Source organism: Rhea pennata, chromosome 1 (assembly GCF_028389875.1).
Source record: "Rhea pennata isolate bPtePen1 chromosome 1, bPtePen1.pri, whole genome shotgun sequence".
Lineage (NCBI taxonomy): Eukaryota > Metazoa > Chordata > Aves > Rheiformes > Rheidae > Rhea > Rhea pennata.
Window position 1 is genome coordinate 190133503 of NC_084663.1, and position 1007798 is coordinate 191141300.

The window sequence follows — 1007798 nt, forward strand, 5'->3', positions numbered from 1 at the left end:
TGAGGTCTTAGGTACAGACTTAAGCAAGCAAAATAGCAAAGCTCCTCCTATTTCAGACAGCAGGCAGGATATTTCAGATTTAAACATCCAGATAGTGCCACAAGCTCAGAAGCAGCCATTCATCCTAAGACTTCAGCCTTCGAAAGCTGAAAGCTATTCTTTCTACTTCTCAGTCTAGTTCTAGTGACAGAATGAAATGCTTGAGTTTCATTAACACAGTTGCTCTTACCCAGAAACGCCTGTTTACTGTATAGTTTGCTAGACAGTAGGCTGCTGCAGCAGTTTGTGAAGGAAGGTACTTCAGAAATGGATCGGCTTCTAGGAGACTGAGCTCTGCAAGATACTAAACAAAAAAGGAAAATTTTCAAATAAGATAAGTTTATCTAATGGAACCATGTCAACATATGGGGCATTTAAACTAGCTGATGGTCATAGTTTCATGCAAGGAACATGGTGTTACATGTTCAGTGGGTAGAAGTAGTACTCATGAATTTGAAGTAGAGTTCCAGTTTTGTTGATCTCACCACAGAAGTACTTCCAGCCTGTTTAATGGGTGAAAAAAAAGAGACATACAACCACACACAAATGACCACATTCCTGTCAAAGCTTAACTGATCCTGTACCATAATCTTAAGTTGTGATCCTATTACCAGCTCTGATATAGTTTTAGAGATAGAAACCACGATGGTATAGAGTTCTGTAAGGAGAATAAATGTGCTCTTTCTCTCCTTTGAGGATCTTACTCATGTAGGCATATTTCACTGTGATCTGGACCTTATAGGCAGCTCTAAAGGACAATCTGAGCTCTACTGGAATCGAGTCATTATATAATCCTATGACTTTTTCACCTAAGCAGCAGGTCAGATGTTTTGCTATAAGCTATGGTTACCACATTTCTAAGCAGGGATCCCTATGTAGTTATAGGCACATATATTGTGTGGCAACACCTAGTACTACTATTTCCAAGGCAGAGTTACCAAGCACGCAGTGTTGCAAAAGCTGTTTTCTACCATCTATCTGCCTAGGCAGTGCATTATCCCATAACAGACAGGGAGACCAAGCTTAGTATTTCCATAAGAGATTTCCCCAGAAGTCTTAACACAAGTCTACACTGAAGGTAGCACGTTAGAAAGTATCCAGATTTAGGCCTAGCGGAGTCCCAGAAAAGGTACAACATGAGAAAGGAATATTATCACCTGATGGAACATCAGAACATGTCCGCTCGGATAAAAGCAGGAATATCTGCATTTCTGTAAGTTATGATCACTTCCACTCCACCCCCCTTCAGGTTTCAAGGAGGATAATTCATACCCTTGCAAAGTTCTCTGTCCTGATGCAGACTCCATGCCTCTGAATATACTGGAGGAGGAACTGATTGATGGTTGGCACTGTTAAGTCAAACGCCAGCACTTTGAGAAGCAGATGTTCCATTCTCAGCAGCTGCCTCTTCGTGTATGTATCATCAGTTATATATACAAATTCATCTACTTCTGGTGGGTAAATCTCCTCGTATTTCCTGAAAAAGGAGTACCGAAGCCACACTGGTCAGCTTGACAAGTGGTAATAACAAGTTTTCCACCAGATTCAAATTAGGATGGGCACATGATTGTCTAGAGAACCAATTTCAACTCTTCCAGGATATGTAACTATTTAGGATCAGATTTGGGAAGAAAAGTGGATACAGGGACTCCAAGCAGTCAGTTGGGATAGAAATACACTCATATTCCTGTTAAAAACCCTCTTCACTAATAGCAAGCTCTTAAATCCAAAGAGTCCCGTTACACAAAACAATCCTCAGCTCTGTTTGTTATCCTGTGTTTTTAAAGAGTTCAGGTCTAAGTGTAGATTGTCACTTGAATCTACTATAGCCAAGAGCCTGCCATGTATAGTATTTTTTGTTCCCCCTCCTTTTTGGCTTCTGGCTTTATGGTTACAATGCTTTCTTGATGTGAAGGTGGGAAGATTAGACATTTAATTCGGTTAGTGCCAGAGTTGTCATGATGTCTGAAGATTAGCAATTTGACCAAGCTACCTGTTACTGCAGGCTTCAGTCCTTTGAATTAAACTAAGGATAAGTTATGGCCTGCTGAGTTTCCAGGAAATGATGCAAACACTTACGCAGCCAGAAGAATTGCTGCTGTTCCTACAAGCTGCAGCTTCCCTCTGAGCACAGACATGCAGGAAAGGAACCTGTCCAGGAAGTTCACTGCCAAGTACAGTGTCTCTGTCCGAAGTTTGTATTCTTCACCTACTTCCACAAGCCAGTCTACCAAGATGGCACGCATTCCTGTTGTGATATCTGGTTGTTTCCTCATATAGTAGGGCTTGGGCCTGTATCTTACCTGCTCAGAGAAACAGGCGAAGAGTTAAGACATTCATCCCAAGAAATCCACTGACGGCTGAGTTAAGGTTTTTGAACTACTTTTTGGCCTACTGGTATAAGTACAACAATTGATAACTAGTTAGTACTATTAACTAGTAACTAAAGTGCTTACTAGAAGTGCTATTTCTCCAGTGAATGCTAGTAAGAGACAGGAGCAATGTGTTAGTAGCAGAATAGTGAAGGACCTCCTGGACATTGAAGTCTCTGCTATCAAACACATTCCGGTCCCTCTTTCTGAATGGCTTGTAAGTAACTTTAAGCAAACCAGGCTTCCCTTTCCCTACTGGAAGGCTGTTCTTTAGTCTTCTGCATCAGAGTAGCAAAGCAGAGCTCTCCAATAACACAAGAGCCATCAGTGAGATCATATCCACCTGCTTTAGCATTTTTGCAGCATTTGACTCCCATCTGCAAGAACTGTTTCCAGAACTTTGTTCTTAGAGCATCTTTTGATTCTTAACAATGGAGTATTTCTGGGATGCAGAGTAATACCTGAAAGATCTCACCACTGTCTGAAGCCAGATTCACAGGTATTTCTCCACCTTTGTAGCTCAGAGGCAGTCCAGGGCTATCTTGGGGCAGCAGTACAGCTTGCAACCCATCACAGAGTCCACAAATACCTTAGAGTTATAAGCTTGTAACCAGCCACTCACTTCAGCTTCTCGGAGGTACTGATGAATATCCTCCGCATATTCTCCCACAGTCATTACAGTTATTGTATCTTCCACCTGATCCTCTGGTTGGGACTGGAAGGATGTGTCCACTAGCATAGGAGACCCTGGCAGGTTAGAGGAGCCAGCAACACATTTAGGTAATTAGCTTCTTCACCTTCTCTTGCTATTTCTGACACAGCAGATGCATTGTTGATCATAATCAAAGTTATCTTGAAACACTATTTAATCAACATAAGCTGCTCACTAGCATCACAGTTTATAGCTACTTTACAAGAATCTCCATTATACTACTCAGTTAGCGGCTAAGAGAAGTTACCTGTACTCAGATCCAACAGCAGGTGAATATTGGATGTCATTGCACTAGTATCCAGTTCACATAGGCTAGATTCCAGATCTTCAATCACTGGGCAGTTGTAGTTTTCTTTCTGTTCTGGTTCATCTATATATATAGCAAATCCTTGCTTTGACGTGGCATTGACCACACAGCTAGGCAATTCATCTTTTCCAGCTGGAGGGAAGGAGTTTTCAGAGCCAGAGAAGTGTCTGATAATTGTAGTACCCTGAAACAGAGTATACAGTAATGCTGTAAGACAGCAAGTCAGAAGATAGTTAAGTATAGCTTGTTTTAGAAAGGAAGAGGAATTTCTTTCCTTGGCTAATATGGGCACCAAAAACCTGTAAGTTAACTGGATGGAAAAAAAAATGATAGTACACTCATAGCCACAATCTGCGCTTCAGAGGTCCTGCTTGTTGCTCTCTTGCTGCAACAGAGACCTCGTAGGGAAACTGAGGTGTACTGGAAGGAAGGAGCCAGGCGAGCCCGGAGCAGCCTCAGCTCCACCGCTGACAGCAAGGGGGAGCCACGTGAGGGCAGCTCCATCAGCAACAAGCAGCGTCAAGCGTGGGGTTTGCTCTGCACGCAGTTTTAGCGCAAAGCGCCTATTTCAAAGTGTAGCAAGGCAAAGTGACAGCAGGAAGCTTTCAGAGGTGCTACCACCGACTTATGAAAGGCATCTGATACGGAGTTACAAGCCGAAGTTTGCATTTCGGGGCTCAGCCACCGCAACACCCGAGGACCACAGTGCAATCTCAGAAGGGCTTGCGAGGGACAGGACGGACGCGCTGCCGCGAGCTCCAGCCTTCCCAGGGCGCTGGCAGCCGGCCGGGCTCACGGCCCGCCACGCGGCCGGGGCGCCTGCGGAGCCCGGCGAGGCAGCAGCGAGGCAGCAGCGAGGCAGCAGCGAGGCAGCAGCGAGGCAGCAGCTCGCCGCGGCCGCCCGCCCCGGCGGAGCCTCGCCCAAGGCGGCGCCGCACGGCGCGCCCCGCGGGCGGTTACCCGAGGGGCTCCCGGCGCGACGCAGCTACTCCCCGGCCGGCTCCGCCCCGCCGCCCACCCGCGGCGGCACCGGCCCGCCGGGGGCTCACCTGGCCGCCGGGCCGCCGCTGCTGCCCGTTCTCCGCCAGCTCCCCCAGCACGGCCCGCCCGCCGGCGGCGGCGCGGGGCTCCGGCCGCCCCGCACGGCTCTTCTCCGCGGTGCGGCGCATCCTCCCTGCGGGGGACCCCAGACAGCAGCCACCGGGAGCCGGTGGTGGAGGAGGAGCAGCCGTCGCCGCCGGGACCGCTCGCTTGCGCCCGCCGAGCCGCCGCCGAGCGCCGCCCGCCCCGCCGCGGCCGCTGCGCGCTGCCCGCCCCGCGCCGCCGCCGGCCCTATATAGGCCGCGGCCAATGGGCGCCCGCGGCGGCTGTTGGCTGCGGCCAGTTGGACGCCGGGGCCGGCAACCCCCGGCCGCCGCGGCCCTGGCAACCCGCGCGGCGGCGGCGGCGGCGGCGGCGGCGGCGGCGGGTCGCCATGGAGACCCGGGGCCGCCCCCCGGCGCGGCACGGCCCGGCACGGCCCGGCACCCGCGGCTTCGGCCCTCGTAACCGGATCTTGCAGCAAGCGGACATAAAGAGGGTTTTATCCTGGCTGCGTTTGCTGGCGACGCGCGGGGCAGCGGGAGGAGACGGCCGTAAGCTGGCCGCTGCGCCGGAGCCCACCCGGCGGCCGCATCCCCCCGCGCAGCAGGCTGCTTCGGAGCCTCACCGCGGCTGTGTCCCCGCCAAAGGGCGGCTCGCCGCACCGGCCCGCGCCGCGGGGAGCGTGCCGGGGTTTCGCACTAGCTTTTGCTGCATCCAAATTCAGATCTCTCTAGCATTTATGTGCCAGGATGAACTGGGGACCCTCGAGTTTTGGTCGCAGACCAGGAGCGACCTTGCCCCACCTCTGTGTAAGCAATAGCAGGGCCCCCTAAAGCCCCCCACAAAACCGAGCAGAACCGAGGTGCGTGAGTTTTGCCCTGGGATTTTCACTGTGGTCCAAGCCCGGAGATGCAGCTGACAGCAGCAGCAGCCTGCCCCGGGGTGCCATTAACCCCAGTCCGGTCAGAGCAGGGGTGGCCATGCTGGAGAGGTCGTGACCGTCCTGGTCTATGTGGCTAACAGCACTTCTGGTTTTGGGAAGCAGAGCAGGTATCTTTGGTGCTGCTGCATTATTTTAAAGTTGGAGCAAGATAGTTGCTAATGGCCAGGAGCTCTGATGCAAAATTTGTCTGCATCAGGCAGGTCTTATGCCCAACTTAGTTTTTACAGCTCTTATGATCCAGTGTGTGTTAAGACCTAGATTTTTTTTATATATCTTTATGACTACTTCACTTTTTTATTCCCACTCTTTTCTTTCTTTTTGTTTTGTATTCCCTTTTTTCTCAAATGAGTGAAAAATTTAAGTGGCATATCTTAAGCTGAAAAATGCTACCTGTGTGATCCACATACCATTACTTTTCCTTTTCCATGGGAAGAGTTCCATATCCTTGCAGCAGCAAGGTTGGACGCAGGTATTGTAACGGAGCTGTCACCACTGCAGGTGGGAGGGTGGGGGGAGCACAGGTCCTGTGTACAGTGTAGCAGGTTACAGTGTGTCTTTCCTATATCCTGTGTCTTTCTCTGTCTTTCATGTTATCTCGAAGCCCCAAGATAAAAAGTTTTTTCCAGATTTCCACAACAAGTGAGACTTCACTCAGGGATACTTCTTGAAACATTTTCATGCGAAGTTTTAATTTCTGAAAAAAATCGGTTTAGCTTACAGTCTTTGAAATTAGGTGTAGGCTAAAGTGCAACTCTAAACGCTCTTTAGCCCATTGTTTTGATGGGATTATACAAAACTGTAAAAAAATCCTAATTATAAAATGTGAACAATATATAGCAGTCTAAGAATATGGCCGTTAATCAAAAACATTGCTAGATGTGTGGACATTCCACATTTTAATGATTTTTTTTAATTAGCATATTTAAACAAAGGGCTTTTGAGATCTACATACTTTATCCTTGAAAAAAAGTCAGTCTCATGCTTTTTAGCGATAAAGGAAGAGCAAGTGGAATTTTTCCATCAAAGTGAAAATTTTCAGTCACCTCAAATTACAACTTAGCATTATTGTTCTAATTCATGAGTATCAGGGCTCTGATATAAGTCTCTAAGTACATTTTAAGTAGGGGGCACTACTCTTCTGACCTTAAATAGATACTGGTAGATAGTTTCAGAATCTCTTTTGAAAAGAAGTTGTATATTCAAGAGAAGAATGTTAAAACACAAACAGTAAGGGAATAACTTAGGAAATTAATTCCCTCAGAACATGAGTGAGATGACCATTCTTGGGCTCGGATCCCTAAAAGCATTTGCATCCCCAAAGCAGCGTCAGGACAGTCTGGCCTGTCTCTGACAGGGATTGCCTGGCTTCCAGCCACTCAAGGCTGCAGCCACCCTTGTGCTGGCACTAGCATTTGTGTGGCTGTGAGACAAATCAAGGACCTGATCCACCTGAAAATTAGCACAGTAGCATTTTTTTTCCCCCAGGTGAATCCGTTCTCTGATCTGGGTCTCTAGACAGCCACATGATTTGTAGGGCCAGCACAAATGAAATTATGAACTTGCAGTGCCAGCATCAGGATGGTAGTGGCGGTGGTGCCTTTCCTGTCAGCCCGCAGCTCAGATTATGCTGGACTAAGTGTCTGTGTAATCATAACTTCCTCTTTAACCTTAAGAGACTTAAACTCTTAAATGTCTTTGTAGTCCTAGTCTTCCATGCACAAATTATTTTAAGAGCTTTTTAATTTTTCATAATTTTGAAATTTTTATCTCATCCTTAGTCAACTTTGAAAATATCAGTGGTTCTTCTGTCCTCTGGTGGTGCAAGAGCTGTTTTTCATTTTCAGTAAAAGCATCTGGGTATGATACTGAGATAGTGCACATTTCCAGGTAAGGTAAATGCTGTTTGTGAAAAATGCCCGTAGGTTATCAAGTCTTACCTTTGTTCTGCCCAAACTTATTTTCCTAACAGCTCAGTGTCTCTTTATGGTATTTGTCACAAAAAAATGTCAGAATGTAATAGTTACAGATCTAACACATAGCTTGCATTCGTACAAAGATCACAAAAGTCACTTCTAGCCAAACACATGAATGGAATTTATTTACTAAATGTGTCTTGAATCAATGAACATCCTTTATATCCAAATACCCATCATATTCATATGCCATTTAGACATAACTGAAGAAGCTCAGCTATCCAACAGACTATTTTTTATATTTTCATATAAAAGCAGCATATGGATATCTTCAGTAGTCATATAATACATGAATGTAGCTGAAATGCCTCTCAAATAGCTTGTAATGAGGTTATCTAAACTCCAGTTTCTCAGCAACTCTTTGAAACAGCCCAATATGGATTAGCACCTGAGGGACACTGGTGAGCTTTGCCAGCCACTACTTAGTTGTAGCAGCAGATCAAATCAAGCTTTGGATCATTAATCATTTACTTCTGAGCTTCTCAGTGTGTGCGTGAGAAGAAACCAAAGCCTCCCTGCATGGACTCCTTAGGGCTTCTCCCACTAATTACTGTCTTGCTGAAGACTATTACAATTTCTAGAAGATGGAGAAGTCAGACCAATTCCTGCCTAGGCAAGGCTGCTTCCCCCATGGCCCTGTAAAAGCTAGTATTAAAGGGATGGTTAGAACTTGTCTGTGTCCTCTTGTGGATCTTTCCTAGCTCCTTAGCAATTTATCCTTTAGCTGCTGCAGCGTGTGCTTTGAGTGTTGATACTTACAGGTCTGCCACTTGTTTCTTTCAAAAGGAGCGTGTCTTCCATCGTCCCATACCATGGGAGCAGGCTCAGGCTCCTGGTATCCTGAGTGAAGAGCAGCATAAATCTCAGCTTTTACACAGCAAGCTCCTCACAGGGCCTTAGCAAGTGACTGTGCCCAGCCTTCAGTTCTGCCTCAACAGCAGAACTTCTAGAAATGCCAAAGAGGTCTAAGAGCTGGATTTTTTAAAATTTCTCCCTAAATTACTTGAAGGAGGTATAGAAGAAGAAAATAGAGGAATACCTCGAACATTTTGCAAGTTTTTTGTGGGAGAGATAAAGGCTGTCTGTGTAAGTGCAAGTGCTTGGTATTGCATCTGGGAGCAGCAGGCAAGATGAAGCTGTTTTTCCCTTCCTCATTCAATTCAGAGTACTCGAGCCACCATCACCACACACCCCTTTGAGATCTTGGTCATGTTGCCCTTTAGGGAGCATGCTTTCCCTCTGGGGTCTGTAACCACATGATTCACTAGCACTCTAATTACAAGCTAACAGGAGCAAAACTGCCCTTTAAAAGGAAATCACAGCATATTTTGACCCTAAATATTTTTTCTGCATATTCCTTCTTAAAAACCTGAGAAGGACACAGCTGCTTCAACAGCTCCCTGTAGCTCTCTCTGTCCACAAATCAGATCACTGTCAGCTCTCCCCTTCCCTCTTAACTCTTTTAAGTGATCTAGTGCCTTTTTGATCCCTGAGCTTACAGCTCTGCCTAACCAGTCTTTTGGCCTGGACCTTGAAAGTAGCATCTTCACTGGGAGTAGCACAGTCATTTTCTTATGAATACACATAAGTACAAGCTGGGAAGCTCTTTCTCTAAGACCACTGTGACCTTCCAGCTTGCGTCTCTAAGTTTCGTATTGAATTATAGTAATACTCATAAAGGAAACTGAGTCAGGCAGGCCAGACACAGAGTGCTACAACACTGGCCAGGTGACATTTGGCAATCAGCCAGTTCTGTCGGACCAAGGTACCCAGCAATCACACGGCAGCTCCACCTTTGCCGCAGGCTCTTCTGAGGCCAGCCTGTTGCAGCATGACCCGGGAAGTCCCACTATATAGCACATTTAACTCGTGACTGTATGAAACCCTGGAAAATATGCTGAGGGGGACAGCCTTTGAGTTCAGGAAGTTTATGAAAAGGATCATGAAATATGGTTGACAGCAATAGCAGTGCCTGGACTCAGTGACCCCTAAGGTCCCCTCAGGACTTTGAGGTATGGTCTTATAATGGCAAAGCAGTGAAGATCATGACCTCTCTTCTCTTTCAGAGGGCTACAATTCCTAGGGCTGTGGAAAGTTCCCTGACTGCATTTGTGTTGACTATCATAGCAATAAATCCATTTCACACTATTTAAGCATTCATATCCTGAGGTCCAGTGTACTTCTGAACCACCACAATCAGAAGAATGACCAAGGATTAAGGCATAAATCCAGGCTCAGGAGCTGGAGGCTAAGACATACAAACAATGGCAAGATAAAGGCTTGGTTCAGCCACCAACTCTCCCCATAACATTAGCTAGATCGCTTAGGCTCTCCGTATCTATACATTTATGTATTTATATTAAGCACAGGCATTCTCCTGTGAGCGAAAGCCCATAGTGAGCTGTAACCTTGCACAAGCCCTGCAGCTCACCAGGAAAAAGCTCTGTGCATCCAACGTAACAGGTAAAGTCACACGTCTGGTAGGATGACACAGCCTGTGTTGCCCTGCTTTTGTTAGTGAATTAAAGGGGCTAGAAAATGTATGTCGCCATGGAGTTTAGTCATCTATACTGCTCAATTGTTAGTTCAGCCCTGACACAGTCCCCACTGCAGTTTGGGCTCATGTCAGATGTCTTTCTCCCAGACAATTCCTGGGCACAGTTCAAGAGTCAACACAGGCCAGCAATCAGTCCCCACAGGCCCTTCACAGGTGGACTCCTTGTTCTGGTAGGAAAACATAATAGCCTAAGTATTTCTGAGCCAATATATAGGCTTACATAAAAAAAAAAAAAATGTGTCTGAGGACAAAGATTGTGCTTCTTCAGCACCCTCCAGAAACTCAAAAAGAGGCCATAATTGAAAGAGGTTGTCTGGATGCAATAAAATTAATAATACCTGGCATCTGGTTTCATTTTCTCATGTTTCTTCTTTTGCCATTCTGCACCTTTTTCAAATGCCCGTAGCTTTTGCAATGTTATACACTTGTCCAAAAGAAAAAGAAGATCAGATATATCACTCATTCCATTGCTTTTATAGGCAAAAAGAGGGAAAAGATAAAAAGGAAGATACACTGAGTTTAATTTAAAGTTTCAAAACTCTGAGTTGCTTTTCAAAAATAAGGTTTTCTAAAAGTAACTGTGTTCTGAGGCCTAGAAGATGGAAACTTAATTGAAATCTGGAGGAAGAAAGATTTTTTTTTCTATAATCTAGTGTGCTTTTTTTTTTTTTTTTTTTTTGACTAACTCTTACTCTAGATTTATTGATGCCTGTTCTACTGATTATCTAGTGCTTATTGGTACAATGGGGCTGCATATACTGGGACTGCCTTTTTCTAAACCTTAGCGTTAAAACCTTTTTCCTGAACAGAGACATAAACTAGTATCTCTTACTCATTATGTGCATGAGATCAGATTACATAACCCCGAACTGAGAGCAGAAATATATTTGGAAGGTGAACTGAGTGATTTTCCTCAAACCAAATTGTGAAGTCTAAAGCCTAGAGCACATCCAACGTTTTCCCCTTGTGGCTATTCAGCAGAATTGCCTGGAGCTGGCCTCAAAGATGTTTCTGCATCAAAGCAGTGTGGACAGGCGGTGAATACAGCCTCAAACATTACCAGCTTTGTTGTTGCTACTCCCCAGCAGTCCAGGATGGCTTCTGCCAGTTTTGCAGTGGTTTAAGTTGCCCAGCACCACTGTAGTTCCTCCCAGTTCATTCTAGGATGAAAATGATTTTTTTGGTATCAAAGCAATCACAGAGTTCCTTTTGCACTGAACTATGCCCCTTAATACATGGCCACATGTGAAGAAAGAACATCAAGCTTAGAATAAAACTTTAAGAACAGCAGTTCTTGTTCTCTTACAGGCTTTTCTGTATTATAAGGCAGCTGATAGCATAATTTAGCTCTGTGCATGTTTTTAATAATGTTCCTGACAGAACATTTATATCTCAAACCTGCTTTTCATTTCAGAACACAGGAAAACACTCGTAACTTTGATAGAACCTTGAAACAGTTTTTCATAATTCAGAAATAGACATTTTTTTGATTGCTCAGATGATTCTCTTTGACAGCTAACTAGCTCCAATACTAAGCCCCACTACCAGAAATTGCTGAAGTGAATGCTTAAAGACCCTTGCTGAATAGAAGAGCTTTTCTTAATCAGGCCCCTAATTTATGGTACCCGTATTCCCAGCATGTGTTACTCAACTGTTTTTGACAGCTGCTGTTAATCTCTGATCAGAAGCTGACAGTTGAAAACTTTCAAAATAAATCCATGTTGCAACTTGATGATCCTGCAGAAGCTGACTCTTTGGCTTTATTTCTTGGTTGCAAGTCACAAACTACTTCTTAGTGTGCAGCATCTGGAAATTACAAGAGCAGTTATTCATGATCTGTTGCCATCAGTTCTACTTGTTCTTATTGGTAATTCAACTAGAGTAGCTCATAAGTATAGAAAGTCTGTGACTTTTTCATGCATGAACAATAATATTTTGATTAAAAAAATAGAGACTAAGAATTATAGCAACAGTTATATTGGAAAATAATTTTTGAATTTTGCTGTTTTGAAAAGTAAGTGTGATGACCAACACCTATACTGTTCTGAAGGCAAAAGCTGTTCACAAAGACCTCAGCTGAGTAGAGTTCTTGATGCCTGTGTGAGTGCTGTATGTTGGATGCTGACAGTATGGTGACTTCCTTGGGACTGTAAAACATGCTAACATTCATGCCTTAATGTTTTGTTAGAGGTAAGCTGAAGGATGTGAGCAGAATGTGTCACTATATTTATCTGAAGTCCTTTTTAATAGTTTTCTTAATGGAATAGCAGTTTGATACAGGATTTCCTTTTTGATTTATAATAGTAACAAACCAAAACTTTCAGATGTGAGATTTGATAATTTATTACAAGCATTTATTTCAAACTAAATAAAAAATCCTTTGAAAATATTTAAAAAAGCAAGACATGTTCTCATTTCTGAGGGGATCATCACAATGACAGCTATTTATCAGAATTAATCATGAAAAATAACAGTTGTTTTTCAATTAGCTCTGCATACAAATTATGCATTGCTCAAGTCTGGCAACAGTTTTACCTAAGCTGAAAGACAGGTTGTCCTCTGAGCTCTATGCCTTACGTTTTAATGGCATGACTCCACAGTACCTTACGTTGGTGAGGGGAAATATGGGTGCTTAGTTAGAAGGTAGATTATTTGAGCCACTTCTAGATGGTTTAGTGTCCTTGGCGCTCTTCTCTTTCCTCTTGACATCAGTGAAAAGGTTCTCCAGACCTATAGGAGCTTCTAGGCATCAGGCCATTCATGTGGATTTCTATAACCTGTGAATCAACCAAGCTGTAGTCCACTGACCACAGATGGAGTGTTGCAGCCTTGCCTTTTTGAAACTTAAGAAAAATACAAATACATAACTGCTTTCAACAATGCCCTAATAATCACAAACTATATACCAGGATTATGAATCTTATGGTCAGAAAAGTGTATTAAATAGAAAACTGAACTAGCCAAACTCTTTGATTACCTAAATAGTTTGCCTGGCTTTTTCTTTGGTTTATGTGTTTTAATTGGAATATTGTCTTTTTTTCCCTACAACGTAATTTTAGCTGGCCCTTGATTATCTGAGTAAATTAGGTCATGAAGCTTGCTGACTGCAATTACACTTTCCCATTGCAATCATCTGAGCTCTGCTATTTCAAGTTATCTACAATGAGTCTGTTCATAATTAAAGCATATTGCCAATAAATGTTTATAGCAGATGTACGGTACAGCATTGCTCATGCAGATACTCAGCAGCTACCATATAATGTTATTGAGTTCACATAGTCCTATAGCTTACTGCATGCTTTGCTAGTGATAAATGATATCACTACTACAGCCAAGAACAGAGATTAAAACTCTAGATACCAATCTGATCATACAGGTCACAGCTTGTCTGTAATCCTTTTTATATTGTAACTGATAGCAGAAAAAGGTCTTTCATCAACCTTGTTTGTTTATGTCTGTGATTCACAGTGATGATGATTTATAGAGCACCTGTAATTGCAAGTGTATACCTCTCATGAAAAGGGCAATGCATGATTGGAAAAGATGACCTTGTGGGTGGGAGAGATAATAACAGTCCTGTGGGAATAAAAGAAATCGTAACAATAAATAACAGGATTACTAAAAGGAGAACAAATCTGTTAATAAGCAGAAGTGAGGAACAATTTAGAAGGGGGAACAGGAGGAAGAAATTTGGAATAACTAAATAAATTTGTTTAAAATTTAGGCAGCTCTGTTCACATAGTCATCTAGGCTCTTTGGCTTGCTGGCATTCATCTCTACTGCATCTTTGGAAGTCAAGAGGCTTAGAGGTCATAAAGATTGAATTTCTAAATAGTGCAATGGAGATAAGAGCTCACAAGTTCTATGACGTATAAAACAGGAATAATGATTTTAATAGGGGAGACCAAAGTCTGCATATAAAAAGGATGTTGAAAATGTAGCAAGGGATGCAGAAAAGAATCAAAAAAAAGTGTATAGGTTTAAAAAAGTGCCTTACACGAAGAGACTTAAGGACTTAAGTATCTCAATATCTTATTAAACAGAAGACTAAAAGATGGCAGAATTGCATCAGAACTCTCATGGGAAGGAGATACCAAGCCTGAAAGGTCCATTTGTTCTAGCAGACACAGAGATATACAAGATCCTATGATAGGGACCTGAAAATAGTCAGATTCCAATTAGACACACAGCAAATGTTTGTAACAATGAGACTGATCATCCATTAGAGCAAACTCCCAATGGGAGCAGGATAGCTTTCAATGTTTATAGTATTTCTTTGCATAAAAACACGTTATCCAAAACATATATATGATCCTGGACTGTCTACTGGAGTAACTGGGGAAATTTTTATGGTTTGCTACCAGAAATGGTGAATGGTCTAACATGATCTAATAGGACCTTTGGCCTCTAAAATCAAAGCAGCTCTTATCTGAAAATTAGTTCCTGCAAAGCTATATACTATTTGGGCTATAGCATACCTGACTACATTGGAAGCAGTTCCTTCCTCAGAAAACACAGTAAGAGAACTCCAAACTCTTTCCTCTCTTTCTAGTCTGGAAAGCGAAGAGATTCATGTCACATTCCTCTGTCATCCAGATGCTGCCTTCTCCCTGTTTTCATCATTTCCTCCTTTCCACTCCAGAAGTCAACCTTGTACTGTTCTCAGGTCACAGTGAACATCCACAGGTTACCTCTAACGCCAGGAAGGCATCGCCTCCTACATCATCCTGAAAGAGATAGACATCTAAAAGATGAAGAAGCTATAGCCACTTCAGAAGAGTCTTTATCTGTAAAACAGGCCAAGCCTGTAAGTATTCATTTGTGAAGTAGAAGAAAATAATTTTTGTTTATCTCTAGTTTTCAGACTATCACTGTGGCACTGGTAAGATAAAGAAAAAAAGCCCTATCTTTCTCCAAATGTAATATACTATCAGAAATAGTATCTGCAGAACTCAGTTTCAATTATTGAATTCAGATTTCCTTTCAGTGCTTAGAGTATGTGTTTAGACTTGTTTTATTTTTGTATTTTCTTAGTACCAAAAAGGTAGAGAGCTTCTGCTCTTTTTCAGCTTTTCAGGGTTTTAGATCTCATCTTTGGATGGCAATGCATGAAACCCTTTTGAAGACCAATAAGAATTTTCCTGGTGGTCCTTTTCCAGTGTATAGTTGTGCATGGGAGACTGCTTAATATCTGACTTTTGCATTAGTTAGTCATGAGGTCCCATTTTTTTAGAGCAAATATGGTGCCCTCTGTAGCCAGATTTACCGAAACAGGACATCAATGACCAGCTTTCCCCTTTGAAAATGTGCTGTTCTGCTGTTCTTACTCCTAGGTCCCTCCCCCGTGCACAATGCCAGCATGATTATTTTCACACTTCACTAGGCAGTCTCCGAATACGTTTCTTCACTCAAGACAATCTGGAGCCAGTTCTGAATTCTGCTGAACATCTTCATTGTGTGTAAACAGCCCCCTGTGGGTGCACTGATGCTTCTCAGCACCTGGCTGAAAGTGTTCAGTGGGACTTCTCGTCTGCTGCATGCCTGTAAAATGAAGTTATACTAAAGTCTTTGAAAGGTTAATTGATATCTAATTACTCAAATGGTTATCTCCACACCTGACTCTCCCCTCATGTTTATTGACATGATCCAAGAAACTCTCCTTTGACTTTGGGAGACTTTAAGCTCTAGTTTATATGTCCATAACATCTATTGAGATGCTTTTTCCATGTGATGCTTTTCCTAAGTTGTTGCTTGCTAAGGGCGTTAATAAAGCACTCCTAATCTGGACAAATTGAAATGTATGAAATAATAGAATTCCTAAGTTGTTGGAAATCATGGCATTTGGAAACATATTTCTATTTTTTTAGTTTCTTGTGAAATAGAATTTGCACAGAAAATTAATCAACAAAAATTCATTTTAGAATGTCCAGTGTAATTTCAAATATTACACTGAATTGTTTCATTAAATACGTGTTGTAACTTACAATGTGCACCATCACAAGCAAGCATGATACATGAAACATATGAATAACTCTATTATTTTAATTTTACTCTAGAATCATGAAGATCAGTTAGTACTTTGTTGTGAGACAAAATACCTTTTCCAGATCTGCTGTGAACTGAAATGCAATAACCTGACTTTTTCTATCTAAATAGCCATGTAAACTGTTTCAATTTATGTACAACTAAGTAAAAAATATATTCATTGGCTCTAAAGAAACATACCATTCCACAGTACAAGTACCCTCTTCAGCAATGCTTACAAGTCCTTTACTGCCTGGCTTCTACCACAGCCCTTCCATATAGTTTGATTTGAAAGCATCTAATTGTTTTCAAGTTTTGAAGTCCCCTCTTGTACTGAGAAGCTGCAAAGATAGGTTCACTATAATGCCTTTTCACTCAGCGTGTACATAAATATGACTTTTGCCAGAAAATCAGTTTGAGGACTTAAAAAATAATGTAATGCTATAATAACAACAATATGAAAAATTAATAATAAATAGGTATATAATGGAGTTCTTTCCAACACGCTTGTGGCCCATCCAATTGAACAGCCTACCTCAGACAAGGGCCAATACTTTACTATGCAGAAAAACACAAAGCTCCTTTCATGTGCACATTGTGAGAATACAGAAATTGCTGCATCCTCTTTATATTCCAGACTTCTGGCCTTGATAGTGACCAGTAGCATATGCATCTGCAAGAAAACTTTCTTGTAGTCCAGATGCAAAGAGTGAAATTATCTTGCTTGCAAATATAGATTCTCTTGGGATAAATTAGAAATTTAGGTTCTCTTTAAGAGAAAGATGCATCTCATTCTGAACTGGAGGCTAAGCCTGATGAGCTGAATCAACCTCAGGAGATACCTTTTTCCTCCTTTGGCTATAGAACGATAGACAATTTTTTGAGAAGTTGAGAGATAAATATAAGAGAAACATGTATCTCCTAATTAACAGTGCAGATAAAGAAGCGTAAGCAGTTTGTTGCCAAACATAACCACAGGGAAAACTATAGCTACTGTAATCAAGAGTTATTTACCCAGTCAATAAAAAACGGCTGAAACAAACAACATAATGGGAATAAGCCCTGAGTAACTACCATGTGCGAGTAGGAAGTTACTGAGGAGCATTCCCACTGGCAGGGGGCTTCTAGTCGGCTCAGAATCCACCTTGGCCCCAAGGAGCTCGGGGCAACGTGGGTGCTGAACTGAAAGTCTCTTCAGTTGTGCTCATTGAGATCAGCACTGAACTTGGATCTCCTACTCTCTGTGCAATGAAATAAAGATGAAAGAGAAGGTAAATTCCACAGATTGTAAAGGTCCAAAGGGAACTGGTACCCAGAAACTTCCCAGTTATTGATTAGAATCAACTTTCAGGCTATTGGGGTGTGAATAATGCTACTCTGTTTTGGATTCTAAAATGAATTCTCAGAGATCGGAGCCTTCATTTAACCGTGACTGAAGACAGAGTTTTCCCATTCACTCCAGCATTTACAGGTCAGAACTATTAATGAGCCACTGAATCTTTTTCACAACCTTGACACCATCTTCCAGAGACTCCCAAACAAAATGGAAATCACTTTTATAAAGCATAATCCCAAAGTGATTTGGCAGGCTTCAAAAAGCAAAAATACAGTCTGTATACCCTGGCTGACATTTCTAAGGATCTTAGAAAGTATAGATTTAGAGCTACCTGCCTTACTCTGACATTTATTGTTAAGTAATTGACCAGTCAATGCCATGTCCAATTTCCCTTGCACTTTAAGGTATACCCCATTAATGCTCACATTTAAGTGTGGTTTTGCTTTTTTACCTCTGTTCATATTCAACTACCAGAACATCTAACATAGCCTCGTGTAATATTCCATAGGCTCAGGACTACATTTCAAGTCTTGACAACACATGGATCAATGAGAAGTGGAGTTATAACAAAGCAATGGCTGCATATTTTAGAAGTACTAGATTCTGTTGATTCAGACACCACTAAAACTCTAGTACATATAAATGATTTCTTGCTTATAGCTGAGCTGGTCTTTCCTTTCTTGATTTCAGAAATAAAAATATTTTAATCTTATAGCTATACTGAGCCTGCTCTCAATAACAGATAACCAGATTTTCTCAGACTCTTGTGTACTCCTTCTTCAAATGAATAGCTCTTTGATCAGGAAGAAGTGGTTGTGTGACTGAGTCAGATTATCAGGCCGAATTAGGATTTTCAGGACTGGTACTGACAGATCATAGCTTTAAATCCTAAAACTTCTTTTTTTTTTTTTTTTTTTTTTTTGAATTTTAATGTAACTATGCTATGTTAACAGGACAGACATCCCATATTTTTGTGTAATTACAGCCAAGAATAACAAGTAGCATAAGTACACATGTGCATTTGAAACAGTTTCCAGCTTTTGAACCTCTAAGTATCTATTTCCGTACTGAAGTCAGCTACTTAGTTATTCCGACTCTCATTTCTGCACAGCTCTTTATGGACACAAAAGCTGAGTTTCCAAGCAGATTCTCTATTGGGCAAGACCCATTATATAACTTGCATACACTCATTAAGTGTGACTCATTGTGCTGATATATCTTCATTCCTCTGTTTTTTACAGGTTTGGCAACCACATTAAGTTACACCAACGCAAATAAGAAGGTGACATCTCGCAAATCTTACTGACTTTGTTACTCATCCGCACAGGTGTAAAGTGAAAACAACCTATGAAAACAAGTAGATTTATAGTTCAAAAAAGAACATAGTAGAGGTAAATGAAAAATATGACCCAGCTATCACATTTCTGTGAAAGATTTTAAGATCTGCAGCTTCATCAAAGTAAGTTTCTCTCTTGACTCACTCTGTCGGCAAGAGGAAAATCCAACTTTAAATTGCTGAGTAAATTCTTCAGGTTTTTCGCTTTTGTAGAATGCAGCTGGAGAGCTCCCAAGTACATGGGGCAGTGTCAGAGCAAAAAGAGTGGCTCCTCTTTGGCATAGAGGTACACTATGCTTCCTTTGACAGAAATTCAAACATTGCATAGTGCTTGCCCTAAAGGTTGTCCCTAGGAGGCCTGGCTGCTCAAGAGTGTCTGCTCAATTGGGCTGGGGAATTAAAAGTAGCCAGAGAGGGCAGTAACCGTATCTTATGCCATTTATACTCATTTATACTCATTATACTCATTTATAAAAACTTTATATTCCACTTTAGGGAAAAAAGGCCCCAGGTCTACTTTACCGCTAGATGCAGTACAGTATTAAATATATACAGGCAGACAAACAGAAAGAAAGCAGCTTTCCTGACAGGACATTATTAACTTCCCCTACAAAATTCTTGTTCAAAACAAAGATAGCAAAGATATGCAAAATTAAAGTCATATAAATGCCAGAAAAACCTTGTATTTTTAATTTTCCCATACTTTCTCTGTGCTTGTCATGACATGTGCAAATTTACACAAAGCTTTAATTACTACTGGGGGAGAACAGAAGAGCTTTAGGTAAACATTCATTTACAGTTTTATCTGGAAGCTCCTAAAGATAATGAGATAAAACTAACAAATTTTCTTCCTCTGCTCCTGGCTTTTCAATAGTACTGTCAACTTATATTGTACCATGTACAGAATAATCTGTAAACAGAAACCACAGTGAAGTAAGATCATAATAGGAAAAATATGATAATGCTATCTTTACGGAAAAAGACTTTTGTTTCTCCATGTCTTTGACAATGGACTTGAAAAAGGTGTATTTTGAAAGGATGTGTTTTCCTTTAGGCATTAAAAGAATTGACCGAATGGGATATGATTCAGCTGAAGTGTTGTATTCACAAGAAAATTCATCCCACTTAGCTGTAATCCAAGAACTTCTGTAACTGCATGATAAATAAATGATGCATTCAAATCCAGGTAATGCATGATGCTTAGAAAATTATTTTTCTTACTATTTATACTCAGACAGTATTAATCACTCCTACCAGTCTGAAATGACTGGTCTCAATTCATCCTTGATGTTACTTAATTATAACTGGTCCCAACTTATTTCTGATGTAACTTAATTTAATCCTTGACATGAAGTAACTGCAAAACTCCAGTCTCTTTCTGATAAACATAAAGGAAAACAGTGTGCACAGGCTATGAGTAAGGAAAATGTATGATATTTTTAGGCAACAAAAATCACACTTTGTAGTAAGGGCCATATTAACTAGTATCCTCAGCATTCAGCTGAACATACTGCCAAAGAGCCTCACTTAGGTGGAACCCTGCTACCTGAAGAGGGGCTGTCAGTGAACTCCATCGTCCCACTCTTATAATAATAATTAAAAAAAGGTTTGGATCTGCTTTATGCTAGTACAGACTAGGATCATGCCAATATCCTTTCTTGTCTTGTGTTTTAATCATAACCCCCCCCCAAAAGAAAAAAAAAAAAAAAAAATCAATAAAGGAATACTGAGCTAAAATAAGTATTTTCTAGGTTTTGCATTTATTTTATCCAGCACAAAATAAAATGTTTTGACTGAGGATCTGTTTTAAAACATTTGGAAAGCAAAGAAAACAACAGCCAACAATTCACAAAACCATTAGTGCCTGTGGTGATGATGCTCAGAATAATATGAGTCCCAAGCTGAAATGGATGAACACTTTCCTGGTCAGATTTTTCCTTGCTGAAGAGGGTGTGAATCCTGCCCCTTTTCTGCGCTCTAAATGCCATAGAGACAACTGCAGACTATTTTCAGTCATCTCAGCTCCAGCAGAGTGGTCAGGGCAGACCTATGCAAGAATGTCTCCAAGTAGAAAAAGTAAGGTGCAGTGAACTTTACTAGTTCAAAGTAAAGGTTTGAGTAGAAAGAGAAATACCTTAATTGAGAAGGGACCTTGGTGTTGTGTGTATCGACCATCAAGGGCTATAAGCTCATGTATGTCAAAAGAGGACAGAACATCTCTAGATGAAAACATCCCAATTTTTTTAGCAAAAGCTGTGCTTTTTGTGCTCACAGTGCTGTCTAGAACAAGCGTGGCCACCTCCTACTTATTCAACTGTTGTCTCATGGACCAAGAACAGTCCTCAGGAGGAGATCACCCCATTGCTGGGGTGTTGGTGAAGGGAAAAGGTCCTCTCGTGTTTGAAATTTCTGTTGTGGGAACAGGCAACCCAGCATGGGCTGCTAATCTGCCATCAGCAGCCCAAAGTTTGCCTTATCCTGCAAAAAGGAAATATGGGATGCTGTTGTCACTGCCTGCTGGTGAACTGCTCTGAAAGCTTCCCTCCACTTCTCCGAGCAAAGTGGTACCTATCTGGTGTCTCTCAATCTTAGGAAGATTCTGATATGTACCTTGCAGGATCTGGATATTTGGGCTACTCATGATCTGGAACCATTTGTCACTGCTTCCCTTGCCTTCCCTTCCATTGCCTGTCCTTCCCTTGCCTTGTCTTGCCTCCAGAATAGAGATGTTGTAGAAGAGAAATGTGTATGAATCATTGGTGACAGAAGTTTTCTCCTACAAATCTTTTCTTGCTGGATTGCCCAGGAGGCCAAAGTAAATTGTCCTGTCATCATGTTCCCTCCATACGTTGGCCCAAAACACCTCTTTAATCCTAAATGCACAGCCTAAAGCACATGGCATTCTCTCAGAAAGACTTTTGTTGACTCAAAGGAAAACAGAAGACATCATCTCTCCCCCTCATGCTTTAATCACTGTTGGAATAAAGATTTTAATTCTTGCTTTCTCCCTCTGATCAATAACAAAGGATAAACCATGGGGTTTATAGATTCAAGGAAAAGCTAAGACACATAGCTAAAGAAGAAAAAGAAATTGCTGCTGCTGGACACTACAGGTAGCAGGACTCGGTGGGGAGGGTACCCCATGGCACATCCCTTTATGCTGTTCTGTTTAATTGAATGCTAACAACTAAAGGGAAGCTGAGAGGAAGAGAAGCAAAAAGATTACAAGAATGTTTCTCTCTGGCATCTTTTGTTTCAGCATTCATCAAGCAGCTTCAGTAGTGAAGAGATGTATATCTACATTTAAAAAGAGGTTTTTGCTCAGTGTAATTCCAAGATACTATTAATGCACCTGGAGATCTGAATAGATTTTATTTCTATTAAGATATAAAATATCCAATCTCCTAACTTGCAATCTTTTCTACTAAAAGACTGCAGTATCTGTGTAATTGCAATAGAGTGGTAACCACCACACACTTCTTCATTATATAACTAGCTGTAGCACTGCTCTTAATAGTTACCAAGAGAGCTTCAAGTCGATATGCAGTCATGCTAATTAGGACTAGTGTACACATCAACTTGTAGAAACTCATACCAAAAACAAATATATGGGGAGCCACTCTCTTTCACTGGTGAGTTTCCCTATGAAGTCTTTTATAAGATGTTGTTTATTGAGAGGCTTCTTCTCTATGTATCTATTGACATTTGTTTATTGAACAATGTAGAATATTTATATGCAGCTTCCAGCCAATACTAGTCTTAGAAATAGAGATTGGATGCATAATCCAAATTATTTCTTTACTAGCTACCTCCAAAGCATAAACTGTGTGTTTGTTCAGCTTTAATTAGCAAATGGTAAAGTGATAGGATATGTTTTCATTTCCAAGAGCACTGGACACTATTTCTTTGAAAGAATTTAATGCATTAATACTTGAATTGTTTGTAAAAGTGATCTACATCAGATATTAATAAGCCAGAAACTAACAGGTTTCTGGCTTAGAATTTACAGGACAAACAAGCAAATTGAAGATGATTGCTATGCGCAATTTAAGCTGTAATGCAGTCTCCTAGTAAGAGTTGATGTCTGCTCAATGAAACGATGACTACTGGGAAAGATACTGCTGGCACACTCAGAAAATTAGAACAAAAGAAAAAGATGGTATCATGTCATATTATTATGCCTTTTTCTAAAGGAGCCAAGCTTCGTAAAACAATATCCAGATAAGCAGGGCTTCAAAAAAGTCTTTGATTTCTATTCATATAGAATCTTTCATTCAGAAGATTCTTTCATCCTGAGCTTTTTCATTAATTGAGTGTGCCAGACAAGCAGTCACAGCCATTTCTGAGGAAGAGCCCACAGCAATTCTGCAGAAAAAAAAAAAAAAAAGGATAAACTGTAAAAGTTAGCTGACCAAGCTAATACACAGGAGTTGTTGCTGACACCGACTTACTCTAAAACCATGGTGTCAATGTAGACAGCTGACTTCTGGTATGGTGAGATGTATGACGAAGAAGGATGGAAACTCAAGTGTTTTGTATGTTGCTCTTGGCAAATGTCAAGTAAGGTGGAGTCTGTTTGTTTTCAAGCAACTGCTGCTACCTGTCACTCAGCCCCAGGGGAGATCCCAAGGCTGCTGCCCTGGGACTGCAGCCCTGCAGCCCTCCATGTTCCCAAAAAATAAATCTATTGATCATGGTTTAGGTTACTTACCCATGATCATGGATAAGGTTTAAGTAATAAATTATGATATGATAATTAGCTAGGTTTTCCTGCAGTTAATGGCAAAATTAGTCCAAGGAACTTCTGAATCATCTTTAGTTTGATGTGGGTATTTCCAGCATAATTGGCCTATCTGATTTAGTTATACCTACTAGGTTGGTTGTCTGAGGTACTAACTTTAGATTAATCAAGAATGAGCATGAACATTTGTTGACTCATCCCTTTTAATAACAAAAGCATTCTTATTACCTCATCTAAGTTTGGAAAGCTTCCCTGCATTAGACAGAAAGAACACCTAACTGTTAGACTGGAGAGGGCTCTTTTCCCCTCCAAAGTCTGTATATGAGCTCTTCCCTAGCCCACATAATGCCATGTTGTGGCTATTGCCAAACTGTTACGAAACCCTACAGTTTACTGTATCTATACCATACTAACTATTTAAATCATACATTATCCTTATTACATGTGGTGTTAGCCTGACAGCTTCTTCACGTTAGCATTTTTTCTTTGTCTATCAGCCTCTGAAAGTTTGGTTCAGGCCTCTACATGTTAATGTTACAGTCAAGCTGTATCATACTACTGCTCTGTTTGAAATTATTCAATACAGAATAAAGTCTAGGATCATTCATAGGTCTTGACATCAGGTGCTATTGTATGGGAAAGAGTAATCAATGCAGAGTGACAGGTGAGCAGAATTATTTCCATTAAGTTTACAAGAGCAAGAATGGTTTTAGGAAGGAGCATCCCCCGCATGTTTATAGGACAATGGAGTACCTGCTATACATACTGCTTTATGTGTGCTTTCTTTCGATCCTGAATCTTCTTGTAGCATTCACACTGCCCCTAGCGCTAAAAGCACTATTGCCAAATCCTGTAGCTCTTAATCAGAACAGAAATGCCTGTTTTAGTACAGCTTACTTCAGTGAACAGTCTCCTATCATTGTAGATGGAAAGCACTGACAGCAGGTTAGAAAATATCCCATCACTGTAGCTATCCATCCACAATATTTGAAAAGCATCTTAGATAAACTTTCTTACACTGCTGCTGGCAATGATCTATAACAAAAGGGTGTCTTTTCATCATGAATTGTAGCCTCTGGTAACTTCACTAACAGGACTTCGTGTAAGGACAATATAGACCTGATATCGCTGTATATTGGTATCTGTACTGTTTAACCTTGAAGATGGTCTAGGGCATGGTAAAACTGATATGCATTTTACAGCTGCTGCACCCTGACACAAAATCATTTAAAACCATGGCAACAAAAAGCTGTGTTACAAATATACAAGTGCTTTGATTGTATGATCGGTCAGCAAAGACCACCTCATAACTGGGGAGACTGGGGATGTGATGGTCAGGGAGAGCCTTGGCTGAAGTGACCATGAGATGGTGTAGTTCACGATCCTAAGAGGAAGGAGCTAGGCAAATAGTATGATCATAACCCTGGACTTCAGGAGAACAAAACTGGCTGTTCATATGTCTGCTTGGAAGAATTCCATGGGAGATCATCCTGGAAAGAAGGGTCCAAGAGAACTGATTGATTTTCAAGGCTCACCTCCTCCAAGCTCAAGAATGCTCTATCCCAATAAATAAGAAGTTGAGTAAAGATAGCAAGAGGCCTGCACTGATGAACAACGTAGCTCAGCTGGGAGAGCGTTAGACTGAAGTTCTAACCGTCCCTGGTTCAAGCATGGGCTTCAGCAAGGGGAGGTCCTTGTTGCTCCTTTTCTGGAGATATTCAAAGCCTGCCTGGATGCAACCTTGTCTAACATGCTCCAGGAGACCCTGCTTGAGCAGGGGTGTTGGATTAGATGATCTCCAGAGGTCCCTTCCAACCTTACTGATTCTATGACTTCTATAAAAAGGAAATGTACAGGAGACGGAGGCAGCAGCAGGTGACCCATGAGGAATATAGAAAAACTATCTGAGTGTGCAAGGATGAGGTTAGGAAAGCCAAAGCCCACCTGGCGCTGAATCTGGCAAAGGACGTGAAAGACAGCAAGAAGGGCTTTTACAGGTAAATCAGCAACAGAAGGCAGACTAGGGTAAATGTAGGCCGGCTGCTAAATGGGGCAGGTGACTTGATAGCTAAGGATATGGAAAGGCCAAGGTACTTAATGCCTTCTTCATCTCAGTCTTTACTGGTAAGACTGGCCTTCAGGACCCCTAGGTCCCTGAGACCAGAGGAGAAATCTAGAGCAAGGAGAATGTACCTCATTGGAGGATAACAAGGTTAAGGAACACTTAAACAAACTGGACATACACAAGTCCATGGGACCTGATAGGATACACCCACGAGTCCTGAAAGAGCTGGATAAGTCTTTGAGAGGCCACTCTCAATTATTCAATTATCTTTGAAAGCTCATGGCGACTGGGAGTGGTTCCTGAGGACCAGAAGAAAGCAAACATCACCCCTATGTGACCAACCAATAACCCTTGTAATGAAAGAAGGATCAGAGGAGATGAATACATGCAAGATGCTTTTCAAACTCAGGAAGATTCAACCTAGTAATCACAACTGTTGCATGACTTTATCTTAAAGGTGTCCCCCCACCCCGGGTGACCTTTGTTTCAGGTAAGTAGCTGAAAATTTGGTGAAGAAAAAGAGTGTTTCCTTCTGAGTTGAATAAAAGGTGTGACTGCCTCTCTGAGATTAGCCAGACCAGCATGGCAGAAGTGAGTATGTGGCTCAGCCCAACATACAGTATTAAACCTGAACAACTAACAAAGGAATTTTTGAAGAGAACAACAGGCTGGAGCTGGCTTCAATCCACGTATTCCTTCCCAGTGACCGGGGACGCCCAGCATCCTGATGGTGAGCATATTATAGAGACTGGTAATAGCAATTGCACTTGTATTGTGATTTCAGTATATTACAGTATCACTCAGCTAAATCAAAAAATCCCATGTAACATCAAGTATCTTCAGATTAAGCTTTTACAATAAATATTGCACTCTCTGTATGTGTGGAATATCTAAAAGACTCTGGTCAGAGAGTATTAGACTCTGACACCCTATCTTCAAGAAGGGCAAGAGGAGGATCCAGGGAACTATAGGCCAGCCAGCCTCACCACAGTCCCTGGGAAGGTGATGGATCAGATAAACCTGGAAGGCATTTGCAGACACATGAAGGACAAGAAAGTGAAAGGTTTATGAAGGGGAAATCATGTTTAACCAACCTGACAGCCTTCTATGGTGAGATGACTGACTTGGTGGATGAAGGGGGAACAGTGTACATTGTTTATCTTGACTTTAGTAAGGCTTTTGACACTGTCTCTTACTCTCATAGACAAACTGATGAAGTATGGGCTAGGTAAGTGAACTGTGAGGTGGACTGAAAACTGGCTGAACTGCCAGGTTCAGAGCTGTGCTGCGGCAGGGAGGCTATTCACTAATGGTGTACCCCAGGGACTCATACTGCTTGACATCTTGATAATGACCTGGATGATGAGGCAGAGTGCATCCTCAGCAAGTTTGCAAATGATGCAAAACTGGAGGGAGTGACTGATATATCACAGCGCTATGCTACCATTCAGAGAGACCTCAGCAGGCTGGAGAATAAGGCAAACGAGAATCTCATGCAGTTCAACAAAAAGAAATGCAGGAAGAAATAATCCCATGCACCAGTACAAGCTGGGGGGCCATTGGCTGGAAAGCAGATTTGCAGAGAATGATGTGGGATCTTGGTGTAAAACAAGTAGACATGCGCTTGCAATACACACTTGCAGCTAAGAAGGCCAATAGCCTCTTGGGCTGCATTGCTAGCTGGTTGAGAGAGGTGATCTTTCCCCTATACTCAGCAGTGGTGAGACCACCTCTGGAGTGTTGTGTCCAGTCCTGGGCTCTGTAGTATGAGACAGACATGGACAAACTGGAGAAAGACAAGGAAAGGTCCACGAAGATGATTAAGGGACTGGAGCATCTGACATATGAGTTGAGGCTCAGAAAGCTGGAACTGTTCAGCCCAGAAAAGGCTCAGGAGGATCTTATTAATGTGTATAAATATCTGATGGGAGAGAGTAAACAAGATGGAGCCAGGCTCTTCTCATTGGTATCCAGTGAAAGGACAAGATGCAATGGGCACAAACTGAAATACAAGAAATGCCATTAAAAAAAGCTTTTTTACTCTAAGGATGATCAAACACTGGAAACAGTTGGTTGGAGAGATTGTGGAGTCTCCATCCTTGGAGATACTCAAAAGCCAACTGAACATGGCCCAAAGCAACCTGCTCTATGTGAACCTGATTTGAGCAAGGATAATCATATATCCAAGACATGTAAATAAACCATGCCAAATCAAACTCTGACAAAAGAGCCGTTAGGAACTTTTTGTGCAGTGACTGTTTCTTGCTGGGTAGATTTACAGAAGGGCAATTCAAATGTGGCCCGTGTGCTGCCATCTTTAAAAAACATGTTTTAAACTGACATCCTCCTACAGGACCTGTTGTGCTCTTCAAAGAGTAAAATTCTTGTGGTTTAAGCAATTCCTGTGCATGCCCATGTTCTTTGCCTTCTTGCAGGACTGTCCCTAGAAAAGCTGATTAGCAAGGCCAGAACACTGGCTGTGGGGCTCTGAGAAAAAGGATAATAATGTAGCAAGGGAATTCAAGAGGATGTGTTCTGAGCCTTGCAGTCTGCTCAGCAGATCCAGAATTAGAAACAAGTAGACTTGAGCCAGATTTTGTTGCTTAGAAGAATGCACTGTTGCATCACGGCAAATATAAAGACTCTGCAGCTTCTTCCGCCCATAACCATTCTGACAGAGTTTGGGTGCAGGTACTCAAGGCCAGCTGTGGCATGGCATGGCTGTAAGCTTGGGTTAGGCTGCTAGGAAAGAGCTGTGTGAAGAAGAGCCGTGTGAGGAAGAGCTGTGGAGAAGCCTTGTCTGGGGCATCCCCAGGGCTCAGGACCTGCTTTTGAGCTCAGGCTAAGCCCTCAGATGTGGGTCCACAGGGGCCCTTGGCCCTTGTGCCTTGCTCCCCCAAGCCCTTAAGCACTGACTTGTCTTCCCTCAGACCTGCCCCATCACTGTGAACTTTTTTGGCCACTCTATCAGCTGTGACAGCAGGGACTGTCAGCTGACCCTAGTTACCATCACCAGACCTCCTGTTGGGGTACTGGAGGCCTGGGCCCTTGTCCATGGGCCTCTGCCCTGCCTGCCTTGCAGCCACCCTCAGTTCTGGGCTCACCTTCGCTTGCAGAGCAGCCCTATTCTTGCTGCTCCCTGGCAGTGTGACTATTCTCAACATTATGGCCTAGTCAGCAGGATACATTGCCATTTTTTAATAACCAGGGGATACTTTTTGTAATTTTTCCCGGTATAGCTGAAATTACTTGCATAAAGTCATAGGGTCTTTGGCAGAACTGGAAACAGAAATCTATTCTCCTATTGCTTGATGCAAAGCACAGACTGGCCCTTATTCTCATATTTATATTGACACTCAAATCAGAAACTTCTAGTAGGGCATTTCTTTTGAAGATGTATTTAAAGGATAAAGATTATTTTTTCACTTTAGAGGAGAGCCTAGGACAGTTGTTAGAGGACTAAGTGAATCGTAAAGAGCATTTTATGACTCTCCAGACGATAGTCAAAGGAGGATTCAAATTCTCAAGAAATTATGCGGGAGGGATATAATGGTTACCTTTTTTGCTCTAAATTATCTCTGAATCATAGAATCATAGAATGACTGAGTTTGGAAGGGACCTCTGGAGATCTAGTCCAAACCATCTCTGCTCTGCTGTGCCATACTTTTAACATCAAAAAAGATCAAAAATCAAAATCTATGTGGATATTCCATTTATGTTCATTGCCAAAAGGAGCTTTTTTGACTGATGGAACCAGAGGACTCTGCATATTAGGCTTGAAACCAAATGGAAAGGGCTAAAGACAAAAAAAGAACATCAGACCTTGCCAGATCTTTTTGGCTACAGCCTTTTCCAGAAGGGAAGATTAAAGACAAGGCTATAATTGATAATATGGGGGAAAGCTGCTTTTACTCTAAGTGCAAGAACTGAGGTATAAGAAGTGACATGTTAGGAGGTGATATAAGCCCTCTTACTTTAAGTATTTCAAACTAAACCAAGCAAAGAACTAGGAACTGTCTCACCTTAGATATGTATAATCCTGTTAATACAGAATTCAGTTCAAGAGATTAACTCAATTTGGGTTGAATTTAGCATGTTAATTTCTGTCCAAAATATTTTTATAGTCTCACTGCTTTCATCTCTGGCAGATGAAAACATCTACAGAACTATTTGTTTTTTAAAGGTCTCAAACAACGCAATGGAACTGTACAAGGCACTTAACTACCTAACCTTGAGGCCAGGAAAACAACATCCTACTCTTCAGTATGTACATTTTTACTCATACAGCTTTTGAAAAGGTTGATAAAATTTACAGAGTAGATGAGAACAGTGGGAAAAGTTCTACTTGAATAAATATATATTGAATATTTATGAAATTCAGAGCATTTTAGAAGTTAAAAAATGTTGGAGAGAATTAATATTTTCAACTACAGGTTTTCTATAAATTAGAAAAATGTCAATCATTTGAACAGTCAAAGACAGAACATGGCATAGTGTAATGAAAACTAATTTAGCTTTCAGAGCTACAAATGATAATGAAAACAGAGTGTGTAGAGGTGTGTTATTTTCCTGGACAATGCAAGCCACCATCTGCCGAATACATGTGCTGCTTTATGCACAGAAGTGTACTTTCCAAACTTTTAAGAAGCTCCTGCCCCTGCTCACCCTGCTCATTCCCACCACCATGCAGCAGTTCATCTTCCTATCAGTTGTGCAGACGTGACTGACAAGAACCTACGATAAACTGCATCAATAGTATTAAAAACTTGCCAAAGCAAAGGAAAAGAAGTATGTTTCGTTTGTTAGTTGGTTGAGTTTTAAACCAGTACCATTTAACTCTTAGTGAGTATACCCTCAGCTTCTCTGCACACCACTAGTCTGCAAAAAGCATGAAATTCTGAGCTTTTTAAGAGTGAAATAAGTATGCTTTCATTTAATTTGCAGGAGGAAAAGGGAAAGAATATTTTGGCCCAACAAGTACAGACTTCAAACTGGGTTAATTCCCTAATAGTACATACCAGGACCTATGTACACGAAAATCTAAACAATTATTCTGCATATTCTGTTTTCTTAAATATTTTAATAAATACAAAATATATGAAGCTAAGAAAAATTGTATTGCTTTATATAGTTTATCATCTACTGAGTAAATAAAAGGTATAAAAATTTTCAAATAAGAATATAACTCTTGGAATATGACCTTGTTACATGGTATTTCAATATCATACAGACACTTAATCCACTAAGTTAAAAAAATTTCAGTGCTGGCTATTGGGATTTGTTTGTGTTAAATTACCCTCAGAAGGGCTAATCCTTGTATATAAATCCTTGTATATAAAGGAAAGCTAGTATTTTAAGTAAAATAATTTTAATGTCTAATATTAATAATTAATAGAATAACAATGGAATTTAATTTTAGAATTTAAAAATACCTATTTCATTTCAGGAGAGTTCCATGTTCACTAAATTTAGTGTATGGCTCTCCTTCATCTAAGAGTGGATTTAAAAAACAGCAATTTTATCAAGATTTATTTATACAATGTTATAGCAACCTGTCAACACTTGTATTGAATAAATTACTTAGGGAAGTACACAGGGACAATAAAAAAAGGATTTGTTTAAAGCGTGGGGCTTATATATGCTTCAGCTACATAAATACAGTGACAGCCAAGTTGAAATAACTACAAGGTATCCCTGAGGAAAGGATACGCTCTTTTCACCTAGGAATAAGGAATTAACATAACCATAGAACAATTTATCTTCACAAACTCTCTAGACACGTGGACAAATTCATAGACACATAGGTTCACTGACAGCAAGTCTGTGCATGAAGTTAAGGATGTACCTATGTGTCTGTATGACCATGGTCTCTTTCTGCTTTATGTTATGGCAAATTTAAAAATAATTTTAACCATATAGATAACTAATGTATTACCTAGCACGCTTATCTAAATAATCAAGGCCAAGGCTTCATACTGTGCTCCCTATGTAAGAACTGATGAAAGAGCTTTGAACTTTGAGGTGCCTTCTTCATCCAACTTTTACTGCTTTTGATGATGAGAATTAGTGAACTATTGACCTTTGATCAATATTATGCATTAGCAAAAACTTCGGAGCTTCATTTCAGGTTCTGTTGGCAGCCTTCTTCGATTGATCTGACAAATATAAAATCATTTCTCCAAACTAAAAAGCACAATCATTGGATTTATACAAACAGAGAAAATTCATAAAACCCCTAGACTACTGGTTAGCAAACAGAACAGTCGGAATGGGGCTATAAGGCTAGAATTATTGAATAGAATTTTAATGGTGCATTTTTGCTAATAAAATCATACCCTAAAACTCCACATAATGATCTCAAAAAGATATATCTGTGGTATAAGCTTTTGCAGAAATACCCAAAATAGATTTAAATAAGGCATTTGGAATTCCAGAGGCTGCGTAATCACAGTATCATAAAGCTCAACATGGGCTTATTTTTTCTTCCAAGAAGCAAACTAAACTATTTCTGGTACCAAATAGAGAGGTTGGATCTCAGAATAAGTATCTCTGTAGTATCCTGTAGTCTACATGTAGATATACTCTGAGCAAATCCTGATTTTGCTACAGGATTACTGAATTTCAAGCTGACATCTCTGTGTACTACATATTTAGCCTGTTCTACTTTTAAGAGTTTAGTCTATAAACTAGAGATAAGAAAATATGGAGAGAGCAGCAAAGGTTTTCTCAATGGTACCTCCAAGGACAGCGAGACTGAAATTCATAAATAATTGAACTGTGATAGCTGTGTTAAACTCAGCCCTGCTTTAATGCTGAGGACACAGCAATAGCTTAGAAGAAAGACTATATGCCTGCCTCATCTTAGTAACGCTTAGATCTTCTTTCGTCTCCAGATCAGGTCAGCACCATCCTAAAGGCTCTTAAGACTAGTGTCACTGTTGCAACGGTGGCTAGCAGCAGCGGACAGCCACTCTTGTGAATTGTAATCCCAGCTTCAGCTTTCCTCTTCTCTGCCCTGCCAAGGAAGCAGCCTGCCCAAAATGCAGTCTACATCCATCCTGCTCTCATGAGCCCTTCAGAAGTGTGGAATAGATCCAACTTTCAGATCTTAGTTTTCTTTATGTTACTTTACTTTTCTCTTTAGTTTACTTTAGTATAAGTCTGAAAACGGCTCCAAAGAGTCCTGTGGTTTTCTTGGGCTTCCTCATCTACATCCAGTTGCTGTCTTTATTCTACTATTTAGAACACAAGTCCTTCTAGTATAGGAACTTCCCTTTTGTTCTTTATATCCATGCAGCCCTTAGTACAGGAATGTCAGGGCTGTGGGATTCTATGAAATACTGTCTCACTAATTAATAAATATGTAACTCTGCATACACTTACAGACAGCTTGTAAAGTTAGCAATGAAATCAGTCAAAATATTCCTGTGAGCAACTACCTACTAAAATGGAAGTAAAGAGTTCACAACTATGCTCATGCAGAACTGTCAGTGTGCTTCAGGACTGCTCTTGAGAGTAAATACCAAGAGTAAACCCAAGGGTGTATCCGGTCTAGCTCTTAGAGTATCTTTTGGGGGAACAAGAGAGTAGAAAAAATCTCCAGAGGGTTCAGCTCTTCTAAGACTTTCCAAGAAACTCCCTCAGATGCCCTAAATGATCCACACTATTGACAGCCCCTCCATGCAGATTTTACAGCCAACAGTAGGTATATTCATTGCAATGCTACGTGGCTCTGATGACTGTTTCCCCCATGACATGTCTCATATCATGACATGCCACCCCATAAGCCTCTTCCTAAACTCAGCAGCACAAGTAGTACATCTTCCTCATCTCCTGAGCTGCCTATACCACTATAGCTCATTAGGTTTATGACTAAAACCACTCTCTCTCTCCTCCAAATACAAAGTTCATCCCAGCCCATAAAAAAGAAAGCCCCCCCCCCCCTTTTTTTTAACATACTGATAGCCTTACTAAGGAAAGACCCACAAAAAGCCATGACTGGAGCCAGTGCCTGATTCACATTAACAGAAAGTCAGCTGGAGAAACTAGCATGACTGTAGACATAAACTCTCCCACCTATTTGTGTAGATGAATAAGGAACCAGATTCCAGCTTAAATCTGAAGTTATTTTAAGTATCATTAAAGGGAAATGTAAGTTTATAGTAGACACTACTACAAGCTTGTTTTGATGGAAGTGTGCAGTGTCATACAGCCTTGCACTGTACCATATTCCACTTCTAACACCAGTTAGTCCCTCTCCATCTTCTGCACCACTAGTATGTAAGAATAAAAGAGTACACTTCTATAAAAACAGCCTGACTACAGTAGGCAAAAAATTGCCTATGTTGCCCCAATCTATTTGTATCCCCCATACTTTCCTGATCTCACTGTATGCTTTTTTGTCACACAACTCCTTGTAATTCAGTTTGGCCTTCAGCTGAGTCCAAGCAAAGCTACTTTGCATAAAGTTTGAGGCATCCAAGGTTGCACCTAATTGCAAAGCAGACCTTTTAGCAAATGAGATTTTGGGATATTGGACGTCCCCCAGAAAGCTGTGAGGACCACATGGAACAAACTCACAACACTGCTTACACACAGAATCAGTAAGGTTGGAAGGGACCACTGGAGATCATCTAGTCCAACCTCCCAAAGACTTCCTTGTGCTGGTTCACACTGAGGCTTGAACCCAGGACCTTCTGCACGTAAAGCAGATGTGATAACCACTACAATATGGATTACAGTGGACTTTATCTCATTTCATGCTGTGTGAGCCAGTGGGGCCCAAACTTCCCCATCCTGGACTTTCCTAGACACACCATTATGTAGGCTGACACTTTAGGGAAAGGGAGATTTGTGCCTCACTTGCCACATTTTCAAATGTGTTCTTAACCCCTTTTAGGATAAGATAAGAAGTGTGTGTGGGGGGGGAGGGCAGAGGAGTTATGCATGATGTAAAGTTTGGTATGCTCAATAGAAGGAGCTTGTTGGCCATGCAGAGAGTCTTTGTTAAGTGTTTTGTGACGTAGCTGAAAAAAAAGAAAAGTCTTATTTTCTTCCATCAAAACAAGCTTGTAGCAGCATCTACTATAAACTTACATTTCCCTTTAATGATATTTAAAATAGTTTCAGATTTCAAGCTGGAATCTGTTTCCTTATTCATTGTGTTTACAGACTAGTTTACTATTCAAAGCATGTTCAACAGCTTGTGCATTTTACTTTGCTAAATTTAATTACCTCTGTAATTAAATAAGTGGAGTTTTTCTACTGAAGAAAAAGCTAGAAGATATTAATTTTAGGTATAATTAGATATTAAATTTAGGTATAATTAACAATAATACCATTGTTGAGTCAATGGTAAAGATTCAATTTTTTCATGAATATTGTCTCAAATTTTAAAGAAAGTGAAGTATTTGTAAAAAGTTTTTCTTATTTTATTACAGTATCTTATTTATAAAATTATCAAATAAAAAAATATATATATATATATATTTTAGATATATATCTGTTTTGAAAGATGTAGACACATAATCAGAAAAAAGATAAACAGAGAAACACTATATTTCATCCTCAGTACCTGTAGGGCCAAATTATTCCTCTGCAATTTGGGTATCTAAATGAAGTGGTCAAATTCTTAGATGTATCCATATTCTTATACAGCACATTTCCAAATATGACCAGGTCATTTAGTAGTAACATAGGAGCCAGATTTTTCTGAAAACCTTTTAAATGACGCTAGGTTTTCTCAAAGCAATGTTAATGCTGCCATCTAGCTATATAATAACAGTATATCTTTAGTCCAGTCTTGCAATATACAAACTTTTTCAGTTTTAGTTTGGAATAGATACAGAAATTCCAACTGCATTTTTACTAGTTTAGGAGAATGTAAGCATCATTTATTATTAAAATAGTAAAATATTATTATATTTATAATATTATAAAATAATACTTTTGACAGTTAACTTAAAAGACAGGAACAAGCTGAACATGAACAAGCTATTCTTGTATTTTATTTTACAAATGCAGGATCTTATTTTTTGAATTTTTTTTTACATGCCTTTAATTGAAAAAGGCAACTCATATATGTAAGTTAAAAACACACATTTGTAAACTGAAGTCTAGGTCTTCTCAAACAGGATGAGATTCATTTATAATAGACCAGGAGTTCTACAACTGCTTTGTCTGACAAATGTTATATTTGATTTATGAATTGTTTGGAAACTGTTTATATAGTGCCATATTTGAACGGTACTCTTTGAGTTTATGCCATTGGCCATGTAGAGCCACTTTTGGTTGCACATCATTGCACACTCAAGATCTTGGTCCACCAACCATCCCATTTGACATCTTTTGGGGTAACCAAAGGACTGAGAGATGGAAGACAGGTGCAGGACTTGCCCTGACGGACACATGCAGGACTTGCCTGCCCCATACAGAGGGCCACAGATATCCTCTGCACTTAGGCATGGGAATCAGATGAATTGATTTCCACACTACTTTTCCGTATTTTGTACATTCAGATAAGCTGAATGAGGATTACATCCATCTCAATTCTACTTATAAACCTACCAGGAAAACTAAGGACCTCTCACCTCAATAGAAAAAGTCTACGTAAGCTAGCATACACATCAACCAGAAAAGAAACCTATCCAAACATAGAATTATCTCAAACATAACAGAGAAGGAATCTACATAAGCAGATTTTTCTTAGCTAGTGTTTGGTAAGAATATAGGCAAGACACACAGTGTGACATATAGCCCTGCAATATATCTGCCAATACCATTTTTGGAATAGCATATTTTGAAGTTTAGGTATATGTTGTTGTGTACATGCACACATATGCAAACACTCACACACACAGAGAGCTGAATGAAAGTTACAACTTCTTATTAAATGATAGATACAGATAATGATACAGATAATACAGACAATAAAATGACCAACCCAGTTTATCATAAATGTTGAACCACTTTGGTAATTGAAAAACAACAAAAAAAAAGCAACACTTGGTGTCACTAGGACTACAAATATTTTCTCAGTTTTATGTATTAGTGTTTCATCTTGGTATAAACCAGAAGAAGTCAGAAGGCAAACAAGAAGTTATATTCCATGTTCCCAGAGAAATTAATTTATGGTCAACTGAAATCAAAATGCAAACATCTGTTTCTCCAAAGTATCAGGAGCATTACAAAAATATTTAATTATAGATACAGTGAGAGATATTCTGCTTTCTAAATTTGCATTTTTAATCTCTTGTGTAATCCCCAAAAGTAACAGGATAAATTGCATAATTCAGGATTAGCCATTGCATAAAATTGCACTCTCAAACTCATGAAGTGTAAAACCCTAGACCTGGCAGTCTCTTTTCTAGCAGCATAATATGAACCTTTGGTGCTAACAGGAAAAAAAAATAAAAAGTGAAAGAAAAAAAAAAAAGAAAGAAAAAGAGCTACCGGGCTACCCCAGCACCTGAGCTACTTTCTACAGTTTGATAGTATCTAAAATCATGTGACTCCAGAATTTATTATCTATCTGCAAGAGACAGGAATTCAAAACTCTGAGTCTCACTTCTGCTACTAGCCTGATGTGTGAACTAAATTAAGTTTCTCCACTTATAAAATAGGAAGGAATTTTGCAAAACTTAAATGAAGTTGCAGGGTTCTTTGATTTTTTTTTTTTTTTTTTTTTTTGATTTTTTTTAACAATTAGTTAATTAGAAAAAATACTGTGCTCTCCTGTACTGCTACTATCAGTAGCTACCTCTTTTCTGGTTCTTAAAATTGTGAAGGGTTAATCTGGAAAAATTATACTGAATCCAGCTTGAATTCAGAGTTTGTCTGGATTCAAAGGCAGTATTATGCATGAACATGCACATGGCAGATCATTTCCCTTTGCTTCTTCCCTTCTGCGCTATCATTCAGAAATATTTTAAGACTTTATAAGTCAGCCACAAAGAATCAGAAGTGTTATTATTCACAGTAGGCTTTTACAACAGATCTGAGACAAGATATTGAGGCTGCTATACTTTTTTATGTTGCCATTCGTTCTTCCTGGTTCTGGAAAACATGTAGCTGCTATTTAATGAAGTAGCCACCACTCCAAGTGCCACAAAGGAGCATAATATCATACTCCATTAGCATTTTAATTTATTTTTCCTCTCCATTGAACAAGCAACATCTTACTACTGTAATCAACATGTGAGTAACTACACTTCTGCAATGCCCAGCTTTACTGCAATATATCACAGCAGGGATCTGTTAAGCTATATACTACCCAAAAGCATAGTCTTGCAAGCATTCATCTTTCCTATGAGTATGCTCTTCTGACCATTCCTGTCAATGTATTTTGTGAACCACCACATTAAAAAACTGAACTTCCAGTCAACTTAAGATAATCCATCATCTGTCTACCCATTGCAGCAGACCCTCCCATAGCACAACGATATGTTCCCTTAGACTTGACTTGAGGGCCCTTCTTTAACATCTTTGAAGGCAGGAAACCTACTATCCCCCAAAATGGACAAGGTTTTCTGGGTTCTTGGGTATCCTCATTCACTGTAAGAGTAAGTCAAATTAGGAAGGTAGCATGTAACAATTACACCCATGCAAATGATTCCCCACGGTGAAAAAAATCATGTTCAGACTGGCTGCAGTTTGGCAGTCGAATGTAATTCACAACTGACACCTGTACCTGCCTCTGTATATTCAAAATAGTAGCCACTCTTCCCTCCCAGGGCCATACTTTTAACAAGTAGATTATTCCATCCACCTTTGAGAGCATGGAATTGCAGACTTGATCTTTTCAAGAGCCAGCTGCCCTTTCCAGTTGTTTCATGGCTGACCAACTATCTAGGCTACTAGGTGCATTACCTTCACCTGTAGCTCAAACCTATCAACTTTGAGCATATACAGTGAAGATGGTCCTCACACCTTAACAGACTGTCAATTTATTCTAACAGACCTAATTTTAAAAGATTGGAATATTACCTTCTGACAGATAGCTGTCAGTGTCATTTCTTCACTTTGCTTGAGGACAAATGATCTGCAAATGACTAAGGTGTTTGAATTCATAAAAACATGAGCGTGACAGATAAGGCCTTCTACTCCATGACAAAAGTTTTTACTATTATTGTAAGCTATCTAATAATTTTATATTCTGTGGTTCTCAACAGTGATTTACCGTGCTTCTATCAGTGGTTTGGGGGCTGCTGACTTAAAGCACTATCAGTCCCCAAACCACTAAGCACAATAATGCATGTCTACACAGCATGATTCCATCAGATGTTTAACCAGTTTATAGTTAAAATGGCTCAAAATGGCATTTGGAATAAGTCAATGACACTTATTTGCATACTGGCCAGCAGTTTGAGAGAATTCCTGTATATTTTATTCACAACCTCCTAGTCCCCAGGGACTCACATTTGCTAGCTTTTACAGTTCAGTTTGGGATCACTCAAAGATTCTGAAAGACAAAGACATATTACATATGTATTGTATATTGCCTAGCCCATGCAAAACACATATACGTTATTAAAGCAGAAAAAAAGAAGAGATTTGGGGAAAAGTCATTTTTGTGAAAGTGCAGACAAAAATCGAGCTAGTCCACAGTGGTTGTTTATATTGAAATCTTTAGCTGTAGTTCATCATAAACTGAGTTATCACTTGCAATCAAGAATGAAGATGATGATAGCAAAAGAGATTACTTAGGCCTGCTTCTGGAAGATGTTGAACTACTGAAAATGCTGAGCTCTCTTTACTGACTGATTTAATTGTTCTCTTTAGGAGGCATCCTTTCAAGAGATCCGTATAAACCATTCACAGCTTGTGCTCTTACAGAAATAAAAGCAATCTATCACCTCATCACTTAAATCTACCACCACTGACTTGTATTTCAGCAGTCTTTCAGATGATTTATTTAATCTATTTCTATATTCTACTTAAATCAAGGAACCAAACTGCAGTGGGAAAGCTCTCAGATGAAGACTCGTATGATGTTCCTACTCTTGTTTGGCATCTGCTTATGGCCACTATTTTGTTTTAGGTTTTTCAAGTATTTATTTCACAGAAAAAAAATAGGCTCGAAGGGACACCTGAAGGTCATTTAGTCCAATCCTTGTCTCAAAGCATACACAATTCTGAAGTACATTGAGTTGCTCATGTCCTTGCCAGCTGAGTTCTGAATCTCCCCCAAGGACGGAGGCTAGATAGGCTCCCTGGGCAACCTGTGTCTGTATCTGATTACCTGTACGGTAATGTAGTAAGTAAATAACATGCTGCCTGACTACATTCAAAATTTCTTACAGCTCTTTCACTGGGAAGTTTGAAGTCTTCCTAGTTTCAGGCAGGTGCTGGAAATTTAGCAAGAATATTTCCCCCTTTTTAAAAAAATAATAACAGCAAAAACAATGCAGCTCCTAACTCCCACACATGATAGTTAGGCATGGTCTACTTCAACTTCCGCATGGTCAGAAAGGAGCCTCATCTTGAAAAAAACACCTCAGTAAACATGGTAACTCTCCTAACAAAAGAGGCAAGTCACTTTGTGACCACAATTGAAGTAATAGTCAAAATAAATTTGTTATATGTAACATAAAAGGGGAAGACTTTAAAGCTTTGGAATGGTAGTTTTTAGCCTTTTTTATTTATTCCTGTTTGACTACTGGCTGCAATTACAAAACTAGATGCCTCAGCTACAGCAAGATATCCTGCCGTTTTGCCTGTGCCAGCCATGAAGCCCGTTTTCAGACGCCACGAATGTCAAACGCCAGCGTTTCAGACTGCCAGCTCCGCTCCCAGGCGGCTCTCTAGGAGGAGCAGAGAATCCACAACATCTGCTGCAAACCCCCCTTTTCCCTCATGGGCAATTAAGCCGGGGGAGACAGAGATCACAGCCAACATTAAACCCTTTTTATTGATTAAGCTGTTATTCTTAATAACGGATATTGTAACAGTGCTGTGGACGTCGCCGCTCCCCACACGGGCACCCACCGCTGAACGCCTCTACCCGCCGTTGGGGCTTGCCGAGCCCCCACAGCCGGGCACCGGTCACGCCCAGCGACAAAACACCGCTACAACTGGCGCCGACCGGCCGAAACCGCCCTCGCGCCGCTGCGACGACCGTTTTGCAGCCGTTGGGCCGCCGCCCCGCCCCGCGCACACCCCCAACGGCCGCGCAGTGACGTCACGGCGGCGTAGCCCCGCCCCGTGCCAAGAGGCGGAGCGCGCGCGGCCACCTGACGCGGTGGCGGCGCGGATCGGTGAGCGCGGCTGGGGCGCGGCGGAGTCGGCCCCCGGCCCCGGCCCCGGCCCCGGCGGCCCCGCGGCGAGTCGGCTGGGCGGCCGCCGCGCTCCGTCTGGGCTGTGGCCGGGCGGGGGGCGGCCCCGGGATGGGGAGGGCGGCGGCGGTGGTGACGGGGAAGTGCCGGCGGGCGGCGGGCGCTCGGGTGTCGCCTTCTCTCGTCCAGGGAAAGGCGGCGGCGGCGGCGGCCTGCAGGTGTGGAAAGGTGCTGCTTGTATTTCGCCCTTCTTAAAAGATTCATTTCAGTCCGGTTGGGCCTTGGTAGTTTCTCTCTGTATACGGAAAACTGGCTGGCTGTGTTGCAGACTGACAGGTCCACCGCTAATGGCAGCGTATTAAATAGCTATCTCGCATAACTCTTAAATTTTCCATGATGTTGGCTGAATTTCTGCCCACAGAGCACTAGATTGTGGCAATGTCTCTGAACTTGAGTGCTGCGAAGTGCTAGGCAGCAGAGCTGGATGATGAGGGGAAGGAATTCCCTGCCTTCTTTTTGTTTTTTTCCTTTTTATAGAAGTGCCAAGTGGGTGAGGATTCAAAAGCCTAAAAGCTCTGTGTTGAGAAGGTGTGATGGGGCTACAGAGTGCAGGGTCAGTAAAGAAGTGTGTTTACTGGGACAAAATAGGCTTGAGACAGCAGTAATACCAAGAGGGGGAAAAAATAGGTATGCTGGCTGGGTGAATGTAGCTTCTTGGCCTAAGAAGATGCTATAAATGAACTATTAAAAAATTGAGGTTGTACAGAAGACTTCAGTAAATGTAAAAGAGAAGGAATTACTATGTTAGATCCGATCACTGACTTGGTCTTTCATCTAGAGTTTGTTATTATCTAGCCTTAAGTGCTTAAAAATTACCTGTAAGCCACCACATAATGAACTACTTTTAGATAAACTGATTTAAACAAAAGAAAAAAAAATCTACATTTATCAGCTGGAAACTGCCTTATTAGTTTAAATTCTCTGTAATAGTTGGTTTAATTCAGTATGTTCTCATTATTCTCAAAAGATACTAATATTCTTTTAATTGCTCTTTCCCTGAAGAAATAAGGCTTAAACAATTCTGTCTGCATTGCAGTTCTTCTTCATGCTCTTCATCTTTGAAATCAATGACCAATAGAAAAACAGTTAACATATAGGAAGAAGCCTTGGATTAAGGGGTTTGTTTTGGTTTTTGTTTGCTTGTTTTCCTCCCTTCCTTCCCACCATCCTCCCTCCAAACTTCAAAAACAGGGATTTGGAGACCTCTGTCAGTCAGGATATTTAATGAGCTTTAGGCTTCAAAGTTGCCTTTTGGCAGTGAGTTCCACAATTCAACTGTTTTTAAAATGAAGTGGTCCTTTCTTTTTTTTTTTTTTTTTTTTTTTAGGTGTGTTGCTTCAGAGGATCGATGGCCAAGTAGTTAAGGTATTAGCCTACAATATCAAATTGAACCAGTTTCCCTGTTGCACTGCTGCCTGCCTGGCAAGTCACTTAGCACCACAGAGTACATCTGTACTGATAAATGAAAATGTCTAAGGAATGAGCATGAGCACTGGATTAATCTGTGATTATCTACAGGGCCTGTTAGCTCTCAGCTTGGTTTTAGACTGGCTTTCTCAAAGGCTAGTTACTCCAAATCTTATTTAGTGCTAAGAAGTACAAATCAGTGCAAACCTGTGCATCCAGGCGTGGGTGCAAAGGTTGGTTTGTGGCCTGCTCACTCTCTCTCTTGATTAGCAGTATACACTTTGCCATCCATTCCAGCTTTAAAAATGGAGGAAATAAGATGCTGTATAGCACATAAACAGCTTATGGATAAATATTAAAGCATGCAAGGTACTTAAATACTGTATTAATTAAGATCATACACTGCAAATAGTGATCAAGGAATTTGACTGCATATGAACATATTAAGTTCTTAATGCCTACTATGAGTTCTTTCCTTCATCTCCAAGTGCCTTGCCACCAAAAAACACAATTTGACAGCAACTGTGCTATTCAGGTACCACAAATTCAAAGTGTTTCAAACAGAGTCAGAGATGAGTGATAACATTCCTGCTGTTTAGAATTGCTGAGCCTGCTTGTGTATCCCTGCCACGCGTGGTCATACACTACTACCATGTATACACTGATTATGCTGACATCTCTGTTTTCTCACAAATCTATTTTAGTGTTAGCAAAGCCTGTGCTTTAGCAAGAACAATGCTGTTGACAGTGCTAAAGGCATACAATGAATGATAAATTAATTCACCCTTAAACTGAAATGTAGCTATGACTTTTGTATTTTACTTGATGTTTCTTTTTGTTTTATACTAATAATCACAAGCAAAAGATACTTAAAATCTGGATAGTATCTTGGGTTTACCTCCACAGATCAGATGTGGGGCAAAATAGGCTATGGGACTGAATCATGTTCACAGAAGTGAATTGCTTGCTTAAAACCTTAAGACTCAGTAAGGACTTGTTACAGAATTGGCTTCACAGCCACTAAAGGTGTCAAAATACGGAATTTTGCTCAAAAAGAAATAAACATGATGTTAGGTTAAATTGTGTTCTTTCTCCCTTTCCTGAAAATTTTCTGTGTTTACTTTTTTAATGAAAAAAAGTGATTTTCGTTAGTATACACAAGTGTTGGCACAAGATGATGTCCCTGTGTTTTTTGCTAACAAATGATTTGACCATACATAGTTAGATACTCAGCCTTAATAACCAATGGATATTTTATGAGTGAGAAAGCCAAATACGTTTTGTGACTAGGAGAGCCTATGTCATTCAGTCTTTCACATAGGAATGCATCTCTATCCACAGCCCTACTAGATTTCTTTCCAATTGCTTTCAGTGAATTGTTTGCTGTTCTGTTGATCAGAAGCTTGTTTATTACTTTTAATCTTTGTCCTTGGTAATTATTAAATACACATTTATTCTTATGTGGGTGTTGTTCTTCAGCTTAAATCAAAGATGCTGAGCCTATAGGCAGTGGGTGACTGCAGTCAATCAGAAAAACTTCTTCAGTCCAACGTTGGGGGTATGTATTTTTCTGCTACATAATAGGGAATGAGCTGCAAGCTAAATAAGCTGAGTAGCTTGCAACCTGATCCATGCGGGCTGCCTTCTAAAAGCTCCATGGCTGCTTCCCGTAATATTTCTAGCTGTTTATCTGTCATTGAACTGAAAAGCACTCATCAGTGGTTTTGTACAAAGGATAATTCTGCTACAGTTTAGAAGTTTACCAGATTACATGATACTTCTGTTATGTGGTTAGAGATGCTTTAGTCACCTAAGTGCTATCTGCATTTTGTTCATAAAAGATGTCAAAATAGAGCACAGTACACAGACTTTGCATCTTGGCGCACCTGTTTTTGTGAATTGCACCTTTTAAGTTTGTGGTTTTTGTTGGAGTAGGGGAAGGATACCTTCCTGTTTATAATTTCTTTTTCTTTTGCTTTATTGATAACATAAAACAAGAGAGATTAAATAAACTGAAATGCAGGTACTATTTTAGAATTTTAGCAAAAGTTAGTATCCATAGTTTCTTTCTTCTTTCCTGGCTTCCTTTCTTCAGGTATTCTTTACTTTTCATCCAGTGTTTTTACAGAGTCTAATCTAATCTCTCCAGTTTACTAGCTCAGTAAGCCAAACATTTTTCTTCTTGCTGCAGACAAGCAATTAATTCATCAGAAAATTTCAGTTACCTTTCTTTACATCTCTGTTTTGATGCAGCTTTCTTGAATGTGGCTTAGCGTTGTATGAGGTCTCACCTGTGCTCTGTACAGTGGTTTTAATGGTTCTGTATGTGTAATAGAAGTATCTTTTTCTTTCCTGATTTCCTTTAGATTTTGCTTAACATTTTTATAGCAAAACTTTCTGTAGCTTGTTATCCCTGCGTGATTGACCATGACCTCTATTTTTTTTCCTTTCTTCCTCCCAACTTACAGCAGTTTCTCTTAAAAATGTGTGTTCTTTCCCATTTAAATATTACCACATTTTTCTTATTCTTCAAGTTGATTATTTCAGTATAACAGTGTGAATATTTTTTTGAGTCTCAATGCCATCAGCAGAAAATTTAATTGGAACTTTTTTACATGTTGTATGCTGTAAATATTGCATTTGTCCAAGAATAATTTATATTGTTGCATTTGGACAAGACTGAAGAACAGCACTTAGTTAAAACATGATTGTACACATTACATTTTAAAGTTCTAATAAGCCTATTGGATTCTTTCCTGCTCTTTAATTGTTGAAATATACATGAGGCCAGCTGCTTAATCCATTACAAAACAAAAGTAAAAGCTAGAACATTTTGCTCATATCAGTGCAATAGCCTTTTGTCATCTGGGGAGCAAGGGAGGGAAAACGCCACTTTTGTTTCTGCCTTTATAAACACTATAAAGAAAATCAGTAATTCTCTTAATGCAAGATTTTACTGTTTTCATTTTGTAAAGCACAACTTTAACTGTTCAAAATACTTCTTTACAGTAGTGTATGTTGATACTAGTTAACATCAATATATTAAGATGTGCCTAAATGCATTAAATTCTTTCCCTTAAATTGTATAGTAAAAATGTATTGAGTTGGTAAGCTTAGGCCTTTATTTAAATAGACAGAATGTTAACTAAACTTTTTAATACCTTGGATATTTTTTTGGAAAAAATTATCAAAAGTAATTAAATTTATTTTTTCTGCCTCCACAACTTGCTACTACTGATAAGACTTTAAGATGGAAAGTTTAATATCAGGCATCTCTGTATTCTTCTGATGCTCAACTTTTAAGAAATATGTGTCTGTGATGTAATTAGATTTGATGGTTACAGAGTTAAATTGCATGTGACTTGGAATCTTACATTCTAAATCTAAAGGTTAATAGGAGATAACCATTACAAATCAGACTTTGTACCAAGCAACTGGATATTTTTTTTGCTAATACACACAGTATGAACACCATCAGCAATCAGTGAGAAGACATTTTATTATAAGATAAACTTTGCTTAGTTTCATCTATGAACAATCTTACTGACTGTTATTCCCATTTGCAGTAATGGAGCAAGCACAGGATTCAGTTACACAAGAAGATGCAAATATTAAAGCTATTAATGAAGAGTACAGGAAAGCCTTTATATTTATCAATAAGGGACTGAATACAGATGAACTAGGTCAGAAGGAAGAGGCAAAAAATTACTATAAGCAAGGACTTGACCACCTGCTCCGAGGAATTAGCATTCCATCACAGAGTCCTACATGTGTAGGATCCCAATGGGAGTCTGCCAGGCAGATGCAACAAAAGATGAAGGAGACCCTCCAAAATGTTCACGCTCGACTTCTTGTTCTAGAACAAGACACCCTCACTGTGCAAACAAGTCCTGACGCAACAGGTGCCCCTGCTGAGGTGCCCAAGTTATACCCATCTATTCCTTCTAAAGAAAAGCCAGAAAGACCTCCTGCGCCTGATTCTCTGTTTGCTCCAAGCCAACCACCTGTGGCAAGCAAAAGTGTTGCAGCTGCGAGCAAGGGACAAATTCCAGCTATGAGTCCATCAGCTCCAAAACCTCTTTGTCTGCCAAATGAAGCACCTCCTGCCTACACGCCTCAAGCTACCAACGGCCATTTTACTGTGTCTTATGGCACAGACTCTGGGGAGTTTTCATCTGTAGGTGAGGACTACTACAGAAAGTGTAATCAGCCACCTCCCCTTGAAAGTCTGGGAGTGGATGCAGATGAGCTGATCTTGATTCCTCAAGGAGTACAGATATTCTTTGTGACTCCTGATGGGCAAGTTAGTGCTCCTTCATATCCTGGATATCTACGCATCGTGAAGTTCTTGGATACAGATAGTGAGATGGCCCAGAATCGTCCACCTGCATTTCTTCAGGTAATAAATAAAGCATGATAAAACAACAATATAAATTTCTCCTTTAATTATATTTCATAAATGTCATAAAATTTTAAATGCCTGTCATCTTAAGTTTTTGCTTTTCTGAGCCTAGAGCTATGTGAGAGAATGTGAAAGAGTCTCTTTGTATTGGAGGAATGGTTATTTGCAAATGTACAGTTGTATGACTTTTCTGAGAAATGTCCTCTGGGTGCTCCCCAGGCTTTTGAGTGCTTACTGTTTTGATGAATTCCATTTCCTAAGGGAGTTGGCCTAACACTTCTGTTTGTTATAAAATTATTTTTCCTCAAATAGAGAAGACATGTTGATTGTAACATTTCAGTATAAAATAGTTTTACAAGCTACTTGCTTGTTTGAACTAGTGATCAGATATTACAGTTAGCCTGAAGAACTGATAATTCAGAGTGTTAATCTGCTCTGAAATACAAGTGGAAAAGACATTATTTGTTTTTTTTTTTTCTTGTCCATGCTTGCTTATTTGGGCATATTCTTAACAGATACTGGTTTTGGTCAGTTTCTGACTTTGGATCTCTTCGCTGCTGCTAAGGTTGTTTGGCTCTTGGAGGTCTTATATGTGAAGAGGAAACTTTAAGAAACAGAAAAAACGTTTCTGGTATTGGATTCTGCTCATTTCCCTCTACCTCTGCTGGCATTCCTGAGCAGCAGCTATTCCAATGACAGCCTCTCTTTATTCTGCTATATAAACTTGCCCTGAGATCTACAGGAAGTTACAGGCACTGTGAATCCTGATTTGTTTGGCTGAATGCTTCGTCTGTGTCTATAACTAGACCTTAATTTAGAGGCTACCAGGCTGAATTATAATTCTGTGAGAATTATTTTTTCCCCTATATTAGACTGTCAAAGCTAATCAAGGATGATAGTCTCACAATCATGGATTTTTTTTTGTTTTGTTTTGTTTTTTAGGATGGCATAAGGCTTTTATTTTACTTACTGAACTGTATAGAAAACTAACTTCTCAGTGCTAATGCGTACATTTCTTTTCCTTTTTTGATAATAGGATCCTTTAATTTGTAGAAATAATCTTTCCTTTATGCATTCACCTTTTCCAGGTTTGTGACTGGATGTATCCTCTAATGTGTAATCAGTCTCCTGTTCTGTGCTGCAGTACTGGAGTCTACATGTTTCCTGACACAATGTCACAGGTGCCAGGGTCCTATGTGGGAGTAGTGTTGTCTTCAGAGCTTCCAGCAGCTGACAGGGAGCTTTTTGAGGATCTGTTAAAACAGATGTCTGATCTTCGAATACAGGTAAATTCCAGGGCACTGTCTTTTAAACTAATAATAAAAGGCAGAAATTATAAATATATTTTCCTGATTATATTTACTTGTATAAAACTGCAAAGTTCTATGTCTTGTTTAGTGAGCTCAACAATATGAAATGCTTAAGGCAGACAATGTTAAGCTCACCTAGGAATGAAACTGTATATGCCATAAGATAGGGAGGATAGAAGTTTTAAAATAATGTAAGCACAGAAAAGAAACGGTCATTTTGTATATTTTCACTGTTTTCCTAGAGCAGAACGTAGGTGTGAATGAAAATTTTTTTTCAGGAGAAAGCACATTTTTTCTGTGAGTATGGATGCACATGCACGCACTCTTTATATAGTTTTGATGAGACTCTTCTTGGAAAATTGTGCCCAAGTATGTCTACAGTTTAAAAACGTTAAGCAGCATCAAAGAAGAGCTGTGAAAATACTGAATACCTCAAATATGCCTTATAATGGGTTCTCAGAACAAATTAATCTGATGATGTGCTGTAGCAGAATTTTAAGGAGAGAGAAAATAGAAAAAACATAATTCAAAAAAGGCACAATCCAATCAGATACACTGATGAGAAATAAGATAAAAAAATGTTATTGATGGCTGTAACAGAGCATTGGAGCAACACTTCAGGAGGAATGGTAATCAATAACCATCTAAAAGCTAGTAACAAAATTATCTTTCATGAAAAGATACTATCTTGTTGAATCACTAAGACTTGAATACAGTGACTTGGAAGGATTCAGTTTGCAACATGTCACGTGGGTGGAGTTTGGTTATGTTATAAATCCTGTTGAGTTCAGCAGGGTACTTTACTAGCACAAGAGGCCATTAATTTTTGCTTTAAAAGTACTACACATTTGCGTGATGTTTTGATTTGTTTCAGTGCAGGAGACACTGGGTAAAATTCTGTCCTGCATAAAAGTTCAGGTTATAGTAGTCCCTTATTGTCCTAAAATTCCATGTTTCTGTTAATGTTCCCTGATACAATGTCACAGGTGCCAGGATCCCATGAGAAAGTAGGGTTATCTTCAGAGCTCCCAGCAACTAAGAGAGCACATTTTGAAGATAAGTTAGAACAGATGTCTGGCCACAAAGTCCAGGTAAATTCTGGGACAGTGATTCTAATTTTTTTTTTTTTTTTTAGTGAAAAATATAAATTTATCACCGAAATACAACTTAAAACTGCTGCAATTCCAGACTTGGTTGACAGCAGCAGCATATGTTCCCACCAGTTTCCACAAAGCATGTTTCCTAGTCCTATTTTTTTTTTCTTTTTTTTTCCCCTTAACTTAGAACTTGCTCAGTTACTGCAGGCTTCTAAATTCTGAAAATCAGTAGCAGATTTCTGGAATCTTAAATACTTCATACTGCAAAGTCAAAATTTTCCTCTGGACAAAACATTTCAAAGCCTAGTCTGCTGACCGTTTAACTCTATCTGCATTACATAGTACTCCTGAGGATCTAATTAACAACTATATGTAATATACGTATAGTATAGAGTTGTCTTTCACATTAGAGAACCTATTTCTGCCCCTTAGGAGAGGCTTGCTGAATCTTTTTCTAGACGGTGGCCCAAACTTATACTAAATTGTATCTGGAGCATACTTTGTGTGGTTTTTTCCCTCCTCTTTTGCTTTTTTTTTTTTTTTTTTTTTTTTTTTTTTTTTTTTTTTTTTTTTTGGGGGGGGGTTATAGCTTTGTATAAATTTTTATAGCTTTTTATATTTATATTTATGTTTTTTTATAGCTTTGTATATTAAGTTTATTTCTGTTCCCCTTCTGCAAAATGATCAAATACTAAAAACAAACATGTTGAAAACGAGATTTCACACTGCTGTCAAGTGGTAATTGATGGTGTATTACAAGTCAGTGATACTGAAAAAAAAAAACATACGATACAAAGGTGTACAAAATAACAGTGATATATTGTTAGACTTCTGGGTGGCAAGTTACTAAGGCTTAAGCTAGTCTTTCCTGTTAATTTTTTTGTTGTTTTGTTTTTTCTATTCTGTTCATAGCTCTCATCTAGGAATGCTTTCATACAGACTCTTCTAGAAGAAAAAAAAAGGTCTTTTTATCTCTTATTACTCAGTGTTGTTCTAAATCATTTAAACATTTACTTTTTTGACATTTACACTGTGGAATCCTACCTAAAAACTAAATTTATTACAATTTTTGTGCCTTCTCTAGTAGAAGTTCAATCATTCTTTGTCTACAAACTATGTAAACTCATGGTAAAGTTATTAGAAAAGCTAACCACACTGTGATTGTGGTTGCTAATAACTGATGACTCTCTCTTCCAGAAATTCTAGTCTTTGAGAGGAATTCACACAGAATCTATCCACCCAAGGGGATGTGCAGTATCATGCACAGCTCTGAAATGTTCCTTGGCTTTATCAGTCCACAAAAGCATCAGCATCACATGGAATGAATAATCTCCTTTATTTAGAAATTTGGGAGGGAAGTATGAGGAACAACCAGCCAGAACAGCTGTGTTCTTTTAGTGCACCTGTATTTTCTGACCGAAGATGAAGAAAAGGAACTGCAGTTCCTATACTGAAAAATAAGAGTTGACTTCCCTCTAGGAAGATAAAAATGGTAGATGTACAAGTATCTTATCTTTTCTGCTAGTTCATTATACTGTCAGCTACCCCTACTTTGTTACTTGACCAGACAGCCTTGTTGGGAAACAAATCTTTTTCATTGTAACTGAAGAGAGTTTACAGAAAATGCTTAGTTGTTTGATAAGCTTTTCTTAATATACAGCCTTTCTGTGGAAAAGTGATTGAATCACAAACTTCCATTGAAGTACATTTGCTGGAGGAACATACAGCATTGGCTTTTTTTCCCCATAAACTGTATGACCATCTAAAATAAAACTCTAGTACCTTCTGAAGTAGGTTCTCAGATGTTTACTTTCATTTGTTAGCCTTCAGAAGCCTCTAGTGATACAATTAACTTGCCTCAGACTGTGCGTATCCAACCACAAGCTGAAGGAGAGGAAAAAGAGAAAGAATTGCCAGAATGGAGTGAGAAAGTTGCCCATGGAATCTTGTCAGGTACTGTCATAGTAAGGGGATTACATTAAATACAAACCTTTGTGAGTAATACTTAAATCCATGTATTCTGGTAAAGGCTGAGTGGTCAGAAATGGTTATTCACCATTTCCAATCGTAGTCATCTAAAAGATGCTTTGGTATGTTCTGTTAAAACAGTGCAGAATTTGAATCCCCTGTCAGCAATAGATTTGTTTATAGCTAATGGTCTAGACTCCTAATTCAGGCTTGTAAATTAGGTTAGTGCCCTGTATGACTCAAACCACTGTGATGGAATAATTTTATTCTTGTATGAGCAGTTATGTTAAAGTATGCATTTAGTGTGGTTTATGCAGATAAATACTGGAATGCATAAATGACCACCATCTGATCACAAGAAATATGAAGCTGCTGGAAGGGCTAATAAAAAGAGAGAAGACTGGGTTTTATGTATTCATAATACTAATAGCATTGATATGTGCAGCTTTATTACTATTTACCCTGTTGGGAGATGAATATCCATTAAAAAAATGTGTATCTGTATTAAACTGAGATTTGGATGAAGGCTGGCTTTAATAAACTTAAATAAAGTGAGATTGAAAAAATGTATGTGGTGTAGGAGCAGAAATCATTGCAGGAATTTATGCTGGCCCATTCAGGGAAGTGTGTAATTGCAGATTATAATCAGAAATGTTGCTGAAGTTAGTGCTAGAGAAGCAGACGAAGGAAAACTTTCAGAATTCTAGCCTGTAAAATTCTGCATATATTAAGAAAAATAATTTGTCTTGAAGGTGCATCTTGGGTAAGCTGGGGCCTAATGAAAGGAGCAGAATATACTGGCAAGGCTATCCACAAAGGAGCTTCTAAACTGCGAGAACATATTCAACCGGAAGAAAAACCTCTGGAAGTCAACCCAACTGTAGCAAAGGGGCTTCATGTAGCAAAACAGGCTACTGGAGGAGCTGTGAAAGTCAGCCAATTTTTAGGTAAAATGTTCCATCTCATAATTTAATACATTTTTGCCTTAATGAATAAATAGTCTGTAAAATAAGAGCTAGTTTCTCTAGCCAATGAACTGAAGAAAGGACTGACCTGAAGAAATTCAGAGATTAGTTGTCTGTGCATAGTTATGCCCTGTGTGAGAGAACATGCTTTAGGAATAATTTTATTGTATGCTCTTGAGGGCATGTTTTTCTTAAAGGAATAGTTTCTATAGCAGAGTATTTTTATAGTCTTATCTTTGGCATCTTTTTTCTTCGGTTTTGGATTGTTAATTCAAAATGGTTTCTTCTTAAGTTAATCATGTGTTGTAAAAGCTGTAGAGTCACAAGTTACTAACGTACACAGGGGACCAGTATAAGGGGGTGTGTATGTGTGCACATGCACATAGAGTTTAAGCATGCCTGAAACAAGTCTGTTAGTCTAGCTATAGACTTCCAACAAAACTGGTTGGGTGCTGAAAGGTGCTGAGTACAGAGCAGTTTTCAGTAACTTAATTCTGTTATTTATTTTGTATTAGTGTTAGGATTTAGTGTCTAGTGACTCGTTAGTGTTTGAAATCCAGTTGCGCTGAATATTATAAAACTGCTTTGAAGAATTGGAGTGATGGTAAGAAAGACAACTATCAAAAAGATGAAAGATTGTAAGAAAGATTTGTCCAAAAGACAAGATGAGGAAAACCCCCAGGCTGTTCCCCTTATGTAATTTGGAGACAAAGTAATAGAAACAGTCACTTGAAATGACAGAATGGTTGAAAGGAAACTCTGGAGATCTAGTCCAACAATTTTCCCCCCTCTCCAAGCAGGGTCACCTAGAACACATTGCCCAGGATTGTGTCCAGGTGATTTTGAATATTTCCAAGGGCAGAGACAGCACAACCTCTCTGAGCAGGCTGTTCTAGTGCCCCGTCAATCTCACAGTAAAAAAATTTTTTCGTGCGTTCACATGGAACTTCCTGTTTCAGGCGGTGCCTGTTGCCCCTCGTCCTGTCATTAGGCATCACTGGCAAGAGTCTGGCCCCATCCTCTTTACACCCTCCCTTCAGACATTGAAACATATGGATGAGATCCCTCCTGAGCCTTTTCTTCTCCAGGCTGAACAGATCCAGCTATCTCGGCCTTTTCTCGTAGCTGCTACCTATTCAGTCCCTGAATCATCTTAGTAGCCCTTCACTGGACTCACTGCGGTAGCTCCCTGTCTCTCTTGTACTGAGGATCCCAGAACTGGACACAGCACTCCAGATGTGGCCTCACCAGGGCTGAGTGAGCAGGATCACCTCCCTTGACCTACTGGCAACACTCTTCTTAATGCACCTCAGGATACCGTTGGCTTTCTAGGCCATAAGGGCACATTGCTGCCTCATGGTCAACTTGTCCACCAGAACTCCCAGGTGGTCTTCTGCAGAGCTACTTTCTAGCAGGTCAGCCCTCAGTCTCTATTGGTACAAGGGTTTATTTCATCGCAGGTGCAGGACCCTGCACTTACCTATGTTGAACTTTGTGAAGTTCTTCTCTGGTTAGCTCTCCAGCCTTTCCAGGTCTCGCTGAAAATGGCAGCACAGCGTTCTGATGTATCAGCCACTCCTCCCAGTTTGGGATCATCAGCAAACTTGCTGAGGGGGCACTCTATCTCTTCATCTGACAAATAAGCTGAACAATAGTGGACCCAGTATTGACTCCTGAAGGACGCCACTAGCCACAGGCCTCCAACTAGATTCTGTGCCACTGATCACAATCCTTTGAGCTCTGCCTTTTAGCCAGTTCTCAATCCACCTTGCTGTCCAGTCATCTAACCTGCGCTTCCTGAGCTTGCCTGTGAGGACGTTATGAGAGATAGAGTCGAAAGCCTCAGTGAAGTCAAGTTAGACAACATCCACTGCTCTCCCTCATCTACGCTGGCAGTCATTCCATTTGGAAGGCTATCAGATTGGTTAAGCATAACTTCTTCTGGTGAATCCATGCTGACTGCTCCTGATCACCTTCTTTTCCTCCATCTGCTTAGAGATGGCATTCAGGATGAGCTGCTCCATCACCTTCCCAGGGATGGAGGTTACGCTGACTGGGCTGTAATTTTCTGGGTCCTCCTTCTTGCCCTTTTTGAAGACTGGAGTGACATTAGCTTTCTTCCAGTCCTCAGGCACCTCTCCTGTTCTCAATGACTTTTCAAGGATAATTGGGAGTGGCCTAGCAGTGACATCTGCCAGCCCCCTCCCCCCCCCCCCATCTGCCTCGCTCCCACTCGTGGGTGTATCCCATCAGGGCTGCACACTTGTGGATGTCGGGTTTGTCTAAATGAACCCTAATTCAGTCCTCCTCGGCCCAGGGAAACTCCTTCTTTCTCCAGACTTTCTCTCTTGTCTCCAGGCTCTGGGATTCCTGAGGGCTAGTCTTAGCAGTAAAGGCTGAAGCAAAGGCGGCATTCAGTATCTCTGCTTTCTTTACTACGGCCCTGCCTCATTCAGCAACTGGCCTAGTCTTTCTTTTTTTGCTGATGTATTTAAAGAAGCCTTTCTTGTTGTCCTTGACATCCATTGCCAGTGTAAACTCCAAATGGGCCATAGATGAGAGTATGTGGTAAGTATCTATTTATATTCTGAGGTGCTTTCAGCCACAATACTGACTTTGTTTGTTTGTTAGGGATTGGAGCTGTTCAGAACCTGAAAATAAGGCTGCTTCTATACCCTTTGGCTACTTAAGTGTGGATTAGGGTCTGTCTTCAGAAATCAGCATACTGAAATAGAAGTAACACCTTAGACTTCAGTGAAGATTACTTCTTAATTAAAAGTAAGGATGTTTAAAGAAAGCTGTTCAGTGTTCTTATTTAATAATCTACATACCATTATTTTACAATAGTTGAGGGAGTGTGTTCTATAGCAAGCTGTGTTGGAAAGGAGCTGGCTCCACATGTGAAGAAGCATGGCAGCAAATTAGTTCCAGAATCTCTTAAGAAAGACAAAGATGGTAAATCTACTTTCGATGGTGCTCTGGTGGTAGCAGCAAGTGGAGTTCAAGGTAATAAAAATTCCTTTTTTTTTTTTTTAATTGCATAAGTTATTTTTCAGTGCTATGAACTCAAGCTGTTCATTTTCTACAGGTTTTTCAACAGTGTGGCAAGGTTTAGAAAGTGCAGCCAAGTGCATTGCTAAAAGTGTTTCAACTGAGACTGTAAAAACTGTCAAATACAAGTAAGTTACACTTTTATTAGTTTCATCCTCTACAACATATTGTGTCATTCTATAGGAATACTGGCAAACAAAGCTCATGGAAGTGCAAGAAAGTTAACTAAAATATCTGCTTTGTTGCAGCTACACAGTGCATGACATGCTGTTAAGTGTACATAGAGCTCTTTATGTAAAATATGAATGAATCAATGCTTCTGAAGTTTTCCTGTCTCTCTTCTAGAAGTATTACAGTTTCAGTTTTGGAAAATACCATTCAAATTTGTATCTTTTTGCAATAATATAATAATGCCATTATGAAAAAAGTTACTGTTTGAAACCGCTCATCTGTGATCCTTAATTTGTGTGAACTTAACTAAATTTGAAGAAAAATGAAGGTGTGACTTCAACTATCAGCAGATCAGACCAAAGTGAGAAGATACAAAAGAAATCTGTGTAAGGAGATCCCAAGCATAAATAGCAATAACAGTACGAAATGAGAAGAGGCACTAGTCACAACCTCAAAAACGCAGATGTTACTAGAAAAAGGTAGTGGGGAAAGAGAATAGTAACATTTGGGAGCATGTTACTAAGACAATGGAAGGAACAAAGTTGATGACTGTATAGTGAGAGGATACTAGGGAGAATAAGGGAGGATTATGGAACAATGGCAAAACATATGAAATATACTCCTTAAAGTGCAGTAGTAGTAATGAAATGTGAAAAGTAAGCAAAAGCATACAGCTTAAATGGAGTTGATGATAAACGTAGCAGAAGAGATTTAAAAAGGGATGCTGAAAGTGCATACAGACCACTAGCAGCAGGAAACAAGATGACAAGGTAAACAAGAATAATGGAAGTTAGTGGTTTGACATCCATGGTTCTGTTCTAATGCATTTCAGATGGGAAACTACAGACATGGGACAAGATAGCAAGCTGCTAGTCAGTGCTGCTTTAGTGCTAACATGTTTGCTTTTGATAGGACTGCCAGAAGGCATTGTACTTGTACTCTTTTCACATAAATTCATATTAATGTTTTTGTTTTAGATATAAAAATAGGAAGTATGGAGATCAGCAATCAAGAGCCCCTAAGAGTGAAAAACAATAAGTAAATGAATGTTGTAGTTAACTACAATAGAATGTACAATATTTGATAATTGAAGATTTCTTCCATATTTTGATTCTCTTCTATATAAATATATTAAAATTCTACATACCTCTTTTATAAGCTGGTTTTTGCCGCAGTGACATGAGACTTCTGCCCTCCATATACTTCAATGAACCACTTAATGTAAACAGTGCAAAAGGAGCATCATCACAGTGTCTTTATATAAACATACTCAGCTAAAACTTAGCTGTATTACCTTTCCTGATAGAGTTATAAAGAGTTATAAGGACATGTTCATCATAGTAAATCAGTTAGAACTGGGGGGAAAATGTAGCTGTAGAAGTTCTATTTCTGCAAAAGTATCTTGCTTCTAACTTACTAGGTTTTTACAAAGATATAAATAACTACATATCTGCTCACCTTTTTTCTTAAAAAAAAAAAAAAAAGTTACAAATGATGCAACTGAGATAAGCAAAGCGAAAAAATCAACTATCAAATATTGAAGAAATTATTAGTTTATCTGTATTGGATGAGCCATGATCTATCTTTAAATGAAGTTGCCTATTGTACTGATATTACAGAAAACTGGCTTATTATTCCTGAGGTGAAAATAACTAATCATGTTGGCAAATATTTACTGCTGTTTTGCTGTGAGACTAATTCTGTGATCTGCAAATCAGATTTTGATGATTGAAGGCTGTTACTCTATCAGAGAATTAAAACCAAAACAAAACAAAGAAAAAGTCACTAGTTTTTTCCATTCAGTTTCACTGTTGGTTCCTGCCCTTACCTGTAGTGGTTACTCTACTGAAAGTGAAAAAGATTTTTGTGATGAAATTTGATAGATTTAGGATACTTTGATACTGTTCTTCTCTTTAGCCTTATTTTGAGGGCCTCAAAGAGTTTCTGATCAAAAGACGAGCAGGGCAAAGGTAACTCAGCAAACTGCTGATACTCTAATGCAGCCAGAAATACTTCCTTTTGGCCTCATTTGTCTGATTACAATGCTGTCTGGGGAAATGTTTAGCTGTCTGGAACGGCTGGAGTAACTGCTGTCACTATACGTCTGTCCTCCTTCAGCGTGCTCTCCTTCAGTATTACCTTTCTTCATAAATGAGTAATTTATTTAATGAGGATATGTGACTGCTAACTTCCCCTCACAATCCAGTGGAGAGGTTGTTTGTATCAGTAATTGTCAGTGTATCCTCAAGGTTACTGCTTTGAGGCTTTTGCTGTTTAGTATGATTCCCTCCCTCTGCCCCTTTTATCTCTTCTCCTTTGCTATTGTATTGACTCCAGACTACTTCAGATAGGTCTACGTTGCACAATATGAATTGTTGCAGGGGCCGTGTAACAAATCATTTTTAGCTACCTCTAGCATTTGAGCATAGCTGTTTCAGCAGTTCTCTGCACCCATGAGACCTGGGTTAATTTGCTTGGTCACAGTGGTATACTAACTTGTGAGACTACTTTTGGAACTTTGAACTACAGTGTCTGTCGCTCTTATGCCAGACATAACATCACAGTTTGCCATGTAGACAAAGGGAAGGATCATACAGAATGAGTACTAACTAAGCACTATTATGGCAGTGGTGGTACCAGTGAAAGCACTGTCTAAGGTGACTCTAGTCTCTTTATGTCTAAAAGCGAAGAAGGCAGTTACGACAGTGTCCACTCTTTTTCCTTCTCAATGCTGCTACCTATGGTACAGACTGAGCGATTTGAGCAGCAGCAAAGGTCTGGCCCTGGAAAAACTAAATGGAAGAATACAGGATATGAGGGGGGACCAACCTTGCACAAGAAAAAACACCTTTCTGTATACAGACAAGCCTTTTAGTCCTATGGGAAGGACTAGTGTGGGGGGGGAGAGAAAGAACAGAAGCATATATATTATATCTTTAAAGAAGAAAAGATTATTTCAAAACTGTCTGATAAAGTAGCAGCCCTTACTCAAGTAACTCAAATAACAAATAATAATAAATTTTTAATTTCACTCCTTAGACATTTAAGCTGTGCACTTAAGAAAATAAATACCCAGTGCTAGTTCACAGCTATGTTTAAATTAGTGCTTTTGAAAGAATTCTTATGAAGAGAAAAATGCTAAATACATATATCTACATATATCTATCTTGTCTGTCTTAAGGTATGGAGATGATGCTGGCCACGCTACAGACAACGCTATGAATTCTGCAATCAATGTTGGTGTGACAGCATTTAACATTGATAACATTGGTATCAAAGCTGTTGTGAAAAGGACTGCAAAAGAAACTGGCCATGCTGTGTTGGATGAATATAAAGTATTGGATAAGGAGAAAAAGGATAAAAAATAAGAACAATGAAATATTTCTCAAAGTCTTAGGTTAGAGATGAAACTTCCTATTTAGAAGTAACTATATTACTAAACTGTGATTTAACACAAATCATACTATACTTTTCAAGCAACTGTTAATTAATTTGACCTGAAAATATAAAGTTTGGGGAGGTGTTCTTAAAAGGAAAAATCAAAGTCTTGTCATTCTGTATTGATACAGGGATTTTGACAGCTTGGGGGATACAGGTCTGCAGTTAATAAACTTGCCTCTGTAAGCACTTTTTTCAAAATATAGTAAGAAACAGTAGAATAATATAGAAACATTATTGTGAATATTTTTATAATACTTTATATTTGTAAAGAAGGTAGTGATACTGAACGAATAGGGTTACTAATTCTGTTCTTAGTTTTTGTAAAACCAAACAATTAAGCTTTACTAAAACTAAACATTATTTAATATGCACTACTTATTTAAGTTTTGTGTTTTGCTCTTTTGTTTTCTAGAGGAATTCTTGTCATAGCCACTAAAAAGCTAATCTTATCCAAAGTTTATATTAGAAGAAATGAAAGATGAACCTCAGGTATAGCCATTCCCTTTAAAATTATTTTTTCCATCCAGCATATGAACAAACCAAAGATACTAAGCATTTCCTTTAATAAGGGGGTACTTTCATCCCTAGAAAAATGTATTTTTCAGTTGGCACTATAAGTAATATTCAAAGATTATTTAAAATTGAGATTTTTGTATGGAGAAGCTGAGTGCATTTCTGCATAAACAAAAATATTTTTCTGTAAAAACATTCTGGAGAGGTCATTAGAAATGTCTATGCATTCTGTCCTTTTCAGCCAATCCACAAAGAGTCATAGTATGTATTACTTCTGATGGAAGTCATAATATATATGCCTTCTAACAGAAGACATGAAGTATTTGCTTCAAGAAACAATTTTAAGTCAGCTCCTTTATTCCAATGAATTCATAGTTGCACAAGGTACATCTTTAAAGAGTATGAAGACAAGCATCTTTAATTGGATGTGTATGGAATATGATAGACACTACTGTGTAGCTTTTTCATTCTACTGCAGTGTGAAATAACTTCTACGTAGAACAACTGATAAGAGTCCTTCTTCCTTCTGAGATGCTTTTTCACTGCTGCTTGTGTAAAGTTCATTAGTGAGTTTTAAAGCTGCTATACATTCTAGTCTTGACTGGTCCAACGGCAAATGGAGTACTGTCAATTTACAACTCACCTTCATATCAAATAATGGGAGAAAATAACTGTGAATGATTGTTAGAAAGTGGTATTTGTATATCAGATTGGACAAAAAAAATGTAGTAACAAAAATATCTACTGGAGGAGTAACAGGTAGCACATTTTGTGGTAGTTATTGTAGGTGTTTACTTTAGCATGAGAAGTAAAACAAAGGGGCTAACCACTTGAAGTGTAACTTGGACTGATTTATAGAAATAAAAATAAAATTAAATAAAATTAAAATTGGTTAAACTGTGCTTGGCTTTCTTATCATGTAAAGCTACTGTATGGATCAGTGAGTGGAAAAACTAGGACTTCTGAAGTAATAGAAGAATAAACAGTCTTGGAGTATGTCTACGGTAGAAACCTGATCATCAATTACAGCTTAAAATATTTCACAGTAAAAAGGTCTAGCAAAAGTATGTTACAACAGGTTTTCTTGCTGTAATCTTACTACTAGCAAGTGTGACCAGTTTGAGATTTCATACTAGCAAAAGCATTTTAGATTAGGAATGTATTTTATTTATATCTTCCTTCACTTCTCTATTTTTATTTTTGTATATAGCCAGTAGGCTTCTCCCCAGTTCCTCTTCTGTATAAAACAGCCTTCATCAGCCCTTCCTTTTATACTCCCTGCTAGCCATACTCCCTAAGCCTCATACTTTAGGTTTATTTTCCATTCCCAGCTTTTTGGTTTTGTTTCTCATTTGGACATTGAATAACTCTCCTGATGTAGTAGTAGTTTTACTAATGTTGTTTACAGAGCAAACTGCTGCATTGCTGTTTCCAAATTTGTTTATTCAAAGGCTTTTCTGCTACAGTATTTGACTTAAGTCTTGTATGGAGAAGATTACCTACAATGTCATTTCTGTGCCACTACTTTCCCTGGCATCCCCACCAGTTTGTAGGTTAAAAAAAGGTATTCTTGACCTCAGTTCTAGAACCATGCATTTGAGAGGAGTCATCTAGATTACAAGGGTTTTATTTAATGCTTATTAAAAAAAACCCCTTTGTGATATCCTATTTCTTGATATTCCCTTAAGAACTAAATCTGTATTTTAAAAAAAAAAAAAAAAAAAAAAAAAAAAGCAAAACTACCTTTCACCAAATTATATTGACTAGGTTCAGCTATTTAGAATCACCATAGAATTGTGTAGATTGTAAGGGACTGCTAGGGCTCTCTAATTCAACCTTGCCTACTCGAAGCAAGTGGTCAGGGCTGCATCTAGTCATGTCAAGGATGAAGATTACATAGTTTATCTGGGCAACCTGTGCCAGGGCTTGGCCCAGATGATAAATATTTTTCCCTCGCATTGAGTCAAAATTACTCATTGCTGCTCATCCTTCTACTGTGCATCTTTTGAGAGTCTGGCTTTGTCTTCTCTTCACCCATCTCCAGTTGTGGACAGCAATAAGATCTCCTCAAGCTGCCTTTTCTCTAGGCATAGCTCACCTAGCTCTCTTGGCCTCTTCTCATGTCATGTGTGCCAGCCCCCTACCAGTTTGGCAGCCCTTCATGGGATTTGCTTCAATATGTCTATGTCTGTCTTGTACTGGGGAGCCCAAAGCTGAGCATAACACTCCAGATGTTGTTTCACATGTGCTGAAACAGATTGGCCTCCCTTGACCTGCTGGCTACACTCTTCCTAATGCTGCCCAGGAGGCTGTTGACCATCTCTGCCACAAGGGCTTAAGCCACTCTGCTGGTTTAAGGTCACCAAGACCCCCCCCTCGCTTTCTTTCTGAAAAGATACTTTCCAGTTGTTGGCTCGCAGCCTGCACTCATATGTGGTGTTTTCTCACCCTAAATGGAGAACTTCACGTTTGCTTTGGTTTAATTTAATGAGGTTCGAGTTGGAATGTTTCCCCAGCCTGTCCAGGTCCCTCTGCATAGCAGCCCATGCACTCCAGCATACTGACTAGTCCCCTCAATTTGTTACCATTCACAAACTTGCTGAGAGTGTACTCCATCCTGTCATCCAGGTTGTTAATGTAAGAGTTAAGTTATATTATCCTCAATATCGATATCTGAGTTGTTCAGTTGTACTGCTGATCATCACACTTTAAACCTGATGGCCCAGCCCACCTTACTGCCTGCTTACCCAGTCCCTATCTCACCAGTTTGGCTATGATACTGCAGGAAACTATGTCAAAGGCCCTACTAAATTCAAAATACACAACATCCACTGCTCTCCCCTTATCCACAGAGCTATCAGCTCATCATAGCTTATTTACTGGTGATACTGAAGTAACTAACTTTTAGCTGCATTCTTCTGAAAGAAAAACTAAAACTTTTGTCATAATACTTTGAAAGGAATCTTTAAACATTAAGTCAAAATTAATGTCATGATCTAAACTTGCCTTCAGTAATTGGTATACCTTACTTTTTAAATAACTTCTTATCTGTGTTTGTTGCCTTCACACAGTGTGAAAATAGGCATTTGAGATTCTTAGTTTCTTTATCTCAAGCCGCACTGTGTTGCAACAATTTCCTGATTTTTCTTATGAGTAATAAAAAATTTATCCTAAAAATCATATTAAAAGTCTTAACGGAATTACATTTATAGGTATCCATATATATAATTTTAACCTATTTGTTTGGAATAAAGAACTGGAAGAAAACTCCCATGTGTTGCAGGTGTCACTATGTTACTGCAATAATTAGCAGGAATCTTACTGGTTTGAAAATTTTAACCCACTCACATAACACCTCAGACCACAAGACACTTCTCCCCCACTCCAGCTCCCAAACCATCTGGCGAAGTACGTAGTCAGACCTGCTGTCCTGTGCCAAGCCGACGAATGTGGCCTAGGCGCTTCCTTATATGCACTCTGTGACCTAGTTCCCGAGGACTCACCTAGTTAGGCCACCTAGTAATCCCCGCGTTGAGGCTGGGACCTGAAAGTATCCTGAGAGGAGGTCACAAGCAAGTCTCTTCACGCAGGGAGTACACTGTGCCTGGGATACAGCTTAGTTACAGTGTGCTCTCTCCTCTCAGACTTTTCTGCCCATTTTGAGAACTATTCAATAGGTTGGTTAACTTAATATTGAAACAGTTGCTTCAGAAACTGAAAAAAAATACTTGTTAGCACTATTACTAATTTTTTTTTCTGCTGCAGGGTGTATATTCAATTAGCTATGAAAGCTAACCTAGGTCCAAGTCATTACTAAAGTTACTGGTTTGATGTGGTATGTATTTTCAATGTCTTAAAAATATTCAGTAAATCCTGAGGGCAAAATAAGCAGCTAAATTTAAATGCAGTTACTGTGCAATATTTGTCTAAATTTATGTTTCTGATCAAGTATCTCAGGAAATTTTGCATTCAGTCTGCATCTCAAGTGATATTTCACTGATTAGAATAAAAACATCAATTATAACTTGAGACTGTCAGAAATCACCTCTCCTAAAATATATCAAACAAAGTTAAAATGAATTTTTCTCCTTATAGTCAGGCTTCCACTTCAATGCTGTCCTACCTCAATACACTAGATCCTGCTGGATCGCTAATCCAGAAGGAAGCTGTGGCGGGTTTTGGCTGTTTTCCTCCTGGTTTTCTGCTGGGTTTGCAAACTGAATTGGCTCAGAGAGAAGACTGACAAGTGCCAGAGCTGGCACAAGGCAGGCAGCAGCTGTATGCAACTAAGCATGAGGATCGGGACCTTGCTATTTCAACATCAGTAAACCGGCCCATTTCAATGTAAGAAACTACAGCTGTAGGACTAAAACTCACAAAATTTCAGGGCTGACTTTTTCGATGGCAATGCAGTTCATGCCGCCTTACAAGTAATGGTAAAATCATAACCCCGGCTTTAGGCTCAAGCAGCGGTACCCGTGTCACCCAACCATCTCCAGGGTTACAGTATAAGACTTGTTCTTTGCACAACAGAAGTAAATGACAAAATAACAGAACACCGCCTAGATACTCTTTTAAGACAAGGCCCCGCTGTGCTCTGCCGGCCTCCACACGTGGGTCAAGGCGTGTATTTAAAACCGTGCTACTTTCCGTGCAACAGAAGCGTAAAAAAAATAAAACAAAATAAAATAAAGCACACATTTGTGTGTCCCGCAGGTGACGAAAAGCTTAACGCTCCCCACGCTTCACCCCGCGGGGCCGAACTCCTGCCCGGGGTGGGCCCAAGCGGCCCGGCCGGAGGCAGCGAGGCCGCCGCGCTCCGCTCCGCCCCGCCCCGCCGCGGCCGTTGCTCCGCGCCCCGCCGCGGCCGTTGCCCCGCGCAACGGCCGCGGGCTGCGCCATGGGGGACGGCGGCGCCGAGCGGCTGGCGCCGGCGCTGGGGCGGGAGCGGCGGAAGCAGTGAGTGGCCCGCGGCGGGCGGTGGCTCCGCGGCCGGCCGCGCGGAGGCCTCAGGGTCGCCGCGGGGCCGAGCTGCGCCCTCGGCCCCGGCCCCTGGGGCGAAAGCTGCGCCCGGGAGAGGAGGAGCAGGAGGTGGAGGGGCTCGGGGTGGAACCCGACGGAGGGCCGGGTGGCCGAGGGGGCGGGTGAAAGCCTGGGACCGGCTGGGCGAAGCGTGGGGAGAAGGAAGAGCTGGCCGAGGGCCTGGGGCTGGCGTGAGGAGCCAGGTGAAGTAAGAAGGAATCTAGGCAAGAACTCTCCGACGAGAAACGTGTCTGGTGCTCTACGGGCAGGGAAAATGGGCCTGGGATGGGGAGCCAGTATGGGGATGAGAGCTGGTTTGTGGGAACAGGGCAAGACCGCCTGCACGCCCCTCCGTTCGGGCGTGGAGGAGCACCAGATGGGCGGCGCGGCGCTCCTTGTTCACGCTCCTGCCCACAGCGCGGAGTCGCGTTGAAGCTGCCAAGCTGGATTTCACTCTTCCTCTACGACCGACAAATACCTCTGAAGCGCGTAGGACGGTGCCTCATCCCACAGTAACGAAGGGCAGCAGAGAAGATGCTGCTCGTTACTGCTACCAGTTAGCCCCTCACTTCAGCAGCAAATGTTTCAGTGTTCTGATGATTTGCCTGGATGGCTTACGGTTGAATTCTGCTTTCTCAGTTTGCTTAGGAAATTTTCACTTTTCACTGTATTAAAGAACATTATTGCCTTTTGAATATTAAGTGAAAAGTTAGGAAATTCCAGAAGCTCCTGTGCTGCCTTAATTCAGGCACTTAATATTTGCATTTTAGTAACAACTTTAAAACATACTAATTTTCCCCTGGACAGTGTTTCATTCAGTATCCAGACTGGAGATTCTCTGCAAATATTCATGCAGTTGTGGACATTATAAGAATGTTTATTCATTCATGGGAAGGGAGAAGACAGTATTAACAGAGTGAAAATACTTGGGCAGCTTCTGCACTCAAAATGGCTCAAAAAGGAGCTAGGACCTTTTTGTACCTGTGTATAATCAAATGTGCTTATAGTGACTCTCATGAGCAGTAGTCTAACAGTGTAACCAAGATACTCTCTTTTTCTTCAGAAGAGCATTCTTGGTACAGGTATAGAATGCAAAGATGCAGTTAAATTCCACTGATGCAGTTAAATTCCATTAACTACTTAAACATCAGCTCTTAGAGTTTATGTGCTTTCCACTGATATCTTAGAATCATAGAATTGTGGGATCAGTAAGGTGGGAAGGGACCTTACCTTACCTCATCTAGTCTAACCTCCCTGCACCTTAGGTTTTTGCTAGTGTCTCTGAGAATCTTCTGCAAGACTGGGGTCAAAGTCGAAGTCCCATTATGAAGTTATGACTTGTTTGCTGGTCAAAGGAAAATATATTTTAAATAAAACCCCTCTATTTTGATGGCATGACAGAGAAAGAAAGAGTAAAAAACTTGCTGCTCCAGGCAGATTCTTCAGTGATTTTCCATGTCAATGCTGTGTGTACTAATAGGCAATAATGATACTGTCAAATATTTGACTTCATTCATCCAACCTAACTGTCAATAACCAGAGCTGTTAGAAATCTACATCTGAACCAGTCACTTTTATAGTCAAGGAGTACAAAGAGGCCCTTTTAAGGAGTGAGTCATCTGACCTACTTTAGATACCTCTTTTGGAATGAGATGAATCACCCCTGAAGAAGTGCCTGATTCTCTCCATTGCTGTATGGAAAGCTGAGGCTAGTTAGCTTGGAGATAGATGTCTGCATTCCTAGGGATAAATCTCAGCCTTGTCATCTTTTTACTGGCTTCTCTCTGATTTTTAATCTGTTTAGGCAGTTTGTTAACAGCCCACCTACCACTCTCATTCAACACTCATGAAGAAGAGACTTCAACTTATAAGAGAAAACTTAAAAAACCTTCAGTAAGGGGTCTGTACCTAAGTACCTGCTGATTCTTAATGATTATTGATTTAATACCATGAAATCTTTCAAAAATGTTAATGGAAGTTGGTAGCGTAAATCTGACTTGAATTACTATAGTCAGGATTCAGTTACAGGTTTTGTTTGAGAAATCTCACACCAAGTGTTTCTCAGAGAGAAATGACATATAATACTGCAATATACTTCTTAATAGACAAAGAGACAAAGCCATACATTTAAGTATGTCAAATGCTTAGTAATGTTGATAGAATTGCCTGTTAGTTCAGCTTGTGAAGTTTCAGCTTCTGTGACTTTCATGATGAGGAAATTGTAGAATTTTCTTACCATGCTGGTCACTGCAAATGTTTCAAGGTTTAAGCTTTCAATGCTGTATGTTCTCTTCCTTGTGATACTTTTTTGCACTATGTGTGGTATTGTTTCTGCTTTGTTCATTGATGATGAAGGCATCTGTATATGTTCTCTTCTACAGGAATCAGTAAAGGTCTGCCATGTTGTAGAGCTGATGTCCTGCAATTGAAGATTTGCCTTAAGCTTCTCCTGTAATGTTTCACTGTTTCTCTCTCCACTATAGAAAATAGCTTCAGGGCAATCTTTTTTCCTGATACGTGCACCAAGTATCCAGATCTGGTTAGCAAAATGTATAGGAAAATGGCTTTCATTCTGAGTTGCTGTCATACTGAAGTAAAATAACAACTGTAAACTCTCTAAAATAAAAACTCAGCAATTTTCTTCTTCGGTAATTTCAATCACAGCTTTTTTATCTCAGTTGCAGCTTTTTTCTCCTTTTCTTCAGAAGAGCTTTCCTGTTACAGATGTAGAATGCAAAGATGCAGTTAAGTTCCACTGATTACTTAAACACCAGCTCTCAGAGTTTATGTGCTTTCCACTGTAAGTTGTCCATTGACATAAGAAAGACTCAGAGGCCTTTAATATGTCTAGTGAATATGAGATTGTAGGTAAAAATCACTCCACAGTCTCTCAAAGTACAGATGAAGTCTCTGTTTGGGCAGGCAACTATGCATAGCTGCATTAAATTCATAGTAACGGACATGTGGCCTGAACCATCACTTCCAAACACAATTAGAAATAACTCTGGCAATGCAAAATATTCCAGTATGATGAAAATCTGGAGTTTTTACAAAGTCAGTCAAAATGGCTTATTTCCATCTCTCTCCTCTGTGTAGGGACTGTAATTTACTACATACACAGTGATTAAAATAATGAGGTTTCAAGCTAGCTACTTTCTAGGTGCTGTTGGAATAGTAATATTTAATAATATTTTTAAAAAAATTGATTTCAATCTCCAAATGAAATTTTCTGTCAGTGTAGCAAATACAGTCTGACACATGGAAATTCAAGTTTATCATTTTTGTATAATTCTTCCTCAAGAAGGAGCATAATTGGAAGTTGGCTAGCAGTTTTGCTAATGATGCAGAAGGAAGAATGGAATATATCTTAAGGTGTAAGAATTGTGTATTGTTTTGAAATAACAGAAATTAAAACAAAACCTTGGATTTAACCCATTCTTGCAGTGTTGCCCTTCTGCATCTATGCAAGCAGCTAGTTAGGATTTGTTTTATGAGAACTTAATTTGATTTCAATACATCTTAGCTATAGTTCTGAACAGCTTTAACTGTATCTAATTTTCAGTGTTATTACCTTCCTGAAATATTATTTTAAAACTCACCATTATCATAATTTCCTCTTTTCCAAGCCCTATGAGTTTTTTTGAAATCTGCTGTAAGGAAACCTCATATGTTTGTATTGCAGTGGTATCAGCAAAATTCTAAGACTGTCTTTCTTCTTCCTAGCCATCTGCCTCTTCTATTTGGAGTGGAGCAAGTCAGCAGCAGAAATTAGATTTCCTCTGTTTTTCCTGCATCTTGTGCTTCCAACTCCTCTGTTTTTCTCAACTGTCGTTTGCTGGGACTTACCCACAGACTTGCTGTCTTGTCAACAAGTTACTAGTTCTTTAATTATTTTATTTCTTTGATTTAAAGTTGGTAGGGAAAAATGAGCAATGGAGCAAAGAGGGAATTGTAGGTCCTCCAGCTCCACCTCCCATTGAAGGTTTCTGTCTCATTCTGACTGGAGACTTACTTGAATTACCTTTAATTATCCTTCTGCTTATTGGCACCATGTCTTTTGTTTACATTTCATAGCCATTTCAGCCCTTCCTATTTCAGGCGTATCTCTTCTGATTTGTATCATCAGTTGATCTGCTTCTGCTTCTGTAGCTTTTAATTGAAAAAGGATGTTCCAAACTATGGAAAAGAAATTTCAATAACTGAGTGTGAGCATGAGGAGAGCAACAGATGATATCGTTTCTCAGTGATCAGCCCTGTTGGCAGAGGCTGATAAAACCAACAGTAACTATTTTTTGAAGAGCATTTATCATTCAGAAAATTTTCTGAAAGGGAAGATCCATGTTGACATAGCTCTCCTGTTAAAAACAAACAAACAAAAAAAAAAAAAAACCCCAAAAACAAAACAAAACAAAAAAAACCCAAACAAGAAATAGGGCAGCACGGGGACATAATGGCTTTCCATCTTGCATGACTTAATGCACAAAAACTAAGATTTTTAAAACAGTCTGACTGTTTGGACTGTTTGGAGTCTTGGCCTTCCAAATTTAACTTCATGGGACAAAAGCACAAAGCACAAATTGTTCTTGTGTACCATTGTGTTTTGCTTTCAGCTCTGCTGGCATGGGCTGAAGCCCTGAGATCTTGTAGGCAGGATTGCTTCTTCATAGAAACCTCCAAGAAGAACTAGACTGTGTCATAAGTATTGTCAATAATTTAATTAGTAGTACTTTCCTCTTCAAGTAATTGTAAGCTGTTCGAGATTGTAGTCATTGTAGTAAGCCACACTACCATTTTCCTACTTGCAAGAATAAGAGTCACTCAGCAGCTCATCTGATGTGTTGCAGTGGGTCATGCTCTCATGAGAGTCTTTCTCTACTAGCTTCTGCTTCTGGTGAGGCCTCGCAAGGGAGCAAGAGAGTCCAATTTCCAGGTCAACTTACCTGTGAGTTATCTGATTGCCCACCAGTATCCAAAAGTAATCAAAGGGCAAAAAAAAATTATTTCCCTGCAAGATTAAGCTTAAATTATTGAAAAGACAGTGACTTTAGCTTTTGTGTGTGTGGTTTTCTTTTTTTGTTTGGAACCCTCATCTTACTTTAATCTCTGGCTTTCTTTTCTGATAGTTATAATACATAGTATGCTTTGATTTTGTAGTGGGTCATGAATATGATGCAATTTAGAAAATTCCATTAATCATTGAGCAGTATGTCAAAATTAAAAAAGAATTCAGAATTTCAAATAGCGCCTTTCTCAGGCATCTTCTTTTGGATGAAGAAACAAGGCCAGTATGTTCTCTGAGTTTGTTTAACACTAATGATCTCTAGACAATTATTAAATTTTAAGAAATACCTGTGTTGTTTTGTTATGAAAATGATTCTGTTCACAAAATTTCAGAAATACTTCTATTTTTCTGATGACTGATAGCAATTCTACAGAAAATATATTTAAAAAAGTGTGAGCTAGATGATGTAATTACATAGGAAAGAGCAACGGATACCTCCTCTGAAAGTACCTTCAGTTTAGTCTTTTGATTATAAGATTAATACTATAGTCAATTAATTGACTTCTCTAAATATCGTAGGCAAATACTTGAAATTTCAATATCTGAATTGAGAAACACGGTGACAGAACTGGAAAAAAGACTTAACAGTATTGAAGATGAAGGTGAGTGAATTGTAACAGAGTCTTGCTAATTGAATAGGAGAAACAGCCAGTTAATTCTTTGCGGTAGACCTTACAGAAATACAAACTTCTATGTAGAAATTGAAGTTTTGTAATTTAAAGCATGACTTTAATAAGTGTGTTATTGAAAATATGAAATTAAGGAATACTTAATGCAGCATGTTAGCTTTTTTGTTGTTAATTATTAATGCTACTATAGATAACATGAATTTATGCAGTGAGTTGGTTAAAATTCTGACCACAATAAGCCCAGTGGAAAGAATTCCCATGATTTTCAAGCTGCTTTGTGTACAAATTAATACCTCCTAGTTATGAGGATGGCTATCTGGAGACTTTCTTAGTCTCCAGAAGAAAGTGGGAACAGTTTGAAAAAATAGTAGTTTCTGTTTGCAACAGCATGAAATAATCTGGGGAACAGGGTAACCTTGTGTTTGTTTTTAAGGTAATGAATGGAAAACTAGATACGAGACACAAGTAGAATTGAATAGACAGCTGGAAAGACAAATTATTAAACTTCAAGAAAAGTTGGAGGTTATTCGTGGAAATCCAACAGGTAGAAATGGGTATTCTTAAGTGTTATATGTATAGAATTAGTGATTATATGTTGAAATGATATAAAGTGGTTTACATATTTTGTTTGTTTATAGATAAATTGTCCTCTGTTCGTACCTTTGATCAAATGCCTGTGGTGAGTACAGTGGCATTTAGTTGCACAAGTATGAAAATCACAGTGTAATTAAAGAATTCATATAATAGTTTCACCTAAAAATATCAGTGATCCTGTCTCGAAACCAAAATAATCAATCCTGCTTACTTTTTCATTGTTTGAGATTGCAGTTCTTTATAAATTTATAAAGCATATGTAAAATCAATAAATCGGAGGTACATATGAACTGAACACTGGGAAGGATCATCTTATATTGTGAAAGTTTAGGCTGAATGAAGGTTGTGTGATTGAACACATAGTGAGTCATATGAGATGGAGTAGCTGAACTATTTCTGTGAACAAATGGAAAAATATAAGACCTTTAGGTATATATTAACATTTATAATTAGTTGCAGTTACATTTTGCATAATAGGAAAGCTCCTCATTGTACAGTACATATACCATTTTTCCAACACGGAACAAGGTACCTGATTTCTTTTTTTAAATGTTATTTAGTTTACTAATATTTTATCACCTATGTTTCAACAAAGTATGTTATATTTTCCATGATCTTGAGAAAAAAATGCCAAGAAAACACCAGCAATATTTTGGCCAATAAGGAACTGGAAGTAGGAAATGAAGTGAAATAATTTTTAATTTCAGGACTGTTTTTCCCTTAGTCTTTCATCTGCTGAAATCTTTTACTTTGAGAGCTTTTAGAGATAGGGGAGATGATAGACATAAATGTAGTAGCATCTTGCAATGTAAGCAGAAATACTGAAAGCACTGAGACAGAACTGTAAAGTTTTTTATTTGAACATCTTGTCCTCACAGAAGTGTCTCTGTCTTATTTTTTGGTGCTTCAGGTTCTGAAGATGGATGGGAGTTCACTGAGCTTATAGGAGGCTGTGTGCCGTTTAGCAGGAGCAATCATCTATTGTGAGCAGGATGTGAATAATTTTTACCTGCTCTTTCTGTTCTGATCCTTGGCCTTCAGATATAAAATGTTCCTGCCAATTTTAGTACTGTCCTAGACTCCTTGGGGTTTTCTAGTTTGGCTGAATTATTTTCCAAAACAGCTAATTAAAAAACAAAAAATAGAACAAAATCTTTCCCATCGTATTTGCCTCTTTCATCATGTTCATTTGGAAATACAGCTGGAGTTATATTTGAAGAAAAGTCCTGAAGACAGTAGAAAACTATAAATTGGTCTAGAAAACTTGAGTAGGGTCAGCCTCAAACAAGGTTATTTCTGTAAAGTTATAAAGCACGGGTGTCAACTGGCATATATGCTTTTACAGTATTAAAACACGTTTATTTCCATCTAATGGCCAACACTGTCTTAACCAATCCAATTACACTTTTGCCGAGCACTCAAAGCGTCAGTGAGACAATCTGTGACCTTTACAAGTAGCTGTGCTGTGCTGCCCCAATCCAGTACGTTTCTAATCTCTACTAAATAACCTGTTCTGTGCTCACCTGTGAGCTATTCTAAGGGGTTTGATCACTATTCCCATGAAGGAAATAGTGACAGCACAACTGAAAGCTTCATACTGCCAGAAGGTGTCTAGGAAGCATCTTGAAGAGTCCCAGTTCACTGGCCCCTAGGGAAGTCTGGAGCCTCTGGACCATGCCATAGATTTTTATCCTGCAGTTTTAAGTCCTTTCTTCATCTTTCAATATTCTATATTAGAGGCAATATATTTTTCCATTTCCTAGCCAGCAAAAAAGAGAAAGAAAGAAAGAAAGGAAAAAAAAGAAAGAAGGAAGGAAAAGAGAAGAAAAAGAGAGGAAAAGAAAAAGGAAAAGGAGAAGAAAAAGAAAAAGAAAGAGAAAGAAAATCCTTCTGATTTGTTTTGATTATTTTGGAGATGGAAAGAGGGGAAGATAGTAGATGTATTTTGAGGGCTTTACTGTTTTTTTGACTGAAGCTGTCAGAAAAGTAGGTGCACATTTACAGACACTCTTGGAGAATGCAGAGTTCTCTTTTTCTTTTAATTTTGGCAGATAAAATATTGGTCAAAAATATACAGATCAATCTGAGGTGTTTATTTTTCCATACCTTTTTTCTGTTCAGGGGAGAAGGGAGGAATATGTAGCTTCTTCAAAGATGAGAATAAAGAACAGATGTGGTGAGTGGGTATACAAAAGCAAAGAGCTTTGCAGCCAATCATCAATCCTCATTTACTCTGAATTGAAAAGCAGAGAGTGAATATAAATCTCTCTATATAAATGGTGTGTGTATATAAAACCAAAATTACATTATGATGTTCAGAATTTTCAACTTACTATTGCATATGAAGTTCTGTGAAGAGACAGCAAGTTGATTCTTCCAGCAAAATGACATAATTTCTAGAATATTGTAACACTAGGAAGTAGATTTCATTTTGAGGAGCATATTTAGAAAATACAGTATTATTTTTGACTCTTTTTACCCTGTTTTCCTAAGGAAATGAAAGTTATGCAATCTCTTTATCTGTTTGGTAGGGATCTCTAATAATTTTTAACTTAATGAGCAATTTCAGCCATATTTGTCAGAGGCAATAGTTCAAAGATAGTAAGGAGATTTATCTCACTTAGATAGTCATTTGGAGTCTTATCATAGTCGATAGATTGAGAAAAGCATGACGAAAGTGTAATTCATCCCATTTAGAGATAGGTAGGATAAAAGATTTCCTCAATACCCAGTACTACAGAGAAAATAAAAAAAGATTAGTCATCAGGGACCCTGGCAATGAGAAAGCTATAAAAACCTGAATGAAACAGAAGAATACAAATGTAAATTCTGAAATGATGAACAAGGAAGCACAGAGGATTTTCTGTAACTGTAAATTACAATAATTGTTGCAGATGGTTAGCACCATTTCCCCTTCAGAATGAGAATCGTACTGATGAATGATTCCCTGCTATAAAAAATCCCTAAACCAATTAAATACAGTTATCATTCTAAAGTCCTTATACTGTCTGGAGATATTCTTTTTTTTTGTTGTTTCCAAAAATGATGATTGTATCACATGACAGTAAATGTAGAATTAATAACTTGAACACACAAATTTTTACAGCCAGAGTTTAGAAAATCATTTTTGTGTATTGAGGGTGAATTAAAGTATTCTAAATAGTGACAAGCACAAGGGAGTTCCAACTGTGAAAACTGTTTAGTCAGTAATTTCTTTTATATCCCAATGAATAATACAAATATCATATACTTCAGGAATAACTACAGAAGAAATGCCTTTTCTCTAAAGCTGAACATGATATGAATATTATTTACCCCTATTAAACACTCTGCATTTGTTTACATTTTTTTCATTAAATGAGTTTTGGAGAAATATATGCTTGCTGATGAGCATTATTCCCCCCTGTAAGCCAAAAGAAAATTGTCTCTTTTTTCTCTCACCATTTCTGAAAGAAAGAATCCCTAGATAGAGGCTTTAGTATGCAAATGCTGAAAAGCATACTGCAAAATCAGTTCAGAAGAGCACACTCCTGATAGCATTGCCTTAGCAACGCTCTAGTTAAGATTAGCCAAGGAATGAAGGTTTCTGTGATAAATCACCATATTCAGGAATGCCCAGCATTATAACGTGGGAAATTCTGACATTAAAGGCCAGATATTTGCTGTGCAAGGCTGTCTTTGTGAGATGACAGTGACCACTGAACTGAGACCTCCACAGAACAACCTGAGAATTTTTGCCATCAGTTTTAAACTATAAGTAGAGTATATGGCAATGTCACATTGAAGAAGGTGTTGGCAGCATAACAGAAAGAACATCTTGGGTTTAAGAAAACACACAACTAGGAATTTGTATTTCAGTAGGTGTTGCTAAGTGCCTCTAGGGAGCATCAGCACTGTATAATGGCATAGGAAATGCTGACAATTCCAGCAAGTCACCGTTAAATGAACCTTGTTACTCTTGTTGGATTAAGTAACCAATAGCTCTACGTGACGGATGAATCTGATAACCTAACTTTCTGTGAAGATCCTAAGGATTTTGGAGGAAGCTTTGTAGTCTCATCTGATGGCCCTAAGTTGTATCCTACCTCCTCACAGATTTCCCATTCCTGTTCTTTCCATTTGGCCTTGAACAAGTATTTTGGATGACTCCTTGACTTGTTTTCTTTTACTTTCCTTGTCATGCTGGTATTGTTCCTCCTGGTGGTGTTGCACGGACCAGCAGACTTTTTACTCAGACTTCTTGGGGTATTTCTGGAGACAAAAAATTCACCTTGCATTTCAAAGAAAACACAATCAGGTAAAAATCTTGCAATGAACTGGCCTTAGCTGGCTGTTCTCCAGCTCTGTGGCTGGTCAAAATTCTAAGAATTCCTTAGCAATTGACTGGGACTGCTGGATATCTGTGTTTCCCAGGGAACATGCATAAGCAAGCAATCAAGTTTTCCAGGCCCAGCAGGAGAGCTCCTAAGCAAAACATTTCAGAGTCAACAATATTTTGTCCTGTCAATCTGAACTACAACAACAGAGGCCTTAAATTTCACTTCCTCTTTCCCAAGGCCACAGCAACCACTGTGAGCCATATGGTGGGGCCCACTGGCATAACGATTTGGGTGGTGGTATGCCACACCTGATTATGGAGAAGGAGCCTGAACTTTGCAACAAGTCTCCAGACTCATTTCTTTACCATGGCCAGTGCTAAAATCTGATCCAAACAGGACACATCGTAGCATCCTGTAGTTCAACTCTCAGTCTGTTTTTGAATATAAAGATCATGCTAACCACAAGGGGGCACTTGGCATTTAAACAAGTACAGTGCTCTTTCTTTATCTGTTATATCTGTTAATATATAGTTAGTAAGTTTATCAATATCAACTAAAACCAATTTTGCTTGCCATAAAAGTACAGACATAGAACTGCTTTTTTGCTCTTTGTGAATTTAAAATGATATGCTAAAAGATTTGGGTAAATCAGCTGATAAACATCAGCTGCTGGTCTTGGAGAGAGAAGAGTTTATTTTCTAAACAAAACTGCATTTGATTTAAAATGTCAAGTAGAGTGGATTGCAAAGGCTTCTTGTTTCTTTTTACACAACTGGCAGATGTATTGCTTCTGTTGGCTGACTCATGGAGAAAAATTGAAGGAGATTAGGAGTGAATTGCCATAGGATCAATAGTCTGCGTGAGAAGGCTCTGATGGAAGCAAGTTTGAGCATCTTGATGATGTCGTGGATTTGTCACCTTGTCAATTGGGGAATGATTGATAGAAATTGTCACCTCTGCTGACACTGGTAGAAGGGCAAGGAAGAATCCAGAATGAAAATCGGTTATGTGGGTGGCTTTAAAATTCAGCTGCAGTATCATTCTGCATAATTTTGTTTTCTGGCAAGTGTTAAGCCAAATGTGTAACTTAAGTTGAATGAAAAGTTGTTTGAACAAAAGAACTAGAGAGTAATTAGAGGAGTTCCCTTTGTGAAACTGTGGGCTTTGGTCGCTGCTGGATACTGGACATAATGTATCATTGCTCTGAGAGTGGATCTTGCTAAGCCTTGCAAAATTCCCTTACATAAAGAAAGTATTCATTTAAAATCTCAGTGTGTCTTTTAGCTCACCAGCTTCCTCAGAGTGGCCTGACATGGGCAACTTAATGAAAATTAAGAATCTTAAATTCAGGTTAAATCCCTTAGTCAGCTTACGCCTCCTTTCCAGGAATACATTGTTCAGCTATTCAAGGCTTAATAGAAGAATCTATAGTAAATCTAACTTAAGCAATATTTCAATATTCAGTTAAACCAATTCCAGTAATAAAGTCACCTGACTCTTTAAAATTCCTGTCAGAATTTGTTGTACTGGTTCATCCTGGCAACTCCTTCTTCCTGGGCAGTACTAAATAACAGGTAGTCCCTTCTGGCTTTTTTACATCTCTTCCTGGTCCTTACTTTTGAGGCTTTTCTATACACTTAGATCTCTGCTACAAATCTATGTTACTGTTTGCATTAAGATTTCATTTCTGTGAGCTTTTGCTTTGTTGTGAATTTAGGGTGTTATGCACTAAGCTGATGATACGACCATAAGCATCATGAATTGAATCTGCCTTAATGAATTTATTCTGCTTGTTTCTCATAAGATTCAGTAAACATGAATTCAGCCCTTAATGATTTGACTGAGTTCATGTGCCGTTGTTTTGATTAGTGTTGCTGTACAGCAGCTAAAGACTTTAGATATATCAGGTCTCAGCTAGTTCTTCAATTCCTATGTTGACAGGAGGAGTGAGGGGTAACTTATGACCAGTTCTGGCTAAAATTGGTCTTCAGAACCTTTTTAAAGTTTTGCTAGTTAAAATTTTTGCTAGTTAAAAATCTGTTGTTGAAATAGTGTTTTATAGCACTGGGGACTTGGAAAGGCCTGTTAGTTGAGTAGGAGTAGCTATGTGGCTAGATTCACATCAGAAGTTCAGCATGTCCCTGCTAAGCACTGCAACATTTAAATGTGAGGTTCGTGGTCCCAGGCATAGAAGTCAGAAGGCTGAACTGGGTGCCTAAGTTTCCTATGTATTAACTGAGAAAGGGGCATCAAGCTTGGAATTCCCAAAAGAGTGCAAAGAGAGGGAATGCCAACGGGAAGTCAGTAAGAAATGCCTGAGTTGTGTTTGAAATCCTGTCTTCTAAACAGGAATAGACATCATCTTGCAGCCATGAGTTAGACCTTTTTGTAATTTTTGTAATTGCTATTCAGAGTTGAAACCCTTCCTTCATATAGGATAAAATCAAAGAGAACAAACAAAAATCACCCAGGCACTGTAGTAATAAGGACATTTTCCCTGCGGAAGAGGAGATAATGTCTTGGGTTCCAAGGTCTGCTCATGCTTTTTATATTCAAGTCTTTAGAAGACATATGTAAAAAGGCCTTAAACTACTTCCAGCTTAGGAAGTACTTTCATTGTTGGACTTGTAGAAAACAGTTTATTCCCACTTGTTTCCTCTCCATCCCTGTAAATTTTGCATTCCTGACTGCTTAGTGGCCTGGCTTCAAGAATTGTCTCACTGCTACTAACTGTAATGGTGAAGGCACTCTCAGGATATGAGATGCTGTGAATTCAAACTCTTAAGGTTATAGAGGACTAAAATGTAAGTCTTCTAATTTCTGTGTGAGCTTAATTTTTAGGCTATTATATGGGTAGAGCATGCTTACCAGGTTGTATCCCATGAGGAACATGACCAATGGGAAGCTTTGCTTTGAAACTCCGTAAAGGTTTTCAACAGCAAACTAAGCAGTTTAGGATTGCGTATAGCAAGTACAGTAGCAACAGTCCAGATACCTCCCTAAGTTTTATGACAAGACCAGATGTGAAGAATGTCAGGCATTGCATAGATTCTGTTATTAAAAATAGGATGTTAAATTCTCTCTGAAGTGCAATTTAGACTGATAAGTTCCTTTTTCATTTTGAGCTTCATTTTCCAATCTGTAAACTGGGAATAATTCCACTTTCTAATTCACAAGAGTATTGTGAGGGTAAATACACTGCAAATTATGAGGCATACAGACACTGTAGAAATGCTAACTATATACTTTAGTCACATGGTAACCATATACTTTCATCACATTATTAATTTATTTCTATCTGCTTGCTCATCAAAAGCAATGGTACAGTGAATAGTACATTTTTTTTAATTGCATTTGGGTATCGTCATTCCTCTAGAGTTGAATCGGTCCCCCAGCATCTGCACTGAACCAGCTGCATTGGCAGCAAAAAATGGACAACACTTCTGAAATGATGCAGTGAAAAAAGATCTAAAAGCAATTTGCTCTTTAGAAGAAGGAACTCAAAAGAATTAGACCAATAGCATCAGTAAGGGGATATCCAATTGCCTGTCACAACTAACAGCTGCAATGCCAAGTCTTGCTGTCTTACATAACACTGGTGGACTATCTAGTGGGAGAATAAGTAGTGGGGCCTGGGTTTGCACAGAGCGAGTCACGAGAGTAGCATGAATTTCCATTTTTACTGTGTTTAAATTTACTGTGGTGATATAAAATACGTTATAGGCAGGTCACATGGTTATAATCTTTAAGGTGCAGTCAGGTCAAGAAGGCGAAAAAGATGAGTATCCTAGCTTGACAGTGCTGAGGCCTTCTCTGTCTGTCTTTTAACTCTCTACAGACACTGATGTCCTAATGAAACAGCACATGATTCTAGTGGAATTTAGCCAAATTGTCTCTTTAATCTGCAGTTTACTTTTTCTCCTTGAATCAGCCAACTCTGACTATATTGAATGTAAGAGCATTCTGTATTAGGGCAAATGTTTCAACTGCATCCAAGGTATTTCTGCTTTAATTAGGAGGAAAAAAAAACAACAAAAACCCCAATGCTTTCCATGTCTCCAGTGCGTCTATTATAACAGATTAAAGTTAATAACAGTTCAGTCATGGTGAAGCATTCTTGAAAGATATAGCTCTTCTATCACTTTTTTTTTTTTTTTAAAAAAAAAGCAATGGTTATTTTCTCTTGGCACATGTTTTGAAAGCACTTCCTCTTTTGCCATGCTACTGCAAAATCCTGACTTTAATGAAAATCATTCCTAGGGGAATCTCAATAACAGACTTTAATTTTTTTAGTGAAGAATAAGGTTTGGAGCTGAATAAGGGAAAAAAAAAAAGATGTACTGAAGACTATCGGAGAAAATAAAAGAATGATCTGCAGATAATAGAAAGGAGAAAACTAGAAATTTCAAACAGAAGAGGCAGGTGTATGTATTTGGTGGCTGTTAGAAACCATTGGTAGGACTATTACTTCTCAGATTCAGCAAATGGAAGGGCTTGATAGTGTCCAAGGTCAAGGATATAAGTTGTTGATTTGAAGTGAAAAGGCTCTTTATAAGAATGACATAATCTTTCATGTAATGACAAATGACATTTTCAAGTTCACTCTGGAACAGACAAGGATGACTGTGCCAGGCTGGAGAGATGCCCAGACAGGTGGAAACTGATCTGACCAAGGAACTAAAGGAACAATTATAACAATAACATGAAGATCAAGAGTTGGCTTAAGATTTTTATTAAGGACTTTTTGACAAATATTGACAAATATTTGTAAACATCTTTCTGAGAAATAGACTATATGGCCTCCTGGAGCAGGGGTTTGCATGATAAGTAGAGGAAAAACTACACACACATACACACACACAAAGGAATACTTGGACAGATCCATATTATCTTCCTTCCTCTGTCTCATATGTACGTGTTAAATAAGGACATAACAAAGCATTAAGGATAGTAAAAGGAAATAACTGTTACTGCTAAGACAATGGTCAGGTAGTCAGTACAGAAAGTGAAAGAATTCAGCCTATTCTGGGTAGGAGAATGCTTGAGTTAGAAATAAAAAGAAAAAGAAGAATCTGAAACAGATGCTTATTTCACACAAGGGGACTAGGCAGACAAATGGAAGGACCTGACTAGCTTGAAATCTAATGTAGTGATAATAGGAACATGATGTGATAAGAGGTATTAAAGGTAGATGTTTTGCAGGAAAGTCCAAAACAGACATAAATGTGCTATGGTGCAGATGTGATTGATAGTCTTCTACATTCTTGAACTTAGTTCTTACTTCATCATCTGTTTGGATTAAATCTTCTAGAGAAGGGATAGGAAATAGATTCTTATTGAAATAATATTAAGAAATAATATTGAAATACACATTGAAACAATATGAATGAGTTAAATATTAAGAAACTAGTATTTACTTGTCTGTATATAGATGTCTATTTGTAAGCTAATGTTTAGTTTCTATTACAGGCAGTGGAGGTCTAGTCAATACAGTCAGCTGAGCCTATAGGTTCATGTCTAGATTTATCCAAGTAGACATCTGTGCTGGGATAGCTGTGTAAACAAAGGAACTTGCAGCTATTTCAGTGCAGAGTAGCCCGCTGCCAGTCCAGAAGGGCATGTGCCTTCTACAATTCTGGTGTCATACCTGTCATCAACACATGGCTGTTCTTGGATACCCTACGGCATCTCAGATGGCAGTCCCAGTCATCTGGGTGTAAGCAACTGAACTGAGTTCTTCATAGTTGCTTAGCTGAATAATTCTGAGTTTCATTGATTGTACTGACTGTGACTATAGTGGGAGCTCAGTTCTTACATGGACAACCAAATTTAGATATCCTCACCTCAAACTGAACCCTATCCATATAGTTAAATATAGATAGGAATATAATATTTGGATGGATATTAATTTGGATATAATATTATTAGATGACAGTTTCCAGCAGTTGTATCATACGTGATATTTCCAAATAAAGCCTAGAAAAAAAATGCTGTTAATAATGAAGATCTCAATGGATACTGTGTTTGAAACATTTTATCACAAAATCATGAATGAAAAGGAGGGAATATTCCTTTAGGCTTAGGAAATCTAGAAGAACATTGTAGAAAAGCCAGTCAAAAACTTATATAACATGATGATGAATTAATTTGCTGTAATTTAAACGTATATATTGCCTAAGTTTTCAGTGAGGAGAGAAACAACGAAATGTAGCATAAATGAAGAAATAGCTAATGTCAATAAGTGCTTGGAAGAGGACATGACTGTAACCAAATACTGAGGAAAACTCAAGGAGTTACATATGCACAAATTGAGGGAAATGGGTAATCTCTACCTTAGGATTCTGAAAGAACTGGCTTGGTATGTCATTGATACGATAGCAAGTGGTTTTAATAAAGCTGTGCATGGTGACATTGTGTACAGCTGGAGAAAAGCAAATCTTTTGTGTAGATTTAAGAGGGAGAAAGAGAGGCATAATTGGGGCAAAACCAAACTGAAATACAGATTTCTTAAAGGTGGTTCCTGCTGGGAAAACTTGTTGACTTCCTTTTATGGGACATCTATTTGAAGGATAGATACAGTAATTTTGTTCGCTGTGATCTCTCATAAAGAATCTGGTACAGTGTCACATGGGAAGCGACTGATTGATCTGAAGAAAATGAAAATCAGTAGATTTGTTAAAGGGGTAAGGAGCTGGCAAATGGAACATGGTAGCGGAGACTGGTGAGGGAGAGTACAAGCAACTGTCTTCCAGAATCAAGTTTACAACTCATCTCACTATTTTATTCTTATCTTTGACACATGTAGTAGAAAATGAATAAGATATTTTCTCCTGATACTAATTATGTAATATGATAGGGATCTGCATGCTGTGTAAAAGTAGAATGACACTGAGGACTACATCATTAAAAATGAGATTCAAATTTAATAATATAAACCAAAGATTTGAGGCAATAGTAAACAAATTCTGTTAAAAACTGGAAGCTGATCACCTGGACACAGCTGCAGAGGAGAATATGGAGGTGCTGTTTGATCTATATTGACTGTGAGGCATCATTGACTGTGAGCTATCACCAGCTATGAAAAAGGAAAACACAATCCTAAAATTTTTCTATACAGATAAAGAAGTATTACTACCTTTCTTCAAGGCAGTGAGATGGCTTCTGGAGTACTGTCTATGGGTCTACTCTCCCATCATTAAGGGTGAGCTCCAACCTATGTACAAGGCTACTATGATGAGCAGAGAAAGGGACAGCCTGTTACGTGAGATTCGCTCAGCTTATTTTTTCTAGCAAAATGAATACTGGAAAAAAAATGTTCCAGTTTTTCATATATACATCCTGGTGGCAAACACCAGGGAGGAAGAAGAGCAATTGTTTTAAAGATAATGCAAGAAGACATAGGTATAAACTGACTGTTAATAGTTTGAGGCAAGGAATTAAAAAGTTGCCAACTCTTAGAGCATCCCAGTAAGAATGTATACCGTGGATGGAATGGATCAATTCATGAAAATGGATCAATTCTCAATTACGAGAAGCAGTTGCCTGTGATAAAAACTGAGGTCACGCCTGGGTATACATTCACAGCGTGTTCTCACTCCATAGCAAGCAAAGAACTGGCCAGTGCCAGTAACCAAAATGGACTCCAGCACTGTTATTCCAGCTCATCCCAACTGTAGACAAAGTAAATGGCTATACAACTAAGAGATATTTTCCCCAAAACATACTGTTTTCTAGCCAGGTTGTTGTAAGTTACCTCTGAAATGCCATGTGACCCTTCAGGCAGTCCATCAGCTCTCCTGGCAAGCAGTTTCAAAATGGATCTCCAGGTGGGATCTGAAATCCTCCCATGAAAAAAGTAGCCATGGGAGTGACCTTTGTTTGGAGGTAGGGAGCAATTTAGGATGGTCACCACAAGGTGATTTGGCATACCTAACAGGGAGCAGCAGGACAGAAAACTAAATCTATGTCATCTTAACACGGTGGAAATCTGTAGTGCAGAACTGATAATAGTAGCACATGGTTAATCACTTTTGTCTCTGATGTGCCAGCAGGAATCATGTAAACAAAAAGTGAATGTTAAGCAAATAGAATAGCAAAGGTTGTAATTCCTGAAGAATAAGGACTGTGGTGGTAATTTCTGACTGTCTTTATACAGAATGGAAATACTTGTAAAATATTGCTTTGTTTACTGTAACCACAGAGTTCCTTAAAGCAGGTTCTTAAGCAACTAGAAGAAGAGAAGAAAAGTCTCCAGAATCAGCTAAAAGACTATGAACTTAGACTGGAACAAGAGGCAAAGGTTCGTATCACTGTATGCTTCTAATCTGTAAAAGCCATTATATTGTCTGACAAACAGTTTAAAACAGTGGAACACATAATAGGTATCCCAGAATCACAGAGTAGCTGGGGTTGGAAGGGACATCAGAAGATTGTCTGGTCCAACCCCCTTGCTCAGTCAGGGTCCAGGCTAGACCAGGCTGCTCAGGACCATGTCCAGTCACGTTTTGAACATCTGTAGGGATGGAGACTCCATAACCTCTCTGGCTGTTCAGACACCCTCATTTATGCTCAGATGGATCTTCCTGTATTTCAGTTTGTGACTGTTGCCTCTCATTCTATTACTGTGCACCACTGAGGAGAGTTTGGCCCCATCCTCTTTAGTCTTGCCTTTCAGATATTTATGCACATTGATAAGATTCCTCTGAGTCGCCTTTTCTCCAGGTTGAACAGGCCTAGCTCTCTCAACCTCTTCTCTTATAAGACATGCTGCAGTTCCTTAATCTTTGTGGCCCTTCACTGGACTTTCTCCAGTAAATCCTTGTCTTTCTTGTACTGGGGAGCCCAGAACTGGACACACTACTCCAGCCCAGGAGGCTGTTGGCCTCCTTTGCCACAAGGGCACATTGCTCGCTCATGTTGTGACCCAGGACCATCAGGTCCTTTTCTGCCAAGCTGCTTCTAGCAGGTCAGCACCCAGCATGTTCTGGTGCATGGGGTTGTTCCTCCCCAAGTGCAGGACTTAGCCTTTCCTGCCAAGGACTGTGAGCTTGCTGAAAGTGCATCACTGAAAATGTTCTGGCCTTTGTTTGCTTCTTCCTTTACAATTCAGCTTTTTAAATATTTTAATTAATTGTAGCATGTATTCCTTATTTTAAATGTAGGCTTACCACAAAGCCAATGATGAGCGGCGCATGTACCTCTCAGAGATCTTACAGGTAAGAAAAAACTTTGTAGCTTAATAGCTTTTAAAAATCATTTATGCTCTCTTAGTAGAGCAACAGCAGCTATTAATGCCATGAGGCAACAGTCTGTTATCACTGTATCCATCTACCATATCAGCTGATTATTTACTTTTCAGAGCTAATAATTGAAGGATTACTTTATTTGGCTTGTAGTTTGTTTATTTTTAAATAATTTTTCTTTCTTGCATCAATTGGAATTTCATTGCTTCCAAGGAGGGATAATCCTAGTGCCCTTCACTGAGAAAGCTGAAGCAATTGTCTGATAATTGCTTGCCCATCCAGTAGTCATGAGAATACCAGGCTGCTGTTTAATGTCTGTTCGGATGAACAGAACAAAATTGTAAACAGCGGTGACACTCATGTTAAGTTTTATTTCCTCTTTTTCATGTTCTCTCTTTTTTTTTTCTTTTAAAGAAAAGTTAGCCTACCAACTCAGAATGACAAACAGTATTTACTTCAATTAAATTTACAACAGAGGGAATGGATGAGGTACCTTATTTTTATGAAATCAGGTATTAGATTTTATTGCTACAAATTAAGTAATACATAAAAATGGTTAAAATGAATTGCGAGGAACCTTTAAAGATTTTTAGTACTTCTTATTCTGAAAGACCTCTTAATTCCTGAATAATGTAAAAGTAATAGCTTAGTGTGATACTCAAGAACTATGCAGTGGAATGACTGTCACTGAATCCCTGGCATAGCTAACTGGGGTGAAAGGTTGTAATTAGCAATGTTTCCATGTGTTTGCACAGCAGGCGTGTGATTCTCTTACATGGTTCATTGCTGCTTTGGGGAATCTGAAAGAACTACTTAAGCTAGTTTTCCAACATTAGACCAAGTAAAAGCTCAGGAAATGCCAATGATAACTGTTAATTTCTTCATATTAGCAGTGACACTGAGAAATGCAGGAAGAAGAAAATGATTTTATTACTGAACATGCTAGCAAGAGGAGTGCCCCCTGCATTCTTAAATTATGTTCAGCTATACTTAAACATTTATAAAATACTGTTTGAAGTAAGGAATATGCATTAGGGAAGGCATTAAGAACTAGGATTTTGCCATCCGCACTGAAGACAGTGCTTACATTTTCAGTAATTAATCCCATTATTTCAAAATAATTTTAAGGCAAAATAATCATCTTCAGATTCATTTTGCCTAGCTTTAGTTCTCTGTATGGTGAACATCCAGTCTAAAGTCATTGTAAAAGTATTCTCTGTAATCTGTGGAGAGACAGAAGCACGTTTAAAGCACAAACTAAGACACTTGTTTTAGATTAAAATGAAATTAATTTCCTCCAGAGTTATCTGTTTCTTTTCCTGAGCTGTAACAGACTGTAGATGATTAATTTAGATCAGATGTTTACCTTTTACGTGACTCATCCAAACACGGTAGTCAACCTCATCGTGGTTGATTCTCGGTTGCAAAAGAATCATTGACCTGTCTGGTCCCTTCAGGGCCTGTTTTACTATGCTACTACTAGAGTTGATTGTTGCCTTTATGCTATTTTAAAATCTGCATATGCGTGCCTTCAATTTAACAGATCATTTTAACAATGGAGGCATAAATAAGTTTATGATCAGCCCAGATTTTTTTTTTTGGCTGTATTAAAATTTCACTGTCCTAGAGCCTGTGCTGTCAAGTTGGCAGCGGTTGAGTTAGAGAGAGATATACCCATAAGCTAACATTTTCCATACATTCCAAAGTAAATATTACCACAGGATATTGTTATCCTGTGACAATATATTCCAATGATACCCTGTCTTAATTAAAAAATGGATGTGCTGTCTTTTCTGGATATTTTTTTCCGTATTATATTTGTGCTTTTCCGTAGCTCTTAATAAACAAATACAATGGAAGCTTTTTACTCATAAATGTTTAAAATTCTCAGATTCTAAAAGCTTTTCTGATTTTTTTTCCCATTTTCTTTTGGATCTCTCCTGCTGCCTTCAGCAGAAGCAGAGGAGAAGACTGCTTCTAAGCAGCCATTTTTTAAATTATATTTTTAAATTATCATGGGCTTTTCTGTTTTTACTTAGTTATTATACTAACTATGTTTTCACTTAGTTACTATTACCCTTAGTTATTACTAAGGGTAATAACTGCTTTTTTAGATATTTGGTATGTCCAGTACTGTAGTCATGACTTCCAGAATATGTAGAGATTTCCATGCTGTGGTATTTTTTTAAAGTAGTTCCTAGTCTTAGTTAGTGACTTAATCATTCAAAAGTACAACTAAGTTATTATAATTTAATTACTTTTGTTTCTCATATGGGAAAGTATATTAGAAGCATATTGCTTCTTCATTAAAGATATGGAGTTCTAGGCAGTTGGACCAAAAATATGCTGATTTGGAATTACGTATTTTCTGATTATCCATTTTAGTAAATAATAGTATGCTTGTACAGCAAGAAATTTTTGAATGTATTTCAGTCCCCAAATCAACAAGATATCAGTATAATACGCACCTAAAGTACTCTGCTGCAATAAGGCCATAGCTGGTCTAAATTAGTTTGAAAATATTTTAATTCCTTAACTGTGACTGTGGTTAGGAATTAACTTGTTTTGTAAAAATGTGACTATTACAGACCTCAGCTGCACTTAAATTTGTTGAAAGGCAAAAACTAGATGCAGTGACAGGGAAGAGAGAAAACCAAATACTGAGGTAAGTTTCTTTTATATTCCCTCTGTTTTCTGGTTTCTTGTTTTTTGCTTTGAATACTCTAACTTCCTGCTCATATTAAATATCACGAAACATAATCCTGCTGACAGAATAGTAATGTTTAACATAGTTTTGGTACTGCCTTACAGTCAAATTTATTTAATATTAAGTATGTTGCAGGACTGACGATGAAGTACTCAAACATTTAAGTGGCCTTTTTGGAATCTGACAATATTTCTGATGTTCTTCCCTTTCGATCTCTTTTAAAAAATGATCAGGTTTTTCTGTATTACTGCAGAGTTTGAGCAACAATTATGCCCTCTAGTCTATTAAGAGTAACTAAATTAAGTGCTTAGCCTGGACCTGTTCAGTCAGCAAAGGTTGCAAAGCTTTTTGTGGTTAAGAATGTATATAATTTTAGATGGCAATGTGTAAAGGCTTAATTGTTTAACAGCTTTCTGGTCAAAGTATGCCAGGTCTTAGTTATGTGGGTTCAAAAATTTAAATGTCAACAGAGCCCAGCTGAAGCTATATAGAAATAAAATATATTTCTGGTTGTAGTTCTTGTGAGAAAGCTTTAAACTGAAAGTGATTTGTTTTTTAACTGAACTGGAAACATGAACAACATAAAGTACTAAGAATATAGGGAATCAGCTCAGAAGTATGTTGAACCCGGTATCCTGCCTTCAGTCACCATAAGCAGATTTCCTTCAAAGTTGTGTGAAAACAGGGTAGGCAGATAAAATACTGCTTGTGGTACTTTCCCAAATATTTTCTATTTGGAGACTCCCTGCGGTTTCTATGTCACAATAATTATTCTTAGACAAAGCCAAACACTTACTGTATTATTAAAACAAGCATACGCAATACATATTGACAGCATTAAAAACAGTGAGTAAATTACAAACATGAAATTGTGTAGACGTACTTACTTACCTGCTTTATCCCTTCGTTCTATATGTGCAGAATATTCTGCATCTGTAGAGTAATAGGATTTCTTAAATTTCAACACTGGAGCTTCGTGCTCCAGGAGAGTATATTGGTACAATATGAGCTAATATCTGCAACTGAAGTTTCTCAGCATTGAACAAGCACCGTATGGGTCTGAGATTCCCCATATACCACAAGTATGGTAGTTCTGGTCCTGTGAATGTTTAACATAGCTCCCTGTGGAGGAGGACGAGAAGTTGGGACTAGGAAAATTCACTCTGTGGAGAGAGTAAATACCATCAGCCAGATACTGAGATTTGCTGAGAAATAGCACTGTGCTATGATTATCTGTTGGGATTTTTTGTTGCTGTGTTATTTTTATTAATTTATTTTAGCAGATCATTGCTTATTCTTAAATTACATGAGAGTAAGTATCTGTAATTCTCTTTATAGTAAAAAAGAAAGGAAAATAAAATTGCTTGTACTTACTAGTCTCAGAAGACACATATTATAACAAAATATCCCTTTTGCCCACTCCCCCTCAGAAGAGTTTTTTTCTTTTAACATTGAAAGCACTAAGGACTACATAGTTTGGAAGGCCCTGGCTTTTAAAACCCATGACTTATAACTTTAAGTTCAAACTTTGGTCTTAGTTGGCAACACAGACATAAAGATGGGGGATTTGGCATAGTTAGTATTTTCAGGAAATGCTAAGTATAAGGATACCGTTGTCAGTCACAAAGTTAACACAGCCATTGTTATGTTACTCCTTTTTAATTATATATTGATTTACTGCCTGAAAGATATTCATTCAAACTGATGCTAATGAGAAATAATTTCATTAAAGTAAGTGAAGACCTGCCTAATCGAAATTAAACCTGTCCTTGAGAATAACTTCAAAATTTTCTGCCTAGAGTTCTTACCTCACTTCTGTTGGCCTTTCAGAAACCACCTGCCTTCACTGGATCTCAAACCCTACTAAGAAACAGTATTCAATGGTTGTTTTAATGTTAGATTTTTATGACAGGTGCAGGTATGGAAAAAACAATCTGTGTTTTAAAGCAACACTGTTACACTTCTGAATGGTAATTGTAAACACTAATTTTTGATGCATTCTGTTTACTGGACAGTCAAACATAGAAGCCAAGTTCAGTAGAGGTCCTTTGATGGTATTTCACAGTAAAACAAGAAAACAGGAAAGCTGGCATTTGTGGAAAAACATTTATGTCTTGATTCCTCATATCTATTATACAATCTGAGCAACCACTTTACTGTCATTCTGAGCCCCTTACTGTTAACCCAGGCATATAGCAGGGTCTGTTAACTCCATTTTAATACTGCACTAGCAGCAACTATCTGGCTTTGGGTTTGCAGCTGTCTTAAGTCCAGCTGGTTATGACTGGAAGGAGCTTATGCTGCCTACCAAGTGCCACACAGACATACCTTGTCTGCTTGGATCAACTCTACCATGGCTCTTTGGTTAATCAGTGGAGTTTGAATAATCAATTGATAGGAATTTGAATAATCAGTTGATTACTGAGAAAATGTGGGCCTTTGATTCTGGTCTTCAAAGCTCTAAGTGGAATCATCTTCATATCCCTGTGGGGCCAGTTCTCCCTTCAAGACCATGCTGCTTTTAAGAGGTGAGAAAAAGGAATAATTAGTCTCAAGAACAGGACTAGCAAGCCCTGGAGACTGCTTTGTTGGCTGTTTGCCCAGAAATTTGAAACTTTCCCAGATCATGTCATCACGATTTCTACTACATAACAAAATATTTCTCTTGCTATCCTCATGAATATAAAGAGGTGATCCTGTGATATATTTTCCTTCAGAACTCTTATTATTTGGGAGAAATACTGAAACCCTGTATATAGCTGTTAGAGTACGTGAAGTGCTATCTGTCCACTGTAGTGATGAACAGAGAGAGAAAAAAAGATTCTTTGCATAAAAGTAGAGATGTATCCTGCTTCATCATGAGAATGGCCCAGTTTGTGGAATCACCATTTTCCCTGTGGAAATCTGTTTGTGTTCCCACCAATTTCACTTAGAAGATCAAGATGAAAACAGTTCCTGTTGTCTTCATGTAAGTGCTGTAGGTATGATAGGACTACCATCACAGATGTCTACTGCCAGCATTTCCTGTGTAAGATCGTGGACTGAAAATCACGGGTCTCCAGAGTGATGTACCTGCAGAAGACTGTAGCTACATCTTCAAGAAGTGTTTTTCTATTTCTTGATAGGGATTATGTAACTAATGAAAATAGTTCCTTAGTCAGTTGTCTTTCTTTGTGCAGGTGTTTAACATTCAGTTCATGTTCTTTATATGCTATCATTTAGATAACAGGAAGTAGTCAGGTATAATAAAATGAGGACTGAGTTTGTACACAGAGTAATTAAATGCTCTACTGGCCCTCAAAACCAGGAAAAAACTTATTTTCTCTCCTTCAGGTTTATTAATTAAACATAATAATCAGTTGTGTCAATATAAAAAGCATGAAAATTTCTGTCAGTCAAGGTTTCTGTAGGAAATGTGACACTTCATGACTATCTTCACCCATTTTATTTCAGAGGAAGGTGCCGCGTTCCAGGAAACCAGAAGGTGACTGATCCCAAAAAAGGAGCAATTAAAAAGACTGTAGGAGTGAAGCAGCTTCCAAAACTAAAGGGCTGATTTAATCTTCTTGCCAAGAACTTCCAATTACTTTTATTCTTGTTTTTTTTATATTTAACTGGAAATTTCTGAATTGAAAATGAACATATTTGTGCCATATTATGATAACAAACTCATACTGGCATGTCTTCTTGGCAGCCTTAGAGTGTTATGCTTTGCTTAAAGAAATTATTCTTCTAGTTGCCATCTTTGTTCTAGTATCTCTAGCCCTTCCCATTCTGGTTCTCATCTGTGATTATAGGCATCAGGATATGGGAGGCTTGGAGAACATTTAATTTCTTTATGTACCAGGTCGATCTTTAAACTCTTTGCTGCACAGCAACCATTGAAAACAATCTCTAACATCTTTGATCTCTCAACTGAGAGGAAGAAGGAAGAGTGATATAACCTGAAATGTAATCTCACTATCCAAAACAGGAAATCTCAGAAAATTCCATCCAGGAGGCACTCCCATTCAGTATAGCAACAAAGTGAGTCTGATGTCATCAAACAGTCTGATGTTGGGACGGCTGAACGTTCTTTCATCTAGCACTTAAGAAAGTGTTATTTTAAAAAGCCAACAACATAGTTTACTAACCAGTCTGATTTCTTACCTGATGTCGTACAGTCCCTTTACACTATCCACCTAAACTATAAAATTGTGTTATGTTCCATGAGCTTTCTTACACCATCACAGAAGGCAAGCCAGCTCCAGATTGAGCTTTTTAAAAAGCTGGCTTGCCGCAGAACCTGTGTTGACCACCTTTTTCTGTGGTGGTCTTAGAAACAGATGCTATTTCCAGCTACTTTAGGCATTAGGTATAGGGAGAAATTAAAGAAAGAGTGAAAAAATTTATATTGAGGATTCTTCAAAGCATATCTTGTGAAGCAGTTTGTTTTAAACACTACACATACATTACGTTTCCTGGTATAAGTGTGCTACTATTTGAAGTTTGAACTCTTAGATGGACATTTTTGTCCACAGTCAGGGTTCCATGAAAATCTCTTAAGTATTTTTCAGTGGGACTGATCCATGTACTTTCAGAGTGCAAAGTCATCTCTTCAAGGAACAGAACTATTTTGTATTTTCATTCTCAAGCATGTAATCATTTTTGCAGTTTCATTAGCTATAGCATATTAGTCATTAAACTTTAGTAAGATTTTTTTTTATGGCAACAGAAACAATGTTTTGGTAATGAAGCTTCAAACTTCTGGGTTACAACTTAAAAGCTTTTGGCAGAGCAAATGGGATTGATTGGCTGTCCTTCATTATTTTTAAGAGCATCTCTAGCTCTTTGCAGTATCGAATAAAGCTTTTTCTCTCTTTAAGAGCAATACTAATAGTTTCTTATTACTGGCAGCATTAAAGTGAGGCTGTAATTAAACTACTACAAAATGATCAGTGATGTCATTATAAAATCCAAAGAAAGAAGACCTGCAGTATTGTACAGCATATTCATTGTAGAAACCCAATTTTTTTTCTCTCACATAGTATGAGATTATAACAGATATTTTTAATGTTACCATGATGCACCTGGTATCATTCTTTGATAAGCAGGCTGGGCTGCCTGGCTATTTTTTTGCCCATAGTCACCACTGAAAGCATAGTACAGTTGATTAGGTTAGCACTCTTCTGTTCTTGTTTTTCACATGGAAAGTTTCCAGATTTTGATTGTGTTGGCATTTGTCGTTGTGGAGAAGGGGAGAGAAAAAATCATTCTAATGGTTTCATTGGCATGAGAGGCAAGGGACATCTGCAGTAGTGAAGATTATCCAGTTCTTGGATTCATGCAGCAGAATGTTCTTACTCCTGTTTCTGAATCAAATGTAGTAGTCAATGCATTCCACTCCAGTCCCTCTAACACCTTGGAAGAACTGGAGACTTTGCATGAACATGGCAGAACAGCATTTATTTACAGCAGGAGACTTGAACACCTCTGTCATGAGTAGTGTCATTGAGGTAACAGTTTTGAAACTTAAAAAGAGACATTTTTCAATTTGATACTCTAATGATCTGGGGAGAATTTGGTTCCTGTTTCAGCTTGCCAGGGCAAGCTCAGAATTTGAAACTCAGTTGTATGGTAATTACTTAAGCCTTAAAACTTGTGCTTCATCATTCTAGTTATGTATCCAGCTGTAGTGTTTGCTTTGCAAATGGTCATAGCTCTATGCACGTACTATTTAAATTACTTTGCATTTCATTTTTTCTGTGTTTCTGACCATAAGGGCATCCCAAATGACTAAATTTGATGGCTCAAATTTCTTTGTAACAGCAAAAAGTAGTTTCTGGTTTAAAAACCATTATTTCTTTTGACCTGAATGAAACTTTTGCATTGTTAATTTTTTTCTAATAATTTTCTCAAACCATGTTTGAGTTTGTGTTGTGTTTTGTTTTCTGGGGGGATAGACAGGTGTTTTGAAATCCATGGATTATTAGGGTGAGGGAGGTTTCTCACTACTATTCCACTGTGCTATGAAATGGTTTTTGTTTGTTCATTTGAAGCAATGAACAATTACGTGTTTGTACATAAAATCTTCTATATGGGGATTTCAACCCATTTAGGAGAATTAATCTGTCAGTGTACAGTATGTACTATTACTCTCATTTTAGACATGGAAGACTGAATTACAGAGCTCAGCTTTTTAAACTAGGGATGGGACTGTAGTGAAGTCTGTCTTTTCCCTTGATTTAATGATCGGGTAACCTTTTGTAGCATTGCTAACTGTTAAAAGGTAAATTCTGTCTCTGTGCAGAAGATTCTAAAGAGTGGGCAATCTAAAGATACAAAAGGGAGACTGAATTGCTGATTGTTATGATCAGTAAGTGAACAGAGCTAAAGATAACAGGAAGATAGGATCAGAGTCGGAAGTTGGAATCTGGTTGACTTCTGCTTGCAGTACAGGGTGGAGCCGGGATTCCAGGCCTACTCATTACAGCATAACTCTCCATAGCTGGTGGACCAAAAAATTGGATCTCCTGATTCTTGGAATCTGAGCCCATGCTTCCTTTATGTGATTAATCATGCAAGTCCACTGATTCCAGAGGAGTCATGAATTTGATGTAACTGTGGCTTTTGAAGTATTTACTCCTATTGTTACTGGAAAAAAAGAATTAGAAAACTCCAAAGCTGGTAAGCAAGCATTTATTATTTCCCAAACTACCATTCATTTTTTAAGTCTCATTATTTAAGAGAGTATTGAGTCATGATTGTTTTTAATAAATCTGTATTGCAGCACTGTAATTTCTCTTTGACAGAATAAAATTAAAGTGTTTACTGGATTGATGTTGACTGTGTGGTAGATTATTATGTAATTAGGCAGCACAACCGCAGACTCTAGAGAACTTGGGTGATAGGTTTCCTTGTATTCAGAATATTATTAATGATAAGCAAAATATTTCATTGCTTAAACACTGTGTTTAAAGATGAATTCTCCATATAAATAACTGACTAGGTGACATAGTTCGTGGCTTTACTGAGTCCTCAGACATTCCACCTCCACCAGTAAAGATGAGATGTATAATTTACTCTTAACGCATTTCCAGTAGTGTAAGCTGCTTCACAGACATTTTTAGAAATAGTAAACAGAGCACTATAAACAGAGCAGCCAATAAATAAATAAATTAACCCTTACACTTTTTTCTGCTAAACAGTTGCTGCTGTTGCTGCCAGACTGGTGTCAATCAGTAATTTGAACCAACCCTGTTTGGAAGCAGAAGTAAACTGCATGAATAAAAGTTACAGCTAATTGGGACAGTTTACACAGGGGTCTCACAGTAGTGACAGACATCCGCAGACAAAGGCAGCAGTAGGTTGTACGGGTCAGTTTAACCCACTCTTCCAAAGATACAGATGCTGGATCTAGTTCTGTGGATTACATCACTGTAAAACCAGTTGCTGTGCAAATCTTGACAAATAAAACAACGTCTGCCCTGAGCAGAGAAGGGTCCCTTGTAAGGTGCGGCTGGGAGCACCCCTTGCCCACCCCACCGCACTCCGCAGCAGGCGCTTCTTCCTGCAGCTGTCTGATCTCTCCTCTCAACTAGCAAGTGTCCTGTGGGGAATCTGCTAAGGAATGATGTGGTTTAACCGAGCAACACAGGCTGGGGAGCAGAGAAATCAGACACAGCTGAAGGGTTATTTTGGGAGAAGGATGAAGCAATATGGATGTGCCCCTTTGGCTCACTCTGTGCCGATTAGGAATGGGATACAGATAATGCCTTGAAAAAGGCGCAGAAGTGGAAAAGAAGGAAATTTAAGCATGGAAATTGTCAGTCTCAGATTAGATGTATTTTTAAGTCACACATCTTAGTCCGAACTAATTACCATAAACTCTCAAGTGTAGTCAATGGAAAGAAATATGTATTTTCAGGGGTGTTTCCACTCTAAGAAACATTTAAAATGAGTCAGATGATTTATCTATTGGGTTTCTCTCCACTGACTAGAAAGAGTCTTGAGGATGGCAAATTCAGAATAAGCTACCTAATACATAGGTAGGCTGAATTCTATGCTAGACAAAATCTTTATTTTTCTTGGTCTGATTAGGCAGGGTGGTACCCACCATCAGTAGAGAGCCGGAGCCAAGAAGAAATATTGATCTGCACTCAACTCTCCCTTGAGTAGATCTATGCCTCATGCCATAGCCCAGCACACAACAGAGGACCTGCTCTTTAAGCACTATGTTTACAAGGCGTACTGATACATTCCCATGTTGCAGCAGCACTTACAAGGACAAATAACCATATTTTTTTGTTCCCTTTAAGTAGATTTGGTAAGTTTTGTGTTCTTTTGAAAGCAAATCAAGTGCTAATATTATTCTAAACCTAAAGACCTCTCTAAAGCTATGGAATTCCAATATAAAGGTGGGAGAATACAGCCTATAGATCAATTTGCTACACAGCTTAGAAATCTGATGTAATCATATGATAGGAATCAGTAACCTAAAGATCAATATATTTTGTGTGGTCTTGTCTCTTAAAGAGCTGAGCTAGGAATTTACTGATAACAAGTCAAATTATTGCCTGGGCAAATACATTCTTGGAGGATTAAAATAATTCACAAGTACTGCCAGGTCTGCAATTGCTGACAGTATAATTTCATTAGTATAATATCGTTTTAGGGCAAGGAAAGTTTATCCAAATGCACTTTAAATGTTGGGATGACTTCATCTGCCTTGCCTTAGACTATCATCAGAAGTTATTTACTTCTTTCTCTGGCCAAGCCCTTGGTCTCATTTTGATACCTGAACAAAGACAACAAATGCTGCTCCTGTTCTGTCTCCTACATCCTGGCTCAAAGGAGTGTTTGTGCAAGAACCTGGTGTCTGCTTTGCTCATTGTTGTCTCGTCTAATATTTTTTAATTTTTACAAATACGTCTTCAGTGGCAAATGTTTCTGAGTGTCCCTCACAGACATGTAAGACTGGGTGAGTAATGGGAATTCCTAACAATCCAAATCAACAAAATGCTTGCCAGAGAGAGAATTGGTATGACAAGTACCTCTCTCCAACCCAGTCAAAATTAGAAGACCAAACATTTGCTATTACAAAAGATTATTTGAATTTCATGGCTAGGCTTTGATGCTCGAACTCATTTAATTGCTAGGAATGGAAATGAAAAGAAGACACATTTTCCAAAAAGATATTAGACACCATTTTTCTTCATTAGTCTTAGTTATCATTATAGAGACTTTTCCAACAAAACTGAGCTTACAAATGTAGTTAGTTAGGGGCAATCATTTGAATACCTAGTTTCTATATTTCAGTACTCTTTTTACCATATTTGTGAAACTGGAACCATTTTTACTCAGCTTTAAGCAGTCTTCAGTCATAGCTAACAAAAGTTGACAACAGGAACTATCTCATTCTTCACTGCAGTGTCACTGATTTGGGTGATACTCGAGAGCTTGAGGCCCGTAGACTGGAAAAAAATGCTGTTGTCGGATGGAGGCAAATCACAGGTATAGCACTGGCAGGCTACGCAGAGGAATGAACTCTCAGAAGGGGCTGGATCATCCAGTGCATGGTAAGTTCACCAGCACAACCATTTTCCAACAGTTGCTTCCATTTTGGCTTTGCTTTTAGATGTCCAAATGGTGGGACTTCCCTTCTCAGGCAAAGGATCAGTCTCCCAAGCATTACCAGAAGGCAATGCTGACAGTCCCCATTTCTGTTTCACCCTACATGGGTTTCAACTTCCAACATGTGATGCTTTTGCTGTAAGGTTTAGAGGAAGCATCTGATTGCAAATTGCTGGGCTCTGCAAAATCTGCTTTTAGGCCATTTAAACTGTGCATCACTGCAGCGATGGACACTTTCAAAGAGTTAAACCTAAGCATGCCAGCTGTCCACACTGGAGCAGTGTATCCAGGCCCTGGGGGCACCGCCAGCCCTCCCTGTACCTGCCCACCTCCAGTGCATCCCTGACCCTGCCCAGCCCCAGGCCTCTATCTCAGCCCAGCCTAGGGCTGTCAGTCCTATCCCCATCCCCATCCCCATCCCCATGCCCTTGGCAGCCTCCAGTTCCCAGGGCTGGGGCTGCCCTGCCTGCCCTTGGTGCCCTGATCCCTCGTAGGTGCTGGGACAGGCCCTGAGAAGCCACTATCCCTGCAGCGCCTGGCAGTGTCACATCCAGAGCCACCTTTGGAGAGGCCAGGGACACTCCACAGCTCCTGGAAACCCAGAGACCAGAAATCCTTGGGTAGCAGAGGTCACTGGCCGCTGCCAGCCCTGTCAGGTTTGCTCTTGTTGATAACAATGACATAAATAACAACTCACTAAAATGCAGAAGTGATTTACTTTAAGCACTTTAGCACCTGCTGTTACTCATTAAGGGATTATCATGCCCCAGATTGTTACTAGCAGTCCAGTGTTTACCCTGTTAGCATATGGCAGTTTGTGCAAGTTACCTTGTAACACTGAGTTCATGGGCTTATTCTGGCCTCATCCTGGCTCCCAAGACCTTCATGCTAAGATTTCACATATAAATTAAAGCCCACAGGCCCTGGAGGGTGAATGATTAGTATAAAATTCAACAATTACAGCTACATTCATGCTATTAATGTTTAATGTCAGCATTTGTCAGTATATCCTGATTTAAAACAGTAGATATGGCATCTCACACTATCACCCAGGGCTGGATTTCAGGGATGGAGCCCTGGCAGATATTCAAGAAACCTTGCTATAGCGTGGTATAACTCTCTGTCTCAGTCCTCCTCCTTGTCTCTTCTTCCTACTTAATTGCTGTAATTGCTCGTTCTCCTGTTCGCCAGTACCCTGAGCAGATACTGTCTCACCTTAGCATTTTACAGTTTTATGGTATTGCAAACTTATTCCTTAGTCTCATTTTATTTAGCTTGGTCATCTTCAAGACACAGAAGAGCTCAGATGATTTTTTTTTTCGGCCCAGTAATTTGCTGGCACCATCCATATCTTAATGCCAGCACCAGCCCCAGAGGTGCCTGCTGTGCCTTTCTCAAACTTTGTGTTACTATCAACATCCTCTGCTCTCCCCACTCTCCCCATCAAAACCGTCACTGAAGATTACCTGAATTTTACTGCTTAATACAGCTATGTGGCCACTTATCTGGGCTTAAGAAAGTATTATTTAGGAACAGAGCCAATGTCACTTCCCAAAGAGGAAAGAAAGAATGGATAAAAGATACAGGAAATGGAAAAGAGAAGGTGCTAGCAATGGAGAGGCCCTCCTTCTTTCCCAGCCAAAGCTGTTTGTGAGGAAAAGCTCCAAAAACATGGGAGTGAGGGAGTGAGCTAAAGTAGAGAAGGAAACAATGTAAATAGAAGTCAAAATCATACTTAAAAAGCATCCATCACTTTGGGCCCAGTCTACATAACTACATCCTATGTGATTCTTCTGCAAAGTTATCTAAGTAATAGATTTATGGAATGAAAACTGATCCATAAAAGCTTTGGCATGAGATATTTTGGAGAGAAAGTTTAACATTTTTATAAAACATCATAGAATAAAACTTCATATAAAATTCAATTTAAAACAAGTATTGGTACAAAGCAGGGGAAGAGGCAGAAGGATACTCTGCAAAAAGTCTGAAAGGTTTACTTAAATACTTTTGGAGGACCATTTTAAATCTAAATGTATGCTCAGAGACAAGGAAGATACTTCTGCTATACATCTGCAGATGAAAAGAGGCTTGCTGAGGACCTAATTTATTGTGAAGAAAAATGCTTAAGTTTAGTGGACTGGCTGAATTTTCATATAGAGCAAGAATAAAGAAAGAGAAAGAGAAGTAAATCGTTTGGGTAATATATTGGCCTTTCTTTTTCCATGTGGAGTGTAGGCTTAGTTGAGATACTTGTCCAATATATCTGTGCAGAAGGTGTCTAACAGAAGAATGTCTGTCCGACAGAACTCCCAGGAGAATTTTTCAGGGACATTGTAAAAAGAAGGTGAGTGAGTCAGAAAATAATAAAGGATCCATAGTTAACATTTAGATCAAAAGCTAGATTTTTTCAAAGGACTTTATTGCTTCAAAAAGGGCCTAAATCATACAGGGCTTGAAAGTTAGGTTCCAGAAAGGGAATGCTAAATCTGTCACTGATTTTCTCTGTACATCGAATGGGGAAAGTTAGAAACCAAAGGATGAAATTTGCAGCACTCAGATGTTGACTGGGGAGAAGCCTGAGCCAGCCAGCTGGTAGTCCAGTTACGGGGATGGTGACCAAAAAGGGTGAAGTACTCCTTTCAAATGTGTTTTATCTTATTCGAATCAAGTAGGTAAGCTATTTCTGGGAATAGCTTCAGTTTCGATTATTGACCACTTGATGACGAAACTCACTTTAACCAGAAAATTTTTTGCTCTACTCCATTTCAAATCTCTCAAAAGTCCTGGAACATTTCAGCCTTTTGACAGTTTCTTGTTAATAGAGTTTTCTACAGTACAAAAATAAATGCATCACTTGTACCATAGCATCTATGTTGCAACATTCACAATTCCCCAGTCATCCAGAATTTTGTGTTTTTTTCCTGTTTAACAAACAGAAAAGCTATGTTAGAGTGTTTTTTTTCACATGCCTTCTTTATGTTATGAAATATGCATGTGCACTGGAAGGCTAGAAGTAATCATAACCAAGTGACACGGAAAAGTCTCTCCCTCACTGAGGAGCTGAAGAGGGTTTGTGTAACCTTTTCACTCTCTCGCTGGGGAATCAACGGTTCTAGTATGTGCAGTCCCTGCGAGGACCATTTCTAGGTTAGTGCCTCCTCGCTGTTCTTGCCCATGAAGCATTAGATAAATATAACATGTCAATCTCCCTCTTCTGCTTTTCAAATAACCTTTAACAACTTTAAAAGTCTGAAGTAGAGATTTTGACAATTTTTTTTTTAAAAAAGACAGTGGTATTAAAAGCATTTTGTCTGTGATCTGACTAGACAACCTGGTGACTCTCCAGAAGGTTAACTCTAGGTTTATTCAGTGTGTGCAGAAATACTGGTAGATTTTTCTCTCCAAGTATGGAACTGTTATCAGATAAGTCCTTTCTTTCTCTGCACATCTCGTCCTGCAAATTTAAGCTAAGACTGTGGTGAAAGCAGTAAAGGTGTCAATATCATAGTTGAATGCTAAAGTTATTTTGAGGCACAACTCTTAATTTGGTACTGTAATCACAAAACTAAAAAATGCAGCTGTTTTTTGAGGAAAGCTGCTTGATATTTCTATAAGAAATGTGAGAAAATCAAAGTCAGCCTTGAGGGTCTGTGTCATGTCTAGGACTGCAGCTTTTCTAGAATAAGACACTACTTACTATGGAAAAAAAATGGAAACACAGTAAAAAAAGTTGATGCTTATAGTTCTAAAAATATATATTTTACTTATAACAAAAAACATTTAAAAATGCCACTGGGAAATACTTCACACCAAAGGTTTTCAATGATTTATATGACTACAATTTCTCATCAGCTATTCTATTTATGAGTCTTGCTTCTATCTTCAAACTTTCCATGTAGAAGTCAACAATTCACTTGTTGAAAGTAATGTTTGCAGTCCTGAGTACAGCAGTGTAATAGAGAAATTGTTTTCTGTGAGTACCTATTGCCATCACAGTTAACCATGTTCCCACTGCAGCAGCACTCAGCAGGGAGTGCATATCCCTTATGGCTGCCTGCTTGGAGGAGATTTGCACTGTAGGAGCAAACTTGAGCATAATACATGAAAATATGTATTTGAATATATATATATATATATATATATAATATGAAAGTATTGCCAAAATCAGCAATATTTTAAATTTTGTTCTCAGATGACCTCTACTGAACTGAAAGACTATTTTCTTTTGTTTTGTAATGTGAGGATTTTCTTTGGTTTTGCTGTATTATGCCCTTAACTATCAGGTACATTCTTCAGGCCAGTCAGTAGAAATTGCAGTAAATCTGTGCAGCTCTGTGAGCATGTGGTGCCATCTCATTTGGCTTGCATCCCGTTCATCTGAATTGAGCTCTTGGGAAAATGTTTTTGCAAGGAGAAGTGCTTCAGTCAAAAATAGATTGTTGCTTTGAAATTTGCCTTCTAAAGACCACTTAGTAATCAAATTAGCCCTTTGATTGGGAGGAAACCTACTTAGCTCTTGGTTAGCGTGTGTACTAATGATTGTAGTGGAGTGTGTTTTGCATAGCTGGGCAGAAAGCTCCCAGGTAATGACCATGACCCCTTTCCTTTAGAATAAGGCATTTCATCGGGTGGATATCAAACAGTCTTTGCTTTGGCCTGCAGTATCTCCTGAGGTGGCATTAGTAGAGGTCATTATCTAGCCCAGATGTCCATAATTTGGATGTGAATTGTGCCGACAAGGCTCCATAGTGCTATTGAGGGACTTCCCTTTGGGCTTCATTTTACTAAGATGATTCTGAGTAGAGGATGATATTATAATTAGGACACTAGGTTGGGTTGAAGGCGATGATGATGGTATGGTGACTCAATTTCTCACTTGCTGGTGGGATAACAACTGTTTCATGTAGGTGTTGGAAGGACAGTAATTCTGGGATGTTGTAGAGGTGTCTCCATCTCTGAGTGACAGTCATCACTGGTAAAAACCTGCAAATGAGCCAGTGCCTTCTATTGCAGAAAAATGAAACAAGATAACTGAATGAATGGTGAAAATTGTACATACTTGCATTTTCGTACACCTAAAAATGGGATTATCTGAGTAATTGGCTGGCCAGCCAGCAAGATTTAATTGCAAGATTTTATCAATGAGCAGTTTCCTGTGAGCTAGTCAGGTCAAGAACTGCTTCTGCAGCGCAGTAGAGCCCTGAGCCTGTTTCTTTATCACAGAAATTTCCAACAGTCTAAACCAAACGAGTTTCATAGAGTGAATAAAATGCTGGCAAGTTAATCAATATTCATCATTATCCCTTCCTGAAGAATAAAACTCATTTCTTATTGGCAGAAAGACCTTTAGCTGGATTAAATAGGCCACTCCACCTTTGCAATGAAAAGGACAGCTCAGTGTGAAAATATTTGCTCTCTTTTCAGCATGCAACAAGCATAAGTTTGAATAAATAGCTCTAAAATCTGTTACATTAAACTTCAGGAATTCCTTTTTTACTAGCATGAGGACTGGACAAAATATGAAATGGGTATGGATATTTTATTATGACTGAATCACTGCCAGAAGAGCTTTGGATGAGAGAGACAAGCCTGAGTGAAACTGTTGACTGTACTGGGAATATTTTCAGTTCCCTCTTCATCACCAGCTTCTTTGCTCTGCCTGTCTCCATAACTTTTGCAGGAAAAAGAAGAGGCTTTTTGCTTCAGATTTCAGTCTATAGCACTCTCGGGTCATTCATTAGTGTTCACGGATGCCTCTTGTGAAAGATTTTCTTCTTGGTGTGCAAAGCGAGACGAGCACAAAATATTAAAAGACAGAAAATATTTGTGTGTTAAAACTATAGGGAGCAAATGGGAAGCGATAATGATAATATGTAAAGAAACTTCACTTTTTAAGTGGCTCCTCATTTGATGGCATCCTTTAAAGTAAATGTTTATGTTTTCGAGCTTAGCAGAATCGTAATTCAGTTTAAATCCTGCAGGCTTCTCAGTCTAAGCACGGAGATCCACCCACAAGAAACAGCTTGCAGGCTCAGACCTTTCCCAGGAAGAGTTAGCTGACTTCTGTCAATCAGCGTGCCTCTGTATACTCTCCCTACTCTTTCCTAAAATAGCAATAGCAGGTTGAAAAGTATGTGATCTCTACATGATTTATTCTCATGGGGGGTAGGGAAGAAGCAGAAATAATAAAATGTATTCATAAGCCTGTTTGGGCACCATTATGTGTATCTCTTGATTCTCGTGTGTATTAGCCATTCATACATGGTGTACGGTTGCAGAGTTCATAGGAAGTGCCTTTCAAATGGATTTTGACATTCAAAGGTCACGTAGCACCAACATTTATTGAGAGAGCATGATCAAAGAAAAACTGATATGCAAAAATGAGGCACAGGAGGAGAACTTAAGAGAATGGCAAGCTATGTTAGCTTACCATTTTGCCAGTCAATATGTTTTGAAGATCTGCAGGTAAGGCTTTTCTTGTCATACACTGTGAAATAGATTTCTAAAAGTGACATATAAAGATAAGGCTCTTGCTGAAAAATGGCTGCAGCACCTGTCTGTTGGAGATCAAATAGTCAAGGTAGCTTGAAAAGTGGAGGTAACAACAAAAGATTTATGTGATACAGATCTGCCTTTGCTGCCTTTTGCTTCTTTCTTTAAAGAACAGAGAAGTGAACTAACCTTACCTATAATCCATGTTGTCCTCCATCTCTTTTATTCTCTTTTTAATTTGATTTTTTTTTCAACAATTAGATAAACTAGTATTTTGGGGACAACATGATTATGAAGCAAGAAGAACCAACTGAGTCGTAAAGGGCTCCTATTCAATTTAAAATTCACTGAATTCTGCTAGAAGAGGAGACTGTATATGCACAAAATGCTGTCATTTGCACAGCATGAAGGAAATGAAATCTTTTCTTTCTGAGTTCTTTTTGTTACAGCAAAAACCCTCGGGAAGGTATGTAAACATCTTCCTAAATTTGTTTTGTTACATAGGAACTGAAAGGTGAAATAAACTTTTCCTCATCCCAGAACAAAAATAGACCAACAGTACAAAGGAGAGACTAAGCACTAAACTTCTCAAGAAATCCATTTATGATTAACCCCTAAGTGTGAGTACTCAGCTCACACTGATATATGCCTATAAATCACTGTTTGGCATCTACTTTTCCACCACATCATCTAACTCATCTGAGAATCTTCCTGTGACAAATATTGCTAAAATGAATCTTTAAGCAGTATTCTTTTAAAGCCTCACATTGAGGCAGATGGGAAGAAAAGCTATGGAACTGTAACAATTGTACACAGTTTTTCTCTTCCAACTTTTGGAAGGATAAAAAGGGAGGCTCATCTTCTTTCAAGGCATTTTCAAACTTCCAGTAATGAACTGGCAAGAAGTATCGCCTTGGGAGCAAAACACCATAATTGGCCACTACAGAGTTTATTATAGTACTTCCATGTAAACCAGTAGTGGTGTTTTGAAACTGTACTACACTTTGGCAGAGGAAGGGGACTATGTACCTTAAATAACTTCAAATATTTAAAATGTCTAGAAAAAATATATCGCAGTATATGGAAGAATATAATTTCTCATTTCACTACAGAGCATGTAAAGTGAAGGATAAATAATTTTCAAACTCATAAATGGTAGGGCTGTTGTTATTTTTGCTAAGTTTCCAAATGCTGCTTGTACAGTCTTGTATTTAACAGAGAGTAATGAAAAGAGTGAATAGTAAACACTACAGATGAATATTAGGTAATATTAGCGTCTCCTTTGTAAAAGACATAAGAGGAAGCAATATATTTAAGTTGATTTAACTGTTAAAAGTTAGATCATGGTGAGTAGGGAGAAAAAGCAGTAAAATATACAGAAGTGAAGTGACAGGAAGCAACTAGCACTTCTCCTAGATGGTAAAACCTAACTTTTTTTTAAGCAGTGGAGTTATTCTGCCCTCTGACATATTCACTTTTGATATTTTAAGATTCTCTTAAATAAGATTCTCTTTAACTAAATGAGTTAAAGAAAATGTTGCCAATAACTATTTAATCAAAATGTAACTTCTGTGAGAATGAACAATTTTGCCTACAAAATCCTCCGCTGTCATACAAAGGCATGGCATATGGATAAAACCTACCTGTGTGCCTTGAGAAGAGCCAGTGCTGCTTTTACTAAAAGAAACCAAGATGTTGATTGTTGTTGTTAACACTGTTAATGCATTTAAGCAACTGCTGCAATGCAGCTTGCTTTCAAGTAAGCCAAGTGTATGTAACACACACAAGAAGAGGATCCTGGTAAGTGCATTACCTGTCCCTTGTCAGGAGTAATTTTTCTTAGTCTTACTCCAAGCTGGTTTGTTGATCTGGGCTGTTTGTGTGATGATAGATGTAATTATAAAGGCACCAAGGATATGAAGATCTATCACAGATGCTCTTTGAGGCCGAGTCCCTGGGCACACTGCTAAGAATACCCAGAGGTTCTCACCACTGGTCTTACAGCTGGGCATCGTCGTAGGCAGTGCTTTTCAGAAATGGAGGTCAGATCTGTGGCTGAGGATTATCTGTCACCTTCTCCAACAAGCTGGAGTACACACTAGCATACAGCTCTGAAATTTAATAGAAATGACCATATAAAAGCCACTGAGGGAGACTTTTCACTCACCACAGCTGCCAGAGGAGTTATATGTCAGGAAGCCAGGCAACATGAGACAGCAGCAAGTCTCTAGCAATATCGTAGTCTAAGAAACATCAATACTTTACAATGCTACTTCATGAGATTCAAAACAGATTTGAGTTCAGTGACATTTTGTTTTTCATTCACAAACAAGCAGAGACAGATAATCAGGTTTAAAGATGCTTTGAGCCCTGATCAGGGCTGCCATTTGTCCTGAGGATACTGCTATGGACCGCGGCAGAGCTGGCTTACACACAGCACATGGCTGTCTTTTTTTCCTTTGCACAGGTGGCTATCTTCATTTTTTTGTAGCTCAGGCAGCCAGCAAGCCAGCCTGCAGCCTGCACTCAGTGGGAACATACACTGAAGAATAAACCAGCCATGGTTAAAAAGAGCACTGGTTACCCTTTCCTTGGCGATGGATGAGTGCAGGTTGTTCTGATCGAGGAGTTTTTCACGCCAGAATCCCATTTCCCTCAATGACTGTCTTGGAAAGAAGTCCTAAGGCCTTCACTCCTGCACAAAAGGCGTCACTCTTAGCTGCCTTTCAAAATGAGCATCAAAGCGTGCGTGAATACACGACAAAACCTTCTCGGTTCTCCATATTTGTATGTTGAGTCTTGCTAAGCCACAGGTTTTCACAAGTGAAGGCACCCAGTGACTGCAACATGACACAGGTATCAGGAATATGTCAAAATCCGACCGTGAGGATTTGTTTCTTCTTTTTTAGAAAGATCATAACCTAATGGACACCAGGCTCACTCCTGGGAGATGGGGGCTCTATTTCACACAGATGGAAGGCCTGCTGATTGCTCAAAGGGTAATATCTAACTAAATCTAGTCATTTGCAACTGTTGCTAAATTTCTGCAGGAAAGCAAGCCAGGAAGGAGAAAAACTGCTTGGGATGTACATCTTGGAAGAGAGGAACAAAGGAAAAAAATAAAAAGGAAAAAAGCCCTACATGAGAATGTACAGGAAAAATGGAGAGGTCCTGGATCAGGAATTACACCAATGTGTTGCCACAGCTTCCAGCTGCAGGCTGTAGTGACCTGTGCTACAAACACTGAACAAGGAGGATAACTACTCACTATTTTGCTATGCCATAGACTTTTCTTGACTAAATCCTGTTATGTTAAATCATGATTAAAATGTTGCTTTGGTCACCTCTAGTAAAGTTTGATTTTTTTTTCAGTGTTCCCACATTGAACAAATTGTCCAGTGTATCAGCCTATAAGGGAGGTGATCAGTCCTCAAGGTAGGAGGATAGTCTTAAGATTCCCTATCAAGTTATGGAAGAGGGAGAGTTGCTTTTAGAAGCTGATTTGAGTCAAGTTGGATTTTTCACTAAGTTTCCCTTTCTCCTTTCACTCTAGAGGAAACTCAGTTGAATGTTTAATAGTTCTAAATCCGCAAGACTATGTTGAACGAAAGAATATGTGAAAGGCAAAAGATACATGGAATGTAAAGACTACATAGATATATGGGATGTAAGAATATTGGATTTGTAAGGATAACTCATTAATGGCTATTCATCAAAAGGCTAGGACAAGAGAGAGAGAAGTAGTAGTAAAACACCTAGATACAAAAACCCTAAGGAACAGGGGATAACAGAGGCAATGCTGAAGACCAGAGCACTCAGGTCACTGATTGACGAGCCTCTGAAAGGACCACTTAAAGTCTTGAGGAGGTTCAACTAGGATTTTGCATCTGGTAAGAAAGGGGAAAACAGGATTACCGGGGATCTCATGGGAAACAGCAAAATTATGGGGTATCTGAGGGTGCTTGTGGGAGCAGGTAAAGCTTAGTGTGGGATGCTTTAAAGGAACTGTGGAAAAGTTTGAAACTAATTATGGGATGCTTAAGGGAGGGATCAAAGCTGAGGAAAGGAATGGATTGGGGAGGAAGAAGCATGGGAAATTTGAGATGGGGGGGGATAAAAAGGGATGGTCATGTGTAAACAAACCATTGGTCTGGCAAAGTTCTGCACTTGATCATGGCAGCCTGTCCTGTCTTCTTACTAAACTCTATTCCTAACTATTTTCCTGGCTGAGCGTGTTCTTTATTCTCTCTCTCTCTCTGTGTGTGTGTGTGTGTGTGTGTGTGTGTGTGTGTTTGTAAACACACGTGTGATGCAAGCAATCTACAAGCCAGAATATGAGGTCTGGGAGCCAGCTCCTGAAGTAATAAACAAATGATAACAAAATCACACAGTCTGTAACCTGAGGCTAAAAAAAGCACAAAAAATGTGAGCATTAGTGAAAAATTACAAGATCCTTTAAATCCATTTCTTCTGGGACTGCCAGCATTCTTGTCATTTGAAAACGCCTCACTAGTGTCTCTCAAGGACCTTCATCTTCCCTTTGTTCTCCCCAGGGAATCTCTCACTAAGCTTTAAAGGGTCTTACATCTTTTCCCAGTTAACACTTAAAGCACTGTAAAATACAGTTTGAAATACATGCTTATTATATAGAGTTTATCAAGAGTAAAATTTTGCAATTTGCTAAATCAAATTCTTAAGCATTATCATATAAATGTGCTATCTTTAAATGTCTAACTATCTGGATAGGGTAAAATATTGCCTTCTTTATTCTACTCAGTTTATTTATGACATTACCAACTTAAATACAAACTGAGAGCCAGATTAAAAAATGTATTGAGGTTTCTAACTCTCTTTAAAATAATGGCAGCTAGGTGCCTGAGTTTCTTGAGTGTAAATGATTATTCAGACAACATTCTTTAGCTGAGGTTTATCTAAGTTAAGGAGCTCAGGACTTGTCTCTTGACATCTTTTAATGTACTGAGTGAGAGTTAAGTGTGTGGGTTTTCATCACCTTGATTACCCTTGCCACCAGCAGGAGAAACTGTGCTGCAAGTAATAATAGCAATAATAAGACTAGTTCTTTTTTTTTTTTTTTTTTTTTTTTCCAATCACAGCACTGTCAGTTTGCAGAGGAGTGAAATTCATAAATTCATGCCGGTGACAAGATTACAGACTGTTTAGACTACCATCATTTGTGATCCATGGAGAACTTGTAAGCAATATATTTTACTGGTAATACTAGCATAACCGGAATAAAAATATCTAGTAACATCTAGTTTTCCTGAACTGGTTTTAGCTACCCGTGCCTACAGGCAATAAATAAAGCTATCTCTAACTATTACAAAGTAGAATAGACATCAGACTCATAAATAAGAATGTCTGATCTCAGTATGAAAATGCCTGAACTGATAAACCAGAAGTTTCAGAAAATAATTGAAAAAGATTTCTTCACTCCTACATTTCCTCCTAAAATAAAATAACTTTACATAGCTGCCATGGTGAAAGCAAAATGATATATTTGAAGCTAAACGCAAGAAAATGTATCTGAATTACCGACTTTTTATTAGCTGAAAATATCTGTCGCAGGGGGAGCAGCGAGGGTTATTTGCCTCATATACTCCAGGCTAAAGGCTGATACTAGACTCACTGGTCTCATTCGCAGAGTATTAGTCAATGATAAGAAGAATGCAGCCCTGAAGGTTTGCAGTGCTTCAAAGAGCCATGTGAGTGAAAATCTGTTTTCATTGCTTTTATTTTTGCTTTATTTTTTCATCTATGAAAAATTTAGTTAAATACGTATTTAATGTAATTTGTCTTTGGGGATTTAAAAGAACCACAGGAACTTCATGAAGTTCAACAAAAGCAAATGCAAATTCCTGTATGTAGGATGGAAAATCCAGCGATGAGCCCCTGTGGCAAAGGCAGCCAACTAGCCTCCTGGGCTGCACTGAGAAGAGTGGAGCCAGCATGTCCTGGGAAGTGATACTTCTCCTTTATTTGGCATTTGTGAGAACACCCTGGAGTACTGCGGCCAGTTTTGGGCTCCCCAGTACGAGAAGGACACGGACGTACTGGAGCACGACCAGTGAAGGGCTAGTAAAATGATTAAGAGATTGGAGCATCTGAAATACGAGGAGAGGCTGAAAGGGGAATCTGTTCAGCCCTAAGAAGAGAAGACTGAGGGCCTTCACGAACATTATTGCTGTTTGCAGCCACCTGATTCGATAATACAGAGAAGAGACAGCCAGACTCTTCTCAGAGGTACACAGCGATAGGATGAGAGACAAGAAACATGACTTGGAGAATGGGAAATTCCAATTAGATATAAAGAAAAGATTGTGCACTACTGACTTGTTCAAATCCCAGAACAGGTTGCCCAGAGAGGCTGTGGGCTCTCCATCCCTGCAGGTAGTCAAAACATGACTGACTAAAACCCTGAGAAATCTAATCTAGTCGGGCATGCTTTGAGCAGGAGTTTGGATTAGCTGATTTCCAGAGGTTCCTTCCAACCTAAATTATTCTATGCCTTTATGACTCTAATCTTTTGACAGAAATGGCTATATTAATTGCCGGTATCTCTATGAAGATATGCATGTCTACTGGAGAACATAGGGCTTCAGAGCAACTTTTATATGTACAAAGATCTCTCTAAAAACATGCCAAAACACTGTGCCTTAATTTTAATGTTCACTCTATGTATCTGAAATCTGTATTATCAGATATTATCACACCTTGTGATGAGTACTAGCTGCTATAGTGGAAATACTCAAATCAGTATATTTTAGCTGTAAAATCATATTCATGATAGTTTTTATAATGTGTGACTTACAACACCATTAACAGCAGTAAAAGGAAACTTGCTTACTAATATTGAAGAAAAAAATGGAATATTTTGACTTAAACAGTATCTATCTTTTATTGCTATGCAACATCTTTCTAATGGATTTAATATGCTTGTCAGAATCCTGAGATATGTTTGGTATTCATCCTGTAACACCCACATTATTTGTCATCACTGTGGATAATTTAAGAAGGAATTGTTATGCACACTTAAAGGACCAAAGGGTATCAAAAGCACCATAACAGTCTTGCTCCTTCTCTGCTTATACCAAATCAATTAGAAATGGCTGAATGCAATAAAAATGTTCACTTTTCTTCTGTGCCAGAAATTCAAAGAAGCAGCCTGAAACCAAAATTGCTGTCACTAGCGGGGCTTTTACAGTGAAATCCATTTGCTTTACAGAACAGATTCACAATCAACTCTTTACTGAAATCAGAATTGTAGTGTGTTAATTGCCATTTTAATAAAATAATTTGGCACTTGGTTAAGGTATTCCAGCACATGCTGAACTTTTAACATACCAAAGCGACCTAGATGCTTTCAGAGAAATTAACAGCAAAGTTAAAAGCCAGGCAGGTGGATACCTACTGGGTTGATGGCCAAGGAGCCACCAAATTCAGGAGCAAGGAAAGCTTTCTTTGCGTTACATGAATATTAGGTGAGTGTATGATTGGGACTCATTTCACATGAAATTAGCTACCTAGATGTTAGCGTGCAGTTAGCCAAGGGGAAGTGAAGTCCTTAATTATTTTGGCCTAGATTAGGCTGGCCACTAGGATATGTTAGGATATGTAAAGTTTGGCTCCCCCCCAACTGCACTTGTTGCACCAACCTGCTTTCATGTTTATGGTCAATAGAGAAAAATGGCATGATTCAGCTGATCTACTTAGACATCCACCTTTGAATGAAAAGAACTTCACTTCAGAGGTGCTTATTGCTCTTCATAGGTATCTGTGCTGTATATATTTAATTCTGGATATTTGAAAGCCACCTCAACTTTGATGGCAGGGAAAGTGAGATGAATCCTATCCTATAGGATTCTTTTTTTCTCCGATCCTTTTTCCAATGTGTTTTTGTGTAAAGCTCGAGTAGGTCTCTTTAAGGGGGGATTTCTAGAAATCATTTTGGGGGCTTTTTGAAGGAAATCTAGTAGTCTACCCAGCTGGATTTCATCTTGAAGAACTAAACCCACCAAAAAATGATATTAATAGTCAATGTGCTAAAGTATAACGAAGTTCAGAATTCCTTGCCTTGATCATTATTTTGTATTCTTTGCTTTGGCCAATTCATTGCATGTTAGTAATCTACTTACTGACTTACTGTCATATAATATTCTTTCAATTTTACCAACTATTGTCCAATTTCTTCAATTCAGAATTCTTACAATTCTGGATGTAACTTTTCAGCTACCTTAAATCAAGATGTTACTATTTGATTACAAAAGCTTGACAGTGAAGGTGGACTATTTAGGCTTTTTTCTCCCTCTTCCTTTAACCGCTAGACTTTCACACACCAGTTATGTGTGAAGATGCTGCTGTTTTCAGGAGGTAATTAAACTATGCATAAAGAGACTCAAAAGATTTTCTTCCCTTTACAAATGTTTAAGTGACACAGTCACATTGGGGTGTTTTATTCTTGGAAGTAGAAAACAGTATCAAGAAAAAGTGGTTTATTTCTCTAAATTCTGAAATAGTCTTATTATTATTTTCTGGTTAAAATAATTAGGAGGAATTCTGCTATTGTAGCATGAAGTCAGCTGTTAATTATTTACATTATCTCCTTTATTTTTTTCTTTTTTCTACATAACGAAAAAATCCTTCCTATCCAGTATGAAGTCAGTGTTCCAGCTGAGTTTGAGTCTTCTAGAGGGAAAGGTACTTTTTGTCTTTGCTGTTTTTCAGTCAGGCCCTGCTGATTTCCTGCTGCCCAGTCAAAACAGAATGAATTTGTTTCCTGTGGTTATTGTGCATTTTCAAAGTGGGAAGCTTGTTATAAAAAGAAGCTAATTTAATTAACTTATACAAATGTATATAATGAAGAAAATCACATAAAAATTTTAAATGACTGACAAATACTTGGTCAAATTTCATCTTATCCCAGTGAAAGGCTTACCTGTTTTGTCTGAGAATATCTTGTGAACTGCCTAGGAGCAACTAGACTTAATTTTTAAGTATATATATATATATATACCTTTTTTATATATATGCACAAGGCAGCATTACTTTACCCATTGGAAGCTAATGTGGGAGTGTTATGTATGCAGCATGCTTATAAATCTATCATGTTCCAGGGAATTTGGTTCCAATATTAGTAAGTAAATCTACATCTTATTACATTTTGATGGGTTTTTAGTCCTTTATTGTTGCAACATTGTTGACCATAGTCAGAGATATCAAGATTTATTTCCATGTCTCCTACAAGCAGTCCTATCAGAAAACAGCACTAGCAGAGTGTCCTCAAAATGCTGCTTCTGAATGGGCTGCCAGAAAGGGGCTGAGAAAGAAGAAGGAACATATTCTCTATCTATTATCTTATACATTACTCAGCGGGAGCCATTTTATTTAAATAGAAAGTTTGTTACTCTGTTTATCTTCTATTAGCTTTTGTCTTCAGAGAAGATACCTGCATACATGTCATCCTTTGCAAAACTTTTTACATACGTGTCATCCTTTTGCAAAGCTTTTTAAAGTTATGTGAAGAAAACGATATGCAGAATTACTGTTGTGCTGAAAGATTTAATAAAAAATTAAGATTTTTGCAGTTTTATGGCCAATTCAGACAACTAAACTGTTACACTAAAATTTTAACTTATTTAACTTGTTTTATACAATCAAAGCAGCTGGAATTCACAAATGCTTTCACAATGTTATTCAAATTATTTTTCTGTCCCTATTAGACAGTCAGCTCCAAAGCATCTGTTGCAGAGTCAAACATGTTTAGGGTATTAGTCAACAGCAATAGGCCAAATTCAACCTGACAAAGCTCACCTGGATTGCTGTATGTGGATCAGTAAGTTTTTACTATCTAATACTTAATTATGTATCTTACAGAAAAACCTACTCTTTATTCTTTTTTTAAAGATTATCCTTTTCAATGTTGAAATTTTTATTATATGTACTGAGACCGCACAAGCATTATTCTGAGTTAGCAAAAACAAAGCTAGCTTTTGTTAAGGAAAATTTACAATGAAAAAATGTATGTTAATGATTAAGAAATGTAGCGTTTATGGTAACCCACATTATAATCTGCCTTCTATCCAAAACTGATACCAATTACTCAAGGAGCTGTATCTTGAGTCACCTAATTTAACCCATTGTCTTTTTTTTTTTGCAGTTCTGGATTAATCTGAAATATAGACATTTTGCTAATGTCCAATCTGGTCACAAGGTTGGAAACTGAATAAAATCATACACAACTTACATCTTTATTACCTATTCGTTCTTGAACCATTCTTGGCTTTTGGACTGCAAAGTCCCCTGAAGTGGTTGAATAACCAGATAAAAAAACCTTTGTCTCCTTTTTGTCTACAGTGAAGGTCTAACTGAACAAGCAACTCTTTTTTATTATTATTTTTAAGTTATTCAAGCTTTGGTCATTTATCTAAAGATTTAATCTAAAACTACAATTTTCATATAGTTTACAGCAGCATGACAGTTCACAAGGTGCTACTTAATGTGTAATACTTTTTGCCTTAAAACTGCAATTTATAGACTATTTGAACAAAAGAACAACTTTATTTTTTATTTTTTTTTTTTTTTTTAGATCTCTCCTGGAACAAATCAATTAACTCCTGAACATTTTTCTAGTATCTAGTATATTAAAAAAGTTTCTAAAATAGATCATTTGATATATTGCTCTAGTACTTCCTAGATAGTTCTGGAGTAACTAGAGCAAAACTTCTCTTTATAAAACAAATCATTTTTATTCTCTGGTGGGGCCCTGATCTGCTTGAATAGTCAATATGATAATAAGAGATTCTATTAAGAAAAAGATCCTCACTAATTTTTGACCTGTGAATTAAATTCACTCCATAAGGACTTGATAAACAATACTTTTACTCAGTTGCCAAAATAGTGCCAATTTTTAATAAGATTACCTTTCTATTATGGTAGGAAGCATCAATATACAAAAAAGCTCCCGAGCCTGAAGGATAGTTTGTTTTGCTTAATTTTTTCTTTATACAGCTGTGGAATACAATATCAAAGACTGGTGTCAGTTGTGTTCCTGCACCCTCAATATGCAGTTAAAAGGATCTCGGTACTCTTTTATGTGATCTGAACTCTGCAAGATCCTTGACCACGTTGTTTCTTTCCTGAAAGGTCACAACAGTTTTTCGTTAGTCATTTTTCTCCTCCCTGAGTATGTGGAGGAGAGCAAGAAATTCTATTGACAGCAAACTCCTGTTCAGCTGCCTTTTAAGCACCAAGGCATCCCAGCCTAACATCTTTTCTCTTTGGCTTGCAATACCCTCATTATGTACCCTTAATACCCTGTTTCTTTGCATGCCCAGAAGCATCAGTCTAGACAAGGCAAAGTACCTCAGCATGTCTCCTACCTAAAGCCTACAGAGGTCGAGAAACTAAGTATGATTTACCTAACCTAAGTTTGTTTTACCTAACTTTGTAGCCTATTTTGAAGTGCTTAGTTCCCCACTTGTATTTTATGGGAAGCTTGGCCATCTGTGACAGGGCTCTGATGCCTAAGAGCTGTAGGGCACACATTTTTAGACCTCTAGCACCTTTATTACATCTCTTCATGGGTCATTGGAGAGCACATTCCTATGCTTATGAAAGAAATGTCAAGGGAGAATCTAACACCAATCTCAGTTTCTACTCCTCACACCTATTTGTTTGAATATATTAATTTTTTAGCTTCTCAAAAATGAGATGAAATATTACACAGTTACAATATATAACACAATTTATGAAATTAAAACCTAGAATCTATGTGCTATTTAGGAAACAACAAATAATGTGACTGATGTTAAAAGAAAGATGCAAAGAATAAGAATTAATTGAGAGCATGCCATTGCACTTCAATTGTTTGAAATATTTCTTGTTAAAATAGACTGTGATAACACGAGATGCAAACGACTTTTAAATTCATTTATTTTTAGTACTAGAGAGAGAGACTCTAAAACAAAAGGAATTTTGTATGACAGTTAAATGAGGAAAAGCAATCAGATAGTCATTTTTCACAGGTGACTTGTTTGTATTTTTTCAGTGAGCTATTAGGCCGAAGTTAATGTCTAGGGAACTGTGTATTCATTATCTTTTCTCAAAAAGTACTTCAAAACTACCAAAAATATTAGTGCCTCCATTCTGGATCTTTGTTCCTTGATCATCAACACTGACTGAAACATTTGGGTCCCTGCAAAACAAGGTGCGGTTCTAGGGATTCACTCCAGAAACCATGCTCCAAAGACTGCATAGATGAGCTTGCACTAGCTTTGACTCCTGCATTTCGTTCTTCCTAGCAAGCACTCCTAGCAAGCTTTGCAGCCTCAAGCAACCTCGTGTGTCCCTCAATAAGGTAAAACATGCCTTCTGTTTCATATTATGAAAATACTGCTCTGATGGGCTGAAACATGACCCTCACATTTTTTTCAGAAACTTTGTGCTATAAAATACCATAATCACGTGTACAAGCAAGGACACAATGTAGGTTATTGAGGAAACACAGGACTATATAGTATGAATGCAGAAATTCCCAAATAATGTGGATGTAAGCCATTCTGCACCTCTGCAGTGAATGCGTTTACCAGTGTTGATACAGCCAAAGGAACTAACCCTTACCAATTATTTAGACAACTGATGGCAAAATTCACAACTATGTTAGCAGCAACAAACTACAGAAAGCACAACTCCCCCACCCCACTCTCCTGCATATACATACACACACTTGGATCCCATCTATATTTCATACAAGTTTTTTTGTACTTAACTGAGGTATCCAGACACCTTAATGTGTATAATCTCAAGAAAATATTCCAGGCAAGTCTAAACAGCTGACTTCAGCATACACTTCTGTATATGCACTACTTTACTAACACACGTAATCAACTTCATTGGGTCTCAGTGATTAAACATATACTTGGGTGTTTTTTGCATTGGGTTCCAAATATATTCAGGGTTCAAGTGAGTAAGACAACTCCGTACAGAACTTCCCCATCATGACCTTTAAACAAAAATAGCTGAAGTTCAGTGACTTCAATGACCATTAGGTCAGGTCTTGGGCACATTATGTTTACTTATGACAGAATGGATGCCCTTTTGATCTAGGGAAACAGTGTCCAGTCACAAACTACATAAACTACATATCCATCCTCAGCTTTCGTTCATATCCAAAAGGTCTGTTGCTCCTGCAGCCCTTGAAATGATTAAGAATTTTGCAGCTGTTAGCAATGCACTGAGTCAGGATGATATTTACTTTAATATAAATGTGTAAAGCTAAGAGGAACAGTTAAACACAGCTTTTCAGTTCTGCAAACTTGGCTATGCTTTAGTGAGGCTGAGTTCATTCATGAGAGCTGTTCTCAGAATTTTGAGCAGCAGATGTAATCTCTCCTGTGTGATTACATTTTTTATTCATTTCCTAGCACTTAATACTACTAGGCATGCACAGTATTTTGTGTTATTTCTAAACAAAATAAAATTCCATGATTCTTAAATTTTCATTAAAGGAAGAGATTTAAGTGAGTGTTTAAGTTTAATCAATTTCTATGGGGCTTATGTACACACTTCAATTAGCATATATGCAAATGCTTTGCTGGATCCTAATCCTGATTTGATAAAATTGCATTATCGGTTCTGTATTACTCAGTCTAGGTGTCTCAAGTTCAGCTCCCATTTCAGATGTCCTTTTCTTTTCATCCCTCAAATATTTGCTTTCTATTTGTCTTTTGGTGATTTGAATCTGATTCTTCATTTACTTCTAAAGAAAATAAACTTTTTCATGGTATAGATTCCCCATCTAAGCAGTCTTTCCATCACTAAATAAAGGCAAAACATCAACATGGACTTCTGTATTTACTGATGGAAATGCTCCAAGTCTAAAGTGAATTGATTTGAATTTTTTATTATTACTGTGAGCAGCAGCAATACTAATTTTCAGTCAGATGACTTTTTGCAGCTACAATCAAGACAAATCATAAAACAGAAATGATCTCCTCCCCTCTCTTTCAAAACAATCATGGAAAAGAAACAACCAGAAAGGTTCTTCAGAGAACAGTTCACAGCAAACTGTAACACTGTCTGCAAAGAAACTCCTCCAATCTTTGCAACTTCATAATCAACAACTGTAACAATGATCATTTGGGAGGGTTGGAGGGGACTTTCTTCTTTCACTTCCAGCTTAGCTGTTATTTGGCTCATATGGGTGAAATGAGACAATTCTCAGAGCCTGTCATCATTGTTCTTCATTTTAACGCATGATGACCTACATCTGCATAGAAAGTCTCAGAGACTCTTTGAGCCTGTCATCAAGAATATGTAGGAATCCTACACTGATGTATTCCACCTGGATGGTAGAAGCAAGGCAGAAAATTACACTATCCCTGATGACCAGACAGGTGCAGCAGGGGGATGGCCAAGCTGAAGGACTAAAGCTTTATGAGGCTCTAGGTAGAAGCCAAGTTGAGTAAATGCTGTCTGTCATTTATTAAAGTAGACCTACCATCATGATCCTGTAACTAGTCTTTTAACTAAGAACTGTGTCACCAGAAGGGTAAAGAGTTTGCCTTTTGTTGGTTGTGGCAGGACATACCTATGTTCCCTCTGTTAAAGGTAAGCATTTTATCTCCATAGGGTACTCCAAGTACTTACAAGTCTGTATGGGAAAAGATAAAAGGTGCGGCTATACTCTTTTTTTCCTATTTGTCACAAAGTACAAATTTCTACAGTCTACTGATCTGATTGACAACTAATATTTGTCACCAACTGATAGTACAGCAGAACTACTAACTTTGCCTTAATACTTCATATGTAACCTAATAACTGCAAAATTAACAACTTCTTAATTACTACCTAAACTAGAACTAAGAAGAAATGGTGGATTTTATAACCAGTGGCTCATTATATTCTCCCCTAGCCTGTAAAGATTATTTATGCTATGTATCATTTAAATTACAGTCACACTAAAAGAGCCTCATTTTACTTTGTCTTCACTGCATTGCACTGAATCATAAAATAAATGGTAGTCTTTTCTTCAACAAGCTTAAGATAGGAAGGATATGTTCGTAAGTGTTGCACGTATCACACCATGGCAAACGTTTCCAAATGTACACCTGAGAAGCCAATGGGCTATACCTCTCAAAGGGCAGGTTTGTTATATACCCAACAGGCTCAACCCTGGCTCTCTGAGCAGTAGATTTGATTGCTGGGGATAAGCTAAGTTCCTATTAGGGATGCTGTTGTGTGCTTCTAGTTTTTTTAAAAACAAGGCAGTTTAATTTCCTATAGGTTAGTTCATTTTAGTGTCCAAGAACAAAAAGGTAAGACATAAGAAACTCAAAAAAAGAGCAGATAGAGAAGCTGGATATACAATATAAGAGGGTCTGTACAAACAGTACCTAGGTACCTCTCGTTTAATTTTGCAGTTTGTCTAATGTGTGTACATGAATGTATGTATATATACTTTTCCTGTTTGTCTCTGATTATGACCTATTCTCCCCAAAGTATTTCATCTTATATATTGCTTGTAGGCAGCACTTTGTCTTTCATCTTTGCAGTTATATAACCATTCTCTTCCTTAGTTTTCAACATAGCAGCTTGTTTCTCAGTTTCCTCCTCTCAGCTTTCATATGGCAATCATCCCTTTCTCTGCTATATAGATATAAGGTCCCTTATTTTTTAGAATTTACACTTGTCTAGCTTTTATTAATCTTAAGAATATACCTGCTCAGTTTTTGTTCTGCTGGGCTCAACACACAGGAAAATGTGCTGGGAGCTTTCCCTATGTTTCTAAGGGAAAGTAGCAAGTAATTAAAAGTATATACTCTTTTGCTAAAAATAATTAGCAGCTAAATTATTTATTTAGGATATCATAATGTCAATTTGCTCTACTTACAGTTTGGAAGAAGCAGCTTATTGTTGTAAGTTGGCACATGACAAATGGCATATGAACAGTAATTAGTGCACTTTAAAACCTATAATCACAAGAATTTTAATTTTATCTTGCATATAACTGTGAAAGCACATGATAGCAGATATATATGAGAGTGGAGGTTCCCACTGATCACAGCAAAGACTTATTTTGTACTTGAATATTGTCATCAAACACAGTCAGAATCCTGTAATATGCAGCATAATTTTTAAGGTCTATCTTCACCTTGTTTCTCCTTTTTTCTTCATCCACCTTTGTTGTTTTGTCCTTTCTCATCCAGAAGCTTTGTCTCCTCTCTACTTTGAGAATGAAAGAGTATGAACAACACAAACTCTGCAGGGAGTTCAGGAAAATCTCTATTACAACATGATACCTCCTGCAGTTTTCATGTCTTCTTACACAGACAGAGCCACGGAAAAGACATTGAATCTAGGGCAATTCTTCTGGCTTCGCACTTCACAGGATGAGACAATGGGGAAACAAAGGACTCGCTAGGGATGTCCAGCAACAATGAAGCTATACCTGGTTAATGAGGAAGAAGCATTTTTATCCCAGATGCTCAAGTGTTCACCTTACTATGGATTTCAGTCAACTTATACCAGTATTATTTTATTTCATAAGCCTGCCAAAAGCATTTATTTTACTGTTTTTATGGGTATGTTTTTCAAAACTATTTACACTCCTGAAAAGTAATTACTATTCTGATTTTTTTTTCCTTTCTTTCTTTCCAAACCAGCTTAGCACTCTCCTTCTTTTTCTTTCTTTCCTTTTGTCAATAGAAAGGGAAGAAAACATAAAAAGTAAAGCTTGTGGATATCTCTTGGGTTGAGATACCCACTGCTTGCTGGACTATTTCTGTATCCAGCATCAACAAGAATTAGGTAAAATGTGCAATTCCTGGAAACTAGAGTCTACGAATTACATCTCTGAGTACCTTAACTAGCAGACAGTAGGGTTATATTCCTGCATGATATCCATCTGATTTACAAGTTCTGTAAACATAACGTGATCTCAACAGGTCAGAGAACAGTGTTAGGTTATTTTTGTAGTCCCACTTTGGTTTTGAATATGAAGTAGTATAAGCAGACATTTACCTGCTGTCTTAGGGGCACATGATGCAGTGCAGCTGTAGCTGCCCAAGTAACTTCTAGTATCAACAGCAGGTTTTGCATTAATGGACGTGCCTGATGGAGTCTGCACTCGCCAAAGTAGAGTTTTTTTTTTTTTTCTGAACTGGTTCAGCTTTGTTTCCTAAAGCCTCAGGAAATCCATGAGGCTTAACTCAAAATTAGTCCCTTTACAGTATGGAATAAGTACTAGAACCTCAGGACTTAAGTTTTGTGGTCTGAATTTTTCACCTGTTTTCGGCAGAGCTAACCCCATCCACTCTCCCCCCAGAGGCTCTGTTGAGAATTGAGGGATGATCACCATCAGCCTGCACCCCAGGGAGATCAAGCCACCTATCAGCTGCCTCCTGATCACTGCTGTACCCATTGGTCAATTGTAGCCAAACTGGACAAAAGAAAAGAGAGCTCAATATGTTAAATGCCTTAAAACTTTATGAAACTAGACAGCTGGGTAGAAGAGAGGAGAGAAGAGAAGTATTTGTGACTGTGCTGAGGAAAAGGTTGATAAACTCATTCTTCATCAAAGAATTAACATTGACAAGAAGTGCTACAAACTGGACTCCACTCATTCTGCTGCTCCAGGAACAAATCATTTCAGCATCTCCCTCAAGTGCAAGAGAGCTCTTTGCATCTGATGAAGTATTATGTTTAATCACTTTTAAATTATTGGTGACTTTCACTTAGTGAATTGATTGTCATAGTATTTCACAATGAATTTAACATTTTCTCAATCAAAATTTCTGAATTTATCAATCTAGTCTTCTGCATTTTTCTCTTTTGTTGATTTGAGAGAGTGCTTTATTCAGAAAAAAATCAAGTTTCTTTACTAAGAATGCTAATTGAAGTAATTCCTGGCTGATATATTTATTTTGCTTTTTGAGACATATTTTTCCTGAACCTTTTGTTTCTGAAACTGCATTAGTAGCTCAGCTAGCATGGGAAACAGGTAGGAAAGCTGTAATTCCTCAGCAGCTGCCATTCACCAGTTTCTGTATAAACTTACATAACCCTCAAATCTAGGATGCAGAAACTGGAAGTAATACTTGTAACATATGTAAGATGTTTCATATAGCAAACTAAAACCCCTAAAGGCTATTATATATATATTTAAGCACTTAGAAATAAACAAAAGTATTTTTCTGAATGATCAGCTGACAAATTTTACATTGCTTCAGTTTTCAGTAAAAAGGCTTTAAGATTGTTGCAAGACAGCAGTGGAGAGCTATGCTAACTTAAAGAATGAAGGTAGAACAGAGGAAATAAATATTAGGTTAAAAGAATCATATTTAAGCTATCCAAAGCTAATATACACATAGAGTATTGAGGGTGCATGGATATTTTTCCTGCTATGTGCAAGAAATAATAATATAAATTAAGTTCCTTGCCATCTTAAAGTGATTGAGGCTCATGTTTTCTGCCTGGTTCTGTACTTTCAAAGTGGGCCAAGTAATTAGCTTTTATAAAATAAACCATCTGCATGAATATAATCAAACATTATCTCAGCTGTATTTGATATTAAACCAGAAAAAAAACGTGGTTAAGTAGCATTTATCAAGCAAAAGAAGCCAAAATCTGCAGATATTCCATCTATAACATCCTGGTTAGTTGCTAAGCTTTTGAAGGGGTCTTGAATAGATTTTAAAGGTGGTGCTGCATAACTGATGTTGACATGGTAACATGCATAGTAAGGAAAAAAATCAGCTTTATTAAGAGTTTCATTTTAACTCCCTCTCCTTTCCCTGTGCCTGCTCACTTTCTCAGGTAAATGCATCCTAAGAGACTCTGATTGCAACTCATAATTATTTGGCATAATCAGAATTTGTTCTAGTCTTTTATTTTGTAGACAGTGGAATGGTAGCATGTCTACGAGATGAATCCCTAACAGTATTTTACAATGATCATGTTAAATTTAGTGCTGTGCCGAGAGAGATTATGTATGTTTCTTGGTTAATGGGATGCTTGCTATATGAGAGCTAAATCTGGCAGTATTGTGCTAGAGGAAGCAGACAGGAAAAAAAGAAGATTGCTCAGTATAGCTACACTAACGAACGTATAGGCTGTTAAGAGTCAATGCCCAGAGCCCCAGGCTCTGAAGACTCCCGTTAAGCAGACAAGACCAAAAGGGCTGAAGTTGGAGAACACAGACTGGAAGAAGAACAGCAGTGAAAAAGGATCCTGTAAGATAGACACAACAGCAAGTTTGCAAGAACAAAACTGAGACATAGTAAACACTCCTGTGACATTCGGTTAAGGCTGAGGCTTCATCGATGACCACAACAAAATCATAGGGCTCCAAGTAAAATAAATACACCTTTAGATTGTTTTAAAATAATTCTCTCAAAAGGTTTTGTTCCGTCTGCAAAGTATTTTGCTTTTAATAAGGATGTCATATCTTTATATACTGCTTCATTATCTTTTTCTCCAGTGAGAAAGCACTACAGATTGGAGTGTGTTGTGGGATGTGTCTGGCACTTTGTATTGATAGGAGGGAGGAAGGGAATTGCAGAGCTGGAATATCATCTCAGGAACATGATAGTCACAGACCAGGAGAGCAGTCAGAGTGCTACACTTCATAAATGCATGAGATAAGACAGGGCTAAAAAGGAGTGAGAGACAGGATCTAGTTACAGTCTTTGTTTCTCTATGTGGCACTTGAGACAGGTGTGCTGGATACAGAAACCTAAAGGTACTCAAACTTATTCAAATTTGTTAGGTAAGTCATGGATGATAAATGGAGTACTTTAGTTCTGAGGCTGATTGAAGGATAGAACTGCTCAGAGTGACTGAAAAATAAATTAGGGTGAAGCTTTCTCTGCAACTGTGACACTGGTCACTCTTCAACTCCCAAAATAACTTGCCACTTAGAAAAGTGAGATGTTATCATCACATTCGACAGCAGTGTTATTAGAGTGAGAAATTAGCATTTTAAGTTTTTTACCATGCTTTATAAGAGAGTTTTGCTTTACAGTGGAAATACTGATGTCACTCTGAAAGACCTCTGACAAAGGAATTTAACCAAAGAATTAGAAATATTTGAAAAACAACCTGACATACAAAAGAACATAAAATACTTTATAATTTTATGATAATTGTGTAATAAGATTGAAGCTAGCTTCCATGAAAGCTTCTGGGTCCATGCCAGCTCCACACATCAGCTTAACCTCTGATTTCTTTACCAGTGGCATTCCAAGACAGCAAAAATTCCAGTCACATTTTAAACTCAGAATTTGGTTTTCTATTGTTCAGATAATTCTAAATATAAACATCTTGACAAAATTAAACTTAGGAAACAAAAAAATAATTGTTTGAAGGTAGTCCCCTCTAGGTCTAGTAGACTGCCCAGAAACGAAGAAGGAAAAGAAATTTTAATGTCAATACCTATTGCAATATCATCACTTTAATAATTAAGCTTAATAAATTGTTTCTCCACATGGACTTGCTTTACTGAAGCTTCACAAACTTACACCATGCATGATTTAAGGTTCTTTATTTTAAAGCTATAAAGAGATGTAATTCTGTAACGTCTTTGTAAAACCATGCAAAATAGCTTTTCATAAATTTTCAAGGGTTTTGTTACACTAAACTTTCTTATACTAAAGCAAAATTAATTACTTCTTCAAAACAGAGGACCCTTTTTCATTTTCATGGTAAATTATGTTTCACTTTGTTACCAACTAAGAGTACATGGATTAAGTTCCTTAATACTATTTTCCTTCCTACCAACAATGACTTGAATGTCATCTTAAGATTTGTGTTTGAATTCTTTCTGTTCTTTCAGAATAATAATGGAAATAGCCATTTTTCCATCCAAAATCATGTTTAAAGCTATATATAAATGTATGTCATGTTGATTACACCTAAACTTTCCATGTAATCATATGAACAGGCAGAAAGACAGCTAACTGGTGATGAAAAACTGACAGCTATGCTGTTCTCTTCTAGGGCTCATTAATTTCCCACACAAACTTATTTACTTTATAGCTAAGATGACCCTATTTCTTATCAAAGGATTGAGCTGACATCCTCAGAGTTTTATCAACTTCAGAAAACATTTATCTTCCCCAGAGCAGAACTTTTGCCTTACCTTTTCTGAGGACTAATGCTAAATAGCATCTCCTAAAGTTAGAAGTTTTAGAAGAACTGGTTTAAGAGTTTTCAAGGTCATTAATGCACCTTGGGGCAAGTCCAGCTTGGTGAAGTAGAGCTGCAGGTATCTAGAACTATCTGAAAGTGCAAGGTATTAGGTAGATTTCAATTTTGTACTTAAGTATCTTAAGCCTGAGTCCTGTTTAGGCATTTAAGTCCTTTGGAGGAAGGGGAGAAGGCTGTCAGTTATGATTACTTGCCTTCTCCATTTGCTAGCTGTTTAGTTTACATAGGATATCTCAGAGAGAGTCTCTAGCTCATTTCTTTTCCTCTCTGCATACTGTTTTGATTATCTGTGCAGTACTGAGACAACCAGCGATGGCTGTGGGAATATTTTGTACTTTGATCTTTTTCTTGAACTATCTTGCCAAAAGAGTCAGAACTTGGAGTATCATTGCTAATGAAAACATTCCACTCTGCAACAGATATAACTATTGCTTACTATATATTTACTTCCATTTTGCTTTAGCAATAGTTATTTAGGATCAATAGCTGTGACCATTTTGTTCATCTTTCATCCCGATGAAACTTACAGCACAACTTTAGGTGGCTAACCATACCTGAATTAGCATCAACAGAGACTTGAGTAAAAAGTGCTTCTCTAGATCACAGTAAATGAGACAAGATTTTGCCATTTAGGAGAGGGAGAAACTTCTTCTACAAAGGATAAATTTGTGACACCTCCACCAGTCACTAATATCCTTCCACAACATCTCTTTAAAAGACCTGAGATTTCCCCGTGTTGTTATCTTTCTGCTGCCCTCACACATCCTTTTGTGATTTGGGACACTCTTGCTCATTACTTTCCTGATGAGCTAGGGTCTGTATCTCCCTCCCCTTGCAAAATCTTGTCTCATCTACTGTGATCTTCTAAACCTCCTCTGACTGACAAGACCCCCATGGCAGAAAAGCTATATGGAGATTTACTCCAGAAGTGGCACTCGTTAGCACAGAATTTCATTCTCCAAATCCTTTTGGGAAGCAGACCCTTTTTAAAAACAAATTTGTAAAACATGTGTCCCACCCCTAGCCTCACTAAATTATTTTTAACACACTAGTAAATGAATCTACCACATATGCTGAAGTAGTTCAAAAAACTATGTACAATCTGTGCATTTATAGTCATAAAACATTTAAGCTTCCCTTCATAATGAAATAGGCAGTTGGTTCCCAAATCCTCAGCTTAGAGCATGCCAATACTATTGAGACTTGAGCTGACGTTATTGTGAATATACATATTCAAAATTATTTAAAATGCTTCTGCCAAAGGTAAGCAATTAGCAAAGAATATCAATTTAATTAGTCTGAACAAAGGACCACTCAGACTTCAGAACTGCTCTAATTCGGCTTCTTGACAACCTGGAAAGGAGAAAGATTACAGTAGCGGTTCACTCAGATATACATATTGCTTCAATACATGATGATGGAGAATATTTTGGAGACGGATGGAGTTATTTGACAGGTAGGATTCAGCCTGCCAACTGCATAGTTGATTTCTAATTGTTAAATCCAAATGACAGGGTTTTAGGTTGAGATTGTTAACTAATACCAAATCAAATGGGACAAGCAATTCTTTAAGCATGCACTTACAATATTTGAAAGAAAAGAAAATTGGAGACATTAAGTCTGACAAACCATGCTGGAGGTCTTATGTTGACATAATTAAAATATTCATAGAGTATCAAAAAGTGAAAGACTACAGTTTTCCAACACAAAAAGTTATTTTTCATCCAACTCAGGTCCCCTTTATAGCGGTCCATCATCCCAGTGGACAGATATATAAAAGAAAACTTTACAAATGCTCATCCAGTGTCAGCATGTAATTATATCTGTTGTATGCAAACAGAATTCAGTCCTGACAAATATGTTTTTGAAAGGATGAATTTATTGAAAAAATCAGTTATAGACAGAATAAAAGAGATTAAAAAGAGTCTTAAAATGTGAATGATTATTCAAGGGAGGTAATTTTTTCTCCTGGAATCAAAAATCTAGTTGTGCAGTTAGGACAGTTAGTCTTTGGTTAAAAACATCCTCATTAAAAATGCTGAGGAAGAGAAAATATAGTAAAAACTTTATTATAGTTCTCATTATTTTAAGTCTGGACAAGTAAAATACAGACAACTGACATATGAGAAATCATCAGTGAGAAATTTTACAGCCAGAAATACTAAGGATAAAGAGGAATTTAAAAAGAAGTACTGGGAATAAAATAAATCCTAGCAAAGTTGCAAGTCTGGTCTTAGAAGCAGAAAGTTGAAATTGTCAGTAACAATGGAGAAAAGAAAGAAATATTCATGGAATACTTCTGCATAATGCAGTCACAACCTAATTATGAATGCTCTATTTGTTTTTCCAAAATAATATGTAAATAATTAAAAAGTACACAAGTAATTTAACATAATCTAAAAAGAATTTATTACTGGGCTGAGCAACTAATGTTGCTATTTAAGAAACCAAAGCATATTGAGAAAATATTAAAAATTTTGATAAAGTCATTATTATGCTAGTATTTGGACAACATAAAGAATATGACCATGACTATATCATTCTAGGTGTTCTGGAATCAGTAGCAGGTAAAATAATTTAAGTGCTGCTATTGATATAATCAATACAGAAGATGATTAGTACCAGTGAGCATTTCAAATTTAGCAGCTTTCTGGATGAGATTGCCAAATATGATTGATAAAGGTGACTGCATCGACATATGCTCCTGTAAAGCAATAGACACACAACAGTACATCAATCTAATTAAGTGATTAGTGTTATTTAAAATCAGTGCAACACATAATAATTAATTAAAAACAGGCTGATAGATCTCCAGAAGTAATTGTAAACAGCTAATCATTATCCCTTGGGTAATTCTTGAAGAATCCATAGACTTCTGCTCTTTTTCATTTGCTAGTTTTTCCCAAAGTATTTTCGATGTCTGTTTAGGACTATGCTGGCCCACCCCAACGCCTTTTGTGGTGCCCTTTGCAAACCCAGCTGGTTGGTGCAGCTTCAGTTGCTCCAACCCCTGCTGAGAGCTGGCACAGGCTGCTGGCGGAAACAGGCATACGTGACAACGCTCGCACCAGTCCCCTGGGCCTGGTTTGGCACCCTGAGAGCTGAGTGCTTCTCTGGCACAAAGTTGAACGAGCTCTAAATGCACCCTCAGCGCTCTTGCCTTGGGGTCAAGCCCTTACATTCTGGAAAATGCTGTCCTCTGCTCCTACAGAAGTTTATCAGGGATCTGAAGGAGTATTTAACAGCATTAATGGTAAAATTTGCAGATGGCATAAAATGCATACAGCACTAGCTAATACAAAGACAAGGCAGGTTTTCTATTGGGAAATTGACATCCTTTAGTAAGCCAGGGCTATTTGAACATGCTTTTTCGAGACAGCTGAATGCAGGGTCATTCAGCAGGAACAGAGAATGTAGGTCACGTTTAGAAGATTGGAGACAGTGTCCTGGAAAGCAGCGACTCTGAAAAGGATTTACGGCTCATAGGAGTTAGCCAACTAAAGAGAAGCTCCCAGAATGATCACGTAAAGCAGATGATGAAACCTTTAGCATCGGTGACGTAACTGCATCCAATTCTACTGCACACATTTCTAAAAGGTGCTTAAAAATTAGAAATGTTCTGAAAAGCTCTACTGGGATACTGTTAGATCTGAAAAACCTGATTTACAGTGACAGAGATGTAAAGCCCAAGTTACTTAGGTCATCCAAAGGAAGGTTAAGTGAATATACCATGGTTTAAAAAGCATGTATTATTGTGGAGGGCTCTGGAAACAGATAAAGTTCCAAAATCTGTGCAAGAAAGAAAGACAAATTCATATTAGAAAAAACAACAGAGTTCTTTTAACAGGAAGGCTATATATCTATTGAAACAATTTATACAAACTTTGTTCCTGTTTAGAATTGCATTGTTAAATTTAGGCTATGGACAAACATAAAAAAGGTAAAGGGCAAGGTTCTTCCAAAGTGCTTTAAAAAGATGGCAAATGTGCCTGAAGAAGGCAAACTTTCCATGCTACATGGAGTTGTACCTTCATGTTAAACACAGTGCTGCAAATGAAAAAAAAAAAAAAAAAAAAAAACACGTTTTAAAAGAATCTTGCCTATTAAGCTTATGCTTTATTACTGATTTATATTCTATTGTTTCCTTTTTACCTTTGTTTGCTTTGTGCTTGTCTTTTTATTTTAAAGTGTAACCTAGTAAGAGTGAGGATCCTATCTTGAACATCTGCAAAGTATTTTGCACACTTAGGCTAGACGTAAATAATACATGTCAGAGAAATGTAAACACCAATGGGAGAAATAAATTATGTACGTGAACACAAGGCACTATAGCCAGAAGTAATGAGCTCAAACATAAGAATTTTTCCATTAACCTGATTGTCAGAAAAAAACCTCCACGTAATTGGAGGAACTTGACTTCCAAGTGAAGTCTCCTTTGGGAAGTAGTAGAAGCTCCATTACCTGAAACATTTAAAATGAACTGGACTAAACAGCACCGAAGAATGTTAAAGAACAATCCTACTTTGTCAGAGAATGGGCCTAGAGACCATGGTAGTCTTTCCTAGCAGTGATCTTTGAGACCTCTTGTTTTTTCATATCAAAGAATAGTAATTTAAGACCATAATGAACATGTAATTTCATTGCTGACCTACCTCAGAAGCAGTTTAAAAAAGTAGATTTTTAATGCAAGGTATCAGAATTTTTTAAAATTATTTTCCATTCTCCAACCAATTAAAATAATAATTGCCACTATCACCATATCTATTATATCTAAATACAGATCAGAGATTTTAAAAAACAATAGACTAAAAAGGAACATAACTCGCGAAGCACTCAATGTGGTAGTGTTCAATTTTTAGGAACTTCTATCTGAAAAATTCAGTCCTTAGTTCGACATTGAATATATGGAGAGAATTAAATGCCTTAGAATGAGATCCCCCCCAAAATAGGCAAGAACAGTTAAAACATTTCTGAGGACAGAGATGTGCACTAAATTCTGAATCTTTCTGATACTCAAGTATTTTAATGCTGCTACTTCTTCAAGCAGAGATTCTCCTGAAGGTCTTAGGTGGTCATTTTTGCTTTCAAAACCTATGGAAACAGGAAGTTTAGCTAGAAGACTTCTGCCTCTGCTTCATGCAATAGTTTTGTGATTAAAGAACATCTTCAAGATGCTGAAGACAAAGCAACAATTAATTTTTCTCTTTCAGGGAATCTTCTGCCTCCTAAGGGCCTGTCTGTGGACTATCCTAGGGGTATAGGGAAGAAGCGGAGTGCTCCATCTTTTGAGCCTCTCTGTTTTTGTAGAATGAAGGCTTCATTTGTCCAAAGGGACAGATTAAGCAGGAGCCTTTTCATTGGGAGAAGGCACCTGGGCTTAACTCCCTGCTCCACTGCTTGTTTTTGGATTTATGGATGTAAAATATATGAATGGTCTGCAATATAGGAAAACAAAGCTATCTTTTGTCTTCTCTACTGAGTGCCATAACCACTAGGTTACAGACCAATTCCCTCTCTCTGATCTAATGCATTTTTAATTCTTTTAGAGTACAGAACAGTTTCAGCAGAAGGGACAGAAAGTGTTTGCTTTGTTTCCTTCCACGTCCCTCTGGACTGTGCACTAGGATGTTTACCTGTCAAGTAAAAGACAGGAGTTAAAATCCTTGTTGCACAGAGGAAAGGAAACCAGGTCCTCCACCTTGGGAATGGTTTCATCAGTGAGATTTGGGTATTAAAGAGGAGAATTGCCCAGTGTTTGAGGAGAAAATAGCAGCCACCCTGAGTTTTTGTGTGGAAGTTGACTCAGCAAACGCGCTCTGCGGCCTGAGGGGCTCAAGCATGAGTGGAGCTACTTAGTCTGATGAAGTCTGAGACGCTCTAGGGCAAATGCGATTTCTGGGAAATTTAAGCAGAAAACCCGCAGTGTCTATGGAGGTTAGTCACCTCCAAGGTCAGGCAGTGACCGAGGGCCACGGGGATGCCCGACGACCTGAGTAGCTAAATTCACGTCAGAGCCGCCCTCAGCACACAAGCCCTACCACGGGGCGCCAGCGGGCTCCCAGTGCTCTAGGATCAGGCCAGCCCGTGCGAACACCCAGCGACACGTTTGGTCAGCAAATGCTTTTGACAGGCGCTCTCGGGCGTCGGGCCGAGGCCTGTCTGCGGCAGGCAGCGCGCCACCGGCCTGAGCCCGCTTCCCCGGGCGGAGAGGGAGGCGGCGAAGGTGGCGGGCCGGCTGCGACCAGAACCGCCTCACGGGGGGCCCGTTAGGCATAAGCGGCCGCCCCGGCGAGGGCGCTGCCCCCGGCTGCCCTGCGGCTCCCGCGGCGGTGGCGGGCGCTGCCGCAGGCGGCTCGGGCTCTGCCCCGCAGCGCGGAGGGCCGGGCGGCGCGCAGGCGGCGAGGGGGAGCAGAGGGAGAGGGGGCGGCGGCGGCGGCGCCGCCCTCTGGAGGGAGAGCCCGCGAGAGGCTGGTGTGAAGAGCCGCATCTCAATGAGGGCCGGGCTAATGCAAATCACTGCAATCGGCAGCAGCAGAAGAAAGGCGAAGCAGCTGCAGCGCGGGCTCCCCAGCAGCGCTCTCCAGCCGGGGGAGGCGTAACAAAGGCATCCGAGCCGCTTTCTGCGGCAACTATTGCCATTAAAGCCGGGTGGTCGCCGGGGGGGAGGGGGGAAGCCGCCGCCGCCGCCGCGTTTCAGCCGCTTCGCATTTCGAGCCGCCGCCTTCCCTGCGCGCCCAGCGGGCACATCCGAGGGAGAAGGTGCTCGCGAGGCTCCGGAGAGCAGGTAAGCGCCGGGGTGCGGCCGCCGCTCCGCTCCGCGGCGGCGGCGCGCGGGGCCGTTGGCGGCCGTTGGGGCGCGGCCGTTGGGTGCCCGCCGCGCTGCGCCGTGCTGCACCTGTGCCCATTGTGTGGGGCGGCGGCCCCGGCCCCGGCCCGGCGCCTCAGGGGAGGGGCAGCTCCGCGGCGGGCTGCGAGCGCCGCGGGCGCCGGCACCCGCCGCCCCCTCGGCAGTAGCAGGGGGCTGTCGGCGGGCGGCTGCCTGCGGCTGGGTGTCTGCCCGCTTGCTCCTGCGTGAGCCCTGGCTCTGCCTCGGGGCTGCCAGGTGCCGAGGCAGCGCGCTTCTGTCACCACGCGGCTGGCGTCGCGCTGCCGGGCTGTGGCGGAGCCGAGCGCCGGGTATCATCGCGGAAGAGGTTCCAGCAGCCTCGGTGCATTTCAAACACGTTTCTCCTGCCCGGCAGAATAAACCCTCGTTTTTCGCCGCTGTCCTGCCTTTTGGCCTCCCCCAGTGACTTGGTAGTCAGCCTGTTCCGTAGTCTGTGAATGGTGGTAAATTGGGTCTCTTGTCATGTCGCGGCAGGTATTTTTGCTCAGCGTGGATGATTGTTTTATGTAATCGCTCACCCACACCTGCATTATAAATAACCCTTTAACAGGTGCATAGGATGTGAATTACTGAGCATGGTGGTTTCCGTGGGGGAAAACCAGGGGTGTGTCATTTTATTTATAAATTCTTACACACATACATATACACACACACACACATATAGAGAAACATCTGATGAGATCAAATTATTTAGAATTTCTTTGTCTGCTCTGACCTTGTGGTTTGAACACGCTGTTCGGTAAAAGGCAGGGCTGTGTTGTTCAAGGGGAGCTCTATTTCTGTTTTAAAGAGCTTCATTGGGAATTATAGCCGTTATTGATTAAAGCGTAAGCGAGTGGAAGAAAGGGCAGTGACTGACACTGTTCCCCTTCCCGTGCCCCATAATCCAAAATTATTTGAGCTGAAAGACTATAAAAAGCGTGTCTTCATAAAAACTTGTATTTTCTTCTTATTTTTTTTCCCTTGTGTTTGAGTTGGTTTGAGCAAATGAAACAGCAGATCTAGAGAAAAATCCATTTTTATTGACACGGGCGTTGCTTCTGAGGTAAAGGATTTGCATTGTGAGTTCTCCTGGGATGGTTTAAACCCGAATAAATGGTTCTTATTGGAACTAAAAATGAAACAAAACACTTGCTAATAAATATTTTGTACAGAAACATTGGTGGTATGATAGTTGTTCTAAGAATGGCCATTAAGTAATATTCTCTATTTAACCCATAGAGAAATGTCACTGAAATGCCAAAGCAAATTTCCTTGTTTTACTAGTCAGCGATGTGGTGCGAGTGCGCTGATGTAGAAGGATGTAGATTAGAATCTACTTTCTCCTATATATGAGGCAGTAAATGTTAATTAGGTAGTTTTAAAGCTGGGTCTTTACAAATATAAATTTTGCATATATACATAAGCACATGATCCTATAGGCCTACATAACAGAATAAGCTGGGAGCTGTAACCAAACCAGGGTAAGTAACTTCCACCAAGGCCCTGCTCTTGCAGTGGTTTGCTTTAGATGCTTGCTTTAGATGCTTGCTTTAGCTAAGCACTTCAACAGCTCTAAGAAGTTGAGCACATCCCCTTCAGTTTTGCAGCATCGGGGTGCAACTCATCAGGGTCCAACTGTATAATCATTGTTTTAATACAAACTTGTATAAACTAAGGAGTATCTGTAAGTCTCACCCCCCCCCCCCCCCCCGTATTTCCTCCTATTGCTTAATAGTTGGTCTGTTTTTTTTTTTTTTTTTAATGGTCACCTAATTACTAGGGATTGAAAAAAGCTTGTGCTTGCCATTTTTTTTCTTTTCATTGGAAATCAATGAGAAAGACCACTTCTAAATTAGGTCTGTGTATTAGTGCTATAAATAAACTTACTGTGCTTTGCTATTCTGCAGATAACTGCAAAGGTAGGTGTCCCTTAAACTAGAAGAAATATGTTTTGAACCTAATGATCTTTTTTTTTTTTTTTTTTTGAATCTTTTTTTTCATTTTATTTATGAAGATTAACATCCCACTTGTAGTAATTAATCTTGTGTTGGTCACAAAAAGGAAAGCAAGTATATACCTCCTTAGTTGCATTTTGGAAAATATGAGCTTCCTTTTGTGTGAGCTGTATTGAACGCTGGATCATTTTGGTCAGAACTGGCCATACTGAAGTGTCTTTGCTGCTGTCAAACCTGGAAGACGTAAATTGCTAATCTGCCTGCTGACACTGAATTCATCACTCCTTCAGTGACAGTTTTCCTGCTGAAAGAATCTATCAGCATTGATCAATTGAATATTGGGCCTGGGATATTAATAATATATTTGGTAATTTTATAAAGCATTAAAGTAGCTTGCTCACTGAATAATACTAATTTCATGACTTCCTCAAATCTTTTTTTTTATTTGTCTTATTTATTCCATGATATTTGAGCACTTCTGTTGGTTTAGAGTATGTGAAGTATTTGCACAAGGGCAACTGCAATAGCTTATTTCAAAGCTTAGGCTGTAGGGAAACCAATGATTGGAATAAGCAAGGGCTTTTTAATAGTGGAATTGACCCCTTAAGTCAGCTTACTGGTAGTGATAGTCCTGATTCTCTTCACCAACCTGCTACATCTTTCTTCTAGGACTTCTTCATTGCTTACTGATTGGCAACAAGTATTGTCTTCTGAGATGGTAACTTCTGAGATCACAGTAGGAGCAGTTTAGTTGGGGCAAACAGTTTAGACTGCAAACTGGTTATGTCACTTTTAATAGGATTCAAATATCACCTGAATGTAAGATGAGAAAAAGCAGAAAGCTGACTTGTTTGCTCTTTTTTTCCAGTAGTTCAACTTTGCCACTTCAGTTTCAGGGGTCTTACTGAATTTAAATGAACATTCTTTTATGTTTGCATGTTGCTAAGCAGTTGGTTTCATGAGTGGTATGTCTATGATGTATAAAACCCTCATGTCTTACAAACTAGATTTTTACAGCATGACAAGAGAGCTATAAAGTGAACATGTGAATGTAGTATGGTTTTGTTCAAGCTTTTCTTCTGAACTTGGAAAGGAGTCTTCTTGTGTGCCCTGTATACAATAAAATGTCTCAAAATGAGCTCTCTTGGAATGTCTCAAAATGAGCTCTCTTGGAATGTGTAAGTTCTTAATCTTTTTCTCTTTTCTTGTGCATCCCTTAGGTTGAACTTCAAGATGTCCTTTGGGAGAGATATGGAGCTGGAGCATTTTGACGAGCGTGATAAAGCGCAGCGGTATGGCAGAGGGTCCCGGGTAAATGGTTTGCCTAGCCCTACCCACAGTGCCCACTGCAGCTTTTATCGTACCCGTACTCTACAGACCCTCAGTTCTGAGAAAAAAGCTAAGAAAGTTCGCTTCTATCGTAATGGAGACCGGTATTTCAAAGGGATTGTGTATGCCATCTCCCCTGACCGGTTTAGATCCTTTGAGGCTCTGCTGGCTGATCTGACCCGAACTCTATCTGACAATGTGAATCTGCCCCAGGGGGTGAGAACAATCTACACAATTGATGGCTCCAAGAAGATCTCCTCCTTGGACCAGCTAGTAGAAGGTCAGCAATGATATTTGGAGGCGTAAAGTTGTATTTGAATCAGTGTTTGTTAAATTTCGTTAAGTATTCCACAAGTGAGTAATAGTATTGTTCTTATTATTGATAGAGAAAAGAATTTCCAATGGTATAGCTTGAATTGCAAATACCTTATTGTGCTGTGAAATATTTTTATCTTGCCTTACTTCTCTCTTTTTGAAAGTGTCTGACTGTTCCCTTTCTGTTAACCTAGTAGTGATAAGCCTAGGTCTTGAAGACCTCCTCTGCTGCTTATTCTGAACTTGCATGTTTAAAATGCCAACGAAAGTCTAGTCAGTTATACTTGACAAGATCTATGATGCCCATTTTCATAGGTTTCATTAGCAGATATCTTCACTTCTACATGAAAGACAGTTCTAATGAATTTGCCTCTCTCCCCTTTGAAAAGCTGTTCTCAAGCGAAGAGCTCAAACTCTTCCATACGAGTAATTATGCCTTAGCTAAAGTACTCTGCACTCATGCAGTGGAATAAATGTAGGCAACCTTTTAGAGTGATGTTGTATCTTTGGCTCTGCTGGGGTAGATGGTTTGAATAGATTCAACCTTTTTCTCTCCTGTGGAGTTTTTCCTTTTCCTCTTCCTCTGTCCAGTGACATCCTTGCATTACTCTTAAATAAGGCACCTGTACCTGTAGCATAAAGCATTATCAGTTACTCCAGCATAAAGTGCCCCTGGCTTGTAGCTGGCTTCGCATTCTGTCTGTAGGCAACATCTCTTAGTAGAAAATGTCAGAACATGTAAGGCCTGAAAGCATTAATTGTACATAGCTGTAAGTGCGTTTGTTTTTGTCTGTGAAGTTCAAGGGCATAGATTTGGCTCTGTAGAAAGGAAGTAAAGCTTAAACAACTTTGTTTTTGATGTCTCTCCTCTCTTACCCCTGGCCCCAATGTGCCATGGGCAACCCTGTAAACTAGAGCATGGGCCTGTTAATGCTTATGGGAGTAATCTGATAGTGTCATCTCTCTGTGGCTGTAGCCACAGGAGAGCCCATTTAGATTTGTAACAGATTGTATTTCCTCATGATTTTCATTTTTAGCACTAGGTGAAAGAATTTTCAGTACCATTATATTATGAGAGAGGATGAGAAGCAGGGTAAGTTGGGGAAGAGAAGAAGTTGTTAATGCTGAATAAGGCTCTTGAAAGAGAAATGGATCTTAATGTAGCAGGTATTCAGCCACCAGTGAGTTGTCTCCTGTAGAGGAGAGCTTTTTTTAAAGAGAAGTTTTGAAAAGAGGGTGTTCTTGATGATCCTCCCTGCATTAAAAAGCAGAATAGAGAACAACATGAAGATGCTCAAAGAGAAAGTTGGAGTGGTGGGATTGCCTATGCAATAAGGGTTTTCGGGGTTAAGACTGTAGTTTTGATGAAACAAAGAAAACTAATATTAAGATCCATATCTTGAATTCCAGGGCTGACTTAGAACTGTATTTTTCAGGGCAGTATTTAATTAGTGGAGAAAATCAATTTCTGTACGGATAGACCAATATTAATCAACATCTATTTAAAAACAGCATTTGTATACTTTCTTCTCATTAGCTGTATAAATAATTGTACTTATTTGATTGGTATGCTCACCAAGAAGCATGTATCATTGATATTAATGTTGATTTGCACAGTCTCTTGCTGCAGCCAAAACCAGATGCTGGGGGGGGGGGGAGGGGGAGGATCTTGAATGCAGAGGATGAAATCAATTCTAGTTAAGCCTTGTTTATTTTGGCCTCCTAGAGGATAACAATATTGTGGTTATGAATCAGTCATTTAACATGAATGATAGTACCAGGGGATAAGGTTAATTTTAAAAGAAGGGCTTTGAGATTTCTTTTATTTTTGTGAGCCTTTCTTCCTTATTTAATGAACGTACCTGCTTTTCCTGGGTACACTTCAAGTTGGTAGTGATGGTTTTTATGTAAGCTCTTTCCACTCTTTACTGTATAAATTGAATAATGCTTGCATAGTCTTGTACAGCATTAATAAGCAGAGCTACAAGCTATGTGTTTAAATAGCTGGAAAATCACAATTTTTGCCTCTCATCAAATGACACTTTTGCTCGAACTGTTGGAGTATGAAATATTGCTTTGTTCATGATGCAACTATTCCCTTGCTGTATGAGTTAACTTCATGAGACTGCTGTGAATTTGGATAGTAGTTTTTTTCATAGGCACTGAGTTAGTGATTCTATTGTCAGGTAAATGTGATGAGGCCTTTATTTAATGATACTTATTTCCTCTTATGTCTATGACAAAGTTACTGTACTCTTCCCTTCCTACACTGGGGAGTAAAGAGAGAAAAGCAACTAGTTCTTGGGGAAAACTAGCCACTGCTTTTCATCTAAGAGCTAAATACATAATTTGCATGAAAGTAGTACCAGCAGAAAAGAAGTTGTAAAGGAGTTGCTTTTCATCGGTAGTATTTAGTTCTAAATACTACATTTCTTCACTGTGAGAGTGACAGAGCACTGGCACAGGTTGCCCAGAGAGGTTGTGGAGTCTCCTTCTCTGGAGATGTTCAAGGCCCACCTGGATGCAGCCCTGTCTACCATGCTCTAGGTGACCCTGCTTGAGCAGGGAGGTTGGACTAGGTGATCTCCAGAGGTCCCTTCCAACTTTACTGATTCTATGATTGTGCGGCTGGTTATATTGAGGTCTGTGAGCACATCTTTTTATTTGAAACTAATGGCATCTCTGTATGTTTTTGAAGACTTGGGACATGTGGGATTTCTTGGCCTTTGATAATACTGTTACAGAATGTTTCATGCACTCAGTAACTTCCTTTCTCCTTTCACCGTAACTGAGGAAAGAATATAATGGATTCAGATTACCTTCTTTGTCAGACCGGATGTTCAGAACCCTTTTTGCCATTAGAGAATGGCTTCCAAATGTGAAATGCCTTTTTCCTTTGGTATAGCATGTATTCAAAGCCTCTGGGAACAATGAAGAGGAAGCTGCTCTTAAGACTAACTTGTCTAGTTATAAAGAAGGTCTTAGAAAAGAACTAATTTGATTTGCTTTTCCAAAGATTAGTATAACATCTTTAAACCAAAGAGAAAGGTGGTCTGATGGTTCTTATCCTAAGAACATTTAGCACTGTGACAAGAACAATAATAAATTGGAGTAAACGGGATAACTCTAAAATAAAGGTATTGTTTACAGTTGTTATTCTTGGGGTCCTACTTCATGGAACAATGACCGCAGAATCAATTGATGGCCATAGCTGCATCCATTTCTCATTAATTTTTATTATAATATTACCTCAGTCTTGGGAATGAACCAGAATCAATTGTTTTAGGTTTCCACAATTCTTACCACAAAAGATGAACCCTGCTGCAGAGAACTTGCAGTCAAAGACAAAGCAAAAAACCCCAGACCACAAGATGGGCAAAGGAGTACTAGGAAACAGTATTGTCACATGTCAATGTGACATGCCACTGGGTGCACTGCCAAACTGTTATGAAGATTTGCATGCGTACGTATGCACACACACACAAACACACACCTACACATACACATAGTGTAGGCTTAGTGGTAAAAATAGTTTTGAGGAATGATTTGAAGAAGAAAGATGAATGTCTCTGGGGGGATTATCTCAAAGCTGTAATCCTAATTGAAGGAGCTACCTGAAAGAGCACAAATGTACTAGTTTGAAAATCTGGTAATGGCTATAACTGCTAGTAACAGTGTGGGGACAATCTCACTCAAAGGAGGTGATGGACCCCATGAAGTTAGACTGAAGAGTCTTCCAAGTGGAGGTAATGCAGTTTGTATTTGATGCAGCAGGAAAGCTGCCTGCCAGTGGAGAATTCAGGAGCAGGGTCTCCTGGCTAACTTGGTGGGCTATGGCAGAGTTCCCATCGTTTGTGTGTGGGGGGTCTTGCTATTCTCACTGTCACCTTATTCCTCTTCTCTCTGCTTTCCCCTCTCCTTCCTGTTCTTGCTGCTGCCACCTCTGCTGCCTGCTCCAGCAGTGATGGTGGTGAGGCCAACCTTATCAGCCCATGGGAACTGATTGACCTGATCTCTGATGTGCTCTATGGCAAGACTTAGAAGAGCATTAGCTAACCTCAGCAGTTAGGAACTGATGGGCTAGAAAGATACATCAGAATGTATATTATATCAGCATATATAATGCACTATCAAAATAATAACAGTAAAGTGTCTGTTTAAGTACTAGTAGAGCTGGATCTGTATGGACATTTGTTCATAGGACTGAATTTACACTGGAGATTAAGCATGGACTTTATCCAGGTCTATGAAAGTTAATGAAGCTTGGACTAGATCCTGTGACAGAAGTGCCTGCAATCCTTATATTGTTTAATAAACAAACAGCTGAATAATCCTGTTCATAAAATGGTAGAGGATTGTTAAACTTTTTGGCACTTTTTGTTTATTTGATGATTTGTTGAATTTGAAAAGACTTTCTCATTAGCCACATGTATGCATGCAGTCTGTCTTTCTAAACAATTTTTATTTTTTTTTTAGAAGATCTCATGATTTTTGGATTTTTTTTTTTTTTTTTTTTTTTTTTTTTTGTAATTCTAGGTAGTTTTCAGTGATAATCCTTATGCAAATGCAAGGCCTATATTGCTTGTACCAAGAGTGAACATTTTTTTTGCTTGTGGGGTGCATTTTTCTTGCTTGTGTTTGGAAGAGGGGGAAACTTTTTTTCCTTTCAATCAGAGCAGAAAGAATGATGTGCCTTCTATAAATCAAAGTACAAAACAGCCCTTGTAAAAAATGACATCTGATTTATTCCTGTTTCTGGAAGCTTCTTGGCACATCTGATTGCTAGATGAAAATAGGTAGGGTAGGTTTATTTCCTGAAGATACTTCATCTCTTTTGCACTGTTGCATTGTTTCAGACACTCTAGAAAGACAAGTTTATCTAGGTTATTGCTCTATTAAGTAACACATTTGGGAACTGCCAGGTAATAGCTTATTTGGTTCAGGTTCATCTTCCTTTTGCAGTCTGCTCTGCGTGGTGAGGGATTGTCAGAATTGTGTCCTTTTTCTCCCAGGGCGTTGTTCCTCTGTCTTTTGCTCGTATGACATCGAAGGGGTGGCAGTGAAGAAGGATGTATATATCTGTTGCCCTGGATGATAGGGGTGTCAGTCCTTTCCTGTTCTCTTAAGTCTGCTTTTTGTTCTATTCTTTGGGAAGATGGACTGCAATGAATGACTGCTGCGCTAACCATCTTCAGCAGGAGGCACAACGTTTGCTTACTGCTGTTCTTCCATCTCAGCTGTGTTTGTAGTTTAACCTTTTTTTTCCTAGTAGATGCTTAAAATAGCGTTGGTTCCACATTTGAAGACAGTTAAGTGGCAGTCATGCTGTCTGACAATAAATGGTTATTCCTTCCTTGCTTGCAGGTTTTCTACCAGCTCATGGAACCTTCTCTATGGAGCCATTAGGTTAGGCTGCCTTCAGCCCAGAAAGCCAATCAGAATAATTTCTTTCAAGAGATAGTGACTAGGACATTCTAGTAATGAAAATACTAGCAAGCTGAAGAAAACAAATAAAAAAAAATGTTAATACACTGGAGAGAGTGAGTCAAACATTCAAGTCAGGAAAGTTACAGTATTTACAGGCACCCACTCTGCATACAGATTTTTTTTTTTTGATTATATTTTTAACATGAGACATGTTATGACATTCTGTCATGACTTAGGAGAACTATCCTCTGATGTTAAATGGCTCCTGTGGTTCAGCTGCATTAAATTTTGACGGAAGTATACCTGCAGGTGGTAGGCTTTATTTTATCTTTTATTTTTAGCACAAAGCAGTCCTACAGGATTGGCTTTCTGATTAGCCTTTGAATACTAAGATATATTTTGTCTGTTACACTCTAGATTTTCTTAAGCATTCATACAACTTAAAGTTAAGCTCTCATACAACTTAAATTGTGAGATTACCATTTCAAAAACAGAAAACAAGCATTGTGTATCTTTTTTCTGAACGGATAAAGTTAGATACGTTTAAAATATTCTGTTGCTGGGAGAAGGTGAGGAGGAATGGGGGCTGTCAGGAAAGAGGTACTTTCTAGTGTTTAATAATACTTTTTTCCTAGGTATGTTGCAGATGCTCCAAAACGGTTGGATGTCCTCTCCCTTTTTTTAAAAAATTTTAGTGGTTATTGATACTGTAATCAAGAGTCAAGATTTGATTAGTGACAGATGACTGCACTGTGAAATGCTCACTCCCTTTTCTTGGGAGACTGCAGTCTAATAGATTTTTTAAGTAGGCTGTTTCTACTGTAGTTCTGCTTAAGGTCCCTTCTCCATGCATGTTTGTGGGTTTTTTTTGTGTTCTACAAATCTAATGTTTGAAGATTGTTCTTTCTTCTACAGGTTAACTTTTCCTCCTGTCAATTAGTCAATGCCTGTGTTTGAGGGCTGTATTATGTGCCTGATTTAGAGTTGCTGGTGCTCAGGTTCTGACACCTCTCAGAGGTGTGTTTCTCTGTTGGTCTGGAGCTGGGAAAAATAACTTGTAGCTGCTGTTGGCTGTCAGCAAATTACTGCTTCTGTCTCCTCTCAGGCACAAATTGTTGTGGTGAGGCTATTGTCCATGAGACTGGTAAAGATTACAAAAGATTACAAAAACAGATTACAAAAAAATCATGTTAGAGCTGCACTTAGAATCATAGGATCATAGACTGATAGTTTTAGTCTCGTTCTGATTGCAGTGAGCCTGTTTGATGCTAGACCCTGATTCAGGAGCATCCTTGTTTAAGTCTGAGACTAAAGGACTACAGACCTCTCTGCCTCCTCATCAGAACAGCTGGGGGAGACTCTTCAGGAAACAGTAGTTAAGCAGAAGGTGGATCTATTGGATTAGTTATTCCCCCCTGCAACATTGAGGCAATTTGGTGCTGTCCTTGAAGTAGTTATGCCTACTGTAGAACTTTTTTGCAGCCCTCTTCCCTTTCTTAAGGTAACTATGAAAAAAGAAGTGAGGATGAAAATCAAGGTTAATGCTTTTTGTTCTTTCTATTGAGATTTCCTTCTCACACAAGCACGACTGAAGCTAAAGGATTAGATCAGACATGGAAATTTCTGGTTGCTGTCAGTGTGAGGCTTGGGTGTTAAGGTGAAGAAAACTGGATTTACACTTAGATGTTTCTAGTATTAGGAGTACTTAAACTTTGATTATTGTCCCTGTCCCCTTGACACCCTCCTTCCAGGTACTTACGCACGTTGATAAGATCCCCCTTCAGTCTTTTCTTCCCCAGGCTAAACAGGCCCAGCCCTCACAACCTTTCTTCGTAGGACAGGTGCTCCAGCCCTCTGAGTATCTTTGTAGCCCTACGCTGGACTCTCTCCAGTGGCTCCATGTCTCTCTTGTCCTGGGGAGCCCAGAACTGGACACAGGACTCGAGATGAGGCCTCCCCAGGGCTGAGGAGAGGGGCAGGATCACCTCCCTCCACCTGCTGGCAACATTCTCCTAATGCAGCCCAGGAGACCATTGGCCTTCTTGGCCACAAGGGCACATTGCTGGCTCATGCTCAACCTGTCATCCACCAGCACTCTCAGGTCCTTCTCTGCAGAGCTGCTCTCCACAAGGTCAGCCCCAAGCATGTCCTGGTGCTTGGGGTTATTCTTCCCTAGGTGCAGGACTCTGCACTTGCCCATGTTGAACCTCAGGAGGTTCCTCTCCTCCCAACTCTCCAGCCTGTCCAGGTCTCTCTGAATGGTAGCACAGCCCTCAGGTGTGTCAGCCCCTCCTGCCAGCTTGGTATCATCAGCAAATTTGCTGAGGAGGTATTCTGTCCCCTCATCCAGGTCACTGATGAGGAAGTTGAAGAGGATGGGACCCATCTAGACACAGGGCTCCGAGTAGACTCCACGCCACTGATGATGACCCTCTGAGCTCCGCCTTTCAGCCAGTTCTCAATCCACCTCACTGTCCACTCATCTAACCCACACTTCCTGAGCTTGCCTAGGAGGCTGTTATGGGAGACAGTGTCGGAAGCCTTGCTGAAGTCAAGGTATACAATGTGCACTGCTCTCCCCTCATTTACACAGCCAGTCATTCCATCCTAGAAGGCTATCAGATTGGTTAAGCAGGATTTCCCCTTGGTGAATCCATGCTGGCTACTCCTGATCACCTTCTTTTCCTCCATATGTCTGCAGATGACATCCAGAATGAGCTGTTCCATCACCTTTCCAGGGATGGAGGTGAGGCTGACTGGCCTGTAGTTGCCTGGGTCCTCCTCCTTGCCCTTCTCGAAGACTGGAGTGATATTGGCTTTCTTCCAGTCCTCAGGCACCTCTCCAGTTCTCCATGACTTTTCAAAGGTGATGGAGAGCGACCTGGCAACAACATCCGCCAGCTCCCTCAGTACCCATGGGTGCATCCCATCTGGGCCCATGGATCTGTGGATGTCTAGCCTGCCCAGAAGGTCTCTAATGCTATCCTCCTCAACCAAAGGAAAGTCTTTCCTTCTCCAGACTTTCTCCCTTACATCCAGGCTGCAGGATTCCTGGGGGCTGCCCTTAGCAATGAAGACTGAAGCCAGGAAGGTATTCAGTAATTCTGCCTTCTTTGTATCCCTGGTCACCAGGGCCCCTGCCCCATTCAGTAGCAGGCCCACATTTTCCCTGGTCCTCCTCTTGCTGCTGCTGTGTTTGAAGAAGCCCTTCCTGTTGTCCTTGACATCCCTTGCCAGACTCAATCCCATCTGGGCTTTAGCCTTCCTTGCTGCGTCTGTACATGCTCTGACTGCATTCCTATAGTTCTCCCAAGTAGCCTGTCCCCTCTTCCACATTCTGTGTACTTTCTTCTTCTGTCTGAATTTGGCCAGGAGCTCGTTGCTCACCCATGCAGGTCTCCTGCTCATGTTGCTGCGCTTCTTACTCGTAGGGATGCAATTTAGTTTATGTTCTTACAAGTCTGGGCCTTAGGAACATCTATGTCAATTACAGTCTCAGGCTAACTTCCCTAAAGCAGAATGGGAGCTTAAAGAGGAAGTGTTAAGTCTTGAGCAAGTGTTAAGTCTTAAGTTGTGACGTGATAAAGGGGGGAGAGGGTCTGTATTTCTGTTTTGCTATATGAAGTGCTCCTAATAAAGATATTTAATCCTAGAAGGCCTTGGATATTCTTTTACATCCTAGGAATTCTGTAGCTATTTCTGATGCCCCTCAAGGGAGGAAAAAATACATCTTGGTACAAATATTTTATTGGGGTAGTATGCAGTACTTTTGGAAATGAAGAGGGGGAAGACAGCTGGATGTTCAAATAATCCCATAGCTTTAGTGATAGTAGAGGTCTGTGTCATGGTCATTTACACAAAATTAATCTAGTAACCAAGATTTGACACATGCTATTACACATCCACTAAGAACCCAACTGACCTTTAAATATAGATGGTACTAAAAATTACGTGAGATATTTTCCTTTCATGAAAGGAAATAGAGTAGGTGTAAATCTTCTGTGTACAAAGGATGCAACCATTTGTTATGCATTTTTAAGTAACTAAGTTGGTAATGAAATATAAACTGAAATTCAGAAGTATGGACCTTTGAGAAATGAGCATTTTGGGGACATAAGATTATTTTATTCAAACAACTGGAAAATTCCTCTGGTAACATGGGATCCCCAAGTATTCTTTTCACCCAAAAGAGGTTACCAGTGTTTTTTAAATGTTACAACTCAAATGGAGACAAGAATAAGTTTTCTTGAAAGTTAAGAGACTAAAATCTCGTGAATATAGGATTTTTTGACTTCTGCAAAATATTTTATAAAATGGGTATTTATTATATTGAGTGCGGGTCTGTTCATATTAGAAGAAAAAAACTACAAAGATACTAAAAGCATTATTATTGTTTCTTTTTAAAAATCTGTTGCCATTATAAATGGGATATTGGGGAGGGAGGGTGCATTCATGCTGTTCTGACCTTGTAATAGTTTAAGTGCTAAATATACTGTCTAGGGACATGGATAAAAAGAAGAGAATATGTCTTGTTTGGTCACTCTTGGATCATTACCACTGCTAAGCCTTTTTGTTTCTCTCCTTCTCCATGTATATATTTTATGTAGTATATATAATATGGATATATATATATATATCCATATATCCATATATATATATATATATCTCCATATATATATATATATATATATATAAACCTTGTCTTTTAGATTATCATAGATTTAGTGTAGTAGCTTTGCCTCTTACATTCCTTTCTCAGCACTAAAGATATTATTGCAAAGTACGTGGTAACTTGAACTCACATGATTATTACCAAGCTTTGGAATGTTTCACTTGTCTCCTGCTTTGCATTTTGGGTTCTGCTTTAAAAGAATGCTTAAAAAAAATCAATGGAAGTCTTTTTATGACTCCTGCTTGATCTTATGCTCTGATTGCGTTATCTTTTCTACTCAGTGGTCCATCTTCACATGTTGCTCTGACTTTATACTATCCTGGAATTTTTTCCCTGGCTTTCTGGTAATCTCTATGTTAGGAGTTATCACCTCATCATGGATGGAGCTTTGGAGCATCATGCTAGCTGCCAGTGCAAGGCTTGAACCCCCTTTGCATTCTGGGACCTTATGTCCCTATGGTTACTCCCCACCCAGAGTGCTAATTTTGGTAACATGTCTGCCAGCATTCCCTGTATTCTTGTGGGGCCCTTAAGTATTAAAAATAATGAGAAATATTAAAAATAGTAAGAAAGGAAATCTTTGTATTGATCCCTCTTTCTTACTGAATTCTCTTTCTTAGGGTAAGGATAATTAGCAAAGCCTATCTTTTAGTGTGTGAGGTGATCTTTTTTTCTCTCCTTTTTGCATGCATACACAGGAAGTAGAGTGTTTTGTTTTTCTTCTGTTTGGGTGTTTTAATACCTTGGGCTAAATGTGAACCTAAATGTCTTTATGCTGTTAGCATACACTGAACTACTGAACCCAGAAAAATTAAAACATCTCATATTTTTTATGGTATTGTTCAGGATGGGATTTTGTATTGTTTGTAATCCATCTTAACTGCAGGCTGCCAAAAGGCATTGTCTTGCTAGATTTAGTGTCTGTGTGTGTGTCCCCTGCCTGCCACAGGGTGAGGAGGATCTGCCAGCTGTTTCAGTATTCATTTTGTCTTCATTAGTGCATTTATATTCTGCCAGATCAACAGTCTCACCCACTGGTAGTGCAGTGCCCCACACAGGCATGAGGGAGAGGATGGGAGAGATGGGTGCCCCTCTTACAGTAACCTGCTATTGGATTGAATTAAGATGCCAGTTCACTTTCTACCTTAACTTCAACACTGAAGGCAGATGTGCTGGTATTTTCTGACTCTGTTAGTTCCCCAGAAATACATGGGTGTGTTAATTCTGAACATTTTTTTCATTGTAGGTAGTGCTCTGGTAGAAATATGAGCTATAATCAGCCTCTCTCTCTCTCTCCCCCCCCCTCGCTTTTTTTTTTTTTTTAACTATAGTAAATTTACTGGGAAGGAATTCTGCAATTCTGCTTTACCTTTCTTCTTCCTCTATGTAATATATTAAATCAGTAGAATAATACAGTGAGGCTTCTTGTCTATACATATCCTGTTTTATATTACTTGAAGCTTTAAATTAACTAAATATTAGTACATTTACTATGATATATTCATCTACCTCTTACAGACAGTTATTTGTAACCTATTACTTTTGATAATGTTTCATACTGTTTCCTCTGAAGTATTTGGAGCCTGCTGTTTTGTTAGGAATGGGCCATTTAAGCATGAATGCTAGAGGACTGCTGTGATAATGCACTGGGGCTGGAAAGATGATTAGCTACATATGCCACTTATTGACAGTAGCAGTCCCCACTTCAGACAGTGTTTTTTGAAAAGAGAAACGATGCTTTTAGTGATTTGTAACAGTGTTTTCTTTAACTGTTGATGAGTGATCCTTAATGTGTGTATGTAAATATATATATGTATATATATATATGTATATTTTTTAGTCTGTAGCATCTGAGAAGGGAGGAAATCAGTAGTTTATGCACTGTAGATCAACAATGTTAAGAATAATGTTTAATAATTGTTCATGATTTCATTTGATATTTTTCCTTGGGTTTTTATTTATCTTTTATTATTATTCTCCAACCTATTTTGATTTTCCTGTCTGTCACTTTTGTTTCTGCAGGGGAAAGCTATGTATGTGGTTCAATAGAACCCTTCAAGAAGCTGGAGTACACGAAGAATGTAAACCCAAACTGGTCAGTGAATGTTAAGACAACTTCTACTTCCCGTTCAGTGCCGTCCCTTGCCACTGCCAAAGGAGGTACTCCAGATGCAAAAGAGAATAAGGATTTCATTAGGCCTAAGCTAGTCACTATCATCAGGAGTGGAGTGAAACCACGTAAAGCAGTCCGGATTCTGCTTAACAAGAAGACAGCACATTCGTTTGAACAGGTTCTGACTGATATAACAGATGCCATCAAGCTGGATTCAGGGGTGGTTAAACGCCTGTACACACTAGATGGAAAACAGGTAAGAGTTTTCATCCAAATCATTCTCAGCATGAAGAAAATAGAATTTTTAAAAAGAGAAAAAGTAGTAAATTAGTAGAACTATATATATTTTTTTCTATAAAATGTAGAACCAGGCCTTCCACACCTTAAAATGTACTTAAGATCTGTGATCAATTCAAGAATGTATCATGAAGTATTGCTTGGTTTCAATGATGGTCTTGCCTTTTATGGTAGTTAATAGGTCTAAATCTGTCAGTTAAAAGTGTGATGAGGTTTTGACTATGCATGCCAGAAACCTAAAATGAAGGACATTAAAAGAAGACTGAGCTCATTCTGTTAACTTGTTTCAGCTCTTTCTTGCAGCAGTTTTGAGTCATTGTACTTACCTTTCCATAACCTCTATGAACAAACAGTGAGGACACATTCCACTGTGCTAAATTCAGGCCTACTGCTGTCCAGAATGATGAAAGTGATTCTTACTGCAGCTAAAATGGACTATGAAGAAGGTGACAAGATTAGGAAAGAATGAGTGAGAATTTTCCCTTTCACAGGACAACAGGTAGGGTTTTCTGTGGTGCCTGCATTTACTGAGGAATCTCTTCTAGGTGACTTATTTCTTCTAGGAAACATCTTCAAGCAGTGTCTGTTTTTTTGCTGACTAGTCAGATTGGGGCATACTCGGAATTCCAGGGGCATCTTGTTGAACTTGAACAGAGGGAGAAGAACAAATATTACAGAGTAACCCTTCTTCTTTCTTGTCTTTCACTTCAGTTGTAATTTATCTGCAAGTGTATATTAATTATAGCAAAACCAGAGGAGCAGTTAACCTGGTGAAGGACAAGACTAATTTCAGCATGACCTGAACTGATTTAGAGTAATGATGACTCTAGAGAAATAAGGCAGATATTAGAGTTTACAAATGTAACCTTTTACAGTGAAGAAATGATACAAATAAAAAATATATGTGGAGAAATGAACAAAGAGTTTCCCAGAAAATCTAGAAGTTACTAGAGACTTAAGGAAATATTTTTACAGTAATGTAACCATATTTTGCAGCTTACAAGTCTGTATTATTTGTAGTCATTGAGCCTATACAGCTAGATGTGCAGCCGTAGCAGCGTAGGCTGCAAAGTGTGGTTGGTATAGTCAAATACGTCGTCAGCTAGATTCATCTGTGCATCTAACATGTCGGCAGTTACTTGACATAATATGCAGGCATAGTTCTGGAAACAGCTACAGCAATATCCTCTGATCTGAGATGTGTCTAGTTAATGGACAAGCTGCTTATTCAGAGCACTGGTTCAAAACAGGGCCAAGTCTGGATTGACCGAAAGCCCCTTCCATCTGGCATTTTATGATCAGTGACCTCTGATACCAGTTACAGACTTGAAGTTCAATTTTTGATGACTGCATATATGTTTTAAATGGTTCTATTTCTGTGGTCTCACTGGGGACTCTGACTTGGAGCAAGGACGGTCTGTGCATGGAGTTCATTTTGCCTGCAGTCCTTCAAGGGTAAAGTATGTGTCTGAGGAAACTTTAAAACTTCTGTTCTTTTTATGTTACTTTATGCTTCAGGGAGCAGTAAGACTAGTAAACTTAAAGAAGAAACTGGCATTTTAAAACTGCAGAGATAAAAGTTTCTCTGCTGTGAACTTCACAGGAGATCTTGGGTGAATATTCCAAGTCTTAGAGTCTCTGTTGTAGGCTCTCTCAAAAATAGTATGACAGTGTATATCTGTTTTGTACTGGGAGGTTCTTTGAGCTATGTAAATAAACCTGTTGTGGTTTAGTTATCCTTCCAAACTGAATTTCTTCATATCTGTATGGTCTGTTCTCGCCTTACTTACTGCTTACTCCTCGATGTGATCATCTCTTATTTCCCAATTCTCTCTGGTGTTTGTGCTTGTACTGTCAAAATACATTTATGCTGGTCTCAGATTCTAATTGCTGGAAATAAATGGTACTATCCTACGACTGGGAGGGAGAGGATGACTAGGTTGTTTCTGGCACTAATATTATCACAGATCAGTTGAATCCTTTGTCAAGCCATGAGATAAGAGGTGAGTTTAAATTGGTAGTGTGCTGGGGCTTTTGTCAAATACCTCATAGCTTGAAAGCTTTGTGTCTAAAGACTGTCCCAGGAGACTAGACGTTCCAACACTTCTTCCCTTTCTGTCTAGTTGGTTGAAATTGCATAGCCAACTGCCTAACTGGATTGGTAACGACAGGGTTTGGGGGAAGATGCACGTTTCCAACTAGCTGTAATAGAGACTTTGTTCACTGAATGTATAAAACAGCTTTGTTGGCAGAAAGGGAAATCAATGATCTTGTCCTCAGCAGGAGCAACCTGTTGCCCACCCCTACGTGGGGAAGTCATTGATTTCCTGTTCTGTGAGGCAATTGCTGTTCCATTTCCTCTGCCAAAAGCCTGAGCCCCCATATGGTGCTGGGGGCATGATGATGGATTTCTTTATTGCTAAACTCAAGCTGTGAATGATTACTGGGAGGAAATCCATGGTAAATCCAAATTTTTTCCAGTAGTGTTTATATTTGGGAACTTCTACTGTGGCTCTTGTTGAAGCTTGGAAGGTTCTGGAAAAACCTGTGTTCAGTGGTTAAATCTAACAAATCTGTGATTAAATCTTTTACCACTAACTTAAAAAGCAATAAAATCTTAAAGCTCTGAGCCAAGGAAAGTAATTTACTGTAAGGATAAGAGAGTAAAGCTCTCCTAGGATTATTATTTGGGAATGTAACTTGGAAGAAAAGCTTTTCTGTGCAGCATTCTCATGTGAGTTATTTTATGAGGCCAACACGGGAGTTGTCAGTCTATGCCAAAAACTAACAGGAATTCAATATACTGTAGTGCAGGAGGCCAAGGGGGTGTGGGCATGCAGACAGTTGTTGAGTACTATCATCTGATGCCTCTGGCTAATCAAAAGAAAGCAGTAGGAGTTGGTGTCTTAGCTGGGCAGCTGTATTAGGTGAAAGCAGTCCCATGTTGACACTAGGCACTGAGTTTAAATGCTGATTCTCCAACAGACTGTTCAGTTACAATGTTTTGATTTACATAGCTAAAAATGCTACTAAATGTTTTGCTGAATTAAAAAGAATTTAAGTGGTATGGCCTGTAATATCTGATAACAACGTAAAGAGCTTGCCTTGATGATGTAGTAGTGCTTGGAGAATCAGTACTTGAGAAAAGATACGATTGCCAAACTTGTTGGGGAGAAAGATTTTCCATGCTGTCCAGTTGTTTTTCCACCCTGGAGGGAGAATTTAGTAAATCTTGGTGCACTTGATGCTTTGTTGGTGTTTCTGAGAACTCTGAGGAGCTTGATCAGATATATTGCAGTAGCTCTTCCCTTTTTTTTTTTTTTTTTTTTTTTGATGGTAGAGTAGCAGAAGAAAGAAAAACTAAAATTGGCCTTGTCTCACTGGGTCAGCAGCAGTTCAGTGACTGTAGCTTGACATTTTCCCATGTTAGGTAGGTGTTACTGTGGGTTTTATGCATTTAATCTAGTTTTGTTAAAATATACTTATCACAAATAGTAGGATTATTTGTGTTTCCTTATTATTCAGGTCAAGATCTGTATTTTGACCTCAGCGTTTCAGAAAACTTTAGGATTTAATTTCAATAGCACAGATAGGGGCCCAAGATATAACTTTATTTAATCTGATCCTATAGCATATTGGGGCCTTACTTCAGTATATCCTCTCAGTTCAAATACTAATGATTCTTTAAAGCAGGATAGGCTTCATCTTGTGTCTAGAATAGTTTTAATTTTTTAGTTTTTATTTTAAAAATATTGGGTTTTTTATTACTACAGTAATGTGATGTTTGTGTTTTAGAGGAATAGATAGAATCAATTCCTATAACGGTACTGGTAACTGTGGAAGTGATGGTGGATTCTCAAAGAGACTTTTGAACTCAGGCTGTGATAATCCTGTTCCAAAGCCCTTTAGGTAGTTTGAAAAGTCTTTTTCTCTTAATCTGCAATATTATTAAAATTAAAATCTACTCAGGGAGAGGTCTTGAAGTTTTTTCCTTGCCACCTTTGCAGTGTAAGGAAAGCAAAAATAAACTGAGTATGTGTAATGGCTGCCTGTAGGAATTCAGATCATGAAGATGTTCTCTTAATGTCTCTTTCTTTAAATGCCATGTGTAACAATATTACTCATTTTCAGATTAAAAAGCTATTTAAGTGGATGAAAAGACATTTTCACTGTTGACATTTAATATTCTCAGGTACTTTTGCAGACAGGAAGCTGAACTGTCTTGCTTTATTGTAGCTGCATCACGTTCAATTTGGTTCTCTTAGCAGTTGTCACTTTTAGTTTGTGTGTTAAAGTAAGGTTTAATGAAGGAGGAATGTGGACACACAATGCAAGCATCAAGGATACAAGCTGCCCTTGCAGTTAGAGCCAGGTCTGCCCACTCTGTCGTGAGCTCTGTTCTCTGGTTTCTGTATACTGATGTACTTCTAGAATTCCCCCCCCCCCCCCATCCTCCCATTCCCTTCTGGAAGAACAAATGTCTGCACTGTAATAGGACTAACTTATTTGAACAGGTGGTTTGTTTAGTGTAAATAGATGCAGTCATGCAAATTGCCTTTCAATAAAATCCATGTATTTAACTTGAGGTAGATTAGTGGTTAGTGGCAGAGATACCAGAATAAAAGTCACCATGTGAATTTTTCCTTTTTTCAATTTTAGTTGTTAAACTAATTTTATTTGAAATATAAAATACAGTGACTGTTACTTAAGGATATTCTTTTTTAGAAGTGTGTTCCTGTATGTGTGTGTGAACATGAGATGTAGGGTGGAGTTGGTAGAAATCCCTCAATTACTTTGTTTTAAGCCACTGAAATAACTACACAAAAAATAGTGATTGCAGGGAGAGGACTCATCACAGTGCTAGAGTATGAAGCTTCTCCAATGAGTATAAACATGTTTGCTTTTTACTGGAGCCCTACTGTAAGGGTATCTTACAAATCAAATTCCATTTCCTGTTGACTTCTCTCTGTGAAGTACTTTGTATCTTAGTTTTCAATTTGGAATTAATACTGTTGCTTTAAGAAAGTATTCTGTCAAGAAGAAGAAAGCAACTGTTTGCATCTACACCTAAACTGAGTGTGTCTTTTTTGTTTGGTTTGTTTTTTTTCCTAAACAAGTGAAAAATATTTGGTAATATCTGTGTTCTAAAGTAAATTCGTGGCCAAATTTACCCTTTTTTAGGATGGACTAGAGATCTCAAATCTATCTCTCTAGACCTGGATTACCTTTGATATGGAAAAGTCTACATAAAGCAAGGTAGGTATTAATCATGAAAAGACATTCTCTATTTAGTCTTTGTGTAGTATGTCGCACAACAGTCCAGACAGGATGAATGTTAAACAAAATAAAAATCTGTGTGCAGCAAGTGACTTGCTTTGTGTGTGCTGTGGAATCAGCATTCATAATCACTACCATTCTTAATACAGAACAGACATTTGATTTTCAGAGTCACTAGTTGCGCTTGTTCTTTTGATTTGCTCTTCAATTTTAGTCACAATCCAATTGAGATGCATGCAGTTTAAAATTACTCCTAGATTGAAAAATGTGGACAATAAATGCTATTGTATCTTGTGTATAATTTCTCTTAAGTATGGTAACTTTTAACTTCTCTGCTATGCTGGAGGCAGCACAGCTCCTTGCCAGCCACAGGCTTGGGTTGGTGTTGATTGATGGAGAACTGTTCTGAGTTCTCTGTGAGATGTAGTTGTGCTAACTAATTGGAAACAAATATTAAAGAAGATGGCTTCTGCAGATCACTCAGGTATTTTAAGAGGAAAGCAATGGCTGGGGAAGTTTATGCTTCTGTTTCTGAAGTGGTATTTTAATACTGTGCTATCATGGGCTGTTCCTGGTGGGACCTGAAACCTAGTGTGCTTATACTATACGAACTGTTTCTCTGCAAGAGTCTTACAATCTGAATGCTAGAGAATCATACACTTCAGAAAATACTTACACAGCCTAGTTTTAGACAATGTTTAGAGTCCGAATGAGAGACAGGGATGGATTAACATATTACATAGCTGTGAAAGGTGCTTCCCAAGAGCAATTCAGAGCATCTCTCCAACTTGCAAGGCAACTGACTTTACCCTCCATCCTGCCTCTGCTATATTTGATCAACAACTTCTTTCTTTTCCTCTGGAAGATGCATCATTTCTGGCTTTGGCTTTTTGAAACTGACTTGTAGGAGGGATGAAGATGAGAGGTTTCTCCTAAGCATGAGGGCCCTCAATATTGGGGAAGAAGCCCGATGATGTTTCTTGGGAAAAAAAAAAATGAAAAGCAAAACAAAACAAAAATTGATGACTAGAAATTGTCCATCTCAGCTGGTCATGATAGGTTAGGAGGGTCTCAAAAGATGCATCTGATTCCCACTGAGAAAAGTGGACTTCCTTTGCAAAGTGGATTGTACTGTATATTTAACAAGAGAAGAAGAAAAATCTGGTTCAAAATCCATAAAAGACATACTAGGATTCTAGCCTGTTTGCTGACAGTTGAAATTGTCCTGGTGTGAGAGGAGAGCAACGATAGGTCCTTGAGCCCTTGTGACTATGGGTAGGCTGGTTTGATGTCACATTTTGACATTGACTAACAATTTTAATTGTTAACCAAATAAGAAAGCCTTCTGTAAAGGAGTGAACAGAAGCTCGTTCCTAATTGAAAACAGTGTGTGCGTTCATTTTTCTAGTTTTGGTTCCTATTAAACTGAGACCAACAACTGTGTTGCTCCATCTTTAAAAACCCTCTCACAATAGGAGTTTCCAGGGTTGCTAATTGGCATCCCCTGTGAACTGGAGATATACTTTGAAAATTAAGAATAGAAAATTTCATCTTCTTTGACCTTTAAATTCTCTTCTGCATAGCATGAAAGCCAAACTGTTGTTAATTGAATAAGACTGAAAGCTTGCACATCTGCTTCAGTGTGCCTTAAATATCACAGAAGTTAATGTTACTGTCCTATAAGGATATCCAGCTACTCACTGGAGGGTTCCTGTATAGCCAATAGTCATTTTTTTAAGGACGAGTCATTTCTGACTCCTCAAAGATTGAATATCATATTCCATAAGTGTGACAGATGGTACCTCAGCAGAAAGGAGGCTGTCTGATAATTCAGAGTTTATAGTATTATTGGAGTAAGTGTCCTTTTGCTTCATATCTGAACTTTATTTTTTAGACACACAATATAGCTGAATATGAGCTTCTCATAAAATGAAGTTCTGATTTGTGTATCATTGACTAGTGGGAGGATCAGTAAACCAAAACGAAACCATCCCAAACTCTAGGATTTTTTGTTTGTTTGTTTTTTGGATGAGGAGGGGCTAGGAGGGTTGTTTGTTTTGTTTTTAAACCCCAAGACTTTTAAAAGCACTGAGAATTTCTCTGATGGCACTGTATAGCTATGCTGTGCTGGAAAAAAGAGCAAGTTTATTGATAATTATTGAAAAGACGAGTAACACAGTCTTAGGAGCAGAGACATTCTGTCAGTAGCTCAAATCTCTTTTGTTATGCTCTAAAGTAGTAGTCTTCCTAAACTTTGTTGGTTCCTCTTCCTCATCCCATTAGGATAATTTCCTGTCTTTGACTGAAGAAGTTAAAGTTAATAGTTTGAGAACTTTGCAGTGTATATTTTCAGGCTGACGTGTTCACTGAAATAATTTGCTGCTTAATCTTTGCAGCTGTGATTGTTTGTAACTTTTTTGACTGGAATAAGTGTGTTTTTTCCCCATCTGAAGTGATATGATATAGTAAGGCAGTCCAAAGTCGTAATCGATCTTGGATTCATTGGGTTATTTCTATTCCTTCTAAAATTTAGTTAGTACAAGAGGTTTAAGAAATTTGGTCATTTTACAGAATTTTAAGAAACAAAGGAAAAGTATGTTCCTTTAGATTTTCTGTAGCACATGTTTGTCTTAAAATGAATTATACAGCTCTTAAACTGCATGCAGTACTGATTTTTCTTTTTTTTTTCTTACAACTTACATTATTGATTGGTAATCTAAGTTACTTTATAGTATTATCCTATGGCTTCTTGGGTCTAGCATTTTTGCACAAACACTTGAAATCTTTTCAGTCTCTCCTTGACAAGGTTGAATTACTAAAACTTAAGGCTGAGAACTTTTTGATCAAACTCAAGTTTGAACAGCCACCTGAGACTTAGTACAAATATGTTCTTGATTATTTCCTTTTTTCTACTTACTGTTTGTTTCAACACCTTTTTGCAAAGCTCTGTGTAGAAGAAAATTCTTCCATGAATGATAGCTTGGTGAATGATTAAGAGGACAAACTACATAAATATTCTATGACTAGCTTGATTTTTTTTTCCTGTGAAACCAAATCCCTTTGTTTTTCTCTCTCTTTTTCCACTTATAGAAATGGAGATCTCTAAAGCACCAGCAAATGTAATTGATACTGGCTAAATGGTTAAAAAATTATTGATGGTGGAGGCAATGGCAGTGACAAACTGTCCAACTTCCTGCCTTATTTTGATATTTAAGCTTTTATGAAATCTGTTTCTTTTCTCGAAATGCAGTCAACTAAGAAGCACCTTAAGGTCTTTTCAGTATTTTCCAGCTTCTGAAGCCATGCACTTCATTGTCTCTTATGGTCATTGGAAAAAAGCACAAACAAAATCTCTGAGGATATTCTCTTGAACTGGCTTTCATGGTTCTTTTTCTGTAATAAGTGAGTCTAGGGCTACGACACTCACCTCTTGGGTACTTGTCAAGTTAAGATGAATCCAGGTCTCTAGCTTCACTTCTGTGAATTTCAGTAGAAGCAGGATTGATCAGAGGATGTTTAGGGACTACAGTATTAAGCACTTAAGTCAGCAATGTTCCATACTGATGCTTGGCTGTGTTCTCCCCCTCACTCCCCACACCTTTAAGCTTGAAACTCCTTTGTTCAATCTTGTAGGAAGTATTGACTTAATCTCTTCTGAATCTAAGTCCCCAATATTGTGTGCCAATTCATGAGGGCAGAATGCCCAGGCTCAATCAGATTTAAGAACTAATACAATTACCAGTAGGTTAGAATATTTCCATTGTACTGAAGGCAGACAGTAGAGCCCTGAAAAGGGCTTAGGTTTGTTTATAAATTGAGCTGGCTTCTTGGAGACTGTTTTCCTGATGTTACTGACTAATGGTATTGACAAGGGCTGCACAGTGTGTAGCACATTGACTTAAATTTTTGTGAAGTTCTTTCCATTACTTTTTTCCTGTAAACTATTAAAGCAGGTCAGAACACCTTCTGCAAGGAGGTGTTTTGGCTGAATGAGACTGGGCTTCTGAGGAAGGACTTAGACTGCCTCAATAGATTTGAGCTCCTGAAGTCACAGAAGAAGAAAGAAGTATTCAGAGACTTGGGGTATGCAAGACAGGACTTTACAGATAGATGAAAGTGAGCCCAGATGAGTGTGAAATTATCAGAGATAGATAAATTTAACTTTAGAACTCATGACAGAAGACTGTAGTAAGCTTCTAGTTGAACCAGGAAAGCAATATAGGATTGTGGAGTCAGAGCTGAAAGTTACTGAAAATAACATCCATGTTTAGTTAATAGTTAAGGCTGATCTCCCCTTCTGAATTAGTTCTGATGGATTTGACTTTCTATTAAGTGTTGGATCTTAAACTTCTTTTATGTGAAATTCCTCTGAGCTTTAATAGGTTAAAACTATAAGAGACATCTACTCATCAAGCAAATAGAGAACAAAATCTCAGTTTGAACTGTTTTTAATTATCTTTTTGGTTTGGTTTAAGCAATGATTTTCTGAAAGCTGCCAGACAGTAGGGGGAAGATTGGGAGCATCTTGTATAATAGCCAGTGTAGAATGCCTTTGATTAAAAATGAGGGAAAACATTTATCGCCTGAAGTACACTGCTGGCTTTTTAAGTAGAAGAATGTGGTTGAAAATATCTTCACCTACTTTCCCTTGCAGCCAGGTTATGTGCATGTTTTGCATTAATTTGAATTGCAAACTGTAGCTGCTGCTGTACAGAATGCATCAAAAAGTTAAACCTTTGACACTTTATTCTAGTTGCCCCTGAAATATCCTGCTGTCTCATGTTGCCTTTCTTGGTTTCTTATCTGCCTCCTAATCGTCTATCTGCTCCTCATGGATTTCTAGAGGACTTCTCCACCTTCTCTAATTACTCATTTCCACATTTCTTATATATTTCAATACTATCTTTTTTGTCTGTATGTGTATTATAGTTGCAGTTCATGTTGATTTAAATCTAGCAGATTCTCACAAATGTCACTTTTTATGGAGTTCTGTGTGTGAATAGTTTCCTGATCACAGCATCTGGATTTTGTAGTGCAGCTCTTCTGTTCTGTTTGTTGATCTTATGTTTTTGTAACGAACCTGAAGATTGCTTAACCTTCTTCTGCTGTCTCTTTGTATATGAAATTCTTGTTTGCGTCTTACGCCCAGACAAAATCTGAGTTAAAGGTAATACAGGATACAGAATGTTTAAGTTGAACGTTTACGTACTCCTTGGAGAGACTCCTTGAGAAGGAGGCAGAGGGTAATGTGTGTGTGTGTTGTGGAAAATAGCCCTGGCATGCTAGAAATCGGTAATGACAAACCCTGTGGAAGAATAGTTTATGCATGAGAATAAGCACATGTTTGCTGATCCCAATTATGTCTTAAAAAAAAATCTTAGGGAATAAAAATAAAGAGATTAAAAATACAGAAGCTCTTGAAAAGGTCCATAGATGACATGACTAATGAAATGGCTGATTCTGATAAAAGTACTGTATCTGACACCCTATTGTAGAGTTTTATTTCATTAGCGTGAGCTGGTGAGTTTTCTGTGAGCTTCTTACTGTAGCTACATTAGCATGAACAAAGTTGTTGCCCCTATGGGAGTATGATCGTCGTAGTAAAGTTTCCCTGCAAGCTGTTGGGTTTGGGGTGAATGCTCTTGGAATAAACAAAGGCGCTCTCTGTTTCCTGGTATCTGAGTAGTTCTTGTTGCCATCTGAAATGCTAATATACTTTTATTCTTTTTTTTCTTGCTACTTAAAAACATCTTCTGTGCTCTGGTGCATTCAATATTCAATTCCTGGAAAAAAAACGTATATAGGGTTTAGGGGGAAAATATGGTTATTTAGACATTTCAGTTTCTAAACCAGAACACGTCTGTTCTGGGGCAGATTGAAGAACACTGCAAATACTCTGGAGAATCTGTTTAAATAGAGTTTGATTGTGATGAATTGGGAACACGGACTGCAATCAGTGTGAAATCTAGTAAGATAAATATCAAGCAGGTAATGCTGGAAAGAATAATCAAATGGCTCATCAGAAATGGAGAAACAGAAACCAGAAGAGAGTACAGTAAGCATGATATATAAAGCTTTTTAACAAAAGAAGTATTGAACACTTCATCACTATGAAATGGTGGAAAAACACATATAGGAGAATGGGATGTAAGGAAGAAGCTCCTAGTGGTTGTGTAGTCGATTAGGATCTTTGAAAGCAGTTAGTAACATTGTTTTTTTGCATCAGGCATGGACAAATTGAAATTTGTGCATCTTACTTACAAATATCCAAAGACAATGAGAATAACCTTAGAACTGACTGTTCTCAGTATAGTGAGCAAGGGTGACGGAGAGAGACATAGCATCTAAATGCATGAAAGAGGAAGACTAAGGCTATTCCAGCTGTCAGAGAACCAGGAACATTGATATTGAATTTTACCTTTTTTCGCTTTAATTTGGCAGCAAATAAAGTTTCATTCAATACCTTTAGTTAGGGACATGCCAAACAACTTGTCTGGTAAAGTCACCTTGGGGCTCCATTTTTATAATGCAAGAATTAAAAGGAAAGAGTCATATAGAAATATTTCAGTAGTTAGATTAACTACTAGTTAGATTAACATTTCCAGCTGAAATATTTGTCAAAATGAATACATCGTCCCAAGAACTTTAATTTTTGATAGAAAACTATTCAGTTGAATTTTTTGAATCTGACAAGTTCATTAAGTTTTGAGCAAGAAATATTGTGCTGAAGCTGAACATTAATATTTAGTATTTTTTTAATTAAACTTAAGAGCAAAGGAGCAAGTAGCTAAAGATGTATTGAAGTAATTGTAGGAGAATAATATCTCATACATATTCAGGCAGGAAGAATACCTACTCAAAAAATGCTTTCAGCCATAATTATATTGTTGCTTTATTTAGCGCTTGTTTAAGCAGAGATGTTTAACTGTAGGGTCCTGGTGTCTAGAGCACTGCATTTTATACTTCAATGGTTGTTTCTGGAGGGAGGAGAGGAAAGAGGTGAAGAGAGGGAAATAAGGAAACTTTCTTTTTTGAGAAAAGTCTTCAATGACACTTTAAGAAGACTAGCCTTCAAATGCAGTATCTCTGTCAAAATGAAGCCTTCCATCTGCTGGTGGGGGAAGACTGTCCTAGAAAAGAGAACTAAGCTCTGGTTTCTCCTGTGCTAAATCCAAGTGAATGCTAGTTATCTTTCCCAGCGTACACTAGGACCTGCTGTCATAAATGTCACAGAGGGAAGAGCAGCGGAACAACTGAATGTGGTGCTGTACTGTGCAGGAAGTAGTACAGTATGACTTTGTGCTGTTATCAAAGTTAGCGTTTCTGTTCTTGCTCTTGGTTTTGTGGCTTTTCAAATTTATTTTTGGCAGCCTGTCATCATTTAACAAGAGGCAGCCTCACAGCTTCAAAGTATCTCCCCCAAAAGAACATAGTTAGAATGTGTTTGGTTTTGTGTCCCAAATCAATAAGTAGTCTGAGAGATTATCATCATAATTCCTTAAATATAGGAATGGTTCCTGTTTTGCAACAAGGCTTACTGAAAACCTGTACCAACTTTGCTAAAATTTTATCTGCATTATTTGAGATTACTCCCTGAAAATGTATCCTTGAATTTGGTACAAAAAGCTCCTTCAAGCAGATTAGAAAGTGCCAAGTCATTTTCAGCTTGTAAAACTGAAAACTGGAGCTCTGAAACAGTTTCCTGAGGTGCAATAAGTTTGTCTGCTGCATTAGAAAGAAAGACACTACTTCTACCCTCAGTTCTAAGGAAGGTTAGGCAGAAAGCACCATGTAACAGTTGAATGGGAGGCTTACATGAAGTAAGGCTGAGGCATTTTGTCTTTAGCAAGGTGCATGTTTCCCCTTTTAATTACTACTTAATTAAGCTGGTGTCAATCACTTTGAAACAGAGACTTAGAGAAGGATAAGTTGATTATTTAACAGTGGACATAGAGATCAGCGTGAGATTGGATAATCTGACCCCTGTGAAGGAGGATATGGATGGAAGTGGAGTATGTATGGATGGAGTATAAACTGGTTATAGATGATGCTAGTGGAGTGGAATGGTGGGGCTTAGAAAGCAGTGCAGAGCTACTGAAGAGGCACCAGAAGATCACTTCCTGGAGTCTCCTTGTAGGAGCCTGTTACATGTGGGTCAGGAAGAATGCCTGACTTACAGCCCCATGAAACTCTTATGGGAACCCTGGGAGCAGAGGGGATATTGATAGGCACTGCTGAGGGAAAAGCATGTCTCATGGCAAGTAATGCACCTCAGAGAAGAAAGAGCGAATACTAGACACATTTCCAAATGGAGGAAGTAATTCCAGTGTAAGAAATTTAGAATCTTTTGCCATCCACACAAATTGTGTTGTATCTGAGTATATTATACAAGTTTAGTAGGTACCCTCTGCTTCAGATTTCTCTAAAAGTTGACCTCCACTCTGTGGAACATGTGCACAAGTAACCAGGGCAATTCTGAGCACATGATTAATCTTTGTCCTTGCAGGTTCTGAGGGTGTATCTTGCCTAGTAAAGGTCTGGGTGAGTTTGACTGAAAGGTAGGATGCATGCTCAGAATCTGGCTATCATGTTCTTCCAAGTTGTGAAATTGTTAATAGTTTGGTGAGGTTGAAGTTGTAAATCTTACTCCAGCAAACCTAAATAAACTTTGACTGTAGGCATATTTCAAGAATTAATTTGGCAAAGCCTTAGTTGAAACTAATGACTTTTTAAATAAAAATTTTATCAGACAAAGGACTTAATCTAATTAAAACTAACTTTGTTTTGTTTTGAGACTGAAGCAATAGCTGGGATTTTTTTTTCCATTTAGTTAGATGTGGTTTATGTGGGTGTTTTTTCTTTTAATCATTCTTTATGCTTCTTATTCCTTAAATTTCTTTTCTCAGAAAAGTTTAACTGTTATGAATAATAGTATTCTGAGTCAACTAGCTAATGCTAACAGGTTTAAAGTCTTGTGACAGAGGCTATGATAGAATAACAAACTAAATTAACTTATCTAGTGGTGGTGCTCTCATTCATAAAATATTCAACCCTCTGAAGATTCTCTTCAAACTTTTTACTTCATTCACTTGCCTCTGCATTACTTAACACTGCAAAACAGCTGGGCTTACTCTACTTTTCCTGGTTGAATCTTATAGTAAGTGAACAGGGGGGAGGGATGAAAGAAGGATTGGGTTGGGAGTTTTTTGTTGCCCTTCCCCCAGTAAATGTAATATAATTTCCTGAACAGGAATATAAGCAATGCATTTTTGGAAGGAGATTTTTTAATGACTCTACATAATTCAGGTTTGATTCCTCTAGAGTCAGTTGCATAAATCTGTTCAGTAGTTTGCCCACCTGGGAATGACAGGTTAGAGTTTTGTGTGCATGTGTGTGTATACACCTGCACTTCTAACTATCACAGTGCTTCCTTCAAGGAGATACAAGAAAAGTAGAACAATTTAAATACTTACTTCCTCCCCACCCCGCCCTGGTCATTGCTATTTGTGAGCATGAACTTGGTGTTCTGCTATTCCAGTTAGTTTATTTTATTGAGAGGGTTTCCTCTCCCTGCTTTTTAGTATGGCTTGGACTTTCCTTGGTTTTGTGAGGTCTGATTCTTTTAGGAACTAGTACTGAGCATAACTCTTCTGGACCAGCCCTTATTAATTTCCTTATAGAGGAGCCAGCTATCATAGTTTTCATATATGTGGTAGCATATACAGCTGTCTTGGGAGAGGAAAAAGTGTCATTAGAAGGTTCAGGGTAATTTTTCCCTGACCTTGCTTCATTTTATTTGTGTGTGTGTGTGTGTGTGCGCGTGCATATATATATAAATGCACACACACATATATCTATATACAAACAATCTGCCACTTTCTTTAAATTATTTGTTAAAATCTCTTCAGGCTATGGGAAAAAAAGTCACCAATGGAGTCATTATTTTAATGATGCTGCTGGTCTTTTAATCTGTTGAAATATATTGCGTCTGTATAAAAATATGGAAGTAGATATCCTTGGGAAATGCTTGCTATTGCTTGTATTTCAGAATGACAGAGGATCCTTAATCCAGTGGATGTTTCAGGGTTAGCAGTGACGGAGCCATCCAAGTAAACAGTAAACTGAATATTTTTGGTTTAACATGAATCATTCCAGGTACCCTGTTGCAAAAGGTAATAATTTGATAACAAATTGTAATCTTTTCTCTTGTGGCTGGGTACCTCTGGGATAAGCATTCTTCATTACTTACGTGAATTCAGGACTTATAACTCAATTTTGAATGTACCTTTCAAGTATAATACATTGGTAGAATTTTATTGACTGCCTTATACTTTCTGAGATCACAAGAAGTTCAGGAGGACTTGTGAACTAACCATGTCTTCAGCAGGAGAGAACTAGGAGCACTTGGTGAAGAGTGTATCTCCACATGTCCTTTTGAAAATTGGAAAATGTGTAAACAAGTCTTTCAATGAAATGACCCAGCAAGCACATGTTAAAAAAAAAAAAAAATCTTACAGTCTGGCATACAGTCTTTAAGGAGACAAAAGGGAACGATACCCATGTATTTTAGCTGTGTCCTAAGATGATGATGTCTCTAATTTTTCTAATGTATCTGAATAGAATCATCATAGAATCATAGAATTGGTAAGGTTGGAAGGGACCTCTGGAGATCATCTAGTCCAACCCTCGAGCCAAATTCTTGAAGCACAAAAACGCTTCTGAGATAGCTGGGTAACTTTTTCTTAGATTTCTATGAAATTAATTTCGGTTTACGTTCACAGATCCTGTGCTGTTCATTGTCCTGCTAAAAGAACTCAAATTCTTCTCATATTGTTTTATGTTCTTAGGTTTCTCTAAGGCTAATTTAAATGTTTTTGCAACTTTGTTAGATCTGCATAGTAGAGAGAACCTTACAGATAATAGTATTTGATACACTAAACCTTTGAGCCAGAGGTTAAAACTTAAGCATACATACTTCGTAAACTCTCCAGAGAATCTGTGTGCAGTAGCATTTGTCAGGACTGTAAGGTGAGTCTTTGGCTGAAAATAAGCTGTTGGTGCATAATACACATACATACACTGAAAACTTCTTAAAAGCATCTTATGGTCAGAAATTACTTCAACATTGCATTAAAACTAATGAAATCCATGGAGAATTTTTGTTTACATAGCAGGTAAGGCATTAAACAGACGGAACTAGGGAGATTGTTCATTTGGGATGCACATATATCTCTTTTCATTCACAGTAACTTACTGATGTGCAGCATTTCTTTTGAGCAGCTGCTTTCCTTTAATTCTCTGTTTCACATGCCTGAAAATCTTGGTAACAATCCCCAGCTTTCAGTGAGAATACCAGTGTTCCCAGCACATTGAATAACTTGGGATGAGTACAATTTTATGACTGATTTCTTTGATTTGCAGAAAGCCTGAAGAGGAGACCAGGAATTCTACGCTTGCGTATTCTTTTAAATGTATTGATGTGTTCAGTTTCAGTCTAGTCTCCCAAGAAAAAATTATATGGATTATTTTCTCTCAATCTCTTCCTAATACATTTAGAACCTATTAGTTTGCTTAAGTCAAACTTTAAAGATCAGTTGTGGTTTTGAAACAGTTTCCATGACTTCATGGACTTTTGTGACTGGATAAAAGAGCCTCAGATTGACACCCGCAATACTGCGGGCAGAGGGAATTCTTTTTTGTTTGTTATATTTGGCAGAAGCCAGCTGGCTGTATAGCACAGAAGTCCTGACTAGCCAGTCAGTAAACAAATAGTTCCTAGCTAAGCACAGCTCTGCTCGCTCATGCCCTGTGGAAGTCTCATGGCAAACTGGAAGAAAGCTACAGGTAAGGTGACATGGAAAGAATACGTACTGTACCCATCAGAAGGGAACCTGCCATCAGGAATTGTCTCACCAAACAGATGTGCTCAGGCTTTTTTCATCTGTCTTTCTCCTGAGTCTGTTTTACCGAATAGTTTTGTTGCTTGCCTAGGGAGCTGAACATAATGTTTTTCTCTTTTTGAAGAAAACACTTGTTTTTAGTTTGGTTTCTTTTCCTGGCAAATGCAGCATGTGATTCCCTTCCTCCTTCACTGTTAATTGTTAAAAACATATTCCTCCTGTGCTCTCAGCATGTGCGTACACACACGTGTGCGCACACACAAACACACAAAAGTGGTTAAAATGCATTCAGGGGATGATTGTCTCTGGCATTTCTCTCTGAAGTTTAATTACTAAAGAAGATAGAATACTTTTCTACTAGTAAATACTGGTTTAAAAATGAATAAAATTGCATAAATATTCCTTAAGTCTGATAAGCTACAGCTGGTTTGTCTCTTCAATATGTGAACATTTATTTTATCCAGCTTGCAAATGTTCTGGGCACATTCCTAAACAGTTATTCTATGCCCTTTTTCTTCAGTTCTCCTCTTCCCTAAAAGAGAAATTACAGTCTGGAATGGGAAATGCTCCTCTTCAACTGCAATATAAATCTTCAGATATATTTGCCAGCTTGAACAAAAAGAAGAAAGGGGCTGCTCTCTGCTGATGCAATAAACCAGTTTTCTATAACTCAATTTTACTATGACTCAGTGTTGTCTTTTTTATGATGGGAATTCTGTAGGAAGTAATACAGAATATACCCTCCCTATTTAGTGTTGTCTTTACAGCTGCTTTGTTTCAGAGTTTTTATAAATTAGTTGTTCCTGTTTCCTTGGCAACTCAGTTGTCTGCATTGGTTGCCAAGGAACAGTTTCTGCGGCACAAAGGACAGGGACACTGCTATGGAGTGATTTCATCCTCAGTGCTAATAGACAGTGGAAAGCTTGATAATCTTTAAAGTATGGCCTCCATATTGACTGTTAGCAGGGACATTTTCTCAGTTATCACAAACCACCTTTTATACCCAGTTACAGCTACAGGGTTTTTGTAGAAAGGTGTAATAGTTGTGTATACGTAATGCACTAAGAAATGCGTGTTTCTGGGACAATTTAACCCACTTTGATTTTGTGAATAATTTGTCATTCTTTGGTTCAAAAGTGAATTGTTTTTACAATCTAAGGTGGGAAAGCCCTGATTCAGTGATTTGTAGAAAGCAAGAAATATCATTCTACATATCATAGCAGAGGCAATATTAAATGTAAGCATATATTAGAAACAAATTTGGACATTTGGACAAATGGATCTTTAGGGTCTTTAGAACTCTGAAGTATTTTCTTATTTGACCTCTAGAATAATTGCAATCTGGATTCCCATCTGATCTTTCTTTCAGGAAGCACAAACTGACAGCTGTCATCAATTCATCAGTTTTCTAAAATGAGTGCAGATAGAAGGAACATATTGTGAGTCATAATTATGATTTAGAGCAAAGGTTTTTTTGAGGCTGCCTTGCAGCCGTCAGTCTTATGGCTTTGAAATTCTGAATTCGTGGTCTTAAAGTGGTTAAGGAATTCATTTGTAATTTATTACTTATTTTGTGTATTATTTTGTATCTTCAAAGAAGAATGTTAATTTGCTTTTTTTTTCAGTAAGTGGGTAATCAGGTCTTCAAATAGTACAAGAATATTTTTATTAATAATAAACAAAATGTATTTAGCATGTAGGCATGCTAATAGGTCTACTTCTGTGTGGATGAAAGGATGAGGGAGTTTGACTCTTTCTTACTTTCTTAGAAGCTGATATAAAAGCAGAAATAGTTTGGTTCTGCCTTGTCCCTTTGTAGTGTGTGTAGTTCAGTTCTAGTCCACTCCTCTTGTTTAGTCTTTAGTGAAGTGCCATTGTTATATAGTATTATACAAGTGCTATTCATTAGTGTTTTTGGAGTCAATTAGTGTTTTGAATATCCACAGGGACGATGAAGTGAGTATTGTGTAAAACATATAGTAGTTTTCTACATGCAGAAACACAGGTACTCCTGTGAAACAGAGAAGTTACCACACAGTACTCTACTCATAAGTGTATAAGAAAAGATACCAAGAATAGTTCCCTCCTCCTTTGCTTAAAATAACAGGAGGAATTTACAATCATAATGCAGCTTTCAGATTACAAGGGGATGAGTGATTAGAAATTTGTTACCGTCCCTCATTCTCTGACTTCGGAGAAAAGCTTCATTGCCTGCAGCTATACTACTCTCATAGACACTGAATAGAGCATAGCCTATTAAAATAAGTTTGGCCAGAAAGTACTGCTACTACTTTCTCGGTTTGGGACTTGTTAAACCCTGTATCACCCAGTACTAGGTCTGCTCATGTAAAGTGCCATGTTTGCAGACTAACTTGCAGGAGTTCTTTTTGACTTAGCTTAGCTTAAAAATGCTTTGGACTTTGAAAACTGGAGTTGGGTCTCAAGCTAGTCAGTGCCTCAGCACAGTCTTTCCAGCTTGATGGGTTACTGAATGAAGTATGGTTTTACTTCCGGCTGTTGTTATCATCTTTACTAAATTTATTGTTGTTTCCCCCTCCAGTATAAATGAAGTACACAAACATTTGTCATGTTGTTGTAATAAAATAATATGTTATTTCTTAGCATATTTATAAGGAAAGCTACAGTGAAATCAACACGGGTAAACCTATTGGAATTCAGACTAAGCAGTAGCTTGACTTCAGAACACTGTTTGGTAAGCTAGGTACCAGAATTCAAATGTTGTATTGCAGTTGTTGCAAAAGGTAGTTAGTTTGCTTAAAAGTAATACATGGGGTGTGGATATTTCATGGCATAAATACAGAAAGCCCCAAACCTCTCTTTGCCCCTAATTGGCTGTAGTCTGAAAGCCTCACACAGAGAAGGCAGGATGCCCTGGGAAATAAAGGAGCAAGTTATCTATCTTTTAATGAATGACATAAATAGCAGCCTATCCTTTGTATTTGATCTCTCTTTCAGATACTATATTCCATGATTCAAGCCCCACAATGTTCTTTAAAAACCATTTGGGGATTATTAAATGGGGAACATTGAATTCTCTTTCTGTATAATGCACTTACAATAACTTCAGTTGCCCAAATAGCTTTACAAGTCACTTGAGGCATGATTTACTTAAAAAAATTATATGAATCAATTAGATACTAAAACACACTTAAAGTGAAAGTTATAGCACAGACTGGTGAAATTCAGGCAACCTGATTAAGTATTTGACCTAATGTTGTCCTTTTGAACCAGATACAGGGCAGCACATAGACGTGGTATAGATACTCTGTGAAATGTAACAGTGTTCTAATCTCTGATAATAGATAGGTTGATTTTAGAGCCTATGGTTGCTGTTTGAATATTTATTGAATAAAACTTTATTATAAATATTATTTAGAAGGAAGAAAACATTAAAATAGTAGTGGGCACTACTCCCAGTGGGATTACTTCTATTTAAATGAGATTAATCATCTAAATTCTATGAAACCTACAGAAATTGGAGATTTTTCTCCTCCTGTTACGTAACAGACTTTAAAATCCAGATTTGATACTGAATATCCTACAAATATTTTATGTAAAATATGTGTCCTATATTTCATCTCTTTTGTCTACTCTGCCAAAAACAAATGAATTGCCAAATATGTACATGAACATGAACTTTTAAAAGGGCCTTTTAAAAGGCTCTTTTGCTATCTCTGTAATAGCTAGAACGGATGTGTTCTGGAAGAAGACTTGAACGAGGAGCCGTTTTATTGCACAGTTTAGTGCAGTTTTGATAAGGTGGTTCTATAACTTGGTTACATTGCCTGATACCCTAGTGCCGTTAGGGTTTGATTCCCAGCCAGTCTATGGCTCTGAAGTTGTCAGCACAAAAGCTGTCTTAGCCCTGTAATATATATTCTTCCTAGTTTTTGGTTCTATCAAAATTCTGCCTTGATGGGTCATTAGGTGGAGGAGTCCTTGTTTGTGTTTAGTAGTGAGTTTGTAGTAGTTCACACTCATTAAAAAGGAGCTGAAGGGTGGTATCTGCCTCCTAACATAGAGGACAAACGCATCCAATCTGATCTAAAAATTACTCCCTCTATATAGTGGCTGCAAATTATATGAGAAGAAGAAGACAGACTAAATTTAAGTATGACTTTCACAAAGCATCTTCTAATTCACAAGGCTAAAGCTTAAAACATGTTGGAACTGGACTGTGAGAGAAAATTCTGTAAGCATACCGATACCTCCTTAAGAGAGGAGTTCGGCTGACCAAGTATTTAACTTCCTAGAAATCTCTTTGAATAAATTTCCTTGTAAGAGGAATTTAGATAATATAACAGAATTGAGACCTTTTCTGGAACATCACCAAAAATCTACAGGTGATTATACTTTCCATTTAGTAAGCTGTTATTCATTGCTGCATAAATAGAGATCTAAATAACATACCATTAGGTGAAAGTTACTCTCATGCTATATTGTTGTTGATTTAATAAAAACATATCAGCTATGTGATATGGCCCTGCGTTAGGAGAAGTCATGAATGGAATAGTGGGTTCACATGTAAGTACACAAAATTGCATCGCAAAGAAGAGGTCCTGTTTTGTTCAGCTCCTGCTACAGTCTGACAAAGGGTACCTTTACTCAAGGTTCTTTAATAATGGTTTTCAGGGCTCTTTCAGCTTTTGGGGAGACTTTTGTCCTTAGCTTTTTTTTTTTTTTTCTTTGCCTGTCACATCAAAATTTAGGTAAGCTTTTGCAGCACAATGCATGGCTTTTGCATTTCTGTATGAGCGGCTGGAAGGCTCATGAGCCCATCTTTCTTCTCCCACAGCTTCCATGAGAATCTGTTCTGTTTGCCACTTAGTCATTCAGTACTCAACAAAGGTTTGTTGGATTTTTTAGCTAGTCTATGTAAAAGACAATTGTAAAGTCCCTTAAGCCCAGTCTGACCAGTGAAAGCATATAGGTAAGTGCTGGCTTTGCCACTGCTTATGTCACATGATAATGTTTATGTTCCTTTACCTGTTACTAATTTACCCGTCATCTTAAATGACTTCTAAAAATTTGGTAGTATTAGACTGGCCTTTAATTTTGAGTAACAGAGATAATTCAAAATAAATCAAGATGCCCTTTGTAAGATAAGGATCAAGAGGAGACTTTTTTTTCCTTATTAACCTTCTGCAGTTTTTGCCTTTCGGACTTTTCTTTGCTATATATGTTGTGAGACCTTAATGACTTTGGCCCATTATTCATATAAGCTACATCTAATATTGGAGACACTTGAAATATGCACACCAAGAGAGTATACTTTCCATGATTCAAAGTTCATATGGAAGATTTAAATCTAGTTCAATTAAACTCCTTGGGTTTATTCTGCATGTGTATGGGGGAGAGCTCCAGTGTAGGGTATCATAGTGATATTGCTTTGTTTGGTAACACAACTGGAACTTCATATGATCCAGAAACCTATCTCTTGTCTGACAGAAGAACAGATGATACCAATTTTCTTACCCTCTTTGGAAGAAAGCAAAAGAGGTGGCAAAAGTAATCACTTCAGAAATGCCTGCTTCCTGTTGAATGAACACCAACTTGAGTATATATTTTCACTGCAGTGCCAAAAGATAGAGCCTGTCCATTTATTTGAAACTAAAATTTCAATTTCAGTGAATCGAGGAATGTTTTGAGCCAGCTGAACATTCATTGGCAAGATACCTGTCACTGCCTCTAGTGTTCTTAAGATTAGTTGTCCTTGGAAGGCTTCCATGCATAGGTTTAGTGAGTTGAGCTATGTGACTTACATGTATGCCTTTTAGGCTTTGTTTGGATTTTTTTTTTTTTGATTAGTTTCTTATTTGGCTGATATTAGTAAGAGGACCATTTTAAGCTGGTGCATTTTGTATTTAAATTACCCAGAATTTCTGTGTTAAGTCCATCAGTTGTTTTAGGTAGAAGAGATCTCTAATCCAGCCTTGATTTGCTTGGGTTTCCACAGCAAACCATAATGCTTCTCTTGATTGCTGTATAATATTCTGAGAATTCTTCTCCTGTGAGTCATTACTTGGCAGGTACATGGTGAACTGCAGGATCTAGCAAAAACTGACAGCTCTTGAGCATCCTGCTGATCTTGGCCACATTGCAGAACAGTGGTGGTCTGTTGGACTTACAACTTTGGAGTCTTGTATGATGTCTTAGACAAGCTTTTAATCTTGGTTTTGGACTAATTGTCAGCAAAAATATTTTGATTGAATAAAGTGTCTATGCAATGTATTAACATAACACGTCTATTGTTATAACAGTCTGAGGATATAATTCCAGAACCGGAAGCTATTTATTAGTATGGCTGTTTTCTCAGGGCTCAAACTAGTAACTATTATCAGTCTCTTTTTAACCCCAAAGACTTGACAATGAAAGACAAAACAGTCATGACCAGGCTACAAGTCAATATTACTTTAAAAAACAAAAAACAAAAAAACAAAAAAACCCTTCTTTTTCCACCCCACTTCGCACCCTCTCTCTCCCCCCCCTTCCCCCCTCCCCCCCCCAAGATGCTCTTCTAGACTTTCAGCTGGGAATTTTTAACATTTCCCTGGTACTTCACACTGTATGCTAAAATCTAAATTGAGTAAGTATTGTCTAATTGCCTGAATCCAGAAGCAGGTTCTTTAGGGAAATAACCAAATGTTTTATGATTCCTAATAAACTTGTGCACTGGCAGCATTACTTTCTCTTTTGGGTTAGGTTCTCTCATTTTCAAGCCAGGATTATGATATGGAAAACAAAGCATCCTGCATGTGCAGTGCAAAGATTAAAACCATATGTAATATTGCAGTGCCTTGAAATAATTCTAAGTAAGAACATGTGAGGCTGTAGCAGTTTAGAATGTGCGTAAGAAAACAGAGTAGACTTTTTTCCCTCACATTCTTGTAGATTTACCCCTTAAGAAAATTTCAGCTCATAAAACAATTCACACTGTTTCACAAGGCTTCTTTTTCCCTTAGCCCAAATTACTATTTTCTTTTAACTTTATTTCTGAAATTTTTCATTTCTAATTTTTAACTTTCACTAAGCCCTATTTCCAGGACTTCTCTAAAGATTTGTTCTAGAGCAAGAAAGTTAATGTCCTATCAGAAACAAACTAAGGGAAATTCCAGAGATCTTTAATAAAGCTTTTTGAAACTATAATTTTAGGATATACTAGAAGCAAATTCCAAACAGGCAGTGCAGCTTGCAAACAAATTTGGTGACAAATGCAGGAGACAGGAAAAGTAGTATGTATTAAAAGAATGGACATAGATTTGGGAGCTTTTTGATGTGATATTTTAGGGTGTAGTTTCTGGAGAAACTTCTGCAAGTATGGGATCTGCAAGACTCAAAGGAAATCGTCAAACAGTTGTTTCAGTGAGTCACATAAGGCTCCTGGTCACAAAAGCAAGTATGGAAAGCCAGTAAGAAAATGAACTGCTCATGGAGTTTCAGTTCCATTCCTGATTCTGGTTCGAACATTCTGAAGGAATGATGGTATATCCTTCACTCAATTTTTGTAATAAGGGCAGATGCTGTCTCCAATCCTCTGTTTAATGTGCTGAGCATAATGAGTAATTTCTAGTCTTAGCAGCAACCTGATACAGAAATAGGAAGTTTTTCAAAAGATTAACCATAGGACTGAGCAGCAGAAGCTACTTAATACAAAGGGATCTAGGTTAGAAGCTTGACTTGTCAAATAAGATTGACTCTTTCACCAGGAAAAACTGCCTCAGCATTTAAGAGAGGACATAGGCTGGAAAAACATGAAGTGATTCACTGTTGTAAGACAAAGTATGTTAAAATTCATAATTCATCTGTAACCATGACCATGCAATGAACCAAAACATAATTTAAATGTCTGCTGAGAGGCTTCCTGGAGAAACTTTTCCAGGAATTATTTGGGACAGGTCACTATCTGGAAATCAGAACAAAGGTGCTGGGGTGTGTCAGCCTTTATTCATGGTTTGCTCTCTTCTGTGTTCCAATCTGTAAACATATAATACTCCATACTGAGGGAAAAATATGAGTTTGCATTTTCTGAGAATCAGTATTGTGTACTTAGTCTGATAGTCCTGTGTATATCCTAAATTTTTAGTCCCATTTACTTCCAGGAGACAAACTCAAGTTTAAAAGCATAGTACTGGGATTTCTCCATTTAGTTTTTAATGTATGAATTCTGGAGCAGACAAAGATACTAAATTCATTAGACTGTTTACATCCTGAACAGTGGAGACAGTTTCCTAACATAAATGCTAGAAGGGATGTCCAGGGGTAGTGTTCTGCTTGACCCTGCTCTTCATGAACATGCAAGTGGTGGTGGCAAGTGAGCTCACAGGTGGCTGTTTGGGCTACAGTGATCATGCAGCGATTGAGTTGAGAGTGTGCAGGGAGCTGGAGCAGGACAGGTAACAAAAGAGGCACACAGGGACCAAATTGGGAAGACTAAGACTAAGTTGAAGCTAAATTAATGCAGGACATGAAGGGTAACAAGAATGGATACTACAGTTAAGATATTTGCAAGAGAAAATTTGAGGAGGCTAGTGAGTTTTTCAAGGATGGAAGAAGACAGCGTAGTGGCAAGCGATGCAGGAAAAGCTGAGGTAGCCTGTTGGGGTGGTTGTTGTTGTTTAACATCAGTCTTCCTAGAGAAAACTCACTGACCTCTACTTTTAGCAACGTGGTTTGTGAGAGAGAGGAACAGCCAGCATTTTGGAAGCAAGAGAGTAGGGATCGCTTCTTTGAGTAGCTGGACGTACTCAAATTGATACGCCTGCAAGAGTTTAATTCCAGCTAAAGGAGCTGCTCACAGTGATTGTGAGGCTGCTCTGTATTGTCTGTAAAGAATCATGATGGGTGAAGGTCCCCATTCACTGAAAAAGCGCTAAGGTTATGCTCATTTTGTTTATTATTTTATATTATTCTATTTTATTTTTAAGGTAAGAGAGAGTGTATAGGGAGTATAGATTGGTCAGTACCTCAGTCCCTGGAAAGATTGTGGAGCATGTTCTGGAGTCTGTTTTGAAGCGTGTGAAGAACATAAGGACTGCTCAACACATTTACCAAGAGCAAATAGTGCTTGACTGATGTGATTGCTTTTCACAGTGATACATGATTGGCTACATGGATGAAGTAGGAGCAGTACTTTGGCTTTAGTAAGGCTTTTAACAGCATTTCCCACAGCAGTCTTATTTGGAAGCTGAGAAAGTGTGGTCTGGCTGGAGTGTAACATGGATTGAAAATGGGCACAACTTTTGATGTCGGAGGGTAGTGTGTAATGGTTCAATGTCCAGCTAGTGACTAGTAGGAGCAGGGGTCAGTACGAACACCAGTATTGTTCATCACCTTCATCAGAAATGCGGTCTGAAGGCATTGGGTACAACCACAGTAGACTAAAGTGGTGGGGGGTGGCTGATGTGGCTGGTGATAGAGCTTCAGTTCAGAGGGACCTTGGCAAAGTTAAGGCTTAGCTGAACAAAAGTCATGCACTTCAGTAAGCAGAAGTGCAAAGTGCTACTCCTGGGGCAGAATAACCACGTAGAGACTGGGAAGAGACTGGCTGAGTAGCAGCCCTGGTGTTGAGTTGCAGTGGACAGCAGGCTGGATGTGAACCAGCAATGCACTTACTGCAGTGAGACAGAGTTTATGGGGCTTCATTAGGAGGTGTGCTTAGTAGATCAGTGGAAATTATTATCCCTTTACTTGGTGCTAGTGAGTTTGCTCCTGGCGTTCAGTGTCTGCTTGTGGATCTTCCAGTTGGAGAGGATTGGGGAGAAAGTGGAGAGGACCGGTGGTGGGCTATCAAGATGGCTGAGGGCCTAAAGCACACAGTGCTATGAAGAGGGCTTGTTGGAGTTGGGTTTGTTTAATCCTGCAAAGAGGAGTCTAAGGGGTAATGTAATAACTGCCTGTAGCTACTTGAAGATTCAAGATCTGTGCATGTATGTTAAAACTTTTAGGATTGTGGATCAAATAAAAATACCAGACCCACCATGATGTAGCACTGACGTTCCATGATGCATAGATTCTTAATTTTCTTTTAAAGCTATAACAAAACTTTAGTCTTGCATCCTTTCTGAAAACTATATCTTAAAAAGAAAAAAAACAACAATCCTCTCCCCTTCAAAATCCTGGTAGCCTAGCTATTTCATATTCAATGCAAATTAAAGTCTATAGATAGATTGTATGAGTTTCTGGTATTCATTATTCAAGTCAAATGTGTGTAAAGCTAGACATTTTTTAGGATGACCTGTCACTATAATACATTCACATACCTAAATATATCTTGTAAAGATGACTGAATGTCTAAGCTTATTTAAACTATTTATATAAATCTGACCTTTTGTACTGGTGCCTGTTTTTAGCGTATTGTAGAAATATTTTCGTTTTTACTTCTATTTAAAACTGTGTATCACAGAATTTGTAGAGGTTCTACAAAATACTGGTTATAGACCACATACATGGAATGTAGTCTGTCTTCCCCCCTCCCCACCCCCCCCCCCCCGCTTTTTTTAACCCCCTTTATGACTTTATCTAGCTACCTTCAGTCCTCTACCAAACCATTTCAAACGAGTCTAGTTGGAGGCCTGTGGCTAGTGGAGTCCCCCAGGGCTCAGTACTGGGTCCCATCCTCTTCAACTTCCTCATCAGTGACCTGGGTGAGGGGACAGAGTGCCTCCTCAGCAAGTTTGCTGGTGATACCAAGCTGGGAGGAGGGGCTGACACACCTGAGGGCTGTGCTGCCATTCAGGGAGACCTGGACAGGCTGGAGAGCTGGGCAGAGAGGAACCTCCTGAGGTTCAACAAGGGCAAGTGCAGGGTCCTGCACCTAGGGAAGAATAACCCTAGGCACCAGTAGAAGGTGGGGGCTGACCTTGTGGAGAGCAGCTCTGCAGAGAAGGACCTGGGAGTGCTGGTGGATGACAGGTTGAGCATGAGCCAGCAATGTGCCCTTGTGGCCAAGAAGGCCAATGGTGTCCTGGGGTGCATTAGGAAGTGTTGCCAGCAGGTGGAGGGAGGTGATCCAGCCCTGCTGAGGCCTCATCTCGAGTCCTGTGTCCAGTTCTGGGCTTCCCAGGACAACAGAGACATGGAGCCACTGGAGAGAGTCCAGCGTAGGGCTACAAAGATGCTCAGAGGGCTGCAGCATCTGCCCTATGAGGAACAGCTGCGAGAGCTGGGCCTGTTTAGCCTGGGGAAGAGAAGCCTGAGGGGGGATCTTATCAATGTGTACAAGTACCTGAAGGGAGGCTGTCAAGGGGATGGGGACAAACTCTTTTCAGTTGTCCCGTGTGACAGGAGAAGAGGCAATGGGCAGAAATTGAAGCACAGGAAGTTCTGCCTGAATGTGAGGGGGAATTTCTTCGCTGTGAGAGTGACGGAGCACTGGCACAGGTTGCCCAGAGAGGTTGTGGAGTGTCCTTCTCTGGAGATCTTCAAGGCCCGCCTGGATGCAACCCTGTCTACCACACTCTAGGTGACCCTGCTGAGCAGGGGTGTTGGACTAGATGATCTCCAGAGGTCCCTTCCAACCTTACCGATTCTATGATTTTGTGAAATCGCTTGCAGTATGTTTGGGAGTTTGCAAGATTCGGTACGTTTTTCAGGGAGACTTAGAGTCTTCAGTTTTGTCTAAAAACAGCATCCCTAAATGAAGAGTCTTCATGAGCACTTCTCTGTCTAACACATCCTTGGCAGCATTGCACTAGGATGATGATGTATTTTTGCCGGTTTCCTGCCTAGCTCTTTGTTGGTTACTGCCAGTGACGGTTGCAAGTTCTGGAGCAGTGATGATTTAATGATAGATTTGCCGACTTATGTTATCACATCTCTTTCTTCATGCTATCCTTATCACCCTTCAGTATAGTCTTATTTTACTGCTTATCTTCAGTTAAGGTACCTATCTGTCTGTGATCAACTATGGGAGCGATTAGAAATGTAGTAGAGATTTGTCTAGTTTTGAAATTCAGGATTGTTTTTAAGATGCTTATGTTCACCATCATAGAGAGACAGGGCTTTTTATTACCAGCTCTAGCAAGTGTGGTATATTTAGCATATTCAGTACAGATAGTCTCAATAACTTTGCTGTTGACACAAAACAGCATCCTGGAAAGCGTTTTCCTGTTTGGCTTAGAGAGGCCTTTAGCAGTGCTGCCAAAAGATGCAATTGTGTCTCCTGTTGCCTCTGCTATTCCAACCCCTAGGACTCAGAGCTGGCTGACCAGGATCCAAAGTGTACCAGCTGCAGTACAAAGTAGGAGGTGGGGAGAAAGCATTGTGCTAGCAGTGGAAGGGTGGGATGTAACTAGCCGCATGACAGCAGCACTAATGTGGGTTGGCTGCAATTGATGGTAAAACCACATCCTGGCAAATAGCTGCTGAATATATTTGGATTATGTTCATTTTAGAACCTTGTAACTTGGCCAAATTCAAGAGGATTTTTACAAGAACTTTGAAAGTCGTGACCTTGAGTGTAGCTTTCCAGGTAAATCACAAGTCTGTGTTCTAGATCGTAAAATTACAAGAACTTTTAATGGAAATGAGAGTTCGGAGACTTTTACTATGAGGAATTCTGTTCATGTCTGAACTGTTGTTAAGAAGGCTTCCTGCATAAGGGTAATGTGAGACTGATACATGACATGGAAAGTTTAACTCCTAATGCATCAAGCTTGGCCAGATTTTGGAGAGGAACGTTTTCATTTTTAGAATTGGGTTAATATCATCCTTCCCTGTAAAAAGAAGGGGAAGGGAAGGACAGGATTCTGGTCAGATAAGATATTAGTTGATCTTGTAGCCTTGAAGGTGAAACTGTTCTACTACTGAATTTACACTCATGTATGAAAAGTAAGCAGACTTTGCCTGCTGGGGAAGAGACATGCCTGCAGCTTCATTCCTTCCAAGTGCAAGCTCTGAGGGGGAAATTCCCATGTGATGGGTAATGCTCAGTGTGCAGTGAAGTCATGTGGTTTTTGCTCTTTATATAAAAAGCCTTTCATTTTTCCTTCCATCAGTCTTAAAAAATGCTCAGCTTATTAATCTACTTGCTATTTTGTGCCTCAGGGAGAGAACTTCAGTTTAGAGATACTGGTTACACAATGAAAACAAATATGGGCTAATGCAGCCACCTCTGTTTGTTAACTGACTTCCCCTTTCAGCTTCTAAAATTAGGTGATATGCTAGATAAAAAATTATAATGTGGTAGGAGATAACATTCTTTTTAAAAGATGACCCTTCAGGAGCAGGGAAGATCCTTGAAGGGGGGCAGAGTTGTGTTCTCATCTCTAGCTAGAGATATTTAGTGATGAACAGGGATGAGCTGTGTTTCATGATTTCTCAGAAATCCCGTGTGGAAAGTTCTTCAACTAGTATGCATATAATGATACTTAAAACTCTGGGAGCTTGCAGGCCATTAGAGTAATTCTTTTTGCTTATTCAGGAAAGCAAGCGCCTGCCTTTGGCCAGAGAGCTGGCTGACAGCAAGATCAGTGTGATATGCTTCAAATCACATGTAACTGTAGGCACAGGAAGTCAAGTTTTCACATGAACAGTTGCTTTCATTATTTATTTTTTATCCCATTTGATCACCGCTGTCTATTACTGCAATCTCTTGGGATTTTAAGTTCATATTAAATATATGGAGTTCTTATTAAATATGTAGAACTTACAGAGTTCATATTTAGATCAGTTTTCTGCTGATAACATAGGAGATGATTGAAAAATGCATCATGCATTGCCTTCAGGGATGAAAACTTCTTGGTCTAGCATAAAAGGTATGGGAGTTAATTATAGATACTTTAAGCACTGCAGTCTTTTTTTCCCCCAAGGTATCCACTAGCATCATTTTTATTTAAATGCCTTTGCTTTTGCAGGTGTAAAAATGATTTTTTTATTTTCTTGTTTTGTTTTAAGCTTAAGATGTTCTAAGGCACCACACTTCTTGGCTCTGCTCGGGATGCTTGCTTTGTTAGGACTAATGGTTGGAGGGAGTTTTTTTTTTTTTTTAATAAAATAAAAAGCACATACAGCTTCACTTTTAAGGTTTTGTGAAAATAACAAGTATTTCAAGTACTTTCTATTTTCAAAGTAGGAAGAAAAAAGAATAAGCTAGTTTCCTGTGGTTGATAAACATAGCGTCTAATGAAGCAAACATCAAAGTTTTTTTCTGTGAATATCCATAACCTGTCTTTGCTGTCTAGACTTTCCACACAATAAAGGTGAGCTTCTGTGAAACCTCTTTTCCTTTAGAGTCATTTTTATATTTTCTTTCTGTTAATAGCAAGTTTCACATGAAGAACAGATATATTAAATAACTCTGAGACATGTGCTTCTCTGTCAAATTTGAGTGAAGCCAATGACTTAAGTGTGCAGTGTGTTTGTATAAGGCCTTATAAGATTGTTTGGGATTTTTTTTTCTTTCCATTTTTATCCACTTACCTGAAAAATTCCAGATTCAAGTGCCTATGTCCTTTAATATGAGGACATATTTAGGTATAGCTTTGTACTCCAATAGTCCGAAATGATACATTAGAATCTGCTTTTTGACCTACCAAAATGCCATATGTTTTAGTGTTCTGGTAGTGCTTTCTTTACAAAAGTAGTCATGGACGTACTACCATTATTTTTAAAAAGAAGAGAGAAAATTCTGTGCTGCTGAGAAGATTTTCCTGTGATTTTGGTGTTATGAAATCCCTGAATTTCCTTTCTATTTTCTTATTCATTATTACTTTTGAAAAGGTTTTACTCTTTCTAAATTATTTGTGATCCCAAACTTGGTATTTTGGTGTTGTCTTTGAAGATTAAACTAGAAAGGTAAAAATCTCCTGCGTGAATTAGCAGAACCAGTAGACTGGAATACCTGGAGCACCACTAGGACTTTAGTCAGCCAATGGTAAAATGCAATACAGAAGACTGCATATGATACAGATACAGATACTACATATGATACAAAGAGTTCGTTCAGGATTTGGTCTCTAGCCTTTAGCTTTACCATTTCTCAACATACTCATTTTTTTAACACAATTTTTCTAAGAAGTTCAGAGGATATGCTGTATTATGGCTCAAATTTTGAGATAGTAGCTGTTGTGTTTTTTGCCCTTTAAAACTTTTGCGTCTTCCTTCTAGAGTGTGTTGAACTGAGAAATTGTATTTTAATGTGGACTGTCTGTGCTCCAAAACTGCAGTATGGATGGGGGCATAATCAACAGCACATGACATTTGCTGTTGTTTGCTGGGTTCTTGTGTTTTCTAGACAAAGATGATTCCCATGTGATTTCAGGTGATAATACTGTTTACAAAAAGAAATGAATCAAATGATAGTCAACAGTTACTTATATTTATAGCAGAGATAAATAAGCCTTCGGGTGATTTTTGTGTACTGTAACTTCTTTGATGATTTGTCCTGATATGCAGTGGTGAAAAATCACTTCTGTTTAAGCAAAAATTCTTAGAATAAACTGAAGTGGAGCAGCTGTGACAGGCCAGCCCAAACAGTGGCAGTTCTCTCTTCATGTGGCTTCCCTCTGTAGCAGCTGGTAGAAGGTTGCTACATCTGTTCATCCCATTAGCAGCTGCTTGTCTGGGTCAGAAGCTTTTTAATACAGAGCTCCAGTGGTTGCAGCCATTGTGGAGATTTACCTGAACTAGCAGACCATAAGGATATATACTTTTTCTTGATTTTCATATACATGATATTCAGACATAAGGAAGAAAAAAATAATACAAAAACTCGATCTCGTGCTTCTGTTTCTTAAATAAGATGCCATTCATACTAATGTGGAGTGATTTTTTTATTTCCACTTACAGGATTTCTGTAGCACTGAGGCATAGCCTTTAGCAAACCACTCTGGATGTCATAATGTGGCTAAGTGTTGTAGGATCACTGATTTGTACTCTGAAACCTCAGCTGTACCTAAAATGTCTACAAAATGGAGAAGAAAATGTATGCCTCTGTTAGAGTTAAGTGACACTGATCTTTATGCAGCTGTAAAAAAGAGCTAGAGGCATTGGGGATGTGTGTATTGTCTGACTTAGATATTTAACTGACATGCTTTGGTTATAGCTGAACACTAACTACAGGAGATGAACTCCTGACGTCAGGAGTAAGAGAGAAAGGACTGTTCAGAGCAAAAATTTAACTTAGGTGCACTTGATCTTTCTGACTTTTGAAATAAATTTTACACTCTTGAGAAATAAATCAGAGATGGGGAAATTAAGAGGCCAAAGAGTGGTGTTTAATCCTTTATCTAAATTCTGTTGCCAGTATCTCTAAGTCAAGGTCTGACATGTATCAGAGGTCCAAGGAGAATTAAAACAGGAGCTAAGGGAGCCCAGACATGAATGAGGAGGGAAGGAGGCTGTGCAGACCCATGAGTTGATCTCTTGGAATGAGATTCAATTGCCTCACTTTAAGTGTTTGCAATTTAGTCACAGAATCACAGAATCAGTAAGGTTGGAAGGGACCTCTGGAGATCATCTAGTCCAAACCCCCTGTTCAAGCAGGGTCACCTAGAGCATGGTAGACAGGGTTGCATCCAAGCAGGCTTTGAATATCTCCAGAGAAGGAGACTCCACAACCTCTCTGGGCAACCTGTGCCAGGGCTCTGCCACTCTCACAGGGAAGAAATTTCTCCTCACATTCTGGTGGAACTTCCCGTGGTTCAGTTTTTGCCCGTTGCCTCTTGTCCTTTCCCATGGGACAACTGGAAAGAGTTTAGCCTCATCTGCTTTTAAGCCCCATTTAAGCTAATTCTCCAGACTGTTTAATAGCCATGGGAAAAAATAGGCATTTCTTAGGCATGACTCAGATCTTTTTTAAGATGTGATGAATTGGACCTGCAAAAAGCAATGTTTCTTTGTGAATGAAGTCTGAGGTAAGCAGAGCATGTATGAATGTCTGCACTGGTAAAGTTACAGCTGGGGAAGAACTTCGCCCCAATGTCAGAGAGCCCACATGATACCGGATGCTGGTAAAAGGCAAAAAAAGTCTGACTCTCCACTACCTGGGAAATCCACCCTCAAAACTGTGGAGTGATAGAACTAGGTATGGTGCCGTAGAACTAGGGTACCTTACATTAAAAAAAGGATTTTTAAAATCTCACTTAGAGACCAGGGAGTTATATAACAACTATTTCAGTACACCCACAACAGTAGAATGGTGACAGTTACACAGTGAGAAGAGCAAACCAAGGATGCTGTTTGCTGAGGAATTTTAAAGAAAATGGGCTGTTTGGAGGTGTTTAATTGCAGTGTTGACAACGCTAATTTTTTCTATCCTTAAGTATGTGGTAGTCACCGTCTATCTTAAAAACGTAGCTTCAGAACTCTTATAATTTTGTTTAAGGATCTTAGGTTATTAGATATTGTGTTTGTGAAGAAATGCTGGAAATGTGGTTCACAGCACTTTATTTCCATAGTGTTTTTAACATTTAAGATTTTCATTTTGATTACTTAGGAAAACATCTGAATATTTTAATCTTTATGTCGTGTAGAGTACCTTTTTGACATTGTTTTAGCTGGAACACTCAAAAAATTAACATAAGAGAATGCAGATTAGGGATGGCTGCGCTTTTGTTAATTCAAAAAAGCTGGAAACATTTTCTTTTATTGTTTAATGGAAAAAAACAGTAGTTAGTTGGGGATGAGGTGCCAGTTATTTCAAAATTTCAATTTTTATTCACTGTGCCTTTTTCTCTCAAAAGATTAATCAGCAGCAAGAGAATTAGATTTTCTGGTAGTTTTTCTGGCCTTTGAGCATTGTTTGTTAACATGCAGTTAAAAGCTATTTATTAAAACGAAGGATGTGTTAATATAATTATTTTCGCTGTTGTGCATCTCATGATAGGAAAATACAGACAAGACAGATGGATCAAAATAACAGTCCCTATTAATTGCTTCAGTTTCGTAAAGACTTGGGGAATGGTCCTAACAGAAATGTTTTCTTTAAATTATCCTGTTGATAATTTATATATAATGATATCCTGCTGATTATCCTGCTTCATGAAAGAGCTGGAAGTGTGGAGGGGAAGTCTACTAACAACTAAATTATGCTCTGTTTTTGAATTGTAAGTATCAAAGAAGCTTCTCTAGTCACCTAACTTTTCTTTACGATGAAACGTTTCTGGAAGCTTTCCTTAGAAAAGTTCTACATTGTCCATTAAGCCTTGGATATTCAGGAGAATAATGTGCCATTGAACTAATAATTCTTACATTATCAGAGAACGATGCCCATAGGCCACAGAATTCTTTTCTTTGTCCTCTGAACCTCTAGCGAATGTTTTAAAAAAGAGAGTTTTTCTGTTCCTGATTTCTGCTTTTCAGTCTTGCAGCACCATTGAGCATAATAGTTTTGGTCCTAGAAGAGAAATTGTAATAGAGATTTAAATTGTAATCTATTAACTCCTGAATTCAACATATAATCCTAGCATCCTGTCCATGGTACCTGTGCTTGAGATAGGGATCCTTCTACTGAGATGCTGGTAAAAGTATGGGGAGAAGTACGGAGGTGCAGTTGAAATAAGACAGACTTTTTCCCTATTTCCCCAAACCAAACTCAGTTCTATTTTGAGATAACAGCTGCTGCAGTTGTCCATCAGGTGGTGAACGGTAAGCTTTGAGTGAGAGCTGAAGAAACAATACTAATGGAAAGAAAACAGCTTACCTGAGCCAGCTCTGAGGCTAGATCTTTCCATCTTTCCCCAGTTGGGTTTGCACCTGGGGAGGCATTCCTCTCCTGGATGTAGGGAATTTCCATCCATCTGCATACCTGGGGACTTGTAGCCTCTTCCTTCCGCCTCAGAAGACCAGTAAAGAGAAGGTGCAGTGGCAGTGTATATGGAACTGACCAGCAGGGAAGAAGGAAGACAGATAAGAGGTCACCTGTTAAGAGGTGATGGTTAGCTCAAATCCATCATTTTGGATTCATGATTGCTTTTCATATGTGCATCACTTTATTTCATCGGCCATTTTATTACCTGACCATTTTCATAAGGTCCTTGAATAGTTCTCTGTAATTTGTCATTTTATTTATTGCCTTGAATAACTTCCTGTCGTTAATGAATGTCACTTCACTGCTTCCCGCTTTTCAGACCAGGAAGTCTAGTGTTTTGTGTATTTCATCACAGATATTTCCATAACTCCACTGGTGATTGCAAGAGTTGATCATTTACCCCCATTCATGTTTCCAGTCTTCTAACTCATTATTTACCTATGCAAGAATGACTTCTGCTTTCATAGGTGCTTAGTTTCCTTAAAAACCTTTGATGAAGGACTTTGAAAACATTTTGGAATTTAAAGTAGAGGAACTGGCTCAGCCTTTTACACTTGCTTGTGGATAGGACTCCAGTAGGTTTTAAATCAGGACTTCCCTTTACAGAAGCCGCACTGACCCTTGCCAAACAGATCATATTTATCCTGATGTCTTGTAATTCTGTTCTTGATTACAGTTTCTGTTCGTTCTGTAAAGCACAGCTCTCAGGCTTACAGGCCTGTGGGTCCCTGGGTCTCACCTGCGTTCTCTTAAATATCTGTCATGTTTGCTACCATACAGTCCACAACTACTCAAATATTCTTAATTGAGAGGTTGCAGACCATTGTGCTGTTAATTCACTGATTTCATGCTTGAATTCCTTTAGAATTCCTGGGTTGAGTACCGTCTGGTCCTGGTGGTTTGTTGATGCTTATTTTGTGGATCTGTTCTCTATCTGCTTATACAGTCATAACAATTTCAAACAGATCCTTGGAGTCCCCCGCAAGGAAGGATTCTGATCTGGGAATTGGAGGAAATAGAGTTGCAGTGGTGTAGCAAGCATGTGGCAGAGTTCAATATGAGACCTTACAGGAGGGAAGAGTGATTTTATTTCAGTGTAAAGATGGCTTCATTCCTTTCGTTTCACTCTCTCTCGTGTATGTACTTATAAGTGCCAAGATGCAAATATCGAGGTAGTCAGTCTAGCGTCCAGGCACCAAGATGTGTGGTATCCAAGCTGTTAGCCCAGGATTCTTTGCAGAGAACGAGGAGGACGAGGAGGACAAGGGACTCCTGCTATTGAGTTCTCATCATATCTTCTGGATTCTTAGGCTGGCAGACATGCTGATTTTGCATGTGCCTTTATACCCTCAAGGAGCTGACAATGACAGACTCTACATCCTGTCCCACCTCTGCGTCATTAAGAATTACTCAGTCTCTTGTCTTAAATTCTTGTTTTCCTGATTGGGCTGTCCTGAGATGCTACATGTATATGTGCTGCAGTCTTGCTGACTTGCTGATCTAAGTGCTATCAACACCTGCCATTTTTATATTCCCTCTTCTGCATTTTTTCTGGTGGTTCTGTGCTCAAACATTCCCGTTTATTCTCTATTCCTACCAATCTTAATATTTCCATTGCAGTTCTTTATAGAAGCTCCCCCAGCTTCTCATTCTGTCGCCATCACTGCAATGAATCTGTTTAGTTTATTCTCTGTAATGCCTTTATCTTCTGAGTGCTCCATTCCTACTCTGATCATGAATTGTCCCCCAGACTCTGGCTGTCTTCCTGTTCCTGATGTGCTTGAAGAAAGGCTTATCATTAGTTTTTGCCAGCTATTCATCAGATTATTTTTTTGGCCTGCCTTGCTGTGTTTTTATATTTAATTTGCCAGAGTTTAAGATCCTTTCTACTTTTTCTATTAGGGCATGGCATCAGCTTTGTGCAAGTTAGAGTCACTGCTACCACTGCTGTTTAACCATTCTGTTTTCCTTTTTTCCTTTCTCAGGTTTTTCTTAATAGAAACATGTACCTGACTTCTGCTTCCAGTCTTTAGTCTGTTAATAATCTTCACAGTGCCTATAAAGATTTAAATTCTTTAGCTGACCATCTTGGATTCTCTTTAACAAATTCCCTTACTTCTCATATTGCACTTTCTGAAGTTGAGGGCAACTCTACATTTACTTTTCATCTTTGCTGCTCCTGCAGGAAAGTTAAAGCATGCAGAATTAGTTCAGAATCTTACAGCTGAAGAGCCACTCTATGTTTAGGACCAAGTCAAGGGTTGCATCTTCTTTTGTGGGTTTCATATCAAGCAATGAATCACTGATTTCATTCAAAAGATGGTCTCTGGATTGCATGATGTATGTAGTCTGCACTGATGGGAAGTGAGCTGAAGTCTCCATTACTCTTTGACTCTGTTTGCCCTCTTCTTGATATCTTTCATCATATCACGTTAAGTATTGCTGTTCTGGTCAGGTGGTAATAAGGACCCAATACCTTCCTATTTTAGGCTTGGATCCAGTCCATAAGAAGAAGTGCTGAAAAAGTACAGTTTATTTAGGGAAGAAAAGAGAGGTAAGAGGAAAAAGATGTTCCTCTGTATGTTAAAGATGCTTTACCTAATCCACAGTGCAGTGCTGAAAGCCTCTAATGGTAAAAGGAAGAAAAAGAGGAAGTGGTGCTGAAGATTTCTTTAGGTTTCTCAAGCAAAATATTTCTCATTCTTGCATTTTCCCAAGAGTAGGACATAGTATTAAGGGGAACTTCCACTACTCAGACAACTGTCAAAAAATAGGATAGTAACATGCATGGTCAAAAAAATTTTTGGAAGGTGTGATGACTGACCTCTTAATGAAGAATGCTCATGGTGAAAGTCTTTTATAGCTGCTTCTGACTAATAGAAAGGAATGGATTGAGGAGGAAGGGGAATTGGATGAAAGTGACTGTTAGGCAATGGTCTAAAAAGCGTACTTAAAAAAATCAAAGAATTGGTAGAAGACTGAAGACAAAAGCTCAAGAGACTTAGTGGTTTCTTAAAGAAATGCTTTAAGGGCACAAATACGAGCTGTTTCCTTGGGATGAAAAGATAGCCAAAACTGCCACTGCCTAATTACAAGTTCTTTAGTAGTGTGAAACTGAAGGAGCCATGCAAAAAGTGGATACGTCCTCACCTTTTGAACATGTGGTATAAAAGAATAGTACTCACGTACAGCAATGTTATTAGAGGGGCCAGGTACAAAACAATATGCAACTGGCAAAGACATAACATGAAGCTATTCTTTAAATGTTTTAGTAGCAAGAGAAATCACTAAGGAAAAAACGAGTCTTTTAGGAAGAGAGGCTAGAAAAGCTGCAGAGGTTGACGCTGAAGAGGTTGTTAGTGCTGTTTTTACTTGAGAATTTACTTAGGTTTAACTGTATTCAGACAGCACAGGGATGAAGATGCCAGAACTCAGCCCAAGCATATAGAGAGCAAAAGTTTTGTGTACTTTCTTAAATAAAAATTCTATATTTGATAGATTGTTTGGGTAATTGACTAAAATCATTTAGTGTTCTTAGTGATTGTACTTGAGAACACAGAGTCATAGAATCGGTATTTTTGGAAGGGACCTCTGGAGATCATCTAGTACAACACCCCTGCTCAAGCAGGGTCACGTAGAGCGTGGTAGACAAGGTTGCATCCAGGCGGGCCTTGAAGATCTCCAGAGAAGGAGACTCCACAACCTCTCTGGGCAACCTGTGCCAGTGCTCCGTCACTCTCACAGGCAAGAAATTTCTCCTCACGTTCAGGTGGAACTTCCTGTGCTTCAATTTCTGCCCATTGCCTCTTGTCCTGTCACACGGGACAACTGAAAAGAGTTTGCCCCTGTCCCCTTGAAACTCTCCCTTCAGGTACTTGTACACATTGATCAGATCCCTCCTCAGCCTTCTCTTCCCCAGGCTGAAGAGGCCCAGTTCTCGCAGCTGTTCCTCACAGGGCAGATGCTCCAGCCCTCTGAGCATCTTTGTAGCCCTACGCTAGACTCTCTCCAGTAGCTCCATGTCTCTGTTGTCCTGGGGAGCCCAGAACTGGACACAGGACTTGAGATGAGGCCTCAGCAGGGCTGAGGAGAGGGGCAGGATCACCTCCCTTGATCTGCTGGCAACACTCTTCCTAATGCACCCCAGGAGACCATTGGCCTTCTTGGCCACAAGGGCACATTGCTGGCTCATGCTCAACTTGTCATCCACCAGCACGCCCAGGTCCTTCTCTGTAGAGCCGCTCTCCAGCAGCTCAGCCCCCAGCTTGTACTGGTGCCTACGGTTATTTTTCCCTAGGTGCAGGACCCTGCACTTGCCCTTGTTGAACCTCAGGAGGTTCCTCTCCTCCCAACTCTCCAGCCTGTCCAGGTCTCTCTGAATGGCAGCACAGCCCTCAGGTGTGTCAGCCCCTCCTGCCAGCTTGGTATCATCAGCAAACTTGCTGAGGAGGCACTCTGTCCCCTCATCCAGGTCACTGATGAACAAGTTGAAGAGGATGGAATCCAGTACTGAGCCGTGGGGGACTCCACTGGCCACAGGCCTCCAGCTAGACACCATGCCACTGATGACAACCCTCTGAGCTCTGCCTTTCAGCCAGTTCTCCATCCACCTCACTGTCCACTCATCTAACCCATGCTTCCTGAGCTTCTCTAGGAGGCTGTTATGGGAGACAGTGTCGGAAGCCTTGCTGAAGTCAAGGTACACAATGTGCACTGCTCTCCCCTCATTTACACAGCCAGTCATTCCATCCTAGAAGGCTATCGGATTGGTTAAGCAGGATTTCCCCTTGGTGAATCCATGCTGGCTACTCCTGGTCACCTTATTTTCCTCCATATGTCTGCAGATGACATCCAGAATGAGCTTTTCCATCACCCTTCCAGGGATGGACGTGAGGCTGACCGACCTATAGTTGTTTGTTTCTCCTCCTTGCCCTTCTTGAAGACTGGAGTGACATTGCCTTTCTTCCAGTCCTCAGGCACCTCTCCAGTTCTCCATGACTTTTCAAAGGTGATGGAGAGTGGCCTGGCAACAACATCCGCCAGCTCCCTCAGTACCCATGGGTGCATCCCATCTGGGCCCATGGATCTGTGGATGTCTAGCCTGCCCAGAAGGTCTCTAATCCTATCCTCCTCAACCAAAGGAAAGTCTTCCCTTCTCCAGACTTTCTCCCTCACATCCAGGCTGCAGGATTCCTGGGGGCTGCCCTTAGCAATGAAGACTGAAGCCAGGAAGGCATTCAGTAATTTGACCTTCTTTGTATCCCTGGTCACCAGGGCCCCTGCCCCATTCAGTAGCAGGCTCACATTTTCCCGAGTCCTCCTCTTGCTGCTGCTGTGTTTGAAGAAGCCCTTCCTGTTGTCCTTGACATCCCTTGCCAGACTCAATTCCAACTGGGCCTTAGTCTTCCTCACCGCATCTCTACATGCATTAAACGGTTGAAATTCTGGCAAACAGAAGGACAAAGTTAGTGGGTATTTCAAAGGGGAGGGTGGAGCAGAACTACAGACCAGGCAGATTACTTTTAATTCCTGGAAAAATACTGGAACAAACAGTTTGTAAGCATTTGAAAGAAAATGAGGTAGTAAGCAACAGTCACCTTAGATTTATCAAAGACAAGTCATGTTGAATCAGTTTGTCTTCCTTCTGTGACAAGGCAACATGCCTGGTGGAAATGAGAGAAGTAGATTTGATACATCTTGACTGTAGGAAGGCTTTTGACACTCTTCTCACACTCTTACGAACAAGATGGAAAAATACCATGTAGCTGAAACTTGGACGAATTAGACATAGCACCAAGTTCAGCGTATGATTTACGCATTTGTTTTGAGCTGCAGTGAAATCATTAGTTTTGCAGTAGCCTGTCCGAAGTCTGATACTAATTAATACTAATGCTGTGAACAACAGATCTTGTAATTAAGATCACTTCTATAAATAATACCAGAGATGGAATCTAGATTACGAAACAGAACTAGAATTCATTTTTTTAAAAACAGAGAACTGAATCTCATGCTAAGGTGTTCTTCCTTTTTTTTTAATACAAAATGCTACACTTAGGATAATCAAATACAAAATGGAATGACTTGTTAGATAAGCAGTTCTGAATGTAATAATAATATAATAATATTTCTGAAAATAATTTTGAGCTTGCAGTTGTTTCAAGCTGAACATGAGTTATGAATGACATCTTGTTAGAAAACATTGCCATTGGCTGTATAAGCAAAATGCTTGTATGTAATACTAGTCTGACTCAGAAGTGTCACGGTAAGGAGCAGAATCTCTTGTATCCTGCATGGGTCCTCAGACTTCAAAAGATGTTGGACATCTTTTTGGACAGTTGGAGATGAGCCAGATGGGAGAGCTCCAAGAATAGTCAGAGATCTAGAAAACTTCCGTGATAGATGGACACTGCCCATGGCTGTGGTAGTCTGTGTCTGCAGTCCGTGCTCTTTGTGTTCAAAATGCTAATGTTGACTGTGGCTTCCTGTACAACTTGTGTGTAATCACTTTTTTGAATTTTTTTTCCCTCTTTGCACGTGGGTAATCTTCAGAAAACTGTGTTTTGAAGCAAAGAAAAGAAAACCTCCATATTCAGAAAAGACTTAATATTGACATTGCAAAATCTAGGATTCAGAAATTGAGAAATGCTAATTCTTGTCTGCATAAGTCTGTTCAGCTTCCTTGCATGAACACAAGCTGCCTTTTTAATTATGCAATTGCATATTATTTTCTCTCATATAGGTTTCTGGACTAATTTTTTGCATGACATGACTGCCCACAAAATGAAAAAGATATGTGGGCATCTTGATAATACCTCCTCATTTCTGGTATACGGTTGTGCAGTCTAATGTTTTTAAAGTATTTTTTTTTAACTTCTATAGTTGTGCTTATATAAGGAAGATGCAGGATGGATCACTGCTGTCAACCTACTGCAAGGCAGTAAATGAGTTTGAGCAGTTTAATATTGAGTTGTTCGCTCACTGTGTGGTTTAAGTATCTGAAGATGCTTAAGGAAGCATTGTCTTTATAATAAAAGGATAGTTACTTATATTTTACTGCTTGTCACAGTTTTATGTGAGAGTTGATCCTGTACGTTAACTAAGCTGTTTCAATGGCAGTATTAAAAATGTTCACCACTTGCAGAAATTAAATTTTGTGCGACAGCTTTTGTTCTTCTTGTTCGTATCATGAACAATATTTCAGTACTATGGTATAAGGAAATTTATTTAGTTGTATGCTGTGCTGATAGAAGGGTGATTACAGTGACATGTATGAACTCATAGATGAGCAGTCTGATTCTGATCTTTCATCCACTGGTGTAACTCCAACATAACCAGAAAGAAATCCTTGTAGTTTTTTTTAACTTTTTATATATATACATGTATGTATTTATAAATAAATTTATAACAACTGTAAGAAGCACTTTGACTGTGTGGCAGTATGTGGCATACATTTTAGGAATGTGACTTTCTTGAACTACATATTTTAAACTCTTTGTTTCAGTCTGACTCCCTGCAGAGGAGATTATTTTCCATTACTTATAAAAATGGTTAACTTATACTTGCGCTGCACTATTCAGCCTGAAGAATCTTGCAGTACCTAGAGAAATGCAAAGAATGTCAAGTTTGCAAAATTACTATGAAATTATACTAGTCTGAGCAAAAATTGAGAGCTGCAGTACTGTACAACTCTACTGGATGGCCATATTTTAAAAAGAAAATAGTGGGGGAAGATAGCAAATATGCTGCTTTTTTACTCCTTACTTATTTTCCAGTTTCAAGCATAAGCTGTACAATGAGAAATTACAATGGCTTGAAGGAATAGAGAAGCTCATACCTTCCCTATGAAGCCCTTGTTCAGAAGCTTAAAGATTTCTTATTGTTACACTGAAATCCACAACTTCAGCCATCTTCTGCGTGTGCTTCGTCCAAAATCTGCACGTTGTCAAAAGCTCAGGAGTGGCGGCAGTCACAGCTGGGCTTGTGTTCCCCGGAACATTTCTCTGTATGCTTCCAGGGGGTTGTGTCATGCAGACTCCTGGCATGCCTGCATTGCAGTCTAGAGTGTGACTGCAGTTTCGTATGCGTAATGAGCTAGCTTTAAGCCAGGTGGAGATCGCTTTCCAGCCACAGCAGCACAGGCTTTACTTAACAAGCCCTACAGAAGCCTCTGCTTTTCCTCGTCCCCAGTAAACTGTCTCTTGTGTAGGAGGAGACTGTATAGTGAACATGTAACGGAGAAACTGCCATGCTGTCTCAGTTGGAAAAAGAACTAGAAATTGCTGTATGTTAGTCTCCTTTCACTCCCTGTCTCCATAAACTTACCTCTAATAGTAAATACCAAGCTTCATTTATTTATGAATATGTGTATGAAGGCATTTTAATGAGCCTGACAGCTGAGTGGCTGTGGACAAAACGAACTGTTGCTATTGTAGGATAGCTTGGTAGATTGTCCTGCAATGAACAACAGCCTAACAGAAGAGGATAGCATTTGAATCAATTATGTTGCTTGATTTTGTCAGCTGGCATATGGTATTTGCAGTCCTTAAATTGGTTTAAAACATAGATCTCCTGCTGTGCTGATAGCTAAATCTGATTATTCAATGATCTGGCTTTTCCTGTAAGATACCAGAATTAAGCAAGGCAGCGTATTTGTTACGGCATACACTGAGACTACATCAGTGCATTCTTTAATGAGGAATTTGTGAAACCAGCTTTGTGGGATTAGGGTACTGGAAGTGAGGTTTGCTTCTTCCAAAATGCCCAGCAGTGTCTGGTATTTATAAAGGGAAGGGTAATAAAAGGGAGTTTTACATTACCCTAGATTTTATTATAGGTTCCCTATGAAGCAGTAGCAAATATCTTATCGAGTACTGTAGAAAAACTTATTTTTATGCCTAATATTGTGGTGAGATTTGTTTAGATGTTTGTAATATTTGATTTTTCTGCAGTGTTCCTAAAGAAAATGATGACTAAGTTCAGTTCTGACCTACTGATCTGAGAAAAATTCCCAGACAGACATAGAAAACATGAAGCACTTACAATTTAAAACCTGCTTCTTTTTCTTTTTTCCTCCCTCATTGTGTTATGTTTCTTCAGTTATAAGATTCCTGGAACTACATTAATGTTTTCTGCTTTTTTGCTTACATGTGGCAGACTTTAAATGATACGCATCATCATCTACACCTTAGAGATTAGAAAAGTACCAGATGTTTAGCCACATAGATCAAAACTGCGTTGAGTGGTTCAGTCTTACGCATTGCTGAACATCCTTAACCCATTCAAAATAAAGCAGTAAATCTCAAATGTGGAAAGTATCATTTTCCAGATTAACTGCTGCCAGTTATGCCCATTTGCAATAGCTGTCGATAGCTTACCTTCCCTTGGTGTTCGAGGAGAGCTACACGCTGCTCCTCTCACCTGATAAGCCCGCTGCAGTTCGTGGAAGCGCTGGGTTTCTAGGTCTTGATAGGCTCTGTGTATTGTGCTTGTCTGGAAGAAGAGTGTGTTCCTAGGTGCATCAGATTAACTGCTCATTCGCAATACGGTTGTTCTGTGCATGTACGGCAATGTTGGCATTGCTGGGGGGCCGTGGAGGTGCAGGTACACAGTGATGGGACAGGCCCCCAGTAAAGCTTCTGCAACAGCTGCCAGGGCGATGAATCAAGCCTTTGCCCTGAAGACTCTTTCCTTACAGTTGCAAGTTGCCCTGACGAAATTGAGCTATCTGGGGCGTGACCAGATTAAATGTCCTAGGGGTACACATCTAGCCTCTATTCTGCAGGCTGAATAGAATAAAATCCATGTGAATTCTCACTCATTTCTGAATAATATCTAGGGCTTGTAGTGCTATGAGCAAAAAAATTTGCAGGTGTCAGTTGCAGAAGAAAGTACACAGAAGATGAAGGAAACTGATACTGATGTTGATTTTAATATGTGTATATGCTCTGTGGCCCTGATAATTTCAGGTTATTTTTACTGATTCATCAGGATTTTGTTCAGAGTTAGCCTTGGATGGTGATAGTCAACACTGAAGCTGTGCATCGGAGTTGTGTGCTGAGTCTGAAGCACTGCGGCATTTATCCCCTGCAGTTTCTAGCTTATTTTAAAAAGTAAGCCAGGAAGCAGTTGCGTCTTTTGCAAGGTGTGTATTCTGCTCATGTGTGTATTAAAACAAAGATATTGATGGCTGCATCTCTTCTTGTTGTGACTGTGTAGTCTGGAGAGACAGACACCTACTTTTATTTCTTTAGTGTGCAGATAATTGCAAGCTAATTCTTACTTCTTTTGAAGACTGGGATCTGAAAAATGCATCTGATGTTGATTGCAGCCTCTTTCCTTATCAGATACTTTAAAAACTTTTGAATTCCTCTTCTAATGCGAAGAAAATATTTTCCATAGTTGGCCATACTAGAATTACATGACTTACCCATAGCTGGATTCAGTGTCAGAAGGCAGGAAGAGGAGGAGATGGTGTGGGAAATAACCATCCCCCAAAATTTTAAACTTCTCAAAACCCAGAGAATACACTACTCACCATATGGATGAATCCTAGACTTTTAGAGTTCCTGGACAGAAGAAGAGGAGACAGAGAAGAAAATCCAATAATGTACTGTTTGCAACACTTGCTAGAGATGTAGGTTACCCAGGGTAAAGTCTCAGCTTTACTTAATTGTGACCAAAGACCAGATTTGCTGCATCCCGGCAGTGCCTACCACTCAAGCCTATTAGAGACTCACCACAGAGTTGTTGTTTTCTTTGTTGAAACTTTCCCACTGTGATGTTCAGATTCCACCTCCAAGTGCTTTGCTCTGCAAGAAGCATGTTCGCTAGATGAGCAAGTGCTTCTCTAGGAGGTCTGCAGATACATTGTGCTCAGTGCACCCTGGGGAGCCCACGGTAATAAGCTCTGCTGGATTGCTGTTTTACGCTGGGGCACCTTACTTCGTGCCACAGAGTTCAAAGCAAGGCACAGAGGATTGAGAAAACTGAAGAGTGAGATTGCAGAAATGCTGTGAGGCATTGGCCAGAGGAGTCTGTAGTCTAGTCTAAAATCTATTAATTGTAATTATTTCTTTTCACATGAACAGGAGAAATCAATGGTCACAGAGGCATCTTTCCTGATGAGCATTTTGTTAGTGTGTGAACCACTACTGTACGGACTGTGAAGAGGATCAAAGTTGTGCTTTTCACTTGCATTTGTGTGTAGTTCCTAGGTACATATATTGAGATCTTCAAAACATATATAAACAGTGTTAAACCTGGGATTTGGTCCTTGAACATAATCCCTACCCCCCAACTGTTTGACAGCGTTAAAAATACAGTGGGCAGGGGAGAAGAGATGTAGCAAAGAACATGTTCCTTATTGTTCTCAGAACAAGTTGGAGTAGGTAACTAATTAGATGATCTCTCATTTGTTACATCTTTGAAGTTCTTTATGAATGTGGTGATAAACTTATTTTGGAATTTTCCCTGATTGTGCAGTCTCAATCAATATGCAGACTTTCTGACCACCATTAGTAAAAGGAGAAATCAGTGAAAAAAAGAACACTTCTTCGTGGAAGGAAGAACCTGTATTCCTGCACTGTGATTACAAAGAACAAACCAAATTCATGTTGCTTTATTTAAGTCAGCTTAGGAGCAAGATACTTCTACTTCTGTTTTTAAAAGCCACATATCACATTTAATGATTTAATGATATCACAATTAATGTCTTATTTTCCATCTATTTTGCTTATCATTCCATAGAAATAACACACAGTTTTCAAAAGGTAAATGTTAATTTTCTGTAAATAAACAAAAAGGTATTAGTTACTCTGAAGTCCACCTTGGCCAGGTTACTTGAATCTATCCAAATATTGTTCACTGTAGTTAGGAATACACCAAAGTGATTCACATTGTAGTGGTGTGTTTACAGAAATTGTTTATAGTAAGGATTTATGGATACTAACTGAAGCAGCATTGTGGTAACGTAATGCAGCTTCAATTCTTGGATTGACATGTCATGCTTACGTACAAGATTGGCATTTGTTATACAGCAGTAACTTTATAAACAGTAATACAGGACTAAATTAGTTTAGTATTTGTTTCTTCAACTCAGATGTTATTTAGAAATTCTTACTTCTTCAGCTAATATCAAACAATTACAAGCTAATTTTGTTTCTGTACTGGATTTTATTTTAAATTGTTCAGCTATGGGTATGTCTTTCCTGGGAGCAGCCTATAATTATTTATAGCCTTATTATAGCCTTATTATAACTGAAATATTTAGGTTAAATTTTTCGAACAGGCATTGCAGTTTCGGGCATGAGTGCATTATATGCTCAATCTATGCCTCCCTGTTTATTGAGCGTATATAGCTTCTATGGACTTAATGAAAACTGAGAAACTCTGAAGAATTAGGTTTGTGAGTCTGTTTAATAACTCTGAAATTGTTACCTACAACAAGATCTTATGGTCTAGGAAAAACGCAGTATGGGAGAAGATCAGGAAAATTATTGGGATTTGATATGTAAATCTTTCATAGAAAAGTTCTTGTAGGTTCTGAAGGGTGATTGTTGGGTTGGAGCATGTTTTAGGGATTTCATTTAGTTTTCCTTTGTGGGAAAAGAGGAAAAAAATGATGGAATAGTCATCAACCTCTTGCATTGCAAGGATGCTGTTTGTTTATGCTTTTGAGGAATGTTCCGACTCTGCTAGATTTTTTTATGCACTTAAAGCACAGAGAATCTGAGACCAGAAATCCATTCTGAATGTTATTTCTTTGAAATTCGTTGAAGGCTGAATACTGTCCAAAGTTCTGGGCAGAGAGTACCTTGCTTATTTGTAAAACAAACCCAAAGGAGGTCCTGCAGGGAGTAAGCCCCGATCACAATTACTTGGAATAGACCAGATTGCATGGTGTTCTCCTGTTTGGACCATCTGAATAAAAGTGCCCTACATTTTCTTTCCAGGCACCTTGGTGTATTATCTCAGCAGTTATTCATGCTAGTGTAGTCTTCCTTTTCAGACAAAACTTTTACTTTGATTGTTTGTGTCTTTATGGAATGAAAACCTAAAACCCCATCTTCTGAATTATCCTAACTAACTTTGTAGGACTCTTGGGCTTTACCTCACCCTATCCTGGAATTGGAAATCCATGTGTAGTAGATGTCCAGTCACTGAGGGGGCATCCTGCTTTCATTTAACAGCATCAGGTTGCGTACTTGTTGTTTATGTTCACTTGTAGGGATATTAATGAACTCATTTTTAGCATAGTCTTGAGTTGACAGGGATCATTTTATTCCAAAGGGCAATTAGTTAAACATTTGTTTTTTCATTCAGAATTTTCCTGGTTACTTTTGATAAGTTGGCTTTAATGATTATACAGACTTACTCTGATCTTAATATAAGGGAGTAAAACTGCATAGAACCAAGGCTGGATGATACAGTAAGAGACAGTTCTGGAAAAAATTGTTATCTTATTGCAGCCAACATTGGCAATATATTAATATGTGCCTGCAGTCCTGTTGGTGCTGTGAAGCTGGTTGCAGTTAGGCAAGTTCAGCTGCCTGAACATCACTTCATTAAATGAGAGTCAAAAGGCCAAAGCCAGCCTTGGAGAAAATACGTATTTGGGATCTATACCTCATTGAATTCATCAGGAGGCAGGGCATTTTGAAAACCATTTCATTTGCAGTAGGTAATATTGAAGTGCTGCAATTATTAGTAAAAAGAAATATATATTGATATTGCCTTCTTGAATTCAAAGTACTTCAGCAGGAAGAAACTAAGAAATACAGTTTAGTGTACAGATTTCTTTTCCTGCTTTTGAAGCCTTCAGTTTCAAGGATAAGTAAAATAACTTGTTAACATAGTATGTTTTGTGTACTGTAGGGAATGTATCAGAAGGTAATTGCCTTGATTTTGGAAGCAGAACTGCAGCATTTCTATCACTTGTCTACACATCTACCTTTTGATCATGACATTTAGCTTAAAATAGCCTGTCATAGGGGTGAAATGAGTTATCATGTCTGATTGTTTGTAAATCCTCTCCACCTTTCTCAGTTTCTCTCAAAGGTGCTCATCTATTAACCACCCCAATTTCCCCCCTCAAATATCATGAATAGAAAGGATCCTGTTCTCTCTCATTTCCACGTGTGTTGGCATGACAAACTTGCATGTTATCATGATGTTGATCTGCATGCTTTTATTTTGATAACTGAATGTTTTTTTTCCTTCTCACATGTACTGTCAGTGTTTTCTTGTTAAGCCTTGCTTTATTTTAAGCATTATTTCCGCAAACATTGATCTCGCACAAAGTAGCAACTCATTGCTCATGTGAGTTGCCCTTCTGAAAGGATATAGTGTTGGGAGGACTTGGCTTGTAGGTTGTAAATTCTTTAGCGTGGGATCCTAAGTCAAACACAGTCAAATGTCACTACTTGGTCTCCTCAGTATTTGAGTCAGTTCTGAAAATGTGCATTAGGAGGCTGTGGTAATATTTCCTCTGGTGTTATATTTCATAGTTACTACATGCCCTGCTAGCCAATAAAAGCAGTATATTAATGAAAAATAAATATAGCAGGTCTGTCACTTTATCAATGAAAAGTTCACATTATGTGATAGTAGAATTATATGTTGTGATATATAAAAGCATTTACTTGATAAGTTTATGTAATTTACTCTTGAACGTGTGTACTGATAGGGAGAGAACTCATTGAGGCAACAAAAGTGTCAAAAAAATCTGTTACAGGTTTCATAAAACTTAAGTTGCTCCCCACATTTCATAGTTTTGCATCCTCAATGTTAGCCAGGTGGGGTAAGTTCTGCCCTGATAATACGACAGAAGAACATTTTGAATTGTTACCATATTCTGACCTCTCAGACAATGCTGACTGGCTTCAGATGTGTTTAATTAAAAATAGCACACAGAGAGGTTTGTATAACTCTTTCCTTCCTGAAACAACTTTGTCAGGATTTTTCAGTTTTGCCCTGGAGATCAGAAAACAAGTGCTTTTCTATAGGATAACACAAGCAGGTTAGAATCTAGTAGGTATCTAGTCTCAGCTTCAGGAGTAGATTTTAGCTAACCATATTTGTCTTTTTCCAGACTGTGAATCTCCAAGTCCTTCCCACGCCCAGATCTACATGCACGGATATGTGAAAATCAAAGGGCATAATCTGGTAGAAATTGTGCTGTCATTGTATCATACACAAGCTGATGACACTTTTGGCTTAAATACACTTTTTCTGAAAGATGACATCTGGCTCTTAGTATTAAAAGTAAATTTGTGAATAAAATTCACACTATTTAGTGAGTTAAGAGTATTTTTCAGAAATATTTGTCTTTCAGGCACTGTCATTGCTGACAATGGACATCTTACCCATTTTGCCTGACCCATTGTTTTAATTCTAAAAATGAATTAGGGAGGTTTACAATGCTCTCTATGTACAGCATGCCCAGCTCTGAGCCAACCAGAAGTATATGCAGTGTTTGCTGTGAAGTAATACGTAATTTGTTTTAAATAGAAAGAACAATCCTCAGAAGCAAGGAGTCCCAGAATCAGGTGTAAACTAATTCAGGAATGAGATGAAAAATAGACAAATGAACTACATAATTTGGAAGATAGTGTCTCCTTCATATTCTGTCCTTATTCTCCACCTCTTTTGATAAATTTTTGAGTCATGTATATAGATGTCTAAATGGCACCTGAAATACCAGTGACTTGCTTACAATACCAGTGACTTGCTTACACTAAACTTTGGACGGAAAAGGCTTGTCTTAGTATCTCCAAAAAATTCAGCATGGTCTTGCTCTAAGTTGTATCATCTTGCCATAAAAAGATCAGAGATTGTTTATTTCTCCTCATCTATCTTTTTAAGATGCCTGCCAGCAAGTGAACCATAAACATAGTTTTACTTTGCCAGCAAGTTTTAAAACAGCTGCCTTTTTTGTCCTCTTGATTTTGAAAAGAAATCAGTCTTGGAGATTTCTTAAACAAATTTTTGAAATAATTCAGCATATAAATAGAATTATAATCTGAGTCAACACTTTGATTTCTGCATTTTATCAACTTCTTACCTTGCTCGTACAACACTAAAACAATTGAATTCACGATATTGTGGATGCCAAATGTTGTGGACTTGATGCTGAGGGCTGTGAGTGACCGTGTGACTCATTAGCAGCCTCTTCCTATTATTAAAGAAAAAAAAATTAATTGACAGTTAATTTCAAGGACTGCTTAATAGAGTTCTAGGAAAATGGAGAGATGAAGGTGTCCCATAGGGGAGCTTTATAAATAAGCTTCTTCTGATGAGATCTGAGCTATGTCGAACAGAGGCAGGGGACTATAAGGGCAGAAGGACTTCTGAGGTGAACTTATCCATATAATTAAATAAATGTAACTTGTTATGATACTGGCTTTCTCTTTGTGTTTTTATAGATAAGCCATGAGTTGCAAGTGTGGAAATCAGATATGTGCCTGAAAAGTTAGGGAAAAAGAAATGGACTTGTAGGATGGGAACTGAAACACAGGCTAGTCTATTCTAAAGCCTGCTCTGCCTCCTCTAAACTTGGAAGCACCTCATCTTCAGTTTTTCGACCTAGATTGCCCTCCAGCATGTAAAAGTTGCATTTCTGTGCGTGACCAGAGAGCACCATAGGCATACCAAACTAAAAACTTATTAATTATAAAAAAGCGTAGCATGATCACAGTAACTGATGCCAAAGGCTTCCTTGCTCTTGAGTATGCTAATATCTGGGCTAGAAAATTATGGTCCTTCAAGTCATCTGGCTTTCTAAACTGATAATAGTAATCTGCTTTTTACTTTTCAAGGTGAAACAGCTACTTTATGGGGTTAAGTGCTGCTGACCAGAATAGTTTGGTCTGGTGGTTAGAGCACATTCCTGAGAAAAGGGAAATACTTCTTTTAACCATTAGGATATTGCCAATGTCTGTTACATTTGATGTTTAAAAAGAAGTACTTTTTTGTTTCTTCTCTGTTATCAGAAGGTTTTGGACTGTGGATTAATGCTTGGTGTGAAGCCTTTAAGAGTGGAAGAGGTGGTGTTTAAGGTACAGCCGCTTTCCCACTATTTTTTTTATGCTTCGTCATAGTTGCTCAGATATTCCACTGAGTGCACTTAGTTGTTTTAGATTCTTTCCTCAAGAGATTTGACTAAGTGCTGTACAGACATCCCGGGTAGTTTTTGCTCTGGAAGACAAATGACTGCCTTGTTGGTCCTCGTCAAGGATGAATATACACAAGGTCAAGTCTTCTTACACAAATGTTGCCCAGCTGCATGGAGTTTTATACTTGCATGCGGTTTTCACTCCCCCTGTCACATCAGTAGTTTTTTCTTGACTTTATACCCAAAGGTGTTATCATCAAGAAATGTTTTAAAGTCAAACCTGTCTGGTTCTGAAATAGTGGAAACACAACATAGGTTTGGGGAATACTGTAAGCGTGGTATTTCCATGAGTTGCCAGTGAAGTGCTGATGTACTCAGAAACATGAATTCACTGTTCATACCTGTCCGTTCCAATACTTGGAAAAAATCGTTGCAATGAAGCAGTGTACATCTGGGAGTTTGTTTCTGTTCATGAAAGTTATAATATAAATACACCATTGTATTAGAGTTTTCTATCTTCTCCATGGAAATTTTCAACAAATATTTAGAATGAAAATACGGTGGCGTTCATATCCTGAGGTTGAGTAATATCTAATGTATTGTTCTGGTTTTCTGTTTAAGGAATATGTAGCACCATGGTGAATGGGTAACATGAAACCATGTTAGTTTGTTTCTTTCAGTAATACCTGGCCTTTATTCTATGCATGCTTCTGTAACTGTGCAGCACTGAAATAATATATTTTGGGTTTTGGATACGGTGTTGTTAATGTCAAAATTAAAGCTCAAGTTGGATCCAAATAATCATGGTATTAAAAAAAAAATGATGGAGGTTGTGAACTCCCATTTACTTCTGTGAATTTTACGAAAGTATTAAAACTTCAGTTGCTCTAGTCTGTGATGGCTTCTTTCTTCTTGTTGAAAGTCTTGCTGTTTATTGGAAGAAGGAGCTAGAAGTCAGTTTGCAAACACTGATTGTATCCCGCAGATTTATTCAGAGCCCAATCCAGCACCTCTGTACCTATGTCAACTTTTCTTCCTCAGGAACAATTTGTCTCGTAGCCTCAGTTCAGTGCTGCTCCTCTTGGAATACTTCTGCTGCCCTTAGAGATCTCTGGAGCTGGATGTCTGCTTTAGCAAGCTCCGTTCTTTCCCTTTCCAGACCTGCTGTTGCAGAGGAGAAGCGTCAGAGGATACATGACTTATTTTCTACGAGATTAAAAGGAAAGAGGTGACGCATACCCCTGAACTTCCTAAATGCTTCCACCTATTTCTCTAACTAACAAATTCCTCTGCCCTCTAGAGGAGGGAAGAACTATGTCTACATCAAAATTCTGATTTTCTGCTTTAGGGCAGAAGTGGTGAAGGTAGTCAGTGGGTAGTTTTTGCTAGTGAACACATCACTCCTGTATTTAGTCTTCAGTTTCTTGCATAATTAAGGGACTACTTCCACCAGGACCTGAAATGACAGCACTCATAAGAACTGGCAACACTGTTTATTGCTCAGTCTTTACATAAAAACTGTGGAAATGTCACCTAGAAACATACTGCCATGTTATTCTACAGTCATATCGTAAAAGATGCTATAAACATAAGTCTTTGAGGCTAGCTTGCACACTGTGCTATGAATTCAGATGGAGCTTTGTTCTCTGAAAGATGGTTTAGTTTGTAGCCTGGCTTCTGGTTTTATTTTGTTATTTTCTTCTTGTGTGTGAAAGAATCATTGGAGTGATGACTTTACATAAGTCTTTTCCATGTTTTTACCTTGGTTGCCTCGTCTGTGTTTCTGCCTTGGTTGCATGGTATCTAAACAAAAGTTGCAATGCTAAGGTGTGTTTCCATATGTAAACATCTAGTAAAGCCTCTGATTCCGTACTTCATTAGTTTTCAATAGTAAAACAGGAAGGATCTTGATACAGCTGTTTCACCATGACTTTAACATACATTATTGTGGTTACTTTTTAGTTTCTAGACATGGCTAGGTGGACTACAGCATGCAAGGAATGAAAGTGGGTTTTTTGTACCTTTGCCCAGGACCAGGTTGTGAAAGTGTAGCAGTTTTTGCATGAACAGCTCATTAGAAAGGCTCCTCAGGGATGAGGCAAAGCTTATTGTGGATTGCCAGACAGCACTCTGATCAACTCGCTGAATCTTCAGGAAAGATGAGCAAAATGGGTCCCAGGGTGTAAGCACTCTGCCTGCCCAGACTACCTCTGCTTATGGGATGTCATCGGGTAACACTTTTGGATGTAGTTTACAATTTCCCAACTCTTTTTTTTTTTTTTTTTTTTTGGATTTATATGCTTTGTACTTAACTATAACTATGATGGATATAACTGTGTAAATAAAACTAAGATACTCATCATAATTTCTGGATCTGAGGTTTTTGAATGCAAGTGTTTCTAGAACCGAACTGTAATATTTTGCCCGCTCTATGGATCGTTGCAGAGCCTAAGTACTCACCCTAGGGTTGTTATTGCAACTGAAGGACTGACTAGCAACTACGTAGCAACTTATTGTATGCTGCCTGTTTAAACATTACATTATCTGCATTCCTAAAACAAACCCTGTTGCTGTCATCTGTGCAGATGCCTGCGAGGCTGACATGTGGATTGGACTCTCTCTCTGTATTCCTGCTGCAAAACTTAAATAGTTGGAGCCTTAAATAGGCCATCTTCCCTGTCCTGAATTTCATACAAAGTTAATGTATTTTAAACTCTTCCTCGATCTTGTAACCTTTCTTTCTGTGTCATTGGAAGCATTTCTTTTTCTAAAGCCCTATTTCATTAGTCATTTTGTATAGCAGGCCATGAAAAGACATTATTACTTTAAAATTTCATTAGCTTTTCACTCTGAAATCGTATGATGGTGTCAGTGTCGTGCTTTACCAGGCCCGTGATTGGACAAGAATGCAAATTTAGTGGGGCACTTAGTGAAGTGGTAACAGATGTATGACCTTTAGGAATTTGTTCAATGACACTTTTTTCTCCAAAACTGAAAAGTTGTCACTTTCTGTATGTAGGATACTTTAATATGAAAAGGCAGGTGTGGCTATAAGAAATGTGGTACAGATTTTAAGATACCTTGCTCAAACTCTAGGGCAGTAACTAAGAAAAACAGAGCTCTCTCACAGTTGATGATTGACTTAAATTTGTGTTTATTGGGCAATATGTAGTTGTGCATTAACTGAATACACAATAAAATACAGCAATGAATTCATTAGATAGCAAAACCTGATTGCAGCTATATAAATTTTCTATGTATTTGTTGATACTACCTGTTTTACTGGGGAAAATAGCAACAATTGAAGTTTTGCTTGTCTCAGCTACCTTCTGAAACCTTTGAAAAGGCCTGTGGGACTTTCCTAATTGACAGTTTTTGAAGAGGTGCTTCCATTTAAGTCTCTGATTTTGTTCATGATGTCTGGGTACAGGGAACAAAATCTGTAGGCTAATGCTATGTGAACATATTAAAAATTCAGTTATTAAGGTTTTTTGGCTTAAGAGTATTGTTTTATAAAAATTAGCTATCTCCATATCCAATTGGTTCCCTATTGGTTAGAGATTTTGAGGGATTAACACACAAAAAATGTGAGGTGCTGAATAGGTTATAACAATGGGAGCTCTACATGAACTAAAAACAGGGAATATTTTCCTTATGTTCCATCAGGTAAAGAGAGGTACCGAATTAAAAGAGAATAAAGCTCACTCACTTGTTATCTACAAAATAATGTTTGGAATAAACATGGAATTTCAGGGTCCACTAAGCTTGTAATCTGCTAGTGTATCTGTATCTCCTTTCCTCTTTTGAGTTCAGGTCTTAGACTCTGTATAGGTGCCATATTAAACAACTTGGATTATTCATCTGTACCCTATGCATGAATTTTGGATATGCATTCACGAGACAATGGAGTTATCATCTGCTGCGATGCCATCTTATAGCAACCTTCCCAGCACTGCAGCCTGTCTGGGAAAGTCTCTTCTGTACTGTGCCTGCAGTCAACATGGCACATTTCAGATTCACCACGCAAGTCTTTCTTTCTGCCATGCTTGTGGCAAAAGACCGTCTGGAGACTAATACAAGGGTACTAGGAAATTGCTTCTTAAACTTGTCAGCTCAATATGAATAATTGCAGGAAGAGTTTCAGATTGAAAGGTCTGGAGGTAAATTTACTCTGATGGTGCTACATCCCTTGAAGTAAAGTTCACAGCTATGCTAAAGGCCAGGAAAAAAAAAAAAAAAAAAAAAAAAAAAAGAAAAAAAAGAAAAAAAAGGAAGCTCACACAGAATCAATTATCATGTTCCTGTCATCTAATATACACATATTTGGCTCATCATTGAACATCTTCCTCATAGGCCCTTTTCGCAGTCTGCCTTTACTTATGGGGAAGTAAAAAAAGGAAAAAGACCTGAAGAATTGATTATTAATTGTGACAATTATACATTTTTTTTTGTCTATTTGTAGGGAGGTAGAGGACCATTTGAAACATGGTAGTAAATAAGCAATGAATTATATATAACAAAAATTTCAAGAGAGCATTTCAAAGGTAGGGCCTGTAGTAAAGGGAGAAAAATGGAGAGCTACTTTGAGGCAGCAGTACTGTGGATTAAGACAAAAAGCTCTGTTGGCTGTCTGGGACATCCTGGGTCATCTAAGTCTTAAGAGAGGGGATGAGCTGGAAGCAAGCTCCAAGTATTATGTGCTTAACCATTTTTTCCTCTGCTTCTTGAGTGCTTTGAGAGAGGATGGACAATATTGATTTGGAAGGAAGCTGTGATTTTCAGCTGCTTAATCAGGCACTGGTAGCAATGAGACAAGTCCTATGATTAGGCTTGTCACAAATTCCTCCAGGAACTGTGGAGATGCAAGCTGGTACCTACAAAAATATGGAAGCAGAAGAAATTGTCTTTGAGGAGCACATTAGTAAGACAGAAAGAGCTGTTTGTACCATTGTTAGAGAATGGGATTGCTATGGTGTGACTTCCCCTGAACTGTAGAATTACACTGTGAATCCTCAGTAGCGATAAGCAATAACAGAGTATTGATATTTCTCTGAACCTTCCTGGCATCCATACTGTCACTGACAGTATTACAGTATATTGTTTAATTTCTCTTTAAGTCTTTAATATCTATTTGTTGCTGCAGTCTGTTTTTTATTCTATTTCAGTATCTTACTATGTTTTTCTGAATGATTTTTTCCACATTTATGTATTGTGGCTTTTGGGTTTTTTTTTTAAGTCGGTGGTAATTTTTTTACAGGCTTAAATAAAAGCAAATTCATATCTATACCATCCTGCAAACAACTTTACTTATTTATTTTAACTGCCATGCATTGCAATGAAACAGAAATGTTTTACAGTTTTGAATCTCTGTGCATAGTTTAACACATTTCCTTTGTAAGCAGCACAATCATTACAACATTTTCATGGAAGAAGAGAGAAACCTAGTTTGAAATCTTTGCTTTTACTAAGATCAAATTTGGCTCTCCATCCTTCCCCATACTTAGACTGCTGGGTTAAGCGATACATTTCAAAGAGGGGCACACAGGTAAAGTGACTCCTTCGTTGAATTCAACAGAAGATCACCTGAATCAGAGAGACTCTTAACAGACCAGTGTTTTGTTTTTCTCATGAAAATAAAGTCTTCTGGAAAGGTTGACCTTGAATGCTTTCAGAAATTCTTTTCTTGCATTCTAATTCATGCTTGTTCAAGTCCTAGTGCAAGTTTGGTGTATTACAGATAATTTTTTTTTAATCTGATATTCTAAGGATTTGCCTCGGTCAGAAGAATGGCTCTTTCACAGGTTAGTCTTGTACCAATACCTGTTTGTATGAGATTCTCCCCACGCTGAAATAAACCACATCAAGCTCATGTTTGATTTTTGTGTTGGTGACAATTTTACGTTTTCTAGAATTAAATGAGAAGGGCCATGAAATTGTCACATAATCGATTATTTTTTTTTCTGTGTGCATAAATCTGAAAATAGTTCCCCTCAACAGCTGTCATTTGGTTTCCTCATGGACGCGCATCTTCTGTGACAGCATGCAGTGTTGAAATGCTCAAGTGAAGGCTGTGTTCTGTAGTTGCTTCATGCCAGTTTATCATCGTGGATAGTGAAATGAGTGATACTTATAAAAGAGAGCTTTGTGGTAAAGCTCATAGGATCTCCACCCTCTATCTCCCTTTCTTGAATATCCCAATAGTTCTATTTTTCTGATAGTGTTCTATAGAAAATCTGTAGTCAACCAAATTGTTGCATCTGATAAGGCAAATGATCATTCTTTATACATCATCTCACTGTCTCTATCTTGTATGAATGAGGAACATAAAAAACCTTACTATAAGTTTTTACTCTATTCTGGATATCAGTGGATTGAATGACTAGCTATGACCAGGACTATGGTAAGCTTGTCCTGAGCCTGACAAACTCCCCTCTTGCACCACCTCCACTGCCCCTCAGAAAACAAACCCTGAACTCCATAAATGTACAGAAGAAGTTGTTGAGTCAGGAGATACCCTCTTGTTTCCTGTATATCTGGACAAAATATCTAATGACAGAATTATTTAGCAGCACTTACTGCAGTAATGTAGAGATTGACAAATGGTGTGTTTGTTTAATGATGGGAATAATTCTGAAGCTGTTGACTAATACATCTTCTGTCCTTATTGCATTTTTAGCAGCTTAGTTTCCAAGGCAACCGTTCGTGTCAGCATGCAGATGTGCTTAAAGCTATGTGAAGACATTTCCCAACAACTAATTATTTCAGTGACAAAAAATAAAGGACACACTTCTGTCCTTCCTTCTAACATTTGCAGATATTTCAAGATTCCCTGTGAGCCACTGACATGTCACTCTAATACAGAGATATACCAGAGAAAAGTAGTTGCGTCAAATAAGTAAGTGAAGTCATGGTTCTTACTGGGGGGGGAGGGAATGTAAAAATGTACTTTTTATTAGATTGCTTCATTATTCACTTGCTAGTCTTCCTAATTAAGAGATCATAACCGCAGTTATGACCTTATTGAGGTGGGACTTTGTCTTGGTCTAGAAGGAAGAGACTAAATTATTTTACACCACATTGTGAACGTGGTGCACCGCACCATGGGAGATGCAGCACTTGCTGGTGGTGCTTTTACTGGACCTGTTTCTGCCAATTATGTAGATCACTTTGTAAATTAATCAGGACTGCTGTCTTGAAGGAGGAGTAGAATCAGGGAAATAAGCACCCTAAAACTGCTGAGCTGATGAGCAGTTACTGTAATGGCTTTACTTCAAAATTGCAATAAATTTCAAAACAATTATTATTTTGAGTGCCTCACGAACCCATAGGATGACTTTGTCCATAACAGAGCACAGTGCTTATCCATTAAAGAAAAAATAAGGTGAAATTGCCCACAGATTCATAGATTAAAGACAAGCAGGATCTACTGTGGCCAGCTACTCTGCTCTGCCATGTAGCACAAACCCAAGGTGATTTACTACTCTCATTTCTCCTCCCAGGCCCATCGCTTTGTTTAAATAGCATCTGCTCTAGCATAAATGCTGAATTTTAAAAAGTTCCCAGTGATGGAAAAGTTTGCAGTAAACCTTGCTAGTTACTGTAAGTGTCTTAATAATATCCTTTATTGAGAAATAAGGTGTACATTTTGATCTGAATCAAAAGCCCCAGCTTCTAGTAATTTGCCTTGATTAGGTCTGTATCTTAGACTGCTTATATAATCAAGTTTATTTCCTGTATAGCTGCTCATTCTGTAGTCCTCTCTACTTTCTCTTTGACAGGATAAATGGCTAAATCTCCTTGAATGTTTTAGTAAGGGTGTGTATTCTGATTTCTTGGATGTTCCTCTAGCTGTTCTCTAAACTTTGTCCAACTTACTGTCATTAACTGCTATAGTAGTTATCTATAGTAGTTACTATTCTGGGAATATTTGCATCAGTACTCAACATGGGAATAATATAATCTCTATATCACTGCTTGAAATCCCCTCTTTTTGTACATCCAAACACTTTATTTGCTCATTTTCATCTTAACTTTGCACCAGGAATTCATGTTTATATATTTGGCCATTAGAGGTAGCTCAGGTCTTTTAAAGCCACTATTTCCACTTCCATAAATATCAAATAAGTTTGACAAGACCTGTTTTCCATAAATCTGTCCTGATTGTCATTTATTTCCTCCTTTTAATTGCTTGAACCTCATGTCAGCTACTGCCTTATTCTACCAGGTCTCAGTGTCAGATTGACAAGCCTGTAATTATCTAGATAACCCTATTTAGCTCTCTTGAACATTTGACTGTTATGCTCTTCCCAGTCTTTCTGGACTTTGTCACTCTTCTGGGACCTGCAGAAAATCAATTTTACTGCTGCAGAGCTCCTTATTCAGCCCCTTATAGCACTTGGATGCAAGGTATCCAGATCTACTGATCCAAAACCCTTACTTGAGCAGCTATTATTTATTTTCCTTTGATGCTAATGGCAGGGGGATTATTTCATTCTGTGTGACTACTTCAACTACATTTTCACTGATGTGGAGTATAAACACTTACTGAATTTCTGCCTTTTCTGTATTTCTGAGAAGGTTGCCCTTCTCACTTAAAAATGATACCAGCTGTACAGATTAGTCTCCGATATCCATAATTAAACCATTCCTCTGTTTCATATGACATACCTAGCTAACAGCTCTCAAAATTCTTTTTTATTATTATTTTCTGCTTTCTTTTTCTTCTGGGAGTGAGAAAGGAGCTCAAGAATTCACTTTGCCATTTCTTCTTTATATTGTCTTTTATGTTTCCATGCTCTGCTAGGCTACTAGGCAAAAAATTGATTCGTTTCTTGACCCTACGATGCTAGTAGTTTGTACACCTGCTTTTCAAAGAGTTCTGCTGCTTCTGTGGTTCTTGTAATGTTACTTCTCATTCTTTCATGCATTAGTCGTCTTCTAGTATAGCTACAAAGCCACATTTTGTGGAAAAATTATTATTTTTTTGATAAAGAAAGAAAACATGGCAGTGTATTATAAGTCAGTACTAATTTTGGCTCCTAACCAACAACATACTGAGCATAAAATGAGGGAAAGCCTCAAACTCTGTCTCTGATGCACCTATCTGCTGGTCCACAACTCTGGGTATCTCTCCACAGCATTATGAACAAAGCTTTGTTGCTCCCATCTATGCCTCTACTCAAGCCAGAAAGGATGAACAACTGAGGACTCTTTGGACTCCAAGTCCAAAAGCTAGTCAAGAGTACTGGTTACGTTCTACCGAACATGAATGAGCACACATATATATATGTCTTGACTTTCAGCGAATACAAATACCCACACTAGAAACTCTGTTCACCAACCACTTCCAAGAATAGGATCTTCATCTTCGAAGTTTGCTGCCCTGGCTGTGCAATCCTGTGTAATATACGTAAAAGAATATTGATATAGCAAATTGCTACTGGGAACTTAACAGGAGCCATGAATGATACGACTCAAAGTTACTCAAAGGCCGACCAACAGGCATCAGGTTGTTACTGCCAAGTTCAGTTTTGTTGTTGATCCTAGACACCTTAAAAGCATAAGTGCAAAGGGAAGATATGTTGTTATGCATAGGTTTTCAAGCATTCAGGAGTGTAGCTTAGCATTGGCAAATAACTATATGTCTGCATTTAGATAGAATGTGCTGGTACTGCACCATGGCTTACATATTTTAATGCATCTTTAACATTGATATATTCCCAAATAATTATTTGGATAACTTTTTTTTTCTTTTTTAAATATAGTCTCCCATACGAAAAAAAAAATCTCAAGGATGGATTTGGTATATATGTTGCCTCAAACCAAATATATACTTGAGAAAAACAGTTACTAGAAATGTTCCTTAAGGAAAACATTAACAGTTAACTAAAGGTATGGATGAACAAAACAAAATCCTTGCTTTGCTTCCATTCAATAGAGAATCACTTTCCTTTACTAAGCATTTCAAGTTCTACAACTATTCCTATGATGACCAGACTATGTTAGCCTTTGCATCTGTGTAAGAACTTAGAATGTACATAGGAAGATATTTTAAAAAATTTTCAGCATCAGTTTAATACACAAATGTTTCCTAATGAAATGAAAAGTATATTTCAGAAGGTTCAGGAAGGTTAGGAAATACATAATCAGTTGTACCTACTGCATGAATTTAGGGTCATGAGAGTTGATATTTAAGCTAATAATTTGGCACTAATACACTGAGTGTCCCTGAAAACAAACAGCTGTGTGCTTTCTTAAATCATCTTTTTCCTGTGCAAAAGCAGGGAGAGAGATTAATAAAGCAGTGTCTGGAGTTGCTATGTAGGCAGAAGAGAGAGACTCTCATCATTAGAATTTCAGTAGAGCAGTGATATGGGGAAAGAAATACATCATTTAGCACTGTTTTTAGAATGTGCTTCTGTTGAAGGCACTGCTTAAAGAGCATCTTGGACAGCTGTATTCAGAATTGTGTATGCTAATTTTACTGACCAAAAATGTGTTCTTTATTCTTTTTTTTCTGACTATTAAAATTCAGGATTGGATCCAGCCATCTATGTGCTGGGAGAGCCAAAGTGAGCACTACATGGCCTGCGGCTGCTGCTGTGGCATCCCCCGAATTGCATGACTGCCTGTCTCTGACGATGCAGAGCCAGTCTGAAGCTGAGAGGGTGTTCAGGTCTCTCCCTGTTCAGGTCATTTTGGCTGTATGTTTCCACAGAGAATGCTAGCTTTTGTTTTTGGTGTAGGATCTCTTTGCTATCAAGGAATGAACCAGAAATATTTGGACTTGACTTCTAGATTATAATTTACATCTACAAGGATACAATCAACAACAGTTTTCTATTAGGAAGTTAAGGTGAGCTGTTCTGGAAGTCTAAAGCAGCTTGAGGCTGAAGTTTTAACTATTTCAGTACAAATGAAATGGAACAATTCTGGTTTTGTAAGATGAGGCCAAACCATGCTGCTGTTCTGCTTTGACAGGTAGCCATTGTAAGTTTTGCTGTCTAGTTATGTTGCTGCAATATAACAAAACTCCTGCTAGAATAACTGCCCGACAAACTTTTGCCAGTGAATGGTTTCCATGACAGGAGCTTGTTATTTCTCCCGTCTTAAGAGTTACTCAAGTGGCAGTAACCTCTGTTTGTGTTGCTGAAGCCCTCTCTGAAGATAGAAATTTTTCATTATCCAGCTACTTAAAAAGCTTTTTGCTTGCATGTGTTTACCTCGTCTACTGAAAAACCCTAACATCATCAAGCATGAAACAGATTTCAAAACAGGCCTGCCTGTGTCCTTCTCCAGGCCACAAAAGGAGCAAAACTAAGAAATTGTGACTGAAAATCATCAGTATTTAGAATTCAAGAGAACTTCCAAGCACAGTTTGCCATTAAATCCAAGTGACTTTATTGTAATTGTAAACTGCTATTAAGGACTTTGACAAATTCTTTAAACATCCTTTTGACTGTGTAGTAAGGAGATCATATAGTGACATGTATCCTGTGAAGTTGTTGAGACTTTAAAACCTTTAAGATGCAAGTTGAAAACTAAATAATAAAGTCTCAACAACTCAACTCAAAATTATTATTTAGTTTTCAACTTGCATCTTAAAGGTTTTAATTTTGCAAGGTACAAAACAGCAAAAAAGAGACCAGACTACAAAGTGGGCTAATGCCTAATTAGACCCAAGGCTGGATAAAATAGATCCACCCATACCTTTTGATGGTAAACCTGAGAGGTAGTGGAATTTCTATGTTGTTCTAGGGTATTTTGTTTCAGAGATGTTTATCTGCATGTTGATTTTGATATGTAATAATAAGATCCACCTCTTTACCTGCATGTAACTAAGGTTGGGCTCTCACACCACCTTAGCATTGTTTTACTGGCTTTTCTTTTTTCTTTCTACTGTGGTTTTTGATGGGTTAAATCTCTGCTGAACTTATTTTTCATATGCATACCTTTTTTGATAATACTGTTCTTAAATCTTAGAAATAACATTTCAAAGTTTGAATTTCTGCAGTCCTGGAAAGAAGCCAAGACTCTTAGGCAAGTTTTTAAAGGAAGGCATATGGGATGACGGTATGAAGTGCTGTGCAAGAGAATATTCTTCCAGACAGAAACTTTGTATGCCAGGTTTCTGTTGCCATTAATTTCTTTATTGACATGATATTGTGATTCAGTGTTGTTTTTTGAAAAATCCAACTGTGGCTTCAGGATGCTTCTAGAGATCTGCAGTTCAGCTTGTCAAAGAGTATGAGACAGTTTTCTCTCAAAACCAAAGCTAGCTTCTGTTTCTCTTTGCAGGCACTTATTGGATTTGAAGGGACTAGTATTCAGGGGGTAGACAAGAAGCAGAAAGTCTTAAAGGGAACTGCTCTCTAGTTTGCTTATACAGGACTTCGGAAAGAACTGAGAATGGTACCCAAATGGGACATGTACAACAGCTAGCTGTTCTTCAGCCATGCAAGTGGTAGTATTTGGGAACTGAGTCAGAAATACAGGCAGTGTGGCTACAGAAAGAATAATCATAGCCAGAAGCTCTTCAGAACAATACTGCAGCTCTTTGTCAATCCTTGGTACTTCTTAATATTCTTGTCAGCTACAGTGAACGTGGCTGCAGATTATCCCTGCTGCAACTTCCTGTGCTGTCAGGGTCTGTTTTTCAAACTAATGTTCAAAGTCTTGCCTTAGTATGAAGCATAAATAATTCGTGTATATAGTGTTCAGAGAGAGTCTAATGAGGGCCACAGTTTGTAAAGACGGTCTTACTGATCTCACATTTGATGGAGTGGTTTAATAGGTATTCACCGAGTATAGTTCAGCAGCAAGAATGAGAATTTGGAGCTAATGATGTTACCTAAGTTGCACAGTAACATTACTCCGATATTTTTATGTGTAAATCCACTGTATTTCACTTCTTGTAAAAACATCACAAAAATTTTCTGTGGCATTTTTAATACCATTTTTTGAACTCTGTAGATTAGGTTTTTCTAGGTATCATTTAATAATACTGTTTTTTAGACCTTAGAGTATTGCAGTTGCAGCTGTAAGAGCAGTAGGTAAGACTGCGCTCTTAGTTATGGAATAGGTTGCAGAGGCTGATCGTAAACTGACCTGCATCCATTTTAAGACAGTGTTGTGTTTTAGAGCTCTAAAGACTTCCATTTCATCTGGTCTTCTTTTTGACTGTAGGCAGCTGGAGTGGAAAAGTCTTGAAAGACTGTTAGATTTTCAAATTCATGAAAGATACGAGACCTGCTAAAACACCATTTAAAAAAAACATTTTGTCACATGATAGCTCTTTGTATCAGTGGTTGCTGTTGAATCTCTTGGGAAAAAAAAACATCATTTGAGGCCTCCAGAAATACTGGTATTTTTTCAGAATCCATATGAGCTGTCTGTATACTCTACATCCTTTTTCTAAGATCGCTTCCTAAGACCTCAGCATTTTGAGCTGATTTTAAAAGGTGCTATTAGATGGTAATTACTAGTGGAAGTTTGAAATAAAATGAAAGTTTCAATTATTCAGGCTTCTTGTAGGAGGCAAAGCTGTGTTCTGCAGGAAGAGGGATGGTTGTTTGGTAATTAGTATTTTTTGAAAGAATGTATAAAAATAGAAAGTGGTTTACAAAGTTGCATGCAGTGAATTTTGTAGCATTCGAAAGACGTAAAAGCTTTATATACTGATAGTTATCTAAATTTAAGGTTAGACTTTGATTCTGAAAATACAGGGATTCTTACAAAATGATTCTAGTAAACAAAGTGGGAGGTTTATAGCACTAATTAAGAATATAAGTGTGTTTTAGAACTCAAGACAGAAAAGTCAAAGTCAAAAAAGAAATTGCTAGAAATCAAAAAAGAATTTACTATAAAACTTTTGAAAAGAAGTGGAAACCAGTAGGTAGGAAGGTGATTTGAGTACCAAGCATAAAACAAGAGAGCCATAATAAAAGATCAGAAAAGAAGACAAAGCTTGGGGGAGACAGAGAACAAGAAGGATTCTGCTCAGAGATGCTGACAAGTTTAAGATGGAAGTAAACAGGTAATAGTGGGAATAAGAAAACTGGAAGAAGCACTTTAAAATAGATTTTACTTTGAGGTATCACAGCAATCCAAGCCTAAGATCTTGACCTCTGTGACATTTTTATGTGTGGAGGATTTGTCTCCGAGATGAAAAATTTTTAAGGAATGGATATTGGACTAATAAAGACTGAAAGAGTTTATTCTGGATTCTGGAAGTCAGAAGTGCAGACCAGGCCAAGAATGAATTAAAGCTAAACCTGGAGAATGTATAGTTCCAAGATTTTTAAGATTTTTCAGACTGTTATGATTTGGGGTTACTAATAGGAGGTTCTATACCAACAACTATGTTGAGAAAATAGAGTATTTTCACTGCAAGGATGTTTCACTACCAGCACCCTTGAAGCTGCAGTAAAGCATTTGAACAGCCAACAAAAACAAAAATCTTCCAAATTATTGGGATTTGTGTTGATAAAAAAAAAAGACCAGTGGAGACAACCCATAGCAAAGTAGGAAAAGTTTTCTGAGTTGAATGAAAAATAGGAATCTAGATTTTGTTTAGTTTTGATTTCATTTTTCCCCACTCTTTACATGCCAAAGAGTCATTTCCTATAAAAAATTTTGTTCCTCAACAAAATAGTGTTGTGGGCACTGGGCTGGACGAACTATGTGCAACTTCTCTCAGCCTAGCCACCTACTTCTGTTACAGTTCACTTACTTAATCTCTCTCTGTTTTCTAAGTGATATAATACATACTTAAAATGTAAGCTTTACAGGCCACAGAGCCTGAGTCCAGGGGTAGCTCCCCTGAGTCGAGCACCCAGAGGCTTGGCCCTCAGGCTGCATAAGGGTCTGCCCCTGGAGCCACCCCCCGCTCTAAGCTAGCTTCCAAATTTGCAGGAAGCTATGTTAATATGCAGGTGCAGGTTGCAGCCCTGCAGGCATCTTTGTCGTTCCCCATACCCAGAGCAATCCCTGCCCCCCGGTTCCTGAATCTGGATCAAATGAGGTCACAATAATTTATTAGTCAGATGTGGATAATCTTCACTGCCCACCCGGGTCCTAACCCAACAGATACCAGCTGCTCAGCAGTGGTTATATCCCCACTCTCAGCACTGTCCCTGGATTGGGTCACTCTTGTGTGGACAGCAATGACTCTGCTGTCCAGGACCCTGATTTCTTACTCCTTTCTCTGGAGTGCATCTTTTTTTGGAGAGGGGTGGGGGAGGGAAGAAGTGTGTGGGGGAGACTGCAACCATACAGTGCAGTTGAGATAGCATTGCTGGAGCTCGGGTAGGGAAGCCAGCCAGTCACCAAAACACAATCCTATCGGAGATCTCTCCGTGAGAGACTGACCACAGAGACTGACTGGAGGGAATGAGCCCACTACAGGTTAGGGCTGGCTGAGGTTCTCAGAGATGTCATGGCCAGGGTGGACCCTCCCCAGAGCCTGGGGCAGCTCTGAGACCTGGCTGTCACTCCAGCAGTGTGCCAGAGAGTGCATACCCAAAACCTCATAGGTTCTGCAGCATGATCTGCATCATCTCCCTTGCTCCCGCAAGCAGAGGAGACTGTGGAGGTGGAGGCCATTGGCTTGCATTTGTTGCCCAAAAGGGAAAAATGTAGATAGAGACAGGGGCAAGACAAGCCATTGCATTGCTACCTTCCCAGCAAGCCTCTTGTTTCCTCAGTGCTGGAAAAACCTTTTACTCTGACTGCAGCAAAGGGGATACGGTCAGGAGTGTGCTTATTAAAAGTCTCACTTTACAATACCCCTTACCCTCACCTTCCCTGGTAGGTGCACCCTCCAGATACTGTGGTGAACTCCGAGAATCTTACAGTTTTGTGGCCACTGAATTTTCCTGGGGTGCTGGAAGCCTCACCCAATTCTGACCCACCCAGACCACTGTTATTATTATAGATGGAAGGAGAATCCATGGGGGACCTAGCACTTATGACAGCATTCCTGTTAGTGTAACCCTGGCACCTGGGCCCTCAGAGATGCTGTCTGTCCTCAACCTTCTCACCTCCCTCCTTCCTCTCATCATTGAGCTGACTTGGTTGTGGAAACACAAGTCTATCATTGCATAGTGGCTGGGATCTTTGTGCTTCCCTGCAGGAAGACCCAGAGCCTGAAGGCAGGACTTGCCCCAGGAGGCATAGTGGTCTTTCCTCTACCACAGTGCTCTTGGTTCAGAGGCCACACCATGTGAGCAGGTGTCTGGCCAAATGACTGCCACAGCCCTGTATGCTTTTGGGATCCCTAAACCAACCCCTGGGAGAACTGCAGAGGAGGACTGCAGTTCATGCCATAGCTATGTCCACTGTGACACCCACAGATCATGACTATGCCTCTACTACAGCCTCTGGACCCCTGCCAGCAACACTACCAGATGAGTACAGTGTTTTGTGTTTTGGGAAATAGGGAGCAAAAGTGCTGCTGTGCCATCACTCATATGACTGCCTGCTCAACTTGATCCCAGGAAAGGAAGTGCCTTTTGGGCACATCTATACCTAGTCATGCCCTGAGTTAGCAGCCCATGAGGAAATCAAGGATAATCTGGCACATGGTTAGTCTGCCCTCCTCATCCTGCACAGGGGCCTCATGTTTTTCATCTAAAAGAAGGATGAAGGCCTTCACAAAGCTGGACCTATGAAAGGCATAGAATTTACTCTGAATTCAGCAGAGGAATGAGTCGGAAAACTGCTTTCTGCACCAGGTATGGCCACTGTGCTATCTGGCGATGCCTTTTTCTCCACTCAGTGCACCTGCCACCTCCCAGCATTTTAGAAATGATATCTTGAAAGACTTGGTAACTGTGTCATGGAATATCTAGATGACATCTTGGTATTTTCTGCCACTGGAGAAGTGCACCTAGACCACGTCTGCGTGGTCTTTAGCTAATTGCAATGACATTGACTCTAGGCTGAACTAGAGAAGTATTCCAGAGTTAAGAGGGTTGTCATCAGTGGCTTGGAGTCCAGTTGGAGGCCTATGGCTAGTGGCGTCCCCCAGGGCTCAGTATTGGGTCCCATCCTCTTCAACTTCTTCATCAATGACCTGGATTTGCTGATGATACCAAGCTGTGAGGAGTGCCTGATACACCTGAGGGCTGTGCTGCCCCGTTCAGAGAGACCTGGACAGGCTGGAGAGCTGGGCAGAGAGGAACCTCCTGAGGTTCAACAAGGGTAAGTGCAGAGTCCTGCACCTAGGGAGAAATAACCCTAGGCACCAGTACAAGCTGGGGGCTGACCTTCTGGAGAGCAGCTCTGCAGAGAAGGACCTGGGAGTGCTGGTGGATGACAGGTTGAGCATGAGCCAGCAATGTGTCCTTGTGGCCAGGAAGGCCAATGGTGTCCTGGGGTGCATTAGGAAGTGTTGCCAGCAGGTGGAGGGAGGTGATCCTGCCCCTCTCCTCAGCCCTGGGGAGGCCTCATCTCGAGTCCTGTGTCCAGTTCTGGGCTTCCCAGGACAACAGAGACATGGAGCTACTGGAGAGAGTCCAGCATAGGGCTACAAAGATGCTCAGAGGGCTGGAGCACCTGCCCTATGAGGAACGGCTGCGAGAGCTGGGCCTCTTAAGCGTGGGGAAGAGAAGCCTGAGGGGGGATCTTATCAATGTGTACAAGTACCTGAAGGGAGGATGTCAAGGGGATGGGGACAAACTCTTTTCAGTGGTGCCATGTGACAGGAGAAGAGGCAATGGGCAGAAATTGAAGCACAGGAAGTTCCGCCTGACCATGAGGGGGAATTTCTTCCCTGGGAGAGTGACAGAGCACTGGACCAGGTTGCTCATAGGGCAAATGCTCCAGTCCTCTGATCATCACCAGTTTTCGTGGAACGTAGTGAGTCCCCATGGCTTGACTATGGATCCTAAGAAAGTTGAAGTTGTTACAAGTTGGCAGCCCTCTTCTAGTGTGCGGGGACTGCAGAGGTTCATAGGATTTGCCAATTTCTACTAATTGTTTATAAAAGGGTTTTCCATTATTGTGGCTCCTGTAACAGCATGCACCAGAAAGGGTCTCTTTTTCAGTGGATGCCTGAGGCACAAGTGGCTTTTGAGAAACTGAACCAAGCATTCACTGAAGCTCCCTTCCTAGTCAACCTAGACTTCTGTAAGGTGTGGGAACACACCTTTTTGAGAAAGGAGGCCACTGTCAGGACCTGGAGCATATCCCCCTTCTAGGAGTTTCGTTGGCTGAGTTAAGGAGTTAAGCTGGTTGAGTCCAAGTTTAGCTTTTTTGCTGATAAGAGCCACTGCGAAGCAACCTAGGAGTGAGGGCCTGCCTCTCCTTTCCCTTGGGAGCTACTTTTAAGCTGAGGATTTACCTCCAGCGCCTGTCTGTGCTACATCACAGCAGGTATGTCTGTGCCCACCTCCTAGACCCTTGATTCAGTTTTTGTCCTGGACCCACTGACTCGGCTTTCTACTTGTCTGTAGACCTGTCTTATCCCTATGGACTAGATGGATTATCTCTGGATGGTGTCTGACCCTAATGGCTATCTGTCACCCCGATCTTGATCCAGTCTTACTGCTCTGCCTCCTGGCTGCGTGCTGACAAAGTCCTTTCCTGCCTGTCTTGTTATCACACTCTGCTTCCAGTTCACCATCCCTTTGGAGCAGCCAGCCCTTGCCACTCCCTGACAGTCTGCGGCTACAGAGCTGCCCATAGGAATATTCTGTGAGCAATTATGGGCTAGAACTAAAACTAAAAGAGGAAATCTCTGTTCTGAAGTGTGATTCGTAACTAACCACCCTGCTTTTCTTTGGTTAGTTAAATAGGTTCTGTTCTGGAGTGTGACTTCTAAATATGTTGGGTGTCATAAGGGCTTTCCTCACAGTTTGAATTGTAGAGAGTTGATTGCATTGTTTCTGCTAAAATGGGACATCTGCAGCTCATATCTGAAGTTGTGCAAATATTGTGATCTTTGTTCAAAGCATCAGTTTCTCTGGATTTTGTTAAAGCTCTCTGCTTACAGCTGTTCTTTCCCATCATCATGATGAAGTCTGCAAATCTACACGACAGACTATCTTTGTTCTTTCTTCAGCCAAAATAAAGTTGTGATTAAAAGCAGTTAGCTAATGCTGGTTTTGAATGTCGGTCCCTAGAGATAAAAATTTCTCTTCAATGTTTCCTAATAAGTAAAAATACAGAGTGAAATAGACACTGGAATGACACCATGCCAGTTGATGCGTGTCACAGTCTCAGGTCAGTCTGTTCACTAATGCTGTTGTTAACGCCTATATTTGTAGGCCTTTCCCTTGCCTCAAGCTCTGATATGTTCAGCTGTCATGCTCAAATATGTGGGATATATAAATATCAGTGTTAATGAAAGCATTCAGAAATTCTGTGAACTCGTGTTTTTGACTGCTTTGTTCTTCTGATGTTACTATGTGTGTCTAGCTAAGTTATCTTGCTCTGCCTTGTTCTGTTCAATGTATTGATGAAGAAGATTAAAACAATCATTTCTGCTTCCCACTTCTTTCCTTCTTGTAATTAGAATAAATGCTGCTGTACATAGTATCTCAAGTTACATAAGCACCACTCTTCATCCTCCAGTTTATTTATTTATTTATTTTTATTTTTATTTTCAATTTCCTATCAATCTCTTCATCAGTTTCTATCTCCAAAAGTATCTATGACCTCCACTTTTTATCTGTATGATAGTTAATTATGGCATGATACCTTTGAAGCAGGAGTGCAACTAAAATAATTGCTTCTCTGCATCATTGTTGAAAGGTCTCGGAATGTGTGCCAGCCTAATTTAAATGAGAGGGATCGAACTGCTTTGCAAATAGGTTCTATGTGCAGTGTTGCAGATAAACAATTACTTGGTATACAGCAGTAGCTTAGTGAGACGGTGTTTGAGCTTGGCTTAATTTCAACTAGTGCGTTATTATCCTGGATCATGCTGATATGCCAATTGTCTTGCATTCCAGCTGACAGTGGTTGGATGCTTTTGAAATACAAGGAGGGTCTTCTAATGCAAAAGAATTTTTCTGTGCAGTTCCATCACCCTGACTTTAGAAATTTGCAGATGTCGGTAGGATTATGAGAGATACATAGTTAATTTTTATTTGTTTTTTTTTTTTTTCTTTTTTTAATCAAAGTAAATCTACTTTCAACATAAATTCCCTTAGGGCCATATGCTAGGGTCTACAGAGGGGTCTTTGTTAACCATCTAGAAATTTAGGATCAGGGTTCACTGTTGTTACTGTTTTTGTTCAAGTACACGTGTGGACCACTCTACTACTCATAATACATCACTGCATACCTGACCAACTCTGTTAGCTAGTGTGCAGGAGAGGCAGAGTTATGAAATCATGTATGTATTTGATATTTTGGCGAGTGTTATATATATTTATATTTCTATATTTTATCTTTTTTATATATTTCTATGTATGTATATGCATGAGTTTTTTAGGAGAGAGTAATCTTTCATTCCAGGGAACAGAGACTTTGCACTGTATGTTGGCTGTACAAAGTGTGGTTGCTACTTAGTGCATCTTGGCTCTCAGAAAGGCCGTCTGAGTTTGGCGTACAGTATATACTGTGGCATCTTGCAGAATGTCACATTGCTTGTGGTGACTTAACTAATCTCCCTAGTAGTAGAAGGGTCTTTGTTTCAAGTTTTAGAAAAGCTTTTTCTTACTGTCTCCTTTGTAATTTCCGTAAAAAATACTGAACATTACAGTTTTGGAGATCCACAAAAGTATTGTACTAAATAGCGGATTTTTTTTTGGTAATGTGCCAGATTTTGAAAATCTTTATTGGAATAAATCTCCCAGTTAAAAGAATAATAAACAATAAAACAATAAATAGTAATTAATTTAGAAGGTAAAATAATAACAAAGATCCTATTAATCCATTGACTGAATCCAGATAAAGGGTGCAGTTTCAACTAGAAGTAGGATTATAGTAAAAGAATCTAGAGAAAAATTCCATGTGAATAAGATTTGAGGGAGCTTACAAGCTGTTGTAAAACTTTTACAGACAAAAAGAATGGTAAACTTGAAATACTTAAAATTGCCATAGGAATGAATGAACAAGAGAATCAGTCAATATTCTCTTTCTTTTTACAAAGCCTCCATTTCTGAAAGTACATAACTACTTTTATTTTGGCTTTGGGATGTCAGTGTTTCTAAGAACTGAGGCAATTAAGCTAATTAGGGACATCGGAAGGCACAAATGAATCATAGGCAAGAGAGAAATTAGAGGCAAAAATTGACAAAAAAACTGGTGTTGTATCTTATTTTGTCAACATAGGGATCCCAGCATAGGATACGTAAGATTTTCAGGTTATTTTTATAAAACCGAAGAATTTTCAGTAGGTGATTGGTATTTCAGATAGGAAAGCATTATCTTTCTGGATATATAATTCCTTTTGCAGAGAGAACTAATACACTTCAGAAATTGCTGGGCAGAATTTCAGAATCATCACTGACTTTTAATTTCTTTTCCACTTATGGTTTATATACCCTCTTCCTCCTCCCAGTGGTTAGTGTAGTTTGGAAATAACATTGCTTTCTGGATGCATGCAACTTTTAGGTACCTTTCCAAGCCTCCTTTGAGACAGATGCAAAATGGATGCATTTGTTTCTCAAGTGAATTAAATCTCTTTCTTGACATTTGATCTTTATTTCTAAGCTAAAAATATTTCCACAGATTTTTTTTTTCCTTGTGAAACATAGGTGCTCCTTTAGTTTTTTTAAGGTGTTGCTAATTTTAGTCCCTTTATGTCTGAGCAACCTCTTTCACTTCCCTTACTCTGTCATGGATATCTCAAGCTCTACCAGACATAAGTGAGAAAGTATCATCAGTTCTTGAGGATGTCCCGTGAAGAGTTCAGCCTCCCACTGCTATGCAAAGTGTTAAAATCCTTTGTCTGCGTGGAGGGTACATGCAAGGCCATAACAGCCTTGTTTAACAGTTTTTCTGAAGTATTCTCCCAGAGTTCTTTATGAGAGTGTGACTACAGTACAAGATGTTCTTGTCTTCTGCAGTTTTAGAGATGAAGGCAAAAATAAGGTATTTTCACATATGACTTGAAGAATTCCCACTGCAAAAACAAAACTGTTTTTTTTCACTGTGACTCTATATTAAAAGTAGGACATTGTAAGTAAACATCTGCCTGTACTAATGGCTGTTTCCATTTAATTTTGACCCAAGCGTCTTTGGAAAGGGAGCATAGAGCTGAGATCGTGGCTTCCTGTGAGCCATAGCTCATCCTGAGAGGCAAGGGTGCATTTGCAGGACAGCGTGTTCAGCAAGGGGTAGCCAACAGAGGAAATAGCAATGGTGAGATCAGATGGGCATTAAATTCCACTGCCTACAGACTGAAATACAAAAATGACTTTGAAATCTGTGCTGTAACAAATGCATATTAAATCCATTCACTGTCTGAAGCCCTTCTTGATAAGGAAACCAGCTACTAGAGAGAGAAGCTCTCAGGTACTTAGAACTGCTGAGGTAATTGTGTCCTGCAGGGACAGTCATGTTAAAAGCTGATATTAACAACTGGAAGTGATGGCTATGGTGAAGCCTAGTGGGAGGGTTCCTTGGCCCTCTGATAATGATGCTTATGACAGTTACTACAACTCTCTTTTCCTCTTTTGCTATTTCAAAAACATTATTTTTTTTCTTTCATGCTGCTAGTATTGTGAATGGCTGATGAGTTTCCTCTTCATATGAAGACTGTAGCCCTTTCTTTCAAAGTAAAATGAGAACAATTAAATCCTTGTTCCCTGAGAAATCATCTCTACAAAACTCTGGATAAATGTGTAGCATGAGCTTCCTGTTCCCTGGAGTTGCTTCATTTCTCACTGGAGCTCATGCAGTTTCATTACAGGGAGTAATGCCTCACAAGAAGACTTATTGCCTTCTTTTTGATGAGCATTTATACTCCTGACTAAGATCAAATGCCGTTGTGGTGTTTTCCTGATACCAAATCTGTGTACCCTCTATAAAATCTCTATAAAATAATTACTACCATGGCGATCCTTCTTTTTTAATGAATGACTGAAGTACTTTTAAGCGTTTCTATCTAGTAAAAACAAATCAAAAAAAAAGGATAGGTGAAATTCCAATCTGTTTTTATCTCTTTCACAGTCCCTTTTACAAACAAAGTCCATTTTTAAATGGCATTTACTATCACTGCACTACTGCTATTTGATGCAATGAATTATTAAGAGGATTCAGTAATGTGCGGAATATGGAAGGAGAGTGGGAAGAGATCATTAGAGATTTTGGCAAGAGTAATTTCAGTGGATAAAGAGAGGCAAAAAGCAAAGTGGAGAAGGGGACATGAGTGCAGGAATGACAAAAGTAAACAGTCAGGAAATACTTCTTTATGACCTAAGATAAGAGTGGGAGACAGAGCAGTAGTTACAGAGGCAAGAGAAACTAGGCTATGTAACTTTTCCTTCCTTTTCATCTTTCCTCTTCCTGGAACTTCCATTTCAGAGCTTAAAAAACGAATCATTTGTTCACATTTGTTCTTTGCGTTGCTATCTAAATTTCTGTCTTTGACAGTGCTCCTTGTGGAGGCTTCTTCATCTCAGAGCCATCCAGCCTTGGAACAAGTAGATAACAGTAACTGGCTGTCTCCATTTCCCTGTTTCTTGCCATCTAGCAGGCACTGATGCACTCTCCTGCAGCTTTCTCACTTTTTTGACAGCTTGAGATCTTTCTCTCTCTAACTTCTGCCTTGATTGACTTTTTCCATCAGGAAAAAGGGCAATTCGTTTGATTTTAGTACATTCTCCACTTTCTCTGTTGCTGTGTCCATCCTTTCTTATTGTCCTAATTCACCTTAGTATCACCTACCCATCTTCTGTGTTTCATCCTGCCACTCAACTTTTCTGTGCCTTTTAGTCCATCTGCACTGATGACTTTGCTGCTGCTTTTAAGTCTTCCTATTTTGGTTATCCTGTGAGGGCAACTTGATTAATCTTTTCCTATTTAGAACTTCTTGTTCATTGTCAATTAGAAAATAAGGTAACACTCTGAGTCATGTGACAGGCCTGGTTTAGAATTTTTAATTAAATTTCCTGGATCTTAGTTATTTAGTAGATTTGAGCTTTGTTTTCAATTCAAAATGATGGTAAAGCATAAAAAATATTTAGGAAATTCTGATACAAGTGAAAGATGAGGGAATATGCAGAGTTGAAAGCACTGACTGTACAGCATCAACAAAAATACTTTTCTTAAACTGTTTATTCGGTTTTTTAAAAGTTAAAGGTGAATATGTTTAAGTGTCTATGAGTGGGTATAAGTTTAGCTACTAGTTGTGGTATATCAGCTAGATAAGAAAACATACGGAAATAAATTGTTTCATTATGAAAAAGATGTGGGAAGATAAAGAAAATGGTGGTGTGAAACAGCATTTCAAAATTTGCATTTATATTTCTGAAAGTGAATGTACTCTACCAGAATTGAATATTTTTGTGTTAATGTTTGAAATAAACCATTACCCAGGCACATGCTGTGTGTCAGCCATGTTACATGCAAGCAAGAAATCTGCACTTAGAGCTTATCTTCAAAGAAATTAAATCTGACATATGGTCCTTCATCACTGCCTAACAAATGAACGTGTCAGACTGTTCAACTCATTAACCTCCTGCTTAAGTCAGAATCCAGTCTGGGTTTCATACGAAGTGAGGTCACGATAGCTTATTATTAAGGAAGTTCCTAAGAGCTCTCTTCCTAGGAAGAAAGATCTGAAATCCCCTTCCCATTCCACCTGAGACCTTTAATGTGGAGAAATTTGTGGGGCTGTCAGAGTAGTTTGGTAGTAGTGACAACAGGGAAATTCAAGCAAATGGCTTTGGAAAGGTGTATGTGTTTCTTGTTATTTTCCAGATTTGCAACTGTAATGTTATGATTTATGCTACATAAAGAAACCTTGAAAATAAACCTAAATTATTATTTTGGAAGACAACCCACAATCGCTGAACACGGAACAACTTGGGCTGAGGTCTTTTAATCTGCAGTACCTGTTACCTAGACACTGGGTAATAGCATATGGATCAGTTGCCCCCTTTCAGTGCATGTGGGTGGATGTGTGGGTGCATGGATTTAACTTCTGCAAATGTGAAGAGGAAGCTGAGAGCACAAAGGAATGTGTTTGTAAGGAATGGTTTGGTTATAAAAAGTTGTCAGCTGAACTGAGTTGCATGTAGGTCAAGGAGTATTGACTTTATTGGGCTAGTTCTTGAACAATACACAGTATGGTCTTTTCCTAAACCATTTATAGGTTAAACGGGAAATCAAGACTGATGAGGTAAAGAAGTGGAGTATAACAGAAGTGTCAAGTCTTCTACTGTACAAGTAAGACTTGCAAAACTGACTTCTATTCTATACTCCCCTGTAATCCTCTGCACTGTGCTATTGCTTTTCTCTGCTTTCGTTTGACTCAGCCTCCATCACGTGCATGAAATCTAATGTGGAAAGAGATGCCTGGGAGGTCTACGGTAAGTCTGGATATTAAAAATATGTAGAATGAATGCAGTAAAGCACCACTGTTATTCCCTGCAAAAGTCCTGTAAATAGTAAATAAAATATGTCATTGGCTCAAAAATAGAAGTAGGCATAAAAAAAAAAAGTCTGCAACTGTTTGAACTTTGGGAAGCTTGCTTTCATGTCCAATATTTCCATATTCTTAAATTATTTGGAAATCGTAGATCAACTAAAAAGGCTTAGTTTATTTTTTTTTTCTTTTGGTTATATCTGTGCCACATTTTGCACTTCAATTATTTAATATGAGTTGCCCATAAGTTTTCTTACCTTCTCCAAGGTCAGATTTCTTTTCAGAACCTTTTCAAGTTAATTTTTGTGGAGCTCTGTAAGTCACCCAAGAAGCAGTAATGTGAGTTATATTCAGATAGTTGGCACAATAATTGGATAAATCAATTGCACAAAGTCTAGTTGGAGGCCTGTAGCTAGCAGTGTCCCCCAGGGGTCAATACTGGGTCCAGTCTTATTCATCAAGAACGTGGATGAAGGGATACAGTGCCTCCTCAGCAAGTTTGCTCATGATACAAAGTTGGGAGTGGCTGATACAGTGGCTGTGGTGCCATTCAGAGGACCTTGACAGGATGGAGAGGTGAGCAGAGAAGAACCTCATGAAATTCAACAATGGGAAGTGTGAAGTCCTGCATCTAGGCAGGAATAACCCCTTGCACCAGTAGAGGCTGGAGGCTGACCTACTAGACAGCAGCTCTCCAGAAAAGGACCACCTGGGGGTCCTGGTGTACAAGTTGACCATGAGTCAGCAATGTGCCCTGGGGGTCAAGAAGGCCAGTGGTATCCTGGGTTGCATCAGGAAGATGTTGCCAGCAGGTGGAGGGAGGTGATCCTGCCCTTCTACTCCGCCCTGACAAGGTCACATTTAGAGTGGTCTGTCCAGTTTTGGGCTCCCCAACACAGGAGAGACATGGAGCTACTGGAGTGAGTCCAGTGAAGGACTACTAAGATGATTAAGGGACTGGAGCATCTCCCGTGTGAAGGCTGCAAGAGCTGGGACTGGTCAGCCTGGAGAAGAGAAGGCTCAGGGGGGATCTTATCAATGTGTACATATATATCTGAAGGGAGGGCATAAAGGGGATGTGGCCAGACTTTTTTCAGTGGTGCCCAATGACAGGATGAGAGGCTAAAGGCTTCACCTGAAACATAGGAAGTTCTGTCTGAACATGAGAAAAAAAATTGTTTACTGTGAAGGTGACTGGGCACTGGAACAGGCTGCCCAGGGAGGTTGAGGAGTCTCTGTTCTTGGAGGTATTTAAAAGTCACCTGGACACAGTCCTGTGCAATGTGCTCTAGGTGACCCTGCTTGAGCAGGGGGGTAGGAACAGGAGGTAGGGGGGCAGAGTTCCCTTCCAAACTCAATGTTTCTGTGATGGGAGTATCATGAAAAGAAAAGATCCTTTTAGCCTGTAATGAATGGAAAAATGAGAAGCAAATGGTAGGAGTAAGATCAAAGTCATAATGAAGTCCCAGAAGTGGACTGGGACCACTTCAGTATGCTGAGACTTGTTCTATTTGGCATCCTCATAAATATCTGGAAAAGGGGGTAAGTATTGAGGGGACAAAGTGTTTCCTAAGCAGTAAAGTCGATGCTAAAGCTGATGGCAAAAAAACGCAGAGGTATTTAAGGATATTGAGTGATTGACCAGTAAGAAGGCACAGATGTAACTTTGTGTCAGCAGATGAGAAGTGATGCACCTAATTAGACATTAATTCAGTTCTAAATCAGCTGTTACTGTTAAGGGAAAAAATTTTGAAGTTGAAATGGATTTTATTTTGAAAGCATCCTCTTCAATGCTCAGCAGTGGTCAAAGACGCAAACAGAAATTTAGAAGTGGCTTGAAGACAAAACAACAGATGCTGCTGATTCACATAGTGCCATAATGGCATGCCCACAGCTCAAGTTCTGCCTACAGTCCTGGCCATTCTGAAAAGGATGGATTAAAATTAGAATATGTACAGAGAAGAATAGAAGACACAAGAAAAGACCTGGAACTACTTCCAAGATTAAGACTTTTTAGTGTGGAGAGAAAAGACAACAAAAAAGGGATGGAGTTAAAGTCCACAACAATGAATAACATGGGAAAGGTAGATAGGGAGTTATTGTTCATTATTTCTTACTCCTTAAGCAATGAGGAAACTCAGGGTATCAGGTGACAGGTCTTAAATAGATAAATAAAGCATTTTTTTAAAATTAAATAAAGGAACACAGAATATTGTGAAAAAAAAGCCAAAAGGCAGTGAATAAAAAAAAAAAAAAAAAAAAAAAAGTTCATGAGGATTAGTTTCATCATAGCCAGTTAAGTATGCACCAGTGTGGTCCAGATCTCAAAGGCAAGAAGCTTGTATGGATACCTGTTTACAGACAAGCCACATCCCGTGGGTTTCGGGGACCCAGGGGCATTCTCATTCCTGATCCTCTAGAGCAGGCTTTTGTGGGCTCTAAGCCCCACAGGTTCCTCCTGTACCAGTCTGAAGGATGCAAGTTGTAGCTGTAGCAGTTTTCTGTCACTGTTCCTAGGGAAGCCAGCTTTGAGGCTGAGCGTGTAGGTGGACACAGCCAGCCGCATGGATCAGCAGAGACAGAGAGCAGCGCCTTTGTCCCTACCCGCATAAACACACACAGCACTTACAAACCTGAACAATACAGCCCAGTCCTGTTCCCCATCTTTAACCATATCCATGTCCATAACCAAATTTGTTACCTTTGATACCATTACCTAAGTCATCTTGGTATTGCTGATCACTGTTGCAAGGTGGTACTCCCTGAAAGGTCTCCCATGCTTGCTTTCTCTGCGAAGTTTGGCTATTTTTTTGCCTTAACCACCTGTCAGTTCTGGCCATTCCTCAGGGTGCTATCTGTAACTTTTGTCAGCTCCTCATACTGTTAGTTGTACATTCAGCAATCTCTCATGTCCAGTAGCTTCTCATGATCTGTTCAGTTAACTAAACCTCAGGTCAGGATCTATCATCTGCCTCTGTACCTGAACAGCACCATTGCATGTTTCCTCTTCTTACATTCTTTTCCTGAGTGTCACCACTGGCTGCTGTCAGAGATGATCTTGGCTAGCTGGATCATTTGTCAAATACTGAGTAGCGATTCTACTCTCTGCGTAGCAATAATAGCAGAAACATGTCAGCTTCTTCCCCTGTGCACTATCCACGTTCTTGTTCTTTGTTCTCACAAGTTATCTGTCATCCTGTAACTATTAAGCACATAAGTACCTCCATTGCCCAGACCCCATACCAGCTGGGGGCTGGAGATCAGTAATATATGAATAATAGACTACTGAATCATCATTTTCAAGTATGGACAAAAATCATGTCAAGTCTATGATACATATAAGTATTTTTGACAGATCTGATCTCTGAATTATTAGAAGCACTAACAAAACCCCTTCAAATTAAAATCAGTAATTTAAATGCCCAGACTCTTTTTCATATCTTTATAGACAGAGAACTATTGGAAGATTATTTAAAAAATGGAGAAATACAGTTTGACAAAACTCAGGGTCAATACCAATGCTTCTTTCTAAAGAAATCTGGTCTGTCTTTATAAATGTTCATTCTATACTCTGTGTACTGTTAATATTACACTAACATGAGAAGTGGGCAGATAACTTTTATTCTGAACTAGCATAGTTGATCATGCTTTTCAGTTCCTTCCTAGTTTCCATCTCAAATTTAAAGTAAAATTAGATGAGATGAGCTTTTATGAGCTTTTTGAAGATCTCACCTAAAAATTAAGAGAAGTGGCCAAGTTGAGTCTTTCAGTTACTTTGGTCAATACAAGAAGATATTCAAGCAGAACTCATAAGCGTTTAAGTTTTGGGTTTCTGAACTTTGCGAAAGCTTTTCTCTGTGTGAGTAAAAAAGATATGTGCAGTAAATACCTTACTCTTTGGCAACATAAAAAGGAGAAGGATATTTTTCCTTCCAAAAGTGGAGAATTGTATTGTTATGCAATTGAACTGTGGAAAAAAAATTTGAAATCAGAATTGTATAGAATTGTGGAAGAAAAAATATTTGAAAGGACCTTAAAGAGGTCATTGACGTGTTGGCTAGACCTCCTTTTTCCAAGGCAGGACCAGCCCATGGCAAATGTGTGTTTAAAACCTCCACTGTCAAGAGATTCTACAGCTTCTCAAATGAATCTGTTCCAGTGCTTCACTGTTCTTTCTGTCAAGAAGTTTTTACTAAAGGTTAACCTAAATCTTCCTTGTTAGTTTACTTTTTTCCTGTCTTTTGTGGACTTTAAGACATCACCATGTACTGGAACTCTGTGGTCCATAATATTAAATTGTTAGAAAGGTTCCTGGTGTGTTTTTGTTCTAAGCTAACTAGCACATTCCAACATTATAAAAATGTTTAGTTTACTTGTATAGATGTCACTGGCTGGTCCAGAGTAGCACTGAAGAATGATTAGAAATCTATGAAACATGACTTACAAGACCCTTTTTACATATTTTACCTATTCTTGTCACTCACAAACCTCATCAGTAATTATTATATTTATTTTCGGGTCACTGATTGAAAAAAAAAATACTACTAAACAACACCAAGGCCTGTCCCTGTGGATTCCTGCTGGAAACACTCCCTTTTCAAGCTGATGTCCCAGTTGCAGCTGCTGTTTGAGAACTGTCAGTCAGCCAGTTTAATCCAATTTCATGTGCTTTATTGGTATTGAATAATGCTAGTTTTTGAATCAGAATTTCATGCAATACTGTCTCAAATAGCTCATCTAAGTCTGTGTCTGTTACATCTACATAGTTACCCTTCAGCCAAAATTATTGTCTCATTGGAAAATAAAACCAAGTCTGTTTGACAGGACAGATTTTCTGTAGAACTATATTGACCAACACTACTCTTCTCCTCTGATTCTTTATCTTCCAAATGCTTTATCTTTCTCAGCATTCATGTCAGGCTAACCAGAGTATGTTTGCCAATGTTACCTGCAATGACCTTTTAGTTTGTATTGTTACCCTTCCAATCTCTAAAAAATTCTGCAGTAGTAGAAGATTTCTATATTGACAGGAGAGACTCTTTTTCAGCTAATCTCTTCCAGATAGACTTCTGGAAGCTACTTATCCAGCTGGTCTGGTTTAAAATTTTTTTTTTTTTTTCCTTGTAGTAGATACTTCCTGATACTCCCTCCAATTATCAAGAGACTGGAACATTAAGCAGTAACTTTTCTGTTGCTTCCCACCTAGAGGATAAACATGCTTTTTCTATATTGTTATTAACAACTTGGCCATGTTGATCTGTAGAGAACCTGTATTACTCCTTTTGTTCCTCATTTGCTTGAATATTTTCATTAACGTGAGTCCCTGGAGGTGAAAATCTTCATCATGTCTTATTTCCTTACCAGTTCCTTCCTAGTTTCTATTTCAAATTTAAAGGAAAATGCTTATGACCTTAACATGAAGGACTTGGAAACTAGCTTAGGTTATACCTATTATTTAAGCTGAGGACGTGCTTAAAATATCCTGAATTACTGAGCTTATCTATTCCTCCTATTTCCATTTGTGTGATTGGATAAAAATTATTTTAAACTGCTTTTGTTTGTCCACCAAACTAAAAAAAGGCTTTTAGCCCGTGTGGTTTTGGTTTGGACACGTAATAAATAGTTCTAATATTTTTTCCAAGCAGTTGTGCTCATAATTATGAAAGAAATAGGTAGCTTCTCAAAGATGGGGAGCATATTCTTTTGGTGCTACAAATGTACAGTCATGCATTTGATTCAGACTAGTTTTTGTTCTGTAATTTGTAGATTGTGATTATTATTTCAGAAATTACCGGTTTAGCTTATCAATTTACTATTCTTTGTCCAGAGGAAAAATTTCATATTCTGTAAGTTTTTTTTCTTTAGAAGATTACTAAGTATGTTTTTTAAAAGGATCTAGTAAAATTCTGCTGTTGGTTTCATGAGGTGTCAGGCATACATTTCCTGTCTTGAAGTGCATGAAAGTAAAAGCTCAGTCACTGTGCAGTAGTGGAAGAGAGTATTGTTCATTCTAGTGGAAGGGAAGAAGAAGAAAATGGCAATTCAGATAAAGTTTGATTCTAAATTGATCTGTGGAGAATAACTGTTGCGGTGACTGGCAAGGCAGACTGGCAAAGGGGCAAATGAGGTTGAGCTGCACTAAAATGTCAAATGTTCCTGGAGAGGTTTTGAATCAAATGGCACTTCTTGGCATTTTAAGCACTCTTCTAAGAAATATTGTAGTGGGAGAAAGCTGAGAAATGAAATGCCTTTGGGTAACTATTTGTTGTCTGTAATTACATTTTTTCCCACTAATTTTTTTTTTCCTCAGCTTTTCTGTATGGAGGTGAAATTTAAAATAAATATTTTGAGTAATCAGAAATCAGAATTAAGAATGTAATTAAATTACATAACAAACTTAACTGTTCACTTCCTTATGCTTGGAAACTTTTGCTGGACTCAGAACTCAGCTATACTAAAAAGGCAGCAAAGAGAAATGAGTATAAAGAAAATTGGCTAAACCTCTCTTAAGGTACAGATGATTGAGGTCTCACAGTGCAGTTCTGCATCTTAATTTAAAATAGCACATAAACATAGGAGGCTTCTTTTGTCAGTGCACTATATAGGCTTGTTGTATATGGCCACTTACTGACAGGCTAAAACCGTAGTTTCCTTGAGATTCTTGGATGAGATTGTTACATTGGAGAGTGTGAGTTATATGGCAGCGTTTTATAAATCAGCCATTTAAAAACTATCAAATGATCTCTCTAATCCTCCAAAGTCCTATGAAGGTGAAGAAGGAAGGAGTTCAGTATAATCTGGAAAGGCATAATGCAGCCTGCTGCTGCAAGACCCGCTGGCCCTCGGGCTGGTTGTTAGTGCTGCTCTGTGATTCTCTCTACACAAATTGTGGCAGTATGTGTCTGTCCTTCATAGGCACCTCCTTGGCATCTCATAGGAATTGGGGGAGGGCAAAGAGTAGTCAGCATTTAAGTAGCTCATCCAGCAAAGCTGAAGTAAGCAGTCATTGTGCTCTGACTGTGTTCTGCTAGAACAGTGGGTCACAGACAATCACAGAAAATTACCAAGTACTCCCTGCCGCTTTCAGACATGCAGTAGTAATCAGAGAGGCTAAAATCAGCAAGTCTAGGCATTTTGAATTTATAATCTCCCATGTTCATAATTATGTGCAGAAAAGAGCTCAGCTGTTTTTAGCCTCCATATCCTGCATTATTAACACTGTTGCACTTGTAGGGGGAAAAAGAACTATTCAGGATCAGCAAAATCCATCCAAATGCAACTACCGGCACCCTTGTTCACAATTTTACCACTGCATGAAAATTGACATTTTGCTTTTGTTTCTTTTAAAGGGTATGCTTTTGGAAAACAATACACGTAATACATGCATATGAGAGTCTCAGCATTTGTCTGTGCCATGGTCATAAGAGCACACAGTAGAGATATCCACACTAGTTTTGAATTAACTAACTGATATGAGAAGCAGTTGATCTGCAGCAGCGCAAGACTCAGTATGGGCTGCTTTACCTTCCCAGGAAATACCACAGCATGCATGCTCCCTCACTTACAGATAGACAGCTGTGATGCTTTTACTCCCTGATTCCTAGCAATTCCTTTTCACTTTATTGTCATATCACATTTGGCAGAAATAAGGAAATACACGTAATCTTTTGAAGCAAAAGTGTGAGAATTCAGGAATTTAAGCAGCCCTAAGTTCACATTCAGGGTCAATCATTTAAGATTTAAATCTTATGCTTAAGTATATCAAACATCACGTTTCTTTACTGTGCATCAAAAGGTAACTAGAAGCCTTACTGATAATGAAGCTGAAAAGGGTATGAAATACCTACTGCAAATGCTCTATTTTGTTCTAGATTGTCTCTCTAGCTATTTTAAACCTCATTATAACTGGAAAATTACCTTGCATAACAGCATGTACTGCAAGTACTTAAAGGGTTTTTGAATAGAAAATGGCAGTCAAATTCTATCAAAATCAGCTGTGCTGTTTTTAGGCCATCTGAGTACTCTTTTTCAAAGGTTTTCCATGGTTAAAATGTGATTGCTATCAGTCTGATAGGAGAAGCTTACAGAAAGAACTGTAATTTCTTCTGGCATTGCTTAAAACTGGTTTAAAAGCTCTAATGGAACTGTACTGCGAATCTGAGGAGAATTTCATGTCACATAATTAAACTTTTTAAAACTTTTCTCGCCATTTTTATTACTTTGAAAAAGGAACAAAATCCACACAGGAACAGAAGTATTGTTCCTTATACCCTTCTCTTTGAAAAGAGTTTTCTATCACTTGGAATTTGATAATGAATGTAGAGTCAGTATTTTCTGAATAGTTCCTCTTTCTGTAGGAAATAACGGTACTCTAGATGCTTCCCAAGCCTTAAAGTGCTCTGAGGCACATATACAATCTGCAAACTGAAAGCCATTCCTAAAAATCTGAAATTTATCTCTTGGAGATAAATTTAGAAAGAAGGCAATCTCTTATTTGTGGTAGATTTGTTAGGAAGGAACAACAGAGATCTTTCTTCTGAGTCTCAGTACAAAATAACTACCTTCTTTTTGGAAAGGCAAACTGAATAGAAAATCTCTTTACCCTCTTCAGAAAATCTTACCTGAAGAATTTTTTGGAGCTTTCTCTATTAGAGTATAAAAGATGACAAGTATTTTCATCTTTTTAGGATGAGGGTTTATTGCACTGAATGTTTCCTGCACAGTTCTTGACAAATTGGCCAAGAAGGCCAACGGTATCTTGGGGTGCTTTAGGAAGAGCGTTGCCAGTAGGTTGGGGAGGTAATCTTCCTCCTCTGCTCGGCCCTGGTGAGGCCACGTCTGGAGTACTGTGTCCAGTTCTGGGCTCCCCAATGCAAGAGAAATACAGAGCCCATGGAATGAGTCCAATGGAAGGCTACAAAGATGATAAAGGGACTGAAGCATCTCTCCTGTGAGGAAAGACGGAGAGAGCTGGGCCTGTTTAGCCTGGAGAAGAGAAGGCTGAGAGGGGATCTTGTCTGTGTATATAAATATATGAAAGGAGGGGATAAAGAGGGTGAGGTCAGACCCTTCTCAGGGGTGCCCAGCAATAAAATGAGAGGCGACAGGCACAAACTGAAACATAAGAAGTTCCACCTGAATACGAGGAAAAACTTCTTAACTGGGAGGGAGACAGAACACTGGAACAGGTTGCCCAGAGAGGTTGTGGAGTCTCCTTCTCTGGAGGTACTCAAAACGTGCCTGGACATGATCCTATGCAACATGCAATAGGTGACCCTGCTGGAGCAAGGGAGTTGAACTCAATGATCTCCAGAGGTCCTTTCCAAACTCCACCATTCTGTGATTCTGTGAACTACAGTGCTCTGCACATGGCACTGACTACTGATCTCTCTTTACCTCTTCTAAGAATCTACTGCATGGACTAGACTAAAATAGCTTCCGTTTCCCACTGGCCTCTAGTCACTTGTCCCTAGGCAAGGAAGAACGTTTCAAGTGGTGTTTGCAGTCATGCTTGATTCCTGTGCTCTCAAGTTAACAATTTCACTCTTCTTATCATGTGTTTCCAGAGCACTGGGCCATTATTTGTCCAAGAAAGTGTCTGACAAAGCTGTGATGCTCCAGTTTTCTTTTCTGGTCCTTGGGGATTGTGTGCTAGTTTGTTTATTTGCCGGGACCTACAACATTCACTGGTTTGATACCATCCTAGCAAGGGAGAAGCATTTACAGTCAGTTCTTTATGCACTCTGTGGTAGTTGCAACTATGTTACTACAACCCCCAAAGATTAAGTTCTGCCACCCTGTCAGGCTAAGTGTAACTGCAGTCTGTAATTGGATTATCCTGGCTTCAGTTCTAGCCATGACTATCTCTGATGACTTGGTGTCTGACACTGTCCTATTTCTCTGTGATCTTGGAAATCTGGAATTTATAGAATCTAATAAGGACAAATGTTCCAGCAATGCTTGTACATTGAAGAAGCTGATGACTTTTTCCATATGGCAAATGGTTCAGAAATTGAAGCCACTGAAACATCCTTTGCTAGTTTAGGGCTTATTTTAAGCAAAACAAGAAAACCCTTGTATATGTTATATTTTGGGTTTTTTTTTCACTAAATCATGAATTAGTAGAATGATCAATGAATTATTCTATATATGGTGCACATAATTTTGTTAATACAGTGATACAACTGAGGGCTGTGTGCCATTCAGAGAGACCTGGAGAGGCTGGAGAGCTGGGCGGAGAGGAACCTCCTGAGGTTCAACAAGGGCAACTGCAGAGTCCTGCACCTAGGGAGAAATAACCCTAGGCACCAGGAAAAGCTGGGGGCTGACCTTCTGGAGAGCAGCTCTACAGAGAAGGACCTGGGAGTGCTGGTGGATGACAGGTTGAGCATGAGCCAGCAATGTGCCCTTGTGGCCAAGAAGGGCCTGCATTAGGAAGAGTGTTGCCAGCAGGTGGAGGGAGGTGATCCTGCCCCTCTCCTCAGCCCTGGGGAGGCCTCATCTCGAGTCCTGTGTCCAATTCTGGGCTCCCCAGGACAACAGAGACATGGAGCTACTGGAGAGAGTCCAGCGTAGGGCTACGAGGATGATCAGAGGGCTGGAGCACCTGCCCTGTGAGGAATGGCTGCGAGAGCTGGGCCTCTTCAGCCTGGGGAAGAGAAGCCTGAGGGGGGATCTTATCAATGTGTACAAGTACCTGAAGGGAGGGTGTCAAGGGGACAAGGCCAAACTCTTTTCAGTGGTGCCATGTGACAGGACAAGAGGCACTGGGCAGAAATTGAAGCACAGGAAGTTCCGCCTGACCATGAGGGGGAATTTCTTCCCTGTGAGAGTGACGGAGCACTGGCACAGGTTGCCCAGAGAGGTTGTGGAGTCTCCTTCTCTGGAGATCTTCAAGGCCTGCCTGGATGCAACCCTGTCTACCGTGTGCTAGGTGACCCTGCTTGAGCAGGGAGGTTGGACTAGATGATCTCCAGAGGTCCCTTCCAACCTTACTGATTCTATGATTCTATGAAAGGTTAAAATGTGATTGTTATATTCACGCACAAACACACATGCGTGCGCACATTTGTGTTAATCTTTCATCCGTCTGTCTTTGTGTCAGTAAACTCGCTGTGGCTTACATCAGCAAAATAGTCTGCCAAACTGACATGAGAAAGTGGAGTAGAGCTGTCCTGCCACTTCAAAAAAATCTTCTGAAATGTCAGTAAAATTCAAAGTAAAAGGATAAGCCCTTTCCTTCTTTAACCAACCACAAGTTCATAAGCCAGTCCAGTCTGTGAGATCCGGATGAGTAATCACTGGAAAAAACTACCAAAACCAAAGTCATTATCCAGAAAGATCTTTGTCTTCTTGTCCTTTTGTTGCTTTAGAACAGTGATATATCTGTCTTTTTCCCTTTCTACTTCAATCCTCAACCATCTTGTTCCTCTCTTTCACCCCCCTCCAGGAGCACCTCCCACCACGGTCCTCCAGGCACTTACAGACAAAAGCAGATCCCTGATGTTAGCTTAAGTCAGCTCTGCCATTAGCAACGTTCCTTTATGAATCTCTCTGAATGCTCTGCAGTACAAAATGAACTGGCAAAAGTGTAGGGAAAAGAGGAGGAGGAAAGCCTGGCCTTTGTCACAGGCTCCAATGTTCCATGCTAGAAGAAAAAGGGGAAGATGAGAGGAAAGGCATCTGTGCTATACACTTAAATGGCTGTAGGCAAGGCTAAGGCTGTGACGGTGGCAGGCAGTTGCTGTAACGCAGCAGACAGTAAGACAGCATGTCTGCTCTGAGCTCCTGAACTGACAGTGGTTCCAGAAAGGAGCTGAGATTCAGGTGGGGGAGGAAGAGGGAGGAGTGAGGACATCTTTCTGGTAAAGGAAAAGCACTGTACAAAGGAAATAAGATCTTGCAAAGAGACTATAGGCTCTGCATGTTGAGCCTAATTGCTTGTCAGGCCATTGGGGAAAAAAAAAAAAAAAAAAAAGGAAAAAGGGGGGAAATAAGAAAAAGCTTCAGCAGAACCTTTAGCAGAATCTCTCTCTTGCTTTTGTGGTTACCTCCAGTTTGCTGATGACTCTGTTTTGAATAGGTTCAGCCACTAACTCTCTCCTTCCTCCTCCTCCTTTGCAACTTCAGGGAAAAGCCTCCTAGATAGTAACTGTCTTCCTGCTGAACTGCTGTAGAGTGAGCAGGCATATGCTCATTACAGAAAATCACAGGTCTGATCATGGAGCAAGAAGGGGCTGGAGAGGTTCTAATTTTCTCTTCTCTGTATGATTTAAACCCTCGGTATGACAGTGCATAGATTTAAGAATTTGTGCTGTTTTCCTTTGAAACAAATAAGGGAGGAGGTAGCGCAGAGCTTATAGGACATGCATTGAGGCTACAGCACAGTGGCGAAAACTGGACCACAAATGGCTGAATGGTTAAAAGTGTTAAATCTCAAATTCCGGTGTAGCTTGGATACTTGTTTGAACTAGGGTCTGTGAGCTGCATCACCCATTCCTGTTCCTCTGTGCCCACCCTTTCTTTTTGACATCTGACTGCCTCCATCAACCTAACCCATGAGATATCTAAGTTCAGAGTATTACCATTGTTTTCCCCATACTGAACAACAAAAGCTAGAGTTTTACTACAATAAGGAAGCAGTGACTGTAGTGTTCTGGCTATCATTTTTCCCCTTTTTCCTGGGATTTTTTTGATCTCTCCTTAACCCTTGCTTCTGAGTGTTCCTTCTAATATGACTGGAATAAAATTAGAGTTTAAGTTGTCCTGCTGCATTTTAAACATGTAATACTATCAAAGGAGCTTAGAAGATGTTGCATAGCCATCCCTTTTTAAAGTTTTGCACACATTTAGCTTTAAAAAAATCCCACAAAGTTGCCTGAATACTAAATATTAAATATTTAATTAACATATTAAATATTTCATTTTTCCTTCGCTATGTTGTGTCCAGTTTCAGATCTTATGGCTATTAATGATTCATGTATAAATGTGTTAATGTGTTAGAACTAGTATTTGATTAATACTCAAAAAGGTGCTGCAAAGATTTTGACAAGTGTTAACCCCATTTTACAGAGGAAGATGAAACATGGGGAGATAAAATACAGTGTCTCAAATATCTGTTTCTGGATTGCTGCAATGGTATGTCTGTGCCCTGGCTCCCAACTACACAGCCCTTTTTAGTAGTCTTTTTAATAGCACAGTTTCATTCTGTTCAGCAATCTTATCTTTGACACCTTCCTCCTTCCTTTGTAGAGCTACCAGCTTTTCCAGCAAATGAAGAAGGATCCAACAGATAATAGCTTTTTTTCATTATCCTTCCAAAGGACTCCTGGTCTGGGGATGAGACAGTGTATGATGGTGTAATTAAAGATTATGTATAATGTACATTACCCAGTAGAGGGCTATTGAGAGCACAGCAGCCACAGCCTCCCAGCTCCCAGTTCTAATGCTGCAGTAGCATCTGGTGGCTGCAGGAGCAATTGCACATGCAAAAATTTTTTTCCAGTTTCTTGCTTCAGAGAGCCAGGAGGTGCAGGCACATCAGAGCTACTGTTGTTTTGCACTCTCTGGTGCTAGAATTTGCCCTCTGGAAGTACAGTGCTAGAAAAGGGAGTTGTCAAATTGTAATGCACATTTATAGGACGTGCATTTGAGTAACGCACACGCATCTTAAAATTTAGCCAAACTGGAGTTTCCACAGGGAGAGTAATGAAGCTTTTCTTTGGCTGTAATGTAGCTTGCTTGGATACTTTTCAAGTCCCTGCTGCAAAGGATGGAAGGGTTGAATCATCTATATAGAGTAGTTATGAGTTGTTTGAGTTTTACCATGCCAGTAACAGCCAGAAATGGCTGAACATCTGCTGCTGATGCTTTCCCTACTGCTATTAGGGACTGATGGAGTGAAAAATGTCATATGGACATAAGATTCCAACATGATAAACAAAAATGATCCTATGGAAGATACCTATTCTACCCATTGCATACATTTTCCCCTCTGCAGAGAAGAAGAAATTAGGAAAAGCTGTTTTCATGAGAAAAAAATAAAATTTCTTTCAGAAGAGAAGAGGTAATTTAAAATCAAAGGAGTTCTTGCTTGCAGTGCTTTTGCTGCATAGCTGGTTGTAGCTGCTTTGGAGCTTGACCTGAAAGCTCAGGAAAAGCCATGGTCAAAATCTATGCACTGAGCTTAAGCGTGCATGGCCCCACTTATGCCTGATGCATACGGCCTGTGTGAGTGAGGGCTTGTGATTGCACTTGTGGGCGTATCACATACTCAGGCTTTTCTCCTCTAGCTCTCCAGGGTGCTTCTTTCCCCGTGAAATGAGGGGAGGGATTTAAGTCTGGTCCTTAGAGGGGCTTCAGAGCCACGCTAAAGTGACGGTACAGGTCACCTCAACTTTCTCATGCTGTTGTCACGTTCTTCTATAATTTTCAAGTGAGAAATCTTGTCAGCAGAGGAGTGTCTTAGGGGGGACCACTGCACATGCCAAACATGTGCAGGTAAGCTGCACTAATGCAGTCATTAGATAGCAGTAGTGAGGAAGAAATCCTGCAGTGTGGTTTTGTAAGTTAACAATTCCTAATTCCAGTGTCTTTCTCCTATTTTTCTTTTCTTGTAAGTTAAGAAGGTCTTAAATAGGACGTAGCTGAGCCTTGCCTACTTTTCCTACCAAGCAGGTTACAAACTTTGATTGAAATTGCCCCTAATCTTAATAGTGCTGCATGCTGAGTTTGAGTTCAGTCTGTGGCAGGGTGACTGCCTAATTCTGCTGTCCTATCTGCCTTCTTGAGCCATCTTCGATAGACAGTGCATACCATCTTGCTGCATGCCATTAACTGTGTTTTACAGGCTTGGAGAAAAAAATCCTATTTGTCCTTGTGCATGTGACTTCAACTCAAACTAATTAGATTTTCTGTGCATGAAATACTGCTTTCTGCCTTAATAACACATTACTTTACAATTTAACAATTTGAACTGTGTTCTATGGGGACTTTAGTTAATTCCTAATAAGAAATGGGATAAACATTTTTTTGAGATTCTTGTCCTCTTACTTTAATATCATGCCATACAATAAAGGCCAAATATTTTTCAGTGATAGACTGTACGTGTTTTATTACAGATTTAAAGCAGAAGGTTTAAATTGTCCCTCAGTGGATGAAGAAAATGAACCTCCTTTTCTGAATTATACTGTCTGTTGAATGTTCTCCAGTTTCAGAACACTTTGTGAAGGGAAAAATGTATCTGAACTGTAACACTGATTAAACTGGAACAGATCACATAGTGGCTTCCCAAAGGTCAGACTGAAAATTCAGTTCGGAACAGAACCAAGAAGTATATTCATAGGCCTAACGGTTAAATCTAAACAGTGTTATAGAGGAATGAGCGTTTATTCCCTGTAAGGGCTTAGTGCATTAGTTACTCTGTTACTGCTACTAATTAACCTTTCCTGGATCTCAGCTTCCCATCCTCGACTTTTAGGGCTGTGATTTTCGATCTCTGTTATCACCTCAAATATGGTCAGTTACAGAAATACAAGACTTATTCTCCCATGGCCACTATTGCAGGCTTTTTTTAATATTGCAAGCCATTTAAAAAATATTGCTAAATACAGAGTTATTGTGTTCATTCAGTGAGTTAGGGTCATTTAGGGTCACTCAATTTCAACTGCTGAAAGATACTGAGCATGACAACATCTCATTGAAAATAATACTGAAGAAAGTTGCCAGACAGCTGGGCTTGCTTCTGCACCAAGTGGAGCAGGATGGCCACAGTAACTTTTTTGCTAAAGGACTCTGTGTGTTCAGTTGTCAGTGGATTGAAACTGCCTTGTGCTGTCTGTACAAGGAGTTATTCCTGTCTAACATGCTCTAGGTGACCCTGCTTGAGCAGGGGAGTTGGGCTAGATGATCTCCAGGTCCCTTCCAACATCAACCATTCTGTGATTCTGTGATTTCTTCATATCCAGCTGGAATATGTAGAGGCTGTAGCAGCTGGGTACACAGTGAGAGGTTTATAAAAATGCATGACATAGCAAACAAAGATTAAACAAGGATTTACGAACAAACAAAACACAAACATCAAACTATTCTAATGATCCAGCATGCTCTACAATGAGTTGATATTCACAGCGATCATTTTAGCTCCAGTGTTATCATCATCAAAAATCTGAGTCTTTTACGTGTTTATCTTAGGCTGTTACCAAAAGGTACAAAGTGACACAGTACATCTGGTACACCTTGGTTCATCTTACATCTTCTTGTTTTTCTTATCAAGGAAAAAGAACATGTTTCACTCCATTCAGTCATCTAGCTTGATGCTGGAATCCTGACTGTGCTGTGGTGAAAGGTTTCCATGGCTTTGCCTACCTGCCTATTGCTTTTCTTTCCTAGGAAAGTTAGGACTTGTACTTATTTTGTACTTATGGGTGAGGACATGTTGTGGTGATTTTTATGGATCTGTACCCAGAGACAAATGAAGAACATCATGAGGAAAGAGTATTTCACATTTCCAGCCAAATAAGAGAAGAGTTTGTCTGAGAGACAAATCCATTTTCTGACAACCCATGTCCCAAATGTCTCAGTTTAAACCTTAACTGCTGGGAGTTGCAATAATGGACGGATTCAATAGAAACTTCTATTTTGAGTTTAAAGTAGAAAAACTCCCTAAATTAAATGTTATGGATCAAATCCTCAGAGGCTGAAAAAAGGCTCTGCAGTTATTTTCTCCTTCTTTTCCCTGCTACCTGCCCCATTGTTCACAACAACAACAAAATTCAGTGTGTATTTCTACAGGGAGAGGTCATTTAATGGAGTGGTACTCCATGTGAGGCAACCTCCGCAGGAAGAACCCAGGAGTTTGTCTAGACTTGCTGCATATTTCTTGGCATTAAAAAGACTTGGCCTTTATTGCATGCTTCATCTCATCCCCGTGTTATGCTTGGATAAAATTTCATCTGTGAGACTGTACGGAGATGGCTGTTTGTGCAGTGGAGCATGTAGTTGTTCCAGCTTCATGGTAATATGAGAAAGCAGGTAAAAATCTTTGTAGTATGGCAAATAGCTTGTAACTTTAGTGGGAAAAGTGAGCTGCTGCTCATTGTCCCCTTTTCATGTAACAAAGTAACCGCTGCTTATCATTTCTTGTTACCTCTTGTCATCCTGGTATTAAGTCTATTATATGAAAGAAATATGTTCAGTAAACTCAGGTCATTTTTAATGGACAGTAATTCAAATGATGAGACATATAATCGGTTATAACTTACTCTCATTGACATGCTTCCCCCAGAACTACTGCAGTGCTCAGATGGAGAGAGCGTGGATGCCATTAAGCAGGGCAAGTGGGAGGGATGTCCCACTTCTGTATGTCCTGTTATTCAGATGCATGATAACTTTCATCCAGACAAAATGTAGTTCAGATTATATGCATGTAAACCCCTTCAGAAAGCCAGAAAATTCCTGCCTACCTTTAATTGTATTGAAATTGAATGCTAATGTAGGCAATGTCAGCTAATGTGCTGACGGTAAGAATTAGATGACACCAGAGCATGTGGGTCCGCTGTGTTTTTTAGGCACTGGACACAGACTCCTTTCTTTCCAGGAGGCTGGCCTTTTATCAACATTTAATTATTCTATCTATTCTTGATGTAAGAAGTTATATATTCTTTGAATTACCAGAAATATGAAGCCATTATACATGTAGGGGCAGGACATAGAAAATTTCTTTCAAAAAACAGTACTTGTAACAGTAATAGTACGTTGACTTTCTTCTTCTAGCTCACTGTTGAAAAACTAACTTCAGGTGATGGATTGCACTAATATTCTGTGTGAATGGCCATCTGAAAACTGTGTTGTCTTTAATTTATTTGAATATAAGGGAAAATATTTCCGTAAGGCAAACAGACAAAGATAGACGTTTATTCTGATAGCGCAGAAAGCTTTCATAAGCTTTGAGTATCTTTTTAAAAAAATAACTACAATAACTGCAAATAACTGGGAAGATATTGAAACTATTTTCCCACCCTCTCTTTCTTTAACTCCCCTCAAACTGCCAAAAACTACAGTCACATGTCAGACAGTAATATAAGAAGGGCATTTTCTTAATGGGAATCAGATATTGATTTCATACTCAGTAATAGTTAACAAGCAGAAAAAATGTACAGGCTTCTATTAAGCCATGCAAGTCAAAATTTTAATGCTGTATGTTTGTGACTGCTCTTGAGTTTTTTAAAAGCATTTAGTGTTGCTCTTAGGGTGCAACAAAAAGTTGAAAATCACCTGCTGTTTTCTTCCCCCTCTCTGAAAGTCCCTGCTTGAATATTTAAAATGTATCTTAATTCTCATGCTTTATGTATGCTTGCTATTAATTGAGGGGAGAATTTTGGTAGGCATTTAGTACAGCTTTTAGAATTGTTATTTAAATCCCAGTGAGTTTTCTTCATTTCGTGTGGTGGCAGATGCATTTTCTTCCAGACTGCATGCGCAGCTTTTTATCTGCTGTAATGCTCTGGGTTTCAGCCATTTCCTTACTGCAAATGAATAATGAATAAGCTGTGGTTTGGAAGCTAATGGTTCAAGATGAAATCAGAAGCTCGTTGCAACATGGATGATATTCATTTGTCATCTCCATGGAAACATCCATTTATCAAGACACTGCAGTTAGGACTGTGACAAGAAAGTAAGCAATTGTTGGAATGAAAGGCTTTTGCTGAGAAGCAGATTTAACAAACATAAATGATAGAATTACACAGGAATACAACATTATTTTTGAAAAGGGATTTTTTTCAAGAATACATAAATTTTTAACCTCAAGGGATATAGATTTTAATTTATTCTTAAAAATAAGAAGAACAGCAGTAGAATGAGGAACAAAAGGCATAGGTATCCTGGCAGATCCTGTTTTTACCTGTTGTGGTCCAGGTGCCCAAGACCACATGGTAATTCTGGGCCTCCAGGCTTGCATGTCTCTCTTGCATCCCAAGCATGGCTGCCTGTGCCCCCTGCATGTAATATGCCAGCTGTACTCTTAACTGGTCTAACTTTAGCACTTTCTAACAGTAGAAAAAATTTTATGCAGGTGAGAGAAATTGATGATAAATAAAATTATTTCCAAGATGTCCCTCATACAGATTGAGTTAAATCCTTTAATTCTGTAAGTGGAAAAGAAGGAGCTTGCAGATGAAGTGCAAAGGTCCAGTAGAGTGTCCTTCTTCAGGACTGGCTTCCTATTTGTTATCTCATATAAGTTACTCTGTTCTTATTTAAATAATAATAGTGCAAGCCCCAATCTTAAAATATTATTTAATATGTCATGCCATAACAACCTTAATTATTTAGTTTTATGGATGCAGTGCAATGGCCTCAATATATATACTTCATAGTATTCTTAAGACCCCTTTAACTGAATGTTGGCAAGTAAGCTCTAAACTTTAGAGAGGCAACACTGAAGGAACACTGAAGGCTTGTTTTCCAGCATTTGTGTATGGTGTGTTTCAGCTTTTCGAGGCAGGAGAGGGGAACTACCTTGAGCTGGTAGTACTGTTTTCCAAGAATGTTACATGGCCTCACTGGGGCAGGTGATGTGGTTCTGTAAGGGAAAACAATTTTTATCTTTTTCAGAGTTTAAGACTAATCAGTCTTCCTTACGAAGAGAACTAGGTGTAATTTGGCTTCTGGGAGTAAGGTTAATCAGGACAGGTAGCTTTGTGATTTAATGTCTAGGTAGATGGTGATGAATTTGTTCACAGGACATAGGGAGAACTGGGATGAATTGATGGTGATGAGGATTGTCTCCTGTAAATTATGGAGACATAATCTGTTTTGTTGTTAATTTTTATTCCACTTTTCTTCAAGAAACCAACTTACATTGAGGTTTTTTTTTATTATTATTATTATTTGCCTTTTTAAAAGAATGAGCTATAAAGGAACAAGCTGTTTGTCACCTTCCACAGCTCTTTGCTTCTAAACTCCTATGAAGGTAGCTTCTAATTAGTTTCAAAAATAAGTTAAAAAATACAATTTGGACTTGGTTTTGCAGAATGCTTACTGTGGCTGTAGCAATTCCACAAATTAAGCACATGCTTGCATTGTAACATGTTAGCAAGCTTCATGACTTAGATACCAGTGCTAATACCAGTAGTACCATTTACTAGTTATGCATAGTATGGGTGTGCCTGGATTGATAGCCACTGGCCATGATAATTACCTTCTCCTGTAGTGGCTCTTGTCCCACGTTACTGTAGAGATGGAAGATCCTTCAGTCAGACCTGATTGTTAGCTGGGATTGTCAGAGCAGCTAACCTCTCCTGGAACCTCTCAAAGGAAAAACGCTCTTGCTCTGCTGAGGAGGGCAAAACAGAAGATGAGGAGAAGTAAATGGAGGGAAACCAGCACGGGAAGAAGGCAAATGAAGCAACTCACAATGCAGAAAAAGGGAAAAAAAATAGCAAGAGAGTGGTGACAGGAGAAAGTGAACTGAAGGAAAAAATTGGGAGATATGAATCACAGATTTTACATTGCAAGAACTCTGGTGAGTGTTCATAGATAAGCAGAGCTTTTAGAGAAACAAGCTCACGCACCTGGAAAGGTCAGAAAGGAAGAATGGTTTCCTTCTGGGTAGAAACAGTAGATTTCTCACTTTTGGGAAAGTAAAAGTCATTGATCTTGGAAGTTCTGAAGTGAAAACTCTCTTGAGGATGTGGGACAGTTCATTTATGATCCTTGAATGACTTCTGTGCTTTTCTTCCCTTTGAGCCCATCTGGGTGTAAAGATGCTGATTTTTAAACAGTCATCTCTTTCTTGGGGAGTGTAAAACACTGAAAAATAGGTGGTCCCTGAAATTTCTTTAGAAAGGAAGCTGAAATGACTGAACTGTAATACTCCACTGCCGTTCAGTGAGCAAACTAAAGATTCAAGTTTTGTTAAGTTGCAGCTCCATCGTGTGTGTAAATGGGACATTACAGCACATGGGAATAGGCTGCTTTAGCCAAACAGTGCTTAGTCAGATGGCTGTGCTGGTTCTCACCTGGTGAGCAACCCCATGAGATTGCTTGCCTTCCTGTCCAGTCTTCATGTACATTATATGCATGCATGTGTGCTCTTTGGCAGACCGTTAACGAATATCACTGCCTTCAAGTAAATCTTTGATTTATTTAACATTAAACATTAACATTATTAGCCTTTTGACAGAAAATGAATTCATGATAAACAAGGCAAGTTCTTCAAATGTTACTGAGATCAGGTCAAATATGCAAAATGTTTGAAGACTATGCTGGATAATTAAAGACTTGTAACAACCAGTGGAGCCACTTCAGATGGACAATGAACTATTTAGTCTCACTTAGAAACAGTGTTTGTTTCCCTGAATATTCATAGTGACTTAGTAGCTAACTCAAGACTGCTACATGCAGTTAGGATGCCAGTTCTTTCTCAAGAGTGAATTCATTCTGAAGTGGCCTGCTAATTAACTCACTAAAGCAGGCAGTTGCTTTGGCATGAGAAATATTTTAAAAGATGCCCTGGGTAATAATTTACAGAGCTTTAGGTTCTTCTAAGCGTTTGAGTTAGTTGAGTGATTGTGTCATTCAAAACTGTGAATGTTTTCTCCCATCTAGCGTGGGAATGTTTTTCCCGCAACATTTGGGTCACTAGGAAGAAGTTAGTGCAGTCCTTAACAACGATCAAGTTTCTGTTTGCAGAGGTGAGTTCACATGCTGACTGGAGGGTCTCCAGATACTTCTTACGAATTTCTACTAGTGCTCTCTTCTTTTTCCATTGCTGTGTCTCTCTTTCCCCCTCTCTTACACTAATTTACAGGTTTAGGAAATTTTGAGACAAGCGGAGATGCCAGGTAAAGGCATTTATGAAGGCTGACTAGTAAGGGGGGTATTTAGTGAGACTCTATCTCTCACAGTCAGCAGAGTGGGATATCTCTTGAGGGTAATTCAAAGCATTTAAGGTTTTGTTTCTGCTCTGAACCTGCTTTTTAGGGGTTTGCCTGTTACAAAATTTGTAGAAAATTGTAATAATGTAGTTAGCGCAAAACAAATACATTTTATATACGTTACTGCCTAATTTACTTCAAGAAGAATAGTGCTTCTTAGCAATTAGGGACTTGATAGTGCTGTGCAAGTATAGTAATGATACCTACTCTTCTGAGTTTGTCATCCATTTTTTTCTGTTTTTTCTTTAAGCAACATAAAGACTTAAACTTTGGCTTCCAATAGCAGGCTGTTATTATAGTATCTCTCAAAATAGCAAAGCATCTCATATTTCATCTAAAGCATAACCTTTGCTTGCTGAAAGTAATTAATAGCATTTCCAAACTAATGAAGTCAGTCTGAATAATTGGAGCCTTTCCATTAATTTAAGTGAGAGTACTTACCTTGTCACATGCCTAATGTTTGTGAATATCGTTCAAGGACTCCTTGAAGAGTCCCAGGACTAGGACTAGCTCATAATTACTTCCACCGCCATCAGAGTGTGTCACCATCTGTGTGGGCTGTATAGCTGGTTCCTTCTTGCTGCTTTCATCTGGCTTGATAAATCCTTTTTTTGATTCTACATAAATGAAACAGCTTCAACAGCCAGTGTGGCCAGAGCTCTGTCCTTGTTAGGTGGTTAAGATGAGTACTCTGTTCCCTGTTTTTTTCTGAACTATCAACCCAGTTATTTTACTTTCTGAGTTAACAAAAGAATGTTTTAAAAATAATAATAATAACTACAAAAAACTTGCAAGCACTGGAGGAAAATTCAGTGATGACTCTGTTTCACAGACATGCCCAAATTTAGAAGAGATAACTAGTTTGGACAAACCTTAATCTGATTTTTTTCCATATAGGCTGACATTTTCTGGTTCATTATACTGGTAGTTACAAATTATATCCTGAGATCTTTAGATCTGTTGATCTTTTGATATTGGTACATACTGAATGTATAGAGAAATGTATATAGATATAACTCAGTTTGCTGAATTCTTCTTATGGAACCAAATACTTAATTTCTGGGTACTGCTTATAACAGCTGTCCTTTGGATACTGAAGAAAAGCATCAATGAGTGAAAAGGAAAAGACATTCAAGAACACAGCAGGATGTTATCACAGTTAGAAATTGCTTTTAGTGCAGATTTCCTTCCCCAATATGGTGCTGTTTTCTGTTGTTGTGTCTTTCTCTCTCTATCATATTTGGGCTGTATAGCATCCTCAATTACAAATGCAACTGGCTTTTCTAAATTTTGTAGCCTGACTTCTTTCACATTTTTTTTACCATATCATTCCCCCAAAGATGTAAGATCACAGAAGTAAATTATTTTGAACTGAAAGCTATTAAATTTGAATTAATAGTAGGTAGCAGAATCAGAACATAGATGATATAGACAAAAGATTGTAATTTTTTTATAGGGACAACAGAGGTGCTGAATGATTTGGTGAAGTTGCTGTGCCTCCAGTTCCAAAAGCAGTTATTCACCTACAGTGCCTGAGCCCAAACTTGCCTTTTTTGTTTTCAATTAGTTTTTGGGTCAATTTGGGGGGGGGGGGGGATTATTTTTCAAATGTGAGTTAAAATTGCATATCTTTTGCAAATGCATCTGGGAAGTGTTTTTGGTACAATACTGCGTTTAAGAAATGCTGCACTGCCAGCAGGCTTATGGATCTGCATCAGGACATCAGTTTAATGTATCTTATTATGTCTAAAAGAACAAAAACACTTCCAAATTTCTTTGGCATTTCTTATGTCTCTGCATTTTTCCTGTAAACTATGTTGCAGTTTATACTAAAGTCACCCTAAGGGTGTACAAATGAGGATGAATTTTCTCTAGTAATCAAGCTGGAATGCAATACTGTCTGCTTGTGGAATCTATAAATATGCAGCCATCAGGTCAATGATGGATGTAGTGGGGTTATATGTCAGCCAAATATTTTCCTTTATATTTTTTTAGCCAACAAGTATATTTTAATAATCTTGAGATTGTTACTAATATATTTTAACAATTTTAACTTTAACAACTCAGTATTTGTCCTTACTAAAGGTACTTCCTTTCACAGTGTAGTGATTACAATTTAAATACTGAAAAGAATGTTTTTCTTGCAAGAGGAAGGTTCTTGAAGGAATTATTTTCTGAGTCATCCCTATAGCATTTCTCTTCCTCCTGATGTACTTGAGATCGAGTTCCTATTAATCCCTCTACCTCCTGTTGTTATCCTAATTTATTCTATGTTTTGCTGACCTGAATTTATTTTAGACATTAACTGACTCTAGATATTTTTGTTTAACTACCTCTCTGCAGGTTTCTCTTTAATTCTCAAATCTTTGAATAGTTAGTTGTGACTATATCACTGCTTGCAAAATCCTTTTTCCAAGTGTCAGTCTGTTTTTTGGGGAGTTGTTGCTTTGATATTAGTTAAAATTCTGAAAGTTCAGGTCACATTCATGGATTTTTAACTGCTGATTTTTTACTTGCTAGATTTCTTTTTGTTCCAGAACTTGCTCTACTGAAAGATTTTCAGAATAAAGCAACAGTTAGTGTTCTAATAAGAAGGATTTACATGAAATTGTGCTTCAGGAATTTGAACTGTTTTAAACACTTCCACTTAATAGTAAAGACCTGGCTTTGTCCAGTTTATAAGATGGAAACTGTGTCTTGCAGAAAATGAGAGTAGGAAATCACAGAGCTGGAATTAAAACTCCAGATTTTTGCAATTATTGTTCCTGTATGCTGTTAATGGATCTGACAGATATAACAGCTTTTATTTTTCATTTTCTGTATCCGGATGCATTACACTTTCTTTATCCTTAAGCTTGCACTCATTCATATTGTAAATAGTTTTTTAAAGTTAGATTCTCTCTGCACATTTGCTGCCTTTTGTCATTCTGTCCTAAGGAACCAAAGTCCAATGATAATGATTTTCCAGTTGTAAAAATCATCCCACCATTCCAGTCATGGATTAAATATCTAGACTCTCATTTCATTGCTTAGTAATTTTTTTGAAGGCCACGGTCTCTCTTAGTAGAATTGCCTTGAATTTACAGCATTTACTAGTGAGACGTATTTCCTGATTAATTCCTGAAGAAATGCTCTTGGTGAAGCATATCATTTGACCGGTGACATTGTTAGACAGATATTATATATTAATATTAATGTTTATTATATATGCTGTATATCCATCTTGTTAACATCTGTTGTAATAATGGAAACTATTGCCAAATAGTTTAAAGAGTGATGGTGATGTGATGGTGTGCATCTGAATGTCTGTTTGGATTGCACTTGAGATTTATTGTCCACATTCTGAATTTGGAGGAAGGAGAAGCTCTCAATTTTCACTTTTTGAGAGCATAAAAAGCTTAACTAGTTGGATCATATGATCCAGTTATTGAAAGGATTGCTGTTATTGTTCAGCCCAAATGACCCTCTGGAATTTGAAGACAGTGTTCCGCCATTCAGGGTTTTGCATTTTCTGCTATTTTATTGCCCTTATCGTTACATGAAATGCTACATTATCAGCATACGTGTGTTTTTTGTACTGGTTCCAGCTGCAGTGTGCAATGACTTGTTGAAACGTTGACATCTGTTTTCCCTTTTCCTCCTTTTTTTTAGAAATCAACCATGTCGCTCTTTTTCAGTGTTGCATGCTGAACTTTAACTTAGCGTGTATATCTAGCCAAAAGACATCATACATCTCAGCTATATTCCAGACAGTATAAGATGGAGTGATGTCCTGAATGCTTCTTACTAATGGTTATGCCTGAAAGAAATGCAGTTTACAGCATTATCACTGGATTCCACCCTTATTCCATAAGCTAACATTAGAACATTGTATCATGGACATTAAGGTGATACCTGCATTGTAGCACTGGGATTTTGGAATTAAAATGTTTCTAAAGAAGGAAAAATAAATCTCCCATCTTAAAATATATTTCTGTTCCTATATGTTATTGCATAAACCATCTGCTATTTTAATCACTGATTGAAATCTGGTTCTGCTGTAGGAACAAGGCATGATAGATTTGGCTCAGATATTAATAGCTTTTACAAATTCCATGTTTCTACCTGTTTCTGCAGTGCTGTCTTTCTCTCACAAGAACAAGAAAGACAGAAGTACTCTCACATCCAACAAAGGCATACCATGAAGCAAATTGATTTGAATCCAAAAATTAGGTGAAATTAAAGGAAATCTTTGTTTTGGGGGGCTTTCCAGAAACTGCCTTCTTCAGTGCCCACAAGTGGACCTGATGACATGGTAGTCTAACTTTGATGCTTTCATAATGGTATATATATCATAATTGTAACCTTTTCCTGTATTGGTCAGTGATGTATATAGTACAACTTCAGTTATAGAGAGGTTTGCAGTATCTAAAGCAAAATCAGAAGAATTACATAGAACATTTCCATCTGGATTTGGATCCAGATGAATAGTAAATTTTATCTAGACCTCTCCAGACCGCTGTCTCCCGTGTTTCTGAGGAAGACCATGTGTCTCAAAGAGTGATTGCGGCTTGCTGCCACAATTCCCAACTGGAAAGGTAGAGAGCAGCCTCTGGCTAGCCAAAAGCAGAGCAGGAACTAGCTTACAGCTTCCTGCTGGGCAGAACCTCATGAAAATAAGCAGGCTGCTAGAAAATTATATAGTGGACCATGGTAAGGAATGAAACAAGTACTTCTACTCTAAAAGTTGATTCCAGAAATTATACTTGTCTTATAATATATGCTTCGTAGGCCTCTCAAGTTTTCATTAGTAAAATGGAAATAACAGTATTGCATACTTCAAATAAAAATGAGAGCCTTTGGTTATAAGATACTGTTGAGTTCAAGGACTAAATACCAACCACAATGCATTACGGACATGTATGTACTTGGAAAAAGCAGATTTGGAGAAATATTCATTGCATATACTTTATTTTTGAGACTTATGAATAAAATAGTCTTTAAGGTTTTGGGAAAAATATATTAAAATTTCTTCAGAAAAAGCAGATCCACTAATGCTTTATGAAGAAAAAAGCCAATGTAATACATTTATTAAATATAGTCAGCATGTCTGAGTACAATACATAATTTCTTCGAGCACCAGAAGATTACCCTGAAAAATACTTTTATTTTTACTTTAAGAAGACGTTTCCTTCTTATCTCGAAACCTGTCATTCTAATTTCCAGAAGTAGACACCTGAATGCATTTTTCTTTTCAATGAATTCAGCTCGACTAACTGGTCTCTGCCCCCTCATATGCCTACTTTAAGCAACTAGAAGGATAGGATTAGAACATCTGCTAAAATTTCTCATGAAATGTTAACAATGATAATTCTTGATTGTTCACTCTTTCTTATTATAGGAACTTTGTACACAGACAGATGAATCTAGTCCAGTGCTATGGTGTTGATTGTGAGCGTAATAGAGCAACTGATATTCATTTCTGAATATGTCTGGCAAAGTATTCTAAAGAGTAATATTATCCAAACCAATAAAACTAGTATTTTTGTTTGTAAACTGATTAAGTGATCATAGAAAGGACCTCTAAAGTGTAGAGCTGTCATTTATGAGAGGTTTTCTCGTACAATAGCCTTCTTCACCCAATGAGCTCTCAAGAGTGACTGCTTTTTGAAGAATGCTTTGACATGTACTGAAGATAGTTTAAGAGACTGCTCTGAGACCAACAGCTTTTGCTCAAGTCTATTTGCAGAAGTACAGTGATTTGAATGATAAATAAGTAAATAAAAGTAAGCACCATCTTGGCGCAGAGGATATTAGCTATATTGCTGTAAGTGGGTGGACATTCAGCCAACAAGCTGAATGAAGAATGAATTTGTCATTCATTAAAACACGAATAACCTGTTCTGTGCTTAATATTACTATTCCTGAGTACTTTGTGGTAGAATTCAGTAATAAACCATGAATCAAAATAAATAACTCACGGAGACCTGATACTGCATTTATCTTTTTCCAGAATAGCTTTTGTAGCTGTGTATATTGTTTTGCTCACACGCACATTTTCTGAAATTCAGATACTTTTCAGCCAAAGTCCACAGAGCTGTTTAATATAACAACATGTTTTTCCTGGAAATAATTGTAATAAGTTCTTGTTCTATTTACTCAATCTTTTAAACTATTTTAGTACCTCTAATAAAGCCATATTCAAGCACCCATATTCAAAGAAATTTTATTTTGGTAAGTCATCACAAATTCGAGTTATAATATTTCCTTGTTAATAGAATTAGGTGAGTACACTATTTACTGGGAAAAAAAAGAGGGCTATAGACAATGTTATTCCATACTTTGTGTGTGTGATCACTAAATGGTAGTGTTGTATTGCAGCTGAAGCAGAAGAATGTATTAATAGGACAAAGAAAAAAGTTAATCCAAATATGGAATTCTACCGTAAGAATCTCAACTGCATTTTCATTGACCCCTTAATTGTGGCTTTTGCTGTTAAATCAGCTATTCTTTTAATGTTGGATTATACTGAAAAAAACATCCTGTGTTTAACACTAAATTATTTAAAATAGGTGTGTGGGGATGTTTCCTCTCTGTCCCTTTGCAATCTTTATTCTTCTTTTGAATTTCTATTACAGGCATACTAATTAACTATACAGTTGCAGGAGATTAGCAGGATCATATTTTATGGTGTCTAGCAAGATTCAGTTTCCTTCAGTGCAAAAGACTACCTGACGTGGTCAAGTGGTTCATTATTTAGGATGAATGTTTTGTTGACTTGTATGTATGACGTTTATGAGCAAGATATTGTCTGGAGTTTGTGGCTGTGAAGTTGTCTCCCAGTTATTTGTGCTGTAGAAACATGCATTACATATTTGACAGGGAAAAAGAAGGCTTTGGAAGGCACTTGTGACAGATGGACATCCTGCTTCTTAATCCAGCTGGAGTTCTGAAAGGTTCATTTTCCTGTTTCTTTGCCAAAAACCTTCTTTAGAAATTGTTGCAGTCCTTCAATGGCTCAGAAGTATTCTTTTCTGCCAACTTGCCCGAGAAATCTATCCACTAATTTGTTTTAGTGTTTTGAAGTCAATTAAAATACTATAAATAGTAAGGAGTACTAAAATAATAAAATATGTGTTATCTCACACCTTTTGAGATAACAGCTGTTGTTGGCTTTTTATGGATTTGAGAATAGTTCTGATTTCTGCAACAGCAGACTTCTGCAGCAGCTGCTGCTTCCATTAGATGCATGGAGCGAAGCTGCTGGTGGAAGAGAGCATTCATCTTTATGGTCAGCACTACCCTGTCCTTTTCTCTGACCAAAGCGAGAGGTAATATCGCTTGATCACATGCTCTGTCATGCTGTGGCAGATAGTAGAGGACATGCAGCAAGCTTTTCCTTGCTTTCTGCCAGTACCTCTGTCTGCCAAGAAAATGCTATGGGCCACCTGTCAGACCATACAGTGATAAGGTACAGCAAATGTCCATCTTTCTGTTGACTCCTAGGGGGATTTGGATCAAGCACCATGTTACCTTTTGTACACTGAAGTCATTACTTGCTTGTTACTGTTTGGCATTTGCTAGACACTTCACAGTGGTTTAAGGAGTGGCCAATGCCACGAGGTACACCCAGCCAGAAGATAGGGTATACCTTGCTGTAAATGCAAATTCTCATTTTGTAAGAAAAGCCAAACTATAAAATGTAGAAGCTCCAAAAGAAGCAGAATTAAAACTTACTATTCTGATGTTTTTTTAACCATTTTCAATTCTGAGATGTTACGCTGGAATTGGATAAGCTGTGGGACCCTGTGTATGAGTATCCCTGTAAACAAGTACCACTATGATATTCTTAATGCAGTGCTCTCCTTCATCAATTCATCTCTTGTAATCCTACTTAGACAGTAAAAACTCTGTAGCACACAAACTTGGGATTCTCACTAAACAATGGTACCTATCAATAAGTTGGGGAAGTGAAGTGCCCAAAAAAGAAGATAACTCAGTTTGTGAATAACTCAGGACCTGTGCCAATAACATATATTGGCAAACAAATGAAAACCAAATAAAAGATCACAGAATCACAGAACGGTGGAGGTTAGAAGGGACTTCTGGAGATCATCTAGTCCCCTACTCAAGCAGGGTCACCTACAGCATGTTAGACAGGGTTGCATCCAGGCGGGCCTTGAAGATCTCCAGAGAAGGAGACTCCACAGCCTCTCTGGGCAACCTGTGCCAGGGCTCCATCACTCTCACAGGGAAGAAATTCCCCCTCACGGTCAGGCGGAACTTCCTGTGCTTCAATTTCTGCCCAGTGCCTCTTGTCCTGTCACATGGGACAGCTGAAAAGAGTTTGTCCCCGTCCCCTTGACACCCTCCCTTCACGTACTTGTCCACATTGATAAGATCCCCCCCTCAGTCTTCTCTTCCCCAGGCTGAAGAGGCCCAGCTCTTGCAGCCATTCCTCATAGGGCAGGTGCTCCAGCCCTCTGATCATCTTCATAGCCCTACGCTGGACTCTCTCCAGTAGCTCCATGTCTCTCTTATAATGGGGAGCCCAGAACTGGATGCCCAGATGAGGCGTCACCAGGCTGAGGAGAGGGGCAGGATCACCTCCCTCCACCTGCTAGCAACACTCTTCCTAATGCACCCCAGGAGACCATTGGCCTTCCTGGCCACAAGGGCGCATTGCTGGCTCGTGGTCAGGTTGTCCACCAGCACTCCCGGGTCCTTCTCCACAGAACTGCTTTCCAACAAGACTGGACCCAGTACTGACCCCCGGGGGACACTCCTGGCTACAGACCTCCAAGTAGACTCTGCGCCGCTGATCACAACCCTTAACTAAAATGCATTGAGCATGGTGGAGAATTATTACTTGCTATATAAGCTGCATAAATCCATGTTTCCCTGTAGTGAGCTATGTAGGATAGGCACTCTTAAGAAAAATACAGCAGAAACAAAAGAGAGTCTGAGGAACGTCATGAGCATGAATGACTAGGTCATAGAAGGCTTCAATCTTATCTTTTCAGCTTCTCTTCACGTGTTTATTTTAGAGGGAGACAAATTATAGGTAGTAAAAAAAAGAATTATCTAGAGACCAGTAGGTAGAACTGCCTCATAACATAATACAGGAGTTGTTTAATAAAATTGATGGCAATAAATCAAATCTGAAACAACTTTTCTCCTTGTGAAGAGGTACTCATTGACACTGAGTATGGTACTGATTGACAACATCTACAGTTAAGGATAAAATACTAGAGAAAATTAGAAAATAGAGAAATTACTGAAACTCTGCTGAGAATTCTGCTGCTGTTTAGACAGCATGAACATGCAATGTACTCCAGTTTTACAAGGGCAAAAGCTAATGCCTTTCACTGGTCTTCAACTGTTAGCAAAGGAAGCTAGTAAAGGAGTTAATCCATCTCATGTCTAGCAGCTGCAAGATCTGAAATATTCCTCTGAAACACCTATCTTGGTTGAACTGGACTGGTACAAGGCAAGAATTAGTTTACGTTTCTGTCATCTCTAGAAGAGAATATTGAGCTAAGTTTTTGACATTAGTAACAAAATTTTTGAGACCTCTGGTAGATATGGAGTAAAGGGACAAAGTAGCACCCAAAATTTAGAGTGTGAGGACAAAAAGGGACATACTAAGACCGTGGACTTGGCAAGTCAGTAGAGTTTTCTGGCTTACATAGTAGGCTCTGAAGTTGGAAAGACCGACTGTGGTGGAGCTTTCTAATTAGGACAACCAAGGACATAACTTAGAATAAGATGAAAGAGGCCAAAGACTAAACATGCTAGAAATGGCAGAGTGGGAAAGAGATGAGAAAATTGAAACTGCCAAGAAATACATTGATTGCACAGTCTTTGCAAGCAAGAATAACTAAATATGGTACTGTCAAACCAATAGGGAGATTTTCAAAGAAAATGAAGTGGCATAATGAATGTAAATTGGAGTTATGATGAGAATGAGGAAAAAGCATATCCTTAGTAGAATGTATTGCCAGAGAGTGTTGTGTCAAGGATATACTGAGAGTGGAAAGAGCATGTTCAAAGAAATCATGTGCAGGAAAGAAGCAGAGTTTGGTAAAAGAACATATAAAAGTTGTCTTGAGCAGGGAATATCGCTGTGGTGTGTGGTGTATACAGCTGAGTTTGGAAGAGGGAAGAGTAGTGTTTTAGTTTAGAGGTAACTGCAAGAACAGAGATCAGTACTAGAGATTTCCTAAATTTAGAGGTGCAGAGGGAAATAAAATTTCAGTACATTGCAAGATTTAAATAGTGGAGTGAGGAGACCAAAGAAGCAATGAATTGTTAGAGAACTGAGTGAGGGCAGAAAGTTTATTTTTGATGCTGGAGAAGATGTAGGTGAAAGAAAGCGATGCCCACCCTAGGTTTGATGACTCTTTACTTACATTTTTCCTCTTTCCGACATAAATGTATGTTACCTTCTTCCACATTAGCTAGTCAATGCAATTGTGCATTGTTGCCGCTGTCAAAGAAAAATAACATTTGCAGCGGAGTCATATTTGGGTGTGGATAGGAGCCACGTTCTCACTGTTCTTATGCTGTCTCCCGTGAAGCAGTTTCTGACAAGAAGAGTTTGAACTGTCCATGTTAGTGGTTCCCACAGAGAAACATTTCATGAAACTGTCAATATTAGTGCTTTTCAACATTGCATTCATGCATAAGCCCAAGAGTTGACTGTTGAGGAATATTTGGTAGTGTCTCTTGCCATAATTTAAATCCATAACAAAGAAAGTGGTTTAGGAAAGTGCCTTTAGTCTAACAAAGCAATTTCAGGTCTCACCAAATGTTTCAGGCTCAGGTATAGTATTTGCAGTACATTAGAGCTGCCAACTTTCTGTTAGTTTTTATTATCTTTAATAATAGAATGTGAAATTTAGAACGTAATTTGAAAGTTTTTTTAAAAAATTGTCAGAAATTGTACATATTCCTCAAAAAGAAGGTGATGACACAACTGCAAAACTTAGGATCTTAATTTAAATAGATTTTCTTTTAACTATGGCAACATTTAGTTCAACACTGAAACACAAAAGGAGGGATATTGCAGTTGGTGTATAAAGCATAGCATAGAGAGGGTTTCTTGTCCTTATGAAAAGCCCTAACTAACCAAGACAGAAATACTTATTTTAATTGAGAAAAATAAATAGTTTATTCCTAGTAATTCATTTGCCAAGTCTTCGCTGGATGAAGATTATAAAAGCTGAGTTGTATATAACACAAAATGGATGTTAATGGATACAGAAGTTGTAAACTGGTATTCCATGTTCAGGAATTCAGTGAATCGGGTGGCCTCGGTAGTTGTGATAGATGGAATAAAATGAATAGATGTCAGTTCTGAGTAGGTTCGACCAGCAGGCAGCTCTGGAGGCAACATGTGTTTGTGGTGCAGCACTGCTCCTGCGCATGGGGAAGCTTGCTTGCTTTTGGTCGGCTCCTGTGAGAAAGCAGCCTAGCAAGCTAATTCTGCTGAGTCTGAGCCTGAAAATTCATTTTTCTGACTGCTTGTTATAACAATGCTGTCTTGTGTTCCTCTAATGGCGGAGACATGCTATTTCAGAGGCATTAGTCTGATATGTGGCCTCACAAGCCAGTTGGTAAAGACAGTGTTGCTGTGTAGCTTCCGCCAACTTGAACCCCTGCAGTAACATCTCCTCTTCATTCACAGAGGGCACTCTTGTAATGAGGATCTCATGATAAAATGCTCTCCTTCACTGGAAAGCTCTCACAGTTTGATGATGCAGTTGTCACCATGGAGATTTCATTCCAACAGAAAAGAAAGCATTCAGTGCTGTTCGCCTTCAGAAATGTGTAGCAGATACCTTGCAATGCCTTTGCCTAAACTACCACCTTAGGAAATAACTTAGACCAGAAGATAAGAGCAGAAGTACATATATGCTGATGATAAATTTTTTGTAGATAACTGGATCTCAAGAGGTAGCATGTGCATAATGACAGATAAATGTGAAAGGGCAAGAATAAAAGACTTAGAGCCTGAGCCAACAGGAAGGGAAGTAGACTTCCCTTACATTTGAGAATAATATTCAAATGTGATACTCTGTGAATTTCTGTTGAGGTCTAATTCCTTTCCATCAGAACGGATGTTTCTCTGTATTATCCCATTGTTCACACAGCATGGAGCAGACTGAGTTTCCTCCCATGTATTTGAGAAAAAAAAAGTACTAAATAGCAAATTTATTTAGAAATAATGAGGTTTATATCCCTTTCCCCTTCCTGAAAGCCTCACTGATTGTTTGGATTGCTCATTTCACAAGAAGGACCTCAAGAGCAGTTACACCAATACGTGATGATTCATTTCTGATTTTAATGAAGCCATGAAGTCATCTAGAATGAGTAACAGTTTGTAACTTTACTGGTCTTTTCATAGTATAGATTGCTAAGGGAAGTTATATGCAGTTATATGGAGTTATATATATTACAAAACTAAACAAAGCATTGGCAAATGTAATGAAGCAGCCCTATGCTGTCTGGGAGACAAATGTAGTAGTGTAAGAGAGCTCTTCTGTTCCTGTAACTGTAGTAGATTATGAGGTTAAACAAAACTGTATAATACTTATACAAACAAATGGTTGTGTGACTTTTATAAGCATTCAGGAAAATACACATCTATCACAAAACTTAAATACGCATCTATCACAAAACTTCTTACTGAATGCTAGTGGTAGATGGCAGTAAAGTGACCTCAGGATCTAATTGAAGGGATGTTCCTCCTTGAAGCAGGAGTAGGAAAATGTAGGAAGCAGGTTCTCCAGAAGTGGCAGTATATGTTAGACTGGTTAGAGGGAAGATAGAGGGGAAAATATAAGGATCAATTAAAATCCTTACTCAAGGAGGGTTTTTTTAATACGGAAGACAAACAGAGGAAAAGAAATAAACAGAAAAAAAAATAAAACAGAGATAAAGTGAGCTTTTTTGACAGATGAAGAACTAGACACCTACCCAGGTATTAAATAATGAGGCTGAGTGAGCCAAAAGTAGCAGAAACATGAAAAAACTTTATAATAAAACTTAGAAAATTAAAATTTTTATGTTGCCAACCCTCTAGAACAAAAAAATCAATGAGTCAGTGTCCTAAAATCATGAGTCATTTAAACACCGAGTTTTTTCCAAGGATAAAGTTTTTTTTGAAAATCTTTCTAACCTTAACATGAATTACAATCTAAGGCAACACATGATTGTTTCAGATTCAAAAATGCTACTCTAAATTCGTATTAAATCTCCCAAATGGCAGGACTAAGTCTGAAGGGCACTTGCCATTGGATCTCTCTGTGTCCTCTCTCTGCTGGGCTTCTCTTTCCCATCACTCTCTTTCTGTCACCCTCTGTACAGACAGACTCTCCCTCCTGTGCAACTCACTTCTCTTACATTCACTGTCTTTTATGCCTCATATTTTCCTTTTGCTAATTTTCATCTCTCTTCTTCCTTTTAGAAAACTCTTTACCCATTTGCCATTTGACTTCTTACATCCTTCTGCATCTTTCTTGTTTTCCCTTTCATTTCTTTGTCTTCACTTCTCTTTCCAGCTTTCCAAAAACCCACAACTGTGCTGCCTCAGGGCAGCCCAGCTTGAGATTTTCTTGTTGCTCATCCAAAATAGCTTTCAGCTTTATGACTCTAATTAAGTTGTTATTACTAAAAGAAGACAAACACACATAGCACTCCCCCTTCCTTTGCCTCCACCAACCCAGCATCATGAAAATTGTAATAAAAACCTGAGAGTTAGTAATACTGGTGATACTGTGTTATGAGCTATTCATGAATGCATAAGAACATTTAAATTTCTGATTCATTTTTATTCAAAATTTTCAGTAACTATTAACTAGATACCTGACCAACTTTAGAACAGTAGGAGCATATTCAGTTTGCTGTGACAGAGAGGACAGACACAAGAAGTTTTGATCTGTTCCCTGTTTTTTTGTGTTTATTTTAAACTTTGAATTTAAAAAGGTCTCTTTCTCCACTATAGTCAGAATATGACCATTGTAAGAGGTGGTTCCATCCCTAGTTTTCATTTCCTTGGAGGAAAGGATTGATTCACTCTCCCTCCCTCACTCTGCCTCTCACTCTCTCCCTGTGCCTCCTCCCCACCACTCCTAACTGTTCTTTTTCACTTGTAGTGAGAGAATAAAACCAGCTGATGGATCTGCAAAATGCCATTCTTTCCTCTTGGGTCATCTGTGCTCCAAAATGGAAAGCATAATTTCTTACATATTTCATAGATAAAAGAAAGAGAGTCTCCATAATAAAGTTACCAACTTCAAAGAGGTGAATATTAAGACCCTAAATGCTTCAGGCCAGTCAAGGGGAAATAAAAGGCTCCACATAGTTAGGAGGTTTTGCATTGGTTCCAGGGACTCTCCCGTTAAAAAAAAAGAAGAAAAAAAAGAAATAAAAGAAAAATGAAAGTATTTTTAAGGTGCCTACATGTCAATGCTATGGTGGAAAACCAGTCCTGAGCCAGGGCTGGAAGCCAAGTCTGCTCTCTGTCCTCCTGGGGCATTTCAGCTGCTCTGCTTAGTGGTATACCTGCGGCTGGGCCTGGGCCAGTTGGCTCCACATGTCCCATCTGGTTTTCTACTGAAAGCATCGGAGTTACCTCCAAGATATGAAATAGTTTGGGGCTCTTCCTAGACTCCTTTGTTTCCCACTGGAAGGGCAGATGGGATTCTTCAATTTTAAGCTGTTTACTAGGATAACAGAGACAAGGATTTGAGAAAGATCCAGGCTTCAGCTTGTAAAACTTGCTCAGGTAAGTTTAGGCATGACAAATTCTTCCACCTCTCCTATTCTGCATCTGGTATGCACCTTCCTAGTAAATGACAGCTAATCTTTTCTATATGGCTTGCATGTTGCCCAGTGCCTGTACTAATGATCAGTTCTCTTGCTGCTGCTTTTCTTCTTTTTTTTTGTCACTTATGCAAAGGACTGTAATGCCTGAGTCTTCTTGTTCTCTGATAGCTTTACTATTATTTATCCTTTCCATGAAGGATTGTGAGAAAGATGCCATTAACTTTAAAAATCACCTGACTAAGTCGATCTTTTACAAGTGTCATAGTATGTTTAGTTCCAGGCATGTGATGGAAAATATTTATTTTTTCAGAGTTTCATATTACTTAAATTGTATGTTTGACTGCTCCTATATAGCTTTTGTTTTCCTTATTGTGATAAAAGTCCTGGAGGAGTATGGAAGGTAGAAAGTTATTTGTGAAAAATAAGAAGAGGAAAGGATTCTGTGACTTGAAAACAGCAAATATGTTGGGGCCAGGGTTGGGGGAGGAATGTGTGTAATTTACCCTTTAAAAACTGACTGATTTTAAAGATGATCATGTCCAGCCAAGCACACTGGCCTCTTAAGCACCGGCACGGTCTAAAACAGGTGATACAAATCCTTGATCTTCTAAGCCATAATTTGTGAAAGTTGTGTTCTCCAAAAGTGAAAATATAGTAAAAATAGGTAATAAGAAGCAGGTCCTGTTGCTTAGTTGAAGATGGAGGGTGAATAGAAAGTGCTTGCAGATTAATCCATGAAAAAAGCCTGAAAGGGAGTGGGTTGTATTTGTTACATGCTTTCTGGAAAGGCCCTTGGGTAGACCCTCGGAGGAGCGGTGCAGACCAGCAGTGGTGAAGCAGAAAGCATGGGAAATACTGCAGAGGAGGAAGCAGACAGGAAGCAGAAGGACATGTCAAGACTTCTAATAAACAAGATAAAAAGATACTGGAAGCCTAAGGAGAAGTTGTAAGATTCCTGAGAGGAAAGAGGTCCAGAGAGAACTTACACTCATGCTATGAGCTTTCTGAGAATTATAATTCCCAAATTATTAAAATTTCAGGAAGCAAGAGAAACTCTGAAAAGTAGGTATCATTGTACAGAGAAGGAAGTTGAGGTAGTAACCACACACTGAGAGTACTGGGAGAGGAGGCAAGCAATAACAATACTTTGAGGTATAGGAGTGCAATCTGGTGAAAAACAAGGATACTTAAATATATTTTACACTTATTTGAAGCAAATTATTTTTGTATTGTGCTAATCCCATTTTATTCTTTGCATATAAATTGTACTGATTTAAGTTGAGATGGTTTAAATATTAGTTTAGCTGAACACCTACACAGGTGTTGCTGCTTCCATTTTGATGCCTTATTTTTGCTTGAATTGAATTGAATTGAATTAAACCCTATTAATTGAACAGAGCCAAATATTTTTTGTTTTGATTAAATTCTTTCTTTTTTCAAATATGAGTTTTATTTTAATTGATGTACGTTGTCAAAATAGCTCAATTTTATGCACACGGTTGCTTTATTATTTGTTCAATTCTCATGCTATAGTTAATATAAAAACAAATGTAAAGGTTGTCACTCCCCAGAAATGTGTCAAACTTAGGAGGTACACAGGAAATCACAGGATTTTTAATGTCATTCTGAAAATTAGTAGTTTTGTGCATGCTGTGGGAGAGGTGGTAATTTCAGAGGAACTTGACTGAAGTGAAGAGATGTTTGAAGCTTGGTGGGAGTATGCAGTGGGAAGATAGGCGGGATGTGTCTTGTGGACAAAAAAACCAAGATGGGAAGTAGATGAGATTATAAAAAGGTTGCTGAGGCTGATACTCTAACAGAACATAAACTGAGTAGGAACACAGTAAAAAGCTCCATCAAATATTTACATATTTGATGTTGGTATTCGTGTACTAAGTGGTGTCAGATGAAAATGTGGCTAGGAATGGGGATGTGGTGGACCTGAATTTAAGTTTACAGGCATTGCTTAAACAAAGGGTAATTTTAGGAGTATCTTTGTCTTTTTTTTTCCTGATATTTATTTCATCGAGTTCTCTTGATTGCCTCCTTTTTCATCTACCTTATCTTCAAAATTGTTTTAATGACAAATCTTACTCTGCAAGAAAGTCGTGACAGATATCACTGTATGTCTTCCTTAAGAATTTTTTAGCATAAAATCTCTTAACTGTTGTAGATGCCAAAGCCTTCTGGCATGTTTCCAGGAAGCATGGTGTGAGTTTTCTAACCTTTAGATACCAATCACTGCAGGTTGAGGGAGGAATTGTTTGTTTGTTTTCTACACCAATGACTTCAGAAGTCTGTCTGATCTCATTAGTAAGTTTTTCACTTGTTTTTTTTTAGGCTGTAAATGCTGACTTTTTCCAATTTTTTAAGAGTGGGATGATCTGGTTCAGCTGGGCTATTATCAACTATTGGATAGATTCTTATACTTGCTTATGTGTTACTTTCCTCTCTGTATAGTGCTGACAGGAAATTTTATTTGTGAAATTATTCTGTTCAAATAGTAGTGTACTATTTAATTATAAAATATTATATAAAAATAAGTAAAAGTAGTCTTTTATAATCTTCTTGTAAGCATGAAGCAGGAAAAGAGTATATAGTATTTTTTTCCGTGTGTCTTTGTTTTCTTAAAGGTAGCCACTTATCTAATTTGTTTTTAAATTTTGTCAAAAGTGGTTCAAAAAATCAAAAATTCTATGTTTTGGAAAAATGGCTGATTTTCTTTTAAGAATATTAGCAAAAAATAATCATCAGAATGTTTGTTAAAATCAAGTCAAAGTAGTGCACCTTGTCAACAAAAAACTACTGTCCATACTCAAGTATGGACACAATACTACACAACACACGGACACAATACTACATAAACACAATCCTGACTATTCATATTTGGAAGCAGAATGGGATTATTCTTTTATTCAATATTAGAAGAATAATTGCCAGCTCACCAGATTATTTGGATGTGATCAGCAGTAGCCAGCATGGATTTACCAAGGGGAAATCCTGCTTAACCAACCTGATAGCCTTCTAGGATGGAATGACTGGCTGGGTAGATGAGGGCAGAGCAGTGGGCGTTGTGTACCTTGACTTCAGCAAGGCTTCCAACACTGTCTCCCATAACAGCCTCCTAGAGAAGCTCAGGAAGTGTGGGTTAGCTGAGTGGACAGTGAGGTGGATTGAGAACTGACTGAAAGGCACAGCTCAGAGGATCGTCATCAGTGGCATGGAGTCTACTCGGAGCCCTGTGTCTAGATGGGTCCCATCCTCTTCAACTTCCTCATCAGTGACCTGGATGAGGGGACAGAGTGCCTCCTCAGCAAGTTTGCTGATGATCCCAAGCTGGGAGGAGGGGCTGACACACTTGAGGGCTGTGCTGCCATTCAGAGAGACCTGGACAGGCTGGAGAGCTGGGCAGAGAGGAACCTCCTGAGATTCAACAAGGGCACGTGCAGAGTCCTGCACCTAGGGAAAAATAACCGTAGGCACCAGGACAAGCTGGGGGCTGACCTTGTGGAGAGCAGCTCTACAGAGAAAGACCTGGGAGTGCTGGTGGATGACAGGTTGAGCATGAGCCAGCAATGTGCCCTTGTGGCCAAGAAGGCCAATGGTCTCCTGGGGTGCATTAGGAAGAGTGTTGCCAGGAGGTGGAGGGAGGTGATCCTGCCCCTCTCCTCAGCCCTGGTGACGCCTCATCTTGAGTCCTGTGTCCAGTTCTGGGCTCCTCAGGACAAGAGAGACATGGAGCTACTGGAGAGAGTCCAGCGTAGGGCTACGAAGATGCTCAGAGGGCTGGAGCACCTGCCCTATGAGGAACGGCTGCAAGAGCTGGGCCTGTTCAGCATGGGGAAGAGAAGCCTGAGGGGGGATCTTATCAATGTGGACAAGTACGTGGAGGGAGGGTGTCAAGGGGATGGGGACAAACTCTTTTCAGTTGTCCCATGTGACAGGAGAAGAGGCACTGGGCAGAAATTGAAGCACAGGAAGTTCTGCCTGAAGGTGAGGGGGAATTTCTTCCCTGTGAGAGTGACAGAGCACTGGCACAGGTTGCCCAGAGAGGTTGTGGAGTCTCCTTCTCTGGAGATCTTCAAGGCCCGCCTGGATGCAACCCTGTCCATCATGCTGTAGGTGACCCTGCTTGAGCAGGGGGTTGGACTAGATGATCTCCAGAGGTCCCTTCCAACCTTACTGATTCTATGATGTGTGCCTTCAAACAGACTTTACATAAGCTAAATAGCAGAAGATTCTGAGCATATATGATGGAGCCTCAGTTTCATTCCCTATTAGGGAGATTTTGCTGAAATAAATACATTTAATACTGTTCACAAAACTATTACCTAGTTTCATGGCTGTCAAAGAATATGAATGTGAGCTCCAAAAACAAATTAATTATCCAATAATACTGAATGGTATCTTGTGCGTAGACAAAAGGCATTTACCTCATACCACGTTGATACATCATGTAATAAATGTGACAATTACGGCTTTTTGTCTTATCTCACTCTTCCTGCAGTGTCCATAAAAGAGTTTCTCACTTGTAACAGATGGTCAGAGCACAGCTTTGAAATTTATCTGGAGATGAAACCCTGTTGATTCCATTAAAAATAGAGTTTTCATGCAGATGGAGACAAGGAAGGTTTTATTGTTTTTGCAGTTCTGATGATGAGGTATTTCATACAATACCTTCCTTTCCTCTTGCAGGTGATGTGCCTTCAGGATTTCTTTGGTGATGATGACATTTTTATTGCATGTGGACCAGAAAAGTTCCGTTACCAGGACGATTTCTTGCTGGATGAAAGTGGTAAGATGTCTTTTAAAAATATTTACAACCAGAACAGAGGACAGCTTTTCCTGTCATGCTAAATGAAGCCCAAACTGTATCACCTACATTACTGTTTTCAGAAGCAGAATAAATGCTTTTATTTTTTCAATTCTAAATATTGAAAACAAGCAGTAACTGAAAGCACACAGTAAAGCTGCAAAGGGAAAAATGCAACCAATGTGGTGTAAAACCTTACATCAGCCTGAAATTGATACACATCAAGAAATAGTAATGTGTTTTATGGAACTCCTTTTTTTACAAAGTCTCTCTTTGTGTTTAGTCTTTATTTTCTCTGCGAGTTTATTCTAGTTCTTTATCACAATCTACCCTTACTGTTTTTATAATCAAAATTTAGGTAATGCTCCTTAGGTAATATGATATTGGAAGCTATAATTCTATTTAGAAGATAAATGTAATCAGTAAATGCAGACGAAGTCACCTGGGAAAATTCAGTGATTTCTCTGTTTTGTTAGAGTCTGACTAATACAACAATTGAATTGAGGAAAATGCATGTTAGATTTGTGCCTACCTTCATTGTGTATTCCGAAGTTATGAATTATAGCAATAAGAAAAAACTACAAGGTTTCTGCGTTTTGGAAAAAAAAAAAAAAAAAAAAAAAAGAGCTACTATTTAAATCTAGGTTTTGTGTAAAGCAAGACTCAGCAGCAAAGGCTTTATTCCCCCCGACTCTTTCTCAGTCCAGGGTATGTCTGCAGTTCTTTGGTATCAGGTCCTCTTGTCTTTTTTTTCAAAATATCAAAGGACAATTCACTGGGGCCAAACAAAAAATTTGTTACACCAGTTAACTACTTCCTGTCATCAGATGTGTGCTTGTAAAGCTTCACAACTTCATCACTGCTTTCTGATGCAAATGCACATTCAAAATGAAAGATGATGCAATTTTATTTCCTTAATCTGTGGAACTGGAACACTTCTTGGTTTAGCTGGATCCAGCAAAATATTCCATAAGCTTGTATAGGAACAGAAAAATCAGGTTTGTGCAGTGCTTGTATCATGAGCTGAAAGATAAACCTAAAAAGCAGGAAACTACTCCTGAACAACAGATTTTTTTTTTTTTTTTTTTTGTCAGTCACAGACCAAAGCAAGCATGCATTATATGTTCCTCTAGAGAACTTTATAACGTGGAAACAAAAATCAAGTTTTGCACTAGGTTTACTCTTTCCAATAATGAAATACAGTGTAGTTGCCTCTAAGGTACAATGCAAAAGTAACCCTCGCCAACTTTAGGACAGATGCTAGAAGTCTAAGAGGGACATAACGGGGCAGCAGGAAAGTAGCCCAGGTGAGAATATGGCCGGCACTGCAGTCCTTGCCTTTCAGGGGAGAACCAGCTGAATTATAATTGAATGCATAGTCAAGATTCAGTTTTGTATCTTTATCTGAAAGATGACACTTGCCACTTCATGGTGTCTCCTCACCGAATCCTCTGGCACTTTTTCCAGAGATGACTTAGGAGAGATGCTGACAAGAGACTCGTCTAAATCCCTTTTGAAGTACATAGCTCTTTTTTGAAGGTCTCAAGTACAGACATAGCCCAGCTCTACCTTTATTTGTCTGAAATATCATCTCTACAAGTAAGCAGTATCTTCCTCTGGAACATTTGTGCTTAAACCTTTATTATGTTGAGTCAAAATAAAAAAATAAGCTGAAACTCATGGTTGAGAATACAACTTTACCAATGTGTTTAGTGTTCATTTTTCTAACAGGTAGAGCTGCAGTGAATATTAACTGTTTTGACAACAGGAGCTAGTAGAAGAAAATTAGATCCAAACTATATTTCTAATTTATTTGCAGACTGTGCATCATTTTTGCTGTGCATTTTGGGGGAATTTTAATATCAGAAAATTTGTTTAAGTAGCTTGCAATTAACAGCTGTTGTGCCAACTGACATAGGTCCAGTCAGCCTTCCCTGAGGCCTCAATTTGTTACAGTAACAGCAGCAAGATTTGGGGAGGAAAAAAAAGAAAAACAAGTGAGTTTTTAGTTCATTTTTGTTGGAGAATGAAGCTTGTGTGATTACACTGTGTATATGTGTGTCCCTTGTGTTTAATGTAAGAACATTAAAGTTACTAGCTCAACTTGAAAAGCTTGTCTCTACTTCCCATGAAAGCAGCTTGAAGCATCACTGTGCAATCTTTATCACTACATCTCTCCAGTGTTTCTCAGTTTCACCCAGATGATGAGAATAACAGTTGTGGTGGCACAGCTTAAGCTGTAAGAAAAGCAGAAATTGAAGGTGGGAAAGAAAAGGACAGAAAATAAATAATCAAACCATTAAGGTTCTGGTCTTTTTGGTGAAAGGGAATTATTTATCGGGCAGAAAGAGTAGTGTTGTTCTACAATGGATCAACGGATTCAGAGTTCCTGGCACTAGAAGTGAGAGGTAAAATTTCTGGGACTGACAAATCTATTGCCTATACTGGGAATCATCTTAGCTGTTAAGTATCAAGAGAGTTGGTACACTGTTGCTGACAACTGGTTGACAACTGAGCCAGTCGTCCCACTAGTCCCTTTCTCAGTCAGTAGAACATAGCTGATACATCCTCTCAGTCAACGGTAATTGTTAAAACAAGTCAGATAAATTGTGCTCCAGTAATGCCTATTTTGCTTTTAAAGGATATCTACAGGCCTGACTTAGATGTTCTTATCTACATTGTATTTATCTAAAACCACTGAGATAACTTTTAAGGTAAGATGAATTCTACCCTATCTACGAGGAAAAGGACTGCAGATGTCTCAGTCTGCACTGCTCCTAGTCATTTTTCTTTATACAGTTACCATAGCTTACTCTGAGTAAAGGATAGGACCTACTTAAAGCCCTATAATCAGAAACTTAAAAAAAAGAAAAAAAAAGATATAGAAGTTAGTGAATCAATCCCCCTAAGTGTGGGATTAACATCGCCTATTCCATTTCTGACAGATACTTATCCAAGCTGCTGCTTAAAAGCTTGTGATAATGAAGATTCTGTAACCTCCTGAGACATTCTGTTATAAACTCTCTTTATCAAATTTTCTGCTATCCTACCCAGGGTTGCCTTGCTATAAATGAAGCCCATATTACTACTCTTCTATCCACGGACATGCAAAATAGAGGATTCCTTTTTTCTTTGCAAAATCTTTGGACTGCTATGAACCCAATCAATTTTCTCTTCTTTAGGGTTAACAATTAGTTCAAGCTTTCATTGTTTTCACTACAGGATCAAACTTACCCTTGAAACAGGGGATATGCTCCCTTTTTATGTTGTCTCCCTCTCCTGTTTTATATCTTTTGGGAAGAGGCATCACATATCCCCTTGGCAATCAGTTAAGAAAACTCTGTTAATTAGGGACCCATCAAAGAGCATAATAAGCAGTCTGCACCATACAGTGCATTTTATTCTCTCTTCCTTGATGTTGAAATGTATATATGGTTTTCATATTAAACACACTGTTTATCATATGAAATACAGGATCACTAGACATCATCATAATTTCTAGCATTCAATTCCATACCTGACCTAATTGTTAGATATAACAGCCATGCACATTTGCATGAATAGGAAGTGCAGATGGGACAAGAAAAGGCATGGGAATGACCTAAGATTAAAAATAATCTTTGTCAAACATCAGTGGTGAGGCTGTGTTCGTAGAAGGCTTTTTTGTGGGAATTCTAAGCGCAAAAAGTCATATGAATGAAAGACACGTTACATCAGACAGCTTGTGAGATGAAAACTTCCTTAGCTTAGGATATGGCAGTGGCTGTTACAGGCATTGTTAGCTTGTATTCCTGAGAACTTTCGCAGAAATTTCAGGTTTGCTTTCATTGATGGCAATTCAGTTTTCAAATTAGAGATGTCATCATAGGATTCATTTCTATAGCCCTCAGTTGCATGTTGGGAGAGATTAGGATTTAAGGGCCACATTCACAAAAATATTTGCAATCAGCTAATTACTTAGATATCTAAGTAGGATTTGGGAATGCAAATAATTCATAAAACTGACCCTAAATGAGAACATCTTCTTGGCTTAAACAAAGACTTCTTTCTTAGCACTGTAAAATATGAAAGTTTTTGAGATTGGCAATATCAAAATTAAATTTCAAGACATTAAATTATTTTTATGTGTTGTTAATGTTGGCTGAGTGCTTTGAAAGCTTAGAGTCACACAATCTAACTCCTAACTATGACAGACTTCATCACATACTGAGATGCATCATGTAAAAAGACTGCAGTAAAGACAGGCCAAATTCAGTTTCTGCCTCCAAGCAGAGCATAGCCAATGTAGAATGTCTGGATATAAAAACAACTTCAGATCACTTGTCAAGAGCACATAGTACTGTTATGAAAACAGTGATGAGAATGACTCTCTTCTCGGGGAAAACTAAGATTGGAATCTTTGAAACCTAATTTCACTTTGACTTGCTGGCCTCTGTTAGTCCTCAGCTCAGCATCTCTGTGCCAGCAGTTTTACTGCATTATCTTGCCAGCAGCAAACGGCTTGCCAGGAAAATCTGAATCCTGTAGTGTCCACACATGCGTGTGTGCTTGGAGGCATGCACACACATCTGATTCAATAACTGTAGTTAGGGTCAGGAGTATCATATTTATTCCTGCTAATAACTGTCAGGTTTCTGTAACCTTGATTACTCTGTCCTTCCTAAAAGAGGGAGAGGATGCTGGCTGACTTACTCTGCCCTCACCAAAAGCTCCTGCTTTGGCAATGGGAAAATAATGGTGGGTTCTAGGGACTTTGAGATAGAACTTTGCTTTCAACAGAGGCATAAATATAAAGTGTTCCAGTTCCGTGTGATGTTTTCAAATGTCAACAACTGCCGGGCCTTCGGGACAGATATTCTGTGTCTGAGGCCGAAACGAACTAAGGCACGAGAGACAAGTCCACAGGCTGTATATACATTTAAACTACTTGTTCAGAGAGAGCAAAATGAGAGGAGCTTGCTTTCCTGTGGATTTCCATCCATGCCTCCTTTATTTCCTTCGTCCTGCAAGACTTCCAGTCTCATCTCCACCTTATCTCCATGTCTTGGACAATCCCACAGTACCCTAGTTCCTTCCCGCCGGGTACTTGAGTGCTTCGTTTTTACTTTCTTGCGGTAAGGACCTTAGTGGGCTATCTGTTCTATCCAACAGGATGACAGTTCCACAATTTTTAGGAAGCAGATGATAGGAATATCACTGAGATCACTGCTACCGTTGTGCAACTTGGTAGCAGATGTCTGACAGGTTTCGCCATTGCTTGGGGAGATGTGGCAGGCACCGCGCAGGCAGACAGGAGGTGATCGGAAAAGGCTTGTTTCCTTGGGAAGCCGCACTAGAAACATCTCTCTCTTGGCAAGGCTCGGATCCAGCTGTGGGGAAGTATGTGGCCGGATGGTAGTATATGGTGACTTACTTGTTTCTGTGGCATTAAACATACCTTCAAATATAACGTACCCTTAACAAGAGAATCCTAGTCTTCAGTAAAATACTAAAAACAGACTGTTTTCATGATTATTAGGTAGTTGTTGTTGTAGTATCATACTGTGTTCTATTAAATAAAATCTGTAGTAACACTTGAGCCGAATGAGTTTGCATTAAAAATGTATTCGCAGAACTTAGGCTTTTTCCTGCTCAGGATTTCTCTTTTAACATTCTGTCTTTTTTTATAGATATGTTCTTGATTATGTAAGCCTATTTCTTTACCTGGTGTCTGCAAGCCATTTGCTTTGACTATTCTCAGTTCTGCCTCACAGGTCTACTTATCTGAGATGTTACTGCTCACCTTTCTATCAAAGCATATATTGCGGTGAAAGTCTGGTCACTTCCATCATGAACTTCTGTTCCCCCCACTGACAGATTTATAAGCAGGAAAAGGGGCATTAGAGCTTTCGAGAAGATTACCTATAACTTACCAGTCCAAACTTACCCTGTAGACCCTCTCTCTTCTTTCCCTTTGCCCACCTCCTCACCATACCTGCGCGTGTTTTTGTACAGTTACCACCTTTCCTCAATATTTCTATGAGATGTTTTTTTCTGTGAAACACTGCCTATATGTATAGCTGGAAAAATCGTGATCACCTCAAATGTGTAAACAGCATCTCATTGAAACTAGCCAAACATTAAGGCTCCAGTTGATGCTAATTCACTGTGTACATTGAACCAAATGTTCTTCAATATGCTTTTTGTGTTACTTGCTTTCTCTGATATCTGTTAAAAATAGCATAAATGAAACATCATCCAATAAATTAGAGCTGGTGGAAATTCTCACTTTATATGCATAAAGAATTTTGAATATTCATATTCCTTAGACATTTTTCAAAGGCAAAATTGATTTTGAATTTAAATAATACTGAAAACTCTAAGCCTCAAAATATCAAGCATTTCTAAATAATATTTGCATATTAATTAAATTGTGTTTTAATTTTGTCCTGTTATAAACAAAAGAAAAAGTGTTATTAAACATTATCAGTATTATCTTATATACTGGAGATTTTATTCATAGCAGTATTATTTTGATATGTACTGAATAACAGATTAGGCAGAATTTATTTATTGTTATTGTCCTGAACAATTTGATTTTTTTGTTATTTTACTATATTTTAATGTTGTAATTTCTAGAAATTAATCTTTCCAGGGGAATATTTAGATTATTCAGATTGCTTCAGGAAAAGGGATTTTATTTAGAACAAAATTTTAGCTAGTTTCCAAAAATGTAAGCATCCCAGTTGTACATCTAAACACAAAGATTGCAATTCCAATTTTAATTATGAGTTTTATAAACAAACTTGCGGTGATGTGCTAGTAACATACAAATTTAGAATATACAAAGATAGATCTTCATATTGTTCTCTGTACACCTGAGTTATTAATATGACTGTCTAGTATCTCCTCTTTTATGCAAGTTGTTCTATTTTACAGCCTTTGAGCATATTCCATTCAAGACCATAAACTGAGTTTCTATATTCTGTCTGTACCATCAGAAAGAAGATGGCTTTCAAATATGTCAGCCTTATTTGAATATTTTTTAGGAGAGACTTTCATTTATTATTTGCTATTAAACTTGCAGTGAAGATGGAAGCAACAAAAAGTATTTGTGTGTTACGACTCGTCCTCCAAGGCTGTTAAGTACTTCATTGGCAAGCTGACAGGAGTTTAACTTCAGGAATACTTAGAGACTACCCTTCCCTTTTGTTTATCTGTGTACTTTCCTCATCTTGTTAATTAGCTTGGTGAAATGCAACATAGAATTTCAGTAATCTTGGCTGGCATATTCATATTTGTATTTTTCACAGTTTGCAGATCCTTTCCAATGCTAGGAAACCCTAGAATCTGATATATTTCTGAAAAGATGTACCCTGTAATCTGTTCCAGGAGAACCTTGGCTGAGCAGTGTAGAGAAAATCTAATTTTCTCCAGTTAGCACGAGTTTGTATGAGACGTCATGGAGTTGAGTAGTTCTTGCTGTGACAGTGCTTCATTACTGAGTTTGAGAACCTGAACCAACTATTTTGTTTACTAAACTGCATTAAAATGAGCCCTAGAGACCTGCCTGTTTATTGGTTAGTGTTGATGTATCAGAGCTTTTGCACAGATGAGAAATTACTGAACATTAATACATTGAGATTAACTTGTTAAATTTGACCATCATGTTCTTCTACTTCTCCTGCCAGATAGAGGCCCTATACCTGCAGACTGTCGGAAGTCTTGAATAAATGTGTGCACGCCTTTTTAAGGCCAGAAGTGTTCACAGATTCTTTTATGTGAGGAAGATCTTTTGAAAAGAGAATAATTACTCAAAATCCATTATTCATTAGCTTTATAGAAAGCAGAAACTTTCTGAAGGCATATGAGGAAAATGTATTCAGCCTTAATATTCATTAAAGACCTTTTTTTTAAAAAAAAAAAATCTTATCAAACACAAACCCTGGTACACCAGCTGAGAGAGAGAGTTAAAAAAACTATTTGGATAATATTTTGAAGTGTTACAATCAGAAACTGAGTGCATCAGTGACAGGTATTTGATTCATATATATTTAGTTAGATGCTATATATACAGACACAAATACATCAAATATAAAGGGTTTTATCGTCCGACAAATACATCCAGTACAAGACCTCCATAGAATGGCTGTGCTGGTCTGCACTGCAAACATGATCTCTTAAGATGTATTCTGGAATACTGCTTCAGTGCTGTGATTTTAAAAATAAATTACTACAGAAATTTCCCATTTACAAATTCAAGATGATATCTGACACTTCCGGTTGCTTCTGTAAGCAGTTACTTTCAAATCAACTTTTTTTCATAGCATAGCTCACTGCAGGAGGACTGATGCTAATATTATGCAAAAAGTAATCTAAGGCTGAGTAATCATTAGGAAGTCTCCTGTTGCCATGGAACTGAACACCCGTAGGTGGTAGGTCATGGAGCTGTGATTTGGATTCTTTTATTCTTCAGTCAGAGCTTTTAAAAATTTTGTTCTAAAGGAATTGTAACACTCATTTTTTCTTATGCAAAAAATCCTGTAAGGACTTAAAATTGATTGAAGAAATAGGGGAACTAACCTGAGATTTCTTTCTTTTAACTGAAGGACCTGGGTCAAGGAAAGTCTTTGCCACATTGCTACTTATTTTACTGAGTGGAGGGTTGTTAGAAGACAAAGGATTTTAGATCTCTTAATTTGTTCTGTTACTCTGAAATAGGAAAGAGAAATCTTTCACAGCTACTTAGAGCTGTGTTGCCTAGCAAAAAAAAGAAAGACAACTTACAGAGCAAGACAGTTTCTGATGAAGACTCGATATCTAGGATGGAAAAAAATCATGCAGGAAAGGAAATACAGCAAAGCTTTATGAAAATTTTTTCTGTCTGTAACTTTGCTTGCTCTTTCTGTTTTACAAACATGCATTAACATCTGCAGGTGATGAGAAAATATGAAAGACTGATTGAGCAGCAGTTGTTGTACTGCAGGCCTGGAAAACAGCGTATATTGTTGTCTGCTTTAAATAAAAAGAATTGGTTTGATCATGGGAAGCAGAGAGAAGGAAGTCTAAATTTGGGATCAAACAAATTGCTTGAAATTATCATTAAAATGGAATTCTTAAATTCATACATGAACGTTTAATGATGAAGACAAACCCACATAAATAAAACAGAATTGATTTTTGTTAAAATCACTTTGGGGAGGACAGTTCTCCTGAGATTCTCCTGAGAGTCTACTGGGATCACAGCTAAGACTGGATATAGATAGACAACTGTGTAATTTTTACTGGAGGGAGAAATACTAATACGTTATGAGAAGCTTTAAACTTCCTAGATGCAGGTTAAAGAAGTACCGCTAATACTAACTGGGAACATTTATTCCATCTGTGAAAGCCGATAGATTTCTGTAGTGAACCTATAATGCACAATATTATTTTAGATTTAGTATTGTTAATAATAAAGATATTATAAAAGACCTGTCTGAGAAAAAAGCATTAGATTTTGTAATTGTATGTTGATTTCATTTTCTTTGAATAGAACATTAAAGAAAACCAAAGCAGTCCAGCAATTAAGAATTTTATTTTTAAAGAGAATATTTTTAAAAACTAGACAGTGAAGTCCACTGGACTTAAGAGATTAGGTACTTGAACATAGAGGAGGTTTGGAATATCTTTAAATTGGAGACCTAAAAGTTGTCCTAGGTTTATATCTATCCAAAGGACAAAATAGGCGTTAAGGCTGCAAACTTAACTGACAGAAAATAGCCTAAAAAGCACTGGTCAGCAGTGCTTTATACAAAAAAAGTTTGTATAGCAAATACTAAACATGAAAATGTAGGCTTAAAGTAACATTTGCCAAAATTGAGTTTATTTTGGCCTTGCAAAGGAAATCAAATTTGATAAAAGTTTTAGCCATATGAGAAGATAAAAGAAATCATGAAGTGAAATGAAGATGCAATGCAGTAAAGACAGAACTACTATTTTGCTTCTGTGTTCAGAAAAAAATGAACTGTATCATGAGAGAAAAGCACACTGTCTAATGAAAATATATGGAGAAATGAAAATTACAGTCCCAAAAGCAAATGCAAGAGTTAAGACAGCTGCAAAACACATTTTGGAGGAAAAACAAGCTTCTATACACTGTTAAGATACTGAGTAAGCAGCAGGATCCTAACTCTATACATCCTCCCATGAAGCAAAAGAAATTGATTTTGGTACAGATTGTCTGTCATTTCTTTACAGATCCATTTTCACATAGTCAAAAAAATAGGCTTTTTGAGTTTTCAGGGAGGATATGAACCAGTTGGTCTTATGAACCAACTCACCTAAAAAAATGAAAAATCTCCTCTGAACAATCTCTGAACTGTGCAGTGCAATACAGAATGAAAGATGGTTTCATAGACTTTCTATTTTCAGCCTAACATACATTTTTCAAGCTACAATTATTTAGAATTTCTCAGCAGAAAAAGAAATACGGACACTGCACATACCTCAATACGTATTTTGGTATTAGCAGATATTCATAATAAAGCCATATTTTCCTGATATCCCACTGTTAGCCTATTGCCAGGATGACTCAGCCTGTTTACTTCAGTTTTATGTAAATAATCATGGAAAAATTTAATTATCTGAGCTGGATAGTGTCAAGGAAAATACATTTATATTAAAGGCAAAAGGTACCTAGGGATTTTTACGTCTGTCCTGGAGTTCTTGGTATTTTTTAACATAGGAAGCTAATTTCTGGATTTCTGATGATAGGTAAAGCAATGTTGCATTAGTCCTCTGTAGCTGAAGACAGGCATGCCATAGTAGAGGCAGAAGAAGCAAAAATGTGGGCGGGCTGGCAGTCGGATGGACCTATAGATGGCAAACAGGTTTTGCTGTATAAGTTTCAGCACAACTCCGTGTGTAAGGCACGTGTTTACAGGTATGAATGCTTTCTTAATTGATGTTGCAATATAAAGGGGTTTTGCTTTAGTAAGTGTACTGTATTTAATTGTGTGGTGCATGAGGATTTTGTTTGTAAAAATGTAAAAATACACTGTTGAGAAGCCCTGTATGATAGTATGTTTATGTGAATCTCCGGTTTTGACTCCTGTGTCTGTTCGTAGACACTGTAGGCTATGAGTGACTTTGATATTTGTCTTGTTTCACAGCTGAATGTTTTTTTCTCATGTATATGAAAAACATAAAATATATTTAATATTTGACATTGTAGGCATTCTTCTTCTTTTCTTAAGGGCATGCAGAGCAACATTCCTGTTTTAAGTAGCCGCTGGAAAGCCAGGTGGTTTTAGACAACATCATTTTATATTTTTCTTCTTTAAAGATCATTGCTTACTAACTTTCACTACTCAGACAGATTTGAGGCACCTAATAGAAAAATCAGTCTATAGTATTCTGATTTCCTTGAGATACATTAAGTAAGTCTATTTACTGCAAGAGAGCTGTTGTATGTGTGTTTAGCTCCTTTAAAACCAAATCTTCTGGCAGTGGTCACTTACATAACAGGATGTGTTTAAACGGAACAAAAATATGGCTGTTATAATTCCTGCTGTGTTTTCAACAATATTTTGAGAGTATCATCTCCTTTTCCTACCCATTACAAGCAATCCACACCAAATTACATGTTCCTGCCAAGTAGAATCAAATTCAGACCAGTTAGGTAGATGTGATTTAGGATTATTGCGTTGTTCAGATAAGTGTGTGATTGAATTGATGGATTGGATTAGTTTTGATACAGCTTTTCATAAAGACAGAGAAGGGGTGTGAAAAGAACCTACTGCTTATTTTTTTTTCCTCTTTGATGTAGCACTGAATTTTAGATGGATAGATGTTTGGTAAAGGACAATATGAGAGGAAAAACTGTAAGAAATGCAGAATAAACATACCAGTGTTTTCATAGTAAGTATCATAGGTACACATGAAGATAACACAGAATGTCCATCACATTTGACAGTGTTGCAAGAGTCCTAATATTCACGTTATAGGCAAATTTATAATTAACCTAAAATCCAACATATTGAATGAGCTATACTGGATACTAAAACCAGTGACTTCCTACTAGGCTAAAATAATCTGCTTCTTACTGGCACTAATCCACATTTCCCACCTCCAAAACAAGTGCCCTGATGTTATGCATGTAGGAATGCAAGATTCCTGAAACTGAAGAGATAGGAAACAAGAAGGAGTATGTGTCTACAGGCTGGCAATAAGGACATATATCAGGGAGGAAGAGTACTGCCATTCAGCTTCCTGGTTCCTAAGGTTGTATACGGTATCTACACCCAGCATCTCTTGTAAGCAAAAATATGTAGACAGTGTGGTAGTGGGGACTGAACCTTAGCTGTCATCTGCTCAAGTTAGTGCCCTAGCCAGTTGGCAAAGGAATGAAGCACCAACACTCGCAGTCCTGCTTGCTCACTCTGTTCCACTGCCTGGCATGGGCATGTCCCCTGACCGCTTTCCACCCAGGTGAGGCCCACTTTTGGCAACCTGGCTTAGCACTGTGAATCCACTTCAAGAGTGATGGAACCTTAAACTTGGAAATGAGGAGCCAGCTTTAGAGGTTTCATCCTTTATCCAGTCGCTTTTATAAACTGGAATTCAATAGGCATAGCTCCTTAATCACTCCACTACTTTCAACATTGTACTTATAGATATCTTAGATCTTATTATCAATTAATTTAGCCTAGTCATTTTACAAACATTCAGTCTTCAATTAGCACAATGCTTGTTTTTCTTAGTGGCTCAAAGACAAGAGACATTTCCTGTGGATACAGAATCACAGAATGGTTGAAGTTAGAAGGGATCTCTGGAGATCATCTAGTCCAACCCCCTGTTCAAGCAGGGTCACCTACAGCATGGTAGACAGGGTTGCATCCAGGCGGGCCTTGAAGATCTCCAGAGAAGGAGACTGCACAACCTCTCTGGGCAACCTGTTCCAGTGCTCCGTCACTCTTGCAGGGAAGAAATTCCCCCTCACCTTCAGGCAGAACTTCCTGTGCTTCAATTCCTGTCCAGTGCCTCTTGTCCTGTCACATGAAAAGAGTTTCTCTCCGCCCCCCTGACACCCTCCCTTCAGGTACTTGTACACATTGATAAGATCCCCCCTCAGTCTTCTCTTCCCCAGGCTAAACAGGCCCAGCTCTCGCAGCCGTTCCTCATAGGGCAGATGCTGCAGCCCTCTGATCATCCTCGTAGCCCTACGCTGGACTCTCTCCAGTAGCTCCATGTCTCTGTTGTCCTGGGGAGCCCAGAACTGGACACAGGACTCGAGATGAGGCCTCGTTAGAGCTGAGTAGAGCAGCAGGATCACCTCCCTCCACCTGCTGGCAACATTCTCCTAATGCACCCCTGGAGACCATTGGCCTTCTTGGCCACAAGGGCACATTGCTGGCTCATGCTCAACCTGTCATCCACCAGCACTCCCAGGTCTTTCTCTGTAGAGCTGCTCTCCACAAGGTCAGCCCCAAGCTTGTCCTGGTGCCTAGGGTTATTTTTCCCTAGGTGCAGGACCCTGCACTTGCCCTTGTTGAACCTCAGGAGGTTCCTCTCTGCCCAACTCTCCAGCCTGTCCAGGTCTCTCTGAATGGCAGCACAGCCCTCTGGTGTGTCAGCCCCTCCTCCCAGCTTGGAATCATCAGCAAACTTGCTGAGGAGGCACTCTGTCCCCTCATCCAGGTCACTGATGAGGAAGTTGAAGAGGATGGGACCCAGTACTGAGACCAGGGGGATGCCACTAGCCACAGGCCTCCAACTAAACTCTGCACCACTGATGACAACCCTCTGAGCTCTGCCATTCAGCCAGTTCTTAAGCCACCTCGCTGTCCACTCAGCTAATCCACACTACCTGAGCCTATCTAGGAGGCTGTTATGGGAGACTGTGTCGGAAGCCTAGCTGAAGTCAAGGTACACAACATGTCATCATAGAAGGGTGTCAGATTGGTTAAGCAGGATTTCCCCTTGGTGAATCCATGCTGGCTACTCCTGGTCACCTTCTTTTCCTCCATATGTCTGCAGATGACATCCAGAATGAGCTGTTCCATCACCTTTCCAGGGATGGACGTGAGGCTGACCGGCCTATAGTTGCCTGGGTCCTCCTTCTTGCCCTTCTTGAAGACTGGAGTGACATTGGCTTTCTTCCAGTCTTCAGGCACCTCTCCAGTTCTCCAGGACCTTTCAAAGATTATGGAGAGTGACCTGACAACAACATCCGCCAGCTCCCTCAGTCCCTGTGGGTGCATCCCGTCTGGGCCCATGGATTTGTAGATGGTCAAGCTTGCCCAGAAGGTCTCTAATCCTTTCCTCCTCAACCAAAGGAAAGTCTTCCCTTCTCCAGACTTTCTCCCTTACATCCAGGTTTTGGGATTCCTGAGGGCTGCCCTTAGCAGTGAAGACTGAAGCAAAGAAGGCATTCAGTAATTCTGCCTTTTCTGTATCCTTCGTCACCAGGACCCCCGCCCCATTCAGTAGCAGGCCCACATTTTCCCAAGTCATCCTCTTGCTGCTGATGTATTTGAAGAAGCCTTTCTTGTTGTCCTTAACATCCCTTGCAAGACTCAATTCCAACTGGGCCTTAGCCTTCCTCACCACATCTCTACATACTCTGACAGCATTCCTATAATTCTCCCAAATAGCCTGTCCCCTCTTCCACAGTCTGTGTATTTTCTTCTTCTGTCTGAATTTGGCCAGGAGCTCCTTGCTCACCCATGCAGGTCTCCTGCCCTCTTTGCTGCACTTCTCACTCTTGGGGTGCGCTTTTCTTGAGCTTGGAGGAAGTGATGTTTGAATACTAGCCATCTCTCACAGACCCCCCTTCCCTCTTGGACCTTAACCCATGAGATTCCTCCAAGTAGGTCTCTGAAGAGGCCAAAGTCCACTCTCCTGAAGTCCAGGGTTGCAATCCTGCTTGTTGCCTTACTTCTTTCCTGCAGGATCCTGAACTCCACCATCTCATTGTCACTGCAGCCAAAGCTGCCCCTAACCTTCGCATCTCTAAACAGTTCTTCTTTGTTGGTTAGGACAAGGTTCAGCAGGACACCCCTCCTCGTAGGCTTCTCCACCACCTACGTCAAGAAGTTAACATCGATGCATTGCAGGAGCCTCCTGAACTGTTTGTGCCTTGCTGTGTTGTCCTTCCAGCAGATGTCAGGGTGGTTGAAGTCCCTCATGAGAACCAGGGCCTGTGATCATGAGGCTTCTTCCAGCTGTCTGTAGAAGGCCTCATCAATTTCCTCCTCCTGGTCAGGTGGCCTGTAGTAGACACTCACAGCAGTGTCCCCCATGTTAGCCTGTCCTTTGATCTTCCCCCGTAAGCTATCAACTGCTTCCTCTTGACCCCTAATGCTTGATGCATTCCAGTTGCTCTCTAGCATAAAGAGTAACTCCACCTCCTCGCCTTCCTGGCCTGTCTCTCCTAAAAAGCACACAGCCACACTAGGCTTTTAAGTGTCTGATAAACAGAACTTAGGGTTCCGTTTACTTTTTTAAACTGATAAAACAATTCACTTTTCACTATGTGAATTAAATATTTTTATCTAAGTTCTTACAACTTTCTGGAATTACAAAATCTTCCATTTATTCCTTATTTTTCTGGGTCAGACTGCCTTGTTAGCAATCCTTTGTGAGCCTATGTCCAATTTGAACTAATTTCTATTGCAAAACACAAATAGAGTAGAAAACTGTAGCTTGTAATCAAGATAGGAATGACCATCTTATAAATTACATTACCAGATCTCGTCAACACTGTCACCACAGCAATCAGTTAATGGTTTCTGGAACTCACTGTAACGTTAACATTACCAAGAAGGATTTCAACATGAGAGGAGTCTGGATAGCTAAAGTTGTACAGGTAATCCAAAAATCTGTTACAGGTAGTTTGAGGAAACTTGTGCCCAATTATGGAAAAAAGAAAATAGAAAATATCAATACCTAACAGAGGTAGTGTGAGTATTTTTACTCCTTTTATGCCTTATGGTATTTAAATATATAACTTACTGTTCATCTCCCTATTTATGCCTAGAGTTTCTAGAGTCCAGGTCAGGTTGGAAGACATAGTTTACATTTAAATTTCAGGGCTTTTTTGACACTAATAGTGTTTGGCCTTACTAGTGGATATAAAATTCTTGCTGCAGTATGCTCAGGTTTGGTAGCTGTTCTGAAAAGTGAAGTAGCATCTGAAGTAGCAATGCCTTTATCAATTATTGTCAGAGTTTATACTTTCATAAAGCTATTGAAGAGCTGATAACATCAGCAGAAATGTTTATAGGAACCATGGTTATTCAGGAGCTGCAGTGCTGACTATCTTATCAGCTAATGTTTCTCTCGACTCCAGGGCTGTTCTTAAATGTTATCAAGCTCAAATGCCCCAAGAATTTATGTTGTTTTTTCTTCTTTGTCATCTCAGTCCTTTTCTAAGGTCCTTCATTAAGCATAGCTTCCTCAGCCCCGATGTTTGATTCTAGCTGAGACCAAAGTGATTAAGTCTTTTTGCAGGGGTACTGGTATATTTTTCTAGCTAAAAGAGGAGATTACATGTTACTATGGATTTCTTTGTTCTATTAGTGATGAAGCCAGCTTTGTTATAAGGTTTTACATTGCATGGATTTTTATGACATTGAGCTCTAATATAATTTACATTGCATTGTGTTTTAACAGCTTTCATCTTTTAGTGAGGTAGAATATTGAGTACTTCCTCTTTATACTTCCATGATGTCTTTATTTCCTGCTCTGAATTTGATCCAGGTGCTCATTAAGTATTGGTAACTCCTTACAGATGACAGGCACTTATTAATGGAGATGGAGTTATATAGCAAGAACTGCTTGTAGTACAGAAGGCACAGTAGTACTTCTTTGAGTTGTTTAACATAAAAGTAAATGGTGTATATTAGTACAGTCCTAAATAGGAACTAATATGAGTTCAACTGAGATATTCATAAATATACTTTATGTTCTGAAAGAGAAGGACAAATGCCTCCAGTCTGACACCGTGCCAGGTTAATTCTTTCAAGTTTTTCTGCATGAATTGATATGATATGAAAGAACACAGAGACCTTGCGGATTATAGTGTTCATCGCAGTCCCTTTCACACTTTTCATCAAGAATGAATTCCAGTTGAATTCATTAGGCTGGAAATAGATAGGTCTTGTTGAAGTTGATAGAATCATAGAATCAGTAAGGTTGGAAGGGACCTCTGGAGATCATCTAGTCCAACCTCCCTGCTCAAGCAGGATCATCTAGAGCATGGCAGACAAGGTTGCATCCAGGTGGGCCTTGAAGATCTCCAGAGAAGGACACTCCGCAACCTCTCTGGGCAACCTGTGCCAGTGCTCCGTCACTCTCACAGTGAAGAAATTCCCTCTCACAGTCAGGCGGAACTTCCTGTGCTTCAATTTCTGCCCAGTGCCTCTTCTCCTGTCACACGGGACAACTGAAAAGAGTTTGTCCCCATCCCCTTGACACCCTCCCTTCAGGTACTTGTCCACATTGATAAGATCCCCCCTCAGTCTTCTCTTCCCCAGGCTAAACAGGCCCAGCTCTCGCAGCCGTTCCTCATAGGGCAGATGCTGCAGCCCTCTGATCATCTTCGTAGCCCTACGCTGGACTCTCTCCAGTAGCTCCATCTCTCTCTTGTCCTGGGGAGCCCAGAACTGGACACAGGACTCGAGATGAGGCGTCACCAGGGCTGAGGAGAGGGGCAGGATCACCTCCCTCCACCTGCTGGCAACACTCTTCCTGATGCACCCCAGGAGACAATTAGCCTTCTTGGCCACAAGGGCACATTGCTGGCTCATGGTCAACTTGTTGTCCACCAGCACTCCCAGGTCCTTCTCTGCAGAGCCACTCTCCACAAGGCCAGCCTGCAGCTTGTCCTGGTGCCTACGGTTATTTTTCCCTAGGTGCAGGACCCTGCACTTGCCCTTGTTGAACCTCAGGAGGTTCCTCTCCGCCCAGCTCTCCAGCCTCTTCAGGTCTCTCTGAATGGCAGCACAGCCCTCAGGTGTGTCAGCCACTCCTGCTAGCTTGGTATCATCAGCAAAACTTGCTGAGGAGGCACTCTGTCCCCTCATCCAGGTTGGAGAGCTGAATAAGGAGGTTTATTAATTATTGTCAGGAAAAGAAAGGCATGTATCTTAACAATAAGTAGAAGCCGCCTCAGGGTTTTTTCTTTACTAGCTTGTTGTCAGCTCAAAGATTCTGAGCTGGAAGCTTCATTAATGGTTATTTGCTCAAATGGTTTTGCTGCAGTTAGGTGTTAAGTGAGGTTTCCACTTCAAAGCAGGTTCATTTTCTCCATAAGGCTACTAGGGTTTTCGTAGTTTTGGGGGGATTTTGCTCTTGGGATTTTTTTTTTTTTTTTTTTGTCTGCTTTGTGTATTATGTACCTTTACATACTGTAAAAAGCTTGTATAGTTCTTGTTGATGTCCTCAAATATTACCTTACTTGTGGAGGTTTGTTTGTCATTGGAACCTATAAAGGATCTCTAAACTGTCAAAATTGAGGCCTTGATGGATGGTGAAGGACCAGCTTTCTGTGATGTATACTACATTGCAATAGCTATATATAGCTATATACATGTGAACATTTCTGCTTTCTTAGGAGTCTATACTTGTGATGCATTCTGCTTATGTGGCAAGTTTAGAAAATAAGTCATTTGTGGATACAATTTGATAAAGAATGTCTGTTATTAATATGACTATGTTAGCATGTTTTGTATGACAGATTTCCAAATAAAGTTTCTCTCCTCTACAGATCACAAGGAAAACTGCAATACATACTCTCTTTTAAATCCTAGAATGGATACTTTTTGAATAATTTTAATGTAGACTTTGACTTTAAATGTCTCCAGAGTTCCTGCCTTTCTTACTGCACAGCTGTTAGCATCAGCTACTTTTTCACAATTATTTGTGGTGACCTGTTTCCCTCATGTTTTCCAGAGCTCTCTTGTCCTCTCCTCCCACACATACATGATATGTCCTTCTTGGTCTTATCCGTAAGTTGTCTAACTTGTCTTTCAAATCCTTCTTCAGTGATATTACTTATCTTTCTTCTGGTGAACCTTGTCATGTAGTTAGGGTGCCAGGCACCTGGAACTAGTTGATGTGTACCTTAGAGGAAGTTAAGTTTTTTTCCTTCTTTTTAAATAACCTATATGGACATTTCTCAAACTATTGAAAGCTGCTTCTGTGTTTTTATCTCCCTTTTAGGAAATATTTCTTGATATTACGTCAACTTCACCATGTCCTTTTAATGACAGGGACATTTTAAAATACCATTGTTCACCCCCACCTGAAATGATCACGGCAGTTCCTGTTTTGGGGCTTCTTACAAATGTAGGCAATCGTCAGCATTCCAGTTACATGTAGGCTTTTTCGTATCTGTAATTGCAGAAGGCTGACAGGGAACGATGGGAAGTGACTGAGTGGTCTGTTCAGCGGTAGTCTGTCACATTTGTTCCATGTGTTAGTCCTTCAGTCCAAGTCTGGGGAAATGATGATCTATATGACATATATGGGACCTCTGAACACGGTTCTGCATGATTCTTTCTGATCACCGTAACGCTTCGATCCCTTACTCACACATTCCTTAGCATAAAGATTCCACGTTTTTGTTTGAGTACTTCGCACCTCGTATATCTGGAAATGACTACAGTAAACTAGTAAACACTTAGATGTGTGTTTAGCATTATTCTCAGGTCTGTGCAATGAGATCTGACACAGTGAGCCATCATGCACTGAGAAAAGAAGTGAGGAAAAAAGAGAACTTCATCCTCAAACACAGTTTTTAAAAGTTTGAGTGCATTTCTCTCACTGCAGCATGCACTTGCTGTGCATTTGTCATCAGAAGTAGCATTGCTGTCAGGCCTCCCACACTGAAAGTGTTTAGATGCCACATACTGTGTACAATGTGAATGTCTAGCTAGGCAGAATATGTGAGTGCCCCACTGCTACCAGAGCTGAAGTTGACCTCGTTTTCTTTAGAGTTGCCTGCAAACCTAGTAACAAAGAAGGAAAAAAGAAACAAAACAAAACAGTAGCATATGTATACATATATATATATGTGTCTCCTGGATATTTCAAATGCATGCAGCACCAATTAAAATCTCAGATTTAAATATCTGATCCTTGGGAATGTGAAACAGTGCATAGGTTAGCTAGAAAAGATAACTTTCCAGATAAACAATGTCAAAATAAAAACATATTTGTCTGGGGCTTGTTAACTTGGATGTTAGTGGTATTTTGTTTGAATAAGTGTTGTCACATACATCAAAAAACAACCGTTTATTTTGCTAGCACTTGCATATTTTACCCGTTATTTTGTCAAATACTTCTGCTGTAAAATGACAAGAGATTATCGAATATGATACAACAATTACTAATGTGCTTTATGCACAATCCTGTAGAAACTTCAAGCTGTCCCTACTTAAAATATTACTCTTCACTCAGCAGCAAACTATGTCCCATCTTTGCTGGCTCACCTTTTTACAGGATAGGGAATGATTCATATTGCTGAGAGAGGCCAGTGAGAATCTGTAAGAGCTTGAAGAAATTTCACGCTGATACTTTTTACTCTATCTTTTTGTACTTCTGAAATATCTCCAAATGAATCAATTAGTGCACTTGTTTTCTCCTATCCTCATACCGTAACCAGCTGACTGGTAGTGTGTGGTTTGTGAAAGGAAAGGGTAGAAATAGAAATGATGTGTGGAAATAGCTAAAATTGGAATATAATAAGAACAGATAGTTTATAAGGAGAGAGCTAAAAATACCTCCTGGATAGACGCATGTGTATATGCATGCATAAATGGTAACAAAAATATATTAGCCAGTATACAGATTCTGTTGCTTAGGGATTTTATTCCTCTAATGATCTGTTTTCACTTGTCATTTTCAGGCCTTTTTTTTTTTTTTTTTAGATCAGAAGTAATTTCTTTTTATACTTCTTGTTATCTGGTAAACTTTTTTCCAAACATCTGTTTTATGTAAAGCACTTGTAAAAATCCAAATAAATGCTTCAAATAAAAAAATCCCCAAAGATAAAAACCTCAAAATCTAAAACACTATATGTTAAAATAATATTATGCAAATATAGAGCCAATAAAGCTCACAAATGTTGGGAAATTCAGAAGATTGCCAGTAGAACTCCATTTTTCCTTCCCCATTTTCAGGCTCCCTGAAGACATCAGTGTGCCTTTTTCTCCTTCCCCTGCTATCCTTTGCAGGGCTGCACCAAGGTTACAAAACTAAGAGTCTCACAGCTCTCCTTTCCTTGTCTGGAGTAGCTATAGCCTGTGGATGTCAGGAAGGGGAACTGGAACAAAGTTCTTTCTTCTCCTGGGATAGCTCTAAATAGGAGGTGCTCGGTGGTGGCTGTGCAGTAGAACACACCTGGCTGTGTCCGTGCAGTCAGTGGGCCAAAGCTGCGGAGGAGCTGGGTCTTCTACAGTGCAGGCAGGATCTTCTGAGAAGACCTCTGTGAGGTCCTGGAGAAGAAGCAATTTAATCACATGAAAACACTATTAGAGGCTTGTATTCTGACCAGACTTCTGCTTTTCTATGGAGCTGGGTAAATCACATAGCTGACATCAAGTCAGTACTTGAAACATGGAAACACTGAACTTCAGTGAGAGGTTTTAAGGAATCAGATGTTTTCAGGTCTGTGCCAGGCTCGCTTCCTCTGATTTCTTAAAACTAGTAATGTAACTTTCCCCTAACCTTCACTAATATTTGGTAATCAACTGAAAACGTATCAATTGACTAAATTAGCCTGAAGACAGACAACCAGTTTGGAAGATTTCAATCTACAGAGTTAAAATTTTCATAAAGTTTTATAAGCAACTAGTAAACAACATTTTATAATGGGAGGTATCAAGTAGCTTCAATGATAACGTTGAATTGCATGTTGAGTTGAAATGAGCTGTAATGTTCCACTTAGTGTAATACCAGTAATATGTTTTGCAGTAGGAATGAGGGCTGGTGATGTGTTCTAGGCAACGTTATACACGTGAGTTGCAGAAAATGAAAGACCAAACTTCTTACCTTTTAAATGTGGCAATGTTGTAAATATGAGTCACAGAATGGAGTAATTTAGTATTAATGCATTTCTTGACACGCACTTTAATAAAATACAAAACTTCGAAAGTACTATTCTCTTTTAAAAAATATATCTTAAATACTCCTAGTAATTACAGCAACAGATAAAACACTGCATGTTTTGCATATTGAGATATGTATTAAGCAGAGTATCCAGACTGCCATCTAGGATTTCTCTTGCAATTATTATCCTGAGAGTCTAAGACCTCACAAGTCAGGTATTAAGATATGTCTGAAAATATAAATTGTGATCACGAAAACAATCAAAAAAATTGCAGTAGAAATCAGTGGACATCTCTTAGGCTAATGAATTCTATGACTTTTCAATGTATTATCTAGACATACAAGTATGAGCTGGCTTTGGTAAAAATAAATAAACACCTGTGGTAATAGAATATTTTATCTTTTATGACTTTAGTTTATAGAGAGAAAATATGTTTTAGGTAGCTTGATGTTTTAACTGTTCAAGAAAATGTCATTTTAAAAGCAAGTTAAACTGATATCAGAAGCCTTTAAAAGATGCAGAAATAAGAAAAGAAGAGCTTCAATAATGTTATTAAATCTGAGGAATGAAATAGAAAGCAATCTTGGCATTTGTTTTTAGCCAGTAGAGATCTTTGAACTGAAAAAATTTGTTACATCTGACCCCCTGCTTAAGTTTTGTCTTTAGTACCCGTTCTCCTCACAGTGCCAGTATGTATAGTGTAACGTGGTATGCATTTGAAAGAATAAAAATGAACTCCTTGATGAAAAGTGACTATTTGCTAACACAATATGTCTGCTAATGGTAGACTGTAGAGAATTTCCGTGGCAACCCAGCAGATTCAAAATAAAACTAACAGCAGTCGAAGACTTTATGCTTGCAGTTTTCTTAACTTACATTCAGACATATAAAGGACCAGTGTCTCTCCTACACTATGGCCTCCTCCTCTGCTAGAAGACCACCTTAGAGTTGACGTTGTTGTTCTTCCCCTCACATGATCTTGAATCCTCTTATTTGCGATTGCTTCCATTCTCCTGCTGCAGGCCCAGTGTTGCTTGTGTTATTTCCAGCCCAACAAAATCTGATTTCTCAAAAGTTTCTAATTCTCCCTTCCATCTTTACTGCCCTCTTTTTCTCTTTGATCTCGTTCAAATCCTGCACTGTTTGTCACAAATTCTGCCATAATTTCTTTACAGATAACTCATGCATTTTTCTCCCTGTTTCTCTTCCTACTCCATCACTATTCAGTGGATCATTAAAAACAAAAACAAACAACCCCCCTTCTAGTCCTAGGTGACAGGGGAGAGAGGTGATAGGATAAGCCTCAAGCTGTGATAAAATGCTGGTAGACAATATTTTTGTTTCTTGCTGAGCCCTGGAGTTAAGGGCTCATGAATATTGTCCTTGAGTCAGAGCTTTTGTGCCCTGGAAGTTTCAGAGAATGCTGTTTCTTAGACACACTTCATCTTAAGAAATCACTGACCTTTAGGCCAAAATTATTCCATAGGAATTTGATGCCACTGTCTTCTTACTGATGGAAACAAATTTCTTGGAAATAATTGTGAAACTGGAATTCTCAAAAGATGTGTTTACATTAATAGGAGAAATCCTGTAGCATTGTCTTTCAAAATTTTTTTTTCTTGTCATGAGTCTTAAGTTGAATTGTGTCTTTGTCATCTTATGTGTTTGAACTTTGGTGGTCTTATATGTATGGAGTGACCCTCAGAACGTCCTACTTACGCTGGTGATACTGCTGTCAAACAGAAACTTGATAACAAATCTGGATTATTTGGAGAGGGCAGGTATTTAGACATTCTCTTATATATTCGCTTACATATTTCCAAATTTCATTTTTTATATCCTACTCAGAGTAAAAGAAGAAATAATCGGAACCCCATAATTGAAAAAAAAAACTAAAATATCATTGCGGAAATATTCATAATGATTCATCTAAGGAAATATGGGAAAAATAGGAACTCTTGTTAGAAGTTTTGTGTACAGCCAAAGACAATCCAAGAGGAAGATCATTAGCCAATATGTATTGTCATAGTCCCTTGGTTGAAACTCAACTAAAATTACGTTATACAAGCCGAGAATGAACACTGAAGAGTGCTTCACTAAACATCTGCTGTTTAAAAAAAAATGCACTAAAAATACTTGAAGAATGAAATAAACTTTGCAAAAAGTCTCTGTTCCATTGCTTTCTGTTTTAAGACATTTAACCCTCTAAACCATATAACTAAAGATGAAAATGTGTCATTTAATTATATAAATCATAACAAGGAAAGACTTTATATTAAAGAAATGTTAACTATATGCCAAATGAATTCAGCCAATTTCTTTCAGATAGTCAAAATGGTGCACAGGCAGAAAGTTATGGAAATTCCAAAGAAATGTATAGAAGAAATAAGAACAGTTTTGTAAAAAAGATTGAGAAAAAATTGGTAGGGCTGGATTGCTTCTTGGCTTGTTTTCATACCATGCTTTGAGAATCAACTTTTTTGCTGATGCATATGCTAAAAAGATCTTTTGCTGCAGCCTCTTTTCTTTGCTTTCTGGAATTTGAAGATGAAATGCACAGCTCCATTTTTCATACAGGTTTCTTTAATGCAGCTCAAAATTACTAAGATTTTGACCAATAATCTACCTTAGGGAAGCTCAGGCTTCACTGGGGTACTCATTACTGTGCATACACAGCTATTCTTGCATCAGGTCATGCAGCTGATGATAGTTTTTGAGGTGAGTCTTGTAATATGAATTTAGGTCCTGTACAGGATAACAGCTTAAATTAATTGATTTGTATTCTTTAGGTGCAAGCTGAGACAAGGGGAAAACGGATGAGACTGTCCCTGCCTCCTGTGTTGCTGAGTAGATTGTAGAATACAGCCAATGAAGTTAAAAGTGAAGCATAAGGCTTTTACTTTATGTAGGTGTTCTCCACATCTATAGTATAGTACCAATACAGTAAAATTACCACATATTTTCCCACCCCCTACGTACATAGAGAAAAAATAGCTTATGCCTGAAATATAAAATTAATCTTCTGGATATCAGCAGCATTCTGCTGTATTAGAATTCTGTTTCTTTTATAGAGATTCATTTTCCATTTCAAATTGCTAGGGGAGCCATAAAATATTTATATATCTATGTTTGTAGAAGTCTTTTGTTGGATACAATTGTGTCCAGATAGAATATCAGATCTGCAATTAACTTTGGGGAATAGATCTATGCAGACTGAAAAATATTCTAACATCTGAGATAAATTCTGCAGAAGTTTCTATATTATTTGAACTAACTTTCAAATTAAAATTATTTTTTTTTTGCTTGTCATAATAAAAAGCAATATGGTGTATTAAACCAAAAGGGAAGTTATAGTTCTATTGATCTAAAAACCTACCAAACTGAGCTGAATTGGAAAAACAATCTACAGCTCTTCTATGTCTTCTCTACATTTTATTTATTTACTTTTATTCTCTCAGAGGTGAGCAAAACACTTAGCATATAGCCTCTTGAAATACATTAACATGTGGCAAGCTGTGCAGAAATAAACAATAACACATCAGACCAAATGCTTTCTAATCCATTTGAGCTCTGGTCCATCCAAAACAGGCTGGCAGAAATTCTCTCATGGAAAGGGAAATTTGTTGTTCATACCTCCCTGGGTGGGTTTATATTTCTGCCTTTTCCCACCAGTACTGGAGGTGCAGGGGAACCCCATGCTGCCGTGGCAGTTGTCCATTACGTCCCGAAGACTTTTGATTTCAGTGGTAGAGCTTCACAGTTCCACGTGATAGATTTAAATTGCTATCCCAAGAATCAAAGTTCTCGATCTGACTCTTTGACTTTCTCCTGTCCTGCCTCCCATGCGTTCACCTCTTCTGTCTTAAGAGAGGTTTAATGTTTCCTGTAAATTTTCTTCAAACAAAGGATCCATTATTTAATCCAGTGCACCCAGATGTTCCATTTGGATTCTGTGAGGGGGTAGCAGGGCAGAGGAAGTGAGAATCAGAAGCAGTAAAACTTTAATAAATAGCTGTTCTGTTGTTCTGTCTTTTGAAAAAGGAATATACACATGCTGTGTTCCATAAACATATGCATTGCATTAGGTACAGTGCAAAGTATTTCATTCTAACACATCTAAATATTACAGGGAAAACAGCAAGGAGTCATGGTTGCAAATAAAAAGGGGAGGAAAACAGTTCTGTCCGGATCAGTGAGTAATAACTTGACTGGTAGACATTTATAAGGTAATATTGAGAAGGCAAATAAATTTAAGTCATCTAATTAGGTAATAGGCAAAAAAATAACAAGGATAAAAAATAGAACCTGAAGAAGACATATATAGCAATAGCTCTAAAAGCAACTATTGAATTGTACTTCATAATAAAGTAAGGGGTGCATAGAATTTGATTTATGCAAGATTTCTCTCAAGTTACATAATAAAATAATTTTGCCAGTGTAAAATTGGGAATTAGGTTAGTGTTTTGCATTTGGCACACTTTGTGCATTCTATAATACAGAATTTCTGAGCGGATGTTTATAATAGTTTGTCATTAGTAGATACATAAAGCTTGCTTCTAAAACTGTGTTATGCTCACCTGCAATTAATTCAAATAAAACGTATCAATTGGTCAATGTGTCTGTGCTGCCATATTAATAACAATCTACAGGATTATTCCGCTGCCTAATTCAATATAGGAAGTCAAGGAGATCATAAATCGTGGAACAAATTATCTTTTATCTTAAAAGAGAGTGAAAACATTGTGCTTAGATTTATGTGAATGGACATATGCTCTATTACACCTAGCAGTGCTGAAAGAAAATTAGTCAAGAAACTTTCTCACACAAATGCATTTTCAGCTCAATAGTTACTGTACCATTTTGACTTTTCTGGGGACCTTCCACATTTCTTGTGGTCATGTGTCTCATTAAATCAATAGATGAATTTAAAATGCTTTAAATTGCAAATTTTTTTAAATTCTAAATTTTTTGCTTGGCGATAGTAAACTTTAAGTTCACGTACAGAAGCAATTTCAGTAGCTTGAAAACCAATCGTACACAAGCTAAGCTGTAGCACTTGCTCAGCTAAGCCTTGTTGCATTAGCTCACTTTTACGGTGGACGTATGCAGATAACTGCTGTGACTCAGGTGACACTCAGTAACTTGGTAAGCTGCAGCAACCTGATCATCTGCTTCAGCCTTTTTTTAAAATTACCACTTTAAAACAGGCCTATTTTTTTTTCTTTTCATTTGCTTTTGAAAAATACTAATTTTCAGGGACTGGGTGTAAACCCCCTTGTTAATGATCGAATCAGGCAGTTCTGCACGTTAGTTTGGGGCCACGAAGTGAGTGGGCTTCCAAAGACCTGCGTCCACCGCTGCGGCTTGTACGTCCGTGTAAAGAGAAGTCGGAGAAGAGAGGCAGGAGGGAGAGCGCTTTGGAGCCACGAAGTGATCGCCGGCCCGCAGGGGAGGCTGCAGGAAGGGGGGGGGGAGGTTGACAGGTTTTTGGATCTAGCCCCATTTCGTCTTAATCTGCTCTGGCTCTCGGTTGTTTCAGAGTCTCCCTATTGTGCGTGGGATTTCTGCTAAACATGCAGAGAAATTTTTAAGATCAAGGCCATATGATATAGCAAAATTAATCTACCCTTTGGCCTTCACCTCTCCCTCCCACTGAGGGAGAGGTTTGGTTCTGCTAATTTGTCATGCTACTTTTTTTTTTTTTTTTTCTTCCTCGTGGTTCACCTATGCTGGGAATTTTGGCCCAAACATTTTCAGCATTTAATGAAGATAAATAGTATTTTCATGTCCACAACATAACAAGTCAGCTTTGTTTATTTCACCCAGTTTTAATGTGGGGAATTTGTAAGTCATTTGTAGAATATAAGTGTTATTTTCACTTTTATTATATATTGCAGCTCAGTGAATCCCTGCAGGTCTGTGAAGCAGATGTGTTAGTATAGCCTGTATAACAGCTTTATTCCTTCCTTAGTCTCCTGCAATGCAGTCAAGTTTTGAATTGTTATGATATGCAATAATTAAATATGAATAAATAAAATATCAGAAGATAATGAAGCTGCAACCCCCTCTGTCATGTTAAATCATTGATGAGGTGCCTGTGAATAGGAACTGTGGCTGATGATGTCTTCTGCCTAGAACTGTGATTAATTTTGGGAGCATTTGTGTAAAATTTTCATTGTCCTTGCATTAATAGCCAAAAAAAAATCCCTTTTGCCTCTATAAAATATATATGGATCATCATACCCTCCTGCCTCATCAATCCATTCTTTTAATGTTTCCTGACACCACCAACTGGAAGTGTGCACTTTTGCAAATGACAACTATGTAATTCAACTGAATTACCTTATTGGTATGTAATTTGCAAACCTGTTAAAATAAAGAGTTAGGTTTTTGTGAACAGCCCCAGAGTACCTCTGTTTAAATAAACTTAAATCTCTGGTTTTGGAGTCATAATTAGCCCATAGAAGTAAAAAAATCAGTGTAGGAGTGAAAGAAATAATGAACAAAGTGAAAACCTTTGTTTGCGTTCATCTGTTTCAAAGCAGACCAGATGTTAATCCAGATGTTTCCAGATTTTCCTCAAATCCCACTCTGCTAGAAATAGGGTACGATTTCAGTGTTCATACACTTTTGAAAATTTCACTGTCCCCATAATCACTTTGAACCTACCTAAAATATTACTTACATGTCTATAGATATCTCAGATTTGTTGTACTTGAGTTGAGACTGTAGGGACAGATTTTTGCCCTGTATTCCTCTGACCAGTGAGCTACCTCTTTAGTCTTGCAGGGCAATATAAGCTTGATATTTTAAGTCATGGAAAAGTTACTACTTGGATCTATCAAATGTAAAAATTAGTGGAAGAAGCTGTTTGAATGAGAAGGCAATTTATGTGGTAGGCTGGTTGCTTTAAGACATGATGCTTGTTTGAAACAGTTCAGGGAGCTAGAATACTACTACTCCTCTTCAGGTGTGCCAGATGGTCGCAGCTCAATCTGCCAAATATTCCTTGTCAGGATCTTCAACTGTGACTGCTGCAGAAACACTGTCCTACAGTTGCAAGCCGTATGATGGTGGATTGAGACTGGACAATCAAAATGCTTGACAGTTCAGTTCACCGTGTTCTCCAGTGATTTCTCTTTGTGCTTGTGCCAGCTTATCTATATAGTATTTGCATCTTTTTTTTGTAATATTTCTTTACTGTTAGGATGACTTTTCCTTAGAGATATTTTCTTTAGAGAAATGTCTCTGGCAGTCTGCTTTTATATTATTGATGAGCTTCACCTTCTGTCACGTAAAGATAGCATGGTAGATATTAAGGAAGAGATTAGATTGATTGTGTCCAGGGCTGTCATAGAATTCCTGTAGTTAATATTAGGAATGCCCCTGAGAGATTTGAAAGAATCCTCTCAAACATCAAACACTCTGTTTCAGCAACAGAGAACTTAATACATGCTAATTTACCTTTCTGAGCTCCATTTTTATGTGGCTAGGCTTCTACCCATGCTGGAGTTGAATCTAAAGAGATGGTATGTCCAGATCTCTAAACTGCAGTTGCAAAGTAGGTGTGCCTCATTAAAAAACTCCCATTTATTCATAACATTCTTTCAATATAAGAAAACCTGCCTGATCTACACAAGTTTTGGCATCTGGGATTAACTTTTATCTCCACAGGTTTGCATGCAGGCACACATAAATTCAGAGTAAGCAAACAAAGCCCAGCTTGTGACACCTAAATAGAACCACATGCTGCAAACCTCAGCCAGCAACACAGCTGCCAGCAGAGCTTCGGCGTGCACGCGTCCTGGGAGCAGGATCAGCAGCTGGGAGCCCAGCAACGTTTCTGGCAGTGATGTTTTCCGGTTTAGGCCTGGCCATGCTTTACATCTCTCGCCCATCTGTTTGTTTTGCATTGTGTTACCTCATGCCCATCGCACTACTTAAATGACAATATCATCAGGCGATCATACAGAGGGAGAAGCTGCCTTTTGCAGGTCACCTCAGGGAGAGTTTTCTATTCATAGGAGATGGTGTCAGAGAAAGTGCAGAGGCTTTTCTGTGGGAGGGACAGACATATGGGAAGCTGGACTGACACTGACAAAACCACGAGGAGGTTAGATGCAAATTGGAAAGTTACCACGAGGATATTTTGGCTTTTATTTTTCTACATTTTAGTTAATATCAGATCTGTGATGTTCTTGAAGAGCTTTTGGGGTTCAAGATGTTGGTAGAAGTTTAGAGACTCAATTTTATCACCTGGCATTGTTGTCTAATTATAACTTTAAACAATATTGCTGTATATGGGCTTGAGTTAGTTTGTAAGAAAGAAGTCAAAATTTTTTAGGCTGTCTAGGGGAATTTGCTAATTCATCTTATTTTGGTTTCTGCTTTGTTTGAAGTCTTGGTATTTGTTTTTTGAACACATCATGATAAAAAAATTATATTGGAATAATTTTGACATAAAATTAAGTGCCTGAGAATATTTATAGAAAATAAGTTATTAAACATTGGCTTTGCATCAGGTCTTTACTGCTAGCTGTTCCTTATCTCCTCAGAAACAGCTTCTGACTGTTGCGTCCATTCCAAGACTGGAAATACTCTCACTTTTAAGTATTGAATAATCCCAAATCTCTAAGTGCATGTTTTACAGAAATAAGATTTTAAATAACGAACAAATCTGAGGAAACTGTGGATGATTCACAAAGAATAAAATGGCAGAACTTGTTAAATTAATTATTTTTCCATCTTTCATAGTTTCTATGCGACTTTAACTCAAAAGCAGTGCAATGTTTTGTCAACCAATATGACAGCCCTCTTCAATTACTTGTAGAATTCCATTTTTATTTTAAAAAATCTAGTAGAGGAGATAGCTTCATGTTTAAATTTCTTTAAATTTCTTCAAAGTTAATGGAAGAGATACAGGGCTAGAGATGTTTCTTGGACATCACCTTGTACAACAAAAAGTTAGAAGGGTCATATAATTCAAAAAGTGAGGTATTCATATGAATTACTCTTGTTACTACTTTGACAAGCTTAATATACTTTGTCAATCACAGTAATGAATTTCACTTAATGGAAGCAGATCAAGACAAGTTGGAATTGTCTAATATTAATTAGGTGTATGCAATTCACTAGTGATATCATTTTACAAAAAAAAAAAAAAAGAGAGAGACTCTAAAAGCAACAATCCACTGAAACAGTGTTAGGTATTATCATAAATAATACCTATAAAAAAGATAAGAGTGTAAAGCATTGCCTCCCAACTATAACCTAAATGAATGTTTATAAATACCAGTATATTGATACATAGATAGCATTCTTCCTGTCTCTCTATTTCTACCGTGTGTTGATTTTCACGTAAGCATCAGTGGCGTGTTTAAAAGTGATCCCTGCTTCAGATGTTTTCAGTACAGAACACGTCAGAAGTGGTCTGTAATAAATTGGGAATTTTCATTTGGACATGCCTGTATGTAGGTTTAAGAAAAAAGCCAGTACCTCTGGCTATGCGGTATAGAGGAATGAGAGATTGATCTGTGAAAGGTGTAGATAGAGCAGTCCCTCCTTGAGCAACTGCACTTTCACTGGCCTGTCACAAAGTCAGTTTAGATCCGTCCAACTCGTCTAAAAAAGAATATAATCCGTGAAGATGAGACACTGTAATCCGTGATGATGAGAAACTCTGTGAGAAACCATTTTTTTTCAAAATTAAGTGTCACCATACAGTTGTTTTTGGAAAAAAATGCATATATCTTAGTGATATGAAAGAATATTAGCCAACAGGATTCTGAATAGTCTGTGAAGGAAAAGGTCTGGCTTTTTCAGATTTCAGTTGTGCTAATTCCCTGCTGAGATAAATTCTTGAAGCTAATCAGTTTGAATTTTGAAGACAAATAAAAGATTTATATCTCAATAGTCACCCTACTCAGGAAATTATAATTATTTTAATTTTCCCATTAAGCAAGTACTTTACTCTCACTAAAATGTTCTTGGACTTACAGTCAGTTTTACACTAGAGTACCTCGCTTTCTTTCACATATCTTTCAGCAGAATCCAGACAGAAGTTCTGATAGTGAAAAAACTTTTGAGGAGCTTATGAGTCATACTAAGACACTTAATCACAAGAACCATAGAAGGGATCTGAGAGGTCCCAAGGGAAGACCTGCTATCTCTAAATTGACTTTATAGATTTCTGGCTAATTTGTTTGCATTAAGTTCTAGTTATGGAAATTGCATGAGTTCTTTAGGTGTTCTGCTCCAGTACTTACCTATTCTTGCAGTTGAAACACTTTTCCTTTTGTCTGACTTAGTCCACCTTTTTTAAAATTAAGATCATTCTTCTTCAACCTATTTGTGGTAGAACTAACAAGTAGGGAATCTCTTTTTTCATTCTTTTTGGCAGTCTGTTACACATTCAAGACATCCTGTCTCATCACCTCTTTTCTGGACTAAAGATATCAGTTATTTTAATTACCTTTCATTGGTCATGTTTCCCAGATTTCTGATCTTTCTTCTTATTCTCTCAAGCTCTCCCAAGATGAACACTTTGGCTATAAATAAAATATTTTCTTATCTTAAGGTAAGAAAAGTGGATTTGTTGTGTTGGCTAACACTTTAGTGGTCCTGATGAGAAGAGTTCTATCAGGTGTCCTCCAGGCAGTGCTCCTCCTCATCCCTGCAGGATGATCGTTGCTTTTCCAGCTGTAATGTGTGTCATATTCAGCTTGTGACCTACTGCAACCTTTGTGTCCCTCTTTGGAGAACTGCTGTTTGTTATTTATGGAACTGATTGATTTAGTAACTGTGCTCCTACCTTGTTTCTGTTGCTTATTCTTTCCTGAATGTAGTACTTTGGACTTGTTGAGTTGTATCTGTTCTTTCAGGTGACTTCAGGGTTTCAGAGTTCTTCTAAAGTGCTTACAGCTTTACCTGTGATGGTGTCATCTCCAGATTTCAAATGCATACTGAGCTTATTAATGAAAATAGCGAGTAATGCCAGGCTCAGAGACAAAACCCTGTTGAGCTCCACTCAACGCATTCTCTCCTCATTTGACAGTAAACCCTTGATAAATACTCTTGCTTGGTTATCTAATACAGGAAGAAATTCCTGTAGATGATATTTTCCTTGGTTGGGGCTTGATTTCAAAATCCCAATTAGAATATACTTTTTGTCATAGCTAACTGCTTCCCCCTGTTATCCTGTCATGGAAAGGCTAGTTTGATACAATTTGTTCCTGACAAAACTATTTAGGATACTTATCATTTTACTATCTTCTAAGCTTAGAAGATTTACTTCTCTTACTATTTTGTGTTTTCTGGAAATTGACTGTTTTGCTACTCCCGGTGTTCATCTTGGGAAATGGGAATTTTTTAAAGATGACTTTAAAAAGTCATCTTTAAAGATGACGAAGAAGACTTTGCTTCGTCTTTTCGTAGTCTGGGAACTTTATCTGTCCTTCACAGTTTCGGAAGAAAAATCTCCAGCAGCTCAAAGATTGTCTTGAGTATTTGCCTAAGCATTCTCCAGGTTTAGTCAATTTGAAAATATTATCTAAGGATTCTCTAACCTGTTCCATTCTTAATCGGTTTTACTCCTCTTTTGCTAGACTTATTGGCATGATTGCAGTTAATCTTTTCAATGGCGGCTGAAACAAATAAAAAAAATAAACATACAGCTTCTTAGATTCATCTGTTTTTAATAGTTACTTTTTATTTGTGACTCTTCTCTTTTTGTAAGACTCCTTAATAATCGCTGTGTAAGTGTCATGGGAATTTGATTTGTGCTTAACCTTTGTGATGATAATCTTTATCCCGATGGTGTGGGGTTTGTTTCTTGGAATAAATAATAATTTTTAAAACTTCATACTGCACATTAAAGTTGTTAGACTGATAAATGCATTATAAATATGCAGATTTACTCAAGAAAAAGCTTCAAAAGCAAGGATAAATAGGACAGTCAGCTTAAATGTAATTTTCCCCCCTTCATCACAAATATAGCTAGGATGAAAAGTAGTAACTTTAGGAGTCTTGGTTAGAATGAGTTTTTTAAAAAATTAACTATCACGAATGGCTGTTTCTCAGTAATATGTTTCATTTTCCATGTGAAGGCTGTGTTCTGCATATTAAAACTTTTACTTTTCTGATTATGGAAGGAACTTAAGCTTGTAAAACTTCCAAAAGAGTCACTTGAAATGGAAGACAGTGTACGTGGAAGATAATGTGATACTCTTCGTACAGTAAATAGTATTACCGAAAATACCAAAATTTATCGGATTGCAACATTTTCATCTCTATTACACTGGGACCCAGAGTGGCTGGGTGCTTGATACTTAGGAAGAAGTTGTTCTTATTTACCATACGGACTGAGTAGGAGATCCGTCTATTCTCAAAGTAAAGAGCAAGATCATTTTATAGTAGGTAGTATGACAAATATTAACTCCTCCTGCTGAACAGGAAAGCCATTGATGTGGCTGAAAAGAAAAGTTAGAATTAATGAATTTGTGGTGCTCTCTCATTTCTCTTCCAATTTCATGTATAAAGCAATGCCAGTAAAAATGCCATCCAAATAGTGTAGCTGCAGTTAGGTGCTTTAATGATGATTGTTTACCCTAACTTCAGAGATATTTGAGAGAGAAGTGATAACTGTTATTACAGTATGTGCCCCAGAAAAGAGTTTTTGTCACAGAAGTGAAAAAAAAGACACATGAGCAAAGGGAGCACACATTTCTTTGTTTCAGAAAGAATAACAGTGAGTCTATAAATAAAAATCCAGCAATTGATTGCAATTTTCTATATCATCTAAACCATTTCCTGCTAAAAGTAATTTTTTGATATTTTGGTCAGTATTTTGGATATTTGGTTGTTGGTGTGGTATGCCTTCAGAATGGGAGGGAGTAGGGTTCTGAATATGAGGGCAGAGTAATGAACGGTTATATCGGGGGAACAGCTTGGGTAAAATATGTTGAGAAAGCAAAGTTAATTGAAATATCTGTAAGTGAAGCAGAATTTGTGCCGGTACTGATACATACATGTCATAAATCACATAACTTTGATGAGAAGTATGTTTTAGCTAAAGACAAATAAAATTCCTGTCTCAACTCAGTTTTCAACTGTTCTTAAAGACAATTGCTTATAATGCAATTTCAGTGACAGAAATTAGTATTTTGGACATACAAGTTAATTTACATAAATTCAGTAGGAAATATTTCAGATTCATTTAGGCAAACGGGCTGTAAGGAAGTCCTCTGATTTTTGGCTGCCTACAAATGCACAGTTAGAAAAGATTTAGATGTTCTGCAGTGTCAGAGAATCTGTTGCAGTGATGAAGAATATTTTTTTACTCCATATTACCATTGCGTGCGATGGAATTTTTTCATGATAGCAGATTCCTACTCTGTTGAGAAGTAAAATTTAACTCCATAGCCTTTATATAGCAGGAAGAATTAACATGGAGGTTCATTTCAGAAGATTCTGACAAACAAGTTAACACATGGGGAAGGCAAGGAAGATAAAATCTGTTCCTACATGGTAAGATCATGAAATACAGCAAATGCTTGTGCTACTTTTTGAGTTGATTAAAGAACCCAGCCCCATCCAAATAGTTTGTTTGTGATTACGGTATGCTCAGTAGTACTCAAAATCTGTAATTCATATCTGAGCATTTAAAAGTAGGATTCATGTGTTCTAACTTACAGGTTCCTGTATTAGATTGTAGAAATCAGAATGTTCCATTGGCTCCAGAAGGACCATAGGGTAAATAGTTCATATCTGGTCATCTTATTTTTAGCTCTGTAATGACTGGATGACTTGAATCCTGCCAGTGGTGTTTTAATTTATATAGGCAGGAACATACTTGAAGATAATATAAGAAATACTTGAAAAAATATTTTGATCGCATAAAAATCTGTTTAGCTTGTTAGAAAAAAATTCTGACTGACTTCACAGAGTTTAGAAACAAATGAGGACTTTGAAATGAGCTTTGAAAGCTTTGAAATTAGAGCGGAATAGTAAGTTAGTGATAATACATGATATTCATTCAGATTCACAAAGATCTTGCTGCTTGTAACTTAGCATTTTTGGAGCAGTCAAAAACATTCTTAGGTTGGGTGTAGCTATTTGGATTCCTAACAGTTTGCAAGATTTTCTGTTTTACTGAGATAGAATTAGGCATATATGGCTTTAACTTGTCGTAATTCATAGTGTATGTATGTAACTGTGTATAACTTTACATTGCTATGTATATATTTTATTATACGCAACTTTTGTCTTGTCAGTGAATACTTAGGCCAGCTTAAAAATTTGAGAATGATTTTTTTTCCATGTGAAAGAGAATTTGATTTTTCTTATGCTTTATAAGGAGGCAAAATCCCAGTCAAAGTATGTTTCTCATCATGAAGAAAAAAGGGGTGGGTGGGTGGGTATTTACTACTACAAATATTTGGCACATAGTTTAAATAGACAGTATTCCTAATCTTTACTATGAGAACTGATTGCTGGTAAGAAATCAAATCAAAAGATAGGATGTCTTAAAAAATGCACACTTCTTGTTTCAGACAGCTTAGTGCATGTAATAAAACTTTAGGATTTTGTATTCTACACATACATCATTGTCCATCTGCATCAGGAACACATGGCATGCGAAGACATGCAGAACAAAATTAAACTAGACACAACCATGACAGCAAAAGATTTGGAATTCTTTAAATCTCTGTGAAACACCGTATATCCCTTTTATTTCTAGAAACCGGATGATAGTTACCCTTTGAAACACGTTGTAATTACAAGTCATAACTGCCACTGTAGAGTTGCCATCAGTAGAGTTGTACGAGCTGCAGTATATGCCAGTGCCTACTAGAGAGGATGTTACCATTTCCCTTTTGTTGAAGAGAGTGAAACTTAGTTCTGCAAACAGAAGATTACTGGTTTTAATTGAAGGCATGAGTACAACTGAAAAGTACAATCTTATTAGCTGCATTAAGAATTAGCAACATGGAACAAATTATTCTTTTACATTTAAAACTAAAATTAGTATTGCATTTGGGGTAATGATCTACTGCTTGGCCTGAGGACATTGCTAGTGAGGCTAACATTGTTAAGCAGTGTTAAAAAGTACCAGCCTAAGGCTTGCAGTAAAGTGGCTTACCAACAACTATAGACATCCTTGATCCTCCTTCCTTGCTTATCTGTAGGATACAGCTGTTCCTGAAACCAAGTTAAATATTCTTGTCCTGGCAAAACAGATTGGCAGGGATACCCCCCAAAAAAAAACAAACAAACAAAAAAAAAAAACTATCCTCCCAACACAGACTTCAAAAATCATAGTGGAACTAAGAGTGATATTTCAGCTCATAAAGAACTTGTGAAGTGCATACAGTCATGTTGTCAGTAGCTGACCAGTAAGCTTTTCTAATGTCATGGTAATTCAGATAACTTTTCATAATCATCTCTAGAAACATGTTAAATGTGATCATTTTCTGTCACATTTATTGCAGATTAGTTACTCTCTACTGCTTTATTGCCATTGTAAAATCTAATGAACATATAAGCTAATTAAATATTTTGGAAGTAAGAACGTCACAGAGCAGAAGTTGGGAGGCATTATGATTCCATGTTTTAACATCCCTTATGCTTGCATTACCTCATGCTTGCATTTTATATATTTGGCGACAGGAAAAATCAAGAGCTCACAAGTAGATATGTTGGGGTTCCTACTAGTCATATAAGTTTCTTCCACACACTGGTAGCTCTGCAGTATCAGGAACTCTCTGTTCTATGTCTTGTGCCTAAAGTGTCTCAATGATGCAGTCTCCTAGCCTTGGGATATTTCCTCTTTTTTCTCAGCCTTGTTGTTTCTAATGTCCATTAAATGCTTCAGACCTCTGTGGTAATATTCCATGCTGTAAAGGGACTGCAGTGTTGCACTGTTACTCTCATTGCTGGTAGTCTGTGATTCTCTCTGTAGTTCAGTCAGTAGTTACACAATAGAACATCTTATTGCAAGATGTTATTTATCTGGTATTCTGAGTTAGAAAGTAGTAAATCTTATGATCAGGCCTAAAAGTTGACTTTCTTTTGCTTCATGTTACCATGGATATCATCATTTTGTTTCTTTAATCTTTGTGAACCATTTTTTTCCTCGCTGAACATGCTATAGAAAACCCTCATGTTTTTTCTTGCCTGAATCTGCCCACATGAGTGAGGAAGATAGCATAACTTTTCTGTTAGGAGTTGGGAACTATTTCTGGTAAAATTTTGGCATCAAAAGAAAATCAGGGAAAACATGCTATTTTACTTCATGGCTTACCAACCACCCATTGTATAGTTATCAGAATATTGTCTGTTGAGGGCAACATATGTATTTATTTCCTTACTGATTTAAATGCTATGTGGAAAACATATATTTTTTTAAAAAAAACCATATTTTTGGAGCATTCTCGCTTGCTCTTTATGTACGCATAGCTTTCCTTCAGCAACAGGCAGATTATGCTAGTGTCTTAGAGGAGACAAGTGGTGGCTGTGTGGTAACTGGGTAAGATCTTTGCTTGCAGTAAAATTTAGTTTTCTAAACTAAACGTGACAACAGAAGTGCATATATAAACTGTGCATAGGAGTTGCGACCTATCTGCAACAACATTCTGCTTGTCACTGGGATCATTTTAGACTGTCTACCTAGTATTGCCACCGTGTTCAAAGGCATGAGTTGCCTGGTCATGGTGTGTGCAACGCTGAAGTTTTGCCTGTATGCTTATCTGCAGGCTATGTCCTAGGCCATATGATCTATAAATGAACTCATTTAAACCTATTGGAAATGTGTCACTTGACAGAATTTACTTTGGGGTTCACAGAGATACTTGAACAGAGAGAAAATTAGCTCATCCAAACTAAACCTTACTGAAACTTCAGGGCTTGTAGATTATTTCTAAAAGGAAAAAAGACAATTGTGTCAAAGCAGTTCCAAACAGAGCTTAGAAGGATTTGTACAAATAGAGGTAAAGAGAGAAAATTTCTATGTCTCAGGCTAAAGAGAAAAAGGACTTGTCCTGGCAGCAAAGAACACTTACAGCATGCTGGTCAGAATTAACAGGAGCAGAGCCAGTAGAGCAAGGGAATTAATTAGTCCCTTCTACTCAGCACCTGTTTGACCACATCTAGAACAATGCCCAGTTTTGACCCCAATTCACGGAAAACATTGATAAACTGGAGGGAGTTCAGTGAAGGACCATCATGATGGTGGAGACTCTGGAGCACTTGCACTGTGAGGAGACCATCAGTAGTGAGTAGTGGCCATTGCCCTGGTGGGTGAAGCCAGCTCCCAGTCTCCCTCTTCCCCCGAAACAGTAGCACCTTGCTGAGGAGACAAGACGAGGATGGAGGAAGATGGTGACAGGATGCAGTTAGCTGCTGCAATTCAGGTGACCCACATCTTCCTTGCCCATGTGTGACAAACTTGAAGGGAAAACGGATAACTTTTTATTATTTGTTTTCTTGACATCTGTGAATGAATGGGGTAAAAGTGCTAATGGGAGTATTTTTCTAGACAGGATTTAATCAGCAGAGTAGAAAAATAACTTGGCTATGCATTTAGATGTGTCTTTACTTTCATTCCAATATCCACATGATCTTTTCCAACATTGTGAGGGGAAATAGACATTTTAATGCAGAATCTTATCCCTAAACTCATTCTTACTCTGTGTGCGTAGAAGATATTCAGAGAGCTTAAATAAGTAAGTATTATAACTGTAATGAGCTGAGAGTTAAGATTTAGTGCATAGCATGAATTACAAAAAAGGGATGTAAGTATTATGTTCTTTATATGTGGAAGTAGTGGAAAGCTTCTTATATAGTAAAGTGTATTACAGAAATAGATAGCTTTTTCCTTCAGATTCATAAGTTTTCCCACTAAGCAGATGAGTATAGTCGGATGGTTTTCACTTTGTTGAATTGATCTTTTTTAGTCTTTTTGTTTAGTAACTATTATAATAGTTCAGTTATGTTTCGTACTGATTATTGTGGATAGGGACCCTCACTGGGATTAGTTATTAATTTTGCAAGAACAAAAACATTATGAGAACAAACAGATGTGTTTGATCATTTTAAATATTTACAAGAAAGGTAAAGAACCTCTTTGCTTTTGACATTTATAGACAGTTCCTGGAACAGCAGTTTATGCAAATAGATCAGTGTAAGATTCCTCCAGTAGTTACCTAGTGGGGTCTAATTGAAAGCTCTCATAGGATTCCTCCTGTTTTCAGTTGATAATTTCCTCTTACAACAAAGTACATGTTTTTAATCCATTTTAAGTCATTGCTGGGTACAAAATGAGATTAGCCATCAATGATTCACACAAAGTGTCAACAGAAAAAACTAGCTGCTACTAGGCATTAGGAAGGTGTGAGAGTTTGAGAAGAAAAGCTTTTCTGGGAAGACTCGAGCTTTTTCTCTAGTACTCTCTGCTCTCAGCTATGCTGGGCAGTCCTGTAGTAATGCATCGGTTGTTACTTCCATTTCCTTCAACAGCTTGCCGCCATGCAAACAGTTAAGATAGCCAAGAGAAATATACCTCATGACATCATTCTCTGGTGGATATATTTAACTTAATTAGTTATGCTCAATTTTCTCCCTTTGTTCTATAATGTGTCCAAACTATGTTACAGGCTCCACTGAGGATCTATGAAGACTAAATAATGTACAGGCTTGTACATGGTATGTTCTGACTAGGGAGATAAAAAAAAATCTTATTTATTTCTCTTAACCAATTTGAAGGAACTTTAACCATGAGGAAGAAAGTGAGGAACAAATTTGATATAGAAATAAATGATTATTGATGTATTTTTAAACAAGTGAAATATACTGATTTGTCAGGTGAGTGCAGTATAAACATTGCTTCAGACTTGTAATTGTATGTTGGCTAAGAAGTGTAAATCTTTTTTTCTCCTGACTGTATAATATGTCTGGTGATTAATTTAGTATCCGTTATGACTGCAAGACATCAACTTTATGCACACTAAGTTCTTTCATCCTCAGGCCAAGAACCATTTTGCAGGCGTAATGCAAGAATGCCTACAGAGCTGTGTGGGTGTATATAAACTCTAACCTGAACATCTTGCAGTGTTCCCAAGTGGGAGGGTAATTTCGCCTCTTCATTGATTTTACTGCAGTCTCTTATGAGCAAGTGGTGCCATTTCCCTCAACCTGTGATGAATTGTGTGTGCCATACAATGTGGGCTGGTGCTCACCAGAGGATTAAGCAGGAGCAACAAACCTGCTTCACTTTCCTGCGACTTTTCATGAGTGACAGACACCTGCGTCATCTTGTACAGTCTTAACATTTTGATATATTAAAGCATTCTTCCGGTTCTTCTTCAAGAGACTGCCCAGGCTGAGAAAAATGCTTACATTGCAACAGGATCGTTTGAAAAAATATAGGTTACTTGTGCTGAAATCTTCAAAAGCAAATAAATTTTATGTGTAGTCTCAGCACTGTTAAATTACACTGTCTTTAAGTACCTGCAGTAACCATGGTATCTAAAAGTCCAGGATACTGCAGCAATTTTTTTTCTGTGCAGTGGTACATACTGTACTTAGATTTTAATGGAGCCGTATATACAGAATTTATATTTTCTCATAAAACTCCTCAAGATGAATGAAAAAAAAAGCGTGGGCTAAATGTTTGTGCTTTTCAGTGCTATTTCTGTTACAGAATCTTGCTGGCTTTCTTAATTGCTAATTTATGCAGTTTCTTTGTCTTCTAGAATGTCGGGTAGTGAAATCCACTTCTTATACCAAAATAGCTTCAGCTTCACGTAGGAGCACCACCAAGAGCCCGGGCCCATCTCGACGCAGCAAGTCTCCTGCCTCTACCAGCTCAGGTAAAGCAAGCAAGAAATGTTTCTTAATAATTTATAGCTAATCTCTCTGGCTACAGTTGGCAAAGTGCTTAAGATTCTGCATTTCTGGCAAAACATTGTATGCATAAAATAGCTGACAGTAAAAATATACCTGCTCTCTAAATTGCATCTGAGATGAAGTGTCTTCCCAATACAAAAGAACTCTTCTGTGTTTTATAAATTGTACTTTGGCAATATCATAGTTGTTTTCTTTTTTTTTTTTTTTTTCCCATTGTATCAGTATTATACCGGCACCTAAAGACTGACAAAAAGAGGAACTGTACTAGGAACTGCATAAACACCATGTAGAAAGTAGACTGAGCTGCACTGCATAGAATCTGCATTTACAAATTGTTGTTTCCACATTTTTTTTGTATTTTGATTATGAAGGAATTTCATATTGTTTATATATTAAACAGTATTAGAGTCTCCTTTGTCACATTGTTAGGGCTAAGTGTATGTATATATTTTTATTCTGTACTTTCAAACTGTTTTCAGTGCATCTTTAAGTTACTAGGAGGAAATTTTCTTTCATTAGAGATAAACATAAAAAATAGTTTAGAAAAAGAGTAGGTTCCTTGATGAGAGCATAAGCAATACATATATGTTAGAAAAACAAAGACATGTATGTGCAGAGGGCCCTCCTCAATTATCATTTTGTAAAGATTTGTACATCATAAAAAGAGAGGCAGAAAGTTGAGAAAAGCAGGGATATAGAGCAGGCAGAAAGCATTACTGGCAGCGTGTCCCTGACAAAAAGCTAAATAAGAGCACCTCTCAGGACAAAATGCTATCTAAAGAGGTGTATGTTTCTAATTAGAAAGTATGTGATTCCTCTTGCGTGGCTCTTGCTGCTTTTCAAAAAATCTGCCCATTCTTGCTACACAAAAGAAATGCATAGTTCAGTCATCATTACTTGCCCTTATCAAGATAATACACGTGGATAACCACATGGGTCAAAAGACACAAATACTATGACTAGATACAAATACTACATTGTAAAAATTTCAAAATTGCTTATTAAAGCTGACAAAAATCCTACATAATGGGATAACCTTGAGTTACCCTTAATTCTCTCCTATGTGCATCTACAGTACGGTACAGTCTTTAATGCATTCGGTTAACGTTATTTTTCGTCTCATCCAGCACAGGATAGCTGGTTGGAATTTATCATGTTTATACTGAATTAATGTACTGTCTTTGGGTCATTTCCTTATTGTTACAGAAGTGGATGTGTAAATGAGGCCAGAAAATGTAGACAGACTTCTGGTTTAAGCATTTAAATACTATCCTGAAGTACTGTTTCCCTTCTTTGACACAGAAGTTCTAGCGATAAGTAAACTAAATCAAACCTCACTTTGACGCACTCTGCATCTGATTTTCAGGAAAACTAAATGTTCATAAATGAAGTTAGTGGGACCGTTGCTCTGAATGGCCTGTTCATAATGGCATGAACAACAAATTTCCCCAAATTCATCTCGTTAGCTTCTGAAGTTGCTTGCGGAAATTGTTGTGTCAGATTTTCTTTTCTTTAATTTCTGTGTCTGTATTTCCCACCTGTAAGTTTGGAACAATACCATTTTATCAAAATGATTTGAAGATAAATTAAGTAATGTTTAGAAACCACTTCTGAAGAAAATCCTGCTGAAGGTCCTCACCCCTAGTGTGCAGAGCATTCTGTTTTCAGTGTTGCCTTGTGGTGGTGGTCCCCAACTGTTTGCAGGAGCAAGCGAAGAGTCCTGAGAGTCCTAGCCAGTGCTCAAGAGACCCGTTTACCTCCTCTTCTCGTCAGGTACCTGGGCGTCAAGGGCTCTTAGTGGCATTCCCAAGTGTCTGTGATGAGTTTCACCCTTTGGAGGTGCCTGTCTCCCTCCAATGCTTGTAAAAGCAGCATGATTGTGCTGTCTGAAAGTTCCACCTTTAGCTGGTAAAAAACACTTCAGGTAAGTGCTATCCTCATTGACCGCAGAATTAAAATATATATATATATATAGAAGGGCTCCAAGAGACATGATTAGGAATACTCTGCCCCAAAATATCCCACCCTCTGGCATTGTACAAAGGATGCTGAGACAGGTTCACATGCCTGAAGGTTTTTCAGCAAGATCCATGGCTGATGGGGTACATGAGGTCTAACAGAGAAAGTTACTTTGGGGAAAAAGTAAAAAAAGAGAGAAAAGGGAAAGAGAAGGCTCTCCCTTTTGGCCCACCAGGAAGACAGGACGAGAGGGCCCCAGAGGGGCATCGTCCTCTGGGTGTCCCCTGTGCAGCAGGTACCTCTCTGTTCCCTGCACCTTTCCCATCGTGACTGTAGAGGTTTGGTGAGGCCCCGCTCAGGCTGCCTGCTGCTTGTTCCCACTGGGGCAGCTGTGAGCACTGATCGGGGCACATGGTGGTCGACGCAGGTGCTGCACACTGGTCGGTTGTAAAGCTTTGTGCAGGCCTGGTGTTGGCTCCCTTCCTGCAGCCTAGACACTGCAACCAAGAGGTAGGAAAAGGGTGGGAGAAGAAGGGCTGGTTCTCTCGCTGGTGGCAATTGCTTCCCAAGAGAATGTGCTGCTGGGATTTGCGGGTGCAAGGCCCTGAGAGGAACAACAGGAAAACTGGATGCGAACCAGGGAAAAACAGTGCCTCAGAGGCTCTGGGACACACTGCCCTGGCCGCCCGGGGGAACGGATAGAGCTGCAACAGGCTGCAGGGTTGAGGAGAAACGACCCTCAGCAGTTCGAAAGGGTAAAGCACCAAAGCACTGTGCAGCACTGGGGCTCAGTGCCATGCGGGTTCAGATCTGTGCTCTGGCAAATTGAGGGAAGGGAAACGTGTCAACCTGGAAGAGAATGGAAGACACACTACTGACCCTTCCTTGGGCTATGCAATCTAAAATGAGCAAAAAAGCTGCATCTGTTTTTACACAATTTATTGACATTTTTAAGGGGGAAGTATGTCCTTCTGTAGGTGGTGTTCACCTTCTTCAATCTGTGCTTTTTCCTTTCCTTTTTCTTTAGTGCAGCATATTTTTAATATGTTTAGATTTTCCTGGTAGCCTCTCTGGCTTCTGAGGGCGGATGCATCCTATTTTTATATAAAAACACAGAACACTTTTTCTTAAAAGATACAGGCTGACTGGGAAGATCTGTGGTAAGGACAGACTTCTACGTTATTTTGTGTTTTGTTCAGTTTTTTATTTAACACAGAAATAAGACTGAAATCTCACTGCAGGAGGATTGCTTTCTGATTTTTACTAATGCATTTGAGGTTTTGTCCACTCCAAAATGCTTACAGCCTGAACAGACAAGAGCAACCAGGAGTAAAGCAGGGGAGCAAGAGCAGAGAAGGGTAGCATGACCTCCCAGGCAGGCAGTGCTTAAGTCTGGTTCCAAGTGCCATAGATAATCCTGCCTCTATTTAATTTTTCTGATGTATTCGCAAAGTCTGTAAAACTTTGATATTTTTTGTTGACATCAAGTATTATTCAGGAGAGGATAGCACAAAAGAGATGTAGAATTTCAGGGAAGCCACATATCAACCCATTGCCAGTGACTGAAAATTATAAATGTCTGAGGGCTATTCAGTATCTGTCAGCTTCTGTCCAGCTACCAATTAACATCACTGGTGACAGCCTTAGTGCAGGTGAAGAGCTAACAGATCTGACGAAAGCCATCCTTACTTCCTCATGGTCATTATTTTTAATCAAATCAAGAACAGCTTGAGACAGCTGGAATTGTTATACCTTCAGTCCCTTAAATTAAGAAAAGTTATTGCATGCAGGTGAACTCTTTTTAGCTTCTGAAATCCAAACTCTAATTTCCAGGACTGGCTCTTAAAGATAATAACTATTAAGTTTGAGCACCTCCTTCAGAACTATTTCCCTCTCATCTCTCTTTTCCTCTTCTTCCATTCAAACTATCTCCCAAAATATTTCAAATCCTTGAGATGTTATTTGTAACTGTGATTCAGATTTAGTGTTAAGAAGAGTTATTTAGGAGTCTTTCAGGAGTAACTGGAATAACATATATATTCTGTGTGACAAAGGGAATGTTTGTGAAGAATTTATAGAGTAGGTTGTAATATCTAGGGCTGTGTGTTTTTTACTTTTAAATTGCATCTGGGTGAAGAAATCAGGCAGCCACATTTCAAACTAAAACCTGACAGTCAACCCCTAAAAAAAATGTGCTCTAAGATATAGAAATGGATCTTACTGAAACTGTAGAGCAGATGCTTGTACTTTTCTCAGCTATTTCAGGAAGAAAAAGAAATACATACATTCCTTTGTAAAAAGATTTTTCCATTTAGTTTGCTCCTCCTTAGGCCTTTATCCTCTGACCAGAAACAACCCTTCTTCTGCCACCTGACTTTTGGATCTGAAAGCAAGGAATATGACATATAATATTATCTTCAGTATGGTCACATGCTTTTATTCACACTATTATATATACTCAGATGGCGGGGTTTTTTTAATAAATGTCCTGAAGCAAAACTTTTCCTGAACTGAGGAATACAAACCCATGGGAGTTGTGGAGTCATCCTGCAGTCCCAGGGATTTCCAAAACAGTTTTACTTTGATCCTGTGTTCTTTCTAGTTTTTTTATTTATATTGATGATATTTAGTACTTACCATTAAAAAATTGTTTTATCATTTCATAGCTTATAACAAAAAACAAGAATTAATAAGAGAAATATAGATGTTAACCCTCTTAAAGTGTTAAAAAGTTGACTACTAGATAGTGAAACAGCCTTGAAGTTGGTATTCCATTCCCGTAGGCTAATTTGAGAATCCTTGTCTTTCTAATTAGACAGAACAGTTCAAAAGAGAGATTTTTCACTAAGTCTTATGTAAATGTAGATATTATCTGGGTTATGCACTACATGAAATTAGCAGCCAAGTTCAAAGATACCACAAATATTCTGATAAAATGCAGAGAAAAAAATAACAGGATGCATTCACTCACCTTCTTATGTTCCAAAAAGTTACTGTTGGATTCTGAGGAACTGTGTTTTCGAGGAAGGATCTTGTCTTCTGAATCTCAGACACGTCTGCGATGCCTACAACATATCTACAGCCCTAGTCTGCTTTTCAGTGCCAGCTTCAGACTGCCGGTGGCATGTTAGTGGTCACCTCGTGGAGATCAGTACTGGCCAGGCAGATGAGGATCTACCTCCCCTCTTGGGTAGGTTTTAGAGTCTGTGCTGAGCACTCTGCTACTTGGGATGTATGTCAAGGCTATCGCAGTACTGGTGACTAGTTAAAAGTTTGCTTAGGTATCAGATGCTGCTGGGACAGGAGTGTAAACCTGACCCGAAACTGGTCCTATCTGCCAATATCTGATGAGGTTAAAGCTTTGTGTGGGTCTGTTAAGTTTTGCCTTCAGTGACAGAGAGACGTTCTTTTTATATCTGGATAACTTCCTAGCATAAACTCTAGCAAAGACTGAACATAAAAAAGACTGTTTAGCAGTAGTTAAAATGAATGCTGTACTGACTATCTGGAATATAGCTCAACTAATCGCACTAAAGAACCTAGAAAAGGCTTAAATGAGAAGAATAATGATACTGCTTTCTTAGTCATCGCTCTGGCCAAACCATCTTTCTTTTGCAATGAAGACAAAAATTAAGAGATGGCATATAGTTAAAATACAAATACAGAGGGAAAGAAAAGGCAAGGTATGTTTTGTTCCTCAGCTCCTGTGAAATTATGTAATCTTCCTTGCACAGAAATGTTATTCTGAAAAGGAAAGTGACAAACTACAAGAGTTACTGGGACAAGGTCAGGGATCTTGCATCACTGTTTTATAATTAGTGTTGCTGGACATTACTTACACACATTGTGACTTCTGTAAATTATCCTTTAATTTAGACTACCTCTTCTCCTAGTCTTCAGTAAGTTGTGGTTGAACAAAAGCCTGCACCATTCCCTTCTCCTGGTCTCTTCTCTCCTATTTTATAAATACTTTTTTTTGTGTTTGGCAAACCACTTCTGTAAACACACAGTGTCATCCCAACATGTACACAGAGTACAAGATGGTCACACATCAGACAGGTTTTATAAAGAGAGTGTGATTTTGGTACGACACACTGGCATTGGCAGCTTCTCAGACTGGCACTTGACACTATAATTCAACTTTTCTCACTTTTGTTTTTATTACATAATAAAATGATACACTATCAAAATCATTTATTTGCTGGAATGTAGTCAAGGTCTTTTTATTTACAACATTTTCACTAGTTTATAAACATCATATGAAATCTATTTTCCATGTATCTCATTAGATGGTGGTATCCAGCTTTAGTGCTCTGTTTTGTGCTCTACCTTCATTTGTGTGACAGGTGCTGCAAAAACAAACAAAAAAGACAGGTTCTTATCCTGTTATGCTTCCAGACTCAGCAAGAGATGACAGTAAGCAAAGGATTTCATAGCTAAGAATGTGCATACATATGCTCAGTCTAGCCACAATAATTTTCTTATTGTTTTAGCTTTTTAATACATATTTCATCTGTGAAATTTTGAACAGATAAATCTTTTCCATGAGACAATGGAAGAGTGCTGTGTGTTAAGCTGAAGTCATTGGTCCCTGCCCTTCTATGAATAAAACGCGACAAGGAACCTCTTGTCTCTCAATAAGATGATTAATCGCAACAGTGATTTACTAATTTCATATGTCTTTATCTGCATCAAGGTTCTCTCTAGGAAATGTGCTGCATTGGTCAGTGAGACATGCATTGCAGGTAGTGGACAAGAGTGCAGCTACAAACTACAATGCATTCCACCAAGAAAGGGAAGTTTTAGTCAGCTTAGACTGTTTTATGGTACTTTATCAGAAGCTTATTATTATTATATATTAAAGATTAAAGATGTTATTGACATATTATTAGCCATATTATCCAGTCTTGAGCTGCATATGTTTGAATGGGATCATGGACATAATTGGAGTTCAGGAAGATGGTCCAAATCAGTCTAGTCTCTTGTTGCACCATAGCACCTAACACCAGCTCTATTTGCAAATTCAGTGTAAAGATTTTCAAGAAACTAGGGCTGGAGATGACCAACAAGCCATCAACAGGCCAAAAGGAGGAGCCTTGCAATGGACTGGGGATTTGTTAGGAATTATTTCTTCTCTATTGTGATCTCTCAGATCCTGTTCAGGTTGATTCTAATGCTGACCCTGTATGAACTTTGGTCATCAGAGTTTATTTACTAGAGTTCTGGGACTGGTATAAAATCCACCAAAATTAATAGGTTGGGAGAATTTCAATGATTCTTTCAATCGCCAGCATATCCTAATCCAATAGACACCGGGGGCTGGATTAATCTCACTTAACTTTAAAAGTATACAAGGCAGAACAGTGGACAGTTCTAGTACTCAGTTTGTCAGATCCATTTTAGATGGTTGCTTGCAGATGATATAATTCACTCTTACAGTACCTATTCATTGATTAAAGTAAGATCTAGAAAACTAGTTTAGAAGTAGAAGCCTACGTAATAGAAACCTAAAGATCAGTAAAGTGAATCCCATGCCCAAATTCGAGTTGTCATCTCTTTTTTTATATGAGAGTTTCCTAAGTAGCCCTCCATTGGAAGTCCTTCTGTACTCACAAATATCCTGGTATGAGCATTTAGGTACCGAGCTCCTTCTTGCTTCAGGGCAAACTCCACTTAAATCTCTAGAAGGCCATGATCCATTAACTGTGCTCTGATTTCACATGTTACAGATGGCCACCACTAACACAACATCTATAAAAATTGTCACTTAAAAAAAAATGATGCTGGTGAGAGTCCTGGGACTTGACTTGACCACTCTGGGCTCTCTAATAGTGCAAATGAGTAATTTGGGAGGTTTGTTATATATACTTTTTATATACTTAACATTGGAATAGTAATTCTAAGCCAAACTAATTTATGAGGAAGGAGTCAGTCTCTGAGGAACAGTATCTGGTACCTTGTATTATGAGGTTTATTAAAATGTAGTTGTTAATCTTAAATTTTCGCCTAGTAATAACAAGATCTAAGACAATCTGCTTGATTTAAAGGGAAGACAGACCACTAGACTTACAGTGAACAGTCTTGAGTAGCAGCTTCATGTGAATAGTAGTATTTTATTATTAGTTTTTAAATGATGCCATATTTGTTTATAAGGAGGCTTTCAAGACTTTATATGTTTGAGACTCCAGAAAGCTCATTCTTAATGTTCTCCTGTATACCTTTTCCTAAATGTTTTCAAAAGTATTGATAACAAATTTGGGATTACTTACAGATCATACTATGGGTCACACCTTGGGAGTCCTTTTGCAGTATGAACTTCAGTGAGTGTGTCCATATGCATGTACTCTCCCCCAACACTTAGTACATTTGAATCAGTGATGATATGTACAAGCTGTTGTCCTCTGTACAAAGTGAATTTTAAGCTTAGCTGAATGAAATGGTTCTATATAAAAGCAACATATTTAAATGCAGTTACTGTTTCTTCTTGTTCCTATGGTTATACAAAGATATTGCACCTTTACCTTAAACAATGCCTTTCATAAAGTGATGTGGAGATCTCATGAGTTGTAGCACCTAATCACTGGTGAGGGATCATTATTTATTATGCAGTGTAATGTGTTTTATTGATCTGTGTAGTGTAGTAGGTGTACGTGTTTATTTGTCATAGTGTGTGGGCCCAGTATCATTAGCCAGTGAGATTAATATATTATGTTAAAAGTAAGAAAAATCTATTAAAAATGCCCACTGTATTATCCAAAGAGTTCGGCATTTGCTAGATTGCCAGTCAGCCAGGGTTTTACAAGAGTTATTGTCATTTTGATTTTCAGATGAGTCATTTGGTATATTGCCCCCAAAGGCACCTCATTATGATTCAGTGCACAGTATATAACATTGCTTAGGCTTTCGGGGCTCCATGCAATGCGAGTGGGGGTTGCAGTTGCTCAGCACTCTGAAGCAGCAGCTTTATGCTTAATTGACACCTTTGATGTAGCCCTAAGACAGCACCTGCACCTCCCACTGCTGCTCTGAAGACGTCAGGCTTACGCAGAAAAGGCTTCTGCTTATGAATCCTGCATCGCATTCAGCTCACTCTGTGAACAGCCCTAGCTATCCTTAACTAATCCCACTGCTTCTCATTTCTGCTACAGCTTGGCTTAGTACAGAGCAGGAATTTTGCTGCTTGCTATTATCAGGTTAAACACTAAGATTTTGTCCATGTTAGAACTCATAGAAGGTAAGTCAAATACTTTGTTGATATCCTAGTATGTAAATATTCTCCTAAGGTGCAGAATTTGGGAATCTAATGGTTGATTCTTTTTGTGCTGATGCTGACAGATATGGACTGTGATATGACAGTTGCTTGTTTAAAGAATATTTACATATATATGTGATACACGCTTTGTAGTATTTCTTTCAGTGCTTTAGTGTGAACATTGATAGCCTCTTTTGTGATTACTTTGTAGTAGAATTCTGTCCTCTGCTGGTGTTGTTTTGTTAATTTAATGGATAATGTCACATACATGCAAATGATGCTTCTAAAATGAGAAACACTGACATATTTGAATGAGCTTATCTATTTGAGAAAAGTGATGGCTTGCTGTAACTCAGACTTGAGATGTTACATCCAGTTCATCTGCATCCAGAAAGGTCTTTTGAGTTAAGTCTGAGGTGATGTTTGGGTCAGATAGTAATGCAAAAATCTCTTCGAATGAGTGAGTGAGTGACAGCAATTAGCTGATTTGTTCTTGCAAGCAATACAGCTTTTTATCTTTGGTGGGTAGCACTTGAAGCCAAAACTAAATGGAAGGAAAAGCATTAAATACAGCAAATGTCTGTTAAAGATAAGCACAAAGCACCTTGATCTGCATCACTTTGAAGCGTAGGAACAATACAGTTTAAGAAGACATAATAGTGTTCCTCTGTCATTGACTAGGCAGTCTCTTCAGATTCATTATTTGCTTAGATTCTCTATAAAAACTTCCTTTATGAAAATTCCAAACTCTGAGGAAACAGTTCTTTTGTGAATTACCTTAATTAATGTTTAAAACATGAAAAAAGCGAATGAATCTGTTAAAAAAAAAGAAGAAGAAGAAATGAGATATGTTGATTTAATCATTTCTTTGGTTTTAATAATGCCTTGTATTTATTTTCTCAATTGTTTGTCCTCTTAGTGAATGGAACCCCTGGTAGCCAGCTTTCTACTCCCCGCTCTGGGAAGTCTCCAAGCCCATCTCCTACCAGCCCAGGAAGTCTACGGAAACAGAGGGTAAGGAAACTGATTTCTGAGGGTGGCTGAGTAGGATCTGACATAGCCATTATCAGATAGCCTTCTCCCTAGTTATTCCTTGTGTATAGAATTACAGGGTGGAAGAGCTTGGATACGATCCTTGTTGTGTTTGTTTCACATTCTTAAGTGGAATGCAACTGTCCTATGTCCTTCAAAATGTTAAATATGCTGAGAATTGGTTTATCCTTGAGAAAAAAAAAGGGGGGTGTGTTTTCCCCCTTTTTTCAAAACTTTTTTTTTTATTTTAGTTTTCCAAGCATTTCACAACTGAAGAAAATATTGATGTTGTCAAATTTTTTTTTCTTAATGTGCCATAGACATTATATCATTTGCAAAACCTACTACAGCTCTGATTTTGAAACAAAGTGAAAGAATGCTCTGAGGAATTTAGCTGTGATATCATTGCCTGGAACAGTAAAGATATTATCAGTAGCAAAGCAATAGGAGACTCTTCCGGCACCTTGCTGGACCAGAGTTGTTAATAGCTGTAGGTTCCCAGTACCGTCATATATAGAGAATCGATAGTGTACCTAATCATCTAGAATGATGGTTAATACCTAGGTTACTGCTGTAACATATAATAGAATATTGCTGGTTCAACCAAAAAGGCTGTATACAGTGATTTAAATAATGGGAGCTATTCAAAAGCAGCAGGACGCACAGTTATTTATCTTCTCTTCTAACATTTTCCAAATCTTGATCAGTTGTTCTCAATGAAGCTTCCCTAAGGCAGTGCTCTGTATCCCAGACTTCTGTTTACAAGCACAGCTGGAACACATTTTTTTTTGCATTTTTAGTTTTTAAATAAAGACATAATTTGTGTCTCTCAGAGTAAGATATTATACACAGAATTGACAGTGGTTGACTTCAGCAGCTGGTGCAGTCCTGATGCCCCAGATAACCAGACCAGGGATAGCTGGAACACGGCATGACTACCTTCTTGCCTGTGTATCCTTCTTTCTTTCTCTTGGATACTGAGGAGCAGAGGAATTGTTCTTGCCCAAGCCTTATCCCAAGCTGGAATGCTGCTGGGGGATTCTGTCATGACTTGCTTATAGATTTAGAAGCTGAGTTGGAAATACTCTGTGATCTGTGCTGTAAGATCAGCCACTGAGCGTCAGCTTGAAGCCTCGGGATAGTCATGTTTATCATTGTTTGGTACACAGTAAAGATGAAAGCTTCAGTTGGGTAAGTTGGTAAAATCTTTTTGAATGCAATGTCTTCCTCACCTGTTTGCTCTTACTCTCAAGGCTTATGAATGAATCATTAATAAGTCATTGAAGAGGGAAGAAAGAGTCTTCCAAATGAATTATACATTGATGATGTAAGGGTGCTTGTTAAGATGTATGATAGCAGTATATCGTAGATTCTCTTTTGTTTTAGGGCTTTTTCTTTTCACTGGTAACTCTTTAAAGCTTCCTTCCCCACTGCTGATGCTTCTATCCCCACAATGAATAAATGTTTTTCTGTTACCCTTTGTGGATGGATGAATGGGAACCATGTGGTCAGCACCATTACACGCAAGGTGTGTTTTTTCACAAGGTTTCCTAAATATGAAGTGGCAGGCAAATGGGTCTCTTCTAATCAGGTTCCCTGTGTGGAAATATAACAGGATCACTAAAGGGCAGTCTTACAGATGTAAAGGGCTGTGCAGTGGTGATATAACCACATTGCTAAGTGTGTAGAAAATAAGTTCTGAAATAAATTACTGGAGAGATAAGACATTGCATAAGAGCTGAATTTTGCTCTCAGATATTTATATCAAGTCCCATTGACCTCAGTAGGGGACATGGCATGCTTGTCTGGGACTAGAATTAACCCAAATGTCACACAGAGGAAGACAGCCAATCACATTGTTAAAGACAATGATGCCTTCTATTTTGAGGGTGTATTGTAGACAAAATATATTTGTATATGTGGAAACAAAAGAATGTATATGTTAATATATATTCATGTAAAAAATACATTTAAACAATATTATTTAGGTTGCAAAATCCACTGCTCAGAAGTTAAAGAATGGAAACTTTACAATTGCCCTGAGAATTTAATTCAGGTCCTTTCATGTTTAACTTGTGAAGAGAATGAGCAAAACCATGTGACTGTGTCGTTAAAGGTCATAATGTATATTCATATGACTAAGTCTGTGGTATGAAGAACCATAAAGCAGTGCTTACTAATCTTAAATTTCTTGTGTTGGCAGTCTAAATAATGCATTATTTTGCTTTAGTGCCATCTTTTGTACATACTTATTTAATATTTATTTAGAGAACAAGTTATTTTATGTACCATAGTGTCGTAAATCAAGTATGAACCCAGAGCATTTTGTATTGTCTTCAGCCACTTGAACTGTAGGGCTGATTAGCCAGCCACAGGAGAAAGTTTGTTCCCTAGGAGATTACTGAAGAACACTGAAGTGTTGGCATCATGCGATGGGTATACGGGAGAGAAGAGAAGACTGATTTGACTGTCCCTCTTGTCCCCATCTTGAGATGGGAGGTATTCCTGCCCATGCCCAAGAGAAGAGCGTTGGCAGCCAGATCCATGTCCTGAAGTTGGGGTGCATGATTGGGTTTCCGACTGGTGTTTTTCCTTGGAGTTTGGACAGCTAGTACTCCAGAACTGAAATAAGACGCTGAGTCCTGAGAATGCCAGCTCAGCTCTGTAATTAGTTATTTTTCTGGCCCTTTGTCCACCTTATTATAATTAGTGTCTATCCGCTGTCATGCCCACCAGGTAAACGGGATGCCATTGGTATGTGCTGGATCTGGAAGACTAGAATCAAATCAAGCATTGAATCAGGTGTTGAATCAAGCATAGCCTGATTCACCTTGATGCAGCTAATAGATCAGCTCTTCAGTGACCCCATTTGAGTGTTATGAGGGAGTTGTGGGCTTGGTGCTTAAAATGCTCAGGGATGTGGGCAGGCTGTCCACATTTTTCCCAAGAAAATGTGGTCCTCTCACCTGTCCACAGGTGAGAGGAAGTCATGGATTTGAATTCAGTGGCACAAAAACAAGGAACTTCTTTCATAAGCTGAGGGATTTCTCCCTGTGAGTAGTAAAGACCTGAAAAAATAATAGAGATGGTAGAATTTTCCAAAGAAAAAATTCCTTCTAATCATGAAATGTATTAGGCAACTTAAATATAGGGGTTGCTGCCCTTACTTACTTAATCATACATCATTTCTAAAAAAAATTACATTCTGGCCTTTGACAAAAGGCTTTCCATTGACCTCAATAAGATCGGGAATGCTACTGTGATGCATATACTATAATCATGAAAATACTACTGTAACCCTACAGATACAGTTCTAAGCCCTTCTCATCCTTTCTCACATGCCTGGATTGTATCTAGAAATTGGAGTTATATATTAATGATCTCAGGCAAAATTTAGCCTATATTTGAGGAAGGTAAGATTTAGCAGTATAAATAGTAGTCCAGATGAATTTCATAGGTATAATACAGGCATTTGAAAGTAAACTAGGAATCATTTGATCTTTCGGCTTCCTAATGTTTAAACTTGTAGCTTTTGTACTATAATTATGTTTTCTTATAGTTACGTTTTCTTATATTCCATATTTTGAGGAGCTTCTGTAATAGTTCTGAATTTGTTTTTCCACTCTTTTGTAATCAGTGTCATTACTTCAGTTAAAGTTTACTGACTGCCGTTATTTTAAATATATTTTTTCTGTTTCACTGTAAACTACAGTCAATGGAATAACAAAAAATTAACTTTAAGCTACCTCTTGACTAATCAGACAGAAAAATTTAATTCAATATATGTAAGGAGTTTTTGAGTAACATATAGCCGAAATATTTATTTATAGTTTTTTTCCCTTTTTATTGATTCATGCAAAATAATAAATGGATTTTCCTCATATTTTTCTAAACAAGACTCTTAAGCTAATTAGAGACAAGGAAATTTCTATCAGAAAGGAAAATTTTCAGAATAGTATCAAGTGTTTAAGTGTGTAAAAGAATAGAGAATGTGATGTTGAGATCTTGTGCATGATTTTACTTTAGACCAACATGCAGATATAAAAGTAACACAAAATTACTGTCAAGATTTTAAAATTCAGTTCTCACAAATATCTTCTTTGTAAGTTCTGGATGCATATCTTTTTTAACAATTAACTAGTTACTATTCAAAATGAGATAGGCTTATGTATTGAAAAGTCTTCTTTTGTCTAAATTGTTCACACAGAAATTTATTTAAATTTATTGATTTTCAGAAGTGTAGGCCAGATTAACATGACCATTAATATAAGTATACATGCCTGTTAGCAATTTATGTGCAGAAAGAGCAATTCAAGGAATTAAAATCCCCTTTATATCATACCTGCAAGTAAAACCTAAACCTGCACAGCTTATTTAGACCTTTGTAAATCTGATGTTTTGACACTAATTTGAAGCAGTTTTTGTTTCAAAGCATAGCTTTCAGGTCTTCTTGTTTGTTTATCTGCTCATTTTCTCTCAGTTATCTTCCTGTGGTTTAAAAAATGCACAAAACTCGAAACCGAAAAGTTAGACCAATGCCAGTTCCATTAGTCTTCCCATTTTCGTATGTTCTTGTATTTTTGCAGAACTTTACAATGTTTTGTCTTGTATATGTTTTGGTGTATTTTGTAAATATGCCTTAAACTTAAAGGATCCCCAGAAACAGCTTAAAGGTATAAAAGCTGCTTCAAAGAGGTGTGCTAGGGAGGGGGAAAGGACTGCAAAGCCACTGGACCGATCAGCACCTCTCTAAACCAGCCTCTTGGCTTAATTCACCTTGCAAAGCCAATACTCCATCCTCTGCTGTTTCTTGGGGAACTTTTTCGTTCTTTGCTGCCGTGTCCCTCGGAGAAGGCTCTTGCACTGTGCGGGCTGAGCGGGGCAGCGCAGCATCCTCAAACACCGCTGGCATTTGCAGGTTATCCCGTCAGGCAGAGGGTGCTTACAGTGGGTGCTGAGACGCTGAAGTGAGTTGGTACACTCAGATTCTGTCTTTCTGTCAGGAGCTGGTTGCTTGGCTACCATCGGAAAAAAAAGCCAGTGACTAGGGCTTTTTACATGCTGTCTTTTTACCAAAAAAAAAAAAAAAAAAAAGTAGAAAAGACATAGCATTGTCAGGTCATGCAATATATGTAATGGCAGTATTCAGTGCCAGCATTCTGGGTTGCTGGATCCATACTCTATGACTGGGGGTGGCAAGTATTGATGACCTTATAATGTAAGGTAAGCATTTGCTTTCCTGCTACTGTTTGTGAAACAAAAGGGATATATAGTCTGTTTTGGAAAAAGGAAAGGATTAAACTGGTATTGCCAAGTTTCCAGGCAGTTAGGAGACTCTCCAGAAAAGCTAAACATTGTTTAATAGGAAAGTAACAGTGTTTAATAGGAAAGAATCAAAGAAGAAAATAATTGCTATTTAAAATATTTTGTACTTTCAAACTCTAGATTTATTTACTAGCCATGTGTTTATTGATTAAAAATTAATTATATGAAATTACTGAATATATACAACATGTGTATTTTTTGTTTAAATATATCTTCTGGTCCACAGTAACAAAAGATTGTAAGACAGTTGCAGTGCAACAAGTCAAACACAATAAACGAATCTATACTGCACTTCATCTTACAGGACCTGTATCGCCCACTCTCTTCGGATGATTTGGATTCAGTAGGAGACTCAGTGTAAAAGAGAAAATGGAACAGTGTTTATGGTTTGTGATTTGGTGAAGGTTTAACTTTTTAAAAGAGAATAGCTGCTAATTTACAGTAACAGTGAATCACACAAAAGAGTTTTGCATATTTAATATATAAAACATGGGGCCAAATTAATTCTAGAGCGTGGGGGCATTCTTGGCTTTACCACTGCTTTTAAATGCAAGGATTTGTAATGAATGAGCCATTGAACATGTCCATCAAATACAAAACAGCATTGTGCACACTTTAACAGATGAAGGTTGGATAAGGTGAATATAACGCACAGATCCATAGTGGGCACATTTATGAATAGAACTCTTTTTATCATCTAAAGTACTGATTATATGTTCTGTTTTTAACATATGTACCTTTGTTCGTTTTGATATGAACACTTAATGAATGCTTTGCTTTACCAATGAAGAGGTAAAACTGCAGAAAAGAAAAAGCCTACCATATTAAACTGATTTTACCATGCTGCCTGATCCCGATACACACGTCTCGATCTCTCAAATCTCATTCTTTTCAGTGTTTAAGCTGTTTATCCAAACAAAAAGAAAAGGAAGAAATCGTGTGTCTGAACAGAAAGTAAATGCTTTCAAATGTTAAAGTTATCTTTACTGTGTTACAATTTGATGACAGAAGAGTATTCACAGGCAACATGAATGATTTACCTTGCAAGAGCTGTTAATATGGTCACACTAGTGTTGCATGGATAAGTAAATATGGAGAAAAACATCTTAAACAGGAAATATGTGGGCCTGCTGTCTAGCAGCATACACACAAGCTGACACGCATTGATGACACCTTTTGCTGAAACACATTTGGCCTGAGAAACTAGTATTTTTTTCACTTATGTTAAGGAAAGGAATGTTTTTTTTTTTTTTGTTTGGTGTAATAAGACATTTTATGCCATTTCTAAATCAATCTTTTTAAAATGAAAGCATATGGAAATGATGGAACTGTGAATCATCCTCCTATTGACCTATTTTCTCTGTTTTCATAATTTCTAGAGATGGTCATTTTATACAGTATGAATATGCAAAACTCCTTTAGTGTTAAGTAGATCATGCATTATAACCAGTTGCTTAACAAATATCTACTAATTCTATTTGTTTTCTGCTGCTTTATTGTGCAAATCTTAGTCAACTACTATAATTTACATAATAGCAATGTTTCCAGGTATATGTTGCAAACTGATTTAGTATTTATCTGTTGTGTTTAAGGCCATAGTATAGCGATCACACACTTCTACTGTCTTATACATTTCCTTTCAGTATCTCAAAAAATAATGATTTAAAATTAGAAATCAGTGTGATTCTGACCTTCAAAAAAATCTGTAGAGAAGATATTAGTAGTGCTTTAATATATGTTGAGATCAGGAAATTTTGCATAGTAAGAAGAAAATGTTTAGCTACTGCATGCCGACTTTTAAATGTACTGAAATAATACACTTACATTGATTTGTCCATAATAAAAGTCCACAGCTAAAAAATGTTGGCATGTGATATTAAGGCTTCACTGTATTATTAGCATTTTTTTCTGGAGGATATTTACAAAAATAAAAGGGCAGCAGAATACAAAACTTACCTTCTCTGTTTCTGTTACTTGGTTCTAATGTCACCTGGAGAAAAAGTCATTGATCTGGCAGGTTTGCTGAAGCAGTTAGGTCATTCCGTTTTAAAATGCATGTTTTGCTACTCCTGCTTCAAGACTTCAGATTTAAAACTGTTTCCAGCAATGTGAACAGTCCCCCGCCACCCACTCCCGATTCAAAGGCTGTCCTGTTCTACTGGAAAGGTTCACAGCTGTGAAGTTACTTGCATTTCTGCCTCTTAGGAGAGCACGGCTTTGTAAAATACATTCCTCAATCCCAAGAAATGCGTATTAGGTAAAGGTGCGCTGGGATCAGTTTCCAAATATTCAGAGAACTCCTCCACACTGGGAAAAAAAAAAAAAAAAAAAAAAAAAAGATAATTACTGACTTCTGGAGGATTGCTTTTGTCTATAAAGAAAGTAAATTTCAGGAATTTTGTTTTCCCTCCCTTCTTCCTTACAGACCGCTGCTGCTTAAAGCAGTTTATTGTGTGTGTTTGTTCTGCACAGAGAGCACAGCTTGCCAGCAAACGTGAATTCCATGGCTTTGCTTAGCTGTGGAAAAGAAAAATGGACCTTATATCAGTAATTGTTATCGCAGCAAGTTTTCCATCAAAACTGTTTCAAAGAGTACGCTAGTTCATAACATTTAATCATTTCAACATATGACTTGTATTAAGGGGCTATTTGGGGGCAATATGTATCATTAATATTTCATTTAAGGAGTGAAGGTCCCTTAGAGATCGAAAAGGTACACTGTTTATAGACTTCGAGATCCCTCCTGTGTGGGATGTAATTCCCATTATACATGAGCAGAAATGATATGTTTCTTTTGAGCAAGAACAGAAGCTTTCAGTCGATTGGTGAAACTGAAATTGTGTTTCTGGATACTGTAGTTCTGCTTGCAGCAGCGCAGGGTTTAGTTTGTCGCTAGATTTCATCAACTTCATTAAATAACAGAATCGCTTAAGCAACTTTATAGTGCTTGACCCTCTTATAGTTCTCTTTATGCTGCATTATTTGTGCCTACTATATGGTGATTATGATGTAGCTAAAGACTCTTGTGTAGATCGTGAATGCTTTGCTTCTCCTTGAGCTTTATGGATACTTGTGATTATTTCCCTAATGCTTTATGCGACTTTCTGTTATTTTTCTCTCTTTTTTTTTTTTTATGCAACAAACGGTTCACATGTGAAGCACAGAATTCCTGTGTGTGCATGTGTACGTTTATACGCACATGCACACACACGCACGCACACAGATAGGTACAGATCAGTGGTTTTGAAATCCATGCACATGATGTCACATCTGTGGCTTCTTTAAATGAATCTGGGGGCAAAATGTATTCTGGGAAGCCGTTCATGTGGCGGGGTTTGCCATAGCTCTGTCAGAGTGACCGGAGCTGTGACACTCTGTATTTGCTGAGCAACTCCCCTTCGGGATTACATTCAATATTAAGAAATCTCCTGTACAAATGAGGGCTTAGTTCTGCTCCATGTAAGTGGCAAAACCATGCTTGACTTCAAGGCGGGAAGGATAGGGCCTTATGCATGGAAGTACACGTACACAGGCTGAACATTAATCATCGAGTCCGAACGATATCCTTTTGACGTGTGTCTCCTGGGAAGTGCACTGTTCTGCAGCGCAATTGTCGAGTCAGCAAATATTAGAAAGTTTTTCAGTAGGAATCTGTTGTAAAGTCTTTAACAGTCAGACTGTAATGTGAAAATTGCTTTTCAATTTGTAAAATAATTCAGGGACAACACGTTACTTTTAACTTTTTGCCTTTTAAATCATTTTCACAGGGCCTATATGGCTGCAAAATTAAAATTCGGCAGTATTAATATAAATATTCATCTGTCATTGTAAATATATATGTGTATTGTAAGAAAGGTTACGTAATGTTAAACAGCCTTGAAGGACACGAGTTGATATTGGTTTGTTTAAAAATTGAAATAAATTATAGTATTTGTTTTTACAGTTTCATGTTTCACACTATGATGTGAACTTTATATAGTGCAGTATGTTACAGAAAATGTCCTCCAACTCTAAATGTTAAAATGAATTAACTATTATAGAAAAGAGTCTTTAATGAACCTGTTTTGTCAAAAAATAAGTTGAAAATTGAGCAAATATAAAATCTGTAAGGTGCTAAATAACCTCATCACTTGAAAAATACTGAGATTAATGTCATCAATGCTTTTCCTTGTATCCAGTTAATAGTATACAACCAAACAGAAGATTATCCTTAATCTAATTTTAACATTCAGTTTATCTGTTAGTGATGGGATGATATCTTGTAACTGTGAGTGATCAGTAAAAAAAAAAAAAAAATCCTACTTCATGCAGCCAGCAATAGCTTGACATGTAGATAAAAGTCAGCGAGCGGTCATCACACGCGTTCAAAAGGGGTGAGATAGCTCACAGGAAACCCCTCCGTTCAGAAAGCCGTGCTTTCGGAGCAGAACAGGGGCTCCGCCGAGCTACGTTTGCTGTAGTAACACTTTTTACTTGGCTTATTTTGCCTATTTCACCTTGCACCTGAGTTTTGAGAATTGCGGAGTGCCCTTGACTCCCCATTGAAGTCACTGGATGTGTAGATACATGTATCGTGTATGCACAGTTTATAGAGGGGTTAAAAACACGTGCAATGCACACACCCGTATTTGCATTTTAGTGTCTGTATTTGTGCATGTTGATTATATTCAAATTTGCTTACATTAATCCTCAGCAGTGAAATATGAAAAAAAAATATACTGTATTCAGTGTGTACTTGTTGTCTGATGTTATATGAGGTAATTAGTTTGTGGTTTGCCCTGCAATACAGTGTTTTGGGATTTAAACTCTAGTGAAAGAGGAGCTAACAATGTTTCTGCTAAGGCCTCTTCATTTTGTTAGTTGCACTATGATATTGTAAATATTGGCACATTTACAACATAAGGTAAAGATTTTACAAAGTTCTGCATACAATTATTTTTTTTAAACAAAAGTGCTTGGATATTTGCTTTTTCAAATATACCATTTTTGTATTAATGTGATGCAGCAGACCAAAAAGAAAGCTGTTGATTTATCAGCAAAAAATGTAAAACTTGCAAAAATAAATGCCGATGAATGTTTTATTTCATATAATCAGCTGAAGAAAATCACCTTCATTTTTGTGCCATTGTTTCATCATACTATGTTGTACTTGTGTTTCATATTTGACCATGTCATCCTGGTTGCAGTTTGTTGTTTCGCTAGATTTAACATTACCGTAGATTATTGTAAGCGGTGTAATAAATATATTTAAAAAATACACACTGTTCAGTGAGTTTATTTTGGAAATGTGAATAACAGGCTTAAAAAAACCACTTGTGGTTGGTATTGCGTGTTCATTTTGGATCAGCATTGTGCATCTAACAGTTCACTTAGTGTCAGCATATGGGATTCATGCGTCCAAACGGGTTCCTCTATATAGTAGATGCATTCAGTACCTTTTTAAATAATAAACTCTGGGCTCTAGTCTGTAAATGTAAAAAGTCCTTCAAGGAAGAATTTTGTTTCTGATGGGTCCTTTAGAGGCAGTAAATATACCTGCCGTGAACTGGTTATGGGTAAGTTTGTGTGCACACGACGGGATAGATTGGAAGTATGAAGTGAGGAATCAGTATGCTGCACCCAAAGCGACGTACCAACTCCCTGCTGAGAGCGGAGCTTCAGCAGCACTCCTCCTAAGGCAATCGTTACAGCAGTATGCCTGCAAAAAGCTAAGAGGACTGAGACGTGCCTACTCTGTTTCAAAATAAGTACCTGGTTTCCTTGATTTGTCTTTCTGCTCCTTAAAAATATGTATCTATTTCCAACTTTTATTTGGTGGGGGGCAGGGGAAGAGAGACGATACGATTTATGACACTCCATCTCCTGCTGCTGTGCTGCCTCAGATCATGTTCAAACACTCTCTTGAAGAGATCCACGGGGCTGACATAAATGCTAGTTTTGAAGCTCTGTTGGTTATAAGTAACTAGGTCTGCCTAAAAAAGACATGCAGACGCGGAAGGAAACAGCATTATAGGAATGAGAGGTAGAAACAAAACAATTGAGGTTTGTGTCTCTACCCAGTAACAGCTAAGAATATCAGGAAAGCTTTTAAAATTCACTTCAAATAGATAAAAAATAAAAGTCATGATTGTGCTGAGTTCTTAATGAGATGGAAGAAATAGGAACTCCTTTGACTGCCATTGTATTTCCATTTCATTGCTGAGTGGAAAATTTCACCTGCGTATAACTTTAGAAAAGGAAAACAGAAACCTTCAGGGGGCACTGCTGCACATGTAACTTTTTATGCTAACCACAGGATGGATACAGTAACGATAGGTCAACTTCCGATATCATGAATCTGATACATTTAAGTTTTTAGGACCATCAATCTTTTCTCAAGGATGCCAAAGGTTGAGCGAGCCTGGAGCCTGAGTTATAGCTCAGCTTTGGAAGTAGCAGGGGTTAGGTTTAAGTTTACTGTTAAATAGTGTATGGGAAAGTATTTTGATCTTTCAGAATTGCCTTTTTGCACAAACCGGCTGAGTACCTAAGCAGTCGATGCTGCAGCTTAATGAGAGGGTCCGAGCAGGACAAAGCGCTTCAGTTTGAAAACTCAGCTGTGGTTTCCTGCAGCCTCTCCCGTTTGCCCCTCTGTCCCTCAAGAAGGAAAACAGCACGCGCTCCTAAATGACGTACGCCCAAGTATCCCTTGTCTTGTTGGAACTTAGCTTTTCTCCGTGCTGCGCAAATCCTGCATTGCCTACATGGAAACTGTCTCATTTCCCCCTGTAGGGTCTCTTTTAAATGAAGTGTCTTAAAAATGCAGTGTGGGATGTAGAACTGCGGACAAGTAGCAAGCTTGCATACATTTTCCAGATGAAGGCAGTTTATAAATAAATGTGGATCTTACATGTCAGTTTAGTGTAGTGTCTGAATTTGAAGAGAAAACAACTGCATCATTTCTCTTTCTGTATGCTGGATTTCATTGCCTTCTATGCAGCACAAAGACTGGAGATTTGATGCTTCTCTGCAAAGTAATTTTTTGCCTGCTTTGTACTGTTTACATGAAGACTTTTCTTCCCTCTCAGTGGGGTGGGCCAAAAAATCTAATTAAACAAAGAAAAATCAGGAACATTTTTCACTGGACAGTTGAGAGATAAAGTTTCAGTCTATCCCTTTGCTTCTCTCTGGACTGAATAATAAACTGACTTTGTCTTCTAAAAGTTGCATCAAGATATGTTTATTTTACTGTTTTCAAACCAGCTGTCCCCTGCTTAACCTTTTAAAAGCATTTTATTTCCTGGAGACTCACTATTGACTCACTTCTTCCTTGCCACTATTATGTATTACAGGAATTTGGGGAGTCTTGCAAAGTCCTTTAAAGCTAATGCCTGCACTGTACTGTTGTCTTTATTTTACCATTAAACACGATGAATTTCAGGCTAAGGAATGGGCTATGTCAGAAATTCGTGACAGATACCTTGCCAAGATTATTTATAACCAGACTGAACATGTCAGACATTGCAGGCTACAAAGAGGTGACTGTGGTTGTTTAACTGTTTTGTTTTGTTTTGTTTTTAATCCTGTTTATCTTTGCTGAATTGAACTTTATCCTACACATATTACTGATATGTACAGCTTTTTCTCTTTACAGGCTTTTAAAATTCTATAGAATTCTTAGGAGTAAGTGAAATCTCAGAAGGCATCATTTAAAGACATTAAAAATCCCCCTATGTTAGGCCTCATTCCTGAACTTGCAATTTGTTTACTAATTTTGTTCTTGGTTTCATTAATACCATTTCTAAAAGAGCAAAACTCCGCATGAGCTCCAGTTTAGCTTTACACCTGTGTGCGTTTCTGTTCCTCACATTTCATCCAGATGCTTCCTTCACGCTATACAAAGGGATCTATTGTCGGGGGGCACTGCAGACTCCATATGCGCTAATAAAGGTTTTGAGAGGTTTGGAAAATACAATACAGTGTTTGGTTTTCACGTTTCAGGAATCTGAATTGCATTAACAAGCTTCCTAGACATACCTGTTCAGTTTCCTTTCGTAGTTGCTGATATTGATAGTCCATAAAAGTTATTCCTCCTCCTGACTTGGAATATGATTTTAAGATTAATTTAGGACGAAGGTGAGTATGGGGAGAGTGCAATTAAAATAATACTTATTTTAATGCCTCTTTTCACCGAATTTGAGGAATTTCCATTGAGGTACAAACTATTTGCAAAACATTTGCTAAATAAATCTCCCAGTGAGACGTGGATGAAACTCTATAGTGCTAATGTTTCTGTTCACATCAATGAGATGTGTGGTGTGTTGGCCATCTGTTATATAAACCTGAATAGGATCTGAAGTCCTTACACCAAAGACCTGATTTTTTTATGCCATCGCTTTTGTGGAGGTGTGCCATAAAAATGACCATGTGCTGGCAACCTGTGCCACTGGACCCCTTTAAATCTGTGTAAAAGTGATGACATTTCAAGCACCTCAGCATCTCTTAAAGTTGAAACAGCTAATTGCATTAAGGTCTGTGGGCTGAAGAGATTATACTCATGCTTAGTTTGTGTCCCCCCCCCCCATAAGATCCCTGATGGGATCTACAGCTGTGAGAGCAACCGTGTGCACAGCAGACTGCCTGCCTCCCCATGGGCAAGCCAACTGGAAGGAGCACCAAGAGCCACAAGGATTATTGGACCCGGAGGGCTTTCAGCTGGTGCAAAGAACGAGCTAATTAAAGTCTAAACGAACTGAATGTCCTTCTAGCTTAAGTAAAGATAAATAGATGCCTGTGTGGTATTCTGGAGGACTGAATAAAGAGGAAAATATTCTATGAAAGATTTGCCTAGTAACGTCTCTTTAATTGTGAAAGAAGGTGGTCTGTGCATAGACATTTCAAATATATTTAAATGTGCATCTCCTAATTTTTTAAAATCTGTTATTTTAATGGGAGGGGCTCAGCAAAGATAAGAAAAATTGTACGTTTCCCTCAGATTTTCTAATTCGGTAATTTTAAAAATCCCAGTATGTGTTTTGATCATCTCTCTCTTTAGCTACTGCGGTTGTGTCACTGATAAACTATCCGTTTGCCAACACACTTGTACTCTGCACAGCTCTTAGTAAAGGTGGTGTATGTTTTGTTTGCAGATCTGTAATACACTATATACTAGTAATGCTTCATTTCGGTACATCTTCAGTTATAAATAACCGTCTTAGCCTTCTAGTTCTTATTTAGTGATGCAAACATGGTGTCAATAAGAAAATAAGTGGAGGCACTTTAAAAAAGACTAGATCTCATAATTTATTTCCTTTAAAATTTATATGGGCCACTTTTTTTTTCGGTTTGGTTACTAAACTTAGGCTAAATATCTTTTTAGGCAACTATACCTAAGACAGCTGTTTAAAAGTGAGTTTATATTTGAGTCATGTATAGGGGGTATTAAGATTGTGTTTAAAGCGAAACACTGAAGTATTTTTGCTGTAGTGGGACCTGGAAGGATTCCAGTTTGGGAAGGACTGCGCAGTCACAGATCTCATCAAAACCAGAGCTGAGGATCCTTGAGAAATCAGTTTCCCAAATAGAAATTTGAGTCACTCTAGATTACCCATTTTGAGAAAATTTAGCCATCAAGTTAAGTGTTAATTTTAATGTGTCTCCCGTTCTCACGGACCAGAACAATGAGAGCAGGACTCTGTGAAGAGGTCCTCAAACTGCTAAAGAAAGCTGCGGTGGTGGGTAGTCAGTAGTGCTTGACTGAGCATCTGCTGAGGAGTGTAATCTCAGCATTTAAAATGCAAAACTGAATAGGGTAATTGTTTGGTAATCTGTTGAAAATCTAGTGCTTCCACTTACCTTTTTTGTGTTGTGCCCTTTAAACGATGTAAAGATTATTTCCTGATTGTATATGTATCAAATATTAAACATTTAAATTATAATTTCTTTAAGAAAATGCTGTATGAAGGGAAATGAAATAAAAAATTGGGTGCCTAAAAAAAAGTAGACACAGCTGAATGAGTAGAAAAAGCATGTTTTTTCGCTTATTCTACAAGCAGGAGTGTAAAGAAAATCTGTCATTATAAGCTATATAAAAAGAGTGACTTTGAGAGTGACTACTCCAGCTCTGAGAACTCATAGCATTTTCCTGTTACCTTGATCTTCATCTGCAGATTTGCTTGAAAATGAACCTAAGGTAAGTTTTTACTGAGATATCTAGTAGAGTTTAAACACCATAAACATGTCTTAATCATGAAACAAGAGCAGTAATATCTTAGCAAGCTGCATGAAATTAGTCACTGCTCATTTTGGTCATTGAGAGGCAGCAAATATGATCCAAAAATGAATGCATTTTTTAATTTTGATCAAGACTAAGAAGAAATGCTTGGATGGATGCAAAGAGTGAGCTGGTGATGAGCAAAAGAAAAAGCAGACAAGGAATCTCTTGGTAGACAGGGAATGTGCAAGCTCTCAGGATTATTAAGTGAAAAAAAATAGGCCAACTTCTGCCTTGGTCTAAATCATCTGACCTTAATCTGTTGTGGGAGAAAATAAAACTTAGTCTGTTCAAATGAACTCAGGTTACTGGTCAGCTTCTGACTCTGCTAATTGCATCCTCCCTGTCTCCATAGTCTGCAAAATCTTTGTCCACTACATTGTTAGTTATTCTTGTTCCAATCAACTTCTACATTCCACCAGTGGTAGATGAAAGAGTTTCTCAAGAAACTCTGTATTAAATGTATAAAGTGGATCAATTCCCTGATTGTTGGCATCTAGATGCTTTGCAATCACAGGCCAGGATCTGATCTCTAATATTAGTTACATGCAGTACAGCTTATGATTTGCATAATACATAGATTCAAGCAGGTAACTGAATGCTGCAGCACTTTGTAACATTTCAGCATGAAAACTATGTGAACCCAAGAGAGCTCTTGCTTTAATTTTGGAAATGCTCTGAATATTTCTCATGTTGCAACATGAGCACCTGAGGAAATGCTCATTTTTGCTGTGATATCACTGTTACATTTGTAGTTTCTTTCAATTTCCATCGAAGATGGAAGAATCATGAAGATCTGTTTGTACAATCGTTATACAGCACAGAATAAAAGTTTTGGGTGAAATCCAGTCCATCTCATGTGTTTGTATAATTTTACCCATTGAGATGCCTAATGATTCCTAAAGTAAAAATTTCATGTGTAAGTGGTAAGACAGAGATAGGTGCTTTGGAAGGCTTCTCTACTTATGCCCTGCCTGCTATACTTTTGGTATGCAAGTTAGGTGGCCAGGCTCTCCTTCTGGAGCCTGTAAAGGTATTTTCTTCTTGCTTAGACAATCAGTTTACTGATTCTAAAGAAGATCTAAAACTGAGGTACAGTCTCATGCTTCAAGTGGGCTGTATCCAATCACTTCCTTTTCTAAAAAAGCAAGCATTATTCATGCTGCATTTTATTCTCTCTGTACATTTCATAATGAATTCACTAGTCTAGAGCATAACTGTAGAGGTTTTCATCAGAGGGGAATATGCAAAAGTGATGAATTCAGCCCATAGCAAAACCAGCTTCAATGATACATCTGATACAGTCAGATACTGTACTTCTAGTATGTTAGGTTACTGATGTCCCTGAGAAAACAGTTCCCTGCCAGTAGAGGGCACGCAGCTACTCAATTTTCCCTTTCAAAATGTGTCTGGAATAGGGAGAAACTACTTTTTCTGGTGGAATATACATAAATATGTAGCTGCACATAATGAACTGAGGATCTCTACATTTACATGGGGTACCAGAAGTATAACGTTTTTGGAAAAATTGGACTCATCTTGCATGTCCCTCCACAAAAGAAAATTGAATATGTGGAGATACTGAAGCCCTTCTGGGACGTCTGTCCAGTGAGAACATGCTGTGGCTGCTTGTGCTCTTTAACAATCATCTGTTTTCATTTGTGTCTGTCCATTTCCAGAGCTCCCAACACAGTGGCTCCTCTACCTCGTTAGCATCCACCAAAGTTTGCAGCTCTATGGACGAAAATGATGGACCCGCAGAAGGTAACACTGGAAGGCTGACATTTCAAAGCAGTCAATGTGGTGATAACAGCAGCTGTGTAGGAAATGAGTCATTCTTCCTGCCGGAGCAAGTGGGAGCGCTGCAGGCGGGATGACTCTCCATTAGGAGGCTCATCAGTCTGAGTGAACCAGTTCAGGTTCACTCCAGATCAGATTTGATCTCTACCTTGGACATCCCTATTCAGAAATGTTTTTGTCACAGCATACTCTGGGTATTAGCTGTATGGGTGACACAGTGCTGACTGGATCATTTCACTATTTTTTTTGTCTCATCTTACATGATAGTAGAGAACATAGTGCTATCCTGAGTCCTTACTCGGAAATGACTAGTCTCACCACATACTCAAGCTTCCAACAAGCTGGCTAAAGGATAGTGTCTGCTCTAATACTGCCTGTTCACACGCACATATACATAAGAGTGTGTGTATGTTCTTGTCTGACAGTAACTCTTCGTGCAACTATGAATTCCAGCAAACCCCAGCCTCCATATGTCATAATATTCATAATACTGAATTGAAACAAAGGACAGATACAGCTATAGTTAAAAAGTGTTGTCTTGAAAAGTATAAATTTAAGTCATGTCTTTGAGAGTCATTTTTTAATGTTAAAATATTTATATAGTATGTATCACCTGAAGCTTACAGTCAGCTTTTAGAGGCGTGTTAAGTATTTGTAACTCACTATTTCAGATACATTTAAAAAATAGTGGCACATGAATAAGCACTAAAACACATGAGACTACAAACTTTTCTTTTGCTTAGACACTATGTAATGCAATTTTACCTAAACATCTGGTGCCCAGGTTGCATGTGAGGTAGTATTATTGAGAACATTTGTTTAAAAACTAAATATCTAATATTGGGGGGAGGGGGAGAACTAGCACTTAGCACATGAGGAGTTTTATGGATGTCTCAGTTTACAGGATGTAATAAAATAAGTGCTTGAGTGTTGGACTTCTTTGGTACATACATTTAATCATGCTGTGTTAAGGAGTTCCAACCCTTTTTGGAGGCTGGTCTGCGCTTGTGCAGATCACAGAGGTCTTTTCATAATTAAAAGAATACAATTTTGGTTTTATCCTGGGGGCATATTGCAACAGGAATGGTAAACTATGTAACACTCAAATAGTGGTATGTTTAAGTCTTATTTTTCATTGTATCTGCATGAAACCTGTTGAGTATATACAATGTCAGCAGCATGGTTTCATTGTACAGTAAGTGAGATACTGACTCCGAATGGTTTCCAGGCTCCTAAACCATAGACTTAAAATGCATGTTATGTGCAACATCTGTGTTTCCTTCACTAACAATAAAAATGTACTAATGATTCTTTCAGAAGTGTTGGAGGAAGGCTTCCAGGTTCCAGCATCAATAGCAGAGCGATATAAAGTTGGAAGGACTATAGGAGATGGAAATTTTGCTATTGTGAAGGAGTGTATAGAAAGGTGAGAAGGATAATTTGCTTATTACTGTAAAAGCAATCGCTAATGTCATGCTTTTCTAGATAATGTCTTTATTTGTAGAATATAGGACATGTGGAATAAGCTAATGTCTTAATGCGAGATGGGAAAATTGGACTAATACCCTCTCTTGTGAAAAAGGAATGATTCCAAGGGACAGTCTGTAAGAATTTAAATCTTTGTGGGCTTTATATGTTTTTTCTGCTGTACTAAGCACGGTTTTACCAGTTCTTTGTGTTAAGTCTTTCCTGTTGCACTGAAATAACATCTTTCCTTGCAGAATATTCTTGCAACATGCTCTTTATGCTAGACAGGTGAGACATTTTACATCTAAGAGCATTGTGTAAAGATGACAGGAAGTTTTGTGTGTAGTGTAGTAGTGGTGGTGGAAAAAGAACCAGAAGGTGGCTTTGGATCCATCTATTCTACCATCTAACATGGAGCAGTAACCTCTTCTGTGTTTGTCTTTAACAAAATGTGTATCCAGCTCCCATGTGCTTACTTGATACCAATATATGAGCCCTACCTAGCTTTAGGAGTGTTCAGCACAGGCATCAAATCTAACCTCTTCAGGTGCTTGTGAAGTGGAGAAACAGTCACCCTTGAAGACAATCTATCAAACTGATTTTAGACAGTGACTCTAGGTTAGAGAAGTCACCTCTAATGTCTGTGTCACTGAAAGTGTCCAGGTTGACTAGCTTAAGTGTCAGTTTCTTGATTTTTTCAGATTAGTCCTGTCCACCCTGTTTGAACTGGCTCAACTCAGCCTTAAGGGTATGAAAAGGAAGGAAACAAAAGACTGAAAGGCTCTGAGCAGAAAAGCAGATGCCTTTTGGTGGTATTGGTGAAAAATAGGAGAATATGATGTAAAAAAAGACAGAGAGAAGATACCGGTATCCGAAATGATTATGAGACTGCTCGTGTTAGATGGTAGCACTGCGGAGAATGCAGGAAGCAGCCAGAGTTAGAGCTAAGTCCGAAATGAAGAATGATAGAGAGGTCAAGATCTGATCATGGCATTCCATAAATGAAGTTTTACATTGCCTATTACCATATCCTAGAGTGGGGGGATCTTACAAGGGTCTGTAATCTCATCTCTGAGCTTGAAAAAAAATGTGCTCTGCAGCCTGAAAGAATGTGATATTATTAGAGACTAAGTCAAGAACAGAACTCATGTCAGATGATGATAAATTAGCTTGGCCAGTTTTAAACTAGACTCTCTTTGGAAAAAGACAGGTCCAACTGTGGATCTGAAAGAGTCTGGCATGCCAGAGACCATTAAGACAGCTGTTGGATAAGGGCAAAAGAGTGAATTTTGTATCAGCTGACAGTGTGCTTGTGGGACTTTACCAAAGCTGTTGTGAGGCCCTTAGAGCTCTTTCTGGGGGAGTTCATGGTGCAGATGATCACACAAAAGCAAAAGCTCTTCAGATCAAAGTCTGAACACTAAATTGGAGAATATAGAAACCAAAGGAAATCACAGCAAACCAGCATGAAAATAGAAGAGCACAGTGAGGACCTATGCAGCAGGGTGGGTGGAGGGACAGGTGGAAAACATGGAAGAGAATATATAAATCGGAGAAGAGAAAAAGGTGAGCTAAAAAGCAGAGTATGTGCTGAGAGAAACATTACATGACTGAGTAATAATACTTTGAGGTTTTGATACACTGTCCTTTGATTTAAAATTCTGCTTGTGCTGAGAACTAGTTTAAATGTACTAGTGTGCTTTACAAGTGTTTCTAAAGTTGAGGGAAAAGATACAAACAAAATTAAGTATAGGTTCCACTACACCTAAAAAACCTACTGACTGTAATTTCCCAGACAGCTTAAATGCAAACTGTTTCCTATCCTCTTCCCTATCCTCCTTTGTCCCTTAAGTATTTGATAACATGATATATCTAGTGAACATATGCTCAAATAGCCTTGTTACTGAGAAATTCCCAAGTAAATACTCAGATGATCTCTGAGCCACATCGTTCTATAGATCACATTTATATTAGAGATTACTGCTTTGGGAGTGTTTGAAAATTAAAACAATATAGAATTATTTCTGTTAGTTCCACTTCTAAAGCAGGATACCCTTGCCATCATAGATGTGGAAGGAGAAATTAAAGCTCAGAGAGTAAATTAAAGCCAGTAAATGTAAAACACCTTCAAAAACATTCTTAACAGTCTTTCTAAGCAAAAAAACAGCACTTCAAAGTCTGATATGTCCATCATTTGCAGAGCCAGAATTGATGGGGTGGTACTTGGGATGGAGGACTTTTCCGCTTTTTACTGATATTCCTGTGTGCATTACACTTCAAAGGAATAACACTGTGAGGTGTTAAGCAACTAGGAATGGGCCTTGTTGCACATCTTCACTGGTCACATGGATACTTCTCCATAACCATGGAGACCAGCCTTTATGCACTGGTTGGTCACTCCAACACTGCAGGTGCAGCTACAGCACTTTCCTGTGACAATATACAGTGCAAACAGAAACCAAAATTGATCCTCAGAATTTTCTTGTGGAGACTTGTAACTCTCCGTTGTATGACCACACACCTACACATGTGCATGAGCACGCACACATTTAATGCACAAAAATACAAAAATAATGAAGATACTTTTCTATCTTTTGTATATTGGGAATCTCAGGGAACTTTTTACAAAAGGTTAAAATATCCAAGGAGTGGCTCGCAAAGCCCGTTTATAAACTAGGGATCTAATGTGGTACTGCATGGTATTTCTGTTCTTCCAAACTGTTATCCAGCAGTAATGCATGCTTCCTACTTCTTGTGGCACCTTTTTATTGTTCAGTTTAAGTGATAGGTGAGAGATGATGTGCGCGTTTCACTGGCATTGCTGTATTTTTTAGTGTGTTACAGAGGTTTACAATGTTGCTGACAGCCTGTGGTTCTACAGCTTTTCAGGGGAAAGGATTTGCATTATCTTAGCTTTAATTTTCTTTTTACCAAAACAAAGAGCAGTCAGAGTTGTCATCGGCTCATTACATATCTGCTCTATCATAAGCGCAGTTTGTCCTGCAGTGTTTTCGTATGTTCATTTTTAACTTTCAGATACTTCAAAATTCTGACATTTCCTCACCAGCTCATGTTTCCCAGTGTTTGGAGTACATGGAGTCTCCCATGGCCAACAAAAAACATCAATTTCCTTTCCTGGGACAGAGAAGGAAGCATTCCTAGGGCAACCAAAGAGCTTGAATGAGACTTGTATTGAAAGAGGAGTCCTATTTTATCTGAGTTTGAACCCCAAGTATCTTAATTTCTAATATTCTTTCTCCTCCTACCTTGCCCTTTCGTCCCCCCCAAAAAAGTGCTGGTATCTCTGCCTGTCACCTCATTGAGCAAGAGCTGTACCCGTCGAACACCAGCGCCTGCAAGCGGTGCCTATGTGAAGTGTGGTGCATTTCTGGAACTGTAGCATTAAACCCTCTAGTCAGGAAGCACAGATATGAGAAGTTTTTAATTTTTATTTGCTTAAGTCCTAGGCAGTCTTGTTGTATTTCTTCCAAGTTGTAAACATCATAATCCAATGCGATTTCTTTGCACAATCTTTTAGCTGACATCTTAATATAGACTGTCTCTGATCCTTGCTGACCTAGGAATTCTTCTTTTCTTTTTACCAAAATCCCTGCTGATACTTAAATAATACCTAATTGTGTATCATTGCCAGAAGACATCTCCATGCTGCAGTATGGCTATGAAAATGCCCAGTCATTTTGCTAATGCAGTGTTTTCAGTGTATGACTCACTTTACATCTCCCATTTGACAAGCGGTGGACGCTTTTAGGCAGTAGGTAGCACATTCACATAGCATTCTCTGTGGAACTTATTATATATCAATTTAATAGATAAAGTTCTTACATATCAATTTAACTGTTATGACAAATAAAGAATGAAAAAAATTACCCTATATCCTTGGGGGGTCTTTTTTTTTTCCTTTGTTTTCAACCAATCATATGCCTAAGGGCATTGCAGTAACTTTTGTAAACTGTTTTAGGTATTAATTACAAAAGGAAAACATTTTGATAAGAGCTTTTTCTTATATTGCCCATCCTCCATTTCACTTTACAGTGAATCTTGGAGCTTGTAAATGGAGTATCCTGGTTTTATTCTTGCAACTATGTATTGGTTATATAACTTGATTAAGAAATGGAAGTTAATATCTTGAATTTGTCTACAAGCTGAGTTTTCTATAATAAATATATATATTTGTAGTATTGATAAATATTATATGGTTTCCAAAGAAAACACCTAAAGGGAAAAGTGTTCTCATGCTAAACTAATTCTCTGTAATTTCTTCTTATCTCTAGAACCTTTCTTATTCTGTACCGTAAATACCATATTTAACTGCTAGATATGATATACTTGTTGAATACATAAAACATTATTCCAAGGACTGACTTTTAACTTGGGATTTGTGATTGTAGATATGCAAACAAATGACTTCTAAATAAAAAAAAAAATCAATATTTTTCCAAGGCTCATAGCTTTTGCTTGATAGGAAACAAAACTTTTAATTTTTGAGAAGATTGAGATCTCTAATATTATTTATGTTTTTAGACAAAACAGCAGAAGAAATAACAAATACCACTTTAAAATGAAAAAAAAATTCAAATGATTTCATTTATAAAACATTGGAATGTCTTTGTTTTTCCAAAACATATCTAATGTTTCTTTCTCAGGCACAAATATTCAATAAATTTGGCTGAAGATCACAAACAATTTCAGTTAAATAAAAGCTTCATTTCTTGATTAAACAAATACTTGAACAGAATTCTTGCTCAGACCTAGTCATTAATGCTGTGCTCAAATGACAAACACAAACAGAACTGAGAAAATTATTCAATGTGATTGAACATATATTTTTTTTTCCTCTTTCCTCAGATCAACTGGTAGAGAATATGCTCTGAAAATAATCAAAAAAAGTAAATGTAGAGGAAAAGTAAGTACAAAAAATTCAAATGAGAGCAAAACATTTATTTTGCAAGAAATATTTGAGAGAGAAGATCAACTGGGGAATCTGTTGGTATTTATCTCCTTCCTGGCAGGTGTCAGAATCTTTTCGGTTGAAGCCTTTGTCTGCCCTCATGAGACCCTCAGAGTATCAATTTAGATACTTTCTAAATTACTTTAGATGCCTATCAAGATGCATGTATTGTTTCTCCATTTGATTAGTAGTGTGTGGTTGCACTCACTCTTTCTCTTTACCCTTGTAATTATGTCCCTTAGATTTCATAATCCCAGATGCTATAGAAAACAGGAATATGATACTAGATCTAGCAACACGGATCAGTATATCTAGTCAGTATCACAAGGTTCATCAAATTGTTATCAGTTTTATACTAGTTGAATTTCTTTTAGCTTTTAAAATTTTAAAAGGTTCTTTGAGAAGATGTTACTGTATTTTTAAATGCTTTGGAAAGACTTTGCATTGGAGAAAAAAATGAAAATGCTTCTATAATTTACTCTTCTCTGCATGAGAAACATGTCTCTGTTCCTACATTTCTTTTTCAGTGTTCTATTCTGTGTACTTTTTTCAGTTATCACACTGATGTTGTCTCTAGATATGTTCCTTCCATATTGCTGGAGGCAACGTCTGTAACTTTTTAAAAAAATCCTGATGAACCCAAGTCCCAATTCTCTCTGCTTTTTGCATTGCACGATGGAGGTGAAAGTTTTTCCCACCAACCTATAGTCATTAAAGATTTCTCTTATGTGGCAGGAACACATGATCCAGAATGAGGTGTCTATTTTAAGACGGGTCAAACATCCAAATATTGTACTTCTGATTGAGGAGATGGACATGCCAACTGAATTGTACCTGGTCATGGAACTTGTAAAGGTAGGTATTTTGCTAATTAAGAATTTTTTCAAACACATGCAGAAATTTCATTGGTCTTAAAGCATACTAAAATCATAGAATCATAAAATACTTCAGATTGGAAGGGATCTCTGAAGGTCTCCTTGTCCAGTTCCCGGCTGAAAGATGTGGAACCCCCAGCCAAATTGTCTTCTAGCTTTCAAACATTTCAAATATTCATCTTATCTTTTGTAAGCCACATTCAAAAATGCTCTGTGGACAGTACTTTGCAGATACTTTGCAGACCATGAATTTCAGTTAAATAAGTTTTACCTCCAGAAATGCTTCTGCCTTCAGATAAGTTGAAAGGATATCCAGTCTGAATAGCTGTAAATACTGGTCAATATTCTTCGATAACAAATACATTTTAATTAAATTTTATTAGTTTATGTTAAATTAAAACCATATTAACTGTCTTCTTTCCCCACTGATTTATACTGACCCCCTTTCTTCACTGTGAGAGTGACAGAGCACTGGCACAGGTTGCCCAGAGAGGTTGTGGAGTCTCCTTCTCTGGAGATCTTCAAGGCCCACCTGGATGCAACCCTGTCTACCATGCTCTAGGTGAGCCTGCTTGAGCAGGGGTTTTGGACTAGATGATCTCCAGAGGTCCCTTCCAACCTTACTGATTCTGTGATTCCTTGTCAGACTTGCATTCTTGATATAATCTAAATTTAAGCTGGAGGAGGAGGAAGAGAATGAGGAGGAGGAGGAGGAAGAGGAGAGGAAAAGAGAAAAATCTGCTATTTAAAGCATGGTTCTATTCTGAAAAGAAACATTATATATATAATATTTTGTATTTGGGGTCCTATTCATTTCTTCATGGTAACTTCCAGATCTTATGAGTTAATATCCCTCCTTGATGGATCAACAAATTCAAACTGGATTATGAAACTTAGACCAGGTTGTCTCTTGCCCCTATACTGTCAAGAATACACATGTATGTCACTCTGCATAACAGATGGTAAAAATGCACTTGAGAAATTATTCAAAAAATTTAGTAAATTATCCAAATTAGAACAGAAAATTACTACAGAAATGTTGTCCTCTATAATTATTTTAATTGCACATTTACTTGTGGCATTAGTGATTCTTCTTCCACTGTTGTGCAAGTAGGAAGTATTCCCAACAGCCACCTTCATTCCTGTATCCTGATCAATAAGCTTTCTGTGAGCAGCCTTACAGGCCTGCACCTGAGAAATCCACTGATTTAAATATTTAAGAACAATTTTTGCAATATGAAATCTCCAGATGTGCGGTAGTATTTGTGTCTAGGCATATTGTATGCACGCACCCAGCACCTGTGAGGCTCTCTAAACCCTGAAACTCAGATCAGTTCCACCTATCTTAAATCAAAAATGTGGTCTCCTTTGGTAGGCATCCTATGGTGAGAAAAAGGGATCAGCAGAGGTGGTGAGATAAAGAGGTTTTTGCAGGCAGAATTGCTCTCGGCAGTGCTTCACACTGGTTGTAGATGGAGATTAGGGACCTTGTTGAAGTATTAGATAGTTTAAAGAGCTCCAGTTTAAAGAGCTTCTCAAGCTTGAGGGGAAGAGGAGGGCAAGGAGAATTAGAAGTGCTGTGTTTGGTCCGTGAGCCCCTGTGCTCTCTGGCACAGGGTGACACAGCCCACATTCCCAGTACAGAGCTGTCCTTCCCGCTTTCTGCAAAGCTGCAGTGCTGTACCGGTGAGGGAAGCTGTCAAGTGGGGCCCGTGGGTGGATGGCCACACATCCTGCCCCATCCCCATAGCAGGCTGGGACAGCCTTGTTACCCTTGAGAGGCTCAGGCTACGCTCCACAGCTCAGAAAATGGCAACATTATCCTCTTAGGCTGAGCCTGCCTAATGTCTTACTTGGCTTGAGCTGTGCTGTGGAGTTTACGCTCCAGCTAACCCTGCTGAGCTCTGCGGAAGCACACTGGGGCCTCCTTGTATGTTGCTGGCAAAGAGCACACAGGGTACTTGGCATCCTTGCTTATCTCAGCACAGTCTCAGAATGAGAAGTTAAATCCTAAGAAAAAAGCAAAGTAATGGCAGTCTTCCACTCTGTGAGTCCCTCTCCATAGCCAGCCCTGGAGGAACTGTCCCACCTTCCTCATCGTCACAGCCCTCTCTGTCACCTGGGCATGCAGTGTGACTTTGGCACAGCATTAGATCAAGTACCACGAGCCATTTAATCCTGTTTTAATCATGTATCTTGCCATTTCTTATGACATGAGCTAACTCTGAAATCCATGCTACTGTAGGGTTTTTTTCAGTGTCCAGGGTAGCTTGTTTAAAGGTACATCAAGTACTTTTGCAGTGTGTTGCAGTTAGTAATGAAGCCACAGCTTCAGCTTGTATTGACAAATCCTTCATCTTGGCCCCATGAGGCGTGTGAGGAAGTAAAGGCTGTGACTTGTCTAACATGCCAGGACTTAAGCATGTAGCTGGCTTTATGGGTGCAACCTGCTGCGCTATTTATGCTTGAAAAAAGTAGTTTCTGGTAGATTTTTAGTCAAAGTCCTACTTAACTAAATAAGAGAGGAGCTTAAAAGCTCTTACAAAATAATTAGCCTAATATATAAAGAAAACAATCCAAGCACAGAAAAACCTGTATTCTCCCACTCTTTCTTCTTCACTCTTCAGAATCACTGCAAATACTAAGATATTTATGGCATCAATTATGCTATAGAAAGCTTCTCAAGACATCTGTGTAGCTAGGATGCCACCAAAAGCATTTATTAAATAAGTTCTTTGGTTTTATATGGAATAATAGAAGAAATTTAGATGAAGTATCCTAATCCTGGGAAGTTAACATTGTTTTTCTGAAACAAACATCTATATTATTGGAAAAAAAAAACCAAAAAACCCACGTTTTTATACTCTACGGGCACCAAGAAAGGTAGCTCTGGGAAGACATTAATTCACCAACTGCTGACTGTTACCATTTCACAACATGCACTGTTAGAATTGATTAACCATCTGTTATTGACTGACTTCTGAAGACCTGAGTTTAAATCAAACTCACAGACAGGAGAGAAATTCAAGGAGAAAAGGCTTGATGCAGCAGAGCACAGTTTCAGTTAATACCACCCTGCATTAATTGGCAGTAACATGTTTGACATAAGTGACTGCTGCAAATACTGCCCTCACCTCATGGCAGATAGGCCATTCATTGCTTTGTAAAGTGTAAGAAAAAGCACTTCATAAATACAAATATAAACACATTGCAAGTGGTGCTTGTAAAAGGAAGCAAGGACCTGGTCATTGGCACGTTGCCTTTTTATACAGCGAAACAAAATTGTTATTCAAACCTAACAGGGCTTTGGCCAATTTAACAAGCAAGATTTATTACTCAGTCTCCTTTACTGCTCCAGGATGTGATTTCACTTTTGCAGAAGAAAAGAGAGATTATATCATTTACATAACGAGGTAATAAATAAATAATTGGTTACTGTACCAAGTATACTTCCTCATGTGCACAGATGATAAAAACTGCATTCAGATGTTGCTGGTCTGATTTCATTCCAGAACAGGGGATTTAAGACTGAAATGTCAGCCTAAACTCACCCCTTATGCCTAAGTGATAGTGACCTGCTGTGTGAATCAGCTAAGCAGATTCTTGTAGGTTAAAGTGCTCTTTAGGGAGAGGAAAGTCTGAAAACAATTCTGCTTGATACAGTTGTCAGCTATATTAACTCTTCCCAGGGTATCACCTTTCTTTTAACTGCAGAGAATCCTGTAGTCTACATATATGCTCTTTTTTCTTGCCAGACTATCTGGTAAGAAACTTTGCTGAATAAAGCAGACTACTTAATGGGATAAAATGATTCTGCTTCAGACTGAATTGACTTTCTGTTAATGTGCTCTGAATCCTTTATCTTTTCTTGAGTTTAGATTTCCTTTGCACCTGGCCTGAAAATTTGTTCTCTTTCTTCTGAGTTTAGGCTGAAATTTTTTTCTGCTCTTTTGGATTTTAGGATTCATCATCTTGCTTTCTTTACCTTTACATCTCACCTCAGATTGTTTTCTTTTTCCTTATTTTTGAGGCAGATCCTTTTCTGATGTTATTGACACTTCTGCTGAGCATCTGGAACATTTTAGATAAGACCAAAGATCTGTCTAATCCACTACCTCATGCTAAAAAGCAGCTGGTACAGGGACTTCAGAGGAAGGAGCTTAAAGAAAATAGATTATTTATCCCACATATTCTGCCACATGCTGGTATCAAATACTTAGGGATCAGTTAATGCCATGAAGTACACGGTATTATACCTCTTTCCAAATATTTGGCCTTTCCCTCTAATCCTCTGTCTAGTTTAGCTTGGCCTTTTCTTCCTCCTTTTCCTTCATGCTATGTGTCTTGAACTATCTTGATCAGTCACCAGCCAGAGCAGAAAGTTTTGATGTGATCCAGATTTGATAGTGGTTGTCTGCAAGCAACTTCCAAAGCTGGACTTTTGCACCAACAGTGGGGATACACCTGCAGTGGCAAACTTCAGCTGCATCTTCCCAGTGCTTTTTTTTATATATATAGCTGTTAATTTTTTTAACAAGTAATGTCTATTTCTTCAGCTTTGAGCCTTTAGTGGTCATCATTTTCTACTTTTTCCTCTGTATCCATGATTCCTGGAAAAAAATCTTCATTGTTTCTCTTTCCTCTTTAGCCTTCAGAAAATACCTAATAGTCCTTTAAAGTATACTCCTCTGATGTATATTTTCTCCTGGTGCTGTGACTGCAACAATTTGTTTTTGCAGAATGTCCTTTTCTTCTTTTTTTGTTGGTTTATGTTTCCTTTAAGGTACTACTTTGGTTTTGGCAGAAAGCCTAATACATCTGAATAGCATCTCTCAAAAGATGATTTCCTCTTCCCTGCTCTCCCCATTCTATCAGCTTCCTCCTTAATCTCTTCTTTAATCTGTTTTTTTTTCAGTCTTTCACCAAATATTTAAATGTTCTTCCTCTCCCTACTTGCCTGCTCCTTACTGCTCAGCTCTAGCAATATAGTCCAAATGTGATGGCTGCCTTGGATCCTAGCAAAGAAAGTCATTTCAGTTTAGAGGACTTCACTTAATTTCCTTCCTTCCTTCCCTCCCTCTCTCCCTCCTTCATTGGCAGCAGCTTTTAGCTGAATTAAACGGCAGAAGGATCTGGAAATGTTACAGGTAGCCACCTGTATTTATAGCTGTGGTACCTATATTTATAGCTGTGGTGAAATGGTGATGTTAATTCTTCCAGTATGATTTTCTGTTATATATGCTGGAGAGTTCTTCAGTATTAGCTTCAAGAAGAACCTCACATTACCAAAAACCTGACGTCTTCTGTAGAGAAAACAGTTTCTAAAATCCATGTTTCAAAGTCTTATGAGATGGAAACAGTCTTTTAAAATACACTGGTAGTGATGACAGGTAGTTATTTTGAGTCTTATTCAGAAATTCTTTATCTTCATGGAGTTGTCAGATTTTGGGCAAAAATTTGCTGTCAGTCTATTTGTGATTATAATAAACATTGGTGAGGGTTGATATCCAGCATGGTGACAGGCAAGTATGCAGGCATGACAGAAATTTGCAAGAGGAGCTCTGAACATACAGGTTGGCAAATACTGCCAAACATTACAAAAGCAGCAGAAGGGAACAGCCTCTTGGCTGACCAGCTAAACCATGACAAATGGTATATTCAGCTTCCATTAGGGGAGATGTCATCACAGTACCCAAAGTTTATAGCTGGAAGGAAACTATGCTGCTCCTCCCTCTTCCTCCTCCTCCATAAATGATGCTCCTTGATCTTCCCTAATTTTTTCAGTCTCTTCCAAAGTAAATGTTGCTCATGTGCCATGGTCATTTTGCTCCAGGGAGGAGATCTTTTTGATGCTATTACTTCCACCAACAAATACACAGAGCGGGATGCCAGTGGGATGCTTTACAATCTGGCCAGTGCCATCAAGTATCTTCACAGCTTGAACATTGTTCACAGGGATATCAAGCCTGAGAATTTGCTGGTAAGTGAAAATTTAGCTTTCAGTATTATTCTTGCTAACTTGGGAATGCATGATAGAGTGTCTGGGCTTCTCCCTCATTCCTCACCCCCTGCCCCCCTCCCTTCAGGTTTATTTCAGTCTTCAGAGTCACTGGTCTTTTAATTTTAACCTTAAAAGCTCCTCCTAAATTAAGAGCTATCACAAAAAGTACAGTAACATCAGATGCTATGTGTAGTCTACTCCCCAGGACACAGGGACAGAACTGTTCCAGTGGTCACTAGAAGTGATCATTTGTTGTGCTGCAACATAATTCCAGACTTCTCATAAACATAAAGGTGTTATCTATACCTTTGCAGTGCAGCACTTTTCCCTAAGTAATTAGCAGCTGTTCAATTTTACAAACAGAGTGGGTGTAAGAATGGACCCTCATCATACAGTCTGTCGGGGCAGAACTGGAAAGAGATTTTTAGAGTCCTTCCTGTCCCTGCTGAATCTCCCAAATAATCTTATAGCACTTCCTATTAAGACACTTTCCTTGATAGACAGCTTAAATCTTCCCTTTCCTGATTGAATCTGTATGAGCCCCAACCAATGAAGACAATGAAAAAGATCCTCTGACAATGAGTTCTTTCTCTGGGGATTTTGCACCCTTGAATGCAGCCATTGTGTTCTCCAACTGAGAGATTTGTTTCTTCCAAGAAATTAATGTCTCCTAATTATTTCACTGTTCTTGGAGTTTTCGTTAATTTACTGACATGCTCTACTATCAAGATGTCCCAGTTACTGTATGTTCTGCAACCATGCAACAATATTTAAGATATCTAGATTATCAATTCTATGTGCTGTTTGCCATCACTTAGCACATTTTGTACTGCTTGATGTTGAAGAGGTGTTACGGGAAAGTTGACTCATGCAGATCTTAATGAACTTCCAGGGAATGCGATTTTTACAGCTGAGGTCTCTCTGATGACAGATACCTATATAGTTCTGCATGAAGAAATAGCCATTGCTGGCCTGGTTTTCCAAAAAAACTACTAAAAACACTTTGGGTAGAACACTTGTTAGACACCAACCACTTATACCCTATAGAAGCCTTAATGTTCATAGGTGGCTGCATGCATAAGTTACAGCAGTCATGTCAGGATTCATTAATGGTGTGACTGGGAAAGGGCAGGACTGTCTCAGGTGGAAGGCTTACCCTGCTTTTGTCTTGAAATGTCTCTTAAATTCCTAAAGTCTGAAAGTAGTAGAACAAGCTTTGGGGGGGAGAGGAGAAGGTGGGGTTGGTGGAGGGAGGGTTAAATTTATCCACCTGTAACCATTTGTGGTAATACTCACTGGTCTACATGAACAATCACATTGTTTGGCATTGTAGCCAAACTCTTTCCAAGTGATTTTCCAGTGTACTGCACAAATACTACTGTTGATACTAAGCAACGAATATACAACACTGAACTGCTTGCAGCATCCTAACATTTAAAAGCCAGTGTTTTGGTTCACAAATTATATTCATCCTCTAAGGTTTATCAAGTCTTTGCCAGAAGTGAACACTGTTTTAGGAGAGTGCTTATGAACCAGCCTTATCTGAGTTCTGGTCCTCTCTCTGACACTGACTGCTTATGGCCTTAGGTGTCTCTTGACCTTTCTGCTTCAGTCGTCCTATCTGTTAAACTAGATGGTTGTTCTTATGTCACAAGATGGCAATTAGGATTATTTTCCTGGCATTTATAAAACACTTGTACACGTGAACAAGCAGCAGGCAGCCTGAGCAGGGCCTAACCAAACCCATACAGTCACGATGGGAAAGGTGTGGGGGGCAGAGGGGTACCTCAACCACAGGGGACACCCAGAGGAGGATGCCCCTCTGGGGCCTTCCTGTTGCATCTCTTCTTGGCAGGCCATAGAGGAGAGCTTTCCCATTCCCTTTTCTTTCTCTCGCTTTTGTTTTTACTTTCCCCCAAAAGTAACTTTCTTTGTTAGACCTGATATACACTATCAGTCAGCCACAAACCCTGCAGAAAAAGCTTCATGCATGTGAACCTGTCTCAACATCCTTTGTGAAACAACAGTTATTCATAGGAGTGCTTAAAAATTCCTTATTATCTTCAAGACTTGCAAAGTCCACCTAACAGTCAACTGACCAAGAGTTTAGGGTATTCTGAATAGCTGTGATGTTTTACCAGCACACACATTTTCTATTCTCTAGAGAGTGTCTTCTGTGCTTTAATTGGAACATTTTTCATAATTGCTGCTATTTAGCACATTTATTTTGTCAAGTCATAGGATGTCTTTATAGCCATATAATAAACCCTAGAGAACAACTTCTCTGACTGTTGCCATCTGCAGTGATCACAAAAGCAGCTTAGAAAATACTGACAGTCTTTATAGTAATAGGATACATATGGTGGCACACAATTATGTATGGCTGCATTCAATTAGTGTTGTACAATTACACAGCTTTATTGCTTAGTTAAAACAGTGAAAGCACTACATAGTGGGTAATTTGCACTAATCTCCATTTCTTTAATTGCCCTTCAGTATTTAAATGCAGTAGAACATATATAGCGTTTGTTCTGCATAACATGAGCATTAAATTATCTTTCACATTCCTTGACTGGCAAGTTACACACCACAGCTTCACATTGGACTCCTTTTTATATGGCATGAGGAAAAAAGAGTGGGGAAAAGTTACTTTCTTCAGCTTTACAAGTCAACTGAAGTAGTTTTTCAAGGGAAGTAATCCCTGGAAACAGATGGGGCAAAATACTAGATAATGCAGAGTACCAAATAATTTGCATTGGCAAACATTGCCAAATGAGCCTTTTCCATAATTAATTTCTTGGATATATAAGTCATGTAAGGCCAGCTAAAGGAGGAAATTTATAAACATTCATGAGGTAACAGCAATTCATTGAAGACTTTATAAAAAAATAACTGCATAAAATAGAATATGAGATGCTAATTAGACTGGATTCAGCTCCTTATGTCTAAGTGAACACTACATTTTTCAGCAAGTGAATATTTAAAGTCTCTAGTTTCTAGTCTTTAATTAAAACTGTTGTTGAAATTAGATTTATTACTGCCATTTCAGAGAGCACTTTCTTTAGTTTCAGGAACCAGATGTATTTAACAATCTGTGTTTTTAATAAAACCATAATTGCTTCTTTTCTAATGCTTTTCTATAAACCTATCTTTTTTCTTAGTAGCAGAGAAATGTGAATCTGTATCAAATTACTGGTTCTCTTAAAGATCCAGTTGTATCATTAAAAACAAACACTATAAGGAAAGGAGAAGAATTTTGCAGATTATGACTATCTGCTCATAACTTTAGCACCTGATAGTGATGTTTCAGAAGGACTGAGCGAGGTTTCTTTCCCTCTCTAGACATGACTAGCATTAACAAAGGAGAACTGTTGTTTTTTTTCCATAGAATGTACCTAATTATTATGAGTTATTGAAGATCTGTAGTGAACAATGGAGAGAGACATCTAGATTTCGTTATTGATGGAAGAGAACTGTTGAAGGGACTGTTAAAGGGATGGTAGAATATTATTGCATTTTGGTAGGAAAAAATCTAGGGTTTCTCCTCTGCAAACAGGTCTAGTTAAGTGTGATTTCTGCTACAGGAGTAGTCATTCAGGATAGATCTTAAGCATGATTTCCTTTTTTGTTATGAAGCATGATTTCTTCTTTTTTTGACAAGTAATTTCTGTCATGGTATCACTGATGATGAGCCAAACACTGTGCAGTTTTGAATTGGTTGCAAAGAACTAATGTCATCTCCAGACATATGGAGGATAAGAAGGTGATCAGGCATAGCCAGCATGGATTCACCAAGGGGAAATCCTGCTTAACCAATCTGATAGCCTTCTAGGATGGAATGACTGGCTGGGTAGATGAGGGCAGAGCAGTGGGCGTTGTGTACCTTGACTTCAGCAAGGCTTCCGACACTGTCTCCCATAACAGCCTCCTAGGCAAGCTCAGGAAGTATGGATTAGACGAGTGGACAGTGAGGTGGATTGAGAACTGGACGAAAGGCGGAGCTCAGAGGGTCATCATCAGTGGTGTGGAGTCTAGTTGGAGGTCTGTGGCTAGTGGAGTCCCCCAGGGCTCAGTACTGGGTCTCATCCTCTTCAGCTTGTTCATCAATGACCTGGATGAGGGGACAGAGTGCCTCCTCAGCAAGTTTGCTGATGATCCCAAGCTGGGAGGAGTGGCTGACACACCTGAGGGCTGTGCTGCCATTCAGAGAGACCTGGACAGGCTGGAGAGTCGGGCAGAGAGGAACCTCCTGAGGTTCAACAAGGGCAAGTGCAGAGTCCTGCACCTAGGGAGAAATAACGCTAGGCACCAGTACAAGCTGGGGGCTGACCTTGTGGAGAGCAGCTCTGCAGAGAAGGACCTGGGAGTGCTGGTCGATGACAGGTTGAGCATGAGCCAGCAATGTGCCCTTGTGGCCAAGAAGGCCAATGGTCTCCTGGGCTGCATTAGGAAGAGTGTTGCCAGCAGGTGGAGGGAGGTGATCCTGCTGCTCTATTCAGTCCTGGTGAGGCCTGATCTTGAGTCCTGTGTCCAGTTCTGGGCTCCCCAGGACAAGAGAGACATGGAGCTACTGGAGAGAGTCCAGCGTAGGGCTACGAGGATGATCAGAGGGCTGGAGCATCTGCCCTATGAGGAACGTCTGCGAGAGCTGGGCCTGTTTAGCCTGGGGAAGAGAAGACTGAGGGGGGATCTTATCAATGTGTACAAGTACCTGAAGGGAGGGTGTCAAGGGGACGGGGACAAACTCTTTTCAGTTGTCCCGTGTGACAGGACAAGAGGCAATGGGCAGGAACTGAAGCACAGGAAGTTCTGCCTGAGGAACGTGAGGGGGAATTTCTTCCCTGTGAGAGTGACGGAGCACTGGCACAGGTTGCCCAGAGAGGTTGTGGGGTCTCCTTCTCTGGAGATCTTCAAGGCCCACCTGGATGCAACCCTGTCTAACACGCTGTAGGTGACCCTGCTTGAGCAGGGGAGTTGGACTAGATGATCTCCAGAGGTCCCTTCCAACCTTACTGATTCTATGATTCTATGAGTCTGTGATTCTAATGTGATATATACATACTTTAGGATGCCCTTCTGTAGGCTGTTTCAAATTTTTAAGGTGCTGAATGATAAAAAGCATTAAATTGCATCATAAAGAATTACGAAATGGGAAACAAGTGTGCAGTGTTGCAGCCCTGCATACATCCACCCATGATGCTGGCAACATACCACTAAGATACTGGTGTTTAACAATCATTCAAGGAAAGGACAGTGTTTCTAGGTGAAATATTTTAGGTAGGTTTGCATCTTGTCACTTCAATATATAGAAAACAAGATTCTACTGTTACTATCAGTAGTTGATATCTAAGAAGTTGAAATCCCTGTGTAGGTATTCAAGCTCTGTGTAAATAAAAAGAAAGAAAAAAAAAAGCCTACGCTGAGATTTGGCTGTCAGCAGGGAGTTAACCTAGGAACTGCATTGCTGGAAGGTCAGACCTTTGCTTCTGGGCTTTAGCTTCTAGCAAGAAGAAATCTCTATGCCTTTTGTTGATCCGGTAGTAAGATAAGACATCAGTCTACATTCTCAGCCACAATGGGTACATTTAATGGAAGTTGTCCTGGTAGTGGACAAATTTCAAAACATGCTTCTCTGTATGTTGTAGGTCTATATGTTGTAGGTAAGGAGGAGAAAGAGTGTAAATTAGAAGCAACATTTCAGGCAGTTAGTACAAGACATAATAGTTTCCTTTATAGAACTATGTTAAAGCTTTGAATTTTATTCTTGCTTTAGGTTTATGAACACCAAGATGGAAGCAAGTCTCTGAAACTAGGAGACTTTGGCCTAGCAACAATTGTGGATGGACCTCTTTATACTGTTTGTGGGACCCCAACATATGTAGCTCCAGAAATCATTGCTGAAACTGGGTAAATCACTTCTAATGATGATGCTTTGATGTGTATACAGTGGAGCATGTTCTCACCAGTGTGTCAGGAGTTTTTGCAGTTAAGATTTTTATGCTGCCTTTGCTCAGGTATAATACTGAATCATGACCCACAGAACAGTTTAGCTGGAAGGGACCTCTGGAGGTTATCTTATCCAAACCAGCTCAAAGCAGGGGCAACTTCGGAGTTACATCAGGTTGCTCTGCCGGTTCTTAACCTCAAAGTAGAAGGCTCTTAGCTTAACCCTAAGATACTAACAAGCCACACATACAATAAAAGTAATTTTAATAGTTTGCTTAATTGTATGTCATTATCACACATTGACCTTTTCTTCTGATTTATTCTTTAGAGAAATACACATTGGTTTGAGCAACCTGTTTGAGCAACTGATTTGATTTAACCTGAGCTTTGAAGACTTTCTGTTAGTAGAGTTCAGAGTCCAATTCAAGATGACAGCATAATTTCTTCCATACATTCATACATTCTGATCTAATGTAGTTTTAAGTTGTAAATGTTTGTCTTGAATTTGAAAGCAGAATTAGAATAGGTGGAACATAGAGAAAATTCATGTTAGAATATATAAGAAATTAGTAATAAGCCTGAAGGTATTTTCTCTGTTCTTAGACTATAGTTCATATAAATGTGATTTCTGTAACCATATCTCTTACACTTCTAGCTATGGCCTGAAGGTGGACATCTGGGCAGCAGGAGTGATAACTTACATCCTGCTCTGTGGTTTTCCTCCATTCCGTGGGTATGGACTCTGATCTCTTCAACTGTCCTTGTTCCGTGAATGGTCCCTGTGCTGGTTTGTGTTAAGCAGAAAGATTCCCACTGGAAAAAGTTCTCTGCTCATGGGGTCTGGTTTTCCCATGCTCTGCGTGGTGATTTACACACCATAAATGTCTATGATTTTGCTGTGAAATCTCTGTCTCATGTTTGTTTATTTTAGTTTATACTTCATTGCATTACAAAACAAGAGCCTTCGTTATGGGTTGTGGTTGACTTTGCTGATGTTTAAAACATACAGTGAAATAAGCATCTTCTTTCATGGGTCAAATGCAACATATTTTGTGGTCAGTAAAAGGTAACTAAAATGTAAGCCACATTATATGGATGTTTCAATTTTTATCTCAAAGATCTTTTCTTTTCCTCAGACCAGTTGAAAAGTTGCTGTCAATCCTAAAGACAAGCAGGTTACCTCAGAAGCAGTGTACTAAATGCACTTCATTTTGTGATCTCACAATTCATATCTGTGGTTCTGTGCTTGGGGAGAATGAACAGCTTCCAAAAGCATCCTAAGGGATCTCCAATAAAAAGCAATTTCAAGAAGCTTGTTAAAACCAGCTCTGAAATAATTCCTATGTGGTTTTTGTTGTTGTTTTTTGTTTTCTTTACTTTATAGAAGTGGAGATGACCAAGAAGTGCTTTTTGATCAGATTTTGATGGGACAGGTGGATTTTCCGTCTCCATATTGGGACAATGTTTCTGACTCTGCAAAGGTAGGTTTATATAGTTGATACTTTCTTCTGCACTATTTTTCACAGTGAACTTTATCCTTCCACAGTTCTCTATTTGACACGTGTTGTAACATCTCCTGCTACACTTGTAAATTCCTCTGGGTCACCAAGTATGTTTTCATTTGATCAGCATCCATCTCTTAGGCTCCTGCCTGAAATGGACCCCATCTCTATGTGGGGGTCTCATACAGCAGAGACACCAGTACCCCTCCTGAAGAAGAAAAAAAATCCAATATTCCAGTAACTTTGCTTTATGTACACGTCTTAGCTTGAAAGCTCCCCTGGACTCTGCTTTGTATGTATATATGATGAGGATCAGGACCCACTTGGAGCCATTGGACATTATATTATAATATTATCAGGAGACTGTTTCCTCTATTAATCCCATTAGATGATATGTCTGTTGTTCCTTTCTGGCAAAGACCCAGGCCTAGCACTGGCTGTAACTCCTTACTTTTGCCAGAGGGGTAGGAAATATGGCCTTGCTCTGTCCATCCAGTTCATTGCTTATAGCCTCTTGGCAAATGGTGCAACTGAGTTAGAGCTTGAGATGTGCTAAGGCAGATGCAAATACACAGCACTTTTCTTAGGAAGATCCTGAGAGAGTTAAACGTACTTACAAAGTAGATCACATTTTTTAATTCTCATTAGTGCACTAGAGTGACAGTTTATCTTGCAGACTTCCAAAGGATTTGGCAGTCGTTATAGTTTCATATATAGAGAAGTAGATAGGTAATACGTGTGTACGTGTATGAAAAGAAAGTTGACCTGGTTGGCATGTAGATAAGTACTTAGTTTCCCTTATACATGAGTGTTCTGCCAGTTCACTGCTGTAGCCTGTAGGGCAAATTCATGCAAAATTGTTTTCCTATTTCTTTCAGTGTGACAGTGTTTAATTAATCACAGACCAATTATGATGTTTTGAACTGGAAGAGCGGAAAGAAAATAGCATTCTAAATTCTGAATCTCGTTTTTTTTTGGTGCAGTTACTTCCATCCTTCTTTTACAGAAATGTGTAGAGTGATAAGGAAGGAGTAAGTTTTTAATCTGTAAACTGAAGTCAACAAATGGGGCGCAGTCACAGAGCTGGAAGAAGGCCTTTAATTCCCATATTGTTTTATAACAGGCTTAATTTTATATAGAGTTCTCATTTATCACTAATGAGAACTCTGTAGGTCCTTTGCCAGTGGTCTTCTCCTAGGAAGCTCCTGTTTCTGACTAGTTCATTCTAAAATTTCTGTCTTGAAGCATAGGAATATGAGTTTAACTTTTTCTCCTTGTTACTAAACATTAACCTCTGTCTTTGGTGATATCCCTTTATTTGCCGTTATACTGCCATCTTATTTTCTGTGAAGTACATTCATTGATGGAATTAAGTATTTATTTATTTACATGCTAGCTGAAAGCTACAGGAAGGCAATAGCAGAAGAAATCAAAACAGCAAAAATTATATTTCTAATATTTTTAAAATATTTTTATGACATTTATACAAGCACTTAAAATACAATTCTAGATTTTCTGGCTTTTTTCCTGCGGAGAATTTGGCTTTTTCTTGATGAGAAGCTAACCTAATTTCATGAGACCATCTGTTTTGCACATTATGTATTAAGTTGCTTTTCTCTTAACAGTGGCTATAGAACTGTAACTCAGAACTGTCCTCTAGCTTTTCAAGGTACCATTAGGTACTGATTTTAAAGTTCAGCTTAAAGTTCAGCAGTTTGTAGTTGTTAATTTTTTTAATAATATTTTTCTGCAGTTGGTAGTTCATTCTGTCTTTGAGCACTCTGCTATAATCAGTTCAAGAGCACTTCAGTGAATTAAATCTGTTGAGTTACTTTATAAAAGTGTTCTTTAAATTTGACCCAGTATTCCATTTCTCAGGAACTTATCACGATGATGCTTCAAGTAGATGTAGATCTGCGATTCTCAGCCTTGCAAGTTCTTGAACATCCATGGGTTAATGTAAGTAATTTCAGGCTTGTAGATGCTTCTTGTAATTTGGCACCTTTAAGTTCTTCTCTGTCGAGTCTTTTCTATGCCCTTTTGGAGCCAGCACATTCTAAAAACGCCACAGATTTAACTGGAAATAAACTGGGCTACATGCTGTATTAGTATATAGTGCACACCATAGAGTCTTCACTACATACTCAGCTACATTTTCTCTGAAATGTTTTGGGGAATGTATTTTCAATACATCTCAACTGCACTGGGAAAAATTATACTTTTAAGAATGAGCTTGTGGGTTCTGTGACACATTTTGCTCTCCTAAAATCAAATGGCCTCAAAAATCTGACAATCATGATTAAGAGGTATTGAAATATAGTCCGTGGTGTTAAGCCTACTTGATCCAGCATGAAACAGGGGAACATTTAGGATCATATTTTAACTTCTGATGTTGCAATATACATGTATTTATGTGCTGCCATATCCATTTAGTCTGAGTTACCATGAAATATCTATTTATATATCCTGGCTTATCTCTGAGTGACTGGACATTTGCCATAAAAGTAGTAATCAGTGAGGTGGCATATGGATAACTCTGGCAGAGAATAAAGAGATTTGTCTCTAATTAATGTTGAGATAAGAATCCTACTTAATATTTGTTAATTATTTCAGATTATTTAATATGTTTTAAAATATTTGGATGACAAGAGAAAGAAAAATTGGAGAAAATCTGAATTCAAATTTAGAAAGGAAGATTGGGAAAGAAAATACAATTGGAACTAATTAAAAAAAAATAAAGGAGGAAGAAATAATGTTTCACTTTTCATGTTGCAAGCTACAGAATGCAAGGAGCAATGCTGCCTGCAATACTATTTTGTTCTTCAGATAACAGGTTCCCCTAGCTCCTGTATCCAGCAGACTTTTGGATACAGAACCCTGTTCTAAAAAGATTAAATATATAATAATCTAAAATAATAATCTTTTTTTTTCTAAAAAGGTGTCCTCTGTGTAGCCCAGAATAGCAGTGATCTCTAAGTGTTTACAAAGTGTACACCTTCATCTTAGATGCTAACATACTGCCCCGTTTTTTTTCTCCCCTCAAATACTATTATCATGCAGAGCACTTCTGCCATGTACAGAATGCAAGGATCTAGGGCAGTGTATGATGAAATTCTTTTTAAGCTGACATTCAAACTTCAGAAATAGTATTTTTCCTTGGTACCAGGTACTGTCCTTTGACACAGTGTTCTGCCATAATTTCTAATGTCTTTAGTTACTGAGGCATCTATTCTTCCTCACAGAGGAGGTGGGTAGGAAATTTTGGTGAGGCAGAAAAGGGAATTTTCTGATAGAAGCTGTAGAGAGGCCAGATCATCCACTAGTGTCAACCCCAACACTTCTCCTGAGGTTACTGAAACACCACTTGTTTACACCATGGGAGGATGTAGCCACTGATCTTCTCTTTTTGTGGAAAATACATTGGAATTGTTGACCCTCCCCTTTTCTTTCCTTTTTTCTTTTTCTGCTTCGGTTGCACCATGATATATGTTAGGAAGCCAATTCTGCAAGATGTGTTAAGAATAAAAGGTGCTGCTCTTTGTCAGGACTGTGGTGCTGCCCAGCACGGATGACATGAGTGTGACCAAACTCCCTGTCCTGGCTAGTGCCTCCTCAGGGGGAGAGAGGGGAGAAAGGGCAGGCGGATAAAATCTTTCAACACCCTGACAGTCCAGTAAAGGCGTGTTTTGGTTACTGAAGCACCCTGTGGGATTCCTCATTTTTATGCAGCAGGTTAAAACGTAGATGCCTGAGTCAGAGGGTGCTATAGGGGCCAGGTATAAATGTATTCAAGAGTTTGATGCTTTTTTGTAGGATAAGTCCGTTGAGGCTTATTAAATATGGTGGTTTGGATAAAATTTCCATCTCAGAAAGTTCTGAAACTCTTGATTGCCAAAAACTGGAAGATATGCCAAGGAAAGTTCAAGCTCCACTTGCGTATTTAAAATGTACTATTTCATAAATGGTAGCTACCATCCTCTGTGGAAGTGGGATCCTCTGTTAGATTCACTCTTGGTCCAGCTCTGCTGCACTTCTTAGAGTTTTATGCTGATTATAAATCTTTGCAATCAAAATCTGTAGCAGTTTTGTGCATAAACATCTGAAACAAGTATTCTGTGACAGTTCTATAATCTCTTCTTTTCTGTGCAATTATTGCTCTTAGCAACTGAGAGGAGTCAGTATTTTGTCTGCAGCAATATGCTAATGACAATTCATAACACAGATCAAAACCCTCTTTTTAATTCTCATCTGTGTCTTCCAGATATTTTTTTCTGGAAGGACAAAGACTAGCACGGGGACCAGTTCAGGGAAGTACTTGAGCACATCTGAAAGTTTGCTCTTATTTCAAGGCATCACACATGGAAATGCTTAATATTAAGCATAAAATTAACTAAATTATTCTAAAGCCTGGTTTATTTACTTCAGAAGAAATATGAACATGACTGAGCTGAAACAGGGACATAAATGTTATCATAAAGGGTCACTTCCCTGAATTAATTCCCCTAAACAGGGAGTGAATACACTTATCCTTATTTACAAAATGCGCAGAGATCTAAGAGTCATAATTACCTGAGCAATTTTCTGCAACTTTTGCAAAATATTATCTTTTTATTTCCAAAAGAAAAATGGCTTGTGGAATTTTCATGTAACACTCCATTTGCCTAATTCACCTGTTTAAATACTTCTCTATGGCACCAAGTGGTGGACTTAATTTTTCCTTTTATTATTTTGGTTTTGAACCTATTCAAAGCGGTAAGATTAGTGAAATTACAGCTAAAATACTGGCTAGGAAAGCTGCATCGAGAAGCAGGCACGTATTTTCTTTGACAATTTTAAGGAAACGTTTTCTCTCTTTGATCAAAACTTTGATGGAAGTGTTCTAACTGGTTACACTATATAAAACCATTTTGTAGATTGTAAATAACCGTTCTACTTTATAGCAGCTTACTATGTGATTACTTGGTAAATCGCTGAGATTCCTGGAATGTACTTTGACAGTTTCAATAGGAGCCAACTCTCATTTCAGTTTCAATTTTTGCTGTAAAAATAGCTGGAATCCTCTTGGAAACTGCAAACCTTGTTATGGTCAGAGTCAGTCCAGTAAAGCAGTTCCTATGTCCCAGCTGCTTTCAATTCAAAAAAACAAAACCTGAAGAGATGCTGGCTACGTGCCATTGCCACAGATGGAAAGCTTGGATTCTGAATGCAGTTCAGCAGCAGTTCTCTGCCCCCTCGACTTAGTTTATTTGGATTCGTCTCTCATATGCAGTACACTTAGACCTGGAAAGAAAACCATCAGTTTATACTTCCCCTACTGGGAACCCAGCTCTTTCCTTTACCTGCTCAAATTCTTCGCAAAATCAAAGAGTTGTAAAAGGGATTGTGCAGCGTTGATCAGCAAATGCTGAAAGAGAAAGATTAGATTCCGTAAATCCTTCTTTGTTAAACTAATCAATATAAAATGTAGTGTGCTGTTGCTGGAAAGGCAGATTGTACACCTCAGCCTGAAAAGAATTAGGGGAAGTGTAGCTTTAAAATATTTCCTTAGCCATACTTGCCTTGGAGATTTATATGTGAAATAAATGAATAACCGAACAGTAAATAGTAATAAAGTGTGCATTTGTAAGGAAGTTAATTTAAAAAGACATTTCTTGTTTGGCAGATGCAGCACTTTTGGTCACACCCTAGGACACTGCCCAAAGAAAAATATCCTTATAATCCTTAAAGGAAACAGAGTCAAAAAGCTTTTCCAGCACTTTTATTTGCTCTAATTTTCTGCTGTTATTTATAAAATGACCTCTTCACCTGGTGCATTTAGACCTGGAAAGTAAACCTCTTGTGACCAGCTTGTGAAATGGAGTTGAGTGCTTCAAGGCAGTAGGAGTCTGGGAATCCTGAACTTTGTTCAATAGTTTTAACACTTTTTTTTTCTTTGAGTGGCAATGTGTCCTGCCTTACAGAATGATGCAAATATGAAAACAGTGCTTATTGCATACTCAGGTTATGCTGGAACCCTCTACCTCATTTTTATGAGGTTTCTTTCTTTTTTCTTTTTTCTTTTTTTTGATACTTGCAAATAGAACAGAAAAGGTATTTTACGGAACCTGATGAAAAAAGATCTCAAGATCCCAAACAGTGAACAGGTCCAGGTGAAAATTCAAATTCTGAGCCAGGATTTTGAAACTATCAGTGATTTTGGATCCTTAATTTTTGAAATATACTAAGGAGAGCTCTTTTCTCAGAGGATTAGCAGTCAGCATTTTCTGAAGCTTACAACCCTTTAAAGTTCTTAGAGTCGCGCACCAAAACCCGCTAGTCATCCTTAAAAGCTCTTGTCCTGACTGCTGAAGGTTAAGATGAAATTCTGTGTTCATCACCCATTGCAAGAAGTAGTTCATATTGCTAAAGGCTAAAGAAGAGGAAAGAAACAATATTAATCTCTTTAGGGCCTGACGTCCTTCCCATTACAGCATCTTGATGAAATTCTTGTCAGGAACATTTAGCCTATTCTACTATTCTACAACTTTTCCTGCCGATTCTAGTGAATCTGATTTTTTTTTCTTTGCTTCCTGCCTTTTTAAACTGCAGAGCAATTTGCTTTGTATGTAGAAAAACAGCTGTCATCTCTCACCTTCAATATCTATCTATTTTAGTGCTGGTTGAAGTGATTCCAAGAGCCAGTGTATATAAATTAACTTGTTTATAAAGCACTTTGGAGTATAAAAAGATACCTAGTAAATGTCAGGTAGCACCCAAAGCAGTTACAAAATCTAACAATGTCAGTATCATTCCCATATATACCTATGTGACGTGTTAAATTGAACTGGAAGATATATTATCTCAAAGCTGGAGTCAATACTATGTGTCTCTGGCATATTGCCACTGGAATTGTGCTTGTGGGGCTTCACCAATAAAACATTACCACAGTCTTGGTAACTATTGTCTTCTCTGTAATTTAGTATTTTGACAAGATGACATGAAAGTTTGGCAGGCTTTCATGTCAAGAAAGCCAAGAGAATGATTTTTTTTTTTCCTCCGGTGAAGAAGAGTTCACTTTATAGATGAGCTGTCTTCTGGGAAAGGCAAGGTCAGCAGAACGCAGGTTATTTTTAGGGATCATATACCCCCGAGCCAAGACTCCCCAGTGCTAGACAATAATCAGCTACTGTATTATATTGTTTTATTTTGTATTTCGCAGCTGTGTGCACTTGACCGTGTTTTGCCAGCAGAGACGTTTTGTTAAGGGGTGAGTGAGGGATCTCTAAACACAAACTCCCCAAACTAAATAAATCACAAACCCAAACCAACCTCCCTAAAGTTCCCATATGCTCACAGGGATCATGATTTACTGCAGCAACTGTGTAACTCTTAAAGTGCCCTCAGAATTGCTGTGAAGCCAGAAAAATGGATGCTTGTAAACTCACCAGATTCTGATCTTGTCTCTTGCTTACATATGTTCTACTAGAAGTCAATCTAAAGTGGATTTTAAATATCTTTTTAACTGTTGATAACTGCAGATACAAAGCAGTAAACCCCAGGCTGACCATTGTGCGTACCAGGGTCCTGATGTGCTGCATATTCTGCTAGGGAGAAAGTCTCTGCAGACAGTGGCTTTTTGCACTGCTCCCCGAGCGGATGTACCAGTTGGTTCTTGCCTTCTGAATCAGTCGCAAGAGGCCTTGTTTTCAGTTTCCAAAAAAAAATCCTTTCTTGGGCTTGTATTTAACTGCTGGCTTGTGTACAGCTGCAAGCACCCTTCTTTTTGCTTTTCCAAGCTTCTGCTTGGAACATGCCCCTGTGCCCTGGTGCAGCTGGATACCTGTTTGCTCTGAGCAGCAGGCAAGAGTAGCCTGGAGAAGGCACCTCCCTAGCCCAGCTGCACAGCTTCCGAACTGGAGCTATCGCCCAGGTGGCTAGCTGGGTATGCAGGGCAGAAGAACATGTGTCTGCCTGTACTTGTCCATGTAGTTGTGTGCCTACTTTTACCTCAATTAACTCAGGTTGAGAACATGTGTTTTTTGGCAAGGAAGCAAAGGCCACCTGCAGCTGACTCCAAACCTTCTCTGTTTTCCTGCTTGGGCAGCGTGTACCTCTAGCTCTCCTTTGCCCACAGCTTCACAGGTTTGTGTGTTTTGTGACAGGGGAGGGAGTTGCAGTCCGTTGTTGAAGCGTACAGTTATAGATTATCAGTCAGACTTCTGTGAAGGAAGCTTGAGTTTTGGAGGTGATTCGTTTAGCTATAGTTTCAGTATGGTGAAATCATAGTCTGCGACTGTACAAATGGTTACCTGTCATTCATATTTCCAGGGAACATGATAGCAAGTCGTTAGCCTGCACCTAAATTGACCTGCAGAAGTATACCATGACGTATCCTCATATTTGTGAGGTCCTGTGTTCACCCACAGTGAAGATCTCGATTGAGACATGTCTCAGCTCCCACCTTGCATGGATTTCTTCTCCATGGAGCTCACCGAGAGCTGGACATTAGCACGAACAGTCACTCAACCCAGTAGTTCCTAATCTGTGGCCTTTATGAGTGGAGGTCCCATTTAGGAGTTATGAATTGCCTTATCTCAGTTCAGTTTTTAACAAACATCTAGCACATGCTTGTATCAAGAGCCCTCAAGATTTAAAGTCTTCCCCTCGCACTGCTACAGGTGAACCTCTTCTTTTTCTGTGCAGAAAGACATTTTGTTTAAAACAGAGTGCCTCCACAAATGGTATAATGTGGGTCTTCCTTCTTTCCTACCAGAACAGGACTTCTGGTTTCTATAATCTCTTGGACACTTCCTACTTTCGAGATCATTATCTTTAAATTTATCTGATGAATCAACAGAACAAGGAATAGGTCCAAGCTTATCACACATCAAAATATTGATGGAATTAAAAACAACGGGACAGTGGAAGTTAAGGCATGGTAGAAACAAGGGTAAAATATTTAATAATTATTATTATTTAACATTACCAAAAGTTTGAGAGGCTAGTTTCATAGTCTAAGATAATACTCATGTATAACTTAGCTATTTTAATGGGAACAATGACTGACAAATTACAGATTTTTTTCTTAAACTTTTCTACATTGACAGGTGCTATCAGAATCACCTCATAATACCTTTATTTTGTGTTTTCTCTCTGAAGTTTTATTTTGTTTTGTTTCTCTGCAGGATGATGGCCTCCCAGAGAATGAACATCAGCTATCGGTAGCTGGGAAGATAAAGAAGCATTTCAACACAGGCCCTAAACCGAACAGCACAGCAGCTGGAGTTTCTGTCATAGCAGTAAGCATCTGAAATACACAGCTGAAACATTTAAATATGTGACCACAAGGCAGTGTGTGTTTAGGAGATGCCACCAAGAGAAACCGGAGAGGTCAATCTATAGATAATTCTAGGATTTAATTAATATGTTTAGACTGATATTCTGCACAATTTCTCCGTTGATTCTCCTCGTGAGTCACATTGTTATTTAACAGCCCTAGCACATCAAAACGTAAGCACACGTCTGCATTTCACTAGAGGACCGCTGGGCAAACTCCAGTGTAAATTCAACTTTTTAAACTGTGGGATCATGCCATTTTACTTGGCAGCAGAATCATCACATGGACTGAGGCAACACAGAGGTTGTAGCAGAAGGACAGCAGCACTTTGCGAATGAGTGGAAATCACTCCAAAATTGTAACAATCTCTACAGCAACCTGAGCTTCTTTTCTCTGATGATACCAGAGAGAGCTAGGATGGCTCGCTGCATACCGAGAAGCGCTTCCTTCATAGTTTATGCTAATTAGCCATTTCTGATGTAGCTGAGCAGCAACTTTTTATTCAGTTACATGCCCCAAGTACATGCACTAGCTGCTTCCTTTTGGGGCAGAAGGAGTAAATTTATTAAAGACCTAATAGACCTTCTTGGTTCCTTCACTAACGTCTAGGTATTCCAAGTTATAATGTATCAGAGCTTCTGAAACCAAGCTTGACCAAACTCTTGACCAAGCTCTGCTGAGATTTCAGTGGCATCCTCAGTGCAGCATAAATCACATACATTTGTATTTTTTTCTAAAGATGAACATGTGTATTAGATATACATGCACATGGAATATATTCAGCATTTTATGAGATTATTCATACTAATGCCATTAAATGGTAACATATACATCCTTTACATTTTTGATACATCTGCCTGTGTTTGTAAGCTTTTCTTTATTACTCATGGTAATGTTAATGCTCCAGATAGTCACTAAAAATAAGTGACACATTAAACATAACCATTCCCATATCGGATTACTCAGTGTTCATTCCCAGCTTCCATAAATTGCAGGTGGTGTGACTGCACATGTACACGTTCTTGTACTGTTTCCACTTTCATGTTTCTCAGCTCAGCCCCTCCAGTGATGAGTTAAATCAGCATGAAGTAAACTCAGCTCAGCACATGCAATCTGGCTGACAGGTGTGATCTCTTTGTGCAGCAAAATGGATACTCCCTCAAAGTTACTCGATATAATTACTTACGATTTCAAGCTATGCCTCTCTCATTTTTTTCCTTTACTTTTTTCAACACTAAACTTCCTCAACATGGAAGCAAATTGTCCCTCATGCTTTTCTTAGATTTTCTTGGTCATCAGCTAACATAGTCCGCATTTTTTATGTTCATTTTTTAAGCAATAATACTGCAACAACTCTCCCGCAACTAAAACATCACATACCCATTGCTCATCTGAAATGCAGGTATGTTCTGTACAGACTAGTTGAAACCGTGTTCTGTTCGAATGGACTGCCAGCACGCTCGTCCATGAGAATTACTGCTCAGAGCCCCTATGCAAATAACTTTAAAGCTTAGACATAAGAAATGATGCCTCTGTCCTCATCCATCCCTCGCCTCCTTTAATTTTTTAATTTCCCTACCCTCCTTTTTTTTCTTTGACCCAGTTGCTCTGCCAAGGAACTGTTTACAGCAGTTTGATGCTTGAGTAATGAAAAAAGGCACTAGTGAATCTTGACTCTGAAGAACATTATATTTTTTAAAAAATATATATGTTAATTTATATTCTTTAACGGCTTTTTTTTAGTGTTTGAAATTTTAACAAATTATTGTTAGTGGCCATCTGTATGGGTAAACATCACACTCTGGCATGATTAATTCTGCAGTTTTGCCTATAAAGTAGAAATGTTCAGAATATTTTTAAAAATTCAGAAAAGTGGTCTGGTTAGCTATTGTTATTTATTTTCTAAAAACTTGGAGAAGCTGGAGAAGTATAAATCTCTTTAGTGTTTTGGTAATGTTCCAGAAAGCTGGATATTTTGATTTTAAGAATAAATTACCTTTAACTTAATAAGTAAAATAAATCCAAAGTAAAACAATAAAACCTTTAATTGTTGTTGCTGCATTTAAAAGCATGTGTAACATAGATTTGACATGCTTAGTCATTAGGGTTTTATATTTGGGAATCTTCCTTTTCACTGTGATATCAAATACCATAGAAGTAAATCTTATTAACTAAGCCTGCTCTACATTTAGAATATGCAAAGTATATACAGATGCTGTAACATATTGTTCGGCACTAAAGGAGTGCACTAAGTTTATTTCCCCAAAAAAAGAACGGTTTATTTTGCCTGCTTGTATGTTTACTGTAACCTTTTGAGAGAATGCTTGTGTATATAATATATAGTGATGAATTCTATATATTATATGGCACATCTGTGTTTGTGTGTGTGTGAAAATGTGTTAATATGTGCATATTTATATAGATTACTTAATCTTATCAAATATAAATCTTAGCATTATTTTGAATTTATAACTTCATTCATGTACAGACAGAGCTAATCTGTGGTATTTCGTTCTTAACCTGTGCTCACACTGGTGTGATATTATCTGCCTGTTTCCTTTTGTGGTAAGAGGTAACACACCTCAAAGATCTCAAGCTACATTCATCATATGCACCAATTAAAACTAATAAGAAAATTAAGTTAATAAGGATGCATTTGTGGTCAGCATGATTGCCTGGAAGTTTGAAGCCACATGTGTTTTACATGCGTGTACCATGGCTGCTGCTTCCTTCATGAATGTCCCAAAACCTTGGCTTTACTCCTTTTGTTCAGGTAGACGTTTGCTTCAGTTACGTAGTAGGTCTCAGTAAAAGTTGGTTCTGACCGTTCAGGCTGGAGACATGCTACGACTTCTCATGCACGTGTCCAGACTCAAAGTTTATCTACCTTTAAAAGGATTTATCAGTTTGGACAAACTACTGTAATGAACGTGCTGTGCATGCCTGGCAAAGCTGTTCCTTTGCTGGTGTAGCTGAAGATGATTTCTCAAGCAAAATTAACAATACGGGCAAAGAGAGGGGGGAGTTTGCTACATTAAAGCAGCATTAAAAGTTCTACCAGCATCAATATGTCGGTCGGAAAAAAAACAGTCATTCCCTTAAACTAATGTAGCTTTGCCAGCAAAATTTAATTGGAGAGCCAGCTTCTAAAACAGCTGTAAAATTAAAAAGGCCCTAATATAAACATTGCTTGCTGATGGGAGAGTATATCGGAGAAAGATCACTATTCTTGCCCTATTCTTAAACTCTTTTCATAAGCATTTACTACAGGTCGCTGTCAAAGACAGGCGGCTAGATTAGGTGCCCCTTCGGTCTGTCTCACAACAACCATACTTCTGTTAATTATGTGTCAAAACATTTGCAAGCATCGAGTTTCTCATATAGTTTTCCAACAGGAATAATATTTTCTAGTTCCACCATGGTGTTTGTAAAAGATATTGCAGTGAAAGCAAAAACAAAAAAACAAAAAAGCGAACAAAAAAAAAAAAAGCCCAGATATTTACTAAATAGACTTTTTAAAAGTTGGGGATAGAATTTTCCGTTCAGCCCTTCATGTGGGTCGTCCCGCTGTTGCTTCAGCCACTAAACACCCGATGGCCATGCCCTATGCGTTCAAACGACGGCACCTGAAGTGAGCAAGAGGGAGCCAAAATAATTTTTAAAGAAGTGCTTTGCAGTCCAGAGGTGTGCTGTAATTCTGTATATTAACTGAGCTTTGTCCAGTTTGTGTTCCTGTCTGAAGTGTTAAAGCTTTGCCTGTATGTTGTCACTTTTTGTGCCCGTATTTTTGCCATCGTTAAGACAGGAGAAAAGACTATCGATAGCGTTAGGGTAAGGGCTTACGAGGCCTCTGTCTTGGCAATGGGAGTAAATTCCTGCCCGAGACTCGCGTGAACCAAGGAAGGCAGAAAAGGAGCGAAGCTGCTCGGGCTCCGCAGCCCCTGAGCGCGGCGGGCGCCCCGGTTCGCCCCGGACGCGGCCGAGGCGCTTCCACGCGCTCCGCTGATGGCCAGAGAGAACTGCGGATCGCAAGCGGCGTTTGCGGGAGCGGGATTTCTTGGGCGCTGAGGAAGAGAAGCCAAGGCTGCTAGTTCTGTTCGGCTTGAGGAAGAACCTGTGTCCCAAACGTCACCGCGCAGCTGTGTGTGCCGTTCTGGCATCATTGTGTGTAACCAGTTTTTTCATAGAATAATTTCCACAGTGGCTAAATTGTTTGGCCTCATATTAGAAATCCAACTTCCTCGATTTTCCTCTGTATTTCTTTTGGCCTACTAGATTTCTGAACAGTGGATTTTGGTCTGCTTTTTGAAAAACAGTCCTTTTGTGTAATTTATATGCAGTATAGCAAGAAGCCAGTAGATGGCAATAGCAGACCAGTGTAGATAAGCCTAGAAAGAATTAACTATAAGTGCAAGAGTCTCATGCTTTTAAAGAGGAAACATCCTTTAAATAATTCTAAATAAGATGAAACAGGCATTGTTTTAACAAAATGGAGTAAATTATTAAATTCTATACTTGCAATACAGGCACCAAGAAATTTTTAAATTTATTTACATCCTAACAGCACTTAAAGTAGTTGGTAGCTAGGAATGCGTTGAACCGCTTTTCTGCATTTAGAATTAGTAACTGTCACCAGTATTGGGGATATATGCCACAGTCCTAATGAAGCACAAAATGGCCTTTTCTCTTCATAGGGCACAACGAGAAAATCATTGCAGTCTCCAATATTAAAGTGGGCAGAGTGTCTCTCTCAAGATACTCTCCCCTAAAATTTTATTTAAGTCAGTTAAATGCTCTCTCACCCATCTGTTCGTGCAGCACAGGGAGGTTAGAGAAAACAACACATTTTCTTTGTTCCTGTGCACATCGTTCTGCTAGTGATGAGCTTAAACTTAAGAGATCTTTGTTTCTTAAACAGTAGCGTGATCGCACTTTGCTGGACACAATGTTAAGTTCCTTTCCATTTTGACTTTAATTGGTGCAATTTTAAATGTAACAGTTTTTGAACTTTTATCTTTTTGAGCATGAGGTGTATGCTGAAATGATAAACAGTGTTATTCGTGGCTCTGAGTGGTCCTCCTCTCCAAGGTTAACGCATTTTTTTAAATGAATTACCGTGATGGATGGGGTATCAAAACCTGATTCTTTTCATCTTTACACAGTCCATGATTACGAAGCAGTCTAATTTAAGCCTTGTGTAGTCTGTCTAGCCTGCTCCTTGTGATGGTTGCACTGCATTTTTTAAAATTATTAAACCTCTCAGTTTAATTGCAAAAGATAATTTTCCATTACTGGTATGTGCAACTTAAAAGGGCACTTCTGTCTTTGGAGGTAACGAGATATTTATCAGACTTTTAAATGAATGCATTATGCATTAAGTAACCTATTTTGCAAACTCCATTTTAGTTCAAATAAATTGGCTTCTAATTTAGCAAGGCCAAACCTAGAGGTGGTATCTTTTTCCTTTGTTTTTTTTTTTTTGTTTGTTTGTTTGTTTGCTTCTTTTTCTTTTCCTTTCTTTTTTTAAATTTTTTTTTCCTGTCTCCAGTGCGTAGGTGTAGGCTGTTAGCTAAGTGCCTTCTGAAAGTGAAAACCGTAAATATGCACTAAATAAGGAACAGCTTGCTCTGGAGTCTTAATTCTTTAGCATAATGTCGATCCACTGAGTTGCCCCGTTTCTCTCTGCTCAGCTGGACCACGGGTTTACCATCAAGCGATCAGGGTCTTTGGACTACTACCAACAACCAGGAATGTATTGGATAAGGTATGAGATGGTGCAGCTCCAACAGTCAGTGTTTCCATGGCAACGTGCTGGCAGTCTCCATTAACCAGTTCCTTCGGTGGATAAACATGCGTTTTGATTTGTTACCCAGTCCATATGCTGCTTTATCGGTTTCATTGGGACCCTGACGGAGCCGCCACACCCCCTCATTCCCTTTCTTCACCCATTCTTCACGCCGGCATCGCCAGCTTTCTCCTCATTGCACACGCTCAGTATCAAGCTCTCCTTGTAGTTAAAAGGACAGTGTATATAGAAAATCTGCTAGATATGCTGAAGTACGCACCCTCCCCCTCCCCGCGGCTTGTTAAGGCATCTGCTTCCTGCGCGCTCCTGTCCTCAGACACATGGAGCAGCAACAGGGTCTCAGCATATATTTTCCTCTTTCTCCGTGCGAGATGTGGAGCTATATACTGTCATTTTAAACCCACAAAACACAATCCTTACCTTAGATTGCACAATGCATTTGCCTAACGTAGCACGTAGAAACTCTCCGAAGTTCAACGCGATATAATGCATTGTATGTGCTGGTAAGCTTGTGTTTCTAACGGCGCATTATTTCTATTTTATTTTCAAAACCCTTCTTTTTTTAACCTTTTTATTTTTTTTAATACTGCATGAATCTTTTCAATATATTTTTCTTCATCGTGTGACTGTGCCAGGGTTGTCGTTAGTTGGCTTGACCTGTATGATCAAATGGGACCTTGGGTGGGAGGGGGTTATTTTGGAGTGGGGGCAAGGAGGGATCCTGTTCTGCGAGCCCACAGGAGGCCCCCACGGCGCCTCGATCGATCAAATACCCCACAATTTCCATCGAGTGGTTATTTGCTGGCTTTTCTCCTTCTTATTACTCACTAGACCTCATTTGTGATGGCTAGAGAAATTTCTAAAAGCTCCTCGTGAAACCTGTGTTTTTCTAACACTGCAATTACTGAAGCCTTTAAAAACTCACCTATGAGGTATTTGGAAAAATTCAGCAAATAAACCACATCAGGGAAACAGCAGAGATGATCACTGCAAGTGTTTCCAGGAAAGTAAAATCCCCTCCCTGTGTCATTTCACTGAATGCATGAATCGGACTACAGCACAGTTTCCATAAAACCTAGCAGTTCCCTGAGCGCACACTAAGAATTAAGTAGATTCTGATATGGATGTTCTGGGGAAAAAAAAAAAAAAAAAAAAAAAGGAAAGAAAGAAAGAAAGATAAAAAAAAAAAAAATCCTCCTCTTCAGCCAAGAAATAGAAAAGTAGTTCCCATCCATCAATGAATTAAATGCTGGCTAAAAATAATTGCAAAACACTTTCACTCCAAGTGTTCAGATGTGTTTGAGTACCTGTATTTCTAGCGCATCTGTGTTCATGGCTGTATACTTACAGCAGTTTGCAAAAACGAGCAAAACGTGCTTTGTCTGTTGCATCAGTTAGCATCATGCTTCGCCCGACTCTAGTCGTGCAACGCAGCACGCTTAGGGAACAGCGGCAGCGCATCTGCGCTTTTTGGTCGTGAATTAAGGGGGGACTCACCAGCTTTTCTGTGGGTCCTGAGCACCCTGCTTAGCTATGTGTGGGTTTGGTAGTATTGGAAATATTTTCCTTTTCAATTACCAAGGAAAGATGACCTTTTTTGTCGAGTAGAACTTTGTCAAATAGTTGCAAATTTAATATTTCCTCTGTAAAAACAGAGGAAAGCTCATAGGAGCTTTATCGCTGATTTGTTTTTTCCAGAGTTTAATTACTATCCATGACCAGCTTATACTCCTTTTTCTACTTTACTCTTTTTTGTTTTACACGACAAATTCAGTACTGTCTTTCCATTTGTCGTACTCAATATTTAGATCTTTTAAAAATCCAGCTTCGGAGGCAACAGACCACCCGAAATAAGAGAGCACCTCGTCTCAGATTGGCCTTGACTCAGTTTAACTGCAAAGCCCAGATTTTGAAAGAAACCATATGCATTTGAGGGAGTGGGGGCTGGGGGGGGGCAGACTCTAATTCTGCTAGTTGGTAAATAAATAAACGCTATAAAAAAAAGGCCATTTGACTAAAGCACTAGTAATGGCTGCCATAGGCATACAAAATGACACATCCCTGAATAATGGGCTGGAGCAGATGGGCGATAATCTCTCTTATTCATACATAAACTGCTCTGTTTTCCAGCTGGGGGCAGTAACAACAATGTTTATAATTAGTGCTTTCTAAACAGTGCACCTAGTGTGCAAAGGCAAATTGGGAAAGTGGTGCTCCTAGGCGTATATGCTTAATTAGGAAATCCTATAACACTTGGTTCCTCCGAAGAGGCGCTGGTCTGTATTTTTTCTTCTTTCATCTCCAAGAAACAAGAGCTTTACAGGGCACCTACTGTAGTGACCAACATTTTGGTATAAATAAAACCATCTCAATTTAGCAGTAGTTTACTTTCTAGTAGTGACTGTAAGCCCAGATGCAAAGCATATGAAATGTTCATCAGTTCCCATATATAAAACGGTTAATTTATCACAGGCCCATGACAATTAACCTGAATTCACAAGTAGAGCAATGTATGAAAGCATGTCCAAAGGAAAATGTAATACTCCCTTTGTTAGTATTAAACTATTCATTTCTTCTCCACTCCTTTGATCATTTTCATCCCTAGTTTCTAGCAGTCTTCTAAAATATCTTTTTAAATGGCACTATTTCCTCCTTCAATCAACCAGAAAACCTTTTCCTTTCTCCACCTGAAAGACTTTCTTCTTTAAAACGTGCCTCAAAGTCATAATTTTCTGAGCACTGATTTTGCATCCTGTTTTATTCTGTGGCAGGAAGATAATATGTGCAAGTGTTCTTAAGTGAAGTGACTTTTTTGAGCTATTAAAATACAGCTTACTTTATTTATAGCAATAGCTGTTAGCTATGATGTCTGGAAAACCTTTCAGTGTTCCTTGAATGTGAGGAACAGGAAAAGTGCAATGGCCAATTCAGTGAAATCATTTGGACCCAAAGACGACACACATTTTCAAAGCAATGACACACAAGGTCACTGGAGCATCAGCCCTGCGACCAGAAGTGCAGAAAAGGCCAAGGTAGCTTCAATAGGGAGTGAGCCCCCACGGTCCCAGGGAAACTCGCACCGTCTGCGCTGAACCAGGGCTGCCGAGACTTTATTGTTCTCTATAGCCAAGAAAGCCACTTTGGGCTAGCTAGATAATCTGCCTGTGCTGCAATCACAGCTTCCTTCACCCCCAAATCACCAATGTCAAGTCAAAGTCAGCAGAGATCACCCATATTCCTCTCTCTGCAGCTATATTATGTTATAGGTCTTGTTTTCTCCTAAGAAAGCCCATTTTCTACTGGATCACTTTGTAAAAGGGTCAAAACCCATGGATTCTTTTTTTATAACTTACCTTCTATTGGAACTTAGCAATGATGACCACAAAAAAATCCAAAGGGATAGAGTGGCACCTACATTGTCCTCGAAAAACATTATGACTAGTAGGTTTACTTTCTTACAAAAAACTTCTCTTCCTTAGATCTACTTGACTGAGACTTTAACAATTTGTGAGACATATTCTGGCCTCCATGTAACTATGCCAGAATATTAAGAATATTTTCCTATATTTCAAACCTTCCCTTTGAACCTAAGTGCTGCAGTGTCCTGTGCATAGCCTTCATCATCTGCATTACCTTTTCCTCGTAATGGTAGCTCATTTTGATGCCAATCCTTTGGACAACCTACCAGTATTTTCTATGACCCTGAATTTCCTTACTATTTCACATTCCTGTCTGAACCTTAAAATTATTTTAGTGTGCTGTTGACAGGATTGTCCAAAATTTTCTGTGGGCTGAATCAGATGTAAAATATTAGTATAATATGTTAGCATAGGTATTTATATGATTTGTACTATACTATATTGTACCTACAGCATAGGTCATTATATGTAATGTTAGTATAAAATGTTAGTGTGTATTATTTCTGATGCCCACAGACACTATATAAAAGCTAAAGGAGCAATAAAAAAAAGAGGAAGTGTGTGGGAAAGTCATTCCTATTACTGTGTAATAGTAATAGCAAGGAGACCGATTACATGCACTTGTAGTGAAACTGTTGATCCTGCCAATACTGAATCAGAGGATACTGACTTTTTAAAATATGATTCTCACTGTCACAATTAAAAAAGTATCTGAATAGCTCATTTGAAAATCCATAGTTCCATCTTACATGTTTTCTACCTAATTCCCATTAATTTGCATCTGTCAAGTCACTTGCAGCTGTCCCAAGTGGGTACAATACATTACTCGGTCAAAAGTACAGCCAATGGCTAGATAATGGGCAAAGTAGTTGGGAATGAGACACACTCTCTGTAAAGTGCCATTTTTAATATAGTAAAACCCTCTGTAAACTTAATCCTGGTAAAAACAGACAAACATCTAAACTCATTTAAAATCTCCTTTCCTGCTCTTTGACTAAGAAAACCACAGCTGATTTACTAACTATAAATAAAATTCACCCATGCAAACAACTTGGCACTAAGTCTCTTCCACATGTAATTGAAACCAGCTGAGGAATCGTGTCTCAGAAAGTGAGAGATGTCATAGAGTAAACACAAACTTAAATATAGCAGTATGAATTCAGCATTTATGTATGTAGAATACTTATCTTTGTATTCACTCACCAATGCAGTACAAAACGTACGTCAAAATGATTTGGTTTTATTTCTTTTTGCTTTCATTTTAGCTAATTCCATGCCAGAAGTTACATGGTGCACCAAAGCACTGGCCTTTTGTATTTGGAGATCTAGGTTCAAATCCACTCGATTCGTTTGTCCCCTCGATGTGGTCATTTGCACAGCTCCAAATCACCATGTAACTTGACTTAATTATAACTTTGCTTGAGGGACTAAAAATAACGTGTGTCTTTCACTCGGGGCCTGAGGTGCACTGCTAAGTTTCAAGTACTGTCCAAAAGTGCGTTGAATCATGAATCAATCATATTACCTGAGAAGCCCATGGAAACAAGAAGTGCCAGAGCAGAAGGCTGCCTTGCATGCCCTCATGCCTTGCATTGTAAAGCTGCTGCTATTGCTTAATGGTCACTTTTACAGTAGGAAAATCAGCTGTTGCATATCTCAACATATCAAGGTACCTAACCAGAAGCTAAAGAAATAGGATAAGATTATCTAGGTGTGAACATTTAAACACATGTGTACACATATATGTATATAAAACAATGCACTGACAGAAAAATACCAATTTTCCATTACATATGTCCATTTAATTCCAGATACTAACATGGCATCACCAAAATGGCAAACAAATTGCAAATACATTCTTGCAGAATGAAAGCAAGTGAAGGGGAGAGTTTCTTAGATTAATGCGTGAACAGCTGCATCCCTGGTTCATTCTCCTAGCTGCTATGAATAATGGATGGACAAGAGGCAAGATGCACAATAATGTTCTTTTATTAATGAAATGAACATATATATATATTTGGTGGCCAGCAGTAAATTAAGACAAGTGAAAAGAAAAACAGTCACTGCTTGCATTCATAAAATGCAGTTACTTCAATCTAATACTACTGACCTGACAGAAAATATCAGCCCACAGCTAAAATAAGGCTCTTCCTACTGCAAATCCAACATGTATATCAAAGCAGCTGTAGTTTTTGAATGTCTGCTTATAAACACAGAGTCCAACATTTTCCAAGAAACAAAGAATTTGCATGGCTCAGGTGTCCTGCAACATCATGGCTTAGAGATCAGGAAAAAGATACTCCCTGTGGTAAAATCTTGGGAAAATGCTAACTGCACTTTAGTATATATATGACAGAAACAATGATTTCACAATAACGCTCTGTTATTTCAAATTAAATACATTTCCAAAAGTAGCTTGTTAACCATTTGGTACTGGGTGTCAGGATTACAAAATGTTGATGCAAAATACATTAGTGCTTAATGAAGTGCTTCAGACCCATCAGCACCAAACTATTAAAGGCAATCCACTTATCTGCTACTGGATAAGAAGCTCTACATTTCCTCATATGGATTGTAAGATGACATCTGCATATCTTAAATAAAAATGCTATACTTGCATTTAGTTGCCATTACTGTCATATAGTCCTCAAAGTTCTCACTCTCTCACCTCAAGCTGAGAAAAAGAATGTCAAAATGTGATAATGAAAATCTGGGATTTGCAGCCCTGTGAAGCATAAGTGCACTGCAGATCCTCTTATTATTTATTGAAAGAGTAGCTTAAAGTAGATATGCCCTGAAAATCCGTAATGGACCAATTCATGCACTAGCAAACCACCCAGCTGAATAGTAGATGAAATAATAAATCTGTTCAGCCAAGGAAATGAATATAAAAGGTCTTTGTTACAAAAATAGTAATAATAATTAAAATGCTGACTTTTGTCACAATAATATCATATTTGGAATATGCTCATATGCACAGAATATAGTGAATGAAAATTGCACTTATAAGACACCCACAGCCAATACTCCAACATACACTACCATCTCCCCACATTGCAAAGGATTAATCTATTATATTCTGAAATTCTTTAGAGGTAAGAAGCAACTGTGGCCTCTTTAAATGAAAAATAACATTTGTGCAGAATGCAGGATGGCAATGCTGTATGGCAATGTAATAGATACCAGAAGTGCAAAACATGCTATCAGGGCATTGGGAAGAATTAGCTCAATCTTGAAAGTTCTGTAGGAATTGTGAGTGCTCCATATGTCCCAAGAACAGACCCGTTTTGTAGTTCTGACATTTTAAACATTAAATATTAGGATGAGGTGATCTTTGTATTTTTGCTTTCAAATACTCCCTTCTTTGGCTCTTTCAGACCTTACGCATTTTTATTTGATAGGCATTTTGGGTGAGAAAAGGCTTCGTATGTCACTCAGCCCAAGGGAGTAAGCACATAGTGTCACTGAGTCCACAAACACATCTTTATAAATAAAGATCACTTATATCAAATTCAGGAGAGACTTTAGGCAAAAATGTAAAGGGAAGTGTTCTCTCAATAATATTCCAGGCAGTTTCTAAATGGTCAGGAAGCCAGAAATATTTGGTCCTACAAACTACAGTGTGAGGTGTTGGACTAGGTGGCATCATCATTTATGTGCCTTCTCTAACTTTTTTGATTCTTAAGGCAGTAAGTGCCTGTAGGCACTTATTTAAACAAATAGCCCCCTAATAATGGTAGAAAAGCAGTATCTTGGATTTTATATTTTAAGACATCTTTAAAATGATATCATGATATTTAATGACTCATGACTCATTTTGCAATTTTATAACCTTATCTTTTAAAAAGAAATTCCATAACTTCATTTAAATTTCAAAAGTAATGTTTTATTCAAAAGTATTCACCTTTGTGTAACTCACCTAATTTTAAAGACTTTCAGCATTTACATATAGATTTACCACTCTCATGCACCAGATTTTAAAAATAATTTTTTAATTTAATAGAAGTATTTTTATTTATTCAACCAGAAATGTTTAACTTTTTCAGAGGAGAGTATCTATTACCACAAGATGATGTGATGTGGTTTAAACTTTAAATAAATGCTCATTTCCTGTAAGCATAAAAAAATCTTTTAAATGGAAATCTGTATTTTATAGAATGGTAATATATTCCATTCTTTTCAATTTTCACACAGAATTACATACTGTATGCAGTATATTCACTGTGTGTAAAAGAGCTAGGTATTCTTCTGTTTCACATTAAAATATAATCAAAACCTGAGTTGGTTCAAGGCTAAGAAACGTACCAGGCATTGAAAAATACTAATTAGAGCGCTTAACTAAAAGATTAGCAGTAAACAAAGAAATTCTCAGCAGCTGTTAATTGTTGGATTTTGTAGCAATTATTATTTAAAATACCAGAATGAACTTATCAAAGTTAAGTCTACCCCTTTAAAGTAGTGCTTTGTAGGTTCTGGATACAAAAATAATAGTTCAGCAATTTAGCCTAACTAAATCCATTTGCTATAGTAGCTCTGTACTCTTGTCCATCTTTCTGTCCCTATTACATCATTACTGAATGCTGATTGCATTATTTTAGAGCACAGATTGCTATAATGCTATTCTGCACTAGCATGATGGGTTTAGTTTTCATTTTGTTCTCAAAAATAGATTGGCTGTAAACATACCTCTGTTTTCTGATGAGGCTTACACTATAACTAGTAAATTTTCTGGAGAAATCAGTCGTACTTATATCAAGAGAAAATAATAAATCTTTTGAAGCAGAAGAACCTCTTGGCTGCATTTTTTAAAATGGAGATTTTCATATTAGTGAAAAAAATGACATGCCTTAACAGTAAAACCTACTCAGTTGTCAAAGTTATCTTTGGCTCCCATGCCACAATCAGATTTTTTTTTTTTTTTTTTTTTTCATTTTGCGGGTCATCTTACTAGCTGCCTGCTTTTTCCATTTTTGCTTTTTTCCCAAAATCACAGGCCATGGTTTAAGAAGGCAGCCCTGCTTCAGAAAGCAGTTAAGTATGTGTCAAGGTGACACTTTGCTGAATCAAGGCCATCCTGTTGAACTTGTAATTTTCCACTAATTTCAGGGACTGCACTCTCTTATCCTGTCTTCAAGAAACTGGTGAAACCCAGTCCCACATTTGAAATCATTGACCAGACTGATACTGCTTTTAGCTGGGTTTCACCCTGTAAATGTGCCAGGCGAAGCAGAAGAAAGGATGTGGCTAGACATTACAGCCAACGTAGACCTATGTTCTCACCAGTGGCATAAACTGAGAAAAAAAAAAAAAAAAAAAAAAAAAAAAAAAGGTCATCAAAGAAGATCTCCTTTCCCATTTCTAGATATATGGCAATTCAGGGTAACATCAGTGGAATACTTAATTTGCTAGACCTTGGTTAAAAGGAGGAGGCAGGATGGTCAGGTTCAATGGGGCTTTCAAACGGGTCGTCAGCGTTCTCCCTAAGAACATCCATTGACGGGCATGAGGAGGTGTCGCAGAGCTGGGCTAGCTTCCTTTGCTCTTCGTTTCTCTCTCCTGTCTGACAGCTTCATCACAATCCATCTTTGTAAACCAACCGCACTGACTCGCACATGGCTGAGTGTGTATCAACCTTCATTAGGTCAAATCAAAGACAAGTGTACATCTCTGCCTTGCCTGTAGAAGTAGATTTATACTTCGAGAGGGGTGGGGGGAAGGTCAGTTGGTATTTGGCTTGAAACTTGAATCTATTAAAGTATAAAATTAATAGCATCCAGAAGTAGAACATATGGCATCCATATACATGGTACTGTATCTGCTTGGTGATGTCACACTACCTCTTACGGTTTGGAAATGCACTTTTTAAAGCATTTAGCTATGTTGTGGGCTAAACCTTTCAGACCTGACTGAAACAGAACAGGTTTAATTTGGTCTGAACATTTATTATCCCTGGTATTTGCAGGCCACATACAAACTCATGGTTTTCGTTAGCTTTGCATTTCACACACAGCCTAATTTCATTTATTCTTATTTTATGCCCCTGCCAGACCACCGCTCTTGATAAGGAGAGGCAGGTTTTCCGACGAAGACGCAACCAGGATGTGAGGGGATGTTATAAGGCACAGCAAGCTCCACCTGAACTCAACTCCGAATCGGAAGACTATTCACCAAGTTCATCCGAGACTGTTCGCTCACCTAACTCACCCTTTTAATAAAACACTTTTACTCAAAAGTCTTGGCTTTAACCCTTTGAGCCCTGCAAATCCTTCAGACCTGTGTGAAGTGATTACATCTGATCTATCTAGTGCTAAATGCTTGACTGGTGGAACACAAAAGGGTGTTTACAGAACCTTTGTAAGAATAATTTCCTAATTGATTGAAATCCTTGTTCTCTGTTTAGATTGCAACTTGCTGCTAATATGATCCTCAAAGGGTTAAGGCTATTTTGCTTTTTTATTTAAAGATAGAAGCAGTGAATGTTTTCATCAGTGAAGCTAGGAACTGCAGTATGTAATTTTAGCACATGTTAACCCTCTGAGTAAACGATCAACTTAATCTTGACGGCCCACACTAGGGTTTTATTCTGGCTTTTTTGCTTTTATACGCACATATCTTTTATAGTACCCTGAAGTTCCCTGCCTCTTTCTGGCCAAAACAATATCAAACACACTATTGCTTAGGGGCTGCAAATATGGGCTTTAAAAAATAAAATAAAATGAAACAAACAGGATCTTCTACAGCAGCTCATTGTAAATCTGCATCATACTTCCATAGAAGAGTGACTGGTTTTGGAGGGTATTATGCATGGTAAATGGGAAATTCAGTTTAGGGCAGTCTCATAGTTTACAGGACATGACATGATGATGGCCTCAAAAGGTTGCTTCCGTATCGGTTGCTGCTAATGACAGTGCAGGGTCTTGGGAAATGGCTTGAGGACACGTTCTGTCATGTAATGGTATGTAATGATCTAGTTTAAAAGTTCCTGGTTCCTTTGCCTCACATTCAGAAAGGTACAGACAGCCCCTCAGCATGACCTGATTATTCCACAGAGAGCCACAGTTCTCCTGTGGTGAGAGTCACTTTTAAAGATCAACATTAATGAGAATTACCCTTAAAATAGCTAGAGGATTTCTGACCTGAGGAAAAAGCAAGTCTTCTAAAAAAAAAATCTTTCTGCTGTGGACGAAAGCCTTTTCTAAACTGAATTGGTGAAAGTTTCATCTTAGAATGGAGAAACTAAAAATGATTCACCACTTTATCTGTAATATTTAATAAAATGGGCATTTACACAGAGTATAGATATTTCTGGTTTGTTAAAACCTCAAGATAGCTTTATAGTATATTATTTAATCATTATCGTAAAGTTGGCTTCCACAGAAGTATTATGCTTTGTAAATCTTGGTTTCAAATATGATAATTTGAAAGAAAAATGATTATAAGTTCACTCAGAATTTCACTTAAAAGAAAAAATGGCACACTTCCAAAAATCCTATTCTAAAATAAAAAATAGTATTATGAAATTTATTCTTTCTCTTATTACTCATGTAAGATTGATCATATTTGAATTTTTCTCCTCTAAAGTTAATTTTAGAAGAAAATGTGGTTTACCTTCTCTCTTTCTTTCTTTCTCTCTTTCTCTTTCTCTCTCTTTCATATCATACAGATAGAATTATAAATGCGCTGCCCAAAGAGAGAGGCAGATTTTGCTGATCTTTCTGGGAAGTATAAATAAAGTCCGGAGGAGCAGGGCCAATTACTCATAGTGCAATTTCTATTCTGAGATGTGTTTACTCACAGAGCTATTGCTAAAAGCAGTTGTGGCGCTGAATGCGTACCTGCAGCTTGTTGGCTTCAGTATAATGCTCTTCTGCATTTCTGGTTTCAAGTATAAGTTAAACCATCTTTTAAGAAGCATTGAAATTGTTTTGTTTCTCCATCCTTCAAAATGCATCTTTCATTTCTTCAGACATAAAAATTTATATATTAAAAGCTTTGAAGATTTTTTATATAGGAATTTCAATCTTGTGAATCTTCACACAAGTGCTACAGGAATTTCACACAGAATGCAATTCATTTCACCCAACCTTAATAATCTAAAAGTGAGACATTGAGTCTAAAGTAGATCTCTAGACTTCCTTGTCAATACAGAGATGGGCATTTCCAAGTTTGATTCATCTCATCTATCACGAGCATGTATTTTAGGAATACTTATGCTTTGCAGACACCTACTGCTCTCACTCTGCTGTAGAAGGAACCTACTGGTGGAAGCTTACATAGACACCAAACTTCAGAATATTAAGTTTAGTAAAATGAATCTTGCTCTAAACCATTAGGAAACTCTAATCTCTGAACGTACGTCATAGGCAGAAGCTTTGTGCTTGTGCATGACCTCTGTTACTTTATTTAAAACCCAAGGTAAAGTATGAATCTGGACCCAGTCATAGGGTTTATGTTCTTATGGCTGACTAATGTGTAATTAACGGTCGCTAAACGGTTGGCTAATGGTCAACATTTTAACCCAAGTGAAGTAACTAGGTGGCTTGCTGGCGAGCTCCACTGGGGTAACAAGTGAAGAGATAGAGGAACTGCCATGCAGAAGTACTCAAATATGAGGATTTGGGAATGGGCTGCATCTGTGGCAGATCACTGACCATGCCCAGCCAACCTTAGAGGCACATAGTAGATAGGGCAGAGCCACAACTGTTGTGAAGATAACGTCTCTAGTCGGGTAACATTCAGATAGGACAAGGATTATTTTTTTTCCCCTGGGACCAAACCCTCAGCCAAAGTAAATACTCCCTTGTCACCTACTTACATCAGTTTAGAGTAGGTTAGGATCTGGCACGTGTTCTTTCAGCCTTGCCCTTCCCACATTATATTACAGCCTTCCCTTTACAGACAACTCAGCCATGTAAATGCGAGACATATCCATTAATACTAAATGCTCCTTGACTATTGGGAAAATTTGGCAGTCTTAAAACAAAGGCCAGTGTTCATTCTTCTTAATTAGAGAGAGAAGTCAGGAGAAAAAAAAATAAAACCAAACATGCCTCACCTCATGCATGCAAAATACTACTCAAAAACTTGTCTGGGATTTTCCTGTCACCTTTGCTTTGCCTTGGGTCATCATTAAAATAAGATGCTTGGCTTCTTCATCTTTCACCATCTCGTACTACTTAAAATGTATGTGAAAATAATCCCAGATCCTAAAATCCCTGCTCATCTCCAATGTCTTATGTGTTTCTGATCTTTGGTTCATGTTTTATGAACATAACTATAAAAATCTTTATCTTAAATTGTCTTTAGATCTGTGAAGGATTGGGTTTCAAATCGCTGATAGCCCTTTTTTAAACTTTAGGGAAAGATATTGGAATATTTAAACTATTTTAAAAGAGGTATCCATGATGATTTTTAATATATCCATATATATATATATATAGATATGGATGGATGCATGCATATCTATATATATGTGTGGATGTATGGTTTCATGAAAATAAAAATGGTTTAGGCTTGTTTGCCAGCTTCTGCCCTTTTTCTTTTCTAACCTCTGAATTCTGGGGGTAAGTGAAGACAGAATACATGGCCCTAAGAATACGTGAAACATCAGTGAAAAAAGGAGTCAAAGGTAACAGACTATTTCTGATGTGATAATCTGAAAGAGCACATAGCACACTGTGATCATTTTACTGTAAACTTACCAGTCCGCCTGACTTTTTTCTTCTGTTCCCTTTCAGATCTTTGCATCTTATTGGTGCTAAATGTGACAGAAATATATATATTTTTAATGCTTATTACATCTACAAGGACAACTTCCTCCCACCTACGTCTATGTAGTTAATTGATGCACTTAGGGATGGCAAATGTTGTTGGCTCTGTCTATCACCAAGGAGATAGAGAGAAGCCCTTCCAAAGGGTGATTCAGGTCATGTAATATTTGGTCTCTGGAGATGCCTGTCAGTCTGAACTTACTATAAAAGAGAGATTAGAGTAGGGTAGCTTCTAGCTTAGTTCCTCTCAATTAAATGCAAGTGGCGGTAATGTGGGCTGCAATCTAAGTGCAATATTCTAGTGAGCTTACATGGAGTAAGCAAACTTTGAAATTAAAATGTAGAACTGGTAGGTGATAGCACAGAATTAGTTAAATGGTTGTGTGCTGGCTTCACCTCATCTAGGATGTATCCATCCAAGAGTTAGGCATTTAAGCTAAGCCAATCATTTAAGCTTCCCTTACATTTCCTAGAGACTGGCTTCTCTAGTGGATAATTAAAATTTTAGGATGGATAAGCACCCACTACATGAGGTGCCTGTCCTAAATATATTTAAAACATGATTTATTAAGTGATGACATATGTAATATTTCTAGTAATAATAGTTTTCATAGCATTAATGTACAAAAAATCCAGAATACTATGGTTATACTCAGAGGGTTAACAGAAAAGCACAAGGCATGCTGATTACATTGGTGTACCCAAACTGCTTTGCTTTTTTAGCCAGTGTTTGCTGATTTTTCAGAAAATTCTTGGAAAATTTCAAGTTTGAAATAATTTAAGTGTTGTTGTTTAAGAAATTTCTATAACCAAATTAATCTTATTTTTAGTTTAACATCACAGGAATAATCATAATATGTATCATTGATGCAGTGTAAGTCTGTAGTTATCGATTTTATGAATTCCACAAGTGATTCCAGAACTCTCTCTTTTTTTAAGTACTTACTATAGAGCTTACAATGGTGGCATAGGTGACTGAGACTGTCTTTCTTATTGGTAAACAAACAATATTGTAATTTCAAGGAAGTCCTAAGAATCAGCTTTTCAGTTTGGTAGTGTACTAGTTAGGGGAAAGCTATCTCATGACATGCATTGTGTAAATCATCTTTGTAGATGAAGATCGTTCATATTAATGAACACATTCTTTTTCCTTGACATTGTAGCAGAAACTGTTTACTTGTTAATGAACAACCAATACATTAATTTGCTTCAGACTGTTAGAGGGGAAAGTGAGATTCCAGTCATTGACAATGTTATTGCTTTACAATAGCCCTCATCTAATTTAAATGTGGTGCATACTACAATAAGCAAAGCCAAACCTGTGAATAAACTCCTGAAAAAGCCTGGTGGGTCTTTATTCAGTTGGGTGCTTGCATACAGTAGTGTGTGACAGCAGGAAGGCTTTCAAGAATTGTTGAAATGAAAGCGATATATCCGCAAATAAGAGCTAAATTGCAATCCTTTCCCTATGGGGCATATATGTTTAAAAAGAAAAAGAGAAAGAAAAGAAAAAGAAAAATTGGCTCAGAGGTTTGCAGCGCTACCATATTACCACAGGGCAAGTACATTAAATCATTATTATTTGCTAGCCTGGGGTATATGTTAGAAAATGGCATCTTTTTTATTTAGTTTAGATTGTGGACAGGGAGAGCTTTCCTAATATCATTGCAGTGCCTGCTAGGGCTGCCATGGTTAAGGCTGTGTTAGTATTTCCATTATAAACTCTTATTCTCAAAGGTTTTTAATCTGATCGTAAAAATTTGCTTCAGGCAGAGACTTGGCATACAATTTTTCAGCTCAGAGTGATTCCTTTCCTAAAATATGAGGGAAATCAGCTCGACCTCTTTGACGTTTATTTTCTAAATGTTCACAAACATTTGCACCCACAGATACAAATAGCAGTAACTTAAACAAAGGCCATTTTTACACCACTCTTTTCAAATTAGTTAAGTTTTCATGCATATCTTAGAGATCTTAACTACAAAGCTGGAAGCTCAGAACATTGGGGCACTTCAAAATCCACTGAGTTTTTGCTCAGTTAGCAAGAACAAAAAATGTTCCACATGTGGGATAGCTTTCTTTTCCTGGGATAAGTATTTAAGTTTTCCTCTAACAGGTATGTGTATACACCCTGCTGAGTGCTCATGTAATTCCTAAACCCATTAGTTTAAGTCATTCCATGTAGCAAATGCTAAATGGGAATAGGCTGAATTTCTCTGCAACATGAGGAGAGAAAGCAGTTTCTTCTTGCATTTTAGAGTAGCACCATGGACAAAGCTGAAGTTACGCCAGTCGAAAGTATCCAGAAAGAGAAGAATAAAAGGAGCATGTTTTCTCTTAGAGGAAAAAAAAGGAAAAAAAAAAGTCTGAATAAGACAGGGTTGAAAGCTTACACTGAATGAGTGAGGTATAAAAAGCATTTTAAAAGGCATAAGTATGGAATCATTTGAAAACTATAAAAGTGCAAGGGAGCCCCTCAGTATAATGAATCCATGTGCAGAGCCAATCAGCTACTAATCTGGAGCAAATTTACAGCTACAAACAGGCATAATTAATATACAAATCAAACACACTCAGCAGCAGATGGAATTGAAATCCTAGTTCTTTTAGCAAACATAATGCAGACCTCTGCCTCATATATTCACTAAATGAGACCGTGTGTAGCTGTTTGAAGTGGTGTTACATACAGGCTAGTGGGGAAATTAGGTGTTTAAAAAATGAGTGTAAATTAATTCTTTTAATACCAATTCCACAGCATGCTTCTGCTTTAATGGTTTCTTTTGGGAAACGACAGCTTTCAAAAAGTGCCGTCTGTGTGTTTTATCTTTGTCTGGGCACGCGCTCGAATAGCCCATGCCAAACACCTTCAGTAAGAATTGAGTTACCGTACTGAGCCTGTGGTTCATACCATACAATCTGCGAGGCTTTCTGCAACAGCGATTTGGTCCAGAGGGAAGAAGAAACCATCCCTGTAATGAAGAGTCAGAGAATGACCCCTAGAAAGGGTGATGTCCTCCTAACCCTTCCTAGCGACTGACCTGAGTCAGGAGCCACAAAGCTCAGTCATTTCCAAAAGCGTTTGCCTACCTGAGTGGGTGCGAAGGGGGAGCTGGGCAGAATGGTGCCTTCTCTTGGTGGCAGCCTACCTGGACACGCAGCACCTACAAAACGATCTAAGGGTGCAACGAACACTTCCTAACGTTCTGGCAAACCACAAGTAAACACTAGGCTGGGAAAACAGCTCTTTATGCTAAAGCAGAGAGCTAGCAAAAAAAAAAAAAAAAACCCAAAACATATAAATCTAGCATCAGCCATGATAAATTTAGCTGGCATTTGGAAGATGTTTTTCCGACCAACTGATCAAAAGGATTTTAGAGTTTTCTTCCTCCCCCCCCCCCCCCCAATAGGAGCATTGGAGTCAAGAAACTCCAAGGAATTTTCTAACAGGATGCCCACAGCTATTCAAGCAGTATTTCTGAAGTCCATAATATGATGAAAATTTGAGGACTGCTGAGAATGAGAAGGAGGGATCATCTGCAAGTTATAAATGCAATGGACTGAATGTAAAATGAAATTCCTGGTGCTTTATCTTGCAAAGGAGAGTGATAGATTTTTTTTTCCAGCAAAGTTCAAGCACATAGGCAAAGGCAAATAAGCTTCTGGGATATGAACTGAACTTCTGAAAATTTGGCATAGATGATGAATCTTAACTAGGTGGAGTCTTCGTGAAATAACTTTAGTGTAATTTGAAATTGAAACCTAAGGTGAATAACATCAGATCTTGACAAATTTTGCCATTGATAGTTGCGGGGGGAGGAGGGTTCATCAAGACTGACTGATACTAAAAAACAGAAGGAGTTCAGGAGAGTCATTTCCAGAGAGACGCTATGTGAAAAAAGGGAGGAGGGGACTCTTGAGCAATTCCAAAGACGGATTTATCATTTGCCATTTTTGCTGATCTTTGATGCCTTCTCTGAGATGGAAAAAATTACTGCACCTGCTCCAAGGTTAAGAATATATCACTATAACTTATTTTTGATTTTATTAAGGAATTAATGATAATCTTTTATATTTGGCCCAAAAGAAAATTATTAAAGGATTAGCTGAGTGTGAAATTAAATAGCACTTTTCTCATGCATGCCAAAAAGGTAACCAAGGAACTGATTGCCTTTAAAGAAGTTAAATTATTTCTAAATGATTTCAATTTAGATTTTTTTTCTATATTTCCTTTAAAAATAGGAAACAATTTGCTATGTAGTTTGAATAATGTAGAAGATTCTTTAAATTTCCAGGTATTAATTCAGTAATTTTTAAACATTACATGTTGCATGTAACATCACAGGAAGCCAAATGGCATTTTTCAAATCCTGCCATTTATGCTAATAAATGTAGATGAACAGATGAGATCTGGTATTATCACCTTCACATGAAAACGTGAATGTTTTCTAAGTTTTTGCTTATTTTTGTGTAAAACATAAATGACAGAGTAGAAAGTGACCAATCACTGCGCTTAATACTTTATCTACAGTCTCAACTTCTAATGTGCTCTTGTTTCTTGAATGGAGAAGCATTATAATGTATTTCAATTTATAGCCATCACAATCAAGCTACTAAGGGGTTGCATCCAGCTGCATTCCTGAGAGACTGCGAATAGGCTTTAAAAATTAAAGCCACATCCTGCTTTTCCCACATATACCTCTGCACCAAAGTGAGTCTTGATGAGCATGATTAAAAAAAAAAAAAAAAAAAAAAAAAAGCCCACACATTCAAAAAGTTCGCACTGCAAGTTTTAATTTACCAGCCCAGGAGGTGAGTCTGGATAAGCATATGGAAATCAAATATGGCTGTGGACTGACAGCATTTGTATCTAATGCCCTTCAACACTATACATACCAATTCTCATGAGAAATATGAATACTATTTTATAGTGTAACCCTGCTAAATTCTACTAATGACTGGAAGATCCATTGTAAATGACTGGATTTTGGGAATTATCAGGTGAATGAAGAAATACAATAAAAGACCAGAGGATAATGCATTGCAAAGTGTACTTTTTCATTTGCTCTGACAATTGATTTAGTTTTAATTTCATACTTCATACATTATCAGCAAGTATGCTGGAGTGTAAAAGCTACAAATAAAGTCTGAGTAATATGAGATCCCACCAGGGCTCTCTGATTATTTTTGCTGAAAGGCATAAAAAGTACTATTTTATCTATGTTGATAAAAGCGTATGTTTTATTCCACTCTCATTTACAAGTTAATAGTTGCTATTTAACAGCTGGTTCATAGAAGCATTCTAGGTGCAGGAGATAACAGCAAAACTAAAGATTAGTCTTTCAGTCTTTCTAGAAGATGAATTTACATGTTCACAGATATGATACATTGACAAGAGGGTTACAGGCATGTGGTACTGCAGCTTCCTCTTTTTGACACCATTTTCCCCAAAAGCGTGTTCTACATCATCCTGACAGCTCATGTTCCTGAAGCCCTGAGATGACGGCTAGTGTTTCATGAATACTTTAAACCTTCATAAACCTTCTCTCTTCAGAAGAAACCTCTGCTCCCTTTCACACGGCCCCAGCCCCTCCATCCCCTCGTTTTCTTCTTCGTCCTGCACTTGCCTTCTCTTGTGCAGTGCAAATGTCGTATGTCCACGTGGTAAAACAGTTCAGGGAATCTGCTCTAGGGGAATAAAAAAGTTTTAACTTGCCCTGGTTGTGTTCATCACTCCCATACACCAGCACACAATGAAAAGGGTATGAAAAAGGGACAGTAGTGGGCAAGTAGGATTGCTTAAAGTGTAAATTAAAATAAGGGTGAAGGAAAAACAATGTATGTTTTTACTGTTGACATCAAGTTCTATACTTGAATTTACTACTGTTATTTATATCTGGATCTTTCAAAGCATTTTTCTTTTGAATAAGTTGACAGAGTGCAGGTGACATCCTGAAAAAAAATTGCAATAACAAAAGAGAAAAGAATCGGAGGAAGTTGGGACACAATCATTTATCTTTAAACATCACAAATTTGCATATAATATAGATACCAAAAACATTAAACTAGGAATATATGATGAGAAAGCATCATGTTTTACTTTCAGATAGGCTATACTTTTTAGGGTTTTCCAATACTTTCTAAAGTAATATAACAAAGATATGCACAAAATCTATCTTGCAATCAGTTGCTTCAAGGTGATGAATGACACAGCTTTATTATTTGTTTCCACTTAATCTTCATGAAGTTATAGCTCTCAGTTTTCCATGAAATGTTATGCCTAGACACCGCCTGGTCGTAGCGTTTTCACTCTGACCTGGCTAGGCAGAGCTGTCCAGTTGCTGCAGTGTAGATGGAGACCAGATCCTGGCACATGGTGCCCACTCGGCATCCTTGGGACTTCTGGGTTATGCCAGCAGCCACGAGGGTCCTCCGCACCCTTACGCTCTTCATGGTTATCATCAGTCTCAGATGGTGCATTAAGCACCATTTCATCTAGCAAGTAAAATCCTCTTTTTGAAAGACGCTGGAATCAATAAACACTTCTGTCTGAGGAGGGGGACATCAAGATAAGCTCCAACTAAAAGTTAAAGGTGTGTTCAATTATATCATCAATACTACCAGTGGCTTAACAGTACTACTGCCACACATCTCCAAGCCTCCAACCAATATAATCTCGTGCTGGTGGTTCAGACCTGGTGGTTCAGACCTGTTGAAAAAGCAGTGAGGAAATGCTGTGACAGAGCCTTTAATGCTGATGTTATCCTGCCCCCCCCCCCCCACTCTCATAGCCTTCTGCAGCCCCTCTAAAGTCACTGCAGAGTGCCAGCATGCGGTGCACTTCAGCTAACCTGTGGTTGCATACCCATACCGAAATCGGGTTACCTCTATCCCTCAGAACAAGGTGCTGATAAGGATAACAAGGATAAACAAATACAAAGATAGTGAATTTAATGAATGGCATTGGAATTAGGAAGATAAATTTTTAGTATTCAGAGGGTTGCCTGGTATCAACGGTGGTCATTATTCTGTTGGGCTGGATTTTTGCTCAGAATGGTTTATTTACTTTTTTTTGAATAGATAATGAACTTTGAAATACATCAAGTTTAATTATGTAGTGTAGGAAAAAAGACATCTCTGCTCAAGGCTTCTCAAATCACCTGCATAGAGAGAAATCAATTTATTCTTTTCTGAGTTGTTAGGCCTGTGAAAAGATAAATCCACTGACCCTGAAAATAGATCTCTTTTTACTCTTGGCCACCTCCATAATCCTCCTTTCCTAATAGCTGAAAAGAAAGTCATAATTAATATGCCACTAGAGAGTTTTCATTATTTCTTCAGAATTACCTCTTACTTTACTAGATTACCCTGATTAGGTAATGAATTCGTCAGTTCTTTTTTTTTTTTTTTTTTTTTTTTTTTTGAGATTATGAAAGATCTCATTTTTGACCAGGTAATGTTGAATTAAGCTGCAACCAGTGAAGACATTTTAGCTTAGATTTTATTATTATTATTATTATTCCTTAAAATAATTTGCTTAATACACATCTAATTATTGAAGTCGGCAGAGCCCCACATGCACTCTCTACCTGCAGATATTGTGGCCATAAAGTCAGAAACAAAAGTGCTGGGGCACCATGATCTGCTCCTGCTCCAGCTGAGTGCAGCTACAGAAAGGAAGGAGAAGTGTTGTGGGCCACAGTCCTGCTGGTATGGCACCGTAATTTATTCTTTTTACAGAAATGCTGGGCTTAAGTGCCACTAAAGATGTGTAATCACTCTCCTGTTCTTCTGCAGAAATTTTCCTTTCCGTTGGCTTATCAGCTCAAGGAGGAAAAAAATCCTGATTTTTGATAATGTAGTTACAGTTTTCTATGCATCAGTTAAAAATACCATTCTCCCTTCACCAGTGTGTAGCAGAAAAGTTTCACATTATTTCTATGTTTACTTTTGGAGAACTGTGGACTTACACCTTTGGTGTTTTTGTTGTTACTAAGAAAACACCTGTGAGTACTTAATTACAAAATTTTCTTCCAAGAGTGAGTCTGTAGCTGATCAGGAAGTGTCATCCTGTTCTCTTTACGTGTCAGGAGAAATCGGTCCTCTTTCCCTCCAGTCTTTCTCATTTCACCCAAACTGATCAGTTAAGGAGCTAACTCACTGACTGCACATATTAATGTGCTCAATAGCCTCATTTGTGTAAAATATGCAGTGGTTGCCATTAAAATGTCAACCTTTACCCCTTCAAGCAGTTATATTTGGAAGAGAGGCTTGTAAGTTCCTGCCTGCAACTTGAGGTTGATGGTACCGTAATTGCTGACGGTGGAAATTTTCTGAGACCATTTGGAGAGGTTTAATAAAAGGCTGCATGTCTGTATGTGAACGTAGGCTGGCAGGAACTGGCTTTTTCTGCCTTGAGGCCGCCTGTAAAACGCGAGGAGAGGCTGAGGACTCAGTCGGTCTTAGAAACTGGAATGGGATGGAGACTAGGATATATATAAACTGATAGATGGAGAGAGCCAAGCCACAAATAACCATGTGGCACTCGAATTCCTAGAGACCAGCAGTTCACAAATCAAGAGAAGAAACCGGCAAAGAGTGATGAGCTGCAAAGGAGAGCAGAAAAGCCCCAAATGCCGTGAACCTAGGAAAACATCACAGACTGCAAAATTTCGGGGACTCTAGAGCAAAAAAAGTTTTTTTTGCGATGCAGGAGCTGGAGAGCAGGGCCACTATGCAGGCAGTGGAGCATTTCACACTGCAGGAGCATGGAGATGATATGGTGATGGCAACGCGCAGCGCTTGGGCAGCTCGTGCACGCCGACTGCACCGAGCTTGCCTGAGCACTGTGCTGGCATGGGGGTAAAGCTGGCCGCAGTCAAAAGATGAGAATTCATGTTTTCTGCTTGATTCCCAAACCAGTGGATTTTCTTTCAGGCCAAATGAAGAGGTGACAGCTGCTGTGGTTTTTAACCTCTTCTGTGCAACTCTGGTGCTGCGTCTGCGCTACAGGATTACGCTCTGCTCTGCCTCACTGCAGCTGGCATGTAGGAAGCCCTGAAACACATCAAACTTAGGAAGATTTTTAGAAGCAAAGCTCTAGTAACCTCTAGTGAGCACATGCAAATAGAAATTTTTCAACTTGCCCAAATCACAGCAACAGCAAGTGGTCTCTCTCTGACCCCAGCACCAGCAAAATGGCAAAGTTTGTGTCTTAGCAGCAGATCACAGAGGTCCTAGGGCTCTTCAAAGAAATAACGGCGAGGGAGAGGGAAAATGAACTGTCAGTTTGAACAGCTAAGGCAGATGTGATGACTGGTATCTAGTTTATTTGTTAATTTTTAGCCTGTGTTGTGTTCTTTAAGAGGCAATTGTTTGGCTCTTGGAGGGGAGAAAGACAGCCAGCACCTTCTCCTTGGAGCATGCAGTGTGCTCCACTGAGGAGCTGCCAGACGGTGGGCAGCAGCCAGCAGAAACAGGGAAACTGCTGAAAGGAACAGAGCCAGCCTGAGCACGAGGTTGAGGGAAAGAGCATCCGGAGGAACAAGATGGACTGGGAAGAACCTGCTACAACCAAAAAGCTGTTGAGTTGTCTGCAACCAGGCCTGAAAGAAAGGATTTGTCTTCAAGGACCCAATGGGCAGGGAAGGTGTTAGCAAATCTTTTTTATTTTTGTTCTGTTTGACCTGATCACTTTGAATTTAGAAAGAGCTGGCTGACTATGCTTATGTCCTAATGCAGCCTGGCTGTGGGGGGATTTGGGCAGCCATCAGCGTTAATGAACTGTAGTAGGCCAGTGACAAATAGTCAAACCTTCCTCTTCTTCAAAAATTTGCTCCTCTTCAAGCCCTTCTATGCTATCCTCTCTCTGCCACAAATGCCAGTGCAGGGCAAGGAGAAGAGTGTTTCTTTGCTCTCAAGTTGCTGAAATAAAAAGGAAATCAAAGGAGTACAAAGCTTTCAAGCCCCATTCAGCCTGAGCACATTCAGATACTGCTAACCACGGGGCTGGCCAAAGCCCCGGGGGCAAAGGGGCTGCGCGCGTGGGCTGCAGTGCAAAGAGGATAAATTCAAACTGCTTTTCCAGAAAGTTTTACTGAGCCAGGAGAGCTAAAGAGGAGAAAGATACCAAAGACAAGTAGCATGCAGAAAAAGAAAAAGAAATAATGAGCACGTGGAGACAAACTGGGCATGTGTGTGTGTGTGAATACACCAAAGGTCACAAACTCTCTACAGCCTGCTGCTCCACACCACCTTACCCCAGCTCTGTCCCTAGGCTCCTGGGGCTGCAAGCTTATCTTTCCACTTATTAAGAGTAAATGAGCTAATGGAAATCCAGGCTGTCAGAAAATTCTATGGGATAGTAAGTAGTTATAACTTTGCTATAATTCAGCAGGAGAAAAAAGACACCTACCTCGACCTTCTCACCCTTCCCAGAGCGTGGAGGATCCTGGCCACCAGGCTGCTCCCCGCCAATACAAGTGCTTTCTGTTTCGGTCTGCGTTCTCTTCTGCGGCCAGCGCTTTTGCTGTATCAACTCTGGTCACATTCCCACCCAACCACAGGATTCATAGCTACCCAAGATATTACTTCTGCTTGTCTGCTATTTCCTCCATGATGCCTTTTTGGCTTTTTCCCTACTCTTTAGGTTACTGGAAGAGAAGAGAATGTAACTGAATTTCCCCTCTGCAACCCCAAAGTGACAGCATTTAAGCAGCAATCAAGCTTCAAACTCTTACTTTACTACTTATTTGAAGTCCAAATGTTTAAGAAAATCACCCAAAGGACTTTCATTCATTCTCATGAGTTCTGCCTTTCATGCATGTCTTAAATTACACTGAAATGAGGCTCCTTTGCCCACAAAGCTGTCAACATTCCCCAGCTTGCATGCGTTTGAAGAGAAAAAATCTTTCGTTTGAATGCCAGAACACCATTAGTTAAAATCTTACCTCTTTTCCTCTCTCTCTGTCTGTTCTGCTGTCATCAGCCCACTCCTTGCCCACTCCTCCCTTAACAACTTCTGAATCTGTTGGCTGATTTCAACCAATTTGGAGAGAAGAGGCAGAATTCTCAAAAATAATTAAGTACTTGCAAGCGTTGTGAAAATCAGCAGCTCTGTTGCCGAGGGAAGCCCAAATTGTCTTTCTGCACTTGTGTCAGTGAGATGCCAACGGGAGCTTTCCTGAGTGCTCCTAGACCCCACCGACGGCAGCAGCTTGTCACATCTGCCCGGCTGCCTGGAAGCGGGCCTGGGTGCTGGGCAGGGGGCTGCAGGCATGGGGGCTGGGAAGCTGGCTGGCTGCTGGTTTGGGCAGGAAGGGGCAAGAGCGAAACCTGCCTTTCTACTTTGCATTTTTTCTCTTGATGCACTGAAATTAGGCATGAAAATGGCTGCTCCTTGGCTTTCTATCCTAGCTGGAATTGTATCATTTTGGTCTTTCCAATAACAAATGTGCTGCTCTGAAACTTTTTTGGCAGTGCACGTAGCTCTCATTGAAACAGATCATTTCAATATTTGAGTCCCGTGAATTTTGGGGAGAAAAAAAAATCCCTTATTTCATAACGCTCATGTTCTTTTCAGAACAAAAATGGATTTTCCAGCTAGTTTTCCTTAGAAGTTACTATTCATACCAAAAAAAAAAAAAAAAAAAAAAAAAAAAAAAAAGAAGCAAATCATGGGGGAGGGAGGAATCCTAATGTTTTACATATCTTCAAAATTATTCTTTAAAAGAATTCACCCAAGCTGACTGCACAAGTAGCACCGCCTACACGCCCATGTGAACAGTTCCTTGGCTAAAGCTCATCAATCTGAGGAATGAAATCAGGCGACACACTGCGAAATGCTGACCCTGCTGCTTGTCCCCGTGCCATATGGCAGTAGAAGCTGGCATTGTTCTTTGGCACTCAGATCAGAAATCTCTTTTGCCCCAACCGACTGCTGTTTACAGAAATAATGTTTCGCTCCTGACTATTATTGTGCATGTGTCAGATGACAGGGCTGTAACCTGCAATAACCTTGTAAACCTGAGGCACAGCACATACACTCCAAGCACAGTCACATTGCAGCGTTTAAGTAAAAATATTAAGTTTGATGTGGTTTAATTTACTGGAAATGAGTGAAAGGAATTCTGCTCTGTTTTTTATGGGAGAAATTTGACTGCAGAGAATCACAGCTCTGCCTAGTCTGGGCCATTGGCTTTATCAGAGTGAATCCACCCTCTATAGAAACATTATTAGTCTCCAGATGCTTTTCGGTTCCAGTGTTAAATTCTTTGATAATTGTATCTTGAACTACTTCCCTTGGCAGTCTGGTCTTTAACCCAATAACCTTTTGAATAAGATTTTTTTTCCCCTGCCATCCAGTTTAGATCTCTTTTTCAAATTTAAGTTTATGTCTTTCTCTTGTCTCTTTGCTTTTCCTCCTGAGCCCTCAGGTTTATAGGTTGCCTCATTCCTATTTGAGGTTTCTTTCCTTTCTTTACTTTGCTCTCCTTACCAGCATGTTTTTTTTTTTTTCATTTTTTCATGTGAAAGAACTTAAAATTTAAGAAATGCTATTGTCTTCACCTTTCATTTATTCATTTTGTTGTTCGTCTAGCTTGTCCTGTAACTTGATCTTTCTCCACAGATCTCGGTTGATTTTACATGCCTAAAACCAGATATGGAATGTGAACGATCCAAAGCTTCAGAAGCAAATTGTTGAATATTAATAACTGTGCCTTGTTATTTTGGGATAATAGATTGCCAATATTTACATTTTTGAACACTTTCCAGTCAATAAATTACTATCCAGTTCAGTTTGGCTTGAGTCAGGCTATTTTGATGATTTTCAGTTAAAATGCTCTTTTGTTTATTTGTTTTTGCATGATGTTACATTGAAAGCAAGTGGAACTATTCACTCTATTTCCTTTGACCAGCTAGTGGATTGATTAGATAACAGTTGTTCCCCTGACTTTCGGGTAATCGTGCTTTCTGGAAGCCTGGTCCCATAGGTAGAGAATGCAGAAACCGGGAGTGATTTGGTCTGTTCAGAGCTGCATAACTTGGCATGTCTTTTACCTCTGTGCCCCCCTGCTACCTTCAGTAAAGTGTGAATTGGTCTGCATGCCTAATCTGAGGTAGTGAACAAAATCTACCTTGGCCCTTAGTCCTTTCTAAGCAAAGAATCGCTTTCCTTCACAAATGCCTTTAACACATATGCACATTGGTGCCTGTCTTGCAGTCATCTGGCATGTGACAGGTCAGAGTACACCCTTTCATCTCATAATTAAATGAGTATTTCAACAAAATACAGCTTTGTAACAAACTGAAGAAAAATAACTAAGAAGTTCAAGCTTTTTGCTCAAAATTAAACAATTAACTGATCAAATCAGTTCTTCTTTCTTCTAAATCCATGAGCACATACAAAGCTCAAAATATGAAGAATCATTTCACCATTCTCATTTTGCCTCATATCCATGCTCAGTTTATTCCTCATGTTGTGCTGAAGAGGTTCAGGGACCAGTCACCTCAAACTCTTTGCTGCCTTACTGTGATTGATTGCTGTCTTGTCTTTGCTCAGTCAAAAGACTAATAATAAATTATATACAACCAGAGATCTGCAAGCATGTACAGTTCTCCATACACAAAATATTAGAGCATATAAGGTTCAATGGAAGATGCATTCCTCACTGAAGACATACTGACAAGCTGTCAAAGGGAGAGGAGCAAAAGACTGGGACCTTATTTAGCCAAGCTGTCCTTTCCTAACCAATACAGAAAGGAGGTGACTACTAATTTAACATTAAAATATTACTAAGTTATTAATATAACTTATATGCTGTAACTGATCTAACATGTTAGCAGTCAAACACAACAGCAGATCATTACATTGTTACTGTTGGGAAGCAACCTCTATTCTGTTCATTAGCATGAGCAGAGTGTCTCCTACCTAAGGCACAAAAAGAAGCTCTTTGGGGATGAAAGTTGAAACCAGTCTTCACTCTTTAGTAGGTTTTAAGAGCTATTGGCTGTAAAATTAAGCTATTCATTCAAAAAGAAGGTATGGGCAAAGGCAGAAACTGGCTATCACCTCTCATCAGGAGGTGAAGAGCAAATGAGCTGTATAATGGGAAGAGGGAACTTTCTCGTGTTACTGTAGCATAAAAAGATTAAGTGTGTTTTTGCTTTTATTTTTCTGCCTATGTCTTTTATAAACACTTGTGACTGTGTTGTCTGTTTTGAATACTGTGAATAAATGCATGTTTGTATTTTTCCTTAGCCTGACTAAGGAAAGTATGGCTAACAATAGTATATAAGTCACTAGCTAGCAACAAGGCATTCTTCTCCCTGGATTGTGGCAAAACTGTGAATCTAGGACCTCAACAAATGCTCTCTAGCCAATTCCCACTGGATTCAAAGCAACCAACAGAGCAGGCCCGTTTGAACTGGCTAGCCCAAATGGAAAGCTAACACCACGGGCGGGAAAGCAGAAATACCATCCATTCCCTGTTGGTGACATAGAGGCTTTCTCGAAGGCGGTAAGATGTTGGGCAGCATCCTTCAATCCCAAGCATCACTGTGGCAGAGAGTATTGCACTGTGAAACAACAAAATCAAGTTTTTCCACATAAAGGCAGTGAGTTTATTAGATAGCTCAAAGCATAGCACAGTGTTCCCTCTATCTCCTCTCTCCTTCTCTCCCACTCCTGTGGCCTGCCCACTAAACACTGGGGCCCCTACCTCTATCTCTACCATCCCATTTCTCCTATTACCATCCTAATCGAAATGGTGACATTTTCTGCTCCACTTTTCTTCTTCTTCCACCCATCTGAAGACCTTTGCTCCTCTAATTCTGCTTTTTACCTCTATAAAAAGCCCTTTACAACTCATAATGGCTATGAGTATAGGACAGTACAAGGAGGCAAGACAAGTGAGTTTTTGTGGGAGAAAAAGGGGTCAGTCTATAATGGACTTATAGAACAGAATCTACTAGTATTTCCCTTTATGGGCCAGGACCAAACATGGTAGGAGAGGCAGAAGAAAGCAAAAGCAAAAGATAAATGCAGTAGCCGTAAAGATGTAAGAAATAACTCCACATTTCATTAACATTACTTAGAGAGAGCGAAAGAAATAACTGCAGCATTTTTTTTCTGGGGAAGATACAATCTTTATCTAGCTCACTAATGAACAGCATTTCAAAAAATGCTGTTAGGCACTTCACTGTCCCGAAATTATTATGGAGCTCCTGATGTGGCTCCTGTCCTGCCAGCCGAAGCCTCAGCAACAATTCCTCCTCGTCCCAGGAGTCCCACCCAGGACGGGCTTCTTACAGGTGTATTGAAGAATTGTGAACAAGAGCTGGGGGAGAAACCCAAACACTAGTTGTCACACACCGTAGCAGCATTTGACAGTATAGCTGTAATTCATTACAGAAATGTAACAGAAGTGTATTTCAGAGTCATCTGTTTCATACTTATTTTGGATGAGATCAGCTGAGCGTTGAGGGCAGAAACTATAAATGGTACGTGTAAACTTAAAAGAGGATAGCGAATAGTTTTGAGGAAAGGAAAGACCTCTGGACATTGTATGACTAGTATAAAAATTAGTAAGGGAACATACATTGATTTGTGACAAGAATTGGGTTATGTTCTGAACTGACTGCAAAAGCTGATATGAATCTACTTGCTTCAGTTGCTTAAATACATTTTTAAACTCCGAATGCATATCTCCTGATTGAGAAATAGACTGAAATACATCTGGTTTAGTGCAAGGCTGAGGTTTTCAGAGGAATTTTCTTTATGAGACCTTCCTTTTTTTTCTTTTTTCTTTCTTTTTTTTTTTTTTTTTTTTTTTGGGGGGGGGGTCTCTATTTAAGTAGTTTTTTCAGATTGGGTTGTTCCTGTATCTCCAAACATAAAGGAGAAGACTGAATTTTATAATCCTTCTTAGGAGCTTAGGAGATTTGAAAAAATGTAGATAAATTGTTCTTGGATCTGATTTTTTAACAAATAACTCCCTTCCCCCTTCCACTCTTTCTTCCCTCCCCCCAGTTTAGTTTCATAAGGAAAACAACATTTTGGCAGTTTCTGGAGAACATGGTCTGGCTTTTGTGAGGCAGCTAAGGCTGGTTATTGATTCATGTGGAATTTGGGCAAAACTCTGTTTTTCATGATGTCATGCTTCACACCTAGATTAACCACAATGGTTTTAGTTGAGTTTAATTTAGTTCTTGTTTGTTCAGTTCTAAAGCTCTTTAAAAATGATACGCTATAAAGTGCATGACCCTTGTAGAAAGAAAAACACAACAAGGTCTTGTACTAATAGCTGTAAAATACTACTGCTGAGTTCAGTGTTGCTCTAGCAAATTCCATAAGCTTTTCCAGGACTTATTTATTAAATGGTAAATGAGGATAAACCTTCTACTCATTTCACCTGTCATCCTTTGCAAAGAATAGGTGTAATTTATGAATGTGTGTATGTTTACACACATACATACACATGCACAAACATATAGATATATATACATAACGCATTTGTCTTTCTACTTAAGTAGGTTGGCAAAACTCTTAAATCAAAACTTAAAGACTGGCTTTAGAAGTTCATGGTAGGTATTGATGATGCAGCCTACATAGTCCAGGGGAGGTACCAATCAATGTGGCACAAATTTTGAGATAGGAAAGCAAAGCTTGCAGGTTTAATAGCCATAAAGTCCATGACACTCACTGAATTCATACTTTTAAAACTGAGCAGTCGTCTACTTACCCTTTTCAGTTGTCACTTGGGCTGCTTATGGATCAATGATATCTACAAAAGTAGAAAAAAGGAGAGCTGAGCAACTTGTTTCAACTCCTGAAGTTTTCTGAAGGCTTCCTCTCAGATGCACATTGCTCTGTATGACTGTGGGCTCACACCAGCTCTTTTGGTACTAATTCTTTTGGTGCTAAGTCTTTCTCAGAGGAAGTTTTAAACAGCTATATACCAGAAAACATGTAGCCTTACCTAGCATATATTAAAGAGTAGATCAAATACTTAAGGATCTTTTCTGCTCATGATACACTGCTATCCTTCACTAAGACTGTGGAAAAATGAAGGTAAAATTGAATGGAGGGGAGACATTTGTTTCACATAGTAAACCATAACATTCCCTGGATTGTTCAGTAGGCTACATTAGCTAAACAAATACTATTAATGTAGTAGGTTTCCTTCTTCTGACTATTGCACAGGCTCCAAACCTGAAAAATCCTCTGAAGAAAATCTGAAATGAGAAGCTTTTGCTATCACCATAAAGTATTGCACAGAAGCACTAACCACAAATCAGAACACAATTGTAGTAGATGCTATAAAAGAGAATAAAAAGCTCATGACTGAGTTCTAAAAAAGCCAAAAGTAACTGTAAAATGAACATTTTATTGCATGTGTAAGTAGTAGTCTTGGCACAGGAGAGAGTAGAAAGGAGGAGCTTTCAGTTTACCATGCAATAATTTATTCATATTTCTTTTCCTCACATACAGTTTTTTCCACCCCCATCCTTTTCCTGCCTCATCCTGCTGGTATATTTGTCAAGATGTGGTTCTAAACTTAAAAGATCTGAACCTCCATCTCCTAGTGGTTCTCTTGTGTTCCCTTTCACTGGTGCAGTGCTTTTTAAGGTACAATAAGACAAATCCATTTAAGCTGATCAATGATTTTATACGTTTGCTGAGAGATGAATTGAGGCTGGAGAGGGAATAAGAACAGAAAGCCTCCATACATCAGTGCACAAGGAGCGTAAAATTATAGCAGTTCCGATCCATGTGCGGAAGGGAGGGAAATCACCAGGCTTCTGGAAAAAAAGAGGTCCATTTGTAAGTAAGGGCTGGGGAAGCGATTTGCCGAAGGAAAAATTAGCAATGTGTGTTTGTACGCATGCATGTCAAGTCTCTGTATGTATCCTATTGTGACGAGTAGATAAATCTTTAATTCTAAAACTTGCTTTTGTTCTCAAGTTTTCCAAAGACCTCCTTTTGATTGTGATGGGGCTGCATCGTGTCTTGCATTAGAGTTATGCTGTATGATAGCACACAAGTGCAAGAAGAATTGAGCGAAGGCTGCCTTGACTCTCCTTATTTTTGCTACTTGAGTTTGCAAGCTCAGTAAAATTATTTTAATACAGCTTTTGCCTAGGTTTACGTATGTTTAAATCTTTTTAAAGGCATGATAAAAACAGCCTCATGGTGTCCAGCACATCTCTGTTTTCGATTTTTGTTAGTAAGCTAAACAGCAGTTCCTGTCTCTCCTGAAACTCTATCTTGTATCAGAGGAGGCAGTAATGTTTTAGGAAACTTGGAGATCAGATGAAGAATTCTCTCTTGCCAAAACACCTGGCTTTGATGGAGTCACAGCAGGTTTATGTAAAGATTTTTCACAGTTATTTTTCAATCTGATAGAGAATAAGTTCGGTAACTCTAGAGAAAGTGGCTGCTTGCCATGCAAGAATTTAGAATTTGAGCTAAATCTAATAAATGCCCAGAACGTGATGCTTACTTCCTGATTTCACTAAGTAAAGTAGATGTAAAGATTTTTATCAAGGATACTGGCCACTAGTCTTCAAGACACTATCAGAAAATCAATTCGCCAAGACGAGATTGGTTATGTTCACCCCAGACATGTGTTCTGTAATGTCAGACACTTAATTACTATACCCCAGGTCTCCTGTAGATTTAATCTCCTCCCTGTCTGTGCCTCATCTCCACTGATGCCGAGGAAATATTTGACAGTGAATTTCTGTTTATAAGTTTATACTCCTCTTTAGATCCGGAGCTATGTTTTGTTACCTGCAGGGTCTGGAATCCTCTGAGTCTCTAGGAAAGAATCAAATGATCGTGTCCAAGACCAGTTGGCTTTAGCTATCCATATTGCATAATCTCTTCCCTAGCCCTTTCCTGTGAAATTTGCCTCAACATTTAAAGCAACTCACGCTTGAGTGAGTGAAGGTTATGGTTTCTTCATTTACTTTTTCTTACACTTTTTAAAAGCTTTTCTCATCTGTTGCTCATTCTATACACTCAAGAGTCTGAGATAAAGAAGGACATATTTTTTAAAAAATTACTTGCTTATCAGACATTAGAGGTTTGGAGCAGCTGACTAATCCCACAGTTCATTTTTTGTACATTTAAAAATGTCACAAAGTCATTTATGCACAGCCCTCAAGAGTATCTGGTTCTTAAATGAAGTTTTAATTAGTCATATGCCTTCCTGAAATCTAAATTAACTCAGGAAAGACACCTGGGTACCATTATGGAGAACGTAATTATGACTTCTATCCAATGTGCAATAGTAGTAAAAAAAACTAATCCCAGCAATATTTTAGAAAAGGGATGATACTAATTCCAGAGCTATTATACATCTACATATGTCAGACATCTACATATACCAGAAGTTATTTTAGACCAGAAATAGTATGATTTAATATGTTTACCTCAGGTTATCTCATCAGGAAGGGATGTATCAGAGATAGGTATTTAGAAAAAGCAGAATGATTAATTCTTATCCCAGACTTAGGGCAGACGAGAGAGAAAAGTATTATAATAAAAATACACTAAGCAATTATTGATAAACATCAAGTCAATATGCACTAGTGTTTCACCCTTTTCCAGAATATAAAAACTGTGGTGTGTTCAATGAAATTGGAAAGCAGTACATTTCAAATGGACATGAAAAACTATTTTCTCTTGCTGCACAATCTGTATCTGTTCTACATGGCTATGAAATGCCTAAAAAGTCTGTAACAACTTTGTAGACTTAAAGATATATAAAATACGTAAAAAGGTTTTAAAGAAATAACTGAAATTTTCTGGAAAATATTTTTTACGAAAGTTTTAACTTTCCTGTATGTTTCAAAGCATGAGCCAATTTTCAAATGGTGGAAGGTAGAAATGCATGTCACGTGGAAGCTGGTAAGATGGGCCATGACTGGTCCCTGGAAAGTTTCTTGTGTCTTTCTGGCTGGTGTCTACCTTCTTACCTGCAGATCAAATTCCACATGATCCTTTTAAGCCTCACCTGTCTTCAGAAAACCAATGAAAACTGAGTGAGCCAAGGAATTCAGTAATACTATTGAGTGAGACAACTGAATCCAATGATGTTGTATAGTGAAGAATTTCCTATAGAGTATCTGAAATGGTAGAAAAGGAAGCCTCTAGATACTACCTGGTGTTATAAAGAGTGTATTCAGTTGGGTTTTTTTTTAACCTTTAAGCAATTTGTTATTTCTAAATCTCACAAAAGTAGTCTGATTGATTCTTTCACTGTTGTAATTTTCAGATGTTGATGACAGGATGACAGTTTGGCATTATCTAGCTCTAGACTATTTTTTTTCAGAGGATGCTCTCCTACCTTTCATTCATTATTTATTCAATCCTACTTTCATTTGGCTAAAAAATAAAAGCTGCCAACTGGTTAAGATACTTGCTACATTATATTTAGGGAACAGAGTTTACTGCTGTTGGATCTGCTGCAGCAGATTTCTGTACAAAACAGAAGTACAGAATATAGCTGGAAATCCTTGCAGGAGGAATTGCACAAACTGCATTCTCCATCATGTTAACTAGTTTCTGAACTGTTTATAGGAGTATTAGAAGGAGTTGCATTTGATGCTGTAAACTCTTAAGTTTGGATTTTGGTTTTCCTGGGGACTGCTTTTTCTACCTACCTGGTTTCAGTATAGTTGCCACTGACCAGAAACATTCCTGGTGATCTTTCTCCCCTCTCCTCCTTTTTGTATCTCCATACTGCTCATTTGGCAGGAGAAATGACTGTTAGTGTATGAGAGATGCTGACAATAACTCTTTGGTCATAGGTCTTTTTCCTGTTTTTTAATCTCATTGTATCCCTGTTTGTTTACTTTGTTGGCTTGATAGAGGAATTTGCATGCCTCTCCATATTTTTACTGATTCAGTGAGGTTTAAGTAATGTTACTGGTTCTGTTTGGGCAGGCAATACCCACACATGGCCGTCAAATCCAAACAATTGTCTTGGCCAAAGCCATTCTTTTGTGAGAGATATACTAATCTGTCAGCTGTAGAGATGCGTAATTAGTGCCTCACCTTATTGGCCTTTGCAGAATGGCAGATTGGAGCAGTTTACTGAGAGCGTAAGTAACTGATTATTTGATAACTCATTTTGGAGACTGTGGAAAAGGAAGAGATTCATCATGTAATTGCAGGAGTTAATTGAGGTGAGGAATGTAGAAAACTAGACTTACTTTTAATCAATAGAAATCCTTCTAGGGAAACACAGTGGCTGAGAACATAAAGATGGGCAAAAAAATAAGAAAATATTTATTAGACTTCTCATTCATTCTTTGCCTGAAATGTTCACTTTTTAATTGATGCTCTTGCTCTGCCCAGGTAAATGTAAAGAAACTGGAAGACTTTGTGCCATATAAACATTACAATAGAAAGAAACACTACGAAAACTAAAAATAGATTGAAGTTAAAGATTCTCAGCTACTTGCTAGTATTTGAAAAACTGCATGAGTGGCTGTGCACCATCAGGCGATGAGGAGTCAATGGGAAAGGATGCTTAACTAAGAGTGAAGTCAAACAAATTTCCTGCATCTGTGTTTTCCGTGGAAGGTGCTATTCAGAGGGCATTTCTTATGGGAAATCAGATGATGGCCTTAAGAGAGATTGCGGTCTCTCAGGAGGAAGTTTTGAAGCAACTTGAGAAAGACAAATGCAGTGAATTACCAGGAGCAGATGGTATTAATCTGAGGAGTCTGAAAGAAATAAACTGTGAAATAGCAGAAATACTGATGAGGCCCTTCACATACAGTGATTGTTATTGCTATGGCTTCAAAGTCATTTGATTCAATTTTTTTTTTCCTCAGCAAAAGAAGGTTTATGCCAGGTTCTACTGCCTGGGTTGTCTTCCTCTTAGTTTCTGGGTTGGAAGGATGCATGATGCAGGATGTGAAGAAGGCTAATTTGGTTGGATTAGACCAGTGTGACTGCTGTAGTGGAAAGTCTTTAGTGCTTTAACTTATGGAGAAACAAAGGAAATGGGGAACAACTGATTCCCAAGTTAAGTCATGGGAAAAGATTTGTAGCGAATGGCTGTTAGCTAGTGTCAAGATGTCAGCAGTGAACAGGGAGTTGAATAAATCTGTAGAAGATACGTAATTGTGGGAACTAAAAAATATAGAAAAATGGGAAATGCTCTAAACAGATTTGCATATGACAGATAAGGTAAAATCAAATAAGTAGGAGTTAAGGAGTGGATCCAATATAAATAACATATCTCCTTATAAAGCTGGTGAATTCATAGAAAGCTTTGAGAAGGAAAATTAGCCAGTGTAAGAGAAAGAGGTTGAAAATATTTCTGTGGATAAGAAAATTGAAATACAGCAGCTTCTGGTGTGGAACCTATTAAGAGTTGAACAGCACACAGTACTACAGAGCAAATGAGAGTGAGAACTGGAAAGGAAAAGGATGCTTTATCCTGATTGCAATTCACATAGACACTTCCTCTGAGCAGGAAAGCCATAGGAGTGAAAAATCTCAGAAATTATTTTCACTGAATCATAATAGTGACAAGATAGCGATAAACATGGCATTTATAAATGATAGAAATGTAGAGGTTTTCTCTAAATGCTCAGCTGTGACATTAAAAGGAATGCTCCCTCTATAACTGCTGTAACTGCCATTTTTCTGTGTGTGACTTCAGATTATACATTTTTAATGAGATAGCATACAGAAAATAGAAATATATATCTGAAAAACTCCAAGAAATGATTTGTGAGATTTTCTTTTCTGCTTTAAGAGCAGGGATTAGGAAGAGAAAGGGATGTGGCTACTGAGACAGAGCTAGAATAGATCTGAGGGGAAAAAGAGGAATATGCAGAAGTAGTGATCTACATTCTTCTAAAATGGGTACCTAATACACACTTCCTAGTGAAGAAATGCTCCAGTAGTGGATGACGGAGATGCTAGAAATAGGGATTTGGAAGAGTTCACACTTTGAGGAGAAAGAAGAAGGTCAAGCCAAAGAAGAGACAAGTTTTCTTCCAAAGAGGAAGAGTTGGAAGATAGACTGCTAGCTGCAGACGATTACTTGTGGCAAAATATGGCTACAGGGAGAAGACAGAGTTTGCCTAGTATAACAAAAATACATTTAATGAATAGGTTTGCTGTACCGAAGAACAGCAGAGAAAACAGAAAGAAGATAGGTGATGAAGAGAAACCAGCTCCAGCAGAAGAAAATAAGACTGTGTACATAATCTGAGACTGAAATATAAAGGACAGATCCTCTTCAGACAGTTATGACACAGAGAGAGAAGAGAAGACAGAATAATGTGAGGGCAGAAAGAAATCCATTAGAGAAGAATGAAATTTGCTTGAATACAGAGAATAGAAGCTTTACGTACCAAAAGAGAACTCGTTACTGTGAGATGATAAACCCATCACTAAGCAGACGCAGCGAATGGAAAGGGTGTGCTGTGGGCACGCACAAGGCAGCACAGGATTATGTAAGAAAATCTATTGGTCGCTCTTCAGATCAGGACAAATGGTCCTCCCAGGTTCTCTTAGAAATAGAGGAAATATGATTACCAAGATTGAAAAAAATACTCAAAGAAATGGAAACTCAAGTGATTCTCAGTAGAATCATACTGTCACATAGAGAAGCAGGGGGAAAGTGTGACAAAACTATGAGGATGGTATTTAGCTTTGAATTTTTAGAGCAGCTTCATGATGTTGACTGTTGACAGATATTCATAGAGGGAAGGTGTTTTGCATTTCTGTGGACTCCTCTTAAATAACTGGATTTCAGTCTTTTGGAACTCAGGCTAGCAGCTCTAACCTTAGAAATATGAAAGCAAACTCAGCAGGCACTTTTATAATCTCCATGCTTAGATTTACTATACCTAAGTATGAAAATACAGCAATGAAAAGAAAACAAAACAACTCTTAATGTCACAGAGGCAGCCAGATGATAGAAGAATAAGAGAAGCATGACAGAACAGCTACATTGCCTAAGTCAACTGTTGAAGGGTGCATACAATTCAAAGAGACAGATACAAAAGTGAAGCTAGGGGGATGGATTGTATATGGTGAAAGGTAAAAAATAAAAACATAAGAATATAAGAAATGATAGCATGGGCAAAATTTGAGTCAAAATCATATGAGTCATAAATACAATAAAAAATAATATTTTGTTGGAATGTTCTAGTCATCCTGTAGGTTTAATTTGCATAAAAATATCAATATTTTTAGGGAAATAAGTTCACATGGGAACTGCATTGTCAAATACTTGACTTCCTAGAAACATAAATGTTTGTTTTCCAGAATAATACAGATAGATAGCAGCCCAGATATTCCTCTGTGTCAGAGCTAATTGTATTCTCCGAAGAAATGCTCATTGATCTAAAAAGAGCTAGTACTGTTTTCAGCTTTATTTTGGTAACTGGTGAGCGCATTCTAGAAGAACTAGTCATTGAATGAATAAAGCCTGACTGAGAATGAATATTAAGGCAATAATAAATAATATAAACAGAAAGATGATGAAGATGGAATGGCTAATGGAAATAGGAAGTTTCCATTTGTGAGAAATTAAATTTACTGTGGTCATTATGGAAGCACAAACAAGACGGGAATTAGTGTGAAACCATAAGGAATCAAATGAATAAGAAAAAGCTGTTTTACAGAGGTGGAGCTGCCAGGTTAAAGGCTTAATATTGAAACTGCCAATGATTTTTTTTGATGACTGATTTTATTATTTTCAATATTTTGATTGAACATTTTAGCATAAAAGAGTGCTATGGAAATCTCTATGAAACGCAAAGGTGGGAAGCATTGGCAATACAAAGGAACAGTCATACAGTAAAGGAATATTATTCAAGAACTAAGTAGTTTTAAGGGTTGCAGTAGTAGAAAGGAGATTAAATTTGATATGACAATGTGGCAGATTATGTGCTTTATGGGAGCTTTTCTTCGCATATGAATCAAGTTATTTTCAGTATCATGAACTTTCTCATGGAAATGCCAATTTAATTCTTGCTGATGAGACTGCATGAGTTGTTAGCCACTCATTCTCAGCACAAATATTTTCTCACTAGAAGCTGTGCATAGAGGCCCAATGTAGAGAAGGTGGAGGAGACTGAAGAGTCTCCTGAAAGGAGACTGTTAGGGTTAGGCTAGCTCTTCCAGTCTGGAGTGAGGAAGACGAGGAGATAGCTGTGTGCAGACCTATCCATGAGGAAGAGCATCAACAAATATGTGAGAGGGAAGTTTCCAAACTCAGTAATGGTATTCTAATGTCAAGAGGAAACAGCAGAAGAAACAACAATTTCATGACAATTTGTGCTAACTTTCTGAAAGGAATGTGGTCATGATGATATGTGAAAGTGAAGCTGAACTTGATATCTTTGCAGATATTCTATACAGTCTTGCACTTAAACTGTTACTTGCTGTCTCTGTACTCACTTTCACACTTGTTCCTACCCATGTCAGAAAAATGCAGCTCTTAGGTAGAAGCGTGCTTTTTCCTTCTTGGGGGGAATGAAAGTGTAATGGTGAAACACAAATTTCCAGTGACTTGTGTATGTACACCCAGCAGACACTTGGTCTCTTCTCAGTCAGACTCGAAGCTCTAGGTTCTAGCCTACCAACACTGATGACTTCTCATCTGTCTCTACTCCACTCTTCCATTCATGAAGTGTTTATTGGCCCTGCTTTGCTGTTTTCTGGCTTTGATAGTTATGTCTCTCATGCTAACCTTTCCCTGATAACCCCCCAGGCCTGCCAGCAATCCATCATCTGCTAATTCTTCTTGTTGTATCAAGTTCAGTGGTGGACAATTATTTGCTGTTCAGTTCTGCTATTCTTGCTATTTTTTCTCTGCTTCAGTGAGGTCTTCCACTCTGCTCCTCTTGCACTTTTCTCCCACAGTCTTCACTGGTTTTGTTCAAAGTTGACAAAAAAGGCACATGACTTTTGTGTTTCTCTTGGCTTGTCTTCTCAATCCTCTTTCCCCTTGGAATATTTTCCTCCTGGCTCTACAAGTTTTTTGCTGGTTCTTTTTTTGAGACCAATGGATGCCATGCAGTCCCCAGTTGTCTTGTTATTTGCATATAGTCCTTTGGCTGTGTGGATGCAAGCACTGGTTCTTAGTTATTTGGGCTATGATTTTCAGAGCAATCCTTGATTGTGTGCCACCTGGTACAGGGCATCCTGGTACATAACTTTTGTGTATGCAGACCTCTGGGTTGTTCAGATATGCTTGTAACTTGTATATAGTCATGGCAGTTTCTATGTGGAATCCAACAGCATAGCACAAATCTGAGAGGGAAAGTGAAATAGTGTGATGACAGGTACTTCCTTGTGGCTTCAGAGATGACGTGCAACCAACAATGTGAACAGCTTAATTTTATGAATTCCTGAAACCTTTATCCCAAAGCTAGAGATGGTGAAATATTTGAAATGCTGCATCCTGTTCTTTTTAATAAGACTTTCTAAATCATTTTGAGACATGTCCACACTATAAATAGGCTTTCCTTCTTCAAATTCTACAACTGCTTACATACTTGGTCTTTCTAACTGATTTATCTGTTTTGTTCTATTGTAGCTTAATTTGCCAAATAAAAACCCACAAACCTGCATTTATGTGATGTCAGAAACTTCTGCAAAGGATTAAAAACTGCATCTGATTGGATTTTGCTATAAATTTTCACTCGATTAGTGGATTTAATGCACCCAACAGCTGTGAGGTTAAGCGGAATGAGGAAAGAGAGCCATATTTTTGTTGCTGTAAGGGGACAGCAGAGATAACTTGCTGAATCAACCAGCAGGATGCTTAAACTAATCCAGCTTGCTTCTAGCCCCACCCTGAAGATGCACCACTGCTCTGCTTTTTCTCTAGACTCATGGTGTATCTCTGGCAAAAGGGATGCATATACCTCACTGTGAGAAATCTCTGTAGTCAGGATATTTCCCTGTTCTGCTTTTACTTTCTGTGCTTGTGCTCTGCCTGCAGGGGAATACCAACTCTACAGGGCATGGATCATCTCTTCCTCCCTGCATCGCAGTGGAGCTAAGTTAACTATAAACTATTTCCAGGTTATTTCAGTAAGTAGGTTTGTGAGCACAGCTTGTGATAAGTGGCTTGAATTTCTTAAGACTGAGAAGATTTTAATCTGATCTACATTATCGGAAACTTGTGCGTTTTTAGGTTAATCTGTGTGTCTGGATATTTTATCTATACATTTTAATCAACATCTGACACAGATGTGAGGTTGAACTGTCTTTTGCCTGGTTATCATCAAGAAGTTAATATAAAATGTAGGGTTCTCTTAGGGACATGAAATACGTCTCCTTCTGCAGTGAATGGTGGTATTTCCAGAAGGGACATTTTTTATGTGAAGTTAAGAGTGCCTTTCTACACTCAGCTCAAACAGAAATGATGAGTTTAATGTGAATATGTGCTGTCATGTGGTCAAACTTTAGGTGAGAGCAGATTTACACTGAGAAATCAAAAGGAAGTGGCAAGAACCATTTCTTGCTGGATTCTGTGACAATAAGTGGTCACACAATGGAAAACTGCCAACTCTGACCTCCAGCGTTTGCTCCTTTCTTGAGAAATGCTCTTTTATTTTAAAGAAAATTAGTTTCCAAGGTCCTTATGCATCTCTTATATACTATATTTTTTTCTTTTTAACAGGGCACACATGTAAAGAAGTAATACTTACTCTAAAGAGTTTAAACTCTTGGCAGAATTGTAGTTATCAAAATTTAGAAAGTCAGCTTTTATCCTCTGGTTTTAAGAAAACAAAAGGTATTTTGAAGGTGAAGATGCATAAGGAGGTGGAGAGACACCTTAGATCTACAAATACTTTAAGATATGTGTGTGAAGAAAAATGGAGACATGTACTGCAGGTATCTCAAAAGAAACATCAAGAACTAAAAAAAATAGAGTGGAAGACTGTGGCTGTTGAGAAACTAGAAGTGATCTGCCAGGCGAAAGGACTCTGAACAAAGAAAGCCAGGCCAGACAACGGTCTATGGAAAGTTCAGAACTATGTGCTGAGCTGTAATGGCTGTAATTGCACTGACTTTCTTCTTTGTTATGCTTTCTCTAAGTTCTTGGGGTGGGTTTTTTTTAGGGAGCACGAGACAACTCTGGTAGGGGCAAGGACCCCACACTGTCAAGGGGTTCTGCAGAGCGGCGCAGAGGGAGCAGGGACCGGTGGCCGTGGGAGGGTGCAGTCCTCCCTTCTCCTGGCCTGATGGGGCTCCACGCTCTGACCGTCAGCAGCCAGAGAGGAAAAGCAGCAATGAAGAGGGAGCTGTGGGAGTGGAGGAGGTCTGCTTTAGCTGTGGAAACACCTGAGGCATGCTGGCTGCGGCAGCGAGCAGGTGGGGAAGGGAGGCCGTTGAGGAGTCCCATTTTGCTTGGGGCACCGCTAGGTTTTCAAAACTTCTCTCACAGAGGTGCGCTCTCTGCCAGCAGCCCTGCACAGCGTGACTAGCAGCTGCTCAGCAGCAAAACCCTTGGTCCTTGCCAGCTGTTTTTGTCAGATGGAGGCAGCTGGCTTGGGCGCCCGCCCTCCCCATGCCTGCCTTCAGCCAGATGCGTGCGTCCAGCACGGGGAGCCAGCCAGAGGGTGGCACTGAGCAGAGGCGTGGACGTGTCCCAGGCTGAGCAGGAGCAGGAGGGAGCCAGAGAGGACACTTACACTGAATCTGTGTGCAAAAAAAATGGGAGAAAAATAGGGAAAACAAGAAGGGACACAACAGCATTGCAATTGTGTGGGGTTTTTTCTTTCTAATTGTTGACCAGTAAGAAATCTTGGTGCCTGTAAGAGGTGCAGATCTGTAGGACATACTTCGCTATGGAGGTGTGTGTGCACGGGGTTAGTGTGGACAAGGGGCTGCGATCTGTGGCAATGCATTCTTCTCCACAGGAAAGGTCTTGTCTTCTGAAAATAATTTTAGAGAAGGCAATCCAGTCCATGCACTGAGACCCTTCTGATACAATACTGCTCAGCGTCGTACCTGAGTGCATTTCGGACTTCTTCAGCTTCTGGAGCTGAAGACTTTTGCAAATAAAGTGAGACAAGTGGAGCTTGGTGAGGGATTAAAAGCAAGACTTTCCAAAAATAGATTCTTCCCCTGCCTCCCATCTCATCTCACCATACATTTTTGTGAAGTTCTCACTCTGAATCCAAACACGCACCATAGAAAAGAAGCAGTGAGATCTCGGGGGTCAAAGGGTGAACTCTGCTTGTTGCAACATCTGTTCTTGCTTACACAAGGAAGTTACATGGGAAGAGAAATCAAAAGCAGTACTTAAAAATGATCATGAAATGCTGGACAAAATCATTTCTTGTTCCTGTCAACCCTCCCCTCCCCCACAGCTCTTCCCTTTTGGAAATCCTTAGTTACATTTTGGATTGAAGAGTAAGGAGTGGATTTGAAGAGACTGTCACCAAATAGAAATTGGCAAAAGAGACGTAAAGGAATCGTAGTATAAGAAGAGTTCCCATTTTTAATAGGGAAAATCAAGACTCCCTTTTCAGAGGATTTCATTAACTCACCCAGCTGAGGACATAGCGTATGTTTTTCATAATGAGATGCAGCTTTATTAATACAGAAAGCAAAATAAATGGGACTCATTTTTGCAGCTCTAAATGAAATTAGGCCTGATACTCCGCTCTTTGATTTATATGATATATTATATGTTATTTATATTTATTTATATTATATGCACCTTGCAGTCCAGCCCTCTCTCCCAGTACTGGATCATCACAACTTGGGAACCTTTGATATTATGACTGGCTTGTCCACTGGCTACTAAATTTCACTGACCTTCTTAGTCAGAAATACTGGATTCTAGAGCAAAAGTGGAGCTGATCTGTAAGACCAGTCTAAAAATCTGTGCCTTTGTCTCTGTGAAAGCAAAGATTAATCAAGAGAGCAATTCAACACAGTAGCCAGTGATTAAATAGCAAAACAGAGGGTTATTTGAAACGTGACTGCCAGGGGAAAAAGCAGCAAATAATTGTTTAACATGACAGTCACTGTTAGGTGTCTTGATATCAAACACTGGCCAGTTAGGGCTGGTTAAAGGGCAAGACCCTGCTTCACCATCTCTCAGTCCTTCTTCCTGGGAAGAGATGCAAAATAAGATGGCTTTAGTATTCTTAAGGACATTGAAAAAGCCATGACCTTCATCTAAAAGTGAATTCTGTTTTATCTACCTAAATTCATGTTTCGTCTTCATCTTCCATCATAGGGCCATGCTTTGCCATTAACTTTACTCAAACAAAACCAGTGTGCCTGAAGATTTGTTTCTACTGACAAACTTTTGCATTACCTCTCAAATGTAACATCTTTAGTTGTGCACACATGCAAGAGCTTCATCCCAAGTGCTTGATGTTTTAATTCAGACTCGCTGTCCCAGCTTAGTCTATGAACTATGTTAGCAGAAAATTTTTTTTGCTAAATCAACCACTAAACTCCTTAATCCTGTGATTATTATTATTATCATTGACAGTTGAAGTTTTTATTTACTTATTTGTTTGTTTGTCTGTGTCTGGGTATCTCATCAGTGAATTTTATTTTGTTGATCCTGTAGTAGTAGTGCTGAGCTGCTGTTCTCACTTGGTGCTTAGGTTGCAGTTTAATGACTGTCTCTCAGACTGAAAAGGGATTGTGTGTCCTAAAGCTCATCTGTTTTCTTCAGCTGGTCTAGTAAAAGATACTACATGTCTCCACAATAGTACATGATGAGATCCAGATGACTTTATAGCATTCCTTTAGTTATCTCTGCGTAGTTGCTCTTCAGAGAATCACACATGATATATACCTTTTATATAGGAGCTCCTTTCTGCCTCCCCCCATTGCTTTAAGGGAAATGGAGACCATGTATCTTCGAAAAAGCTGCATTAGGCTGGGAACTAAGGGACTGTAAATTGATGCATTCTACCAATTGCCATCCATATTTCTCTGTTGTTCCTAACATTTATTTCACTGTAATGCCTCCCTTCTCCAGTTGGATGGCGAATATCTTTTACTCATTTTATGAGGTATGTAACACACAGGTTATATAAAGTAATGTCTGGCAGAGATGCGAATAAAATCTAGATCTTAGCATGGCCACGTCCTCTGTTCGCTACAGTATTCCCCAGCCAACCCTCTCTGCCTGTGCTGTCGAAATGCCAGGCTGCACTGGCCTTTGCAGCCGTACTTCTTGGCTTTTCTGGGTACAAACATTATGCTAAAAACATCCGACCAGCAAAGCCAAGAATAGCAACGGGCTTACTTCCTTGGTCTTGTCTCACAAAATTCTGCATAGTCCATTAACAAAATACGTGCCATGTTTCCACTGAGTATGTTTCAAATAACATCTGCTCTGTTAGCTTCTGAGGAAGAGATCAGTAGCATGGGTTCAATTCAAATAACGCCAATGACGTGCGGGGAGAAATGGAAAGAGAAACGTTTATGTATATCATCGCATAACTGAAAACTGCCCTTGTGTAACAGTAACAAATGCCTTCTAATGAATGGCATTTTCTGTTCAGTTTTAGGGCTACATGTCTGCACTGAGTGGCCTCCTAGGAAGTAAGGGCTGGAAGAAGCGTGGCTTGCGCTACCCATGCCGGGCGGCCGCAATAGCGGCTCCGGATAAGCACGTTTCCACATGGAAAGGTGCAGGCTTAGATGAGCTTAAAACGATGGCTTTGGTGCTGTGCTGCTATGTGCTAAGCAATTTGCAGACCACGGCTGCTTTTTTGTCCAGATGCTGCTTTGGCAATTCATGCAACCTTTTTCCTCTTGTGAGTATGATATTTCCCTTTTCACACATACTCATGCCTGCAAAGGGCTTTGACATCCTTAGGTGGGAGGTGCTAGAGAAGCACGATTTTTCAGTGCTTTTCTGAATAGGCAAAAAATGGTTTAAACCGTATTTTAGTGTTTTACACTGTTGAAACATGGTCAATGAGCAGCATACGTTTCCTGGGGAAAGCAGAGCAACGAATTTCTAGTGAAGAATGATCAAAAGAGCAAAAGAACAAAATGCAATTCCCTTCAAAGTGAAGCAATAAGCTGGAACCACACATCTGCAAGAGATTTAACTGGAATACAAAAATATATCCTGATAACAAAAGTTAATCAGCTGTCATGGCCTCACCAGCATATATTCCATCTTTGGAGCTACCCTCCTTCTTCTTAAAAAGGAACAGCATTTCAGGTGCATGTTCTTGAAAAGGAGAAGCTCTATAGTAGACAACAAAACCAACAAGTTTGTTGCTGATGAAAATGAAGATCCCACCTACCAGACAAGCCAAAGAGAAATCTGAATGGTGGGGAATGTCTCTTCAACAAATTCAGGTTTCTGTTATTTTGAGCAACTGATCAGTCCAGGAAGAAGAGGTGAATGGGAAGTATACACTTGTTTATCTGTCCTTGGGAACATGCAACAAGGCAAGAAATTAAATAAGTGTCCGCTGGGTTCAGCTCACACAGCTTGTATTCACTGTGGACATCTGCAGCTGAGCTAGTCGTCCTTGATTGCCTTTATTGTCAAAGGAGATAAATAAGAATTTCCACAGTAAAATTTCTCTCATTCTAAACCAAAACTTAAAACAGAGATTTAGTCCTTTAAAATGCTTGTTTCTCTCTCTGTTGTCTACAGAGAGAGTTCAGGATGACTTACACAAATGCAGATGGCTTATGATAGCTAAGGGGAATTTCACCCCCAAATTTATTCCAAGATGAATTTCCTCTACAAATTGTCCTGCTATGCTATGATACTTATCTTCACGACATAATCATTCCTTACCTAAGTGAAATTGTTGAAAATATTCCTGTCCGTTAAAAAAAAAAAAAAAAAAAAGAAATCTGAGAATAGTGTTTTGCAAGCAAAGGCGTTTGTTTGTCTGGAAATCAGAATATTTTTAATCTTTTCCATGTGCTATTGTTTCCAACATTAATGATGTTCCTGTTCCAAGCACACAGTAACGTGGGCTGTGTATACGGTCTTTTGCTTCTGTGCGCCCACTTAGTCACATGTTCTAAGGGAACAAATTCTAAGGGAGCTGAAATTTGCAGTGGCTATTGTTATTTTAACAAAAATAAATCCCCAGAAAAACTGCAAGCCTCACTGCCATGTAACCTATGAATCAATGCCTGCTTTACAATGGCATAAATAAAATTTGCTGCTACAAATTATAAAATTTGCCCATTTAATAACGGGAATGAGCACATGCTAATAAACGGGTCAGTGGACCAGGCAAGAAAACACACTAGGCTTTGCCACAGACATAGTGCTGCAGCACCTTAGGAGAAGGATTGCGTGAACTAAATATCTGTACAGAACACAGTAAGATGGGTCTGTGGAGCTTAGCGACACTAAGTGCTAACATAATATAAATATTTAACAACCTCTGCTTCCAAGAAAATTCAGGCCACATGGAACATAGAGTAGGATTGTGTGTCACGAGCTTATTTCAGTATTCGCATTAATGGGATCTAAACTGGCCAGCCAAAATAACAAAATAGTTGCTAGAAAACAGCAGCTAAGCTATCTGCCATACTGTCTCCATCTGTCTTACAGTGGGCTGAGTCCAAGCTGAGTCAGTGATACTTACCCAAAAGTCAGAGAAGATTAGTAACTCAGGTGTCCTGGGCTGCAGTCCTGGGCTGAAAGATAAAGTAGAATTCATTTAATCTGCTAATCAGGATTCTAGCATTCAAATGCCCTATCCTGAAGCTTTTCAAACTGACACTGCGTTGAATGATAAAGTTAATATCAGTTGACAGTTTGCCAGAAGCCATTAATTTAAACTCTCAGTTTTGTTTCAGGGCTTGTTAATTTTGTTGTGATCTTAGAAGAGGAAGAATCCACATAAAGAACAATCATGCTCTATCCTTCTTTTGCTTTTTAAGTAGGAGGTCATCCGTTCCTAAACACACACTTTTTTTTTTTTTTTTTTTTGAGAGAAGTAGAAATGAAATTAGACAGTTGTTTATACAATACTCTGCACTGGTCCTGGACTTATTTTTGAAAGTTGGTAAACCCTCCTTTCAATTTAAATTGAAATAAATAGGTGCAGCTGAGTAAATGGACAGAGATAGGCTGTAATTTGTATGTTTTCACTTTAAAATTACATGTAGAGGAACAGAGAGAAAGGAAGCAATGCAGAAAAAGGGAAAATGTAAAGAGGTGAATGTGGAGAATGTGTAGTATTCCAGATTAAAAAAATAAAATTACAAACGAGCTGATGCCCACCACTTTTTGTTTTCACCTAGCTGCTGTGGTTTGCTGCGGCTGGCTTATCCCCCGCAATGGCCTGTGCTATCAAGCACATCATCTCACTCGGCAGCACTTGTGTGCCCTCAGGAAGTGTTCTGCATCTCAGGCTATTACTTGCATCAGCTAGACGAATTTTCATGGCATAATGGCCGTAGCGTGGAGTAGGTGCACCAAAATCACTACCCCAATGCGTCTGCTGTACTTCTGTAACAAAGGGCTCTGGTCAAAAGCATTTTCTTAAAAAATGAAGATTTTTTTCCGGTCCCATGTATCATGTAGCATCTCTAAATCTTCAGATAAAGAATCTAGTAATGCTGCTTAATTTTGTCCTTTCCCTGGCAAAAACACGTATTAGTCAATTCCTTTGTGTACTTGAAATAATTAAGGTACTGCAATGAACTAAATCTGTTCCACAAAAATGAGACTGTGTACTGAAAAGGGGTTTTATACATTTTCTGTTATAAAAGAAATAAAAAATGCATTTTTTTTTCTAACAGTGCGATGATACTTATTTTTCTGCTTGCTAATAGGAAATATAAAATATATTAAAAATGTATATAAATACTAAATATAAAAGAAAATATATAAGAATATAAAAATCTGGTGCAATGGCTTTGTGGAGCTTAAAAAAAGAACAGATGTCTGTCTCATCTTGAAAAATAACTTACGTACTTTGCTGCTGGAAAGAAGCTGTGTAAGCTAATTTATGAAGAATTTTTGCCATCCCTGAAAAAGGACTCTGAAAAGAGCATCTCTATCTGCTCTGAAAACTGTTGGAGATCCTATGACAGTGGAAAGACATACTTCTTCCTTAGTGTATACACAAGGCTATTAAACCAAACTATTTTGTTTCTTCTCTGTGTTTTATGCCTTAGTGTTACAACATTTGGGACCTGTCTAATAGAAATGTAATCTGCTTTCACCAACACTTTTCTACAGTATTTGCAGTAACTCTTGCTGAATTATTTTCATCCACATTCCACATGAATGCTTTCCCTGTCTTGCCTGTTTGCTCTAGGCAAACACAGCGAGTGGACTTACCCTGAGAGATCCAATTCTCGTTTGTTTTTTAATGGGTCAAACATATTTTCCGCATTACGTTGTTCATTAAAGCTCAATATTTGGTCATAGACATAACCGTTGATCTAATCACTACATGACAAAAGCGATACAGTACATGTGAACTATTTCCAACACTTACAGTTAAAATGCTACTAAAAATATTTTTGTCTGCATAGAGAAACTTCTTGAGTAAGCAAATGCTGAGCTTTCCCATTACATATGGTAGAAGACCAGGGTGCTCTCACAGTTATTATTTTTATCATTGGGGCTTCAAATTCTCAGTCATATATCATCAAAGCAAAAATATTCGGTTATATGATAAGGAGCTCAATTCCCAAAGCAAATATTTTGAATGATAATCTTTTGCTGCTGATCTGCAAAACTGAAATTTCAATCTTACTGAAATCCTGAGGTGGCCACTCAACCCTCTGAAACAGAGAAGGTGGGAAACCTGCCTCTGCCCCCACTGGGGAACTGCTCTGTGAGCCTACAGGCTCCTAAAAGAAAAAAAGAGGCAGGACAACTAGGAAAAAAAAAAAAAAAAAAAAAAAAAAAGAAAGAAATGGTTGTATTCTGTATATCTTTGTTCTCTACAAATATGAGTGCTCTCCAGGGAGATGTCAGTGTTTTAAGTCAAGTTTCAGTGTTGCTTTTTGTGGATATTTTTAAGTCTCCAGCTTGTTACTTGACTATTGAGCAGGGAAGCCAGGACAGCAGGAAGCAGTGAGAACCCAGTTTTTGTAGCTCTACGTTTGGTCTTTTTCAGGGCAGTTTCCTGAAAGCTCTTTCAGACGAGATGAGTTAGTGAGTTACAAGCATTGTTCACTGATCCTCCTATGTATTTCAGAGCATAGTAGGAAGTGCATCGACACACCAAATTTCGTCCTAAGGCATTTTCCAGATTTCATCTAAAAATCAACTCCTTTCATCCCCATTTTCCCCTCTGCTGTCCATCCTACCTCCCATGAAACCTTCAAGTGGGCTATCAAATCAGAATCGGGGTTTCCTAAAGCAAAGTCATTTCTTCATTTCTAGCAATGAGTATGCATTTCATTTCTAGCAATGAAAATGAATACTGGTCCTGGATTTCTGTTTTGACTTCTTATTGTTTGTTAGTCTTGAAGAACAAAAATATTTAGAGCAGGTGGCCTGCGGTAAGTCTATATGTAATCAGATTTCTGCAAGTACCTGCCTGTTACCGAGACTCAAGCTTTTACTTTAAAATATTGTAACTTAGCATAAAACTATATCTGGCAGATCAGCCAATATGACAAATATGACTAGCTAATGACCACTGCGTGAGGCTGCCACCAGGCTGGTTGTCCTTCAGGCCTGATCCAGTTCCTATCAAATTCAGTGGCTGCAGAAAGCCTCCTGAAACCTGTAGTGCCATCTCTCTGCTGGAAAGGACAGACCAGTCAAAAGGACAAACTGTTGAGCACTCAGGTGCTGGCAGAGCCTTGATGCTGCAGACACAGAGGAGAGGTTAGCTCAAGCCTAACAGAAGTTTGTCTCGGTGAATGTGATCCTAGGAGAGAGCTATGGAAAGCTCCATTTCTTGATCTTCCTTCAGGTCCTGTTTTCCAGGATTTAAAAAAAGTCAGTGTCTGATTAGAAATTTTATTAAATGGCTTATTGTTTTAATAATAAATGGAATTAAAGTTAGTAGTGGCCATTGAGAACTAGAGTAAATTATCATTCCTGGAACTAACTTTAATTTCTGTTTTCAGTGAGCTGAATTGTTGCACATAGAAAAAAAATGGAAACTAAGTGTTTTTAAAGGAAATAAAATGCTGACTCACAGCAGCAGCACTGGAGAGACGAAAGAAATGTACTTTAGCCAAAAGTGTGCCCTGGAGACCACCGGGGGAACTTGGAGAGAGTGTGAGGAAGGGGATTACGGGAAGCAATGGCAGAATTACAGCCTGAGGAAGTGACCGATCACATGAACTCCAGACACACACACATGAGCCAGCCCACGAGTCCCACGTCAGTACATTTCCTCCCGTGGTTCTCCGGAGGGCTCCGTGCTCAAACTGCACCTAAGAGCTTCTGGGCTTCAATCTGCCGCACCCTTTGCCTCTTAAGGAAGCCCGACAAGCATTTATTTGTTATGACATCCACATGTGAGGCCTGACTGCACCCAAGTGGACAGTATTACAGTAGCCATCTCTGTGTACTTCTCAGCGCTGCTCTTGGTGGGGTTGTCACTTGAGGTGGAGCTGGAGTTCACCCAGCTGGCACGGCAGCAGTGGCAGCGCTCAGCCTTAGCTCAGCTCTGGCTCTAGAGGTCTGCAGGCAGCCCATCCAAGTTCAAACTATTAATTTACTAATGAGTGTGGCCATTGCAATGTGTGACATATGTATTCTACTTTCTTTTTCTGCTCTGATCTTTTGTGCTCTCATTTCCCTGTATCAGCTTACTTTTATTTTTGATTGTTTGTCACAATTAAAGATCATGTAACACGAAACATCACTGTTTTTAAAAGCGACTCGAAAACTCTGAAAATCCTTCCTATGTACAGCTTGTGAAACTTTCCAACTTCGACAGACTTTCTGTCTTTTGCATGTTGTTGTGCTGAATTAAACCTTTAGTAAAAACAAATCACTGTTCAGTTGGTTGAAGGTGGTTTTTTTAATCACATCCCAAGCCTTTCTTAAAAAGTCCACATAGCAGACAGTTCTATTTAGAAATAGAAAATTGGGACATTTCACCAGTGGTATCATTAGGGAAAAAAAAAAAAAAAAGAAAGAAAAAGAAAGTCAAACCCCCCCATATGCATTGGGGGGTTGGTATGCGTTGATATGTTTGCATGTGCTCAGTGACTGAACAGCCGTGCTGAAGAACTGAATGCACATATCAGTAGCAAAATGAAGTTGCACATTCAGTAGTCCTGAATGTGCCAAGATAAGGGTCTGTCGTAAACACCATGAAGTTCCAAACATTGGTCTTCTCATTTCCAAACCTGACCCTCCAGACCGGTTATGAGAATGGAAAAATAAACACATTAGTGCAAAAAAAGGAGAGAGAGATTATTCACTTCCAAATGAGTAAGACCAAGATAAAAAGGTACCCGAAGATTCCCACCGTATAATTACAAGAAGATAAATATTCCAACTAGAAACATGCAGAAATGGAAAATTAATAAACTGTTAGGCTAGTTTTGCATACAGAGATAGGTCAGTGCAGTTGCTACACTGATACTCATTTGCTATCTATGTTTTATGGTAAAGAAACATTTCAAACATCAACCCCATATTCCAAGTGCACATCACTTCTATTTCACCCTTCATTAGCTGTTAAAACACTGACAGCCATTCATTACCATACACACATACATTTCTCCTTGTCACCTACTTAGCCTCTGTGCAAGCTGGACAAACACATGTACCAGGGAATTTCAAAGGGAGAGCTACAAGGAAAGGACAACAGCATCATTTAATCTAAGTTGTAGAAATAATTTTGAGAGCAGCAGTGAACCATGGAATATATTAATTTTAGCTTCAAAACGCACATTCGTTACAAAAGGGTTTGTAATAGAGCAGTAGGAACAGAAAAGAACAGGTTAGCAAGGAGAAGAGTAGCCAGTGGGATCGTACAATTGCCTAGACTTCTCCCAAAGGAAAAAAGAGATTGTTAGAGCTCTCTAATGCTTCAGACTGTGCAGCTCTTTCCTACTCATGCCAATATATTTAAAATGCAAGACCTAATGGTAATCAACTCTTGAATTAAACTGGCCGTACAGTGTAGGCATGGGAAATTTAAACCAAAACACTGACCTGGAGAAAGACAATGTGATACCTTAAGACAAAGAAAAATATCAGGGAAAAAAATGTATAATGAAATAAACAAAATGGCTGATGAGAAGATGGTCCACAACAAATTGATCTGTGCCCCTCCTGAGATTAGTGACAAACTCACCCTGGCAGATCTAAGGAAGAGGATTTTACAAACGTCGTGGTGCCCACCTTACAAACAGACAAAGCTGAGTATTTAGGCACTGTGCCTTTTAGCAGTTCAGCTTCCAAGTTAGCAGAAGCGATGGGTGTTGTCATATTGAAAACAGAGACCCTGCACAGAGCAGCATGATGGCAGGAGATGAAACCCTCATTCAGCCATACAAAGAAGCCAGGTTTAACTCTGAAGCTAAAAGTAAGCCTAAAAGTCTCTTTCACCAAATCACAGAATGGTTGAGGTTTGGTTGGAAGGGACCTCTGGAGATCATCTAGTCCAACCTCCTTGCTCAGACAGGGTCATCCAGAATACGTTGCCTAGTATTCTCTCCAGTCGGTTTTTGAATATCTCCAAGGCAGGAGATTCTACAACCTTCCACAACCTCTCTGGGCAGCCCTTACAGTAAAGAAGTCTTTCCTCGTGTTTACACGGAACTTCCTGTGTTTCGGTTGCCTCCCATTTGATCTCTGGGCACCACTGAGAAGAATCTGACCCCATCCTATTTACACTCTCTCCTCATATACACACCTTCTGTTGGTAGCCTCTTCCCACATCAATGCCAAAGGTGTCTCTAGACTTCCTCTTTCTCTCAGTCTGAACTCACTAGTCTTTTTCAGGCCAAGTCTGGGACATCGACCCCCATTGCTGGCACAGATGAGAAACTCCTCACAGCAGAGATCTCTTGGCAGCACGCACCTTTCTTTGGCAGCCTCTTCCCACAGCCATGCCAGTGGTGCTTCTAGGCTTCCTCTTTCTCTCAACTCAAACCATAACTCTAATCTTAAAAGTTCTTTCCAAGACAAGACTGGTGTGTAGACCCCCATTTCTAGCCCTGATGAGAAATTACTCACAGCACAGCTCTCTTGGCAGCTCTTGCCTTCCTTTGGCAGCACCTTCACACAGCCACACCAACAGCATCACTAGGCTTCCTCTTTCTCTCAACCCAAACCCTAACCTGAACCCTAGAACTCCTTTTCAGATGAAGGCTGGGATGTAGACTGCCATCTCTGGTCCAGAAGAGAAAAATCCTCCCAACAGAGCTCTCTTGGCAGCAGACAACTTCCTTTAGCAGCTCTTTCCCACACCCACACCAATGGTGCCTCTAGGCTTCCTCTTTATCTCAACCCTCACACAAACCCTAACCCTAAGACTCAAAGTTTTTCTCAAACCAAGGCTGCGATGTACACCCCCATTTCTGGCCCAGAGAAGAAAATCCTTACAGCAGAGCTGTCTTGGCAACACACATCTTCCTTTGGTAGCCTCTTCCAACACCCATGCCAACAGCTCCTCTAAGCTTCCTCTTTCTCTCAACCCAAACCATAATACTAATCCAACCCCTCGAAGTCTTTTTCTAGCCAAGGTTCAGGTGCAACCCCTATTTCTGGTCCAGATGAGAAATTACTCCCCAGCACAGGTCTCCTGGCAGCACACACCTTCCTTTTGCATCCCTTTCCCCACACACACCAACGGCACCTCTAGGCTTCTGCTTTCTCTCAACCCAATCCCTAAGCCTAGCCTGAAACCTTAAAGACTTTTTCAGGCCAAGGCTGGGGTGTGGACCCCTATTTCTGGCACAGATTAGAAACACAGCAATACCATTACTTATACAGTGTCTTCAGTATTATCCTTTTTTTCTGACTTCTGCTCCAGTGCCCTAACCACAGACTTCCACAAGAACACATTCCTGTCTCCTTTTTTTCAAAATTAATTTATCACCATAAAATGGTGTATTATACAGCCTTGTACTGTAAGTCCATTCTGCTCTGATGGCTGAGAGAAGTCTGGCACTGCAGTAAGTTCCTGCTCATTTACTCTCTGGATATCGGGGATGCTGCAGATTTGAGAATAAGCTTCCTGGGAAGTCTCTCAACATATAAATTTGACAATCTAAGAATTTCATTCTTTGTGGATTTTTTTCACTAATCAGGACTCTAAATGGTTTTATAACTCTTTGTTTACTTAAGTTTAATTTTTATGGAATCTCAGGTTTTGCAAGCAAGCATCTTTTTTATCAAAAAGAAAAAAAAATAGAAAAAAGAACCAAGCAATAACCATGATCTACTGTTTCAGTTGAATCATTTAATCAACACAGTAATGTAGAGCAAGTATGCTTAAAAACATGTGGATCTACATTTTTGTTAAATATTTGTCTCAGTGAAATAATCAACATTTCATATGTCTGGGAGGGAAGGAGAAGAGATGGAAAGGCAAGGGACCACATGTATCTTTTGAGAGGATTTGTGCAGACTCAGGAATTTAGAGGTTTGGAAGGGGTATATCATTCACTGCAGGAATTGCTTGCCAGAGTGAGCAAGGCTTAATTCATAGGCAGTCTGGTGTTGTAGAGACTGAAGGTGCTCCTGTAGTGCAAAGCACTGTCAGTGTAGAGAAGTGACGTTATATTGAGAAGGATGGGCTCTTGGAGGCTGTGTCTGAATAGCAGCTATAAATGTAGCTGCAGTGTATGTATCCATGCCTGATCTAGCTGTATATAGGTTGTTTTCGGTAGGGCTGGCCACATACATGCCAATCTGAGATGATTGAGCACAAATGTAAATGGCAACGGCTCTTCCCTTTCTGCTGTTTGATCTGACACCTGTGTAAAAAGGCAACTGGCTGGAGTTCAGCCAGTGATAAAACCATTAGGATTTAGAAAGCATCTCTTCCAAAAATACCTATTTTACAAGATGATTGAGTTTCTTCTAGATCCAGATCTAGGGCAACTTGTTACCAGATAACCACAGTCTTAAAGTCTATTTATGAGCTACCAAACATAGACCTGAGCACAATGACATATTCATTTTTATACTTAATCTTTGCTGTTCAGTCTATCAAGAGGAAAAAATCTTCACCCTAATAAAGCTCTAACAGATGCAATTGTAACATGCTGTCCACTGAGTAATGTGTTAATGTGAACATGCTACCTCTGGGCTCAGTTATCTGTGTTCACTATTTTTTTTTAATTCAGAGTGTATTTCAGAATGTTTATCTGGTATTCAGAGCCATCTTTGGGAATAGCCCCTATTACCTGCAAAAATTTCTCCCACAGCAGCTGCATCCCTGGGAACAATGAAACCATCACTGAGCTTGATTAGCACATGGAAAGCAACCCACTTCTCACAGCAGCTGGGAAGAAACTTTGGAAACATTCCTGCAAGAGATATTACACTGGACTTTGTCATTCAGAACTGAAACATATGTCTCCTGACCCTGCACAAGGCTTCCTGCCAGCATAGGAGGGGAGAATTTGTAGTGTGTTGCTATGGCCTGCAGAGGCTTCCGCTCTGGTGCCCACTTCAAACTATCTGAAATAGCCTTCTTTTCTGAGCTGGGCTCAGTGTGGTTTCCACTTTGCTCCTTCTTCAGTGTGGAAGTACAGAACATCTTGACCATATTAGATTCCCCTGTAAAATAAGGGAACTGGAGAGTGCTGGGAGAGACAGCTTTGGGTTGCAAAGTAGTCACTTTGCAGGGCAGGGTTAGGAGGAAGATTTTGGGGAGGCAGGCTCTCAAGTGGAAGACCTCAGTGCTTCTTATCAGGGTGCTTCTAGGGCAAAAGGTTTTGAGGTTTACTTTCTCAAACTTAGGGCTATAAGAGAAATCAAGCAACGTGCCCCTGTGGCAATGAAGGCCAATGGTATCCTGGGCTGCATTAGGAAGAATGTTGCCAGCAGGTCAATGGGCCTGCTGTCTAACATGCTCTAGGTGATCCTGACTGAGCAGAGGGGTTGGACTAGATGATCTCCAGAGGTCCCTTCCAACCTCATTGATTCTGTGATTCTGTGATCTCCCACACTTGGGGTAAGTTGTCTGACTCCACAGACAAAGAACTCATCTTGTTTGGCCATGTTTTGAGAGTGACAGTTGGGTTGCTGGTGGGGAGAGTGTCTGAGTTTCTCTGACCCATCAGTCCTTCTACTGAGATAGTCTTTTTCCTTCCTAGTTTGGGAATCAGATTGCATTTAGGACTCAGGTAAGTACTATGAAGCTTAGCATTTTTTCATGGAATCACAGAATAAAAGAATCAGTAAGGCTGGAAAGGACCTCCGGAGATCATCTAGTCCAACCTCCTTGCTCAAGCAGGGTCACCTACAGCATGTTAGACAGGGTTGCATCCAGGTGGGCCTTGAAGATCTCCAGAGAAGGAGACCCCACAACCTCTCTGGGCAACCTGTGCCAGTGCTCCATCACTCTCACAGGGAAGAAATTCCCCCTCACGGTCAGGCGGAACTTCCTGTGCTTCAGTTCCTGCCCATTGCCTCTTGTCCTGTCACATGGGACAACTGAAAAGAGTTTGTCCCTGTCCCCTTGACACCCTCCCTTCAGGTACTTGTACACATTGATAAGATCCCTCCTCAGCCTTCTCTTCCCCAGGCTGAAGAGGCCCAGCTCTCACAGCCGTTCCTCATAGGGCAGGTGCTCCAGCCCTCTGAGCATCTTTGTAACCCTACGCTGGACTCTCTCCAGTAGCTCCATGTCTCTCTTGTCCTGGGGAGCCCAGAACTGGACACAGGACTCAAGATCAGGCCTCACCAGGACTGAATAGAGCAGCAGGATCACCTCCCTCCACCTGCTGGCAACACTCTTCCTAATGCAGCCCAGGAGACCATTGGCCTTCTTGGCCACAAGGGCACATTGCTGGCTCATGGTCAACCTGTCATCGACCAGCACTCCCAGGTCCTTCTCTGCAGAGCTGCTCTCCACAAGGTCAGCCCCCAGCTTGTACTGGTGCCTAGGGTTATTTCTCCCTAGGTGCTGGACTCGGCACTTGCCCTTGTTGAACCTCATGAGATTCCTCTCTGCCCAACTCTCCAGCCTGTCCAGGTCTCTCTGAATGGCAGCACAGCCCTCAGGTGTGTCAGCCACTCCTCCCAGCTTGGGATCATCAGCAAACTTGCTGAGGAGGCACTCTGTCCCCTCATCCAGGTCACTGATGAGGAAGTTGAAGAGGATGGGACCCAGTACTGAGCCCTGGGAGATGCCACTAGCCACAACTCCAACTAGACTCCATGCCACTGATGATGACCCTCTGAGCTCCGCCTTTCATCCAGTTCTCAATCCACCTCACTGTCCACTCATCTAACCCACACTTCCTGAGCTTATCTAGGAGGCTGTTATGGGAGACCGTGTCAAAAGCCTTGCTGAAGTCAAGGTACACAACGCCCACTGCTCTGCCTGAAGTCAAGGTACACAACGCCCACTGCTCTGCCCTCATCTACCCAGCCAGTCATTCCATCCTAGAAGGCTATCAGATTGGTTAAGCAGGATTTCCCCTTGGTGAATCCATGCTGACTACTCCTGATCACCTTCTTATCCTCCATATGTCTGCAGATGACATCCAGAATGAGCTGTTCCATCACCTTTCCAGGAATGGAGGTGAGGCTGACCAGCCTATAGTTGCCTGGTCCTCCTTCTTGCCCTTCTTGAAGACTGGGTGACATTGGCTTTCTTCCAGTCCTCAGGCATCTCTCCAGTTCTCCAGGACTTTTCAAAGACGATGGAGAGTGGCCTGGCAACAACATCCATCAGCTCCCTCAGTACTCGTGCGTGCTTCCCATCCGGGCCCATGGATTGGTGGATATCAAGTTTGCCCAGAAGGTCTCTAATACAATCCTCCTTTTCCATATCATGCTTTTTCAGGAAAGTCTGGTAGAAACATCTTTCCAAACTGAGTTTTCATGAGAGAAAGGAAGCCCAGAGATGTGTCTGGAAGGTGCTGCTCTAGGATATGAGGAAGTCCTTAATTCAGAACAGAGTTTTAAACATCAGGACCCCTTTGAGGAGGGCTGAGCAGGGTCAAACTCCTTGGCCAACACTTCTCTCCATACCCCTGACGGACATAGGTATGGAAAGAGTTCACCCTTCAAAAAAATAATCAAAATGAGATTTTATTGCATTCCCATGGTAACAAATAAACACTCCTAAACCACAGAAGTTATTAAAAAAAAAAATGGTGATTCTTTATTCACATCTACCACACATAGATCTTTGCAACATCAGTGAGAATTCATATAGGCTGCAAAATGGGCGCTATGTGGATAGGAGTATTTTAATGAAGGCATAAAAGCAGAATGGACACTAAGCATGACGAACATCGGCCGAAGAACAAAGCAGGTGAAAACCATCTTTGTCTGCCCAGGCCTATGAAAGCTGGCTGGGCCATTCCTGCTGTAGAAACAGGACACTAAAGGCTCAGCTTTCACCATCTCCAAAGATGTGGCCAGAAATGTGGAACAGTTGAAAAATATTTGAAATTATATAATTTAGGAGATCATAAAACCAGTAGGAGAGTTTGAGAATTATTTAGATTTATGAGCTGATGGAAATTATTCAGACATCCACCCAGTCAGAATCTCTTCCATGAAGTCAACTGCTTAAAGATCAAAGTATCTCTATCAACATTATCACCAGGCCTCCAAAAAAAAATACTCATGACATTCAACAGATGCCCCCCTGTCTGCCCTCAAATTGTCAAGAATTAGCAATTTTCAGTGCTGTTGGGCAGGGAACACAACATACAGTAACATAGAAGGGAGAGGCCTGGGGGTTAAAGGACAAAAGTGTTGTCTGTTAAGCATTGGATGGGACACTAAAAATGACCAAAACTTGTACATGCCCTTGCTGCTTTTTGTTCCTTAATTTTATTTATAATTTTCATGCTCTACATATCACTGTATATAGAAACTCTGACTGTCACTTCTGTTAAGAAGTACACACATTTCCAGAAGGGGTGGTGACCAACAAGCATTTCCAAATTGATGCTGAAAATGAAGTAAACTACTAATATGCCTTTAGAGGAAGTGTGATAACCATGGTCTATAATAGGAAATGAGATTCCCAATTACACCACTTCAAATGAACCTCCATAACTTTGTGGCAATCACACAAATATATACTGCTTTCTTCTCTACTGTAGCTGTTTATTTCTCCATATTCAGTTGCCAGAGTTCTGAAAACAGTGATTAACTTGAGAGGAAGTTAGTAATTCATATTAAGTCCTGTACCAAACTATTCAAATCTTTTTTTTTTCAATTTTTAATTAAATTCTTTAAAATTCAGTGGGCTCTAGCCACTATTTCATAACCAAGGAGAACCTTAAATGTGTACACATCCTTTGCCTTCTTTAAATAATCTGTTGTGCAGAAAAGTTTTGTTGAAAAAAGAAAGCTATTCCTCAAAACTGAGTGCTCTCCTCATAGGCTGTAATGTTCTGCTGACTCCAGAGGGAAGAAGTAGGGCTCTTGTAGAAGACAGTTCTGCTGAAAGGTAGCAAGTGGTAAGCTGTATTTCAAAGACTGGATCCACAAGAGCAAATATGACTGGACTGTGAATCTATTCTTCACTGCTGCTATTATGCAGAAGCAAACTCCTGCTGTCTACAGACCTGCACCCTTGCCACTGCCATTCTCAGACCTGTAGATGTCAGAGCTCTCATAGCATCTAGGTTTCCACTGCTGAAGTGCTCTTGGTGCTTACACATCTGCTGTTGTGCATACAAACAAGTGCCTCTGTCCAAAACTCTGATGCAGTCAGAGTATGTAGAGATGTGGTGAGGAAGGCTAAGGCCCAGTTGGAATTGAGTCTTGCAAGGGATGTCAAGGACAACAGGAAGGGCTTCTTCAAACACAGCAGCAGCAAGAGGAGGACTCGGGAAAATGTGGACCCGCTACTGAATAGGGCAGGGGCCCTGGTGACGAAGGATACAGAGAAGGCAGAATTACTGAATGCCTTCTTTGCTTCAGTCTTCACTGCTAAGGGCAACCCTCAGGAATCCTGGAGCCTGGACATGAGGGAAAAAGTCTGGAGAAGGGAAGACTTTCCTTTGGTTGAGGAGGAAAGGATTAGAGACCTTCTGGGCAGGCCAGACATCCACCAATCCATGGGCCCGGATGGGAAGCACGCACGAGTACTGAGGGAGCTGATGGATGTTGTTGCCAGGCCACTCTCCATCGTCTTTGAAAAGTCCTGGAGAACTGGAGAGATGCCTGAGGACTGGAAGAAAGCCAATGTCACCCAGTCTTCAAGAAGGGCAAGAAGGAGGACCAGGCAACTATAGGCTGGTCAGCCTCACCTCCATTCCTGGAAAGGTGATGGAACAGCTCATTCTGGATGTCATCTGCAGACATATGGAGGATAAGAAGGTGATCAGGAGTAGTCAGCATGGATTCAGCAAGGGGAAATCCTGCTTAACCAATCTGATAGCCTTCTAGGATGGAATGACTGGCTGAGTAGATGAGGGCAGAGCAGTGGGCGTTGTGTACCTTGACTTCAGGCAGAGCAGTGGGCGTTGTGTACCTTGACTTCAGCAAGGCTTTTGACACGGTCTCCCATAACAGCCTCCTAGATAAGCTCAGGAAGTGTGGGTTAGATGAGTGGACAGTGAGGTGGATTGAGAACTGGATGAAAGGCGGAGCTCAGAGGGTCATCATCAGTGGCATGGAGTCTAGTTGGAGTTGTGGCTAGTGGCATCTCCCAGGGCTCAGTACTGGGTCCCATCCTCTTCAACTTCCTCATCAGTGACCTGGATGAGGGGACAGAGTGCCTCCTCAGCAAGTTTGCTGATGATCCCAAGCTGGGAGGAGTGGCTGACACACCTGAGGGCTGTGCTGCCATTCAGAGAGACCTGGACAGGCTGGAGAGTTGGGCAGAGAGGAATCTCATGAGGTTCAACAAGGGCAAGTGCCGAGTCCAGCACCTAGGGAGAAATAACCCTAGGCACCAGTACAAGCTGGGGGCTGACCTTGTGGAGAGCAGCTCTGCAGAGAAGGACCTGGGAGTGCTGGTCGATGACAGGTTGACCATGAGCCAGCAATGTGCCCTTGTGGCCAAGAAGGCCAATGGTCTCCTGGGCTGCATTAGGAAGAGTGTTGCCAGCAGGTGGAGGGAGGTGATCCTGCTGCTCTATTCAGTCCTGGTGAGGCCTGATCTTGAGTCCTGTGTCCAGTTCTGGGCTCCCCAGGACAAGAGAGACATGGAGCTACTGGAGAGAGTCCAGCGTAGGGTTACAAAGATGCTCAGAGGGCTGGAGCACCTGCCCTATGAGGAACGGCTGTGAGAGCTGGGCCTCTTCAGCCTGGGGAAGAGAAGGCTGAGGAGGGATCTTATCAATGTGTACAAGTACCTGAAGGGAGGGTGTCAAGGGGACAGGGACAAACTCTTTTCAGTTGTCCCATGTGACAGGACAAGAGGCAATGGGCAGGAACTGAAGCACAGGAAGTTCCGCCTGACCGTGAGGGGGAATTTCTTCCCTGTGAGAGTGACGGAGCACTGGCACAGGTTGCCCAGAGAGGTTGTGGGGTCTCCTTCTCTGGAGATCTTCAAGGCCACCTGGATGCAACCCTGTCTAACATGCTGTAGGTGACCCTGCTTGAGCAAGGAGGTTGGACTAGATGATCTCCGGAGGTTCTTTCCAGCCTTACTGATTCTTTTATTCTATGGAGAAGCGATTTCATTTTGCACATAATGTTCTGATTAAGTAAAGGAGGAGGAGCTTCATATTCACCTCTCCGCTTCCAAACACCAATATAGACACTGACTCGGAGTCTTTCTGTTCACATTCAGACCAAATATGGTTTCAGGTCATATTTTCTCTATAGAGAAGATCCTAGTAGGGTTGTTTGATGGTATTGTGTATCAGCAGGTTAAAATTGCTGAGACAGTCTGTCAGAGCACAGTAACTATTGCTGCTTTCCTCCGATCCAGATCCTGCGTGGCCAGCAGTGGCACTTCAAAGTTGAAGGGAAACAAAGAGCTTTCAGCATGCACTCGTGATTGGGACGTATATTGATGGTTTGTGCTAAGCGAGAGGGTTCATGAGTGCCTCTGGCAACTGGTGGTGTAAGCTGTGCACCTATAAATTCGAAGTTGGCAATATCAAACAAAATAAATATATATATTCCACAGCTATGGCCTGAGGTAAGAGTGAAGTGGGAAAAGCCAAGCTGCACTACTAATGTATTGCCACAGAAATGACCTCCATTCCCAAAACAAGCTCTACATAAAATTTTAAATGCCAGCCGGTCCAATCTGTGTAATAAAATGTCAGTAGTATAATTCAAATCAACCTTAGAAATTATGGTATATTGCATTTGGTCAGTTTATACTTTACACTGGTGTATCAGCATTAGCTAAGAACAAATGTCGACAGCCATTCAGGGACTCAGTTCTGCTTTGGTGATGCTGCTTGCTCATTACCAGTTAGCACTTAGACAGTAACACTAGTACACTAATTGTACAGAATTTAGTTTCATTTAAAATATCATAAAGAAATATTTGTGGATTTCAATGTAGTTATTGTGGATTTTACAGTGCTATAGCTGAGAGAACAATCTGACCTTAGAGATTTGGCAGCAGTTCCATTTGAGAAGTGATAAACGTATTATATGCTCAGTAGATAACCCCCCATCTGTTGACAAAATAAAATTATAGAGAAAGTTGGACTGAACTCAGATGTTTTCAGTAACTTTTTTTTCTCTCCCCAACAATAAAATGAATTCAGTATAAGAAATAGCATGCAAAATGCACAAGAGTTTACACAAAGCAATTTTTAAAGTTTCATGGGAGTTTTTGAAATTTTCTATGTAGAGTTTCTGCAGGTATTTCATGCAGGTGTTGTGTTATCTGTAAGACCCTCTTGCTATAATGAATTTAATTTAGTGGGAAGCTTTTTAACTCACCATACTTAGTAAATTATTTAACAAATTAACTCTGCTTTGTCTCTGTTTGCTGCATCTGTGCTCGATTGCTAAAAAGCAGAAAATGGGATGTTGTTAGAGGTGTATGTTTCATTAGCCAAAAGAGTTTAAAAGGTAGATACAAGATTGGAGGAAATAGATGTTATTTTCTGGCTTTTCACCAGGGTGCAGTACTGTAAGTTTGCTTGATGCGCCTCCTGTCCTCAGGTCAGAGACCTGTTGCAGCATGCTGAGTCTTCTCTCCTGCCTGTGTTTCCTTCCTCCACCATGATGATGGGACTAACTGCGAACTCCAGCTGGGGACACAAAGGTACTCCCCAGTCTGCTAATAAAGACAGAGCCTTCAACAAATGCTTTGAATTGTCTGCAATTGCACAACATAAGGATATGTCCTGGGTCCAAACTTATGTTCTTTAAATACTGCTACAGATGCTGGGGAATTTTTCTGGCTCTTTCTGGTGTCTGGAAGACACTTCTTCACGTGATCTCCAGATTTTTGACTAGCCTGTTTATCTTTTATGACACCTTTATATCTTATACTGAGCTCTTATTTGAATACCTTCGATCATGGCTTTGGTGAATTTGGCACTTATTCGTATAGCCGCTACTTAATGGTTTAGATTTGCTGTAGCCTAGGGAAATCCTTGTTGCAGCCATGTAAGGTAAAATCATCCTTAATTCAAATCAGCATGCAGTAAAATGCAAGTCCGTTTATTTGTTTACAGTATGCTGATAGATATCATAGTTACAGGTGCTTAGAAAGAAGCACCAGGATCCCATCACAAAGGTCCCTCTCCCTGTATCCAGCTGCTTGGCGGTACACGCTTCCCTGACGTCCATCTGTGCATCCTGCTCCTTGGGGTGTGCTCCCCGGAGAAATCCCTTCGCAGCAGAGAAGTCCAGGGAACTGATCTGGCCAAAAACAGATCCAGCGGGGAAACACAAAAGGCTGGCAGGGGTGTTTTTTTTCAGCCTGCTCCACATGCTGACCCACTTTACCGTGCCGCTGGAAGAAAAAGCTGTGGCAGCCCGGCAGGGAGGGAGGCTGGAGGTCTGGCCATGGGTGAGCAGGCACAGGGCTGCGAGCACTGGGCTGAAGCACCTGCAAATACAGCCTCGCTTGTCCAAATGCTGGATATTTAGATCTGAGTCAGTCCAGGAACCATGGAGAGAAATAAGTATGTATTATCCCTGCAGGATTTCTCTCATCCTAAGGTAGGTATGTAAACAGTTCAGATGACTTGCTCTCCACAGGTGCCTGTTTATATCTTTCCTTTGACGGTGGGGTGATCGGTTCAGGTTTAGATGTTTAGTCCTAGACAGCTGAAGAGCTGGGCAAAATAAACCTTAGGTTCTGCAAGTACATCTCAGTGCTGAGTGTCCCCCACACGTTGAGCTTGATGCTCACATGTATATTGATAAATATTTAAATAAAAAGCACGTATGTGCAGTATCCTAATTGTCACTTGTCCCAGAGGTAATCAGCCATTCTGGGAACACAGGAGACTAAAACTGGTAGACTTTGAGGGTCAGTCTGCAGGGGATGTCATTACAAGATGTTACACTTTTCAAACTCTAATGAATCAGATATTTTATTTCAGGGGTCACACCAGACTTTCGTTAGAAAGTCAGACTTTAGCCTGTTTTTCTCCTCTCCAGGAAGACACAGAGAAAACTATGATAAATTAAGTGTCAAGCATGATGTACAGATAAATGTTGCCAAGAAGTGTATTCCTCTTGAATTTAACCAGACCTGGAAACCAGTGTATCACTTTAGATTTAGTAGTGGTAAAGTCGATTTGAAATGCCTTCCTTCTGTAACTAAATACCTGTCAGTCTTTTTTATTTTTTCCAAGGTCTGTGTGATGATAGTTTTTTGAAACACTTGAGTTTCTTTGAAACACTCAATTTTCAGAGTTTAAAAGAAAAAGATACAACTAACTTGTAGGCAAGCGCAGTTTTCTAGTGTTAATAGCACTAAGCTTAAGTGTCTTGTGTAATAAGTGTCTTGAGTTCCTTTAGCCTCTGCATTCTCAATTACTTATTGATTTTTAGTGTATTGGATAGATAAGGAAAAGTGAGCTTGTTAATGAAATCAAGGAATGCATCTAGTCTTTCCTTAATTCAGGTATGGACTTTCTGAGAAGCATTTAGCCTAACATTATCAAGTGTCACTTGCTACTTATCGGCTGGAATTGGCATGAAGGTGGGCTCCCCTGCTCTGCTTTGCGGTTACAGTGACTGGTTTCTGAAGATAGAGAGTTCATTCAGGTGATTCACTCAGGGTGTTATGACAGCTGTATTCGTATTTTCTTTCCTGATTTCACAGTAGTCTCCCTAGATAAGACTTTGAAAGACAGAGCTAATAGGGTGCTTGTCAGCAACATGGCTTTCCTTGTTATGAAGCTGGGGGCACTCTCGTTACTCAGACACTGGTGGTGCTGCTCCCAGCATCTTTCTTTTATCCACATAGTCCTACTTCAAGGAACATCACATTGAACAGCAGCATTTTATATGATTTCAGGAGGGCAGCTTAGTTCTTCTGTTTTGAAAAGAGGGCAAGATGCTGCTTTTAGCAAAGCTCTGAAAAGCTGTACCTGGGTGTGATCTGTCCCTTCTCATTAGCCCCCGGGAAACTACTCTTTTGTAATTCATAACTTTGGGAAGGCAGTCCCAATATATTCTGGCAGAACATACAGCTGGAGGCAAGTGTGGTCACACTGTGACCATCTAATTGCGTGCCTCCTCATCCCTCTGATTTCTCTCTGATATGCCTTAGATCTGCTCAGCCCCAGGTGCTTCCTTTCAGCACATCTAGTGCTCTTTGGAAATCAGAAGTATATAACCTGCCTATTGTCTGACAATCCTTACTGAGTAGTTTGTTGGACACTACAGTAAATTTTTTTGTCTTATTTTCCTGGTCCATCACCATCATCAGTAGATCATAGTGGAAAAGATCATACAAAATAATTGTGCACAAAGAGCAGCATTTAATCACTGCCTGCACTTCCATGATAAAACCAGTTGAATTGCATAGGTTTTTCTCTGTGCAACTGCTAGTTGTGAAGGTAATTAGACTTTCTGATTTTACAACATTTCAGTCATTTTGCCACAAAGAATTGTGTTTTTAGTGGCTTATTTTTGTACTATTTAAATATATCTTCTTCACAACAGATTTCATACTACTTACACATCAGTTGCTGTATGTGTATGGCTATTAAAAATAGGGAACATGAGCTGAAGCGTTTTCAATAGTTTATATGGGTTGCCAAGTTTTTAACTTTCACAAATGAAGAGCTACCTTAGTTTTTATGTTCAGTTTTATTTATGAAATTTGAGTTACACCTGTTAGATACAATCTCTCTTAATAACTGTTTTATACAATAACAGCTGTAGGTTAGAGCATAACTTATTTCTGGTTTTACTCCATTATATAGTATATATTACATAATTACAGATGAGATTGCATGAAACATATGCAACCAAAAGAAAAAGGTAGGAAAGGCTACCTTTCAATTTTAAAAAAGTTTGAGGTTAAAACTTACTAGTTTTGCCAAAACAAGTTTTTGAGCTGAAAGTGACTGTTGGAGTTGCTTGAGCACAGTTGAGAAACACAGAACAGTGAGGATCCTGTATTTGACATAGTTTATAGACCTAAGTCTAAGTGATAGAAAGATTCTAGAGATCATACAAATGGGTATATACATAAAAATATAGTTACTAATGAACTGTGTATTTCCACTGTCATCCCTGTAATCCTTGTTTACATGTTGTCCATACATAAGTAGTGAATATTTCTGTAAAATCACCTTCTAGGTTCATGGAGTTTAGTTAGAGGTGTCTTTATATGTAAAAGTATTTTTTATATACAAAACTTTTTTCACCCTTTAGGAAGGTCCACTTGTTATAGAAGATCCACTTACTACATTGTTATTACCACATTATGTCGATCTCATTATTTAACAGATTCTATTGTGGTTTAAAATCAAACTTTTATTTAAAGCTCTTTCTCTGTAAATGTCAAAAGACATTGGGATTTATATCAGATTGAAAAACTAAAGATGAAGTATTCTCAAGTTCCTGAGGAAAAAAGGCGTTAGATAGGAAGAGCGTAGCGTCTGCTGAATCAGCGTTCGGGAGACACATCGGTCTTGCACATGAGTAGCTTTATTTCGGAATGCAAAGGGGTTGTGTGCATTTGCTGTTAACATCTGCCGCCAATCTTGTGTTACAATGGACATTCCCAGAGCATATGCAAGAGATCTCCAGTCAGTATATATCATCACTGGCACTTAGGACACTCATTAAACTGGAAAATATCTTCCTTTTTGGAGTAACATTTCTTCTGTCTAAAATGTCACTGTATATTTGTCTGCAGTGACATTTATAAGATTGTCTTTTATATCTTCATTGTTTTCTCTCCAGACATTTATTTTCCAGTCGACCCCAAAGTATGTTCCTATGAGTCCTTTATTTTTTATTGTACGATCTAGCTAGCAGCCTGTAAAGCCATGAAAGCTGCCTTTTATGATTTATTGTCTCATGTGGTTGAAAGGCCAGACCCCCTCCTCAAGGTTTGCATTGTTAAATGTATAACTTCTGTGGTCTAAAGAGAGAAAGGGCCAGCTCCACAACAAGAATTAGGTGGCCCATCAGTGTTGTCCCACTCCACTCCCCAACAGCTGCCTCACCCTGGAAGTGTCTTATGCACAAGGGACCTGCTTTTCACATGAATTTTTCCCAGTACGTGCTCAAAATTCCTGTGCTCTGCACAAGTGGCCTCCCTCTATCTATGTAGCTACCCTGAGGTCTGGAGGGAAGAAGGACAGGGAGAGCCCAGGCCCGTAGAGCTTGGCTCCGCAGCCTGGCATGGGGCATCCAGCTCTCTGCAGGGTGGGGATGCACCTCCAGCGCCTCTTCCGCTCTTCTCTTAGGATGTCAAATGTAAACACATATTGGATTAGTAATCAGATACAAATAAAGGAGCAGAGAGGATGTCAGTAAAATAATCTGATTTAACTCAGGTGTTTCGACTCCAAATTTTAGTACTCAAAGCACAGTGACCTGGAAAATTCTTGTGGAATTAAATACCTTTCTCCTCACCACTGCATTAGGAGTGTATCTATCTGCACAAGAACTTGTCAGAATCACCATGTACAACATTTTCCAGTTTTATTAGTACAGGCAGGTTTCCCTCCTTTGGGTGCTGATGGGTGGTACAGCCCAAGGGGGGTGTGGCCAAGGGCCCCGTAACATGGGGGACACCTCAAGCAAGGGCTGCTGGTGCCCCACCTTGGCAGGGAGCAGCTGGTTCCTCTCACACACCATCAACATAATCACTTAATAAGTTCAGGCAGTGGCACCTGTCCAGACCTGGTGTGGTGCGGGGATTATACCTGTATCACTACAAGTCTAACTTGCAGCTGGGGGGAGCACAGGTGTAACCAAGCACCTAATTTGGCCTGCAGCACTGCTATGACTGACCACGTGGAAGATGGCTAGAAGTGATACTTGAACTGTGGAGGCTGGGATTGAGTTAGTAACTAGGAAATTCCTCATTTTGACCTGGAAATTGAGCACGTGTGGGACACAAATGAAAAACTGCAGACACTACAACTGTGTTTGTCAAGCTTTTCTTGACTTCCAGTCCCTTGAACATAAATCTTCTGTGTCCCATCATAGCTCTCTCATTCAAAATTTGGATATCCTTACCTAACCCTTCTCCAGATTTATTAAAAGAAAAAAAAACCAAACTGCTATGATCAGCTAGTGCTCAGTGAGAAGGGACTTCTTAAGATTTTCTGGCTGAAGATAACCATCCTGAATGCCTCTGAACTACACACACACACACACAAAACAGTATATTAAAAGGAAAAATGAACCAAATTACGGCAAGGCTGTCATCCTGACAGGATTCCATACGAAATAATGGTTAATAGGAATTTACAGATGATCTGAAATATTGAGCTAGTTTGCTTTTCACACAAACTTGTGAAAAACAGACAAGCTCAACATATTTTTGATGAGCTTCTAAAAGTGTTAAAAGGAATAACAACATTGTTGCAAAAAGCATTTGACCAATTTTTGCATCATGTTTTGACCAAGAAATAATCATCAGTGTAGGTCATAGTAACTTTTTCTACTAGAAATCACCTTCCAAAGGGTAAAGGTGGTGAAGGATACAGAGAGAGAACACTCTGATTGTCCTGCATATGTCCAATGCAGGATCCCAATTCTTTTATTATTCCTATCAAAAATTCATTTGTTTCTGAGTTCATAAATTTACTGTTGATTCAGGATTACATATGCATTCTTCTGCAAGAGTCTTTTAGTGGTTCTGTTGTGTAGTTAGGCAAATGCTTGCTTATTTTTCCCTGTTCTCTCAGCCTCTTATCCTTTGAAACTTGAATAGTTTGCATTTGAGAGATAATTTTACAGAAAGTAGTGAACTCTTTTTAGCTAAGTGTTGTGGAAAAAGAGAATATTAAGCAGGAAGAAGAGGACATTTACTGGAAAGATGTTTGGAACATTTTACAGCAAACATTGACGTCAAATGAAAAACAGAGTCCTCATAAGGACAAAATGTTAAATCCACTTACATGTAGATGAGCACAAAATGCCTAGAAATGGACATTTCCAAGACCAGCAGTTCTGCTACCCAGATTCTCTGTGGTCAGATACATAGAGAGATTAGATTCTTAAAGTAAGATCTGAGTGGAATTTAAGTGGAGACAATATAAATGCAAGTGTTACCCTTCAAACCCTGGTTTGTCAATGGCTGTGTTTTTATCTGGAAAGGTCCCTATGCACATCTCCAATCTTTCTGAGGATTGTTAGTGGAGATGCTACATTGCATCTTAAGTGTTTGCCTCTGATAAGGAAAAGGGACTAAGGCTCCCAGTTTCTAATTAAAGAGATTACAAAACTGGAATCTCCACAATTCCTTTTCTCCCCCTTGTAGTTGTCTGACCATGGGATTTAATAGTTTCATCTGGGTCTGCTTTTTGCTAGGATGTTCCTTAAGCAGCAAATTAATTCATAATTGAGCTGTCTAGCATGCACACCTGCACACACAGAGGCTTGGTACCATGAGCATATCTCTGAAGGCACACAAGCCCCCTCCCCTCCTGTGGCACAGACATGGTGATAAAGGCAATTCTCAAGTTCCTGGAAATATGAAGGAACTTGAGAGAGATGAGGTTGAGCAGTAACTTGAAAATGTCCCTATAGGCATCTCATCTTGAAAAAACATTATAGGCAAGTGATTTTTCTTTCAAGTTTTTGTCTCTATGTACATTCAAACACATCCTTTCACCTCTTCTTCAATTAACTGATTGCACTTTGCAGGAAACCACAACCCCTGGGCTCTCAAGTTGTGCAAGTGCCATCTCCTCACATTCGTTATGGACTGACATGTAAATCAGAAGGTATTCCTGACTAGTGTACTGGCCAGATCATCTATCAAAGGAGAAAGATCAGTACCCCTCAGGACACTAATCCTAGCCTGCATGGAATGATGTCTATATGCATAAACTATCTGTAGCCAGTTCCTATGCAGGATCGCTATTTAGCCATGCATTCAAAACCACATGCAGGCTTTCTTTGTGTGCCCTAGCACTGCTAGGCAGAGGTTTATGCCCTAACTTTTTAAATCTCTCAGGGGTAGGAAGTTATAATATGGGAGGTAAGCCTGCTAACAAGATCTACTGTAGCACTTATGAATGCCAGGTGGGAAGGATTCAGCTGAGACTTAAGCTTCCAGACATGTAAAAAGACTAGACTTGTATTTATTATTCTTTATAGTGTGCCTAGAGATATATCCCAATGACCTAATTACCTACATGTATTTTTATATTACTTTTCCTCAAGAAGGTGACAACTAGGCGCAAAGCCTTTCATAAAAACCTTTGGAGCTACCAGAGTCCAAAAAAAAAGAAGGAACCACTAATCAGGATGGTCCTGCTTGACTGTGGGTTTTAAGTACTTGCAAAGTACAGATCTGACTGAACCATGGCAGTAAGCACTTTTCAAGTCAAGAGATATGAAAGAATTTTTGTACTGAAGCAAAAAGATTATGGGTGCTCGAGGCACTTATCTGAACCTCAATGTCCAAATGAATTTCCTCAGGTCCAAAATATGTCTGCTTTGCTTTTTGATACACTTCTTCCCACAGAGACCCGGGATCAGTTCTAAGTGTGAGCTGATGCTCTGAGAGAGGTTTCTGCAGAGGAGTATGAAAGGGAAATTGGGTTTTATCAGAGGAGGTTGAACAGTCATGGCAAAGGCTGGCAAAAACTCAGTTGTCTGAGGGGACTGTCTGCCACAGAGGTAAGAATCAGGAGAGTAAGCATCCAGAGGATGACACTTGGTTGATAAAAGAGCAATAAGGTTCTCTTTTCTTTGATTTTAAGATCACTACCTCAGTTCTTGAATATGCCATGCTGATGCAACCATTGGTTGCTGCAAGATTGGTCCTGATGACCACAAACAATATTGTTGAAGTAGACACTGACATTGAAGCAGAAGATATGACTGGAATAAGGGTTTGTGCCAAAGGTTGAATATCCATCTGGAGTTCCACCTCATACACAGTGGTCTACATCCTAAAAGGCCTTTCTTTTCAAAAGCAACATCTTCTGACCCTCCTATGACTAAAAATGAAGGCCAGAGCTAAGAAAATAAACTGATTAGCCACTACTATCTAAATAGTCTAGACTCTAAGAGCCTAGTCTAATAAATAGCCTAATGATAACAAACTTCAGGTATCACTACCAGTGATGCCTTTGACAAAGCGGGCTGATGGTTGGTGGTGAGGACAGGGAGCACTGAAGCTAGCTGTTCAGTGACATCTTGTGTTAGATGAAGATAGTGTTTAACAGCTTGAAACACAGGTGGTGTCAACAGAAATCCTCAAACCTCCAGTTGATTCTATCTGCTTGACGAAATTGCCTAACTGGTGGATTTTTCAACAAACACCCTGTGGCTGGATCCCTTGTCAGTCTGCTGTCTGGTCTTTCCCATGAGGGCTATGATTTCTGATATGAATCTTTGGAAGAAAACCTAGTGGTTGTAATCTTACTGCAGTGCTAAGATCAGTCTCTTCTTTTCCTTGATATAGTAACTGAACATCCCTACGAGTCTGAGGAATTAAGAGGAATTGCTCAGCCCTGTAGGCATAGAAACGAAGTCAGGAGTGGCAATGACTAAGGGAGTCTTGAATGTAGCTGCACAGAAAGTTGCTATGATGTGTAATAAGCTCTGTAAGACATGGAAGTTCAGACCAACTCACTAAGAAGCTGACAAGTGAGAGGAAAGCAAGTGCTTCACTACTGCAGGTATACACACAGAGTCTAGTACATAGCACTAAAATATTTCTTAAGGCCAAAAAAAAAAAAAAAAAAAAAAAAAATCCAGCCAGTATTGATGGTGCCTCATGTGAAGGTACATACAGGCAGCATACAAGGAGGAGGTGATTCTGAGCATGCCTTAGAGTACTAAGCTCTTAAAGAACGGAGCAGCTTAGGTGTATGTTATTGCAATAAGTGTTTATATAGCTGTAGTCCAGCAGATATAGTGTTAGGGTGTGGGGCTTGATGAGGATTCCTTCCAGAGGAGAGCAGCCTCATGTGCAGATTGGTGGCAGGGGATGCTGTTACTGAGTCCCAAGCCCCATCTGTCATGTTATAACTGTGTGGCGTGGTTGATGATCACAGAGTCCAAGGGAGTCCTTTTAGATGCCTTGGCTACATCTGTGCTAACAGTCTGAGCAACAAAGTTGCAGGCTTGAGCAGTGTGCCAGGCTCATCACACTGCTTAACTGGCAACCTTTTAACCTGGTACTGCCTGCAATGCACACAGGCTAGGGTGGGTTAAGGGCTGGTTTCAGAGTTAAGCTGCATGGCTTGAAGCTATGTCATGCTATTGCCTTTGGGTCAGCAAACGGGTCCTGACCTATGTTGTTTACTCAGAGAATAATACTCCCATATGACTGCTGGTTCTGCTTGAACGGACAGTTGAAAGATAGGAATTGTAGTGATTCTCTTTTCATTTCAAGTTTTGCTTTCTACAACTCATCACTAGGACAGAAAAGAGCTTGGAAAAGATATTTGCATGGGCCTTTGGGGGCCTCAATATGTGTGTGCGAGTCATCTTTAGTTCTTCTTGGTGGTTGGGAAATGAGAGGGGCATGAGATGGGTATCAAGGAGAAAGGACACAGTGGCAAGAGACCTAATCTAGAGGCTGCTTTTCGGGGTGAGTTACCGAGAGGGACAGCAGGGTGAGTGGAGGAAAGGGTAGGGCTGGACAATGCAAGACAGGAGCTGGGGCATTTTGTTTAGGTCTGTTTGGAAGAAACTGCCCCCCTTTTTCTTGTTGATGAGGAGAGCTGGCCTTCGCTTTCTACTTTTCTCCAAACCTCAATCCCCTGCCCAGAGTACTGCTGACTTCCGAATGAAGCAGACTCCTGCTTCCAGGCGCTACTCTACTTCCTGTTTGATAACTCTATAGAGGTAACGCGTCTGAACAGCTATGAGCACTGGGTTTATACAGATAGCTGAACAGGTTGAGACTGAAAGACCAGTTTCAGTTGGTCTGCTCTCTCTTCCAGCAATATAATGGCTTGAACTTGCACAGATAGTGAACTTGCACTAGGATTAGCTTTGCTACAGGGCTTGGTCATTGCAGCATCCTGGTAAGGCTGATTCTCTTCAAAGCATTAACAGTGCTTAACACTGGTTGTTATCTGTTCTTAGTCTTCTGGCACCAAAGAGATTTTTTATGAGTATCTAGTTTTGAACATAAGGGTCTATTCTCTGTTTTGCTTAGGAACCCTGGTCTGACATTAGCCTCGCATTGTGGCACTCTTTGGCACACAGATCCCTTATGCCAAGCCTTTAATAAGTAAAAACTACTCCAGTCACTTACTTACCTTTGCAGGTGGATACTTAGCTGATAGTTAATTATCCATGTCCTTGTTTGTGCAAATGGGATGAAATTCAGAGAAGGACTTACAGATAATGATGGCAAGCTGTGCCATTGCTTAGGCATGGTATCACCATAGAGAGACCCATGAACTGACTTACCTTTTCTCTAAGTCCCTTTGTAAACTAATTATATGGCCACAGTTTACACCATTTGCAAGTAAACAATCACCTTTTCCTTTTATTTATTTATTTATTTATTTATTTATGTATTTATTTATTTTTGCCAGTTACAGATCTTGAAACTTAACTGCAGATGTTGCGAAGTTAATCACAGAGGCTAGAGAATCTATAAACTGTTCTGCATTGTAATGTAATAACATAATAAATTTCCAATCCCTCTTTCTTTCTTTAAATATAAACTTTAATTTTAGAGCTTTCATTTTTAGTATTTGCAAGTACCAGAAAAAAGCACTAAATAAAACCAGCCACAATTAATCCACTGGAAAATGTGAGCATAAACTCCAGCTAAGGGTCTCCAAATAAAATATTTATGTGTACTAGATGTCTTGCATCAGGAGGTGGTTCTCTTGATGTTACCAGAAGTCAGCCCTTCACCCTGTGTGTCTGGTCCAACAGCTTTATCCCTGGCAGTACGAGGGCTTGCTTCAAACACCCTGCCTTCTTGTCAACAGGGTTGACGAGTGCATCAACTATATTAAAGCAAACATTTGCCAGCACAGTTGTTCACAAGCAGGAGTTTTAGCTCAACAAGCATAGCCTGTGAGATTCTCTATCAACATAATCATTATTTACTTGAGGCTCTTCCAGTAAATTGACTCTAATTGGTTCTTCCTCAGGGGTAAAATGAAGCTGTTTTTCTTTTACCTTTCCTCTCACAGGGAAGGCAGCACCCTCCTCAACACCGCGAGGATCTGGGTAAGCCTCATAGCTGCTGTATCATGCTTCAGGTACAGCATTAGCTTATAGCCCAGTTCTTAGCTTAGGACTGACTAGCAGGGACACAGCCAATTAAATGTGTATTATTTTCCTTGTGGTTATATCTTAGCTGCACAGTTGCATACATAATGCTTAGCAGAGATCGGTCTTATATAATGAGACCGGTCAAAGCTGCTTCTTTGGAGACCTTCTGGTATCAATAACTCCCATGTCTATAAGGAAGGAAATAAAGGAAGTCCGTCTTGCTTTACAGTGTGAAAGAAATGGGGCATCTGAAGGTCTTGTGACATAACCTGGAGATCCACATATACTATCTTTCTACATTAAGAGAATCTGCAACAGGTAGGTGCATAACAATATAATTAACAAAAATTAAAAAAACCAACAATATCTTTAAAATATTCTAGCAGAAGCCTAATATGTTTTTTTTTATATTTAAAAATAAATAAATAAATAAATAGAAGGTAAAAGCCAAAAGCAGTATTTCACATACACACCACAAAATCTATATCCAGTTGGTCTATATAACCATACCGACCTGTTAATACATTCTTCTTGTCCTTTTTTGTAGAAACTCCATTTTTTAACTTAATGGAGATGGTCCTTCTTTCATTTATTATTATTCTGAGATTGACTTGTGTGGGTACTCCTATGTACGAATGCAACATAGCCATTTTTTTCTTTTTCTATCCTGTGGCCTACTTTGTCAGGTGCAGGTTTGCTTGGGCACAAAAATTTCTAGTTTGTGACTCAAATTATACTTTACATAAATCTGAGAGACTTTACACGATCAACAGCATTAGTTAAGATTACATTAATACTCAGTTTTGGTTTAACTACAAGGATGCATTTTTTTTTAATCACTCAATTTGTTCTGTAAAGTGTGAAATTGGAGGCCATATTTATATTTTAATGGAATGGTTGTTGGGACACATGACAACAAAACTATTCCAAATGCCAGTATTAGCAAATCAATCCTCTCCTCTCCTTCCCCATCTCCCCTCAAGCCCCCAAACAATTAAGTTAGGGGATTCAATTCAAAAGCTAATTGATTCAAACAGACATCTGCAAAAATATATACTGCATTATAACTGTATTCTAAACTATTATCTTTATTCATTTTCATAACTGTTTAAAGAACAGTGTTTCTGAAGGGAGAGGCAGTGAATGGGGCAACAAATTGCTTTTAATCAATGGCTGTTATTCTGCTTTTTAGGCAATAAATAGATTTCTAATTGTGAGGAAAGAATTTTGCCTTTGCCATTTTAAATGAGAAATCTAACATTTAGATAACTATCTATCTACAGTTATCTGCTATAATCTTTGTAGAGACTTCAGCATTTACAGAAGGCAACTTATTACACCTATTTCATTCTGTTACACAGTGAGTGCAGACATCTAACTTTCCACCCTAAAATAAGATGAAATCAATTCCCTCTTACTAGATATTGAGAGATATGCAGGATGGCTCTCATCAGATCTTTGCTCTCTGTGAGGTCTGTCAGACAAGATTATTGCCTGTTCACAAGGATCCTAAATATCCTTTCAATGTCTTTGATTTTTGTTTTGTTTCTGCTGATCAAAGTATCATTAGTTTCTTTTTATGTACTGACAATCAAAAGGATAGCAAACATACTGTGTAACCTCTGTTTTATTTCCTGAGACCACAGGAAATGCAACCTCCCAGACATGCATAATTTTTGGTATACACATCAAATATAAAAGAGGATTTTAAAAAATAATTGTTTGGTCCTAATGATAATATGACTGTTTTGATGAAAAGTTTGTTGAAATGAAAAACAATCACTGAATTCTTTGCATATTTTATTTTTCTTTTTGATTTCCAACTCACACACATCTGGCATATTTTACATCTTTGCAATAAAACATGGTTACAATAGCTTAAGGAATTTATATATCCAAAATATTTCACCATGATCTCAAGATGAAATGAACTTGTCTTCCAGATGTTCAATATTCTCCCAATTCTAAGCTACAAACTCAAGATATTGCTTACAGACTGGTGATGAATAACTTAATCATTACGTTGATCCCCATGATTTCTGAATCTTATAAATACAAACAACAATGAAGAAGAAAATTCAGTGCTAAACTTACTAATACAAGGTGGATAACAAATAAGTAATCACATCAATAAATAATGATATGTTTCTGGTGCAAAGTGCCAATACAAAGAATCCATTATCTTTTTAAATAAATGACTGCAAGTGAGTGTAAATTCTGAGAAAATTACATTCCTGTTACATGCCTCATAGCCCTACCGACACAATATGTACATCTATGACAATACAGTCACCAAATATACAAAGAAGAAACATGAATTAAAGTGTATATACCCCTGGGTGTGTAATTTGATCAGTACAATGTGCAGAAAATTATTCTGATAGTTATCATTACAGTATTGTAAAACATGAAGTGCCTTAGTCTGAGAATGTGGCTTCAGGTGAGATTTTCAGAAGAATCAAAAAGAATAACCTCAGTCACCTTTGCAATGAAGCTAAGGCTGATAAATAAACCAAGCTGCTCAGAGGAAAAATAAGGGGAAAAAGAATTATTTTAGGCTCTCTCCTGCAATGATTTCTATGCCAAATCTTAATAATCCAGAAGTATAGCAGCTTCTATGCATTGGGAGTCATTAAGCATTACAGAGCATTATACTGAACTTCCCCTATTTGCTCCCTTTATAGTAGTCTTTGAATTTAAAAGGGAGGAATTTATTTTCTACTGTATAAAGTATAACTATGGCAAATGATGGCTTTTTATCCAAATGCTTCATGAGCAGAATTCCACTTCAAAGGGGTAAAGTTTAGATTCAAAAAGTGAAAAACATGTTTTGGTGAAAATGTCAAAATTACTGTTTGCACCCAAATTCAACCCTTTACTACAAGCTGTACCCTTAGACAGATCTCCAGTTTGATTTGTGTGAATGCACCTGCTCCTCCAAGACATCAGGTTTAAAGTACATGCAAGTTGTAACTCCACAATAAAATTAAGAAACAGTTTTGTTCTTTATACAAGGTTTTACTTTTACAAAAGTATCCCTTTAAAGTTAAGATGTGCATCTGATGTACAAAGTATCAAACGTATTTTTTTTTCTTAGCTTGAAAAGAGGCTGGAGATGGGATGCATGTTAGGTTCATAGCCTAAACATTGAAACAACTGGACACAAGGTTCCTCAGAATTTTCAAAAGTCTCTTGTGGCGCATCCTACTACCTTTTCTCAATAAACAAAGATATATGAAATAATTACCAAAACATCTCCTAATTCATATAATTTACATGATACAAGCTTGCTTTTCAGCAGCTGGTGTTCAGTTGTGAAAAAACACACAAAGTAAAATGGTTGCTGACTACAATGTACAGCTATTGCTGGGTGTAATGGAATGTACAACGGAGGTCAATGCAGACGTGTTTTTCCACCAGAGACTACACCTTTCATTGCAGCACTTGTGCTCTCAGCTTTACCTGGGCTGTCAGTTCTTCTTTCCACTTCAGTATCTGTTCTGATGTTCATAATGCCACCGGTTAAAATCTATATTAAAGGCTACGATGCTGCCAGAAGCCATGCCAGTAATCAGAGTTCTGAAGAAGACAGAAAAGGTGGTCCTTAAATAATGTTATTTTTTACTTAACTATTAATTCTCTTTTACCTTCTCAAATGGTGGGTTGCATTAAACAGTAAAAGAACTTAAAATGAGACTAAATTTTTGCAATGCTATATGAAAAGTAAGTTTATAGGTGGGATTAAGTTTGCAATGGAGACACAAAATTTACGTATCTACATAGAAGCTGAATGTCTGCGATAGAGATCAGGAGCTCCGTTCAGTTGCCTTCATATAGGTGAAAGTACAGTGCCAGTTGAGACACTCTTGGGTGTCTGCCTTTCCTCCAGCTGCCTTTCTAGAATGGCTTGGTCTTAACAAGGTCCGTAGTCCTATGTGCCATCCATGTTCATACTCTAGATACTTCAAGGTATCTCAAATAGTACCATCTGGCTAAAGGTACCAACCAACTCAGCCTCCTGCCTACAGAGCAACTCATTACAGGTCATGAGGAATATAATTTAGGGTGAGCTAAATTGTTCTCTAGACTCCACAGGCAGCAGTGAGTAAATCCAATGATTATTCTGGCAGCTTATTCCCTTAGTGCTCATGCAGACATCTGTGTGGAAACACCTTCATTTAGATGTTTTAGAATCCAATGCCTAGTTATAGGCATCTGGTGGCACCTGAGATGCCCCAGCATATGTGACACATGTACACCAGTTGGCAGCTGTGACACCAGGCCTGTGGAGAGTCCTGCCCTCTGCACTGGCTGCAAGGCTTAGGTGGGTTATCCAGGAGCCTCTCAAATGTAATTGGATGCCTCTGTGAAGACAACTTAATTGATCCCTTAATCATGAGCTAATCACAATTTGGTGACCTTAAATAGCTTCACCTTAAATATACTCCTACATTTATGTAGTTCTGGTGGAAATAGTTGAGATGATTTTCCAGTTATCATATGCCCTCTAATTCTGGTAGCTGAATTCTAAAATTGGATTAAGTATCTATCACCACTTATATCAAACCATATAAAATCCATTCTCTGCTTAATTATGCAACTAAAGCTAAGCAGGTGCTTAAAAGTACTTTGCTCAGCTGGGGCCTCGCAGCCTAGTATTAAAACCAGGGATATAGAAATTAGGCTAGCAGAATCTTTTCAGAGTGTAAATAAATCTCTTCAAACACAGCACAGTACTGTATGAATAAAATGGCAAAGTTCCAGAAGCAAATAGATCTCTTCCAGTAAGTTAGTTTTGATGATTATCCTAAGTTTGACACAGAAATCTTGTTTCATGTCATCTATTCATATATGAATAAATTTGGTGGGTATTCGATGTATAAGTGTTTTTGGTGCTTTACCAAATGGGTACATAGCATAGTAATTCTGAAAAGCGTAGGAAAAATAAACCGACATGAATGCTCTGTGATTTTTCTAACATCCTGTGTAGTTTTTGTCTTGCATTTATAATATTAATAAGAAATAACTGATGAATGATGTAAAGAGCAAATCCATTCATACCTCTGCATAAATGCAAATGAAGGTTTATATTATAATCACTTTAAAATAGAAGACTGAGGGATATGGTTTGTATAGCTTTTATGTTTAGACTATATATTCTAGTTCTACAGTATTACAGCAATCACTGCAAGTATCTAGGCATGTACACAATATCTCCTTTGCTCAGAGAAGGAGAAAAGAAAGGACTACACTTATTCCTGCCGGACTGATTCACTGATAGTATTACACATTATGGCGTTTATGCCACCTCAAGAAGTTCTCAAACAATACATGGTTGAAAATCAGAAATGTACCACAGACTTTTGTACATTTTTCTTGTGTTTTTTAACAGGCACTACTGTGGTCTGATCCAGTTTGGCTGTTCTTAAGTTAATGTAATTTTACCATTATTTTCCTAGCTGAGAATCTGGCTTACTGACTTCGCTGATGTAACACCTCATCTTAATGTTAAGCACTTGCCTTAAGAGACTTAAGGATCAGACAAAATGTCGAGTCATATAAATCAACAAGGTAACAACTAGGATCACAGTCTTGAATCATACCCTTTATGATTCATACCCTTTATATGAGTACATACCATGAATTCACACCTTAAAGTTAACATAGATCTATACTTCATGCATTTTTAAACTTCATATAAAAATATTAACGACAAACTCACCTCTGATCATGAGACAGATCCATAGCTCTAATGCCAGCATCACAGCCAGGGTAAATATAGAGCTGCTTGAAGTCACAAGCCTGCCATACTTCCACTACGCCGTTGTCTCCCCCTGTCACCAGGTTCTGCCCATCACTGCTCAGGAGAATGGCCTTCAGAAGAGTAAGACAAAACGCACAGCATTTAGGGTGACTAATCAATATTACTACAATTTAATCAACTGAACAAAGACTCTCACTTCTCCTAAAGAAAAAAATAAACCACTACTATTTAGGAGCTACAAATTTTAAATAAAATTCTTATGTGGCTTTAAAAATGACATGGAAATATATCTCCTATGTGAACCAGAAAGCTCTTTAACTATATCTGCCAAGACTTGAATTCAGAAAACATTTCTGTGTTTGTCCTACAATACTCAATGTCATCACTAACACCTAAAGCAGAGCAGGGATCTGCATTCCTTATGCTGTTTTAAGTGCTAGTGACAGAGCAGAGCCCTGAAGGCATGAATTCTTGTCTTGGCTAATAAATGAAGAATGGACTTATTTCAGAGTATTTTGTTTTAAAGACATATTTCCCACTGATATGTAATTCCAAACAAAAATTCCAGAAATTATGTGGGATCAAAATTTGTTCTTATTTATTCTGAAAAAATTCAAGTGCACTTTTGCATTTGAAGATAGAGATGAGAGCATTTGTACTTGAATATGACTTAAGCAGGAAATGGCAATTTTGCATGTGTAATTTCCTTTAAACAACAATGCAGATAAATTCCATTTATTTTAATACATAAAAGCGAGACACGACAAATGGCTGTTTGCATTTAGATTTACCCTGGTTGAATCATTGATCTCCATCTGAGCTAAGAGTTTGCCATTAATGCTGAAATTACTGAACCGTCCTCGTTCATAGTAGATGATGCAGTGACCTTCACTAGATACTGAAATTAAGCGAGGATACAAGCAGTTTTCTGTTCCTTCCAGGGCTCTCAGCAAATCTCCAGTAATAGTGTGTACCAGACAAGGACCTTCTGCATATGAAAAGATAATATATAACACATTTGCTGCTTATACAAGCTATATACACTACACAAAGAGACAATGTATACTATACTTTTAGATCATGCTAGTCCTGCATAGATAAAAAAAAGATGCAAACTTTGCATAAAGAATTTAAAATATACAACAGAAAAGGCAATGTAAGAGCTAGCACAGGAAGAAAATAGATACAATAGGTCTGAAAGTAATAGTTTATTATTGATTTGATTACTGGTAATTATCATTAATCTATCTTTTAAAATATTCTTTCCTCTTTCCAAGTATTCAGAGACCTCAGTCTTGGTGCTTTCCTTAAAAAACATGAACTCTCTTTAGCCTGCCCATTCACATTAAACAGATGGGGCCCTATCAGTGCATAGTAGGAGCAACTCCCAGAGGGCATATAATTGTATGACTGCATATTTATCCTATAGTCAGTGGCAGTTCCTGTAGGTCCTCTCCCCCAGTGAATGCAAAGCATGCATAGATTTCAGTCCTGACTTGTTTTAACAACGGATGTCATCAGACAGCCAACAGAGTAACTGTGATAGCTGGACTATAAGAACTTTCAGGAGAACATACTCTAAATGCATTTACTCCAGATAAATTTTAATATATTTTAATGCCTCTTTTTTTTTTGGTGTTGAAAGAAAAACTCAACTATGATATCTACAGTGTATACACCAGATGCATTTTAAGATCGAAAGTGGCATTGGTATTCCTAAAAAAAAAGGAGTCTCCTCTGTGGTAAGTGTAATGAGCCATGCTAAATGCTAAACATTTTCTTTTATGAGTCACAGGATACTCCTGGACAGCACAGTTTTCATTTCCTTATACACCCGGCCTATGACCCTGAAAGCAAATTCACACTGGCAGACCCACCAGCCACCTTATGTTAAGCCTTTCTAACTGCTCTGAAATTCACATAGCAGCACAGGTAGAATGAATCACAGCCCACGTACTTGTGTGTAAGCCCACATGTTTTCACCCCTGTTTGCATAAAGCCTTATACAGAGAGAGACCCCAAGCCTGACTGGGTCAATGGGATACAACTGCAGTGGAATTAATTTATTTTCTCAAATAGTTGAGTCTTAGCTTTGGAAATACAGAAGTGCCAGAATGTTATGAGAAGTGGATGTCCCTACCCTTAGAATAATTAACATATTAGACCTTTCAAAATACAAGTATGATACCTTCATATTTAAGTACACTGACAAACTGCCACTACCTTGGCTCAGCTGATTGTTCATGGACAGGAAGGAAAAAAGCACAAAGAGTATCTTCTGATTTAGGATCTAGCGTAAAGACATATAGACTAAGCACTGTGTTGGCTAAGAGTGTGCACACAACACCCTGACACACAGGATTTTCTCCAAGAAGCCCTGCCTGCGCTGCCTCCCTGTCTTAGCGCCCGCTCTCCAGAGGGCTGTGTGTGCTAACGCAGCGACACAAAGAGCTCCAGAGAGGCAGACTCTCCGCGAGGCGGCACGTGCAGCGTTCACGCAGGCAGGCAGAACAACGCAGCGCTGCGGTGAAATGCAATCAAAGACACTGGAAAGGACAGAAACCTGATAAGCTGCTCTAAAAGGGGCATATGCTAGAAAATACAAACAAAAAAGTGATTTTTTTCTCTGTATTTATATTTGGAATAGAGTTTGCAAAGGAAGAATGTGGGTATATTAACTGAGGAGACAAGAGCTGACAGAAAGGGACTCCATTTCTCTGGATGAATTACAAATATACTTTGGATTTGATGTGAAGATCTTTAGTTCTCCAGCAACTTTTGCCTCTAAAAATATATAAATTACCCAAACACTACATAACTAATGAAGCTGAAGATAGTTGAGTACAAATTTCAGCTATTTTAATAAGAGGTAGTTTGCAAAAATATAGTTTAAAAGAGTACAGCATTATGACAGTAAGAGTAAATAAAGCTGCCTTACAAGTTACAAAATAACACCACTGCAAGACAAACCTTTAGGTTCAGCATCATTGTGCATTTTTTTTCATAAATGTCTTGATTTGTACATTACCTATGTACAGGGAGTAGGCCTTAACATTCAGAGTAAGCAGCTGCCAATTCCAGAAGAATTACAATATATCTTGGTAGAGGATACTTTGGATAACTAAAGTATATGTGGCTTGAGGGAAGACTGAGAAGTTCCATTAAGAAAGGCTCTAAAAATGTTAAGACTTAAATCATAAAAAGTTTTCTGACCTTTAGCACCACTGATAACGAGTCCCAGCTCTGCACAGACTGATACGCAGACAACTTCATGGTCATGACCAGTTAGCACAGCCCTAGGAGCTGGATAATCGCCTATTAAAAAAAAAAAAAAAAAAAAAAATCAAAAATAGGAAACAATCAGTAAGTTCTGAACCAAATTTGCTTTAACAACGAAAGAACTTTGCTGTAAATTGCCTTAAATCAGTTAAGTATCAAAGGAAGGTACAATCTGCTTCAATGTATATCTTGAGTTTCTGAGCAACACGCATTCAGGTATCATACCATGCACAGTCTATCAATCCCTTAACTTGCACATTAACAAAACACAAGCTTCTTTGTGTTGGAAGCAATGGGTTACATGCTGCTTGCAATGCATGGATGCATGGATGATAACAATGCATAAAGATAACAGAAACGCAGCAAGGATCTGTTGGATTATCTAAAAATAACAAAAGTTATAGGTCAGTTACAGAACAGAAAGTGTGATGGTATTTAAGGTTGCTCTAACGTAAAGATCTGCTACTGAACATGTATGTCTTCTGCTAAGAACCTGAAGAATGAGTTGAAGATGTTCCTATATTAATGACCATAATTTATCTCATTAACTGGGGGTAGGAAGAGAAGAAAAGGGGAACAGTACTCTACTACAAGGGCACTATTGTCACATCGACATTAATCATTCAGTCACACTGAATAGTTATACATTAAAATTATAACTAAAGATAGTTGTGGATATATATGTATATAACTATATATATAACTATGTATCACTGTGGGTACATATGTAATTTTTTGATACTTTGTTTTATTAAAGAGCAAGACATTACTCCTTAGATGTTTTTTTTCTCTATGCAGGAGAAAAATTTATTTTATCATGGATTATGAATACAAGCAAATGGGCATTTATAGAACATTAGCTGACAAATAGCAACATTTCTATAGTTTCTAATAACAACCGACGCTGATATCTTAACAAAGGAACTCCTGTATGCAGTAGAGAATTACTCAGTGTTTGATACCACCTTGATAGACAAAGAAAAGTTGAACAATAACAAGAAATTAACTTCTTAGATAACAGAAATCTGATCTGCTTATATTTACTTTATACAAATGAAACACAGGAAAATGGGGAAATTCTAAAGAACTGGAGCTCTGCTAGAACAGTTCAAATATTTTAAAAGGATAAAAGAAATGACCTAGGGAACTAGAGATGAATTACTGTGACATTAATCCTGGGCAAAATAACAGAATGATTAATCCAGAATTCTGTCAACAAAGAATCAGAGAGAAAAATCATTAATGCCAATCACCCTGCTGTCTTGGAATGGAAATCTTGTCAAGAAAGTCAAGAAAGCCTGTTACCTGTTTTTGACAGGAGGACAGGTACAGTTGATAAAGATGGCTGTGTTAAAATGGCCTCCACATATTTTTTTCAAGGCACTTGACTTAGTAGTACAACTTTTTGCTTGAAAAAAACTGTGTTATACAGAACCTATTGAGGATCACGTGAATGGTTCAGAAACTGATTCAATGACTGACCATATAACTTTATTGCTATAGGAGTGATTCTTGACCAAATACTAAACAGTAATGTTATCTACAGGATAATAGAAAATCTTTGTGGGTAATATTCACCTGATACAAAGATTCAAGGAGAATTGTCTAATGAAGACAGAAAGTAATAACTATAAAGCTCTCTTCATTGCCTTGTTAATAATAATGCAACAAAATGCTTTTTATTTATTTTATTTACTTTGAATGTAGTCAGATGGAAGGTTGAGGTTTAGACAGATAGACACATTGCTTTTGGAGAAGAGATTCTGTTTTGGAAAGGAGTGAGACAGAGAAGGGTTTATAGAGTCTATACAGTCCATAGAGTTTATAGCGAGTAACTGCCTCAACGTAAGTTTTCAGAGGAATGCTCTAAAACAGCAGCTAGGAGTACGGAAGTATCCTGACCCTGTAAACCAGAAAGATGAAAGTCTTGTACTCACATTTAGAGAAATAAGCTCAAAGGAGGGTCATACAACTGATACAGAGAGTAGGATAGGAGTTTGCACAATGTTTAAAGTGCCTCCTCTCTTCACTGCAGGGGAAGCAGAGTGGTGACTTAATCACCATATCTGGTGAGTTACAGGTATAAAAGAAGTCCGATGGCTCATAAATTTATCCTGCAGCTAATGGCACAGCAAGGTCCAATGAGTGAATGGCTACACACATTTCAACCTTGCAGTAAAATGCAGTTTCCTAAATGGAAAACAGTTAAACACTGTAACAAATTAACAAGGGAACTACTTGGGTATCTAATGTAAAATTGCAAACGTTACTGAAAGAAACGCTTTAGGAAAGTAGGCTTGGATAGAATTTTGTGGGTCAGTGAATTTAGCCTTTTATTGTAGAGATTTATGTCACAGAAGCCATTCAATAAATTAATCAAATTTACAGAGCTCAGTTTTCAATCCAGTAGTACGGAGTAGGTCAAACATGCTCTTACCATTGCTTTGTACAGAGAAATTAGCACTTTCCTATCTCTACTGAAAATAGCTATCCCAATAAATCCTAGTATCACAGTTTTTAACCCAACCAGTAAGGAAAAATCTTTTAGGCCTGGAAATTGAAGATGTGCATTGAAAACATGGTATTACAGTTAGCAAAGGAGGGATGTTGGAAGAAGTAGAGAAAGATGCTACATATCTGACTTAAGATAGCTATACATTGAGTTTTACATTGTTGTAATTTCCCCTTCAGTGTATCTGTTGTGCACTTCACATCCTCTGATGTTTTTATTTCTCCAACAGCCTAACACAGGAAGAAAAAAAAAACATAAAATGCAACAAACTTCAGATTCCCCCCCCCCCTTTTTTTTTTTCATCTTCTACTGTGAGTCCTCCTGGAAATTATGGAGGAGGAATAGTGCCCAGGGATTTTCTTGCAGAGGTGCACATGGTAGGGTCATCACACTACAAGGGAACTAGCAGTAGTGAACGACTGAAATGATTAGATGGTTAGAAATTTTAAATGGAAAAAAAAATGCAATTTTCAAAAGAACATTTTCCTCACTCTTTTCTAGGATAATGGTATAATATTATGGATTTGCAAAATGTAAGAATATAAAAAATGAGCATATTTGATGGACTTCTCAATTTACAAAGATAAACACTTGTAAGAAATAACTGTCCTGAAATCTTTGAGGCTTGTAAGTATAAATTAATAATAGAATATCATCATTAGGAGCCACAGTTAGACAGTAATTGAAAATAGGACTTTTTCCCCTTAGGGCTTAAAGAAAAATGTATTTAATGATATTTTCTACAGAAGAAGCTATGGCATAGGGGGAGAGAATCTTGATCATACTACATTTTATTGCTAAAGACAGAAGTTGTGAACTCTAGGAATCATTCAAAATCTAACAAAATATTCTGTCATTGTCACATCACCACTGACAGATGCAGCTGGAGGTCAAAGGCTGTAGCTCGCAGGTGAAAATATCCTACCTATGAACTGAGATACCATCACTGTAAACTCCCTATAATTTCCCCAAAGGAGCACCTCTGAACTGAATTACTAGAGGGCAAGAAAAAAAAAGCAAAAAAACCCTGTCTTGTATTCCCAAACAAATCCTTCTTCTACAAAGTCTAAAACAAAATATATCTTCCCTTCTCTCTCAAATATATAACGCTTAATATTATTGTAATGTTCTCCTATAACAGATGGCACTCTCATGACAAAGAAAAAAAAAAAAAGAAAAAGGATGAACAGTATTACTGTTTCTCTCGTGTTGTCCTTTTTCAGGAGTTATGTACAGATTGCTCTGGGGACACATCTGGGAGTCGTCTGTTTAAAGAAAGATGAGACCACATTGCAAATTCCAGTTTCCATTTCATCGCTGGCTTTGATAGAAGCAAACACAAGGCTACAGCTGAACTATTTGTTGAAAATAAAGTATCACATTTACGATACAGTCTTTACTATTAACACCTTTTGAAGGGATATCTGTCAGAAAACAAAATCTTAGAAAATACTACAGCTTTCATGAAAATGAAAATATAACAGTTTTTGTTTATTTCTTACTGTCAGATAAAATCATCATGGGATTTGATGGAAAAAGAAAACAGGCTATATCCAAAAACTGTAATTTCAAAATAGGAAATAGCCATCCACAATGTCCACAACATGAGGGAGTAATTATTTTATTTTATTTTTTTTTTTTTAAGAAAAAAAAGATTGCTGACAGCAAAATATTCAAGGTAAATACCATAGCATCTCACCTTCTGGTTTATTTACTGAGCAATGTGAACAACACTCTGTATAATGCAATTCACCAAAGCCAGTGGACTTTTAGGTATCTTACAACTACCCAGGCCCCAAAAGGAAGGCTACAACGAAGGAAATGGCAGTCAGGATTCCCGGCACCTGTTCTTATTTCTGCCACTAAATTGGTTTGCACCCACCAGCTATGGAGCAAAACAAATGCACAGAGATCTGTTGGTAAAATGCTAGATATAACTGTATTAGTTCAGGTGGATTATTGGCCCTTTTACCTTCGTGCGGAAGTCTTGGGAGAGAGATGGGTTTGCCTGCTAGAGCAGAGACGATGGCAGTAGAAGTTACACATTAATTTTCAAAGAGCTTTAGCAACGTCATTCTTGGAGAGGGAGTGGGGAGAGTGATTCATGGAAAGCTCTTCAAGTCAGTATCTGCTAGCCACCCTCTGGCAGAATAGTGCCAAGATGCCATATTTTAAAAATTAGTACCTAAATTGTACAAGCATACTAGTATTGTTGTAGCTCTTTAAACATGCAAAGTAGACAACTGCATTTGTGTAAAAATGCTTATGCAGGCTTTTAGGTAGCCATCCACCTAGTACAGAACACACTGATAGCTATTTTTAAATCGCTGCCCTTTTGAGATTAAATTAGTACTTGTCAGAGAGTATTAAAATGTAGAGGAATATAAAAAAAGTGAATATCCTGAGCTCAAAATAACTACTCTTTTTAGATACAGACTCACAAAAAACTGGGATGTTCACCTAGAAGCAATTTAAATTTGTTTCAAAAAGGAAAGAGTGAAAGCGTACTTTTGTGGAATTCTTTGCAGACTTAAACCAAAGTGCAGGTCAATTACCAAAGCTCCTTTAGGGGAGCATTCATCCTGTCTTTCCAGTATATACAGAACACACCTACTGGGATAAGAGAAACAGTTAGCACCTCTGAGGACTATGTTATATTGCTAAACAAACTGAGCTTTGGGCTGATAGACACAATATATTTACAATGGTCAGTACAACTCCAGTTAGAAAAAGCAGGGTTAACTCTCACACCTCTGGTGACCATCCTCTTGGATGCTGCAATAGGTAATGAGAAATGTCAGGTCCCCAGATCAATGAAATTTCAGGCTCTAGGGACAAAACAGGAATAGCATTGATCCTTTTAAAGAACACCAGTCAGAGGATGAATGTAATATATTGCACAGGGAGGCTCGAGAGGATAAGCAGCCAAGTCCAACACACTTACCTGACAAAAAATTCAATCAGCTTTTAGCACAAGCTGCCTACCCTCCTTCTTTTCTTTCATGCAGGAGTCTGATTCCAATTAAAGTGTGCAAATTAATTTTTATCACTTCCAAATTAGTTTCTGAATTTGTGTCTCTTTCAGATGAAAGCATCTGTCCCTCACTTTTCTGCAATTCTATCATCTACTTAGATATCTGCTCAAAGACTCTGAGATAATTCTCATTTTCAAAGTCACTTGTTGGAAAGAGACATTCAATAAAGCAATCATAAAATATAAAAATAAAACAACTATAACGATACATGTTGAACTCCAGGGCATATCATGTAGTCTCTTTGCTCCTTTTTATGATGACTAATACAGTTGCTATGTGAGAAGAATTTTGTATACAAATTAGTGCTCAGCTAAAACAAATCCCTACATATCATAAACGGGGAAAAAACCCAAAATCCAAATCATTAAACTCTGTAACAATATTTTTTCTATTCAGTCTCTTAGAATTGCAAAGATTTACATTTGCCAGATCACCTAAAGAATAGCAATCTCTGCTGCTAAATTGCTTGTAAGCAAATTACATCATTTATGTGTGTTGTGTCTTCCTAAAAGAAAACAGATTTCTTTCACTGTTCTCTCAACTGCAGCAGATTTTTATAATGTGGTCATCAATTTAATAAGGTACAGATTCAGATTACCTATTTCAGATGGCCAGTTTTGGCTTAGAAAGTAGGTATATGATCCTGGCAGGATAATTCAGCTACATTCAATTCACTGCTTTTCCAAAGGTGCATACTTATCTAAGCAAGCCTAACGGAGTAATACAGATCCAAACATACATAAAAAGACAGTGGTTGTCTTCTAGGAAGAAGAAAGCCTGCATCCAAGTCTGCCTCAGTCAAAAGCAATTCATGCCACATCCCTAACTTTCCAGGATCTTCCCCAGGCACCAACCTTCAGGCAAGGCTAGGAAAAAGTATTTTCCATTATTGCTATTATATCTGAGCTATTACGTAGACATGAAACCAATTTTTGTCGGACTACAGAAAGGACAAAAAGGAGAAGGTATGCCCCAAATACTGCTGTTGAAGGTATGCAGTTTTTGACCTGATTTCTTGATTTATCTCCATTTTTTCTAATCATAAGGAGCAGACAAAATAATTTTGCTTGATACTTTCCATCAAAGCTGGAGGTACACATGGGGCTACCTCCTCCATATTCTTGTGAATATGAGAAAATTGGGTTTGAATTCCTTCAGCTTCTGGAGGCCAAGAACTTGGTCTCTCACTTCCTTGACAAATATTCTAACCATATGGCTATTATGTAAGCTATTTTTGAAAGTTATGTTATGGAAAAAATATTATTTAAAATCTGGTGAAAATTCACTCTTCTCAAAGCCTGGAAAATAACTCTGAGAAATGCAGACTGAATCAGAAACCCCTCTTTTCTATGGGTGGCAAGGGAAAAAAAAAAGGTGATAACTTCGTGAATGCATTGATTTGGAACAATTCTTCTAAAATTATAAAGAAGCTCACCAGACTCTTGTAGGCAAGTTTTCAACTACTGGAACAGCCATGGAACAGCAAGAACCTTATCCAAGCCACAATTATTTTCTATTCTCCTATTTTAAACCAGAGCTGATTCAGTATTTCCCACCGACATAACTGAGGTCATCCTCTGAGCACAGCACATACATACACAGATTGTTTAGTAGAGGCTTCTGGACAAGTCTGACACGTTAGATTATTGACATACATGTTCTTTAGTAAAGACTTCATCTAACTCACAGATTCTGCAAAAGGGAATTTCAGCAGAAATTGTAAGGACTTTATTCTGACAATCTTTTGCCACAGAGTAGTTCACAATAAATAATCGTGATTGCTATGTTTTCTGAAGAAATAGTGTATATCTCATATACACAACATTTTAAACTATATAAAGTGTTTAGGACTGGGGGCTTGCTTTTTTCCCCCCTTACTGTTTTCTGAAGCAACTAAAGTCCCTTTTGGTCATTGGATGCATTGAAGCTGAAATTGATAATTAACTGTCTTTCAGCTTAAAAGATCATTATAAAGCCAAGCATCTAACTCAGATAATTACTATACCTGACATTTTTCTTTGAATTCTTCACCTTCTTACAGTCTGTTACATAAAATACCTTATCTGTGTCTCCAGATGACAGCTTTTAAGCAACTAATCCCCTTTTCTTTTTTCCTGAAAATATCATCCACATCTTTCTAGAAATTCATTCTAAAGATGTTAATTAATTGGATTTAACCTGCAGTGAACATCTCATTTTCATTTTTCCTACAACGCAAGTCCTAACCTTCTACTAGTAAACACAGAAGAGGAATGGTTTAGGAAATATTTCTTTATAAAACTACTTCATTGACTTAATAGCTATGTAAAACTTCAAAAATATCTTCATAAGGATTGTTAAGAATACTTCTCTCATGAAAATTAGTATATAGGGATTCAATTATACAAGATATCATGTCTACTCACGGTAGGGACTAGAATTTAGTAGTTATTACTTCAATAGGAACATTTCATAATTGTAGAAGTTTTAAAAGGCAGAATATCCTTCTCACGTATTATCACTAACATGATCTATTCTTACTGGTGTATGTTCCCAAAAGCCAAAAGAGCTATGAAAAGGTCTTTCAGGATATGTTTCCAACACATGAGGTTCTGCTTATAGCACAGCACTAACATATTATTAGCCCATGGCTCTTAATTTTAACCCAATGAGTTGAGAGAGTAATAACAGTGATGATACAGCAATCTAGTCTTCAACATGAGTAGTAAGGAATCTAATCAGTATTTTAGGAAACTGGTACCGTGGACTTGGCTATTTAATCTTCATGAGTGCTGCTACCTGTGCCTGTGAGGCTACACTAGAATGGCCATGACCACCCACAGCACAGCTTCCCATTAATTTGACAATGAGGCTTTTTCCTAAGTAAAAAGGAAATGTCCTGTCTATATGGAGGAAGAGACTGAGAGCAAAACATACAATTGGTTTTGTTTTCATACAATGGTTTCTGTTAGCTGATTGATAGGCTTTTTTTTTTCACAAAATTACAAGTTCTTTGAGGGAGACACTTTCAAAGATAGAGAGTTACGATACTAAACCTGGGATTCCAAGAAGTGGCATTTCTTCAGATTCAGCTATCTTCACGATGACAAAAAGGTATCTGAACTAAAACAAATCTATCTCCAAAAGAAGTAGGGATGATGCTTGTATGAGGTGGTAAAGAGCTACTAATTGCAAGGTTGCCCAAGGCCCCTACAATCAAAAGAAATGCAAGAAAAAATCTTTTTTTTTTTCCCTCTCAGAAAAGAGAATATTTAATTCTTAGCCCAGAAATTATCAATACTTGATACAAATCACACAGGCATTCATAAGCAAAATATCATCAAGCTAAACAAAGTGCACTGTAATGAAACTCTTCAGGCTGACTTTCTTCCTACTTGAAAATGACGGGAAAAAAAGGAATATTTCTATTTCTATAGGAAGCATATTTCTGTCCTATCTCTATGCCAGAGAAATTTGTTACGACAACACAATTTTTTATTTTTCCCCCTCCATTTTCGCTCTTTCATAAAAGCAAAAGCAAGTCAGGTGTACAAGTCAGGTTTTTATCTGTCTCATTGCTCTGGTTACAGATAAATGGAAGAAAATGAAAACATAATAAAATTACTGCTGCTGCCAAATTAACAGAATATATACCTTGCTAAACATAAATAAACAGATTTCTAAGAGATAGTCAGTTGAAGAAACACTTTCACTTAGAGCCTACAACTTATATATTTGTATATATATGTTTATATCCCTCCAGTCTGTACTTGAACCAAAGACCAAAACTGCTAGTGATGCACTGTTAGATTCTTATCCAAAGAGGTAGTATCTTTGTGCTGAAAATAATCATCAGATTCAAAGTTTGAAAACTATGCTTTAGGGAAAAAAAATGTGCACGGATTTAGTCCTATGCAGAACAGCTATGGATAAAAGTTCCTTTGTCTTTTGCTGTGGTCATATTTCTAGCTTAGAAAGCTAGAATAAAAGCTAGAAAATCTTCCTTAGATGAAGGAACCTTATAAATTAGTATTGTGCTTTAAGCCTCCTTCTTTATAAATTAATATTATTGTGTCCTCTTCACTATAGAAAGCATTGATAGTAAGTCCTCTGCGAATGTAGTGTAAACTCTTCCTGACATTTTATCTTTTTCTATTTTTATTCAGTCACATTGCTTCTTCAAAGGTTTACTTGCTACAGAAAGACCTTTCTCAAAGAGACTAATTTAATTCCAAGATATGTGAGACATTTCTTTTTTGAGAAGGCAAGGAGCTGAAATAGCATGCAGTACCACAAAAAGTTACTGACATAAAATGACAAAAAATATTTATGGAGAAAGGAAAATCAGAATATAGTGACATATGTCCTGTCACTTAAAGGCCAAAATTGTCTTGTTATAGTTTATGATGACATGATGCTGTAAGTGATAAAAAAAAAATGTGAATTTAAGAAATATTTTCATATTACTATCTGTTACCATGCACAAGCTCTTTAAATGTTTTATTTGGCTGGTACTCAATGAATTACTTAGCATATGATGCGCTTTTTACATGATGCTTGCAATCTATAAGTGAAATAATAGACACATTTGGTGGTATTTCTGGCAACTAGCAAGAGAAATTCTACAAATGAATAGGCACAATAGTGGACCTCTCAGGAAGGCGTTTTTAAGAGGATATACTTACTGCTATTTGGATTGTCACCAATAATATGATGTCGGCCACTCCAGTACCAAAGCAGCAGCGTAGCATCACGAGACCCAGACACAATGTAGCAATCACCACCGATATAGGACTCCGATCTGGCAAGGCAAGTAACGACATCCCAGTGGCCGAACACAATCTGAGTTAATTTTCCTGGAGGAAGTGCACAGTGATATAAACTCAAATTTTCTGAATATCTGCAGCATTTTGGTACAACTAAAATTAATATTAAGAAATATTCAGTTCAAATATATCTTGTGCCTAGAATCTAGTGCCTATCTTTTGTCCTTTAGAGTTCACTGTATATGACATCAAAGTGAAAAATCACAAAGATAAAACTAAAATGATTATCTTTCCACGTTCCTTTTGACAGCTGTGCTCTGTGTCAATCCACAGCCCGAGCCTTACCTCTGAAAATCAAGTTAGTGCTCTAGTCACTGAATATTAAGTGCAGTTACTTCTCCGTCAGTATTTTTAAAATGGTGTTATGATATTAAAATGGTATTAACATATTATTTGAGAAGTTCACAAATGATAAACATGAGCTACAAAACACATGAATTCTTCCACAATGGTGATACATTAGTATACTAAAAATGTATATTTGTTCTGTTAATGTCAAATGAAGGTTAACTACAAACATCATCTCTTTCTAATATTATAATCAGTTTTTAGCAATATACTGAATGGTATCAGGCTAGGCCCTAAAACAAACAAACAAAATATCAGCTACTGGTAGCAGGCCAGGCAACTTCCTTTCTTATTACATCAAATAAATTGAGATAAAATCAATACAGCCACTAAAAATTTGTAATAAAAGTTTTGGTTCATCCTTTGATTAGATATAAGCATGTTCCATTTGAAAAGTTGCCAATAACAAAGTTGTATGCCTTCCAGTTTCATATTACCTCCTTTATCTTCAAAAAGCATCCTAAAGTTATTACAAGCTATTAAAAGCAGATAATAATGAAGGATTTTCTAAATTGTCCTTTATTATTTCTTGAAGGGTAAGCATAGCCATTAGATGTGGTCGCCTTAAGAGCACACAAGAAACAGGTGGTTTTATTTAGGGTCACCTGTTTCTGTAGAATAAACTCGAAAGCTCTTGTCCCAGAAACCACAGATGAGAATGTAGCGGTTATCTGCTGTGACCACGAAACAATGTGCATTGATCTGGATGCTCTGATCCACAAGGTCTGTGATCTGCCGTTTGTTCACACCAGAGTTATTGGCTGTAACGAAATGCAAAACACATTTTACAAGTAAGTCATTCCAACACCTTCCTGTCATACACTTACAGGAAAAAATGAATACATTTAACTTTCAATGAACTGTGAATTTGCTGTTGAGTAAGCATTTTGAATATGAACCTTTAGAGCTGTCTATATGGGTGTCAGAAATACAAAATTATTATGAGTTTCCTTGTTTCCCTTTGAATAAGACAAAAGATTCTACAGGAGATGACAATTTCTTAGTGCCTGATGCACTGTATAATACATGGAAATATTTTACATGCTCTGCTGAAGTAATCTCCAAAAACAAACTAAATTGTGATAGAAAGTGAAGCGATAGAGTGATGGTGATGGAAGTCCATTTATAATACCAAGTCAACAATAACAGAACTTCAGAGAGTGAATTCTTGGTGGTCACTACCTCTCCTAAGGATTATATCCAGCTTGTGTTGTGTGACCTGTGCATCACCCTCCCACCCTCTGCAACTCCAGATACTTAATGGAATCAAAGACATAAGGATTCAACCAATGAAGCTATTTAAATCCAGTGTGCATTCTTAACCCTGCCTACTCATCAAACAGGGAACCAGGCCACTGCTAGTAATGTCAAAAGAGGCAATGTTACCTGGAAATCCCCCCAATGGAAGGAAAAGCAATGAATCCTTGCAGAATCCAACCATCCCTACTGTTGTGAAATATAGCCCAGGACTAGGCAATATCAGCTAATGTGCTCCTTACTCCCCATGATGCAGCAAACAGGATTTTGCAATAAGGTTATGTTCCTCTCACTTAATATTAGCTTCTAGTTCAGTATGTAAGTTAATTATCTCGTTTCCCTCTGTACTGACTGGAGAGACACGTCACTGCCACATGGTAAGTCATCTCAGCTTATAAGAGCTGTCCAAGCAAAGTAAGCTGGACAACTCCAGAAGACAGTTTCTCTTTCTCCATTAGCTATTGAGGGAATCTAGACAACTGAATTCAGATAACTGAGATAAAACTCACTCTGAAAGACATATTTCTACCAGTAAGAACAGAACATATGCAGCTAATATTCTGAAATTCCTTTTGTCTCTATTTTTGGTTATTCCACTCAAATTGCTCATAATTTCATGAAATATCAAACTCAAAAAAAAACAATCCTATTTCAAATTTGCTTACAGAAGTCAATACCAAGTTTATACACATTCCAAGAGCAAAAATCTAAATTTCCAGGTTCTCTGTGTACATCCACTGAAAAGTCGTAAACAACAAATTACTCAAATTTCCATAAGAGGTGGTGCAATAGCTGTGTCCTGGCTTTTGAGAGGAAAATCTGAAGAGAAAACTATTGTCATTATATGAGCAAATGCAGTATACAGAACAAGAAAGCTAACTTTCCCGAGACACCTGTAAGTCTCCTAAGACACTAAGTCTTTCCATTGTGAATATCGACAGAGAGAAAAGGTAACTTTTCATCTGGAGATCTTTAAAAATGCCCTTTTTTCTCATTGATGCATCAGAAATGGCTCTAAGAATCTTCCCCACACATAATTTTTGTCTCAAGTATCTACCTCCTAAAAAAACCCCAACCAAATAGTTACAGTTAAAGAGAAATAATGACCATTAGAAATACAGGTCCCTATAATTTCTTTTAATAGAATTCTAACACTTCTAGCAGATGTTTATTTCTCAGAATACTTTACTTTCTCAAGTATTTCTTATATTTTGAAAAATGGAATCATGGATCATTTTAAAACCCAATCTGTTCTTTATTAATTTAATAACACATACTAAAACAGTCCTAATCACAAACTGAATGAAAAGAAATCATTCAACTTCTCAATGATATATGCAGTACGAGTAGTAAAAAATGAAAGTATGTGAACTCTGTCAGAGCCTCACCTTTTATTGTATTAATGTGACCTGATAAAAGAACAGAATTATAGATATGGGCTGACAGTGTGACCGACTTAATTGGTTGTTTCTTAAATACCAATTGCTAGTGATGTTAGTAAAAAATAGTACTCCTGTAATTCATTCAACATCAATCGCTAATGCTTTTAATTCTCCAGGATTGACAAGAATAAATATTTCCCTATCTTCTCTCTTAAATGAAGCATAATATACAAAAAACAGCTTAACCAATAATTCTTGAAAAAGATATTTGCAAATATATTGCTACATTTTCATCTTGACATACCAATCAATGGATCCATTTCAATCGGAAGATGATGAGCTTGATCCAAAGAATATCCTGGGGCTCCCCGAAGGCCTTCAAGTGAAACGAAGAATAAAGTACTTGTTACTTGAAATTTTTGTATGATTTTTCAGGTTCAAAACTGTATTGTGGGGATATTACATGCAAAATAATAAGGTAACTTCTTTCTATTTCTTGTTCTATATGTCTTTTAAGATTTCTTCTGCTGTGCTATAGAAATATGTTAATTATTCATTTATGTAACTATAAATGTGTAACTATGAGTGCTAATTCATTAGGATTTGTGCTGCCACTAATAGTCATTAAACAACTTTTTAAAATAGTGTAACAGAGCATTTCGTTACATTTGAACACTGGATGAGTTTTATAATAGCACAGAAAAGAAAAATAGTTGGACTAAATACACAGTTACGTGTTTCTTATGTAGGGGAAACTGTAAGTGACAGAAACTTGAGCCTTTTCTGGGATTTATTTAGAGAGTGTTAAGCTTGGTAATGGTAGACTACAGTATATTTTCCACAACTATTCCTATTTAGTTCTATATTGCAGTTCTGTGAGTAGTCCTTAAGTTGTACTAATTTGCCGTAAGGTCTGCATATATGGTGTATACTTTCAAAGGCAGAGAGCATTGCTTTGGCTCTTCTGAGGATCTCTCCCACTGTATAAGTCACAGTGATCACTATTAAAAATGCTGTTTTTGCCAAGATATTTCATTTTGCAGAAGAATATCCCCCCTATGAGAAGATGCAGACTTCTGGAGAATAAATGCTGAACAGACACGTGTACAACTTGACTGTAATGAGACTCTTCCCTTCTCAGCCCCTGTGTGATTTAGTTCATGGTTTTTCTAACTGTACTGCTTTCAACAGATCAAAGATACTGATGAAGGTTTGGAGACGAAGTGCTAGATTTTATATAGCACTTACCTTTATCTCTATATAGAAGGAATTAAAGTAAGATGGCACTTGAGTGATCTCTTGAGTATGCTGAAACTCAAAAGCCCAAGAGCACAGCTTGTACTAATTTTAAACATATCTGCCTCATATTATACATTGGGAACTCTCCACTAATAACCTTTATATTCAGTGATAATTGTCACTTTCTACTAGAGCAATAGATGTGGGAGTTAAAAGAAAACAGAATCTATAGATAGCCCTCCCACGTTCTGGGAAAGACTGCTCTAAGAACTTTCCCTTCCCAAGTTTCTTCTTTCAAACCCAAGCCAGTTTGGGATATATTTTTACTGGTACTAGACTCATTTGATTCTACTGTGAGATGAGTATGTAAATGCCCTTTTCTGTGTATAAACTCTTATAGAAAGACACAGCTGTACATACAACCTGCAACAGTGAAAGAACTCTGTGTACAGGTTTCTGTATGCACTGTGTGTACAGGTTTCTGCCAATGAATCTATCGTTTATGCTAGAGTTGTGATTTATTAAAATAATATTACTGTACTATTAGGAAACTCTTACTCTGTCCTGGATTAGCCTCTTGCAAAATAAAGGACACTGCCAGGTGGGATGTAAAAGGTAAAACCATCACCAGAATTAACTTTGATTTTTCTGAACAATTTTGCTGTCTGTTTCCCATATTATATATTCAGAAAGTACTCAGCTCTTTTAAATATATGGTAAAAAATTTAGTTCATGGTTGATTCACAATATGAATCCTGCATGTTTGCAGTGTGGCTTATGTTTTATGCAAGTTTATATGAAAAGCTAAACTCCAACAGTCACATCCATCAAAAAGACCTATGTAATTTCTGCCAAACTACCTGATTCCACTAAATACCATTATTTAAAGAAAACCCAAGAGATTCAGGCTACAGCAGTATTAGTGACCTTGACTCTTTCTCAGTAAACTATAGGTAGGAATTAGGGTTTTCTATCAGTCCCACAGTCCTGATGTGAAAGTGGGCAATCATTTACTAAATGAGACTCCTAACAAACTGAGGAGACAGTGTAGTTGGGCAGCACCCCTGAAAAATTCAGTAGAACTCATTAGCGATTAGTCAACCAATGTTAGTCAAAAGAATATTAAAATATCATGGCCCTCTACCTTTTGTACATTTGAATAGTTTCTGACATTGGGCTCTTCATCAAGGACACTGTCACAAATTATGTAAAAAAATGGTTTCTTTTCTTTTTTTTTCAATAGAGTTTTATTTTAAAGAAACGGACAAAACATTTTATGCATCTACTGCTGTTGCCCCTGATGGAGTATCATAAATCAGTGGATTTATTAAAGGGAATCTGATATCTTTTCTATTCACTGAATAGCCATGTGATATCTGTGGAGTCAGTTTGTAAACATAGAATTCTCAATAAATGATAAATTTTAGTACTTACGTTAATATTACACTAAACATTCTGAATAAAAGTCACATTAAAACTTGTATTACTGAGAATTCACAGTGGTAAGAATCAACTTCATCTGCTCCAATAGTCCCTCGAATGGATGCCTATAAAGGAATTCCCATTCATTCCTCTAATTATTGCTTGCATTGCTTTCGCAACACCAGTCTGTGGCCAGCCTCATGCATAAGATGTGGGATCTATTTCATCTAACTTTAATCATTTATTGAGGAGATATCTACACTTAAGGTAGTTAAATCTCAAGTCAACCTAGAATCCTTATATGTCTACTGCCCGTAGACATCTAAGCTAAACCTCACAAGTCCCTCTCCAGAAGTGCCCACTTCTCTTCACTAGGGCTCCTCCTGTGCCCTAAAGAGGGGAGGATTTTTCTCTTTTGCCTGGTCCCTACAAAGTCCCTGAGTCCACTACTGAGTGACGCTCTCACAAACAAGAGGCAGCTTGTTTCTCACAGCGGTAAGAACCGTTGATAAGTTTCCATATGCAGCAGCATAAGGGCCATCACAGCAGCAGGTTACCATAGAAGATGTCACCGAATGAGACATGTTTGTGAGTGGGGCAGTAGCTCGTGGCTCCACCACTGCTATTAAGCAGTGCCTGGGACAACCTCCACACTTACATGTCCAGGGGAGGTGAGAAGACAGACTTAGAGGCAATACGGAGAAGCGAGCAGAAGGGCTGGGAGGGAGCTTTAGGATGACCCCACAGAAACAGGCTTTTGGAAGGGAATAAGTGAACTTCTCTTCAGAACATTTCAGTGTCCGGCTGCTTAGGCTTCCTTAGGGTCCCATGGGGCATCAGGGCTTACGACCTGAAATCTCTCTCAAACAGCAGAATAGGACGCACACCCTCTAACGCACTGCTCCCGCAACCTGGGACATACTCATATAGGCTGTGTCAAGAGCAGCAGCGCTCTCCTGAAGAGCATTATATCGGAGGCTGATTCTGACCCCAAATCGCCTGGCTGCCCTGGTGACATGCTGCTGTTAGGGAGCATTCCTACGGAGGACACCAGAGAAAGCAGAGGCCTCGGTTATTCGACACAAAACAAAATAAACAGTACGTTTCCTAAGTATTTGTGTACTGTCAAGTGAGCACGATTAACCTGCATCTAGCTAAACACCGCTTGCGATTAGGCGGCGCGCTAAGATCCTTAAATTAGATTTCAACGTGTCAGTGAGAGCGTACCTACTGTGTTGTGCCACCGATTCACCGCAAAAAGTCTGCTGCAAGTGACGGTTACCACGGCGGGAATGGTAAGGTGGGGGAGCGTGTTGGCTGCCACGTGTGTGACAGGGGAATTTGATGGAAATTTCAGCACCATTATGACATCCTGCTGCATCTGATCTTTAAACATGAGCGGGCTCTGTGGAAGGAAACACTGTTGAGTAGAAAGGAGAAGAGAGCAGAAGAAACAGAAGGGATAACACAATTAGTGAGGAGGTCTGAGGGAAAACAAGGTTAAAAAAGAGCAGGCAAGCATGTGCACGTACAGGGGAAACAACGCTACCTGCACATCTGAACGAGTGAGGTGGGACGGCAAAATTAGAAGCTACTGTTGGATCATTACATGAGGATAAGCAGAGAACGGGTATGGTAAGGGTCCACTAGGTTATCATCACCGGGCGCAAAGTGACCATGTGTCTTTAGATAGCATTAGTTAATATACAACAAAATGTAAAATGATAGAGCAGGTAACATTCGTACAATACAGATAGAAGCCAAATACAGACAATCTACATCATAAATATAAATGTTATAAAGCATCACGACTGCAAAATAAATTTTGAGAGAGTCAAAAACTCAAAGGTATTTAATTTTCCTTAATGAACTTCTGGTATGAAATGCAAAAGTTCCAAACATAAACTGACAATTTAATTCTGTGTAAAGCATACACCTATTAGGGAGTCTGTAAGTAATTATAACTGAGCATGCTGATTCTACAGATTTTTTACATAGACAACACTGTTGCTATAAATGGCATTTTATATATATATATATGGTACTGTTTTAATGTTAATTTTTTCAACCTTTATTATAATAAATAGAATTATTTCTGGAAGTACAAATAATTCTTTCATTTTCTTTACCACTTTAAATTGTTACTTTAAATATATTATCTATATCTTAATATAAAATAAATGTTAGGTATGTTTGACATCTAATATTACTTAAAAAATATAGCTGAACTAACACTTCCAGATCAACTCTCATTTCCACAGTGTGCAGCTGCATAGAATGATTTCCTTGCGGACATATAAAATAATTACAATTACTGCATGTATTACTGTTGATTTACACAACTTAAGAGAAAATTTCTGGTTCTAAGCGTTTAATCAAAGGCACTGAGAGGCACAGAGATCTGTCTCTTCCAGTCTGGCTGTCTAATACAATTCTTTGCAAGAAGCACACAAAAGAATGTGTTGAAAATGAATTTTGAAGTTCAAATTGAAATTAGAAATATACGTTGTATTCTCCCAGGGGAATGGGCGGGAGGATTCCAGTAAGATTTGAACTACAATACTTCACTTCTGTCAAGTTTCCAGGGTTCATAAATCAATCCCTAACAATGTAGCCTTTAAAACAAAACAAAACAACATGTTCACTGTTAGAAAAGCCTGCAGCCATTCCTCTTTCTGCAAGAAACTTCTTGCAGAAATAAGAATGTAAATATATGCTTATCAAGTGTATAGTTAGGAAGATAGTGCCATTTCAAGCAATGTTAGACAGCAAAAGTCATGAGCATAGGAAGCTGAAGCTATTCAGGCTTCCACCTTGCTCTGCTAGAGCACTGCGAGCTACTTCCGTGCGGCGATACGGGCAACGGAGGGCATTAAAAGTGTTCCTTAAATGGGTATTTTATGACCTATAAAGGCTCCTCAGGTTCAAAGGAAATGAATTCCCAGCCAGCAGTTATGTCTCACCAGGTGCATGGCAGAGCTCCGCGGTGGATGGGGCTCAATGAGCAACTGAGATGGCGTCTGTCCAAAGTTGTGTATCTGCGCCTCCATGGCCTGCGGGGAAGGGAGAGCGACTGTCATAAGCAATATGCATCAAGGAGAGAGGTCAACACACTGTGTGACAATACAAGCATATCCCAAGTCAGCCATGAAAAAAGTCCAGAAAATTCACCCGGTGCTCTCCTCCCAGGCTGCAGACTCATCCAAGTGTTAGTATTTTGTAGACAAGCTTTGCTTCTCCTTTCAAGCATGCTTCAGTTAACCAACTAACCATTCTTATTTCCAGTAACTGGGGTTACATGTGAAAGTGTTAACCTGTGAGGACATGCAGTTCTTTGAGAGAGTGTTTTGCACTAAAAAGCACACATATACCTTAATAAAGTCATTTGTGAGGAGGAAAGTATGAGGATCTCTAATAAAATAAGCCTCTGGAATCTTAAATCAGGGAAAAGAAAAGCAAAGGGGGAAATAAAATTCATGGATAATGTATAATAAAAACAAAATAATTACTATTTCAACAACACTATTAAAGGTTAAAACAAAAAAATGCCAGAAAAGAATCCTGCCAGGGCACACCCTGACTACCATAAAAATCTTTCCAAGTAGTATTATTCACCGAGTCTTTATTTTGTGCTCTATTTTGTTGTATTTTTCCATGGGCTTTTGGGCATCATAATTCTGAGCTGAAAACTTAGCAATTTCAATTTGTTCTTTAAGATTTAAATCTACTTTCACAATAAATCTAGAGTAATTCATTAGGGAGCCCATAAAATGAGATGTTTCAACTATGCAAACAGTTCATTCAAACAAAACTATATTTAAGGTATAGTTTTAAAAACTTTGGCAAGAGATTACTGCTTATAACAACATAGTTTAAGAACACTGCTTATCTTTCAAATTGATAGTAACTATTTTAGAACATCTTGTAAAATTCTGAAGAAAGCATTCACATAAAAATAAAGTGGCAGATTTTGAAATGCACTGTGTACTATGTACTATATATACACTGTAACATGCACTACTGACACTTCAAATTTTTTTTTGTAAGTTCTACGAATTTTTCATTTGCTACCATACAACCAATATCAAAAAAAAAAAAAAAAAAAAAAAAAAAAAAAAAAAACCTAAACATAACTATCATCTGGGAAAAGTCTGTTATTTCTTTCAGATATAAAATGGTAAGAAGCACACTAAACACCTTAGGATACAAGAAGAACTCTTTCAATCTATGCATTTTGTAATTTCTACAAGGCAATTTGTGTTTTTTCTCCATTTCACAGCATAGATGCTAGAACAGATGTTACAGAGACATTTCCTAACAGGTCACTAATGTCTGCCAATTTTGATGCCCTAGATTGACAGGTATATAATGGAACAGCACAAACATTTGACAAAAAAAGAAACTTAATGCAAAGTCCACTAAAAACACTGACAGAGTTTCCATGGACTGTAGCCCCAGAATGTTTGATGATGTAATTATTTTGCTTTTGGTGATTTCTGCCTTATTGACTAATTCAGAGTGGACTTTATTCTCCGAGCCACAGAGTGTTTCTTGAGAACTCGTGAGCAACTCAGTTTTTATTAACATCATCCCCTTTACACCTTAAATGCTGTTGCTTTTGTATTTAAAATCAAAAAGTAATTTTACACAAAGCCAATGTGTTATCTTTGCGGGTGTATGTGTGTACACATGTACACATCCCTACAGCATATATCTGTATTTATCCAGCAGGTAAATAGCATCTCTTTACTTGCTATACAGATACCTTCACTAATGCAGACTCTACTCATGTAAGAAAAAATTAACTTCACATCAAATCAAAGATAACATTTTCTTTTATGTCCACCACTCTATAATGATTTTCTTGGTGGAAGGGAGGGAAGGTACTTATCCTTGTCTGTGAATTCAATTTTTAAAACAATAAAGACTAAAACCAACAATATCAAGCACTGCAGTATGTATGCTTCCACACAGATCTGGCAATAGCATTTTGAGGAAAGTAATTTTGATATCTTTTTCTTCCAGATAATTAGCAAGGTTATTCCTTTAATTTCTGGAAGAATTCTGTGTTAAATAAGAGTGTGAATTGTATTTGGCAGCAGTCCTGAACAACAACAACAAAAGATGGATCTCCCTTTACCATCCTTTACAGTGTTTTCATAAATGATACTTCTGTTTTCCTGCAGGCACACTGGAATGAATTATTACATTTTTTTAAGTGCAGCCCAATTCTAATTTACACATACACTTTCATGTTGTCCAGACTTAGCAAATCGTGATTGTTTGGCTATAAATTCTGTATGCATAAACTTCACTGGCTTTGCCTCCCAATTCAGGGCAATTTATGACAGTAACGGGTTGAGGGAGAGAAGCAGAATACCATTAGAAACCAGAATTTTTCAAATGATGAGGAATGGACACTTAAAACCTAACTGTCAAAAGGAACTGTTACTTTACAGATGAAGATGTCCCGGTAAAAACTCACCTACATACTTTATGTGCTTATATTTTAAAACATTTTAGTTAATGCCAAGTCTTTCCATAATCAGAACAAATGCAGAATCAAGAACTCAATACTCAGGAATACTTAATACTTGTGCTGGCTTGCACTTTTAAAACCAACTCCCCTGCTCCCAATCTCTCTATGATTAGTAATGTTACCTTCTTCTTCCAAAACTACCATTTGTAAAAATGACAATTCTTGGAAGTTTTAAGGAAACTGGATAACATGAAAAAATATTCATACAAATACCTGCAACTGCATTCAACTGCGTGCACTGAGAGCAGGGTTTGCACAACACCACAGCTGTGCATAAATACAACTACTGTTTTGCTCTAGACCTCAAAATACTTACAAAGGATATAAAAACCTTGTCAAACTTACATAGGAGATAAACAAACGCCTACAGAGACACAGCAACTGGCCCAGGGGTGTTCCCAGTGTTGTGCTCTATCAGATCACTTGACACAAAATAAATAGCAGGGACAGAACAGACCTGTGAATAGCAACGTAATACATTGATTTGTTTATAAGGGGACCATTGCTGTATGTGAAATTAATCTGAAAACTGGTAAATGTACATCACATCTTTTTCCTGAACTGTTTATCATTGAACTTTAGATTTGTGTAATAATCTTAAAAAATTCCTTCTAATTAATCAATTCCTTTTCTCCTATCAAATCTTGATTACTCTGTGCAAAGTGCTACAGCACTACCTGAAACACACATTCTAGTCCATTCAGTAAGTATTTTAGTAAATTTTATTCCTATTTCACCTTGAAATGCCCTTCATGTAAAACCAATATAAGGTTGGAAAGCAGTAGCTGTCAGATTTAATGCTTTTGGAACAGCAAAATAGCAATTATATTAGTTTTCACTTTCTTAATAAGGTGTTGCAAAAAAGCTATTTAGTGGGCTGATTTGGGATTCCCTACTGTTTTTACTACACACAAAATGAGATTTGTACTCCAGACACTTCAGAGAGTATTTGTTAGGATATGATCATGTGTTGCAGAAAGACAAAATGGGTCTTAGCCTATTACTAATGGTAGGTTAGAATAAGAGAAGAAAAAGATCTGCTGACTTGCTGGCAATTCAAAGTTTAAAATGCATTCATTTCAGCTATCCTCATTTATGCAATGAAAAATACAACTTCATAGCACTTAATATTGGCCATTTAAAAATACTGAACAGAGGTTCATATTATAAGTTTATATATTTTTTTATTATAAATTTTATAGGAGTCAAATGTGTCTGCTCCGCTCATAAGGCAGTCTACCAAATTATTTCTTTCCTGTTTTTCAGCAGGTTGAAAGAAATACAAATCAAGTCAGTCACTAAGTAATGTAGGTAATCTGTTTCTTTAGGTTTGAGAAGAAGGCTATTTCTTAATGCTCAGAAGCAATGTTTTCAGTAGCAAAGAGTGCAGCCCAACAGGAGCAGACCTCTAGAGCAGAAGAGCTGCCTCTGAGGAACCCACATGAAAACCATATAAATGTCAAGGTTTTGCCCCAGGCTGACTCTAGCGCAGTCTGTGGGCTGCATGCCCACCAGCGACCGAGCTGCGTTAGCTGCACCCTTGCAACACACGTTTTTATTCAGTTAGCTTAGAAGCCAGTTCACACGCTCTGAAACTGCTGTGCAATGCATGGCAAATAGGGATGACTGGCAGATTCACCTCAGAAGCGCAGACATAATCTAAATGAAAATGCTAAAATTGACTCTCTGAAACACCACAAAAGCGAAGGTTTCTTTTGCTCTTTGGTATACTTTTGCTAAAGGTATAAACCATGAAACAATTTCTTTTTAATATACTCTTTCTTTTGCTAGTTCTTTAGTGATGCAGGTAAAATCACAGAGGAAGAAATTAATGGTCTATCACATTTGGAAACCCCTAGTTTGCTTAGAGACACCTGTGGTGACTACATAACACAAGAAAGATAAAAATAGAAATACTTGTACTTTGTGTCATGGAGGGAAGAAATAAATTTCTGAAAATGGACAGCATTAGAGATAATAAAGCAATGTTTTTACTTTTATGTAAATGTTTCCACCCTGATGCATGGTTTTGTTTTATTTATCTTCACTGACTACTGCCATAAGTTAAACTTTCAAAAATATGTATCATCCAGGCTTCTTTATATTGTTATATTGTCATTGTTATACACTGTCTTTTAGCTGTTAATTCCCATATCACTGGTATGTAATCAGCAATTCTGCCTTTTAAAACCTATTTGCCCCTGTAGCATACCACATTCAGGTTTTTCTACAATCCCTTTTCCCCTGTGTGCAGGGATGGAGCCCAGTGAAGAACCAGAGCCTATGCACATTTCAGAAATATGCAACACAGTGATATTCATTCAAATCTGCCTTTCGTGAAAGTTTATTTCATTTTTTTATTCAAGTGAATACAGGAATTCCTAATGTGCTCTCCTGCACATGCAGCCAGCATGCTTAACAGCCCCCAGCACTGCCTTCTTCAGAACAAACATGATTGACAGCCCTTTGGTGGGTAGCATAAGCAGCTTGAAAATGTTATTGTTTTGTACTAATGGTGTGAGATATTGCTTTTTTATTTGCATCTACAACTGTTAAATGGCATCAATATCTTCAGGACTTTTGATAAGTTAGGTTAAGAATATTGATTTCCATTTTATTATTGTATGTTTGGAGGAAAGAAGTGCTGTAGTTTAAAGACAAGCAATGACTCAAGCAGTCTGGAGACTTCGATACAGTCGGTTATTTAATCAGGATACTCAAGGGACAGAAAGATGGGCCCAGAAATGGATTTTCTCTGTAGGTCACTACTTTATTAATTTAACAATGGAGAGGGGCAAGCTTAAGCTCCTTCCTCTCACAGGAGGTATCTCGTTGGATCCACTGTACAATTAAATGGTTTGCCATTAGAAGACCAACAGCTCAGAGTTGACCTTCAGCCTCCTCCAAGAGTCAGGCCACCCTGAACGTTTTTCTCATTGCCTTGTGAAAGGAAATAGTACTACAAAAGGAATGAGACTGTGAAAGCTAAGATCTCCCACTCTTTTTACAGGCATGTGGCACACCAGTGATCTTACTTGTCTCTTGGAGCACTGCCTTTCGGATTTTACATTTACTGTATTAACCTTTATTACATTATTTATGTTATTCAATTACCTAATTGTGATACCTAGTTCTTTTTTTTCTTTTACCTTTATAGTTCTCCTATTCGTGTCCCTGATAGTTTATAATCTAGAAATCTTTTAAACACTCTCCCTGTTTAACCCTAAAGTACGCATTTAGTTAAAGATGAAAAAAACAAACTCAGTATATCTCACAAACAGAAACAGAGAAAGTAAAGTCAAAAAAACATAAAGATGGCTATCTTTATGCACAGCCTGTGCAGACTTAGTTGGTCTGTCCCTCTTTTCAGGCATATTCTCATGTGTAGCAAGGTTCTGGGAGGTTCTGAGCACAAATACTTCCTTTTTTTCACTTTAGAAGTTGACCATTCCCCTGAAAAGCTTGGAAAACATCCTAACACTAAAAAAAGAGTACGTCAAGGAATGAAATACTCCCCTTTTTTCCTAACTATGTCAGAAGGGAAAAAAGACATTTCCTCTATATTCCTCTTCCAAATGTGCCTGGAATAATGGAGTTTACTACTGATACAATGAAATTCTATCATTAAATTACACTAAAAACTACAACAAACTCTGTTATGCATTACAGAAGGAAGGGTTTTACTTCTCAGTTTCTCTGACAAGGTCTATGTTGTTATGCGGGCTCCTCAGCCCACACCGCTCAGTTCGTCACTTTATTTTTATAGTTAGTGGTGATAATAATTAAAAGTATGGGTTTTGTTCTCAGCCCAGGGCAATTTTGGTATATTTGCCTCCTTGCTGACTGACAGTATTCAGGGCAGAGAGAAAGAATCCCATTGCTTGTGGAGTCACCGTTGTGCATTCCTCTGAACATGGAATGGAAGAGAGCAGTCATACATATTTTTGTTTACAATTCCATTTGAATTTTTTTCATCTTTCATACAAAGAATTTCCCTACTATTCTTGTTTTATGTCATTATTTTCTTCAGTTGACCTATTATATTTCTTATGCCGATGTTTGTAATAATTCCTGTCCCATACAGACTGGTAACATTTACTGAAACTCTTGTGTGTTCATTGATGTCATGCCAAATGAAGTCATTGCTCTGTCATCGTCCTCCCAAATCTGTATTAAGTTTATAAAAGAAAACGTTGTGTTCTTTGATCATTAAGTTGCTGAGTACATACATTTGAAAAGATTTTACTGCTGAGTTACTTTTGTGAGAGATGTAATAGCATGATACAATAATTCATTAAATATGTAACTTCATGTCAAGAACAGTTAAGATTTTGAAACTTGATCTATCAGAATTTTTTATTTTTAGATAACTGATAATTGCCCTCAAATAATTTTCCTATTACACATAAGCACAGCCTTTCCACAACAGATAACCTTAGAAACATAAATTCCTCTCAATCTGATGAGTAACTTTATCTTTTCTGAAGACATTCCCTTACTGCCTTTAAAAATATTGTAATTATTGGGGTCTTTTTATTGGATAATGAATATTTGAGGTGACTGACAAAAATCACTTCTCATCCCCCAAACTGTACCCATGTCAGGAAGCACTTCCATATCCTCTTTTTATTATTCAAGCATCAATATTTATAGCTACATTCAAAAGGCTACATGGACAAAAGCTCTATGTGATTTGTTGAGTGAGAAGCCACTTAAGATATTTCCCATCTGGTGTTTAAATCTATGGAACCAGCTTCTCCTTGACATCTTGATTCTGCAATGAAAATTACAAAAATGTACACCTGCAGTACAGAATTTGTTGCTATTACACCTTTAGAGCTCTCCTTTATGTGATGATAATCAAAGTATCACAAGATCCAGAATTGCAGATGTGTCCTATCCAGAATTTGCAAACCAAACCAAACCAATTCTGTTGCCTCAATATGCCTCCTGTTGCAGAAGTCCTCGCTCCTAGTTCTTTAAAAGAGCTTGTTCAGAACATTATCTTCCAGTCTGCTCAAACTACTTCTTTCTTCTATAGGTTGTCTTCGGTTCCAAGTTCCATGAAATTCAAGTTCTTATTGTTACGACCAAAACTTCCTGTGAAGCAATCCGCACCTGCATTGTCTCTTTTATTTATTTATATTTTTTTTTCTAGTACTGGAGTCTTATGTTCATCATAACTCTCACTTCTTGCCACTTCTACCTAGAAGTTTTTGCTCTTAAGTCAAGCATTCCTATTTCTCTGCATTATATCCTCTTTGAACTAATTTATTTTTCTATTTTGCATAAGAAATACAACCCAGGGTGCTGAAATATTAATTTATGTTTTTAGATGTTTGGGATGGAAAATTAATTTTGTTAAAACTGAGAAAATTTCTGATATAAAAATTCTTTACTGAAAAGGCTCCTAGGAATCCAAATGCATCTTTTCCAATAATGAAAGACTATATTTAAGGCTTTTTCTGAATTAGAGAGACATCTATTACATTTACTTGAATAACTATATGCGTAAAAGTAGAAAAAAATCCTCTGAATTTTTAAATGTAGCTTCTCTTTTGACTAGAATCACTGAAGACCTCCAAAGTCTAAAAAGAGGAAGAAAAGGAAGAAAAAATTTATATGAAAACTGTCATTAGCATCCCTTAGTTGGCAGGCACTAAAATTTACAGGCATTCTAAAAAAACACTGCTGCTGTCTGGGATGCTACAATTGTTTCCACATGTGAGAAGCAGTGAGTAGCAGCCAGAAAGCCTGAAGTTTCCGTTGAGCTGGGCTAAAAAAAAAGCTGTACTATTTTTCAAAATAGCACTTAATGTATTTAGAAATGTGCTAAATTTTACAGTCAGAAGTATTTTTTTTTAAAAAAAGCCATTTTTGTATAGAAATTCCTAACTAGATTATATTATATAATCTCACAATGAATACAGTAATGAAAAAGGCCCAAAAAGTCATGCTTAAGAAGCCCCAGAAAGCCCCAGAAAACCACAAATGTTTCTCTGCATTAATGACCACAGCAAGAGCTCGCTGTTCCAATGGCAATCCCTGCGCTGCTTTTATGAGGTTCCCCAGGATGCTCTCCCAGCCCTTTCCCTTCCTCCTCCTCTGTGTCAGGAGCCCCAGGTACCCTTTCTATCTTGATTTCCCATCTCGTTGTTCACCTGGATTCTCAGGCTCCCGCTGCGCCTTGGCCTGTCTCTCCCCGCAAGATGACAAGAGTTGTGTAAATGTCCATCTTCCCATGCAGCTCCATCCCCCCCGCTTCATCCCTCATTCTTACTCCTTCTCTTCACTCTGGCTTGTTCAGTTAAACACATGCAGGGAATCATTCTGGGAGAAAATTAGAGATATTTTTGGTTTTCTTTATATTTAAAAATAATTTTAAAATAATACATGCAGGGAATTATTCTGGGTGAAAATCCAAGAGTTTTTTGGTTTTCTTTTTATTTAAAAATATTTTTTAAATTCTTTTCAAACTGAAGCCCCAGTGATTACTGTTTGTACTGACCAGAACCCTGCGCTGAAAGCAGAAGGCACTCATTCTGCAGCAGGGAAGACAATGTTATTATTATGCCTTTACACTCCTAAAACCATAAAGCTCCAGATACTGTCCAGGAGTAGTAATGCTATAAAATAGCGAGGGTACTCTGAAAATCTTTTGTTGTTTTTTCCTCTCCATTGAGACAGAGCAAAGAATAAGCATCTACTGCTCATCAAGAACTCCTGGGGAAAGAGACATGGAATCATCCCTCACCTGGACAAAACGGGAATTCCTGCGTGTGTCCCTCCTTACCCTGCAGTCCGGTTCGGAAAGCAGAAGTGGTCAACCCTACCTCCACACGCAGCGATCGACAGCCCAGCGCATTCAGTGAGAAAAGGCAGGGGTATTTCTGAGGGGACTGGGAGAGACTGAACGCTTCTGAAGGACTCCCTGGCTTTCAAGCTGCATGACCAAATGCCAAAAGGTCAGGGAAGCAGAGAGCGCCGGGCTCTGCCGTGTCTGCGCGGCTGTCGGAACAAAGGGAAGAACTAGCCGGGCCGAGAATAACAAACAAGCACCGGAGACTTTTTAAGTGCTTTAGGGAGTAATTGGGAGTGGAGCCAAGGAAGTAGCATTGGGCAACTTCCCATGGTTTTCAGGGAGGCGAATGTCGTCTGAACAGGGCTCTGCTTCTTGCACATTAGTGAAATTTTACTGTATGCTATTAGAGGGGAGAATCTGTTGGGCACCACATCAGGTATAATACTATTTATTAGCTCCTTTTGCCTTTGGTTTTGTTTAAGACACTGTATATGTTTTTAATTGTCATTTTTAGGAGCACAGAGGCCTTTCAGCACAGCCATCCTATCCATAAAAATGCAACAGTAATATCAGCAGGAGGTTTCACTGAAACTTTGAAACTTCACCCACTCTTTTCTAATTATTTTTTTTTTTGTAGTGCCTAAGAGCTTTAACAGTACAAGCGTACAGCTGGTTTTAACTATGCTTTTTATTTTAAAAGCTGAATTGTGAGCTTTAAAAATTCACAGTTAAATACTTTAAAATCAACCATAAAAGTAAAGTTTCTGCATGACAAGTGTATTTGGGAAGAAAATGACTTTTTAAAACATAAAAGTTCTTAAATCTCTCCACCTCTTTTCTTATCTATCAACTGAATTTTTCTCTTTTCCTAAAAAAAATGCCTCACATTATTTCCTTAGTCCTACTTCTCTTCTTTTCAGTCTACATTTCCCTCCTGAATACTGTCCTTCTTCTATCTTAGGAAATTCTCATATACATTTGCATTGATAAACTTTGTTCTTTACTGTAAAACTATTATTGTAGTACTGTAAAACTATTACATTTTTATATATTTTAGGCAAAACTCTGACAAAAATTGACAATACAAGAAATAAGAAAGGAAGAAGGTGAATATTTAGGCTATTTAGTATTTAATTACTACCACTTGGCTTAAATTACAACTACACGCTATTTGCTTTGGTTGCAGGAAGTACAGTAAACTAAAGCTCTGGATAGTAATCTATACAAGGTAGCTGCTCAGCACATACACTGACCACATATTTTTCACCTACCTAATGACTGAATCTATTTAAGTCAGTAGAGGACCAAATATTCAATTTTCCAAGCAGAGGGAATTGAACAACAAAGAACTTTAAAATGCTTATCTGACACTATGGAAAAATTTCCACCCGTAATATACCATTTTTAAAAACAAATTCCTAGAGAAAATATTAATTTGTCAAAATCTGACAAATGATAGAGAGAATCCTGAAATAAAAAGATGCTGTGGTTTATGATGGAAGTAAACGTAAAAAATAATAGGCACAGACTGATGCTGAATTACTGTCAAAGTAGAGGGGTTTGTGTTTGCTCATGGCTATTTCCTTAATAGAACATAGAATAAAAGATACAGATGGAAAAGTCTCAGTTTTTCTATCTGCCTTGTAGTGCACATTCATCCTGACAATGTATTTTCTAGTGTTTACCCATTCTACTTTAAAATGACCCATGCAATGCGGCTTCTAAAAGTTCTCTTAAAAGATTTATACAGTCTAACAGCATATAGACTGTAGGAAATTTCTGCTGACATTAAGCCTAAATTTTTCTTTCTGAATCTGATCCTGTAACTGCTAGTTAATCTGGTACCAGACCAAATAATTTCCCTATCTCGATGGGCATGAACAACCCTCCATATTCCTGGATTTCTGCTACATGTCTCCTTTCACTCCGTTATTTCTTGTCAGCTCTTGAAATTCTGCTCGTAAATCATTCTCTATCTTCCCATCATTAGAATGCTCTTTTCTGAACTCTCAAAACTTTCTAGTAAAACAGCACCTAGAATAGGATACAGTGTTCAAGAGGAAGTTCAGCCAAAACATGAGAAAAAGAGGGTCTATTAGCGATGTTCATATCTCACAGCAATTTGGCCAGTAGCTGACAACAGTTAGATGATGATAAGCAAGTAATCTTTTGAACTACTGGGACACTGCAGTCTCCTGATGTAGAAAAATAAATGAAGGTATAGAATCAGGTCTAGAGATTATTATTTTAGTGGAAAATAAATATTACTAATAGCTAAACTAATGAGTAATCTCCAATCTCCACTGCCAGAAGAAGGATAACTTGCACGTTTCAAAAAGCCATTACAGAGAAAATACATAACATATTTATTTCTACTTATTTTACAATTAAGAACATACCCTGTAGGGGAAAAAAAAACAAAAAAACAAAAGAAAAGCAGGAAAACAGAGAAGCAACAACAGAACAGGCCTTCTGAAATCTTGCAGTAATTAAAGAGGAAAGGGTACTTAATCATTAAAGAATGTATTTTAGCTGTGACCTTTTTTCTTCTGGTTTATTATTGAAATAAAACATGATCACTGAAAACATTTTTTAATGTTTGGAATGCAGAACAGACTCAGTAAATTGAAGTATATGATATCCACATTTCATTCTTTATTTGTTTTATAAAAACAAAATTATAAAAAGTTAAAATGTGAGCTTGCATTCAACTTCTGCTACGCTGTCAAAAAATAAGAGCACAACTCACAAGTAAAATCTGTCCTTGCTAACAAAATAAAATGCATTAGGTTAAGAATGTAATGATCTTATATTACAATTTTTCTTTTTTTTTTTTTTCCTCTCATTTTTGTGACAAAAAACTGTAATGAAGATATGACATTTTGCCTTACGAATACTTACTGCAGGTATACTGAATGGAAAGCAAATGCCGGATTGTCTCTGTACTCTCAGCCTCATCTTCCTCTCACAAGCCCTCTGGCTTGTAGCCATCCCTAAGAAGGTGCCCGGAGATTTGCAAAGCACATACTCGTTCCTGCAAATTTAGTGGTAATGATGAGGCTCCAAACATCTGCCAGCCTTCAACTTATCCACTGCAGGACAGGCAAACTATCTCAGAAAACAGGCAAACCTTCAAAACTCAAAGCTGAAACGGGACTGACAGGGCAGCAGGCAAAACGCACGGAAGGAGAGGCGAGCCGCATGCAGGACTTCGGAGGCCGTGGCGAATTTCCTTTTGGAAACAGGTTATGCTGCTAGCTTTAAAATAAATGTCCTCAGTTATTTTCAGAGAGTTTAGCTTATAAAGAAATAATGATGTTTGGATTATTTCCCAGAACACATTCTTCAAAATTTCACTTTGCTCTTGACATAAATTGAAAACAATAATATAGATATACTGTACACAGGCTTCAACGTGGCATTAAAGACGCACATTATCAATATGTTTAAAACATTTAGAAAGCTCCACTTTGCATCTTTTTAACTGAATGACTAGATACTTATACTGAGTAATATCTGTTTCAATAAACCGATGTATGTGGAATGTTTTGAATAATAGTGAATTTATGCTGAGGTAATGACAATGTAATATAACTGAAATCTGTGCTAATAGGAGAAAAAGAAGCCCCTTCTAGCTATTTCTGTTACATTCAGCAGCAGTAATTTTCACTCCATCTCTCACTCACACAAAATATTACTTTTAGGTGGGTGTTAAAATGCTTCTTGCTATTTTCAAAAAAACAGTAATTAGTACCTGTCAGCCATATGGGGAAAAAGAAAAGAAAGACACTAAAGAGGAAATATTCACACACAAGACTTATATTTTTCATATTCCTGTAATAAAATGGACTAGTTGTGGCTAATGATGAGCATTTTATAAGGTCAAAATATTAAGCTCACTTTGGGTAACACTCTGGATTGTTCCGTCAAAAATGTATATGAAGCATCTAAAACCTGTATGAGACCCGGTCAAACAATTTATTCCAAATAACACTCAGAGTAGATTGAGACATCTTCTGGGCTATGAATCATTCACAAACTCATCCTACTATTCCTTTGATGAATTAATTATCTGAAATATTTATCAAACAGCTTGGAGGAAGACTTGGCTAAGTTATCTGCAGCTCTTCACAACTGGTCATTCATGTCATGTGGCAGTGCTTAGGTCTGCCTGGATGGCAAACTTTTTAATCAGAAATATCATGAATAATAAATAAATCTCACACCTCATAAGCCGTTTTGAATCAAACAAAAAAGCACCTGTGAGCCACAGTTTGTTAAACTTCAGGGAACTGTGTATGTTCGTGACCACGCAAAAATTCTGAATTCTTATAAACATATAATAGCATGATACAGGAATTACACCAAAATCAGATCAGCATTTCTATCCATTAAAATATTCCCTATTTTCTACCTGACAACCCCTAATACATTAATTAACTGGAGACATTATGACATTAACTTTGTATTTAGTTTTTAACGAAGGTATAAGGATGCTTTCCCTCCTGAATTCTGATTCCCTGTTGTAAACAGCTTGTCTTACTTAGGGTAGGGGCTCACAGAAAGTTAGTCTGCAGTAAAACAGGAAGAACAGGCAAAATGTTTCAGCTATCCTACAGCAAACACCTTCAGAATGCCCTTTCCCTTGAATGAGAAACAAGTAAAATAGCCCACATTATCTTCAAAATAAAAGCCTATATAGGCAGCAACTACTGTGCGGTAATTGGCCTGATGCAATTTATTCTAATTTTATATTGAATATTCTCATTCAAGGTGTCTCCTTCTGTATTCACTGCCCTCTGTAAGAATCTTTACCTACAGAAATGAGCATCTTACCGTCAAAAAAATGTCCATAATTCCCTTTTTGATCTACAGAGAGCTATCAAAACAAAGTAACTGCAAATAAAGGGTCTTCTCTTTCCATTAACAGGAGAGGAGACTGAGTCTGAAACTCAGTCTGGGAAGATATAAAATTGATTATACACCCAGACACTCCCAGAGTGAAATGTAAGAATCCATTTAGTTTTCTGTTGATAATCTCTTCACACATACAGAATATACTCCCAGGCAAACAAAAGTACTGTAAACTAACTGAGGTATTTTTCTAAGAAACTGAGTATAAATTCAGAAAAAAATAAAAATGTCTATTCTGTATGCCTGGAAAACATCTAGCAGTAGAGTTCTTGACAAAAATCAACATAATCTGTGTATACATTTCTCAAAGAAGAAAAGAGCCCTTAGCATATAAGCAAATAATTTCCATTTTGACTAGGGCTTTTTCTTGAATAACTCTTTTTGCTGAAAAAATTCCTTCAGTTAATTTAGAACGAAGAGGATATCAATACTATTTGCAGTTTCCTCATTATTTCACAGCTCTCCATATCCATGTCTAACAACGCTGCTCCTGGGGAGGAAGCTGAGCCCATCCCTTGTATGGAGGCAATTAAGCCCAACCAAACAGGGAGGTGGCCAGTGCTGTGGGTACAATTCAATCAAGCAGATCCATAGGGGTGGTTTTGATTTTCCTGTCACATCAAAGAAACAGAGCACAGAAAGAAAAAAAACGGAAAAAAAAGATCTAACAAGTTAAAAATGAAATAAGAATAGATAAGGAATAATTCTGAGCAAGAACAAGCACATGGTCACAAGGGCTTGCACTACCTTGAAAGTGTTATATAGTGCTATTAGGATAGCATGTTAATTTTTTCCTCATAAATTTTCCAGGTTCAGCCACCAGGGAAAGGCTAGCATTCCCGCTCCCTTTGTTAAAGATGTATCTATCGTGCTGACTCTTGACAGCCCTATCATGTCAGCCCTCTGTAGTAGCAAAGAGTGTTTCAGCAAGAAGGGGGAGGAAAAAAAAAAAAAAAAGTGAAAACTGATGCGATCTGCTCTGCTTCCTGTGGGCATATTTCACTATAGCAGATCCAGAGGGATGCTTTGTTATTCCTGTCAGATCAAAGAAAGAGATAACAGAAGAAAATATAATAGGAAAAATAAAACCCAGAAATGCGGGTAACTGAAAAGCACTGCAAGACTACCACATCATTATGACTTTTCAAACCATTTAAATATGCTAAATATCAAGTCCCAACCAAAGAAATAAATATTGCATAGGCCATATGCTTTGTTTGCTGCCAGCAAAACCATCCTACTAGGATTACTTTACGGGCACAGCACCTGACTGTCAAACACTAGCAATTTTAATCATTTTTCGATTTGCTGTGCGAGTTGCAAGTACGCTCAGGTATTTTGACAGGTGGCTGTTCAGAACAAGTACCTGCGCCCAGTAGCTTCCCACTGCCTGGCTCTTCTGCACACGGATAATTCCTGTCGGAGCGGCGCGGATGCCAGCTTCGGTTGAGCGGGCGGCGCACGCGCGGCGGAGCCACCGCACTGCACGGCCTCGCCGGGTTTGCAACCAACAGCGAGCACAAGGGCAATCGAAAAGTTACCTTCAAGTACAGTGCAAACCAATAACTGCGTAACGTAATGTGCCACTTGGTTTTTTTGAAACATTTCTTATCACAAGCAAGTTGAACGTCTAAAAACATGGACAGGAAACCAGCACAAATTTTAAACTACAGAGAATCTGAAATATTACTTTTCTGTGAGACTAAAGACAAAATGTGCTCTCAGTGTTACATATGATTAATTGATTATAACCTGACTGAGCATTCCCACTTAATTATTTTCAGTCTAATGTACAAGGCAGTACTAAAAATAATTTTAGCTCTTCTGCTGGTTTTCTAACAAACAGTATAACTATGCCATTCCCTCTGCAGCCACAACACTTTGCACATGCAAAAACAAGTTCTTAACTTAAAAAAAGACTATTCAATGACTTTGAATATCCAAATTTTGAGGTGTCTGGATGCTGGATAAGTAGAAATTGGGGGAAAAAGCCTCCTAAAATCTTTAGCTAACTTGGGGGAATTAAGTCAGAAGAGTATCTGTTGATCAGTGTATGGAATTATATTTTCCTGAAGAAATGAGCCAATAATACAGGAGTATCGTAGCAGACCATGTTTCAGATATTGGTCTTTATACATCAGCACTTCTAGCTTCAACCCTCTGAAGTCAGCTGAATCTGTGTAGTGGAAAAGATTTGGATTATGATGTAAACTAACAGTAAAGACAATTCCAAATAACATCTAATGTCCAACATAACTACTGTTTACATATTAAAAAGAGATACAGGCTTTGTACCAGGGATGTTCTGTCATGTTTCTCCACAGGAGAAGACTGTCATGGTAAAGTTCATTATCAATTACTGCTTTACAAGTACAAGATGAGTTAAGCTGTCATAATTTTCTCAACCAGAGATCCTGTGCTGTCAAAGAATGTCAATTTTTAATCTGACAAAAGGAAGAAAATTATCTGTTATTCTGACCTCTAATTTCTTGACATTTTAATGCTGTAATTGCTGTGGTTAGTGCTGCAGTCATGATTTCACCTGTCAAGTAAGAATGAATCAATATCCTTAAGCTGTTCTTCAAATTTTAGTTTTCACCTGACTGCTTTTTCTTCAAAACCAACAGATGTATAAGCGGGGACAAAGAAAGTGGAATGGAAAACAAAAAAAAATAATTAATGTGGGGGCTGAAAAATGTTTATTCTTTGCATTTTGCAATGTGCAGAATAAGAAGCCAGCAGAACTGATAGAATTGAAGAGCTTCCAAATTTCTAATCAGAAATAATCTAAACAAAATTATGATATTCTGTACAATAAGTCACGACTTTCATTCTGATTTCATCACTATTAGAAATATATTAAGGTGATTACATAGTTTTGTGGTATCAGAAAATCACAAAGTTGTTTGAAATATCAAAATCAGTATGTTTAAATGAAATAAAAGTATTTCATATATCAGTATATCCATCTAATGCAATTCTTAAGTTCCATAAGCCCTATTACAGGGACAGATACATCTGATTTTATGCACTCTGGTAACCTAAAATATAAAGCTATTACAGCATTCTAGTTTTACCCTTTGCAAAACTGCAAAATAAGAAATGAAGGGATTACTCCAGAAGGCCAGAGTGATTCTCATATAGGTATGAACAGGAAAAAGGGAAAATGCACAGGACATTTTTCCAGTGTTAGATGGAAAATAGTTCCCAAGGGGCTCCCTGCGCAGCTTCTACACATGAGAAAGAAGTAACTAATGGAAGGGATGAACTATCCCATCATGAAAATACTTTTGTATCAGACAGAGAGCTACTGAAGTTACCCTTACACCACTCTTAACAGAAAGCTAACAGTATTTTCCCCTGTGTTTAAGTGAGGAGGTCAAGGAACGGGTGGAAGCAAAAAAAAAGCCATGGAATAGTGTAAATAGGCCACCGGGATATGCATTTTTAAATGATGTGTTTCAGTAAGTCCTGGAGCCTTATTTCATTTGACAGGTTCTGCTGGGACTCAGCTCAGTATGAAATTAGTTACAGCCACAGTTTGAGGAGGTTACCAACTTACTTGAGTTCATTGGTTTGATAGTGGCTTCTACTGATAAAGTTGTATTGATTTGCTTATTCCATAATCACTTATGGAGAACATTCAATATATGTTTCAGTCTATTTAGAAAATAAGTATCAGGAGTATTTTAATGTTGAGATACAAGTTTTCCTGGATAGCTGCAATGTTCAACTCATTTTAAGTCACAGTGTTACCAAGTTAAAATATCAGACACCAACACCTCCCACAGTAAAACATACTGAACAATCATAGTCATTATTTTTAAAGCTGCTGGCATGCCTATATTGACATTTCTGTATTTTTAAGTGGTCTTCACAGATTTTTTCTTATTTTTGCGTATTATTTATATTCTGGAATATCTGGTACAGGCAAGAAGAAAACAAAAATTATGCAAACAAAACAGGTTAAATAGCACAGAATACAACAGAAACGTGGCATCCAAATATCTGATCTTCTAGATCGTCTAGATGTCAAGTGCTTCACTACTGCCAGAGAATGTCTGCTAGTTTCATAAATATAGTTCAGAGAAATGAAGAAGGCTCTAAACCTGCCTATGAATATACAATCATGTTGTAAGATCTGATCTTACAACAAAATATGATTAAAAAGTATTTTTTAAAACCTGTTTATACCAAACCATAAACCACAAATGTTGAACTCCCTTGGAGGAGAAGGTACATTATTTCTATACGAAAACATACAATTTTATAAATGTCTCTATAACAAAAATTAAGAAAATCCATTTTTTGCTAGACATTTTGTCTTCTCATCATTAAAAATGAATTTTATTTACTAATCTAACTTGTAGAAATGAAGATAAAATTGTTCTTTTAGAAGTTTATACAGCACAACTAAAAGCATAAGAGGTTTACATGCTATTGACAGGGTATGGGCTAGATGTACAAGTGCGTGAACAAAAACATCTCCATACATTTCTTGAAATTTCTGATGACAAGTTATGAATGTAAGTAGAGCCACAGGAGAGCTGAAGAGCCTCATCATGTCATAAGATGTTAAATAAGGTGCACAGATAGACAGATAGGCCTCACTCCTACATGCTGCCCTGTGGGAGCAGACTTTTAGAGTCAAGACAGGAGTCTGCCCATGCAAATCAGGACCTTAAGCCATGTAAATCCCTTGTATTCATGGTTGTTGACACCTGTTTTGTACTTTAAAAAACAACGTTCCGTTGTGTACACAGTTTTGTACCTTATTGACTCTTCTCCACCTCAGAGTCTTTAAATTCAGAAAACAATTACCTAGATGTTTACATTAAACTTTTGAGTCACTAGGATCAATGCAATTTATCTCATTTTTAAAAACAAGCAAGTGCTAACTGTTTACAAAATATAAGCTTTATAGTGCGTGTTGTGAACTTCCAGCCATAACAGTCTCCTGCTCTGATTTTTTTTGGTTCTTCTGCCCCTAATAAGGCATAAAATGCAGGAAGATGCACAGTAAAAAACATGACAAAACCCAATATCTAGCTGGATACAAATGCTTTTTAGAATCTACATCTTTAAAATCTGTAGATTCACATCTCCAAGGTTTAAAAACAAACAAACAAACAATAACCCATTGCCTGGCAATGTATAAATTATTACTGTTTTGCATACAGCAGATGGTAGCTATCTGGGGGAATGGAAGATTGTGTGTACAGCTTCATCACAGCAGTACTCATCTAGCAGCTGTTGCTTCTTCACACTTTTCATCTAATTTCAACTGTTTTATCCAATGAATGGATGATATTACAGAAATAATTATTCAAATTAATAGTCTTACTAAAAACAAATAATGTGATTGAAATAAAACAGCCAGCAGGATAGTTAGTAGAATTTTCTTGACACTTACTCATAAAATTTAAAACATATTTGTATATGTATGCATATATAAATATTATACACATATATATACGCAAACATATATATTTGTATGCACACAATTCCAACAATTAGTTAAAATTTTCCATTTTATTGACATTGTGATTATACTTTACATAATTAACACCAAAGTAATTGAATCACTTATTTTCCATCTTTTCCATTTCTATTCTAATTCAGATACACAATCTCTCCTACATTTTCTGATTAAAAAGGTTAGAATCTTTTCCTATGACTATGATATAACTTCTCATTTCAGTTTTTCAGTTCTACAAAGTGAATTCATTAAAAGTAAATTATAAAATGCAATAGAAGATATATTACAGAATATACATTCCACTGCAATTTCCCATATCATAGTTGAACATTAAATATATTCATAATTTCAAGCAAACAAAATATCGTGGGATATCTGTTTTACTGCTAGCTTATTAGTATTTCTGAAGTCATCTAGGGCTTAAGTTCTGAATCAAATCACATACTACAATTTTTTCAGGCATGAAAGATGGAAAAAGTACCAAATCTTATGAGATGACAGCAGTTTTTAGAATGAAACAGCAGTAAACACCTACCTCCCTGAGGACAGGATCAGTGATACTGTCCAGGTTCACAGAGCCTTCATACGTTAGGTAGTGGAAAACATTGAGTGCACGCACTGCTTCTGGTCCTCGTTGCTTGTAGCCAAATATAAGGTCAATCCACTGATGAAGCTGACATGATACAAACTCACTTTCCAAGGCCTGCAAATGAAATTCAGAGTTAGGTAGTAAATTCCAACTCCAATTTCATGCTTAAATTATGTCTTATCCTCTCCCATCAACTGAGGAATCATAATGGACATGATTAGATTTCTTGTTTAGGTTTATCCAATGTATTTGAAATCCTTCAAATATTAAAAAGTAAATATAATTATATTGGGAGAAAAACTGAAACCATATTCTTCATCTTTTGTTCAGCTTTATATCAAGTTAATTTTCTTTTTCTCAGCTATTGGGTTTCTCTTAGGTACAAGGGTTTTAATTATTAGTTTTTGGAGTTGACAAGTAAGCTAGGTAGTTTGTCAGGAAAATTGATGGAAATGAGAAAATTTCAAAGCCCCAATCCTCCAACTGATTTTCCAATTAGTTCTAATTAGTCTTAAATATAAAATGGAAACTTAAGGATTAAAAAGCTCTATTAGAAAAATTAAATTCTGAAGTCTGTGTGAATTGTCACTTAGTAATTTCTCAAAGTCAAAAAGCATTTTTCACACTCATTTTTGATATTAGGTCGGTCTAATAGAGAAAAGACAGGCCATGTTTAGCTATTTTAAAAATGGATTTGAGGATTTCTATTCCATTGCTCAGCATAGGGAAAGAAATAAATTCTAGCCAGAGGAAATCATGATAATATTACCATTGAGTCGGATCCAAACAACCTGCCTTTCTTAGACATTATTGGCTGCATTATTGGATATCACTGCCTGAACCGGCTTCTTCAAAGGCTGGCAGCATTATACAGTTTCTCCTTGCTTCTCTGCCAGACTACCTGTCTAAGTTTCCCATGGGTCTGTACCAACATACACAAATAATTTCCCTATGAAGACTCCCAGAATGTATTTAAGCCGACTGTGTAACATTAATGGATTTGTTTATTATGCATCAGTTTAAATAATAATTAAAGCAAATGCATAAATGTTAATGTATATAAGTTGATGCAATTGTTATTCAGTTGCGACACTGCCAAAAACAATTCAGGTGAAACTGAAAGTCTTGTTGAAAACCTCAGTAAATCTATATCTGAGGGAACTTATCTATCTGGGCTCAGGTTTCAATAAATGTCATTCTTAGTTGGCCCCACGTGCCTGGGGCACCTTCTGAGCAGGGCTGCCACAAAGCACCCGTGCGCAGGATGGCAAGGCACGCCAAGGTGGCGTCCTGGCACACTCACTTCGTCTTCTCTAAAGCTACCTTAAGAGAACTGTGATAAATGGGAAATGATATTAAAATGAAAATTCTTGCTCCATTATCAAGATTTTTATGTGGGTCCTTGCCTGAACTACATCAGAGTCCTAGCCTTGTATTGTGTCATATACCTAGTGCCCCTCAACTCAGGGACAGAGTTAGATCTGGGAACTAACTTCCCATTAGTTTGTTAGGAAACAGAAAATTCAGCTATTAGTAGATTGATCTTGCTTGATTAACAGATCTATTGTACTGCAGTAGTTTAGCTTCTTTATGGCTAATGAGTTTTGTAGAACACAGGATCCCCTTGTGCCCACATGCAGAAACAGAGCTGTAAGTAGAGCAGACATAGCACAGTAAGATGACAGCCTACAGTGAAGTACTGTCCTGATTTACACTGATTTCACTATTAAAATTTATACAGGGTTTGGTGCTGCATCAATACTATCTAGCTATGAGCATCAGAGAACAGAAAATTAGGTGGTGTGGGGACAGCATACTTTGTAAATTTTATTATAGCCTTTTATTGTTGAACATGTTATAATTTATTCCAAAAGAAGAAAGTAAATCTGAAAGGTCTTCTGTAGAGGTATATAAAGTAGTGTTCAAGAATACCAATTTGTTATCAAAATGGTATGAAAACTATTTTTTCTAAACATAGCTAGAATTCAACCAAGTGCATGGTTATTTGGCTAGTTCTTAGAGTGAAGGTATTTATTCACTGTGTATTTAGTAGAAAATTGGGCTCCTATACTAATGTTTCTGGAAAATAAAAGCAGCATTAAGATGATTTATTATGTAAATATGCATGTTAAGTCTACCATTGCTCACTGCAGACAGGAAGAGCTGGCAGCAACCCTCTATATTATATTATCTAATACTTTTCATTCTCAAAGATTTGTGTGGTTTATTTGTTTTCTTTTCCAAGAAATTCTAGTATATTGCTACTAGTCAAAGGAAATTGTTTCCAGCTAGGACAAGGTTTCATATCTGCTCTAGGAAAGTTTAAGTTTTGCAGGAAGATAAGCTTTGGAAAAATCTTTTTTTTTTTTTTCCCCCATTTTACTCATATACATGGCAAAGGGCAGCTTCAAGCCACTTGCAGAAATAATCATCAGCCATGGGGCCAAGCGATGCAGTAACCACTGGGAGCAGCCCCCTGCCCGCACCCCACACCGCCGGGGTAGCAGCGCGCAGGACAGCTTCCCCCGTCCACCTCCCTGGATCGGTCATTCCCAGCACATTTTCCCCTTAATGCTCCACTTGGAAGAAGAACTCTCTGTGGCATGCGGAAAAACTCAGCCCTGTTCTGCCCATCCCAAGGGAATGTTATTTCTGAGCAAAATGGATGGGGAGGATCACTTAATAATCACTTCATAGTTGACCTGTGCCTCTGTTTTCAAGGGCTAAAGTTCAGCAGACTACAAGGAGCTACAAAGAAATGTTGCAGAGAACCACGTAACATCATACGGCATCATATGCAAATTGTGACTAATAGTATTTACATAACATTAATACTATTTAATAGTAAATGCTATTTAAAATACTATTTAGCTTCAAAGCATGTCTCCCAGTAAATGAAGAAATGCCAGCTCCTTAATTATATTGTACTGAGCATGTAACCTGATATAGTCAATAGCTACATGATCTAATATAACCTTTTCTATAGGACTTTTATCTCATTCAGCATGCAGGATGTTAGCATGCAAGGATAAAATTAAGTGTGCCAAGGCCATCATAAATAAAGCATTTCCTAACTTTTAAATGCTTGATTTTAATGTGCTTTTGTATATAATTAAATTTAAAATACAGTTTAAAGCCTGTTGTCTTTCTAACATCTGCCTTGGACCAACTTATAGCTGACAGCCTAATCGTTCTCTTCCTTCTCTGAGTTCTGCATACTTATAAGCATTTTTTGCATCCACACATATTATCTATTTGTTAATAAAGTAATTCATGGAGAAAAATGTTAGGTTTTTGTTTTGGTTAAAAAGATCATCTTTACTTCTAGAGAATGCAGAACATTTCAGGAAAATGACTAAATTTTTAAACATATGCAGATGCTATTTAAAGGTAGGACAGTAAAAATTGTAAAAATAAATGCTTGGGTTAAATCAGTATATTTCACACATTATCTTCTCTAACATCCTCTTCCCCCCATTAGGGAACTTGAATGTCTACGTTATGTTTCCCTGAGGCGCCTTTAACTTGTATGACCAGCCCTTACTCAGCAGCTTGTCTTTCCAGGGAAGGTCTTACTGACACTGGCAGTTTTGGAGAACTTACTTCTATTTCACACGGATGAACTGTTCTTTAATAAATTACTAAAAAACAAGCTATTTTTTAACAGTAGCATGTCATGTCTTCAGTCCCCAATTCTTTAAGCAGATTGACTGTACTGTGTAAGTCAATGCTTCTTTAAAGGTCTGTACACTGAAATGCAATAACAGATTTGGGGAAATTTCCAAGGGTTGAATTTAATTGTTTTGAACTGAAAATTTCAGAGTGCCAAACAAAACGGGAAATCCAAAGAATTATTGTCAGCGAGGCTGGGCCTGAGTTATAGGGTGCAATCATAGATGGGCCACTGAAAAATGCCACGTTGTATGCAGCTCTTGGTGGGAAACAGGGTCCTGATCCGTGCTTTCCAGCCGGGCCTAGGTGGAGTCTGGATAAAACTCCTGCCACTGACATGAGGTCTGCTACCTGGCTTGCCTGTACCGCTCACAAGTACTTCTCTTAACGCTGCTCATGCAATTTGATACCTATAGGATCCTCACCCTAACTTGCTCTAATGCACAGACTGCTCCCTTTTTCTTGAAGTACCTCTTGGAAATTTATGACTGATCGCTGTTAACAGGACATGGCTTGGTTTCTCATGGACACGCAAGGCTCTGTAAGGACTAGGGTAAGGGAATTTTCTGCACAAAAAATAATTGGTAGGTACAGTAGCAACAGCATACAGAAAAAGACAATAATGAGAACTTTAAAATAGGCTGATTATTGCCTTGCAGAACAGTTTTTGAGAACATTTTGGCTTTAAAGTACTTTAGGGGCTTTTAACTTTTCGGGCATTTTTTCAATCTGAAATTTAAGAAAGCAAAAAAACCATAAACTTATATACATTATTATTTAAGGCTTTTAGTAGATTCTTATCGTTAAATAAAAATGAGCTAATATCTTGCTTGCTTTCTATTTTAATAAAAATATACAGAAAATAATTAGAGTTATATTTTGATACTCTCTAATGGCACTTGTTTGGACCGCTGTTATGTATTATTACTGTTTTATTTTCAAATTGTTATATTCAAGTCACAGTACTTTTCCACAGTTTTTCTTTTGAGTAAGGAATATATTACTTTATTATTTCAAATGTAAGATTGCTCAGTGGTGCAAAGTACAGTTGGAGGCTTATAGCTAGCGGTGTCCCCCAGGGGTAAGTACTGTGGCCAGTCTTCTCAGCTTATTCATCAGTGACCTGGATGAGGGGACAGAGTGCCTCCACAGCAAGTTTGCTGATGATACCAGACTCGGAGGAGTGGCTGACACACCAGAGGGCTGTGCTGCCATTCAGAGAGACCTGGACAGGCTGGAGAGCTGAGTGGAGAGGAACCTCATGCAGAGTCCTGCATCTGGGGAGGAATAACCTCTTGCACCAGTATAGGTTAGGGGCTGACCTGCTGGAAAGCAGCTCTGCAGAGACAGATCTGGGGGTCCTGGTGGACAATCTGACTATGAGCCAGCAATGTGGCCCTGTGGCTATGAAGGCCAATGGTATCCTGAGGTGCATTAGGAAGAGTGTGGCCAGCAGGTCAAGGGAGGTGATCCCCCGCCTCTGCTCAGCCCTGATGAGACCACATCTGGAGTACCGTGTCCAATTCTGGGCTCGCCAGTACCAGAGAGACAGGGAGCTCCTGGAGTGAAACCAGTGAAGGGCTATTAAGATGATTAGAGGACTGCAGCATCTCTCCTATGAGAAAAAACTGCAAGAACTGGGCCTGTTTAGCCTGGAGAAGAGAAGACTGAGATATCTGTGTGTATAAATATCTGAAGGGAGGGTGTAAAGAAGATGGGGCAAGGCTCTTCTCAGGGATGCCCACTGATAGGATGAGAGGCAACGGGCACAAACTCAAATACAGAAAGTTCCGTCTGACTATGAGAAAAAAATTCTTTACTATGAGGGTAACAGAGCACTAGCACAGGTTTCCCACAGGGGTTGCAGAGCCTCCTTCCTTGGAGATGTTCAAAAGTTGTTTGGACAGGGTCCTGGGCAACATTGTCTAGGTGCCTCTGCTTGTGCAAGGGGCTGGACTAGATGATCTCCAGAGGCACCTTCCAACCTCAGTGATTCTGTGAGATTACCAGGAGTTCTGAATCTGCTATTATAAAATCTGCTATTCCAACATCCTTCTAATATATAGGAAGGAGTTAAACAACTGTTTAGTTATGAATTTCCTTTATTTTTAACACCATCTTTTTATATATCATGATCTATAAGTCAACATAAATCCAATTTTCTTTCACCTCTGGCTTACTTAACCTGTTCTCGAGGACTTAACTGCTACTTCAGCACTACAGGCTCTCAGATCTGCTGAAGAGTTGATTCACCAGGAGGAAGAGCAGAGACAGAGAGAAACCTCATTAACTTTATCAAGGCTGAGGAATATTCTGTGTTACCCAAGAACACAATGCTGTCCCTCATCTGTATCACAGCTGCATCTGCCCCACACTTTTCGACCTGTAATTCCTGACTTGTTTCCTTCCCCTCCAAAGCCATATGCTGTCTGTTTCTCCAGTTCCCACTCCAGTAGGGGTTCTTGCTATTAACTTATACTATAAGACAGTAAACTATAAGCTATATATGGATATATACAGCAAAGTATTTTTAGCATATGTATATAGTATATATAACTATGCATAGCTTATATTATAGCTATGCACTACTATAGCTATTAGCTACTATATTAACTCATTTCTTGCTTATTCTTGTTAAGTTCTTGTTCTTATTAACTTAAATTCATTATGTTCAAAATATTTCTTTAGAAGTACTCCACGGTACTTTTTGATCTTGCTTTAATAAAGCATCAGCTACTTTATTGTCTCAGCCTACAGTCTGAGCTTTTCTTGTTTCTTTTCTTACATTCGCATACCTAAGTAGCCATGAATTGTGCAGATTTTCTCAGTCCAGTATTTCAATGACTCATCTGACATTTTGTGGACTGATTATCAACATAAACTCTTAACTCTTGCCATAAAATAAAACAGGAAACAGTGAAATCTGAAAATAATTTTGTTTGTTTAAACAAAATATTTAAAAAAATGAAGCAGAAGCATATCCTACAGATTTGGGTTGTTTAGGGATGTTTGCAGGGAAACTCATCCTTTACATATGAAACTTATGATGTAAGTAGACTCTTCTGCAGTACTGAAAGTTTCAGAAAAAAATTGCAGCAATTTCCAAATTCAGTTGAAACCCCTATGAACTGTGGATAAATTTAATTGCATTAAGAACAAATGCAATTGTTCTTGCAATACACAAAATAAATTCAGACAAACTACTACTGATGAAGTAAAATAAAATCATATCTACTGTTTCTCTGGTAAAAAAGGAATGTCAGCTTCTGCTGAATGGTGAGGAAAAAAAGATAAATCTTCCAGAACCTTACAGCATGGAGATTTAATAATATATGTATCTAATGACTATTCAAGAAGCTTTTTAATTATGAAATACTGTGCATGCTTCTGAGTAGCCAGGGAGCAGTAGAAAAAATAAAACTGGTGGCAGAAGAGTGCAAATAAATCACTTCACAGAAAGAAAGACAATTCAGTCTTAACAACAGAGTTATGTAACAGTGACAAAATATGTATTACAAAAACAGGACACCATTTAGACTCTCAAAAATATCATTTATAGTCAATGCATTTTACTCAACATTGTAATTTGTAATTTAAAATGTGCAGAAAGCGTAATCAAATTATCATTACAATTAACTTTGAATTACACAATATTGCATCTTTTGTTTCCAAACTAAAGAATGCTTATTATAAAAACTCTGCTTCAGTGTTTCACAGTGGTGTTCCCTGCCTTGATTTAGCACGCTTGACTTACTGACTGAATATGTTCTATTTCTGGCTCTCAGGGCTGCTCTAAGTCTGTGGGGATTGAGAGGCTGAGTAGGACTACAGATGCACATCTGTGGAAGGTTTTATGTGTGTTTTTTTTTTTTTTTTTTTCCCTAGTAAACCGAGAGATTATGATTGATGAGCCCAGCATTAGGGTAATGTTATCAGGGACACTTTCTGCCTCTGTCCTTTCTGACATCACTGAGGTCAGACCATAATCATGTTAGCATTGAACATAGGGCTTTATTAATGTTTCATGAGTAAGTCCGGCGTAATCAGTCTAGCTTTGTATGGATAAATAAAACTGCTACAAAAATCCCTGATGTACACACTGAGTGCTTTAGAATCTACTGTAATCAGTCTTAAAAGTAACCAGACTGAATATCTTTTCCAGGCTCTATAATAAGTCTAATTTTCAGGAGTTTAATGGAATTGCTTTTAGTGGAAAACCATTTTCATTTCGACTTCTGTGTTTACTTGGGAACATAAAATACCCAACAGAACAATCAAACAGAGCAGTCCCAAGAAAACACTTTTTAGCTTGAACACAATTTTAGTAAAGTATGTTAACTACTTGGCTAAATTGTTATGTCAATTTATGCCACTATGTCTCTATGATGTTTTCTGTAGCTATTCTCTACTTGCTTTGCTAAGTCTGAGTATGCTGAAATTATTCCTGCCACTTAAAGGTTTACATTTATAATTGCCTAAGTAGGCTGTATATAAAGATTTGTATTTACTCCTATACAAAATTACACTACACGTGTGACTGAGGCAGGTAAAAAATACATATGAAGACATGAGAATATTGTCAACTGGGAAAACAAGAGCCCTCTCTGCAGCACCACACAGGATGCTTTTCCTTGAAAGGAAGTGACTAGCACTGATTGCATTAGACAATGGATCAGGTTCACACTTGAAATATTCTTCCCTTTTATGTGCTTTTCCTGCAAACTTGTTCTCTACTTGCTTTGCTAAGCCATGTGGAAATTCCCTGTGCGCATATGCTTGCTGTTTTACACCTCAGCACCACACCCACGCATTTTTTTTTCTTGAGATAGATTCTTGTGCAACACCCAAAGCTTGGCCTAGGGATGACCTAACTGAATAATACATCTGCTGACCGGTTCAAAACATGGACTCATAGATGAGTTAAGGAATGTTAAACTTCCAGTTTGTTCCCTACGGCACATTTTTAAATATTTTGTCCAGTCTATTTTTAGTGCTCCAAACAAGAAGGTATAAGCAGTTTGTTCCATGTGCTAATAAATCCCTACGTGAAGAAGTTTTTCTGATAAATTATGACACATTTTACCTTTCAAAATATAATTCCATTACTTCTTACTATACATGCTATCTACATTTTCATAAAGGGATTATCCTACTTTAGCTACTTGCTACTTCTATATGATAAGCTTTATAACAAACTATTTGCATAGCATGCTCTTTAAACATTTCCAAGTTATTCACACTGTTTCTATCCTCTGAACTCCATCCAATTTTGAATACTACTTCTGTCATCTAATTGCCCAGAAATGAATCCAATAATGCAGGTGCAGTCTCAAAAGGACCATAGAAAGGTACAACTGTTTATATTCTCTGTGATGCAATGATTCTCCACAGATGGCCTCAAAATACACTTGTTTTTCTGATGCCGTGTAGAATTAGAGTGCTATCTAATGTAATTGCTGTTTATTACTACCCTTCCCTTGCTTCTGCTCTCTTTTGGTACTATTTCTGTTTCCAGAGTTCTGCTTTCCATACCTTTAAATCTTTCCTTCCAAGGCGATTTTCAGTGTATTTTCTGTACCTAATTCAAATAAATGTATACCTCTTTCTCCTAATTCTAATAATTCCTAACTTCATATCATCTGTGAACATCATCGGATTGCCCAGTTGAAGATAGCATGGGTCTGTGGAGAGCCAGACTTTAACTACTGATCATGCTCTTGCTAAGACTAGATGCTGGGATGGATAAAGGCGATGCAGAAAATGTCTCCAGGCAAAACTATATCATAACAGCATGATGCTCACGTCTGTGGGGACACAGAAAATATAGGAAGGGTATATGATATGTCAGTGAGACCATTTCTGATTTTAGGAATCCGAGGAGTGCTCAAGAAGTTGAAGCCAGTAATTCCAACACTACTCTGATCTTAACATAAGTTTGTCTATCCTGTGGCAGTCTGAGCATACTTACACACATATGGAATCAGTCACTAATGCTCTGACAGCTTAATATTTAAAAAGCATTTCCAGCTTTTAACTACTATCTTTTATTGAAAGTATGGTCCTGAAGGGGTGTAAATGCTATACCCTGAATTCATGCAAGCAGCTGTTCTTCAGCAGCCGTAAATGTCCCAGCACCACACCCCCTCTGTATTTTCTCAAAAGCAGAAATTGCACCACAGAAATCAATGTCACATCATGCTCACATTCAAGTATTCTGTTATCACAAAGTGCCTTTTTTCATCATATTAATTTTTCTACCTTTGTACTTACAAAAGGAAGGATGGAGAAACACAGTTTAGGATATGAGAAGGCGCTTTCTGTATAAAATTTCCCAAAGGGCGTCATTAGGACGCATCTCTCATTATTTTCCCCAATAGGTGGCAGTTTGTTTATCCTTTTTCACAAAGGTCTCACACCAAACCTATCTCCCTTTGTTCTTGCAGATGTCAAAACTAAGCCTCTGGTCAGCTTCAGTGCAATTACTCCGGGGCCCTGTACAGGTTTAGCCACAACCACAGGCTGAAAATAGGCTCTACGCGGTGGCATGGGCACTCCAGAGACACACTTATCTGTGATCGTGTTCATCACCCTGAAGTATCTAGTGGAGAATTGCAGCCCTTTTAGTGGCCCTCTTTTTTGCTAATAATATTGCATCCAAATTTAGTGCCAAAAGCTGTGACAATTACTTGTTTTTTTTTAAGGAATGTTACAATACATGCAGCTATGAGAGGAATCAGCCAAGAAAAAGAAGGAAAATATCATTCAGCTTCTTCCTGCCAGTAAAGGACTACTCCCTGGAAAACATTCCTTGTGTTTCGTTTTGTGCATTTCATATGTCTCAAGCAACGAGGTTGCCTCCGCTTCCTTAGGAGACTGCTATGCATATGTCAAATCATTTACTGTTCTAAATACAGGACACTTCTAAATCATGGACATCTAGGAATAAGTTTGTTTTTATAATATTCTGCTGTTCTTTTGAACTTCATTTGGCTATTTTTTCCATCAACTCCTGAACAATTTCCCTTAAATATACAGTTCTTGAAATTAAATTGCCAAACTGATCATAAGAAAAACAACTCTAGTAGATTTACAATGCTACCACAAAAGCACCATAGGGAATGATGTACAAGCTGAACAGTTCCACAACTGTATGGAAACAAACAGCTTGAAAGAATGTATGAACAACACAGGTAAAACACATTCTAAGGAAGATCCATTTCCAAGGTAGAAATTGAGCTATTGCTGGTCTAAACATCAGAATATACCTTGTTTTTCCTAAAAAATAACTAGAAACATTCCTATGTATTAATTCTATTATTACCACATTATCTGTAAAACTAAACAAAAATATGTAATATAGAAAAATGTTTTTCATGCTAAAAATTCTGCAGACTTCATAGTGATTTACATCAGAGCAATTCTTTTGCAAAATTTGTTCAGATGCTACAGTTGTTGGTTTAACTCTGAATTTCTGCACTTCCAGTTCATTTCTTTTGACCTAGCTTCAGTCAAGTAAGGAATATACTATTTCTTTCTATATACAAGCATTTATAACAACTTTTTTTCCTTGTAGAAGACAGTCAGGAGGAACAGCCTGAATTTTTCTGGCTGTCCTGTGTTGTTCAACTGATGCCCATCTGATGCCTTCTCATGAGAGAATAAATAATTCAATTATTTATTGTTCATTATTAACTTCATTATTTGGGCACATTAAAGGAAAATCCATTGTAAAATACAGAGTTCTGTTAAGCAAAACAGAATGAAAACTCTCTTTCATTTTTTTTTTTTATTTTTTAAACTTTTAGCTCTAAAGAGGTTTGACAAAAACAGCAATAGGTTAGTTCATCAAAACACAGACCACATAATTCAGGCTGAACTAAAATGCTGCTTACCATCCTGTTGATACGGACAAAGTCTTCAGGCTTCTTGGCCCAAGGAGGGAGCTCAACATCATTCACAACAACTTCATCTTCTCTGACTCCTAGATTATAACCATTGCTGTTGACAAACATCTCCGGTAGGTAGTAAAACTCTGGAATTAACTCCTAGCAGGGAGAAAACACACCATGTAACTTTACCTTTACACAAAGATGCTAAATGATGCTGCCAGAATCAGTCTCGATTGTAGTAGCCATTAAAACATTTCTGTCTGTCTCATGTTTCTGCGAAATTTTATAATTTATTTTTTGTACTTTAGTTCAAAAATACATATCATAATGAAATATTAGATAATATTTATTTTTTTCCATATTTGTTTTCATAAAAGATATAATTTGGGAAAAGCAGTACATATCAATAAAACAGATTAGGATAATTCATAAAAAACCTGCATGCTGAACCTTTAATACTATAAATATGTTGGGTTTTTTAATCACTATTTAGCTAAACTTATTCAAAAGGAAAAAAAGTTGTTAATATAACACCATTTTGGTATATTTCTCTTTATGCTTAAAATGCATAAGAAAAGGTGGTAATTTGGTTATATACATAAGGAAATACAATTCAGAGTGGATGAACTTTTCTACTTTAAGAAAATTTCATCTGTATTCTACTATAGGAAAAAATATGGAAAGAAAAAATGTCAGTACAGTAAATGCCCTTGAAATTTAAGGGCATTTAATTGTAATTTAAATTACATTTAAGCTGTGAACGTTCATTAACTGAGTAGCAAAGATCATCTACAGTGTATTATTGCATTTGAGATAAGTTTTCCCAGTTTCTAGGATAGTTAAATAGAAATGTGATTGTTTTTACATAACAACTGCTGAACTGCAATAACAAAAAAGCTTTAAAACCCGCCATCTCTTTTCTAATAACCGGATATAGATTAAATTCACTAAATTAAGTTGTTAAAAGCATTATGGCATTCAGTTGTGTAACATGATCAAAACTGATGACACAGCACCTGAAATCTGAATCTCTTTGTGGTCCTTTCAAAGACTGCAGACACGCAGAGCGTAAAAAAGTTACTGCAGACACAAACTTGTCTAATTAAATCTGATCTACAATTCCATAGAGAATAGAGCAGTTAAAGCATAGATGGTTCTTTCAAGTTTAATCACTAAAACCAAATATATGAATGTGTTAAAATTGTAAGTATATTTTAGGGAGACAATTTGCTTGGGTTCTTCACATTATTTGTAATATACCACAAACAATATGAATCCAGATTAAACTAAAACATAATGCCAAACAATATCTAACTAGTTCAAAATACTAATCAAGTGAGCCTGAGATTGAATTAATAGCTCATTATAAAACATGTAATTTCAAAAATCCCCAAACATTAGAAAATATTACATGTGGTAAATTGTGAACAGGATCTAAAGCAAAGCCAAACAAAAAGCAATTCTGAATATCCTACAATGTCAGAAGAAAGCAGATTATTTGACTGGCAGTCTTAAGTTTGGTTATATACCACAAAATTAAAAATATATATATTAAGAATTTATTTAAGAAAATTTATTCAGGGTATTTCAAAAAGCAAACTTCTGCCTTTTCCTCTAAACAAAGCTCATTATTGCTAAGGTTCTTTTTTTCCTTCGGTCTATCTAAAAAGAATGAACAATCCACCTAGTTGGAGAAAAACAGACAGAAACCTTTCCAGAGCTCAATAAATTACTGTTAAATTTGGACTAAGGGCTGGCCACAAAGCAACATGTGCAAATTACACCTACAAATTACTGACTGACAAACTAAAAGCGTTGTCTCAAAGAAACATCAAATTCTTGAAGACCTATGAACGTGGAAATTTTATTAGATCAAAATACGTAAGCATCATACTCAAATGAAACAGAAATTATTAAGAAAAGAAATTATAACTTTTAAACAAAGCTTATTTCTATTTTGAACAAGATCCTTGAAACATATACCACTGCTACTCAATTATCACGACTTTTTATGTAATATGGTGGTGTACTAACCTATAATGTCAAATAGCAAGGAAGGTTTTTAGTCTATCAAACATATATAGATTCTTTTTCAAATTTGCAAGATTGAGAGTCTAATTGTGAACTTCTACATCTAATGTATCTTAAAGAATTGTGTTACTCAGAGGCACATCTAGCATTTACTAGAATTCAACTAACCTTTTGACTTCAGTGGTATCTTGAAACAAAGGAATTTAAGTCACTGAATATTTTTAATGGTATTTCCATCTAGTAATTTTATCTTTGTTGCTATTTTCTTTCAATGTAATTTAATGTTCCCTTGTCTGGGATAACAGAAAACATAAATAGAAATAGAGTAAACAGAAAGCATATGAATCACTTTCTTCATAAGATTTATTATATTGTATATGTTTAGTTTGACCTGTCTTATTCCTGTGCTCTGGAAACTAAGCAGTGCCAGGTTTCTAAATCCCTTTTAAAATGACACATTGGCACTCTCTCTAGATCCCAAATCATTTCAGCAACACATTCTGTTATTTTTTTTTTAGTCAGAATAACTAAACTAAACATAATATTTCAAAAAATTAAATAAAACCATTAGTCTGAGTACTCCCTTCAATGCTATTTTTAGTTCAGCTTACAATTTTGTGTGCTTATTTGAGTGCTACATAGCACAAATTGAACCTTTTATTGAGACATACGCAATGTAGCATGTGACTTTTCCCAGACACTTACGTATTTCCAGCATTTTGCATTAACCATTCCATTTGCTTTGGCATTGTTTAATTTCTCTTGAAAATTTGTTGCCTCCACTGTTGACCATACTAAATAACAGCACCCTTAAAAACAATTCAGATAGATCCATCCCCTTCTCATTTCTAGAAACTAATGAATATGTACTAAAAAACAGGCCTATCACAGAATCTTGTGGCATTCCATCATGACGAACTTGCTAGCATTGGCAAGTTCTTCAAAATGTGTCTTCAGATGCTTAGAAGCATAGAAAATAGAAGATGAGAGGGAATCTACAAAAGTGCGATAGAAAGGTTTACTTGTCCACAGTTTATTCTGACGCTTTTTTCTCTTCACTGCTTTGAAAAAGGAAAAAGCTGTCCTACCTCATGCTATCTGCAGATGCTGAGTGAGGAAGGAAAGGCAAATGCTGCCTTCCTCCACAGCCCCAAGCTTGCTTAGCAAGAAGCAGAGAGCAGACATGAGGAAATCACAGTGGGAGCGGAAAGAGGACAACTTTCCTAGGACCTGGAGAGGACTGTTTAAGCAAGAAGCCTCCGAAAGTTTCAAGAATGAGCACAAGAAGGGACATTAGCAAGTGCTAGGCTTATTTTCAAAACCAAAGTTTGAGTCTTCTTTATCTCAAAAGCGTGTGTGTTCCAGTTTATATTCTAATAAAGTATATGGGTAGAGACAGAAAGCTCTTCTGGTGATTTTCCTGTTCAGGAGAGCGGGGGGAATATCTCAAATACCTAGTTCTTCAGGATCAAACATAAGAGGTGATCTAGCCCATTCCTTGGTCCAAAAAAGATCAACTACACCTACTACCTGACAGATGCTTGTCTACTCTGCTGTCCCAGAAATTGAATGACAGCAGCTCCACAATCCTTCCATCAACTGACTTCAGTATTTTTCATAGAAAGAAGTTTTACCTAATGCCTGGCCTGCATCTTTCCTTATATGATCTCAGCCCATTTTTCCTTGTCCTGTCCAACAATCTATTATGCATGTGGAGAAAAGATTACTCTTTTTGTCTTTACACAGGTTACTACATATTTGTAATGTCAGTTTTATACATTGTCAAGTTCTAGAAGTCCCAAAGAATGACAATGATTTTACCTTGCACATTACTCTACTGCTTAACTTTATTTAGAGCTGCAAAAGAGTTCTTTTAATCTTCCCAAACCTCCTGCCAAACTTTTGTTTGATTATACCTAACTATTATAAGACCTTATCAAATTGTTCTTAAACAGTATATAACATAATTTACTCTTACAAGCTTGGGCCCTGTTATATTTTGTCAAATGCTCATCACACAGAGGCAGAAATTAACATTTTTATCAACTGCAGTGGTCTTTAGATCAGAGATTAAGATTGCAGATTTTTCTCATAGTAGCTGTCCTTTTTCATTCATTTTTGTGCATAGTTTTGCCATATAGCCTAGGTTCCTACAAACCACAGTTTCCATACTTTGTTAAACTCACCCTTAAAGTAGGGATTAGGAGACCCAGAAATTAGCAGAGAATAATGACTCTCATTGATAATATCCACATCAGTGGGTGGGACACAGAGGGTCTTCTGTCTCCAGACATGTTTGCCACTTAACACACAGAATATTTGATAAGTGGGTCCTTCTAACTCCTATTTCATAGTTACTGTAGCTAAAGGTAAAGGGTCAATGCAAACTCCGCTCTATACAAAGGAATGCTTGCCTGATGTTATGATTTCAAGAAAGTTTTTCTTCTCTGAAAAATTTCTATTTCAAACTACAAATATTCACGAAAGAAAAATCTCAAAATATTATCTTCCTAAACTATAAGCATTTAGTCAGCCAGTATAAATCAAGATGTAACGGAAAGCATCATAAATAACAACACAAAATAAACTTCCCTAGAAGTTACATCTGTTTGCAAGCATAAAATGAGGAAATGCAAGGAAATAAAACAAAAAAACCTAACGTTGAAAAAAAAATAAATACTCACTGGTCAAGTAAGCGATTCACATGCATATTGTTATTATTATTGTATTCCATTCAGCTGATGTATAATTTTGTATAAATTAATATGATTCAGTGAATTTTATTGGTTTCTTTGCTACAACCAAAACATATCAAAGGATCCAAATAAATCTTTCAGACTACATAACCTGTCATGGGTAATTTCTTACCACAATAAATATCTAGGGTTCAAAGAGTTAATAAAAATAGGGATTCTAGTGATCTAAATCCATTTGCAGTAATTTCTGTCTAGTTGTCCTTGACATTTCACAAGCTGGTAACCTCCTTTGCTCCCCTTTCATTCACACTTCTAATAAGACAGGTTAGCTTTCTATCTATCATTTAATAGTCAGCTACCTTTCAAATTGCCCGATGAGCGTGGCTCTTCTCGAGCGACGAACAATGCAGTAAAGCTACAGAGTGTAAAAAGAAAAGGTAAAATGAATATTATAACAGACATTTCTTGTCTGTAAACGTGATCTCTAGTTTATTTTAATAGCTCTACTAAAACTCCAAGGTATAGTTAACAGTATTATATGTCTTGTGTCTTTGTATGAGAAAACATCCCACAACACATTTTCTAATTTACAAGCTTGTGACAAATCCAAGCTGCTGAGAAATTAAACTTTAAAAATATGTCTTGGGGTGATAGAGGACCACTATTAACACTATCATAATTGTATACCATTTGCATCAAATCTGACGTTTCTGTTTAATATGTTTTGCTAGGAGTATACTATTTTATGGCCTCCTAGTGAAATCAAATCCAACCCAGACGTTTTCACTTTTCTAATATAATTCACTTCAAGGTTTTAAAGCTGCCACTTCTTTTTCTTTCTTTCTTTTTCTCCCCAAAGGTTGATCCCCTGGCATCCATTAATCCCACAAGAGCCTAGTACTGGGTCAACGAGTCAGCCATGAGTAGCTCCATTAACTGTGTTAATTTCCACTATGGCACCTTAATGACATTTTGACATAGCTACCTTTCTGACTTCTAAACACACTATTCAAAAAGTAATATAACAAGTTGGAGAGGCATTAGGAGAGATTAGTGCCTGAGCAGTAGGTTCTCTGGAAGTCAATGTTACCAAAAACCTGAAAGAGGGGGAGGGAGGGAAGAAATGTGAAAGCTGACTGGCCACGTTATGGTCATTTCCGGGTGACTTGTTTCCTCAAAGGTCGCTCCGCTAACATTCATTCTTCTTCCAGCTTGTACTGATTATCTCGAGAGAAGGTCGATGTTGATAAAGGGAGACACAATAAAATAAACTGTGTTATCCACGTTCTCCCTTGTGTGTTACCACTCTAATACAGCACATACTGCATTCATTCCGCTTCATCCAACACAGGTGAACAGGTCTCCTGCAGAATGAACCAAAACTGCACAGATGTACTGAACTAAACTGTACAAGTAAACCTTTAGTCACCCACTGAGCTGTAAGCTATTGTACACTACATTTTTCAAAGATGCTGTACTTTCTGTCACAATCCAAGGAGTGGATTAAGTGCAAATTACGGCTTGCTTTTTACAGACTGATCAAACTACCACCACAGCCTTATTTTCATTATCTCAATGTGAAATGGTTTAGTTCCAGAAGAGACTACACATATCCAAAGAGAGGGAGGGAAGAAGGGAGAGTGGGAGAGAGAGGCAGAGTGAGCATGTGTGAAAAAAAGATGCATAGATGTGAAAATGGAGAGTGACCAACAGAATTGCAGCTTCTTAAATAGACATTCCTTTCTAAATGTCAGGTATTTCTCTTTAAAATTTGAATGAAGCATTTTTAAGAGGTGGTTTGGAAGTTTTCTTTGAGAATACATTAAAGTTGCGGAAAAATGCTGTCATGAAAAGTGTTTGCATAGCTTAAAAATTGCAGTTTACAAATTAACACTGACTGTTGCATTTCAGAAGTGATTTAGGAATAAAGCAGCTCACAGTCCGCTTTCTTAAACAATCATCTATCAAAAAAAAATGGTACTTAAGATTTTGCTTTTCTAAAAGAATTAATTTCAAAAACAGGTTTCTTAATAGACATGCTAATAAAGAATTAAAAGAACTCACATCTTTATTTAATACACTATTTGAAAGAAAAAGTTGTGGCCATCTCACAAGGTACAACTTTGAAAATAGCAGATTAATTCACTACACATGGTGTTTTAAATTATTTCCTAACCTGTGCCACAGTAATTAATGAGATTACTGAGATCAGAGATTAAATGTACTTAAAGCAGTTCACATGAACTTAAAACATATGCTACGGAATATCCGATGAATGAACAGTTGCTATTCTTAACAGTTTAGAAAGTTCATGGCTTTGATGGATAGTCCAGATTCCACGTACCAAATACTGACTAAAAGGAGGGCTCATAAAACCTCAGGGTGGGAAAACCATTCAGAGTGTGCACAGTGCACTATATAGTGTGTATACCACGTACGTGGCACTCCCAGAGACCCATATTTATAACTGCATGTGCAGCCGGGAAGAAGCTACACAAAATATGCAGAGCACTGACAGAGAACATGCTTTAAGGGTTTGCACTCGCATGCAAGCACTACACATCTTCTCTTTTGCACAGTATCTACTTTCACTGCACTTCAGTTTCAGGACCACTATATAAATATTAGATGTTATCAGACAGCTGAACATGAATCTCTGGTTGTTTCACATTCACACAGCTGCAGCTATTTTAATGTTATTTTATTGTGCAAGACTGAGGTTGTTGTTCTTAGGAGAGAGGAGAAAAAAGGGAAGGGATTTTGAGGGGCTTTCTTGGTGACTCCCCAAATGTCACTTCTTTTCCACTTTTGAAATGACTTGAAAAACTTAAAATGCATAAAAAGCCTGTAAGGCATTCCAAGCAGTAGCACAACTAATCTGAAAAAAAAATGGAGTATTTGTAGCATTAATAATAGTTCAGTTTCCCATCATTTTGCAGAATGAACTCCGAAGCCTCAGGGAGAAGTTGGCCCTGATGTCATGGCATTGAGAAATGAAGTTCATTAAGATCTTAAGCAACAAACAACAGCAACAATTAGCTGCTTTATCACTAAGAAACACAGACTGTACAAATGGACAGGGCCAAAAGGGTCAACTAGTGCATCCTCCTGTCAATTCATGATTGTCCCTGATACTCATTTTCCAGGGTCTGGCCCGTCTACTTTTCTAAGAATCTTAAGAATTAATGACTTTTGCTTTTCCTTGTGAGGATATTCAAATTCAGAGAATACTCAATTTAACTTTAACTTTTCAAATTCTGTTAGATAGGTGAACACTTTTCAACTCTTCTACCTACCATGCCTCTGAGGTGTCTCTCTAGTGCCTGACAAACATTTCTGCCTTTCATATTTTTCTGTTTATGTTACCCTGTCTTCTCTTTACACATTAATTACCCAAGGTGTACATATGTTTTTCTTTCCCTGTAAATCAGTCTATCAGTCTTATGGCTCACTCCAGTTTGGATATAGGTTTCCACTAGCAAGTTCCCAGCACTAAGGATTTGCTTTGTCCAGCCTGAATACGTACTAAAAATTGAGCAAAGCAAAAATAAAAACTTGTCTCCTTCAAGAATATGACAGCTATGAAACAAATGAAAGAAAAAACAGATGATTTAAGGTGGCATTTAGATGCCATGAGATATTTTAGTTATTATAATGCTAAGTATGTAGCTTTGGTCTCACTAGAAGGCTGGCTTGAAGGTTGGTTTGCTGGCCTTCAAGTTTACTTTTTAAACCGAACACAAAATAGCAATGCATTTACAGACACTACTCCATACTCATTCCAGTAGTGGAATAGCTTTCTATCAATATATAGTAAATGAATTCCATCAAGCAATGTGTTGAATGCTGATATTAAATACATCAACAAAATTTCTTTCCTTCCCTACACTTTTACTTGCTTTTTATTTTTTAGTTGAACAGCTGAAGAACTCTTTTTTATTTGCCTTGCCAGCCCTTAAAGACTTAGCTTATTTTCAAATCTGCCTTTATTTATCTCCTTTTATCTTAAGCAGAATCAAAGCACAATAAATCAATTCAAGGTTAACTTCTAAAACCACCTTCTCTGTATCTTTATTAATGAACAAAACCACACTAAACCAGCATCTTTAATCCCTATAGTATCCTTGAACAGACCAATCAGGGATTTTCTGGAGAAAACATTTTTTGGCTATCATATCTCATCTGAGCCAGACTAGATTTTCTGTAATGACTTAGCTCCAAATAGTACTTCTCTTTCTAATGACATGACAGAAATACACACACACACACACACACAAATCTAACCCTGGGACTTCAGAAGACTCCCAAATGTACTCTAGAATAAATTACTTTACAGTCTTTCTCCCAGTGTGACACTGACCCTTAACTGTTACTACTTTATCCAAGCTATCTCCCACTCCCTTATTTAAACACAAAGACATCAAGCACATAACTACCCCATATCTTCATCTTTTGCCTTCCTTTCCTGAAAGCATGTACCCTTTAAAAAATGTCTTTTAAGCATCTTTTTAATATCTCTTCTTTTTAAGTAATTTTTAAAAATATAAATAAGGTTTTAAATGATAACTGTCATCCCTCCACGATTCCTGTATCCCTACAATACAGTCACTGGCAGCAGCAATTTAAATTACCTCATTTCATTCACTAGACTCCTACTGTTTTTATACAAACATTTTGGTTCTCTGATTTGCTGGTAACACATTTGGTTGTTAGTTTACGAAGAAACTTTTACTAATTATATACCTTACTTGAATGCCATTGCTCCTTCTGTCCCCAAATACTCCTTTATCTTTTGCTATGCCCTCATGCATGTAACTGCCCTCCTCCTACGTACTACAGTCAGACAAAAAGATTACAGTCAAATCCAACTGTCTTCCCTTATTCCTCAGCTTAAAGCTCTTCTCAGTTGCTTCAGCCTCATTCCTTAGAGGCCATTTTCACAGATATACAGGCGGAGTTCCAAGAAAAATAGATTTTATGGAAAAGAAAAATCAAAATGTCTTCAGTTTGAATTTGAAGAAATTGCTTCATTTCAAATACAACAGATACTAACTTGAATTCCTTCTAACAAGTTCAATATTTCTTTCTTTTTTCTTTCAAAGACAATAGTGATAATGCTTAAAATACTTCTAGACTTCTAGAGAGTCAACAAAAATACAAACAAATACATGGAATGTGTTTTAAGAGGTTTAGATTAACTTCTTTCCTTTAAAAAGCATTTCTTCTATATGTTAAGAAGGCTACACAATTTAAAATTCACTTTTCTGTGGAAACTGAATAACAATAACATGGTTTGTCGATACACATTTCTGAGACTGCTGTAGTATTTATGCAACCAGAGGCTCTGGAATAAAAATAAATCAGCAAATTTACATCCCCTTCTTTTGTCAAGTTAAGTCAACACGTAATGGCAATGTGACCTTGACTTTAATATTTCCTTTAGTATGGCAGTATTGGAGTAGAAGAGGCGTATATTAATTTAAAAATAAAGAAAAAAAGCAATTAATGGCACACTACTGTCTTTGTCTAAAACATTACTAGAAAACATAAATCAGGAAAGGATCATAGTATTCATAATATTGTAAGATTTTGCTTTCTTTTTAACAAAGTCCCACGCATACGAACAATAACCCTTTGCATTCAACAATAGGTAAGGAATTACAACAGGAAAATCACCCTGCTCTCCGGTTGTTTCTGTATATCGTGTAGAAGTTGTTTTAATCTAATGTGTATTGTTGCATAATAACCCCAGGCACAGTCAAGTAAAAGCTAAAGCTGTACAGAAAAGCCAACATTTTAAATGGGTCTTGTCATTAATGCTTTATTAATTGCCCCAGGCAATGCAAACCCAGAGCTAGGCAAGCTATAACAATATGACACTTTAAGGTCAAATCCAATTCCTGCTGTGTTTTATGGAGTGGGCCAAATATTGAGTTAACAGCAGGAAAGAACAATTTATTGAGCTTTTCTCCATCTCGTGATTATCTGATCTAAATTAGATCACTTAGGTTGTTTTTCAGTAAAAGCAAAACACCTTTTATCCACTCAACTTCAAAGAATCTTTGATTGTTCCTATTAGGGCAATAATGCTTAGCAACATCTACCTTTTTTAAAAAATATGCAGAGTGTACTTAATATAATGATACGAAATATAAAACCCTCTTGTCCCTACATGAAACAGTATAGCATAAAGGAAAGAAAATTCTCAATTATTTATTTAATATTTAATATTTCATATATATGTTACCTTCACATCTGAGGTATCTCTTTGGCTGTTTCTCCAAGATCTTGCTACCGAGGAGAAGGTTCGATCTGGGTGGTCAAATTTGCCATCATTTGCATTTAGAAAGAATGTTGTAAAGGGCTCCTGTCATCAATGAAATGAAGACAGATTAAGAAAACAGCAGAAGGAATCATGCAGCAGATGACTTTTGCTAATCAAAATACTTTATAAAGGTAGACTTAAGGAATAATCACAGTGGTACTTCATAGTTATATCCATGCATGTTTATCTGTACTGAATATTTTAGTACATTTATTATATGCTAACACATCTTGCATGTACAAATCTTGAGTTCTGTCAGGAAAGATTATGCTATATATTCACTCTGCCATAAGTGGCAGACCGATGGAGTTTAGCTCTAGTTCACCACGGTCGTCTACTTCTCTGCAACCATTGCAAACACTCCCAGTGTTATCTATCTTGCTATGTTTTGTCTGTCCCTTTTAAGACAGTACATCAAAATAAATTCTCAAAAAATCTACTTGCCTGCATTTTCATTTTGTTTACATTTAATTTAGAAGATTTCAGGATGTTCCACTTCTCATGGTGGGCAGAATGGTTATACTGTCATTATGAGGTACACAACTGTTATAGGATAGCTAGCTCTATCATTAAATTGGGGCAGCCAAATGTCTGCTACAACTTTTCCCCAGTTCCATCTATTCTTTGTCCAGATATTACGGTTTTCAGATAAGTATACAAACAAATTAAGAGACACAGAAATGAAAAGTTTACAAATTTCTTTTGCTAATTCTAGCTGAAATCGTATTCCCTACACTTAGTAACTGGCAACAGCTGTTAACTTTGGGGTAGGAAGAGCTCAAGTCTCAGACTGTCTGGAGAATCCATTTTATGTCATGATTCTTCACAGCAGGGAAGGAGTTGACAGTGGATCAAATCCTAAATTTGACAGCAGCACTTGGTTACTGAGATCACTGCCAATTCTCTGGTTTTCCAGCACCATTCCATTAGCCCTCTGATTCAATTAATATTTGGCAATATGTCTTTGTGGATGGAAATGACTACCACCTCTTCTCCTATGTCCCTGGTAAATAATTTAAAAAGTTATGTCTGTTCCTTTAAATTCATTCCCAAATTTATTTTCTTGCATGTTCTGATCATTTGGAAATTATGCTAAGCCTAGAGGCAGTTTATAATCACTAGATTATAATTGACATTACAGTATTACCCATGTATTGCTACTTTTATATATATATATCCTCCTTTATTTCCTCTTCAAAAACTTTTGAAAATACCAGAGAACTCCTAAGTTAATGAAGAAATTTTGAGAGAATGACGCCTATACAGATTATGTCTAACTTATCCAAGATTAAACAGAACTGAAGTAGTCCAGTTTCAGTAGCATTTAAAAAAAATGGATTTTCATAAGAAAAGCCTGGTAGCCTGAAAAGGTAAGAAAAGAGTCAGAAAAGAGCATGGAAGGTGAGGGAATTCAGACTTCCTGAGACCATTGTTTCTCTAATCTCTACTCCTCATTTTTTCCCAATTAATCTTTTCCATTACACAGAGCAGTCAACACAGGTCACTTTCTTTCAAAGAAGAAAAGAACTCTAAATTTCTCATGTCCAGAGCAGAAGGAAGAATGTGATAACTCTGTTATTGTCATCATATTAAGCTGGTAGCTTTAAAGTAGTTTAAGGGAAATGTTTATTTTTAAACAAAGATTTTTTTTCCCTCTCTCTATCTAGCCTGGGACAGTACCTTAACTTTTAGTGCCTGTAAGTACAAATGTGAAACACTTGTATCACTTTCATGATAATATTACAAGCTACTCTACTATGGTCTAACTGAATAGAAGAACTTATTCTTATCTCTTCTCTTTTAAAACTTTATTTTATTTTATTTATTTTCTCTTTTAAAACTTTAAAAAATGCATTCAAAAATACATTCAGAAGAATAGACAACAATCTAAGAAACACTATACTTTCAGCAGTGCATATTTTCCCATCAGAAAAACCTAATATGTGCTAAAAAATAAATTAAGAATTGTTACAATATCCTTTCCATTTTTTTTTTTTTTTTTTTTTTTTTGGAGGAGGACCCTAATTCCAGTTGTACAATGACTTTGTTCTCTCTTGTGAATATTGACCAGTGAGAGTGCATGGCAAGTGAGGAAGACACTTAGAGGTTCAACAGAACATTCAAATCTAACAGTAGCGCTCAACGTGGTGAACAACATAAAAGTGTCACAATTAATTGAAATATGGAAAGAAAATTAAGATTTTATATACCTAGATTTTACAGTGCTTCATATAGTGATCTATATAGTAAAATATAAACTAAAAAGGCCATTATTTAGAGAGTTTACATGTAAGTGTTTGACTCTATCAGCAAATAACTTCGAAGATCCAGACCTAGCCAAATGAAAGCAATACACACAGGTGTTTGCCTACATTCATTTAGGCTAAAATTCCATTAACATTCCAATTTTAACATTCAACTATCATTAAAATCCATTAACATTGGAATTTTTTTAGTTTTAAGTCCCCCTCCAGAAGAACTCTGTATATATTTGCAGTAGCAAACTTGCAAAATTATGCTATTTTTCTGGCTTACCAATACTGAGAAAATTTACAAATAACTGACCTGAGTACAAAAAATTCTATCTTCTACAAACCCCTGTCTATCACTTTTTTTCTTTCCAAGATATGTATAATTCTTTGTGACTATCATTGTGAAACAGTCTGTGGGTCATTGCCAAGGTTCTGAAATCAGAAGCAGTTGATGGATTTAAAAAAGCAGAAACCAGAAAATGATGTAATTACAGTAAATTATGTAAAAATATTAATCCAAAATTCCATGAAAACATTATTTTAAGCATCTGAGACAAATATACAAAAGCAATAAAATTCATAATCAAGGATTAAACCTTTAATAGTTGAGCACTACAGGGTGCCCTATTATGCTATCCTACTATGACCTGTTGTGCCTATCTTTTTGGCTTTCTAATCCTTAGCAGAAATTCAGAGCTTTCACTAGCTTTATCTCAGACCTCTCATATAATTTTAGGTAATTTTTATTCTCTGAAAATTCAAGTGCTCATATCATATAAATACAGTTCATATCTGTATTCAATATACTCATTTAAATACTGTTATTCTATGATACCGATTACTGTCATTTCATGTAAAGGTTTTGTTGCTGTGAAAGCTATAAAGCTGCACAATGTTTTCATTATAACCGCATCTGACTCATTCCTAATATTCTGAATAAAATTCATGCCTTGTTCACTGCCAACAAGATGAGAAATTCGTGGGGTACTTGATTATGATGAATATAGGCTTGCGATGTGGGAACAAATATTTTTTTTCCTTTCAAGAGCGCATCTATCCCCTCCTAACAAAGCCTAGTCCCATTTGAATCATTTATGGTGGGGGCAGAGGACAGAAGAGGAAAGGATGTGTCATTCTGAGACATCTTATGTCAAACAAAAATGTAATTTCATCCATTTGTAAGTCGGGAAGAAGAGGGTATTTGGAATATTGTTATAGAAAAGCACAACTTTTTCCTGATACATCTAGGGCTGCCCTGCTCAATCCTACAGAGCAGGAGAACCAGATTCACTTCATTCTATTTACAAAGATTTTAAAATCCTCCCCACCTTTGAAACTCCAAAGTGATTTCCCTAAAAACTAAACTGGTTTTGGCTCAATCAAATCTGACCTGCAATAAATCCAGAATCTGCTCTACCTTGTAGAAGTAACGAAACATTCATTGTACCAGAAACGAGCACCCAGCTGTTCTTCCCTACGAGCCTTTTCTTGATGACCACATTAGTGAATCCTGCTCTCTTGTACTGGTCTTTGTTTCAATGAAGATGTAACTGGTTCACATAAAACACAACTTCTTCAACAGCAAGTACTGAGAGCATCCATTATTCCACCACTATAGCCTATTTCACCTAAAAAACGTGAAACTAATGCTGATATTCACAATTAAGTCCATCAAGTCAAAATTCTGTACTACTTTTCAGAGAGATATTCAAGTAACTAGAATATACAGTGTTCTATTGTAGCATTCTGAGTACCTTTGTTAAAGCTATTCTGCCTTCTGCAGCTTAAATATTCACTGGTCCAGATGGAAAGCAAATGAAAAACATGACTCTTCAATCAGGCAGTAAGGTTACTTATCCATAAATTAAAAACATTTAATTTCATTTATACAAAATTTAACTATGTCAACAGAACAGTGCATCTCATTCTAGAATACCTTTTATTTTGTTTGCTGGAGCAATCTTGTGGGTGATATTGTCTCAGATTTCCAAGTAGAACTTCATGTTTTATTTATATGAATTTCTTGCATTAATATCAAAGGACTTGTAAAGTGTAAAAAACTTTAACTGAGATTTGATTTCAGTAACACCTCAAAGGAGGGGTTATTGAGCGTAGTATTATATAAGCGTCAGTGGTAGCTTTTATCATTTTTAACCTGACTGAACAACAAAGTAGTCTTCCACATTCATTATCTATCCCTGTAAAGTAGTTATCTAATAATAATTTACCCCTCAACTTACAGAGAATGTTCATCATTTTCATGAAACATTTGATGTTGATATTGGCTGAATGTTTTTGGCTATCACATGGGATTCATTTGTAATTATAGCAGTAAATATTTCTAAGCTGTGGCTCAGGTATCTTCTGATGAAGCTACTTAGATGTTTCTTTCCTGATCTTTCAGGATATTACTACGATGTAGTCTGAATCGCACAATGTGTTAGGTTAAAGAAACATACACAGGTTAATTCAGTATTATAATTTCAGTTCGGTGCTGCAGATCATCATATTGTAACAGTTCTTAGTTATATATGTCTACGCGTGTGTACATGTGCGTGGGGGGGTGTACAGAGCGAATGCATGCATTATTTTGCTTTGGGAGAGTTTCACAGTCAGATGTATAACCCTTAGGAGCAACTGCAAACAACATGACAAGGCCTGGTAAAGCTGAACCATCACCTGTCCTGAAGTGGTCTTCATTTTTTCCTAAAGTTCTTGCAAAAGAAAATGGAGCACCTGGACTTGTACAAACAGGTCACAGAAAATACAAATAGCAGCCTTAGAGATGCAGTAATAGCTTATAGCCTCAGTTAAGCATTAGGCCTTACTATATCCGATATAGTGTGAGGCAGAAGAAGAACACAAATTAACAATAAATTAATCATATTTGGTACACTTGGTATTCTATTAGCCTCAATATATTATATGCATAGCCATGGTCATGTCTTTAAAACTAACCTGGCTCATTTTGTTTTCAAAGATGGATTTTTAGACTCAAGAGAAAACTGCACTACCAGTGAACTAATTTATTAAGGGCAAAACGAAGGAAGAGACTGATGACATCAAAATCTATTAAACAGAACTGAAGTGAGGCTAAGGCATAAAGCACCTTTTATAAAAGTAGCCTGATATGTTAGATAAAGGAAAGCAGCAGAGGGGGGAAAAAAAGGCAGAAAAAGCAGTAGGGAGCAGATTATCACGGAATTGACTCAGAAAGATGGTATTAAAAGTAATGTTTTGAAGAGAACTGACAGGAAACAGATTGCATCTGTCAGAGCCAAAACACAAGGTTCAAAAAAAGTTTTTTTAAGATTTTATGGCAATCACGCAACTCTATATAAACACACTTCAGAATGCCTGAAACTACCTTTTCTACTGCAACTGCTATTTCTTCCACAGTGAGACTTTTTTTCCCCCTGGATTTCCATTACTCTGTATTGTTTTGTTCTGCTTCTATCTGGACTGCCTCATTCCCAGCATACGTCTAGTAATTACTTTTGTTTATTCGTTTGTCTGTTTGTTTCTTCTCTCTCCATTTGTCTTTTCTTTCTTTGCTTTTGTTTTTTTATTCTTTTGTCAACACAATCTACTCCCATGATTTTACTTTTCACTTCCCCCTCTCTCTCTTCATTTTATTGTCGCTTTCTGCCAAAAGCTCTGTCTTAAAGCATCTCTTCCCATGAATCTTCTCCAACCATTTAAAATATTGAGAGAATGTTTACTAAGTCTCTGCATCTTTCATTTCACCTTCTCTTTCTTGCACTAGACTGTAATTTACTTTTCATAAAATGTTCTTATATATTATCTTTCACAAGCTCATACCACAATACTATTTCCAAAAATTCTTCAGCAAGAAATCCTACTTTGCCTCCTAGAATTCTGACTTAGCCTTCTCTACCAACTTCACTGGCATAATCTTCTCCCTTAGTATTTTTATCCACTGTTTTGTGGCCAAAAATATCTGCCTAAGGATCACTATGACTTTATAATCCCCATAACTATAATCTTCTTTTACTGTCTCTTTATATACTCACTTGCAAATCTTTATTTTAGGTTTCTATCTACAGCCCTAACCAGCCTCATAATGTGTGTCTTTTTTTCCCCCCTTTCTGAGCTTCAAACTTTCCTCACTGTTGTCTCCGTTTCACTTCTGTCGTCTTCTCCCGCTTGCAATTGCTTCTCTTTGCTGGTCACCCCAACTAACTTTAACTATTTAACTATTTAAAGAATAAAAGTATCTCTCTAGGTGTGCTCTCTCATTTAAATTCTCCTTGGCTGTTTTCATCCTCTTGCCATCACTAATCTCTTCCTTGGAAAGTGCTATTTCCTTTTTGTTTTCTGCTTTCAGCTCTCACAATATATTGTTTGCTCTCACAAACACCACTTTTCAGATCTATATTACAAGGCCATCATGGAAGAGACCTTGTTCTCTCACTCTTTAGTGTAGGAAAGAAAGAGGGCAAGAGCACATATAGTATTACATAAACAACAGTAGTAAAAATGACACAGCATTAGGCTAATACAGGAAATGAATACTCCTTGGTGTGTTGTACATTCAGCCAGTAAGCAGATTCTTCAGACTTAAAAATTTTCTGAGTAGCAAAGGGTATCTTTTGTTGAATACCAGCCAAAATTAATAGATAAACATGTAAATAAACCCACTGCTTTTAATACATTTTAAGGGAACTAAGAACCACATGTGAACCATAAAATGTATTCACAGAACATGAATAATTTAGCAACATTTAAGAGGAGTACAATGATCACCCCAAACAGGAGTGTAATCAATGTTTGCTTTCCCAGGGGTTAAGAAGTATATCTGAACTTGCAGACACATGAACTCCTCCCTTCTGAGCAGGGAAACAGGAGGTGGCTGGAAGTCTGTGCGTGGAAGGGGTCAGAACTGCAGCTCAGCGTGAGACAGGTCCAGAACGCGCTATATGCAACACAGCTTTATTAACAGGGTGCAGTTTTAGCTTGGTGATTATTTAGTAATTCAATTCTTTGTGATTTCCAGAAACCTTAAGTGTCTAATCAACACTCTCTTTCTGTAATTCACTGTGCTAATTTGTAAGAAAATTCAGATTCTTTTGTCTCTAAAGTTTGGCTGCCAATCCTAGACCTGTTTCTGAGGATAAGGTTTAAATATGAGGTTTCCAGAATTGAAATAACAGTAATAAGCTGGAATATGCATTTTTTTCATTTCTGAAAACTATTAATTATCAACTCATTGAGAAATGTACATCATCTGCATACAATACTATTTCATGCTAACTTTAATATTAAACTTTGGTTCTGTAACTCACATGTCAGTCTGACACAGCTTAATGTAATGAGATTTTTTGTGAAAGTGGTTTTTTTATGTTGTATATATCTGTCTCTAGCTGTATGTAATAAATGAATACATAGGTAGTATCAGCTTTCTGTATTTTCTAGAAACTTGTTCACATAGATTTAGTTTTAGATGGTTTTCTTCACTATATTGTTTACCTGTCCTTATGTCATCAAAATTTTATGTATTGCATCATTTGCAATACAATATGCAAAAGTATTGCATATTGTTTGGTAGCAAGGACCCCCTGATCACTACAAATGAGTGTACACAGTATGCATAGAGAATTTGATTTTTAAGTTAATGAAGAACATGAAGATTTTGATGGAAAGGTACTCTCATTAAAAATATCCAAATAGTGCTAAATGACGGACTAGATGCTGTAAGCAATGAAAATCTGGATTAAAAAGTACTTACAATACGAACAAGCCAGGCCAATGTAGAAGTAGATGTAGAATAGTGGGTGTTGTAATGGTAAGGTGGAGTCTGATCATCTTCCCAAGTCTCATAACGTTCTGCGTAGAAGACTGCTCTCTTTGGGTTCAAAGCACCAATAGGCTGCAAAGGGATAAGAAATTGAATATATTACAAGCTGAATGGCTTCAGTGTCTTATGTGTCATAGGTTAATTCTACATTAAGATTCACTATATATGAAATTCTGCAGCCAAGTAAAGAAAACTCATTCCAGGCTGCAATAATCCCTTCAGGTTGCTGCAGTTTGGGAATTTTATTTCAAAGGTTTTGTATATGAAAAGTCTTATAACTTTTCTTATTTTAATTGACAAATACAAGTGATCCACATCTGCAAAGTTTCAAGACCTTCTTGACGTATGAGTTGTTTCCCAATTAATTCAGTAACATTGTCCTGGAAATGGACTTCTAAAACTGCATTTAAAATGCACTGAGGCCAAACTAATATTTCTGTTGCTGTCATTCACCATAATCACACAGCTAATGAAAACTGACTTTTGCTCACACAGGATACTTTGTAAAGCACAGCTCATGATGAAAAGATTTGATGTAGAACTGCTGATGGTGTCTGGTGATCCTAAGCAGAAATACTTAAAAAGCATGCATAGTCCTGCAAGACAGGATCTACTTTCTGACTAAACAAAGCTAGTTTTTACTGAGAAGGAAACAAGCTTTTTACTTAAAAAACAATAGAATATGGAAATTATTCACAAAGTCAAGGCTCTTTCTGAGTGCGCTTGACAGAAAGTCCATAAAAGTTAGGTTAAACCCCCAAAGAAATGTAAGGCAGTAGTAGGAACAGTTGTTTTTGACATATTGTTTAGAGGAGACATGCTTTCCTGTGATTATTTTACCCACCTTATCCCATGATTTTCTGTAAAACATATTTGTTATTGTTGTGTGATATAAAAGGCACTGGGATAAATAAAATACAACAAGAAACAAAGAAAACGTTGATTAAACGAATAAATGCAAAGTTATCTGTTTTCCCAGATCACGTATTACTGGCATATTTATTTATTACTAATCTGCAAACAATCTTCAAGTTTAGCTCTCGTAGTAAAACTAATAAAACTTCCAGAGTTTAATATTTAGAGGAGAGCACATTTCCACACCAAAGAATTGTATAGCCTTTGCATTAAAAATAAAGTTAGAATTTTTATTATAACTCCACATTAGTAAGGGAATTACAACTTGAAAATAAATGTATTCTCCAGGACTTTGATCCTTTCCAATATGCTAACAGGTATTCTAACATTTTTTTCCAACTGAGTTTATACTGACAGTCATTTGTAATGGAAATACCAGTATAAGGTCAAATCAGTGTGTTTCATTACACTATATATGTAACTGAACATTTCAAAAGCTACAAATACTTATTCCTTCAGCACTTCTATCTTTATTGAGATGACTTTTAAAAAGGCAGATGTAGAACATGTTGTTTTCCAGTTTTAAATACCATAGCTTGTTTTTAAATAAGAGTATTTGATGTATAGTTACATTATTATTTCTGCATTTTTCGCATGAAACAATCTGCTTAATACTTTGCTGTGTCATGGAGATGTTAATAGCTTTCTCATATGTGTAAAATATATGCATAATCCCTAAGGATCACCCTTATCTGATACAGAATGCACTGCAAGACCTCACAAAACATTCTTGAAAGAGAAGTATGAGCCATTCCCTTTCATTTTCCAGGCTTGTTTCTCAACTACTGTAAAAATATAAAAACAAATATTTGCATTTTCAGTATGCTTCATTTCATTGCATATTCAGCCACTCTCAGAAAACACGCAGGCATTACTACAGCCTGTAAATTGCCAAAACATAAAAATCATTGCTTAACCGCTTGCCTGAAAGAGTAACTAACATTCTTTTCTTAGGGGATTGACAACCTGGACAGATCTCTGTGCACTTCACTAATTTATACCAGTGTTCTGGGCTGCTCTGAGCCGCTTTGTGGACTGAATGGAGCCTGCCAACACCACCCCCTTCAGGGTAACATGCACCCACCTCTCCAGCAGAAGGAATTCCAGTCTCCACGTAAACATTTCAAAAGCTAAAGTAGTAACTCAAATCATAGTCTATTAGCAGGAAATGTTCACACAAACACACCCCGCCATAAGGAAATACGAAACAGCAGATAATTCGGCACCATTGTATTTTGTTATGGAAAAACACCTTGAGAATACTTCTCCCTTCAGTATGACACTGCACCTATCCTATGCTATAATAAATTCCCGGGTTATGAATGATAAAGGTGTGATCTGCCATAACGTTATTGTAAATATATGTTTGAAGGGATGCAGTGATTAATGTAGGAATGAAAACCCCAGGCATTTTAGTAAATATTTGAAAGAGATCAGATGTTTTATCAAAGAATCTGTGAGATATTTATCCTTCCATGTGAAATGGGAATAATTACAATAACTGATGCTTAAAAACAATTAAGAGATATTTTATCTTACATATTGGAAAAATATAATTGCTATTTTTAATGATGATCTAACCTGCTGTTTTAAATAACTTTTTTTTTTTGCAAACTTATACATACAGTTGCATTTAATGCAAAAGATGCTTTCTTTCTAGAACTTGATAATACTTTTCCAAAATCACACAAAACACTAATGCAAATACACCACCATGTTTTCAAGATTCTTCATGGAAAAGTGCTATTTCAATTTAACAGCAGATAAAAGATATAAAGTTGTAACATTGTGCATTCCCATTTTCATGTAAAAGATGCATACACAACTACCTAAAATAATCTACTTTCAGAAGACATATGTTCAATTTATTAAACGATTAACCTAAGAAGCTGTATTCTGAAGATTACCTTCATCCTCATCAATATTCTTTTCAGAGTTAGAATCCATTTTTCTTTCAATTACTTTAGGATTCATTTGAAGAGAAAATGCTGAAATGCACAAAATATCTGCAGAATAAAATGAATTCTTTAGGCAAAATATCATGAGATTCATCTCTCCTCTTGCATGGTATGGAAATTTTCATAGGAAAATCTCTGGGAATAGTATTTTCTGGGAATTACCCTTCCTTGTTCCAGAGAGAAAGGAAGGAAGAAAGAAAGGAGGGAGTAAAATGGAGCACATCTCCGGGTAGAAAGTCTCCCCTTGACCTCTCTGGACAGATTCTGGATTGGAAGAAGTATGGATTAGTGACCTAGATAGTAGATGGGCATTCAGGAGTCATAGGTTCATTTCTGCCATTCCATGAAGTTTTCTCATGTTTCTCAGGTAACTGCTCAGGTGTGACTATCGTTTACAACACAGAAGGGTGTTAGAAATCCCTGAACTAGCTCTGGGATGGCCAGCGTGCAAACCTGGCACAATTGCAGACATGGTCAACCCAAATCTCAGCAGCAGTGCAGCCACGTAAATGTGGCACTGTATGGGGATAAGAGTGGGGAGCTGCAGTATGCTGCTTTGATACTGCTGGTTCAGAATTACACTAGTTAGCTCTGTCCTGCTGCAAGCAAATACAAGGAACGTCTGATCCCCCCTCTTCTCTTCTTCTGGACAACTCTGAAGGAGCCCCTGGGTGAACCCCTTCTCCATACATTATTGGAAAGGACTTAACCGCTCCCTGTGCAGGACAAAACATACATGAAAAGTTATAATTGAAAGTGCTCAAATCTCTCATTTTTTGTTGCTTAATTAAACATCTTGCTGATTAGTCAATTAATCCATTAAAAATTAGCTTGTGTGTACAAAATGGATAGACAATTTCTGGAAGAGAATATTTCAGCAAATAACACGGCAAATATGAGGTAAATTCCAAGTCTGCCACTGTAGAGATGCTACAGACATTCAAACAAGTTAAAATGACTTGCACAAAAAATAGGAAGGCAAAGCTGAATCCATATCCTGAGTCTCAGTGCAGTACCTTAACAACAAGACTAGTACAGGAATTGAATTTGACTCAAATTACTCTGAACCTAAACAAAAAAGTTCTTTCTACAAAGCTTTATAAAATTCTTTTTCCAAAATTTTTTTTGTTAAAAACCCCCTTTTCAGGACTCTCATATCAAATACTGTTAACTATTCATAAAAAGATTTTATAACGTACACTTTCTTTTCCACAACCAAGCAAAAGAACTCACTGTATGACAAAGGCCATCTCCCTTCTGATGTACTAAAGCTGTTGCTTGAGTTTTTGTTGCTTTTTCCGTTTAAAAATCAAGTAAGTATATTTACTTTAACATTAAAAACACTGCTATTCATGTCCATCTTTTTTATCTGGCTAATCTCTTTAGACATCTGGCCTTTGAACCAGTGTATTGTCAATACATCTAGTGTTTATATCCACTGGACATGTTATGCTAGCTCATGTAATATTTACTGTTTTGCCAGCTATCTCCATAGAACTACACTCTCTCATGAGAGCAGAACTGAATGTAGCATCCTATTTATCTGGCCACTGAAATACTGCTGCTTATCTTGACTCTAATTCATGCAGCAACTATCTTATCTGTTTATCTCTTTTTTTAATGTACTGCACAAAATTGTAGCTGGGTACAAAAGAAATCTTGTGCACAGGTTTATTTGGCTGTGGCTGAATACAGATTGAGGTTATACTGACTGCTTGCGTTTTTAATAAAAAAAATCTAAGTAGGACATCTTAGTACAATAATTTTAAGGTTAAAATAAATTGTAAATTTATCCAAATATGTAAACAGCTTTTTAGTTGGCATATCAATCTCATCATTTTCAATTAGTGTAACAGTTCTGGTAGATTCAAAGCGCTGGAGTTTCATTCAATAAATTAATTTTTCATTTAAGAAAATGAATTTAATTGTATAGCTTATACCAAACCATAATCATTTTTTTTCTCCTTACAGTACAGTTGCATGTAGTAAAGCGAGAAGTTTAAACTACAGAAACTGATTTCATTTTTCCAGTAAGAGTGGTTCTCGTAAAGCTATAAACTCCATTCCATAGCGTACACATTTTTGGAAGTATTAAGTGTGGTTTGCCTTGAAATATTCACACTTCGATGCGTTCATTTGCATTATTACATTTAGAAGCCTTGAGGCTTTATCACTTCCTTTTCTTGAAATGGCATAGTATTAAGGAAAAGTGGTTATGCTTATCACCACTCGTCAGTCAAACACCTTCTATATTAACGAAATATAATTTTTTCCACTCAATGAATGGGCGTGTGATATCTCACACACATGTCAATATTAGTATTACTTTGCCTGGTGAAGAAATCATTTTATTTAACAGGATGTATGACTGGAAGTAAATGACGAGAAATTCCCATTTACACTTTAGTAAGCAGGGACAATGCAGCATGTCAAACCCAAGTATTCACTATATGGAGCAAAAGTCATATAATTTTGCACAAACAAACTATATTACATTTTAAGCATTTTGCTTGAAAACAACCTCCCACCCTGCCAAATTCAGTGTGCAGTAAGAGCTGCACACACATTTTCCACACTAATATTTACTATCATAGGTATTCTTCCAAAGGAAACCTCAATAAAGAAGAAAATAAGCAGATCACCTGGTGGTTTGATAGTGAAAAGATAATCTATGTATCTATGACAGCCTATTTCATTAGCTTTTCATCCTGTCAAACAATAAATATAACCTTTAACCTTGTATATGTAATGAATAAAACTTGAGCCTACACTGTCTAATCAAATGAGAGGTCCAATATATCTTGCTGATACAGCACCTTCAATGCCCAAGTGCCCTGTTTTTAAGTCTCAAATTATGTGTAAAAGGGAAAAGAAAAGCCTTGAAAGGAGAATTTCCAAATACTTCAAAGGAAAAGGATATGCATATTTTTAGACTAATAGTTAAATATAATTGTTCTAAGAGAACAAGTGATTTCAGATGCAAAGTTACCACAATAAAGAGTATTATATACAAATAGAATAAAATGAAATTGGAGAGAAGGACGTGTTCGAGCCTGCTTTGTAGAAATGGAAATATTTAAGTATGAGCTAAATGCCAAAGGTATATGATATCCTCATTAGTCAATTATCATAAATTACACTGAAGATTTGTGTGGTAATACACAAATGAATTATTCTGAAATAAGTTACCCTTAGTACATATACAACTACCAAAGCTGTTTGATATCAACAAAACAAAGGAGGATAACTGGCTCACTTTTAATTTCAGTGCTTTTGTGAGCTTTTACCACGTACGCAATAGTGTTAGAATTGTAACTCGTGTCAAAAGATTTTTTGAGTGGTATTAATTAATACAAAATATTAAGGACGGAGACTTTTGAGATGCTAAGAAGGGCAAACTTGTGGGAAGATAGAAGGTCAGCAACTGACAAAGAGATTTTATCCATTAACAGCTTAGCTGGAGATTGCGATTTCCATCAAATCTGCAGGAACATTTCTCCACTGCATGGTAAAATCTGACAGAAGGAAATAGCTCCTTATAGAAAAGATACTGTGTGTGCCTGCCCCAGAGTCTGACGGAGGGTGATGGCACTTCAAGTTTCAATAATGTGAATAATAAATCACTAACTGGTTTTTATTCTGCTTATTCCAGATTCACTTCCCTAACAAGGAAAGAAAGGGCTTACTTAGAGATACTGGGCAATAAGTAAAACAAAAACAAAACTGCCAAGGATATACTTCAGGTAAGATCCAGCTATAAAGATTTCTACTGATAATGCACAGAGGAAAACAAGATGCAAAAAAATGCATAAGAGTCATAGTGCACAGAAGTACGTCAATTCATATTAACTGGCCGCTGTCTTTTACAAAAAATCATTAATCTATTTTTCCTTTTAAAGCCATTGTGAAAAGAAATCTCAGAAGCTGCTAGCAGATGTTATTACAATAAACAGTGAGAAAATTTTACAATTACACTCCTTTGATTCTGAGGGATCCCAAAATATTTGCAGACTACAAGCGTGCTTTCATATGCCTCTCCGATAAATGCAGCCTAGATCTCGCCTGCAAGGAATGACCATTCTGTTTAACTAATGTTTAACTAGGGCTTTTTTAGAGAGGTTGAAATCTCCAGCTTTTCCAGTGGAAATCACTGGTAGCTTTAGAATAAGAGAATTCAGGTATGCAAACCGGGTAACAAAAGGTCCAGGCAAAATACTGCTGTGCATAGTGCATGGATTCTTAAAGAAATATAAATAATCAAGTACTTGATTTTGCATTTCCTTTCAAAGAAGAGCACTACCAGGAGTGCAATGATGCTTAATAAACTATACAAGCACTAATTCCATAATGAGTTCTTACTAGCTCATAAGGAAAAATAATCAACTCAGCTATTATACTACTTCCTGCAGCAACTGAATACTTTAATAGGCTGCCATAAAAATTTGAAGTCAACCAAAACTAAATACCTAATGAAGGACTCACGAGACATGGACTAATCTTTTTGCACTTCACCACACGTACTGCTATATTAATACAGAAAGAAGTAAATTTTAGAGATTTTGAGAAGTTTAAGGGTCTTGAAAAGTCTATCATTATAAACAATGCTAAAACAAGTATGTTTTTACATGCTATGGTAGAAGATGGTACATGACTACTTCTGATTTTTATTTAACTCATTTTTGTAGATTTTCTTTTATTGCTACTGGTAGGGATTACAATAATGTTATACAACTGAAAAACACATTTGTAAACCATAGCTATAATATTATGAAAGGTCAAAAGTTCTACACAGCATAAGTAGTCTCAATCCATTTGTTTAAGTCTGAGGCATACTGTCAAGGTAGTTTAAATTCTGATTTTATTTATTCATTTATAGAAAAAAGGGAGAGGAAACTTAGATCTAGCCATCTGCTCTGTATCTCAGAGCCATCTCTGGATCTGAGATGCACACAACATGCAATCAAGTACGACTCAACTCACTCTGGAAATCTCACAAAAGCAGGTTTTCAGGAACGGTTATAACTTTGGGGTTACTGAAGGTATTGTGTCTTTCCAAAGGGATACAACAAGACTCTGAAATATCTAGGACAGGATCTCTCACTTGCTGCTTAAGACGTGTGTGTGAACAGGAAATGGAGGAACGGAAAATCAGACCTAAAGGCAGAAGCACTAGGAAACCCTCATCCCTGACCATCAGCAGAAGGGAAAGCAGGGGCTGCAGTGAGCACCTTGGGGATTGTTTTTATCCTCAGCTTGTTCCTAAAGTCTGAGAATGACACCCTCCTGCAGTTTAGCACCTCACTCAACTGGTATGAGGAGCTTCTCTCTCCAGGCTGGCAGGAATTGTTGCAAAGATGCAAAGAAGCTGTCATTCCTGGAAAACAGAAACCTAAAGGTGAGGATGTTATGAGGCTACCAGCCTTCACTGACAGGAAAGCGTATATACATTTTTGATTGATAGGAGCCAGGAAAGATGCTTTCCACAGCTCAGCTTCAGATCCTGCTTCCTCTCTTTATTCCAGCTGGTGAAAAGCAGAGCCTCCCAGGCGCTTCTGCCATGCTCAGGCAGGGATGGGTGACCACACTTTCTTCCCAGTCTCTACTAACTTCCCAGGTTTGGTTGGAGGACAAAAAACACAAGCAGTGATAGGCATCAGTTACCCCAGGGCCCCAAACACAATTTTTTTTGCATAATTATTAAACCAGTAGGAGGTGCTACTATTATTTTGAGAAATTACCGGTGAAGTCACTGCAAAATAAAGTGAAAAATTAGTCTGAGCTTTTTATTTCCAAAGGATCAATGTTCATAAATTAAGGGAGATAATTACTAAGATCAAGTGGTCTGTAGTACTGTAAGTTAGAAGGTACTAACAAGTTACAGTTTTGGATGCAGATCAGTCAGGAGCATGGAAATAGCACAATGTAGAGATTCAGTATAGAATTATTCTAAATAGAAAAGTATAATTCAGACTTCTGTGGCTTAAGATAAATATCTATGTATTAACCAAACTAAAAATACAAAATAAAATCAGTCAGAAAGTATCAGCTAAGCCTTAACAGTTAAAAAACCTATTAGAAGTCAGTTAAATTATTGTTAAAAAGGCTGGGTTTTTTTTTTTGTTGTTGTTGTTGTTTTTTAACAGAATTAAACCATACCTTTGAAAGATCCCTGAAGTTGCCTGGAAGGGTCAGATCTAATTCTTCAGATTCATAGTTTGTTAAAACCCATGGAAATACAGGGTATTGGTTCAGATCATTGTACGTTCGTCCTATTAAGAAAAAACAGTGTTTTAAGAAATAGGAAATAGTGTCCAATTCTCCAGCTACAAAACAATTTAGCAGTTACATTTTTTGCATGACATTTCCTGATTCCTGTTACTTGACAGAATTATGTATCTACAGACCAAAGCAATCCTTCAGCAGCATTTATCTTGACCTAGAAGTCAACATACACAGAAATCAGCATATGAAAAACAAAATAATTTTCAAAATCAATGAATCTACTTTCATAGCACGAATATTGAAATTTAAAACTGTTAGACCATCTTTTTCTCTGTCAACTGTATGCAGTATGATCAGCTGACAAAGATCAAGTACCCAAGTACAAGAAGAGGCTAAATTTGAGTTCTGTAAATCTAGGTCTAAATTGAAGCCTATTAGTCCGTTGTTCCCCAAGGCTCTTCTGCACTGAAGAACTGGGGAGACCTGCAGTGGTGGAACTGAAGGTGGAAGAAGGCACGTTCTGGCTTTATCACTAATTCCTAACCACTGTGAAAATTAAAAAACGTTTTGTCGCTCCAAAAAAGTAGAGTTGACTGCCTCAGCTTAATGAAAGAACCAGCACTACTATCCTAGGAGTTCAAATATGCAAGAGCTAGCTTTAGATACAGTTTTGAAGGAATAATTTGCAACTAAAATGCAGTGAAAACCATGAACTCATTGCCAGAGGAAGGCGTGTGTAGGAAAGCCCTTATTTCTGTGCCAACCAATATTTAGCACTATCTAACATTTCCATGATAAGACAAATGATGTTGCTCACTACAGAACCATCCACCATATGATTTACTGAGAACCACACAATATGCAACACGAGGCTTAAAAAACAAAAACAGGTAATAAATATAGGTGTGTGTATTTATATAATATAATTAGCAGACTGAAATAACCCAGGTTAACAATTCCCAGTCCTGCAGCAGCAGATTTACAGCCCTGTCTCAGTAACTGCTTCCTTCCAGATTCTGGACAGATTCCTGGGGTACGAAACCTGGCACAAGGAAAACACAGGCTTCCTTGTTCTGAGTAACGTTTCCAATTCCCCACAAAAATCAGCTCTGCTCTAATGAAATATGAAACTTTCACTGCTCTGCAAACACCTTATTTTTTCAATAGAAGTTGATTTGATGGACAAGAAGCATGTTTCTATTTTGTACCTAGAGCCTCACTGAAAACAGAAAAAGTGGGTAGTGTTAACGGTTTTGTGTTCCCATTTTTACACTTTGAACACATAAATGTTCACAAGAATATAAAACAATTAATTTAGGTGCAAATACAACTTAGTTAAAAAAGTAATACCAGCACTGTGTAACAACATACAAATAAAGAAATATAGGTAGGAAATATTTCTCATATCAACAATAAATGAATTTAAATTATTCTTGAACTGTGTGAGAATTTATCAAATAATTAATTTAAGAAATAAACCAAAGTTTATCTGTGAGGAGGAGGAAAAATAAAGGTAGTGTCTGGCACACTAATAGTTTTCTCTATATTTTTTGGCACTATAAGTCTTGAAGTAAGATATCTCTGCCATATTTTCCATGTCTGTCCAATCAGAATATTATTTCCCCCTTGCAAGGGGTTAATTACATATAATTTGTAAAGTTTTTTGAGATTGTCAAGTTTAAGATTCTCTAAAATATGGACTTTATACAAATATATGCCTTTATACAATGAATGTTTTTCTCACTATCACAATCTTGATTTAAATTAATAGAAGAATGTGCAAAAGCATCCTCAAAAGGAAAAAAAAAAAGAATTTGGAATTTGGGACAGAGACAGAACTTTTTCTCTTGCTTTCTTCTGAACTCTCTGTATTCCAATTCTAATACACTGCTGCTCTTTTATAAATGAAGAATATTAAAATATTCTTCTCCTAAAAAATAACTCAAGTAGAAGAAAGAACAAGTCCACAAAATATTTTGGAAGCAATAAAATAGTTTTAATTATGGTATACATTTATCTCTCCTAAAATTTACTGAAGCACTTACTTTATTTTAATCTGGATGTTTATTTTTAGGTAGACAGCAGACTAAAAGAAACCTGATAATCAGAAAAAGAATGACTGAGGTGACAGAAGCCTATTGCCAAGTGTATGCAAAAATGCTGATTCTTCAAAATCAAAACAATTTTTGAAAAGAGTCCACAGTAAAAAAAAATCTTGAATTAAAAATGGTTTGAAAAAACATCTGTAAAGGTGAGAACATCCTTTTGTAACTTTTTCTAAAGGAAATTTAGGTTGTCTAAAATGACTTTTATTTCAAATTGAGATTCTTGATATTGAGATTTTATTTAATTCCAATATTCACTTCACTCATTTCCTTTCAATATTTAATCACTGATATTTAGACTTTTTGTTCCTATTTCATATTGGAAAAATAACAAATATGTGCCTAGCACAAGAAAATAACAATCTCAAGCCTAGCTACAGTACACGAATTCTGATTGCTACGTGGTTTCGGTAGTTACTTGCTGTATGGACACATGAACAACCTATTGTATAGAATTAAGTGCATGTCAGGACACTGCAGTACGTGTTGGGTGCACATTCTTACCCCACAATGAGAAATAACTTGAAGTCATTTATCTCTTAGCTTAGGATAAGCTACATAATATGGAGCCTTGGGGTAACGTATTTGATAAATACTATCGTAGTCTTATGATAAAATAAACAAAGTGTATACTTCTCTCCTACTTCAATATTTATAAACCACATTTTATTTATGAATAGATTAATTATTAAAATATCCATTAAGTTATTTAGGAAAAAGTTAGTCATTTATTTTTCTTAATTCAACAATTTTCTTTTTAATATCCCCCCCCCCCCCAAAAAAAAAGACTCAGGAAGACAAGCCTTAGTGTAAATTGTGGAAGGAGACCAAACATGTACCTGATGTGACAGAACCACATATTTATGGTTATCTGAGTAGAGGACAGTCATCTAGGGTTATTATGGGATTACAAATCCTCCAGTCTAAATATGCATAAATATTACTGTTTTAACTTTATAAGGATGACTATCTTGATCATTCCTGACTTTATAATGATTATTTTCAGCATAAAAAAACAAGAGATAAACATACTTGGTCATCTCATTAATTGCCTGGTGCTTCTAGCAAGAATCTTTGCTTCCTTCCTTAGCTAAATAAATATAAAACGTAAACCTGTACTGCTATTGGTAGTCACTGTACCTTTTTAGAAGCTTCAGACTTCTCACCAACTAGGCTTACAGAGATTAATATTAAAGGCTGAATATTAAATATAGTAAGCCTATGACACTAATCTACTTGAACAATAAAACTGAGGCACAGTAAATGAGATCTCAGAAATACTGGATATGTTTCTTCATTAAAAAAAAAACTTTTTAATTAAACCATCCAATTTAATGTTTTTATATGGCACTTTAGTTTTGAAGGTAAAGTGAGCTAGAGACAGCTGACAAAGAAATTATAACTGCAATTCCTTGGTGAAAATGTTAATGACAGCAAAATATTGTTTAATTAGATGATTGCAGCATCTGGATTAACACTCTTTAAGAGCGATGTTCCTGTGCTTGTCTGCTTCTTCACACTTTACAGACATTTTGTCATCTCTAGGTCATTAGGAAAGAATTTTTAATGATTTTTCTAGAAGCAAGTAGTTCGAGTTACATCTAATTAGATGACAATAATAAGCCCAACACATGCAGTAGCTAAATATATACATAATTAACCAGTGAAGGCTTGTACATCACAGAGTAGAAAAGTGGAAAATGCTAAAAAGGCAAAAAAAAAAAAAAAAAAAAAAAAAAAAAAAAATGCAGGGAGAAGAAGTTGGTCTGAATTTATTACCTGAAGATGTCATTTTTTCCCACAAACCTTTAAAAATAATCCCTTTCCACTACAAGAAATGACTTATAAAAATTATGGATATAATTACTCTCCAGTTCTTTTAAAAGCTATGGCAGGTAGGATTTAAAAGAATTAAAATTCCATAAATACAAATGCAAACATATATTTAATATATTGCAGTTTAAAAAAATCAGCAGAAATCAGTTAGTTATAGGGAAATAGATTTCAAAATTAGACTTCAAACCAAAAAAGCAGGCACTACAAACATATTACAAAATGACTGCTTGTCCCCTTGTCCCTACTCTTCCTTTACTGTGGTGTGATAACTTTTAAGTACTTTTTTCAATAACCTTGAAACTCAGAAAAATAAAAATTACTTTTTTCCCCACATCAGCCCAAGCGTTAGCTGACACATATGCTGTTTGCATGTAATATGGTCTCTTCCTATGTGCCTGAAGAAGGGACAATTAATATAATCACAATTCTGGCCAAGGCTTCAAAGCTAAAGAATTGCTGAGAAGGGTATAGGTAGGAGGAGGGGAGGCTTGGCCCGGAAAGGCTTATGTCTACAGAATCAGGACAAAAACCAGGGGCACAACATTGTAACTCCGAGACTGATTGATAAGTAGCAGAGTGCAGTGTTTACCTTTGGGAAAAAAGTCCAGAGCTGTAAACATGATGAAATATGCTCAAGTCAGAAAAGAGGGCAAGAAAGAGGTGAAGACCTTAGAAACACAATAGGACGGCAAGAAAATAGTTGGCTAGAGGGCCAGAGAAACAGGTTGAAACAAGACTTTGGAGAGTTTTGAAAATGGAGAGAGCACTTTTGAATTGAAATTACAATGAGACATGAGGCCAGCACAAGTGATAAAAATCATATATGCTTGGATAGGCAGTGATTGAGAGAGAATTATAATAGCTGAAGCAGACAATGGTTAAGCTTTGAGTAAGGATCACAGCAGAAACTGAGTTAAATGAAAATGAAGTTGGGCAACGTTTCAGAGATGGCAACAGGCTGGTGTAAAGTTTTTTTTTTTTTTTTTTTTTTTTTTTTTTTTTTTTTTAAATGATAGAAAAAAGATTTTTTCCAAGGGGACACATTGATATTTCAGACATTGATTAAGGATACTACAGAGTAGCTAGGGGCCATGTTTGTCAAGACAGACATATTGGCCAACCAGGGAGAGAGCAAAGGACAGATTCTTATTTTGGGGTCTACTGCACAGAGCCCAACCAGTCTGTACAATTAACAGTACCACAAGCAGGCAAATGACTTCTTGTGGGAAACGACCCAGCTGCATATGTCACGAGAAAAGGAGATGAGTTGGTGTCAGAAGCTATGAAGGTTATCTCGCTCAAGGCTGCTGCTTGTATAATTTCAGAAAAGGATCACAGGAAAACAGGAATGATTTCTCCCAGTTTGTAAAGGGTTGGACACTGATTAAACTTTGTTGTAGAAAGAAAGGAAGCTACAAAGGATGGGTAAAAGGTGTACTAAAACTTTTTTAGTAGAACTGTACTTTTTCAGAAGGGAAGAAAAAACAACTGAGGAGCTATCACTTACCAGGAAATAATCTGGCAAACATCCACATTTCTTAAGTGACTAAGCTATGGCTCAAATATGTTGAATGAGCCAGTCTGAGCTAAATGATGACACAGATAAAAAAAATTTCTCGTGCACATATTTCTTAGCAGGTAAAAATAATGATATTAAACAAGATGATGTTGCTTAAAGAAATGATTATAATTAAAACTAGATCATCACTGTCTACACAAATGATTACTGGCAAAGAGGTTGTACCTTTTAAAGATAAAATTCTTACAGCACTGCATTATAAAATAATACAATTAAAAGTGTATTTGGAAATTGCATTTCCAGAAGAAGAAAGAAAATAAAATACATGGCATGTCTTTACTTGGCAGTGTATCCTTTTTACCAAAGGGTGTCATAAATATATTCAGTACTTGAAGTTTTTGTATGAAATAGAACATACACTTTCTCTTAACTGCTGAAGATCCTGTCTATAAAAGATACACGATTTTTTTCAGTTTAACACAGATACATGTGGACAGTTATCAGTTCCAATGTTTTCAAAACAAGGGCAACATAAAGGAGGGGTACTCTGCTTCCAATACTGTATTTCTGGCAACGACAGTCAGGTGATATTCAGGTGAGAATGTCTGTTCATTGTAAGGTAAATGTTTTGGAGAAACAGAAATATTTTCTTGCAACAGAAGATTTACAGAAATATAGGCACAGCTGTAAAAGCAGTCATGTCATTCAGACTGCTTCATAGCTTTTGACCCTGCAGATTCCAAGATCTCAGGCCCTGGTCAAATGATGCCATATGATAGTGGAGCTCGGAAGCAGCTTGTGGCTTTCTACCGCACATTTATGCTCTGAAGCTGTCCCCACTGCCATTGGACCTGGAGCTCATATACATGATGGGTAGATCACTGGCTTGCCATCAACTTTATGATGAGACTCCTTGCAGTTTCCCCCAGCACCTCCTTAGTTTTGGGAACTCAGCTTCCTAGCTGAAGCGCAAAATTTAATACAGCTAAAAATAAAAACTGACTTTCCAAAAAATAATTTTTGGACTTTCCCTTCTGTGAAAAATTTAGAAATTTCAGGTTTTGTTCAAAACTGGAATAAAAAGTTCATTGACATGGCTATAATTCCTGCTGGATTTCAAACTGTATTAATTCTTACGTGTTGTTTTCAGAGTTTTTGTTCTTTTGGGGTTTCCTTTTTATTCATTTTTTGGTATAGTTGGCAGTGACTTCAGCTATCAAAGATAAATTTTATTCTCTTTTTCAAACAAAACATCATGAGATTCTGTGAGATAGCATCAGTGAAGACAGAGGTTAAAATATTGTTAGCAACTGAAATGTACTTTTTATGTTAACAGTCTCATCACTAGACAAATTTCAAAAATAAAGAAGCAGAAATCAAATGTACACAATACAGCACAACAGTCATTTTTTTATAAGCTCTTTGCATTTAAGGCCATTCTAATTTCATAACAAATTTGTACTACATGGAGTAGTCACGGTTGATTTTAGCAGGATCTATTATACTGCTGGAACATTATCAGACATGACAGCACTTCAGCTGACAGCACTGCAATGATACAGTTTAAAAGGCGAGGCACCCAAGTACCTCACCTTCTCTTAATTATTCCTGCAAAACATTTTCTGAGACAGTACCATGATACCTTCTTCCCAACCTAACTCTTGGGAGTCTTGGAAGGAAATCCTTCTTGGAAAATGAAAATGGAAGAGAAAATACAGAGATTTGCAAGGAGCCTTTAGCTGACTAACGCAGACAGGTTTGAAATAACAATCAGAATAACGGATATGCTTTGTGATAAGGAAAAGTTCCCCAAATGTTACTCAAAACCTTGCTCATGTCTTAGTAGAACATTGTGCATGGGTACTGACTTTCATGTAATAAATTTTGGTCACTTCCAGAACTTTTAAAAATCAGCATATTGCTTCTCCATCAGAAAACATGTATTTAAGCTATGTGACTTCAAAATATCATCAAAAAGAAGAATTGTATTACCAAATAAATCAATCAATCAAGGACAGAGATAAAGAGTTAGCCTGAATTTCTTCTAGAGACTCAAATTTATCTCCCCTTCATTTAGTGAATATGGCCTATGAATGAAACTACCTAAATTTGAACATGAATTTGAACTTGATTATATATTGCTGAAAGACTTGATAGAGATCATAATTAATGCTGTGAAAATGAAAAAAAAAGAGTTTATACAATGAAAAACAACAATGAAATTACAGGAAGAGAATGAGATTTACCAGTGAGAGACTAAGACAAAAAAATCTGCCAGAAATTAGGTGTGTTGAGTTACAGAGACACTGCTAAGGTACTGACCAAGCTGCTGCAAGCTTTTACAACAACAACAATGCAAGCTCACAGACAAGTGGTGGCTTGAAGCCTTCTTAACATTTTTTAAAAAGAAAAATAAATCAGTAATCCTCCCAATTTTGCACACAGCAAGTGATACCTGGAATGCAAATGGAAGGCTACCCCATTATAAGGAAGGTGAATACTACTAGATGACATTAAGAGAAACTTGCCTTATGTGACTACCCAAGTGTTTTGCTAGAAAGCCTGCCCAGCAGCATTAATATCTAACAACAGGTCAAAAAATATTTAATTTGGGACCTCTGAGATACCCTGAAGTGTTCCCTTATGGATGAAGCTTGTTTATTGATGGATACTTTAGTGCAAGCATCACTGCAATTCTTAATTGACTTCAGACTTAATGATATCTTCCAGGATGCATTGGTGATGTACCTAAAAATAAATGAGCTGATTAAAAATGAACAGTAATTTATCAAAAATTGGCTCAGCTCTTGCCTACTCTCATTTAAAGAGTTCAGTGCTTACAGAAACAAGGAATACAGAAAAAGGAAATTACAAGGGAAGGACAATCTCATTGCTAATGTACTGCACAAGGACTCAGGGGACCTAGCCTAGCTTCCTAGCTCTCCAGGAAATTCTCCAAGCTTCAGCGCCGTGTTCAGGGAGCCTGCGAGGCTCTCCATGCATTTCCCCAGAACCAGAAGTGCAGAGCGATGCGTGAGACACACGGAGCGGCTGCACACAGGCCAGTGTCCAGAAGCAGGATGGCAGCTTTCTTGTGGCACCGTGCCAGAGGTAATAAACTCTCAGCAGGACTCATTCTTTAGGCAGGGCTCTGCGTGACTGAGGCTATAATGCTCAGGAACCAAGCTGGTGTGCCTGCATGGGACTGCACCATATGGGCTTTCCAGCACAGGTCTCTGGTAGCTTAAGGGACTCTGCTCCATGCTCCACTGCATAACATAAACACACTCTCAGATTTCCAATTGTTTAGCAGTAGCACTTCTGTATCACACAGGGATAATTTGATGACACATTTATTAAGGTCTATGAGATCAGTTACATGGAAGATGACTACTATATAAGCACTGGGGTAAAAGCTGAAAGGTTCAAAGAAAGATGGGTTTGACAGCTACTGAATTTTGCCTCTGCCGTATCGGGAAGAGTGCCATGATTGTGTCCACTGACCAGAGTAACAATATTTGGGTGCTACCTTTGGATTTTGTACATACATTTGTCTTACGTCTGGCTTAAGGATAACCTCAAGCATAAAAGTCAGGACAAGGTAAAGATACGAGTTGTAACACTGGCGTATAGTGATGCCTGGTAGAATTTAATTTGGGCTTCAAACAAAGCTCTTTGGTGCCTGAGAAAGTCTCTTTCTGGCAGGTTCATGAGCAGCACGTGTGCTAAAGGCAGGAGTCATAATATTAGACAACTCTGAGAAATATTTGTATATAGTTCAGCTGCTATAGTATATATGCTGCTTTTTACCTTTAAAATTTCTGCAGAGGTTAATAGCTCTGCAGTAAAAGGAAAAGAGAAAACAAAAATGCTACTGTCAATGTTTAATTAATGACAATTGCCAGAAAAAAACTCTTCTTTTGCCAATAAAGAATGGATTTGTGGCAGTTATTTCTCATTTTAAATACCTAATCTGATATTATATTTCAGTTCAAAGAACTAAACGAGAAAAGATGCTGTAATCGAATCATACCACAATCCAGGTGACATCTGTACTAGGCAGAATACTGTTGTTATTCTGCTGTCTAGTTGCTGTTGCTGAGAATGATGAAGTAGCGAAATTACATTTTCCCATTATTATTTCCAGACACTCTCTGGCAATGGTTTGTTGACTCTAATAAAGCTTCAGACAAAGCTGTCAGCAGAGGAAATGGCAGAAGGAGAGCAAGGAACAACCTCCACAACAATACATGAATCTAAAGTCTCAGTGATAGGTTGTGCATTTTCTGATAAAATTTAATGTGCGTGTTTCAGAATCTATCATAAAGCTGCAGCTGAATTCTGGAGGGATAAACGCAGTCCATCAAGTCACGGTACTCAAGACTTTGACAAATATAAACATATTATGAAGGATTAAAGAGTCAGAAGCCTTACCTGCTATAGTATTGAGGAACATCAAGTATTCAAAGTTAGATATCTCCCGTCTCTGCCAGCGCTGAGTCATGTTGGAGGATTTATAAAGCTGTCGGGGAGTGGCCAGAGAGATTCTCCTAGGAAATACATTTAAAGAATGATTATTTTAAGAGCCTCATTAAATGTTAAGATGTAGGGCAATGTTATTAGTGTGATTAATTTCAGATTCTCTCTGAGGCTTTTTTATTTCATTTAATGAAGTCAAGAAGACACTATTACCCGTACTTGAGAAATGACTAAAATTAAAATCTGTATTTTATTTTATCAAGACTACAGCACTGTAATAATTCAGAACAATATTTTTTGTGTTTTATTTTATTTTGAATCTGGTTAAAAGACTGGAAGCAAAAAAAACTGCAGACCTCCTGGTGCCTGGGCTGTCTAACAGAAATAAAAAAGGAATACCATTTCCCTCTTTCAAAAGGATAAGTTCATTAAGATGACTGATAGATGGATTAAAGTGCCATATATTTCCAGCACATGGGTTGAAGACATTTACTCCACGATTTGTGCACCCCCTTCACGGTCAGCTATCATTGATGCCTTTCTATCTTCCGATAAGCTCCAAGATTTCTATTTATAGCCTGGTTTTCAAAAGAAACAAGGTTTATTCAGTTATCTGCTCACATGTCCATCAGCCTCTCTCTCAGGAATAACTTTTGAATCGCATTTCATTTGAATTTGGAAGAGGACTGAAAGTTTCAAAGATAATTTCCATGTATTTTGTACAAATTGTATGTTTGGGTAAGGGACAAAGAACCAAACATTATGCAAGGAAAATAATAGCACAAAATTTCAGCTATTATATATTCAGTTTGAAAAGAGCGCAATAAGCAAATATCATGCACCAAATTCTAGATTGCCCATAGTATACCCAGCCTCTTGTTGGTAAAGTAACATGCATTTAAAATGCATTGAAGAAAAAAATCTCCAAAAGAGCAAGCAGAAATAGCTTCATTGCTCACAACTTTTCTAGAGTAAATAGCCCTTGCCAAAAAAAGAAAGGGGAAATCTTTGGAAGAAGTTCTTCTCTTCTGGTACTTTTTTATAGAAATATAAAATATATATCAAAACATAAATTGATTTGACTAGTGAAAATGTTTATATCTGTTTTAAAAAAGGACATCTTAAAAACTTATCCTATTCATGGATTTTAAACATATATGTATACATACATAGGATGCACAATGTATGTATGTAGTCTGTTAAGAGTAACTAGTGACACCAGATATTTCAGCTTTCTGATGCCCACTAACATATTAAGTGTACTATTTCTAGACTGTGAATACTGAGGAATTTCTCAATGCAAGGTCATATAAAAGTCTCAAGTTGAGCAGAAATTACAAAAATGTGGATTATCTATTTACAGATACCTGTATCTACACATTCATTAGACCCTATTTTCAGATAAGTATGCCTAATTGGAATGTAGTTATCACAATTATATATATATAAATATTCAGTGTGTAGGTTGCCAAAGGCTGTCATATTTCGGCTTACAAATTAGATATACAAAAATGATTGTGGAAATGTGGGTACACTTTCTTCCTTCTTTTTTCATCTCTGTATTTATCCAAAACAGCAAAGCATAAGTTCTTGTCAGTTTGTCTGTCATTATTTTTCAGTGAACTCTAAGATGCCAGTGGTACTTAAACTTTACCAGTACACCAGAGACAATACAAATATTTTTAAGTTGTTTCTATTACACATCTTCTGAGCAATTTATCTAAAGAATTATTTATATATAAGTATACTTTACACTGCATTTTATAGAATAGTGACTAGTTTTACAGTGAACTGCTCAAAGATATCTTGTTCCCAGTAAACTATGACTAAAGCTACACACAAAATAATAAATTTAGAAATTAGTACCATTAACAAAGATAATTAAATTTACAAAGTATTTCCATCATAGACTTTTTGCTTCTCCAGTGATGAAACATTTATGCATCAGTACAACTTAGTAACTGTTTTTAGACTTTGCCCACAATCTCCCAGGGAGTCTTAAAACTCCATAAATTGTCAAGTGCTGGACTTTACATTTGAATGCCTGATTTGAGAGAAATTCAGAGAAAAAAAAATTTTTAAGAATTCCTTATTTTCTCTGTATCTAAGGTGTTTGAAAGATTTTCAGTTATTTCAGCAGAGACTGGAAAAAATTATGCACAATAAATTGGTTCCACACCTGCTTGTTTCAGTTAACACAGGAAGACCCACTGTTTTGTGTTTTGCTAAATTCACCTGCCTTTGATCAAACCATGCCTCTCTTTCAGTATGCCATCACAGATACGAAGATGCACAAAATGAATGCGTTCCCTTCACTTCTGGAGAACAGTGAAATACCTACTCCACATGGAAACTGCAGAAAACCCTCTGATGTACAAGGGGATAATCCAATTTATCAAGTTTTATTTGCTTTAAGTATGTTTACTAAGCACTTCGTGACATTTAGTTGAGGGAAGGGATGTCATATATCCTGTATGTGGAATATGGCCCACCCCCTTTCACAAGCACTTTTAATTTAGATTCATAGAATCAGTAAGGTTGGAAGGGACCTCTAGAGATCATCTAGTCCAACACCCCTGCTCAAGCAGGGTCACCTAGCACACGGTAGACAGGGTTGCATCCAGGTGGGTCTTGAAGATCTCAAGAGAAGGAGACTCCACAACCTCTCTGGGCAACCTGTGCCAGTGCTCCGTCACTCTCACAGGGAAGAAATTCCCTTTCACGGTCAGGCGGAACTTCCTGTGCTTCAATTTCTGCCCATTTTCTCTTGTCCTGTCACATGGGACAACTGAAAAGAGTTTGTCCCCATCCCCTTGACATCCTCCCTTCATGTACTTATACACATTGATAAGATCCCCCCTCAGTCTTCTCTTCCCCAGGATGAAGAGGCCCAGCTCTCGCAGCCGTTCCTCACAGGGCAGGCGCTCCAGCCCTCGGATCATCTTCGTAGCCTCTCTCCAGTAGCTCCATGTCTCAATCTCATACAAAGAAACTCCAAGTACCTCATACAAATGTTAGCATCTACTGAATCTTTTGTGTTGTGCAGCCCCTGTTCACGCTTGGAAGAAAGGGTTTGGAAGTCGCTGGCTTCAGCTAGTCTCTCTCATGAGACTAGCCAATATTCACTTTTAATCAAAGCTCTAAAAGGGGTTTTATGCTTTGATGACATCATCATTTTCCCACCCCTTTGCCTTACTCAAAACCAGCCTCCGCAACCAGCTCGATGGAGGTGTGGAAATGCGTTACCAAGCCACTAACGTGGAACAAGCGGCAGTGCTGAGCCAACACCGACTTCAGTCACCTCGCCAGCTCACGTACAGGTTTTCCGTCGGGAAGCAACCTCATCGATTATTTCTCCACTTTAGCAATGGGAGCCATCGTTTCATCTAGTGCACTAACAGCCCACAGAATTTCAGCATAAGGTGCTAGCACATTTAATAGTGAAATATGATATTGTAACTATAACTTTTACCAATTCTTTGATCTCTGTACACTTACAAAACAATTAGGTAGTTCACAGCTGGTATTAAAACAGTTAAAACAGTTTCTAGGCCACGACGTTAACTTTAATAAAAACCTATCAGAAAATCACATTTCAGTTCTTAAAACCCTAAAAACATGGTCTTCTTATAGTGTTGTAAAATTGAGGATATTACTCGACCTACACAGAATCATATGACACTCCAGAAATAAATTAAATAAAAGGTACAATACTATCTACTAGTTGTATCATATGACAAGGTCGTAAGGACACTACAATCAATGCAACATGTTTCAGGAACAACTAAACTGAATATATCAGCGTTAGATGAATTTGATTATTAAACCAGACCAAACACTTGGACATGTGACTAATTTTAAGCATCTAGTTATTTCACGACTATAAGCAGTTACTATAACAATGTGTAATATTAAGCATATGCTTGAATACTTTGCTGAATCAAAGCCTTAACAGGCAAAGGGTGGGAGTGGTAGCAAACAGGCAAACTGGAGACTTGCTCAAAACAGCAGCTCAGTAGCAGTCTTAGGAAGAGACACCAGTTCTGATCTTCGGTGATCATAGGAAATCATAAATATTAATTTTTGCTTATGTTTTCTCCCATCTTTGTTCAGCACTGGATTTCTCCATGAAGACAGAAATGCACTTGAAGTTCATCTACCTCATTAAAATTCATTTACTCCTTCACAATGTTTCTATCTTGAATTGCAATTCTTTATGATAATGTAATTAACTTTAGAAAAATTTTTTATCAGTGACATCAAAGTATTACTTACTAAAATAAAACTAATTAACTAACTAAGCAAAACAACCAGAAAGGTCTGCTTTTGTTAAAATATTCTTTAAGTACAGTTTAATCTGAAAAATATGTTATATAAAAATGGAGGCATTTTACTCAATATAACAGCTCCTTTTCGGTACTCAGCATAGTATCGTCTTATATTAGTGATACAGATAAACACAATTTTAAAATTCCAGCTAGCATTTCAGAGCCAATATATTAATGGGAAGGTAAGCTATATTCTAACAGTGACAAAGTATTAACTGCATAGCAGTTACTGAGCTAGCTTTTCCATCAGTTACTCCACTGCAGTCCTACTGAAGACAATAAGAACATGTAGACAGAAATAAAGGCAGAATTATGATTACAGGATCTTTATTGTGCATAAATCATAAAGTGATTATGCACAAACAAGAAAGAAAAACAACTTAACTACCATACGCCAGATTTAATCTGAAAGCTAGTAAGCAAGTAGATATACATACAAAGACAAAAACCTGTATGTATTTGATTCTACAAACCAGGGGTATAAAGAAACTGAAATTCCAAAATGTTTTTGATTCAAACTAAGCTTTTATGAAAAAGGTATAAAAATAACTGCCTATGATACTGAAGCTGAAAATTTTCTAAATAATTATTTATTAACATTTTTTTTAACAATTATTCACTGAATAATGCACAAAGGATATGAATTTCAAAAGTAAAAAAGGTCACACATTTTGACTGAGAGACTTGCATTTTGCTTTTTCTAGAACGCGTGGCCATTTTTATTTCAGAAAAAAATACTATTACTTCCCATTTAGTTTTAATTTGAGTATTTGGAAGAGCAGTGCAAATGTTAACAAGATGCACCTTTCAAAGAGATGCCTCAACTTCCCCTTGATCTTAGTGAAAACTCAAGGAACTTGGCAGTTTGCCTGAGGATTTTCAGCACATTCAGGAGATCAAGCCTTAGGCATCAGGAGACTCTTGAGTTCATTACAGGGAAATATGTTTAGCTGGGAAAGAAATCATTCCCCAATCCTACAAATGTTTTGACATTTCTGAATATTCCCACATTCTGCACTGGGATAAAACAAAGACAATTTGAAGTTTTACTCCGTAGAAAAACACTTTTCTACAGAGAAAGCTACACATTCAAACCAAAGACAGGCACATCCCAAGCAACACTGATGATTAGGTCTTTGGCCTTTGGCCAAGTCCAGCCAAACAGACATCTGAACCCAAGGCACCATATTTTGTGAATTTCCTGCTGTCTATCCTCTCTCTTAGTGTTATTATTTTTCTTTGATTTTGATGAAGAATTCATCCTGAACCTAAAAAAAATTCATCACGGTTTGGTGATGCACGCTTGAAAATTATTTTAGTTTTGAACAGACATTTCTGAACAAAACATTTGGAGGCAGAAATTTTCCCCTTAGCTCTGTGACGTGCAAATGAAGGTCATGTTAGCCTTCACTGAAATATAAATGCCTTTATAAAAAAGGCATTATTATCTGAAAATTCCCAGTCTTATTTCTGACCATAAGTTGACTTGATATTAGTGTTCATGGGATATCAAATAAAAACTGCACTTCTTTGTAGAATACGAAAATCTCTAAATGTGAACCTCAGTTAGTCTTTTTCAAAACTTATTTCCACCTTGATTTTGGAAACAGAGGAAGAATCATCATATTAATCAGCAGAAGAATCATCATACGAATAAAGAATAGAAGCAATTTGGAAAGTGCAAAATAGCCACTATGCTGATGTGCAATGAAATAAAATACACATACATTCATATAAAAGGCAAATGAGAAAATTTACAAACAAAAATAATTTTAATTTAGCAAACACAAATCCCAGTCAAGTTTAGTCCCATATTCTCCAGGAAATTAATCACAGCAAGGATGATAATTTGTCCTTGATTAAATCCCAGAATTTGAAGAGATAAGCTATATTTAATTTTGGTCCTTCACTGGAAGGTACATATTTCCTATAAAGATTTTTAAAATTCTATGAAAATATTTCTTTTTTATTTCTATTCCATAATATATTATGGAATAACAATTTATATATTAGGAAATAGGTTATATATTAGGAAAGAGTAATGTTTTTCCAACTACCCTAAAAATAGAAAATCTAGAGATTTATAACAGGAACAATACTTTAGCGTTGACATATTTCAAAATACCTTAAATATAGTTTATATTTATATAATATAATAAGCACAGAATATAAAAAAAATATCTTAATCAAATTACCTGGCTTGTGGCAAACCATAGCTGGTTCCTACTCCAACACGAGGCAAGCTGTACACAACTTTTTTCACTGTTGCTTGGTCAGGAAAATTAAACATAACCGAAGCTATGAGAAGAAGAGAAATTATGGACTGGTAAGCCATCTGCAGAACTCTGTTTATCTACAAGAACCTATTTTTAAAATGTTTTTTTAGATTTTATTTGGAAGAGAATTTAGTTATACTTTTATCCTCCTGGAGACCCAAGTCAGAACAGATACTCCTGCCATACATCATAACTATGAAGTATTAGCTGGTTAATGTCTTGGTACTAGCTCTCCGATTTTGCAGAAGACCTGAGTGAGGTATACCTCAGAAGAAATATTATTTACTTCTTTACTACTTAATCTCTTATCAGGCCAGGAAGCTGTTCAGTAGATTGAATATTTTGTCTGATAACTGGTAGATTAAAAAACTCAAGAGCAGCAATTGATTATTTCTCTCTTTCCAGTTGAAATAAAACTTTGTATCAGAACTGCTCAAGGCAAAAGTCTACCGACACACTCCACAAAACATTCAATTCCCATTCAAAGTAGCACGTTTTTGTACAGAAAACTGTCTGGATCCATGCACGTTATTTATTGAACTGGTCCTTTTTAGTTTAATTCAATAGAGGATTGCAAAAGGAAATTTCTTTCACAGGAAACTGGCAGAGCATTGTCATTTGGGTTTATTTTGCCTTTACTCAGTGGCATCTGGTAGAAAACCTTGTTAAATACTAGCTGTGCTAAAGTTCAGTGATGAAGTCTTTACATGTTCAAATTCTACTAGATTTATCTGAGAGACCTCATTTGAAGGAAAAAGATAAAGAGTTCTGGCGGGCAACAAATATTTACATAAAGATATAACAATGCAAATGGGCATTTCTTATTAATAATAAATTTGGCTGTTCATAAGGCAAAAAGAGCTACCTATCAATTTGGAGTGTTCTTTTCTTCCTAATTAAATTCCATGCTGTTCCTGATGGATGGTCCATGTCACACAATAACAAGCCACTCACATCCAGGCACGCTCTGAAACTTTATACTCAGTCAATATCTAGCAGGAAGTGGGTAAAGCAGGAAGGGGAAGCTTTCAAAGAAATGTTTCATGAAAACCAGCAATGAAATGAAGCAAAAAGAGCTCATTAGAGCATCACAGAATGAAAAGCTAGAACCTCACTGCAAAATGTCCCCCTGAGAAGGAGTAAGTAAGAAAGCCTCAGTCATGAAAAACACTTTCTGATACCAGAAAATCCCACCAGGAAACATCCACAAAATATGGGTAGTGCTGCTTCCTGAGTTCATGGGCTACATGTGCAAGTACATATACTACACAGCTACTACTTCTATCTCAGATACATGGGGAATTATTCACTCTAAACTTACATTTACTTCCTGCCATCAAGTAGTATAGGATACTTACTACTGTAATCATCCTATGATCATCCCAACTTACACCTGTTTCTCTCCACTGACAATTTAGAAACCTTAGGTTCCTGACTTGGGTCCTCTGACTTGCACCTAAGATAAAAGCCTAAAGCAGACATTATAAATAACCTTTACAACAGTTTGGGTTCAGAATAAGCAACTTGCATCATTTAAAACTTACACAGTTTTTAATTCTGTAAACTGCATTCTTTATGTATCTTTATACTAATTAATAGCAGGAAAAAATTCAAGTTGAAGATGGGAAAACAGAAATGGAAAATTTCATTCCTCATTAATTACGCAGTTAAAATTTAATAGGTATTTAATCATTCACTCCTGCATGTATTGTTTTGAAAAGCAGATGTTTCACTTAAATATTTGCAGAAAATTTGAGGAGAGGGGTGAAATCACAGAAAAATCAAATTTCCTATCAAACATTTGATTATAATTACAATATTTTGTCTTTATAAATCAATCTCACTACTGCAGGGAAAGTAAATCCTATATTAATGGCTTGCCAGCAGATATTTTAATATAAAATGTAATGAATACATGCAAGAGTAAGCACTATTGCAAATAAACATTTTGTCAAAGGAAGTCCACAGTTTAAAATCAAAGATTAATAAATACCATGCAAAAGAGCTACTAGCATGTTTTTATGCAAACAAAATAAACTTACTTCTGTTTGCCATAAACACTTCCAAAGCTGTGTTCTGGAGAAGATAACGTCTTGAAAAAACAGCCCTAATCTCACTGAACATCCATTTTCCATGAAGACCTTCTGTGTAGGCAAGGACCTTTAAAGATAAAATAAAAGTGACAGTTATTGGAAGAAGCTTTTCATGAGAATATTGCATGAAAACATAGTAGGCTTTCTCTGTCAACAAACTACAGGTAAGTATAGTTTATCTTACCTCTTAGACACTTAAAAAGCAAGAGCTAAAATAGAGACTGAAGCTTTTAAAAATACAATATAATCATTGGAGAAGAATCACTAAATTGTACTTGATACTACTTAGATCTGCTTCTCATGAGTAAAATCAACTTATTTCCCCCCCCAAAAAAAACCCTACCTCTACAATCAAGCAATGGATGGAGTTGCAATTATGGTTAGCTGTATTTCGTTCCAACTGTATGCATGAGACAGAGTTGTCAGTTTTAGATAACATTTAATTCTGTGGGTATGTTGTGCAAGGTACAATCAAAATAATATAAGCTGCTATTCACGTCCATAATTCAGCTTACAGGGTCACAAATTAGGACTCTGTACTTTCCATTAGTAAATATAGAAAAATAGAACAACATACATCATGGTAATTTTTAAAAAGGTAGGAATATTTAATATCTGAAATCACGAACAAAATACAATTTATTTTATTTTTGCATTTTTAAATTAACTGTGAAAACAATCTAAAATAAATAAGTTAAAAATCAGCATTGTTCTTCTAATTTGTCAGCTTCTCAGTTATAAGTTGCCACTCTAAGACTAGCTGACAATATGTTAATTATAACTAAATAATTTTTTCACTCCTCCTTCACTGTTCTAGATGTACAGGAAAACAGACAAGACAGAAAAGACGCAATTTAATTAGATAACAGCTTTATTAACCTATCTTATCTGTGAACATCCCAGCAATATCTCATGCAGTGTGGAATAATCCTTCCTCAATCATTTACATCAGTTGGAGGGCTACCTTCAACCCTCCGCCCTGCCCAACTGGTCCCTGCCTACAGCTGAGACCCTGATACCCTTCCACCTGTTAGGACTCAGTAGTTTGGGATGGATATCCATCTCCTCATCACACCCAACTTCAGTTTCCATCTTCTGTAGACTGGGCCTTTTCCTAGATTTCAGTTCATAGCAGAGTTGCATCCCCTGTGTGACACCCCCCATTCCAAGTAAAGGAAAGCAAATAACACTTTCACTAAACAGAATCCCCAAAAGAAGGCATCAGGATGCAATTTCTCTATTCTCCATTCCCCAGGAACATAGAAACTACGGGTTTACCAGTTTGCAGTGATTTACTCAGTTGAAGTCTTTCCTTTTGTAATCATGACCTTTATCAGCTTCTAAACAGGGAGCTCTTAAAAGAATCATCCTTTGCTGTTGCTGCCAATGTTCTTCCATGCTTGAGGTAATGGAGACTGTTCCCCTTCAGTTGGAAAGAAGCTGGTGTAGCATCATGCTAATAACACATCCTCATACATTAAAAAGCTGGTTTAAGTTTACACACACACTGTGTTAATATAGCTCCATAGCTTTGTGTTGTACTTTTTGCTCCACTACATAATAAGTCTATTTCAGAGATAATGATAACAAAGCTCAACATACTAAGTCTTCAAATGCGAGTTTTGCCTCTGATGGAAACTTGAGAGGACCACTCCTACCGTCTACATAGAAAGAATTTACAAAGAGCCAGAGCAAAATTGTGGCCAATAGCATTGTTTCATTCACCTTGGCCATCCACACTAAATAAACACAGAGGAAAAGTGGCTTGATTTGTTTGGAGGTCCTCCACATACATGCAAGAGACTACATGTTTCCTCCATTCAGTCACAGGCCAGCTGTAGAATTATCACATTATGTGGTAAACTCTTCCAAAAGTAAATTACCTTCATATTAAAAATCTGCTCCTCATTTTCAATTTGAACTCTGCTGACTTCATCTTCCAGCCCCTGGGTCTTGTGACACCTTTGTCTAGTAGATTAAAGAGTCCTCTAGTATCAAGTATCTTTTCCTTGTGTAGGTAATTAGGGACTGTGATCAAGTTACTCTCAACTTTGATAAGCTAAGTAAACCAAGTTTTCCTTCGGTCTCTCATTGAGATCAGATGCTAGGACACACTTGATATCATGTACGTGGAAATTCAGACGATTAAGAAGAGTAAGTCTGCAAGATTCCAGCCTCATCCTTCTTTGGATGTACTCCACTACTGTCTGGTATGTAGTGTTTGTAAGTATGCAGCTTCTTCAGATAGAGAGAGGAAATAGAGACGAAAATTCTCAAGTTTAAAAAGCTACAAGAATAAATCAGTCTCCTCAAGATTAGTTAATATAACTAGAACAGTCTTTTATTTGGTGTTTGAAATATAAAATGTGCATAACCATAATCTGCTCTACAGCAGCCAGCAGATTTGTCAAAGAATTAGTTCCTTGACAAAATAAAATATTTCAGGAATTCACTCTTTGTTTCAAAAATGTTTCAAATTGTCCTGCTTTTTTCAAATGAAAAACATTTAATACTGATAAGATCCTATGTTTTAACATTTTAGAGCATCCACAATAATTTACTTACAATGTCTTGATATTTACCAGCACTTAGTTATTATAGATGAATATTACCAGCACATTATATACTGACCATACATTAAGATTGCATTATTCTCCCTCCTCTTCTACTCAAGTATAAAACAGTGACAACTTCATGGAGGTATAGTTATCCCACTATAAAACGAGTGACTTAACACTCTAAATGAGCTTAAAACAGTAAACGGGTCAGAAAATCAGAGGAATGGAAGGAGGCTATAATTCAATTATTGTCCTCAATTACACTCCTCTTAATTGTCTATTAGTCTTACAAATATCAGATTATCATGTCAAGATCAAATTATCTCAATTATTTCAGTATTTCTGTTGTATTGTTTTCCCAGCCAAAATACACAATTATCCATTTTTGTCAATTTGCATAACATTCTACACTATTTTCAAATGTTAAACCTCCCATTACTAGGTATCTATAAAACTATAGAAAGTAGGAAATATTGACATTTCCTGCAGGACTCTTTTTACTATTATAAGAGCCAATATAAAGTAACTTCCTCATTCTCAGTTTGAATCTTTTAAAGAGACTTATTTTTCTTTTAGGATTATTTAAAATGTATTTTTTGCATTTTGCTTTCTCAAATCATATGAATGAGGGCCTGGCTGTTTTATATTTCTTACAGGTAGCAAATAGTATACATTTCATTATATTAAAAAAATGGAAATACACACTTTGTCCACCAAAAAGTATTGGAATTATGTTATCTGGTTAGTCTTAAAGCCAAAAATTATATGTGCTCCATCCAATATTTGCTGTTGCTTCTATTTAAAGTCAATGCTCTTTATTTTGATAGTTTTATGAGTTTGTCTCTTAAAAATAGTCACGAAAGCTTTTTGTTTTAGACATATCTTGACAGCTGAGACTTCATGACTATGCATGGAACTCTAGATGCAGCCCAAATAAGCTGTTTTTAATAAAGTAAAAACCAAACACCAACCAACCCTGTCTACATTTGAATTAAGTGCACTCTTCTTTGTTAATATCAACTGCAATTATTTGTTTTGAAGTTTATCCGTCCTTGTAAAACTCTTTCATTTACTCAGAATTATGAGTATTTTTTAAAGGTAATATGGGTCCATTGGCCAGATGATAGACTTAAGAAGGAAAAAAATGCTAAGATATATTGCATTAAAATTTGGTTGTCACCTGAATTTGGTCATGAAAAATCCCTAAATCTCATTGTTTGGTAATGTGGAATAACATCTATTGGTGACACTTACTGAAATTAGATTAGTAAAGTAGTTTGAGACATTCAGATGGAAAGTTCTACAGAAGACAAAAAGAACTGTTACTGACATTCTTACTTGGGCCAAATATGAAAGCTCCTTAATTTTAATTTCATTTTGATGTAACTAAGATCTCTTCTTTTTTTTTTAACGTAGGTGTTATGACATATGCAATTATTAAGCTTACCTTAGTCATTTTTCAATATTATGTATTGATTATGTGTTGATTATGAATTGTTAGCTAACAGCTGGAATTTTGGATTATTACGTAAGTCATGAGACCAGAAGCATTGGTTTCCATTCTGTTAGTATTCCTGATAGATTAGCTCCACAGCAGGAATACTTCAGTACTGAGTCTTATTTTTGTTCCTTTATGCCATTTTTTAATATCTCATAGCACTAGTCAGAGCACTTCAAACGGATATTTTGACCCTTTTCTTTTGATTTCTGTTTTTTGAATTGAAATAATCACAAAATCAGGGAAGTGTTATAAAAAAAAAAACACAGAAAGGAGCCCGTACAATTCCTATCTATTCTCAGTTACTAATCTTACAGTAGAGAATGTTCACTCCTTTAGTCCATTGCAAAGAATTGCTACTTATTCCTCAATATTTACTTTTTTTAATTTGCCCTTTTAAGTGATTCATTAACACTTATACATCTGATTTTAATCTACTACTATCAGTGGGAATTGATTGTTTGTCTTTTTTAACCGGATTTCTGGTTAGGGTATTTTAACTGTAACCTGATTCCTGAACAAAAGTATCAATTGTTACTTGTAACATTGGTGAATCTTTGTTTATATCTAATACTAAATGCCTATAGTCACTAGCATGTAAAATAACTTGTTTTTTCATTTTCAATGCACTTATTCCTTGAATTCCTTCCTTATTCTTGACCTTTTGTACTAGTAAGGTCAAACACAAGCAATAAGGGACATGGTTGCCTTCTACTTACGTCTAATACTGTTGGCTCCTTTTTTTTTTTTTTTTTTTTCCTGCTGCATTTCCCAGACACATTCCAAAGTGCTCCTGCTCCTATAGACTGTTTTCTTCAGCTTCTGAAAATGATTCTCGGAATCATGCTTTCCAACATTTTGAATAAAAAGACTTTTTCTGAGACCGAATGAATTTTCTTCAAATGGATTCCTAGAACACTCTAATTCTGGTACTAAAGATGCATTTTTCTTTTGTGAAGACAATTTTGTTTATTGCTCAAATTTAATTTCTATTGACTTTAACCTGGACACTGATATTTTAGTTAGAACATTAAAAAGAAGAGCTCTGGCGTGTCCTTAGTTTAGACATCAAAATCACATCTGTCTGTTAAAAGGTTCGTGGTGCACACTCTGTAACCTGGCAACGCTGGGTACTGTCTTTGCCATATAGTACTTTTTTCTTCTGGAGATGCAAAACTTTTATGAATTTATCCTTTTTCATCCTTGTAAGCTCACCACTTCTTCAACTTTAATCTTTTATATTTCAGCAAATACCAACTTTACATCTGAACAGCTTCACTACAACTGAGTAATGTCCAGTGGGTTTCTGTTGCATCCTGGTAGCCCAAAACAAAGCACCCCCTTGCCTTATTTTTATTTGATTCAAGAGTTTGGAGACATGTACTTCAAAATTTGGTATATTTACCATCTGCCCCCCAGTGCATTCCACTAACCCTATTAATTTTTTCAATTCTGCCTATTTCCCATTTTCAAGTGTTTTAAGTTAAGTCTTTAGGGTTGCAACTTTTGCCAAACTCAGCATTACTCCTCAACACTGGCAATTTTGCAGTCTATATCTAGAATGAGTAAAACTACTTTCTTTATGCACTGACTATGCACTGTACCTTGTTTGTCATTTTGTTTTAACTAGGATTGCTGAATTGGTTTTCCATCCAATACAAAATAAGCCCTTGTCATCCCTGTATATAGTGGTTCTTTAGTTTGAACAAAGTTTTTGTCTATATTTCATTCTTCATCTGTCATCACCCACTTGTGGAAGACAGACTACCTGCAATACCATTTATTGTTCTTTATCATGTGTACCAATCTTAAATGAAAGACAGGAAGAAGAAATCATTTCAGTTACACTGCAGTCACCACACCAATGTCATCAAAAAGAACAAAAGGAAGAATGTCCTATTTTGCCCTTTAAAAAAAAAGACGGAGGGAGGAGGAAAAGGAAATAGGAAATGAAGGATGAATTAGTGAGGTTATCTGGAGGAAGGAAGAAAGGAATTCATCTAATTTCTTTGTCATAATTTTCCAGGATGAAAAGAAAACAAATTATTGCAAAAGGGTCAAGAGAAAAAAACGAGGTGATGATCTTCATTCACAACTCCCTTATCCTTGCAATCCTTTACAAAAGGATAAGAGCAACTCTATTTTTCCCTTCTCTTGGTTTTCAGGCAAATGAGAACCTGTGTCTTATCTTATGTTATCACTGAGTTTGAAGAGAAAGTGAAATATTGTACGAATACTCTGTCTTACGTGTACACTCCAAAACTATAGCAGATGGCCTCTTACTGTAAGCTAGCAAGAACCAATATACTCATTCTCTGACAGTGTCTGTCTCCCAGTCTTTTCTCACGGCCTTCTCTATTCCCTTGCCTTGGTGTTGTAGGCTTCCAGGTTATAAGCCTGAACACTGTTTCTCATGACAGACTTTTCAGGGAATACAGCTGCCAAGGAGAGAAGAAAATTCCACTGAATCCTTTCTTAGACTATCAAGTCAATCCTAGTCAAATGAATATTTAATTTTCCCTAAGGTTGAGAAGGTAGTTTTTAAAAGGAAATTTTGTTGTAAAATGAAATAAAAATATTTTTGTTAGCCTGACACTTCCCTCCCCTCTCCCCCTGCAAAAAAAAAAAAAAAAAAAAAAAAAAAAAAAAAAAAAAAAAACTCCCAAACACTAATCCTCATATGCACCCAAGAGGCTTCTGCTTAGATTTTTTGCCTGTCTTCTGGTGGAAATTGAATCTTCTGCTTTCTGTATAAAGTGAGCTAACAGGCATACAGTGTATAATTAAAAGTTAAAAGCCAAATTTGTGGTCACCTCATCTCTTTGTATGGGGATAAGCAGAAAAGGAAAAAACGGATGCCAAGGAAAGGAAGACAAAAACATATTAACATTGTGGAAAAAGCTACTCTCCTGAAGAGTTACATGGAAGCAACAAACAATGCTAATCTTCAGTCAGAGAACACTATTTCATTTCATATTAACCATTTCATAACAGCCTGCTAACCACGAAATTCAAGGAACTTATCTGGTATGTTCCCTAGATCAGTTCTTACTGGCTGCCTCCAGTTTTGAAACCTCAGCACTTAAAAACTAGATACTTGCCAATAAAAAACAGAGCACTTCTGAAAAACAAATCACGGTGAATGGATATTTCATCAGGGAGCCACCTAGAGCCAGAACAGCTACAAAAACATGCTATGCACCTGACTCAGTTACGCGTTAGGTTTTCATAAAACAGTTTAGCACCATTCTGTGTGCTTTCAGAAGTTCCAAACAAAGGAAAACAACTACTGAAAATCATCATCATCTTCGCTATTAAGGATTTGGATTTCTCTCATATGTTTACTAGTGTCACCAACTGCTTCAGTGAAAATGCCATATTCTGAATGTGGATCCTCATAGGTTAAAAGAATGGCTCTCGCGCACATAAAGCAAACCTTATCCAGAATCACATAACAACATGGAGCTGTCTGCATATACGTGGCAGACTGTGTGATTGCTTAATGTATTCTAAATACAGACTGAAATGACAGACACTAATGGCACGGATCCAGGCTATTAGGGTTTATGAAATACCATACTGAATAAACTATAAAATTTCAAAATGTTTTACAGAGTACTGAATATGATCAAACTTCTAGATTTATCAGGAAAAATACACATATACTGTAACAAGAGGGATGTCATATCAAGATATGTAGCTGTAGAAGAAAAACATATTTCTTAAGAAAACTGCAAAACAGACAAATTCAAATGATGAAATAGCTTGTGTTATGCTTTCCTGAAAAGTGAAATTGAGAATGTAAATAGATGGGAAGGATAAATCAAATGAAATGAATAAAGTTTTTCTTTAATATACTAATGTTTCATTGATTTCCTACTATTTTCTGTTTTCATATACATTTGATCCACTTTGAGATCTTCTGTCTGCCTCAATTTCTATAGTTACATGAGTAAACACATCTAAAATCCTACCAAAGTACATTATCATTTTTTTCTCTGTATACTTCAGTCTAAGAATACTTTCTCAATTTCTGTCTATATTAACCTCTCATTCTCCCCTACTTACAACATGCTCCTGTGTAAAGTCTTTCTGTATTTGTAAGCCTTAAAAGCTTTCCTCCACATAGCTCTTGTGATATATAATGTTCAGCAGGATGAGCTGAGTAGTATGTGCCATTGTAATTTCTCAGTCCACATCAGTTTTTAAAATCTTTCTTAGAACTTTTTTTTAAAATAAATATTGGCACTCTTGCTTCATTTTTCTCCTCCTCTTTGGGGATCTAAAAAATGCAGATATTATTTTTGTGGTTTCAGGCGCTACTTCCTTGCCAAATTTTCTCAGCTTATACTTCTACTTCCAATGTTTTTTTAAGCTTTCAAGAGGCCCTTTTTCTTGAAACATGAGGTTCTGTTCACCCTGACCTTTTATAAATTTGATTTCTATGGTCAGCATACTGCTTTTATATCCATTAAAACAATGCTCACTCAGCTGGCAGTAACTGACAGCCTTATTCCCACATTCATTTTCAGTCATCTGAAAAATTATGTGAAGTTGGCCCATTTTCAGGCCATTTTCTTCTCTTCATTGGTCAGGTGGTTTTGCATGTTATGATTTTGTGTTCTAGGAAAGTAACGGAAAGGATACGGGGATTTCTTGACAAGGAGCAGCAGAATGGTTTATTGAAATAAAAAAATAACTCTTAGATAGGGAAACACAGTTGCTGAATGATAATATCCTGGTCAAAATGATCCAAAAAGATCTTAAGTATTCTAAATGTATTATTTCTAAATGCATTTGTGAAATAACAATTATAGTTTTGTATACACACATAAACATTATTGACATGGGAAAATACTACCTTTGCAAACACTGAATTCTGAAATAATTATTTTTATAGTTTATTTTATAGATGGCAAGCTACTGCATGCATTCGCACTGTTTCCTTTCTGTGCAATTTAGGCAACGCTTAGAAAACTAGTTATAGATTTAAATTATTGGAAAAATTATCATCATGAAGATACAGCAGATACAGACATCACCACCTGTGAAAGGGAGACACGGCCTTTTTAGGCTCTATTTTCAAATTAAATTCCAACAATTACTGTTTTAAGCAGACATTTCAGCTGACTGAAGTATTCTAAAAGCAGGAATAAAGATGATTGTGCTGGCTGGGGCAACAGCATATGTGGATAAGCAGAAGACAAATACATTCAGCTAGTGGCACAGAAAGCCATACTGGGAAACAGTCCAACTCAAAACAAAGAGGTTGAGAAAAAAACTGTTGGGGTAAAACACATAGCAAAGAAGCTCAATTAGTACTAGCTTATAGTAGGATTGAAGTAGATTGTGCCTGTTAACTTGCAGGATTTAAGATGATCTTGTGTTGATGTTGGCAACAAGAAGTTGTTGCTTCTTAGTAAGTCTGCTGCTCCAGCACTGACCATACATCTAGTGCGTCAAGATTAATCCAGACAGGCTAGTGGTGGTCTCAGTATTTACACTCAAACTACTCTGAGCAATTCTGCTCCAGCACTACATTCAGTGAAACACAATTAAGATTTTTCAAGTAGAACTGCACAAATTACATTTTCAGTTGAGTGGACAAGCCAAAAAATAAGATGCGAAATAGATATGATCTGAACAAAAACAGAAATCTTTTTTTCGGCATTAAAAATGGAAAGTTTGTTTTACAAATGAATCATTCTGGACCTCTTCAGGAAAACTAAAGCGATGGAAAGAAAGGACACGGGAGAAGGTGGTGTTGATTAATGCTTGTAACTTGAAACTAAAGCTGGACATTTATTCATTAAATAGTTACTTGCCAGAAAAAATGCAACTTTATTTAACTTAGAAATATCGGTGGATTTGGACAGAACTTGTCAGAGTTTAAGCTGAAAACAGCTGTGGAGCCAGATCCAAAAACCAGCATGAACATAAAGGAACTTCTCTGTTACTTATAGCAGGGAGCTGGGAGAGATGCTCAGGCTCAGTTCCCTTCTCTATTAAAGGGATGTGAACCCAAATCACACCCTTCCCGACCACTGTCACCTGCTCGAGCCCGCCACTGTGCCATAAATGAGCAGTTCATAGTTGGAGAAGCGCAACCCACCAGTCTGGGATGAGCATTGCAAGAGTGAGCTGTGAAGAAGCCAGTAGTAAGTTTCTCCAAGGAAAAACGGCAGCAAGTGGTTACCAACAAGTTCCTACACATGTACAACCAATTAAGCAATAGCTAATTTTCCCAACGGCATCTGTCATTTCCCTACTTTGCTGTCTTGAACTTGGCCTGTGTCAGGACTTGTTCAGAAACGATGGGGGAAGGTTGGCAGAAAACACTTTTCTGGGCAGGCAGAGGAGGTGCTGAGACAGTATGGGCATGGTAGGATGAGACTGGATCCATAGTTATTCACGTAGGACTACAAAATAGAGAAAGTGTTCAAAGGGTAAAATGCTCATCCTATATTCAGTTTTTTCAATAGACAATCTTCGTTTACTATGCAATGCTTCCTTATGACTTCCTAGCCTTCCCCACAACAACTGAACCCCCCCCAAATAAAGCAGGCTCTTCTGAACTTCTATGTTTTAAGTGAAAATCATTTTTCCCACTGGGGAGAAAATCTGTTAAGGAGGCCCTGCTTACCAGGCTGTGAGGCCACATTAGGACAGGTTAGCTGGACGGCCTGAAGTCCTTTTGCCTAGTTTCCCACTGCCTGGCCCGGGACCACTAGAGTTGCCTGCCTTACGGGAAACACCAGACACAGGTCACGGAATTGAGGCAATCTGGTTCTCAGACCCTTTCTCTTTACTTGTTCCTGCTCTGCTTTTTAAATAACACTTAGAGAAAGGAATAGAAATGCAAACTGAAATTTCTCAATCATAGCAAGGAATTGAAACAAACCTCCAGTTTCAGGGCAAGTGTGCTGACCACTCAGGTATTGGGAAGAGATAGAAGAACATCATGCTCTTCTCCTACCTTCCAAAATTGTGTTCTATAGTGCTTACTCTAGCCTCCTGTTTACTAGCTTTTCCCTTGCACAGAGCCAACAGCAAGCCGATGAAGTTTTAGAACTCAATGAAAGAATAAAAAAAAATTAGCTTGAGGAATAAAGAACGTATGCTATCCACAAATATGTGATGTGTTCTTTCCCAAGAATAAAGACATCATAAAATCCTCAGGGTCTTTTTTTTTTTTTTTTTTTTTTTTTTGCAGAACTTGCATACTGATACATTTATTCCAAAGTCTACTGCAATGACAAATATCTAAAGACTCAAATGTACCATGATGCAAATCCAAAATATTATAATAACTGAAGGCATTTGTAATGGGACTTAAGAAAAGTGTATTTTTTTTTTTTTTTGTGAAACATTACTCGTTTCCTGTCAAATGACAGGTAAAAGATAGGTTTGTGTCCCTTTTTTTTATAGATGTAATCTTGATGTGATACAAAAGACATGTGCAAGAGTCTTGGATTTTAACAGTTTCACATTTGATTTATTCGGTGCCTAGCCCACAAGAGCTGAGATCTATAAATATAATTAGAAGGCAGCCTTTTATTTTGCTGTAGAGCTTAATTTTTTTAAGTTTCTGTTTCTAATATCTCTTCTAATACAAGATTGATCATAAATCAGTTACACTTGTTTTTTTTAGTTTCATAAACAAAATGAAACAAAAGTTGTTTCATTAATCCCAATGTTTGGGAATACTGCTAGGATTATTTTGATTTCTGAAATTTTAGTTATTCTTAAATTTATTTTTATGAGAAAAAAATATACTGATTTATAAAGTGACAGTTAATATAGGCCTAAAACAACCTCACCATCCCCAAACGTTTTGTATTATGGATTGTAATGGACTGGCATGATCCTCAAGAAATTCAAAATTGTACAGCTACCACTTGCTGAGCAGTAACACTGGCTCCAAACTTAGCATGTCCCTCTCCCACCCGCCACTAAATTTAGTGATGTAATTTAGAGCAGCTTCAGAGCTGCTCTACCTTATGTCAATTACTAAATGCCCCACAGAACAACCGTCTGTGAATCGTGGTGACTAAATATCAAAATACCTTCTTCTTCCTAATACATTGTGATACCAAATGATTCTTTAATTTCCTATTTAAGATTAGCTTAAGATGAGTTTCTTCTGCACTGCCGAGCAAGGCAAGGAATTATAGCATTGGATAAAACCTGATCCATGGCTTTATAGCAATCAAAATTCTAATATGTTTTTTATTATTATATATGGAACATTACCTCATTTTACTAAGTCTGTGCTAGCAAAGCACAGTAATATATCTCCTGAGAATTTTAACTTTGAAAGTTTGCAAATTGCCTACTGTAAGTAAATAATTATTAAATTATTTTGCATTTCATTATAGATATTTTGCTTAAATATTACAGAAAAGTACATATGTAGTCTATACTTGCTTAAAGGCACACTTTTTGTATAAGATACAGTAAACTCTGAAAAATAAATCAGCATAGAACATAAAAACTACAGAAATAAATATGTGATACATCAAATGTAAATTCCATATAGAAATCCTCTAAATTATTTTTTATATTTATTTCAATAAATGGATCCACATTTATACAACTTCTGTATGTGTATTGTGCAAATTCTACATGTACTTTCATATAATTAACTATCAGTTAGTTTAATCTGAGCAGAGTAAAGGTCTAAATGATAAATATGTACAACTTTTTGGAGGGTCTAATCCTTACAAAAGAATTCTCATGGAAACTAGAAGGAACATTAAGAGATTTGTGGTAATAATCTTTAGCTATTTACCAAAGACGGATTCCAGGGCACATACACAGTCTTTCAAAGTCTATTATTGCTAAGGGAGGAAGTGATTTAGCAGATTTAGCATACAGCTCCCTCCTCTTTAGAGTTCTGGCCAACTGGATTGTAAACCTGCATCTCATAAATTTGGGCATACTCACAGTCTTTCCTGTGGTGAACTCTAGGTTCCCAGTATGAAATTACTGCAACATCTGTCAGCATGTGGAGATACTTTTGTGAATGCTTGCCTGGTTTTTGTCCACTATAAGCTGCGCCATCACAGCAGCCATTCAGATTTTGGGGACTTTTCAGGTACTATGCAGCTATGAAAAATTGTACCAAGCTCAATTTACTCTCAAACACAGTTCCCTCATAGAGGCTCTATTGATTTAGTCTTAACATTTGCTTAAGTACGAAAATTATTACTAAAACAAATTTTACCTCAAGCCTTATCAAGAAATTAGATATTTCTACATTTTTTATAGATTACAGAAGCTCACTATGCTAATTTTCCTACTAGTTCAGATTTTGACCTTTCTTTTGTGCGGGTAACAGGCTAATTGCTTCAGTAAACAATAAACCCTATTAACTTCTATAGACAGATTACTGCCCATACAGTGATTCATTCTACCTACTGCCATTAAGTCTACATTTGATGCATACCACATTCCTTCTAAGGAATAAAAGCACACTACGTAATAGTCTATCTCTGATAGACTCAGTTTTGCAAGATGCGTCTCTTCTGTGCAGCTGAGAACCTCAATTCTTACTGTTTTCAGGGGAAGCTCAAGGTACTGAGCTTGTAGAAGGTGAGATCAGCATCTTGCAGATTTGCTCTCTTTGAAAGTCAGACCAAAAGGGAAGAAAAAAAAAGTAAATAAGTAAATGCAAGGAAAAGAAATCATGTTAAAATATGCCTTAGCTCTCTAACTCATAAGGCTGTCCAATATATGTTGCAGTATTGGAAAGCACAGTGTGATCCTTAATTCTGCTTTATTCTTATGAAATTCTTTCATTACATGTTTTCTGTATGTATACAAAAAATGGTATTTTTTTTTAGAGATAAAAATAAAATGGTACAAAAGGATAACAGTTTTATTTAATAAAATCAATTGTAAGAGATTTGAACACAACTGTTCAAGTGTTTACAGTGTACTTCTAATCCCACTGTGCTAAAACAGAGATTAGATTGCTAGTTGTTTTTGCAAATCTTATATGATTATTTTTGGTCATTGCAACCATATGTACAGAAACACAACTGGGCATGTGGCTATAGAAAGAATACAGTTTTGTTTGTAAATCAGTCTACCACAAAATATACTCTTTTCCTCACTTACATTAAAGGAAATTCCTGAAGAAACAAAGCCAAAAATCATGACTAATCCCTCCCTCAACTTTTTAGCACAAGGACAGGTTACTTTTAGAGCAGTCTTAGAGAGCAAATCCAACACATGCTTTTAGACTACTGCAAACTAATCCTCACTCTGCTTCTACTTCTTTCTACGAACTGCAATACAAGGTCCAATAGACAGCCTCAGACACATCTCAGGTCCAGTACATGCTTTTCAAACTTAATCAAGGAAATATAAAAATGTATATAAAAAAGATGAAAGTGTCTCTGCCTCTATACTTATTGCAGAAAAAAAAAAAGCAGCAAAAAGCTGGAGAGAAAAAAAAAAAAGTGAAATGTTTCATAGGGGAAGGTTAAGTCTGATGCTAATGCTTATTTAAAATGGTGACAGTCTGGAGTAGCGAAGCCTTGCTGGGCTGCTTTAATTTCTCCCTGGAATAGCTCTCTCCCAACCTTCAGCAGCACATCAAAGTCTCTGGAGCTCAATTAAAATTGGATTATATTGAAATGCTCTATCTACGGAACTGTGTGCTCACTAACACTTTTCTCTCAGTAATACTCCAGCTGACAGTTGCCCATCCCAATTTAAACAGTTGTCATAGAGACCATGAACTAAAGCAGCGGTAACCACCAACACAAAGGAAAGGTAAGCAGCAGGATTTCCGTGAATGAAGGGCTTGGTGTTCAGCCGCGGCGCTTACCCTCCGAACGGCTAACGGCAGCAAACGTAAAAGCCTGTGATGCCTCTGCAGCTCCGAGCAGACAAGCAAAGCAAGTGAAACAGCAAAAAAAGGTTTACTGCTTTCCGCAACAGCTCAAAAGATGTTTTGCGCGCTAGCGTCTTCCAACTGGCTACGATACCCGGAATCGAGTGGTCTTCCCCAAGAAAAGCAGCCAGTAACCTGACAGTCATGCAATAGTCCGGGAATTAAAGCAGTCAATAGGTCCTTCCTAAGTACAATAGCAAAAATAAGGTATTAAGGGCTTTGTCTCTTCAAAAATAGATTATAAGAGATTATTAAACCAGTTACGATGTACAAATCCTCTGTCTTTATGATAAAAAATCTACAGCAAAGATCTGATACAAAACTAGAGGAAATTGAGAGTTTGAATCCATTCAGTTAACTTCGTAGCACTCAGTATGTCTAACACTTTCCAATTACTTTACTAGTGGGTTTAGCTGTTTTATAATCCATAATCTCGTAGATTTTTGATATATTGCATCAAAGGCTGGCAATACCACCAGAAAACTGGCATCTTCCAAAAACCAAAATAAAATAAACAGCTTAAATTTCTGGCAGCACCGGATAGCAATGTATTTAACCACGTAGATTGCTAGTAATGATACCATTTTCTCATGTAGCTGGCATGTTTCTGGCACTACAAAACTCTTAACCTTTCTTGTAATTGGCTTATTGAGAGTCCCAAGGTTGTTTTTGTGCCATTGGGCTGATCACCATGGAAATGAACAATTATTGCTATTTTACTGTAGCGCTCCATTTTTCTTCCAAGCACTCGGCAAGCCCGCTCCTTGCTCTCACGGGAAGATAGCGTTAGGATTTTGAAGCAGCAACAAGGCAGAGTGCAAAGAGTGCAGGCCAAAGGGGAAGCAAACAAAAACATGTCAGAAAATCTAAAAACTGCACGGATCAAAATTTGTCAAAACAAGGCCCAGGTTTAAACCAACAAGAAGGGCCCCTACAGCTTGGGCCTTGACAAAGCATGGCCTTTTATTTTATTTTATTATTATTATATTTTTTTTATTTTTAGCCCAGCTGTAGAAAACACCATCTAATGAACCTGTCTGGGGCTGCTGTCCCCGTCCTGTCAGGCACGTCAGGAAATGACAAGCACTGGGGACAGGCCGCCGCCAGTCACAGACAGACCTGCCAGCTGGAGAGTTCAGCCCCAATCTAATCACACCACCAGAAAATAACTTTCACGCTTACAGCCTGACAGGATGGGCTCAAGCAAAAAAAAAAAAAAAAACAGAAAATGGAAAAAAAAATTAGGATGGAAACAATGCTTTTTGCTTCAATTACGTACCTTTTTGGAAAAAAAAAAATATAAAAGCTACTACTTCATGCTCATTTGGATTAACAGAACTCTTTTTATGCCTTTTCTTTAGCAAAAAGGGAGACTAATAAAACTATTAATGCCAACAGTTACAGAAGAAGCAAAAATTAGACAGTATCTGCTGCATCTGGATATGCTTTTGCTGCATTTATTACTACAAATGCACACTCATCATCTATATACGAACATAGATTAATAGATTTGCACCCACTGGCAAAGCTAAACATATAAAAATGTATGACTAATGGTAAGTAATTTTTATTATTTCAGGGAAGGCGAGTTCACTAAGTATTATGTCTCTTCATATCTACCACTCTAGGACTTGTATTATCATTTGGTCAAAAGCTGCCAGAATAATAATTGTGGGAAAGAGAAGAGAGAAAGGCTAAAAGAGAGGCTGAAAATTATTATTTTTAAAAAAGTATTTCCCTTAAAAAGCACTAGAATAAATTATTAAGTCTAGAAACAAATATGATTGCTTTACAAAATTTCAGCTAAAAGAAAAGTTTAAAGTATTAACTAAGCATATCCTATCCACATCTAAATGTAAATCAATCAAAGGTGATTTAGCATCTAGTGTATGTACCTTAATATGCACGTTTGTAAACAATTTGCATGGTTTTGAAAGGTAACTGGGGTGGAAAATGAGCAGTGCATGTAAAAGTTAGTAATGATTTTAGGAAGAAATTGTGAATGAGAGTAGGTCCATCTAATCCCTATAAAACAATCAAAAATGAGGATTTGTTATTGCATCCTGCCATTCATTTCACTTATAGATGAAAGATGTCAGAAAGTCTGTTTAAAAGCTTGCTATCTCCATTCATCTTTGTTTCTGGCATGAAATAGACTATAATAATCTCGTCAAGCCCACATTTAGACACTAATTCATGACCCTTTGCTACAATTTAGAGAAAACTCATACATAACTCTTTTAAAATAAACTATGGCCCCAGACGGAATGGTAATATCTGGAGTCAGCCGCCAAATGTATGCTGGCTAAAGCCACAGCCACGCCAGTGCTTCTATATGGTCGAGGTGGTCCAAACGAGTAATTTTTTTTACCTGTGAACTGACCAGAAAATTTTCCCATTTTGAGATATAACAAAGTCAAATCTTGTCTTACTTTCCTAGAGAAGCGATCATCTTTTCACAATTTAATGTGATGGCTAGAACTGTGAAAAAAAAAAGGTGGGGGGGGAAGGAAGCGGGGCAAGAGAGAGACTGGCTGCAGCGGCCGCTGCCAAGGGTGCTGAGAACTGGTGGCTCTCAGCCGTCACCGAAGCTGAGACCTCAGTGCGCGGGAACTGGCCTTTGCAGTCCTGTGGGAGGACACACAGTGCACCTTACAAGCACCCCAAATCCTTCTGTAGACAGAGATGACAAACAGAAACAGAAATGGCTTACTGCATACACGTGGGAGCATCTTCTATGAGCAGCTGAGATACAGGTGCACTTCTGTGAGCAATCTACATACCAAGGTACAAGTATTTCAACTTAAAATCCCCAAACCATCCTAGAAACAAGTATTGTCACAAATCCTGTTGATATTCTGATCAATAATCTAATTTTCTGAAAACCTAGACTGCAACAATTGTTTAGAGAACAGGAAATAAGATATCAGAAGCCTTAATTCTTTTAGGAACTTAATTTATTTTGACTAAGTTGAAAAAGAGAAGAGGCAAAAAGTTGTTTATTGCTAGAAAGAGGCAAAGGTATGCCATACTTCTCATGAGGACTTTAAATATAGCTGACCAGCTCTGCCTGTTGAAAGCACAGATTGGCATGGTGAAGGGCTATGATATCGACAGATTTTGTAGCACCTCTATTTGGCATTTTCATATGACCAGTCACAAATTTAGATGATGTTTTATATTTACTCATGTAAACAGGAATTACCACACATTGCCTAAGCAAATGCAAGCAGCTCTTGTTGATTTGAGCCTGCTGAACATCATCTAATACCACACAACAGATTAGGCCATGAAGTAATACTGAATGGTGTACTCCTCTGAATTGCCAGGAAATTTTGGTAGACAGATTACAATTATTGAAATTTTAATTTGTTCTGAAATCAGTATTACCACTTTCATTAATAATTAAAGATACTGTAGAAATTTAAATGTCTCCAACCGAACAGAAATCTGTTCTATTTGAAAACAATAGTAATACAAAAAAATCCCGCTGCTTTGAAACAGCATTTCTCTACAGAATTTTTCTAATAGACAGTTTCTTTTTCAAAACCACTATGTACTATTTTATCATTAGCTTACACACTGCTGCTTTATGGTAGCATTATTTAATTTATTTCATTCATGTAGAAGCAAAGAGAGCTCTGGCCTCTTGACCCCAATTTTCACTTAAAGAAACAAATTTCTTTTTTGCAAACTAACTCAATTTTTCTCCTGTCAACCTTTAGCCTCACTTTAAAATATTAACCTTTTTCCTATCATGATAAGCATCCAACTTTCTTCTATCCAAATTTAATGTTAATCACCGTATCTTATGATAATATTACATTCAGTTTTAGCTGCCTCTGTCAAACACACAAAAGTAATTTAAATCTAAATATCCCCTTGAAATGTAGTAACACTTGACCACTTTTGTACAGATTGAAAACACACACTATTATATTTTTTTATATTTTGTTCTCTAAATGTCAACTAAGAGATTTGCTCCTCCTTTGAAAGAAGGACAGGCAAACTGAGACAAGGTCTGAGGCTAAACTTTCAGAAGAGAGAGTTATCCATTGAAAATAACTAAATAGTACAGAAAATCACTACTATCACTCGTCATGTCTCTTCTGCCAAAAATCACTATCTAAAATTAAGATACAGTAAAATTAGGGAGAGGAAACCTAAATTGGAGGCAATTTTTCCTACATTTATTTTAATGTTATCCCATCAGGTTCACTGAATAAGTTGTATCAGTATTGATAACAGGAAAATTCATTTTATATAAATTACTATAAACAATTTAAAACATTAATTCCACAGCAAATAAGTATAAAATTTCATTTATCTCTCTTGAAAGAGCACCTAAATAAGCTATACCTTATATATATTTTATATATCTATATCTATATATATATACATACTGATTTTGAACATGCTTATGAAAATATTGAGTGCTCTCAACAGCTGCTTCCTTTGAAGGTTTGAAGTAGAAGCTGAAAGTACTTTGGAGAGTCCACATTTATTTTATACATAAATGCCCACTATCAGAAACCTATAGAGCAACCTTACTTGCTCTTTCCATGAAAGGGTCTTTTACCTTTCCAAAAGGAACTGCTGAGAAGAAACATCTATTTGCTTCAGGAGGAGTCTTAGATATGCTCATTTCTCCTTCCAGGTGTTAACCATTTATCCTTAGGAGTCAGTGTTACTATACTTTTAGAAGATTGCAAAACACAAGCAAAACAATACCATAATAATTTGTGAAACACCTCAGTGAACAAAAATAGAGATGCAGTGTTTGGATAGTTCAATCTTACAATGCAACTACAGAATATTAACGTGAGTGTCTTGCATTATTAAATTATAATACATTTATCATGGAAAGTAAAATAGTAAAAGTATATTTTAAAAACATTTAGTGAAAGAATTGTTCTTGGAAAAGTTCTTTAAAAATCTAGTTGGCTACTGTTGGAACTGCTTGCTCAAGCAGCATAAAAAGATTGGATATTTTTAATATTTATGAAAAATATGTATTTTTTACATTGAAAAATGTCATCTAGTTCTATAAAAACATGAACACTAAATACCTTTTGTCATATAATGGTGGAATACGTTTTCAAAGATATGATTAAAAACCCCAAATATGGGAAGTTTCATTTAGGTTCTGCTGGGATCTGAATTAACGATATTGAGGAAAATATACCTAAAAAGATTCCAATTTATGCCAAATAATACCAGGAAATAACATTTTCCTACATAAATACAGACAAACCAAGCAGATCCCAACTAAGGAATATAAGCATTCCTAGACACATTTTACCATTTTACATGGAAACTTTGCTTCTAACAAAATAAATATGTTCATCGGTAATTTCGATAACGGATGTGTAGTGTTCTGATTTTAATGAGCTTGTTTGGCCACAAGAGGGCACAGAGGTGGAAAATTAAAATATTGAACTGAAACATCATCAAAATAAAAATCTTGATATTATTGATTATTATTGATATTATTAAAATGATATGAACACAAATAAAGTTAGGAGGATCCTGCACTCATAAAGCATTAGAGTTGTCTTCTGTGATAAATGACCCTGTTTGGATAAGCATGACAGTAATTTATGTCTGCAGAATGCAGTAATGTCTGAGGATTTTCATGGACATTTAATTGCACAAGATTTGCTCAGAATTGCAAATATGCTTGATTTTTGTCAGAAGGGGCCTTATTCAAAACCCATCAAAAACATTTCAGGTCTTTCCATTGATTTCAATGCCATTGGATTTACAGGAACTCTGGTGATAGAAACATCCCTTCACTGCTTGTCACGGGAAGCGTGAGAGAAAGCACTAACATTGCTAGCTACTTGCCCAATTAGAGCAAGAGAGAAAGAAAATGAACATATCAGTCTATTCAAGTGATTAGATGATAAAAGAAAGAGGAAGATGTTGGAGAGAAAAATATAATTATGGTATCCTGACCTTTTACTATACCATTGCATTCTGTAAACACACGCTGAAAGGTGGTGATGCATACATGCCATCACCATGTCTTGTCAGGATATCCCAGGATTTGATACTGCTCAGTCCCAGGATTGAGATACTGCTCTTCAGTCTACTATGAGTACACATTAGTTCACATACTTTCTCAGAATATGCTATAAAGCCAGTTTTGCAGAGTCACTGTATTCCATCTTACTTAGTTCAGGCCATGTATGAACAGCTTGGGTGTAAAAGAAAGAATTTATTTCATAACTATGAGTCATGCAAACTCAGTTGAGAATCTCAGTGTCAAGCTGGAGTCTTTCCTGTTTGCACGTGATCAGCAGTGAACTGTAAGCCACCTGAGGCATATGCCATATGTTGATATTGTAAAATTGAGGTGTACAGACTTTTCAGTGGACTGGTAGGTCAACTGGTAGAGAAAAAAATGCAAATCTGTTTTTGTTGTTTGTATTTTGCCTGCATAACTAAATAAATTTCTTCATGGCTTAGGTTAAAGAGAGCAACATGAAAAACTCCACTGTACTGTTTTCAGCACCACTAGTCACAGCCAAATATAATCTACACAGTCAAAATGGTTTCTTTTCTACCTCCTTTCCCTTTCTAATGCACAGGCACAACAAAATCAAACAAACATTACACTGAACAATGATGGGAAGACACTTTTTCCATGTTTCTTGCTCAGCTATGCAGGATTTACTGTAAAACAGCATGCCGTAGTGTATTGGAATAGAATAGGCCAAACTAAGGGAAAAATAGGACTGATGGACTGACTGACTTCTCTCCCTCAAGACAAGAGAGATTTGAATTAGGACCAGAAGCTTCCCACCTTCTCACAGAGATAAAAATGGACCATATGCTCTGGGGAAAGATATTGGTGATTTTATGCAGTCTAATCATTACCACTGTTGTCAAATCACCTATAATTTTTAATTTAAATTTAAAATAAAATGAGATGAAAGATATAAATCTCTGCAGTCAGATTATCTCCTTCAATCTGAATTTGCTTTAGTGACAAATGCTATGAACATAAATAGCAAAATTCACAGGGATCAGATGCCAACGATGGCAGTGATTCTAGACTTTTAAACATAATGCTGTACTGTAAACTACAAACAAGCAAAACTGACCAAAAAAACATGATCTGAACTATCAAGTACAAAAATGTTTCCTGCCTGTAGGAGGACCCAGTTTCTAAGTCACAGTTTTTTAACAGATTATTGTGATATATATCTGAGCATGAGAACCTGTAGATTTTTAAGAAAACTTGTATAAGGAACCTGACCAGAGGCTTCTGGTCTTGTGAGCATCATTTGAGTCTCAGGCAGCACAGCATTCAGGCTGCTGGAGCAACCTTCTCATACTCTTGTGACACTATATCAAAGCATAATACTGAATAAAATTGTTATCTACTCTTTTCACATTCCTATTTGCCAATGATCAATACACCTACTGTAATAAAATGTAGTCTCCCCAACCTAAACTAGCCCCTGACCCTTTCTATCCCTCAGTATACTCCCTTCTCTGTTTATCTTGCTATTATGCATGACATAGCTGAAAAATGCCTTCTCCCTCAGTGTCTAGGTTTCAATCTCTGTCAGTGAATGATCCTGTGTTATTGACCTTAGGTATTCTTTCTGAAGCCTACAGTATCCTGGATATGCCCTTTACTGTATGTGTACAGTTCAGTTTAAAAAATACACAAGTTCATTAAATCCAAACCAGTTTTCACTACTAGAAACAACAACAAATAATCAAGGCACATTCCTCATTTATTCTTTTAGATTGCAGTTTTTCATCTGCCACTGCAATTGAGTACTAAAACGCATAGAAGACCTAATTTTTTTTCCTACAAAGATCAGCTGATAAATTAATTTTCTTCCCTTTCTTTTTTGTATCAAAACTTTGGAATAAATTTTATCAGTTAAAAAAAAAGAACTCTGGATAGTCCATCAAAATCATTCCTCATCTAAAATCAATAGAAAAAAAAGAAAATCAGCACGGAAGTCAAATAGTTTTTTAAAAGTTATGAAGGCTTAATACCCAGGATCCATTCTCTGAATATAAATAGTTATATATTCTTAATTAACATGGTCCATATTCTTTTGAACTGAGATTGTATACAGAGGTAACATCATTATCAGCAGAAACTAATTTACATCTGTATAGCTTTAAATAATTAAAAATTACCACATATCAAAATTTTAATTGCACACAGAATATTTTGGAAATATATTCTGTAGCAAGGTCAGCTGCTACTTCAAGAAAATATAGAAAACAAGAATGCTAATGGAAATTATTGAACCAATAATAGCTTTCTTAGGAAGCAAAACTTGACTCTAACAGGAACCGTATCTGAGTTAAAACTGCAGGACTGGTCTGTACAGTTGCCAAATCATTTTCCATTTCTTTATCTTGGATATTAAACAACAGTAAAATTTTGATACCTCAGCATAATTTTATGCTGTCACTAATATTATAGAGCACAGGAGCTCTTTTACGGACACCTATTATGCACGGTCTACTTCCACTCGCAATTGTGCAATGCAAACAGTGTGCACGGAATGACCTGTTCAATGCCTCAGCATCAACAGATAAAGCTGCCTACTTTTGAAAGCACAATTAAAAACAGTAGCTGTGATGAAAAGAATATCCCACCAGCTTACTGTTGTGACCGCTGGAACACTCCAGGAGCAATAGCCATTGTGTGTTTATGGAAACAGGGAGGTGACTAAAAAGTGCCCTGTCAGTTTTCTGCTCTGTCTTGCCAGCTGCATTAAAATGCAGCCCTGAGCAATTTTTTTTTTTTTTTTTTTTTTTTTTGTCTGGAATTTCAGGAGCAGAGAGTACAAAAGAGCTGATGAGCAATGAATGCTTCACCCTTCCTCAATTAATCTTGTCTCTCTACCTTTGCTTTTGCTTTCCCTCTACATGAAGGTAATAATGACACCCTCATCCATTATCCTTTTATCCCTGTTATTCTCGTGAAATTGCTTAATAATATGTTACAGATTCGTCTTCACTCACATAATTCTTCCTGTCATTTGCAGTATATCATCCTGCAAACATACAGCCCACTTTCACTGGCCGTTCTTTGAAGATTATTGTCAGTGACATCTTCAGGATGCGTTTGGAATCTGGAGCATCATTTCCGTTGCGATGGGGAATTACACTGACTTATCTGTCATTGCCAAAAGCACAACAAGCAATTCAGTGTTAATGCAAAGGTAACACAGGTTTTTATCATGCCGCCAGAACAAGAGCTCTTGTAAATTTATGCTAATATGGCCCTTTTATAGTTTAATAACCTCCTCCCCTACTGGAAAAAGGGGGCACGCACACCCTCACGAGCACACACATACACACACGCACGCGCTCACACGCACTGGTAGCTCCATAATCTGTGTCACACTGTGGTAGGTAATTTGTAGCTGATCCTCTTGTAATTATTTATTTTAAATCTTTTTATGAATGCTAATCTTATATAGTATAGCGGCTCTCCAGTTTTGTTGGATGCACGGAAATTGTAAGAAGCCAGGGGACACCTTCCATTCCCAGTGGCAGACAGCAACCGTAAACAGTTCCCGGAGCACCAGCTCCGCGGCGCTCCCCGAGCTAACGCCAGCCGGGCCCTTCCCTCTCCGCCGCGAGGCGATGGCTGCTGCTCCGCTCCGCTTTCCTCCTCCGGAGCCAGCAGCACTACAAGCGAGCGGCTTCCCCTGATCCAGGGTGGCATTCCAGCGGGACCCCGGCTGTCCTGCCTGCATGCCAAATCTGACAGCACATGACAAGCCGGTCGGCGTGCAGTAATTTGACTAATTATACCGGATTAGAGCATATTAATGCAAGCTGTTTTCTCCAGAGTTAATGACCTGCTGACTGGGTTCCGTAAGGCCCCACTAGGTCTACAGACAGCTAAAAAACAAAACCCTGCTTTCTAAGCCCTCGTCATTTCGCATCAGCAAATGAGTATATCAAACTACTGAGCAGCAAAATTCAAGCGACATTTTGTGTGCTGCAAACCCACGCAGCTTTCTCTAACTTTCCACCTCAAGGGTTTCTTTGATATAAAATTAAAATCCGCTTTTTTTTATTATTATTATTTCCTTCCTGCAAAGCACGGAGACCAGAAATCAAGGAAGAGATGTCTCTCTGGATTTTTCCCCTGATTTCACTTAATGAGCATAGGCAAAAGAAAAATAACTTATGGCCACTATAATGCTGACATGTGATTTCATTATTATGCAAGATTTTATACTTTTCCTCAAATCACTCAGTATTATAAACAATTTTACGAGGCAATGTTCTTAAAATCAAATGTGTTTTGCAGGTGATTATAACATTTTGAAATAATTATTTTGAGGGGTTGTCTACCTTTTCTGATGGAATAACTTTTTCAGAAAGAGACAGGCTGCTTTTGAAAATATTGTAGGCAAATGAAAAATATCTTCCACAATTGAACAAGATTGTTTAAAAAATCATTTCATTTTAAAATTTGGCTTATTTTAAATAGGGTTTGTAATAAACATGATTGTTTTGACAAATATGAAACAACTGGATTGCAATTAAAGATTTCCCCCCAAAAAAGCCATTTATAATCTTTAACAACATAATAGGGACTTTGTATGTAACTATGCGCTCACAATGCAATCTCTCATGCTCTGAAATATAAAAATATGTTTTTCATTTCATGGTTTTAATGTATACATTCCTGAATTATCTTACTACTCAAACACTTAAATCTTCCGTTAAGGATCCTAAAATAAATTCACATGTGGAGCTATCCGTATGCGCAAGCTTACGTATTCTCTTGTTTAGGGTTTAGAATATTTGAATATCCTACTGAGTACTGAATATGTGCCCATTTAGCACAAAACAACAGCACTTCTTTTCCTTCTTTTTCTAATGTCCTACATTTATTGTAATGCAAGTATGCTCCCTTGCTGCAATAACTAGAAATATAAAATCACACTACTGGTACATTCTTCTGGAATATATACACAAAGGCAGGCAACCGAATCCCAGGTCAGCCACACTGAACACACACATTTACTATATAAATGTATCACTGATGCAAAATACAATACGCAAATTTATTGCTGGGAAAAAAAGATTCTATTAGCACTATACCTATTCAATTCATTTGATTTCTGCATGTAAATTTCTGTCTTATGTCTCATTAAGGACTAATTACATCTAATATGGAAGTTATACACAAAGAACCAAGTACTACTCATCTGCACGCATGCACATCTAGCGTAACTCAAATGGAATCCAAATTTATTTTACCACAAATGAGATCACAAACATACTCAATTAGCCCATAAGGTCTTTGCGGCAAATTAAACTTGGTGCAATCCACTATCAAATTAGTTATGCTTTGCATTTTGTAAGCCAGAAGAAAATTGGGCTATTTGTGACCTGCTCTTGCAAAAAGCATTCTTTCCTTTCAGGGAGTGAAAGAACTGGGTCTGAGGAACGTTAGTGCCGCTATAAAAAAGGGTCCTAGGAAGTGGGCTCACTCAGGAAATTGGTAATGGGCTACAGAACTTAACTTCAATTTACTAGACTATATACAATAATTGAACCAAATCCTGGTCTTGCCTTTAATTACCCTAAGACCTCTCCCTTGCCATTACTCCAAAGAGACTGAAAGTTATCGCCCTCCGACCGCTGTTCATTAATCTGTGTAAGATGAGATGTCCACTGCAAACCCAAATGCAGTTATCAAGCATCCACAACAAAAAAGCACCACCAGGCTGGCACTCGCGTTGGCACTCTCCGCAGAGGACAGGTGGACTGAATGGGTATGAAGGCTTCTAAGCTGCCACCCCATCCTTCAGGTCATGGTGAAGTCTATCAGGAGGGCAGTGTGGGAAAGCCAGAACTGGTGCTGCTCATGCATAAATAAAGGACTTCGGTCTTCAGGGCTGTCAATCCAGCATCTTTCAAGAGAACTAAATTCAATATACACAAAAAGTGGAGACACCCTTTCTAAAAAGAATAAAGCAGGCATCTGATCCTCCTATGGATAACTAAGTAATTAATTTTACACTGAAGTTGCTTTGACAGAAGAACTAGTTTTAGTAAATGGGTTTGCATGTTAAGAAAAAGAAAAAAAAATAAAGCAACAAGGTGTATGGTGACTTCATTATTAAAAGAACTTTATATTTAAATATAGATAGACTTTTTTAATATCAACACGTACATATGAGAATATATAAAAATAAGGAAGTATGTATATAACACTAAATAGCAGCAAAAATTTACACACTGATACAAGGAAGCTCAATGGTACTGCAACTGCAGATTAATAGCTCATTGCTCTTATGAGTTTATGCAGTACAGACTCACTGTAATTGAGAAAAAAATAATTTTTGACACTATGTAAGTTCTGAATCTGGTTATCTAAACTTCCAACCTTTGTAGCTGATAGAAATTTTGTGGCTATACTTGAACCACCTGATTACCATTCTCACCTTCAGATCTCTGTGACACTGGCATGAAATTGTGACTGGGTGATCTCCCAGAAACTACACAGATGCATAAATCATGTTGTTGTCTCTCCTGTTATGGCTATATAAATCCTGGAAGAGAGGGCAGGATGTTTGTGACACTAAGGTCTGCTCTGATAACTTCCCAAGAGCCCAAAGGTTGTATCTGCTTTGCATATAAATTTCCATACATATTTATAAAAAAAACCTACTGAAATACAGAACTGAAATATTTTTGTTGTCATTATGTTTCTGATAGATAAATGTCAATTTACTGCTGGTGAAGATTACCAACCAATTATTAGCCATAAGCTCACTCTTTCTTCAACCTGTAAATTCTGGCACTGTGAAATCCATTCTTTCTTCGTGAGCATCACCTGTACTCCAGAGCTGACACAGTGAAAAAAATTGTAAAAAAGGGATCTAGCAGGAGGTCAGAGGGGTCTTCTCACAGTACATTAAGACATTCATTAGTTTCCTTTTGAAGAAATAATAAAGCACATTTCAGTTTATCAACCACAAAACATCAGTCTATAAAATACATCTTACATTACAGTAGCTATTTCATAGCCAGTAAAATCATGCATTTTAGTTTTAACAGTTTTGCAAAGTGCATTTCTTCAAGCTGCAGCAGCCTCAGATTATAAAATGGAATATCCTTCTGAATGTAACCAAGCCAAATAAAATAACCTGCTGTGTGTGGAATATATACACTTAGTTGTCAGTTAAGAACACAGCACACTACAAATCAGCAAGGGAAGCTTTCTTTAATGTATCAATGTCTGTTGACACCCTACTTTACCTGGGCACGGCAAACAGTACCAGTAATTAGAGCTGAGTTACAGGGTTCTTTCTGAGCTGAAGAAATAGAGTAAAAAAGAAACAAAATCTGTGGCATTCTGAATCATGTGTTATTCTGGTTCTCTTGGATATATAGAGCTCAGAACACCCTGAACATCTTCAAGCAGGCTTACAGCATACAATTTACATTCACTTCATTCATGATACTAATTTATGCAAAAACCCTTAAAATTGGGTAAACTAGGGGAGAAAAAGTGTTCCTGTTGTAACTCTCTTATTCTAGGGTTGGCCACTGTTTTTGAGAGAAAAATCACTATAGGCAATACATATTATGAAAAAAACATTTGTGGATTGTAAAGATTTTTATTTCACAAGTCGCTGTGCATACTGCCATCCAAACAGAAAATACATTCCCATTTTGATAAAGAAGTTGACAGAGCAAGTTTGAAATTATTTCTCGTTACTTCCATCAGGCATGCTATATTATTATTTTACTGTGAACTGAGCATTTAAATAATGTAATTATTTATGGGTATTATATGAAAGCCCTAAAGCTAGCTACTCCTGTCTAAACGTAAACAAAGATCCAATTGACTACAAACATAGACTACATTAAACTCAATCACCATTTATTATGCACAGTTTACTGTTGAAGCTGAATTCTCATCAAATCAGACTCAAGAGGCAGGTCAAAACTTTTTTTAAAAAAATTATGTTTTAAGTGGCATTTCCTAAAATTTAAATTCAATGAACAACAATATATGTAGCATTTTTGATCTGGCTTAAGTATTATCTAATAATGATGGCACTAAATAAAAATCACTAGAAAGCTATACCATCTGCAAGACAACCAAAGGGCTTACAGCAGAGACTCCATGAAACATTTAGCTGGTATTTTCCACACACTGATCCAGTGAAAAAGGGTAAGCTGTAAAAACGTGCTTCTGAGAGTTTCAAACCATATTGTACAGAAGTCACATCAAATTAATACTGAGGACCATTTAGAGCTTTTATTCTGAAAAGCTTTTGAAAAGGGATTAAACTATGAAAACTCGCATGATACTAAAGTACCTATTAACGGGTTTAGAGGGGGGGAGGAACAATGAAAGTGTTATTTTTAGATAAATCGTTACTTTGTATGTAGCAGCACAAAGCGTTTGCTAAAGAGACACTGCAACAGTTCTCTAGCAATATCCCACACATCTAAACACTGATTAGCGGGAGAATTTTTCTTGTCATTAAGAACAATCTTACACAGAAAAGAAGGTCTTATGGTTTTCTCCTTAATTTTCAACAATTTCCATAAATAATTCATTAGCAGAATGCACTCGTAGTCAAAAATCGCATAAGTAAAACCAATGCCATTTTTATAAGATTACTTATTGTCGCAGAAAATACTATCGAATGTTTGTAGTCTTCCACATGCACATCTGATTTTCCAAAGGCATCTAACAAACTACTGGTATAAAAAAAAGTTCACACCGTACAATACCCCTAACATGCTGAAAAAATATGTTTTCAAAAAATGAAAAGAAAAGAGGAAACAGCATGAGCAGTGAAAACAAGGAACTGGGGTAGTTGTCATCTCATCAAAAATAATGAATGCTCAAGAGAGTTCTAACTTTGTATCTTCCCAGTCATTTGTCCGCTAACAATAGGCTACCGGGAGGGACGGACGAGGCACGGAGCACGCTCTTCCTCAGCGGCCCTAGCTAGCACCTGTAACCTCCAAACAGCTACGTGCCAGCCGAAATCCACACGACGACAGCCCCAAAAGACAACTGGGAATGTTGTTCCTGGCCCGCTGTGCCTGCATTCAGCAGAGGGATGCACCACATGGTGGATGACAGCTTTGTGTCTGCCCGGTCTGCAGCTCCCCTCCTCCCTCGACACACAGTCGTGCACACACAAACCAGTCTTATGGCTAATGATGCAAACATGAAGTGTAAAGTCTCCTTAATTTGACCCTTGTTAAACTCCTAATTGGATTGAGGCGGTCTCAGAGTGGAAAGCAACCCTGGATTATTCAAGAAAGCTTTTACAAAATGAAGACCAAATTACAAAAGGCTTCCACTCGGGCTGCAAGACACCACAAAGAACAGGCAATGAATTGCAGCTGTCACTTAAGTTAAAAATCTAATCAATTGCCTTTTTTTAAACAGGTAACTTTTTGAACAGTTCCTTCATTGTGATACTCTTCAGAGTGCGCTTGACCCAAATTTAATAAGCTGCTATTAAAGCAGAAGAGCAGCTGTAGAGCAAACACTGTAGAATGATACTGTGCATTCAGAGTCTTAATGATTTTAAAATGACTACAACCATTGCTTCATTCAAGAGGAACAAAGCTCAGGGCTCTTTGCTCAACAATGTCTTAACACAAACTGTCTGAACAGACAGCATTCATTTGTCCTTCATGAACCCAAAAGGTCAGCTGCATTGCTGAGAACATCTCAACAGTTTAATTGTGTTTCTCCTGTAGGAAGACTGAGAGGAGAAACTTGGGGATTCCTTGTATATGAAAAGTAGCCTTTTTTTTTTTTTTTTTTTTTTCCAAGGAAATATACAGCTTAAGTACAGAGACAAGGGGTGCATGATATGCAGACAGGTGTAAAACATGAAGTAATTATAGAAGCTCAAATTAGTTCCTAGGCCTGAGGCAAAAAAGAGAACAGTGCCTTGACAAAAGGGAATAGCAAATAAGGATAGCAAACAAAAAATGGCTTGAATGTGTAAATTAGCAAGAAAAATGAGACAGAAAAGCAGCTTTACTCTACTATTATTCACCACATGAGAACAGAGCAGCTGAACATGATCAAGAGGGCTTTGGAGGAGAGAGGCAGGCATCAACACCGAAACGAAGCCAGAGAGTGGCAGCTCCGCACTTTCTAGTCAGTCACTCATTATGTGGTGAAGTGCTCTTGAGAAGTGCCTCTTATACTTGACCTATCATATTACTTCTTCTGTAAACACATAATCCCTGCTTGTTAGGTGGTGTCAACACTAGCATTCATTCACTGCGGTAGTCCTTTTGTGTACAGACACTTTAGAAGTGCTGCCAAAACCAAAGAATTGACACCGTAATAAAACAATTTGAATTTCAACCAGGTAAACAGATCCTATGCGTTCCTGCAAAACGCAGTGTGCAGGGCACTACATCCATGTCTCCTTATTCGAGACAAAGCTGCTTTCTTTATCACAAAACTATTTTCTTGGCGCAGCTGTGTAGCTAGGGTAACAACTGCCTGCTAATTAACGTTATTAAGTGAGCAAGTTTAATAACAGGAATCATGCCCGCTGCAACTTCTTTGCTTCATGCATACGAACGAAAACAGTTTATATATTTTTACTTACTGCATGCAAGATAAGGAGAACGCCTCGACTCAAACTGTGCCTGTGCAAAACTGATTACCTCCTGCATAGAACATACTCCTAGTCTGAAGGTCTTATAAAAGCCATAAAACTGGTCAGCTTTCACACCATAATTTCATCCTGTTGTACAGATGTTATATACTTAAATCTTTGCAAGGACTTATGCCTAATTATCATAATTAGCTACTTAGACCTCCACCCTAATTATTATTTTGTTTCTGTTAAAGGCACAAATCCAGACTTGAGAACACCCTTTTTAAAACCACTTCGAAAGTCTACATAATGGGTTCGGTGTTCCCAAATTAGCAGAGGTATTCTAGACAGAGTATCACCCGAACATTTATGAAATGCTCTGAGCACTTTTGCAGGTTATATGACTAATAACACGAGTCATTCCTTCATTCATCTCTTGATAAAATATGAGTGAGATTTCTGATGTATATTTGAATATCAATGAAAAACAACACTAGAGTGGTAATATTTGGTTAAAATGGTGATTTCTACAAATAAGTCTACAAAGATTCACAGAAGACTCAGATTTGTGGCAGGCCCCTTGTTTGTGAGAGGTGGGGTGCTCAAAAGAGCAAGAAAATAACATTGCAGGGCCAACCTACGGCATTATTGCAACCATGTCTAAAAAAATAACATATTATCACGTTACACAAATGTCATCATCCTCCTGCCTGTGATTGCCAAGATTTTTGTTAGGTGTTCCTGGAAGGGAAACTGAGCCTACATTCCTATCCACAAGTAAATTTTGCAGCTGAATTTTTTGTATTCAAGCACTGAACTGTGCATTTCTGGGAAACCTCAACAACAATGCTACTGTTTGGTTCAGTCAGCTTGCTTAGCAGGCAACAACAGACAGTTTTCCCGCTATTTAGTCTTCTACTCACTCCACCTGGGATCAAGGACAGTGAGATATTTCTACCTGCACTAGCCATTGCATCTTGTTCAAACACCTTTGATCAAATTCTCAGCAGCCTCAACCAACCTGGACAAAATCACATCAACTGAAAATCTAATTCTAAGATCTTCTGTCCTTGCCTTTCAACTGTTGCTCCTCCACGACCTAACCCTTAAACAGAACTTCTTTCCTTACATCACCTTCCTTTTTGAAATTCCATTTTACCCCGTCTTTAAAAAAAATCAGATATTCAAGCTTCCTACATAATATAGTAGCCAGCATTATTTATTACAACCTTTTTACCTTTTCCAATATCCCTTCTTTAAATTTTTTGTCACAATTTCTTGCATTTGTCAAAATTAGACTGTAAAATGAGGCCAGAATCACGTAATTTTTATTTCTCTACGGCAACATGGAAATGTATATCATTCTATAAATATTAAACAAAAGCAATAACCAATAATGTAGGCTTGTGAATGAAGGCCTCGTAAGACCCATGTTTAGTAACATTAATTTAAGAATATATAGTATCATGGAATAAAATCAAATTCAGCAGTTTGTGCACCCAAAAAGATTTCATTCAGCCTCAGTCATTAGAAGTTAATTTAGTAGGTAAGGAAATACTGCCCAAGGTGTCAATATTATTACCTGCTCCTTAAAAGATGTGACATGAACTTCATTATACTTGCTCTCTCTCAACTTCTGGAATCTCTCTGTTGTCTCACTCTTCTCAAACATACCCTGTTTCCTATCCTAATAGAGCAATCCTTTAATGTATGGACTGCATAGTCTTCTGGACAAGTTAACCTCCAGGTCAGTGATGGATGCTGGAGAAGCTGCTTTTTTGCTGCCCAGGCCACTTCAGAACAGCTCTTGGAGAACTCCCTTATTTGCTTTCGCAGAGCAATGACTTCTGCCCACAAAAGCAGCAGCTACACTGAGATGGGGTCAGTTCCAGCACAGCCATGGTTAAACTTGGGAAACGTCGACACTCTCAAGCATCATTCAAAACATCAGAGTCCTTACTCAGACCAACTGCGCTTAGGTACACTTGCAGAGATTCCTTAGAGTGTGTGTTGGGGGAAGACACTGGTTATCACAGCATATATCTTTATATAAAGAAAACTTCACTTTTGCACTTTAATTCAAAACTTCCTTAAAGCAAAGATCTATTTCTTCTCCCTTGGTGATTTTTCTTCTAATTTCTCTTGAAATTGATCCTTTGCATTGTATTTTTAGTTTTCTCCTTCTAATGAAACAAATTTTACCAGATGTTTTCAAATTAGTTTTTCCTAGAAAATTCTAGTGGCTGCCCTTTAAATCCATTTTATTTGATCTGTTTGCATTCTTCAATCCTTCCACACACTTTTTTTCTAATGCCAAACATTTTATAATTTCTTGGTTCTCATTCTGATTTATTTCTCCTATTGCACAAAGCTGCACAAACTTAACTAAATTGATATAAAAATTGGATTTTTAATTAGAACACTTTTGCCTGCACAATCCATCATCACATACAGTATTACAGGGTCAGTGTGAAGCTGGAGTTCAAATTCTATCTATAGTCACTGAATTCAAGCATTTGCTTTATAAGCAGTCCGACATCTCCACTGTATGACCTGCACACATAGAATCCAGCAGACATTCTTCAGTCAACACCTTTTTAGAATTTCTAAAAAACAGAACAGGGCAGCCAGGCTTCATAAATCTAGTAGACTACCAGCAACAGTGGAAGGGCATGGGCTATCAGCAAAAATCTACTACTAACACTAATGGGTTTAATAAATATGTTGTTCAAAAGGTGGATGGTTCTTGGTTCCAGTTTCTGCTAAATTGTTATCACCGAAAGTAATGAGTACTATTTTACTACTATATCTAGATATTGATATGAAAAATTATTTTCACCTATCTGCAACTGATAAGCAAATCATACATGCTGTATCTAGCACAGCACAGCATTAAAGCTGTCATGTTCAGTAGTGATGTAGTCGTTCTTTTTACAAAAATTCATGTAGAGTGGCAAAGGAATGAAAATGTTTAAAACAAATGTAGCTTACAGAAGAATAAAAAGTAGCACAGAGGATGGAACTAGAGCTGCAGTTCCCAACCTTCAGAGGACCAAACCCTGCTCTGACGTAAGAAAGCGCAATGCCCTTGAAGAGGCTGACTACAACGAGAAGCAAGTTCATGCAACTAAAGCTTGGTCACCGCAAAAAAGATTGACGTGTAAACTTCACTGACCCACAGATACCTGATGTAATTAGGACCATCATTCAACATAGTGCTTGATTTGGCCCACTAATCTTAAACACTTTATGAAATGTTTAAAAGTGATATATAACAGATGTACTCTGACTAAACATGAGTAGATTAGAAAACAAAATCGCACCTAACCACTGAAGTATTCTAACAGCACAAAAAGATAATTTCAACCAAACATTCTTTAAGTACATGACAATTTTTCTTCAAGTAAAATAACTGCTCATTCTCTGGCATTTTCCAGTATACCAATAACTGTAGTTTGTCATGGTCCTTTAACACAGAAAAAAATAAAGCCCCAGAACACCTTTTAAAATGTGCAAAACATTGGTTTTCATCTGTGAAGTGAATCCCATCTAAGGAATTCTGTAAGTATGTATTGCCAATACAGCAAATCTTTTGTAATACAACCTACTGTTCCTTATAAACATTTCCCCATTCCATGCATCTGGCATAAAATGTAGGTGAGTAGGTAATACAAGTGTTATCCCAAAAGTTTAAACCTATCACAACTGTTTTAGTAGAGAACCCGAAACCAAAGATTTCATAGCAATGTAAATGATCACGTAAAGATTGCACCCAGAGCACAGTTTTATATATGGAGGAAGTCCAGAACAGAATATAAAACTGAACATTCATTTTGTGATAGCCAGAAAACAAATTCTGTTTGTTTAAAACAACTTTAGCATAACTGCTGAGTTACAAAACAGTTGTTTTTAATGAACTAGTCAGTTTTCAAATTGTATGTTTCTCTCTATATAATATATATGAGTATATAATCACACACATTATACACAAAGCTTTTATACAACACTCTTACCTTCTGCTGGTTATCATCTTGGGTATATGACACTGATGACACTGCTCTACAAACTCTTACCAGAAAAACATGCTCCACACAAACTTAGGAGCAAGAATGAAGTCACTGGCAGACCTGTCCACTATTCTCTTCATTAGATAAAAATCAGGTAGAAACTATGTTGTGTTTTGTTTTCCAGTGGAAATAGTGATTTGGAAAAAAAATGATATTGATACTGTGAACTTCACTACATGGACAGATTAGGTCACAAGCAAACTTCAGATCTGCAGGTGACCACATCCGCTTGCTTAACACATTGACTGATGAACACCATCTCACACGATTCACCTCTGAGAACAAGCAGTATCTTCTCCCCCATCATGTTGTTAGTGTTGTTCTGAGCACATCCTAGGCTGTCTTCATAAAACTGGTTGTCAACAACTTGTTCTCATTGCAACTGTTTTCTACTCATGCAGGTAGTAAGAAGGATGTGCACTGCATTTTCTATACAGCTGTTTTCCATCCTTAATTAATGCTTCTATGATACCCATACCAAAATAAGTGTTTATCTCACTTCTCTCATTCCTTACAGGCAGGATTACAACTTTTAATCTCTCCTCTTCTGTAGAGAAAAAAAGTAATTTGTTTAAGCACTGAAAAGAGAAGATGCAAAAGGCTTCCAAATCTGCACGTAGAGTTAGGAGATGAAGATAGGAAAAGCAGATACAAAGTTTGTTATTGAAGACTAATGTTGAGATCCTTGTAATAACATCCAGCCTGTCTGAAGAGCTGTGATTTCAATAGGTGAAGTGGCAAATCATGTAGCTTCTGTGCACTCCACTGTCTCATGACTGCAGAGGCATGTTAGCGTCTTGCAAAAAAGATTTAAAAAAACATCCTTTCAAACAAATGTATGAGTACTTCTTGTAGAGAGGTCAAGCCCCACTAACATCACTGGATTTACTTGCATGAGAGATGATAAGTCAAGACAAATTAGGATGTGAGCTAGGGTTAAATAAGACTGACACTCAGGCTTCTGTAATGATTGTTTTGTTGCTTTCTACCTATAAAGTTAAAAGATACTTTCTTTCCAACTTTTAAATTCACCTTTCCACAAAATATCAGATATTAGAATTTAATTTGTATTACAAGATCTCAGGGATACAGAGGGAATTTAAACTCTACTGATGAGTGCATAGCAGCTCTGACCAATTTAACAGTATGTCTAAATGGGTGAATGCAAGTCTCCTAAGAGTACACAACAGTAATAAAGTCAATCTGCCTTAAGTTACAGATCCTGTTCACAAACTCTGTTCTGTCCTATATTTTTGAACAGATGCACCCATCCAATATCTTCATAATTAGTCTGTGATATACTGAAAAACAAATTATTTCAGTTTTCTCAGATTGATTCAATACCACATGCTCCCATACATGTCCAAACTGGAATGCACAATATAACCATTTTACAGAACTCTTGCGAATCAGACAGGAGCAGAATAAATCACTCTGTGAACAAGCTGTGTACCAGGCTTCATTAGTTATAATTACCCCCAAAATATGCTCAGCAGAATGCACACGTGTCATCTGGGAGTGACACACAATAGAGTGGGCAACTTATAAACTCCTCCAAGCACAGAAAGAGTCCATAAAACAACTGGCTTGTGCATTTGGATTCATGTGATAACACCTCCTATTGCATAAGCCACCAGATGACACAGATGGGGCAAATCCAAACAAGGAACATTTCTTTTGTATAGGCATTGGACTTCATTTGATGCCTATTCAACCAACAAGCTGAGAAAGCTGAGTATGAAACACTAGATCTTTGTCCTTTTTATTTCCCAGATTGTGCTACATTTGAAATAATGAAACGTGTATAGCCTTAAGTACTTTGAACATAATGACTTAAAAAAATAAAACAAAACAAAACCAGAATGATAAATTTAACATACTTACGCACAGGCAAAACCAAACATCTATCCTCAAATTAGTTAAAAGAAAATGTTTTTAATGTATATTGAGTAGCATATCCATTTCATACATCTTACCAAAACAGGCAAGTCCTGACTGAAGCGCTTTGAGAACACACATATCAGCAATAAGATCTATTCTTTTCTGGAGAAAAGAATATTAATTACTATTATATTCACTGATTAGATTACCTTTCCTTTAATGATTATTACAGGACCAAATATGTTAAAATAATTGCAATACTGATCTCATCTTCAATTCACTCTGTCAGCTTACTCATTTTTTCCTGTCTTCTGTATTTTCTGCCAGTCACAGTAACTGTTTTCTGTCTGGGATTTCCAATCTCAATACCAAATGCACTTTTTTTTTCCCCCCTTTTCTCTTCACTTTGGTTTCTTGTACCCATATCCCAGGCTGTTCCTAGTCTTGCAGTTTTATCTTATTGCCCATTGCTATGGGGACTTAATCATGTGAAACTCCTGGACAGAAGTGCCTGTTTACTAGAATAAACTTGTGATTTACTCAGAGGGAAATTAATATTCACATACATATACTGTTCACCGTATAGCCAGATTTAATGTCAAGCATAACACACAAATTAAATGTGTTCATATATGTCAGTATTTTAATAAAAACTTTGAAATATCTGGATGCTATTTGGACGTTACGTGTGTAAGCTAGTGCATGTGTACATATATTGATATAAATGCATTTGCATCTGTTTTCCTGCATATTCAGGTGCATAAGCACATTCAACATATTCAATAGAAATACACACACACACACACACACACACACACACATATACACACTCAAAAAGCAGTCTAGATTTTTAGGGGACATATACAGTGCTTATAGTGAGTTACTTTTATGACATGCTATTAAAGAACTATGTAATATTCTCACATCTGTTGACTACTTTCAAGACAACCCAGAATTTAGCTGCACCAGCTCATGGATTTAGAATGCTTACATGAAATATCACATAGAGAATTGAGTATATCCACAATATGCAACTTCAGTTAAGGGTCATTATAAATAGCATCAGTTAACTGGTGATCTATCACATCTGTGCATCAGTAACACTGCACGGATGCAAGCAAGGGCAGAATTTGGCCCGCTCGTCCCCATTTCCATGTAGTCCAACCGAGAGGTCAGTTACTGAATTCATGTATTCACTGCTGGCAAACTCCATAGAGTGCTCACAGGCACAGTGGCATCAATTTCATATTTTTAAAACAGAGAAGCATGAACTATTTGCAAATATGAGCTGGTAGGGTATTATTTGAAATTTCTGCTTTCCTCGCCTTTTCTTATTTCTTTTTCTCCTTTTTAAAAAACCAGATACTGAAACTATCTTAGCTAATAATTTCATTCTGACACTTGAGTTTAAAAGGTTAAGTTACTATCTGAGGAAAGGTAATCTGGCTGCCTTTCACAGCAGCCTGCAAGCTCTGCAATCTGCATAGAGAGGGGCATTTGTCATCATTAGCTGAGCAGTGACAGCTGGCACCTAGGGTGTCCCAGATTCAAGAAGTGGCAAAGGCACTCTTTTAGCTTAAGTTGCCATTAAGTATAGCATGCTTCATAAGGAGCAACATTTTCTTTTTGTTATATAGCATGAAATAGCAGCAGTGAATGCATGTGTATTTTCTTCAGCAGGGGGAATGTGTGGGTATTATACAATTAGCAGTTGCCTTTAGACAGCAAGACATCAGGTTTATAATGTGAACAAACACCCAATTCATGGAACCTGCAAATGACAACAATTGTTTCAAAATTAGGGCAGTATGTTTTTCTTCAACGATATCTCAGATTGATTGACTTGAAAATTTTATTTTGGGTCGTGACAAATTGTGAATAAAATTCAGTTTTAACTAAGGTATATTATTGTTACTTCAAGCCAGGAATGTCTAATCACTTAAAACAGACAGTGTATCAGATATAGAAAAAAAGATAGTCCTATACTGGAATACAAGTTAAGGTAGTACTTGAAAGCTTTGAAAGAATACCTGATGGGGCACCATTTTAACAGCAGCATTAGAAACTCAAAACATATTCTCAGTGTGTACTTAACAGTTTGCTGCAATATGCTTTCTGAAATAGTTCCATGCGATTTTGAAAATGTAATCATATTGAGTGTATTTAATAAGTTGAGTATGTAAAAGTCTATGAGAGAAGTTCATTTCATACCAGCATCAATTATTCAATCTATGAAAGACTGAAGAAATCATTTATAAACATGAAAGGGCCCTAATTTGGTTATTTTTAAAGAATCAAAATATAAAATACAAAGCTAGAAACTAATATCCTTTGACATTAAGAAAAAGCAGAATCAAAAAAGTAGAAAAAAATCACAATTTTCTACACTCTTCCAAATTTGGAAACATAATCCATAATGCTGGATTTTGCATTATTATGTAAACTAGTTTTTCACAAATAAAACTAATTTTTGTGTTAATGTAAAATCTATGCAAATACATGCAGTCATTTATCAGGAAAGCTGACAAGCATTCCATATTGGAGAGGGAAAATGAAACTGCCTCAAGAATAGAGGCAATTAATTATTTCTGTATTTTCTCTTCCTCTGTCTTGAGGCACAAAAGTTATCCATCCAGTTAAAACAGCAAATGAAATAAAGAGATTTTTTTTTTATTTAAACACATATGGCTTTTGCCTGCAATACTGATCACCACAAGGTCTACAGATGCCCGTGGCTAAATTGTACACTGGCAGATGCACACAGGGGAAAACTGTGTTAATGCAGCGTGGTGAACAAAATAAATGAAGAACTGAATTTCGGGGAGGGGGGAAGGACTTCTTTTCCCCCCATCGAGATACGCAGTTTGCCTACCAAGAGTTGATTAAGTTAGTAATAAATCTAACCTGAAAAGTTTTTTTCTCATTTCCTAGGTCAAAAAGCTATAAGAGACCTAGCAAAATATTATGCGTATAAAGAAACATGTCTGCAGTCCCATACAATTTTGTAAGGTACGGATTACAAATAATGGGTTTGCCAAGATAACTAGTTATATTATTTCATCTTTTCAAATAAAGCTAATAATACAAAATGAATATAGTTACTGAATACAATAAGAAAAATGTTGCCCAACATACTTAAAAAGCTGTCTCCTGAAGTGTATCTGAGAATTGCAAGCATTATGGCAAAATCTACCAATTTGATACATTCCTGTGAACTTTAGAGCACTAGTAAGAGTTTTGCACTTATTCGTTGTTTGTCTTTAAAAGGTTATTTTAAAAATATTAGCAAAAAATAGCCTCTTTATACTTGAAAATGATTTGCAGAAGAAAAAAATAAAGAAACAGAGATGGTAAGCATTTATTGGAAATAAGACAGAATCATTTTGATTGCAGTAACCGCTCTCCTAATAGGCCTGAACACATTGCATAGCATTAAAATTACCAGTGTAATGACTAAGTAAAAAATAGGAAGTAATGTATTTACAATCTATTTTTGATGAACACATCACACAACAGAAGTAAACTCACTCCATTAAAACCAATGTTGTGAAACAGAAATCTAATTTTTCCTGGAAGTTTCCTTTAGTTTTACAAAATAATTATTCCAAATCAACTGAAAGCGTAAATCAATACGATTTTAAAGAGAAATAATAAAGGTATCTTCTCCTCCTCATCTAAAACTAAGGAGGCCTAAGAGATATCATCGTAACTGTCATGACAGATACACCATAATTCTTTTCTTTTCAATGGCACTAATGTTTTATAAACTATAACATGCCCAAATGGTAAAATGTATTTCTATTATTAAGAAACATTCACATTCATACTCCTGTGAGATAAACACAGATACTTCTGTAAACTGCTACTATTTCTCTTTCAAAATTGTACTAGAGATTTAGAGAATTACAAGACCACATGTCACCTCTATAGTCATTCTCATATCAGTTATTCTGGTTCCATGCTGCAAAGGACCCAATTCTGCAGATCCTGTCTTCAGAATTCTTCTAGTGCTAAGTGGGAAGAAATGGTAGGGAAGAATAGGAAGGACGTAGGTGATCTAGGTTAAATTTTCATATGAGAGTAAGAGGAGAACTAGAGTGCTTTGCTGCTCCAACTGAGACTTGATTCCCACTCCCCCCTCTCCTCTCCCACCCCAAAATATTGCACTCTACACTGATTACCTTCCACCAGTCAAGAAAAAGTGTTCAGCAGCAGTGGTGGGAAAATCAATACATTATAAGGGCAAAAAGATTTTAGTATCTGGTATTTCTGAAGAGATCTCTCCCTTCCTTACTTAAATAATAAATTGGATGACATGTTTATATTAGAGTCAGAATATTTTTTGGAACAATGAGTAAGTGTTTCTAGAAAGTAGGCTGCTTACATTTAAGTCTGTTAAAAGATTCTTCACCTTTAGGAGTTATAGAAATAGTTCTGAACATGTGAAAGTATATGAAACATACAGTTTTGAGATTTTGAAAGCATAATCTTTCAGGCATTACTGTGAATAACTTCACCTCCTTGTAAAGGATTTAAAGCAGATTAGGGATCGTATGTTCATGGGAGCACCCTGTTAAACTATGGACAGACTAGCACTGTGCTTTCTCCAGAAGCTAACTGAACACTGTTGCTAAAATGCAGTGACATTAAGAGGAAAGTTCTGCTTGACAAAAGAGCAGACATTTGGGCCAAAAATGTTTTTCCTCACAATGGCCACCAATGCATGCATTTGATATTTTTAAAGTATTTTAAAGACATACCACACTTCACGCTATTCATAAATTAGCCCTCAAGAGTTAGCCCACTCTGGCCCTGATTCTGCAAATAACTGCCTGTGACCTAACCGCCTACCGAAGCCACTGACCTCATCAGAACCAGCTGAATGTTTAGTTAACCACGTGTGCCTTGGCAGGATCAGGGCCTTCATAAGGTTCAACGAAACGTATTAATCACTCATGACCAACTCACTCAACTCCTACCTTCACTGTTATTTTGAAAGAAAATACCTGAAAGCTATACACTGCATTAAAAAACACAAGACTACATTGAAATATGTAAGGTATGTCTTTTTATACCTAAGTTGAGATGAAGTGAGTTACATAGGTAGTTTACCATACCCATGCTATTGTAAAGAGGGAGAATAGGCTTAGTTTTGAGTTACTGTGACTTACCATTTTTTACTGGCAGTGAGAAAATTAACAATGAACACATAGCATGACAAAAGGTATATGAAAAGATGGTGCATTACTAATAGCCGTATATTGCTTCGTGTTCAAAGATATTGAGCAATATGTTTTCTGCTGATTTCAATGGCTCTTGCAGCTACATATAAAAATTTACTTTGGTTGCAGTTTAATTTGCTAGGCAATGTGAAGCCAACTTACAAAGAACACCAGCCACATAGGTATGCATGTTCATGACACGCCACTTTCCCATTTGGACTGGACTAATAGATGTTGGGTTACTCATAAAACATAGCATGAACAAGCCAAATGATGTCATATTTTACAAAGTAATATATTTCGACTGTTACCACGCTTTGGTTTGGACTTACACACTTTTTCTAATGTTTCAGTCTTTCCTCAGACAATGTATCATAGGGATACAAGTCACCAAAGGGAAAGGTTAGTTTAGACATGAAGTCTTAGGAAGCTGCTCATCCAACACATACAGCTTTATTTTCAAGGTCAGTGTTGAATATTTTCAGTCATTTAATCATATACAGCATGAAACAGTAATGAGAGTTCTGCAGTGTTGGATGACCCACCACAGATGTAGTAGATTAAAAGGCGCTAATCCCCACTGATTCCACACTCCTCTCTGAGTTCAGTAGAAAAGAGCATTCTCAAAGCAGGAGACCTTTAAAAAATAGTGTTGGACTGCTTAAATAAAATGCTGTACTTTAAGGAATGTCTGGTTTTAGAGAAGCTGATGCAGAAGTGAACCAAATGAATAATTCAATGCATTTTTTCAGCTTGAATGTTTCTGCAATTCTAGCTAAAATTACAATTTGCAGTTGTGCAAGCTTTGTTTTGAGATGTAACATTTTAAAGAAAACAAATCAATTAGTTTTTTTTTCCCTTAACAGATTGCAGATTAGAGGAATTTAAAGCATTAACATTTCATCCATAAGACCTAGGATGACAAAGTCCAACACTAACGCCAACTCACTTTTAATATTTTAATGGGACAAGAATACATAAATGTGTTAAGTTTAGCACTAATAAATGCTAACTGTGTATTGTAAAAAGGAGGTAGATCATATGTTTTCAAAAAGAAAAAGGCATTTGCAGAAAACTATAGGTAACAGAAGAAAAATATTTCCATATCCAGCTCTGCATAAATCTATACTCCAAAATCTAAGTAGTGAGGTGTATAGTAATGTCATTAAAATGGAATTTCTGCAAACATACAGGAACTTACTCACCTTTAAATTTACCTTTACATTTCTTCTTAAATATGAAAGTGAAGTTACAAACTAAAATACAAATAAGTATACAGAAAATTACAGGTACCATTAAGATCTATCACAAAAATGATACTGCCTATTTCACATAATGCGACTCATAAAGCACATTCTCTAAAAATGTCTGTCTTTAGCTTTCCCACTTGAAAAAGAAAATGTATTGTTGCTGGCAGGATGGTATGGACAAAATAACCAGGATGAAATGAGGGGGGAAGGGAAGAAAGAGGAGCCAAGAATCAGATACATTCAATGAGCCTTCAAACTCACTTCAGCAGTAGGGATAAATAATTTAATCAACTCAACTTCATCTTCTTCCTAGCCTCCCTAGTGCAATAGGCAGATATTAAAAAACAAAACTTTAAAATTCATGAAGAGCTGTGTGTGGAAGAACTACCCCTACATAAGAAGAAATATAAAGTGATATCAACATAAGCACTTTGTGTGCCTGTGCATCCATGTGTGCATTTTAACTGATACTTTTCACCATATGAAAATAAATTATTGGTGAAATTTATATCTAGCAACTTTTTTTCCCCTCCAAATTACATTTTGTAGGCATGGGCAAGCACCTGCAATGTGTGTTTTCAACCATTTGGCTTTTTGGCTAACAAGAGGATAACACAATAAGGTGCTGTACTGTAAAATATCTGAAATAACAGGCAGAGTTCAACAAATGCAGTTATGCAAATGTAGCTATGATATTCTAATTAGGGGGAAATACCCAGAAAACAGTAATTTAGTAAAAGTCACCAATATCTTACGGTACCATTATCATGACAAATGATCAATCACCATTTTAATGAGGTGATTTTAATCTCCATTTTCCAGAACAACTCAATGCATAGAAAAAATAAAATTATGTATAATATTTATATAATGTATACTGTATAATAATACAATGTATAATAATGTGTATGTATAGTATAATGTATAATAATAAAACTAGGTATAATAAAAAGGCATTATTTCCTTTTTTAATTTAGTAAGCACACATTAAGAACTGCAAAGAAAAACTAATGCCAGTAAGTGGTCAAAAGCATTAAAAATATTCATATTTTATATTACAAAAAGTCTGAGATATCACCATTTTCAGCACCTCAAACCAAAGTAAAAAACTTCTTGTCATTTTAAACAATCAGGTCAGCTTAAAACAGTTCATTTCAGTTGTTGACTGGTGTCAGAAATACCAAAATCCATGTACTTTCAAGCTATCAAATGTTTATTTCTGTATGGGTGAAATTAAACTTTATACTGATGTAGTGAAATTAAGAGTAACTTTCAGTGCTTAAACGTAACCCAGTCAGGGTTAAGTCGAATAACGATAATATATCCCATAACCTCCAAAATGCAATAAATGCATATAACCTACATTACTGATGTTTTAGGTTAATCTCAAAGTTATACACTGATTTAGAATATACGATGCAATTTTTATTTCATTTAATTGCGCTAAATCATGAAAATCAGACTACTGAAACTTTGGGATATAGTGGGATATAAGCTATTGCATTTCACCCTTAGAACCTGGAGTTACTGAGCTAAAACTTACGGGGCAAAAATAAACAAAACCTTGCCGCAAAGATTTCCATCTTTAACGTGCAGTGCTAATGTAATGGAACTAATGTAAAGACCTTAGCTGAATCCTATTTAGGAATTTGGGACTGTGTGTCATCTCCGCAGGAAACGGCTGTTCCCCTTTACAAAGATGGGGGAGAGAGACACCCTTTTGTGCGCACAGTTTAACTTTCGTTTTTACACCGCGCTGGTATGTAACCTCTCAGGGACGGAGCTCTTTCTTATTTAAATCGCTCGGAAACCGCCTCCGACGAGGACGGGCCCGGCGCGGTTCGCCCCCGCGGCTCCCCCGGCCCGTCCCCGCCCGCAGCACCCGGAGCCGCCCCTGGCGGGGGCAGAGGGCCGCGCCGGGCCGAGCCGGGCCGGGCCGAGCCCGCAGCCGCCGGGGCCGGGCGGCTCCGGGGCCAGCGGAGGCCGGGAGCGGGCGGGCGAAGGGGCGGCGGCAGCCGGGAAGCGCCCTGCTGCCCCGCGGACGCTGCGCGGCGGCGGCGGCGCCGGGACTGGGACCGGGACCGAGCGCCCCCGCGCAGCGGCCGCGGCAGGGCGCGCTGTGCCGCCGCGGGGCCGCGCCGCGGCCGCCCCCGCCAGGGAAACTTCTGCGGAGGGAGCGGAGGAGCCGGGTGGGAACCAGCGGCTCCTCGCACGGCTCAGCCGGGAAGCAGCCGGCCCAGCGCCGTGCGCCAGGGCGCTGCGGCCGGGGAGAGGAAAGCTGCTTCGGGACGACCTGTCACCTGCCGTGTTGCAGCGAGGAGCCCCCCGCGTCCACCCTCGTCTCATTAATGGACAGAAAATTATTCCTGCTAGGAATCAGCTACTAGGAATTCCTGCTAGGAATCACTGCCTCTGCAAGGGGAGCACCCGTGTAAACGCTAGACCGAGCGAGCCAAGCGCAAAGTCAGGAATTCTTCGCTGTATGCAATAAAGTTGGTCGCATTCATACATTGAATAAATGTGAAATTTTCTTTGCCTTATGACTTCTCTTTGGCGCTTGCTATGCTTGTGATGGTTACTTTAAGAATTAATAATCGGGCGGTAGATTAAAGATAAAGACAGGGGATGAAAAGGGTGTTTTCCTAAATATATACATATATACTTTTATTTATATATATATATTTATGTATGTATAACTTTGGGTTTTCTTGAAGCGAAGCTGTATAAATGTTGCAAAGCAGAAGCGTTTGCACTCGAGCTTGTTCGCAAATGGAAGTCCCGATTGCTAACACTTAAGGTACTGAAGGAGAAATTTGCTAATTACGCATTGCACGCGAAACCCCGAACTGTCTGATTAGCAGCATGCCAGCGTGTTTGCCGTCGCTAGCATCCCTCCCGTGCGCGCATTTACTAAGCACAGCTTGCTAGCAGAGCTCACGATACAATAAACCGCCCAGGTTTGAAATTAGTAGATACTTATAGTGCAACTACGTCTCAGAAAACCAGCGGAACGTACCTTCTTCACAATATACTGGCGCGCTACACCGAAATAGAAAAATGAAGCTAAGAATTGGCAGATCAGATTTACTGTTCATATCTGTTACTTGATTTCTGGAGGAAATGCAAAAAAACAACTGACAAACACGTTTAGCAATTGATTCTCCCTTCATAAGATATGAACACAAAAAGCAAGGCAACGGCGATGCCGAAATGCACTAAACCTTAAAATCGATTATACCCCGTCGGAAGACCTTTTAAAACTATAACAGATCGCGGACTTAGGCGTCACGTTTTATTCCAAAGACCACTAGATTGCCGTGAACCTGCTGCCTTGCGCACTGACCGGTTCACGAGAGCAAAACTTCTGCCTCGCAGTTACAGACCGCCCCGAGGAGTGAAGGACGGCGCGGTCTGACGCCAAGGGGGAGCTAAGGGCTTGCGCCGCCGCCGCCGGAGGAGGAGGAGGAGGAGGAGGAGGAGGAAGCCCTGGGCTGCGGCTGCCTGCCTGCTGCGAGCCCCCTAATACACCTGCGCTCGCCTTTCAGCCGAGGGCAGACAAGCAGGGATGCAGCGCGGGTCTGCCAAGTCCTTTCAAAACGCCAGGGCGCTTCACGTTACACCGGAGGAGAGCGGTTTCTCTTGATTTCCAACGGAGCGGGTGACCAGCGCGGTTTTCTGCCAGTAACCTTCTACCTTTGCGTATATACGTGTATGTGCGTGCGTGTGCCTGGGTGTATACATATCTATCTCCTAGAGAGGGATTAATTAGCCGGGTTTGAGCCGAAAGAGGCTGCAGTGACGAGCCCAGTGGCGATTGGCCGCCCGCCTGCCTGGCCCTGCCTTTATAATTTCCACACGAGTGCATCTGGGCTCTTATACAAACCAACAGCCAGCTTCTTCTGACATATACACACACATACACACACACGCACACACACGCGGCACTTTTCCCACCGTCTGATTAACCACCCTGCACACACGCAGTGATTACTACAAGCAAACATAAATAAATACGGAGAGGTTTTATTATTTGGACTACTGCAAGCCTCGCTGTGTCTCGGTTCAACTTTTGTTTTTATTGCTGCTGGGGAAGGTGCAGCTCTCGATGCTTTCCTCTCACTCACGGACCCTTTAAAAAAAGGGGGAGGAAAAACATCGCCCCCTCCAGTCCCCCGCCCCCCCCCCCCCCCCGCCACACACACTTCAAGACGGCTGATCTAAAAAAGCAGGAAGAGAGCATCTGAGGAGCAGCAGCCACAGCGCATTTGGAAAGCCATTTGTTACATTTCAGAGTGCAGCAGCCCGTTTCTCCTCTGAAGTTGGCTCCAGCTTTAGCAGCCGCATTGGATCCCACAGCGTATTGCGAGACTCCGGTATACAACCCGGATCTCTGCCCCAACATGATCGCGGCCCAGGCCAAGCTGGTGTATCATCTGAATAAATACTACAACGAGAAATGCCAAGCCAGGAAAGCTGCCATCGCTAAAACGATCCGCGAAGTCTGCAAAGTGGTGTCGGACGTGCTGAAGGAGGTGGAGGTGCAGGAGCCGCGTTTCATCAGTTCCTTGAACGAGATGGACAACCGCTACGAGGGGCTGGAAGTCATCTCCCCCACGGAGTTTGAAGTGGTGCTTTATCTGAACCAAATGGGGGTTTTCAACTTCGTGGACGACGGCTCTTTGCCGGGCTGCGCGGTGCTAAAGTTAAGCGATGGGCGCAAGAGGAGTATGTCCCTCTGGGTGGAGTTCATCACGGCGTCTGGCTACCTCTCCGCTCGCAAAATCCGCTCCAGGTTTCAGACTCTGGTGGCTCAAGCCGTGGATAAATGTAGTTACAGAGATGTGGTAAAGATGGTAGCAGACACCAGCGAAGTGAAGCTGAGAATCAGGGATAGATACGTAGTGCAGATCACTCCGGCGTTCAAATGCACGGGGATCTGGCCAAGGAGTGCTGCCCACTGGCCGCTTCCCCACATCCCCTGGCCGGGACCCAACCGGGTGGCCGAGGTCAAGGCGGAGGGCTTCAACCTCCTGTCCAAGGAGTGCCACTCGCTGGCCGGCAAGCAGAGCTCAGCCGAGAGCGATGCCTGGGTGCTGCAGTTCGCCGAAGCCGAGAACAGACTGCAGATGGGCGGCTGCAGGAAGAAATGCCTCTCCATCCTCAAAACCTTACGGGACCGGCACCTGGAGCTGCCGGGCCAGCCCCTCAACAACTATCACATGAAGACTCTGGTTTCATACGAATGCGAAAAGCACCCCCGAGAATCGGACTGGGACGAGTCCTGCTTGGGGGACCGGCTCAACGGGATTTTACTGCAGCTCATCTCCTGCCTTCAGTGCAGGAGATGCCCACATTACTTCTTGCCCAACTTAGACCTGTTTCAGGGCAAACCTCATTCGGCCCTGGAAAACGCGGCCAAACAAACGTGGCGACTGGCTAGGGAAATACTCACCAACCCGAAAAGTTTGGAGAAACTTTAGAGGGTAATAAAAAACGGGCCTAACCGGTACATCTGCTTATGTCCTGATGAAATTTAAGCTTCCTGTTCGAAAAGTCAAATATTTCCACTTGACACTGCAAATAATATTCTCTTTTAAAAAGGAATATAGCTTAGGCTCTTCACAAAGAAAAACAAATAAAAACAGCAAGTATCACTCCTCTTCATCACAGTTTTGCAGTTCCCCGTGAGAAAAACAAAAATGTTACCCGGAAAGCAAAATTGGCTGTAATTTAACATGATTGTGACCATTCCGCCTAGAAACGGTACCAACGGATTATAACAAAACCCAGTATTTTTATGTAATCCCTCTGTGAGTAAAAGCTATTTGGATATGCCACCTGAACAAACCCTAATGTACCTTTTAATTTGTATCAGATATTGTGATCTCACATTGTCTTTGAAATTGTGGATGTTGGTGTTTGTGATTTGGTGAACAGAAGTTAAATTGCCATTTTGGATACTTCAAGGACATTTTCTGCTAAAGAAGATACCATTTAAAAAGGTAGATTTTATCATGGTACTTTTGTTAATTGTCTTTTGAAGTGTCTGAACTTAACAAGTTTACATTTTTCGTTTCATATATATTGCTTGTTCTATTTCTAACATTCCATAAATATACTTGAAATGTTATTTAAATATATTCAAAAGAAATTTGGATTCTGCTTATATAATAACGCTTGAATATTGGAATTATATATTTGAAAATGCACTTGAAATACACTGGATAATTACCTTTTGTGATTTAGATTTTAATTTCTGTTGCTGATTTATTTAATTACAAGCTAATAAATGAAGTAAAATGCATACGGGTAAGCGTTTCAATACCGAATCAAATTTTCCACTTCAAAAAAACAGAAGGGCAGCTACGTTTTTCGAATTTTGTCTTTCTGTTGATTAAATTCTGTTGCTTAAATCCCGTAAAGCAGTAAACTTAAGGGGAGCCTTCTGACTTTGCATTTTGAATAGTTTTGTAGGGTAAGGAAATAGCCGTGGTGCATATACACTAGACTTTAGCTCCAGATGACCATCAGCAACTGCCAGACACTGATGTAATTATTAATACAGTAACCCTTTTTACAGCCGTCAGAAAATAAATCTCGTTTCAAAACATTTACTATACGGCGCTGATGTGTTTCTGCTCGGTTTTGAGCAATGCTGAGGAAACACACAACGTATTCCTAAGGCAGAGTCAGCATACTGAACCTGACTCTTTACAAAAACTAACATTTAGGAGCAAGTAGTAATAAAGAAGAAAGTAAAATTTATAGGTGAAAGGGTCAAGCCTGCACCAATAAAGTGAACAACAGTATTGCTTCTGACCTACAAATCCGTTACGAATGTGATAAGATTGCCAGTTGCGCTCACAGAAATAACCCCCTCCTCACCCCCCCGCGCTGGCCGGGTACGCAGAGGGAGTAACATGTGCACATCCACAAACTGCCGGTGATCAAAAATCGCCTGTTCGTACTCTAACACATGGCTCTTCTAAGTATGCCTCCCTTTCAGGCGACTTTAAGATCCAAATATAAGATAACAACACGTATTTTGTTTAGTACCCTAAGAGTCAACAAGTGCTGAAAGAGGCCAATCGCCTGTGTAACACTAGACGCAGATATCAACTATTTGCAACCCGTTATACTAAGCTATTGTGAAAGAATCTGGTTTTTTTCAGCACGGTGAAGAAAGTTCCGAGTTTCAGAAATTACTTGTCAATACAGAAATCACATTATTACAAACATACTTATATTCAGACGAGTTCAATAGCGTTTTTCTTGTAAATTATTTGCGATAGTTCTTCAAAATCCCAAGGTCTTTTGAAAAGTCTCTCTCCTATTTTCCCCTTAAAAAGAGGCTTATAACATTCTCCTAGCGCGTTAATAAAGTAACAAAGGAAGCAGAACGATAAGAATAAAAAACAAGACAAAACAAACAAACAAAAAAAAAAAAAAAAAAAAAAACCGCAGGAGAGAGGAGCACCCTGTGCTGTCAGCCCCCTCCTGCCCCGGATCCAAGCCCTGTGCTCAGACCTAGAGGCGACGGGCGCACGCAGAGGCTCGAGTCACGCACCCCTACTGCTGCTGCGGCTGGCTTTCGGCTTTTTTTCCTTTCCTTTTCCTTTTTCCTTTTTTTTTTTTTTTTTTTTTTTAAGAGGGGGCGGGATTGATAGGAGTAAATGACTTTAGAAAAAACAGCTTTCCCAGGAATCTAGTCTTGGGTACATGCCCACGCGATATATTTTTTTTTTCCTTCCAGAAAATAAGCATTAGCTTGTATTTCAGCAATCAGCATGTTTACTCAAATGAGCAGTATTTTCTTACAAGGAATCTAACGTTCTTGAAATAAAGGGATTCTCCGATATCCACTAAAAGGGTAAAACCTTCCCGTGTGTCTTAGGGAGGCCGCGGTCTGGGACTGCTGTTACCTCCAGGGATTTCAGAGCAATTGGCTTAACTACTAAATCTGCCCATGTTCATACAAAGGCATTGAGCGAAAGACTGCTGAAAAATGTGCACGCCGCCGTAATAGAGGATTTAACATCATTAATACACTGCGCTTTTTGATAAACCGCAGCGAGAGGCGGCCGAGGGGAGCGGAGTTTGGAGGGGAGGGACGGCGCCGGCGCACGCGTGCCCGGGCCCGGCTGCGGGCAGCGCCCCCGGCCCGGCCGCCGCACTCACCTTGGGGTCGATCTTCTTGAAAGCCGGGTCATCCTCGTCCACCTCGAAGTAGATTTCCGTGGTGGTGATGGAGAGCGTCCCCTTGGCCACCACCACGGGGGCGATGAGCTGGGCCGGCGTGCTGAGCACCACGGGGCCTGCAAGAGAAGGGCAGCGGCGTCAGCGCAGGGCGCCCGGGCGGCCCCCGCGGCCCCCGCGCCCCTCGTACCCGCCGCCTCACTGCTCTCCGCCCGCGGCCAGCGCTTTGAACTCTGCAGTGAGGACGGAAGAGAGTTCGTGAGCTGCGAGATAAATCAACGAGGAGCAAAATTCAGGGGAGTCAGAGTGAAAAATAGCTGCCGCTTAGAAGTAGCTTCCTTGACTCCTCGTGCCCTTTTACTCCTCATTAGCAGCCAGCGCTGCTCGTGTGCGGCCGGCTGCGCTAGCAGCCCCACGCTGCACGCGGTTTCGGGGAACGGGGACCGCAACTCGGCGGGCGAGGGCAGCCCGCAGCCTCACGCCGTGGAAACCTTCCTGGACAAACCTGGCGGCGTTATGTTTAACTCCGGGTCCAGACCTCAACTCCGAAAGTATCGCAAAAGATGATTTTTTGGAGCTACTTGCAAACCACACGCGCACAAAGGCTACTATCGTTAAGTGTATTTATGGCGAGGTAATTTTTATTCCGACTTGCTGTCACTTAATCCTTTTAAAATTACCGTTAACAACATTTTACTCAAAATATATTCCTTAACAAGGCGCTTGCAGGAGCACTGAAAAGATGGGGTAAGTGGAAATCTGTTATAAAAGGCAGCCTTTTCCACACAAATTGTTAAGTTTTAATCAGGAAACAGCTCCAGCATTAATGCAAAAGACATTACAGAGTATCACTTTTTCGCCATCTTCAATACGAATGGAATCTACTGTTAGGCTGACAGTGTCAGTGCTTAGGAAGCTCGCTTGCTCTAATTAAGAAGAGATTAAAAATAAAACACACTTTTAGAATCGGCCCCTGAACTGTGCAGGTTAATTCATATAGATAAGCACACACACACAGACATGCATACACAAACATACATCTGACATGTAAATAATAAAAGCCCCAGTACTGAGAAGCTCAGTGTAACATCTAACTGACGCACCTTTTAGAAACTGGTGAACTCATCATCTCAGTGAACGTTAGAGATATTTTGGCTGTGTTACGCAGTTAAAATCTTCTGTGCAATAATGGAGACCTTGTTCAGAGGGCAGACTGCCTGTGCACGTTCCCAGTTGCAGTCCCCGGGCACTGGTCTCTCTGGGGAGGGAGGCAGCGCCTGCTTGGAGGGCCCGGCGCGGCCAAGGCAAGCCCTGGGCTGCAGCTCGCACCAAGGCTAACAGGCATAGAGGCAACCTTTTCTCTCCTCCTCCCCCAATACTGCACACGCACTTTACTACCAGAGCTTGCGAGCAACACTTCAGATTACTCACTTAGCCCAAATTAGTCCTGTATCAGCGCATCTAACTGTCATGTTGTTAATGTTTTACTGTACTGTAACACCCAATTTGAGAGTGTACCGCACAATGTTTTGTCAGTTACTCTGCAAAATAAATAAAGAGGAAGGCATGGATTACTGTGTGTAGAAGTGGAAGCAAAACCGCCCGGCTTCAGTGACAGCTTTCAGCAGCCCAGCGTGGCAGGCTGGATAATATTGATACAAACTCTATTTTCTTTCATTTTATTGTTTTCCATCTCCTAATAAACCAGGGTAGCCTCTTGACCCTAGTCAGCTGATCGGAATCACATGCCCCGGGTTGCTTTGCTGCTCTCCCTGCCTCGCCTCCATCTTCCCTCCGCGCCTTTGCGGAGAGCCGCGCCGCGGGGAGCCCGGCCTCGGCCTCCGCCGGGCAGCGACATCGATCCGAAACGCCGCCTTAAAGGCTCATCAATCTTCATCTAGGTCGCTCAAGTAATTATGCTCGATTCCCCTGTACGATTACAAGTGGATTTGGGTTTCTATTCCCCAGGCCCCCTGTCTTTGTGTTTACAGAAGGGGGATCTGCAGCGGCCGCGGCTCCCTGCCCTGCAGAAGCACTTGCCCTCTGAAGCAGACCGTTCCCACCTCTCCTGCAGGGCTGCCCCAGCAGCGCCTCTGCCCCCGTCCCCTCGCCGCACGCCCGGCGCCGGCCCGGGGCCTTTGTGCGCAGCCATCCGCCTTCCCAAGATGCGTCCTGGAAACAACCCGCTACTCTATCATTTTAAGGAGGCGTTTGTAGGCTTTCCTGAATCCCACAAGGACAACCATCAATTTAATCCAATTACCTCTTTTCCCCGCTGTTGTGTGGCTAAAATATAAATAAAGTCACCACGATTTAATGGCCAGAAGGCCAGAGCCAGCGCACGAAGCCCTGGAGAGGACAATGGGCGCAGCCGGCAGGTCGCTGCGCGGGTGCTGGCAGAGCTGCAGAAGCAGGGGGTGGGTATGGGGGAGGAAGGGGAAATGCACTTCTTAGCCTGCTACTAAACGCAGGAGAAATCGGGGAATTCTGCCTTCCCCTCTCGAGAGCAGACTCCGGGCTCCCACACCGGTACCTTGGCATCTGCCCTGGGTTCAAATGACACCCTAAATTTGTTGCAATGAAAACATGTCAAAGGTATTAAAATGCAACGAGGAGTAATCATTATTGCGCTTTCCAGACGAGAAAACGTTCGGCTATTTTTTTTTCTCTCCATTTTTTTCTTTTCCTTTTCGCAAAGAAAAGCAATAAAGCGTTTTCTAAGCACTGGACAATTTATGAGATTATTTTGGGGGCTGGGGGTACAAACTAAGTTAAAAAAATCTTTGTAGATTTTTTTTTCTCCTGAAAGCACAAAATGAAAAATATTCTGCATTAACAGTGTGTCATTTTTACACTTGTCCTTTGGAAATCTCCAATTACAACTTCCAATTCCATAGCATGTTTAAGGAGCACTGAGTCTTTTTGTTGTAGCCTTCAGGGAGCAAACCAGCCACTGAGAGAATACGAAATTAATCCACTACAGCTATATAGAGAGAGGATTATGTTTTAATCCCCTTTGGGAGAGTCTCTGGATTTTTAAGGATCCGATATTAAAATGTTTACATAACGCATAATCAAAATACTGCAGATTTTCCATATGGCACCGGGAAGCTTTGGGTCCTCTTCCAAAACGCAATTGTGCATCTACCGCAAGAGAAGCCGGGCACACCTGACGCCGAGCAGCCGGGAAGACCCCGGGCTGCGCGGGCGCTGCGCGGGGCGCTGCGCGGGGGGCTGCGCGGGGCGCTGCGCGGGGGGGCTGCGCGGGCGAGGCGGCCGCAGCCCCGCGGCAGCGCGGAGCAGCGGGCTCCCCCCGCACACCGGGGGCCGCACGGAGCGGGCGCTCCCTACGCACACCGAGAGCGATTGCGGAGCCCGAGGACGCCTCAGGTTAGCCCTGGGGAGGCAAAGCGCCCTTCTCGCTGCAGACCTGGGGTTTCGCGACAGGACACGCGCCCGCAGAGCCCCCCATGTCAGACGGCTGCACTCTAACCACGAGCATCTCTTTTAAAGCAGCATTTCGTTGCCTCTTCGCGACCTCTCCGGAGCGGACCCGCTGCGAGCGGCACTCCGCTGACAAAGAAGTTCTGGCCTTAAAAGCAGACCAGAATTCACTTCAGATCCACAGGTTTTGTAATCTGCTCAAGTGTAGAATTTTCCACGTTGTCTGCGCCCTGTGGTCGGCACACGTGATTTACATTTCTAAAATAAACGGTATTTCGCGTACACATTTTAAAATCATATTTCCTTTCCAGAAGTAAATGATTGTGGGATTGGAAGGTGAATAAAAGCAGAATGCAATAACCCCCTTGTCCCCCGCTACTCTTCGCTGAACAGAGACTTTAATTCTTATGTTCTGAAGTTAGCAAAGAAAGTCCGTGCAAGTGAAAAGTTTTACCAGCTGAAGAGCTTGATACCTAGCAAAGCAATACCGATGAAATTATAACTCTGCTCATAAACAAAGCCCCCAAAGATAGCGATATTTTAAGCTGTTATTTCACACATTTTCATTTTCATAAATTGTCCATTTTAATTGCTAGCGCTACGGATGTGCAATATTTATGAGACTGGAAATTACACTGGAGGTATATTTGCTAAAATAATTGGGCACAATTATTTCTAAATAGGAAAAGATACATGCTTTTATATGCTAAATTACGGAAACAAGCAATTTTACGTGCTGCAGATTTTTAAGACTAACTTCAAAAATATTTTGATGATTATTTATAAATGGAAAAATACAATGAGGAACAAATTCTTTGAAAACATTAAACCATATAGGCCAGTTTAATTTTACAGTCTACTCAAAATCACTCTGATAAAAACCTGGTGAATTTTGTCATGTTTGATTTTTAGATGACATTGCCTTAAAAAAAAACTTAATCTCTTTTCCATGAACTGTTTATCATGGAAAATACAAACCAGATTAGTCGAAACTAATAACCTTATGGTGCAAAATAGTTTGTATAAACCAAATTTTGTACTTTGATATGATGCTTAAGCAAAACTTTCAAATAATACAAATAATAAAGATCATTCACAGTCTCTCTGAAATAAGAGAACTAAAATTAATCTAGCACTTTAACTAACTCTAATGCCAAGTGTATCTGACATCGACTTAAGAATGACTAGAAGTGCAAATATTTGAAGCAATTCACACACAACACCCACACTCACACAAACCCCTTCAGTTTTTCAAAAAATAAATCATGTGATACAAATGGATACAAGGATACAGGCAGAAATAGTTATAAGCACCAAAAGCTTTGGAAAAAGTGTTGTAGTCAAGAAAGCAAAAAAAAAAAAAAAAAAAAAAAAAAAAATCAACCAATTAAAAATAATTATTATTATTTTACATGCACTGCCATGTAAACTGCAAGTAAACAACTTAAGATTCCTAAAAAAATTGTCAAAATTTAGCCTATTTGTTTCTGTTGTCATCATAAATCTGATACAGAGCAGCCTTTCAAAAGCCCTGCAATAAATACATTGAACTTACATTTGGATGGTTGCCCCCCATTTGTTCTCCACTACAGCAGATACAGCAAGTAACTCCTTCACTCAAACCAAGGCTTCTACAGGACTGTATGTATACATACATACATACATACATATATATACATACATATATATATATATATATATATATATATATAAAATCTGCCTTTATATATCATTTCAACGGTTTCATTAAATGGAATAATTTGCACAACTTCTTGATTGTAAAAAAACAGAATCTAAATCTAAACTTGACTACAGTCTTTTCTCCTCCCTCTTTGCATAATATCCCCAACTCCTTTCCCTTGTTTTCAGAGATCCCCAAACTTACTCTGTTGGTATTTTACTCTTCCACATCATATGTTTCACATTGCAAGGGAGGGATTGATTCTTATTGTTTGTCTGAATGTCATTGCCAGTGTGGATAGGTCCTGTTTTCCAAAATTTTCCCCACTTCCCCCCCACACCTTTCTCTAGAATACGTATAACATTAAAACTAACACCAAAGATCTTCTTCAATGGCCTTTTTCAACAACAACAACTAAACAATTACAGCAACTCAGTTCTCTTAAGTGGTGCCATAGCAGCAAAGAACTGCATTTGATTGATTAAAAAGAAAATGAAATGTAATTAAAAATAGTTTTAGATATTACTACTATGAATGAAATGGTAAGAAGTAAATATCTATTTATAATGAGATTGGGAAAAATACTTAAAGATAGTGTCATCTAAGAAAAAATAATGGAATTTTCTCTCAAACAGATGCATAACATGTATTCATTTGAAAAGAAGCCACACATGCATCTCCACAAGTAAATTGTTACTTGAGTTCCATACCCTCCTAGACATATTAAAAGAAAAATATTTTCTTCCTGAAAAGTGTTTCACAGAATTCCTAGAAATATCAATTCTTTACATTGTTCAAAATATAACAGAAAATAAACACTTAATAAAGAATAAAATTAAAGAATGTGCATAGACAAGCTCAAGTACTGTACCAAAGTCAAACTTATTAGGTATTTTCTCACTGAAGGTCCAATGGAGCAATTAGATGTATGTATAACAAACAACCTAAACCAAATTAGGAAATCAAGTTTTGCCTCCTTTTGCAGGTAAAGTCCAATTCATTTTGTGGCATACATGAGAACCTCATAGGTCTTATAGCTGAATGGCTTTTATGGATTTAGTACTGTTCCAGAACATGGCTAGCTCCAACCTGCCAGATGATCAGGTATTAATGATAATAATCAAGACTCCCCATAATGATTTACATCTGGCCAGAAATACGTGAACGTTTGAGACGGACACTCCACTACTGCAATGCATACATTTACCTCTTCAAAATTAGAATCATACAGTGTGCTCTGCCTGAAGCTATACCTTGGAACTACTAAGTAATTTAGGCTGTTTCAGAAACTAAAAGCTTGATTGTTAAGTGGTATATCCAGATGTGAGTATATTATACTAATGCTTTATGACTTGCACTGGCTTCCTCCTCATTTTCAGGTGAAATTTAAGTTACTGCCTTCAGCCTAGAAAACCTTAAGTGATACTGAACATGCCCATGTAAGTGACAGTTTTACTCTCTCAGAGAACCACTATAGCTATTTAATCAAAAAGTAAACAGAAAGAAAACACCTTAGAGTCTAACATTGGAAGAAAAATCTGAAAGCAGAGATAGCATCATGCTATGCAATACACACTGAAACAGGAACTCATTGTAATAAGTCAGGAACATGAAGGATCAAATCCCAATTGCAAGTGTGAGTGAACCAGACTTGACAGGTATCTTACACAGCCCAGCTTGTGTATCTTGTCATGCCAATAGAGCTCCATTGATTAGAAATAAAATGAAAGATGTGAGCCCTTCTGGAAAAGCTTTTCAGGATAAACTGAAAGCTTCCTCAGACTGTAGTGAAGGGAAATACTATGTTCAGATAGCTTGTGACATTTTTAAGTTCATCTATTTGGTTAGCTATTTGTACGTGTGTTTTGGAAGAAAACATGTAAGTTATTGAATTAGCATGTGGCTTGTCAGGTATATTTATAAGAAATATCTAAGATGCAATAGCTGGTATTTCAAAATTATCTGAAAATATAAAGAGTATCTCTAAACAACACTAGAACTAATGAAGACTGTTTTCTTATATAACTGTATCTAGTAGTTGACTGCATGTTTTGTTTTCTCACACTGAGGGAACATCTAAAGACTCTCCCAGATATATGCTCTGGTATCAAATAAAATCAGAACTGAGCTGCAGTCTCTGTCACGGAGGGTTTCTTCCTTAACAATCTGATTTTCTTGTAGGAATTCTATTGCCTCTGAAATCCCTAGTCCTGTGTTAGATTTTGTTCAAAATGGCTTCCAGGTTCAGAAGTTACACAGACGAAGACTGACAGAGCGTACTCGCACATAAACCTTGTTTCTTTAAAAACCAAGCTAAAATTCACCTAACAGGTACCAGCAAGGACTGCTCCAATGCACTGGATGAGGTTGCCGCTTGTAGAATTTCTGACCAATGAAACTAGGACTAACCAAACTGTCTTCTTGACTGATTTTAGCTTGTTTTTGTAATATCAGCGTTAAAAAGAATAAAAAAAGAAAAAAAGAAAAAAATCTGTCCACAGGTCAGTGGAAATGCTTAATTTAATATAGAGAGTGTTAATACAATTCTGGATATATTCCTAGGTACTATATATTCTTATATACTGCTAATCTGTGTAGGTCTTACATAGATTTTTATATGTCAGTAACCACATAGTAAAGATGAAGCAAGACCCAGAATTATAGAATCGCACATAATTAGCTCCTTATGCCTAGGTATGCATTTTTGCAGTGCCATATGATGCCATTTCTCCTACCATCTCCTATGTATCACAGTTGGCTTGATCCTTGATCAGCTAACCAGTTGCACCTAGCGTGTGGCACTTTGGGACCCAGGAGAAGCTACAGACCTGTGCAGTAGGTGAGTATGCACTTCCTAGACTCCACTGCAACCTCATTCTGCAGTCTCCGTTTTTTTTTTGTTTTGTTTTGTTTTTTTTTGTTTTTTTTTTTTTTTTGAAGTTTTGTAAGTTCTGAAAAATAGAAATTTGAGTAGTCTAGTGCGAGTGGATTGTAAGAGCACATGAAACACTCTCAGGGCCTTCCACAAACACAAAGTAAAAATGTTGAACTGAGTCATTTTGGAAGTTTGGAAAGAAAAAACAGCTGCCATTTTAAAAGTCAAAGATGTTCAGTTTTAGAATAGGGTGTAATAAGGTAAAAAGAGAAGAGCTCTTCAAAGCTGTGCTTAGGAGGTCTGTCATATGTGACTGACAACCACTTTATAAAATATTAAGCTATTTTGGATAGTAATGTGGAAAAATGATTAAAATAAACACTGAGATGTCTAAAAATAGAATGTTATAGACACTGTGGGGCTTTTATTTTTGTTTTCAATGTTAAAGCCAACTACATATCAGTAGTATAACTGATGCCTGAATTTATACTCTAAATTAAACTCACACAAATATGTTTTTCCTTTTTGTACTTAGACTTGAGGATCAAAATCTGAATATATAATAAGCAGAAACTATGGATATCTGGCTGAATGAAATTTCCATGTTTGGAAGTACAAGGTTTGTGTGGTTATGTGTCTACCATAAAAAGGGAAAAAGAATCACTCTTCTCCCATATCCCTCCTCCTCCAATGAAATTCCTGTCTTGAATGCTAACTTGGAAGAAAAATGGATTTTGGAAGGAGAAAACTATTCAGGAGTGCATGTTGAATTCAGTGAATAGTTTCCATTGAAAAACTTTAAAAGCTGGGAGAAATATCAAAACATTTTGTTCTGATAGTTTCTATTGAAACTCTGTCATTTGGTTGCCCAACTGACGTGACTGTGTGTGCATACATACACATGCTTTCTTTAAAAAAAACTTAAAACAAGGAAAAGGTTTGGGTACCTTAGCAACCTTCAGATGGAGAAAGAGAGAGAGGGAAAGAAAAAAAGGAAGAAAGGAAGATCAAGAAAAAGTAAGAAAGAAAGAACAAGAAAAAGAAAAGCAAGAAAGAGAAACAAAAAGAGAGAAAGAAAGAGAGAGAGGGAGAGAGAGAAAGAAATAAAAGAAAGAAAGAATAAATATTACCCCTGACTCAGGAAGCCACAGATGCAAACAGTAGGAGACTTGGAGAGAATCAGTAGGAAGCATCACCACACACTTGCCAGAGTCTTTCACAAGTTTCCCCTGTGGCTGCTGTTTTCTGCGCCTGCAGGATCCCTCCAGACTCCAGTGCCATTCGGAGCTGCCGGTGCACAAATGGCAACCGCAGCAGGGGAGGAGAGCGTGCAGTGGAAGGCAGGGCTCCTGTGACCCCACAGGAGAGGGCTTCCTGGGGAGAGCAGTCTCCTGCGGGTGCTCCACAGAGCGAGAAGAAGCCTTGGCCAGGGTAGGTGAGATACAGTTCTCACAGGAAGCCCTCTGGGAGCCAGAGAGGGATGAAGATGATCCCTCCCCTCTTCTCTACAGATTGCTGGGTAAGCTGTGCTCACTCCTGGAGACAACAGAATGGGCTGTTTGGTCCTATCTTTTGATTCATTATGTCATGTTATTCCGACAGATAGTTTAACAAAACTTTTAATGGTTGGCCCCAAAGAAAATGATTATTTTTTCTGCAAAATCCTCAAATTTGAAAACTTGCCTTCTCATTAGAGGCCCATGTTATTGTTCTTTACTTTCAGAAAACCCACTCTTTGTCTAAATCCAGTAACACTGAGCGTGGAAATGATCTAACATACCCTAGAAGCATTTTGAGAGGGTTTGAGAACATTTTGAGAATAAAACAAAATAAATATGCCCCTATATTATTCTTTAAGAATAGTTAAGAAAAAAGCTGCTAACAGCTTACCAGAGTCTACAGTGTTCAACTCCAGTAAAGAAAATTCAGTCTCAGATTTATATACACATACATACATACATATATTTATATATATATGCATGTATATTTAAACATGAGTCAATTATATTGACATTTTCCATCTCAAATACTTATTCCCTGAGCTTTTTGTGGCCTTGGATGCACTTCTTTGGTGTGTTAGCTAGATACAGTTTTTAGTACAGTATCTGGCCCTATGCAAGGCTTCAAAATACTATCAGAAAAGTAAATGAAAGCTTTGTTAGAATCTGAAACAGAAAATATCCTTTAAGGGCTGAAAAATGTAATTTTTTATTTGAGTTTTAACTCAAACTTTGAGTTTTAACCATAGTAGTTCCATATAGTCGAACTTTTGGCAACATTTCAATTTGCCATCAAGATAGTACCAAATATTTTTTCAGTTGGAAATTGCTCCTAATTGTGGTGACTTCTGTCAGTTTGTCTGGATGGAGACAAAAAGCCCATTTTGCATAGGCCACAAAATGGATGTTGATAACGTTTGGTTACCACCAATCTTGTCTGGATTTCAAACGGATGACCTGGAAGTGAAGGGTCTTATATCTCATTAATAATACTACAAGCTGTCAAATCCCCATGACACAATATGTTTCTCAGCACAGGGCAGTAAGTCAGTACATTCGGCACACGACTGAGAAGTCTGGAGAGAGGGCTTATTGCATTTAGCCCCGATGATAATGTGGACTAGCTAGCAATCCTAGCTTGGATGGAAGATCAGCTCTTTTTTAGCAGGTAGTCATGGTTTTTTTTGTTTGTTTGTTTGTTTTGTTTTTTTTCTTTTCTTTTCTGTAATTTCTACATTGAAGTTCAGGTTTGATAAAAGCTAATGCAATGCAGGGCTGCTGTTTCTCACTAAAACTTTTCTGACACATATGCATTGTGTGTGTGGGGGGGGGTTCTTTCACCTAAAGAGAGCTGTGCATGAAGAAAGGAAGATTTTGTAGCGAAGACTAAGGCCCATTAAGACTAAGATGCATTAAAGGCAGTTAGTGCCTTACCATGGGCTTACTTGGATGACTTACTCAGTCTCCTTGTATAATGGAGAGAATAATACACATTTATTCTTGTAAGGCTAAGGATAAGGATATAATTCACTTTGGCTTGTGAGGAAGTCAGATTCTGAGTTGATTGAGCCTGTGCAAGTAATCAGACAGATGCCTGCCAAAGCCTTTTGTCTTCCTTAAAAAATCCAAAGCCTCACATCCTCCTATCTTTGTTTCCTTTCTTCTCTTCCAGAAACTAATGTTTAGAGACCAGCAAAAGATTTTGTCAGGGCTACTCAGCCCAGCTGGGCTTATTTGCTAGTGCCATCAGCTGTATGACAGAACAGATTATATGTGTTGTAGCTGTAGAACACGTATCTTTCAAAAACGTCATTAAGAACAAATTCTGTTCTCAAATGCACAAAAACAATTCTTAGCAAGCCAACGGCAACTTCATGATAAAGAGAATGTATTTCTAAAATGTAAAATTCATAAACCTTAAGTGGTTCCACATTTATTTTGTTTTCTAGGATCTATTCTGGTATGAGGTCTGCGCTTTTGTTATTTAAAGTTTGTCAACAGAATATTAATTACCTGTTAAAATATGCTTCCTTTCGGGAATGTATTTTATGATATTAGAATACATCCATATATTTTGCATTCTGAAAAAAATCATCTACTAAGCAGAACACAAACTGTTAGCAAATTTGCATTCTCAGGCTCCTAAAAAAAAGGTGAGTATGTAAGAGCCCTACTGCAGCATTAGAAAATCAAAAAGGAAAAGCAAAGGAGAAAAGTTAGTAATATTAACTCACTACAGTGGATTTGATTGTATTACCACAGATTTACAATGTATTAGAAAAATGCTACGATACAGTGGACTATCTCAATCATTAGTTCTAACAGAGATGTGACTTGCCTCTTGAAGTGAACAGTCTGGGAAGAAAAGGAGCTAAAACTGAAACAGAAAAATGTAAAATGTTTTAATATGCAAATGCTCAGACAAGAACAACAGGTTTTGATAACTCATTATACTATAAGACAGTTAAAATAATGCTTCAATTAAAATTTTTGAAGCTAACTTAGAATTCCTGATTCTAAGAACTCCATAGGAACACAGATTCTGATTTTTGTGTTTTCTTAAAATGTTACTTAATATAATGAAATCTGACGAACTGCCATTGTAACATATGGAATACTAAGACTATGTAATAAAAATATTCAGACTATAATTATCTAAAAAGTTCTCCATCCCATATGTAATTTATCAAAGTGAACTCTACATTGATTTGTGCCACATGGTTGATGAAAAACTATAAAGAGTCTCTGGAACAAAAGGTATGTACATATAACTTTGTAAGAACAGTCTCAATCTGTTTCAAACTTTCCTTTTTTAGTTTTAACTTTACAATCAAAATATTGTAATATTTATATATATTGTCTCAGTTAAAAGTTTTCTAAAAACTAAGGTCTTGTCTCTTTAAAATGTAGCTTAGTTTCATGGAAGAAACAACGTTAAATTGTTCTAGTTAAACGTAGACAATCTTAAATCAATTTAAATCTGGTTTATAATGATTTTGTTTAATTCTGGTTCTTTATTGAGACAACCCAAATCATTATAAACCAGTTTTAAATTGATTTAAGCTTTAAAGTTAAATTGGGGACATACCTGACTATAGAAATTTCTAAGTGTCATTCACTCTGAAAAGCAACTAGATATAAACGACATTGTGATATACTATGACTTGATACATCTCTGAGATTTCCAGATCACATTCACTGAATGTACGTAATCACTCTCCAGAATTAGATGAAGAATGACAGTCTGGCTTTATCAGGGCCTGCTCTTCAGAGCCTACTAGTTCTTGCTTTCTTAGGAATAAAAAAACACCTTGCCTACTGTTTTTCTCAATATCAGTTACTAGTCTCCAGTTTTAGACTCACATTTTATATACTTAAACCCCTGTAAAACAGTGATGTCATTCTATGCAAAATCATGCAGCGAAATGGACACCAGGTATTCATGGATTTAGTTTTTTTTCACTGCCTGGTAAAATATCACATATGATATCACACGTGAACATTACCTCTCAAAACCATTCACTCTATTCTTACAAAAAAGAATAGAATTCTTACCAAAAATAAGCAACAGTCTAGGGACAAATGTTACAGTTTATCCGCCAGTTAAAATGAAGAGGTGGAAAGTGGGTTCCTTTTGAGAAGTTCATATTTTTTGGTATACATTCAGTACCATTAACATATCACCTTGCCACATGTGGAAGTGTTTTGCTTGTCCTTCTTAGTGTTGATAGGAAATCTGAAGGCTAATTGCTGACGTACTTATGATATATTTCCTGTCAATATTTCAGAAGTTAATTTGTTTCAATTTCTGTAATTTCTGCTTTTCTAGTATCTAAAATATCGTCCAATTTCTATACCTATAAAAGCGAGGGACTAGAATTACTGTACTATGTCCTGAAGGAGCAGGGGATGTTATATACGTAGTGATCTCTGGTAAAAGGACAAATACTTAAGGACTCATTGAAACATCAGCTTTTTTCAGATGGATGTAGTTATGGGGTTATATTACATCTGTGTGTTCAAATGAAATGGCAGTGTTGGGGCATATATAAGAACTGTAAAGTGGACTGTGAGAACTTCCAAAATGGATAATTTTTTTTCCTGACCACTCTGCGTCTAATCAATACCTAGATGTAATAGCACATTGTAGCCTTTAAACTATAGTTTAGTTGTGGAAGCCCTGTTCTTAGATAGAAGAAATTAGATGAAGCTGCTTCAGTTTTCATTTCTAAAGAAAAGGATCAAAATACCACATTAATGGTCCTGCCTGTCTGACTATTTTATTAACTTAAGACAACAGTGTCTCCACATAAAGAAAATCAAGAAGATGGATATATTAACTGAGATATTCCCATACTGCTGGTTATTCCTAAATAAAAGCCCCTTCCATCCCCCCTGTAATTTAGTTTTAAACTGTGAGACCAGCTTCTGTTTAGGCTTTTTTTTTTTTCTTTTTCTTTTTTTTTTTTTTTTTTTTAATATCCAAGGGTGATTTTATCTTTGCTACAAACTTCCACTATGGCATCGTAAGACAGTGCAGAAGCAAAGATAGTTATTTTGGAAATTCAATTCTGCAGAAAAAATGCTGAGATATCAAAAAAAATTATCTTTAATAGAGTAATTTAAAAAAGGTATTCCTAAGTAAATTAATCTAAAAAATTCCATACTGCATTTCACAGGTCTCATATGATCATTTGATCTGAACGGAGATTACATTTTCAACCTTTAACGTGCCTTTCTCCCCACACTACTTCCTTAGGAAACGTAGTATTTCCTCAGTGCAGAACTGTGACAGAGCTCGCTAGAACACAGGGACAAAACCGAGACCTCTCCGCATTATCTTCACGTAGGAAGAAAGGAAAGAAGAGATCTTTCCTGAATGTTTCTGCACAGCATTCATTCCCAGTTCATATTCTAACTAAAGAAGTTCACACATTGCTTAGAGTTTCATCCCGTCTGAACCCTTGTTTACGACAGGCAGCTTTTTCCTCTTGCTGTGACAGATAGGGAGAGCTCCCTGTGCTCCGGGGGCGAGAGCAGGGGTGCAAGCGCGCAGAAGCAGGACTCTCTCAGCACGCTCCAGGGCGCCTGGGAACAAGTCATGAAGGTGCCCAACCACGCTCCGACTCCCATAGCACTGAGTGCTGGGATTATTCCCCACTGCTGTTTTCTCAACCAAAAGAGGAAGCCTTCCACAGTGGGCTTACAGAATTTGCAATAAAAATTATCAGGAATTAATAGAGAACACTTAAGGTACTGTTATTCTCTGAAAGACTGTGCAATGGGCACGTGCAAGGTAATCAATTCCCCTCGTTCATGGAAGTAAGACATCATGTTAAATCTAGAACATAAAGAATCTGTTCTCAGTGTAATTGTATACTTAGCTGTCAACATTAAGAGACTAGCTGCAAAAGTTATGAAATAACAAGCTTAAAAGAGCTTTTGGTTCATATCTTATTTGTAATGAAAAATATAATTACCTGCAAGGTTGTCGATTTCTTTCTCTTGGAGCAGACTAACAGCATCATCATCCCCTTCTAGCATAAGCTCCGTTTCTGCATTCTGATTTACTACAGCTTGACTTCGGAAGGTTTTCTTTGACTTTACCACATCTTCTTCAGTGCCTAAATAAAAGTTACAAATGTTGTGAATTTAGCTGAATAACAAAAAACAAAACAAAACAAAACAAAACAAAACAAAACAAAAAAAAAACAGTCAAGTAGTAAAAAAATCCAGAACACACCATCTTTATTGAAAATCAGGAAAGAACATTTTCTAAAATTTTGTCGAGTGTCGAGGATTACAAAACACACAGCCTCATTCTGTCTTTCAAATTATACCTCGAATAAAAGACAAACTCTGTTTCACAAAGACTGTCCTGCTTTTAATAATTTCTATTTACTAGATGTTCTGTATTGTTCCACTAGCTTTCTGCTGCCAAAGAATTTAGCAGGCGTTTTTCTTGTCTTCCAGGTATTCTGCTTCTGACCTCCCAGGGCTCAAACCACCTACTCTCTGAATAAAGGAGATGCTTTCAGGAATTCAAGATATGCCATGATTTTAGTCTTGAAGATAGGAAGGATAAGATGGTGAAGTAAGAGATGGGATAGCTCAATATACTGTAGTAAAAGGTGAGCTATGCAGGGCTTCAGAACAGAGGCAAAGGAAAGGAGTGAACTCTGTTGTGTGTGTTTTTATTCTTTTTTCCCCACCAAGGAACACAATAAAAATGCTGGTGTATGGACATGTGCCAACTATCACAAGGACTTCATAGGGAGGATTACTCTTCCTTCTTGCCTACAAGCAACTTTGTCTATTTGACAGCTCTTTAAGACAGAAGATTCAGCATCTTACACTTTGGGAAGGTCCTACCAGTATTTTCAGAATGTATTCACTTTATATAAGAAATTAATCATAGTGTGGTCAAAAATGATAGAATCATTAAAAAAAAAAGAACTTTCAAGAAATAGAGAGATACTATTGCAAGGTAACTGGAAGAATTATAGGTTTGCAGCTATAGAAAAAACCTAATTCTATTCTGGTAGCTTTAACACACTGTTCTGAGATTGGCCCATTATTTATTTCTTGCTTAGGGAGAGATCATAAGTTTTATTTTCAATATAACAGACTTGTAGTAGCTTCTTAGGCTGGAAAGCTGTCTTTTTTTCTTTTTCTTTTTTTTTCCCTAAATGTAAATCTCTGCATTTTCACCTTGGATTATAACATATTTTTATTTATATGGAAAAGAAAAAGCACTACCTCCTGTATAAAAAGCTCTTATATGCTTAGCATTCATTTTTAGTTGACTAAGAATCTTTTAAAATTTTCAGATAAGAATTGACCACACTCAGGTGGGCAATGCAAATTTATTTTGTATAGAATCTAGACATCTTCAGTTCTCATAACTAAGAAATAGAAATAAATCTAATCCTTCCTGTATGCAATTTGGCATAATAATTCAAAATCCTGCACATAATTTAGAAATTTTTTCCTATTGTGCTACAGAATTACGAGTGAAATCCTAGCAGAACTGAAGGAGCATGGATTTCTACCACATTCCATGATGCCTGGACTTTACGTGATGAATACTACTATGGCAGACATAAAATAATGAGGTAAAACCCATTAAGACTTGTGACCTCATATTAATACAGGCAACTAAGAGGAATACAATAATCAGATGGGTTAGTGAAGATACATGTATGGCATAACATTTAAGTGTCAGGTAGTTTTGTCATTACAAATACAGGGATCCCACCAAAGGCTGAGGTAGCCTCCCATTTAAAATAGTCTAATTTTAACCTCTTGTGTACTGTTGTTGTTATCCCAACTGCTATCTTTGAAACTACAAAGCAGGTAAAGACAAGCAAGCAAAATCCTATTTTTTTCACCAAGCTGGCCCAAAATTAACGACAGCATCTCCAGTCTTCCCAGCTAAGGTTTTCTCCATTGAGACCACATTGATACTGACAGTGATTAAGACAATACTGATATTTTTGGTGGATTCAGTCATTAGGCTGTAATCTTTAACTTGCTTGCATAGGTTTTACGTAGAACAACTCACTCAATTTAAAGCTCAATCAAATAACTGAGGAGCGGAAAAGCTTTCAATATTAAATTCAAGCTATGTTTTTAATTCACAAAATAACAAGAATTGTAAGAGTTTTGCAAAGCAAGAAAGAATACTCTGCTGTAGCCAACCTTCAGTTTTATCACCTCAGAATTGTCTCGAGTATTTAACTGCTAAATCAGATTTTTGCTACAATTGCGTTTAGCAAAGGGAGTTTAGCATCATTTGACACAAGTAATTGCTCATGCTGTGAAGCACTTGATACTGCAGGGGACAAGGTCCAGGACGAACTAACACAGTGGAAGAAGGAAGCATGAAACTGTTCTCTTCCTTTCTGTTAGTCCTAGTGAGTGTTATGGAAGTTTCTTATTTCAACAGGGTGTGATATTCTTCAAATGAATTACTTTAAAAGTACTAATTTGGAATAATAGTCAACTATTTTTCTAATAACTGATTAGATTAGTTATAGTCCTTTAAAATTATTTATGACTGAAATTATATTTTAAAAATCAAAAAAAAAAAAAAAAAAGTCCAAGCTCCAAATTACTACTAACACTTAAAATGTATCAGAAGAAGAACCTGAAATTTAGTGTATTTTAATTACTTTGTCATGATGGCTCCAGTTATCAGATTACAGAAATATTTCCAATGTAAGAAATGCGGTAGAGGAAAAGGCATTACACAAATTTGGCAAATTTTGAGCTTAGCATCTAAGATAAATGATCTAAAATCCATTTTGGTTTATAATATTAAACATACATTCATCTAAAAGAAATATAGTAATGGTGCTTCTTTGTCTTGATAGAAAAGGCTCTGGTTTGGCTGTTGTTTAAATTTATCACTTTGCTGAGTGCACCTCAGTTTTGCTGTACTGTACCAAACATTTATCTAAATGAAAGTGTACGAGACCCAGAGTTGCCCTTCAATCACTATATCCTTTATGAATTAGAATTCCATTTATCAAAATTACAGCAAGAAGAGTAAGGTCTCACAGGGCTGTCTCATTACAAGCCTTGTAAACACTGTCCTTACAAAGAAATGGTTTAACACCTAACAAATCAAAAACTGATTGGGAATAGAATTTATTTGAGATCATCTATCTTGAGAAGACGTGCTGTACTGAGTGCACTTCTTGGCCTTTCTGCCCATTCATCAAGGAATTAACAAGCGAATACCGCAGACCACCAGATCTCCTTGGATCCTGAAATGTAAAATATGTTCACAACACATCTGTCACAGATGTTCTATTTTTATATTTCAAGATGACTTCAAAAAGGTTTCTTAAAAACAGGAGAACCTCTGAAAATAGAAGCAAAAAGAAAAACAACTTGTCTCTTTAAAACCAGACAACAAACCGAATAAAAAATTATATGACATAAAACTATGTCTAGCATTGTTAACAATGATCTAAAAAGGAGTGAGGAATACATGAATACTTGATATTTCAGCATGTTTATAAAAATTCAAAACTCTAATTATCTTTTCAAAGACACAGCAAAATTATTATGAAATGAAATTCGTTTCCAGATATTTCACTTGAAACTCCTCTCAGGACACAAAGAGTTTGTATTTTAAAGGCAAAATATGGAATTATATTAATGTCAGATCCTAAGTCTAATTAGAAAATGCTTCAAACACATTAAAATAGGAAAAACTAAAACCAAACTATACAGAATTTAAAGAAAGCAACATTTTAACATTAGGGCACTCAGAAGCATAACTGCCAGAAGCTATCAGTTCTCAAAAAATCAAACACCTTGTTAAAGGTAATTTTTTTTTTTTTTTTTTTTAACTAGGATTTGCAAAGAAGCCTTGAAATAAACAGCAAAACATTTCTTAACACTACAATATGCAAAAAAGTTAGAGGAAATAAGTCACTCAGGTATTACTTGAATTCAGCTTAGTTGGTGCTTTAATTCTTGAAACTTTTAAAATTTGAAGACCATGTCTTTAAAAATATCCAGAGAGAATGTGTGTGTGTGAGATCAGATAAACTATTTAAAAGAAAATTCATGTCTTGTTACACCTGTTATCACACCAAGCATTTTTTGAAAGTGCATGTTAAAATTGGCTACTTATGGAAGCTTCAGGATACTTAAAAAAAGAGCTCATCTTTAACAGAAATTGAATAAATCAACCATTGCTCCTGTGCTAAACCGCATCTTCCAATACAAGGTGTGCATTTTATATATCTGAAAAGCTGTGGAAGCTACATAGTAGGCTGTGCACCCTCACCAAAAATTTACTAATCTCCCTTCCAGTGACATTGATTTTCCTTGTGAAGAAATAGGAATTATTAAGCAGATTAAAAAAAAAATTAGTAATTAATAACCTCCCATGAACAGAAGGACCTAAGGGTTATTTTGCAGCTACAGCCTCCAGAAGCATTTAATATAGGCAATATTTAAACAAATTTTTTCTTTTTGTTATTGCAACAGCTGTATCTTTGCCTCTCAATTTCCAGTCAAATCAGTAAATTCCTTATTGGATTCTGTAGGTCACAATGGATTCCTGGGAAGCAAGTTAAATTTCAAAGATACTGCAAGTGTCCAAACCCATCAGACTGTCCTTAAATAAATTTTTTAATGAGTAATACAAACATAACATATGGTTGATTATGTTTATGTACATTTGCTTTATTAGACGTTACACTAATTACGATAATCTAGCTGAACACAGAAATGGAGTTTTCAGTTCTTTCTTTATTGATATCCATTTAGTACATATTCAAATATAACTTCTAAAAATTCTCTCTGCATGTAATGTGAGATGAGTTAATAAGGTTAATTTTAAGAAAAGTTTGCTTGGCAATATCGTAACCAGCAAAAGGAGACTACTGCTTCTTATAAAGTTGTTTCCATAGTTTACTTCAGCGAATTACCGATAAGGCAATTTATGCAGTGAGCTCTCTTTCATCTTTGAAGAGAGATGGCAGAATGGAAAGTTAACCTCATTTTAATGTTACCTAAATATACTGACAGGAAATTCTAATGTTTCCAAACATCTGGAAATCTGCTTCATGGGATGGTATTCTTCTCTTCTATAAGAAAGCTTTTTCATATATTGTCTTTTACAGCTTTATGTGGCTTCTAAGGAGCATTTTGACATAAGTAAAGTCTGTTTTCTTTACAGTAAAATGCTGCATTTAATTAAGAACTCTCTTTTATAGAAGCTAAAGTAAAGTTTTTGTGAAGCTTAGCTCTCCTCAGGAAGTTTTAAGGGTAAAGTTGCCTCTTCCTCCTTACAGACCGCTGGCATGCACCGCTTTGCAAAGCACCGCTTTCGTTGCATTTTAATCATCTAAGGCGCGTTTTAATATTCAATTAAATAAAGGAATTCAGAACCAGGTCCTCACAAGAGACTGCCTCCTAGGTGATGATGTGGACCACAGAATTTTATCTCAGCTAAGATACAAGCTATCATCAAGCGAGTCGGAAAGAGCCAAGCTTTTCTCAAAAGCCTCCTTCTGTTTATCGTGCAGCTGCAACTTCTGCTTTCACAGGAACGACCAAACGCACCGCACGCGCCCGCGGAATTAAACAGCACACTGGTGTTCATCCTTTTTGTTAATTCTGCAGGATTTATACTCAAAAATAATTATAAAGGTTTCCGGAAGTACTCGTCCTGCTCTATATGCTGTAACAGTTTAAAAACCTGCCTTCATTCCTGATCTTGACTAACTGGATTAGGCACCGGGACCCTCACAGTGGTCACAGTTATGGAGAGCAGCTGCTTGGGAGTCTGTGGACTGACCTCTGCAAAACCCAGTCATATCAAATAATCGACATGGGAACTGCTCCCCCGGCCTAATAACATCTCGCTGCACTGCGAGGGACCCGCGCTTCTCGGGCCGCGCTCGCTCCAGGCGAAATGGGCGCCCGCCATGCTGAGAAAAGCAGGTTTCGAGCAGCGGCGCGTTGCCGGCGCGTCGTGACGAACTGTCCCCACCCGTGTCTGCGCGAGCTGCGATTTCAGTCGCAACGTCTCTCTGAACCCGGCAGCTTTGACTGGCATGTAATTTAGTTTCCCTGGAGAATCAGAGAGGGGACTGTTATTAAAGGGAGGCTGTTTCTAATAGATTTAATATAAGCCAGAGGAATATAAATCATATTTTCATTATTAAAGATCCTTGAAGAAATGAGGGAGAAAAACTAGGAAAATTGCGTAGAAATTAAAAACTGCATACATTCATATTGGAAATTACTTTCTACTTAAAGTAAAAAGTAGTAAAGTAAAGTAAAAACAACTGCTAACAACCACTTTTTGTATTCTACAACATATTAACACCGAAGATTTTATCACACACACTCCAAGCACTTTTCTTTTCATCTGGTTTTGGTACCTAATACCTTGCAATTAGTCCTGTGCTTACACACCAAGTGATCTTCATGTGTGTCACGTGTAAATTAATACTTTCCTGTTGTATGCATTTTCTCCTTAAAAATTTTTAGATGCTTCGCATTGTGAAAAATGAGACTGATACAAACTTACCAACAAGGAGACTGAGAATAAAGTTAAGGCCCAAACGAACAATACGTTTCTCAGAAGAGGCTGTAGACGATTTTTTTGAACAATAAAAACTTGCAATTACAAGTCAAACTGTTGTATATGAATACAAAAGTCCTACTTGAAAACATAAACACGACCCTTCCAAGTTGGACACTCGTTATTTTTTAGCTTACAGATAGGAAAACTAAGATTCAGAGTGGCAAGGAAATTAATTTGCAGAAGTCATCAGTCTCATCGTTCCTTTCACTTGAGATTTCCTGTATTCTGGACACCTGAGGACGAATCCTGCATTGACCCGGTACTCACGTAAACAGAGCGGAAATGCCCAGGCTAGTGAACGTTACAGTGCACTTTCACAGTCCTCAAGGGAAGTGTCCGTACCGACTGGAATTAGAAGTTCCTTCTAACTGGAACTTAAACCAGTCAAATATTTAGATTTGAATTAAGATGTAGTTTGCCACTGTAACTTGCACACACAAGAACAGGTTCGTATTTCACGACTGATGACCTTTACAAACTCCTGTCAGTCTGAGATGTAGCCACTCAGTGTACCCTGCAGTTTGCTAAACTGCAGAAAGAAACTAAATTTTCTGGTATGCTATGCATCACTTAAACAGGTAAATACGACTCATATGCAAAATAATTAAGAGCAATACAATTTTCCTAACTGTATTTCCAACCATTTTACAAAAATACAGTATTAGCTGAGAGGAAAATAACTACACCACACCCACAGTTATTGCTCAGTGGAAAGGACATCAAGGACACTTGCAAGTAAGAGAATTGGATCAATATTAACGCGATTTTCATTTCATGCTTCCCCAACTCCAGTAAGCTGACAATATACTCTGATTATGTGAACTGCCTGTGAGTAACATAGAAAAGGTTATTAGAGCAAGAGGTGGAAATGGAATGCACTTTTTATATTGACAGGTCTGCTAATAGAGTGTACTGATTTTCAAAGCCATGCAATGCATTTTCACAATTTGGTTCTGACAGCAAAAAGGAATTTCATTTATCCCTAATTCATAATATTCACATGTAAGCAAAGGTTTCTTAAGAGAGGCCACTGAAGAGGGTAATCAAACAATTTTAACAGAAAAATCTAATTAATAAACTAAGAAGCAAAAGGAAAATTGAATTTAAATAGGTACAACTTTAATGAAATAATGAAATAATTCTGTTAAATGTAAAAGCATTCTATGCTTTCAAAATAGAATTTGATAAAACATGTTTCTAAGATTAGATATAAATGATAAATGCGGACTCTCACAGCATTGCGGTCTGGATTTTATCTTGAAAGTTTTAGATCATTTTTGAGTCTGAAAAACTTAAAACAAGCACATACTCTACAGGAAAAGCCATGGTCTGACTCTATCTGTTTGCAGAGCCTCAAGACAGGATCAAAGTTGCCAGACTTCTAACAGGCACTCTCTGTACTGAGGAATTGTGCCCACATATGCTAGCTTTAATTTGGCTTTCAGCTCACAAAAATTCTAACAGAAAAGGCTAATTCGATAAAGCACTGGGAAGAAATGAAATGTTTAGAAATAGAAACTCTTCGTGTATGCTAGCAGCTCAATGGTAATGCATTGGCATGTAATCTATATCAACATTTCTAACTTTACTTAGTATTTCAAAATCAGTTTCCAAACCACGGGAATGGTCCAAAAATCAGTATTTTTAAAAACTATTTTAAAATGATTTTTGTATGTAGTTTACGGTCTGTTTTCTGACATTTGAATTCTCCTTCTGTGGCCAAAGTACAGGCTAAATTGTCTTTGCTAAGAGGCAATTTTGTTCCTCTCTGCATTTGCTATTGCTACCAGATCCGCACAAGATCAGCTCTTTCAGAACAAGTATTGTACAAAGGCATAGGAGGACAGCTAAAAAATTCATTCTGCAATGAAGAAAATGAAGGCATAGGAAGTGAGATTAAAATTATTTTATAGTAGCTTTTAAATTCCAGTAGCTGAGTAACTATTTAAATTTCTATTGAGACAATTCATTTAGAGAAGAAAGACTGAATAGCCCATCATCAGTGCTTTGAGACACCTATTTGCCAAAATATCTAGAATGATCTTCAGGAATGAGGTTTGCTTTCTGAGATGGCAATTTTTCCAAAAGAAATTCTGCGTACAGAAGAAACATCTTATTCAGTCTGTATACAAGCAAAGTCTCCTATACAAGACATACCATCGCCTATAACTGATCCTTAACTTATCCCTACTGTATACAAATAACAAATTTATCAATATAATAACCCTAGTAGAACATCCAGATTTAATCTTCAATACATTGCTTTATATTATAACAACAGGTTCAGTATGGTGCACGGATTTTCATCTGTGCAAATTTCATTTCACCTTCACGGAGCTCACCACATCTCTAGAATTGGCACACATCATTTTCACTTCAGCAACAACAGTTGCTGTTGGTACAGAGATTATATACGTTAGGATATACATACATAGGATATTATACACAGTAGGATATACACATTTGTGAGACAGCAGTGTGCCCCTAAGCATTAGGATATGTGTTGTGCTCTTAGCTCTGCTGGACTATGCTCTAGCAGTAACAGGAAGCATTTCTTTTTGGAGTCAGCCTGCTGTAAAAACATGAGCTCCTAGTTTCTGAACCCAAAATGCAATTCTCTACTACACTGAAACCAAAGCTTTGCTATCTGCTTGGCTGGCACCAGAATTTTACTCCCCCCCCCCCTTTTTTTTTTTTTTTTTTTTTTTTTTAACAAAATTAGCTGCAGCTAAAAAACTTCTTTGTTTTACAGTCTAGCAGCTGAAAAGCTACATAGTAGCAGTACACAAAATACAGTTGACATAAACAGGAGTCCAAGGCTCTATTACCAGAACAGCTCAAAGAGATGTGCTTGTGTGCACACTAAGGAGAGCTAACTCACAGAAATCTTACCAATAGTCAGCTGTAAAAAGAAGAGGACCAATTTTTAGTTTCATCTTTCATAAAACTGCAGTTTGTCATGTCTTTCTTTCATTCTACTTTGCAAAGATCATAAAAGAATGCAAACCTCCTAGGCAACTGCAGGGATACTTGCAAAATTGCTATGTTTGTGTTAAATTTGCAAGCACTGGCAATACTATTTTCTATGCAGACTGGAGCTGAGATATTACTGAGACATGAGGCATGACCAACTTTTTTTGAGGGCCTGAGATTGAATGACTTGTGTTATGTTATATGACTAAGGAGACAAACAAAGAAACTCTCTTCAGGCATTACCTACAGTCTTCTAAGTTGGGAAAATATGTCTATTTGTAGATGAAGATCAGAGTTTTATATAAATTTACTAGGAGATATACAGGCACAGTATATATTTCTCAGGCATACAGTAAGTATGAGGAAAAAAGTCTTGTTATGATGTAGCATATATGATATGAAAAATATATAACAAGAAAGGTATATAATATATCAACTGATTGATAGAACTAGAGTTCCCTAGAGTTCTTTCTGGGCTTGCTGTTTAGTGGTATATTTGAGAATTTTTCCTCAAAATGTATTTGGCTTTTAATAAAGTGCTTTCATTAGAAGTTTCTGCTTCCCTGTCCCTTACTTTGCACAACGTTGAAACTCATAAAAATCTTCCAATTTGTTTCACTACATTGGTAATTTTTGTTTTTCAAAGCTAACAATATAAGGTGCGTATAAAATAAGTGATATTGAAAAATTCACTGTATCTGTATGTATATATAATAGCCAGTGCAACTACACATAAGTCTACTTTTATTTTGTACAAATATTATTATTTATATAAAACCTATATAATAATTTTAATGTGACAGAAATATATTTTCAGTGATAAACTTAAAGTAATGCAATATAAAAAGACTAGTAAAAACATGTCAGTGTATTAAAATATATATTGTCCCTGAAAAAAATTTCTATATTTTTAGAATCTATATAGAGCTATTCTGTTTGCTTTGTTACAGGCAAGGAATCACCTATATCAAAGAGAGAGATTCCCACAGACTACTTCTGTCCACCTAATGCATCTTTTCCCTGTAAATAGCCTAGAGGACCGCAGAAACCTGGGCCCTGACAGCCTGTCATGTGTCCTACTGACTGTTAGAAAGGGGGAGAAAGTAAAGTTGTTTAAGGCTTTATTATGGTCTATAATTGTAGGCTTTACTAGCTGCAGCACTGCTGAAATAATGGCTCGATTCCAGCCTTGGGTTTGGCAGTCTTTCCTGGCCAGGTCTTTAGAAATTATCTTCCCTGGGACTGAGAGCAGCAAAATTTCATCTTCCATTTTTAGACCTATAAGATGCCACTTTGGCTTCTTTACTCAGCAGAAGAGAGCTCAGCATCAGTGTGAAGAATGAATTTCTCCATCTTACCCGTTTTCTTGAAATTACATATTCAAAACATCCAGTCCTTATTTGAGGACTATACAACCAAACTACAATACCTGCAAATATTAAACACTTCCCCCCCCCCCCAAGATGATAAGTATCTCCACTTGCCTATCTACACAATGGGAAGCGACTCCTGCAACCAAGGAGGAGTGAATAAGAAGAGTGGAAAATATTTAAAAATAGAATTGTTCTGTGATTTTAACTGTAGTAAAAGGAGATTTAAAGCGCTATATTCCTTAATAAGGGCACCTTAAAGCAGAAAAATATAGGAAGAAAGGCATACTGTAAAACCAGAGACTGAAGAGCTATGTTCACAGCTGCGAAAGCTGTCCTAAGGGTTGATAATTAGACCGTTACTGACAGAATACTCTTCCAAAATGTTTCTATGAGATGCTGCTGAATATATATTGGTCATTATCTTCTATTTCTTTGTCAATTAACAATACAACTGAATTAATAGAACAAATATACTCTTCATGTGTGTTTGAAAAAAATTCACATCATGGTAATTTATTAGTTTTGATACGTAAATCACCTTCATTTGGCAAAACAAACATATATAGTCTCTTCTTCCCATATGTAAATATAAAGGTGGAGGGAAGAAAAATGCTAGAAATCTAAGACTGACAATGGCTGTGATTTTTGGCTGTTATGAATGGTTTTGCTAGTCAATGATGTGATTACTTCAAGAACTTTCTGGAGTCATAAGCTTTCAGCTGAAGTGAGAAACAGAAGTAGTAATGTTAGCTGCTAGTAAAAAGACAGAAAATTCTGCAGTAAAACCTATTAGCTCAGAGCTATAACAGCAGCTAAAATCCAGGTCATGCCAAATAACCTGAAAATGTCAGAGGAAAGGCATTTGAAACCTAACACTGAGGGTCTTGGGGAAAATGCTTTCACATGCTATTTAGACCTGTTAAAAGCCTGAATAAAAGTAAAGATAGAGCTACTGATAATCAAGACATGAATTTGACTGTTTCACGAATCCATGCTCAAAGCTTACCATAAAGCTACTATGAAAATCATTATGCTAAAAATGGCAGATCACGGGGAGCAGATATTTAGAGATTTCACAGCACTGTTAGGATGCGACTGTAACTCTATTTCCCTTATCTAGCCAGACAGCAGAAGCTCAGACACTAAGAAAAACAACAGTATTCCATGCTCTCTCAGCAAATCCCATCACAGCCTGCAACTTGAAACTGTCTTATATTATATTACAGCAAGGTATAATAAGAATGAGGATGATCATAATGTTAGATATTCTCATTGAAAATGAGATATTTTCAATGAGAACGTATGTATGCATTTTTAGGGGCTAAGAAGTGCTAGAAAGAAGACTGTATTAAATTGGGTATTTTATATATAATTATCATTACAATCAGGATCTTGCTGTGAACATCCCTCTAGTGATCCTGCATGAAAACGTTCCTTCTGGGACTGAGTCTTTAAACAAATTTTATTTTCACCCATCCATACAATTACCATGTCAAATCTTAACAGGATACAACTGACATGTCATGTTTTCCCTAAAACCCAGTAAGGATGAAACATTTGGAAGCTTATTTGGAGAAGCAGTGGATGGCACTGTTGGACTACAATTATAAGGCTGCTGATGTGAATCTTAAAAAATACCCAGATTTTCATGACACCTTCAGACATACAAATTGGATGCAAACTTTTTCAGTATACATAGGAGATTCCACAATCAGATGTGGAAATTAGTTCATGTATTTAAAGGAAGATGGTTAATAAGAATACTTCAAGTCAAAGTGTTGGAGAATCAAGAATATCCTTGTTTTCAACATTCTGATCATCATAATTTTCTTAATATTAAATCATATTTCTAACACTGGGCATCTGGTTATAACAAGAGAGACTTGGCTAGCAATTAATCTAATAGAGACTGGGACAGTCAAACAGAGAAAACGGAAAGAAAATGGTGCTCCAAGTGAAGCAAAATGATTTACATGCCTGTCTCATCATGATCCCATTTAAACTAAAGAACACAGGAGACTTTCTTGATGACACCTTGAAGAAATGTTATAGATTAATTTAACCACTGAATGTTCTTAAAATGGTCACCACTGAACATCAAACAATATCTATGTATTTTCTGTCTATAAAGTTGATGCCACTTCTTAAAACTGCTCATCTTGTGTTTACTTACAGGCTAAAATTAAGTGTACATGAATAAGGTGAGGGGATGGGGTTCTTTCTCGTAGAGGCTTTTGTTTACTTTCTCTTTTATATTCATACTTATCATGTTTCTTAAAGAAATATTAGTTTTGGAAGTTATCTGAGAAAAGGGTCATCCCCTGCATGTCCCAAGAGCAATGTATTTTATGATACTGTGTGTGTTACTAATTTTCAGGATCATGCATTAAATAAATAAAAAATGTCATCAGAAACATTTTTGTGGTTGATGTAATCACAACAAATTCAATTTCTGTAATAATAAATATCATGCTACTCATGAACAAATTAATATTACAAGTGTTTTATGATGATCCTGACTATGTGAAAATCTTATTTCCTCACAAAATTCCATGAAGATTAAAGTAACTTTGTGTTGAGGATTACATTTTTTCTATCAGTCAAATGTTTCCTCTGTATTTTGTTTCTGAGTCCATAATAATTTACATAAGAAGTTTAATCTTGAACATTGGGATTTAACTAATTTAGTTTTTTAAATGTTATTAAAAGTAAGTTATGGCAACCGTCTACTTTCAAGCTCTGGCTCTATAATAAGAATCACAGAATCACAGCATTGCTGAGGTTGGAAAGGACCTCTGGAGATCATCTACTCCAACCCCTTCTGCTCAGAGTAGGGTCACCTATAGTAGCTTGCCCAGGACCCTGTCCAAACAGGTTTTCAGTGTCTCCAAGGGTGGAGACTTCACAACGTCTGTGGGCAATCTATTCCAGTCTTCAACCACCCTCTCAATAAAAAAACTTTTTCCTACGCTCAGACAAAATTTCTTGTGTTTCAAGGTGCCTGTTTTCTCTTGTCCTGTCACTGAATATCTCTAAAGACAGTCTGGCTCTTTCTTCTTTATTTCTTCCCATTAGGTGTTTATGTACATTGATAGGTAGATATGCCTGGAAAATGAACTAACTGGATTTTATACATCTGGTGGGTCTGCTAGCAAAACTCTGATAAGTGGTGATCTAGTATCAATTGCCTTCAGTATTAGTTAGTTTCAGCATTAGTTACTGAAAAAAAATATTGTTTTCTTTAAGATAGTTCTGAAATAACTGTTAAGGTAACCTCGAAGAACTGCTGCAGAAACACGGGAAACATTTTCAATAAATACAGACTAAAGATAGAGAGAAGGTAATAAATTTGGAGGACTTCATGAAGTTGAGAAAAAGTAAATGAATATACAATTTATCCAGTAACTTCGACAGCCTTGATTTTACTCTTGAATTTTAACCAACACCTCCACATTGTTAGCAATATCATTAGTGCTGACAAGGTCATATACAGAAGTGTGTAATGCAAAATGCAGAATGTTGTGAAACAAAGGAAGAATAGCTTTTAGGTGGGCATTCAAAATTTCATATAATTAGGCACTTGATTTTACAGCAAAGCTTCTTACCAGAGATTGTGAAATTCAAGAATTCCAGTTCACATGAGATTTTGATTTCTTGAAAAAAAGGTTACCACCTCAAAATTTCAGGATAAGTTTGTTTACAAAACATTGATTTAGCTTTCTGGAGCAACACTTGGGAAGTGCCAAATGAAACCAACTTCTTACCAGTTTCTCTAGGGTCTCCTTCCTCAACTTTGTTCTAACACTGACTGTAAAAAGCAGAGACCCCAGTGATTCAGGAGAAAGCAGTCAGGCAGCTGTGGGAATCAGCTGCTCTGGACTTCTCAGCGGTGAGCATTTGTTTTAGAGTCACAGTTCAAGTTCACTTTGGTATGTTTTTCTTCAATGTCAAGCATCCCTGAAAATTTAATCCTGAGTTAGAGTCCATGGGACTCCTAGGATCCTTGTTCTGAAGACAGACTCTAAGTCCTGGTTTGAGTAGGATTCCCAGGGATGTCAGACTCATAAGTCCTTCAGTAGCCTGCCAGGAATGCTGCCTGCACTTCTTTGAAAGTTGATCAAACTCCAGCTGCTTTCATGAAAGTAGATTTCAGATTCAAACATTTCAGATTCCCAAATCTGATGCTCTTGAATTCTGTTTGTATAACTGAAATCAACCTGCATGTCAAAAGATGATAAATAATAATAATAATACATGACGTTTGCTGAAACTTGCAGCAGAGGTGACAAGTCCCAGAAGGAGTCATAGAGCCTGTTTCAGCTAGAACTGCTCTTGAAATGAGGGTGCTGTTTAAATCTCCAGATATAAAACTGAATGAATAACCTAAAATATGCAAGTTCAAAAGCAATTGCCATTGCGTATATTTAAGACATATCTGTAGCTTTATTTCAAAAAAAATGAATGTAATACATATTACTTTATGAAGGACTTTTTTTTATTATTTTAAGCAGTCAGGATTTGTCACAGTCAGCCAAATACTGGTGAGCACAAACACTAGAAGCGTTGCGCACTTCGACCTACAGATACAGATACATGATTACATGTCTCTGTACTGGTCCTGCAGATACGAGTACAGAATTATTTGTATATGTTTAGAATGCAGGCACTCACTTACTCACGTCCATGTTCTCCACTGCAAACTAGGACTGCCTTCCTTCGTCCCCTTCTACAAGAAAATGGTTTGTGGAACACAGTCTTAAAGACTGACAGACCAAAGCTTAACAAATTCCCTGTTTTGCTCTTAAGATGACCTTTGTGGAGCAGTATTTTGTTTCACTGTCCAGGGAGCTACAATAGCGGCTCATCTGTACTAATCTTCAGTGACTATAAACTGTTAAAGCGAATAACTGGAAGAGACAGTTCTTTCACCGCATGTATAGAATCACTGTGTACTGGGCCATATCTGTATATTTCATGACAACATTATGTTCTACTGAATGTGACTTACGCGTTTGTTCATAGTAAAGTTGTTGGAAGAGAAGCAGTGTTTATCTCTTGTACAATCTCTATTTCCCTCTATTCTTTTTAATCTACCAATTAATCAACTACATTTAAACTCCATCTAAACTTAATATAAGAACAGTTTAAAATCCACTGATATTGTAAAATTCTACTAAAAAATTCCAGATAGTTTAAAATTCCATTTTATAATTTCCATTTTGATACGGCAGTAAGTAATACATCCCTTTTTAACATTTTTAAATCATTTTGTTATTATTTATTATTTAATTTCCAAGGGTTTTCTCTATTCCTTGATGACTGAAAGTATTATATAATTACAGTATCCACACATCCAACATCAACTCTGATTTAATTCTAGAATAGCTGTAGAGTGCTCTTTTATCTATCAAGGTCATATCTTGATGGCTGCACAAGCTTAGATAAATCAGGTGTTAAGCAGGCACATCTCCAAGGAACCTGGAAATTCTCTCATCTGCAATCCTCAGCATATCTTATTATTTACTGCCAAAGAAATGACTGATTAATTTTGTCATCTTTGCTCTGTGATTTTTGCTCAGCTGAAACTGCCTGCCCTCTTCTGCAATGCCTGATCAGACCTATTTAAGTTGATGCCTTTGATCGTAGACACTGAGGAGCTTGCTGACTTAGGCTTTGACTAAACATTCCTCCACTGCAATATTTATGCACAAAATCCTAAATGATTACTGACAGTCAATGTATATAACAAAAATTTATAAGATGTTTCCACTATTTTACTGATGCTCCAAATAGCTTTTCTTGTGCTAGAGGTACCACTCAAGATGTGAGATTGCTATTAACATAACAAAAGCCCAACAAATTTTGCTGTGATGAACAGGCTATTTCTCACAAACAAAATATCTGAGGTCACGAAAAAAATGGTTACTGAAAAACTATGAAGAAAATTTTTAAAAAAATGTTTCAAATTCTTTCTATATTGTGATATCATGCTTAGTTTTGGAAGCTAGCAGCATTTTACTATCAAACTGCTCCAAACAAAATTATCAAAACAAATCTAACAAAAACATGAAACATTTAACAATGAAAGTTAAGTCCTATGGAAAAAAATCTGCCTCCAGCTCTTTATTAATCACATTCCAACACCAAAGGCTAAAAGTACATCAAACTGCACCAAATCCGTTTCACATGACAACCTCATAAATTATTCAACTCATTAGTAACACCAAGAGGCATAAAAATAACATCGGTGTTAAGGATGTTTTCTTACAGAGAAAGGTCAACTAAAAGTTTCAGTATTAAAATCCAAAGGTTTAACCCTCTGAAGAGTAAGTACATCTAGATACTATCCTTGAATTAAAATTTTAATGCATGCTGGTTTAAAATTCCATATGTTAATTTTAATACATACATGGAAAAGCTATACTCAGAATTATTTATGCAAATGCAAATGACAACTTTCATCACTGTAACTTTTAATGCAATCTACAAGGTTGATACATAGCACCTCTAAAAACATCTGAGCTTTAATTTTCCTGGATACCTTATGTACTAACAGGTGAGTGCTATGAAATTATATGGAAAAAATATGAAGCTATAACTACTGCAGTCTTTCATTTTCTTTTGGTTGTAGCCTTGCCTTTCAGGCTTGCTCTACTACAAGGCAGCTATCACCTGAACAAAAATACTAAATAGAAGAACCCATAACACTACATTAACAGACACAATCCTTGCAACAAGCTGAACCTGTTTAAGTGCAGCTTGTGTAGTAATTCTCATAAAAAGCCCAAACCAGTTCCAACATATTGTATGTAAAATCTTATCCAAAGACAATATATAACATTCCTACTATAAGGGCATGAAACAAAGTTCTCCAAAACCAATGGAAAGCTCCTGTTATTTTAAGAATGGATAGTATCAACCCTTAAAACTTGGTGATAGTTTATAAATCAGATTTCTCCCTATGCTAATGCTAATTTAAAAACCAAAATCCAAAATTTTAAACAGTAAAAATATTCTTAAGAATTCTCAAGCTGATATAATGCAGAAAGCCCACTGTTGTGACAAATATTTGTCTTACTGAAGCAACATAGCAGCTAGCACAGTTTTGGGTCTGTCTCTGACAAGATATGTATTTTAATGTTTTGCAAGAATGTGGATAAAATATACCTCCATCATTTCATCAAATGTGCAATGCTATATACCACTGGGGAAAATTTCTTCCTTACCACTACTGGTGAACAGTTTGTGACCTGAAGCTCTGCACGTGATAGCCTTCACATGTTAATAAATATTAAATTACACTAGCTGGTATAACTGCACATGCAAATAGTCATTTGTAAGTTTAATTTTGCTTGAATCTCAGCTATTTTCCTCATCAATCTGCAAAGTTAGTGAAATGTATAACTTATACAGAGTGGGCTTTGTATCTATCATATTGAGAACTTTCAGCACCATTAGTATTTGGCTACATATCAACTAAAAGATTTAGCTTGCTTTGTGTAAATTTACTTCCTTTTCCTCAGGTTTTCATATGTGGTTCCTAAACATAATAATGACTTGGAATTTTACTCCTGCATAAATGTTAATGAATATTGGGAGTACATTTTTTCCAATACTTTAGATTAAACAAATAGACAGAAAAAGTCTTAATACTCTAAAACAATCTTTGTCTTTCATATATTAAAAAACTACCCTGGCCCGAGAAATAAATTTGCTTTAGACTCTTCAAGTACTCATGTTCAGGCTGCTTTTGAGAGGTCATTAAAAGTGAAAAAACTTTCAGAAGATATAAAGGAATTTGTAAGCATGTTCCTCCCTCCTCTCTTATATCTCAGCCATCTCTCCACGAAAATCAAACATCTCTTAATCCTTGAATTCCTAGAATGAAGTTCCTATGTGGTCAGTACCCTATCTGATTCACAAAAATAGCTCTTAAGCTCTTAAAATATTTTTTTGAACATGCACTTATATATTTCATAATTTTCAGAAAGAAAATATTTTGGGGGTGAGATTATGCATGTCAAGATAAAAAAAATGTTTATTTAAAAAAGGTTAATTCCTCATTCATGAGAGGTTTTTAATGGAACTATTACGACACATTAGTTTGACAGCCTAACAGTTTCATTCTGTCACTCAGGGGAGACAAATTTGGTTACCTTCACCAGTGTGTCAAGATTAGTGTCTGGGAATGCTAGAGAGGTATAATGTGAATCTCTTGGGGATTACAGAATTTAACAGTATACAAACTTAAGTCTTCTGTTCCATTTAAGTATGAGGATTGAAAGAATTCATTATAACAATATGTTCTAGAAATTCTTAGCATTGTCCTTAGGAAACAGGTGATATGATTCTCAGACATCCATGAACATGAAGAAAACATCATTAGATATAGTTTTTTAAACAGGTGTTAGTACTGACCATATTCCACAGCAGCTTTTAGGAGGGCATCAGAATGTGTAGACCCAAAAGCATTGCGAACAAATCGCCTTCGTCGACGCAAATCATCTTCCCAGTAATCCAAGCGCCAGAAGTCATGGAGTTGGCTACAAAATAAAGAATATACACATCAGCACCTACCACAGCATGAACTGTATTTACATTATTATAGTATAATTTCACTGATGCTTTTCTCTTTCAGGAATATAATCTTGTAAAAACATATATTACTAAAACATGTGATATTCTAACATTTCTTTATGTGCATTTATACATTATAAAGCTCAGCACTGCCTGTCTCAAAATGTTCTGCCTGCTGCTAAAAACATTAATCACACTGAGCCCATTAACAAATGCAGCATCAAATTACAAGTATTAATGGCACAGCTTGCTTTCTTTTACAGTGTTTTTAACAAGGCTTGTAAATCATAGAATGGACCTCAGTGCAAATAGTTTGCAATTTAATGACTATGGTCCCTTAGCAGACTGAACTTAGAAGTATAAAATATTGCCCACTTGAATTTTGTGGAACTATGATTAAACTAATGTGCTGAAATATTCATTGAAATAATTCCCCACTGCCCCTAGCAACCTGAGAAAATTGCAATTTTATTCATTATTAATAACACTGAATTAGAGCAGCAAAAAAATTCCACCATGTGGTAATTGTCTTGGTAAATTATTATTCCAGTACTAACAGAGTACTAGGATGATTTTATAGCTTCCAGCTAGTACAAGCCATTAACAACCATAGCTATCTTCATGTTACATTGCCTTTTTACGTTGAAAGCAATATTAAAGTTCTGCCGAATGATATAAGCCATTGTTAATCTACATTCAACTCAAGACACACATATGTAATCATTTGGTATCCAATTCAACTTCACTTCTAAAGAAATGACCACTTCAATTTTAACTACTTCTTGACCCTATCAACATGAACATCTCCCAGGCCAATTTTGAAAGTCATTGGGATATTCAGGCAAAGTTGTATTTTAAGCTAGCATTTTAAAAACGTTCTGGACCACTATCAAACTCCCAAAATGTTTGTGGATGCACCTATATCATCCAACTTGTAAGTCAAAATACTATGCACTTAATATGATCCTGCAATCATTTATCATGACCTTACAGACCACAGCTAGGTAACCACTGCTGTAAACCTGTGATTTGCAGCCTATCTGCAGAACTCTAGGCATCAGTGGACAAAAGGCAGCTGACGAAAATCAGTCTTCAACTCACTAGCATGAGCTACATCTCTGCTGAATTTCTTTTAGGTGTTAGTTAAACCACTATTTTCTATGCTGCCTTTGTTTTGAAAAGCTTTGCACAGCACTAAGGGCCCAGCCTGCACACTGTGAGGCAGAAATACCTTGCTATTCTGAGTACCAATTATCTTTTGCTAGGTAAAATAGCTCATTTTGTACTTGTATTACCATACAGTATTTGCTCACAGATGTCATAGTAGCCTGAAGTATCACCCATCATTTCTTCTCCTAAACTGAGCACTGAGCAGTTTTATTTTAACTGCTAAATTTCCTTGACTCTTATGTGGTAAGAATGAAGAAATGAGCAGACAACTGCTCTACGGTTTAAAAGAGAGAGCTTAAAGGCTCCTTGTGCAGCCCAAGTCTATGTTTTAAAGTGATGACTGGGAAGATAATTATAAAGGTTTTTTATCACACAGATTTCTTTTTGAAAGGGAAGCAACATTCCCTTTTTGGTTCCATCTAAAAGAGTAAGTCATGATGAAACAGGAGTAAAGATATTAATGAAAACTCTTTTAAACACACCCATGTTGTGAAACTGTGTTTGCTCCCACAAAAGACTGTTAGGCTGAGAAGATTATAATACTTTAGAAATACTTAGAATCGTAGAATCATAGAATCAGTAAGGTTGGAAGTAACCTCTGGAGATCATCCAGTCCAACCTCCCTGCTCAGCAGGGCCACCTACCGCATGGTAGACAAGATTGCATCCAGGCGGGCCTTGAAGATCTACAGAGAAGGAGACTCCACAACCTCTCTGGGCAACCTGTGCCAGGGCTCTGTCACTCTCACAGGGAAGAAATTCCCCCTCACGTTCCTCACGCGGAACTTCCTGTGCTTCAGTTTCTGCCCATTGCCTCTTCTCCTGTCACATGGCACCACTGAAAAGAGTTTGTCCCCGTACTCTTGACACCCTCCCTTCAGGTACTTGTACACATTGATAAGATCCCCCCTCAGGCTTCTCTTCCCCAGGCTAAACAGGCCCAGCTCTCACAGCCGTTCCTCATAGGGCAGATGCTCCAGCCCTCTGAGCATCTTTGTAGCCCTATGCTGGACTCTCTCCAGTAGCTCCATGTCTCTTTTGTCCTGGGGAGCCCAGAACTGGACACAGGACTCGAGATGAGGCCTCAGCAGGGCTTAGTAGAGGGGCAGGATCACCTCCCTCCACCTGCTGGCAACACTCTTCCTAATGCACCCCAGGAGACCATTGGCCTTCCTGGCCACAAGGGCACATTGCTGGCTCATGGTCAACTTGTCATCCACTAGCACTCCCAGGTCCTTCTCTGCAGAGCTGCTCTCCACAAGGTCAGCCCCCAGCTTGTACTGGTGCCTATGGTTATTTTTCCCTGAGTTCAGGACTCGGCACTTGCCCTTGTTGAACCTCAGGAGGTTCCTCTCCTCCCAACTCTCCAGCCTGTCCAGGTCTCTCTGAATGGCAGCACAGCCCTCAGGTGTGCCAGCCACTCCTCCCAGCTTGGGATCATCAGCAAACTTGCTGAGGAGGCGCTCTGTCCCCTCATCCAGGTCACTGATGAGGAAGTTGAACAGGATGGGACCCAGTACAGAGTCCTGGGGGACGCTACTAGCCACAGGCCTCCAACTAGACTCCACGTCACCTATGACGATCCTCTGAGCTCTGCCTTTCAGCCAGTTCTCAATCCACTTATATTCTAATTCTGTGGATATTCTTCAGGCTTTAAGATTTTTAAGGACTCTAGGTAGCTCTAGGCAGTAACTCAAGCAGAGTACACCTTCTAAGAATGCACTAGGTGCAAGACAATTCTAGAAGACAGAACATTTGCAAGTCGTCCACATCCTTTCCTGCTACAACTTATTTTCCTAGAAATTGACCAAATCAAGTCACTTTAGTAACTTATTTCTTTGACAAGTGCAATATTTTAACAGGCTTTATTTTATGAATTATATATTATTAATAAGCCTTAGTTTCACAGCCAACTAGATTATACGTAATTTCTCATTCCCCCATATCTTATACCAGTGACATTTTGACATTTTGAATCAAGCTTGTTCTAGTGAAAAACTCCATGGATATGCATACTGCAACAAAAATTTTCTGAAGAACCAAAAGTTCATAGCATCCATTCATGAGCTACTTCTACATACTTCAGGATGGCAATATACTTGTATCCCCTTAACTGAACAGTTATTTAAAATGCACTATAAAACAGGTGACTCAAAGAAATCTACTTGATGAGCTTAACTCTAAAGGTATTTTCCTTACAAACTGTAACATAATCCAATATAAATCTTTACCATAATTAAAGAATAAGTGAGGGTTGGCATAGAACAGCGGTTTTACAAAGTTACTAGCAATTAAACATTTTATTTGGAGTAGTGAATACATATATCGAAGGATTACAAATTCTGTTCCACTGCCACTATTATCACTTGTCCTCATTTAGCTGTATACCTTATACTTTTTCCTACTTTAAACAGCATTTTCTCTTGTTAAAGGTCAGCATGGGATGGAAAGGCAAAGTGGTTTTGTGTTACCCCAGACAGCCAATGTGGTCTTTGATACAACTCACAGCAAATAGCTTTGAAGTCTCCCAAGGGCAAGCTGCACTAAAAGTCAGAACTGCCCACAATTCTGTGCAGCACCTCTGCTACCAGGCCATACATTTCTTCTATATCTTTTGAGATGAAGAATATAATTATGAAGGACCTTTAATACTTAAGGTAGCCCCATATTCTGCTCTCTTAGAGAAGAAATTGTGTAGAGCTCTCCCACCAAAACGATTTAGAGGAGTATGAAACTAGCCTGCACAGCAAAGTCCTCTTTGCCTTTACAGAATAGCTTCATAGCTCAGACTTGTTAAAGAAGATCTTTGAAAACATTTTCTGTTAATTCCTTTGACCACAGCTCTGAAGCAGAATATAGGAAAGTTTTTTTGTTTCTTTTTTGTTTTTTTTTCTTTCACTTTTGATTATTAACTGTCCTGGGTGACATGTTCACTCCAGTGCCAAGATGGCACATCTGTGACAGCAGCTTCATAGCTGTGAAATCCATTCCCTATCACTGGTGTCTGGGTGCCTTCACCCTCCTACTGGATGCTACAATTTGTAATTTGCTGTATGTCACCTATAGCCACAGCAACTAGAGGCAAATACAAACAGTGAATAGTAGCAGGATACATGTCCATAAATGATCCTTAGACTGACAAAGGATGGGTTGCCAGATGGAAGAGATTAAGTTTGAATATGTTAATGAAGACGAGTAAGCCTGCAGGCATGGGGGAAGAAGAAGAGTTGTTTGAAAAAAGAGGTAGGTCACAGAACTGGAAGGATGTCAAAGAATCCACAGTCTTTGCAATACTATGTAACAGCATAGAAAAGAGGAGGAATTGCTGATCTATAACTTCAAGAATTAGTCCTATTTTTTCTGTAACATATTCAAAAAAGAAAAAATTCTTCTTTTCGCAGTCCAAAATTATGATTACATTTTGAGAAATAATAAAAAAAAAAGTATATTGGAAACATTAAAAACATTTTCCAAAGGTAAAATGAAGAACAGAAATTTTGTAATAGTAAAAGTAACAAAAACCCAACCTTGAAAAATAAAATAGTTATTATTTAAGCAGTATTTTTTAGATGAAAAATACAAGCAAAAATTTAAACCCATTTGTCAGAAGGTCTGTCAAAGAGTAAAGACTTATGTAATAATGAGAAAACAAATGCTGCTCAGAAATGGTATAGCAACAGACAATAACAGTAATTGGATTAGTGTGAAGGTTCTTCTCACTGCTGCTTGAAACAGAAACAACAACTGCTGGTTATAACAAGCTTGTGAGACAGGTATTCAAAAATCACATCTTAAGTTATAATAAGAAAAATAAGCTGTGTTGTACAGAGGCAGAAACAAGTATCAAAAGCTTTAACATGCCTAGTATTGTCACTCTATGCAAAGACTATCTATTGTGGTTACAAAAATTACAAAGCTCTATAATGATTTCCAAATACCATGCTGCAGAACACCAGAAATGAAACTAGAAATACTAAAACCAAAAATAATACTAAAAAATAATACTAAGAATATTAAAAACTAGAAATATCAAGACAGAATAAAGATGTCCGTGAACCCGACACATCTAATGAAATTCAAATTGGGAAAGATGGTGAAAATATTATAAATGGAAGTTAAAAACATCGTTAGGCATTCTTCTAACAGAAATCTGTTTTATTTCTCTTAATTACACTTGTTCAAGAATTATTATTGTTAAGCAAAAGGAGTATATTTGGTGGAGTTGAAGGGTAAAAGGGAAAAGACTGTTCCAGAAAAAGAGCTTACCATCTAAATAGAGAGATGCTAAATACTCAGGGAAATTTGGGAAGGATTTGATCTTTTCCAACTTTATTATGAATATAATGTTAAGGGACTATATTTTCATGTAAGAAGTTTCAACTGTGACTTTGTGAAAGAAGCTGGGTGGATTTCTTCTGGTATATGGATTGCTGGAAGCAGAGTTAGGTGACTGGGTATCAGATGATGACGAAGTTATGTTAAAAAAATCAGCGAATCAGCGAGGTGACATAACAGCAGGGACATAAGGTATGAAGAAGAACATACAAGGCTAGTGGAGAGGGCACAGGTAATAAATACCTGAGGAGGGTGATGTAGGTGAAGTTGTGGCAGTGGGCAAATAGGGGATGCGATTGCTGAAGTTTTTAAAACAGATAGGAAAGAAAAAGTTTTGAAGTTGTTTACCTTTGTGAAAGATGCAAACAACTCATAAGCCTGCTAAGAACCTTTACAGAGATCAGTATTTATGTGTTTATGTGTTATAGCCTTACCACTTAGTGTTTGTTTTTTTTTTTTTTTTTTTTTTTTTTTTTTTTTTTTTTTTTTTTTTTTTTCTGAGAGAAAGAAGTTTTTAGGCTTCCCTTTCCCTGCTTCTGAGATGGTACATTTTCCATTTGTTCAACCTTAAGAGAATACAAGAGAGTAAAATCCTAGCTGACTAGGATCAGTGAAGATTTTTCCACTGGCTTCAGTGATGTCCAGGATTTTATCTACGACGTCTTCTACGCCGAGAGCAGAGCCATTTTCAACAGGAAGGCTGTAGGTTCTGTACTAGAATTTCTTCAATATATTTATTGAAATTCAATAAAAGGGTGAAGAGTATGTGCCAAAATTTTTAAATCACAGAGTTTAGGAGGGTGAAGGTCTTTGGACTAACTCCAATCAGCCTTTGATTAGGCATATTAAAAACAATTTAGGAGAAATTCAACAAAGTTACATGAATTGGTGGCATGATAGAAGATGAAATTAGCTGTAGACAATGTAATTATTCATGTTGATGAATAATTTGAAAAGCTTGGACACTGATATTTTCCTAGAGGGAGTATGCTGAATACAAAATGAGACTAACAGTGTACATTAAACAGGAAGCTGAATTCATGTTCTTTAAGGTCTGGTGTCTTTATCATGGAAACCATCAGACCGCCAAGAATCTTCAGCTATTTTATCTGTCATGAGAAATTTAGAATAGTGTCGCACCAGTTACAATAATGATGTTTCACTGTTCTGTTAAAATGGACCATTTTTTCCTTTTTTGTTTGTGATTTAATCCCTGACCCCAAAGATAAATGCTAAAATTCACAGATTTCTAGAGATCATTTCTAGAGTCAAATTCACAAGTCTCAGAATGATAAATTTTAAAACATGTTATAAAACACCTAACAAATATTCTTGAAAATTCAGTATTTATCTGGAAAATGTACACTGTAAATTTTGAGATGTCTTATGTTTACCACTTCAGAATAACAAGGCTTAGATCTTGCATCAAATGCAAAATCAGAAACTATCCCTAACTATTGTTATTGATCTATTTGATTTTTCTTCTGTCATGAAAGTTTCTAATCCATGACTATATTGTTTCATATAATTACATAGATGTCTAAATCATTCTTGTGATACAGTCTGTCAAAAGTCTTCTGAACATCCAAATATTTTATAACCATCAGTACAATTTTTTCATCTATTATTTTACTGACATATTTTCAGAATTCTCCTAAACTAGAGAGTCATATTTTCTCTCACAGAAATAATGGACTCCCTCTCTCCCCATTCTTTATAGGCATCTTCAGTTTTACAGATACATTTTACACTACTATTTAATTTACTGAGAAAAGGCTGGACTGGTTTGAAGTTCTGAACACACAGGTACTGTCCAATTCCATAGCATAGCGTGTGATTTCAGTGACACATTTCACTTTTTTTGTTATAAGCTTAAATTCATGCTTAACTTTCTTCAGGATTCATATGTAGGCTACTTATTCTAATGATTTAGAACTCTTAACGTTACTAAATTATTAAGTTAATTTATTGGTGGTCACCACTTTGGTATCTCTCCCCTTGACATTAATTCACACTTACTACCTGAAGAATGTGTACAAACAGTGAATGATTCCCCCAAAATACCACAGTAAAGGAATTCTCAGAATCCATGCCAAAAAGCTTATTGCTCTATTTCCCACCAGCAAACTAACAGTTACCAGTTCTCTTGGAGACCTTACGTTTCTAATTTTTCCATATTTTCATTTTAATTGTTTGTTTTGGGCACTACTTCTTGTAATTAATTTTTGTTCCCTTACTTACAGACAGTATCTAGCTTGTCTTTCACATGCAGTAGCTGAAGTTCCAGAATCTGCCTTTTTGCATTCTTATTGTGATGTTGAGATTACAGCCACCAATACCATAATTTACAGGCCTAGGACTACTCATTCATGTTACAATACTGAAACATATTTCTTAAATATATATTTACACACACACACACATTCTGTCGAGACTCCAAATATATGCTAAATGATCTACTTTTCTGTAATATTTGATTCAGTAGCTTTCCATATTCTTCATTTATATCCACTATAATTCCTACTTCTAGTATCATTTTTTAATAGAGTCAGAGAATTATTAGCTATAACTATACAAGTTAGTTTAAATGGCACAGTTTTCATGTAGGACTTCATAATATGGGTGAAATTTAGCACAGATGAACAAAATCTACTAAAAACCCTACCACTAAACTGTGGTAAAAACCACCTCAACAGAAGAGGAGCAGACGAGTCACCTTTGAAAAGCAGGAGGAGAACTGCCATCACAATGTTTCTCCTATTATCATGTTACTGAAGTTCTTGCATTAATAATAAAGGACAAAAGCTGCTGGAACAGAGAACTGGCCACAAAGAAAATGTCAGCAAAACCCACCATAAGATCAACCAAAGATTCTATCAAACTGCTGGAGAAGAATTTTCTAAGAGCTGTTTTAAAGTGTAGCATCTCTCTCAGGACAGAGGGAAATTATTTATGCGGCTTTTATTGTCTTTTTAAGCCAGTGGAAAAGGTGCATTTAAGACACACTCTTTAAAAAATCTCCAGTTCCTGACATCGTAGGACTTAATTTGGGTGGAAAATTTAAGAACATTCAAGTTCAAAGATGAACTATAGAAAGGGGAAGCTAAAAATAAAAAATCTCTTCAGATGCATAAATCTTCAGTCAGATAGATTGGAAAGTAAAATATATACTCAGTTCCTTTTAGTTAAACCAATGATGTTGAATGAACAGCTGAGCCAACAGCATAAGAGATGGATACGTAAACTAAGTTGTCAGGGTTTGACTCACCACGTTCAAATAATTGGAAATTTGAGACAAAATTAATTTTGGAAAAATGTTCCGAAAGAGTATATATTATTTTAGAACATTTTTTCTTTAATTTATGTCATGCTATCTCAGCACAGTATTATACTTAGCATGACTTGTAAGTACTATCATGATGTCACTGTATTACAAACTCTAAGATGGGATGAATGGCTTTTTGAGATTGCCTCTCTCTTTCTTAAATGACCTCAAAAAAGAAAGAAAGAAAAAAAAAAACAGACTAAATGAATAGCTTAGACTGGAACCATAATTTGCAGATGGCTAGTTAAGTAAAATGGATCCCAGTCTAAGTGTGTAGATCTTCTTACTGAAAATGTACAAGTATCTCAAAGTTTCATTGATATAAAAATTGAACAAAAACTATATTGCAAATGATATTCTAATTTACAGGAAAAAAACTACTTATTTTACATTTTGACTGGTATGTTTGCTATAATAATGTCACATCTGTAAGAGGTACTATGTCATCACCTGACTCACTCCTACTGTGGTCAAGGAATGTAACTTGAAAAAAATAAATTTCAAAATGAACAATTTTGAAGATTTCTATTCATTTGCAAAAACAAAAAAATCTGATATTTTCACAGAAATTTATACTGACATAATTTTTTGACAAAGATATTAAACTGAAATACTGCTTTCTGACCAAAAAAAAGAGATTTAAACAAAAAAAATCTATTCAACTGCTCTGTCTGTACAAGTATACCACCTGCTGGTAGAAATACTATTTTGCTTCTTAAATAAACTGTGTCTCAAATTAAAATAGGAATAAATGTGGCCGCTCTCTGAACAGAACACACAGAAGTCTTCAAGAAACAGGACAACCTTTTGGCAAGATAGCTATAATCCTCTACGAAAGCAGAGAACCATCTCCAGAAAAAACCTGTTTATCTTAATTTTAACAAAATAAAAAGATGATTAATAAGTTAAATGAAAACTTTTCTATAGCAAATAATAATTTTGCCGTGAAGATGCTTTTTTTTGAAAAAGGGCTAACTTTTTAATAGAAGAAGTCCTTATCATAATTCACTGTATACGTGATACTACACTGTATACATGTATTTACAGAATTACAGTTCTTTTTTTTTCAATCAAATGTTCAATGCAGTTAATATCTTGATCTTCCGACACATTAAATATTCTTTCAGCAACAATTTTATGGGCATGCTTTGCCTAATAATACAGCTCAATATTTCCATTCAGCTTGTCAGCCAGGAATATCAAAGGACATTTTCAGTTAGAAACACGGAAACCCAATTCTGTCTTAGGAAGGCGAACAGTTGGTTGCAAAAGTACTGTTGTTGTTATGACCGATGGAAAGTAAGGGAAGGGAGTGGAAGGGAAACTGTTTTGCAGTTGTATTTTGCCTCTAGCATAGTGTCTCCTTCTCTGACTCCCTTCTTGCACAGAACTGCATTGCTTGGATCAGGTATAGCACTGAAAACGAAGACAGAGAACAATTATTGAAAACTCATGGAGGTACTCTCCGTTTCCTTCGGCATGAGTACTATGTTGTAAGTTTTCTATGTTGTACTACTCTATTTCTACAAGGGATAGGATATTTGATTCTGAGTTAAGCTAACACCATTAGATTCCTTAAGTAGCTTGTTTTTCCTATCTTTATGGAAAAATAAAAACTCTGTTTTTCTCTTTGAATTCTGAAGGGCAATAACACTATTGCATTAGGAGAGGCAAACAATGCATCATTCATAAGCACATCTCTGGGTCCCTCCTCAGCTTTCTGCAAATGTCACTCCAATATGTCTGCACCAGCACAGCACAGAAGCCCTGAGATACTGTAAGTGTTGTAATGGAGTAGGCACGTTTTACAGGAAGAACAATTTATTTTTTTTTTTTTTGCATTATCTCTTCATTTCAAGAGATTCTTCTATTAATTACATCAAATAGATAACCAGGAAGAGTAGGCTCTTAGCTTCTCAAAAAAATCTGCAGACTCATTTGACTTACCTTCAATTCTAAAAGAGCTAAGCACTAGCTAAAAGTTGGTTTAGTTTGAGTTGCTGTATTGATCAACTGAAAAGAGCAGTCCCAAACTTTCAAAGTGGACATCCAAAGTCAGAGAACTTGTGGAAGCTCCTGAAAACACGGGTGCATTGTGGCCTTGATGAAGATGCTGCCTAACTGCCTGCTCTGTTCCAGGTGCATAGGTGTCTGAATTCCTCCTGAAACAACTAGTGAAGCAGCTGCTATCTACCATTTACAACCTGTTTTCAAGGCAAACCAGCAATGATTGGTCTGAAAATCTAGAGCTGTACTTTAACAAAAAGTGCAGGAACAGCTAGGACTGCTAATCTCATCAGGTACCCCGATGGAAGTTATCCCTGCGCATGAGTCAAAGTCAATGGCATTCAGGAATAGAAATTTCATCGCTCAAAAGCTTTAATCAGAAGAAGGAAAACATGCTTTATCTAAATATTTAAAAAGTGTTATTCTAGAACTAAGTCACATAGCCTATTTTTTTATTTGACACTATTTCTAAAAAAACCATAACAGATTAGTGTTTCAAACTTTTATACATTATTCAAGCTGCAACTGCTTAAAGACAGCTAACTTATAAACCTGGCAAAGTGAAGAAATAATTAGCTTCCTTGATGCCTATCATCTAACAGCAGCAGTCCTGAAAATTTAATGAATAAATAATCAAGTTTTACCTAAGTAATTATTTTAATTTTCATCATACAGAGCTGTTATTAAAATGCAAGTCTAATAATACACTATTTTAACAGAATGATTGTTTTCACAAAATGCTGTTTCAAGGTTGGTAACTGGAAGTCTTTGAATTCAAAATCAGCAAAAGTCTAAAGTATTACACGTTCTGCCTTTTTTTTTCAGGACAGTTTTTTTTTCTCCTATGTATTGCACACAAGTGCAATGTTAAGACAAAGAATACAGATCTAGCTTTATACCTAGCTTTATACTGTTCTTAAGAACTGAAACAAAGACATGTTGGCCCAGTTAGTGGATGGTTATTGACTTATGTGCAGTTATTCTCACCCACAAATGCAACTTGTATTGATGAAATAAACATTTTCCAACTGGTATAGCCATGAGCGCTATAGAATGCTTTAATAGACACCATGTTTACTGTAGTATCAAATAAATGGTAAAGTAATTTCAACCTTGAATTTTTTTGTTCTTGGGAATTTTTGTAGGAGTTAAGAAACAAATTTGGCAAGCAAATCAAAACTGTTCTATTCATACTTTACTATTTCTGGCAGTCAAGAGATTCTTAGAAGTATAGAAACAGTCTTCTATAAAACATCCCAAAATATATCTGCATGATCTAAAGATTTATTTTCAGCTCTGCAGAACTTATGGGAGAAGGAGCAGACATGATGTAAAAAACAAAAAAAGACAACGCCAGATTAAAATTTCCTTGTTTCTTTGTCTTGAAAAATCTTTCTATTTTTGTGTTTTTGGGGAAATAAACACTAAAGAATTTTTGCATACAAAGTATTTTTCAGTAAGTTATCCTAGATACAATTTTGAACTTTTTTCCTCCTATTAGCTACCTAACCCATCAAATAATTTGTGATGATCATTAGACGTCATTGAATTTTTCCTTAACTGTTGTAAAAATCAATGACATATCATCATTTGTATTCTTTTACATTTCAGTTGTACTTTCATAGTTCATATTTTTCTATAGTTGATATTGTATAGTATGATTTCCTGTATGAATACGCGTTACAAATATAGTACCCAATGTACATTTACAATGTATGCTTTTACAGAATGTACATGTTCTTACTCAAAACTTCTAGTTAAAGAAATATCGGTAGAAGCAGTAGAATAAATTTATATAAAATTACAAGCTTTTCTGTATAGAATCCCCACGAGGAATTAAAATCATCAACTTTTCTGAATAAGCTAATTTCATCCTGTACATGTTCACTACATAATTTATTAAGACTGATTTGAATGGATTAAGACTAAGATTTGAATGGAAGATCAGAAACAAAAACAGCAGTTTGAATCCATTTATTATATCAGAAAGGAAATCTGCCTGGATCAGTACTCTGGTAGGCTTTTGATGGGAGAAAGAATCATACATCCAGCAACAGAAGGATACGCTACACTGTTCAGAGCACAGGTAGCCAATTTCCTGATCCAAAGAAAGCATAAATCAAAACTTTCATGTGACTGTGACCTAAAAGCTACAAGTTGAGAAAAGAGAAAATTCAGGAGTCCAAAAGTGAAGCTAGTCTCAGTTTGTAGCTGGGTCTTAAGGCAACCTGGCGACATTGGTATTTTTTGGTTACTTTCTCAGAGATGTGAATGTGGATCATCCAGAACTCATGCTGCCCAAGCCTCTTGTGGGCCTGGGAAAGACCTCTTAAAGTGCTGAAAAGTCACATGTGGCTTAAAAGTTGTGAGCAGGCCCTGTCTGCTTCAGAGCTTCTCCAATTCTTAATGCTGGGCTTGATGGAAAATACTATCTGCTCTCTCCATTCTTTAACTAATTTCAGTGTTTTGTAACCTCTTGCTTCATTCAGTTGCTCCAGATTCCACCCCCTGTAGTTGACCAGGAATTATGTTTGAATATGAGGTTGAATATCACCTATCTCTGGAAATTGTTTTTCCTGGAGGGATCAAATTGGCTATGGACTGGTGAACCTTTTTTTTTTTTTTTTTTTTTTTTTTTTTTCCTTCCTTGCAATCTGGGAGGCACCCTTCAATTACCGGGAAGTTCATACTCATAACAGTAGCAATTTACTAGAAGATTTAGTTTGTCAAATTATACCAAATGAAAGGTGAGCTGACTAGCTGAGTACTGGATGAGTTGATATCTCACCTAGGATGTCAACATTGTGGACATTTAACTAATCACCCCAAGCCCATTTCATAGGCAATGGGGAAGCAGGTGCACCTAGGTAAAAGTTGGGTGCTTTTTGCTCATCTCAAGTGGCAAAGGGCCTCTAGCAGAGAAAGTAAAAACTGGAGGTTCACAAGAGAATCTTGCAGCTATGACTTATATTGACTTAGGAAGGGGAGAATTAGGTCAGAGAATGCACACCATAGCTAAATTCTGGAGGCAGAAAATGACAATTACAGGCTATGTGGATCCAGTTAAAGGACAGAATTGGAGAAAGTGGTCAATAGACCTGTCCTAGTCTCACATTACTACTGAAGTTAAACAAATGTCTCTTTTTATCACCCGAAAGACCTGTTACAGGGAATATTGAAACACTTATCTTGAGATAAAAATCCCAGTAATCATCCTCTCTGTGTACATTAAACAAATTCAAAGTTCCTCTTTTAAAGAACAGAGTTATATTTTTACTGCTATAAATTACCAATGGAGAATCAGAAGCTCCGCGTTCAAAATCCCCTGACTCAAACTGTAATTGCCTTACTGGGAAAAGGAGTTCTTCTGAACTGAATTAATGAACATAAAATTATATAAATTCAAGTACTGAAACCAAAAGCTGATGCTTCTTAAAATCCAACTCTATTCTTTAAGTAACTGAGAGAGCCTAATAGTTAAATAAATAAATAAAACAAGATCACTCTTTATTATTCATAATATTAAATCAACAACATTATTTTGGACATTCTGAATCTGTAAACATATACATCTATATACAGACACACACACACACACACACACACACACACACACATATATTTAAAGAAATACTAGCATTTAGGTCCAATCCTAAAAAGTAGTATGAGTTTATTTAAGCCCATGAGCAATTCCATTAAAGTCTAATACTATCTACATATTTCAAGTAAACATGATTCAGGCCATATTTTAGGCATTTAAGTCCATCAGATTTTCAGAAATTTTTTTAAACCAGTGCTAGACTATCAATGTGTTTTTCTGCATTACAGATTGAACACTGCTAGACTAAGATATAACTACTACATATTACATAAAAATAGTGTGATAAGCTGCTAAGTCACTCTGAAACATTTTCCGTCTTTTGAAAATGAATATTGATTCTATTCTTATCTCATACTTTATATGACTCTTCATGACATAAGTATCTGTAATATAGCTATGAGTTTTAGAATAGCATTTGTCTCATATCTTAAGTTTTATTTAAATCAAACCAATGTGGAATTAGTTGGATCAATATGCATGTCAGACCTGCACTCTACCTTGCTCAATGGTTGTGTAATTTTCTTCCTAATGCTTAACTGAACAAGCACAACACTATAGCTCCTTGTCCTATCAACAGAATTCAGTTATTGTATCTATATTGTTTCTCAGAAGATATTTATAGATTAAAATCTTGACCTTGAGTCTTTCTTTTCCAAACCATCTAAATTAATTTGCTTTCATCACACCCATATTACCCACATCCAACCTGAAGCATCCTTGTCTTTCCATAAATGTTCTATAATCTCTATAACTAGTGATGTAGCTCCAAACTGCACCTACAAACCAAGGCACAAGATATAGCAGATATATCATGGGTTTAATGGCAATCTCCTCTTATGTATTAATAAAGCTGAATTATAGACCAGGAATCCAGCTGCTCTTTTTATTTTAATATAGAATCTGTCAAAGGCATCCTATGTGTTTTCGAAAAACAAGTGTTCTTGTTGCCAGAAAAAAAAAAGAAAAGAAAAGAAAGGTCCTATTTATCTTAACACTTAAAAAAGATTAATACTTTCATTATTTAGCTTCGTGGAGACACTGTAACATGCTTTGTACATATAGCATTACGAAAACATTCTTGCTCTTACCTCCATCACAATTACAACACTGTGTTGAGAATTAATTCCTGATACCATCAATATCAGCCTAGCAATATTAGGTAGTATAGCTCAACAGACTGATAATGGGAAAACACTCTCACTCAACAACTGCAGTATGAATGACTATGCTGTGGTGACTCAATGAGAAATGAGAATGTGTGATTCAGAATTTATTCCCTCTCAATACTTGGATCACAAGTTTCTTTACAGGCCACTTGATGGAAACAGTGCTGGTGATGCTCTCTGACTAGCCCTTGGTCAGCAGGAGACCCATCAGTGCTTGCACAACAAAGACCCCCTTTTTGCTGGCACCTGTAGATATCTTTGTGACCTTCAGAACTGCTAATGTGGGATAAAAGATACACATTAAAAATCACTAAAAAGAAATAGACTTAACACATCAGTCACACGTTCAGGTTAAATATCCAGCTATGGCTGTAAAACTACGACTGGCACTGTTTCCAACTATAAAAGGCCATAATTGTGCAAAGAAACACGGAGTTCTAAACTGTCTTTCAGTAACAAATCCTTCTCAGACACTAATTTTCTAGAGTTTTATCAATCACTACACTCACAAATTCAGACTCAGTCATTTCTTCCCTTAGAGTCTATTCTGCCATCACTAAAAGGAACGAGGGCATGGAAATGTTCATGGTTGGGATTTAGAGTAGATGATAGATTCACAATAAAAATTGAAAACCAAAACAGATAATAGAAGGAAAATACAGGAAGTATTATGGACAATGGATAGATGAATGGGTAATTGCTCGTTTATTTACAATATTTGGCATTTTCACCATAAATGTTTATGAAAACTGTTTAGTGAACATCTCTAAAACCTTCAGTTATGCAGCAGGCTTTATGAAATTAAGCAGGAAGAGAACAATCAGGTTAGAAAACTGCCCTTTCTGATATTAAATGCTCATCTGGCTTAAGCGAGATATAAACTCTTGAAAAAAATCTGTATTCCACTTCTGTTCCATAGAAGAATGTTGGCAGCACACCAAAATAAAAAAATAAAATGAGCATAATACAATCGTAATGCTCCAATGACATGAGAGCAGCAGTAGACACAGCATTATGAACATATGGAAACTGCTAGAAAGAGGAAGAAGAATACATTATCGTAGTTTTTACTCTCAAAATTCATTTTTTGCCTAAGAGCTACTTAATCTTATTAAATGCTCAGGATGTAACACCAGGGGAAGAATTATGGTTGCTCTTCCTAATTTTCAAGTGTTTAAATTTACAAACAAAAAATTCTTCCTTTGTACCTTTCATTAAAAAGAAAGAAAGAAAGAAAGAAAGAAAGAAATCATTACTAAGCACTGTGAAATACGGATCTAGTCTTAACTTCACCAACATATAAAGGCACCAGAATACAATTCACTTTAGAGAATTATGTCTACCTTCTCCTGAGTTACGTACCACACTGTGAAAGCCTGCCACGATAAAACAGGCTTTGTCAAGGAAGCTGCTTCTTTCACAAATATATGCTCCAACAATAATTTGTGCCTAGACTGTTGCAGCTGATCTTATTTGAAGATAAATACAGCTATATTAGAAAAGCCCTGGCTAACACAACATGCTGCTTCCATGAATCAACGATGTGTTGCAGAATGGAACGCTGTCAGATTTTTCTCATGATATTGTCTCATTTTACACTAGTAAAACATTAATTGGAATAGAGACTGGAAGGACTACATCTATATGGCTTGAGCCCAGGCTCATACTGCATTGCTCCGATTTAGAATCCAAGTTTTTACTATTTTTCTCCTTTTGAAACTTTTGAGTCGGTGTAGATGTGTGGGTTTTGTTGAGGAAGCTTTAACCATTCCTGGTTCGCCTCCTAACGACAATAAATCTACAGTTTGGCCCATCCCAGATGGGGGAGGGTGGGTGGGGACAGAGAGGAAGCAGTACATGTATATGTCATTCTCTTCTCTCTGGCTATTACACAAAGTAAAATAGCTCCAGCTGGAAGGATTAACAGAGACCTACTCCAAAATAATCTACAGCATGTTAGGGCAGTCTTCTGGAGGATGGATGATGCCATTTTAAACCTCCCCAGCTAAAGAACAGAACGATGACTGAGAGGATATGTTAGAGGTCTTTAATATTATGAATGGCACAAAGATGGTGAATAGCCAGTGGTGACTCACCGTTTCCCATAATAAAAGACTTAGGGAGAACTGAAAGTTATCAGGCAGCAGGTTCAGAATAAATGCAATAGTGCACCTTGTGTGAATTTGTCACACAACATACTTAAGCTGTGGAACATAATGTTATGAGACATTGTGGATATCAGAAGTTTATGTGAGTTCTAAAAGTGATTACACATTTCCTTTCATAAAAGAAAAAAAAAAACGCCAAAAGTTATAAACTCAAGAATATTACCTCTGGCTCAGAAAGTCCCTGAGGTACAAATTGCTGAAAGCTGAGAGGAAATACTAGGGAAGTATCACTATAAACACACTCAGGGAAATGCTACACTCTTCCCTAGGCCTCCTCTACTGGTAACTAGTAGATACTGGACTTGCAGCCTTGTGATTCGATTCCTGTAGTTTGCAATTATATTCCACTGCTGGTTTGGGGCCAGTTCCCCAGTGCCATCAAAATTGCCCCATGTCTACTACGTTTCAGGCAATTAACTTTCTTCCTCTTGTTAACATCAAGCAGTAGGTTAATTCACGCCATTGCTCAGCTAACTAACATAGGACAGCACATGCTCAGCAGGAGGACTTAAGCTGTGAAATTCCTCTTTGTATGAATGTAAGTTTGGCCCAAATCTCTGAAGGTGTGTTATAAAAGATAAAACATATTTAAATGTGAAAGGAAAATTCATTGGCCTTGAAATACAGCTCCTAGTATCAAAAATCTATTTTTATAAGCTTTTAATTTTTTTAAATGTCATCTGCTATTAACATTCACTGCCAGGTCAGAAATATTATTTTGCAATCTTCCAATAAGATAATTTACAATTTAACATTTATTCTTTTGGAATAAGTGCAGTAAATATAATTGTAAACAGTGAAGCACGGAAAATTAATACAAACTTGAAAGAAAGTCAAGAAGATTTAAAAATATTACAATATTTTGCTAATATAGAAATCACCCCAGCTACTCTTCAAATAATGACAAAAGAAATTACAATTTCCTTTATGTATTGTTTCTAATCAATACTTTTTGCTGTTTTTTTTAAGTGAATAATATAAAATTATAGAGCAACCATATAAGGCAATACACATTTTATAAAGCGTAATATTTCAGACCATTTATGAAAGGAATATTTTTACTGCTAAGTTGCGCAGGTTTAGATTGCTATGAAAATATTATAATTAAAAAGTCTTTCTTCAAAATTTGAAAAAAATGACTGGACTTTCTTTAGTATATAACTGAAAACTGTGGGAAAAAAAGAAATGTGAAGTTAAACAAAAGAAAAAATCAGTATGCTTAGGGCAGCCACTGATCCATTTAAAAAACACCACTTCATCTGTTCTCTTTTCCTTTGCAAAATCCAATAAACTGCCATTATATTCCTTTTAAATGGTTCCATTACAAGGATTCTATAACAACAGACTAATCTCTTGATAATTATAATAAATGCCTGTAATCAAAGCAGGAACCATTTAAAATAAGGAGAAAGGCTGTTTTCCATCAAACTCATTGTAGTTCTGTGACCTTTGGAGCATTAAGCTACATCATACACTGCCACCTATAACTGCAACATAGCTTTCCAACCAATCTTGCTCAAATAAAAATAAAGAGGATGAGAGATCAATGGAAATGTGGACGGACACATGGTGAGAGTTCTTACTTTCCAACTCTGAAGCTTGTAGGACATTAAAAACTAAATTCACAAGATTCCAAAGGCTCAAAATCTACCGAATTCCAATAGCAGCTCTTGGATTTGATTTGGAACGGACTGCTGCCTTTGAGGAAGGAAGGGGGCAAGGAGCAGACTGGTATTTTAAAAAGTCATTCCATGTCAATATGAGCTGTATATCACTACAAAGGTTAAGAACGTATTACTTTTCCAAAAGACAGCACATTTTAACACAAAATTCGATATTGTATTCACATGAACAAACAATGATTTCCAGAGATCATTTAAGAAACTGAAGGCTGATAAAATTACGGGAAATGACTATATATGATCAGAATGGCTTTCATCTGCATTTTGTTAGACCCAGCATTGATTTCACTTTTCAGCTGTGAACAGCAAGAGGCCAGCTGTGGCCAAGGGAGAGAGCAAGCAATGAGCCAGGGTCACAATAGAGGCCGAGTTGTCAGAAAATTTAACACTTTTAATGACTAAATCTCAGCAAAAAATCTTCAAGTTACAACCATTTGAAAATTATATCCAGCGGGTCTCACAAACTGTCAGAGAATAGAAGATTTAATTTATGACAAAGTAAAACCTTTGAACTCTAGTTATGTGAATAAACAGCATTATAAGGGGAAAACAAACAAAGCAAGGAAAATATAAAATATACTGCCTTCAAGGCAGAAACAACTACATTTTACTTTGTATTCCCAGATGTGTTAAAGAGAAATTTATGACAGCATACCGAAAAGCAAGATTCCCATTGTGAAACCCTTCACATTTATTTAACTAAGCACAATCATTGAAAATGACCTTTATCCAAACCCTTCACAGCTGTCTTAAAATGATCTAAAACTATTGCCAGATTTTCTTTAACTAACATTACTTAACAAAAAGTCATTACCCCAGGGCCATATTACACTACTGGCAAGTAAACACAAATCCATTTTCAACAACATGCTACAAAGTTTTAATGAAATATTGATAACAAATTGAAACTCCCTATTAAGGGGATGCCAAACAATACAAATCATCATAGTTTTCTGTTCTAGCAATAAATACAATTTCCTTATTTCTGATAACAAGTTTGTCACCTATTAGAAGTCAATGGGAAGAGAAAAATGGCTAATATTTTTTTTTAAAAAAATCTTACATTTAAAACTCTTACTAAACGAGCTGTCACAATTATTATAAATGAAGCTGTTCCAGCCGCATATTGTGAGAAGATATCCTCATATGTTCTCAAAAGACAGCACACCCAGAACCTACACTACTCCGTATAAAAATAAAGGGCTACTGACAATAGATTAATATGGCAGTTTTCACCACAGGACTCTTAATTTACTACTGCATTAATAAAGTTTGATTCCAAGACTTAAAAAGTAGAGTGTCAAAACAGTGAACATCTTAATCTTTCTCTATTCTTTACACAAACACTAAACAGTGAGGTTAAAAGATTGTCGCACGAGCTGACCTCCTGCGGGTCCACGTCGCCTGACGAGAGCTAGGGGAAGAATTATACTTGTGGCTCCAGAACAGAACCACGCAGGGTTTAAAATAATAGTATGGAGCCACAATTAAACTGGGTACGTACTGTGGGGAGGGGGGAAAAGGACTGTATTAAGGGGATGATTAGTTCAGTAAATCATGGCTTTCGGATAAAGATGATGATGGGAGGAGAGGGAGAGGGAGAAGGGTACAGGAGGTTCATTTCACCACAAGGTAATTATGCCGACCCGGAGTGTTACCATTTATCATGGCTGAAAGATGACACTCACCGTTAGCCAAGGGAAACTGCTAGTCAACTGCTTCCATCTAGATCAATACACACCACATTTTTCTACAGCAAAAAGTAATTATACAGCGGCAAACTTCACAATCAATACCCACTCCAGCTAACTTATATTCTGCACTACAGACTTGAAGGTATGGCACTGTCAACTGTCATTGAAAACCACAGCATTAGGCCCCGATTAAGGGTTTTTCCCCCCACCATTACAAAGTATTTTGCTATCTATTTTCTGAGTAAAAACAAACATATCCTCCTTCCTCTATCCTTAAAAGCTCTGAGCAGCCACTCAGGTTTTCAGGACTCAATGTAATCAGCAGCTAAAACTGACGTATTTGTTATCATTTCATAAAGTCTAACAACACGCATACATACACACAAAAAAATCAGTCAATTAAAGAAAAATCAATCTTCCCAGACACTGAAAGCTAAAATAGTTTCTGGAGCATTAGTTTCTAAAAGCTGCTCTTGAAGACCTGACCTTTATGAACTCCAGAGATCAGAAGATGGAGAAACAGGTCTACCTGAAATACTAAATCCATGTCATTTACTATATTAAAAATATACTCACGCTTGTTTACACCACGATGCAAATATACAATTGCCAGCAAGAGTTTAAGTTTTGTTTCAAAATATATCTAAATGTCAGTTTTGACAACTGCTTTCAAAAAGGCAGAGCTTAGTCTTATAAACCAATCTAACACATCACAAAAGGTTAGAGGGCATAAAAAAATCACTACTTCAGTGAAAAAAAAATTTGACATCCAATTTTCAAGCTGATTTATCAGTGGAAAGCTAAAATTGATAGTTTGCCATTACTGGGTAGCAGGCTGTCTAAGAAAGCTGTTACAAAGCCTTTCATTTTGATTTAGCCACATGGATCAATACAAACCTATACTGTTTCAATTTTACAAATATTGATTTTCTGATATAACCTCTGAGGGAGAACATTCATCACCTGCCATACTAAAAAATATTGAAATTTATTTTGTAAACTTTGATTCTCAACAAAATATAGTGTTCTACTGAATGAAATGAAATCTATTTTCCCACACAACAGCTAATCACTGCTAAAATTACTATATTTCAATAATATATTTTTGTCTTTTCATTTCAGAGTCTGAGTTATAATGTTAATCTTTTAACTGGATTCATACCAAGGAAGATAATAAATTTTTCCTGTTTTTTGATCACGTACATTGAGATTCTGTTCAGTTTTACCTAATAAAAGGAGAAACAAGAACTTCAAGTAAAAATGTTTAGACATAGTTAATATTTAAATGCTTATACTAAGCGCCCTCCCACAACTTTAGAGCCATTTAATGCTTCAGGGAAGAGTTTTGTTTTGTTTTGTTTTTTTTCCAGGTATCAAAAGAAAAGGAAATTCTTAACAGCTAGCTATTTCATGAAACAAAAATCTCTATCCTATATTTACACACACGACACTAGACAAGAACACTGGGTTCTATTCACCTTTGGCTTCTCTATTCTGCCTTTTATGATATCTAAGTGCTCTATTATTCCTAAGCATTCAAAACAACCAAATCTTTATAAGTTACTTTAGTCATATACAATTACTAATTTTATGACAGTCCATTCAAACTGATGAAAATACTGAATGCATAAGAAAGTTTTGTTTGATTTTGTAAGACAATTTTCAAGTGTATGGATTTAAAATTAATCTGCATGTTTGACTGAACAACATTTTTTTTTTACCCTTTTCTTCTCCATTCCTCAAGAGCCCCTTTATCTGATGCCTAAGACTGCAAATCAAATACCAAATAGGACCACAAACATTTCTGAATGCCACACTGCTGCCAGCAGGTACAGGTACCATATCCAACCAGAACTTCATTACAGAAAAGGCATTAAAGAGGTTTTAAGAGGAAATATACTCTGGATAAAAATGTAAAAGTATTTTGTCACCAGCATATGAGAAACCAAAGAGAAAAATTGTGTTTATATGTTGGAAGACCATAGTCCAGGAATGAGCTTCAAAGCAACATGCAAAAGGGTTTAGATTAGTAAGTGCACACTCAAAACACTTGCTACTCAGACTAGTGATTACTAGTCAGCGAGAAATTCCTAAATGATTATGTTAAATACTAGGTAAGTGAAATTCCTGAAATAAATGCAATATTATTGTAATGTAATGACTAAAATAATTTTCAATGTTCCCATAAGGCAATGTCTTGAAATCAGAGTAGAATTCCTTTGTAGACTTAGGACCTGTCCTTTTATAGAATACAGAATATTATTTGTACAATTTGGATACTAAAATCATCTTCCTAATTTTACTTAAAACCAAATAATACCAAAGTCAAAATATCTGAACTTGCAAAAAAATTAACAATATAACAAAAATTATGTACGATAGAAGACTGAAAGCTGGGAGTAAAAAGCACAGAATAACAAATGAAACAACTTGACTGAATACACAAATAAAGGATTGCTGGTCTAATCAGACATGCTTTTTCATTACGTTCCACAAATGCTGGAAACACAAATCTTAAGTGCAATCACAATGGCCACATGCAACTAGAAAAGACTTTATATTAGCCATCACAAAAACTCTTACATTTGTTCAGATGCTGCTTAATTTTAACCACCAAAACAATAAACAAATTGAATTTTAGGCATAGCAAAAACTCATTGTGGAAATATACCACTACAGCATGTTTAAAAATAAAACACAAAAGCACTAAATATTTAAAACCTTCATTTTAAAATAAGGTCATAGTTAAACATTAGTTCTTTAGGTTTTCTTTTTTTTTCATCAAGAGATCTCAAATCACTCTGTTAGCAAAGCACTATAACCCATGTAAAACAGATGGGGAAAACAAGGCAGAGAGATAAAGACTGAAATGATTTATTCTATGTTAAGGTGTCGTCAGCTCACTGGCACTACCAAGATCGTAAGTTCGTTTAGCGGGGATAAAGTGACTGCTTACATATCAGAACAATGAATCTCACTTTCCCATATGAATTGTACTGTGGATTTTGAAGGGGAAGTGGGTGGAACAGTTGGTGTGTCTTGCCAGAGCAACCATCATGAATTGCTGTTATGATTTGTTAATGGGATTTAATGTTATTAAATCCCCAATTTCATACATACATATGTGTATTTTCAACAGGAAGATTAAAAAATTTCTGATAAACTTGAATAAGCATTGTTCCAATCATCACATATCATTCAATTACAAAAAACTGCAGCATTCTGAAAATTCATAATAAAAATTTAACTAGGTGCAAAAAGGACATGTAATAATTTCCGAAAAATAGTTTTTCCCCAACGAGACTTTTTTGGTCCACTTTTTTTTTCTTTTTTCTTTTTTTTCTTTTTTTTTTTTTTTTTTTTTTTTTGAGAAAATAAGACTTTCATAGCATCTATTTTGATTTTTTCAGGGGGAGGGGTGGATTTTTTTTCACGAATGTCTTGTTGCCAGAAGCAAAATACCTTGTTGACACCTGGATCGCCATCATATAATCACAGTAGCAAATAACCAAAAAGACAGCATTTATAGTGAATATATTAAAGAATCTTCTTCTATTAAAGCTTTTATATATCTAACTGTATTCAGAATAAGAGAATGACCTTCTAAAAAGTAATGATGGTGATTATCCATATAATGGTTGTAACATGCAAATATACAGCAGCCACGTAAAGGAACAAAAATCAGACAGGAACTTCACAGTGCTTAAAGGTTTCATATTTTACAGCACTAGCATTAATGGAAAAGTTAATGTAGCATTGAATAATAGTGAGCTGCTCAGCTGCTGTTGCAGAGCATTTAGATCATAGAAGTAACACATCAGTTTTGCATTCCTATTGCTTTCTTGACCCACAACCCTCTCGCCCCTCACCACCTCAAAAAAATCACATACAAAACATTTCTGCATTACTCAGCTTGTTAATATGCCCAGACATATAATTCGTAAGACTAAAAGTTCAAATAAATAATTAATATACAACACTCAAGATAATTAATCCGTAGTACTGAATAAAATGGCCAAAACTATACACTGTGACTTAACTTACACTATGGTAGAAGTGCATAGAGTACAAGTACACTCTAATACAATTACATATAATAACACACTATTTTACAGCACCTTTTTTCTTAATTCCTGATTTCAGTACATGAAATACACAGACAGATTATGCCTATTACATTCTTCTATTAGAGAGTAAAAAGTATTATTTACTTTTGAAAGCCATTCTAAATGAACACTTCAGTGTAAATTAGGAATATCTGAAAATGTGAAAGAGCTAAACTGACTGAATGTTTCAGATACCTATGTAAGTAAGTGCTTTATTTATAATATTCTACTAAACTTTAGATTCATTGTAAATGAGATGACAGTAATCAAAACTAAAGAACATGTAATAATTTCTTTAAAATATTTTTCCCCCACAAGACTTTCTGCTCTTTCTCACTATACATGTATATTATTTTTTGAGAAAATACAGTTTGTTTTGGGGGGATTTTAGTTGTGTTTAGGGATAACTTGAGGAAAGGGGCACATCATCCACACTATACATCCTGTAAACCAAGTTGTTCCTTTGTTACTGCTGGTTGGTTTAGGAAAAAAAGGTAAGGAAGACATTATGTAAATATAAAGAAAATGTTGGGATATACCATCAACCTTTCCCTTCATAAATTCAGGCAATAACCTTCAGAGTTTTGCTCCTGCCTGCTGCATACTGTAAAATGTGAAGATATATCAGAGTTTAGAATTTCCATTAAGGAATTTTTTTCTTCTTGGGATTCCTGGAAATTACTCCAGCTCATAGAAAACTTCAAACTCTAAGGCTTCTGCACTGATGTCAGATTGGCATCTTTTGATTTTGCTGCTAATTGCCTTTTTTACTATCAGCAAGAAAACTAAGTGAAGAGTGATGAACATAGTTATAGAATGGGAGAAAATTCACACTTCCTTTTCTACTCTCAAAAAAATGAAAAAGGGTGCTACTAATCTGAACTTCAGGCAGTTCAAAACGTAACACAAATACTTGACATTATAATTTCACTGCTGATGTCAGACACAAGCAACAAAAACTGTGGAGAAGGGACCAGGGCTTCCAGATCCTTCTAAATCCTGTTGTTGGCTGGGTCTGAACTCAAAAGGTTTTACAAATGGTTCTTCTGTCGCACCAACAAAGTCTGCAGTTTCCTGAAACCGGAGGAAAGTTGGCTGGTCCTCAGTTGGACAGAATTAATGAAAATCTTCCTCTCTAGCTTTATTTGTCATTAGTAACACGGGAAGTTAGTTCCAGGGAAGACCTAGTACAAATAACTTTTAGTTATTTAGTAACAGAGTTGTTCTTACTTGCAAACTGAGTAAAACTGATCTAATACAGAATCTATGATGAAAATCAGTGCTGAACAACTGCACTTTCACAACTAAATTTTTAAGGTCAGTCAATATAGGAGGATAGGATTAGAGATCTTCTGGGCAGGCTAGACAGCCACAAATCCATGGGCCCGGATGGGATGCACCCACGGGTACTGAGGGAGCTGGTAGATGTTATTGCCAGGCCGCTCTCCATCATCTTTGAAAGGTCCTGGAGAACTGGAGAGGTGCCTGAGGACTGGAAGAAAGCCAGTGTCACTCCAGTCTTCAAGAAGGGCAAGAAGGAGGACCCAGGCAACTACAGGCCAGTCAGCCTCACCTCCATTCCTGGAAAGGTGATGGAACAGCTCATTCTGGATGTCATCTGCAGACATATGGAGGAAAAGAAGGTGACCAGGAGTAGCCAGCACGGATTCACCAAGGGGAAATTCTGCTTAACCAATCTGATTGCCTTCTATGATGGAATGACTGGCTGGGTAGATGAGGAGAGAGCAGCGGACGATGCGTACCTTGACTTCAGCAAGGCTTTTGACACTGTCTCCCATAACAGCCTCGTAGGCAAGCTCAGGAAGTGTGGGTTAGATGAGTGGACAGTGAGGTGGCTTGAGAAGTGGCTGAAAGGCAGAGCTCAGAGGGTCATCATCAGTGGCGTGGAGTCTAGTTGGAGGCCTGTGGCTAGTGGTGTCACCCAGGGCTTAGTACTGGGTCCCATCCTGTTCAACTTCCTCATCAGTGACCTGGATGAGGGGACAGAGTGCCTCCTCAGCAAGTTTGCTGATGATCCCAAGCTGGGAGGAGTGGCTGACACACCTGAGGGCTGTGCTGCCATTCAGAGAGACCTGGACAGGCTGGAGAGCTGGGCGGAGAGGAACCTCCTGAGGTTCAACAAGGGCAAGTGCCGAGTCCTGAACTCAGGGAAAAATAACCATAGGCACCAGTACAAGCTAGGGGCTGACCTTGTGGAGAGCAGCTCTGCAGAGAAGGACCTGGGAGTGCTGGTGGATGACAGGTTGACCATGAGCCAGCAATGTGCCCTTGTGGCCAGGAAGGCCAATGGTCTCCTGGGGTGCATTAGGAAGCATGTTGCCAGCAGGTGGAGGGAGGTGATCCTGCCCCTCTACTAAGCCCTGCTGAGGCCTCATCTCAAGTCTTGTGTCCAGTTCTGGGCTCCCCAGGACAAGAGAGAGATGGAGCTACTGGAGAGAGTCCAGCATAGGGCTACAAAGATGCTCAGAGGGCTGGAGCATCTGCCCTATGAGGAATGGCTGTGAGAGCTTGGCCTCTTCAGCCTGGGGAAGAGAAGCCTGAGGGGGGATCTTATCAATGTGTACAAGTACGTGAAGGGAGGGTGTCAAGGGGACAGGGACAAACTCTTTGCAGTTGTCCTGTGTGACAGGAGAAGAGGCAATGGGCAGAAATTGAAGCACAGGAAGTTCCGCCTGACCGTGAGGGGGAATTTCTTCCCTGTGAGAGTGACGGAGCCCTGGACCAGGTTGCCCAAAGAGGTTGCGGAGTCTCCTTCTCTGTAGATCTTCAAGGCCTGCCTGGATGCAACCCTGTCTAACATGCTGCAGGTGACCCTGCTGAGCAGGGAGGTTGGACTGGATGATCTCCAGAGGTCCTTTCCAACCTTACTGATTCTATGATTCCATGATAATATGCTATTACCTGTGATTTCGCACCTTAAAATGTTTTAGGGAACATGAATAACAAAAAGCAGCTTGTAGAACTTCTCTTGTAAGGACTATTATGGTCTTTTCATTTTGACAGTATAGATTTTTCCTCAGGAGTGTTTGTCTTTACTTTTAGGAAAAAGCAGCACTACAACTTTCTTGTGGGTATTTTAAAACATTAAATGTTTACAAAACAAGAGGAAAAGAAATATTTTACTAACCCTGCTACTGGAGTAGAAGAATTTTGATTTTTTTTTTGCATTAGTGTAAAAAAATTGAGAATTCCTTGACTACTTTTAAAGTCGAATTCTCTAAGTATTACATTGAAAGAGCTGCTCTTAGTAATTTGCCACTGTTTCACAGAAATAAAGGAACTATCCTAGTAATTTTGGAATAAGACATATCTAAGAAAAGGTCTCTGTCACATACTAATAAAAATTTAGTGGTGTCCAGCCAGAACCTTTTGAACTTCTTTGCACAGTTGGCAATAATACCGTTTCACAGCTTGGCTACAGAATATCAAATGACTCAGATACACAGGGAATACCATGGCCAGAACTTAACATATGACAAGTAGCTTTAGCCTCTGGAATATACTCATTAGAAAAATTAATGTACCTGACCTCTGCTGGATGTTCATTTGGAAAGAAACGTCTGTTTCTTTTGAGGAAAGTGGAAACATTCATCAACAAACAAAAAAACCGCAACATGCACAGTATCATTAATCCAAAAAATAACTAGAAAACTTAGCCAATGCATACTTTATATGCCAAAGTACTATGTAGACTACTAGAAAAACCTGATTTGTATGTAAAAAGTAATTTCCTTATTTTTAAAGATAGTTGATAATACTCCTCTATCACTACTTAATTGAACATAAATTCCAGTCTCTGTCAAACTAATATTAATACTTTTGCTTTATTCTAACAGGCTTCATACAGTTCTATCTCCTTTTCTGTTAAAAAATAATAGATAGCATAGTTTTCACTGTGGCCATATTCAGAGATTACTATGCCCACAAGATTCAAATTGCAATCTTTCTGCATTTTTAATTCCAAGATCTTCAAAAATCAAAAGCAACAGATACTTGGGAAAAACTTACATAGTTTCTTTATCTTGGTCCTTTGAGAATAAACAAAACTTGGAGCTTTTTATTAAATCAAATAACCTAATTCTTCATGATCATCTCACATGGACAGGCTACTATGAAAGAAATTAGTTTTTTCTTATGCAACTATGCCTGCCATTTAGCCACACACACACACACACACACACACACATATATATATATATATATTTTCCCTCTTCCGTGCTTCTCAGTGATAGCTAATTGAGGCTATATCAGTAAATATAGCAGATTCAGTTTTGTTCTGATGGTTACACATCACATCATGCTCCTGGCAGCTCTTCTTTTCTGACAGGTTTCAGTCAATTCATTTTCACAGATTTCTGGTTTGGTATTTCAGTATGAAACTCTACTACTGAAAATGCTGTTTAAGGTTCACCAAATAAATTCGCTCTACTATTAAGTTGTCATCAACTTTGAAAGCAAGCCTTATTTTATTTACAAAAATATAAGAGGACGGAGCAATGTTCAGTGTAGAAGAATATTATGTTTTGCTAAAGTAACACATTTCTAACTAAAAAAAAAATCGGAAACTTAAATGTTTCTACATAAAAAAAAATTAAATGAAAAAATCTCTACTAATGCTGTAATAACACTTCCACTAATCATGAGGCAAATATATTATTTTTTGCTTTCTTCCCTGTTTTCACACAGCACAAGATATATTATTCATAAAAACTTAGGCCCTATTATTGCAAAGAATCCCAAAGGTTTCAGTAGCACTCCTAAACTGGGCCTAAGAGATGTTAAATTTAGCTTGCTCTTTATGTACATTTTTATTGCTTCCTACCATTAGTGCAAATATAACTTCTGGTAAATCACTAAAAGAGATTTCTTACACATTAATCTTTCTAGATTCAGATTGTGAATGTAATGAAAACAAAAAAGCATTCCCACCCAATAATTAAAATTTGATATGAGGAAAGAAGGGAAAAACAGTAAGAACCTGAAAAATAAATGCTTAAGCATAAGCTACACAATAAAATAATAAAATGTATAACTGAGTTGGTACAGAACACTTTAAGGAATAAATTAATTTAAAATTTATTCTATTGTTACTGCAAAATATTTTTTAAAGTAATAGTTAACATGCTCAAGTTGAATAACAAACGTGCCATGTGGCACATGAATCTTTTTGTGGATTTTATAATAAATTTGGCAATTGGATAGTTTGCTACATTACTGTGTTTTAAAATGGTTCCACGCTATTGAATGTTTAAGAAATATTTATGGCAGAAGGCAATATATTTCTGAAGCTGAAACAATCATTAGAGTCTGATGTTCATCTATTTTATTGAACTACCCGCAGGGAGCTTTACGGGCATACTATCATGTCAAGGTCACAGGATTAAGTGAGCAGTGATGACATTAAACAAGCCTTTTCTGTGTATTCTAAAGGATCTTACCAAGTTACTTAAAATGCCATAAACATAAATAGTCTTCTATCTCTACAATACATCCATGACAGATGACTTCAAAATATAACACTCTTGAGCAATGGAGCTTTACAACCTAACCAACAGCCCATATTATTGACAAAAGATATCAATATACTAGAGGGCACAAATATTGGGAGAAGCTTGCAATTTAAGTCACCCTCAGATATTTAATGTCTGTACGTGTACAAGAAATATATTTATGGATATTTCAAACCTCTGTGTGAACAGATATTATCACCAATAAAACAGAGCTTACAGGTTAAGAAAAACAGCATTTACATAGTAAAATAAATGCTTTAATTTACATGTAAATACTGTCATTTACATGTACCAAATCTATATGAGTTGTGTAAAAACCAATGATAAAAACACTGAAACCTATCCAATACTTTTAATAAGTTTCTTACCATCTTGAATGATTTAATTACTTTTCAGAAGTATAGTGTGCCTTATTGCATCTATTTTATCAGTGAGGAAAGTAGCATCACCAAGTAGAGCAACCTCCTTGAAGTCATGTGAAGTCTATGACAGTCATTGGATCTCTGAATCAAAGTAAGAATAAAGTTGAGTAAGCTTATTCTTCTCACTCTCCCTCTTCGTTCTTTTCTAGAAGAACCTAGAATGTAGATCCTACATCATCTGAAAGCAGGACCTGTTACCTGGTTCTTGGGAGAAGCAGTTGGTCACTCGCTTGCCTATCATGCCATGCTGTTTATCTGTGTAGCCAGTAGTAGTACTGCTATGATATGACTCCAAGCAAGTTAGAAATTACTACAGACAGAGCTAGAAGAGATATAGTGAAATAGGCACAAGTACAGAGTGTTTTTCTGACAGTTTTTGACAGTAAAGGTATGGATAATTGAAGACTACAGATGATGAGAACGTGACAGACACTGCTAAGAGGAGATCTTTGGTTTCTTGAAACAGGGTGCTGCGTTCCACAACAAAAATCTGCTCTGCAGAGATAAAATATTTTCTCTTTCTCATCAGATAAACTCTATGATGTTGATATGTTAACTGAAGAAAAATCTAAAATAGTTTGAAGGACAATGATGTCACACTACAAAACCCCAAAATAGCTATTGCTTCAAAAGCTGAAATTGTTTGGGATCTCTTTTTGGGGGGAGGGAGGGAATTGCTATATAATAACTGAGGAGACAAGGAAGAAAAGTGGATCAGCCTATTACATATCTTAGTTGATTTCATGTTGCTATAGGAGAATAGGAAATCAGAAGTAAAAATTCTTAGTACGCAGAAAAAACATAGGGTGGCATCACAAAAACTTGCCAAGGTAAATCAGTTTGTTGCTGTGAAAAACAAGAGGGAAGTACTTTTTGTTTAGTATGAAATAGTTATCTTCCTTAACTAGATTGAGCGTGTTCTCAAGTGAGAGAATCTATAGGTTGTTTTTTGCGTTATGTTGCATAAAACAGTTTCATTACCACCTTCAATGAAGAATCAGAGAAAACTCACAACAACATCTGCAATGTGAGAATTGTAAGCATGGTGCAGGAGAACAATAATTCAACATGACTTAAAAAAAGTTGGAGTCAATGCCTAAGATCTGTAAAATGAAAGAGAGGGACAACAATCTTTGTTATAACCAAACTAGAAGCACAGATACAAATTAGGAAGTGATTTTCAAATAGTAAGTGAACAAGAGTGGTTCTGAGAAGCACAGAGTCTACAGTCTTATCTGAGGATGAATAGTATGACAGAAACATAAATAATCCTGCTTTCCTTAGCATTGCTGAGGCTTCACTTGCAATGCAGTGTCCAGTTTTGCGTACCACTTTTTAAGGAAGCTGTAGACAAACTGAAAAGAATCTAAATAAAGACACTGCAATTATGCAAGATGTCTTAATCTTACATAATTATCTTAATTATGTCTTAATTATCTGCAAGATAATTTGGAAGGCTGAAAGAACTGTTTGTCTAGTCTGCAAGACAACTCTCTGAAAGGAATGTGTTAACTTCCAAAGATTTTGGGAGTGGCTTGCTTTAAACTCAGGTTTAAGTAAGTGGTCTAATTTGTAGCAAAGGAAAATAACCTATAATGTCTACGTAGGTTCAGCTATAAAGCTAGCAAAGAAGCAGAACAGGTTTCCTAAGGTGTTTGCAGAATTTCACTTTATTTTCCCCGTCAAAGAAAAGGCGATATAAAACATGTGATAGGGATGTTCTAAATTATGCCTGTGTCTGTGCCCGAGGATGATTTAATCTTGAGTTCTTTTCCAGCCCCCAACTTGAATGTCTCGAATTATTTTACAAACATATGGTTGGACATAAATATATTTCATATTAAAAAGTGCAAGACACATTATTTTTTTTCAAGGAAGGGAGGATCAAAATGGTTCCACTAGGATTTCTTTTCTGGTCTAATTTTGCATTTCTGATGATTCCAACAAAAACTAAGAAGTCTGTCAAAGCACTACTGCTGTTTCTCTTAGAAACATTTTCTAAAGCTTGGAATTTATACTCTATAATCTAGTTGAAGCACCACATGAGAAAAGAATGCTCGAGTGTCAGTATTCAACAGTTTGGTGTATTTTTTACAAATATGATGTTTCTCATTCATTTTATGTCAGGAAATAGAGAATAAATCAAAGAACTTTTATTTCTGGAAAAAATGCTTTTTAGAAATGTAAAACTTACTGTTTTAGAATCTTATCAATGCCTTTTTTTTATTATTCTTTAGTTCTTTAATTCTTATTGATTGAACAGTATATGGAGAAGATTGGGGATTCACTTCTGTATTGCATGGGCATTATTATTAGATTGGCCATGGAGAAAAAATGAGGAAAACAGGGGAAAAGTGAGTGTGAGGAAGGTGTGTCCGCTGAATGAGAAATTCTTCCTTCAAGTGTTTTTTGCTGAGCTTTTGATACACCAGAGGGCTGTGCTGCCATTCAGAGGTGCCTTGACAGGCTGCAGAAGTGGGCATAGAGGAACCTCATGAAGTTCAATAAAGGCAAGTGCAAAGTCCTTAATCTAGGAAGGAATAACTCCATGTACCAGTACACACTGGAGGCTGACCTGCCAGAAAGTAGCTCTATGGAGAAGGACCTAGGAGTCCTGGCAGACTGCAGGCTGATCATGAGCCAGCAATGTGCCCTTGTGGTCAAGAAGGCCAATGGCCTCCTGGGCTGCATTAGGAAGAGTGTTGAGGGAGGTGATCCTGCCCCTCTACTCAGCCCTGGTGAGGCCACATCTCGAGTACTGTGTCCAGTTCTGGGCTCCCCAGTACAAGAGAGACCTGGAGCTACTGGAGAGTGTCCAGCATAGGGCTATGAAGATGACTAAGGCACTGCTGCATTTCTCCTATGAGGAAAGGGTGAGAGAGTTGGGTCTGTTTAGCCTGGAGAAGAGAATACAGAGAGGGGATCTTATCAATATACATAAATACCTTATGTGTAAAGAGGATGGGGCCAGACTCTTTTTAGTGATGCTCAGCAAGAGGATGAGAGGCAACAGGCACAAACTGAAACACAAGAAGTTCCACCTGAACACAAGGAGAAACTTCTTTACTGTGAGGGTGACTGAGCACTGGTTGCCCAGAGAGGTCGTTGAGTTTCCTTCTCTGTAGATATTCAAAACCTGTCTGGACACGATCCTGTGCAATGTGCTCTAGGTAATCTTGGTTTGAGCAGGGGTACTGGACTAGATGATCTCCAGAGGTCCCTTGCAATCTCAACCCTTTTGTGATTCTGTGATTCTATCTGTCTAAATTGGAGGCAGAGAAAGAAGAGCACACATCCTAGAAACATTGTCCAATACTAGAAACTGTTAGTCCAATCTGCTGACACTTGCTGCAGAGGCCATTTCCACTGCAGCAACTAGGAGTAAAAAAGGAAGGAAGTCAATTGGATCTTTGATGGCGTACAGGCCTCAAAGATGAGGAAACTTCAACATTGAGACTTGCTCATAATAACACCTGAGAGAACTTCTCAAGAAATTCTGAGTTGAAAAGAGTCTAAAAGAGTATTAGATGGAAATATCATGTGCACTTGCTCTATTCTTAGCCTTTCATGAACGTTCACCTACAGCTGATGATAGGTTATTGGGCTAGATAAATTCCTGGTTTGAACCAGTACAACTGTTCTTATCACTAGTATACTGGAAGTCAGACTGCTGCATGTGCGTGTGCTAGTACTATTGCTAGAATTAAGATGGAGCAGCAGTCCTCAGATTGTTAAGGCTGGCCTTTCTCTTGATGTATGCATATTTTAAAATTCCCTTGTTACTTCCCTTGTTCTTATTGTAGCAGTAAGACAACTATATGTAATTTAGATTTCTGTTGTGATCAGTTGAAGACTCTACTGACTTCTAAAAGATCTGTTGTTTGTAAAGCTTGAAGAGAATGAACATGGACATATATTTCTTCTGTGTTTGCCCTGGAATAAAAGGAAAAGCACAAATGGAGAACACAATAAACAGAAGTGAAAAAAAAAAGAGAGAAAAGAAGAAAAATTAACTTTCTACTGCAGAGGAAATACTGTAAAAGAAAACAAAGAAGTCTTCCTTCTTTAGTGTCCAATAAAACGTGCTGTACTTCCAGCGATGAACGGATCTTTCTCTTGAAATGAATAGCCCTTGCCTTTCCCAACATTGGAAAATACTATCAATTTCCAGAGAGAACATCTTCATCAGAGAAAATCCATAATAACAAGCACTACGGTTCAAGTCTTGCACAAATACAAAATTGAGTATGTCTCATGTAAGGAAAACTATGTACTCACACAGCCTGTCTCTGGCTATACAAGACTCCTTTCTTGGCAAGTGTCTCTATGCTACAAACAGCATCCCACACCTAATTTTCCATCCTTCAAAAATGATACTGAATTCTTCTAGCCTCTTATATCCAGCATGCTCCTCAAATGTCAGAGCTCCTTCAAAGACTCCGCCTGACCCACAGCAGTAACTAGAGAAGGAGAAAGGAGCAGGCTACAGAATGGGTAGATGTAATACAATTGGTGCAAAGCAGTAGAAGCAACAGAAACTTGAAAGTGTGGTGAGAAAGAGAAAAAAGGGATGTGAAATAGTAAAATAATACAACAAAGTGAAAAATTTAGAGAACTAGTAACACTTACATTTATGACTAAACTCTGATACTGAAGGGTATGTCAATATGCTGACACAACATATCTGCTGCTCTCATCTTATCTCAAGTAGTGCAGCTAAGTAAGAACAACAGAAGGCAGGAAAAAACCCATCTTCTTAATGTTTTGTCATGATAAAATGATCTTGGAACTAAATATTTGGAACTTGTAATCAAAACAGCCAATGCATAAGCTGAAAAGAGTGCAACTTCCATACAATTAACCTGGAGAAAGACCTATTTTAAAGAGAGACTTATACTCCAGGAATTCTAGGAACACAGTAAATTCATAGCTGTTAGAGAATATGTGAAAAAACACAGAACTTAAACAGGCCTTCAACAGGCATATCGAATATATTGCTGGATCCAGTAGGCTGGATCTGGTCCCACATCTTTTCCACTATTCTAAAACTCCCTTTGTAATTTATATCTAGCAGTTAAAATGAGCCAGAAATGAATAAATAGCTAAACCAGATGAAGCTGATTTGCACTGGGGGACAGGATAGGTTTTCTGCCTCTCTGAACTTCCTAAGACAGCAGCTAGTATAGCGAAGGAGTCAGAACGCGCCAAAAGCTGGGTGTAACGGAAACTCCTTTTTAGTAAATTCCTGTGTCCTGGTTGCTCTTGCTGTAAACTGGAAATATTCGATTCAGAAGTAGTGTCTTCCCAGAATTGCCTTATTTAACTGCCAAGACCAAAAGGCTCAGGAAAGGGGTGTTCTCCTCTTTCAACCCCTTTCTTTTCCCCTCCCCCAGCAGAACTCCAGTCTCTGCAGAAGCACATGCTGTAGTGAGAGGCATAACTAGCGGTCTGGCAAGAAACTTTTTATTTCCAGCCTGTTTCCCTAAACGAATTTGGTCTTCACCACAGAATGAGTTTGACAGTTCTGCTTTCCACCATGAATGATTAATTTGTTATGGGTGTCTAGTTTAACCAAAGATGGATTTGAACAGAAAGAGCCCTTGTATACTTGCTATTTGGTAAAGCTGCTTTAGCGTAGGTGGAACCTCCTTCATCAAATCATTGAAAGCAAGGGAAGCAAGTCTCATTTTTAAATGTCATTTTTCTCATTATAGTAATCCTCCTGAGCATATCGGAACTGATAACATGAAAATATCTGTGACAACATTTCATGTTTAGATTTAGAATGCAAACTGCAACTCAGGACTCTCTGCCCTAGATTGTCTTCAACTGTTTTGAAGTTGTGAGGTACATACAGTGTTCCTAAAGAGCACTATTTTTCAAAAGTTGTGATATCTGATTAAATCAAGCAGCTGAAATAAGATCCTCCAAATAAACACGATCAAAACACGATACATATGGTTGGCAAGAAATTTGACTTGTGTGTATAGATAGATTTTACTAAGCTTTTATTTATTTATTTATTTATTTGAAAGAAAGATACGTATGGGGAAAGAAGCAGATGGAGAGGAAGAGAAGCCCCATATGAAGCTGACAGAGAAGACTGAAGGAAGCATATGTTGGGACATGAAGACCATAACCTTGAAAAAAGCTAAGCGTGAGTGCTGGCTTAAAGAGACTTTGAACGATAAGCTATGAAATACCCTGTTTGATTCTTCCTGAGTTCAAGGAAATAGGATGTTGCATATTCACTCTGAATAAGTGGCATTGCATCAAAGAAATAACCAGCTCATCTAAATGGAAAAAACCTGCAGAATTCTAATTTTGGTTAAATGCTAAAATTAAAAAAGCAAAAAAACACTATGTTTAGGGTAAGCTATTATGAAGATACCTAAAAGTGTCAAATTGCCAAAATGAGAAAATAGAATTAGTTCAGTTTAAAGGTAGAAACAGGATTTAAAACAGACTAAAGCGATTTTTAAAAAAATCTATTATTCTTTGACTGAGCTATGTAGAAAAAAAAGGATCATACAATAATTTCCTTATGTTGTAGAAGAGATGCTCATATCTTCAAGAAATGGAGCAAAACATATTTGGTTTTCACTTTAATGAACAAAGAGTGAACTTTATGGCACCTACAGACTAAGCAGAGTAAAAGCTGGTTGTTGTTTTCTGAAAAAAACAGTACATGCAGTACAGAACAATAGTATTGTACAACAATAAAAAAACAGGGAAGGATTAAAAATTCACTGTACTGAACTCCAAACACAAGGAAAAATCTTCTCTACAGTTGAGTCAGATTTCACAGAATCAGATCTTAGCATTTTATATCAAGAGCATCTGTGTTAAAGAGCTTAAAAGTTGTTCTTTAAAAATAAACACAGATAATAAAAACATGTATATATGTACAATACAGCACAACTATCAGTAAATCAGTAGCTGTGGATTGTGTGTGTGATAGAAGCTTTTAAGAATCACACTCACTCCCCTAAATATTTCTTACCCATCTCATCCATTCTGAGCATCAGAAGGCACTGCTATTGTCAAAATTTTATCATGATGAACCGTTTATACAGTTCATCACCTGTCCATCCCAGGCCAGTTAGCAATTTCACTAATTCACAATTTCGAAGAACACTTTCAAATTCAAGAGATGGACAGGAAATCAGTAGTATGCATTCAGAATTGTAAGAAAAAAATCTTCCTGCCAGAAATCACACAGTATAGAGGCCTACATGACTGTCAAATTATTTTTTAGTAAAATAATGATTTTTGAGTATTCCAGTCAAACTCTATCTTCTAGGGCACAGAGAAGTCCCAAATTATAATGCATCAGTTTATAACGAGATTGCTAACACTAACTATTCCTCAAAAATTAAAAGTGGAGACTGAAATGTATCTCCTGCAAGCCAAGACAACAAGAATGTAAAAGGCCTGATGACAGACAGTGCATTTGTGTGCTGGATCACACAGTTGCCATGTATACGTGGTAGGGCCTTCAGCACAAAGATATTTTCTTCTTATTCGGCTCCTGTGAATGCGAAAACCCTACTTGGAGACCTTGTTTTGTTGCCATTTCCCCACTTCAGGTTAAGCGTCACCCATAGCCAACATGCAGCTAAAAAACAATGAGGCCAATTTGACATGGAGAATGACAAAATGGGAAATATTAGTGACCAATGAAAAGCAGAGACCATCCCTTCTTTGGGCCTGACAATATTGCTGTTCTCTATAGTTGGAAGGTCCTAAATGGCAAGAGCTCATTACTGCAACCTAATCTGCACTTTAGTCCATGATCATTATCGATAGACCAAGAAGCAATGGTCTTTAAATATTAGTGACCAATGAAAAGCAGAGAAACTGACCTGCATCATCAAAGTGTCTCCAAACATTCATGAACTTGAGCAATAACTTTACTCAAAAATTTGAAGACATTAAAGGGACTGAAAATTGCACATATTTTAATTGGGTTCAAGGCTCCAGATACATAGCTTTAAGCCTCACCAAGAAATAACATGAGTGTCCATTATGGTCTAAGGTGGTTTTGAATTATCATAATCTTCTAAAAATAATTTTCATAATTTCTATCAGAACCTCTCTGATGTTAGACCATAGAATTTTTTTATAAAGATTGAATTTCTTTTATGCTTTCTACCACCTTAAAAAATAAATATAGCTCCATCATCAGGTAGGAAACAGTGATTTCTCTGGAAGATATAAGGATAATGAACACGAAAAATTGTATTTTTTTTTACTCTAAATAACTGCAAGAGCCAACTAGGCAGAATGTCAAAAAGAATGAACAATATAAATGGTATTTATTAAACTTTATTACTTATGTGCCAAGTTTACTACTCAACATCTTATCCAATAAGCCTAAGCCCTAGATATGTATTCAAACTACCCTCAAACAGAATTTTTGATAGAAATATTTATCTGCAGCAAAAGATTTTGCATCAATATATCAGTCTTGATTAGATTTTCATTGAAAAGATTTTTTAGAACTAAAGAGAACTTTCTGCTCTGCTTGCCTGATTCAAACCATTGACTTGAATGGGAAATTAAAAAAATGATGTTTGGGAGCAGATTTTCCTTAATCTCTCTTTTTTTTAGCTGTTCCATTTAAACAAATAATCAAGTATTCATTGCTGAGTATGCAAACACAAGAAAAGGACTTGGCAGCCTCCAGTTTGGCAGACAGGGCACTCACATGGCAGACCCAGGTTCAAGACCTTGCTCTGAATGAAGGAAAGGAGCAATTTGAGCCCGAGTCTTCTACGTGAAGGTCAGATCTTTTGCCACTGGCTATTTTTGTGAATCGGAAGAGCAAGGCTCTGTTTTTAATATGATATATGAAAATGTTTAACTTCATCTCTCTGCTGAAGAGAACAAATTTTTAAGACGTTTTCAACACAGCTCCTATTGAAACCTCAGTTACCCTGTAACCACCCACATACAGTAAGAATTATATATTTAGAATCATGTTTCTTTTACAAGAGTACCCGCAAAATTAAGCATGCACTTTGGTTTGCCTAACTGTGCACCATGCTACATTTAAGTACACATATAAGTTTTGAATTAAACATATAATTGAGTATGTGTGACTGGTATTGACTAGTGTTTTGCTGTAAGACAATTAAGATTTAGCAGTGGATCTTACCAATTTATTGCTTAGTACCAATTTATGACTTAGTATCAATTTATTACTTACACAGAAAAGCTACGTAGAGAAGTGAGCATTAGACAGGGATTCAAGTGATCTGTTTTTGATTCTTATTCTAATACTGACTTACTCTATAGTGCTAGACAAGTCATCTTGCCTCTCCGTTCTTTATCTCAGCACTCCTCTGTCAATATCTGTACATGGAAACTTTCGCTTAAAATCTCATCTACAGCATTTAGCTCAGACAGGGCCTAATATTGGAGTCTCAAAAACTACTGGTATACAGTGAGGCTGTATTATAACTGACAAGTATTCTGTTATAATTTATTTAAAATGTTATAAAATATTATGTATGCAATCTATAAAGGACTTTGATTTGTGAATCTTTAGTAAAAAGTTTTTTTCAAAAAACACGTAAGTGCGGAAATGACTACCAACAGAAAAAGAATACATTTTAGCAATACTAGCTTCTAATACTCGTTATTTCAGTTATGCAATGACTGCTTCCCTTGAACTTTGAAAACTACATTTAAAAATCATGCGTTTCATGTTTGCTTCTTACCTGTGAGAGACAGCTCCCCAGGCACCATGCTTATTTGTCAGTATGTTGAGTATCTTCTGTTTTAACTGATTCGCTGTAACATGATCTCGATGTTTAGCAGCACTGATAAGATGGTCACACATCTTTTCCTCCTCTCTTCTGTCAGCAGCATATTGAGCGCACTGTGACTAGGAATGAAAAGTACATCTATTTTATAAAATATAGGTTAGTTAGAAACTACTTTAAAATAATTATTTCCTAAAAATCTTTACATATGTCAAGAACCAACAGGCTCATTAAAATCAATTAATAATCAATTTCATAATTTTATTATTATGAATACTAAAGAGAAATTCCTTTAATTATCAAATTAAGAGGCATATTTTCAGTCTTATGTTATAACATGAAAAATGTTCACAACTTACATACAAGTTCTAAAAAACTTTAACGTTTTAAAAGTCACTCACCTCTTCAACTGAAAAAGATCTAATATTTTCATTATGTTTCTTTAAGAGATACATGCTGTGGCTATTGACCTTGATGCAAATTTGTTTCTAAAATTGTCAAAACACTACAGGATATTTTAGTTTTGATAAATCTTTTTGTATAATTGGCATGATATAATTTTGCCATTTCTTTTTTCAAAACCACGTTAAGTTCAAATTAAATTTCTCCTCCTAAATTTCAAATTAAATTTCTCTTCCTAGTAAAGATCCTTTTTAAATGTCTAAACAAGGAAAATGCAGCCACTGCAATTAAAGTAAACTGGCTACAAGTATCATTTTCTAAGATATAAATTGCAAAAGCTAGAGTATTCTCAAAATAATATTAATAGCTCATTTTAAATTTGTCTTTTAAGAGACCTACATTTTTGCACCCACAGATTATTGTGCACCATTTTAGAACATGTTTAGCCAATACTCAATGCAGTAACACTTTATGCTGAATAGACTACGATACTCAAGTACTCAGAACAGCAGCTAAAATTAAATTAACCTCATACTAGATTGGAGTTTATTCTTCATACATCTGCACACTCTATTTTTACTATGGATCACATCAGCATTTTTTAAGATTTTCATAGTGGTCCTTCTACTGTGTTAAAGCCATTATTTCCAGTAATCTATTTGGAAAAGAATGATCATTACACTCAGTCATAAGGGGTTAATTCATTTTTCAATTTATCTTCTTGTACAGGGAAGCACCAATTAGTACGATGATCTGCCTTGGTAATGAGGTTAATATTTCATCAGCTCATTGGACAGTAAAATTAAATTTTCATTTTTCTTCTTGAACAATTACAAAGGTTAATAAAATGAAAGTTAACTGTGAAGTAACCATTCTAGGAGGAACCTCCCCTGCACTCACCGCAACTGTAGTTGCAGGACAAAATTTATATGCTGGTCCCTGGCCTCCCCCCTACACAGGTAACACAGTAATTGGATGCAACCAGGGCAAAATAATTGCTTCCATAATGATTTGATTAAAGTTTAAAAGGTAAAAATAAAATAGTCACTCGCTTTTCTTGCTGAGAGTAACAATTAACATGTACTAAATCCCAGAACATATACGAATACAGCTTATTAAAACAAAGTGACAGATTTACAATTATGCAGCAGAAAACTACCAGAAAACCCTTTGTCCTTACCACTTTCAAGTAAGATGAATAATAAAATGTCCAGTTATTTACCCAAGATTATTAAAGACATTATAAAACATTCTTTCAGATTTTAAACATAACCTTAGGTAAGCATGTCTAAGTCATATTTTACACAGGCTACATTTCACAATTTTGTTCTGTCTTGCAGATTTTATCTTATTCATCTAAAAATGTAGCTGAGACTTTTCATGTGAAAAATATAAAGAAAATTTTCATATTTGAAAAATGTGTTGGTTTCTTTACCAGACAATAAGATTGACTTAAGGTTATTCCTTTAGGGAATTTAGTTAATATTCTAAATCCTATTTGCTAACAGAAGCTGGAAGTTAATTGAATATTCTCATTTTATCTAGAGTTCTGACAGATCTTATACCTAAATATATTCTTCAAAGAGCAGATAACTCAATCTTCTATTGTCATCTTAGGTTACTGCATGATGCTCTGATAAATATCAAATGTTATTTATTGTTGTGGCAATATGAAACTTCACTCTGACACACACTTAATTGTAAATGTGATTTTATCTAAGTTCAAAATATCCAGTATATGCTTGGTAATAAAGTTGTTGCAATCCCATATGACAAGTGTCTGCTGTCTGGCCTGACAAATTGAAGTAAAGGTTATGTGTATTCAAAACAACAACAGATATCTCTCTGTCTCATATTTTTTCAGCTAGGTCAAGGAGCACAAGAACTAGTACATCAAAGTGTACGTTTGAGAGAGCTGTTTCAATGAGATAAAAACCTCATCAAAACTAAGATTACTGGATCCTATTTGAAGTCACCAGGTGCTTGTTGACATTTTCTGACAGAAGAATAAATTGATATAGCTATTTATTATCATCAACATTACTAAGTCAGTCTATCTTAATCCTAATGTTAGGTCACTAGAGCTTTAAAATATTTGCAAGTGTGTGTGTGTGTGTGTGTGTGTGTGCGCGCACACATATTTATTTATTTATTTGTATTTATATTTAAATATGTGCAAACAGAGGCAGATTTGGAAATGATAAACATTGATGTGGAAATGTTGTATAAAAATACCATAAAAATACTGTAACATGAAAATATACTTGATGAAGTCATATCAGAAATGAAATTTGAACTTTATTCCATCACTGTTTCTTTTCTTAACAGGAGTAAAATTAATCTGAGAAAAATCATCCAAACCCATTAAATACTGAACAGAACAAACGTTTTAAAATAGCTTTTGTAAATTCGGATCATTTCCAAATAACATATTTTGAATTTCATGCTATAACCCCTACATGATGAAAAAAGCAATTAAATGTTGACTGCTTTTAGGAGTAAGAATTATGCACATTAAAGGGTTATTAGATCCAGCTGCAGAGTTACTTCTTCCAATACTTAAAGACAATCAACATCTAAAATACAATCTCATTGTCAGTATTTAAAGATTCCTAACAAGTAGCAAAGACATATAATATCATGTTTCAATATGTTTTAGAAGTAAATGTCCTAAAGAGCTCAAAAAATCCACAATGTTCTAGCACAATTATCCTAAAAAATACTTGTTTTTTAAACAAAACATCTATATTTCTTATTTTTCAGGATGTGCCTCAAGTGTACTAACTACTTTTCTTTTTTTACTAAACTCATACTTATTGTTGATAAAATCCAGCAAAATAATTACTAATGTGATTTGCATTGCTATTTGCAACAAATCAGAAAAGCTGTTTGGGAAGCTAAAGGGTCTGCCATATCAGTTTAGCTGACATTCTGATTAAGGGATTTCTTCAAGTTGTAAATGTTTTCATGAATGTTCTCAGTGAGGAGATGAGAAATTAAACCAGTTCCCTGTGTTTGACATTTACCAAAGCTTTTAAAAACTAGTTTTGAAATGCCTTCAATGTAATTTCTTTTTTTTTTTTTTTTTTTTTTTTTTAAAAAAATCTTTATTATTTGTAGTTACAGTCTAGGTGACAAGTGAGTGAAAACAGAAAAGTAGGACTACACCAACTCTCCAGCTTACCTCAAACTCAGCATGCTTGTGGACATCTTCAGCTCTTTGTCGGTTCAAAATAAATTCTGCTTCGTTTGCAACACGCACTATATGGTCTTTCATTGCATGACATAATAATCTAAAATAAGAAAAATCAAAATCAACCTTTATATTTGACTTTCTTCAAATAAATTATTTCAGTAAATTTCCTTAAAATGGAAAAAATGAAAATTCATGAAACTAATGTAAGGAAATTACCAAATTAGTTGATGTGAAAAACACAATTTGTCCAAAATTGTATGCATTTGTGATATCACTAAGAGAGCAGATTATATTGAAAAAAGCTTTCTATTTCTTACTGATATCGTAGTTCCAGTAGGTTTTTAACAGCAGTCTCAATATGAGACCCACATATATTCAAAATATTCAAAAATCACGAGATCACTCAAGAGATAAAATTCTATTAAATTTGCAAAATAATACAAATATATTTATATGTTTTTATATACTAGAGTGGAAGAAGTGTATCATGTTTCCAAGTTGTTATAGCATTAGAAATAGACAGAACCTTACTTAAAAGAAATAAAAAAATAATTTAAGGTTGGATTGAGATTGAAGATTTCAATCAGAGACCTTAAATTAAAACTCTTGAAAAAACACATCTCCAAATATTGTGAAATGCACAATAAAATTGCAGCAAAAAGCAACACTGTTTTTAACAATACTGATGCCTTACTGAGCAGAAAGAATGGAACTAATTGCTTGCTCGTCCATGCAGTCCACATCCAAGGTTGTGCAGTCTATGCACACCTGGTTTGCTCCCCTTATTAGCAGAGAGGAAATAATATCTTTCAGGATGCAAAGATCTGCCATTACTGGCTGCTTAGGATCAGGAAGGTCTGTTTCTTTCTGTGCCAAATTGACACACAGTCTGGGATTTTCCTTCTTGCAGCAGGAAACACACTTCATTTTGGGTATTCTTCTATTAAGAATGTGAAATTGCTAGCAAATCCCACCCTAAGGTTGGTGTCTGATGCTTAGAAGCACCAGGTCTTAGAGGAAAATGAAAACTACGCCATCCAGGCCTTTTACCCATAAGAGGGGAAAGACTTGAGCTGTTTTCTAACTTCCCCTCCTTAGCATCTTCTATCATCTGTGAAGAAAGGAAATCACTTACCCTGAGCTAATGTTTAACATGGAAAAGTGTGGCACAGGAGGGCATAAATTTGGGGATCTCTGTTTACAGCTAAAGACAAACAAATTTGGATCAAAGTTTCACATGTTTTTAACAAGTCTTTTCAAATCTAACCCTTCACTACTGTTCTTGAAAATGAAGAATTTTTAGTAAACTTTATAGGCTGGAAGATTGAAGTCTTCTCCATTGTACTCTTCAAAATTTACTTTTATTTTTTAATCTACTCTATTGGCTTTAGTATTTCACTACTGCTAAGTGTTTAGATTTTGTTATTAAGAGGCAAGCCCAGAACTGCATTCAGATATGGATTAACATTTATGACTTTAACAAGCTTCTCTGAAATGGGAAAACTTTAGAAGTGAGTGTCTAATACCTGTAATAAAATTTTACATCTGAAGTCTTCTTGAAATTTTCAATATTTTTTTTAATGATCAGGAATCAAATAGGATTTCAAAATGAAGCACACATATTTCAAGTGTCTACTAGCTGGATATCTCTTCCCGAATAAATAAGTTAGTAAATAAATGGAGCATAGGGCAAATTCAGTGTCTCTAAGTCAGCTTTTGTATAGGCAGTCTTCCCAGCTCAGGATGGCTTTAGGTGAAATAAATAGGTTTCTTTACACACTCTTCACTACCAAAAATTTGGTGAGAAAAGATCCAGACCAACTTGGATTCATTGGGTTTACTAGCTGGGACTCTTGTGCATAGCTTTTACACCCCAATGAAAACATCTAAGTTGCATTTGTCTATGAGCTGGTTCACAAACAGGCAAAGAAAAACATACACTCTCTTCATCTTAATTGTCCTTATTTGTAATATGAAGTGTTCTTCACATTCTCAGAGTGTCAATTTATGCATTAAAACATCTACACAGCACTTAGATGGATTGCTAGAGAATATTAATTTCCACACGTCATAAATCAATTGCTTGCCAATAGTCAGGGAGAAAATAATAATAAAAAAAAAAAGATCTGACAACACCAGTCTCTGGCTGCTTTACAGCAAATGAGAACTTTTATAGACATGCAGCAGATGATTCAAATCAGATGGCTGAAACTGCTGGCAACCCCAGCTGTCTCTCCCACCTCTCTGATGGACCTTTCTGTTTCAGATGCTGAGAAGCCCGATCAATTCTTAAAACAACTTTTTGGAGTTGCTGTAGCTTTCAGACAGCACATTCAGCAAACTGAGACAGATTTTTAGGTAATCTTGAAATGCTGCTAGTGTTCAGAGACCACAGTTCCAAAGTAAAGGAAATGAAAAATATTAGGGGACAGGCCAGGGAGCATGCCTGGGCACCTATGCCTGCGTCATGACTGTTCACAGCACTCAAATCACTAGTTTTCTCCTTGCTCACTTTTCAGACTGCTCTAACTCTCATCCTGAAAATGTCTGGGCATGGTTCTAGAGACAGTTCACTGCAGGCGCATGGATGAAACCTACTCAACTCAACCAACCTCTCTCCAAGAACACATGTTGCCATACCTCAGCAAACACAGAACATACCATTCTAATGGGTAGAATGAAGCGCTCATGTTATTCTAAGAACCCTGAACTAAACAGACAAAATACTAATGATATCTTAGGGTGAAAGAGGTGCTGTATAGGCTCCAGGGAAGACTTGGACTAAGTGCTATGCAGGATGGATGCAGATGCTCTGCTCTAGCAGGGGTGACCCTAAGTTATATGAACATAGGCAAGTTCAGGCTATTCAGTATTATTAAAACAGCTGTTCTCTTCCAAAATTTCTGACAAAAATCTCATCTATGGAACATCTCAGTATTATTTTAACTATGTCTAACCAGTTGTTTCATGTACTCTCATATATCTATCCATGACTTTATATTTTTCAAGAAAAAGACAAAAATTGTTTTGTATGGTGGTTAACACATTGGGATTGTGGCAAAAGTGAGGCCACTATTTATTAATCCCATATAAGCATTAAATAATATTATAACAATGGATGCTCATAAGGGATATATTATGATTCAGTTATGTACAAGCACCTGTGAGAGGACTTCAAAAATAGGCAAAATATGTTTTTGCTTCTAGAAGGCTATTAAGAATTATATTAGTCTTAAAATCCATTGCCAGAAAGATAAATTTTAAAACAAGAGAAAGTTTATTTAAAATCTAAGCCCATCATTTACAAATTTTGCCTGCATCTAAATTAAGTCTTGGATGTTTTGATTTGTAAGTACAAGGATGTGGGGCAGAAAAAAGAAACATAACACATTAAAGCAGTTAAATGTGTCCTCTTAGCTTTGCAAGGTCAGCAAAGTGAATTCTTTTCAGAGGTTTTTGCCTACATACCAGATACTAGAGTATTTGTTCAAGGAAAATTGTTATCATTTCAAATTTAGAAATTCTGCTTAAGAATCTAATTCTTTGTTACTGATTTTTGCATCTAACAGGAAGTCATCCATTAGTCTCAAAATACATTTCTTCTAAGCAAAAGATAGCTAACTTGCTATCACTATTACTATTGTATATGGATTAAATCATATCCACCTAACTGACTGAATCTCGAAATCATACAGACACAGCATAATTCAGCATGTTGTCCTAACTGGGTTATGAGAGAGAAAATGTACAGTAAGGTTATCATCATTTGAATACATTCCTATTTATCTAAATCTTCACCTCTTGCAATACATTGCAAGATTAAAAAGAAAAAAGAAAGAAAAAACAGAAACTACAAAACCTCAGAATTTCTGACCTTAGAGCAAGTGCTTACAACTGTCCTGTGGATTCTCTCAGGAAAAATAATGAAAATGATTCAGAAAGGATCACAAACCAGGAAAAAATCTCACATTCAGTAATATTAAAGGCTGACAACACATCAAAAGATGTGCTGCAAATGCACTGCAAATAAGAGACAGAAAGAAAGACTTCTAGGTCAGCACTTCACTCTTTCACTACAACACATAGCTACATCATATGAACTCTTTCGGAAACCATTCTTAGTTTATGAAAAGTATGAGATTTAGCACATGAAATAGATCTTCAATTTATAAAAATGTGATGGAGATTCTAGCCTCCAGCACAGTTTTGGAAGGTTATTCCAAAGCCTCTGACGGTTAAAAACCTTCTTTAACTTTCCAATTCAAAAGTATCTTTCAGTAGTGTTTACTGCTTCATTTTTATGCCAATGGTGTCCTTAGGCTTACATAATTCTTGTTCCTTCTGACGACCTTCTAATATTCCATCTCAACCTCCATCTTATCAGGCAAAATAAACCAGATCTCTTTAACTATCCTTATAACAGCATTCTAGACAAGCTCGCATCAGTATTTGCATCTTCTGCTTCTTATCTCAATGGAAATGCCTTTTCTGATGCAATTCTAGAATAGCAATTTTCTTTTGCACAGTCCTATATTCTATGATTTTCTACACAACAATATGCCAACAATGGATGAGTTTTTTACAACCTCAGGCATTTCCAAATGATGAACCAATAGTTTCTAGTATAAGTTCTCAAGAACATGAACTCTGTGTTTCATGCTGTTAAGTTATATAACCTTTACATAATACATTATACTGTATAATATTTACACCAATCCGGGTCTGAAACCCATCCAATTTATGTTGGTTGGTATTCCGATCAACTGCCCAACTATGAGTCTCATCCACGGGTTTTTCAGAACACTCCCCTTTGAGGAAAAGTCCATTTTCTGCATCTTTCCTAAATCATTATCCTATATTGGAGTGAACCAGTCCAAGTAAGAAGGTGTTTGCATAAATGTATATACACTTGTTAAACAGGGGGAAGATCTGAAATTTGAGAGGAATATCATTTTTACTGTCCTTTGGAAATAACATGTACAGTCATTAGTGAGAACTCCTTATCACTGAAACTGAGCATTTTTTGCAACTAAAACATACCCACTCTTCTCACTCACCTTTGTAAAACCTCATCCTGCCTTAGCAAACATTGCCTTCAAAAGTGACAGTGACAAATCTGGCTGTCTGGTCATTCTTATTAATCTTTACACAGGTTGTATTCTAGCAGGGCTAGGGAGTTGTCTGAGAAGTGTCACCGCTTGCTTGCTCTGATTTTTATATTGTTCTCTAGTCATTTGTTATTGACCAAATGAGACCAACACACTGGTCTAGAAAAAAACTTTTGGCTTGATCATATGTGACAATTCCTGTAGCTGCACCACTGAAACTCCTGCCAGAATTGGAAGCCGGGTGTGCTGCTATGACCTTCCCCAGCTAGGCTGATCTCAATCAGGAACTGATGATCAGAAAAAAAACTCTTACCTGCAATTCTTAAAATATAAAGTAAAGATGAAACACCTATTTGGTAACTTATGATTTCTCTCTGTAAGACACTTGATTTCTACTAGATGTCCAGAGATGTGCACCTTACAGTTAAAGCTTCCTTAAGAAATGGGCTTGACATGTTTTTAGTCCTAATCAAAGGACTTTCAGTAAGGAATTCACCAACAGAGCACTCTGAGATCACTCAGGTGTTCAAATCCTGCTATATTTCTATGGGGAAATGAGTTTTTTATACAGATAGGTGTGAATTTTCCAGCTGAACATATGGAAAATGGAAATAAAAAACTAGAATCAAGAGATAATGCTCTGAAATGAGCATGACAAGGCTGAAGTATCTACAGAGTAAGTGTACAGAGTAGCTTCTCCCTCACCTAAAAATCCAAGAATTTCATATGTAGGAGTGAGAGCAGACTGGGTGAGAGTATGTCTCAGGACTTGCTGATTCATAAAGATGACTTATTTGCAAATGTTATTTAGGAGTAAATAAGGAGTTATTTTAAGTCTGTGTGGCTTGCTTTCCTGAATGCTGTCCTTGATAGGGTTACTTTAAAAGTCTAGGGTGCTTACCGTTTAAGGGAAATTGTAAAAAAGCATGTGTAAGCAATCAGAAGCCTGTGTATGTATAAGGGTTTTAAAAACAAGTTAGATGGTGAAGTTCCAGATTCTGAAAAATAATTCAGGTAAGGAGCCAGAGCCCATGGCAAATTTGTTTTTGAATCTTGAAAATAGTGATAAGACTATTCCCAGACTAGCTTGGAAACATGTAAAAAAGCATAAAACACATTATATTTAGATGTGGGTTAGGATTGGTTGTGACAAGCAGTGTTATTTGTCTTCCTATCAAAACTTAAGGATTAAAGTCATATTTCACTATAACTAGTCTTATCTGACTTCACTGTCTTGCAGTCAGTTCTTCCTAGTAACAATTGCACACATAGGGAAGAGGGCTCTTAGCTATTGTATTACTAGATAAAATAATTGTTCTTTCACTTGAAATAATCTAAAAAAGCAGACCATTCCCAAGCAGCAACTTTCAAAACAGATTACAAAATGAACATTTGTTATAATTTAGCTAAGGTCTTGCTTCCTCCACTCATTCCTGAAGTTCTGCCAATTCACATGTCCAGGGAAACAGATGTTTCTTGGTCTTACTTTCATCAGATGCCCACAGCTAAGTTTTTTCCAAGAAGTAGCCTGGAAATTTGCCACTCTTTCACCAAACATAGCTGCTTTTATAATTATTAATGGCATTCATAAGAAATGAAACCTGTTGTGGCATTTGGTATCCATAATAGGATGCATAGACTGGCACGACCTGTAGACCTTCAAGCTCTACACGATGAGGTGCTGCTATAAATGCTTTAAAAAATATTCCCATAAACTTTGGAAGATAGTGTCTAGCCTAAGATTTCTGGCAAAAGGGCAGTGATGAAGAATTTACAAGGGAAAATTTTGAAAGCACAGCATGCAAAGACCAACTACTGGAGTACAACATGAACATATTGGCAAGACAAACTTTATGGAAGGTAACTGCAAAAGCTTCAGAAATGCTACAGAAGCTATAACAGACTCAGTGAAACTCAGAGTTGACTACAAAGAATCTATTCTATTCCTAATAAAGATTTCCTATTTTGCTTAAGAATTTTCTAAATCCAGAGAAAACTGTCTTTTTGAAATAGTGCTTACCCAGTAAACATCCAAGATCATCAGTTACAATATCCACTGGCCTGTTTCTCAGATTCAGCCTCAGCTTTGAGATATGACCTGACCAGACAAGGCTAGAAGGTGAGAGGATGCTTGAAAGCCTGTAACAGATCTAAGAATTGGGCTGTACTAGCTACTATCTACAGGTAGGTAGATTGTTATAACAACGCACGCTTTGTCCAAAACAGACTGACTATTAGTCTGGAGGCAAAGACACTTGAAGTAAAGAACAAGAGATTAGAAAAAAGCATACTTAATAAGGACCTTAAGTTCATGCTTCAGGTGGAGCAGAAATTCAGTGCCCAGTTTGACAAAAATATTTATGACATGTATCCTATGTTGATGGAAGATGACATTTGGGGTGGTTTTCTATAAAATGACCCATTCACAGCTGATAAAAGATTCTTCCAATCACACATTATACTTGGTGAACGTGACAATACAACAGAATTTGGCTACATCTGGCAAAGAGAGAATGATCAAACACTTTTGCTTTATATGTTGCATCTCAGTGCTATTGCTTACGAAGCATTATTTTCTGTCAGGATTTGCATGTATTGGATTTTGCATGCCAGACAGGCATGCCTGGTACATTCTGGTAGCCCATATCTACATAATAACCATGATGTCTCAAGACCACATATCTTGCATTTCTTGATGGTTCAGGTGAGCTCCACAATCCGACCTCAACGTTCCTGTGATCAAGACCACTGCCAAGACAGGAACCAGGAACAGCATCCTTTCTCCATGTATGCTTGGATCCGAGAGCCAAACAAATTCACCAAGTGGTGTCTAGGGATCCAACTGCATGTGCACATGTCATAAATCCAACATGGCAAACAGCACCATGGATATATCTTCCAACAAAGAGATTCAACATTTAAATACTTCAGAAAGAGAATAATGACTATGAGATCATTTACCACAAACAAAACATAGCAGAACCTCTTGCCAAACTGCAACAGAGGATTTGAAAAAGAAAATTTCTTGCAGTTAACCAACAGTCCTAGTTGAGGACTTAATCAGGAATTCATCCACATTTAAACAAAAACAAATTTTCAGTCTCTTTAAAGATTTTGTCACTCTTTCCAGGAAATTAATGAACACTCTCAACACAACACAGTTTAAAAAATGAAGGCCCTTGTGAATATTAAGTCTATTTGGAGGTCCTCATAGCTGCATATATGAAAGTATGTACTTTCATGGCTAAAGGCACAAATCAGTCTTAGATATAGAGATAGAATTCCCAAAACAAAGCCTGCAATTTGAGATTTGAAATGAAATATGATCTGTACTTCCTCAAATTTAGATTGTGATCAGCCTACTCCTGCTATTCAAAACTAGGAAATTCTGCAATAATTAAACAGAACTATTTTAAATGAAGTGACAAAGTCATCTCTTTTCATAGGTTAGTGTGGTGAAAGCATAAATAGGGAATGAAATGGAAGTGAATCCAATTATGAAAGATAATATCTGTAACATCTGTTTCTTAAGACTGGTAAACCATCACTGTGTTCCATTTGTCATAGTCTTCCAGGTACAGTATGACCCATTAACCTGACCATCTGAGCCAAATCATCTAGCCAGCTTTCTAATCTAGTTGTCTACCCATATAGACTATAGTGTTCTAACTTTGATACATGGATGTTGTGGTAGATAGTGTGGAAGCCTTGTTAATGTCAATGATATCCACTGTTCTCCTTTGTCTAAAAATCTAGTGATTTTGTTATGGAAGGCAATCAGGTTGGTTAGGCAGTAAATCCATGCTGACTGTTCTCAGTGTCTGTCTTCTTCGCACGGCCAGAAATGTGTTCCAAAAGGACTTGCTCCATGATTTTCCAAGGGATGAGAAGTGAGGCTGGCTTTTTTGGACTTTTTTTGAAGAAGAGTGACATTCCCCTTTCTGCAGATATCAGTGGCCTTCCCCAATCTCTATGACCCTTCAGAGATGACAGAGAGCAGTCTGACAAGGATAGCAGCCTTGCAAGAACTTTCAGTACCATCAGATGTATCCCACCAGGAACCATGGATTAGTATGGGTTAAGTTCTCTCGCATTAGCTCTGACTCAGTCCTCATCCACTGCTAGTAGTTCTTCTCTTTGGACACTTGCACTAATCACAGAGGCTTGAGAGATCTTGTAGGTGAAAACTGGGGTAAAGAAGTCATTGAGTACATCAGCCTATCTGTCACCCCATTCAGCAGCAGGCATACGTTTTTCCTAATTCGGCCTTTTGTTATTAATGAAGTGGTAGAAGCTCTTCTTGTTGCCCTCAATGGCTCTTGCAAGTCTCAGTTCCAGTTGAGCCTTGTCCTTCCTGACATTATCCCTAAAAATCCAGGCAATGTTTCTAAATTTTTCCTTACCAGCCTGTTCCTGCTTCCATCTCCTGTATACTTTCTTTTAGCCATGGAGCTCCATCATAAGTTCTCTGCTTAGTCAAACCAGTCTCCTGATGCATCTGTCTTTTCCCTAAGTAGTGGGATGATCCATTCTTGTGCTTGGAGGATACTGTCTAAAAGGTCTGCCAGCTTTTCTGAGTTCTTTTAGCCTTCAAAGCTGACTCTCATGGGGATTCCATCTTCCAATCTCCTCAATAACCTAAAATCATTTTGCCTAAATTCTGTGCTCTCCCTCCTCACCTCCACCATGAAATGGTGGAGATCTTAAACTCCACCATTTCATGGTCACTATAGCCAAGGCTGACATTAATTAACACATCATAAAACAACTCTTCTTTGTTAGTGAATAGCAGATCCAGCTATGTCTCATCTTTGGTCCATCCTGTATCAAAAGTTATCCCAAACACTCTCCAGAAATCATCGTGACTGCAAGCATCCCGTCTTCTTGCACTTCCAGCAAATGTTAGGAAGGCTGAAGTCACCCACAAGAACTAGGATTTCTGATGTAGAGACCTCCTCAATTTTTTTAAAGGAGGCTTCTTTTTTTCCCTCACCCTGATTGGATGTTCTGTAACAAACTCCCACCATTTTGTCACCCTTACTGTCCTCTCCTCTCATCCAGACCCACAGACTATCTGCCAGACTGTCAGAAGTCCCATTGAAGAGCTTCACAGATCTAAGCTGCTCCTTTACACAGACAGCAGGAGCTTTTTTCTCACTTCCCCTGTCTTTTTCTGAAGAACTTGTACCTGTTCATTACAGCACTCAGTCATGCAGGCTATCCCACCAAATTGTATTTCTTTCAATGGTGTTGTAGTTCAGTTATCACACACGGAGCTCTAGTTCCTCTTAGTTGTTTCTCAGGCTACACGCATTTATGTACATGTTCATCTGAGGTATGTGTTCCTGTTTTCTCTCTCTTGTTCTCCTTACCCTAAACCCTTTGCTTTTGACCTTACCCATCACTACCTCACTTAACTGCAGGTTGCAGTCTCCCTCTCAAATCATTCCTAAAGAGCTCTTTTGATGTTCCCCTTTACAGCCAACACTGTAGATACATCTAACTCTTAAGAAGCTCCCATGTACACCAGAACATAAATCTGAAATCCTAATTAAACTGCTGTCAATAGAGCTCTTGACATATGTGATACCCTCAGTAACAGATATTCATAGTGTAAGACTAATTAAAAAGAAGCATGAAGTTCAAGATCATGAGCAGACTGTCTCTGTAAACCCTTCAGGTTTATTATTGACAATGTTATTCTCCACTCCCAAATTAAATATCTTTGCACATATTTTCCTTTAAAATATTAATTTAAATCTACAGCCAGAGGCTCTTATTACACTAAAATTTGTTATAATAGAGTTTTTTCACAAAACTTAGCAATCATATAATGTATATTCGTGTTGTAAATCATTTTTTTCACAACTCTCTTATACAATCAATTAGTTTCTTTATTTCATAGACGAGAAAACTTGATGCAGAGGTAATTTTTTAAACTCACAGGCAGTTAAGAACAAACTCATGATTAAATTTAGGTATTCCAGCTCTCTTCCTTCTCCAAAATCCTATTTTTGGAAGATTCTATCAGAGCATTTGTGCTCTCAATTTTACAATTATGTGTCATTCAGACCTCCCTAGCAAAACCTTATCTAAAATGTGTAAAAAAAAGAAACAAACACAATAAATCGACTGATTTAAAATGAAAACATAACTTATCAAAGTGTCAGCAATTAAAGTGACAGGAACAAAGACAATATATGTTTTTAAATACAACTAAACTGAAATATTTTGTTTCAGAACATTTCTAACAGAGTTAATGATCAGAAAAGCAATCAAATATTTTAATGCAGAAACACAAAATTAACATGTTCAGAAAATCTCCTAATAATGTCCATATATTAAACAGGTAGATGTGTAACTGAAAATAGTAAAAATTATGATACTCTGCATAATAGCTAATCCCTTCCCCCCAAACCCAATGAAAAAGCTTGCTTAAAACTGTTGATTTATTACCTATGTCTCTCAAAATCTTATCCAGTAAATCCTTCAGAATATTCTTAATCTTCATTTTGCTTTTAATAATTTAAAATTCAATCATTATTGCACAGTGATTATATGCAATTTTACATCCCATTAACCCTGCTTTGTTTTAATTATACAGATCCTTTGTTATATTCCTTTAAATGATCCAGTTTATAATTTCAGGTTATCCTAGGGAGCACTTTAATTCAGCTGCACATTCATCAACTGTTTATGTCCTGTTAATTGTTGACAACTGCACAATTGCGTTCTCTAGCTATGATTGATGAATTGCATTCACAAATTTAGCTATTAAGTAGAATAAATATTTATAACAATTTCCACTTAAAGGATTGTTATCTTTATCCTCAAAAGGATAAATTAAAAATGGATGGGCCGATTGTAAAGAAGAGCAAAGATTCTAGTAATGTGCACACACTTATTCTAAGACATGTTTATGACAAAAGTATATGGAGGAACATGTGCCTAAGGACAGTTTGATTAGGCATTCATTTGACTGGATTTAAGCAGCAGAAGCAGCAGCAGTAAACTGTTACACCTTTTGAAAAGTTATTGCTACAGGGAGTAGAGAGTCTACTGATGTCTTAACACTTGGGCTAAAAAAATGCAGATATGGGATTTGTTCAGAATAAGCATTTTCTCAACGATGGGCATGCAATAGTATCTGATCTTACTACCCAACGCTACTGCAAGCGACAGCTGTTTACGAGACTTTTCCACTTAAAAAAAAAAATGTTGAGCAAATAAAAAGGGTCAGAATAGGTTTCCATATTACCATCCAAGAACATGAGCTTACTAAGATTACTCAGTCTATTATTGTGCAATATTTACTGTATAATAATGTGAAGATGACCTACTTAGATGAGCCCTATTATTTTGTAAACTCATATGCTACTTTGTAGCAAGAAGAATTTCCAATTAAAAGGGCTACACTTCCAACTAGTATATTGCAATGTAACCTCAGTGCTTGCAATGAATCTAAGAGAATTCAAAAATCTGATATGAAGATACACCTCCTATTTTCCAGACAGCAGTGTTCTTATACTCCTATTCTCTAATATTTTCCAGTCTTCTTTTCAAATGAATGGATTCACCACTGAAATAACAGCTAGACAAAAATAAATAAATAAATAAATAAATAAATAAATAAAAATAAAAAAAAATCCTACTGTAAAAAAGAGACCATTTCAATAATAGAAGATTCAGTATTTCAGTGTTGGTAATGACATACTATCAGTAAAAGAAACAAATCACACACAAAAAGGACAAAATCTCTTCAATGACCACATTACTATGAATATTTTTATTCAACTGCACGTATCAAAAAAATCTAGATTTAAATTGATCTAATTCCCTAGCCAACAAAAGAGACACACATGACACAAGTGGCTGCATTTGTCTTTGGCATTCCACTACCAGCAAGGCCAAAGAGTACCCCATTATTGCCCAGCTGCCTGGCTGAAAGTACTGACAAACATTGCACAGAGTAGAAGATGTAAACAGGCACGGCGTTAAAATTAGCTGAGGATTCATAATAAAGCATCTTACCAACTTGCAAAAGCAAGGCAGCTCTTATAAGCGTGATGTTCTGTGTGTTACACAGGACTTAAATTGGACCAGAAATTCTAGATAAAATAATTCCTTATGAACTGATAGTATAATGAAAGGCATCTGTACAATGAATACTGTGTACAATGAATACTGTGCTCCTAAAACAGATGGAGCAGCAGATGGATTTACAGATTGGGCTCCCTAGACTGTCTGGGTGAAAAACCTTGCTGCTCTGTAAGATGGTAGTTCAACTCTAAAATAAACCCAGACCCATACACAGCTTATGGGGGTTTATTTTCTTTTGTCAATAAACAAAAATTCAAGAATGTATACATTTCCAAGTTAAATATTATTACACAAAGTATCTAAACAATAAACCTCTTAATTAAAATGGCCTTTTCACAATCTTTTGGAACAGATGGTGAGAAAGTATTATCACCCAATGGAATAAAATGCAAAATGACTACTTGTTCAAAAGCTTTAAAATTAATTACCTTCCTTCATTGATGAGCTCAATAAATGCAAGTCCTGCATTCTTCTGAATAGAATTTTGCCATTCCTAAGAAGATAAAACATAACATGATCAAAACCCAAGAAATTTAAACAATGTTTCTGAAACTGATCTGGACAACTGCCTTAGGAGCATGAATGGAGCTTGAACTACTTAATTTAACATTCCTTCTTTCAAGGGAGAATGAGCTGATCATTTAAAAACTATTATTCATTCTGATTTTCAAATTAATTTTAGGTGGTCATGTTTCCTATACCTCCCTTCAAGCAATTTTTATTCTCCTTGTCTGGAGGAAGAAAGAAACTTGTTTCTCCAGTTTGTACAGTTGCTTAATGAGTATATGAGGTGCAAGAAAGTATGGTGGTATCAGTTTCTTTATCTTCTTTACTTTACTCCACTGTTACATTGTTTGCATTTAAATATATAAGTAGGCAATAATCTGTGTACATCCATCCATTCTTGAGTTCACTCTTCATTATTTCCCATTTTGAGTGAAAACAATAATAGTAGCAAATAACAAACTGAGATTTTTAAATTCTTTTAATATTAATATGGATTTCCAAGGTCAACTTTTGAAATTGCTTTAGACCATTTAATAGATATTAAATGATAACAGCTTTTTATATCATGCATCACTGGGTTAAAGAGAAAATTCTCAATCTGTAATGAACAGCTTTTTGCCATAAAACCTACCACCTCTATCCCACAAATAGATAGAAAAAGGTGAGGACATCTCTCTAGCAAGTAAAGGGAACTTTCTTTTGGAATAATTCCTTACAACTTTTTTTTTTTTTCAGTGTAATAAGCACTTCCTCTTAATTACTTGGAAGAAATCAAAGTACATTAACTAGATTACAGTTCAGAAAGAAATTTCCTAGTCTAAAACTTCAGGCCATAAGCAAAAATGGGTAGAGAGAACAGTTATAGAACTATTCTGTTTTACAGTTCCTTTTTTCCAGGCCTAAAAATTCAGGCAGAAATTTCCAAAGCTTGTTTCCTGACTTGAGTAGTAAAATTGCATTGCACTGCATTAGGAAATTTTCTCAATAATACTTGTGAAAACTACTAACTAACCACCAAGGTTCTTCTTGCTGATCCCATAGAAATTTGGAGATTTGGCCAAGTCACACGTCTTTGAAAAAAATAACCATATTCTTGGACTCATGATAGGATTTGTGAGAGGTAAACTGCTAAAATAGCTAAATAATGATCATACTCAAACCATTTCTCAGCACAAATCTTGATTAGGGAAGACAGAGTATCAGCACTCATGCCACTAGCCTGTGGACTAGAAAATCTTTATATCAGATCCACTGTTAAGTGGTGTTGATTTTGTTCTTTTCCAAACCCAGTAACTGAAGCGAGCCTAATTGGAAGCAATTAAGTCTCTTTGGTATAGTACAAAGTCACTCCGAAAGACTAAGAAGGAAAGAATTCAATTGTCTAAACATAGCCGTGTAGTACCATTTTAAATATGTTCAGTCATCCTATCTACTTGTGTCTGGAGGAGATCAAGGGATTCCTGCAAGTCTCTTATCAAATCTGTCTGTTTCATGCAAATGTCTCAGACACTTCAGCGTATCTAAAATGGCTAACTGGATTTTAGATGATATATCTCAGCCTCAAATGACATCAGATGAGGAAGCAAATGAATTTCTCCATGTGTCTCCACAGGTGGAAAATCTCATCAATTTAGCCAAATTAGTTCTTCATTATAAAGGTGTGTGAAACTCCACCTGTCTGCTATCTATGAAAAATTAGTGGGGAAAAAAAATGCAGAACCACAAAGAAGCCAGGACTCCTCATTCACACATTGCTTCACTAAGAACTCACTGTATATTCCACCTCTCCAGTGTTGATCCACAGATAAGATAATACTTATTACTATTAGAATTTCTTGCAGTTTTACAATTTTTGACAGAATTTAATAGAATAGACTCACAACCCTGAGATGCTAACTAAACCTATGAAGAGACACTTGGTTTTCTTTTTTCCTGTTTGTTTCTAGAAGAGCCAAATGCTATAATGTTTTAAAAAGAGAAATTATTAGAGGGATTGGAAATGCTATAATTAAAGTTGCCTTTACAATCCAAATTCAGATCACTGCATGAATTCTAAGAACTGGGTTAAGACTTGCAGCTATGTGCTGAAAGAATGTGAAAAACTTTAATTATATTATCTTAGTTTCCATAAAAGGTCTGTCTAGCCCTCAAGATGCAAAAACCTCAAAGATATTCACTGAAAGTAATGGATGCAGTGATGGGTGCTTGAAAATTTGTAGAATCCTAGCATGGACATATAGTTATTAGCAGCTAACTGCTTGAATAACTACACTACATCCCAGGTGATTTTTGTGTATTATGCATCTTCTGACCCTTAAAACAAAAGCTGGGAGACTCTGCTGTGCATCAAAACTGCTCATACCAATTATATGCAGAAGTAATGGAAGACATTGCCAAAAGCCTGTACCAAGAAAATTCTTCTACAGCAGTAGATTGTCCTCACTTCCCTTAGGGAAAATGCTTCCATTTCATGGTCATGGCCACTACTGCCAACAGCACATGGGCTAAGAAATTCCTCCTGATCACAAGCAGAGTATACAAGACTTAGGGATAGAGACACATTTGAAAACTGTCTAAAAACCAAAGTGTTGAAGAAGAACATTTATCACTTCTTTGTACTAAAATCAGGGAGAGGATATTAAACTTCACTTTTAATTTTATTGCTGTTGAAAAAAACTCCCTAAATTGTCTTTGTTCACAATAACTAACCATTATAACCTGAGACTGAATTACATTACTGTCTGGTATGGGTGTGTTATAAATATTTTGTTACGCAAATTTCTATAGACAACATACAAAATGATTAGGATTCTGATAAAGAAAAAAAATATCAGACCTAACTTGTCCTCCTCCTCTCTTCTGATATTGTTGCTTGAAAAGCACCACTGCATCCAAAAGCACCAGTACAGATTCCCTGACAGAAAGTTCAGAGTGAATCCAGTCATGAAACTGTCCATGCAGAGGAGGAGAGGAGACGAATAAAACTGAGATGATAGTAAAAGGCTAAAACTCCTAAATAATGAACTCTAACTCAGTAGAGATATTACTTCAAAATTAGTTTTATTTTTTCAATCCCTGATTTGTATTTTATTATTCTCTGATATTCTTACAATGTCTACTTTCTATATAATTGTATTTTCCTAGCTTATTTCTTCAAGATTCTCCAGTCTCTATTACAATAAAATAAAGGCCTGACAACATTTGTAAATACAGTGGTCCTGGTCTGTGTAATGTGTTGAACTGACATGAAAAAAATAGTGTAGACAAAAAACAAAAAACAAAAAACAAACAACCCCCCCCCCAAAAAAAAGTAAAACACCAAAAAAAGACAAACAACTAAACTTAGCAACTTAAGAACTTTAACCTTAACCTATGGTATTTCTTTCCAAATCAACGTTTGCTTACGATCCCCTTTTAGCTCTGTATTCATGGTGATTAGCAAGAAAAACTTTTAAATAAAATCTTGTGATACTATTTAAAACTAAATAATTAATTTGACATGAAATACATGTCATGGAAACTACATACATGTCTTCACAATTCACAACATGTATGTATTTTACTTTGGATTTGATTCCATGTTGCGAAGCTGCCTCCTAAAAAAACCTATAATTTGCTTTATTTTAGTTAAGTGGAAAGATTTAAAGGAAATGTTGTGAGACCAAAGATATTTTTCTTTTTGGCAAAAAAAAAGCAATAGAATAGGTATGAGCAAAAAATTTAACTGAGTTGAAGATATAGCCTTATAAAATTTTAATTAGATTGTACAGTTTTAAGGTTAATAGGACTGTTCCTTCCATTCCTAGAAGAACTAAGTACAGGAATAAGTCTTAAAACCTTCCATTACTATTTTGGAATGAAGAATCAGATCTAAGCATTCCAATGTTATTACCTTCCCCCGCAACACCCCCCCCCCCCCGACATATACACGCACACCCTGCTGATAGATTAGAAGTAACATGTATCTACTCTTTCAAGTGAATTTGAGGTCAGTTTTAGGATTCTATGATAGGTCGTTATTTTTTAGAAATGACTATTTCCCACAATAAGGAAGTTGCAGAATGACTGATGACATTCTCCTGCAAGGCAGATCTCAAGTACCGGAATCCACTGGGCTTCTGGCCAAATCACAGAACAGAAAAAGAATGTGGAACTTTCACAACACGATTTATGTGAATATGGCTTAAAAATGCAGCAAAGGTATCAGAAAGGTATTTAGATTTCACTTTCACATGGGTAAAGTCTCATTTTTCTGGTGTTGTCTTGTCTAGGAGTAATAAGTTAATCTTTTTCTTTCCTTGAAAAACACAGACCCATTGCCCTTCAGATCACCTGCAAAAATCACCCAATTTTTCTCCAAAATGAAAAATTTGCTCAGAGGAACATTTCATCGGTATTTAAACAAAAAGAAAAAAAAATATCCAAACTGCAAAAACATTTACATTATCTAGAACACTAGAGAAAGGGCCAAATTTATTTTGGCGGTAGAATATTAACCTTAATTGCTTTGTAGAAGTTGTGGTACATCCCCATAACTTCTCCAGCTTACTTCGTAACAGGAAGAATAGTTCTTAAGAGATTTTAAAATTATCATTAACAACCTGTGCTGCTACATACAGATAATTATGCTAAAAGCCAGTGCAGTTAATATTTGACCATTTTGATGTTAAGAGTGCGATCTGAAGTTTTCCAAAACACACCAGTACACTGAAGACTTTTTGATGTCCTGAAAACGTGTTTGCATTATCTCCATGAAATGAATAATGAAAAACAATGAACTATGGTATATTAATGAGCTCTTGTACCCTCTCTCAATTCTTCACAAAATACCAGCTGACTCCTTGCTTTATAAGTGTCTTCCTCTGGGCTACCTAAGATCTTCCTGAATTGTAGGCAACTTAATAGACAAGTCAAGGGGAGACACCTTGATATATTAGGATATGGGAAGGTAATTCTTACAGTGTTCTGATTTGGCCTGTTTTAGCACTAATTTAGAGGAAGTTCAGACCAGTATCTCACTAACTGTAATAACCATAAATAGTCTTTGAGAAGGACTTGCCAGTGAAAGCATCAGATGCTCCATGATGACCCAAGTATAAAAATAAGATATTAGAGAGAGAAGAGAATCTGCTTATTACTAAAGGCAAAACATAAACGTACCTTTCTGAGCAGAGATGGATATGGAAAGACATCTCTTAGAATAATCAAGAAAATAAAATTGCCCAACAAGTAGAAACCACTAATGGTTTTCATTTGAAAGTTATATTATCAGAAGCAAATGGAAAAGAGATGAAGACTGAGATTGGGCTAGAAGACATTCCACACACGGACGAGAAATTAATGCAAGGAAACTCTCTGACACCCCTTTAATTTAAGAAGACAATGCAAAATGATGACCTTTTGGAAAACTTCCAGAATTCTAGAAAGCAAGTGAGAAACCCTGAGAACAAATCATTCAACTCCTGGAACAAGAAAATGCAAAGGAAAAAGAGTTTTCTACTTCCCACATAGGTCTAAAGAAAGTCTATTTTTGTTGTATTAGTTAGAATTTACTTCTGGTTTTGGTAATTACACTTAGTGTGTATATCAATATGTTTATGTAGAAGACATGTTGTGGATTATGAGCAGCCCAAAATAAACACCAGAACAAAAGTAAAACAGATGTTTATGCGATAAGGACAAAAGAAATGGTTTGTCTCTATATCTGGACCATTATATAGTCCAAATATAAATAGTAGAAAATATTTGACAATATTAGAGAAAGTGCCAGTTACAGCTAAAAAGAGACTTGATTTGCTGAACATCAAATATTATACTGAAAAAAAAGTGAAATTACAAACCACAGTTTGGAGCTAGGTGACAGATTGTTTTCATATACCATTCTAGAACTTTGTCCCACGTACAAAAATCTGTGGGTTTTTTTTTTTTTTTTTTTTTTTGGTTTTAACTTATTTTCCCCATCAAATGCCAAAATTACTCTTTTTTTCTTGATATTTACTTAAAGAAATTAATGACTATCATGTTTCTTTTCAGAGAGCATTTGTTATATACTTAGGATCAATACTGCAAACACCTAAGCATATGCTTAAAATTGAATCAAATTATTTATATTTAATTTATATTATATGACGAAATGAAGAGCGTTGCCAGCAGGTCGAGGGAGGTGATCCTGCCCCTCTACTCAGCCCTGCTGAGGCCTCATCTCGAGTACTGCGTCCAGTTCTGGGCTCCCCACTACAAGAGAGACACGGCTCTACTGGAGAGAGTCCAGTGTAGGGCTACAAAGATGATCAGAGGGCTGGAGCACCTGCCCTACAAGGAAAAGCTGCGAGAGCTGGGCCTGTTTAGCCTGGGGAAGAGAAGCCTGAGGAGGGATCTTATCAATGTGTACAAGTACCTGAAGGGAGGGTGTCAAGAGGATGGGGACAAACTCTTTTCAGTTGTCCCATGTGACAGGACAAGAGGCAATGGGCAGAAACTGAACCACAGGAAGTTCTGCCTGAGGAACGTGAAGGGGAATTTCTTCCCTGTGAGAGTGACGGAGCCCTGGCACAGGTTGCCCAGAGAGGTTGTGGAGTCTCCTTCTCTGGAGATCTTCAAGGCCCGCCTGGATGCAACCTTGTCTACCGTGCTCCAGGTGACCCTGCTGAGCGGGCAGGTTGGACTAGATGATCTCCAGAGGTCCCTTCCAACCTTACTGATTCTACAATATGCTCAAATATTTAAAGGACTGAAGTCTTTGAGTGAATAGATATGTGTTTTTCTGGCTGTGGCTGTGTCAGTTGACAACGCAATCCTCTATGAGTGTTTGCTACCTCCCTATGAACTAGTAGCTCACTCACTCAGGTATATCTTATTTCAAATATTCAAATTAACCTAGATAATTTTGGATGAAATATGTTAGGGAAAGTCCCAGGAGATACCCTGATGACTGAATGGGGGAGTGGGAGGGAATGCAGTAATTTCCAGAAGAAAAGGAATGACAAGGAACTAAGGCAGTGATCTCTTTAGTTGGCACTGATGGAGCCAGAAAAGGGCAAGTTTCCTACATCCTTCCTTCTTGTAATTTTATTAGATCTTGGGTATGCTGGTATACACACTTGTTCAGTTATATATAAAAAAAAAAAATAAAAAAGAAAGGACAAAAGCCGAGGGGCATGGTTTCATGATGAGTTTAATCTGATCGAAGATTCTGATATTGCCACACGGCAGTCCTTCTCTTCTACAACTCTGGGTATCCTACCTGCCAATTGCTATGAACTATTGCTTTCACGGCTACTCCAGAAGTATAATCAGTTGAAAATTACTATTTTTATGAGATTACTTTTCATCTGGATCTGTAAGCTGATGTGACTATTTCCACCATTACATGTGGAAAGAGAGTGAGGAGGAATATGCAGCTAAGCATAGAGAGGGTATGCTACCTCTGCCAGTGTCAATTTGATCAGAGATATGTATAAACTGAATATTGAAATTGAAGTCAAAAATATGATTCCGTTAGAGGCAAAGATCTGAATTTCCAGTTTGCTGCCATGAAAACGTGAACAGCATTTTCTCTCTTTTCCCTGCAACCCTGAACCCTTCCCTTTGAATAGCTTTGATGGCTTTTGGACTTGGTCCTCTACTAGCTTAACCCACTAAATATGGGGGAAAAAAAAAGTCTGTATAGTTTTCAGTTGTGCTTGTGAGTTAAAGAGGCTTATGAGGAGTCAGTTGAATGCCAGGACTGGTACAGAGATGACTCTGTGAAGTCATGCTGGAAAAACATCATCACTGAAACAGTTATAGGGTATGTATGCATGCGTGTGTGCAAGACTGAAAGAAAGCTTAATTGTCTTAAGATAGAACCTGATAAGATACTTGTTAGGATGGTGCTCGGTAAGAAGGCACTGTAAAGCAGAGCTGGAAAACTTCTCAAACTTTTCTAGAGACCCTTGAATACAATTCTTTAGTAACAAAAAGCACGCACTGTGTTCCTACCACATGAATGCCATGTTTCACAGCTCCTCCTGGTCAGCAGTAGAGACCAGGAAGGGATTTCTTTTTTTGCTTGGTTTCTGTGTTGGGCAGCTGCCAGCCTTTGAAGCCCAAGTGATACACCATTCCTTGATGTGGGATGCACATTTAGACATACTAGTGCTTTTAGAATTGAAATCTCTCCAATGCTTAGTTGGTGGGTCTTGTATATGTTCTCAGAGCTAGTGATCACCAGATTTGCTCAGTGAGAATTTCCTTCAAACTCTGACTGGCACTTACATCAGGTTTTCATTTTCATTGGAGTGGGATTAATTTCTTGATACTGTTTCAAAATTTTTCTTGCCATATTCACTTAGGACAACTGGCAATGCACTCACTTCCCATCTTCCTCTCATTTTGGCACTTTATAGTTGGGAGGGCAAATAGTGGAGAAGCATATAACTACTAAATTTTACATATGTCAAACTGCTGGAGAGTGTTTTATGGACTGTACTGCATGGGAGTAGGTAGATCTTCTACAGATCCTTTTTGAGTAAGTATGCACTGCATAGCTGCTTCTGATATGGAGAGAGAGACTGGATTCAACCCAAGCAGTTTTTAACTTTCCAGGTTAAAAGAAAAGAAAATTTTAATGAATATGACTCATTTGTGAAGCTAACACTGTGAACCAAAGTTTGAAATGCTTTAGCTAATGTCTACTTTATTCATCAATTATGCATTAGTTAGGCAATGATGTAAAGTTATGGCTATGGTCTTAGTATAGTTTGTTTTCTAAGATACCCACTGTTCTATAACTTTTCATAAAAATATTTTAATAAAAATTAAAATATTTACAGATGCTACCTATAGCTTAAATGTAAGAAGGATCATTTGAGGGTTATCAAGATTAGCAAATCTCCTAATGGATTTTAATTGCTTGTCTTAAGTAAAACATGTTTTTGGTTACATGCAATATTCCTTTTCCTCACATCCAAAATATTTTTTTTTGTAAATGCCTATTTACAATGGATTGCATCCCTAAAAAATACTTTTCCTCAATACACTGATTCAGAAGCAGCTTATTTTCATTCTAGTTTTGATATTTCCTTTGGAGACTCCTAAATTATGATCCTGATCAAACATCTCCATCAAACATGGCAGAAGGCAAAATTAATAGAATAAATGATGTGTTGAAAACTACTAAATTCTGAAATTTGTCAGATATTCTGTACATATTCTAGAATTGTAAGTAATACAGTATTTCTTTCTAAAGTAATCATTTGTTCATTATAATAGTTGCATATTTGAATGGATGAAGTAGCAAGATGTTTTAAATACTAAGAGAGTATTTTCTGTTTAAGAAAATAAATTCTCCCTGCTAACAGAGAAGATACAGAAAAATACGAGTGGCATATGAGAAGACTTCTTTGAGATAACATCATTCTGTTTCTGCAGAAGCTGCATCTCCAAAGAGAAAAATCTGCAGAAGATCTGGAAGTAATTTTAAATTATTGTAGAGTTTGGGGGAAAAATATGAAAAAGTTTACTGAAAACTAAATTTGCTTTTGTAAAGGAACTACCCTGCAAAAATTAATGTATTTTTAATTGTATGGTTTATTTTAAAAATTTGCTACAAAAAACAGCAACACAGCTGTGACATGCACAATGAGGCTGAAGGAACAAAGACTAGCTAATCAAGCACAGATCTTGTCAAACATAACACATCTTCATCCGTTTTATGTTAAAATAGACTAAATCCAAATGAAAATGCCTGTTTTATGGAAAGTGAAAATCACTATGTTTACTATAAATTTCACAGAAAAAACATATTTCAAGTTCAAGAATGTATGCTTTTAGTTTATATAGGAAATATAAAAAAGTCCTCAAATCTAATTTTTAGTCTACTGAAGTGGGTGATACTAGCAGAAACAGAAAAAGGCTGAGGGGAAGCAAGTTATGGTATGAAAGAAGGTCTGAAAATACAAAGAATATTTTCCTGCTTCAAGCCCACAAATGATGCACTATCCCTACAGGAGTTCCTTTAAAACTTAAAATGTATTTTTCACAGAAAGTCCAAATTCCTTTGGGGGGGAAAGACTTGATTGCATATCCCTCAGAGTCTAAAAGGCTGCACATATGAACTGAATTATCCATGACATGTACCTTCAGACATTTGTAATGTGATATTTCATGTAAATTTAGACCATACCTTGGACGTGAGCCGCTGGCAATGTTCAGTTTATTCAGGAGTTCAGATAAGAAAAAAAATCTGACATCCTTGCTAATCTGTAGTCGTTAACATGGAATTTCCAACATAAAGAGCATAAAAGCATCTAATTTGCTGTAGCAAATGAAAGGAAAACAAACTTTGCATTTCCCTTTCCTTTTCAATGTCTAAAGTTACTCTGTTCTGTGCACACAAAATTGTACTTTTCAAAGGTTTTTAATACTGTCATCTATCTTTTGAATGACAGACATTTCAAACTTCCCCACATAATCTGTAGAATAGCATTCAATTTGAATAGGAAGGATTTACCCATGTCAGGGAGAAATGTCCTAGTTACACTAGATTTACTAAAAAACCACAGTATACATAGACCTTCCATTCTGCAGTACCCAACTCATCTTGTGGAGAAGATCAGGTAAGCCCTGTCCGTTTTTATATAGCAATGAATTAATCTCATTTCCTGGAGACACTAAGTCTTAATCTCCTAATTCCTGGTTCTGTTAGTTATATACTGGATTATGTTGTTTGTCTGTCTGCCATTTCCTTTTCTTGTAGCTATATTATAAATCATGCCCTATTAGTATTTTTGTAGTATTTACCTAGTGGGGCTTTTTCTGGCAATCCAAAAAATGAAATAGACAATTTATCTAAATTTTTCATGCTGATGAGTGGGACTGCAGACCTGATTGCTTGGTGCACCTATAGGATGAAATATAATATCCTGTGCAGACATAATTTACAAAAGCAACTTGTTTGCAATTGGTAAAGATGAGGGGAGGAGAAGGCAATTTGCATCACTACAGCCCCCTATTGACCATTTCGTATAGTATCATTCCACGAACAATGTTATAGCATTATCTTCTTAAGTAGTTGGTAATAAACACACAGCAGGGTACAATTTTTTCTATATTTAGAAGATAAGGAAACAAATGTAAAATATCAGATGGGCTATAAAAATTTTAAATTGCAGTTTTTCAAAGTAATTGAGTAGATGGAAAAGAGCTCTCCAGCACAAACATTAGAGAATCTGAATAAACGTTCAAAATTTCAAAATGATTAGGCTCTTTACATTATTTTAGGTATAAAATGAAGCTTATTTTTAAAATTGTTGACTATTTTGAAGCAATAAATAAACTGCATGCAGGTCATAAAAATACAAATTGATTTAGCTACATTTGTTACATAGCTTTACAGGGATGCCTAAAGAAAAAAGCATTGCAGAAAGAGCTTAAATTTCTCTCTCTTCCTTTCAATCAATATTTGAGGCAAAGTTTCATCTCTAGGGCCCTTAATGGCAGGAATTCCTGGAGCCAGCAAATGAGTAATGTTAAACCTATGATTAGATGATGAGGCCATCAAAGACACTAGACCCTAATGCTACATACCATTTTATTCCTGAGAACTGCAGTAAAACCAAAGCCTAAGGACGAAAGGATTGTAAGTTATTCCTTCCCTAAAGTAAAGGTTTCAAAAGCTCTTATAAAAAAAACCCCAAAATTTCATGACATGAACATAAGGATTAAAAGCCTTCTTTTGGAATTTTCCTGGAACTCAGGATTTAACCATTAGGTAACAAATTTTTCAAATGCCCTGCAGGAGAAGGTTTGAAGTTCAAACCCCACTGAGGATTCCTGCCAAGGATGTATTTTTCTTTTACTTTTCCCTAACCAATATTCATCTTGGCAAAAGAGAGGGGAAAAAAAAGAAGGAAAAAAAAAAGGAAAACAAGATCTAATGATTTCCTTATGACACAAGCTTGAAGAAATGCAACCTATGGACTGGCAAACAGCAGGTAAGCTGGAATTCCCTGCCCCAGATTCAGTTGTAAATGATAATTATTTTCAGCAGATCTTTTAAAAGTAGATCTTCATTTTAATTTCTCCTAGAAACTCACTGGGTTTTAGTACATTTTTGGTGCATATTTTCAATGTTCACAGTGAATGGTCACAGAAAAGACAAAGTATTTTTTCTTGGTAATAATGTAACAAGTAAACCTGGGCATTTTATATACTAACCTGGTATGAGTTTAACTCCTATTTTAAATCTATGGGGAATTTGGAAAGTGATATACTATTAATAAGTCTTTAGAGAAGTGTAAAAGCTTGTGACTGTAACTGTTAGGCAATTATTTGCCTTATATAAAATATGCAAAATTCTAAAATGTCTGTTGATAAGTTATTATTGTCAATTTAAGGTAAAAGGCAATAAATATATGAAATTAGCTCATAACACTTGTATAAAAAGAAATGAAATTAAAATTAAAATGTAAACAATCAAAACATTATAAAGTGTTTTAGTTTCGATGATTTTAATTTTGATATCAATATAAAATCTTAACTGTTTCAGATTCTTCACAAAATAATACTAATATGCTAAAAATTATAACTACAACATTTTAAAGACAGAAATATTCTGTATCTGCCAGTTCTTGAGGGCTATTAAAATCATGGTCCTATACGCCTATATAAAATATGCAATAATTTGTGCTGTGTATAATACAAGCAATAAATTCATCGCAAAGTAAAGTGTTTAAAACTTACAAATTCAAAGACCATTTTAAACATCAAATTATGAAAACAACATCCTATTCATATATTCTAAATAAGAACTGGGTTGAAAAAAAGTTCATACACAGAAAAAGTGAATAATGCACATTTTTCATACATTTGAAAAACAACTGCAAATATCCTTTGTACATCCTAAGGATATAGAGATACTGTACAGCACATGAAAAAATACACCTTATATTGAAAGAGATGAATTTGTTTTTTCCTATACTGAAATAGAAGAACGACACAAGCAATACCCAAGTCTTAGATTGACAGTAACCTATCACTATACAAAGAAACTAATAGTAAAACCAGAGAATGTCTTACCTGTGAACAAAGCAGCATAACAAGTTCAACCACTGAAGTACTCGACTTCATACAAACCAGACCTGCAATAAATAGTCAAAACTGAATTTAAAAGATTGCTGATATTTAGTTATTATACCTCCATGGTTTTAGAAATTCCATAGAATCTCTGTATGTACTTCCCATCACTCAAATTCACTGAAACAAGTTTCAAGGACAAATACCCTGAGCACTCGAGATTCAAACACACCTAAATGTTCAGGAAGCATCAAAGAATCACCTGGAATAATCTATATCAGAGGCAGGCCAGAATGTTTTTTAAGTAAGTCTTTTAGGCAGTTAGCTCTGTTCACCTTTCAGCAGCACCAGCCCTCCCCCCCACCCCCAAAGTTGTCCAAAGCAATTCCATAAATGCCAAATAAAAAGAACAATCTTTGAAAATGTTGTAAATTCTTTAGAATAACCTAATTTGATATTAACAACTAGTGAATGAGGCCTCTGTTTAGAGATTATTTACATTTTCTTCTGGTAATTGATTTTCTTGTAACTGAAAGTTTGAGCATTAATGAAAGAAGAATCATGTGAAATCTTTATTATTAAACTTTGTAATTCATAATCTGCAGTTTATGTTTCTTAAAACAAACCTTGAATAAAACAACATAACTGTTGCTTACTACTTTGTACTTAATTGGAATACTCATAATAACATTATCACTACTGTTAATATCTGTTTGCAGCTTTGGAAATGCAAATTTACTTTCTGAGAGAAGGATACCATATCTATGCATATAAAAGATGCATTCTAAGGAGACAAGGAGGAAATTACATTTCTAACATTAGCTTTAAATATGGTAGATTCTGTTTTCCAAAATCAGGTAGGCAACACATTGATATGATGGTTTAGGGCATGGAAACACTTTGATTGTGTTATAAAAATGACAAATACAAAACTATAAAGCTTACAACTAAGGATGAAGCAGGAAGCCGAAAAGCAAACTGATGTGCTTTAAGTAGGTTGCAACGAACAGTGATTAAAGACGAAAGCAGTCCTACACAATAGCATGTATATTTATTGCGGGTAGTGGATAAATACCCTTTTGTGCCCATTTTGCTAACAACCCCATCCTTATTGTACAGTAACACAGAACAAGCTGTAAGAAGCCACTCGGATTCCATTCTATCAGATATATGAGCAGACAGTTAACTAATGAAATAAGAGGCAGATGTGAAAAGCTCATTTAGGGAGACAATTGCTGTAATTGATCAGCTATTCTCATGCTCAAGTGCCAGAGGTTCAGAAAGATTAATGGGATATTTATCAACCTGCAGGCTACCTCAACTGCTTGAAAGCTGACAAAGAAAACCTCAGCAGAAGACCAAACTCTACAGTTAAGTCAATGCAGGTAGCATGAATATATGAAATATTTTATCATAGAATGTTCTCTGTGCTTTTATGAATCCACCTTACATTGTGTAAAACCAAAAGCAAACAAAACAAAACACCTTTTCTGTCACATTCCTTTTCCAAAATGAGATTGTAGGTCTTTAAAACATTATTTAGGCAAAAGAAAGCTATTATAAACACATTCCCATGCTACAGTCTTCTAAATATGCAAATATATTTAACTTCTAATTATATAGCAAAAGAATAAATGTCTCCAGCATAAGCATCGCACACAGTTACGAAAAATAAAGACAAACCAACTAAACTACATAAAAAGGCTGATGCATCAGCAGCAATTTCTCTGCATCTTTAACATGTTTCCGAAAAGAACAGAAAATTGGATGCAAAACATACACTTTAAAGAAATGCACATAATGTATATTTCCTGGCTTTAGTCATTGAATTAAAAGTTCTTAACATTCAAAGACACTTGGTAGTAGTAGCTGCGCATGCATAGTTTCAGACAACGTGGACAAAGTTTGGAGCATGGAACAGAACGGACACGTCTAAAATGGCACAAAAATAGGATAAGTACTCACTGTTATCATGTAGGTAACAGTGGTGATCTGGTCTTATTGGCAAAGTGCTGTACACATAATAAAACCATATTCTCTGTTTGAAAGAACTTATAACTATCTTAGTGCGAAATTTTCTGTTTCTGATAATAAGATGGTCTATATACTACACTAAACTTTTAAAAAGCCTAATTATATTACAACTTGAGTAGAACAATCCTTTGACCTAAAATTGATGGTTTTTCTCTGTTTGTCTCTACATCACTTGATCACTTTCCCTATATCCCATCTAATCTCTGTAAGCTTGAATGGAACATTCTATCACAAAACGGGAGAATCGAACCGATTTTGGCGAAATTCAGAAAAGAAAGAGGAGGATTCAGAACGGACATCTGGTTAGCACACCAGCACACCCATTCATTGCAACCAGCTTTTTAATTGCCTGCTGATCAAATAACCCATTGATGGTAGCCATTAACACCTCTCATCACCAATTGCTTTTGAAATTTGACATTGTAAGAGGCTGGTCTTCAGGTCAAAAAGAAACAAATAAACAACACCCGTATATAGCAGTTTTCACATGTAAAAATAGTGAGGGAGCTAGGAAGGCCTCATAAAAGTAGCTCATGGAGATAAAGATGGATGCAAGGAATTCTTACCCTTTGCAGAAAGCTCATCCTAAAGCAGAAATAGTGTAGGTCTGTAGTTACAAATAAGCAAAGATAGAAGCAGTCATAACACAAAATGAGGAAACACAAATTATTTGATGGGTAGGCAGAAGGAAACAGAAATACCATTGTGTATAGTGTGCTCTATTCACCACATTTGTTTTCTTTAAGTATTTGTATTATACATTTCTGCATTCTGTTTTACTTGAAGCGAAAGGAAACATTCATAACAGCGCTATCATTTCACATCACAAGCTTCCTGCTTATCAGCCTCCCACTTGCACTTCAGGGACACCATCCACTCAAATCATACAAGGGACTCATGTGTGTCCTCCATCCTATGCTCCATTTCCTTCTTCCCAGCTGCCAAGAGTTCTGGTTTTATGTTTCCTGTCCTTCTTCCTATCTCCCCTATTCGTGATTAAGCATGCAAAGATTTAAAATAAAGAGAAGAAAGATTTTTTTCCGATACACAACTAATCTTCAGCGCTTACTATCACAAGATATAGTGCAGTATACATAGGCAAAAATAGACCAAAACTCATGGAGGACAGATCCATTTATGTCTATTAGGAAAAACTGCCAGGATGCAATCTCTGGCTTATGAAGATCCCACACACTCAAAAGCTGTAGAGATAAGTTAAGGAAGAATCATCATACCTGTCTGGTTGGAATTATCATACATAGGTCTGGCAAAAGACCATTTTAATAATCTTTTGCTTTTAAATTTGCATGATCCTCTATTTTAAGAAGTCCAACCTGTGTTAAGAGCCCCACTGCTTTAGGCTTGGCATAGACAGTAAAATAATTTCCTTCTTTAGACTCTTTGTATTCTAGCAGGAAAACAGAAAGGGAAGAAAATATTTTCTTCTCATTTTACAGACAACAGAGAAGGCACAAATTGCTTGAGGTATTTGCACAAAATTAGAAATAGAATTTGTAGCACAAATCAAAATAAAATCATTTTCTTAAGCTTTCTTAAGCCAACTGCACTGGTAACTGCACATATTCTTCCTCTTTATATTTTCATAGCATTTTGTGAAGATTTTTAGTGTGCAAAATTTTATTAATTCTAATCTAATATGAAAGAACAATGATAACAAGCTTCGAAAAATAATGGCTTCTCTAACTGAGGCTAGCACACAAATCTACTTTTTCTCTTTTCCTCACCTTAATTCAAGTGATAAAAGTATTTGCAAGTCAAACTAAAATTGTTGCCTGCATTCTTCAGCTGCAGATAAGTTCTTCCTATACCATCTGTATCAAATGCCATTAAGGAAGCTAATGTAATTACTAAAATACAAGTGGATATTTCCTGCATACAGCAAGGTTAAAAAGGTCACCGTTTAACTGAATAGAGTATGTGCTCTTTATATTTGCTGGTCTTAGTACTTTTCTTCATGGTCTATTCTCAGTCCATTAAATATAGCCATCAAAATGCAGCAATTTGATGGCAACAATGACCACATATATGGATGCAAAAAATGGGAGCATCAAGTGCGTGACCTTAGCTAATCTGGAATAAATGATGTATGCCTGGCAATTATCTTTAAATGCTCTGGTTTACATGACTTCTTTTGCAGTGTTCTTCTCTTGCCTCAAAGATATGCTAATTATTTCTTTTCACTATGACTTATTAATGTCTAAAAAAAGATTAATTTCAGATTTACTACTTTAGTCATGTCTGTGGCATTAATGAAATCACGGGTTCAAAACCTCAAAGTTGCCATGCTGAACTAGTCAATCAATATGAATTTCTATTTTGAAGAAATACAACATAGGCTGATAAAATCAATTTTTAAAAAATCCTTATGAAATAAGATCATGGTTTTGAACTTCTTTTTATTATTATTAATACAATGTGTGTATGAGTCTAACTGAATACCACTACAATTTCATCTGGTCTTTATCAAGGTTTGCTTGCATTTTTTTCAGTGATTTTACTTTGTGTTAACTTAAACCCTTATTGGAACTGGAATCAATTGTAATATTAGAAAAAGCAAATGTTAAATGTTTTACACCTTCTGTTGAACTTATAAAAAAGATGCAATTAACTACATTTTACAGCCTGCAAAAATCTTTCGCTTAGTTATAGCTTCTGCTTAACTGGAAGTCTCAGGTATAGCTAAACAAAAAGCTTGAGAAAGTTTACTCAATTTAATCTGTTTCACAAAGAAAACTTGGCCTTTACTACTCCCCTGTGACATGTCATAAAACAGGAGTCACGAGTTCTGAAAAAAAGAAAAGGTTATAATAAAATAAAGACATGCTGCGATATGCATTATTTTATTAATATATGAATAGTGCTTGAACTTTATTTAGAAACTACCATAAGGTCCTAAAACTAATGAAAAAGAATCAGAAAATGCTAACATTCTCTTTTTCCTCACATACTTTTTTACTTTCATAAAGTGGGCTATTTTCTGTTTCCTACCAATATAGTCTTCCATGTTCTTTAAGCAAACCTGCACTGTTTTAAATTGTTCATTGTAATTATTGATAACTAGTACCAAAGTATCTTTCCATAATCCTTTCTGTCTCATGTGCCAAGAGACAGAATAGGAATTTTCCACAGGTAATTACCACTCACTATGTGTATATCAAGCTTTCCATTATATCTATTCAGCATTTATTAGGAATGGTACAAGAACGTTTCAATAACAGTTCATTCTGGTCACAAAACAAAAGCATGTTATGGGTTTGACAGCATTAGGTTTACAAAAATGATTGTGAATTTTGTTTTTTCAAGTGGTATTTTTTTCTTCAAGTTTTTAACTTGCAAAATGTCTTTCTTCTGCCATCAAAACCTTATGGCAAGTAAGAATCCAAACCTGGATTCAAATTTATGGTTTTAATCAACTATAGTTGCTGATGAGATCACTACAGATCTAAAAAGAGATATACTGTGGAGGGAAAATATAAAAATAGGTGAAAAGTTTGGAAGTAAATTCTACAAACAAAAATTATTAACTGAAATGATAGATGTTCTTATCCCAAGTAACATGATTATTAGAAAACAGAGGTGATGATCTTTTCGTAGAAAAATAAAGATGTATCAAAACTGCATTAACCTGAGAGAAACATGAAGTTTTCCAGAAGGAAACTCCTAATTCAACAGATAGTAATAAGGAATGGACACTATTTTTTTTTTTCATTTTCAAATGACATACAACACGAAGGACTGCATACTGCTGAAATCCTAAATTTGATAGACTATTCTTCTCAAGGAAGGAGATATCAAGAATCAGGAAGGAAGGAAGATGGTATTATTTATCCAAAAAGTAAGATGTGTATTAAGCACACATATATAACATATTGCAAGATTACACTTGCAAGATTGCAAGATTGGTTTTAGAATCAAACTAATATCACATATTTTGTAGACATTTATATTACATTAATGGTCTTAATTTATTAAAAGCAAAGGTTGGCAAATATTCAAAAACTGCTCAAAGTCTGCAGATGGCAATCACAGCCAAGATGCAAAATACTTACAACTTTACTTACACTAGAGGAGAGGAGATGCTGTTCCAAAGAGCATATACTTATTAGAACAAAAGTCAGGGTTATGGATTTAAAAATTCTCTGTAAGAGCCTGGATTGTTAAATGACACAACTAATTTTAGGGACCACGAAAGATGGCTGTATGAGTACTTCAGCTCATCCTTTATATGGCAGATCTCCTTTTCAGAGCAAGAGAGCGATAGAAAAACTTTCATCTACATGAATGTGAATTTGATTCAGTGCTTTTACTGTTGGCCAAGACTGCTCTACTGTTGACGATTTTTTTGTTTTGGTGTGAGACACTGCAAAACACATGTAATATTGTTTGTATTGGCTACCCCATATCTAGAAAAGATGTTCATTCAGATTATCAATTACCGTTAAAACATTTTCAGAAATCTTGGAATTTGAATCTTAAGATGAATACTGCAAATGAACACTGAGAGGTTAATACAAATAACAGATTTTAATCTTTTCAAACACAGCACAAACTGTTGGCTCATTTTAGTTGAAGCTGTAAAATAAAAAAGATCCTAATATTAGGATCATATAAAAGGTATCATAATACTGTGTAAAAATTTCATAAATTATTTTCTCAAAGTGAGACAACCTATACATTTTCACCATTCTAGTTACTAAAAGAAATATACGTGAGGACTATAATATGTCCAGAAATAATTACAGAATGGCAAAAACTCTTGCAAGTTTTCCATAGAAGCGGCATTTATTACAATGTACACAATCTACTTTTTAGAACTACAGACTTTCGTATTGTGATCCCATGAGCTGCAATACTGACAAAACTGATGTTGGCACCACACTACCCTGAGGAGTCTAGCCTTAAAACGGCATATGGAATTTTTGTCAATTTTCCGTTAGTGTTAATGGGATGCACAAATTCTCATTCATCAAATAAGAAAGAGAGTGCTTAATCTACAGAACAAAATCCACCACCATTGTTCCATTTATTCTTTCATTAAGATTTTCAAAACTGATTCTGTTTATCATTTAGCACCTTGGTTATTTTTCATGCAGGCAGCAATCTTTTCTGATTTACTCAATATCTGCAACTGTTTTTCTCTGCCCTTCTCTTAAAAATAGTATCTCTTTGGATGCTTTTCAAATATCTATTGTGATATAGTGAAGTAATAGACTTATCCAATTGATATACCAGACTAGATCTCAAACTGATAAAAATCTATCATGTATCAACTGAGAACTGGCTCTAATTAACATTAATGACACAAAATTATTCTTTTCATATGAAAGAATAAATCATAAAAGCTAACTGTAAGATATCAGTTCCCTCTTAAGTGCAGCAGACATTTTTTGGAACAAGATGGTACTCGGCAACTTAGCATATATTAGAATTTAATTTAGAAAACAAATGTGTTTCCATTTCCTCTAAAGTTCTCTTGTAGACAACAGGTCAAAACAACAAAATCAGTGATCACACTTCACTGCAACTGATCACATTAAAATATGTAAAACCTAGGAAGTGTCTATAAATTTGAACTATTGCTTTTCTGTTCAAGTCTGCTTAAGTTTCAGGGAGACTTGAGTAGCTTGTAAACCTTTTTGGGGGGTGGAAGCTTGGAAGAAACTAAAAAATAAACTCCAGTCTGAACTTCTGGAAAATTTGTACTTTTCTGAAATGAATCTGAGTGAAGGACATTTCAAATTGTTTTCAAACACTCTTCAGTCCACCATGCAAATGAAAATAAGATCTTGAAGGTCTCCTGATTTCCCCCTCCATTCTTATGGCATCACTCTTCAGTGCACTCAAGCTTGTGGTTATAATTCTACCACAACTGCTACCCTGGATATTCCATTTCAAGCAATGAAGTGAGAAAAAATGAATGGAAACAGCCATTTAAAAATTAATTTAAAATGGAAAAAAATTAAAAGATTTTTCGAGTTCTGTCATACGGCAGTCTCTCAAGATGTCATTCCTTTCCTGATCAAGTTGCCATTTTGTGACCAAATGTGAACAAAAATTACTAAATAAAAACAACAGATACCAAAGAAATTGCTATATATTGAACTATCTAGAGAAAAGCAGCTATTCTGAAATTTTATCTTCTATTAATGTCTCACAATTTTCTTATTTAAATGTAGAAATGTCTATCCCTCCTTTCTCTTTTTTTCCTTCCTTCTTCTCCCCTCAAGTCTGTGCTACAGAAAAGAAGAATATTCAGAACTATTTCAACAGTGAGTTAATTTCAAAGTATACAAGCAAAAATCATTATTTCTGTACACTAACGCTAGCATTTGTTTACACTTTCTACCTTTGCTAGACTTATGATGCTTTCTTCTCATCTTGAGCCTTCTTTAACTGTCAAAAGTGACATCCTGGACTAGGTAGATAACATATATGATACAAAATTACAGTTTCAAAAATATCATGCTTTCCTTAAAAATATAATAAAGGAATGTAATTCAAATGTATTGCTCTAAGGTTTCTTTCTTTCCTCCTAAGGTGAGGGTTTTATTTTCCTCCTGAAATTTATCAACTCTTTTCTTAGTTTCAGCCCATAACTTACTCCTGTTTGATGCCATATTTTCTCTGCTTAACCATTCTGTCATTTTTGCCTCTCTTTTCTTTTAAAATTAGGGTTTGCCTTTTCTTTCCTTCTTTCTAATACTTCCTTCTAATCTTTTTGTTATACTCTCTTCCGTTATCAGGGGGAATATTATCATCATGTCTGGACATAATTGAAATGGTGTGTATATGGTGAATGACAAAAAAGGAAGGGGAGAAAAGGATAGGCTGCACAGCAGTACAACCACTTACTCTTTACCTGTTCTCCCTCTTGCCTTGTGCTTCTTCTCTTTGGCAACCTTGTGGCCATACTGAGAGATCAGCGAGGGAACCAGCACAGCTGCAGATAGGAAGTATAACAAAAATATAAAGAACTCATGCAAGTTCCTAAATTTCTAAGGCCAAGAGGATTATTATTTTAACTAGATCTGATCTCCTGAGTAGTATAAGCTAAGCCAGGAGATTCCATGGTCTAGTTTTTGTATCTATCATCTGAGCAAATTGTTGGTCAACTAGTATTTTGTTTAGGTGATGACTGTTATCTGAGAATTCGGTAACATAGAAAAACAAAACTCCATTTCTACATTGGATTTTGCTGACCTTAGTTGGCAGCCATCACATCTCATTCTTATCCTGAAACCCTACTGACAAATGGTAATCATCGTAAAACAATGACTCTCAAAACACAAAACCATACCGCAGTTACAGATATTCTGAAATAGCTTGTATTTCTTGTGTTTCTTTCTCCTTTATTTCCTTGACAGTAACATTGTTATGGGCTCTCCCTAGACCTGCTTTGACATTGCTTTACCATCTTAATTTGACATACCACAACTGTCTCTATTGTCTGACAATTCTTTGTCAGTGAGTGTGAGGGTTTCCCATTGCAAAACATCACTATTAGTACAAAAAGATTTGATCATAAAGTTCCACATAACATCATACAAAAAAAAGACATAAGATATATAAGTTTAGCAGGTTTTTTTAAAGTAAATGTTAGCATAAAGCTAGACAGAACAGGTAAAGAATATCATCTTTTTAACTGCCTTTCAGTCCTTGTGAAAATAATACCCAGTCTTTGCAAAGATAATACCAGATCTGTGGGGAGATTGTTAACATCTAGATAAATCAAGCTTGATGGTTCATTAACATTTATGCTATCACAGCACCTTTTTCTATAAAAAGTGAAACTTAAAAAAATACCTATTTATAAAACCTCTCAGTTGAAATAGCTTCTCAAGATAATTCATCTATGAGTTTTTGCAGAACGTTCTTTGTTTATGCCTTGAAGGTATGGAAACTAGCACATCCATATACAGAAGGACGAACTGCAGAAGTGTCTTGAATCAGGACAAGTTTAGCGAGTTTTGTTAAACTTGGCAACCAATTAAATGTTTCCGTTTGGCTCATAAGAGTAGGAGAAAAGTAGACACAGCGTCAAGGAAAACAGAAGGAGAAACTGTGACCAACCCTAATGAGATTAGTTGTGTAAAGAACCTGGACGCAGAGATCAGGCTACATGGAAAAGGATTAAACTATATCTTACGAGAAATACAGCTTTCAGGGCAAAATCTGAAACAGAGATGTTATTTGCACCCTATAGTTTATCAGATAAAATTAGGTAGTTCTCTAGAGAATTGCTGGGATAAGTAGCCTGATTCCATTTTTAAGCCTTTCGAGGACAAAGGGTGGGGCAAATACCAGCATAACTGTTTCAAGCCCAAAATCACACAGAGTCCCCTACCGAGCTCTGAATGATGAATTAAGTGGAATAAGAACCGGAGAACCTCTGCCTGTGGGGAGCTTCAGTCACAGCATGAACATCCTGTAGATACTGAATACCTTTTTGGCATACCACCTCGTTTTTCTTTGGACCTGGACAGTAAAGGAGAAAATAATACGGGGAAAAAGGTGGCTGCTCTAAAAAAAAAAAATTGTACAACTTAGTCCAGCCTTACCATGCAGCACTGCTGTATGTCTGATATGATGAGTCCACCTACAGGCTATGTTACAGTAGTGCTTGTACATGTAAACAAATTTTTCAAGAATCTTTTTAAAATTATTTGCTTGAAGCAACATTAAGTAGCTCTTGATAATTTTTTCAAGAATGAAGCAAACCTAAACAAAATGTTTTTGCATGAAAATTGCAGGTAAGAAGAAAAAGGGTGAAGGAGGGGGATCTGATCTTGATGGTACTAAGACAAAGGGGAAAGGGTATGAAGTCAAAGAGGGCATTCTACTAGAGTTTTAAGGACAAAAGACCAGTCCTTTCTAGGCCTTAATTGCTTGCAATTGGAATACATTCTACTAGCTGGGGGGGGAGGGGGGAGGCGGGGAGTGAAAAAGTGCCAATATGCACTTCTTCATGTACTTTAAAGAACACTGTAGGCATCGCTGCTTTCCAGGTGATATAACTTGTTTATATGAGCACTTTTAACATTAATTTAATGATTTCAAGCATTTAGTAGCTTCTTTATTCTCAAGATAGCTTTCAAAGCTTCTTTTCAACAACTCTTACTCCTTTATTTAGCTACCGGCATCTGTTTTCCTGAGACTGCATATGTATATATATATTTATTGCTGCATCATAACACATTCTGCTGAATATATGTAGTTGATTTTAAACTTTAAAATTAATTTTACATTGTCAGTCTTTTTTTTCCCCTCTGTTGGTAGGAAACAGAAAATGAGGACTTACTACATTTTGGATTGTAAAGATGTCTTGATTACTAACTAATGTAACAATGATAGGACATAAAATCACAGTGCCAACAACCATTTCTACCCTTAAGTTACACTGGGACCACCAAGCCAAAGCCAAAGGAGAGGGCATAAGCAGTTAACCTCTGTTACACAGTCTAATATATCTTAGTAAGCATCCAATTCATTAGACAGGGACAGAGTAGCTCATATATGTAATTAATTATTGGCAGGTTCACTTTCAAGAAGGTGCCAGATGCTAAGTATTTTCTAGTTGTTATATAGATCTCTGATCTATAATGTTTCCTGCTGTGTTAAACATCTGCTCAGAACATACTTTTGTGCACAAAAACTTTAATAATTCAAGAGTTAAATCTTCAAAACCAGATGTATATGTATCCTCTTCATTTTCCTGTATTTTCAGGACATCCCTTTAAAGGTGTCATAAGTGAATATTTTATAAAAAAAATGTTCAGTAACACATGTGAGAGTTATCATAGTTTGAGGATTTCACTGCGGATAGACAGTAGAGATTTTTGCTCTAGTACTTGTTCTTCAGTTCCTCCTCCAAATGCAAATATTTGATTTGTCTTGATACTAGCAGCATATTCTGAGAAACAGTTTGGAAGTTGTAAAGCTTTGAATTTTGACTCTGCTGGAGTACCTGTAACTACAATAGGCAGATCTGGATATCCATTTAAGCTTTCATCATTCCATTACTCCTACTATCCAGACTTCTAGAAAATTGCTGTTGTTTTCTGTCTCCATATATACCTGACTCATCAATCCTCTTCAGTAAGAAGCACTTTCAGTCCCAAAGTGTTTGGAGAAACACAAGCATACTGGGAAACCTTACAGTAAGACATTAAGACCTAGTCACAGATAGAGAATTTCTCACAATTGACATATCAAATTCCAACAGCCTATAAGCAGCAGTTTGAAATAAAACATTTTTTTTTTCTATTTATGAAGGGTTACACCTGGTGCAGGCAGGATTTCAATCAGCAGCAATATTTTATATCCATTGGAAGATTTCAAGAGTTTTCTTGTCCTGTTTAAATTTTTTTATTGTTTTCTCCACAGTGAAGAAAAAAAACCCTACAAATTCCATCACTTGCAGAAATTCATAAACTAAAAAATAGAAATGATAAGCAGAGCATCCTCACAGAGCAAGTGTGCAAATACTCAAAGTCTGTAATAATATTAAGTTGTTCAATGTAGCGTTAGTGACAATGAATGCTTTTTCAACTTTCTGAACAAAGCATCATCTCTAACTCATTCTTGTTCCAACTTAGTTATCTAAATAGGATGTGTTAAAAGTTTTCAGATAGCAGTGTGATTTCACTAGGATCTTTTTGCAAATGTTTTTGTTGAAAGATAAAAAGAAATCTATGAACAGAAATTCTACCTCCTTCACCCAACTAATCTTTGAGCACCATAACTTACGAAAACAAAACTCAAAGGTTTGGATCAGCCAAAGATTGATCAGCTTTAACTGAACTATCCTAAGCTGGCAGCATGATCTCTTACTAGATAAAATAATATATGCTGACAACTGGAGCACAAGGGAAGAAAGGACTAGGAGGTGGCAATGACAGAGAAGAAATGTATTATGAACTCTAAGCTTAGCCTTGAAAAACAGTTCAGAGTTCATATTCCAGTACAACCCATAAACTTACTGATCTTGACTGGCTAGAGTAACCACATTCAGTGAGGCACACAGTACAAATGGTACTAGTCTGAGCATTCATGACAGCCTTCCCACCACAAATATTTTTAACATTCACCTTGATCTCCAGTAGGAATTCTCTAATGCCTAATAGAGTTGAACTCACGCCACACTCTCTCTTAGGTCTCAGTTACCTATTGAATGATAAATCAGTTATTTTATTATCCCTTCTCCTGCACTATCCATTATGCTGTACTAATGTTTATTACACAGTTGCAACTCCTGAGTCACTTTTCAATCAAATCATTTTTTCCATATATTCACTACATGATCACAGATAGAACTGAGCTTGCATACCCTAAATGAGGGTGCAGATCACATATTTAAACTGATGAAATACATATGTAACTATTTCCTCGGCCAAGGTATTACAGGGTCTTTTTTCTTTATGCAGATACCTATTTTCATGAAATTTGTAGAAAAATATCATCTTTTGAGCCTCCTCTGTTAAACTGATCAAAACTGGCCACATATTCAAAAGTTATCAAAAAAACAAGTGACTGAGCCTCCTCAGTGTTATGATATAAGTCTCATATCTGCAAGAAACCACATTAAAGTATTTGTATGGCTGCATATTTACATATTTTCTCTTTGAAATTTGAGGACTGTCTATAGCTGACATTAGGCTTATATGAGGCTTGCCTTAATAGAGAGGCTTCACTATGCAGAGAAAGGAGAAAACATCTCACAAGCCATACCAAAATGACCTTCAAGATGACGACTAAAAAACTTCTTAGCTCAAAAAATAAAAATCAGTTTGCTCATGTGTATATGTATATGGCAGGGTGACCACGTACATGAGAGAAAACTTGCCTCTTCTACCTGAGAAGAAATATGTATTCCACACAGTGGCTTAAACAGTGATCGTCTTTGATGCTTCAAAGTAAGATGATACACATTTTGGCTGCATCTGGCCAATGGCCAAAAAAGGAAAAACACCTTTTCTTACTAAACCCTGTAGGTGGCTAGCTGACTCTGAAGAACATCTGCATATAAATGTATGAATAAATTCAGAGATTACAATGTTAGAACAAATTAAGGCCAATGGAGACTACCATTCCTTGCATGGCTCAAGTACAAAGGCAACGGGGATTCACAGGTTTCAAAGCCACACATTCAGCGAATACATCCTGTTTTTCCTTTTGAGAACTTGAACTCAAGACTCCATTTAAAAAAGATACTTAATCCAGTTGTAAAGACTACAATTAATGATGATCTCAAAACTTAACACTCAACACTTGATGATAAAATCTAGTAAACTTTGCCAGTACTATATATACTCATTTCCAGCCTTCTGCTGATAGCAAGGCTAGAACATCCTGTAGTACCTAACTTCTTTTTTCACACTGCAATTGGCTTCTCTGTTTTCCTCGGTACACTGAATAAAACAAACTCCTTAAATCTTACTTCACAGAGCTTATCTCCCATCCCTCATTCTTCTGCTTTGCTCTTTTCTTCCCTCTACTGTATGGCCATATCTTTTTGAAGTGCTGACTATACAACCAGGTAATAGCAGTTTTACCGAAGTTATGCACAGAAATGAAATCACCTCTTTTTCTTCTCTTTGTAAGCATCCAAGAGTTGGACCAATCTTTGTTGCCTCAGCACTGAGCTAAGGGAGCTCAGAGTATGCTAATTATTGTAACAATTCCTACATTCTTTTGGGCTACTGCTTCCCTCATCTCCTTTTTTCTAGGTATAGTCTATATTCTTTGTTCCTAGACATTGAACTCAGCATTTGGCTGTATTGAAATTCTGCTCTTCCTTGGTTTGTAGTTATTCCACAAAATGATTCACATATCTCTTCAGCAGAATGCTTTTGCTTCTCGTTTCACACACAAGCAACCTTTGTTTAATCAGTGAACTGTGCCAGACACAATTCCGCACTGCAGTCAAGACTGTTAAACTAGGATCAAAAGGTCACTCATAGGGGCTTCTGCACAATAAATAGTTTCAGTTTTTGCTTATATTTTGTTAATTCCTTTTAACATAAGCCTTAAAAGCATAATACTGTATTTCCTTATTTTCTTCTCTTTTGTCAGTACTGACTTTTCATTAGTTCTTTTTTTTTTTTTTTTTTTTTTTTTTGATCAGAACATTGATCACAAGCTGTGCTGCAGACTTTTAAGTAACTAGCAAAAGCCTGAGCAGCTGAAAACATTCTTGAACATATGAACAAAAATATTTTGGATATGGTAGAGTGAAAGAAAGTGACAAAACTGTATGAACAGGCAAGTAAGTTCTGAAAGAATGTATATGCAGTTTTTTTCCCTCTTTACAGCAACTGAGCACAAGAACAATACATAAACTCTAAAAAGTTCCTAAGAGAAAGCCAAAGGCAATGTTGAACAATGAAAAGTACTCTTTTTCCCAGGATATATACAGGATTTCCAGGTTACCACTGTACCTTAGGAAAATAGTTATCCTCTGATTTTCTTACTACAAAGCTGTTCAAGATTTTAGACTGAGATCTGACAAAAATTGTCCATACTGGTAGGTTTTCTTTTGCAGAAGAGAAGGTACAATGAAGTGGTCATGCTGATCAATTTGCAGTTATTAATATCCACTGCTCACAAAATGATGACACACTTGAAGTCTTTGGGAGCTTTAAAAACACAGTCATTTAGCACTCAAGTTCTATCTGTGACTCTCAAAAGAATGTTTTAGGCAATTTTTTAATTGTTTCAAGAAGTCTCCGGTCACATACCATTATGAACCTAGCCCATCATAACTTTTGTTGATTATTTTCATAGGACCACGTCTTAAGTTAATGAGGAGAAACCATTTCTGCTCCTATCAGTATGAAAACATTTTGTTTAATCTGATTTGAATTGTATATGTATCAGAAACACACCAAATGTATAGCAAAGAATTTGGAAGAGCTCACTTGGATAAGGGCTACCTGGCTGACATTCCAGCCAGATAATGATGTAGGAAAAGGAAAAGAATTGGTAAAGGTCAATTTAGTATATCTCACTAAATAAAAACAAAAGAATTGTATGCAACTAAGTTTTGAACTTAGACCTATTGTTACAGTTTAAGACACATCAAGACTAGCTGAGTGAAATTTTTTTTTTTACTCATCTGTGCTTGACAAAAAGAGGATATAACTTTTCTTTTGGATATGGATCAGTTTACACTTGCCCATAACATTTTCACCTAAAAGTCAGAATGTTGTAATACACTTTATATGAAAGGTATTTGCAGACGATATGGAAATGGAGTTAGTGAAAACATATCTGCTCAAGTGTTAAATGGATCCACAACGAGCATTCCTAAGCTTAAATATGTGACCTATACATACTGCATGTTTGTTTCCAATTAGGTTCTATATGGGTAATTTTAACCTTTGTAATGTCTGTTCTCTGAGGTATTGAAAAAGCTAAGTTGATGAACCATGGAAGTATTGAACTGGTTTTAGTATACTCTGTTTGAAGCTATTTGCATTCAGTTGCAAGTCAATCAAATTTTAACCTGTCACTGAGGAAATTTTTCACTAACACAATATTCTAGGCAGTTGCTCAATCATCTGAAATATAGACAGTCAGAAGTGTAAGATGTTTTTGAAGAAAGAACTGGTTTGGGGAAAAGGAACAAAAATGAGTATTATTTCAGAAAGTAAGTAGCTGAAAAATTTTTATCAATAAAAATCTTCTGCAATATCAGATTACTATCTGATAGGGTTCCTCTGCTGCCAGTCATGTCTGGGAGTTTAAAAGAACAAACATGAAAAAGTAACAATGGTGAGAGAGCTCCTAGTCTTTCATCCTGAGCTGCTCAGACACTGTAGCGAGTTCATTTCAATTCCACTAAAAGTTAAGACGACACTACTTATATATTAAATATTATTTTCTTAAACAGTACACCCGCCAAATATTAGGTACAAGCCAAAGGAAAATGCAGTGGCATGGTATGATTGCAAGTTTTTTCATTAAAAGTTTCAGACAGCTCAACTATTCCAAGGAGGTGAAACCATAACTAATTTGTGTACTTCCTTCCAAATATATGTCAACACCACCTATCTCACAGCATCAAATCTTTTGGAAAGTTGGCATAAGTGACTTGTTTTAGAAATACTAGAACTATTTTTTTCCTCCTCCTTTTGTACTGGGATCTTTCTCCAATATGCAAAAACCTAAGTTACAGAATTGTACATATTCTTAAGAAGTCTGTAATGATACAGTAATTTTTACATACACACACACACACACACACACACACACACAAAAGGAAACATCACCAAAGAAAGCTATCAAGCAGAGGAAGTCAAAATCTTTGATGCCTCAAGGTATTCAGATTTTAGCAAAATCCAACACAGAAATGCTTTATATCACATTCTCAAAGACCGCAAGAGGAATGAAAGTATTTTTATGTTTCAAGTTTGAATAAACAAAAGACTATATACTTTATAGAATACAACAGATATATTTATGTTAACTAATTTGAAAAACGGACAGCAACTCCAGAGTTGATTAAATAAAGTTTATTTGCTACTTTTTAATTGTTATAACTAAAATCTTTGCAAATAAAACAATGCAACAAACTATTTCTTACAAAACTTTCAAGCTAACTACTGCTTGCCAAGAATAAAGTAAGTTTATATCATCAAAGTCCCACAGGAATTCTGTGTCCTAATGTATCTTGAAGCACTCTACTAATAATCTCTGTTTCGCAGAGTCATTATATATAAAGCATTTTCAAGGGATAAGACCATCATTAGCTTTCAATAAACGATGTCAGGAAATTTCTCAAAGTAAATTATGTAATGGACCAACAGAAAATGCAGAATTCGCTTTTAAAGGGAACTTAACTAGGCAGGTTAGTGAAGATAAAGGGTCTCAAACAGGCCATGAAGAAAGAAAGGATGAAAGAAAGTAGACAATGACTATAGCAGCAGCTCTGAGAGTTCTCTGTTAAGATGAAAAAGAACCTAAATATTTTAGAAGGAAGAAGCGGAAATGTAAGTCATGAGGCACATTTTGTTCAAACCTAAGTTGTGCTTGGCTTTTCTTTTCCAGATCACTATTTCAACCTCTTGGGTAGAAAACACTGGCTCTTCAAAATGAAGAATAAGAGAGCTTTTGAAGGGATGGTTAGACATAACACCAAGGAAAAGTGTTTGGAAAGATGGTGCTTATTTTCAAACTTAGTGCTTGATTCATTAGAAATTACTCCCGAGAGGGAATTGAATGGCTGAATCCTAAAAGGGACAAAACTTGGAACAGCAGTCCAGGTGGGCAGCAGACGAATGCTACAGGCTACAGTATGATTTCTCTACCTAGATAGGAAATGGCAAAAACTCATACTGCCATATTGTGATTAGATTCCTGTTGCCTCTGGTTTTGTCACATGCTAGGAACTGCTGGAGTCTTGTTCACACTATAATTATGACCAAAAGAGTTATAATACCACTAATGAAGATTTTTTTTATATCTATGAAAGAGCTCAGGTGAAACCAAGTCAATTTTATTTGTACTGTATAAAAATTACTGTGCAATTAAACTGTTGTCAAACAATAAAGGATAATATTGTTAAAAATTTTGCAATTAACTTTGCTGAAATAAAACACCGAAGAATGGAATCCACCAAAAAACCTTACAACTATCTCATTAGGCAGTGAGTAGCTCAACTTATTAACTGCAGGTATCATTAAGTGAGAATAGCATCTTTTTTGTCGTTATAAAATAAACAGTATCAAATAACTGAAGCCTCTGAAATTACTGAACTATAATATCATTTCTTGTATAAAACAATAAATAGACAAAAAAGGAAAAAGCTAGTTAAAAGATTTCAGTCACAAGGTGCAAGTATTTCTATCATTAAGAATAAAACGGGGCCATGTTGCAGAAAATAACTAGGCCACAGAAAGACTGATATTTGGACAAAAAGTATGTATAATAGAAGGAGGTTTCCCCAAATAATTCAAACACAAAACTGTTTTTTTCTGTGTATATTTTCACACATTATCAGCTTTGCCTGAATGACTTTTTTTCCCTCAGAAAACAGTAGCTTTTAGCATATAGTGTATAAAAATAATTCAGGAAGGAATATATTCCTCTGGGTGTATGACATGGGAGTAGTGCACGCTTGTTCCAACTCCCTCATAACAATTTTAGTTGTATTAGCATGGATTCTTTACTTGATGCATTAGTTTAGTTCTTTTGCACTGATTTCTGCATACCATTATTTTCTCTCTCCGTTATTTACTGCCTTAGTTAGGAGGATTCATTACTTTCCCAAAATTTTATAATCACAAAGTAGTAAAGACTATACGTAAAAAATGATAAAATCCTTAAAAGTGTTCTAGGGTATTTTTCTTGAAAGAAACATCATTTTTTTTATTCCCCTCTATGGATAATTCCTTATCTGCCTGCGTGAATTCAACTGATCCATATGAGCAAGTAGTGTCTCTATCAAATACATACGCATGTATCAACCATTCTGGAGCACTCTCTTCAATTTTCTTTCCTCCAGCCAAATTGATTACATTTTTAATTATATTTTCCTCAATTTTCTCATAGTCAGGCTGGAAGATGTATAATAATATAATTACTTTGAGGAGCAAAAGGCAAATTATAGAGAGATTTTTGAATTCCAGGATGACAGAATGCATCTTTATGCAACCTATCACTTAGAAAAGGGAATAAGAGTCATCACTTTTAATTATTTTAAATACAGTTAAATATAAGGAAGTGAAATCACAACATATTACCAATAGATTCATTTATATACCAAAAATAATTATATACAGTCTTGTTAAAATGATAGGATTCACTTCCTGTTCATAAATGACTAATAACCAAAATATTATGATCTTATAACAGAAACAGTACCTTCAATCAACAGCTCTTGTCCATGACTGCCCAACAACGTACGGGATAGGAAAGGGGCAAAATCAACAAAAATTTCTCGTAGGAGAGGGGCCACCTTTTCTAAGGCTCTTTCAAGCTTTGCAGTGATACTGTGAAAAAACAGAACACAAGTGGAAGAAAAAATATCAATAAAAGTAAATGATGGTAAATCATATCTGCTTTTAACAGATCCTGTAAGTTTCTTCAGAAAACAGAATGATCATAATTTGATTAACTTTACAATGTTTATAACACCTTATGCAAATGTTATGTCAGATTCATCAGCCTGCTAGCCTCACAAGTTTTAAGACATTTACAGAATATTCCAAAACAGATAAATATTTTTTCTCATTCTTAAACATGTTAAGAAGAATCTCAGATATTCAGGTATGCATCTATTGCACCTATCTCAGCCTATACTCATCCTTTCATATGCATTTGCAAGCATGAAAAGTTTTTCTTCATTTAAAATAATCAAAATTTTCAGTTTTTTGTTCAAGCTTTCAGATAACAACATCTGACACTGAGATGCTAGACAATGAAGTGCACTCACTCAGGAACTAAGAAAATCAATGTTCAGTTCTTTGAGGCATTATGATCCCTGTAAGTCACGTTGTGTTTCTATTTCTACTTCACCTACCGAGACTATATGCTCTTTGAAGTATGGAATGCTCCTTAATTTGTATTTGTACAACAAGAAGCAGTGTGGTGAGTTCTGTGTGATTCTTAAATACTAGAAACAACACCACTCTACCTGAGGACCCAAGTCTAGCAATGGTATGAAAACCTCAGCCTGTGCTATGCTGTTCTCTTTGAAGGATTGTATCACTTTAGCTTGCTTTTATGTACAATTGCCCTCTTCCCTTCTAAAATCTGACAGAGTATAACTCTTCTTCTCTATAAAAGTCTTATACTAAGATTTAAAACTTTCTATGTTAGCACAAAGAAATGAACTATTAGTCAAAAGTATAAATGAAATGACATACATTTATATTCTAGGGTACCAAGCATTTTTGGCGTTGTTTCTCAGACTGCCTGTGGAGGAGATTGTTTTCTTTGTGCTTGAATCAGAGCACCAAAATATTATCAGCATTTAAAAGCACAATTATAGGAAGAAGTTAAAAGAATGCACATTGATACCACCACTTATATTTTTGGTGGTATCTACTGTGTACAAACTTTAAATAAATGTGAACTTCTTGATACACATGAAGATGTGTCTATTTTAAAACAAATCGGATAATATGAACATATTGAAAATTTTCCTCCAATAACTTAAAATGATTTTTTGAGGTCATACAGCTTATTTGCTTTCAATGTGCTGTTCTCTCATTTCATATTCAGACACTGATTTTCTAATATTCTACTGAGGAATTCACCTCACTAACCTTTTGGTTAGTGACCTGTTTTAGATGATTACTTCAAACAAATTTCACTATGCTAAAACCTCTATTGAATATACCTGAAAAACAAGTGACTACCTCAGACAGAGGCCTACATTTGCTACATGAATCTACCCCAACCTTTTGCTGCTAGAAACTTCTCTAAACATCATATGGGGGTTAATGCGACCAGTTTTCATTACTTAACTAAGTTTTAAAGGATTTTTTATAAACAGTTAATATGGTGGTTTTTCCTTTCAATTTGGGGACATTCAAGGCAAATAAACTCTTAATAGCTTCTAAGTTTATGATTCTTTTTTGCAGATTAAAAGCAATGTATGTCAGAAAATAAATTACATAAAGGTGAGAAACTGAGACAGAGAAGATTAAAAGAGCACAGTAAGAGAGTCAGATAAAAAAGATTACTTCTTAAACTGTGAGGAAAAAAACAAATAATTCTGTGGATAGTTCTTATTACTTATTACTTCAGTTGATCACAAAGAAATCACATATGAGATTTACTTCCATTCACTGTTTATTCAATCTGTGAAAACATTCGGAGTCTACCAAGAATGGCAAGAACATGTTTTATTAAATGCCGGCTATATACAGCATAAAACTTCAAGAAACCAAGCAGCTCTTTTGAAGTAGTTCTTGGTGCGGTGATGTTAGATCTAAATAAAAACCCATGTTCTAAAGACTAGTATTTTTTCTCAATTGAAGTGATTAAATTCCAGATAAAACTCTAATTTCTCCAACAAAAAAATTTGCTGCAGAGCACAACCATCAGTTTATGTCCTAATAGCCACAAAATTCTGAAAATTTTCAAGTTCCCTGCTGTAAAAAGCAACACAATAATAATATTTTAAAAATATACAGTGAAGCTGTTATTTGAACCTTTTGACTTACATCCTTAGCAGGATTTTATCCTCAAAGGGCCGAGTAACACACTAAAGCACTTTCTATAGGTTTACCTTCCTCTTGCCAAAAGTAACATGACTATGAATGTAAAATGACAGGAGAATCAATTTGTTCTTTGTTCAGCAATCCAGCCACTCAGCTGTTTGGAACTAAATCGATATAACTTCTCTATGCCTACTTTTTTTTTTTTTTTTTTTTTTTTTTTTTTTAATATCTAAAGACTTTTAAAAGATTTGAAATGAAGCATGGTAATATATCATGGGATGCGTAAGAAGGACAGAAATCCAGGGAAGCAGTAAAAACACTCAGAATTATCATTACAAACTGGTAGAGCAATGGGTGCATTATTCTGAACTGGCAGAAAAGAAATAGTTCTCTCAATTTTATGAACTTAATTTAAAATTGTATTATAAGAATCTTAGCTGATCAGCCAACAACATTTCTATTTTAATATTAAAATATGCTTTTTACAATAAAAAGTAAAACATTAGAATAAAAAAGCAATATTCTTTGTAGAATGGCAATTAAATGTATCTAGAGAAAACTAAATGCTTTGCTTTGTCAAAATTGAAGTGTTTAATTTCCATACTATTATATATATAAAATTGAATATATATAAAATATATTTTATTATATATATAAATATATATATATATAAATTTCTGTAACATTATGTAGTATCAAATAAAATAAGTAATAACACCCATAACCTTAGATATCATACAAAATTGTAATAGCAGACAGTGTAAAAAAAAAAGAAAAAAAGATAAAAGGGAGGGTAAGGATACCCACACAAAAGAAATTAAATTGATTAAGTTGATTATCTACATTTTAAATATAATATTCCACAATATTTTTTTCAGCTACTACTCACAGTGCAGTGACTTCAGAATTCAAATTCCGACTTCAGAATTTGAATTCTTGATTTTGAAACACAAATTTTGCAAATGAAGGTTTTTGACTTCTGAGGCAAAACCATTTCAAAATGCTTATAAAAATGAACATTGCATTTTTTAAAATGATTTAAAAATAGATTCAATCCAATTTAATTTTGTCACTGTTCAGTATTTGACTTTAAATTTCTTCTGTCTCAGAGAAGCACATTCCTAAGGAGGAAGATGAGAGGCAAAGCAAGTGGTTTAATTAGGCCACAATTTTATTAACTGTCTGGTAACAACTGTCTGGTAGCTGATTGTCTAGCAATAAATAAAATCATAATCATCATTCTTTCCTTGCTCATTCATAACTTTTTGGAGTGTAGCCAAGAGCCCTCATACTTTTACACTGGTCCCACACCCACTGCTGGGATTTCAATGCATTACTCCTCTGAGACTTCAGAGACGATGAGCAAACAGAGTTACTGTACTGTGTGTTAAACCCCTGAAGCACCAATAACATCTTTACAGATTACCTAGGGTCCTTGATTTAAGTTTATTTCTATTTTAGTTTATTAGTGAATGAAACTCTCCTATAGAAAGAAAAGTTGGCACAGCTTGTAAGCCTGTATGCAATTAGATTGGTTGCTGTCTCAATTTCCATTTTCCTAAGACTATATCTCAATGTGTCTGGCCAACCAGTGGAGATTGGCAACCTCTTAGCACACCTGGTGCAACATTTTTAGGGCAGATAAGGGTGCATTTTGAAAAGGTCCAAAATTTGTCTTTTATGTGTGCCCCGGGACAAATGAGTATCTTTACAACATCATATACTATTAAACAAATAATGTGACTGTAATTTTAGAGGGTATTATCCTGGATATAAATCTATATAAGAGAGGTATTAACTATTCCATGGCCTGTGTCTCTTGCTATACCAACTCAGATGTAGTGCATCATCTAGTTAACTTCATGAAACATAATCTGGTTTCATCCCCTCCAATTTACAGGAGGGCTTTTATTTGCTCAGAAGAATTTGTGTAGGCCTTTCTTCCTACTTGCCAATGCTCTATTGCCAAGAGTAGGTTGTTGAGTTTGCATTCCATCCTGATAGGAAAACTCTTACCACCATTATTAAAAGATGCAAAAAGGTCATGAACTAGAGAATTACTTTTAATGAAGTTTTAGTGACTAGTGTAATTCTAGTAAGTTAGACTGCTCAGTGAAGTGTTATTTTAGTCTGTGTACTCTAAGTACTGAACATACAAATAAATATATATTGAATTATAAAAATAACTAAAACAATACATATTAAATAAGCTAAAACTATTTTTTTCTTTTTATGCTATTCTGGATGTATGAGGTTGTTGGAAGAGAAATTATAATTAATATGAAAAGATACAAGTTAGGTACCTCATGTTTTCAGCTGAATCTTCTGGCATTGGAGCAACAGTTTGGACAGCTGGGAGATTTTTGCTGGTAGCACCATTCACAAAGCTGGATGACGAAGAGGAAGAAGAAGATCCTGAGTCTACTGCACCTGTCCCCCAAAAAAATACAGGTCTTAATTTAATCTGAAAATATATAACTTTGAGAGATTTTAATATAGTCTTTGTCTTTTTCATCTACTTTAAAATAGGCATTCTTACTTGTTCTAAAACAATTAAAAACTGCACTGGCATATATGGTATATGAATATCATATAAATTAATTACTTATTTTGTGAGTATAACAATAATAAACTTAAGTGGCTATTGAATATCAGGCAAAATAAATCCTTACCTCATTTTCATTATTCCCAAATTATATTCCAAAGATGAAAACATTTTTACATCATCCTGTAAAGCAAGATCTTTTTAAAATAAAGGTATATTTAAGAAGAGCTTGAATGGAGAATAGAAGTTTAACTATTTCATTTTTCTACATATGCAAACTTCTTGGCTGCATAGTTGCCACTACAGGCAGAAAATAAAATAGAAATGAAAAAATGGCAGCGAAGACAGAAAATGTACAGTCTTTCATGAAGTAATGGCAGAAACTAGCGTTTGAAGAATATTAGTATTCTAACAAGACGCTAATTCTAAATTTTTAAAATTCCACCCTAGAATCAAGAAGAATTTTAAGACCTCAGAAGCATGGGAGCTGTAGGGGGTTGATTGCAATGAGTTGCACACAGCTGCCCAGAAAGTAGATGCAGACAGAGCTTGCATTTATACTTACGTGATCTAGGTCAGAGCTAAGGGCTAAACTTAGGCTCTAAGTGCCAATCTACCACGTTTGCTGAAATGTTTCACTCTGAAGCGAAACAGAGAAGTGATCACGAACAGTAGCGAAAGCGTGACAAACGCTGCTGCTGTTGTGCCGCGCAGTGCTTGCGCCGGAGGTATCAAGCGGCAGGGCTGCAGCTGGCGCGCAGAGCCAGGGAGCGCACGGTGCGCAGGCAGCCAGGGTGCTCGAGCCGAGTTAGCGAGGAGAGGTGGGCAACCCCAGACTAAATTACTGTTTAAAAATGACAGCTGCTAATTCTCTGTTGCTGGCCAGTGTTAGCAATTGATATTGCACTGTCTTTCATATGAGAGAGGGAGACTGTTTTTCTGTTTCCTACAAACAAACAAACAAAAAAAGCTCTAAAAAGCCTTTGTGTTTTTTAACTGCTTAAAGCAGTGAATTGACAATGAAGTAGAAAGGCCAAATGCTTTCTCTGCCTGCAGAGACGTGTATTTTTTGTTTTCCCTTTGAATAAATTATTGCTGGTGAAAGAATTAAGGTATAGATTAGACTTTTGACTGGCCCATTTAAGTAAATTTACACTCAAAACAATACAGAAATGAAGTAGGATTTGCTGGGCGTGTTGACCGCTAGAGCGGCTCGTCAGGTTGAGGACTTGGACCAGGAATTGATCTAATCTGCAGTTTGAACAGTATGATTGGGATGTATTATGGCTAACATCTAGGCTCCTGACTCGGACTAAATACAACTGTAAAATGTACCCAGACACACTGAGAGGAAAACACAAAAACGTACAGTAGGCCATCTCTCCCAAGCTTGGAACCACAAAAACTTCCCTGGAAATGGAAGCGCTTCAAAAGTTTGCACAGAAGCATTAAGGTTTCACATAGAGGAGAACAGATTTTATATATATACACACACATATATGTGCATGTATGTATACATCCACATGTACATATATATGTGTATATATCTGTAAAAGGATGTTACATATTATGTATTACTTTTTCCTTTCACATTCAACCGTTTTCACTAAGGTTTTTGACCGAAAAATTAGTTGCTAGGTTATTTAACCAGCTGTAATCACTGGCTCCCAGAAAAGAAGGCCAAACAGACCTAGAACTATTAGATTAACACAGAAGCAGGAATCAGGATATGAATCGCAGAAATTAACTCTAAAACTACAGAAACAGGTTACTGTAAAAAGAGAGGAAGGAAGGAAGGAAACCAATCTCCTAAGAGATAAATTCAAAGGACTAAAAGGGCTTTCATAACGCACATCTCATTACACTGTGACAGTGACACTGACTCTGACAGTGATGGCAGATGGTGGAATGTGAACACTGCAATACATGAGAGAACAACAAGAAACACCACTCTCCAAACTCCAGCACAGGATACATCCTAAAGACAAAACTGGATGTGCAGAGTATCTGTGACATACTGTAAAAACAACTGTAAATAGAGGGCTTGGGGGGACATCTAGTGTTTCTAAAAATTTGTATACTGTTTCTTTTTTTACCATAGTAAAAAAAAAAGGGTTATTTAATGAAATTCTATATAGTGATTTAAAATCATTAGTAAGTATATAACCAGATGGCTTCTGTATACCTCATGAATACACCTCAGAAATAGACATACATGACCATTGTCTTAACTACTGTAGGCATATTCTAATTACAAAATGTGAAATGAGCATTTTTAACTAAAATATATTTGTATGTTTCCAGTGTGGACACTGTTTTTTACTGTCATTAACACATTTAGCATTTCTAAAATGTTGGTATCTAATTAAAACTGGTAAAAAAGTTGGACAGAAAACAGCTTTTAAACTATTTCTTAAGAGAATTAATCAATAAAGTCATCCAGGTGAATCCAGGCATAAAGGACTTTCCAAAATAAGATCAGTGAAGAAGTTCAGTACATATATAGTTTTGAATAATTAAATCTGATATTTGCTGAATAACCATCCAATCAATACTTTCCCATAAATCAACAAAATCCATAGAGCAGGAGATAAAGAAAGGCTGCATAAAAAAAAAAAAAAAAAAAAAAAAAAAGATCTAAAACCACGACTTTAATCCACAGTGCCAGTATCTGCAATGCTGTCCTGTACCAAGAACAATGTTGGGGAAATGACTGATTTTTAAAGAGAACTACTTACAAAGAAAAACTACTACATTCCAGCTAAACATTTCAAATCTTAAAGCTCTGAGAAGACTGAAAATCTTACACTATTCAGTATCATCTGGAAGAAAAGATTTTCAATGCAGGATATTTTTGCATGATATAAAAGTACCTAAAAGGAAATTCATTCAAGATTAACAGAAGCGGCTACACAAATGGAACTGTTCATAGAAGTGAAAACATTAATCAGTGCATTTATTCCTCCCACCTGCCTCAGGATAATTAGATTTTTAGATTTCTTTTATTCTTAGAAAAATCAAAGTTCTATTACCAGGTATTAAGGGCAATCTGTAAAAGGAAAGAAAAAAAAATGAGTGTATCTTCATTTTATTCCATGAAGCAGAGGATGCCAAAAGCTTCCCCCTTGATTTTCTGCAATCCCAAGGAGATTTTCATTTCCTCAACCTTTGACTGAAGCTGTGATATCCTTGAAGAGAGCTCCTCCCTCAAGTGCTTTTGCTTAGTTTGGAAACAAAACAGACTATGGCCAGAAATTTAAAAGCCATTCAAGTAAACATGCTCTCCCAGGAAGGATTCATTTCTGATATAACCTTCTACAGTCTCCATGATCTACAGACTCTTCCATTAGAAAATCCCATAAGTATTCTAAGTATTACTATAAGCAATCAAAAAAAAAAAAAAAAAAAACAAAAAAACCAAAAAGCCTCGTCCTCCTTGTATAGGTCAGTTAACGAACAACTATGGGTAAGACATGATTGCTCTTGTTTCTTACCAAAAATCTCCTCCCAAATCATGTAATAGTTTTTACTGACAAATATTAATTGCTAAAAATACTAATTTTCCACAATCTAGGATACAGTTACAAACAGCTAGTAGTCTTCACTTGCTTTGACATTGAAGGAGGGATTAACATCTCTCCTTAATCATACTAACATCCCTTATTGCAGAGCACTGGAGAAGCTAATTCATCCATTCTAACCAATGCTTATAAAACAACATTAGACCTATTTATTCACTTAATTAAGGTTTTGCAAGACCAATTTTTGCTCATGAAGATTATAAACATACACCAAGAGAAAACACTATCTCTAATAGAAGATAAGATTTAATCCTTTCGGGGTTTTTATTTTAAAGGTACAAAAACAATGACAGAACAGATGATGAAAAAAAATAACAAAACAAAAACAAACAGGAAAAGATGAGGGTCACAAAAATATTTAAGGACAATACCTGTTGTATTAATCATACTTTTTGGTGTAGCTCCTGTTGCAGCAAATATATTAGGCGTACTACCCGGTGGCAGTCCACTCCCAGCTGTAGCAGCTCCAACTGTGGTAACAGCAAGGCTACCCGGTGGGGGTTTCTTCACTGGTACAACCACGCTCCTGTTGAAAAAAACAATTTCAATCACTCAAACTCCACAATGGAGTTACCCAGAGTTTTTGTTTATTATAGATTTCCATATTGCTACTGAAAAGGAACACGTACATCTAAATTTTTTAGCCTTTATGGAAGGTTGTAAATTTAAACTCCCATATTCCAATACACGGCTTGCAGTTCCTTGTGATTAGGAAAAGCTCACTCACTTTCTCCTTCAATGCACATAAAATGGAAGCACTGCACCACTTGACTGTTATGTTGTTGAGACCACTATTAGCACTTGTGTTCTATATTTGCAAAGAAAATGTTAAATGTTGAAACTATGGTGGCATACTAGTAGTACATTCATGTGTAGGATTAAATGAACACATATCATTTGATGGTCTTATCAAAGCTATCTGAGATTACTTTTTTTTAAGTCATCTGAACATTTAAATACAGTACTTGATTCTTCAGTTCCTTGCATATTTTCTACTTGCAAATATAGTTGACTACCAAACATAATTCTTCACTCAATCTTGTGGAAAATCTTTTTATTCAATTAATTCAAATAACATGCAGATGTAAATGGAACATGCAAAACGAAATATAGTAAATATTTAGCTGCAAAACATTGATATTCTCATTTTAATGTAGTATTTAAAAAGTAGTCCTGAGAGTTTGTAATCTTTTAAGAAGAAAACAGGGCTTTCAAAGAAAAATACAGGACTAACTGCATTCAGACAAATACATTTTCATCTACTCTTAAAGTTTGCTTTCAGATCTCAAAACAAAAGACTTGTACATATTAAAAGGCAAGAAGGAGGAAAAAATCACAGGGTCATTTAGCTAATACTTTTTCAACAACAGTCATCTGTTATAGTCAGATAGGCATGTTTACATATATCCAACAGTATTTAGAATTTTATTTCATATTTAGAATTTCCATTTCTTTCTTATACAAAAAAATTATTCCTAAAAACTCTGTTTCACTAGAAAACTAGTGAAAACCAAACTTGAAACAGATAATTTTTGTAAATGTTAAAAATGTATTTTCATCATTACACATATGCTTTCTAGTTAGTAGGTACACTTTCTTTAAAACTAAAAGGAATCATTATGATCAAATAAAAGAGCAAGAAAATGCAACTATTGGTAAAAAGACCACATTTTGAAACATGTTCCTTTATCCTTATTCACTAAACAAGTAAGACTAGGAGTCTCATTCCCAGTTTGGTTAAACATTTCACCTCAATTAGAGGAACTGGAATGAAAACAACACTTAGGAAACAACCGCTCTTTCAGTTAGCTAACAAAAGAGAGAAAAGGATTCTTATGAAGACAGGAATAAATTCATACAGCTTTATCTAAACGGATAAATATTAAATCTAGATCTAAACCTAAACTTAAATTTGAAGAGTTACAATGCTTTTGCTAAAAATACTACTAGAATGTAAAGAAGAGAGATGCTCTAACTCTAAGCTCAGAGAAAGGTACAAGTAAAATAAAAAATGATTTTCATCTCGTATCTATAACAAAGAAATATTTATCAAGGTCATATAATCTTTAAGACATTTTTCCACATTCCAAACGAAGCACAACTAAGAATAATGAAGAGTGTGGACAGATATTTGCAAGAAATTGGGTATTTGCTACCTTCTTGGAAGCTTAAAACTTACTCAGTAATAGCTGGAGAAATTGATTACATTATCAGTTGCTTTTCCTAGATATCAGCATTTGTTTATAGCAAACACAAGCATACACGGACAGTAAGCTGGCTTTTATGAAGGACACTGATGGAAGCACCAGTCCCAATATTCTTCAGTAATCTTTCAATGTAATAGTATAACAACATAAATTACCTCAGAATTACCATGAATCACAAGGTGCACAACAATCTTTTACAGTACTGTAATTTGTTCATATATGTCTAAGCCCTCAACTTCAATGGATTTTAATTCAAAGATTAATCTCTGCATTCCTTCCAAGTAGATGTAACTGGTGATGCAAATTGCACTGATGATGCCATTCTGATAACATATGTTATTTTTGCGATCTCTGCTTATTTTCATGACAGTGTATAAAATGAACCATAAACATTTTTTTCCACTCTTTTTAGGGGAGATCACAGCACTAGTTAATGTCCCCATATTCTGTACGGCAGCTTTCACCAGCACTCTGAAGCACTCTATTACAGAAAGGTTATTCTAGGCATAGTAATGGTTTTCTATCTCTTCCCATTTACATTAGGAGTAGGAGAGTTTGCAGAGTAATCTACTAATTTAGATATGCAACCCTAAAATAACTGTTTTGGTCTGTAGTGAATAATACCTTACAATCCTTGCGATATGAAGTGTTTACATAGCAGGATTTACTGGTGATTAAAAACACAGATTAATCTGCTCCTTAATGCTATAAAATTCCCTAAAATTAACTTCTATGCATACACAGAGATCTCTAGTTCAATTAATATCTCAATCAAGTACTTGAGTTCTGGGTGTTCAGCATTACCAAGAGTCTCTTTCTTTGGAGATCTTCAAGGCCCGCTTGGACGCAACCCTGTCTAACATGCCCTAGGTGACCCTGCTTGAGCAGGGAGGTTGGACTAGATGATCTCCAGAGGTCCCTTCCAACCTTACTGATTCTCTGATTCTCTGATTCTATGTCATTGCTATGGTTCCTGGACCTAACATCTGGACACAAGCACTAGCTGCTAGACGCATGCTTGAGCATCCTGCACTGGTGCCTGACTGCTGGACAGGCTCCTTAGACACACACACATTCTAGTGCCTGTGAATGCGAGACTGTGAGGGAAACATCTTTTGTTTCAGTCTTTATTTTAAATAAAATCATCTTCCCCTCCTGTAAGATTTAGTATTTGTAGCTGCTAAATCGCTGATAAAACATTGCAGAAGTATTTCCTACTACCTTTCCAAAGAATATGAAGCTAAATTCAAGGTCTTCCTCTTTATCTTCACAAAGCTCAATGGTCTTTCAGAGTACCTGAAACATCACTAAACTTTCCAAAGCAAAGACCATGTTCAGTTTCACTTCCAGGACACAATGGACCAAACTCACAAAAAAGGCAAAGTTTACAGACTGTTTTCTTAAGAGTTTAGTTTGAGACTGAAAATCAGCTCCAATTGGAAGAATGGACAACCTGCCCATATTACACAAATATCAATGCTCTACATACTGTTGACTCTTTTTTGTAGGTCTGAATCAGGATATCAGGCGCTATTAAATTACAAATTATAAGAAACATCTTGAGAAACATCTCTCCAATAAGAATATGCAAAATCAGTGAGATATTATTGTTCTAGCCTCAAAGAAAATGCAGTTCTATGGTGTCATGCACAGCAATCTTGTCAAAATATGTCTCACTCCTAGTGATAAACAACAAAATACTGTAAGCGAATAGACAGAATGAGATCCAGATGAAGAAGGCAACAGAGTGGGGTGGACAAAAATGTGGAAAACGATCAGTGTCGCAGCAGAACAAGAAAGGCGAAAGAGAATGACTGACTGCTTTCCAATTAAAAAAAAGCCCAACAAACTCCTTTAGTCAATCAAACCATTCCAACAGTATACATAGTGAGAACAACATGCAAATCAAAACAAAACTTTATGTAAGAAGCATGTTTACATACCTGAGGATAACATGAATGGAAGACTTTAATATGATAGATGCTGTACATACATATTTGTTGGGCATTCAGATATTTCTTTCATTAAGGAACAAAAATCTACAGACTAGATGAAGAGCTCACACTTATTTCTGTAATTTCCTTTTAGGTCTTGTTTCATACAACATGTTTCAGATTTCTAAAAATGTTCCAAAGTGATCCACATTTTTCTGAATCACATCATTATTGTCCCAAATGATCCTCAATGATTTAGTTAACTAAAGCTAAGTGGTAATTGACAGTAACAACTGATTTGATTTCTCTGTTCACCTGGTAGTTACAATTCTAACATGGGCTGTGGCTACCAACCATTAGCCTGCTGCCATGTGAGCATCCTTTGCAAATTCTACGTTTATAACTGAATTCAAATTCTGTTTAAGCTGAGTGTTTCATCCAGCTGCACACCATTCAGGCATTGCTGTTCATTAACTACCCTCAGCAAATGCTGACAGAATTTTGTGTGTGTGGGGGAAGATCAGAAATAATATTATTTTTTATTGAACTGTAAAAAGTGAAAGTGGAAATAAAAAATATTCTTTCAATCTCATCCATATTCTGTATCTCTTTGCAAGTTCAAACACAATCTTTTATCCATTTTAATATTCAAAGGCCTTCAAACTTAGTCACTCTGGTCAATCAAGAGGTCACAGATAGGCTTTCAGTACAGGATTTCATGTACTGTCGATCTGAGCATTGGTAATTACATTAGAATTACTGTACATTTTTCTGTGATGCATGAAACCTTATAAGGCTGAATTAATGTTCTTGCTCCTCTGTTCCTACGCCCCCTTTCCCCTCGTCCCCAGCAGCAGAAAAGGTGAGAATTTTTCAGTAAGTACTTTTTCAAAAAGTAGTACAGATTTCAGGAAAATTTTTCACAGAAGCATTCCATGTCAAACAGCAACTTCTGCCAGATGTTTCAGAAGCAATCACAGCAGAGATCACATATTTTAACGTTACAGCTCGCCTTGTTTCTATAGTTAAATTAATCCAACTTCTGAAAAGAAAGTTTAGTAATTCTTGTCTAAAAGTTATGAATATTCTCCATACTTTTACAAATGTGCAGTCCTTTATAAAATATGCATATTATTGATTACTCACTGTTCTTCCTGATTTCATCCTCAGATTCTGATTTCAAATTTTAAAAAGTATTTGTTAGCACATATTAATGCCATATTTTGAACCTCACTAAACATTCCCCTGTAAGCTTGACTGTATTAAATTAAGATTTGTTTGAAATCAAGGAGGAAAGACATATTGCAGAGACAACAGACATGGAGAAGAAATATTGTATACAGAAATGTGAGGTACACTGAAAAGAGACAGAAGGTTCCCAGAAGTATATAACCTGTAGCAATGAATGCCCAGTTATTACTAATTTTTTCAATCATTTGATACTATGATTCATCAAAACATCAAAACTGTAGAGTACATAAAATGACCTTATTCTACTGAATTAACCTGCTTGTTTCTTAAATAAATAAATAAATAAACTATCTCAGATTTGGTTTTAGGACAAGGACATAGAAGTCATTGACTCTTGATCTCAGACCAAGCAGGAGAATGAGTTTTAATATTTAACTTAAATGAAATTTCTAAGCACTAGCACCTCCCTTGCATTCAGGATAAATTAGCTCAAGCACCTAAAATGATCTTAAATGTTGTCAAGAAACATGGAAAGACTATATGATATGGAAAGCTAACTCTATGAAGAAAAATGAATGGTCTTGGTTGAATAGACAACATTGGAAATACTGGAAATCTAATGAGCTTGAAGAAGGTGAATAGAATAGACGCTAAATTGTCATGTATTAAGTGCCAGAAACATCACTGAATCATAAACAAAGGAGATAAGAATACAGCTTGATGAAAAAGATGAGGGTTAACCTATTCATAAGTTTGGGATGAATTTGCTCTAAATTAACAGCTGAGATGAAGGTGCATTTCCACCTTTTTTTCCTGACTGTATTCAGCAAGTCAGTGCTTAAGAAAGCTCTCTCTTCTCTTTCTAACAGGATCCAAAACCATATCTCCTATTCTCTGGAGTGTATCTTAATTGCTACGTACAATAACGGAACAGCTAAATAATGAGCCAGAGAATCACAGAACAAATGAGGTTGGAAGAGACCTTTAGAGATTATCTTGTCCAATCCCCCTGCTCAAAGCAGGGTTACCTAGAGTATATTGCCCAGGACCATAGAATCATAGAATCAGTAAGGTTGGAAGGGACCTCTGGAGATCATCTAGTCCAACCTCCCTGCTCAAGCAGGGCCACCTACAGCATGGTAGACAGGGTTGCATCCAGGCAGGCCTTGAAGATCTCCAGAGAAGGAGACTCCACCACCTCTCTGGGCAACCTGTGCCAGGGCTCCGTCACTCTCCCAGGGAAGAAATTCCCCCTCACGGTCAGGTGGAACTTCCTGTGCTTCAATTTCTGCCCATTGCCTCTTGTCCTGTCACACGGGTCAACTGAAAAGAGTTTGTCCCCATCCCCTTGACACCCTCCCTTCAGGTACTTGTACACATTGATAAGATCCCCCCTCAGTCTTCTCTACCCCAGGCTGAAGAGGCCCAGCTCTCGCAGCCGTTCCTCTTCCAGCTGGGTTCTGAACATCTCGAAGGATAGAGACTCTGTGCTACCTCTCTGCACAACCTGTTCTGGTATGTAGCACCCCTCACACTAAAGAATTATTTTCCTGTGTTCAGGTTGAACTTCCTGTATTTTAGTTTGTGCCCCAAATCCCTTCATTTGAGCCTTCATTGTCTTTTCTCACATACAAACAGATTATCAGTAATCTTTCTAGTACCCCCCCTTTTTTTTAAAAAAAAAAAAAAAAAAAAAAAGCTTTAAGATAGGGTTTTCTATGACTCTCAGCCTTGGTTTAAATGCTCCTTCTTAAAGTGGTAGAAAAAATTGTCAGAGAAAACCCATGCTAAATATCATAATTATGCATTCAAGCAAATTTGTTTAATTGATATCATTACATTTGTGGTACATTCTCAACACATATTAAGATAGAGAAAACAATCTTCCTCTCCAGTACTCTTCATCTTAAAATTACCTTTTGAATTCTTGTCTTTTTCCCATTCTGTCAATCAGTCAAAAATAGTTTATTCTAGTAAAACATATGGAGACTCTGATTAGTACTTCTACATATAAAAAATATAGCTATGTATCTAAATGTACTTTCTACATGCCTTCTTTCTCAGCACTTATGGGAGGTATAGGTATCAGCCTGACTGGAATCTCCCTGAGCATCTACCTTCTCTAGCATACTTTTAAAACCAGCCCCAATGACATTCTATAGGGAAATAAAAGACTAAAATACTTCAAAAAGTGGCTATTGATATTTCAAAATATGCTTATAAAGACTTTATTGAGCATTTAAACTTTGCAAACCCATAATAGTAATTATAATTATTAATATTCCAATTTATAAAATTACTAAGCATTAAAAGTGAATAAGGATATTTAACAGCAGCAAAAATAACTGATCTCACTTCCAAGAACTCAAGGATTTGCATATGCAAGAACACTTCCTACTGAAATAATTCTTCTAAGTATAGAAAATATATGCAAATTATTGCATTTCACAAAAATAATAAATGAGATGCAAGAACAAGAGCTCAGTATGAATTTCCATAATAGTTTCACTCTAAAAACTCTTACTCAAAAAGGTAGATTGTAACAAATGCAAACTTCAGAATGCAGCATTGGGTAGAATCACAAACAATTTAACTCCCTCCTCCTTACAAATATACAACAGCAAATATACAAGTGGGACAAATATACATCAGCAAAATCCCCCAAAACATGAAAAACCCAACCCCCAAAATCAATTGCAAGGACTGATTTTTGTCAGGCAAAAGCTGAGGATGCAGAAAGGAATTATTGGTGGGCTATGAGCCATTAATTGTAAATATAGGAGAGCTAACTCTTTGTGTTTGCTTCTAAAAATACCATCCTAGATGTTAGTTTCAAGGAATTCAGTCTGACATTAAAAGACATGTCATAACTTTGAGAATCCAGGCTCCAGTGTCCCAGAAATCTGTTTATACAGCTCATAATATAATTACAGCTACCTTAAGACAGATGAGGCAGAAGGCTGCAATATATTGAAAACTAATTGAAAAATGCAGTTGTCCAGAAGCACTTGTGGGGAGAGGTCTCTGAAAAGCTGCTCAAAGCTTCAGAGTTTGAAGCGAAATTTTTGATGTTGTCACTCTCAATCTATTGAACGGCTGACAGACAATCAAACCCGTCTGGCTGCCTGGCAGCTCATTTTGCTGGCAGGTGGCAAACAATTAGACACACCAATTTGTGCCTCCTGATGACATTAAAGCATGAAACTAAGTTGTATGCAGGGCCTAGTGATTTGTGTGAAAGCATTTCAAAAATAATACTCTTTGCCGTGGCAACTCATTTCAGACTGCCACCTCCCATTACGGCTTTGAGCAGTGAAGACGACAGACTTGAGTTACGTGCAGTGCAAGGCCGCTTCTGTTCAATCCGTCATCAGCGCCCCCCGAGACCTCAATCCCCTCCTTTCATCAGTATCACCTCATCATTTACATTCGATAGTACTTGAACTGCTGCATACATTAGCTGCGCAGAAGTCCTATTTGATAAAATATCTTGGATACATTTTGCGCTTTTATATTTCATTTACAGATGCAAAAATTCTAAGTAGTAATACACTGTAGTGCATTACACAATGACTCCCTTAAACATACTACCAATGTACAATTAAAAAAAGAACATGCAGAACAAAATATATCATATTAAATGATAAAATAGAATTCTAAACTTGAATTCTATTTACAGTAGTTTGTTTCACATGGCACTTCCCTGAGTATAAAATGAGTGATTATAGCTAAGAGAACAGCTCTAAAACAATAAAAGATTCTATTACTTTTCTAGTAATTATTTATTGTCTCAAGTCTTCTTTTACAAGACTTGCAATCACCCAAATGCAAAAAAACCCCCACCAATCCTCCTCCCCCAAAACCAAAAAAACCCCACGATAATCTCTCAAGGACTGTTTCTTAGATTATCTTTTGACTGAAATGTAAAATACGTTTCTCTAATATTGATTTGCTTAGAAATACAAAATCACTGTTTATTTTATGAAAACAAACAAAAAATTGAGCTAAAACAGATAAACTCCAACAAAACAGTACTCTGCTGCTTACAATTCTCCCTAGAGAGAACAAACATGGCCAATAGCAACATTGCTCAACAAAATACCAAAAGCTGAATGAAATACAGCAATAGAAGAACCTACAGAAATATGGATCATAGACATACTGTTAGTTTTAAGAAATATATAATGTGTGTTTTTTGATTATTAGTTTAAGTTAGTAAACACAAATATATTTATATCTTACAAGAAAGCTTTAGGTATAACCTTGGGCAAATAACCAAGCTGCAACTTATTTCATTTCTTCAACAATAACTAGGCTACTAGAACAAACAGAAAATGTTCATAAACCATCACAACCTAAAATCCATGTTGCACTCTCAATTCAATTTTTAATTATATTATTTTAATATATTATTCAATTTTTTTTTCCAACCTTTATATTTCAGTTCCCCCACGAAAAGTTATAGAGTCGCTATCTCAGTCTGCTTCTTCTTTACAAACTAAAAACAAGACAGCAACAAAATCACAAATCTTCTGCCTCGAAAGATCACCATAGGGGTGATCATTAACTACTTTGAAAACATGAGCGGAAATAAGTTTTTGCCTGAACAACAATCAGTGTTCGATAATACAGCAATGAGGTGCAATTAGTCAGTTGAGGTCCTACGGACTAAAAGCATTATTATTTTTCTCTAGATGCCCACAGTTCAATAACATCCATTTAGTTGCAGGTAAGCATTTAATACTTCCTTATCTGCCAAGGCCTGCCTGAAGCTGTCAATTTTCCCTTCATGGTTGCCACAAGTATTTAAAAAGGATGATCTACATCACTCTAAAAAATCAGATAATAGGACAATCTGTCAAAGAGAAACAAAGTGTCTCAACAGAATTGATACAAATGGATCTGTTTTTGCCTAAAGTTTAACATTTACCTTGTTCCTTGCTCCAGTGAAGAATAATGCCAAGTGTTAACATGATGATAAGATAAACGAAGGTATAAATCCCACTTATGGGAAAGGACATAACGAAATCAGAACTTGGGCAGGAGAGTAACAGGACAGAAAAAAAAATGTTTTCAGCTCCTAAGCAAGCTATTAATGTAAGAAATGCCTATCAAAATCCATAAACTCTAGACTTGTAGCACCTCTCCTCTAAGTCCATAATTCTATGTTTGCAACTACTTATGACAATGTTGAAAATGTCCACACAGTCACATTGTTTCAAGAAGAATCTGCGTAGGTGATTACACTAAATATAAGTTATGGTCAACATATCGCAGACTTCTTAGAGTTTTAAATGCTTTCTTACAAAAGTATACTTCAGAAATACAAGAATAAAACTACTCTCTCCAACTACTTTGAAGTTAGGTTCCCTCTAAAGGCAACAGAGAGAGACATTTCATGAAGCAAAATGCCCGTTCTAATTTAGGTGCCTAGTATTTTCTGAATTAATAATGCTCTGAACGGTGTATTTTTCTTAACTGACTAATTTAGCTGAATAAGTTAGACTAAAGCAACCTTCTGGTGTTTACAGTTAGGTGCTTTTATTCTACATAAGTATGAATTTCTATACTGCTAAATCTACAGGAATGCAATTATCAGAAGTGTAATATGAGGGGGGATCTTATCAATTGATCTTATTGATCATTGATCTTATCAATGTGTACAAGTACCTGAAGGGAGGGTGTCAAGGGGATGGGGACAAACTCTTTTCAGTTGACCCGTGTGACAGGACAAGAGGCAATGGGCAGAAATTGAAGCACAGGAAGTTCCACCTGACTGTGAGGGGGAATTTCTTCCCTGGGAGAGTGACAGAAGCACTGGACCAGGTTGCCCAGAGAGGTTGTGGAGTCTCCTTCTCTGGAGATCTTCAAGGCCCGCCTGGATGCAACCCTGTCTACCATGCTCTAGGTGACCCTGCTTGAGCAGGGAGGTTGGACTAGATGATCTCCAGAGGTCCCTTCCAACCTTACTGATTCTATGATTCTATGAATCAGAATTAACAGAAGTGAAATGCAGTGGTTCCTAAATACTACAGGAAAATTTCCATAACCTTAGAGGAAAAAAAAAATTTCAAGGCACCTTGAATTCACTCTAAAATTACAATGTGCAGCTTGAAGAATGAAAAAGTATCCCCTTAGTAAAACAGCTGCTAAACAAGCTTTCTCTGAAATGGCCATAACACATAAAATATTAGAAAGGGATAAATTTGTTGCTTCTAAGCCACATCTCACTTTTCCTTTCTCAAACCAATCCTTGTTACAACTGATGCTATCTGATTGCTTACTGTATTATTTCAGAAAAGCAGCCTCAGTACTAGCATACACATCTAGACAAAAACTTTCTTATGCAAACTGAAACATTGATCATATATCGTGTTTTCTTAAAACTTAATGAATACATTTCTGCAATTTTTGTAGGTTTTCTATAAGGGTAGGTGGACTTTTCTCATAAATCATAATAGCAGTTTTGCCATTTTATTTTTTCCTTTCCTTCAGCATTTTAACTTTTGTACCTACACAATGAACTAATATTTTGCTAAAACTTTAACTAAAATTTTGAGAAATGTTTTAATGTATCTTTGACTTGACTCTTGATTCCTTACGTTTTTAACATTTCAACGAAGAAACTGCACGGATCATGTCAAACTGGAAAATTTAATAATGATAACGTGTGTAAAAGTTAGCTCTTTGTGCAAGTTAAGGTTGAGTCCAGAATGAAGTAAGTTACTGTCTTCTGGAAAAATGTTGTCAATCATACATCTTATCACAACTTCTATGCTCAGGATAATTGAGAAAACTATTTTCATTAGAAGCAGGGAAGTTACAGCCTAACAAGAGAAACAAAGAATTTCATGTGAAAATGTTTAGTTTATCTTTAAACACTCACTTTTGAGCATATTTACTTCTTAAAGACCTAAAAGGAAACTAGTTTCCACTATGACCATGCAAACAATCTGATACAGTTCAAGCATTTCAGCACCAGAAAAGAAGTGTAATGATAGACCAATTAAGATTTACACCTTTTGGAAGATTTTTTGGCTGAATTTCTGCTCAGCCAGCCTATTCTATATCAGCAGATATTACCTTTCCTTCCCACTAAAATGTTACTTTAAAGGAGAAAAGATTTTATTGCCATATTATTTCTTCAAAACAGATTCATTTCCCAAGTACTGCTTAAAGTTTTATTCACTGCTAATAGAGAAAAAAAAGGTGATTTACTTGGACTATACGGTCCTTTTTTTTGTAAAACAAAAAAGGAGAAATAATACAGCTGTTTTTTAATATATTCTCATACAAACTAATAGAAGATTCAGCATGTTAAAAAATCCTTAAACTTGTAAATTAAATCAATATAAAGTAATCAGCTCAGTTATATACCTGTCAAATGAGTGAAACTGCATGGGAAGAATTGCCTGAGCTTCTCTCTTCAGTGCAGGATCTGGGTAAGGGATAGGATCCGGACCACATTCGGCAATTTCAACAGGGGCTGCCACAAGACTTTTCAGTATTTCCTTGACATTGATGCCTTTACTTTGGCTGATACTGGATATTGATGATGCAGGTTTCAATATTTCACTGGGGCTTTCAGTTAAGCTTTCCTGAGATTTCTTCACCTCAGAAGACAAAGTGGACAATAGCTCACTCATAGCATCAGGGCCTGTGCTCGCCTCCAAGTCCGTCCCATTCAAAATACTGGGCATCTGTTCTTCTCCAATTCCAGAGTCTGTATGAGGAATAGAGCTTTCCAACTGAATATCTTCAGCTGGTGTCGGTGTTTCTTTTTCTTTGATATTATCTGGAAATACAGTTGGTGTCTCTGCAGTGAAATAGAGATTATGAATAATATTTATAATTTAATTAGAAATTTTTCTTTACAAATATAACCATGAGGTTTTATAAGACAGGAATATAAATTATTAGAAAGTCCATAAATATTAGTAGGTTACATTTAGAAATTTCTTTTACATATAAAGTAAATGTTAGTTTCAACAGCTATTTTGCATATGTAAACGTTTGTAAGACAGAGCCCGAAGTTGCACTTGCAAGCTCAGTGACATTTAAAAATTACAGATCGTTATTTACACAGTAAATCAACTGTGTTGATTACACAGTAATCAAATAACAGAATATTGTCTAGAACAACACATTAACAATTACATAGTATATCTGTACGATTTATGAGGCTATTGGAAAAACAAGGCACAATCACTTATGTTTTAGGATTTTATAAAATTTAATGTGCTATTGCTGTCAGCAATTCTTAAATTTACATTCAAAAAAAAAAAAAAGGAAATTGCTAGACCTTTGTGTGCAAAAAGTAAATTTAAAAGTATATTATAGGAATTTCTGCACAAACATGTATATAATTATCTTTAAACCAAATTTATTTCTATATAAACAAAAAAAAAAAGTGTGTTACTGTTCATTCTTCAGATGATTGTCCCTTGCCCTGCAACAGGTAGAATTCTGTAATTCTTTTTGGCAAAAGTTAAGAATAAAATAAACACAATTTGTCTTGTAGCACACAGCCTATAGAGAAGGGCTAATGAAGTATGTTGAGTTTGGAACATTTCCAGATTGAAACGGACTTACAACATCTTGTAACCAAGAAAAGTGTGTCTTTATTAGCTACTTCAGTGAAACAGCCACAACAACTTTATTAAACAAAAATAATTCAGTATGCTTAGGGGAAAGTTAGCTGAAGTAATGAATAACTTACATACTCAACCTTTTGGTTATGCTTTTCAGAACAGGAGACTGGCTATTTTTAATGACAAAAAGCCCTCACTCAAACTGTTTTTTTTTTTCTTTTTCCAAAATAACTTATTTACATTGAGTCACTTGTCTTGATTATAAAACTTAGTTGGTCTGTGAATAAATTAGGGCCACTTTTTTATTTTTATTTATTTTTTGATAGTTCTGATAAAGTAGTAAGTTTAAATATCTTGGAAAATATTTTAGAATATACTTAGATGAATTTCTGCCCTGCTAACTATTCCAAATAAAACATTCCTCAACAATGTAATTTTAATATCTATCACATAGCTTATTACCAATTGTAACAGCAATCACCTATAAAATATCTACATATTTACCACACGCGCATAAGAATGCATGTATGTGTGTGTACATAAAAAAGAACTATATGGACTACTTGTTTGACCCCTAAAGGTACTGCAAAAGTATTCATATACAACAGTGCTAGTGAACAGATAAAGGCAGAACCAAAGAGGCTATAAAAATACAAAGTAGAATGACCTATCAAAAGGAATAGTTTTCTTCTTTTTACAGCCACAAATGCTGACGCTGCTTGCTTCTTCTCTTTCTCCTAATTGCCTTAGGTGCATCTTACCAAACAGCTATCAGCCCTATTTTGTGAATCAGGAAGTGGAACCTGGATTTAGGAGCTGCATAATATGCAGTCAGCATCTGTCAGTTCAAGAAGTAAAAAAATCCTTATCTACTTAGTACTATCTATATCCAGCACAAAGGACACTGTGAAAGCAATCTGATCCACAAAATGATCCTACTGAATCATCTGCTTTAGTGTTTCTTTAAACTTCATCCATACAAAGACAATGTTTCTGAACTCTTGGGTCTAACTGAGTATCACTAGGGAGCCAGCCAAAAAAATTGTTGCCATGCTTAAAGTAGAACTGCATCTCCTCACAAAATATCCTACCTGCTTGGGAAGAAAACAAGTTCAACTGCATAGAAGCCAGGACAGGAATCTACAGCTGACAAACACTCAGTGATAGTTATAGGAACCATGACTTTGTAGAAGAACTTGTAATCACTTTGTGATTATTCAAATTAAGATTTGAATATCTTGAAAGATTAATGATAATTTGATTCTTACTAGTTAAAAAATAATGTATAAATTATATGTGTAGCTGTAGGGAATTAAGCATTGTAATCTCTCCTGCTTGAGCAAAAACTCCCTGAAATTATAAAATTTCAGAAGTGATCACTACTTCAGTTGTTTTAAGTATAGTTAAAAAAGAAATCAAACAAATATCTAATTTGATCCTAAAAAACCCAGCTTGCACTGAAAAGAAAAAAAAAAAAACAAAAAAACAAGAAGAATCAGCAAAGAAAGCTATGTTAGAAGTCCAGAAGTAGAAAGCAAATGAGAATTCCTGCAAATCAAATGAAGCTCAATATTGTTATGTACGGTAAATAAAATAGCGAAAAAAAATCTGTTATAAATGTAAAGAGGATATTGAAAGAATAAAGAGGTCTAGTATATGGTGAAGAGATAGTAGATTATAATCTAAATATGGACAAAATAGTACTTGAATATTTAACCTCAATTTTCATTAAGGTTAACAATATTGAACACAAAACTAAAGACAGTAAGAATAATGGAAATGAGGTCATGGAAATGCAAATACTTTAAGTAAACCAGAAGACAGATTTTAATGTATTGAACACATGAGAAAAAATGGATTTTAACCCAGTTTTGAAAGATGTTGTCTATAGAATTGCTGGTCTGGTAATAAATATTTTTGCCAAATAGGTAAGTTGAGATAGTAATATTAGACTGGGGAATACTAGGCATAATTCTTCTTTTTAACAATGGGGGGAAATGATCTGGACTTTACAAGACTAACACAAAACAGGATTTCAGGATTTATTTATTTGAATATTCAGGATATTCAAGTAAAGAATAGTAATGGAGAGAAACAAGACTGCATATACAATATGAGTTTTCTTAATATTTACTGGTCAAAGAAAATATGACCACTGTAATCAATTTCAATAAAATATAATAGCACAAAAGATATTAATGCAATCTGGAGAAACTGAGAATTAACAAAAGTTGGAAAAGAAACTTGCTAAGCAGTTGCCAAAAGGTTTCAAAAGAAAAAGCATCAGACTCTGGGAAACTATCATGGGAGTTACCCAGTTGAAAATTTTTATAAAGATTTCAGCAAAAGAAGTAGGAACATTCTGCTGAAATTTACTGATTACAAAGTTAGGAGGTACGACTGATGCAGAGAAGGATGAGTATCAGAAGGATTATTGACAGAACTGTGAATTACATTTCATAGTACAAAGCTAAGCATTCAGTGACTAACACATGGATTTCCATTATAACTGGAATTCATGAACTGGAAATGACCGATCATGACCAATACATCAATCACTGAGTAACTACTCCACTATGAAAACAACATTGTTATGGAAAAGGTAAATGAGAATCCAAACTTTCCTGAGAAATAGCTCCAGCAGAAATATGTATTAATGGTATTAGAGAAGGCTTGGGTAGGTTTTGTTTTGGAATACTGTATGCGTAGTTATAGCTGAGAAAGATGAAGTGTCACTACAGAGATTAGCAGTGTTCTATTCCAGCAGAAAAAAAAAAGTGTTTGACTTATTTAGGCAAAGTTAATACTGAGAAGGAATATAATTGCCATTATATATTTATTTTCAGGATGCAAACTCCAGAAAAAGGACTAAATGGAAGCGTTGGCATGAGAAAAGCTGAGTGTAAACTCACCATGAAATAAATTAGTTTGGGAACTGACAGCCATCAATATGGAATTAAGGTTCTGGCCTTAATTGGAAGTAAGGCCTTCCAATCACAGTATTAAGTTCAAAAATCACAACTAGTATCATGACAGAGTTTGAAAATATTGTCTTATATGATGAACTGTCTCTACTATAAGGGACTGAACTTAATTACTCAGCAGGTCCCTTGTCTTCCTTTGTTCCCAAATGAGAATAAAATACCCAGGAGGACTGCATTGTTTGAAGTTAAAAATTAAAGGAAAATTAAATTTTTACTGGATCTAGAAATAATCATTTCTAATCAGATGCATAGAATCATAGAATCAGTAAGGTTGGAAGGGACCTCTGGAGATCATCTAGTCCAACCTCCCTGCTCAAGCAGGGTCACCTACAGCATGGTAGACAGGGTTGCATTCAGGCGGGCCTTGAAGATCTCCAGAGAAGGAGACTCCACAGCCTCTCTGGGCAACCTGTGCCAGTGCTCCGTCACTCTCCCAGGGAAGAAATTCCCCCTCACAGTCAGGCAGAACTTCCTGTGCTTCAATTTCTGCTCATTGCCTCTTGTCCTGTCACATGGGACAACTGAAAAGAGTTTGTCCCCATCCCCTTGACACCCTCCCTTCAGGTACTTGCACACATTGATAAGATCCCCCCTCAGTCTTCTCTTCCCCAGGCTACAATTCCGATATGTCACTTCTACATATATATGAAAAAAAAAATAATATTTCTAAAATAAAACCATATACATATCCATTACCATGGTAAGACAAACATGAAAGAAATCGTCAAAAGAAAAGCTGCACTATTTATTAGGGAAGACTGATATGTTTCAACTTAAATTTGGCGTATTTGTAGATATATATTTAGACAGGACATCTGATATATAACATTAATTAAAATTATATTGGAATAAAAGTTCAATAGAAGTTATTGTACATACAGATAAGTGTAAGGACACTTAAGTTCCATAAAAAACTGACTTGTATCTTTACTTTTCTTACTGCTTCTTATTTATAAGCCAAGGCACTAAGTCAACTGAGCTTAGTCTGATTTATCACTATGAATAGCAATCTCTACAAACTACCGAAATTCCATGCATTAAGTCTCATTTTTCAAAAAATCAAGCAAGCCAAATGAATATGGGTTTAGCATATCAAAGTTACTTTTTGTAAATTAAAGGAAAATGAATTCAGAATGGATAAAACTGATTACATTTCTGCTTCTCAAATAAAAATACTAGAAAAGGACTATTTGTGAAATGATATATGAAAAGATACATTATAAAAACTTCTGGATCTGAATTATCATCATCATTATTTTAGGTAAACTATAAATTCCTGAACAAGGGCCAAAGAAAGCAACCAATTTAGTTACAACATTGCCTATCAACACATTTTATTCTATTTTCATCAATAACTGTGTCATAGCACTTCTGTAGCCTATTAACTTTAGAATTCAGGAATAGAGAACCAGGACTGACCACTCCATTCACAGTATTTAGTAAACACCATAAACCTGTAATGTGTACACTTATAAAAGTTCTGCATACTCAAAGCAACTTAGCTAAATGATAATTTAAAGATGAACAGAAGCAAAAATACAACTGGTTACATCTGTCTATTTTATAACATTTTGACAGTTAGCTTGTAAATTTTCAAGAAATCTCATCAGTTTTCTGCAGCAATGGGGCCATTTCAGTAGACAAAGCAAAAACATTACTAGACTTAGTGATCTTAACCCTGTCAGAAATAGGCAGTTGGAAGCCAGATGCCTGTTTCTTACTGTTTCTCATTGTAACTAATGAGCTCATCTACTACATTAGAAGAAAAATATAGACTTAAATTAATACATGTTGTGTATCTGGTGACATCATCTGTCATGTTCCTTCCCTAAAATATCTTGTTAGCTTGTGATTTATGAAGTGTATGTACCTACTGAGTTACCTAAACAGTTCTCACAGTACTTCCAAATACCTCAAATTAAAATACAAAACCCAAAAGATAGAATTTTATTATCTAAATAAATATGCATTTCATATCTGTGGTAAATATACATAATTTTTCTGTTACAAAAAGTTGACAACAAAATAATCTGCTTTTAGACTCTATTTACCTAAACAAAAATTTTTGAGAAATTGTGAGTATATGAGAGGAATTTATGTTGCTTTTTTTTTCTTTTTCAATAGATTAAAATCACTTATTAGATGAAAAACAGATGAAAATTTGCAAAAAAAAATATGAAAATTATATTTTAATTGCTTAAAATATGGTTGAACACACGAGTTTTCACCCCATGAAGAAATTTATCTGAAAGCTTGGCCATCCTGGTCATGGTCAGCCTCTGCAAATGGAAAGTCTTGACATAGGAGGTGCCGCCAACTTTCAGTTTGCATGTGCATGGGAATATTTATGAGTAGACACGGATTTCTATATAGCTGTTTTAAACTACTGATAATAACCTTATCAGCTGCTTTTCACAGGCTCTTTCATAGTATTTTACAGACTTTGAGGGATCCATACACCACAGGCTAAAAAAACATTTGAAGCAAGAAGGTAGTGATATAATAACTTCCTCCATAGGTGGCACAGTCAAACTAATCAATTCCTGAGCTTCATGTTATAAAGAGATAGTGAAAAAAATATTCTTGGCAATATCTTTCTAATAGTTTTGTATATGAGAAGCAGCAACATCATACTGAAATAAGAAAATAAATATGAGGACAGAATCAAAGAGGAATGAGGGGTTGATTTAAAATCTGGAATGAAAACATTCTCAGAGACTGAAGCACAACAGTGAGAATGCACTAAAAGAAACATTAACATGTCAAGCTGCTCTATATCTACTAAGTATCTTCTTCTACCGGCACTTCTTTTTCAGTGTGGAAGTTGTAACAGACTGCAGTAAGAATGCCCTGTCTAGGGACCCTACTTATGGCTCAACAACATAACTTGTACTCTTTCGCAGTCACTGACAGACTAGCCAGTATTACGCTTTATATAACAACCATGCATTAAAAATGGACAAATCTGGCTATGTGCCACTAATGGAGTTCATGAGGCTCTGTCATTTCTGAAGGCACTTAGTAATACAAATTTTTATTTTGCAGAATTCATCTGCTGCTATAATTATTTCTTTTAAAAAGGTTCCTTGTGAATTTGATTACAAAAAACAAAAACAGAAACAAAACAAAAAACCAAAAAAACAATAAAAAAAAAAAAAAGAGGAAAAAGAGCCTGACTTAGGGTTACTGTTTGTAACACTTGCACTATCGGGCTTTCGTCTACAAATGCAGTCTGCATTTATCCATTATTTAGACAAACTATTTATCTAGGTTTTGAAAATTTCTACCAGAGCAAAAGCCAGCACTTTGCTTCTGCAAGGATAGTAAAGAAAAAGCACAGATTCAATTGTCTGTGGTGGCTCATGGAAAGCCAATAATGGGCCTGCATGCAGATGTGAAAGCAGAGCGAAAGCCACAAGTCGGCATCTGGGGAAGATCAGACATGAAAGACTGTGGGATGGGTTGGCAATAGAAAGGGTGAAGATCTTGAGACTCTTGCTGATTTAAGGCAGAGGGTTAGGAGTTTCCCTTTAACCAGCATGGATTTGTGAGGCAGAAAGATGTAACTCTGGAACAGGGAAAATTGATAGATTCTGAAATGGGAGGGAAATGGAGCAGGAGAAACTTAGGGTTTGGAAATGAAGATTGGGAAGTGACGAAGAGCCTGCATGGTAGATGACAGAGTTGTCCTCGGCCATTTTTCTCAACTGGACACTTGTAACCATGTGTCTTCTCATTTTTTGTTTGTTTGTTTGTTTGTTTTTCTCACTGGAAATTGCTTCCACTTGCTCAAATTCCTCATAAGTTTTATCATTTGTTTCTTTTTTCCCCAGTCATTTCTGAATTCAGGCAGACATGCAAGGCAGCTCCTTCTCCCTTGGTCAAAGAAAGAATATTAAAAGAGCCATTTACAGCAGATGTAACTCCTAATCTGTATATTCAATCTTTAATCAATGTCTTGATTCTTTCCTTACCACAGCTCTGAGATACCTTTTTCACTCATTGCTTGTTAAGATATGTTCACATCAAACTGATTTAATACTCTGCTGCCAAATAAAAGGCCAACAGTTCTAAAATCATTCAAGTCAAGTCATTAACATAATGCCACATATTAACACAATACAACAGCATTAGCAAACAAAAGGCTTTAAGGGAAAAAAAAAATCCAGAAAGTGAAAAGTTGTATTATATGTTTCATTTTCTGAGTACAAAAACAGCATCAGAAAGGGCTGTTTGGGTTAGAAAGAAACCATAAATACAAACTAAGAACAATATGAATTAAGGTATTTATTTTCTAGGTGAATTTCCCCCCCTTTTTTTTGGGGGGGGAACGAAGGAACAGAACAGATGCTAAGGGAAAAGGACATAAAGGTGGACCAAAAAAGAAGAAAGAGGAAGAAAGGTGCAGTGTATTGGACACTACAGATTTCCACTTTGTGCCCACATTTTCTTTCCTCTTTTCTTACATTTTTTTAAAGAAAAATAGCTGAGTTTGCAGTCAGCTACGTTAACAGCTATGTTTCTGACCCACTCTGTGAGAAAGCTGCGTTTTTTGTGGGTAGACATTTTCTGCCCAACTAACCAGAAAAAAATCTGTCACCTGAATTACCATCAACCAGCCACAAAAATTAATGATGGAAACTATACTAAACCGTTTCATACAAAGTATGACTTTGCACAACCAAAGAACTTTTAAAACATCTATAATTGGTACAAACTACTAATGCTACTTTAAAGAACTAAAATGTATTTATAGGCATGCAAAAGTGAATCAGTCAGTAAATGTATGTGCAAGCCTATCTTCTGCTGCCTTAAATAGCTAGTGAAGGGAAGTAATTATTAAATTGAGATGTATTTATTACTGGCTCAAGAGTGCCAAATGCATCTCCTCTGACAAGTAGTTGGTAGAAGTGGTATGTATTTCATCAGGAAAGCCATATAATAATTTTGAGCAATATGCAGAAATTCAGTAGAATTTGATATTTATGATTCTCATGATTATCATCTATATTTCTTATAATATTTCACTCAGTTTATTGAAACCATATGTACAATGAGATTCTGATGAAGGTGGAGCCAGGGATTTTATCAGGACTTTGTGGAGGCAAAGGATATTTTGAGAGTCAATGTAAATTAGTTCCCTAGTCTACTTTGCGCGGTTAAAACTCCTAAAATTATGTAAAATACCCAGAAGATTGTACACCTGTAAGACCAGAATGCCTTGATGCTTTACTTGTCTTTGAAGAAAAAGATATTTTTGCAATATTTTAGTAAAGTTAGCGCTGTCAAGAAAAAAAATCAATAGCTTTCAGCCCATACACAGCATATAGCTTTATGACACCACTTTGTTCACAATGTTTTGAGAAAAATACAGACAGTGGTACCAAGAGAGATGAAAAGTCAATCCATTTTTGATAAAAAAAAAAAAAATCATGGTAAGTTGCATACTGCTTTTCTTTGCAGAATATGATATACAGTTAGTTACATTTTTGCAATGCTTTTGCAAACACTCCTGAATTTTAAATGATAATGTTAATTCTTTGGCTGAAAAAGTCTTTCCATTAGTTGCCTAATACCAACTGTGCTCTTCGTAATTAACAGGTTGCCAGTGAAAGAGCCGGAAAGATTATTTTCACTTCTCTGCTGTTGGAGATGTGAAGGCAGTGTTTCTAGTGAACAGTATACTGTTGAAAGAAATAAACTTTCATTCTAAGTAAGGACAGCTTCAACAATGACCAGAAGTGAGAAAATTTCTCTTAGTGATCCTGACCACTGTAACTAAAAGCACTTCAAAATGGTAGGTGTATTTTAAAGAGATGACTTAATTTTACATAATAATAGGGCTGACTAGATGGTATTAAGAGGAGAAACTATGTCATAGTCAACTGATTCAATGTTTCTACTCTCAAAAGACCTACTGACTACCTTTTACCCGATAAAAAAAAAAAAAAAAGAGCTGCCCTAAATGTTTTGGTCTCAACTCCCCAGCCATCCAGACATGACACAGGTATTTTTATACCAATTTTAAGAAAATATTTCAAATTTACCAGAGAAATCATCTGAGAACACATTAAAGTCCGAGTTATTCCAATTGCTGCTAGTCTGAAAATAAGAATTTCTGCATTTTTCATTGGATTCATAAGGGCTGCACCTGCTGACCAAGGGGATGAAGGTAAAGACCATTACGATGTTTTGACCCCTGAGATTTTATCTTACCATGGCTTTTGGAACTGGTAAGACCCGCTCATTTCAGAATCTGCCATTAAGTCAGAAGCTTTATAAGAGTCTTGATATACCTCCTTCAAGACCTAAACATCCTCTGACATTAATTTCATCTATCTGCTTGCAAAATAAGACAGAAGGAGTTTGTCTCCCTCCCATAAGAGGTAGGCTTGCTTACAAGGACCACTTTCAACCTGCTGAATCTGCCGTTCCAAGCTTTTTAAAGGTCTTGAAATCATCCCCAAGAATTAAGAGTAAAGGTTAAGCCCTAGCATTGTATCTCAGTTACATACAACACTGCTAAGATTTCTCATAGTTGCTTGAGGGAGTTACTGCTGAAGATGAAAGGCAAAGAGTATATAAAAAGACTTTACTAGCCCTTCAAACTGCCAGGAATAGTTTTCTGTTGGGGAGCTTAAACACTCAGCAGGTTTTAAAAAAAAAAAAAAAAAAAAAAAAAAAAAAAAAAAAGACAAGACACTCCCTCCCACCAGCATGAGTTAAAAAAAAAAAAAAAAAAAAAAAACCCTAAACCCGCACGCATACAACAGAACAAATGAGATGATGGAGGAAGGTGCTAATTAGTTTCATGGCACACTGTTGGACAGGTAGAGAGGAAATAAGGGACTATGATATGTATTGCCTAGGTTTACGAGACTCCAAAGGGAAAATGCTTGCCAAGCACTAGCTTGAAGACATTACAAAACTGTTTAGAGGGACTGTAGTTCCTGATTTCAGACCATATCTACGTAGTGCTAGTAAAGAAGAATATGGCCACATAAACATGTATGTAACAAATTACAGTTGTCTTTGGGATGGGATGAGAATATTTATTACAAGGCATGTAACATCATTAGGTCCACTTTGTTCAAGTATCCAATTAACCTCACCCAGAATAACTGGAATGAAATTTAAGGATAGTTATAAGAAAAGCAACCTGGCAAAAGCTGGAATTCAGGATTATCTGTTATATTTTTAGTGTACTACCACCTGAAATTTATAAACTGTCCTTTGCGTTTCCCAGTAAATAACCCTAATTGTTACATATGTTATCAATTTTACAGACACTACAATATCTCAGACTTGTCAATTTATTTCTACTTAAAATACAGATAACCCATAAAAGACTTTTTTTCCTCATGGTTTAGAAACAGAATATTGCACATCTTTTCATAATGGCCATACCAGATGCTCATATATTCAGCAACATATTCACAAGCTTTTTTCTTAATACACAACCATGTAATTCCTTATTCCAAAGTTTTAGCACTGCATTTCTCTTTTGTCCTTCCCAGCAGGCTTGTATTTGGTATTACGAAAAAATTCAAGAAAAATCAGACTGAAGTAAGTGACCCAGAAGAGTAAAATAGTGTCTTGAAGAAAGACACAACATGAACAAATTGGACAGAGTATTCTATAAAGATTTTGCTAATAACAACTGTTAAGTTGTAATTTTTATGTCTAATTATTGTTCTTGTACTTACACACGTATGTACATACACAAGTATGTGTAAGGATATTTGGAATGTAAGCGCATAAAGTTTGTAAGCATATCTCATTAACAGCTGACCTCTTCTTTAGTTCTTTAAATATAGAGTAATTTACTATAATGTTCTGAAATCTAGCAGTTTGCTGGTTCTTACCTCCTTTACTGTATAATCTATAGCTTTTATTATAGTATAAATTTATCATAAGCAGAGGCAGAACAATTTCTTCAAATATAGATATCAGAATGACATATAATATATTCAACTCACAAAAGTGGATAACTTTAGTGAGAAATGCCGAGCAAATGAGCAGAAGTGACTAGTTAACTGCCCTTTAAGTCCTTTCATATGAAAAAATTAATTAAAAAATAAAGATCAGGAGAGCCTCTGTATTGAATATATTACTAAGGTCTATATGTAAACTCGTATTCATTTCTGATATAAATAATATAGTTACAGATTTCACCAGCAGCATTATTCCAGTATGGCCAATCTAAAAATGTTACCGCAAAATTTAGATCACATTTGCCCTGTCACAGTTGGGGTAATGTACTTACCCCAGTAATGTACTTAATCATAGTGTTTGTGAACTACTGGATAAACCTTAGAGGTTTCCATTGGTGAGCTTTTCCTCACCAAAGTGTGAAGTGACTTCACATGATAAAACTAGGTTGAAGACAGAGCTATAGTAGATACTTGTTCAGCAGGAGCAGTTTCTATAGTTAAATAAGATCCCCAAAAGTTCTAAGCAGAGAAATCAACAATTACAGAACACTTAATATTGCACTGGGGAACACAAAAATAATAATGATAACGGAAGAGAGAAACACTTTGAGAAATTTTTCAGAATGCACAATACACAACTGATAATTTCCAGATATAAGTTGAAAACTAGTACAGGGATTTTGGTCATACTGTAATACCAACAGCCACAGAGCTAGTGAGAGCAGTACTGAATACTTTCCATCTTCCATGACAACTCTGATGTATACAACTCTCTCTGAAATAGATACTTCTAATGTTATTCCCATACTTATTACCTCAGTTTTTTAATTATGTTGAAGAATGTATCTTTGCCACAGTCAGTCAAAGAAATCTGATGAACCAAAAGCTTTGCAGGCCAGACAGCTTCTTAGATCATTCACTGGGCTCTTGCATTTCAATAATTCTTTAGCAAAGTCTCCATTTTGAAATATTCATAAATACAGAAGAATTGAGCCATTCAATATCCCCCAAATCTAACTCTTTAGTAATATGGAGAAGAAGTAGTATGTCTGTGTTTCTCAGACATCCTGTAGATGCAAGAGAATAATTCTAATCTGCAATTTTTCTTTAAGACAATGATGATAAACTACTCCAGAGAAGACACTCAAATTCTACTGTATAATTTTAGGACTAGCTAACCAGAGTCATCTAACTCCACTTTGCAAGGTAACCACAGAGCTGGCTTCCCACAATGAAGAAAAGTTCGGCAGTGCTTAAAAATTAGTCAAGTTCTGTCCTTCAGAAAACATTCTGTTGTCCAAGATCTCTCTTACTTGTTTCTGAACTTCAAGGAGGAGTGCTAAGCAAACATTTTATCTTTAAAAGGATGAGCAAGACTAAGTTTTCTCCAGAGTATCCATACAAACATGTGTCTTTCACTGACATCTTGCTGAACTGTCAAGATTTGAATCATAATTGCTCTTCATTGATGGGCACTCATCAGGAATAGCATGGAACGGCTTCATATTATTATAACAAATTGAACAGTATTTATTGCTAAATGGTAGTTATGGACAACATTATTTTATTTTTTTCCTCTTCTTGGATGCATCTTTTAACCTTTTATCACTATAAAATAATTTACAGCTTGTGAACAATATCTGATTAATAGCAAAAAAATATAATATAGAAACATTATATAGTTAAAGGTGGTATATGTTTCCCTGCAAAGCACACTCTGAAGTCTTTTATTTAAATACATAAAAGTTTCACATTAAGCAGAATGATGTTCAGAATTCCAGGAACCTGCACTTAACACTAGCAGTAAGTATTCACAAGAAACTCACCAGTCATGTACTGAAAAGTATCTGAGACAAGCAGGGTCTCACTCAACTTAAATATATTTAAACTAAGGATAATGTCAAGTGTTTAAAAAAATATGTCTAGAAAATTCAGTATCATACTAATTTTAAATATCAGTAATATACTCGCCCCCAATCTTACCCTTCCCCCCTTCCCCTCACAAATGGCCAATTAGATTCTATCCATCAGAAATGGATTTCTCTTAATCAGCCAATCCCTCTCCCTTAATCTGTAGACATCTATCCCAAAGAACCCTTGAACAATTCTAGCAATAATGATACAATCTCCTATACTGAATTGCACTCATAAGGAATGTTCTTATAGATCCAATTAGTGTCATGCAGAGTGAATAAAATATACGGGTTTTATTTCTATAAAAGAACAGAATTTCTAGCTATATTTTTACTAAATAGAATTTTCTTTTAAAAAATGTATTTACTTTTAAATGCCAAATTAAATCACTCTGTAATATGTTAAAATATCTCAAAGTATAAAATAATACTTGAACTTTACATGTTTGCTGCCAACATCTGAAAGCAAGCCAGATCACTAAACGAAACCGATTGACTAAGCCACCAGAACCAAAAATTCCTTAAATGATAAAATAGTTTGAGACTTTTAGTCTCTTCTAACACTGCTGGCAATTTTTTTTGGTTTTGATTTTTTTTTTTAATTTTAATTCCTGGTGATGTTGTTCAAAACTGAAAAACTGGCTTCAAAATTTAAAAAGCAGAAACTTTTTTCTTCTGTGATGGATGAAGCTGAGTTAGGAGTAAGAGATTGAGACCTTACAGATTTAGAATCTTTAAGGATATGGTGTTTTTCAAAAAGTAAAATAACTAGAAACAGATAACATGTCTTTTATTGGATATTATTTTTCTAAAGGGAAAATACCTTCCTTTTGTATCTTGCCCACACTTTTACTATAGTTCTATTCAACTAAGTTAAACAACAAAAAAAAGCTATATTTTACTTGATCTCTAGTCAGAGTAAATACTATAGACTATAGCACAGAGGACACATTATTACAGAAAATGCTTTGTCTGAAATATTGTGATGAATGTGTATGTCTACCTCCATTGTCTTTTAGACTTTTTTCTGCTTTTGTTGTGTATTTTATTACAAATACTATACATGGATTTAAAAAAAACCTCACTATCTGTTACATTTTCCCCTTTTGCTAGCCATTGTTTCAAGGGTCGCGCTTCATACAAACACCAATATAATCTCATTTATGTTGCATAATTTCCTTTTATTGCACACAATATAATAAAAAGTTAAATATCTTTAAATCACTCTGTGTTTTGAGGTATTGTAATCAATTCCAATTTTCAGCATAGCTGGTTAAAAATAAAATATCCTATTGCAGGATACACAAAAGGTGTTCTAAACGCAAAAAAAGATGAGAAAACAAGAGTCAATTAAGTTTTAGGTACAGTTAAGTTTTTACTCTACTCTGCTGAACTAGCAGCAAATGATTATTTTCTTTTTTTCCTTTTAATCAACAATGGATTAAATCAATTATATACTAATATGTCACAACAGAGAATACCACAGCAGCAAATTGAGTCAGCAACCACATAAATTGAATGATACAAAATAAAAACTTGTCTTCTTTGGATGGCGGACAATAGTCCATGGTAAAAATGTTACGTCCTTGCTTATTAGTTGTTAGAGCTTAAAACATTTTCTAATTATACAAACATACAGACAAAACACACACACAAAACTAAATTTAGGAAATGCCAGCTTAAAACAATGATTTTTAAACTGACCTAATGAAAAGTTTAATATAAAACTCTGAGAATAGTGTATGATAAATAAAAGTTGCATTTTTCATAAAGTAGGCAGTCCACTACTTCTGTTCATTATAAACAGGAGGTTACAATTTTAAATCTCTTCTTACATTTTTTAATTAGTCTTTTCACTCATTGAGATTTTTCAAAATGATATAAAGAACATTTTCATATGATTAAGTTTTTTTTTAACCTCTATGACATTTCTGTATTCCCAGTATGGCACTTGCAAATAAATGAGGAAATGTACATGCAAACTTGGCTAAAGTTACATTCAGGTATCCCTTTCATTTTAACATAATGACATCTGGAAAACACATTCCTTAGATAGTGTCTGCTAAAAACAGCAACAAGAAAACAGACTCATAACATGTAATAGTTTCTCTGGTCACAAAAATAGCCTCTTTCAAGAAAAGCACAGCACAGCACATTAACTAACAGGCATAAAATAATTCACAGTACATACAATATAAAAGGTTTACATACCATCACGAAGGCAAGAAAAAAGCAAGAAAGGAAGGAAAAAAAGAATAACGGGAAAAAGTATGGGGAAAGGGAATATTACAAAAGTACTATATATTTCATTTGGTATGTAATGTTTCTAGAATAGGCCTGATTTTATTTTTATGGATCTAATACTGTAGCAGAATAACCTCAGACCAAAAGCATTTAAAATTCTCAACACCCATTCCCTCCTCCTTACTGCTCTATTTTTTATTTCGTATACATAAAGTTAGTAAATGGTAGTAAAAGTGGGAAAGAGATTTTGTAGAGAAATGTAGCTAGGAAGTTAAAGTTTTAAAGGTATCATCAGGTCTGATCTCCATGTAACCTGAGGCGTCTACTTATTTTTCAACAATTACATCACCATTAGTTCTTGAATTACATCACATTAAATAAGAACACCCAAACAGGTTAGGAGATGATGTTAATATTACCTTTGTAAAATGAGTGGGTAAAGCTCTGCTCAGGAATTAACTTGGCAAGGAATCCATGGTTCAAACTTGGGTGAGGGATAGATGGTATGACCACAACTGTGGAGAAAATCATGGAATCAAATGTGAGCCAGCTAGTAATCATGTGTGGCCTGGTCCACTGTGGATCCATGACAGAAGTCCTATCTCATTGAAACATGCAAATATGGTATTATCAACAAAAATGCATTTCTGAAGGAAGAAAACAAGTTCTGTATCAAGAGATAGGAAACAGCATACCTATTAGCTGGGTACTGCAAGAGCAACATTCACGGGGGGAAAAAAAGACACAGAAATATACACACAAGACAATCATGGGTGCATTTCACTGAAACTAGCAGTCTTCTACTGCAGAACCATAATCTATAACCAGAAGGCACATCAAATTTTGATTGTTCATAATTGCCTATGTTTATATAGCTTTATTTAAAATGGAAAGTCCATAAGCACATGGACATTGAAAATAGTGCGTAAGAAGTAAATTAAAACACAATGCTGAATCAAAAAATAATGTAAATGTACTGTAGATAACTATACGTAAATATGACACAAATTGGAAGACACAATCTATGAAGAATGAAAATTAGCAACTCCAGAAATGAAGAAATTAATTCAAATTCAGTATTAGAAGAAAATGTAAATGAAGAGCATCATGAAGAGATGTAGCTACTGTTTTCAGCTTTCCACCTCTTTTAACACAGAAGGTGTAGTTATAAACAACACAATGGGACTTGAAAAATCTATGGAATTGCCAATATAAAATATTTGAAACAAACTGGGGAAGAATTTAGATCCCTAATTTCTGACAGGTTCTTCAACTAACAGTCTCCCTCCCTCTCAGGTTGAAAAACATTTTTAGTAAATAATAATAATAACAACAACCACAACAGTAAAAATCACAGATTAGTCAAAGAAGGCAACAGAAATCTTCCTTTTTATTATACTGTTTCCATAGGCTTTTAAATGCAGATGCCAACACAGAAGGACCTCAAGGAAGTACAGTCCTCTACTACTACCCTTTCACAAACGTCCTTATTCAAACAAAAGGAGTTCATGTGGGCAAAAATTTGTGTTAGCCACTTATACATTTCACATGGTATAGAATTAAAGATATCTGCCCTAACTAACAACTAATAGATTTATGAACTCGTGCTCATCAACTATCATGTACTTCACAACTTTAACTCCACTGAGCACCCTGTTTCTTTTCAATCCTATAAAAATTAAAAAAATGAAAGCATAAGAAACATAATAAGCAAATGAAAATTAGTTAAACCCAATAAGCAGATACACAGACTAACTGGAATCTCTCAACGTATGTCAGAGTCAAATGATTTTAGAGAAACAAAGTAGTAAGTTATTTCCTGTTAGAATATTAAGTTGTTCATAAAAAATATTTTGTATTAAATAATTACAGTTATAAAAAACTTCTACATATCAAAATAAAAAATAACATTTGAAGAAAACAGTTGTACCTGTACTTGTTGGTGAATTTATTTCTTGTCTGATATTTCTACCTGCCTGGCTTCCAGATCTTGCAGTCTCTCGCTGAGGTTCTAGTATATCTCGGTATTTGGAGACCATCAGAACAGAAATAAAGTATACTACTGCCAAAGCTAAGAACTGAGCCTGTTTGCTATCATCCTGTGTTAGAAAAAAAGGAACAGACCTATAATATCGGACATTTGCATAGAATTTTCACACAGATTTATCATAAAATTTTATAAAAACTTTTTGAGATGTTATATTCATTAACACAATAGCAAATGGATTACATAAAAGATTTAATGCATTTTCAGTGGAGTATTATGCATATAGCATGTATGCAACATACCCATACGCAATATACAAAGTGGTCATATTAAGAATAGAATCTCTCAGGCAATTTGACAATTACACACATCTCTGGGACTGTGAAGGCAATGGGCTTTTCAGAGTAGGGGCCTCATTGTGCTCTTATATGAGAGCATATTTGAGTCTTCTCAGCAGTGAAGACAATTACTTTTGCTGCCCCAGCAACAAGAATCCCAAAGCTCCTGCCTCAGGAGGCTATAGGATAGTGTATACAAACCAGGCTTGCTGATGCTGTTTCAGCTAACATTGGGTAAATCAGCAGGCATGTGTGTTCTGGTAACATGGAGGCAGGAAGGCTACAACCATTATTTTTCTTCTAGCAGTACATACCAGCTCATACATAGTGACTTCTTCAGCTGGATCCACAGCAGCAACCCTACTTTTCAAGGGGTCTGATATAAGTAAAGTAAATACGAGACCAAAGCACCTTTGCTGTCTTCTTTTCCTCCCATCCCATACAGTCTTGTTGTTCTGTGGCAAATATTTGTTTTATCTATGCTTAGATGTGGTTTGGATTGTATTTAAGTTACTGCAATTCATCTAAAATGTATTTTTTATTATAACATAAAAACTAGTATGGTAATAATTAAGCCTTTAATATCTATTTACTTGTATAGTGGTTTTGCATTGTCTTACTGCCACAAGTACACATTTTCTACTACAAATCCAGTGCTTGCTTTCTATGTTCCTCTGGCTGCTGTTTAATTTGGCTGCATGTCATTATAACTCTTTAAAATGATTGGAAATCCTCTCATTAAGTTCTTTCATAGAAGCATCAGAAATGATGTTTTCACTATTTCTCTCTCTGTTCTGATCAGGTCATCCTGACAGATAAATTCTCCTTGTCACAAACTGTAATTTCTTCTGACTTAAATGATTCCCAACTTCAGCTTTTACTTAATTTCACTTAAGCTTAGGCTGAAGAGTCTAATCTTAAAGTGTTATTTGCATATATAGTGTGTGTATATATATATGTATATATATATATATATAAAGCAGTACAATACAAATTACTTTTTTATGTGTGTGTATATGCATGTGTGTGTGTGTGTGTGTGTGCACATGCAAACACACAAATACACATACACATAAAAAATAATTCCTATTGTAATGCTTTCAAAAAAACCCATATTGCATCATGGTCTTGTGCTTAGATAAGCTGCAGATAAACTTGAACAAAAATTTTAACATATATATTTGTACGCTTATATACTTATATTTAGCAGAAGTAAAAATTGACATTATAAACTGATTTGCTGTAGTTCTGCAATAGGTATAATAATTCTTCCTCCACTTCAGCTGGACAAATAACAGACACTATTAGTAATACACTTTCAGTCAATATTTTTTCTGGTTATGATTATTTGGTTTAGATGAAGTTTGACTGTAAAGCACACTTATCTACTGTTATCTACTAATCTCAAATAGCTTATCAATATGAATTTAAAGTGCAGAAAGTGGTCAGGAGCTACAAAGCCATGAGCAGATGGCTTTCCAGGTATTATATGAAGTGTGGCACAAGAAGATGTTATTACTTTTGGTACAATAAAAACCTCTTTCAAATGTAACTAACGATTTTGCAGAAGAGAGAACTACAGTACATATTACTCACCACATCACGAAAAACAACTGCTCGTAGACGATTAATATCAACATCCTGAAGAAGTCTGTCAGGGTCTTTTATAGGAGAAAGATTGCCAGGGACATTTTCAAGGGGATTCTAAAAATAAAAAGTTGTGAGAATTTTTTTTTCTAAATACCTTAATTGAAAGCATTTCTTTTAGAGTCTTAATTTGATACTTTTTTTTAGATAACACTATAAATTTAAATTCTTTTTTAGTACTAGACTATTTCCAATATAATACTCAGAGAAGACTTCCACAAATACAGCAAAGTTTTAAACTATTGTCTTAATAATAAATATTTAGATATAAATTGTTATATCTTGCCAATACATCAGAATAATCGTATCTCTTCCCAGAAGTTAAAGTACTAATTTGCAGATAAGTTATTTCAGATTATTATTTTTTTCAGAAGTACAATAAAGCATTTCTAATATGCATATTAAATTTAAGAACTATGAGTAGAAATATTGTCAAAAATAGCACCTTTTCATTTTACTCTGATAATTATTATTACAGATTAATTATAGTAAAGTAGTATGCTTTAAAAAACGATAATGTAGTACAAATGATGCCAAATCATCTAAAAACCTCCTTCCCCTTATTTGCTTTGCACCAAATGTGAAAAAGTGAAGGGATACATTGTTTTCAGGAGACTTAAAGAAATAATATTGTCATTGAAGACAGTTTTTAAACACTATGTGAAAAATGCTTTAGAGAGGAAAAAATATTACAGGTAGAGATGAAAATACAGTACCCAAAAAGTGATTCTATTATGTCAACTTACATGTCATACTTTAGTCATGGGCTGTGATTTTAGCTTAAGGACTCCCAAATTCTAAAGACTGTCAATAACTTTGAGAAAATTAAAAGACAAGTGATGAAACTGTCGAGAGTAAGTGTATATTAAACAAGTTTCATTCCCAAAATCAGACTGAAAATACTGATCACCTCTATGTATGTAAAGTTCTACTGAATTTACAAGGGCTCTGATTTTCCATTTACGAAAACATCATGCAGAATTTTACCAGAACTGTAGGTGCCTTAAGAGATTAAAAAAAGATGCAGGTATATAGGGCCAGTTGTGGGTGAAGGAATTTGATCATTTGAAGTAGACCATGCAGGAGCGATATAACTCTTGAAAACAGCTCCAGTCATACTACTATATTAACACTTTTTTGTTTCAAATTAAAAAGAAAAACTATACTTTCATTTAACATCAGTTAATAGCAAAAAACTAAGATTTTGCCAACAAATATCTGAGAAAGCAGTTACAATTATTCTGTAGTCAGTCCGGTCTGGTAAAAGCTGCTGGTGACTGAAGACTGGATTACCTTGGTTGTTGCTGATGCAGTTACACTCTGAAGAGTCTCTTGAGTTTTACTGCTGATTAGTGAAGTCTTGTTCACTCTCTCTCTCTGTCTTTGCCGACACTCTAAGCAATTTCTCACAGCCACACAGCACACTAAAGAGAAGTTATAAAATGAATCAAATTAGGGTATTTCTCATAGTTATTTCAGAATATCAATTAGTAATCCACACACTTCTAGCGTCAATAACCATGCCCAAACAGTAACTGCAACACAGATCTCACGTTAGACTCCAATAATAAGAGAACATTATGGTGACTTTCTAATTTCATTCTTTTAGTTGAACAAATTTATATTTTTATTACTGCTACATCAACAGATTAGAATTTGAAAATGGAACAATGGTCCCTGAAATAGAACTCTTCTATCTTGTCTATCAATTATCAACACTTAAGATCATGAAAGCACTTTTGTACAGTTAGAATACTTTTAGGGTTGTACAGCTAGAATAGGAAAAAAGAGAGGATTAATTTATGATTTGATGAAAAATGACCATTGAGGATAAACTATAAGTTTTATACTAATTAGTTTTATATTACTAATAACAATTATAAATAACCCAATAGGTGGTATGAGTAATAGTAGGACAAAATTGAAATATAAAAATTATTCAGCACTTGAAAGCACCATGCTGACAGACCAAATTAATGTTCACAAGTGTAAAGTCATGTAAGTTGAATAAAATAGTCTAAATTATTCTAGAACCTTTAAATGTTCTAAATTAACTGCAAATGTATATCTAGCAAAGATCTTGACCTGAGCATAATACAATTCAGAGAATTTCCACTCATTACAACAGGCAGGGGAAAAAGAGTGAAGAATAATACGATATCTACATAAATCAACTCAAAACGTTCACGTCTCAAACAATGTGCTTAACAAACCAAAAGCTGTGTAACTGTACTACTGTAATAGGAATAGTACATACAGTATATAAACATACAATAAAGTAAATGGTGAAGACAGATGATAGGTCTGTTGCAGCATATACTGTGGTCTGCAGTGACTGCACTAACACTCCAAACTTTTAATCTTACACAGCCTATAAGTAGCCTACCGAATGTGCAGAGACTTGGATGAGGAATTTTGTAAAAGATATGTAGCAGAGCAATTTTTTGGAAGAGTACTTTTTGCCTTTTATCTTTCTTTAATATTTTTACTCTCTGAAAAGGACATACAACTTGAAGCATGTAAGTAAGAACCATTTTGGAAATGTCATTTAAATCTATTTTTGCATTGGAATAGAATCAGCCTTAACACAGTATCAGATCAGTAATAATTTGGGGTTTTTTGATCTATCACATCATAGTCAGTACAAGGTCATTTCCTGCATGTGTCATTACTGGGTCTAGCTTTAGACCCAGTAATGTTCATTGATCTGTAAGTAATTATTTAAGCACACTGTCTGCAGACTTACCAAGCCTTAGGCACTGTCGCATTAAACCTCCAGAAGACATGTTCTTTTCAGCTTCAATCTCACTGAAATTTAGAGAACTGGCAAATACCAGTACATCAACCATTGCCATCAGACGACTGAGAAAAGTTACTGCTGTCTCTGCTGACATTCCTTGCGTCACTTCAATATTTTCCAATTCCGTCTTTAAAAGGAGATAATTAAACATAGTTTGAACACAAATTAAATACAAAGGTATCACATACACATTAAAATCTAAATTGTTGCACTAAATGGTAAATAAATACCATGAAAAAGTTATTAAAAATCTCCTATTAATTTCCATTAGCATAAATATGAGTGAAATTCAAAGTAAGACAGCATGAAGAGTGAGAAAAAATATTTACATTCACATGCTCTCTAAGAGAATAAAAATAAATAATATAAATGAGAAAATTACTAGCAATTACATAACAACAAGTGTGGCCAGCTAGTAAAATAGTGGAAGGTATAACTAGGTACAACATTCTCTTATGTTCTTCCACAGGCTAACCAAACTGATACAGCATTGGTAACACATTAAGGTAACTACACTCTGTATAGCTCCTACAATCCTTTACACAAATAAGTAGATGTAAGAAGTGGAGAGTGGGGAAAACCAGTTTGGCTCTGCTTTCACAAAATTTTTCTCCCCTGGGAATGCTTACTACCCTATAGCAATCTGACAGAGTTCAATTCTTCCAGAAATCAGAAGATAGTATGTTTATTCACTAGAGTGACAAGGAGGCAGTAAAAATATGACAGTTATATATGGCATGCAGCTTACATTTCCCACAGAATCATAGATTTCTTTCTAATGTAGTGCTGTACTCTCCTTAACAGGAATCCACAGAAAAAAGGTGAATGAGCTCATTATTTCTGAAATCTAGAAAGGGGTCATGCTTTTCTCCAGAAAGATACCCGAATGTGTAGAGATATGTTTTCAAAAGCATTTAAATGTCTAACACTGCAGAAAAGTGAGTAAATAGTATGTTTATTAAAAAAAAGTCTGTGTAAGTAGCTAATCCTCACTTCTATTTATGGAGCTAGGCACAACTGAAAATTGGATTTAGTTCTGTGACATTTGTGATTAGTATTTGACTTGACATTTTTATGCCCAAATACTGCTTTAAAAATTCTGTAGATGTCTGATTCTTACTGATTGTCAGCAAGATTTCAGATCCCAAACCTCTTTTGAACAGAATTCAGTTACTTTGTATTACTTATACTGTATTATCTGTATTACTTATTGTATTACTTATATGTATTCCTTATTACTTATAAGTATTATTTTTGTTTTTCTTATTTTTGTTCTTCTGTGAAAAAAAATGTTTAAAGTACATTTTGTGCTGTTATGGACATTTCTTTCAAAAGAAAAAGAAATAGGGAAAAATTAAAAACCCTTGATTTCCCTATTTCTAGAAAATGAGTATTCTCACTCAAGAGTTACTTTCTAGAATAGTTTAAACCATAGCATATCATCAATGCAAAGTGCAAAACAGTATTAAGAAAGCAACTGTTTTGAAATGTGCAAGAAAAGGTGGCACGTGTCATCACGATGACAGATAACACTTCATTTAACTTCTCATAAGGATACAACATGTCAGCTACATGGGTGACTTGGAATAGGCTGTCACCTGTCGGATCTGCCCAGCAAGATCAGGAAAAAAAAAAGGACAATTAAACCTCAGAGGAACTATTACTATTCTCTCTTTAGACAGGTCTTCCCTGCTTTGCATGTGTTGTTTTCCTACTTTTTGGAAAAATAAGTTGTTCTTTCACTATAGATTGGGACATAACTTCTAAAAACAGTTATGCAAAGAAAACAAAACTGTAAAAATCTATAATGTGGATACTCTGCTAGAAAAACTTAGAAAAGGTGACTACAGAAACGTGTACTTTGAATTCATACTTAAAACAAAATCAGAGATGCTTGCTAGCAGCCTGTTGACTGCCTTCTGTAGATTTTTCTCAAGCATTAACTGTATTGCATCAATCACACTCTTGTGATTGGAGGACGACTTCTATAACCTTCTCAGTATATTTATTATTTTATTTTTCCAAGTTATGAAATAAATTTATTTAGTATCACATTTTAGTGTATTTTATCAAGATTTCTGCATTTTGAATAGAAAAAAAATCAGTATCTCTTTTTTAAAATCACCCTAAAATTCTTCTGGGAGAGAAAAAAAATAAATAAAAGAGATAGTCATTTTAATGGCAAAACTTACCATCAGTTCTACCTGATAACTACAGTACATTGATATTCTACCAACATTTAAAATAAGTTCCCTTTTTCATCAAGCTGCCTTCAGATATTAGCAATATTTTACGTTGATGTGATTTAAAAATGCTTAAATAAAACACACTGATCACCATCCCATGTCTACTCTGCCTATTTTAAGAGCAATAAGATATATACTTAAATGTTCAGAGCCTAAAGTTTTCTTGTACTGACAAACACATCTATAACTTAAATTAGCTTATCAAATTGCCTAGTTTTGTAGTTAACAATAAGCATTATACTTGACAATGCATTAAGTTACTGAAAGGGAACATTTTAGGAAAAGTTAATAAATACGCCCGATATATTCCTACTCACATCCTACTATATATGATATAGAAAATAAACTAAAAAGCTAAAATATTAAATTATGAAAAATAAGAAATTTTTGAAAATGCAAAAACTGAAACTTACAGCAGCAATACTAACCTTAGAACCCTGGACATGCAATAGACAAAACAGACAACAGATCACAACAATAAAAGAAAAAGAAAATTATTTAAGTTAACTAAAAATACAATGTAAATCTGAAACAAATTAGTATCCTGGAATTATACACCAATTAATTTACAGTTGGAATAACATGACATTTCAGCTTAGCAAGAACATTTGCAAATAAAGACTTATATATATAGCTATGCATGGGAAAGGAAAAACTGTGAGTCTTGCTTTACTGTGGAGTTCATGTAAACACTGATTTCTGCAAACCAAAGGACATATCTTATATAGTACACAGAGCAATTTTGTGAATTTTGTAGACTGAAGTAGCATTCTCTCTGATATATATGTCATAGAAATAAAACGAGTATTTTAGAACATAGCATTCAACTAAAATGTAGTAAAATAGTTAATCTCTGTTTGAGAAGGCAAATACGTTTGAAATGCTTTGACAAAACAAATAAAAATCACAAAAAGCAAAATGGATCTTCATGTATAAGGCTCCTTCATTTGAAGGAACACAAGGTAGCTATTTCCATAGATTCCATTTGGGTGTGATCTCTTCAACTTAAACCAATATTATGCCAAATCCTTGAATGTTTTTGAACCACAGAAAAATCCTAAAAATTTCTTTCCAGTGCCTGGACTAGTCCTCAAATTCTGATGTTCACAGTTAAACAGTTGCATTAAATTTCATGTTTTTATTTTGGGTAGAACAACCTTCTCTTTTACAGGCTTGAAACTAATCCTTAAATTTACACAGTTTATATTTAAGTAAAAAGAGAAGTTTTGTCTTTTTACTATCTTGAAAAGAAGAAACACAGAAGAATATGGTATCTACACTACAAGATGATTTGAAAATGACAATCAATCATGGAAAGTTCCAAATGCAATTGATCACCAAGTTATCACTCTCTATTATTTAGAATAGTTGTAATGTTTCCCTGTTCAAAACCACCAAATATCTTCAGTATGTTTGATGATAAAATCACAGAAGAAAACAAAATTTCAAAAAAGTATAGAAATAAATGGGATTTTCAAGAGTATTTCAGTATTTTTGTAATTTAAGTAGTAGAAAAATGTGATCTAGCACAAAGAATCTTAAACAAACTACTTTCTTTTTGGAATGGAAAAGATCACACTCAGACATTTTTTAAAAAGTTTGCCTCTTCTATAGCTGGATGCATCTATCTTGAGAATCAACCTATGGTTGTTTTCTCAAGATTACTAGCCACCATTGATTCTCAGAACTGTCTATAGATGACACTGGACTTCTGCCACCACATTAGTAATGATCACAATAAGGCTAACACAATACACTGCATAGAAAAATATTTTGTCGCATTTAATTCACAGAACTAATAAGGCTGTTTTTAAAAATATTTTATCAAGTTTTGTACACAGATACTCATATAACACCAGTAGTCTTCAGATCATAGTTTAAGAGTTGCTGTTTTAAATACTGTAAGTCAGAATTAAAATTCTAGACATGATAGAATCAATGGGAAAACAAATTTCAAGGGGGCCAGAAATTTATTTTCCATTTTCAGAGTTATTTCAACTCCTCAAATGTATTTCTTTTGCCATACTCCACGTCTTCAAGTTCTTGTCACAGGTGGTATCCTTTTAGTAACAAATGATTATTTCAGATTGCTAGTTTGTACACAAAGTGTTTTATCTGGTAGCCAGCTGCTGCTATTGATAGAAGGCATCTTCTGTGAACCTTATTCCTTCTAATTTTCCAAATATATTTACTTAACATTTCCACACCATTTTAAGAAAGTCTTTCTTTGTAGTATGGAACACTCAAAGACCTCCCCCAGAGAAACAAAGTAAATCTGTGCTTTCTTCAGTATTCCATGAAAATGTATCATCCCCACTCTACTCTTGAGCCAGTCACAACTTTGGAGGTTTCTTGGTTTGTTTTCACAGATAATGCTTTAGGTTCTATGCATGAAAACATACGGTCTTTTCTTCTTCCTATGCATATTTAATGGTCTCTATCCACACTGCTATTCGAATCATCCTAATATAATCTGTGAAATGTTTTTAATACATTTCAACTTTGCTCTTAAATAAATCAACCTTAACTACTCTGACAGAATACCAGAATTTCATTTCATTCTTACAAATATTTTGAAAGTTAAAATATACTCTGATATCTAGAGTACTTGAGATAAACAATTACACAACTTTTCAAGATAGATTTCAATACTTAAGGAATTCCATTTTTTCAGTTGTGGTTACTGATAGAAGTCTCAATGCAGCCTCAAGTGACTAAGTTTTCTTTCTTGCTGTAACATCAGAAAATTCTACTAGAAATTTCAGCTACTCTCTTTCACGGATAGACATGGTCACTGGCCACACATATGGCTGCTAATATAAGAAATATCCTTTAAAAAGAAAAAAAAAAAGGCAAAAGGCATATGACAGAGCAGTTATACTGAAAGCATTCAATAGCAAAGAAATTCCAGAATTAAGATTGTCCACTGCACAGCAGATGAGGGGTATGCAGAGTACTCTTTTACCTAGCCCAGCAGAATTGCCATCTCAGTACAAATCTTAACTATGTAAAGGAAAAAGTCTTACTGAACTGGAAAATTCTCCAAAGCAGTCTTCTTTTTAAAGAAAATGTCATAATGCTACTCACCAAAGGAGGGAACACACCCACAGTTTGTGGTATGTTTGTATATTTAAATATTATTACCAAAAATGGTTAGAAAAAATCATCACAGACAGTTGAGAAAATCTTTTGATTCATGAGCTACAACACAAAATTTTGAGTATCTTGTAGAAAGAAATCATTCATTGATATAATTTAACTTAGGCATTGTATTAAGAGCCTAGTCAAACAGCACTCAACTACTATTATAAGAGAAAGCTGCTCACATCATACATTAACTGCAATACTGGCTCAACCCAAGGGTCTGTCTAGTCTAGCATTCTCCCTCCAATAGTGACGGACTGCAGTTTATGGAAGAATACAGAAATCAGGGCAAACATATTGATCACTCTACTGATACTCATTTACTGTTTTAAGAGCTAGAGAGGGTATCCAGACTATCATGTTTAATAGCTACTGAAAGACTTATCCTTCTAGACTTTATCTAATTCTTTTGAATCTATTTAGTCTTGTAGCCTCCATCTACAGACTGTTGAGAAAATCTTTTGATTCAATATCCTATGGCAATGAGTCACACAAAATAACTGTGCTCCTTCAAAGCACTTCTTGTTTTTGTTTTTTCAAGCCTGCTGCGAAGTATAAAGTCTTACTATTTATGATATGAAAAGAATGGTTAGTCATTTTTTCTCTTCCTCTCCATATCATTTATGATTTTGTAGATTTCAGTTATATCTCCTGGTATGTGTGTTTGAAGCTGTGGAGTCTTTACCTGGTTTAGACTGTCTATTTTTGGAAGCCATTAAGCACCTCTGAACATCTATATCTCAATTCTGTGTAGCTTTTTTGACACCCTGTTCAAACAGAAACCTTCCCATTTTATAGATCGTGCAGATTATATACATTCACATCAACAAGAATGAGTTCATTTTACCTCGTTTCTTCCTTTCTCATCCTTAATGACTGGCAACTTTCAAATCGTGTGTAATATTCCTATTGAAGACCCTTTGGACTCACTCTGTAACTTTAATAATTCTTACTTATATCCCCCTAGTGAGTCATATCTGTGGTGTAGTACATGTACTTCTAAAAATTCACTTACTTTTTGATTTGGACTAGTGAAATATAAAGGCAAAAAGGCTATTAGTCAAACAACAAACACTGACGTATTCCCACTCAATCCTTATTGTGGGATCATAAAACAGGATGAAATTCAGTAAGAGATCAGGGTAAGTGTAGCTGTCTGCTTGTCGCACTTACAAGCAAACTAGCAAACAGAATAAATAAAGGTCAATGGTGAACTGCAAAGTTATTAGTTTATGCAATGGCTCTGTAAAGTCAAAAAAAATGGATAAAAAGCCTAAAGATATCAACATCATTTGATGGAATTATCCTCTAATTCAAGCTGTGCTTGTTTCATATTTTTGTATTAAAGACGTCAAAGAAAACATCTTCATTTTCAACCAATGCCCAAAAGGTTTGTTTTCAGAAACATCCCCCAGTGTACTTTTTTCTAAAGACTCACAGTATAGCTTTCATCTCAAGATGGGCTGGTGTGGTTTCACTCACATATGCCAACATTCTTTACAATGTAACACTCACAAAATCTTTTATATAGCAGACTTGATTTCATTCTTGTGATTATAGTGAAATTAAGTCCTTCTTATGAGTCCTGCAATTTTTGTTCATAGCAAATAATTTTCTATTTTACATAGTGAAAATAAAACAGAGTACTTTTAATCATCAATTGTTTGGCTGTGGGTAATAATGTTTAGCCAACTGCTATTCAATACATTCATATCTTTCAAATTAAATAGTGAAAAATATTTTTTATTAATTAACAAGTTGTTAATTAACAAGAAGTATTAACAGAGGCAAAGAAATCTCAGTTGTTGAATGCCTAAAATAAAAAACTGAGCTTACATTGTTAATTTTATTTCTAGTCTCCAGTGCACTACTACTAGCTCCACTACTTTAGGGGAATCCCTTCACCTCTTCTGTGCCTCATTTGTTCCTTTTCAAAGACCACTATTAACTGCAAAACCTTATATGATGTTTGAGACAAAATTCAAATACAGTTCAATACAAATTCAGTACACAGGAGATGACTGTTTATTTTATATGTACAAATAAGGCACCACAAACAAAATGCTGCAATTACTTACTGACAATAATGCAAAATACACAGAGTATCTCTCCCTTCTTTCATGGAACATTCCATTAGACTATTTTACCTGCCTGAACTGCAATCACCTATGAAGTGACCACATAGGAAAGAATAAAACTATGAATTTCTTTCAATAAGAGATAACAAAACGGAAAAGAAAGTCAGGATCTCCAGAAAGAAGGACTAGTGAGAGAATGACTTCTATTATCATTTGACATGCAAACGGTGGCCATGCAGACCAGAGTTATGAATAACAATGACTAGGCATGATAAAGTATGTAATTTTGTTACAGTAAGCATTTTTCTAACAGTCTTGTATTTCGAATTAAATATTATATACCTATGAAACAGTACTATTCTTTCTTACTACTGCTGCTCTAATAAAATTAACATTTCAGATTATTATAAACACTCTGTATACTGAATCTTAAAAGTTCTGATCATAAATTTCATTTTTGGGGAAGAAATTAGCAGGGAGGGGAGGGGATTCATTAAAAAAAGCAGTTGCAAACAGTGGCACATATTATTCTTTTTACAGCAACTTCTAATACGACCACTAGGTGGAAATATTGTACTTACAGTTGGGGATGTGGCTGCTGACAGCAATGGTAAAATTCCTCCACAAGCAATAATAATATTGTCTACCATCTGGGAAATGAGGTGTATTGTGTTGTGTACAAAAATAATATTTTCATTGCTATTGACAAAGTCCATCACAGACTTTGTGGAGTGACTGCAAGAACAGAAAAAAGGATGAATTAAAAACAAATATTTAAAATGAAAGTTTAAATTAGTCTTTGCAGCCAAAACATGTTTTTTTTTAGATACACAGATAAAATCTTTGCTACAGAACTTTACATGTGTAAAAATCTAAACAGAAATAGTCTAATGTATGAATTCACAGCTACCTAATTTCACACCAGGACTAGTTTCAGATACACAGCTCAGAACAACGGCCCATAACCTTTTATTCCCATCAATCAGTATTTTACTTCACAGGCAGTTCTACTGAAAGCAATAGGGGTGTTTCTTCAGAGTGAAAGTTCATATTCAGTATTAATTCATCATAAGCACAGTGTCACTTAAAGCAGCCTCAATAACACTCAATGAAGTTATGCAGATGTTCTTGGTGTCGGTATTCTTTTTTCTGTCTTTCCTACAGCCTGGTCTGTAAGACTGCCAGTGATCAAAGAAACCTTCTGCTAGTGTCTTAGAAGAGTAACTTGATGATCTGGTGATTCCTTGATCTTATTTATATCCAGTAAATGCTTATAGGAGAAAGCTAAATTTTTTCCTAATATTTCCTAAAGCTAAGGTATTTTCCTAATATTTACTTTAAGCATTAGCTTTACACAGATCCTGATACGGTTAATGGAAATCTCAGTAACTCTATGCTGGTGAGAAATTGTCCCGTGAAACAATCACTCCCTAAAAATATAAATCAAATGTGAGAATATTGAGGAATACTTGGCCTACTAATGATATATCCTTTCCCAAAATAATATTGTTGCCAGCCAGTAAAGAAAAATTAATGGTTTAAACTGAAACAAGTATAAACTAAACTCCTGATCTACAAATATGAATAAAACATAGAGGAAAAGAAAAAGATGTTTGGCAAAAAACCAAAACAGAACAAAATTTAACTAAAATTGTCTATTTCCTAGTGATTACCACAGAATAGTTCATGAAACTGAAAATTAATGTAATACAAATTGATCCTTTGATATAATTAAGCTAAAGTTTTCTGAAAATGACTTATTTCACTTAAAGATCTGTATAGAAGGTATCTCTTAATTAGACTAACTGAAAGAGAGTCAAGTTACAGACACTCAAGTCTTCCTCAGGTCTGAAACAGAAGCAGCAGATTCTAATGTTAAATACAAGCTGAGACAGCAGCTCAGTTTAGCTAGGCATAAGTTACACTGTCTCTGAAGAAAACAGGAAGTGTTGCCTGTGAAATAGAGCTGGAGCTGACTGGGAAGGGCTGTAAAGAGAAGATACAAAGTACAGAAGAGCACTTCACTTCACAGTAACTCTCTCCCCTCCCCTGTTTTCTCAGTAACTTCCCTGTACAACACAGGGGCCATCTAATTGTTCCTTGCTGACAGAAACACACAATAGGAGTTAAATAAGAAGCAACCATCTACCTTCTCCAGACATGTACATCTGTTTCTAGCGCAAACAGCAAATCTGTCAGGAGCCTCTGATGCATTGGAGACCATTTAAACTCTGGAATACGGAACATAGTTGTGCGTGGACCCGGACTAAACTGTCTTCGCTGCTCTTCTGTCATTGGCATTCCTCGAAATCCCAAGTCAACACGTAAATCTCGGTCTTGTTGGGTGACAGACCGACCCTGCACTGCCTATATTAACAAGAAGTTCAAAAATTGTGTTAAGATTGTATAATGTATTTAGGAGTAGATAAAAGAATTTCAGAAAGGATTGGCTAAAACTAATCGCAAGCACAAATGACAGGAGATATTGTTATCCCAGTATGGGTAGTATCATTCAAAAAAAAAGAAATACTCCCGTTCAAATCAATCAGCATTTGGAGCCTATGGCTTGCCTTACAATCAGGTATTCTCTGATGCTTCACATTTAGGTTCCTCACTTGAAATACTACAGGAGAGACCAAATGCTACACATATAAGGGCAAAAGCAACAAGATTTTTTCCTGTCTTATATTGATCCTACCTTACATTTATCTGAAAAGTTCCTTAACGTTTATATAAGATTTTAATCCTAACAGTTAATTAATGCTTTATAATTTTATATTTTTATAATTCAATTATAACAGGTGAAATTCATCGTGGAAAGAGGTTAAGGGACAGATAAGTCCCAAATTACAGTGACAGAATGTTATATGGTAGCAGTATGTAGGCAGATGATTTTTTAATTAAAGACTTATCTTACAAATTCACTGTGTTTGTGTGTGCATATATATATATATATGTATATATAGCAAATGAGTACTGGCATTTCACTTGCTTTTTGCTCTTAAAAAAAAAATCTGTATTTCAAGATAAAAACTATCTGCTCCTTTTCCTACTCTTCTCTTTTCACGTCCATTTATCACTTTCCATGGTATGAACAGTCCTAATTTTATGATTTAGAACAAAAGTATTTGAGAACTGATAGTACAAATATGCTCTTCCTCTCAAGAGTTCTAGATGTTTTTCTTTATTACACAGAATGCTTTCAAATATAAGAATCTACTCAATATATAAGATATTCTGTCTTATGAGGATTTTCTCAGGTTTGAAAGTATACTTTTAAAAGAATCAAAAACTTTTTTTATCATAGCATTTTAAGCATTATCTGCTCTTCTCTTCAAAAGCACAGCTTTTAGATAGATGTCAGAACCCATTGGTTTGAGCAACCTTTTTTTTTCTTTTTTTTTAATAGCAAGAGCATGTTTATTGGAAATCAGGGATTCCTTGAATACATGAAATTACATTTACTGGAGATTTCTGAAAGCTCTTCCTGAAGAATAATGAGCAGAAGCTGATCTGTGTTCTTTTATCAGACATTTACTTTGAGTGCCAGGGTATCTTAGAAACTCTTTCTGATGACATAGTGTGCACTACACAGTACTAGGCAGAGCAATTTTTGAAAACACTGGCTCTTCCACCACAGTTTCAGGAAGTCTGCTTGACTTCAGAATTGTAGGAGATCAATATTAGTCCATGTGACAGTAGTAAGGTAGTTAAGTCTTTAAAGGTAGGCTCTTTTTTTTCAGCTGACAACATCCTTACAAGCAATCATTGAGTAAGTGCTATAGTCTCAGAACAATGATAGTGAGGAAATTAATTCCGTGTGCCAAAAATACAAAAAGAACCCAAATTTTTATTGCCTATAAAAAGCACAAATTCTTTGAAAGAATCAACTTCTAGTATAGGCCTTTCAATTTTAAGGATTCTGGGCCTTTCAAAAAACATGTAGTAAGATTTTTCAGGGACAGCCCTCGACAAGAAAGGATCTCCAATAAGGTAGCTACATTTTTTTTTAGTAAACATCTTCAGTCTAGAAAATTAAAACATAGTTTTTCTCCTATTATTACTAAACCATTCCTTCTCTTCTGCCTAGATCAATATGGAGACCATTTATGCCTGCATTCCTGTACTGGAAGATGTACTGAAGCACTGAAGTGCTGTAAGTCAAATTACATTCTGAGGAAGGTAAAGCAAGAGTAAGAAATATTTAATAAATAATAAAATAGAGATATTGCTCATCCTAAAAAAATATGCAAACAAGATCCTTGAGGCCTAAGGCAGAATTATAAGAGCATTAGTTAATCTGTCTACAGGAAATAAGGGAAAAAGCTGAGAGGTTCCTTTAGCTAAGTTTTTAAATTAGAATATTCACAGTTACAATACATATTTTCTATACAGTCATAAAAGATTCTACAGTGTCTTACACATGCAATGGCATCATCCTTTTGAAAACACACAGGTTTGGAAGATGGACTCCTCATATAATCAAAGAAATGTACTATAAGCACCTGTCAGATCTCATACTAATAATTTACTCAGCAGCAAAGAACACTGATTACATCAGACACATACAAGGCTACAGCACTTGAAACTTACTTGGGTTGTGGTAGTTGTCTGGATCTTCCTTATCTCCTTTCCTGCTTCCTTACCATCATCAGATCTTTCTGTGTCTGATATTATACTTCCAGCATCAACATTAGGTACAGTTTTGCTACCAGAAGACTCTGTCTCCAGAGTTGTGGCTGTCATTTCAGCATATTCTAATCCTTTAGATGACGAAGCCAATTCCCTCTCAGAAATGCTACTCATTCCATCTGAAGTTGTATGAATCTTGAACTCCTTGTCCTCTATTATACTTGAAGGACATGTTATATCTACATTACCTGTCATATGTGCAAGCAATCCCAAATCATCATTTACACCAAGATGCATTTGCGTCTCTTGTACATTTGGAATAGAAATGTGATTAGTTGAAAGTTCAGGTAGAAGTTTCTCCTCTTGACTAGGTATTTTATCAAAGAGAAAAGAGGTACTGTTAGTAGAAGGTTCATCCTTCTCATCAGCTAGAGTTATTAACGGACCATTATCTTTTTCCTCATTCTTCTTAATAATACCCACACTTCCATGAACGTTATTTTGAAGTTTCTCAACAGCAGCACTATATACATTATCTAAAAGAGATTCAACTTCCACAAGCGCACCATTTTCTCCAGTTACCAGCGTCTCTGGTGATAAATCCATATCATCAAGTTTTACTTCAGTAGCCTCTACCTTTTCAGCTTTTATATCAACTAAAAGGTCATGAACTTCCACATGTACTCCTCCTCCTGGTCTCTCAGCACTTCCAAGCACATCATCCGATACCTTTGTAGCCATTAGCAAGTCCCTAGTATCTGTACTGACAGGGTAATCTGTTTCACTTTCAGGACTTTGGCTTTGTGAAAGGTCTTCTATCTCTCGAATTTCCATTCCACCTTTTGCTCCTGTTGTCTGAGATGAAAGACCTGAGATAGTGCTCACATTCCCCTTTTTCCCTTTTTTTATGTTCTCTTCCTCTTGCCTTTGATATTCTTCATACATTTTTGCTAGGTATTCCTTGTGAGCCTCATATGTGACCTTGAAAATAAAAGAACAGTTTATGTGGACAAGTATCTACATAAAGTCTGACAAAAAACAGTAAGAATCCTAACTACATAATACTAAATACATATGGCTCACAGAATGTTTCACAGCAAAGGACCTACTCAGATGATAAAAAGTGCTACCTTGACATATGTTCCAATAGCCACCAGATGGCACTAAATCACTTTAAATCTTGTCCACTTAATTTCTAGCCACATTGGAGGAATTATTAAGAATTAAAAAAAAAAAAAAAAAAAAAAATCCACAAATCATTTCTTACCTTGGAATGAGCTATAGAAAGAGTATCCACCCACACTCTCCATCCTCCCCATTCATATTTTATTGCATGATATAACAGAATACGGAAAATGTTGTAAACCATCTCTGTGATCTTCTGTTCTTCAGAGTTCTTAGGGTTAATGTATCCCAGGGAAAACATCCAGTCCTGCCACACTGAACACTGAAGTAAACATCTAAAGTGAAATAATTAGGTCAAAATTTATCCAAACGAAGCTTCTTTATTTTGACATTGAGATGGTTAAAATAGAAGGAAAATAATACAGCATGTCTCCTCTGAACATGAATCCAGTGTTAGTAACAGACTTTAAATACTTCAGGATCAATAAAATAATTTAAAGTATATTCTGAACAGAGAAGTAAATATTAGCTCCTGACTTAAGAGTCACCAAAACCATATTCCATTTATTTTAACATATTCCATTTAACATATAGTATAAAACTCAACACATAAATTGCTGTTACACCTAAGTCAAGGTTTATACTAATGAGAAAATATTATACGTAATAACATACCTTCTGTTTTCACGGCTATTACTGAAAAGTTTTATCATATCAGATAAGAACAAACGTCGAACTTCCATCAGCTCTGCACTTGGAGTGGAGTTTTTTAACAGTGTTGCCACCACCTTAAGAATCACTTTGAAAAAATATATCAGTTACATAACATATTTTAAAAATATTTGTAAAAGAAGTTGTTGACAACAACTAATGTAAATAATAAGTGAAACCAAAAAGCATTTGAGATATTCTAATGAATTTCTTCTCCTTTCTGAAACATCTCTTTTCAAAAAAACCTAGTGAAGACTTTTATCATTATAAACATAACATATGGTCCTTACTTGGATTCTGAATTTTCACTGTAGAATCTGGCTCTGGATGTGGTTTATGAACAACTTGAGTACATACTTGTTCTGTCAAAATCTAAAAGACAAAATATTAAGTTTCTTTTACCATTTTTTTACTTAAGCATAAAATGTCTTTGTTACTGTTTATTTTGTTAAGAATAACATTTACCATGACTACACCATAACTTCCTATGATAAATTTTTGTAAAATATTTCTATTCCTCCAAGAATGGAAACAAGGAAATTCCTCTATGCAAGGAGCAAGACTTTTACAGATTGAGAAGGCTGGCTAACTAATTTTTTATTTAGCTGGCTAACTATACAATAATGCTGTTTTAAATATATGGGTTTGTGTAAGCCATACATTACAAAAGATAAAGCCTTATGTGTGACAGGTGCTGTATGACTCAAAATGGTATTTATTGGAGACAAAGATGGTTAACAATGGGTAGAGAACTGTCTAAGATGCTATTTCAATTCTATGTTGATCCTAACACGTTTATCTTAATCTCTTTAAAATTCTGCCACAGAAGAAGGCACAAAAGATGAAAAGGAAACAGTTTTGTTTGAAACACCTGTCATTTTCCTAATGAAGTAATTTGTGTCTCCAGAATACCTATTGTCAAATTTAATTTACTCTTGTTTGTACCAGTGATATTTGGATGCTACAGTAAGTAAAATCACCATAATTGCTTTAAACAATTCACAGGTATGCCAAACAGCTATTCCTCCTCTAAGTACATTTACTATAACACAGATGTTAAATAAACACATCAGCTATATTTAAGAGATCCACAAGTCAAATGTCTCATTTTATATCTTAAATTCAATAAATATACTGACAACTAAGCAAAGATTCTGGAAGCGTTCTGAAACAGCATTAAAAGTGAACTCAATTGATTAAATTTTGCTGTGAACCACAAATAGCTTCCTTATAAATTTCATCTGCAGAAACTGAGCTAAGGCTATTTAACAACAAAGCTGGTGAAATCAATAAATTATTCAAGTTTAAGATCCATTAAGGAATAACAGTGGGACATATAAGAAAAATACAGGTATACTTCATTAAAAAGTTTGGTTTATGTTACTTTAGATATGCTGGGTGTTAAAGATGCTTTTCAAAAATTGGAATAAAAGTAGGTCAATTGCTTCTGCTATACCAATAGCATATTTCCATCAGTAGGTAGATTACTTAAGAGTTTTTGACACAAAAATGCAGTACAAATTTCTAAATATGTGGTATGATACTTAAAGAGTTTGAAAATACCATCACTCCTCAGAAGACATCAGATTTGGATGTTGTATTAAGAAACATGTCACTAATAGGAATCCTCAAAAGTCAAATGAAGTTATAAATCTAAAAGAGGCATGAAAATCAAAAAGTTGCTCTGAAACTTTCAGAATATGAAAACACATTTGTAGCATAACTTTCAAAAATCCCTATAACTAAGCAATTTGGAAAAGTCAGTTCTACAGGTACAAGAAGAGTGTTTGCAGAACACTCTGTAAAATGAAGACAAAATATATATTTATATATATATATTAACATAAATCGTGCAAACTATTTGTGTAATACTATGGCATATGATGTGGATATGTATTGATCTATTTGCTGCTGCACGATCTATTCAGTACTGGTGAGGCCACATGTGGCATACTACGTCCAGTTTTGGGCCCCCCAAACTTGAAGAGCAGTCCAGCAGAGGACCAAACAGATGACTAGGGGACTGGAACACACAATACACAAGAACAGGCTGAGGGAGGTGGGTTTATTAGCCTAGAGAAGAGAGAGATAAAGAGGGAATATAACTGAGGTCATCAGCTATGTGAGGTTTTACAGAGAGGACAAAGCTAGACTCTTTGGAGGAACTGGAGATCTGTGTGTGGTTGCAGGGCCATTATCTCATTGCAGTTACAGAGACAGGGTGGGATAACTCATGTGACTGGAACGCTGTCATGGATGGCTATGTGCTTTTTAGGAAAGACAGGCCAGGAAGGTGAGGTGGCAGAGTTGCTCTTTATGTGAGAGAGCAACTGGAATGTATTGAGCTCTGCCTAGGGGTGCTCTTCATCCAAAGAGCAAGTTGAGAGCTTATGGGTAAAGATCAAAGGGCAGGCCAACATGTGAGACACTGTTGTGGGTGTCTACTACAGGCCACCTGATCAGGAGAAGAAAGTCAACGAAGCCTACAGACAGCTGGAAGTAGCCTCCTGATCACAGGCCCTGGTTCTCATGGGAGACTTCAACCACTCTGATAGCTGCTGGAAGCACAACACAGTATCGATGATAACTTTTTGACACAGGTGGTGGAGGAGCCAATGAGGAGAGGTGTGCTGCAGGACCTTGTACTAACAAATAAAGAAGGACTGGTTGGAGGTGTGAAGGTTGGGGGCAGCCTTGGCTGCAGTGACCATGAGATGATGGAGTTTAGGATGTTGCATGGAGGAAGCAAGCCAATAAGCAGGATCGTAACCTCGGACTTCAGGAGAGCAGACTTTGGCCTCTTCAGGGAACTACTTGGAGGAATCCTATGGGTTAGGGCCCTAGAAGGAAGGGGGGTCCAAGAGATCTGGTTAGTATTCAAACATCACTTCCTCCAAGCTCAAGAGTAGTGCATTCCAAGGAGAAAGAAGTCCAGCAAAGGGGGCAGGAGACCTGCATGGATGAACAGGGAGCTCCTGGCAAAACTCAAACAGAAGAAGAAAGTACACAGAATGTGGAAGAGAGGACAGGCCACTTGGAAGGAATACTAGAATGTTCTCAGAGTACGCAGAGACACTGAGGAAAGCTAAGGCCCATTTGGAATTAAATTTGCCAAGAGATGTCAAATGCAGCAAGGATGACATCTTCGAATATATCAGGAGCAGAAGGAAGCCTAGGGAAAGTATGGGCCCCACTGCTGAATGGAGTGGGTGCCCTGATGATAAAGGATACAGAGAAGGCAGTTACTGAATGCTGCCTTTGCTTCAGTCTTTACTGCTAAGGCCAGCTCTCAGGAATCCCAGACCCTGGAGACAAGAGGAAAAGTGTGGAGAAAGGAAGACTTTCCCTTGGTTGAGGAGGATCAGGTTAGAGATATTTTAGGCAAACCTGACATCCACAAATCCATGGGCCCTGATGAGATGCACCTACAAGTGCTGAGGGAGCTGGTGGATGTTATTACTAGGCCGCTCTCCATCATCTTTGAAAAGTCATGGAGAACAGAAGAGGTGCCTGAGGCCTGGAAGAAAGCTAAAATCACTCCAGTCTTCAACAAAAGACAGGAGGAGGACCCAGAAAAATACAGGTCAGTCAGCCTCACTTCCATCCCTGCAGAGGTGATGGAACAGCTCATTCTGGATGTCATCTATAACCAGGTGGAAGAAAAGGAGGTTATCAGTAGTCAGCATGGATTCACCAAGGGGAAATCATGCTTAATCAATCTGATAGCCTCCTGTGATGGAATTATTGGCTGTGTAGATGAGGGGAGAGCAGGAAGGCTTTTGACTGTCTCCTGTAACATCCTCCTAGGAAAGCTCAGGAAGTGCAGGCTAGATGAGTGGACAGTGAAGAGACTTGAGAACTGGCTGAAAGGCAGAGCTCAGCGGGTTGCGATCAGTGGTGCAAAGTCTAGTTGGAAGCCTGTAGCTAGCAGTGTCCCCCAGCGGTGTCAATACTGGGTCCAGTCCTGTTCACACATCTGCGGTTCACAGTTTCAGTGAGTCTGGTGAGAAGACATTTAGCTGTTTCCCTATGAAGTTCACACTATCTTCTGTTAACTCATGTTTTACATGATTATTTGTCTAAGTCTTTCACACAAGGTCTTTAGTCCAATGATTTGTCTGGATTTTCCTATTGCATATAATAAATTTGCATTATTTTTATAAAGTCTCAGGACTGTAACTTGAAAAGCAGCTGCTGATATAAAACCCCTCACAGAGAACAATAAAGAAGGGGACTGTGTTCCTTCTGAAAATGATAGATGCAACATGGTAGGAAAGAAGACTAAGATGACAGCCTTTAAAGAAAAGCATCAAAGCTAAGGGGGAAGGCAACAGGCTTCCAGAAAAGAGTAAAGATGGGGTTTAACACCCATCAGACAGACAGAGGCTTAAGGAATATCTCACTGCGAGAGGACTCTGTGGTATATGGTATAACAGGGAATGTCTATAACATGGGTTGAATAGACAGCAGCAGTGCTTTCAAAGAAAAGGTGCTGATTAGTACCTTTTAAGAAAAGGTACTTACTAGTTACTACTCTTGTTTTCCCAGAGACACAAATCTCTCAAAATATATACAAAAATGTAGCTATATAGGTACACATACAAACATAGTTATTGTAACAAGTCAAATTAACTGAATTCTTTAACGATAAGGCTTCTCTTTAAATATAATTTAGAGTGTAAACATGTCTATTGGAATCTGGAATCTCATTACTGCCCTCAGATTCACTTGCTCCCTTCATGTTCGTGAATCCTATATTCTCGCTTGCATAGAGGCAGAGCTTCAACATGTTCCCATCTTAAAGTACCTTAAAAGCCTTAACCTTAAAGGTTACAGAGATGCCTAACATGCATGCTATGAAACCTGGCCCTACATTCCTCTCTCCTCCTCTGGCTAGTTTTTGGAGTGTAAATGGCTGTGGATGCTGCACTCCATAATGACTTCAATTTCGTCACAGAATTGTAGGTACTTTCTGAGCACACCAATTAGAGAAGCTTTCAGGAAATCTGCATGCATCTAGACTGTGAAACTCAAATGGTCAAATCACACAGGGCAAGCGTAGTAAAGACAATGAAGTCCTCACATAAATGCAATAAAAAATAAATTTTGACATCTGAAAAAGTCATTGGCAAATACACAATATTCAGGTTATTACAATCAGAGGAAAAAGTTTTCTACATTGCTTAGAACTGTAAATAACAAGCACCATTTTAGCCTTCTATGGTTTTTTTGGATCCAAGACTCAGTATACGGCCATTACATGTATTTGTGTCCAAAAAAAAAAAAAAAAAAAAAATCTCCCTAGTATGTAAAATACTAAAAAATTATAGAAGATTCAACTCTCAGTTGCTATTAAAAAAAAAAAATTGAAGATTGGACAGGATCTTTATTCATTTGGAGGCTTGAGGACACTGCTTTGGATCAACTTGATGTTGATAATATTTTGGTTTAAGTGAATTGCTTATCATCAAAGCTTCTGCAAGAAGTTAGTAGACAACTGAATACTTCCAGGTCATATTCACTTGCCTCAAGCAGCTTATATTACATCAAAGTGATTGTGTTCAGTTATTATTTGGATTACTATCAACATTACTAGTAAAAAAAAGAAAAGAAAAGAAAAGAAAAAAGAAAAACAGCACTTTTCAGGAGTTTGTAAGCTTCAAAGGAATTGCACAAAAAAATAAAAAGACACATCTTTGGCCCCAGCACTTTCCATTACACATTACAACAATGGAGTAGTAATTACTAGACTGCAGTAACCTTCCCCCCCTCCCCCCCCTTTTTTTTTGGAAAGTGATAAGCATCTTAAATAGCAGAACATTTTCTATCCCCTTTTGTAATGCTATAGATAGATGGAAAGTTTTACTGAGAATATGTAAAAAGTATAACTTTGTTTATAAAACTATCCAAAGTGTAGCAAAATAAATTCTGAACCAAGCAATCGTATCTTAGAATTGCTAATTAAAATTTTCTCAGGGTCTAGAGAATGAAGATATCTTAAAACATAAGATCATAAAAATATAATTAAGTCATAATTTTTACAACAGAGATCATAATCTGTATGTTTAATTGATTTGTACCTCATAAAGTGTGTTGTATGTTGTAATGGTCACTGTATTTGTATGCAGCATCAATCTTTCTCCCAGAAGAGTGAAAAGACTGTGTGTATGCATGATTTCAACTTTTCGCCTAGACGAGAGAGAAAAAAAGAAGCAAAGGATATTGACAATTTTATGTAGATGCAAAAAAAAAAAAAAAAAGACAAATATTTTGTAGTGCTAAAATGTTCTTAAAGCCTGCTATTCCTCAACTGTTATGAATTAAAAATTATTGAAGATATTTCTTAAAATGAATATTATTGTAGTACACACAAAGGTTCTCAGAATGTTATTCTGTATTTGGAATGGGCTTTTGTATAAAATAAATGACACATCATTCTCATCCATCACAATTTTCATGGCAGAAAACAATAAAGTAATTCATTTCTATCCTCCTCAGCCTGAGAAAGTTCATGATGTTCACAGGCTGGCCAAAATGTGATCACTGGGGAATGTATCTTTTGCCACTCACTCAAGGCTCATGAGTACGCATCTTTAGATCTTCCAACAAATACACTAACATTTACAGACTTTATCAAAACTGTTCATATATAATTTTCTCATGCAGCCAAAATAACAAAACTCTGGCACATTATATTTTAGAAAGCAAACAAAAAAACCCACTAAAGAGTTATGAAATTGCAAGAGACTGGGGTACATAACTTAGCATTTTCCTGTCAGCATCAAAACATACTAGCATCTTTAAAAATAGAGACAAAAGTGCCTTTTGTTAGTAAATCAGTGAATTTCATCTCTCCCATAATCATATTCTCTTTTAACTGCATATAACTGTAAATAAACACAGTGCTTACTTTACATTGCATCATTAAACTTATCTACTACCGTAATACAAAATCAGAAAACATATTCAAAATAATAATTATATGAAAGAGTCAAAACAACATCAATTTTTAAAAATAAAGTTTCCTGTTTTTTAAAAACTATGAAACATCCTTTCTTGTGATTAATGATTAACAAAGTTTAAATGAATAATGAATTAATGAATGACAGAGATTTACACCATACAGATTCATTCTAGAACTTTTGAAATGAATACATCATAATTTTCAGGCAGCCATAAAAAAGAAGGGTAACATCTTGTAACAGTGTGTCCTTTTCATTGCACAGAAGAGTGTTGATGAGTTACTTGAAAGAAAAACTAAAAGAACTAAACTTCATGAGCTATCATATAGGAACTTAAGTGCAAATTCAGTGGAATATGTATACTGATTCTGCTTAAACCAAACTTAACTTTGTAGCTAGCAGGTTCAACTTGTACTATTTCTAAAGATGGATGTACTTTCTAAGAAAATGTATAAATTATTCTAAAGAAAGGAAGAAATCGTTGTTTTTGAGAAACTTGTACACAGGCATAGCTAATCACTATGAAAAAAATATTAAGAAATAACATAAATATTACAGGTTAATGTATTTGTGCAGCTATATGTTGCTGTATTTGAGATATGGTATATTTTCATGTAAAAAATTATTAAACATACATAAACACATAATCCCTCTTTCTTGTTTGAAGAAGGTTTAAACATGCAGATTAAAACAAACAACATTAAGTAACTGTGGGCAGAATTGCTTTTTGTGGTAGAGTATAAAGAATAGGGGATGGCAGAGAAGGGAAAGAACAGGATCAAATTGGACAAATTTCTGATAATACTCATACTTTCTACCACGCATAGGTATGTATAGTGGAATATGCAACATACCTTTACAAAATGAATTTTGAAAAAATGTTTTTAGGTCATTTTAAGACTTAAAATTGGGCACATCATGTATTTGGCAGACAATCATTATTTATTTTCAAATTTCATAGTAGTAACAAGTTAAGTAGCAAATTGATTATTTTATCCCAATGCAATTTAGATAACACAATCTGTAAATTATTAATCAGAAAACTCAACAATGATATTCTAGAGTATTCCTAAAGACTTATCATATAGTATATAGTAATAAGCACAGAAAGACAAAAATTATGAACTTACTTAAATACATCAACATAATAATTTTAAAACTACACTTACTTATGACCCAAATGTTTAAGAAAATATCCAAGGACCTTCAAAGCTTGCACCCATATACTCTCACTTTTGGAGGCCAACAGTTTATAAATTACTCTAAAAAGAAGAAACAAATTCAACATTTTTTTTCAGCTTATTACTAACAGTCACACATTTAGATTATATTTCACTGAATAGGGAAATTACACAATAAAGTTAGGAAAAGAGAAAACTAACACTTTACACAAGATGGAAGGATATCCTGAAATCACTAAGTACAGCTTTAGAGTTTGAATCTGAATCCTTTAAAAACAGGAAAATAATTCAGGCAGTCACCAAAGGATATATATCAAAGCCAGAAGTTCTGTACAATTTTGGCTGTTAGTCTAAATATAGGTCAGACACCTACATTCAGTTTAATGTTTCATAGCAGAAAACTACAATCTTTGCCATATTTCTAAATTGACAAAATCAAATTAAAAAGCCCAAGCAGTTGTAGCTCAAGACAAGAGAAGCAGCTTGGAGAAGTCAGAGGAGTTTACAGTTTCTTAGATGGATGATTCTGGATGCTACTAGGAAACCTTTTTTCCTCCTTAAAAGTACTGCTCAATGTCTTTTCTGCACAGGATATGGTACTTTCGTTAAATAACAGCACGTTCATATGGAAGTTTCGTTTATCAAAAGCAAAACATGGCAATATGTTGCACACCCATAAGCACACACAAAATGCTTATAGCTATAAAGCCACATGATTGCTGAATCAATTTAAAGTAAGAAAAAACACAAACACTGTTTTGACATCCTGGATAAAAGAGGCCTCAGAGTTGAACCCAATTATATGATCAAGTCAAACACAGACTGTGTAGTCTTTCAGAAAGGCAAGTAGTCTTGATTTGAGGATACCAAGACACAGAAAACCTTACTCTTTCACCAGACAGCTCTTCCTCAATTTTAATTTTTTCTCATATTTAAAAATTTCTATCTTGTTTTCCCATTTGAAAGTGTTTAGCTTCAGCTTTCAGCCATTGCTCTTCCCCTTTCTCCACTAAAGAGCGCTTTAGAAGATAGTATCTTCCTCTTGTGAAAGGACTTGCACTATTATCAAGTGACCTCTGAAGCTTTTTCACTTTGATAACCTAAGCAGACCAACCTTTAATTCTGTGTAAGGCATTTTTTTCATCACTTGAGTGTTGCAACATTGTGTATCCTCTCCACTTTTTCAACAGCTTTCAAACCCCATAATCTAAAAAAAATTCTAATATTGGTATTATGAATGTTATATAAAGATGCTTTAACTCCTCTTGATCAGTCTCACCCTTCTTGGAAAGGTGTCTGGCATACCAACCTCTCCCCTCCCCCCTCCATTATTAGTTGAAGACATGGAACTATAGACACGGAATCAAATCCTAAATGTGGGTATAATCAATCTTTTCTACATTTGTGTGTGTGTGTTTTTTTTTTTTAATCAACTGGCATTGCCATTCAAACAGTTTTAAAAACAAGTAGTGGAATGGAGCAATGGAATAAACTGCTTGAACTTATGAGATAAATAGACTTTTGTTTATCTGGTTTTGCAAGCCTCCTGCATTTTCTAAAGTATTTTTAGAAAAACATAAAATAAAAAACTGTATTATCATTAAATAGATACAAAAAACGTTTATATCCTCTAGGGGGTGGGACCAACCTTTGCATTACCAAATTAGATGCAAGAACACACCAAAATAATACCGCTTCTCTGATATTTATCACTTATTAAATTTACTGACAAACACATAAACATATGAATTGCACAGATACTTTAAGTCTTTAGAGAGTATTTAAAAAGGTTAGCCCAGGATTTCTCTCATCTCTCTCCTCTCCCCTCCAAATTATGTAAAACATCCAAAGACAGAATATTCAAAGTGATTCTGAAATACATACTTGGCTTTTTTTGATGTTTCTCGTTAATTACATATTCTATTTGAGATTGAGAAGCAAGTAAAACACTACATATGCCTTCAGATATGATAATGTGAATTCTAAGGGGAAAATTTTTGCCTCAGAGCTATTAAAAAATACACTTTTTGAGCTATTAAATATACCTTATTTTTTAAAAAAATATAGTCTAAACAAATATGATTGTACTTTAAAAGGAAAACAATTATGAGATTTATGTGAAAAAGAAACAGTCTAGAGAGGGATAATTCCAGAAATTACTACCAAAACATTTTCTCACTTCACTCTCTTACCGTATTCCATTTCTTTGATCAAAGGCAGGTATCATGGATGCTGGATGTTCAGACATTAGGGCCACCAGCAGCTGCAGTACATCATGAATGTTTTCATCCTGTGTGACAAGCATCGACATGATTCTACAAACTAGCCTCAGAAGCAGGATTCCATAGAGCTGGTACAATGGGTTACAGTAAAAGACAAGGTAATTACAGAAATGTACCTCATGCATTGTTAATAAGTAATTTAATATGCTCTGTAGTTCATCTTCTTTCACTCCTCGATCCTAAAAAAGAAGGAGTATTTCTTCAGAGGGAATACATTCTTTAAGTTTAGTTTAAAAACCCCAACAATTATGAAATTTACTGTCTACAACATATTTTTAAAGACTTGGACTTAGTTAAGTAATCCTAAAAATTTACTCAATAAACTCGAAGGACTAAATGCTCTCTTTTACTCCATCCCTTTTCCTTACCATATTGGCAATACAAAAACAGACTAAAATCAGCCCTCTAATCCTGCTAGGAAGGTTTTTTATAGTATGAGGAATCCTCAGAAGATAAGATGCTATTATTGCCTTTCCTCCAATCCTTGGTACAAGACCCGAGAAATGGAAAGAATAAGATAGGTCAAAAAATGCAGTTTTTCAGCCCAGTCTCAAAGAGAGGATTATTCCTCAAAGACCAGTGTTCAGCAGTGACAGACAAATTCTTTGCCTGTTTCAACCAGTTGTAGGACCAAAAAGGAATAAAGCAGTGACTAACTTAACCACCATTACCTTCTTAGTAGGTATTAGTAGAGTATATTATTGTATTATATATGATATAAAACATGGCCCTGAGAAATTTCTGTAGTGTCATATATTTCTGCAAATACTTTTAGTTAAAAATATATAAGCAGTTTGGTGAGGCTAGTAAGTATTGTATGAATTCATTATATTTATATTGAATATAAGAAGTAAGTGCATCAACATTAAAATTAATCAGAAACAGATACAATATTTGATAGGTATTACATATCCATTGCTCTGAAAGAACCTATCATATCTATTTAACAGATCTTAAAGTTTTTCATCAATGTAACATTCTGCAATAGACTTTTTACCTTCAGTATAAGTTGTTTCAAAAACAGAAGCATAAATGCTCTTAGTGATATGATTTCTTTCTGTGAGGGCCGAGGACCATCTGGAAGAACAAAATATACCACTTTTAAATATAACTTGATTCCTTTAGTGACCACAGTTTCTTCAGGAAATCACAGTTCCTAGAACAGATTTAGTATTCTATCCATTATATAAAAATTCATATTTGCAAATGATATCATTTATAAACTTTCAGAATCACATTATGCAACATCAATAAGCATTATGTGATGTTTCAGTTTCAAAAAAAGAAATCCAAATATTTTATTTTTCCAAGTGAAGACACAGGAATATGAAGGGTAAGAATCAGGTCTAGATTCATGTAACTAAAAGAAAGTGTATGCTCTATAGATGTCTCCACATGACCTAGGAATTGAACTCCTTGTGCAATCAAAAACTATTGATTATCCACTCAACTGATCCTGGTCAGTGCCCATGTCAAAATAAAAATTAATAGTTCTATTGACTATATTGAGCAGAATTCCACTGGGTGTAATGAGAGTTTAAATACCTAGTAGGTATCTCCAGTGTAGACATGTATACTTAAAAGAGTTCAGTGAGTAGTATTTCCAACTCAGTTAAACCCAATATTTTATTTATTTATTTATTTTTAAGTCTGACTTTTTTCTTTGAAGTGAAGTCAATGCATCGCACACAGTAATTTACGTCTGTGCTCACTGCAAACTTGAAAGTGAGTTCTGTTTGTTTGATTAACAGGAAGAAAGAATGGTCCGTTCAAGTTATCTTGCCTCTTTTGGAAGGGAGAAAGAAGGAGAACTGGGGACTTTTCAGAATGAAACAAGTAAATCTCAAACTTTGCCCCCTCAGTACTTCAAAACAATGAGGACAGCACTGTGAAAACCTATCATATCTGTTTTAAAGATAGAGAAACTATTTTATACAAGTAAATTCGAATGGCATCATGAAAGATATATTTCCCATTGTAAAAACAGAAATCAAGTGCATGAGTTTTTAAAGCAAAAACACACTTCAAGACAACAGCTATTTTTTTGTCTATTATGCATGCAAAATTCACTCTTCTAACTGCATCATGGAAATCAGAATCTTCACATTTCTCCCTCTTTCCTCTATACCTTACAGGGATCCAAACAATGTAAAAACTAGGGCTAAAAGCTATGTCACTTCGTCTTTTCTGAGAGAAAACAGAAAACTAAGATAATCGAGAGCTCTGTAAAGCATTTCTATAACAAAGATTTTAAGAGGGGATTAAAGAGAGGATATCCCACATTAATTAGGAAACTGTTCAAAGAGAAGAGTTTTATATTTCTTATTCATATAACCCAACAGAATCTCTGGAAATGGGACAGAATCCTTTTCAGAGCTTCAGCACACAGAAGATACAAAAGTTTGCAGGTTTGCTAAGCTGGTAAAACAATGCTTTTTCCTTTTATCCTTCGTTGTTATTTATCCCTTGTGCTTTCGTTACGTCTTGAAGCTTTTCTGCATTAGAGTCAGAATAAAGACAGCCTCTATCCAGAAGAGTTTATTACAATGGAAATTTAAAACAAGAGAACTGGTAGACAAAAGAAACAGATTAGAGAAACTAGAGACTGTAGATAGTTACAAACAGTGGGAAAAAGGATGGCAGCAATAGTAACACAACAGTTATCATCTGATACAGATTCCATATAATAAACCTGGGAAGCAGGAAAATTACATAAAATGGATTTTGCCACTATCAATTCTATGTTTGATCAGACTTTTTGGCTTCCTTGCTAGTTAAAGAAATAATACTAGATTATTTTAAAAATGCATTACTGACTGGACAATCTATGCTATAATTAAAAAATTACTACGTAATTACTGTATAATTAAAAAAATTACTAACAATAGTTTTCCTCACTATCTTTTTATATTTGTGCCTATCACTGGATATGGACAACTCAGTGTCACCATTACTCAGACACTAATAACAGCAATGTGAGTGTTAAAGACTAAAACCCTAACCAAACAAACCAAACAAAAAAAGGTGTCTTATTATATTAAGATCTTGTACAGAAGCCACGAGTCCCTGTACAAAACAGCCACATTCAGGTAAATTTGTAAAGACGAAGGATGCCCCCTCACCCCTCACCAAGATGAGTCATTAAATCGCTTCCTGCTTTTAGAATCTTTATGTATTTATTTATTGCAGAAAGCATCTGATTTGCCTCATTTTTTTAATGTACACTTGTTATGGGAGTTGAGCAGTTCTGTCCAGACAAAAATCAAAAAGACATTCTCTAGCCCTTACTTTCAGCACACAGCAATTACAGGGGCATAAAACATAATTGTGCAAGTAATTAAGAGGGAAGAAGAAAACATATTTATAATCTTCAGTGTGATTTGGTTCAGAGACTAAAGCACAACAGTGCAAAACAGTGATGGAGAGCAATGAATATCAGAATTAATGATTTCTAATCCTGGCTTTGTTAATAAAATATTGGGCATCAGTTACATAAACAACAAAGTGCAAAATTCTTCCATTTGGCTTTTTTTTCCTGTGTAAAAGGATGTTTTTATACCTTGTGAATTAATAAAAGAAGACATAGATAGTCAAATCCAATCTCCATGTACACATAAATAAACATCCCACATTATGTGCATTACAAAAGTGCCTATTTTTCACCCTGTTGTGGCAAAGCAAGTAAGAATTGAGTTCCAATCCAAGTCAACTCTTGAAATAACTGCAAATTATTTATCCACAGAAGGAGAGATCATAGCTACTATCTCCTTATGATCATTTGCATAAATCCTGCTTTTACTAGCTCATGTTCAAAAATATTGGACATGAAATAGGTTCTTGGAAACCTATATAACACACAAGTTAACTTGGGTATTAACTACCATGTGTTTCTCTAGAAGGAGGCAAGATACTGCTCATGAAGGTCTGCTCAGAATAAGAGTTGTGAATAACACAGGGAACTTCAGTGGAATAAAAGGCCAACAGTTCAAGATTAGACTATACTACTCGGTCAATAATTTGTAATTTAGATGCACGTTTCTCTCATACATTGATGAAACTGTACGTGTTTAAAGAGATGCTCTGCAACAGAGTCCAAAATTACTTTAGAAGAGTAAATTTCTAAGTTAACACCGAGTATCCTGAAACAGATTTTCTTAGGAAAAGAACCCACAATGCTAAGTTTATTTCTCTGATATTGCTTGCATTCTTCTTATTTTTTTTCCCCTCATTTTTAAGCCAAACTTGGTTCATATTTTCAGAGATACCATGTAGTTGTTAAACATTTCTAATGAAGACAATTTAAAGATATAACTATCCCAGTGTGTTTTAATAAGTTCTTATATTATGCTTAAAGTCACAAATATTCTAAGACAAACCCAGGTACATGAAGAATATACCTTTTTTTTTTTTTAAAAAAAAAAGGAATAAATGTTTTACTTTTCTTTAAAAAGGGTAATTTGAAAATTTAAAAATCCAATACCACAATTAATGGTGAAGATGAAGTAAGAAATGTGTTTTAAAGTAATTATTAAAATAATTTAACATGTTAAAGGAAAATACTACAGCTTAAAACCTCTGCTATATCTCTACGATCAATCTTTCCTAAAAGTTCATAGCTTTCGTAAAAACATTTTAAAAAATCTTCAAAATGAATCGATGCTCAAATTTAGTTTTTAGAACACAAAAACATACAACTGGCAAATCAAAAACAATTTATAATTGTATTTCAAGTGTAAAATGTAGTGTATAATAAAATTTGGAGATTGTTTCCTATGGAAATGGATTCAAATTTTGCTGCTATTCCTGACAACAGTTTCAGGAATTTGCTTTAACATGCTCTTTATAAAACACAAATCACTTTTGTCTTGCAATCTATTTATGACTCGTAGTTTTAATTAAAAAAAAACTGACAAAGAAAGTAAATCTCACAATGTTATGTAGAAAATATGGTTCTACTATGTGCATTTATATCCAAAAAGTACAATCTACTAAAAGTAGTTTTCAAGCAATTTGATAAGTATACCTTCTGAAAAAAATGTTTCTACTATTCGAGAGATAGTCAAATAATATATAATTAAAATTCTGAATCCAAGAAGAAATATCAGGAGGAAATAAGAAAGCAATAATGAATAAGAAGATACAAATCAAATTTGAAATAATTCAATAATTTAGCCTTTTAAACAATTCAAAATATTTACATCTATTTTAAATGATGAATAGCAGGAGAAAGAAGAGGTGAACTTTCATTTGTTAACAGTTTTTACTATTAGCTAAATGGTATGGAAAGCTTCAATACTGAGATTCTTTTGGCTTTAAACATGGCAGAGTAAACTGTCAGTACAAAAAAAATCACCTACTTTCTGCTTCATTAAGACACAAGAAGGCAATAAAACCCTGAGCCAGAGTAACTGTCTGCAAGTAACAGTAAATCAAATTACTCATATTAAAAAGTGTTTCAGTAACTTTGTATAATAAAAAAACGATATGCCTGTAAGACAAGAAAACATCAGACAATTAAAATGTCTTCGCGAATAAGCTTGTATTTTAATATGACAGCAAATTATTTGAAAGCACTCTAATACATAAAGAAATTGCTGAAATTTGGCAAGTTTTCCATTAAAGCCTTCTCCAAATCCGAAAAGTCTGATGTCAACTTTACTCAAAGCTTTAGCTGTCTCTGATAATGAAATATCATGTGCCATTTCTCATATTATGACATTTTTGTTACTTATAGTAAAATTACTGCTCACAGACAATAGGTTCTCGTTCATTCCCAAATACCAAATGACACTTAAAATGCAGCAACATTAACATTCATATAATTGAATTTTTACAGTGTGGGTTTCTTACTCTTACAAACTTCTTTTTATATACTATTTTAACAAATGATAAATTTGCAGGCTACATTTGGCACTACTGGATGTATGCAGTTGAACAAATATCAATACAAAATCAGCCTTTTGGAACAGTCAACTTTTCTGAATTAGTAGGATTGGCAAAGTTAAAAGTTGTTGAAACAGTTTCAAAAAGCAAAAGCATTAAGCAATACTAACTGTAATTGTTGCAACTTCCTCTTATTCTAAGATTATAAACCTGAATCAACCAGAACTGCACATCATCTTGACTGACTGCACTTAACGTTAAAAGAAAGAGAGTGCATTGAGGAAAAACAACGTAATATGCAGAGAATTAAACATTTTCAGGTTTCAGGAATTTTAAATATTGATGAAAGCAATTAATATGAAGCTGATAAAAAATTAGTTATCATGAAATTAAATTTACCATCCCATCACCTCAGCAATTATTTTATGCCCACAGTCATTTGCTTGCAAATCATCACATTTTTTACAGCTCTATTAGTCAGAAGCAAAAGCTACATGTAAAATAAATAAAGAAATCCTACTGTTGATTTGCATGCAGAAAATTCCATAGCTATGCTGGATGTAGTGGCTCAGTGCCATCTCACTGATTTTTCTCCCTGATAATTTGACATGTTTCAACTCAGTCCAATGAAAACCATGTTTTAAGGTAGGAAAGGGAGTACTGCAAAACACTATTATATCAAATGCATAAGACTTTCTGAGGTCTAAGCAACAGGGAGCAATAGGACAATATGGTGGAACAGGGAGGAAAGTTGAAATTAATCTTGAAAAGAGGTAAGAAAGATTACCTGGAAAACTAATGAAAAAAGGAGGAAATTCAGAGATACTGGATAGTAATATGTATTTTAAATATATATATATATATATATTATATATATATATGCAGTCTCACAGTTTAATAAACACCTTCTAAACTACTCTACACAGGCTTTAGTAATTTTGATTTTGTTGCCGTGCTGTTATACTGAACAAACTGGTAATATACACAATCTTTTTATATTTTAAGGCATTATCTGGTTGCCTCTCTCACAAAAACAGATACCCCTTGTCTTTAACTGATATAAACGAAATGGAATATAATATACCCTTAATATAGGCAAGCGAAAGAAAAGAAAACAAATGTCACCTCAGTCTTCAAAACAGTTAGTCTCTCCTCTTTGGCAGAGAGGAACTTCATGAAGTTCAACAAAGGCAAGTGCAGTTCTGCACCTAGGATAGAATAACCCCATGCACCAGGACAGGCTAGGGGCTGACCTGCTGAAAAGCAGCTCTGCAGAGAAGAACCTGGGGATCCTAGTGGACAAATTGGTCCCAGTGGACTGACCATGAGCCAGTAATGTGCGCGTCTAGTGTTGCATTAGGAAGAGTGTTGCCAGCAGGTTGAAGGAGATGATGCTTCCACTGTACCCAGGCCTGGTGATTACTGTGTCCAGTTCTGGGCTCCTCAGTGTAAGAGAGAAATAGAGCAAGTCCAGTAAAGGGCCACAAAGACGATTAAGGCCTTCACTTCTTATATGAGGAAAAGCAGAGAGAGCTGGAACTGTTCAGTTTGGAGAAGATTAAGAAGGAATCCAACCAATGTGTTTCAATATTGGGCCACTCTTCTCATGGGTGTCGTGACAGGACAAGAGGCAATGGGCACAAACTGAATAAAGGAAGTTCTGTCTAAGGAAAATCTTTTTTACTGTGAGGGTGACTAAGCACTGGAACAGGTTGCCCAGTGAGGCTCTCAAGTCTCCATCTTTGGAAATATTCAAAAGCCATCCAGACAGGGTCCTCAGCAACCTGGTCTAGGTGATCCTGTAGAAGCATGGGGATTGGACTTCACTGAAGTCAATGGAGGTATAATCAATACAGCCAGAGGAGCCTACAAAGCATCTACCTTTCTAACCAAGTAATTTTCTTGGCTCTACTGACTAGGGGTTATGCCAGAGTTTCCTAAATATTAGCATTAGTGCCATTTGACATGCCATAAGGTATCCAAGATGTCTACAGAGAACTGGTAGATACGATGCAGGGTGGACAGGATGCCTGCATCCTTCTAAAGCAGGCCCTTAAAGCCATGTAGGATGCCCCACAGAACCTAAAATGATGCTAGAAACCTATATTCAAGCAACCGAACTTTGCACTCTACTGCCTATCATTTGGACATTCAGATGTAGACACGTACATTATATGCATTAAAGATGAAGTGAGCTTAAACACAGACAGAGATATCCCAGAAAATAATCAGCAGAAAGTATTTTTTATGGTTACCAAAAATTTCAGGTTAAATGAGTAACTCCAAGGGTTAATTCTCCTTACCTGTTACTACAAATTTTTCATTCAAAATGAACAGAGAACAAAAGCACTAAGTATTGTTGTTACTTGTCTTTTTCTTTCAATAATTTTGAATAAGTTCCTCAAGAATATAGTTATCTTAATATTACGCTCTGAGATAACAACTTTGAATGAAGTACCAGCTACAGCAGGAACTCTTCCCTGTGAGCTTCAGCAAGTTACCTACCTACTGTCTGCTAGGACACTTAATGTAGGATACGAATTGTTTCTTTCTTTTGTAAACATAAAAACTGAAGAAAACTCTACACATATAGCTCACTGAACTTTCCAATAACATGCATTTCTTCACATTCTTAAACGTTTGGGTATGTGACATTATTAAAGAACAGGAGAAGAAAGAACCTCCCCCATTTTCTGAACTTCTCAGCAGGATAGTAACAGAATAAAGACAATAGATAAGTTGCCTCTGCATCAATTAATTTTTAAGGAACTTTCAGTCAAATCCCTCTGGCTTTATGCAAGTAGTCTGCTAAATGTAATGATATTACAGTGGAGTGTATAGGATTAGAATGAATTGATGCTTTGGTTAGTAACACATCTGTTAAATGAAGTGTCTATGCTGTATTGTGTTATTGTATTTTGTTGCTACTGTCATTTGACGCTTCTTAAGCTAAACTAAACAGATGACTATAAGCTACATTAAATCAATCTCTATTTTGTAAGGGCAAAGGAAAAATATTACTGACCTGGAAATACAGCTTTAGAGATCCTACCAGTAAGAACAAATCTGCCCCCACAATTGTCAGGTCACTAATTAATCATTATGATATTCAAACATCGCAAAGTTTTCTTTGGCATATGAGATATGCTTAATTTTTGTTCTTATAAAAAAGAAAAATCATTGAATTTTCCGTATTTCTAAAATATAACCCACGTAATTGTATACGTGAGGGAGGGTCAAAGTAGAATCTGGGAACATACATAAACATATAGAATTATAATTCCTTTCTTATACACTGTACTTACCTAATCCTTTAGGAGTAATGCCACTGCTATCAGCAGGATTAACTACCCAGTAGTAGTATTTCAACGTGTGCATTAACTGCAATACTGTTCCTACTCTGCGTATAGTGTTATAGATTGTAGCAGTTCCAATGAATTCAGCTGACAAGTAGGTGTATAAAGACAGCTGCACCTGAAGAATTAAAAAAATCATCTACATAAACAGAAGTTAAAGATTAATAACCTTACTTTGTAAAGTTTTGTTAGGATTTACTTTGGACATGATATACAAAATAAACAAAAATAATCACAAATAACTTTACTGAGAATAGGGGCTGGACTAAATGTTCTCCAGAGGTCCCTTCCACTCTAAATTTTCTATGATACTATAACATATGTAATGATAGATGTGCTATTTTGCTTTGTATTTTGGCTTTTGATGCTAAAACACAGATTTTCAGATTTTATGACCTTGCTACTTTTCAATTTAACTCATATCCCTCAATTGTGATTATTCAGGAAATAAAATAAATTCATTACTATCAGCAAAGAATGAAAAAAATCTAAAATCTAAATTTAATTTAGTTTAAATTAAAACGAAATATTATGTGAACGTGTACCCTTCTGCTTACAATTAAAAATATATATATATATTGCTTAATGTCTAAGCAAGCAACGTAATGCAACCATCAAAAAATGAACTAAGTTCCTATAATCAGTCTTCCATAAAATCAACCAGAACATTTGGCATGAATGTAACTGTTTAAAAAGAAATAAATAAATAAGGGCATTAGAGGATATGGTCAAGCAGGAGATAGACTTCATGATCTAGAAGATCTCTGCTAGTACCATGTAACAAAAACCTAAGTAACACGGAAAAAAAGAGTACTTCTATTTCACTTCACAACATGAAGGGCAAATCATCATTCAAGTGCACAATTACCTTTGCAGGGGTATGTATCCAGATAGCAGGATTAAAAAGAATGTGATCACATAATTGCTTCAGTAAAGGTGCTCCATGTGACAATCCATCCAAATATTTCGCAAATGATAAAAATTGTTCCAGGACTGCCCTAGTTATATGAACTCTAGATGACTGACAAAAAAAATCAGAAAGAAGAAAAATTTTAAGAGTCTTCTTTAATTCTTTAAGGCACTTATAGAGTCTTCCTTAATGTACTTAGAGCAGAAACGGTAAACAGTATTTTTCACTGGGCTCATCTTCACTAAATACATGCAACCTTGTATGTTTTGACTGCATTGGATAAAAAAGTAAAATAAAAAGAAGAAATCAACAACTTACATTTTCAAATAAATAATATTAATGGTCTTTCAAATGCCTACATTTTACAAATTCAAAACATTCATCAGTAACTAAGGTTAAATTCTTTTTCTTCTTTTGTTTTCTTTTCCTTCTATTATATTCCAGTCAGTAGTGTGGCATACGACTTGCAGAACCTCATCTGAAGTCCTTAACTCTGCTTCAGTGTTAGAAGTTAGTTTTGCATCCTACAGAAATTGGGTTTCCTCAATATGTAAATATACATTATTTGCAGGCTTGATTTTTTCTCTTAAACACAAGTAACTGTTTGAAGGGTTTGGGTTCAGGGTTTCCTCAGATATCAAAAAAGTCCTTGAATTTCATAGCATATACTATACAATCATTGTTGAGTCCTACTCCTATTCAGCAATATAGCATGTGGAGTTTCACAAACTTCCTTCTACTAAATTAACAAAAGGAACCAATAGGAACAGCCATTAAACATCCCTCCCCTTGCCTTCCCTACAAAACACATCCAATTACTTTTAATGCTATAAATACTGCCTGGGAACATGCGGATTAGTTATTTTTAGAAGTGAAGTACATTTGTCAGTAACATAAGCTCAGCCTGGATATTGAATTTCCTTTGGCTTGTACATCACAATCCACAACAAATAGTCTGCAACTAATAAGACAAAAAGGTTCTTTTGATGTTTGAGTCAGAAAAAAAACATAGCTGTCTGTCCTCCTTTCTAAAGTATTTGATCACATGCAAATGAACAGCAGATAATCTACAAATAATAAAATACAGTCTGGACATGAAACAAAAGGTTTTCTTCCCATCACATGTGCTAGCTGAATATAAGCACTCACAGAAAAAATAAAACATATCCTTTTGAAAAACTGCAACTAAGGAGAATATAGCATTACAACCCCCCACTCCCTCAAAGAGCATACACTGTAAGAGTTATGGTGTGACAGAAATCAAAAATAAATTCTTTAAATATTGACATACGCTGAGTTTAATGATGCAGTAAAATTCTCAAGTTCAGAAACAGGATTCTGACTTGGTGAAATTTAAAATCAGAGCAGGCATTAATTAGAATAGCACACAAATTTTGTTTATTTCTTGTTACAACATAATAAATAGACTACAATCTTGAAAATTATTCAATGTGTGTAAATCACCATGCTCTATTCAAGATAGGATCACTAGCCTGCCTGTACACAACTTGCAGCAGTGGAGCTAGGAGATTTTTAAGTTCATTCTTGTGATGCCATAGGAAAACCTACCATTATAAAAAGACCTTAGAATAGTTCTTTGACATTTTAAATCACACTTGCTTAGTATAAACACAGAAAATAATCCTCTTTCAGGTCATACTTCTTCAATGAAGGTAAGTTCTTTCTATTATAAAAATATATTTCCCTAGCTAGAAAAACACAGGAAGCAGAATGAGAGAGATTATCTATCATTTTCCTTCAAAGTTCAGTACATTTTTAAAGGTGAGCCCATTATAATTTAGTTTGATCATCACAAGACATGAAACTCTAATCATAACTTCTTCTCAAATGATTGCTATTATACTGACCATATGCTAATGAAAAATACAGTAGCAGACATTCAAGAATGTTAAAGCAATGAGATTCAATCATAAGAGTACTATTATCTTAGCACAGCTGACAGTAGTTTGTTTTAAGGTTGTTAAATTATATTAACAGGCCTTGCAAAGGCTTTGAGCCAGGAGGTAGATGATGGATTTTAGAGAAGTATTTGAACTAAACCTCAACTTTGTGAAACCTATCCATAATGACTAAAAGTATATAAGAAAAAGGAAAGCCCCTTCCAATTGTTCCTTTCAAGAGTGGAATTATTTTAAATTTTTCTTTTTCAAAGCACAAAGGAATTATTTCAGCAATTTCAGAACTGAGCCTCAAAGGATTAAGCTAATTTTTATTAACTACAAATAAAAGAAAATTAGACCTAAACTATGCCATGTCTGTGACAGTTTTTACAAATAATACAGTTTTACTAGAGAAGAATTGGAGAGTGAGGAGTGGAGAAAGTTGTTTGCAAAATGAGACACAAAATACATTTAAAGTGATTTACAAACAGCTCTGAAGTAAAAGTATATATTAGACAAACAGAGTCAACTAAAAATATTTCCCTATTGACATGCAACATTTATGTTAAGGTAGGAAAACAAAACAGATTCAAACACCAATTCATCATCTTTGATATAAGAACAGACAGCAACTGAAGATAAATGGATAATCCAGTGTCATTTTGAATCTGCAAAACTGAAGATGAATATGTTGGCCAATTTCTGCACTAAGAAAACAGCTCTGGCTAATTTGTTCTTGTTAGCGTAACAGTCTTTCTTAGTTTCAAAGAAAGCTGCAAAGAAAACTGTTAACATTTCAGGAATATTAATATCCTTTCTTTTTTTCTCCTAGATTTCATCAGTATCTTTGCCTTTGGCATGTGTGATCATGTGCATAATATTAAAAAAAAAAAGTCAAAAAAGGTGTTATGGTGGATAGATACAATTTTATAGGTTTAATACTAAAACTTTATCAATGTGACAGAACTAAAACAGGTGTATTTCAGAAATTTGTGCAATTTTATATCAAGTTTATCATATTCACTCTGAATATTCACTCACCAAAAATGGAAAAATATCAAATAACCACAGACAGTTAAAATTCTAAACCCTAAATTTTAACTGAAAAAAATAGGAAAGCAGGGAGAAAAATACAAAACAGAAAAAGTAAATATATTTTTGTATATTCTCTTAGTGGAGCATGATCATAAAATGGGATAAAAAACAGAAACATATTAGTGTTTGCAAGTTGCATAAAAATGTATTATTCTCTAATGGGATATGAGACATAACTGCGCAAACAGCAGAGAAATATTTTAATGCACCTATTACTTTTAGAAAAAATGTCTTAAATTTTAATCCTTAAGTGAATAGGTAAATAAACAAATACTCAAGTACACAGGAAAAATGGTTTTGTAGGTGAGATTTTCCTTTGGAATCACAGGTCTAGCAGTTATTACTATCAAGAAATTAATATCAAGAACACCCCTTTCTTCCATTATTCAATAAAATGCAAAATTAGGGAGAATTAGATAATCATGCTACTCCAGAGAAGATACTTTAAGGCAAGTGTGCTGTGTAGAAACAATATTCTATCCTTTCCCATACTGTTACTTAATTGTTTTATATATTATCTAAATCCCTTGAAAATTCAATGGAAACTTGCAGATCTTCATCAATAATTACAGAAAGAAATACAGTAACTATGGGAAAACGCAAACCATGGAAAAACAGTGGCTTAGATAGTTTGATACTCATTTAAAAAAAAATGCTTGTCATGTACATGTTTATCAGCTTATCTCACAGAGCTGTTGAACACAAGAACATAGAAATGGCAGTTCTTATATTGTTCCCTCTGAATATCAGAATAGAGGTTTTTTCTGATACTGCCATTGCAAAGATTTGATATGGCACCACAGGCCTTTTATATCTTCTGGATATAGAGAGACTACGACTCTCTGCTTCCTCTAGCAATTTCAGTTTGGATTTTATGCCTAGATTAATTGGTAATTTCTAGTACTGAATTTACACACTTCTCCATAAAAGCAGAGTATCAGCTTCTCATATGGAAGCCATTGATCAATAGTGAAAAATCCCTTGCATCTTTTCTATATAAGTCTCAAGTGCCATAATAGTATTAAGAATTCTGTATAATCTTCTATATTCCTTGCTAATTGGGTTATCCTGAGTATAAAATAGTTAGCTTTGATTCCACCATGAATGAGGAAAAACTAATCAGAGAAGGAAGACTGTATTTCCAACAATACTGAATCTGTCAAGCATCTCACAAGTGCCGGTGTCAACAAAAGGTTGGTGATCTGTCCAGTCAAACAGAGCTCTGCATTGAGACCACAGCATATAAGCAACCAAGAGTAACTACAATAGTCAACTTTTAACCCAGAAAGCCTCACAGCATTATGTTTCATAAGCAGCTGCTAGGCAGAGTATCCCATGCTATACAAATGTGACTTCTACTACCTAAGATTCGATATAGTGGAGCCTTCTAGCTCTTAGAATGGCACCTGCTGATCCCAACAGCTCTTCCCTACCAATGTCAGAAGATTTATCCTTGGTAGACTATCGGTACTGACCTAGTCTAATATTTCACTCAAACATGACAGGTAGTGTGTCACAGTTCTGATGTTTATACACTACAGAAGCCACCAAGGCATCAAACAGTCTATGATGAACACGTATGATAGTATTTCAGTGACCATTTCTAATTTAGTCATTGTGCATTCTTTTACAATAACCAAATACTTTTTCTTTAGATAAATTTATTTTAAAGAAGAAATTTTAAATTGAATAGTTTCAACTTTAATATTGTAAAGGGTATTTCTCCATCCACTTCTTGAGACAAAGATTATACCAACCCACCTGTATAAAGGATGTATCTCCTCTGAATATAGCAAATGTATTTTATAGGGTGGCCACAGAGGCTCAGGTTTTTGAAAGCTTTGCTAATGGCCTCAATTTAAACTGTCTTCCTTGGGGCAGCATCTTGGATGAGGTCTGTGGGAGCAGTAGTTAATGTAGCAAAATATGGGACAAAACAAGATTAACACCTCATAGTTTCTGAAGAGGACGAAATATGCCTCTTTTTCTTGAAATATAAAATAAGTAATTATTTTGCTAGTAATAGGTTACATGGATCCATTTTTTTTACAAGGTAACTTAAACATTGTGTTGTTTGTGAGCAAGCCATGTATTTGGTGATGTTGGTAAGACTGCTTCATTGTTACTTTTCAGCAACAACACAACATCTCTGAGCAGCCACAGATCATGTTCACAGTCTCAACAAAAATTAAGCAAGATATTGAGCAGCAGACCTCAGAAGACAACTAACTGATGTCTGGAAGATGGTAAATTTCCATTAAGACTGAGAAGTATCTTCAAGCAGTTTGTCAAAGACAATTTGAGGACAAATACGATCTTAGTATGACATATTTGAGGAGAATACTGATTCTTTGAATATTGACATATAAGGGAAGAAAGACTCCTGTAGACAGCTTATAAATACTACAAATTGAAAATGTCTTATATCACAAATATATTTATTCTATTAGCCTTTTGAGCTAAGGGTTTGAAAATACCCTGAATGATAGCAGAAATACTAAGAACAAAGACCAAAAAAACCCCCCAAAACATACCTTTTCTAGGAGGTAGCCAATGACTAGAAAGCCTTTTCCACCCAGCATTTGTTCTTGCATGGCTACAGAACTCTTCAGAAGCTCAACCAAGAAAGCCAATAGGGTAGCACTGCATGTAAAGAACAAGCATTTATCAATTATAAATGCTGAAGAATCAGTCTGTTACATTCTCAATATTCATCAAATATTAAGTGAGTAGAAACAGGCTTAAAGTAGTGAACAAATTCTTAACATAACATAAATTTTAGATTTTCTTTTGACAAATTTCTTCAACGATTGTCTATATACTACAGTCCTAAAGGTGAGAGTTCATATTCAAACAGAAGTGGAAAATCATTTTATCAGCTCTGCTGATTTGACCAGAACTGTCTCAAATTTTAAATATCCACTCCTGCAACTCAGAGTTCTAGCCAAAGTTTTTGTAGTTGAAAGAGGCAGGAGATGATGAATGGAATCCAGCTGGTAGTGCTAGAATGATGCAGGCAAGGGCTGTGTCAACAATGTTACCATCCAGAGAAAGGTACTATACTAAATAACAAAACTTGCAGCCACTAAGTACCTCATTATTCCACACTTCCAGTCACTACTACCACAAAAGTAATAAATAATACAGCTGAACATGCATGTCGGCAACAATGCCTATCACAGACTACAGTGGAAGAGCAAGCTGGAGAGTTTCCTTCGTACTTTCTCCAGACTAGAAATGAGAAAAATCTAGGTCTGGCGAAATAGAGGCTGACGATCTCTTTTATCCATTTAGGAAAGCACAGAGAGACTCAAGAAGCAAAAGGAAAATCATCCAGCAGTCCTGCCCAGCAGTGTTCAAATCCCATCTGTATGTGAAGTTTCATAAAGCATGGGGAAACTGTAAATGTTTACAGTTTAGAAACAGAAGAGATATTAGAGACTTCAGAGGACAGACTCAGCAAGAAAGCAAAACTATGTTGTGAAGACCAACACACAATGGAAACATAAGACAGATTTGCTGACTGTGGGAGAAAGAAATCATGACTGGTTCTTGGGTGATGAGAGGGAAACAAATATATATTCATCTGTTGCTGAAAAACCCAGAAGAAAGGGGGAAAAGGTCATGTCAGAAAGGAAAAATAATTAAAAGGTGAAGATCTCTAAAGGCAGATAACTGAATGCATTGTACTGATTTAAAAAGGGAATACATAAAATGATTATTATTGTTTTTAATAAAATAGTTAGAAAAAATCCTAGATATACAGACATATATATGCAACCATAAAGGTTCTCACACAGGTAGTTGATTCAGGCAGAGGTGGAAACTGTGACTTTCACAGCTATGAGAAAGTGAATTAAAAGAAATGTCCAACCTGCATTTTATACATTTCTATTTTATTTGCAGTATCTAGTCAGCTAAAGGCTCTCTTGCTCTCCAAATGCAACCTTTTACTTTGAAAGAAATGTTGAGATCAGATAATCTTTGCCAGCACCAAGAAATTACCAATGAGATGAGGGAAAAAAGACATACTCTATTTGGTGAGCAAGGTTGCCATGTGAAAAGTATACAGTGTAGGCAAAGTTCATGCTGTGAACATGAAATAGAGCCTTGTCTTGCTTCATTGTCGCACGGTCACAATAATCAGTCTAAAATCACGTACAGCATTCTCCACAAAGTGTCAGCAGTGAAAGAACACAGATAATATCCATTTACAGTACTCCAAAGATTTTATCAAAACAGCTTGTCAAACTGTCACATCAATTTCAAACCAGGTTATATGTGTCAATTCTTTTTTACCCTGATAGAAACTTTCCATTGTATTTATCATCTAAAATAATAATATGTTCATTTTAAAATAGAAGAACTACGAGGAAAAACAATTTTACTCCATGGCAATTCAGAAGAAGCTCATGGTAAAGGTTCTACAGAACTGACACATGCAAAATTGAAGATTTATATTTAGAAATAATTGTTTAAAATTTGAACTGGTCAAAGAAGAATTCCATATAGATGATGCTTTCTGTCAGCCACTATGAATAACTTTATGACTTCAGAGGGACAACTCATTATGCATAAAGAAGGAGCATAGTTCTTTGAGGGATTAGAACCTGAATTACCATATTGAATACTATTAATATCATACTGAAAAATCCAAAATTATTCTTAACTATGAATAACTTTATGACTTCAGAGGGACAACTCATTATGCATAAAGAAGGAGCATAGTTCTTTGAGGGATTAGAACCTGAAATGCCATATTGAATACTATTAATATCATACTGAAAAATCCAAAATTATTCTTAAAATGGACTTAAAAGAGCACTGCATCATGAACATGGCATTATACTTAAGCTTAGAAGGTTCTACTTTCACTTCTACGAATGATTTCTCAAAAGTCCACCTCTCTGTACTGCAATTAATTCAAACTTAATTAAGTCTGTCCTATCTATTTAGAGATAAACTCTTGGGCTGGAGATATTCTTATCTCATATTAATACAATCTTTGTGCAGTGGTCAGAAATTCTGATAAGACAACAAACACAAAAAATAAAACACACTGGCACCATAAAAATAAGTATTTTCTTTCTTTCCTTTTTTTCCTTTTAAATTAGGCGTAATAGTTTCAGAGGAAAAAAAAATATTTCAGTCAATCCCTCTGTGAATGTGTGAATAAGCTATGTTATTTCTAAGTTCAAACTGGCTTTGCACATCTGTGGAACCAGGCAACGTAAAGCTGGCCACAAGCCAGCTCTGCAAAAGTCAGCTCAGATCTGCAAGTGGTAACTCTAGCTACAGACTTCCTCCTGGATTATCCAAGATCATGATCATAAATAACAGAGGGTTGACTGCAGTATATATTAATTCAAACCTTGGCAGAGCAAACATAAATAAATCATTACACTTTCAGATACGTAAAAAATGCCAAGTACCAGAAACAGAAGCACTTGAGCTTCTAATATTCACGTACAAACACAACAAAGTTGAAGGTGAATACTGTATAAAACAACAGAATTGCTGAATAGTAGCACAACAATTAAATATAACTAGGATTTTCACTAGCATAACATTCCATGAAGTTATGCATGAGAATCAAGCTATTAGAAAGATCTCTAATGCTTTAACAGATGCAAGAACTGTAAAATTAAAAAGGAAGTTTTTTAAAACTCCCATTGCACATACAGCATCAAAGCTTACTGCCTGAAGGAATGATCAAAAAGACAGAAAACAGATTACATGTTGAGTCTGATAATTTTTGCCGATTTCTTGCTTAACGCTTGTTTTAGGTGTGACTTTTTCTTTTTCTTTTTTCTTTTTTTTGAGTGGAAAGGAGGGAATGAAACTGCATTAAATAAAAGCAGTTGCACAAAACACTATTTTTACACATACTATGTTATCTATCATATATACTTTATGCTAGAGAGCACTCAATCTGCCTGAAGAGACCCAACAGTTAACAACAGATACAGTTTACCCAATATCTTTAAAACTTCTCCTGTCCCACATGTTCAGACTGTCGTCAGGAATATATAAAGCAATAAATCCCTAATCACATAATGGATATTTTTTCCCCAGCGTTGAATTCCAAGGGTTTAATCTTCAAGAGAACTAATTTAGAGGACTGTAGCCATTATTTTAGCCACTGAAAATTAAGTTAAATGCAAAAATTTAAATAAAAAAAATTTGTATCCGCAGAATCAGGTTGCCAAAATTATGCTTTAAAAGAGGTTACTGTTTGCATAAGGGAAGCAAAATTTATTAGAAGACTGCCTTCCAAGATGAACAATTTTTCAAATAGACTTTAACAAACTTACCAGTAACTAAAATGCATCAGATTGCTGCAGGGCTCACATTAAACTTGTAAAATTCTGTGCACTGCCATATAAAATTTCTCTTCATTCCTGCCTATTTCCAATTCTCCTATATACAAAGGCAAATATAAAGGATACTTCAGCCCATTCCTACATCCGCTCTTTACTATGCCCTGTCTAAAACACATTAGCCTGTCTTTAGTGCAGCTAAGATATAGAAGACACACAGTGGAAAGTAAACATGTCAACCAACATTAAATTATACAGAGATTATGATTTCTACTGAAAATATGGTTAATTTCACAGAATTTTTTCCAGCAGCTTTCCATAAATAGGACATAGGAAAAAAAAATAAAAAATAAAAAAATAAAAAGATTGTAGCCCTAAACATGACAATGCTGTATCTGCAATGGTTGTCGCACTTCTTATTCTGTAATTAGCACATTGTAGTCTGTGATGGTAAGTCTGATATTAAGTCTGTGGAATACTGTTACAGTAAAATTCTGAAGACTAATCACATTGTTACTGTATTGCCCAAGCTTTCACTAAAATATATACCTTTTTATGTGAAGAATTAAAATTTTTGTAGGTTGTGAACACAAAATTGGTGTGCAGAGCATAAACTGTCTGAACTTGTCTGTGAGGTGTTCTTGAGGAACCTTTATAATTCAGATAGTTACTCCTATGCCATGTACACTATGAAATTACAAGTACTACCTAGTTTCTCACATTCATTTAGAACTACATATTTAATAAAAACTATTACGTTTCAATATAACACTACAATCTTCAGTCTATAGCCCATGTAACGTTATTCCTTTAATAAAAAATGTGATACTAGGGTAATCTACAAAAACAAAGACTCTCGCTGGTAACTATCTTCAAATATTCAAAAATTCTAAAATGTAACTCTTTCATTAAAGAATAAAAATAATTATATATCTTAATACACATTTTAAGTATCCATTTATATCTATGGGAAATTTAAAAAATCCATGCAAAAATCCCATGACCAAAAAAAAAAAAAAAAAAAAATAAATAAATTCACAGTGAAGATCCCAGATTTATGAAGTCTTTATACTACCACAATCAATTAACAATGAAGAGATTTCTTTGTCAAATCCTAAATTGACAAGCAGGTCCTAGTAAGAGAACTATTATTATTGTTTCATTGAGCTAAAATATTTAACTATTTAGATAAATTATTCTCATTAAAAGAGTTCTTACCATTTCACTTACAGACTAAACATCCTATTTGGAACACTGGTCATCATATATATTCAAATAAACTCAAATGATAAAGACTCTTTGTGAGTAAATCATACCCTAACAGTCTAAGAATGTGCACTGCTAGGATAAAAGTGAAAATCTGTGCCTTATTTTGAAAAAATCACTATGTAGATAAATTTCTCTATGCTACTTTTACTGATGAGAATTCCCTCTGCAAATTTTACCTTAATTTCTCTAAGTTTCATCTTGGACTGAACATTACAAAACTCAGCTTTAATTGAAGCAAGTATGTAGTTATAAAGATGTAAGTATTTCAATCAACAATAGATAATTTAAAGAGTCTATATAAAAGAAAATGAAGCAGAAAAATGAAGCAGACATTTGTATTATCTGGTTATCTTTGGGAATGATTATCTATAAATTAATATTATCCATATTTCCAGCTTCTCCAAGACAAATCGTATGATTAACTCCATCAAAGGCTATTAGCATGCTAACTTTTGAAAATTCATCTTACTATAAACAGAGAAAGTGTCAATAAGGAAGATGACACACCAAAAAGCAAGGTTTTGTTTTTGTACAAAAAAACTCCATAAGGTATTTGCCCCTTAATTTCAAATTATGAGAGTCTACAAAACTCAATACTGGTTATATTCGAGAGAGAAATTAAATAACAACAAAAAAAAAGTGCTTAATGCTGTGAAATCCCACGACATCTCAAACTTAGAACTTATTAGTATTTTTCTGAAAAGGTTAAACAGATTGAAACTACAAACTGGAATATTCATCACAGTATATTCACTACTAATGCATGACCTCAAACAGTTGTGCTTGTTTTAAATCAGTCAAATTACTCTGTTACATTACTGACTTATAATTTACTCATTTTCATTCATTCATTTATTCATTTTTGAATAAATGAAAGCACCTTTGCCATAAAACCAAGAAGGGTCCCCTGATGATGCTGGAGGTTAAATAACCTCAGAACGGAAAAGACACATTGAGAAATGGCAGGGATGGAAAGGAAATATGATACACCAGAGGGCTGTGCGGTCATTCAGAGAGACCCAGACAGGCTGGAGAGCTGGTCAGAGAGGAAACTCATGAAGTTCAAAAAAGGCAAGTGCAAGATCCTGCACCTGGGAAGGAATAACCTCTTGCTCCAGCACAGGCTGGGGGCTGACCTGCTGGAAGGCAGCTCTGCAGAGAAGGACTTGGGAGTGCTAGTGGACAAGTTAATCATGAGTCAGAAATGTGCCCTTGGGCCAAAGGAGGCCAGTGGTATCCCGGGCTGCATTAGGAAGAGCATTGCCAGCAGGTCGAGGGAGGTGATCCTGCCCCTCTACGCAGCCCTGCTGAGGCCTCAGCTGGAGTGCTGTGTTCAGTTCTGAGCTCTCTAGTACAAGAGAGACAGGGAACCATTCAAGCAAGTCCAGCAAATGGGCCACCAAGCTGTTTAAGAGACTGGAGTATCTCTCCTATGAGGAAAGGCTGAAAGAGCTGGGACTCCTCAGCCTGGAGAAAAGAAAAAAAGGCACAAGAAAAATGTTGAATGATGCTAGGATAAGACAGATTAGGCAGCTAGGTAGGATACTACCTGACATTTATCTGATTTGCTACCATGATCTTACAGATAATTCAGTTATATGAACGGTAATATTATTAATAATTATTGCAAACTCATAGATTTTTTATATTAATCTTATAAAAATTGAGACATCGAAACATATTTTGTATCAAACGCTATCTTTGCATTTTTCTCGACGTTCACCTACCAAAAAGAAGATGCAGTACACTAACACTACTAGTTGCAGAAAGGAACATAATGAACCTAATATCTAACATAAAAACTACTAAAAAAATCTGAGTACAAGTTATTAACTGACCAAAGTAAAACATAATAAAACATTTAGAGTAAAAAATGAAAAGCAGAAATTGAAATATTTGCAGTTAGTTACCACCACCACTGATGTTTCCATTTCACTGATTTACCTTCAATAGAGGGGTAATATATTTTCTGTCAGGACTGACTATCTGCATTGAAAAGTCAGAATAATGTCAGTAATAAAACAGAATTAAAAGATGTCTACATTTTTTTGCAACTTATTTTAGGGTGTTTTTTATATATTACCTTTAAGAAAGTTAAGGTGGATCTAGGCACTGCATTTATTTACTATGATAAATAGTAAAAATATTTTCTGTTTTTATTTCTATTGCATCTGATCTAGCAAATCCAGTCAGTAACATTCAGAACAAGCACATAAAAGATAAAACCAAAACTCATTTTTGTTCTTGGAATGACTTAATCTATTTAAGCAAACAGCAATGGCTCCTCCTACTTTCAGATATTTTCCCCGATATACTACACCAAAAGCCACAATCTCATTTCAATTAACACTTGTTCTTTTTGTGATGAAATTGGGTCACTATAAAATATTGCATGCAACACCTTGTCCGAATCAGTCTTTATTTCAGTGCTTAAAAATTTGCTGCCCAAATGAATTCCAAACTGTAAATAATGGACCAGACATGAACAAAACAAATCCTTCCTTTATACTACCAATGGATATTATTAAAGATAACAATTGTACCATGACAGACAATAGCATCTTATTTTTCTTTTTACTACATAAACACATTGTTAACTTATACTGCTAAATTTTCTATTCTGAAGAAGCAAAAGCAGAAGCTATTGAGAAGCAAAACAAAAAGCAGTGGTCTTGGCATTCAAGTTCATGGACCACACTTCTGAAGAGCAGGAGCATCATTTCAAATAAGAAAACACGTTTAAAATATGAACTCAGTTTTCATTCTTTTAGTTTCAGTATACAAAAGTATAACAATCTCTACAGGGCTTCAAGGGCAGAATTGTAGGTTATTTCAATATTTGTCCTCATGGAAGATGTAGATGTACACAAAAATACACATTTAAAAAAAAAGAATATACACAAAGATTAGCATTTAACTACAAGGTTACGATATACACAATGAATTACTTCACAATTTGAAATTTTATTTTTACTTAATCTCTTAATTTAGAAAAGATCAGTCATCAATGGATAAGCAGATTAAAAAAAAAAAAAGTGTTCCCCTTTGAGCCTTTTAAGAAAACTATTATAATGCAAAAAATCCCCTCAAAACTGAGATCTATTACACAGATTTTTATACATTTGGAGAGAAGGATTCAGAAAAATAGACTGGAGACCTATGACACTTACATTGGAGTATCAAATCATTTACACTTGCCATCCTCCAAGTAACACATAAAACAAAAGGCAGCACAGCTATTCAAGAGACAACTTTTGAGTCCCCTCATTTGACCACCAGAAAGAAATAATACAGCTGTAGTAAGCCTTTACAAATGTAATGGTCTACTGTCACTGCATTTTATCTGGCCTTTTTGTTTTGTGGCAAAGACATGTACAGGTTACTCAGGTTACTTACTTTAGGACAGTATCGTTAGAAAAATATGTACTTTGTACCAGTTGAATGCCAACTTTTTTTTTTTTTTTTTTTTTTTTTTAGAAAGAAGTGCAGTCTTGTTTTGCTGAAGTAAAAACACTTGTATTTTCACAGCTAAGAAGGGCATAAACAAGTATTAGGTACAGTTCAGAAACTGAATTTTGAAAGGTAAGTAACACCTGAAAAAAAAATAGAGCAATCCAAAAAAAAAAAGAAAGGGACATAAGGAAAGGACTGAATAAGCATACTTCTTTTCTTCATCTACTCCAACAACTAATCTCAAACTTACACCCTACCCTTTACATATTTATGTTTCCCCTTTCATTCATCTTGCCTTGCCCCAGAAATCTTTTATTTGTTTATTTTCATATGCCCACTTCCTTGTTCACTTAAACTATTCTATTATTTGTCTCACTATCTATCTCCTATTAGACTAAAAATTTGGAAAATAATGTACATATGCCAAAGCGTGGTAATTTAGATTGCATCTTTTCCCTCAAGCATCCATTTGTTTAAAAGTTTTTTAAATATGTTCTTGAGTTAGCATCACATCTTGTTGTATTATACATTTGTACAATCTTAGAGCATAACAGCATTCCAGCTCTTGCTAGAAAATAATCTAATTATAGAAGATATATATTGATTTATTCAAGCAGAACATTTTTTTCCTACTTACAGTTCAACTAACTCCTTAAATGATTCTGCACATTTTAAACTGAGGTTTATGAATGTTTTCACTGAAAGACCACACACTAAGGAAGAATAAAGCTTTTTCTGGATTTCTAAAATTCTCATCGTATTAACTCTCCACTTCTGAACAGACAAAGCTACTGCTTTGTCATCTATTATTGAGTCAGCTCATTAATGAATTGAACAAATCTTTTATCAACACACACACAAACGCACACACATGAACACATATATAATCTTTCTTAAATTGGAATAAAGCATTTTTCCTGCTGCCATACCAATAAATAGAAACATATAGATTTTTTTTCACAGTTATTTTAAACTAAGCCTTTTTTTCCTCTTCCCCTTACTTCATAATACTTCAATGCAAAATACATACTGAAAAACAAATTAGTAAAAAGCGAATTTCACACACAAAACAATATACAACCAGCTTTTCTATCTAAAACATTGAATGAAATTATTTTCAGTAGTATTACTTAAAAGTAGAATTAGTTATTTTTAAGATTGTGGTAATAGTTCTAACATTGTATTAGAAAGTAGTCACATGAAATACTTTATGTTTTTCACACTATATTGAGAATGAAAAGAAAAATATTTCAACGGCTGTCTTAGCTAGAAGTAATTTACCAGAGGGAAAGCAGACAATGTGAGAAAATTTTAACAAATTCATTAATTTCTGAAATTAGAATGAGAAAAACGACCTTTCAGGGGAAACTATGCCAATGTATCATTTTCAATTTTTTTTCAAAATTACAGATCATTTTAATATTATTTAATTACTGCTCAGTTAATTAATTATTATTGAACTATTAAATGTAAAGGAAAAAATCATAAGAAAGAATTCTGGAGTATATTCTGAGCAGTAAAATAATTCATGTAGTCTGAATTATGCTTCTGCTTTATAAATTTATTCAAACACATAAGTAAGCTTATACTGCCTTGAAATAATGTTTTCTAGCAGGCTCTGGCTATATGTCTCATCATGCATGGAACCATACTAAAATCGTTTTTTAAGCATTACTTTTTCAGTTTCATTACCTCCTTCTGGTGAGTATTCTAGCCCCTTCAAGCAAGAAGTTTAGGCTCCATACTTCATGCTGAAAATTTTAGATGCTTTGTGCTGCCTTTAGAGTAAGACCCTACCATGACATAGTACATGGTAAAAGATCTTTAACAGTAAGCACTGTCTTTGCTACAATAACTGCAGCTGAGCTAGCTTTAAACAGGTCAGCACGGGTACAGGTAGACTTCTATGCAATGCAATTCAGACCACCCCCAAAGCATTTATCCAACTTCAGTGCGGGCTTTGCAGTCTATAATGAGTTTCATGTTGTCAGGGTAGAGATTTCATGTGACTCCGTTCAATTTTTTCTTCCTACGCCCACAGTCACTATTGCAATTGAAATACGGCCACAATGTTCTGCCCATGTGTTAATATGGATGTGATATCTTTTTTCAAATTTGTAATACTGTTAAATATGGATTCAAATACCGAAGCTTTGAGCAAGAAAATGCACTGAACACTGAATATTATCAAATACACTGAGTATTATCAAGTAAAAGTACATTAATATCTTAAAGTTGCAAAAACTGTCAAAAAATCCCTTATACTTAATGACTCTAAAGTGATTTGAATTCATTACTTAATCCAATCAATCTTATGTCCAATTCCACCTGGAATGTCTTCAGGTGGTTACTACAATCTGCATGGCTCTGTAGTAAATTACTTTTTCAAAGCTAATATAATTTTCAAAGAAACAGAGATAAAATATAGATCATAGCATTTAAAAAAAAAGGAAATAAAACCTTCTCACAATAGTATTAGAAATATTGTTAGCTAAATTTATTACTTTTATTTTGCTTGCAAAGAGCTTACCAAACTGTTGTTTCCACCTGACTGTCATGTAGTTGTCGATTGTCTAATTGGGCAAAGAGAGGAAAAAGAACCTGAATCCCTCCAATCGAATGAATTGCACTGTGAATGGAGTGGGTTACGATCGCTTTCACATCCTAAGTTAATAATAATAATAATAAAAAGGAAATTAATCTCAGTTTGAAAGGACAATTACAAATCTCATAACTTGATAATTCATTAACTCTGAATTGAGTAAAAACTACATGAGATACGTTCTAACTTAGTTTCATTATTTATGTTTCAATTATCATTCTACTGAAATAGAAGGCAAGTGCTAAACAGAGAAACTTCAGTATCATGGCAAACTGTAGCTTATGGTATGGTACATACAATTTCCTAATGAAAAAATGATTGTTTTTTGCTCTAGAAAATAAGTAAAAAGGTCAGTTCAAGTGACAGACATACTAAGAGCTGAAATAATACATAATAATGACCTCTTTGTACAATAGCACAACTGTCTTATCATTCAAGTGATGCTGAGCTAACAGAGATCACAGAACATTAATTCAGTAGCTTTAAGTATGCAACACAGAAACAATTTAGAGAACTTTTGAGAACTTTTTTTCTCAAATTTCCTCTGCAGAATATTAAGATACAAAGATTTTGCAATGGACAACAGTCATAGCAGCACAATTGTACGCTGTTCTCTAAGCTTGTAGAAAGATGCAAAAAGCACAGAACATAAAAAAAAAAAAAAAAAAGGAAAGGATGCTTTAAAGGAGAAAAGTGATAATCTCAACAAAGTGATATGTCAAGAGTAAGCATATACTTACTAATTGCTAATGCTGTATATAGAACAAAACTAGTAATTAGAAACAACATCCAGTTAGACTATAACTTTTCTATCGTAGTTAGTTCAATTAACAGAATTATGATTATTAAAATAGGACACAAACCTGCAGCATAAGAGCATGTGGGGAGTGTACAAAAATTGAAGGATTTTCCTTTGGTGAGGATTCAAGGCATAGCTGAGCGTCAGTAGCCTTAGCGTTATAAGTAAAGGCAATGCTACTTGCAAGTTTCCCATCATATAGCACTTGCTTATGGTGTTCAGCCAGATGAATGTCACTCTCAGATTTAAACTTGAATGTGCTCTGAAAAAATAACAAGCAAAAAAAAGTTTTATAAGGCAAGTATTTTTTAACAAAACATTTATCAGAAAACATGTATAAAATACATGAGACTTGAGAAGTAACATAGAATCAACTACATTTTAAAAATTATCCAGCAGCTTAATGCTATAGAACGAGATCATTTTTATATTTACTCTACTCCACATCACCATATTAATATTGTATTTGCTATTTTATGTAGTATTATTTGGTACTTTATGTAGGATTATTTATACCTCCTCTCAGCATCAGTATTAACAGATTTCAAAAATAACTACATGGAATAAAAATGTCATATTAAACAGCTGTAAAAACATTAAAATTAAAAAATAGAGCATTCAACATGTAACAAATACAGAATAAATTGTCCTGTATATTTAACATAAATTTACTCAAATTAGAATATTAAGCCCTATATCATTTCTTTTAAGAGACCAGTTGCTTTTAAAGAGTATAAATCCCATGCTTCATTAACAGTCAGGATTATATGCAAACAAGCTACAGTCAGGAATATATGCAAACAAGCTATTTATGTTTAAAAAAAAAGCTAAATAAAATGTAAATAAAATGATAAATGCCATAATTTAAATTAATAATTCTCAAACTTAGAGCTTTTATAAAAGAAGACTGAATGAAAAACCCCACTATTCTTAAACACATCATGATTCATATCTTATTCAAAGTAGATTTCCTAACAGCATTGACAAATCATTCAAGCACAAGATAGATTTCTTCTTTTCTGCAAAAAGCTGTCAGAGTTACTTGGCATGTAACTACTTGTGAATGTTACAATTATTTGACACTGGCAGAAAGACAACTAGTAGTAACACAAAGTACTGATAAAAGTCAAGAAAATTTGTTAGAAATGATCACCATTTATTAATGCAATACGAAATTCAATGTTGTATTTTCCAAAATCTTTACGCAACTTACAATACTCTATTGTGCAGTTTAGTTATGCATCATTTTGCTCATTTTCATTGCCTATACCACACATTGAGTCCAAAATGCAATTGTCTTCATCCCTTTTGTCCTAGCAAATACATTTCTCTTTTCCTCAACTCTATAAGAAATTAAGTTTCATGAAACCATAGAAAATAGGATCATTGAGGTTATCGCTATCCAGGCTGGAAGAATTAAAATAGGCAATTTACAGGCTATTTCCTAACACATTGCAAGATCCTACGTATTATGAAAGTTCATGAAACTTGGCCAGGTTTTGCAAAATACTGCTGGAACCCTGACAAAATGCTCTTGCTTAAGGCCAAGTGATGGGAATGGGCATCTGCTTCAGTGACTGACACATGACAACGTAAGTTCTTGTGACAACCATCCCTTTTGTATGTGGGTCACAAGAAGGATGCAGACTGAATCGACTGGGCACTTGACTGCAGCTCCTGCAGCCACTTGAGAGCCATAGGCGCAGGTCTGTCAGTCAGCTGTGTCCAATGCGTGGTGATGTCAAGTAATGCCATGCTAAAAACGTACGAGACAGGCTCTGCAAAAGGGAATAAAACTAAGAAGGGTGGAGGGGGGAAATGACTGGGAAGTAAGTGTGTCAATCTCCATTTGCATTTCAATTTGGAATAGGATTGCATTTTTGGAGAGAAACTCCTAACTAACCCTTCTTGCTGCACCTTTGTTCATATTGCAAAATTGTTTTGAACTATCCCAACAGGTGAAATAAACTAGAAAATGTCCTAAAAGTCATTCAGTCTGCAGGGTCAGAGTACAGTCAGTCTGAAGTAAACCCCCCAAAACGCAGACGCTGGTGACATTCAGCCTTCAGCACCAAATGTTTTTACTCCACAACCCCTGTGCCACACTACTTGCTGGAGTAGAAATATTCAAAGAGAAAAACCTGATGCTTAAAGCTTGAGAGCTGACTCTCTGCTGATATTGCTGGCTACATGTCACTTATCAGAAAACGACGGCTACAAATTACAGACTTGTCCTGAGGAAGGGGATATTTTTTGCCCCAAAAGGCATTTGTAATTATAGAGATTAAACTCTGTACACATATTGCACATGAAATAACTTAGTGAATTTGCTACTTTCAGAAAATATGTGCATTTCTGCATATGCTATACTTTGTTATTTTACCACAAATAAATACTTTTTACCTAGCAATTTTTTTCATGGCCATAAGGTTTGTCAGATTCCAAAGCTCAGAATGTTTTATTTTTATATATTTGACATACTTAAAATGAAAAGTTTTAAAGAAAAGTGTTTCAACGCGAATTTTTTATTATTTTATTATCATGAAATTTTGCAGCTTTCTAAATTGAATTTATCAACAGATCTAAGCTCTATTCTACATCTCAGTTTTCAGAGCTTACAATACTGCAAGAGTTTATCCAAGATCATTATTTGAAAGACAGGTAGATAAGCTAGAAATCAATACTAACACTGCGTCACATTTTTGGGAAAAAAGAGACATAAAAGGAATTATTAAAGAAAGTGACCATAAACTGGAAATACTGAGTTCTGCCCAAAGATTACTATCATAGAATAGAAAGAAAAGCTATAAATTCATTTAAATAATAATCCTTTATTACTAATACTGGCCTTCTCTATAAAAAGAGAAAAGAAGTTCAGTATCTGCAGATTATAATAAGGGCTTGGGAGAATACAGGCACACGAAGATAGCAGAGGCTCCCAAGAGTATAAGCTCAAATTGCAATAGTTAATTAATGGTCACTGAAGAAATGCAACCTTGGGATCTGCACAGAACCTGCCAAAGGGCATAACAGCAGCAAAAATCCAACATCTAATATTTTCCAAACCTGGTGAAAAAATATAAGATTAAAAAGGAGAGAGGAAAAAAAAAAAAAAAAAAAAAAGCAAGGATGAGCACAAAGGAAGAATTATTCCAGTAAAGGAAGCTGTGGCCAATCAGTACCACTGCTTAAATACCAGCAGGTCTTCCCTTCATCAGAAAGCGCTGCTTCTAGATTTACCATTCACCCATTTTGCTACCAGAGGTTCAGCAATCATACATAAAATACCATTTTGCACCTCATGTGCAAGTAAATCTGGGTTACACAAAACTGAATTTTAATAAATACTTTGTTCATGTGTTCATATGTGCATGTATGAATGCGTTTTTTGCTCCAAACTTCATACATGACAGTGATTGATGCTGCAGCACTCATCAAAGGCAAAAAAAAAATGCACAGAACAATCTGAGAACTCGTTCTGTAGCCTGTGTGGGAGGTTAAGGGGAGCGTGTTGAAACTTCCTTCTGTAAATAGTATCAAAATATTGCTATCAAATGCCCTTCTTCCTCCCACATCATCTCCCTGGCTGCTCTATTGGAGAGGCAGCAGTCTCTCCAAACCCCAGCTGGGACCCGCTTCTCTCTTGCCCTCACTGCCAGCGAGCAAGGAGGGGGAGCAGAAAACACACAGGACGTGCAGGAATGCTGCTCTCGCTTCCCTTTCCTTATGGCAACCACTAGCAACTGGGAGCACCAATTTAGTAAGTGGAAGTCCTGTCCAGCACCTGCAAGCCTCCAAGTGAGCATGCCCAGTACAGAGCAGACCTGAGACTGTAAGTACTGAATTCTAACAGGTTTCTACTAAATGTAATTTAAAATAATAAGAAGTTGATGCCCAAACATCACTGTTTTCATCACAGAGGCAAACAACATTGTTTTATTGACACTATATTTTCCTTCCTTTTCCTAAAAAACCAAAATTTAGATCTCATTTCTTTACAACAGTTTCTAAAAGCAGCAGCTTTTCAGTATTGCTACTCATACAGTTAATGAAACATTTTTTGTTCAAAAATATTTATGTAAATTAGATCTTGTACAACTGAAAATGTAGTATCTCAAAGTAAACAATCATAACAAATCAGTTCTTTATATTTACACTGAGCTAGATGGTAGTATGAAACCTTCTCAGATACAAGACTGGTACAGAAATTCTATCAACTATCTCTATGTTATACTATTCTGTAATAAGCATGTAACATGTAATAATGTAACAGTTGATTTAAAAGACTTCTCAAGTTAATCCTAAAGTTCTCTGCTTCTATCTGCATCATAGAAAAAGGGTGGATGAAGGTCGAGATACAATAGAACCAGTTTTCTTTATAGAACAAGATCTGCCTTTTCCTAAACTTTCTGATTTTAATTTTATTTACATCATTACGTACTCACAACTATGCATCTATTTCACTGATACGAGTCCCAGTACACTGATGGAGCGTGCAGATTTCCCTGGATTCCAGATGTCTTAACAACAGCTACAGCTACACCAGACTACAAACGATTATGAACGACTGTGTGGGCAGCTGAATAAAAGGCCAAGTAATAGGCTCTGTTCTCACAAGCAAAGCAAGTAGAGCACTAAATAAAGGATAGTCACTCTCCTTAAAAGAAAAAAGAAAGAAAATAAATTAAGAATCCTGGTATATACAGGCTAAAGAAGATATTGTAAATTAATTAAGCTACCATAGGTGGTGGTTGTTTAGGAAAAAAAAAAAAAAGAAACAAAACCAAAAAACAAAATGATAACAACATTCTCCAAAAATTTTCATGTATTTTGAATTGGTCTCCTTTGGGAGAAAAGCTTTGGCACAATTGGAGCTCCAAATGTATCTAGAATAGTTGAACTTTTGGGAAGGTTGATTTCACCATTTAACTAACAGCACCAAAATTAGAACGAATAACACATTTAATGAACGCTACAGCGAAAGGTCCCAAAAGGTCAGCGCGCATCAACAAGTCAGACAGGAGCATGTATATATGATCTTACACGTCCAGCAATTCCATCTACATTTTGCTTGAGGCTCCCTTGGATTTAGAAATAGAACAGAACAGAAATGTTCTGAAATGAAGGATCACTGCCCATGCACAGAGTCTGAAGGAATTTACCTAAGTAACACCTTACTGTGACATGAAAGAGGCAAACTTAAAGTGAAAGGCATATCTCAGGCTTTCATAAAATAAATAAAGCCAGCAATCATTAGCATTTCCAAGATTTCTAAATTCAAGGAGGTAGTTCACTTTTTTGGTTATGGGGAAAAATTTGGGGGGGAGAAGGCTTCTCTTTTGTCATTTTTTGAAAATAAGGAAATTATAAAAATAAATTATGCTACTTCTGTAGTCCTGTAGAACCTGCTCTTTGGCTTGCCTAATGCAGAAAGAACCTGCACCTAGATCTCCGGTTGGGATGAATTTGTGAAGAAGGAAGGAAGGAGAGGATAAAGTGGTCTATTGTAGAACTGGATGGAATGACTCATTTACGGTGTCTAACCTTCAGTGAACAGAAGAAAAACACAGAGCAGCAGGACAACGTAGCCAAATGAGGGGGAAAGACTAAAAATGGTTTACAGTTTGTCTTCAAAGTTGCTGTTGGAGTTTGATCTCAAAGATTCTGAGAAAGCATGGGAAAGATTCTTTTCCCTCTGTTACTGAAATTATTTGCTACATGCTTTTTCAGAAACACCCGAAGAAGTGGTTGGGACTGCACTCCTTGGTATTCTAAGAAGAACCTATCTTGAGTAGCTAACTGTTGAGCCACGTCTTTGATTTTCTCTGTAGCAGCCTCAAGGAATCAACTACTCTAAAACAATCACAAAGTAATTCCTCATGTATTCCTCTAGCCATTATTTTTCTGCTGGTTCTCAACATATAATACACAATCTTTAGAAACACATAATGAATGTGAATTTGCATATCTTTAGCATCTTCTCAGGGTAGCAATTATTAGAGGTTTTATAATAAAGTGATGTAAAAATTAATCTAAAACTTTTCCAGGTATACAAGGGAATGTCACCTATCTATTGCAGCTGTAACAATATATGGAGGACTTGTATGATGTTCCTAATCACCATGAGCAACACTATTTGACAATGATGGGGAATAGGTATGATTAAAGTGGTCTAAATTAGTTTCGATAACATAAGGTATGATCCTTTCAGTCAAGGTTTAGGCTATAGTTTTAGAAATGTAAAGAAGAGGTTTTTAAAATTATTTATTCCATAACCATACTCATTGTTTTCCACATAGGAAGGAAAAAAACATCATGAAGAGTTATAGGAGAAGCAATTGCCATGCCAGACTCTAGAGTTTTAATCAACCTTTGAAGGTTATCCTTGAACTAAACTGAGAAGTCTAATTTCATTCATTTAGCATAAACAAGACCTTAAACATCACAGGAATATACAGGAAGATATAATGTATTTGCATGAAATTCCAGAGTTCATTACGCTCTTTATTTGTTAGCTTACATATTCTATAGAAATAACTCTGAATTCCAGGTTTCTAAATTAAAAATAAAAGGAAAATAGATAGTGGTTTCAGAATTTATTCAGATAGTATATACCTTTCTATAATTTTTAAATTTACAATCAGTAATAAAAATTTAAAAAATAAAAAAAAGCTTTGGGCAACTAGTTAAACAGCTGAAACTGTGTGTGTATACGTGCAGCACCTTGTAGAAGTGTGAGCTAAACCTGTTAAACGTTTATACTACAATCTTTTTACTCAAAAAATTAACAAAATATTAAGCTGTCAATTTTCATTTTTGTAACCATTAAAATTATAAAAGAAATTGCTCTAAACTATTTAAAAGCAATTAAAAATTGCCTTCAAATGCAAGATTATGCTTATAATAATTATAATTTACGATTTTCATATTTACAGTCTAAATTTTAATTTCACTACATGCACTTCAACAGTCCAAAGCAACTTTTGCAAGAAAAACTTAGTAAGTTAGACAGAAAGCAATAGCAGAAGACCACAGTCCAACTAACTGCCTGTGTCCAATGCTCAATTCAACTGAAGCTAAAGTTAAAATGATTATGAGGCATTTAAAGTCATTGAGAAGTGAGGACAGATCAGAACAAATGTTGTAGCTGACTGTAGGTGAACATTATAGAGAAAATGTATATCAATACATTGTATAGACAGTAAGTAGACTAGTCTTTAATGAATACTAGAGTCTTATAAAATTGTATGGCAAAACATTAGCTACATTTTGACTAACCTCTCAGAGGTTCTGTAGTTTCTGTAGTGAGAAATGGGAACCAAAAGCATTAATGAACATCTTTACTGTTATTAGTACAAACTACCTGCGGATTTTTTTTAGTCAAGGAAGGAAACTCCTTCATGAAGGAATTGGGCACTAACCATGCTCTAACTCATTCCACACCTAAAAATACAATATACCACAGAAAAATGTTCCTAAAGTATTAAATCTCATCTAATTAACATTTTGCACAAATCAGTAAGAAGCTACAGCTGTGAAAAAAGTGTAGGTTAATGGAAAACTATGAATCAAGGAAGGTAATTAGACAACATTGTAATGAGGGTAGTATAATAACTACAAGAAATGTCATTTAGTATAAAAGTATGTTTACTGTGTGAACCCCTTAAGCTCTCAACAAACATTATATAATAACTTCTGCTTCCTGAAACAAACAAAACTGTTTGCTTACCTGTATTTGATATCACTTTATCATGCTGCTACAAATTCAGGAACTCTTATATGATCAAAAAAAAAAATTTTTTGCTAAAGTCTTTCTTCAAATAAAATACAGTATTAGGTATAAACAAAATGTTTCTCATTTGCACAGGTGATATGCTTCTCTTGATTGTGAACTTTTTTCATTCCATGGAAGGGTTTAATCATCAACAATACACAACCATTTTCCTCTTCTCCAAGCAAGCTTCGCACATACGTAGTGATCCTAACCACAGAGCTACTGTGCAGCGAAGAGTCAGTGACCCACATAACAGCCGTGCCACAAAGGCACAGGCCTGTGCTGTGCTGCACATACCCCTTAGCCATCGGATAAACCTAGATGGGGAACTGGAGCGGAGGAGCTCGCAGGCAGCTCCCACTTGGCAGTTATGACACCTGGTGTGTCCTCATCTCCATCTAAAACTGAAGCGGCATGTTCTTATGTGAACATCCTTTTGCTTGCCGGTCTGAATGATGAATAGACTTGTTCTAAGAATATCCTATTGAGAGCTCCAAAGACCAAAATGCTGGTAAACACTTCCACAGACAGGATCTGCACAATGTGCTGCGCCCTGATTGAAAGGTTTGTGCGATGTTGAACTATCTTGGGGTTTCCAGCATCAGAACTGGTAAGATTTAATTGTTAATCTTCTATTTGGCTCCTATCTTTGAATATTCTGATTAAACACCCAATTATATTTAAAGATTCGAGTGGGCATTCTTTCTTACAGAGATCTGGAAAGAAACAACACTTCCCTGGGGCACAACAATTTACTTATTCACATTATATACACAGCATAAAAGATATTTTCAGATGGTATTGTCATTCAAGTGTCAGCTGTTTTTACAATTAAGTACATCAAATTAATATTATTTGAATCTGAATGTTGATTTTTACTCATTAATTTTTTAAGCTTTTATTCTCAAAGCATATAGAATATATTAATCTGAAAGTCTAATTCAGATGACAATGCAAATTTCACAAATCAGCAAAAGAAAACTTGAGAATAATTGATGGTAGAAATTCAATAGTCTGTAGCAGAGATTAGATTTACTCATTCATTTTCAAGCCTTCACTCTTAGGCAGTTTCCACAGACTTCAACAAAACATCTGCTTTGTTTTTCTTGATGAAAAACTATACACAGGTATCCCCCAAAAATAAAAGACACCGTTTTTATTAAAGATTCATTTATGCATGAACTATCTATTTGTCCAAATTGTCCCTGAAGTGTCACTGACAAAGCAAAAGTAAAAAGCTCAATTCTTATTTCAGCAAAACCATTAAAAATTCTGTATTTGAGTAGAATTCTTATTTTTATAAATATATTATGCTTTGTTGAATTTTATTTTGTTTTAAGTTAAGTTTTGGATATGAATCAGGGGACAAGCTTCCTCCAGTTTATAAATACAAAATTATCCTAATCTGATTATGACTCACACTCATAAAACTTGCATACAATCATGTTTCAACTACGCTTTAAAGAAACTCCTTGCATCTTTCAAATGGTGGAGTTTAAGATTAGTAACAAAGCTTAAAAAAACGCTTACTTTTTGCTGAAAATAAATCACACAGCCCTACATGAAAATCGTAAGAGGAATATCTAAATTCAAACTAATTTTCCAACTATATCTACCAATTATTTTCTGACATTTCCAGGGGTACAAAAGTATGCTTGTAAGATCCATTACTACCTTATATCCAGGTCCTAACTGATGTATTGCAAAAATCTGTGCTGGGTTGAGTGCTTCAGTGAATACATATACTGCTCCAAGTTGTCCACAGAACACTCTATTAGCATCAGCAGTTTCCGAGGAGCCAAGAAAACATTTATCATAGCTCTGCATAAAAAAGAGGCAATGTTAATGAACTTTAATTATACAAACTATACAATGAAATAATATGTATGTACGGCTAATGAACCAAAATATAAGGAAGGCTGTAATTAAGATAATAAATCAATCATTTCATATTTCAATACCTGATTACCAGTAGTGAACAATTTCATTTTGAATATAGTAGCATTTACTTACATATACATATGGGTATATATTTGCTCAGTATTATAATTCTGTTATGACTGACGAGTAGCATTTGTTTTTGTTGTTTGACACATAGTAGAGAAAATTAAAATAGTATATTCAAGTATCAAATAACCTTCCCTATTTCCTTCTAGAAAATCTGAAAGCTTGAAAGTTGCTTCCTTATAATCAGAACTATCACTGTTACTCAAATAGTTGAGTGATTTCTAACTTAACAAACATGTTCAGATACACTATTCCCTCGCTGTTGTGCCAACAAAGCTAAACAACTCCTAGTCCAGAGCTGGTTCATATCTGACATCATTATCCACGATCACATGATACATCAATAACAGAGATATAAGTATGAATCTCTCTAGTTTCCAACCCGTGCAGAATCTTCTTCCATGACCACTGCCTAACATAATTTGGTTTGATCTTATATTTGCCTTTCAACTTCTTCCACAGTCAAAAGATTTGTTATTTTCCATTTCTCCCTCCCACAACTGTCCCTCCAGATGCACAACGGTCTCCATCTTTCTATTTCTTATTTATCACTAAATGAAGTGCTGTTGTTCTTTCAGATTAAATTTGTTTTACAGAAATCATTTTTTTTCCTGGTGCTTACAAGAAAAAAAGCTTTCAGATGAAAAAAGTTCAGAACTTAACTGTTTAGAACAAAGATTTGGTGAATTACAAAGCAATATGCAACACAGAGTACTACATTAGTAGCACTGCATTGTTCGCAAGGCTATTCTCTCAGCTTCCTTGTGTCACATGTACTTTATTTAACAGAAAGACTAAATGTAGATGGCCTCACTTTCTGAACCAATCATCAAACAAGTAGAATCTGCATTACAAAGCCTGCTTTTTCAGTTCTCTCTGTTACTCAGATTCACCCAAATAAAAGTTTTAATCACTCTATAGAATGGAGTCAAAATGGTTAACTGCTAATGCCACCAATCTAAATGAATAGGCCTGTAAGAAGGAAAAAGGGATTCTTGTCTAAAGAGTTCAGAGTTTGTCATCTGCATCTTTACTTCAGTGTTTTCCAGGGTACATACTAAAATTGTTGACTGAGGTATTTCCTTTCCAGTTCTTGTTGGATACAAGGGGTAAAATTCAGATATTGAAAAATGACATGAAAAGATAAGAGAAATGGTCATGTTAGATCTATCTAGGGGGGAAAAAAATCACAGGCTCTATCAACACAAAACCTATCAGAAAAAATATTCAACTGAGTCCTTTCAACAAACTCAGTAATGAAAATTAGTAAGTATTTTGTTAATCTAAAAATATTTTAATCAACATGCATTATCTGTTAAATGGTAGTGAGCAACTGAAAAGATAATGAAATGTCTTATGTTCATTATACTTAATGTTTCAATATCAATCTCTGACAACAGAACTGTTAAGATTTGTACATTTTTAACTTCACATGAACTTCATAAAGAAAGAAATCCTGTTCTTATTTTGTTGTTCTAGTTTTCAGTGACAGACAAATTCGTTATTGAATTTGTTCTTTACAAAATTCTATAGTTTTTTATAAGAACAATACTCTTTTTATAAAGAATTTTTATAAAGTCTTCTTTCCATTATCAAAACAGTATCTTGAGCTTCTTTTCATATTCTGCATCTGCCTCAAAAACTAACCCCAAATTAACAACAGAGTTCATCAGTTTATGTTCAGGTGAGCATTAGCTTTTTAGCTGTACTAAGATTATGAAATATCTTTCAGGTTTTTTAATCTGGGATTTCCTTCAGTTAACTAAACTGTTTTTTTTTTTCAAGTTTCCATTTTTTAATAGTCATTTAGATTTATTTAATACAAGAAACACACAGAGTCTAGCCAGTGGCCTGTAGCTAGTGGTGTCAATATTGAGTTCAATCCTGTTCAATTTATTCATCAACGACTGGGATAAAGGGACTGAGTGCCTCCACACCAAGTTATATTATGCTGGTGATACCAAACTGGGAGGAGTGGCTGACACACCTGAGGGCTGTGCTGCCATTCAGAGGGACCTGGACAGGCTGAAGAGTTGGGCAGAGAGGAACCTCCTGAGGTTCAACAAGGGCAAGTGCAGAGTCCTGCACCTAGGGAAAAACAACCCTCTTGCTCCAGTACAGGTTGGGAACTGACCTGCTGGAAAACAGCTCTGCGGAGAAGGACCTGGGAGTCCTAGTGGACAGCAAGGTGACCATGAGCCAGCAATGTGCCCTTGTGGCCAGGAAGGTCAATGGTATCCTGGGTGCATTAGGAAGAGTATTGCCAGCAGGTGGAGGGAGGTGATCCTGCTGCTCTACTCAGCCCTTGTGAGGCCACATCTGTAAGACTGTGTCCAGTCTCTGTGCCCAGAGAGATTTCTTACATTTGGACTAAGGTTAAATTTTAGCACAGTTAAGGGAAATACTTGGACTGTCTTTAATGAAAGGAATTTTACAAATATTAAAAAAAATCCTCTGGAAAACGTTTTTTTTAGAAAATGTATTTTGTATGTATCCATACCACTGAACACAGCAAGAACTGTCTAAAACTTGGAAAAATGAATCTGTGATACAGGCAGGTTTTTACCCTGCAAAAATCACAGATTTGCCAAATCCTCAAAATTAAGACTCTCAATGAAACTGTATGTCAATTATCTCACAATGTGTTTATTTAAGGAAAACCTGAAAAGAGGAAGATACACTTTGCCCTACAACTACATGTCCAGAAAATAATTTGCAACTCCTATCCATAGCCTCCCTTTCTGGATTATCAATATCTGTTTCTATAACCTGAATTTCTAAATATGTATAGCTGAAGAGTTATGCACAACATATGATGTAAAGAAAGAGAAATGACTGGCTGACTTGCATAGTGTTTTCTTTCCTCACAAAGCCTATTATGGCACAGTATTTTCATCTCACACTTTTATGAGATTTAAGAAATTATATAGTGGAGGGTATTAAAGTAGAAGTTAACAGATAAACTGGAAAATTGCTCCAGACTTGTTAAGCCCCTACTTCAAAAAACTCAAACTTCATATGAAATAGGAAAGTTTCAATATAGGCAGAACATAGACTTCTCCTTCTGGCTAATTTAAAATAGTGCCAAACTACTCAAGTATTCATTCTCCTCTTTTCCTTTTTATGCCCTCTGCACACCCTTGCTTGCATTCATATATCCTCCCTAAATATCTCCACTCCTAGTTTTTGCTCTAATAGTTTTTTTTATAAAATAATATTGAGATCATGATACCTGGTATTTTTTATAACTTAAAGTCTATCATCCAGCAGACATAAAAAAGTAAAACTTTAGTAGAAACTTAAGATCTCTATATCGAAATGGCTAAAGCTTTGTAAACCAAGCCTGCCTTAAGAAACTTAAGAAACTTGAGCACTCTTTGTGCTATGAGAAAGTAGAGAAGAATACTGTGAAGAAAAGATGAAAAAATTAGCTCTCTCTGCTAAGAGCAGTATAACTTCCACATAGCTCTGAATGAAGACAGCAGTGAAAATAGGAGTCGTCTTCTCCACCATTGTTATTTTTAAATAACAAAACACAATTCCTCAAGATCCATCAATAAAGAATCTTTCATTTATAAAGAAAATAAAAAGCAATAATTTTAAGAATATCTTCAAATATTTCATGGAATGAAATATTGATCGCCATAGCATAATGATGCAGTGTAGAGAAAGAGAGGCCTAGTGTGACAGCAGAAACATTGAAAGGGTGGATACATGACATACTGTAGAGAAGCAGAGATACGGGATGATACTGGAGGCCCTGGGGCTACAAACAATACATCAGTAGTCAATTACTGATGCTTTAAGAAACTAAACCTTGGGAACTGGGTAAAACCAGCTTTGAGCATCAAGTAAATAACAAAAAGCAAGCATCCAATGTATGTAAAAACATACCATATATAGTAAATTTAGATGTAACATGGAATTGCAGATCAGTGGAGAAAGCAAGATTTAAAACCATGTTAGCACACATGCAAAGATGACCCCACGAGGATCCAAGCATGAGGATGAAGAAACGAACATAATTCTCCTCCCAAAGTGTTTAGGATGTTGGCAACTCACTGCACCCACCTGCCCCCCAGCTTGCAGCCATCGACCTCAGGACCCAGAGGGAAAATGGAGAATGAGCACAGCATCAGAAATAGGGGTAGATACTAGGAATTTTGTCTATACAATTTTAACTGTTGAACTATCAATTGAACTAAAAATGTCAGTAATATTGTAACCAGACTTATCATAATTTTTCCATTATACTGTTAAGACTTTAATTAGACTTACAATAAACTCTTGGCTTTGTATCTAAGATGTATTTCCTTCTGCCTAAAATGAAATTTTGAGTGCAATATTGATGGAAATTTAAGCAATCTAGTCTGAAACTTGGACACATTGAACTGGTAACTTAACGAATGGCTTGATATGATCTTAACCAGATCTCGTATGATAAGCATTTGTCATTAAGGGCTGATATCATTTCCCTGACAAATAACTAGTAATTTAGGACAGATCCCCTGAGAGCTCAGCTAATTTTTAAATCCTCACATGCTCACCCATCAGCAAATGTTTAGATTACCAAGAGTTCATGCCCTGTGAAAACTGAAAGCTTTGCCTTTTCTTGTAAGTATCAGTTCTATCAGAAAAACACAGAATAGTTATTAGAAGCTCTGAAAAGCAGAGGCCTCTTACTTTTATTAATACTTAATATTTAAACTCTATTCCTTTCAAACACATCTTTGACTCTAGAACTTGGCAAAAGAGGATGAGGAAAACTATGACACAAATTAAATTCCCTAACTACAAAACAGCTTCCTTAGCCTAGAAAGGAAATCAGTCAGAACCAGCTGAGTATTATATTATAAACATGAAACAAGAAAACTGTGGCAAGTTGATGAATCCAGCACAGTTTTATAGGAGGACAGGGGACAAGAGAATTATTTTGTCTGCCTCCTCCATCCAAATCTTTGGGCCAGAAGAAAGAGTCTGTCATCTACATCATGAGTTATGCACCTCTCATCTCTTCCAAGGCAGAAGAGAAGAGAAGGACGCACAAAAACATTTTGAAGCATTTATATGATTTCATTAAAACAATTTATATTATATATATATATATATACACAAAATTATATATATACATACATATATATATGTATATGTGTGTATGTATGTGTATATAAACAAACCCCAACAATCTAAGGTCTGATGCATTCCCTTTAAGAATATACAATTTAAACTCAGTCCAATTAACCTATTCAGGTGTACCTGAAGGTATACTTAACCTTCTGGCAAACATGAATGTTTTTTTGCCTGTGCTACAAGCAGACACAGTACCACTCTGTCTTTGCTCTGAGCTGAAGTATAAGTAGAACTGTAGAATGCTGTGCCAAATCAATATATTATATCTTTCAACATCTTTTAATAGGCTTGGACAGACAAAAAAGGCGCACATCTCTCTGTAAAAGTCTACTACTCAAAAAAATTCTTTAGTACTTCAAGGATGTAATTTGCAGCAGTCAATTTTTATTTTAGAGTACTAATCAAATATTAATTCCTTAACGCTTAGCACTATGTCTTTAATATTGGTCAATTGTCTATTCACTAATGTCAAATCAATCAATAAAAGAATCAGAATATATTTATTCCTGTGAAATAGACTTCAGACGGCTGACTATACTTAAAACTATAAATCTATTGACATTTTTCCATGTTTCTTTTTTCCAACTCTAATTTTTCCTTCTTCTTTATGTGCCTTTTTATCTGTCTTAAAATTGTAAATTCTTCAAAGAAGTGATGATCTCTTACTATATTTGTACAATGCTTAAAATGATAGGATTCTGATCATAATGCAGGCTACTCAGTTCTACAGCAAGTTCTTAATATTCTTAATATTCATGCTCAATCAACACAAACACCATAGAAATCTTTATCTCACTTAAAAACACTTCCTCTTCAACCAAACACAGAACTTAATGTGATATAAAACTGTGCATTTTTTTATGCATGAGCAACATGTATAGTCATTTGGCTGAATGAACCAGTTTTTCTTAAGAACTACTTAGAATGATTTTTAGCTAATTCTGTAAAATCTAAACACCACAATGATTTCCTATGGAAACAGCTAAATATTATTTTTTTTTATCCTTGTCTTATATACAATACCATATATTAAAAATATTAGCTATAAGTGTCTACAAATCAAATCTCTGCCTATTTCATTAAAGTAGCTATTCAAAATAAATAAAAACCTATTACTGTCTAAAGAAAAAAGTGTATAATCTTATATTTTATTAAAAACATAGCTAAGGAAGACAGATTAAAGGGTAGAGTTAAAAAACTACAGAAAAATTTGCAAAGATATACAGAAAATAAATACAGAATATATTTTCTATTTCTTTTTCAATTTCTTTTGAAATTCAAATATTTTCTTGTGCTTAAAAGCTATGAAGAAGGAACAAAATAAAATCTTACATCATTTGTGTTAACATGCCAGGCCATGTCACCATAGGATACCAGCTGACCATTCACATAACATCGTATTTCACTGTTTCTCCAGCGGTTATAGATGTGTACAATACTTATCATGTACCACTGAAAAGAAATGGAAAATTAGTATATAGTGTCAGTGTTTATGCTATAAAAAATATAATGATTGGCATTAAAAATGAATGATTAAATCTTGTAAAGGTATATGAATAGATGAATCCTTGCAATCCCCCTAAAATAAAAAATGAAGCAGTGGAATTTCAAGTCCAGTCAACAGAACTGCATCTGAACATAACAGTGGACCTACCTCAATCCCTCTATAGAATTAGAGCTAAAGATGAATGCATACAATTACAAAAGATGAGACATTTCAATTCCTGAAAGTATAATTTAAAAACAATACATTGAAAACTGTAACATAAAATACACAGCTGAGGTCTGCAATCCAGTTCTATGCTCACTTACATTAACAATTTTCATATCTTTCTGTCTACCACAGCTAAAAAAAAATTCACAACATCAAATCTTACAGCCCATTTTAGGAGACAGTCTAGATTGCTTTACAAGATTTTATTTCTGTATTTTATCACTCTACCGATTTTGGACAACTGTCCTATGATTTAAAAAGTATTAGATAATCAAATTAAGAAACCATCACAGTAAAATGCCTACAACTATAGACATGTTTGAAATAAATCATTAAGTCTCCAATGAACAAGTTTAAGAAGAAAAAGCTTTAAGTTTCTTTTAAAATTCAACTTTCAAATTAACCTAAGATCACACACTGGGAACAAAATTTAAAGTTTTGTGATCTGCAACTCAGCTCATGCATAACTATAATTTGTCTGTATGGTTTCAAAATATACACAAATTAGAGGAAAACAGACATACTAGAGGCAATCCAGCTTATTTTCATGAAGAATGATTAAGGAATTGAAACATCTGTCATGTAAGGGAAGTCTGAGAGAGCTGGGACTGTTCAGCCTGGAGAAGAGAAGGCTCAAGAGGGATGTTATCAATGGGTATAAATATCTGCTGAGGGAGAGTATAAAGAAGACAAAGACACACTCTTCTCAGCAGTGCCCATAGGCAAAGGGCACAAACTGGAATACAGGAAACTGCATTTAAACACAAAAAGAAAATGGGGTTTTATTTATTTATTTATCTATTTAAATTGTGAGGTTGGTCAAACACTGAGGTTCAAGAGAGACTGTGGAGTCTCCATCCTTGGGATTACTCAAACCCAACTAGACATGGTCCTGGGCAACCTGCTTCAGCTGACCCGACTTCAGCAGGGGTTGGATTAGCCTATTTCCAGAAGTCCCCTCCAACCTCATCCATTCTATGATTTTGTAAAATTTCAGATCAGTTGCACTGAAAGCACTACTTCATATTTTAGTAATCTAATTACTAAATTAATTACTAAAGACCTTCTCTAAGAAGTTCTTTACAAATTTATCACCATCACAAATATACACATTTAGAGTAATTACTCAGCATGTAGCAATTCAAGACACTTTATGAGCACCTCAAAAGATCCAGCCATACTGAAAATTTTATTCATTCAATTAATGACTCATATTGAAAATGCTGGTTTTATCCTTCCCATTTTGTTGCAGTTATATTAGCTGTCTTGTAGATTTTATCATAGGATTACCAAGAATAAACGTGCCATTACTTTACTAAGTATTTTACTGATTATTTGGAATGGTAATTTACTAGTTACTTGTCTTTTCCTTTTTTGGCTTCTTCTTTAATTATTGTTTTTGATTTTTATGTTTAGCCAAGTCTCTTTTTTTCAAAGTAGAGACTTTCTGCATCCCTAGGGGTATTATTCTAATTATCTTGTTTAACAGTTACTCAGTTACTTTTAGGAATACCTAGTACACACATTTTCATAAAGATAAAATGCATCTCCCCATAGGATTTAGCCCAGTTAACAAATGTCTTCAAAAGTAATAACATGTTTTCAAAGCTAGAATAACTTCAACTAGTTATGCAGTATGCTCTTCTTATCTATATGATCTTGACTGCCAACCACCAGCCTAGAAAGTAGTATTTCTGATGCTCTGAGTAGAGGTAGCCCCTCATAATTAACCACTTTAAGTGACAGGCCAACTAGTTTAAACTCCAACAGCTTTAATTTATGTGATATTTTGTGATATTTATAATATCTCATATAAACCATTTTAATATCCCAAATTGAAACATCTTTCTGGAATTCTGTCTCACATCCTCCTAAAACTGAGTAAAATTCTGACAAACATATATAAGTCAACAAGAACAACACAAGTCCCTCACGCAGAAACTGTATTATTTATTTCATTCATTTCTAAGTTGCTTTAGCATTTGGAGAACCTCATGGATAAAATACAAACCTGTAAACAAATTATTTACAGATAATTGGTAAATCCAACTGTGAAAATTTATGAATACCACTTTCAGTCAGATGCCTACTTCAAGGTGACCATCTAGGCTTCTTAGATAGCCAGTACAGGAGAAAGAGCACTTGTAGTAGGCATTAAATCCCACTCTCCAAGTCCTTGACACAGTTGCAAAAAAATTTGTTGCAGATGCCTTTCTCCTCCTCAGATGACTAGTCAAGTTGGCAAACTTTCAGGGACGATTTATCTCCTAAGAACTGATTTTAAAAACCTAGGTAGTTGATACTAAGGAAAAAAAAAAGTGAATAGAAAATGCGTTCATTTTGTAACCTCACCTTCTGTTCTACCTTGATAAGAGATCACATTAAAGTTTGTTTTTCCATAGACAATAGAAAATAGAGAAATTCACTGGTTTTAAAATGTTTCCTGTCTCAATAAATCACTGATTTCTTCAACATTCAAATTTTCCTCCATCTTGGCTGATTTTATAATTACATATCTTATAGAATAGTTGTCAAGAAATTGGAGAAGTCACTCTAAGTAATTGAGAGTGCTTTCTTCTACACCAATAATGTTATCATCTGTAGTATATGCCATATGATTATGTAAAACAGTGAATTGTTTACTACATTTGTCATAAAGGTTTATTTTTTAAAAAAGTACTAAGTAAGGATGTAGTTTGGATGCACACAAGAAACATCTGACTGATATATGCATTGTACAAAGTTTCTCTTCTCTTTCTACCCTTTATTAAAAATTTTCATATCTTACACCTGTTGACCTGTTTTCCTCAGTACATAGTAATTATGGATACAGTTGGAAATGCCATAGGCAGTTTCTCCATATTTACTCTTATAAGATAAATAGTACAGTCTGCTAAGTAATATTTAAACACGCAGCCCTAACAAATTTTGATCATTAGGAATGCAATTCTAATATATATAAAGACTGTGTTTTACAAATGTCAGTTTCCCATTCAGTTTTCAACCTAGATAATTAAAACAAACTTCTTACGTTTTCTACCTTTTTAAGAAAAATACAGATGTATACGTAACAGATGTATACATTTCTTTTTATATTAATCTATTTATATATACATATATAAAAATTATATGTACACGTATTGTTTTCAAAACATGATACTTTGCATATGTTATTAATCCTTCTGTCTCTTCCACTTGGATGCACTTCAGTGTAAGCAGTAAACATACTGATCCTTGAATATAAAGTCACAAGTGAATTCTTTTCAGTAAAAGTGGCTATTACATTTTTGAAGAAAAAGAAATGTTTTAACATCATATCAGTTACATACTGAAAGCCTTGCTTTTCCTTGACACTTGAAGAATGTGATGCTAAAACTGAATAGATCTTAAGTAATCCTATTTGCAGGCAAACTTCAATAGTTTCTCTTACATTTATTCAAGCTGCAAAGGCAGACATGAAACAGAGTAAGTACTGCAGGCATTCTAATACTGATAGCTATTACTATTTTAAAGAAAAGACTGTACATATATGCTACATACTAAAAACTTTTGTATATCTTTTATAAACCTGTAATTTTCTCTAGGTTCTCATTTTCACTGTTTGAAGATGATCTTTTTGCATTAAAAATGAGTAAAATAATGCAGGTGATTTTTTTAGTTTGATAAAAAAGGAAATAAGTATTCAAAACAAAATCAAAAATCTAACCTTATCTTGTTAGATTTCTTCTGTCTCTCATCAAGTAAATACTGAGCACACACCCAATTAATTAGTACCCAACTTTTCTTTCAGACTTCTCAACACAGTGTCTTGCTATAAGTTTCAGATTCACTTGGTGACTTGCTGGCTCCCTGAGCTGCAGCAAGTAGACACAGCGCCTATTAATATAAAAAAACCCTGCCTCTCTGAATCAGAGAAAACAAAACCAAGCAGTTTTCACACAATGACTTTGAAATCCGAAAAAACACAGAACAAACAAACAAACAAAAAGTTTATAGCAAAATGTCTTTTGCCAATAATCTTGCAGTTTGTAGGAGCCCCCAAATTATACCGTATGCTAACACATTTCGAAAGATTGTTTTCATATTTATTTTCTTGGTTTTTAAAATGTGTTTTCACTTTCCTCCTAAAATGTTATAGTTACCAGAAAGGAAAAAAGAAAAAAAAAAAAAAAACAAATCTACTAGCCAGACAACAATATGTAAGACTATCTCACTTTTTGTGTGTCCAAGTAAACAGATTTATTGGGTAATACTACATTAAGAACATACTGCTACGGCTTTGGTTTCCAAATCATGTGCTGCCAGTGTAATTTTTTTTTCAAGAAACAATGAACAAAGTATTTTTGCAAGCCAAAAAAAAAAAAAAAAAAAAAAAAAAAACCACCACAAAGCAAATTTTCTTTCAAGTTTTATGGATAGATTCTACTTTTCAGAAAGAAATAGTCACTATAAATTCAGTAGAATATTCATAACTCAAACAGTTTAGAAGCTTAGATGGTAACTCTGCTAACCAGAAACTAGGTGCAGAGTATTCAGCTAGAGCTCTGCTTTAATCAGTGCTTCTTTCTCAAAGCTTCCATAGCACCTAACACAAATCTTGTAGAAGAAAAATTCCCTTGCCATCCCTTTCCTTCAAAGGTTAAAGTTAACAATAATCTCCACTAAGTGCAGATGATATTAAGTATTTCCATCACAACAGCTGGTACTCACTGCAATGGTACTATTAAAAGCTGTACATTTCATAACTATATACTTATATATTCACAGTTCTGATATTTCGTAGCAGGAATAAGCTCGCAACCATAAGACCCAAATTTTATCCATCTATCTTCTATCTGTGATTTTTCTTTTACAGTGCTTTAAGAGCATTTCTGGCAAAATACTAGCTCGGTAAGCCTTTCCCTGTGTGCAGCTTAAATTTAATAAACAACTCATTCATTTGGAATTGAATAGTTCATTAATCTTTTTTTTTTTTTTTTTTTTTTTTTGCAGCCCTGTCTGCAGAGATCCTACTAAGAAACTAAAAAGAGCAAGACAGACTCCCGCAGATAGTATTGGAGCCCATGACAAACTTTAGCAAAATGATATGACTTATAAAGAGACTATCTTTTCTCATGTCAACCACCATTCAACTGTGCACACAGCTTTTGATTAATACTTTAATATCATGTATCTTCACAGCCCAAGTCTCTTTCCTTTCATGCAATAGGATGGAATCTCTAGTACAGCTACTATTTCAGAGCACTATCTACCTCTGGTCAGGCTGACCTGCAAGGCAAGCTCTACAAAAAGCACCAACCTTTTCTTTACGTACAGGTATAGGCATCCAGGAATAGAATCATGTGAAGTAAAAAATCTGCTCTTTTGCCTCTTGTATTTGAAATAACTAAATTTACATTTTAAGCAGTTATTTGTTTTTATTGAGTGAAAATATTTTAAAAAATGTTTAGTCTTTGTGTCATATTTGTAACTAAATCTAGACAAAATTATTTACATAGCTTGTCAAAGTTAGTTCCTGCAATACAGGATGACATAATCCACTGTATTAAAGTATGCACTGTCACCTCATTAACAGAAAAATAAAGGTCCTTCTGAGCTTCCTGCTCACTTTATTCATATCCTTTTTCCCCTATCTTTTAACCAATATCAATTCTCTTATTCCATGATAGTTTAATTTCTTTAAAAGTTTTCAGAGGAGTATAATGCCTGTTCCTCAAAACAGTTCTCATGCACATTAAGACTCCTTCAAATAATTCAACAAAACCGTGAGACAAAAATGCCATGTTTAATAGTACATTGCTTTGTCCCTGATAATTTGTATTTACCTATGTGTTTACTAACTCCTCCTTCCCATTTTTTTAATAGTTTCCACCGTTTTCACATTTCAGAAATCAGACATGACATTAGGCAATCCTCTAAATATCAGTGAAGGCTTTGTTCTTCCTCAAATTTGTACCCTTTTCAATCAATCATTTCTTTAACAAAATAGTTTAAATACCACAATTAAGAGTTTGGCTAATTTCATATTCAAATTGCTTTAGAATTTGGGGGTGACTACTAAATGGTCCTGACAAGTAATTACTATTCCTTTTATTGATTTCTATACCTCTTCTGCTGGCACTTCAGTTTGAGTTACTTCCTCTGACACATCACATTTAGTCTGCTCTTGTAGTAAGCTATGATGCTAGTAATTCATTTATCTTTTCTGTTACGATGCTGCACTCTTAGAGGGCTCCTATTAAACCTTAATCATCTAATTGGCCCTCTACACTGAGAAAAAACCCTTAGCTTATAGTTTTACATATAATTTGCTATAACTTACACTTTCCTAGTTTTTCCTCATTTTGATCCAATTTCCACCTTATGAAGGACTTCTTTTACTTAGAATAATCTCCACTATTTTTCTGTGCTTGGGTACATTTTGAGAAGCATTTATTTATTTATTTATTTATGCATGGATGATCTATCTACTTTTAACCTTTTGCACTTCTGCCTTTAAGCAATATCACTATTAAACATTTTCACCTTTTCAATATTCTTTCATTTTTTTAAGAAGTTATCTCTCTTTTATTGCAGTTCCTTTAAAAAAATATCCTGCAAATTCAAATTCAAGCATTGTTCAAGTTATAATTCAAGCAAGAGTGGACCCTTTTGAGTTCTCAAACAACTTCCAAAAGAAAAGAAAAAACATATATGTTTCTCATATTTAAGAGTCTGAACTTTAATGTAACCCAGATTGTATTAAAGTAATGCAAGCTTTTCTTTATTACTAAGCTTTCTAATTTTTCATCTTTACTGATTTTCCCAGTACATAGAAAATGCTATAATCATCCTCATCATGAACTTCAATTATATTCAGATAGTATGCTCTTCTTAGTTAGTTACTGAATTTCAGTGCATGGAAATTCTGTTACTGACTGTTACAACAGAATTACCTATCTGATTAGACTCAGTCTTCTTTAATACAGGGCATCACTTCTCCAGTGGTAAGATCTCCGTATCTCTTCACTCTTAACTATATGTGCCATTTGAAATGTGTGCCCACTGATTGTCTTTATTTTATGCTGCTGTTACAATACAGTAATTACAATTTATAAAGTAAATAAAGTCATCACTTAATATGCACCTTAAACTATTATATTAGGATTACATATTGTTCTGTCAGTGGTTGCAAATGACAGAGTCAGAAATTGGAAGATCTGCACACACACCTAATATTTTCCTGATCTGCCTACGTAAAGCTGTCTGACTAGGTGGCCTGAGTATATAAATTCACTGCGACTCAACAAAAATAAAAACAATCATTACACAGAAGATTAACAAGGACAATCTTTCTGACAAAATCTACTGCTAAAATGCCTACATCTGTAAGTGAATGGCCAGAAAAAGTTTGTCTGATGGTCAAATCACACTTTTAAAACTAAAACATAGCCAGACTCTGAGCTGCTTTGTAAATGGCTATTGCTTTTAAATACAAACCCATATACTCGACATACAAACAATGGCACCAACGTAAACCCCCAACAACAAGAAGAAAATCAATGTATCCTTCAAAAAGGGTATGTTCTGATTTATGTTAGAGATTGTATCTGACAGGTTTTCCTTCCTCCATTATACTTCATGAACATTCACACATACACGCATACACAAATTATTAATGGAAAAAATCATGTGAACTATCTTTTGAAACCAATTCCATTATATATTATAAATGACTTATTTAAATACTTTCTAAAAACTGAGCTATGACCTAAAAGCTATGAAGTAAAATCTCTGAGAAGTATGAAACTAGCTTGGAAATTATAATTTGATAAATTTCAGCAAATTAGCAGATTATAATCTGCTACTGACATTCATATAATCAGATATACATTTTACTAGGATTCCAGAATTAATTATTTTAAATAGAATAACTAGAAATAAAATTTTCCAGTGATGGCATAAAGAAATCTCAGAATTAGAAGCAAACTACAGTCATTTATAGTAAAAATTATCAAAAGAACATCTCAATAAAACATGAAAGACTGCTTCTGAATCAACAAGAAAATAAATGATCAGGTAACACTCAGAACAGAATTCTGAGTTCAGAGTTATTAACAGCATAATACAAATGCTAACAACTTAATTTGTTCCCCGGTTGGAATGTTTATCAGTAGCATCAAATATGCTACTTCAAAGGAGAACTAAACTGTCCTCAAAACTCTTTTCTGGCTTCAAAATCAAGTAAAATTTGCAATACAGAATCTACTATGTCAATACATTCAGCAGATATGGGTTAATAAAGTTATATACATCCCTTAGTAATATGCTAGAAAAATAATTTACTTGTTAAAATAAAAAAACAACCAACCTTGAAGCTATAAAGTAAAACTAGAATCACTGATTTTAAATGAAAAATCAGAACCAAGAAAAATAGAAGAACATAACGTGATGAAAGAACAATGGCATTTTTTCCATAAAACGCTGGTTTCTCAAACAACAACAAAACAAAACAAAAACAATCCCCCCACCCCCCAAGCACTGCAATTCAATACACGATTATAAGGCAGGATAAAAGAAATGAGCTTCACAGCAAAATACATATAGGGCTGTTATCAGTGACAAACATACAATGCTCCACGCAAAAGCCAGCACTTAAGCCAACTGACTGAAAGCTGAAAGCTGAAAGAATCATTGTTCTCCAACGAGTACTAGCCATACAGCAGAAACGAACATTAATATGATCTAGAGAAATAATCAACATTTAATAATAAAAAAATGACATTGTAAAACACCACTGACAGAAGAAAGTACAAAGCCTTATTTCTCCCAATAGCAGGTAAAGAACCTCAGTCACTGCTAGAAGACTCATTCCAGGCATCAGCACCAAATTCACCAACTACAGAATGTTCAAAAATAGAATGACTTTTATAACTTTACTTTAAAAAATAAAATGCAATCATTTTATAAATATTTAAATTCTTCTACATCTAAAGCTAAATGAGCAGTATTTTTTTTAGCTGACTTTATAGAAGTGTTACTTCATAAATTCTTGTGTTTTTCTTGACCTGATTCTTGCCTTGATGTATGCATGACAGTCGGAGAAACTCCTCATAAATAAGAAATTATAGATTAATAATAGTACTATGGCACTACAGGAATTTTACTTCTTCCTTCTGGAAATATTTTGTTACATTTTCAGTGTTATTCTTTATGGTGAATACTACTTTGCTTACCTTGCGTGGCTGAAAGTCATACTTCACACAGTGTTGGAAACCTTTGCCTTTTGACTTCAATGATGTAACTATTAAGCAGTTGCCAACAAAATGAGCAGAATACCCAACACCTTTGCTAGTGCGAAAACTGAAAAGAAAGAGTTATTAGTGAAACTGTAAAAAGGGGAGCAATCGATTAATTACACAAGGTTCAAATATTATTTTAAACTACCATTAGTAAGAAAAATTAGTTTCTGGACAATGAATATAATTTCCCATGTAGTCTCTCGCTCTACCGTTCCTCTCCGGGTGCCTTTTTCAGGGCTACTAACTTTCATCACTAACTTAACTCCAGGCTACATTCTAAAAATCAGAGGGTTTTTCTTCAATTCCCCAAAATCCAAGATGGCAAATCTCTTATCTGTCAGGTTTTGCCCTTAGTTTCCTAATTCTTCATTACTTAAAATAGTAAGTCTGGTTTAAGTTGTAAAGAAAGATCTCTCATAGAACCAAACGTCATGTTTACATTTTGAAAAATGCCTTGCAGATTTATGGAGTTGGGAGAAGAAAGCAGCTGGTTTGACACACAAGTTCCATGCACGGTAATTACTATGTCAGAGAACTATTTATTTATGAGGACTGAAGATTTAGACAGGACTATGATCTATGAAGCTTTAATCTTCTGAGTTGTGGATTTATTTTTTATCTTTATTGATAAAGAACTACAATTTTAGAAAAGCAGCCTTGGAAATGGCCTCCAACTTTTTTGTGAGAAATATCAAAAAGATGGATAACGCATACAACTTATGTATTTCCATATTTATATTTTAAATCAAAATCATTGTAAAGATAGATTTTGAAGTTCTTAGATGTCATTTTGCAAAGTTACTTGGTGGAAATTTATAAATCAAATCACACACAGCATTTAAAAAAAAATTAAGTCCATGACTACAATTATGTCACCTATTCCTTTCTGAAAGCACAATAAAAAGAAGTCTGCTATCATTAATAGGGAGCACACTTAATAAGCCTTTTACTCTGAAAACTTTTTTAACTTGCTACTAAATAGGTTATAAAAATAAGCAACAGTTCAAATACAAGGTCTAAATGGTGAACTTCATCTATAAATTCTGTACTTAAGCTCTTCAAGTATAAAAAACAGACATTACTAATTTTGAACATATATGTATGCACTCTTATAGCCCTGTAATTAACATGTTCTCATTTCTTTAATGTAGGCTACTTTTAAAATAATTTCACATTACTACAATAATGATGATTTAAATGGTTTCACTGTCATAACATTTCATCAAACACCTTAACTAGATTTTTCATAGGTGAGAGGCACATGCAAATATTAAATTCAGATTTCAGCTTACTCAATAGCTGCTGAAATTCTCCATCTTTAATCTACCCCACTATAGTAATACAATCTTGATACTAATATGCAGAAAAAAATGTGTAGCTATACAGACTTGATTCCATCTTCCAAAACAGTTAAATGTCTACGTGTACGTTAATGAAAGACAATCAGACTTTCCTCTTTCCTCATTGTCAAGAGCATAACTGATAAGCACTGTCTTCTGAAAAAAACGAGCACCTTACAAAACAAGGTGGTAGGACTGGACCCTGAGGTGTTTTGAGTGTATATGTTCTCTTTTGAGGGAATATTCTTCTTAAAAAGGTCAAAAAAAAGATCAGGAAAAGATTCCAGAAAGCCATTTTTATTGCAATGAATTGAATACTTCTATTAAATGGAAAAAAAAAAAAAAAAAAAAAAAGAATGATCAACCTGGAAAGAACATTAATAATGTCTATAGACAACTCTCCTCCCCACAGGTCTTTGCATGGAGATCTTTACTTCCAGTCTTGATTTCAGTCAGCTTACAAGTTGCAGCAAACTCCATCATGATTTCTGATCCTCAAGGTAGTTTTGTGAACCTTGAGGCATGGCTTGGTTTGCTCTTTCCCTCTTGTGGTATCTTAAGGTGCTACAAAAGCTTTATTTTCCCAAATTCAGACTATGGTACTGAAATCTCTCCCTGAGTGAGGACACTCAGCTGAGAACCTGACAAAGAGCATTCTCCCCTGCCCCAGCCCTTTGTACAGGCTTTCACCCAATCATCCATGGAGTGCCTTGGAGGCACCTTCCTTTAAAAATAAATCTAATGTATAATCTATGAATGAACAGATAAAAATAGATATTGTCTATTCCAGCCAACTTCAGCAGTGAATACACTCATCTAAAGAATGATGACAATATATCATCTAAAAACTTCTCCCTATAAAACACTGCAATTCCCCCAGGTGTTTTGAGGAGTTTTAACATGGATCTGGTTTGCACAATGACCTCATAGCAGTGAATTCCCTCGTAGCAGCACATTACTCACATATATATATATAACTGGCACTACCACAGTACTAGATTTTGTACAATAACATGAAGTTTAAACATGCAAAATTTAACTTCTACAATATGAACAACAGGACATGTTATGGGCTGGTTTCAAAATTTTATTTACCTCCTTGGGACTTTAGAGCATTATTTTAATTCAAAAAACTTAACTAGGGAATTGTATCTCCCACAATCCTGAATTTGTTTTTGAACATCACATTTTGTCTCTACAAGCTAAAATTGTTTTGGCTACCAGCATTCCCTTCTGAAGGATACTGAATAAAATATACAGATTCAGTATATTCACACATACTGGTTTAGTATTTTATGTTTAGAGATGTTCAATACAATGCTTACTTTTTAAATTAGAAATCAATAACCAGTCAGTGTAGGTACCTCCATATTTCTATCCAATAAAAAATATTCTATAAAATGCATCCTAATACTTTGAACCAATAAACACTTGGCTATACATTGAGAACACCCTTGTTAAAAAAAAAAAAAAAAAAAAAAAAAAACTAAGAAAAGTAACTGAGTTCTTGAAGAAATGTCTACATCTATGTAGATATAATCTACATGTTTTAAAGTTTTTCCTATTCTTAGTTTTTTCAGTTACTGGACTGATTTTGTCACCATTATGGTCAAACTGTACTGCTCCTGAAATTTTAAACACTGAATTATCCTTCCAATATACATTCTTGAAGTTCTGCACTTGAAGACAAGAAAGAATCAAAATATTGAGACCATAGCTCATTTCTGAGCAGAACAGTTCTCTTCATCTTGGAAAAGAATAATTTCTGAACACGAAGACTAGCCAATAAGCAACAAGGTCTTACCTTTTTTTTACACGAATTAATATTCTAATGTAAGATCAATTGAGAAACTGAGAACAGAACTATGTCCTCTGTTCACCTCAATACTATAACACACAGATTATGTTAATCTTCAGTTATTGCTTCCTGCCAAAAGTAAAGTAGGTTGGAGCTATTCTCTAGGCTGCTGCACATCTCTTACTAGTTACCTACACATGCAGAACTTGCTGCATACAAAGATGAAATGTACAGAAAAGACAGTAAAAGCACTACTGTCAACACCCATGTAGATTTACGATCCTTTAACTACCTCCCGCAGCTGCTACTATATGATTTTATTACAGATCATAAAACTGCTTTATTTATCAGTTTAGTTTTACCAATTTCTCAAAGCAACTACTGGATGTTATTACATTTCAACAGCAGGGAAGCATTCTTGCATCTACTGCTAAATGATTCCAGTTTCTTTAGCTCAGTATATTAGAAGCAATATAAGGTATGAGCACAGTACTGAGACTGGGAATATATTAATTCTTGTTTGAGGGGGGGAAAAAGGGTTCTACTAATTTTGGAGGTCCATTATGGCTTTTTTGCAACTGTTTTGCATTATCTCTATTATTATTAGTTCCAGAGAGGGAATGAAAATTCTAGAAGGCTTTTTTCAGTACCTTTTTTCTTGTCCCTGTATCTGTAAAAATTAAACTTAAAAAGCTCTTTCAGAAGTTTTAGTCATTGTTCCATTAACTTAAATGGCTGTGGAAGCACTTGGATGTTTTAAGGACCAAAAAGAACAATTAGGAAAATCCAGGCTGAATTTCACCCTGTAATTCCTATACAGAGTCCATTACACAACTTGAAATAAACCATCCATTAAAAAAAAATCAGTATTAATACCTGGATTGAGTCTACCTAACTCTAGGCCTTACTTAGAAGTAGTGGCACCCTAGCAGGTGTTACTATCTTTAGTAGAAACAACTCTAGAGGGTAGTGACTTCTCAGTTGAATGCTTTAGGTTAGCTCTGAATTTGTAATGCTTTTATGATGGAGAATCTGCATCTCATTTTTGATAGAATATTTCCAATGATCTATTAAACTATGATCATTACACTACATCTTAGTATAATTGTGATAATTTCAGTGATCATTGTACTGTCTGTCCAGAAGTTTGATTTTTTCCTACTTCAATGTCCATCTACTGGATTTCAAATTTCAAACAATCCATCAACATCAGATTCTGCACAAATTCTGAAAGCAGAAGTCAAAGTCCTTAAGTTCATTATATTTTTTCTTGGAAAGTTTCACCATCAAATACGGTTTCCAGAGCACAGTTCACTCTGGAGTGTTCTCTGCATTCTATCCAATTTTTCTGCAATCTCTTAAAAGAAGTCTTAATTGTAAGAATTGTAAGAATTAAAGAATTCTTAATTGTAGACAGTGTTCCAGTAATGCTTTTGCCAAAATTTCAGGAAGTGATATTACCTCTTTTACCTTCTTCTCTACTAGTTCAAGCCTCTTTATGAATGACTAATGTGATGAGGGAGAGAATTTGCTCTTTATGTGGGACAGCAGCACGAATGTATGGAGCCTTGCCTTGAGAAGGATGATGAGCCAGCTGAGAGCGCAGACCAACAGGGGTGACACTATGTCTGCTACAGACTGCCTGATCAGAAAAAAAATAATAGATGAGGCCCTCTTCAACAAACTGGAAGAAGTCTTACACTCGCAGGCCCTGGTCCTCATGGGAGGACCTGACATCTACAGGAGGGACAACATAGCAAAGCACAAGAAATCCAGAAGAGCATCGATGACAACTTCCTGACACAGGTGACTGAGAAGTTGACAAAAAGTCAGTCAGTGCTCTGTTGGACCTGATACTTACAAAGAAAGAAGAACTGGTTGAGGATGTGAAGATTGGGAAAGCCTTGGCTGCAGTGAGAGTAATATGAGATTGTGCAATTCAGTATCGTTAAAGGAAGAAGCAAGGCAAAAAGCAGGAACACAACCCTGGATTTCAGGAGAGCAGACTTTGGCTTTTTCAGAGACTTGCTTAGAAGAATCCCATTGGATACAGTCATGGAGAGAAGAGAGGTGCAGGAGGCTGTTTGATTTTCATGGATCGCCTCCTCCAAGCTCAAGTACAATCCATCCTCATATGCAGGAAATCAAGCAAAAGTGGCAGGAGGTCTTTACTGATGAACAAGGAGCACCGGACAAAACTTGGACATGACAAAGAAGTGTACAAGAGGGGGAAGCAGGGCAGGATCACCCAGGAAGAATACAGAGATGCTGTCTGACTGTGCAGGGACAGTGTTAGTAAAGTCAAAGTCCATTTGAAGTTGAATCTAACAAGAGCTGTGAAGACCAGTAAGAAAGGCTTCTACAAGTGTATCAGCAGTGAAAGGAAGACTAAGAAAAATGTGGGCTGACTGCTGAATGGGGCAGGGGACCTGGTAACAAAGCACAAGGAAAAGAACGAAATACTTAATGCCTTCTTCACATTTTTACTGGTAAGGATTACTTTCAGAAATCGTAGGCTCTTTTCCAGTAGGAAAGCCTGGAGCAAGGCAGGCTTATGATCAGTAGAGAAGGATCAGGTTAGGAAACATTTAAATAAACTAGATATTCAGAAATTCACGGGATCTGACGGAAGTGTTCAGATATCACCGCAAGGCCAAATTCAACAATTTCTGAAATGTTATGGTAAGTAGAGCAAAGTAAAATAACTCCTATCTTGAAGGAGGAGGATCCAGGGAATGACAGGCCAGTCAGCTTCACCCCAGCCCCAGTGGACGTGAAGGAGCAAATTCTATTGGAAGCTGTTTCTAAACATATTAAGGATAAAAAAGGTGATTGGGAGTAGTCAGCTTGGATTTACAAGAGGGAAATCATAACTGACCAACCTAATAGCCTTCTTTGATGTGATGACTGGCTCAGTGGATGAAAGGAGAGCAGTGGATTGTTTATCCTATCTTTAGTAAGATTTTTCAACACCATAACATCCTCACAGACAAACTAAAAGACAAGTACTCATAGATAAACCTCACAGACAAACATACAAGCTGCATAAGTGGACAGCAAAGTTCACTGCAAACTGGCTAAACTGCTGAGCTAAAAGCACTATTAGTGTCATGTCTCCAGTTGGAGGCCAGTCACTAGTCAATATTCAAACGAGTGCTGTTAAACATCTTCATTAATGACGTGGATAAAGGGATAAAGTGCACCCTCAGCAAGTGTGCTGATGATACCAAACTGGGAGAAGTGGCTGAAACAGCAGAGGGCTGTGCTGCCATTCAGAGGGACTTCTATAAGCTGGACAGATGGGCAGAGAGGAACCTCATGAGGTTCAACAAGGGCAAGTGCAGAGTCCTGCACTTAGGGAGAAATAACCTCTTGCACCAGTACAGGATGGGGGCTGACCTGCTGGAAAGGAGCTCTGCAGAGATGAACCTGGGAGTCCTAGAGGACAACATTGACCATAAGCCACTAATGTGCCCTTGTGGCCAAGGAGGCCAATGGTATCCTAGGGTGTATTAGGAAGAGTATTGCCAGCAGGTTGAGGGAGGTGATCCTGCTGCTCTACTCAGCCCTGCTGAGGCCACATTTGGAGGACTATGTCCAGTTCTGGGTTCCCCAGTACAAGAGAGACCTGGAGCAAATGCAGCGAGTCCAGCAAAGAGCCATAAAGATGATTAAAGGGATGGAGCATCTGATACATGAGGAGAGGCTGAGAAAGCGGGGATGCTCAGCCTAGAGAAGAGAAGACTCAGGGAGTATCTTACCAATAAGTATAAATACATCATAGGAGCGAGTAAGGAAGCCTGAGGCAGACTCTTCTCAGTGGTACCCAGTGAGAGGATGAGAGACAATGGGCACAGACTGAAGTACAACAAGCTCTGTCTAAATATGAGAAAAAACCTTTTTTTACTGTGAGATTAGTGTACCGTAACTGTTTGTTACTGCAATAGGTTGCCCAGAGAGGTTGTTGTGTCTCCATTCCTGCAGGTACTCAACATTTGACTTGTCCTGAGCAATCTGCTCTAGTACCCTGCTTTGAGCAAGAGGTTTGGACAGGGCTATCTCCACAGGTTCAACCTCATCTCCAGCCTCAACTATTCTCTGCTTTTTGATTCTAATAAGCTTAGATACAATTGTCAATTTGATTTATACACCTTAGAGAGGTATACAATATTTGTTTTCAGCACTCTAACAGCAGCCGTTGATTTTAGAAAAGGCTCTACAACCAGTATTCCTGCCAACTTGCATCATTCGGTTTGACTGAGGTGAGGTTATATGTGGTCAGAATTACAGAACAAGTTCTTCCGGCACCTGTGCTTCAAAATCATAGAGTTCTCTTTGAAGTTGTTTATGTGACAGCGCTATTACTTTTAAAATCAAGATTCTTTAAAAGACAAAGCATATGTTTTAAGAAGAAACGATGAAGAGTTAGTTTAGCTGAAACATTTTTCACTTACAACAAACAAACAAACAAACAAACAAACAAACAAACAAAAGATCTTACATGCCCAAAAAAGCACATTCAAAGATAGCAATTTTTTCTTTGGTATCTCCCTCTTGGTGATGGCTCTCTGTGACTCTACCCATCATGTGACAAAATCTAAAATTTGCCTGAAGAAGTTTAGATGGATGATCTAGTTCAAATATTTTTCCTGTTTTTCAGTCGTTACTTACTGCTTAGTTTAAACCACTATTTAAAAATGGCAAGCATTTGTATTGTTTTTAATTTCCTCTTGAAGCTGGCATATTCTGGTTCCCTTTATACAATACACTTACATGAACTCAATTTTGGCATTTAATTTTTTTAAGATTCATTTCCTTCTGTGGTTCATATGTAGCACTTATCAAGTTTGAATTTGAAAATCATAAAAGTTCCCACTCTTGATAAATAATCTGTTTATACACATACATATACATACATATATGTATGTATATATATATGGTGGACACACACACACACACACACACACCCCATAACAAGAGATATAACGAGAAAGCAAGATACTAAATTATAATTAGAAAGATGTTAGTGTGAGAGTGTGCAAGAGTGTGCAAGAGTGACTGTGGGGTGGGGAGGAGGAGAGAGACAGAGAGAGCGACAGAGAGAGAGAGGAGGAAGAGAGAGAAAAAGTTAAGTAAATAATTTTCTCTTATGAGAAAATCTTGCAGGATGAAAGATTAAAGTAAAAAAGTTTTCTCTAATTTTCCTTTTTGTTTCTTCGTGGTTTTTTTGGTTTGTTTGTTTGTTTTTATTATTGTTAAAGGACACTCTTCTGCTCCTGCAAGCCTGAAAAAAGGTGGAGCAAAACACGTCTGAGTAATAACAACAGACTTGATAGTTAAGGGCTATGTACATGAATCATACACTAAGCTAGGTAGGAAGATTGAATCTAATCATGCTCTATTTCTAAAACATACAAAGCCATTTTGAGCCTTCATGATGATTATCAGCCAGCAGAGTTCTGACAACTGGCTGAATTCCAGACAATTCAAAATAGGAACTCTACTGAGAATCTCATTCATTTAGCGTATTTGCTCAAAAATTACTTTAAAAGTATGCAGAGGTAGCAAAATATATGTATTTATTCAGAGGCTATCTTCTAAGTGCTACAGTGAGGAAGCTGAAGCTCCATATGTATTGGCGTATATGTTTGCTTATGCTCTAAGATTACAAACTGGAGTAACAAAATATTATTTTGATAGGCTCTTGACTATTTTTTGTGAAAACAAAAAACAACACTCAAACTTGGAGACAGATAAACTAGTAGAAAAAAAATCTTTTCTTGCCCAGCTAGATGTTTTATTATAATAAATCTAATAAACAGATATTCTAGCAAATTACTTACTGTAGGTAATCCATATTGCTGGTGGAATATTTTAAAGCAAATGTAAAAGTGTTATGGTTGTTGCTAATAAGATGTACCTTATTAAAAACTATTCTTTAGAGTGGCTTTTTAAAGTGAGAGCTAGAACTCTGTTTTAAAGGAAGAAATTCAGATACTTGATAATTCACGTGGTTTATTCATTGGCATGTTTAAAAAATACGGTAAATAAAATCAAGCTTTCTTTGATAGACAGATGTTTGAGAATAAATGATAGTTGTTCTATATATTACTACTTTGTAGCAAAGTGAATATAGGCTGTTTTTCACAGAATGGCTAAGGTAGGAAGGGACCTCTGGAGATCATCTAGCCCAACCCCTCTGCTCAAACAGGGTCACCTAGAGCAGCAGCCCAGGATGAAGTCCAGATGGCTTTTGAATGTCTAAATCAATATATTTAAACAAATCAAACTAGAAATATATTTCCTCTGATAAAACATGAATTATGGAGAAATATTCAAGAAAGCGTAGCATACAGATTTTTCAAAATTATTTCAGTGTAAAAAATAATTATACTCATGGAATACTCAAAAACACTAAATTGAATTGTAATGATATGCTGTGATAAGTCCCAGAAATATGTCACAGCAAAAAATACAAGCATAATACATCTGATTTTATTCAACTCTAATGCCATTTCTTGTTGCGCATTATATTGGCATGAAAGGCGACCATATTAATCGTTCAGGTTAAATATTTTCCTACACCGATATCCTTAAGAAAAGCAACATAGATCATAGGCTGTGCATCTTTGCAGTATGCTTTTCCTGTTCTGAAGCAACAAGAAATCCTCAAACCAATTACATCATCTAAATTTGCCCTATCTCAAATGTATAATCTGACTGAGAAACAAAAGATCATGCTAAAATTCTGTATGGCTGCTCATTCCTGTAATTATGTTTGTGCTTGTCCTTGGGAGCCTGAAGAAATAAATAATATAAAGATCATATTAATAATCCTTAGCTGTGGCTGATGGTTTAAAAAAAATCCACCACAGTAAAATAACCAGAAACACTTACAAGAAAAAGGATGCATGAAAATGCATTATCTTAGAGAGCAATTTAGGGAAAAGCTATCAAATTTTTCTTCAGAAAAAATGTGAATTATTATTTTTAATCAGATATTTGCTCTGTAAAAAATATAAATGATTTTTTTCTTTCTATTGAATGAAAAAAAAAGATTTTTTAATGTTTTCAAAGTACAAAAAAACCACATCTTAAGACCACATCTTCTACTGGTGTCCTCCTCAGCAGACTACTGCAAACTTCCACTTTCTAGTCTACCTGGAATGAGTACAAAGTGGAAAACATTACTTTTCATTACTTCTCCTAGTAGTTGTGCTACTCCTGTTTCCCCGAACTGATAAATCTTGATAAATTCTTGCTAACATCCTAGCCTTATCTGTCTGCACAACTTATATATGCAGCTTTTAAGAGCATGATAAAAAGTAAGAATACTAAATAGCAAATAAATACAGAATGGGGAAGCAGAAACAGTCCTGTCTACAGGACATGACTTTTCTGTTTTCCCTCATCCCTTTCCACTCAGCTAACACGACTGTATTTGTATAGATACATGTTTTATTTTTGAAGTGAAAAACACTGCTATTTTCATGAGTGATCATGAACTGCAATGCCACCATTTCTAAAAATCAGAGCTTTATATAATTATTATTTTTATTATAATAGCAAAACTAGGTAAACTAAAGTCATTTTTCTTGCTTTTAACATCTATTGTTTGCAATTTATTAGGAAATGGGATGGAGGTTGTGAGCTGGGTGAGCCATCTTTATATTCCCAGATCTACTTTCTAATATCTCTAGTTAATTTGCTAACAATGTGGTCTGAACACAGCAATTTCTATCATAGTTCTGGTATCAGTCCAGAATCTTAAATATCAACATATTTTTTAAATTCCTTTAAAAATTATGGTTCATCTACAAGGCATTTACAAATTACAAAACAAAAAGCACAGATGATCTCTTAAGAGTTTATATACAGTAAACAATTGTTAAACTCTGCAGATATTGGGGGGAAAAAGTAAATCAGTAACTAAAAACAAATAGAAAAGGTTAACTGTTATTAGGAAGCCAAAAGAAATTATACAAGTAAAGTTATGAGTTACTTACCAATAGAGATAGGGTTTATCTTTATCTACATTGATATTGTTTAATGGATCCATACGAAACCAGGTGTTAAGAGTAAACCCATTTTGATAAGGCCACTTAGCAATAGGAGGCAATGCAATTGCCTAAAAAAACCAAACAACAACAAAAAAAACACAGAAAAAGAAAAAAACAGTGAGTCAGAAGCTGAATTTTTGAACAAAAAGTACTGTTAAAGAGAATGCCTTTTAAAGTTAAGTCATTCTAAATATGCAGATCTGCTCTAACATTCAAATATTAAAGAAGAGTACCTAAAAATTTCAACTAATGTTTTTGAACATATACATTACTTTACTTTTACAAGATTTTTATTTTTAACTACATAAATAGTTAGAGGACATGAAATATAAGTTTCTGAATGGGCAGTATTAAGAAAAAAAGGAGAAAAACCTACTTATGCTGATATTAAACTTTAAATTTAGTTTTCAATAATATCTCATCAACAGACTTAAATGATAAGATCAAATTAATCCCAATAGACAGTACTATAAAACTTAACTCTTAAAGCTACAGTATATAAAAAAAGGTTTTCTCTGAGGATTTGATACGATCTTTTTTCTATGAACTGTATGGTAAGAGACTGAAAATCTTAGCTCCATTTTCAGCTAAGTAAATTAATACTAAGGCCTAACTGTGAAGAAATTTGATTTTTTTAATGTTTTATTTCTCTGGGCTGAGACTGACAATGAGGTTTCATAGAACTCTTTTTTCTTTATCCCTTGACAAGGCCCTGAATAACCTGATCTAACTTTGAAGTTGGGTTATCTGTAAGAAGGATATTGGACTAGATGAACTCCAGAGGTCCCCTCCAAAATACATTTCCCTGTAAATTTAAGATAACACTAAAAATCTTTTTTTTTCTTCTCAATATGACAACTATGCACAAAATGAAGTCTTTTAAATATTTTAAGGAATTAAATGTTTATAACAACTTATATATCACTTTGGTAGATGCTCATTACAATAAATTCCACTCCTCTCCCCGAACAAATATAGAATACTTTAGACTAAAGTAGTTAAGGACTATCAGGCTTTAATACAACTTCTTGAAAGAAGCTGTGTATGAGTGCAAGGGAGACAAAAGTCATTTTCCGAGTGATTATAGTATCTTAATTTCAAATTTATTTTAATTGATATTTTTTCAGTTCCAGTAAGATAAGACTAGTTAGTCATGTTTACACTGGCAAAGCTGTTACTGATACTTATTAGTTCTCAATTATACTACTAGAAACACTGTTAAAGGGCTCCTAGAATCTGTACAGTCCTGATTCATATAAAAGATAAAGAACAGGAAATTCACTTTTTGTACAAAATCAGAACGGGCACAAGTCTTTTGCGAATAGATTCAGAATAACCAAACTAAAATTCTATGATAACGCAGTAAAGCAGATTATGGTAACACATGTACACTAATCATACAGACTGATATTGATTTCTCATAAATTTAACGTGTGAGGCAATTGGTGAAGGGGCTTTCAGAGGACAGAAACTGGCAACTGAGAATGATAAGGAACTCAGCAAGTTTGATAATTAGATATAGAAAGTGCTCAGATTATGCTAGGATTTTAACAGAGAAAAGAAATAACACAGATTCTGATATAAGCCTTGTACTAAATGCTCAGTGCAAAATATTTCAAGGAACTCCTTTGGAGTATCACCCCTGTTTACTAAGAGAGTTCCCTGTCTGCAACAAGGAAGGAGCTGACTGCTGACAAAATGGAATAGCACCACCATCACACGGTGTCCACCTATGGAATGACTAGCGGCACTGTACTGCTCAGACGGCCTGGCAGAGACCTAACGCAGTGCTGGGAAGAGCCCTTCCGTTGGGACACTGAAGCAGCTCAGTAGCAGCTCAGTATTGGTGCAGCAGCCTTTTTGCCCCTTTAATGCTACCATTAAAATCTTGGTTATACAAGGAGCATACAGTAGCTTTAAAGAAGGCAAATTTGGCCTTTACCATGACAGGTGAGTGTTATGCTGTTACTCTGTGTTGACGCTATGCTGATGTTAGCTATGTGCATGGCAACTGGAACTTGAACCCAGCACTTGTAGACTAAGTGCTCTCCAGTCTTTTAAGAGAAGTGCGTTGGTGCTTGGGACATTTCAGAAATAATTTCCCTTGTTCCACTTCAAAGGACAACTTCTCTCCCAAACTGCATATTATAATCCAACGTGGACTATTCAAGAAATGTATATTTGAAACATATTTTCTCTTTTAGAGGGGCATAGTCAATGATGTGCGGTATATGAAACATTTATTTGCAACAAGATCATAACCAAGGAAAGAGAAATGTTTATTTGCACATTTTAATCAAGAAACTTTATACTAGTGTACTACTGTCAGTGCTGAAAACTGAATTTTAAATATGATTTCCAATAATTGATGCAAAATGCCTCATCACTTTGTACAGGGAGGTTTATAGGAAATTTTTACCCTGCAAGACTTTTTTTGATGCTCTAACAGAAAGTTAAACTTAAGAGAGATGTTTCATCAGTGTTTGCCTCTGAAGCCTAGAAATGTCAAAGCAGTATGTGTCATTGTAGATGTTCATGTTCTGCAATAGCTGCTCGCTGCTGCATATACTTTGAGAAGTTAACTGTGGTTTTAACTTGGCAGTAGCAAACAAAATCACCTCTTTCAAAAGTCAGCAATTAATCCTTACACCATCCACTCTTTCCATTTTGCTGACACATCTGTTTGTGCAGCTGAAGAGCAAACAAGGTCAGGGAAATGATCTAGCTAAAAATAAATCAGGTGAGAAAATTATTTTCAGCCAGATTACTTCCTTGATGTAATCTGCCACATAAAGAGCTGTACTAGAAAAAAAAGAGAAGTACTAGTATACTAGTAGTATATATAGTTTATGTTTGAAGAAATCTATCAGTGCTATTGAGGAAATGCATGCAGAAAAACGGCCCAGGTGAAGTTCATATCTCCCTTCATGCTCTGACATGAAGATTCAAGGATCCTCCAAAAGATTCCAAGTTCTACTGTGAAGGGAACATGAGTCCAGACTACTCCACACCAACAAATACTGAATCTCAGATCTGGATTTCTCAGCTCAGAACATTTGTATTTGCTGCATTAATAATCATGTTTATTTATCTGTGTGTAGTGACTGGATTTATTTGTAGGTTTGTGTGAATATACATACATTGAATAGCAGAGGGAATATCTACTTAAGAAGATTTAAGAGGAATATAATTTAATCATAAGTTATCTCAAATAGTAAAATCAAATCAATTTAATTTTAAATCACTGCCTTGAGAGTAACCAGCTCAAGGCTTGAGAGAATCAGCTGATGAAGTTCAGATGGTAAGAAAAATATACAAAATTTATGATTAAGCTGTCACTGTAAACTGTGACAGTTTACAAGCACAAGCACGTCCCTCTATTTTCCTCAAATCTCTGCTTTATGTAATACAATATCAATTACACTATTCAAATCAAATAATATTATTCCCTTGTTATTTTCTGTTTTCACTTTTACAATAATTTCCCTACTTAAAAATTTATTTGATAATCCATACTCACACCTACTGCTCAGTACTACAGCTGTGCTGCTGAGCTACCTCATCTATGGGAGGCAAGATCTATGCTACAAAAGATCTACACTATTTCCCCTCTTATTTCCTCTTCAAGGATTTCCAAAACCAAATAAAAGAAAGAGCAATCGAAGAAGCAATGTATTTGCTCCTCACGTAGAAGAATCTTAGCTGAAAACTTACTGCAGCACTACAGCCTGGGAAGTTGAAAAAGGTGTCAGGCCCATGTCTCTGTGGCATCTGATTAAGGACTGATAATAGTTTGACTGCATGCCTTGGCTGTGAAAACAAAAAAATTGCAGAAAAGTCATTACAATAATTTGATACTTTCTAGGCTACACTGGATACTGGACTGTTTTCAAACAACACAGCAAATTAATTCTCAGTTACCCAAAATAATTTATAAAGATACATTCTATCAAGATGAAGAAAATGTAACTTTATATGCCCCAAGAGACAATTTATGTTAACCTCAGGCTCTAATGCAATGACACTTAATGCTTTATCTGATCAGAGCTTACCCAGATTCCATTTTCGCCTCGAAGCATGCTGAACAAAAGCTTCAACTCTTTGACAGTGATGCTGTAGCTGGCAAGAACCCCCAACATATCAACTAGAAGATCTTCAAAGGAAAATAAAGTTATTCTGAACTCTGAATTTCATTGTTTTGACAAACAAGCTGAAAAAGCTAACACCTTTAAAAGTAAGCATATTCACAAATATAAATCAAACTAAGTTAGTCTCCTTAAATATTTCATAGAAGATTTCATATTCTCACTCTTTAAATTATTTTTTTAAAAATTTACATATGCAGTTTTAGATTTTGCCTTACACTTTGAACAAAATAGCTTATAAATATACCAAGAATTAATTCTCCGCATTCCATAACACTATTATCACACATTATGAGCTTATTGCTTACCCCTTTCTATTACCTATTTTGGGGATAAGGGATTCTTCATTCCTCTGAAGTTAGTATTTTTTGAAAGTTTCTGAGCTAAAAGATGCTTTGACATTATTAATTTATATACAATAAATTATACTGAGGATTTATACAGTTCCTACAGCTTTGCTACAGTGATAATGCTTCCAATTGTTACCAGAATGAAAGCCCAGAAAAAAAGCAGAGTGAGAAAACAATAAAAGACCATAAAAATCACAAAAGATCAAAACTGCTAAAGAATTTAATACAGATTCCATTAAATATCTCAAAATTCATAAACTTTTAAAGTATTAGCATTACATAGCTTGCCTTTTAGAGAGAGAGAGAGAGAGAGAGAGAGAGAGAGAGAGAGAGAGAGAGAGAGAGAGAGAGAGAGAGAGAGAGAGAGAGAGAAAGAGAAAGGTTTAAAACTACTTCCAGTGCTTGAATCTTCATTTTAAAATAGAATCTCACTTTAAGGATTTTTTTTAGCCTGTGGGATGCTGAATTCCTCATATACTCTGCACTTTCTTCTGCAATAAACACCACTACTAAGAATTGTTACTACCTTTAGCAGGAGGAAATACAAGTTGCTCATCTTCACAGGTGCAGCATAAGAGATTGAATTCAAAGATATGAAGTACAAAGTTTCAAAACAAGTAAGCTATGACACAATAGAATCAGCATTAACCAAATTTTTGAATCTCCTCAGCTCTCAACAATCTGAAAACTCCCCTGCCTCATTTCCCAAATAGAGTACTTTTTCCCTTCATTCTCTAAATTTCCCTTTTTTTCTAATAATAGGACACATTTTAAATAAGTAACTCCTACCATATTTCTCTTCAATTTACCAGAATACTTCGCACGACAGGAACTACATAGCACCAATCATATTTAAATATTGCTTAACTTTTTTATCCAGATGTTATCAGATATTCATCTTTCAATATAAGATATTTCATGTTCAGCACATAATCCAAGATGATTTCTCTTTGCTCTCTGCAATGCTTGAATAAAACTGTTTAAAGACAGCTAAAAATGAGAGCATTCACACAAACCATTCTAGCAAGGTTTTTGTTTTTGTTTTTTAAAATGAACCTTTGTGTACCTTGAAAATTAACACATCACACAGAGAAGACCAAAATCTTGAAATCTGTCAATAAAAACATTTTAGGCTAGGAGAATCACACTTCAAATCTAAGCTATACTTCAGCTTGGCTCAGCATTATTAACTATTTAAACACTGTTTTAAATGTGTTCTTTTCAGATAAAAATATGTCATCTAAAGTTCTAACAGTGCTGGGTTCCTAAGTATTAAACAACATTGCTATTAGAAACTTTGTCGCATGCAGTGCATATACACAATGAATGACTTCACAGAAATACATGTAACTTCTAGATGACATGAATGTGGGACTACCTGCTTCCCTTTTCAACAATGAAAGTATGAGTCTTAAAGATGCTGACAAAAATGCTGTTGATGAATATCCATCCTTTTGGAGTACTTTGCATTGATGTTTTGCTTTTAGATTTTTTTTTTTTTTTTTTTTTTTGCAAATCCCCAGGTACGTGTTTTTGAATAAATTCATCAAAATCTAATAACTTGTTCCAATACAAAACCAGCTTCTGATAAGCAAAAGAGGTGTAATGAATGAAATATCTATAATGAACAGAAGACATAGTAAGTTGTTCAGTAGGTGAAACTGCATTGAAACTGCATGTCATTAAAAAAATAAAAGAAAAAACAAAGTAACCTGCAGTCATATTGCCATGGGATCTGAATATGTTCAAAATGTTCAAGTATAACCTTATTTCTTTTCTCTAACCAGTCTATTTAGGAGTTTATTTCATCTTCCTTTTAAAATCAGTGGCAGAGCATGTTTATGATGGAATTTCTTAAGGGAAAGTAAAATAAAGCAAAGAAAACATCTTGCCTATTATGTAAATGAATTCTATGATCCAGCTCCTCTTCTAGTCTCTACAAGCATCTGTCTCCTTCACTGTATAGTCTCTATCTATCACGATACATAAATGGCAGATATACTGTATGTGACAATCAGAAAATTGAAGACACTAACATCTCAGAAATGGAAATCAGCATGAGTGATTCTTTACCTAAGAATTTCCCAATTCTTATTCTGTAATCCTAGCTTGCTTAAAAGCTATTTCATGCTGCTTCAAATTTTGCTTCCTTTAAATAGAAAAACAGTTACGTAGAAGTAGCATTTTTTCTTAAAAAAAAAAGGAAATAGAACATTCAAAAAAATTCTCTAACATAAACGATGAAAGGAAAATTACTGCAGTCAAGCAGAGATATGACTGACAGATTTTTAAAATTACTGAACATAAGTTATGTTCGTTCTTTGTTATAGCCTTCTACTACTTTATGATTCAACAGCTAAGGGCTGTCTTCATAGAAAATTTGTATTTCCACTTAAGATGTTGATAACCACAACCATTAAAAACAAAAATTTATAAACAATGAATAAAACATGAATTGAGAGAAATAAATGTCAACTACCTAAAAATGTAACTCTGGTTAAAAGAATAGACCCGAAAAATTGAATTCCAGTAGGTAATGAGGAGAACTTAAACAAAAACTCTATTATGTATCTTTATACCTATGTATCAAAAATTCCATGTAAAAGATTCAATCCATGTCTGTTTTTTATATCATACTAATCTATTCATCAATATAAACGGGCAAACATCACAATGCACGCTATTCTTGGAAATTAATCTTTTTAGAGAAGCTCTTCTTTATTTTCTGTAATATTAATTAAGATCATATATGTACGTGGTCTATTATCTTATTTCATAAACAAAATCACGTAAAATAAAATTAAAGCCAAAAGCAGAAAACAGGCACTATTTCTCATTTTTAATTTATTCCAAAAATGCACAGAATGTAACAGATTTTATTCACATTAATAGCACCTTCTGAATACTCTCATACTAAGCAGTTCATATAAAACAAACTCTCTAGAAACTCACTAGAAACCTTGAACTCTTGGACCCCTCTTTCTTCTAGGGCCCTATCGAAAGGGATTCTTCTGAAAAGGTCCCTGAAAAGGCCAAAGTTTGCTCTCCTGAAGGGCTGTGATCCTGAACACCGTCTCATGGTCACTGCAGTCAAGGTTGTCCCCAATATTCACATCTTCAACCAGCTCTTCCTTGTTTAAAGTACCAGGTCCAGCAGTGCATGTATTCTCATTGGTTCCTCTATCACCTATATCAGGAAGTTGTCATCAATGCTCCCCAAGAACTACTTGGATTGCTTTTGTCTTGCTGTGTTGTCACTCCAGCAAATATCAAGGTGGTTAGAGTCCCCCATGAGAACCAGGGAATATGATTATGAGGCTACTGCCAGCTGTCTGTAGAAGGCCTCATCTACTACTTCCTCCTGATCAGGCAGCCTGTAGCAAACACCCACAACAGTATTACCCATTTTAGTCTGACCCTTCCTACCCATAAACTCTCGGCCAGCCCATCATTCACCCCTGGGCAGAGCTCAATACATCCTAGCTGCTCTCTCACATAAAGGGTGACTTCTCCACCTTGTGTTCTATGGCCTGGCCTTCCTAAAGGGCCTGTAGCCATCCATGGCAGCATGTGAGCTATCAGTCATGTGAGCTATCTCACTGTATGTTTGTAATTGCAATGAGATCATGGCCCTGTGACTGCATGCAAATCTCTAATTCTTCCTGTTTATTGCCCATGCTGTGTGCATTCATGCACAGGCACTTTGGAGAAGTATCTGAACATGCTGATTTCCCAGCAGGGTGCAAAAAGTTTTCCCATAGTCTTGTAGGTGCCTCCTTACCTTCATGCAATTCTTGGAGGTATTCCCAACTGAACCCTATTTTGCTGACTGCCTAGTCTCTATAACTCTGTCCTTTCTCAGCCTTTCCTAGTTTAAAGACCTTCTTACCAAGCTGTTAGGCCTCACAGGCCTGTTGGCAAAGATGCATGTGCCCCACTTAGTGAGGTGGATCCCATCTCTCCCAAGCAGATGTCACTCTTCAAACAGGTCTGATGGTCATAGAAATCAAAACACTGTTCCTGATACGAGCTGTGCAGACCATTGACTCAGTATCCGTCTACTCCTCCTCCTCACTGGCAGGATTGAGGAGAAAACTAACTGGGTCTCCATACCCCTGACAACCACACCCAGAGTTCTGTAGCCACATTTGATACATTCTTGGCAGTATCACTGATGCCCACATGGAAGAGTAGAAGGGATTATAGTCAGAGAGGCTGATAAGCTTTGGTAGTCTCTCCACAATATCCCAGATCCAAGCCCCCAGCAAGCAGCAAACCTCTCTAGACAGGAGCTTAGGTCAGCAGATGGGCACCTTTGTCCTCTGCAGTGGGAAGTTATGCATTACTATCAGTCACTGTTTCCTCTGGGTGTTCCTGCATGGCACTGGGTCCATTAGCCCAGATGCTTCCCTTGAAAGCATGAACAGCTTCTCCTCAGCTTTGAGGGCAGTGAACCTGTTCATTAACTGCAAGCCTTTAGGAGGAGCAGGAACCTTCCTCTTGGTACTAGAAGTCACCAGCCTCCAGTCTTCACCTTCCTCAGAGTTACCACTTACTGTCCCACAAGAAACAGACTCTACCTGGGTCTCCACTGGTGTTGGGGGTTGGGGCTCTTGAAGCTGTAGGGTCTGTGAGAACATCCTATCTATCTCTTGCTTGTCCTCTCTGATGCTACACAGCCAGCTGTCTTCCTCCCATAACTCCTTTACCTGGTGCACAACTCATCAACAACAGCATACCTTCCGCAGGAAAGATGACTGTCAGCTCCAGTCTCATGGAGCCTGAAATTTGCAGCATCCTCTGTCAGAAGGTCTGTCTAGTTTGAAGCCTCTAACATGGCAGAGACAGCTACTCCAACATCTACTGGGAAATGTGCCCTGTGGCATGTCACAACCACACTGGAGAATGTGCATGCTGCTCTAAATGGAGACAAGGACCCCTTCTTTGCACCCCTCTGCACGAACTGCTACACAAACCACTGCCATCTGTTGGCTGCACCTCTCAAATCTTCCTTTACTTTAGTATAATCCTCACAATATCATATGAGTACACAGGTGACTTCTGTCAGGTGATGCTTCTGGAAAGCAAACTGGAATACAAGTGGCAATGATGCAATCTGGATTGCAATTGAGAATGCCATAGAAATTAAGTCTATATTCTTAGCCACAGCATCTGCAAAATCTCAGGAACTGAGATATTTAAAGTGCTGAGAAACTTCATGAATCTGTTTGCCTTCCTAGAGGAATACAGCCAAGTTTTTCTCAATGCAAAGGATTGCATTCATATTTGTTTGCCATTCTCTTACTTTCACAAGATAAGAGTGCTTCTAGACTTAAATTGGTCCTGAAGCAGTGCTGTCAGAAGATGACTGAAAACATGCCTATCCCCACTGTTTGAACCTTATTTGGCTCTATTCACAGCATTTCAGAAGAAAGTGAGCAAGAAGACCTAAAAACAACGAACACCCTCCAAATAAACAAACCAAAAGTGTCTGCACTTTACAGATGATTAAAAAGCGACCATAAAATACTGGCCTGACAGATTATTAGCAATTGCTTTCAAAAGAGCTGGTACTAACTTCCTAGGACTGAGCACTAACTAGGCTCTTTTTACTGACCATTAAAAGTCATTCTGCCACATTTGCCACATTCTGTCACCATTTGGGTTTGGACAGCTGATAGAAATATTTGCGGCAAAAAGGTTCTACAGTCATCTGGAATCACTTATGACCACAACATCTGCATCATATCAAACTAACAAACACAGAAACTGCACAAGCTCTTACTGTTTGTGTCAACGAGTGCCTATCATTTGGCTAGTTGTTATATGACCACATTTATTCCTTCTGGTTTATTAAAAACATTGTTGTCATTTATCGAACGATGGAGGGTGGAGAGGTGTTTTTAGAAATCAGAGTTAAAAATCATTACTTATTATTAAGTTACTTATTTGGCTACTTCCATGCCCTTCTATGACGATTTTCGGAGGAGAAAACAAAACAAAACAAAAACCTCCATATTCTCATCTACTTACAGTTCTCAGAGAAAGATCCTGCAAAGTGGTATTCTGTTAAATCCTCACTAACAGTATATAGAAGACTACTCAAGTAGTTTGACTAGTCTAGAGCTAAAATGCTATTAGAATTCAAATTTTTATTTTCGTTTTTAAAGAAGACTTCTGCTCCTTTATTCCATGACAGTACATAGAAGGGCAACCTTACTGATGAAGGTTTTCTATGAAATTCTCTTTCTAAAGTACCATGTGACCACTCTCTCTCAAAAAAAAAAAAAAAAAAAAAAAAAAGGCTGGAGGCTCCATTCATTTTCTTTATTAATGCACTATGCCTGATTTATACTAATATTTGTGATTTTAGACTGTTTTTCAATTCCCAAAGGCTCCTGCAGGTCAAATCCTATATTCTCTTGATTTCTGCATTCTGTAATTACATATGCATTTATTTAATTTCTCTCTAATGGTTATGGTGATATATATTGTTATATATGTATTTATATATGTTATATATAATAGTCATAGTTATATATGCCACATACAGAGGTACTACTTAGGGAGCATAAATTGAAAAAAAATGATAGTATAATTAGTGACATAAGCACATTATTTCCACGATTAAAACCCCAATAAACTTCAAGCTAGAAACATCTGCCCTCATCAGCTAGTGTCCTATATAATGTGGAATAAAACAATATGTTTCCATTTACACTGTTCTGACACACTGACAAGTCCTGGAAACAAAACATATTTGGTGCAAATCATTAGTTTGACAATCTATTGATCTGTTGTACTTCAGAGTATGAATCTCATGGTTCAGTATTTGGAATAACATTTCTGTTCGTTTTAGGATTTACATACACAGTTCTAATCAATTAAGTATACACTAAAACTCAGTCTGAAATACAGAATATAGCTTTTTCAAATACTTTAATACACTCTCACTCAAAAAGGCAAGGGACAAAAACATTCTTGAATCATCTAGATTTCATGCTGCTGTTACCTTCTTGTTTCTCGTCTCTTAATACTCACTGACTTACTGTTCCACAGACCCTGCATGTGCCAGGAATCAGTTCATTTGACTGAAATCTTAAACTAGAATTACCGAAGATGAATCTCTTCAATTTTTTAAAAATGTATCATAATTTAAGTATTCTACTATTAGTCCCAAATTACACAGAAGTGAAGAACAACCTCCACACTCAGCAGAAATAAACTGCTCAGTTTAAATTTCTTGCCAAGAAAAATAAGGAGCAGACACATCACAATCATAAGTAGCTTTTAACTGGCATACTTAAAAGCAACAACTGAACTTGCCCCTCTAACTAAATTACTCAAAATTATAATCTGCACCCTGTTACTGAGAGAATGTAGTATGGAATAGCATAGACTTCTTCAAAAGTGATCTGAAAACCTCAGCTGTGCAACAACTTAATCAGTTCTCATCAGTGAGCAAAGTATGCTGTGTTTTGCTGTAAAAATTATGGCCAATAAAAACTACGAGTATAAAAACTGGAGAGACATAGGAAGCACAGTTATATATTATAGAATGAAGTACACAAAAAAAATAATATTATCCAAATGCCCAGCATTCAAAGATATGAATTTTTGATATGCTCTGATATGTGGGTTATATTTAAAGTGGATCATAACAACAATTCTAAAGTCGGAATAAATCATAGTAATCAATCAAAATTAAGATTTGATGTTTAACATGTAAAATGTGCTCTTCTTAGATATGTTCATAATTGCTTTATTTTCTCGCTAAGGTAGCGTTATCTTTTCACTTTAATTACCAATTATTTTAAATAATATCAAGATACATTTTAAACTAAGAACACATTTTCTCCTTTTCATTTTTCTGAAATTGATTTAAAAAGTACTTCTGACTCAATAGTAATATTAACCAAAATATTAAGTAAAAAACAGAACACCCCAAACCGCACCATAATCACAAAAAAATGACAGTTCAAGAATGTTGTAATTATCAGTTGGCAATTTATACCTGCAATCATGTCGTCCACAGTACTCATCTTCAGCAATACCTGCTCAATTAAGCCAACTTCAGTGCTAGTCTGTAAATTACGGACACTTTTACGTAGAATGGCTGTGAACATACTCCAGATTTCTGCTTGGCATGTTACATCACAGTGCTCCAAAAGCTCTGACATGCACGTAATGCTCTCTGCATCCTGGATTATAAAGTTCATCTCTAGATCAAATTCTCCACCAACCAGCTACAAGAGAGAATAAAAACAGCATTGTAATGTGCAATACATAGTTTAGTGTCTTTCACATGTTCATTTTGGCCAACATTGAATACTTTTTGCATGATAGAGAAACTCTTATCTATGAGCTGGAAAGACAGAGAAATGACAATCATGCTATGGAGAATATATCTTTTAAATTACTAGCATGAAATATATTACCTTCAATTTTGTCACAGTACCAAATACTACCTTCAAAAAAATATATATATTTGAAATAATCCTTACCATAAAACAACTAAAATGATAATCTGTCCCAGAGAGTTTTGCAGAATCTGAAAAGTTCAAAACCAGTTGAAACTTTCCTACAGTTCCCACAAGAGATATTTGCCTCCTTAGAAGATTACAGAAACTGAAAATAATTTAGCTATATTTTTACTTCATATAAGGCAATATTTGCTTTTAGCTGGTTGTTTCCTAGGCTTTAATGTCCTTTCCAGTGCACCACCCAATCCTCCATGTGCTGATTTGCAGAAAAAGAATCAGTGATCTGATCTGGACCAAAGCAACCATGGAAAATCTTTTTCAACTACAGTACAGGCCAGTTCAACGTGTGGCCAGGTAAGCCTGTTGCAGGTATAAGGGAGAGACAGCACTGGGAGAGGAACAACCACACAAGTGAAAAGTGATTTAACAACAGCATTGATGAACTACAGCCTGACTCCTACCCAACTGGATGCTTGCAAAATGCTATCCAATGTCCTGATATCTAATTAAACAACAGAACTACTGGACATATTCTAGGAAAGCAAAAAGTAAAAATTTGCAAAAGATATAATCAATACCAAATATCGCTTGAGGCCACTGAATTTATATCATTAATTCCAATCAGCCACTCACATAATTTTGAAAAGAAGAACTTACTGAACTCAATAAAATTTCATTTAAAAATAACCCCATTTTAATGGCAGAAACTTCTTTTAATTCAGAAGGAAACAAAGGCTAATTTCTTAGATGCCATACTCTATCCAAGTAACCTTAAAGGACTTTGAATGCACTAGTATTAAATAACTGCAAATACATTACATAATTTAGAAATGCAAAAGAACAGAGTAACTTAATTCTAAAATTATTTTAAGATATTCTTTTCTGTAAGTTTCAGGAAGATACATAATTAAAATTGCAATAAGATGTTTTAAATTAAGTATATTCAAAGAATTCCTCTTTCTTCCAAGTACATAATTTCAGTGGTTATTATTAATAAAAGTCTATTTCACAGTCTATTCAAAAGCAGTCTGTATTGCTTTCAGATTAAATGCCAAATAGGGACTAATATGAAATAATATGCAAATCTTTCTGTGATACTTAAACCAACCTAAATACTCTGTGTCTTTTTCTTCCTATCCTAATCTTCAGATGAAATAAATATATCTAAGCAAGGATTAGCTTTGGCTTCAATGCTGCTTTTCATCCACTTACAAATTATTTGACCTGGATGAGGGGACAGAGTGCCTCCTCAGCAAGTTTGCTGATGATCCCAAGCTGGGAGGAGTGGCTGACACACCTGAGGGCTGAGCTGCCCTTCAGAGAGACCTGGACAGGCTGGAGAGCTGGGCGGAGAGGAACCTCCTGAGGTTCAACAAGGGCAAGTGCAGAGTCCTGCACCTAGGGAGAAATGACCCTAGGCACCAGTACAAGCTGGGGGCTGACCTTGTGGAGAGCAGCTCTGCAGAGAAGGACCTGGGAGTGCTGGTGGATGACAGGTTGACCATGAGCCAGTAACGTGCCCTTGTGGCCAAGAAGGCCAATGGTCTCCTGGGCTGCATTAGGAAGAGTGTTGCCAGCAGGTCAAGGGAGGTGATCCTGCTGCTCTGCTCAGCCCTGGTGAGGCCACATCTGAAAGACTATGTCCAGTTCTGGGCTCCTCACTACCAGAGAGACATGGAGCTACTGGAGAGAGTCCAGCATAGGCCTACGAGGATGATCAGAGGGCTGGAGCATCTGCCCTCTGAGGAACGGCTGCAAGAGCTGGACCTCTTCAGCCTGGGGAAGAGAAGACTGAGGGGGGATCTTATCAATGTGGACAAGTACGTGAAGGGAGGGTGTCAAAGGGATGGGGACAAACTCTTTTCAGTTGTCCCATGTGAAAGGACTAGAGGCAATGGGCAGAAATTGAAGCACAGGAAGTTCTGCCTGAAGGTGAGGGGGAATTTCTTTCCTGTGAGAGTGACGGAGCACTGGCACAGGTTGCCCAGAGAGGTTGTGGAGTCTCCTTCTCTGGAGATCTTCAAGGCCTGCCTGGACACAACCCTGTCTACCATGCTGTAGGTGACCGTGCTTGAGCAGTGGTGTTGGACTATATGATCTCCAGAGGTCCCTTCCAACCTTACCGATTCTATTTTTTCTTCTATTAATTAATTACTAATAACCAACTTCTAATATAGGCTTCTAATATACTAAATATATAAACTGACTACCTCCTTCCTCTGGGATATTTGAATTCCTTTCAAATAAAACTATTATGTGAATTATGATTACTATTTGATTTTAGAAATTGTTATTGCATATCATATATCTGGTATACATTACGTGCCAAAAGTAATAAAGTGATTAAAATTAAACCCAGAATATTTCTATAGTCATTTCTTTTTAGAATGAGAGAATAGTTTTAGACAGGAAAACACCATGCTTTTCAAGAAACAGAGGTGGAGGAGTTTCTATTTCTGAAATACCAGTAACTGAGTACGCTTAATCAGCAGTCTGGGTTTTAGTTATATCAATTAACTTTAAATATCTCTCCACCTGGACCAGTCTCTCTGAGGTTATTTTAAAGACGTATGGGGGTTGGGGGGAAGACATTTGTGGAACACATTTGACTAGCTTCTCTTCAATGCTCATCCTAATACAAAATGAAACATTTCCTAGAAGTGCCTATTTTTCTCCATTGACAATGCAGGAAACCTATAATGTGCAGACCATATTTAGATATACAACTTTTAGATGCCTATGTTAGGTGAGATAAATTGACCTTTTTTGTTTTTAATAGCAGATGGACTTAAAAATAATGAAAAATAATTAATACCTCAGTCTGAATGCACAGATTCAAAAATACAGACTAATTTCCCTCTCCTCAAACACTACTTGTTGTAAAGTTCTTCCTTATATAAATTAATATACTAGCACAGTATGGTTAAAACAGACTAAAATAATTCACAACAAATTCAAATACTTTACAATGCATCTGCTTGTTAATGTAAATTGAGCTGAAAAGATTTTTCTGGTAGCAAGTGGCTAAGCAATAACATGTAAGAAAAGTTCAAAGTTAGCAAATGTAAAATAATCCAACATGATTACAGTCTTACCTATATTTACAAAACAGGCTCTAAAATCTGTTATTATCAGCCAGAAAAAAGATTTTGGAGCTCCTATGGCTACTGTTTTAAATAACAAAGACACATACAAAAATGTCAGCGTGCCACTACAAAAATTTCTAATGAACTTGCATCTTTATAGGCATAATTTGGTTTCTATCTCAAAAAAGATTAAGAGAACTAGAAAAGATTATTGCAAGAGTGGAACAGTTTGCCTAAAAGTAACAATATGCATATTTTTTTAAGATTTATTCCAGATTTTTCTTAAACAATATTGCTGACGTGAGTAAGCAGAACTGATCAGATCTTTCTGCTATCTTAAAGAAACTTCTTTTACTTAAAAGTAGTACTTTTATACACAAAAAAATTAAATCATACTGCCATAAAGTAATTTATTTTTAATATTACATGTAGAAGACATCTACATTAAGTTTTAGCTAGAGTACAACAAGAACACGAAGATATAAATCCTTACAGTAGCTCATAAATGATTCAATAAATCAATGCTCTTTTCACAACCTATATATTAAATGCAATCTTTCTCCTCTGTCAAACAGTTTTACTTTTCATTCTTCAATTCAAAATTTAATATTCAATAAATAATATGCTTTCACTGTGATTAAGTTTCTTGAATTATTGTTTGTATTTTATAAAGGTCATGCATCGCATTATAAAGTTTCTGCATCTTTCACAGCAAAGCTGTAATAAATGAAGAAGTAAACCAATTTTAAGACTGTGCTTTTAAGTCAGATGGATACAGCCAAAAAAAAAACTGCTTACTTCTGAAGAATCTACTTAATATGTTCAAACAATGTAGAAAGTTATGTTCAATATTGTGCTTCCCACACATGGTGCTGAACTGATAATTACAAGCAAATTAGGCTATCCTCCCAATCCTGAGGTTGTTTGCAATGACAGGTTGACTCTCATTGCAAGTTCTTCCAAGAACCTGTCTTAACTTCCACCACCACCATCTTCTGGGCTATGCTGCTCAACCTCTATTTTTCCTAACACTGCAGTCGTTCCCCCAGTAAGAATCTCCCATCACTATGCTATGTAATAAAAATTGTTTTCTTCCTAAGCTTCTGCATCTAAGTAGAACTGAGATATTTAGGTCTGTTATGCCATAGAACAAAGGTGAAATACTCCTTAAAGTACAGAAACTGTCTACATGTGTTTACAGTATATTCAGTTCTATTGTAGAAATAAGGAATAAAATACGTGCTGCTGAATATTCAAAATTAAGTTTCCAGCATATTTGTGTAAGTCAGAATTCTTCAGAACCAAGTTCTTCAGAATCATGTTCTGAAGAGCAGATTGAAATGAAATGAAAAATGTGATGGTTACTGAACCAGAAAATTCATCACATGAACACGAGATAGGAAAGACAGCAGACAATCTTAGAAGAAATATCCAAACAGAACATCAGGATGATAATGCTACTGAACAGAGGATTCTGCAAAGAAAGAATAGGTCAGAAGTTATAAACTTACTAAGATGATCTTATAAATGACCTTGAAGACACAACTAGTTTCAACACATCTTCATTTGTGGTTAAAAAAAAAGTCAAACATTCTAAGAATTGTGGGAGATGATCACAACAAGATGCAAGAATGTATTTTATAAGTACTTGGTATTGTTTCAGTTAAAGGAAAAAGCATGAGTGCATTGTGTTAAGGAAAGAATGAATAATACAAACACAAGAGCAGCAATAAATTGTGAAAATGTGAACCACAGGAAAATCAAATAAAACATTTTGCTTTGCAATTATTTTCTTCTTAGATACAGAAAACATCAAAAATTACTTGGAATACTCTATGTTCTGCTCTCATACTTTGGAAAAGTTTCATGGTACCCAAACTGAATATTTCTGCTTATTTTTTACACATGTTTCTCTTTATCCCTCTTTTAATTTGCAGCCTTAAGAACTATTAATCTGTATACCTGAAACTTACTTTTAAATATTAGGAATACAGAGAATTTTCTGCACAGTTTTTGGCTTCCTCAAATATCATGATAGTAAAAAGGACACATACCAAGAGAAAAAGATATTATATAAAATCACGAACTACTTTCTTAAAAACTCTTGGGCGATCAAAAATTGTTTTTCAGTTCCATGTTTATCCAGCATAAAATGAAGTCTGATTCTGATTATCAGATGCTAAGTGTTACAATATAACTGAAGCTTTTCATTAAGGCCTTTTTCTTCTCATCTAAATTAATACGTTTGTATTTTATGTATTAGTCTCAGTACCATCAAAGTAGTAGTTATTTCTAGTTTTTTTTCAAGTGTGACTAGCTGTATGAAGATTATAAAATCCAGCATACTAAGCAGCCAGTGAGAGCTAAATTATTGCAATGACATAATTGCTACACTAGGTCAGATCTGCACCAAGGTACTCCTTGCTCTTTTTTCTTCATGAACTACTACTGAACCTTCCTCATCTTTTCTAATGCTAAGAATAATCAGAGCATAACACAGACAAACGACAACCATTCTCACCCAGTTCGGACTAGTTTACAAGAACCACTTCAGATTTATATACATAAATACGTATATGATTGGGATAACCGATTTTGTCTTGTGAGTACAGGTGGTAATCAGTTTGGAAACAAACACCGAAACAAGATTATTAATTTTATTACTTCCCCTGATTTTCATATACACTTAGGTGGAGAAATTTCCACAAGGAAGACACAGAAATGATCAGCTGAGATAAGATTTTAAGACATTGTCACTCCTAAGTTATTTAGATGTTATAAAGAGCAAATTAGTAAACTAGCTACCCTGTGTAACAAAGACCACCATGCAGCATTCCAGAATAATTATTGTTCAAACTCGAATATCTTCTTTAAAAACACAGCATCACTTCTACATCATAATCACCAGTGAGAAAGTTCAAAATACACGAAATCTGATTGCTACTGCTTCTTTTGTAAAGAGAGGGCTCCAATTTAAACATTAAAATAAAACAGTCTGGAAAAAAAAAAAAAAAAAAAAGATTGTGGTCCCAGTTAGATAAAAACATATTTTTAAGTCACCAGCTAAAGCCCTAAATTTCTAATCAACTAATTTGGGGATTTTAGGAGGATTGTTCTTCAGCTGCATAAATGAAGATTTCTTTAAGTGAATGTTTAGAATGCTACATGAAATAAATGAAACTTTTCATTGATCAGTATGTGTACTGATCATATGTATTCACTGTTAATCTAAATATATCAGTATGACTACAGAGGAAAAACAAATTAATACAACCTTAAAGTTGCTATTTTCCAAAACTGGCATGTATTTCTCTCTTGTAAATACTTAATTTTTTGAATGGAATTCTTTAGAGATTCTATTATAGATTGTTGAGGTAATTTTCAACATTCTCTCTATCATCAAAGGAGAGAGAAAAAGATGCTTCTGGGAAGTGATTCATCTTACTCATTTTAGATGCAACATTAGGACGAACTAGATCTTGCCCTAGGAACGTACTACTTTTCACCGACTATAAAAGGACAGCTAGAGACTTCTAAAGTTATGGTGGATTAATCTTTCTCAGTGTGCTCACAGTATGCTTCACAACTGAATGACCCAGCTCTAGAAAGATCAATTCTCATGTGAATCACTATAGCAGCACATAATCCTCCCTATTATTGTATTTTTGCATTCATTTTCACTTCCAAAACAATTTTATCTTGAGTAATGTTTAGCATGCACACAGTACTATGCCACTATGTGAATGCTACCTAAAAAGTTTATTGCAAATTTTATTGTATTTTGAAAAAAAATCATTTAAAATGTCCTTTATACTTGTTGAGAAAATATAAACAAGGAACACACACAACTTCACTTTCAATACTTTCTTTCAAAAGGTGTGTATGGGGGAGGTGATACTCCTCAAAACTTATGGTCTCTGTCTTTGAGTTTATTCCATGCAGACAGTTCTGTCCATTAAGCAGCATTGTTTACTGAAGTAACTTTAACATTAAAGTCTTAAAAAAAAACGGTCTTATCATAGTGTGGAGGGAAAAACTGTAAATTACATGGTATCAAATCATAACCAGGTACAGCTGGAAGAGTCTTGTTGTTCCTTTCAAGACTGTCCAGTCATATTAATAAATAATTCTTCAGTGAAAAATGCATGTTTTGTGGGAAATTCCCCTTTTAACCGGAGGTACCAGTTAAACTTTGAGATTGTAAGCGCAGCTAGCATGGCCTGCTAAGTTCTTCTGAAAAATTAACACCTTATGTTTGTTTCAGAGAATCAGAAAACAGTTTACTGAACACAACATAGCACATGCTTATTCCCCACTTCAAACAAGCCTGTATGTCACATCACTATTAGACAGAGAAAACATTTTATCATGGCCTTCCCCAGGCTACACTCATTGTCTATAAATCAACAGATTTGATCATATCTACATTTTTCTCTTTTTTTAGATCTTGCATTTCTTTTAAAGCATGAAGTGAAACATTGAAAATTTATTTGAAATGGCTGGAAGATAACAAAAGTTGTGAAAGAACAAAAGGCTCTATAAACAATTAAGATTAACTCTGTAGTTATCAGTGTCTTCCTGAGGACATTAGCTTTCTTGGTACATATACCATGGTAATTTTTTTTTTAAGAGCTGTCTACTTTCCTTTAATTCCTGACTGAGAGGTCAGTTCCAAATAATATCACTGGCACCACACAAGTCAAATTTTCTAGCATGAGAGGACAGAGATAACTGTCAAACTGAAAGTGTTTTTGTTGTAAAAGAACAGTGCAGAGGTTTCAGCATTATTGATGCTTTATTAAAAACAGTGATCTAAGCAATCATATTGCAGCTTCACTGCCAAAAGTGGCAAAATGCAGCTCTAATACATTGCTTAAAGAGAGTACAAACTTTCATCTCTGAAGGACTTTCCAAAGAAAACAAACATATTTTAGAATTCATAACTATAGATGCTAACAGGCATGAAAGTATATGACCTGCCAAGACCTCTTCAGTCCTATCCTTATGACTCTAACTCCCTCAGTCCCACAGTGAGTATGTCTGGTTTATTTTACAAACCCTTCAAAATAGCAGTTGTCAATGTGTAAGTAAATGTAACTAAATGTAATGTCAAGTCACTTCAGCACGCTGTACAAAAGAAACATCCTCAAATAAACTGTGCCTAAGAATCGAAAGGCTTCTGTGTAAATTAAATTTTACATATATCTTGAGTGTTCCAGATGCTCTTCATTGATTCTTAGTCTCAAAATTGTAAGCTTTTTCAATGCAAATACAGTAAAAATTTGTTTTTCTTGTGCTGCTCAGCAAACTTGTTCTCTGTATAGAGGCCTGGTTAGTATTTATTTTGAGCATGCTGAGGTGCTGAAACTCTTCAGCTGAAAGTTCATCTTGATGGATGGAAATGACAGTTTCTTTTTCAGTTTTAGATGAGCACAAGTTTTAGGCATGTATTAAACCATCTCTGCTTTCAGTAGGAATGCTACAACACTGCAAGATGCTGAAATTGGTAACTTACGCTATGTTATAATCATCTTAATTACCCAGGTCAATTAGTTGAGTCTTATTAACTTGCTCCTCCAATAATACAAAGTGTTATGACACAGTATAACGTTAGCTAATCAAGAGAACTGGAACAGCCACCAAATGAACTACGACAAAGCTCAAGACTGATAAAGTTATTTTACATACAAATACATACTCCAAAACATAAAAAGCTAGTCTCTTACTCTAGTATTTTTAAATTACCAGAAGGAGACTCTTTTCCCATTTATTATACTGATCTTCTAACAGATGTTTTTGGACCATAGCAGGATATAAGCTTTTAATTCAAGTTTAGTTGTATCTGAATACTGAAAAACTAGGAAACAGAATTTGCAGTTCTATTTCAAAGAGGTAAAATCAAAACTACTAACATGCTCGGAACTAACAGAATCATCTTGTTTTCATTTTGTCTGGTTTAGTTTTTCTTTTTTATTACTCATGATCAAGACTTAATCTAATAGAGATCAGTTTGTTAGATAAAGCGACCTTCCTACTCAAAAAACTAACATTTATTAACCACTTTACTTTCATGTGTAAAATAACTAGCTTAAGTTTGCCAAATCTGCAAATGAGAAAATTCAGAATTGATTTTTATGGGCTTTAATAAGGCTGATAAATAAGCATAGCTTAAGGAGTATGAAACATAGTATTACTAAACAGATATTCCTAATTCAATTTACTGATAATACTTCATAGCTGCTCTTGGCTCTCTCTTCACTTCTGCAAACTTTAAAAGCCTATTACATCTTCCAAGAGCTTCAGCTATATTTGCATCTTTATCTTGAGCTTAATTTCCAACTCCCTTCTGTTACGGCAGCCTTCAATAACCAGTTATATGTTAAAACAAGATTTTTCTTTATTTGCTTTAACCTATGTTCTCCTGTTTCTGAGACAAGACAAAAAAGAGAAATTGAAAGAACTGAATTACCCAAGTCACAAACTGAGTGTACTCTGAGAAAATGAATGGCTTCTTCAACTACTTTTTTAGGTTTTTCTGCTAAAAAAATAAGATTATGAACTTACACTCCTATAGCTTGCACAGACAAATCTCACAACAGGTCGTCAGCATTCCTTAATTACTTTTCAAGGTGCTTACCATTTGTGTTATAATGGCGTAAAAAAAATACTTTGAAAGGGTCACAGCATATACATACCAGTCGTTGAGGGTTCTCTCCCTCTCCCCTACCCCCTAAAAAAGCAGCTTGAATAATAAATACCACCTTTGTAAAATAAATCTTGTGGAGATTGAAGAGATAACATAGTTACTAGAGTATAACATGAAAAAAGTTGAAAAACTAAGAAACATTAAACTTTCAAGAACTAAGCACTATTTTTTCATCTAATCTACATTGTACAACTAAGTGTGGCATAAAATGTTTATGCAGATAACAGCATTTCAGTTTTTAAAAGAAAATGATTGAAAAATCCTTAAGCAGTATTTCAAAGTTGGTCACATTTAAGCACTAAGCTCTGTTAAGGTAGCTATTTTTAGGAAGTATAATTGTTTTGTTTTGTTTTGTTTTCTTAATATGTAACTAAACCCACAAATCTTTTTGTTTAACTAGTCTAGAAACATTTGTGTTACTCTATACATAATCACACACATACTCCTGCTTCCCTAGCCTCACAAACACATTAACTAAACCTATTTCCTTTAAAAGCTAAAAGACAATTGTAGTCAATAGCAGTGTCCAGTAAAACAAAACATTTGATTTTTATTTTCATGTTTAACATTTGCTGTTATTCAAATGTATTTATCAAAGCAATTGTTTTAAACACATAGAAACATCCCATGACTTGAATAAATTATAATCATACATTTATTTGCATTTTACTCTTGAAAAATGATGGATTTCATTGCAGAATAATCTGTGGAATGGTTCCCATGATGGATTTCATTGCAGAATAATCTGTGGAATGGTTCCCAGGCCCATCAGGGATACGTATCTTAAAGATTACAGAAGAAATGCATGCAAAGGAAGTTAGCCATGAGGACTGTGGTATATTTTGTACCTGCATACTTTTGCTAAGATCACAAAAACAGCCACATACCATCAGGACGAAGGTTTATTTAGCCCAGTACCATCATGTATACAGTGTGTGTGTGTATGCCCATGCACACAGTATTTGAAGCATGTTTAACTGCAGTAATACCAGCAGAACTCAAAACTGCACAATTTTTTCCATACCATATTGCATCTCATGCATGCTAACAGATGCTTTTTTTCACTGTACAAGGCAGCAGACAACCTCTGGCCTGTAAATCTGAAATAAATATCCCACAGCCTATCTTACTGTGTCCTCCTTTCCTGTAAAGTGGTCTGATCCAAAGGCAAAGAAGCTGCTGTTTGCTGCCACTAACCACTCTTTCCTCAGTGTGAAGGAGCTTGTATATCCTTCCCACTAGCACTTCCACAAGTCCTTACTAGATGAACAGCAGGGAGACTTGCCTCTACCCAGGGCCTCATCATTCTGCTCAACATCTCTTGCAAAATTAACTGGTATCATCTGTCACTCTATTTTCATTACAAGGCAGGTCTCTATCCAGTACATTTAAGCATGACTAAGATATCATTGACGTCGTGCATCCTTCTCAAGAGCCTATGGAAAAAATACTTTTCTCTAGCTACTTCTCCCTTCATATCAGCAAGCTAAATTGGATTATCTGAGATACTGTGCAGCTAACTAAGAAATGATTTAATCTCTATTCTAAAAGATTTGAACATAAACAAAAGAAGATTAACCTAAACAGTTTTCATACTGCAAACAAGTTTTTGTAAAATAATGCAATTCATTTTCCTTTCCTATCACTGGCCACTACCCCAGCTTGCTTTGGTGTTTGGTAGGAAAAGTAATTACTTACATTTTTCTCATAAAGATTAAGATATTACATATTTTAAAATTAAAACTTCCATTTTTACATTGGCCCATTCTCATGTCCCCCTTTCTCTTAAACTTTGACTTATCTAGGATTCTTAATTGCATTTATATAGGACTTGCATTTTTCCCTCTTGTCATAAAATGCTCTAAGACTGAAAAACCTGGGAATTATAAATCATAGCTGTAAAATATTTAAAAGCAGAACAATTCCAATGTATTTAGTTATAATAGTGCAATTTTCCAACTGATCCATAAATGTGTCAAAGGTATTCTGCTCACATTAATGATCAATGATACAGTGATAGCACAGCCCTCACACTGCTAATGATACATGACCTTGAACAATACAGAAGTGATTTGACTAATTCTACCACAAAATTCATGACAGTGATCTTATACTCCATGCTGCTGAAAAGTAAATGCTTAAAGGGAAGAACAAAGATGCATTCATGACTCTCAACACTCTACTTCTCATGTGCGTAGATAATTTGGGGATATCTGGTAACGTTTTTGGCATTAGTATCATGGAACATTCCAACAGCAATTCCCATCACCAGTTTGTGAAATTCTATGTTCAGTTTCAACATGCTCACTTTCAACAACTTTCTATTTTTAATTATACGCCAAAAGCAGTAACTGTGGAATTTTTTCCAGATATTAGCCCTGATATTGATATAGCATGGGAGAAAATAAACTTGGTTAAGCACAGTAGTAAATCCCAGCTTATTTCTGTACAATCTCTCTTTACTGATTATAAATAAACGTTGGATATGTAAAGTAGTTCCACTTAATTCTCTGCATCTGACTCCGTTAAGCAACAGAGAGCTATCAGTTAATACGAAAGTCTCAGTCAGCATTCTTTCTCATAAAAACCTCTTACGCAAATTCCAGTAAATAATAATACAAATAACCTATAATTAAGTTAAATTTATTCATGGAGCTTTAACAAAGGCTTCCTGTACAACTTAGCTAATTCTTCTTAATGACTGAAATGCCTGTTGACTATATCTTACAGATAAGCACCAAGTCATATATATAAACAAGCATGATTTCACCTCAAAGCTTACTTTGTTCTTTTGATAAGTGCTTTTTGCCATAGTTCAGTTCTAATTTATACCTACTAATACACTACTAAATGTAATTAGTTTGTACAAAAAGCATCAGGAATATCTCAGTAAATGCAGTAACTTGCAGTAGCATGGCATGTGATAAAAAGCAGAAGGAACCAACACATTGTACACTCAGAAAAATTACGGGATGTAAGAGTTGGGAAAACTGATAGCAAGATTCATGTCAGTGGCCACATAATTCCAAGCTACCAAAACTGACAAGCCACAGAATTTTGTTAAATGAAAATTAAATTTTTAAAAAGTCAGTCAATTTATTTTCCTAGGTTTCAGAAAACGTACACCATTTGTTTCATTTTTCTTGTCTCATAAATGAGCAGGATATCTATTAAGGCCAAGGACTGTGTTTTAAAAATTCTTAACTTTTCCAAACCAATGTTTTCAAGCAGATAGTCCTCACTAGAAACTTCCATTGTTCACAAGGACAGTTGCTGATACTCAAATTGGTAAAACTAGATTTTTAATCCAGATTATTCAACATTCATTCCCTTTTCTTACAACAGGCCATGAGTTATTCAGTGAAAGATAATAACACTGTGTTAAGGCTTGTATTTCATAGACTTTTATTTGTCATTAGTAATTTGGGTAAACTTTTTGGGTAGGGTTAAACCCTAAAACCACAATCAATAAAGGAGGCATAGAAAATACTGCAATTACAAAGACAGAAATTACGTTTCATGTTTTATTATGAAGTTCTTTATTCAATAAAATCTTTCCTTTAACAAGTAGACAAGAACAGTGTCAAGAGCAAAGGCAAGAATTATGTGGCAAAAGATAAGTCAATAATGTAACTCTTACCAAAATGGTGGTTTTAAGAAGGAAATGCAGGTAAATAAGCGTAAGAGATAATTCATCAGTAATCAAAAGGTTTCCCTTGCAGGAAATTTGTTGGATCACTAAGTTTTCCCAAAATGAATGCCATCAGCTTCAAGTCTATCAGTACATCCATTTAACATACTACTGCTCCTATCTTCTCACCTTTTATATAATCCAGAGGTAAAGGCAACATAATTAGGTTTAGAAGAAATTATGCAACTACATCCCTTATTAGAAGAGTGAAAAATGTGATTTACTCTAATATTGAGCGTATGTGACTGACCTCTGTTTTTGTTACAGTGTTATGACTTTAGTTTTTGATGGAATGGTTGATGTTGGAAGGGACCTCTGGACATAATCTCCTCCAACTCCCCTGTTCAAACAGGGGCACCTATAACAGGTTGCCCAGGACCCTGTCCAGACAGCTTCTGGAAATCTTGAATGATGGAGACTCCACAGCCTCTGTGGGAAACCTGTTCGAGTATCCAGTCACTTTCACAGTAAAGAAGATTTTCCTCACAGTCAGACAGAACTTCCTCTGGTTCAGTTTGTGCTTATTATATCTCATCCTATTGCTGGGCATCTCACTGAGAAGAGTCTGGCACCATTCTCTCTACACCCTCCCTTCAGATACTTACACATATTAATAAGATTTCTCCTTAGTCTTCTCTTTCCCAGATCTCTCAGCCTTTCCTCTTGAGAGATGCTCCAGCCGTTTATTCATCTTAGCAGCCCTTCACTGAACTCACTCCAAGTAGCTCCATGTCTCTCCTATACTGGGGAGCCCAGAACTGGACACAGGACTCCAGATGTGGCCTTCCTGGGGCAGAGTAGAGGGGAAGGATCACCTCTCTCAACCTGCTGGCAATGCTCTTCCTAATGCACCCAAGGAGACCATTGGCCTCTCCAAGGGCATATTGCTGGCTCACAGTCAACTTGTTGTCCAGGACTCCCAGGTCCTTCTCTGCAAAGTTGCTTTCCAGCAGGTCAGCCTTCAGCCTGTATAGGTGGAAGAAGTTATTCCTCCCTAGGTGCAGAACTCTGCACTTGCCCTTGTTGAACCTCATGAGGTTCCTCTCTGCCCAATTCTCCAGCCTGTCGAGGTCTCTCTGAATGGCAGCACAGCCCTCTGCTTGGCAGCAAGCTCCCAGCGTGGTATCATCAGCAGACTTGCTGAGAAGGCACTCTGTCCCTTCATCCAAGTCACTGATGAATAAGTTGAACAAGACTGGACCCTGTATTGGTCCCTGGGGGACACTGCTAGCTACAGGCCTCCAACTAGACTGTGTGCCGCTGATGACGACCCTCTGAGCTCTGCCTTTCAGTTAGTTCTCAAGCCACCTTACTGTCCATTTATCCAGTCCACGCTTCCTGAGCTTACCTATGAGGATGTTATGGGAAACAGTGTTGAAAGCCTTGCTGAAGTCAAGGTACACAACATCCCCTGCTCTCCCCTCACCTACCCAGCTCGTCACTCCATCAGAGAAGGCTTCTGTTTGGTTCAGTGTGATTTCCCCTCTGTGAATCCATGCTGACACCTCCTGTTTACCTTATTACCCTTTGTACATTCACAGATGGCATCCACGAAGATCTGCTTCATCACTTCGCCAGAGATGGACATGAGGCTGACCAGCCTGTAGTGCCATAGGTTCTCCTCCTTGCCCTTTTTGGAGACTGCAGTGATACTGGCTTTCTTCCTGTCCTCTCCTGAACAGGATGACCTTTCAGGGATGATTGAGAGTGGCCTATCAATGACATCTGCCAACTCCCTCAGCACTCATGGGTGCATGCATCCCATTACGACCCATGGACTTGTGTATACAAAGTTTGCTTAAGCCATCTCTAAACTGATCCTTTACCACCAAGGGGAAATCTTCCTTTCTCCAGACTTTCTCTCTTGAGAGCCTGGAGACAAGGGCTGGCCTTACCAGTACAGACTGAGGTGAAGAAGGCATTCATTAGCTCTGCCTTTTCTGTATCCTCTATCACTAAGGTCCCTGCCCCATTCAGCAGAAGGTGCTAGTCTTCCTTTTGTTGCTGACATATTTCAAGAAGCCCTTCTTGCTGTCTTATCATCCCTTGCCAGATTAAACTCCAAATGGATTTTGGCCTTCCTAGTTCCATCGCTGTATACTTGGACAATGTCCCTATATTCCTTCCACATGGCCTGTCAACACTCCACTTTCTGTACATTTTCTTTTTCTGTGAGTTTTGCCAGCATCTCCTTGTTCATCCATGCTGGTATCTTGCCTCTCTTTGCTTGACTTCGTGCACTTTGGGATGCATTGCTCTGGATTTTTTTTTACGCAAAGTATTTCACCAACTGAAAAATATATTCAATTTCTAAAATTGAAAGCCATAGAGAAATGTAACCCAGCTGTTGCTCTAGGGAAGACCCAGCACAGGAACTGAGATACATTATCTCATGATTTCCACCATTTGCGTTTGTCTGATGCTATTGCTTTAAGAGGTTCAAGAACATAAGATCAGGAAAAAAGTTTATCTAGCCTATCATAGTGGCAAATCCCCAAGTATCTACAGAAAGTACAATACCAGGATAAGCTTATATTGAAACTTTACCAATACAGAGTCCCACTACCTATGGCTTAAGAACTTCTTGACCTAGAAATACTGTCTTTGTTGATGGATATAGGATGCTATAGGATGATTTCATTTCAGCCCTCTAGTTCTTGCATTTTAAAAGTAATGAACAATCAGTTTCTATCATACTCTCAATGTCATTCACTTGTATCTTAAATATACATGGTTATTTCTTTTCCAAGCTGAATAGTCCTAGTTTGTTTAGTCATCTATCTCATCTGAAACCCATATTTAATCACTCTTATCTTTGTAGTTTTTGCTAGTTCTACTATATTCTTATAGAGATTGTTATCAGAACTACATACAACATTCAATATGCGGCACATAATAGACTTATATAGTGGTATAGTAATGCTTTGTTTAGCTCATATTTTCCCTATCAATAATTCCTATTATTTCATTTGTTTTTATGATTTCTAGTGAGCTCCAAATGAATTTTCACAGAACCATCTACTGTTACTACAATACCATTTATAAGAGTATCTGTGAAGGCATACAGTTAATACAGGGTAGCAGAAAAAATGAAACTTTTACTCTTTCTGAGATCATGGAGGAAACTGGCTTCTGAACAAGCTTCTAGAAGTGTTAGTTGCATCATATACTTGTTCTTGAAAATATGTACATATGAATATAATATGTAATATAAGCATCAGCCTTATTTTTCTATAAGTGACACCAAAGATCTCCCTCATTCCCATCATAAATTATGTATGATGGTTAAGTACAGTCATTTCAAAAGAAAGAGTAAAGCCATTAGTAAAGAATTAAAATAATAAACCCTCTCCCCTCCAACAACTTAACACAAAATACAAAGCAAACCAGTGTTTCTAGTCAAAAACAACACAGAAACTGTGCTCACTAAAAATAAGCTTAAGAGATAACATATTACTGTAGCCAAATACTGTATTGGCACCTGAATTTCTCCCATGTTTTGGTATTATGCTTGTTAATCATTTACTTATCTAATGCAGACTGAAGCTTGGAGGGACACCAAAGGATGCGCTCTCCAAGACTCACACCTGGTTTTGAAAACAATATTGCTGTGTTCTGAATTTCAAACACACTATCTGCAAAGCCAATCAGATCAGACAGCTCCATCTGTACTAGACATATTCTTTTTATGGCATCATCTTATCTGGGTGATACCAAGATGGCATATCATTTGATTTGATTAAAAGACAATTGTAATTGCAGTGCAAATAATTACAAGAATAAAACAGTTATACAATGGACGAAAATCAAGTGGTCTTCATTGCACTAAAAGAAGAATTTCTTAGAGACATGTACAGTTATTCCTTTAACATTATGTTTAGTTGCTGTTTGCACACACTGTATATGATTTTAATTCACATTCTATGGATCACGATGGTCTTTTGTTATAAAAAAATTGCCAAAGTGTATAAATGTGTGATAAAACTTTTCCTTGATATTTCATTACTTTTTTACCTCTACTCTGTCAGAAGTAAATTTTTAATTTATTAGTAAAAAAGACAATGCCTCTGACTCAAAACTGAAGAGACTTGTAAGGAAAGTTTTTCACATAATTAGAACTCATTTTTAATTACATAATAAGATATGGCTATATAGAAAGCATGAAGACTTTAATTCTAACATAATCACATTTTTCCTTTGAAATGATTTTGTATTTGGAGATGCCCAATTTGTATTTCTCAATCAAGTTTTAGAAAATAAATTAGAACACAAATGAGTTTAATGGACCTTCTTCATTAAAACAATGAAAATCATTCCATTCAGCTAATTGAAATGAGAAAGTAAAATAAATAGAATTACAAGTAATTTGCCCAAGGCACTAGTCATACTTGGCATTTGACTGGTCTTAAAGGCACTTACAGACCATTTGTTTTTGAGGGAAAGGTATAAAATAGTAAACGGCAATAAAAACAAAGGAAAGGACTTTGAAACACTGTCTGCACAAAAGAATGTGTTCATGTATTTCTCCTCCTTTGTAGTAAAATACAAAAAGAAACTGCAGCTACAATTGACACTTTAAAAATTTTGATATAAAATGCAAAACTGACAAAGTTTGCCATAAGTACTTTCCTAATCTCACTGCACAAAGTATTTAAACGTCCCAATTTGATCTTGAATATGTGAAAGGTTAAAAGGCAAAGACATTTTGAGAAAAGTGATCTGAAAGCATTATATTTGCTATTCAGAGTTTTTACCTTTTAAAATGTGTATTTGTTGTGCATTAATGCACGAATTTTCAAAAATATTCTCAAAAAGACAATTGTCTTCATTTGTCATGATTAACACTGAATATGTTTTTCCCCTTTTTCGCTTGTGTAGAATAGCGTCAGTATTCCATTTAGGTAAAAGTAGCAAATAGAGCTGTGAGCACAGCTATATAAATAATCTTAACCCATAAAAGCTCCTTGATAAATGAGGTCTTCAGAAATTATCATCAACCAGCTTAGATACAAAATTTATTTGGTTGCTCTTTAATCTAATGGATAATAATGAAAAGTGAATATGTCAAGTTAAATAATGATTCACTACATGTGTAAACAGATCAGAACAACTCATTAAAGTAACTACAATCTTTAGCAAAATTTCCAGTGTTCCCCTCCAAATACTTCTATAACTTTTATTACATAGCAAATCTGCTCTTATCTTTATCCATTGAATATACGCCTCAATCAAGATTTTATAGTGCAAATAAATTATTTTACCAACTAATTAAACAATTATTCTATTTGTTCTGCTTGCAGTATTTCACCTTAAATACATAGCTTCAGGGGGCTTCTCCCCTCAACAAATTAACATTTAAATCTTTTCCTTAAAAGAAGTTATAGAAGTACATCAAGAGGAGGAAAAAAAAAAATCTTTTCATTATACCAACAATGCATAAACAAAACTCACAGGATTTTGAACTCCAGCAGCCAGGTTTTTGTTTGTTTGTTTGTTCGTTTGTTTTTACAAATTATTAGTGCTCCTTGATCACAGTATTATCTGCCAACCCCTTAGGGGTCCCAGTCTATCATAAATCTAAGGCACTTCTTTCATCATTTCAACAGAACATGTCTTTCAACACTGTCTCCATATAAGTGTTGTTGTTCTTATTCAATGTTCTCTCTCAATTCCCATTTCTTTTCACTCCCAAACACACCCTTTCCCACCAAGTATACACATCTTTTGTTACCTTTAACAGTGATTGCTTAACCCCCTTTTTATTAGTAGTTATGCACGTGTAAGTTCTGACTCTTTCAAACACATCATTTTTTTCTCTCCATCCTCTTCATGTAGAAGAAAAAAAAAAACACTTTAAAAAGTATATATAGTGATTACAGTTTTCCTTTAAATCTTTTTTTCCAAGACAGGTTTAAATCCCTGAAGATAATTATTGCCTGTCAATTAGTTACACAATGAGTACCACAAATTTTCTATTAAAATACATTCATTTGTTACATCATTTGACTACCTTTTTCAGCTCTATAGCATTTTTTTCAGACTACCAGGAAAATCCTGACAGAGACAGAAAGCTTTCCTGGGCAAGGTCTTTTTCTGTAGTCACCTGTCCACACTCTACCTGGCAGAGCAGAACTCTTCTGTTTACTGGGATTTTGGTTATGTGTATATGTTAAACTAAGATATGTAAAATACACCTGTTTCACATTAAAAGAATACTTATATTTGAATTTGAAATTCTATAGCACGAACAAGTGAATGAATGATTCTTCATTTCTACATTGCCAATTTATATGCTACCGAAAAAGCTTTCACAGTTATTTAAGCACAGCACACACTAAAACATAAAAGATAGAAGTAATTGTTACCAGCTCAGAAGACTCATCATCTAGTGGTGGAATTCTGGTAACAGACTGTGCATGAACCTGGAATACAGCTTCACTGCAACTACATCCCAGTGAAGAGATGTTCCATCTTAAAGACCGATCATGCTGACTGGTCTTAATGACAGGAAGAAAGTGATTATTTTGATTATAAAAAGGTACAAATAGCACCATTCCCAAAGGAAAAGAGGGCACGTTCTGGAAACACAGGGCTATCACACCTATCCAGAACCATAATTTTTGCAAATGAAGTATGCCTATGTCACAAATATTTCCTACTTGAAAACACCTGAATCTGCATCGACCCGTCCTGCCAAACATGCCAATGAAACTTTTAGTGTCAAATTCAACTCCAACTGTAAAGCAGCATAGAGAATTCATTCCTCAGTCCCAAACAATACTTGAGGATTTATGCTTGAATGTTTCCCCTGTGAAGTTCTGTGCGGAAAGACATATTCGTTGAGCTACTGTCACTCAAATTCTAAATGTTTCCTCTGTGTTCAAAATGACTGTCTCTAGTACTGAAAAATCGCAGTAAATCCTTTATCAGGGACAATACTGATGCAAATTTCAGGATTACCTTAGATATTTTGTTTTTTTCCCCCACTGAGGACTCATTCTAAGTCTGGAAGACACAGAGGACTTCAAATTTGGATTTTCATCATTAACACAAATGTTTCAAAGAGGAAGCATTTAACTAATCTCCCTTGAAAATTATGGCCAAGTATTCATTACAAGAGCAGCCTAATGCTTGCCAAATGCCCCAATGAGCTTCTGGTAGCAGGACCCATGTTGAAGTTGGCAATTCAACTACAAAAAGGCCTATGTGCTGACATGCAGAAAAGTCAGTAATCAGTAGTAACTATTGGCTGTTCTCATTTCACTGTATTTGAAGGTTTATACCATTACAAGAAGAAGCTTAATTAATTTACAATCACTAAAGAAACAAAATGAAGACTGACTTATGATTATATTGCCTTAAAAAAGTAGTTTCTTGAATGTAAATACTTTCCACCTTGCTCAACTGGAGAAAAAGGGACCTGAAGGCGGCCATGGCTCTCCTATTTTTTATGTAGGAAAATGAACAAACATATGTAAAGGAACAAGTGAACATACAGTGTACACTAAATAGAAAGGATAATTGACTAAAATTATCCATTTAGGGAACAAGCATATATTGACACATACTCAAAACCAACTTCACATAATGAAGGATCTTATTAATAATATTTCATTAGATTTTAATTAAAATTTAACAAGCTCATTATGTCATCAAACAATAAAATCACATGAACTACATTTCTAAGAAGTGACTTCAGAGCAACTCTAATTAAAATAACAATTTTACAAAAAGACAGTCTTGTTATAAGCTTTAATATTCTAAGTATATAAGTAAAGCTACCCAAACTACCTTTAACGCTTTAACAAATGCAAATGTGTGTAAAATAGAAAGACTCCCATAGCCCTTACTCTGCCTGCTCAAGGTATTTTAAGCATTTGCGACTGCGTTGCAATTTCATCTGACTCATGCTTTGGAGATTACAGATATACATACACAACTGTAATATCTATATTATAAAACTGTACAAAACCTCTGGGGCCCGTGTTGGACACTGTCGTCTGCTGACCCTTGTGGAACGAGAGGACTAGAGAGTGACTCTGTTAACAGGTAAGGGGAGTTGGGCAAGGGCAACTGCAGGAAGCCTTAAGCTCTCCTGGAAGAAGCCCCAGCACTTACCCCCTACTCCAGCTGGGTGTAGCTACTGCTAAGGAGCAGTCTCTCTTACCCCTGAATACAGGGAGCTGGGGCTTTTGACATGGGTAGCCCTTGTTTAGGGTGGGTCAAGTACCCTGTGAGTCAGTAGTAAGGAGAGGTCTATTTACGAGCCAGGCCTGGAGCGCAGCTCCCAAAGGCAGCAGTTTGCGCAGGAGGAGCGCAGTTAGGCGCAAGAGGACATCTTTCTTGTTCCAGCACTAGTAGTACCCACTCTTGCTAACATGGCTGTAACTTGCAGTAAAGCATATTTGCCAGTAGCTGTGGGAATTGCTGCATCAGCTGTGTCGGAAGCTTCAACCCAGGCAGAGCCTCTTGCAGCAGATGCTGCCCTCCAGGTCCCAGGCTGCAGGGAGTGCTTGGAGCCTCCCCAGAAGACCTGGACTGATGGTCCACCCTCCCGCAAGAGGTCTGCTGTTGTTGACAATTTGTGTCATCAAGTCAAAGAGTTGCAAGATGAAGTCAGTAGACTGCGAAACATGCGAGAAAATTTTTGTGAGCAGTAGATAGACAGGGCATCCTCAGAGACTGTACTGCCCCTGGAGTCCCAATCGCCTGCAGCAGGGGAAATGCTGGAGGACTCTGTGAAGAGTGAAATAGTTCAGCACATCACTGTTGAAGAAGGCTGGAAGCTAGTTGCTTCTCGAACAAAAAGAAGAAAGGCCCCTAATTCTCCTGTAGACCAGGAGTTACAGTTGAAGAACAGCTTTAGTGCACTCCAGGATGAGGAGAACCCGGACCTGGCCTCAAGGGAAGCAACTGGGCTGTCTGACCCTGTGCCTTGCATGACCACTCGGAAGAGGTGATGAGTGGTGGTAGTGGGTGATTCCATGCTGCAGGGGACAGAGGTGCCTATCTGTTGACCCGATCCCTCCTCTAGAGTCGTTTGCTGCCTGCCGGGGACGAGGATATGTGATGTGGCTGAAAGGCTACCAAGGCTTGTCCGCTCATCAGACTACTACCCTCTGCTGCTCTTTCACATGGGTGCTAAACGATACAGAGAACAAACTGCAGACTTCAAGGCCTTGGGCACGGTGGTCAAGGGTATGGGAGCCCAGGTGGTCTTCTCATCAGTCCTGCTGATCAGGGGGAGGCACGGGAGGAGGAATAAGAAGATTTTCCAAATCAACAACTGGCTACGCCACTGATGTTGGCAACAGGGTTTTGGATGCTGTGACCATAGAACATGGTTTGAAGACCAACAACCGGTGGGGAGAGACGGGATTCACCTCACCGAGTGGGGCACATTTGCCACACTGGCTGAAAGGCAGAGCTCAGAGGGTCGTCATCAGAGGCATGGAGTCCAGTTGGAGGCCTGTGGCTAGTAGTGTCCCCCAAGGCTCAGTACTGCGTCCCATCCTGTTCAATGTTTTCATCAATGACCTGGATGAGGGGACAAAGTGCCTCCTCAGCAAGTTTGCTGGTGATCCCAAGCTGGGAGGAGGGGCTGATACACCTGAGGGCTGTGCTGCCATTCAGGGAGACCTGGACAGGCTGGAGAGCTGGGCAGAGAGGAACCTCCTGAGGTTCAACAAGGGCAAGTGCAGAGTCTTGCACCTAGGGAGAAATAACGCTAGGGATCAGTACAAGCTGGGGGCTGACCTGCTGGAGAGCAGCTCTGCAGAGAAGGACCTGGGAGTGCTGGTGGATGACAGGTTGACCATGAGCCAGTAACGTGCCCTTGTGGCCAAGAAGGCCAATGGTCTCCTGGGTTGCATTAGGAAGAGTGTTGCCAGCAGGTGGAGGGAGGTGATCCTGCCCCTCTCCTCAGCCCTGGTGAGGCCTCATCTCAAGTCCTGTGTCCAGTTTTGGGCTCCCCAGGACAAGAGAGACGTGCAGCTACTGGAGAGAGTCCAGCGGAGGGCTATGAGGATGATCAGAGGGCTGGAGCATCTGCCGTCTGAGGAACGGCTGCAAGAGCTGGGCCTGTTTAGCCTGGGGAAGAGAAGCCTGAGGGGGGATCTTATCAATGTGGACAAGTACCTGAAGGGAGGGTGTCAAGGGGATGGGGACAAACTCTTTTCAGTTGTTCTGTGTGACAGGACAAGAGGCAATGGGCAGAAACTGAAGCACAGGAAGTTCCGCCTGAAGGTGAGGGGCAATTTCTTCCCTTTGAGAGTGACGAAGCATTGGCACAGGTTGCCCAGAGAGGTTGTGGAGTCTCCTTCTCTGGAGATCTTCAAGGCCTGCCTGGATGCAACCCTGTCTACCATGCTGTAGGTGACCGTGCTTGAGCAGTGGTGTTGGACTATATGATCTCCAGAGGTCCCTTCCAACCTTACTGATTCTATGATTATAAAACTGCATAAAATTGTAAGAAAAATAATCAGTAACAAGCACGTATTAAAATCATTAAAATAGGTAATTAAGCCAGCAACATCAAATCTAGTTTTCTCAGGTCAATAATCTGAAATTAAAGATTAATTTTATATAATCATTTTTATCTAAAACTGTAATAACTAGGAAGGTACATAAGCAGATCAACTGTTAATGGTGAGTTAGTTAAATAAATACTTGTTTCAGAAAAGCAGATCATCAGCTGTAATAATGGTATGCTATGCTTGGCACGTGTGCTAATATTTCATTATAGGAAAAAACATGACAGTTCTTTCACTATGACTTCTCCTAAAATTTGCATTGAAGACATTACTGAATAATGACAGAGTTGCAATCTAAATCAAGCTTACACTTTCGTGCATAAGAAAAACAGTAAGTACTTATTAAGTATCTTCCTTGTCTCTCACCAGTGTCACAGGACTTCTAGTTGCCATGGTCAGCCTTTATCAGAAAGAGGTTGTAGAACACTTTTGCATCATCCAGTTCTTAAAAGATACAGTGGACTTGTACAGCAGATTAACACATGGCAAAGTAGTATTTTTTGACATCTATTATCTAACTCTCCAACTACTGTCTCCACCTCTCTAGACCACACACCTTCCACTACTCGTCTAGGAAGATCTCAACTCCATGTTTAAACATTTTAAATATATATATATTTTTTCTTTTTAAAATTTAAAATAAGATTTTCCACATTAAGCACTTCATTCAACTTCAAGACTTCCCAATTTCCTGGGAAGCTCCTGCTACATTAATTTTAGAGTACTTGTACATCAAAGAGCTGTTTAAGTCTTTCCACAGACTGTCTTGGACACATTTGTAACGTCACAGTAACTTTAAGGAGACTCTGAATTACCACAAGAAAACATCTATGTAATAAATTTTAAAGGCTACCTACTATTTCTTTCAATACAGGAATATTTATCTTTACTTCAACAACAGCAAGCAGAACCAAAACACACAGTCACTAGCTCATAATTATAGGTTCAATAGAAAAAGATTAAAATGTTCCAAGTTAGAAGTCACATGCTCTGAAAATAATGAAAGGATGACAGAGAAGACATTTTAAACTATATGTGATCATGGCCAAAGTAGACATAACACTCACAATTTTTGAAAGGAAAAAATCATACAACAGAAGATGATCAAATGCCTCATCTATCGCATTTTATAATAAATACTGATATGGCAAGATGCTTACTGTTTAATGCACAAACCGTAGAACACTGAAGGACTACAGACTATTTTTCCTTCTGTTTAATTTGAAATGCTCAAAGCCCAGACAGAAAAGTACTTTTCATCTTTTCAAAGAATAAAAACCAAGAACAACAGTTTCTTATATAGCAAGCTAATAGAAAATTACAAGAAATGAAACATTCCACATAGTATTAGCAATTAAGATTTCTCTGGAGAAGGACTGTCCAAATATTAGCAACCTTACACCTGGTCATGAATGATAGATCCAATAATTCCATAGACAATAATTCTGAATATACATATTCAAAAGTGGTAATACTGACAAAGCTTTATACTACTCCGGTTGAAGAAAAAAGGGTCTTGAAGCAAAAAGGGTACAAACTTTCAAGCTTTTTTTTAAATACTATTTGCAATGTGCAGAAATCAGTTTAACTGCAGACATTAAGCATGCACCTGAAATAAGTTTTTATTTTAGTTATTTTCAGAAGCTCAGTAGAAGGTAGCACAATGGAAATGGGAATAAAGTCAACACTGAGTAACATAAGACAACAAACACATGGGAAACATATTACCGAATTTGGTACTGGAAAGATGTCAGAAGAGCTCCAGGTGTGGCTTTTTACAGGATGAAAGATTTCCTGCTATCTCCTAGAAGACAGCTAAGAAGTGACTATCCTACTATACTTCTCTTGATACAACATGCACATTCTGCTTCTTTCATTTCTGCTTAGATTTTTTAAGTGTCTGCCCTACATAAAGTACACATATTTCCTGGTAGATGAACTACAAGTGAAAACAGAATTTATATCTAAGTTTCAATACAATATGATGCTTACAGAAAGAACAAAAAGCTTTGATTAATAGTTAAACTCAGCTGAACGTTCAAGTAGGGAACAAGATAATTCCAACAGGGGGCCATGTGAATAGACTGCAAGCAAACCAAAGAGTGAGCATGAGGCTGACAGATTACAAGGAGTGTTACTGCATATTTCGGAGTATTAGGAAATGTTAGGAATTTAGTGTATATGTGCTCCTATTCAACAACACTTAGGTACATTATTAAGTATTTTGATTTACATATGAAAGGAATACAATTTCATTTTATTTTAAAACTTGTTCTACCCATAGGCCTTTTTAACAGGCAAAATGGACAAGTTTCTGCTTAGTAAACTTCAAAACATCATTTAACCAAATTATATAAAATTGTTATTAGATCTATTTCAAGCTAACACACAGGAATTGGCTCCAACATGAAGGACAAATAACTAGGGAAATACCCCATAGCTTTTTCAAGATGTTTCATGGATGGATAAAACTGTTTGACTCATGCAAATTTATTCATATGATTTTTTTTAAGGCTTTTTTATTGTTTTGTGTTTTTTATTTTTTGGCTATTGTTATAAATAAATTAGGATTTGAGAAATAAATTGTAGTTGTGACCATCCTCGTCCGTCCATTTGCTCCAGAAGGACAAAGTTCCTTAAACTACAGGAATGTTTAACATGATGCAGCTCAACCCAAAAACTAAACTCCAAGATCTACCAGTTACAAACCCAATTCAAACTGCAAGACAACCATACATTTGAGCATGACACAGTTTGGGCTGAATCTCAGGAAGGTCAGAGAAGTCAAGGGTTGAACCAAACTAAAATGCAAATAAAACACATGCTGGGATGAAGTTCAGCAAACCAGGTACTTTAACTACTAGTGAGGGTATAGAATAAGACAAGTCTTGCTCCTGCCTTACTCAGCTACAGAATAGGATTCAGAAAAAGAATTTTCAAGTGCTGCACCTGCTGAGAACTCAGGTACCTTCCAAAGTGCAATACAGTACCCTTGACTTGCTCAAAGTGGCAGAACTGGGCAGAGGGGAGGACGGAGGGTGAAGGAAGGTAAGAAACAATTATTCCCTCTAAAACACAAGTTTCAGCAAGCGAAGCGCATGCTTTCCAGCTCATTAAGTAAAACAACTGATATTCCAAACCTTCGAACTGTCACAGCACAAAACACACCAGTTTTAGTATCAACAAGTCAGCTTCAACTAATCTCCTTCCTGTATCAGAAAAAAAACCTACTAAAATTCTATACAAATTGTCATAGATTCAAGATTTCAGTGTCAGGTTCTAACAACCCGCAAATCTATACTAGGTAATCTGAAGAGCCAGCTTTCTATTCAGATAATTTTAGAGGACAAAAAATCTTTTGAGAATTAAGCCTGCACACTTTAAAATAACTTAAATAGCTATATGAAGATCTACCAAAAGAACAGCTTAACTATCCTGAACGTGCACACGCATGTCAATTCCACAGCATAATGAAACCAAAACTTTTCAAAGGAATTCAAGTATGCGCTGTCCTCAATGAGCAGAGTAAGCTATTTCCCAAAATTCAAGCATGCTGAGTGTCACTCACGTCTGTAGGTGAGAGACCATAGTTAAAGTTTCTTACGTAACCATGTAGTTCCTAAGTATTTATACCTACAAAGCAAAAAAGCTCCTATGGTGAAAGTGAAGATTGGGGGGGGGGGGGAGGTGAAGGGAACTGATTACCAACTAAAGTCTCCTCAAAACCATTATCTTCCTAAATATTACTTTGGAACAACCTGACATTCTCTAACAAATTATTTAATTAAAATCACCTTGACTAGATCAGGTGGAAAGTTCCCCAAAGTAGCCCTAACACTCTGTTCCTAATACCATCACATTGCTTCTGAGCTATTTTTGTGCTACCTCCATGGAAACAAAGACATAACTGTTCATTCAAAAGGCCGCTAAAATTTCCATTACAAAATATGCTCATAAGAACCTTCCACTTTGTACTTCTATTATGAAAGGGAAAAGAGGAACTAGATTATTTACCATACTTTACTGCACACTTCAAAGGTTATAACAGAGAATTAACCACTTCTGTCACTATAGTAAAATACTAATTCTAATGAAAATTAGCAAACTTCATGCAGTTAAGAATTTCAACTATGATTTCTTACCTCTTTTCAGTTTTAGGGTTTTCTGCCAGGTCAATCATCATGTTGAGCAAATAAAGTAACAACACATAGGTGCTTTTACATTTAGTTTTCTTCATTTGATCATAAATTTGGTAATTAAATTTAAATCCTTAACTGGCTTGATACGCTTTGTAGAGTGTTAGTAATATTTATATTGTTTTTATGTGAGATTAACTTTAAAAAGGCATCAGATCTTTGTTTGTTCCCAAACTGGTTTACATTTAACTGATGGCCCTCCACATCTAAAGCACCAATGAGATAACGGTTTATTTCTGTCAAGTCCTCCACCTTCCCAGGTAAAGAACTCCTTCTACCCCTTTACTCTGGTTCATACCCCTTTTCCTAAGTGAGTGGTTTCTAGACTGAAAGAACAGAAGATTAAAAAGACTGTCAACTGTAAATATGTTTCCTCTGGTTCCTACAGAAGGGAACAAATATCATGGCCTTTTTCATTCCCAATTCGTCATCAGAATTATTGCTTTAGTAGATAGAACACCAAGAAATGTTATGTTGAAATGTTATGACCACGTTGTGTCACAATACAGTTCATAAATATCTCCAGCACCAAAGCCAATAATAACAAAAACAGAAGTGGTGAGCAAAAAATTAGTTTACATCATCAAACACAAAAACAAAACAGAAATATGCAGCGGAATGAGAGCTTTCACGCATGTAGGATTTCACTTTCAAGTTCTAATAGCCTGTAAGTCCAAAGACTAGGAAATCTGAAGAGCTTTTGTTGTTGTTGTTGTTTGTTTTATTTAAGATATCATTTGGGGAATTAAGCCAGCATACTTTAAGACATCCTAAACAGCTACATAAAGAGCTACAAAAAGAACAGATGGTTTAACTAAAGGATGTTCAGACCACCACTTACATGTTGGTTATATTGCACCATTCAGAAAATCCTTTTAATATGGTTTTAGGTTAAGCATCTGAAGCTGAAATTCAAGACAATACTTACTTCAAACATCTGCTCTAGGCTGAACATCCTTGAAAATACGCAGTCGAAAACAGCACCCGTTAAAATTCTAATCTCCACTTTGCAAAATATTCTGTTCTGTTCTTATCTGGAAAATACCTTAAAATGTAACATGTTGTTAAAACATGTTACAACATGTGGTTGTAAAAAGGCATTTTTTGGTTTTCTATTCAGATTTAGACAAGTTACAAAGCCCTTTTACAAAAATCAGTTTGGCTGTGCTTAGATTTGTTAAAGACATCCAAACTCTTTATTTAAAAATGTGTAATAAAAAGAGATGGATACTATACTCGTTCTCCAGAGTAAAGTGTTACAGTGGCTTTTGATTCTACTAAAAATCTGCATCTTGCCTGGTTTCAGCTTTTGGCCACCTGTTTTTTTTTTGTTTGTTTGTTTGTTTGTTTGTTTTTTTTTTTTTTTTTTTTTTTTTTACTAAAAAGCCTTTTATATCAAAAAATTTTATTGCAAGGAAGTCCCTATACACTTCAAATCAAGCACCTCTCATCTTTTTGATAAGTTGTTTTGACTAAGTTTTAAGTCCTTTCCTGCAAAACATTCTCCCATAGATAGAAAATAAAACAGTTTTGAAGGCTATTAGAGAAAAACAAAAGGGGAAGAGCTCTGGGCATACTAGGGAAAGGAAAAAAACACAGAAAAAAAGTAGGATATCTGTATTGTTAGACAGAAACTGATATAAGTACACATTTTCAAAGAACTTATGCTCAAGTAACTCCTGCTCACAGACAGGAGACAGTGAAAAAGAGGAGAAGTTGGGGCTCTTTCATTTACTTTTAGAATTTTAAAACTCCCTTTTAAGCTGCAAAAACAAAATTAAACAAATGCATACTGGAATGCTTCCTCTTCTAAGCAGTGTTTAAACTGTCATATAAGAAACTAAATAATAGCAAAAAACTCTCTTAATCACATTTTTTCTTTTTGTGAAAAGCATATTGCATCCCAGAGTTCTTGGCTCATCCTAGCCCAGCAAATGCACAGGTTTATTTAGTTTTGCCAAACTGCTTAACAATCCTTCTAAATTCTTCCTTTCCAATTCACCACTTTTTCTTCTTTCTTGTATCATCCCCTCAATTTTTCATTAACTAATGCAACTTTTTTGCTCTGTGACTACAGCTAAATAAATGTTCGTTTGTTTATAAATCCAACTTTTATGTTTAACTTTAATATCTATTCTGTTCTTAGTGAATATTAGAATACCTTTCTATTTCAATTTATTTCCTAAATTGTAATTTTTTAAGATGTACCAAAAGAATCACTGAAATTACTGTAATTATTGAATACACTTGATTAGATAACAGCAATGTAAAAAAATATGCATAAAGTACAAGTAAAAGCTTATGTGAATTGTCTTTAATATGCTGTTTATATGGATATATATGCTTTCTAATTGCCCCTTTATCAACTATTGCCTATTTATAAATCTGCTATTTATTCCATTTTTAAAGGAAATTCCTCAGCCTTTTATCTGAACAGTGTTGATACCTACACATCTACTGTTCTTGCCTCTTAAAAAAAAAAAACAAAAAAAAAACAAAAAAAACAAAAAAAAAAACTGAAAAGAACTTAAGACAATTCCAGTATGGTCCTGTAGGCCATTCTTCCATCATGTTAATTTTTTTCAAGTATTTTGTACAATTTTTTAATACACAAACTTCTATTAGTCTAAATCTTACTTCTGATCTGGCATCTCTGTCCAAATAGCATAATTTTTGAAGATTCATCATAGAATAATCATTAAAATTTTATTGGTCATGAATTTAAGAGCTACATTCAGTAAAAAGTCAATGTATGCCCTTCAGTCTGTCACTTAAAGATCTATCCCAGAAATTTAGGACCTAAAAGAAGCATTATTGTTTCACCAGAAACTGTTTTTCCTATACACTCACTGTAAATTTTGTAAATTACCTTTGTGATCCAAATGTTTCCCCATGCAAACAGTTAATTTCATGGCTGTTTAAAGCAAGAAACTATGCAATGAAGAGTCAAAAAATCTGCACTATGTTTGCTAGATTAGTCACTGACTTACTACATAATTTCTAGATCTTCCTACCTTTACTGGCTGTTCATGCTTTTTCATTGGGAAAGGAGCTGTAAATGTACATAGCATCTAGCACCACAGACCTCTGATACTACTTGGAGTACATAGAGAAGATTGTTACTTTGTACAGTAATGTTATTTTTGACCTTTTTTATATAAAAAGCAAATAAATACACAAAAATTAAGAATGCCCCAAGATTCAGTTCTAGTCTCCAGTAATTCAGGGAACATTTCATTTAGCAAAGTGGATTGATTTTTCCCCATACAGATATTTCCATATAAACATAATAGTGCTGATAATTAAAATACTCTGAGTAACGTGATAGTTTAACACATAACTAGCAAGTTTAAAAAATATGTTTTTTCCACAGAATTTCTGGATTAACAGTCTATTCCAAAAAAGCCAGTTAGTGTCAAAGCAGAAGTCCAGTACAGCAGTCTTTCTAGCTCCTAGAAAGAAAAAATACATTCCTACCAAAATTTAAAAGCAAGCAAAACAACTATCCTGCTCAGACTGAAACCCAAATCACCTCTCCTTAATTATTTACTCTTATCTGGCACCATCTCTATAGGAGTGGACCTGTTCCACCCTTCAGGATGGCACAAACTGCAATGCTGGAAAAGCAAAGCAGCTTCACCTAGAGGAGGAGTGTCCTACTTTGCTCAGGAGTGACCTCCAAGAATCCAAGTCTTCCTGGAACTGAGAAGACATCAAGTAACATTTGACCCAAACACAGTCAGCACTAATTCTTACGTGGCGAAACGAACACACGAGGGTGAAGAGCGAGGCACAGACATCCAGCAAGAAGGAGCGTGCAGCCTCCTCCGTTGTCACAAAAGGAAAACTATTAGTGTGATCATTGATATCCTATCACACAAGTACAAAATATTTCTGAAGCCAGGAAGACTGGAAACATGCGCAAACCTGGACTCAAGAAAACAGACAAAACTCTCCAATTTCTCCTGACAGAACCTCCAGTTTTAAGAAAAATATTCACTGGGCAAGAGCTATGCTTTGAAACATCCATGAAGTCACTTAGTGTTTCTACAAATATTGTCTCAGGTTTCTCCAACACTTCCTCTTCCCATCTGGTCCATAACATATCTTCGGAAATAAACATTGCAGAAGTCCTACAAACATCCTACCTACAGGCAGGAGAGGCAGCGTTTGGGCGGCAGCAGGCTCTGCCCACCCCATGCGGGAGGTGCCCAGAGCTGCCCTGGGCCGGTCACAGCCAGTTCCAGCCAGCTCCGGCCCCTCCCGTGCCGCAGCCGGGCGCCCCATCCCGCAGGTTAGAGGGCGGGCGGGCGGCAGCCCGTGGGGCAGGTGGTGCCTGGTGCAAGGAGGTGCACGGTGCCACGGGAGGGGGACGTGCATCCCTGAGGGGCTGCGGATAGGTGTTTGGCATATATTGAGCCTAGGAGAGGGGAAGAAAGGTGGTTATGTTTGATTATATTTGATTATTTGCATTTTTCTCCCCTCTCAATAGTCAAACCAGTGATCAGAAACTTTTGTTAAGTGGCAATAAAGGAAGTAAAAATTCCCCAAGTAGAGCCTATTTTGCCCTTGACTTTGGACAAGCAGAACGCTACCATTTACTTATGCTCTCGTAAGAGCAGAAAACACCACTTAAATGAGAAAATGTAACATGCTAAGGTATTTGACTTCGTAACTATGGGGAAAACTACATGAGTAATGGAGATGATGTCCTTTTTAAAATCAAAATGGTCCATAATCCGAACCTATAATGACTGCAAATCTGTATGTGGTAACACACTTGAAGGTGGGGTTGACAAACAGGAAAATGGCGGGAGGCAATACTGCAGCACGGGCAAGCCACTTCAAATACTTTTCTGGACAGGAGATGTATCACTTTGAGGAGAAAGACAATCAAATAATGGCTCAAACTGAGAATGCTATTTCAAACTAACACAGAAAATAAGGAAAAAGGCAGAACAAGCACAATGACAATTTGTAGAGGCATGCCCACAGAAGCAGACCCGAGGGAAAAGGTTGTTCTTTGTTTTTCATACCTTACCGTAGTGAATTCTATAGCCCTGCCTAAAACTCTGTATCATCCATTACCAACACATAGTCATTCTGTTTTACTTACAGAAATGACACAAAGTCAAACTGTGTACGGAAAGATATTTTAGACTGTTGATGAAAGAAACCCTGCTGGCAAAGTGATTTCTCTTGGGTCTGGTTTCTTGGTTTTATTTAAGCAATTTATTTTGATTAGTTAGCTATATTTAGTTTCTAGAGGTACAAACCAGTCTCTGCCATTATAAGCCAAATGTCTTATTTGTGAAGTGAGTATTTGCTAGGAATTAGTAAATAACTGTATAGGGTTAACTTACATGCATTCCATATAGAACTGCAAAGTACAATTCAACACTGTATATACAGATTCCAGATACCAAATGTCTTAAGTTAAAGCACGTAACGACTTGTTTTAGCTTTTCTTCTATTGTTGCTATAATAGATGTCCACTAACTTTGAAAATTTTAATGGTAAAACACGTAAGATGTAAACTTTATGTTTTCAATTTATTCACTAGCCTTTGTCACGGCAATTCTCAAATCTGTGTTCATTGCTTTCTAATTACTTCCAGCTTTTCCACCTGCTTCCAGTGTCAGCTGCCCTCACATTACGCCTATTAGGCACTAACAAAAGAGCCTCCAGTATCCCACAGGCCTTTGTGTTTCACTGCTCCGTGCCTGTTCCGAATGACCTTCATGTAATAAAACTAAAGAGAGACAATGGCGCCTTTTATACAGGCCCAGATGGCTTGCTTTAGACTCCTGTTCTGTGCACATCCTTAGCATCCTGATGCTGGAAGAATGAAATAATTTTTATGCAAAAACGTGATGGATTTTCATAGGTAACAAAACTATTTACACAGGAACAGTCATGCATTAGTAAACATACAAATATTTCCTTCGTGAATGTTTTTACAAGATCTGCTAAGACAGAAGAATTTTTAATGTCAAACCATTAATCATTTTGATTCTATTCTATTTTAAAATGTAAATATATTACTGTAATTTTATATTAGAAGTACTGTGTTTACTAAAAGTTTACATTAAACAGGTTTTTGAGCTTCTGCTATTAGTTTATTTCATTTGACTTCAGTACAGTTTCAATATTGAAAGAGAAACAATAATATCACTTTTTTTTTGAGATTCCAAATATCGAAAAAGCTTTTGCTTAGCTGACACTGTCAGTGAGAAATGACTCCAAAAGATGACCAGGCATATATTCAAGAAGATTATTTAAAGAACGAGAAAAAAATTGCACTCGTTCATAGAATAGTTGAGATTTTTTCCTTTTCTTCTGTAAAAACTATCTATCGGGCAATCATGCACATAAAATATTTTGTATATATAGTCTTATTGTAGCTTGTTAAGAAGTTCCTGTATAGATAAAATGATTGGTCTTCTACACAAGCAATTGAATAGGAGTCTAACTTTCACCAATCAGGACTGACATGTCTGAGGTTTTGGGGAGAAGTCTATACAGGAGATAAAGAGTTGTTTTTTCAAATATAAGAGCTTGATAAAATATTTGGAAATTATTTTGTTTCCAATATCACAAGGAATTAAGAACAGTCGAAAAAGTCATACTAAGTTATGTACTTCAACAGCAGACTCTATATGCATCTCAGAGTGGGCATGATCATCCAATAAAAATACTGAGACTATAAACACTCCATGCATAGATAGCTAGTCCATTTAGAGTTCTGGAACGTGCAAGCAACACCTCTCACATTTCTACTGTACTGGACAACTTCCAACTCTGCAACATGCACTGCACATAGCAAGACAATTTAGCTCTAGAGCTCACTGGGTAGTTTTAGTCTCCTAGATATGGAGACTGCATTAAAATTTTTTTAAATGTACTTTTTTTCCTTAAATACTATCTTCCTTTACTTTTGCAATACAAATAAGGTTTAGTAATATTCAGCTATACATAATAGAACAAGCAAACACAAAGATTTAAAGGCAGGGAGGTTTACACCATTGTTGAAGTTAAGTGTGAAATCTCCCAGCATTCTGATGCAATTCCCTTAAGATGATCTGATCTTAGTTGATACTAAAAAAGCACAAACAACAATTGCCACATGTTAAAAAAAAAGAACAAAAAACCCACTGAACTTATCATTTTGCAAACATCTATCATTCATAATTCAAATCTATAGAAATGAAGTACATTAGTAAGCTTTAAGACTAAGTTCTAAAAACAAACATCTTTAAACGGAACAATAAAATTAAGTAATTAAAAGCTCTAGTTTCTTCCTTTTACAAGACAGGTAAAACTCAGTTATAAGATGGAAATTCACTGGCAAGATAAAATAAAATAATCTAGAAAACCAACAGTGTTACAGGCACTTACATCTAGTGTAAGACAGTAAAATAACAAGAGCTACAATCCCAGATTCCCTTAACAACAGCAAAAAATTATATTAAAAAAATGAAGAACAGGGAAAGCCAAAACTGAAAATCAGAAGCAGCGGTACCAGTTCAATGGGCCAAAGTTAACCACAGATTACAAGGCAAATATCAAACAATTATTCCTGGAAACATTGCAAAAGAATACCTCAAATCCCTTGCCCCTGTCCCCCAAATATCAAGGAGATATAGTCTATTTGCCAACACATATACTGGGGCACAAGCCAACAAATCTTTGTTTAGAAGAGTTTGAGCTTATTAATTTCCAAAATAAGATAAAAGTCCAAAAAAATGAAGTTGTTAAAATTTCTATGATACTGCCCTTTCAGATAGGTGCTGGTGAAAAAAAAATGTGCAAGTTTCTGTATTATTCCTATAACATTTATATTAAATCTTCCACGTGAAAGCTAAGGGCTTTATTTAACAATTCTATGCAAGTCAAATATATGCTATGGTTTTCTTTGTTTGTTTGTTTTTTTTTTCTGCATGAGTATTTTTTTTAATTATAGTTGTTATAGTTTGGGCTAAAGACTAGATCATAAGTTACTTCAAGGAATAAATACTTGCAAGCTAAAAAATATCAGTGTACATCTAAAAGTCAGTACTCTTTCTACAAAATTGGGCAGATGACAGTACTGTGAAGAAGAGACAAGGCCAACTAAAATGAAAAATTCCAGGTGTATGGTTGCATTAATGGTAGCATGCCAGCTGGACAGATGAGGAATGAGAAGGATCATCACTGAATGATTTCTTAATAAACAAATAGAGGAGTTTTCTTTCAAAAAAGAAAACCAAAACTATAGTCATGTTATGCACCGTTTTGTGTTCTTTTTGTGAGTTTAGTTTTGAACTCACAAAATTGAGATTAATTGAAAAACATTTGAATCAAAGAGTAAAGTGTCAGGAATGTAATTTAACACATCAGAGCTGAGGGTAACAGTTTACAATGGTAATAAAGTAGCAGTTTGGCCAAGACAGAAAACAAAGAAAAATACACTTCACAGTGAAAATCATTTTAATGACAATAGAGACACACAGAAAAGATAATTCAGAAGAAAGGAAAGGTACAAATGAGAGCATAAAGTGCCAAACACAGCAGGAGAATGGAATATGAGGGGGGCCAGTTTCACCCTGTTAACTATGAAAAACGTATGCTAGAAGTATGTATATCTAGTAAAAGTGAAAAAGAGATCTATGATTCACCACAAAAATAGAATATGCAACTGCAGGCAGAATTTGGAAGGGATAAGCGTAGAATCCTGAAGAGAATTCAGGCACACCAATAAAAAGTAGGAAAAAAAATAAAATAGGACTCTTGAGTAAATAGTCAGCTGTAGACCTAAAATTCAGTGTCTCAAAAACTGGAGGGTTGATCTGAAAAAAGAGCAATTCAATTGCTAAGCTTCCTAAGTGATATCCTTGTTGCAGTGGAAAAAGTTGTAAAATTTCAGGGAAGGCTAGCCAGCTGTCTTTTATTCTCTCCGGCCTCTCTTCCATTACGTCACTCAGATGGCTGTTTGTGTCATCCTAAAACACAGACTTACACGTGGTTAGCTGAATAGTCCTCTGGATTTCACTGCCCATATTGCCTATATCTTCACTGTCAAAGTGAAGTGCTTAGATACATAGCTCACATGTAGATATTCAAATTAAAAGCATTAATTAATTAAATGTTCTGGAAAATGTACCCCTCCAGTATTTCTTATGCAAAATGATTCTATGGAATTTGTTGTGATATGCTGGGTTAATCTCTCCTAAGCAGTGACTTTTCCAAAGCAGTTCTTCAAATTTAGGAAGATCAGTAGTTATCTTGCTTATTGCTTTTAGAATAGCATAGTACTCCACTGGGTTTGCTTCTTTGTTTTATAGTAGTGCAATATAAAGGAAGATCAACTTCAGCTGGTATACTTACTTCATTCTAAAGCTCTTCTATAATGTGAAATACTGCAACTATAACCTTTTATTGCTATTGTATGTAAACAAAAACACTGCCAATACAAACATTTTACCTAATACTGAATACTGCCTCTCCAATTGCTCAGTCCTTCCAAACATGTACAAATATGCCTGCAGTCATATTTCTTCTCTGCTGTTTACTCAGTTTTCAGGACTTCTATCAGATCTGAGATTAACATGAGTTTCAAGACCTGAATAAAATCTTGGTCACTACCCTTCCAAATCTTGCCCCCAGTTACTTCTGAAGTCTGTGTTTTTCTCTCCAGTTTATTCTACATCTCAAATGATAAGCACATTTCTATATGACTATTAGTAAGATCATGAAGTTCCTCTAAGAACAGGCACACTACAAAGAAAACCTCTTAGAGAGTTGCTCAGAAGTGAAGGGGGAGAGAGGCAATATGACAAAAAGATGTTCAAGGTGAATTCAAATGGAGTCTTAGGGACAACCTGAAGACCGTCTAAGAATATACTGCCACAGGTACAGTCTCATCACTGTTTGGGGTATTCGTCTCCAGCCATATATTCCTATTCCCTTTCATACATGATTATTTTTCAGATGTATTTGCCTCACCACATGACTGCAAATACATTAATGCTGACTGCAAGAAAGAAATCAAAAACATTTTTCAGCAACAGCAAAGAGTTAGATTGACCTAAATTTACTGTGACATTTCACCATTTGTCAACATAAAAGCCAAAATATTGCCAGTCAAATTCTTAGCAACTTATGATCATCATTCTTTTTTCTAGTTTTACTTGGGTTTGGTTTTCATTACAGTACTTTAAGCTCCAAGTGCATTAACATCTTATCAAATTTGGGTCATTTCTAGGTTTGGGTCAACCAACTAGAGTTCCACTTTTCTCTACAATGCCTTTTCCAGTACCCATGCATACAACTTAGTTATGCTATGACAGGGGTCAGCAGATGGCACTATTACACATACTCTTTAATACTATGCTATTTTCCTGGTAATTTTTAATTTAACAGAAATTTCTTCTGATTTGCTGTGTGTGCATGTCACATGTTTTGGGATAAGAGGGTCCATTTCAGATGAAAAACTCTAGCACTTGGCTGATGTTTAGGTTGCAGTTTCTAAAAAAAAGACTGTCTGTATAACATCTAATAATTACCTCTGTTTTAAGAGTACTATATGTAATCCTGCCAAAAATTATAGCTAACATATACACCTGAGCTCATTCCACACTTTTTCTCCAACAAGAAATAAACATGGAAGCCCTACTAATTATTACTGAAATAAAACGTGATATAAATCAAACTCCACCATAAGATTTCACTTTTCCTCTGTCAGGTGGAATATCTAGCAGACTCTTGGGCTTTTATTAGTAAGGAACACAAAAAGAAAGGAAAAATGTCACTTACATCCTCCTGCATACACCCATTTCACCCCTTCCTTTCTATAAATAGAGTAATTATCACATCATTATTTACATTGGGAGAATGTAAACTCTTCCTTTAGAATAAATTCAAGAAATTCACTCTATCCCAAAATATTAAACTCATTTTGGGAAAGATTTCTAATCACAAGGTAAATAGGAAACATAGGAGACTTGAAGAGACAAAAGGTGAGAGTTTTTACTTTTGTAAGTGAGTTGTTAAGTACTTGTGCTAGTTTTTGCACATAGACTACTTTCTGGAAATTTACTCAGTTTAAACTGTTACCTATATATGTCATCAAAACAGTATATTGAGAGCACTTTTCCTCTTCGGTATTTTAGCCTTGCTTACTGTGTGCAATCTAACCTTGAAATTTCTGCCTATTAAACTCTTCTGAATGAATTCAGCTTTTTCATATTGCTAGTTTACTGTGACATACGCATAGTCTGGAGAAACTAGATGTCATTTCTAGCTTTAAGAAAAAGCCATTAACAGAATAAACTAATTCAGACTGTGTAAACGGAGAGACATGAATGCATTTCCTTGTTGTTAATGCAGGACTATTTCTGGCAATGAAGTCACAAATTGCAGAGAAGGTGTTTGCAGAGAGCGCAGTGTTGCAAACCTCACTAAACCAGGATTCTCTTCATCCCTGCTGCCAAATCCCTCCTCTCCTCCACCTTGCCTCATGTCTCCTCAGTCTTCTGTAATCCCCAGGACACTAGTTGAGGCAATCGTAACCTCCCTTCCGCACCTTCAGAGTGGCAAAAGGGATTAAGTTATTGCTTCAGAGCTTGTTTCAAATCCAGAAATAGTCACAGGCTGGGAGTGGTTGTGATCATGACAGACAACAGCAGAGATTTCAGGATGATACGGATGTTGAAGCCTGATTGTAATAGCTAGAATAACATCAGGATGAGGGGTAGCTGGAGATCAGTGGAGACCATGGCAAATTACTGGGATGATACAGGGCAACCTACTGCTCTTGGCTGACTGTGCTGCTCTCCCTTCCCTACTGCCTCAAGCTCTTATTCCTGCTCTACTCACAAAAGAGGAAATTGCAGGAGTGGAGGAACTCATTCTGGGAATGCATCCTGCCCGGTTTACCTGGAAGAAAGAAAGCAGACTTCACTGCTAGTGTTCTGTACTACAGGGAGAAAGTGGACCTGAATGAACAGAACCACCAAATTTGTGTGGAAAGTGTTTCTTGTCCATCACCAAACTTCACTTAAATATCCTCATAACTTCAACAGTTAAACCCACCTTGTCTGGCAAACACCCATAGCACACACTTAAATCATCAACGTACATCTGCATACCTGCTCTTGAAATGTTATTCATTCTAACTGAGCAAACTAGAGCGATGGTAAGGCCAGAAAATTAAGATGACATTTTGAAGCAGTAAGGATATAATATGATTTGGAATCAAAACCATATTTAATGAATATACTTTAAGTGAACGTGTTAATCTGTGTTTCCATATAATAACGTAAAATTTTGTTTAAAAGAATATATCCATCAGTGAGTTAGAGAGACAAATTTTCAGTTCACTTTTGAAATCAAAGCAAAAATATTTCAATCTCAAACACTTTCCTGAGCATTACATATTTTTCTAACATCTACATTAGTATAATATCTAAAAAATTTCCAAAAAATTTAAATTAGAAAGAATCTACCTATCCTCATCTAATAAGAATTTTGGAACAGATTTTTAACAATTAAACATTTTTATCCAGTCATAACTTTAACTCCTCTCAGTTTTATTTTATTCCCTAACCAATATAGGGACAGTTTGGGCCAGTTCTCTTTTACCTTTTTTTTTTTTTTTTTTTTTTTTCCTAGTAGGATAAGGCCTTCCAACAGTGATACAAACCTTTCATTAAGTCTTCACTTACACACTGGAATAAACTGATGGTATTCCCTTTTGGCCAAAATCTCTACTTTCAATTCCAAATTCATGAAAAAAAATACTTGGTACAGATTTTGTAATAATTATTTGAACTGGATTTTTTTAATTAAAAAAGATTCACGTTCAGCCATTTCAAAGTACAAGAGCTGAACTTAACTTCAGAAAAAAAAACCAGAAATGATAAATTTACTTACTTCACTTATACTCTTCTGCAGTTTCTCCTCTTGGTCTGATGAGTAATTTCATAGTCATTTGCTTCTCTTCATCTACCTAGTCTAACTACTCTAAGAACTTCAATTTATTTCTTTAGTCAGCTATGATAGTGGCAAAATGAAACTATAGCAGAGAGAGAGTATTCTAGAAAAAGTAGTCTAACTGCCAAGTTTGACTGACTATCATGTATGTTGTGGTCCGCATGAAAAGACACTATAACTTCTGAGTTCAGTAAGATGCATCTAGAATCAGTATTTCTCAATACACCATAAAATTCTCTCTCTCTGTGTGTATGTGTATGTATAAAATTTTGCTTGCTCTTGAAGATTCTATGTCTTGATAAAAACTATAATTTGCAGCTAATTAAATAATAAAATTGAAATGAGAAGTCAATAAAACTCACAGAAAGGAGAGAAAAGTATCATCTCAGAGTACAAGATAGGGTAAAAGTGTTCTGTTTATTGCATCTGCATTTTTAATCCAATTCTGTTAAGCAATGAAAAGCTTTAAAATAAATTTTAAGTCAGATGCATTACAAATCCTGAAGTGAGATGCTTATTTAGAATATAGCATGAGTGACAAAACCATTTCATGATGATCTAAAGGAATAGAAAGCTCAAAACAACTTCATCAAGAGCTGGTTTTGGATAGTGGACCAAGAGGCAAAAAGTTAAAGTATGATTTAAAACTATATTTTTCTATTTTGTCTTCTGTAACTATGTTTCCAATTTTGTAATCAAGAAATTAATATTTTACTTTTCTAAAGGGAACTTCTCTTGCTTTCATTCTTACTTTTGGATACGCATTATCACAGAAAGGCGGATCTGACAGGTATAGGGTACCTTTCTTCTCTGAAAGTCAAAATGTCAAGCATAGCCATGTTTGCTTTGCAAGCAAACAGTATTGCCACCACAGATGCATTTCTGGATATTTTCCCCCACCGGACAGCGATGTTCGGCATTAGCAATTCTAGACACCAAATCGGTGGAAAAAAGGTCCTCCCTAAATCTACTCTGGCATGCAGCACCAGTGCAAAGACATATTGCAGGCACCACAATTGACACAGTATGCAGTCAGTGAATTTTCCATTTATTACTCAGGTATTAAGTCAATTAAAAAATCTCTGAAATACCAAAGCAAAATTAATTGTTGAGTCATTTCTCTAAAGAAAACACTATCAAAATGCTACATCTAATGTACCTCGTATGGAGCCGATTAGCACAATTCACCTCCTCCTCCACAAGGGGCAGACTGTATTAGATTAAAATGATTGAACTTAATACATAGTCAGCTCTCTTTTTATTTCTGTTAAAAATGAAAGCCCACTTGCTGGACTACATTAAAGCTTCTGTCTCGCAAGCCTTGCAGAAAGCCTTGACACCTTGCTAGGTGTTCCTCCTTTCCTTCTCTCCTTTGCTCCCTACTATTTGCCCTTTTAGTAAGGGAGAGGCCAGCAGATACAGACGCAGCTTATACTTGCTTGTGACAGAGGTCTGCTTTGGAGAATGCCTACAGACACTGTGCCCAGAAGGATCATTATCAAGGCTTCCAGCAGGGTAAGATTCTCTGTACCTAAAGCAGCACAATTGCTCAAGTTACAAAGTCGAGTAGCACACACTGGAACTGAATGTTCTGTTGTTCTTTCTCAGCATTTGTTGCAACAAAAGGCTGTTTCCATTGTTGTATATTAACTTCTTGGATTTGTGTTTAACAAACATTTTGCTTTGTCTCAGTAATTATGGAAGGAGCCTTTGATCAAAGGACTTTGAGGATCCTTTTTCCTCACAATATTATTTGCCTTCTCTTACTTCTGCACTCTATATCCTAGAAGGCTGAAGACACACAAGTCATTTAAGGAAGGAAATCACATTTTAAAATATTTAAAAACAAAAATCATTCTTTTATTAAATAGAATTTTCCTATTTTTGAAATCTGCCAAAGACTCAAAATATCCCTTCATTTGACCTAGAAATACTTGTTGTTTGAATTATTAAAATGTTAGTAAAAACTCTTCTTACTGATAGCCATTTAAATCATTTAAAACAGTATCTTATTCTCTGGAAGGAACCTGTAGTTATTTCATAATATATTTTTAAATAGTTAGGTTACTGACTGAAATAAAAAGATAAAGTCAGAGCATAAAAGAGTGCACTTTAGTAATAAATAAATAAATTAGATCATTCTGGACACTTCTAACATGCAGTGTTATTCTTAAATTTTATAGCAGATGGACAAGAAAACTTTGAAATCAAAGACCTTACAAGCATCAATTTAACATGATAGGCCTTTTCTCAAAAAAGAAGCTATAAAACTTATTTCTTAGCTTAATTTACTTTTCCGCCTGACAAGTCAGAAGAAGAAACAGTCTGTGGAAAAGGAGTACACTTGCTTTCAGCTGATCACACTCATTCTTAACTGTTCCATATTTCCACTTTATATTCCACCTCTGCTCTGGGAACTGGCTGCTCAGACACCTCTACCTTTAAAGTCTTTCTGGCTATATCTTTTCAATGGTAGAGGGTAACTAGCATAAACTAAATAGCATCCATGTTGCCCTATGTAACTGCAGAACTGCTTTCTCTGGAGTATGTATAACGTATGGTGAAGGAACTTTAGGATATACACACACACACACATATATATTTTTAAAGCCAGATCTAGAACTATTAAGTCAAAGCCAAGAAATCTAAATATTTAAGATAAGGGAGTAAAACAGAACTTTCAAGCTTAGTCATCTTCAATAAGTTTCCCTTCTTCTTCATACTGTGTGGGAAGGACTTAATTTTTGCAAGTTGTGTGACATTATTTTCTTTGATAGCTCTCAACAGAATGTCCATGAAAGAACAAAAAACATCAAAAGCATCCTTGGACATAGTGAGCATTATGAAGGATCAGATCAAGAGAAGATAACATCATGGCATTCAAGAACTCCATGATCATAGAGATCCGGACATTATACAAGATCCTAATGAAAAAAGGAATACTGGAACAGGTATGGATAAGACCTCTACTGCAACCAGACTTAAATTTCCATAGAAAAGAAATCTGCTAATAAGAATGTACTTGCTCTGTACACAAAATAGGGATTAACCTATTTTCTTTATGTACCATCTGGGCAAATAAAAGTCTCCTTTCACCTGCTTAAATTAAGACACCTCATCATATTGTGCTTAGATCTGTATTAGATATGCTGAACTCTATACTGCCATTGTAACAAAACATAGCTATTACCCACAACTACCATATTCTAGAAAATTAACTTGAATCCCTTGTTTTGCTCAAGAGGTGAGCACTACAAGGATTAAATCTTATAAAATAAATTCACCACAAGTATTTGTTATAGAAATACATACAGAACAAGAAGAATCAAGAGATGAACTACACCAGCTTACTTTTCTTTTTTCTTTAATAGTCTCAGGTTTTAGCCAACAAAAAACTTCATAAGGTAAGTGGTCCAAATCAGGATACATATTTCTAGAGATATAGGATACATATTTCTATTAAGTCTTACAATAGCTTTAAAAATAACATTCTGCTACTTTTGCAGAATAATTCATGTTGACCTGCATCAGCACAGAATTTAAAAGTAGTACTCTACTGTATTTAAGCACAAGCACTGTCACAAAAAGCAGTTGTTTTGCAACTGTTTGATAGTTAGTATTTCTTTTTTACTTCCCCACCAGCTACGAAAGGCAAATCAATTAAACACAAATGTCATTTATATTCTCAGTTCTTACATGTCCTAGGAATTCTTGTCTAAAGAACCCTGAAGAGGTGCATGTGCAATTATCTGCCTGATGATTACTGAGCAAATAGGCTTCTCGTTTAAAGCATCATAACAATTCAATATTCACCCTACTCCCACTTAAACATAAATATAATACACACACACACATAAATTCCAAAGTTGAAGGATTTTTTTTATGATAATTAATAACATGGGGTCAGGAAGTAGATAAATGCTGGTACACTTTTCTGGTTTTCATTAGTTCCAGTAAAAATCACAGGCAATGCAGAAGGAAACTAAGAGATGTGGTAAACTGCATGCGTCTCAAAAAGATTACTCTGGATGAGCTTCAGTGTAAGAGGTAATGTTCATAAAAGACATCACGGCACCTATCTCTGCTAAAAAGTAGTAGACTGAAAGACCAAGTGAGCAATTATAAATTATTGTGTTGAATCTGGAATTTAAGAACTCTCCTAGAAGGACTTACATCTGCTGCCCATTCTGTAGAAGAAAAGTAAAAAATGCAACTGGTGCAACAAAGAATCTCTGTTGGCCATGGTTGGAAAGAACTTTCAGACTGCCTGAACTTGAAATAAGTTATTCAGGTGACGAGCATCGTGAATGATCTTCCCAATAATAGCACAGAAATAACCTCTTAGAGCTCAAAGCCTACCACATTTGGCAAGTTTATGAAGCATAGTTGCCATCAGATACAGGTTCTCCACCAGAATAAAACTGTTCTAAACAGTTATGTTTATCATATTGCTGTTGTGCTTACTACCTGAGATCTATGTAGAATCTAGATGCATTTCCTATGCAGCGTTCATTAAAAGAAGTTATGCCCCATCTTCATACCTTCATTAAATGAAGTGCTATAACAAGCCAGAAGTGATAAAATCTTTCAGTAAGCTAGGTATATGAAGCTCCTACACAGAAAACTGGAATTCAAGAAGAGATGAACATTTTGTCCAAAAGAGCAATTGAAAGAACTTAACAACTTGATTGAGCACAACTACCTCAATAAGTTTTTTGAGCACTTTTCTGCAAACAAGCAGTAATTGAGCATGAGGATGATGGAAAACATAAACCTCCTTGACCAGAAACACTCTATGCTTAGGGAATAAATATATTTAAGACAAAGAATGCAGAGGCAAAATAGCTCATCCATCAAATGTGTGAATACTTGTTAAAGAGTGCTTATTCCCTCCCTCTCCCATACAGGCACACTCACATTCAGCGAGGGAAAGAATCACAGTAACAACTTTATTAATCACAGCATTTAACAATGCTGCCTAGTAGTAGTCTGGAAGTAATAAATTAATGGATACCCAGAAAGAAACCATGGAAACCATGAAAATTCAATCCCATATTTTCAGTAGGGAACCCAAAATGGAAGGGAGAAAAGGAAGGAATTAGAGATGTAGCTGAACATCAGCATCTATGAAAAAAACTGAAGGGGTGGTTCTAAGTACAGGACTGTGTGACTGCACTGATACAAAACTTTGCAAAGGTGATATGAATGCATTGTTGATTGATATCACTGCATTGCTACACTTCTAGCTAGCATTATTATGCAAACATGCATAGTGTCCCCTCCAGCAGATATCCCATAGCAATGCTGAATGATGCTTTTGCACTTCACGTTGTGGGCTATAAAGTCTGGCCAGTATTGGAGGTAACAGGTTTGATAGGTATTTATATAAACTTATAAATTGTCATTAACAAATGAAAAATAGTATGAATCTCTATCAAGACAGCATCTGCTTTCATTGGTTCGTTGTACGGAAAAGTACTGGCCTGGGCTGAAATGATCAGAAAAAACTACAAAACAGTTGACAGGGAAACTGCTGGTTGCTGTGGAACTGCATCTGATGCTGAGATGCTAACAAAAACAAGAGACTTCTAATTTAAGTAAATAACATGGACTTACATTTATATCACACACACATTCCATCTAAATTCAGCCCAAAGAGTCAGAATAGTTACAAAAACAGCACATATATGTACTAAACATCATCAGGGTACTGAACAATACTCTTGCGTATTTATAGAATCATAGAATCGGTAAGGTTGGAAGGGACCTCTGGAGATCATCTAGTCCAACCCCCCTGCTCAGCAGGGTCAACTAGAGCATGGTAGACAGGGTTGCATCCAGGCGGGCCTTGAAGATCTCCAGAGAAGGAGACTCCACAACCTCTCTGGGCAACTTGTTCCAGTGCTCTGTCACTCTCACAGGGAAGAAATTCCCCCTCACGTTCCTCAGGCAGAACTTCCTGTGCTTCAATTTCTGCCCATTGCCCCTTGTCCTGTCACACAGGACAACTGAAAAGAGTTTGTCCCCATCCCCTTGACACCCTCCCTTCAGGTACTTGTCCACATTGATAAGATCCCCCCCTCAGACTTCTCTTCCCCAGGCTTAAGAGGCCCAGCTCTCGCAGTCGTTCCTCAGAGGGCAGGTGCTCCAGCCCTCTGATATGAATAGTCTCAGGGCCAATCAGCCATGTACTACATAATAAAGCAATGTAACAACTACACAACATTGACAGAGTTATGTAATACTATATGGTGGTATACAACAAAAGTCTTGGCTAGTAAGCTTTAAATTCTAGTTACTAAGCAATTCAGCCTTACTGATATTATCTAATCAATATTGTTAAAGATAGATATAGGGGCTGCCACCACTGGCAGGCTCCAAGACCTAGGGATTCCTCCTGACTGGCTGCTGGAGCCCAGCCCACTGCACCTGGGAAGCCGGAGGTCTCCCTGTCCCATGCTGATGGATGTGACTGCTGCTCTCCCATTTGGAAGTTCAAGTTCAACCAGTGGTGAGGCTAAGCATGTATCGCGGGGATGGACAGACAGATGGACACACACACACGCACACACATACACACGACAAGAGCACAGTCAGCTACACATGCTGCCACAGATAAAGCAATGCCTTCCACAACATCCACATATAACACTACCAGAACTCACAAAAAAGTATAGATATCCAAATCCCCTTCCTCCTCTCCAGCCAGTAACAATTGAAGTTCACTAGTAAAAACACACATGCTCACTCTCTCTCTCTCTCTCTCTAGTTCACAAGCACACGCACATCCATAAATCCCTTGAATATCAGCACACCCATCTGTCTGATATCCCAGCCTGGATTCTGAGCTCCCTCAGTCTGCTACACAGGCCTCCTACTCATCAGCCAGTCCAGCCTGAAATTCACTGCCACATTACACACATGCACACACATACATACCAGGCTAGGGGAAAATACAAACACTCCAGCCCCTAGCAGCTGGTGCTCAGACACATGGGCACTGCGATCCGCTGTCCTCGCTCCAGCTGCTGGCACTGAGACCTTTGTTTCACTTTCACTCCAGCCCCCCAGGAGCTGGCCTGCAGGATCCATGGGCCCTGTGAACCCTGGTCCCACTCCAGTGGCTGGCGACAGGAGCCTCTCTTGCTCCAGTTGTGAGCACCACACAGATGGGGGCCACCATCATCCGAGGTCTGACTCCAGTTGATGGTTCAAATTCACTCCCTCTTTCCTCCAGCTGCAGGCACCTAGACCTTACCACACTCACACGTGGAATAGAGAGTGAGATTATACAGAAAGACAGCTAAGAAAGATTTAATAAAAAGACAGGATAGAGTGCAGGGATGAGGCACAAGGCTCGGTAGGACAAGCGTACTGACCAGGAACTGCTTGCATGTGACTGACACTTTTTATACTCCCTGCTGTCTATTCCCCCTCTACATGAGGCTTTGTTCCTTAGAAAGTTTCACAGGTTCCCCTCTTATATAAAAATCCTTGTGTTTATCTTGTTTCTTTCCTTTGACAAAGTCCAGGTTGGCCATTCCTGCAGTTTCTTAATGGCCCATCAATTAGTGACTAAAAACTTTTGTTCTTGTCATCCTCTCTGTTATCCTTTGTCTGTCAGGTTTATGTCTCTGTGTGTTTTGTTTACGGCTCCCACCTTCAATTGTTATCCCTTCTGCACTGAAAATTCCTTGATCAGAAAATCTTAATGAAGCAGCTGCTCTCATTCCCTGCACCCTCACTAACATGAGTTGTGACATTCCTGCTTGTCATAATCCTCAGATAGCCAGGATCTGAGCAACTTAAGGCATCCATGATTTGAAATAAGAGATGGAGGAAGGGAAAAAAAAACCCAAAGCAGTAAAAGTGTTAGGAGTTAATGCAAAAATTTTCATCAACTGCAGTCATAACTGAACACACTAAATAAAATGTATTTTTTACATTTTATTCAATCAGGATCAGTCTTCTGTAACAATGTTTATATAAATTAGAATATATCCATATCCTTTGCATGCATGACCCTAGAAAATAACGAGAAAGTAAAGTATGCTGAATTATTAGTTTTAGATTTAGATACTGTAATTTAAGAAAAGAGGAAGCCACACATTGCATCCACTTACAGTGAAAGTTTCAAAATTGACCCAACTTTTACAGCTGATGAAAGTTTCAGGAAAAACAGAAAAACTAAAAGTATTTTGCAACACTGATTTATGCCATCTAACAGTAGTCTAGATATTCCCAGAACACTGACAATTTTATCGCACTAAAGATATGGTCTTTAAAATTAAACTTCTGTTAATTTTAAAATACATACTATTTTGTGTGTATTGGACAAGATTTTACAATAGTAAGGCCCTAATTTGGCTTTATCTAATGCAGTCTTGTTTTTTAGTGATTAACAAACAGATAAAGGGATTATACTGTATCAAACAGCAAATTTATTCACCCATCACAGTTCAGTATAAGATATCAAGATGAAGTTAAATGTTAACTAAATATTTCTGCTTTTAGCAGGTCCAATTCATTTTAGATTAACTAGGGTTTAACTGTCAAATTCAGACTGCACACAAATTATGCCAGAAACTTTTATTGCTTTTTAAGCTAGCCAGATTTCTTACACACTCTGCAACTGGAAAAAGGCTGGAAAAAGAAAAAAACATATTCAGTGTAAGACTCTTTTTTTTTTCAAAGATAAGAAAAAAGATGCAGGAAAACTAATATAAATGAACATGAAGAAATAGCAAACAGCTAAACTTATTTTAAATCATTAATATTGTGCAATAGGCCAAAGTCATACCATGCACATCCTCTCTACATGGGCACGTCCATTTACATTCTTTAACAACTTATTAAAAAAAAAAAAAGAAAAGAAAAAAAAAGCTTGTGATTGTAACTGGAACTATGTTGTCTTCTGTAGTTGGAATTAAGACACTGTCTGGCAGTTTTTCCTAAACATTTGATTTTCACTTGAGCTAAGACACTAACCACTATTAAATACCAATGAAATTTTCTTATTTGTTAGCTAGTATCACTATAAAAATTCAGCTCTTAAAAAAATCACAAAAATACTATTTAGATTGGATATTTTATAGGCAGCTCCATCAATAGACAGATTATGTAATAGAAATCTAAGTGTAAGATGCATAAGTGTGTATTCAGAAACCAAGCTATGCGTCACTCTGTCTTATATTGTAGCTGTGTTCAAACTACAACCAGATACTGCTTACAGAAATCTAGATTATTTCTACACAAACGGTGTTCTTAGCACTTTACACACGCAAAGCAGCCTAGAGGTAGGGAATTCCCCTTGAGGTAATTTACTGCCAGCCAACACAAACCTCCAATCACTGATTTGTGCATCAAGAAAAAAAAGGAGAAACACAAATAGGTAAATATCTAGCACAAGAGGCAAATATAAAGGACAAGAGGCAACAAGCGTGAACTGAAACACAGGAAGTTCTGTCTGAGTATGGGGAAAAACTTCTTTACTATGAGGGTGACAGAGCACTGGCACAGGTTGCCCAGAGAGGCTGTGGAGTCTCCTTCTCTGGAGATGTTCAAAAGCTGTCTGGACAGGGTCCTGTGCAATGTGCTCTAGGTGACCCTGGGGGGGGGGGGGGGGGGGGGGGCTGAGGGGAGGAGGTTGACTAGATGATCTCAAGAGGTGCCTTCTAACCATTCTGTGATTCTGTGATCTATTTTCCCCATCTCAACTTCCTTTTTTTTTTTCCTGCAAGTTGTACTTAGTCTCTCAAAACTCTGGCCAGGTGGGCAGCAGCTTAGGAGGTGGTGGTGGTGGTGGTATGCGTGACAGTTCTCTGATGCTCTGCCTTGAAGATTTCATTGCCATTCTGTTCCTTACTACATCTGCCTTAGTGTGGGTTGCTGGTGGGCCACAGCTGCTCAGAAGTGTCCATGCCTTGGGTTGTCCATAGCCACAGTCCCCTCAGGGATGTCCCTGACCCAACATACGTCCTCTGTGGGCCACAATACCCTCAGGGATGTACAAAGCTGAGTACAGAATAGTTGTACAAAACAGTAGTATTGGCAGTTCTGAGATTTAGTCAAAAAAGAGTAGACAAAAATTCTGCCATCTCTTTTTCCAATGTAGTTCTAAATGCTTCTGTTACCAGAACAGTAAGCTTGTAAAATGCTTCTGAGTAAACTTCTTTAAACAAATACGGCAAGCATGAGAATTAAATCAAATTAGTTTCTTTTGGAAATGCTCAGGAAGCACAAAAAGGTATCTTCTTTTCAAAGTGATATCTAGAAAGACATACAGGCACATGAGCTAGTGGAATTCACCTTTATACTTTTTAAAATACCATGCTTAATATTTATTTTGTCTGCTAAATCTTTACTTTGGAAGTTAATGAATTTTTATTTAGGTTCTGTGAAAGTGAGATACTTACATTTTCAAAATTATATTCCTTCCAAATGGCTTCTCCTTGTTGGGAAGGTTTCCCAGCTCACTTCTAACAGTTTTGCAGCATAAGTGTTCCTTTTTTGTAAATGAAAGGTGCTTCTGGTAAATTCACAGGGCACTTTTCAATTAACAGGTCAAAAATCAACAGTTCATCTTACATTTTTAAACCATTATTTTATGCTGACTTATAAATAATTGTAGCATTTTATTTTGTTACAATTAATCGCAAAAACTTCAAAGCCTTTTCAGGTACCCTACTTTCAAATTTGTTGAACCTGTTTTTGTGAAGAGCCAAAATCCACATGGGAGTTGTCTCACAGAAGAAAAAAAGGATTGTGAAGGATTTTCAGTCCACTCTCAAGTGGCTGAAGGTAGGTCAGTCTAGTATGTATTTTAGCGTGACTCCTAGTACTTCTTTGTGACACTAAATTCTCAGGCATGAACATCCACTAGTAATTCAAACTCGGATGATCAACTCAGTCCAGTTTTAGTAGATGGTAACTAGCCCTTGTCTTGCCAAACAGCAAAAGAACATAAAAGTATTCAGTGGCTAGAAAACAAATGCTATAACCACACCACACCTGATCTTCTATTTCCCTTACTGCTTTCTCACAGTATTACAGTCGTAAGATTTGGTATCATCTTTGGGAGGTTCTACCTTTTCTTAAAAAAAAAATCCTTGATTTTTAAAGACTTCTTACAACTCAGTGTTTAAAGCTGCAGCTGACAATTCACTACTCTGAAGCATACAAACGAGTTATTTCCCTTATTGTATAGCAGAGAGAGATTTCTATAGGAGACAGTTCAAGGCCAAGGAACACCATCAAAGCCAAGGATCATCAAGTATCTTCCCAAATTTCATACCAAACTATACTTCTGACTTTGTCTAACAACCAAACTGTTTAAACAAGGCCAAAACAAGCCCAAAACAACCCTAACAATATACAGACTTGTCTCCTTGGACAGCAATCAAGCCACGGAGCAGAGCAACTTCTTTCTTCAGTTCAGAGACACTTACAGTTAAGTTCTTCTAGTTCAGTCTCCTATTCAGGTCAGTAACGTTTCCCAAACCAGTCGGTTAGCCTGCTGTAATTTGACCCAGTTCAGAAAGAGGAATAGTGTTTATAGATAGGGTGGTATACATGATTAGATAGGCATATGAGACAAGTCTTCAGTTAAGGTTTTAAGCTTTTCTCATCTCCTGTTCCACAGTGGAACTGGAAACAAACTTGTATTTTGGTAGGTCATTATGGCTTCCTCCAATTTCTGTATCTGATACAAGGAGTTCAGGAACTGAAGAGCTGCTGTGCCATCATGCTGGAAGTGCAGTGCTCTGGCAGGAGAGCAGGATTAGGATATTAGCATAAAAGGAGACAACAAACAGGAACAAGTCTTATGCATAAACAGCCATATGACAAAAAGTATTGGAAGAAATTTCAGATCACCAGGCTCAGCAGGTATTTACACAGAACTACAAGAGAAGTGTACATTAATATTACCACCATAGGAAATTAGGAACAGAAAACATTACAACTCCTTTCCCTCTCACTTCTCCCTCATGAGAGGAATTTAATTAGAGTTTTAATTATAGCCTGAGGCTCAAATAAAGAGTCTTCACACTGAAAAAGTTCATAAGAATAGCAGTACTAGGTCAGATAAAAAAAAAATCTACCTAGATAAATATCTGTTATTAACAGTAGCAAGTAATAGATGTCAAGGAAAGAATATAAGGATAGGGCAACCATATATATCACTTGCCTCAATTCCTTCCTCCACCTCCCACCAGAACCCTTCAGTATTTTGTTCAGAGACTTCTTCAACTAGTGTGTATTTACTTGTATATAACGCAAACATTTTTTTTTTATAGCTTCAGCTACAAAAGCCCATGGCAAGTTGTTTTACAACTTAACAGTTGAAAAGCATCTCATTTTCTTTTGAGTGTGTTCCTTACTTGTTTGTTTAATGTGGTAACTCCCAATTCTTTTATTAGAAGGAACAGCAAATCTGTTCAGTTCTCCACATCATTATTTCAACAGGCCTGTATTGTATTTTCCTTTAGTTATCTTTCTCATGCATGGTTAATCTAGATACTATTTCCTCACAGAAGTCATTCCACCATCCTTTGATCACCTTTCCTGTAGAAGTGAAAAAGGTACAGGAAAGAATAACATCCTTTCTGAGCAGGTGGTAAGAGGATAGCAGAGAACAGTCTACACAACTGCTAGAAAATACTGCTGTGCCATTCTACTCTTCTCCATTTTATCCTTTTCCTAATGATTCCTAAAAGTTCCCTTTCTGTGACTGATCATTGAGCTAACATTTTCATTAATCTATTTCAACTACAAGATTTCATTCTCTGACTGGTAACAATCAAATTGAGGACTATAGGTTTATATGTAAAATTAGGATTAGTCCATCTCTCCATACACATACTTGGTTACATTGAACTGAACTGCCATTTTATCACTCAGATTTTTTTTTAGTTACCCCAAGTTACCCTGTAGTGTCAGCGAACTTTGACAACTCATTATTCTCTTTTCTATCTTATGAATATATTAAGAGCATAGACCTCATATTTAGATCCTTTTCAGATTCCACTGGTGACCTCCTTTCACTGAAAAAAAGATGTGAACATGTGAGTATTTCTGTCCTTTTCACTCTACATTTTAACCATTTTTTTATACATATGAGACTCCCTCGTCTCATATCATGGTAACTCAAGCTTTTTTTAAGAGCCTTTGATGACAATTTTTTCCCAATACCTTGAATGATACCAACTGGATCTCTCTTGTTCACATACTAGTTACCTTCAGAAAATGCTAAGTTTATGAAGCCTGACAGTCCTTAACAAAAAACATGTCAAAACTTTCCCACATGCCCACTAGTTCTATTCTGCACTGTAGTTTCTACCAGCTTACTAGTACACATATCAGATGCACTGATCTACAGCTCTCTGATCTGCTCAGAACCATTTTCAAAAAGTAGCATCATTGCCATTTTGGAATAAACAAAAGGTTATATGGTATAACCCAGCTTCTTCAGATTTGAATTCCTTAGAAACTCTGGGTGGAAATCACTTGCTCTTTGTTACTTTTCCATGTGACACGTACTGATCCCTGTTAGGGTCAGCACAGCAGTATAGAGCAGCACAAAAGCCGAAATCACAAGAAGGAAAGGTTTTGTGCTGCAGAACATACTCCTGAGTCACGCAGCAAGAAATAGTTCCTCTGCAAATCCTAGTAGATTCATGCAGTCCGACTGCCAATGGGTCCTCAGCAGAATATATACATTTTTAATAGAATTATCCTGAAATTGTAATAAAATGTCAGTTTTATTGTTCATCTCTGATTCAGAGCAACAAAAGACCTCTAGATAATAGTTCAGTGTCAAGGTGGGGTTTTCTGTTTGTTCGTTTTTTAAATGTAATGGTTCAAATAAGGGGTTCTGCTCCAATTCAGTTAGTTCCCTTGGGAAGAAAAATACACATGCGTTATATTTGTCACACTGCTTGGGGAATGCAGGAAGGCGTGTATGCCCTAAGCACCAAGCATGGTTCAAGACAGGATTAGGCAAGAAAGAGTTCCCTCAAAATCAAAGTGTTGCTCCATCTAATATGAAATCAGGTCCATGATTTAATGCTTGCACATTTATCTTCCCAACAATTAAATTTGTTTTATACTGAATCACATTGCAGGACATATCCTTCTTCATTTAATAGTACAAGAACATGTACAAATTTCCCAAAATGAAACAATACATTTTCTTCATAAAATTAAATAAAGTATACTGAGTTAATATGCAGGTCAATGAGGGAAAAAAAACAACAAACAAAACCCCTTGTGTTCCCTCTTCCTCTTCCCCTTTCTTTAAAATAAAAGATATTCATTAAGTAACAGATGTTGCACTCATTTATCAGCAAGTGGAAACAACAGACCCTGAAGATTGTATCTGTCACCAGTTACCATACAAGAGGACATTACAGGCTTGGCTTGGAGCACTTCCAATCTGATGCTGCACCTAGCAGACTGCAAGCGACACTGAAACACCAGACTGGTGTTGAAGAACGATCATGTACCAGTATCATGGAAGTTATGTTTTTGCTAGGTTCACATGGCATTTCAAAGTTTTTCTTTTTTCAGTCTCTGACTGAAAATGGCCATTGCAAAATCTTCTTGGGGCAAACATTTTATGTTCTTCTTAACCCATAAGCAAGTAATTTGGGATAATTTAAATTCATTTTATCTACACTAACACTAAAGTGAAGAAAAAAATATCAAATAGAAGTTTCTCAGGACTTTGAAAATCTGTCTCCTCAGACTACAAGGTTCAGATCATGTACGCATGAACTGTGATTACAAGCATACTAAGTTTCTCTTTACACATTTTATAAGAGTGCTTGACACAGAGCTAGCTTGTTTTACCTTTACAAACTGTAAATTGCAGCACATCGTTTAATAGGAGTACAGAGATAGTGTGCTTTCCTAACATAAAGAATTTTCTTTAAATCAGTATTTTTCACTACTTGTCCAGTAAAAAAATGCCTACCTCTAACACCAATACCCAGGGTGACCTTATGCAAATCCTACTATACTAGGTAGGTAAATTAAATCTCATCACGCTATTTAAATTGCAGCTTTATGTAGACATCTGACATATCTTGTTTTAGATGCATACTGTTAAAATAAGAATATTAATAATTACCTTATCTCAAAGAAATGTTTAGATGTAATTTTACAAAGCATCATATTGTAAGTAAGAGAAAATAGAAACACATATTGTTTTAATAAATTTATAAAATACTTTGCTTCCTTTTCACCTTTTAAAATTCAGGGTGCTATAGCTATTCCACCTTATATGTTTATTACTCCTATAAACTATTGAAAATGTGTAGTATACAAAAGAAAGTATTATAGGTATTCAAGTACTGATGAAGCCCAGTATGCTGTAGTCAATGAAAAACAATCAAATGACTTTCTTGCTTTGTTTTATATTAAACTTGATAAAAGTTAGGCATTGAAATTGCTAATCAATTTGATGCCCGTCCACTCTAAGTTGGATATATGATGCCTTAGTACTGAGATGATATCAAGTTCTTCCATTTTGTTACTTTTATGACTTGCACCAAATACTTCACACCTTTAGCCACAAACATTCTCATACTTTCACTCAGTGAGCCAAAAAAAAATCTTCTTAAATAAAGCTATTACTGAGATGCAAAACTACTTTGGCACAATTCCTCAGGACTGCTTTCACTTATCTTTCTAAATTTTATACTACCCATAACTGTTTTGTCTTCTCTTCAAAATCTAACATTCCTTATTTACTTTAGATTTTCATTGCATCTTTTATTTATTACTTATCTATTAGTTAACTGATAAGAAATAAGAAAAACAAAATGAAAAATTAATGGCTACAAAATAGAATCCAAAAAGAAAGGAGAGAGTACAGACAAAACACAGTGTTCTTGCTCAGGAAGCTGAGTAAATGTAAATAATCCATGCAGCTCCCAATCATATGTTGATCACAGTTCTAACAAAAAAGCTTTAATAATCTTTTCAGTAAAATCAAATCTTTGTTCAAGTTGGGTAAAATACCTAATTCCCACATACACATATTTTCCCATTTCATTTACACTCATTGATGTCCAGAGAAGAAGCCAAACATTTTTGATGTGACCTAATCTTTACAGCACAATTTAACCTATAAAGTTACCTGGTTTGAATCAATCTTCAGTTTAAAAATTGACTCAGAATAAGATTTTAGATGTTGCAACTGTTTTCCCAGGTCTGTTAATGGCATAAGCACTCCTTGGCACATTCTAGTGGTATCACAAACAAAATGAGTAACTTTCTCCACCAAAATGAATTAGTATTTCAACTTTCAAGGTACTACACCTGACTGAACTACTAATTGGACATTCACTCCTATATCCTGTTCAACAGTGGCCAGAGCTAGCTCTTCTACATCCTAATCATGTGCCTTGAAAAGTAGTGCACACATAAAAAGCAAACAAACTCACACTAAAAAAAGACAACCTTTCAAAAACTAACTTCCTAGTTTTACCAATTAAAGTTTTCTTTAATAATGACCAAGTCATCAACTCTGACATCTCTGTTTGCAACCAGCTAACTGCACCTGTATAAATTATGTGGGATTGCAGTTGACCTGGCTTTTAATATTTACGTTGAACATGCCTTCCTAAAATGCCTGCTGCAAAAACAAAAGCATGTATTCAAAAAACAGAAGTAAAAATACTGCCTTTTTTTCTTTTAAAGGAGAATCACATCCCTGGAAAACAAGGCTTTTACTTGTTAAAAAACACTGGATTAAAAAAATTAAAAATATCAAGTTTGTGACTTTTACAAATTTATCAATCTCTTAATTATTTAACCAAGATTTCTGGAAAGCACTCAATTCATTCTGTAAACAAAATGCATGTAATTTAAATGATTTATCTGTAAAAGAACCGTTCCACACCCTAGCTGTGACTTACTGGATATGCAGAGACAAGATTAAACTAATTCTTTATAAATGCTGCTGTTTACAGGTGTTGAATCAGGAAATCTTATCAAAAGAAAATGAAGTAAGAGATAAAATTAAAATGAAAATAATAGATATGCAAAGATAAAAACTAATGAAAGAGTAAGCAGTGTTCTTTTAAATCTTTGCAATCAGCTATCGCACAAAAAAGTATTTTATTCCTTCAACCAGGTTATTAGATGGCTAATAAGTGGGTAAAAGACTTTATGTGTGCATATATATATATATATATATATGTATATATGTGTACACACACATACATACACACATTTCTATTTACCTGCACACACATATATGCAACTAATAATAAGAAAGTATAAATTGTTGAACTTCAAATTATTCTAGAAAATAAGAACTCGTTTTATAATTTGATATTATAAGCATTTTAAATTCCATGCTTTACAGATTTACCAGATTCACCTTAGGAGAAAAATGATATTAAGATAAGTTACCAAATTTCCAACAGCATTGAAACTGTACTTTCAAATGATAAGATACTGTGAAGCAGATAAACCAATCTAATTTCCTGAGGAGCTGCCTCAAGTTCTTTTGTTCCACTAGATGCAGTCACCATAAACCACAAAGACGACAAGAGGAGTAAAGACATTTGGAAATAAAACAAATATTTAAGTATGTAAAGATCAATATTTAGCATGCAATCTGTACGTTGCTCCAAAATGTTAAAACTTCCAAACATATTACAAAAGACTTCATGATACATTTTAAACTTTTTTGGTTTTTTTTGAAAATGCAAGCAACTGATAAAAGATTAAGACAAACTATCTTTCAATTACAACAAATCATCTACTTCTGTTTCAATCTAGTATTTTCTTCATTTCGATCAACTTTGCCTTCAGACAGGGCATCAGGACAGAGCGTCTGACGAAGCTGAAGAGCAGAGCCATCGGGCCAATGGCCTCAAATGCGCTGCCCATGTAGGACGCCAGGGAGAAGGGAAAACAAGACTGGAGAACAGCAGTGAGTATTTTACACAATGGAGCAAAATAGGCGGAGCAGAAACAGATTAGTGCTGTTACAAAACCACAGACTTACTCGGCTGACACTGAAGCCTATGCAACTATGGAAGAACAGTCTGCCTCTGCAACTCTGGAAAAGGTCACAGAATGATCACTGAATAATTCCACTTTAAGTTATGCACTGATCTACAGAAAGCAAATGAAAGCAGCCTGGAAAACACCTTTAATGACTGACAAAATTCAATATAGAACTCCCTTGTCCTTTATCAGAATCATATTATACTAACTGAACTTGCAAACCAAAGAAATTAAAATTGAATGTTAAAGGCAGGTCTTTGGCCCAATCCAGCAAATGCTTAAAAACAGTATTTTTTCCCAGTCAGAATAAAGGAAGTACAGTGTTTAACTGTCTCTCCCTCATTTATCTCTTTTCTTTTTTTTTTCTTTTTTTTTAATAACATTTTCTCCTCTCCCTCTTTCAAATCTTGAGATTATCCTTATTCTAACTCTGCATTTTTATAGGTATTCTACTTAAGATACTTCTTCTTTTCAGCCTTTTCTTATGGTTTCTACCACTCTCACACTTCTTCCATGTTATCCTGAATATTAATCCTTCCTTTACATGAGCCTTCTTCTCCTCTCCTCTTGTGCATTCCAAATCCTTCTTTATATTACCATTCAGATGTCACCTTTCCTTTGCTCTTTTCTTCCCTCTTCCATCCATTTCCACTAAAATAGCTACATTTTCTTATCTGTTGTCTATTCATTAATTCACATCTCCCACAATGCTTTTTTTTTCCCACGAGCTTTCAGTTTCAGTGATAGTATCATATATTCATGAACCAATAGACATAAGGGCTTTTTATTTATTTATTACAGTAGAAGAATTTGACACATCTTTACTGTTGCTGCTTAAATGTGCCCATGGCAAATCTCAGTACTCTTCTGATACCAGAAACTACTTTCAAAGGCTAAGTCCAACAAGCACATACCTCATGTTGCTAATAGAGCTTTTTTATTTCTGAAAGTTAATCCATCTCAGAACTGGATTATCCCATAGCAGTTTCCTTTAACCATAGACATTGAAGCTTTAGGTCAGACGGTTGTTCAGCCAGCATATTTAGCTGGAGAATATGACCTCAATATCTATCTTTAACAAAGACAGTACCATGACTTAAACACTCGCATCTGCTAAAACAGCTTAAAGTACATTTGCAAGACCCATGCCTATTGATTCCAGTTACCATAAATAAATTGATATGCCATAAAACATGGGGTATATGAACTCTCTTTCTGATGAAATCTGTATGTAAACACTGAGACATTTATCCCATGTGATTTTAAGTGAAGTAATAAACAAAAACACCTTCCACCTGTAAGACAATTTTGGTTATGCTGAAGTAGGTCCATGAAGAAACAGTTACCATTAAAAAGAGGTCAGTAAGAAAATATTTCTTGTAAGCATCTTTGCAAAAACATTTTTGAATCAAAAATACAAATTCTGGAATAATGTGATTAAAAAAACAAGTCCCATGTCAGAGCAAGTAGGTAGAGTAAGAACTTTGCAACAGATAAGCAGTGTGTGCAAACAGCTTTTAAAAGAGGCAAAGCAGATAAAGGCTCATCATGTCTAATGGAAAGCAAGAGGATAATTTTCTTCATCTGGACTAGCTGCAAATAAGAACACAAAAACTGTGGTCTTTATCAAAAAAAGAGAATATAAGAGAAGTATAGATTCAAAAAATAAAAGAGGAAAAAAGTCAAAAGGACGTGGAGTCAGATTTTCAGAGATATCTCGGTGTCTAATTGAATTTGCAAGCATGCCTGAACTGTCTTGGGGTAAGATCAATTTCATTAATTTCAATTTTTGGGGACAGTACGTTGATAGATCTTTAAAAATATACCTAATATATATATGCTTGATTTTTAGTATCTGTGAAACAATTAAAATACTTATAACAATTAAAAATGTTAAAGTACTGTTTCATGTATTTGAATGAATCCCAGTTGCCAGCTTAATTCATTTTGATACAAATCTCAAGCAGTTATCTAATAAAAAAATGTATACTTTTGGAAGCATGGCAAAAATACTCGTTAAATTAGTATTACAGAATTGCTAGCTTATATAGAATGGAAAATTATACAGAATGGAGTAGTTCATTAGAAGTAGAGCTCCTTGGATTTTCGGTTTAGAGCTTGACTAAAATGAGGTCTCCATTTCATTTAATCACTCCACTCTAGGAAACAGTAAAGCAAAGCAAAGGCCACATTAGCAGCCAGCAGTAACAGTCACTGTAATTTGTATGTGAAGAACCTTAAATTAGAGCAGAGAAGAGACACAGAAGGCAGCAGATGTAAAGCACCCAGCAGTAGCAAACATTCTCCTGCATGTAGAGACCAACTGGTTCCAGCAAACAGTAATGTTGCCCTCCAGTGTTCAGCACCATTTCTTTTAGGAATCACTCCTAATTAGCATCTCCCTCAGTCTCCTTAGACATGCTCAATTATAACATCACTAATGCAGAGAGAACAAAATATGAGCCTTAGACTAGGTATTCAACACAGAACAGACAAGGGACAAGGATTTTAAACATTTTTTGTTTAAAAATGTTTAAAACTGTTTTTCATAAAACTGCTATAAAAATACACTGCTTATCCTGCTTTTCTTTGGAACCCAGAAACTACTTTCTAAAGCCTTATGAAGTAAAGCTTTGACAATACTTATTCTACAAATCTACTACTCAGGGTCTCCAAATCCATTACTCAGATTCACACATAGCAAATGGAAGTTTTCTAACAGACGCAAACCAGATTACTGCTTGCTTTTTTAAGTGGTAGGACTCTAAGGACAATGCTATAAATGAAACTGAGTTTCAAATGATATAGTTCTCTGTATAAGGAATACTATCACTCGTTGCAGTTGTTGCAGTTACTAACTTTGGGCTTGAAATGTTCTGGTGAAAAGAATGGACAGGATAAGAGTTCTTCTCTAAAAATGCAATGAAGTTTGCAGTAGAAGCCTTAAAAAAAAAAAAAAGAAAAAGAAAACGACGATGACTGTGTCTAGGGCAGAAAATACACCAAGAATAAAAACATTAATCTTAACTAGGCAGCTGTCCTGTAACCAAGGAAAGAAAACACCCAGCAGATGGATGCACAAAGCAAAAATATGCATAATACCTTAAGAGTCAAAATAATGAACCTGACATTTCAGTAATTTTAGTCTGAATATGATCTGAAATTATATATTCATAGCTTTTACATTAGAAACTTAAAGATGTTTTATATCAAATATAATAAATTGCTTAGCACTCTTTACAAATACCAGCACAATAATTTGCACAGCCAATAAAAAGAGACTATAACAGAAAAAACTAGCTTAAAAACTGTGATACAGCTCTAAGAATAAAACATCAAGTTCAAAGTTTAAAACCCAGATTTGAATATGCCATTCCCATTAACTCTACCACAAGAAGAGAGATGATATTGATTTTGCAATAATAGATCTCAAATAAAGTGAAAATGAATCACTAAGTGATTAGGAGGGTGTCCACACTACCAAATTTTAGTGATTTAATTTGGTTCCCAAACAAAGAGTTAATCTCCTGAAACAAGGGAAATAGAAAAAGAAGAGAAAAAAGAAATAAAAGGAAAAGGAAAAGGCTTTTCTGAGGTCAATGGAAAGAGATTCTAAATCAGGTATTTTTCTCTCTCTCTCTGTACAAGCTATAAAGAATATCTACAGCAACAATAGCCTCAAACTTGGTACGTATTAGACATTGTAAGCACCATCAACTCTCCAATATCATTTCTCTACCCCCCACCCTGTCTCCTTCCCCACCACTGCCTCCCCTCACTTCCCCCTGCCACACATTTACGGTTATCTGAGCCTTAGTGAAGACCTGTCAGAGGAACCATGATGTAGTGCTGGACGTGCTTCCAACCACACAGCTTCTAAAAGGTATGACTCAACGTCAGGAAAAGAAAAACTACTCCATGGTATTTTTACTCATTCCACAGCCCTGCTGCAGAGTGCTTTAGTCACAAGACAAGAGGTATTTTCATGGGATTGTATGGCGCAGCAGAAAAGCAAGAAGTATGCTAATTTTGTGTGTGTGTGTGTGTGTGTGTGCGTGTGTGTGTGTGAAGAAAAAGAATCCTTTTTTTTGCCATTTTGTCACAAGTGCCATCCAAATATTTGTTCATAATGTCTTTGTCCACATTCCTCTTAGTAGAGACTAGTTAGCCTATATGTTAACACATTGCTCAGTAGGCAAGTAACACACTGCATTTTGATACCAATTCATAAAAGCAGGTTTGACTACTACAAAGAAGTCAAACAAAGTTGATAAAAGCGTGCACAATCAGGGAGATTAAATCTGAAAAGCATTATACAACAATCCGACTAGATCTATATGCAATCAAACTTAAGGCATTGAAAAATGGCCACAAATTTGACTATGTTCAAAAACAGACAAAAATACATTTTATTAAATCTAGATGGTCTAGCCATTACTTTGTTAGTACAACGTACTTGCTAAAATCAGAGAGTTAATTAAGAGAGTGGCCACAAGAAATACTTACAGTTTTAAGGTAAACCATTCGCTAGAAGAACAACCTCCTTTCAAATTTTTCTGTTAGGAAGTAAATTTCAGAAACATAGAAAAAATACAGTGGCTATTACACCCTCAGATGCTGTTTAAAAGAAGAGAAAGAACACATTGACATCTCTGTGTTCGCAAGTATCTTTAGACTCTGATATTTAAGGTATTTTAACATTTTAAAACAAAAAAAATAGGTATTTTAAAGCACATGTAAATATACTTTACTAGGCTCTCATGCCCTGTATAAGGCAAGAGAGTAGAAATGCTATTTTATCCCACTTCCTAATAATCATAACTGTATGAACATCTGAAATGAAAATTTCTGCTTAAATGAAAACCATTGAGAACTTAGTTACAGAAGCTCAATATGGCACTTGATAAACAATTTCAGAGCATCAAATCTACAGGTAGCTAAATTCAGTCAAGAATCAAGGTAGTATCACTGCTAGATTCTGTGGATGTCACCGTAGCAAGTCTCAGCTACCTGTAAGTAACAGATTTAATTCAAATCAGGCTTGTGTGAATCTTCCAGCTAAATTTCAATATAGTGCTTCACAAATTCTCCAGTATTCCCTTTGCAAAGAAAAAAAGTGAATAGCCATAAAATTTAGTAGTAATAAAACAGTTCTGTCTCTGCATCATTATCCCAATTACTTGTGACAGAAAGATATAACCAGAACGCAGGGTAGAGAGGCTTAATAAGACAGCGGGAGCAAGTAAACAAAACAGATGAGGATTTGCTCCATGCATCACATACTTAAGCAGTGGGGGAAAAACACTATGTTTTCAAAACTAGGGGATTTGAAACTAAGGGATTATGACTTCAATCTGTTCCAACAAGCTCATACACAAGAAGCCCAAAATACCAAACAGTAGTTAAGACTGAAAGGCAGAATTTCACAAAACACTTTTCACTGAAGTTAAGAATTGAAACATTAGTTTTAAAAGCTTTTCAATTTTACCACTTATATTTTGTTCTGTTTAGCTATGGAATAGTTTCTTACATGAAAAAAGGAAGCAGACTAGGACTCTTCAATTTGAAGAAGGTATCCAAGGAAAAATACAGAAAATATACATATACAAAAATACAGAAAATACAAAAATACAATTATGGGTGATACAGACAAAAAACAACAGCTCTTGAAATAGAACTGGTATCACATAAACGGCAGCAGGCAGGTTTAAAAATAAATACCACACGATCAATTGTAGAATTCCTTTCCATAGGAATATGGGCTAAAACTTATGTTTCATTAATGTTAAAAAACACCAGACAATTTCAGCGGAAGGAAATCTATTGTGAGATATTCAGTACCAAAGTCGCACCTCTGGTTAAGAAGCCTCAGAACCAGGATTTGCTGGTGGCTAAAGGAGCATTTTGCAAAGGCATCATTACATGTTTACTCTGTTTTTAAACTCTTCCCTAAGCAACTGCTTTGGAAAAATACGATACTGTGTTAGATGGATCTTTGGTCTGCTCAGGAATAAGCACTATGTTCTAAATAAATACATTTTAATGAAAGACAATCAAAATTCTTTGAATAGAGAAGCTTACAACCTCAAAATGTAAAACGATCTCCAGTGAAAAGGGTACACTGAAAAATTCTATCAAGGAATTAAGGAATTAACAATTAATAGACTACTTATTTCCCCAGAACACACACAAATTCTATTTGGTCAGGACAAGACCAATCTCCTACCATTTATTTTCCTGCAGTAGGCTTTAATGCATGAGTTTAAACGTCTACTGAACCAACCAAACAAAAATAGAATCTTACTTTAGTCAGATGTTTAACTCAGCACTTACTGAGGAAGAATGTAGAAGGTCATCCACATGAAATTAGGTACAAAGGGAAAGGTAGAACATTTTTTCCCACTTTTTCCTCCACAAATACAGCATCTACTCAAAATTACTTGATTTTTTTTCACTAGTAATTTAATGATGGAATTAAGTTGGAGGCTGGGGGGGGGCAGAGAGAAAGGGGGACAAATTACTTGCATTATCAGACTTTCTTGAACTTACTGTTCCTATATTTCCTCTTTTCTCATTCTGGCCACAAATAGGTGTTACCATGGAGGCTCTGAAAAATTACACTGCTTTTAAGCAATGGAATGAAGACTGTAATGTATAGTTTGCATAACTAACCTAACCTTCATCTTCTCCTTCTTATAATCTCTGTAAATCTGATTAAATCATTCCTTAACATTTCCTTAGTCAGTATAAGGATTCCTGTAAGAGAGGACAATGCCAACATCAAATAAAGTTCACAGTTTTCCCCAGCAAACACAAAGTAGTCAAATGCAAAGCTTGTCATAAATAAATGTTTCCGTATTTTGTAGAGAATTAATTTCATAATAAGAGTCTGCAGATTAAATGAAGAAATTTCAGAACAAAATCCAATTCAAATGATAATGATTATTTTTAAATAAGAAAAAGTACAGTCAAAACTTTACAGCTAACATCAGAGTGGTAATCAGGCAAAAGGTTCTTCATAGACATCATCTCTGCTTAACCACTAGGTAAAAAATGAGGATAGGTAATTAATGTACTAACTGGAAAAATCTGTAAAAACAGATGAGGGAAAACTCACAATGTGTCTACACAAGCCTCAGATCAGATGTGTGCTTTTGAAGCAAATCTTCCAGATTTCTCCATTTGGGTTATGAATGTTTTGCTTCACATCAAAGTGATCTTGGTGAACACAAACTTTTTATTTTGAATGAATCTAAGATGAAAGATGCACTCCAGACATACACACAAAACTCACCTCACGGTAAAATTTGGTCCTCAAAAATAACACAAAGTGTGTTTCAACTGTTAACAGACATTCAAGTCCAAGGGACCCAACTAGAACTATTCTGAAGCAGCTTCCCCTAAAATGTGGATAATGTGGAGACAGGGTCCTTCGCACCATTTGTTTTACTCTGCAGAGCCGCTGGTACCAACACTATTTGCTAAAGTAGATATAGCCACAGTTCAGTGCATCTTTTCATGTTCTGGGAAAGGTCATCTACAAAATGGCAAGAATCATGTCCCAGGGAAATAATCAAGGGCTTACACATAGCTAAACATCAAGAAAGATTTATAAGATCCTGATATATTCAGCAATCTCCCATCACTATGTTACCAGTAGCTCAACTTCATTAGCCAAAAGACTAACTGGACTCTGAGTCGACTTCAGTCTTCTCAGTAAAAACATTTTGGATCTTGTCAAGCTAGAATTTTCTTAGAAGGAAAGGCAAAATGTCCAACCTCTGGCACCCATAAGCAAACTGTAGTCACAAATACAAAAGGTATCTTTTTATAATTTACCCTTTTCTTTAATCTGTTACTCACAATCACACAGGATGATTCCAGAAGGTCTCCTGCATAATCACAAGCTACTGAAGCTAGTTCTCAAAATCCATACAAAAAGCTACTGCAAAACTGCTCTGCCAAAAAAAAAGAAAAAAAAATAATAATTCCTGATATTCTGTAATTACACGCTGTCTCACAGATGAGTGAAAGAAGCTCCAGGTACAGCCTGTTTTCATCTAGTAAGGAGAACTCTGCAACATAATCGTGGAGATTTTAGCTTAAACTGAATCTACTTACACAGCTTTATAAAAAATCTTGACACAACAGAGTAAAATTTTGATAGCTTCTGGGCAAGGATGGCTACACCTTTAAAACACAATTTAAACACCTTCGTTTGTGAGAAGTAAGATAATTTCCCTGGTATCCAGGATTTAGAGAAATGACTTTATTCTGGGGGGGATGGGGGAGGAGAGGGGAAGAAGTGAGGAAGAGAAGCAGTAAATTAGGTGCATCTGAATAGAAACTCAATCATGACACTTCAGAAGAGAAATTTAGGATGAGTCTGATCAGATACCATACTGGAAAAGTAGCCAGCACAACAGTAATCTGTTAGTAAGGCTAGGAACTCTTCAATGGAGATAAAATTCAGAAAAGGTGAAATAACAAATAGACTGGGAAGGGCATAATAGACACCCACAAGGACCATCACTTTCAGATTCTACAGAGGTATAGGCTACCTGATGGAATTAAGTAAACTTACATGAATAGAGTATAGAGAGATGGAACAAAGAAGAGCAGATGAAGAATAGTGTTGAACAACTCCAATGCAGTAGACTCTAATGCAGCTGACAGCCTACAAAGCATCCTCATCTGATGAGGATCATCATTCATGAGGAGGACTCAAGTTTGAATCTGGCTCACTTAGTGGAATCCTTACAGACCTTACAAGATTAAAAACAAATTTAGAAAAAAAAAATGCCCAACAAAAAAAATTGAGCTTGCAAGAGAGAGAAGGTTCAGCTAACAGATACTCCTGCCATTCTCTGATTTAGCAAGTCTTGCAAAAACACAACAGATTTGCAAATCCTAGCTAACAGGCTCAGCTGACTGAAATAACAATGGAACCTCAGCTTCATAACAGTCACAAGCAGGGTCATAAGCACTTCATCTCTCTCTCTCTCTGCTTCTCTCTTCCTCCCCCTTCCCCCAAAAGACTATATTAGAATCTCATCCAGCAAGGAATTAGAAGAAATACAACAGAGAATACAGACTTAGGCCCTGCAGTGGAATGCCAGGCATACTCCATTTGAGCCCTTAGTGAAAAATTGATCTCAGGATAAATCCAGATCCTCAGAAGGACATAAAGGGCAGATTATACCTCCTGTTTATAGTCTAAACATCTGTAATGCCCATGACTATTTGCCAAAAGCGTTCTTCACTTCCAGAAGGGAATTTCTGATTGGTAATTTAATGTTTCTAGACTGCTCACAAAGACTGATCCATTTCACGACACAAACTAGGATTCCCTTTTGTTGAAATAAAGCAAGTGTCCTCTTGTCATTCTCCTGCACATCATAATCCTGAATACAAGACAGACGTCTGGCATACACTCCTTAACAAAGTTACTGTATACTGTTGTTCAGCCTCTTTTCCTGCTGTCAATAGGCCCATGTCTCTCAGACTACAGGAATAAGCTTGCCAAATCAGCAGGTAAATCACAGCCAGCTTAGATGGAAGAGGATGGAAGGGCTTATTTATTCAGATGCTCTGCTGCTCCTGCCACCACCTCATACAGAAAGTAACCTCAGGAGAGCTGCAGATTAAATGGAAGCATTCTGATCTTGAGAAGATGCCAAGACTGCATGTGAGTACCAGAAATGGTACCTGCCATGAGGAGTCATGCATATTTAGGCTGTCATGCTTCTCACTGACCCAAGCCAACCTCAGAGTAATTACCTAAGATTAACTGCAAGATTAGTCTGTTCAATAGCTCAGAATCACTCCCAAGTAATGAAGGTCCTGACGAAAACAAAGAAGGTCAATGATGGCAGATAGTCAGCACATTGGTTATAGCTGAGGTTTCTGGAGCTTCACGCTGATGCTTAATAAGTCTGATGATACCCAAAGGAAGTGGAAGATTGGCTTCAAAGTCCCTTTTAGCAGACAGCATTCCTGTTAAGAATATAATGAAGCCTCAACATTGCCTTCAGATGAATATGAAAAAAAAAAAAAAAAAAATCTTGGGAGTATGGTGGGAGGAATCCCAACTTAAGAGACTTGAAAGAGGTTGGGCTTAAAGTGTTTTTTAAAAGTAAAAGTTTTGGAAATTATACTAACATTGTAATCTGGGAGAAAGGAATGTTCTAAATTGGTATTGAAAGGGAGACTCTAGCAGAAAAAATAATTTTTAGCTTTCAGCCCCATACTTCTCAAATCTAGTCTATCTTATCATTTAAAAGGATTTCTTCGTGTCTCCCTAGAAAGCGCTGAAGTTTGTAGTATGCCTTTTATAGTGATAGGGTAATTTAAATTTGCAATGGCATCACTTGGTTACAAGTATTTATTTGTCAATTAAACTTTTGAATCAAGTTTTGGCAAATGGTTGAGCTTCTAAATAGCATTCCCTTTTCTGTTTGAAGTCTGATATGCAGTTATAAATTTTTACTTTTAAAACCAACATTTTGTTTGCCCAATACAACATGCATCTAAGCACAAGTTATTATAGTTTCATCAGCAGTGAACTACTGAATGTATTGCTGCTGTCAGATTGAAAAACTGATGTAAAAATCTCACAGCAGTGAAAAAATTACTAATATATTATATAGTTAATATCAAATTAAATCAGCTACTCAAATACCACTTTTAATCACAATGAAAGAAAAAGTGCACTTCTTTCCCTCTTCCCCCAACCACAAATTGAGGACCTATGTAAAAGTCTAATGGGCTTATGATTGCAGCAACACTGGCTTCAGGCTTCTTCCAGAATTGCATGGTACATTCTTGCTGTAATGTAGCTTTCTAAATCCTAGGGCTGGGAAATTATTGAATGTTAGAATTTCTTTTTCATAGAATTGCTAAGGTTGGAAGGGACCTCTGGAGATCATCTAGTCCAACCTCCCCGCTCAAGCAGGGTCAACTAGAGCATGTTAGACAGGGCTGCATCCAGGTGGGCCTTCAAGATCTCCAGAGAAGGAGACTCTACAACCTCTCTGGGCAACCTGTGCCAGGGCTCCGTTACTCTCACAGGGAAGAAATTGCCCCTCACGGTCAGGCGGAACTTCCTGTGCTTCAATTTCTGCCCATTGCCTCTAGCCCTTTCGCATAGGACAACTGAAAAGAGTTTGTCCCCATCCCCTTGACACCCTCCCTTCAGGTACTTATACACATTGATAAGATCCCCCTTCAGTCTTCTTTTTCTCATCTTTCATTTCCATAAAAGGCTAACAAAGGTTAGAACACTGGCCTTCATAACTGCCTATTAGCACTTCTATTCTATAGCTTAATTTGATAGTGCATAAAAGTCTTCCACAAGATGTTTAGAACCATATTGAACATCTAAGACCAATTTGAAATTCAGTTTAAAACCTGAGTGTGTAAGATGCATTTTAACATTAGGACTAATTAACTATATGATCTGCTTCTTCGGCTAAGGAAGCACTTGAAAGAGTTCAAGTGATAGCTCTCATACTGGTAACCAAGAGGTTTGGAAGAGACTTTTCATAATTATATAAATCCCACTTTTCAAAATGACTCTCCTTTCTGTAACTATCCTCCTTGATAGAACTGAATGGCTGAAGAGCTTGAGTTACCTTGGAAAAGAGTGCTTGGACTACATCCTCCACCATACAAAGATAACTGTTTCCTCCATTAAGTATTTAACAGAAGATTATGTAACATATCAGATTTCATTAACATGAGAGGGAGGCAAAAAAGAAGCCAAAAAACATTAAAAGACAACTGGAACTTCTGGACAATTTATATATATTTCCTTTAAAAATAAAAAGGTGTATTTTTTTTACTATGTCGCTGTAATAAATGCATATTTACTTCTTTTGCATAAATTTGGAATTAAAATATTTTCCCCTTGTTATATCAGATGACACAAGCATAGCTAAAAATGTAAGTTGAAAATGTGCCTTTGAGCTAAATGTAAACGAGAACAGCCAAACTTCACAGCTACAAAGATTCCTTCATTAGAACTTTTTTTGTACAGAGTCTCATATACTTTTAAAAATCCCGGTTTATCCTTTAACAACATGTAGGCACTTAGCAGAAGGCATTTTTTGATATTCGGAAGTCTTTAAAATCTATGAGGAGTAGCAGAAATATAATCTACCATGACAGGACACAAATGAATTAATATTTTGCTTTTATTGATACTGGCTAGAATCCAGTATTCACAAGTGAAAATGATCTTAGTAATCTAATTCTGCCTTTCATAGTTCTATCTATCACAAATCAATCTGAAAACTTTCAGAGATCATACTAAAGCTGAGCCTAACTGATGTTTTTTAGCATTCCATTGTGCAAATAACCAGCTTTAATTTTCAGTTCAAAGAAAATAATTTAAACCAATTGGTATTCTAAGTTTAAAAAGAACGACTTCCAGTCAAAAAGAGATGGTTTCACTTTGGAATTTTCAGTCTGTCACTTTTCATAAAAGCTTTTTTCTTAATCATGCAAAAAACATTCAATTACAAAAGTGATTTCTTATACTCCTTTATGAAAAGCAGTTCAGTGAAATTAATGCAATCTCAAAGACTTTTATGGAAAGACATATTTCATTAAAATACTTCAGTCAGAATAATTCACACTTCACATTGCAAGATTATTTCAAAAGTATGTTTTTATTTTCAGTAAAGCATAGCTAGAAATATTTGCACATTTTTCTTTTGAAAACCATAAGAAAACAATTAGTCCAAAAAGCCTGTAAGAGTAGGCATAGCTTTATGATGTTCATGAAAAGTTAATCCAGGAAAATGTAATCTGTTTATTCAGGATAAAAGACTATGGCAGTCCTATATTCAATAAATAAGAATATACATTTTGATTTAAAAATTTTGAAAAATAACAGTAACTTTAGTTACAGATAAACTCTGAACTAATGGAGAATTGCATAGTGAAGCAGTTGAAGAAAGAATACTTATAAATCTAATTAAATGGTCCTTCAAAAACAAACAAATAATAAACTAGACAGAAAGCTTGTATCAGATATCTGGCTTCCGCTTCCTTTGCTAAAAATACATACCCAGTACTTCACAGATAGAATAACTGAAACATCTTTAATACTTGCTCTCCGTAACAATTCAATTTTTACTTAATTTGAAAGTAAAACCATAACCGACTGTTTAACATCACATATGACAAGGATTACAGTCAACTTTATTACTGCAGATCAAAAAGAGACTTTAAAAATGCAAGCCTAATTAATTAATAAACATGGCAAAGTATTAAAAAAGTGAATCTTTAAGCACATCAATTCAAATCTTCATTCTGAAAGAAGTGAAGGCCAAGTGATTGAACAATGACAAAGATATCATTAGTTGGCTAATAAATATCTAAAACAACTCTTAATGTCAAGCAGAACACTTTAGAATATTATTTATGTGGTGCCTCCCTAAACAGCTATGCCCCTCCTTTGATGAGTCATATGTCCTTTCTGAAAACAGATTTTATTATTATTATTATTATTACTTTTTCCTGAAATCAGGTCTATGGAACCCTGCATCTCAAAGAAGTCAACTTTATTTGCCTGCAAGTAGTATTTCATCAAAAAAAAAAAAAATATATATATATATATATATATATATTTAAAAATCAACTACTGAGCCACAAGGCCAATAACTATTGAGGACAAAAACTTTACAGATCCTAAAAGGTCACATTTTCTAAATGAACTATTTTAGTGTTTTTGAAAGAAAATAACACCAATCTTTGCATTTCTAAACCAACAAAATGCACAGTATTTCGAGGATATCAAATTTTCAACTCTATGTATGTTCCATCATATCCCTCCTCCAAAGCTTACATATGAATGCATGCCTTCTCAGTTTTGACTACTGCTAATATGAACCCTTCCATCCTAAAATCATTCTGAGTCATGATTTACGATTCTGTAACCGATCCAAGATTTTTTTTTTTTTTTTTTTTTTGTTTTAACCAACCTTTACAGTTCATCCTTAAGGTTTCAGAAATCTATGATTCAAAGCTGGATAACAATATCTACATTAAGATTTTTTTTTCATACTACAGAAGTGCTTCCAAAACGCTAATATTTACATTTATTATTCTCTAATGCTCACTAGGCATCCCATTTTATTTCTCGCACTTTTGCGATGAATTTCTAAAACCTGAAAAGATGATCCAACCAATGCAAATGCAGTTCAGCGCACTTTTAATTTCAGTTTGAAATTAAATCAGTTAGACATATGTGAAAGTCTCAACTAGCGTGCAATTGTAGCTTCACACACACACACAGAACTCACAGAACTAAACAATGTTAACATCACCTACACAAAGGAAAAAAAAAAAAGCCTTACGCCAGCATTCATGGTATAACTACCAAATACAGATAAGACAAGCAAATATTTCTGGGTAAAATGCATACATGCTAGTCTCTAGCACTCAACCAAAGCATGACAGCGATAAGAAGCAAAAGTTCAAACAATGCCCTGATCCTTTCTTCTAAAAGAAAATTACAAAAAGCCTTCCAGTTAAATAGGCACCACAGTATTATGGCATGGCTATTGTGTGAGTTCTAACTAAAAGCTAGGTAGGTGCATTTTGAACTAAAGTTTACAGAACCAATGTAAACTTAAGAAGTTTCTATTTGTTTTTAATTCTATTTTTAACTTACTATTGAACCCTCATAACAAATAAATTACAGTTTTCTCCTTTATAAGTGAATTTCAAATAATAGTAGGTGTCTGATAGACTTGAAAAAGAAAACATTTAATTACCTCCTTAATGCACACTTAATTACAATACTCCCCAGTAGGCTCAAACATCTCAACTGCTACAAAATCTTTCAAGAGGAATTGTTAGTTTTCTATCTGTTCCGTCCATGACTCAAAAAGCACAATGTAAATACAATACAAATCCTACAAGATGCAAGTTCTGAGACCACAGTATGGAAGTTAAATACTTCTATCCACATTGCAGTGGATATAGAATGAGGGATTATGACAAAGTAAGTTTAACATAAGCCATTTACTGGTGACACTGTCCCCCAAAAGATCTCTAAATAGCTTCACATGTGTAGGGAGAGATACCAAGAAAAATCCCCACAGAATCTGCAGGCAAGAGCCTATGAGAAAAAGCAGATTCCAGGAGAGCGAAACCATCTCTTCTGAGGAAGCAGCAAAGTTACTGCACAGCTACACCCCATGGCCAGTACTTGACACAAGTCGCTATCAACTGGGCATACCAGAAAGGGCGACGCATCTAGGAAAGCCAGTATGGATAACTAAATACTGTTTATCACTTGGAAGGATCAATCACATTTTGTCTAATACAGCTCACCACTGCAAATGCCAACCACATTAAGAAAATTCACACATTGCAAAAGTTGCAAAACAGCTAAGCCAGCTGTTTTTTGAAAGAATCCACAGAAAGGAGTTGTATTGGACATTGACCAATTTCTGCATGAAACTAATTCTGCTTACAACTAGAAAGGAAAATATTTAACTCAGGTTTTCAGGACCTCTTTAATAACTGCATTTGGAAATGTTTCCATCATTTAAACACAGCCAACACCTCCAAGGCCAGAACTACATAAGCACTGAGCTCCCAGAAACTCAAGCCCCTCAAAGTCCAAGTTACCACCTACTGAATTAAAATCATAGAATCGGTAAGGTTGGAAGGGACCTCCAGAGATCATCTAGTCCAACACCCCTGCTCAAGCAGGGTCACCTGCAGGTCACCAGCAGGGCAGATGCTCCAGCCCTCTGATCACCTTTGTAGTCCTACGCTGGACTCTCTCCAGTAGCTCCATGTCTCTCTTGTAGTGAGGAGGCCAGAACTGGACACAGGACTTGAGATGAGGCCTCACCAGAGCTGAGTAGAGGGGCAGGATCACCTCCCTTGACCTGCTGGCAACATTCTTCCTTAATGCACCCCAGGAGACCAGTGGCCTTCTTGGCCACAAGGGCACATTCCTGGCTCATGCTCAACCTGTCATCCACCAGCACTCCCAGGTCCTTCTCTGCAGAGCTGCTCTCCACAAGGTCAGCCTCCACCTTGTACTGGTGCATGGGGTTGTTCCTCCCTAGGTGCAGGACTCTGCACTTGCCCTTGTTGAACCTCAGGAGGTTCCTCTCCACCCAACTCTCCAGCCTGTCCAGGTCTCTCTGAATGGCAGCACAGCCCGCAGGTGTGTCAGCCACTCCTCCCAGCTTGGTATCATCAGCCAACTTGCTGAGGAGGCACTCTGTCCCCTCATCCAGGGGAATAATCCCAGACAATGTCTGTGCAAAGTTTTATAAAATGACATTTTACTCCCCAAAGATCAGCCAGATAAGTTGTACAAAAAAAAAAAAAAAAAAAAAAAAAGGTCTACAATAGTAAAAGACTTCAACTTTTTGTTCTCACTTACAGTAAAAACCTATTGACCTAGAATGGTTGCTCTTAATTTGCAGTAGTATGAAAAGATTAAAATATCTGCAATTAAAAATAGTACAATGGAAACTTAACACAGATCAAGACATCAAGATATAACTTACACTATATCAGTACCAAAATATATTAACAGTTACTGCAAAATGCTGTTTTCCTTAATAACTCTCTTGGCTGCAAGTATTAATTTTTAACGATACCTCAGTATCCTTTCAGCAGTGTTTTAAAGATTCCATCTTGCTACACTAAGTACACACTATTTAAGTAGATTTCTGTTTTCTAAGTAAATAGAAACAACTGAGTTTTTATTCAGTTAGGATCTGTTTTTAAACTACAAACAATTCCTTCCAAAAAACTTGAATATTTCTTAAAGAAAATTAAAATCAAAACTATCCAATTAAATTAAATTGGTTGCACTGTCATGACAGCTTGTATCACGTCTTGCTTGTGCTCTGGAGTATGTAGTCACCTCAACAACTTAGAAAACAAAATTATAAAATGTATACACAAGAAAAATCTTTTAGGGGCATGGCTTACAGCCAGTTCAGACATACTGCTTTATTTATTTATACTTAAATAGAGAGGCACCAGTTTAGTTCAGGTTGAGACTAGCTTAACCACTCTGCTTACTAAGAACACACTGAAAATCTACTGAAATTCCACAAAGAACACACAAGATATATTCAGATAATTTAAACAAGGTGTTCCTGAAATTCCCCTGACCTCCCAAAAATGATTTAGATCATATCAACACTTCAAACCTTTTATGGCTTTTTCTGCACATCTGGATAGTATCAGTTTGGGGTACAAGACACATTTAAGATTAATCTTGGTCAAAATAAATTATTTTCTGTGTGCTACTTTTTTGAGGGGGGAAGTGAATTTTGGATAAAATAGAGACTGACAGATCTAAAATAAGATGAGAAGCCAATTATGTCCTAAGTAGTACAGGAGTAAAACTCAATTACAGGGTTTGCAGCTGGGGCTGGGACCACAAACCAAAGCTGTGACAATGACCCCAAATGTGGCCTATTTTCTAGCGCCTCTGGCTTTCTTAAAACTCAGAAAAAGCATATGCTCTGAAACGTCTTAACTGCTGTAAGTTCAGTTTTGAAAGGAAAATTCGTTAAAATGTCATAAAAAGTAAAACAACATTTAAGTATTCCAATGCCCATATGCAGGCTTAGCCTCTGGCTTTAACAGATGGTGAAATTCCCTCAAACACCTCAAAAGAGAATCAAATGCTATATAATCAATTATTCCTAGGTCTTTGCAAATCCAGGCAGGCAGGCAGAGTTGCATCATTTAAATCCAGGCAAGCAGGCATAGTTGCATCATTTAAAAGATAACATTTTCACACTCAGGGTTTTCCACTCTTGATTTTAGTTAGTGTGCTTTAGCATAAAGTTTCCTTTCAGTGGTATCATTTCTTAACAGCTAAATTCAGCCTAAGTAACTATAACTTTATTAACTTACACTTTTTGTGCTGATACTTTTAAGAACAGGTTCAACATGGGAACTATCATCTTTGACAGCCTAAAAGGCATCATCTTACAGGGCACAGCCCCGCTCAGCTGATACTTTTCTTCCCTTTCTCACCCTTCCTTTTGCTTGCTGCTTATAGTTAGACCAAAGGCTCTTAATACATAAATGTTTTGCACTAGTCTGAGTTCTTGTATTTCTGAGAAAGTGATGTCTTGCTTACTAAACTACACTTTCAAGTGAGAAAAAGGATTATGGACTTTTTTTTTTCCTTTTAATCTGAACCAGGACATCCAACAGAGCAAATACATCTCAATTTTTACATGTAAGCATTTTTATTATAATGATTTTCTTCTTGTTACATGAACCTCTTAAACTAGTAATAAGGAAACACACAAAAACTGCAAGGACTGGGAACAACTTGCGTATTCATTTCATCTAATAGCTATAAATGTAGACTGAAAGCCATACTTGCTGAAGAACAGTCTGTTTAAAAGACAGTATTAACTCCTATTCAGTGAGCATTACCTTTAAAATGACAAATATTGTATCTGTGTCAACTATCAAAGACTAACTCCATCTCAGTGACTATGCCTACGCATCATTCCGGTCATAACGTGCTTATTCTTGTACAAGTTACTTAGAACAAAAGCATTTTCTTTGTATAAGATGACCTATTAAAATTGGATTTCATCATTTTATTACAAGATCCTCTTTGCTTAATATATTACAGTTTCTAAGTTACATGTATTCATATGCAATACAAACCACTGATATCAAACATTTTATCTGTAAAGATTAGATATAAGAGTCATTAATCTATTCTTCTCAACAAAATGGATGTAAAACGCAATACTATCTTCCAGTATGGAGCCACAGCTGTGGGTTTCCCCCCACATACATACTGATATCAAGCATCATAACTTTGAGATCTGTGCTAACAGCTTTTCTAGTTTGAGTCCAATTCATGCCAATCAGCTACGGAAAATAATGTTTATATTGTGTATTTTGAGCCACAAAGTTTCACTAATTCAGTATTAAGCAATTCATTATCATCATCATGTATTTTCAGCAGAATATTGAATGTAGCTATCTTTTAAATTTTTGAAATATAAGAAATAAAGCTCACTTACAACCATAGCTGTGATTTCCAGAACTTATAGACACTGTCAGGTTTCTGTGTTTCATCCAAGGCTATCTAAAAATGAGCAGGCACAACGGATGAAAAGTAAACATTTGCTGCTGCGGTTCATAGCCGTCTGTTTTGTTTCCTGGATGCATGTGGTGCAAATTGTCCTCTTTTGGGTTAGGCATAGCAATATTGACTGGATTATTCGTGAGTAGATGTTGCAGCTCATATTGTGAGATGAAGTAAAAGGTTGCTATAATTAAAAGGCTTCCCAGATACTTGACAGCAAGTGCAGGCAACAGAGCCAGTCTTTTTTCAGTGCCCAGTGACAGGACAAGAGGCAATGGGCATAGGAAATTCCACTTACAGGTAAGTATCTTATTTACTGTGAGGGTGGTCAAACATTGAACAAGTTGTCCAGATCGACTGAGGAAATCTCCATCCTCAAAGATATTCAAAACCCAACCAGACAAGGCTCCGAGCAACCTGCTGTAGTTGATCCTGCTTTGCATAGGTGGGTCAGTCTAGAGACCGCCACAGGTCCCTTCCAACTTCAACTACTGTGCATTTCAATGAAATGTCTGTGATTCTGCTAGCTTACAGTAGTGCTCTGAAAATGATATTGCAGGAGGAGTTCATTACATAAGTGCCACAAATAAGGATGGAGAGACAGGTGAGGAAAGGGATTAACATAGTTTTGTTGAAAAAAAAAAAAAAAGTCACGTGAGCCTAAGAGATTGTGTTTACGCTTCTTTTCAGAGGGATTTAATTCAATGTTGCCCTAAACAATACACAATTCTAGCAGTTTCTCCTTTTCTGTCCATTTCTGTATTCACATAATGTTTAAATAATGTTCTCTGAAGTATCACAGGAGAGAGTGCAGGCTCCATGGAGTGCAGGGCAGATGAGGAAACCCTTCACTTGAAAGCTACTTAAAACAAACAAAAAAAAAGATAAAACTGATGAAGGATACTCTGGACTCTCTGGAAGAAAGTTTTCTGGACTTGTACATGCCATAGCTGAAGACATAGAAGAAAAGGCAAATAAAAGACTCCTGTTACTTCATGGAGTACATGGAGTAGGAGGCCTACAAACCTCCATAGGGCCAAAGAACTACAGAAGATTGAAGTAGCTTTTATCTCCAGAACATCTTGCCGGAAGACTCTGAGTCAAAAGTAGTCTTACACAAATATTTCCATGGCTATTTTTACGGCATATTTCTTATGGCAATTCATCATGTGAATATTAACAGCCAAGTAGCAAACGATCACAGATACGAATCACTGACACCACACCTTACCATGTACCAAAGCTATGGGTTTCACTGGAGAAACAGAAGGGAAAGAGAGAGTGCCAATATTAACTCATCAGTAGTATTATGTTAGCTCTTCAGTGAATTTCTGGCTCACGGAGAAAACATATACAGGCTTACAATCCTGCTAAACACGTAAAAATCAAGCTAACAACAATCCCTTTTGTTTGAGTTCTCGATCCTGCTCCACAGCTCTTGCTACAATACCACACACAATCCCAGTTCTTTCACAAACCACTATAGACAGATTTTTTTATTAATTAGTGTGCAGGTCCAATTTTGGAAGTGCCTTGGTTTCTAAATCTTAAACTGAGTAAATTTAAGCTCTCAAATTGGATGATTTATTAAAAATTACAATATGAGAACTTCCAAGCATGACTGTGTCAGTTATATCTTAAGGTCAAAAACTATTTCTGATCATCAATGTATATATTTGATGCTGTAACATAATTATGGACCCAGTTCAAAAACTAAACAATTATACTACTTTGTTTTAATTTTGGAAAACTGCTACAAAAAGGACTGCACAAAATATTGACAGGTGTGAGTTTCTCAGCATCCACATGTTCACCTGACTGGTGTATCATTTCAGTTTTGTATTTATCAGGGCCAGAAATATTCCACATATACTTCCAGCTAAGTATCACTGAAGAACAACATATTTAAAAATAAAACTGAAAAGTAAAACTAAAATTTTGCTGATTATTGTATGGCTTAGCAGACCATGCTAACAGTAAAATTGAGTGATTTTATAGTTCTGTACTTGACAGATTAAGTCTGAGAAGTCTTACTTCAGTAGTTTTTTTCATTTTTTAAACAGCGATTTCTACAAAGTTCTACATCTCTGCCTTTGAATTTTTCAGACTCTTCTCAGTGTAAAGATTCATCAAATTAAAGACAAACGCAAATGTAGTTTTGTATATGGAGCTGAGGACACTAGAAAGTCATAAGGCCTTAGTAAATTCCCTTCTTTCAAAGGGGAACAGCAGAAGACATCAGCTATGAAAGCACAAAACTCCACTTAGTAAGATTGTTCTTTATCTCTCTCCATCTTCTGTAACTGGACAAACCCACAATGCAGTATTCAGAGGGGACAGAGCTGCTCTCCTTCCTACAAAACTGGCTTCTTCTTTTGATTTCAGGCAATAGCTTTTGTCCCACTCCCTCAACATTCCAACTCCACGCAAAGCAACAGTCTCAGCTCATCTCCCTTTGCAAAGGTGCTAGGTCAATTGAGAATTTCATTCTCCCCACATAACACCCTCAGCATGTTAGCTCAAGCTATGCTTTTCAAGATCTTCTTTTGGATCTACTGCTTTAATCTTTCCCAATCTTCAGGTACATTTGCTCACAGTATGGAGATACTCGTTAGCTACACAGAGTTCCTCAGTCACATTTTGATACACATCCTCCAGAAGAAGGAAGACAGCTTTCCTATTCTGCCAGCTACAAAAACCACAAGTTCAGCTTTAAGCAGGAGCACACCCCTGATTTCAGTTACATATTTTTTAAAAATGCAACGCACTAAGACTAAAAGTGACGTAGAAAGATTTTTAGCTCACAGTTAGATGTAGAAATATTTATTGACAGAGTAAGCCACACAGTTGCAAAAGGGGGAAGGCAAACTGTGATTGGTCAGGGATGAGCAGTTTAAGTGGGGCTGCTCACTAATTCAATACTTTGGCTTCACCAACTCATTCCGAGATTAGAGGCAGTTAGCATGACTATCTTCCAGAATTACGAAGAAGTCTGCATGCTTTTAATGAACAATTTGAGGCTGTATTCAAGAACCTAAGTGACAACAACGCAGATTTACTCACTCACTCCTTCAACTTTGAATCCCAGCTTTAACCTGTATTTCACGGTCATTGATAAAGACATACCTTACAGTTCTCCATGCTTCTGTATCATGAGAGAGTCTTCATTTCAGTAGGTTTGTACAGGCTACTTTGCGAATCAACAGACATTGTTTCAAAAATTCATATTTGTATTTACAGATATTCAAAACATTTTCTCTTTACAAAAGAAGTGAGGGAAAAAATGAAAAGGTGTTTAACTGGCTCTTAAACAGCCAACTTAGAGTTAAAAGTCAATAGTAGTTAGAAAAATTTTATGTTACTATTTGTCCTAGAATATTCAAAACATAAGAGACCAGAAAAAGTGAGATAATGTAAAAATGATTACAACACTATACTGCTGGTACTACAGTTTAGAAAGCTTTAATCAGGAGTTTGATTATTTCCTGCTCTCTTTCTACTCTGGCCCATTACTACATAAGCTATGAGGTACCAGAAAGCATGATTAAATGCACTCAGAAGAATAACAATTTCACTTACAGATGAGTACCTTGCCCTATCTCATTCTTCAGTTAATTTAAAAAACTAATATCTAGTCTAAATAGTTAAAAAAAAAGTCCTTCCAACTGTAAACAAAAAAGCCAAAGAAGCATCATTTTCCAAATACAGAACTCAATCATTTGTGAGTAAGTTACAGAATAGCATAAGCAGTAGTCATATTTATGCAAGCTTTCAGTGAAGCTTTAAGTTGGAACAATTTCACTGATGCAACCCAATTTTATATTAATGCAGGATATCTACATCATTGAATTACACTAATATAAATGAATTGACATTACTGGTACAAATCTCTGTAATACAGAAACTACTTAGACTTACTTATTTTCTGAAGACTATTGTTTTCCATGTAATAGTCCAAGCACCTTCCAAGGTGCTTTGAAGCACATAAACTGCCAGACAGCAAAAAAGCAGAGACTTATCAGATAGAGAAACACCATATCTGATTAATCACAGATAACAAATAATCCTGCTTTACGAGATGAATGCAATTAACTGTCTTCCTAATTTTGAAGTTATGAAACTACAGTTCAAATAGTTAAAAATCCATCTTAGTTCTATAGTTGAAACTGATATTTGTAAAATTAAGGAAGTGATATGTTAATCACTGCAAAGAATCGAATATTTTTATTGTTAACTATCATTATGCTCAGTATTATGTAGTAAATGCTGTATCATTCATACTACACGCAAGCCAAACCTTTAGAGGCAAGAAGTGGTAGGTACATGTCAAATTCAAAAATGGTATTTTGAAAGATCTGCTGCTTGTGATTATAAAAGTGAGTTCTATATTTGGCTCACACATAAAGAGAGCTTAAAGGTTCTATGCAACAATTAATAAGACACCAGGATAGGATCACTCAAAAATAAAAATGGCAATAAGGATCAAATTCTGTAATAAAAATTAATGGAACATCATCGACATTAGTGGACACTATTATACTGATTCTTTGGTAATCAGACACATATCAACTTACACAGTTGCTGCAACGATATTGTTCTGTGAGCAAAGCTATTAAGTGCTGTATTAACTGGAAAGCAACAAAAGTGAAATTGTTATGATGGTCTTATTTAGGACAGACTAAGATATAGAAATAAAAAAGTGAAGTGCCAAGTAATAAATAGATAAGATTAAGAAGTTGACTTAAAATTGGGCAGATAGTTTATGAAGTTAACAAAGCTGTGAAAAGCCATAATATCGATCAGTACTGAACTGAAAACTGGCTGAAAGGCTCAGAGGGTCATCATCAGTGGTGCAGAGTCTAGTTGGAGGCCTGTAGCTAGCAGTGTTCCCCACGGCTCAGTACTGAGTCCCATCTTGTTCAACTTTTTCATCAATGACTTGGATGAGGAGACAGAGTGCCTCCGCAGCAAGTTTGCTGACCATACCAAGCTGGGAGTAATGGCTGATGCCCCAGAGCACTGTGCTGCCATTCAGAGAGACCTGGACAGGCTGGAGAATTGGGCAGAGAGGAATCTCATGAGGTTCAACGAGGGCAAGTGCAGAGTCCTGCACCTAGGGAAAAATAACCCTAGGCACCAGTACAAGGTGGGGGCTGACCTTCTGGAGAGCAGCTCTGCAGAGAAGGACCTGGGAATCCTGATGGATGACAAGTTGACTATGAGTCAGCAATGTGCCCTTGTGGCCCGGAAGGCCATGGTATCCTGGGGTGCATTAGGAAAAATGTTACCAGCAGGTCATCCTCTGATGAGGATGAGGTCCAGTAGATCCTCCTGCTCTACTCAGGCCCCACTAAGGCCACATCTGGAGTACATCTGGACTCTTTTCAGTGGTGCCTACTGACAGGACAATAGGCAACAGGTACAAACTGAAACACAAAGTTCTGTGTGAGTGTACAAAAAACTTCCTTACTATGAGGGTGAAAGAATACCGGAAGAGATTGCCCAGAGAGGTTGTGGAGTCTCCTTCTCTGGAGATATTGAAGGCCCGCCTGGATGCAACCCTGTCCAATGTGCTTTAGGTGACCCTGCCTGAGCAGGGGTTTGGACTAGATGATCTCCAGAGGTCCCTTGCAACCTCAACCATTCTGTGATTCTATGAATATTAACAGCCTTGGTTTTGCTACCAATCCAATTATAGATTTTATTTCATTTCACTGACTATATTCAGTATGGTGTCTTGCAAAAGGGAATGGGTGAATAGACTCTTCAGTAGAAATTCAGAGGTAATTACACGGTTTTGGTTTTAAAGCATGTAGTTAAGCACAGTGATTCATATATTTGATAAGTATGAGTGGAAATGAAACATATTAATATGAAAGAAAAACTGCATCATAACCACCTAGACATCAACCTCATGAACGGATTGAGCCATGCTCCTCGACTTCTACACCCTTTAGTAATGATCTGAAACCCAAGGAGGAAGGAGTGAGTAGAAAATATGGAAGGGAACAGAAAGAGCAGCTGTATGCTTAGTTACACACTAAACACTTAGTCTTACAAAACACATGGTTTATAGGTGGAACAAGCTCACCATTTTGTAAAAATGGCATCTTGATAGTGAAAGCTGCTAACCCTTTGCTTGATCCAAAGGGAAAAAACTTAGGTAGAGTCTCAGGCAGGGGTAGGGGGAAAGAGTTGAGGTGTTTTACAGATGCTACCTCAGAACTTCATTCTTTTGATGTGACACAGAAAGAAAAAAAATGTATTCACGGTATTCATTTCCCTTACAATCCATGAACTAGAATCTTGTAAAGAAGACTTAAGACGTATACTTAAGAAGAAAACAGCTGTTCAGAGTTAAGTGATAAAAAATACTCAGTGGTACATGCATCATGACAGATTTAGAAAAGTTATCACCTATAGAAACATATCAATCCATCATACCAAAACTACAACAGATTCCAAGGCACTTGCTGAGATCTCTCTAGAGCTTTATAACTGATACAAGGATTGAGAAAAACCTCCTACCCTTAAACACCTACTGTCAAAGATTAGATTAAAAAAAAAAAAAAAAAAAAAAAAAAAAAAAAAAAAACTTAAAGCAATCAGAAATATTAGAAGAAATTAAATTAATATTATAATTCTGCTACTGTTGTAGTTCACTCACTGGTCTGATTTCAGGAAAATCTTTGAAAGTTTTCCACAAAAGTATGAGATAATGAGAAATGCCACAGTATTCTTAAGTCACTGCCCATGGAATGCTATCTCTAACAATGGACGCTGCCATCTTCATAGGAATCTGGTACCTTCTACTGTCACTTCCAGATACAGAGCAGTGTGAAGACATGAGCAGGAGAAAAAGTGACCAGTGGGATACATAGTAACTTGGACAAGAACTGTCACTTCCATTTAAGTAATCCATATTACTTAAAAATAAATAAATAAAACACCATTAAAATTCTCTCAAACTTTACTTTTCTGAATAATACTGTCCACCAGCAGAGAATTGTATTACAACTATAGGAAATTCCATTTTCTAGGTGGACGTTTAAGTTCTTGAGCCTGCAAAGCTAGTTCCCCAGGAAGAACAGAGGCCATAAGACAGCTGTTAAAGGTCTTATGACCCACTCTTTCTCAGAGCAAAATAGCATCCAATGACTAAAAGCATTTTTCCTCCCCACACAACACAATTGACAGAGCACTGCCATAGGATGTTGCAGCAGCCAAGAGTAAGTGGATTCAAAACTCCAAATATCACAACCCAATGGGAGTTCAGAAACTCCCTCAGCAGCTTTTTGAGTAAGAGAAGCACCAAAGGAAAGATCAGTCTTACATATGCCCCCTTTCACTCTTCTTCATGACCATTTCCACAGAAAGACTGTTGGGCCGTAAGGATCTCTCACATAATCCAATCCATTTGCTCTCAAGCAGCAAATGTCATTCCTGTAAAGTGGAGTGTGACAGAACACTAAAAAATGGCTTACCTCTTGTGATGGGTGACTAACACTGAAGTAGGATGTTACAGCCAAGAAAATGAAAAGAGCTAGGCGGAAGTGTGGGCTGAAGTCTACAAGAACAGCAAGGGACTTTTTGAACTGTGCCTGGTGTTTGACCTACTTCTTATAAGCACTCTCTTGCCTGACAAACATGTATATATAAAACAAAAAGTTTTCCAGATTGCACAAAGAGAACACTGCTCAGCTACACTTGCATCAATTTGAAATCTGTTCAAATCTGCATCACATCATCTATTCAAGATGCATAGGCAAAATGACCAGCATGTGTCAGCAGCAGTTACACTTTTTCAGTTTCAGTTGGCCTGCTGTTGTTTCCTATTTTGCACTCCCATAGAATCAGCACTACAAAACTCAAAATCAAAACCTCTAAGAAATTCAAATTAGAATAGAGAAACAAATTTTGGAAACAATGCAATTCAGTAATCATATTTGATAAAAACTGGACATACACAGTTAAAAACATCTTAGGATTTTCTTTTCCTTCAGTATCAATAAAATATTGAAAAAGGAGAAAATTAAGGAAGCAAGAGAGTAAAAACAATAAAAGAAGAGACCATTGGCGATACAGTACAGATCAACTAAGTAAAACTGTGTTAAAATTCTGAACTGGGAAATAACAAAAATACGTACCTGAAGTCAAACACTTGAGGTCAAACAATGTAGATGGACAGACTGACCCAGTTCCAACTTGGTACCACATTTGCTGGAGCACATGGTGCAAACCTTCATTTTAAACATCAGTCTAACACATATCAGGAGTACACAACAGCAAAAAGAAGCCAAAGGACTACGGAGAATAACAACAAGCACATCTACCACAGCAATAACATCCTTGACAGCACCCTAACAAAAACTGACAGAGTTGTTCAGAAGGAAGGCCTGCTCATTAGTAAATTCATGGGATTGGTGTCAAACTACCTCAAAAGAGCAATCACTAAGAGCAATTAAAGGATTACATAGTTTGCAAGGAAAGCCTTTTTCAAATTGATGCTTTGTACACAAGGGCCAATGAATATACATCTCAGAACCTGGCGGATTCTCCTCAAATCCAAGCACCCAAAAAAAAAAAAAAGCACCAACAATATAAACACCATCAGAGAGGAATGCATGATATGACAAAGAGTTCCCTCAAATTTCCAGAAATTAAAAAGAATATGATATTCTAGAACACTACGATCAAAAAGCCTTCAGATCTCAGAACTGCTAGCATTAATACTATGAAGGTCAAAATATGCTATGTCTTTTTAAGGATAACTGTAAGCAGTTTGCAGGCACTGGCACAGAAAGGGCTGAACCCTTGCTCAGTATGTCTTACACTGTAATGCTAAACAATGAAAAAATAATATAAACAACACTAGCAGAGCATGCTCTAGCAATAGATTAAATAAATATATCAGTATAACACCATTCTGAGCAGACAATTTCTGAAGAAGTGTCACTAAGAAAAAGAAAAGTCTCAACAGTAACAACTAATCCCATAAAAATGGTAGCATACACAAGAACAAAACATTGCCTGAGCTAATACTGATCCAACTGTTAAGGTCTGGCAAAAGCTGAAAATCAAGGGACCTATCAGACATAGAAAAAAGATTTTGAACACTGGATGAAAGTGCTTAATTACTTGGGGAATACAATAAATCACTATGTCCATCAGCATTAGAAGGTAACTCAACAAACAACTCTGAAATGCTGTGACAGAGACCATAATGTGTGGCCACCAAACCAATTGGTTACAAGTGAAAACTAGCAAAGAGAAACCCCAGAGGAAAACTTACCAGGAAAGAAAAGTGAGTATCTCCACAACAAGGGCAAGCTGAAGTAAAGTTTTGTTTCAGACATTCTTCCTGCTCTGCTTTGCAAGCAGCAGCAAATAAAGAGGAGATTTATTTAAGCTTTACAGAAGACAGCAGAAATTTCAGATAATGATTAAAAAAAGAAATTAAAGTTTGTGATACTATCACAAATGTGATAATACTACAAGTTACTGCCATATCAAATTCAGGAACTAAAAACAATCTACCAAGTGGCTTACATATTCAAAGTGATACAGGCTAGATGGGGGTTATTATTGCCAGAGACTGTATTATCAAACTAAAATTACCTCTTTAAGCATTGTCCAATCATTATCACACCTGCATTAGAAGTCAATCGTAAATAGTAAAGCATAAAAAGGGGGGGGGGGGAGTTCCTCCCCAGCCTCCAAAAAGGAGGCCTCTAAAATACAAAATTGCATTTTATTTAAAGTTGCTACTAAAATCCACAATATAGAAAACATTTAGTAGTTTATGTATATGCCTTCAGCTTTGCTTCATATCTGCCATATTCACTGGGTTTGTTTAGCATACAAGTAAATTAAACTTCAAATACACAGGCCTAAGTTTGAAACATTCACTGCACTGCACTGAGAAGAAACAGATTAGAAGACACAATGTAACCTTTCCCCGCCGTGGGAATACAGACTATTGTATATTAGACCCCATCTGTTAAGTAACGACTGATCCAGAATGCAACGCTACTGCTGCAGCTTCCCAACCAGTTTCACATTCATGTATGTCTCCTGATGCTGAGAGCACTGTTAAACACCCTTGCATTTATTTTTAAATAGAAGCGTAGATTTCAGCAATAGCAAGTAATCAGTAGTTAGATCTTGTAGCCAGGCACTGTAATAAGCACTTTACATCCTCCAAATACCAAAATATATTCTAAAATCCTAAAGAAGCGAACCAGTGTTAGTCCTGTTACTGATGTATTAACAACTGGAAATAAAAGAAGCTGAAATATCAGTATCTAAAACAAAAGGAGAGAAAATTGGGAAAGACAAAACATTTTTTTTTAATCGGTCATGATCTACATGAAGTTACTTAGTGAAATAACTACGTGTCATTCCCTTATTTTGAGTGCTACTTTTAAAGAAAGGGGTAATAATCCAATAAAGTTATGATGACTTGTACCACACGTACCACACTTGTACAAAAATATTTATTTACACATCATCTTTCAGTTAGGTGCCAAATAGCTTGTAGTGAAGAGTGGGAAATATCTACAAGATTATTATTTTGACATATTCACAGAACTGTTAGGGCTTTAACTCTGTGCACCCATATAAGCTATAAATATTAAAATGATCTGACCAAACCATGTAGTTCTCTGCATGCTGCAGCTTTTCCATTCAGCCTGTGCTAGGTCAAATGCAAATAACTGTCAAACAAATAGAGGAATACGTCCTCGTAGAGTGCTTGAAAGAAAGATAGATTCTCTGCATGACTTTGTATAAAATGAGTATAGGTTAGAAGTGTTAGACTCATTTGAAACAAAGGCAGTTTCAATTAATTGCTATTCAGTTTTGAGCAGTCATTTTCCTATCCTATTTTATACGCAAAAATAGAAGCTATTTCATTGACTGAACTGCTTCAAAAGCTTTGCTGCAGCAAATCTTGCATTCAGAAGCAGCAAAAAATTGCACATAATTGAAAGTGATTCATTTTTAGATCCACTCATTTGGCTTCTGTAGGTTCCTCAGGCTTTGGTGTAGGTAGCGCAAAAACATTAAGTCATACAGTCCTGCAGTAACTCTTTCACTCCATGAAGTGAGCAGATGACTAAGGAGCTACATTTTAGTATCCTTTCCTTGTTTCAAGCTATTTACCAGCGTCCAATAACGTTTTACAATCCACAGACCTTTAACAAAATTAGCAACACTTATTTTGGGAACAAGAATGTGTTTTGGAAGGCATGACATTATTAAGACGTAAGCAACCCAGTGCAATACTGCAATACAACTAACTCTTACTGACATTAAGGCGCATTAAACCCTTAAAAAACCCTCCCTTCTCCTCCCTTTTCCTCTACATTAAAAAGGAAAAAAAAAAAAAAAAAAAAAAAAAAAAAAAAAAGCTCTGAGCTAACAGGGTTAAACCCTTTACACATTTGAGCCACTAAGAAGAGATACCAGCTCAGGCTGCTGTTTTAAATCTTTCGCAATTAAAAACAGATACTATATCCACGCCACTCTTCTTCCAACGGAGAAGTCACCAGGTTACAGGGCAGCATCAAGAACTCGAAGTTGCAGATTACTTAATCGTGTTATTTTTGTGTGTGTGCGCGCGTTATTAATTTTTCCGTTATTAAGTGCACACGCTCCCCGCTGCGGGAGGCGCGGGGAAGGGGGCAGAGCGGCCTGTCCGCGCCGCGCCAGCCGGGGTCCTGCGCGGAGTTCGGGGCGCGCTGCGGGGCCTCTGCCGCCCGCCCGCCCCACGAGGGGAGCAGCGGGCCGCGCCGGGCACGGGCACACCGAGGGGCGGCGGGGGTCTGCGAGGGGAAGAGGGGCGCAGGAGGGCCGGGCGGGGTGCAGCGCCGGGGGGAGGCGGGCGCTGCCGGGGGCCTCGGCCCGCCGGGGCGTCAACGGGGCGCGGTGCCCGGGCGCTTACCAGGTTCAGCACCGTCTCCACGATGTCCCGGTTGCTGACCTCGCCGACCTGGATGAGTCCGATGAGCACGGCAAATTTCATCCGGATATTGCGGATCGGCACCGACGGGTTAATCATCCCGGCGGGGAGCACGACGGACCCGGAGCCCGACGCCCTCAGCTCCCCCATCACCGCGACGCCGCTGCCGCCGCCGCCGCCTCCGCCGCCGGCCCCGACGGAGATGAGTCCCGCGGGCTGCGGGTCCGGCCCCGATAGCGGCTTCTCGCTCGCCATTTACCCCTCGCCGTTAGCGGCACCTGCCGCCGCCTCCCCGCCCGGCCCGGCCGCGCCGAGCATCCACCGCAGTGGCAGCCGGCGGGGCCGCAGGGAGCCGGCCCGAGGCGCAGGCACCGTCCCAGGAGCCGCTCCCCGGCTCCGCTATAATGAGGGATTATTATGGGCGCCGATGCCCCGTTAGCCGAAGCCTGCGCAGCCGGGGCCGCCTCCCCGCCGCGGGGCGGGAGGGGCGGGAGGAGCGGGCGCCGCCGGCGCGGCGGAGGCGAGCGGCGCGCGGAGCTGGCGGCGGCGCGAGCGATCGCCGCTGCCGCTGTTGTTGTGGAGCCGAAACCGCCGCCGCTCACTCCGCCATGTTGCCGCCCCCTGCCTGCGGTAGCCGCTAGGGCGCCTGCGCCGAGCCCGTGGGGGGGAGTGGCCGGGCCGCGGCCCCCCCAGCCGGCCGCGAGACAGGTGAGCAGGTGCAGCGGGCTGCGCCGGGGCCGCGGAGCCGCCGCGCGCCGCTCCGCGGAGGTTACGCAACGCCGGCTGAAGTGACGAGGTGGCGCCTGCCCGCTCGCCCGCCCGCGCCAGGGCGCCCCCTGCCGGCCGGGGGCGGGGGCAGCGCGCCGCCCGCCGCCGCCGCCGCGGGCGCCCTTCGCGCCGCCGCGGGCCTGGGCCGCCGCCGCCGCGGAGCCCCAGCGCCGCCCCGCGCAGGCGGCCTCGGCCCCCGGCGCCGCGCTCCAGCCGGCTCAGCCCCGTCCTCCGGCCTCCCCCGCGCCTTCCCCCACGCGGGGTCCCAAGTGCCCTGGTGGGATCCTTGTGCTATATACATCTCTATATATTTTTTTTAGAAAGTTGAGCCTGTACAAGTTGAGGGAGGTTTGGGGGTGGTCCAGCTGCAGGGAGGGTTTTAGGGATTGAGCTGTGCCCCTCGTAGGTTTGGGGACGGACGGGAGAAACCCCGGGCTGCGCCCACCCCGTGGCTGGTGTGCTGCCGGCTGCAGGGGTTGAGCGTCGCCTTCCCGAAGGTCTTGCCAATATCCGCGCTTGCGCTCCTCAGGGCTGTTATGTGCGGAGACGTCCAGTCGACAGGAGTTTTACTGAGCCCTTTGGTTTCAGTGAGGCCTCGTGGCAAGGAGGTCCATTTCAAGCCTCTCCTACATTACGGCAGAGAGATAGAAGTTCCTTTGATATGTTTTGAAGGAGCTCGAATTATGCCAATAATTGTTTGAATAAAGTTATATGTATTTTTCCCGTCTGTGCTGGACCTCATCCACCCCTACTCAGAAACATCTGTCTTGCTTCATAGTGACTCTCTCTACAAGGTTCAGTTTTAAAACAGATCCTGTCCCCAGGTCACAGAATACCATTCGTCGTGTCTCTTCTTTAACTCCAAATTGGAAGATCTGACTACAGTGCTAGTCTTCCCTGTAGCAAGCTTTAGATGAAAAACTGGATAAACACAGTGAATCAGCAGGACTTGGTCACTACATCCTCCAGGACTAGAGCAGCTCGTCCAAGCTCGATTGAGACCTCAGCTCTCTGCCATTAGGTACATTAGCTTACATATTTGTAAATATGTCATGTCACATTTCCTTGGGGTTTGCAAGCTGTGTAGGTAGCTGATGGTGTACATATCCCAGATGTATAGCGATGAATAAGACAGTGGATAGCTGGGAATCACAGAACCAGCTACACTTCTGAAAGCTGCAAAAGGTGGAGAGAAAACCCAAATGGTTTGTTAGGCAAATCATTTAAATGTAAAGCAAAAAGTTTTTGTGAAAGGCAATTCCTTTACAATTTGTCACCTTGCTTTGGCAGTTTTGTGTCACTCGAGGTAGAGATACACTTTCAATACTGCTTGAAGGTTCCTTTCCCACTAACAACAGCAAACTGGAGCAGAACTAGCAAAACTGAATACACAAGCAGTTCTTACGTGCTTGGTACCAAGTCACCCATCTTATTTTAAATCCGTAAAGATGTGAGTTAACCAGACAGACTTTTGACTGTAGTGGATGAGAAGCTCTTGCAATTGTATTTCACTTAGAGTGAGCTCTGGCAGCAGTAACTTGCAGCTAGTGGATGATGATGAACAGTATGGCTTCAATTGATCTTACTGTCTCTATCATTGACAGAAGTAAGTCCTATTCCAGAAGCTTTTTACAGTATTTTCTAAAAAAAAAACATAGGCGAAATCCTTAACTTGGAATTGTTAATGAAAGACTCCATTACTTGTTTTACTTTGCTCCATCTCCCATAAAAATCAAAAAAGCCAATCCAAAGGTAAAACTTTTGAATGTATAGAAATTTTAAGTTTAGTATACAAACCAACAAATTATGCATATGTTTAAGTTAGGCTGCCCACAAATCTTCATCTTGATCTGAAAAAGAAACGTTTTTCGTACTTAAGATCCTGTCTGGTAACTTAGAGTTTGGAGGTCCTCAAGTTTGTGTAAGCTTAAGTTATTTTGTTATACATTTAAATATTTCTGAAAGTTCAAGAATACATACCTCTTACAAAACTGAAACCTTAAGCTAAACTCAGGAATAATAAAGGGGAGAGTTGAGTATTAGCTGTTAGAAGTGTTGCATTTCTTACTGAATGTTCATATCTCCATATCTATTTGGCTAGGGCATGTTGCTGTAGATAGGATAGCTTGTTGGAAGCTACATATGTGCTGATTGGTTGACCAATTTTTTGTTCTACTTCATCAGATGCCTGCTGCCTGATAAATGGGTAAGCAGCTAGGTTACAATTGCTTTTCTACTGGTAGGTATATTAATTTGCATTTCTAGCCACTCATCAGCTTTTACAAATCCCAGAAGTACTTTGTAATATTGAGATCCACCATTAAATTTTCTTGAAGTTTGTCAATAGGTTGCTGTCTGTGTTTGTGGTGGAACAGATGGACAACTAGCACAATCACATCAGCTTCTTCTCCCTAGGAAATGGGGAAAACAAAATACGGCTTGATATCTGTTTTGTTATCCATTCTATGTGTCACATGGAAGATTCATCAGAAGATTCCATGATTTACACTTGCACCTAAATTTGGAGATAATACCTGTTCATGGCTGTATATCCACAACTATTGATACGTTCCTCTACATTGAATTTCTGTTGAAGTTGCAATCCTGAGTTTGTTTAGAAGTTGTATTTGTGAAATCTTACCTTATCATATGATTTCCACTTTAGGACTAGGACTAAAATGAAGTGTCTGCAGTCATTTTTGTCTGCTGAAATAATATACAGTACATCATATAAGGAAAAGCTCTTAGGAAGGATTCCCAACATTATGTTTAATATAAGAGGTTTCCTTTAATTCTTAAAAAAATGTATTTGGTTTTACAGATTTTTACAGAATCATGTTCTCATTGTTTTTCTAAGCTGAAACACTTTAGAATAGCTGTCTTCCCTAATCAACAGTGTTTTTTTTTTGATAAGCAAACTTTCACTGAGGTGAGCCATTCATCAATTCATGTGAACATTATTGGAGCACTGGCACTCTGAAAGAATAACAAATCTGTAATACTGATCTCAAGCCTGTACTAATCACAGCTCTGATGTTTATTTTCTTCCAATCTAATACCTCATCAGACTGAAAATTAAAATAACAGTATTTATACCAGAAATGCTACAGAAAATGATTCATTTCTTTTTTTTTTTTTTTTAAAAAAAAGCACTATTTCTCTCCTTTCCTTGATATTGACATATTCAGTACAAAGACAGTGTGAATTTGTCAATGACAGTTCCATTTGTGAAGTGGCTGATTGGGTCCTAGTCCAGGAATGTGTTCTGCAGTATCAAATACCCATATTTGCATGGATTATAACTATTTTCAATTCAGCTTGCAAGATCAGTCATTGACACAGGACTGGATGTGGCAGGAGTTAGTGTGAATGGAGGATGCTTTGTTCTACACATTCCTCTATCCTTCACAGAGACAAACCTAATGCCAGAATATGATCTCATCCCTTTCTGTACCTTTCACAACAGTTGTTCCCCATTGAACTGAGAGAAAGCAATGCCTTTGCTCCAGAGCATACCTTTCCACTATTTGTAATAGAACATGGGAGGCTTCTTTCATGATATCTTCTAAATTTTCTCAGCCTGTACTCCACAAATGCTAGAAGATGATCTCAGCTATAACTCCAAAGAACAAAGAAAAACACATATATCAGTGTTCCTGTGCTTGCAATAAACAAAACGGATGGGTAAGAAAATAAAAATAGCAAATGTTTAAAGTTTTACCTCAGTACTTATTTGAGTTATAAAATAAATTATTGTAACAGTAGTACAGAAGATTTTGGGGGTGAAAAGCTGCAAAGAGTTGGAAAAAAATCCTAGAAGACAGACTCTTGGCTACAAATAATGTTCTAGAAGACAGACTCTTGGCTACAAATAATGGATCTACTTAAATGAATAAAGCTATTTGGTACAGATATATATTTGCTTTACACTAAGTCTTGGGAAAAAATAATGATGTTTTGAAATAGATTACGTAGATCAGGACTGAGCTATTTTTAAAAGAGAGAATTTTCATTTATCTGCCACACTAGCATCAAAATACCACTTGCTTTACCATGTCCATATGAGGACTCCTGTTGTGTTTAATTAGACTATTCTCATGAGTAAGGGTAATGTGATTTGTTCCTGTGCCAGGCTCAGGAAGTGCTATTAGCCCTTTTATCTTGAAAAGTAGGATTTCTTGTAAGTTTAAAATGAAAAGCAAGGAAATACAAACTGAAAGGCTATAACAGCATCTAAACTTACCCTGCTGTGTATATGTATTGCACCAAATAGTTCCATTCACTGTTTTTAAACTTCCCCACGACAGGGTGCATTAAAGCAGAAGTAAAACCCAAACTCAGAATTTCCTTGGTACTATAACTTTAAACAATTTCTACTTGCTTTCTCTATAGTTGCTGTTCTTTAGTCTTGAAACAGAAAAACATGAATTTTAAAATCATCTTGTATGTACTTCCAGTGAGAGGCAAGTTTTCTCATACTCTGTGCAATTTCAAAAACATTGTAACAGGCCTTCCAGGGAGATTATAAACATCTCAATCATGGTAAAGCATGTGAAGCCAGTATGTGTTCACCAAGTTATTTTGATTTTTATTGCAATAGATTATACACATAATTCAGTTATGAATTAAAAATATTGTAGCTAATAATATCTATAGGAAATTGATAGTACTTAAAACTAAATTTACATTTTTATATCTAGTAAAAAGAAAATAGACATTATGTTTGTTGTAAATATTACTACTAAGAGTTCCTTAAATATAAGCTTTTAGGGTAAAATGAAGGGATAATCCTGGAAGTAATTACAGTAACCAGAACCACTTGAATATAATTTAAATATAACTCTTTTATTTTTAAATGAAAATATGTATCCCAATTGTCATTTCTTGTTAAATGGAAATAGTTTTATGGTATGGTATTATGGTGTAATCGAAGTAAAAGGTATGCATGTAAATAACAGGATTCAAAGATGTTAGAGAAAATAGCACAATTTGTTATGGTAACACATAGCTCTTACGTTCTTGGCTCTGAAAGAATTTATTCTGTGATTGATACACCAGTCTTGCTTTAAAGTTTGAGCTACTTCATCAGTTCAGCCATTTTTTTGTCTTTTTCATTGTATATATACTTAACTATAAGAACCTTTTCAATCCTGAAATGACTACAGTAGTTTTTAATATTGAGGTGACCTCTTTGTTAGACCTCTCCATAACTGATTTTTGTTACTATTTTCATGTCATCTTGATCTGTAAATACTTCAGGCTATATTGTTAGCTCTTGTACAATGAGGATTTCTAAACCGGAGGACCTATTTTCTGGACAACAGTATGGACCTTAAGAAAAGTTTTATTAGTCTCTCATCTCTAGTGTTCCCTATACTAAGTTAAGCTTCCATTTGTCTACAATATGCCAAGCTGTCAGCTAACTTTAATAGCTAACCTCTGAAGTTATTTTCATCTTTTTGAAGTTCCATTACAGTATGGCCAGTTCACAAGGAGATCAGTCCATACTACCCATTGACAGTTATAACCCTATGCACTAGTACAAGCTGGAGGCTGACCTGCTGGAGAGCAGCTCTGCAGAGAAGGACCTGGGAGTGTTGGTGGATGACAGGTTGACCACGAGCCGGCAAGGTGCCCTTGTGGCCCAGAAGGCCAAAGGTCTCCTGGGCTGCATTAGGAAGACTGTTGCCAGCAGGTCAAGGGAGGTGATCCTGCCCCTCTCCTCAGCCCTGCTGAGGCCACGTCTCGAGTACTGTGTCCAGTTCTGGCCTCCCCAGGACAAGAGAGACATGGAGCTACTGGAGAGAGTCCAGCGTAGGGCTATGAGGATGATCAGAGGGCTGGAGCATCTGCCCTATGAGGAACGGCTGCGAGAGCTGGGCCTCTTCAGCCTGGGGAAGAGAAGCCTGAGGGGGGATCTTATCAATGTGTACAAGTACCTGAAGGGAGGGTGTCAAGGGGATGGCCAAACTCTTTTCAGTTGTCCCATGTGACAGGACAAGAGGCAATGGGCAGGAATTGAAGCACAGGAAGTTCCGCCTGACCGTGAGGGGGAATTTCTTCCCTTTGAGAGTGACGGAGCACTGGCACAGGTTGCCCAGAGAGGTTGTGGGGTCTCCTTCTCTGGAGATACTCAAGACCTGCCTAGATGCAGACCTGTCTAACATGCTCTAGTTGACCCTGCTGAGCAGGGGGGTTGGACTAGATGATCTCCAGAGGTCCCTTCCAACCTTACCGATTCTATGATTCTATGAAAACATTTTTTACAACTAGATTTCTGTTTGCTATTTTTAGAAAAAAAATAGTTTTCCTTATGACCTTGAAACTGTAAACAGGGCTAAGAGTATCTCAGAAAATGAATTCAACTCTCTCAAAATGATGGAACAACTAAACATTCTTCTGAGTTTCGTATATAAGAGCTAAATTAGTGTTACTTCTAATGTTTTAATGTGTTTATAGACAATAACTTATAATGAAAATAACTTAGTGAAAATATTTTCTACAATAGTGTGACAAACTAATCATTGCTATTATATCCGTGTATTTATTGAAGAAAAAATAAATTCATTGGCAAGTTATATTTATTTTGTATGCTTCTCTATGTTTGTGCTTAAACTACTTGAAGCAAATAAATACTTAGAAAGGATGCTGGTCAAAAACCTTTTTCTAGATGTTGCATTATGACCAACAATGGCAGACAAAAATTACAGCAAGTTCTCATATCTCATTACAAGCATTTTCCCAAACAGATACAATTAAATTACAACTTTACTGATCTAACATTTATAGTACACCAAGGAATAGAGATGGAAGGAAGATTTAAAATTGGCAGTTTAGTTTATGTCAACAATGTATATATATTTGAAGGTCTAACTTTATCATCTGTAAATACTTAACAATTGCTGAAATATCATTGAGATTATCATCAGGATTCTGCAGTAGCTATGAGTATTATTTGACATTGTCTTCCTAAAATATATTTTAGCTATTACGTCTATAACTGTAGAAATAGTTAAAAAGAGAACACCCAACAAAACAGTCTTTATTATATTCCTGAAATGCCATTGACTTCAATGAAGTATCATAAAGGAAACTAAGAGCAGGATTTGTCAAATATGATTTGTTTTGTTGTTTGTTTGCATACATGAAAAGAATGTGTTACTTAGGATAACACATCCTAAGACATTAGGATGTCTTTTCTCCTTTGACATCCATGGCAAAAAAAAAAAAAAAAAAAAAGAAGAAGAAGAAGAAAAGGCCATCTATGAAAGAGTTATAATACACAGTTTCCTTCTCCAGCTCAAGTTCTAAGTGTTATTTTGCCTTACTTTCAGGATTACCCTTCCTGATATTTTATTGATTTTGGCTTAAACATTTGGATCTATGACTGTAACAGAAGGGATATGAGGAACAGCAGGGAAAAGGACATGTTTATGTACATTTACAATTGCATGGAGAAGGTAGGTCAATATTATTCTGTCATCATTCCAATAGGGTTTATGTTTAAGGTCATGATCTTGAATTAATTGTTCTGCATCTTTCCTGAAGTAGTACTTAAAATTGGGCTTGGTACTTCGGTTGAGACCTTACAGCACTCTGTAGAATGGAAAGCAGCATGGTGGGGAGCAAGTGTACTTTTAAAGAAAAAGTACCAATGGTGTTTGTTTTTGTTGCTGCAACCTGACATTGTTGACTCTTACTCAACTGTGATCCGCTGTTGCCCCTAGATCCTGTCTTATAGAAGTACAAACAAACTGGATGAGCCACATCCTGTATTTGTGCAACTTAGTATACTTTCTAAAAGTAATACAAAAGTCACACTTGTGTCTGGTGAGTAACGTCCTGATTTTTTTCAGACCATTCTTACAGTTTGTCAAGATCATTTTGAATTTTAATTATGTCCTCCGGTGTACCCGCAATCCTTTCTAGTGTCATGTTGTTTGGCGATCTAATAAGCACACACTCTATTCCTTCGTCTGAGTCATTAATGACAGCATTGTGTAGTATCAAGCTCAGTCACCCCTGCAGAAGCACACGTGACACGTGGGGACAGTGAGCCATCAGCAGCTCTTCATTTATCTTAAAATAAAAGTTGCATAAAAACCATGTTTCCAAGTTTTTCTTTCAGAATAAGATCAAAGATATTCTCAAAAGCCACACTGAGGTTGAGATGCATGACATATAGAATATTTTAAGCTGAAAGAGTCCTTGAAAGTTGACCTTGTCTAATTCTCCATTCTTTCTGCCCCCTCAACCCCCAGTCTCTAAGTGGGATCAAGTTTGAAGTTAGATGCAACATTAAATGTGGCTCAGATTGCTGAGTAACCTTGTTCCATCATGTTCTGAATATTTGCAGTGATGAAAATATCACAGCCTCTCTGATAATCTTGTTCTGATATTCAAACAAGATCGTGTTCATGGTGATTTTTTTTTCTTACGTACTTCACTGAAATTTCCCTTGCTGCAACTTTTGTTCATTGCTTCTTGTCTTTTCAGTGTGCACATCCAAGAAGTCTGGCTCCATGTTCTCTATTTCCACCCATGATATAGCTGAAGACAGCAAATAGCTCTCAGTTAGCTTTCTTTTCTTCAGCTTTCTTGGCCTCCCCTTGTGTCTTGTGCTCAGGCACTGTAACAATATTGACTGTCCTCCACTGAACCTGCTCCAGCAGTCTGTCAATGTGTTTCTTTTCCTGGGAAACCCCAAATTTACACAGTTCTTCAAATGTAATCTCGCAAGTGCCAGCTAAAGGAGAATAATCATTTGAACTCACACACTGGCTACACTCTAACATGACCCAATTTGTAGTTAAGCCTACATTGTGCACTGTTTATTTGTGTTTATTTTGTGTCCAAATGATCCTGACCCTGACCTGGGCTTGCTGGCTTGGCTTCATGGCTTGATATCAGACATGACAGCATCTGAATCAAAAGGTCATTCTCAGTGCACTCTAGAAAACTCCTAGATTGCTTGCTCCCTACCATGCTGCTCTTCCGGCAGATATATAGTGGTTAAAGACACCCATGGGTCTGCAATCACTAGGCTTCTTTCAGTTGTTTTGAAGAAAGTTGCATCCACCTCCTGTTCTTGATGGGGCAGTCTGTAGTAGATGCTCATCACAGCTTTCCCTTGTTGTCTTCCTCCTGGATCCTGGTACATGAGCTCTTGACTGGCTTGTTACCCTTTCCATAGCATAGCACAGTGTTTTCTGACATCTTGTCTATGTAGAAAAGAGCACGTCCTTCTTGTCTCCCAGCCTATCCTTCATAAAGAGTTTGTATCCATCTTTTTCTGCACTCCAGCCATGTGAACTATCTCACTGCACCTCTGTGATTCCCAGAAGGTCACTACTTTTGGGACTGTCTATGGACAGTCCTGTTTGTTTCCTATGACAGTCTTGTTTGTTCCCTGTGCTGCAATGGGAGATCGAGATGCTTTCCTTCCCACTTGACCTGGATCAACAGTTGTGATGCTTTCTTAGGGAAAGAGTGAACCTGGGGTTAGGGTTAGCTCAGTTGGTTAGAGTGTGGTGCTAAGAATGCCAAGGTCATAGGTTTGATCCCCATATGAGCCACTCGTTTGGGGTTGGACTAGATGATCTCCAGAGGTCCCTTCCAACCTTACCAGTTCTATGATTCTATGAATTTGTTGTCCTTCAAAACTCTTCCTTCCTGTCCCCTCTTCTTCAACTTCTCTTCAGGCTTTGGGCTCTGTCCACAGACAAGCCTAGTGTAAAGCCCTCCTCATGATATGAACAAGCTTCTTGATAAAGGTGCTCCGTTTGATCTGATAGATGCCAGCTCTCTGCAGTTGTCTTCATTCTTCAGAGAGTGCTGTGGTCATAAAAGCCAAAACCCTGCCTACAAAACCAGCTGCTAACCCACAAAATACTTCCATTCATACTCTAGTTTGCCTGGGATTCTGTGCCCTTCCATCTACATCCCAGAACCCTATAGTCTGCCTTGACAGTGTTATTGGAGCCCAGAAGAACGATAATAGTTTGAGGGCTGGGCAAGCACATGGTAGTCTCATATCCAACAACAGCAACATCTCAGATCCAATCCCCTGGTAACAAACCTCCAAATATGACAAGTCCCATCAGCAGATTGGTACATCTGTCTCCTACAGAAAGCAGTCTCCAACCACGGCCACCTCTTAGTGGCACTCTTTCAATACACAGATCATCTGTGTCCTTTGATGGACTTTGTTCTTCTTCCTCCATTGCAAGGGTGCTCCAGTTGCTAACGTGTAGTTACAGAAAAAAATATTTTTGTGTTAACAGAAGTTGCAAGTGTTTCCATCTTCCACCCACTCAAATGTAGCCTCTGCTGACCTCTGAAAGGTCTCCATGAAGAACCTGTAGATCTGTAGAGCAGGATCTATAAAGTGGACATATAGATCCAAACCTAGGCTATCTGCTCACTTTCTCCCTTATCTCATTTACATGATGGCTCAATGATTCAAACAGAGCACATCTCATACAGATGACACCACTATCACTTTCAGCTCAGTTTTACAGAGAAGCAACAGGTGCTTCCTTCAGCCCAAGACTTGGATGGCCAAGTCCTCTTTTAGGAACTCAGTCTAGGTCAAGATGTCTGTTGTGCCAGGAGCAGTCACTCCAGCTGACACTAGGGATCACATACTGTGATATGCTGCCATCATCATTGTAATCCTACGCAGTCCCAGAAGGAGTGTCTGAGCTCCCTCCTATGTGAACTACTTTATTGACTGTGGAGTTTCTGTTTCCATACTCTTTGTGGCATTCCTGGCCAGGGACATTCCCTAGGTGTTAGTTATAAAAGCAGCTCAGCACAGCACTGTTTCCCTCCCACATACACTAGATGCCCTGCCTGGCAGGAAACTTCTCATGACATTTTTTTTTTCTCCTTGCTGTGATACACTCAAGGTGTAAATGCTAAGTAAGGTTTCTGTAAATTACTACTATATGTTGATGAAAGGAAAAACACAACTTCTGGGCATTTTATGTTTGTCAGTAAGACAGAAATGTTAGAGAAAGAAGCTTTGAAAATTTCTCCAATAGATACATCCCTACCTGAAGTTGCTCTTGAAAGGATTTAATCTCTACCGTTCAGTCCTCACTCAGTGCAAAAAAGAGGGCAGAAAGAGAAAAGTAGGGAGAGTTTTTAGTAAGGTAGATTGAACTTCACTGAAGCTATTTACACACTTCTGTAATGTGGCAAGTTTGTCTTGAGTTTCACAATTATTTACCATTTTCTTCATTACAATATCCATTTTTCAGCAACCTATTTGCAAAGTTACAAGTTTTTTGTATGTTAAAGTCCATTTATTTATTAAGACACCCAGTGAACATGGAAAAGTCTCCAGGAAAGCCCTGTCTTCCAAAATGTCTCAGAAGGACTGTAAAAGTTACTGCAAGATATTCTAATGTATCATTTGAGTATCAGTAAGTGATCAAGCAATTAGGCTGTCATAATATGAAAGCACAAGGGACTTGCTTGGCAAACTTAACTTGGGCATTTCTGGACTGTAAAATGGTCCTTTCTATGGTTTATTTGTTATTTTATTGGTTAAATGGAAAGTACCTTTTAGGAATATATTAGTACAACTCATTCTAGATAGGACTTTATCTTTAAAGTTTGTTTAAAGTTCTTTTTTTTCTAAAGTTGAAATAACTCCAACCGATTTCTGTTTATACAAACATGAAACTGTAGTATAGCACTGGGCTATTTTCCCTACAGGTTATAAAGACCTGGCAAGTAATAACTGAGTCGCAATGTTTGAACAGTGCCATGTAATATTTGATTCTTCAGAACTGTCAGTCTCACTGTGCCTTGTACACAGAGCATCCTCAAGGTTTGCATGTTTAAAAAAAGGCCCCATCAAAACTTAAATTTTTGACTCATTTCTTGAATAGCTATTGGTTTTTTATTACTCTCTACACAGTTCAATTGCTTGCAGTTTCACAGTTTCCAACTTCAGGTGGATACATGAATGCCATCTTTAACTTCTTTACAGATAATTTGCAATATATTTGGCTTTGATGTGGCTACGAGGGAAACGACAGTCTTTACATCAGCTTTTAACCTCGGTGTTCAATCTGGATATTGGTTACATACATAGTCTTTCTTTTCATGGATTTTTTTCTGCTGTTTAACAGAAGAGCCTAACATCATAGTACAGTAATTTATTTCCACTTTTCTTTTCTTTGAAGAATCATCTTTTCCCTATCCCTATCCTGCTTTCTTGTGCATAACACTAACTGTGGGAGTTGATATCACCACAATGGAGTTATCTAACCTGTATCTTTATATTTTCACAGAGGCAAACAAAATTATAACTGTTTTAATCTTCTAAGATTGCCCTTCCACTCTTATAACATACCTATTTTTTCCCCAGAATTTTGTAATTTTTGGTTTTTAAGATGTATTAAAAGTTTAGATAATCTGTTCATTACATACTACATACAGAATATTGGGCTTACTCATATTCCAAGTAAGCTCATTTGAAGTGATTCTTGGCCTCCTGAAATGCAGTTTTAGCAAGCTCAGGCTGAGAAGGCTTTCCTTTCAAACATAGTTAGCTCAGCTTGTGAATGGTTTGCACAATCAATTAGACTTTCTTTTTTTCGTACTTAAAAGCAAACATAGAGTCATTACTAATACAGTCAATCTTCTGGCTAGGTGTTTCTTTAGCAAAACTGGTAAAAATCCGATTTTGGCTTGCTGATGATCCAAGACATTCTGATAGATATTTCACATTTACTGTCTATTTGCTCTGCCTTCTGGTCTCAGACAAGTGCCTTTTCAGAAGTTAATTTTGCTCCAGCATCCACTTTCATTCTTAACACAAGCACTGCAAGGTGGGGCAGATGACTTCTAATCTTCTTTTTTATCCCTGTGAGTTGTTCTCTGAAATTCAGTGATTGACCAAACCCATTGACAGACTTACTGTTGTGTTCTGCCTACTGTTAAGTCCAGTGATTACTACTGAATGATTCAGATCCTCTGTGAGTTTTGTCTCTGTGCATTGTCAACAGAGAGCAAGCGTCTAACAAAAAGTGGCTCAGAAGATCAAATGGGATACCTCTCTTTCTTTCTTGTTTGAGGTAACTACCTCTGTGTGTAATTGCCTCCAAAGGTGGGTAAGTGCTCTCATAGCCTGTGTGAAGAGCTGACTAGATATGAAACAGTGAATATGAGGATGTATTTGAATGAGTGCTTAAATAAGGGCTGCACAGTAAGCCTCTCCATTCACAATGAAGTTCTCTTCAGCAGCTAGAACATGGGAGTCTCTTCCTTGAGAGCCAACCTCTTTCTCTTTGAACTAAAAAGTCAATGTCTTCTTGTTTATTCTTTCTACACTCCCATTGAAATTACACTTCTTTCTGTATAAAGGTCCAGCAGAAAGCATAGACACAATCCCATTATCTTATCGTGCCTGCATAATGGCTGAGGCAGTATTTTTGGAAGTGGGAACCAAGGGTTCAACAAAATCGGGTTAAGAAACTGCTTTTTATTAAATAGATTATTATGCAAAAAGGGACTGCTGCCAGCACAGCTGTCTGCATAGGATATAAAAAACAGTATCCACTGTCTCCTCTTTGGCTTTTGATGTAAATGTACTGTAGTAAAATCAAAGCAATCTTACCTGTTGCTTAGACTTGAGTATACCGTCTTATAGATTGGACTCATTCAGATATTTAGATGGTGTTGTGTGTTATATATGTGTAATAAAGTTCAGTATGAAGTTTAGATTCTCAAGAGCTGACCTCAGGAACAGAAAATGGTCCTTGGCTCATTTTATATAGCATTATATAAAAACAGATATATTATATATATAGTATCTAGTACAGATAGCCCTTGTTACTTTAGAGAACTTGCTGTTTCAAGAAGACATCACAATTGACAGCATTTCTTAGTTCCAAAGTCGAGGAACTTAGCAAGTTCTGAAGTCTCAACTGCTGTCAGATAATTACAACCTCACCACTCTTTTTTTCATCACTATTTATAAGTAATTTTCAAGACATGATTTTAGAAGATGAAGTCAGCTTACTCCATCTGGAAATGGTAAGTACCCCATGAATTTCAAGACAAAGCCTTCCGATTCTCACTAATTTCAGAGTCCAAAAATAAAAACAGCATAGAACTCCAGTCTAGATTTTTAATATTTCAAATGTTTTACTTATTGTTTCAAATTTAGGATTGGCATGTTCTCTTTTAATCCAGTAGACTGGTTCTCTGCTCTCAAAATCCTCTGCCCTTATGCTGTAGAACAGTTTGTACAGTTTGTGGTATGTATACTCCACCAGCAGGCAGAGCACTGCCTTTAAGTTTGTACTTGGTCTATTTATCAAGGTTGCTTAAAGGACTCAACTTCTTACCTGTACTTCTCAGACTAAATGCTGAATTCTTGGATTCGCAGATCCTTAGTACCTATTCTGTTCTTCACTTTTCCTTGCAGACTGATTTCCCGGTAACTCAGAGGATAAATGTATTCCTGAGCTCATATTGGTTCTTGCTAGACAGATTTATATGAAAGCGTGTATATGCTTCAGTTTGGTTCTTCACTGCAACTGTTTTACCCCCGATGAATGAATCCCTCCCTCAATGTCTTCTTGTATATGTCCTTGTCAAGCCAAAGCACAGCTTTACATCCTGGATATATTTAAACTACATTTTTTTTTCTTCTTCCTGGAGAGATCTAGATTAGAGTTGGAATTACATTTCCACCAAAACTGTTGGTGACATTTTCAGAATGGCAGGTATCTTCAAAGAGTCTGAGTGGGCTTCAAACAACATATGTTCATGCTGTTTTAGTGATGAAGTATACCCTAGAATGTATAAGATGTTATATGAATTGAACTCATACAATCTCTGCTGCAATCTTTTTGAAAACCTCTCCATGATTGAGATTTGCAATAACATATAGCATCCTATCCGTAATTTGATACGACATTGCGCTATTTTGCAATCCCTAGCACAGATAAAAAATTTGGTAGAGAGCTCTTTCTGTTGATGCTACAGAAGGCCTCTCACTCATCTCCGCAAATAACACTGCTTGCAACTCACCAAGAGTTTCTACTCTGTCCAAGAAGAAAGAATAATTTATTTTGTTGTAAGTAAGCTTTTCAAGCCTGTGTTCTGTCTTCACAAATTGGAGTTCTGACAATCAGAAGTTTTAGTTATTGAAAAAATGGGAGGCTGATAAAGTTACTATGCCTTTTATTAGTTTATTAGACAGGAATTATGTTTCTCATACCTGGGATACAAATGCACAAACAGAGTTTATAAACCCCACATCCCAGTTACTGCAAGGTAAGCAGTTTTTTGCCTTTCCAAACATTACTGAGCATATCAAAATATACTGTTCTCTACATAGCTATTAGAAAGAAATTTAAGGATGGATTTTCAAATATAGAGTCACAGTTATTCATGTAGTGCTTTAGGTGATTTACTTGTCTAGACACAACACAATTGAGCAAAGAACTTCCCAAACAAAATGTAAAATCCTTCAAATGCAACAATTTCCTCCAGAATACACAGAATTCTACATTACAGTCAAAGTGCTGAATATTCTTCTTAGCAGAAGTACCATATTCATTTTCAACTTTTATTTTTATTGTTCTTATTTATTCTTGTTAATTTTTTTCAGATTTGTGGCTCTAGCTTATCGCATAACTCAAGTGTTAATATACTCTGCCCAGACGAGTACTATTATATGGCTGGTACATACATTACAACAAAGAACCATTATATTCTTTGTTGATATCTAGTTTATTTATATTTACTCATGACAGAAATATAATTCTGAACCACACAAATTGTGCTTATGTCTTTATATCATATATTACTGTTACTGTTATTGTTAAATTTTCCCTTTGTCTTCTCTTGTTATCACTTTTTGTAGTATCTGATTATAGTTTTTGTCTTTGACCAAATTTCAGGATAATCAGGAGAACAGTATTTTTCCCTTGCTTGCACAATGCAAATGCAATAGGACCCTGGTTAAAAATGTGGCTTCAGAGTACTACTCAGTAACTAATACTATCTTTAAAATTTACTTTTTTGTCAAATTATAAGAGAAATGATGCACTAGTACAATGAAACAAGTTATCCTAGGTAAAAACAAGATTTCTCAGCTTATTTATGAAACCTGCTGTGGGAATATCACTTTTAATGAATCCAGAAGAGAACTTAGGGAAAGCTAGAAATATGTTTATTGGACTGAGAATTTTCACTAAATCATCAATAGCATTTTCTTATGATAAAATTAAAGAGATGGAAGAAAATTAAAATAAATGAACTGTAATGTTCAGATTGTACATCAGTGAATGTGCTATTGACACGTGTACAGACAGGTTCTAATGAAAGCTGGTACTGTGCAAGTTGCCTCCTAAATATTCCTATTTATTGGTGATAGTGAGTCTATAAATCTTTGTAATACAAGATGTTATCACAAGCAAGTCTAGGTTAAAACAAAGCTAGATAGCTGTGTTCTATCTGAATTTCTATCTGTCATCCACCTAGAAAAAGCAAATAAAGTCTGGAAAAAAATGTCAAAAAGGTATCCCTGCGCTCTTAATCTTCCCTCCCCACAAACCCTAAATTGTCTTACATTAAGAGCTAGATTTTTAATTTATAAATATCAGCATTTCAATGGAACTTCACTGAAATCAGTATAATACATTGCAGTGGATAGGAATCAGGTCCAAGAGCTTTTCTGTAGTAATCTGATAATACAAATGTAATTAGATGATAAAGAATCTTGAGGTGTCTTGAGTGTAAACATTAAACATTGATCACCTGATGATTTAATTTACGAGCATAAATATATTTTAAGACAATGCCTTGAACTTAGCTACAACACTGACATAAAAAAGAAAAGCAGGATTGAAAAGTCATTAACATTTCTCTGAGTAATGTTGGAGAAGAAATTCTAAGGCCAGATCATCAATAACAACAGGAAGAAAAATCTACAAGCAACAACTGCATCACTGGAAGCAGCACAACATTCCCTTTTCATCTCTTTACTTTCCAGGCCCTACTAATACATATTTCTTCCTATACAATGTCAATAATATTGTGATAATTTTTAGGAAAATGGAAAATCCTTGGGTTGTGAAGTGATGCTGGCTGCCTTCTTCTCCTTTGGTACTATACTAAATAATTAATAATAATTAATGAATACATAATGAATAAATAATTAATGGATACATTTATTTATTGAATTATCAAGCTACTTCAGCATGTCTAGCAGAGCATAAATGTTTCAAAGACAAAAACAATAAATAAGCTTGGACAATAAGCTAGGAATTGCTCATACAGAAAACTCAACATACCCAAAATATTTGTTTATGGACATAGGCATTTTTTTAAATGCCGCCTGTTATTTCTTCCACCAAGAACGAATATTAATTTCCTCTAAGCTAAGCTTCCAAAAGATTAGATTTAGAATAAAATTTGCTCAAATGAATGATGAATTTCCCTCAAAATGAAAATAGCAAAACAAGGAAATGAGTTAAGCCAACATTCACATCCAAAAGATATCAATCTCCAAGTATTAGTCCATAACTATTATATTAAACTCTGTGTTCAGTGCACACCTGGAAATCTTCATATGTTTGGTACCAACTTTCTAAGTATATATTTCAAAATAACTTATCATTAGCTATAATAAGCCTCCTACAATTTTATTATCTGTACCTAACATACAAAAGAATAACAGAAAATGATGAAGATGCATCATTTTAAAAAGAAAGGGCTTCAACTACTTCTTGCATACAGACTTCCACTAGTATGTTGTGTGCACGTTAGAGGTGGGATTTGTCTTGTCTGACTTTAGATACCTGAATCTTGCTCAGCCAAGAACATAGTCTGACAAGCATTTTTTTTGCTGCTAGTGCTGACTTGAACAGGTGCTATCTGCACTGCATGCGTCTGTCTCCATACTGTCACCTGAATTGCACTCTGTTTGTAGAACCTCTCTTTGTGGATCAGTTATGACTGTTGTCAAGCTGGAAATGCTTTTGAGATAAACATTCATGAAATAATGGTTTGCCTCAAAGGTAGTCACCTCGTGCTCCTTCTGTAACAGGAAGAAACAGGCACAACTAGAAGATTATTCATTATACCTGTTTCAAAATAAGATGACTTGCTCTTTGCAAGTGTCTGTCTCTCTCCATCGGACCAAAAGGGATGCATATGATGGTGCTGAGGGGAATGGCTGGTGTCACTGCTCTATCACCTCTGAAAGGTCAAGGAGACTGTGGCATGGAGGTTCCTGATGGAGAAAGGCTAATGTTGCACTGGTCTTCAAAAATGGCAAAAATAATCCAAGGAACTTCAGAAGTTCCTGAGAAAATAAAGAAGCAAGTCTGTTTGGAAGCTACTTCTGGGCACATAAAGGAGAATGTGATGCCTAGGAATAGCCAGCATGGATTTGCTGTTGGTAAATCTCACCTGCTTTTCAAGACTTGACTGGGCAAAGCACTGTGCATCCTGGTCTGAATTCAGTATTGACCCTGCTTTGAGCTGGAGGCTGGACTAGAGACCTCTCAGGATCACTTACAAACTGAATTATTCACTGATTCTATACTAGTGACTGTATTTCAGCTGAGGAGGAGGATGAGGGGGAATAGTGTCTGAGGGATTATGATTCTTTACACTATCTGATTCTGTTTGCATGAAGAAAATGAGGAAGTATTTAAAAAATTCAGGACACATATTAAGTAATTTTGTCTTAGTTTGATATTTACAAAACTTTAAGAAATGTCAATTTACTCAATATTTCCAAATAAATATTTTGGTTATATTCATAACTCAGTAAAAGAAGCCAGTGAAAAACTATTATTATTTCATGTTGGATAACTCTTGTGTGCTCTCATTTGACTGCTCTAGTCTTTTATTTGACTAGTCCAAGGTAGTTTGTGAAATTTCTGCTTAAACATAAATTAGCTACTGGAATAACTTTTACTGAGAATAAGGCAAAGGTCAAAACTTTAGAAAAATTGTATTACAGTTCTGTGGTAATTTTTTCTGACAACAATTATGTTGTAGTTGCTGTGCTTACAATATGTAATTTTGTATTCCCCCCTTGTGAATTAATTTGCAGAAGAAGAAATTTAACTTAGTTTAGATAAGATCTCAGAACAGATATTTATGGAATGAAAAGTTTTACAAGCTTCACATTCCAACTTTGACATCATTTACAGCTTATTGAACTAGTGAAAATTAAACTTAAAAATACAGAGAAAAATGAAGAAATCCTTTTAAGGGCTTGCCTATGCCCATATGTCCAAAAGCTGATATCCTTAGTTAAGCAATTAAATCTATATTTAGGTAGCGATGAGTGAAAGTCATTAAAGTAATCTCTTCTAACTTAATGTGTGGAAGCAGAACCTCTAAGTCTGGGCCAGCCAGTCACCATCTGTTCTATTCATAGACAACTGAGAGAAAGAACTATTTGTTGAGAATGATGTATGTAAGCTTTCTGAGATGCTTAAGGATGGCTTACTGGAGATGCATTCTTTCCATTAACTATAAAGAACTGGTTACTAGCTCTGACTGAGACAGTTTACTCTTGCTGAAGCTAGAGCAAGATTACTTGTACTGCAAGCAAACAATCTGAATTTTAGAGACTTTCAGCATTCTGACCTCTCAATGGCTGCAAGTGTCCAACAGCTCTGAACAGTCAGGTTAAGAGATCTATGCTTAATAATATGAGACTTTGCCCTATACCCATCATAAGCCTTCTAGTGCCATTCTGAATCGCCCACAATGAATCCTATGTCACCTCTTTTAGAGAACTATTCATGGCTGATTTATTCTTACTGTTCACTTGGGTTCTTTTTATACAGCTTTCCTGTTTCGCTAAGGTAGACTCTTTAAAACAACTCCAGCTACTCCTTCTATCCCTTTTGTTTACACTTTTCTGTATTTTCTGAATGCATTTTTACATCTTCACTACATGTGGAAAAAGTTACCTTTCAACAACATGTTATCACACCATCTTCTTATTCATTTGTTTTTCATCTCTGAAATCTCCCAATTTTATTAAAATCTCTATAGTGTTAAGATTGGAATGAATTGTTCTAGATGATTTCTGAGAATGCAAAAAGAAGAGAAAGCTCATCCTTCTTTTTTTGAATGTGATGTGTCAAAAATCAGTGTCAAAAATCATTGCTAATGCAGAGTTAAGTTTTCCTGGTTATATCTCATGTCCTTCCAGAATATAGCAAAACTGAAACCTTAGAAAACAACAAAAGTACAGAGTTAAGATACAGGGAAATGCAAATTTAATTTTTCCTTCCATTCAATGCCAAAAATAACAGCAATACTTGAATTTTGATTTTTTTCAGGTAATGTAGGTATTGTGGGTATACAAAATTTAATAGCCATTTTCTGATGAGGCATTGTGTAAATGCTGATCTATAAAGACAGGATTGACTTGCATCTGTTTGACATTCATACAAAAACATCTTCCAGAAATAACTATGCTTTTGTTAAATTTTACAACCTCTGCATCTTTTCTTAAAGATGGACCTCTAACACCCTATTTCACTTCGCCACTGCCTACTTTCCTAATAGACCTTACTAATGTAGTCCAGACCAGAAAACTGCTTTGTGCCCCTGTAGCCACGAGGTATAAGACTTGAGTCGAAGATTTGTTCCATGTAGCTTTAGAGTTATGTGGCCCTCTCTGATCCTCAGAGAGTGACAGGCAGCTTTGGATATGCCAACTAAAGATGTGGATCATCCTTTGCAAATACCTCTCCTTGCTTACTACAGAGGCACTTAGCATCACTATACACCTCTGGGCACTAAGCATTCCAGCTAAATATATAAAGAGAGGTGAGATGAATCCATGTCTCTTTGAACTAAATAGACAGGATCATAGAGAGACAACTATGTTAGCACTTTTTGCATTGATTTTCTGAGAGGAGGAGAAGAGAAAGGTTCATTTTTTTCTAAGGAATCAGATTGAAGCTATTGCAATTATATAATTTGCTGCACTATTGTGGATATGTAAATATTCTGAAAAAAATCTCTGTAGTCACCGTCTACACAATCTCTATGATTTCTTATAAAAGGAATAGAAATAAAAAACATAGTATAAAACATATGTAGGGTGGAGTTGCTGAGAGGGCATGGAGAGAAATTACAGATCCTAATTTTCAAAATACTGACAGTTAAATACTATGTTGGTTAAATTGACTAAATGCATGAAAGAGGATTCATTCACTCCTATTGTCTTCTGTAATGTGCTGACTGCCTCCTTTTCTACTACTGTATGTAGCTAGTCTTCTTTCTGTCCGGTTAGAGCACTGACAAACATGCAGATGATCCTAGCTTCCTGTTGTCCTATGCTACCTGCCACATACAACAGGCAGAAATTTTAGTGTTTCATATATCCTTTGCCATAGAAGCTGAAATGTAATTCAAGCTAGTTCCTGTGTAGCTATAATAATTCCCCTACTGCAGCCCCTGCTCTTATCTGTATCTGTTCTTATTAATGCATTTCTATTTTCTCCACATCAGACACATTCTCCTCACTCAAATTGTTATATGATTTACATATAATATACATACATATATGATTAACATATATGTTAATCTTTTATTTCCAAGTTTTCTGAGTTCAAATTGTTAATTCCCTTCTCTCGCTTTAAAATCATTTGTCCCAGTCAACTTGGATGTTCTCAAAGTGGAGCACAGACATGTCCAAAGTGGCAGGACCTTCCAGTGTCCAGAATTCATCTGGACCTGAAAGCAACAGTTCTGAAGACTTGTAGCCCCTCCCAACAGATAACGAATACTCAGAGAAAGAGGGGCTTAGGTCCTGAGATTCCACCTTACTTGAAGCACAAAGACAGGCTCAAGCTCCAAGGCTGTGATCTAAACCTGGAGAGTCTGAAGGCATTCAATACAGTGTCATGTCGAAGGACAGGGTACACCTACTTCTAACCTAGTAGCAACCTATTCATCTGTGATAAGACAGTGCACGTTCTACTCACAGATTACTCTCTGTTTGTCTTTTTTTCTTTTTTTTTCTTTTTTTTTAAGAAGAAAGTGATTAGGTCAGGCAGGATGCTTTGAAGGGTGATTGCTCCTTTCCTGAAGAGCAACTGAGTTTATTCAGGGAGTTTGGAGAGTGCTAATTGTGGCAAAGAGCAGAAGAGGGAAAGAAGGGTGTCACAAAAGGAGGCTGGAAGCCAGTTCAGTGACAGAAAATGGTGAGAGGAGCAGAGTAACAGTTGCACCTCTGGCCTGACAATATCCTACAACACAAGTAACACAATTGTGGCATACGTATGAATTTCCAACTTTTTGACACATACATATTTCTTGTAAGAGCTAAACAGTTAATCTAGAGAGCTGATCTTTTAAAATTCTCTGTATCGCTTCTCTGAAATATAGTTGAGACATAGCTGAGGATAAATACAAATGTGTAGAATTCATCCACCTATTATTTGAGTTTACTCACATCTCATATGATTAACCTTACCTACTCTTTATTTGCTCTACAGTACTGCCAAAGAGGATGTAGGCGCCCTGTACAAATGCTGAATGACAGATCAGTAAGGGTTAGGCTTTCACTTATTTGTTCCTGATAATCAGGAAAAACTGGTTTCTATGAGAGAGGAATGGTAAAAACAAAAAAGTTGGAAAATCTATCTTCTTTCATTTTCTTACCATATGCTTCACTGGCCTAAATATAAGGCACAGGGTTTTGTTTCACAAAATTACACTTCAGGGGAAAAAAGGAAAAAAAAAAAAAAAAAAAAAAAGGTTACTCTGTAACCTCTTAAGATATCTAGTAGGGGGCATGTATTACAATTATTCCATCAAATGTGTAAACCTGACGACCTAAAGCATGCAATGTACAGGGTTCCCTGTACATTGCTGGTAAGTCCCCACCAAGGAATTGCCCTGAGCAGCCCAACATTACCTGAGTACTTCAGAAGGACAGAACCCGTGGTGGGGGGAGAGTGACCATCTACCCTTGTCCTTTGGAGAGTCAGAAGAATTGAAGAGAATGGGTTTAGCTAAAACAAGGCTCATCTGCATGTCTGATCTTTTTTTCCCCCTTTTTGTTAAAAGTAACAAAGGTGAATATAACGTTATTGTCTGAACAAATATAGGCTGACAATGTACGTCTAGTATGTTCTGAGGTAGGAGTCACATGCAAGCAGCTAGCTGGCCCTCAAGAGGGCTCAGAGAAGTTTTGTTTCTTTGAAAAGGAGAAGGGCTGTCCAGGAGTCCCTCTCTGTGGCAAGAATTCTGTGATTGTATCAAGAACACGAGTGCGACAGGGGCTCCTTGTACAGAAGCAGTCTGTCAAGACAGCTGTCAGCACAGCAAATACGGGTAGTAAAAGCAACAATTCCTTCCCCCGCCCCCCCACCCCCAAAAATCAAAAAAATAAATAAAGTCTACAGCAATTATTCTTTTGTGAGATTTTAGAGCTTGTTTAATGGAAGAGCACTAACAGTAGTGTGGATTTGGAAAGTAAAGTGGAAAAATCTACTAATGCTGATGGGAAAACTTCAGTGGCCTAAGTGCAAGGACTGCAGCATAAACAAATAAAAGATGAAGTTTGAACCCCTGATCTGAATACAAAATATGTGTAGCACACTGAAAAGTCTTCTTCTGTTGTTGCTGACCTTAACTCCTTAAGCACTGGCTTACGTTTCTAGACAATTTGAGTAGGTATTGTGAATTTCAGAGTTCTGAAAACAGTAATCCTTAAGAATTTCCTCAGTTATAGTAGAACTCCTGAACTGCAGCAATCTTACTGCCTTACTGTATCATATTGCAAAATTTGTGTCTGAAGAAGGCAGCAATGGTAGGATCAGAGTACTACAAGAAATTTAAATTTCAATTTCAGTTTTGGCAGTTTAGACTCACTCAGTTCACATCCCTGATCTCCCTCCACTGTCATTCTATAATTCATATAAAATATGGTAAATATCATTGATCAGGTTCAGTGAATTAGAAAATAGGAATAAACAGTACTGTTACTTAATTTTGTATTTATCTGGTATTGAATTGGATAAACTCAATACTGTTTTTTTCATTTGGTACTGTGTAGGCTAAATGTGTTTGTGTTTTAAATGTTGCCAGAGACAACAATTAGAGATATATCCTGTCATAATAGGCACTGTGCAAATATTACTTCCTAGAATAAATGTTTCTTTGCACGAAAAGTTTCTAGTATCCTTTATAGCTGTACAGTCTTGAAAATAAATGGAGAAGAACTTAGATACTTTAGGGGTTTAGTTTAACATCCGAACTGAATTTGTGTCTCGAGAGCTGGGAGTGTGAAATGAAACTAAGACTGTTTATGTCCATGTACATCCTTTTAAGTATAAAGCAGCACTAATGTTTTCATTTTTTTCTAGATAAGCAGGTATGAAGGACATGCTTTTTCTTTTTCATCCATTCTCTTTAGATTTTCTTGCATGTAAAACTGATGTTTACTTGACTTGATTACTGACTATGAAGCCAATACAATCAATTTGCAACTTATCCCATGTTACCTTCCATTCCTAAACATCATATATCTCTGAAATTTTACAGCGCTGAATGCATTATCCCTGCCTTGATTTGGTCTTTGCAGTGTATTATTTATGGGATTGCTACTGTTTTTATTCCTCATGAATTCCCTCTGTTGCATTTTATACAGAAACATCCTCTGAAATTTGTAGTCACAAAAAGAATTTCATCCATGACCAGAGAGATTGAAGTCAGGGGCTACCCTGGATACAACTAGGGACTACAGAGAATGCTACAAATTTCTTTACACTTATCTCCTCGGTGCCTCAAATATGACCTTGGAGGATCATCCTTAAAGGTAAAGTGAATTTCTCTAGAATACCTACTTCAATCTTGGCCTGGTAGGAATGACAATGGAGATAACAAATAATGTGGACAATAGCAGAGATGTACTGCCGTCTGCTAAGAAATGAACTAAAACTTATCAGATACGTAACACCCATCATTTCAAAACGTTTGATAACTACTAGTTTGTTCTTTTAGCAGACAGCAAATTCAGAACTAACAAACACTTATTTCCAGAACATACTTTTATTCATTTTGAACTCCAGAATCATATCTATGATGTGCTTTCATTTCTTTATGACTTTTCAAGAACAATGTCAGTCAGCTTGTTGGACAATTCCCTTTGGGATATTTTGGGACAAATGTTATTTGTAGCTTTTCTAGAAATCCTTAAACAACCCCTGTGCTCCTTGGATAGGTGCTCACTTACACCAGTCTAGCTAGAAGAGTCTCTAACCCTTGTCAGTACAGCACAGAGCAGCAGGCTGGTGAATGTAGCCATTATACTTTACAGCATGTTCTCTTACCTCTATCAACAGCTGTGTTTAGAGAAGGTTTATTACTTTCTGATCATCCTTACCTTTTTTCCCATCATTAAAAACTGGTCAGCAACTCAGCAATTATATCATCATCACTAATTTTCTTCCTCTTCATTTATTAATTAGACTCTTTTGCTCTAGTGTTACTTTTTTCTCTGCATGTAAAAGTAATTCTCATTCCTTTTATATCTTTTGACTAATAATATTGTTGTAATAATTCTTTGTTTAGCATTAATAACATGGGCAGAAATGATGCAGCTTGATTCTACTCTCTTTTATATAAACAGAAATCAAGAGAAAATCCAATCAGGTTATAAGAGTTAAGTAATTTTCATCCAGACTTTCAGCAAAATAAGTCTGCTTTAATCCTGGATATCACTGGTGCCCTGTCCTACGTGAACTTTTTGGTTTTCAGGTGGCATTTAGGAAGCAAAGCAAGAAAAAAGATTTCTAGAATACTAGTCATGAAAGACCCAAAATTAAGCTGAATGTGACAGATTTTTTAAATGTTGTGTCATGGCTACATGGGAGGCAAAGAACTTCTCTGCCTCTGTTACAATGTCCAGAAAATATCTGTCAGCAGATTTGTTTTGAGTGGTGTATGAGCCCTGGTGGCAGGGTGCCCAAGGCACCCAAGGTATATTTTCTAAATCCAAATGAATGTGTGTCTAAAATGATCTTACATGCACAGACAAAAAAAAAAAAAAATACTCAAAGTGTCATTATTTCCTTAGTAGTAGTTGTACAGAAATAATAAAATTGCTGTCATGTAATGTTTATATTAAAATGATCTTCAGAGACCACAGGGAAGATATTCTACAAAATGTAAATCATGGGATAATTCCCATTCCTGAAAAATTGTATACATTCAGATACACACAAACCCCCAAACATTTTTCTCATAACATTATTATATAACATTTTAGATGGAAAAAGTATGACATTTTCTTCTTTTCTTCTTTTCAGTTTTTCTGGAAATTTTTTTCCCAGCCTTTCCTGCTAGTGTGCTGTTGCATCCTTACAGATAACATACCTGCTAATCACAATGCTATTTCCTACTGTATTCCTCTCTTTGATCATATACTTAGTGTATTTTCTCATTCTTCCTCAGTCTCTCCTGCTATTGCCTAACAATTTCCACAGGCCTTTTCACTGGTCCATCAATTTCCTTCTCCAACAAATATTTCTTCTTATCTCTCCCCATATCTCTACAATATTCTCATAACTCTGCATGTCGTTATGCAGGGCTCCTCCAAACCATTCCTGCTCATTGAAATCAGAGTCTCCATAGCTCAGTGCTGCTCCTTTCAAAGATCCTTCCTTCTGTGCTCTACCATTCCTATGCTCAGCCCCTATTCTCTAATGTTACACTGGACACTTAGAAATGCAGTATTTCCTCATCAATTTGATTTCCCATGTCAACAAAGCTTGTTCTAAATAAGAAAGAGGTATGTGCTTTAAAGTTCACACAAAGTTCAACTCTGCTATTATCAATAACAAACCTGCTTTCTTGTCCAAATTCTCCAATCAGCAGTCTTTCAATCTTTTTTGTCCTTTCCTATTTGGATCACCAAAATGCTCCTCACACCCACCAGGACTGATCCAAGTGTTTCACTCAAGCTCTTCTTTCTGATGAAATGCAGCTCCTTTTGTTGAACCCCTACTTGTCTTTGGCATCCACAGAAAAGCTTGAAAGCTTATAGGTTAAAAGAGAAAGCCCCAACAGGCAACAGCACTTTCTAGGCTTAGATTTATTCTTTAATCTGCCAAATTGCATGCATTTCACGTCTCTAGCAGCCACGCTGGAATGCTCAACATTCAGCAGGGCTGCTGACATTACTCAATAGTTCTTCCTTTCCTTTAGCATCCTCTTTTTTGTCCAGTCATGTGTATTTTCTGCTTTGTCTTTCACCAATTGTACAGCCAGCAGCTATGGGAAAGTGCCACACAGATAAAGAGTAATGATGGAGTAAGGGAGAGAACACTGTTGTCTACAGTACCATGACCGCCTTTCATGCCACCATATAGGAATACCATCTCTGAAAAACTCATATTCCCACTCAGAAATCTGCAGCAAATATACTCCCCAATATCAGATACTCACATATAATCGTGGCAACAACCTGCAGCAGTGGCAGATGTCCTATTGCAATTCCTGCCACCCTATTATTGCTGAAGCCAGCCTGATGTACTGAGTCCTCTCATACACCATTCCCTACCCTTCTCTCTGGTCCCATTGTCTAAGCCCATAATCCAGCTTCCTTGATATTTGCAACTTCATTTGCTCTTTCAGCCTCCTGCATGATCTGGGCTCATCCTTCTGTCTTCCTTCTCTCATTCACCATTCCCCAAAGAAAAACTGAAAGTTGGAAGATCCAGTAAAACTTATTTTTCTTGAATGTGCAAATTAGGTGGGCTTAGGTCTCCGCTCTTTTCTTTTGACTTAGCTAAGAGCAGGGAATTAGTAATCTTCATTTGTGCGAAAGACTAGAGGTGGAACTGCAAAGCTCAGCAATTTTAGTTCTCCTCCATTTTGCTCGTATTTTCTAATTTCCCTTCCTTCCCTGCTACCTTCCTTGCTTCACACCCCAATACTGGTAATGTCTACAGGAGCAAGACTTGCTACAAAGACATTACTGCTTCTCTGCCTCTCTTACTTATGTGGAAGATGAGTCACTGTACAAACACGATGATAGGATTAGCATCCCATCTTCTCACGCCCTGCACTGTGAAAGTCAATATGGTGGCCATTATCCAGACTGTGTGAGCTGTGCCAGGAAAAAACAACCAGTCTCCTGCCAGCACACTATGTGTTGCAGGTTTATTACACTGATCCTTTCTCCCCTGAATGTCATAAATGTGACATGTTGCTTTAATAATTTTTGCAAAGAAAGTGCAAGATGGATAACACAATGCTGTTCTTCTATACTGCTGCACCTGTGTTTTTCTGTTTGTTTTATTTAAGCAAACATAAATAAATAATAAATAAAAAGGAAATATGCATTCTTAATTCACATTCCAATGGATAACACTGAGAAACTGAACACTCCATGTTTGTACACACATTCATGATATTTACCAAACTGGATCTTCACTGAAATCATTTCTCAGGTCAACAAAGCTGAAAAATTAACCCTTTAATGGGAATAATCAGTTCTTTGCTGACTTCTCTTTTCAGAGTTATGGAAAGAACATATTGTTTATGATTGTTATACATATATATATATATTTTTATGTTTATATACAATACACACCACATATATGTGTGTATATTTATATATAAAAACACATATATTTTATATGTATATATCTTACATAAAATATATGTGTATATCTTTTATATATATACATCTTATATATGTATATATAAGATATTTATATCATATCTTATATAAAAGATATCTATATATCATATATATAAAAGATACATATATCATATATACATATACAGGCATATGCACACACGTATGTATATATAAAAACATATATATATGTATATATACACGCACACACATATCTGTTCGTGTGTGTGCATGTGTATATATATATATATATGTACATATAATAGCCCATTGTACCCCTCCTGGGAAACCTGTACACTCCATTACCTCTCTGAAATGCCTGTATACCAATGCATGCAGCACAGGGAATAAATAGGAAGAATTAGAGACCTGTGTCCAGTTGCAGGCAGTTGCAGGGCCACAATCTCACTGCAGTTACAGAGACAGGGTGGGATAGCTTGCATAACTGGGATGTCATCATGGAGAGCTATGTGCTTTTTAGGAAAGACAGGCCAGGAAGGTGAGGTGGTGGAGTTGCTCTTTATGTGAGAGAGCAACTGGAATGCATCGAGCTCTACCTAGGGGTGAAGGAGGAGGCAGTTGAGAACTTATGGGTGAAGATCAAAGGACAGGCTAACATGGGAGACGCTGTTGTGGGTATCTACTACAGGCCACCTGAATAGGAGGAGGAAGTCAAAGAGGCCTTCTATAGACAGCTGGAAGTAGCCTCATGATCACAGGCCCTGTTCTCATGGGGCATATCAACCACCCTCATGTCTGCTGGAAGCACAACACAGCAAGGCACGAACAGTCCAGGACGTTCCTGCAGAGCATCGATGATAACTTTTTGACACAGGTAGTGGAGGAGCTAATGAGGAGAGGTATGCTGCAGGACCTTGCACTATCAAACGAAGAAGGACTTGTTGGAGGTGTGAAGTTGGCGGCAGTTTTGGCTGCAGTGACTGTGAGATAGCGGAGTTCAGGATCCTGCACGGAGGAAGCAAACCAATAAGCAGGATTGCAATCCTGGATTTCAGGAGAGCAGACTTTGGCCTCTTCAGAGAACAACTTGGAGAAATCCTATGTGTTAAGGCCCTAGAAGGAAGGGGGGGTCCAGGAGAGCTGGCTGGTATTCAAGCATCACTTCCTCCAAACTCAAGAGCGGTGCATCCCTATGAATAAGAAGCCAAGCAAAAGGGGCAGGAGACCTGCATGCATGAGCAAGGAGCTCCTGGCAAAACTCAAACAGCAGAAGTACACAGATTGTGGGAAAAAAGGACAGGCCACTTGAGAGGAACACAGCAATGTTGTCAGAGTATGCAGAGACACAATGAGGAAACCTAAGGCCCATTTAAAATTAAATCTGGCAAGGGATGTCAAGGACAGCAAGAAGGGCTTCTTCACATACATCAGTAGCAAGAGGAGGACTAGGGAAAATGTGGGCCCACTGCTGAATGGGGCCGGGGCCCCGGTGACCAGGGATACAGAGAAGGCAGAATTACTGAATGCCTTCTTTGCTTCAGTCTTTACTGCTAAGGCCAGCCTTCATGAATCCCAGTCCCTGGAGACAAGAGGGAAAGTGTGGAGAAAGGAAGACTTTCCCTTGGTCAAGGAGGATCAGATTAGAGATCATTTAAGCAAACCTGACATCCACAAACCCATGGGCTCTGACAGGATGCACCCACAAGTACTGAAGGAGCTGGTGGATATTATTGCTAAGCCACTTTCCATTATCTTTGAAAGGTCATAGAGAATAGGAGAGGTGCCTCAGTATCAGAAGAAAGTTCATGTCATTCCAGTCTTCAAAAAAGGCAAGGAGGACCCAGAAAAATACAGGTCAGTCAGCCTCACCTCCATCCCTGCAGAGGTGATGGAACAGCTCATTCTGGATGTCATCTATAACCAGGTGGAGGTTATCAGGAACAGTCATCATGGATTCACCAAGGGGAAATCTTACTTAACCAAACAACCTGATAGCCTTTTCTGATGGAATGACTAGCTGGGTAGATAGGGGAAGCGCAGTGGATTGTGTACCTTGACTTCAGCAAGGCTTTTAACACTGTCTCCTGTAACATTCTTCTAGGTAAGCTCAGGAAGTGCAGGCTAGATGAATGGACAATGAGGTGGATTGAGAACTGGCTGAAAGGCAGAGCTCAGAGGGTCATCGTCAGTGGCACAGAGTTGGAGGCCTGTGGCTAGTGGCGTCCCCCAGGGCTCAGTACTGGATCCCAGCCTGTTCAGCTTGTTCATCAATGACCTGGATGAGGGGACAGTGCTTCCTCAGCAAGTTTGCTGATGATCCCAAGCTGAGAGGAGTGGCTGACATACCTGAGGGCTGTGCTGCCATTCAGAGAGACCTGGACAGGCTGGAGACCTGGGCGGAGAGGAATCTCATGAGATTCAAGAAGGGCAAGTGCTGAGCCCTGCACCTAGCGAGAAATGACCCTAGACACCAGTACAAGCTGGAGACTGACCTTGTGGAGAGCAGCTCTGCAGAGAAGGACCTGGGAATGCTGGTGGATGACAGGTTGACCATGAGCCAGCAACGAGCCCTTGTGGCCAAGAAGGCCAATGGTCTCCTGGGGTGCATTAGGAAGAGTGTTGCCAGCAGGTCAAGGGAGGTGATCCTGCCCCTCTACTCAGCCCTGGTGATGCCACATCTCGTGTCCTGTGTCCAGTTCTGGATTCCCCACTGCAAGAGAGACATGGAGCTACTGGAGAGAGTCCAGTGTAGGGCTACAAAGATGATCAGAGGGCTGGAGCACCTGCCCTATGAGGAACGGCTGCGAGAGCTGGGCCTGTTTAGCCTGGGGAAGAGAAGCCTGAGGGGGGATCTTATCAATGTGGACAAGTATGTGAAGGGAGGGTGTCAAGGGGACGGGGACAAACTCTTCTCAGAGATGCCAAGTGATAGGACAAGAGGCAAGGGCACAAAGTGAACCACAGAAAGTTCTGTCTGAGTAAAAGGAAGAACTTCTTCACTGTGAGAGTGACGGAGCACTGGCACAGGTTGCCCAGAGAGGCTGTGGAGTCTCCTTCTCTGGAGATCTTCAAGGCCTGCTTGGATGCAACCCTGTCTACCATGCTGTAGGTGACCCTGCTGAGCAGGGGTGTTGGACTAGATGATCTCCATTCTGTGATTCTGTGATTGTGTGGTTTTGTTGGTATACTGAAGCTATATTTTACTGTTGCAGAATCAGTCAGCTTGAATTTCTGTAGGCTATGTTTAATGCAATACTGGCAAACTTTTCTCTGTTAGCTTATTATTTTTAGAATAATTAAAAAAGCTATTCATATAGTCAGAGAAAAGAAAGTGATGTTTTAAGGAATGGCATAGACTTATGATCATCAGTGAGTAGTTTTTCCATATTATTTCTTCAGGAAAGTATAAATGCTTGATTCTCCCTCATCCCTAAATACATACATTAAGTGACATATTTATTTTTCTTTTTTAGAGAAAGAAAGAACTGTTAAGTCCAATTTTAAAAATCCAATAAAGCTAATTTCCTGTTTCTTATATTTACAGGCTATAAATAAGGAGGTGTTAAGAAACAGCCACTAAATTTATTTTTAGTGCAAAGAATTCTTATTTGGTAGGACACTAAGACTATTTGCAAGAGCTAACATCATTAGAAGCTGAACTGTCTCAACAGCTTAAGGAATAGAAGGTTTAAAACCTAATATAAACCTTTTTTCCAAACAGAACCCTTTCATATCTAATATTTTATCTTCAGGAAGATAGGTATATGTGTACACAAATCATTTAATCTTCCTTTGGATAAGCTGAACCTGTTCAGCTCCTTCAGTCTATAAACCAAAATGTATTTTTGTAGCTCTGAATTTTTAGTGCCATATTTCCTGTACCCGCTGTACTATTTCTATCACCTTTTAGGGATGTAAATGCAGGAACTACATAAAATATTCCAGTCCTAGAATGCTATATAAAGAGGGGAAAGCCATCTCCCAACCTCTCATATATGCCCTGGCTTATATGAGGGTGATATTAGGCTATCATTCTGAGATGCTTGTCTACTGAGATTCTTCTATCTTTTCTCAGTTGTTGCTTTCCAGCAAGGAGTCCCCATTGTGTAGCTTTATCAAACCTTTTTTTCTTAGATAGATATTCAATATTAAATGATTTATTATGGTTTTCCACCATTATTTGCCAATCTTATTAATAAATCTTAATTTGAAAATTATATCTCCAATGTTTTATGATTTATTCCAGTTCATTGCTGAAAACATGGTAAGTGCCTTACATTTAATAATAGCTATCGAAACCTATTCTGAATTCTGTAGCACCTCAATTTCTTATTTTGAGTTCAACAGCGATATTGCCTTAGCAAGTTCTTACATCAGGCGTCCCTAACTATTTGCTTTCATCCCCATGTTGTAGCATGCTGGTCTCTTGATTGTGCCATTTTTATGGGTAAACTAATATGGGGTTAAAATTAACCGACTTTCAAAACTGAGATCCATGAATAACGTAGGGAGCAACAACTCCTTAAGCCGGCCTTCCTGCCGAAACCACTGTATTGTGGAATTGAGGCTTCAGTCAATTCCTTCTTCATTTAACATATGAATTCTTGATATCTCGTGTATTTTTATCTAGATATTATGCATATTTAAATACACATATACACATACAAATAAAAACATAAAAATACACATTCTAAAGGGTTCATAATCAAAAGGGAAGACTGAATAACAAAATTATGCATTACTATGGTATTTCACGTTCCCTGTAATGTGTTAATAGTTTCCTAGTAACAAAGATACAATATCACTGGTATTTTAAGTAGAGTAGAATGCTGTCTACTGCAATTAGCAGCTATTCAGCATCTGAGAAAATTAAGACTACGAATGCCTACTTCATTTGTCTCTGCACTTGATTACTGAAGTATATCACATAATTTAGAGTTGTCTTTTATTACGTTGGCATCTCAAATCTTGAATACTGTATATTCAAGTGATCTGAAAAGCAAATCTGCTACAAAGAACCTCAATAAATAGAATGGAAGTAGAATTTTCTCAGTCTGTTCCCCAAACTATTGCCAAATTTTTAATATAAGGTATTTGGAAATGCAAAATGTCGTGTAAGTGAAGTCTTAAGATGTTTCTTTCATTTAGAATCAAGGAAAATAAGGGAGCTAGGAGCAGCGAGAAACCCAATCTCATCCTGAGCTTCCATGTGTCAATTGATATCCTATGGCACTGATTAAGTCACACTTTACAGAGAGTAGAAATTCTACTCTGTTTAGTCTGGTGGAATGTTTTGCATATGAACATCTTTATGCTTTACATCATTATAAGTGCTTAAGTTTGAGAAAGAAAGATTTCTAGATGTGAAAAAAGAACACAAGGATAATTCTACTTTTGGAGTTTTGAGAGTAGTGTCCTCTCCTCCCACTGATGAAAGATCTTAAAGTTTTTGGGCTCATTATCTGATCATAATTTACTACAAAATTCATCTGTGTTTTCATCAATTTTGACTTTTTGTCCATAGCAAATAGAATTACTATTTCTTCATACTGTGAGTTCTTCATAATATTTACTGCTACTATAATAGGCTCAGAGTTGTAATACCCCGGACTGTTCATTTATCTTGACAGTTAACACTCTGATACCCATATTGCACAGCTTTGACACAGTGACTGCAACAAAGGAAATTTGCAGAATTCAAGACAGTTTTGTATTGTTCTTTATTCCTTTGGCTATGCTTCTAATTTATTTTTTCTACTTCTGTTTACACAGATTCTCTGGCATATTCTTTTATATTACCGGTATATCTGTTAGGAAGAGGTAGCAACTTGTTACATGGAACTCCCATAAATTCTCAAGCCTGGCACTGTATCAAAGACTACTCAGTCTGAAAATACATTTTTATTCATGATAAAATATGGAATCAGGGTAGATGATACTGATACACTAACATATGACTGATGAGGAGGTCTGAGACAGCAAAAGGTACTGTCAACTGATGTTTTGCTTTCATGTTTTGTCTAGACTCAAAGTTCTATGCACTAGAATCAAGTGGGCTAATAGGGACTGTATTTGAATGATAAAACCCCCTGACATTATAATTATATTTTTGTGATATCCATGAGAGCCATTTGCCAATGATGTGACATAAAAGGAAAGCTTGGAATCATTTTTTTCAAGACAGCTGTTTCATATTTTGCCGTGTGACTGTGTAAAGAATGACAAACTATAGTTCCATGATAAACCTTATGTAAATTCAAAAAGAAGAGAACTATATTTTTTAGTGCAGCAGGTTTTCTGTAAAATGTGAAATTGGAGGGAAAATAATTATCTGTGGAGGAGTTCAATTTAGTTAATGAAACCAAATGGCTTTTGCCCTGTGCTTATTAACTATATTATTGTTCAGAAAGGCAAGATTTTCACATCAAATAATTTGATTACTCTGCTAGAGGCTTTTTTAATGATGAATGTAGTGCTTTTGTGTATATATGAAGCAAAATCTACTGTTTATACTCATGTGAAATTTTCTGCCTAAAAAGTTCTCTATTAATTTTTCAATAGGACAGCAAAACACTATCCTCCTGTGGTGGACTGTCTTGACATAATAGCACATACTTCATTTTCTTATGTGAGCACCATTGTTATTGTAATGTTGCAGTGACTGTATGCTTGTATTTTGTTCTCCATCTTGTTTCTCTAAATTGGCATGTAGACAACAGGAGGATAAGAGTATTCCTAAACATCAGATGATGTTAAAGTGTCGGATGATCATTAGTTTAAAGGATGTTTTATGTAAATACTTCCACCCTTGGAGAAAGAGTTAGCAGCTACTGCTGTCCTCTCTTCAGGTGCAACATAAACATGTGCAGTGCAACATCTCTTGATGATGGACCTGAAGTCCTAGAAGGAAGTCACCTGAAGGAAGGAAAGTGGAATTCTGCTGAAGGTGAATTTCAGGTTCATCTAAGCTAAGCAGCAAATGAATACTGCAATATTAGTGCAGCTGGATCCGCTAAATGTCAGATCAGAGACCTCTCCAGAATGCACCATAAGAAAGACACATCTTCCATGTTCCAGCTATAGAGTATACACCAGAGTCATGCCCTGCTGTGAGATTAGGACCCATCAGGGGGCACACCTAACATCAGAAATGCCTTCAAGTCCTTTTGGTAATTTTAGAGAAGTGAGCAAGGAATCCCATTTTTTACGCAACTGTGAATTTCTGTAACAGTATTGTTGCACTGCAACTGATAAAGTTTAGGACAAGGATAGATTGGCAAGATGTTGCTGGGTTCTCCTTTTCTTTTACATACCACACAGGAATGATATTATGATTCTTACAGAGCAGGTAACAGAATATATGCAAGATAGAGATTCATTTGACTGAATTTAGCCTTCTAAAAGTTAGTCATCTCTTTGAAGATAATACTATAACCCACTTAAATTTATGGGAAAGAGACATGAAAGAGAGAGGTCAATTCAGCTCATCCTAAGCAATATGTCAAAGGTGGGTGGGAATTGCATCCCAGAGGTGATTCTTTCCATTAGCACAGAGAAAACCAAGGTGACTAGCTTTGGTGGCCAAGTAGGAAAAGAAAAATCCTTTTGGAAGTATTTGCACAACAGCTTTGCCCCAGATCAAACTAGGGAGGTCTATAGTATGTGCATGTTAAGCATTTGTATTTTTCCTGATGGACCACAGAAAATAATTTGCTGATTGGAAACATTCAAATGCATGATGCAGCATAATGAGGGGTTTATTTTCACACTGAAACCAAAAAGTTTCTGAGTCGAGCAGAGAATGCAGGCTGATGGACAGACTTCTTATCCGTATGTGAAGGTTAAGAGTTGAATCTACAAAGAAATCTCTGAGACTGTTTTACTGGAGTCATGATTTCATAACAATACAGCCTGATAAGAAGCAGAAACAAAAGCAAAGGTCATTTATGGAGCTATGGAAGATACTGTTTATTTGAAGGGTGAAGAGATTTGGAGGAATATTCAAGGCACTGAGCAGTACATGTTCATGAGAGCTTTTGAAAAAGATACCAGCACAGAAAACAGACTTTCTCTGCTGCTTGGAAAAGTGCTATTTTTGTAATACTGTTTTTCCACAGACTGAACAAAAATGAAGATTAGACTTTAATAAAATTGTGGTATGTTTCAAGGCCTATGCAGATGCTAGTTCACTGTTGTAATATGAACTTGCAATAATGAACTAGTATCTCCATAGGTTTTTGAAAATAGAAACACTATAAATTATAATTGATGAATATTGTTATTTATATAGCTATTTTTAGAGGTTGAGGTTAATAGAGATTTGTCTCTATTCCATCAGTTAGTTCATGGTTTGAAAGACAAATCATAGTTACAGGATCTAATAGCTCTTACTTGGTGATAAATGAGAAGACAGGAAAAGACTTAAATAACATGCCTAGAGATTGCTTCCATTTTTCAAAATGCTCCAATGTATAAACCTTTCTTCCTTTAGGAAATTTATAACTTGAAAATACTTAATTTGAAAGTATGAGTGGATAAAGTGAGTAACTCCTGAGTAGTTCGGTCCTCTAAAGTACTGAAGAACGTCTACTAATTAAATGTTTTTGCCTGACTGCTTTGCACACTTCTGAATCATCGGTTCCTAAAGGTAAGCTTGATGTGCTGACATTAAACTTCTCCTAGTGACTGTCTGACGACCAGTAAGGAATAACAAGGATTGTGCCTTTCCAAAGTCTTAGAACAACCTGTTGAAGAAACTGCAATCAGAAGTCTATTTTAAGTTTTACGTACAGTCTAATACATGAAAATACTTGGAAATTACTCAATACTAGTACAGATAGTACACTGAACTCTATATAAAGATGTCCATGGATACTAACAGCTTAGTGTTGAGTCATTCGATGGACAGAAAACTGTTCAAAACACTTTTTGTCTTCTGAAACTCTGGAAAATTTGTTCTTTCTATCATTCAATAGCTCATCCTATTTTAAACAAAAATGTCATTTCAGGTAAGGCAAATGAGAGTGTAATGATTTTCAGTTATTTTATTCCAAGAAAACAGTAGAAACTGTAGAGAGAGGTTTCACTTTGACATCAGCACTACATATTTTTCAGTGATCAGATTGTTGATTTCTTTTGCATATAAGGCGATAATGAGAACTCTCAGTACAAATATGCATTTATATGTCCAGAAAGAATATTCAGCATCTAAACAAGATGAAATATACAGGAGTATATATAACAGTTGCCACCTGAGGTCTCCAGGTACTAGCTGTCTTTTGTGCTTAATTTTGGCAAAGAAATCTTTTCCACATGCACCTTATCACTTGGGCAGTCTATTTTAAGCGTTTTAAGTGTGCATTCAAATTGCTCTTCTC

General features: G+C 37.1%; 6 protein-coding genes across 15 annotated transcripts in view; 4 read left to right on the plus strand and 2 right to left on the minus strand.

Moving 5' to 3' along the window:
- Nucleotides 1–4599, minus strand: part of CCNA1 (cyclin A1) — a 5538-nt gene extending 939 nt beyond the window's left edge. The window contains exons 1-6 of the mRNA XM_062576793.1: nt 4480–4599; nt 3371–3614; nt 3034–3158; nt 2119–2342; nt 1312–1516; nt 230–343 (exon numbers count right to left, since the gene is read on the minus strand). Of these exons, the coding sequence (XP_062432777.1) occupies nt 230–343; nt 1312–1516; nt 2119–2342; nt 3034–3158; nt 3371–3614; nt 4480–4599 (1032 nt within the window). The remainder of the gene's footprint in view (nt 1–229; nt 344–1311; nt 1517–2118; nt 2343–3033; nt 3159–3370; nt 3615–4479) is intronic.
- Nucleotides 4600–40697: 36098 nt separating this feature from the next.
- On the plus strand, nt 40698–60033 carry SPART (spartin). 7 transcript variants are annotated; one of them, XM_062576857.1, is made up of 12 exons: nt 40930–40988; nt 42148–42185; nt 43707–43785; nt 45794–46626; nt 47718–47915; nt 48926–49030; nt 50860–50989; nt 51757–51951; nt 54817–54975; nt 55058–55148; nt 56169–56229; nt 58373–58460. In XM_062576857.1, exons 4-11 carry the CDS (start codon nt 45796–45798, stop codon nt 56227–56229), a joined length of 1770 nt encoding a protein of 589 aa, XP_062432841.1. In that variant the 5' UTR covers nt 40930–40988; nt 42148–42185; nt 43707–43785; nt 45794–45795; the 3' UTR covers nt 58373–58460. The 7 variants fall into 7 exon arrangements, with proteins under 7 accessions (XP_062432799.1, XP_062432807.1, XP_062432815.1 ...); XM_062576815.1 differs by lacking the exons at nt 40930–40988; nt 56169–56229 and adding an exon at nt 40698–40742 and having other exon boundaries at nt 58373–60033; XM_062576807.1 differs by lacking the exon at nt 56169–56229 and having other exon boundaries at nt 58373–60033.
- Nucleotides 60034–64045: 4012 nt separating this feature from the next.
- Nucleotides 64046–90276, plus strand: CCDC169 (coiled-coil domain containing 169). Its single transcript, XM_062582880.1, has 8 exons — nt 64046–64104; nt 69749–69831; nt 70292–70402; nt 70497–70537; nt 82972–83070; nt 83933–83986; nt 86602–86678; nt 90174–90276. The coding sequence occupies exons 1-8, from the start codon at nt 64046–64048 to the stop codon at nt 90274–90276; spliced, it is 627 nt and encodes a 208-aa protein (XP_062438864.1).
- A 40308-nt stretch (nt 90277–130584) lies between these two features.
- Nucleotides 130585–382352, plus strand: DCLK1 (doublecortin like kinase 1). 3 transcript variants are annotated; one of them, XM_062567109.1, is made up of 18 exons: nt 130585–130830; nt 134090–134478; nt 146635–146981; nt 267066–267165; nt 309007–309123; nt 319291–319385; nt 336660–336744; nt 338098–338206; nt 343114–343171; nt 343952–344071; nt 349925–350071; nt 355866–355999; nt 356694–356771; nt 357423–357519; nt 359419–359499; nt 366705–366818; nt 372547–372620; nt 382129–382282. In XM_062567109.1, exons 2-18 carry the CDS (start codon nt 134103–134105, stop codon nt 382184–382186), a joined length of 2190 nt encoding a protein of 729 aa, XP_062423093.1. In that variant the 5' UTR covers nt 130585–130830; nt 134090–134102; the 3' UTR covers nt 382187–382282. The 3 variants fall into 3 exon arrangements, with proteins under 3 accessions (XP_062423093.1, XP_062423092.1, XP_062423094.1); XM_062567108.1 differs by lacking the exon at nt 372547–372620 and having other exon boundaries at nt 382129–382352; XM_062567110.1 differs by lacking the exons at nt 336660–336744; nt 338098–338206; nt 343114–343171; ... (7 more) ...; nt 372547–372620; nt 382129–382282 and adding an exon at nt 325033–325922.
- A 67165-nt stretch (nt 382353–449517) lies between these two features.
- On the minus strand, nt 449518–969294 carry NBEA (neurobeachin). Of its 2 annotated transcripts, none has more exons than XM_062567111.1 (58): nt 969009–969294; nt 878272–878503; nt 869815–869915; nt 869477–869572; nt 865709–865830; nt 854499–854625; nt 844902–845021; nt 838107–838253; nt 828723–828920; nt 827788–827921; nt 816750–816858; nt 811178–811330; nt 810259–810427; nt 802068–802147; nt 801187–801249; nt 800981–801078; nt 798777–798869; nt 796726–796834; nt 790936–791017; nt 790610–790733; nt 790077–790269; nt 788771–789790; nt 786327–786544; nt 784759–784912; nt 776656–776836; nt 775203–775333; nt 773859–773966; nt 771868–772036; nt 770357–770452; nt 753649–754087; nt 741311–741465; nt 737117–737243; nt 732508–732635; nt 712594–712655; nt 699456–699520; nt 685808–685916; nt 682177–682343; nt 641087–641211; nt 621685–621828; nt 606688–606824; nt 554464–554581; nt 552341–552443; nt 545773–545888; nt 535813–535925; nt 526715–526855; nt 518636–518755; nt 507665–507817; nt 496047–496214; nt 476149–476211; nt 475741–475830; nt 474005–474197; nt 470421–470492; nt 468083–468238; nt 466989–467159; nt 456712–456813; nt 454290–454486; nt 453457–453608; nt 449518–451313 (listed from the first exon to the last, which is right to left on the minus strand). In XM_062567111.1, the coding sequence occupies exons 1-58, from the start codon at nt 969279–969281 to the stop codon at nt 451223–451225; spliced, it is 8877 nt and encodes a 2958-aa protein (XP_062423095.1). In that variant the 5' UTR covers nt 969282–969294; the 3' UTR covers nt 449518–451222. The 2 variants fall into 2 exon arrangements, with proteins under 2 accessions (XP_062423095.1, XP_062423096.1); XM_062567112.1 differs by lacking the exon at nt 476149–476211 and adding an exon at nt 779384–779392.
- On the plus strand, nt 602795–604388 carry MAB21L1 (mab-21 like 1). The gene has a single exon (XM_062576873.1). It carries the CDS (start codon nt 602910–602912, stop codon nt 603987–603989), a length of 1080 nt encoding a protein of 359 aa, XP_062432857.1. The 5' UTR covers nt 602795–602909; the 3' UTR covers nt 603990–604388.
- Nucleotides 969295–1007798: the final 38504 nt, after the last annotated feature.

Coding starts and splice junctions, on each gene's coding strand:
- SPART (XM_062576815.1), top strand. CDS start 45,796: ATGGAGCAAGCACAGGATTCAGTTACACAAGAAGATGCAAATATTAAA. Junction 46,627..47,717: donor GTCCACCTGCATTTCTTCAG/GTAATAAATAAA, acceptor CACCTTTTCCAG/GTTTGTGACTGGATGTATCC. Junction 51,952..54,816: donor GAAAGTCAGCCAATTTTTAG/GTAAAATGTTCC, acceptor ATTTTACAATAG/TTGAGGGAGTGTGTTCTATA.
- CCDC169 (XM_062582880.1), top strand. CDS start 64,046: ATGGGGGACGGCGGCGCCGAGCGGCTGGCGCCGGCGCTGGGGCGGGAG. Junction 70,403..70,496: donor TATTCGTGGAAATCCAACAG/GTAGAAATGGGT, acceptor GTTTGTTTATAG/ATAAATTGTCCTCTGTTCGT. Junction 83,987..86,601: donor ACCTCTCAGAGATCTTACAG/GTAAGAAAAAAC, acceptor TGACTATTACAG/ACCTCAGCTGCACTTAAATT.
- DCLK1 (XM_062567108.1), top strand. CDS start 134,103: ATGTCCTTTGGGAGAGATATGGAGCTGGAGCATTTTGACGAGCGTGAT. Junction 267,166..309,006: donor TTTCTTGCTGGATGAAAGTG/GTAAGATGTCTT, acceptor TTTGTCTTCTAG/AATGTCGGGTAGTGAAATCC. Junction 336,745..338,097: donor AAATGATGGACCCGCAGAAG/GTAACACTGGAA, acceptor TGATTCTTTCAG/AAGTGTTGGAGGAAGGCTTC.
- MAB21L1 (XM_062576873.1), top strand. CDS start 602,910: ATGATCGCGGCCCAGGCCAAGCTGGTGTATCATCTGAATAAATACTAC.
- NBEA (XM_062567111.1), bottom strand. CDS start 969,281: ATGGCGAGCGAGAAGCCGCTATCGGGGCCGGACCCGCAGCCCGCGGGA. Junction 854,626..865,708: donor GATAAACCCTATCTCTATTG/GTAAGTAACTCA, acceptor CTTTCTTTTCAG/TTTTCGCACTAGCAAAGGTG. Junction 816,859..827,787: donor CAGGTGGAAACAACAGTTTG/GTAAGCTCTTTG, acceptor CTTTACATGCAG/TGCTACCCTATTGGCTTTCT.